General features: G+C 40.9%; 4 protein-coding genes across 19 annotated transcripts; 1 reads left to right on the top strand and 3 right to left on the bottom strand.

Annotated features, from left to right (window-relative positions):
- Nucleotides 1-37,613: 37,613 nt before the first annotated feature.
- On the bottom strand, nucleotides 37,614-149,464 carry BARD1 (BRCA1 associated RING domain 1). Of its 3 annotated transcripts, XM_058186071.1 has the most exons (11): nucleotides 149,271-149,464; nucleotides 145,883-145,939; nucleotides 130,029-130,174; nucleotides 110,985-111,916; nucleotides 77,906-77,986; nucleotides 77,160-77,332; nucleotides 73,814-73,922; nucleotides 50,041-50,176; nucleotides 47,907-47,999; nucleotides 39,266-39,363; nucleotides 37,614-38,296 (listed from the first exon to the last, which is right to left on the bottom strand). In XM_058186071.1, the coding sequence occupies exons 1-11, from the start codon at nucleotides 149,363-149,365 to the stop codon at nucleotides 37,955-37,957; spliced, it is 2,262 nt and encodes a 753-aa protein (XP_058042054.1). In that variant the 5' UTR covers nucleotides 149,366-149,464; the 3' UTR covers nucleotides 37,614-37,954. The 3 variants fall into 3 exon arrangements, with proteins under 3 accessions (XP_058042054.1, XP_058042061.1, XP_058042067.1); XM_058186078.1 differs by lacking the exon at nucleotides 145,883-145,939 and having other exon boundaries at nucleotides 149,271-149,406; XM_058186084.1 differs by lacking the exons at nucleotides 37,614-38,296; nucleotides 39,266-39,363 and adding an exon at nucleotides 40,114-47,192.
- A 101,905-nt stretch (nucleotides 149,465-251,369) lies between these two features.
- On the bottom strand, nucleotides 251,370-645,092 carry ABCA12 (ATP binding cassette subfamily A member 12). Of its 2 annotated transcripts, XM_058185940.1 has the most exons (55): nucleotides 644,948-645,092; nucleotides 636,863-636,961; nucleotides 524,128-524,221; nucleotides 490,577-490,721; nucleotides 485,585-485,673; nucleotides 463,316-463,422; nucleotides 461,492-461,671; nucleotides 445,717-445,895; nucleotides 442,097-442,179; nucleotides 439,498-439,576; nucleotides 433,068-436,910; nucleotides 431,373-431,488; nucleotides 428,829-428,926; nucleotides 427,766-428,019; nucleotides 427,573-427,685; nucleotides 415,375-415,499; nucleotides 414,233-414,406; nucleotides 411,730-411,894; nucleotides 403,880-404,084; nucleotides 402,445-402,584; nucleotides 400,815-400,934; nucleotides 397,192-397,282; nucleotides 380,801-380,980; nucleotides 380,019-380,331; nucleotides 377,781-377,895; nucleotides 365,291-365,620; nucleotides 363,860-363,929; nucleotides 363,610-363,744; nucleotides 361,916-362,071; nucleotides 359,543-359,729; nucleotides 354,815-355,033; nucleotides 350,057-350,253; nucleotides 349,110-349,270; nucleotides 342,013-342,249; nucleotides 338,747-338,879; nucleotides 337,271-337,523; nucleotides 326,538-326,624; nucleotides 324,822-324,915; nucleotides 320,119-320,246; nucleotides 319,083-319,170; nucleotides 317,794-317,899; nucleotides 309,550-309,604; nucleotides 302,787-302,964; nucleotides 298,281-298,396; nucleotides 295,591-295,750; nucleotides 294,826-295,094; nucleotides 290,705-290,921; nucleotides 289,997-290,106; nucleotides 289,105-289,249; nucleotides 286,385-286,519; nucleotides 269,515-269,618; nucleotides 259,258-259,350; nucleotides 258,143-258,248; nucleotides 256,788-256,925; nucleotides 251,370-251,809 (listed from the first exon to the last, which is right to left on the bottom strand). In XM_058185940.1, the coding sequence occupies exons 2-55, from the start codon at nucleotides 636,875-636,877 to the stop codon at nucleotides 251,732-251,734; spliced, it is 11,508 nt and encodes a 3,835-aa protein (XP_058041923.1). In that variant the 5' UTR covers nucleotides 636,878-636,961; nucleotides 644,948-645,092; the 3' UTR covers nucleotides 251,370-251,731. The 2 variants fall into 2 exon arrangements, with proteins under 2 accessions (XP_058041923.1, XP_058041914.1); XM_058185931.1 differs by lacking the exons at nucleotides 636,863-636,961; nucleotides 644,948-645,092 and adding an exon at nucleotides 554,568-554,954.
- A 19-nt stretch (nucleotides 645,093-645,111) lies between these two features.
- Nucleotides 645,112-742,564, top strand: ATIC (5-aminoimidazole-4-carboxamide ribonucleotide formyltransferase/IMP cyclohydrolase). Of its 2 annotated transcripts, XR_009155438.1 has the most exons (17): nucleotides 645,112-645,250; nucleotides 647,132-647,258; nucleotides 670,959-671,035; nucleotides 671,810-671,876; nucleotides 673,869-673,957; nucleotides 678,425-678,576; nucleotides 678,681-678,837; nucleotides 686,645-686,770; nucleotides 687,032-687,139; nucleotides 688,484-688,569; nucleotides 690,184-690,273; nucleotides 692,370-692,498; nucleotides 700,955-701,047; nucleotides 724,044-724,226; nucleotides 731,240-731,395; nucleotides 736,372-736,454; nucleotides 738,896-739,015. XR_009155438.1 is itself a non-coding variant. In XM_058186054.1 (16 exons), the coding sequence occupies exons 1-16, from the start codon at nucleotides 645,229-645,231 to the stop codon at nucleotides 739,013-739,015; spliced, it is 1,782 nt and encodes a 593-aa protein (XP_058042037.1). In that variant the 5' UTR covers nucleotides 645,112-645,228; the 3' UTR covers nucleotides 739,016-742,564. The 2 variants fall into 2 exon arrangements, 1 of the variants encoding a protein (XP_058042037.1); XM_058186054.1 differs by lacking the exon at nucleotides 736,372-736,454 and having other exon boundaries at nucleotides 738,896-742,564.
- Nucleotides 742,565-744,238: 1,674 nt separating this feature from the next.
- FN1 (fibronectin 1) lies at nucleotides 744,239-893,008 on the bottom strand. 12 transcript variants are annotated; one of them, XM_058185952.1, is made up of 47 exons: nucleotides 892,857-893,008; nucleotides 892,607-892,766; nucleotides 889,874-890,002; nucleotides 886,601-886,738; nucleotides 885,473-885,604; nucleotides 884,470-884,607; nucleotides 879,225-879,383; nucleotides 875,416-875,607; nucleotides 874,556-874,735; nucleotides 871,232-871,408; nucleotides 870,706-870,858; nucleotides 869,128-869,256; nucleotides 855,084-855,221; nucleotides 850,237-850,361; nucleotides 840,334-840,511; nucleotides 834,537-834,713; nucleotides 833,677-833,805; nucleotides 833,486-833,575; nucleotides 832,961-833,155; nucleotides 831,529-831,801; nucleotides 810,683-810,949; nucleotides 808,584-808,678; nucleotides 802,231-802,399; nucleotides 801,451-801,537; nucleotides 800,702-800,893; nucleotides 792,163-792,435; nucleotides 790,946-791,128; nucleotides 783,503-783,592; nucleotides 782,804-783,073; nucleotides 781,101-781,217; nucleotides 779,906-780,070; nucleotides 778,425-778,580; nucleotides 774,754-774,867; nucleotides 769,610-769,879; nucleotides 765,307-765,494; nucleotides 762,972-763,059; nucleotides 760,982-761,158; nucleotides 759,764-759,853; nucleotides 759,401-759,580; nucleotides 758,523-758,612; nucleotides 756,499-756,962; nucleotides 754,882-755,020; nucleotides 751,988-752,152; nucleotides 749,553-749,678; nucleotides 747,415-747,521; nucleotides 746,639-746,731; nucleotides 744,239-745,160 (listed from the first exon to the last, which is right to left on the bottom strand). In XM_058185952.1, exons 2-47 carry the CDS (start codon nucleotides 892,755-892,757, stop codon nucleotides 745,083-745,085), a joined length of 7,416 nt encoding a protein of 2,471 aa, XP_058041935.1. In that variant the 5' UTR covers nucleotides 892,758-892,766; nucleotides 892,857-893,008; the 3' UTR covers nucleotides 744,239-745,082. The 12 variants fall into 12 exon arrangements, with proteins under 12 accessions (XP_058041935.1, XP_058041942.1, XP_058041953.1 ...); XM_058185959.1 differs by having other exon boundaries at nucleotides 744,239-745,157; XM_058185970.1 differs by having other exon boundaries at nucleotides 756,499-756,824.
- Nucleotides 893,009-955,035: the final 62,027 nt, after the last annotated feature.

Below are 955,035 nucleotides of genomic sequence, written 5' to 3'. Positions count from 1 at the left end.
CCCACAAAATGTCTGATAAAAAGAGGGATAAATTTCAAATGGCTGTTTCCAGAAGGAATATTGGTGAATTGGCAAGAGCAAAAATTCAGATTAGATTCAATAGAAAAAGCAGAGAGATTTTATGAACAACATATAGGTCTTCAAGAACAAGAGAGATTGAGAGAAGAAAGGAGAGATGGACAACAAGAGGAAAAGAAAGAGTAGTCAAGGGAGATGACTAAAGAACAAGAAGAGAAAGTAATAAAAGAAGGAGCTCGACCAAAAGAAATTGGAGAACAAAGAGAGATAAGAGTAACTAGATCAACAGCACAAGTAAATAAATAAGAAATGGAGGAAGAAATTAAAGCAATATCTTTGAATATAAACTGACTAAATTTGGCAATAAAAAGAAGGAAAATGTTTAACAAATTAGAAAAGCTAAAATTAGAAATTATATGTTTACAAGAAATTCATATTGGAAAACAACATAAAAACTTTTGGAAAGAACAAAATTAGGGAAGTTGTATGCAACATTGGTCTCTCAAAGTAAAAGAGGTGTGGCATTTTATATCAAACAGACAATTCAATCCAAACAAATATTTGAAGATGAGGAGGGAAGAGTGTTAATGGTAGAAATTGTAATGAACTATAAAAAAATATTACTTGTAGGAATATATGCTCCGAATAATAATCAAGAAGAATTTTATTACATAGAAAAATATTAGAATATGAATATGAAAATATTTGTATAATGGGGGATTATAATGCAATAGTGGATAATGAACTGGACTATAAATCTACAAAAATGAGTAAAAAACCAAGGAAAACACTCCTGAAAACATTCTATACAATGGTAGATGAATTAAGTCTACAAGATGCTTGGAGAAAGAGAAATTTAAAAGATAGGCAATATACATTTTATTCAAATAGGCATATGTCATGGTCAAGAATAGATATGATGTGGATGTCTACAGATTTAATATCTAAGATAGACAAGATTGAGATAGAGACAAATATATGGGCAGACCACAACCCGATAATGATGGTATGAAAAAGCCAAAGGAAAAAAATGAGATGGACATTAAATCAAAGCTTAGTAAATGAAAAAGACTTTATACAATACATGGAAAAAGAACTGACATTTTTTTTCAAAGAGAATAAAAAAGAAGATACATCATTGCAAAATGTATGGAACACCAGTAAAGCATATATAAGAGGTTTGGCAATGACTTATGCAGGGAAAAGAAATAAACAGAATAAACAAATACAAAGGGAAATAGAGGAAGAATATAAGAAATTAGAGAAAGATTTACAAAAAAAATCCACAAGACAAAAAAAATTAAAAACTTAATGGACTTGAAAAAACACTAATTGAATCTAATGAAAATGAAGATTTGGCAAGAAAAATAAAATCAACAAAGCAAAAAAAATTTGAAAATGCAAATAAACCAGGAAGGTGGTTGGCATACAAAATGAAAAATGAAAAAGAAAAGAAATTAATAACACAACTATTAAACCAAGATGGAAAGATATGCTATCAAAATGAGGAAAAGAAAAAAAATAATTGAGGAATATTACAAGAAATTATACCAACAAGAGCAGATATCAGAAGGGAAAATAGAACTGGAAAAAGCAAAGATTCCTAAAATATCAGAGGAATTCAAAAAAGCACTAGAAGAAAGAATATCAATGATGGAATTGATAGAGCGGATTAAAAGACAGAAAAATGGAAAAAACCCGAGGCCAGATGGATTACCAGCAGAATTGTATAAAGAATTGCAAGATGTATTAAGTGTTAAAATGCTACAAGTATTCACTGATTTACTAATAGAAGCCAAGGCATCGAAGTCATGGATGGAGACATATATAACTCTTATACCAAAGGAAGAATCAGACCTGCAACAAATAAAGAATTATAGACCAATTTCATTATTAAATGCAGATTATAAAATATTTGCATCAATTATGGCGGAAAGACTGAAGAGGTTGTTGAATGAATTTATACATTTAGATCAAAATGGTTTTCTACCTAAAAGACAAATTAGAGATAATATACGAATCATATTGGATACATTGGAATATTATGAAGCTCATCCAGAAAAACAAATGGCGTCGTTATTTTTAGATGCGCAGAAGGCATTTGATAAATTTGGGAATTTATGACTACACAATTACAAAAGAAGGATTTTGGGGATAGATTTGTAAACATGGTTAAGATTATATATAAAGATCAATCGGCAAAGGTAATAATAAACAGCGAAATGACAGAAAAAGTAGATATCAGAAAAGGAACTTGACAAGGATGTCCGTTATCTCCATTGCTATTTATCTTGACGTTAGAGGTTTTAAATAGAAAAATAAGACAAGATAAAGAAATAAAAGAAATGAAAATTAAAAAAGAAGAATACAAGCTACAAGCATTTGAGGACGATTTAGTATTCATCATGGAAGAACCAATGGAAATGGGTTTAAAGTTAATGCAACAAATAGAGGGATATGGAGAGGTAGCAGGATTGAAATAAATAAAGATAAAACTAAAATTATAGTCAAAAACATGAGAGAAAAACAAAAGAAACAACTAATGCAGAACTTAGATATTCAAATAGTGAAGAAAGTGAGATATCTGGGCATTCAATTAACTTCAAAATGTATTACATTGAAGGAAGATAACTACTATAAATTGAGGAACCAAATTGAAATAGATTTGGAAAAATGGAAAAATCTGCAACTATCGTTAATGGGAAGAATAGCGTTAATTAAAATGAATGTACTGCAAAGAATTTTGTTGTTCTTTCAAACAATTCCGATAAAATTGGAGAAGAAATATTTTGAGACTTTGAATAAGATGATGTGAAAATATATACGGCAAGAAAAAAAATCAAGAATTAATATTAAACTGCTTCAAGACTCTAAGACTAGAGGAGGATTTGGCCTACCAAACTGGGAACCAAGCAGCAATGTTAACCTGGGTTAAAGAATGGATTTTATTGAGAAATACAAGATTATTGACTTTGGAAGGACATGATTTGCAACTAGGTTGGCATACTTTCTTATGGTATGGCAAAAATAGGATACATGGATATTTTCAGAGACATTATGTAAGAAATCGCTTGTTAACAATATGAGAGAAAGTGAAAGAAAAACACTACATGGAAATACCAATGTGACTTTCAACAATAGTGCGTTAACACATCCGAATATGATTAATATGAACAATATTGTATGTTATAAAGACATTTTAACTGAGAAGGGAGAGTTAAAACAGAAGCAAGAATTAGAAAAACAAGGGATTGAGACTGATTGGTACACAAGATTGCAAATACAATCAAGATATGATAAAGACTTGAAACAATATGGTTTTAATTTGGGGGAATCAGAGTTGGATCAGATACTGACTGGAAAGGATGAAAAAATGATTAAAAATTGTATAATTACTTATTGCAAGTTAGACTAGAAGATAAAGAAGTAAAAGAAACAGTGATAACTTGGGTGAAAAATTTTGGTTATGCAATAGAATTAGAGAAATGGCAACAACTATGGGAAAGGAATTATAAATTGACAATGGCAACGGCATATAAGGAAAACCTATATAAAATGTTTTATAGATGGTACATGCCACCAGAAAGACTAGCAAAAATATTTAAAGATAAATCAGCTAAATGTTGGAAATGCTCAAATCTCCCGGGGTCATATTATCATATGTGGTGGACATGTATAGAAGACAAAAAATATTGGTTTAGAATACAGACATGGTTAAAAGGAAATGCTACACAAATCCATAGAATTAAAGCCAGAAATTTTCTTATTGGGTATTTTGCCAGAAAGATATAGCAAAGAAGAAATGTATTTAATTATCCATGTAATAACAGCAGCAAGACTTGTATTTGCACAAAATTGGAAGTTAGAGAGAATCTCATCAGAAGGTGAAGTAATAAAAAAGATCTTAGATTGTGCGGAAATGAATAGATTAACTTTAAGAATAAAAGATACAGAGGAATCGGTGTATTTCAAGACATGGGAAAGATTTTATGTAAATGGAAAAGAAATGAGAAAAATGGTAATGAAGAAATAGAAACCCAGATATCACCAAAATAGATGGAAAAGGGGGAGAGGGGATGAAGAAGATTATAGATATAAATGTACAACCATAAAATGATGGAATTGATAAAATAGAAAAGAAATCGAAAAGAAAGTATATATTATCAGAAGATTGGAGTTGCTCAGATACCAAACAAGGGAAATAATATACAACAAGGAAGAAAGAAAGAAGAGAGGAATAGAAGGTAAGATAGAGGAGGTGAAGGAGAGAGGGATGGAAGGAAGGAGAAGGAGAGGAAGATAAGTTAGGGGATAAGAGTAGGAGAGAAGGTGAGAAAGGAGGGAAAGAAGAGGAATGGGGGAGGAAAGGGAAGGAGGTATGAGGAAGGAGAGGAGGAGGAAGAAGGTAGGAAAGGAGAAGGAGGGAGGGAAAAGAGAAGAAGGTTTGTTGTAAAACGAAGGGGGGAAAAAGGGTAGAAGAGCAACTCGAAAGGTAATTAAAAAGTTTTATTTTTGTGCTTTCTTTAGAGAGAATATGTATGATTATCTATGAATAAGAAAATGTACATTTATAATATGTGTATAAGAAAAATTAAAAAAAACTTTTTAGAAAAAAAAAAGAAACTCCAACACTAAAAATGGTCATTAAGTAAGATATCACATGACCATGACTGACTTACAATCTCATTTTCAGCATTCCTGGACAAACCTTAACAGCCAATCCACGCTACAACTGTAGTTTCCAAATGGCTTTATTTTGGCTGCAAGCTAGTTCCAAGGCATCAATGAGTTTACACTAGTTTAAAGTTGGCGCTGAGAGCATCCGCCTCTCAGTGCCTTACATAGGTCCGCGCAGACCCCATCCTTACAGCACCCAGCTGGGCTTGGTTCAGCTGTGTGGATTATTTAAACGGCCCGCTGATCCTCTCTGCATCGCCCTGTTCTGACATCATCCACCATCGCGTTATCTCCCTCTTTGCCTGCAGTCCCTCGGCCATGCAATTTATTTTATTTATTTATTTAATCAAATTTATATACCGCCCTATCTCCCGAAGGACTCAGGGCGGTGTACAGGCATTTAAAAACACATAGATACAATATAAAAAACAATTAAGAAACTTATTCTAAAAAGCCCGTTAATTTAGAATTAAAAATATAGAATAAAACCCAATTTAAAACCGATAATTTAAAATCTAGCTCAGTCCTGCACAGTTAAATAAATATGTTTTAAGCCCGCGGCGGAAGGTCCGAAGGTCCGAAAGCTGACGAAGTCCGGGGGGTAGTTCATTCCAGAGGGTGGGGGCCCCCACAGAGAAGGCCCTTCCCCTGGGTGTCGCCAGACGACATTGCTGCGCTGACGGCACCCTGAGGAGACCCTCTCTGTGAGAGCGCACGGGTCGGTGAGAGATATTCGGTAGCAGTAGACGGTCCCGTAAGTAACCCGGCCCAATGCCATGGAGCGCTTTAAAGGTGGTCACCAGAACCTTGAAGCGCACCTGGAAAGCCACAGGTAGCCAGTGCAGCCTGCGCAGGATGGGTGTTATACGGGAGCCACGGGGGGCTCCATCTATCACCCGCGCAGCCGCATTCTGGACCAACTGCAGCCTCCGGATGCCCTTCAAGGGGAGCCCCATGTAGAGAGCATTGCAGTAATCCAGGCGAGACGTCACGAGTGCGTGAGTGACCGTGCATAGGGCATCCCGGTCCAGAAAGGGGCGCAACTGGCGTACCAGGCGAACCTGGTAGAACGCTCTCCTGGAGACGGCCGTCAAATGATCTTCTAGAGACAGCCGTTCATCCAGGAGGACGCCTAAGTTGTGGACCCTTTCCATCGGGGCCAATGACTCGACACCGATGGTCAGCCGCGGATTTAGCTGACTGTACCGGGATGCCGGCATCCACAGCCACTCTGTCTTGGAGGGATTGAGCTTGAGCCTATTTCTCCCCATCCAGACCCGTACGGCCTCCAGGCACCGGGACAGCACTTGATAACCGTTGGGGTGGTCCGGTGTAGAAAAGTACAGCTGGGTGTCATCCGCATACAGCTGGTACTTCACACGAAACCACTGATGATCTCACCCAGCGGCTTCATGTAGATGTTAAACAGAAGGGCGAGAAGATCGACCCCTGCGGCACCCCACAAGTGAGGCGCCTCGGGGCCGACCTCTGCCCCCCCGTCAACACCGACTGCGGCCGGTCGGAGAGATAGGAGGAGAACCACCGATAAACGGTGCCTCCCACTCCCAATCCCTCCAACCGGCGCAGCAGGATACCATGGTCGATGGTATCGAAGGCCGCTGAGAGGTCTAATAGGACCAGGGCAGAGGAGCAACCCCTATCCCTGGCCCTCCAGAGATCATCCACCAACGCGACCAAAGCCGTCTCCGTGCTGTAACCGGGCCGAAAACCGGACTGGAACGGGTCTAGATAGACAGTTTCATCCAGGTGCAAGGGAAATTGATATGCCACCATACTCTCTACAACCTTCGCCGCCAAGCGAAGGTTGGAGACCGGACGATAATTACCTAAAACAGCCGGGTCCAGGGACAGCTTCTTAAGGAGGGGCCTCACCACCGCCTCTTTCAAGGCGGCCGGGAAGACACCCTCCACCAAAGAAGCGGTCGTAATCGCCTGGAGCCAGCCTCGTGTCACCTCTCGAGTGGCCAGCACCAGCCAAGAGGGGCACGGGTCCAGTAAACACGTGGTGGCATTCAACCTACCCAACAACCTGTCCATGTCCTCGGGAGCCACAGGGTCAAACTCATCCCAAACAATGTCACCAAGACCACCCTCGAGCATCTCACCCGCATCACTGCAATCTTGGTCCAGACCATCCCGAAGCTGAACGATTTTATCGTATAGATAACCGTTAAACTCCTCAGCACGTCCCTGCAACGGGTCATCCCGCTCTCCCTGACCCCCTGATCCCCCTGATTCTGATCCTCTTCCCGCCACGGCTGGCCACCTAACACCCAGTGCCACCATCACCATCTCCCGTGTGTATTCCCCCCATTGATCAGCCAGACAGCTTCTCCATTTCTGTCAGCCCCTTGCCTCCTCTCTGCTGTATTGTCGAGCGGAATAGTGAGCTCGACAGGCGGCCTCCCTCTACCAGGTATCCCCCTGAAAGAGATAAAGTGGATAGGTTACCATCAGCCTTCGGTTTGTGGGGATATGGAACCTCCGTAACAACCGGTTGGAATTGATATCCTCCACAGCCACCCAGGATGCTTCCTTATAGGGATACCCTTTTCATTGTACTAGGTATCTGACTTTGCCCCTGTACAACCTGGAATCTAAGATTTCATCTGTTTCGTAATGGTCATCTTTTGTGGGTCCAAGGTGTTTAGAGGTAACTCTGATATCTTCAGCCAGTTTCAATAAACTACTATGGAACACTGGGTGGATTTTGCCTAGTAGATGTGGAAGTTTCAGGGCTACAGTCACTGGATTAATGACTTTGACTATTGTGAAAGGGCCTAAATACTTGGGATCTAGTTTTTTGTTCAGTATCCTCAATTTTATATATTTAGTGGATAAGTATACTTGATCCCCCACCTGGAAGGGTTTATGCTCCGCCCTCTTTTTATCTGCTTGATTTTTATATTCCTTAGATGCTTTTTCTAATGCCTTCTTGACCTGTGGTCATAGGGTTCATATCTGACCAGCCCATGTAATTTGGCATTGTTCCTTCGTTGGACAGCATTTCCAGTTCTGGGATGGCAAGGAATTCCCTCCCTGTAACAATCTAAAAGGGGGTAAGCCCCGTACTTCAATGTAGTGCATTGTTATAAGCTACCTCAGCAAATGTTAATAGGTGAAACCAGTCGGATTGCTGATAGGAGATATAACATTGCAGATAGCGTTCCACCATAGCAATAGTTTCTTTCTGCTGACCCATTGATGCTAGGGTGGAAGGCTGAACCTAGTCCTTTGGTTGCTCCTATAGCTTTTATAAAGTTTCGCCAAAACCTGGCAGTAAACTGCACCCCTCTGCCTGAGATAATCAGGCGAGGTACCCCATGCAGGCGATAAATGTTGAATGAACATTTCACCAACCACCTAGCTGATGGCAACCCATTACACAGTATAAAATGTGCCTGCTTAGAAAATAAATTTATGACAGTCCAGATTACCGTGTTGCCATTGCTCTCCGGGAGGTCCACAATGAAATCCATAGCGATTTCATCCCATGGTCTATGAGGACCAGCTATGGACTGTAATAACTCCAGAGGTTTCCCCAGTCTAGGTTTGGCTCTGGCATATATTGGACACCCTTTGACATAGTTTTCTACATCAAGGCACATATGTGGCCACCAGAATTGATGCCTGGTGAGATGCAAAGACTTGAGAAAACCAAAATGACCAGCAATCTTTACGTCATGGCACCTTTGTAACACTGAGTTATGTAAGTCTTTTGGAATATACAATTTACCCCCCTTCCATGCCAACTCCTCCCTGTGGGTTAATAGGGTTTTATTGTCTGCTATCCAGGTATCATGTAATAAAGCATTTCATAGTTCTTCCTCCCAAGCATGTGCTTTCTCAGTTGCAGCTACTTGACCATTTGGGATCTTGGCCTGTACTACCTCATCCCTTTTACTGTTAAACTGTGGCATTCACAACAAAGTGTCAGCCAGAAAATTCCTCCTGGCAGGCACATACTTTAAAATAAAGTTGAATCTCTGGAAATATTGTGCCCATCACACCTGCTTTGGTGACAATTTCCTAGGGGTTTGCAATGCTACCAGATTTTTGTGGTCCGTCCAGACCTTGAACTGAGTTCTTGCACCTTCTAGCAAATGTTGCCACATAAGGAGTGCCCCCCATACAGCAAAAGCCTCCTTCTCCCAAATTGTCCATCTTCTCTTTGTGAGAGTGAGTTTCTTGGAAGTATATGCACAGGGTTGCAAGTGACCGCGATCATTTTTCTATAACAAGGCCACTGCTACGTCACTGGCATTTGCCTGTACTTCAAAGGGTTTAGTTTGGTCAGGATGTTGTAGGATGAGCTCTTGTGTGAATAAAGCTTTTAATTCATCAAACGCTTTCTGACATTCAGGGGTCCATATTACCAGTTGCCCTGGTCTTGGTTTTCTGTCAACACCCCCAGTATGTAACAGATCGGTAAGGGGTAGTGCAATCTTGGGAAATGATGGAATAGACTGCCTATAAAAGTTGGCAAAGCCAAGGAAACTCTGCAACTGCTTCCTCGTCCCTGGGGCTTGCCACTCCATCATCGCTTTAACTTTCTGGAGGTCCATCCCTAATTCCTTCTGTGATATTCTATAGCCCAAATAGTCCAATTCGGTCTTGTGAAATTCACATTTAGACACTTTAACAAACATTTTGGCCACCAACAGTTTCTCTAATACACAGTGGACCAACCGGGTGTGTTCTTCTATTGTGTTGGTATAAATGAGAATATCATACAGATATACAAACACACCATAGTATAAATGTTCATGCAGTACCCTGTTTATTAATTGCATGAATATGACCGGGGCACCCTGCAAACTGAACAGCATAATTTGAAACTTGTAACTATCCAGGGGAAAGTTAAAGGTGGGTTCCATTCATCCCCTGGTTTAATACAGACCTGATAGTACGCCTCTCTTAAATCCAATTTCGTGAAGCTTTTGCCTGTCAATAATGTGGCCAACAGGTCTTTTATCAAGGGTAACGGATATAAAGGCTCTATGCTCACCACGTTGAGACCATGGAAATCGACACATAATCATAAACCTCCTTTTTTTTTCTCTGAAGAGAACAGGGGCAGCCATGTGAACCCTGCTGGGTCGGATGAATCCCCTAGCTAGGTTTTTATCTATGTAACTGCGTAATTCCTCCAGTTCTTTCAGTGTCATGGAGTACACATGGGCAGTTTGGCTCCTGGTTTCAATTCAATGGCACAATCGGTAGGCTGGTGTGGTGGTAAAGCCTCACATTCTTTTTTGCTAAAATCTTCAGCCAAATCCACATATGCATCCGGGACTCCCAAAATCTGGGGTGGTTGTCCATGATGTGCCCCTCCCTCCACCCTTTCTGTGGCCTCACATCTCATTGGTTCTGGGGCTAATTCCAGGTGGAGTTTTCTATAACCCCTTTCCCACCAGATGGTAGGCTTCCACTTGTCCAGCTAAGCCAATCCCAATATAGTAGGTTCAATCATTACCTTTACTATGACAAAATGAAGGTGCTCCCAGTGTTCCCCCATTTCCAATTGTACTGGTTCAGTAACTTGGGTGGCAGGCTTTCCCCCAAGGTGGAACCATCCATCTACTCAAATTTGATTGGGGTTTTGAGATTCAATATACTCAACCCTAGCTCAACGGCCACAGAATTAAGCATTAAGCATCTAGTACAGCCAGGATCAATCAAAGCACCCTTCCTAACTCCTTTGGAGGTGTGTGCATTCTGGAGAGTAATCAGGACTACAAAGGGACGTATGGGATCACTTACCATTGGGTCAAGTGTATCATCCTCATCGCTGCCTCCAACCACCACCGGTAGGCTTCCTGCTCCCGATGTACTCTCAACCTCCTTAACAGGTGTACCAGCATTGGACAGGAGGGTCTGCAATGCTCCTCTGGACCTTTCCGGTGTCAAACATGCATGGGTCTTCCCACCAGTCGCCGGGGTCCTTGCTACTGTTGGTTGTGATGGAGGTAGTGTCAATGTTCCAGAAAACCCCTCCTGCAGAAGAGACTCTGAAGCCAACATCTTTCAAAGCTCTTTTACTAGCATAGGTAAACTGGCACAGTTGGATGAAAACTGAAACTGGGGATTCCGGTTCCTCCCTCAATAATACAAACTCCAAGATCTCCACCCTCATGACCCCTCTGCCGGTCACAAGCTCCAATCCTCAACCGTCCCATGTCGAAGCATCACTCCAACCACTCCTTCTCCTGATGCAAACCCAGCCTGACCTTGACCGGCAGAAAAAATGTTGTTATGTCTAATCATCCCTTGCACTACCACCCTCCTCCCCTTCTTTCCCACAGAGGAGAACGTGGCAGCGTGTGGAAGCCTTCAGCCTAGTATGACTTCCAAAGCTGACAGGCATCCCCCCTTGCAGAAGAAAACACATCCTAGAAAACAAAACAGACAAAAAGCAAAAAATGGGGTTAACACCCAGTATGTACCCCTCTAACCCCCTCTCCCCCCTCCAGGAGGACCTTTAGGTTTGTCAGGGAATCTATCATGAAATTGTTTGACTAGAGCATCAGCATTTACATCCCAGCTTTTTACCCAAGTAGCTTCAGACAATGGGTATCATTTCCAGTGGACCAAATATTGTAAGCGACCTCTGTATAGTCTAGAGTCAAGGATCTTCTTAATTTCATAGTGGGTCTCCCCCTGGATTACCAAAGGAGGGGGGAGCAGCTGGTAAGGGTCTCAAACTAGATCCCCTAGCTGGTTTCAATAAGCTACTGTGAAACACTGGGTGTACTTTCCCTAATATTTGAGGGAGGCTAATTTGGACAAATACCGGGTTAATTACCCTTACAATGGGGAAAAGACCTAAAAATTTAGGACCAAATTTTTTGCTAGGTAATCTTAATCTTAAATATTTAGTAGACAAATACACTTTATCCCCCACCCAAAAAGGGGGTTGAAGGGATCGGTGTTTGTCAGCTTGGGCTTTATATTTTTCAGCTGCTTCAGCCAAAGCTTTTTTTGTGTCCTTCCACCCCTTTTTCAATGAGTTCATCCAATCCATCAGGGACACGGAAGTGGGAAGTTCTACAAGGAGCTCAGGCATCAGCACAAAATCCATGCTGGTGGTTATCCGAAAAGGAGTTAATCCCGTGCTACTGTGTACGGCATTATTATATGCCACTTCTGCAAAAGGTAACAGGTCTGCCCAGTTCTCTTGCTTGTAGTTTACTTAACACTGAATATACTGTTCCACCATCGCAGTCAATTTTTCTGCAGCTCCATTAGTCTGAGAATGAAAGGCGGAGCTAAGCCCCTGGGATGACCCAATGGACTGCAGGAACTCCCTCCAGAACTTACCAGTAAACTGGACTCTGCAGTCTGATATTATCCTCTTTGGAACTCCATGTAGTCTGTAAATGTGCTTCACAAACAATTTCGCCAATTTCCTCGCCGACGGTAACCTGCTGCAGGCAGTGAAGTGGGCCTGTTTGGAAAACAAAACAATGACCGTCCATATCACTGTATTCCCTCTGCTGGCAGGGAGCTCAATAATGAAATTTATAGCAATCTCTTCCCAGGGCCTCGTGGGCTCGGCCACGGTTTGGAGAAGACCAGGGGGTTTCCCTAGTCTGGATTTCATGGTGGCGCAGCTCCTCACATAGTTTTCTATATCAGTTTTCATTTTCAGCCACCAGAATTGTCTCCTAGTCAAATGGAGGGTTTTCAAAAACCTGAAGTGGCCTCCAAGCCGAGAGTCATGACTTTTGTGCAGTACCCTGAGCAGCATAATGGATGGTACATAAATCTTGCTCTCCTTCCAAGCTAGTCCTTCCCTTAGGGTCAAGTTCGTTAGGTTGTCTTTGAGCCAGGCATCTGTTATAAGGGCTGATTTTAGTTCCATCAATAACCTGCCCTCTGGGATGTTGGCACCACAGCGTGGTTGCACCCGAGCACGAGCTTGGCCTGCTGGTTGGGTTTCAGAAATCATAGCGTGCATTATCTCCTCTCGTTGGCTGTCAAATTGGGGCTTTCTCGATAGGGCGTCAGCTAGTAGGTTCTGGCCCCCTGGGATGTATTTAAGGTTGAAGTGAAACCGCTTGAAGTATTGAGCCCATCGAACCTGTTTAGGGAAGAGCTTTTGAGGGGTCTTTAGGGCCTCGAGGTTCTTGTGGTCTGTCCACACTTTGAACGGTTCTTTCACCCCTTCCAGGAAGTGCCTCCAGGAGAGGAGGGCCCACAGTACTGCAAAAGCTTCTTTTTCCCAAACCGCCCACCTGCATTCTGTGTCTGTCAACTTTTTAGAAATGTAAGTGCACGGCATTAGGTCATTTTGGGCATTCCTTTGCATTAAGACAGCTGCTACCACCACATCACTTGCATCTGCTTGGACCACAAATGGTTTACTTGGGTCTGGGTGCTGGAGAATGGGTTCCATTGCGAATAGACATTTTAGTTGCTCAAAGGATTTCTGACAATTCATTGTCCAAGCTAGGGGCTGGCTAGGTTTTGGTTTAATGTCAACATTCCAGAAAACCCCTCCTGCAGAAGAGACTCCGAAGCCAACATCTTTCAAAGCTCTTTTACTAGCATAGGTAAACTGGCACAGTTGGATGAAAACCGAAACTGGGGATTCTGGTTCCTCCCTCAGTAATACAAACTCCAAGATCTCCACCCTCATGACCCCTCTGCCGGTCACAAGCTCCAATCCTCAACCATCCCATGTCGAAGCATCACTCCAACCACTCCTTCTCCAGATGCGAACCCAGCCTGACCTTGATCAGCAGGAAAAATGTTGTTATGTCTAATCATCCCTTGCACTACCACCCTCCTCCCCTCCTTTCCCACAGAGGAGAGCGTGGCAGTGTGTGGAAGCCTTCAGCCTAGTATGGCTTCCAAAGCTGACAGGTAGTGGACAATCCACTGTACTATGGCCTACCTGGTTGCACCAAAAACACTGGAAAGATGGTCTTTGGGCGGGTTCAGAGGGCACTGATGCTGCATCCACCCGTCTGATGTCTCTACCCTGGGGTAATCTGTTCACCGTCCGTCTCTGTGGAGCCTCCCCTCTTAGTCTAAACTCCCATAATCCAACACCTAAATCTATGGCTGCCTGAAACCAATCAGTTAGATGCAGTGGCAAGCCACAGTAAATACATGCCTGTCTCAACTCACGATCCAAACCCATATGGAATTGGTATACCAGTAATCGCTCAGACCATGTTCTTAACTGAATACAGAACATCAGAGTTGGAAGGGATCTTGAAGGTCTTCTAGTCCAACCCCCTGCTCAAGCAGGAGACTCCAAAATATTTCAGACAAATGGCTGTCCAGTCTCTTTTTAAAAGCCTCCAGTGATGGAGTACTTACAACTTCTGAAATCAAGCCTTTCCATAGGTTGATTATTCTCACTGTCAGGAAATTTCTCCTTGGTTTTATGTTGTTTCTCTCTTTGGTTAGTTTCCATCCCTTGCTTCTTGACTTGCCTTCTGGTGCTTTGGAAAATAAGTTGACTCCCTCTTTTTTGTAACAACCCCTCAGATATTGGAACACTGCTATCCTGTTGCCCCTAGTTCTTCTTTTCACTAGACTAGACATAAGAAATTCCTGCAATCCTTCTTCTTATGTTTTAGCCACTAGTCATCTTTGTTGCCCTTTTCTGCACTCTTTCCAGAGTCTCAACATTTTTTTTATAGTACCCAAAACTAAATGCAGTATACCAAATGTGGTCTTACCGAGGCCTTACTAAGGCAGTACTAACACTTCACATGATCTTGATTCTATTCTTCTGTTAATGCAGTTGGATTAACAGGATTGCAGTTGGCTTTTTGGCAGCTGCAGCACACTGCTGGGTCATATTTAAGTGGTTGTCTACTAGGAGTCCAATATCCCTCTCACAATTGCTGCTATTGAGCCAGGTTTCACCTAATTTGTACCTGTACATTTGATATTTCTTTCTTTTTTATATATATATATATTATTTTTGACAACAAACAAACATAAACCAATTACAATGTGTTGATGGGGTGTTTACATATCTTCTCGTGCAATCTCAAGATAAACATCTCTTTCATACATCTATCTTATATCGTCTAGATCTCTTATTCAATCTAAATCTTTTCTAAGATGTCTTTCCTTCTAGTCAATAATAAAATAGGTCCCATATTTTATAATATTGCTTGTCTTCTTGATCTCTAATTTTAAATATCAATTTACTCATCTCTGCCCATTCCATCAACTTCCTAATAATTTCATCTTGCAAGGGTAATTTCTCATTTTTCCAATTTTTAGCAAACACAATCCTAGCTGCTGTAATAATATTCACAATCAAATATTTAACATCTCTAATATATGTTTCAGGTAAGATTCCAAGCAAAAACACTTCTGGCTTAAAATCAATATGTTTTTTGATCATTTTCTCCAACCACGTGTGTATTTTAGTCCAATATCTTTTCGCTTCAACGCATGTCCACCACATGTGGTAAAATGATCCAGGTATCTGATGACACTTCCAGCATTTTTCAGATTTATCCTTAGACATTCTAGCAATTCTTGTCAAGGGTAAGTGCCACCTGTAAAACATCTTATACAAGTTCTCTTTATATGCTGTAGATATTGTCATTTTATAATTATACATCCAAAGTTTTTGCCATGCGTCTAAGTCTATCCCATAACCAAAATTCTTCCTCCAAGCAATCATTGTCTCTTTTGCTTGTTCTTTCTCCAATTTAATACTCCCCGGGGTATGGGTGGGGGAGTGGCGGTTGTTATTAAAGAAGGTTTAGAGCCGAGGGAGGTCACTGTACCACAGATAGATGTGAGTCCCTCTTTGTGAAGTGGGGCCAGGGGATGCAGGTGGGCTTGCTGATTACGTACCTGGCTTCTCGCTGCGTGACAGCAGCCCTGCCCGAGCTGCTGGATGTGGTCGCCGGGATGGTGGTTGAGAACCCCAGACTTATGGTTATGGGAGATTTCAACCTGCCGTCGGTTGGTGAAGCATCAGCGGTGGCTTGGGAGTTCATGGCTTCCATGGCGGCCTTGGACCTGACCCAGTTAGTGAATGGTTCCATTCACAGCAGGGGAAACACTCTGGATCTGATTTTTGTCTCTGGCCAGTGGCTGAATGATCTGGAATTAGGGGAATTAGCCATCAAACCCCTGTCATGGTTGGATCATTCGCTCCTTCAACTCAACTTTCGAACCGCCAACCTCCACCTCAGGGAGACAGGGCCGATTCGTTGGTTCCATCCCTGGTGCCTGATGGACCCAGAGAGGTTCCTAATGGAGCTTGGGCCATTACCTGAGGATTTAGCTCACGGCTCGACTGAGGATCTAGTTGCCGCCTGGGAAAGGGCGGCGGCTGGGGCTTTGGACCGAGTTGTGCCTTTGAGGCCTCTGACCCGGTGCCAATCTCAACTAGCTCCTTGGTATTCCGAGGAGCTGAGAGAGATGAAATGCCAGAAAAGACACCTAGAGAGTAACTGGAGGGCCAGCCGTTCTGAATCTGACCGAACATTAATAAGGTCTCAAATTCAGACCTATCTAGTGGCGATGAGAGTGGCAAAACGGGAGTATTTTTCCACTCTCATTGCATCGGCAGATTACTGCACAGCCGCCCTGTTTAGGGTGACCCGCTCCCTTCTCCATCAGGGAGCAGGGGAAGACCCCTTACATGGACACGCTGAGGATTTTGGACAATATCTGCACGATAAAATTGCTCAGATTCGGGAAGGTCTGGACTCGGATTGGGCAGATTTGGGTGGGAGGACAGAGGCAGATCTTGAGGTTGCCATCTGGGAAGAGTTTGATACTGTGGCTCCCGAGGACATGGACAGGATACTGGGGGGGCTGAATGCGACCACATGTTTATTGGACCCGTGTCCCTCCTGGCTAGTACTGGCTACCGGGGAGGTTACACGAGGCTGGCTTCAGGGAATTGTCAACGCTTCTCTGACGGAGGGTATCTTTCCTACCGCCTTGAAAGAGGCGGTGGTGAGGCCCCTCCTCAAGAAGCCCTCCCTGGATCCAGCTGAGTTGGTGAACTATCGTCCTGTCTCCAACCTTCATTTTGTGGTGAAGGTTGTTGAGAGTGTGGTGGTACGACAGTTCCCCCAGTACCTGGATGAAACTGTCTATCTTGACCCGTTCCAGTCTGGCTTCCGGCCTGGATACAGCACGGAGACGGCTTTGGTCACATTGGTTGATGATCTCTGGAGGGCTCGGGACAGAGGTTGTTCCTCTGTCCTGATCCTATTGGATCTCTCAGCGGCTTTTGATACCATTGACCATGGTATCCTGCTGCAACGGCTCGGGGCGTTGGGAGTGGGGGGCACTGTTTATCGGTGGTTCTCCTCCTATCTCTTTTACCGGTCACAGACGGTGTTGGCGGGAGGGCAGAGATCGGCCTCGAGGCGCCTCTTGTGTGGGGTACCACAGGGGTCGGTTCTCTCGCCTCTTCTGTTCAACATCTATATGAAGCCGCTAGGCGAGATCATCCATGGTTTTGGGGTGAGATGTCATCTGTATGCTGATGATACCCAGCTGTACATTTCCGCCCCTAACCACCCCAATGAGGCCGTCGAAGTGATGTCCTGGTGCCTGGAAGCCGTATGGGTCTGGATGGGGAGAAACAGGCTCCGACTCAACCCTTCCAAGACTGAGTGGCTGTGGGTGCCGGTATCCTGGTACAGCCAGCTGACTCCATCGCTGACTGTTGGGGGCGAGTCATTGGCCCCCATGAAGATGATTCGCAATCTAGGTGTCCTCCTGGATGCACAGTTGTCCTTAGAAGACTATATGACGGCCATCGCCAGGGGAGCTTTTTAGCAGGTTCGCCTGATACACCAGTTGTGTCCCTTTCTAGACCGAGCTTCCCTATCCACGGTCACTCATGCCCTCGTCACTTCCCGCCTGGACTACTGCAATGCTCTCTACATGGGGCTCCCCTTGAAGAACACCTGGAGGCTCCAACTGGTCCAGAATGCGGCTGCACGGGTGATAGAGGGAGCACCTCGAGGCTCCCATGTAACACCTCTCCTGCGCAATCTGCACTGGCTTCCTGTGGTCTTCCAGGTGCAATTCAAGGTGTTGGTTACCATCTTTAAAGCGCTCCATGGCATAGGACCAGGTTACTTACGGGACCGCCTACTGCGACCAACAGCCACCCATTGACCTGTGCGCTCCCACAGGGAGGGCCTCCTCAGGGTGCCGTCGGTCAAACAATGTTGACTGGCGACCCCCAGGGGGAGGGCCTTCTCTGTGGGGGCTCCTGCCCTCTGGAATGAGCTGCCTCTGGGGTTACGTCAACTCCCCGACCTCTGGACCTTTTGCCGTGAGCTGAAGACCTTTTTGTTCCATCGCGCAGGGCTAGCTTAAAGTAGTTTTAAATGGGTTTTTTTATTATATTATTGTTTTAGTCTTTTTAGGCCATAATTGAATTAGGTTTTTATAATGTTTTTAACTTTTATGATGTGTATTTTATTTGGCTGTGAACCGCCCTGAGTCCTTCGGGAGAAGGGCGGTATACAAATTGAATAAATAAATAAATAAATAAATAAATAAATAAATAAATAAATAAATAAGTAAATAAATAAATCCTTTCTTAAGGCAGTTGTGCGATCACATCAACTTGTCAATCTATATGGGAGCCGTCCTAATGTCAAGACCACTCAGTTCCTGCTATCTTTCTCTGCCTCTAAAACAGGGGTGAAATGCTCCTGGTTCGCACCGGCTCTCCTGATTAGGTAGCGATGGCAGCTGCTGTTCGGAGGACCGGTAGCAAAAATCCCTGGCCCTGCCCCCCCGCCTCTGCTGAGCCGTACCATCAGCAGAGGTTTTTTTTTTACTTTTAAAAGTTTTTCTTCAGCCGAAAACATACCTTTAAAAGTAAAAAAAAAACAACCCTCTGATGATCGCGGGGCTGAGCAGAGATCATTAGAACACTTTAAAAGTTCTTTTTTAAAAAACCCTCTTCAGCCGAAGGGGGAAAAAAGGAAAAGGAGGGCGGGCTTTAAAAGGCTCCTCTGGCTATCCCAGCTGAGTTCCTCATCACCAGAACCTTAAAAAACATTTTCTACATGTTAAAACAATTATTTTAAGAGGTTCTGGGCTGCTATGAGGGAATGTCAGCTGAGATCGTCAGAGGAGCTGACTTTAAAACTTTTTTTCCTCTGGCAATCCCAGAGGAGTTTCCTGATCCTAGCAGGCTTTTAAACTCACTTTTTAACAGCTCCCACTTACAAGAGCCCCCACCCATGCCCAGCCAATTCCCCCTCCTCACTTACCTATAATTACTGCTCTTTCGGGCTGGCAACGCTATGCTTTCTTCACCTACTGAAGAAAAAAAAAGCTTGCTTTGACTTCCTGCTTTGCTGGCTGAGGAACTCTGGGATTTGAAGTCCACAATAAAATAAAATAAAATAAAATAAAATAATAAAATAAAATATTTGTGCAGCTTTCTGAGATTTGGTGTGTTTCTGTAGTGTTTCACTCTAACTACACAAACACACAAAATCTCACAAAGCTGTATGTGGAATTGTGTGTGTGTGTGTGTGTGAGTCAGTTGTGTTGTGTTGTGTGTGTGTAAAATGTGAAAGTGTGAGGTTCCTGCTTGTTGCAGGGGCCATTTTGGGTGAAGTGCAGCTGCTTTTACATTGTGTGTGAGTCAGTTGTGTTGTGTTGTGTTGTGTGTGTGTAAAGTGTGAAAGTTGGTTTTTTGGTACCTCTTATTGTTTTGTATACTTTGTTAATTATTTTTATTATTTATTGTTATTGGCCACGCCCACCCAGTCATCTGACCACCAAGCCACACCCACCAATTAAGCCACACCCACAGAACCGGTAGGGAAAATTTTTAGATTTCACCCCTGCTCTAAAATCATTATTTAGTATACTTACAAAACATAAGTAACACATATTTTTAAAATTTCAAGACATCAAAAACAACTTTCTCATTATTCTATTTAAATTTAAAATAAAAAAATCTTTCCTTGGGGATTACTCTAATTCTTTAAGTAACAGCCTTTATAGCAATTACAGTCTGCAATTATCATCAAGTTTTTTATTTCAAATCATTTCAATTTCTTGCTTCTGCATTTCTTCTGCCTTTAGATGTCAGTCTTTACACTGTAATTGCCATCTATGTGTTAACAAAATCCCTTTTAAGGTCAAATCCTTTGTTTCTGCCTAAAGATCTAAAATGAACAGCTAACATCAAAAACATCATTAAAAAAGGACAACAAAGAATGTTCTTTCTGCGCCAACTCAGTAAGCTCAAACTGCCCAAGGAACTGCTGATTCAGTTCTACAGAGGAATTATTGAGTCTGTCATTTGTACCTCTATAACTATCTGGTTCGGTTCTGCAACCCAACAAGAAAGACACAGACTTCAGAGGATAATTAGAACTGCAGAAAAAATAATTGCTACCAACCTGCCTTCCATTGAGGACCTGTATACTGCACGAATCAAGAAGAGGGCCATGAAAATATTTACAGATCCCTCACATCCAGGACATAAACTGTTTCAACTCCTACCCTCAAAACGACGCTATAGAGCACTGCACACCAGAACAACAAGACACAAGAACAGTTTTTTCCCGAAGGCCATCACTCTGCTAAACAAATAATTCCTTCAACACTGTCAAACTATTTACTAAATCTGCACTACTATTAATCTTCTCATTGTTCCCATCACCAATCTCTTTCCACTTATGACTGTATGACTGTAACTTTGTTGCTGGCAATCCTTATGATTTATATTGATATATTGACCATCAATTGTGTTGTAAATGTTGTATCTCGATGAACGTATCTTTTCTTTTATGTACACTGAGAGCATATGCACCAAGACAAATTCCTTGTGTGTCCAATCACACTTGGCCAATAAAAAATTCTATTCTATTCTATTCTTTCTTCTTCCTTTAGGCGTCAGCCTTTATACTGTAGCAAAATGATAAGGTAGCAAACTTCTTTGTTTCAATTTAATTCAATTTCTCATAATCCTTTATGTTCAGAGTTTTATAAAAAATCAAAAAACAATCCATTAAAGTCCATTTTTAAAGTCCTGCTCCAATCTACTTTTTCTTTTTCTTTCCAATTTAAAGCCACGGTCCTTTGTCCCTTTTGTAGTAAAATAATACAGTAGCCATTTTAAAGCCAAGTTTCCTTTGTTTCAAGTTGTTGAAATTTGTAACTTTCTTTCAATCCCATAATTAGTTACATTGCAGTCCTCTATAGTCAAACTTGTGCAAAGTGGGGAGGATAAGATGAAATCAATCTAAGTCCATTTTTAAAGCTTTAAAATCATAATCAAGTCCAAAAATTTTTTTTCCTTCCTTTCCCCCCCCATCTTTTAAAACTGTCCAAAGTTAGATTAGCCAATAAAACTTTTAAAGTGTCCAAAATTAATTGCAGTTAAAGTATTTAGTTTGAAAAGATCTCCAAAATTAATTAAAACCCTTGAGATGGTTTCCAGACTCTCATTCCAGGTTTTAGGTGAATCCAATTTTCTTTAATTTCCTTCCGTTTTCTTTTCCTGTTTCAATTAGCTGCTATTCATATTCTTTCTGTTATGTATTCATGTTTGTGCCTTTAAATATTTGAGCGGGAAATCAGCACGTTGCTGATTGGACGAAGCCTCCAGTAGAACTGTATAAAAGGAGAGGTTTTTCTCCCAGCCAGTTGCTGGGTTCACCCTATATTAAAGAGCTGTTGTCACTACCCTGGTCTCCAGCCTCGTTACTTCCAGAACTTAACATTGGCGACGAGGATGGGATCTCGAGGCTAAGGAGAACCAGAACCGAGCTGAAGCACGATAGACCCGAACCCAGCAAACTCAGGGCAGAAAAGCGGAGATGCGGTGGTCAACACCAGCGCAACGCTGCAAGTTTAAGGACGCGACCTGCGGCGGTGTGGGAAGAAAGGGCACCTAGCTCAAGTTTGTCGAGCGGCCCAACCTTCCGCCGAAAATTCAAATCGCCAATCAGAGCGCGAATCGGCAAGGCAACCCGCGATTGGCTCAAACAAAAAGGCGGATTCCAACCAAACAACTGTGGTCATAGGCGGCGCCTCAAAGTGGAGAAGAAGATCTTCACCAAGCCAAAAATAGAGGAGTACGGTGCCGGCTTGAAGTAGACACGGGATCAGCGATCACCATCATGTCCTGGGACACTTTGGCGAAGTCGCTGCCGTCTGTCGCGGCGCCACCTGCAAGCACAACGGCTATGAGTCCACGATTACCAGGGAATCGCATCCCTGTTCGAGGACCACCTCCGTCCGAGTCGAGTACGGTCCACACAAGAAGACCCTGCCCATCACGATCGTCGAAGGAACTCTGCCCAGTCTGTTGGGACTAGACTGGTTTCGTGCCCTGGGCATGGGAGTGACTGGCATCTACAGAAGTGACTGTAACCTGAAAGACATTCTCTTTAACGAGTTCAAGATGTCTTCAAGGACTGCCTGGGCAAGTACAAGGGGACCCCTATTTCCTTCAACTTAGACCCCAGGTAGCCCCATTAGGCTTAAGGCGAGGAGAGTCCTTTGCCCTAAAACCAAAAATCGATAAGGAGCTGGACAAGCTCATAAATCAGGGATTTTGGTGCCAGTCGATCACGCAAAGTGGGAGACGCCAATCGTCACCCCAATAAAGCCGGACGGGTCAATTAGAATTTGCGCTGACTACAAGGCGACGCTTAACAAAGCCTTACAGAAAAGCGCTTACCGGTTCCGTGGTGCAACACTTATTGCACTCTTTGGGGCAAGGGCAAGTCTTTGCAAAGTTAGACTTGGCCCAAGCCTACCAACAACTGCCCGTGACGCCCGCACAGCCAAGCCCAAACGATTGTAACGCACAGGGGGCCTTCAAGTGCACCCGATTGCAATTTGGGGTTAGTGTGGCACCAGGGCTGTTCCAAAACCTAATGGAACGACTACTGCAGGGCTCCCAGGGTAGTTCCCTACTGATGATGTCCTAATTTCAGGGAAAACATGGAGGAATTGGGGGAGCGTTAAGAAAGGTTTTGGGCATTTTCCGGACAGCCGGATTAAAAGTCAAGGCAAACAAATGCCAGATAGGGGTCGAATCCGTCGATTTCTTGGGCTACCGGATAGACAAGAAAGGAATTCACCCCACTGAGAGCAAGGTTAAGGCAATTAGGAAGGCTCCAGCGCCCAAAAACAAAGCAGAGCTGCAGGCATTCCTGGGATTGGTGAATTTTTACGCGGTCTTTTTAAAGAACAAAGCAACCGTTGCGGAACCGCTGCATAGGCTCTTAGGAAAAAATACTGTTTGGTCTTGGGGAAAGTCTGAAAATAGGGCTTTTGAAGCAGTAAAGAACCTGCTCTCAAGTGATAGCCTGCTCATCCAATATCACAACTCATTACCCCTAGTGCTGGTTTGCGATGCCTCCCTTATGGGGTGGGGCTGTACTCAGCCATAGACTTCAAACGGCACAGAAGCCCCTATAGCTTTTACTCTAGAACGATGTCCTCCCAGAGAGAACTACAGCCAGCTAGATAAAGAAGCACTAGCCATTGTGTCAGGGGTTAAAAATTCCACGAATATGTCTTTGGGTGGAATTTTGAAATCGTGACTGACCACAGACCGCTACTAGGATACTGGCTGGCGATCACCAACGCCTGTGGCACTGTCGCCACGACTGACCCGATGGACTATATTCCTAGCCGCTTATTCGCACAAGCTGCAGCATCGACCAGGAAAAGAAGTGGGGCATGCAGACGCGTTAAGCCGATGCCCACTACCAGGGGCAACCGACGACCCCACTCGGGACGCCCATTCTACTTATTGACTCTTGACTCTGGCCCAGTCACATCTAAGGAAGTGGCTCGGCATCATACCGACATTGTGTTAAGGACTGTACTCGGTTGGGTACAGAGAGGGTGGCCGCTGCGCCGGGCTTAACGGTTCAAAGAATTTGTTAAAAGCGAGATGAGCTCTCGGCTCAAGGGTTGCCTGTTATGGGGTGATCGTGTAATAATTCCTGATAAATTAAGGGGAAAGGTATTGGACCTCCTCCACGAGGGTCACCCAGGGATCGTAAGGATGAAGGGGTTAGCTAGAAGCTATGTGTGGTGGCCACTCATGGACGCAGAGATTGCTGAGAGGGTAGGGAAATGCCAGGCTTGCCAAGAGTCCAGACCTCTACCCCCAACGGCCCCAGTCAGGGAATGGGAAAAGCCCCAAGGGCCCTGGTCAAGAATCCACATTGATTTTGCTGGCCCCTTCCACGGCCAAACGTTCCTAGTGGTTGTTGATGCATTCTCTAAATGGTTGGAGATCATACTCATGAAATCCACTACGGCCGAAGCAGTAATCGCAGCCCTGCGCCACCTATTTGCAACTCACGGGTTGCCGGACACTCTGGTGTCCGACAATGGGCCTCAATTCACGGCAGCCCAGTTTGAAGAATACCTGGCAGAGGAGGGCATCCGACATGCCCTCTCTGCGCCTTTCCACCCTGCGTCGAATGGCCTTGCAGAGCGTTCCGTCTGGAGCGCTAAGGAGGCATTGTCCAGGATCAAGCCAGGTGACTGGCAAACAAAGATAGACTTTTCCTAGCCGTCCAGCACAGAACCCCAAGCACGGCCACTGGGAAAAGCCCAGCCGATTACTAATGGGACGGAAACTCCGATGCCCACTTGACTGCTTGAATCCCATTACACACCAGAGGGTTACAAGGGGAACTAGAAAGACAAGGAAATGAGCATAGGCGACCGGTGTGGGCCCGAAACTATGGGGACGGCCCTAGTTGGTTCGCAGGACAAATAATAAAGATAACCGCCCAAAATCGTGCGTGGTAGAGCTACCAGACAACCGAGTGTGGAGGCGCCACATAGATCAGATAAGGAAACGAATAACTGATCAAACCGAACCAAATGAAACAGATCATGACCAATACCAATTTGAATTCACAGCTGACAATGACCCGGGGGAGGCGCAAGACTTAGCTGAGGTCCCAGAGTTCCAGCGACGCCATCAGGTTCCCGAGGGAAACAGCAGGGACAGTTTCAAAAATAATCCAAGGCCGGATGGGCAAGAAAAAGAGTCGGGCAATAATCCGGAGCCCGTTGGCTCAGAGAAAGAGCTGGGAGGAGAAAACAGCCCCTCCGACCAGCTCAAAACACCACCCAGAACTGAACCGCGCAGGTCAGAAAGAACTAGGAGACGCCCAGGTTATTTGCGTGACTACGTCGAAAAATAACATGTAAATAAATATGTAAATAGAGACAAAGTGTTTTCTGGGAGGGGAGGAGTGTTATGTATTCATGTTTGTGCCTTTAAATATTTGAGCGGGAAATCAGCACGTTGCTGATTGGACGAAGCCTCCAGTAGAACTGTATAAAAGGAGAGGTTTTTCTCCCAGCCAGTTGCTGGGTTCACCCTATATTAAAGAGCTGTTGTCACTACCCTGGTCTCCAGCCTCGTTACTTCCAGAACTTAACACTTTCTTAACCTGCTTTTGGCAAATTTGTTTTCCAAGCCTCCCGGTGAGTTGATGATCACTCACCCGGCTTCGGTATCTCCTTCAAAAGTGTGCTTCCTCTCCTGCCCAATCCTTGTGGCCATCTCCGGCTTTGGGGCAGCTGATGTCGGCTGCCATTCCTCCCTGGTGGGTGGTGGGAAATGAGCGGGGCTGCAGGGAGTTTGCTGCCTCCCTGCCAGCCCCGGCGGCTCCCCCATTCTTCACTGTCCCTTCAGGGTAGCTATGGTCCGCGATGGACCCCCATCCAGGGGGAATCTCGGCGGTCACCCCGGAGCTATTGGGGCGACCGACCATTCTGCCGCGATGCTGGTCATGCCTCCTATTAAGGACTACATGTTGAGTGTGGTTTGTCAGCCAATTAGAAATCCATCTGGTGGTGATGCTGTCTATCCTACATTTTTCTAGCTTACTAAGAAGTAGGTTGAGGTCTATTTTGTCAAATGCCTTAATGAAATTCATGCACATTATGTCCACAGCATTTTACTGATCCACTAATTAAATCACTTTGTCAAAGAATGAAATAAGGTTTGTTTGGCATGTGTTTTTGACAAATCCATGTTGACTTCCACTTAGAACTTTGCTTGCTTCTAGGTGTTTACAGATCTGTTGCTTAATTATTTTTTCCAGGATTTTCCTAGGTATTGTTGCCAGGCTGATTGGTCTGTAGTTTCCTGGATCTACACTCCCCCCTTTTTTTGAAAATAGAAACCACATCAGCTCTTTTCCAGTCCTCTGTTGGTTCCACAGTGCATCACAGTTCATCAGGATCTTTGAAATATATGATTCAATGGTTCTGAGATCACATCTGCCAGCTCTTTCACAACTCTGGATATAATTAATCTGAGACTTGCTGATTTGATCTTGTCTAGAATGGACAGGTGTCCTCTTATCATTTTCTTGCTTAATTTGTATTCCTAGTCTGTCTTTTACAGTTCTGTTTTTGGTATGCTGAGCTATTTTTTTTGTGTGTGAAGATAGATGAAAAGAGAAATTAAGCAACTCTGCTCTCTCTGCTGCCCATCATTTCCTTGCCATTTAAAAAGTTAATGGACCGATAGTTTCCTTGACTTTTTTCTTGTTTTTTACATGTTAAAAGAAACTTTTTAAAATTATTTTTAATTTTAGTTCATTCTGAATCTTAGCTTTCCTCTTTGCAGATTTGCTCTATGCTAATATTCGACCTTAGTTGTGTCCCTCTTTCCATTTTTTTAACTTATTCTTTGTCTCAGTTTACTAGAGAGTTCATTGTGCATCCATGCTGGTTTCTTCTTTGATTTATTTTTCTTTTTCAGTTGGACTGGACTTTTATAATCAGAGTTAGTTTCCCAAGCTCTTGGGTTATTTTCCCCTTTAAGATTTTCATCAGTGAAATCTTTTCCAAATTCTCTCTAAGTTTGTTGAAATCAGCTCTTTTAAAGTAGTCCGACTATTTTAGTCGGATAATGGTCTGACTATTTTCTATTGCTTGTGTCTGCATTCTCAGACACAAAAAGAAAAATATCCCATTATATCTTCCACATTTCATTTGCTTCTCCATTTTACATTAAACAATGTATTCCTTTTTTTACTCCCTTCATTTCAACCTTTTTTACTACCTTTTTACAATAATCTATATATTTCTAATTTCCATCATTCCAAAAAAATTCTACCACTATTTTAATTTATTTTCTACTATTCATTTTTCTCCTCCTTTTAACCATTTTCTTTCAGTCTCTCCAAAATCCCATCTCTTAATATTTTTCTCCCATTCTTTTATCTTCTTTCTCTCTCTTAATTGTATCTTCTTTTCCACCTCCTTTCTCTAGCTTTTACTTTTAATTTTCCCCCTCAATTTTTCTCCATTTCCTCCTTTTCTTTGTTCTATCACTGCTAATCCCAGTGTAATCATCTATTTTTTCCACTCTTTTAATTTTTCCCCTCAATCTTTTCTTCTTTATTTTCCCTTCTTTTTTGAAGTATCTTTCCGCCTCTCCATTTCTATTCTTTCACTATCAATCCCAATATGATCATCTGTATTTTTATCCTCACTCATTTCTTTTTCAACATTATATTTTTGTTCCTCTTGTTTCCTCATAATTTCTTCATAGAAAAGATAAAAGAATGGAAAAATTAATTGAAGTTAAGATATAAAATTGAAAAGAAGGTAAAAAAGAAGTACATTGTTTAAATAATAATAATAATAATAATAAATAGCCCAGCAGATGAAATGTGAAAGATAGTATGGTTTATAAGTGAAAATGATTGAAATTAAGCTGTAAAAGAAAATAAAATTGAAATGTTAGTAAATGATGTACACTATTGGAAGAGAATAATTATTGAACTGTGAACAAAAACTAAGAAAATAAGAGGTGGAAGGTTGTATTAATTGATTGTAAGATAAAAATGGAATAAGATGAAGACAATGTTAATAACTAAAATATGAGGGGAGGTTTGAGAAACATACTCAATAAATGAGAAAATCGGGGTTGTCTGGACACCAGAAATATTGAAATGAAAATAAATACAGCAATAGAGAGATAAGAAGGAGAGAGATAGAAAGGGAGAAGGGGGGAGAGAGAAAGAAGAAAGGGAAGAGGAGTAAAGGTAGGGGAAATAAGAGTAGGTGAGAAGGTTAGATAGGGAGGGAGTAGGGAGGAAGGGTAGAAAGGAAGGGGAAGTAGAGAAGGAGTAGGAGAGGAGAGAAGAAAGTAGGTAGGATGAAAGAAAGGAGGAAGAGGAGTGAAAAGAAGAAAGGATTGCTGTGAAGAGGAAAAGATGAAATGGAAGAAAGGCAACCCCGAATATATTTGAATTTTGTTGTTAGTTGCGAAGTCGTGTCTGACCCATCATGACCCCATGGACAACGTTCCTCCAGGCCTTCCTATCCTCTACCATACTCTGGAGTCCATTTAAGCTCATGCCTACTGCTTCAGTGACTCCATCCAGCCACCTCATTCTGTTGTCTCCTCCTTATTTTGCCCTCAATCTTTCCCAGCATTTAAATATATTTGAATATATTAGGATAAACATTGAAACAGTTAAAAAAAAAGAATGAAAGAGAATGAATACTAATAAAAATGGAGAAATTAGAACTTGAGAGTGAAAGAAGATGTGACTTAGTGAAATGAGCACGGAAATATTAGGATATGAATAAAAAATATGAAAAAAGAATATACTGGCAAAAATTGTAACTAAGTAAAATATATTTGAATATGTTGAATTGTATAAGATATGATATGGCCAATACTCTGTTCATAAACCATGTATATTTGTAGGGAGGGAGATTAAAAAATAAATAAAAACTTGTTTGTTTGTTTTTAAAAAAAGATGTTTGGGTTGGTAAAATTCCACTCTCAGGGCACAGTCTTGAAGACACCAGCATGCCAGCACGAACCAGATTCCAAACTGCTGTTCTTTCTCAACTCTCAATTTCCCCCACCAATTTCCCATCACAAAGGTATATAACTTTATTACCCATTTATTACCCCCTTCCTTCCCCAATTTATTTATTTATTTATTTATTTATTATTTCAATTTCTATACCGCCCTTCTCCCAAAGGACTCAGGGCGGTTTACAGCCAACTAAAAACAACAAATACAAAAATTAAAAACAGATTTAAAAGAATTAATTTAGATAGGCTGAAAATACTAAAAACTATTAAAATCCCCATTAAAACTATTAGGCCAGTCCTACACGATGGAATAAGAGTCTTCAACTCACGCCGGAAGGCCCGGAGGTCAGGGAGTTGGCGTATCCCTGGGGGTAGCTCGTTCCAGAGGGCTGGAGCCCTTACAGAGAAGGCCCTCCCCCTGGGGGTCGCAAGTCGACATTGTCTGGCCGACGGCACCCTGAGGAGACCCTCTCTGTGGGAGCGCACTGGTCGATGAGAGGCCACTGGTAGCAGGAGGTGGTCCCGTAACTAACCAGGTCCTAAGCCATGGAGCGCTTTAAAGGTGAAAACCAACACCTTGAATTGCACCCGGAAGGCAACCGGAAGCCAGTGCAGCCTGCGCAGGATAGGTGTTATATGGGATCTTCGAGCTGCTCCCTCAATCACCCGCGTGGCCACATTCTGGACCAGTTGAAGCCTCCGGGTACTCTTCAAGGGGAGCCCCATGTAGAGAGCGTTGCAGTAATCCAGGCGGGAAGTGACAAGGGCGTGACTGTGCATAGGGAATCCCGGTCCAAGAAGGGACGTAACTGGCATATCAGGCATACCTGATAAAAAGCTCCTCTGGCGACGGCTGTCATATGTTCTTCTAACAACAGCTGTGCATCCAGAAGGACGCCTAGATTACGAACCTTCTCTGTGGGGGCCAAAGATTCGCCCCCCACAGTCAGCGATGGCCTCAGCTGATTATACCGGGATGCCGGCATCCACAGCCACTCGGTCTTGGCTGGATTGAGCTGGAGCCTGTTTTTCCCCATCCAGACCCATATGGCCTCCAGGCACCGGGACATCACTTCGACGGCTTCACTGGGGTGGTTTGGGGTGGAAATGTACAGCTGCGTATCGTCAGCATACAGATGACACCTCACCCCAAAACCACGGATGATCTCACCCAGCGGCTTCATATAGATGTTGAACAAGAGGGGCGAGAGAACTGACCCCTGTGGCACCCCACATAAGAGGCGCCTTGCGGCTGATCTCTGCCCCCCTGCCAACACTGTCTGCGATCAGTCGGAGAGGAAGGAGAACCACCGAAAAACGGTGTCCCCCACTCCTAGCCCCTCCAGCCGTCGCAGCAGGATACCATGGTCGATGGTATCAAAAGCCGCTGAGAGATCTAACAGGACCAGGGCAGAGGTACAACCCCTGTCCCGGGCCCTCCAGAGATCATCAACCAGCGCGACCAACGCCATCTCCGTGCTGTACCCAGGCCGGAAACCGGACTGGCACGGGAGCTGATGCGCCACCACACTCTCAACAACCTTCGCCACAAAGCGAAGGTTGGAGACTGGACGATAATTTGCTAAAACAGTTGGGTCCAGGGAAGGTTTCTTGAAGAGGGGCCTCACCACTGCCTCTTTGATGGCAGAACACTGGCAAGGAGCCATGATGAACCTATTGGAGCTGACAAAGGTATTTCAAATGAATGTTGGAAATGCAAATGTAAAGAAGAGAACTTTTATCATTTATGGTGGACATGTAATAAAGCAAGAAAATATTGGAGTAGGATTCACATCTTAATACAGAAGATTCTCAAAGTGGTTTAATGGAAAAAGACTTGGAAAAAAATTGGAACTTTGATGTTATGTTTACAGCAGCAAGATTACTTTACACACAAAAATGAAAGGACACTTTGATTCCTACAATGGATGAATGGTTGCAAAATTGATGGAGTTAGCAGAGATGGCCAAATTGACTGCTTTGATCAAAGAAAAAAAATACAATTACTTTTGTTTTTACTTGGAAACCACTTCTGGACTTGGCCAAATAGTTCAATCTTGGTTTCATCAGCTCAGAGAATCTTGTTCCTCAGTCTGAGAGTCCTTCAGGTGCCTTTTTTTTTTTTTTTTTGCAAACTCCAAGTGGGCTTTCATGTGTTTTGCACTGAGGAGAGGCTTCTATCTAGCCACTTTGTCATAAAATTCAGATCGGTGGAGGGTTGCAGTGACGGTTGTCCTTCTGGAACTCTGTCCCATCTCCAGACAGGATCTTGATCAGAGTGACTATCTGGTTCTTGATCACCTAAGATGTTGGGCAAATTCAGATCCTTTTTAGGGATCTGTGCTTTGGTCTCCTTTTTAAAAAAAAAAACCAACAACAACATATTATAGATTATCCTGAGAGCATAGGAAGACGTTAATAGAAGCATGCTTTATGCATAAAAATATTGAAAGGCATCTAGGGATCACTAATCTCCCAACCTTCATGGGCCATAATTTATGAGAAGTTCGCAATGATCTCAACAGAAGTTTTCCTCAGCTCTGCTTTGCCTGAATATGCAAAATCTATGCTCTGTCATAGAGCTGTGATAATTCTGGCCCTAAAAATAGACACAAAAGTTCTCTCAATGACAAAAATTGTCCTCCATTCTCTTTATTTATAGTTTGGAACCCTAAAAATAGACACAAAGTTCTCCCAATCATAAAACTGTCCTCCTCTGTCTTTATTTATATTCTGGAATAGTCAGATAATGAGGAAAAGCTGAGCAGGAGAGATACATGGACAGACATTATTATTGATTTGATTTATCCTAGAACTGTTATCACTGGAAAAAAGGGACTTTACACTGAAGATTCCTTCCTTACCCCACCCCATTACTTGGGGGGGGGTCCTCTTGGTTTTTCTCCCTCCTTGCCTTGATTTCTTTCCAAAGAGTCTGCTTGTTGTCCAACTAAACGTGCTAGAGACAGATGTGTGTTTTAAAGCACAACCTGTTTTGCAAAGAGATGTACTGATATGAGGAAAAGGTCCAAGTGGGTGGAAGGATTTTTGACCCTCTTTCAAGTTTATTTTCTCAGAATTGGTTCTAAAACTGGACGTAAAGTTTATTAGTAGAGAAATTGTAATTGGAGCAAAGAAGGAAGCAGGGGGCTTTAGGAAGACAACATTATGGCAATTCAAGTTTTTGATGAAGTTTTCTTGTTTTCCTTTTTCATATCTTGGTTTTAAATCAACTGAAAGACATTACATTTGTTCAACATAATCTATATATGGGATATGGGAGCTTATATATTTTTTTCACAAAGTTTTGCTGTAGTCCAGGTGTTACTGTACTTAGTAGTGCGATTTTATACTATTTCATATGGTTGTGTAATAATCCAAATTCAGAAGGGGGAATACTTTGGGGTGAAGGCTCATTTTGTGTTTGTCAGCAAATGTTTAAATGATTTGTGCAGTGGGGCAGGAAAAAGCACAATGAGGTATTGAGCAGTTTTCGGGTCATTTTCTGGGCTGTTTTCTGGTCCATTTTCAGGCCCAAAAAAGTCCAAAAATGCCCAAAAACTGGCCTGGAAAAATGGGTGGGGGCAGGGCCAGCCAATAGTGGGATTAGCCGGTTCCCCAAACTGGGCAGAATTATAACAACTGGTATGCCCGAACCTGTCCGAATCAGCTGAAGCCCACCTTTATTTTTACTGCATTTTTTTGATGAATGTATTATAACAGGTAATTTAGCATAAGTGCTATTATTGTGCTGGAGATGAGAAGCTGCTTTTGCATCTGCTAAGGCACCTGGACAGAAGAAAAGTGAGAGGAGTTAGTAGTTAGAATAAAAGAGGAATCATATAACTAGTCCAAGATAATTGTCTAACATTTACTGTTATTTGTTAGATTCGGGCAATAACGAGGCAGGAGACCAGTGAGTGACAACAGCTCTTTAGTTTATAGTGAACCCAGCGAAAAACATCTGGCAAAATCCCTGCTTTTATACAGTTTTGGCTGATGCTTGAACCAATCAGCAACGTGCTTGTTCCCGCCCAAAATTCCCTCCAAAAGTTTAAAGATACATTACACTCCTCCCCTCCCAGAACGCATTGTAACCATATTTACATTTATTTAGCATATTATTTCTCTACGTAGTCACGCAGGTAGGAAGGGCGTTTCCTAACTCTTTCGGACCTGCGCAATTCATTCTCTGGGAGTGAGTCGAGCTGTTCGGAGGGACTTTTAGTTCCTCCTAGCTCCTCCTCTGGGCCGTCCGGCCCTGGATTATTGGCAGAGTCGTCCCTGCTGTCTTCATGAGGAACTGGTTGGCGTCGCTGGACTTCATCGGACTCAGATAAGTCCCCCGTTCGCCTCGGGTTTGAGTCAGCTGTGAATTCAAACATTTGGTAGTCAGGGCCTGGCTGATTTGTTTCTGTTTTGTTTGGTATTCGCTTTCTTATTTGGTCTATGTGTCGCCGCCAAACTCGGCCATCCTCCATGTCTATTACATAGGATTTTGGCCCGGTTATTCCAAGAATTGTTCCTTTTAACTATGTTGGACCCTCGCTATAGTTGTGTGCCCACACTGGGTCACCTACTGCCATTTCCCTAATTTTTCCTTGTGTCCCCCTGTACCCATCTGGGGTGTAGGTTGGGTTTAAACGGTCTAACGGGCACCTGAGCTTTCTGCCCATCAATAGTTCCGCCGGGCTGCAGCCAGTTGCTACACAGGGGGTTCTATGCTGGACTGCTAGGAATGTATCGATTTTTGTTTGCCAATCGCCTGGACTTATTCTAGATAGCGCTTCCTTGGCGCTCCGAACGAAACATTCTGCAAGTCCGTTCGACGCCGGGTGGAAAGGTGCCGAGAGGACATGTCTGATGCCCTCCTCTGCCAAGTACCCCTCAAACTGAGTTGCCGTGAATTGCGGGCCGTTGTCGGAGACCAGGGTGTCGGGTAAACCATGGGTTACAAACAGGTGCCTTAGGACTGAGATGACTGCCTCAGCCGTCATGGATCTCATGAGGATGATTTCTAACCATTTTGAGTAGGCATCTACTACAATTAAAAAGGTTTGCCCGTGGAACGGCCCGGCAAAATCAATGTGAATTCTAGACCATGGCCCCTGGGGTTTCTCCCACTCTCTAATTGGGGCTGTAGGGGGTAGTGGCCGTGACTCTTGGCAGGGTTGGCATTTCCCTACCCTGTCGCTGAAATTCCTGATCCATCAAGGGCCACCAAACATAACTCCTTGCTAAACTCTTCATCCTCACAATCCCCGGGTGGCCCACATGCAATAGTTCCAATACATTTTTTCGTAGCTTCTCTGGGATGACCACTCTATCCCCCCATAACAGACACTCCCCTTGAACCGAAAGTTCCGCTCGTTTTTTCGCAAAGTCTTTGAACCGCTCGCCCGGCGCAGCAGGCCATCCCCTTTGTACCCAACCGATTACAGTCCTTATTGTAATGTCCTTGTAAGATGCCCTAGCCACTTCCTTGGATGTGACTGGGCCAGAGTCCCAAGAGTCAATTAGTAAGACGGGTATCCCCGGGGTCGGGTCTTCGATAGTCTCAGGTAAGGGGCATCTGCTCAGAGCGTCCGCATGCCCTAAGTCTTTTCCGGGGTGGTGGAGCAATTTATAAGAGTATGCCGCTAGGAAAATAGTCCAACGGGTCAGCCTGGGTAAAAGTGCAACGGGTGTTGGGCGGTCGCCTGCCAATAGACCTAGTAAGGGTCTATGGTCCATGACTATCTCGAAGGCTCGTCCGAATACGTATTCGTGGAATTTCTTCACCCCGGAGACTATTGCCAGTGCCTCCCTATCTAGCTGGCTATAGTCCCTTTCGGCCTGGGACATTGTTCGGGAGTAATATGCTATAGGGGCTTCCGTTCCATTCGGTAATCTGTGGCTGAGCACAGCCCCCACCCCATAGGGAGATGCATCACAAACTAGTACTAATGGCAACGTGCCATTGTATTGAATGAGGAGGCTATCGCTTGACAAAAGGTTTTTTACCCCTTCGAATGCCCTAGCTTCCGCCTTCCCCCAGGACCAAACAGCTTTCTTTGCTAGTAATTTGTGTAGCGGTTCGGCTATTGTTGCCTTGTGTTTTAAGAATACCGCATAGAAGTTGACAAGACCTAAGAATGCTTGTAACTCCGTTTTATTTTTGGGAGCTGGGGCCTTCCTGATGGCCCGTATCTTGCTTTCAGCGGGGTGAATCCCTTCCCTGTCTATGCGGTAGCCCAGGAATTCCACGGATTCTACCCCAATTTGGCATTTGTTAAGCTTAACTTTAAGCCCGGCAGACCGGAAAATGCCCAAAACCTTCCTTAGTCTTACTCCCAGTTCCTCTAAGTTCTCAGCTGATACCAATACATCGTTGAAATAAGGTACCACCCCGGGTAAACCCTGTAATAGCCTCTCCATTAAATTTTGAAATAGCCCTGGGGCCACACTAACTCCGAACTGGAGTCGAGTGCATTTGAAAGCACCCCGGTGCGTGACAATTGTCTGCGCCTCGGCTGTGCTGTTATCTACGGGTAACTGCTGGTAGGCTTGAGCCAAATCAAGTTTGGCGAAAACTTGCCCTTGTCCCAACGAGTGCAGCAAGTGTTGCACTACTGGGACGGGGTATGCACTCTTTTGCAACGCTTTGTTTAGCGTTGCCTTGTAGTCAGCACAAATCCGGACCGATCCGTCCGGTTTGACTGGGGTCACTATGGGTGTCTCCGATTTCGCATGGTCAACGGGCACTAGTATCCCCTGGCTAACTAGCTTGTCCAATTCCCGGTCAATCTTTGGCTTAAGGGCAAATGGGACCCTCCTAGCCTTTAACCTGATAGGGGCAACTTGCGGGTCTAGATTGAAAGAGATAGGGGTCCCCTCGTACTTGCCCAGGCAGTCTTTGAAAACGTCCTCGAAGTCCTTCAGCAGTTCAGCCTTGAGGTCGACTTCGTTTCTGAATACCCCGGTCACTCCCATGCCCAAAGCTCGGAACCAGTCCAATCCTAGCAAACTCGGTAAGGTTCCATCTACTATGGTGATTGGCAGGGTTTTCTTGAACTGTCCATATTTGACTTGGACGGACGTTACCCCTCGAACAGGGATTCGATTTCCTTGGTAGTCCTGCACTCTCAGCTTCTGGGTTTGTAGCTGGCGCTTCGCGACGGCTGGCAAGTCTTTCACGAGGGTGCCCCAAGACATGATTGTGATTGATGAGCCGGTATCCACTTCCATTCGGCACGGCACCCCTTCAATGTATGTCTTGGTAAAAATCTTTTTCTCTAGTCGCGTCGATGCGAGGCCCACTCTCACAGTGGTCTGGTTTAACTTCGCGCCCTTTTTGAATGGACCAATCCCGGGCCGCTTCGCTGCTCCCACGCTCTGATTGGTCGGTTTGAATTTTTGGCGGGAAGGTTGGGGGGCTCGACAGGCCTGCGCTATGTGACCTTTCTTCTTGCACCGCCGATAAATAGCGTCCTTGAACTTGCAGTTTTGTCGTTGATGTTGGCCCCCGCAACTCACACATTTGCCCCTATCCCCTCTCTCCGGCCGGCCGGTGTGGAAAACCTCTTCCTCTTCCTCACCTTCTGACTCGGCCGGGACTTCCTCATGGTGGACCGGTGTTGTCTTCGCCCCGGTACCCTGTGCGTTCAGCTTTTGCAATGTTTCTGCCGCTTTGGTAGACATCTCATGAGCCCTGGCTTCGTCCAGGACTATTGCCAAAGTTAGGTTGCTCTTAGACAGCAGCCGCCTTTGCAGTCGGATGTCTCTGACCCCACAAATGAGCTGTTCGAGTAAGGAGTCCTCCAAATCTCTGTACTCACAGTGGTTCGCGGCTTTCCTCAACGCGGCCATGTACACGCTTATCGATTCGCCTTCTCGCTGTACCCGCTGCCTCCACTCGAACCGTTGGACGAACTTTGAGGGTACCGATGCGTAGTGCACTCGAAGTGTTGTTTGTAGTGTTTGCCACGGTACCGATTGTACCGGCGTTGGCTCTGAAAGTGACTCCGCGGTATCGAAAGCCTCTGGACCGCAGTGGCTCAGGAAGTACGCTCGCTTCCTATTATCCGAAACTCCTTGTAGTTCGTTTGCCTCGAGGAAACACTCGAAACGAGCCATGTATGACCCCCATTTCTCTTTTGCTGGGTCAAATGGCGCTGGCGGCGTGTAGCTGGACATCGCTAACTATCCGCCCTTGAACTGGCTGGGTTCGCGTCTTCTTTTGCTCCTTCAGCTCTTTTTTCCTGATCTCACTGCCTCAGAATCCCACCTTCGTCGCCAATGTTAGATTCGGGCAATAACGATGCAGGAGACCAGTGAGTGACAACAGCTCTTTAGTTTATAGTGAACCCAGCGAAAAACATCCGGCAAAATCCCTGCTTTTATACAGTTTTGGCTGATGCTTGAACCAATCAGCAACGTGCTTGTTCCCGCCCAAAATTCCCTCCAAAAGTTTAAAGATACATTACATTATTCATCTCCCTAAACAGTTAAGAAATATAGTTCTTTCATTTAAATCAGAAGATGAGAGAGTGGAAATACAGCGTAGAATTGATGAAATAGAATGTTATTGTTTCAAGGCATTGTCCATACTGCCTGGGGCTGGAAGAAATCCAACATCTGTAAGGCTACAGGTTCTCTATAGAAACATTGATTCTTGTGCCTTATAAGATGACATACATGTCCAGAGCAGTGGTGGGTTGCTACCGGTTTGCCCCGATCAGGTGAACCGGTAGCGGGTGGGGGCGGGAGGCCCCGCCCACCCACCCGGATGCTTCTGTGCATGTGAGCGCCCACAAGCAAACCGTAGCAATGGGATTTGAAACCCACTACTGGTCCAGAGAATGTCAATGTTTCAATTAAAAATTAAAAGAGGGAAAGGTAACAAAATGTGAAGTTGAACTCTAACTTCCATTAGCCTGCCCTCCATTAATATCTAGATGGCTGCAAATTGCCTCCCTGGACTACCCATTTGAGAAAACTGATCCCTATCTTTTCAAGTTGTAAAACCATTTGATTCTTTCTAACACACAAATGAAGCTTAGATTTAAATAAAGGTCTTTCATGCTAATGCTTCAGAACGTGATTTATTTGTGATATAGAAAACATTAAAGGGAAACAAATCTCTCAGCAGAAGCACTATCATGATTATAGATCTAAGTAATCTCTTTAAACAAATTCAGTGACAATTCGTTTTCACCATATAAAGAATGAGAAAAAAAATAATCTTGGCATGCTGAGGCTCATATTAAGATCACAGTAACCAGAATGGTACTAACCAATCTTTCTCAGATTTTGTAAGATTTCAATGCAAAATGACAACTATTTCAGTACATACAATAATAATTAATATAGTTTACAGAACACAAAGAAGGAAAATTCCCCTAATATCAACATGTTTGGGAATCTATGCTAGAAAAATAATTTCTTAACAGGCAATAGTTGAAATGACGTCACACAGTCAATAAGCCACATGGAGGGCACTTCCCAAACCTTTCCTTGACGAACTTTTTGTGGTTTGTAGTTAGAAGAGGCATCATAGATTATATACTGTGTACAGAAACTCTGGTCAGATGTAATCTCAGCATGATAAGCTACTGTATTGATTGTCTGAGTGACATCATTATCTGATTTAGGCTTCCTTAGGAGAATCTGTCCTCCTCCAGCTTTCACCAATTGTTTGAGGTCATCTTTCTTGTGGTCTTTAAATATTCCCAAGAAATAGAAGTAGCAGCCATCGAAAAGTTTTGGCAACTGAAATAAAGAATAGATTGTTCTCATCCAAGCAGCTCACAATTCTGAGATAAAGCCACAATTTCTTATTTAATAAACCTTTACAATCAACTAGTTCAGCTAGCTTCTGTTTACCTGTGAGCTATATTGCAACTAATACAATTTTTGTATGGCATGTAAAATACCAAATCAACCAGCAATAAATTAAGGGGTAGAAGCTGCTGAAAAAAATGGGTGAAGATAGAAACAGGAGCCTAAAATGGACAAAACAGAACAAACAAGAGGAATGGTTCCAAAGAAGGAAAACAGACATGTAGCCTATTCTCAGGGATAAAAAAGTAATGATTAGTCCTGTGGATGGAAGAAATGGAAGGAGAGGAAAAAGGAAACAAAAAGGTCTTATGAAAAAAAAATCATATCAGTTATGTTGTAGAAATGAGGGATAGCAAATAGATCAAATAAAAAAAGAAATTATGTGGAGCTTTGCAACAGAAGAAGCTGGTAGGAACAGGTAAAGAGATAAAAGAGGCTAAGCTTCATATATGGATTAAAAATAATCTGAATTTGGTGTGCATGTGTTTAATCTTAATTAACAAATGATTACAAAATATTTCTAGATGTGGGAGGAGCAACAAATTTAAGATTCAATAGGACATATTAAGTATAATTTTCATATTTGCATAACAATAGACACGGGGGAAGGACAAGGCCATCAAAAGCTTTGCTAGCCAAAATGACTGATGTATTAAAATTTATCAAAGATGAACCCATTCTACTTCAGGTAATAGCTGTAAACATTTTTCCAAAATTTACCAAAAAACAAATATTTAGGAACATTTATTGACAATAAAAATCCACTTACAGTTAAAAATTACATTTCTAATTTAATTTAGCTATCATTTCTCAAAACCAAATGCTGAAGCAAAGTATTATTCTTCCCTTGTCTGGAAAAAAATAAGAAGACTGAAACATTGATAAAAAAGTCCTCACAAGCTGTTCTGTGTTCAGGCGGCTTTGTCGAGGACCACCATCTATTTCATATTTCTCTTCTTGTTCAAAAGTGCCACTCCCAAAGCTGGCTTCTACCCCTAGAAGTTGGAAAAGAATATTTAAAAAAAGAAAACATGGTTATATTCTGCAAATCCAGAAGTGGGCTTGGGGAGGGAGAATTGAAGGATTAAGGGAAAAAATCATGAAGATAACAGATGGACAGATGATTGGCTGGAACAGGTGCCAAACTAAGAGAAAGACTCAATACCAGATGAGAATTTATTTATTTATTTTATTTATTTTTCAAATTTATATACCGCCCTATCTCCCTAAGGACTCAGGGCGGTTCACAGGCAGTTAAAATACATATAAATACAGATTAAAAAACAACAATTAAAAAACTTATTCTATTGCCGAATTTAAAAACAATATAAATAATAAAAAACCCCTTAAAACCAATAACTTTAAAATCTAATCCAGTCCCGCGCAGATGAATAAGTGCGTTTTAAGCTCGCGACGAAAGGTTCGGAGGTCCGGAAGTTGACGAAGTCCTGGAGGGAGTTCGTTCCAGAGGGTGGGAGCCCCCACAGAGAAGGCCCTTCCCCTGGGTGTCGCCAGACGGCACTGCCTAGCTGAGGAGTCCCTCTCTGTGAGAGCGCACGGGTCGGTGAGAGGTATTTGGTAGCAGTAGGCGGTCCCGTAAATAGCCCGGCCCTATGCCATGGAGCGCTTTAAAGATTGTCACCAACACCTTGAAGCGCACCCGGGAGGCCACAGGTAGCCAGTGCAGTCTGCGCAGGATAGGTGTAACACGGGAGCCCCGGGGGGCTCCCCCTATCACCCGCGCAGCCGCGTTCTGGACCAACTGAAGCCTCCGGATGCCCCTCAAGGGGAGCCCCATGTAGAGAGCATTGCAGTAATCCAGGCGAGACGTCACGAGGGCGTGAGTGACCGTGCATAAGGCATCCCGGTCTAGAAAGGGGCGCAACTGGCGCACCAGGCGAACCTGGTGGAAAGCTCTCCTGGAGACGGCCGTCAAATGGTCTTCAAAAGACAGCCGTTCATCCAGGAGAACGCCCAGATTGCGCACCCTCTCCATCGGGGCCAGTGACTCGCCCCCAACAGTCAGCCGAGGACTCAGCTGACTGTACCGGGATGCCGGCATCCACAGCCACTCAGTCTTGGAGGGATTGAGCTTGAGCCTCTTTCTCCCCATCCAGACCCGTACGGCTTCCAAACACCGGGACAGCACTTCGATAGCTTCATTGGGGTGGCCCGGTGTGGAAAAGTACAGCTGGGTGTCATTAAGTAATAAATTAAGTAATAAAATTAGTCAATCAATCAGAATAGAGCTGGAAGGGACCTTGGAGGTCTTCTAATCCAGCCTTTTCTTAAAAACCTCCAGTGATGAAGCTTGTGAAGGCAAGTTGTTCCACTAGTCAATTGTCCCCTTAGGAAGTTTCTCCTTAATTCCAGGTTGTTTCTCTCCTTGATTACCCATTGTTTCTTGTCTTGCCTTCTGGTGCTTTGGAAAATAAGTTGACCCCCTCAAACACTGGAATACTGCTATCATGTCACCCCCTAGTCCTTCTTTTCTCTAGACTAATAATACCCAGTTCCTGCAACAGTTTTTCATGTTTTTGTCTCCAGGCCCAATCATCTTAGCTGCTCTTTGCACTTTTTCCAAAGTCTCAACATCTTTTTTGTAATGTAGTGACCAAAACTGGATGCAGTATTCCAGGTGTAGTCTTACTAAGTCTTTATAAAGCGGTACTAATACTTCACGTGATTTTGATTCTATGCCTCTGTTTATACAACCAAACAACTGTATTAGCTTTTTTGGCTGCCGCCGCTCATAATCCTGGTTCATGTTTAAGTGATTGTCCACTAGGACTCTACAGTCCCTCTCAATTACTATTTTTGAGCCAGGTTTTGCCTCGCCTGTACTTCTACCTTTGGTTTTTCCTGCCAAGGTGTAAAACCCTGCTTTTCTCCATATTAAATTTCATGTTGTTGGATAGGGCTCATTGTTCAAGTCAGTCAAGATTTTTTTGGATTCTGAGCTTGTCTTCCGGGTTGTTCACTATTCCTGTTAGTTTAGCGTCATCTGCAAATTTGATGAGTTCCCCTTCTATTCCCTCATCTATGTCATTTATGAAGATATTGAAGAATATTGGGCCTAAGACGGAACTTTGTGGTACTCCACTGCTTACTTCCCTCCATGTAGATGTAGTACCATTAAGGACTACTCGTTGAGTAGAGTTTGTCAGCCAGTTACAAATCCATCTGGTGGTGATATATCCCATATTTTTCTAGTTTACTAAGAAGTTGGTTGTGATCTACTTTGTCAATTGCTTTGCTGAAGTCTAAGTATACTATGTCCACAGCATTTTGCTGGTCTACTAATTTAATCAGTTCGTCAAAAAGTGAAATAAGATTGGTTTGGCATGATCTGCTTTTAAAAAACCTGTGCTGGCTACTAGTTATAACTTTATTTATTTCTGGATGTTCGCAGATTTGTTTTTTCATTATTTTTTCCAGAATCTTCCCAGGTATTGATGTTAGGCTGTAGTTTCCTGGGTCTGTTCCCCCCACACTTTTTTTTGAAGAAGGGAACCGCATCAGCTCTTTGCCAATTATCTGGTAGTTCCCCAGTGCTCCAGGATTTTTGAAATATATGGTACAATGGTTCCAAGATGACATCTGTCAGCTCCTTCAGAACTCTGGGATGTAATTCATCAGGCCCCGGTGATTTATATTCATCAAGGTCAGACAGGTATTCTTTCCATTTTCTTGCATATCTTAATTTTTATTTATAATCTGTCTTTAACAGTTATGTTTTTGGAAGGTTGGGCTATACTTTCTTTTGTGTGAAGACTGATGCAAAGAATGAGTTTTTAAAAAAAATATTTTTTATTAATATTAATAAAAAAGAGCAACATATTCAAAATCCATATAGACAATGTGTTCTCTGGTTACAGTTCTTTTGAGTGATAAGCATCACAGTAATGATAATAGTATTCGCTAATAGTAATCTCATAATAACAGTGCTTGTCCCTCATAACATCAATACATATTAATTGCTAATACTAATCAAAATTAATCAAAGTTTATAAGTTACAGTAAACAATCCTAATAAGATTAATCATTTTTGAAGTTGTAATTCCTGTTTCTCTTATTTAACCATCGATAGAACAAATCCCATTCCTCAAAATATTCAGTGTCTTTCTTTTCCTTAATTTCAAATGTCAGTTTATTCATTTCTGCACATTCTAAAATTTTTATTATCTTTTCTTCTGTGGGGATCTCCTCGCCCTTCCAATGTTGGCCGCTGTTAACACATATATTAAGTATGCATTACTTTTACTATATTTGTCTGGTATGATCCCCAACAGAAATATTTCCACTTTTAAATCTATATGTTCCTTTATCATTTTTTCTAGCCCAGTGCATATTTTAGACCAGTATTTTTTTTGCTTTCAGACATATTCAAAGCAATTTGCTTGCACTTCTAACACTTAGCAGACATATCCTAAAACCTTCTAGCTAATCTTGCTGGAGGGAAGTGCCATCTATAAAACTTTTTGAATAAGTTTTCTTTATATGCAGTGGACAATGTCAATTTATAGTTTCTGTCCCACAACTTTTGCCATTTGTCCAATTCTATAGAGTATCCAAAATTTTTAGCCCATGCTATCATAGTTTCTTTTACTTTTTACTTTTACTCCTCTTCCATTCTAATAGCAAATAATTATAGAATTTTTTAATCAGTTTCTCCTCCGGTCTTGTTAAGATTTGGTCCAATTCTGTTGGTTCTTTATAGAAACCAAATGTTTTAACATCTTTATGATCTCTAGACTGAATCTGTATATGCGGCCACCATGCTAAATTTATCCCTTGGTTATTCTGTTTATTTTTCAATTCCCCCTTGTCATTTAAAATATCTTTGTATCTCACTATTTTTCCCATATCCATTACATTTAGGTATGTTAGTGCCTCTATTGTGGAGACCCAGACTGGTATTTTCAAATATTATTTTTCCTTGATATTTGTCCATACTGAAAGTAGGACCTTTCTAATGTAGTGTCCCTGAAAGTATTTATGTGCTTTGTATTTCTCATACTGTAGAAAGGCATGCCATCCAAGTTGTAAATCATGTCCTTCTAATACAAGTAGCCGTCTATGTCTCAGAGTTATCCATCCCTTTAGCCAGGTAAGGGCAGCTGCTTGATAATATAATTCCCCATTTGGCAACCCAAAACCTCCTCTATTGATAGCGTCTGGCATTAATTTCAGCCTAATTCTTGCCTTTCTCTCTTGCCTTATAAATTTGGTTACCATTCTATTTAATTCCTCAACATATTTCCTTTCTAGCTTTATTGGGATTGTTTGGAACAGGTACAACAGTCTTGATAAGATATTCATTTTGATAGCGGCTATTCTTCCTAACAGGGACACAGTGGCTCAGTGGCTAAGACACTGAGCTTGTCAATCGAAAGGTTGGCAGTTCAGCGGTTCGAATCCCTAGTGCTGCGTAATGGGGTGAGCTCCCATTACTTGTTCCAAACCTAGCAGTTTGAAAGCACATAGAAAATGCAAGTAGAAAAATAGGGACACCCTTTAGTGGGAAGGTAACAGCGTTCTGTGTGCCTTTGGCATTTAGTCATGCCGGCCACATGATCGTCTTCTGACAGCGCTGGCTCTTTTAAATGGAGATGAGCACCACCCCCTAGAGTTGGGAACGACCAACACATATGTGCGAGGGGAACCTTTATCTTTATTCTTCCTAACTGTGACAATTGCATGTTTTTCCACTTTTCCAGATCCAATTTAATTTGCTGTGTTAATTTTAAATAATTGTCTTCTTTTATGGTTACACATCTCGCTGATAGATGTATTCCCAAATATTTTACTTTTTTAACTATCTGAATGTCTATCTTTTCCATTAAATCTCTTTTTTTGTTCCTTTGTTAGATTCTTAACTAAGATTTATTTATTTTCAATCCTGCAACATCGCCATAATCTTCTATTTTCTTTATTAGTTTGGGTCCTGTTTCTTTCAGTTCCTCTACGATGAAAATTAAATCATCCACAAAGGTTTGTAGTTTGTATTTTCCTTTTTTAATCTCTGTGCCTTTTATTTCTGTATCTTGACCGATATTTCTATTTAACACTTCCAGAATCAAAATAAATAACAGCGGGGACAATGGACATCCTTGTACTGTGCCTCTTTTAATTTTGATATTCTCTGTTCTGTCCCCGTTCACACTTTTGCAGTCTGTTTGGTGCATATTGCCTTGATCATATTGATAAAATTTTCGACAAATTCCATATATTTTAACTGCAGTATCATGAATCACCAGTTTACATTGTCAAATGCTTTTTGCACATCTAAAAACATCAGTGCCATTTGTTTTTCTGGATGTGCTTCATAGTATTCTAATGTGTTCAAAATTATTCTCATGTTTTTAATTTGTCTATTTGGCAAGAAACCATTCTGATCTGAATGCATAAATTCATTCAGGAATTTCTTCAATCTTTCAGCTATTATTGATGTATAAATTTTAGTCCATATTTAAGAGTGAGATGGGTGTATAGTTTTTGATCTGGAATAGATTTGCATCTTCTTTTGGTATGGGTGATATTTGCTTCCATCCAGGATTTTGGTATTGTAGCTTTTAGTAAAACTTCATTGTAAACTTCCAGAAGTACTAGTCCCAAGGAGTCTCGTAATTGTTTATAGAGTTCTGCCAGTAGGCCATCTGGTCCTGGAGTTTTATTATTCTTCTGTCTCTTAATTCAAACATTTTTATCCTTTCATTTAATGTAGATCTTATTTCTTCTGGGACTTTGGGCAACTCAGCCTCTTCTAGATATCGCTTTATTTTATCCTCCGATAATTCCTCTTGGCTGTACAGATTTTCATAGTAGTTTTGAATTATTATTTTTTGCTGTCATTTTGGTATTGTAATGTACCTTTCTCGTCTATCAAACTTTGTTTCTTTTTTTTTCTAGTTTATATGCCAACCATCTTCCTGATTTATTGGCATTTTCAAAAAAGTTTTGTTTTATACTCTTAATTTTACGTGCTAGTTTCTCTTTTTTGAGTAGACTCAGTTTGTGTTTTATTATTTCCATTTGGTTTTTGAGCTTTTTTTCTTGTGGTTTTTTCTGCAATTCCAGTTCTAATCTGTTATACTCTCCCTCCAGTATTTTTTGATGTTGTTTCTTTTCTTTATTTTTCTTTCCTATATAGGAAATAGCTAGTCCTCGGAAGCATGCCTTTGCCATGTCCCATATGTTTTGTAATGAGTTCTCTTCCTTTCTATTTTCTTTGAAGAAAAATGTAATTTCTTTTTCTATTGTTTGTATGAATTTCTTGTCTTTTAATATGTATTGATTCAACATCCATCTCATTCTTTTCTTATATCCTTTCCATTTGATCCCGACTAAGTTTGTCGTGTCCCACTCCCCCTCTGACGACCGGGTCTAGGAAGTCCGTATCAAGCGTGGCCACGAAGCCTCTGCAGCTTTGCCAAATTCCTTTCAGATTTCTCAGGGCAGACAGGAATCCAAGTTGTGACTTCAGCAAACTAAATGAGACTTTGCTTGACTCAAAGTTGCTTGACTGAAGCTGGTCCTTTATATAGGCTGTGGGGTGTGGCTCCATGACTCAGCACTTATCCAGGCCTGCCCCTCCCTTCCTTCTGCTGACGTCGCCTCTCAGATCTCCGGAAGCGGGGATCCTCCCACTGTGACTTCTCTTCGGCTGGATCTGCTGTTGGATCTGCACGTGGCTGGCTCCCTGCTCACACGCTGTAGGAGTGAGGTTTGTTTGTTCATTCCTGACATCCTGTCTGGGCATGGGGCCAGGGCTGGGGGTTGGAGGCATGACAGGCCGTTCATTATCTGACTCCGAATCTGATAGCAGGCCCGGGAGGAGACGGGAGGGGCCCGGCTGAGGAGAGGAGGGAGGACGAGGCACAACAAAGTTGTGGTCTGCCCATATGTTTGGTTCTATTTCTGTTTCCCGTATATTAGTACTTATTTTTGGTGTCATCCATGCCATGTCTATCCTTGATCAGGATTGATGCCTATTTAAGTAGTATGTGTAGTTTCTCTCCGGATTTCTTTCTCTCCAAATATCTTGAAAGTTCATTTTCTCCACCAGTTTAAAGAAAGACTTTTTATTTATTTTACTATTTCCGTAATCTAGTTTTACATCTGTGACTGCATTAAAATCTTCTATTAGACAAATATTTTCATAGTCCAATTCTGCAATTTTCTCCTGAAGCTTCCCATTGCTTGTTGTTTGGTGCATATATTACTGTTAAGAGTACCTGTTCGTGGTTTATTGTTACTTCCACCATCAATATTTTCCCTTTTTCATCTGCATATATAAATTTGGCTCTTATTGTTTCTTTGATGTATAAGACCAGCCCCCTTTTCTTTTGTTGTGTCAACGAGGAACATAATTTCCCCATTTTGGGGTACTCTAAGAGTTTATTGTATTGTCTTTTGATATGTACTACTTGTAGGAAAATTATGTCTAAGTCCATTTTTTTTGCAGTTTTGTAAAGAGTCTTCTCCTTTTCATGGGAGAGTTTAATCCATTAATGTTAAGTGATATATGCTTAACTTTCTTTTGTGTGAAGACTGATGCAGAGAATGAGTTAAGCACCTCTGCTTTCTCTTACTGCCTGTTACTTCCTTGCCATCTTCTCTCTTTAGTGGACCAACTGTTTCCTCAATTTTTTTAAATTGTTATTTATCTGTTGAAAGAAACTTTTAAAAATTATTTGACTTTTCTTGCAAATCTTTGTTCACTCTGAGCTTTTGCTTTCCTGACTTCATCTTGGGCAAATTCGGCCTATCTGCTGATATTCTGACTTAGTTAAATATCCTTCTTTCCATTTTTTTGTACTTTCTGTTAAATACAAAATTAAATACAAATACAAATATTAATTTGCCTTTTAGTCATTGGGGATATTTTTCATAAATCTAAAAAGAACATATTACTTACAAAGAAGTACAGAATGCAGTTGGCAGAAGATGCTATAATGAAAGGAATGCTACATGTGATATATATGGCAAAAATATCAAACAACATGAGTCAATTTTCTACTCTTGAAGGGTGTTCCTATAATTTGTTTTTGCAAGTAGGCTTTACCTCTCCTGGGTGAAGAGTCAGTACTTCACAAATCAGCAGCAGAGTGGGGTCATAAGAATTCTCTAATGTAAGTTTGTATTATCCAATTGTGGATAGGTATTTACTATTTCAAATTGCACACCCATTTAATTTTCATAATACTATTAATCTACCATGGGAAAATCAGCATATTATAAATCTTGTTTATTGCTATCTTGTAAGCATTTTTGATAATTAATTACAATAACTACATATATGTTTTATACTGCTCTCAAAATAAAACTGTTGAATACACATTATATCCTGCCATAACCGTGGAATAACTGATGTAAGCTTGGAAATGTTCAAAACATTTTGCACAATTTTAGGATTATTGCTTCTGAGAAGTGTTGAAGTGTGTTGAAAAATAGCATCAATAATACATTCCTGTTATCTTTGTGCCATCACCTCAAATATTTTTTTCTTAAATACCCCCCAAACTGAATTACTTACACATAAATGTCAAGATCCAACATCCAGATAAAAGTGCCAGCAAGTACGTCATAGTAGTTTGCACAGGATATTCAGGAATAACAACATGTGTCACTAAAATGAGAGTTTGTTAAAATGTATAAACTGCAGAATGAATTCTTCCCTCTGTAAATAAACCACAACTGCTCTGATCCTTCACATTCGAAGAATAATTCAATTTTATAGCCACTAGCCTACAACTCATGCAGAATAGTTCCCACAAAAGGAAGAGAAGCATTATATTCTTCGAAAAGCTTCTCACACCCCATGGGCTCAAGGGGAATGGGTGAGGAGTGATTTAGGAAGATAGGAAATGGAAAGCTGCCAGATATCAGCAGACAGATATCACCATTATTTTAAAGTTTTCAATCTCTGAGAAATAGTTACCAGAACAGAAACCCTTATGAATTGAGGAAAATCATAATTTTAGGTATCCTTCTTGCCGATATGTTACAGTTATCATTATATCATAATCTACTCTATAATCTAATAGGTAAAATTCTGTGGTCAAAAAGTTCCAAAATATTAGAAACTAGTTTGCTTTAATTACAATAAAGTAGAATTAAAGTGGACATTAGGCAAAAATTCTGAACATTAAGAGCTTTTCAATATAACAAGAACTGTCTCAGGATATGGTGAGTGGGTAGAACTGAAGTGGAGGGTCCTTGCTCAATGATCATCTGGGATTTGCTCAACAGTAATTAGATTGCCATCCCTAAGCAGTATGTTTACATGATTTTTGCTTAACTATGTCACTTAACAACAGTTGCCAGTCTCAATTAGGATCATTAAGAGGTTAAGTGAGAAATATCTGTAAATCTCAAATAGAGAGCTCCTGGATTGTATAACCTACAAACTATATTAGGAGTTGTGATAAGAGTTGTGCCTATTTCTTGGGCTACTCAGCAAAACAAGCCAGAAAGATGGCTACACAAAAAAATTTGCATATAGAAGCTAATACAAATATTACAATAATACAACCAAGGGTGAAATGTAAAATTTGTTACTACTGGTTCTTTGGGCTTGGTGGAGGGTAACGTGATTGGGTGGACGTGGCCAACTTTTTTTTACTTTTTTTACTTTTAAAAGCATTTTTTCTATAACCTCTTTAGCTGAAGAAAAAAATGCTTTTAAAAGCCTCTGATGATCAGGCAACTCAGCTGGGATCGCAGAGGAGCCTTTTAAAAGCTTTTAAAGGGTTCTGATGATCCCAGCTGAGTTGCCTGATACCAGAACCTTTCAAAAGCATTTTTTACAACCTCCTCAGCCAAAGAGGTTGTAGAAAACATGCTTTTAAAGGGTTCTGACAATCCCAGCTTAGCCATGCAATCATCAGAGGCTTTTTTTTTAGTTTTAAAAGCATTTTTTCGGCCAAAGATAAAATGTTTTTAAAAGTAAAAAAAAAAACTCTGATGATCGCGCAGCTCAGTTGGACATGGGCGGGCAGGGATTTTTGCTACTGCTTCTCCGTACCACCTACCACCATTGCTACCTGATCGGACAATTCGGTCCGGGAGCATTTCACCCCTGATAGCTACCCTCAGTAAGGCTGGCACCTTAAAATGGGTGAGCTGCTATAAATGCATCTTAAATATAAATATAATTTGTAAAATGTTTAAATACTGAAATGGTTGTGCATCTTGAGAGGGTAGATATTTACTCAAGCAAGATTTGAGCAACTGAACACAATTGTTAAATATGGAAGGTTTAAGCAAGTTCCTTACGATAAACGTATGTGTATTGGTGGAATTCCAGATGCAGAGGACATAGCTCATACATTATTTGAAGCCAATTGTGTAAAAAAGATAGCAATCAATAACTTAGATCATATTTTAAACAAATGGCCTATTGAGAACCAAACATTAACACAATATATTTCATGTGCATCCAGAATCCAAATGTTATGCATAATTTGGCCCTTTATGTGAACAGAACAGTACAATACTACATTCCCCAAATTATGGGAGGTGACACAGAAATACAATTTATATTTCCTTTTAGTTTTGCCTTTTACTGTATCTTGTTATCCTTGTTTTATTATATAATTCTGTATCTTGTATAGATTTATGGCTAAAAAAATAAAGTATTATTATATTAAATAAAGCTGACAACTTACCAGAACTGTTAAACTCTGTACATACTCTAACCTTCAAAATTGTGGCCAATTTGCTTAACAGCAGCTGTTGATCTGGATCAAGACCACTTCCGAGGAGAACAACAGGCCCTTTTTTACAGTAATCTAGGTTTATGCACTGAAGACAAAAAAGGGAACTATTACATTCCTAACAGCCTACATTTCTTTCTTCTTTTTTTTAAATAACAAACCCAAATTTACTCAACATTTCTATTACATAAAAAAGAACTATTTCAAAATAAGCATAATTTTTTATAATCTCTGGACATAAATTTTTATCTGGAGATAAAAATAGATGAAATGTATCTGAGCTTGTCAGCTGGAGAGCTGACAGACTTGGTTAGAGACCAAGTGAGAAAATGTTTTTTAGAGAAAAAATGCTTTTAAAAGTAAAAAAAAAAACCTCTGATGATCGCGCAGCTCAGCTGGGCATGAGGGGGGTGTGGGGTGGGCAGGGATTTTTGCTACGGGTTATCTGAACCATCCGCCGCCATCGCTACCATATTGAGCGATCCAGTCCAAATCGGGAACATTTCACCCCTGCCATAAAGGCATGCCACAGTTGAAAAATTGATGGCTTTCCTTATCTCTTGGCACTAACCCCATGGGAAATTGCTATTCTACAATCTCCTCATGAGGAGCCGCTGCCCAGAGCACAAGTAAGCAATCACTCATCTACTTGTTTATCCGGAGAGGTATCTGATCTGGCAATCCTAGCCACAGTGTCTCTTCTACTGTACTTCTTTGGAGACATCTAGTTCACCATTTCCTTACTCAAAAACTTGCACTCTTAACTCTCATGACCAAAGTAATTTCTTGTTGCTTAAGACATCTTCCATAGCTGTATAGAGTAAATTTTTTCATGGGACTCTGAAAAACCGATTATTCAATTGGTAGATAATATAGCCAATTAGGATACAGCTTTCTTGTATTTTCAGAAAAAACAAAACATCTTCAAACAGTTGAAATGATGCATTTTAGTTTTAGCTCTATAGGTAAACGTAATTTTTGTAATCTTATGTAATATACATAATCTTATGTAGTCTAATTGTGAAGCCTGTGTAAATCAGCTCAACTTTTAATTTGAAATTCAAAGAGTCAAGATGGAACAGGCCAAGAATGTTGGGAATCCTGAATACTGGGAATCCTAAATATAAATGATCTATTTTTCCCTTGAAAGAACTAGATTCTCTACATAACCAACTGCCATTTTTTACAATCAACTCCAATCTGTATTTTAATGGATAAATGACTGACACTGGGAACTTCTTTGGCAGAGACACACATCAGACACACATCAGATTTAGAATATGAAAATCTAAATCTTGGAACAATTTAAATATCCTTGCATTACTGTTTTTAAATTGTACAATTGGCTGGCAATTATTTGATATGAAGTTGAATATTGTTGCTGCAGGAATTACATTATATTATTACAGCATTTTTTCTCCAAGTTTATTGGGTTTTTATTTTTAAACATATATCAACATCAATACATGAACAGTGTGTTCTCTGGGTATGGTTCAAATTAATACAAATAACAACAGTCAATTATTACATTAATCAAACTTATATAATCCTAATATTAATGTACTTGATTCTTTTAAAGGAGTCATTCAATATTTCAGTGTTCCATTCTAATGTCAATGATCTTGAACATACATAGCAATACCTCTCAACTTTCTATCTAATTATTTATTTTCAATTTATATAGAAATTATAACTACTAATATTCCCCCTAATTCTTATTTCTACCTCTATTCTGGCTTCTAGTCAGGTCACTCTTAGTAATCCTAATGTTAAAACACATATTTATGTTAATATATAGTCCTTCACATAAAAGTGTATATTCTTATTTCTACCTCTATTTCTAATTTTTATATCAGGTCATCATTATATTAGAAAAAAGAAGAAAGAAAAAAGCTCTATTCTATCCATTATCATTTGCCCATTTTAATACTTCAATCCTTTTTTTTTTTATTCAAAAAGTTTTACAGAAAATTTTCCCCCCCTTTCCCCCCCCTCCCTTCAAAACCCCCCTCCCCCCCCCGACTTCCCGGAACGAGCACAAGGTATAGTTAAAAATAAAACAAACATATGCTAAAAAAATTTCGTCCCAACTTAATTATACCCCTACAATTCTCATCAGTTCCTAACTTCCCCCGAAAACAATAAAAAATAATACATCATAATCATTCAAAAGCAGTCTGATAACTCTTAGTCTGATATCTACTTTGAATATAGTCAATCCATTTTTTCCATTCCTTTAGGTATCTTTCTTGCGTATTGTCTTATAATACACTGTCAAACCAACTGGAACCTCCCATCTAAATTGAATCTGGTATTTCTTAAGTTCTTGTGTAAAAAATGTAAAGTCCTTTCTATCCCTTAACATCTTGGGAGGAATCTCTTTCAAAACCTTCAGCTCCTGTTCTCCTATTTTCAAATTTTTCTGAAATGCAACTTCCAAAATTTGATTTCTCACTGTCCTTTTCAAAAAATAAACCACAATGTCTCTATGAAGTTTCTTCTGTCTGGCAATCCAGGAATTAACTCTATAAATTTTGTCATTTTGATAAGCAACCTCTTGTGGATCAAGTTCAATAAGTTCAGCCAGAGCTTCTGATAATTTTTTTTTTAGATCTTCCCCTTTCTCCTCGTGCAGGCCCCTAATTCTCAGAGCTCCTTCCATCATTCTATACTGCATCACCACCACTTGATCTTCATTTTTGTCCAATTTGATTTGCATTCCCCCCATTCTATTTTCTATTTGCTGATTTGACTGAGCAATTTCTTGCACCTCCTTCTCCACCACCTCCAGTCTTTTTGCCAAACCTTGGAAAGCCATCAAAATATCTTCTCTTATTTTTTTATTATTCTCTTTTATTTCTTCTCTTATTTTCTCATTATTGTCCATCATCTCCTAAAACCTTTCTTCAAACACTTTCCCTTGCTCTTTAATCAAATCTTCCAAAGCTGGTTCAGTACCCCTTCTACCACCAGTCTTAGGTGGTTTAATAGCCATTTCAGTTTTTAAAAATCACAAAATTTAACTCTAGAAACTTCTCTTTTCCCCTTTAAATATAGGAGAGCTCACTTCATTACAATCCACACGTAACGTTTCTTAGCTTCTTAGTTACACAGCCTGTTTACAGTTCCATTTCTTCACTTTCACTTCCTTTCAGGCACCATCTTAAACAATCAGTTAAAACAAAGAAAAAAAAGTTTATTTTTTTAAAAGGGTAGAAGTCAGGAAATCAAAAATACTTGCAATCCAGTAGTTGTTCACTCGTGCTTATTCCGTCTGCTTATAGAAATCCACAAAGAAAAGACAATTAGCAGAGACGGACACTTTCTTCTTTTCCTGCTTTTGCAGGAGCGCGCTGAAGATCGGAGCTTGGCAGGGTTATTTATGGGACTCGACCCTCCAGGGCTCTGCTTAAAAAAAAAAACAAAGCCCCTGGGGAGATCTACCACTCCCCCGCTGCTCTTATCTCTCCCTTTCATCCAGGGAGGGAAATTAAAGCCAGCTTTTTCCTGGCTTTTACGATGATCAGTACGGAGCGCCTTAATTAGGCACTCAACGAAGAAGGTGGCGCCAACGGAAGTCAATACTTCAATTCTTATTCATTTTTTGGCTTTCCTACCATATCTTTGGCTTACCATATATTTTTTGGCTTTCCAAAAAATCTTTGTCAACATCTGTATCTTCATTATTCCATCTAAATATTTCTCCTATCTCTATCCTCCTAAGATGTCATATCTCCAAACTATTCACCCATACTCCTATCTTCCTTTCAAAAACACCTTCCAGATTATCCAATTCCATTTTTATATCTCTCAAAACGTTTTTCTCATCCTTTTATTTTATTTGGCAATTTGTCTATTCTATCTTTTCCTCCATTCTTTCCACTGCCTCTTCTCTTTCCTGGACTCTTTGATCTTCATTCATTGCCAGTTGTATCATATTTTGTACTTTGTCACTTATGCCTTGGATTACCATATTTTTCGGAGTATAAGACACACTTTCCCCCCTCCTAAAATAGGCTGAAAATGTGGGTGCATCTTATATTCCAAATGTAACCCTGCCCAACCGCCAGTGCCCACCCTTCACACGTCCTCTTCCTGGCTGCAGAGATTGCCACCAACAATGGCTTGTGTTTTGGGGCTCTGCGCATTGAGTTTTCAGCCTCCAAACGCTCCATTTGAGAGCCCTTCAAGGCTGTGGGGATCGCCAAAGCACATTACTGCCAATCGCCACTCGAAAACATGATGCATTTAAAGGCTGAAAATGCGACGTGCAGTGTTCAAAATGGCTACCCGGAACAGCTGCTGCCTTCTCTTACCCCTTCCATGCTTCACCTGCTTTAGTCACTGTAGCTCCCTCCGATGATCAGCTGTGCTTTTGAAACTGTTTTTCAGTCCCAACGTGAGCAAAGCAAACTTTTGTGCTTTGCCTGCTTTTCTATTTGCTGCTCCCGACAATCAGCTGTGTTTTAGAAGCTGTTTTTTAGCCCCAACCTCAAAATCAGTGAGCGAACTAATGTGCTGAAGCTGACCAGGCTAAGGACACAAGCCAGATGAATACCTGGTAGGCAGAATTCTTTTTTCCTATTTTCCTCCCAAAAAAGTAAGGTGCGTCTTATACTCCGGTGCATCTTATACTCCGAAAAATACGGTAAGTCTTTTATCTCTCTTTGGTTCTTTGTCATGGTCTCTCTGACGCTTTGAAATATCCACACCATTTCTCTTGAAATCTCACTCATTTCCCCCTGAAAAGGCATGTTGTTTTGGTTTAATAAGTCCACTTTTAGTCAGGGCCACAAACAATATGTTCAGTTCCAGTTTTGCTCATCAAAAAGTTCAATAATCGTCCGGTGGCGCCACCTTGTTCTCTGGGTGCCTAATTAAGGCGCTCCGCTCTGAATATCGTAAAAGCCGGCAAAACAGCGAAAAAAAGCTGTTTCCCGGCTTCAATTTCTCTCCCTGGGAGAAAGGGAGATGATAGAGCGGCGGGAGAGTGGTAGATCTCCCCAAGGGCTTTGTTTTGTTATGCAGAGCCCCGGAGGGTTGAGTCCCACTGAAATCCTGCCAAGCTCCGATCTACAGCACGCTCCTGCAAAGGCAGGAAAAGAAGAAAGTGGCCATCTCTGCTCAATCGATTTTTTTTGTGGATTTCTACATGCAGACGGAACAAGCGCGAATGAACAACTATTGGATTGCAAGTATTTTTGATTTCCTGACTTCTACCTTTTAAAAAGAGAAACTTTTTTTTTCTCTTGCTTTAACTGACTGCTTAAAATGGCATCTGAGAGGAAGTGAAAGTGAAGAGAAGTGAAAGGGGAAACAGGCTGTGTAATTAAGAAGCTAAGTAATGTTACTCGTGGATTGTAACGAATTGAGCTCTCCTATATTTAAAGGGGAAAAGAGAAGTTTTTAAACTTAAATTTTGTGACTTTTAAAAATTGAAATGGCTACTAAACCACCTAAGACTGCTGGCAGAAGGGGGTCTGAAATAGCTTTGGAAGATTTGATTAAAGAACAAGGGAAAGTGTTTGAAGAGAGGTTTAAGGAGATGATGAATAATATTATGGACAATAATGAGAAAATAAGAGAAGAAATAAAAGAAAATAATAAACAGATAAGAGAAGATATTTTGATGGCTTTTCAAGGTTTGGCAAATAAACTGGAGGGGTTGGAGGAGGAAGTGCAAGAAGTAATCCAATCAAACCAGCAATTAGAAAAAAAATTGGGAGGAATGCAAATAAAATTGGATAAAAATGAAGATTATGTGGTGGTGATGCAGTACAGAATGATGGAAGGAGCTCTGAGAATTAGGGGATTACAGGAAGAAAAAGGTGAAGATTTAAAAAAAATTCTATCAGAAGCCCTGGCTGAATTTATTGAACTTGATCCACAAGAGGTTGCTTATCAAATTGATAAAATTTATAGAGTTAATTCCTGGACTGCTAGACAGAAGAAAATTCCTAGAGACATTGTGGTTTACTTTTTTTTTTTAATTGAAAAAGTTTTAACAAACAAAAACATTTTCCCACTTTTCCCCCCCTCCCCCCCACAAAACCCCCTCCCCCCCTTCCCCCCCGGCTTCCCGGGTCAATCACAAGGTATTGTTATACATAAACCAAACATAGAGTAAAATTTTCCCTTCTAATCCAATTAACCTCATCCAAATCTTTTCATTTCCCAACCGCCCCATTACATAAAATAATACTTCCTAATTATTCAAAGGCAATCTGATATTTCTTAATCTGATATCTGTTTTGTAATTAATCAATCCATTTTTTCCATTCAATTAAATATCTTTCCTGCGTATTGTCTTTCAAAAAAGCTGAAATTTTAGCCATCTCAGCCAAATTAGTAACTTTCAATATCCATTCTTCTATTGTAGGTAACTCTTTTTTCTTCCAATATTGTCCAATCAACAGCCTTGCTGCTGTTATTAAATTCAGAATCAATTTAGTCTCAATCCCTGTACAATCCGTTATAATTCCCAAAAGGAAAAATTGCGGCAGGAACTTTATCTTCTTCTTCAGGACATTTTGAATAATCCACCAAATTCTTATCCAAAAGGCCTTAATTTTCTTGCAAGTCCACCAAATATGAAAATATGTAGTATCATCACAGTCACACCTCCAACATTTCGCTTGGATATTAGGATACATACGTGATAATTTTTTGGGATCCAAGTGCCATCTATAAAACATCTTATATAAATTTTCCCTTAAATTCTGTGCTTGTGTAAACTTAACATTTCTAACCCAGATTTTCTCCCATGTTTCCAACATTACTGGTTCCTGAATATTCTGTGCCCATTTTATCATACAGTCCTTTACCAAATCCTTTTCCGAATCTATTTCAAGCAACACATTATACAATCTCTTTATATGCTCCTGGGTCTGATTTCTAATTTGCTTTATTAAATTTTCCTCCCTTTGCATTATACCAATTTTTTGAACTTCTTTCCACCTAGCACTTAGTTGCCCATATTGAAATCAAGTATAATTCCTCCCTTCTTCATTTAATACCTGTAATGATTTTAATTGCAATCTACCTCCTTCAGCATACAAAAGTTCTTTATAAGTAATCATTTCCTGTTTCTGTTCTATATTTATATTCTCTATTGCATGTCTGGGGCTCACCCATATAGGAATCTTATAGTCTAGTTTATAAGAATATTTTTTCCAGACCCGCAAAAGAGCACTTCTCAACACATGATTCTTAAAAGCCCTATCCACTTTTTTTTAATAAAATAAATACACATGCCATCCATATAACAAGTCATAACCTTCTATATTCAAAATTCTTTCCTCCGTTAAATTAAACCAGTCACTTATTACTGAAAGGGCTACTGCTTTATAATATAGTTTAAAATTAGGCATTTTTAGGCCACCTCTTTCCCATGAGTCCTGAACTATTTTCATTTTAACCCTCGCCTTTTTACCTTGCCATATAAATTTATTAATCCCAATCTGCCAATCCTCCAAATTTTTATCTTTCTTAATTATTGGTATCATCTGGAACAGAAACAAAAATCTAGGTAACACATTCATTTTGATAGCCGCAATCCTCCCCAACAGCGATAACTGCAATTTTTTCCAGACACTCATATCATTCTGAACTTTTTGCCATAGCAAGTCATAATTATTCTTATAAAGTTTCTTGTTCGATGAACTAATATAAACCCCTAAGTATTTAACCTATTTTACATATTTTTGATTATCACTTTTGTTTTATTCTGATTTATTTTAAATCCTGATACCTTTCCATATTTATCAATTGTTTCCAACAAAAATCTACTTGAATTTATAGGATTTGTTAAAGTAACCACTACGTCGTCTGCAAAAGCTCTAACTTTGTACTCATAATGTCTAATTTTAATTCCCTCTATTTTCATTAACTCTCGTATTTTATCCAATAATGGTTCCAGAGTCAAAACAAACAATAATGGTGATAAAGGACATCCCTGTCTCGTTCCTTTCGCAATCTTAATAACTTCTGTCAGACTACCATTTATTATAATCTGAGCTGTTTGCTCTCCATAAATCGCTTTAATTATTCTGACAAAACAATCTCCAAATTGCATTTTCTCTATTAATTTAAATAAAAAATCCCAATGCAATCGATCAAAGGCCTTCTCCGCATCCAAAAAAATAAGTACTGCTGAAGTATTCTTCTTTTCCAAATATTCCAATATATTAATAATCTGTCTAACATTATTCCTCATCTGCCTCCCTTTTATAAAACCAGATTGATCAGTATGAACTCTTTGTTGTAAAACTAACATTAATCTATTTGCTATTATTTTAACAAAAATCTTATAATCATTATTTAAAAGTGAGATCGGCCTGTAATTATCGGGTTTAGAGCAATCTTGCTCCTCTTTTGGTATCAGTGAAATAAAAGATGTTTTCCATGACGGAGGTATTCTCCCTCCTAGTTGTATCTGATTAAATAATTCTTTAAGTGGGCCTAGTATTTCATCCTGTAGTTTTTTATAATAACTTGCTGTAAGACCATCTGTACCGGGGGTTTTCCTGATTTTTAATTGCCTCCACTATTTCTCCAGTAGCTATCGGCCGATTCAGCTCCTCCCTTTGTTCTAATGTTAAGAGTATTAACCTTATAATCTTCCAAATAATCATAAATGTCCCTATTCGATATTTTATCTTTTGAATATAGAGTATTGTAAAATTCTGAGAAGGCCTTTTTAATTTTATCCTGTTCATATATCTCTTTACCTTTATATTCTATTTTTTGTATGACACATGCTTTCTGTTTTTTCCTTAAGTTATATGCCAGCCATCTCCCAGGTTTATTTGCATTACAGAAGGTATTATGTTTAGCATATTGTATATTCGTTGCCACCTGGTCTGCCATTAACATATTAAATTGACTCTGTAATATTCTTATAGCCTCTTTAAGTTTGTGATCTTGTGGGTTTTGAATTAATAACTGTTGTTTCTTTTGAATTTCTTCTTCCAAGTACCTACACTGCCTTTGTTTATTATTCCTCTGCCTATTGTCCAAATATATCAATATACCTCTAATAAAACCTTTACTCGCCTCCCACACAGTTCCTATAGGTGTCCCCTTGTGCATATTAAAATCAAAAAATTCCTTCATCTGTTTCTTACAATTATTTACATTATCCTCATATCTAAACAGATTTTCATTCAGCCACCTTTTTCCCTTGTAATAATTTCATCCATACTGGGCTATGGTCAGTTAAACACCTCGGAAATATCTTCATTTTCTTCACCCTAGAAAGCAAGTCATTAGAAATTAAAATAAAGTCAATACATGAGAAAGATTGATGCCTATCGGGAAAAAAAGTAAAATCTCTCTCATCTGGATTCCGTAACCTCCATATATCTCTAAACTCAAAGTCTTCCATCATTTCAAAGAAGGATTTTGGTAGTTTTGCATGTATAGGTATCTTCTTGGAAGAGGTTCTCTTATCACTTCTTGTATCAATGACTCCATTCCAGTCTCCTAATAAAATAAACGAACTGTAATCCCAGAGGATCAACCTCTCGTGTAACATTTTATAAAACTTTTCTTGTTGCTGATTAGGTGCATAAATACCTATCAGCAAAGTCTTTTTTGCATCTATCACCAGTTCAATAGCAATAAATCTTCCTTGAATATCTGCCTCAATTAACTTAGCTGGTATATCCTTCCTGATATATACAACGATTCCATTTTGCTTCTTATCCAAAGCTGATGCAACAAAATGTTTACCTAATTTTGAGTTTATTAAGTATTTTTGGTCTGATAATTTGATATGTGTCTCTTGCAGGCAAATCACATCATTTTTAAATTGTTTCAAGTAGTGAAATATTTTCCTTCTTTTCTGAGCTGAATTCAAACCATTAACATTCCATGACAAAATTCTATTTGCCATTACTGGCCTCCTGAAGCTTTGAAGCAGACAACAGAAGATCCTCCTCTGGTATCTTCCGTCCAGCTCCTCCCACAGCTTCCATACTGGGGTCCTGACTTCTACTTTGAAGCTGTTGCTCTTCTTTATGCTTATGCTCCTCTTGTCACCCTTTGCTCTTGTGGTTCTTCTGATGCTGGCAGCAATGAAGCCTATTGAATCACCACGCCTTCTTGGATCTCTTGAAGTTTTTCTATCACTTCTATTTCAACTTTCAAAACTGTAGAAAGAAAATCCTTTGCCTTTAAAACAGTGTCAATTCTATATCTCCTTCCTTGATAAAATACTGTCAGACCAACTGGCACCTCCCATCTGAATTGAATCTGATGTTTTTTAAGTTCTTGTGTAAAAAAAACAAATTCCTTCCTATCTCTTAACATCTTGGAAGGAATCTCTTTCAGGACCTCCAGCTCCTGTTCTCCAATTTTCAAAGTTGTCTGATATGCAACTTGCAAAATCTGATTTCTCATAATTCTTTTCACAAAATAAACCACAATGTCCCGAGAAAGCTTTCTCTGTCTTGCAATCCAGGAATTAACTCTATATATTTTATCAATTTGGTAAGCTACCTTTTGGGGTTCCACTTCAATAAATTCAGCCAATGCTTCTGATATGATTTTTCTTAGGTCCTCTCCTCTCTGTTCCTGCATGCCACGGATTCTAAGAGCTCCTTCCATAAGTTTATATTGCAATATCACAACCTGATCTTCATTTTGATCCACTTTTTTCTGAACACCTTGCATTTTGTCTTCTAAGTGCTTATTTGACTGAGAAATCTGTTGCATTTCTTCTTCCAATCCCTCAATTTTTTTTACTCAAACCTTGAACAGCCATCATAATATCTTCTCTTATTTTTGCATTAAAATTCTCCATCATCTCTTTTTGCCTATCTTCAGAAAGTTTTAATTGTTCTTTCAATATATCCTCAAGATTTGTTTCAGATCCCCTTCTTTCAGAAGGCTTTAAAGGTTTAGCTGCCATTCTGTCTTCAAAAGAATCAGGAATTTAAACTTAAAAACTTTCCTTTACTCCTTTCAGTATAAGAGAGCTCCGTTTATAACAATCCACAAATAACGCTACTTTGTTGTACTAAAGAATTCACTTTCGCTTTCAGACGCCATTTTAAAAGTCAATTAATCAGAGACAAAGAATTGTGGTTTACTTTTTGAAGAGGACAGTGAGAAATCAGATTTTGCAAGTTGCATATCAGAAAAAGTTGAGAATAGCAGACCAGGAGCTGAAGGTTTTAAAAGAGATTCCTCCCAAGACGCTAAGGGATAGGAAAGACTTTATATTTTTTACACAAGAACTTAAAAAATATCAGATTCAATTTAGATGGAAAGTTCCAGTTGGTTTCACAGTGTTTTATCAAGGAAGAAGATATCATATTGATACTGTGCTTAAGGCCAAATATTAACTTTCTACTGTGCTGAAAGTTGAAACAGAAGTAATAGAAAAAAGAATTCAAGAGACTCAAATGGGTGTAGAAGATGAGGTGACCCCAGTGATGTTATCATCTGAGGAACAACCACAAGAACAAAGAGTGATGAGGGGAGCCCTCAAGTGTAAAGAAAAGGAGCTACAAACTCAAAGGAAAGGTCAGGATACTGTCACAGAAGCTGTGGGAGGAGCAAGGCCGAAGATACGGGAGGAGGATCTTCAGCTGATTGCTCAAAAGCTTCAGGAGGCAAGTAATAGCAAATAAAATTCTGACTTGGAATGTTAATGGTTTGAATTCAGCTCAGAAGAGAAGAAAAATATTTCATTATTTGAAACAATTTAGAAATGATGTGATTTGCTTACAAAAAACACATTAAATCATCAGATCAGAAATACTTAATAAACTCAAAACTAGGTAAACACTTTGTTGCCTCGGCTTTGGACATGAAAAATGGTATAGTGGTATATTTGAGAAAAGATATACCAGCCAAGTTAATAGAGGCAGATTCTTACGGAAAATATATTGCCATTGAACTTATATTAGAAACAAAAAAGATTCTTTTGTTTGGTATATATGCACCCAATCATCAACAAGAAAAATTTTATAGAATGTTGTATGATAAGTTAATTCTATGGGATTATAAACCGTGTATTATATTAGGAGATTGGAATGGAGTAATAGATACACGAAAGGACAAGAGAATTTTTTCTAAGAAGATACCTGCACATGCAAAACTTCCTAAGTCTTTTTTTGAGATGATAGAAGATTTTGAGTTGAGAGATGTATGGAGATTGCGGAACTTGGAGGAAAGAGACTATACTTTTTTTTCTGATAGGCATCAATCCTTTTCATGTATTGATTTTATATTAACTTGTAATGATTTGCTTTCTAGGGTAAAGAAAATTAAGATATTTTCAAGATGTTTATCTGATCATAGTCCTGTTTGGATGGAATTGCAATATGGAAAAGAAGGCAGAAGAACATGGAGACTAAATGAAAATTTGTTTAGATACCAGGATAATGTAAATCAATGTAAAAAGCAGATGAAAGAATTTTTTGATTACAATTTGAATAAGGGAACCTCTATAGAAATGGTCTGGGATGCCAGTAAGGCCTTTATGAGAGGTTTATTAATATATATTAATAATAGACAGAGAAATAAGCAACAAAGACAGCATAGGTATCTAGAAGAGGAAATCTATAAGAAACAACAATTATTAATACATAATCCGCACGACAAAAAACTTAAGGATGCAATAAAGATATTACAGAGCCAATTTAATATGATAATGGCTGACCAAGGGGCAACAAATATACAATATGCCAAACACAACACTTTTTGTAATGCAAATAGACCTGGTAGGTGGTTAGCATATACTTTAAGAAAAAAACAAAAACAACATACTATTGAAAAAATAGAATATAAAGGTAAAGAGAGATATAATTAAGAAAGCTTTCTTAGAATATTATACAAATTTATATGCTAAAGATAAAATATTTAATATGGATATTGATAATTATTTGAAAGAATATAAGGTTAAAAAATTTAACTCTAGAACAAAGGAATTATTTAATCAGATACAATTAGGAGGGGGAATTCCTCCCTCATGGAGAACTTCTTTTATCTCATTGATACCAAAAGAGGAACAGGATTGTTCCAAACCTGGGAATTATAGGCCAATTTCACTTTTAAATAATGATTATAAGATTTTTGTTAAAATAATAGCTAACAGATTAATGTTAGTTTTACAACAAAGAATTCATACCGATCAATCTGGATTCATAAAAGGGAGACAGATGAGGAATAATGTTAGGCAGATTGTTAACTTATTGGAATATTTAGAAAAGAAAAATTTTATTCCAGCAGCATTTATCTTTCTCGATGCAGAGAAAGCTTTTGACTGATTGCACTGGGATTTTTTATTTAAATTAATAGAAAAAATGCAATTTGGAGATGGTTTGTAAGAATAATTAGGGCAATTTATGGAGAGCAAACAGCCCAGATAATAATTTCGTGTGTCATTCTGTGTCATCGATAGATAGGCTCTGCGCATGCGCGAGAATGGTAGCTGCTTAGAGGAGCAGATCGGTGGCTTTCTTCCTGAAATGGAGACTTCGCCTGGTTTCAGCTGGCGCGAATCCCGGCCCGTTTTTGCCTGTCGGTGGGCCTGCCGGCTCCTTCGGTGCCAGTTCCATCGGCGCCAGGTCCATCGGCGCTGGTTGCGCCCAGCGAGGCTGTGTGGTCCGCGTGGCGCCTGTCCAACGGCGCCCTATATTTGGCAGCCCCACCGAGGATGGGTGTGGTAAGGCCTCGGTGGGAGAGGAGGCCGGAACCGTGGCTGAGGTTTGTCCCCTCTCCTGGCCTGTTTGGTCGCATTGTTTCATCGTGTGTCATCGAATGGCCCCTGGTGGCCTGGCTTGCTCCATCGTATTTTCCTTTGTGGCCTTATGGCCTGGCTTGCTCCATTTTATTTCCGCCCCCCCCCCTTATCCCGGACCATGGGTCATCTAAACTGGGCGGTCATGCATGTCCATCTGCGGGATGGAGTGGATTGGACTGGATTGGACTAGCTTGGACTGGTCTCGGGACTTGGACAGACCGCTAGCCACGTCTACCTAATTAAGATCTATTGTAGAACTGCTCCCCATAGGCACGCCATGGAGACTGTCGGACTGTCTGTTCCTGTTTTGTCATCGCTATCCGGTTCCTGCTCCATTTGTCCTTTGACCATCTGGACTCCCGCTGGAAGATTTACCATTTCTATTACTTTGGGATTTTACCATCTTAGCATCCCTCGCCGATTCGCACTTTCCTATGCGCTACACTGCACGTGAACTCTTGTGCCTGCGAGGTGCCCCTAGGAATGGCCCATATCGCTACCAAGGGCCAGCCTCAATGACGGTCTTGGGACCCACAGAGGTGGCATGCAGAAGAAAGAGCCTTTGGGGTTTTAGACAGGGCATTTTTAAGGGGTGGGAGGGTAGGGCGGGTGATGGGGTAGCCCGTCGGGAGGAAACCAGTTCCAGCGCATGCTCGTGGCGATTATCAAATGGGTTCGGAGGTTATGGGGGAGGTGTTCCTTTGTGTGAGGTGAGTCTATTGGCACGGTAAGTGGGAGGGGCAGATATGGCGGAAGGGGGATCGTGTCGACATAGGGGTCACGCGTTCGATGTATGCAGGCGATCGCGTGCCCGATCTAACTTTACCCGTTCCCGGATGGTCAGGACTCAGAACCTGGGCCTTCGTCTGATGTTATGCAATGCACGGTCCGTGGCCAATAAGGCCCCCTAATACATGATCTAATTCAGGGGTGCCGCGGATATTATAGGCGCATGGAGACCTGGTTAGGCAATGAAGGGGTGTGCCCTGGTTGAGATGTGCCCACCGGGTTTCCGTGCATTCCATCAGCCGAGGCCCAGGGTAGGGGTGGAGGGTGGCGGTTGTGATCAAAGAGAGTCTAGAGCCGAGGAGACCACTGTACCTCAGATAGCCGGGTGTGAATCCTCTTGTGAGGTGGGGTCATAGATGTCAGATGGGCTTGCTGGTCGTACCTGGCTCCTTGCTGCGTGACAGCTGCCCTGCCCGAGCTCCTAGAGGTGCTTGCCGGGTGGCGGTGGAGACCCCAGACTTTTAGTCATGGGGGACTTTAACCTGCCATCTGCCGGCTCGTCATCGACGGTAGCTCGGGAGTTCTTGGCTTCCATGACGGCCTTGGACCTGACTCAAGTAGTGGATGGCCCCACTCACATCGGGGGTGGCACACTGGATCTGATTTTTGTCTCTGGTCAGTGGTTGAGAGATCTGGACTTAAAGGAAATAGTCATTGAACCTTTGTCATGGTCAGATCACTCTCTTCTTCGCATGGACTTTCTGACCGCTACCCAACACCGCAGGGAGACGGAACCATTACGTTGGTACCGTCCCAGGCGCCTGATGGACCCAGAGAGGTTCCGGACGGAGCTTGGGCCATTTCCTGAGGGTCTGGCTCACGGCACGGCAGAGGAACTAGCTGCAGCCTGGGAACGGGCTGCGGCTGGGGCTTTAGACCGTGTCGTGCCTTTGCGGCCTCTGACCCGGCGTAGATCCCAACCGGCTCCTTGGTTCTCCAAGGAGCTGAGGGGGATGAAACGCCGGAGAAGACGCCTAGAGAGTTCCTGGAGGTCCAGCCATTCAGAGGCTGATCGGACACTAGTTAGATCCTATACTAGGACCTACCTAGTGGCACTGAGGGAAGCGAGGCGCTGCTACGCCTCCTCCCTCATTGCGTCGGCAGATAACCGCCCAGCTGCCCTGTTTGGTGACCGCTCCTCCTTCACCAGGGGAGCGGATGACCCGTTGCAGGGACGTGCTGAGGAGTTTAACGGTTATCTATACGATAAAATCGTTCAGCTGAAGGACGGTCTGGACCAAGATTGTAGTGATTCGGACGGGACGTCTGAGGGCGGTCTTGGTGATGTTGTGTGGGATGAGTTTGACCCTGTGACTCCCGAGGACATGGACAGGTTGCTGGGTAGATTGAATGCCACCACATGTTTACTGGACCCGTGCCCCTCCTGGCTGGTGCTGGCCACTCAGGAGGTGACACGAGGCTGGCTTACGAGTGCTTCCTTGTTGGAGGGAGTCTTTCCGGCCGCCTTGAAAGAGGCGGTGGTGAGGCCCCTCCTCAAGAAGCCTTCCCTGGACCCGGCTGTTTTAGGTAATTATCGTCCAGTCTCCAACCTTCGCTTCGCGGCGAAGGTTGTAGAGAGTATGGTGGCATATCAGTTCCCCCTGCACCTGGAGGAAACTGTCTATCTGGACCCGTTCCAGTCCGGCTTCCGGCCCGGTTACAGCACTGAGACGGCTTTGGTCGCGTTGGTGGATGATCTCTGGAGGGCCAGGGATAGGGGTTATTCCTCTGCCCTGGTCCTATTAGACCTCTCAGCGGCTTTCGATACCATCGACCATGGTATCCTGCTGCGCCGGCTGGGGGGATTGGGAGTGGGAGGCACCGTTCATCGGTGGTTCTCCTCCTATCTCTCCGACCGGTCGCAGACGGTGTTGACGGGCAGAGGTCACCGCGCGCCTCACTTGTGGTGCCGCAGGGTGATTCTCGCCCCTTCTGTTCAACATCTATATGAAGCCGCTGGGTGAGATCATCAGTGGCTTCGGTGTGAGGTACCAGCTGTACGCTGATGACACCCAGCTGTACTTTTCCACACCGGGCCACCCCAATGAAGCCATCGAAGTGCTGTCCTGGTGTTTGGAAGCCGTACGGGTCTGGATGGGGAGGAACAGGCTCAAGCTCAATCCCTCCAAGACGGAGTGGCTGTGGATGCCGGCATCTCGGTACAGTCAGCTGAGTCCGCGGCTGACTGTTGGGAGCGAGTCATTGGCCCCGATGGAGAGGGTGCGCAATTTGGGCGTTCTCCTGGATGAACGGCTATCTTTTGAAGACCATTTGACGGCCGTCTCCAGGAGAGCTTTCCACCAGGTCCGCCTGGTGCACCAATTGCGCCCCTTTCTAGACCGGGATGCCTTGTGCACAGTCACTCACGCCCTTGTGACGTCTCGTCTGGACTACTGCAATGCTCTCTACATGGGGCTCCCCTTGAGGGGCATCCGGAGGCTACAGTTAGTCCAGAATGCAGCTGCGCGGGTGATAGAGGGAGCCCCTCGTGGCTCCCGGGTGACACCTATCCTGCGTCGGCTGCACTGGCTACCTGTGGCCTTCCGGGTGCGCTTCAAGGTGTTGGTGAATGTCTTTAAAGCGCTCCATGGCATAGGGCCGGGATACTTACGGGACCGCCTGCTGCTACCGAATACCTCTCACCGACCCGTGCGCTCTCACAGAGAGGGGCTCCTCAGGGTGCCATCGGCGCGACAGTGTCGTCTGGCGACACCAGGAAGGGCCTTCTCTGTGGGGCTCCGCCTCTGGAACGAACTCCCCCCAGGACTTCGCCAACTTCCGGACCTCCGAACCTTTCGCCGCGAGCTTAAAACCTATTTATTCATCTGCGCTGGACTGGGTTAGTGTTTTAATGGGTTTTAATGGGTTTTAGTTCTAAATTTTAATTCTGGCCAATTTTAATAAGTTTTTTAATTGTATTTTAATTTGTATTTATAGTATTGTATTTTTACTTGGCTGTGAACCGCCCTGAGTCCTTCGGGAGAAGGGCGGTATACAAATTTAAATAATAAATAAATTAATTAATTAATTAATTAATTAATGGTAGCTTAACAGAAGCTTTTAAGATTGCGAAAGGAACAAGACAGGGATGTCCTTTATCACCATTGTTGTTTATTTTGACTCTGGAGCCATTATTGGATAAAATACAAGAAGCAAAGGAGATAGAGGGAATCAAAGTTAGACAACATGAATATAAACTAAGAGCTTTTGCAGATGACTTGGCGATTATTTTAACAAACCGTATAAATTCAAGTATATCTCTGTTGGAAATAATTGATCGATATGAAAAGGTTTCAGGGTTTAAGGTAAATCAGAATAAAACAAAAGTCATAATAAAAAATATGACCAGACAACAGAAAGAAAAATTAGAGGAAATAACAGGATTTGAAATTGTAAAAAAGGTTAAATATTTAGGGGTTTATATTACATCATCAAATGTGAAATTGTACAAGTATAATTATGAGGTTTTATGGCAAAAAGTTCAAAAGGTGTTTGGAAAAAATTGCAATTATCGTTGCTGGGGAGAATAGCTGCTATCAAAATGAATGTTTTACCTAGATTCTTATTCCTCTTTCAGATGATACCAATAATTAAGAAAGATAAGAATTTGGAGGAATGGCAGACTGGAATTAATAAATTTATGTGGGAAGGTAAAAAAGCAAGGGTTAAAATGAAAATAATTCAAGATTCCTGGGAAAGGGGAGGTTTAAAAATGCCCAATTTTAAATTATACTATGAAGCAACTGCTCTCTCTGCAATAAGTGATTGGTTTAATTTAATGGAGGAAAGAATCCTGAATATAGAAGGTTATGACTTGCTATATGGATAGCATGCATATTTAATTTATGATAAAAAAGTGGATAAGGCTTTTAAGAATCATGTGTTAAGAATTGCTCTCTTGCGTGTCTGGAAGAAATATTTTTATAAATTAAATTACAAGGTTCCTATGTGGGCGAGTCCCAGGCATACAATAGAGAATATAAATATAGAACAGAATCAGGAAATGATTACATATAAAGATCTTTTATATACTGAAAGAGGTAGTTTGCAATTAAAATCTTTGCACGTATTAAAAGAAGAAGGGAAAAATTATACTTGGTTTCAATATGGGCAATTACATGCTAGATGGAAGGAAGATCAGAAAATTGGTATAGTGAAAAAAGAGGAAAATTTGGTAAAGCAAATTAGTCTCAGGAGCATATAAAGAGATTGTATAATGTGTTACTTGAAATAGATTCTGAAAGGGATTTGGTAAAGGACTGTATAATAAAGTGGGCACAAAATTTTCAGGAACCAATATTGTTGGACACTTGGGAAAAAATTTGGGTTAGAAATGTTAAATTTACGCAGGCACAGAATTTAAAGGAAAATTTTTACAAAATGTTTTACAGATGGCATTTAGATCCTAAGAAACTATCATGTATGTATCCAGATATGCAAGCAAAATGTTGGAGATGTAACTGTGATGATGCTACATATTTCCATATTTGGTGGACTTGTAAGGATATAAAGGCCTTTTGGATAAAAATTTGGTGGACTTTACAAAATGTTTTGAAAAAGAAGATAAAGTTCCTGCCGCAATTTTTTCTGTTGGGAATTATTACAGATTCTACAGTAATTGAGACTAAATTGATTTTAAATCTAATAATAGCAGCAAGATTACTGATAGGACAGTATTGGAAGAAAAAAGAAGTACCCACAATAGAAGAATGGATATTGAAAGTTGCCAATTTGGCTGAGATGGCAAAAATCTCAGCCTTTTTGAAAGACAATATACAAGAAAGATATTTAAACGAATGGAAAAAATGGATTGACTATATTCAAACCAGATATCAGACTAAGAGTTATCAGATTGCCTTTGAATGATTAGGATGTATTATTTCTCATTGTTTTGGGGGAGGTTAGGATTTGATGAGAATTGTAGGAGTATAACTGAGTTAAGAGGGAAATTTTTTTAGCATATGTTTGTTTTATTTTTAACTATACCTTGTGTTTGTTCCGGGAAGTCGGGGGGGGGGGCAGAGGGGGGTTTGTGAAGGGAGGGGGAGGGGGGAGAAACTTTGTAAAACTTTTTCAATAAAAAAAAAGTTCAATAATCATAGCTCTTTACATCTCAGGGTTATTAATCAATTCTATTTAAATAGTCCAGACAGTTTCCACACAAGAAGTCACTTTACTTAAGTCTTCCTTATCACAGTAGTAAAGTAATTAATTATAGGACAGTTAGTATCACCACAATCCTTCAAAAAGATGTTGCTTATTTCTTCTGTCAAAATCTTCCTAGATTTGTAGGAGTGTAGTATATTCCATTCACCAGTAGATAGCCATATCAACAAAGGTTTCAGCTTTGTTTCAAACGTGGTAAATTAAAATCCAAAATTAATTCAGTTTATAGAAACAAAATTAAATACTTGAATCAATTCAGGTACATAGTTCCAATATATTTTAATGCCTTTCCATAACAACACCTATCCAGTTTGGAATCCAATTTTCTTTGATTAAAAGATCTTTAGCTTTTCTCCCCTCAGTTCCTTTCATTTGGGTCTAGGATTTTTCTCTCTATGGTTATTCACCGCTTAAAAAAAGGTAATTCTAAGAGTTTCTTTTCTTTTCTGGATTTTCTTCTTTTTTCCTTTAAATTTAGGGACTAAATGAAAAAAAAAAAAGATATCTCCTCACTCAGCTCCAATAACTGTTCACTAACTCCGCTCCAGCGCCAGTCTTAGGTATTCCTCAGTTGTCCCAGCTTCGTGGCAGCCATATTTAGGCTGCCACTTCTAGTCATGGCAGAGAAGGAAAGAAGAACCCCGGGTTAGGCAGGAGAGGGCACTCCTCTTTGCTTTGGCTTCCCTACAGGGAGGCTTTGGCTCCTCTCGGAGCCCACCAATGGGGAGGATTCAGCACGGGAGCACAGAGACCCACTCCTCATGTCCGATCTTGCCGCAACACCAAGGGGAAGTCTATTACAGCATTTTCTAACTGATGGTCTATGAACCAATAATGGTGTCAAACCTGGAAGCCATCTTTTACATTTGGGCCTTCAGGCCTGCCACATATTCTTCTGTAGGAAAATGGGACAGGGGATTGCATAGAGTATGGTGATATGTAGTCAAAATAACATTCCTTTCTCAGAGAGTCAAGGATGCATTGCCCTGGCACCTGGAGTCAGATGACTGGGAGTTGTCTCCAGTTTGGACGGTGGATGATTGGATCTTGTGATGGACATGAGGGTGCTGTGCAGGGATTTGAACTTTCACTTGGGTGGGGAAAACCTGGAAACTTTCATATTCGGGTTTGCCCAGATGTGCCCATATGACAACTTCAATAAAAAGGAACTTTGAGGAAACTCAAGCCTTGGAGTCTTCTTTCTTTAGGGTTGTTACTTGGAACACTGACAAATGGTCTGTGAGGGTTTTGCAGGTAGTTTGAGAAGAAAATAATAAATTTATCTACCCTGAGTGCTATAATGTATAATATTAAGAATTATGTTATTCACAATGTACATAATTTATTTCACACTATTGTGTAAATATTTTATCTGGATGTACAAAGTGACATTTTTGCATCCAATACATTGCAAACTTGATGGTTAAAATCATGTTTGTACCTGCCTACTGGAAACAATAATCTACCACATCTTTAATAGGTCAATATGTCAATTATTGTCCAATTAGTTTGCTAGATATCTCTTTTAAGCTTTATGCCAGATATCTTCTGAATAAATTAGAAGATTGGAAGGAAGAAACAAAATTCTTCCATCCAAAACAGATGGGATTTTGAAAAGGACACCACACAGTAGATCATGGCATCAGTCTGAAGACTCTTATTCAGAAATATACCAAAGGACATAGAAAACAACTTTATGTCACATTTACTAATCTTATACATGACTTTGATTTAACATTTAACACTAAATTTAAGTTAACTAAATAAAGATCTAGCAAGGACAAACATCAAAAGGTGACATCTCAAATTAATAATTGAATTACATACTGACATTTCAGCTAGAGTAATAATGGTCCCACAAGGGTCTTTGTAAGACCCTATTTATTTGGAGAAAGAAGTCACACAAGGCTATTTTTAGGCCTCCTCCAGGGCATCCCACTGCTTATCTAAGGCTGGAGAAAAGACTATTTTCCATCATTGCTAGATCTTGTGTGGTTAGGGTATTATAAGAAATTAGAAACTTTCCAGAATCCCACTTTGCCAAACTCTGTTTTCTTCATTGCATAGTTGGGAATCAATGGAACAAACTTTTGTCATCCACCCTTTGGGATAACTCCTCTCTTGGAACTGAGAAAATATTAGAGCGAGGCTTTCCAAAAGTGATGCCAATAAAGATGCCACTACAGTAGTCATCTGTACAGTCAAACTGAACAAAGTTTGTTCCATATAATCTTGGTAACATCATCATAAAAGACATAGAAACCAGGGGTGAAATGCTCCCAGTTCGGACCGGCTTGTGCGATCCGGTAGCGATGGCGGCTGCTGGTTCGAAGGACTGGTAGCAAAAATCCCTGGCCCCGCCCCCCCTGCCTCTGCTTAGCCGCACCAGAGGGTTTTGTTTTTTTTTACTTTTAAAAGCAGGTTTTTCTTCAGCCGAAACATGCCTTTAAAAGTAAAAAAAGCCTTTGAGGATCCCGCCCCTTAGCTGAGATCGGCAGAGCATTTAAACTTTAAAAAAGAAAATTAAAGGCTCCTCTGGCGATCTCACCTGAGTTCCTCATCAGCAGAACCTTAAAAAGGAGGTAGAAAACCTCCTTTTAAGAGATTCTAAGGCACTTACCTGATTACTGATTACTGATCGAATGCATGGCTTTTTTCCCAGCCCAAAAGCCCCAGTTTCACTTTCAGAATCAGTTGCTTAGCTAATCTATTTCATCACTAAGCAACTAAGGCTGGCTTTGCTGGCTGAGGAACTCTGGGAATTGAAGTCCACAAACCTTAAAGTTACTAAGGTTGGAGACCCCGATCTAAAAAAATATAAATAAAATAAAATAAAATAAAATAATAAAATAAAATATTTGTGCAGCTTTCTGAGATTTGGTGTGTTTCTGTAGTGTTTCACTCTACACAATGGAAGCTACACAAACACACAAAATCTCAGAAAGCTGTATGTGGTATTTTGTGTGTGTGTGTGTGTGTGTGTGTCAGTTGTGTTGTGTTGTGTATGTGTAAAGTGTGAAAGTTGGTTTTTGAGCTTTTTGTGGCTGTGTGAAGTGTGAAGTGCAGCTGCTTTCACATTGTGTATGAGTCAGTTGCGTTGTGTATGTGTAAAGTGTGAAAGTTGGTTTTTGGTACCTCTTGTTTTTTATACTTTGTTTATTATTTTTATTATTTATTGTTATTGCCCACGCGCACCCAATCATCTGACCACCAAGCCACACCCACCAATTAAGCCACACCCACAAAACCGGTCGGGAAATTTTTTAGATTTCACCCTTGATAGAAATCTCTCATAGTACCTGATAAATATTTTCAGTTCCTCACTGAGAAAGTCTTTTACATCCCTTCACCCACAAATCATGACCTCAGACTATCTCAAAGGGAGATTTTTTAAAAATACTCTGTTATACCGTATCTCTCTCCTTGTGGGGATGGTCAAGTGTCAGGTGTTATTTATTATTATTTCCACTGTCCCATTTACAGATCCAGGTCAAATTATTGATGTTAAGTAAACTCAAGTCCTCATGTCTTGAACTGAACTAACGTTTCAAAGTTGTGTTTCCAACTGTTAGTCAGATTGCTACTTTTGCTCTGTTGTAATGTAAACTTAAAAAAATACTTACGTTCTTAGTTGTAACTCGCTTTATCTTTCTTATGCCTAACACTCTTTTTATTACTTCTTTTTATAATCTTATGATTATTGTATTTTTGCTACATTATTTTGTTATCTTCTGCTTATTTATTTGCATGGGAGACTCAAAATTAATTAGTTCCTTTAATCAAGGAGTGGTTTTCTATGATTTAATTATTGAATATGATCACATAAAGGAAAAGTTGAGAACCTCTGTTTTATATCTTTTTCTTAAATTATAATTTAATGCTTATTACTTAGGTACTTTGATAAAATAGTGAGAAGTACTACAAATAATACTGTTGAGAATTATATGTTGCCCTCACTTAACAAGGCTAGTTTTATATAATTCCAAACTATAGTTAAACAAAGAAAATAATACGTACTTCTGCATACTGAATAATTGAAGAAGAATCATTCTTTCCTGGTTGCATTAGAAGCGATTTCATCTCTTCTGTTTCAGCATAATCCACAGGTTTGTGACCAAATATATTACTAGTAAAAGAAGGAAAGGTAAATTTTAAGTAAACAAGGGATAAGACTACTAATCACCTAATTATCACTGTAGAATTTTTATATTCTTCAAATATTTACAAGAAAAATTGCATAAAAAAACCAATTATAACCACTAACATTTATGACAGATGGATAAAGAACAGCAAAGAAATATAAAAAGGATGCAACACATTGAAACTGCTCACTTTTAACCAGCAGGTCATTTTAGTTATCTCATATTATGCACTGACCAGAATTTTCAACATGCTGTACAGATAGACTTTGACTTACAACCATTTGTTTAGCCACCATTCAAAATTACAGCAGCAATAAAAAAGTGACTTATGACCATTTTTCACACTAACAATCATTGACACATCCTCAAGGTCACATGATTAAAATTCAGATGCTTGGCAACTGGTATGTGTCCCAGGGTCACTTCTTGTGACCTTCTGAGAAGCAATGGGAAACCCAGAGTCATTTAACAACGGTGTTACTAACTTGACAACTGCAGAGATTCACTTAAATAACTGAGACAAGAAAACTCATAAACTGGGGCAAAACTCACTTAACTGTATTGCTTAACAAGAAATTTGGGTCTCAATTGTGGTTGTAAGTCAAGGACTACCAGTAATGTCCAAATTAGTGGAGCTGATTAGTTACCGTATTTTTCGGAGTATAAGACGCACCGGAGTATAAGACGCACCTTAGTTTTTCGGGAGGAAAATAAGAAAAAAGCTGATTGGCAGGTGGATTGGCCTCCTGGAATACCCCCAATCAGCTGTTCCTAGAGCTGAATTTTAGCAACAGGTTCCTTGGTTCTGAGCTCTGTGCCTTGCTTTTTGTTTGCTTTTTTTTTCTGCCTGTGAAAGCCTCCAAAACAGAACTTCAGAAAAAAAGCTTCTGAAGTTCAGTTTGGGACCTTCTTTTCTGAAGCTTCTTTCAGCCTCTGAAACCTCCGTTTGAGAAGCTGCGTCGCTACATTCAGAGTATAAGACGCACCCAGATTTTCACCCTCTTTTTTGGGGGGAAAAGGTGCGTCTTATACTCCAAAAAATACGGTAGTTTATGCAGAAGATTAACTTTAAAGGCTAGATCCACTGAGTCATGTAATAGTTTCTGCTTATAGCTTCACATGTTTTGCTAGACAAAGAAAAGTTTTTAAAAATAGGACTTTGCAGATTCCAAGGGAGACACATTTTTATTATCTTCAAACTAGACGTCATGAGTCACAGAGATTTTACATTCTCTCATTTAATTAATTGTTAAAATTCATTTTTCCAATAAAATATATTTTGACTGAAAGGATAGATTCAATTAAGGCAAGCCTGTTTAAAGCTTATAGGATTAGTCTGCAACTTTTCAAGTGGTAAACACTATTGTGAAATTTAACACAGTGCTGTGAGTGCTCATTTCTTAAACTTAAACAACTTTTTTAAAAAATGAAAATCTTGCACATTTTAATGTGAATGTTTTTACATGAAAATTTTGCAAGCTTTCAGTCATTTTTAAATAACTTGATCTTGTTAAATTTCAGTTAATATCATATTAATGGAATATGATATTCAGTCATATATTCTCCCTATCAAAGTGTAGGAAGTTAGCACCCACCCCACCTCCTAGAAGACGGAAATATTTTAGAAAATATTTAAAAGGCAGAATATATTTCCCTGGATGAGAAATGGAGAAACATATTTTAAAGACAAAGCAGCTTCCTGACTCCCTCCACAATGGGTCAGAGGTAGAAACTCATTCTCCCCACCTTTGTCAATGGGTCATCATCTGCAACATAATAGGACCCATCTAGCAACTGAAACTCACATGACACCTGGGAAGATTACATCAGCCAGCAAGACTAGCTAAGACCCCCACCCCCTGGGAGTCTGACAACCAACCAATCAGGATACTCTTCCTGTGCCCCAGAAAGTTCAAAGCTCAGAAAAAGCATAAAGCTAGGGAGCGCACAGGAACTCATCCCTTTTCTGTTCAGGATCTCAAGCCATGTGATCCTGGCCACCATTAAACCATCTTTCCAAGCAGCCTCCATGTTTCCAGTGTCTTTGTCCCCACTTGGAACTGAACCCAGATGGATATTTCTTCCAACAAAAGGATGTAGTATTGTGAATATCAAAGAGAGTATGAGCACCATACTAATCACTAATTTATTTATTTGTTTGTTTATAAAATTTATAAAGTGCCTTATTCCAGAATCTCTAGGCAATACCAAAGTCACATTATATAATTTTGTAAATAGGTACAATCATCAGTTCTATATCACAAATTGCCTATCTCAGTTTCCAGCTCTCCTAGATGCTGTAAAGACTGCAAGCTAGAAACAATCCTGGATGCATGGAGCTTCTTCCCCCATTCCACCCCCAATCTCTGTCTCTCTCACATTCGCTCATACACCCACAACATACTAAATTCTTCAGTTTAGTTTTCCAAGCTGCAAGAAAAAGTGGTATAAAACCAAAGAATAGATATATGCTACAATTCATCTTCTGTGAATGGTACATCAAACAGGTATTTCTTCAGTACTGCTTAAAAGAAGATGTTCAACTGTTACTGATTGGTGTCATTAAGAAGCAGCCAAAGAAGAAAATTGCTTCACAATCTCTATTTCAAACATAAAACATTGGATTAATTGTTGGCAGGCCAGACTTTCAAAGGAGATACTTGACAAAAATACATCAGCTTCAGTATGTATCTCATACATATTCTGGTTTTTTGATTAAATAGGCTGTCTAATCACAAAAACAATTATATTCTCATTCAAAATGCAGAGGTGCAAGCTCGCAACCCCAATTTTGTCCCTTCACAAAATTAGCCTGACTGGGTGGAAGAGGAAGAGAGCCAGACTTTTAGGGTATGCTGTGGCCCCATGCATTATAGATTGGCAGCGTTGGATAAACACTTCTTCACTTTGAAATTACAGTGGGGACAAGCACATTACAGAAAGCAGACATTTTGCCTTGGATGAGAGAGATATGGATTCAAATTCTAATTTAAATATTGGGGGAAACTTAAAGTGGCTTGTTGTCTACAGTAATAAGCTTTTGATTGCCCATTCAGATGGTGGCTAAGGATTTGCATCATGTGTTCTCCCATACAAATAAACAAAGCTCCGTCAACAAAAAAATTAGATGCCAGAGGGTATTTTGGGGGGAAGGGGGGTGGGAATATGGGCTTGCAAAAAAACTCTATTCATTTGTTCAAAAACAGATAAAAATTACTCACACCACATCTCGAGAAGCTCCATGCAAAAGCAGCAGTTCCACAATTTCTATATGTCCATTCTTGGCAGCATCGTGAAGTGGCATATCATTCTGATACCCAGTCACATTCAACAGTGCCCCGTGTCTTATCAGTAATTCAACTATCTGCTTATGTCCATGATTACAGGCTTCATGCTAAATGTTGGATGGGAAAAAACCAATATAGAAGTTACAGAATAAGAATTGGCTCAACTAAGAATTGAAGCTTGATAAAGCAGGAAAACGATGCCCCTAAATTACAGATTTTTATTTTTTCAACCAAGACTGACTCCCAGATAGCTTGCAGGTATAAATTAATCATTCTAGGAATCTTTATGTATGTAAAGGAAAAAAGCTTATGTTTGAAATTTATCTGGCAGAAAAAAAATGAACACAAAATAACTATCCGTAATGTATTTTACGACTTTCCAGATTCTGCTTAGACTTTTAAAATCCATTTCTCTTGCATCTGAAAATGCAACAGAAATTCATCTGAAGAAAGAAACTGGTTTAATTCAGAAAGAACAATGTAGGAAAAAATAACAGGAAAAGCAAGAGGAAAGAGGATCTCAAAACTATTTGAGTTTATTAAACAAATGAAGTTTTTTCATTTTTCTTCAGGACAAGCTGGGAAAGAGTTCATCTAAATCATCCCCTGTATCACATAGTCTCAACAAGAGTGAGATAAAGAACAAAGGAAGAATGGAAGGAATGAACCATTTAAATTACCAGTGGTGTCCAACCAGCATTGTCTTTAATGTTGGGATCAGCTCCTTTTTTCAACAAGCATTCAACAGCAGAAAGATTACCCTAGAAAAAGGAAATGAAAACATAAAGCATTAAAGTTTATTAAACGTTAACAATTGATTATCTATAAACCCAAAATAAAAAATAGGAAGATCGGTAAGGTATGAAGGAATCAAATATCCAACAGAATAAAGTAAAACATGTAAGTTTTTTAGAAATACAAATGTTTAAAAATTACTTTTTACATTAAATATATTATAGTTAATTGATATTCTGATTTCTGAATTCTTTGATTTATTTCCCTCATCTAGAGAACTATACAATTGTTACAACCCCTTCTCTTTTAAAATTAGATTTGATCTCCATTATGAAAAATGCCTGAAATATTCTATGAATTAAAATAATGATGGTAAAAGTATGGAAATCTAGGATAAAAATTGTGTACCACAAACATGATAAAAATATGATTACCCAAATTAACTGTAATCATACTAACAGACCTGTGGCAACACTAACACATACAACTGGTGTTGATTTTCAACCCCAGGTCTGCCTCCACTCAGAATTCAGTCTACCTTGTAAGAGTTACTTGTTGTCTCCCAAAATAAGACTAGCAATCATTAATGCATTATACTCTTGCTAAATTATCCCTTATTTATTATGCTTATTTCTATCCTGACCTCTCATTAAGCTGAGAAACATTTATTAAATGGGTGAAATTGATATGCACTGCACAAAGTAAAATATCTGGGTATTATCAAGATTAATATGAATGATGATGATGATCGTATGTTATTTCAAAATAGCTATGTGAAGGTATGGAATGAAATGAAGTGCAGGTTAAGAAGGGAAAGCTACGTTTATCATTGTTGGGGGGGAATTTCTATGGTAAAAATGATCGTACTACTAAAATGTCTGCTAAGTGAGACATTTGTTAAATGAATTTTGCCAAATTTTACGACGTCTCTCGCCACAACTAAGTGAATCACTGCAGTTAAGTTAACAACACATTTTAAGTGAATCTGACTTTCCCCTTGACTTTGCTTGTCAGGTCACAAAAGGTGATCACGTGACCCCAGGACATTGCAGCTGTCATATATATGAGTCAGTTACCAAGTGTCTGAATTTTGATCATGTGGACCATAGGGATGCTACAACAGTTGTAAATGTGAAAAATGCTCATAAATCACTTTTTTTAGTGCTGTTGTAACTTTGAACAATCACTAAATGAACTGTTATAAGATACCCAGCCTTTGTGTATCAGTATCAATTATCTTGAAACTGAAAAGCAAAATGATCACTCAAAAAGCTGTTTACTGCTTTTTTAAACTAGTAAATCAACAAGACTAGTTAAACATGTTAGCAGTAACTTTATTCATAGATCTCTTGCTTTACCTAGTTTTAGAATATTTTAGAGCTAACTTTTGGTACGGTTGCCCCATGATCCCATTCAGTGTATCAATATGAAAAATAAGCTTTATATGCATTTATGTACACTTATAGAGGAATTTTTGCAAAAAATCAGGAGTGCATGACATGTTTGCAAGAACAGAGATTTTGCCTTTCTTTTTACTTTTAATGAGTAATAAAAAACATGGATTCCAGTTTACCATACACATGGCTACATTTGTTTCAATTAACTGTAAACTCATCAAACTTTGGAATCCTTTTTCAAGACCAATGTGCTTTTAGGATATTTACTATGAGTGTCAAAGCTGAAAAATAGGAAAGACTACCCTGCAATTTCAGTTTAGATTGATCTGAAATACACCAACATATTTAATTTTAAATGCTTTTAACAGAGTCTCTTAAACAACCCAAAAGTTGAACTCATTTAATTTTCATTAAGTTTTGTATATTAAGCCCTACATAGTAATGAAAACAAAAAATGAAATCAGCATTCCGTGCGCCTTTGGCGTTGAGTCATGCCGGCCACATGACCATGGAGATGTCTTTGGACAGCGCTGGCTCTTCGGCTTTGAAACGGAGATGAGCACCGCCCCCTAGAGTCGGCAACGACTAGCACGTATGTTTACCTTTACCTAGTAATGAAAACAGTATAGATTTATCTGATAATTAATGAAGTCCCAGAAGAATTAAATGTATTTTCCATTTACTCTGCCATGAGACTGTTTCTATTACACTGACAAGTTTAATTGGATAAGATATTTCAGAAAATACTTGCAGCTACTTAATAGTGCAATCCAAATGAACAATCCATGGCTGGGTGGGGAATAGGATGAAACAGGAAACTTTTCCTTTTAGCTAATTCCAGCCCTTTCAAGACAGTCCCTAAAAGTTTCCTTTAATTCTTGCTTTTTTATACTTTAGTTTGTACACTGCCTACAATTCCTAGGGTGGAATACATAGGTTGAGAGTAATGATCACCATCATCATCCCTCATAAAAAAGTTTATTGTGTTTTAAAATTAGACTTTGGCATTTTTTTTCTTTTCCATGTTCACATGTAAAAGGTTATTTTAAAAAATAAAGAAATTAACCAGGAGTCAAACATAGCAAATGCTGACCATAAATAAAATCTTAACTTTATTAAGCAGCACAAGAGAATTAGTATTCAAATATTCAAAACTAAATTGACAATATCAATTCATGAAGACAAAAAACGTTGACTAAAAGACAACCTTAAAATCAAAATAGGCTAAAAGACTTATAAAGACATATACAACAAAAACAAAAATGAAATCAGCATTCCGTGCGCCTTTGGCGTTGAGTCATGCCGGCCACATGACCATGGAGATGTCTTTGGACAGCGCTGGCTCTTCGGCTTTGAAACGGAGATGAGCACCGCCCCCTAGAGTCGGCAACGACTAGCACGTATGTTTACCTTTACCTAGTAATGAAAACAGTATAGATTTATCTGATAATTAATGAAGTCCCAGAAGAATTAAATGTATTTTCCATTTACTCTGCCATGAGACTGTTTCTATTACACTGACAAGTTTAATTGGATAAGATATTTCAGAAAATACTTGCAGCTACTTAATAGTGCAATCCAAATGAACAATCCATGGCTGGGTGGGGAATAGGATGAAACAGGAAACTTTTCCTTTTAGCTAATTCCAGCCCTTTCAAGACAGTCCCTAAAAGTTTCCCCCCCTTTTTAATTCTTGCTTTTTTATACTTTAGTTTGTACACTGCCTACAATTCCTAGGGTGGAATACATAGGTTGAGAGTAATGATCACCATCATCATCCCTCATAAAAAAGTTTATTGTGTTTTAAAATTAGACTTTGGCATTTTTTTTCTTTTCCATGTTCACATGTAAAAGGTTATTTTAAAAAATAAAGAAATTAACCAGGAGTCAAACATAGCAAATGCTGACCATAAATAAAATCTTAACTTTATTAAGCAGCACAAGAGAATTAGTATTCAAATATTCAAAACTAAATTGACAATATCAATTCATGAAGACAAAAAACGTTGACTAAAAGACAACCTTAAAATCAAAATAGGCTAAAAGACTTATAAAGACATATACAACAAAAACAAATAAAAATTAGCAATGTGGATAATATAAAGTTGGAATAGCTGTATAAAATGGACTTCTGGAAGGGTCTTCAAATCTGGCTCTGCCAGCTAGCTTGGGGCCCTGATGGGGATGCTCTGTGCTAGAGGTGTTTGACAGGATAAGAAAGAAAATTCCATTCCCATTATTGTCTGTCTCCTTAGCTTTAGCCTCTATTAAATCCTTACTAATTTTAACTTTTATATATATCTTTTTCTTCTGCCAACCTAGCAGTTCGAAAGCATGTAAAAAAATGCAAGTAGAAAAATAGGGACCACCTTTGGTGGGAAGGTAATAGCGTTCTGTGCACCTTTGGCGTTGAGTCATGCCAGCCACATGACACAGAGACGTCTTCGGACAGCGCTGGCTCTTCGGCTTTGAAACGGAGATGAGCACCACCCCCTAGAGTTGGGAACGACTAGCACGTATGTGCAAGGGGAACCTTTACCTTTATATATCTTTTTACCATTTTAAAATAGCCCAGAGTTGCTACAAAAATGAGATGGGTGGCATATAAATTTAATAAATAAAATACAAATACTATACAAATATGTACTGTATACTTACACCCAATTTCTTTTCCATTTTCACAAGGAAAAAGTTATTTTTAAAAATTAAGGAATTAACAAGGGGGTCTTCTCTACTTCCTTTTACTGCTTCAGGTGTTGAGGGAGATATAAAATTCTGGTTCTTGCTCTTGTTGGCGGCCTCAACAATTGTTAATTGATATTATTGTGGTGTGTCGCACATTATAAAATCTGACAATAAATAAAATCAACTATACCAAAAGAAACTACATGCCAATTTCACCAGTGATATGCTAGCATAAATTCTTGATTAGTCTGCCACTTGTTACTGAGAATAGCAATAGCAATAGCACATAGACTTCACAGTGCTTTATAACCCTCTCTAAGCAGTTTACAGAGTCAGCATATTGCTCCCAACAATCTGGGTGCTCATTTTACTGACCTCAGAAAGATAGAAGGCTGGGGGATGGGGCCAGCTGTCAAAGAGAATGAGTGTGCGAGATGGCTCTCTGGATCAGAGTGCCGCTTTTGTAGCTGCTTCCAATCACTTGGCGGACTTTTTGGAGTTCCAGGTCCCTCGGAGGGGGAATGGAAGAAAGAGGAGCCCCGCGGAGCAGTTCTTGACGGCAGTCAGGATTGAGAAAAGTAGGAAAGCCTTGGAGAAGCCAGATGGGGGAAAGAGACAGCCCACAATGGCGGCAGCGAAGAAATGACAGCTGACAGCTAGATGAAGAATAGCAGTGAACCAACGGGACAACTGTGTGATGGATCTGGTGGAATTTGATCCTGGCAACTCCACGTGAGTGATCCGGGGCAAGAGAACTTCCCAGAGGATTTCCGATAAGGGAAGAGGAGAAAAGGGGCCCCAGGAAGAAGGAGGGAAGAAAGCTCTTCCCCCGTGAAACAGCGGTGAAAGGCAAGTTCAGGCATAGAAGGGCTTACTGCAATGCAATAGACCTTACTGGCTGAGAAAGAAAAAAGACCAAGGGTGGTTTCTTTTGTCTACAAAGAACTTATAATAAGATACTAAAACAACTTAAAGTTGGAAAGTAAAAAGTGCTGGCGAATCTGAGGAGGTTGACATCTTGAATAAGGATTGAATGCTGAGTAACATAGACGGAGGCAAGGGAGAAACCTGCTAGTTAAGAAGAAAATAGACACAAGCAACAGTTTAAAAGAGAGGAAAAGACAATAAAAATAAATAAAACAGAATAAAAGAAATAAAGAGAACTCTGCTCTAGAAAAACGGAAAGACTGTGGGTTAAAACTTACTTATCCACAAAAATAAATACAGCAGCTAAACAAGAACTTGTTAACTTAAAGGACTAAAAGAAGCTACATAAAAATAAGAAATTGATTGTACTGCAAGGGTGAAAGACTTTCTATATCTGTTAGACTTTGTTGATTATATTTATATATTATATTTATATATTAATAAGTAGAGTAACTGCAAATCAGACGGTGGTTGTTATGGCAAGAAGAAATTATTAATATAAGTGATTCTACAATATACCTCTTTATCAATTTATCTCTGCCATTGATTATTATAACAGATAGGTAATTTAAGATTACAGTTTGAAATTATTTTTCAAACTTATTTAAAATTTAAATAAAATTTAAAGTATTTAAAATTTATAAACCATTTAATTATCTTTGTTAATAGTGTTTTATATTTAGCAATATCTATTGTATATATTACAAGGTTCAGTATCATAAAATTTAATATATTCAATACACAATTTTAAAATATATAAAAAATGCAAACTTTGATACAAGTAGGCACGGAATAGATCAATTGATAGTTCTGGGGTGCAGGAGGAAATACGAGGATTGCCAACAAGTGGGAGGGTTGGTTTAAAACGGTGTTAAAGATGACAAGTATTCCTAATCTAATGAGAATTGGTACAGGAAGGAGGCAAGCAGCCCAAATCACAGCAGTTGAACTGAGTCCAGCAGGACAAAGATCCATAGAAGAGATGATGCAACAAGAAAGAACTAATTCATTCAAAGATTTGCAATCAATGCTACAATCAATGCAGGACGTAATGTTGAAAAACCACGAAGACTTGAAAAAAGAGATAGGGGAAGTGAAGAGTGATACTGGAGAATTCAAAGAAAAGATGAAGTCGATGGATGGGAAATTCAAATGCTTTCAACAACAAATTATGAAGAATGAACAAAAACTACAAGAGATGGAGAAGAGAATGGGAAAGGAGGAAAAAAGAGTAGATGAAATGAAAGTCTAATACAAGCAAACAAAGAATTAGAAACAACAGTTATCTTCTTAGAAACAGAAAAGGCAGCCAGTTGCTTTTGTGTTAATATAAATTTAACAGAAAATAGTTTGTTGTGAAAGCAACTGCCTGTGACGGCTCCTGGATTGGGGCTGAAAGGCGAAAGGGAAGCCGTATGCTCCCTCCTTACCCTTCCATATTTGGGTAGACTTGCTTCGATAGAAAAAAACAATATATATATATGAGTTTTGTATGTGTGAGGTGATGGATTCTGCATAGGGCCCCACCACCTACCTGGAAAAAACCACCAAATCCAAAATAAAAGCCTCCCCCATCAGTGAAGAGATCCAGCAAAGAATCATCCCCAGAGAAAAATCAACCAGATGCCCCAAGCTTTATGGCCTCCCCAAGATACACAAAGAAGGAACACCACTCAGATCCATAGGCTCACCTCTACAAAATCTCGCCAAATTCCTTGCCAAACAACTTCAGCCCTACGCAGAATCCATCACCTCACATGTACAAAACTCATTCCACTTCATAGCAACAATAAAGAAACAAAACCTATAACCCAGCGACCTATTTGTGAGCTTTGATGTCATATCCCTCTTCACCAAAGTGCTATTAAAGAAGCCTTGACAGACTCCAAAACAAATACAACCCCCCCAACAAATCCTAGATCTAACCAACCATTGCCTAACCAACACATACTTCATCCATAATGGACAAAGATACAAACAGATAGAAGGAGCACCTATGGGATCACCCCTCTCACCCATCATCGCAAACCTATACAGGGAATACTTTGAAACCAACACTTTAGATAAATCTGAACTCAAACCCAAACTCCGGCTTAGATACGTAGATGACACTTTCGTAATTTGGCCACATAGAAAGGAGAAACTGGACAACTTCCTCACACATCTCAACAGCCTACACCCCAAAATACAATTCACTATGGAAATAGAAGCTAACAACCATCTCCCCTTTCTGGACATCCTAATCTACAAAAAACTCAACGGCTCCCTAGGACACACCATCTACCAGAAAAAAACATACACCAACTGCTACTTAAATGCACAATCACATCACCACCCTGCACAGATCAACTCCGTAGCCAAGACTCTCATCTCCAGAACCAAACGCCTAGCCGACAAAGACCACCTGAAAACTCAATTACACACTCTCACAAACGTATTAATCTCCAACGGATTCCAAAGAAACACAATTACCAACCTAATCCAAAGTGAGACACCGCCCAAGAACCAAGACACAGAACAAGAAAACGGCATCGCCCTCCTCCCGTACATCAAAGGCACCACAGATAAAATCAGCAAAATTCTCCACAAACACAACATCAAGACAACCTTCTGCACAGACCAAAATTAGCCAACATCTTAAGAAACCCCAAAGACAAGATCCATCTAGAAAACCAAGGAGTCTATGAAATACCATGCAAAATCTGCCCAGCCACCTACATTGGACAAACTAATAGGAGAATAAATGCACGCATCGCAGAACACAAGAATGCAGTCAGAAAAGAAGAAAAAAACCTCCTCCCTTTTCCAGCACCTTAAAACCACAGGACATGAAATTGATTTTGAAGGAGCCAAATTAATCTCCAAAACTGAACACTATAACAAAAGAATAATTATGGAAGCCATTGAAATAGAGAAACACCCCCACAACATGAACAAACGGGACGACACCTCCTGCCTATCAGACATCTGGAAACTAGCCTTAGTCAACAAATGAGTCCCAGCCACGAAAATTAACACCAGACCCAGGATAACACACAACGCTACCACCAATCATCCTCACCAGATTCAAACCCAAACCCATCCCACAGACGAAACACAACCACCATCCAGAAGCCAGACCATGCTGGCACCATTGGCCGCTGTGCCCCCCTCCGATCCCCACACAAAGCAAGCTGACACATGCCAGGAACACATGACAAGACCCCAGACTCGGAGCCAAACCAAAACCCGGGATGCTGCATCACAGCCATCTGCTCAAGACATCACATCACAGAACTCCAGAGGCCACAACACCAAAGCTCAGGAACAAAAGATTAGGATCACACCCACACAGGATGCTACAAAACAGCCGACCAATCTGCAAACACCCACTCCATCTACCAATCAAGATGCAACCACACAGCCAACCAACCCGCTCACAGCAACACTCCCCACCTCCCCACCAGTATTTATAGAGACGGCAGCTCTAACCACACTTTGCTTGCAGAGGCACGAAGCCGAAAACACCAGCCTAAAGATGATGAGTGAGACCTTGTTGAAACGTCGCCAAGATACTCTCAACCTTATATGGGAAAAGACCCGAATATGCCAAGACCTACATGTGTGTGTGTGTGTGTGTGTAGAAGTTTACACTCAAGAGTAAAATATATATATTTACATAATAACATATTTATAATTAGATGTACATCTACATTACTATATTATTAAGTAATAACTATAAATGTCTTTCTTTTCTTGCATCTTTATATCTAAGTAAAGTAAAGTAAATAAATAAATAAATAAATAAATAAAGTAAAAAAATAGTCTTAAGTAACTATACAGAATATAGAAAATAAGGATTTAAGAAATATAGTAAAATATATACTATTTTAGACTTACAGATCTATAGCTATACTCACAGTGATATTTATATCTATATTTAGGAAATTAATACTAACATTGTATGGATTAAGCTTAAAAACTATATAGTGGTGGAGATTTGAAGAAGAAAAAAAGGGAAGGAAAAGGAAAAAAAGAAAAGAAACATCTTTATAATTAATACATTTAATATCTCCAAAAGTAACATATTATATGATATTTTGGAAAAATTTACTTTGGATAGGAAAAATGACAAGCATAAGCACAACAACGGTAACCAAAATAAGTAAGAAAACGGCCCCAAACCCCGCATCTACTACATCTTCACCAGCACATCAACATTCAATAGAAAGTATGCTTGGAACAGATAAAACAGACTCAACATCAAATATACAAAGCATCCAAACCACGTTACTGATGATACAAGAGGCAACAACTAAAACATGGGAAGCCATTGCAAACAATCATGAGATAAAAAATAACCACAAAGACCTTAAATCCGACATGGGAGAAATGAAAGAAGATATTTAAAAAATGGATGATAAAATAGGAAAAATTCAACAAAACATCTTCAAAAATAAACAAAGGATCCAAACAGTAGAGTCAAAAATGGAACAAACAGATAAGAAAATAGAAACATTGGAACAAAAATATATGACAACTAACAAAGACTTAGAAGTATCAATAGTATTTCTGGAGATGGAGAAAGCATCCTTCTACCTCAGATTTCAAAACATTACGGAAAATAAAGAAGAGGATTTAGGGGAGATTATGTCAGAAATTTTAGCAGAGGTAGCACAAAGACATAAGACATATGGAGAGACATCAATGAAGTGTACAGAGTACCACACAAATTATGCACGCAGACACAAGCTGCTGAAAGAAGTACACATTAGGTTTACCAAAAAAAACCCTGATAAAAGACAAAATATATAAAAAAATGAGGGAAGAATCAATATTATATAAAGGAAAGGAAATAATAACCCTTAAACAAATCCCAAGATAAGTGAGAGACCAAAGAAGAAACTATCAATTCCTGACATCACAACTAAACAAATATAATGTTATATTCCGATGGTTAATACCAGAACGTATCCTGATCTCCTGGCAGGAGAAAAAATTTAAGATAGATACTCTAGATAAGGCTCAATAATTTTTTGAACATCATTTTGCATTAGAAGAACAAGAGAGTAAAGATGCAGCCGAGAGCAAGAGCCAGGAAGAATATCAAATGGAGAACGACGAGGAACAAGAAAAGAAGAAACAGGAAAAAGAACAAAGAGAGAGAGAAAGAGCAAAAGGAAAAATATAAAGAGAAACAAGAAATACAAGAAGATTAAGAACAACAAATAAATAATAAAGAATATGGAGGAAGAAATAAAAATGATCTCAATAAATATAAATGGTCTAAATTCACCAGCTGAGAAGGAACGTTGTTCTTATTGAACGTTTGTTCTCTGGGCGCTGTGTGAGAGTCCAAAGCAATCGGTGTTAACTTCATCTGATTGGCCAAAGACTGAGTTGTAATTTGTTTAACCATTCCTCCTCCTTCCTGCTGAGCTCCAGTTTGTTACGAATGTCTGGATCTGGATAAGATGGAACCTGTAAGGAAACACAATCCATCCTGGACCCTAGGGAAAGAAATTGTTTCTAAATAGGGAGGGGTTGGACTTGTACAACGATCCTTCTCTTGTGCGCTGCTTAGAGAGTTCAAAGAATAGAATAGAATAGAATTTTTTTATTGGCCAAGTGTAATTGGACACACAAGCAATTTGTCTTGGTGCATATGCTCTCAGTGTACATAAAAGAAAAGATACCTTCATCAAGGTACAACACTTACAATACTTAATGATACTCATAGGGTACAAATTTAACACTTAATGATACAACACTTAATAATAGTCATAGGCTACTTAAGCAATCAGAAAACAATCAATTACAGTATAAATCGTAAGGATACAAGCAACAAAGTTAGTCATAAGTGGAAGGAGATGGGTGATGGGAATGATGAGAAGTTTAATAGTAGTGGAGATTTAGTAAATAGTTTGACAGTGTTGAGGGAATTATTTGTTTAGCTGAGTGATGGCGTTCAGGAAAAAACTGTTCTTGTGTTTAGTTGTTCTTGTGTGCAGCACTCTATAGCATTGTTTTGAGGGTAGGAGTTGAAACAGTTTATGTCTAGGATGTGCGATATCTGTAAGTATCTTCACAGCCCTCTTTTTGATTTGTGCAGTATACAGATCTTCAATGGAAGGCAGATTGGTAGCCATAATTTTTTCTGCAGTTCTAATTATCCTCTGAAGTTTGTGTCTGTCTTGTTGGGTTGCAGAACCAAACCAAACAATTGGATATATCCAAACTAAATATCCCTAGGACAGGAAAAGGATGAGTCCATGGTCCCTTCAACTGGAAGGACCTGCTGTAGAACTCTTCGGCCAAAGATCGCCTCTGCCGAAGCAAATTGGTCCAGTTTGTAGTTGCGGACGAACGGAGAGGGAGATGTCCATGTGGCCGCCCTGCATATCTCAAGGATGGATGCCTGGGTGGCCCAAGCCACTGTGGTGGCTGTGCTTCGAGTCAAATGGGATGTGATGCGACTGGGCTGCGGGCGAGCTTGTTGATCATAGGCCATGGAGATGCAATCCTTGAGCCAACGGCCAATAGTGGACAGTGTCACTCATGTGCCCAAGAATCTGGGCTGGAAAGAGACGAATAACAATTCTGTCTTCCTGAAGGGTGCCATCCTGTTAATGTATTTCCGCAGAGCCCTGAAGACATCAAGGGTATGCGAACGTCTTTTCCTGAGATGTTTAGGGTTAGGACAAAAATCAGGTAGTATGACTTCTTGTGCTCTATGGAACCATGAGTTTACTTTTGGTAGGAAGGTTGGGTCGAGACGAAGAACAACCCGGTCAGAATGAAAAATGCATAGGTCCTTTCGAATGGAAAGCCGCCATTTCTGAAATTCATCATGCTGATGTCACAGCTACCAGGAAGGCAATTTTGAATGTCAAAAGTCAAAAGGTGAAGAGGTAAGTTTCTGTAAAACTAGAGAAAGATCCCAAGAGGGGTATCTGTGGACTGGAGGGGGATGTAGATTAAAAGCCCCTTTTAAGAAAGCATGGACCTGAGGATATTGTGAAAGAGAATTGGTCCCATTCACTGAAAGTATGGTCGCCAAGGCAGCTACTTGCCTGCGTAGGATATTGGTGGCGAGACCCTTGTCCAAACCTTCTTGCAGGAAGTCAAGGACCTGAGGATGGTCGCTGAGGTAGGAATGAGTCCTTTCCTGGCACACCAGAGACAGAAAGAGGACCACATGGCATTGTAGATGCGGGTTGTTGATGGGCGTCAAGAAGCCTACTAAAGTATCTATGACTTTAGTAGGAAAGCAATCTTGTCTCATGATCTCCCTTTCAAGTGTAAGACGGCCAACTGGAACCATTGGGGCTCTGGATGTAAAATGCCCCCCTGGCAAATGGAGATTCTGTCTGGAGGAAGTATCCATGGACGGTCGATGGATAGACTTACAAGATCCGCGAACCAGGCCCACCGAGGCCAGTAAGGGGCTATGAGGAGAACCTCCGCCCTTTCCTCCAGGATTTTTCGGATTACTCTCGGTATCAGGGGAGTGGGAGGGAATGCATACAAGAGGCCTGAAGGCCAATGGCAGTGGAGGGCTTTGGTTCCTTCGGCTCCTGGTGTTTGGAATCTGGTGAAAGACTGGGGTAGTTGAGCATTCGATGGACTGGTGAAGAGGTCTACTTGGGGTTGACTGAATTTGGCTGAGAAGGAGAAATATATCTGGATGAAGCTGCCATTCCGACTGATCTATCGTCTCCCTGCTCAACCAGTCTGCTCAAGTGTTGGATGTCCCAGAGATGTGTTCTGCCTGAAGGGAGAGCAAGTGCCTCTCTCCCCACAGACCTATCTTTCTCGCTTCTTTCATCAGAACTTTGGAGCGAGTGCCCCCTTGACAGTTCACGTGTGCTTTGGTGGTGACATAGTCCATCAATAATAACCCGTGTTGACCCTCCAGATGGCTTTGAAAGTGTCAGAGAGCTAGGTGAGCCGCTCTCAATTCCAGCCAATTGATGTCGTTTAGGAGGTCCTTTGGAGACCAACGCCCCTGAGTTACTTGGTCCAGCAGGTGAGCTCCCTACCCGAAAAGACTTGCACCTATGGTGAGAATTTGACGAGTGGGTTCCTTGAAGTAGCACCCCTTCGTCATGGCTGACGACATCCACCACTCCAGAGATTTGAGAACTGTCAGAGGAACTTTGATCTTTTGATCACTGAAGGGGCCAGGAATGTTACCTCGCCCAAGGAACTATTGCTAGACAGGATATCATTTTGCCTGGCAACTGAGATAGTAGAAGCAGAGGAACTCATTTGAGGCGTTTGACCAGTTTCACTGTAAACCGAATGTTGGAGACTTTCTCAAGAAAGGAAAACTCGACAGGTCAGAGTGTCAATCCTTGCCCCTAGGTGTACTATGCTAGTTGACTTTTCTCCACATTCATGGAAAATCCGTGATTCTGGAGTGTTTGTATGGTGATCTGGAGAACTTGATGTGCTTGGTGAAGAGAAGATGTCAGAACCAATATGTCGGCCAGCTAAGCTTGTATCCTGATGGGTTGAGCTCGTAAGTAAGCTGCTACCACATCCATTAATTTTGCGGAGGAGAGGCCGAATGGAAGAGCCCTGTATTGGAAATGGGCCCCCGCATAGCACAACCTGAGGAACCTCCTGTGAGATGGCCTGATTGGAACATGAAGGTAAGCCTCTCGAAGATCTATCGATGACAAGAGATCTCCCTGTCTGATGCAAGCCAGGATGGTGTGTAGAGATTGTATTTTGAAGCGTTTGCAGCTGGCTTGTGAAGTCAACCATTGGAGCGCGATTCTTCAACTCACAAGTATACTTCCCATATTTCCGATGGTCTTAGGCGACCCCTGGCAAATCGTCATTCAACCCCCAAAGGGGTCCCGACCCACAGGTTGAGAACCACTGCCCCAGATTGTCCCATAAGGGCCCCCATGTTGGCTATACCTTTTGCCTTATGAAGTAAGGTTTTAAATAAGTCATGTCGAAAAAGACCAGTATTAGTAGGCTGATCAGGGATGACCCCTTCATCCTCAGAAAGATTGTACTCTGCCATGTCTTCCTCTTCTTGCCAGGTACCATTGCTATGGTGTGAAGGAGAGGGAGAACGAAATTCCCATCTATAATCACTGTCTTGATGATAAAAAAAGAAGAGTATAAAGTCCAAGCCTTTGCTAATGATCTGGTTTTCATTTTAGAACAGCCAATACAGACAGGACCCAAATTAATAACACATATAGAAGAATACGGAAAAGTAGCAGGACTTAAAATTAATAAACTCAAAACAAAGGCATTAACGAAAAACCTCACCAAGAATTAGGAGAAAGAATTAGAAGATAAAATGGGCATCCAAACAACTAAAAAAATAAAATACTTAGGAATATGGTTAACAAATAAAGGTTCGTTGATTAAAGAAGATAACTATAATAAATTAATGCTACAGATAAGGAAAGATTTAGAAATTTGGAAAAAATTACAATTATCCCTCTTAGGAAAAATAGCATCGATCAAAAGGAATATATTACCATGAATATTATTTTTGTTTCAAGTAGTACCTATAAAATTAGGGGAAAAAATTCTTTAAAGATCTAAATAAATTAATAGCAAATTTTATTTGGCAGGAGAAAAAAATCAAGAATTAAAATACAAGCATTACAAGATAGTAGGGAAAGAGGTGGTCTTGGACTCCCAGATTGGGAAACTTACTACAAAGCAACTACACTTGTTTGGATCAATACTGGATGGAATTAAGGAATAAAAGAATCATAACATTATAGGGCACGATTTACAGAGAGAAAGTGAGATATCTAGGAATCCAAATAACAGCAAGATGTGTCACACTCAGACGACAACTACGATAAATTAATTGATCAAATCAAAGTGGACCTAGATAGATAGAAAAATCTTCAACTCTCCTTTATGGGAAGGATTGCAACAATAAAAATTAATGTACTACCCAAAATACTCTTTTTATTTCAATGTATACCGATCAGATTAGAAAAGGAATTTTTTGAAAAAACGAGAATTAAACTAAAACTACTACAGGACTCTAAGGAAAGAGGGGGATTTGGCCTTTCAGACTGGGAAAAATACTACCAAGCAGCAACACTTGCATGGGTGAGAGATTGGATACACTAAAAAATAGGAGGCTATTAATGCTGGAAGGGTACGACATGCAAATAGGGTGCATGCTATTCTCTGGGAAGAGAAATGTAAGGCTCACCAGTATTTCCAGAAGCATTTGATCAGACGGGCACTATTAGATGTTTGGGTTAAAACTAAGCAATGTAATTATATGGAAATTCCGAATTGGCTATCGACATTGGAGATGTTCACACACCCAAATTTTATTAAATTAGGAAAAGTAATTACATACAAAGATATATTAAATGAAAGAGGAGAATTGAAATCTAGGAAAAATTTGTACGAGGAAGGAATATAACTTGAATGGGGGCATATCTCCAAGTCCAACCTTGATATACGAAAGATAAAAAAGAATGGGGCATAAAAACAGAGTCTACGAAATGATAAAATTTTATTAGGAACAGAGGAAAAGGTGATAAGGAGAATATACCAGTATTAACTGGAACAGGCTATGTTTGAAGAGCAAGTGAAAGAAACCATGTTAACTTGGAGTAAAAACTTTGGTTTTAGCATTGATCTAGACAGTTGGCAGGAACTATGGGAGAGAAATAGAAAACTTACTTTAGCTACCACGTATAAAGAAAATCTATACAAGATGTTCTACAGAGGCACCTCCCACCCACAAGATTAGCCAAAATGAGCAAAAACCTTTCACCGATGTGTTGGAAATGTGAGGCTATGCCAGGGACTTTTTATCATATGTGGTGGGAATGCCCCAAAGCCAGAGACTTTTGGCACCAGATGAAACAATGGCTGGAAGAGATGTTAATGCAAAATATTGAGTTAAAGCCAGAATTTTTTTTACTGGGTATTACAAAGGATAAATATAACAATATATCTAAGGTTACATATTCTAATGGCAGCAAGATTGGCCTTCGCGTAAAATTGGAAAAATAAAGAGACCTCCTCAGAAGTATTAGCTAAGATATTGACTTGTGCTGAAATGGACAGGTTGACTCTGGAACTCAAAGATAAGAGCAAAACGGAATATTATGAAATCTGGAATAAAATGTATTATTGGTTGGAGAGGAGGAGGAATGCTGGGATAAAGGATTATTGATAAATTTAAAGTTTAGAAATCTTTACATTAATATTCTGTGACAGATAGGAATGGAATTGGGATTGATGTAACTTTCACAGATGAAAGAATCTATGTGTTTGAATTATGATAGATGATAGATAATTGTATAGCGAAAAGGAACTTTATTTGTTGCAAGGTAAAACTTGATGGAAATGTTTAAACCGGAAAAGTCACACCATGTCCAATGTTTTTAATTGTATTATTAATAAAAAACTTTTTTAAAAAAGAAGGATGGAAGGCTGAGTCAACCTTGATCCATTCAGAATCTATCTCCTGACAGTGAACAGTGAGTTAGCCTACAATACTGCATTCTAACCACTGTGCCACCACAATATATTAAGAGTATAATAAAATGTATATGGAGCTTTTCCTTGTCCCATCTGATACAGGAAACAGCAGAAGCAGGAACAAACAGGTAAACAATGGGCAGTTGTTGCTGAGAGCATACCTTCAGAATAGGGAAATCTCTCCAAATACTTTTCAGACAGATGTGTCCCAAGGAAGCCTATTAACATTTTCCTCTTATGCAAGATATGAAACTATTTTGGTTCCTTTGATATTGTAGAAGGAACATTGATTATTTAACCAGTGACAATGAACAAAGCAGTACAGTGAATTGCTCAGCTATGACTCTCAACCTGTATTTAAAGGATACATAATACTTTCTAAAATACTTCCAGCATGTCAATTGTCCCACTAGAGGCAAGAATACTTAGGCCATTGCTACATAACACTAGAAGATGCTTATCGGTCTTTACCACGAGCAGCTGTAGGACATTCTGATCATTACATGATTCACCTTGTACCTGCTTACAGGCAAAGACTTAAAACCACAAAACCAACAATTAAATCAGTGAAGACATGGACGGAGGAGGCAAAGTTAAAGCTACAGGCCTGCCTTGACTGCACTGATTGGAATGTTTTTGAACGTACCTCTGCAGACTTAGATGAACTCACAGAGACTGTAACATCATATGTCAACTTCTGTGAAGATTTATGTGTACCCACCAGGAACTTGTGAATATACAGTAACAACAAACCTTGGTTCACAACTAAACTTAAGCAGCTACGTCGTTTCAAAAAGGAAGCCTATAGAAAAGGGGATAAAATGCTGTACAATCAGGCCAGAAATGTATTAACAAGGGAGATCGGAGCAACAAAAAGAAGCTACCCTGAACAGACTACTCTGAATAGAATACTCTGAATAGAGTAGCTTCAGCTAAAGAATCAGTTCTCAACAAATGAACCAGCAAACATGTGGAAAACTCTTAAAAATTTCACCGGCTATGGCAAACCTTCCATGGCTGAAGGAAATCAACAACTGGCAGATGACCTGAATGTGTTTTACTGCAGGTTTGAAAGGAAACTAACTACAGCCACCTATCTCCACAACCCCCATTTCAGACACAACAACAACAGCCAAGCCTCCTGACCACATCCCATTGGGTTCACAACCCCTAGTGATCACAGAAAAGGAAGTGCAAGACTTATTTCACAGACAAAAGCCAGGAAAAGCTCCAGGCCCAGATAAGATAACTCTTTCTTGCTTAAAAGTCTGTGCTGACTAATTGGCCCACATCTTCACCCATATCTTCAATAAATCACTAGAGATGTGCTATGTTACTTCTTGTTTCAAATGCTCTACTATCATCCCAGTGCTGAAAGAAGCCCACCATCAAGGAACTGAATGACTACAGACCAGTTGCTCTAACATCTGTAGTCATGAAAACTTTTGAAAGGCTAGTCCTGTCCCACTTGAAAACCATCACGGATCCACTGTTAGATCCCTTGCAATTTGCATACTGAGCAAATAGATCAACAGATGATGGTGTTAATATGGCTCTGCACTACACCCTACAACATTTTGAATCTCCAAAGACCTATGCAAGGGTCCTCTTTGTAGACTTTAGTTCAGCATTCAATACCATCATTCCAGACACTCTTATAACTAAGCTAAACCAGCTACAGGTACCTGAACAGACTTGTACGTGGATCACAAGCTTCCTAACAAACAGGAAGAAACAGGTGAAGCTAAGCAGAATCACATCAGATACTTGTACAACTAGCACAGGAGCCCCCTAAGGCTGTGTGCTCTCCCCACTTCTCTTCTCTCTGTATACCAATGACTGCATCTCTCACGATCCATCTGTTAAACTATTTAAGTTCGCAGATGACACAACAGTGATCAGTCTCATTTGAGACAATGATGAATCTGCATACAGACGAGAAGTTGAACGACTAGCCTCGTGGTGCGACCAAAACAATCCGGAACTGAACACACTCTAAACCGTAGAAATGGTCGTAGACTTTAGGAGAAACCCTTCCATACTTCCACCTCTCACAATACTAGACAACACAGTATCAACAGTAGAAACCTTCAAATTTCTGGGTTCTATCATATCGCAAGATCTCAAATGGACAGCTAACATCAAAAACGTCATCAAAAAAGGACAACAAAGAATGTTCTTTCTGCGCCAACTCAGAAAGTTCAAACTACCCAAGGAGCTGCTGATCCAGTTCTACAGAGGAATTATTGAGTCTATCATCTGCACCTCTATAACTGTCTGGTTTGGTTCTGCAACCCAACAAGACAGACACAGACTTCAGAGGATAATTAGAACTGCAGAAAAAACAATTGCTACCAACCTGCCTTCCATTGAGGACCTGTATACTAAATACAAATAAAAAAGAGGGCTGTGAAAATATTTCTAGACCCCTCACATCCTGTACATAAACTGTTTCTATTCCTACCCTCAAAACGACAATATAGAGCACTGCACACCAGAACAAATAGACACAAGAACAGTTTTTTCCCAAACACCATCACTCTGCTAAACGAATAATTCCCTCAACACTGTCAACTATTTACTAGATCTGCACTACTATTAATCTTCTCATCTTTCCCATCACCCATCTCCTTCCACTTATGACTGTAACTTTGTTGCTGGTATCCTTACGATTTATACTGATATTGTTTCCTGATTGTTTATTTGTAGCCTATGATTATCATTAAGTGTTGTATCATTAAGTGTTAAATTTGTACCCTATGACTATCATTAAGTGTTGTAAGTGTTGTACCTTGATGAAGGTATCTTTTCTTTTATGTACACTGAGAGCATATGCACCAAGACAAATTCCTTGTGTGTCAAATCACACTTGGCCAATAAAATTCTATTCTATTCTATTCTATTCTATTCTATTCTATTCTATTCTATTCTATTCTATTCTATTCTATTCTATTCTATTCTATTCTATTGTACTCTACTCTAAAGGAGAAAAATATGCATGTCTCTTTCCATTTAGTTAAGCAAGTGTACACAGTTTTTACCCTTTTTCATAGATTAGAAAACGTGAATATTTGTCTAGTGTCATACAGGAAGAACCAAGAAAAATACATTACTTAGAACTTCTACTTCATTTTTCTTATCTAGTATAGTTGCAAAACAAATACATTACCTAGCTTTATGTGAATTTTCTTCCAAAAAATAAAGTATTAGAAAAATAATGAAGGACTTCCGGTTGGCTCCGCTGGCAATGGAGGTGATCTTTTTGATCGCCAACCTCTGGATCGTGTTGAACTGCTAGGACAGCGACAATCAGCTGCCCAGCAGTTCGAAATTCCCCCTCTTCAGGCGAAGAAGAGGAGGTGAGCGAAAGGGGCAGAGGTAGAGCTTCCCTAGAACCCCTGGAAGACACCAGTGGGTTCGAAGGGTTAAGCCCCCTCAGAACTCCAAAGCGCTCCAGATCTGAGGCTTTTTTCCTGCTTCGGCGGATTTAATTGCCGTGACCAACGCCGGGACCGACTTTAGTTTATAGATGAAAATACCGGACTGAACAGAAACGGGAGAACTCTAACTACAAAAGCAAGTAATTAAATCAATTCCCTGTTATTTTTCTCTAAGTTTTGGAGCTGACTTCAAAGCAAAAATGGCGGCTGTGCTTTAACAGTTAACGAGCTGAAAACAAAAGTGTTAGAAATCTCGCTGCTAGCTGTGCATTGCTGAGGAATTGCTGGAGACTTTTTAAAACATTGTAACGAGAAGGGGGAAGAGACATTGAGACTGTTTCTTTAAAAGACTTAGAAGATTTATAAGTAACATTAAGTTAAAGAGAAACTTTTTAAAAGATGGCAGCAAAACAATTAAAGACAACTGTAACAAAAAACCCAGGAATATCTACACCAGGAGTTTCTCCAGCACGTACAGCAGATACAAAATCACTAAATTTGGAAGCATTACAGGATAATTTGAAAGACTTTATGAGAGAATCCCTTAATGATGCTATGAATTTGCAAACCTCTCAGATAGAAGATAAGTTTAAATTAATTACAGAAGAAATGTCAGAGATGAAAAAATAGATGTAAGAAATTCAAATTGGAAATAAAGAAGTCAAGGAAGGTTTGATGTCAGCTGTACAGGGTTTGGCATCAAATGTGATTTTATTGGAGGAGGAAGTAGAAGAAATAAAGTTAATTTAAAATTGGAAAATAAGATTGAGGAAGCTCGAAGTAAAATGGATAAAGCAGATGATGAAATTGTTTTGGTACAATATAGAGCCATGGAATTTGCTTTAAGAATACAGGCCTAAAAGAGAATAAACAAGAGAATTTGAAGCAAATTTTTTCTGAGGCCTTTGCAAAGATTTTGGCAGTTTGTCCAGTAGATGTGGCTTTTCATCTTGACAAAATTTATTGTGTGAATTCCTGGATAGCAAGACAAAGAAATCTTCCGAGAGACATTGTCATTTATTTTACTACTAGAACAGTGAGAAATGAGAGTTTACAAGCTTCTTTTAAAGGAGACAAGATTCAAGCAGCTGGTCAAGATATTTTAATATTAATGGAAATTTCTCCAAAAATGTTGAGAGGTAGGAAGAAATTTGCCTTTTTGGTGAATGAACTTAAAAAACGTTAGATGGAGTACAGATGGGACATCCCAACTAGTATAATAGTTTACTATGAAGGGAAAGCACATCGTCTTAATACAGTCGGCAAAGCACGAGAGTTTCATGCTTATGTGCTTAAAGCTGGAAGTCCACCATCTCCGGATGGTAGGAGAAACGAAGGTGAAATTAAAGAAAAAGAAATGGAGCTTCCAGTGACGTCACTGCTCCTGCAGGGTGCTCTAATAGGGCGCTCCGCATTAGAAGATCGTAAAAGTCAGTGAAACAGTATAAATCACTGTTCACTGACCTTAGCATACCCCTTGGGCATAAGGGGGTGTGCAGAGCTGTGGGGGAGTGGTAGATCTCTCCAGGGGGTTTGCTCTTAAGAGCGAATTTTTCTGGACTTAAGGTCCCATCAAACTTCATTATCTCCGACTTCAAACGTGCTCCTGTTTTTTCAGGAAAAGGGAGTAGGGGTCACTTCTGCTCAAAAGGACTTGTCAAATTGATTGATTTTCTAAGCAGACGGGAATTTCACAAGCGTTCGATCTTTGAAGTAGAAACAACACGGCAAGTATACCGACTCCCCCTTTTGAAATTTGAAACTTCTCTTTGTCTCTGATTAATTGACTTTTAAAATGGCATCTGAAAGTGAAAGTGAATTTTTTAATACAACAAAGTAGCGTTATTTGTGGATTGTTATAAACAGAGCTCTCTTATACTGAAAGGAGTAAAGGAAAGTTTTTAAGTTTAAATTCCTGATTCTTTTGAAGACAGAATGGCAGCTAAACCTTTAAAGCCTTCTGAAAGAAGGGGATCTGAAACAAATCTTGAGGATATATTGAAAGAACAATTAAAACTTTCTGAAGATAGGCAAAAAGAGATGATGGAGAATTTTAATGCAAAAATAAGAGAAGATATTATGATGGCTGTTCAAGGTTTGAGTAAAAAAATTGAGGGATTGGAAGAAGAAATGCAACAGATTTCTCAGTCAAATAAGCACTTAGAAGACAAAATGCAAGGTGTTCAGAAAAAAGTGGATCAAAATGAAGATCAGGTTGTGATATTGCAATATAAACTTATGGAAGGAGCTCTTAGAATCCGTGGCATGCAGGAACAGAGAGGAGAGGACCTAAGAAAAATCATATCAGAAGCATTGGCTGAATTTATTGAAGTGGAACCCCAAGAGGTAGCTTACCAAATTGATAAAATATATAGAGTTAATTCCTGGATCGCAAGACAGAGAAAGCTTTCTCGGGACATTGTGGTTTATTTTGTGAAAAGAATTATGAGAAATCAGATTTTGCAAGTTGCATATCAGACAACTTTGAAAATTGGAGAACAGGAGCTGGAGGTCCTGAAAGAGATTCCTTCCAAGATGTTAAGAGATAGGAAGGAATTTGTTTTTTTTACACAAGAACTTAAAAAACATCAGATTCAATTCAGATGGGAGGTGCCAGTTGGTCTGACAGATATAGAATTGACACTGTTTTAAAGGCAAAGGATTTTCTTTCTACAGTTTTGAAAGTTGAAATAGAAGTGATAGAAAAACTTCAAGAGATCCAAGAAGGCGTGGTGATCCAAGAGCCTTCATTGCTGCCAGCATCAGAGGAACCACAAGAGCAAAGGGTGACAAGAGGAGCTCTTAAGCGTAAAGAAGAGCAACAGTCTCAAAGTAAAAGTCAGGACCCCAGTATGGAAGCTGTGGGAGGAGCTAGACGGAAGATACCGGAGGAGGATCTTCCGTTGTCTGCTTCAAAGCTTCAGGAGGCCAGTAATGGCAAATAGAATTTTGTCATGGAATGTTAATGGTTTGAACTCAGCTCAGAAAAGAAGGAAAATATTTCACTACTTGAAACAATTTAAAAATGATGTGATTTGCCTGCAAGTTAGTCCAGAATGCGGCTGCGCGAGTGGTAACGGGAGCCGCTCGTGGCTCCCACGTGACATCGCTGCTCCGTAGCTTGCACTGGCTTCCTGTGGTCTTTCGGGTGCGCTTCAAGATTTTGGTAACTATCTTTAAAGCGCTCCATGGCTTAGGACCCAGGTACTTACGAGACCGCCTGCTGTTACCCTTTGCCTCCCACCGACCCGTACGCTCGCACAGAGAGGGTCTCCTCAGGGTGCCGTCCGCCAAACAGTGTCGGCTGGCGGCCCCCAGGAGTAGGGCCTTCTCTGTGGGGGCAGTGACGCTCTGGAACGAACTTCCCCCCGGCCTGCGTCAAGTGCCTGATCTTCAGACCTTCCGTCGTGAGCTCAAAACATATTTATTCATTAAAGCGGGACTGGCATAATTAGTGATGTATTTTAATTGGGTTTTTTAATATTTTTAACTTCTTAATTTAAATTTTAATAATCAGCCTTTAAAATTTGCTCTTTTTAATTGTTGTTTTAAATTGTATACATCTTTGTTTTTATTTTGGCTGTACACCGCCCTGAGTCCTTCGGGAGAAGGGCGGTATAAAAATTTAATAAATAAAAATAAATAAAATAAAAATAAAAAGAGACACATATCAAATTATCAGACCAAAAATACTTAATAAACTCAAAATTAGGTAAACATTTTGTTGCATCAGCTTTGGATAAGAAGCAAAATGGAATCGTTGTATATATCAGGAAGGATATACCACCTAAGTTAATTGAGGCAGATATTCAAGGAAGATTTATTGCTATTGAACTGGTGATAGATGCAAAAAAGACTTTGCTGATAGGTATTTATGCACCTAATCAGCAACAAGAAAAGTTTTATAAAATGTTACACGAGAGGTTGATCCTCTGGGATTACAGTTCGTTTATTTTATTAGGAGACTGGAATGGAGTAATTGATACAAGAAGTGATAAGAGAACCTCTTCCAAGAAGATACCTATACATGCAAAACTACCAAAATCCTTCTTTGAAATGATGGAAGACTTTGAGTTTAGAGATATATGGAGGTTACGGAATCCAGATGAGAGAGATTTTACTTTTTTTCCCGATAGGCATCAATCTTTCTCATGTATTGACTTTATTTTAATTTCTAATGACTTGCTTTCTAGGGTGAAGAAAATGAAGATATTTCCGAGGTGTTTAACTGACCATAGCCCAGTATGGATGGAATTATTACAAGGGAAAAAAGTTGGTAGAACATGGAGGCTAAATGAAAATCTGTTTAGATATGAGGATAATGTAAATCATTGTAAGAAACAGATGAAGGAATTTTTTGATTTTAATATGCACAAGGGGACACCTATAGGAACTGTGTGGGAGGCGAGTAAAGGTTTTATTAGAGGTATATTGATATATTTGGACAATAGGCAAAGGAATAATAAACAAAGGCAGCGTAGGTACTTGGAAGAAGAAATTCAAAAGAAACAACAGTTATTAATTCAAAACCCACAAGATCACAAACTTAAAGAGGCTATAAGAATATTACAGAGTCAATTTAATATGTTAATGGCAGACCAGGTGGCAACGAATATACAATATGCTAAACATAATACCTTCTGTAATGCAAATAAACCTGGGAGATGGCTGGCATATAACTTAAGGAAAAAACAGAAAGCACGTGTTATACAAAAAATAGAATATAAAGGTAAAGAGATATATCAACAGGATAAAATTAAAAAGGCCTTCTCAGAATTTTACACTACTCTATATGCAAAAGATAAAATATCGAATAGGGACATTTATGATTATTTGAAAGATTATAAGGTTAATACTCTAACATTAGAACAAAGGGAGGAGCTGAATCGGCCGATAGCTACTGGAGAAATAGTGGAGGCAATTAAACAATTAAAAATCGGGAAAACCCCCGGTACAGATGGTCGTACAGCAAGTTATTATAAAAAACTACAGGATGAAATACTAGGCCCACTTAAAGAATTATTTAATCAGGTACAACTAGGAGGGGGAATACCCTCGTCATGGAAAACATCTTTTATTTCACTGATACCAAAAGAGGAGCAAGATTGCTCTAAACCCGGTAATTACAGGCCGATCTCACTTTTAAATAATGATTATAAGATTTTTGTTAAAATAATAGCAAATAGATTAATGTTAGTTTTACAACAAAGAGTTCATACTGATCAATCTGGTTTTATAAAAGGGAGGCAGATGAGGAATAATGTTAGACAGATTATTAATATATTGGAATATTTAGAAAAGAAGAATACTTCAGCAGTACTTATTTTTTTGGTTGCGGAGAAGGCCTTTGATCGATTGCATTGGGATTTTTTATTTAAATTAATAGAGAAAATGCAATTTGGAGATTGTTTTGTTAGAACAATTAAAGCGATTTATGGAGAGCAAACAGCTCAGATTATAATAAATGGTAGTTTGACAGAAGTTATTAAGATTGCGAAAGGAACGAGACAGGGATGTCCTTTATCACCACTATTGTTTGTTTTGAAATTAAGGCCTTTTGGATAAGAATTTGGTGGATTATTCAAAATGTACTGAAGAAGAAGATAAAGTTCCTGCCGCAATTTTTCCTTTTGGGAATTATAACGGATTGTACAGGGATTGAGACTAAATTGATTCTGAATTTAATAACAGCAGCAAGACTGTTGATTGGACAATACTGGAAGAAAGAAGAGATACCTACAATAGAAGAATGGATATTGAAAGTCACTAATTTGGCTGAGATGGCTAAAATCTCAGCCTTTTTGAAAGACAATACGCAGGAAAGATATTTAATTGAATGGAAAAAATGGATTGATTATTTACAAAACAGATATCAGATTAAGAAATATCAGATTGCCTTTGAATAATTAGGAAGTATTATTTTATGTAATGGGGGGGTTTGGGAGATGAAAAGATTTGGATGAGGTTAATTGGATTAGAAGGGAAAATTTTACTCTATGTTTGGTTTATGTATAACAATACCTTGTGATTGACCCAGGAAGCCGGGGAAGGAGGGGGAAGGGGTTTTGTGGGGGAGGGGGGAAAAGGGGGGGAAATGTTTTTGTTTCTTAAAACTTTTTCAATAAAAAAAAAAGAAAGAAAAAGAAGTGATAGTAATGGAAGAAGACTTTTTACAAGTTTTGGATGTGTCTAAGACGGGATCAGAAATTCCAAAAGAGCCAAGGATGACAAGAGCGGCTGTCAAACGCAAGGAACAAGAAGAAAAGGCTCAACAGTCTCAATCTGCTATTACCAAGACGGAAACAGTGGGAGGAGCAATGCCCAAAGAAAGATATGATTTGCGGCTGGTGCTTCAAAAGTTTGCAATTGCTGATAATGGCAATTAGACTTTTATCATGGAATGTTAATAGATTAAACTCACCACAAAAGAGAAGAAAGATATTTCATTATTTGAAGCAATTTAAAAATGACATTGTATGTTTACAAGAAACACATATTAGAACATTAGACCAGAAATATTTGATAAATTCAATATTGGGAACATATTTTGTTGCATCTGCTACAGAAAAGAAGAATGGACTAGTTGTTTATATAAAGAGTAATTTATCTGTAACATTAATAGAGGCGGATAATAAAGGAAGATATATTGCCATTGAAATTTTATTGGAGGTGGGGGGAAATATACTTTTAATAGGAGCTTATGTGCCAAATCAAGTTTTTACACAAAACAATTGCATTTTGGGATTATAAAACTAATATATTAATGGGTGATTGGAATGGAGTGATGGATATTCAGAAAGACAAAAGAAGTCTTAGAGATATTTCAAGTCGTGTCAACTTGCCAAAGGCCTTCTTTGATATGATGGAAGATTTAGAATTGAGAGATGTATGGTGAGAACGTAATGAGGAAGAGCGAGATTTTACCTTTTTTTCCGACAGAAACCAATCATTTTCTAGGATTGATTTTATTTTAATTACTAATGATTTGTTTTCCATAGTGAAAAAGACTAAAATTTGTTCCAGAACTTTGTCTGATCACAGTCCAGTTTGGATTGAACTTGATCAAGAAAAGGAGGCCAGGAGGTCATGGAGGATGAATGAGAATTTGTTTAAATATGAACAAAATGTAAATGAATGTAAAAAACAAATGAAGGAATTTTTTTCTCTGAATATGGATAAGGGGACACCTATAGAGATAGTTTGGGACGCAAGTAAGGCCTATATGAGGGGAATTTTATTGGATATGAATAATAAATACAGAAATAGATTGCAGAAAAAGCAAAAGGACTTGGAAGAGGAAATTAAAAGGAAGGAGCAGTTATTGATACGTAATCCAGGAGTCAATAAATTTACTAAGAGGTTAATTTAATATGATGATGGCAGATCAGGTGGCAACTAATTTACAATATGCAAAGCATAATTCGTTTAATAATGCTAATAAGCCGAGAAGGTGGTTAGCATATTTGTTAAGGAAGAAACAGAGACAACGTATAGTTGATAAAATAGAATATAGAGGTAAGGAAGTATATCAGCAAACTTTGATTAAAAAAGCTTTTTTGGAATTTTATTCTAAGTTGTATGCCAAAGATGTGATTAATGATAAAGATATAGATAGGTATTTGCAAGACCAAGGCATTTTTGAAATTACGGTAGACCAGAGGGAAGAGTTGAATCAACCAATTACTTCAGAGGAAATAGTGTTTGCAATTAAGCAGCTTAAAGCGAACAAAGCACCAGGTACAGATGGTTTAACAACTACTTATTATAAAAATTTACAAAATGAGATGACTGAACCACTTAAGGAGCTATTAAAATAGAATACAAATGGGAGGAGAAGTCCCTCCTTCATGGAGGACAGCTTTTATTTCATTAATACCTAAAGAAGATCGAGATGGTACTAAACCAGAGAATTATAGGCCAATATCACTTTTAAATACTGATTATAAGATATTTGCTAAGATATTAGCGAATAGATTGATGCCATTGATGACTCAAATAATACACAATGATCAAACAGGTTTTATCAAGGGAAGGCAGATTAGATATGAGACAAATTGTAAATTTACTTGAATATTTGGAAAGAAACAGCCAGGTCTCAGCAGCACTCTTCTTTTTGGATGCGGAGAAAGCTTTCGATAGATTGGATTGGTAGTTTTTATTTAAAGTAATGGAAAAAATGCAATTTGGGGACCATTTCATCCAAACAATTAAGGCTATATATCGAAAGCAAAAAGCACAAATAATAATAAATGGTGGATTAACAGAGTCTTTTAAGATTGAGAAAGGGACTAGACAAGGATGTCCTTTGTCACCGTTATTATTTATTTTAACTTTGGAAATATTATTGAGTAATATACGTGGTTCAGATCAAATAACAGGAATTAGAATTAAAAATCAAGATTATAAATTAAGAACATTTGCAGGTGACCTGGTTGTTACTTTATCTCAACCAACACATTCAGCTATATATTTAAAGGAAACAATTGATCAGTATAGTAAGGTATCTGAGTTTAAAGTGAACCAACAGAAGACAAAAATGATAATTAAAAATGTGAATATACATCAAAAAGAAGAATTAGAAAGAATAACTGGATATGAAGTAGTAAAAAAAGTTAAATATCTAGGAGTATATATTACTGCATCGAATGTGAAATTATATAAAAATAACTACGAGGTACTGTGGCGGAAAGTAATTAAAGAAATGGAGAATTGGAAGAAATTACAATTATCACTGTTGGGAAGAGTGGCAGTTATAAAAATGAATGTTCTGCCTAGATTTTTATTTTTGTTTCTTCAATATTGAAGAAAGAAGCAAATTTATAGGCATGGCAAAAAGGGATTAGTAAATTTGTGTGGAAGGGTAAAAAACCGAGAATAAAGTTAAAAATAATGCAAGATGTTAGGGAAAGAGGGGGTTTAAAAATGCCTAATTTGAAATTGTATTATGAAGCAGTCGCCTTATCTTTAATTTCTGATTGGATTAATTTAACAGAGGAAAGGATTTTGAATATAGAACGTTATAGTTTGTTATATGGTTGGCATGCATATGTATTATATGACAAGAAAATTGATAAGACATTTAAGAATAATATGGTTAGAAGTGCTTTGTTGAGGGTTTGGAAAAAATACCAATATAAGTTAGATGGTAAAATACCAATATGGGCAATCCCCAGACATATGATACAGAATATAAATATATTTCAAAAAGTGGAGTTTATTACTTATAAAGAGCTTTTGATAATGGAGAAGAGGGAATTACAATTAAAATCTAGGGAAAAATTGAGGGAAGAAGGGAGGAATGGTTTCAGTATGGTTTCATGGTTTCAGTATGGTTTCAGTGTGGACAACTGCAAACTAGATGGAAAATAGATCAGAAAATTCGTATTAGGCAAAGTGATGATAACTTGGTAAAACAAATAAAAGACCAAGGTCAACAGCATATAAAGAGATTATATAATGTATTGGTAGAAATTGATTCAGAAACAGAGTTGGTTAAAGATTGTATGGTAAGATGGGAACAAAATTTCCAACAACCAATAATGCTAGACACATGGGAAAAAATTTGGGTGAGAAATGTTAAATTTATACAAGCACAAAATCTAAGAGAAAATTTTTATAAAATGTTTTATAGGTGACATTTAGATCCGAAAAAGTTGTCGTGTATGTATCCAAATGTGAAAGCAAAATGTTGGAGATGTGATTGTGAGGATGCTACTTATTATCATATATGGTGGACCTGTAAAAAAGTTAAAGCTTTTTGGATTAAAATATGGTGGATCATGCAGAATATTTTGAAAAAGAAGATTAAGTTTACTCCACAGTTTTTTTTATTAGGAATAATTTCAGACTGTACAGTTATAGAGACTAAATTGATTTTGAACTTAATAACTGCTGCGAGACTGATTGCACAACATTGGAAGAAAGAAGACTTACCTACAATTGGAGAATGAAAGTATCCAGTAAAGTATCCAATTTAGCAGAAATGGCAAAAATTTCTGCCTATTTGAAAGACTATACACAAGAAAAATATATTTTGGAATGGAGAAAGTGGATTGATTATATTCAAAATAAGTATCAGATTAAAAAATACCAATTAGCTTTTGAGTAAAGTTAGGATTTGTTTTGTATTAGTAAATTTAAGAAAGAAGGGAATTGATAGTGGGAAGGTGTGAAAGGACTGAGGATTATGTCTTATGTTATATTTTAGATTATGTTTGTTAGATATAATACCCTGTATTTTGTTCTGGGAAGTCTTGGGGGGGAGGGGGAAGATTATAAATTGATTGATTGCCAATGTACATGAATAATTGAAGAATTAATTAACTTGGAATGGTGCAAAGTCGGGCCTGCTCAGCAACCACTCCAGAAGGGAAGGGGTAGGGAGAGAGAAGAGAGAAGGAAGAAAGTAGGTAGGTAGGTAGTAGGGGGAGAAGAAGGAGGGGAAGTGAGAGGGTTAGAAAGGATGGAAGTGAGAAGTGGGAAGGAGGAGAGGAAGTAGGAAAGTGAGGTGGAGGAAGGTGGAGGAAGTAAAAGAAGGTAGAAAAGGGTAGAAAGGTTTAAGGAAGGGAGTGGCGACTGGGCAGGCCCGACTGAGTACAATTTATGGGGAGGAATAAATGTTGGATAATTGAATGTATTGTACACTGGTTAAATTGTTGGAAATATTATGGAAAATAAAAAAAATTGGGGGGGAAAAGGAAAATAATCACATTTCTCACTTCCACCATTACAGGTAGTCCTCGATTTACAAAAGTTCATTTAGTGACTGTTCAGAATTATAATGGCAGTGGAAAAAGTGACTTATGACCAACTTTCACAGTTACAACCTTTGCAGCATCCCTATGGTCATGTGACAAAAATTCAGATGTTTGGCAACTGGTTCATATTTATGATCTTTGCTGTGTCCCAGGATCATGTGCTCATCTCTGACAAGCAAAGTCAATGGAGAAGCAAGATTCACTTAACAACTGGGATACTAACTTAAAAAACTGCAGTAATTTACTTAGCAATTGTGATTTGAAAGGTCGTAAAATGAAGCAAAATTCACTGAACAAATGTTTCACTTAGCAACATAAATTTTGGGCTCAACTGTGGTAAGTTGAGGACTACCTGTATAGTTTTCTTCAAAATACAGTTATATTGCAAATCTGAAGGAAACAGATTTTCATTAAAAGAAAGCTGCTATACCGAATGGTTTTCTAGAATAGCTATATTCTAGAACCCTGATGGCGAACCTATGATACGCGTATCAGTGAGCACGTGAGCTCAGCTCCGGTGCACATGTGCACACTGGCCAGCTAATTTTCAGGCCTTCTGGGCCCACCAGAAATAGGAAAACAGGCTGTTTCCTGCCTCCAAAGGGCCTGGGAAGGCCCATTTTTCTCTCTTACCTGACTCGAGAGCCTCTCTAGGAGTCTAGGGGGAGTGGAAAACTGCCTTTCCCACCCCTCTCCAGGCCCTCCGGAGGCCAGAAACGGCCCGTTTACCAACTTCTGGTTGGATAGGAAGTGACGTTTCTGCTGTTCCCAGCACCCCCTCCCCCCAGAGCCTCTATAGGAGGCTGGAGGCTGGAGCCAGCAAAAAACGTCACTTCCTGCCCGTTGGTAAACGGGCCATTTCTGGCCTCCGGAAGGTCTCCAGGGAAAGAGGGAAGGCCATTTTCCACCCTCCCAGACTCAGAGAGCATCTGGAGACAGGTAAGAGAGAAAAACGGGCCTACCGGGCCATCGCATGTTGGGGGAGGGGAAGAGTTATGTGCACATGCGCGAGGGTGGGGCACATAGAATTATGGGTATAGGCACGGACACGCGTGAACCCCCCGCCCCCCCTTCCTGGCACGCGATGGCAAAAAGGTTAGCCATCTCTGTTCTAGAATATAGCCTCTTTCTTTATAAATAACTCATGAATAAAAGTCCAGGGGTTATTTTCTTGTGGCATTTTAATGATTTTAGAATGCTGATTTCAATTAACCAAAACAATAATTCCATCTAAGCAGATGCACCTTCATCATACAATTTTGAATAATTAAAAATCTATTATTTAGCTAGGTAATTTATATGCAATAACACATAAATTCTATTTCCAATTAAAAGAAAAATATTTGGTTACACAAAATATTTGGTTACACAAAATTCCAGTAAAATCAGCTATACCAGAGGCAGCACTTAAGGGATTAACAATATTTTCATGCCCTGAGCACAACTGCACATTGTTACTTAAAATTTCATAAGATAGCAAATATGGCAAGATTTTGTAAAGTTTGATAATCTTGAAAATGCTCCATTTTTATTTTTTTCAAATTAAGGCAATTGATATGCAATTTGGCATTCTCCTGGACTTGTAATGCTTATTGGAACAGCAGATAGAACCAAGGGAGAGCATCCTTCTCATTGGCAATAGTTTGATATCATGTACTCTCTGAGGACAGATTAGTGCCCAATCTTTTGCCTTCAGGAATTGGTAAAAAGAATTCTTTTCTGTAGGGAATGACAATTGGACATTTTAATTAGGGTTGCTTCTGACCCCAAGGTTATGCAAATTTTTACAACGCACAAGAACAAGAAAGAACAAGTAATAAGCATCTGGCGCAGTGGTTAGAATGCAGTACTGCAGACTATTGCTGACTGCCGGCTGATTGCAATTTGGCAATTCAAATCTCACCAGGCTCAAGGTTGACTCAGCCTTCCATCCTTCTGAGGTTGGTAAAATGAGGACCCAGATTGTTGGGAGCAATCTGCTGACTTTGTAAACTGCTTAGAGAGGGCTGTAAAGCACTGTAAAGCACTTTACACTCGCTGTAAAGCGGTATATAAGTCTAAGTACTATTGCTATGTCTCTTCTAATGATTGAAACATCCTTACATGCATTCCTGATGTTGAAGAGCATTTCTTTTCATGACTACAATATCCATAGAACACCAAAAGAAAGCACATGCTGTGCATATACTATAATCCTGTAACTCTGGAAAATAAAGGATGTAGACTCTGTTAACTCTCTGTTAGCTTAATGATTTAGAAATATCTCTTACCCTTCTGTAATAGAGAAATAGAAAAGTTGTTATTTTACTGAGAAACAATATTCCAGAGAAGAGGTTAGTTTACCTCAATAGAAGCAGTATGGAGTAAAGACTCTCCTTTATGATTTCTCTTGGCTGATAGGTTTTTGGGAAATTTCTTGAGGAATGCCTCCTTTTCAGCACAATTTCTGGACACTTTTGGAAGTTCTGAATCACTGGCAAAGTCTTCCAAGTTCCTTAGGGGTGATGTGATTCCAGGCAATGGCAGAGATGGGGAAGAGACTGCACAGGCTGCCACAGAATTCCCGGGCAACTGCTCTGAGGCCTTTTTCAGCAATCGTGACTTCCGATGGGTAGTCCCCTCTTTTGTTTTGTGACACTTAGGCAAAGAAATGGGAGAGCCAGCAAACTGCCTGTCACACTTTAACTGAGTTATTTCTTTTGCCAAGGAAAGCCACTCTTCAGAAGTCTGATCTCCCCCAAAAACGTTAGGCATAAGAGAGAAGCTGCAATTGCTACACTTCTCTTTAGGTTTCACAGGTCTACCATTCCTGGGTGAGAGTTCACCTGCATTGTCTGCAAGCTCTGTCCCGGTTATCAGCCTCAACACTGAGGTATTTTTTGAGCCAGAACTGGGGATTGGATCTTTGCTTTCATTTAGGCCTACTTTATACCTTTCACTGGAGTTTTCCTGCTGGCCATTGAAGGTGTTCCCCTGTTTGCTGAAGTCTTTTAAAGTCTTTTTTTTTAGCTTCTTCTTATATTCCTGCTGAGATGTCTGTTCCTCTCTGAAAGGCTTCTCATGAGGAGATGAAGAAACAAAGTCATAGATGGAGGTTAAGTTACAAGAACCACTGTCCTTGACTGATTGCTTCAGCTGCTCTAATTTCTTTGGGCTTGTCTTCAGGGTGAATTTCATCTTCCTACTGTGAGGACTGAAACTCATTTTGATTTGTTTCTTTTTAACTTCTGCCTCTCCAACTTTCTTTCCCAAAGCAGACAAGTTATCTTCACGATCTGACAAGGAAACAGAAGGAAGAAAAAACATTTAGTTTTATATACACTATAACAATATTAGCTCTTATTGGTGGGATTATTTGTGTCTGCATTGTTTCACTTAAGGCTGCAGTTATGATGAAATTTTCCATTCCAAAAATCTGTAATGCTTTTTGTATATAAACATTTCCTTCTAATTTCTCCAGTTTCTTATCATGTTTGGGTATATCTGACCAAAAATTCTTCAAAAAATCAGAAGAGTTCCACATAGAGCGCTAGTTTCCATGCAGTTATATTACAATTCAACACTAGAGATGAGTATTATGGTTACTCATAGTACAGTACATCATGCTCTTCCTCTTCTTACCGAAATAACTTTCAGATTTGCAGAAAACATGTTAAACTAAGATTTGCCTCAAAGATCAAAGGAGCATAGAGTTCAGTGGTAGAAACATTCTTTACTTACAGAAAATGAGTTCAGTCCGAGTCTATCCAAGCAGGTCTAAGGAAAATATCTCGCTACACCTGTACAGCCACAGCCATCTGGTGAGCTGTAAAGACCACTGCTTTAACTGTAAATGCATCCATTAAGCATTTCAGCAGAGAACTCATATTTAGAATGTGTTATATTGTACTCTGTTCAGTTGTAACTCATCAAATTATGCAGTTCTTCCAGGGATATGCTGTAGCTTTCAGTACTCTATGCCTCTCATATGCTGTCAGTCACTTCTTTCACTCAATTTGCCCATCATTATAAACTTTTCCATAAATACAATAGCCCCCATGATATCTACAATACCATGCACATCTGTCTCAATGTCACCTTTGAACACTCGTGATACATGTTCTCTCTATCTAGTTTTAGGACTTGTGTGGAGAACAGATCACATCTTAGGTCTTCTTTGTGTAGATATACTGAAAAGTCATTTGGATTTACAAACCTTTAAGATTATTATACATCCGTTGCTATAAACAACTATAGAAGTTCAAACACTATATAAAGTATCTTGCCTAATACAAAACTTTTTTAAAAAGTGAAAGGCAAGGACCTTATACTATGGAAAGTTTTAGTTACTTAGCATACTGGGACATGGTATGCAAATTGAAATATGCAATTATTTTAAAAATTCGAATCCATTGAGGCTAACTGAATTTAACATTACTTACACCACTTTGCATTAAAATCCCAGTTATATATTTTAGGATATTTTATTAACAAGTTAATGTAACCAGAGGAATAAATTCATTCATTTTAAAAGAAAGATCAGAATCACTATAATCAAATGGCCCTTGGCTTCTCTTAATGAATTGTATTCAATAGCTCTTATTAAAATCTTATTTTCTTATTTTCTATTGTAGATATTTTATTTTAATGGGTGAAAATCTCTGTGATTTATGTCTCAAGAGCAGTATGTGCAAACTAAATTGCAGAGTAAATTAACAGAACATAGGGCATCAAGTTGTAATTTTCATAACATCCTACATAACATTTAATATATTAGACTGAATGCAAATGTCATATTTGTTGATAAAGCAAGTTGCAAGGATATGTTATTAATATAGCCTAAGGCAATGATGAGCAATTAATGTTGAAATATTTCATTGGTACCTTTAGTTAGGCCTATTAAAGAACTGAACTGAACAAACATCAAACATAGAACAAACATCACTAGAGAAAAGTTTAAATAACCTTCCATTGTAGCAACACAATCTGTGAAGCCAGATTGCCAACAAGCTTAGAAACAAACATGCTACAGGTGACATTTACTCCTCATATTATTTATTTACCCTCATCAAAATTACTGTAATTGCAAAATATTTACCTGGATATAAATATTCATATCCAGAAAATAGGAATTGCCTGTATTTGTACAGGCAAATATTGCCATTCTTCATCAAAATGAACAAAATGCAAAGCCCAGTAATATTTTAGCCATTAGTGAATTATGTTTACAAATAGTCCTCAATTTATGACTGGCCACTTAGCCATCATACAAAGTTACAAAGGACTTTTCCGAGCCACTTATGACTCATTTTTGAAATTCTGATGCAGTGGTGAAATCCAAATTTTTTTACTACTGGTTCTGTGGGTGTGGCTTGGTGGGTGTGGCATTGGAAGGATGCTGCAGAATTCCCATTTCCTCCTCACTCCAGGGGAAGGATACTGCAAAATCATCATTCCCTCCCCACTCCAGGGGAAAGAATACTGCAAAATCCCCATTCCCTCCCCACTCCTGGGGGAAGGATATTGCAAAATCTCCATTCCCACCCCACTCTGGGGCCAGCCAGAGGTGGTATTTGCCGGTTCTCCGAACTACTCAAAATTTCCACTACCGGTTCTCCAGAACCTGTCAGAACCTGCTGGATTTCACCCCTGTTCTGATGGCCACGCCCTCGCAATCATGATTGCAATTTGGGCACTTGGCAACCAGCCCACATTTACTGTCACTTATACCATTCTATGGTCATGATCTATTACCTCTTTTCTTGCCTGAAACTACCTGTCAGCATTCCAGAAAACCCCCCAACTCCAAGTAAAACTCTGAAGCAAGCATTTTTAAAAGTTCTATTTACTAGAATAGGTAAACTGGCACAACTGGGAAAACCCGAATCTGAGAGGTTTCCCCAAAACCATCCCCTCACTCCTCAGTCAGTCATATGCTCCAATCACCATCCATCCCATCTCGAGACTGCACTCCGACAAATCCTTCTCCAGATGCAGGATCGGCCTGACCTGACCAACAGGAAGAATGCTATTATGTCAAAAGACAATCTCTCTACTAAATCCCCCCTCGTACTTTCCCACACATGAGAAGGTGACAGCATGGAAGCTTCCAGCCTAATATGGCTTCCAAAGTTGACAGGCGTTTCCCCCCCTGCAGAAAAAAACACACTCTGAAAAATAAACTAGACAAAACACAAAAGAAGGGGTTAACAACTTCTACATAAAACCTCTTAATCCCCTCTCCTTTGGTTTCTCAGGGAATTTATCATTGAATTGATTTACTAAATTATCAGCATTCACATCCCAACTTTTCACCCAAGTAGCTTCAGACAAGGGGTACCCTTTCCATTGTACCAAATACTGTAACCAGCCCTATATAGTCTAGAGCAGCGGTCACCAACCAGTGGACCACTGGTGGTCCGCGAGAAAATGTTCGTGGTCCGTGGCGTGGAGGAGCTGCTCTGGGTGGAGGAGCTGCTCTGGGATAAGCAATGGCCAGTCCTGTGACTAGAGCTCTGGAAGATGGAACTGGCCAGGCAGCTCATGGTGGGGCTGTAAATCTCCGCTGTTGAGGGAGATTCGGGCAATATGTAACTTTGCAGCAGAGCCCTTGCTGGCTGGAATGAGGTAATGGTGCAAGGGGGGGGGAATGGCGGTGCATCCACCAGTGGCTGTCCCCGCCCCTCGCCCTCCCTTCCCAGTCACTCCTTGCCTGGCAAGGGAAGGGGAGGGGGGAATGGAGATTCGCTCCATATTCCAGAGCGGGAGCTGGATCTCGCAGCTGTTTCTTCGGCCCTTGTTGGTGTTCCTGCATCTCGGTCTCTCGGGGAGACGCTTGACTTCCTCTCAATCCCAAGACACTGGCTGGCCCATGAGAAAGAATGGGGGAGAGAGAGAAAGATCCAGCAAGAGACAAAGCTTCGCTCCTATTCTGGAATATGGAGCGAATCTCCGTTCCTCCCCTCCCCTTCCCTTGCCAGGCGAGGAGTGACTGGGAAGGGAGGGTGAGGGGCAGGGACAGCCATTGGTGGATTCAGCCGGCAGGAAGCTAAAGCAGGGGGAAGAAACAGCCCAGGGTTCCCGCCACCCGTTGCTTCAGCCCACCTGCACTGTCCCCCCCTTGCACCATTACCTCATTCCAGCCGGTGAGGGCTGCGCTCCAAAGCTGCAAGTTTCTTCCATCCCTTGTTGGTGCTTCTGCACCTCAGTCTCTTGGGGGGACAATTGACTTCCTCTCAACCCCAAGACACTGGCTGGCCCATGAGAAAGAGTGGGGGAGAGAGAAAGAGAGAATGAGAAAGACGGAGGAGAGAGAGGGCGGGAGAAAGAGGGGGAGACAGAAAGAGAAAGGGGAGAGAGATGACAGAATGAGTGGGAGAGAGAGAAAGAGAGGGGAGAAAGAATGAGAAAGGGGAGAGAAAGAAAGAGAAAGAGAGAAGGGAGAAAGAGAGATGACAGAATGAGTGGGAGAGAAAGAGGGGAGAAAGAGAGAGGGAGAGTGAGAGAAAGAGAGGGAGAAAAAGAGAAGATGACAGAATGAGTGGGAGAGAAAGAAAGGGGAGAGAGAGAGAAAGAGGGGGGGAGAGGGAGAGAAAGAGAGAGAGAGAAAGAGGGAGGGAGAGAGGAAGATAGGGGGAGAGAGAATGAGAGAATGAGGGGGAGAGAGAGGGGAGGGGAGAGAAAGAGAGAGGAGGGACAGTGCCTGAAGGACCCCATCCCGTCACTGGGAGTCCAGGTGCTTCAGCAAGCAGCGCCCTGGATTCGTATTAGTGGTCCCTGGAATTTAAAATTATGGACTTGGTGGTCCCTGAGGTCCAAAAGGTTGGGGACCCTGGTCTAGAGTCAAAGCTCTTCTTAACTTCATAATGAGTTTCCTCTTGTACTACCAAAGGAGGGGGGAAGCAGCTGGTAAGGGCCTTAAGTTAGATCCTCTTGCTGGTTTCAATAAGCTACTGTGAAAAACTGGGTGCACTTTCCCTAATATGCGAGGGAGGCTTTGTTAGACAGTCACTGGGTTAATCACTTTCACTATAGGGAAGGGATCTATGAATTAAGGTCCAAACTTCTTGCTAGGTAACCTCAATCTTAGGTATTTGGTTGACAAATAAACCTTATCTCCTATTCGGAGAGGTGGTTGGAGAGAACGGCGTTTGTCAGCCTGGGCCTTATATTTTTCCGCTGATTCAGCTAAAGCTTTCTTAGTATTCTCCCAACCCTTTTTTAAGGAGGTCATCCATTCTGCTAGGGACATGGAAGTGGGTGGCTCTCTAGGCAACTCAGGCATCGGCACAAAATCCATACCCATAGTTATTTGAAAAGGAGTCAACCCTGTACTACTGTGTACTGCATTATTATAAGCCACTTCTCCAAATGATAGTAACTCCGCCCGGTTTTCTTGTTGATAATTTACATAACATCTAATGTATTGTTTCACCATTGTGTTCAATTTTTTAGTGGATCCGTTAGTCAATGGGTGGAAAGCTGAGCTAAGCCCCTGGGACTGCAGGAACTCCTTCCAGAACTTAGCAGTAAACTGGATCCTGCGATCTGATATTATTCTCCTTGGAACCCCATGTATTTATTTATTTATTTATTTATTTATTCGTACTTTTATACCGCCCTATCTCCCTAGGGACTCAGGGCGGTGTACAGCCATATAAAAAACACATAAATATACAAAGTAAAACATTCATCTAAAAAACTTATTATAAAGGCCAAATATTTAAAATAAACATATAAATAATAAAACCCAATTTAAAACCAAATCTAAAATTTAGACATTTAAAAATTTAAAACCCTAGTCCAGTCCTGCGCAAATGAATAGATGTGTCTTAAGCTCGCGGCGGAAGGTCCGAAGGTCAGGAAGTTGACGAAGTCCTGGGGGAAGCTCGTTCCAGAGGGTGGGAGCCCCCACAGAAAAGGCCCTTCCCCTGGGCGTCGCCAGTCGGCACTGCCTGGCCGACGGAACCCTGAGGAGTCCCTCCCTGTGAGAGCGCACGGGTCGGTGGGAGGCATTCGGTGGCAGCAGACGGTCCCGTAAGTAACCCGGCCCTATGCCATGGAGCGCTTTGAAGATCATTACCAAAACCTTGAAGCGCACCCGGAAAACCACAGGCAGCCAGTGCAGTCTGCGCAGGAGGGGTGTTACATGGGAGCCACGAGGGGCTCCCTCTATCACCCGCGCAGCTGCATTCTGAACTACCTGGAGTCTCCGGGTGCTCCTCAAGGGGAGCCCCATGTAGAGAGCATTGCAGTAGTCCAGACGAGATGTCACAAGAGCATGAGTGACCGTGTACAAGGCATCCCGATCTAGAAAGGGGCGCAACTGGCGAACCAGGCGAACCTGGTGAAAGGCTCTCCTGGAGACGGCCGTCAAATGGTCTTCAAAAGACAACCGTCCATCCAGGAGAACGCCCAAGTTGCGCACCCTCTCCATTGGGGCCAATGACTCGCCCCCAACAGTCAGCCGAGGCTGCAGCTGACTGTACCGGGATGCCGGCATCCACAGCCACTCCGTCTTGGAGGGATTGAGCTTGAGCCTGTTTCTCCCCATCCAGACCCGTACGGCCTCCAGACACCGGGACAACACCTCGATAGCTTCGTTGGGGTGGTCCGGTGTGGAAAAGTACAGCTGGGTGTCGTCAGCGTACAGCTGGTACCTCACACCGAAACCACTGATGATCTCACCCAGCGGCTTCAAAAAGATGTTGAACAAGAGGGGTGAGAGAATCGACCCGAGGCACCCCACAAGTGAGGCGTCTCGGGGCCGACCTCTGCCCCCCCCCGTCAACACCGTCTGTGACCGATCGGAGAGATAGGAGGAGAACCACCGATAAACGGTGCCTCCCACTCCCAATCCCTCCAACCGGTGCAGCAGGATACCATGGTCGATGGTATCAAAAGCCGCTGAGAGGTCTAATAGGACCAAGGCAGAGGAATAACCCCTATCCCTGGCCCTCCAGAGATCATCCACCAACGCAACCAAAGCCGTCTCAGTGCTGTAACCGGGCCGGAAACCGGACTGGAACGGGTCTAGATAGACGGTTTCCTCCAGGTACCGGGGTAGCTGACATGCCATGCCATGTAATCTGTAGATATGCTTCATAAAAAGCTTTGCCGGCTTCTTGGCCGAGGGTAGTCCATTGCATGCAGTGAAATGTGCTTGTTTGGAGAATAAATCAATGACAGTCCAAATCACCTTGTTTCCTCCGCTGTCAGGGAATTCGACTATAAAGTCCATTGCAATCTCCTCCCAGGGTTTTGTGGGTTCGGCCACAGTCTGGAGAAGCCCAAGGGGCTTCCCTGGTCTGGACTTCATAGTGGCACAGCTTTTAACATAGTCCTCTACATCGACTTTCATTCTGGGCCACCAGAATTGTCTTCTAGTCAAATGGAGGGTTTTTAAGAATCCAAAGTGGCCTAGTCGAGAATCATGACTCTACTTTAGCACCAGGAGTCGCATGCTGCTGGGCACATAAATCTTACTCCCCTTCCAAGCCAATCCCTACCTTAGGGTTAGATCCGTCTGGTTTTCCTTGAACCAGGCATCAGTTGAGAGTACCGCTTTTAGCTCTGCTGTCAACTTGTCTTCAGAAAGGTTGGAATCAGGGCGCATTTGTGCTCTAGTGCGTGCTTGGGCTGCTGGTTGGGTTTCCTGTAATTTGGGTGGCTGGGACTCCTCCAATTAATGTCCCATCCACCTGGTGAAACGTAATTGGGCATTTTAAGGCTCTTGTTTTCATCCCTAATTGTTCAACAACTGGAAGTCCAATTAAACATCTGGTACAGCCTGTATCTATTATTGCTGGCAGTTCTCCTTGTTCCCCCATCTCTGGCACCACCAGTCTCACTTTAATTGAAAAGGGGAGGATGGGTGAACTCACCATCGGGTCGTCTTCTCTGCTAGCCTCATCAGGAGGGGCTTCTTTGGCCGGAGGTTCCTCACTCTCTTCAGTGGGGAGAGAAACCTCTACAGCTTCCCTGGCAAATAAACTGGTGTCTGGGGCCTTCCTTGGAGCCCTTCTGCCTCAGGCAGCCATGGCCGGACATTGTTGTGGAATTGGGGCAGGGGCCAGGCACTCAGAAGCTCGATGTCCTGTTTGTCCACACCGATAGCATTTAATCACCCCTGCCGGTTGAGGGGGGAGACTTCAGCAGGCTTTGAAAGGGGCCGTCTAGCTAAAGCTCTCTGAGGAGGCTTCTCTGCTGGGGTTCTGCGGTGGGGGTGAATTTCTCTGTCCAAAGCTATGGACATGGTATATGAGTCATGCAGACACTCAGGCACCCCCCGGACACCACAGGCTGTTCTGATTTCTTGATCAATGGCTTCTTTAAAATAGTGTAGGAGTATGTGGTCTGGCTATTGCCCCAGGTTCCTTGCAACCCATCTAAAGTCCCATACGAAGTCTTTTATGGATAGATTACCTTGCTTCATCACCTTTATTATGGCTTCATTTTCATTGATTCAGTCTGGGTCTTCAAAACTGGCCCGGAGCAGCGCAACAAGCCCATCGGCATCATATTGGTCAGCAGCACCCTCATTGTGCAGCTGGGCTATCCATTCGGAAGCCTCCCCTTCATTCATCCCATCAGAAATTGCCAAAACCAAGTCCCGATCTGATTCATATTGGTCTCCATACTGATCTATATAAGCCCAGACCCTGCTGAGTAAGTAAGCCAGTTTGGCAGGCGTGTCATCAAATGTTGCTCTGAAGCAGAGTGGCGTCAGCCTCACAAGGGGATTGGGCCTGGCAACGGGCAGCTGAGCTGAAACCTGTGGCGGAGCTGCTGCTGATTGCTGGATGGCAGCCTGCTGAGAAAGAGGGGCCGGCAGCTGAGCTTCTTGTTGGGCTGCACAGAGGGGGGGGGGGACTCCAGCCGGCTGCTGGATTAGCTCCCCCTGCGGGGATTGTTGGGCTATATTGGGGCCATGTGGATCCCTGAAAAATTGGAGATGATGCTGGATACCACTGGCACTGGGGGGATACATTCAGCAGGAGGGAGCACAAAAGCAGGCTGGCGAGGGGAGCCAGCAGGGGTTTTTTGCATTCCTCATGCCAGCTGCGTCTCATGTCTCCCAGCTGCCAGATGCCCATGCTGCGCTGAGTTGCTCGTTTCATCCCTGGCCGGGTAGAGGTGCCTGTGTCCCACTACTTCCTCCACTAGGTCCTGGATTGGGGAAGGTGAACGTAGGTTGCGCTAAGCTTCATTTCACTTGAGGAGGTTGGGAGGGGGGGTATATAAAACTTCCCACTTCCATTGGTTCAAACGCTCAGGGAGCCCAGTTAATGATTGGCTTCACAATGGAGGCAACAAGTTCCAGTCCCAGGAATCTCAGGATCCCAAAGCTGTCCCCCTTCTCCACTCTGGCTTGCTGGGCTGGGAGCGGCAGGATATCCAGGTGGTCTCTCCTCTGGTCCCCTTTCTGGAGTTGGATCAGATGTCAACTTTTCCAGGAATCCGACTCCTTGGGCCGAGTGCCTAGCCTTCGGGCCTCCTCTGCAGCCTCAATGGCATCCACCATTTTCTCTGAAGGAGAAGACAGGGTGTCGATAAATCCTTTAGTATCTGTCCCTACGGCCCCCTCTGTGATCTCTTCTTTCTCCTCCATTTTTTTTTTGACTTTTTTTTATTTTTTGGACAAACATAGATAAAAACATCTTCAATATAAATACAAAAGTGTGTCGGTTGGTTGATTACAAATCCTTTGTGTAGTTTCACCAAATTCATGTCTTTTAATTTATCTAATTTCACATTTTACCAATCTAATATATATCCAAATTTTTTGGTCCATTAAGCATTTGTTTAACTATAAGTATTTCTTCCCTCATTCCATACAAAGTGTTCTAAATTTTAAGTTAATTGTATTACATCGTTTATTTCACCATCTTAAATCAAACCTATTATATTACATTATATTTTATATATTTCAACAATTCTTACATTATAAAAACCTCTCAAACTTCATTAACATATTTTTATCTAACCATTGATAAAATAGGTCGTATATCATATAATATTGTTTATCTTCCTGTTCCCTAATTTCAAATGTCAATTTGCTCATTTCAGCACATTCCATTATTTTCTTAATAATTTCATCTTGCGTTGCTATTTTCTCATTTTTCCAGTTTTTAGCAAACACAATTCTAGCCGCTGTTAATACATTCACAATCAAATATCTCATTTCTCTATTGAAAATTTCAGGTATGATCCCAAATAAAAAAACCTCTGGTTTAAAATCTATGTGTTTTTTAATCATTTTTTTCAACCACGTGTGGATTTTAGTCCAGTATCTTTTAGCATCTATGCACGTCCACCACATATGGTAATATGAACCCGGTATCTGATAACATTTCCAACATTTTTCGAATTTGTTCTTGAACATTCTGGCTATTCTTTTCGGGGGTAGATGCCATCTGTAAAACATCTTGTACAAATTCTCTTTATATGCAGTTGACATTGTCATTTTATAATTTTGTAACCACAAGTTTTGCCATTTCTCTAGGTCAATCCCATGTCCAACATTTTCCCCCAAGCAATCATTGTTTCTTTAACTTGCTGTTCTTCCAATTTAACCTCTAATAAATATCCATATAACTTTTTGATTACATTTTCATCAGTACCTGTTAAAATTTTACCTAAGTTAGTCAAGTTATTATAAAATCCTTCTGTCTTGGAATCTTTATCATACTTAGAATGTATTTTCAAATAAGAAAACTAATTCATTTTTATCCCTTGTAGTTCTAATTCTTGCATAGATTTAAGTTCACCCTTTTCATTCAATAGTTCACTATATCTAACAATTTGTTCCTTTCTAAATGTTATTGAATATGAAAATGCTTCAATAGTTGATAACCAGACTGGAATTTTTAAATAATATTGTCTCTTAATCTTCTCCCAATTTAATAACAAGGCCTCTCATATAAAATGTCTTCTGAAATACCCCTGTGTTTTTGCTTCCTTATACTATAAGAAAGCATGCCATCTCAACAAGTCATGCCCTTCTAAAATCAATGTTCTAGTATTTCTTAACCATATCTCAAGTAATTGTGTTCTCTTTGCTGACAATGTCAAACTATTTAACACCACCGACAATACATCTATCATTCAAAAAGACCTTGATCATCTAACCGTTTGGTCTAAAACTTGGCAACTCCAAATCTCAACCAGCAAATGCTCAGTCTTACATATTGGAAAAAAGAACCCAAACACTAAGTACATAATTGATGGACATTACCTTACAGATGACCCCCACCCTGTTAAAGACCTTGGAGTTCTAAGTGCCAAAGCCCACTGCAACTACATAGCAAAAAAGGCTCTAAGAGTTGTAAACCTAATCTTGCGTAGCTTCTTTTCCAAAAACACTACACTACTAACCAGAGCATATAAAATTTGCTAGACCAATTTTAGAATACAGCTCGCCTGTCTGGAACCCTCACCACATTTCTGATATCAGTACAATTGAACGTGTCCAGAAATATTTTGCAAGAAGAGATCTTCATTCCTCTGAAAACAATAAAATACCTTATCCCACCAGACTTGAAATCCTAGGCTTAGAAAACTTAGAACTCCGTCGCCTTCGACAAGACCTAAGTTTAACTCATAGAATCATCTATTATAACGTCCTTCCTCTTAAAGACTACTTCAGCTTTAATTGCAATAATACAAGAGCAACCAATAGATTTAAACTTAATGTTAACCGCTTTAATCTAGATTGCAGAAAATATGACTTCTGTTAACAGAATCATCAGTGCTTGGAACACTTTACCTGACTCTGTGGTCTCTTCCCATAATCCCAAAAGCTTTAACAAAAAACTTTCTACTATTGACCTCACCCCATTCCTAAGAGGACCAAACGTGCCTACCGTTCCTGTCCTATTGTTTTGTTTTTTTTCTTCTTATATATATATGTGCTTATACCTCCTCATATTTCTTCATATATATGTTTATATACTATATAATCTTTTTGTGTGATGCTTATGTATATTGTTATGACAAAATGAATAAATAAATAAATAATCCATTCCTTGATCCACATCGAATTTGTTGCTTGGTAGTATAATTCCCAATTAGGCAAGCCAAAACCTCCTCGTGTTCTGGCATCTTGCAACAATTTTAATGTTATCCTCACTTTTTTGCCCTGCCAGATATATTTCAACACTATTTTATTCAATTCTTCAAAATAACCTTTCCCCAGCCTAACTGGAATTGTCTGGAACAAATATAACATTCTAGGCAATACAGTCATGGCCGAAAGTGTTGGCACCCCAGAAATTTTTCCAGAAAATCAAGTATTTCTCACAGAAAAGTATTGCAGTAACACATGTTTTGCTATACACGTTTATTCCCTTTGTGTGTATTGGAACAAAACAAAAAAAGGCAGGAAAAAAAGCAAATTGGACATAATGTCATACAAAACTCCAAAAATGGGCTGGACAAAATTATTGACACCCTTAACTTAATATTTGGTTGCACACCCTTTGGAAAAAATAACTGAAATCAGTCGCTTTCTATAACCATCAATAAGCTTCTTATACCTCTCACACGGAATTTTGGACCACTCTTCCTTTGCAAACTGCTCCAGGTCTCTCTTATTGGAAGGGCGCCTTTTCCCAATAGCAATTTTAAGATCTCTCCACAGGTGTTCAATGGGATTTAGATCTGGACTCATTGCTGGCCACTTCAGAACTCTCCAGCGCTTTGTGGCCATCCATTTCTGGGTGCTTTTTGACATATGTTTGGGGTCATTGTCCTGCTGGAAGACCCAAGATATCGGACGCAAACCCAGCTTTCTGACACTGGGCTCTACTGTGCGACTCAAAATCCTTTGGTAATCTTCAGATTTCATGATGCCTTGCACACAGTCAAGGCACCCAGTGCCAGAGGCAGCAAAACTATCCCAAAACATCATTGAACCTCCACCATATTTCACTGTAGGTACTGTGTTTTTTTCTTTGTAGGCCTCATTCCGTTTTCGGTAAACAGTAGAATGATGTGCTTTACCAAAAAGCTCTATCTTGGCCTCATCTGTCCACAAGATGTTTTCCCAGAAGGATTTTGGTTTACTCAAGTACATTTTGGCAAACTGTAGTCTGGCTTTTTTATGTCTCTGTTTCAGCAGTGGGGTCCTCTTAGGTCTCCTGCCATAGCGTTTCATTTCATTTACATGTCAACGGATAATTCGCGCTGACACTGATGCTCCCTGAGCCTGCAGGACAGCTTGAATTTCTTTGGAACTTGTTTGGGGCTGCTTATCCACCATCTGGACTATCCTGCGTTGCAACCTTTCATCAATTTTTCTCTTCCGTCCACGCCCAGGCAGATTAGCTACAGTGCCATGGGTTGCAAACTTCTTGATAATGTTGCGCACTGTGGACAAAGGCAAATCTAGATCTCTGGAGATGGACTTGTAACCTTGAGATTGTTGATATTTTTCTACAATTTTGGTTCTCAAATTCTCAGACAGTTCTCTTTCTGTTGTCCATGCTTACTGTGGTACACAGAGACATACAATGCAAAGACTAAGTGAACTTCTCTCCTTTTTATCTGCTTTCAGGTGTGATTTTTATATTGCCCACAACTGTTACTTGCCCCAGGTGAGTTTAAAGGAGCATCACATGCTTGAAACAATCTTATTTATCCACAATTTTGAAAGGGTGCCAATAATTTTGTCCAGCCCATTTTTGGAGTTTTGTGTGACATTATGTCCAATTTGCTTTTTTTCCTGCCTTTTTTTGTTTTGCTCCAATACACACAAAGGGAATAAACATGTATATAGCAAAACATGTGTTACTGTAATACTTTTCTGTGAGAAATACTTGATTTTCTGGAAAAAATTCTGGGGTGCCAACACTTTCGGCCATGACTGTATATTCAACTTAATCGTTGATATTCTCCCTATCAATGATAGTTGTAAATTCTCCCACCTTGTCAAATCCCTCACTATTTGTTGCTTGAGTTTATTATAGTTATTCTCTTTAAGTGTACTACATCTTGCTGTCAAATATATTCCCAAATATTTAACCTTATTTGTGACCTGCATTTTGATCGTTCCGCCAATTCCTCTTTTTGTTTTATTAAAAATTTTTTGTCAAGATCTTCATTTTGTCTTTGGTTTATTTTCAATCCTGCAACTTTTCCATATTCTCCTATCTTATCTATCAGTATAGTTATTTACTCTTAATGGATCTTCAAGAATAAAAACCAGGTCATCTGCAAATGCTTGCCATTTATATTCTTCCTTTTGAATTTTCATGCCTTTTATGTCTTTTTCTTCTCTAATATTTCTATTTAACACTTCTAGCATTAATACAAGTAACAGGGGTGACAGTGGATAACCTTGTCTTGTTCCTTTTTTTATTTCAATAGGCTCTGTCAATCCTCCATTTATCATTACACTTGCTGTTTTTTTATAGTATATGGCTTCTATGGCCTGGATAAACTTTCTACCAAAGCCCATCTGTTCCAATTGTAGTAGCATAAAATGCTAATTCACATTATTGAAAGCTTTCTGTGCATCAAGAAATATCAAAGCCATTTATTTTTCAGGATGTGCCTCATAGTATTCCAAGGTATCCAGAATTATCCTCATATTATCTTTAATCTGTCTTTTTGCAAAAACCCATTTTGATTAGAGTGTATAAAATTGTTTAAGTATCTTAAAAGATTTTATAGTCTGAATTTAACAACGATATAAGCCTAAATTCTTGATTTGCTGTAAGTCGGTGTCCTCCTTTGGAATAAGTGTAATATAAGCTTCTGACCATGACTTAGGTAGCTTCTTCTTTGACATGACTTCATTCATGACTTCTAACAATGGGAGGCTCAACGACTCCTGTAGTGTCTTGTAATATTCTGCTGGTAATCCATCTGATCCTGGTGCCTTCCCATTCTTTTGTTTTTTAAGTGCTTCAGTTAGTTCCATCGTTATATTTCCTTCTAATATCATTTCTGTGTCTTTAGAAATCTGAGGTAAATTCGCTTTTTGCAAGTATCTTTTAATACTTTCCTCTTCTATATTCTCTTGTTCATACAATTTCTATAGTAATCTTGTATAATTTTTTTCTTCTCTTCATTCCCACATCTAATTTGTCCTTGGTCATCCACTAGCCATGTTATTTTTCTTGATTCTCTCTTTTTTTCCAATTTATATGCTAACCATCTACCTGGTTTATTGGCGTCTTCAAAATAGTTCTGTTTCGCACTTCTAATTTTTGGCACTAAGTCCTCTTTTTCTATTAACCCTATTTTATGTCTGATTATTTCCATAAATCCTTCAGTATCTGTTCCTACGGCCCCCTCTGCGATCTCTTCTTTCTCCTCCATTTTCACTGAGTCTTCGCACCACCCAAAGTTTAGGTGGATGCTGGGGCTCAGCACCCTTGGCAGCCCCTTTTCGGGGTGCCATTATGCTTTAGGGAGATTTGAGTTAATGTCAGCGTTCCAGAAAACCCCCAACTCCAAGTAAAATTCTGAAGTAAGCATTTTTCAGAGTTCTATTTAATAGAATAGGTAAACTGGCACAACTGGGAAAACCCAAATCTGAGAGGTCCGGGTTTTCCCTCAGTAAATCAAAACCCCCAAAGCCATCCCCTCACTCCTCAGTCGACTCCATTCACCATCCATCCCATCTCGAGATAGCACTTCTCCAGATACAAGATCGGCCTGACCTTGATCGACAGGAAAAATGCTATTATGTCTAAAGACAATCCCTTTACTAAATCCCCCCTCCTACTTTCTCACACATGAGAAGGTGGCAGCATGGAAGCTTCTAGCCTAATATGGCTTCCAAAGTTGACACTAGCATTTACTTCCAGTTTCTGGCAAAAAATACCTATTGGCTAAAATGGGTTTACTTAACAACTCCTGCAAAAAAGGTATAAAAGGTGAGCATTGTTATATAGTGATCCCCTTAACAATGATTTATGCTTGTAATTTTAGGAGTCCCTTACAGTGAACCTGTATATTAAATATATTAATAACACTGCACAGTGTTATTCAAGCACCATATTAATCTTTGACTAAAGAAACTAGGCCGCAATTTTTTCCCTTGTCAAGAGGAAAAAAGATTGTTTTTTTTAAAGGACAAGCTTTGTACTAATGGATTCAAATTTATTGTCTGAAATGACAAATTACAGTATATTTAGTTATTAAGCTACTGCACAATGGGAATGGAAAGAAGCTTTCAAGACTGAGGTCAAAAATTTTGTATCTGTCTATTAATGATACACATTTCACTCCATATATATATCCATATAATATATCCATATTATATCCAGAAAGTATGGTTTGAATTTTCTCAGGGTAATCTTTTGGAGTTAGCTGTTCAGAGGCAGCCAAGAACATGAAATATTTATTTCTCGATATCTTTGGATTAAGCCTTTTTGGAATACATGCTTAAAATCAAAGTTCAAGGTCCAGGATGATAATTAAGGCTAATTAATAGAAAATGAGTGGCTTTACTTTTTTTCAAACATGATTTACATCAAGCTTTTGCTACAGCCTCACATTCTGTTCTTCTTAGCATCTTATCATGCAACACTGTGTTGTCTGTCCTCTCCAGATCTATTCTTCACCTTGTAGCTCTTATTGCATTAACTGGCATGAGCTGGATGATGAGAAAACAATACAGGAAATCGTAATGGAGTCTACCCATCATTGCTCTCTTCTATGTATTCATTAAATGAATGTTAAGTGGAATATGGGGTGCCTTAGGTGTGGGGGAGACCCTAATGCAGACACATGCCAACTCTGTCTAGTCTTCCAATGCCTCCCCTCACTCCCTGAGAAACCAACCCCATGCTCTATTTCCCACCCTTTCAGATCCCGTCACTTGGGCCTTGTCTCCACCCCTGCTATTGATTGTTAATTTATCTTTTGGAAGTTCTCCAGAACTCAAGTTGGGGTACAGAAGGAGGTACAGGTCATTCCATTGCTGTGCCACATGGCAGAATACCACAAGTGTATTGCAGCCATCACTGGGGTAGTGAAGCTACCACTAGCAAGAAGAAATCCTGGTGCCTTTTTTTTCCTGCCTAGTCACTAGCCTTCCCTCTCTCAGCATTAGCAGCTAAATGATAATATGCTAATGCTAGGAGAGGGAAGACTAGGGCTAGCAGAGAAAGGAAAGCCAAGAGGGTTTCTCCTCGCTAGATGCTAGCCTTCTCTCCCCCAACATTAGCATATTATGGCTGCCGGGGAAAGAAAAACCAAGAGCTTTGCCAACGCCTCTTGTGGAACAGCCACTTGTGGAATTCTGCCACGAGTTCCCACAATGAGATGGCCTGTCTTAATGATCACTAAGCAACCTATCATAAATCAAGAACTACCTATATTCCAAAATGTTTATTGGGCTCAAAAAACTGCATTCACCATTTTTTTCTAGATACAAATGATAGACAATATATTTGAACACATACCTATTTCCATAATGTTTATTCTCAGCTTTACCTAAGCAGCATGTTTATTATATGAAAGTCAACTCTTGAAAAATAAGGTTTACTAATTTTCTGAACGATTATTAATAATCATGAGTATGATCAATAACCATAACATTAGCACAGGATTTACAGATAGTCCTGGACTTACAACTGGTCATTTAATGACCAAAGTCAAGATAATCTTGGAACAGGTGCTTTAATTTTGGCATTTGTAAAACATAATGATGGGGACTCCCCTGGTCACGTTTTGGGTACTTGGCAATCTGTTCATATTTATAACTAGCTGCCAAGTGCCCTGCGATTACATGATTGCCATTTGCAATCTTCTGATAGTTTACTCCAAAAGTCAATGTGGAAGCCGACAGGGAAGGTTGCAAGTGAGGGATGTTGGATTTGAGGTCTGTTTCCCCAGTGCACCAAGGGATTTTCTCTCACCTCTGTGCAGGGAAGGGAAATCCTTCCACACACTGGAGGAACAACTTCAAATCTGGCAAAAATGCCAGTGAACACCAGCATTCTGAAAGGCTTAGAATGCTGGTGTTTATTAGATTTTTCCCCTCTGTAGGGGTCAAACTCCTACTGAATGCCAGTTTCTGCCACTTCATTCTTGCCACATATTGGGCAAGCTGTGCCAATACAGTTGCCTACACATTTCAGAAGGGAAAATGTTAGCAAACATCAGACCAATAAGATTCCAGTTAGATAAAATGAGATGAAAAGTTAAGGTTTATTGTTATTTATTTATGTGCACAACGACACATATTAAAATGAAATTCTGATACCTCACTCTCAAAAGAAGGAACACCACCCACCAAACAATGTCACCATCCCAAGGATAACAATAATAATATAACAACAGCAGCAGCACCAAAAATGTCAAGTTATAAAAAAATGTCACCAAAATGTATATTAATTACAGTCCATTTTAAGCTATATAATTACACATTTCAAAAAGTATTATTTCATTTACCTGAGAAATCCTTGTCTTGCAGAGGTTGCAATTTGCTATAGAGTTTGGTGATGTTGTCCAGTTTCCTGTTTATTTTCACATCCTGTTTCATGATTGGCACCTGACATATTGGGCAAGTTGTGCCAATACAGTTGCCTACACAAGTTCTGAAAAATATAAACATGATTTCATGTGGGAAAAACTCACCTGGATAATAAACAACTATTTCTAACACATGGTTAGAATCTTTATCTTAGAAATACATAAGAACAAGATAATTGTTTACAGTACACGTAAAATGCTGAAGTCTTCACTGATTGATACCCAGTCTACAGGTGAAACTCAAAAAATTAGAATATCATGCAAAAGTTCATTTATTTCAGTAATGCAAATTAAAAGGTGAAACTAATATATGAGATACTCATTATATGCAAAGCGAGATAGTTCAAGCCTTGATTTGTCATAATTTTGATGATTATGGCTGACAGCTCATGGAAACCCCAAATTCACAATCTCAGAAAATTAGAATATTACATGAAATCAATAAAAAAAAGGATACATAGTGTACATAGAACAATATCAGACCTCTGAAAAGTATAAGCATGCATATATACTCAGTACTTGGTTTGGACCCCTTTCGCATCAATTACTGCCTCAATGCAGCTCAATGGATGCTATCAGTCTGTGGCACTGCTGAGGTGTTATGGAAGATCAGGATGCTTCAATAGCGGCCTTCAGCTCTTCTGCATTGTTCGGTCTCACGTCTCTCATCTTTCTCTTGGCAATGTCCCATAGATTCTCTATGGGGTTCAGATCAGGCGAGTTTGCTGGCCAATCAAGCACAGTGATCCCATGGGCATTGAACTAGGTTTTGGTACTTTGGCAGTGTGGGCAGGTGCAAAGTCCTGCTGGAAAATGAAGTCAGCATCCCCATAAAGCTCGTCTGTGGAAGTAAGCATGAAGTGCTCCAAAATCTCCTGGTAGACGACTGCGTTGACCCTGGACTTAATGAACCACAGTGGACCAACACCAGCAGATGACATGGCTCCCCAAATCAACACAGACTGTGGAAACTTTACATTGGACTTCAAGTATCTTGCAGTGTGTGCCTCTCCATTCTTCCTCCAGACTCTGGGTCCTTGGTTTCCAAATGAGATGCAAAAGTTGCTCTCATCAGAAAAGACAACCAAGCAACAGACCAGTTCTTTTTTTCTTTAGCCCAGGTAAGACGCTTCTGACGTTGTTTGTTGTTCAGGAGCGGCTTGGCAAGAGTAATACATTTGAAGCCCATGTCCAGGATCCGTCTGTGTGCAGTGGCTCTTGATGCACTGACTCCAGGCTCAGTCCACTCTTTGTGAAAGTCCCCAACACTTTTGAATGGCCTATTCCTGACAATCCTCTCCAGGCTGCGGTCATCCCTGCTGCTTGTGCACCTTTTTCTTCCACACTTTTCCCTTCCACATGACTTTCTATTAATGTGCTTTGATACAGCACTTTGGGAACATCCAACTTCTTTTGCAATTACCTTTTGAGGCTTTCCCTCCTTATGGAGGGTGTCAACGATGGTTTTCTGCACAACTGTCAGCTCAGCAGTCTTTCCCATTATTGTGATTCCTACTGAACCAGACTAGGAGACCATTTAAAGGCTCAGGAACCCTTTGCAGGTGTTATGGCTTAATTAGCTGATTAGAGTGGGACACTTTGAGCCTAGAATATTGAACCTTTTCACTATTTGTGAATTTGCGGTTTTCATGAGCTGTAAACCATAATCATCAAAATTATGCCAAATCAAGGCGTGAACTATCTCGCTTTGCATGTAATGAGTCTATCTTATATATTAGTTTCACCTTTTAAATTGCATTACTGAAATAAATGAACTTTTGCACGATATTCTATTTTTTTGAGTTTCACCTGTATGTTCATATGTCATACTAAAGTGTAATTTAGAACAAAATGCACAAGTAAAAAAAATTACAGAGAGGACAGTGGCATTTTGCATGCTCCCTCTTTCTGAACTATAAGTTTTACCTTTCTGGTTACCAGAATTAATTGAGGCTATCCATAACCAAAAATTTCAAAAAAGCTAGCTTCATACTTGCTTAATAATAAATCAAGTACTATCATTACTAAACCAGGTGTCCCCATGCTATACATTTAATGTTTCCTTCTTAAGTGAATATATTTAAATTTATCTTTTAAATATTATTTTTTTATCCTATTCAAAACATTATTTTGAATTTTATTTATCTTTTAAAGTACAAATACTCCTTGGCTTACAACAGTTCATTTAGTTACCATTCAATGTTACAACAACACTGAAAAAAGTGAGTTATGACCATTTTCCTACATACGACAATTGCAACATCCTCTTGGCTCCATGATCAAAGTCTCACAAAGGTTTGTGAGTGGTTCATATTTATGATGATTGCAGTATCCCAGGGTCATGTGATCACCTTTTGTGACTTTCTTACAAGCAAAGTCAATGGGGAATCCAGATTCACTTAACAACCATGTTACTAATTTAATAAATGAAATGATTCACTTAACAATAGTGGCAAGAAAAGCCATAAAATGGGTGGTGAAGAAAAGAGGGGTGCTCTGCAGGTCGCGGAGAGCCACAACTCTCCTGCTTGACCCAGGGCTTCTTCTCTCTCACCCTTGACAAGGAGAAGAGGCAGCCATCATGGCTGCCACGAAGCTGGGACTGCCAAGGCAACAAAGAAATGTGTAGGAGTGGTGTAGATGAACAGTGACTGGAGCTGGGTGAGAAGATTCCTTTTTTATATAGACCCTAACCTTAACAGAAAAAAGAGGAAGAGGAAAATCCAGGAAAAGAGACTCTTAGAACTATTTCTTAAAGCGGCAAACAACCATAGAGAGAAAAATCCTAGACCCGAAAGAAAGGAACTAAGGGGAGAAAAGCTAAAGACCTTTTAAAACAGAAAATCGGATTTTTAAACTGGGTAGGCATTGTTTTGGAAAGGCATTATAAAATGCTGGAACTATTTACTTGAATAGCTGATTTTGTTTCCATAAATTGAACTAAAATTGGATTAATCAATTTATCAGACTTGAAACAATGCTGAAACCTAAGCTGAGGCCACCATCTAATGGTAACCTGGAAGATACTTTTGAAAGGGAGATAGGGGTATGGGTGGACACTCTGGAGACCTGACAGTTTAGGAGGATAGAGATGGGAGAAATATTCAGACTGAATGGTGAAGACACAGATGCTGATAGAGACAAAGATCCAAGAGAGGAGTATGGGAGGCAAGCTAAAAAAATGAATAAGAATTGAAGTATTAAAATGGGCAAGAGATGATGGATAGAAATGATTTTTTTCTTTCTTTTTTTTCCTAATATGATAGCCTGATTAAAAATCAAAATAGAGGTAGACATAAGAATACACACATTTATATAAAGCAATTGTTAGATGGAAAGATTGGAAGTTGAAAGATGGTACTATTAGGTATGATCAAATAATAGGATGATTGTCTAGAATGTCGTATTGAGACTTTGAATAACCAAATAATGAAGGACTATGTCTTGATATAAACATGTGTATTAACACTAAGATTAGTAATGGTGGCCTGACTAGAAACTAGACTAGAGGTAGAAATAAGAAATAGGGAGAATATTAGCAGATATAATTTTTATATAATAGAATATAAGTAATAACTAGATGGAAAGATTAGAGGTTGAAAGATGGTATTACTATGTATGCTTAATATCATTGGCATTAAAATGGAACATTGAAATATTGAATAGCTACTCTAAAACATTTTGTATACCTACAAAATTCCTATCTATTAACAAAGTTTACCAATTGAAGAACATATTAACTGCTGGCAAACATGACTTGCTGCCACACTGTTTTCGAGATGCTTAGAGAATGATCTCTTTACAGTATTTTTAATTGCTCCTAATATTTATATCATATATTTTAAAAAAACAATTTATTTTAAAAGGAAAAAGAGAAGAAAAATATTACATGAAAAGATTTACAAATAATGAAAGATAAAACTAAAATAAAGTACAACTATTTCAACTACATTGGTCTAATTTAATCTGGGAAATACAATCCAAATGAAACTTTTACATATAGTAAAAGCTGTGCCCTCCAGGTTTCCGAGCATTTCATCAGCCGAGGGCCCAAGGTAGGGATGGGGGGGTGGCGGTTGTCATTAAGGAAGATCTAGAGCTGAGGGAGGCCACTGTTCCTCAGATTGCCGGCTGTGAATCCCTCTATGTGAGGTGGGGCCATAGGAATCAGTTGGGCTTGTTGATCGCGTACCTGGCTCCTTGCTGCGTGACCACAGCCCTGCCCGAGCTGTTGGAGGTACTTGCCGCTGTGGCGGTTGAGACCCCCAGACTCATAGTCATGGGGGATTTCAACCTACCATCAGCTGGCTTGTTATCGACTGCAGCTCGGGAGTTCCAGGCTTCCATGACGGCCTTGGACCTGATTCGGGTAAATGATGGCCCTACGCACATGGGGGGAGGCACGCTGGACCTGATTTATATCTCTGGACAGTGGTTAAATGATCTGGAACTAGATGATTTAGTAACAGAACCGATGTCATGGTCCGATCATTTTCTCCTTCGCCTAGACTTCCGAACCGCCATCCACCATCGCAGGGAGACGGAACCTATACGGTGGTTCCGTCCCAGGCGCCTGATGGACCCTGAGAGGTTCCTGACGGAGCTTGGGCCATTCCCTGAGGATCTGGCCCACGGCACGACTGAGGAACTAGTTGCGGCCTGGGAGCAGGCCGCGGCTGGGGCCTTGGACCGTGTCGTGCCTTTGCGGCCTCTGACCCGGCGCAGATCTCGTCCGGCCCCTTGGTTCTCCGAGGGGCTGAGGGAGATGAAACGCCGGAGAAGACGTCTAGAGAGCACCTGGAGGTCCAGTCGTTCCGAAGCTGATCGGACACTAGTTAGGTCCTATTCTAGGACCTACCTTGTTGGAGGGAGTCTTTCCGGCCGCCTTGAAAGAGGCGGTGGTGAGGCCCCTCCTCAAGAAGCCTTCCCTGGACCCGGCTGTTTTAGGTAATTATCGTCCGGTCTCCAACCTTCGCTTCGCGGCGAAGGTTGTAGAGAGTATGGTGGCATATCAGTTTCCCCTGCACCTGGAGGAAACTGTCTATCTGGACCCGTTCCAGTCCGGCTTCCGACCCGGTTACAGCACTGAGACGGCTTTGGTCGCGTTGGTGGATGATCTCTGGAGGGCCAGGGATAGGGGTTGTTCCTCTGCCCTGGTCCTATTAGACCTCTCAGCGGCTTTTGATACCATCGACCATGGTATCCTGCTGCGCCGGTTGGGGGGGTTGGGAGTGGGAGGCACCGTTTATCGGTGGTTCTCCTCCTATCTCTCCGACCGGCCGCAGACGGTGTTGACGGGGCAGAGGTCACCCCGGCGCCTCTCTTGGGGGGTGCCGCGGGGGTCGATTCTCTCGCCCCTTCTGTTCAACATCTATATGAAGCCGCTGGGTGAGATCATCAGTGGCTTCGGTGTGAGGTACCAGCTGTACGCTGATGACACCCAGCTGTACTTTTCCACCCCGGACCACCCCAATGAAGCTATCAAGTGCTGTCCCGGTGTTTGGAAGCCGTCGGGTCTGGATGGGGAGAAACAGGCTCAAGCTCAATCCTCCAAGGCGGAGTGGCTGTGGATGCGGCATCCCGGTACAGTCAGCTGAGTCCGCGGCTGACTGTCGGGAGCGAGTCATTGGCCCGATGGAGAGGTGCGTAATTTGGGCGTTCTCCTGGATGCACGGCTGTCTTTTGAAGATCATTTGACGGCCGTCTCCAGGAGAGCTTTCCACCAGGTTCGCCTGGTGCGCCAGTTCGCCCTTTCTAGACCGGGATGCCTTGTGCACAGTCACTCACGCCCTTGTGACGTCTCGTCTGGACTACTGCAATGCTCTCTACATGGGGCTCCCCTGAAGGGCATCCGGAGGCTGCAGTTGGTCAGAATGCAGCTGCGCTGGTGATAGAGGAGCCCTCGTGGCTCCCGAGTGACACCTATCCTGCGAGGCTGCACTGGCTACCTGTGGCCTTCGGGTGCGCTTCAAGGTGTTGGTGAGCGTCTTTAAAGCGCTCCATGGCATAGGGCCGGGTTACTTACGGGACCGCCTGCTGCTACCAAATACCTCTCACCGACCCGTGCGCTCTCACAGAGGGACTCCTCAGGGTGCCGTCGGCGCGACAATGTCGTCTGGCGACACCCACGGGACGGGCCTTCTCTGTGGGGCCCCGCCCTCTGGAACGAGCTCCCCCCAGGACTTCGTCAACTTCCGGACCTCCGAACCTTTCGCCGCGAGCTCAAAACTTATTTATTTATCTGCGCTGGACTGGGTTAGTTTTTTAAGTTATGGGTTTTTAAATGGGTTTTACTTCCAAATTTTAATTATGGCCAATTTAAATAAGTTTTTTATTAGTATTTTAATTGTATGTATTGTGCATTTTACTTGGCTGTGAACCGCCCTGAGTCCTTCGGGAGAAGGGCGGTATACAAATTTAAATAATAAATAAATTTAAATAATAAATAAATACCTAGTGGCAATGAGAGAGGCGAGGCGCTCATACGCCTCCACCCTCATTGCGTCGGCAGATAACCACCCGGCCGCCCTGTTTCGGGTGACCCGCTCCCTCCATCAGGAGGTGCGGGATGACCCGTTGCAGGGACGTGCCAAGGAGTTTAGTGGTTATCTATACGATAAAATCGCTCAGCTCCGGGATGGTCTAGACCGAAATTGGGATGATCCAAGCAAGGGAGAGGAGGCACGTCTTGTTGAGTCTGTTTGGGATGAGTTTGACCCTGTGGCTCCCGAGGACGTGGACAGGTTGTTGGGAAGGCTTCACGCCATTACATGTTTACTGGACCTGTGTCCTTCCTGGCTGGTACTGGCCACTCAGGAGGTGACACGAGGCTGGCTCCAGGGGATTATCAACGCTTCTTTGTTGGAAGGGGTTTTCCCTGCCGCCTTGAAAGAGGCGGTGGTGAGACCCCTCCTCAAAAAGCCCTCCCTGGACCCAGCTATTTTGGGTAATTATCGTCCAGTCTCCAACCTTCGCTTTGTTGCAAAGGTTGTAGAGAGTGCTGTGGCGCGACAGCTACCCCAATACCTGGATGAAGCCGTCTATCTAGACCCGTTCCAGTCCGGCTTCCGACCCGGATACAGCATGGAGACAGCTTTGGTCGCACTGGTGGATGACCTCTGGAGGGCCAGGGACAGGGGTTATTCCTCTGCCCTGGTCCTATTAGACCTCTCAGCGGCTTTTGATACCATCGACCATGGTATCTTGCTGCGCCGGTTCGGGGGATTGGGAGTGGGAGGCACCGTGTATCGGTGGTTCTCCTCCTATCTCTCTGACCGGTCGCAGACGGTGTTGACAGGGGGGCAGAGGTCGACCGCGAGGTGCCTCACTTGTGGGGTGCCGCAGGGGTCGATCCTCTCGCCCCTTCTGTTCAACATCTATATGAAGCCGTTGGGTGAGATCATCAGTGGCTTTGGGGTGAGATACCAGCTGTACGCTGATGACACCCAGCTGTACTTCTCCACCCCAGGCCACCCCAATGAAGCTGTTGAAGTGCTGTCCGGTGTGTGGAAGCTGTACAGGTCTGGATGGGGAGAAACAGGCTCAAGCTCAATCCCTCCAAGACGGAGTGGCTGTGGATGCCGGCACCCCGATTCAGTCAGTTGCAGCCGCGGCTGACTGTTGGAGGCGAGTTATTGGCCCCAAAGGATAGGGTGCGCAACTTAGGTGTCCTCCTGGATGAACGGCTGTCGTTTGAAGATCATTTGATAGCCGTCTCCAGGAGGGCGTTCCACCAGGTTCGCCTGGTTCGGCAGTTGCGCCCCTTCCTTGATCGGGATGCCTTGTGCACAGTCACTCATGCGCTCGTTACCTCTCGCTTGGATTATTGTAATGCTCTCTACATGGGGCTCCCCTTGAGGTGCACTCGGAGGCTTCAGTTAGTCCAGAATGCAGCTGCGCGGGTGATAGAGGGAGCTACGCGTAGCTCCCATATAACACCGCTCCTGCGCAGACTGCACTGGCTACCTGTGGCCTTTCGAGTGCACTTTAAGGTTTTGGTCACTACCTTTAAAGCGCTCCATGGCTTAGGGCCTGGGTACTTATGGGACCGCCTGCTGTTACCGCATGCCTCCCACCGACCCGTACGCTCCCACAGAGAGGGACTTCTCAGGGTGCCGTCCGCCAAGCAATGTCGGCTGGCGGCCCCCAGGGGAAGGTCCTTCTCTGTGGGGGCTCCCACACTCTGGAACGAGCTTCCCCCGGGTTTACGCCAAATACCTGACCTTCGGACCTTCCGCCGCGAACTGAAGACACATCTTTCCATTCGCGCGGGGCTGGCTTAAATTTTATTGATTTTAAATTATCTATTATTAATTTTAATGGGGTTTTAGTTTTATATATTTTAAAGTTTTTTAGGCCAATTATAAAATAAGTTTTTTAATTTGTATTTTAAATTGTATATTGTATTGTTTGTTTTTATTTTTGGCTGTACACCGCCCTGAGTCCTTCGGGAGAAGGGCGGTATAAAAATCGAATAAATAAATAAATAAATAAATAAATAAATAAATAAATAAATAAATAAATAAATAAATAAATAAATAAATAAATAAATAAATAAATAAATAAATAAATAAATAAATAAAGTATCATATGCAATATGAACTACTATTTCTAAAGACATGCAAAAAATAATACAAATCTTTCTTTAGAGACCACTATTGAGACTGGCAATTCTGTTGCAAAGCAACGTGATTGTTAAGTGGGAAATCAAGTAACAGGGACTGTGCTTTTCAGCTTGAAACTAACCATTTTGGGATAATTAGCAAGAATGGGCGTTGGCTTACCTGAACGCCCCTTCTTGGAGAAGTGGGAATGCCAGTCAGGTTGGGTTTCCCTCGTGTCTAGCCAATTAGGACCGAGTCTGCTTATTTCTTTTGGCCCTGCCTCTCTTGCCCTCCAGCTTTTCGGCGAGGTCACTGTAGCAGACTGATCTGTCTACCTGAAACGAGAAAGAATTAATAGCCACCCTACCCCGACACCCCTTGAGCCGGCAGGTATACCCCAGGGTGGGGCTGACCGGCATTCCCACTTCTCCAAGAAGGGGCGTTCAGGTAAGCCAACGCCCATTCTCCCAGTCAATGGGAATACCGGTCAGGTTGGGGACATACCAACGTAGACGTCCTCATCGGGTGGGAAACTGCTGGCTCTCCAATGATGGGTCCTACAGGACTTGTTGAAGCACACGCCTTCCAAAGGCCGCATCAGCCTACGCGTATGCATCCAATTTATAATGTCTTATGAACGGTGTCAGGGATGACCAGGTGGCCGCAGTACAAATCTCCTGAATCGAAGCGTGTGTGTTCCATGCTGCCGAAGTTGCAGCGCTCCGGGTAGAATGAGCTGAAATGCGCCCTGGAACGGGCAATGATTGTTGTTGATAGGCTGCCGCAATGGTAGCACAGATCCATCTGCTCAATGTGCAAGAGTTTATTTTTAGGCCCAATGAGGCCAGTAAATATGATCTAAACAAGGACTCTGACTTCTGAAAGGCCTCTGTACAAGAAATGTATATCTTTAACGCCCTGCGGGCGTCCAGAGTATGCCATACTTTCTCCTGTCTATGTATTGGTGAGGGACAGAGTCTGGAACCACTAGTTCCTGCGCTCGGTGAAAAACTGTATTTACTTTGGTCATGAAGGTAGGATCTAGCCTGAGAATTACTCTATTGGAATGGAACACACATAGGTCTTTTCTGACTGAAAGAGCTGCAAGTTCAGAAACTCTGCGTGCCGACGTAATTGCTACTAGAAATGAGACTTTGAATGATAAGAATCGCAGGGCGACCTCTCTCAAAGGTTCAAATGGAGACTTGGTTAGTGCTGTCAGAACCACATTGAGCCTCCAGGTCGGGAAACGGTGGACTGTTGGCGGTCGCAGATTAGAAGCACCTCTTAGAAAGATGCAGATTAGAGGATCCTTGGCTGCCACTGTGAATGCGACGCCAGCCGTAACTGAGGAGAGTGCCACCCCTTGTCTTCGCAACGTGTTAGGCACCAGGCCTTTCTTGAATCCACTTTGCAGAAATCGTAAAATGTGGAAAACAGATGCTTCAGTAGGTACCACAGAATTGTCCCTGCACCAGGTGCAGAAGGTCCTGCAGGTGTTCTCGTAAATACGAGAGGTAGACGGCCGGCGGGAGTCCTGAAGAATTTCGATCACCTCATCAGGTAGGCTTGATGCCCTGAGGAATCCCTGCTAAACCTCCAGACGGTGAGCTGAAACCATTGAGGGTCTGGATGGTTGAGGGGACCCTGAGTGAGAACCACTTAATCGGCTGGAATCCTCCAAGGAGGCGCCACTGACAATGAAAGAAGGTCCGCGTACATAGGCCTCTTTGGCCAGTGAGGAGCCACCATGATGATTTTGGAAATGACCTTTGGAATCAGGGATAGAGGAGGGAATGCATACAATAAGCCTGGTGGCCAAGGGCATCTCAAGGCATCTACCCTCTCCGCTCCCGGAGATGGGTATCGGGAGAAAAACCTTGGAACCTGATGTTGAGGGTTGAGGCAAATAGATCGACCGACGGCCGACCGAATCTGGACACAAGTCGTTGGAACAAGGAGGGGTGTAGAGACCACTCCGTCTGGTCTATTGTGTTGCAGCTGAGTGAGTCCGCTTGGACAAGATCCCAGATATATGGGCTGCTGACAGGGAATTTAGGTTGGACTCTGCCCAGAGGCCGAGGCGTAGGGTCTCTCGAATCAGAGACATGGAATGAGTACCGCCCAGTTTGTTGACATGCGCTTTTGCCATCATATTGTCTGTCAGGATTAAGACATCCTGATCTATGACTAGATTGCTGAAGCTGCGGATTGCCAAGTAAATGGCCCTGAGTTCCAAAAGATTTATGTTCATCTGGCACTCGTGTTCACACCAACGACCTTGGGCTATGTGCTGACCCAGGTGGGCACCCCAACCTGTCAAGCTGCCATCCGTGGTGATCGTTATTCTTGAAGACTCCCTGAAACTGCTGCCCTTGTTGAGAGCCTCTGAAGTCCACCACGCTAGGGAATCCCTGACTTCCTGCGGTAAAACAACTTGCCTGTGGTCTGAGCTGCGATGACGATGTTGGTGTGGCAGCAAAAACCATTGCAGGAGCCTGCAATGAAGACGTGACCACGATACAATGCCAAACGTAGACACCATTTTACCCAAAAGTTGGGATAATTGTAGGATAGAGGAGTGGCTACATCTTCTACAGCGGGCAGCTAAGGAGGAGAGACTAATTCTACGTTCCTCAGACCGAAAAATCATCAGTTCTGTGGAGTCTATTTGAGCGCCCAAATGCAGGATTCAAGTGGTAGGGGGAAGATTGCTCTTCTCCCAATTAATAGAATCCGTGGGCCTGGAGTTCCCTGACAGTGACTTCCAAGTTCTGTCTGGCTGAGTCAGGAGTGTTGGATTGTATAAGGATATCATCAAGATATGCTTGTATCCTGATGGGAAAGGAACGAATGTGGGCTATCAGAGCCACCAGGACTTTCGTGAATACCCTCAGGGCCGAAGAAAGGCCAAATGGAAGAGCTCGGTACTGGAAGTGACGTCCCGAATAGGAGAAGCGAAGGTATTGACAAATGTGGGGATGAATAGGGATATGGAGGTATGCCTCTGACAAATCTATGGAGGACAGAAAATCCCTTGGCCGAATGCTGGTTAGAATAGAGGAGAGAGTTGACATTTTGAATCGGTGGTATCTAATGTACCGGTTCAATGACTTCAAATCGAGAATAGCTCTCCATCCCCCCTGAGGTTTTGGGCACTACAGAAAGTCGTGAATAGAATCCAAGTCCACGTTCCTCCTGTGAAACAGGCTCAATTGCTCCAATAGAGATAAGATGGCCAATTGCCAAATTAATGAGAGCTCTGGAGGAAGGATGTCGAGAGACGGGACAGCGCACAAAACCCTCGGGGGTCTGGAGAGGAACTCAAGAGAAAGTCCATCCCTAATAATGGATTTAACCCACTCATCAGAAGTGGTACCGTTCCAAATGGGGAAGAAATGAGAAAGGCAGGCCCCTATTGGGATAAAATCTGCCTCACTTGGACCTTCTGAAAGGTCGGTTCTTGCCCCCTCTGTATGGTCTACGGGAGGGGAAACCAGATCCCTGTCTGCCCTGGAAATTCCTCTGGGGATTACTGACCTGCCTGAAATCACGTTGAGTTGGTTGTAAGTGTCCGAACTCCGAAAGGACTGGGGCCTGCTGTATGGTTGGCTACGGCCATCGGTTTGACGAGACGTTGAAGGAAGTATTTTTCGTTTGTCACGCATCTCGATGAGCAGGGGCTCCAGTGGAGCACCAAACAACTTGTCTCCCGAGTAAAGAGAGGCCGCCAGTCGCCATTTGCTACGAGCGTCGGCCTGCCAATGTCGGAGCCATAATAAACGTCTTGAGGTCACAGAAGTCCCGTTGGCTTTGGCCGCAAACCGAGCTGCATTGAGCGTCGCATCAGCTGGATACTCTAGGGAGGCACGGATCTTATTCAAGTCCTGGTGCGATCTGACGTCGGAAGCCGGAAGCCGCTCTTGAAGTTGTTTGAGCCAAATAAATGATGTGCAGTCAAAGAAACAGGATGAAGTAGTTGCTTGTAGAGCCCAAGCGGCCGCTTGGTGATTCTTGATGAGGATCCTCCCGGCCCGTTTATCCTCAGGCCGGAGGGACTCCTCTGGTGGCCCCACAACAGGTGTTGAAGATGTTAGTTCCACAATGGGTGCATCCACAGAAGGGACTTGAAGAGCCGAATATTTGAGGCTACACCATACAGCCGCTTATCTTGCCCGCTCAGGACAGGCCCAGATCCTGGGACCATCCATTGTTGCTGTGTCACATCCATAAATAGCTTGGGAGCTGGCACTTTTTCAGTCTCTAAGGTCAGTTCTGCGAAGAAGGCATTAGTTGGGTCTGAGGATGAGGAGGTGTCCATGAGAGGACGAGTGGTTCTCAGTTTGGTGGTAACCAGCGCTTTATGTAGAAGCAATGTAAACGTGTTTGGATTAAAGAAACCCACGAATGTGGCTGGTCTGGGTCCAAATCTTCGTCGTCAGACAAAGCCTCCTCTCTGTGTGACTCTTCATCAGACCAAGACCCATGGGCCTCCAGATCGTGGCCCTGATAAGGCCTGTTTTCCTCAACAGAGATGACTTGGGACCGTTCAGGCCTATGGATACCAGATAGAACACTAGGGGCGTTGTTAGGTTGTAGGCATTGGGTGAGGCTATGTTTGATCACCTCAGAGATCATGTGGCCAAAGGCCTCTGGAATCAGAAAGCCTGGATTCTGGGCTGAGGCCTGTGTAATGCCAGGTCCTGAAGCAGAAGTAATCACTGGGTTATGAGACGAGTAAAGTGAAGGAGGAGCATGGCTCGAACGGCCTGGTGTGGGATGGAAGACTGGTTCTAAGACAGACTGAAAAAGGGCATCCACGCTGGTGGAAGAGCTTTGGTCAGACCTAATAGAATGGTCTGGAGACCAAGCAGTAGAAGCAGTTTGAGGAAAAACCTCTCCAGGTGGGCTAAGCTCTCTTATTGGAGCAGTTGATGGCCCAGAATAATTACTTGGGGCATTATCCTTAAGGAATTGAGCCCTATCAATCACTTTTTCAAGTGCCTGTGGTGACGTTCCTCCGCCTTGGGGGCTTGTTAGGCTTGTTCTGTTTAGAAACTGCCTTGGCCTTTTTCTTGTGGCCAGAAGAAGTGCCCTCTCCAGGGCTAGCCTCCCGATTCCCAGCGTCCCTGACAGGATCGCTATTCCGTGAGGGAGCATCCGCCATTTTGAATTTAAGCCGGCAGCTATTTCCCGCCAACTTAAACCGCCGCTATTTACTCACGTTCCTCTAAGACAGAGGGCGCAGGGAAAAGCCGTTTGGAGCCGAAAAATTCATTCGCTGACTTGAGGGAGGCAGTGGATCGATCCCCTTCTGATCACTAAGCTGCCGGCTTGACAGCGATCGCGATCAGCGCATAATTTAGTAGCGCGCCAGTCAGCTGTAGTTCGGCCAAGCGGCGTTTTAGCCTGGCGCGGAATAAGCGTCGCACCTCATAACTGCTGAGCCAAGGCTCTTTGTGCAGCTTCAGCTGCCCTCCCAGCTGGGAAATGGGCTTGGGGAGGTATGCTGGCCCCTCTCCCCTCAGGTGCTGACCACTGTCAGCCCTGTGCCGTCACAAGCGGCCTTCGGCGGCTACGGGCAAAGGCCCTCCTCGCCGGTACAAATCCTCCGAGAGAAAAAAAAAATCCTTCTTTCAATGAGGATAACGCACAATTGAATTTTAACCTTTATAATAGTAATCTGTCAATAAAAGAGTCTGAGCAGGGGTAGACACATTCAGTCCTCTGCTTACACCGAGTCGAAAAGCTGGAGGGCAAGAGAGGTGGGGCCAAAAGAAATAAGCAGACTCGGTCCTAATTGGCTAGACACGAGGGAAACCCAAACTGACCGGCATTCCCACTGACTGGGAGAAGGAAATTAATATTTGTATTTACTCATTGGATAGGAAGGGATTACAAAAAAATAAGCAGGCACAATAGGTAATATACATTGAAAGCAATGTGGCAAAAAATGGGTCAGGCATAAGAGTTTGCCTACAGAAATTGCTTGGGTTTTCTTCCCTCCCCCACCCCTGCCCTCACTTTCACAGAGCAGAGACTGGAGAGGAAGAGAATACAAGACAGTAAACAGGGACACAATGAGTAATGTACTTGACTGTATAATGTACTTCCAGCTTCCAGTCCAGAATGGACTGCCAGCACATCCTTTTGATGTGTATTCCCCATTGTGTGTCTACTTATTCTCTTATAATTCCTTTTTCTCCAATCCTCTGGTTTGCAAGGGAAGCAACAATAGGTCAGGCACAGGATAACATGTACTGACTGTAATGACAATCACATGACTGAGGTATATTGTAAATGCAGCATTAGTTATTTATATAAAATATAAAGTTATTTTTTCAACACTGTCATAACTTTGAAGGTTCACTGAATGAGGAGTAGGCAAGCAAGGACTACTTGTAGTTTGTACATATAGGCTCTGAGTGTTTCTAGAATATTATAATGATAGGATGATGTGTGTGTCTGTGTGGAGTGGAAGGTATTTTACTGTAAATGCATAATAGATATGTCAAACCTAACAGAGGCTTAAATAATTTAATTTTTATTTCATCTACAAGGATAAAAAGAAAAAACACTACAGCAAATACCCGTGTATACTCGAGTATAAGCCGACCCGAATATAAGCCGAGGTACCTAATTTTACCACAAAAAACTGGGAAAAACTATTGACTCGAGTATAAGCCTAGGGTGGGAAATGAGGCAGCTACTGGTCAATGTAAAAAATAAAGATAGAGCCAAGTAAAATAACATGAATATTTATTTGAACGAAAAACAATAAAAGTGCAAAAGTGCAAAATGTTCGGCGCTCATTTTTATTATGCAGCGCCCCCTGCTGGACATCTATCAAAAATACAGTATCTTTTAAAAGTACATCGAGACGTAGACTCGAGTATAAGCCGAGGGGGCCGCTTTTCAGCACCAAAAACGTGCTGAAAAACTCGGCTTATACTCGAGTATATACGGTAAGTGCTGTAGACAGACAGGTATAGTTACATAAGAAGATATAATCAAACTAGCAGCCACATATAAAAAGCAACATATTATATTTATTTCAGACTAAAAACATGATCAAAATAGGCAAGTTTGGGGAAAGCTTTGTAACAGTTTATTATTTATTTTTCACATTTTTGAACCATTAATCTCCCTTAAAATTATGTCATGACTCACAGACAGAAGATATGTTCACAACTCCCTAGGTTCACAGGTTTCTTCAGAATGTTAGTACTGTCAAGAAGAGAATAAATGGAATTGAGTTATTTCTGTCCTAAACATTAGAATGGATACATTTTCATTGCATCTCCAAGTTAAATAATATCAAGATAAACAAGCTATGTAAACAGTTTCTTCTACATAAACATAAAAAAATAATTGCTACCAACCTGCCTTCCATTGAGGACCTGTATACTGCACGAATCAAGAAGAGGGCCGTGAAAATATTTACAGACCCCTCGCATCCTGGACATAAACTGTTTCAACTCCTACCCTCAAAACGACGCTATAGAGCACTGCACACCAGAACAACTAGACACAAGAACAGTTTTTTCCCTAAGGCCATCACTCCGCTAAACAAATAATTCCATCAACACTGTCAAACTATTTACTGAATCTGCCCTACTATTAATCTACTCATAGTTCCCATCACCAATCTCTTTCCATTTATGACTGTATGACTATAACTTGTTGCTGGCAATCCTTATGATTTATATTGATATATTGACCATCAATTGTGTTGTAAATGTTGTACCTTGATGAACGTATCTTTTCTTTTATGTACACTGAGAGCATAGGCACCAAGACAAATTCCTTGTGTGTCCAATCACACTTGGCCAATAAAAATTCTATTCTATTCTATTCTATTCTAAGAAAAAATGTATTTGTCTTTCCTACTCAAATAACATCACTCCAGGTAGCTGCCTCCAGGGACATGTTAAGAATTCCACCTCCAATACAGAAAAACATGGCTAGCAATGTGGTGTCAAGGATGGGCTGCAAATCCCATGGGTCTGTTTTTAGAATCTGGAGGACAGTTTAAGCTTCCCTGTAAAGCTTCTGCTTTACAAGTTGGTTTACAATAATTAAAGATTTGTTTGGTTGCATCAAGGCACTTCAAATTCATTAGATTTCTTTTTTTTTTTTTTGAAAAAGTTTTACAAAACTTTTTTTCCCCCCGTTTCCCCCCTCCCCCCAGTCCCCCTCCCTTCACAAACCCCCCTTTCAGTTTTCTTAACTGTTTGAAATAGATGGGGATCCTAATCTTCTTTAGGTTGGGAGCACATCTGAAATTTTGAAATAATGTTATGGGCTCACTCATCTGATTACTATACAAACACCCATTTGGTAAAAGCAGCTAAATTATTTGCTACTCCTCCTTCTAGCCTCCCACCATATTGAGCAGATGGACACATTGCCACCACCACCCCCAGGCCTTTTTTTTTTAATAAGCACTACCTTATTATTTTTATTTTTCAAAATCCTTCAAGGGAATATACAGAATTTAGAAACACGGGTGCAAATAAAAATTATGTATCAGATTGGTACACTGCAGCCTATTGGCTTCCTAATTATTAATTAAAAGAATTTGATAAATAAAATCTGGTGAGTCACAGAGACAAGTAGGAACAGAGGGAACCATAAAATTCACATTAAAGACCCAGAAAGTAAAGCATCTTCTATCTGCTCTCTCACAATCAATATTTAATTACAGCATTATTCAAGTTATTTTTCATGGTATTTTTTTGATAAATTTCAACAGTGTTACACAAATATCAAAGGGGCTTCTACACAGAGGGAAGCAGACATTAACAGGATGGTTACCTAGTTGCTACTAATTCCAGTGTCTCATACCATGAGGGAAAACTGAAATGAAGCTGTCTTTAAATGTGCTGATAAGAAGCTACAGGTTCTTGTCTGGTTCTGGAAGGGATGGGTTGCAACCAAAATATCAAGATCCATGGATATTCAGGGCTACTTCGATAACAAGGTTTTAATGGCATGCTACCTTCAACTGTGCAAACCAGTGTTGAAACCCTTTATTCATTCTGCAATATTACTGTGATTTTGCCACTGAAATATTGGAACCCAAACACAAATGACACAGAGTATGCTCTAGAGAAGGGGTCCCCAGCGAAGCCGTTAATCTGGCCAGCGCAGGACAAAGCTGCCCTGCCCACATAGCCCTGCCTACCTGCCACCCCCTTCTGGAGGCTGGAGAGGCCAATAACGGGATGTGCAGAGGCGCCGGGAGGGCAAAAATGGGCTCCTTTTTTGCTTCCCCGGCCTCCAGAGAGAGGGAGAGAGAAGAGAGGGAGGAATGGAAGGAGGGGGGGGAGAGAGGGGGGGGGAGAGAGAGGGAGGGAGCGAGAGGCGGGGAGGGAGAGAAACAGAAGTCCCTCATACACACCCCAAGGCAGCCACATCCCTTCAGTAACCTACTTTCTACCCCCAGGAGCATAACAAATTGAAGTTTGAAGTTTAATTTGTGTGTATTGTTTGGACTGCTAAATTGGTCATGCCCACCGAGTCACATGACCACATAGCCATGCTCACCCAGCTGATCCCCCCCCAACAGTCTGATAGATCATGAATTGGTCCCCTTTAAAATGTTTGCGGACCCCTACTCTAGAGTAACGCCCAGGTCAGCCTTTATAACCTGGCAGTCTAGTTTTGAGACTGCAATTCCTAATTCATTTGATGGACTCTATATTGAGTAAAGTATGACCAGTGCTAACAGTGTTATCTGGGAAATCTGTAAGATAGGGAGTCACAACACTGAACATTCTTCCAAAGAAAATCACCCTCTTAATATAATTGAAATGTCTTTATTTAAGGAATTCCCTAATTTATGGAATAGCATTAATAACAGTAATCCCATCTACAATTGCAAACTCCCGTTTCAAGAACCAGATCTAAAAGGGAAAATTTAAAAAAAAATTGTTTGCAAAATTGAGAGCTAATTTGGTGTGGCGGTTGAGACACTGGACTAGAAACAGGGAGAGCATGACTTCTACTTCACTTTATGCTAGGGCTCAATGGAGGAGACAAAGGCAAACCATTTCCAAAAAACCTTGCCATGAAAACTTCAAGGACTTGTCCAGGAGTCAATACTGACTTGAAAAACAAACAAAAGTAAACAAACAAAAACATCCCTCATTAATGGTCAGATACATTCTCTGCCACTTGATTTTGTTAAAAATGCCACTTGCAGAACATTTTATATGGAGCCAGAAAAGGCTGGAGTAGATCAATACATACAATGCTGCCTCAAACCATTAATTTCCCTAGCTTTTTGTTACTGAATTTTACAAGTTTTACACAACTCATTAAATCGGGGGTCTCCAACCATGGGAGTTGACGTCCACAAGTCTTAAAGTTACCAAGGTTGGAAACCCCTGCATGGTATGTTGGCACAGGTTAGTTAGGAGGATCAGTTCTGGGCTGGAAACATCCGCAGAACACTGATAACAGCAAAGATCACTTAATTTCCAAATCCCCTTTCCCCATCCAAAACCTCTCTGCCATCCCTTCCGCCTCCTTTTGCTCAGGCATAATCGGTTACCAAAGGGAGCACTTCAAGCACTCGCCCAATCGTCTCAAAGCCAGACGCGTTTCTTTCCACGGGGTTCCAGACAGCGGATGCTGCTCCTGCGCCATGTAGCCGGCGGGTTTATTACCGGAACGGCTCCCTTCCCGCCAAATACAGGCTAAAAGACAAACACACCCAGCCGCAAAGAATCGGTTCAAATTGTGCGCTTTGCGACTTATGCAACACGCGCATGTCAGTTGCCGAGGGTGCATGCGTAAGATTGTAGAGATGGTAAAGATTGATACTTTCAGGGATTGCTCGGTTTCATAGCCCCGCTTGAAGCTTTTTTTAATTGCCCCCTGCAAATAATAGGAAATAAAACCCCGGTGATTTCATCCTTATAGCAATTTTAATCCCTGCTTAGTTAACGGAAGCAAGAGTCAAGAAGTCGCATTAAGTAGCTCTATGGCGCATTAGGTGTGGAGCACTTGCAACAAGCCTTTCATTCAGCCCTACGAAGGGAAAGTTCCCGGATCTAGGGACAATTTTGCGTGTGTGCGCATGCGTATGCTATGACGCTAACGTCTCGCCCCTCTAATTGGCTGTTTCTTTTGCTTGGTGGGACTGTTCGATGCGAACTCTGCGATCTTTTACCGTTTGTTCATATAGAGGTTTATCGGGTAGGAGGTTTGCTAAATGAAGTGAGCACGTATGCATACCCATGTGGCTGTTTTTCCAGTATAATTTCGTTTATTGTTGTGAAGCTGAATATCACAGTAGTAACAGATTAACAGAGTTGGAAGAGACCTTGTAAGTCATCTAGTCCAACCCCCACCCAAGCAGGAGACCCTATATCATTTCTGACAAATGCCTATCCAATCTCTTCTTGAAAGTCTCAAGTGATGAAACTCCCACAACTTCCAAAGGCAAGCTGTTCCATTGGTTGATTGTTCGCCCTGTCAGAAAATTTCTCCTTATTTCCAAGTTGAATGTCTCCTTGATCAGTTTTCATCCATTATTCCTTATCTGGCTTATAGGTGCTTTGGAAAATAGCTTGACCCCCTTCCTCTCTGTGGCAGCCCCTCAAATATTGGAACACTGCTATGTCTCCCCTGGTCCTTCTCTTCACTAGACTAGCCATGCCCAATTTCTTTGTATGTTTTAGACTCCAGTCCCTAATCATCCTGGTTCCTCTTCTCTGCACTTTTTCTAGAGTCTCAACATCTTTTTTTATAGTGTGGTGACCAAAACTGGATGAAGTACTCTAGGTGTTGTCTTACTAAGGTTTTATCGAATGGTATTAGTACTTCCCTTGATCTTGATTGTATCCCTCTCTTAATGCAATTTAGTCTTGCATTGGCTTTTTTGGCTGCCACTGCACATTGTTGGCTCATATTTAATTGGTTGTCCACAAAAACTCCAAGATCCCTCTCACAGTTACTGCTATTAAGCCTGGTTTCTCGCAATCTATATGTGTACTTTCGGTTTTTCTTGTCTAAGTGTAAGACTTTTATCATGCCCCAAAATATAATCTTTATACACTGTCGTTGCTCTCTAGCTCCATCTAGTGGCCAGAGGGACAAATACCAATTATATTATTTTGAAGCTGACCCAACCTCTTTGCAGCCAGACTCCATTTTCCTTTAGCACAGTGGTAGTCAACCTGGTCCCCACCGCCCACTAGTGGGCGTTCCAGCTTTCATGGTGGGCGGTAGGGGTTTTGCCTGATATTGAAGCACTTTCCTTTTTTTTTAATTTAATTGACTTTTTTAAAAAAATTCATAGCATTATTTAAAAACATTTTCATTAGGTTTTCATAAAATTCCCTGTGACAATTTAAATATCTGAAAATATACTATTTGTATTGCCCACGTATAAGTTTAGTTCATGTTACATAAGTGAAACTAAATGGCGGTATAGTGCGACTGCAAACAAAAGAGCCTCATCCCAGAATAGCTCGTGCATCTCCCCCACCACCACCCAGCTGTAACAGACAAGCAGAGCTGGTAGCCGACACTCCCCCAAACCCAATCCACGATGCGCGAGAGGCATGCTTAGACGATGATACACAGCGCATTACTGTGGAACCGTTGGGCGCTTAGAAAATTTTATTACTCACAGAGATACAAAAGTGGGCGGTAGGTGTTAAGTTCGGGAAGTAACGAGGCTGGAGACCAGGGTAGTGACAACAGCTCTTTAATATAGGGTGAACCCAGCAACCTGGCTGGGGAAAAACCTCTCCTTATATACTGTTTAACCGGCGGCTTCAACCAATCAGCAACGTGCTTGTTTCCCGCCAAAATATTTAAAGATACATAACACTCCTCCCCTCCCAGAAAACACTTTACCTATTATTTACATATTATTTACATGTTATTTTTCGACGTAGTCACGCAAATAACCTGGGCGTCTCCTGATTCTTTCGGACCTGCGCGGTTCAGTCCTTGGGAGTGGGTTGAGCTGGTCGGAGGGGCTGTTTGCTCCTCCCAGCTCTTTCTCTAGGCCATCCGGCCCTGGATTACTTGCAGACTCTTTTTCTAGGCCATCCGGCCTTGGATTACTTGCAGAGTTTTCCCTGCTGTTTCCATCGGGAACCTGATGGCGTCGCTGGACCTCCGGGAACTCAGCTAAGTCTTGCGCCTCCCCCGGGTTATGGTCAGCTGTGGGTTCAAATAATGATTGGTCATTATCTGTCTCATTTAGCTCGGGTTGTTCGGCTATTCGTTTTCTTATCTGATCTATGTGGCGCCTCCATACTCGGTTGTCTTTTAACTCAACTAAGTATGATTTTGGACCGGTTGCTTTTATGATTTGCCCTGCTAGCCAACTTGGGCCGTCCCCATAGTTGCGGGCCCACACTCGGTCGCCTATGCCCATTTCTCTAGTTTTTTCCAGTTCCCCCTTGTAACCCTCTGGTGTGTAATGGGGATTCAAACGGTCCAGTGGGCACCGGAGTTTCCGTCCCATCAGTAATTCGGCTGGGCTTCTGCCTGTAGCAGTGCTGGGGGTTCTATGCTGAACGGCCAGAAAGAAATCTATCTTTGTTTGCCAGTCGCCTGGCTTGAGTCTGGACAATGCCTCTTTAGCGCTCCGGACGGAACGCTCTGCAAGGCCATTCGACGCAGGGTGGAAAGGCGCAGAGAGGGCATGTCGGATGCCCTCATCTGCCAAGTATTCCTCAAACTGGGTTGCCGTGAATTGCGGGCCATTATCGGATACGAGCGTGTCAGGCAGACCGTGGGTTGCGAATAGGTGCCGCAGGGCTGCGATTACTGCCTCGGCTGTCATGGATCTCATTAGAATGATTTCCAACCATTTAGAAAAAGCGTCGACTACCACTAGGAAGGTTTGGCCGTGGAAAGGGCCAGCAAAATCAATGTGGATTCTCGACCAGAGCCCTTGGGGTTTTTCCCATTCCCTGACTGGGGCCGTTGGGGGTAGAGGTCTGGACTCTTGGCAAGCCTGGCATTTTCCTACCCTCTCAGCAATTTCTGAGTCCATTAGTGGCCACCAAATATAGCTTCTTGCTAGCCCCTTCATCCTTACGATCCCTGGGTGACCCTCGTGGAGGAGGTCCAATACCCTTTCCCTCAATTTCTCCGGGATCACCACTCGATCGCCCCATAGCAGGCACCCCCCTTGAGCCGAGAGTTCCCCACGTTTTTTTACAAATTCCTTAAAACGCTCGCCCGGCGCAGCGGGTTTGTCTGAAGCACAATTTATATTCGCTAGAAATATAAATTTATATTCGCTAGAAAGCAGGAAATCCCCCACTGTTCTACTTAGCTTCAAAAGGCTCATTTTTCCACACAAAGCACGCATTTGGCATGCACTGCGCATGTGCACACATACGTGCGTTTGGCACACACTGCGCATGCAAAGGCAGTGAACCAGTGGCAACATGCGGAGGATTTCACCACTGTGGCGGAGGGTCGCCTGAAGGGAAGCCTCCGCTGCAGTTCACGCTCGTTCCTCAGCCAGCCTGGATTTCCAAAAAGAAGAAAGAAAGAAGAAAGAAAAGGAGTAGTGAAGAGCCCCAATGAGAGCTCACTGGGCTTTCCGAGAGAATGAGAAGAGACACAAGCACAGATACACAGAGAGAGATACAGAGATACGTACACAGAGAGAGAGAGACAGACAGACAGAGAGAGGGAGATAGATGGAGACAGAGAGATACAGAGGAGAGAAAGGGGAGGGAGATGCAGAGGGGGAGAGAGAGACATAGATACAGAGAGGGGGAGAGATACAGAGATACAGAGGGGGAAAGGGAGAGAGATACAGAGAAAGGGGAGAGAGAGACATAATTAGGGGAGAGATAGAGAAGGGAAGATAGAGAGGGGTAGAGAGATACAGGGAGAGGGGGACAGATGGGGCAGTAGGGAGAGGGGGACAGATACAGAGAGGGGAGAGAGACATAAGAGATACAGAGGGGAGAGAGAGAGGGAAGAGAGAGAGGGAGAGACAGATACAGAGAGAGACATAGAGAGACAGGGAGAGAGAGACATAGATACAGAGAGGGGGAGAGATACAGAGAGATACAGAGGGGGAGATAGGGAGAGAGATACAGAGAAAAGGGAGAGAGACATAATTAGGGGAGAGATAGAGAGAGGGGAAGAGAGAGAGGGGAAGAGATACAGGGATAGGGGGACAGATAGTGGGAGATAGGGAGGGGACAGATACAGAGAGGGGAGAGAGACATAAGAGATACAGAGGGAGAAAAAGGGGGGAAGATAGAGAGGCAGATACAGAGAGAGAGAGACATAGAGAGACAGGGAGAGAGAGACATAGATACAGAGAGGGGGAGAGATACAGAGAGATACAGAGGGGGAGATAGGGAGAGAGATACAGAGAAAAGGGAGAGAGACATAATTAGGGGAGAGATAGAGAGAGGGGAAGAGAGAGAGGGGAAGAGAGATACAGGGATAGGGGGACAGATAGTGGGAGATAGGGAGAGGGGGACAGATACAGATAGGGGGAGAGAGACATAAGAGATACAGAGAGAGAAAAAGGGAAGATAGGGAGAGGGAGAGGGAGAGGGAGAGACAGATACAGAGAGGAGTGGGGAGATAGGGAGACAGAGATACAGGGAGAGAGGAGAAGATAGAGGAGGAGATAGAGAAAGGAGGAGAGAGATACAGGGAGTGGGGGAGAGAGAGACAGAAAAGGGTTTTGTGGTTCCTGGTTCTCTGCCCTACTGACCAGCTGGGTAGACGTGGCTATGTGGGGGTCATGTGACTGGGAATGACGCCTGTACTAGCTTACCAAGAAGTAGGTTTTGGTCTACTTTGTTGTATGCCTTGCTAAAGTCTAAGTATATTATGTCTCCAGTTATTTCGCTGGTCTATTAAGTTAGTTATTATTATGTTGAAGAATGAAATAAGACTGGTTTGGCTTGATCTGTTTTTAGCAAACCCATGCTGACTTCTAGTTATTACTTTACTCATTTTTAGATGTTGGCAGATCTGTTTTTTTTATTATCTCTTCCAATATCTTCCTGGGTATTGATGTTAGGCTGATTAGTCTGTAGTTTCCTGGGTCTATTCCCGCCCCACACTTTTTTTGTATATTGTTTTTTATTTTTTCCATTATAAACATACATGTTTTGTGGACAGTACATTGATTGGGTCCAGTCTTTTTTATACAGCATTAACAATAATAATACAAATAGTATGTAGAATTCTAATCTTCCAACTTCAAACAATACTAGTCTCATTTCATATTCCTTTCACATTTTCCCTTTAATTCATTTAAGCATAAATAACGTTTTTTCGCACCCTGTGTTTATTACCCCTTAGTAAATGTTGTCATTCAATATTTTAAAAAATCACTATTCCACCATAACATCAATATTCCAAATATATAGGATTACAAATAACACCAATTATTAACTATATTCAATCCATTACAGGAATATATCTCAAAGTCCCAACCATTTCTAATCCTTAATATTTTAAATTCACAGTATCTTTTAAAACACTGTTAATATTAGTACTTCTGTTAAATTGTCTAGTCTTAAATTACCATCTACTAACCTAAAACGTATTGGGGTTTGGTGTTTTCCCATTTTATTAATATATTTTCTCATTATCCATCATCTCTTAGTCTTTCTAAAATTCCATCATTTATTGATTTTCTTGGTCAGTCTTTTATCTCTCCCCCTTGGAATCTTTTTTTTTAATTGAAGAAGTTTTTACAAAAAAGCTTTTTTTCCCCCTACCCCCCTACCCCCTACCCCTCCCTTCAAAAACCCCCTCCCTCCCTGACTTCCCGGAACAAACACAAGATATAGTTTAAAAATAAAACAAACATATGCTAAAAATTTTCCCTCCTAACACAATTATACTCCTGCAATTCACATCAAATCCTAACCTCCCCCATAGCAATCAGAAATAATACATCTTAATCATTCAAAGGCAGTCTGATATCTCTTAGTCTGATATCTATTTTGTCAATCCATTTTTTCCATTCATTTAAGTATCTTTCTTGCGTATTGTCTTTCAAAAAGGCTGAGATTTTTGCCATCTCAGCCAAATTAGCAACTTTCAATATCCATTCTTCTATTTATAGGTAGTTCTTTTTTCTTCCAATACTGTCCTATCAGTAGTCTTGCCGCTGTTACTAAATTTAAAATCAATTAGTCTCAGTTACTGTACAATCCGTGATAATTCCCAGTAAAAAAAATTGTGGTAGGAACTTTATCTTCTTTTTCAAAACATTTTGTATAATCCACCAAATTCTTATCCAAAAAGCCTTAATGTTCTTGTAAGTCCATCAAATATGAAAATATGTCGCATCATCACAATTACATCTCCAACATTTTGCTTGCATATCTGAATACATACACGATAGTTTCTTAGGATCTAAATGCCATCTATAAAACATTTTGTAAAAATTTTCCCTTAAATTCTGTGCCTGCGTAAATTTAACATTTCTAACCCAAATTTTTCCCAAGTTTCCAGCAATATTGGCTCCTGAAAATTTTGTGCCCACTTTATCATACAGTCCTTTACCAAATCCCTTTCAGAATCTATTTCAAGTAACACATTATACAATCTCTTTATATGCTCCTGAGACTGGTTTCTAATTTGCTTTACCAAATTTTCCTAATTCTGCACTATACCAATTTTTTAACTTCCTTCCAATCTCCTAATATAACATATGATCTATAATCCCATAAAATCAACTTATCATGCAACATTCTGTAGTATTTTTCTTGTTGCTGATTAGGTGCGTATATACCAAGCAGAAGAATCTTTTTTGTTTCTAATGTAAGTTCAATAGCAATATATCTTCCATGAATATCTGCCTCTATTAACTTAGCTGGTATATCCTTTCTCAAATATACCATTATACCATTTTTCTTATCCAAAGCTGAAGCAGCAAAATGTTTGCCTAATTTTGAGTTTATTAAGTATTTTTGATCTGATAGTTTAATATGTGTCTCTTGTAAACAAATCACATCATTTTTAAATTGTTTCAAATAATGAAATATTTTTCTTCTTTTCTGAGCTGAATTCAAACCATTGACATTCCAGGTCAGAATTTTATTTGCCATTACTGGCCTCCTGAAGCTTTTGAACAATCAGCTGAAGATCCTCCTCCCGAATTTTCAGCCTTGCTCCTCCCACCGCTTCTGTAGCAAAATCCTGACCTTTGCTTTTAAGTTGTTGCTTCTTTTCTTTATGCTTGAGGGCTCCCCTCATCACCCTTTGTTCTTGTGGTTATTCCTCAGATGATAACATCACTGGGATCACCTCAGCTTCCACACTCATTTGACTCTCTTGAATTCTCTTTTCTATTACTTCTATTTCAACTTTCAGCATAGTAGAAAGAAAATATTTGGCCTTAAGCATAGTATCAATACAATATCTTCTTCCTTGATAATACACTGTCAAACCAACTGGTACCTCCCATCTAAATTGAATCTGGTACTTTTTAAGTTCTTGTGTAAAAAATATAAAGTCTTTCCTATCCCTTATCATCTTGGGAGGAATCTCTTTCAAAACCTGAAAATTCTCCTATTTTCAACTTTTTCTGATATGCAACTTGCAAGATCTGGTTTCTCATTGTTCTTTTCACAAAATAAACCACAATGTCTCTAGGGAGTTTCTTCTGCCTAGCAATCCAGAAATTAACTCTGTATATTTTATCAATTTGATAAGCAACCTCTTGTGGATCAGATTCAATAAATTCAGCCAAAGCTTCTGATATTTTTTTTTTAAATCTTCACCTTTTTCCTCCTGTAATCCCCTGATTCTCAGAGCTCCTTCCATCATCCTGTACTGCATTACCACCACCTGATCTTCATTTTTATCCAATTTTATTTGCATTCCTCCCATTTTATTTTTTAATTGCTGTTTGACTGGGCAATTTCTTGCACCTCCTCCTCCAACCCCTCCAGTCTTTTTGCCAAACCTTGAAAAGCCATCAAAATATCTTCTCTTATTTTTTATTATTCTCTTTTATTTCTTCTCTTATTTTCTCATTATTTTCCGTCATCTCCTTAAACCTCTCTTCAAACATTTTCTCTTGCTCCTTAAGCATATCTTCCAAAGCTACTTCAGATCCCCTTCTACCAGCAGTCTTAGGTGGTTTAGTAGCCATTTCAATTTTTAAAGTCACAAAATTTAACTTTAAAACTTTTCTTTTCCCCTTTGAATATAGGAGAGCTCAGTTCATTACAATCCACAAATAACGTTTCTTAGTTACGCAGCCAGCTTCTGACTTTCACTTCCTCTCAGACGCCATTTTAAACAGTCAATTAAAGCAAGAAAAAAAGTTTCTCTTTTTAAAGGGTACAAGTCAGGAATACTTGCAATCCAATAATCGTTCACTCGCGCTCGTTCCGTCTGCATATAGAAATCCACAGAGAAAATCAATTAGGCAGAGATGGACACTTTCTTCTTTTCCTGCTTCTGCAGGAGCGCGCTGAAGTTCGGAGCTCGGCGGGGTTCAGTGGGACTCAACCCTCCAGGGCTCTGCTTCACAAAGCCAAGGCCCTGGGGAGATCTACCACTCTCCCGCCACTCTGTTCTCTCCCTTTCTCCCAGGGAGAGAGTTTGAAGCCAGCGAACAGCTGATTTTCGCTGTTTCGCTGGCTTTTATGAAGTTTCAGCACGGAGCGCGTTGATTAGGCACCCGGCGAGGAAAGTGGCACCACCGGAAGTCCTCTCCCTCTTGGAATCTTATATCTGTTTTTAATTTTTTTGTATCTACTAAACTTTCTCTTTGAGTGCCTTTTGCTTCTTTCTGCTGCATTTTTTGAACACTCATCCACAAAACTTCCTTTTGTTTTTGTTTTTTAAAGGGGTTTTTCTCTCTTCTCTCTGTACCCTTATAATTATGATGTTATATATTTGCCTTGTACTTATTGGTGTCTTCTCTTTGTTCCTAACTTCTTGCTTCTCATTTTTATTCTCCCCTTCCCCTGCTTTTTGTAGTTTCTCATCTACTTCTTGAATATCGTGTTCCCCTTTTCCCCCCAATTGTTGAGTAGCTTCTACATTCATTTCTGTATCTTTAAACAATTCCTTTGTCTCTTTGTCATTTCTTAAGAATTCACACAGATTTTAACAAGCACAATATTTCTTCATACATCTCTAGATCCATTTTATAGTGATTTAATACAGCTTATAAAAAGTATATTTCTATTTTTCCAATATCTCAATATTTAAGAAACTTCTATTTAATCTAGTTACATTAATCCCATAGTTATACCTCCAAAACCCCACATTTTATTTCATAATAGTTTACAGCCTTATAGTTCCCCAACTGTCCACATTTTAAAGTCTTATTTCCTTCTTCTCTCTTTTCCTCTGACCTTTTCTTCTTTTGCCTCTTAGAATATTCTATTAAATAACATTAATAGTCCAAATCCAAATTTGTCCAGGTTAGTCCACTAAGTTCTTCCAGTCTTTTCAATCCATAATCCAATAGTCAATTTTAGTAAGATTTAGTTATTTGCAAATTAGTTTTTTTTGTAACTCTTTAGAGGAAAGAAAAAAAACCACTATTGAATGTTCTTGATTTTCCCAGTCGTCTTCTAACAACAGAGTCAAGGTTGGCCATTCACCAGTTGTTGTTACTTCTGTGTATTAGACTTTGTGTGTATTAGATTAGCTTTCATTAAATATACTGCAGCTATAGTGTTGTAGTACTTCAGTAGTAGATGGGTCTCTTATGCCCCAATCCAATGTAAGCAATTTGTCAAAAACAGCTGATTGTTAGATAAATCCAAGGGGTTTAGAATTCAAATAAACAAATAATTTCTCCCTAAAGTCATTTTCAGATTATTTGGGCTTTTTTCCATGCTATCTGTTTTATAGGTTCTCTTGGGCTATAGCTATAGTTTTATAGCTTCTCTTGGGCTTTTTCCCCCGCTTTTTCGTTGTCAATTTGCTGCTATTTTAAGCTTAGGAGTTTTCTTTTCATAATCTTTTTGTTATTACAAGTCATTAAAGTTGGTAAATATCTCACCCAATTTCAATGTTCTGTCCATACACCACTCCTGCACAATCTTGGTTCCCAATTGCCATGGCTTCATGGCTGCCAGGAATAGCAGCTGTGCCTGCTGCCATTTGCGGAGAGCTTGCTTTGGACCTAACGAGGAAATTGCAGATTCCTCATGGTTTGCGAAGCGCCTCTCCTTTCTTCACCGTCCCTATAAGATGGTGTGACCCTGAAGGGTCTCCTGGCAGCGGTTATCAGCTGGATTTTTGCAGGACTCGGCAGAGCCCACTATTTTCCAGCTCTTCTCACCGGGGTTGCAACTGGAAGTTTCTGTATTTTTCCCCTTTTTTGAAGATGGGAACTACATCAGCTCTTTTCCAGTCCTCCGATAGTTCCCTGGTACTCCAGGATTTTTGAAAGATGTGGTACAGTGCTTCTGAGATTACATCTGCCAGCTCCTTTAGAACTCAGGCATATAATCGGGGTGGGTTCTAAAAAATTTTACTACCAGTTCTGTGGCCGTGGCTTATTTTTTGGGCATGGCTTGATGGTCATGTGACACTGGGCATGGCTTGGCAGTCATGTGACTGGGTGAGAGTGGCTTGGAAGTCATGTGACTGGGTGGGCGTGGCCAATAACAATAAATAATAAAAATAATAAAGTATACAAAACAATAAGAGGTACCAAAAACCAACTTTCACACTTTACACCCACACAACACAACACAACTGACTCACACACAATGTAAAAGCAGCTGCACTTCACCCAAAATGGCCCCTGCAACAAGCAGGAACTTCACACAGCCACAAAAAGCTCAAAAACCAACTTTCACACTTTACAAACAACACAACACAACTGACACACACACACACACACACACACACAAAATGCCACATACAGCTTTGTGAGATTTTGTGTGTTTGTATAGTTAGAGTGAAACACTACAGAAACACACCAAATCTCAGAAAGCTGCACAAATATTTTATTTTATTATTTTATTTTATTTATATTTTTTAGATCAGGGGTCTCCAACCTTAGTAACTTTAAGGTTTGTGGACTGCAACTCTCAGAGTTCCTCAGCCAGGAAAGCTGGCTGAGGAACTCTGGGAGTTTAAGTCCACAAGCCTTAAAGTTACTAAGGTTGAAGACCCATTTTAGATAAAAGCAGCTAAATTTAAAACTTCCTTAACTTTTAATTGCTGTCTAAAAACCCAACTCCTTAAACAAACCGCAATTAACTATTTTTTAATAATTGACTTACCCAATTGAGGCAGGCAGATTGAGTTGCTTACCGATGAGATGGATTGCAGGCAGACAGATTCAGTTGCTAGCTGATGCAACTGATTGCAGAAGCAGAAGGAAAGCATGGCTTTGCAGCCCGAAAGGAGCAGTAATTAGGTAAGTGGGGGAGGGGGCGATTGGGTGAGCATGGGTGGGGTCTGTTGTAAGAGGTTGTAAAAAAGTGATTTTAAAAGCCTGTAATGATCAGGAAACTCATCTGGGATCACCAGAGGAAAAAAAGATTTTAAAAGGCTCCTCTGATGATCCCATGAGGCTTGCCTCATGGCAGCCCAGAACCGCTTAAAAGGATTTTTTCTACAAGCTCTTCAGCTGAAGAGCTTGTAGAAAACATTTTTTAAAGGTTCTGGTGATCAGGCAATTCAACTGGGATCGCCAGAGGAGCCTTTTAAAACTTTTTTTTTTACAACCTTTTCAGCCAAGGGAACCAGTTCAGGGGTGTGGCCAGCTGGGCATCGTTACTGGTTCTGCAAACTTGGTCAGATTTTTTCCAGTGGTTCTTGAGAACCAGTCAGAACTGGTAGCAACCCACCACTGGATATAATCCATCAGATCCCAGTGATTTGTATACATCAAGATCAGACAGGTGTTCTCTTACTATTTTTTGCTTATTTTACTTTTTATTTCTAGTCTATTTTTTACAGTTATGTTTTTGGTAGGATGGACTATAGTTTCTTTCTGTGTGAAGACCAATGCAAAGAATGAGTTAAGCAGCTACGCTTTTTCTCTCCTGCCTGTTACTTCTTTGCTGTCTTCTCTCTTTAGTGAATCAGCTGTTTCCTTCATTTTTTTCTTGTTATTTATATATTGGAAGAAACCAGTTGTGGAATTCAAATTTTTTTTACTACTGGTTCTGTGGGTGTGGCTTGGTGATCATGTGACTGGGTGAGCATAGCTTGGTGGTCATGTGACTGGGTGGGTGTGGCCAACTTGATGTCACTCACGTTAAGGAGCGCCTTGCCTGGCCTCTCCTTGCCTCAAAGAGATACAATTTCCCTGTCTATTTATTTACTACTACTGAACTTCAAAAATGCACTATTTAATCGTATGTATATATGCCATATGTGTACATACTTATTACATAGTATAGAGCAGTGATGGTGAACCTTTTTGTCCTTGCGTGTCAAAAGTGTGTGTGTATGTGCGCACACAACAGCTCGTGCTGGCACCCATAATGTAGTGTGCGCCCTCACTTGCATATGCGCACACACTCCCCCCCTTGCATGGGCCCCACCGTGCCACATTCTGGGCCTCGAAAGCCTCCTGCACCAACCTTTGCTGGCGAGAACAGCCTACTGCACTGGCTCCTGCCAGCCTCGCACTCCAGGCAGCGTCCAGCCAGCCAGCCATGCTGGATGCTGCCTGGAGCACGATCCTGGCAGGCCGTTTGTGCTGGCAAAGGTTGGTGCAACCCTCTCCGGCCACTTCTTCAAGGGAGCATGATCACTTCTCCGCCAACACACCTCTTACCACTTACCTTTGGGATCGATCCTGAAGCAAGTCCTGCCCGACTCCCCTTCAAACACCACTGTCACGGTTCCAGAAAAACCTGTTCTGCATAAAAAAAACTCAGAAGCCACTGTCTTTCAGAGTTCTTTACTAGCATAAGGAAACTGGCACACGATGAGTGAAATTCCAAAACTGAACTTCCAGATTCTTTTCCCAGTTATACAAACCCCAAGAGTCCCCTAACCCCTTTGCTGGTCACATGGTCCCACGTTCTCCCAGTTCATTCGAATATCTTCTCGCCACTCCTCCTGCATATGTGAACACCATCCGACCTTGACCGCTTGAAGAATGTTACCATACCCCTCAACCCCCCTTCTTCCCCTCAGGGGAAAAATGTGGCCGCGTCTGGAACCCTAAGGCCTAGTATGGTTTCCAGGCCTGACAGGCGTCCCCCCTTGGAAAAGAAGCTATATCCTAGGAAAGAAAATAAAGAATTAATAAAGAAGAGTGTCGGTGGTCCACACTTCCCTTCTACCCCCCTCTACCCCCTCCAAGAGGTTTTTTAGGTTTGTCAGGGTAAGTATCGTGAAATTGTTTAATCAAATTGTCTGCATTTACTTTCCAACTTTTGACCCAAGTAGATTCAGATAATGGATATCCCTTCCAGTGGACTAAATATTGTAATTGACCTCTGTATAGTCTAGAGTCAAGGATTTTCTTGATTTCATAGTGGGTTTCACCTTGGATTATCAAGGGTGGTGGGGGAGCGGCAGGTTGAGGTCTCAGTCCAGATTGTCTAGCAGGTTTTAATAAGCTGCTATGGAATACCGGGTATATTTTCCCCAACATTCGAGGGAGCTTGAGTTGGACGGTAACGGGATTAATAATCTTTACAATGGGGAAAGGACCCAAAAATTTTGGACCGAATTTTCTGTTGGGTATTCTCAACCTCAGATACTTAGTAGATAAAAAGACTTTATCCCCAATGCGAAAAGGGGGTTGAAGGGAACGGTGTTTGTCAGCTTGGGCTTTGTAATTTCGAGCTGTTACAGCTAAGGCCTTTTTTGTATTTTCCCACCCTTTTTTCAACGAACTCATCCAGTCCGTTAGGGAAACGGAAGTGGGGGGTTGCACGGGGAGTTCAGGCATTGCAACGAAGTCCATGCTGGTGGTTATTTGAAAAGGGGTTAACCCCGTGCTGCTGTGTACAGCATTATTATATGTGACCTCTGCAAATGGTAACAAATCTGACCAGTTTTCTTGTTGGTAATTTACATAACACCGTATGTATTGTTCCACCATCGAGTTCAATTTTTCAGCCGCCCCATTGGTCTCCGGATGGAACCCAGAACTAAGTCCTTGAGACGACCCAATGGACCGTAGGAACTCCCTCCAGAACTTGGCTGTGAATTGAACACTCCTGTCGGATATTATCCTTTTAGGAACTCCATGCAGTCTGTAGATGTGTTTCACAAAGAGCTTTGCTAATTTTCTCGCCGATGGCAATCCACTGCACGCAGTGAAGTGGGCCTGTTTAGAGAACAAATCCACTACGGTCCATATCACCATATTTCCCCCACTAGGTGGGACTTCAACAATAAAATCCATGCCAATCTCTTTTATTATTATTATTATTATTATTATTATTATTATTATTATTATTATTATTATTATTATTATTATTATTAATTCGATTTCTATACCACCCTTCTCCCGAAGGATCTCTTCCCAGGGTCTGGTGGGTTCGGCTACGGGTTGTAGGAGTCCAGGGGGTTTCCCTGGTCTGGACTTCATGGTGGCGCAGGTAGCACAGCTCCGCACATAGTCTTCGACATCTAATTTCATTTTTGGCCACCAGAATTGTCTTCTAGTCAATTGGAAAGTTTTCAAAAATCCAAAGTGACCTCCTAGGCGAGAGTCGTGGCTTCTCTGTAGTATAGGCGGCCACATAGCGATGGATACATAAATCTTGGTTCCCTTCCAGGGTATTCCATCCCTTAAGGTGAGGTCTGGCAAGTTTTCTTTAAACCAAGCATCGTCAGCGAGTGCTGATTTTAATTCCGCTAGTAGTTTATTTGGTGGGATGTTAGTACCACAGCATGATCGCGGTCGAGTAAGTGCTTGGCTGGCTGGTTCGCTATCGGGAATTATCGCATATATTACCTCTTCACGTTGGCTGTCAAATTGTGGTTTCCTAGATAGGGCATCAGCCAGTAGATTTTGGTCGCCGGGGATGTATTTGAGGGTGAAATGGAACCGTTTGAAAAACTGAGCCCATCGAACTTGTTTGGGAGAAAGCTTTCGAGGGGTTTTTAAGTATTCGAGGTTTTTGTGGTCCGTCCACACCTCGAATGGTTCCTTTCCCCCTTCAAGGAAGTGTCTCCAGGAGAGGAGTGCCCAGCGCACTGCAAAGGCCTCCTTTTCCCAAACTGCCCATCTGCGTTCAGTGTCCGTCAGTTTTTTAGAAACGTACGTGCAGGGCATTAGATTGTTGTCGGTATTCCGTTGTAATAAGACAGCGGCTACTGCTACATCACTTGCGTCAGTTTGGACCACAAAAGGTTTATTTGGATCCGGGTGTTGAAGAATTGGTTCCATCGAGAATAGGCGTTTCAGGTGTTCAAAGGAACGTTGGCAGTCCATTATCCAAGGTAGGGGTTGGTTAGGTTTTGGTTTGGCTTGTAATGGCCCAGTTTTTAGCAATTCTGTTAATGGTAGAGCTACTTCTGCGAAAGAAGGAATGAATTTGCGGTAAAAATTTGCGAATCCCAAGAAACTTTGAAGTTGTTTACGTGTGCGTGGCGGTTGCCAATCCAACACCGCTTTCACTTTTCCTGGGTCCATTTCGATACCTTTGTTTGATATCCGGTAACCTAGGTAGTCTAGGGATTCCTTATGGAATTCGCATTTGGAAAGTTTGACATATAGTTTGGCCGCTAGGAGTTTTTTAAGGACTTGTCTGACCAATTTGATGTGTTGTTCGATATTGTTTGTGTAGATAAGAATGTCATCTAAGTAGACAAGAACCCCATTGTAGAGATGGGGGTGCAGGGTTTCATTAATTAGTTGCATGAAAACAGCTGGAGCCCCCTGGAGGCCAAAAGGCATGACACGGTATTGGAAACTGCCCAAGGGGCAGTTGAAAGCCGTTTTCCATTCATCACCTTCCTTGATGCGGACCCAGTAATAGGCTTCCCTTAAATCCAATCTGGTGAAAATTTTTCCTTTTGATAAGTGGTTCAACGAATCATGCATAAGTGGTAAAGGGTATGTGTTTTGTATGCAAATTGCATTGATATTTTTGAAGTCAATACACAATCTAAGCGAACCATCTTTCTTTTGTTTAAATAGCACGGGCGCAGCTACAGGTGATTTTGCTGGTTCAATGAACCCTCTGGCTAGGTTAGTGTCAATGTATTTCCTTAGTTCAGACATTTCGGCTGGCGTCATTGAGTACATTTTGGGTTTTGGTAATTTTGCCCCCGGGTGCAATTCAATTGCGCAATCAGTTTGTCGGTGGGGGGGGTAAGAGGTTACATTCATCCTCGCTAAAAACGTCTGATAAATCCATGTATGCTTTAGGGATGCGTGGTTCATTAGGAGATGGATTGGATATGGTGGTTGTTGGTTCCCTCTGGTGGTCATTTTGGATAAGATTTTTTTCGGCAGGGGGAACTGGGTCTAAGGGTCTGAAAGCCCATGTAATTTTCCTGAATCCATCCTCCCATTTGATTGTGGGTTCCCATTTGTCCAACCAAGCTAACCCTAGGATGATGGATTCTGACATCTTTGGAATTACTATGAATCTTATAAGTTCATGATGGGCTCCAATTTCTAAGCAAACCAGTTGTGTGATTTGGGTCGCTGGAACGCCGCCAATTAAGGTTCCATCTACTTGGTGGAATTTAATTGGGTGTTTCAAGGGAAATGTTTTTATACGGAGTTGGGCGACCATAGAGGTTGAAATTAGGCATCTGGTACATCCTGTGTCCACAATAGCCTCTAAATCTTTTTTGGCCCCTCCCCCTGGAATTATTAAGTTTACTTTGATAGCAAAAGGAGGAATGGGTGCACTCACCATTGGGTCGTTTTCTGCTTGGTTTGAGTCGTCAGGAGGTGAATCAGCTGACAGAAGATTAGTAGATACTTCAGTAGGGAGGTCTATGGCTTGTCTCGTAAAGCGACTGGTATTCGGATTTTTTTCGAGGGGTTTTGCGTGGTCGAGTAGCAGTTGGTGGGTGATACTGTGGGAGGGGTGTTGGGGCTAGGCAAACTGATGCCCGATGTCCTAGTTTTTCACAATGATAGCATTTAATTATTGCTGAAGTCTGAAAGGTGGAGGGTGTGGTTGGTTTTAAGAGGGAGAGTCTTGTAGGTGGTCGTTGTGGAGTTGTTGTTGGTGATTGGCTTGGGGGGGGGGGTTGAATTCTCTGTCCAGAACTATGGACACATTGTACCAGTCATTTAGTTGTTCTGGGATTCCTCTGGTGGAGCAGGCTTTTCTGATTTTTTGATCGATTGCCTCTTCGAAGTAGTGGAGGTGGATGCAGTCTGGCCAATGTCTAAGATTACCAGCAACTCTTTGAAAATCCCATACAAATTGTTTTAGAGGCCTGTTACCTTGTTTCATCGTTTTTAAGGTGATTTCATATTCTGCAATTAGGTCCTCATCCTGAAACCGGTTGCGAAGCAATGCCATAAATCCGTGAACATCATTTAGTTCTGGTGCATGTTCATTGTGTAGTTGAGCTATCCATTCTGAGGCTAGCCCCATGTTCATACCATCTGAGATGGCATTAATTAGGCTTCTTTCTGATGGGTATTGATGTCCATATTGTTCAACGTAAGCCTCAATTCTGCTGAGAAAGTAAGCCAGGTGGTGTGGATTTCCATCAAAAGTTGGTTTGAAAGTGGGTGGGGCTAGGTGAGGGGGTGCAGGTGGGTTTAGCTGGCCTGCTTGCGGTTGAAGAGGGATTTGTGGGAGGGCTGTTGCTACCGTGGCTGGTTGCTGAGTTGTAAAGGGGGGTGGAATTCCCCCTGGCTGCTGAGAAGGAAATCCTTGAAATGCTTCAGCTGACGTGGGGAAACTCGGCCTGGGGCCCCCAGGAAAGAAAGCTGCTGAACTTGCTGGTTGCCATTGGTATTGGATCCATCCTTGTCCAGGATAAAATGCCCAACCGGGAGGAATAGAAGCAACAGGAGGCAGCGTAGGCCTCTGTTGGCGGGAAAAGTCAATTGGGGGTGAGTTGCGATTCCCCCCAAGTCCCTGGTGCTGCCTGAACTCCCTGCCGTCTGAAGGAGGGAAGGGAGGTCCTCCTGCGTTCATCGGCTTCGAGTTTCAGTAATTTCTTCCTCTCTGGTGGGAGGGAAGGTGAATTTAGGGTGAGCTAAACTCAAAGGCTCTCGAGCTGGGTGAGCTGAGCTTATACGAGGCCTCACTTCCAAATGCACAAAAGTTTCCGGGAAGTCCAATAGGGACTGGGATTTCAGGGGGTTTCTCAGGTCCCAATCCAGTGACTCTCTCGATTCTCCGGTTTTTACTGTCCTCCATTGAGGTTGAGAAGAGGGAGGGGGCTCTCCATTCCACCCCGGGGAAATGTTTTCTCCCAGGGACTTCACTTCTTGCAATTGATGGGGAGGGGTTTGGCCGGAACGACAGCTTACCCATGAATCGGAGTCTTTAGGCCGTGCACCAAGTTGACAAGCAGGCTCTACCACTTCGGGTTTTTGAGTCATATCTTCCGATGGGAAGTAGGTGATTTCGACCACGTCCTCAGATTCCAGCCTTTGCGCCCCTTCCACGCTTTCAGCTTGCTGCCCTTCCATCTTCGCTGGGTCTTTGCACCGCTGTGGAGGTTGCGGAGGCTGGGGCCCAGCACCCCCCTAACGCCCCCCCCGAGCGGAGGAGAGGGTACCGTTAAGCAAAAGAAAGTTGTCAGTTTTGGAATACTGTCACGGTCCCAGAAAAACCTCTTCTGCATAAAAAAAACTCAGAAGCCACTGTCTTTCAGAGTTCTTTACTAGCATAAGGAAACTGGCACACGATGAGTGAAATTCCAAAACTGAACTTCCGGATTCTTTTCCCAGTTATACAAACCCCAAGAGTCCCACCCCCCTAACCCCTTTGCTGGTCACATGGTCCCACGTTCTCCCAGTTCATTCGAATATCTTCCCGCCACTCCTCCTGCAGATGTGAACACCATCCGACCTTGACCGCTTGAAGAATGTTACCATACCCCTCAACCCCCCTTCTTCCCCTCAGGGGAAAAATGTGGCAGCGTCTGGAACCCTAAGGTCTAGTATGGTTTCCAGGCCTGACAACCACCTCCTCCCCGGTCGAAGTGAGGGCTCAGAGCTCGTCTACTTTCCCCTGGCCCTTTTGGACAGGAACATCCCAATACCAGAGCCATCTCCCTTGGCAAGGGGGCAGGATGCTGCACCAGGAGAATGGCTTCCTGGAAGGTTATGGGGAAAGGAGGGGTCCTGGCCCCCACCCCTCTCATCCCCGAAGCTCTCCAGCAATGGACATCCCCCCTCCTCTGCCCCCCAACAACACACCCAAAGTCCAGAAAAGTTCCTAGCCAGGGCGATGGGGCCAGAGCCGCACATGCTCCTCCGTTCACCAGGAACCCAGCGAAGCCAAAGTGCCAGCGGCCAAGGGAGATCCACACCAGCAACCCCCTGCCTGAGAGGGGGCAACCCCCCACTACCATATCATCCTCCCCCAAGGCAGGGGTGTCTTTCCTGGCTTGGAAAAGCTTCTCTCCTGGCTTGGAAAATTGCTCTTGGTGGTGCACGATCCTTTAAAAGAGGAGTGGGACAAGGGGGAGGCAAGGCTGCTTGGAGGAGAACCTGCCCCCTCCTCTTTTAAAGGAATAGCTTCCTTTCCTCCCCACTGGAGGCCTGGGGCTGTGCTCAGGCAGGGAGACAGGGAAGCCTGGGCCCGGCCATCCTTGCTGCCACCACCCCTTGCCCCTGGCAATGGCAGTTGTGCTGCCACTTCCCTTGCAGTGGCAGGAGCAGCTGATGGGGCAGAGAGGGTGGCGGCAGGCTGCTGCGGCAGGCCATGCCAGCTAAGAAGCAGCGGCTCCTCCTGCCAGCCTCACTGTAAACCTCGGGGTTTGCCTTACGGGGGAGGGGGGAAAAGGTGTGGGGGGAACATCCATGGTGCCAGTGACTACAGCCATACTCTAGAGAAGCCCCTTTGGAGTGCCGATCAGACGCTCAGCTCTGCAGCCCTGTGGAGCCGGTGAGGCAATTTCCAGCATGGCCTGCACCGGTGGGGCGCTGGGCTTGCCTACATAACTTTGCTGGCACCATTGCCTCTGCAAAGAAGCAACGGGGGCTGGCCGTTCGTGCCGGCAAAGAGGCAGCAACATTGGCAAAGTTATGTAGGCAAGCCCCGTTCCCCGCCGACAAGCCGGAAATCACCAGACTGACTCTGGACATACCCCACCACCACCAGGACCTTTCTCTCCCACCCATAAGGCTAACCCAGAGGTTTACAGCAAGGCTGGCAGGAGGCGGACGAGCCGCCGCTGCCTCAAAGAGGCAGCAATGCAGGCAAAGAAGCAGCACTGCTTTGCTGGCACAATTGACCTCCAATGTAGATCCCAGGCATCAGGCATCAATGGCATGGCCGGTGCACGTATGTGCAAGAGGAGCTGCCCAGTGGGCATGTGCGCACCAGGAAATAAACTTCCAGTTTCTGGCACAGCTGCATGCATGAAGGCCTGCTGATCATCACATGCGCGCCAGTAACCAGAAGACTAATTGGCTGGTGTGCCTGCGTGCGCCAAAAACCGAGAAGAGGAATGGGCGCTGCCATGTGTGCCAGGCAACATGGCTCCATGTGCCACCGGTTCGCCACAACAGGTATAGAGTGTGTATAGCCACACAAAAAGATACATTATCTACTATATATACTGTATGTGTATGTACGCATGTGCGCGCACACACACACACACAAACACACACACAGAACTAAAACTGTACACATTCAACCTCACTTATTGAATTTGGAAAAATAAACCCAGAGTCCACTTTCTGCCACACATTTAACTATAATTTCTGTACATTAGAACATTACACACGCCTTCTGATGTTCTTCCCTAGCCTGCACATGACTGTTAGAGCCAGGAGATGTTATGGATTGAGTAAAATGTGGTGAAACTCATTTAACAACGCTCTTGCTTAGCAACCAAAATTTTGGGCTCAGTTGTGGTCATAAGTCAAGGACTATCTCCGCCTTCCTCTGCATGGCAGCCTTGTCCTAGTAAACTCCTTCTCCTTTCTGGCAATTTTCCTCTCTGTTAGAGGCACCAAAATAATCCAGAGGATATAAGGTTTCCTGCTGGAGCTAAATTGCTGTGCTGTTTCAAAGCGTCTCCTGAAGCCACGTCTAGTGCCAGGGTTTGTGGTCCTTCCTTCCTCTCCTTTTTTTTCCTCTCTCTCTCTCCCTCCCTCCCTCCCTCCCTTCATGTATCCATCCATCCATCCACCAATGCACCTATGTTATTCACTTTCCCTCCCTCCCTCCCTCCCTCCCTCCCTCCGTCTTTCTTTCTTTCTTTCTTTCTTTTTTTCTCTTTCTTTCTTTCTCTTTCTTTCTTTCTTTCTCTTTTTCTTTCTTTCTCTTTCTTTCTTTCTTTGTCTCTTTCTTCTGTCTCTGTCTCTCTGTCTCTTTCCCTTCCCTTCTTTCTTTCCTCTCTCCTTCAAAGGTTAGGAGAGTGAGACCCACCTGAAACAAAAACTCCTTTGGATGAAACAGGCCATTGCCATCCAGTTTATTTAACCCAAGACATACACACACGCACACACACACACACACTCAATTTAAGCAAATTCTCTTGTTTTGGTGACTTTAGAATCAGAAGGTACCTTGGAGGTCTTATAGTTCAGCCTTCTGCTCAAGGCAGAAGATCTCATATATACGCAAGTTTGCAGACATCCCGACTTTGGCTGCAAGAACTGCAGGCAGCTGTTCTGTCCTCCTTCGCCTCTGTCCGAGTGATGGCTTAATTAGCCGGCACTATCAGCTCTGGCAGCAAAATAGCGAGCGTCTGCCAAGTGTCTCTGTTATCTCCCTCGACGCCGATAAGTCAAACAGTACTTCAGCTCTCAGTTAGCAGTTAATCAGTTGATTTGCCTGCTACGAAGAGGCATAGCAGCTCTTGCTGCTTTATATCCTGTGGGGTGTGGCTCCATGACTCAGCACTTCCCTGCTTCTGTTGTTCCCACCTCTCCTGCCTACGGAACCTAGGGTCCAGCCAGGCCTGATTGCCATCAGCTGGGTCTGGAGGCGTGGCCTGGGGGGGGAAAGAGTCAGGGGATGGAGGCCTTGTTATCTCTTCCACCTGGCCTGCCTCTGGCTCCTGGAGCTGAGCCAGGGAAGCCGGTGCTCCCGAGGTAAGTCCTGACAGCTCTTCCCTCTCACTTTCCAAGTCACTTTCTGTCAGGACGCCCGGCTCCAAGTCACTTTCTGGCAGGAGGCCCAGCTTGGGGGGCGCAGACACAACAGCATTTGGGTTTACGCCAAATACCTGACCTTCGGACATTCCGTCGCGAACTGAAGACACATCTTTTCATTCGCGCGGGGCTGGCTTGAATTGAATTTTATCAATTTTAAATTTTTAATTGGGGTTTTAGTTTATTATATATTTTAATTTTTCAGGCTAATTTTAAAATAAGTTTTTTAATCTGCATTTTAAATTGTACATTGTATTACCTGTTTTATTTTTGCCTGTACACCACCCTGAGTCCTTCGGGAGAAGGGCGGTATAAAAATCAAATAAATAAATAAATAAAATAAATAAATAAACAGCAGCCTTCCCCACCACAGACTTCCTCCTCCCACCACTCCATACGAGGTGGGAGGCCCGAGAGAAAGCTCCTGGTCTGGCACAGCCCTCCATGATGGAGCTCTTCCCGGGGAGCAAAGCAAGAATTTACTGATCCATCCTGAAGGCGAGCTCCAGAGTGACAGCGGCAGCGGTGGTGGAAGGAGACCGTGGCGGCAGCAGTGCTCTGGGAGGGCAGCCCTCAGGGCTCTGGGAAAGCATCTTGTGCAGCACAGTGAAATTTACTTTAGCAACCAGGAATTGCTGCTTGGAACAGTCCCACTCCCATCTGGAAAACACTGCAGGCGGCAGAGAGATACAGCATTTAACTTGCCTGCTTTTCTCTGCCGCCCGCAGTACTTTCCCGATGGGAGTGAAGTCAGACCCAAAGCTAAATTTTGTTATGCTGCGAAAGACACTCTCGCTCCCCCAGATGACCCAGAGAGCACATGGAGCCGCTCCATGTGTTCTCCAGTGATTTGTTTTCTCTCCCCTGCTGCTCTTGCTCTTATTCCCCATGTTCCTCTCGCTGCCTCTTACACTTTGTAAAAGAAAACTTCTCGCAAGTTCAAGGAGTTTGATTGAACTCACAAGAAGGGGTTTTTTTACAACATGTTTCCTTGTACAGAACAGCGAGGAACATGACAGTGCTGGAAAGGTAAGACGTGTGTCCTGCTTCTTGCCCGCCCTACCTGCCACCCCCAAATTGCATCCCTAAAGGGGGTGGGTGGCTAAGCAAGGGGCAGGAGCCCTGTCATGCCCGGCGAGGGAGGAGAAGAGATGGCAAGGGGAGCCAGGTCTCGCTCCACGTGTCTTGCTTCTCCCCCACTCACCTGCCAGAAATGAGTCTTTGTGACACTCAAAACAAATGAGACAGAATGGGGAGAGAGAAAGGAAAGGAAAGAAAGTTAAAAAAAGGAGAGGAAAAAGAGAGACTGGGGAGAGAAAGGAAAGAAAAAAGAAAGGGAGAGGGAGAGGAAAAGGAGAATGGGGAGAGAAAAAGGAAAGAAAAAGAGAGGGAGAGGATGAGAGAGAGGAAAAAGAGAATGCAGACAAAGAAAGGAAAGAAAAGAAAGGGAGACCTCTATTGACAAGCATTGTGGTATACTGTGGTTTCCCTGTGTGTGGGTTTAGGGTTTGCAATTGTGGTTTCACTGTATGTGGGAAATGGATCTCTTTCCCTCCCTCCCTACTTCTCCCTTTCTTTTCTTTCCTTTCTCAACATGAGAATAATTTTGAATACATTGGAATATTCTGAAGCACATCCTAAAAACCAAATGGCGTTGATCTTTTTAGATGCGCAGAAAGCATTTGATAATGTAAATTGGCAATTTATGATATTGCAATTAAAATACATGGAATTTGGTGAAAAATGTATTAATATGATTAAGACAATATATACTAAACAGACTGCAAAAGTGATTGTAAACGAGGACATAACAGAGAATGTTAACATCAAAAAAGGCACGAGACAGGGATGTCCACTGTTCCCTTTACTATTTATTTTGACATTGGAAGTGCTAAATAGAAATATTGAGCATGACACAGAAATAAAAGGGATGGAGATAAAAAAAGAAAAATACAAACTACAGGCATTTGCAAATGACCTGGTATTTATCATAGAAGAACCACAAGCAATTGGACCCAAATTGATGAAGAAAATAGATGACTATGGGGAAGTTGCAGGATTAAAAGTAAACAAAGAAAAAACTAAAATTCTAGTCAAAAACCTAACAGAGACACAGAAAAAAGATTTAGTGGAGAAGACAAATATTCAAATAGTGAAGAAAGTAAAATATTTGGCTATTCATTTATCAGCGAGATGTGCAACTATAAAAGAAGATAATTATGTTAAATTGATACAGCAAGTTAAAGTTGACTTGGAAAAGTGGAAAAACCTGCAGCTATCACTAATAGGAAGAATAGTCTCCATTAAAATGAATACTGAGATTACTATACCTGTTCCAAATAATTCCAATAAAGCTGGAAAAGAAATACTTCGAGGAATTAAACAGATTAGTATCAAAATTTATCTGGCAAGATAAAATAGCAAGAATAAGTCTGAAACTGTTACAAGACTCTAATAATAGAGGAGGCTTTGGGTTGCCAGATTGGGAGTTATATTACCAGGCATCTGCACTCATGTGGCTAAAAGAATGAATAACTTAGAGCCATAGATGATTATTAACTTTGGAGGGACATGATCTTCAACTGGGGTGGCACACACTTCTATGGTATGGGAAAAATAAAACAAATATTTCCAAGGACACTACATTAGAAATGCTCTGTTTTCAGTATGAGCAAGAATTAAGGAAAAACACTATTTGAAAATACCAGGCTCTCCATGATGGCTCTCCACGATGGATGCATTGATACATCCAAATGTGGTTGATACGGAAAAAATCATAACATATAAAGATATTTTGAATGAGAAGGGGGAATTGAAAAGCAAACAGGAATGGAATAGTCAAGGAATAATGGCCGCAAGTACAATTACAATCAAGATATGAAAAAGATGCTAAAGCACATGGTTTTTATAAAGAACCAAGAGAATTGGACCAGATTCTAACAGGAACTGATGAGAAACTAATTTTAAGAAAATTATAACTATCTACTGAGTTTTAGAATGGAAGAAGAACAACTAAAGGAAACAATGATAGTGTGGGCTAAAAACTTTGGTTACTCTACAGAGTTGGATAAATGGCAACAGTTGTGGGATAGAAATTATAAATTAACAATATCTACTGCATACAGAGAAAATTTATATAAAATGTTTTACAGATGACACCTCCCACCAGCAAGATTAGCTAAGATGTTTAAAGATATGTTTGCTAAATGTTGGAAGAATAATCAGATTCCAGACTCATACAATCACATATGGTGGATGTGCCCAAAGGTAAAAGCATACTGGACAAAAATACATACTTGGATGGAAAAAATGATAAAGGAACATATAGCTCTAAAACCAGAACTATTTCTGTTGGGTATCATACTAGAAAAATAAAATAAAGGGACTATGTATCTAATACTACATGTGTTAACAGTGGCCAGAATTGTATTTGCACAACATTGGAAAGGTGTGGAGATCCCAACAGGTGTATAAACTGATTCCTATAGTCAGGAGAAAATAGAAGAGGAAGAAATAAAAAACTACTTAAAGGATAGAAATCTCCCTATAATAACAGATTAAATGAATGAGATGTTAAATAACAAAATTACGATTATGGAGATGAAGGCAGCTATTCAAAAACAAAAAAAATAATAAAACTCCAGGACCTGATGGTATCCCCTCTGAGTTCTATAAAGAGATACAAGGATCTGTAGAAATGTTACTGTTGAACATATACAATGAAGTTTTGGGGCAATCCAAACTACGAAAGACATGGAAGGTATCACTTATCGCTGATATCACTTATCCCAAAAGATCCCACAAATACACAGCAAATCAAGAACTATAGGCCAATCTCACTACTTAATGTGGACTACAAAATATTCGCAACAATAATTGCTGAAAGAACCAAAAAAAATATTAGATGAAATTATTGATTCGGACCAAAATGGATTTTTGCCAAATAGACATATAAGAAATAATACAAGAAAGATTATGAATTCATTAGAATACTATGAGGCCAATCCGGCTAAGAAGCTGGCATTAATGTTTGTAGATGCTCAAAAAGTATTTGACGATCTAAACTGGAACTTTCTTATTAACCAATTGGAAATTATGAATTTTGGGGAGAAATTTACAAACATGATCAGAGCAATCTATTCAAAACAATGGCTAAAATAATAATAAATGGGGAAACAATGGAGAGGATTAGTATAATTAAGTGGGTAAGACAGGGATGTCCCTTGTCACCCCTGGAATATTTCCCATTGGAAATATTATTAATACAAATTAGACAAAACCAAATGATAAAAGGGTTGAAAATTAAACAGGAGGAATATAAAGTTCAAGCTTTCGCAGATGATCTGGTCTTTATCATAGAAGATCCTTTGGAGATGGAACCATCTTGATTCAGGAAGTGGAAGAATTTGATAAAGTGGCTTTATTTAAAATAAACAAGGAAAAAACTAAGATATTAACCAAGAATTGTACCAAAAGGCAAGATGAGGAATTGGAAGAGAAATTGGGGATTCAAATTGTTAAAAAGCTAAAATATCTGGGAATTTGGTTAGCGGCAAAATGTTCTACAATAAAAGAATAATTATGACAAATTGGTACAACAAATACAAAAAGTTTTAAACATTTGGGCAAAATTACAGATATTTTTAGTCGATAGAATTGCCGTAAGAAAAATGAATATACTACCAATATTGTTATATTTATTTCAAGCGATCCCAATAAGATTAGGGAAAGTATTTTTTGATAAATTGAACAGAATAATAGGTAAATTTATTTGGTTGGGGAAAAAAACCCGAATAAAACGTAAACTTCTTCAGGACTCCAGAACCAAAGGAGGCTTCTGCCTACCCGATTGGGAATTATATTATCAAGCAGCGGCAATAACGTGGCTAAAGGACTTGGTTCAATTAAGAAATAAGAGAGTATTAACATTGGAAGGCCACAATCTTCAATTGGGATGGCATGCATTTTTATGGGAAGGAAAAAAGAAAACCCACACATATTTCCAGAGACATCTAGTGCGAAATCCTTTGTTAAATATTTGGGATAATATAACGGAAATCACTATATGAAAGTTCCAGTTTGGATTTCAACAATGGAAGCCATAATCTATCCCAACGTATTGGACATAAACAAAGTAGTAAGATACACGGAACTTTTAGATGAATTTGGAAACTTAAAATCAGAACAGGATTTAAGAAATCAGGGGATAAAAATTGATTGGTGGCCATACCTGCAAATTAGAACAAAATACAAAACAGACCAGGAACAACATGGTATGTATTAGAACAATTGGAACTTGACAAGATATTATTAGGAATGGGGGGAAATGATTACAAAAATGTATAATTTTTTGTTAAAATTCAAAATGGAAGAAGAAACTGTGAAAGATACTATGATTAGTTGGGCGAGAAATTTTGGGCATAATATTCAATTAGTTCAATGGGATAGATTGTGGGAGAGAAACTACAAACTAACAATGTCAGCTGTTTACAAAATGTTTTATCGATGGCATTTGCCACCAGCGAGATTGTCCAAGATGTTCTTGAACAGGTCCCCGGAATGTTGGAGGTGTGGTCATATGCAAGGAATGTTCTACCACATATGGTGGACCTGCCCTAAAATTAGAAAATACTGGTGTAAGATAAGAAAGTGGTTGTAGGGGATAACAGAACAGAAAATGAAGATGAAGCCAGAACTTTTTCTGTTGGGCATTCTTGAAGGGAAAATGCGCAGGCACAATGCGAACTGGTAGTAAAGGTAAGTAGAACCCACCCCTGCTCCGGAGGCCTGTAGAAGTCAGAGGCTAAGGGACTGGAGTCAGAAAGCATAAAGTTGAAACTGGTGAGGAATACAAGAATATTGGGGTGGGAATTGGCTAAGGTCTCTCACCATACTGAGCAGGATAGTTTCATACTTGGAATAGGACCGGTTGGTTTGAACCTATTCTAATTTCTGGGCCTCCCTGAAGCTTTTATTAGGACCTTGTTATTTGGTTCACTGATGTGGTAAGAAAAGTATCAAAGCTGAGGATAGCATTCCTGTTTTATATAATCTTTTAACGGTAGAGAAATGGAGAGTATTGTGGGACTAAACAGATATGCTCTGAAATGGAACTGATCCTTGTGAGCAGTCACTTGTGAGCCTCCCAGCCCCTAAGAAAGAGAAGCTAAGGAAAAGAACACATAAGCTGTCAAGCTATAGCCAGAAGCAAAACTGGTGCATGTCTCAGCTTAAAGAAAGGATACAATGTTGCAATCAGAAATCTGAATGACAGCTGTTAAAAAAGCGGAAACATTGAATCCAGCCTGTCAATTTACAAAGCTCACTAGCCGCATCAGACTAACTAATGCAGGGGGATAGGATTAATTACATTGGTTAGACAGGATTAAAATCCAAGAAAGCCAGCACTTTAGACCCATTGCTGGCTTTTGCAAAACAAACTAATCAAAATCTAACAACAAAGTACACAAAACAATCCCCTAGATTACAAAATGCTGTAAAACTATACAAAAATCCATGTACTCACCAATCAGCTGTCCCAGAATTGCACTTTATTGTTGCTTCTGCCTCCATTAAAGTCTTCTTTTTGAGCTTCTGTCTTCACTCTTCATTCTGCTGCACGTTCATTTTTCCCAGCTGGGAAAGTAGTTATTACCAGACACAATCAGTCCCAAACAAACATTGTATTAGAACAGCTAAGAATTACTTCATTCTCAGCTTAGTCAAAATTAATTCCAAAAAAAAGTCCTTCAGAAAATGTTCTTCAGCCTTATCACAAATCTTTATCTTCTTTGACACACTGCCAAAGGCCTTTCTTGGCAAAGCCCCGCAAAGTTCAGAAACAAGAGATGCTGACTCAAAACAGATGTAGCAACATTGCTTTCCTGCAAAGAGCCCAAGAGCCATTGCTGCTCTTTTAAGCCTTATGGGAGGGGCAAATCATCTCCTGGCCTTACTTCTTGTTGTCCTTTTTGCTTTAGCTGCTCTTGCCTTCTGGTAGCTCTTCACATTCATGCACTAGGAACAGGCTCCTGTTCCTCTGCCTCTCTGCTGTCCGCCTCTGGAGGCTCCAGAGTCCATGCATCACTCCAAGATGGCCCTGGCCCCATCTCTGCCTCCGACACAGAGCCCTTGTCTGGCCCTTCCCCTGACTCTAGGACTGGCCCATTGTCCTCCCCAGCTTCTTCACTGTCCGACTCCGCTGCCAGCTCCGCAGGCTGGTGGTCGACCACAACAGGGACTGAGCCAATTTCTTCCGACAGTATGAAATCTATTCACTTAACTTGACTTAAATTTGGCAAGCTTTTCCCTACAGTAAAGTACATAATTGCCAAAAATGTAATATTTTTAAATTCCAGCCAATTTAATTAAGATTTCAAAGAAAAGTTCTGCTTAATTTGGTAACCCTCTGCACTTTATAATATTCTATCTTATCTGCAAGTGACATCCTATTTGCTAAAAATAGAAAAGCCATTTGTGTTTTATTTATGTTGGCCACTGGAAGAATTGTGCTATACAATCCAGTAACATTTTTGGTATATGGAAACTCCCCTTATGAGGCTTCTAAAGCCAATTGATGGGAGAACACATAGTTGGATTTGGCACAAGAATTTTTCCATTTCCCTTTGTAAGATAATGGCATTATATTTCTCCACCACTGGACAAATGAAATATTCATAGGGAGATACAAGTCTTGCAGTGAATGTGGGGTCGGACTGGATAACCTTGAAGGTCAATTGAAAATGTACAGTTCTATAATCATTTGATATGGTTGGCTCATTTAAATAGAAAAGACATTGGCAGATTGGAGGGATAAAGAAGCAGGGAATCCACTAATCAGGTGTTTAGACCAGCTAGACCCATGATGGCGAGCCTATGGCATGCATGCCTGAAGTGGCACATGGAGCCAAGTCACCTGGCATCACCCATTTCACTTCTGGCGCTCATGCGCATGCGACAATCAGCTGGCCTTTCTGCATGCGGCAGTGCCGTAAACTGGAAGAGCTGGTCTGTGAGCCGGGAAAGGGGCTTTCTTGAACTTCAGAATTGGGAGTGTCCAGAAAGGAGGACCAGTGGGAATTCTTCCTTCTGTGTCGTCATTGGTCTCCGGGCAGAGTCTCCCTTGACTTCACCCACTGGAAGGGCGAGTTCTGTGCAAAGAAGAAGCCCAAGTTGGTCTCCCCTCCCATTTTCTCCTCTTTCTCTGCATAACTGTATCTCCTCCTTCAGGTGAAATCCCAAAGGACTCTGCCCAGAGACCGATGATGCTCAAGCAGGGAGAATTCTCATTGGTGCTGCCCCTGGTTCTGGCCACTCCCATCTCAAAAGTCCGAGTAAACATTTCCTCCCCACAATGCAGAACTGCAGATTCCTCCTTCTCTGGGTCTGGAAGCATCTGGCCAGACACACGTGCATGAGCATGCACGCCGTGAGCATGCAGCCTGCCAGCTGATCGGTGTGTGCACACATATAGCAGAAACCGGAAGACTTGCTAGCCAGCGCACACACGCACACTGGAAACCAGAAGTACCGGTGCGTGCATGTCCTCTGGGCAGCTCCACTTTCTGGTTGTGGCCCTGATGAGCGAGCATGCGCAAAACACACACGAAGTGCTCCCTTTTCAGCACTTGATGCCATGCAAATGCGTTCCCTATTTGGCACTCAGTGCCGAAAAGATTTGCCATCACTGAGCTAGACAAAACACCTGGCTGAAATCATAGCCAAAGCTTAAAATGTGTGATTTCTTCATTTCTAACTGGTATCAACATGGGAAGCAGCTTCAGGCTACTGTGCAAAATTGCCCTAAGTCACCGAAATAAGGCTATTTTAAAAAGCCGTAATTTGAGGGCTATATTTTAAAGTAAGACTTACTGGTTTAAAGAACTACTAATACTTTATTTATTCATAAGACTGATAAACCATCTCACTCCAAAAGCTATAAACTTTAATTTTCAAAATTGTTACAACAGCAGAGTTTTTGAATCCTGCATGGCTCAGGATTTCTCCTTTCACTTCTGACATTTCTTAATGCCACTGCTTTCAAGAATTTCAGTATTTCTCTGACTTCTCCAGATAATATATGGCTGAAAAGTCTTGATGATGAAAATGATGAAGTGGCACTATTAAAATGGAGGGGGGGAAATAATATAGGTTTTTTAAAATCTGAAGCCAAGCAATGATTTATTTTCTTTCATTTTGTGTAAGATTTTCCTATACCAAGCAGTCAGATATTTATTTCATTTGATCACTTTCAGATATTGTCAGATGCCTATCTTCGCTTTCTTTGAAGCTTGCTAGCAACTGCCATAACCAGAGGGGAGGGGGCATTGGAGAGGGGAATAGCTGGAAGTGTGAAGGAATGCTGTGGGAAATAAGGGTTTATGGACACTAACAGGAACCAGAGGTGTCAAACCAAACTATCTTCCTGCCTTCTAGGACACCGGCTCTGGGAAAGGAATTTACAACCCTGAGGCATTTGGTTCCCAAAACATCAGAACCATACCTGATTGGACTGCTCCAGGGAGGCGGAGGGATTTGGGACATGGGAATTGCTTTCAATATGTGATTTTTCACTTGGATTTTCCTGAGACTTTGCTTCACTTGTGCTGCACCCGATTACCTAGCAAAAGTACCTTTTCTCTTACATCTTTTCCAGGAAAAAGCTGGGGACAGTCTGACAGTAGGCAAGGTCTGCTGTAATGGTCAATCCGGAGACAAATATCTACCAAGCGGACTGAGCAAAAGATGCCAAGCCATGAAAGTGACTTGGAGAAAGCCAGAGTCCACAGGGGTACCCCAGTAAAACCCCATCATCACAAAGATCATGCTGAATGCCCAGGAGGTGGGAACCTCAGTAAGGAAACTCCAAAACCCAGGTGATTGCTCACCATGTGAATGAAAACTGAGACCGCCAGCTCTTAGCCTGAGGTATAGGAGGGTGGAACCCAAAGCAACTGGAGTTCTTCCTTGCCCAGGTGTGGAATTATATGTAAGAGTATGGGGCAAACCTGGCCTCTGAAGTAGCCTGGGCCATATGTGTAATCGTGGCCCTAGAAGGCACTGCAGCAGAGTGGATGGTCAGTTACCAGGATCTTATTATCATATATGGACATGCCTGGAAGCCAAAAACTATTGGGAGAAAATAAAGGATTGGTTAGAAGAAATGAGCCAACACATTGACTCAAAACTGGAGTTGTCCTTATTGGGGATTCAACCAGAGAAAATCATAAAGAAAATATTTATTTGATTATACAGGTAATTACAGCAGCAAGAATTGTTTTTGCCAAAATTGGAAAGCAGAGAAAATACCCCTGGAAGGAGAAATTATTAGAAAAATTTTAGATTCCTCAACACTGTCAAACTATTTACTAAATCTACACTACTATTAATCTTCTCATCGTTTTCATCACCAATCTCTTTCCACTTATGATTGTATGACTGTAACTTTTTGTTGCTATCATTAAGGGTTAAATTGCAACCTATGACTATCATTTGTGTTGTAAATGTTGTACCTTTGATGAAGGTTTTTTTTTCTTTTATCTACACTGAGAGCATATGCACCAAAACAAATTCCTTGTGTGTCCAATCACACTTGGCCAATAAATTCTATTCTATTCTATTCAAGAAAGAGAGGATTCAGAATATTTTAAGATATGGAATAAATTTTACCATTGGTTAGAAGAAAGGTACAGATAAGCAATGGATAATTATGTAAGAAAATGATAATAAAGTATTTGTGGAAAAATGGTAATAGTTTAAATTGAAGTGAAGAAAGAAGAAACAATAAAAAGATGGAGCCAGGAAGAAAACACCAAGAGGTCACACGGAAGGAATTACTGATGTTTTAAATGTATGTTTGTCTATAAAATAAAAAACTTTTTTTTAAAAAAAAAAGAGTGGATGGTCTCCATACACGATGATGCTCCAGAACTCTGGAATTTTGACTGATGACTGCCCTATGGAAGCCGCTTGAAGACCCACTGGCACAGCAGAAGGCTCACACCCATCATAAAGACCATCAACCAGGACCAGAGAGCAGTGGCTGCCTACAACCAAGAGTTCCGTGCACTGGCCAATTAGCTGACTGGCCTGAAGACATTCTAATAGAATGCTTCCAAGACAAGCTCAACTATGATATGCACAATACCTGCATCACATAGGCATCGAGCAGCAGAATGCTAAACCACCGAAGCAACTCCAAAATTAGGTGGCAGTGTGGGGAAGAAGGTGGAAGATCCAGTGAAACAGTGCTGGAAGGGGTCAAAGTCATTGAGTTCTCCCCCCCCCCTCCAGCTATGAAGATTGAAGAACTCCAATCGTCCCCAGAAAGGAGCAACTGACTCTGATGATGACCCCTTGGTAAGTTGCCATGTGAGCTCCATCACCATCCCAGCTAAACTGACAGTGCCATCATTGGGTGCCCAGGGGAACATGTTGGTTCTATTGGACTTGGTTGTACCAGATGCATGGTAATCCCAGAAGTGGTGGAGAAATTGGGACTAAAACTCAGGCAGCTGTGGGTGTCCATAACTTTCTGCCAACTGGACGGGGTTATAGCTAGGGGGATCCAGCACATTTTGTAATGGAACCGGTGGAATTGTGGATAGGGAATTATTGGGAAACTTTGAATTTCATTTTAGCTCTGGGGATGGAGAGGCCCTTTCTACTAGGACTAGTGTGGCTCCAGAAATGGAACCCCTACGTAAACTAGAGAAAAATCCAAGAGGTGGACAAAAGGTGAGGGAGCTCCCCCGCCAAAAACTGGCTTCCCAAGCCCCAAAAACATGAGAGAACTGGCTGCAGGTGGCACAAACCCACCAAAAGAGGGAACCAAAGATTCCTAGAAAATATTGGGACTTGAGAAGGGGTCTGACATGCTCTCGCCTCATTGACCCACAGACTGCTCCACTGAGATCCTCCCTGGAGCCAAGCTACCAAAACCCAAATTGTATTCCATGATGCCCCATGAGCTGGAAGAACTCCATGCATTCATAGACAAAAACCTACAGCGCGGATTCATCCAGCCAGCCAGACCCAGAGTAGCTGCTCTAGTTTTATTCCATGAGAAAAAGGATGGATCTCTGCATTTATGAATTGATTACCAGTGGCTAAATGATGTATGCATGGAAAATGTGTTCCCACTACCAATGTTGAAGGACATGCTGGCCCACCTACCTAAGGGCAAATTGAATTTTCAGGAAGCTTATTACTGTGTCATGATTAAAGTGGAGGAAGAATGGAAAACGGCATTCAATTGTCCATTGGGGTGCTTCCAATTCAGAGTACTCCCACTTGGACTGCAAGGAGCACCCGGTGTGTTCATGCATCTAATAAATGAAGTTTTGCATGAGCACCTATACAAAAGGGTTTTAGTGTTTCTGATTAACATTGTAATCTACACCGAAACCAAGGATGAGAACCTAAAGCTTGTATGGGCAGTGCTGAAAAAGCTGTGAGCCAAAAAATTATATGTTAAACTCTCAAAATGCAAGTTTCATCACAATAAAATGGACTATTTGGGGTATCAAATCTCGCATGATGTGTTGAAATGGACCCGGAAAAAGTGAAAGTAGTATTGGAATGCCCTCCCTTGCATTAGGAAGCAGCTCCAAAGCTTTCTGGAATTTGCAAACTTCTACCAGCAGTTCATTCCCCTCCTTCAGCCAGATTACTCATTACTAACTTACTAAAGGCTAAGCGGGAGGGTAAATCCAGTAGCCCATAAAACCCTGGAAGATGCACACGAAGCCTATAAACAGCAGGCAGATAAAAAATGAACTAAACCAAAAGATTTCAAAGTGGGCAATAAAGTATTCCTCTCTATCAAATACCTGCAATCCACCCATCAATCCCAAAAATTGAGCCATAAATATGTGGGTCCTTTCCCTATTACCAGAAACATAAATCCAGTCATAGTGCAGTTGGAACTCCCTAAAAATTTGTGATGGATCCACCCTGTGTTTCACTGTAGTTTGCTACAACTACAAATCACCTCTCCCCTTCGCCCTGTGCCTTCAGCACCACCTGTGCCTATGCTCATAGAGGGGGAGCAACATTTTGAAGGAAAGAAATATTAGACTCTGGAAAGCACAAGGGAAAAGTGCAATATTTGATTACATGGAAACATTTCCCATCCTTACAGTCCAAATGGGTAATTTGGATTCCAAAACTCCTGCAGGCCTTCCACCACAAATATTCCGAAAAACCTAGGATGCCCAAACTTTCTTGAATAATGATTATATTTACTAATCCTTTCTTTTCTTTCTTTTTTCCATTTCAGGGCTAATGCCTCTATTTAGGAGGGAAATGTTGTGTGAAATAAAGGAGTATGGACACACCAGAGGTGTCAAACTGAGCCATCCTCCTGCCTTCAAGGACACTGAACCTGGGAAAAGAATTTACAACCCTGCCAGAAGCACCTGCTTCTCCAAACATCGGAACAATAACTGATTGCACTGCTCCCAAAGGGAGGAGGGATTTGTGACATGGGGATTACATTCAATATGTGATTTTCACGTAGATTTTCCTCAGAGCTTGCTCGCTTGTGCTGCCCCCAGTTCCCTAGTAAAAGTACTTTTTATCTAACATCTATGGTGTGTGTCAGCAACCTGCAGCTCTAGAGCCGCATGCAGCTCTTTCACCCCTCTGCTAGGCTCCCTGTGGCCCTTTCGCAGCAGAGGGATGAAAGAGCTGTCACCCTGTCACCTTAGTGTGGGGGCAAAGTGCCCCTGTACTTGCCTTTGAACGGCAACAGGATTCCACCTGGTACATTTGCTGTTGTCACCAACAAAGGGGGCTGGGAGAAAACAGCAGGGGCAGATCTTGCGGTGTGGGGGCCATTGGCCAAGCCTGGCCTTCCTCCTCCCTTGGTGGGGCCAAGAGAAAGAAGGGGCAGCATGGGGAAGTGCTCCCCTCCCCAGCCAAGTGCCAAGCACAACAGCCCCGGTGGGGGGGGTTGCTGGCCCAGCAGAGAAGTCCCCATTGGTGAGTTGGATGGTGGAGAGGCCTGGCCTGGCCTGGTTCTCAGCTGTCCTACTGTTCGGCACCTCCAACATGAGCTGCCACCTTTGAAATGTGCTGCGCCTTTAAGAAAGCCAGGCAATGATTGCTGGGCCATGAGGGGGCAGCAGAGGCATCAGGGTTGCTTCCCCTCTTCCTCAGCAAGCCGGGCCTGGAGGAGGGTGGAGAGTTGCAGGCCAACCGCCAGAGGGTTGCCCCAACCTGTATTTCCAGTGTGTGCTTCTCTGTCCCGAAGTGGGATTGAGTGGGAGCTAGGGGGAAGGGAACAGGGGGAAGGTAGGGGGTTTTCAGAGAAGCCCAGCTGGCTTTCCTTTTGGTTTGGGGCAGGGGGAAGACTCAATATCCTCTCCATGGCCTGCCCGCAGCTCTCGCAGCAGCACAGTGAAAGCGTGCTCCACAGTGGGGGAGACTGGGTCCCCTCCTCCTCCTGGAGCCCATTCCCTGCCCCACTTGCCCCTGGCAACTCTCTCTTTCTCACGTGTCCAGCACCAACAAAGCTGGAAGTAGCTGCCTGCCATTTCCTGCTGCAGTCGGGCAGCAAGAGAGACAGATTTGGCTCAATTCAGCTCTGTCTGCTCCCGTCTCTCTCTTTTGCTAGTTTTGCAAGGATACAGCGGACGCTGCCTTGGGGATGGGGAGGTGTCCCATACGTTGCCTGCCAAGTGTCTTTAGGGGTGCCCGGCGAGGGAGGGAAGGAGGGAGAGGGAGGGAGAGAGAGAGAGAGAGAGAAAGAAAGAAAGAAAGAAAGAAAGAAAGAAAGAAAGAAAGAAAGAAAGAAAGAAAAAAAAGTGGGAGAGAAACAAAGACAGAGAGAGACGGAGAGAGGGAGATAGAGGAAGAAATATGAGAGAGAAATGAGAGAGAGGGAGGAGGAGGAGAAGATAGAGAAGGAGGCAAGAGAGGGAGAAAGAGATAGGAGAGATAGGAGGGGAGAGAGAGACATACCTTTTTCCCATAGAAAATACCCGGAGCCACAAAACCTGAGTAGGAATGGCACGAGGGGGGTGTGTGTCATGTGACTGGGTGGGAGTGAGTGCTGTCCAGTTGGCCTCACTCACCCAGATTTTGTGGCTCCAGGTGTTTTGTTTTCTGTGGGAAACCGGTCCAAATGGCTCTGAGTGTTTAAGGTTGCAGACCCTGATCTATGGAGTCAAGGGTCGTTCTTTCATAGGAGTAAAGCTGGGGACAGTGTGACAGATGTGCTGGCATACTAATTTATCCGCTGTACTGAGAAAAATATCCATAAAGATAGCTATAAATTAAATCCATATAAATATATACGGATAAAAGAACTGGGAAACAAGAGGATGTCTGTCCAGAAGCTAACTAGCCAACGAAAGCAGTGAAAGGATGCCAGAAGCAACTCCTGGGGCAGCTGTAGCCTCCATCATTTCCTTGGGCTACCTTGGTATTTTGAGAACCTGTGAAGATCTGCTCCTCAGAAGAAAAACCCAGTCTCCATTTCATCTCAGAACCCATCATTTCCAAATATTTTACATTCTGTCATTGAGACCTGCCCCCCTCTTTGAAATTTAAATAAAATAAAATAAAAAACTAATTCATCTAAACCAGTAAGAATTTATCAATACATTGTGCCAGTAGTGAAACAAGCCACTTTGCATTTGAAGTGCAAGGTCAAAGATGGAAGAAGCTCATTGTATCTGCATCATGACAGCTGTAGCAGAACAAGAATAGGGCACCCGGTTTAGTTCAGAATGAAAGTTGCATGTTAATAGCTATTCTGTGTGGCTGAAACAGATTTTGAATCTGTTTCCATTTCTGATAAAAGAGTCATTGAGGACATAATTGCATATGCCTGAAAATGCAAATCAATCTTAGAAGCAGTAGAAATGTATTTTTCTTTGTTTTGTATGGGGCCTTTTATGCTTGTATAAATATTTATAACTGAACAGGGTGCTCTTTTCCTTGATTAAATCACGTACCTCATAGAAAAATAGCAGTCTAAATTCCTGCAAATCCTCCATGGCATTGTACCGGCAAGTTGCTGACACACTGCTTCAGTTGAACACATTAGCACAACTGCTGGCCTGGTCCCTAGATATGAGTTCTTAGTTTGGTTCTTAAATCAGGGGTCCTGAGGGGCACATGATATGGATTTTGTAATTTGTCAACTAACACAGTTACTTTGTATTTTAATTTGACTTATTTTTTCTCTTTTAAAATAATATTCAGGCTGGAACGTAGGAATAGCTTTTAACATTCCTAAACTGAAAAGATAAACTGGCTGGAGACTAGCTCCAGATAAGAAAAGGTTTGTTAGTACAAATTGGGGTCTGGTTTATCTCTTTCATGAACTCTAAACAATCTTTTGCCTTATAATTTACACCCCTTCTGATGTCAAATCTCATTGTAATGAACATGTGTGATTTTATGGGATATAAATATGTAACATGTTTGGCTGCATGTAACTGAGTTCCTAGGCAAAGGGGAGGTTACTTTTATCCTGTCCAATAAACTTTCCTCTTGTATTTTCTTGGTTGTGTTAACTACAAAAAGGAATGTAAGATAGATCTAGAGGTTCTCCCTTTTCATAGGGAGATCCCACTTTATTAGGGTGTCACCTTTATTAGGCTGTCACAGAGAGTGGGAGTCGGGCTGTTCTCCAAAGCACCTGAGGGTAGAACAAGAAGCAATGGGTGGAAACTGATCAAGGAAAGAAGCAACTTAGAACTGAGGAGAAATTTCCTGACAGTTAGAACAATTAATAAGTGGAATGACTTGCCTGCAGAAGTTGTGAATGCTCCAACACTGGAAATTTTTAATAAAATGTTGGATAACCATCTGTCTGAGATGATGTAGGGTTTCCTGCCTGGGCAGGGGGTTGGACTAGAAGGCCTCCAAGGTCCCTTCCAACTCTGTTGTTGTTGTTGTTGTTGTTGTTAGGGTACCTCAATAAACTGCTTTTAAATTATTTTCCGACCCAGTTGCATATTGAGAAGATAAACAGATGCAGAACTTAGGGTCAGATTTGGCTATCAAATGGCGAGCAGCCAGGTCTCTATCTCAGCCAGTTCTTTCTTGGGCTGCAGATCAATGGAAAAGTGTGCTTCAAAAGAATTTCTTTTGACATTGATTTTTATCTGAGGAGATTGCTGTTGGAGATGCAAAAGACCTTTTTAAGGAAGATCATTGTAAAGGGGCTCTAAAAGAAAGATCATCCAGATGAAGTTTATTCAAAAGAAATTTGGTGAGTCTTGATTTGTTTACTTTTACTTCAGTTTCTAGTGAGCAAGAGAAAGGAAGTTCATTAGTTGACTTGAAGAGAGATAAATCTTCTAAGTCATAAAACTAATTGATATTCTAATGAGCGGAGTAAATGAGCTGGAGAGATGAGCTAGAGAGATGGAAATCTCCTGGATCATAAAACAATTTGGGCCCACTTAGCATGGAAAGGCATGTTCTTCCCGCCCAGGATTTAGCAGGTTGGTTTAGCCCGGGTTAACCCAGGTTGTCAACCCGTGGCTCTGGAGCTGTATGTGACTCTTTCATCCCTCTGCTGTGGCTCCCTGTCGCAGCAGAGGGATGAAACAGCTGTCGAAATGAAAGGGTGGAGCTTTAGTGCAGGAGCAAAGCCAGGATTCCACCTTTGTTGTGGTACATTTGCTGTTGCCGCCAGCAAAGAGGGCTGGGAGAGAACAACGGGGGTGGATCTTGCGGGGTGAGGGCTATCTCCCAAGCCTGGCCTTACTCCTCCCTCATCGGCAAGGCCAAGAGAAAGAACTGGGCGGCATGGGGAAGCGCTCCCCTCTCCCGGCCAAGCGCCGAGCACCAAAACCCAGACAGGGGGGCTGACCCAACAGAAGTGTCCGCATTGGCAAGTCAGATGGTGGAGAGCCCTGGCCCAACTCTCACAGCGAGACGTTTGCCACCTGAGCTGCCGCCTTTGAAATGCAGTGCACCTTTGAGAACACCGGCAGCAATGGCTGGGACAATGTGGGAGGGGGCAGCAGAGACCTAAGGGCTGCTTCACATCCTCTTCCGGAAGCCAGGCCTGGAGGAGGGCGGACAGTTGCGAGCCAAGTGCCGGATGGTCAGGATGGTCATGTCCCCACAACATGCATTTCCAGTGTGTGCTCCTCTGTCCGGAAGTGGGATTGAGTAGGAGGAAGGGAGCAGAGAGCAGAGAGTGAGTAGGGGGAAGAGTAGGGGGGCTTCCTATGCCCAGGCACAACACCAAAGGAGAAGCAGTGGCTGAACGTGTGTGTTGGGGAAGCTCCGTGGTCACAGCTTTTCCTCTTCCATCCACTACCCCCAGCCTCCCATCCTTGTGCTTTTTCTTCCATCGTGGCATGTGCATGAATGGTTGCCAGGATTCCCAGTGGTAGATTGCAACCCGACAGCTGGACTTTTTGCCTCCCATTGCACAGCTTGCATGTAGGGAAGACCCTCAAAAGCAAGGATGCCGAAGCCAGCTTTGCCTGCTTTTTTGCAATATCTCTGGAACTGATTCTAGAGGAGTAGCCCAGCTGGCTTTCCTTGGGGCATGGGGCGGGGGGGGGGGAGACCCAATACCCTCTCCATGGCCTGCCCACTGCTCTTGCAGCACCTTGCACAGCACAGTGAAAGCTAGTGCACTTCACAGTGGGGGAGACTGGGTCCCCTCCTCCTCCTGTAGCCCATTCCCTGCCCCACTTGCCCCTGGCAACTTCTCTCTTGGGGCAGAGAGCAGGTCGCGCATCCAGCACCAACAAAGCCAAAGTGACCGGCCACCGTTTCCTGCTGCAGTCAGGCAGAGAGAGAGAGATGAGAGGGGGAGAGAGAGAGAGATGGAGAGATGAGGGAGAGAAAGAAAGAAAGAGGAGGAAGTCAGGGTTCCAAGTAACAACCCCAACAAAATCAAACTCTGAGTCTTGAAATTCCTCAAAGCTAACTTTTATTAGAGATGTCATATTGGTACATCTGGGAAAACCCAAATCTGAGAGCTTCCAGGTTTTCCACACCCAAAAGAAAGTTCAAGTCCTTGCCCTCACCCACATGTCCGCCACACATCCAATCATGTACAGTCCGGAACAGAAGATATAGTCCCATTCTTCTCAGCACAGCTGCAGGGCACCTTTTGCCTTGACTTTCTATAAAGAATTTTGTTTTGACTAAATGTCTTCTTCACTCTATACCACTGGTAGTCAACCTGGTCCCTACCACCCACTAGTGGGCGTTCCAGCTTTCATGGTGGGTGGTAGAGGTTTTGTCCAATACTGAAGCACTTTCCTTTTTTTTAATTTAATTGACTTTTTTAAAAATTTTCATAGCATTATTTAAAAACATTTTCATTAGGTTTTCATAAAATTCACTGTGACAATTTAAATTTCTGAAAATATACTATTTGTATCGCCCCGCGCATAGGTTTAGTTCATGTTAAGTAAGTGAAACTAAATGGCGCTATAGTGCGACTGCAAACATAAGAGCCTCGTCCCAGAATAGCTCGCGCATCTCCCCCCACACTACACAGCTGTAACAGACAAGCAGAGCTGGTAGCCCCCTCCTCCAAACCTACTTTATAAATCACCCATTACTGTGGAACCGGTGGGCGGTTAGAAAATTTTACTACTAACAGAGATAAAAACGTGGGCGGTAGGTATAAAAAGTTTGATTACCCCTGCTCTATACTATTCCCCCTCCCAACTTCCCATGGTAGGACTTGTGGCAGGCCTGAAGCCTGAAGACACAAGGTAGAAAGATGGCGCCCAGGTCTGACAGGCTTCCCCCCCACCCCCAGAAAAGATGTGTGTCCTGAAAAGAGAATAATACAAGAGGGGTAAATCATATTTCTAACCTCCACCCTCAGGGGGACCCTTTGGCTGGTATGGGTATTTATCATGGAATTGTTTGATTAGTCTATCTACTTTTATGTTCCAACTTTTAACCCAGGTAGCTTCAGACAAAGGGCACCCTTTCCAGTGTACTAAATATTGTAATTGACCCCTATATAGCCTAGAGTCTAATATTTTCTTGATTTCATAATGGGTCTCTCCTTGTATTACTATAGGAGGAGGAGGAGGTTGGGTTTGAGGTCTTATGTTGGACCCAACTGATGGTTTTAGCAAGCTACAATGAAATACAGGGTGTCTTTTCCCTAGCATGCGAGGAAGGTTTTAATTGAACTTTCACAGGGTTGATTATTTTCACTATAGGGAATGGTTCTAGGAACTTTGGTCCTAACTTCTTGCTAGGCAGCCTTAATCATATGTATTTGTTGGATAAGAAAGCTTTATCTCCCACTGGGAAGAGGGGTTGGAGCAAATGGTGCTTATCTGCTTGCTTTTTATATTCTTCTCCAACCACCTTTCCAAATACCTTTTTCTTCACCTTCCTTCACCTTTTTCTGGAACGCTGACAATTCCTCTGCTGCTTCTGACAGCACCTTCTTAGTATTTTCCCACCCCTTCTTTAATGAATCCATTTATTCTGTTAAAGACATGAATGAGGGGGGGGGGCTCTGTGTAGCTCAGGCAGGAGGACAAACTCCATGCCGCTGGTGACCTGGAAAGGGGACAGTCCAGTGCTACTGTGCACTGCATTGTTGTAAGCTACTTCTGCAAATGATAATAGATCTGCCCAGTTCTCTTGTTGGTAATCCACATAACATCTTATGTATTGTTCCACCATGGCGTTTGTAAGTTCCGCCGCTCCGTTTGTACTCGGATGGAAACCTGAGCTAAGTCCTTGTGTGGACCCGATGGACCTCCAGGACTTTGCTGTGAATTGGACTCCTCGGTCTGAGATGATGTGGTGGGGTGCTCCATGCAGTCAGTAGATGTGTTTGATGAACAGTTTTGTGAGTTTCTTCACAGACGGTACAGAACAAGCAGTGAAATGGGCTTGCTTTGAAAACAGATCAATAACAGTCCAAATTACAGTGTTCCCCCCACTTTCTCGGAGTTTGACTATAAAGTCCATTGCGATTTCTTTGCAGGTCTGCTGGGAGTTGCCACTAGTTGAAGAAGTTCTGGCAGTTTTCCAGGTCCCGGTTTCATCATTGCACATATGGCACAGCTCCTGACGTAGTCTTCCACCTCTGCTTTTATTTTTGGCCACTGGAATTGTCTCCTAATGAGATGTAGGGTTTTCAGGAATCCAAAGTGGCCGGCTAGCTTGGAGCCGTGGCTGCACTGAAGTACTGAGTAGGCTTGCTGGGACATACAATTTGAATCCTTTCCATGCTAACCCATCCCTCATGGTCAGAACATCTTTATTGTCGGTGAGTCAAGGATCTGAGGGTAATACCGCTTTCAATTTAGCTGTCAATCCATCCCATTTTGAGCCAGATGGTCATCTGGCTTGACTTCTTTTTTTTAATAAAAAGTTTTTTATTTTTTCTCTTTATAACAAACGTTACATCATTGATAAATCAGTGCATTATCTGGGTACAAATTTTTTGTGTCATCATATCTAATGCTTACCACCATTTTCTTAATATATACATATCTTTACTTTTACATTTCAATTTATTATATCTCCTGTTAAAGCATTTTCCTTCCAAATTGATTTAACTTTATACCACTTTTTGTCCATATTCACTTTCCAACCAATGATGAAATTGCCCCTATATATTATAATATTCCGATTCCCTTTAATTGCCAATGTTAATCTATTCATTTCTGCACATTCTAATATTTTCTTAATTACCTCTCCCTCTGTAGGGATTTTTTCCGCTTTCCAATTTTGTGCAAATACATGCAGTTATTACATGAACAATCAAATATACATTTTCTGTACTAAATTTCTCAGATAAAATACCCAACAAAAACAGCTCTGGTTTTAAATCAATATGTTGTTGCGTCATCTTTTCTAACCATAATCAAATTTTTGCCCAATAGTTTCTCACTTCTACACATGTCCACTACATATGATAATACAGTCCAGTGTCTGCATTCCAACATTTAGTTGATTTATCTTTAAACATTTTTGCCAATCTTTCCAGTGATGTGCCATCTATAAAACATTTTATACAAATTCTCTTTATATGCTGTTGCCATTGTTAACTTATAATTTCTTTCCCATAGTTGCTGCCATTTATCCAAAAAATTTTGCCCATGCTATCATTGTTTCTTTTACTTGTTCTTCTTCTAATTTAAAGAAAGTAACTATAAAATTTTTTAATCATTCTCTCATCTATTCCTGTGAGTATCTCATCCAATTCTGTCATCTCCAAGTAGAAACCATATACCGTGTTTCCCCGAAAATAAGACCCTGTCTTATACTTTTTTGAACCCTGAAATAAGCGCTTGGCCTTATTGCCATGCGCTCAAAAGCCCAATTGGGCTTATTATCAGGGGGTGTCTTATTTTGGGGAAAACAGGGTAACTTAGCATCTTTTTCATATCTCGATTGTATTTGCAATTGTGTGTACCAAGCCATATCAATTCCTTGTTCTTCTAATTCTTGTTTCATTTTCAATTCCCCCTTTTCTGATAAAATATCTTTATATCTAGTAATATTTCCCATATTGATAATATTTTGATGTATTAACGCTTCCATTGTTGAAAGCCTCGTTGGTATTTTCAAATAATGTTTTTCTCTTAACTTTCTCCCATATTAATAATAAAGCATTTCTTACACAATATCTTTGAAAATAACTATGTATCTGATTCTTCCCATACCATAAGAAAGCATGCCAACCCAGTTGTAAATCATGTCCCTCCAATGTCAATAACCTTGTATTTCTTAGTGTAATCCATTCTTTCATCCATGATAATGTTGCTGCCTGATAATATAATTCCAAGTTTGGTAGTCTAAACCCTCCTCTAACTCTTGCATCTTGTAACATTTTTATGTTAATTCTCACTTTTTTCCCATTTAAATTTCATTATTATTTTATTAAGATTTTATATATATATATATATATATATATATATATATATATATATATATATATATATATATATATATATATATATATATATATATATATATATATATATATATATATATATATATATTTGTTTTCTGAGGTTTTCACGGGTGTTTGTATATAGGTCTTTGGTTGTTGGGTTTTCTCCGTGTAAAATTGGAAGTGTCTTGGCGACGTTTCGAAGTCTCATTCGTCATCTTCAGGCTTCAACCGTGCTTCTGGGAGCAATGTGTGATCGCAGCTGTTTCTTCCTTTTAACTGCTAGTGGGGTTTGAACTGATTGGGTGGGAGCTTGGCTGTGCTCTGATTGGATGAGGTTTTCTGTGCTCTGATTGGCTGGGGTGTGTCCTGTGTTGGAGGGGCTTGGTTGTGCTCAGTCTAGTCTGTGCTGCAGGGGGATTTGAGCTGGTGAGCTGCATAGCTGTTGTTTGGCTTTGTGGTCGTGCTACATCTTCATAGTGGGTGTCAGTCTGCTGCATGAATGGATTGGAGGGGTTTGAAATGGCTAATGTTGCAGCTGCGGTCTGGCTTCTGGTCCTTGGTCGTGCTTCATGATCAGTGTGGGTTTGGGTCTGCTTTCTGGGTGGATGTGCGGTGGTGACATCCTGTGTGGACCTTGTGAGTGTGGGTCTGGTGTCATTCCTCGTGTTAGGGACTCGTTTGTCAGTAAGGGCGGGTTTCAAATGGCTGGTAGGCGGAGGTGTCATCTCGTTTGTTCATGCTCGTTTTTCTATCTCAATGGCTTCTCTGATTATTCTGTTGTTAAAGTGTTCAGTTTTGGCGATAGTTCTGGTCTTTTTAAAGTCAATATCATGTCCTGTGACTTTAAAGTGTTGGACCAGGGAAGAAGTTGGTTCCCCTTTTTTGAATGAGTTCTTGTGTTCTTCAATGCGTGCACTTATTCTTCTGTTGGTTTGTCCAATGTATGTGGTGGGGCAGGCGGTGCATGGGATTTCATATACTCCTTGATTTTCTAACTCAATTTTGTCTTTGGGGTTTCTTAGGATGGTGGATATTTTTCTGTTTGTGCAGAATGCTGTCTTGATGTTGTGTTTGTGGAGGATCTTGCTGATTCTGTCTGTGGTGCCTTTTATATATGGGAGGAGGGCAGTGCCGTTTTCTTGTTCTCTGTCTTGGATTTTAGTGGGGGGTTCTTTTTGGATTAGCTTGGTAATCTTATTTGTTCAGGGGCCGGATAGCTCAGGCTGGTAAGGCCTGTTATTAAGAACACAAAGCCTGCAATTACTGCAGGTTCAAGCCCGGCCCAAGGTTGACTCAGCCTTCCATCCTTTATAAGGTAGGTAAAATGAGGACCCAGATTGTTGGGGGGGCAATAAGTTGACTTTGTAAAAATATACAAATAGAATGAGACTATTGCCTTATACACTGTAAGCCGCCCTGAGTCTTCGGAGAAGGGCGGGATATAAATGTAAACAAAAAAAAAACAAAAACACAAGAACTCATTCAAAAAAGAGGAACCAACTTCTTCCCTGGTCCAACACTTTAAAGTCACAGGACATGATATTGACTTTAAAAAGACCAGAACTATCGCCAAAACTGAACACTTTAACAACAGAATAATCAGAGAAGCCATTGAGATAGAAAAACGCCCACACAGCATGAACAAACGAGATGACACCTCCCGCCTACCAGCCATTTGGAAACCCGCCCTTACTGACAAACGAGTCCCTAACACGAGGAATGACACCAGACCCACACTCACAAGGTCCACACAGGATGTCACCACCGCACATCCACCCAGAAAGCAGACCCAAACCCACACTAATCATGAAGCACGACCAAGGACCAGAAGCCAGACCGCAGCTGCAACATTAGCCATTTCAAACCCCTCCAATCCATTCATGCAGCAGACTGACACCCACTATGAAGATGTAGCACGACCACAAAGCCAAACAACAGCTATGCAGCTCACCAGCTCAAATCCCCTGCAGCACAGACTAGACTGAGCACAACCAAGCCCCTCCAACACAGGACACACCCCAGCCAATCAGAGCACAGAAAACCCCCATCCAATCAGAGCACAGCCAAGCTCCCACCCAATCAGTTCAAACCCCACTAGCAGTTAAAAGGAAGAAACAGCTGCGATCACACATTGCTCCCAGAAGCACGAAGCTGAAGCCTGAAGATGACGAATGAGACTTCACAAACGTCGCCAAGACACTTCCAATTTTACACGGAGAAACCCGAACAACCAAAGACATATATATATATATATATATATATATATATATATATATATATATATATATATATATATATATATATATATATATATATATATATATATAATTCAAAAGTTTTACAAAAAATTTCCCCTTTCCCCACCTCCCATCCCCTTCCTTCACAACCCCTCCCCGACTTCCCGGAACGAGCACAAGGTATAGTTAAAAATAAAACAAACATATGCTAAAAAAATTTCGTCCCAACTTAATTATACTCCTACAATTCTCATCAGTTCCTAACTTCCCCCGAAAACAATCAAAAATAATACATCATAATCATTCAAAAGCAGTCTGATAACTCTTAGTCTGATATCTACTTTGAATATAGTCAATCCATTTTTTCCATTCCTTTAAGTATCTTTCTTGCATATTGTCTTTCAAAAAGGCTGATATTTTCGCCATCTCAGCCAAATTGGCAACTTTCAATATCCGTTCTTCTATTGTAGATACTTCTTTTTTCTTCCAATACTGTCCTATACCAATTTTCTGATCTTCCTTCCATCTAGCATGTAATTGCCCATATTGAAACCAAGTATAATTTTTCCCTTCTTCTTTTAATACATGCAAAGATTTTAATTGCAAATTACCTCTTTCAGTATACAAAAGATCTTTATATGTAATCATTTCCTGATTCTGTTCTATATTTATATTCTCTATTGTATGTCTAGCACTTGCCCATATAGGAACCTTATAATTTAGTTTATAAGAGTATTTTTCCAAACACACAGAAGAGCAGTTCTTAACACATGATTTTTAAAGGCCTTATCCACTTTTTTGTCATAAATTAAATATGCATGCAATCCATATAGCAAGTCATAACCTTCTATATTCAGAATTCTTTCCTCCGTTAAATTAAACCAATCACTTATTGCAGAGAGAGCAGCTGCTTCATAGTATAATTTAAAATTGGGCATTTTTAAACCTCCCCTTTCCCGAGAATCTTGAATTATTTTCATTTTAACCCTAGCTTTTTTACCTTCCCATATAAATTTGTTAATTCCCATCTGCCATTCCTCAAGATTCTTATCTTTCTTAATTATTGGTATCATCTGAAAGAGGAATAAAAATCTAGGTAAAACATTCATTTTAATAGCAGCTATTCTCCTCAACAATGATAATTGCAATTTTTTCCAAACAATCAACTCCTTCTGAACTTTTTGCCATAACACCTCATAGTTATTCTTATACAATTTCACATTTGACAATGTAATATAAACCCCTAAATATTTAACCTTCTTTACAATTTCAAATCCTGTTATTTGCTCTAATTTTTCTTTCTGTTGTCTGACCATATTTTTTATTACCACTTTTGTCTTTTTCTGATTTACCTTAAACCCTGAAACCTTCCCATATCGATCAATTATTTCCAACAAAGATATACTAGAATTTATAGGGTTTGTTAAAGTAATCACCAGGTCATCTGCAAAAACTCTCAGTTTATATTCATGTTGTCTAACTTTAATTCCCTCTATCTCCTTTACTTCTCGTATTTTATCCAATAGTGGTTCTAGAGTTAAAATAAACAATAATGGTGATAAAGGACATCCCTGTCTTGTTCCTTTCGCAATCTTAAAAGGTTCTGTTAAGCTACCATTAATTATAATCTGTGCTGTTTGCTCTCCATAAATTGCCCTAATTATTCTTGTAAAACCATCTCCAAATTGCATCTTTTCTATTAATTTAAATAAAAAATCCCAATGCAATCGATCAAAAGCTTTCTCTGCATCGAGAAAAATAAATGCTGCTGGAATAAAAATTTTCTTTTCTAAATACTCCAATAAATTAACAATTTGCCTAACATTATTCCTCATCTGTCTCCCTTTGATCATTATTGATCATATAGATTGATCATTATGAATTCTTCGCTGCAAAATTAACATTAATCTGTTAGCTATTAGTCTAACAAAAATCTTATAATCTTATTATTTAAAAGTGAGATTGGCCTGTAATTCCCAGGTTTAGAACAATCCTGTTCCTCTTTTGGTATCAATGAAATAAAAGAAGTTCTCCATGAGGCGGGAATTCCCCCTCCTAATTGTATCTGATTAAAGAATTCCTTAAGTGGACCTAACATCTCATCCTGTAAATTCCTATAATAACTTACTGTAAGCCCATCCGTACCAGGAGTTTTCCCCATTTTTAATTGTTTAATTACCAAAATAATTTCTTCAGAGGTTATGGGCCAGTTCAGTTCATCCTTTTGTTCTAAAGTTAAATTTTTAACCTTATATTCCTTCAAATAATTATCAATATCCCTGTTCAATATATTATCTTTAAGGTATAAATTTGTGTAATATTCTAAAAAAGCTTTTTTAATTTTATCCTGTTGATATCTCTCTTTGCCTTTATATTCTATTTTTTCTATAGTACGTTGTTTTTGTTTTTTCCTTAAGGTGTATGCTAACCACCTACCAGGTCTATTTGCATTACAAAAAGTATTATATTTGGCATATTGTATATTTGTTGCCACCTGATCAGCCATTATCATATTAAATTGACTCTGTAATAACTTTATTGCATCTTTAAGTTTTTGATCATGCGGGTTAATGTGGGTTAATAATTGTTAATAATTGTTATTAATAATTGTTGTTTCATATAAATTTCCTCTTCTAGATACCTACGCTGTCTTTGTTGCTTATTTCTCTGTCTATTATTAATATATATTAATACACCTTTCATAAAAGCTTTACTGGCATCCCAAACCATTTCTATCGATGTTTTCTTATTCAAATTATAATCAAAAAATTCTTTCATCTGCTTTTTACGTTGATTTACATTATACTGATATCTAAACAAATTTTCATTTAATCTCCATGTTCTTCTACCTTCTTTTCCATATTGCAATTCCATCCAAACAGGACTATGATCAGACAAACATCTTGGAAATATCTTAGTTTTCTTCACCTTAGAAAGCAAATCATTAGAAGTTAAAATAAAATCAATACGTGAGAAGGATTGATGCCTGTCAGAGAAAAAAGTATAGTCTCTTTCCTCCAAATTCCGCAGTCTCCATACATCTCTCAACTCAAAATCTTCTATCATCTCAAAAAAGGATTTAGGCAGCTTTGCATGTGCAGGTATCTTCTTAGAAAAAATTATCTTGTCCTTTTGTGTATCTATTACTCCATTCCAATCTCCTAATATAATACACGATTTATAATCCCATAGAATCAATTTATCATACAACATTCTATAAAATTTTTCTTGTTGCTGATTGGGTGCATATATACCAAACAAAAGGGTCTTTTTTGTTCCTATTGTAAGTTCAATAGCAATATATCTTCCGTGAATATCTGCCTCTATTAACTTGGCTGGTATATCTTTTTTCAAATAAACCACTATGCCATGTTTTTTTTCCAAAGCTGAAGCAACAAAATGTTTACCTAACTTTGAGTTTATTAAGTACTTCTGATCTGATAATTTAATGTGTGTTTCTTGTAAGCAAATCACATCATTTCTAAATTGTTTCAAATAATGAAATATTTTTCTTCTTTTCTGAGCTGAATTCAAACCATTGACATTCCAGGTCAAAATTTTATTTGCCATTACTGGCCTGCTGAAGCTTTTGAGCGATCAGCTGAAGATCGTCCTCCCGTATTTTCGGCCTTGCTCCTCCCACCGCTTCTGTAGCAGAATCCTGAACTTTACTTTGAGTTTGTTGCTCCTTTTCTTTATGCTTGAGGGCTCCCCTCGTCACTCTTTGTTCTTGTGGTTGTTCCTCAGATGGTAACATCACTGGGATCACCTCAGCTTCCACACCCATTTGAGTCTCTTGAATTCTTTTTTCTATTATTTCTATTTCAAGTTTCAGCACAGTAGAAAGAAAATCTTTGGCCTTAAGCACTGTATCAATACGATATCTTCTTCCTTGATAATACACTGTCAAACCAACTGGAATCTCCCATCTAAATTGAATCTGGTATTTCTTAAGTTCTTGTGTAAAAAAAGTAAAGTCCTTTCTATCCCTTAACATCTTGGGAGGAATCTCTTTCAAAACCTTCAGCTCCTGTTCTCCTATTTTCAAATTTTTCTGAAATGCAACTTGCAAAATTTGATTTCTCATTGTCCTTTTCAAAAAATAAACCACAATGTCTCTAGGAAGTTTCTTCTGCCTGGCAATCCAGGAATTAATTTTATAAATTTTGTCATTTTGATAAGCAACCTCTTGTGGATCAAGTTCAATAAGTTCAGCCAGAGCTTCTGAAAAATTTTTTTTTAGATCTTCCCCTTTCTCCTCGTGCAGACCCCTAATTCTCAGAGCTCCTTCCATCATTCTATACTGCATCATCACCACTTGATCCTCATTTTTGTCCAATTTGATTTGCATTCCCCCCATTCTATTTTCTATTTGCTGATTTGACTGAGCAATTTCTTGCACCTCCTCCTCCACCACCTCCAGTCTTTTTGCCAAACCTTGGAAAGCCATCAAAATATCTTCTCTTATTTTTTTATTATTCTCTTTTATTTCTTCTCTTATTTTCTCATTATTGTCCATCATCTCCTTAAACCTCTCTTCAAACACTTTCCCTTGCTCTTTAATCAAATCTTCCAAAGCTACTTCAGAACCCCTTCTACCACCAGTCTTAGGTGGTTTAGTAGCCATTTCAATTTTTAAAAATCACAAAATTTAAGTCTAGAAACTTCTCTTTTCCCCTTTAAGTATAGAAGAGCTCACTTCATTACAATCCACAAGTAACCTTTCCTAGCTTCTTAGTTACACAGCCTGTTTACAGTTCCATTTCTTCACTTTCATTTCCTTTCAGACGCCATCTTAAACAGTCAGTTAAAACAAAGAAAAAAAGTTTCTCTTTTTAAAAGGTAGAAGTCAGGAAATCAAAAATACTTGCAATCCAGTAGTTGTTCACTCGTGCTTGTTCCGTCTGCATATAGAAATCCACAAGGAAAAAGCAATTAGGAGAGATGGACACTTTCTTCTTTTCCTGCTTTTGCAGGAGCGTGCTGAAGATCGGAGATTGGCAGGGTTATTTATGGGGCTCAACCCTCCAGGGCTCTGCTTAAAAAAACAAAGCCCCTTGGGAGATCTACCACTCCCCCACTGCTCTTATCTCTCCCTTTCATCCAGGGAGGGAAATTAAAGCCGGCTTTTTCCTGGCTTTTACGATGTTCAGTACGGAGCGCCTTAATTAGGCACTCAGCAAAGAAGGTGGCGCCACCGGAAGTCCTCAAAATATATATATTTTAATTTTATCAGTATTGTTTGAAATAAAAACAACAATCTTGGTAATATATTCATCTTAATTATTGCTATTCTTCCCATTAATGATAATTGTAAATTCTTCCATATTTCCAAATCCATCTCAATTTGTTTTTTCAATTTATAGTAATTATCTTCCTTAATACATCTTGCTGTTAATTGAATTCCTAAATATCTTATCTTTTTAGCAATCTGAATATCTAATTTTTCTATTAACTGCCTTTTCTGCTTCTCTGGTTTTCACCAATATTTTCGTTTTGTCTTTATTAATTTTCTAGGTATTTGTCTCAACACTACTATCTCTTTATCCTTATATTTCATTTGTGTGTTCCTTGTTATTTGTAGTATCTCTATTTTTATTGCTTTCTTTGTAAATCTTACATGTACTTCTCTTAGTAGTTTATTTCTCATTGCATGTCTTGTATGCACCCTTAATACCTCATCGATCCCATTTAATATCATCTCTTTAGGTTCCTCCATCACTTCTGCCAGCATCTCTGCCATGACTTCTGCCATGACTTCTGCCAGATTTTCCCGCTTCGCTTCCTCTATATTTTGAATTCTTAGGTAATAATCAGAATGGTCCATCTCTAAGACAATAATTGTTCTTTCCTGATTTTTGTCCACTGATGTCAATCTTTCCTCAAGTTCTGCCACTATTTTTCTGTCAAATCTGCTTTCTTCTTTACTTTTTGAATTCTCTCTTCATTTTTCCCAATCATTTCCTTGACCTCTTTTAAATCCCCATCTACTTTTTCCATTTTCTCATCCAATTTCACTATTCTTTCTTTTAAATCTTCATGAAACATCTGTATCAATTTTTTTAGTTCCATAGTCTCTGATGTTTTCTGTGGCTTTGCAGTAGAGGGGCTTGCTGCTGGATGCAAATGTGCTGTTAATTTCTTCATCACTTGATTTTGGTAATCACTCAATTTGTAATCCAAATGTGGTTTCAATTTATAATCCAAATATCTAGTCCACCCCATTGGGTGGAGTTAAAAAAATAAGAACAAAAGTAAAATACAAGCAACCACCCCAAAAAGAAAAAAGCAAAAGCAAAAATTACATAGGACAATAAAAAACTTTAAAAAGTGAGATAAAATATTAAAAAAACAAAGAAAAAAGAAAACCAAATATCCTTCTTCGAGCTCTTCTTGCCTTAATCCAGATTCTGTTCATAATTAAGCCAAACCAAAAGTGCCTCTTTGTCAAAGAACAAAGGGGGGGGAGAATAAAAAGACTGAATCCAAAAGTCTTTGTCAAAGAACAAAGAGGGGGGAAAAAGAAGAAAAGAAAAAGACCGAATCCAAAAGTCCATTTTCACTTCAGAGAACCAGTGGGAGGAGCTGCTGGCTGCTGAGGGGGAGTGAGGGGGAGTAGAGAGAAAAAAAGCTGCCCTTGTTGTTCCATTTTCACTTCAGAGAACCAGTGGGAGGAGCTGCTGGCTGTGAGGGGGAGTGAGGGGGAGTAGAGAGAAAAAGCGGCCCATGCACCTAACGGTGCGCGAATCATATAACTATAAACCAAAAATAGCAATAATAAATTCAGAGTTAGTCCACTTGAGATTGTGATTTTATTCTATTTCAAAATGACTGGCTTAGTTAAGTGTAATACTTGTTTTGCAGCTGTCTTTCGCAGTACTCTTTTCAAATTTGGGTACTGTCTTCTTTGTAAACAAATTAGTAATCTACGTGGACAGATTATCTATCTAAAATCTCAAGTGTGCTCTCCAAGCAGAAATTAGGTGCCCAATTCAGCCGTTTCACTCTATTGAGCTGCCGTACCATCAGTCCCCTCTACCAGAAAGATCCTGCAGGAGAAGGGCAGTATGGACAACTGTGGGATCTGGCAGGGTGAGAGTTGTAAACCATAAACACAAAGCTTTTGCAATGTCCCAGTATAACAGATATAGTGCCCTTGCTGACCTTAATAGGGACACTAAAGTGAAAAGTCAAGGTAGTTGTGATATTGATAACTCAAACAAGCAGGGATCATGGTCCGAGATGAAGAACTTACTTGGAAACGAGAAAATGTGCATTGGGTATTACACATCAGTCTGACAACAGCACAGTATCTAAAAAGAGAAGCCACTTTCTGATTGGTGATTTAATTGTAGGGATGTTAATTTAGGAGAGGATATGGAGGTTTTGAAAGAGGTCAGGTGTCTGCCAGGTGCTACTGCCAGCAGAGACAAGTGGTGTATTCTTAAAATAGTCAAGAATGCCAGTAAGGATTGTGATGTTGATGCTATTATACATCTTGGCACAAATGATCTGTCCCAAAAGAATGTATTTTCTGTGCAGAATGATTTCCAGAGCTTGGGGTATGAACTTAGTAGTATAGATTGTAGGCTTATCTTTTCAGAGGTTTTACCAGTATATAAGGAACAAAAAGGTAAAGGCCAGCATGTAGTGGAGTTTAATGTATGGCTAAAGGAGTGGTGTAAAAGGGAAGGCTTTGGTTTTATTAGTCACGATGTCTGCAACTGGTCCAATGAAAAACTGTACAAAAGAGATGGATTGCATCCATTAAAGAAAGAGACTGAGTTACTTAGCAATACATTCACAGATTTTCTGGATAAACATTTAAACTGAATAGTGGGGACAGAGAATTAATGGATACAGAAAATTTCTGTCCCCAGCAATCCAAAATTAATAGGGTTATCAGTGCATGTAACATAAATGTCTGTGTCAGTAAGATTATCAGCCCTGCTGTCAAGCAAAACCAAGCATTTAATAGTGAGTGCCATACCATATGCACTAGTCAAACAGTTGGCAAGAAAGTAGGGGCAGTCAGGCACAACACAAGTTATGTAGACAGTAAACACAAGGTCAATCAAAATGGACTCAAATGTCTATATACCAATGCACAGAGTATGAGGAATAAACAGGGTGAATTAGAAATTCAAGTAAATGAGGGCAGATATGATATTGTTGCCATTATGGAAACTTGGTGGGATGAAACTGACAAATGGAACATACAGCTAGAGGGATATAAATTATTTAAAAGAAATAGATCAAACAAAAGAGAAGGTGGAGTTGCACTATATATAAGAAATAACTACAAACCAACAGAAGAAGACAAACCAACAGAAGAATAAGTGCATGCATTGAAGAACATAAGAACTCAATCAGAAAAGAGGAACCAACTTCTTCCCTGGTCCAACACCTTAAAGCCACAGGACATAAAATTGACTTTAAAAATACCAGAACTATCGCCAAAACTGAACACTTTAACAACAGAATAATCAGAGAAGCCATCGAGATAGAAAAACGCCCACACAGCATGAACAAACGAGATGACACCTCCCGCCTACCAGCCATTTGGAAACCTGCCCTTATCGAAAAACGAGTCCCTAACATGAAGAATAACGCAAAACCCACATGAGTGCTACATGGCATGTCACCACCACACATCCATGTGGAAAGCAGACTCAAACCCACACCAATGATGAAGCACGACCACGGACCAGAAGCCAGACTGCAGCTGTATCATTAGCCATTTCAAACCCCTCCAATCCATACAAGCAGCAGACTGATACCCACCATGAAGAGATAGCACGACCATGAACACGAAGCCAAACAACAGCAATGCAGCTCACCAACTCAAATCCCCCTGCAATTCAGACTAACCTGAGCACAACCAAGCCCCCCCAACAGAACACACCCCCAGCCAATCAGAGCACAGCCAACCCCACCATCCAGAGCACAGCCAAACCCCCAACCAATCAGAACACATCTCCACCCAATCAGAACATAGCCAAGCTCCCAACCAATTAGTTCAAACCCCCACTAGCAGTTAAAAGGAAGAAACAGCTGCGATCACACATTGCTCCTAGAAGCACGACGCTATAAACACCAGCCTGAAGATGACGAATGAGACTTCGTCGAAACGTCGCCAAGACACTTCCAATTTTATGCGGGAGAAAACCCGAATAACCAAAGACCTACAAGAAATAACTGCATATATACAGAAATAGAGCACAATAATGATGAAAATTATCTTGAATGCATTTGGATCAATATTAAAGGTGGGGAAATGATATTGCCATAGGTCTATACTATAGGCCACCCAACCAAGCAGAGGAAGTAGATGAACTTTTTGCTAGTCAGCTAACTAAGGTATGTAGGAAGCACATCACAGTAGTAATGGGGAATTTTAACTACCCTGACATCAACTGGGAGACAAACTCTGCACCAAGTGGAAGATCCAACAGGTTCCTAAGAAACCTAGCAGACAACTTCGTTTCTCAAAAAGTAGAGAAGGGAACAAGGGGATCAGCCATATTGGACTTAATTCTCACTAACAGAGATGAAATAATAGAAGGTGTTGAAGCTACAGGAACCTTGGGGGCAAGTGATCACGCAATACTGGAATTCAACATTATGCAAACACAACTAGTAGAACAAAATCAAACTAGAGTCTTGGACTTTAAGAGAGCTAATTTCAATAAACTTAGAGAGAGTGTGAGAAGGATTCCATGGATGAGAATCCTCAAGGGGAAAACAACTCAAGAAGCTTGGGAAATTTTGAAAAGTGAGATTATAAAAGCGCAGTCTAGCACAATACCAATGAAGAAGAAAAATAATAAATCTCAAAAGAAACAAGCATGGATGCATAAATAACTATCTGACAAATTGAAAGACAAAAAGGACAAGTATAAAAAGTGGAAAGAGGGGCAAATAACTAAGGCAGAATATCTGCAAATAGCCCGAGCCTGTAAAGATGAAGTGAGGAAAGCTAAGGCTCACAACAAACAAAGGTTAGCGACAAAAGTAAAAAATAACAAAGAAAGCTTCTTCCAACATGTTAAAAACAAGAAAAAAGTCAAGGAAACAATTGGCCCATTGCTGGGAGAAAGTGGCAAGAAGGTGGCAAGCAACAGGGAGACAGCAGATCTACTTAACTCATTTTTTGCATCTGTCTTTACACAAAAGGAAAAAACAATCCAACATCAAAAACAGCACCACAAAAAACAGATTAGGAACATAATTTAAAATAGGGGGGGAAATGGTAAGTGAACACCTGTCTACCCTAGATGAGTTCAAATCACCAGGACCGGATGGATTACACCCCAGGTTCGGAAGGAACTGGCAGACAAGATCTCAGAACCACTGAACTATATCTTTCAAAGATCCTGGGACACAGGGGAACTGCCAGAGGACTGGAAAAGAGCTGATGTGGTTCCCATCTTCAAAAAAGGAAAAAAAAACAGATCCAGGAAACTACAGACCTATCAGCCTGACCTCAATACCAGGGAAGATTCTGGAAAAGATAATCAAGCAACGAATCATTGAACACCTAGAAGCAAACAAAGTAATAACCAAAAGCCAACATGGGTTTGTCAAAAACAGATCATGCCAGACTAATCTCATTGCATTCTTTGACAAAATGACAAAATTAGTGGACCAGAAGAATGCTGTTGATATAATTTACTTGGACTTCAGTAAAGCATTTGATAAAGTAGACCCTTCAAGATGGCTTAGGTCAAGGAGAGGGGTGTGTCCAGCATCATGGTGAGACAATATGTCCTTCGGGTGCTCCCAGGGGACCATTGACATTTCAGCTGTTTTTTCTTGATTTTTATCGGTTGTTGTAAGTCTGTCACCCAGCTCTCCCACTCTTTTTTTCTGTCAATTCTGCTTTTTCTTTCACCTTTTGTATTTGTTGTTCATTTTTTTCAATCATCGCCTTAACATCTTTTAACTCTTCTTCTTTTTTTTTCTTTTTTTTTAATTGAAAAAGTTTTAAAAAAACAAAAACATTTCCCCCCCTTTTTTTCCCCCTCCCTCCCAGAAAACCCCTTCCCCCCTCCCTTCCCCCCCCCCCCCCGGCTTCCCGGGTCAATCACAAGGTATTGTTATACATAAACCAAACATAGAATAAAATTTTCCCTTCCAATCCAATTAACCTCATCCAAAGCTTTTCATCTCCCAACCCTCTCCCCATTACATAAAATAACTTCCTAATTATTCAAAGGCAATCTGATATTTCTTAATCTGATATCTGTTTTGTAGATAATCAATCCATTTTTTCCATTCAATTAAATATCTTTCCTGCGTATTGTCTTTTAAAAAAGCTGAGATTTTAGCCATCTCAGCCAAATTAATGACTTTCAGTATCCATTCTTCTATTGTAGGTACCTCTTCTTTCTTCCAGTATTGTCCAATCAACAGTCTTGCTGCTGTTATTAAATTCAGAATCAGTTTAGTCTCAATCCCTGTACATCCGTTATAATTCCCAAAAGGAAAAATTGTGGCAGGAACTTTATCTTCTTCTTCAGTACATTTTGAATAATCCACCAAATTCTTATCCAAAAGGCCTTAATTTTCTTGCAAGTCCACCAAATATGAAACTATGTAGCGTCATCACAATCACACCTCCAACATTTCGCTTGGATATTAGGATACATACATGATAATTTTTTGGGATCTAAGTGCCATCTATAAAACATCTTATAAAAATTTTCCCTTAAATTCTGTGCTTGTATAAACTTAACATTTCTAACCCAGATTTTCTCCCATGTTTCCAACATTATTGGTTCCTGAATATTCTGTGCCCATTTTATCATACAATCCTTTACCAAATCCTTTTCCGAATCTATTTCAAGCAACACATTATACAATCTCTTTATATGCTCTTGGGTCTGATTTCTAATTTGCTTTATTAAATTTTCCTCCCTTTGCATTATACCAATTTTTTGATCTTCTTTCCATCTAGCACTTATTTGCCCATATTGAAACCAAGTATAATTCCTCCCTTCTTCATTTAATACCTGTAATGATTTTAATTGCAATCTACCTCCTTCAGCATACAAAAGTTCTTTATAAGTAATCATTTCCTATTTCTGTTCTATATTTATATTCTCTATTGCATGTCTGGGGCTCGCCCATATAGGAATCTTGTAATCTAATTTATAAGAATATTTTTTCCAGACCATAAAGAGCACTTCTCAACACATGATTCTTAAAAGCCCTATCCACTTTTTTCATAAAATAAATCGCATGCCATCCATATAACAAGTCATAACCTTCTATATTCAAAATTCTTTCCTCCGTTAAATTGAACCAGTCACTTATTACTGAAAGGGCTACTGCTTCATAATATAGTTTAAAATTAGGCATTTTAAGCCACCTCTTTCCCGTGAGTCCTGTATTATTTTCATTTTAACCCTTGCCTTTTTACCTGCCATATAAATTTATTAATCCCAATCTGCCAATCTTCCAAATTTTTATCCTTTTTAATTATTGGTATCATCTGGAACAGAAACAAAAATCTAGGTAACACATTCATTTTAATAGCCGCAATCCTTCCCAATAGCGACAACTGCAATTTTTTCCAGACACTCATATCATTCTGAACTTTTTGCCATAGCAAGTCATAATTATTCTTATAAAGTTTCTTGTTCGATGAGCTAATATAAACCCCTAATATTTAACCTTTTTTACCACCTCAAATCCTGTCATTTCCTCTAGTTTTTGTTTCTGTTGCATAGACATATTTTTAATTATCACTTTTGTTTTATTCTGATTTATTTTAAATCCTGATACCTTTCCATATTTATCAATTACTTCCAACAAAATCTACTTGAATTTATAGGATTTGTTAAAGTAACCACTACATCATCTGCAAAAGCTCTAACTTTGTACTCATATTGTCTAATCTTAATTCCCTCTATTTTCATTAATACTCGTATTTTATCTAATAATGGTTCCAGAGTCAAAACAAACAATAGTGGTGATAAGGGACATCTCTGTCTCGTTCCTTTCGCAATCTTAATAACTTCTGTCAAACTACCATTTATTATAATCTGAGCTGTTTGCTCTCCATAAATCGCTTTAATTATTCTAACAAAACAATCTCCAAATTGCATTTTCTCTATTAATTTAAATAAAAAATCCCAATGCAATCGATCAAAGGCTTTCTCTGCATCCAAAAAAATAAGTGCTGCTGAAGTATTCTTCTTTTCCAAATATTCCAATATATTAATAATCTGTCTAACATTATTCCTCATCTGCCTCCCTTTTATAAAACCAGATTGATCAGTATGAATTCTTTGTTGTAAAACTAACATTAATCTATTTGCTATTATTTTAACAAAAATCTTATAATCATTATTTAGAAGTGAAATCGGCCTGTAGTTACTGGGTTTAGAGCAATCTTGCTCCTCTTTTGGTATCAGTGAAATAAAAGATGTTTTCCATGACTGGGGTATTCCCACTCCTAGTTGTATCTGATTAAATAATTCTTTAAGTGGGCCTAATATTTCATCCTGTAATTTTTTATAATAACTTGCTGTAAGACCATCTGTACCAGGGGTTTTCCCCATTTTTAATTGTTTAATTGCCTCCACTATTTCTCCAGTAGCTATCGGCCGATTCAGCTCCTCCCTCTGTTCTAATGTTAGAGTATTAACCTTATAATCTTTCAAATAATCATAAATGTCCCTATTCAATATTTTGTCTTTTGCATATAGAGCAGTGTAAAATTCTGAGAATGCCTTTTTAATTTTATCCTGTTGATATATCTCTTTACCTTTATATTCTATTTTTTGTATGACACGTGCTTTCTGTTTTTTCCTTAAGTTATGCCAACCATCTCCCAGGTTTATTTGCATTACAAAAGGTATTATGTTTAGCATATTGTATATTCGTTGCCACCTGGTCTGCCATTAACATATTAAATTGACTCTGTAATATTCTTATAGCCTCTTTAAGTTTGTGATCTTGTGGGTTTTGAATTAATAACTGTTGCTTCCTTTGAATTTCTTCTTCCAAGTACCTACGCTGCCTTTGTTTATTATTCCTCTGCCTATTGTCCAAGTATATCAATATACCTCTAATAAAACCTTTACTCGCCTCCCACACAGTTCCTATCGGTGTCCCTTTGTGCATATTAAAATCAAAAAATTCTTTCAACTGTTTCTTACAATGATTTACATTATCCTCATATCTAAACAGATTTTAATTCAACCTCCATGTTCTACCACCTTTTTTCCCTTGTAATAATTCCATCCATACTGGGCTATGGTCAGTTAAATACCTCGGAAATATCTTCATTTTCTTCACCCTAGAAAGCAAGTCATTAGAAATTAAAAGAAAATCAATACGTGAGAAAGATTGATGCCTATCGGGAAAAAAAGGTAAAATCTCTCTCATCTGGATTCCGTAACCTCCATATATCTCTAAACTCAAAGTCTTCCATCATTTCAAAAAAGGATTTTGGTAATTTTGCATGTATAGGTATCTTCTTGGAAGAGGTTCTCTTATCACTTCTTGTATCAATTACTCCATTCCAGTCTCCTAATAAAATAAACGAACTATAATCCCAGAGGATCAACCTCTCGTGTAACATTTTATAAAACTTTTCTTGTTGCTGATTAGGTGCATAAATACCTATCAGCAAAGTCTTTTTTGCATCTATCACCAGTTCAATAGCAATAAATCTTCCTTGAATATCTGCCTCAATTAACTTAGCTGGTATATCCTTCCTGATATATACAACAATTCCATGCCTTTTTTCCAAAGCTGATGCAACAAAATGTTTACCTAATTTTGAGTTAATTAAGTATTTTTGGTCTGATAATTTTATATGTGTCTCTTGCAGGCAAATCACATCATTTTTAAATTGTTTCAAGTAGTGAAATATTTTCCTTCTTTTCTGAGCTGAATTTTCCATGACAAAATTCTATTTGCCATTACTGGCCTCCTGAAGCTTTGAAGCAGACAACGGAAGATCCTCCTCCGGTATCTTCCGTCTAGCTCCTCCCACAGCTTCCATACTGGGGTCCTGACTTTTACTTTGAGACTGTTGCTCTTCTTTACGCTTAAGAGCTCCTCTTGTCACCCTTTGCTCTTGTGGTTCCTCTGATGCTGGCAGCAATGAAGGCTCTTGGATCACCACGCCTTCTTGAGTCTCTTGAAGTTTTTCTATCACTTCTATTTCGACTTTCAAAACTGTAGAAAGAAAATCCTTTGCCTTTAAAACAGTGTCAATTCTATATCTCCTTCCTTGATAAAATACTGTCAGTCCAACTGGCACCTCCCATCTGAATTGAATCTGATGTTTTTTAAGTTCTTGTGTAAAAAAAACAAATTCCTTCCTATCTCTTAACATCTTGGAAGGAATCTCTTTCAGCACCTTCAGCTCCTGTTCTCCAATTTTTAAAGTTGTCTGATATGAAACTTGCAGAATCTGATTTCTCATAGTCCTTTTCACAAAGTAAACCACAATGTCCCGAGGAAGCTTTCTCTGTCTTGCGATCCAGGAGTTAACTCTATATATTTTATCAATTTGGTAAGCTACCTCTTGGGGTTCCACTTCAATAAATTCAGCCAATGCTTCTGATATAATTTTTCTTAAGTCTTCTCCTCGCTGTTCTTGCATACCACGGATTCTAAGAGCTCCTTCCATAAGTTTATATTGTAATATCACAACCTGATCTTCATTTTGATCCACTTTTTTCTGAACACCTTGCATTTTATCTTCTAAAAGCTTATTTGACTGAGAGATCTGTTGCATTTCTTCTTCCAATCCCTCAATTTTTTTACTCAATCCTTGAACAGCCATGAGAATATCTTCTCTTATTTTTGCATTAAAGTTCTCCATCATCTCTTTTTGCCTATCTTCAGAAAGTTTTAATTGTACTTTCAATATATCCTCAAGACTTGGTTCAGATCCCCTTCTTCCAGAAGGCTTTAAAGGTTTAGCTGCCATTCTGTCTTCAAAAGAATCAGGAATTTAAACTTAACAACTTTCCTTTACTCCTTTCAGTATAAGAGAACTCCGTTTGTAACAATCCACAAATAACGCTACTTTGTTGTACTAAAAAATTTCACTTTCACTTTCAGACGCCATTTTAAAAGTCAATTAATCAGAGACAAAGAGAGGTTTCAAGTTTCAAAAAGGGAGTCGGTATACTTGCCGTGTTGATTCTACTTCAAAGATCGAACGCTTGTGAAATTCCCATCTGCTTAGAAAATCAATCAATTTAATAAGTCCTTTTGAGCAGAAATGACCCCTACTCCTTTTTCCTGAAAAAAAACAGGAACGCGTTTGAAGTCGGAGATAGTGGAGTTCGGTGGGATCATAAATCCAGGAAAATTCACTCTTAAGAGCAAACCCCCTGTCTAGATCTACCACTCCCCCACAACTCTGCATAAACCCTCTTATGCCGAAAGGGTATGCTAAGGTCAGTGAACAGTGATTTATACTGTTTCACTGGCTTTTACGATCTTCTAACGCGGAGTGCCCTGTTAGAGCACCCGGCAGGAGCGGTGACGTCACTGGAGCCTCCATCTTTTAACTCCTCTTCTACTTTTTCCATTCTCTCATCTAATTTGCCTATTCTTTCTTTAATGTATTCATGAAATGCCTGTATCATATTTTTTAATTCCAGTTGCATGGCCGTAGTGTCCAATGTTCTCTGAGGTGCTGGACTAGAATTTGTAGAGGAAGCTGTTGAAGGTAATGTTTTTTTTTTAATCTTATGATGTCTTGATATTGTAATCCACCAGGTTTATAATCCAAATACAATTTATAATCCAAATATTTAATCCAACCCATTGGGTGGATTAAAAAAAAGTAAAAAGGAACCAACCAGCCAAAAAGAAAAAGAAAAAGGAGAAAAAAATAGAAAAAGCAGAGAGAGATAAAAAAGAAAAGAAAATATATGCCCTCAATTGTAGTCCAAATCCACCTCTCACATTCTTATTCTTCAGGTTCTTCTTACCTTAATCCAGGTTACCTCTGGTGAGGAATTAACTAGACCAAAAAAGACCAAAAAAATGAGAAAAGGTGTCTATATATGGGGGGAAAACACAAAGAAAAAGAAAGAGATGATTTAAAAAAGTGAAGAAAAAATGACAAATAACTAAACTCTGTTATCCAAAAGAAGCAAAAAAGAGAAATATCCCAAAAGAAAAAGCTAGATGGAAGATGTCAATAACCTTTCCTATTACTTCTTCTTTTACCAACTTTAAAAGGTACACTGTTCCAGCTTGTATTAAAAACAATGCTCTTAGTGTACCACACTCTATTAGACAAAACAAATTCTTATCAGTCCAGCAAACATTGTCAAGGTGATTCTTGTTCTTGTTCATTTAATTTATTCAGTTTGTTGTCCTTTCATGAGTGCCTCTAGGTGGCACTTCAGTTTATTTTCACATGGGAAAAGTAGAAAAGGTTTTTTTTAAAAAAATAGTTCATTCATTCAGTTAATTTAATTCAATTTCATTTATTAAAAATAGAAAATTTTAAAAATACTCAATCAGGTTTTCTGCTCTTATTCTCTTATTCTCCAAATCAATTCTGCTAATTTATTTAGGGTTTTTTTCTTTTGCTTGGGCCCGCCCGCTTCCTCACTGCTGTATTGCTGGAGGAAGAGAAGCCTACACACGCCCACTCTCCCCTCCTCTCTTTTTGCCGTTTTCTCCTCTTTTAGTTATTTCTGGGAGGTTATGAAAAGAAACGTATATTTTAGAAAAAAGCAGGCATCTTACCCAGACAATTCACGTATATACAATATATACTTCCCTTTACTTCCATGCTTCTGCTGTGGCCACCCCAGCTTCATAGCAGCTCTCAATGGCTGCTTTCTCAGCCACCCGGTTGAGAGGCTTCTTCTGACCAGCCAGGGAATTTGCGACTTCCCTGTGCTCACCAGTTTGTGCCTCTCTCGTTCACCGTCCCTACAGGATGGCTTCAGTCAAAAAATACTTCCAGATGGCTGTGATATTGACGATCCTTCAGGAGCCCCCGAAGAAAGTGTTGTTTTGCTATGGACGCTGGCCATGTATGTAGGCTTGCTGGGATATACAATTTGAATCCTTTCCATGCTAATCCAGCCCTCATGGTCAGGACATCTTTATTGTTGGTGAGCCAAGGATCTGAGGGTAGCACGGCTTTCAGTTTAGCTGTCAATCCATCCTGTTTTGAGTCAGGTGGTCATCTGGCTTGACTTCTTGTGGTGACTTGGGCAGCTGCTTTGGGGGGGGGGGAATGATGGTGACCACTTCGTCTCAATGGCTATCAAATTGAGGCTTTCTCGATAGGGCATCAGTTAACAGATTCTTCCCTGCTGGTATGTATTTCAGTTAGATTTGAAGTGCTTTCTTGATAGTGCATCAGCTAACAGATTCTTCCCTGCTGGTATGTATTTCAGTTAGATTTGCAGTGCCTGAAATATTGAGCCCAACGAGCTTTTTGTGATCAGTCCAGACCTTGAAAGGCACCTTACTCCCTTCTAGGAAGTGTCTCCAAGAGAGTAAAGCCCATTGAACTGTATAAGCCTCTTTTTCCCAGATGGCCCATTGTCATTGAGCTTTTTGAACATATAGGCACAGGGCAATAATTGTCTTTGGTGTTCCTTTGTATGAACATGGCAGCCACTGCCACATTGCTAGCATCAGCTTGTAATAATGAATTGCTGCTCTGGATCTTGCTGTAGGATCAATTCTTGGGCAAACAGTCTTTTTAGGTTCCCACAGGCTTTTTGGCAATCCATTGTCCACATGATTGGTTGGGTCAGGTTTTGCTTCATTGGTGGGGATCCCATTTTTAAAAGTTTGGTTAGGGGTAGAGCCATCTCTGTGAAAGCCAGGCTGAATTGCCTATAGAAGTTAGAGAATCCCAGGAAGCTCTGGAGTTCCCTTCGGGTTCGTGGGGGTTGCCAATCCAGAACTGCTTTCACTTTCCCTGGATCCATCTCTACGCTTCTGCTGAAAATTCAATAGCCCAAATAGTCCAGGGAGATTTTGTGGAACTTGCACTTCGACAGTGTTGTGGTCTGCCAGCAGCCTGCAGACCTGGCACCAAAGTTGGACAGCAATGAGGCTGAGGAAGAGCGTGAGCCAGTCCTGGAGGCTAGGGGAGACCTGGATGAGGGCTCTGCATCAGAGGCTGAGGTGAGGCCAGGGTCATCAGGGAGTGAGGTGTAGACTCAAGAGCCTCAGAGCCTGACAGTAGTGAGGCAGAGGAACAGGAGGAGCCTGTTCCTAATGCACGCATGAGAAGAGCTGCCAGAAGGCAAGAGCAGTTCAAGCAAAGAGGACGACTCCGGAGTAGGACCAAGAGATGATTGTCCCCTCCCATAAGGCTTAAAAGACCAGCAACAGCGTTTGGGCTCTTTGCTGGAAAACAATGTTGATAGCTTCGTCTTGTTGCATTTGTTTTGTATTGGTGTCTTCTGAACTTTTGCCAAGAAAGGCCTTTGGCAGTTTGCCTAATTGGACTAAGGTTGGTGATAGGACTGAGGAATGGTGTGGGAGGAATTTGCTTTAATTTAGTTGAACTATGCTGAGAATGAAGTAATTCTCAGCTGTTCGAATTAAGTTTGTTTGGTTTTTACACTGACTGAGTTTCCTACTACCTACTTGGGCCTGGGTCACAACAGACAGCTTCATGTAAAGTTTGGTAGCAAGGAGTTTTTTCAGCACTGGTTGGACGTGTTTTACATGCTCCTCAATGGTTTCACTAAATATGGGAATGTCATCTAAGTAAACAAGGACCCTCTTATACAGGTGCTCATGTAGCACTTCATTAATGAATTGCATGAAGACTCCTTGCAATCCAAGGGGGCTCCTTGCAATCCAAATGGCATCACTTTAAATTGGAAACTGCCAAGTGGGCAGTTGAATGCAGTTTTCCACTCATCCCCTTCCCTGATTCTTATGCGATAATAGGCTTCTTTTAAGTCCAGCTTGGTAAACCCTTTGACAAGTGGTTGAGCATGTCTTTCATGAGGGGGAGGGGATTGGTGTTTTCCACTCACATGGCATTGATTCCATGAAATTCAACACAGAGCCTCATCCCCCCCCCATCTTTTTTTTCTTTAAAGAGGACCAGGGCTGCCACTTTGGACTTTGCAGGCTGGATGAAGTCTCGCTCCAGAATGGCATCTATATATTTTCTCAATTCCTCCATTTCTTTTGGAGTCATGGAGTACATTTTGGGCTTGGGTAATTTAGCCCCTGGCACAAACTCTATTGCGCAGTCGGTTGAATGATGAGTGGGGGAGGAAATTGAAGTCCTCTTTACTAAAAACCTGCCACAAGACGACCATCGGGTCATCGCCGCCACTACTCTCTCCCAGGGAGATTGGGGGAGATCCGCTGGCCGGCATCCCCTCTTCTTCGAGGGGCAGGAGTGGGGTTTCTGCTGCTTGTTTGATGTTCCATCCCTTGTCAGGTGGCTTCCACAGAGCTCTCTTTGCCCCAGCTCGAACAGGCAACCTGGTCTTGGGGATAGGGGCTGGAGCCAGGTATTCTGAAGCCCAGTGCCCATGTTGATTACACCAGTAGCATTTGATAATCCCAGATAGGGTGGCAGGAGGCTCTTTGGCTTTTTTCACCTGTACTCAGTGCCCTAAGGGTCTCCTGGTTGGTTTGTTCATCATTGGTTTCCTGTGAGGGTGAAGCTGTAGGTCCTGAACAACGGCAGTGTTGTACCACGACTATATCCGGTTCGGTATCCCCCTTATGCTGCAGGCTTGCCTGAGATCCAGGTCCAGGGCGTCATTTATTTATTATGAACAAGTTTTTATTGGTTTTTTTAATCCCCCCGCCCTACTCTCATACATAATTTATGAACAGAGTATTGGCCATATTATATCTTATACAATTCAATATATTCAAATACATTTTCCTTAGTTACAATTTTTGCCAAAATATTCTTTTTCATACTTTTGATTCATATCCTAATATTTTCTTGCTCATTTCACTAAGTCTCATCTTCTTTCGCCCTCAAGAGGCACATGACATGGATTTTGTAATTTGTCAACTAATATAGTTACTTTGTATTTTAATTTATTTATTTATTTATTTATTTATTATTTAAATTTATATACCGCCCTATCTCCCAAAGGACTCAGGGCGGTTCACAGGCATATAAAACATCGATACACAAAATTAAAATAATCTTTAAAAAACTTATTCCAATGCCCTATCATTAAAAATAGAAATATAAATATTAAAATCAATTTAAAACCCCTATAAAATTTAAAATCTAAGCCAGTCCTGCACAGATGAATAAATGTGTCTTGAGCTCGCGACGGAAGGTACGAAGGTCCGGAAGTTGACGGAGTCCTGGGGGGAGCTCGTTCCAGAGGGCGGGAGCCCCCACAGAGAAGGCCCTTCCCCTGGGCGTCGCCAGACGACACTGCCTAGCTGACGGCACCCTGAGGAGTCCCTCCCTGTGAGAGCGCACGGGTCGGTGAGAGGTATCTGGTCGCAGTAGGCGGTCCCGTAGATAACCCGGCCCTATGCCATGGAGCGCTTTAAAGGTGGTCACCAAAACCTTGAAGCGCACCCGGAAGGCCACAGGTAGCCAGTGCAGCCTGCGCAGGATGGGTGTTATGCGGGAGCCACGAGGGGCTCCATCTATCACCCGCGCAGCCGCATTCTGGACTAACTGTAGCCTCCGGATGCCCTTCAAGGGGAGCCCCATGTAGAGAGCGTTGCAGTAATCCAGGCGAGACGTCACGAGGGCTATTGACTATTTTCTCTCTTTTAAAATAATGTTCAGGCTCATTACAGCCTGGAAATATATAACACGTTTGACTACATGGAATTGAGTTCCTATGCAAAGGGGAGGTTACTTTTACCCTGTCCAATCAACTTTCCTCTTTTATTTTCTTTGTTGTTTTAACTATAAAAAGAAATGTAACATGGGTCTCAAGGTGTCATTTTTCATAGGGAGATCCCACTTTATTAGGGTATCCGAATAAACTGCTTTTAAATGATCTTCTGACTCAATTGCTTATTGGGAAAGTAAACAGTTGGAGAACTTAGGGCCAGATTTGGCTATCAGTCCCCAATATGATACTTGCAATAATAGAATTGTGAATTGACCTTACCTTAAAAACTTCTCCTCCTCTCAAGAAAATCTGATGGGGAATTTATTTCCAATATCAGAAAGAACATTTGAGATAACAGGATCTAAAGAAAACTCCCTGTTGAAAAAAAATACTGTTTATATATAGCTAAATGTCTATGAGATTCTCAATCATCCAGGTTATGGTAGTCCCAAAGGTGCTTTTTCAAGAGGCATCTGGACTTTCTGATTTTTCTTTGAAGATGTTTTTCTTTAAAGACTTTGTGCTTTAAAGTGAAACGTCTTCAAAGAAAAAACAGAAAGTCCAGTTGCCTCTTGAAAATGCACCTTTGGGACTATTTATCTTCCTATCCTTCCTTGTTTTACCTCTCTTTTTCTTTGCCTCATTTTTCAGATGCTTTTATATCTTTGGTGCTGTGTCTTCTCTTCCATTTTTTCTAGTATGAAAAAGACAATTTCCCATTTTACAGGATTAAAATAACAAATCAATCACAGATGATCTCTGAATGAGCACTGTATTTTAATAGAGATCAAATGTTCAATAATATTTCTGTCCAATTAACAAAGAAATTGCAATTTTTTTCTTTATATTTCATTTTTTATTCTTTTCAAAGGTTCAGAAATAATGTAGATATCTTATAACTGGACTTTTGAAGGAAGGGGCAAAAGCTATGGTATATGCATAAAATAGACCTTTCCATGTTGTTTCTTTAATAGTTTTGATTTATGAATTATCTTTCCTATAAAAACTACATTATAAATTCTAGTTCCCCAAATTTTAATCAAAACCCCTTCCTTTCATGTACTTCTAGTACTGTCCCATAGTTTATTTTGCTGCTATTAATAAAAAGAAAAATATTGTAATAATTGTCAACTTAATATTGTAATAATTGTCAACCGAATCTGGCAGAAGCCATTTTTTTGGTTCTCAGTTGCCACACAGTATTGGGGGGAGGGGAGGCTGGAATGCACTGCCAGACACAATACCGATCTATCAATTGGGAACCAAGGTTGTCTCCACAAATGTCAGATGAAGACGGAGAGGTGTGCCTAAGAAGCCTGCCAATTAAACTAATTGGTCAATGTGACCTGTGACACTTGGGGAGGGGATCATTTATTATTTTAACTATACTGAAACTGTGGGAAATAATTAGAGTTGATTTTTCACTTAATTGTGCCAATATCATGTACCCAATAAAGAAGTCCTTTGAAGAAGATTACAGTCTCAGGGTTCTGATTTTCTTGAGTTCATTAGTTGGAACCTTGACATTAAACCAACTCTTCTGACCTTGCTCTGAAAAAAGAACAACCCTCCAGGGTCCTGACCGGCCACCTACCCGGTCACTTCAGGTGGATGGAGAAGACTCAGGGAAGATTTTGAGATGGAGAAGAAAAGGGAGTCTGCCACCAACCCAAGCACAGATCTGGCTGGTGGAGTGCAACCGACTGGCTAAGCCGACAAGGGACCCCCTCCAGCAGCGGCCAGGCTGAAAATCCATGTAGAGAGAACTGACAGGCAGATGGCACAGAAAGAAACTCTAGACACTGGGTACCTCTATTGAGAGGAGGGGGACCCCTAGCACAGGAGGCTACAGAAAGCTGCCAAAACAGAGTTCCCCCTGATGTCACCTTGGGTGCAGGCTAACCCCCCTCCCGAGATGGAGACTGAAAAGGACAGCTGAGTGAGATGAGCAGGGGAAAGGGAGGTACCTAACCATCACCCACAGTCCATCTGTTAAGTGGCTGAGATAGAAGTTTGACCCAGATTCGAGGAGTGGATCCAGTGCGCAAATTTGAACTGCTGGTGGAGACCAGCAGCCACTTCCAGCCCATTGGAGCCTAAGCCCAGTTGTGGAAGCCCGAACAGTCAGCCAGCCTCCTCAGCCCACAGCAGTGGTGAATCTGGGGCCATGGCAAAGTCCTCAGTGGCAGCAGCGAGCAGTGAGTCCAGGTGCACAACCTCCATTCCACCCTGGGTGGTCTGGATATCAACCATGGCCTTACTACCCAGGCCCTAGTTGGTTTCCTGGGCACCCCCCTTCCTCTGCTGATGGACCCTCCACCAATGAAAGTCCCTTTTGATGGGGACCCAGAAAAGTTAGCTTTCTTCCTAAACCAAATGTGGGCTCATCTGGACTGCTATGCTCTAACCTACCTGACGGAGGTGGTGATGGTGAATGTGGTGGCTGCTAACCTCAAGGGAGAAGCCATGGAGTGAGTGACAAGACTCCACAATGAGGATGCACTGGAGCTGGGGAACATTGATGCTTTCCTGGAGAAGCTAAGGGCCAGATTTGAGGATGAGTCCCAGGCCCTACAAGCTGAGGTGGAGATCCAGAATCTGAAGCAGAAGGGCCGGCTGGCAAAAGAGTATGTTCAAGAGTTCCACAGGGTTTCTGGAAAGCTGAGGCAATGTCTGGAGCCACCATTGCAACAGGACGATGCAAACCCCAGGAACTCTGGGAAGAGCGCCAAAATTCCTGCCGTTTTGGGGGTTCTCAATGAACCATAGCTGTCTTGGAGGGACAGCAAAGAAAGAAGGTACCGGCCAGCGTGAACAGGGAAGTTGCAAATTCCCTGCATCACCAGCACCTAGCCTTCAACCCAACAACTGGAAAGGCAGCCATTAGAAGCTGCTAAAGTCAGGACAGCCACACAAGAAAACTGAGCAGGAGGTGAGATCAGAACAGAGTATTGTTACCGGGTGAGCTATTGGCCAACTTGCAGGTAAGAAGAAAAAAACTTTTAAAGCTCAAAAATTTTCCGACTTGAAGTTAGTGGCTAATTGGATGCAGAAACTTAAACTGAGAGGAAACAAACAGCAAAGAGGATATATAAGACAAAAGCCCTAAAAGAAACAATGTTCCATCTGGATTTAAAATTGGCTTTGGAAAAAAATGTAAATGTTGGAAGGAGAAGAAGACTGAGAGAAAGCATCTTTTGCTAATAAAAGGATTTAATAGAGGAAGAAAAAGAAACTGCTTTTGTGGATTAACGAGTGACATTTTGTTGCTGGGAGTTGTGGATTGAAGAGAATCATTGCTGGAGAAGAAAAAAAGAGATAACATTGCATTGTTTAGAGTAAGGGGAGGAGGAACACTGAAGGAGTATTTGTTTGAACAGCTGTGGTAAAGATTGAAACTTGGATGACCTAGGGGGAAAAAAAAACATTTGAACTGGCTTCCATTTGGAAATAGAAAAAAAGGGGAGGGGGAGAGAGAATATTTTGGACTTGAATTTGGACTATACATAAGATAAATAAATCTAAAAAGTTTTTCTCCTCATATCGAAAACATGGAGAGTTGGGAGGAATTATGGGAGATGCTTCAAATGGTGCAAGAGTCCTTTAATGGGAACAAACAAGCAGAACTATGGCTTAAAAATAAAAAAGAAATTATGAAGAAATTATGAGGAAACAAGAACAAAAATATAATGGTGAAAAAGAAACGAGTGAGGATAATATAGATGATAGTGAAAGAATAAAAATGGAGAGGGAGAAAGATATTTAAAAAAAGAAAGGGAAAAAAGAAAAGAAGAAAAGATTGAGGAGGAAAATTAAAAAAGTGAAAAAAATAGATGATTACACTGGGATTAGCAGTGACAGAACAAAGAGAAGAGGAGGAAATAGAGAAAAATTGAGGGGGGAAATTAAAAGAGTAAAAGTCAGAGAAAAGTGGTGGAAAAGAGGATATAAGAAAGGGAGAAAGAAGAAGATAAAAGAACAGGAGAAAGGGAGAAAAATATTAAAAGATGGGATTTGGGAGAGACTGAAAGAAAATGGTTAAAAGAAGGAGAAAAATGAACAGTAGAAAAGAAATTAAAATAGTGGTAGAATTTATTTATTTTTTTGAAATAATGGAAAGTAGAAGAAATATATAGATTATTGTAAAATGGTAGTAACAAAGGTTGAAATGAAGTGAATGAAGGAAATTAAAAAAAAGAGAAGGAGGAGAAGTAAATTAAATGTGGAAGATATAATGGGATAGATGTTTTCTTTTTCTGTTTGTGTCTGAGAATGCATGGAATGAGAGAGAATTATAGTTGATGGTAAGGAAATAAATTTTAAATATATAAAAGAATGGAAAATCCAGCAGATGAAATGTGAAAGATAGAATGGTTTATAAGTGAAAATGATTGAAATTAAAATGTAAAAGGGAATAATATTGAAATGTTAGTAAATGATGTACATTATTGGAAGAAAATAATAAATATTGAATTGTGAACAAAAACTCTAAGAAAATAGGAGGTGGAAAGTTGCATTAATTGATTGTAAGATATAAATGGAATAAGATGAAGACAATGTTAACAACTAAAATATAGGAAGGGAGGTTTGAGAAATATGCATAATAAATGGGAAAATCGGGGTTGTCTGGACACTAGAAATATTGATATGAAAACAAATACAGCAATGGAGAGAGATAAGAAGAAGAAGAGAGATGGAAAGGGAGAAGAAGGGAGAGAGAAAGAAGAAAGGGAAGAGGAGAGGAGGAAAGGTAGGGGAATTAAGAGTAGGAGAGAAGGTTAGATAGGGAGGAAGTAGGGAGAAGGGGGAGAAAGGAAGGGGAAGTAGAGAAAGAGTAGGAGAGGAGAGAAGAAAGGTAGGATGAAAGGAGGGAGGAAGGAGAAGAAAGGATTGCTGTGAAAAGGAAACGATAAAATGGAAGAAAGGCAACCCCAAATATATTTGAATATATTAGGATAAAAATTAAAATAGTTAAAAAAGAGAGAAAATGAAAAGAGAATGAACACTAATAAAAATGGAGAAATTAGAAGTTGAGAGAGAAAGAAGATGTGACAATGAAATGAGCAAGGAAATATTAGGAAATGAATAAAAATTATGAAAAAAGAACATTCTGGAAAAAATTGTAACTAAATAAAATATATTGGAATATATTTAATTGTATAAGATATGATATGGCCAATACTCTGTTCATAAATCATGCATGTGTGTAGGGGGGGGAAACTAAAAAATCAATAAAAACGTGTTAAAAATAAAAAAAGGAGGGCTCAGACCGAGAGTTGCTCCAGGCCTGCATCTACCAGGGGATCCCCAAATGAATTCATGAATGGTACTGGATGACTATAGTGCCAGATCTCGAGCTAAAGCAACACAAGAACATGGTGTGACCGAGTCAAAACTGAAGCGGAGCCAGGAGACGCACCAGTTGAGACAACAACCTGCCACGACATTGTCCACTAGCTCTCCCACCGCTCCAGTTGAGGCCCCAACAAGTGCTTCCGATACTGCCAGCAGGGTCATTGAGCAGCCATATGCCTAGCATCTGCCCCCCAGCCTAAGAGCAATCTGCCAGCTTCAACAAAGTCAAAAAGACCTCAGCAGAAGTCAAGAGAAGCCAAATTTGGTGTGCCAGGCCATTGAGGTCTCTTCCCCCTCAAGCAAGGGAGAGGGAACTCAGCAAACTGCCCCTATGATAGCAAGGACGAAGGCAAAGGCAACTCGATGGTAAGTGAAACCTTCTGCTCCTTCCCCATCCCAGCAAAACTCATAGTGCCAAAGTTGGGGGAGAGATGGATGCCCTAATATACTAAAGCTGCACCTGTTGGCTAATTAGCCTACCAACAGTGCTAAGACTGGGGATCCAAGCAAAGAAACTGCTCCAAGCCATGAGCAGGTTGACAGATCACTTATAGGAGAATCTCCCGCAATGTACCTAACCCAGCAAGTGAGGTTAGAGATGGGTCAATTGTCAACTCGTGAAGCTTTCCTGACCTGATCCCGAGTTGCCATAGGCAGGGGATGGAAATTGTGCCTCGCAGTTGCACTAAGGAATTCACACCTCAGTTAAAACAAGACACAACCTAGCTGGCCAAAGTCAAGGCCATCTCCTCAGAGACCCGCAACAGCTGGAGGGAGTGACTTCTACAATCTGTGAAATTGCTTTGTTGGGAAATGTGACTGGTGACACACTCTGGGGGGGAGGGGGAACAGGGTCAGAGGCAAGGCATTAATTGGGTGAAGCCAGAGCTGGCTTCACCTAGGTCTTGCCGACATGGCGCTCCTAATAAACAACTGGATTTTTCTTGCTAAATGGCTTGAGACTCTTAATTTTATTAGGGTATTGGTTGAAACCTTGACATCAATATTGGGAGACTATGCGCTTCGTGATAATCCCAAAAATGACTGAGGTTGTAATTCTGTGATCGTCCTGGCTAGACAAGTGGGACCTGACAAGTGGGAAGGGGGAGATAGGAAAATGAGACTAGGAAAAGGCCCATTCCCCCCTCAAAATGGTCCTGAGAAAGGAGCTGCCCTGCAGAGGGCAGACCTTAAGGAGAATGAGTGCTTGAAAATTGTGTAGGAGCGGATACCATGGACCCATTCCATCCCAAAAGAGTACCGGGACCTAGCAGAAGTATTCAGTGAGAAGGAATGTGATGTGCTGCTCTCCCACCACCCCACTGATTGTGCGTTTGAAATCCTGCCTGCAGTGAAATTTCCTAAGCCAAAGATGTATTCCATGGCCTCAAGAGAGATGAAGGTGTTAAGAGTACATTAACAAAACCTAGCCAGAGGTTTCATCCAACTGGCTAAATCCTGCTAGGTGGCCCCCATACTGTTCAACAAAAAGAAGGATAGGATGATGAGATTATGCATTGATTTTAGGGAAATAAACTGTGTGTGTGTGGAGAACATGTACCCTCTCCCCTTAATGAAGGACATGCTGGCCCACCTGGCAAAGGGAAAGATCTTCACCAAGTTGGACCGGAGAGAGGCATATTATAAAGTGAGAATCAAAGAGGGGGATGAGTGGAAGACTGCATTTAATTGCCTGCTGGGGAGTTTCCAGTTCAAAGTGATGCCAATCTGGATGTAAGGGGCCCCTGCCATATTTATGCAGCTGATTAATGAGGTGCTGTATGATCAATTGTATAAGGGGGTCCTAATTTATTTAGATGACATCCTCATCTTCACTGAAATGATGGAGGAGCACGTCATGCTGGTTTGCCAGGTGCTAAAAAACTCCTGAATGCAAACCTGTATGCCAAGCTGTTGAAATGTGAGTTCCACAAGACCTGCCTTGACTATCTAGAATATCTAGCAAAGGGGTGGAAATGGACCCAGGAAAAGTGAAAGCCATTCTGGAATGTCAACACCCTCAAATCTGCAAACAGCTGCAAAGCTTCCTGGGTTCACAAACTTCTACCAACAGTTCATCTCCTCCTTTGCCAAGACAGCCTTGCAGATCACTGAACTATTGAAGACAGGAAAAGTCAGGAGTGATGTGGCCTAGCCAACCCCTAGAGTGGACTATGGAATGCCAAGGGCCATTCGAGAAGCTCAAGTGGATGTTTGTGGAGGAACTGGTCCTAAAACACCCTAGCCAGCCTTTTATTAGCTAGGCTGATGCTAGTGATGTATCCATGAGTGCAGTTCTCCTCCAGAAGAACAGGGAGGGAAACCTGCAATCATATGCATTCACCTCCAGAAAATTCACCAACCCTGAAAGACGCTGGATGGTGTGGGAGAAGGAGGCTTTTGTCATCTGTTGGGCACTATTAACCTGGCACCACCTTCCAGAGGGGAGCAAAGTGCCATTTAAAGTATGGACTGATCACAAGAATCTGGAAGCACTTACGACCCTTTGGAAGCTCTCTAGTCAACTTCAAAATGAACCTGGCAATAGCTATTTTCCTGTTCCTCAGTTGCCACACAGAGGGGGAAGGATGGAGGAGTTGGTATGCCTTATAGACACAACAGAGCTTTCTCATGAGAACCAATGTCATCTCTACTGGCAATGGATAAGGTCAGGGAAGGAGTGCCCGGAGAGCCTGCCAAGTAACCCAATCGGCCAATGTGACCTGTGACACTTAAGGATGGGGTTATTTCCTATTTTAATTATACTGAAACTGTAGGCAAGATTTAGAGTTAGTTTTCCGTTGAAGCAGTGCTGATATGATGTACTCAATAACGAAGATCTTTGAGGAGGATTCTAGTCTCAGAGATCTGATTTGCTAGGGGTCATTAGTTGGAACTAATGCTAAACCCACTCTCCTGAATCTATCATGAGGTCCTGAGCCCCACCCACCCACCTGACAACACCAGGAGGATGGAAAAGACTCAGGGAAAATCAGCGATGGAGAAGGCAGGGGAAGGCTGCTAAACCTAGCGCTGCTTCGGCTGGGGCCATGCAGCTGGCAGGTCAGACTGAAGAGGCGATCCTCCCATTGGTGACCAGGCCAAAGGTCCATGTGGAGAGGCCCAAAATGCCATGATTGCAGAGGCTGAGACCTGGTGCAGGGATGTGCCAAAGGCTGCTGAAGCAGAATTCCCCTTGAGGTCCCATCGATTACCGTCCACCCTTGTCCCAAGATAAAAGATGAAGAAGACTGCTGAGTGGGATAAGCAAAGGAAATGGAAATACCTAAACGCCCTTCACAGCCCATCAGTTAACTGGTTGAGAGAGAGATGCGACCATATGGCGATCTAAGAGTGGAACTGATGCGCTGACTTGGGCTGCCTGTGATGACAACTGCTTGGGTGGCTCAGCCACTTCTTCTTTTTTTTTTTTTTTTATAAAAAGTTTTATTTTTACAATCATATCAAATAAATCATCCAATGTACAGTTATATACAATTAGTCGGGCTTGCCCAGTCACCACCACCCTTTTTAACACTCTTCCCTCTTCTACCTTCTTTTACTTTCCAAACCTTCCTCTCCTTCTCTTATCTACATCCACTCCTCCCTCCACCCTACACCTTCCTTCTCCCTCTTCTATCCCTCTTCCTTCCTCTTCTCCTCTTTCCTACCTCCTACCCTCTCTTTTCTCCCTCCTCACCGTTCTAAAATGGTAACTAGGCAGACCCGACCCTACATTAATTATATTTATACATCTTCAATAATCCCTGTACATTAACCATCACTCCATCTCTACCAAACCCCGCCCAATTCCCCTCCCCCTTACCCCCCACCCCCCACCCCGACTTCCCAGAACAAAATGCAGGGTATCAAAACTAACAATCATAATCCAAAATAATTCCTAAATTATAATCTCTAGTCACACCACACTTAGTCACACTCTCAATTCCCCTCTCCTTCAGAAATATATCTAATACAAAATATTTCCTAAATTTACTCATATGCTATTCGATATTTTTTTATCTGATACTTATTTTGAATATAATCAATCCACATTTTCCATTCTAAAATATATTTTTCTAGTGTATAGTCTTTCAAGTAAGCGGAGATTTTTGCCATCTCTGCCAGATTTGATACTTTGAGTGTCCATTCTTCAATTGTAGGTAATTCTTCTTTCTTCCAATACTGAGCAATCAAAAGTCTTGCGGCTGTTATTAAGTTCAAAATCAATTAATCTCTATAGCTGTACAGTCCATAATTATTCCTAGTAGAAAGAACTGCGGTGTAAACTTAATCTTCTTTTTCAAAATATTCTGCATAATCCACCATACTTTAATCCAAAATGCTTTAACTTTTTTACAAGTCCACCATATATGGTAATAAGTAGCATCTTCACAATCGCATCTCCAACATTTAGCCTGTACATTAGGATACATACAAGACAACTTTTTGGGGTCTAAATGCCATCTATAAAACATCCTATAAAATTTTCTCTCATATTTTGCGCTTGTGTAAATTTAACATTCCTCACCCAAATTCTTTCCCAAGTTTCCAACATTATTGGTTGCTGAAAATTTTGTGCCCACTTAATCATACAATCCTTAACTAGTTCGGACTCTGAGTCTATTTCTACTAATACATTATACAACCTCTTAATATGCTGTTGGCCTTGATCTCTCATTTGTTTTAACAAATTATCCTCAGTTTGCTTAACACCTATTTTTTGATCTAATTTCCATCTAGCTTGTAATTGTCCATATTGGAACCATGTATAATTTTTCCCTTCTTCCCCCATCTTTTCTCTGGATTTTAATTGTAATTCCCCCTTTTCCATACAAAGAAGTTCTTTATAGGTAACTACCTCCATCTTTTGATATATATTTATATTTTCTATCATGTGTCTCGGGATTGCCCATATTGGAATCTTTCCATCTAATTTATATTGATATTTCCTCCAAACCCTCAATAATGCATTTCTAATTATATTATTTTTAAATATTTTATCTACTTTCTTATCATATAATAAATAGGCATGCCACCCATATAACAAACCATACCCTTCTATATTCAAAACTCTTTCCTCAGTTAAATTAATCCAATCAGTAATTAATGATAAAACAACTGCTTCATAATACAATTTCAAGTTAGGCATTTTAAGACCCCCCCTTTCCCTTGTATCCTGCATTATTTTTAATTTTATTCTTGGTTTTTTGCCCATCCATACAAAATTATTAACCCCCTTTTGCCATTCCTGTAATTTGATATCATTCTTAAGCACCGGTATCATTTGAAATAAAAATAGAAACCTGGGCAAAACATTCATTTTTATAGCCGCTATTCTTCCCAACAAGGATAGTTGTAACTTCTTCCAACTCTCCATTTCTTTCCATACCTTCTGCCACAATACCTCATAATTATTTTTATATAATTTGACGTTTGAGGCTGTAATATATATTCCTAAATATTTAACCTTTTTAACGATTTCAAAACCTGTAGTTCTTTCTAACTCTTCTTTTTGTTGTATATTCATATTTTTAGTTATCATCTTTGTCTTTTGCTGATTCACCTTAAATCCAGATACTTTACCATACTGACCAATTATATCTTTTAAACCAGTAGCTGAGTATGTTGGTTGAGATACAGTAACAACCAAATCATCTGCGAAAGCTCTTAATCTGTAATCTTGATGTTTAACTCTAATTCCCTTTATTTGATCGGAGCTACGTATTTTATTCAAAAGAATTTCTAAAGTTAAAATAAAAAGTAATGGAGACAGGGGACATCCCTGTCTCGTCCCTTTCCCAATTTTAAAAATTTCTGTTAACCCACCATTTACTATTATTTGTGCTGTTTGCTTCTGATATATTGCCTTAATTGCGTGGATAAAATAATCCCCAAATTGCATTTTTTCTATTACTTTAAACAGAAACTGCCAGTCCAATCTATCAAAAGCTTTTTCAGCATCCAAAAAAAAAAATGCCGCTGAGATTTGGTTGTTTCGTTCCAAATATTCAAGTAAATTTACAATTTGCCTCACATTATATCTCATCTGCCTACCCTTAATAAATTCTGACTGATCATTATGAATTATTTGATTCATCACTGGCATTAATCTATTAGCAAGTATCTTGGCAAATATCTTATAATCAGTATTTAAAAGTGATATAGGCCTATAATTCTCTGCTTTAATACCATCTCGTTCTTCCTTCGGTATTAACGAAATAAAGGCTGTCCTCCATGAAGGAGGAACATCTCCTCCCATTTGAATTTTATTAAATAACTCTTTAAGTGGTTCAACCATCTCATTTTGTAAATTTTTATAATAAATAGCTGTTAAGCCATCTGTACCTGGTGCTTTACCAATTTTAAGTTGCTTAATTGCTAACAAAATTTCCTCTGAAGTAATTAATTGATTCAGTTATTCTCTTTGATTTTCTGTAAGCTCACAAAGACTTCCGGTTTGGCACCGTAGGTGATGGCGGTGATCTTTATGATCACCAACCTCTGGATTATGTGGAATCGCTAGGACAGCTTAAATCTGCTGTCCAGCGGTTCGGAAAACCCCCTCTTCGGGAGAAGGAGAAGGTGGTGAGCTGAGGGCAGAGGTTGAATTTCCCTAAAGCCCCTGAGAAAAAAGGGGTTTGAAGGGTTAAGTTCCCTCCAGTAACCCGAAGTGCTCCAGATCCGAGGATTCTTCTGCTTTGGCGGAACCAATCACCACGACCAAACGCCGAGATTTATTTTGGACAATAAAGGATTATACCGGACAGAACGAAAGTGGGAGAACTTTATGCAAGTAGCTGCCGATTCCCGTTACTTTGTAACAAGCTTGAAAACAGCAAGAACATGGAGGCGAATTGTTAACAAGCTAACGAGTGGAAAGCGAAAGTGATACTTTCAGCGTTTGCCGTCTGCAGTTGGTAATTTGCATGTTACTTGCTGCTTTAACTCTTTAACTCTTTGCTGCCTGCTGATAGAATCTAGGGGAGATTTTTTTTTTTTTATTAAAAAAGTTTTACAACAATTAAATTTTTCCCCTCCCCTCCCCTCCTAAACCCCTCCCCGGACTTCCCGGAGCAAACACAAGGTATAGTTCCTTAAACAAAACAGTCATACATTAAACTTTTTAAAATCTAACACAATTATAATCTTTCTCTCTCACATAACCTGACTTCTTCCATTAAAATCAAAAATAACATCCTTCATTCAAAAGCAATCCGAAATTTCTTAATCCGATATCTATTTTGAATATAATCAATCCAGTTCTTCCATTCATTTAAATATTTTTCTTGAGTACTGTCTTTCAAGAAGGCTGAGATTTTAGCCATCTCAGCCAAATTGGAAACTTTCAATATCCATTCTTCTATTGTGGGTAATTCTTTTTTCTTCCAATATTTTTAAATACTGCTTTAAAAGACTGTGTTTCTCAGAGATTAAGAAGATTTAAAGTGAATATTAAGTTGGAAATAAATAAATAAATAATTTTATAGAAGATGGCAGCCAAACAATTAAAGTCTACTGTAACAAAGAGCTCTGGAACTTTATCAGCTGGTGCCTCTCCAGCTCATACAGCAGAGACTAGAACATTGAATTTAGAGGCTTTACAAGAGAACTTAAAAGGCTTTATAGAAGAAAAATTTAAAGTAATAACTGATGAGATGACTGAAATGAAAGAGCAGATATCAGAAATTCAAGTGGGAAATAAAGAAGTTAAAGAAGGATTTGTAATGGCAGTACGAAGTTTGGCAACGAATGTGATTTTATTAGAAGAGGAGGTTGAAGAAATTAAGCAACATAATTTAAAATTAGAAAATAAAATGGATGAATTTCAAAGTAAAATGGAAAAAACAGAGGATGAAATAGTTTTGATACAATATAGAAATATGGAATTTGCTCTTAGAATTCGAGGTTTGAAAGAAAATAAGGAAGAGAATTTAAGGGAAATTTTTTCTGAAGTATTTGCTGAGATATTAGCAGCTCGTCCAGCAGATGTGGCTTATCAAATTGATAAAATATATCGTGTGAATTCTTGGATAGCAAGGCAAAAAAAGTTGCCAAGGGATGTTGTTATTTATTTTACAAACAGAACAGTGAGAAATCAGATTTTGCAAGCTTCATATAAGGGGAGAAGATTCAGATTGCTGGTCAAGATATTTTGATATTAAAGGAAATTCCACCAAAAATGTTAAGGGCTAGGAAGGAATTTGCCTTCCTGGTGAATGAACTTAAAAAACATCAGATTGAATATAGATGGGATATTCCAACTGGTATAATAGTATATTATGCAGGGAAAGTACATCGTCTCAATACAGTTGGAAAAGCAAGAGAATTTTATGTTGAGGTATTAAAAGTTGGAAGTCTTCCCCCATTGGAAGCTAGAAGAAGGGAGGCTGAAGTGAAGAAAAGAGAAGTGAAGCAGGTACAAGAACAGATTGTGATGGAAGAAGATTTATTACAAGTGTTGGAAATACCTACAACGGGTTTAGATTCAAAAGAACAAAGGCTGACAAGAGCTGCTGTTAAACGCAAGGAACAAGAGATGAAGGCACACCAACAACTGGCAACTACTACAATGGAAACAGTGGGAGGAGCAAGGCCTAAAGTAAAATGTGATCTGCGGCTGGTGTTCCAAAAGTTTCCTTCGGCCGATAATGGCAATTAAACTATTATCTTGGAATGTTAATGGCCTGAATTCACCGCAGAAGAGAAGGAAAGTATTTCATTATTTGAAACAATTTAAAAATGACATTACTTGTTTACAAGAAACACATATTAGATCTTTAGACCAGAAATATTTGATAAACTCAAAACTGGGGGTACATTTTGTTGCCTCCTCTTTGGAAAAAAAAAACGGTTTAGTTATATATATAAAAAAGGATATATCAGCAAAATTAATTGAGGTGGATAAGCAAGGAAGATACATTGCTATTGAACTTTTGTTGGAGGGAAAGAAGGTATTATTAATAGGAGTTTATGCTCCGAATCAACAACAAGAAATTTTTTTCAAGTTCTTACATAAAAGAATAGTGTTTTGGGATTATAAATCATATATATTAATGGGTGATTGGAATGGTGTGTTGGATACTCAAAAAGATAAAAAAAGTTTAAGGAAGACGTCAAGCAGGGCGAAATTACCAAAGGTTTTTTTTGAAATGATGGAGGACTTGGAATTAAGAGATATTTGGAGAGAACATAATACAGAAGAGAGGGATTTTACCTTCTTTTCTGACAGGCATCAATCATTTTCGAGGATTGATTTTATTTTGATTTCTAATGATTTGTATTCTAGAGTGAAGAAGACTAAGATTTGTTCAAGAACTCTATCTGATCATAGTCCGGTTTGGATTGAAATTGATCGGGAAAAGGAGGCTAGGAGATCATGGAGGTTGAATGAGAATTTGTTTAAATATGAACAAAATGTAAATGAATGTAAAAAGCAAATGAAGGAATTTTTTATTATGAATATGAAAAAAGAAACATCTATAGAGATGATGTGGGACGCTAGCAAGGCCTATATGAGAGGAAATCTTATACAAATGAATATTAAATACAAAAATAAATTGCAGAAAAAGAAAAAGGAATTGGAAGAGGAAATTAAAAAGAAAGAACAGTTATTGATAAATAGCCCAGGAAATAGTAAAATAAAAGAATCAATAAATATACTAAGAGGTCAGTTTAACATGTTGATGGCAGATCAAGTAGCAATTAATTTACAATATGTAAAACATGATACGTTTAATAATGCCAATAAGCCAGGAAGATGGCTTGCCTATTTAATAAGGAAAAAACAGAAATCACGAATGATTGATAAAATAGAATATAGGGGTAAGGAAGTTTATCAAAAGAATTTGATTAAAAAAGCATTTCTAGAGTATTATAGTAAGTTATATACTAGGGATACGATTGATGATACAGAGATAGAAAGATATTTACAACAACAAAATATTTGTGGCTCAGCCACTTCTAACCTGCTAGAGCCCAAGCCCAACCATGACGGCCTGAATGTCCAGCCCACCTCCCCAGACGACAGTGGCAATGAGCCTAAGCCAAAGGCAGAGCGCCGCAATGGCAGCAGTGGCAAGTCCAGTGGGGCAACCTCAGCCTCCCCTTGGATGGCACGGGCATCTTCTGTGGCCTTACTATCTGTGGTCTGACTGGTTCCCCAGGCTGTGGGCACCAATCCTTCCTCCACTACCTCCACACACCATCAATAAAAGGGACCTGGAGAAGTTGGCATTCTTCCTCAACCAGGTGTGGGCTCATCTAGACTGCTATGCCCCAACCAACCCATCGGGCATGGTGATGCTGAATGCCAGGCCACCAGCCTAGAAGGAAAGCTACAGAGTGGGTGATGAGACTGTCAGGCCTGGAAGCCATCTTTTGCATTGGTCCTTCAGACCTGCCACATTTCCTACTATGGGAAACTGGGAGGGGGGATTGTATGGAGCAGGGGTGATATATAATCATAATAACATTCCTTTCTCAGAGAGTCAAGGACATCTTGCTCTACACCTGGAGGGTTGGAACTGGGAAGCCTCTCGAGTTGGGACGGTGCTTTGATTGGGCCATGTGATGGACTTGTGGGTGCTGGGCAGGGACTTGGACTTTCTGGTTCAATGTTTTTAAAGTTTTGGGGTTTGTGCAACATGGGCTTTGTGTTTCTAAAAAGGTTTGGGTGATTTCCATTGTGAAGTATCCTGTCTTGAATGAGTTTTCTGCCTGCTTGTAAATGGAGCCGAACTTCCGGCTTTCACTTTATATTATCTGTAAGCACCGGTAGCTGTTTTCTGCTTACAAAGTTTCCTTTATGCAGCTGGCAGGAATGTTTAATTCCAGGGCAGGTTCTTTGCTAGCAGCTTGATTATTCCTTAATTATCTGGGATATTTTATTTGGGAAATGAAGAGGGGGGAGTTTGATTCCTTCCCAGAACAGATTAGTGAGCTGGGGAGGAAATGGGGATTTTGAAGTAACCTTCCCCAGGAGTGGAGAGGGAATGGGGATTTTAGGCTTGCTGTCAAACATCAGCCATAACACTAATGATTGTTTTGAACAATATGCAGGTTGTATTACATGAATGGCTATTTTATATGTGAAATTATGATTGAAACCTATATAGGTTCACACTGTCAGAAAGTTTGTCCTTAGTTTTAGGTTGCTTCTTTCTTTTTTGAGTTTCCATCCACTGCTTCTTGTTTTGCCTTCTGGTGCTTTGGAAAATCCTTTCCCCCCCCCCCTTCTTTCTAGCAGCCCCTTAAAAGACTGTTGCCTATCACACTCTTGGGCAAAGCATGTGAGCCATTTCCTCCTTTCAGTGGTCCATGAAAGTGCATCTTTAAGACAGCAAAGCTGGCTGAGGAATTCTGGGAGTTGAAGTCTATAAGTCTTAAAGTGGCCAAGTTTGGAGACTCCTGATCTATAGTATGTAGATAATAAAGTTGAAAAAAGGTGAACAACATTTTTGCAGAACTATAGATACGTTGAGGCTGGGTGTGACAAGGAATGGCTGGGAGGGGAGGGGCCAGGTGAGGTACCCCTTGACATGAGACACATTGAGTTGGCCACGCCTACCCAGTCATATGACCATCAAGCAGCACCCACTGTCACATGACCATCAAGCCACACCCACAAAATAAGCCACGCCCACAGAACTGGTAGTAAAATAATTTAGAACCCTGACCCTAGCCCTGCAGACTGAAGCAGAAATCCATATCTGGGGAGTATATAAACACATATCTCTGATTTCTTATGATTCTGATGACCCTGACACTGAGGAAAAATTCTGAAAGTTTTTAAAATTTGGCTTAGCTTGTTAGATTTTTGATATGGTTAAGGTCATAGATTCTGCCAAAAAAGGTTAGGAGATAATCTACTTCATTAAGATTAATATCCTTATCTCTATCTTTCTGGTTTGCACATAGGGTGACCAAAGATGATATTCTAAACATCACTATCATAGTAAACTATTACAAGCTTCACATACTTCTGAAGTCTAAAATTTAACCATTTGTTCCATTATTAAACTTCCTACCAAGGGACAGAATTCCCATTTTCTCCTCATTATGTAATGCTATATTTCTAATCTCTGAAATCATTCTTATGAGAACCAGGCTATTGAAAAGACACATATCGACTGCATAGTCCTAACATCCAAATTAAAGTTTGGGCGCTAGAACCATGTTTGCTTTGTTAAGTATATTTGTTACACATAGAGGAGGAAAGGAAGTAGATTATCTCCCTCAATTTTATCTCTCCAATGCAGCCAGTTACTTTCTCTTATAATTACTAAATAGATATAAGAGACTGTTAATAAAACTGCTTGAAGTTTTGAACAAAGTAAGCTTGTGTTTTTACTTAATTAAATTGGCTTTGGGTGATATCTTCTAAAAGCTGACATTGTTTGTAGTTTATATTTAGAAACTGGAATGTAAGAAAGTGGGAATCATGATCATTAGTGAGTAACGAATTGGCAACTAATGGATTGTATACAAACGCAAAGTGAACTGTTTTGAAAATTACTATTTTAACAAAGAATCAAAAGAAATACAGGCATAAAGGAAAAGAAAAATTGATCAAAGGGAATAAAACCCATTATTTTCAATGTTCCATGCTAATGCATAAAGTACGAATAAGAAACAGGTTGACCTGGATTTTGTTGAGCATAAGGGTATGATTTATATACTAGGGATTATGGAAACATGTTTGGGTAACCCACCTGTGGAATATTGGACTTTTTATTTATTTATTTATTTATTTTATTTGCATTTATATCCCGCCTTTCTCCGAAGACTCAGGGCGGCTTACACTATGTCAAACTATAGTCTTCATCCATTTGTATATTATATACAAAGTCAATTTAGGATTGGATACACCTTGTTTCAATGAATAGGCAATACAAACTTGGAGTCTGGTGGCATAAGGTATTTTATTTCAGGTAGAGGAGTGGAGGACTCTTCTCGTAAAATATCTTTGGACTCTCTCAATTGTATTATGTCTGATACGCAGTGCGAGTTCCAGACAGATGAGCTGTATTCAAGAATTGGTCTAGCAAATCTTTTGTTTTTAGAAAGAAAATATTTTGGTTAAGAAAATTGAAGCACCAAAATAATTTAGAAAATACAGTTCTTTATAAGAAAGAACTTGAAGGCAACAAGTAAGCAGTTTTGTAATCTAAATGAATGAAGATAATATATTTCATTGGTTGTTAGGTTGATGATTCTTCATCAGCAGCTTAAATTTCAAGAGTATTGTCTTTCTCATGATGTAGCCCCTTCTAAAAGAGACAGGGGGGAAAACTTGCATTGGAAGGAAAAAGGAAGTGCAAAGGTGGGTAGTTCTATAATTGTAAAACATTTGTAAAACTTTTTAGAATTTCTAAAGATAACTCTCTAAAAGATTTCTAATTTTTTAAAGATATTTTTCTGAGTTTCAAAACATCAAAAATTAATAACACTTTTATTGTGCTTAGAGTTTGTTGACTCCTGGTGATTGTCTGCAGTGTTGTGGTCCACAGGCAGCTTGTGGAGCTGGTAGCAGAGTGGAGGTGAGGAGGCTGGAGAGGAACATGGGCCAGTCCTGGAGTCTGGGGAAGGCTTGGACGAGGGCTCTGTGTCAGAGGCAGAGATGGGGCCAGGGCCATCTGGGAGTTAGTGCTTACTCCGGAGCCTACAGAGTCTGATGTCAGCGAGGCAGAGGAATAGGGGGAGCCTGTTCCCAGTGCGTGCATGTGCAGAGCTGCCAGAAGGCAAGAACAGTTAAGACAAAAGGGGCAACTCAGGAGTAAGGCTTAGAGATGGTTGACCCCTCCCATAAGACATAAAGGAAGAGCAAAGACATGTGAGCCTTCACAGGAAGCAACTTTGTTCATGATGATCAGTTTAAATTCTGAAGCTCCATTTTGACTCTGTGCTCCGTGTGGCCTTGCAAAGCTAATTGTCAATTAGGTCTTTAGCAGCATGTCTTGTTCCGAAGGACTGTGGCAGACTTCTGCCTGACTCTTTACCAACTATTTGTGACTCATTATGGGCTGTGAATGAACATAATTCACAGCCATTGAAATAAAAAGAGGGTTTTGGGGACTAATTGTGTGCTTTTTACTGTCTCAGAAAGCCTAAGTCAGAACATGCAGAGAGTTTCTTCAGTTTTTTACATGTTCCAAAAACCATGCCAATATTTCTTCTGTCTCCCCAAGCTATGAAGGGAGGGAGCAGAAAGAGGTCTTCAAGCTACAAAAGGCAGGGAGAAATGGGCTACCAAGGCAGTATCGTACTTTAACTAAGTCAAAACATGGAAGAGGTATAAACCTAGGCAAAATCAGGTAGAAGCCACATCACTCCAAACATTCAGGGCAGGATTGCTAGTTGTTCTTAACGCTGGCTCACCCCAAAGTATTAAGATTTGTAATGCAATTTTCAAGCATCCATCCACTCAGTCTTTGTAGTTGTACTGTATTTGCCCAACAATCTATCTGCTTTATTTAGGAGCATTGAATTCCCCCCCCCCGACAGCCTTGGGCTTTTCCTGCTGGAGAACTTAAGACTCCAGGCATGGGTATCACTCTGTCTTCTAGCTCTATGGACTGGGTTCAAACTGAAGAGACACCCCCTCTGCAGATACTCCCAGTTTCAACTCAGTCCAGAGCTCATTTGGATGGAGTTTCGGTTGTTCAACAATAAGGAAGATTGCTAATTGATTTTAATTAGGAGAATCTCAGCCGTTCGGAGTTCCATTAAGATCAGACTCCGGGGGCTTCTTAATTGACTGAGCAGTGGCAATTGGACTGGCGCCATCTGGAGTGCACACGCCAGCTGCAGAACTCATTTGGCAATGTTGCTAGGCCCTTGGAGCCATTGAGGTTGGTGACTGAGCCATTCTGAGGTTCCTTCAACAAAAGGTCTTGGGCAGCATTTGGACAGTGGAGGTGCACCTTTTGGACGGCTGCCGTTTTTCAGGACTCGCCAACCGGATAGGCCCTTTGTGGACATTGATTGGTCCTGTGGCCATTGTAATGGGTGGTGGAGGCTGGTTGCAGTCCTTTTGGGTAGAGGACTCAGGCGGCGTTCGAAACAGCTGTGGTATGGCTCTTTGAATTGCTGCTTTTGACAACGAGTCGGTTGCTTAGATTTACAAACTTGGGGCTCCTGTCCAGCTCGGAAGCAAAGACCACCTCTCTCACAGACTGTAAGTAGAAGCGGAGAGGGTGGCTGTGGCAAGCGCAGCAAGGCCAGGGCACTCGAGTTATTTTCTCGCCAGTTTCAGAGCCATTAGGGGAGACTGCCAGGCACGATAGCCATTTTGTGGGCTCTTTGATTGCCACGTGGAGACAGCTGTCAGAGGGATTGGTTTCACCCTCCAGCACAGTCTGGTACTCGGACGGCAGCATGAAGGGCCCTGGGACCAAGCCTGCTTCAGGCCTCTGAGGTGAAGAGAATTAAGAAGGCCACATTATTGATAATGCAGCCCAGTTATCAGAGCCATATCTGATTGCTTCTTGGCCCTAGTGCAGCCATTCCTGGCAGCTGAGGCTTGGGGGAAAAAAGAGTTATCGCTCAATGCAGGTGGTTTCAGCCGGCAAAACAAGCCGTGACCAAACAGCACATCCCACTCTGAACTGGGAACGGGTGGTGCCTGTGGTAGGACTGGGCCTGATAGTCAGCATTGATCTGAGGGCTCACAGTCAGCCATATTGCTATGGCATCAGATGCTTCCCTTAGTGATCACTTGTAGGGAGTTTCGGGGGGTGGCATAAAACGCCGGTGTCATAGAACAAGGATTGGCAGCAAGGAGGTGGCTGCAAAGCTTTTTTATTTTTGATCATTTTTAAAAAAAAAAAATTCTTCACACCCACACCCACATATTTTATGAACAGAGTATTGGCCATATCATGTCTTATACAACTTATCATATCCAAATACATATTACTTACATACAATTTCTGCCAAAATGTTCTTTTTCCATATTTTTAATCATATCTTAATATTTCTATGCTTGTTTATACAAACCACATCTTCTTTTGCCCTCAGGTTCTAATTTCTCCATTTTTACTGAGATATATTCTCTTTTATTATTTTTTAGCTAATTCAGTTTTTATCCTGATATGTTCAAACATGTTTGGGGTTGCCTTTCTTCCATTTCATCTTTTTTGTTTTTGTTTTACAGCAATCTTTCTTCTCTTTCTCTTTCCTCTCCCTCCCTTCTTTTATCCTTCCTACTTTCTTCCCTCCTCTCCTACCAATTCACAAATCCCCTGGCAACAAAATGTCAATTGTAAATCACAAAGATAATTACTTCTTCTTCTTCAATTAAATCCTTTTGTTAAAGAATGCTTTTCCTCAGTTTTGTTTTTCTTCTATTATTTTTAGTTTCTTCCAAGTCCAATTTTAAATCCAGATGGAAAGTTTTCCTTTTAGGGCTTTAATCTTGAAGTTTCTCTGTTTTTTGTTTTCCTTCAATTTGAATTCCCATGTGTCAATTAACCGCTAATTTCAGGTTGGTACTTCTTTCAAGATTTAAAAATGTTTCCTTCTTACCTGTGAGTTGGCCAATCACTCACCCAGTAACAATACTCTTTTCAATCATCGCTCCTGCTCAAATCTTAGCCCGGTTGCCCCAGCTTATAGCTGCCGTTACAATCAAAGAGCTGCCTCCAACCTATTGAGGAATTTGCCTGTTCCTCTTGGTCTTCTGAGGTGCCTCTCCTTCTCCCTCATCCTTCCAAGAGAGTTCCAGTCTGAAGACCCCCCTAACAGCGGTTTGTCTGGTTGGGTTTTTGCAAAGCTCATCGGAGCTTCACTATTTCCCAACCAGTATCGCCATGACGCTTCCGGTTTCTTCTCAGGTGGCTGCAAAGCTTAAGGCCAAGGCCCTAGCTCTCAAACATCTATCTAAGGTTCAGGAGAAGGCAGAGAAACACCTGCAACAAGCCTTGGAGAAGCAGGTGGAAAAGAGCCTTAAGGTAGCTTAGAAGCGCAAGCATGTTTGTCCTAAGGAGGCTTCTTAAATTAGTGAGGTCAACCTGTTGAAACGGAATTTGACAACTGAACCAGGGCCTTCAGCCAGTTTCCAGTCATCCAGATCCTTGTCACCGCCCCTTCCAGGGGGAGAGTCCAGTAGGGGACCAAGATCTTTGTCAACTCCGATCACATTGGTAGTTGCACAAGCAGATGGGCAGGCTGGGGGCTGGGAGGCAGCGATGCCAGCGATGGTCCAACAGTGGATTGCTGAAGTGGTGCAGCATGGCAAATGTCTCAATCAGCAGTCAATATAGCCGGCAAATGTCTCAATCAGCAGTCAATATAGCGAGCTGAAAGGGCTGTTCTAGACAAGGGCCACAAGATTCCAGAACCAGTGGAGAGTCTCCTCAACCTCGCCCTCAGACACCAAGGATTCCCTCTCCATTGGAGAGGACCAATGGGAATGAGAATTGTGATAGGAGGAAGGTCTGCTGCCAGACCAATCTACCTTTAAAGGGTTGTTTAGACCACATCTCTTTAAAGCCTTGCTAATTAAAGCAAAGATGTCCACTAGACACTTCCTCAGAACAGTCCAGTACAAGAGTGGAGCAGGATCCGGCTGAGCTGCTCTTTTCTGAGCCTGTCATCAAGACTGAGAAATCCTGGCTCCCCAATTGTTTTTAGACATAATTCAGAAACAGTTGGACTCACTAGGGGCATTTCCTAATATGACTTCCTATGAGAGGAAATTTTATAACACTATGCCGGATCTGGCGGAACTTCTTAGAGTCCCGGATGTAGATGAACTGGTGTTAGCATTGGCATCATCTTCCGTGACGTTGGCAGAACCAGAGGAGGTGCTTAAGCCTGATGAGCATAGATTAGAACAAGCTGAGAAATGCACACCAGGCGGCTGCCTGGGGAATCAAGGCTGCCATGGCGGCATCCTTTTTTACCAGGGCATCTCTGTTGTGGCTCAAACAGATGCAGGAGAGAGTACTGGCAAGTGATCTTAGGGCACATCAGGATTTCAATAAAGTTGTAGCAGCCACAGAATTTACAATAGATGCTACCCTGACCTCTGCTAAATTTGGAGCACGGGCTATCGCATCTGCGGTGGCAACCAAACGGCTTCTCTGGCTTAAGAATTGGCAGGCGGCCACCAAGTGGAGATGGCGTCTGGCCTCTGTTCCCTTTAAGAGATTTAAGTTTTTTGGTGTGGTGCTAGATCCCCTGTTGATGGGACCTAAGGACAAGAGGAAGGTATTACCGGCCCTGTCGTGATGAGGGGACACCCAGCCCTCAATGCTCTTTCAGAGACCTTATTTTTGTCCCTACGGGGGTTCAGGATTCAACAGGTACCAAAGGGGGTTTTCCCACGGTCAGGGAGGCCAATCAAGACAGTTCTACCAGTCGGAGTCTGGTTTTGCTGACAGAAACAGGTCACGATCCCAGTCTAAGCGGCCCTTTCGTGGGGGGAACAGCCGTTTCTTTCACAGACCATGCTGACTACCAGGACAGGGCTCCCATTGGTGGCCAGCTAGGCCTCTTTGTGGACCAGTGGGCGAGAATGACCACCTATGCATAAGACCATAAAATCTGGTCTCTCCCTGGAATTTCTCGCACTTCCCCCGTGGGTCTTTCTCTGTTGTCCCAAATCACAGAACGCGGCCAAAAGAAGACTCATAGACACCGCCATTCAGCATTTGCTGGAAATAAGGGCAATGGAACCCGTCCCAATAACACAGCAGGGAGACGGGTATTATTCCATGTTATTCATCATCCAGAAGTCCTTGGGGGGACTGAGACCGATTCTCAACCTAAAAGGCCTAAACAGGTATTTGAGGTATCGGAGGTTCAGGATGCATTCCCTCCAGTTAATCCTAGAGAATGTCCTGCAGGGAGACTTCTTGACCTCCATCAACCTCACAGAGGCATATCTACATGTCCCAATCCATCAGAATCACACACGGTACTTGAGGTTTTACTACAATGGCAGACACCTCCAGTACCGGGCCCTCCTCGCATTAGCACCTAGGGTTTTTACAAAACTCCTGGCAGCGTTGGGGGCCTCACTCAGAACCAGACTGATCCATCTTCAGGCATACCTGAACAACATTCTGGTTCAGTCAACAGCCTTAGTACAGGCAAGGGAGGATTTAAGACTAAGGATACACTGCCTGGAGGCACGTGGCTTCTCCATCAACATAGGAAAGAGCTATCTCAGGCCATCGAATAGCCTTTTACACCTGGGGACGATCATAGACGCCCTCACTTGTCAAGTCTTTCTCTTCCCAGAAAGGATACAGAATATCAAGGAGCTGATCATGCACGTGTGTGTGACCCAGACAGTCTCGATAGTGCAGCTGTCAACCCTCTTAGGCAAGATAATTTCTTACCTAGAGGTCGTCCCTTGGGCAAGACTTCATGCCAAGCCTCTGCAATGGTTTTTGTTACTATTCCAGAGGTCAAGCCGGGACCAGGGTCAGAGTTCCAGGGAAGGTCCTAATGTTCCTTCGCTGGTGGGTATCCCGGCGCATAACACAGGGATTTTACTTCAAGGACCCAGAGTGGGTGATAGTAACATTGGGCACCAGTCTAGAGGGCTGGGGTGCTCATTGTCTGACTCAGGTAACCCAGGGGACTTGGTCAGGGTTGCAATCACAATGCGGTATTAATTGGCTGGAATTGAGAGCGGCCTGATTGGTGCTCAAGAAATTCAAACATCGAGGGAACTTCCGGTTGGCTCCATTGGTGATGGAGACGGTCTTTTTAGACTGCCAGCCCCGAGATCACGTTAGAGCCGTCTAGACAGCGCAAATCAGCTGTCTGATGGCTCGGAAACCTTTCCTTTGGGACAAGAGGGAAAGGTGAGCATACGGGCAGAGGTAGAGCTCCCCGGAAAGCCCCAGGAGTGATTCTAGGGGCTTGAGGGTGAGAGCTCCCTGTTTAAGCCCGAGAGCTCCAGATCTGGGATGAGTCTGCTTTTTAGCAGACCAAATCACCGCGACCATCTCTACGATCAATATGATGATTTAAATTGATAAATGGCAATGCAGATAGAATAATGTCAGGAAGGTCGATAAATGCAAGTACCAGACCTTAAATCCATTTTTAAATAGTACTTGAGAAGGGTACTTAAGAATAAGAAGAAAATGGCATTTCTATCTAAAAGGGTGTGAAAGCGGAAGTTAAGGAAGTTCTCATTAACAAGGCTAGCGCTCTCAGCTCCGTTTAAACTTGTTGGAATTTACATTTACATGAAGATTTTATAAGGAGAATAAGATATTGTCTCTCTTTTTTTTGAAAAGATTACAGACTTACTGAAATTGTTGCAAAGTATAAAATTAAACTGAGAAATGGATCTTAAAGACACAAAGTTTAATGTTAAGGATGGTGGAGTCTCGTCATTTCAAATACATAAGCTACAGGAAGATATGAAAAAAAATTTAAAGAGACTTTTAAAGGAAGCTTTGGAGTCACAATTTTCGGTTATAGATCAAAAATTTAAGCAGATTCAAGAGGAAATCCTGGAAATTAAAGATCAGAATGAGGATATAAGAAATGATGTGTTGGCAATATTTAAACGACTGTGTGAATGTGTGATCCAGTTGGATGAAAGAGTAGAAGAAATTAATCAAGTTAATTTGAATTTGAAAAATAAAATAGAGAAGGTTCAGACAAAGGTGGAGAAGGTAGACGATGAATTGGTGGTGTTGCAATTTAAATCAATGGAGTTTGCTCTGAGAGTTAGAGGACTTAAAGAAAATAAGCAAGAGAATTTAAAAGGAATTTTTGCAGAGGTTTTTGCACAGGTGACTGGAGAGCAACCAGAAGATTTTGTAATTCAAATTGAAAAAATATATTGTGTTAATTCTAAGGTTGCCAGACAGAAACAGCTACCAAGAGATATTGTGATTTATTTTACAACCAGGAGGATGAGGAATGAAATTTTACAAGCATCTTATAAAAATAAAATCCAAATATTAGGTCAAGAGATATTAATTTTGAAAGAAATTCCTATTAAAATATTAAGAAGTAGAAAGGATTTTTCTTTTTTGGTGGATGAGCTTAGAAATTGTCAGATATGGTTTAGATTGGATGTTCCAGCTGGTTTAACAGTAAATCATATAGGAAGAAGATATTGTCTTAATACAGTACCTAAAGCAAGAGATTTTTATATTAATGTATTAAAGGCTGGAAGTCCATATCAAATAGTTGGGATTAAAACTGATGCAGAAGCAGCATCGGAAAAAGTAGGGGATGTAGTAGGAGAAAAAAAAAGTAGAAAAAAAAGAAAAAAAAAGTAGGAGAAAAGATCGAGTCAAGTGTAAATGTAAAGAACAAGAAGTAAAGAAGCAACAATTTCAAGTGAACAGTTTCTCTTTATGGGAAAGGTTAAATTATAATTAACTTTTGTTAACTTATATATGTTTGTAAAAATAGTTATTTGGAGTTTGTAAAATTTATTTGTATGTCTGAATTTATAATTTAAATGTTGGAGATGTGACTGTAGTGATGTTATTTGTTTATATATGGTTGAATTGTCAACAACTGAATTATTTGATTTGGGGGTGTCTTGATAAAAACAGAACAAGAACTGGACTTAATTAAGGAATGCATGAAAATGGCTATAAATTATTTGGTAATTTATAGTGTTGGAAATATGGGGAAAAATTGGGATTAAATGTAAATGGTATTGTTTGAATTTATATTCTAAATGTTGGAGTGATTGTAGTAATGCTAGTTGATTATATGTGGATTTATTAAAATTTAAATTAATTTGGATAAAAAATAAGGAAATGATAATAATAGATTAAGAAATGGAGTATTAAGGATTGGATAAAAATGATATTATTTATTATTATGTATGATGGGTCTATAAATCTGGTGGACTATACAATATATTACTTTGACGAATAATAGGGAGTAAATTGACTTTAATTTTAATATCAGCAATTGGACTTTTGCTACTGAAATATTGAAAGATGGAATATCGTATATTGTTGAAGATTGGATAAAAAAATTAATGAACTTAAAAGAGAAAGCAGAAACTTTAGAGTACTTAAAAGACTGTCTACGAAAGAATATTGGATTGGAGAAGAAGGATTGAAAAGCTTACGAATGGATAGAATGTAATTGTAATAGTTTGTTCTCTCTCTTTTTTGAATAGATAAGGGGAGTTAAGGTACTAGGGGAGGGATGGAAGTTTATGGATTGTTTGCTTATTCTAGTTTATGATTGTTAGGTGACATATCCTGTATTTTGCTCTGAGAAGTCCGGGGTGGGGGTGGGGGATTGGGTGAAGTGGGGTGGAGGGAGGGGATAGGGTGAGGGTTGGAGGGGGGAGGGGGGAAGTATGGGTAAAAATATTTGTAAAACCTTTTGAATAAAAAAAAAAGAAATTCAAACATTGTCTGGTGGACTGCCACATCCAAAGCTCATGTGAACAAAGCTCATGCGACCAAAGCTCATGTGAACAGGCAGGGCGGCACAAGATCCAAGACACTCATGGAGGAGGCAGGGCTCCTCTGTCACTGGGCAGAATGCAATTTGAGGTCTATCAAGGTGGAGCATATCGCAGGGGCTGGCAATGTTCAGGCAGATTGGCTGAGCAGAATCACCATAGACCAATCCGAGTGGTGCCTGCATCCAGCATTGTTTGAAGAGATAGTGAGTCGGTTCGGTCGACCGATCATAGACCTCTTCCCATCACCAATCAACAGCCAACTGCCACGCTTTTTCTCCCAATTCCCAGCTCGGGGTGGAGGGAGTCAACGCCCTTCGTTACCCTTGGCCCAGGGGCCTACTATACACATTCCCCCCATGGCGCTTCTTTCACGTGTCATCAGTCAGATTCTGCAGACTAGGGCAGAGGTCATCCTCATCACCCCACATTGGCCCAGATGCCTGTGGTTCACAGATCTGGTGAGCCTGTCAATCGCCCCACCATGGAGGATTCCGCCCAACAGGGTCTCCCTCAACCAGGGGCCCATTTGTCATCCAGAGCCCTAGTAGCTACACTTGACTGTGTGGTGGTTGAGCGGAGACTGCTGGAGGGGCGGAATTTCTCTTCAGGTATGATACGAATGTTGCAGGCTGCCAGATGCGCATCTGCGACGCGCATTTATGATTTTACTTGGCGGGCATTTAATGCATGGTGTACCAACAGGACCATACAGGTGACCAAGATAGCTGTCCCACAGCTGTTGGATTTCTAACAAGAAGGTTTAGACAAAGGGTTGGCAGCAGCAACACTTCGCAGGCAGGTGGCGGCAATAGCGTCAGTGTTAGCCTGTGGGAGGATAATATTGGTGATGCAACATCCAGACGTGAGGAAATTTCTCGGGGGGGGGCACAAACTTGAGAGCTGCGGTGATTCACCACTATCTGATCTGGGACCTTCAGTGTTCTGTCCCCACCAACCACAACCAAGCAGACACGCGAGCTGACTATATCTGCCAGCAATTTACTCCAACGACAGATATCAGTTCTGGCAATGAACCTGCGATTGCCTGCCAAGTTCTCCTATCTCCTCAGACCAGCGTAACTGCAGTTCAGAAATAAACAGAAGCCAAAGTCTTAGTCTCAAAATATTGCAGCCAAAGTTTCCAAGAGTCAGTTTTTGTCCATCACAAAATGACCAATATCCATTTTCTTCCTCTCAGCCTTCAGATTCTCAACCCAATGTCAACATGGATTTGGGATGGTGCTTTGAGGAATCCAGACTAGAATCTCGAGGCATACTATTGTAGGAAGTTAGCACCCACCCTTCTAGACGAATGAAATATTCTATGAAATATTTAAAAGGCAGAATATTATACCTCCCTGGATGAGAAAAGGAGATATATGCTCTTGGAAAGCAGCCCCCACCTTTCTTAATAGCACCAGAAAGACTGGGCCATCCTATCTACAAGACAAAAGACTGGGCCAGCTTATCTACAACACAAAAGACCTTCACTCTCAGGACCTAATAGGATTAGCTCTCTACCCATCTCACCACATGACACCTGGGAAGATTACATCACCCAGCAAGATTCAACCAAGCCTGGGACTCAAGACAACCTACAAAGTTATCCCTGCATGGCCCCATGGGAGTCTGACAGCCAATCAGGATACCTGCCCTTACACAGGAACAGGAAGCTCTAAGGCAGGGCCTAAGAGAGAGTATAAATATATCTCACTCTCCACTCCATATGGTAAGTTGTCCAGGACTTCAAGCCATGTGGTACTGTCCACCATTAAATCACCTTTCCAAACAGCTTCCATGTTTCCAGTGTCTTTCTCCCCACTTGGAACTGAACCCAGATGGACATTTCTTCCAATACTGTTAACAGATGCCACTCCTGCTGAATCAGAATTCATGACAGTAAATAGCTCCCTGGTCTGCTTCCTCCTTCTCCTCTTCCTTGGTGACTGAGATAATATATTATGCTAGCAAAGTACTTTGCTCTTCTGCTCTTTTTCTTCTTCTTTTCTTTTGGAGAGAGAAATTAGAAAACACATACACTTGACAAAAACACACACACTCCTCTTATTGCTATTCTTGCCTATCAATCACCTATATCACTGCAAGTGAATGGATGCTGACTGTAGCAATTTTAAGATGCATTAAAGAATAATGTGGAACATATGGCACTATATCTATATCTATAATGAGGTTCAATAGGTTGTAACCTAGTTGGTGTTGTCTGGACTCAGAAGCTGAACCTTCTGAGTCCATATACCTAGTTTTAGAAGTCAAAAACATCCCAGAAGAGAATCACTAACTTGTTTTACCTTCTTAGCAAGATAATTGCATGAACATGATTTTGAAGTCCTTAGGAAACAAGCACGAAGGAAGTTTGACTAAATGCAACTGTAACTTTTAGGGCAATTCCACTCTACATTTTCTCTCCATTGCTGATTGATTGATTTTATTGGCTGCCCATTTTACCACAGGGTAACTCTAAATTTAACAGTGATTCCTGACCGCTTTCCTTTCCATTGATCTTGAAATATGCAAAACAGACCATTTTGAGCAAATCACTACCCTCTCTCCAGCTCACCAATATAATGTGCAATGTAATTCACAGTTCCTTGTCTTGTCAAACTTCTTGAAAATCCTGTTGCAATAAAAGTCCACTGATGCACAGGAAATAAAACAAATTGTTAGTACTCATGTATGTTTACAGAGTATAATATATGCTTTTGTTTATTTCCAAAGAAAAAAAGTACTTACTATAAAGAAACATGTATGAAATAGTGAGGCCACAATTAATATAATATTGTCCAAACTTCCAAGTAGAATATGTTATAGGTGGCAAAATTTTGGGCATTGTGATAGAAATACCTTTTGCCACACTTTCATACATCCATACCCATCATCTTGCTACTCCTTTTAATAGAAACAGAAACAGAAACAGAAACAGGAATAGAATAGAATAGAATAGAACAGAACAGAATAGAATAGAATAGAATAGAATAACAGAGTTGGAAAGGACCTTGGAGGTCTTCTAGTCCAATCCCTTGCTTAGGGAGGAAACCCTACACCACTTCAGACAAATGGTTATCCAGAATCTTCTTAAAAATTTCCAGTGTTGGAGCATTCACAACTTCTGCAGGCAAGTTGTTCCACTGATCAATTGTTCTGTCAAGAAATTTCTCCTTAGTTCTAAGTTGCTTCTCTCCTTGATTAATTTCCACCCATTGCTTCTTGTTCTACTCTCAGGTAGAATAGTTTGGAGAATAGTTTGACTCCCTCTTCTTTGTGACAACCCCCGAGATATTGGAACACTGCTATCATGTCTCCCGTAGTCCTTCTTTTCATTAAACTAGACATACCCAGTTCCTGCAACCATCCTTCATATGCTTTAGCCTCCAGTCCCCTAATCATCTTTGTTGCCCTCTTTCTAGAATCTCAACATCTTTTTTACATCATGGCGACCAAAACTGAATGCAGTATTCCAAGTGTGGCCTTACCAAGGCACAGGGGTGAAATGTAAAATTTGTTACTACTGGTTCTGTGGGCGTGGCTTGATGGTGGGGGTAATGTGACTGGTTAGGCGTGGCCAACTTTTTTTTTTTTCCTTTTAAAATTATTTTTCCCACAATCTCATCGGCTGAAGAACTTGTAAAAAAAATGCTTTGAAAGGGTTCTGACAATCCCAGCTGAGTTGCCTGATCACCAGAACCCTTTAAAAGCATTTCTTCTGCAACTTCTTCGGCTGAAGAGCTTGTAGAAAAAATGCTTTGAAAGGGTTCTGACAATCCCAGCTGAGCTGCGCGATCACCAGAGGCTTTTTTTAAACTTTTAAAACCATTTTTTTGGCCAAAGAAAAAATGCTTTTAAAAGTAAAAAAAAACTCTAATGATTGCGCGGCTCAGCTGGGCATGCGGAGATAGGGAGGGGCAGGGATTTTTGCTACCAGTTCTCCGAACCACCCGCCATCGCTACTGGATCAGGCGATCTGGTCCGAACCGGGAGCATTTCACCCCTGCCAAGGCATTATAAAATGGTATTAACACTTCCGTGTTTATGCAGCCCAGAACTGTGCTGGCTTTTTTGGCAGCTGCTGGCTCATATCTAAATATGACTATCCACTAGGACTCCAAGATCCCTCTCACAGTTACTATTGTGGTACCACATATACTGTACCTGTGTGTTTTGTTTTTCTTGTGTAAATGTAGAACCTTACTTTTTTCACCATTGAATTTCATTTTGTTAGATAGTGCCCAATGTTCAAGTCTGTCAAGATCCTTCTATATCTTGAGCCTATCTTCTGGAGTGTTGGCTATTCCTGCCAGCTTGGTGTCATCTGCAAATTTGATGAGTTCCCCATCTATCCCCTTGTCCAAGTCATTGATGAAGATGTTGAAGAGTACTGGGCCTAAAACAGAGCTTTGGGGTACTCCACTGCATACTTCCCTCCATGTAGATGCAGTTCCATTGAGGACTACATGTTGAGTGTGGTTGGTCAGCCAGTTACGAATCCATCTGGTGGTGATGCTGTCTAACCCACGTTTTTCTACTTTATCTAGTAGTAGGTTATTGTCTATTTTATCACATGCAACATTGGTAAGCAACATTGTGTAAAGATAAAGAGGAACAAAAAGATATTTAAAACATTTAAAGAAAAAGAAAGAAACCATTCCTAAAACTAGTTTTTATCCACACTATTTGCTATATATCTCCATACATTTTTATCCTTACAAACATTTCCTTTTGCCAAGAGCTAAACAAAGATTAGAAATTAACAGATTATGCAGTCATTTAAAATATTTTTATTTAACATTGTCATAATCTCTCTATATAGCAATCTTTTACTTTATATTCCTTAACACAAAGCAGCTCTTCTTTTTCACTGAATATATTTCTTGGGAACTGGAGCATGGAAATAATTTTATAAATACATGATGAGAAATATACTTGTATCTGCTATGTATTCTTACGTATGAAAAAAAAAACTTGAGAGAGAAGTAAAAGGCCAATCTGATATAAAGGGAAGTGCCTAGATTCATGGTCTAGAATACAATATGCATAAAATAACTTGCAAAGAAAAGCTTTAATACAGTAGTCAAGAAGTTTTGGCATAAAGCTTAGTATAGCAGTTAAGCGTTCCCTTAAGCTTCTGAACTTGTATAAGTGATGGCATCTGAAATATCAGGGCTAGCCTGAGCTTTAGCAAAGTTGATGAAAACCTAAAATGAAACAAAAACATATTACATGAAATTAAACGTATTCTGTTTTCAGAGTTTCTAAATAGACTTCTTACACCTAGTATACATACGAAATTAAAGCATTCATGTTGTAGTTACTAAACAAAAACAGATGTTTATCAAAAACAAAGATATCAGCAGGTACTGCTAAGACATCTCTTATCTGACAACTCTTACTTTACCAAATTTGTTACATTCAATCTAAATGAATTTCAGACAGGTATTAATAGCTGATTCCCCTCTTCTTTGGGGCAGCCCCTCAAATATTGGACCATTGCTATTATGTCACCCCTAGTTCTTTTCTCTAGACTTGCCAAACCCCAATCCTGCATCCGTTCTTCATACATTTTAGTCTCCAGGCCCTTGATCATGTTAGTTGCTCTTCTCTTAAATTTTTCGAAAGTCTCAGCATCTTTTTTGTAATGTGATGACTAAAATTGGTTGCGGTATTCCAGGTGTAGCCTTACTAAAGGCTTTATAAAGTGGTAATAATACATGATTTTGATTCTATTCCTCTGTTTATACAACCAAGGATTGTATTAGCTTTTTTGGCTGCTGCCGCATACTGCTGGCTCATGTTCAATGATCATCTACTTTGACTCCAAGGTCCCTCTCAGAGTTACTGTTTTTGAGGCAGGTGCCTAATCTGCAGCTCTATAACTGTCTGGTTTGGTTCTGCAACCCAACAAGACAGACACAGACTTCAAAGGATAATTAGAATTGCAGAAAAAACAATTGCTACCAACCTGCCTTCCATTGAGGATCTGTATACTGCACAAGTCAAAAAGAGGGCTGTGAAAATATTTACAGACCCCTCACATCCTGGATATAAACTGTTTCAACTCCTACCCTCAAAACGATGCTATAGAGCACTGCACACCAGAACAACTAGACACAAGAACAACCGTATTTATTTACTCTGCTAAATAAATAATTCCCTCAACACTATCAAACTATTTACTAAATCTGTACTACTATTAATCTTCTCATCGTTCCCATCACTCATCTCCTTCCACTTATGACTGTATGACTGTAACTGTGTTGCTTGTATTTTTACGATTTATATTGATATTGTTTCGATTGCTTATTTGTACCCTAGGACTATCATTAAGTGTTGACCTTATGTTTCTTGATGAACGTATCTTTTCTTTTATGTACACTGAGAACATATGCACCAAGACAAATTCCTTGTGTGTCCGATCATACTTGGCCAATAAAAAATTCTATTCTATTCTATTCTATTCTATTCTATTCTATTCTATTCTATTCTATTCTATTCTATTCTATTCTATTCTATTCTATCTGTACTTATATCCTTGATTTTTTCCTCCCTAAATGTCTGTGGAGATTCTCAGTCATCCAGGTCATGGTTGTCCCAAAGATGTTTTTTTTAAGAGGCAACTGGGCATTTTGGTTTTTCTTTGAAGATGTTTCGCTTCTCACCCAAGAAGCTTCTTCAGCTCTGATTGGATAGTGGGAAATGGAAGGATTTATACTCCTTGCAGATAGCTGGTCATTGGCATTCTTTTAGTGTGTCATTAAGACCACCTGGAGATTTATCTGTGTTGTCAGGGTCACTTGAGTTTTGCAAATGGGTGTGGAGATAGATGATGTCGTATCCTCCCCTTCTGTTGAGAGAAGGCTGTTCAATTTTGACATAGATGTCCTCTTTAACTGCTCTCTCAAAGCAGCAATTCTCTCTGTCCAAAATATGGACTTTGTTGTCTTCAAAAGAATGGCCTGTGTCTTTTAAATGCAGATGGATTGCTGAATCTAGTCCTGATGTGTTTTTTCTATATTGTGCCATGCGTTTATGAAGTAGTTGTTTAGTTTCCCCAATGTACAGATCTGCACATGGGTCACTGCATTGTACTGCATATATGACATTGCTCAGCTTGTGTCTGGGTGTTTTATCCTTGGGGTAGACAAGCTTCTGCCTTAGTGTATGGGTTTGAAGTGTGCACATATGTTATGTTGGCTGAAGATCCTCCTGAGCTTTTCTGATATGTCTGCAACGTATGGAATGACAAGATTGCTTCGTTTATTGTTCTCATCATTGTTACAGTGGAGCTCCTGTAGGGTCTTTTTTGAGATTTGATGAAGGCCCACTTGGGATAGCCACATGTTCTGAGTGCTTCCTTAATGTGTTTACATTCTTTTTCTTTCCCATCTTTGCTGGTAGGCAGGCCTTCAGCTTGGTGATGTAAGGTTCTGATGACTCTCATTTTGTGCTCCAGTGGGTGGTGGGAATCAAAATGTAAATATTGATCTGTGCGAGTGGGTTTTCTGTAAACTTCAATGTTAAGGCTTCTGTCTTCCTTAATGTGTACTGCACGGTCCAGGAAAGCTAGACTATTTTCCTTAACATCTTCCCGTGTAAATTTGATGTATCTGTATCTGTGGACAGACCCTACAGGAATTCCTCTGTAACAGGGAATGATGAGAACAATAAAGGAAGCAATGCTATCATTCCATACGTTGTAGGCATATCGGAAAAGCTCAGGAGGATCTTCAGCCAACATAATATACATGCACACTTCAAACCCAAGAATACACTAAGGAAGAAGCTTTTCCATCCCAAGGATAAAATACCCAGACACAAACTGAGCAACGTCTTATATGCAGCAGAATGCGGTGAGCCATGTGCAGATCTGTACATTGGGGAAATGAAACAACCACTTCATAAATACATGGCACAACATAGGAGAACAAACACATCAGGACTAGATTCAGCAGTCCATCTGCATTTAAAAGACACAGGCCATTCTTTTGAAGACAACGAAGTCCATATTTTGGGCAGAGAGGATTACTTCTTTGAGAGAGGGGTTAAAGGGGCCATCTATGTCAAAACTGAACAGCCCTCTCTCAACAGAAGGGGAGGGATATGACATCATCTATCTCCAATCTACAACACAGTCCTTTCAACAGTTCCAAGAAGGCTCCACACCAATTTGCACCATGCAGCTGACCTTGATAACACAGATAAACCTCCAGGTGACCTTAACGACCTGCTAAAAGAATGCAAATGCAAGGAATATAAATTCTTCTATTTCCCACCATCCATTCAGAGCTGAAGAAGCTTCTTGGATGAGAAGTGAAACATCTTCAAAGAAAAACCAGAAAGTTCAGTTTCCTCTTGAAAAAAGCACCTTTGGTGCTTTTATTTTGTTGGATAGGGCCCATTGCTCAAGTTTGTAGAGATTTTTTTGGAATCTGAGTTTGTCTTCTGGGGTGTTGACTATTCCTGTCAGTTTAGTGCCATTTGCAGATTTGATGAGTTCCCCTTATATTCTCTCATCTAAGCCATTTATGAAGATATTGAAAAGTACTGGGCCTAAGATGGAACCTTGTGGTATCCCTCTGCTTATTTCCCTCCATGTACATATAATACCATTAAGGACTACACATTGAGTAGTTTGTCAACCAGCTACAAATCCATCTGGTGATGATATTGTTTATTCCATATTTTTCTAGCTTACGAGGAAGTAGTCTGTGGTCTATTTTGTTGAATGCCTTACTGAAATCTTAGTATGGCCACAGATTTTGCCGGTCTACTAATTTAGTCACTTTATCAAAGAATGAAATAAGATTGGTTTGGCATGATCTGTTTTTAACAAACCTGTGCTGGCTTCTAGTTATAACGTTACTTGTTTCTAGATGTTCGCAGATCTGGTTTTTTATTATCTTTTCCAGGATTTTTCCAGGTATTGATGTTAGACTGATTGGTCTATACTTTCCTAGGACAATTTTTCTTTCTTTCTTAAAGATGGGAACCACATCAGCTCTTCTCCAATCCTCAGATACTTCCCCAGTGCTCAGGATTTTTGAAAGATATGGTACAATAGTTCTGAGATAACATCCTTCAGAACTCTGGGATGTAATCTATCAGGTCCCAGTGATATATATTTGTCAAGATCAGATAGGTGTCTCTTACCATTTTCTTTCTTATTTTAATTTTTATTTCTAGTCTGTCTTTTACAGTAGGGTGGGGTTTTTTTGTATGTTGGGCTATAGTTTCTTTTTGCGTGAAGACTGATGCAAAGATTGAGTTAAGTAGTTCTGCTTTCTTCCTACTGCCTGTTACTTCCTTGCCATCTTCTCTTTAGTGGACCAACTGTTTCCTTGACTTTTTTCTTGTTATTAATACATTGAAAGAAACTTTAAATTATCTTTGACTTTTGTTGCAAGTCTTTGTTCATTCTGAGCCTTTGCTTTCCTGATTTCATTTTTGTAGGTTCTGGCTATCTGCTGATATTTTGCCTTAGTTATGTGTCCCTCTTTCCATTTTTTTGTACTTGTCCTTTTTGTCTTTCAGTTTACCAGAGAGATTTTTGTGCAGCCATGCTGGTTTCTTCTTGAATTCCTTGTTTTTCTTTTTCAGTCATATTGTGCTGGACTGGGCTTTTATGATCGCATTTTTCAAAGTTTCCCATACTTCTTGAGTTGTTTTCCCCTTTAGGATTTTCATCTATGGAATCTTTCCTAGGCTTTTCCTGAGTTCTTTTGTCCCTTTTTTTCAGTAAGAAAGTTCTCTACTTCATTTTGCATTTCTTCTTTCATTTTCAAATACGTGTTTTCAATAAAGAGTTAGGGTTAGAGTTAGGCTAATTCTAACCCTGACCCTTTTCATGAGTCTCTTCATATTTTACCTAAATAATTCTTAACATTCTACATAATGCCTAAGTGTTTTATATATATATATGTAATGGCAGGGAAAGTACGTAACATATTAAAATAACACAGACATTTCATACTTTGCCTAAAAATCCCACATTCTATAGATTCCTAGGCATTCTATGCAAGGCCTGTTTTTCACATATTGCTGGTAACAGTTATAAGTTATTTTGCCTCAACCTAGGAAAAGAGATCCAATGTCCCAGGAGCTACAATTCAGAAGTCTGTGTTTCTTACAGTTTAATTCTACTGTGTCAACAAAAAATGAGACAAGTTTATTGCTTACCTCTTCCAGTGTTGTTTGACTCACAGAGAAGTGCTTAATTTCAAAAACTGCTTTGTTCCTTTCTAGAAGTTGAAATATGTTTGCCACTCCTCCTGCAGACACTGGGATATGATATTCCACCATGTTCAGTTGATGGTCCTGTATGAATAAGATTTAATGCAGACAAATGCATATTTTTAAATTAAATACTATCTGTCCATCTGACAACATATTTCCAATCTTGATTCATTTGTACCTGGCATTTTAATAGGATTGTGCCAGTTCTTTCATTACACTCCATGAAGTTATTCTTACAGGGCCTTCTCTATTATCCTGGATGATTTTTACAAACTACTCTACAAGGAGCTTGAGAATCAACTGTGAGACTCATTATGTACTTATACATTTGATAAATAAAAAAACCTCCAGTATTAGTAGGTCCTATTAATCAGGAACTACTTTGGCCTTTGCTTCTTTTACGCTGCCAGGATCTTAGAACCAGTCGCAACCAAATTTCTAAAGGAATCTTATGAAAGTGTTGGTTTTTTACTTCTGTTTTCTTCTGTACAAGAATGTGGTGAGATCCTTAAAAGTGAATGAGGAAAAAATCTGTAAAACACACTGTCTACTCTAATTTTATAGAACAAGTGTGAATAACTTTTGGCTGGTAATATTACTTTGTGAATTCTACAGTTAATTCAGGATGCTACAATTTCTATCAGAGCATTAATCAAGAATAATTTGCCTCTTTTTAGTTTGTGGCTGGACTGAACAACAGGCACTCACATTATTACATTCTTTTCTATGAAAAGGTGAATCGCACTTTTTTTGCACTTTAGCTTAGCCTTATTGATATTCTGCTTATTTAAGTGCTTGAAAGAATATTCCATCATGTCAGAAATCTCCCTGAAGCCTAAAGAAATGTACCGTATATACTCGAATATAAGCCGATCCGAGTATAAGCCGAGGTCCCCAATTTTACCCCAAAAACTGGGGTAAACTGGGGACTCGAGTATAAGCCGAGGGTGGGAAATGAGGCACCTACCGGTTGGGGAAACCCTCCCTCCCTCAGCTGAGAAGGCTGGCGGCCCCGCCCGCCTCTCACTGCACCGGCAGGGCTTCCCAGCCGTCCGGTAAAATGTGAAAAAGAAAAAAAACTCGAGTATAAGCCGATATATCGAGTATAAGCCGAGGGCTTAAAAAAAAACCTCGAGTATAAGCCGTATAGACCCGAGTATAAGCCGAGGGGACGTTTTTCAGCACAAAAAACGTGCTGAAAAACTCGGCTTATACTCGAGTATATACGGTAACCAGATTTCTAAGTTGTTAATGTGACATTCAGGCATTTCACAGTATAGATATGTAAAAATATGTACCCTTAAATATGTATTTGGAAAGTTTGTTTGTAAAAATAGAGTCAGCTTTTCAATGCTGTCCGCACTGTTATTCAAATGCATCTTCACAGTGAATCCTTTTCCAAATCTAGAGGAAAATATGAAAAGTATAATTTATTAGATTCAAAGTGTAATAAAAATTCTAATAATCCCAAGCAGTACTTCTAGAAAAAAAATGAATCATAATTCCTAGTACAAGCACAAGTACATTAAGGATCTGGATCGGCTTCAAATTTCAGAAGATTAGAATGATCTAAGTGCTGCAGCATCAGTGGTTTGTGTAGGTAGGGTGAAATCTAAAAAATTTCCCTACCGGTTCTGTGGGCGTGGCTTAATTGGTGGGTGTGGCTTGGTGGTCAGGTGACGTGGTGGGCATGGCTTGGTGGTCAGGTGACTGAATGGACATGGCCAATAATAATAAATAATAAAAATAATAAACCAAGTATACAAAACTTGGGAGTGCACTGGTCTATCTTCTTTAAAAATAGAGGCACCAGTCTACTAATTGCCTTTCTTTGGAAGTGCACCAGTCTATCTTCTTTAAAAATAGAGGCACCAGTCTACTAGCCGCCTACAGCATTGATCAGCTATAGTGCGGCCCTTTGAAGCACCGCGGCAGTCATTTAAGGCCGTTTGCAGCTATATCACTACTGACAGCTTCAGGGACAGAGAAGAGGAACAGTGAGGCGTGGGTGGGTGGGGGCAGGGATTTTTGCTATCGGTTCTCTGACCTACCCATCCCCATCATTCCGGATTGCGCGATCCGGTCAGAACCGGGAGCATTTCACCCCTGGTAGAGTTCCTATCTATGCTGTGTCATTTGCTCATCCTTTGATACTTAAATGTGATAAATCTTGCTCTGAATATCTAAGTTATGATACAAATATGTGATAGAATGCAATAACTTTATTATATCACCTTGGATCACTTATTTCTTCTTTCATTTTCATATATGTTTTCAATAAGCTAAAATATTACTTGTTTGGTAATTTTTGTACCATTTCCCCCCTTAGAGCAAAAATTGCTCTTATACACTTTACTTCTTGCTCAATTGGATGGCAAAGTAAAAGTTGTCACAAAAGAAATATTTTACCAACCTGCTTTTTATATGCTGTAATGAACCCAAGCACTGGAAATGTCCATTTACCATGATAGCCAGGCGTGTGCAGAGAGCCTCACATTCTTCCATGCTGAAAACCAAAAGGTATTGCATTTTCAATTCAATTTCAACTAGAATGCCTGAGGATTAGAACATATCTTGTTGTTTGCAATTTTCTCAAAAATTGCAAACAAAAATACCCAATTTATATATTAATAAATAACCAGCAAGATGGGACTGAAAAGTATGCATGATAGGCGTATAATCCAGTTATAATCAGAAGCATTATTTTCTTCTGGAGAAGATAATAGGAATCACATTCCACAAGGTTTGGAAGAAGTATTGGAACTGCTTGATAGGTAATCAAATATTAAGAGGAAAGAGACAAATTCCAAAGCTTAAAAAATTGTTGTAGACTTTGCATTTGAACTCCCCCATTGAGCTATCTCTTAAATGAACTCGTTCACTTCTCTTACTGCCTGAAAACTGGTTATCTAATATTCCTCTGCAACAGCAGAAATCAGGAAGACTCATTCAGTTATCCCAAATGGGAAATCATCAGCAACACTTATGAGGATTGAGAAGGCACAATCAGGATATTAGTCATCTTCTGGCAAATGTAACTTTTGGAAGCTCACTTTTCTTATGACATAGCTCGTTAAAATGGTTTAGAAACGTATTTATGTTGGCTTGGTTAATTTGATTAGATATGCTTTCATAATTGGGTTTTGGTTTTGCATGTTGTAAAATATCTATTACTGTTTTACTGTTATTATGTACTTTGATGGCGGAGAATGCAGTATGGAAACATTATATACAGGTGGCAGCAATTAAAAAAGCTAAGACTAAAGGTTTCCCCTGTCCAGTTGTGTCCAACTCTAGAGGGCAGTGTTCATCTCTGTTTCTTAGTTGAGGGAGCCAATGTTATCATAAAAAACTTCTGTGGTCATGTGGCCAGCATGACTATACCCAAGGCTCATGGAATGCTGTTACCTTCCTATCAAAATGGTACCTACTACTCGTATTTGTATGCTTTCAAACTGCTAGGTTGGCAGAAGCTGGGGCAAGAACAGGAGCTCACCCTGTCATGCTTGGGTCTCAAGTCCAGGAGTGGGTTCTAAATTATTTTACTACCGGTTCTGTGGGCGTGGCTTATTTTGTGGGTGTGGCTTGATGGTCATGTGACAGTGGTTGTGGGTTGATGGTCATGTGACTAGGTAGGCATGGCCAACTCAATGTCACTCACGTCAAGGGGTGCCTCGCCTGGCCCCTCCCCTCCCAGCCATTCCTTGTCACACCCGCCTCATTGTATCTATAGTTCTGCAAAAATGTTGTTCACCTTTTTCCAACTTTTTTCAACTTTATTATCTACATACTGTACTACATACTACATACAACTTTATTATCTACATACTATAGATCAGGGGTCTCCAACCTTGACCACTTTAAGACTTGTGGGCTTCAACTCCCAGAATTCCTCAGCTAGCAAAGCAAAGGGAGTTGAAGTCCACAAGTCTTAAAGTGGCCAAGGTTGGAGACCCCTGCTATAGATGCACTTTCATGGACCACTGAAAGGAGGAAATGGCTCACATGCTTTGCAGGGGTGGGTTCTAATTTTTTTTACTACCGGTTCTGTGGGCGTGGCTTATTTTGTGGGTGTGGCTTGATGGTCATGTGACAGTAGGTGTCGCTTGATGGTCATATGACTGGGTAGGCGTGGCCAACTCAATGTCTCTCATGTCAAGGGGTACCTCGCCTGGCCCCTCCCCTCCCAGCCATTCCTTGTCACACCCAGCCTCAACATATCTATAGTTCTGCAAAAATGTTGTTCACCTTTTTTCAACTTTATTATCTACATACTATAGATCAGGGGTCTCCAAACTTGGCCATTTTAAGACTTATGGACTTCAACTCCCAGAATTCCTCAGCCAGTTTTGCTGTCTTAAAGTGGCCAAGGTTAGAGACCCCTGCTATAGATGCACTTTCATGGACCACTGAAAGGAGGAAATGGCTCACATGCTTTGCCCAAGAGTGTGATAGGCAACAGTCTTTTAAGGGGCTGCTAGAAAGAAGGGGGGAAAGTATTTTCCAAAGCACCAGAAGGCAAAACAAGAAGCAATGGATGGAAACTCAACAAAGAGAGAAGCAACCTAAAACTAAGGACAAACTTCCTGACAGTGTGAACCTATATAGGTTTCAGTCATAGTTTCACATATAAAATAGCCATTCATGTAAATACAACCTGCATATTGTTCAAAACAATCATTAGTATTATGGCTGATGTTTGACAGCAAGCCTAAAATCCCCATTCCCTCTCCACTCCAGGGGAAGGTTACTTCAAAATCCCCATTTCCTCCCCACCCCACTAATCTGTCCTGGGAAGGAATCAAACTCCCCCCTCTTCATTTCCCAAATAAAATATCCCAGATAATTAAGGTATAATCAAGCTGCTAGCAAGGAACCTGCCATGGAATTAAACATTCCTGCCAGCTGCATAAAGGAAACTTTGTAAGCAGAAAACAGCTACCGGTGCTTACAGATAATATAAAGTGAAAGCCAGAAGTTCGGCTCCATTTACAAGCAGGCAGAAAACTCATTCAAGACAGGATACTTCACAATGGAAATCGCCCAAACCTTTTTAGAAACACAAAGCCCATGTTGCACAAACCCCAAAACTTCAAAAACATTGAACCATATAAGAATTCCTCCTTTATCCAATTTGTTGTTCAGCTGATCCAGAAAGGAGCTTCTAGCTCTGTCAATTTAAAACGACAGCGTTTCCTCCCCCCACCCACTTCTTCTTTGCCAAGCAATTTCCTGGCTGAGAAGTGAGCCAATCAGTTGGGAGGCTCTTGGCTTCTCAATTTAAAGGGATGGTGTCTTTTTTTTCCTCTCTTCTTCGATAAGTGAGTCTTGATTTTTTCCTTCTAGCCGATCAGCTGGGAGTCGGGAGGCAGCAAGAGATTGGGGGCGGGGCCAGGCAGAACTTTTACTACCGGTTCTCCGAACTACTCAAAATGTTTACTACCGGTTCTTGTGAACTGGGGAGAACCGGTAGCAACCCACTACTGATGCTTTGCCCTAGAGTGTGATAGGCTTTTAAGGGGCTGCCAGAAAGAATGTATTTTCCAAAGCACCAGAAGGCAAAACAAGAAGCAATGGATCAAAACTCAAAAAAGAGAGAAGCAACCTAAAACTAAGGAGAAACTTCCTGACAGTGTGAACCAATATAGGTTTCAGTCATAATTTCACATATAAAATAGTCATTCGTGTAATACAATCTGCATATTGCTCAAAACAGTCATTAGTATTATGACTGATATTTGACAGCAAATCTAAAATCCCCATTCCCTCCTCACTCCAGGGGAAGGTTACTTCAAAATTCCCATTCCCTCCACATTCCTGCCAGCTGCATAAAGGAAACTTTGTAGGCAGAAAACAGCTACTGGTGCTTAGAGATAATAGAAGTTCAGAAGTTCGGTTCCGGAAGTTCGGTTCCATTTACAAGCAAGCAGAAAACTCATTCAAGACAGGATATTTCACAATGGAAATCGCCCAAACCATTTTAGAAACACAAAGCCCATGTTGCACAAAACCCAAAACTTCAAAAACATAGAACCATATAAGAATCCCTCCTCTTATCCAGTTTGTTGTTCAGCTGACCCAGAAACAAACTGCTTCTGCTAGTAAAATCCTCCGTTAAAGCGACGGCATCTTTTTTTTTTCCCTTCTTTTTTTCCAAGCGATCTCCTGGCTGAGAAGCAAGTCCTGTTTTTTTCATTCTAGCTGATCAATTGGGAGGCTTTTTGGCTTCTCAATTTAAAGTGACAGTGTGTTGTGTTTTTTCTCTTTTTTGTCAAGTGAGTCCTGATTTTTTTCCTTCTAGCCAATCAGCTGAGAGTCCGGAGGCAGCAAATAGATTGAGGGCGGGACCAGGCAGAGGTGACATTTACTGGTTCTCCGAACTACTCAAAATATTTACTACCGGTTTGCAAGAACCGGGGAGAACCGGTAGCAACCCACCACTGAGGCTGTCAAGATGATTTGTCAAGCTGACAAATCTGTCTTTAACCGCTAAGCATTGTGCCCCTTAACAGCAATATAGGTTTGGATTACTTTTGGAATCTGTCTAAGGAGTTGATGTCTGAAAGCCTCCTCTATTTAGACAATTACCAAAGGAATATTATCAAAGAAAATATGACTTTTGGAGTTCAGATGACAAATCTTGGCTCCAAAAGATTTGCTGAACTAGCGAAAGCAAGAAAAGTCAAATCCAGATCTTCTCAATATTTTGTTTTTTCTATTTTCTATTGCATTCATTGTTGTGTTTTGTTGTGATTTTCCTTGGATATTAGTTTCCACAGTAGAGATACATATTAAATGTTAAGTGCAATTATTCTAAATATAAGCCATAATATTTATATTGAACTGGTAATCAGGCATCAAGAAGAGAAAGGTACGGTAGCTATTTCATAGGCTATTTATCAAAAGTATACATTTTAAATCTGTTTTCTTGTTAGTCATAGCTTTAAATCTCAGCCCTTCAGTGCCATAATCACTAACAGTTAATAACCTAGTTGTGTCCCAGCCTTGGCACAAATATGTAAACTGAAATTGCACAGAAGTCATATTTACTGCAGAATACAGGAGTCAAGTTCTAAATATATGTTATTCCCAGTTTTTAAATCCCAGGCTTTCCTCCTGCCTTTTCAAGTCAATAGTTCTTTAGCCATTGTTTTCCCAGCCTTGAGAGTAGGAGATGTCTCACTAAGAAATCCTTGAGGTTGAGAAATCCTTGAGAAAAAGAGGAGCTTATAATTACTTGACAAACATTCCAGAGAAAATAAAGACTTTACTCCATGAAGATAAGCTGGAATTGGGATGGATTTTTATCAATTTGATATTTATAATTGAAAGAAAGTCTTAATCTAAAGTTTTAAAATGTATTTTTCCTTTATACTGTATATACTGCTTAAGTAATTCCTTAAGTTTGCAAAATATTATTGAAAGTGTATTTGAGAGTATCCATGTTAAGAGAAAGTTAAAAAAATGGTGTATTAGTTTAAAGAAAAAGTTGGAGTTTTAAAAAAGATGCACACAAGAAGAAAAAGATATTATATGAGGGTAACTTGGAGAAAGTAATCTAAATTTAATAGTGAATTTTATGCAATGTTAAGAGGAACTTAAAAAGATGTATTAGAAAGTTTTGATTGAAATGTTTTAAAGAAAGGTTTAGTGCTTTAAAATGGATGAAAAAAAGTATTTTTCTCTTTAAGGTTAAAGAATCTGAAAGAATACAGTGAATTTTGTTAATATAAATGGTGATAGTTTACAAAGATTAGTAAGTACAAATAGAAATACATATTATTTCCACAGCAAGGAAGATAAAGCAGAAATTGTTAAATTGATTGTTTTACTCAAAGAGGAGAATATATTTAATTATGTTATTTTTTTTAGTAATTTTTATTAAGTTTTTTCACCCTTAAAAAAAATAAAATGACAAAAACAAAAAAAAAACACCAAAAAAAAACATTGAAAAATACATCACAAACATATCGTTACATATTTTACAGGTCGTTGTATCGGCGATTGTATATATTTTTTTAAATCAGACCTATACATACTTATCCAATAGTTTACCTTTCCTAATTCCAGCTCAGTCAGATTAACAATCCAATTTATAATTTATAATTTTGATTTCTTTTTTCCAACCAATCATACAATTTATAATAATCTGACTCTTCCCTTTCCTTAATTTCTAACGTCATCCTGTCCATTTCTGCACATTGTAAATTTTTTGGATAATTACTTCCTCTGCTGGAACATTATTTTGTTTCCATGCCTATGCTACAGCGATCCTTGCTGCCGTTAGTATATGAAGTGTTAGATATTGCAAAGATTTATCCATTTTTAAACTAATTATTCCCAAAAGATAAAATTCAGGTTTGAATTCCATTTTTAATTGGATAATTTCCTCTAGCCAATTTTTAATTTTTTGCCAAAAAAAATTTATTTTGGGGCACATCCACCACATATGGTAGTATTTGCCTAGCTTATACCCACATCTCCAACAGTTTGGTGGTAAATTTGGGAACATTTTGGCCAATCTTGCTGGTGCCAGATGCCATCTGTGAAACATTTTGTACAAATTTTCTTTACAGGCTACTGCCATGGGTAATTTATAATTTCTGTCCCACAATCTGTCCCATTTTTCTAATTCTATATTACGCCCAAAGTTTTTTGCCCAACAGATCATCGTTTCTTTTACTGTTTCATCTTCCATTTTGTATTTTAAGAGAAAATTATAAATTTTGGTGATCATTTTTCCTCCCGAACCTAATATAATTTTATCTATATCCAATTGTTCTCTATGTATACCATATTGTTCCCGATCTTTCTTAAATCTGGTTTTTATTTGTAAATATGGCCACCATTCCATATTTAATCCTTGTTGTTTCAAATCTTGAATTGATTTTAATTCCCCTTTTTCATTGAGTAGCTCTGTACATATTATCATTTTACTCAAATCTGTGGTATTTTGATGTAATATTACTTCCACGGTTGATAACCAGACTGGGGCTTTTGTGTAGTGATCTTTCTTAATTTTCTCCCAAACTTGTAAAAGGGCATTTCTTAATAGGTGACTTTGAAAATATGTATGGTATTTATTCTTCCCATCCCAAAGAAAACTGTGCCAACCAATCTGGAGATCTGGCCCTGGAGTTTTATTATTTTTTTGTTTTTGTGTTGCATTTTTCAGCTCAGCTGTCGTTATTTTCCTGTTTAATATTTCTTTGATTGAATCTGGTATAGTTGGGTGACTCCTCTCTCTTAGGTATCTCTTAACTTCATTTTCATCTATTTTTTCTTGTCTACAGAGAGCTTGAAAGTAATTTGTCACTATGGTTTTTATTTTGTCTTTCTGAAAGTGTACTGTCTTTTCTTCATCTTCTAGATTTTGTATTAATTTCTTTTCCTTTTCTTTTTTTAATTTGTGAGCAAGCCATTTATTTGGATATCATTTCCAGATTTTTTGCTTGTTATGAAAAAAAATGAAACATTGACTTTGGTTTTGCCAATTAGATAGATTTGTTGTTATGGTTAGTTATATACTAATGTGTAAAAGTAAAAAGTTAAGGCTGGAATGGTGTTATTTTGTACCGCCTAAAAAAAGTCGGAAGTCAATGCTTTTTTCTTTCTTTCCTTGTAACTCATATTTTCTTTCCCCCCTCTCTTTTTCCTTCCCTTAATTTCCTATTTTAAATTTTAGTTGTATTTATGCAAGAGTTGGAGATGTCTCACTTCATATGACTCTGCCTGGTCAGAGACTCATTGTTTCCTATGTAGTATGTAGTAGTCTATTCTGCTACTTTAACTTGAATAAATAGAACAAAGCCAAAACACTTAATAAGCAAGCAGAAAGAAATGATTATATACTGTATTGTTATTACATAACATAACATAACATCAGAGTTGGAAGGGACCTTGGAGGCCTTCTAGTCCAACCCCCTGCCCAGGCAGGAAACCCTACACCATCTCAGTCAGATGGTTATCCAACATTTTCTTAAAAATTTCCAGTGTTGGAGCATTCACAACTTCTGAAGGCAAGTTGTTCCACTTATTAATTGTTCTAACTGTCAGGAAATTTCTCCTTAGTTCTAAGTTGCTTCTTTCCTTGATCAGTTTCCACCCATTGCTTCTTGTTCTACCCTCAGGTGCTCTGGAGAACAGCCCGACTCCCACTTCTCTGTGGCAGCCCCTGAGATATTGGAACACTGCTATCATGTCTCCCCTAGTCCTTCTTTTTGTTAAACTAGACATACCCAGTTCCTGCAACCGTTCTTCATATGTTTTATCCTCCAGTCCCCTAATCATCTTTGTTGCTCTTCTCTGCACTCTTTCTAGAGTCTCAACATCTTTTTTACATCGTGGCGACCAAAACTGGATGCAATATTCCAAGTGTGGCCTTACCAAGGCATTATAAAGTGGTACTAGCACTTCACGTGATCTTGATTCTATCCTCTGTTTATGCAGCCCAGAACTGTGTTGGCTTTTTAACAGCTGCTGCACACTGCTGGCTCATATCTAGATGGTTATCCACTAGGACTCCAAGATCCCTCTCACAGGTACTACTATTGAGCAAGGTACCACATATACGGTACTGGTGCATTTTGTTTTTGGCCTAAATGTAGAACCTTACTTTTTCACTGTTGAATTTCATTTTGTTAGATAGCGCCCAATGTTCAAGTCTGTCAAGATCTTTCTGTAACTTGAGCCTATCTTCTGGAGTGTTGGCTATTCCTGCCAGCTTGGTGTCATCTGCAAATTTGATGAGTTCCCCATCTATCCCTCGTCCAAGTCATTGATGAAGATGTTGAAGAGTACTGGGCCTAAAACAGAGCCTTGGGGTACTCCACTGCATACTTCCTCCATGTGGATGTAGTTCCGTTGAGGACTACACGTTGAGTGCGGTTGGTCAGCCAGTTACGAATCCATCTGGTGGTGGTGCTGTCTAACCCACATTTTCTACTTTATCTAGTAGTAGGTTATGGTCTACTTTATCAAATGCTTTACTGAAGTCCAAGTAAATTATATCAACAGCATTCCTCTGGTCTACTAATTTTGTCATTTTGTCAAAGAATGCGATAAGATTAGTCTGGCATGATCTGTTTTGACAAACCCATGTTGGCTTTTGGTTATTACTTTGTTTGCTTCTAGGTGTTCGGTGATTCGTTGCTTGATTATCTTTTCCAGAATCTTCCCGGTATTGAGGTCAGACTGATAGGTCTGTAGTTTCCTGGATCTGTTTTTCCTTTTTGAAGATGGGAACTACATCAGCTCTTTTCCAGTCCTCTGGCAGCTCCCCTGTGCTCCAGGATCTTTGAAAGATATAGTTCAGTGGTTCTGAGATCACGTCTGCCAGTTCCTTCAGAACCTTGGGGTGTAATCCATCCGGTCCTGGTGATTTGAACACGTCTAGGGTAGACAGGTGTTCACTTACCATTTTCTTCCCTATTTTAACTTGTGTTTCTAATCTGTTTTTTGTAGTGCTGTTTTTGATAGGTTGGATTGCTTTTTCCTTTTGTGTAAAGACAGATGCAAAATATGAGTTAAGTAGATCTGCTTTCTCCTGTTGCTTGTCATCTTCTTGCCACTTTCTCCCAGCAATGGGCCAATTGTTTCCTTGACTTTTTTCTTGTTTTTAACATGTTGGAAGAAGCTTTTTTTATTATTTTTTACTTTTGTCGCTAGCCTTTGTTCATTGTGAGCCTTAGCTTTCCTCACTTCATCTTTACAGGCTCGGGCTATTTGCTGATATTCTGCCTTAGTTATTTGCCCCTCTTTCCATTTTTTATATTTGTCCTTTTTGTCTTTCAATTTGTCAGATAGTTCTTTATGCATCCATGCTGGTTTCTTTTGTGATCTACTATTTTTCTTCTTCATTGGTATTGTGTTAGACTGTGCTTTTATAATCTCACTTTTCAAAATTTCCCAAGCTTCTTGAGTTGTTTTCCCCCTGAGGATTCTCATCCATTGAATCCTTCTCAAGATCTCTCTAAGTTTATTGAAATTAGCTCTCTTAAAGTCCAAGACTCTAGTTTGACTTTGTTCTACTACTTGTATTTGCTTAATGTTGAATTCCAATATTGCGTGGTCACTTGCCCCCAAGGTTCCTGTAGCTTCAACACCTTCTATCATTTCATCTCTGTTAGTGAGAATTAAGTCCAATATGGCTGACCCCCTTGTCGCCTTCTCTATTTTTTGGGAAACAAAGTTGTCTGCTAGGTTTGTTAGGAACCTGTTGGATTTTCCACTTGGTGCAGAGTTTGTTTCCCAGTTGATGTCAGGGTAGTTAAAATCCCCCATTACTACTGTGATGTGCTTCCTACATACCTTAGTTAGCTGACTAGCAAAAAGTTCATCTACTTCCTCTGTTTGGTTGGGTGGCCTATAGTATAGACCTATGGCAATATCGTTTTTCACCCCTTTTATATTGACCCAAATACATTCAAGATGATTTTCATCATTGTTGTGCTCTATTTCTGTAGAGATGTAGTTATTTCTTATATATAGTGCAACTCCACCTCCTCTTTTATTTGGTCTATTTCTTTTAAATAATTTATATCCCTCTAGTTGTATGTTCCATTTGTCCATTTGTCCATTTGTCCATTTGTCCATTTATTATTTAACAGATTTATTATTTAAATATTTTTATAACTATTATATACATTATGCCTCAGATAATATATTATACCTGTGTGAAGTAAGTATTACTGAACGCTGGTTCTGTACTTCCTCCGTGATGATTTTCCATAAATGCCTCTTTGCATTAGGATCCATACCAGAACTTGGCTCATCCTAAATTAAAAACATTTGACAACGAATATTACAAGTTAAGAAAAACATTTTTTAACATTTTTAAAAGCACTACTAGCCTTCCTCTTAGTTCATCCTGCATTTTTACTGAACATTATTTTAAAGGTTTACAACATAATTGCCACTATATTATGGTAAACAGTGAAATTCTTCACTTGCTTATGAATAAGGCCATCTTAGGAGGGCTTCCTATCGAGTAAAAAAATCACAGGACTTCATTGTTAAGCAACAAAAATGTTTAGATATTGCAGAAAAGAAAGGAATAAAAAACAATTCTTAGTTAGGAAAGCTGAGCTTCTGATTTAATTATGGATGAATTGAATTCATTACAACTGAAATATAACTGGTTATTTTTACCTTTTTCTTTTATTGATTGAAAACAAAGAAAATAAGAATGAAGTTTTCTCCTTTTCTGAATTCTCCTCAAAAACTCAGGAGAGACAGTATTGCGCTATTATAATTTCAAATACAGATAAAGTGCTGTGAGGCAAGAGATCATACCATATAGACAAGCACCTGTTTTTTATGGGAATATGTTATAGATATTGTAGTATAACATAAACATAAAATGTAGCAACCAATATTGAGCAAATACCTTTTATACTAATTCCTCTGAATATGCTTTGAAGGTTCTTACCACATACCAAAACAGATGTGGGAAATGGAGAGCATACCAAAGAGAGAAGGAATCCATAATGCTAACAAGCTTATCCACTGCCTAATAAGTAATAGGATGAAAAATATGTCATGTGCATATTTATCTTTTATCACTCAGTGTGACTTGTTCCCTATTTAAATATACAAACTGAAAGGAAACAATTTATACTATTAAGATGCAGAATTATTGAATAAAAAGTGTTTGTGAATGTGTAATTTCTGTGTTGCTACGGGCATGGAATAACTGTGAGTAAGGTGAGTGATATAGAAAGCCATTTCAACATATAGATCTTGAGAGAAAATGGGATTTTTTGTTATATTTTTGCACTTGGTTTACGTTGCCTATGTGTTGTTAATACATCAATGTTTGCTAATTTAAATACTGTGTTTGTTCATAACTTCAATGTGCTCAGGAGAGGGGATTGAAACAACCTGGATCAATGTAGGAGTTTCTAGGAAGGGATGTGATCCACAATTTCATCTAAATTAGAGCAATCCCTGGAGATTTAACATAGACCTTTGTATTAACCCTGGGTAGTATATAAGATTCATAGTTTATATCAAAAACAGGAGTAAAATAATGATGTCAAAAAACCTCAATGCATACCTGAACTCAATACTAACCATGTAAAATTAATGCTGCGCAAAAGCACTTAATATTATAAATGAGATCAGGCTTGAAAGTAAACGTATTCGTACAAATATATAAAAATGGAAACTTGTGATTCTGATAAAAATATTTGCTGATAGTTTCCAAATAGAGAAATTATGGTCTGATAGCCAGAAAGTAGGCTAAATTCTGTTGCCCTAGGAAGGCAATTGTTCCCTAATTCATTACAGAAACTTTCCTCTCTGACATTTGGGTCAGATTCTTTTCTAATCACTGTTCTGCTATTTATATGGCACCCCCTTCTCAGGAATTTATTTGCAGTATAATCTTTTGGATTAGGGTGAGTGCTTATTTCCAGATTGCTGTCCTCTATGCCAACATAAAACATAGAGTTGTTTGTGAGATGAGCAGTCTCTAAATTTGATAAATAAATAAAAATAAAAAGCATAGCATAATTTTGTTTTTTCAGCTCAAACTGTAGGAGGGCAAAAATGGTCTCCCCCCCCCCCGGAAGCCCTCCAGAGGCCGGAAATAGCCCATTTCATGACTTCCGGTGGACCCAGCAGGCCCGTTTTTTGCCCTTCTGGGTGGGGAGGGGGTGGCATGGGTGGGGCCATCTGAAGATCAAGTGGCCGGCATGTGCATGTGTGCTAAAGCTGAACTAGGGCAATGACCTGCATGCCTGCAGATATGGCTCCGCGTACCACCTGTGGCACGCGTGCCATCATGGACCTAGATAAAATATACTAGAATAACTGTATAAGAAGTTCAGTAGCTAATGGGTCACCACATGATCTGGCTTTGGAAAAATGGGGAGAAGTGACTGAAACCAATAAACAAACAAAAGATCTTCTTCCACTTGGAGGTCTTCCATTATTATCCAGACCTTGCAATGAGAAAAAGTGAGGCAGCTTGTTTGAAGGTTTAAGAGAAACCAGTTTCAAAAATGCTGAGGGAGGAACTGAAGGCAATAGTTATGGGAAGAACTCAGTAACAGTGGTAATAGATGAAATGCTGGCAAGTGTCCACAATGGAGGGAACAAAGTAGCTCACCATAAGTAGGTTCATAATCTACTTGCCTCCAAAATCATGGGTACCAAATTGTTACAGATTATACACATCTTGCAGTTGTGATGGAGAGTATAGGTGTAATATTTTATTCTGTAAAACTATTAAGCAAGTGTGGCAACATAATTTTTATTCAAAATTTTGCAACCAAAAGGAAAAGGTGGCATTGTCAGAATGTATGGACTAGATCCATATCTCTCTCAACTATCTCTACTAACATTAAGAATCTGCACATGCTGAGCATAATCTCTGACTTTAACAAAATAGTTTTCTCGGAAGGACAGTGTGGCCAGCGCCGTGGCGACACGATGAACTTCGGGACTCCAGAGAAGTGTTGATATTCCAGCTGCTTTGGGGGTCCATAGAGGATCGTAGCTGTCTCGTAGGAATGATGAAGAATGGAGGCATGGGCTGGTGTGAACAAGGAAACTGCAAATTTCCTGAAGCGCCGGCAAATAGCCTCCGACCCAGCTACTGGAAAGACAGCCATTGGGAGCTGCCTCAAAGCTGGGGTGGCCACACAGAAAAAGAGAAGAAAAAAGTGAGGTGGATCGTCTAGCTGAGATTGAATTTATTATCTTGAAAACAAAATTCCTATTTTTACTTTACTCCCTGGTTTTTAAAAGTAATAACTGAAGAAGAATTCTTTAATCAGATACAATTAGGAGGGGGAATTCCCGCCTCATGGAGAACTTCTTTTATTTCATTGATACCAAAAGAGGAACAGGATTGTTCTAAACCTGGGAATTACAGGCTAATCTCACTTTTAAATAATAAGATTATAAGATTTTTGTTAGACTAATAGCTAACAGATTAATGTTAATTTTGCAGCGAAGAATTCATAATGATCAATCTGGATTTATAAAAGGGAGACAGATGAGGAATAATGTTAGGCAGATTGTTAATTTACTGGAGTACTTAGAAAAGAAAAATTTTATTCCAGCAGCATTTATTTTTCTCGATGCAGAGAAAGCTTTTGATCGATTGCATTGGGATTTTTTATTTAAATTAATAGAAAAGATGCAATTTGGAGATGGTTTTTTAAGAATAATTAGGGCAATTTATGGAGAGCAAACAGCACAGATTATAATCAATGGTAGCTTAACAGAACCTTTTAAGATTGCGAAAGGAACAAGACAGGGATGTCCTTTATCACCATTATTGTTTATTTTAACTCTAGAACCATTATTGGATAAAATACGAGAAGTAAAGGAGATAGAGGGAATTAGAGTTAGACAATATGAATATAAGTTAAGAGCTTTTGCAGATGATTTGGTGATTACTTTAACAAACCCTATAAATTCTAGTAAATCTTTGTTGGAAATAATTGATCAATATGGAATGTCTCAGGGTTTAAGGTAAATCAGAAAAGACAAAAGTGATAATAAAAAATATGGCCAGACAACAGAAAGAAAAACTAGAGGAAGTAACAGGATTTGAAATTGTAAAGAAGGTTAAGTACTTAGGGGTTTATATTACGTCGTCAAATGTGAAATTGTATAAGAATAACTATGAGGTTTTATGGCAAAAAGTTCAGAAGGAGTTGATTGTTTGGAAAAAACTGCAATTATCTTTGCTGGGGAGAATTGCTGCTATTAAAATGAATGTTTTACCTAGATTTTTATTCCTCTTTCAGATGATACCAATAATTAAGAAAGATAAGAATCTTGAGGAATGGCAGAAGGGAATTAACAAATTTATATGGGAAGGTAAAAAAGCTAGGGTTAAAATGAAAATAATTCAAGATTCTCAGGAAAGGGGAGGTTTAAAAATGCCTAATTTTAAATTATATTATGAAGCAGCTGCTCTCTCTGCAATAAGTGATTGGTTTAATTTAACAGAGGACAGAATTTTGAATATAGAAGGTTATGATTTGCTATATGGATGGCATGCATATTTAATTTATGACAAAAAAGTGGATAAGGCCTTTAAACATCATGTGCTAAGAAATGCCTTTCATGTGTTTGGAAAAACTACTTTTATAAACTAAATTATAAGGTTCCTATATGGGCAAGTCCTAGACATACAGTAGAAAATATAAACATAGAACAGAATCAGGAAATGATTACATATAAAGATCTTTTGTATACTGAAAGAGGTAATTTGCAGTTAAAATCTCTGCAAGTATTAAGAGAGGAAGGGAAAAATTATACTTGGTTTCAATATGAGCAACTACGTGCTAGATGGAAGGAGATCAGAAAATTGGTATAGAGCAGAACGAGGAAAATTTGGTAAAGCAAATTAGAAATCAGTCTCAGGAGCATATAAAGAGATTGTATAATGTGTTACTTGAAATAGATTCTGAAAGGGACTTGGTAAAGGACTGTATGATAAAGTGGGCACAAAATTTTCAGGAGCCAATATTATTGGAAACGTGGGGAAAAATTTGAGTTAGAAATGTTAAATTCACGAGGCACAGAATCTGAGGAAAATTTTTATAAAATGTTTTATAGATGGCATCTAGATCCTAAAAATTATCGTATGTATCCAGAAATGCAAGCAAAATGTTGGAGATGTAATTCTGATGACGCTACATATTTTCACATTTGGTGGACTTGTAAGGACATAAAGGCCTTTTGGATAAAAATTTGGTGGATTTTACAAAATGTTTTGAAAAAGAAGATAAAGTTCCTGCCGCAATTTTTCTTGTTGGGAATTATTACGGATTGTACAGTAATTGAGACTAAATTGATTTTAAATCTAATAACTGCAGCAAGATTACTAATAGGACAATATTGGAAGAAAAAAGAAGTACCAACAATAGAAGAATGGATATTGAAAGTTGCCAATTTGGCTGAGATGGCGAAGATATCAGCCTTTTTGAAAGACAATACGCAAGAAAGATACTTAAAGGAATGGAAAAATGGATTGACTATATTCAACGTAGATATCAGACTAAGAGTTATCAGACTGTTTTGAATGATTATGATGTATTATTTTTGATTGCTTTTGGGGGAAGTTAGGAATTGATGATTGTAGGGGTATAATCAAGTTGGGACGAAAATTTTTTAGCATATGTTTGTTTTATTTTTAACTATACCTTGTGCTCGTTCCGGGAAGTCGGGGGGGGGGTTGCGAAGGGAGGGGGGAGGAGGGGGGAAAGGGGGGAAAAAATTTTGTAAAACTTTTTGAATAAAAAAAAAAAAAAAAGAAGAAGAATGGCAAAAGTGGAAAGGAGAGTGAGTGGATGTAAGGCTGCCTCCTCACTTCTGGAAACAGTGGCGAAAAAGCAGTGGCCATAAAATAAAGACAATTTTAAAGAAGTTTGAAAACGGATTTGAGAAATAGAAAGCAGATTGGGCAGAGTGGCTTTTTGCCAAAACAAAAATATGTACGAACTTTAAAATCTTGGGATTTATATTGGAAAGTCTGAATTGGATTAATTATATTGAGGATTAGGGGGAGTAAACTGCAGTGCCATCTAGTGGTGTAAGAGGAATTATTGGAAAATTAACTGAGAGAAGAATAAAGAAGATATGAAATGGAATGACCTTGGACAATGTTTTTAAATTTGGCAACAGAGTTCTGATAATAATTGTCTTGTGACTTGTGGGAAAGAAAAAGAAAAAGAACCACTGTATAATAGACTAAATATCCAATTGCCTTCCCTCTATTTTCTGGATCTATAATTTTGGATTTTTGGATTTTTTTGACATTTGGAAATTTTGGAATTAAATTTTTGGATTTTTTTTATTTCTTTTTATTTCTTTTTCCTTTTTAAATTTTTGGTTTTTGCTTTTCCTTTTTATCCTGGGCAGACATTCTTTCTCCTTTTGTTTTTGTGTGATTTTTTTTTTTTTTTGCTCCTTTTCTATTTCCTTCAAACTTATGTGGATTAGGGTAACAAGAACCTGAAAATTTTGGATTGTATTTTAATTTTGATTTTGACCTTAAATTTGGATTTAATTTGAAAACAGAATTTGATTGCTTGGTGGTGGAACAGAGTGGAAGTGGATCAATTTCAAGATACCAAACGTGAATTACAATTAAATTCAATATTCAGATTATAAATTTTGTGGTTTAAAAACAAAAAACAAGATGAAGAAAATAACGGCACATTTATCATCACCATCAATAACAACAGCATCCAACTCCACGATACAAAAGATAGTAGATACTACAACACAACAAGAGAAAGCTAATATGAAATTAAAAAATATGTTACAGGCAATGCATGAAGATCTTAAGGAATGAATAAACAAAGTAGAAGAAGAAGTCAAAGAGGTGATGGGGAAAAATGAATAATGCCTGAAGTTAGTGGAAGAGAAAGCAGAATCCACAGAGAAAAATGTGAAAGAGATGGATTATAGATTTACAACAACAGACAAAAATCAGGAAAAACAATTACATCATTGGAAGTGGACAAGGCTGATTATTATCTAAGATTCCAAAATATTGAAGAAGAAAAAGGAGAGAATCTACCCAAAAAATTTGCGGAGATATTAGGGGAAGCAATGGAAGAGAGTAAAGAAAAGATATTAAATGGGATTGATGAGATTTTCAGAGTACATACAAGATATGCAATGAGAAATAATTTGCCTAGAGAGATTCAAGTCAGATTTACCAAGAAAACATTGAGAACAGAGATTTTGCAGTTTATGAGAAATACGATGATAGAACACAAGGGTAGAGAGATGGTGGAGTTGAAACAAATTCCAAGAAGGGTTAGAGACTTAAGAAAAGAATACCAGTTCCTGACAAAATATAGAATAGAATAGAATAGAATAGAATAGAATTTTTATTGGCCAAGTGTGATTGGACACACAAGGAATTTGTCTTGATGCATATGCTCTCAGTGTACATAAAAGAAAAGATACGTTCATCAAGGTACAACATTTACAACACAATTGATGGTCAATATATCAATATAAATCATAAGGATTGCCAGCAACAAGTTATAGTCATACAGTCATAAATGGAAAGAGATTGGTGATGGGAACTATGAGAAGATTAATAGTAGTGCAGATTCAGTAAATAGTTTGACAGTGTTGATGGAATTATTTGTTTAGCAGAGTGATGGCCTTTGGGAAAAAACTGTTCTTGTGTCTAGTTGTTCTGGTGTGCAGTGCTCTATAGCATCGTTTTGAGGGTAGTAGTTGAAACAGTTTATGTCCAGGATGCGAGGGGTCTGTAAATATTTTCACGGCCCTCTTCTTGATTCGTGCAGTATACAGGTCCTTAATGGAAGGCAGGTTGGTAGCAATTATTTTTCCTGCAGTTCTAATTATCCTCTGAAGTCTGTGTTTTTCTTGTTGGGTTGCAGAACCGAATCAGACAGTTATAGAGGTGCAAATGACAGACTCAATAATTCCTCTATAGAACTGAATCAGCAGCTCCTTGGGCAGTTTGAGCTTTCTGAGTTGGCGCAGAAAGAACATTCTTTGTTGTCCTTTTTTAATGATGTTTTTGATGTTAGCTGTCCATTTTAGATCTTGCAATATGATAGAACCTAGAAATTTGAAGGTTTCTACTGTTGATACTGTGTTGTCTAGTATTGTGAGAGGTGGAAGTATGGAAGGGTTTCTCCTAAAGTCTACCACCATTTCTACGGTTTTGAGTGTGTTCAGTTCCAGATTGTTTTGGTTGCACCACAAGGCTAGTCGTTCGACCTCTTGTCTATATGCGGATTCGTCATTGTCTCGAATGAGACCAATCACTGTTGTGTCATCTGCGAACTTCAGTAGCTTAACAGATGGATCATTGGAGATGCAGTCATTGGTATACAGGGAGAAGAGAAGTGGGGAGAGCACACAGCCTTGGGGGGCCCCTGTGCTAATTGAACAGGTATTTGATGTGATCTTGCTTAGCTTCACCTGCTGCTTCCTGTTTGTTAGGAAGCTTGTGATCCACTTGCAAGTCTGTTCCGGTACCTGTAGCTGGTTTAGCTTAGTTAGAAGAATGTCTGGAATGATGGTATTGAATGCTGAACTAAAGTCTACAAAAAGGACCCTTGCATAGGTCTTTGGAGACTCAAGATGTTGTAGGATGTAGTGCAGAGCCATATTAACAGCATCATCTGTTGATCTGTTTGCTCGGTATGCAAATTGCAAGGGGTCTAACAGCGGATCCGTGATGGTTTTCAAGTAGGAAAGCACTAGCCTTTCAAAGGTTTTCATGACTACAGATGTTAGAGCAACTGGTCTGTAGTCATTCAGTTCCTTGATGGTGGGCTTCTTCGGCACTGGGATGATGGTAGAGCGTTTGAAGCAAGAAGGAACATAACACATCTCTAGTGATTTATTGAAAATATGGGTGAAGATGGGGGCCAATTGGTCAGCACAGACTTTTAAGCAAGAAGGAATTATCTTGTCTGGGCCTGGAGCTTTTCCTGGCTTTTGTCTGTGAAATAGGTCCTGCACTTCCTTTTCTGTGATCACTAGGGGTTGTGAACCCAATGAAATGGGGTCAGTTGTAGGAGGCTTGGCTGTTGTTGGTGTGTCTGAGATGGGGGTTGTGGAGATAGGTGGCTGTAGTTTCCTTTCAAACCTGCAGTAAAACTCATTCAGGTCATCTGCCAGTTGTTGATTACCTTCAGCCTGGGAAGGAGGTTTTCCATAGCCGGTGATATTTTTAAGAGTTTTCCACATGTTTGCTGGTTCATTTGCTGAAAACTGATTCTTTAGCTTTTCAGAGTAGCCTCTTTTTGCTGCTCTGATCTCCCTTGTTAGTGCATTTCTGGCCTGATTGTACAGCATTTTATCACCTTTTCTGTAGGCCTCCTCTTTCGAATGTCGTAGCTGCTTAAGTTTAGGTGTGAACCAAGGTTTGTTGTTACTGTATATTCGCAAGTTCCTTGTAGGTACACATAGGTCTTCACAGAAGCTGACATATGATGTTACAGTATCTGTGAGTTCATCCAGGTCCGCAGAGGTATCTTTAAAAATATTCCAATCAGTGCAGTCAAAACATGCCTGCAGCTTTAATTTTGATTCCTCCGTCCAGGTCTTCACTGATTTAATTATTGGTTTTGTGGCTTTAAGTCTTTGCCTGTAAGCAGGTACAAGGTGAATCATGCAATGATCAGAGTGTCCTACAGCTGCACGTGGTAAAGACCGATAAGCATCTTTTAGTGTTGTGTAGCAATGGTCTAGAGTATTCTTGCCTCTGGTGGGACAATTGACATGCTGAAAGTATTTTGGTAGCTCTTTCCTTAAGTTTGCCTTGTTTAGATCTCCCAAAACAATGGCCAGTGAATCAGGGTGTTTGGCTTCAGCCTCCATGATTTGGTCAGCTAGAGTTCGTAATGCCTTGTTTACACAGGCTTGTGGTGGGACATAAACAGCAATTAGAAGAAATGAGGAAAATTCACGAGGCGAATAGTAAGGTTTGCAGTTGATAATTAGAGTCTCTAAATTGTTGTCACAGAATTTGTAAATTATATTAAAATCTTGACACCAGTTTCTATTAATATATAGACATAAGCCTCCTCCTTTCTTTTTACCAGATGTTTCTGGAATCCTGTCTGATCGTTCAATCTGAAACTCTGGAATGTTCAGGCTGCTATTTTCAATTGATTCATTTAACCAGGTTTCAGAGAAGCATAGGACTGCTGAATTGCGAAAATCAGAATAGTATTTGTTTAAGAGGAGTATTTCATCCATCTTATTTGCAAGTGAGCGTATATTTGTTAGGAAAATTGAAGGCAGAGGAGTTTTAATGCGACTTCTTAATCTGTTTAAGATCCCAGATCGTTTACCTCTCTTCCGTCGCTTTCGTCGTTTGTTTTTTTTGGTAATCCATGGCTCCGTGGGAATTGCCTCCTCCTGTATTAGAATCTCCTCCATGTTTGTAAAGATAGGTGGGGGTGAGATCAAAGAAAGCTGCTCCTTAAAGAAATGTTCCTTAATTTTTAGCAGATGGTCTCGTGAGTAGGAAATCCGTAGTGAGTCACAGAGAACAATTAGAAATAAAGAAACAATTAGAGAGCATTTCACCGAGGCAGCCTTCGTCGGCGCCATCTTGGAATATTTGATTAAAAGAGGAGTGAATTTTAGATGGTTGGTTCCAGAAGGAATCTTGGTGAACTGGTAGGAACAAAGACATAGATTGGATACAATAGAGAAGGTGGAACTATTTTATGAACAATATATAGGATTCCAAGAAGAAGAGAGATTGAGAGAAGAAAGAGAGGCTGGATATCAGGAAGAGAAAAAGGAACAACCAAAAGATATAGCTAAAGAACAAGAAGAAAGAGCTATAAGAGAAGGCACAAGAGTGAAAGAAGCAAAAGAACAAAGGGAGATAAGAATGATTAAATCTACTAAGCAAGTAAATAAGTAAAATATGGAAGAAGAAATAAATGGACTAAATTCGGGAATAAAAAGAAGAATATTTAATAAATTAAAGAAGTTAAAATTAGAGATAATATGCTTACAAGAAGTTCATATTAGAAAGAAGTTTTGGGAGCAGATTAAATTGGGGACATTATATACAATACTTGCTTGTCAGAGTAAAAGAGAAGTAGCACTATATATTAAAAGGACAATTCAATCCAAACAAATTTTTGAGGATGAGGAAGGGAGATGAAACGCCAGAAAAGACACCTAGAGAGCGACTAGAGGGCCAGCCGCGCTGAATCCGACCGAACACTAGTAAGGTCTCATATTCAGACCTATCTAGTGGCGATAAGAGCGGCAAAACAGGTGTATTTTACCGCTCTTATTGCATCGGCAGATAACCCCCAACCGCACTGTTTAGGGTGACCCGCTCCCTCCTTGCTCAGGGAGCTCGGAAGGACCCCTTGCAGGGCCGTGCTGAGGATTTTGGACAATATCTGTACGATAAAATCGCTCAGATCCGGGATGGGCTGGACGCTGATTGGGTAGATTCGGGCGGGATGACGGAGGTAGTTTTGGAGAATGTTATCTGGGAGGAGTTTGATGCTGTGACTCCCAAGGACATGGACAGGATACTGAGGAGGCTGAATGCGACCACCCGTGTCCCTCCTGGTTGGTACTGGCCACACAGGAGGTTACACGAGGCTGGCTCCTGGGAATTATCAATGCTTCTTTGATGGAGGGTGTCTTTCCTACCGCCTTGAAAGAGGTGGTGGTGAGGCCCCTCCTCAAGAAGCCTTCCTTGGACCCAGCTGTTTTAGCAAACTATCGTCCGGTCTCCAACCTTCGCTTTGTGGCGAAGGTTGTTGAGAGTGTGGTAGCATGTCAGTTCCCTCAGTACCTGGAGGAAACTGTCTATCTAGACCTGTTCCAGTCCAGCTTCAGGCCTGCATACAGCACGGAGACGACTTTGGTCGCGTTGGTTGATGATCTCTGGAGGTCTCGGGACAGGGGTTGTTCCTCTGTCCTGGTCCTATTAGATCTCTCAGCGGCCTTTGATACCATCGACCATGGTATCCTGCTGCGGCGGTTGGGGGGTTTAGGAGTGGGGGGCACCGTTTTTTGGTGGTTCTCCTCCTATCTCTCTGACCGTTCGCAGACGGTGTTGGCAGGAGGGCAGAGATTGACCTCCAGGCGCCTCACGTGTGGGGTGCCACAGGGGTCGGTTCTCTCGCCTCTCCTGTTCAACATCTATATGAAGCCGCTGGGTGAGATCATCCATGGTTTTGGGGTGAGATGCCATCGGTATGCTGATGACACTCAGCTGTACATTTCCACCCCTAACTACCCCAACGAAGCCGTCAAAGTGATGTCCCGTGTCTGGAAGCCGTGCAGGTCTGGATGGGGAAGAACAGGCTTCAGCTCAACCCCTCCAAGACGGAGTGGTTGTGGATGCCGGCATCCCGGTACAGCCAGCTGATTCCATCGCTGGCTGTTGGGGGCAAATCATTGGCCCCCAGGGAGAGGGTTCGCAACTTAGGCATTCTCCTGGATGATCGGCTGTCTTTAGAAGATCATTTGATGGCCGTCACCAGGGGAGCTTTTTATCAGATGCATCTGATTCGCCAGTTGCGTCCCTTCCTGGACCGGGATTCCCTATGCACGGTCACTCATGCCCTTGTCACTTCCCGCCTGGACTACTGCAATGCTCTCTACATGGGGCTCCCCTTGAAGAGCACCAGGAGACTCCAGCTGGTCCAGAATGCGACTGCGAAGGTGATAGAGGGAGCACCACGATGCTCCCATGTAACACCTCTCCTGCGCAGGCTGCACTGGCTGCCAGTGGTCTTCCGGGTGCAATTCAAGGTGTTGGTCATCACCTTTAAAGCGCTCCATGGCATAGGACCGGGTTATTTATGAGACCGCCTACTGCCACCAATTGCTTCCCATAGACCTGTGCGCTCTCACAGGGAGGGCCTCCTTAGGGTGCTGTCAGTCAAACAATGTTGACTGGCGGCCCCCAGGGGGAGGTCCTTCTCTGTGGGGGCTCCTGCCCTTTGGAATGAGCTGCCTCCGGGGTTGCGTCAACTCCCTGACCTCCGGACCTTTAAACGCGAGCTTAAGACTTTCTTATTCCATCGTCCGGGGCTAGCCTAATGAAATTTTAGTGGGGGTTTTATGAAGTTTTTAGGATTGTTTTAATTTGTTGGGCCAAATTTCAAAATTAGTTTTTAATTATGTTTTAATTCTTTGTGTATATTCATGTTGTTTTAAATTGGCTGTAAACCGCCCTGAGTCCTTCGGGAGAAGGTCGGTATAGAAACCGAAATAAATAAATAAATAAATAATAAATAAGAGTATTAATAGTAGAAATAGTAATGAACCATAAAAAAATATCGTTAGTAACAATATATGCTCCAAATAAAAAGCAAGAAGAATTTTATGCGAAATTACAAAGAAACATAATAGAATATGAATATGAAGATATATGTATAATAGGACATTTTAATTCGATTGTAAATAATGAATTAGATCACAAATCCTCAAAAATGTATAAGAAGTTAAGAAAGACTCTTCCTAGAGCATTTTTTACAATGACAGATGAATTGAGCTTGCAGAATGCTTGGAGAAGAAGATATCCCAAAAAAAAGCAGTACACATTTTACTCAAACAGACACATGTCGTGGTCAAGAATAGATATGATATGGATGTTAACAGAATTAATATCTAAAATACACAAGATTGATATAGAAACAAGTACATGGGCAAACCACAACCCAATAATAATGACATGAAAAGAATAAGATGGACATTGAATCAAAAACTATTAAATGAAAAGAATTTTCAGCAGTATATAGAAAAAGAATCGATCTATTTCTTTAAATAAAATAAAAAAGAGGCTACGTCATTACAAAATGTATGTGATACTAGCAAAGTGTATATTAGACTGACAATTACTTATTTAGGAAAACAGCACAAACAGAATAGACAAACACACAAAAAACTGGAGGAACAGTATAAGAAGTTAGAGAGGAAACTACAGAAAAATCCACCTCATAAAAAGATTAAGAATTTGATGGACTTGCAAAAACATAAAATGAATGTAATGGAAAATGAAGATTTGGTGAATAAAATAAAATCAACAAAGTAAAACTTTTTTGATAATGCAAATAAACCAGGACAATGGTTAGCATATAAAATGAAAAAGGAGAAAGAAAAGAAGTTAATAAACCAACTAGTAGATCAAGATGGGAATATATGCTACCAAAATGAGGAAAAGAAAAAAGTAATTGAGAAATATTACAAACGACTATACCAGAAAGAGACAGTTGCAGAGGGAAAGATAGAACAATATCTAGAAAAAGCTGGAATACCCAAGATTCCAGAAAAACTTAAAAAGTTATTTGAAGAAAGAATATCAATGATGGGAGGGAATAGAGGGAATTAAGAGACAAAAGAATGGTAAAACACCAGGACAGGATGGATTACCAGCAGAGTTATACAAAATGTTGCAAGATGTATTAAGTAATGTAATGTTGCAGGTATTTAATGACTTATTACTAGAAGCTAAAATCCCGGACTCGTGGATGGAGGCATACATAACTCTTATACCAAAAGAAGAATCAGCTCTTCAACAAATAAAGAATTATAGACCAATTTCCCTATTAAATGCGGATTGCAAAATTTTTGCATCAAGACTGAAGAGAATGCTAAATGAATTTATACACACAGATCAGAATGGTTTTTTACCAAAAAGGCAGATTAGAGACAATATGCAAATTATATGGAATACATTGGAATACTATGAAGTGTATCTAGAGAAGCAAATGGCATTGTTATTTTTGGATGCACAGAAAGCGTTTGACAATGAGAATTGGCAATTTATGATAACATAATTGCGAATGATGGATTTTGGAGATAGATTTATAAATATGGTCAAAACTATATAGAAAGGACAATCGGCAAAGGTAATTGTAAATGGCGAAATGAGAGAAAAAGTGGATATCAGAAAAGGAACCAGACAAGGATGTCCGTTATCTCTATTATTATTTATACTGACATTAGAGATTTTAAACAGAAGAGTAAAACAAGATAAAGAAATAAAAGGAATGAAAAATAAAAAAGAAGAATATAAATTGCAAGCATTTGCGGATGATTTAGTGTTTATTATGGAAGATCCTATAGAAACAAGCCCAAAGTTACTGGAACAAATAGAGGAATATGGAGCAGTAGGGACTGAAAATTAATAAAGATAAGACAAAAATTTTAGTTAAAAATATGATAGGAAAAAAAAAGGAAATAATGGAGAAACCAAACATTCAAATAGTGAAGAAAGTGAAATATTTAGGCATTCAGCTAACTTCAAGATGCATAACCATCAAAGAAGATAACTACTTTAAATTGAGAAATCAAATTGAAAAAGACTTGGAGAAATGGAGAAATTTGCAATTATCATTAATGGGAAGGATAGCGTTAATTAAGATGAACATATAACCAAGAATCTTATTTCTCTTCCAAACAATACCAAGAAAGATTGAGAAATAAAATACTTTGAGAACTTGAATAGGGCAATGTGGAAATATATATGGCAAGGGGAAAAAAGCAAGAATTAATATAAAAATGTTACAAGATTCTAGAATTAGAGGCAGGTTTGGGCTTCCAAATTAGGAGCTGTATTACCAAGTGGCAGTGCTAACATGGATTAAAGAACGGATCTTATTGAGAAATACAAGACTATTGACTTTGGAAAGACATGGCACGCTTGGCACGCTTTCTTATGGTATAGGAAAAACAGGATACATGGATACTTCCAGAGACATTATGTAAAAAATGGTTTATTAATAGTGTGGGAGAGAGTGAAAGCAAAACATTACATGGAAATACCTATGTGGCTTTCAACAATGGAAGCTTTGACACATCCAAATATTATTAATATGAAAAATATTCTTAGATATAAGGATATTTTAACAGAAAAGGGAGAACTAAAACAAAAACAAGAGTTGGAAAAGCAAGAGATTGAGACTGATTGGTTTACATGATTGCAAATACAATCAAGATACAAAAAAGATCTTAAACAGTATGGTTTAAATATGGGAAAATCAGAATTGGATGAGATATTGATGGGAACAGATGAAAAAATGATTAAGAAATTATATATGATTATACATATAATAACAGCAGTATTTGCACAAAACTGGAAAGCAGAAAAAATCCCATTAGAAGGAGAGATAATAAATAAAATTTTAGACTGTGCAGAAATGACCAGATTAACATTAAGAATAAAAGATAAAGAGGAATCGGTATATTTCAAGACATGGGGACATTTTTATGATTGGCTAGAAAAGGAATATGAATAAAAATAAATGAAAGAAAAGACAAAAAACATATAGAAATCCAGATGACACCTGAGTAAATGAAAAAGGGGGAAGGAGGGGGAAAATGAAAAAACAGGTACTATATAAATGTACGTTAAGGATGATATAAGTGTAACAAAAAAAATAGAAAAGAAATTGAAAGGAAAATGTGGGTAAATATAAGATCCGGGTTGCTCGAATATTATCTTGAATTGAATTGAAAATAGACACAACAAAGGAGACAGAAGGGAGAGAGGAGTAGAGGGACAGGTAGGAAGGAGAGAGGAGAAGGGAGGAAAAGAGAGAAAGAAGAAAGGGAAAAAGAAAGGAAGAAAGGGAGGGGAAATAAGAGTAGGAGAGAGGGTTAGAAAGAGAGGAAAAGGGGAGGAGTGGGGGAAAGGAAGGGGAAGAAGAGGAGGGGAAGGAGAGGAGGAAAGAAGAAAGTTGAAAAGAATAGAAGAAGGGAGGGAAGGGTAAGAGGGGAGAAGGAACGGAGAGGCGGTTGTTGTGGAAGAAGGGAGATTTGGAATGGTAGAAGAGCAACTCTGAATGTATTTTAAAGTTTTAGAATGAAGAATGAACCAATATGGAAATCAAAAGATAATATGTGTAATAAGAATGGTTAAAGAGATTGTGCATTTATATATGTTTTATGAGTAATAAAAATAAAAAACTTTAAAAAAACAAAATAGTTTTCTGGCTTGTAGCTATTACTTTGCAAGACTATGAGAGAATATGAAAAATCATAATAATTCCGCACAAAATAAAGTTTGAATTTCATACCAATAGTAAAACTGATGGTTTCCCCAGAAGGGCTAGAGCAGTTGATAACTTTCTGTTGGTGCCATAGCTGCACATAGAGGCAATTCTACATCGGTAAGGCATGAGATTAAGTCGATAAAGAAGATGAAATACAATCTGTGAGGAAAAGAGATTCAGAAAAATGATCATTCAACAATTATGGTATGATGATAAAATTAGTACCTGAATTTTAGGAAGAAATATTATTTTGATAGTTTTATAATTAACATTTTTTTAACTTCCTGTTCAGTGTTAATTTACCAGCAGTTTTAAGCAAACATTAAAATGATACTAAATCTGTAGCAAGCATTTTGGAGTTAGAAAAGAAGTTATAGTTGTGTGCACAAGACTCTCCTGCTAATTTGGTTTTATAAGCTTATATTTTTGCAGATCTATTCCTGTCCCACTTGAACTCTAAATACTTTGTAAAATATGATGCCTAGAACTGAACATAATACCCTGAGTCAGTATTTCTTAAAGCGTGATTCTAGGAAACTGAAGATCTGTGAAATCAAAATTATTTGTCCAATATTGATAGCATTTGCCAAAACTATGTCACTTTTCTCATTTTTTGGTAAAAATAGAAGTTTTATTTGGATAAATTTGGATTTAGTATTTTTTTACATGGTTCTTTAAATATTCTATAAATGTGTATAAACCATGTAAACAAAAGCTCTTTTGGATTTCTCCATAATTATAAAAGTGGAACATTTTTGGATAAATTTGGATTTAGTATTTTTTTACATGGTTCTCTCCCACAATCTATCCCATTGCTCTAATTGTATATTATGACCAAAATTTCTCGCCCAGCTAATCATTGTCTCTTTCACAGTTTCTTCTTCCATTTTGAATTTTAACAAAAAATTATACATTTTTGTAATAATTTTCCCCCTGTTCCTAATAATATCCAATTGTTTTGTATATATACCATATTGTTCCCGGTCTTTTTTGTATTTTGTTTTAATTTGCAGTTATGGCCACCAGTCAATTATTATCCCTGATTTCTTAAATCCTGTTCTGATTTTAAGTTTCCAAATTCATCTAAAAGTTCCGAGTATCTTACTGCTTCGTTTATGTCTAACACATTGGGATGGATTATTGCTTCCATTGTTGAAATCCAAACTGGAACTTTCATATAGTGATTTTTCCTTATATTGTCCCAAATATTTAACAAAGCATTTCACACTAGTCTCTGGAAGTATGTGTTGGTCTTGTTTTTTCCTTCCCATAAAAATGCATGCCATCTTAATTGGAGATCGTGGCCTTCCAATGTTAATACTTTCTTATTTCTTAGTTGAACCCAATCTTTTAGTACACATTATTGTCGCTGCTTGATAATATATTTCCCAATCGGGTAGGCCGAAACCTCCTTTGGATCTGGAGTCCTGAAGAAGTTTACGTTTTATTCGGGCTTTTTCCCCCAACCAAATAAATTTACCTATTATTCTATTTAATTGATCGAAAAATACTTTCCCTAATCTTATTGGGATTGTTTGAAATAAATATAGCAATTTTAGTAATATATTCCTTTTTATTAGGGCAATTCTACCAACTAAAGATATCTATAATTTTACCCAAATGTCTAAATCTTTTTGTATTTGTTGTACCAATTTATCATAATTATCCTCTTTTAGTGTACTTTATAATCTTCCTGTTTAATTTTCAACCCTTTTATCATTTGGTTTTGTCTAATTTGCATTAATAATATTTCCACTGATAGTATAAATAAGAGGGGTGACAAGGGACATCCCTGTCTTACCCCCTTAGTTATACTAATCCTCTCCATCGTTTCCCCATTTATTATTATTTTAGCCGATTGTTTCGAATAAATTGATCTAATGTTTGTAAATTTCTCCCCTAAATTCGTAATTTCCAACTGATTAATAAGAAAGTTCCAGTTTAGATTATCAAATGTTTTTTGAGCATCCACAAACATTAATGCCAACGCTGATCATTTCTATGAAAAATGAAATTTATCCTCCATCATGATGGGAGCAGGTCCTTTGGAAAAAAATGATAAATCAAATATTAAATATAAACAACCAAATTCTGGCCTCTGTTTCCATCAAATCAGCTTCCAAATGCAGGCTAGCATTTGAAATACAGCTGAAACCTGTTATGTTCTTGAAAATTCAGTTTAGACAAACCCCCAAAATCAAAACAAAGAAAGAGACAAATTGAACCCATTGAGAAGTTGCACTAAGTAGTCAGAGGGCTTTCAGTCCAAAATATGTATTTAGCAACATTCAGTTTTAAACTACTGGTATGTTAAAAGCAAAACTCCAACATTACTTAGTAGTTTTTCAGAAAATGTCTGATATTTCTACTATATCTATATACTATATTTCTACGCGGACCTTTCGCCGCGAACTTAAAACTTATTTATTTTATATGGCTGGACTAGCCTGATTTTTATTTTTATTGGATGGGTTTTTAAAATTGTGTTATTTTACAGGGGAGTATGTTTTTTAACATTTTGGGCATTTAAATTAGTTTTTTAAGGGTTGTTTTTAATTATTGTGTGTATTTATATTTTATCTGCCTGTTCACCGCCCTGAGTCCTTCGGGAGAAGGGCGGTATACAAATTAAAATATTATCATTATTATTATTATTATTATTATTATTATTATTATTATTATTATTATTATTATTATTATTATTATTATTATTATTATTATTACTTAATCTTAATTTTACATACCCCTTTAATATCTTCCTCTGGGATGCTATGTAATCGTGCATAATAATACATGTGTTCTTCAACAGTCAACAAATCATCTAGGGCATCTTCTTGAGGACAGTATCCAAATTGTGAACGGTGTGCATCATCAATTTCACTCAAGGATCTGAGTTGCAAAAATTCTTTGTTAAGTCTGGAAAGATTCTTAAAAGTGCTTAAAAGTTAACATAACAGGAAGCCATGTGAAACACTTGTACAAACATGTATAGTAGAAAGAGAAACATAGGACCCTGACATTGCTGTCTCATTGTATCTGTGTTCTATACATCTGAGATTGTATTTGGATAAAGCCACATTTATAGATAATCTTCTATTGACAGACTTACAAAGCATGATTTTATGTTGGCTTCAGTCAATTTCTTGCATGAGTTTTGTCATTTTAATCATTAACACATCCAGTCTGTAAAATGCCAGTCTTCTTACTAGGTTTTATTGTGGCATGGTCCAAGGCCACATTTTGATCTCCGTTTTGCATTTCCATTTTAAGGCCTCATTCTTAAGAGTGGCATAAGAACACCAGGGAAGTCACTTGTGGCTAAGCATTTCTCACATAATTATTCAGAGGAGGTGGGAGACGGGCAACTGTAATTTGCAGTTCTTGTGAATTTATTAAAAGCAATATTGTTGAATGAATTACTCTGAAATGCTATAATTTAACAAAACTTTGACTTAAGATATGGCCTCAATCTCTATACTATGGATAAAAATGCATTATAGAAATTAGTATCACTAAAGTAATGAAAAATTCTATTTGGATTTCTTTTTAACATAAATTATTTTGTTCCATATTGGATTTATTTTCTCAGTTAAGTTGCTCCACTTTCATTGTGGAGAATGAATCTGTCCTCCATACCCAGTTTCATCTTGCATCAGTAGCCTTCCATCAGTTGGACCAATGTCGCCTGTCAGCATTTTAAAAATGGTGGTTTTCCCAGCCCCATTCACACCAAGCAAGCCAAAGCACTGGAGGAAAAAGATCACATTTTTAAAGGCATTTGTAGTTTTCTTGACTTACGATAGATTTGAAAAACAAATATTCTTTCATATTATCCATAATATTTGCAATTTTAATAAACATTGTTTAAAGCAAACAAAATAGAAAGCTCAAGAGATATAGAAAACAGTATCTTTACATGCATTCATAACTTAAAAAACTAGTAAAGTATCAGTTTCAAAGGGGGAGGAGGGCCCAGCAGAAACATTCAGATTAATGCTTCATCTTTTTTGCAGTCCTCCCATCTAATCTCTGAAATGATTTGAGTTCTGTGCAGGATCAGCCTCCCTAATACAGAGTAAGATATATGCCTTATGTAGCAGATTTTGATTCATATGAAACATGTGCAAAATATTATTTAAATGGTTATGTTTATATATTTTTGCTACTGATGAACCTAAGGTGGGCAAAGAGAGAAATGAGCAGGCGGTGTATGCCTGATATGTCCAGGTGAATGCCTGAAGATGCCTCTTAAGCTGTGCACAATTTTTTGTGACTAGCTACACACATAATAAAAGTGTTTACCCCTCATAATTTTCATTTTGTACTTTTGGTTTAATGACTTACCTCTCCTGCTGGGATTCCAATGTTGACATTTCTTACTGCTACAATCCTTCGGTAGGGAAGATGGTAGATTTTGGAAAGATTCTGGAGCTGCAACACATCACAGTCTGACAAGCCCAATGTCACTCGCTCTCTTTCTGCTCGGACATCCTTGTCTTCCTCCCCAATAATGTCTTCAAGGTAGAGTGGAGACTTACCATGCAGTTTATCAAATAAGAATCTACCAAAAATTAAAATCAAGTATATTAGTATCACCTTATTTTTAAATGTTATCTTATGAAATATTTTGTTGATATGAGTTTTTTGCAGAAGCTTTTTTAAAATTCAATTATTCATTACCAATCAATATACAGAATGGAATGGAAATGGAAATGGAAATCAGAACAGAACAGAACATTCTTTATTGGCCAGGGCGATTGAACACACAAGGAATTTGTCTCTGGTGTTTGCATAAACTTTCAGTATACATATAAGCCACAAAATGATAAAGCATACATCATAAGATACAATCATAAATATAAGATACAACCAACAACGTGATAGTCATAAGATACCAACAGGAGTAGAAAATAGGAAAGATGAGAAGGATAATAGTAATAGTAATAGCAGATGACACAACAGTGATCAGTCTCATTTGAGACAATGATGAATCTGCATACAGACGGGAAGTTGAATGACTAGCCTCGTGGTGCGACCCGAACAATCTGGAACTGAACACACTCAAAACCGTAGAAATGATGGTAGACTTTAGGAGAAACCCTTCCATACTTCCACCTCTCACAATACTAAACAACACAGTATCAACAGTAGAAACCTACAAATTTCTAGGCTCTACCATATCGCAAGATCTAAAATGGACAGCTAACATCAAAAACATCATCAAAAAAGGACAACAAAGAATGTTCTTTCTGCGCCAACTCAGAAAGCTCAAACTACCCAAGGAGCTGCTGATCCAGTTCTACAGAGGAATTATTGAGTCTGTCATCTGCACCTCTATAATAGTATGGTTTGGTTCTGCAACCCAACAAGACAGACATAGACTTCAGAGGATAATTAGAACTGCAGAAAAAACAATTGCTACCAACCTGTCTTCCATTGAGGATCTGTATACTGCACAAATCAAAAAGAGGGCTTTGAAAATATTTACAGACCCCTCATATCCTGGATATAAACTGTTTCAACTCCTACCCTCAAAACGACGCTACAGAGCACTGCACACCAGAACAACTAGACACAAGAACAGTTTTTCCCGAATGCCATCACTCTGCTAAACAAATAATTCCCTCAACACTGTCAAACTATTTACTAAATCTGCACTACTATTAATCTTCTCATCGTTCCCATCACTCATCTCCTTCCACTTATGACTGTAACTTTGTTGCTTGTATCCTTATGATTTATACTGATATTGTTTCCTGATTGCTTATTTGTAGCCTATGACTATCATTAAATGTTGTATCATTAAGTGTTAAATTTGTATCCTATGACTATCCTAAGTGCTGTAAGTGTTGTACCTTGATGAAGGTATCTTTTCTTTTATGTACACTGAGAGCATATGCACCAAGACAAATTCCTTGTGTGTCCAATCACACTTGTCCAATAAAAATTATATTCTATTCTAATACAGTCCTACTACATGCTTAGTTATCCTTAGGCATAAGACAGTGCTGTGGGAATTATATGTTTAGCAGAGTGATGGCATGAGGGAAACAACTATGTTTGTATCTTGTTGTTTTCACATGCAATGCCCTATAGTGGTGTCCTGAAGGGAGAAGTTGAAACAGTTTATTTCCAGGGCTCTGTAGATATTTTCTCAGCCCTCTTTCTGGCTCATGAAATATATAATGGAACTTGGAAGCAGGCTGATTGCAATTGTTTTTTATGCATCCTAACTATCTGTTGAAGTCTGTACTTGTCTTGTTTAGTTGCTGTACCAAACCAGACAGTTATAGAAAGTACAAAATACAGACTCAATCATTCCTCTGAGGAACTGTATCAGCAGCTCCTTGAGAAGTCTGAATCGGCACAGAAAAAACATTATTTGTTGTTCCTTTTTAATGACGGTTCTAATGTTAGGTGTCCATTTCAACTCCTGGGAGATTATACGGTAGAACCCAGAAACTTGAAGGTCTCTACGGTTTATACTGTATTGTCTTATATTATAAAGGGTGGTTTTATTGTAACTATTAATATATTTATATTTATTTATATGTATTGGATAGATAGATAGATAGATAGATAGATAGATAGATAGATAGATAGATAGATAGATAGATAGATAGATAGATAGGAGAGCTCATCCTAAAATCTACTATCATCTCTATAGTTTTACGTGTATTCAGTTCTAAATTGTTCTGGCTGCAACACAGGGCCAGTTGTTCAACCTCCTGTCTCTATCCCATCTCGAATGAGATGATTGTATCATCTCCAAATTTCAGTACTTTAACAGAGGGATCCTTTGAGATGCAGTCTTTGGTACAGAGACAAAAGAGAGAGCACACCAGCCCTGGGGGACAGCTATACTAATTGAAAAGGTATTTGACATGATTTACCTAGCTTCACCTGCTGCTTCCTATCTGTTAGAAAATTTGTACTCCATAAATATTATGTATTTTATTATTAAGTATTCCAGGAAGTATCTCAAATGAGAGGCAGTTTAGTATAGCAGTTAAAGTATCATGCTAGAAACCAAGACACCGTGAGTTCTAGTCCTACCCTAAGCACGAAGTCAGTTGGGTGACCCCGTATCACTTTCTCTTAGCCCTAGGAAGGAAACAAGGGCAAATCCTGTCTGAAAATAATCTTGCCAAGAAAATTGCAGGGACTTGTCCAGGTAGTCTCAGAGAATTGGAGACATGTAAATAGAAGACAAAAAGTCTATTGCAATTATAGACACAGTTCAATCAAAATAATTATGTGGATTTAAGTGGGAAACCCATGCTTCTCTTTTGAAAATTATGAGAGCCAGTTTGCTCAGGTGATTAAGGCACCAGGCTAGAAAGTGGGAGACTTGAATTCAAGTTCTGCCTTAACCATGAAAGTCAGCAGAGTGATATTAGGCCAGTCACTTTCTTGCAGCTCTATCCACCTCTCAGGATTGTTGCTGTGAGGAAAACGAGGAGGAGGAAGGTGTGTTGAATTTATTTGCCTCCTTGAGTTATTTGTAAAAATAATAAAGGTGAGGTACAAGCAAAGAAACAAACATATTGCTACATTTTGTTTAACTTCAGCTGAAGATGTGATCTAAGCTCATTTAGCCTATGGCTTATACTTTCCCATCCTAATCATCTGACCATTTATAGTATCTGAGTTCAAGTGAAAGAAATCAGATGCTTCCATCTATTGCTGAAATTTGGTAGGGCCTATGCTTAGACTGAATAGATATGAGGATTATGCCCAGATAAGATTAAACCAAACACAACAACTATTTTCTTAAACTGCTTTGTGGATCAAGAACTGTGATTAATTTCCCTCTTCTTTCTGTCATTTTGGCACTGTGATAAAACAACTCCTTAATCACATTTATTTGATGCAGAAAAGAGAGATTGTAGCCCCTGTAAAATAGACCAACATATACTTGACAGTTCCTGTCAAGTTCATGTTCCAGTTACTACATAATCTTAATTTAATAATAAGCCTAACCAGTTTAATTTAACAAAGCATTTTATAAAAGCCCTTAAGCAATAAATTACAGCAAATTTATATTCTGCAACTTACTTTTTGTCAATCCCTCATTTTATTTGCAATTTTGGAATATAATAATAATAATAATAACAACAACAACAACAACTTTATTATCATTGTAAGTGTATACACAGTATACCCATACAACAAAAATCACTTAACACCCAAAGACCAGGTCCAACACACATAACAATCCCCCACATAACAATTTCCACCCATCACAAATTCCCCACCCCTAAACCACCCAAACATCCATACAACAGACCAAGTAATGCTGTCCAACAGCCACTGATGATGGCCCTTTGGTTCATTGTTGAGTGCAATTATAGCTCTGGGATAAAAACTATTCAGAAAACGTGTGGTCCGAGTTTTAATTGGTCTGTATCTTCTGCCAGAAGGCAACAGTCCAAAAATTTCCACATATATTTATGGTTACTTACTGTAATATTTTATGCCATATTTTCTGAATTGTTCCATCATCAAGCAAGAGGCGGACTGTAATAAACAGAGTTCCTTGAATGAACATCCCAAGCAGTTTGGATGTTGTCCTGTCCAATTCAAATGTTTTATCAGGGTAAACCACTCCATAGGCTTTCAAAAAACCCATCAGGGCATGATACTGAGATAATTCGATTAACCCATAACCAAAACAGAATTGTGGGAATATCAGGAAAATATGTCTCAATGTTTCAGCAAGTTCATGCAGGTCCTGAAAGAAATAAAAATTATTTTGTCATTGTACTTTTGTAGTTACAAAATTACCTTATCATTTAAAAAAACCCACCTTTATAGCACATTACTGTCTCATAGTTACGTGATGCTACATTTATCCTTTTCATGCAAATCATTAGCAAGCCATATATGGGGTATACCTGGTCATCTCTGTCAGTTCCATTTAGTCTGAATGTTTTTTAAAGATTGAAACAAAACACATTATTTGAGAAGGAATCTGACCAAGATAGAACTGTTGGTTCTTGGATTTTAAAACTTTATTTTTCTTGATACTACCTCAAATATAGTTTATCTTTATTGCATAACACATTGCAATACATATTCATATATGAAGCTATATTTATTTAAAACCCTTTTCGTGCAAATCATTATCAAGCCACATAATTGTTTCTGTCCTCTGGATATTACTATTGATATTCTACCCTATTTTATAAAATCTGGAACATTAATGAAAAAGTTGGTGCCAATATTACCTTATCAGTAGCTTTTTCTTGGGAAAGTAAAAAAATAACTGAATGGGTGATGATTGTGTTAACGCCAAAGAATAAATTGATACAGACATAAACAATAAAGGCCATCCCAGTTTCCTTGAAGATTCCAGCCAGTAAGTACATCCATGAAAACGTTGAATATCTGCAGATCATTAAAAATCACAAGCAGAATAAAGCAAGCAATCCAGAATAGCAAAATACTTATATGGCTTCTAGTCCAATTTATCTGTGAACTATTCTGTACAACTAGAAATAAAAAGGGTCTGTTTTATTCATCTTGGTAATAACTTAAGATTTATAAATTGTTTCCTGATGTCATTAATTTTAATGTAGTTAGAAAAGATAAATAATTTTATTTTGGAGCTAATTTAATTGTCAAGGATCTACATTAATTCTGACAACCGTAATTTATTATTTTATTCATTTATTTGTACCTTCCTACCCCTTCCTACTCAGATAGACATGCAAGGCAATATATACTTATTATTCAAGACAAAAACAAAACATTTGCTTCTCTCTCTCTATTTTTCCATAATAATAATAATAATAATAATAATAATAATAATAATAATAATAATAATAATAATAATAATAATAATAATAATAATAATAATAATAATAATAATAATAATAATAATTTCATTTTTATACCGCCCTTCTCCCGAAGGACTCAGGGTGGTGAACAGCCAGATAAAAACAGTACAATACACTACAATAAAATCACTATTTAAAAAACTTATTCAATATGGCCTATAAATTAAATATAAAATATATAATATAATAATATAATATAATATAACATAATATAAAATAAAACCCCATTTAAAATCCAATTAAAAACCCATTTTAAGCCAGTCCTGCTCGGAAGAATAAATACGCCTTAAAGCTGAAGTCAACAACTTGTGACTTCTTTGGTATTCCTATACTTTTCTTCACCACAATATTAACAAGGGTTGTCAGCATATTTTTTCAACAGTTTAGCTTTCAGCTTTATATTTCTCAGTGATCTCCCATCCAATAATACCGAGTTTTGAATCAATCAGAATAGAGCTGGAAGGGACCTTGGAGGTCTTCTAGTCCAATCCCCCCTCCCCTGTTCAAGCAAGAGACACTATACCATTTCAGATAGGTGGCTGTCCAGTCTTATCTTAAAAACCTCCAGCAATGAAGCACCTACAATTTCTGAAGGCAAGCTGTTCCACTGGTTAATTGTTCTCACTGTTAGGAAGTTTCTCCTTAATTCCAGGTTGCTTCTCTCCTTGATTAGTATTCATTGTTTCTTGTTCTGCCATTGTAGCAGCCCCTCAAATACCGGAATACTGCTATCATGTCACTCCTAGTCCTTGTTTTCTCTAGACTAGCCATACCCAATTCCTGCATCTGTTCCTCATACTTTTGTCTCCAAGTCCCTAATCATCTTAGTGATGATTAGGGACCTTAGCTCTTCTTTGCACTTTTTCCAAAGTCTCAACATCTTTTTTGTAATGTGATGACCAAAACGGGATACAGTATTCCAGGTGTGGTCTTACTAAGGATTTATAAAGTGATACTAATACTTCACATAATTTTGATTCTATGCCTCTATTTATACAACCAAGGATTATATTAGCTTTTTTGGCTGCTGCCGTACACTACTGCGTGTAATCACTTATTGAAATCCATGAAGCTCATCCAGGTATTGCTTCATTGCTGGATATAGTCATGCATTTAGGTAGATAAAGAATGTTAATAGCTAGAATAGGTACACGAAGAAAAGAAGAAAAGCAAGAAAAACACTCCATTAATTATAACTTTTTACCTTAAAATTTAAAACAAAATAAAATAAGGAAATGCAGATCAACATGAGAACAAAATTTACTTCTCAGAGTCTAATGTGGCCATATTTTGCCTGGCAATTTTATAACTTGTAATTTTTAATTCTTTTTTAGTTTTGCATCTATTTTATCATGAAACTTTTTATTTGTTCCATTTCTATGTTCTATCAGAGCAACAGTGTATATAGGTGCCTTAGTATACCATCTTGATTCTGTACAAGCATTTCAAATCCTGACATTTTTCTTAGAGGCCCTCCATTATTTCTGAGGTCAGTTTTTATTCTTCTAGCAATGCGTAGGTACATCAACCATGGTATGTTCTGGCCTTTTGAAGTATTTGTTGCTGTGTCTTTAATCTATTTATGGGGTATAAATGGATCATATCTGCATATGTAATTATACTTTTCCTTTATAGTTATCTCTTGACATGAAAAACCTTACACAGTGTAAGCCGCCCTGAGTCTTCGGAAAAGGGCGGGATATAAATGTAAATTAAAAAAAATTTTTTTAAAGAAGAGCTAGTGGTGAGAGTGATGAATTTATTTTTCTCATAGTCTTCCATATTTTATCAAGTTTTGTCTTGTAATACAGCCTTTCAATTTTTTGTGCTCTTTCATAATCCTATATCATTAAATATTTCTGAAACCCATTAGGTAGATTGGCTTCTTTTTAAAGTACATACCTTATTTCTAGAGTTGGTTGGTTTATTTTTATTTACCCTCTTTTATGCTTTATGACTAGTTACTTAAAAAACTGACTTTTTAAAATTACTTTTCAAAATAAGTAATTTAAATAGATCTGTTCAAAACTATAATTGGAGATTTCATTCAAATTGAATCAAGCCATCCAAATCCTTACCCAAATAAAAGAAGAAGCAGGAATACAGCCAACAGGTTATTGTCATTGAAGAAAGCTGGTATCTGAAAAGCTGAAATAACGCCCACTGAGAGTATAACAGGCACCAGAAAATAAACCTGTAGAATGTTCATAAATACAACTGATTATCAGAGACCAAATACTAAGCTTAAACTGGATTTTCTTCTAACTATGGAAAAGTTACTAACAAAGGAAGCAAGCATTATTTACAGAGGTCCTAGAAAGCAATGGCTATAGAAAGCTTTAATCTGGAGACAAACAACATTTCTAACATAGCTCAAAACAATTTGAAAGAAGTAGTGTATTTCAGAAGGATGAAGGCTATTTGTGTCTGCTAGTTGGACTTACTTTGAAATAATACAAAAATCTGCCAACCAGGAAAAAAGTTAATTAACATAAACCATAGTCCCTTCTCAAGTGTTTTTTTAATAACTCATACATTATTGGTGTGTCAGCTCTTAAGTATTAAGTAAAGTATTTTGTTATTAATTATTTTTACATGTCCATCTAGAAAAAAGCATAATAATATAAAGTACATTTTAAATTGTAGAGCTGGATATCATTTCATAAAATCAGTTAGGTGTAAAATTGTAGCAATAATGGGAAGAGCGAAAAGATGTGAGAAGATTATTATAAACAATTAAGTTTACATTTAAAAATGATGACATTGTGAAAAGCTAAATTCTGTAAAGCCTTTGAATTTTTGTTGGTTTATTTATTTGAAAATATTTATAAATCACCCCATATACAAGATGGAATAGAATCAATCAAAATAATGAAATAGTTAAACTACTAAAAATATTTTCTGTGTAACATGTTTTACAACCTTCTTTCTTTGAATTCTAAGAATTTGATTTCCTGAAATAAACTGCCTCCTGCACTCCTAGTGTGCCTAGGTTAGTAGCCCTAAATTTTAATTAGGTTAGGAAAACTCAATAATTAGGCCACATTAACCTTGAAATTCATGCACATTATTTTCCTTTATTTTGGGCACATACAAATTATGAAGGGCAGCATGGATATTGGTATTACATATAGTTCCTATTCTAGTTCCAAATTAGCAGGATTCACAAGATTTTCCAGTTCTTCTCCTAGTAAGTGGATTTTTTTAGTAGCAAGAATTCAGTGAAAGATAGCAACAGCATATCATTACATTAGTTTCAGTCTGTTAAATGCTGGCTTCTATTAGCTCATCTGGGATGCTATCCAACAGAAAATGCATAAATGTGCCATTTCAAACCAAGGAGCCAAAGCATGAAAGAGGCATACCTATCTATTATAATGAGTTTAAATCCCGAAAAATGTGCTTGGCTCTAAGTATCTATGCAACTTATTTGAATTATACAGGCCTATTAGGAATGTTTTATGACAATTCCCATGAGAAAATATTTCATATTTATTCAATAATTTGGAAATAGATTATCATGTTTCTAAAGAAAAAAATGGCTGAGTTCACATGTGCTTAGCCATAGTTTGTAGTGCTGCATCAAAAGACATATTTCTCATATATTATTCCAAACTACCTATGTTTTGGCTTATTGTGATATATGAAATACAGACAAAAAAGCATACAATATATTGTGAGAAGTTTTATATCCAAATATATTTTATTCTTTATACTAGGGTTCACCAACCTTTCGGACCTCAGGGACCACTAAATTCATAATTTTAAATCCCGCAGACCACTAATATGAATCCAGCACAGCGCTCGCTGAAGTGCCTGGACTCCCAGTGCTTCTGCAACCTTAAACACTCAAAGAGCCATTTGGACCTATTTCCCACAGAAAACAAAACACCAGGATCTCTCATCTCTCTCTTTCTCTCAGTATATCGCTTTCTTCTCTCATTCTCATCTCTCTCTTTCTCTCTCTCTCTCTCATCTTTCTCTCCCTCTCTCTCTCTCTCATCTCTCTCTCTCTTTCTCTCAGTATCTTTCTCTTTCTTTCTCTCTCTCATCTCTCTCTCATCTCTCTTTCTCTCATCTCTCTTTCTCTCATCTCTCTTTCTCTCTCTCATCTCTCTCTTTCTCATCTCTTTCTCTCTCTCTCTTTCTTTCTCTCTCATCTCTCTTTTGCTTTCTTTTTCTTTTTCTCTCTCTCATCTGTCTCTCATACACACTCTCTCTCTCTCTTTTTCTTTCTCTCTCTCTCTCTCTCTCTCTCTCTCTCCCTCTCTCATATCAGGGGCCAGCCAGTGTCTTGGGGCAGAGAGGAAATCACGTGTCTCCAGGTCATGCAGCACCAACAAGGAAGAAATGCCCACGAGATCCAGCAGGAGATGAAGCTTCACTCTCACTCTGGAATATGGAATGAATCTCCATCCCAGTGGTGGGATTCAGCCAGTTCGCACCACTTTGGGAGAACCGGTTGTTAACTTTCTGAGCAGTTTGGCAAACTGGTTGTTGGAAGAAATCATAAGGGCAGAGAACCGGTTGTTAAATTACTTGAATCCCACCATGGCTCCATCCCCTGCCCTTCCCTTCTCAGGCCAGGCGAGGAATGAGTGGGTGAGGGCTGGGCCGGCCAGTGGTGGGTTCAGCCTACAGGAAGGCACAGTAGGGGGATGAAAGAACCACAGAAATACTTGTTGCTTTAGCCTGCCTGCGCCACCACCACCCCACTCCCCCTTGCTCCAGTAGCAACATTATCTCATTCCGGCTGGTGAGGACTGTGCTACTCCTTGCACATTGCACTTCCTGCAAAGTTGCATGAACCTCCCTCTACGCTGGACATTTCCAGCCCTACCACAAGCTTCCTGGCCAGTCCCATATTTCAGAGCTCTAGTCACAGGACTGGTCATTCTGGAGCAGATCCTCCACCCGGGTGTGCCACGGACTACCAAAATTTTGTCGTGGACCACCGGTTGGTGACCTCTGCTTTATACTGTTTCCATCTTCCCTTAAAATATTAACGGAATCCACAATGGCCTGAGAATCAGTGTCTTCACTAAATAATTTACAGTCAAGCTGAAACTAAGTTAATCAACAAAAATTAGCAAACTTCCTCCCAAACCCCATCTACATATCAAAGGATAAGGTCTGCAAACATAGAGTCTATTAAATAGGTCTCCCAAAGGAATTGCATGTTTACAAGAATAAACACACCTATACCTACACACACACACACACACACACACACCCCTCAGGTATCATCTTGGAAACAACATCAGACCAGCTCCCCTTATAAAAGTCTGCTGCTGTAACCCATTTCTCTGCAGTTTGACCCTAAAAGCAAACTGTTTTGCATTTAGGAATAAATATTTTTTTCTTTCTTTACAGCTGTCAGGATCTCATTTTTATTTATTCTTGTGCAGCCCTTGCTCGAGTTAGAACTCCAAATTATTCTTCTGACAATATCTAAATGCTACCCTGAGATCTCATGACTATGCTTTGCCTAGTGCCAACTTTGCACATTTCAGTACTTGCTTCTTGATAAGATTCATATTAAAATATATTTTATTCTTCATCAGAATTACTAAGTCCTGCTGTATTCAAAATTGGACAATAAACTATACATAAAATGACCTATGCCCCAGAGATTTAGTGTTTTTAAACTAATATACAAAAAGGCCTCTAAGGTGATCTGAAAAAGAGCAGTGCTGTTTTTTTCTCTAGGACTAATTTCATAACAAAAACTTGCTGCCGGTAATTTTCCATCTTTTGTAAAAAAGAGAAAAGTTATTTTCCTCTGAAGAAAGGAAAACCATTTTTATAGGTTGGGTAAAACAAATTTTGGTCTGGAGGATAAAAAAAATTAGCTGGCTTCTCATCCAATTACAGTATTTTTTTACAATAGTAATTCAAATATAGTTGAATGTTCATATATTAATGGGTAACTCAGAGTTCCAAATAAAAGATCTATTAGGGGATGCCAATTAAGTCTCCCTTTTTGCCATTTTTTAAAATAATTTAATCTGAGAACAACTTTATTAATTTCTAGTTAAATATAAATGAACTTCTTAGTGTTTAGAATGATCTTAGTATTAGATTGGGCTATTTTAAAGTTCTGAGTTTTATAGATATAGTATAGCAGCAACAACAAAAAGAGGATAGAGTCCATATATTACTAAGCATGGTGCAACAGCTTAATTCTAAGATTTTAAAAACTGAATATAGCATGGAGTTTTATGAGTCAAAATAAGTAAGTGAACCCTGCATTTTTAATATAGCAATAGCAATAGCACAGACTTATATGCCGCTTCACAGTGCTTTAAAGCCGTCTCTAAGCGGTTTACAGAGTCAGCATATTGCCCCAAACAATCTGGGTCCTCATTTTACCCACCTCGGAAGGATGGAAGGCTGAGTCAACCTTGAGCCTGGTGAGATTCGATCTGCCAAACTGCAGGCAACCAGCAGTCAGCAGAAGCAGTCAGCAGAAGTAGCCTGCAGTGCATTCTAACCACTGCACCACCAAATATAGTTATTATTATTTTTGCTTCATTTCATCATGTGGTATTTTCCATATTGTATTTAAGAGATAAGCTACTCACCATGTCATAAATGAAGTTAGTCACCCAGTAGCTGGTCACACCGAGGCCAGAGATATGCTGCAGCTGTTTTGCCTTTGTTTGATGTTCCTTGACCACGTAAAGCACAAAGCTAGCTGTTGTGATGGAGTATCCAATCAAGACTGACATGGACACAATGATATCCAGTAAACTACTAAGCCTGAGGAGACGAAAAAGAGATGAAAACATTTTAAAAGATGAACAGGCCGGCCAAGGCCAGCTCCAGCTTTTAAGATGTTCTATACAAAGAATCTTGTAAGGGGCCTGTCTATGGCTGGAGTTCTCTGGAGAACTGGCTTAATTTTCTACATTATCCAGAGTAAAGTTAGGCTGGAAGCATTGTAAGAAATTCAAAATTATCTGAGTTAAGTTATTGTTCCTAAGAAAGTTGATCAGGAAATAAAAAAGAACGTGTACAATGTTAGCACCCACCTCTCTTCTGGAAGAATGAAATACTTTGAGAAATATTTAAAAAGGCAGAATATTATATTTCCCTAAAGGAGAAACATACTCTTGGAAAACAGCCCTCACCTTTCTTAATAGTCCCAGCAGGATTGGGACAGTCTATCTACAAGACAAAAGACCTTCAAATCCAGGGTGATGGGATTAAGACATAATCCTCCAGGACATAATAGGATTATCTACCGTGTTTCCCCCATAGGACCTACTCCAAAAGTAAGTAAGTCCTAGCTTGATTTTTACACAAGCACCCAATATAAGCCCTACCCCCAAAATAAGCCCTAATTAAGACCCCCGCCCACTCCAGGATACACAGGTAAAAATTAAGCTAGGGTGGGGATGGGAGGGAGCTGCCCTACAGCTTACCTTTGGACAGCTCGGCCCATTTCTTCTGCAGCCAGCAAGGCTTTTCTGAAGGCCTCTGTAGCCAATAACAGAGCTCCAGATCTGGAGCTATGGTATCGGCTACAGAGGCCCTCAGGAAAGCCTTGCTGGCCTTGCCAGCCGAAGAAGTTCCTGAAGGCCTCTGACAGTGAAAAGGAGGCCAGGGACACAGGCAAGTGAGGTGAGTCAGTGGACGACATCTCCCCACCACCCCAAAAAAAGGACATGGTGCCTTTTTTGGTGGCAAAAAAAATATAAGACAGGGTCTTATTTTGGGGAAAACATGGTTAGCAGCAGAGCTCATCACATTGCAAAATCACCTGGGGACATTGCATCACCCTCCAGGCTTCAACCAAACTTCTCAGACAACCTACAGGGTTAGCTATGACCCCTACAACAACCAACAGAATACAAGTTCTTGCACAGGAACAGGACGTTCAAATGCAAAGCCCAAGAGAAGGTATAAAAGCTACCCTCTTGCAACTCCATGTGGTCAGCTGCCCAGAACCATGTGGTTCTGCTTCATCAATAAATGGACCCTCTTTCCAATCAGCCTCCAGCCTCCATTTTGTCTCCAGTGCCTTTCTCTGAGTTTGAAACTGAACCAGATGGATAATTCTTCCAACAAAAGGAAGAAAGTTAAGCATTGACTATGAACCCCAGATGTTAATGATCAGCATGCAGATATGTGTTATTTCAGAGATGTAAAATAATAAAATATAAACCTTTATTTTTATTCCATAATCTTTTTTCAAAACTGAATTGACACTTCCTATCAAAAATAATTCAAGTTCAATTAATATGTCAGAACAACTACAGTTAAATAGTACAACTACTAAGATTAGTAAGTCTGAAAGAGTTAGTGTCATATGATTTGGTGCCAAAACATTCCTTCCACATTCCTAAATTTCACAGAGAAGTGTTCTCTTTGTAATGGAGAACCTGCAACATGAAGGGCTAAAGCCCAAAAATAAATTGGAAAGCTAGGCAAACAAGGGTTTTTACACATGGTACTACTTCCACTCCTAGCACAAAAGTGCCTACTGTTCCTGTCCTATTGTTCCCTTTCATTATATCAAATTAATACTTTTGCCTATATATATATGTTTATACGATGTGTTGTTGTTTTATGTCAATGTTTGTGTATACTGTTGTGACAAAATAAAAAAAAAATAAAAAAAACAGATTTTGATGGCAGCTGTGTAATCCTTTTCACTCCCAGAAACTTTGGAATGTAGGGAAAGGGATTTCATCAGTGCTTTCTCTAGCTGACCAGTAAATGGGTATTAAAAATCAGTGCTTTACCCCCAAGTGCTGCAACCGCTGAAGAAACAAAAATCCTCTTGTTTCTCCACTCATTGCAAAAGGAAATAAAATCATTTGCTACCCCTCTCCTATTTATGTTTCCAAAACTTGTGTGCCTATCTGCAAAAAAAGAAAAAAGGAAAAAAGCCACCACCCCAAAATACTACGCTATTGCTATAAAAGTGCAAAAGTGAAGCTGTAAATGTGGAGAGTAAGATATTAGAATAACAAAGTTACAATACAAACTTATAATACAAACTTAAAGTGAACCGCTCCAAAGTCGATTGCAGAAAATATGAGTTTAGTAACAGAGTTGTTAATGCCTGGAATGTACTACCAGACTCTGTGGTAGTCAGAGTCTTCCCAAAATCCCCAAAGCTTTAACCAAAAACTATCTACTATTGACCTCACCTCATTCCTAAGAGGTCTGTAAAGGGCGTGCATAAGAGCACCAGCGTGCCTACCGTTCCTGTCCTAATGTTCCCTTTAATTGTATTCATTTTATGTATTCAATTCATGCTTTTATATATATGAGAATGACTGTAACTTTGTTGCTGGTAATCCTTATGATTTATATTGATATTGATTGTTCCTGTTTGCTTATTTGTGCTGTATGCTTATCATTAAGTGTTGCATCATTAAGTGTTAAATTGTACCCTATGACCATCATTTCTGTTGTACCTTGATGAAGTTATCTTTTCTTTTATGTACACTGAGAGCGTATGCCTTGTGTGTCCAATCACACTTGGCCAATAAAAAATTCTATTCTATTCTATTCTATTCTATTCTATTCTATTCTATTCTATTCTATTCTATTCTATACATATACATATACATACATACATACATACATACATACATACATACATACATACATACATATATATATATATATATATATATATATATATATATATATATATATATATATATATATATATTTGTTTTCTGAGGTTTTCACGGGTGTTTGTATATAGGAAACCCCAAAGACAAAATTGAGTTAGAAAATCAAGGAGTATATGAAATCCCATGCACCGCCTGCCCCACCACATACATTGGACAAACCAACAGAAGAATAAGTGCACGCATTGAAGAACACAAGAACTCATTCAAAAAAGAGGAACCAACTTCTTCCCTGGTCCAACACTTTAAAGTCACAGGACATGATATTGACTTTAAAAAGACCAGAACTATCGCCAAAACTGAACACTTTAACAACAGAATAATCAGAGAAGCCATTGAGATAGAAAAACGCCCACACAGCATGAACAAACGAGATGACACCTCCCGCCTACCAGCCATTTGGAAACCCGCCCTTATTGACAAACGAGTCCCTAACACGAGGAATGACACCAGACCCACACTCACGAGGTCCACACAGGATGTCACCACCACATCCACCCAGAAAGCAGACCCAAACCCACACTGATCATGAAGCACGACCAAGGACCAGAAGCCAGACCGCAGCTGCAACATTAGCCATTTCAAACCCCTCCAATCCATTCATGCAGCAGACTGACACCCACTATGAAGATGTAGCACGACCACAAAGCCAAACAACAGCTATGCAGCTCACCAGCTCAAATCCCCCTGCAGCACAGACTAAACTGAGCACAACCAAGCCCCCACCAACACAGGACACACCCCCAGCCAATCAGAGCACAGAAAACCCCATCCAATCAGAGCACAGCCAAGCTCCCACCCAATCAGTTCAAACCCCACTAGCAGTTAAAAGGAAGAAACAGCTGCGATCACACATTGCTCCCAGAAGCACGAAGCTGAAGCCTGAAGATGAATGAGACTTAGTCGAAGCGTCGCCAAGACACTTCAATTTTACGGAGAAAACCGAACAACCAAGACATATATATATATATATATATATATATATATATATATATATATTGTTTTCTGAGGTTTTCGCGGGTGTTTGTATGTAGGTCTTTGGTTATTCGGGTTTTCTCCTGTGTGAAATTGGAAGTGTCTTGGCGACGTTTCGACGAAGTCTCATTCGCCTGAAGATGACGAATGAGACTTTGTCGAAATGTCGCCAAGACACTTCCAATTTTACGCGGGAGAAAATCCGAATAACCAAAGACCTACATATATATATTTGTTATATTTGTTGTTAACCCCCCCCCCATCCAATCAGAGCACAGCCAAGCTCCCACCCAATCAGTTCAAACCCCCACTAGCAGTTAAAAGGAAGAAACAGCTGCAATCACACATTGCTCCCAGAAGCACGAAGCTGAAGCCTGAAGATGAAGAATGAGACTTCGTCGAAACGGCGGCAAGACACTTCCAATTTTACACGGGAGAAAACCCGAACAACCAAAGACATTTATATATATATATATATATATATATATATATATATATATATATATATATATATATATTCTAATACATACTTGACACAATAAATAAATAAATAAAATAAAGTTCCTTTACTCCTCACATTCCACACAAAAGGCAAAGAAAAAAGATTCAACCCCCCATCCCCCACCCCGCTTTGTAAAGTACCTAAGAGAAGAAAAACAGAATTCTGGTTCAGTTTTAATCCTGTTTGCTTTACTTGAGCTATGAAGGTTATTACTAGAGCTGCATATAGCAGCTAGATTCCTACCCAAATATTACTTAGAAAACATATTATATACATAGGCTAGAAATACACTTGCTATATATGTAATCATAAGTAGTAATGATGTTTAAACCTTTACATAGTTGGAGACATACTGTATTTTTCAAACTATAAGACACACTTTTTCCCCCAAAAAAAGAGGGTGAAAATCTGGGTGTGTCTTATAGTTCAAATGTAGCCCTGCCCACCTCCCCACCCTTTGGCCTCTGCCTCCCAGCAATTTTCCTCCTTGTAGCAAGCAGCAAACAGCTCATTTCAGCTTCAGCACAGCCTAATTAGCACAAGCAGTTGATTGTCCATTGGATCGGCTCCCGACCCTCAGCTGTTTCAGGCTGCAGGGATTGCCATCACCTATTGCTGTGTGGGCCTCCTGTAAGCAGGCAAATTGTTGGGAGGCAGATTTTTTTTCTTGTGTCAATCAGGCTGAAAACAAAACTAAAGCAGGCTGTTTGCTGTTTGCTGCACGGCAAATTGCTGGGAGGCAGAAGCAGAGTTATTGTGAGTGTTTTATGAATCTTATTTTCTTCTTTATGTCCTTTTGTTGTAAAATTTCTGTCTAGAATCAACAATTAACTGGAATTTAAAAAGCATTTCACTAACTTAATTAAAATGTTAACTGAAGGAAAACAAAGAGAAGGGAAAAAAAGCTTTACATCTAACAGATTGTATGCTGAATAATTTACTGATTCTGATTGGAATACCAATCTGGTAAAATTTCATATTATTTCCCATAATCATGCACTAGCGTATATCTTGTTTTCCTCCCAAAAAAAGATGGGTGTGTCTTATAAGAGCGTCTTATAAGACGCACCATCTTATACGCTGAAATGGATACCACGCTTGATTTCCCTTGCCCACCCAGGTACTAAGGTCTGCTGATAGGGCTGTCTTTTAACAATATCCCATCAATTCTCATTGTATGTGGATTCTATATTTGTGAATTTACCTATTCATTTAAATGTACTGTAACCACAAAGTCAGTCCACATGGTCATTCATGGATATGTAGATCAGTAAAAAAATTGAGTTGCCTGATGCACAGGTTTCCAGGTGAGATTTCAGTATTGCTAATTCAGTGTTTGTGGAATGTAGCTGCTGCTACATTCATGTTGAAAGCATCTACCGAGATGCTTCCGGGTTGAAAGGATTAGCCAGTGACATCACCGTTGCCCAGGGCAAACCCACAGGACCCTGTTTTTATGTCCCTATTATTAGCCTACTGAATGGTACCTATTTATCTACTTGCATTTGCATGTTTTCAAACTGCGAGGTGGGCAGGATTTAGGATAAATTGATGGGAGCGAATTCTGTCATGCAGCTGGCTCTCGGGTTTTGAACTGCTGAGCTGTTGATCTTTCATTGGTCTTCTGACTCAGGACTGACCTCTCAATGGTTTTCTGATTCAGCATCCTAACCACATGAGACACTATGTGTTCAGTGTTTGTGGTATCTTTACAGAATGTAACATAAAGTTGGCTATATGTGGAGATCCAGTAATGGGCTTTTATGGCTATGACATATTGGTTATAGAATTTCTTCCTCCCTAGAGGCCAGGCTACTAACTAAAGTCAGGTTAACTATGCTTTTGGTTGCAGCTGTAATAACTCAGTTTGTACTCTATTTTTAATCAGATCATTTTACTTACTTTTTGTTGAATTGTTTATCTTGATTTTAATGAATAGATAATGGATATAATGGATAGATAATAAAATTGTAGAAGTTCATAAATATTTAAGTATATACATATTCTCCAGTGCTATGCAATTTCTTGTTCTACTATTTTGGATATTTATGATAAATTCAAAACATACTGTATAAAACATAAACAGTCCCTATTCACAATGACTGACATGCATATAATATAATCTAGATTATACTTCAAAGTAACTATAATGCAAAAGATCACTCTATTTTTCTTACAATTGTATTAAGGAGAAAAATGATAAAATTAACATCTTACATGGCTTGCTCTTGACTCTCTCCACCAGGATAAGGATGAGCAATAACAGAAATGCCTACAATAGTAATGAAACACATTTAGGGACTTTATTTCATTATTAAATATAGGTGCTAGTTCAAAAAATGAAAGATTTAACAGTTTTATATTTCTTCCATTATGGTAAAAGGCAACTAAAATTATCTATAGAAGGGCTGTCAACTCAAGGCCTGGGGGCCAGATCCGGCCTACGGGGTGCTTAGATCTGGCCCACAGGGCTGCCCTGGAAACAGTCCCATAAGGGTGCCTCTGCCAGCGAAAATGGAGCTGCCTTTTCAGAGGGTTGCAGGAGGCCAACACAGCTGAAAACGGAGCTCGGGATCCTGTTTTCACTAGCAGAGTGCTTGGGCCATTACAGGTGCCCCCAACACGAGTGAAGTCGAGCTGACCATGCCCACTCTGGCCCCAAAGGTCAAACACAACCCCGATGCGGCCCTCAATGAAATAGAGTTTGACACCCCTGATCTATAGCTTAACTGCTGAGAAAAATAATATTTGAGAACTAGTTTAGGGAAAAAAAGATGAATGAGTGGGATGTATAAAATAATCTTGATTGTGAAAGTGGAAAGGGGAATTATGGTTATCCAATTCAGTTGATTGGAGAAAGATTTAGAATAGAATAAAGAAATTTATTCATATATTGCATAATTAATCCATGCAAAGTGTTCCTCCTACCCTTTTGAGTAAAAGGGCATTCTTTCCCAATTTTGAGAGCTGTTTTATGTTTACATAGTTTTATGTTTACATAGTGACTACTGTATAGCTTGAGAACTGTTGATTTCATCTCATTAACCTGAGTGGTTGAGCAGCATTCCTCCAAACATCAGTTACAGGGGAACAACAGTGGCAAAGTATGTCTCCATCTAGGCATATTCTTATAATGCCACAATTATGTGTAAACTATTTCTAAATTTTATCTCTGCCTAATGAAAATTCACTGGCAATTTTACATAAATCAGTCTGAACTTCCAAAGGCATGGGTAAATTGGGTATTAAACATATTTATTTATTCATTTGTCAGATAAATGCCTCCAGAAGTTGTGAATGCTCCATCACTGGAGGGTTTTAAGAAGAAATTGGATAGTCATTTGTCTGCAATGATATATATATAGGTTTGAGCAGTGGGTTGGAATAGACGACCTTCAAGGTCCCTTTCTACTCTGTTACTATTATTCTGTAAATTTTGAAATTACCTCTCTCTCTCTCAGAGAATAACTAGGAGTCACTTTGTACACATAAAAGACTATGAAAATTTGGCAGTATTGTGTGACAGTATTAAACAACTATGGCTGATATTTTTAAAAAAATATTTAGTGATTAAAATTAAAGGGAAACATAAGAATGAAATTAATAAAAATGTGCACATTGGTGCCAGAACTTGTTGAACTGAAGAAGATGGTATGTGTAGTTGCTGAAGAAGGCAATATATGGAAAATCAAAGATGCAAAAAATAACAAAAATCAGTCAGGTATTGTCTACAGTGACAGCAAATAATATTTTTATGAGAAAAAAAATTATATGGGATTAAATAAAAAAAAAACAAATTTAAATTTGATCAGTGGGGTGTATGACAAAATTCATTTTGGGTGGAGCCAGGATACCATTATTACACATATGGGATTTTTTTAGAATTTGTTGGGTTGTGTTTCCAGAAGTTGTGGTGGCGCAGTGGTTAGAATGCAGCGCTGCAAGCGAACTGTGGGCAGCCTGGAGTGCGATCCTGACAGTGTCATGGGTGCTGTTCCCCAAGCCAAGCTTCGCAAAATTGACAGCCTGACATTAGCAAAGGGGAAAGAGGATTGGAATGCAGTGAGGAGATGGGGAAGGAAAACCAAAGTGTCAGCCCAGGAATACCAATAGCAATAGCATTTAGACTTATATACTTTTAGACTTATATACCTTTTCACAGTGCTTTACTGCCCTCTCTAAGTGGTTTACAGAGTCAGCATATTGTCCCCAAATGAGGAACATCTGCTATCCAAGGTCACCCATCCAAGTGCAAAGCAGAAAAGTCCATGAAACGGAAGGCTCGTTACCTGAACAATATACCAGTATCTAATTGGACATTTGTTGATAACCATGGAGATGGCGTGGCCAAGGAAAAGGGAAAGTTAATTACTTTTTCTGCATGTGGAAAATGTCAGAACCAGCTTTATCATTCTTCTGTAACCATTTAAGCTCCAATAAAGTATACTCTTGGCAAAACAATGGCCCAGGAGTCTTTCTTCATTGGGCGAATGAATGAGATGGTTGATAGATAGGCTCAAGGCTGACTCAGCTTTCCATCCTTCTGAGGTTGGTAAAATGAGGACCCAGATTGTTGGAAGCAATATGCTGACACTCTGAACCACTCAGAAAGTGCTGTAAAGCATTCACAACTTCTGGAGGCACTACAGTATATAAGTCCAAATCAGTGGTGGGATTCTACCGGTTCTACCCAGTTCGGGCGAACTGGTAGCGGTGGCGGGAGGCTCCACCCACCTAACCGGACGTCATTACGGATGTTCTGTGCATGCGCAGAAGGGGTGCACGTGCTCACATTTCCAAACCGATAGTGAAGGTAAGTGAAAACCATTACTGGTCCAAATGCCACTCTATTGCTATAATTTGCAATATTTCCCCCCAGTATATGGGTATTACTATATTAAAAAGGCCAGATAATCTCAAAATATACAATAGGTTGTAGACTGAGTACAATATGAACCAAGAAAGGGATGGGACAAAAGAAAAGGCAATTGCAAATTTGGGCTCCATTAAAGAAAAGCATAATTTCCAAATCACAGGAAATTCTCTCCCTTTTTATTTTCTTTGGTTAGATCCACTCTGAGTACTTCACTGCAATTTGGATTCAATCTTGAAGAAAAAGTGCTGGTGGGAGGATATCACTTCTTCATTTACCTAGAGGGTGTCAAACAGTTGGAAGAAGACCTGTCCTGTCTCATTCTAGAGTGTGGGGCATGATGGACTGAAGTTACAGGAAGGCAAATTCTGGTGGAATGTTAGAGTTACAGTAAAATAAAACATATCTACTATTATATTATGTTATACTAAATTATATTATATTATATTATAATAATATATTATAAATTATATTATATTATACTAAACTGTCTACTATGACCTCACCCCATTCCTAAGAGGTCTGTAAGGGGCGTGCATAAGAGCACAAGCGTGCCTACTGTTCCTGTCCTATTGTTTCCTTTCATTATATCCAATTAATATAGTTATTACATACTCATGCTTATATATGTGCTTATATATTGTTTAGTTATTTCATGCTTATGCTTATATGTGTGACAAAATAAATAAAATGCTTATGCTTATATGTGTGACAAAATAAATAAAATTTAAAAATGTAAAAGCTCAGGAAGAAGTAAAAGTCCAGAAAGTAGTAGAGTTAAAATGGAGGCAATGTATGCATCTCTCTGGGGTGCAAGTCCATGTCCTGGGATGGAAATAAGCTAACAAAGGCATTTTATTTTTATTAGGCAATTAGAGAATATTAAGAGTCTCGGAATGTGGACATGGGATTTCACAATTTAGTGATAAAGCATACTCGGCAGCTACCAACCTCATCTTGCCTTATTTCTCATTGCAATTATTGGAGAATAAATACAGGTAAAAAAGACATAGAAAAGCAATAACAGCATTTTCAGTTTAGGACTTTTTATAATTAAATAGTTATTCAAAATGCCTAACTGGATTTTCACAAACCTACCTTTTACTTCCAGTCAACATTATCCCTGCTAAGACCAAAATACCATTTAGGGAAGCTTATCAAACATTTTAAAAATCCATTTTTGATAAAAAATGTTACATAAAACCTAGATCAGTAAAATAGTTTTTACCTGAAAAAATCTGGAAAATTACACAAGATCATTTATTACATTACTCAGTTTTAGCTAGAATCCAAAAATAGAGCAGTATGGCAGATTCTGAGATCATTGCATGTTAAAAATGGAAGTCTGAAAATGAGTGAAATTAATCAAAAATAGTGAAAACAATACCTTATAATTATTCATTTTTTTATATTCTATTTATGGCTACTGAGTCTCTAGCTACCATTGTCCCTTTTCTTTTTCAGTTGGCTCAAGAGTAAAGGCTTTCAAGAGTTATACTATATTACATTGGTGCCATGTCAAAAATTAGTATTCATTGGTATTCAGCTTGTTTGAGCAGCCCTGATGGCACAGCTAACTCTGCCCTAAATCAGGAGTTTGAGCCTGACTGGCTCAAGGTTTCTATCCTTCTGAGGTCAGGAAAATGAGGACTCAGATTATTGGGGGCAATATGCTGAGTCTGTTTGGAGAGAGCTGTAAATCACTATGAAGTGGTAGATAAGTCTGCTATTGCTTTTGTATCTCATTTTTTAAATTGCTTCAAAAACACCAATTTTTCTCTGATATGTATCTTCCACATCAGTGTTATCATTGATTAGGGATATCAATCCCACTGGAATAAACATTAATTTCAATCAGTACCTAAAAATTGCAGTCTAGATCTTGGTTTCTCTTTTTTAAAAAATAATTTTCATTAATCAGATTTTTTTAAAAGTTTTGACAGTTTTCTTCTTTACAACATTTTCATATCGGTTACATCCATTATATATCCATTTTTTCCCCTTACATCAATTTACCTTTATCTATACATGTGGTTCCATTATCTTTTGTACATATTAACATATTGATATACTAAACTTTGATCATTCACTTTGTGCTGTATCTACTTATACAGATTTGTTACTACTTTCTAACTACTTTCTAACAGTATCTCCGCTTTTTCTTCTGTCCTCTCCATATCACTTTTATTGGACTGTGATCTGCTCAAGAGTTCATCATTATTTCTATCTCTTCAACCTCTCTTCTTAATCCCGGGGTCATCCATGCCATATCAATCCTTGACTACAATTGATGTGGGTTTGAGTAATATGTATATTGGTTCTTTTTATTTCTCTCCATGCATCATGTAGACTTAATTCTTGTGTCATTTCAAAAAATGAATCTGGTAATGTTCTTTTCTTTGTCTTGTTTTTCTTATTAGTTTTATAATCCTTTTTAATATCTGAAATTGCATTGAAATCTCAAATTAAACATATGTTTTCATGTTCTGATTCCATTATTTTGTTATGTACTTTTCTATAAAATTCATTTTGATTATTATTTGGTGCATATATTGTGGTAAGAAGCATTTGTTTTTGCTCTGTTTCTATCTCTATCATTAGAATTCTTCCCTCTTCATCTGCATATATTTGTTTCGATTTTAGTCTTTCCTTGATATATATTGCAATTCCTCTTTTTTCCCCATTGTGCTAGTGTGACATAGAGTTTCCCTATCTTTGGGTTTTCCAGTAGTTTACTATACTGTTTCTTGATGTGTACTTCCTGCAAACATATAATGTCTATATCCAGTCTTTATAGTTTTGTAAGTATTTGTGTTCTTTTCACTGGTGAGTTTAATCCATTTATGTTTATTGAGATCATCTTGATTTCCTCCTCTATTTCCTTATTTATATACCATTCTTAGTTTTCTTATATTTCTTGTCTCTCTCTGTATCTTTTCTGTTGTACCTTCTCTTTCTACTCATTCTTTTTCCTGTTTTCTCTATTCTTCTCATTCCGCCTCATTACCCTCTGTTTGATATTCCTCTTGACTCCTACTCTCTACTTCTTCTCCACTCTCTTGCTTTTCCTCAGTTGCAAAATGTTGTTCAAAGAACTCTTGTGCTTTATCGAGGGTATTTATTTTAATTTTTTTCTCCTGCCAGGTAATCAGAATGCCTTTCGGCACCAGCCATTGGAACATCACATTATATCTAATTAATTGTGTGGTTAAGAATTGATAATATCTTCTTTGATTTCTCACTCTTCTTGGTATTTGTTTCAGAGTTTGTATTTCCTTTCCTTTGTATATTATTGATTCGTCCCTCATTTTCTTGTATATTTCATCTCTTATCGCCTTTTTCATAAACCTCAGATGGACTTCTTTTGGTAACCTGTGTCTACGTGTGTAGTTTGTATGCACTCTGTACACTTCATCCATATCTCTCCCTATATCCTGTTTATCTTTCTGTAATGTATCTGCTAATATTTCTGCCATGGTCTCGCCTAAATCTTCCTCTTTTTCTTCTAAAACATTCTGGAATTTTAAGAAAAAGGACCATCCATCTCTAAGAAGTCAATCGATGCTTTTAAGTCTCTGTTTGTGAGTATACATTTCTATTTCATTGTTTCCATTTTTTTATCTATTTGTTCCATTTTCGTCTCTACTGTTTTTATTCTCTGTTCATTTTTGATAATGGTTTGCTGAATGCTTCCTATTTTATCGTCCATTTTTCTGATATCTCCTTTCATTTCTCCCATCTTGTGTTTGATCTCTTCATGATTTCTTTTTGCCTCTTCATGATTATTTGCTACCACTTCCTATGTTTTTGTCATTGCTCTTTGTACCATTAATAATGTTTGCATGCTCTGCAAGCAAGTGTTGAACTTGCTTTCTCTGTTCCAAACATACTCTCTACTGAGTGTTGGTTTGAAGGCAATGAAGTTGTAGATGCAGGATTTGAAGCTGCTTTCTTGCTTATCTTGGTAATAGTTGTTGTGCTCGTCATTTTCCCCGCTTGAAAGAGATTTTTCCAAAATAATATGCAATAGTTTAGATATTCAAGTTCCCTCTTTAAAGCTTCTACACTCTTATATTTGTTAAGCAGTAGTCCTACAATAATAATAGTAATACCCACAATATGCCTTTAAATATATAAATATAAATATGTAAATATATATGTATATAATTTGTTATACATATAGAAACCTTATACTTTAAGACCAATTTATGTAGATATGTATAAGTATGCAAGTGTATATAGATTATATATGGCTATTAGTTAAGTATAAGATATAAGAACTAATGTGATTATTCTAATTATAATATCCTAAATTTTTGACAGTTTAGGACAAGTTTATATGAGTTTATGAATATAAATAAGTATATATAAAAATGTACATAGGGACTTCTGAGATGATGTCACAGTGTTGTGGTTCAGAAAAATGGATTCCCGTTTTCTTGGAGTGAATTTTCACACCTGGAAGCCAGTAGAGGCGAGACCTGACCTTGGAGAGGTCGGCTCTATAGAGGGAACACTCTTGGGGTAACAGAGAGAAGCACAATCATTACAGAAAGAGGAACCCCTTGAATTTCGGTGCGAAAGAGATTGGCTGTAATGTCAGATCTGGAGATGTGGTGGCTTACCTGAATGGTGAAGGAAGCAAGGAGTGAAAATCAGCAAGAAGTATCGGTGGCTAGAGACAGGACAGAGTGAGTGACTGGGCTGCTTCCCTAATCTGCTGGAATTTACAAACTGATTGACAAGTGAGGCTCCAAAGAGGGAAAAAAGCGGCGCTTTGGTGGTGGAGAGAAAGTCTGGGAAGAAGGTTGACAAGAGGAAAGAGGGTGCTCGGAAGAGTTGAAAGGAAAAGAAAAAACATTGTAACTTGTGAGAAAGAATGATTGTGTCTGAACCTGCAGCGATTGGGAGTAAATGACTGGAGATTGTAGACACTAAAACTGAAAAGACAAGGTTTGGAGAGTGAAGTGAAGCCCCATTCCCTCACTCCACTTACCGTGACGACACCACCGAAAGCCCTAGATGTTGGTTTCTATCCTAATTCTAATCTTAAAACTGCACTGGGGATTAAAATTAGGAAATGAAATGATAGGGTCTTGATTGTTACTACCTATTTTAAAAACAATAACATAATCATAGTTAACTTGTATCTGGACATTTCAAGAATTTCTGAACAGTCTTTCTGTCAAAGCACATATATGCTATTGGCTACTTTAAATGGTTGATGGAAAAACAATCCCTTCAGAGAACCTTTCTGTTTCAAATTTATTATATTCAGCATCCTTTATTAGTTGAGTATATTTAAGATTTTTTAAAAAACAAAAATGTTTCATTGTAGGATTTTCATCTTAATGCAAGGCAAACCAATTTGTATTTTATTCAATAACCTATAGGAGAATTCAAAAAGGAATAAATGATGCCCTGGAAAGCCTAAAACGTGGATGAACTATTCTGCAATTTTGCAGGTTCATTTTTAGAAGGGATGAACAGTAACATAATATGTCAGATGTCACAAAGTATTTAAAGATGGGTGGAAAACAAAAGCTTTCATCTTGAAATAGAAAACTATGTGGCAAGTGGATACCTACCATATCCAGAGGTGTTTCCGTGTGGTAAGTAAGCATGGAGAATGAAGTTATTCAAGCTGTTAAGATAAGCTGGGAGGCTATGATATCCTTCTGGATTATACCAGACCTATATTTAAATTTCAGACACAAAAATAACAGGGAATGTATATAAATATTTGTAATTTTGTGAGTAACTTTGTAACCAGTGAATGTTAGAACTCAAGTGAACAATGAGACAGAATATACCTGCAGACCCACTCCATAAAACAACATTAAGAATAATAAAGTAAAGTATTTGTTTGTTTGTTTGTTTGTTTGTTTACTCATGTCAAAGGTCTCTAGATTGTGAATCCTTGGAAAACTAAAGTAAGAGAACAGTAACTTTTCTAAGCTCAGTTAGTTAACTTCATGAGTTGTGTGATAATAGTCCCAATCCACAGTTCCATTGTTAGGATCTATCTGTTTGTTTTTGTAGAAGCAAAATAAAATTTATATTGTCCAAAAAATATTTTCAAAATCAGAACAGTTTTTCTAAAAACTCAAAAAAGCAAGAAAGCAGGTCCTCAAAGTGCTACTCCAGTTTTAGTAGAACTAGAGCTTTTATCCACAGAACCTGAGGACAGAAAATGCATTTAAAAATAACTGTGCTGAGAAAGTTCAGATAAGAATCACTGTCCAGTTCCACTAGAAGCAATTACTGTCAGATGAATTTTCTAGCCTTGACAGGCTTTCTCAGCACATTAGGAACTGACAAACAAAAGTTCCTTTACTAAATAAATGCTGATATGACCCAAAATTAGATATTCTTGCTACAGCAGCATATATGTTTCTTAAAAATTATGAGAACAATACTGTAGAAAGAAACAAAAACTGCAGTTGACATATTTGTTAGAATGGTCCCTCCCAATATGGACCATTATATCCTAGACCACAGAGTTAAAGGTAACATTTATGCATATGATATACAGATGTAAAATATAATCTATTAATACAAAATTACAGAGAGTTGATAAAATATAGTGACTATGAATCTGAGTTATGAATCATGAAATTGTTTTCATCTCATGCCTTTCAAGAACTTGACAAGTTGCTTTAATAGAGCCCATTTCTCCAAGTCTTCAATTTTTCTGTCTACAACACTTAAATAGTAATAGTAACTTACCTGCAATACTAACTCATCTGCAATGAGACCCTAGTTTTTAATGTACTTAAATAGTGAATTTTAACAAGATACATTACATGTATACTAAATTTAAGAAATCACTTATTGGTTTGGTATATTTCATGACAACTAAATGCTTGTAGTTTACCTTTGTTACTGTTCTGTTAGCAGGTACTGGGCTTATATCAAATTGGAGATTACTAGTCAAAGGCAGCCCAAAACTCCAGCCACCATATCTAGATGTGGGAGGGGGAAAAATAGCATCTTAGAAAATAAAGTTCTTACGGTTTAGACATCTTAGATCACATTTTAAATAATTTAATCACGTAATTAAATTCCATGGAAGTTATATAAGCCATAAAGTGTACATCACTTCTGACAGTTTGACATATTTGGGCAACGATAGGCTTGCTAACCTCCAACCCAGCATCCTAACCATGTGAGTGACCATGCTCCTAATACGCCCCTTGAAGGACTTCTTGTACAGAGAAGAGAAAAAAAAAGAAGGTGACAAGCTGCAGGCTCAGGATTCAAACATAAAAAAATCCAGGCAATTCCCAGGTCCTATGGAAATCAGTGTTCAGCTGTACCAACACGTTCTTTTCTACATACTGAAAGAGCTACCAAGAACTATATAATCTCAAGAGTTTAATTAAAATTAATGTATGTTTTCATTATTATCTTTCCAGATTTATGGACTAGAATTTTAAAAAAGAAGAAAAACAAAATAATTTTAGAATCCTAATTTCTAAGTGGTGCCTCCAGACTTTTTAAAATCAAAATTAAATATTATGGCCAGAAGAATAATCTAAGCAATCTAAATCCCTTTTGTTCAGTGATTTGGTGACTAAGAAATTTTGAAAAAGTGTTAACCACCATACGTAGGACCTGCTATCTCTTTCTCTCCCTGAACTGGTACCACAGAGATGATGATAACCAGAGGCATCAGAAGAGGTGGTGGGGATCTCAAAGGGACCACAATGAAATTAGCATTACATTGTTGCAACACAAGTTCTGCCATTCTGCAGAGTCATCATGGTATGTGTATTTGTGTGTTTGTGTATATATAAAACAGGATTTACATATCAATGGTACAATGCTGCTTTGGCAATAAAACTTTCTGTTAAAATTAAATAGAGACCACAATGAGCTAGCAAGGAGCAGCAATAAGATAAATAGAATACCTCTTCTGAATAAAATCTCTGGCAGTAACTAGAAGGTAAGTTTCAACATCATGCCCAGTAAGGTTATATATTGTTCGGGAAGAGAATGTTCTCTTGTGAGGCGGTGAAAAATTCAGCTTTGGACAAGTCTAGAAAGAAAAGGAATTTATGAACACGAAAGATTTTTACACTGAAAATTATATTATTTTGACAAACAATAAATATTAATATAAAAAATACTTTGGTGTCCCTGTGCAATATTATTTTAACAAATAAAACTTGAAGCAAATGAAAAAAGGAAAAGGTTTTTCAATTCGATTTTTTTTAAAAAATAAAAAAAATAAAACCATGTATGCAAAATAATTTTTAGGTGGGCAGATATACTTTCTATACTGTAGAACAATTATTAACTACATTTATTTGTTAATCTACTAGTTCACCTTTGAAACAAATCTAAAACTAAAAAAACCCTATATCTATATACATAATCTCAAGAACCATGATGTTTCAAGCAAATAATTCCTTTTATTTTTCTGCACATTTGCTTTCCTTCTATATGCAGTATGGCTAAAACGGATTTTAACTGTGCAACTGCAATCAAATGCACATAAAAGGCACCTCTGATCAAGATTAATGGCTCTGGCCATGTACTTGTCTTAGTAGCAGTAGAGAAGTAAAAGCAGTTTGCTAGAATATTTTTTCAGCTTCTCAGTCTTGTCTATGACCCTGGGTTTTCTGATCCAGCTCTGCTTGAGATCAATCAAAGTCAGTGAGGTGCTAACACATTATAGTTAGAGCGGAAAGGCATTTCCACATTGCAACCTAAGATGCTTGCTTGCCTGTCTGCATGCTGTTTCCAATTCTTTTTGAAGTAAATGCCAGATCTTCTAGGCCAGATTGTACTGCAAAACTAGATTAGCTACTCTTTGCTTCCTGCTCTTCTCAGAAGGGCAGAGAAGACAAAGCTCGGTGATTGGCTCCTACGTGGACTGATCTATCCGTGCCTGCTTTTTCTTCTTTTAGGGATTGTTTCAGTGGTGGGGGATTCTGCCGGTTCTAGGCGATTTGGCCAAACTGTTTGTTAAATTGGTGGCTTGTCCCTCCCCTCCCCACCACTATTTAATGGCCTCGCAGCACACAAATTGTTTGTTAAATTGCTGGCTCACCCGCCTGTTGCGCCACCCCACCCCACCCCTACTTACTGGCCTCACTCGCAGTGTTGCACAGCTTGCCTTAGTGACACACTGAAGCATAGCTGTAGCTATTCTTTGGCTCCTCGACCAGCCTGCTTTCCTATCTTTGCCTTGGCCTCCCACTCTGTTCCCCACCTTGGACTGCCCACCTCAGACTGCCACAACCGCTCCAGCAGCAGAAAAGGCAAGTAAAGCCAAGTGCTGCCCCCAGGGAAGTGGGACTGGGAAAGGTGGTCGACCTGCGCTCGCCCAGCTGCCGGCCATGACCTACCCCCATCCAAGGACCTCGCTGGCCACGTGACTGCTGACTGCAGCCTACCCCCATCAAAGTGCCTCGCTAGCCACCCAAGCCAAGTGCCTCACTGGCCATACGGCCGCCAGCCACTAGCAAAGTGCTTGGATGGGGCTAGGCTGCGGTCGGCGGCCATGTGGTCAGTGAGGTGCTTGGATCAGGTGGGCATCAGCTGCGAGCTGCTGGCTACCCCATCCAAGCGCCTCTCTGGCCGCGCAGCCACCAACCACAGCCTACCACCATCCAAGCACCTCGCTAGTGGCTGGCAGCTGCATGACCAGTGAGGTGCTTGATCAGGTGGGCATCAGCTGCGACCTGCTGGCTACCCCATCCAAGCGCCTCTCTGGCCGCGCAGCCACCAACCACAGCCTACCACCATCCAAGCACCTCGCTAGTGGCTGGCAGCTGCATGACCAGTGAGGTGCTTGGATCAGGTGGCTAGTGAGGTGCTTGGATGGGGTAGCCAGTAGCTCGCAGCTGCTGCCTACCTGATCCAAGCGCCTCACTAGCCACCTGATCCATGCACCTCGCTGGCCATGCAGCCACCAACCACGGCCTACCCCCATCCAAGTGCCTCGCTGCCTACCCGATCCAAGTGCCTAACTGGCCACGAACTGCAACCGCATGGCCATGCAGTTGCAGTTTGTGGCCAGTGAGGCACTTGGATCGGGTGGGCAGCGAGGCACTTGGATCGGGTGGCTAGCGAGGCGCTTGGATGGGGATAGGCTGCGGTTGGCGGCCGCATGGCCGGCAAGGTGCTTGGATCGGGTGGGCAGTGGCCGTGAGCCACTGGCTACCCCATACAAGCGTGTCGTTACCAACCTGATCCAAGCGCCGACCGCAGCCTACCCCCATCCAAGCACCTTGCTGCCCACCTGATCCAAGTGTCTCAATGACCACGAACCGCATCCTACTTGCATCAAAGTGCCTCGCTGGCCATGCGGCTGCCAATCGCAGCCTACCCCCATCCAAAAACACCTCGCTAGTCACCTGATCCAAGCGTCTCGCTGGCCATGCGGCTGCTGACCATGGCCTACCCCCATCCAAGTGTCTCGCTAGCCACGCAGCCGCAAGCCACTAGCAAGGCGCTTGGATGGAGGTAGGCTGTGGTCAGCAGCTGCATGGCCAGCGAGTCACTTGGATCGGGTGGGCAGCAAGGTGTGTGTCAATCACCTCGGCCTGCCACCGACCCAGTAGGACTGTCCAGCCACCTTCCACGCACACGGTGCCAGCCTACCCTACACCATCTGGAGAAAGAGTGATGGAGAGAAAGAGGGGGGGAAGAAAGTGATGAAGGAGAGAAAGAGAGATGAAGGAGAGAAAGGGGAGAAAGAGAAATGGAGAGAAAGGGGAGAAAGATGAAAGAGAGAAAGGGGAGAAAGATGAAGGAGACAAAGGGGGATAAAGAGAGATGAAGGAGAGACAAATGGAGAGAAAGGGGAGAACGTGATGGAGAGAAAGAGGGGAGAAAGTGATGAAGGAGAAAGAGATGAAGGACAGAAAGGGTGGGGAGAAAGAGAAATGAAGGAGAGAAAGGGGAGAAAGATGAAAGAGAGAAAGGAGAGAAAGAGATGGAGAGAAAGAGAGGGGAGAAAGGGGAGAAAGAGATGAAGAAAAAAAAATAAGATGAAGGCGAGAAAAGGGGCAGAAATATGAAAGAGAGAAAGAGGGGGAGAAAGAGATGGAGAGAAAGACGGGGGAGAAAGAGAAATGGAGAGAAAGAGAGGGGGAGAAAGGGGGGAGAAAGAGATGAAGGAGAAAAAATAAGATGAAGGAGAGAAAAGGGGGCAGAAATATGAAAGAGAGAAAGAGGGGGAGAAAGAGATGGAGAGAAAGACGGGAGAAAGAGAAATGGAGAGAAAGAGGGGGAGAAAGAGATGGAGAGAAAGAGATGGAGCGAAAGAGTGGGAGGGAGAATGGATTTGTTTTGGTAATCGGTTTAACAAGCATGGCACTGAAAAAGTGACTTATGACCATTTTTCACACTTACGAATGTTGCAGGAAACTGTCATTAGGGAAAAGAAGCTATGTCACATGACCACCTGGTCACGCTCACCCAGTCACATGAAGCACCACAATTGTGAAATGAGTGACATGGTTATTAAGAATGATGCAACAGGCATAAATGATGACTGGTCATAAGTGTGAGTACTGGACAAAAGTGCGAGAACCTGTCAGAAATCACCTTTTTCATCCCTCTGGGTAGTCCCTATGTGCATATGTGCATAGGGACTACTCAGAAGGCTGAAAAGGTTATTTTTGACCTGTCATCGCACTTTTGACCGGTCCTTGCACTTAAGACTGTCCTCACATTTTATATTTTGTGCCCTATCTTGTAACCGTGGTGAAGAGAAGCAGTTGTGAAATGAGTGACACAGTTGTTAAGAATGCTGCAATGGGCATAAATGTGAGGATGGTCATAAGTGCAAGGGCCAGTCAAAAGTGCAAGGACCGGTCAGAAATGACTTTTTAGCCCTCTGAGTAGTTTCTATGTGCATAGCCATGGCCACCCGGTCATATGACCAGCTAGCCACACCCACCCACAGGACCACCAAGCCACGCCCCAAAGTAAGCCACACCCACAGAACCGGTTGTTAAAAAATTTGAATCCCACCACTGGATTGTATCCTTCTTCCTAGTCCCCAACTCCATCCCCATTCTCCTCTGACACTAAAACAGACTTCTCTTGGTTATTTTTTTCCCTTTATGGTTCCATTGTTGTGGTGCTACAATGTAGCAGTAATCAAACAATTAAGAACAGCTTGTTCTTTTATTCATATGTTCCTCTGTAGCTCAAGGAAAAATTGTAGAAAGGAAGAACTAATAATTTGCTTCTCTCAGCTTGATTGTTTTCTTGCAGATATTTCATTACCCAACTAGGTAACATCTTCAGTGCTAGATAATAGAAATTAACATTATATTTAGTTTTGTCTCCAAGACTGGCATTGTAGTTTTCATGTCTGAGAAAGTGAAGGAAGATTCTACTGGAAGCAAGTTATAACCATAAATTACTATGTCATTCATATTGTTAAGTATTAAATGAAAATATGATCAAATTGGCAGCTTGGGAAATTAGCTTTTATAAATATAGATATTAAAGATATCTGTTTTTCTTAAACTTGGGGCTTAGTCTTGGGAAAAAAATCCACTTATTCTTCTTCATTGGAACCCTTCAGTCATTTTTTAAAAATGTCTATCTTATAGAGGCCTTATCGCATGAGATTCTAATTTGAATTTACCTCTCCACTGAGTGTGCAATTGCAGGCAGTATACTGATCACTCTGATTTCCACTGAATATCCACTTTTCAGCCACATCTTCCTTGAAACAGGTTCTGAAAGTAAGCAGATTTAATACTGACATTTCCTATAAATTTGTATACAGCATAGTGGGAATTTCCTAGGTAATATAGAACACTAGGCAGGAATACCTCATTAATTTCCTAAAGCTTTTCCAAGGAAAGCTAAATTTGATCATCTTTGCTTGGTTCTTACTGGTTTAACTATTTTTCTGTTCAGCTATTTTTATTCAATACTAAATTTGAGTAGAAAAGTTTTAATAAGACCATTTTAATAAGCAAACATTATCTACAGTAACATTAAATTTAAAAATATATATTGAAAGGGAATCTTGTGCCTGAGAGACTGTCATGTTTACCCATAAAATCCTGTTATACTCTATAGCCCTTACCACAATTATTTTAACGAAAAATAGACAAAAATAGTTACAGTATACGTACAAATAAATAATAAAAGGGCCAACGTATCATTTTTTTGTAGTTTTTGTGAGCCCCATCCAACAACTGCTGAAAATCAGAGGCCTAATTTTTGCCATTTTTGACAAAAACTAGAGTGTGTGCTTTTAAAATAAATTTAGCACAGTTTGAAAAATATAAACAAAGCCTGATTCAATCCATTTTGCATCCTTGCCTTCACTCTTCTCCAAAAGTCAAGAGCTACAGAGGCACACAAAAGTTGTCCATTCATGCTCTGTTTAAAAACTCCCTGAAACAGCAGGGGTGGCAACTTTTTAAGGCACTGGATGCCATTATGTGGTAAAATAATAAAGAAGACACTGAGAACCTATGTGTAAAAATGAACAAATATACCTGACATCCATTTCACCAGAGATTTCATGCAAAAACATCAAAATTGCAGTTTTCTTTCATGCACAAAACTCTTATAAGAGCTCATGAGAATGCCAAAAATATCTTATTGTGTTGAAGAGAAGCTTTCAATCTTCTTTTTAATTAATAAGTAATTTAAATTTGGTAATGCATAGATACCATTAAAAACTTACTGACAAGAATCTTCACACCTCTCTATTTCAACCCTCCTCTTTTATCAGTGACTATAAATTGATAAAGCTGCACTCCTGTACACCTATAAAGCCTCCTCTGTCAATCAAGTATAATTCAATGGGATTTACTTCTGAGTAGAATCTGTAGTAAGACTATATCTATGCTTACTTAACACCATAATGAGTTTCATTCGTTGGAAATAAATAAATATTTAAACATGCTTATTGTGCATGTTAATTTAGGTATCAGCCTGTTTGAAGTTGTTGGGTTTATTTTTGAATTATTCTAGTTAATAATAATTTATATTGCATTACTGTTGAACTACAATGTTTAACAACAACAAATCTAAAATATCTTAATTTTGATAATGCTTAACATCAGTGAGACTTATAAATCTAGATTCTATATTTTGGTGAAGAAAATTGCACATTTACTACTGGATATTTAATTGCACAAAATTTTGATAGAAACCACCATCTGATTGTTGCTAGAATATTTTCCAATGATTATAATCAATATAATAGTTCTGCAGATTACTCCGATGACTCATAATTTTAAGTCATTTGTCTTGTTAGATGAGGAGTTGTTAAAAGTAGGAAGGCGGTTATTATTCTGTTATTCTGAGAGTTACTTACAAATGGAGAAGAGCTACTTACAAATTATTTCTGTTTAGGCAGGTATTATCTATTCCAGGAAAAGAAAGCATTGAAGCAACCAAAGCATCTGTTGTTTGATTGTAATTCCTAAACACACAAACAAACCAAATGGTTAACTGCAATTTCAAGGTAACTGTAAGTAATGAACAGGAGAGCCAACATTCTTTTGAATTCCTATATCCCATATTAAAACTGAATGACAATGGAAACGGAAGAAAACTATCAAATGTCAGAATACTAATACCTACACACACACTATTTAAATATTTAATTTAACGTGATTTGTTTTTTTATTTTGATGTTCCTCATTTTTGAAGAGTTTGTTTGTTTGTTTGTTTGTTTGTTTGTTTGTTTGTTTACCGACCACCTATAGGGAAACTCTGGGTGGCTTACAGTTACATATACAATTAAAACATAAAAATTTAAAATCAAACATTAAAACCAAGGACACATGGGGAGGGTGGGGGCGAGTGGGAAGAGGTGGAATCTGTTATGGTACTAGTCAATCAACCACTTCCATTGCGCTGTTCCCCCACTGGAGCTCCAAGCTGACTGGCAGAGCCACATCTTTAGGCCCTTATGAAAGAATAGGAGGGTTGGTGCCAATCTCACACTGAGGGGCAAGATGTTCCAGAGGGCAGGAGCAAGAGCAGAGAAGGCCCTCATCCTGGACCTCATCAGCCAAAATAATCAGGCTGATGTGAGTTGTAATATGCCTTCTCTGTTGGCATGAGTATGGGCCAATCCCATACCATTCAAGTAACTGAACCAATGCCATGAAGGCAGGGGTGAAATCCAGCAGGTTCTGACAGGTTCTGGAGAACTGGTAGCGGAAATTTTGAGTAGTTCGGAGAACTGATAGCAGAAATTTTTGAGTAGTTCAGCAAATGCCGTCTCTGGCTGGTCCCAGAGTAGGGTGGGAATGGGATTTTGCAGTATCCTTCCCCTGCCACACCCACCAAGCAACGCCCACCAAGCCACACCACGCCCACCAAGCCACACCCACAGAACCGGTAGTAAAAAAAAGGAATTTCACTACTGCATGAAGGGCTTTAAAGGTGATCACAAATACCTTGAATTGCACCTGGAAGCAGACTGGTAACCAATGCAACTCATGGAGCAGTGGTATTATAGGGGCCAGGAGCTGTGGTGGTGCAGTGGTTAGAATGCAGTACTGCAGGCTACAACTGCTGGCTGCCGGCTGCCTGCAGTTTGAATTTCACCAGGCTCTAGGTTGACTCAGCCTTCCAACCTTCCAAGGTGGGTAAAATGAGGATCCAAATTGTTGGGGGAAATATGCTGACTCTGTAAACCGAGGGCTGTAAAGCACTGTGAAGCAGTATATAAGTCTAAATGCTATTGCTATGCTATTCTTTGGGACCCAAAACTACACCAGCTGTAGCTTTCGAATGCTCCTCAAGAGTAGCTCCATGTAGAGCACATTACAATAGTCTTCCTGTAAGGAATCCTGGTCCAGGAAAGGCCACAACTGATGCACACCAAGTTGTGCAAAGGCTCTCCTAGCTGCAACTGCCACCTGTTCCTCAAACAAGAGTCATGAGTCCAGGAGAACTCCCAAGTTGCACAGTAGTCTTTCTGGGACAGTGCCATCCCATCCATAGTCAAAGAGGACAAAATCCTGGATCACAGGGTCCTACGTACCCAAAGCCACTAAATCTTACCAGGGTTCAATTGAAGTCTGTTGTTTCCCATCCCCAAAGCCTCCAGACACCATGAAAGGGCAGCCATAGCATCACTTGGGTTACCAAGAGTGGAAATATAGATTTGGATGTTATCAGCATACAATATATACTTCAACCGGTGGTGATGGATGAACTCACCCAGCAGTTGAAAAGGAGTGGAGAAAGTACTAAGCCCTGCAGTACACTACAGAACAGCAGCTGAGGGCTGGCCCTCTCACTCCCTATCAATGGCGATTGGGAAGTGTATTTTAAGTTTGTTTATAAATCCTGTTTTATTGGCTGTAAACCGCCCTGAGTCCTTCGGGAGAAGGGCGGTATAGAAATTTAATAAATGAAATGAAATGAAATGAAATGAAATGAAAAGTGCCATGGAGAAAGGAGCCAAACCAGCACAGAACTGTGCCACCCATTCACATTGCCAGCAGCCAGCCCAAAAAGATACCATGGTTAATCTAAAGCTGCTGAGAGGTCAAGGAGAGCGATATGGTTGCACTACAGCTTAAACAAAAACAAATCCTCCTCAAAAGTTCTCACCGCTCTTATCACTTTTTCCCCAAAAAAATACAAGTTAACCATTGTAATGTTTCTTTCCGCCTGTAGATGTCTCTCTGCAATCCACACTTCTAATCAACAAGCTAAAAAAAATATTCAATTTACCAATATTTGCCAATTTCAATCTTATTATTATTATTTTTGTGTTCCCCAAGTTCCAATTTTAAAATCCAAATCCAAGTCCAATTTTAAAAAATCTCTGTTCCAGGGCTTTTAATTTTAAACTTTTATTTGTTCTTCCTTCAATGTTCAAAAGTTTTAAAATTATTTCCAACCCTCTTCACAGCTATTTCGGGTTCCTTCTTCTAATAATTTAATTATTTCCAGACAAATTCTAAACCAAAAATCAAGTTCCGTTTCAGGCTTTGACACTTTAAACTTCCGCTTTGTTCTTTTCTCTCCATTAACATTCCCCACCGCCCATTAGCTGCTGTTTCTTCGCTGGCGCATCTTTTAGCAATTTTAAAATATTTCTTTTTTATCTGTGAGCTGGCCAATCACTCACCCAGTACCAGTACTCCGTCCAAATCACCACTTCTACTCCAAACTTAGTCCGGTTGCCCCAGCTTAGTGACAGCTGCAATGGCCGCTGCCCCCACCGCCGAGTCGAAGAGTTTCCTCTGACCTCCGAGGAACTTGCCTGTTCCTCTTGGTCGTCCAGGTGCCTCTCCTTCTTCTCTGTCCCTACAGGACAGATCTGGTCTGAAGACACCCCCCCCCCAACAGCGGTGTTCTGTTTCCCTCCCCCAATACTCCCAACAAAGAGTCAGTCAAAGGCCTCCTCTTCTACTTTATTTACATAGATAAATGTCCTGGCCACGTCTACCCACGGGTCTGCCAAGTTTCTGGAGATAACGAGGAAATTATAGATAAGGCCAGAATTACTCACAAATATATTCTTCCCTCCATTGATACAGTTTGCCCGCGCAAATTCATTGCTTTGTCCAAGACAAAAAACCAGGAAGTCCCGCCTCCTATTTATAGTCTCTGCAGATGTCACTGCATGACCATCATTCCTTGGCTTTATCCCAACGCTTCTTCTGCTGTGCGCGCCGGTCACGTCTGCGCAGTCTTGCATCACTCCAAAACTGTTCTTGGGGCTTTGCCAAATCAGAAGAAGGCTCGAGAGAATCAGGCCTTGCCGGCTCCTCCTCCTCCCTTTGAGTGGGTGCCAGGGAGGGAGAGGGCCCAAGAGAAGCAGGGCTTGCCAGGTCTTCTCCCTCACTTTCTGAATCATCTGAGTCCAGGAGTCCGGGTCCAGGAACCTGGGTCACAACACTATCCCTCACCGCAGGGCCCTTCCCCCGGGGCTGACGATCGGGATGCGGTCGGGTTGGGTTCTGCTCATGGAAGGCCTGCACCAGGTCAGGGGCATGAACATCGGAGGCATCTACCCAGGAGAAATCAGTCCCGTATCCCTTCCACGCGATCAAATATTGGAAACGACCCTTCAGCCAGTGGGAGTCTCATAAGCTGTGGACTTCATATTCCTCCGACCCGTCCTCGGCGACTGTGACGGGTGCTGTTGGGCACCAAAAGGGACTCAGTGTGGCCTCAGGAACCAGAAGGGACCGGTGAAAGACGGGGTGGATCCGCATGGATCGTGGCAGGGTCAGTTGGTAGGCTACCGGGTTGATGACTGCCTCGACAGGGAACAGGTTGATGAATTGGTGGTCCAACTTCCGACCGGTCGGTCGGACGGGAGGTGTTTGGTGGAGAGCCACACCTGGTCTCCAACCGCCAGCGGGGACGTTGCCCATTGGGAGTGGTCGGCGGACCGTTTGTAGTCCTCCTTTGCCCGATCCAGCTGCTGACGTCCCAACTGTTGGACCGCATGCAATTCTGTCAGGAAGGTCTGCGTTTCGGGAACAGGAGGGTCCGGTGGTGCCAGAGGGAAGAGCCGCGGATGGTACCCCACATTGGCAAAGAATGGGGTCATTTGAGTAGAGGTGTGCTGAGAGTTGTTAAAAGCAAACTCCGCCAGGGACAGGTAATCGGCCCAGTTGTCCTGTTGCTGGTTGATGAAGCAACAGAGATATTGTTCCAGGATACCGATGACCTTCTCTGTACCCCCGTCGGTCTCCGGATGGTGCGATGACGACAGACACACCTGCACCTCCAACGCGGCCATCAGGCTCTTCCAGAAGCAAGCTGTGAACTGAACTCCTCGGTCCGAAACCACCATGTCCGGTAGACCATGGAGGCGGAAGATGTGCTGCAGAAAGAGACGGGCCATTTTTGCGGCTGTGGGCAGTCCGCGGCATGGGATGAAGTGTGCCATCTTGGTGAGCATGTCCACCACCACCAGCACCGTGGTGAACCCAGAGGACGGCGGCAGGTCCGTCAGGAAGTCCATGGAGATCGCCCCCCAGGGTCTGTCGGGTGTCGGCAAGGGCTGGAGGAGCCCGGGAGGGGCCCCCGTGGTGGCCTTGGCTTGCCGGCACGGTACGCAGGATGTCACGTAGGCATGTACATCATGCCGCACTTGGGGCCACCAAAAGGTCCGTGTCACCAGGTGGAGGGTTTTGAAGAACCCAAAATGTCCTGCTGCAGGGTTGTCGTGGCACTGGATCATGACGAGGGCTCGGAGTGGTCCTGTGGGCACATATAATCGCCCCCGAAACTTGAGTAAGTCCTCCTCCAAGGTCCAAGGAGATGCGGGGCCCACCTCCGCTCTCCTTTGCTGCGACCAGGCATCCTGGCGCTGTGCCTCTCGCACCTGGGTCCGCAAGTCTACTGGTTCCCGTGCTGCGGCCAAGGCTTCTGCCGGCAGCACCGTCCGTGGAGGAAGGGGGTCCTTGGCGCAGAGGTACTCTGGCTTGCAGGACAGGGCATCCGCCCTCCGGTTGTGACCGCTGGGAATGTAGGTCACGCAGAAGTTGAACCGGGCAAAAAACAACGACCACCGGATCTGCCGCTGGTTCAACTTCCGAGCTGTGGTGAGGTGCTCGAGATTCCGATGGTCCGTTCGGACCTCCACCTGATGTCGGGCCCCCTCCAGATGGTGTCGCCAAGCCTCGAATGCAGCCTTGATAGCCAGCAACTCTTTTTCCCAGATGGTGTAGTTGCGCTTGGAAGGATTGAGTTTCCGGGAGTAGTAAGCGCAGGGAAAAAGTGTGCCACCATTCGTCGGAGCCTGTAGCAGCACCGCTCCCAGAGCCACATTGGACGCGTCCGTCTCCACCACAAAAGGCCGGAGCGGGTCGGGATGCCTCAGGACAGGTTCTGTGACAAAGGCTTTCTTGAGGGCTGTGAATGCTTCTTGCTGCAGGGGACCCCACCGGAACGCAACCTTCTTCCTGAGGAGCTGGGTAAGTGGAGCCGTCAGTGTGGCGAAGCCCGGGATGAAGGTCCGGTAGTAGTTGGCGAAGCCCAGCAGGCGCTGAACATCCTTCACCCGACGAGGGGCTTCCCAGCTACACAAAGCTTCTAATTTGCGTGGGTCCATGGCTATGCCCTCGGGCGAGATGATATGCCCGAGGAATTCTATGGAAGTCCAGAAGAAGACGCATTTCTCCAGCTTCGCATTGAGTTGTTGCTCCCGCAAGCGTTGCAGAACCAGACCGACGTGTCGAAGGTGACTTTCCCTGGACCGGGAGTAAATCAGGATGTCGCTCAGGTAGATCACCACGAACCAATCCAACATGTCTCGGAACATGTCGTTCATGAAGTGCTGGAAAACGGCGGGAGCGTTGGTCAACCCAAGTGGCATGACAGTGTATTCGTAGTGTCCGTATCGGGTGCTGAATGCCGTCTTCCATTCGTCTCCTTCTCGCATCCGCACCAGGTTGTAGGCCCCCCAGAGATCGAGCTTGGTGAAGATTGTGGCCTCCCGCAACCTCTCCAGCAGCTCCGGGATGAGCGGCAGGGGGTAGCGATTCCGCACCGTAATGGCGTTTAACTGGCGGTAATCACAGCACAGGCGCAAGTCCCCTGTCTTCTTCTTCACGAAGAGGACCGGGGCCGAGAGAGGGGACTTTGAAGGCCGGATGAACCCTCGGGCCAGATTTTTGTCCAGGAAGTCCCTGAGGGCGGCCAACTCGGGCTCCGACATGGAATACAGGCGTCCCACAGGCAGTGGTGTGTTGGGCAGAATGTCCACAGGGCAATCGTAGGGCCGATGCGGGGGTAGTCGGTCTGCCTCCTTCTCGCTGAACATGTCGGCGAAGTCCATCAGCTCAGGAGGCAAGGTGATGGCAGCGGTGGGGACGTTCTGGCTGGCACAGGTGTGGCGGATGTGGTCGACGCACTGCAGACTCGGGAAAAAGATGGCGTTCTGCGACCAGGCCACCTGAGGATCGTGGGTCCGAAGCCAGGCCAACCCAAGGACCAAGGGAAAATGAAGGTCCGCCATGACATAAAACTGGATCGCCTCCTCATGGTCCCCAATAGCCAGGCGCAAAGGCTGGGTGGCGAATTTAATGGGGCCGGACACCAGTTCTCGTCCATCAATTGTCTCTACCCGCATCGGAGGGTCCACCGGAACCACGGGGACCACAAACTGGGTCACAAAGGCCTGGTCCATAAAGTTTGTTGTGGCCCCTGAGTCCACCAGCGCATGCGCCTGGAGCCCGTCCGACTGGTTCCCCAACCATATCCGTGTGTCCAGAATCAGATGCCGAGGGGGCCCAGAGTCTACTTCCGCAACGTCCAGTGGGGGCTTAGTACGTGCCCGACCTAGGGTTTCCCCAAGGTCGGGCCTGCTCCGTTTCCCGATTGGTCACGCTGTGATTCGGGGACCGGTGTGCATGCCCCACTTCGCTTTCTGGGGCAAGAAGCGGCGAAGTGGCCGGGCTCCCCACAGTACAGGCACAATCCCCCTTGGCGCCTCCGGTTCCGCTCCTGGCCTGTCAGGCGAGGTCTGGCCGCTCCCAACTCCATGGGCTCTTCCGCAGCGGTTACAAAACGTGGGGCGACCCGGGGTGCTGGTGGCGCAGGAAGTGGGGGTGCAGATGTCGACGGCGGGTCCCGGGGGGCGCAACGGGACGGTCACCATTGCAGACGGGCGTCGAGGCGGAGACAAAGGGGCACCAAGTTGTCGAGGGTCCGCGGCGCCTCCACCCGGGCCAGCTCGTCTTGCAGTTCCTCTGAGAGTCCCTCCTGGAACACGTCCACCAGCGCTGCATCATTCCAGTCAGAGTCCTGGCACAAAAGACGAAATTCGGCGATGTACTCCTGCAGGGGGCGTTTCTCTTGACGGAGTTCCTTAAGGCGCCTGGTTGCCATCAGCATCCGAATGGGGTCCTCGTACATGAGCGCAGGTGCTGCCAAAAACGCTGTTGGTCAGCCAGCAGGGGGCTGTCCTGGAGCAAGAGGGGCGTGGCCCATCGAGCAGCCGAGCTGGAAAGAAGGTTAATCACGAAAGCCACCTTAGCCCGGTCGTCTGGGAAATCCTCTGGCCGCATAGCCATGTAGAGCTGGACTGTCCCAAGAAGATCGGGAACATCTCAGGCTGCCCAGAAAACTTATCCGGCACGGTTATGGGGCACTTGCGACGAGGAGGAGGAGTGGGAGGATGGGGGGGGGCTGCAGGCACATTCCCGGCAGCAAGTTGGCCTGCCAAGTGAGCCACTTGCTGCTGGAGCTGTTGATTAGCCGCTTGTAGCTGCTGTAACTGCTGCTGTACCTGCTGCTGGTCCATCTTTGGTGGAAGATGGTTTAGTCGGGGTCTTGGACAAAATGTTCTGTTTCCCTCCCCCAATACTCCCAACAAAGAGTCAGTCAAAGGCCTCCTCTTCTACTTTATTTACATAGATAAATGTCCTGGCCACGTCTACCCACGGATCTGCCAAGTTTCTGGAGATAACGAGGAAATTATAGATAAGGCCAGAATTACTCACAAATATATTCTTCTCTCCATTGATACAGTTTGCCGCGCAAATTCATTGCTTTGTCCAAGACAAAAAACCAGGAAGTCCCGCCTCCTATTTATAGTCTCTGCAGATGTCACTGCATGACCATCATTCCTTGGCTTTATCCCAACGCTTCTTCTGCTGCGCGCGCCGGTCACGTCTGCGCAGTCTTGCATCACTCCAAAACTGTTCTTGGGGCTTTGCCAAATCAGAAGAAGGCTCGAGAGAATCAGGCCTTGCCGGCCCCTCCTCCTCCCTTTGAGTGGGTGCCAGGGAGGGAGAGGGCCCAAGAGAAGCAGGGCTTGCCAGGTCTTCTCCCTCACTTTCTGAATCATCCGAGTCCAGGAGTCCGGGTCCAGGAACCTGGGTCACAACAAGCGGTTTGTCAGCCTGGGATTTCGCAAGGCTCATCAGAGCCTGCTATTCCCCAACTGTCTTGCCACAACGCTTTCGGTCGAATCCCCAAGTGCACAAAGTTTTGAGTCTCCATCATTTCTCCGGCTAGGCGAAAAGTGTTTATTTTGGTGGCAGCAGTGCCTCAGATAGGGGGTCCATACAGATTGGTAAGGACAACTGAGAAGATTATAAGAAGCTCACTTGTCATTATTCAGGATACTGCTTGTAAGTGCTATGTGCTTAGAGCACAAAGCATTCATTGTTAGAGACCCCCATCCACCCATTTCATGGACTGTTTCTGTTGCTCCTCTCTGTGAGGAGGTTTTGAAGTATTTATACCAGGACTACTAGATTCTGTAACAGCTTTGTTCCTTATCCCATCTGTCTTGTAAATTTGCAGGATTCTTTTTTTTTTGCCATGTATATGTATACATTCTAACTAGACTGTGATGTTTCCTTGTGTCATATATGTGCATCTGTGTGTGGGTATATGCATAATGGTTATCTTTTGAGAGCTGAATGCAATAAATTTTCATTTTAATGTATGCTGATTAGTGTACATTTAAAGTGACAATGATGTTCTATTCTATTCTATTTCTATTCTATTTCTGTTCTATTTATATTCTATTTCTATACTATTTATATTCTATTTCTGTTCTGTTCTATTCTGTTCTGTTCTGTTCTATTCTATTCTATTCTATAAAATAACAAAATTTTAAAGAGGTTAAGAAATATTCATTGAAATGTTTCTAATAATGAATGAAACTTTTTTTAAAAAAAAATGAGGGCCATTGAAATATTTATAACTTGAAATAAAACTTCAAATTTTAGATAATTATAAGATATTTAAAATACTCAAAATTCTTAGTAAAACCCCAATTCATAGATGATTCCATGAACATATAAGAGGTAGTAGTTCCTTTGTGATCCAAGGATCAGCATTTCAGAGGTATTTCCTTACCAATCATGCATCCCTTTGCATCCCTGTGCACCCTTCCTGATCCATGCCACACCCTGCATACACACACCCCAACCCAGGTGACATGTTTCATGCATCCCACACACCATCCCTGAATTGTGCAGCACTTCTTCTGCACTTCCAGGGAGGTTATGTGAGGCTTATGGTGTAGATCAGCAAGGTGTGCAGGATGTGTGAGAGGTTCTGTGCAGGTTAGGAAGGGCACAGAGTGGGTTGGGAAGGATTCGCAGTATGCATGAGAGGTCAGACTACCTGGGGATGAGGTAGAAGTTGGGAAAGGTACCCAAAGCTGTGCAAGTGGCTGGTGTGGTTCAAACGCACAAGACTAGAGAAGTTGCATGGTTGGGGGAGGCTTATCTGAGCACCTTGCAACCTTCCCTGCTGGCTTCCTCATTGTTGACACTCCCTTCCAGTTTGCTTGTGGAAAGCTGGCAAAGAGCCTCAACAGTCACAATAAAATGTATGCTTCCTCCTGGTTTGCCCACTGACTTGTGGGAAGCAATCAGGGAGTATTTGAAATGACAATCATATGATAAATTTATCATATTTCATTCCCATAAGAATAATGTGATCTGGCATTCTGTAAAATAGATTGGAAATGTAATGTTTGGTTCAAAAATGGTTGCCCTATGACACACTATTTCACCCAACTGAAGGTTAAAAATGAATAAACACTAGAATTTTAGCAGCACACAGTGGCAAATATGAGATTTGCTCAAATTAATTGAATACCCTGATAGTTTACTGAATTGTTAGACTATATTGATAAACCTTATAAAAATGCAATAGAATATGTGAATGACATTGGGGAACAAGAGGAAAAGATGCTGCCTGGAAAACAATTAGTCAAGACAGGCAGGAAACTTCAGTGGCATAACAGTCAGAGAAAGAATTTCAGGAAGTTCCCACCCTAATGGATCAAATAATTAATCATGGCACTGGGAACTTTGAACTTTTCAACTTGCAATATTCTGATAAGGTAGCCTTACAGGAAAAAATAAGAATTAATTCATCTAGTCATGTTTCTTATCTGGTTTATCTGGGAGAGCTGACATAAATTTATAATTTGCTTTACTCTCAAAACTCTAGAAAGTATGATACTGCTGAATTTAACAAAAAAGTATTTTTTCTGTCTCTTATCCTTCATTTTCTTAGCATATCTCATACTGCCATAAAAAAGCACTATAATGATTCTAGTCACACTGATAACAATTTGGTCAGCTAACTGAATAACTAAAAATGAATAGTCACCCAAAGAAGTCTGACTGGCTGGAAGAACCATACAAGGCTGGTGAGAGACGGAGAGCTGGGTATTCTGCCACCTTTGTTCTCAAGGTGCCAAGGCCCATAGCAGCTGTCACAAAGAGCACAGGAAGAATAACTTGAGCAATAAAACCTTTCACATCCCGTCGAGTGTGATGGAAACGTTTAATGAACAATGCTGTGGCCTTCCTCAGCAGGAGAGAAAGATTGCTTGGCTTTCCCATGTTAATCAGGACTTGATCTATTCATCAAAAAGAAAGAGAAAAGAAATATGCATTTCTTTTACACATAGATACTTAGTTGTATTTCCTTATTATATTTAGTTTTATCTAATTCATCCCACCAGTACACGTAAACCAATTTGAAAAGTATTATTTCTCTTTTTAAAATCCTAGACAATCCTAAATTCTGGCTGCTGCCTTATTAACAGTGATTGATGTTAGGACTCACACTAATTTTCTTCTTTTCCAAATGCACCTGAAGTGGCTGTGTTTTTCTTTTGGTAAGCCAACCTATCCAACCCCCTCATCCTGGGTCATCAACATTCTCCCCTCAGGCCTACATTGTGCTTATAATGGAAAGAATGAAAAGCTACATGATCAGCAGTTTAAACAGTCTGAGACATCATGGTGTTTCAATAAGGCTGTTCCTAGAACTATGATGAGGTGAGGTGCTACTGCCAGATATAAAGGTAATTGAATATATTCTCCACAGCCAGGGAGCTTTAGTGTTAGAGGTCTGGTTTTCTGAATCAGTTATGGTTGTTTGCATCACAAGGTATACTTGTGAGGATGGAACAATCTTTGACAAAAACAAGATCTATGAAGTTAGTGATAGTCCCAGTCATTCATTATTCTTGTTTCACATGATAAATGGGGGGGGGGTGATTTTGGAATTTGTGGATTGCTGCTGAATAGCAGCCCTGTACTTAATGAAAACTTAGTCTATGTTTCAATAACTGAACAATCTTTAAGGAGCTATGGCAATTTTAAAAATGATTATATGAAATTTAAGTAGTGAATTATCCCTTAACCTAGGCATAGGGTCCTATTAGTTTCCGTCACCATTTCCCACCTTCTCACCAAAATCTGAGATGGAATTATCTTTTCTTGGTAAGCTAATTTATGAAGGACAAAACAGATCTACAATGAAATGGCATGGCATAGCTGCCCATTATATTTCTAGTCATGATCAGTGTTTGATTTCAGGTTTCAGAGATACTGGAGTTTCCACAAGGCTGTCTTATCTCTAATTGTAACGTGGAATTGCTCCATCACCAGCCATACTTGGTGATTTTGTCCTGTCCCCCAATTTATGATCAATCCAGCTTACATTTCTGCGAAGTTAACCTGATATTTCACAACCTTGCTAAAAAATGCCATCTTCACTGTACACTTTTCTAGACAGTACAAGCTTTTCTTTGGTAAAAACTTCAGCCAGTGAAAAAGTACACTATTTTAATACCATCTGGTTCAAAGAGATTGTTAGAGTTCATGGACAAGCCATCATTATCCACAGTAAAACTGGGCCCTTCTTGAGATAACTCTGCATTGTTTTGTTCATCTTTTGCAAAATCCTTGGTCAAATTAAGAAACACCTGCAAAACAGTAATATTAAAAATATTTTAATTTCAGTTCTCACAATTCCTAAAGCAAAAATTTTGATCTTGTTATTAAAAGTTTCTACTTGGATACAAGACTGAGAACACATGCAACTTCACCTATGCTCTATGTTTAAGTTGGACTGATAGTTTCCAGTTTGTGTGCAGAATTTTATGCCAGTTCATAATTCTGTAAATAACTTTTATCCATACTGTTTCCACTTTGTAAATAGCTATCTTTGTAAGAAGCCATTGCATAGATATAACACAGACATAATAAGAAGAGAATATTAATTTTCTCTATACTGACTGACAAAAATGCACTACTAGACAAAGAATCCTCTACAATTAGAGAAGGTATCATTGTTGTTTCCCTTCTTAAGTTTATTTTTTTATTTCCTGATCCAGATCAGTTTGCAACTTTAAAAAATGTTCATATGAACTTGAATTTGTATTTGGTGCAATTCTAAATATTTATATTTTTTTCAAATGGTTTTGCATATAATCTTAATATATTACTGAATCCTGTAATGCAAACTAAGTGCAATTTTAAGTATCTATTTTCATATACAAATTACATAGGAGTTCCCATATACATTTGAGACACATTAAAACGAAGTCTCAGCAAATCTTTACATGTAATTAAATATTCAGTGAATAATAATAACTGAAGTTGAATCACCAATGCAATAACTAAGAGCATAATTCTGTGAGATAGCATCCTCCTATCAGTCAACTCCTGAATCAGCTCATTCTGTCCTCTCCCTCTGGATGAAAGAGGTAGAAAATAATGGAATGACTAAATTCTAGAGGCCCCTGGCCACGTCTCTAAGCATGGCAACTTTTTTATTTGTCATCTTCAGATTCCAGTTGCCATACTATTTCATATTTCTTAGTTTCATGTTCTTCTCCTCACACTATGTCATGAATTATACAATATCAGAAAAGGCTGTCCTGTGTGCTTCTATGTATTCCTATCATAATTTTACATTGATGCCAATGGACTGATAAATCAACTCAATATATACTCATATTTAATTTTCTTCATTATGATCGTAACCTTTTCATTCTGAGAAGATTTGTTTCTTAATGTCCTTTCATTCAAACATTCATTTACCACCCTTTAGGCCACTTACAAAATTTAAAGCATAAAATAAAATAAAAAATTGAAATGAAATAATAAAATAAAAAACACATAAAACTAATAGCAACAGTGGTGCATTAGAATATCTGCAAGAAATGCCATTGGCCTGCAAGGATGAGCTGGTGGGACCACCAATTACACAGAGTAATACAGGTAGTCCTCAACTTACGACTATAATTGAGCCCAAAATTTACATTGCTAAACAAAATAGTTGTTAAATAAAGTTTTGCCCCATTTTATAACCTTTCTTGTCACAATTGTTAAGTGAAGGACTGTCAAGGACTTTCTGAATGAAGAAGCTAAAGTACTCTGGGACTTTACAATTCAAATTAACGAGCACCTGCCACATAACACCCCAGCCTTAACCATTGTCAAAAAGAAGACAAAAAAGGCTGGATAGTGACACTGTAGAATCTGGAGACCAGTAGAAAAGAAAGGAAATATCTGAAAAAAATCCATAAAATACAAAGATCTGCAAATAAAAGAAGAACAACTGTGGCAAAAGATAGCAAAGCTAGTACTAAGGCCCTAGGATCTAGGGTGTAGTCCCAAAACAACTAAAGCAATGGTGAGTTGCTCCTGATTCGTACCGGTTCAGGAGAACTGGTAGTAAAAATCTGTCCTTGTTCTGTCATTGTTCAGAGAACCGGTAGTAATGGCTGGCTGACCACATCCTCGAACCGGTCCCCTGGCTGCCATGTTCATCACCACCATGTTCTTTGTGCATGCACATCCCATTGCCTTGCAAGTCCAATGGGATGCGCATGCGCAAAGAACATGGGAATGCCGGCAGATGCTTTTTCCACCGGTACTTTTTGGCAGCCTGCGGAGAAAGTGGCTGGCAAAAAAGCCTTTTTGGAGGCTTCCTGGCCAGCTGCTTTCCAACAGTGGCAGCTGACTGGGGGCCGTCGAAAACTTGGGTCAGCTTGCCATGGAAAGTAAGCAGCCGAAAAAAGAGGCAGCAGTAGGGGAGGGAGGGAGGCAACCGGGCCTGGCCACGGGGACCACTGGGAAATCAGGCAAGCATGTTGGGGCCGCCTGGCTAGCTAGCTCCCTTCCCTGTGGCCCTGCCATGGTTGCCTGCCTTCTGGCCTGGCCAGTGGGTGGGCGGGCGGTCCTTCGGGGAGACAGAGCTGCTGTGCTGGAGGTGAGAGGGGCAGCAGCAGCAGTGGTGCTGGGTGAGGGTGGCCGGATGTCACACACACACACAAGCCTCTGTCCCCTCTCTTGCCGCTTCTCGCCACTCTTAAAGTCAATCGTGAAGAGCTGGAAGACATTTCCTGAGATCTCCCCTAGTCATTGTTGGAGTGTCAGAGATCTAAGAAAACGTCTTCCAGATCTTCACAATTGACTTTAAGAATGGCGAGAAGCCGGTCACAAAAGAAGCGGCAGTGGAGGCAACAGGGCAGGGTGTGTATGTGTGTGTGTGTCTCCCTTCACAAGGACTTGAAGGCAGCTCTTCTGAGGAAAAGAGGAGGCGGCGAAGCCCTGGCTGTCCCCTGGGAGAAATCGCCCTGTCTCTGCAGCATCGGTCATGTGACTGAATGGGCATGGCCACCTTGATGTCACTCACCACAAGGTGCTACCCCACCTTGCTGTCAGTGATTTCGAATTGGCCACGCCTACTCAGTCACATGACCACCAAGCCATGCCCACAAAATAAGCCATGCCCACAAAAATTTGGAACCCATCCCTGAACTAAAGCATCACTTGAATATCATCAGCATTCATAAAATCACTACCAGTCAATTGCAAAAGGCAGCTTTACTTGGAACAATTTACATCCTGAGATAATAATTTAACACCATAAAAAAAATCTGCCTATCCCAGGTCCTTGGGGAGGAGCTCAATAGGTGGATAAAAATGTCAAATCCAGTTTAAACATCTGGCTCACAGCATAGCAAAGCAAAATAGCATAGCAAAATAAAATAATATAATAAAATGAAATATTAACAAATCTGCTTGTTTAAACTGCTAGGTGCTTACTTCTTCTACAGTGCTGTCTGAAATTCCATAGCAGCCAATATGGAGATCGGTTAAATTACTATCCAGGTTTCTCAGAAGAGACTGATAGGATGAAGAAACTTTATTGTTAAATGGAGGAAGTACATAGATAAGTTCTCCACCAATATCTTCTTTGAGATAAGCTTCTGGAAGATGAGCCTGTATTGTGGCTGTCACCGTAGACGTATTGCATTCCTCTGATACATTCACAACTGAGCTCTGGGGAAACATAAAGGGATAATAAAATACCACAAAGCGAAATTTTAATTTTCATAATATATAATAAAACATGATATATGAGAAGGAAATTAAATTTGAAACAACTGAATAAAACTATATTCAGGTATCCTGAGTACATAAGTAAAAGAATCTGCTAGTTGGTGGATATAACATAACATAACATAACATAACAACAGAGTTGGAAGGGACCTTGGAGGCCTTCTAGTCCAACCCCCTGCCTAGGCAGGAACCCTACACCATCTCAGTCAGATGGTTATCCAACATTTTCTTAAAAATTTCCAGTGTTGGAGCATTCACAACTTCTGCAGGCAAGTCGTTCCACTTATTAATTGTTCTAACTATATAGACAGCAGTAGATTGGCTTGCAATTTAAGTCTCTAGATTAGATATCCTAATTGGCATAGACTTTGGCCCAAAACATTCAATACGGAAAACAAGTGAATTTCTTTATGGAGGACATTTGGTTATGGAGTATAGCAGCAAAGAAGCAGATAGCCTTAAACTATATTTTCTCACAATGAGCCTTTCAAAAAGAGCCTTGGGAAAAGATTTGAGCAGTTTGCTTTGGGCAACATTGGATTTTAAATATAAGTATTCAACAAAGTCCAAAATTAAATAGGTACCAAATGAAATTCTTTTAAAATATGCAAAATATATACAAACCTGGTCATGTCAAATTTGGTATATTTGATAATTTTGATAATGTTTTCCATTAATTCTCTGTTTTAAAAGGCCATACAATGCACATTAAATATATATACTTTCTTTTAAATACATATTTAAAAGATACTCTGGTATGTTTAAATTGCACTACAACATTTGGAAAAGCGAAAACTTTGGTGGATATTTAAATTCCCATCCACAGAGCCGAAGTGAACAGAGAACAGCCAGACCTTGCAGAAGCACGGCTCTCCTGAATAATCTAATTAAATCTAATTAAAAGCCTTAAAAAAATCCTGCAACCACAAGAAAAAACAGTGAATAAAGGAAAAGACTGGACTGGGAGAGAAGAGAAATCTTGGAAATCAAACATTTATTTGGATGTAATGTTTATTCTGGTGAGTTCTGTTGTGTAGCGTGGTCTGTCTGCAGTTTTCTTTGTTCTGCTATGACAAAACACAGCACAGCATCTCATTGAGAAAATATTCTTTATATATAGTGAACCATTTTTCTTCAATATGTACTGCCATTTTACCATTAACAGAACATACTTATATAGACATAATTGCAAAATGAATTAGGTATGGATCTGCATTTGCATGAGTGTTCTTACCCCCCACCCCATCTAATGAATTAAGTGCAGATGTGTTTGCAAGGGTGGGCTTTTTTCTTTTTCTCTCTGCATAAGGACTTATAAGGATTACACTCTTTACTAACTAAATAATCATGAATGAATTGAATATGGTATGTATGCATATATGTATATGTATGTATGTATATATATATTGAATGATCCAGAGAAAACTGAATGATCATTTAAAAAAATTTTTTACAACTATTGTAAAGTTTTACTGCAGGATCACAAATTTTTATTGTCTGGATGATAAGCTTTTATTACCTTGAGTTGCCATTATCATTCTACCTTTATTTGTGGATTACAAATAGTCAGAGAGTACAACATTTTTTTACAATGTTTTTAAATTTTTAAATACTTTTAAATATTTTGTGGACTACCTTTGTATAATCTTTCTATAATCTTTTTATTATCTATATGTATATATTATAAAAAAGATTATATATATAATCTTTTTTATACTAACAAGCTGACATTTCATTTTTTTACTGTCAGCTGACATACTATTTTTTCTTTTCAGCTGATATTCTGTTTTACTTTCCAAATTTTATTTGGTAAGAAGACTTCGTAACATCCCTGACTGACTTTATATGTATATGACCTGGAATTGTTTTTGGACTATGACTTTGCCTTTTCCCTAAAAGTAAAGGAATATCAAACCCCAGTTTGTCTGCAAGTGACTGTTATTGTATACAACCAGTCTCAGTCGTTTTCATGCATAGGGTACTCTGCTCAACAGTCCACAACCTTGGTTGTGAACCCAGATTACCCTTAACATAGACTTCTCTAAAGAAATAGACAAAATTTACAGAATAAATTCTTATGCAGCCAGACGACGATTGCCAAGAGATGTTATTATCCAATTTATAAGAAAATCTATTAAAGAGCAAGTAATTCAGAAACATTACCACCAGAGATTTAACATTTCTGGAAAAGAGATGCAAATATTCAGAGAAATTTCAATTACAATATTAAGGAATTGCAAAGAATATTTTCTCTGACAGATTTTCTGAAACAAAACAATATTCCCTTTCTCTGGGATAAGCTGGAAGGGGTTATCTTTACCTTTAGAAACCAATGGCATAGACTAAACTTAGCACAAGACTTTTTGGAAAAATATGGATCAGAACTACATTATTTTTCAAAAGATAAAGATTGGAAACAAAAAGATAAAAAGAAGTCTGATGCTTATCAAGGACAGGCTGTGGAAATGGGAGCCTCAGCTGGAATCCCTGGAACTCCCTCTTCGTAACAGATGGATTGCAAGATTCTGACATGGAATGGGACAGATTCCCCACAAAAGAGGAAAAAAAGTTATTTCATTATTTGAAAAAACTGAACCATGATATAATATGTTTGCAAGAAACTCAAATTAAAGAGACTGACAAAAAGTATTTAACAAATAACACTGTGGGTCTGGGATTTATTTCTGCTAATTCAAAGAAAAAAACTAATTGGGTAGTTTTGTGTATAAAACCTCAATGTAGCCACATTTATTTTTTGCTGATGATCAAGGCAGGTATGTAATTTTGCAAAGTGAATAAAATTACAGGGAATAAAATGTATTGTGGTGGGATTATACACCTCACATCAATAAAAAGCCAAGTTTTTAAAACATCTGTCTGAACACTTACTCTCCTATTCTTTTCAGTATTGGTGTGTAATTTGAGATTACAATGGGGGAGGTAACCCCACAATTGGACATATCAGCTGATAATGGAATTAAAGAAACACAAGAGAAACTGCCCCAAACCTTTTTCAAGCTAACCAATACTTTAAGTTTGATTGATATTTGGAGGTATAAAAATGGACTAACAAAAGACATTACCTTCTTTTCAGACACAAAACCTTTTCTAGAATTGATATGATTTGGATTACAAAAAATCTACTTCACAAAGCAACTAAATAATTATTATTATTATTATTATTATTATTATTATTATTATTATTATTATTATTATTCCAAAAACTTCTTCTGACCATAATCCAGTGATTTTACATCTTAAATTTGGCCCTCAGTCTTTTAAATTGAGATTAAATGCATCTATTTTGGAGAGACCACAGATTATTAAAGAATGTAAATAGGTCCTTTAAGACTATTTTAACAATAATTTAAGTAAGGGAATCAATTTGACAACAGTTTGGGATGCTTGTAAGGCTGTGATATGAGGACATTTTCTTACAGACCAACTTACAGAGTTGGAAGGGACCTTGTAGGTTATCTAGTCCAACCCCCACCCAAGCAGGAAACCCTATACCAGTGATGGTGAACCTTTTCGGCACCGAGTGCCCAAACCGGAAAGTGTATATATGTGCGCACGCCAGAGCACCAGAAACATAAAGACCAGCTGGCCAGTGCGCCAGCACATGCATGCACACCAGCCACATGGTCTTCACACGTGCTGGAGCACCAGAAACCTGAAGACCAGCTAGCCGGCACGTGCACGCCTGTTTTTTGGGTGTTTTGGGGGCCATTTTCACGCCATTTTGGGGGCAGATTTCAGGCTGTTTTTTGGGCCATTTTTGGCCCTAAAAATGGTCTGTTTTTTGGCCATTTTCCGGGCCGTTTTCAGGCCATTTTGGCCATTTCTTTGGCCGTCTTCAGGCCATTTTCTGGCGCCCGTGAAGACAGGCTGGCCGGTGGATATGTGCGTGCCAGAAACCAGAAGAGCAGCTGGCAATGGAGCGCGTTCGCCACCACGGCCCTATACCATTTCTGACAAACGGCAGTTCAATCTCTTCTTGAAAGTCTCAAAAATGTCCTTCCTGTTGAAGATTGTCCTTCCTGTTGAAGACTACTTCAGCTTCAATCACAACAATACAAGAGCAAACAATAGATTTAAACTTAATGTTAACCGCTTCAATCTTGATTGCAGAAAATATGACTTCAGTAACAGAGTTATTAATATTTGGAACACACTACCTGACTCTGTGGTCTCTACTCAAAATCCCCAAAGCTTCAACCAAAAACTGTCTACTATTGACCTCACCCCATTCCTAAGAGGTCTGTAAGGGGCGTGCATAAGAGCACAAGAGTGCCTACCGTTCCTGTCCTATTGTTTCCTTTCATTATATCCAATTTATATAGTTATTAGATGCTTATACTCATATATATGCTTATATGTTATATAGTTGCTTCATGCTTATGCTTATGTATGCTGTTATGACAAATAAAATAAATAAATAAATAAAAAGTGATGAATCTCCCACAACTTCCAAAGGCAAACTGTTCCATTGGTTGATTGTTCTCATTGTCAGAAAATTTCTCCTTATTTCCAGGTTGAATCTCTCCTTATTCAGTTTCCATCCATTATTCCTTGTCGACCTACAGGTGCTTTGGAAAAAAACTTGACCTCCTTCCTCTCTGTGGTATCCCCTCAAATATTGGAAAACTGCTATCATGTCTCCCCTGGTCCTTCTCTTCACTAGACTAGCCATGCCCAGTTCCTTTAATCATTCTTCATATGTTTTAAGTCCCCAGTCCCTAATCATCTTGGTTGCTCTTCTGCACTTTTCCTAGAGCCTCAACATGTTTTTTATAGTGCAGTGACCAAAACTGGATGCAGTACTCTAGGTGTGGTCTTACTAAGGTTTTATCTAATGGTACTGTTACCCGAGCCTGTCCTCATGGAGGAGGATGACTCTGAGAGTGATAGGGAGGAGCCGACAAGGCCTCCCTCTCCAGGACCCTCCTCTCTGGCACCGCCCCAGGTTCCAGCTGCAGGCCAGGAGGAGGAGCTGACAAGGCCTCCCTCTCCCGGACCATCCTCCTCCCTGGCAACGCCTCAGGTTTCACCTGCTGAAGATCAATCTTGGATTGACCCGAGGCAGTGACGAAAAGATAAGCATGCGCAGCTAAGGAAGAAGTGTGGCAGGCCCAGAGATTGCTGAATCACTGAGCCACACCCCACAGGGGATAAAAGCGGGTGGAGTTGCCATCTGGCCCTTGTGACGGACAAAAAGCTACCAAGTGTGAACTGCAGATCGGTCATTTGGGAGTTAAAAGGCCTGGACTGTGCAAAGGATTTTTCTGTGAGCTCTTGGCACTGGATTTTGGACACGTGGGCTTCTGTCTCCATAAGAGATAAGGAATTCGGAACTTGGCAGGCCTTTGCACTGTCGCTGCCAAGTCTGTCATCCACTACAGAAAGTCAGGTCTGTTGTAAATATAAAGGATTGTGGGACACGCGTCTCTGCGTCTTCTCTGTGAGGTGGGGAGGGGGACAGAACAGGTATTAGTATCTCACTTGATCTTGATGATATCCCTCTGTTAATGCAATTTAGGATTGCATTGGCTTTTTTGGCTGCTGCTGCACATTGCCAGCTCATATTTAGCTGGTTGTCCACTAAGACTCCAAGATCCCTCTCACCGTTACTGCTATTAAGCCTGGTTTCACCTAGTCTATATGTTTACTTTTGGTTTTTCTTGCTTAAGTTAAATTTACATTACATTACATTAAATTTCATTTTGTTAGATAGGTACCAGTGTTCAAGTTTGTCAAGATCCAACGGGATCTTGAGCATATCTTCTAGGGTGTTAGTTATTCCTGCCAGCTTAGTATCATCTGCAAATTTGATAAGTTCCCCTTCTATTCCCTCATCTAAATCATTTATGAAGATATTGAAGAGTACTGGGCCTAAGACAGAACCTTGTGGTGTCCCACTGCTTACTTCCCTCCATTTTATACAATACAGTACAGCAATTAAGAGGAAGATGGATGAAAAAAATCCAAAATGTATTACAAGAAATTAAACTGAAGGAGAGGAAACTCCAGAATTCACCAGAAGATTGTAACGTACTAAATCAACTAAAATTATTGCAACAACAAAATCTTGACTGCTTTAGATATTGAAAAGAAACCTAAATATATGAAACAACCCTTTTTTGAAAAGGCAAATAAACCAGGGAGATAGTTAGCATACAAACTAAGAAAACAGACAGAAAAGATGATGATAATCAAGCTTCAAGAGGGAATAAGATTGACATGGATAATAAAAACATTCAGACTTTTGGGGAATTATTATACCAATTTATATAAAGAACAAGAAATCTTTCTAGATACTATGGAGGAGTATATAATGACTAAAATCTTCCTAAACTATCTGGAAATTACAAGCAAATTTTGAAAAGACCAATAACAACTTTTGAAATAATAGAAGTAATTAAAAGAGCAATTCATCAACTGTCAATATTTGTCATTACTGTACTATATCCATAGTCTTGTATTTAAAATAATATTCACCAAGTTCAGTCCTGTCTTAAATTAGTAAATCAATATCTACTGATGGCTAGGAGAATGTCAGAACATTCTGCATGCTCCTCAACTCTGGAATATTTGTTCAAAAATTTACAGAATATCATGAACAGCAATGATTATACTCTCTGTCTCCGTATTTTATCTTGTCTGTCACTAAAATCTATAAATTGATTAAAGCCATTTTCAGTATCATTTTCATTAAGATACTTTTTTCACCAGAGGTTACTATTAGAATTTCCTATTTTACTAGAATTATTAAATCTTAAGAGTAATTTACTGCTCCAAACCTTTTCTTTAGTAAGTGTCAGGTGGTATCCACTACCATAAGTTTCCTTGAGGTAGAATGGGGACCCACAGCATTTGAGACCTCCATGTTCCAAGAATGCAATTCTGTCACTTAAGACCTCTGCTTCATCCAAGTGATGTGTAGAAAGGATGATAGTTCTGCCTGAAAAGAACATATAAAAGGGGCAATTACACTACAATTTCCATACAGATACTTGTGGCAGCAAAAAATTCCCAAGTGAAAAATGAATTGCTCAGACTCAAGCGCTCATTGGGTGCAGAGGCCAGGAAAGGATTGTACCTCTCCTTCAAACCAATGGGAGCAATGAAATAACCACTAGCGGTTTTCTTCCTTCTCTCCTGGAGAAGAGCCACTCAGCATATAACAATGGCTGTTTAATCCAATTTTCTTTCTTTTCTTAGAACAATTCAGTAATGCTGGAGATTGTTTATCAGAAATCCCATTTTGAGATCTCCACACATTTTATCATATATCTACAAGTCAATTTATCAGGCTCAACTGCCATCCAATCTTATAGTCATTGACAGCTATGAGCTGCTGGTTCTCTATCTATGGCGATAGACAGTCTTCTCCCTCAGGATAAAGAGCCCTGGTGCTTGGCTACAGCTTGCCTTTTCTGTTTTGATGCCTTTCCTGCTAGAGCCCAGCCAAGCATTTGCATCTCATGGAGCAAGAAAAGGCAAAGTCTGCAGATGCTCTTGGCTTTTCCGACTGCTCTTCTGCAGGAAGGCAGCTTCACAGATCTCTCCTCTTATCAAAGAGAAAGCTTAAAGTTTGAAAGCTTCTCTTAAATGTATGTTTTTGGTTCCATAACTGTAATTATATTAGTAATAGTCATTCAAGCTTAATCTGTTATTCTGTTAATATTATAATAATACTTGTTATTGCTCTGAAAAGCTAGAAGGACAATATACCTGCCCATATTACCTTTTCTGTTCTTTGATATGATTTCCCAAATGCCTCTCCTAGAACAGGGATCAACTCCAGTGGTTGGTTCATCCAAAATTACAACTTTTGAACCTCCCAGTAGAGCAATTGAAATGGATAACTTCCTCTTCATCCCTCCTGATAAAGAGCCTGTCAGCTTGTGACGATGGTTGTATAATCCAGTTTCCTTCAAAATCCTTCAAAACAGCATCCAGAAAGAACATTATTTTGTAAATAAGTAGAAGAAAGAATGATAAATTTTCAGTTAAAAAAATAGAAAAAGAAACTATTAGTTTAAATTACAAGGACATGGATTTTGGTAGCACACCAGGAAAAAGTATCCCAATAGTAGAGTTCAATGATTCAACAAAGGTATTACATTCACAGTTTACTTGTTCACAGTGGGATTTTAACTCTCCTTTCCTGGAGATGTTTGAACAAAAGTTGGACAGGCACTTATCACGATGCTGTAGGGTTAGACACATTACTAAAAATTGGCAGCAATAAAGGACTTCAATGCCCACCAGTGCAGTGGACAAATGCTAGCAAACTCATCATGATATGAGAACATTGTAAGACTTCCATCAAGTGTTTCCCAACTAACTATAAGCTAGATCTTGGTCAACAGAGCAAAAATGTTAGTGGCTTGAAAGTATGTTCCTTGTTTTTAAAAAAGGCTGTTCTACTTCTGTTGTCACTTCTTAGAATATCATATGTGATTGTAGGTGAATAAAGATAAAGGGGGGTTGCAAACATTCACAATCACTTTCCTATATTGACTTGAATATGGAGGTGAAGGCATTGCTTATCAAATCTGCAGAGTGAAAAATAGGATGTAATAGCTAGCATGATAGAAAAAAATATCAAAGCAATCGTGAAGAATTTCCATGCCTTGGGAACTTCCAGATGTATGGACCTCTTGGATTATCAGCAATGGCCATGCTAATGGGGAAATTCTGAGACTGAAGACTAGAATTTGTTATGGCTGGGTTAGACAAATGGGCAGCAAGAAATGAGGATAAGAAAAAGATATTGTATAACATGTAGAAAAGTAAACAAAGAAATGGGATTTGAAAGAGAAAAAAAAGAATGACCTATACAGAAGGTATACGTTGATTTTGGTCATACAGAAAGACTGAATGAGATCTGAACAGCAAAACAAATATATGAAGGAATAGTGAATGTGTTGAAAGGAAATGAAGAATGTGACACTTGTGAGAAAGTTGTGAGACAATAGAATTAATGACTGCTTAAAAACAGAAAGGTTAGGGACTTCCTGTGGCTCCGCTGGTCGTTGAGGACGGTCTTTTTAGACCGCCAGCCCTGGATCGCGTAGAGCTGCTAAGACAGCGAAAATCAGCTGTCTAGCAGCTTGGAAACCTTTCCCTCGGGCGAAGAGGGAAAGGTGAGCGATCGGGTTGAGGTAGAGCACCCCCCCAAAAGCTCCAGGAATGATCCTGGAGGCTTGAAGGGGAGAGCTCCCTTGGCAGCCCGAAGTGCCCCGGATCCAGGACATCTCTGCCTTTGGCTGAGCAAAACACCGCATTCACATCTGTGATCAATAATGAGATTAAATGCATTTTTGACCTAACCAGATAGCGCAATGTCAGGAGGCAAGGTAGATGTAAGTACCAGACATCAACCCCCTGTGTGGATTTTGTTCGAGAAGAAAGGAAATGGTGTCTGAGTATAAAGGGTGTGAAAGTGGAAGACAAAGAGGTGCTTATTAACATTGTTACCGTTTGTAACTTTGCTTATACCTGCTGGATTATACGTTTATATGAAGAAACTATAAAGTGAAAGCTGGAAGGATTATACAACTGATCTGATTTATCTTAAATATCATGTTTATGGAAAGACTCTGACTTTGTTTTAAATTATAAAATTAAAGCAAGATGGCTTCTGTACAAATACAGCCTGCTGTTTTCAAGGAAATTGGAGCGCCGTTAGTTCAGTTATATGAATTACAAGAGGAGCTGAAGGAATTTCTGAAGGCTCAAATTTCTGTTCGGGATAAAAAAATTAAGGAAATTGAGGAGAAAATATTGAAAATTAAAGACTTTGTTGCAGCTGAGGATGAAGAGATACAAGAAGAAATGCTGGCAGCATTTAAGACTTTGATTGAATACACAAAACAATTGGGTGAAAAAGTGGAAGAGATGGATCAAGTTAATTCGAATCTAAAAAGCAAAATAGAGGAATTTCAGACAAAGGCAGAGAATGTAAAGCAGTTGGATGATAGAGTTGAAAAAATTAATCGTTAATTTGGACCTAAAAAATAAAATAGAGGGGCTCCAGATTAAGATGGAGAGAGCAGAAGAAGAGCAGGTTCTATTGCAATATAGAGTTATGGAATCTGCATTGAGAGTAAGAGGTTTGAAAGAAAATAAACGAGAGGACTTGAAAAATATTTTTGCAGAGGCTTTCACACAGTTGATCAGACAGAAACCAATGGACTTGAAATCCAAATTGAAAAAATTTACCGTGTTAATTCATGGGTTGCAAAGCAGAGACATTTGCCAAGAGATGTAGTAATTTATTTTACATCTAGGAAGATTAGGAATGAAATCTCACAAGTTTCTTATAAAAATAAAATTCAAATATTGGGACGAGGTATTGGTACTGAAAGAAATTCCTCTTAAAATGTTAAGAAATAGAAAATAATATGCTTTTTTGGTGGATCAGCTTAGAAATCTCCAGATACAGTATAGATGGAATGTACCAGCTGGATTAACAGTAAACTGTAAGGGAGGGAGATATTGTCTTAATACAATTTCTAAAGCAAGAGATTTTTACACTAAAGTATTGAAGGTTGGAAGTTTGTCATTGTTAGAAGTTATAAGCGATATTTTTGAATAGAAAAAATAGAAAGAAGTTATGGATTGTATGATAAATGGGGTGTAAATTGTTTAGAAAATTATGGTATGGGGAATATGGGGAAGAATATGAGGTAAATGTTAAATTCATACAAGGAAAGATGATGTTTATTATTAAGTATGATGGAAATATAAATATGATGGATCATAAGGTATATTGAGGAATAATTTTTGATATTATAACATTGGAAGATGGGATATTGTTTATTACAGAAGATTGGATTTTAAATCTAATGGACTTAGATGAGAAGATAGAATTATCACCATATTTGAAAGATTATTTTTGAAAGATATATATAATGGAGATTGAAATAACAAAATACTAAATAGCTTTTAAATGAATAGAAGGTAATTGTATTAGTATTAAGATTTTCCTTTTTCTTTTTTTTATGGAAAAGGGGAGTTGAGGTTCAAGAAGAGGGACAGGAGTTTATGTTAATTAGCATATTTTAGTTTATGATTGTTAGATACGATACCCTGTATTTGCTCTGGGAAGTCCGGGGGGGGGTGAGAGAGGATGGGGGAAGGAGGGAGGGAGGGTTAGGGTTGGGGGGAGTGGGGGATGTATGGGGGGAAATTTGTAAAACATTTTCAATAAAAAAAACAAAAAAACCAGAAAGGTTAGATTAAAAGATAAAAAAGGAATATATGTGTCAGATCCCTAAGATCCCCTTTGGGATGCTGCCATTCTGGCATGGAGGGGGCCCTGGATGCTCATTTACAACCTTTTTCCTATTTCTTCTCTTCCTGTCACTTTGATGTACCTGCTTGGGAAAAGGAGGGGGCGGGAACTGCCTGGGGCCATCTGTTTTGTCTCAGCTCTGAAGGAACGGGGAAAGTGGCTCCTGAGAGCAGCTTCTTATCACCTTCTCAGCTTGAGCTCACAACAATTTTGCACCTGTGGACTGGCTCGCATCAGACTGGACATAGGGGAGGGGTTTTCTGCAATGTTTAATCTAACGGTTCTGAGCGGGATCCTGCCTTGCTTTCCTTGCTATCACTTTCTCTCAATAAAAGTTCCTTTTTCTAATAATGCCTATTTCAAGAGTTCTGCTTTCTTGAGGAGAGAGGAGAGCAAGTCCTTACAGTATGAAGTTGTGCCTGGAGATAGTAAAAATAAGAATGGTTTACAGAAATGAAAACTGTGGAGAGATATTGCATAGTGAATGGGGCTAGTGTAGACCAAATTTACTTTTATTTTATTTTATTCTTATGCCTTTGATTTCTTTTCTTTATGGATTCTTAAAAAATAAGAAATCTTATATAATAAGTCTTCGCTTCCTTTCAACACATCCACTATTCCTTCATCTAAATAAATAAATATAACTGAGGACTGAATTTGGGGAAAATGCTTATATACATACATACGTACATACAGTACCTGTCATGCTAAGCCCTTTTGGGATAAGCACTAGTATGTTTTTCATACTACTTATCCCAAAAGGGCTTACCATGACAGGTGTGTATGTACATGCATATGTATGTATGTATATATGTATGTATCGGAGTAGTATACCTTCGCTACCGGTTCACAAATAGGAGTGCACTCGTTTTGCTCGTCTGCATCATCTTCACACATGTGCAGGATCTTCTGCGCATATGCAGAGCATCAAAAATGAGTTGTGATGATGTCCAGGTGGGTGGGCGGAGCCTCCCGCAGCCGCCGCTACCAGTTCGCCCAAACTGGATAGAACTGGCTGAATAGCACCACTGGTATGTATGTATATAAGCATTCTCCCCAAATTTATTTTCCACATGAGAGTGATTAAATAGTGCTACTAAATAATTGCACTATTACATAATTTTTCCAAAAGGAAAAGGAGAAATATCTAACAAACATAAAAGGAAGACTTTTTTATGCTGTTAAAATATTATGACATACCTGTTTATTTCTTCCTGTAACTCTTCTTTGCTCCAGTGGGGCACCTTGATATAGCCATATAAAAGCAGGTGCTCCTTTGTGGTGAGGTAATCAAATAATACATTGTGCTGCATGCAAATTCCCATATTTTTCCTGATGAAATCTTGGTCAGTTCTGATATCTTTGCCATAAACAAATATAGTGCCAGATGAAGCAGGAAACAAACCAGTCAGTATAGATCTATATGGGGGAAGGGGAAGAAAAGTTGAGAAAAATTATCAACATTTTATTCAATAGATGTTAGTATAAACACTGAAGGGGAAAAAGCAGACTAATTCTAAATTGGATGAGGGTAAATCTGAGACTGCCATTAACTCTTTGTAATCACAAATCACTTACTGCTGACTTCCAGTTGATGTCGTGGCAAGATCAGACATGGAAAGCAGGTCTCTGCGTCTCCGTGTCGAGTTCTCCCCGTTGGAGGGCTCCGAAAGAAGCCAAAGCTGCCTTGGAGGGGCAGTGAAGCAAAGAGGGATGCCCTGCAAGGTCTCACAGAATCTCAGCTTTCCTGCCTGACCTGGGGCTTACTTTCCCTCTCAGCCACAATGAGAAAAGACAGCCTAAGATGGCTGTCCCATCAGCTGGGACAGCCAATGACCATCTAAGCTTTGAGCTGGAGTGGACTTTTGTGAACAGTGTGGAACTGGGTGAGAGGATTTTTTTTTTTTACCCAAAAGTTAACCCCAAAGGAGAAATCTAGGATTTACTCAGAACTATCTGTTAAAGCAGTGATCAAACACTTTGAGAAAACTACCAGACCGAAAGGAAAGAATTAAAGAGAGAAAAATCAATTCTTCAAAATCGTAGGAAGTTGGACTCTCAAATTGGGAAGATGTGACATTGGGAAGGCAATTTAAAATACTAGAATTACGGATTTAAAAAATTAACACTGCTTCTATAATTGAATTACAATGTAAAATAATTAAAACCAGATTTTTAGTAATAATATTGAAAATTAACCTGAGAGTGCCATCTGCTGGTGAAAGGAAAATATACAAGCCTGGGAATACCCATTTAAAGGACTGTGAAAATATGTACTGGACTATATACATCTATCCCATGACCACTGGAGATTTAAATGTGGGAACAAGGAAGACACTTAATTAAAATAACCCCTGAATGTTAAATTATATGATTGAATCTATAAAGGTGACTTAAAGAGGCTTGGATAACTCCCTAGACTATGTAAATGGAACTGACTGATTAGTGTATACTTTGAAGGGTAACCTCAGGTTTGAACAAATGGTTCTTAGGCTATTGGCCAAAAGTAGAATTTATTAAAACAAGATAAGATGCAACCTAAGGAAGAAATGAGCGGAAATTTGAATGAGATGGACTGGGTGTTTCAAAGCATAAACGATATGATACAGAAAGAACTTAAAGCAATTATGGAATTAATGGATGGCATAGATCAAAAAATGGAAAATTTTATGCAAAGGACAATGATCAATGACCAAGACTCTCAGGAAAGGAAGGAGCTACTAGAACGAATAGAGGGAAAAACAGAATTGAGGAATCAATGAAAAGAAGATAATGAGGAGTCATCAACAAAATTAATAATGTTTAATGAATCAAATCAGGGGAAAAATGTTTTAAGAGATCTGAAAAGAGAATGGGAGGAGCAAGAAGACACTTGGGGAAGGAAGACAAAGGTCCAGACGGATAATTTCAAAGTTAGACAGTTAGACAGGGATGGGAGAAACACTTAGATTGTCTAGGCAGGATGTAGACACAGATACAGACAGAGATAAAGATTTAAGAGAAGAATATGGGAGGCAAGTTAACAAAAAAATAAGAATTAAAGTATCGGTGTGGACAAGTGATGATGGATAGAAGGCAGATAGGAAAAAGAAGAAAGAAAAAACTTTTTTTTCCTTTTTCTTTCCTTTTTTTATAATGGTGGCAGGAGGAGAAATTAGAACAGAGATAGGAATGTGTTCAATAAGAGATTGAGGGATTACTTGTATATATACCTTTACATGATGAAACCAAAGTTATAATAAAATGGGAAAATTAGAGATTGAATGATGGAATTACTAAGTAAGTTTAAATAATATTGTGATTGGTAAACGTTGAACAATTAAATAACAAAAGAACATATTTTAATATAAACATGTGTATTAATACTAGAATTATATAGATTAGATGAAAGCAAAGGATATGAATAGTTATTTTGTATGTTTAAATAATATCACGATTGGCATTAGAATAGTATATTGAAACATTGAATAATGAAACAATGAAGGATAATATTTTAATATAAATAGATTTGAAGAGTGAAATATGGGAAATGAATAAGAACTAAGTATTAAAAATTAAGGGACACGGTGGCTCAGGGGCTAGGAAGTTGAGTTTGTCGATCGAAAGGTCAGCAGCTCAGCAGTTTGAATTCCTAGTGCTGCCGTGTAACGGGGTGAGCTCCCATTACTTGTCCCAGCTTCTGCCAACCTAGCAGTTTCGAAAGCACGTAAAAATGCAAGTAGAAAAAATAGGGACCACCTTTGGTGGGAAGGTAACAGCGTTCCGTGCGCCTTTGGCGTTGAGTCATGCCAGCCACATGACCAGCGCTGGCTCTTCGGCTTTGAAACAGAGATGAGCACCACTCCCTAGAGTCGGCAACGACTAGCACTTATGTGCGAGGGGAACCTTTACCTTTACCTTATTAAAAATGGGAAACTTAGAGATTAAATAATGGTATTGAGTTTGTTTAAGTAATTTTATGATTTAAGTAATTTTATGATTTGCAATGGAATAATAAAGTGAAATAATGAGTAATAAAATGATGAAATAACGTATTTTAATATAAACAGATATATATATATATATGATTAGTGGAATCATATAGATTGGAAGAATGTAAAGAATATGAATAGAATTAATTTGCATGTTTAAATAATATTGTGATTCGTATTAGAATTGTATATTTAAATATTGAACAATGAAATAATGAAGGATAGTATTGTAATACAATATTGTAATACAAAGGGCTCAGGGGCTAGGATGTTGAGCTTGTCGATCGAAAGGTCGACAGCTCGGCGGTTCGAATCTCTAGCGCTGCCGTGTAACGGGGTGAGCTCCCGTTACTTGTCCCAGCTTCTGACAACCTAGCAGTTTCGAAACCAATAAAAATGCAAGTAGAAAAAATAGGGACCACTTTTGGTGGGAAGGTAACAGCGTTCCGTGTGCCTTTGGCGTTGAGTCATGCTGGCCACATGACCACGGAGACGTCTTTGGACAGCGCTGGCTCTTCGGCTTTGAAACGGAGATGAGCACCGCCTCCTAGAGTTGGCAACGACTAGCACGTATGTGCGAGGGGAACCTTTACCTTTACCTTATTGTAATACAAAGGGAGCGTCTTTTAATATAATGGTGACATGAATAAAAGAAAGAATAAAGACAGAAATAAGAGAAAGGGGGAATATTAGTAGACACATTTTTATAAAATAAGACAAGTGCAGTGATAAGAGGGAGGTTTAGAAACTGAACGGCAGTAGTATTCTGTATGTTTAAACAATATGAAATACTGAAAGATTATAATTTGATATAAATGTGTATTACTACTAGAAATATATAAACTGGATGAATGTGATAACTATGATCAATAATATTATTTTATCTGTACTAAAATGTATGGCACCCAGGTGTCACACTGCTCACACATTGATATGTATATGTCAATGATGGCTAATATTTTCCGGACTGAGTACCCAAAACACGTGCGCATGCGCGCGAATGTGTGCACATGCACGCCTGAACCCCCAAAGTGCAATGAGTGCATGCTCCCTGCACATGCATGGCAGAGACCCGATGTCCAGCTGGCTGGTGGAAAGCATGCACACATGCACGGCAGAGCTGAACTGGGGCAATGGCTCGTGTGCCCACAGAGAGGGTGCTGTGGGCCACCTGTGGCACACATGCCAGAGGTTTGCCATCATGGATATATGTAACATATAACTTGATAAAAAAAATCAAGTCACTCACTGCCAATGACAGCATAAGAACCAAATCCTGGGACTGGGATATATAATCTGTCTACCTGGAATGACCATCTAATGCAGGGGTACCAAACTCGTCTCATCGCAGTGATGTCACGTGACATTTTGGGACTTTTTTCCCCTTCACTAAACTGAGCATGGGCGTGGCCAGTGCGTGACGCAACTGGCCGCAAGTTTGACAACCCTGATCTAGTGGAATAAGGCATTTTCCAGCAGGCCGCAAGTTTGACAACCCTGATCTAGTGGAATAAGGCATTTTTGTCCCTAGCAAATTGGAAAGCAGTTCTACCAGCCTTTGGAGTCAGAAAAGACTGAAATATAATCAATATCAAAACATTCATCCAAAATGGCCCTACTTCTGAGCTCTCTACAATGGGGGAAGAAATGAGGAAAGTCCAGAAATAAGATCAAAAGCTTCAATTAGTTTTCAAAGTAACTCTAATCATGGCGATTGTAGACTGGAACCATTAGATTATAGAATTCAGAAATAACAGGGGAAAACAATTGCTTCCCACCATTCTCAACCCAGCTCTGAAAACAAAAGGATCCTCTGATCCAGGAAATGTACTGGTTCCCAAGCTGGCAGATAACAGGACTCAAGAAACATTAGTGTTGTAATGTAATGTAATGTAATGTTATTAATCAATAAACTTTGTTAGTAATTCTCAGGCATTTTTGTTCTAAGAGAACTTACATTGTGGTAGTTTTTCCAGCTCCATTATGACCCAGCAATGAGGTGATATTTCCTTCATAAAAATTCAGATTGAGATTCTGAACAGCAGCTTTGGATTCATAAATCTTTGTTATGCCTTGGAGAGAAACTCCCACTTTGAGATGAGTGGGTTCAGGTTCAATGTTAGAGGGTAAAGCACTGTGAACATCTAAAAAAAAAAGAAGATGCCAAATTTATAAAGAACCCTATATAGCATCTTCCCTCTGTCCACATCTCTTTCTGCTACTTAACTCATTCAGGGATTCTAGTTGAAATGTCTTGTCAGATTTTATAGAGATTTTGAAAATGCAAGAAGCTGTGTATATACTGTGCATGTTTCTTAATACTACTGAAATCTTGCCCAAACTGCAGGAACTCAACCAGTCAAAAAAGTCACTCAAAGGCACATACACATACTCATGATTTATCTCAAGTATCAATGGTTATTTTCGAGAGTTCCTCTCAATGTTATTTTCTAGAGTTCCTCCTAATGTCTCCTTTCTCGCATGAGTGCTCTCAGCCCCACTTGTGCAAGTATTGCAGGTGCTCTCAGACCCATTCACGCAAGCAGGGGGTGCTTGCGTGCCATGCTCCTACTCCTCCCACAAAACCATGCCCTTCCCCCCTCCCCTCCAGGATACCAACCCAGAAATGTTGGGGAATTCTGCTTTAGAGGATATATATTAGACATCCAGGAAAAGGAGGACAAAAAGATGTTCATGACTTTCACCTGGTAGGCATAGCCTTAAAATCAAATACTGTATGACTTTTTGAATGTTTTGTTTTTTTGAAAAAAAGTTTGACTGTTTCCACAATAGTAGTCATTAAAACTTTTCTGTAGTATGATCTTGTAATCTGTCTGGTTCTTTCTTTCCCTTATCTGTCAATATACAAAGTAACCTAGATTTATTTAACATTTTTAATTTCAACTTTGGTTTTAATTTATTTTTTATGATTGTAAGCTTCCCAGAGAACCTTCTGCTAAGATGGGTGGCCAATCAACTTTATAAATAAATAAATAAATAAATAAATAAATAATTTATTCCTTTGTTCCAGCAATTAGATTCAATCCAGCTCCTTCAAATCTATGATCACTATAGTCTGTAGGTCACAATATTTGAAAAGCATGTTGTCAATTCTATATGATCACTAGCATAAGTTCTTCAAAATAAAGTTTTTGGGGATATTGTGAATGAAAAAACACAATACTGGAAAAGCTAATTTCATGTGCATATAGTCCTAAGTACATTTTTGCAGTTTTTCACTGTGATTTTTATAGTGGATGCCAAGTAATTAAACGGTAGTTAAACCCTTTTCTCCACATTTGACCTCTATTCCAATTGTCTGTGTCCTCCTTTGCCTGTTCAGATATTTGATAATTATACTCTATAGCTGTGATGCCAAACATATCGCACGCATGCCACAGGTGGCACCCGGAGCCATATCTGTGGGCATGTGAGAGTTGCCCTAATGCAGCTCCAGCATGCATGCATGCGCCAGCCAACTAATTTTTGGCCTTCCGGGCCTACTGGAAGTTGGGAAACAGGTTGTTTCCGACCTCAGGGGGGTGGGGAGGACTGTTTTCGTCCTCCCCAGGATCCTAGAAAGCCTCTGGAGCCTGGGGAGAGCAAAATATGGGCCTTCCGGTCCCACTAGAAGTCAAGAAACGGGCCGTTTCCAGCCTCCGGAGGGCCTCGGGGTGTGTAGGGAAGGCTGTTTTCACCCTCTCCAGACTCCAAGAAAGCCTCTGGAGCTTAGAGAGGGCAAAAAACTGGCCTACCAGGCCCACTGTGACATCATGTGCAAAAATCAGGGGGAGCACGTGCATGCGCAGGGGGGCAGGGCACAATGAATTATGGGTGTGGGCATGCACGCAACCTCCCACATACTCCCCCTGCTTTTGGCACGTGATGGCAAAAAGGTTAGCCATCGCTGCCCTATAGACTCTACCTGTGTAAATCAAAGGAGACTGAGATAATTGCACAGACTCCTCATTGTAGAATTTTTTATCCTATCTTGGCAAAGGCGAAACCAACCATTGTTAAATAAATTTTCCAGACCACCCAGATAAATTTTACATTCAGTATCTATTCAGAGACAAAGAGGTCAAAAGTTACATATTCATTTGCAAAATGTTGACATATAGCTACAAGGCCTTGTAACCTCGGGGCTGAAATAATTTTTTAAATAATTTAGGACAAAATTATAGATTTCTTATTATTTTCTACTGGTTCTATCTATTAATTTGTTGTTTATACTTATTTCACTTTAACTGCTCTCTTATCTTAGACAGTAATAAAATTTTCACTATCCAATCTGACAAAATATTTTCTTTATACTTAAAATAAAACATACAAATCTTTTCAGGGAAAGTAGGTTGTTTTCTCAAGAAGAAATTGGTGAAAAGATAGCCTGTTAACTTCTCACTCAACAAAGGAAAATAACCATAGCGCTCAGTCCAGTAAGATGGAAGGAGTGGAAAATACCATGGAGCTGCCATCCCATATTTCCCTGTAACGAGAATAGTGACAAAAACAGGAGAGAGATTGAAAGGCTCTGTAGTAACATTTTGATATTATCTCAACAATACCAGGCCTAAAGAAAGTAATAGATTAGTTTTGTGTGACTTCATCATTTCTAAGTATGAGAATACTGTTCTCTTCCCAAACAATAAACATCCACATTATTTCAATTGAACATTTGACTGCTAAATATTCATGTGAAATCAAAGGCAGGCATTTCTGAATATATCTGAATTGAAATCTATGAAAACAGAGCAGGAAACAGTATGCTGCAGAATTCATTTGAATATTTTCCTGTGTGAGATCATGGACACTTCCAGATAGCAGTTGTTACAACAAGAAGCACCCTGCTTTGAAGAATTAATTCCTTCTATTTCTGTTTAAAAAGCTTCTTCTAACTAAATTCTTCTAGCTAAAAGAATAGCATGGTAGCATTTTTGCAGCTAGGCTGCAATAAACAAATCTTTACAAGTGGGGAAATGGATGGAATGGAGAATAACAGCTCATTTTTTTTCTGGGATTCTTGGGAATAACCAGAAGAATTAAAGTCACATTTATGTCAGTGTTCCAGAAAATGCCCTCTTGCAGAAAAGACTCTGAAGCAAACATCTTTCAAAGTTCTTTTACTAGCATAGATAAACTGGCACAACTGGATAAAATCCGAATCCGGAGATCGGGTTTTTCCACAGTAAGACAACCTCCAAAATCCCCACCCTCCTTGACCTCTCTGCTGATCACATGCTCCAATCACCAACCGTCCCATCTCAAGACATCATTCCGGCCACTTCTTCTCCAGATGTAGGCTCGGCCTGACCTTGACCGGCAAGAAGAATGTTATTATGTCTAATGGGCCCCTCTACCAAATCCCCCCTCTTACTTTCCCACACATGGGAAAGTGGCAGCGCGAAGCCTCCCGCCTAGTATGGCTTCCAAAGCTGACAGTTTGTTGATTAAACTACTTGTTCTCATTTCCCAGATAATTTCAGCAGCCTCTGAACAAGGAAGAACAAAATCTGTTGAAGGGCAATCCGATCCAACCAAGAACCAGTATAACAAAATAAACTTTGCTCTGGCTTCAGATTAATCAGTGTAGAATGAGAAAAATATTAATTCTTTATCACAAGAACTGACTATCCAAAATCAATCTGAAGTGGTACGCAAAGACGATTGAAGGAGCCTTATTTCTTCAAATTAGAGCTCAAATTATGTCACTCTTGAAATGCTTCAAAAACTATTTCTCGTTGTCACCAGTCATTATTCTGTATATAAGTAGTAACAGAATGATGATACCTTAAACTCCATTAAAATCTATCCTTTTCCCACATCCAGAATCACCAAATATAGATATTAGTGTGAAAAATACATGCCATTTGAAGAAAGACAATGTCACACAGTGGATGGTTTTAGTGATTTCCCAGAAATAATGATAGCATGGATATTATAGGATAATTTGCCCTAACTTTACATTTTTAATTGTCAGATCGCATCCATCAAAATACGATATTTTTAATAACCACTAATACATACCTGGAAAAACATTCCTGATGTACCAGCCCAGAATGAAATAAATAAAAGAATCTATCAGAATTAACCAGCACATCCAGCTAAAATTAGTATTGTCCCCTGACATTGGTGAGTCATGCATATTATCCCACTGCAGACCTATAAAAAAGATGGAGGATATACAGAATAGCCTGCATTAGCAAATGAACACACAGTATTTAATTTGTGCTATTAAGATATTTTTATATATATAAATGTATATATAGATATATACCAATGCCTTGTTCTTCGTAACGGGCAATATACTGGCTTGCATAGCTGAATGCAGTTGGAGATAAAAGGCTCTGGAAAAAAACAGGAAGAAAGGTAACTAACTGAAATATTTGCAAACATGTGGAACACACACATGCACACGCACACACATATATATAAAGTTAGTCTTGAACAATAGAAAACATAGCAGTAATAGAACACAAGGATGATTTGGCTCTAGTTGTGGTGGTTTGATTATTTAAACACATCTCCAAACTCATTAGTAGTAGTTATGAATTTTAATTTAGGTCCCATCTTTCCAACAAGAATCATGTTCACAACTATTCTTTAGGTAACTGAGTTAGAGGCAATGACTTATTTTAAGCTTTTGTTATTTAAGCTTATTTATTTTTATTTTAACTTATTTTAATAAGCTTCATCATCCAGCCCAGATTTAACCAGGATAATGTATCTAAACTCATTATTATTCTACTGTACATTTAGAAAGTAAACATTTGTTGAAAACCGAATTTTAATTTGATTTAGAACAGATGCATTCAATATTCAATTCAAACAATTTGTGGAAGGAATGCTAATACCTTATTCAGAACTCTCACAAAATAGCTTGCCTATTCACAAAATTGTTGTTTGGCTGATAATATAAAATTGAGAGGATATCGTTCCCACCATTTCTATGTGTTGAAGACTCTTTTTTAAAAAAGAAAAACCTCAAAGGGCTGGAAGGGACCTTGGAGATTTTCTAGTCCAACCTCTGCCCAAGGCAGGAGTCCTTGTTTCATCCTGGACAATTTTTTTTTTCAAATATTGAAAAATTGTGTGTGAAGCGGGATTGGCAGGGACTTTGTTAATGATATATTATCACTTTCTTTTTAATTTGATGGCTATGTTTTTTCCCCTTTTTACTATTCTCAAAACCAGTACTAAAAGCAGAAAACAACAGTAACAACCCTATTTTGTTGATCTGTGAAATAACTTTTTAAACATTTCCATATTAGGTGCCCAGTGAGTAAGGATTACAGCTGTGATGGGGCAGCACCATTATTATTATTATTATTATTATTATTTATTTGATTTTTATACCGCCCTTCTCCCGAAGGACTCAGGGCGGTGTACAGGCAAGATAAAACATACAATGTACCCATCACAGAAGATATGTTTTGTGCAATAAAGGACGCAGATTCAGTACTTGGCAAGTCAAATGGACACTTCAGGCATCCTAACAATTTCCATCTCAAGCAGTGAAGTGCCGTATTCAATTAAAATAGATGGGGCATTACTTGACATACCAAAAACCAGTTTCTAATGTTCATGCTACTATTGTCTGTGGCTGCAAGACAAAGCAAACCCAAATCTATAGGTAGATTGCTTCCCTCACAAAAGTCCAGTTATAAACTCCTCCTTTTTTCTAGAAAACATATAAAAACAGATTTACCAGTAGGCTCTTAATGGTAAAGCTCATCTGATTTTCAACAACCAGTAGGACAATGAAGGGGAAAAAGGCCAGGATGTAGACCAGGCAGCCAACCAAAGCAGCAATGTTTGTATTGTTGAAGAATACACTGATGAGATAGCACATGGCTATGATGGAGAAGCTGTAGTCCAGAATGTACAGGAACAAGATCACAACATTTATTTTTGGAAGGATATTCCCAAATTTGAGAATAAAAATAAGAAATAGGTTAGTAAGCAGGAGAAACGTGATGCATTCGATGAACCAAGCAAAGAAGTGACTGCTGGAATTTACACCCATCATCTTCATATACTATGGAAAAGAAAAAAACGAAAACTTAATTAGTTAATTGAAATCTAAATGCATAATCTATAGTTCAATTGTAATCCTTAAATACCGAGACATTAAGACACATTTTATCAATTTGTCTTCTAAAACAGAAAGGTTCAACAGTAGCATGCATTATTAGATTCATTTCTATAGCCTTGGAAATGCTAGTCTATAGGTCATATGCAAATGTCAACCAACTACAGCTCACACTTCATGAATTGTGGATCAAATCCTTTTCCATCCCCAGTTCCTATTGTTGAATCTCAGACCAAGAGACAAGCTAGAACACCTATTATAAACAGAGACATGGGAGTCTCTATCTTGTAAAAGACTTAAAAAAAACCTCACCCAAATAATTGAACAGCAAATAGTTTATCTCCTCTCTCAAAAAACAAAAACAAAACCAGTCCCTCATTCTAATGAAAGCCAATCCATTCAACAAATATAGTTCTTTTTGAAATATGGCCAACTTAAAATCCTAGGGTATTTTTTTTTCTTCTCTATTGCAAACATTCATAACACAATTGTTAGTTGGTGGAGATGATTTAAATCTGAGCAGATTTAATGGATTTCAGCGCTACCAGTTAGTGAAAAGTACTTTGCTTCGGTTACCTAAAACACTGCCTTGTACAGGAAATCTAAGAACCAGCTCTTCCCCTCATGCTGTATTTGTAATGCAGAGTACTCAGACTCTCTTAGAGAGTAATCAAATTCTCCTAGCTGTAATACAAAATAATATGAAAAATCCCATTGCCTGCTGCGTCAGTCCGAGAGGATAGATTTCTGTGTTGCTTCCCTGATCTCTGGAACAAGGTTCCCCCAAATATTTGCTCAATGATTATGCTCCTAAGTTTTTTGAAAAGATCTCTTTCTTAGTTCTTTCAATGTGTCTTTGAAACTTGGTATGTTATAGAATCATAGAATTATAAGGCTGGAAGGACCTTGAAGGTCTTCTAGTCAGACACCCTGCCCAAGTACAATCTCTTCTTTAAAATGTCCAGTGATAGAACATTCACAAGGCAAGCTGTTCCATTAATTAATTGTTTTGTCAGGAAATGTCTCCTTAGTTCCAGTTTATATTTCTCTTTAACGAGCTTCCACACATTGCTTTTTTGCCCTCAGGTGCTTTGAATAATAAGTCTACCTTCTCTTCTCTGTGACAGCCCCTTAAGTACTGGACGACAGACAGCTATCATATCACCCCTAATCCATCCCTTCATTAGGCTAGAGCAGGGGTCGGCAACCTTAAACACTCAAAGAGCCACTTGGACCCGTTTCCTACAGAAAAAAACACACACCTGGAGCCATAAAACCTGAGTGGGCATGGCCAGCTCGATATCACTCTCTCTCACCCAGTCACATGACCACCTAGCCACGCCTACCCAGCCACAAAACTATGTCTCTCTCCCCCCTCTCCCTATCTCCCCTCTCTCCCCCCCTCAGTGTCTCCCCCCGTCTTCCCCTCTCTCACCCCCTCTCTGTGTATCACTCTGCATGTGTCTCTCTATGTCTCTCTCTCCCTCTGTATGTGTGTGTGTGTGTGTGTGTGTGTGTGTGTGTGTGTCCCTCCATTTGGGCGACTGTCCTCCAACTCCCCCCCTCCTCTCGTAACTCCCTGGCCAGCTGTGGCTGAGCTGAGAGAGTTTGCACGTGCAGGGAGATTCCAGCCTGAAGTGGCAGGAAGCGAAGGCTGCCTTATGTGCAAATGTGGTGCGAAGGCAGATACAGGGCAGCTTCACTCCTGCACTCTCCAGAGACCCCCTTCCCCCTCCTCCTCTCAGGACACCCGGGCCAGCTGTGGCTGAGCCAGGAGCATGTGCATGTGTGGGGAGACCCTCCTCAAGCAAAAACTCAGAAAAGGCGCCTGCAGGGCGGGCAGCGGCTCGTTTAAGCAGGGTCTCTCTGCATGTGCACACACTCCCACCTCAGCCACAGCCAGCCAGGGGATTATGAGAGGAGGGGAGGAGGAGAGTGCAAGAGCGAAGTTGCCCTGTATCTACCTTCATGCCACATTTGTGCGTAAGGCAGCCTTCACTTCCTGCCACCTCGGGCTGGAGTCCAAAAAAGAAATATGAGGGGTGGGGTGAACCAGTGATGGGACAGGGAGCTGTGGAAGAGGGCCCAAAGAGCCACTTGTGGCTCCAGAGCCACAGATTGCCGACTCCTAGACCAGAGGTCTGCAACCTTAAACACTCAAAGAGTATTTGGACCCATTTCCCACAGAAAAAACACACACCAGGAGCCACAAAACCTGGGTGGGCATGGCCAACTCGATGTAAATCACTCCCATCCACATGACCCCCTTAACCATGCCTATCCAGCCACAAAACCATTCTCTCTCTATGTCTCTTGCTCCCCCTCTCCCTATCTTCCCCTCTCTCCCACCTCTCTCTCCCCTCCCTTCTGTATCTCTCTGTATCTCTTTGTCCCTCTCCCTATCTTCCCATCTCTCCCCCCTCTATCTTCTCACCATGTGTCTCTCTCTCCCTCTATATATATATATATCTCCCCCTTTCTCTGTGAATCACTGTGTGTGTCTCTCTCCCCCTCTGTGTATCTCTCTGTATGTGTCTCTCTATGTCTCTCACTCTCACACCCTTTCTGTATATCACTCTGTGTTTCTCTCTGTCTCTCTCTCCCTCTCTCTGTGTATTGTGCGCATGTGCGTGCTTCGCTGCTCCTTTTATTTCTTTTTTTTGGAAATCCGGTCTGGCTATGGAAAGATTGCCAGCAGCGGCAGCAGCTTCCCTTAGGATGACTGTCCTCCTCCTCCCCCCTCCTTCTTCTCTCGCAACTCCCTGGCCGGCTGGGGCTGAGCCGGGAGCGTGCGCATGCTTGGGGAGACCCTCCGCAACCGAACGCTAAAGCGCAGCAAAGGCACACAAGCTTAAGGAGGGTCTTAACAGGACAAGTCTTCTCTCCTGCATTGAGGCTCCAGTTTGCTGTTTCATCCCCCATCCCTGGCAGCTCTTTGGCCAAGCGCGGAGGGTGCAAACTCCAGCCCAAAGTGGCAGAAAGCGAAGGCAGGTACAGGGCCACTTTACTCCTGCACTCTCTGGTGACCTTCTCCCCTCCTCTTGTGACCCCCTGGCTGGCTGTGGCTGAGCCAGGAGTGTGCACACGCATGGGGAGACCCTCCTTAAGCGAGCGGCCTCCCACCCCACATATGCCTTTCCTGCACTTTGGCACTCACTTGAGGAGGGTTTCCTCATGCAAGTGCATGCTCCCGGCTCAGCCACAGCCTGCCAGAGGGTTACAAGGAAGAGGGGGAGGAGGGTTGCCTGAAGGGAAGCCTCTGCTGCGGCTGGTAATCATTCTTCAGCCAGCCTTGATTTCCAAAAATATCCAAAAAAATAAAAGGGATGAGGGGTAGGGCCAACCAGTGATGGGACGGGGGCCACAGCAGAGAGCCCAAAAAGCCGCATGCAGCTCCGGAGCTACAGGTTGCCGACACCTGGTCTAGACATTAACCATTCATAATGGGCCGGGATAGCTCAGGCAATAGAGAAGCCTGTTATTAGAACACAGAGCCTGCAATTACTGCAGGTTCAAGCCCGGCCCAAGGTTGACTCAGCCTTCCACCCTTTATAAGGTAGGTAAAATGAGGACCCAGATTGTTGGGGGGGGCAATAAGTTGACTTTGTAAAAAATATACAAATAGAATGAGACTATTGCCTTATACATTGTAAGCTGCCCTGAGTCTTCGGAGAAGGGCGGGGTATAAATGTAAACAAAAAAAAACAAAACAGTTTGGCTTATCCAGACCGCTTATCATTTTGTTGCTCTTCTGTGCCTCTAGGGCCTCAGCATTTTTATTTTTATTTTTGCATTGTAGTGACCAGAACTGAACTCAGTATTGCAAACATGGACTCACAATGCAGTATAGAGTGGTAGTGTCACTTTTCATGATCTTAATGCTATCCCTCTGTTGATGCAGCCTAGGACAGCATTGGATTTTTGGGAAGTTGCAACACATTGCTGGCTCATATTTAAGTGGTGATCCACTAGGACACCAACATCCCACTCACAGTTACTACAGTTGACCCAGGTATCACTTATTCTATACATTTGCATTTGTTTTTTCCTGCCTAAATGCAGGACATTACTTGTCTCACCATTGAACTGCATTTTTTAGATATTTTGTAAATGTACATGAATTGTTTGCTAACCATGCCTGGAGTATCTATATGTTAATCCAAAATATTAATTCGTACGTATTGTTTGACTGCTGTATTTATTTTTTATTTATTTATTAAATTTTTATACCGCCCTTCTCCCGAAGGACTCAGGGCGGTGTACAGCCAAAATAAAAACAAAGATGTATACAATTTAAAACAACAATTAAAAAGAGCAAATTTTAAAGGCTAATTATTAAAATTTAAATTAAGAAGTTAAAAATATTAAAAAACCCAATTAAAATACATCACTAATTATGCCAGTCCCGCTTTAATGAATAAATATGTTTTGAGCTCACGACGGAAGGTCCGAAGATCAGGCACTTGACGCAGGCCAGGGGGAAGTTCGTTCCAGAGCGTCACTGCCCCCAGGGTATTAATACAAGGGTATTAAGTATACCCTTATCCTCTTATCTTCCTGGGTGACCTCAACCTACCTCTTATTAATTGGATAACAAACGAATGTACAACTGAACCCATCCATACTACCCTGTACAATTCTGTTACAAATCTAGGTCTTGATCAACTAGTAACTAACAATACAAGACTCAACAACTGCCTTGACCTCATCTTCTGCAACAACGCAAACTCAATTTATGGACTACAAATAAAAGAACCCTTTTCCAACAGTGACCACAGCATGATAGACTTTTGTCTCAATATACGCCCTTACAATAATCTCCATAATAATAGTATACCAAACTACAATTTCAAAAAAGCCAACTATGATCTTATAGACACTGACCACTCATCTCTTGACTGGCAAATTCTATTCTCTAACTGTATCACTGCTGAAGACCACTATAGGGTTTTCCTACTTGAAGACAATAGTCATAAAACTATACGTACCACAAACCACAACCAAAATCATGAAAAAAAAATTACCTATTTCAATAAAAAAGCTCCAATCCAAAAAAAAAAATATCCCTCTGGTGAAAAAACAAAACTGGCTATGTAGCCAACTTTAAAAACCACTGCAAAAATATATACCAAAAATAAAATAAAGACTGAATGCACCAATTACCACATCAAACAAGAAGAAGACCTTCTGCACACAAAATCCAATCGCGCTTTCTATAGTTTTGTAAGCAACAAACTTAAAGACTTGAGATCCATCCCACCCCAAAAGGATCTAACGGTAAAGAATGTAATGATGAAACAGTTAAAACAAACATCTTTAACACATTCTTTGGCTCAGTTTTTGTTAACAGTAATGGCTCATACCCAAAATTCCCCAGTCGTACCAACAATGATTACAACGATCTAACACAAATAGTTTTCACAGAAGATAATGTTGAAAAAGCCCTTCGCAGACTGAAACCATCTCTATCTATTGGACCTGATGGTCTATGTGCGTACTTCTTAAAAAAGCGTTCCACTGTTGTAGCAAAACCTCTAAGCATAATCTTTGAAAAATCTTTCAGGACCAGCTCCCTTCCCAAACTATGATCACTAGCCACGGTCATCCCTGTCTTCAGAAGAGGAGACCCCAGCCTAGTTGAAAATTACAGACTAATTTCTTTATGCTGCGTCACCTGCAAAGTAATGGAATCAATCATCAACCAATCCACCACCCTCCACCTTGAAACAAACAACCTACTCTCTAATAAACAACCTGGTTTCAGAAAAAAATTACCCTGTAATTTACAACTTCTTCACTGCAAAAACATATGGACCACAAATCTTGATCAGGGCAAAGAAATAGATGCAATTTACATAGACCTCTGTAAAGCTTTTGACTCAATGGTATATGACAAACTTCTTCTAAAACTAAAATCCTACGGCATCTCCGGACCCCTCCATAATTGGATAACAGTGTTCCTGTCAAACAAACAACAATAGTGGTGTCCCCCAAGGCAGCGTTCTAGGACCAACACTCTTCATATTATACATTAATGACCTCTGTGACCATATTATAAGTAATTGTGTTCTCTTCGCCAATGATGTTAAACTATTTAACACTACCAACAATGCAGCTACCCTTCAAAAAGACATTATTATTATTATTATTATTATTATTATTATTATTATTATTATTATTATTATTATTATTATTATTATTATTATTATTTATTCGATTTTTATACCGCCCTTCTCCCGAAGGACTCAGGCAAAAGTAAAAAAAAGTACAGCCAAAAGTAAAAACAGACAATACAATATACAATTTAAAATACAAATTAAAAAACTTATTTTATAATTGGCCTAAAAAACTTTAAAATATATAAAACTAAAACCCCATTAAAATTAATATTAAAAAATTTAAAATCGATAAAATTTAAGCCAGCCCCGCACGAATGAAAAGATGTGTCTTCAGTTCACGGCGGAAGGTCGGAAGGTCAGGTATTTGGCGTAAACCCGGGGGAAGCTCGTTCCAGAGTGTGGGAGCCCCCACAGAGAAGGACCTTCCCCTGGGGGCCGCCAGCCGACATTGCTTGGCGGACGGCACCCTAAGGAATCCCTCTCTGTGAGAGCGTACGGGTCGGTGGGAAGCATGCGGTAACAGCAGGCGGTCCCGTAAGTACCCAGGCCCTAAGCCATGGAGCGCTTTAAAGGTAGTGACCAAAACCTTAAAGTGCACTCGAAAGGCCACAGGTAGCCAGTGCAGTCTGCGCAGGAGCGGTGTTACATGGGAGCTACGCGTAGCTCCCTCTATCACCCGCGCAGCTGCATTCTGGACTAACTGAAGCCTCCGAGTGCACCTCAAGGGGAGCCCCATGTAGAGAGCATTACAATAATCCAAGCGAGAGGTAACGAGCGCATGAGTGACTGTGCACAAGGCATCCCGATCAAGGAAGGGGCGCAACTGCCGAACCAGGCGAACCTGGTGGAAGGCCCTCCTGGAGACGGCCGTCAAATGATCTTCAAATGACAGCCGTTCATCCAGGAGGACACCTAAGTTGCGCGCCCTATCCTTTGGGGCCAATAACTCGCCTCCAACAGTCAGCCGCGGCTGCAGCTGACTGAATCGGGGTGCCGGCATCCACAGCCACTCCGTCTTGGAGGGATTAAGCTTGAGCCTGTTTCTCCCCATCCAGACCCGTACAGCTTCCAAACACCAGGACAGCACTTCAACAGCTTTACTGGGGTGGCCCAGGGTGGAAAAGTACAGCTGGGTGTCATCAGCGTACAGCTGGTATCTCACCCCAAAGCCACTGATGATCTCACCCAACGGCTTCATATAGATGTTGAACAGAAGGGGCGAGAGGATCGACCCCTGCGGCACCCCACAAGTGAGGCACCTCGCGGTCGACCTCTGCCCCCGTCAACACCGGTCAGAGAGATAGGAGGAGAACCACCGGTACACGGTGCATCCCACTCCCAATCCCCCCAACTGGCGCAGCAAGATACCATGGTCGATGGTATCAAAAGCCACTGAGAGGTCTAATAGGACCAGGGCAGAGGAGTAACCCCTGTCCCTGGCCCTCCAGAGATCATCCACCAATGCGATCAAAGCTGTCTCCATGCTGTATCCGGGTCGGAAGCCGGACTGGAACAGGTCTAGATAGACGGCTTCATCCAGGTATTGGGGTAGCTGTCGCGCCACAGTACTCTCTACAACCTTCGCAACGAAGCGAAGGTTGGAGACTGGACGATAATTACCCAAAATAGCTGGGTCCAGGGAGGGCTTCTTGAGGAGGGGTCTCACCACCGCCTCTTTCAAGGCGGCAGGGAAAACCCCTTCCAACAAAGAAGCGTTGATAATCCCCTGGAGCCAGCCTCGTGTCACCTCCTGAGTGGCCAGTACCAGCCAGGAAGGACACGGGTCCAGTAAACATGTAGTGGCGTGAAGCCTCCCCAACAACCTGTCCACGTCCTCAGGAGCCACAGGGTCAAACTCATCCCAAACAGACTCGACAAGGGGTGCCTCCTCTCCCTCGCTTGGATCATCCCAATTTCGGTCCAGACCGTCCCGGAGCTGAGCGATTTTATCGTATAGATAACCACTAAACTCCTCGGCACGTTCCTGCAAAGGGTCATCCCGCACCTCCTGATGAAGGAGGGAGCGGGTCACCCGAAACAGGGCGGCCGGGCAGTTATCTGCTGACGAAATGAGGGTGGAGGCGTAGGAGCGCCTCGCCTCCCTCATTGCCACTAGGTAGGTCCTAAAATAGGACCTAACTAGTGTCTGATCAGCTTCGGAACGACTGGACCTCCAGGTGCTCTCTAGACGTCTTCTCCGGCGTTTCATCTCCCTCAGCCCCTCGGAGAACCAAGGGGCTGGACGAGATCTGCGCCGGGTCAGAGGCCGCAAAGGCACGACACGGTCCAAGGCCCCAGCCGCGGCCTGTTCCCAGGCCACAACTAGTTCCTCAGTCGTGCCGTGGGCCAGATCCTCAGGGAATGGCCCAAGCTCCGTCAGGAACCTCTCGGGGTCCATCAGGCGCCTGGGATGGAACCAACGTATAGGTTCCGTCTCCCAGCGATGGTGGGTGGCGGTTCGGAAGTCTAGGCAAAGGAGAAAATGATCGGACCATGACATCGGTTCTGTTACTAAATCATCTAATTCCAGATCATTTAACCACTGTCCAGAGATATAAATCAGATCCAGCGTGCCTCCCCCCATGTACATAGGGCCATCATTTACTCGAATCAGGTCCAAGGCCGTCATGGAAGCCTGGAACTCCCGAGCTGCAGTCGATAACAAGCCAGCTGATGGTAGGTTGAAATCCCCCATGACTATAAATCTGGGGGTCTCAACCGCCACAGCGGCAAGTACCTCCAACAGCTCCGGCAGGGCTGTGGTCATGCAGCAAGGAGCCAGGTACGCGATCAACAAGCCCAACTGATTCCTATGGCCCCACCTCACATAGAGGGATTCACAGCCGGCAATCTGAGGAACAGTGGCCTCCCTCGGCTCTAGATCTTCCTTAATGACAACCGCCACCCCCCCTCGGCTGATGAAATGCTCGGAAACCTGGAGGGCACAGCTCAACAAGGGGGACTCCCCCCCTCTGGACCCAACCAGGTCTCCGTAATGCCCATAAGGTCCGCGGACTCCCCCTGAATAAGATCGCAAATCAGGGGAGCTTTATTAGCCATGGACCGGGCATTACATAACATCAGCCGAAGATCCAAGCTCTGAGGATCATGGCCGCCCGAGGAACGGGTAGGGACTGAGGGGCCGGAGCACGTGATCGCTTTCAGACATCGAGCACGTGCTCCCAACTCTCGATACGCCCCCCCCTCCGCCATATCTGCCTCTCCCACTTACCGTACAGATTGAACAACCCTCTAGTCCTGGAACAGAACCCTCCCCCCCTGCCTTCAGCCCAGATGTAATAGTGCCGCGAACAAGCACAGGGGCTGGATCCCTCCCCGATGGGTTCTCTCCCCCACCCGTCAAATCCCTCCCCCCCCCTTAAAAAAACCTTATTTAAAAATCTATTTAAAAAACCCCACAAATTCTTCTTGGCCGCATGCCACCTCTCTGGGTCCCAAGACCCTTCGTTAAGGTAAGCCCTCAATAACTTGGAGGGCCATTTCTGCGAGGAGGGGGAACCTCGCAGTCGTAATAGTTCGGCAGACGAGTATCTCATGGAAAAATAGTCAATAAAACAGCAGCAGAATGTCCATCCCTAGCCGGCGGAGATGTTCCAGTCGTACCAATAGATCGCCAAGACCCGACATTAAATAGTCAGCCGTATGGGTCATAGTCCGTAGAAGTCCGTGGGACCACAAGAAACAACCCAAGATCCAAAGGGTCCAGAACAACCAAGGGATCCGGAGGTCCGGTCCCAATCTAATGGCCTCCCTCTCGGAAGTTGGCATAATAATATTCCCTCGGTTGTTTCCTCGGCTGCTAAGATGAAAAAGTCGATAGCCGGAATAAAAAGGTCTCCCTCGGATTCCCGGCAACGCACCATCACGGGACAAAGACCCGTGCAGTACGATAATTGGAACGACATTTATGCTGCCAGTGCCGTCAACGCCATCCATGCCGCCACCACTAAGCCGCCAGATTATACCATTGGGCCCAGTATGGCTCCAGCGTGCCGCTGTGCCGCTGTTGGAAATGTCCAGGCCAAGCCGCCTCTCAGTCACTGATGGAAAGAGCAACCCAAAAAGAGGTAAGCCGTTGATGATAATTACGGCATTTTGGCAGGCCATGGCAAAAGTCAGCAGTGGGGAGAGAACAATGTTCCGGCCCATGAGGGGAGGGGGGGGGCAATATTCATGCCCATGTGGGTCCCGTCCCAGCAACCGGTGTTACCTGCGGCCCAACACCCAGTACACAGCATAACCGCCGTTGATGTCCTCCGTCAGTGTTCGGCACGCTCCCCAGCCTTTGATGGTATCCGTGGCCGAAAACGGCCGAAAAACAGCTGAGTCAAGCCGGGCGTCTCCTCACACACACCCCCAACATGGCCGCCGCCATCCGCTGCTTGTTTACGAACTCCGGCTCCGTACTCAGCAGCCGAGAGCTCAATGAGGTCCAAAGACCTCGCTCTCGGCGGCCGGAAAGATCGTAAAACCGGAGCTAGAGACCAAGCAGCCAGGCGACCAGCGGAACGGCATTGCGGCCCAAGGACTTCCAGCCGCCGTCTCCACGGAGCTCAAGACGCCGCCATAACACGCATGCGCAGAAGAATACCTTGACTTTGTGTCGGAATGGTCAAAAATTTGGCAACTCCAAATCTCAACCAGTAAATGCTCTGTCTTACACATTGGAAAAAAGAATCAGAACACTAAATACAAGCTTGATGGACATTACCTTGTAGATGACCGTCACCCGTCAAAGACCTTGAAGTTTTCATATCAAACGATCTAAGTGCCAAGACCCACTGCAACTACATTGCCAAAAAGGCTTTAAGAGTTGTAAACTTAATCTTGCGTAGCTTCTTCTCCAGAAAGATTACACTACTAACCAGAGCATACAAAACATTTGCTAGATCAATTCTCGAATACAGCTCACCTGTCTGGAACCCACACCTCATTTCGGACATTAATAAAATTGTGTGTGTCCAGAAATATTTTACAAGAGTTATTCACCCCTCTGATCACAACAAAATACCTTATGCCACCAGACTTGAAATCCTGGGTTTAGAAAATTTAGAACTCCGCCGCTTTCGGCATGACCTGAGTATAACTCATAAAATCATCTGCTACAATGTCCTTCCTGTTGAAGACTACTTCAGCTTCAATCGCAACAATACACGAGCACACAATAGATTTAAACTTAATGTGAACTGCTCCAATCTTGATTGTAGAAAATATGACTTCAGTAATAGAGTTGTTAATGCCTGGAATGCACTACCTGACTCTGTGGTCTCTTCCCCAAATCCCCAAAGCTTTAACCAAAGACTATCTACTATTGACTTCACCCCATTCCTAAGAGGTCTATAAGGGACATGCATAAGAGCACCAGCGTGCCTACCATCCCTGTCCTAATGTTCCCTTTGATTGTATCCAATTCGTATGGTTATTTCATGCTTATACTTATATATACTGTTGTGTTTGACAAATAAATAAAATAAAATAAATAATATATATATTGCTCAGACTCTACTATAATTGGAACAATCTCTAAGCCAAGTAATAACTAAAGCATATACTGCAGGTAAGATATGTGCTAAAGGTGTATACCCAATACTAAAGAAGCATTAAGAGAGAAAGCCCAAGTGTACTAGACATCAACTAGCAACACAATATTCACATATGTGCCTCTCTGCATTTGCAGAAGACTAACACTATTATTCCCATATTGAAACTCTATGAGCAGCCTAGCTAAGCAATATGTCTTTAATGTTCTCAGGACAATATCTACTCCACAGCCATGCCTCTAATAGCAATTCCCAGTGAATTTGCTTGTATTGTTTGGAAAGAAGACTGGATTTTTATTATCATGTGAACAAGTCAAAAGGAAAATACTATGGTTGGATTCCCTCTGCATGCAGGCAGTCTAATTTTGCAGGATTAATTTGCAAATAAAGTTCAGGATCTGGCAAGTATTCAAAGCTTCTACCTACCTCATAAAGTCTCAGGTCTTTTTCTTGAACAAGCTTTTTCACAAAAGCTGCAATGAAAAGTGTCCAAGCAGCCATTAAGGTAAATGGAAGAGAGTAGGTCACACTAGTCAGAAACCTGTAAAGAGCGAAGTAATTATTTAGGTAAATGCAAAGTAGTTTCTCTTTGTGAATTATAATTAAGATAATTTTCAAAATACTATAAGAGCCTTTGAACAGTAAAAATGTTTTCTCTCACACAGTCTATAATTAAAAAGTATTTGATCATTTTAAGAACAGGAATATATTTTGCTGGATGTAATTTCAGCCTTCTTTGACAAATATCTCATCTTTCCTCAATCTCTAATCACACTGGTACAAAGATAGGAACTTTTGCACTGCAAAACATTGCACAATACAATATGTATAGCTACTTTGCATGACTCCTGATCAGTGGTGAAATCTGAACCAGTTTGCTACTGGTTCGCTGGCTGCGCATGTGCAATTCGCACCAAATGCACACTGCATGCACATGCACAGCACGCACCAAAAGGAGGCTTGGGAAGGTAAGTAGAACAGCGAGGGAGGGAAATCAGCTGTGGCATGCGATCTTGGGAACCTTTTAAAAAACTTTTTTAAAGCATTTTTTACTACCGGTTCAGGGGAATAGGTAGTAAAAAATGCTTTTAAAAAGTAAAAAAAAAGGTTCCGACGATCACAGCTGTGCCGCACGATCGTCAGAACCTTTTTAAAACTTTTTTAAAGCATTTCTTTATTACCTATTCACCTGACCCAGTAGTAAAAAAATGCTTTAAAAAAGTAAAAAAAATAAAGGCTTGGATGATCACAGCTGTGCCATGTGATTGTCCGAGTCTCTTTTTTTTACTTTTTACAACATTTTTTACCACCTATTCGCCTGAACCAGTAGTAAAAAAATGCTTTAAAAGTAAAAAAAAAAAAAAAAGTTCCGACAATCAGCTGAGTGACGTGCGATCATTGGAACTTTTTCCCCCTACTTTTTAAAGCATTTTTAACTACTGGTTCCAAAGAATTGGTAGTAAAAAAATGCTTAAAATTTTTTTAAAAAAAGGTCCGACAATTGCACATCACACAGCTGATCGTTGGAACTTTTTTTTTTTTTTTTTTTACTACTGGTTTGGCGAACCAGTTGCATTTTTTACTACCGGTTCGAGCGAACCGGCCCAAACAGGTAGCATTTCACCCCTGCTCCTGATTGTTGATTTGATTTTTTACATCCCCACAAAATCTTAGAAATAGCTGATGTAAGATGGTCCACAAAAGCCAAAGTCTATTGTTTTGTACTTCAATACTCTCCCTAATATTCAATATCTAGTTATATGTTAAAAATATCAGCATATTAATGCTTACATAGCACTTTACAACTTTGCATGTCATTAAAGATTCCAGAGCAGTGCACAATGAAACCATCAAGCTACAGTGATATAATACAGTAATATACAGTAAATTCAATCAAGAAAAACATTAAACCTAAGTCAAATCAATGATTATTACATATAGCTGGCACTGATGGAATGATGGAAATAATCAGATAGAACTCTTTCATTTTTGGCTGAATCACTTCACTTTGTAATATTTCTCATCATAATGGAGAGATCATTCCTTATACTGGGTTTTTGCAACAACACATGTTCTCATATACTTATGCAAAGCATCCTATGCAGAACATAATGACTCAATAGATCTTACGTGAAAGACAAGTGAGGGGGCATTATGATAACACTGCAAATATCTGAAGAAGTCCCTCACAAAAAAATGCTATATCCTGCTCTCTGCCATCATAAACTGCAGGGTATGGAATAGTGGATTTAAGTTAGAAGAAAGCAGAAAAAAAATCACAAAAGTAAAGATGAATTTTAACAATAGAGACAAATATTAAATGGGTGATGAGCTAGAGGACCATCTGTCAAAAATTCATGCAACTAAGCATGAGATCAGATTCACAGGCCTAAACACAGTGGTGAGTAAAAATAATTCATCGTAATTGCTGTTAATGGAACATAAACTTTATCCCAACTCTCATTTGATACTTTCTTATGCATTATCGCACATCACAGTTTGGAAATCTCACTTATTCATAATTTGCAAGTTCAGCTGTAATAGAGTTTTGATTAAAAAACAAATCAACATGTATTCTGTTACTGGAATCTCATACAATTAATAAGTATTAGTTATTTTCCCCCACTAAGATATTAAATATCCTGCCAATTCGAATAGACTTACATATCTTTATTATAACAAGGATACGGTGTAGCTTGAACTTGGACAGCTATTTCTTCTGCACTTTTCCCAGTCTGTAGTTCAATTATTGCTCTATCAATGCTATCTTGGATGTAGACAAATGCTCGACTGTAGATTTGGCTTTGAGAGGCTGAATTATGTGGCCCCACTGTCCAAATTTTTTCTCGTATTCTTTTTGTTGTTTGGGAAATCTTGCTGCTCATTCGAATTGTATAATTGACTAATGGTGGAAGGGAAAGTCCACTCGGTGTTACGTGTTTTCTTGTCCCACTTGAAGGTAATTTGAAAATGACACCTTTAAAAAAGGAAGAGAAACATTTGCAATTACCAAATAACTAGTATATGATAAAGATGTATGTGCCCAACAGAGGCTGCACCCTGATCTATCAATTGGGAGAATAATCAAATAAAAATTAATAATGTCAGTTATGTTGATGTAATGTACACCTAACTTCTGTAATTACTATTGAGGTTTCATTCAATCCAAATCCTTTACCTGTTCCAGAGGGCTGCAGTGAAATGGTATAGTCTGCTGGCTTTTCCCTATATGCATTCCAGGATAGTTTATTGATAAAATTTGTTGATAAGATTTGTTGATAAAATAATTTAATTCATTGAAAATGAAAAACATGTCACATATGCATTAGTTTGATCATATGAGTACTTTGAAATTATGGGCATGGCAGGTTAGTCCAAATAATTTGTCTAATCTTGATACTTTTTAAAAAGTTCCAGTGGGAAAAAATCCATACAATCTTACTTACTTGCCAAAAGTTCATTTCTCAGAAACAGATCTTTTGCCATCATCTCCATTTCCTCTACAGTTTTGCCTGGCTGAATGCGATCAAGCAGCACACATGAAGAGGCATTTATTGATAGTCTTGCTAAAATAATAAGTTGATTTATTATGTCAGTGCTATTCTGTAGTTCCAAACGTATAGCATCTGAAATTAAAGAAATAAAAGAAATCAAGCAAGAAAATATTAATCTTCAAATTATGTCTTACCAATTTACTGACATAATTCAAATTATAATGTTTTACTGACTTCAAAAGTTCACAAAAGCCCCCTGCTTCTCCAGAGACAGCCTGCTAGCTTCCCTTTGTGAAGAGAGGGTTATACAATATTGGGGACAATTGAAGGAATCACTTTCCTTGTAGATGAATGCCAAATGTCCATTTATGTAATACAGTAAACATATAATCAAGGGCAAAAAGCACCCTCTGCTTCTCGTCTGTTTCTAGGCAGGAACAAGTCTGACCTATTCTGCAATTGAAGTTTAGTCACAGTGCATCATAGATTGGAGTTGTATTGCATTAAGCACATTACAAAATACAATGAAACTAAGAATGGGTATTGGCTAACAAGGCAGTGGTGGTATTCAGCCAGTTCGCACAAGTTCAGCTGAACCGGTAGCTAAATTTTTCTACCGTTCAGCAGAACTGGTTGGCTGATCCCTCCCTGCCCCTCCCCTCCCAGCCCCTCCTCACCTGGCCTGAGAAGGTAAAGCTGATGGTGGAGGAGGAAGACCAGTTCCGGGCCCAGTGCACTCAGCCGAAGGGCCACCATGAAGGGACAGGGGACACGGTAAGGCTCAGCCACCTTTTGGGCCCTGTTCTGTGCTGGGCAGCAGTTCAGCTTTCCCAGCTGGCTGTGACCCTTGATCCCCGCCTGCCCTTCTCTTCCTCCCATGGCTGGTGGCAGAGAATAAGGTGAGCCAGGACTGAGCTGCTCCTCCGCCCAGACTTTCTGCAACTCCTGGGCCTTGTCTACTGCTGCTGCCAGTGGAAGGGGGTGGCCAGGGCAAGGTTGCACCATCCACATTGCCCCTCCACCAGCCAGCCCTCCCTCACCTGCCAGCCGAATCAGGGCTGAGTGTGGTAGTGCCTGGCCTCCCAGCCACCCGCTCACCCGGTAACGTGTGAAGGTAAGACTGATGGTGGGGGAGGGAGACCTGCTCCGAGCCTGCCGAGCTCGGCTGAAGGGCTGTCTGGCGAGAGACACAGTGAAACAGCCACCTTTCAGATCCTGCTCTCAGTTTCCAGGGGGCCTTTCGGTGGGAAGCCTGAGAGAAAGCGCCTGCTGCAGGCACACAGTGCCCCAGCACAGTGCTTTCCCCCAAGGGCCATCTGCTTGCCCATCCGCTGGCTGGGCTGGCCCAAAAGTGGTGCATCCCCATCACTGGCTGGATGCAGGATGGAGGGGAGGGCAAAAGGTCACTGGTCAGGGCACCATCATCGGGGCTCACAGGAATCAGAGGTGGCAGTTTTCGATTCCTGAGCAGCTCCTCAAACAGATCTTTGTGTATCCTCAGGAGCCTCTCCAGCTGCCCAAGACAGCACCTCCAGGCATCAACGCCTCAGCTACTGAGCTCTGTTGCTTCATTGCCATCGCCCCCTGGGTCCTCTTTGCTCCCAGCATTCTATTTCTGGTTTGGTGGAAGAAATGGGGGCGGTTCAGCCCAGTCTCATCTCCAGGTTGATGAGGCTGGGCTGCTGGGAACCGTTTCTCAGTTGTCTTTCTCCCTGGGAGGTAAGCCTTGTGAAAGAAAGGCCATTCCCGCCCCGCCCCATCCCTCCTTAATGCACCATTGGAGGCTGGAGGGTGTGATTCTCTCCTTTTTCTGCCCGCTTCCAATGTCACACAATGCCCTGTAACTTTCTCGCCTGGCTGGGAAGCCACTCCCTTCCTCATTCGGATCCGGAACTGGAAGTCATCGCATCAGCCTTCTGCTCGGGACCTGCCAAGGGCTGCTTCCCTTGCCAGCCCTTGCGAGCCGGGCAGTAGCTGGGGCTTCCCCATGGCAGTGTAGCAGGGGAAGAAGGGGGAAAGGGGGGAAAAGCTCCTTGTCTCAAGCGTGCTATGCTTCCTCTTTGCCCAAATCCATCTGTGAGTCCTGAAGCTGGGAGGAGGATCGTCACCCACGTTTCTTTGTAGTCAACATTATTTTGAAACAGTGGCAGGTCTGGCTTATGGGGAGGAGTTGGGCGAGACTCTGAAGTGAGTTCTGTGTATGTGTGTGTGTGTTCTCTCGCTCTCTTTCTTCCTGTCCCTTTTTTGTTTACGACTAATCTTGATGAATCAACCCGATTAAAACCAAAACCATGAATCATCCATGAAACCATCCCCCCTTTTTTTGTGCAACAAATTGCAAAACTTTCTACATTCGTTCCTCCCTCAGTCTCCATTAAAATCACCAGAGACATTGTTAACAAGAGAGTGTGTTTTGCCTCTAGCTGCCAGCACTTTCTCTCTCTCTCTCTCTCTCTCTCCCTCCCTCTCCCTCTCTCTCTCTCTCTCTTTGTTTCATTGTCTGTGTTCCAGGAATCTTGGGGGTTTTAGTTACAGTCTTAATTGGTGCAGTTCTCAGTCTGGCTTATTGTGTGGTCATCTGAAACATGAGGAGTTATTTTGAAGGAAATCCTGTTTGTTTTATTTTTTTTTAATGGCCTATTTTAAGGAACCTGAAGATGCTGTTTTAAAGAAGGTAGGCAAGTGGTAAGAACATTTGCACTCTTTTTCCCTTCGGGGAGGGGGGTCTTATTAAATAAATAGATGCCTTAGGTTGAGCAAGTACAGTTTAGGAAGGACAAAGGCAAAATGGATTGCTAAATTGGCCATGTCCATCCAGTTACATGACCACCTAGCCACTCTACCCAGTTGGTCATTAGGGCAGAGAACCGGTTGTTAGATTATTTTAATCCCACCACTGTAACACCACTGTACAGTGTACACCACTGTATATGGCCCTCACTGTCTACACAAACTCCAAGTAGGGAAAATACAAAAGAAGATTGGACTCATAGTATAGGAAGTCAAATATAATTTACTAGGTATAATGGAGACCAGGTGGGTTGGGTCATGTGACTGGCATACATAAAATATTTGTTCAAAAGGAACAGAACAACAGAATGGGAGAAAAGGTTGCAGAGAATCCATTCCTGCTCAGATAAATGGAGTTGATAAGAGTGGAAGAATTTGGGATTAATTTTTTAAAAAAACCTGCAAATCTCTAAAGACCTTGATACTTATTGGGAAACAAATTCTGCCCATGTTCCTTCCAAGAAATTTTCACTTGCACTATTGACTCCAAATCTATTCTTGACTTTATATTAACCAAGATAAAAATCTGAGAGAGATAAAGAAGCGGGTACATTGGGAGAAAGTGATAGTATAGATTTAAAATTATAGGAAAAGAAAGAAATTGGTATGTTGTTCAGCAAATATGGCAAAATAAAGAATTGCTTAATGTCTGTTTTCTGCTTTCTTCAACCAGAGTATATGTATCAACAGAAGGTAATATTTGTAGCTAAAGGTTGAACTGTGGGGTCCTTGGACATCTGTTTTCTTGCAGATGTCATTACTAACATCATCAGTGCATAATGCATATGCATTCCATAGAATTGTGAATATTTATCTACTTTTTAATGAGATGACTTCCTTACTAAAGCATGGGTATGCTGTAGATATATTATTTCAGTAGAAATTTGAAAACCATTACATAACATTTGTATTAAGTATAGGCTGGTTGACATTAGAGTTAAAAAGATAGGTAGCATTAAAAAAGAAAGAGAAAGACACTTTGTGCAGTAGTTAAGACATCAGAAGAGCAGGAGTCAGTGAGTTCTAGTCCTGCCTTAGGCACAAAGCCATCTGAGTGACCTTGGACCATTCATAATCTTTCAGCCGTAGGAAGGAGGCAATGACAAAGCACTTCTGAAAAACCTTGCTAACAAAACTGCAGGGACTAGCTCAGGCAGTTGCCAGAAGACAACATTGACTCAAATATTAAATTAAATTAAATTCCTCATCAAATCAGAGAGTGTATTGTTGAGGCTCATGGGAGTTTGGCAATAGCGAAAAGCATATTGGAATAGAAATCTCTTTTATATCCATTGTCTGCTGTTAATGCATGGAAGCCAGGCTCCATTTTTCCTTTAGAATTTGGAGGAGGCAGAAGCACAAGGAAGAATCCAGCTGTCAGCCCTGGAACTATTTCCCCCTGGCACCTTCAGAGCTGACACAGTGGAGATGAGTTAAGCTCTAGGAATGGGAGGGGGGAGGTACAGATAGCTAGGTTTAGATTTGGATTCCCCCAGATGTGCCAATATGACATGCCTAATAAATCTATACTTTGAGGAATATGCCTGTCTTGGAGTTTTGATTCTGTTGGGTGTGTTATATGGAATCCTGACACCAGCCTAATCTATGGCATCCAAGGACAAATCTACATCCCGCACACACAGCATCACTATTTCACTACATCCTGTTCTTTAATAAAACATCCAGATTTACGGACACAATTGTTTTATTGGAGGATAGGTGGGTTTAGTTGCATGTCGAGCTGCACACAGAGTAATGTGTAATGAGGACAGAACAGTGAAACAGTAGCTATTCAACAAGTGGGATCCAGGATATACGACTATACAGAAACCTGCTATTATTCCCTCAACACTGTCAAACTATTTACTAAATCTGCACTACTTTAATCTTCTCATTGTTCCCATCACCAATCTCTTTCCACTTATGACTGTATGACTGTAACTTTGTTGCTGGTAATCCTTATGATTTATATTGATATATTGACCATCATTTGTGTTGTAAATGTTGTACCTTGATGAAGGTATCTTTTCTTTTATGTACACTGAGAGCATATGCACCAAGACAAATTACTTGTGTGTCCAATCACACTTGGCCAATAAAGAATTCTATTCTATTCTATTCTGCCAGTGCAGCTACCTGCATACGGCCATACAGCAGTCTCTAGACAGTCAAACACCTCCAGAAGACACCATGTCACAGAGCCAGGCATCTTCATACAAGACAAGTTCTCAAGTCTCTAATTCTTCCAAATGGTCATCAGCAAGTAATACATTAGCCATTGCCAGCGCAAAGGCTGAAGCAGCAAAAGCATGAGCAGCCTTGAGCAGCCTTTGCTGAACAAGAAATGGAGATGAAAAAAGAGAGAGAGCACAGAAGTATCAGCTGCCACAACTGAAGTCAAAGCCCTAAAAAAAGCTGTATATTCTGACAAAAAATGCAGTAAACGCAGCAACATGCTTGGGCCAGAAGCTGAACCCAAGATCCTCTGCAACGCACTTCAGAGTACATCTATCAGCACTCCAGGCCAAGCAGTAATGGTCACCTCAATGGAAAAGACAACCTTCAAGAAGCAAGCCAAAGATCTTACTCAGAACCCAAGATCTGAGGCTAATCACAAGCCCCAAGCCTACAAACGAGAAAGCTCCGAGCAAAGCTGCACCTCTAATAGCAGACTTCCACACCCAAGGTACTTCAGCCTGCAAATTATCCTACAGGATCAGCCTTCACACCAGAGCAGCATGGAAAGCGCCAGCTAAAACTAGAGACTCCTAAAAGGTCTCTCACAACACCTTTTCACCACAGCAATGCACAGTCGGCTAATCAAGCCATCACAGACCTTGCCAAGTTCTTTGCATGACATGAGCTAGCTGCTAGTCACACAAGGATTTGAAAAGTGTAATGATCATCCTGAAAGCCATAGTGCCTGGTGATCTTCCTTCCAAAATGCCATCAGAGGCTTTGTCATGTAGTGAAGAGATAGATATAATAGTTAAATTGCTTAGAATTGAATCTGCTGAGCATGCAAAATGAATCAGGACAATAAACATAAACCACCCTGAAACAGACCTTAAAACAATTTGGGACAGACTTGATGAGTGCTATGGCTCAGCAGAAGCAGTAGAAAATGCTCCTGGGTTAGGGAAAGTCCTAGAATCATCCCACAAGATCCTCCAATACAACAGTCTGAAAGTAGTTTCAGGAGCTGTGCTATGAAGCAGTTAGTGAGCCAAAGCTCAGAGGCAGGGCTGCAATCACTTTGTTGTTGGATAAAACAGCCATTTTGGAATTTATTTTTCAGACTGACAATAAGTAATGCCTTTCACTTCTTAACCAATTTAGGAGACTATTATCTTTATTAGCTAAAAGAGGCTCTCTTTAGTCATAGTCTGTTACTCTTTTTTGAAGCTCTGCACTATTTTTGAGACTTCTTTATTGTTAAATGATAAGGAATAGAGTTAATGGAGGCAGCTAAAAAAGAAGTGGAGTATTTTTTAAATTGAATGGAGAAACATAAGAATAAAAGGATAAAATTTTTACTATTTTAAAAATAATCTGTAGTTGTGGGAGGTTGAAATTTTCTGATTTTTCTAATGAACTCTGATTGGCCAGCAAAAGGAAACAAACAACAAATATATGTATTTGTTTATCACTAGAGGGAGCTAGAAAGATGCTTAATCCTGAGTTTGAGACTGTCATCAAGGAAATCTTTGAAAGCTCTTTACAGATATACCTATACCATAAATCTGCTAGGGACTAAAGATACATTCTCCAGAGATCTATCAAGGCAAATGTTGGATTTGGTGGAACTGCAAATCTGAGCTTGCAAGCTGCCAATCTTGCCTGGGCTTGGGGAGAAGGCCCTCTCCTTCCTCTGTGGATAAAAGTCCCTGTACTTGGAATGCATATGTGTGTGCGCACACACATGCACAGGCACACGCACTTGGCTGCCAGCAGTTTGGTGGAGCAAGGTGGGGCACTGAATCATTCCCACATCGAGTTAGGCAGTGTGACTTGTTCCATCCGACCCAGCCATCCCAAATCAGGCAATCATGCCCACTCAGCCACACCCACCTGATTTCAGCGACCCGACTGTGACCATCCGGTCACAATCACCTGGCCATTGTGAATGCAACTGACTCTTCGAGGGCAACCACGATGCTAATGCAACCCTCAGTGAAATTGAGTTTGACACCCCTGCTCTAGCAAATTGAATGAATAGGATGTAACAATAGTGTTGTAGTTTGAGATTGGTAGACACTTCACACCAGATCTAGTCACTAATCTTAGAATCCTCAGGTTAGTCACTTAAGAAAAACTACTCTGCTCATTTGTCCTAAATATATTTTCAATCTTTCAAGATTTATGAAGAATAAATCTTATATGCTCACACTCCTCATTTTTTTTCACTTTCATCCTATACTAGTACCATCTCTATTCAGTCAAGAACCTATACTGTACCTCTTCAATGGCATAGTGGAAGAGAAATTAGATTACAATACACAGAAAACAACAAAGCAAAGTAGAAAGACTCTTCCAAAATCCTTTTTTAAAATGATAAGATGAAATGAAATGAAAATAGACAATATACTTTTTATTCAAATAGACATTTAACATAGTCTAGAATAGACATGATATGGACTATAATGGAATTCTAATATAGAAGAAATTGATATAGAAGCTAACACCTGGGCAGACCGTAACCTTATGATGATGAAATGGAAAGGGCAAAGAAGAAGATCTAGATGGACCTTAAATAACACAGTATTTTTTAAAAAAAGGAATTTACCCAGAAAATGGAGAAAGAACTGGCTTTCTTTTTTAAAGAAAATAGAAAAGAGGACACATCAATACAAAATTTATGGGATACAATGAAGTCCTATGCTAGAGATCTATACAAAAAAAAAGAAATATTGAGAAAAGACAAGCTTATAAAACACTAGAGGATGACCATAAGAAACTTGAGAAAAAATTACAGAAATCCCCACAAAAAAAGGACATTAAAACAAAAATGGACACAATTAAACATAAAATGGGACTAATAGAAAAAGAGGACCTAGAGAAAAAAATTAGAACTACTAAACAGAACTATTTTGAAGATGCTAATAAACCAGGGAGATGGTTAGCATATAAACTGAAAAAAGAGAGAGAATCAAGAAAAATAAAGCAGATGACCAAGGACAAATTAGATATGGGAATGAAGAAGAGAAGAAAAAAATTACACAAGATTTTTATAGGAAATTGTATGAACAAGAGAATATAGATGAGGAAAATGTTAAACAATACTTGCAGAAAGCAAATCTACCCCAGATTTCTAAAGATACTGAAATGATGTTGGAAGGAAACATAATGATGATGGAATTAACTGAAGCACTCAAAAACAAAAAAAATGGAAAGGCACCAGGCCTAGATGGACTACCAGTGGAATATTACAACAATACAATATAACACTACAGGAGTCGTTGAGCCTCCCATTGTTAGAAATCATGAATGAAGTCATGTCAAAGAAGAAACTACCTAAGTCATGGTCAGAAACTTATTCCAAAGGAGGATACCAACCTACATCAAATCAAGAATTATAGGCCTATATCACTGTTAAATGCAGATTATAAAATTTTTGCTTCAATATTGGCAGAAAGATTTAAAAGATATTTAAATAATTGTATACATTCTGATCAAAATGGGTTTCTGCCAAAAAGACAGATTAAAGATAGTATGACGATAATTCTGGATACTTTGGAATACCTATGAGGCACATCCTGAAAATCAAATGGCTTTGATATTTTTAGATGCACGGAAAGCCTTTGATAATGTGAATTGGTGATTTATGTTATTACAACTGGAACAGATGGGCTTTGGTAGAAAGTTTATCCAAGCCATAGAAGCAATATATCATAAACAAACAGCAAAAGTAATGATAAATGGAGAATTGACAGAGCCTATTGAAATAAAAAGAGGAACAAGACAAGGTTGTCCACTGTCACCCCTGTTGTTTGTGTTAACATTAGAAGTGTTAAACAGAAATATTAGAGAAGAAAAAGATATAAAAAGCATGAAAATCCAAAAGGAAGAATATAAATTGCAAGCATTCGTTGATGACCTGGTTTTTATTCTTGAAGATCCATTAGAATCAATAACTAAACTGATGGACAAGATAGGAGAATATGGAAAAGTAGCAGGTTTGAAAATAAATAAAGACAAAATGAAGATCTTGACAAAAAATATGTTAACAAACAAAACAAAAAGAAGAACTGGCAGAGCTATCAAAGATGCAGGTCACAAATAAGGTTAAGTATTTGGGAATACATTTGACAGCAAGATGTAGTACACTTAAAGAGAATAACTATAGTAAACTGAAACAACAGATAGTGACAGATTTGGCAAGGTGGGAGAATTTACAACTAGGGAGAATATCAACGATTAAGATGAATATATTGCCTAGAATTCTATATCTGTTCCAGACAATTCCAATTAGGTTGGGGAAAGAATATTTTGAAGAATTGAATAAAATAGTGTTGAAGTATACTTGGCAAGGTAAAAAAGCAAGGATAAAACTAAAATTGTTGCAAGATGCTAGAATACGAGGAGGTTTTGGATTGCCTAATTGTGAATTATATTATCAAGGAACAAATTTGATGTGGATCAAGGAATGGATAATGCTAAGAAATACTAGAATATTGACTTTAGAAGGACGTGATTTGTTGTTTGGATGGCACGCCTTCTTATGGTACAAGGAAATTAAAAAGCAGGGGAACTTTAGAAGACATTTTATATGAGAAGCTTTGCTATTAAACTGGAGAAGATTAAGAGACAGCATTATTTAAAAATTCCAGTCTGGTTATCAACTATTGAAGCATTCTCATATTCAATAACATTCAGAAAGGAGCAAATTGTTAGATATAGTGAATTATTGAATGAAAAGGGTGAATTTAAATCTATGCAAGAACTAGAAGTACAAGGTATAAAGATGAATTGGTTTTCTTACTTGCAAATACATTCTCGGTACGATAAAGATTTTAAGGCAGAAGGTTTTTATAATAATTTGACTAACTTAGATAAAATTTATCTAAAATTTAACAAGTATTGATGAAATGTAATTAAAAAGTTATACAGATGTTTATTTGTTGTGACCCAGGTTCCTGGACCCAGACTCCTGGACTCGGATGATTCAGAAAATGAGGGAGAAGACCTGGCAAGCCCTGCTTCTCTTGAGCCCTCTCCCTCCCTGGCACCCACTCAAAGGGAGGGGCTGGCAAGGCCTGATTCTCCCGGGCCTTCTTCTGATTTGGCAACGCCCCAAGAACAGTTTTGGAGGGACGCAAGATTACGAAGACTTGATCGGCGTGCGCAGCAGTGGAAGAGTTGGGACAAAGCCAAGTCATAATTGTCATGCAGTGACATCTGCAGAGACTATAAATAGGAGGCGGGACTTCCTGGTTTTTTGTCTTGGACAAAGCAATGAATTTGGCGCGAGCTAATTCATGGAGGGAAGAATATATTCGTGAGTAATTCTGGCCTTATCTATAATTTCCTCGTTATCTCCAGAAACTTGGCAGGCCCGTGGGTAGACGTGGCCAGGACATGTATCTATGTAAATAAAAGGAAAAAAAAGGAAGGCCTCTGACGGACTCTTTGCTGGGAGTATTGGGGGAAGGGAAACAGAACATTTTGTCCAAGACCTGACTAAAACATCTTCCACCAAAGATGGACCAGCAGCAGGTACAGCAGCAGTTAGAGCAGCTACAAGCGGCTAATCAACAGCTCCAGCAGCAAGTGGCTCACTTGGCAGGCCAACTTGCTGCCAGGAATGTGCCTGCAGCCCCCATCCTCCTCCTCCTCCTCGTCGCAAGTGCCCGATAACCGTGCCGGATAAGTTTTCTGGGCAGCCTGAGATGTTCCCGACCTTCTTGGGACAGTGCCAGCTCTACATGGCTATGAGGCCAGAGGATTTCCCAGACGACCGGGCTAAGGTGGCCTTCGTGATTAACCTTCTTTCCGGCTCGGCTGCTCGATGGGCCACGCCCCTCTTGCTCCAGGACAGCCCCCTGCTGGCGGACCAACAGCGTTTTTGGCAGCACCTACGCACCATGTATGAGGACCCCGTTCGAATACTGACGGCAACCAGGCGCCTTAAGGAACTCCGTCAAGGGAAACGCCCCCTGCAGGAGTACATCGCCGAATTTCGTCTTTTGTGCCAGGACTCTGACTGGAATGATGCAGCGCTGGTGGGCCAGCGTTCAGGAGGGACTCTCAGAGGAATTGCAAGACGAGCTGGCCCGCGTGGGCGCCGCGGACCCTCGACAACTTGGTGCCCTTTGTCTCCGCCTCGATCCCCATCTGCAACGGCGACCGTCCCGTCGCACCCCCCGGGACCCTCCGTCGACATCTGCACCCCCACTTCCTGCACCACCAGCACCCAGGGTCGCCCCACGTTTTGTAACCGCTGCGGAAGAGCCCATGGAGTTGGGAGCAGCCAGACCTCGCCTAACAGCCCAGGAGCGGAACCGGAGGCGCCAAGGGGGATTGTGCCTGTACTGTGGGGAGCCCGGCCACTTCGCCGCTTCTTGCCCCAGAAAGCGAAGTGGGGCACGCACGCCGGTCCCCGAATCACAGCGTGACCAATCGGGAAACGGAGCAGGCCCGACCTCGGGGAAACCCTAGGTCGGGCACGGACTAAGCCCCCACTGGACGGTGCGGAAGTAGACTCTGGGCCCCCTCGGCATCTGATTCTGGACACACGGATATGGTTGGGGAACCAGTCGGACGGGCTCCAGGCGCATGCGCTGGTGGACTCAGGGGCCACAACAAACTTTATGGACCAGGCCTTTGTGACCCAGTTTGCGGTCCCCGTGGTTCCGGTGGACCCTCCGATGCGGGTAGAGACAATTGATGGACGAGAACTGGTGTCCGGCCCATTAAATTTGCCACCCAGCCTTTGCGCCTGGCTATTGGGGACCATGAGGAGGCGATCCAGTTTTATGTCACGGCGGACCTTCATTTTCCTTGGTCCTTGGGTTGGCCTGGCCGGACCCACGATCCTCAGGTGGCCTGGTCGCGAACGCCATCTCTTTCCCGAGTCTGCAGTGCGTCGATCACATCCGCCACACCTGTGCCGGCCAGAACGCCCCACCGCTGCCATCACCTTGCCTCCTGAGCTGACGGACTTCGCCCGGCGTGTTCAGCGAGAAGGAGGCGGACCGACTACCCCGCATCGGCCCTACGATTGCCCGTGGACCTTCTGCCCAACGCACCACTGCCTGTGGGACGCCTGTATTCCATGTCGGAGCCCGAGTTGGCCGCCTCAGGGACTTCCTGGACAAAAACCTGGCCCGAGGGTTCAAAGTCCCTCTCGGCCCCGGTCCTCTTTGTGAAGAAGAAGACAGGGACTTGCGCCTATGCTGTGATTACCGCCGGCTAAACGCCATTACGGTGCGGAATCGCTACCCCCGCCGCTCATCCGGAGCTACTGGAAAGGTTGCGGGAGGCCACGATCTTCACCAAGCTCGATCTCCGGGGCCTACAACCTGGTGCGGATACGAGAAGGAGGCGAATGGAAGGCGGCATTCGGCACCCGATACGGACACTACGAATACACTGTCATGCCATTTGGGTTGACCAATGCTCCGCCGTTTTCAGCACTTCATGAGCAGCGTGTTCCGAGACATGTTGGATCGGTTCGTGGTTATCTACCTCGACGACATCCTGATTTACTCGGTCCAGGAAAGCCACCTTCGACACGTCAGTCTGGTTCTGCAACGCTTGCGGAGCAACAACTCAATGCGAAGCTGGAGAAATGCGTCTTCTTCCGGACTTCCATAGAATTCCTCGGGCATATCATCTCGCCCGAGGGCATAGCCATGGACCCATGTAAAGTAGAAGCTTTGTGTAGCTGGGAAGCCCTCGTCGGGTGAAGGATGTTCAGCGCCTACTGGGCTTCGCCAACTACTACGGACCTTCATCCCGGCTTCGCCACACTGACAGCTCCACTTACCCAGCTCCTCAGGAAGAAGGTTGCATTCGGTGGGGTCCCCGCAGCAAGAAGCATTCACAGCCCTCAAGAAAGCCTTCGTCACGGAACCCGTCCTGAGGCATCCCGACCCGCTCCGGCCTTTTGTGGTGGAAACGGACGCGTCAATGTGGCTCTGGGAGCGGTGCTGCTACAGGCTCCGGCGAATGGCGGCACACTTTTCCCTGCGCTTACTACTCCCGGAAACTCAACCCTTCCGGCGCAACTACACTATCTGGGAAAAGAGTTGCTGGCTATCAAGGCTGCATTCGAGGCTTGGCGACACCATCTGGAGGGGCCCGACATCAGGTGGAGGTCGAGCGGACCATCGGAATCTCGAGCACCTCACCACAGCTCGGAAGTTGAACCAGCGGCAGATCCGGTGGTCGTTGTTTTTGCCGGTTCAACTTCCGTGACCTACATTCCCAGCGGTCACAACCGGAGGGCGGATGCCCTGTCCCGCAAGCCAGAGTACCTCTGCGCCAGGACCCCTTCCTCCACGGACAGTGCTGCGGCAGAAGCCTTGGCCGCAGCACGGAGCCAGTGGACTTGCGGGCCCAGGTGCGAGGCGCAGCGCCAGGACGCCTGGTCGCAGCAAAGGAGAGCGGAGGTGGGCCCCACGCCTCCTTGGACCTTGGAGGAGGACTTACTCAAGTTTGAGGCGATTATATGTGCCCACAGGACCACTCCGAGCCCTCGTCATGACCCAGTGCCACGACAACCCTGCAGCAGGACATTTTGGGTTCTTCAAGACCCTCCACCTGGTGACACGGACCTTTTGGTGGCCCGAGTGCGGCATGATATACATGCCTACGTGACATCCTGCGTACCGTGCCGGCAAGCCAAGACCGCCACGGGGCCCCTCCCGGCTCCTCCAACCCTTGCCGACACCCGACAGACCCTGGGGGCGATCTCTATGGATTTCCTGACAGACCTGCCGCCCTCTGGGTTCACCACGGTGCTGGTGGTGGTGGACATGCTCACCAAGATGGCACACTTCATCCCATGCCGCTGACTGCCCACAGCCGCAAAACGCCCGCCTCTTTCTGCAGCACATCTTCCGCCTCCATGGTCTACCGGACAGGGTGGTTTCGGACCGCTGGAGTTCAGTTCACAGCCCGCTTCTGGAAGAGCCTGATGGCGCGTTGGAGGTGCAGGTATGTCTGTCGCCATCGCACCATCCGGAGCCCAACGGGGGCACAGCGTAGGCCATCGGTATACTGGAACAGTATCTCCGTTGCTTCATCAACCAGCCACAGGACAACTGGGCCGCCTACCTGTCCCTGGCAGAGTTTGCTTTTAACAACTCTCCGCACACCTCTACTCAGATGACCCCGTTCTTTGCCAATGTGGGTACCATCCGCGGCTCTTCCTCTGGCACCACCGGACTCTCCTGTTCCCGAACGCAGACCTTCCTGACGGAATTGCATGCGGTCCAACAGTTGGTACGTCAGCAGCTGAATCGGGCAAGAGGACTACAAACGGTCCGCTGACCGCTCCCGACGGGCAACGCCCCGCTGGCAGTTGGAGACCGGTGTGGCTCTCCACCAAACACCTCCGTCCGACCGCCTGTAAAGAAGTTGGACCACCGATTCATCGGCCCGTTCCCTGTCGAGGCAGTCATCAACCCGGTAGCCTACCGACTGACCCTGCCACGATCCATGCGGATCCACCCGTTTTCACCGGTCCCTTCTGGTTCCTGAGGCCACACCAGTCCCCTTCGGTGCCCAACAGCACCGTCACTGTCGCTGAGGACGGGTTGGAGGAATCTGAAGTCCACAGCGTCGAGACTCTCGCTGGCTAAAGGGTCGTTCCAATATTTGATCGCGTGGAAGGATACGGGACTGATTTCTCCTGGGTAGATGCCTCCGGCGTTCATGCCCCTGACCTGGTGCAGGCCTTCCATGAGCAGAACCCAGCCCGACCGCATCCCGATCGTCAGCCCGGGGAAGGGCCCTGCGGTGAGGATAGTGTTGTGACCCAGGTTCCTGGACCCAGACTCCTGGACTCGGATGATTCAGAAAATGAGGGAGAAGACCTGGCAAGCCCTGCTTCTCTTGAGCCCTCTCCTCCCTGGCACCCACTCAAAGGGAGGGGCCGGCAAGGCCTGATTCTCCGGGCCTTCTTCTGATTTGGCAACGCCCCAAGAACAGTTTTGGAGGGACGCAAGATTACGAAGACTTGATCGGCGTGCGCAGCAGCGGAAGAGTTGGGACAAAGCCAAGTCATAATTGTCATGCAGTGACATCTGCAGAGACTATAAATAGGAGGCGGGACTTCCTGGTTTTTTGTCTTGGACAAAGCAATGAATTTGGCGCGAGCTAATTCATGGAGGGAAGAATATATTCGTGAGTAATTCTGGCCTTATCTATAATTTCCTCGTTATCTCCAGAAACTTGGCAGGCCCGTGGGTAGACGTGGCCAGGACATGTATCTATGTAAATAAAAGGAAAAAAAAGGAAGGCCTCTGACGGACTCTTTGCTGGGAGTATTGGGGGAAGGGAAACAGAACATTATTAGAGGTTAAATTGGAAGAAGAACAAGTTAAAGAAACAATGATTGCTTGGGGGAAAATTTTTGGACATGGGATTGATTTAGAGAAATGGCAAAAACTGTGGTCGCAAAACTATAAAATGACAATGTCAACAGCATACAAAAGAATTTGTATAAGATGTTTTACAGGTGGCATCTACCCCTGATGAGAATAGCCAAAATGTTCAAGAATAAATCCGAAAAATGTTGGAAATGTCATCAGATACCGGGCTCATATTACCATACGTGGTGGACGTGCGTAGAAGCTAAAAGATATTGAACTAATCCACACGTGGCTGGAAAAAATGATAAAAAAGCATATAGACTTTAAACCAGGGGTTTTCTTATTGGGGATTATACCTGAAACATATAATAGAGAATTGAGATATTTGATTGTGAATGTAGTAACAGTGGCTAGAATTGCGTTTGCTAAAAATTGGAAAAATGAGAAAATACCAACACAGGATGAAATTATTAAGAAAATAATGGAATGTGCTGAAATGAGCAAATTGACATTTGAAATTAGAGAACAGGAAGATAAAAAATATTATAAGATATGGGACTTATTTTATCAGTGGCTAGATAAAAAAATATGGTAATGAAGTTTGGTAGAGGTCTTTACAATACAAGAATTGTGGAAATACACAAAATATAATATAAAGATATACTATTATGGGATTAATTTAGGACGATGAAATAAATGATATAATATAAGCTAACTAAAATTTCTAGAACATTATGTATGAAGTGAGGGCAGAAATAGTCATAGTGAAGTAAATGATCAATGAGGATAAAAATATTTGGATGTATACTAGATTGATAAAATGTGAAATCAGGTAAATTACAAATTGAATATGGTGAAAATGCACAAATGATTTGTAACCAACTGACGCACTGTATTTACAATTGAAGATGATGTTATATTTTAATGTATGTTTGTTTAAAAATTAAAAAAAATTCACAAAAAAAGAACCTATACTGTACCTGATTGGTAAAATGAAGATATGCAATAACTTACCCAGTTCATTAATTTGGTTTAACAATTCAACAGCATCCAGCTTCACCATGAGTTTGATGAAAACTTGTACAAAAGGATTCTGCAATGTGTTCTGCCAAATGACATGATGAGTATTTAATATTCAACTTCAAATACATTAAGCTTTTTTTTAAAATTGTGGTTGAAATGATTCCCTTCAAATAAAAAATAAAAAAATGACATTCCCCAGTAAAGCACCCTTTCAATCTGAGAATCTGGGACCAAACTTAAAATTATGGTTGTTTGTACAGTCAGTCAGATATTTAGACTTGGTTTGGCATTTTTATCCACCTTATCCACCTTTAAAGTCCTTCTCAAGGACCTAGATAAGGCAAATAATGTTGTTTAATAGTGTTAAAAGTATCATCTCAGGAAGTAAGCTGTTCCAAATAAAGCTGCGTTTTGAAATTGATTGATGGTGGTTTTGTCAATGCTGATAGTATTCAAGTGATGTTCCAGATGTTTTGGGATTGCATCCAAAGAATTTCTCTTGGCACTATTGTTATCTTGTTTGTAATAACAATTATTACTGGAAGGAAGGAAAGGAGGAAGGAAGCTCAGACTAATTAGGAAATGAAAGCAAATGGGATTAGTCATTCTAATCTAGAGGGTCCTTTCAGAATTAATCTTATTTTGTTATATACCACAAATAAAATAAATATGTGTGGTAGTTATCAAGTTGCATTCACATGCAAAAATGATAGAGAAAAGCTCTCTGAAGGTATTAGTGACCGTAACTGGGACCAGCAACTTGGTCATTAAGCAAAGCAGTTGCTAAGTAAAACATGATTTTACTATCTTACTTCAGCTTTCCTGTTTTACAGATCTGTGAAAGTCATAAATGTGAGGACTACTGGTCATTAAAAAATCTGCAATTGGTTGCTAAGAGAGGCACTTGATAAATGAGGACTACCTGTATTTCTGACACAAAATTTCCTCATAAAATTTGTTTCACTATTCAGTAAGTTATGCAGGTATTAATAACTCAGTGGAATCAAATGCACTCACATAAATAAATTCTGCATAAATCTGTTTTTAATTAAGTGCAAATATGATATATGAGATATTATATTATATCTAAACCAGGGTGACATTCACAGAAATGCTGCCATGAAAAAGTTTTAAAATAATATATTTCAGAAACAAGAAGGAAATAACTTTCCTAATGCAAGTAAAGAGCTCTGTTCCTAATAGTTTCACAAGCAAGAGTTTTGTGAATTTTTCTAAGAGACACCTTTGGAACAAAAACATTAGTATTCATTCAGCCATAAAAATGACTGGCATTTTTCTGCCAGACAATTCTCACAATCCTAAACCATACAACACTAGAAGATTATCTATTATCTATTATTATATTGAATGTGCTTTATTGACTATCATGAATTTCATCCACTGCTTCTTTATGAATAAAGATAGTAAGATCGATTGCAAATTCATTGTAAATATAATGTGGCACCCAAAGAAAATAGAAGCCATAGCTATATTTTTGGGATTAAACACTGGTGTATATAAAAAAAATATTTCTGAATTTTACATTTTGAATACGTTATGATTTATAATACAGAAATACTTCAGTTCTCTTATTTTTCATATCATAGTGCTTAGAAAAGAGAATATCTGTTTTTATAGTTCAGCAAAAGGTTTGTAAAAGCTCACTAATTTGTGGAGGAAATGAAACCTTTAGATTGCACTCTTTTCCATAAAATAATATAGCATAAATTGATGTAAAATGTTATGCTAAACAAATACATTTTTTAACTAACACAGTTTAAGAACTGCGCAAAATAATTAAAGTCTGGTAAGAACTCAATTTACAACAAAAGTAACAATCTTAAATATATAACTAGAGTTTTTAATTAGAAAATAAACCAAATGGAGCTCAGTTCCAGATGTTGCCAGATAGTGCAGGTTCCATATTTTCAGAGATTGTGCCTGATTATACATGGTGCAGAATTTTTGCTACTGTTGGATTGTATAAATCCAACAGTAGCAAAAAATTCTGCACCATGTATACTTATCCTAACAACTTAAATGTGAAGTGAATCTTGGCAGGCATAACAAAAAACCTAAAGTGATAAATCACTATTTACTCTGATTGCTTTCAGCATCTCTTGAAAATATATCAGTGCAACATCTCAGCAGCATCATTATGCCGATGCCCTAGATCTGGGGCTGGATATTTTGATAGTTATGCAATAGGATCTCAGTGGCGCTCTTTGTGGGCAATCAGCTAAATATGAGCCAGTGGTGTGCAGCGGCAGCCAAAAAGCCAATGCAAGATCAAGTGAGGTACTAATACCATTCGATAAAGCCTTAGTAAGACCACACCTAGAGTACTGCATCCAGTTTTGGTCACCACACTATAAAAAAGTTGTTGAGACTCTAGAAAAAGTGCAGAGAAGAGCAACCAGAATGATTAGGGGACTGGAAACTAAAACATATGACATATGAAGAACAATTACAGGAACTGGGCTAGTGAAGAGAAGGACCAGGGGAGACTTGATAGCAGTGTTCCAATATTTGAGGGGCTGCCACAGAGAGGAAGGGGTCAAGCTATCTTCCAAAACACCTGTAGGCCAGACAAGGAATAATGGATGGAAACTAAACAAAGAAAGACTGAACCTGGAAATGAAGAGACATTTTCTGACAGTGAGAGCAATCAACCAATGGAACAGCTTGCCGTTGTAAGTTGTGGGAGTTTCATCACTTGAGACTTTCAAGAAGAGATTGGACTTCCATTTGTCAGAAATGGTGTAGAGTCTCCTGCTTGGATGGGGGTTGGACTAGATAACCTACAAGTTCCCTTCCAACTCTGTTAATCTGTAATCTGGTGCATCATTTTAGATTCCAGATTTGTTTTTTTTGCTTAGTCCCCATCTATCTTTCTATCTAAGGTAAAAGTAAAGGTTCCCCTCGCACATAGGTGCTAGTCATTCCCGACTCTAGGGAGTGATGCTCATCTCCGTTTCAAAGCCGAAGAGCCAGCGCTGTCCGCAGACATCTCCGTGGTCATGTAGGTGTCATGACTAAATGCCAAAGGCACATGGAACGCTCTTACCTTCCCACCAAAGGTGCTCCCTATTTTTCTACTAGCATTTTTTACGTGCTTTCGAACGGCTAGGTTGGCAGAAATTGGGACAAGTAACAGGAGCTCACCCTATTACGTGGCACTAGGGATTTGAACCGCTGAACTGCTGACCTTTCGATTTCGATTGACAAGCTCAGTGTCTTAGCCACTGAGCCACTTTTATCTTTCTATCTAGCTGTATACATATAAAACACACACACATAGAAATAAAGGCTCATTTGCTTATTCTAAGTTATTTTTGGCTCATTTCCACCCATGAGTGTAATGCTGGAAGTAAAGATAATACTCTCTGTTATGTACAGTTGTTACTATGAAAAGTTTTCACACTTAGATACCTGGACAATAATGGTTTCTCTTATCTGAAGAGATAATTATTTTCCTGTATCTGAATATTTCACCATATAATTTATTTTAGTTTCTGGATATGATCTGTACACTGAGTGTGTAGAATAATAATTAAACCAAATTATTGTTATACAAGTTAACAATAGTCAAAATATGAAATGACATTTCATACCTTCAACATTGGAAGAGTGTCATTTAATATAGCTAGTGAATCCATGAGCAACGGTGAACGGTCCAACCACTCCTGGGCTTTTTGTGTTAAATCAGCCATCAGTTTCAATGTTGAATTGGACTTAGAATTGAAATAAACAAACAAATCAAACATTAATATATTCTGTAGGTAGGCAAAGAAGTGATTTTAAAGATTTATGCTTTTAGCACAAAGTTTTGCTTTCATGCTATCATAAAACCAAGGACTATAGCTAACTAGCTGAATACCCATGCTCCACTATGAAACTATGTGATCGGGCTTGATAAATCGACACTTACAGCTTGAAAATTAATGAGTAGTATATGATTGGCCTCTCCTCTCCCCTTCTCTCCCTTAGCATTGCTGCACAGAAGCCTATCCTATCCTATCCCCCTTCTCTCTCTCAGCCTTGCCCCACAGAAGCCCTCCCTATCCTATCTCCTCTCCCTCAGCCTTGCCACACAGAAGCCTCTCGTATCCTATCCCCCTTCTCTCCCTCAGCCTTGCCCCACAGAAGCCTTCCCTATCCTATCCCCTCTCCCTCAGCCTTGCCCCACAGAAGCCTCTTGTATCCTATCCCCCTTCTCTCCCTCAGCCTTGCCCCACAGAAGCTTCTCCTATCCTATCCCCTCTCCCTCAGGATTGCCCCCAAAAAGTCTCCCCTATCCTATCCCCTTCTTTCTCTCAGCCTTGCCCCACAGAAGCCTCCCCTATCCTATCCCCTCTCCCTCAACCTTGCCCACAGAAGCCTCTCGTATCCTATTCCCCTTCTCTCCCTCAGCCTCGCCCCACAGAAGCCTCCCCTACCCTTCTCTCCCTCAAGCTTGTCCCACAGAAGCCTCCTCTATCCTATGCCCTGCTTGCTGCTGTGAAAATAAAACTGAAACTCCTCTGCTTGTGTTTTGCATTTGGAACAGATTTCTTTTCAGGTGGGGAATGGGAGTAGAACTCTTTAGCATCAGAGGGCTGTTTGGACAGTGAAACAGTATTTGCTGTGTGAGCAGGAAGGAACCTGGCCGGGGCTTAGCTCAATTGTTCTGTAGTAAATCTGCTTGCTGCTGTGAATAAAACTGAAACTGAAACTCCTCTGCTTGTGTTTTGCATTTGGAACAGATTTCTTTTCAGGTGGGGAGAGGGAGTAGAACTCCTTAGCATCAGAGCGTGTTAATAATAATATAGGAAATAGTAATGCTCTGATGGTCATTTCGAAAAATCCTTTCTTAGTGAGCACCTAGAAGCCAAGAGGAACATACGTGGCAAATTTCAAGTTTGTAGGCTTTACGGTTCTGGAGATTTTGTGATGATGCATGAGTGGTATTTCGCTTTTATATATACAGATAAGGTAACAATAGCTCTGAAGACAAATATGCTAGTACCAATGGTCAGAATTTGAAACTTAGAAAATTTAGTTTATTACCCAACTAAGTTCCTCTCTCATTTAATTTAAAAAGAATCTTTGAGTTGCTGCTTTTGTAAAACCCACCAAATTACATATTCTAGAAACTGACTAATAGAATTTTTCATGAATCAGGTCTTTAAATTCAGTTTCTGCTGATTTATCAAGAATATTCTAATAATAGTGAACTGTTAATTTTTTAAAATATGGCATTACCTTTTCCATGATTGCACGTGTTTCAGGAGTATCTGGAGAATACAGAATCCGCCCACGCAACATGGGCTTTAAGAAAGACCAAATTAAAGCTCCAGAAGGTGTCTTAACCAAGTCCAGAAACAATGATACACAGAAAGGTGCTATGGAAGAGACAAGAAAAATTTTGGACCAATCAACCAAAGCACACCTAATTCAGCCAAATACACTGGTCTGTTAGGATCCTGATGGATCCTCTCATAATATATTATGAGAGTGGTCAAATTGTGGTCAAATACTAATGTAATGCTTTTGACAAAACTACCCTCCCCAAAGATCTTCATTTGCTTAATTCAGCAAGAAAGACTTAATGTTTAACAAAATTCTTTGTTAAGATTAAATGAAAATTTGGAAGGACTACCTGCCAGTACATTGTCAGTTTTCCCTGTATCTATATAGGATTTTGCTGTGCCAAAGCTTGCTCTCACAGTCATGCAAAACTATCACAATGAGTGAGACTATTACCCCATCAAGGCCAGTGTCTGTTAGCAAAGCTCTCCAAGACCATAGTGATAGATTTAATTCTGCTTCCTACTTGAAGCCCTTTTCTATTCCACTTGACATATCCAAGTTGGACTAAGCCACAAAACAAAGGCTATTTTTTATTTCAGTGTTCCTAGTGAAATCTTGTTCACATATTTTTTAAAAAGAAAAAACAGCACAATTTCAATATTAATTATGATGTTAGAATAAGATTTGTCATCCCACATTGTAGTTTAGAAAATGGTAGGAAGTTAAAAAAAATTTGCAAGTTAATTATATTGAACAAACGAATTCCCTGATGTCTTTGCTGTACAGGTAATCCTCAACTTACAACAGTTCATTAAGTGATCGTTCAAAGTTACAATAGTACTGAAAAAAGTTACTTATGACCATTTTTTACAGTTACAATCTTTGCAGCGTCCCCATAATCATGTGATCAAAATTTGGATGCATGGCAACTGACTTGTAGTTATGACGATTGCAGTGTCCCAGGATCATGTGATCACCTTTTGCAACCTTCTGACAAGCAAAGTCAATGGGGATTCACTTAACAACCCTGTTACTAATTTAACAACTGAAGTGATTCACTTAACAAATTTGGCAAGAAAAGTCATAAAATGGGGCAAAACTCACAACAAATTTCTCACTCAGCAACATACATTTTGGGCTCCATTGTGCTCGTAAGTCAAGGGCTACCTGTATTTTACAGGCTATACATAGAGTTCTACAACCACAGAGTGACTAATAAATAAGAAAAGAACTTGGTTTGTGTAGTTTTAATTGTGCTGATTATATTATGCTGTTGAAAACAATATAATGAAATAAAAGAAGATTATCCCATACTCTCACTAACTTTATTTCTGCTTGGTCATGCTGAAAGGATACAATTAGATGTTGCTTCAACTGCCAAACTTACTAGTATCAAACGGAATACTATATTTCTTCATAATATGTTGAACATGTTCATCTTCATCTGCAGAAAAATGGTGAACATTCTGCTCCTCAAAATCAGGTAGCAGAGACTCAAAAAATAAGGGAGTGATTTCATGGTTGCAGAAAGTTTTTGATATAGTTTTCAACATTCTGCCATTTATTGTTAGACTGCTAGCCTCAAATAAAGCCTGTAAAAATAAACAGAAGACACAATGACAGAAAAGAAAGTAAATCAAAGAAGATCATTAATTAATTGAATCTTGGAATGGCTTTCTCACTGAGATCCAGAAAGCTCCCACCCTAACATCATTCAGGAAAGCCTTATAATCTGGCTGTTTTTTCTCAAACCCCTTAATGTAGGTTGGATGGAATCCCTTGTTAGATGTTGACTCAGCCCTCCATCCTTCTGAGGTGGGTAAAATGAGGACCCAAATTGTTGGGGCAATATGCTGACTGTGTAAACTGCTTAAGAGAGGGCTGTAAAGCACTGTAAACAAAGCGTATATAAGTCTAAGTGCTATTGCTATTGCTATCATAGGGCAACAATTTTACAGAATGCATCCAAAATTTGGAACCTATTTTATTCCCATAGAATTAAAATTTGGCAAATTTTTGGTTGCTTCAGAGCTGCCACAGAGGCATTTATGTTTAGTAGACCAGTCCTGCTCTAGCCTTCCTGAGTAGACTGGCCCCTCCATTAGCTGCTGGTCCCACCCTAGTCATCCATAGGTCAAGTGAAGTCATCATATTATCAGCTGCCAGAGAATGACATCAGGCCCCAAGACCCGAGAGAGAGATGTGGAGTTACTTCTGAACATTTTTTTTATTTTTCCTCACTTAGAGACAAAAATCTTACCAAACTAAAATAACGATTTATTGATTTCTTTATTAAATTTAGATGCTGCCCATCTTGATTAGAAGTGACTCTAGGTGGTTTAGAAATAGAGTAATAAGTAATAAGACCGTATAAAATAAAATGCAAATAAAAAGAAGCAGAAATTGGGGACTTCCAGCAGCGACATCAGTATGGAGTGGGCGAGGGGACGATTCTCTGTCCCTGAAGCTCGAAATATCTTCATTAGGAGCCACTTTAGGGCATTGTCGAATGTGTAGAGAATTGCAAATCAAAGAGGGTCAGGTGGAAGGCAAACCTTCTTAAATTCTAAAGAAGAAAAAGCCGGTCTCTAAGATCGGCCTGGAGCACTGGCAGCCATGAGAGTGGGAAGTGAAAAGTGAAAGTGACAGCTTCTGTTCTGGAGATGAAAGATCCTAGAAAGAGGTGAGGAGGTCTTGGTGAGAGACTGCGTGAAATTAGCAAGGCAAAATGAGAGAAGACACAGAGTGTCGAGAAGGCAGCGACTAGAAGGGAGTAAAGCTGGGAAGGAAGAAACAGATTGGTTTAAGAAAAGTGCAAAGAGGGGGAGAGTCCAAATAGAAGAGGGATTAAAATAGACATTATATAAAACAAAGAGAGGATCGTAAAAATTAAGAACAGAGAGTGTGAATTGTAGAGGAGAGGGAAGATGGAATTGGAAATGGAATGACTGAATGAAAAAGGATGATTGAAAGATTTTGAGAATCAGATGTGGAGGATTTCAAAAACGTGAAAGGATAAATTGGACGGTAGAGAATTTAACCTAAAAAAAGTGAAATAAATTTGGAAGAAAGAAAAGAAAACCACAATTAATAATTTATAGACATAGAGAAGGGGAAGAAAGGGACAGTGTTTAGTAAATATTTTGGAAGCATTAAATAAATCCTTCCTGTAAAAGACTACTTCAGCTTCAATCGCAATAATACAAGAGCAAACAATAGATTCAAACTAAATGTCAACTGCTTCAAACTTGATTGCAGAAAATATGACTTCTGTAATAGAGTCGTTAACGCTTGGAACTCATTACCAGACTCTATAGTCTCTACTCATAATCCCAAAATCTTCAACCAAAAACCGTCCACTATTGACCTCACCCCATTCCTTAGAGGACAATAAGGGGCGAGCATAAGAGCACAAATGTGCTACCATTCCTGTCCTATTGTTCCCTTTCGTTATAACAAATTAACATGGTTATTGCATACTTTTGTTTATATATATATTTTTCTTTTATAATGTGTTGATTTTATCATGCTGATGTTTGTGTATACTGTTGTGACAAAATGAAATTTAAAAAAAAACCTGGAAAGTGGAAAAGACTGGAGGAGGCGCCATCTGGTGGACTGTTGGACAGATTAAAGGCAAGGAAAATCTGGAGAGAAGACTGATGCAATGTTACAACAGATAAGCATGAATGGACAATAAGTTACAAGAAGAAAAGTGATTATTGACACTGACTTAAATGAAATGGTATGAATGAATTGAATTAAGATATAGATACATAACTGATAATTATATAAGCAAACTGAGAGAAGAATAAGTATTGTAAAGAAAGATACATATTTAAATAAGAGGGGAAAATAGATATTTAGAAAACTCTATATCCATAAATTCTGCAAATAGAGGCATAAAAGTGATAAGATTAATATAAAAGATAATATGTGTGAGGGACAAAAATAGGAAAACAGAGTTGTTAAAGTGAAGTAAAAGCAAACCTCAGCGTTAAAAAAAAACCTTAATATAGGTATACTGATTTTTTAAAAAAATTTACATTTATATCCCGCCCTTCTCCGAAGACTCAGGGCGGCTTACAGTGTGTAAGGCAATAGTCTCATTCTATTTGTATATTTACAAAGTCAACTTATTGCCCCCCCAACAATCTGGGTCCTCATTTTACCTACCTTATAAAGGATGGAAGGCTGAGTCAATCTTGGGCCTGGTGGGATTCGAGCCTGCAGTAATTGCAGGCTGCTGTGTTTTAATAACAGGCTATCTTACAGCCTGAGCCACCACGGCCCTGATATATGTTAACGTGGAAAAATATTGTACAGACAATAAAGATGTCTAGCTCAGCAACAATAAACAAAATAGGCAAAAAAGCAGCCACAAATATTACACCAACAGAATCTCCCACAACCCAAAGAACTATATTGACTATGATAGGGAAAGAAAAAACAGAAAAAGGCAACGAGTTCACAAAATATGCAGATAGCATTACAACTGATACAGGAAACAATGTTGAAGACCCAGGAGTCAATAGCGGAGAATCTTGAGGAGACAAGGGTACATCATAAAGAAATTAAAGAGGAAATTGGGGAAATGAGAAGTGAGATAAAAAATATGAATGATAAGATAGCGAACATAAAGCAAACAATGATGGAAAATGAACAAAGAATCCAAAAATTGGAAACAAAAATAGAGCAGATGGATAATCAAAGGGAAATGTGGGAACAGAAAACCATGCAAATAAATAGAGAGCTGGCAGAATTGATCGTATTTTTGAAAATGGAGAAGGCTTCTTATTTCCTTAGATTTCAAAATATTGTTGAAGAGAAAGAAGAGGAGTTAGAAGAGAAATTGACAGAAATTGTGGTGAAGATACTAAGGAAAGATAAATAGGAAATAAGATGAGACATTGATGAAACATGTCAAGTATATATGAACTACTCACGAAGGCATAGATTGGCAAGGGAGGTACACATAAAATTTACGAAGCGAACAATAAGGGATAAAGTGTATAAAAGGTCAAGAGAGGAAACACTAACTTATAGAGGTAAAGAAATTATAGTATTGAAACAGGTTCCACAAAGAATAAGAGACCAAAGACGTCAATATCATTTCTATCAACCCAATTAATTAAATATAAAGTAATGTTTCGATGGCTGATACTTGAGGGCCTACTTGTGACATGGCAAGAGGAAAAATACAGGATTGACACATTGGAGAAAGCAAGGGAATTTTATGAAAATCATGTTGTGCAGGGGGAAGATCAAGAGAATAGAGACAAATTAGAGACTGGAAGTCAGGAGGAAGAGAACTCGGAAGAAGGAGAAAGAGAGAAAGACACACACAAAAAACAAGGAAAAGGAAGTATAGAAAGAGAGGGAGAAAAAGAAATGGTAGTAAGGGAGACTAGAAGCACAAAAAGACAGATCAAGTAGAGAACGGGAGAAACAATTAAGCTTTTCTCAGTAAACATCAATGGATTAAATATTCCAAAGAAGAAGACACAAATATTTAATAAATTAAGGAAATTGGAAGCTGAAGTGATGTGTCTCCAAGAGGTACATATATAAAAAGGATATAGATTATTAGAGAATAGGAAATTAGGAACATTATACCCAATTTTAGCAGATAAAAAGACAGGAGGTATTGCCATTTATGTCAAGGATAAAATAAAAGCAAACTTAAGATATGCAGATGATGAAGGTAGAATTTTGATGCTGGAACTAGAGATAGAACAAAAACAAATGTTACTCATAGCAATATATGCCCCTAATACAAACCAACAGCAATTTTTTAAAGAGGTACATAAGAGGATATTGGACTGTATTAGAATAGAATAGAATAGAATAGAATAGAATAGAATAGAATAGAATAGAATAGAATAGAATAGAATAGAATAGAATAGAATAGAATAGAATAGAATTTTTATTGGCCAAGTGTGATTGGACACACAAGGAATTTATATTGGTACATATGCTCTCAGTGTACATAAAAGAAAAGATACCTTCATCAAGGTACAACACTTACAGCACTTAATGATAGTCATAGAGTACAAATTTAACACTTAATTATACAACACTTAATGATAGTCATAAGCTACAAATAAGCAATCAGGAAACAATATCAGTATAAATCGTAAGGATACAAGCAACAAAGTTACAGTCGTAAGTGGAAGGAGATGGGTGATGGGAACGATGAGAAGATTAATAGTAGTGCAGATTTAGTAAGTAGTTTGACAGTATTGAGGGAATTATTTATTTAGCAGAGTGATAGCATTCGGGAAAAAACTGTTCTTGTGTCTAGTTGTTCTGGTGTCATTTTGAGGGTAGGAGTTTATGTCCAGGATATGAGGGATCTGTAAATATTTTCACAGCCCTCTTTTTGATTTGTGCGGTATACAGGTCCTCAATGGAAGGCAGGTTGGTAGCCATTGTTTTTTCTGCAGTTCTAATTATCCTATGAAGTCTGTGTCTGTCTTGTTGGGTTGCAGAACCAAACCAGAAAGTTATAGAGGTGCAGATGACAGACTCAATAATTCCTCTGTAGAAGATTATAGACCAATTTCCCTCCTAAATACAGATTATAAAACACTGGAAATAATAATAGCAGAAAGACTAAAAGAACTGTTGAACAACTACATACACTCAGACCAAAATAGGTTTCTGACAGGGCGGCAAATTAAAACTAATATGAGGATAGTGATGAATGTGCTTGAATATTATGAGAGTCACCCAGAAAAACAAGCAGCGCTGGTTGTCCCTGATGCCCAAAAGGCCTTTGATAATCTGAATTGGAAGTTTATCACAACACAATTAAATTATATGGAATTGGGGGAAAGATTTGAAAAAATGGTGGGGGAAATATATTCTAAACAAACAGCCAGGGTAGTTATAAATGAAGGGTTAAAAATCTAATAAATAAAAATAAATAAATAAATAAATAAATAAAAATCAATATAACAAAGGGGTAAGGCAAGGATGTCCTCTTTCTCCTCTTCTATTTATTTTATCACTGGAAACTCTTCTAACAAAAATCAGACAAGATCAGGAAAAATTAAAAATTAATTTTTTAATTAAAAATTAAAAATTAATCTTAAAAATTAGAAAGGAAGAATACAAGACTCAAGCATTTGCTGATGACATGGTATTTATTTTGGAAGACCCGATGGAAACGATTCCTAAATTGATACAAAAAATAGAAAAATTTGGAGAGGTAGCAGGACTCCTAATTAACAAGAATAAATCTAAACTGATTACAAAAAAAGTAACAAAGGAACAGGAAATTAAATTAGAGGATAAAATAAAAATGAAGACAAGTAAGAAAATAAAATATCTTGGAATCTGGCTTACCGCGAAATGTTCCTCAATTAAGGAGGACAACTACAACAAATTGATACACCAAATAAAAAAAGATTTAGGAAATTGGGAAAAGTTGCAAATCTCATTTTTAGGGAATGAAGATGAACATATTGTCAAGAATATTATTTCTGTTCCAAGTGATACCATTGAAATTAGGAAAAAAAAATTTCAAGAATTAAACAAATTAATTGCCAAATTTATATGGCAAAGGAAAAAGCCCAGGATTAAAATTAAATTACTCAAAGATACGAAGGATAGAGGGAGTGTGGCGTTACCAGAATGGGAAATTTATCTTCAAGCGGCAAGTCTAGTCTGGTTAAAAGACTGGATGGAGCTGAAAAACAATAGAGTGCTAACAATAGAAGGACACGATCTACAAGTAGGGTGGCATGCATTCCTGTAGGACGAGAAGTATAAAACACATAAATATCTTCAAACACACTGGATCAGGAATTCACTGCTACAGATTTGGAAAAAGATAAAACAAAAACATTATACAAGAATCCCAATGTGGTTATCGCCAACAGAAGCATTGATATATCCAAATTAACTCGAGAAAAATAAGATAATTAGATATAAGGAATTGATAAATGACCAGGGAGAGTTGAAAAAGAAACAGGAACTAGAACAAGATATGGGTAGGGTGATAGAATGGTGCACATTCACACAAATTCAATCTAAAGTCGTAAGAGATAAAAAAAAGGTATGAGGTACGAAAAGAACTGCAAGAATTGGATAAAATTCATGGAACAGAAATAAAATTAATTAGCAATATATATAAATATCTACGTAGATATAAAATGGAAGAAGAGGTAGTTAAGGATACCATGATTAGATGGGCAAATTTTTTTGGCTACAACGTAGAATTGGAGAAATGGGAAAAATTATGGGAAATAAATATTAAATTGATACTATCAACGGCTTACAAGGAAAACAAGCTAAAAATGTTTTACAGATGGCATTTTATACCAGTAGGGCTAGCTAAAATGTTTCCTAATAATTCGTCAAACTGCTGGAAATGCAAAAAAACCTCCTGGACCATACTATCACCTATGATGGACATGTCCTAAGGCAAAAAAAATTTTGGTCCAGAATCAGAAACTGGACAGAAGAGATAAGTGGACATAAGGTGGACTTGAAACCAGAGACGTTCTTACTTGGGATATTAACCAGAACTTACAGCAAAGATATTCAGTATTTGATATTACACATAATTATGGCAGCAAAGATTGCCTACACACAGTTCTGGTAAAATGTAAAGATACCAACAGAAGAAGAAACAATCAAGAAAATTCTGGACTGTGCAGAGATGGATAAATTAACGAAAGAAATAAAGGAAAAGGAAAAGACAGAATATTATCAAATATGGATAAAATGGTATGAGTGGTTGGAGAACAGGAAAATTAAATAGAAATAAAGGATGGAGAAGAGAAGATAACAAATGTGTAAAATATTGTAAATAAATAAAACTAAATGTAAAGGGATGACAAAGTCAAAGATAATAAAAAAGAAGGGAAAAGGGAATGTATAAAGCAGAAAGTTGAAGGAATGAAACAGTCATGTAAAAAGAAAACACAGATTATGTGTTTATGTTATGTATGTTAGTGTTGTGTTGTGTCGTAATAAAATCAATAAAAACTTTTTTTTAAAAAAGAAGGAGAAATTGACAATATTTCTTCTCTCAGATGCTGAAATCTATTTGTCCTCTTTCAGTGTGACATTGTGGCTTCTAGTCTCATAATAAGAATCCTTCCCATAATATGTTGGAACTGATAATTTGACTTCTATGCAAATTAAATACTTGTCTAGACTTCTGACATTTTTCATTATTTTTATGTAATTCCAGCTTCTAAAAATTAACACATTTTAAAAACAAACCTTAGAAAGTGGTGCATGTCTTGTCATCCTCAGCTTTTTCAGGGAATGAATTGCATCTAAGAGTGGATGAACATCTGATACAAGCTGCATCCTCAAGTGATCCAAGTCTTTCAGAAGTTCTAATGCCTTATCCACAGGAATTTGAAATTCCTTAGGGAAAAGCATCTAGAGAAGCCCACAAAAAGCAACACCATAATCCAAACTAAACATATTTTTAAAAGAGATACATGTAATATATTTCATTCAACTGATACCAAACATTAATTTTTAATTAATTCTCTTGCTCAAATCACAATATCTTTAGACCTTCTTGGACTGAATTGGGCTTAAAAGATTATATACCTAGAAGCCACATTCTCAAAAGATCAAAATTCATATATTTGAGGGAGAAATGGAACTATGGAAAACAGTCTATTTTCTGCTTAATTCAATAACAATTGTTGTTATTCCTGTATTCTCCAGTCCATGCAAAGTTCTTTATGCTTCATTCTGCTGCATCCGTAAAAATCAGTATTTCAGTATCAATATCATTTATTAGCTCTACAATTTACCATTCCTGGTTCAACCCCTTGCCAATAAATCAATAATTACAGTTCAGTATTCATAATTTCAAGGTTCAAACAGAGGTGAGTTTCAGCAGGTCCTGACCAGTTCTGGAGAACTGGTAATGGAAATTTTGAATAGTTCGGAGAACCAGTAGTAAAAATTCTGACTGGCCCCACTCCCATCTATTCTCTGCCTCCCAAATCCCAGCTGATCGGGAGGAAATGGGGATTTTGCAGTAACCTTCCCATGGATTGGGGAGGGAATGGAGATTTTATAGTATCCTTCCCCTGCCATGCCCAAGCCACACCCACCAAGCCACACCCACAGAACCGGTAGTAAAAAAATTTGAAACTCACCACTGGGTTCTACCTGCTGAATTTAAGGACATGAACTTTGGGGATCTTACTAGTCTATTACTATGTGGAGGCATCCTTGTGAATCAAGTAACATTAAGTTACAACTGAACAAATGAATAATCTCTTTTCAGATTTCTTATCTGGTAAGTAATAATATCCCTTCTGAATAAATCTACCCTGTCCATGAAACACAGTAAGTTTAGATTTTGCATTGAGATTTAGGGATGTTAATTTGAGCATTGCATACTGCTGGATAAATACAATCTCTACTTCAATTTTAAATTTAAATATTCACATAATTCCAAATATTTCAATGAATTCTACGGAATCGCACAAATATCTTCTACATACACTGTTCAACTATAGTCTTGGAAGCACAGCAATAATTAATAGTGACAATAGTAACATTAAGACTTTGAGCAAAATCATAAACTAAATTTATTTAGGATATTGTTTTTAAATGATTGGAACAATTACACGTGTAATTGTTTTTCGAAATACATTATAGTTTTTTCTATTATTCTTATTTCATTGGAAGGTAAAAAAATGTCAAAATAAAACCACCTTCACAGAATCTCAATTAATTCTTTCCGGGATTGTTTCAGAGTGGAAGTGAAGAGATTTGATCACTCCATCCACTACCAAAGCAATCACTGAAGAGAAATAGGCTTGGATGCAGCACCTCAAACTACGAGGTCCCCATCTTTTAAAATTTTCAATGATAAAATGTGATTAACCATCTGCTGCACACCTCTGCTCAGGTAGATGAAGGGAGATCAGTGTCAGCTTATAACAGAATGGTGGAATTAAGCACAGTCCTCCTTAATCAAACCCAGCTCCTGGTTTGGACATATCCAAGGACATATCCATAAGATTTTTTTAGCAAAAATATGGAAATGATTCGCCACTGCCTCCTTCAAAATATTTTTTCAACTTCCCAGTGTAGCTAATAGCTCTGAGATTTCCCAATGACCTCTCAGGGAAGTCTTCATCAGATTTAAATCAGCTTAGTTTTTTTGTGATTAGTCAAAGTCCACTAGGTGTTGCCACCTGCAATTGCATAAGAGAAAATTCAGGCTTAAATCTAATAGAACCGCTTTAAAGCAAAATGCATTTGTATGTGTGTACAGTGTGACATTTAGGACACTTTATGTATTTCATAAATACAGTATAAATGATCTGTTTTCTTTCCTCTGCTACTGTATATGAAACATATGTATATTGCTAATGATCATATAAATAAATACTATGTATGTTCATGTATTATAAATGCTACTACTTATCAACACCTTACTTTGCACTTATGCAGTTTATATGAAGTTACCGGTGCTCTATAATTGTGTCTGGTATCTACAGCATGTCTTCGAAAGTATCCCTGTTTATGTCGGTTCCTTCCTTCCAAATAAAGCTGCTAAAGAGTCGTCTCTAATCATACTCATAATATTTTAGTTTCAATCATGTTGGAGCACAGAGTTGTCCAAGTCACATCTGGTCCCACTGAATTGATATATCCACCACCCATTAAAACTTACTGTTGATCTTGTGGATCTCTTTCCCATTGTGCATAGAATGGCAAACAAAACCAAATACATGAAACAAACCTTATAGATGAATTTGTAGACATCTAAGTAACGCAGAAATGTGATCCCCAAAAGATAAGACTTGTAAGCCCTTTCTGCAAGGGAGAAGTTGCAGAATTGTTTTGCTATAATTTCCATCTTAGCATCACCAGTATCAGCATTACAGGACTCTAGCTGCAGTATTTGAAGTATCAGCTGTATTGGCATGAAAAAAAAGCAGAGAAGTAAATACTAGGTCTCTCTAACAAGATTCAATTAAGCAGTTCTCTTTAAAACCACTGACCTAGACCACTTAACAAAGCAGCAGATAAGATACCAGTTGTTATATCAGGCAGTTTGTAAGCAAAAACAGGAATCAAAGCACTCAAGTTCTTGAGGCTTTAGCTATTAATACATTAATTGATGAAGTACAACCAGTGGTGGGATTCAAATAATTTAACAACCAGTTCTCTGCCCTAATGGTTTCTTCCAATCATTCTGTCCTAATGATTTCTTCCAACCAGTTCACCAAACTGCTCAGAAAGTTCACAACCGGTTCTCCCGAAATGGTGCAAACTGGCTGAATCCCACCACTGAGTGCAACCATATGATATTTTCATGTTTCCAATGAACGCTTCCTTAGGTGGTTATGGCTTAACATAGACTTTCTTTCCTCTGGTGAATACATCTATTTTTATTGTATGGTGAAACAGACTATATGTGATTACCAATGCAAAAACTTGCCCTATATACTTTCCAAAAGTAAAATCAGAAACATACAGCATGATCTATTACTCAACCCACATTTAAGGTAGTGTAGCTTTTTATAAACCTTATTCAAACAGATATATAAAAATATGAAAAGCAGAATTAAACCTTCTGGAAGGCCTCTGCTTTTTCTCTATGTGTAGCTGTCATTTTGGGATATTATTTGAAATTCAGCCAGTTTATTTTTAATGACCCTTTCAATTATTATCTTTATACCAGTAGCATCATAGGCTGAAATATTATGATTTGATTTAGAAGGGAACCTACATTATTAAACAGATACATCAGTGAAAAAGATGAGTTACCCACTGATATCCATCATTCAGTCACACCTGATTTTTTACATAGATGAATATGTATGATATAATCTCTGTAAAGTTATCTAAGCTTATAGTTATTATTCCCAAGATACTTGCCTGTGTTTTGTTTTCTGAAAGAGGCATTTCTGTGAAAGCACTGATACTTTTGGTAGACAATCCTACAATATTTCTGAGATCATTCTTGAGGCCATCAGCATTTCGGAACAGATCCATAATCATATCTTTAAAACATCACAAAACAAAAGTTTAAAATAAAAAAGTCTGAATTGCTCCAGCTTTCAGAAAATACTATAAACAGAACACTTAAAAGATGATTTGCAAAAGAAAAGTCTTTTATGCTACAAAGTAATAAAGTGAATAAGAAAATATTCAAAACGTTTATTCCCCTATTTAAAATTAATATGTATTTTTATTTCAAAAGAGAAACTTGATCCACATACATTTTCAATTATTTGGTACTCACATTTAGGTAGTATTTTTTAAAAAATAAAAAATGTGTTTATTACAAAAAGACTATTTTTATACTTCTTCAATTTTATCTGACTTTTTCATTTCAGAAGCCTAAGAAATACATTTTTTTTAAAAAATGAATTTTAATTTCCCTTCTTGGTTAAATCGTATCAACTGAACATGTCTGGTGATTAATATGTTCTATTTATTTCTTTACCAGTATTGCTGTAATTAATTAAAATTCAAAACTTATGTTTGACTAATGTTAATGTTTCATTGGTTTGTTCATCACCTGGCTTTACTTGGAGCTTTTTTTCTAGCTGACCTATTTCCTTCAGTAACATGTCCTGTTGTTCCATTTCTCCTTATTTCTCTTTGACATGTATGTTATTGTTTACGCTTTCAGTGTATCCCATAAATTTTGTAGGGAGGTATGTTGTTTTTTGTTTACATCAAGGAATAGAGTCAATTCTTTTTTAATCTTTTGGAGGTATTCATTTTCTTGTAATATCTGCGGATTCAAAGTCCAACTTTTAATTTTCCTCTTTTGACCTCTCCATGTTATTTTCAGAGGGTTATGATCCATCCATATGTTTGGGGGAATCTCTACCCTTTCTATTTCCTTACTTACCGTATATACTCGAGTATAAGCCGAGTTTTTCAGCACGTTTTTTGTGCTGAAAAACGTCCCCTCGGCTTATACTCGGGTCTATACGGCTTATACTCGAGTTTTGTTTTTTTTTAAGCCCCTCGGCTTATACTCGAGTATATACGGCTTATACTCGAGTTTTTTTTCTTTTTCACATTTTACCGGACGGCGGGAAGCCCTGCGGTGCAGTGAGAGGCGGGCGGGGAGCCGCCAGCCTTCTCAGCTGAGGGAGGGAGGGTTTCCCCAACCGGTAGGTGCCTCATTTCCCACCCTCGGCTTATACTCGAGTCCCCAGTTTACCCCAGTTTTTGGGGTAAAATTGGGGACCTCGGCTTATACTCGGATCGGCTTATATTCGAGTATATACGGTAATTCCCTATTTGCCCATACCATGACAATTCTGGAAAAAGATTTATGAGGCTTAGAATAAAAGGTAAATTTCTTCCCATTGGAATTTAATGTTCTCCACACATCAATCAAATTCAACTCCTCGACCATATCAAAAACTTTTTTTGGTAATACATTCCTCTTTGCTTTTTCTTATCACTAACATAATCTTTTTTAACATTTACTACTCCACTGTAATCCCCCACTATACATATATTTTTACAATCTGTCCCAATAATCCTTTCATGTGTTTTCTTATAAAACTCCCTCTGATTTTTATTGGGGCATAGATATTAGCTAATAACATTTTATTTCCCCCTATTGTTAATTCGAGCAATAATACCCTTCCCTTAGGATCAGCATAAACTAAGTTAGCTTTTATTTCTTTCTGATATATACCATCACCCCTCTCTTTTTTCTCTCTGCCAGTGCTGAAAACAATTGCCCTAATTTGTTATATTCTAAATATTTCTGGTCTTGTTTTTTGATGTGCACCTCCTGGAGACATATAATATCTACATTCTGCTTCACCAATTTCATGAGTATTTTTTTTTTCCTTTCCACAAGATAATTCAATCCATTCACATTTATTGACAATAGTTGGGTTTCTTTCTCCGTTTTCCTAGTTGTCCACCAATCTCTGATTTCTATCTGTTCTGGTATTTCTTTGTGCCCTAGTCCTAGTACCTCTTTCTTCTTCTTGATTCTCTTTTATCACCTTTCTTCCAACTCTTCACCTCCGGATGTCTCTGTTCTTCTAGACTAGCTGTCTCCAATTTCTCTCTGCTACTTGAATCTTCCTCCATCCCCATCAGTTGATCATATAATTCTTGGGCTTTGTCTAAATCATCGACTTTAATTCTTTTGCCTGCCAGGATATCGACATTCCTTCTGGGATGATCCATTGGAATAATATGTTCTTCTTATTTAGCAGAGATGCTAGGAACCAGTAGTCTTTCCTCTATTCCTGAATCCGCCTAGGGACCTGCTTCAACATTATGATTTCTTTTCCATAGGTTCGTCCCTTGTAATTTTATAGATGATACTTTCTTTCGCGCGAACCTAATATGTACATCTCTGGGCAGATGATGGTGTTTTGTATAGTTTGTTTCAACTCTATAAACTTCGTCCAACTCATTTATAATCTCATTTTTTCCCCTCTGAAGGGCTTCTGCAATCAATCCTGCCATTACCCCTCCCAGGTCATCTTCTTTCATTTCCACAACATTTTGGAACCTTAAGTAAAAGAAGGATCTATCCATTTCAAGATGTATCAATGAACTTTCCAGATCTTTATTTACCACCATCATTTTTTGGTCCATCTGTTCTACTTTTTTTTCCATTTGCTCAGTTTTCATTTCTACTGACTTAATTTTTTGTTCATTCCTTTGTACCGCTTCTTAAATTGTACCAACTTTATCCAGATTCTGTATATTAGTTTTCAGCTCTCCATGATTTTTTATCATAATCTCCTGAAGTTTAACCATGGTGTTCTGTATTGTTAAAAGGGTAGATTGCATCATTTGGGAAGTCAGACTAGAACTTGATTTTTCTGTGGGTAGCATCTCTTCTATCGATCTCTGAGTTGACGGAGAAGCCATCACCACCGTTGGGTTGGATGCTGTCTTTTTCCCTGCTCTCAGTGTTATAGTGGTAATGCTTGTCATTTCTCTTAGAATTCTCTTTTGTTCTCCCAAAATTTTATAAATCTTTTCCCAAATTACCATCCACCACTTTTATAAATACTAATACTTTATTTTTATCCTTTGAAATAATTTCTTTTATATCTATAATTCTTTCTTTAATATAGATTAAATTAAACCACCGATAGGTTGCTAATGATTATTAAATGTCTTCCCAATGCCTTATAGCTTAAATCAACATAAAAGTGTACAGTACAATGTAATATGACTTGAAATCACTAAATATATTTCCTCTATATTCAACCAATTAAGTTGATTTGATTAATTAAACTAAATTAATTATAGTAGATAAATATGATTTCCAATAAATACTAATTATAAATGATTCTGTTTTAAATAAAGTACCTTGAATACAATCTAAATAGCTCTAAGTTAATATAGATAGAATTATATATGACTATAAGTACAATCTTGCTAAGGGGGCAATACACAAAAGCAATATTCAGGGAAATGGTATTACTCAGGGTATTGTTCACAATATACAAAGTAACAATCTGTTTGATACTCAGAATCGGGTGACTCCGCTGTTTAAATATTATAGTTCTCCAGATTTTTCAATGATCTTAGATAGTATCGTCCTTGTTATCCACTCCGCCTCTATCAATTTTTCTGCTTAGTGATATCAATGTTATGTCCAGATCTCTCAGTCCCAACAGTTCCTCTCTCTTCTCCTCTCTGCCCTCTCACTGTCTCTTTTCTAGCATTTTTACTTTCACTGTTAAGCTCCAGATTACCCAAACACTCGCCTTTCACTTCTTCATCATATATCGCAGTTCTCCTCCACCGAATGCTGTCCCCACCAGTTTATTCCCGGCTCTATCTGCTCGCCACTCCTCTCCAAGGCCCTCTCCTTTCACTCTCGTGCTCTCTTTGGTTGCTTGTTTTTCTTCAGTCCTGAATCGTCTTTTTCAGTCCCCTAATTCTCTTATCGGTTACCCAGACATGAGTTCCGCTTTTTTCCTTCTCCTTCCATCCTCCTTGTCTTACACCCTTCCACTCTCACTCTCACTTTTACAGTCTTTCCGATCTTCCCTTTCTTTTTGCTCCTCTCTCTCGGCAGTTGTTTTTTAGTAAGTCACAGCTCTTCTCTTTAAATCGCTGCTAATTTTCTGCTGGAGCTTCCTATCCCTTTGCCAAATATTTTAAAGTTACTCACTTTTACAGTTCAAGCAGCTGCACATATAGGAGTTCCTCACAAATGAAAATGGGCACAGTCTGCTAATAACGTTTTCTTTTCCAATTCTATTGTGGCTTGTCATGACCTCAAGTCCGCCATGTCAAAATGACATGACAGGACACTTTTGCGCTGGGTTAAGGAGGGTGTCAGCGTTCCAGAAAACCCTCCTTGCAGAAAAGACTCTGAAGCAAACATCTTTCAAAGTTGTTTTTAACTTTCCACAAATGACTTAAATGGTTCAATTGCAGTCTTTAATTTGAGTCTGTGTGTTCTGACCTAGGCTTCCTGAGATACTAAAAAGCACATACCTAGTCCAAAAAACCCTCTTTTTATTTCAACGGCTGTGAATTATGTTCATCCACCACCCGTAATGAGTCACAAATAGTTTGTAAAGAGTGCAACAGAAGTCTGCCACAGTCCTTCAGGATAAGGCTGATAAGCATCCACCTTTATCTCCCTTGAAACACTACCAAAGACCTAATTGCCAATTAGTTTTGCAAGACCACATGGAGCACAGAGTCAAAATGGAGCTTCAGAATTTAAACCAACCAGCATGAACAAAGTTGCTTCCTGCAAAGGCTCACATGCCTTTGATCCTCCTTTATGTCTTATGGGAGGGGCTAATCATCTCCAAGCCCTACTCCCGAGTTGTCCCTTTTGTTTTAACTGTTCTGGCCTTCTGGCAGCTCTACTTATGCGAGCACTGGGAACAGGCTCCCCCTGTTCCTCTGCCTCGCTGAGGCAGAGGCTCCGGAGGCAGCACATAACTCCCAGATGGCGCTGGCCCCCTCTCTGCCTCTGATGCAGAGCTCTCGTCTGAGCCTTTCCCAGACTCCAGGACTGGCCCATGTTCCTTCCCAACCTCCTCACTGTCCAACTCTGCTGCCAGCTCCGCAGGCCATTAACGGACCACAACACTGTGATTCCAAATTGAAATAAGGATGTGGTTTTATATCTCTGAAGAGGAGACTTCTTTTCTCCCAACAAAAATGTTGAAACATATCCAGGGCACAATCAACATTTACAAATAGGGAAAATATGGGAGTAGAACTTCCTGTAGGTATTTTGGGCCTAACCCATGTATGAGGTTTTTTTTACCTTTAAATCACCCCTCCCCCCAAATACCCCAGCTCCCTTACCCTCAAGAATAGCTAGGCGCCATGCTTTCAGACATCGTTATCAGGGAGAGGGTGAAACGATCAATCAGTACATGGCCTTAAGAATTGCTGCCTTGCATTGTGAATATAGGGACCATCTCGAGGAACTGCTATTAGATCAGTTAGTATGTGGGGTCAGAGATGGCCAGTTACATCGCTGTCTCTTAGCAAGGACAGATGTGACCCTACAATTGGCTCTGGAGGAGGCCATAGCATCAGAATTTTCACACCAATCAGCCTCAAAAATCCAGAAATCCATTAGTCCATCTGCAACAAGAAGGCTTCAACTGTTCATCAGGAAGTGGTTGAAGACAGGATGGACCCTGACAAAGAAGAAGAGGTAAGTCACCTGAAGGTGACTCCAAAGAAGAGTGGGGAAGGACTAGGAAAAAAAGTTCAATTCCCCTGCGGTGGCTGTGGAGGAAACCATCACCACTTTGATTGTAAATTTAAGGAGGTAACCTGCAGGCGATGTGGAAAAAAGGACATTTGGCAAGGGCTTGTCGTGCCCCTCAGCCAGCCAGGGTTTCCCCTCCACATACCCCATGGGAGGAATTTCCCTGCAGATGGTCTAACAGGGTGGACAGACAGACAGACAGGGGAGGTGAAGAATGCTTCGCTATCTATTGGGAACCAGACCTCCCTGAAGTAGTGATTTATCATGCCAGCACTGTTGTGAAGAAAAAAAAAATACCTCACCCTAACCATTAATGGGAAACCATGTCGGATGGAAGCTGACACAGGCTCATCCCTAATATTAATTTTTTGGAGCATCCTTAAAAGGCTAATGCCAAGGATCTCCAAGCGATGCCTCATGCCTTGTTATGTCCACCTACGTGATTACCAGGGTAATCACATTCCGGTTGCTGGCTCTGGAAAAGTTAGAGTAGCCTACAAGAACTTTCAGGGCTTCTTAAAATTAATTGTTGTAAAAGGAACCTTACCCAGTCTACTTGGCTTAGACTGGTTCGATTCCTTGGGGCTAGGTGTTGCTGGAATACACACCATCAGCCCTAACAGGTTTCAAGACCTGACGGCTGAATTTGCTGATGTCTTCAGCAAGGAATTAGGGCACTGTAAGGGAACACCTGTGTCCTTTAATTTGGATCCACAAGTGGTGCCCATTCACCTCAAAGCTAGGAGAGTCTCCTTTGTGCTCTGCCTCAAGGTAGATTTAAAAATAGATAAATTGCTGGCACAGGGCATATTAGAACCTGTGGACCATGCACGATGGGAGATGCCCATTGTCGTTCCCGTCAAGCCTGATGGCTCAGTTCGTCTATGTGGTGACTATAAGTGCACACTGAACTGGGCCATGCAGGCTAACCTCTATCCAGTGCCTGTTGTGCACCATTTACTCCACTCTTTGGGCCACAGCAAAATTTTTGCCAAATTGGATCTGGCACAAGCCTATCAGCAGCTCCTGGTCAATGATTCGAGCGGAGGTTCAAACTATTGTCACCCACTGTGGAGCTTTTAAATGCCGTTGCCTGCAGTTCAGGGTCTGTGTGGCCCCTGGGATCTTTCAGAGCCTCATGGAGAGTCTGCTGCAAGGCATCCCTGGGATGCTACCATACTTCGACGACATCATCCTGTCTCCCACCAGTGCAGATGAACTAGCATGCCACCTGAGGACTGTGATAACCTGATTTTGACATCGGGCCTCAAGCTAAAGCAAACCAAATGTCAAATTGGAGTGCCCCAGATCGAGTTCCTGGGGTTCCTGCCTGACTCGCAAAGAATTCACCCAACTCTGTTGAAAACCCAAGCAATATGGGAAGCACCAACACCATCTAACAGAACAGAGTTGCAAGCGTTCCTGGGCTTACTGAACTTTTACAATATGTTCCTGCCTCACAAGGCCAACATTGCCGAACCGCTACAGCGTTTGCTGTGAGACCGCACTCCATGGCCTTGGGGAAGGAAGGAGGCTGTTGCCTTTGCCGCTGTCAAGGACCTGCTGACGTCGACCACCATCCTACCTAATGCCTCCCTTCCCCTCACCCTAGCATGTGATGTCTCTCCTTTTGGGGTAGAGGCTGTACTAAATCACACTCTGCCCAGTTTGTTGTGGCTCTGGCCCCCGGGCCTGGCCTTCTGGAGCCGGATGACTCGGAGAGTGAGGAGGAGGAGCTGGCAAGGCCTCCTTCCCCCCCTGGACCCTCCTCCTCCCTGGAACCATCAAAGATTCCAGCTGCAGGCCGGGAGAAGGAGGAGGAGGAGCTGACAAGGCCTCTTTCCCCCGACCCCTCCTCCTCCCTGGCAACACCCCAAAAACCAGCTGCTGAGGATCAATCTTGGCTAGATGCGAAACAGTGATGCCGAGATAAGCGTGCGTAGCAGAGGGAAAGGTGGGGCAGGCCCAGGCAGTGCTGAGTCATGGAGCCACACCCCACAGGGGATAAAAGCAGGGAGAGTGCTCCATAGGCCCTTGTGTCGGACAAAGTTATGGACTACTGGCTCTTTGACTGCTTTGGACTGAAGGCTGGGATTGTGAGTCCTCATTGCCCTGGCAATGGTCTGTCGGCAGGCTGCTATTTGATAAGGACTTGGCTGGCACGTGAAGGAACGTTGCCAGAACTTTTGTTGCCAGAAGAAATCCAGCCAAGTGTAAATAAATTGCTGGCAGACAACCTCGGCTGGCGTATTGTTTTGGGAAGGAAGGGAGGGGACAGAACACAGTTGTTGTGACCCAGGCCCAAGTAGGTAGTAATAAACTTAGTCCATGAAAAAACAAACAAACTTTATTCGAACAGCTGGGAATTATTTCATTCCCAGCATCATTCAACTCAAAGTTAAACAAATGCCTCCCGACACAAATTCCCAGTTATCTCACAAACCTTGGTCCAATTAGGCAAACTGCCAAAGGCCCTTCCTGGCAAACGTCCAGAAGCCACAAAAACAAAGACATAGATGAAGTAGAAGATGAAGCAGAAGACACAGCTACAATGTTGTTTTCCGGCAAAGCTGGAAAGCTGGTCCGTTTTAAGCCTTATGGGAGGGGCCAATCATTTCTTGGCCCTACTCCCGAGTTGTCCTCTCTGGTTGAGCTGCTCTTGCCTTCTGGCAGTTCTTCTCATGCGTGCATTAGGAACAGGCTCCTCCTGTTCCTCTGCCTCACTACTATCAGTCTCTGGAGGCTCTGGAGTCCTCACCTCACTTCCCGATGGCCCTGGCCTCACCTCAACCTCATCGCTGCCCAACTCCGTTCCCAGCTCCTTAGGCTGCTGATGGACCATAACACCAGTGGCATGGAGGTGCCCATAGCCTATTTCTCCGGAATGCTGTCCCCAGCCAAGAGACATTACAACCAAACCAACAAAGAGGCCTTAGCTGTAGTGGCAGGGGTAAAAAAGTTTCACGACTATATTTACGGACTGTTCATTCGCTTAGTGATGGACCATAAACTGCTATTGGGAATCTTATCCGGGGACCATCAAACTCTGCAGATTTTGTTTCCCAGGATGACAAGTTGGACTGGGTTCCTGGCAGCTTATAATTACAAGCTGATCTATCACCCCAGTAAGGAATTAGGACATGCTGATGGCAGCCAATGCCCCCTTCTGGTGGTTGTGCAGGATCCTGCTCCTGCATCTACCATTTTTTTAATAGATGACCAACAGCTGTCAATCACCTCTACTGATATTGCGAGGTTCACAGTTGGAGACCGCATGTTAACTCACGTCATGGACTGGGTGAAAAGAGGTTGGCTGCTAGAAAAGAAGGGCCCTGAGTTTTAACCTTATGTACAGAGACAATACGAATTCTCGGCACAGAAGGGCTGTTTGCTATGGGGCTTGAGGGTAGTGGTTCCCCTTAAACTGCAGGAACCCATTTTAAAAGCATTGCATGAAGGGCACCCGGGCATAGTGAAAATGAAGGGACTAGCCCGAAGCTACATGTGGTGGCCGGGGCAGGACTAGGACATTATGAAGAGGGTATCCCATTGCCTTCAGTGCCAACAGGCACAGGCAGCTCCATCTAGGGACCCCATTAGAGATTGGGAACACCCCAAAGAACCCTGTTCTAGACTACATATTGACTTTGCTGGCCCCTCCCAGGGACAGACCTTCCTGGTCGTAGTGGATGCCTATTCAAAGTGGGTTGAGGTAATGCTGATGCGCTCCACCATATTGGATGTTGTGGTGAAATCCCTGAAAAGACTCTTCACCACCCACAGATTCCTGGACACCATCGTTTCAGTTAACGGGCTGCAACTAACCACAGGACTGTTCCAAACCTTTTTGACCAGGCATGCAATTAGGCATGCTCTGGTGGTTCCATGTCACCCAGTCAGCAATGGCCTGCGGAACGGGCAGTTTGCTCGGCATAGGATGCCCTGAGCAAACTGGACCCTGGAGACTGGCAAAATAAAATCGCCACCTATCTCCTTGCCCAGCACTCTATGCTGGGCCCCTACTCATATAGGATTGAACTGAAGGATGGCTGCACCTGGAAGTGGCATATTGACCAGCTTAGGATCTGCCATTTCCCCATGTTAGAACCAGAGTTAGGTGAGGCCTGCATCAATTCTCCAAATGCAAATAAAAAGCAGACGAATGATGAGACCACAGACAACCGGTACCCGAGCGTCCCAACTAAAGAGAAGACCTACCAGATGTTTCTCCACTGTCCTCGCCATCCACTGGAGCCTCTGGCCTCATCTCCCAAAGTTCCAGAATCCCTGGCAAACAATCCGTCCAATCTGGCAGTGCCTACCAATCTGCATCAATCTGGGAGGAGCTGCAGATGCCCAGCTTACCTAGCTGACTACGCCTGCACCATCCAGGAGGGGAGGGGTGTTACATTCGCCCCAGCAACACGAGGAGGCGGAAGCGCTTCTGATTGGTTGCACCACCGGCAAACATACAGTGGGAAATAACAGTGTTCCTATTGGTCTGTCGTTTGACAGCTTGGCTATATAAGAGCTATCAAATGAAATGAAGCCGGCTTGCTCGCATGTTGTTAGCTAAGAATGGGTCCACCATTAGCCTTGTTACTGTTAGCAATAAACACTTGTTACACTGTTATCCTGTCTGGCCTCCGTCCTTGGCTGCCCATTTCTATAAACAGAACACCCCAACTCAGTATGCATCCAAGAATATTGCTAGGAATTTGGAGAAACACCACTAACCACCTGGGATACTGCATTTTACCCCAGTTCTACTTCCTGGATCACATTCTTAGACAGTCTCTAAAGAACCCAACATTGTAGTAATTTCCTTCTCCTCACCACTTATTAACCTTCCGGGTGCGCTTCAAGGTTTGGGTTACCATCTTTAAAGCGCTCCATGGCATAGGGCCGGGTTATCTACGGGACCGCCTGCTGCCACCGACTGCCTCCCACCGACCCGTACGCTCCCACAGAGAGGGACTCCTTAGGGTGCCGTCCGCCAGGCAGTGCCGACTGGCGACACCCAGGGGAAGGGCTTTCTCTGTGGGGGCTCCCACCCTCTGGAACGAGCTCCCCCCAGGACTGCACCAACTTCCTGACCTTCGAACCTTCCGCCGCGAGCTTAAGACTGGCGGCCCCCGGTCGACTGGCGGCCCCCAGCGGGAGGGCCTTCTCTGTGGGGGCTCCTACCCTGTGGAACGAACTTCCCCTCGGGCTTCGACAACTACCTAACCTTAGGACCTTTCGCCGCGAACTTAAAACCTATTTATTTCATATGGCTGGACTGGCCTGATTTTAATTTTAAATTTTAATTGAATTGTTGATGGGTTTTAAATTTTGTAATTTTATGTGGTGTAATGTCATTTTAAATTTTCCGGCATATTTGAATCAGTTTTTTAAGGGTTGTTTTAATTATTGAGTATGTTTGTTTGTATTTTATTTGCCTGTTCACCGCCCTGAGTCCTTCGGGAGAAGGGCGGTATACAAATTAAAACATTATTATTATTATTATTATTATTAAGACACATCTATTTATTTGTGCGGGGCTGGCCTAGGGTTTAGTTTTTAAAAATTAGTTTTAAATGGGGTATTTTAATCGATATTTTTAAATTTGGCCTAATGTAATAAGTTTTTTAAAATGTTGTTTTAACTTGTATTTATTCTTATGTTTTTTATGTTTTTATAAGGCTGTAAACCGCCCTGAGTCCTTCGGGAGATAGGGCGGTATAAAAATTTGAATAATAAATAAAAATAAATAAATAAATAAAAATTACTCTGGCATTTGCAAGAGGGCTTTTGGTCCATTGTAATCTTTAGCTCTGTTGCATTACGTTGGTGTTTAGGGGGCTAAGGACTGCAAAGGACCAAAAAACCCATTGTGTTATGGCTGGCATTTGGGGAGCTAAGGATTCCTAGGATGCCTTAGCTCCCCAAATGCCAGTGTAATGCAACAGGTTTTTACACTTTACAATTTTTCACCTCTGATTGGAGGCAATTGCAGGCCTATTCTCTTTGTCCTCTCAGCGAACCCTGGCAATTTTTGGTGATAGAGTTTGTGGAATTTCACTCATACTAAATTAAAGCTAACATTTACAACCCCCACCAAATTTTTTAAAAATCTATCTTTCAAATGCTGTCATCTTGTTACTGATCCCCCACCACTACCATAGCCATTCAAGTTAAAAAAAAGAGTAGGATGTGTTTCTGGTTATAAATCAACAAACAAAATTCATAAGACTTAATCCACCTTCCTACTTATCACATTTATTTCAATCTAAGTTCTCCAAAAACATTATTTTAAAATGTTAAAGGAAATAGGCAGAAAACTGTAATAAAGAAAAATCTATCCATACATAATTGCTGAAAGCAAAGATTACCTTGTTTTCTGGAATGTGGTGTAATCTTAGTGATATTCATTATAGAAGTCAAGGAAGAAATATGCTTAGAGTTATCACGGAAGTATTTAAGTTGAGGGACATTTTCTTGTAACCTTTTTAAAGAAAAGAAAAGGAGTAAATATTGGCCCTCTCAAATAGATACTTGCTACAGATTATATGCAAAGAATCTTACCACTTAATTTGTTGCAGAAGCTTTTGGGGATTCCCAACAATTATTTCCTGAAATTGTTGGGAGAGTCTTCTGTGGCTAATTAAATTGGACAGTGCATGATCACTTTGGTTTCTACTGTGAAGAAGCTTCTTGTGGAATTCACTTTGACTGCACAACTCAGCAAAACTAACATCAGGGAGCTCGCATGTTTGCTGCAACCATCTAATGCTCTCGAAATCACAAAGGAGTGATGTTAAGTTTTGCAGATGGGTTAGCTTTAAACGATCAAAACAGAGACAAAATTAATCACAAATGAATAATAAAAGGCAATGAAAGAAACCTAGCCAATATTGAGAGATTTCTAGGTCTAGGCAAATAAGGCAGTTGCCCAGGGTGCCAAATTTTAGGGGACACTAAAATTGAAAAGACTTCCAAAATACACAATATGAGTATAAAATATAGTAAGCTTTCCTTGTTGCTTTAGAACTTTTTTTCCCTATACTTTTTGATATATTTAGTGAGCAACACACTTACCAAATGTTGCAAGTTATGAAAAAAATATTACTCTAGCTATGGACCTCAGAAGGCTAATAATATTACTGGAGCAAGACAAAGGTCTGCCAGGAAAATACTAAGCATACTTATAAACCAGTAAACCTACACAAGGCGATCTATATATCCTACACAAGGATGCTTTTTAAAATTCCTAACAAAATTGGAACATGAACAAAAAAGTAGGGAGCGTCCAAATATGATTTTATCAAGCACCTTATGACTAGAGCTGGTCCTGTAAACTATAGGGTGAAAAACTGCTTTCTTCTAGCTCTGAAAAGAAAGTTCAGTCCCCTTTCAGTTCTGCTCCAAACTGCACACAGTACAGGACTTCAGATGCATAGCTGAAGAAACAAGGGGAAGGAAAAATTTGGAGCAGAGAAGTAGCAGGTAGGGTACACCTCTGTTCATTTCCCTAGCAATGCTATTCTACAAAAAGCAGCCAGCTGAGCTTCAAAAACTTGTTACAGTAAACGTGTACTTTCATATTATCATTGGTATTTTTCATATCCATATTCATATCCATACTTACTTTTAATATCAGAATCTCTGGAACTGTGGCAAAAGAATTTTGAGAATTAAAAATAACTCCTTTTAGCTTTCTTATTTTTGGAGGAAGAGTACTATTTCCTGTAAGAAACAACACCATTTATTTTTTGTAATACATTGTTTATAAATTTCCACTATCACTAACAAACTGCAGGCATTTTGAAAACCAACGAAAGCAACATTGTTCCAGCAAGTGTTTGTCTCTTAGATCAGTTTACTGAATGGCAACTGAGGTATATTTGATTTCTATAGTTTAAAATAGTTGTGAAAGCATTCTGCCCAGAATTTGGGGGTGGGGATATACTTAACCATCATGAGCTGAATCAAGCTTTAAAAGGCAGTGCCGACTGGCGACACCCAGGGGAAGGGCCTTCTCTGTGGGGGCTCCCACCCTCTGGAACGAGCTCCCCCCAGGATTACGTCAACTTCCCGACCTCCGAACCTTCCGCCACAAGCTTAAGACACATCTATTTATCCGTGCAGGGCTGGCCTAGGGTTTGATTTTTTTTTATAAATTTAATTTTAATGGGGTTTTGTATTTTAACTATACTTTTAAATTTGGCCTAATGGAATAAGTTTTTTAAATGTTGTTTTAACATGTATTTATATTATATTTTATGTTTTATAAGGCTGTAAACCGCCCTGAGTCCTTCGGGAGATAGGGCGGTATAAAAGTTTGAATAATAAATAAATAAATAAAATAAATAAAAGAAGGATGTAGGAATCAAACCCTCATACACACTAAAAAATACTGCAGACCATTCTTTTCTTCATTACTTCATTTCATGTTTCAGCTCTTTTCAAGCACAAATAAAAACAATGTTTATATTGACTATATTATATTCCAAAGAACATTAAGGTTCATCCAGGGAATAAACTTTCCAAACCAGTACTCCATCAAATGTTTTTATCAACTTTAGAATGTTATTTGTTTCATCAAATAGGTTATCCTTTGAATGAACATCAGAACATTTTTATTTTTTTTTAGGTTTAAGCTAGAACCACTATCACAAAATAAAATGCCTGAATGCAAACCCGTGTTAACTAAAATAAAGAATTTTTTTCTCTGTAAATTTTCAATTCATCAACTTTTAGTGGCACTGCAGTTCTTTTCTTAAGATAAGTACCCAATAATTTTTTATGAAATAATATATTTCTATTATTATATTTTATATTTTTTATAATATACTTTATTCATTAAACATGAAACTCAGTCAACTGAACATTCAAAAATAAAAATATGTTATTATTATTACTATTAGTATCAGTATTATTTCTTTTATTCATTAAACATGAAATTCAGTTAACTGAACATTTAAAAACGTATTGCAAAATCATTGACTGGCACTGATAGTTTATCTTCTTAAAATATATAATGTTGCGAGTAGTGCAGTTTTTGCAGTTCCACAGGTATTATTGCAGGAAGCTGCAATTTCTTGATGTATTTTGTAAAATTCTTGGACATGGTACCAAGGGCCAAGATGAAAATGGGTATCACTGTTACATGTTTCATCCATAACGCATAGTTTCGATGGTCAGATTTCTTGATTTTTTTCCAGTTCTTTTTCTTTGACTCTGGCTTCTCCTGGTACAGCGATATCAATAAATTGTGCGCTTCAATTTTCAACAACTGTGATATCTGCCGTGTTGTGTTCCAAATGACAATCCATCTGTATTCGAAAGTCCCACAAGACCTTCACCTTCTCATTTTTAATGACTTTTGCCACTTTTATGTTCCCATGACTTTTCGGATACAGGTAAGTCATAATTTTTACATAATGACCAGTGGATTAATTTAGCAACTCAGTCATGTCTAGCTTTATAATCAGTTTGCACAATTTTGCTGCACCCACATATTAAATGTGAAACAGTTTCAACTTTGTCATTGCAAAGTCAGCAGTTTGGATTGTCAGTAGATTTTTGTATCTTCACTTTCATGGCAACAGAAGGTTTAATATTGGATGCTCAAGAACAAGCACTACAAACTGTAGTGCTTGTTCTTGAGCATCCAATATTAAACCTTCTGTTTCTTTCTTGATGGTTCTTCTCTTAAGCCATGTCCATGTCAAGTTGTTATCACATTTTCCTTCAATGTTTTTCAAGTGCTGTCTATACAAAGCTTTGGTTTTCCATCCATTTAATCTGTCATTCAGCTGTTTTATTATTTTTATATTGTTGGTGTTATATGATCTGTCACTATTGCTGTATGTACACTGAGAACTTATGCACCGGCGATAAATTCCTTGTGTGTCTAATCACGCTTGGCCAATAAAATATTCTAATTCTAATATACTACAGTTATATTAAGCCTTGTGTTACTATTGGTTCTGAAGTGTAAACAGTGGGTGCATGTTTATTAAATGTGGGGGGAACAGACCCAGTAGGATTCTTCTTGATATGCCTTCCTGGCTTTTATCTAGGTATGAACTGTCATCAGTATCACCATAGAGCACGCAGTTGCTATTAAACTCTTTCACAAGGGGAAGATTTAAAAACAAATATATGCTATTATAGAAGTAAGTGTTACCTGATAATTCATCGATTGACCCTTGAAACATGTTCATTATGCAAATGAAATATGATGAGACGTTACCATTATGAGATGTTTTTAGGAAGACATTTTCAAGTTCTGAAAACAGAAACCTGGGACAAAACAGAACAAAACAGTCTTATCTGAAGGCACACACATTAAAGAATGGTTTGTAATTAAAATAAAGTCTTCAATTTACCTACAGTTTAATTCAGAAAATTAATTAATTAAAATTAATTCTTGCTTAAGCAAGAAAAACCAAATGCACAAATATAAAATAAGTGGCTCAAAAACAGTAACAGTGAAAAGGATCTAGGTGACTTAATGGACAGCCACTTAGGTATGAGCCAGCAGTGTGTGCTGCGGCTGCCAAAAAAAGCAAATACAATCCCAACATGCATTAACAGAAGAATAGTATCAAGATCATGTGAAGTGTTAGTACTTCTTTACACTGCATAGTAAGACCACACTTGGAATACTGTGTCCAGTTCTATTCACCAGAATACAAAAAAATTTCTGAAACCCTAGAAAGAATGCAAGATAATTAGGGGTCTGGAGCTAAACCATACACTGAATTGGGTATGTCTAGTCTAATAAAGAGAAGAATAGGAGTGCATTATAGCAGTCTTCCAATACTTAGGGGCTGTCACAGAGAAGACAAGGTCAACTATTTTCCAAAGCAGCTGAAGGCATGACAAGAAGTAGTGGGTGGAAGATCCTTAAAGAGAGATCCAACTTAGAACTAAGGAGAAATTTCTTTTCTTTCTTTTTTTTAAATAAATTCTATTAAATATACAATTTAAAAACATTAGACATGGTGCGACTTGTCTGGTACATACTTTTTTAACACTTTTTCTTTCATGTAGATTACAATATAACATCATGCATATTCCATATATACTTTTTATACATTCAACCACACTCCAGTTACATACATATTCCCTTCATATCTATTCAAATCCTGTTTACTCCTATCTAATATTTCTTATATTATTATTTTTTTCTCCCCTTTTCTTCACTTCGTTTCTAATTCTCTATCCCTACATTCCTTCTTTTCTCTAGCCATTTATAAAATGTATTCCAGGTTACACAGAATTCCAATTCATCTTTATCTTTATCTTTGAGCTCCATTGTTAACCTGTCCATTTCTGCACAGGTCAATATTTTGAGAAATTTCCTGATGGTGAGAACAATTAATCAGTGTAAGGGCTTGCCTTCAGAAATTGTGAGTGCTTCATCACTGGAAGTTTTCAAGAAGAGATTGGACAACAATTTAGACAGAATGGTATAAGATCTCCTGCTTCAACAGAGTGTTGGACTAGAATACCTCCAAGGTCCCTTCCTACTCTGTTATTCTATGCTCTAACTCAACACAAAGAAGAAATAGAACAATTTCTATTTGATCAGAAAATGAATTTTGGTAATCATGTGAGGTTATACCAAAAGATGCTCAAGTGTACCAGTATATATGAATGCTCTCTCTGCTCTGTAGTAAAGTAATCCTGTCAATTATGCATAAATATACATTTTTTAAAATGTATATAAACCAGACATCAGTAATTCTGCATCATTCTGAACATTTTATACAATATTATTTCTTATGTCAACCTCATCTCAAAAATATTTCTTTTCTGCTGAAAAGAAGAGAATGAATTTCTCTTCATTTAACTAATTATGAAACATGTTACTTACTGTGCAATCAAATTGCTTGGAGATTGTGCTTGATCCCATTCCTTCCAAAATGTCTTGTTTAGAAGTGTTTCTGCAATCATCAGAAAAGGATGCCTAATATGATCAAATTTATATTGCAGTTCAGTTCTTTTTGACAGCAAATTTGGATCTGAATTTGCTTTAAGCTCCTTTAGCAAATCCAAATGATTTAAAATAGAAATACTGTCCTTAAATATTTTTTGAACTGATTTGTTGTTATCTGGAACTTTACCCATCATTTCCAAACCATATCTTGCATTCCCAGTTTCTGTGTGGTACCATTTGGACACCATAGTCCAAATTTGTGAATAATTACTTTTAGGTGGAATGGAGATTTCATCTTCATTTCTTTGTGGGGCTTCATTCACAGGAATATTCAAATATGCATAATCTTGAAGATGCTTAAAGAATATTGCTAACTCATTCCAGTCTATTAATTTGTCAAGAAAATTTTGTATATAATATTCTGTTTCATTACCTGAAAACAGCAAAGGGATTTTTGAAGGATTATAGTTATTTATATCATCAAGAACTGGGATGAAACAAGTTGAATTAACTGATGGTAATTGTTTAGAAATTTTTACTAAAGTTGCATACATCTCCTGTATCCAAGGATGTTGGAAATCAAAGAGTATATCCATTTTCAAAAGCAAGCCAGAAGAAAATTGTAGTGATTTGATGATGCATAACAAGTCATTTGAAAAATTCACATTATTTTTTTGGTAAAGATTTATTAATTTTGTCTGCTGGAAATTTCTTATGGAGAAAAGTAAGAAGTCAATAAATGTTTGATTTGTTCTCTTTTCAAAATCCACAGAAGAGAAAAGCAGTTCACAATGGTTTTGGTTATGTATTTCAGAGAGAGAGATATTTCTAAACAGCATTTGAAAAATTATGTGAATTATATCTTGAGCATTGCAATTATGTGGCACTCCCATTTTGTTGGTCCAACTATGTAATAATGGACTTAGAATTAAATATAAGATATCAACTGTTTTTGTTTCAACTAAATTTCTATCCCCTAAGAAAGATTCATTGAATTCCTTTTGAAACAAAAATTGTGAAAAACCATGCAAGATGGCAATTTTTCCTTGATTAGTTTCTTCCGATTTGCTGTCAGAAAGTATCATTGCTCCTTGATTCAGTATGTCATAAATATTTTCAAAGGTTTTGTGACTATTATTAGCCAATGGGAAGATGGTTTCTAATTGACTAATGTTAAATTGATGCCTAAACCTTTGGTGAAATAACAGCTTCCTAACAACAATATTAATTTGTTCTGAAGTGTTAATATGTGGGTTTTCTTCATTATATTTTGGTAGTACATAGGATAAAAGTTGAGTTAACCCTTGCAGTTCTGAGTTAAAATGAAGGTCAGAAGCATTACTCAGTAAAGAAAGATGTTTATATAAGGTACTTAAAAAAAGTGAGCTATGCATTACAGGTTGTAGTTCTCTATAAATATTTACAAAGGCCTTCAACTCATTTGACCAGGATTTTTTAGCAGTATTTTGGATTCTTTGCAGTAATTGTGAAATATAAGTAATCAGGTTTATATTTGTTTTGCTATGATAGTTATTCTGAGGGGTCAAGAATGGTTTCAGAATGGCTTTTATTACTGAAAAATTAAGAAAAAAATCTGAAGATGTCAAAGGAATTTCTTCTCTTGAATCAAAAGCCCATGGTATTTCCATTAGAAATTGGGTAGTTGCTACAGACATCATCTTCTGGATAGTTTTCCATATCATTTTAAGTTTTAAGTTGATCCTATTTAAAAACAATTCATTTGATATTCTTGTAGTTTTGTTTAATATGTGTTTGATTTGTTCTGAAGAAGGATTAATGTAGAAAAGTCTTTCAAAAAGAGCATCAAAAGGTGATAAAAAAGTATTAATATTTTTTCTAAAATAAATTTTGTAATCTATGTCAGAACTAGAATTTAGGAACAATCTTAACATATCTAATATGTCTTCTAAAGGGAAAACTCTCATGCCCCAGCTTAAAGTTTCAAGAAGTTTGTATGTTTCTTTTTCCTTGTTGGCTAATCCAATGCCAACAAGAATTAGTGCTTTTCTGGACATTTCTAGCAGTTGAATATACTGCTTTGTATTTGTCACATTCTGTTTTGAATGCAATGTTTCTGCAGTCTTGCTCAAGATCTCTGAAAAATTATTCCATTTTGATTGATGAACAACATTTTTGCTGATTTGTAAAATCTTTGCTACAATCTTTTGGTGTTTATTATGTAGCAAAAAAAAAGGCACAAATGTTTGATTCCAAAATGATAGGTTATTCAGGATATTTTGAATATCTGCTACTGTTCCTTTAAAAATAAAAGGATTCTGAATGTGAAAAGCAGAAATTTGGTCAATGATATTGCTAAGCAATGGTTCTCTGCAAGTCAGATTATGTTGAGACAGATCAAGAGAAAAGGCACTTAGATTTTTATCAACCTTTTCTATCCAGGAATTCTGTAATTTATGGATCCCAATTAATTTGGACAGAAAACTGGATGAAACTTCTAATAATTTGATGAGACATTGAAATTCACCTGATAAGTGTTTCCTTTTGTTTCCCTGGATTATTTCAAAAAGTGATGCCGATTTGAGTCTTTTTGCTGTAAACTGAAACAATTGGGTAAACATATAGTCATAGGTTGTTCGGTTTTCAAAATCCAGAGACGAGAAGAGAAAATTACATTTTCTTTCTCTTAAGGCTTCCTTTAGTGTGGCATTATTGAAAAACACCTCAATTGCAATGAGATGGAAATCTTTGACAGTGCAGTCTGAGAATCTATTGTCAGCCTGAATGTTTCCTATTTGAAAAAGGCTTGGTGCTAAATACAACAGTTGCAACATTTTTGCTTGTATTGAAGAATTATGCCACACTGGAGTCATATATAAATCCAGCAAAGGTAATGACTGTGAAAATCTGAGGAGGGTATCAGTTTTCATAATATTAAATGCTTCTATCTGATTGGGATCAGAAAGTATCTCTATACCCTTCTTAATGATCTGAAATAATTTCTGTACAGTTTCATTGTTGGTATTCATTAGTGGATTAACAATAAAGAATTCGCTGATATACTTTTTCTCCAGGTCCTCTAACACTTGTAAACTTTTCAAAATAGTATTTAAAACCATTGAAACATTTGCTCCCTTGATGCTCCCTGTATCATATTTTTTCAATAAATGGTTTACAAATTTAATCATTTGCTCAAGTTCTATTTTCAAAGGAAGTCCAAAGTTACCATGATTGACATACAGATTGTCATGTAATATATCTAAAATCTGTTTATATATAAGGATGTCTGTATCACTCCATTTTGCAGACCTCAATTTTTCAACAATATGCCAATAAGTGTTGAATTCATTCCACTGAGATTCATTAATGGAATTTTGGATTTTCTGCATCAGGTTGGTCAGAGAAGAGATCAGTAGGTAGTTACGATTAGTCCTGCTATTTGTTATGATACTAAAGATTTTCTGAAGTACCAGGAGCTTCTCAGGAAAATTATCAGTTGTTGCAGGTTGAAGCAGAAAGTTTACTAACAATGATGGCACTTCTTCTACTGAAGTTAAGTATTTTCTATATTTTTCAGGCATTTTAACACTTTGCCGTGCCTTTCTGGCTTTAAACATAATACTATTTAAAAATGTGATATCCCTGATGCTCCTATTTAAATTGCGGATATTTTGAGTTTCTTTTAAGTCAAATAATGGCATTTTCTTCAAACTATTCTGTGAGTTTGTATTTCTTTTGAAATCCTTTAAAAAATAGTCAGTCTTAAAATCTTCATCAGCAAAATCAAGAGCTAAAAGATTCCTGTAATAAAAAGATAAGAGAGTGCATCATTTATAACAGAACAAAGAAAATGCAAATGCCATGAAATACCATGAAATTTGTTTCCCCTTTCTAATAGTGTTTTTATAACCTGTCTTCCTACTCACCTCCTCCTTATACCTTGCTTGCTTCTATTTTTAACAAATCATATTTTGCTAATAGACGTAAGGCTTTTGCTTATGACTGGTCTTAAATAAGATTCCAATCAAACATGAAAAATGATATGGTCTTTCATGGTTCCTGACCCAGTTTTTTGTCTTTTTCCAAGGCACTCCCACCTTTTTAGTTCCCAGATTCCTCTTTTCTAGTCAATCCTCTCTTTGAACTATAAATATTTAAAAACTCTGTTAATAGCTTTTATTAATGTCAGTGGATGTTTCTGAAATGCTTACAGTACTGTACTGCAAAATATATGATTGCTGATGTATAGGAGAGAGTTAATCTGTTCCTTTACTGCTTCAATCAGGGTGAAAATAGTAGCTCTTACTGACACATGGGAGCATTTTCAGCAGAGGTAGCTACCCTTGAATCAGCTCCAGTCAATTGAAATCTGGCAGTTCAAATTTCATGCATATACCATTGAATTATATTTTTATAAAGTATATTGTCACATGCTAAAGTCATACATATATTTGGTTTATAAATAAAAAATACATTAAAAACAATGGCATTCATTTTTGGGTAGACATGTATAGTTGTTTTGTTGATCTTGCTGATCAGAAAGGTTGGCAGTTTGGTGGTTCAAATCCCTAGTACAGGTCTCCTGCGTGAGCAGAGGGTTGGACTAGATGACCTCCAAGGTCCTTCCAACTCTGTTACTGTTACTGAATACTAGCTTTTACATGTATTTACAGGTAATTCTCAAGGTACAATAGATCATTTATTGTCTGTTCAAAGTTACAACAGACAACCCCCCCACCCAAAAAACCCCACACCTATATACAACTCTGTTTCAAAGTTACAAATTCTACAGAACCAACCTGGTCATTCACCTTATGAATGACTGGGTTGTGTAGAATTTTTAACCTTGCAGAGACACTGTGACACACCCACATAATCTATCCCCCCCTCCATCCTGCCTTACTGGGTCTCCAAAGACACTGGGCCTCTTTTGTCTCCCCACCAAATTCCAAACAGCTGTCTTCTACTCCTCACAATTCCACACTTACCTCTGAAGATTAGCAAAACTCAGGAGGCTGGGAAGGAGGAGGTCACATGGGAGGATTTCAACTTCCTTTTCAACCTGTTGTGAAACCTGAGCTGCTGTATGCAAAGTAGCTGCATTGTTCTCAGCCAGATAAGGTTACAAAATGTAGTCTTTTCTATCCAGCACGAGGAGGAAATGTTTGTGCTTTTTTGAGTAACTCAGCAAAGCAGCTTCTTTCTTTCAAAGGGGTAGAACCAGGGGTGAAATGGTCCCGGTTCGGACCGGATCACCTGATCCAGTAGCGATGGTGGTGGGTGGTTCGGAGAACCAGTAGCAAAAATCCCTGCCATCCCCCACGCCCAGCTGAGCCACATGATCATCAGAGGCTTTTTTTTTTACTTTTAAAAGCATTTTTTCTTCAGCCGAAAAACGCTTTTAAAAGTAAAAAAAGCCTCTGATGATCGCGCGGCTCAGCTGGGATCATTAGAGCCTTTTAAAAGCATTTTTATAACCTCTTCGGCCTGACTGTCAGAGCCTTTGGCAGAAAAAATGCTTTTAAAAGGCTATGATGATCCCAGCTGAGTTGCCTGATCGTCAGAGGCTTTTTTTTCTTTTAAAGGCAAAAAAAATCCTTTTAAAAGAAAACAAAAGCCTCTGACGATCAGGCAACTCAGCTGGGATCGGCCAAAGAGGTTGTAGAAAAAATGCTTTTAAAAGTAAAAAGAAAAAAAAAGTTGCCCATGCTCACCCAGTCACTTTACCCCCACAAGCCACACCCACAGAACCGGTAGTAACAAATTTTATGTTTCACCACTGGGTAGAACATTACACTGGTGTTCAGGAAGCTAAGGAATTCTAGGAATTCCTAGCTCCCGAAGCAACAGCATCCTTCTCTACTCCAACTTCCTGAATTCTGGATATCTTCAAAAGGTAAGTGTGCAATAGTGGTGGGGTATGGAGGAGGCCCTTAGGGCTTTGGAGAGTCCAGGGGACAGGGGTAGAGCATGGGATATCTCAGTGGGAGGCAGAGGCCTCCTTGGTGTGCTTGTGTCTGGACTAAACCTCCCATTGTTTGCTCCATCCCTGAGTCACATTATGTTCTACCTAATGGCCCATGCATTTGTTTAACAGATGCATTGGGGAAAGCAGGGATAGAGAGGTGGTTAATTATGTACTTCATTTAATGTAATCCTTGATTTCCAATATGAATGGGCAGGCTCCATTACTATCATAAATTGAGGATTACCTGTATTTCAGTCAAATTCTGATACATTTTTATACCTGCTGTCTTAACAATATAAGAGGAACTAGAGAAATACTCATATGATTGGAAGAAAACAGAGTAGTTTCTGGAAAACTCTCCATTCCTTTTGAAGTAACATTTTATAGCAGGAGAAAGGATAACTTTAACTCAGAACTCACCTTAAAAGTTCTTTCATTTTAGCAAATAAAATCAGAATCTTTTTCAAGGAAATGTAATTTACTGCCAAATTATTTTTATCTACAAAAACAAGACGACAAATAAATAAGTTAAATTACTGATTTTAATTATTCTCTTTCAATGAGAGAGGGTACTAATATGTTATTACATAAAATGTATGTTATATCTCTCTGCCCGTAAAATAATAGCATTGGAATAAACCTCATAAATGCATCTCTGGGATTTTTTTTATGGTTTTCCAGAGAATATAAAGCATGTTTTCCACCTTGAGCTGGCTAATATTTGTCTTCAGGGTTGTTTCAGATCATTATGTGGTATCTGTTTGCTTATTGAGAAATCTAGTTAGTTAAGGCAAAGCAATAGATGCAATCTACATAGACTTCTGCAAAGCTTTTGACTCAGTGGTACATGATAAACTTCTCCTAAAACTAAAATCCTACGGCATTTCAGGACCTCTTCACAATTGGATAACTGCTTTCCTGTCAAATAGGGGCCGGTTTAGCTCAGGCTGGTAAGGCCTGTTATTAAGAACACAAAGCCTGCAATTACTGCAGGTTCGAGCCCGGCCCAAGGTTGACTCAGCCTTCCGTCCTTTATAAGGTAGGTAAAATGAGGACCCAGATTGTTGGGGGGGCAATAAGTTGACTTTGTAAAAATATACAAATAGAATGAGACTATTGCCTTATACATTGTAAGCCGCCCTGAGTCTTCGGAGAAGGGCGGGGTATAAATGTAAAAAAATAAATAAAAAAAAATAGACAACAAGTGGTCAAAATTGGCAATGCTCTATCAAATTCTGTTCCTGTTAAAAGTGGCGTTCCTCAAGGCAGCGTTCTTGGACCAACGCTCTTCATACTATACATAAATGATCTCTGTGACCATATCTCAAGTTATTGTGTTCTCTTTGCTGACGATGTCAAACTATTTAACACCACCAACAATACTACTACCCTTCAAAAAGACCTTGACTTTGTATCCGATTGTCTATAACTTGGCAACTCCAAATCTCAACCAGCAAATGCTCAGTCTTACATATTGGAAAAAAGAACCCAAACACTAAGTACCAGCTTGATGGACATTACCTTACAGATGACCCTCACCCTGTTAAAGACCTTGGAGTTTACATATCAAATGATCTAAGTGCCAGAGCCCACTGCAACTACATAGCAAAAAAGGCTCTAAGAGTTGTAAACCTAATTTTGCATAGCTTCTTTTCCAAAAACTCTACACTACTAACCAGAGCATACAAAACATTTGCTAGACCTATTCTTGATTACAGCTCACCTGTCTGGAACCCATACCACATCTCTGACATTAATACAATTGAACTTGTCCAGAAATATTTTACAAGAAGAGTTCTCCGCTCCTCTGAAAACAACAAAATACGTTATACCACCAGACTTGAAATCCTGGGATTAGAAAACTTAGAACTCCGCCAACTCTGACAAGACCTGTGTTTAACACACAGAATCATCTATTGAAATGTCCTTCCTGTTAAAGACTACTTCAGCTTCAATCGCAATAATACAAGAGCAAACAATAGATTCAAACTTAATGTTAACCGCTTCAATCTTGATTGCAGAAAATATGATTTTTGTAATAGAGTTGTTAATGCTTGGAACACACTGCCTGACTCTGTGGTCTCTTCTCAAACTCCCAAAAGCTTTAACCAAAAACTGTCTACCATTGACCTCACCCCATTCCTAAGAGGACTATAAGGGGCATGCATAAGAGCACAAAAGTGCCTACTGTTCCTGTCCTAATGTTTCCTTTCATAAATTGGGACTGAAGTATCACTGCCAGTCTTCATCAGGAAAAATGAATGAAGGAAACTGTTTTCAAATTTAATAGAGTAATATTTATTACTCTTTAATAAATTAAATTTATTAGGATATTAAATTAGAATATTAAATTATTAGGATATTAAATTAGGATATTATACATTGGCTGCAATATTGTATAGCAATGTCAGCATTTCTTTTTCTGAATAATGTATTGGGGGAGAATATTCACCATATTCAATTAATTGTGTAAGAGACCTGAAGCAAGAACATGGTTTATTACCAACCTTAATACAAGGATTTGGATCTATCTACTGGAGTTTCCATTTCATTTCACCAACTCATCCCACCTACATAAGCAAGGGAAGTTATGTTGTGGATCCTGTCACTTAAAGAAATTCAACTAGTGAGTCCAAGAAGAGACCCTTCTCTGCCATTGTTCCCTGTCCTGTGGAACACCTTGCCCCAGAGACTAGATAGGGCCCCACTCTCCTAATCTTTTAGAAGAACTTCAAGCTTGGGTCTGCCAATTGGCATGAGGGGGTCTATCATGCAAGCATTGGTGGGGGAATTGGTGGGCTGAAAGTACTTCCTCTGTCTATTAACATTTCAATAGTTCCATTTAACTCTGTTTCAATTTGGTTTTTAATGTTGTTCTTAACTTTTATTTTGTTTTACTTGCAAACCATCCAGAGTCAACCAAGTGTGATGTGTGATATGGAAATTTGATAACTAAATAAATAAATAAACAAACATTACTTAGGTCTCTAATCAGGTACAACAAATGGACTAGTCTTACCTTGTTCTGAACAGCTCAAAGTAGATAGCCAGCTAGTCATATTTAGAATCATTTGGGGACTATTATCCCTCTTCATAAATAACCTTTAAAACAAGAAAAGTCCTAAGTATGACAATGCAGTGAAATCAGGCATGAGCCAATCCTGGCTCATAGCAGTTTTCTATATAAGGGACATGTTCAGCTCTTCTATGATATCCCCTTTTAAAAGTATTTAAACATTGTCTCTGAAAAAAATCCTGAAAAAACTAGAATTAATAGCCACAGGGGGGAAAAAAACAACTCACATTAAATTTACAGCTAGTCCTTTGCCCTACTTCTAATCTTTTTCAGCTGTAAATAAAATGTTACTGTACCATGAAAGACCCAAAAGGGTTTAAAAGTAGCTTTCTCACTGATGGCTTTTTCATATAATGCAACACTAGTGAAATGGTATATGAAGAGGCCTTTGGGAAAATGTTGCAGAATGTATTAATTTGTTTTTCATATTTATTTCCGTGATTCTCTTCCACATACTTCTTTCTTCTTTTCCCCACTATACGGAGGTGGGGCATGTTTCTTGACTTCAGGGACTTCTTCAGGCAGTTGTAGGAGTCAATACTGACCTGAACACACACACAATAAAAAGAATTTGACAGTATGGGAGTTGTCTAAGAAGCCAATTTCTTGTAGCCATTGCCTAAGGCATTTTAGGAAAAGGAAATGGCAGCTGCCAAGAGACAGCCACTAGTGAAACCATGCCACCAAAAGCTAACAGCCTCCATAAAAAAGTGGGATAATGAAAACAAAGTCAACTGTAATCATTTGATTCAATGTTCCATTCATTATAAACTGGAGGTATATTTCTTCATAAATTTTAAATTTGCTGCCAAATTTAATTTCACCATGCATAAAAAAATCACAGTGCTGGTCTATAAATTCACTATAAAATGATCAAATTTTACCACCTTATTTTAATTTCATATGGAAGTAATCACCATCCATTGTGGAATAATTAAACAAAAATTGATGTTTAGAAAAATAAAAGCCCTTAAATTATCTCCGTTCATCGAAACGGGTTCATTTGTGTAACAGTCAAAAAGTACTGTAAGTGATTTGCCCGGAAGCATCGTGGCGAGACAGTCAGGAAATAGCGAGCTCTTACGAGCTTCGCAAAATCCTGGGCTGATGAACCAATGCCGAGGAGTCTTCAGACCGGATCTGTCCTGTAGGGATGGGGAAGAAAGAGAGGCATCTCAGAAGACCAAGAGGAACTGGCAAGTTCCTCAGAGGTCGGAGAAAACTCTTTGACTCGGCGACAGGGGAGATGGCCATAGTGGCCATCATTAAGCTAGGGCAACCGGACCAAGATTTGAGCAAGAGTGGTGATTTGGACAGAATATGTGGGGCTCCCACACTCTGGAACGAACTTCCCCCGGGTTTACGCCAAATACCTGACCTTCGGACCTTTCGCCGCGAACTGAAGACGCATCTTTTTATTCGCGCGGGGCTGGCTTAAATTTTACGGATTGTATAGTTTTATTATTAATTTTAAACGGGGTTTTAATTTTTATATATTTTAAAATTTTAGGCAAGTATAATAAGTTTTTTAATTCTGCATTTTATAGGTTATTGTCTAGTCTGTTTTTATTTGCCTGTACACCGCCCTGAGTCCTTCGGGAGAAGGGCGGTATAAAAATCTAATAAATGAAATGAAATGAAATGAAATATTGAAGTTGGTAAATACCAACTCACGAGAAAAAGAAATTAACTTTAATTTGGTAAAAGGTGTCTCGGCAGTGAAACAGTGGCTAAATTGAGTGGAGAACATGAATGCAGCAAGAAAAAATAAATAAAATGGAAATACTAAAACCTAAAGCCCAAAAGGGATTTGGTTTTTTGGGGGGGATATAATTTGTGACACCCAAAATAGAAGAAAGGGGGGAAAAACCGTAAACAGATTTGGAGAGGCTTGAGACTTTGCAGAATGTCTTTTTGTTTATAGAAGGAAGAGTCCAAGGAACTATAATTAAAGCTTGGTGAAACTCTTTTTTACTTTCCCTTTGCCTCGTTAAATTGGACTTCGACTAAATTTTAAAATGAATAGATTTGGACAGGGACTTTAAATTGAATTTTTGGGAAAACAAAGAAGAAGAAGCAAAATGTGGTTTTAGAAACAAAATGGATACTTTTGTAGCTTGTTAATTAAAATTGTGGATTGGAGAGAGACACCCTTAGGCAAAGGGAAAAATTACAACGAGCAACATGTGTTTTGGAAAAAGTTTTTCTTTAAAGCGATAAGACCAGTGTGAACTTGTGGGGAGGATTTGTGAGCCTGCAAGCTGTTTGACTTTGATAACTGAGGAAGGTGAACTACAACCCAGAAAATACAGAATGGTGCAGGAAGTAATTGAAATGTTGAAAAGGATGCACATGACTTTAAAACGGGAAATAAAAGAAATAATTGCAAGACCTTATGGACAATTGGAATCAGATGTTGGAAATTACCCAAGAAAACATGGAAACTATGAAGAAGAAGCAAGAGAGTGTTATGGATGATAAAGAAAACAATGCTAATTGTGAAAAATCAAATGATTTTGTGGAGAATAATGATGAAAAAAATAATGATGACAGAAATAGAAAGGGTGGAAAGCGACAAAGGGAGGAAGAAGAGGGGAAGAGAAAAAGCACAAAAAACTTAAAAGATTACACTGGGATTGACAGTGACAAAAGAAGAATAATTAAAAGGGGAATAAGGAGAGTAACTGGAAAAACACTGCAAACTAGGAGAGTAGAAAAAATAGTAAGGGTAGAAAGAGACAAGGAGGGAAAAAAGAGAGGAGGAAAAAAATACAAAACCACATTGGGATTAACAGTGAGAATATAAAAATGAGGGGAAGGGGGAGGAGAAGAGGGGATGGAAATACAGGACTAGCAAAGAGAGTAAAGGATTTTAAGAGGGGGAAAAAGGAAGAAAGAGAGAAAAGAAGGAAATAAAAAATAGTTGACAATATATTAAATGGTTTAAATATTAACAATGGAATTTGAAAGCATAAAAAATAGCTGACAATATGTCAAATGGTTTAAATATTAATAATGGAATTTGAAAGTATAAACAGCCTTTAAAGGTAATTATGGAATTTACTAAAAGCCTTAGCAATGACATTATGAAGATTAACAGTTCTTTTTCTTTTCCTTTCGACTATGGTTAATGTTAAATGAATTGTGTTTGAATTGCAATATATGAATGTCTCTAAGGTTTGATGAGTAGTATATATAAAACTTTATAAATATTAATTGGGAAATAAAGGGTTTAATTTAGAGGGAATAAGGAGAAGGGGGGGAAAAGAGGGAAGTTGACAAATGATTAGAATTTAGGGTAAAGGGTAAGATTAGATATACAACATAAATAAAAGAAAGAAAATAAATATGAAAGAGAAAAGGCAAAATATATTAATGTAAGCATACACGATGTGTTGGATGAGAGCTAAAAAGTTGTATAAATTTGAAACCTGGCCAATATTCTGTTCAGAAAAAATGTATTGTATGTTGGTGTGTGTGTTAAAAAATAAAAAAATTCTAACAAAAAAAGTACTGTAAGTAAAATCCTGTGCACAACAATTTCTACCTTCCATCTCTTTTACCTTTTCCTGCTGTGAAGAGTATCAACCATGTCTCTCACAGTGGTGGCACCATGAATGATATCTGGAATCATCAGGAAGAGGTTCCATATAGAAGTTTCGTTCTGCACTTGAGAGATGAATGATAAAAATGATCCAGCTTCCTGGACAAAAGCCATCTGATAAGAAGGATGCTTCTGTAACTAGAAAGAGAAGCAAAAGAACATCTTTTAAAATATGAGTATAAGTAGTTCTCAAGTTATGAATGGTCACTTAATGACTGTTTGATGGACCTCCCCCTCACCACAGATACTTACAATGTTTTTGGACTTATGACAACCACATAACCCCCACCACATGATCACACTTTGGGCATTTGGCAAACAGTTCACCTTTACAATGATTTGTACATCCATGGTCACCTGACTGCAATGTGTTACATTTTTTGAAAGTGTTTGGTGTTTATTTCCAGTTTCCAGCAAAAAATGCTGATTCGGAGAAATGACTTCACTTAATGGTCCTGGCATTCACTTACTGTCCAACACATAGATTGTTCTTAGGTTACATTCATCCAGGGGTGAAATCCAGCAGTTCTGACAGGTTCTGGAGAAGCAGTAGCAGAAATTTTGAGTAGTTCGGAGAACCAGTAGCGGAAATTTTGAATAGTTCAAAAAACTGGCAAATGCTACTTCTGGCTGGTCCCAGAGTGGGATGGGAATGGAGATTTTGCAATATCCTTCCCCCTGGAGTGGAGTGGGAATGGAGATTTTGCAGTATCCTTCGCCTGCCATGCTCACCAAGCCTCACCACACCCACCAAGCTACACCCACAGAACCGGTAGTAAAAGAATTTGGATTTCACCACTGCATTCAGCCATTCACTCATTCAAAGCTACCACAGTACTGAACAAGGGGTCTTAAAACCATTCTCAAAATTGCAGCCATTGCAGCAGCCCCAGTCACATGATTGCAACTCAAGTGCTTGGTAATTGGCTCACAGTGTACCTTCATCTCATCCCCACTCTCAGAATGAGACAGCTTTAAATTGCCACAGTTATTGCCACAGTAACTTTATATTTGTGTTTTTCTCTCTAAACTAAACTTATTAATCACAAAGCATACTAAAGGCATGACATTGTTAGCACCTTTTGTATCAAGTGACTAGGAATGGATAAGATCAGAATATGGCTTTTTGGCCATTATAGCTTCATGCAAACACAACTCTCCCGCTCCTCACCTACCACCACTCTGCTCAGTGGTGGGATTCAAATCTGGTTTGAATCTGCTGCACTGGAGGGATGGCTTGCTACTGGAGGGATGGCGTCGCAGCAGAGCTGCTCAGAAGGCAGCCAAAAACTACCAGCAGCTAGAGGCCGGAGACCCCCACCAAGGCACAGATGAAGGTGAGCGAGGAGGAGGGTGAGCGGGCAGCATACAGGTGGAGGCCCCAGGGAAGGCCAGAGCTGGGGAATGGCGCATTCCCCGACCCAACCCAGCCAAGGCGAACGGCGAGTGGGAGGAGGCTCCAACTGGGGCCTCAGGGAATAGCACCTCCCTGGGCCCCAACCTGAGGTGAAGGGCGAGTGGATGGCATGCTTACCTTTGGGCTGCATGGTGAAGGCAACTTATATAGGGCAGGGCTCGGTGGGGTGGATGGGTGAGCGGCAACAGAGTGGGCAGGGCCAGCCAGAGGTGGTTTTTGCCAGTTTGGCGAACCAGTTAAAATTTCCATTACCATTTGCCTTAACCGGTCTGAACCGATTGAAAACCACCTCTGACTGCTGCTGTAATACAGCAGCACTGTGCTGTCGGGCCAAAATTGTGCATAGTGCTAAATTGCTTGTCTATTAATATTGTAAATTCTTTGTAGGATGTAGCATAAGGCTTAACTAGTGAAACAGTGAAGTTATGGGATCAAAACCCCATTTCACCTCTTTGACTTTTATTCAAGTCAAATATGCACGACGGAATGTTATACAGGGCATAGAAAAGAGCGTAGGAATGATGTATGGGCAGAGCCCTGCAGCCAGTCCAACCCCAATCTAGCTGATGCCCTATAATTGATAAGTGTTCTTTTTCTACAAGCTGGTTACACGTGAAGGAGGAGGATGGTTAAACTTGAGGAATGGTTTTAGCACCTTGCTTATCATCCTTGTCAAGACTGAATTTCTTCTGAGCTTCTTCAAGCAGGAGGAGGGAGGGAGGAATGGAATGCTAAGCTTTCGTCTATAGACCATGAGAGCCTGAACCTCACCAAGGTCAGTACTGCAAGTACTAGACAGGGACAGGGACTTTCCTATAACAAAAGGGAATTTTATAATTGGACCATATGAGGAGAAAGGGAATCTATTGTTTAACTAAGTTAGTATTTGCGTGGGAAAACCAGAGGTGCTTTTACTTCTGCAGTACTGAGGTGGTATATCCAATAGTTATACTTTTGGGAATTCAAAGCTCCTCAGTGTTTACTTCTTTTTGGTTCACTAATCAGACTGTTGACATTAAACCAGCTCTCTGAAAGAGCTGTAGGCTAATGAGGTCCGGTACCGAGAAGAAAATCAATGCCATTGTGAAGCCAGGGGCTGCTTCTCTGTGGGAAGCACCGGTAGCAGCCCAGGTGGACTCCAGGGTGCAAGCAGTAGTGATGTGGTCCAAGCTAAGGGTGGAGAAGATGGAGCAGCTACTGGTGCGGAATGAAGGAACCATGGCAGGATCCCTCTACCCCAACCCAATGGCTGGCTGGAGTGGAGAAGACAACCAAGACATTCTTGGATTCCCTTGATCCTGCAGGGGGTTGCCGTGACTAAGGGGAGTAAGTGGAAGGCCAGGAGGGCTGCAGAATGGGAAGAGCTGGCAGAGTGGAAGTTCCTGACCACATGCCACAGCCTTCAGTACAGCAACTGAGAGAGATGTTTGTTGGAATGGAAGTGCATGGATCGGCGTCAATGGAGCCATAGGTTCTGGGAGCAGGGCTTGGGACTGGCCAGGCATTGATACCCCATCCCCGTCTTCACCCCAATCGCAGGGTTGAGGAGCGTGGAGCAAGGAGCTGTTAGATGTTGAGAGGTGGTTGCCCTCCACCTCCAGCAGCCGCAGGGCAAGCCTCAGGTGGGATTGCCACCAGGCTATGTGCTGGTCTGAGATGACTGAGAACCCCTGCCCCCAAAGAGACTTTTGATGGGTGGCAGGAAAAGCTTGCCTATTTCCTGAAACAGGTGTAGAATTATTTGGAACGATATGGGTCAGCCTATCCTGATGAGGTTGCTTGTGTAAACACCATTACTTCGAACCTGGAAAGAGACACTGTGGAGTCGGTGGTGTTTATCTACGATGAAGAGACTCCGGAATTGGGAAATGTTGACACCTTCATGGAGGAGCTGTGAGGTAGATTTGGGGACCCCACTCAAGTTCACCAGGTGGAATTCAGAATCCATTCCATAAGGCAAGGAACCCACCAGTAGGGGAGAACATTCAGGAGTTTCACAGCTTGGCTGGAAAGCTGAGACGCTGGCCAGAACACTTACGAGATGAGTTAAACAAGGAACTGTACCAAAACTCCTATCTTGGGGGATCCCAGATGACCTCCAAGAGTGGAAATAGCTGGCCACCAGAGTGGAACTAGATCTATTGGAGTATTGGCAACATGCAACACATGAGAGCCACTCCCACCAGAATTAGGAGAAACACCCATTGGAGCTCATCTCACAACTCCTAGGAAGAGTCCACAGTGTCCTGCTGGAGCCTGCTTCCAATGTGGGGAAGAAGCCAACAGGCTGCCAACTGCCCAGCCCTATAGCCTGTGCCAGTGCAGAGAACCTGAGCCAACCAAAGGCCAAGAAAACCCAAGGAAGGCAAAGGAGAAAATGCGAGTGGCACAGCAGGTCATGGAGATCTCTCTCCAATCCAGTGAGAGGAAAGGAACTTCAACCCCCAGCAAACCTAACTTGGTATTCTATGAGAGAGACAGAAAGGGGGAGGACTACCCAATGGTAAGTAGAGCCATTGCCCCTTTGACTGCCCAGATGGAGATTTTAGTGCCCCACTCAGGAGCAGGGGGAGGATCTTCCCTGCCCTGTTAGATTCAGATTGCACCTAAAAAATTGAGGGAGCCCATGAAGTCTGAGCAAGTGGATGGCTTTTTCACGGGTGGGTGGGGGGAATGACTGCAAGTCATCTAATGAAGCCAGTGAGCCTGAGGACAGGGAGCCACAAAGTGACTATTCTGTTCATAGTGGCCCCAAAGATGACAGAGACTAGGATACTGGGCAGTGGTGAAATTCAAAAATTTTCCCTACGGGTTCTGTGAGCGTGGCTTGATAGGCGTGGCTTAATGGGCGCAGCTTGGTGGTCATGTGACTTGGTGGTCATCTGACTCAGGAAAATCAAATATCACACTTTACACAAAAATAACACAAAAGCTACACAACTGACTCACACACAATATAAAAGCAGCTGGACTTCACACAAAATGGCCCCTGCAATAAGCAGGAACCTCACAGAGTCACAAAGAGCTCAAAAACAAACTATCACACTTTACACAAAAATACCGATTCAGGCAATAGCAAAAAAATGCTTTAAAAAAATAATAAAAAGGTTCAGAGGATCACACGGCACAGCTGATTGTCGAAACCTTTTTTTTACTTTTTAAAAGCATTTTTTTACTACCTATTTGCCCTGACCGATAGTAAAAAATGCTAAAAAAAGTTTTTAAAAACGTTCAGATGATCAACTGTGCAGCACGATTGTGGGAACTTTTTTTTTTTTTACTTTTTCAAGCATTTTTTTACTACCGGTTTGGGTGAACTGGTAGCATTTTCACTACCGGTTGGACAAACCGCCCCTCAACCGGTAGCTTTTCACCCAACCCGGGTTGTTGTGGCTTAAAAAGTGGAACCCTTCAGTTGACTGAGGGAGCAATGAATGGCCCCTGTGAAATAAAGTTAGATCGCAGGGGGTGGAGAAGGCACATGTCGGTGGGTGAACACCGCTGGTGGGGAAAGTGAAAGCAAAGCCAGTTAATGTACTAGCTGAGGGCAAGCAAGTGGAGCCAAGCATCCCAAAGGCACATCATGATTTAGCGAGTGTGAATCAGACCTCCTTCCCCCTCACCACCCCATGGACCACACAATTGAAATACTGCCTGAGCCAAACTGGCCAGCCCAAAGATGTACTTGATAATCCCAAGGAAGATGAAGGAGCTCAGGAACTGTGGATAAGAATCTAGCTAGGGGCTTCATCCAGCCAGCAAAGTCCGGGGTAGCAGCCGCAGTGCTCTTCAAAGAGAGGAAAGTTGGCTCCCTGAGATTATGCATGGATTTTGGGGAAATTAATGAGGTCTGTGTAGGAAAAAAAGTATCTGCTCCTCATGAAGGACATGCTGGGATATGGAAAGTGTTCACCAAAGTGGAATTGAGGGAAATATACTATCGAGTGAGGATTAAGGAGGGAGATGAATGGAAGACAGCTTCAATTCCCTTTAGGATGCTACCAATTCTGGGTGATGCCCTGTGCTGACCCGGGGCATGGCACAGAGATAACAGAGTCAGCAGCAGTTCAATTCACCTCTTTATTGCTCCAAATTTCCCTAAACACTCTCATGTTTCTGGCAAGTCCCAGAGCAAAGTGATGATAAACCCCCACATGCACCTCAAGCAGCCTCTGGCTCCAAATAGTCCAGCCCAGCACTGTGTACACCAAGTTTGCACAGCAATAAATCCAACAGGGCAAATCAAGGGATTCAGGAAGCAAAGGATCCAGTTAATTAGTCCAGAAATCCAGAAAGAATGCAAAGACTCTTGGAAAGTTCAAACATCAGCACTTAACACTTCAGGAACTCAGCGTTTGTTCCCAACAAATGCCCCTCCCCACAGAGAATCCTTAAGTCTCATTCCCCAGGTGTGCCTTGTGAAGATGGGCATGGCACTCTTCTGAGTAGCCTGCTCAGCCTGCAGTGTTCTCATCTTCTCGCCATTCTCCGTGCTCTCGGATCATGAGGGGGTGGTCCTTGCTCCTCACCTGACTCTGTCTCTCATGTTCATCCTGCCTCTGTTCCTCCCTGTCTACAAGCTGTTCTAATCCTGAAAAGCCCTGCCCTGACTGGCCCTTCCAGTCCCCATTTTCCGACAAAGCCGCCCCCTCAATCTCTGTCAGGTCAGGTTCCAGCTTATCTTCCCCGCAGATTCAGGCTCCAATGGGAGCATGACATGACCTTTGGATTGCAGAGGCACCCGCAGTGTTCATGCAATTGATAAATGAGGTACTGCATGAGCACCTATACAAGGTGCTGTTGGTGTGTCTGAATAATATTCTACTTTATTCTGAAACAATGGATGATCATGTGAAGTTAGTGCAGGAGGTGCTGAGGAAGCTACTGGAAGTCAAGCTCTATGCCAACTATCCAAATGTGACTTCTATTAGACCAATCTGGATTATTTGGGATACCGAATGTCCAGTGAGGGAATGGAGATGGACCCTGGAAAGATGAAAGCAATACTAGCGTGAGAAATACCCTGAACCAGAAGGCAACTGCAGAGCTTCTTGGGCTTTGCCAACTTCTACTGGCAGTTCATCCCTTCATTCACACAAATAGCCCTGCCCATCACCAAACTGGTGGGTGGGTGTGAAACCCAAACTGAGCTTAACTGGACTATGGAATGTCAAACAGCTTTCAAAAAGTTCAAATGACTCTTTGTGGGGGAATCAACCCTTAAGCACCCAGACCCAGAGGAGCCCTTCATAATATAAGCCAATGTTAGTGATGTGGCGGTGGATGCCGTCCAGCTCCAAAGGAATGCAAAGGGAATGCTCCAGCCCTGTGTCTACATTTCCTGAAAACTGACTGACATTGGAAGATGTTGGGCAGTGTGGGAAAAAGAAGCAATGATGGGCACTGATGACCTGAAGGCAGTTTCTGAAAGGCAGCAAAATCCCCTTTGAAGTGTGGACAGACCACAAGAACTTGGAGGTCCTGAAAACTCCAAGGAAATTTTCCCCCAAACAAGTATGATGGGCTCAGTACTTCAATAGGTTCAGTTTCACTCTTTGGTACTTGCCAGGCAGGGGGAAGAATTTTCTCACAGATACACTCTCCCAAATGCCCCAATATAAAAGCACTCAGGAGGAAATAGTTAACTCCATCATCCCCACCTGCCAACTGGTGGTGCAGGTCTCAGCAAAGCGACAGCCGCTAGCCGCTCCTTAGCTGACTGATGACGCAGCAGCTGAGGGAAGCCCTGGAGGAAGATGAGTAGTTCAGGGACCACAAGAAAGAGCTGATGATGAGGGAAGACCTAGCCTGGAAGGGAGATAAACTTTATGTCCCATCCAATCAGAGGGCCCTGATCCTGCAAAGAAGCCACAATGGGAAGCTGGCAGGCCACTTCGGGTTTGTAAAGACCCTTCACTTGTCTAGGAGTCAGTTTTGGTGGCCTAAGATGAAGAAAAACATCAAAAGCTGCTGTGAAGCTGCTCAGTGTGCACATATGCAAAATGGCTGCCAGGGAACACTCCTGGGCTGCTGCAGCTGGTGGCTAATCCTAACTAACCAAGAAAAGAGATCACCATGAACTTTATTGTGGATTTGCCAGGGAGCATTGGGAATACCATGATTTGGACAGTGGTTGACCTGTTTTTGAAGCAAGCACACTTCATTGCATGTCTGAAGCTCCCTACAGCCCAGAACCTGGCCAGGATGTTTGTGCAGCATATTTATAAGCTGCATGGAGTTCCAAACCACATCATTTCAGACTGGGGGATGCAGTTCACAGTGAAGTTCTAGCAGAAGTTCACTAAGCCAATAGGTTCCTCTCAGGGGTTTAGCTTGGGATTCCATCCAAGCACTAATGAGGGAAGGGCAGAGAAGACTAAGGCAATGGTAAAACAATATTCAGGTTGTTATGTGAACTACCAGCAGACTAATTGGGCAGAGCTCCTGCCTTTGCAGAAGTGGCTTATAATAATTTGGTACATAGTAGCACTAGGGTTACCCCATTCAAAGTAGCCATGGGAGTTGAGTTCGTACCAAAATTTCTGAGGAAGCTTCCTTTTTCAGTAACACTAACTGAATGGATGCACACTCTAAGATCCACTGGGAGAAATGTGCAAAAAGCATTGAATAAAGCCAGAGAGACGCAAAAGAAACAAGCTGATTGGAGGAGGGCCCCCCCACCGAGGGAATTCAGAATTAGGGATAAAGTATATTTAACTACCAAATACTTAAAGTTGAGGCAACCATATAAGAAGCCGGATCCCAAGTATATAGGATTTTTCCCAATCATTTGGATCATAAACCCAATCATGGGGGAATTATAGTTGCAAAGGTGCTAAGGCAAGTCCCTGCAGTGTTTCATTGTAGTTTAATAAACTCTTTCAAGATTCTAACTTAAGACAAATTAAAAGGGAGCCTCCACCTCCTGTTATATTGGAAGGTGAGGAACACTATGAAATTAACAAACAAAAAAATTGGACTTAAGATATTTTAAGGGAAGACTACAATACTTAGTGGACTGGAAAGAGTCATTATCTCAGCCGATAATGCTGATAATGTTAGTGCAAACTTGTCAGAAGGTTCCATACTAGATACCCACAATGTTCAAAGGGATATTTGAGAGCTAAAGGTTCTTGAGTAATGAAGTTAATCTGTGTTTGATATTTTCTAGCTCTACCCTTCGTCCAGCGGGCCAAATCTCTTTATTTCTCCTGAGTGTCAGACCTGGAAGCCATCTTTTATGTTTGCGCCTTCAGGCCTGCTACATCTTCTTCTGTGGGAAAATGGAAGGAGGGATTGCATAGGGTGTAGATGATATGTAGTCAAAATAACATACCTTTCTCAGAGAGTCAAGGACGCAATGCCCTGGCACCTGGAGTCAGATGACTGAGGGAGTATCTTCAGTTTCGCAGTGGACAATTGGACCATGTGATGAACATGAGGGCGCTGGGCAGGGACTTGAACTTTCATTTTGGTGGGGAAAACCTGGAAACTTTCAGTTTCGGATTTTCCCAGATGTGCCAATATGCCATCTCCAATAAATTGTAGCTTTGAGGAAATCCAAGCCTCGGAGTTTCTTTTCATTGGGGGTGTTACTTGGAACCTGACATTAACCCAAATCTTCTTTTAATATAATTTCCAGCTCCCCGGACCCAGGGTGCTGTTCCGGGTCCTGAGTCCCAGTGCTGACCCTAAACTGGGCGGCGTGAAGACTCAGGGAAGACAGACCATGATAATAAGCTGGACGGCAGTTATGGGAACTGCCAGAGCGAGTGATAAGACCCCACAGATTCCTGGTGGTGAACCGGATTGGTAACAAAGGGCAGCTGGCTGAGACGCACGCAGCTGGCACCTGGTGCTCCGGGATCAGTGGGGGAAACCCCAGGCTGAGCAAAGGGAGAGATCCACTTCCGTGGCTCATCCCAGAGATTGGCAGGAAACCCACAAATGGCCACTGCTGATCCAAGAGCAGAGTTGCTCCTATCAGCCATGGGTGAGTTGGGGCCACTCAATCCCCTGAAGTCTACCTAAGGCCAGGACATGGGATTCCTCCTGTGGGATCCCATTGAAATGAGCCACGACTACCCTTACTTACAGTGGCTGCTGGGGTCGATGCAGCCTGGAGGGAGCTACAAAGCCGACTATGGCTGACTTGGCTTGCCAGGGTCCCTCGTCCCTCAGCTGCCACTGGAACCAACCCAGGCTCCCTGCTTGCAAGTCATTCCCCCCCACAATCCAAGTGAGTCTGCAGCCAAGGCAATAGCTCGGCCGATGTTTTCCCCTGCCCACAGGAGAAGCCTCCATCCTGCATGTACATTGAGCCGGCAGAAGCCGCAAAAGCCCCAACCAGCCGAACTCACGTGCAGCAGATCCTGAAGAGCAGGAAGCTGAAGGTTGGGGGCTTTCCCCCTTACCTACCATCTTTCCCCTCCAGCCAGCTGTGTTACCACAAGTCAAGCTCCAGATACAGGAACTCTGGCTCTGCAGACCCCTACAGAGGGATGTGGAAGAGCTGTTAGAGGAATCCATTGAGGGGGAATCCCTCCCATCGACAGATGGCAGCTGGGCCAACCATTCCTCATGAAAGGCAGTGCAGAAGGAGGTGCAGAAGGGAAATCTCTGCCTAACCCAACCACCAACGAGACCTGCAGAGCTGCTTGAAGCCCTTGTAAGGGGCCCCAAACAGAAGGCTCATGATCCAAACCAGCGGAAGCACTGCCTCAGCAGGGTTGGGGCCCAGAAGGGAGGGGTCCCCACCTCAGCTGGCCCCTTGCCTTCTGCACCGGCCCATCCACCAGCATCAAAGGCAAAACTCCCCGACTTGACAGTGCAAGGCCAAGAGCCACTTGTGAAAACGGAAAAAGGGAGGTTTGCTAAACAGACCATAGAGGCTCCACTCCATTCTCCAGAAGTCAATGGAGATCAGCCAAGGAAAACCTACCAAAAGTGATTGAGGGAAGCAGCGGGGAGGATGACCCAATGATCAGAGGAACTATCTGTCCCTTTGCTATCAAAGTGTGGATGGTAATACTGGAAACCAGAGTCTAAGGGGAAGTAGAAGCCATCATAGATACCGGCTGCACCAGATGCCTAATCAGCCTCCACATCATCGAGCAGCTAGGCATACACACGAGGTCCCTAACATGACCCATCTGCTTTGAACAGGTCAATGGCACTCTAATCAGCAGAGAGCCTGTCACCTTACTCACAGAATTGGTCAGGTTAGAAATGGGGTGTCATCGAGAGCTAATCTGATTCATCATAACCCCTAAAATGACTGAACCTGTCATACTGGGGTTCACATAGTTAGATAAGTGGGGACCGATCATCACTTGGGAAGGTGGCTATAGGAAGTTAAACATAAAAATTGGACTGCTGCCTCCCGGAAAGCCAGACCCAGGCCAAGTCTCTGTAAGACACACTGACAACAGTGAGCAGCAGGCAACAGACCATGGAACCAAGGTGCTGCCTGACTGCCCACAAGTGCCAAAAGAGTACCAAGACCTAGCAGGCATCTTTAGCGAAGAAGATTGCAACTTTCTCCCCCCTCACCACTCGACAGATTGCGCGATAGAATTTGTACCCGAGGCTAAAATACCAAAGCTGAAAATGTACTCCATGACTCCAAAAGAGATGTGGGAATTAAGGAAGTACATTGATGCCAATCTGGCATGGGGCTTCATCTAGCCCACGAAATCCAAAGTGGCAGTCCCGGTACTCTTCAAAGAGAAGAAAGACGGGAGTTGTGGCTTTGCATTGATTTTCGTGGAATCAATGCTGTGTACATGAAGAACACCTATCCCCTCCCACTCATGAAAGACATAACATAACATAACATCAGAGTTGGAAGGGACCTTGGAGGCCTTCTAGTCCAACCCCCTGCCCAGGCAGGAAACCCTACACCATCTCAGTCAGATGGTTATCCAACATTTTCTTAAAAATTTCCAGTGTTGGAGCATTCACAACTTCTGCAGGCAAGTCGTTCCACTGATTAATTGTTCTAACTGTCAGGAAATTTCTCCTTAGTTCTAAGTTGCTTCTTTCCTTGATCAGTTTCCACCCATTGCTTCTTGTTCTACCCTCAGGTGCTCTGGAGAACAGCCCAACTCCCACTTCTCTGTGGCAGCCCCTGAGATATTGGAACACTGCTATCATGTCTCCCCTAGTCCTTCTTTTTGTTAAACTAGACATACCCAGTTCCTGCAACCGTTCTTCATATGTTTTATCCTCCAGTCCCTAATCATCTTTGTTGCTCTTCTCTGCACTCTTTCTAGAGTCTCAACATCTTTTTACATCGTGGGGACCAAAACTGGATGCAATATTCCAAGTGTGGCCTTACCAAGGCATTATAAAGTGGTACTAGCACTTCACGTGATCTTGATTCTATCTCTCTGTTTATGCAGCCCAGAACTGTGTTGGCTTTTTTAACAGCTGCTGCACACTGCTGGCTCATATCTAGATGGTTATCCACTAGGACTCCAAGATCCCTCTCACAGGTACTACTATTGAGCAAGGTACCACATATACGGTACTGGTGCATTTTGTTATTTTGGCCTAAATGTAGAACCTTACTTTTTTCACTGTTGAATTTCATTTTGTTAGATAGCGCTCAATGTTCAAGTCTGTCAAGATCTTTCTGTAACTTGAGCCTATCTTCTGGAGTGTTGGCTATTCCTGCCAGCTTGGTGTCATCTGCAAATTTGATGAGTTCCCCTCATCCAAGTCATTGATGAAGATGTTGAAGAGTACTGGGCCTAAAACAGAGCCTTGGGGTACTCCACTGCATACTTCCCTCCATGTGGATGTAGTTCCGTTGAGGACTACACGTTGAGTGCGGTTGGTCAGCCAGTTACGAATCCATCTGGTGGTGGTGCTGTCTAACCCACATTTTTCTACTTTATCTAGTAGTAGGTTATGGTCTACTTTATCAAATGCTTTACTGAAGTCCAAGTAAATTATATCAACAGCATTCCTCTGGTCTACTAATTTTGTCATTTTGTCAAAGAATGCGATAAGATTAGTCTGGCATGATCTGTTTTTGACAAACCCATGTTGGCTTTTGGTTATTACTTTGTTTGCTTCTAGGTGTTCGGTGATTCGTTGCTTGATTATCTTTTCCAGAATCTTCCCCGGTATTGAGGTCAGACTGATAGGTCTGTAGTTTCCTGGATCTGTTTTTCCTTTTTGAAGATGGGAACTACATCAGCTCTTTTCCAGTCCTCTGGCAGCTCCCCTGTGCTCCAGGATCTTTGAAAGATATAGTTCAGTGGTTCTGAGATCACGTCTGCCAGTTCCTTCAGAACCTTGGGGTGTAATCCATCCGGTCCTGGTGATTTGAACTCGTCTAGGGTAGACAGGTGTTCACTTACCATTTTCTTCCCTATTTTAACTTGTGTTTCTAATCTGTTTTTGTAGTGCTGTTTTGATAGGTTGGATTGATTTTTCCTTTTGTGTAAAGACAGATGCAAAATATGAGTTAAGTAGATCTGCTTTCTCCCTGTTGCTTGTCATCTTCTTGCCACTTTCTCCCAGCAATGGGCCAATTGTTTCCTTGACTTTTTTCCTGTTTTTAACATGTTGGAAGAAGCTTTTTATTATTTTTACTTTTGTCGCTAGCCTTTGTTCATTGTGAGCCTTAGCTTTCCTCACTTCATCTTTACAGGCTCGGGCTGTTGCTGATATTCTGCCTTAGTTATTTGCCCCTCTTTCCACTTTTTATATTTGTCCTTTTGTCTTTCAATTTGTCAGATAGTTCTTTATGCATCCATGCTGGTTTCTTTTGTGATCTACTATTTTTCTTCTTCATTGGTATTGTGTTAGACTGTGCTTTTATAATCTCACTTTTCAAAATTTCCCAAGCTTCTTGAGTTGTTTTCCCCCTGAGGATTCTCATCCATTGAATCCTTCTCAAGATCTCTCTAAGTTTATTGAAATTAGCTCTCTTAAAGTCCAAGACTCTAGTTTGACTTTGTTCTACTACTTGTATTTGCTTAATGTTGAATTCCAATATTGCGTGGTCACTTGCCCCCAAGGTTCCTGTAGCTTCAACACCTTCTATCATTTCATCTCTGTTAGTGAGAATTAAGTCCAATATGGCTGATCCCCTTGTCGCCTTCTCTATTTTTTGGGAAACAAAGTTGTCTGCTAGGTTTGTTAGGAACCTGTTGGATCTTCCACTTGGTGCAGAGTTTGTTTCCCAGTTGATGTCAGGGTAGTTAAAATCCCCCATTACTACTGTGATGTGCTTCCTACATACCTTAGTTAGCTGACTAGCAAAAAGTTCATCTACTTCCTCTGTTTGTTAAACCACTTATCGAAGGGCAAGGTGTTCACCAAATTGGATTTAAGGGAAGCGTACTATCGCATAAGAATCCAAGAGGGAGATGAATGGAAAACTGCATTCAACTGCCCACTCGGTAGCTTCCAATTTAAGTCATGCCGTTTGGCTTGCAGGGAGCCCCTACACTATTCATGCAGCTAATCAATGAGGTGCTGCATGAGCACCTACACCAAGGGGGTCCTCATTTATTTAGATGACATTCTAGGGGTGAAATGCTACCAGTTCAGGAAAACTGGTAGCAGATATTGAGGCTGATTCGCCGAACTGGAGGGGGGATTGCATAGAGTGTAGATGATACATAGTCAAAATAACATTCCTTTCTCAGAGAATTAAGGACACAATGGCCTGGCACCTGGAATCGGATGACTGGGGAATGTCTTCAGTTTGGACAGTGGACAATTGGACCATGTGATGAACATGAGGATGCTGGGCAGGGACTTGAATTTTCACTTGGGTGGGGAAAACCTGGAAACTTTCAGTTTTGGGTTTTCCCAGATGTGCCAATATGACATCTCCAATAAATTGTAGCTTTGAGGAAATTCAAGCCTTGGAATTTCTTTTCGTTGGGGATGTTACTTGGAGCTGTGACACTGAGCTTCTATTGCTCTTCCACTTGCCATTCAAGCAGGAGGAAGGAGGGGGGAAATAGAATGCTAAGCTTTCGTCTATGGACCATGAGAGCCTGAACCTCACCAAAGTCACTACCGCAGGTGCTAGATGAAGACATGGACTGTTCCCATAACAAAAGGGAGTTTTATTATTGGACCATGTGAACACCCAGGGGTGGGGAGAAAGGGAATCTACTGTTTAACTAGTAAGTGGGCATTTGTGCAGGAAAATGCTCATTTAGTTTTCTCCCCCTTTCTCTAAATGACCATTTGCGTAAGTACTGTCACAGCTGTTTTTGCTTCTGCAGTACCAAGATGGTGTATCCAATAAAGTTATACTTTTGGGAATTCAAAGCTCCCAAGAGTGTTTACTTTCTTTGGATTTGCTAATCGGACTGTTGACAATTCTCTGCGTAACCGTATCAGGACAGTATTGCTCATCAATGAGTCAGAACACAGGCAGTGGAGAACAGGGATTGCAATTAGGGCAGCAGATTTCACTCTAGCATAGTTCTCTGTTGACTTAAGAATGACTCCAGAATAGGAGATGGCCCTTACTAAAATATTTCTCAAGAATACAAAACTTTCTCTCCTTTGAATTTTTTTCTGTCTGCTGAGGATCTTTTACTAGTCTAAAGATATGTATAAACCAAGAGACACATATAGAGATGGCAGATAGTAGAAAAGCAATTTTTAAAGAAAAGGGCCATCCAGGTGAGGAGAATTGAACTCTTCCTATGACTTATACTTATACTTGTCCTCCTTTCTTCCTGTGAATTCCTACCCTGAAATTTAATCAGTGAACAAAATGGTCCCTTCCAGCTCTCTTGATTCTATGATTTTGACTCAAGCTAATATACGTAGTTTTATCATAAATCAACTGAATTTCAGGTAAGCTAATCATAGGAAAAGGAAAACTCGTTATCTCTTGTTTATATAATTTGCTAGTTAACGTAGTGGGCTGCTCCCATTCACCCACCCCTTTTTTCTCAATATCAGAGCAAGCCAGTATTTAAATACCCATATCTACTGGCATCATATGGGCAGGCTTCTATATAGCAACTACTTCCAATATTTTTCATTGTCTGCCTTTATCCTTGAGCTGAAGAAGTTCTGTTCCTGTTTTCAGACACATAATTGCAATTCTTTCATCCATGACTCTAATTTTTTTTCTTTTACAAAATAACCAGCTTCAAGTTTGTACATGCAGGGTAACCAAATAAAGCATGGAAAAGCTGTTAGATTTTTAAAAAATGGATGAAGGGAGCTCTTTTCTAAGCAGTTTATGAAAGTTATATGTAGTAAACTATATTCTCTTCACAAAGGGGTGGGGGAGAAGAAAAGGAATGAGAGATGGATGGATACTCACTTTCGAAATATGAGTTCTGAGTTCTTGAAAAAATGACTCCAGAAGAGACATATTGTTGAGGCAGAATGGCTGATAGATGTTTATTCCAAGATTTTCCAAAAGAAGACTTTGCAAAGATGCATTCATTGATAGAACCTCACAGATAGCAACTTTAAGGTTTGCTTGAGAAGAGTCTTGTTTCTGCATCCAAATAGTAAAATTGCATATAAAAGTAATGAAATAAGATTATTTTGTTCAGTCTGACTAGATATATATTTTCTAAAATGAATTGATCAAATGTTTGGAAGAACATGATACAGGTAGTCCTTGTCTTATAACAGTTCATTTAGTGACCGTTCAAATTTACAACAGCTCTGAAAAAAATGATTTATGACAGTTTTTCAGACTTATGATCATTGCAGCATCCCCATGGTCACATGATCAAAATTAAAGTATTTGGCAACTGACTCTTTATGATGGTTGCAGTTTCCCAGGGTTATTTGATCACTTTTGTGACTTCTGACAAGAAAAGTCAAGGGGGAAGCCAGATTCACTTAATCGTATCATAATATACTTTCCAGAATACTGTTCCTTTCTCCAAGATGGAAAATAATTCAGTGTCCCTCCCAGTCAGCAGGTCTGTGAATTAGGTTTTTTTCATTCCTTTTTATGAAAATGAAGGAAGCTACTTTCTAGAATCTGTCCCACAACCCAAAAAGTCCACAGACACTCCCGGTGCTTGTTTACATGTAGTTATGAATATTTGTCTCAGTTTGTGTTCAAGGAAAGTTCATTTGAACAAGATAAAAATACTGTATTTAGAAGTCTCAAAATCTTATGATCATTACTTCTGTGCATGCTTCTGATAACCATAACATTTCATAAAATGACTAGAATTTCATCCAGTGGAAAACAGGCCACACTTTGCAACTAGAATTTTTTTTCTAAAATAACAACTACTTGGCATTGGAATGTCCCTTGCTAAAAAAGTTAATAATTGTTTTTTTTTAAGTTAGGGACTATTGGGTTGTGACTTCAACAATGCTGGAAAGATATGGAAACTTAAAGCAAAGATGGAGCACTGTATAATGCCGCCATGAGCTTCTGCACAAAAGGCTGATTATAAATCTAATCCAATCAGTCATTTCTATTATTGGAAGAGAGGGAGGTAAAAAATAGCTCTACCAGTTGCATTCAGTAAACCAGCAGGTTTGCTTTCCTGGTAGATGAACACAATTGATACTTCTACTACCATGTTTCCCTGAAAATAAGACCCTGTCTTATATTTTTTTTGAACCCTGAAATAAGTGCTTGGCCTTATTGCCATGCGCTCAAAAGCCCAATTGGGCTTATTATCAGGGGATGTCTTATTTTGGGGGGAAACAGGGTATATAGAATACTCAGTTCAATCATCTAACATTTCAGGTGCTGTGGCTTCCAGGTGCATATAGCCTTTTAGAAATATACACTTTTTTCTCTTATTTTATGTTTGACTTGAAAACCAGCCTGAAGCATGAAGTTTGAAGCTGAGCTGAGATGAGATACCCTAGCTTTCTTCAGGATGGTTTCAGTTATTTTAAGTTTAAATACAAATAAATTTGTTTCATGCTGTACTATTTGCAACACTAACATAAATTATTTTGTTTTTATTTGATGATCAGAATTATCATTTTTGCTATATTCAGCACATACGGGAGTATACTCATAGCATAAGCAAATGAAATTTGGGTGCTTTTTAAAACAAAAATATTTATTTCCTCATAAAAATATTAAAATGTATATACCTACATTAACTTTAGATAAAAGGGGGCATTTAAAGATGACCCTTTATATATAGACAATTACCTCTGCTAAAGTGAGAATCTTGTTAAGCAAGTATATTCGGTCATAGTTGGTTGATGATGAAATATTTTCAATAAAAACTTTCAGACTGAATGTTGAATCAAGTATCTCTGTAAGTGAAAGAAGAAAATGTTTTACCTCAACATTAAAATATAAAGCCTAAAATGAATTATAAAAAATCATAAAGAGGATGAACCCAAATTGTTCCAACTGACTGAATATTTGAGAAAAATATATCCCATGAATTTTACTATAGCAAGAAGTAATTCATGACCCAGAGAGGAAATGGAATAACTTATAGAATATGTATATAGAATAAAATTATAACTCCTGAGTAAATCAGGTGTATTGCTACAGACTCAAAACAAATTACTACTGCATACAATATATGTAAAGAAAATATCTAAGTTTGTGCAATAATTTTAATAAATATCATGTAATCCTCCTATGTGATAAATGTATATATAATGGCACAATGATTACTTTATACATATAATATTACAATTAAAAGGACTATTTACTTCAGTATTCAAAAATGAGAAATAAAAGATAGAAATTTTAAATTGTGACATAATTTTGAAAACATAAATATATTGATCATAAAACAAGTTACATACATATTTTAATTATAATAAGGAGTGAAACCAGGTGAACGTATATGAAGAACAATAACCTGATTTGTTTCTTTAAAAAAAAAGTAGAGGTAACATTGATAAAAAATAATTTTTAAAAAGAATTGGATGAACTTTGAAGAAAAATAATTTTTTATGAATTATGAAAACTATGTTTTCATTGCAGCTTGTTCAGAGCAAATCTCCAATTCAGCTTTAATGTGGTATTCTATCTGCTTTTCCACCCTTTCCTCTATTTCCTTTTTTCTCTGTTTCCTATTATGTTGTTTATTCTCTCCAATTTCAATAACTTCAATAAAGAAAGATACAGGGGAATCTAAATGTAAACTTAAATTCCATTCCATTAATTGAAAGCTGTTTCTTTCCTTTTTCTAAAAGCTAAGCAGAAATAAATGGAAAAGAAGCATTTCCATTTTCAGAAGGTACCTTTTGAAAAATTTTCTAAAAGCTCAGCAGAAATAAATGGAAAAGAAGCATTTCCATTTTCAGAAGGTATCTTTTGAAAAAGCATCTTTGAGAGATCTCTACTTCCCTTCTTTATTTTCTTATTAAAAAAACATGAAGTTCAGATATGTCCAACATAATATACCTCCCAGAGTATTGTTTTCTAATATGTATATCCTTGGTATATAATTTATCAGGAGAAGGAAACATGTTTTGAAAGCAATGAGATTCAAAAACTTAAGTGGAAGTGTCAAGGCTCCAACTAATGAACCCAAGCAAATCAGAACTCTGAGACTGGAATCCTTCTCAAAGATCTTCTTTATTGTCAGGAACCGGAAGCGTCGCAGTGAGACTGGCTGGAAAATAGTGAAGCTCCGACAAGCTTCGTGAGAATCCAGCCAGACAAACCACTGGGGGGTTCGTCCCAGTATAGATAAATATTTGAATTGGATACTATTTGGAAATTTTTTAAAAAGAGAGAGAGACTACATGGACTTGAATTTTAACTACATATAAATTAATTATTTATTTTTTAAATTGACAATATAGAACATTGGGAATATGAGGAACTAATGGAAATGTTTAAGAAGGTGTGTGAAGCGTTTAAGCATGATGAAGAACCTGAAATTTGGTTAGAATACAAAAAAAGGAAAAAGAGAATATAAATGTGAAGCAAGAGCATAATGTTGAAAGGAAAATAATTGAGGATGAAAAAATAGATGATTACACTGGGATTGACAGTGAAAAACAAAATGTGGATGGGTGAAATATCACCCAAAAAAGAAAGGAAGAGAAGGAAATGGGAAAAGACTGAGGGGGAGGATTAAAAGAGTAACAATTTTAAAAATAAAAGAAAGGATTCAGGAGAAAAGATACAATAAATAGAAAAAGAAAATAAGAGAAAGGGAGAAAGGGAGGAAAATATTAAAAAGTGGAATTTTGGAGAGACCAAAAGAATATGGGTAAAAGGGGAAGAATAAAGGAGAGAAAGAAGGGAAATAAAGCATTTATTAGTTGATTTAAGGGAAATGTATTAATAGTAGAAATTGTATGTAAGAAGTAAAAAAGAAGAAATATATTGTTTATTGTAAAATGGATTAGCAGATGCAATATGAAATGAAGATTGGTTTAAATGTGAAAATAATTGAAATTAAAATATAAAATTGAAAGGCTAGTAAATGAGGAAAATAATTAATTGATGTTGGAATAAGAAATTAGGAACTAAGGAAAATAAGACGTGGAAGGTTAATTAAGTCAAAAGATTTCAATGTAAAAATGGAATGAGTTGAAATACATTAATAATTAAAAAATGTGATGGGGACTTTTAAAAATATAGTTAATAAGTGGAGAAAAAATCGGAGTTGTCCGGATACCAGTGTGGAAAATATTGAATTGAAAATGAATACAATAATGGAAAGAGAATGGAAGGAGAAATAGAGGGAAGAAGGAGAAGAGAGGAAGGAGAGAGAGGAATAGAAGAAAGGGAAAAGGAGAGGAAGTAAGGGAGGGGAAATAAGAGTAGGAGAGAAGGTTAGAAAGGGAGGAAGGAATGGAGGAGGGGGGAAGGAAGGGGAAATAGAGAAGGAGTAGGAGAACAGGAAAGTAGAAAAGGATAGAAGAAGGGAGGGAAGAGAAAGAGAGGAAAGGAGGAGAAGAATTGTTGTAAAACAAGGGAGATGAAATGGTAGAAAGGCAACCCCGAGCATGTTCAAATTTATTAGGATGAAGAACAAATTAATATGAAAGTTAAAAGGGAATATATAAGATTAACAATGGATATATATATATATATATTTGTTTTCGCGGGAGAAAACCCGAATAACCAAAGATCTACATATAAATTTATATAAATATATAAATATATATATTTATATATATATATATATATATATATATATATATATATATATATATAAATATAAATATATATATATTTACTCATATATATGTTTATATACTATATAACCTTTCTGTATGATACTTACATATATTGTTGTGACAAAATAAATAAATAAAAAATAAAAAAATAAAAATAATGTTAAGAAACTAGGATTTGAGGGTTGATGCTGTTAATATAATAAGCATAGAAGTTTTAAGATAAGGTAAAGAAATATGGAAAAAGACTATTTTGGCAAAAAATGGTAACTGTAAAATGAAATTGGATATGATAAGCTGTATAAGATGTGATATGGTCAATACTCTGTTCATAAAATGTGTGTGTGTGTGTGTGTGTGTGTGTGTGTGTGTGTGTGTGTGTGTGTGAAAGAAAAAAAATCCATAAAACTTGATTTAAAAAAAAAGATCTTTTTTATTGAGTATATCATATCAGCACAGCTCTTAAGGAAAACCAATTCTAAATCTTTCCCGTGGTTTCAGTATAATTAAAATAGGAAATATCTCCATCCCCGAGAGTCACAGGTCATGTTGGCCAACTGGGTTAATTGGCGGGCTCTCCAGGCACTCCTTCCCTGACTTTAGTTGTTGCCAGTAGAGATGACCTTGGTTATCATGAGAAAGCTCTGGTTGATGTTGTGGCGCTCTCAGACACAGTGAATAGGTCTCTGTGTTCCCTGTGCTGACCTCTCCCTGGTTGTGGGCTCCATGAGGAGCCAAAGCCATCCTGTAGGGGTGTTGAAGCAAAGCAGGACACCCTGTGAGGTCGAGGAGAGTTGCAGCTCTCCTGTCTTACCCAGGGTTTCTTTTCCCTCTCAGCCATGGCAAGAAGAAGAGGCAGCTAAAGATGGCTGCCACAAAGCTGGGACAACCGATGAACATCTAAGACTGGTGCTGGAGCAAAGTAGGTAAACAGTGACTGGAACTGGGGATGAGGATTTCCTTTTGCTTTAAATTCAACCCCAAGGAACAATTTAGAACTATTTGCTTAGAATTATCCGTAAAAGTGGCATCTAAGCATTCTGATAAATTATCAGACCAGAAGTGAGGGGCATAGAAGAGAAAAATAATAAATGTTGAAATATACAGAAAATGGGACTCTTAAATTAGAAAGACGTGGTATTGGGAAGGCATTTTAAAATGCTTTAAATCATTTAAATCATTTACTTACAAAACATATTCTGCTTTTATAATTGTTCTGTGATTAAAAGAATGCTTGGTTAATGGCAATACTGAAATTTAAGCTGAGAGTGCCAACTGCTGATGAAAGGAAAAATTACAAGCCTGGGAATACCTACATCAGGGGTCTTCAAACTTCTTAAACAGGGAGCCAATTCAAACTTTTTAAACAGGGGTCCCTCAGACTGTTGGGGGGCCGGACAGGCTGAATAGGCATGGCTAGGTGGTCATGTGACTGGGTGGGTCTGGCTAAGTGGGCATGGCTAAGTGGCCATGAAACTGGGTGGGCATGGCCAATTTAGCAATCCAGTTTTGCCTTTGTTCTTCCTAAGCTGTACTTGCTGAACCCAAGGCATTTATTTATTTAATAAGACACCCCCCCCCCCCAAGGGAAAAAGAGTACACACTTTCTTGCCTAATTTCAATACAACAGCAGCTTCAGGCTTCTTAAAATAGGCCATTAAAAAAAAACAAAAAAAAAAACAGGATTACGCAGGAGGCTCGGGAGGACCCCTTACAGGGACATGCTGAGGATTTTGCACAGTATCTGTCTGATAAAATCGCTCAGATTCGGGACAGACTGGACACTGATTGGATAGATCCGGTGGGATGGCGGGGACGAGTCTTGAGAGTGTTATCTGGGCTGAGTTTGATCCTGTGACTCCCGATGACATGGACAGGCTGTTGGGTAGGTTGAATCCCACCACATGTTTATTGGACCCGTGTCCCTCCTGGATGGTACTGGCCACACGGGAGGTTACAGGAGGCTGGCTCCTGGGAGTTACCAACGCTTCTTTGTTGGGGGGCATTTTCCCCGCCACCTTGAAAGAGGCGGTGGTGAGGCCCCTTCTCAAGAAGCCCTCCCTGGACCCAGCTGTATTAGCGAACTATCGTCCAGTCTCCAACCTTCGCTTTTTGGCGAAGGTTGTTGAGAGTGTGGTGGCATATCAGCTTCCTCAATACCTGGAGGAAACTGTCTATCTGGACCTGTTCCAGTCCAGTTTCAGACCCGGATACAGCACCGAGACAGCTTTGGTCGCGTTGGTGGATGACCTCTGGAGGGCTCGGGACAGGGGATTTTCCTCTGTCCTGGTTCTGTTAGATCTCTTGGCGGCTTTTGATACCATCGACCATGGTATCCTGCTGCGGCGGTTGGAGGGATTGGGGGTGGGAGGCACCGTTTATTGGTGGTTCTCCTCCTATCTCTCTGACCGTTTGCAGACGGTGTTGGCAGGAGGGCAGAGATCGGCCCCAAGGCGCCTCACTTGTGGGGTGCCTCAGGGATCTGTTCTCTGTTCCACTGGGTGAGGTTATCCGTGGTTTCGGGGTGGATTATCATCTGTACGCTGATGATACTCAGCTGTACATTTCCACCCCAAACCACCCCAACGAAGCCGTTGAGGCCGTGCGGGTCTGGATGGGGAGGAACAGGCTCCGACTCAACCCTTCCAAGACAGAGTGGCTCTGGGTTCCGGCGTCCCGGTACAGTCAGCTTACACCATTGCTGACTGTTGGGGGGGAAGTATTAACCCCCAGGGGAGGAGTGCGCAACTTAGGCGTTCTCCTGGACGATCGGCTGTCCTTAGAGGAACATTTGACAGCCGTCACCAGGGGAGCATTTTATCAGGTCTACCTGATTCGCCAGTTGCGCCCCTTCCTTGACCGGGACGCCTTACGCACGGTCACTCACACCCTCGTCACTTCCCGCCTGGACTATTGCAATGCTCTCTACATGGGGCTCCCCTTGAAGAGCACCAGGAGGCTCCAGCTAGTCCAGAATGCGGCCGCGCGGGTGATAGAGGGAGCACCGCGCTGCTCCCACATAACACCCATCCTACGCGGCCTACACTGGCTGCCGGTGGCCTTCCGGGTGCAATTCAAGGTTTTGGTCACCACCTTTAAAGCACTCCATGGCTTAGGACTGGGATATCTACGAGACCGCCTTCTGCCGCCGATTGCCTCCCAACGACCTGTGCGCTCCCACAGAGCGGGCCTCCTCAGGGTGCCGTCGACCAAACAATGTAGGTTGGTGACCCCCAGGGGAAGGGCCTTCTCTGTGGCAGCAGAGTGGAATGAGCTTCCTCCGGGGTTACGACAACTCCCCAACCTCTGGGCCTTCAGACGTGAACTGAAGACTTTATTATTTCAGCGAGCTGGACTAGCCTGAGAAATATTTTAGTGAAATTTTAAATGGGTTTTTAATCGGTTTCTACCGTTTTAATGATTTGGCCATTAAAATATTTAGTTTTAATTTGTTTTTATATTGTTATTTATTATATTGTTGTATTTTAATATGGCTGTGAACTGCCCTGAGTCCTGTGGGAGATGGTGCAGTATAAAAGTTATTATAATAATAATAATAATAATAATAATAATAATAATAATAATAATAATAATAATAATAATAATAATAATAATAATAATAATAATAATATTTCCTTCAAAATAACTCCTGATTATATGTTCCAGAAGACCACACAACAAACCAGACTAAAAAATGCACCAATTAAGACTCCAGCTAAAACCCCCAAGATTTGGGAAAGAGAATCACTCTAAAATCCATTTGCATTGCATTTCTCTGAATGCACCATATATCTTTATCTTATGTATTATAAATTGGTTTCTGATGCATTTAACTTATGGAATTGTCTTTTGTTACTACTTCCAGCAATATTAATCTGCCTTTCTGCCTTTGCCCGCTTTCCAGCCAAGGAATGCTGCTTCTTTTGCTGCCTCCCCACAAAAAGAATCTCTCTTTCTTTCTCCTTCCTTCCTTCTCATCTACCTTCCTACCTTTCCTGCCTGCCTCCTTTTCATTTCCATCTTGTTCCAGAGTTTGGCAAAGCTGCTAGTGGCCGTGCTTACCATAGCTGTGGCTTTCCCACATGAGGCAGGGTAAGGGTGGTCCCAGGAAAAGGAAGCCACACAGACTGCAATGCCGGGCCTTTTTGGCCTTCCTGGCCCCCAGAAGCCTTCTGCCAGCCAAAAATGACTGTGTTTTTGGCTTCCCCCCGCCTCTAGTGGCTCTCTGCCTTACCTTCCACTTCCAGTTCATGAAGGTAAATCCTGTGCTCGGCCGAAGGATGGGGGCCAGTGGGTAGACAGGGCAATGTGAGTGGGGCAGCCTTGTGGTCCCATGCAGGACAGATTAATGGCTTCAGCGGGCCATATCAGGCCTGCAGGCCATAGTTTGAAGACCCATGACCTACATGAAGGACTGTAAAAATATCTATTGGCTTACTTATAACTACCTTATGACTACTAGAGTCCCAAATATGAAAATAAGAAAGTTTTCTTAACTAAAGAAATGAATGTTATGTTAGAAGATTGAACCTGTAAAGGGGATGTAAGAGGCTTTGGATAACTTTTGGGATATCTAAATGGAACTGACTATGGGATATAAAGATTTGAGACTAGTGCACTCCCTGAAGGGCAACTTAAGGACTGAATAAATAGTTCTTGGATTGTTGAACAAAAATTGTATTTTAAAAAAATAAAACAAGATGCTTTATGAGGCAGAAATGGGTGGAATTTCAAAGGAGATGGTGTTATTCTTTCAAAAAACAAAAGACACCATGGAGAAAGGATTTAAGGAGATTATGGAAAAAATGGAAAATACCACACGAGGGATGATGAATAAAGAACAAGATGCTCAGGCAAGGGAGAAGTCAGCAGAAGAAATGAAGGAAGAAGAAGAGAAAGAGTAGACAACAATGGAAATAACAGTGATTGATGAATTAGACCAGAGTTGGAAGATACATTTGAAAGGGAGATAGGGGCCTGGGCAGAAATTTTGGGAAATAGGCAGTGGAAGAGGGTAGAGGTGGGAGAAATACCTAGATTGAATAGCCAAGAAGCAGGTTCTGACAGAGATAAAGATCCAAGAGAGGAATTAGGGAGGCAAGTTTTTTTTAAAAAGCATAGCAATTGAAGTATTGAAGCAGGCAAGAGATGATGGATAGATGATTTTTCTTTTCTGTTGTTGTTTTGATTTGCTTTTGTCTCTATTTTCTTTTTTTTTTAGGTAAGTGACATGACTAGAAGTTAGGTAGGATAAAAAGAAAATGTTTTTGGTAAAAAGTGATATGATTAAAAGTTAGAATAAATGGTAGAAATAAGAGAAGGAGGAATGTTAGTGTATACAGTTTTATATAATAAAACAAAAATAACAATAAGAGAAAACACGGAATAATTCAATAATGACAGATTGCAACTTATTATAATTGTGTATCATTATTAGAAATATATAAGTTGATTGAATGTAATAATTATGATTGATTTTACTAGTTTTATTTGTATTAGAATGTATGTCACCCAGGTGCCACACTGTTCACACATTAATTTGATATGTTTGTAAAAAATAAAAAACTTTTTTAAAAAACCTCTCTGTTGTGTCTAGGAAGGCATCACAAGCTTCCTAACAAACAGGAAGCAGCAGGTGAAGCTAAGCAAGATCACATCAAATACCTGTACAATTAGCACATGGGCCCCCCAAGGCTGTGTGCTCTCCCCACTTCTCTTCTCTCTGTATACCAATGACTGCATCTCCAATGATCCATCTGTTAAACTACTGAAGTTCACAGATGACACAACAGTGATTGGTCTCATTCGAGACAATGACGAATCCGCATATAGACGAGAGGTCGAACGACTAGCCTTGTGGTGCAACCAAAACAATCTGGAACTGAACACACTCAAAACCGTAGAAATGGTGGTAGACTTTAGGAGAAACCCTTCCATACTTCCACCTCTCACAATACTAGACAACACAGTATCAACAGTAGAAACCTTCAAATTTCTAGGTTCTATCATATCGCAAGATCTAAAATGGACAGCTAACATCAAAAACATCATTAAAAAAGGACAACAAAGAATGTTCTTTCTGCGCCAACTCAGTAAGCTCAAACTGCCCAAGGAGCTGCTGATTCAGTTCTACAGAGGAATTATTGAGTCTGTCATTTGCACCTCTATAACTGTCTGGTTCGGTTCTGCAACCCAACAAGAAAAACACAGACTTCAGAGGATAATTAGAACTGCAGAAAAAATAATTGCTACCAACCTGCCTTCCATTGAGGACCTGTATACTGCACGAATCAAGAAGAGGGCCGTGAAAATATTTACAGACCCCTCGCATCCTGGACATAAACTGTTTCAACTCCTACCCTCAAAACAACGCTATAGAGCACTGCACACCAGAACAACTAGACACAAGAACAGTTTTTTCCCGAAGGCCATCATTCTGCTAAACAAATAATTCCCTCAACACTGTCAAACTATTTACTGAATCTGCACTACTATTAATCCTCTCATAGTTCCCATCACCAATCTCTTTCCATTTATGACTGTATGACTATAACTTGTTGCTGGCAATCCTTATGATTTATATTGATATATTGACCATCAATTGTGTTGTAAATGTTGTACCTTGATGAACGTATCTTTTCTTTTATGTACACTGAGAGCATATGCACCAAGACAAATTCCTTGTGTGTCCAATCACACTTGGCCAATAAAAAATTCTATTCTATTCTATTCTATTCTATTCCAACCTCCTTCCTCCCTTCCCCCTCTGTGTGGCAACTGAGGAAGAGAAAAATGGCTGCTGCTAGGTTGACAGTCGGCTCTCCCCCCTAGTGAGTGAGAAGTATCTTGAAAATATCAAGTACAGACAGGTTAAATTTTTCCTAGCTACCCCTGCCATCACCTGGCTGTCCCTTTGGCTTATAGGGATTTTCTCATGGAATTTTCTGATCAATCTATCTGCTCTTTTGTTCTGACTCTTCACCCAAATGGCTTCAGAGAGGGGGTAATCCTTCCACTGTACTAAGTACTGTAACCTCCCCTTAGATAGCCTAGAGCCCAGGATTCTTTTCACTTCATAATGGGTTTCTCCTTGAACTGTGATGGGACCTGGAGCTGCCTGAACTACTGGCCTTAGCTCCAAACCTATTACCAGTTTCAGTAAAGTGCTGTGGAAGACAGGATGTACTTCCCCCAAGGAAGCATGGGAATTTCAGCTCCACCATGACTGGGTTGATGATCTTTACAATGGGAAAATGTCCTATAAACTTAGGACCTAGCTTTTTACAGGGCAATTTCAGTTTTAGGTATTTGGTGGAGAAGTCAACTTTCTCTCCTATGTGAAACAGCCTCTGGGGGGATCATTTTTATCTGCCTGCTCCTTTTGTGTCTCTGTGGATTTCCTAAGTGCCTGTTTTACATTCCCCCCAAGCATCCTTTAAGGAGTCTACCCATTCGGAAGGGGGCTCCTGAGGGTACTCAGGCATTGGGATGAACTCCACCCCTGTGGCCACTTTAAAAGACATAAAACCCCTGCTGCTATGTACAGCACTGTATGCCGTCTCAGTGAAAAGAAATAGGTCAGCCCAATTGGTATATTGGTAATTGACATAGCACCTCAAGTTCTGCTCTATCATTGCATTATCTCGTTCTGCCTCCCTATTGGTACTCAGATGGAAAGCTGAACTAACCCCTGGAAAGACCCAATTAGCTTTATGAACTCTCTCCAGAATTTGGCCATGCATTGGACTCCCTGATCAGATATGATTCTCTTTGGGACTCCATGAAGTCGGTAGATGTGTTTCAGAAACAGCTTTATCAGTTTGTGGGCTGAAAGGTGGCCAGAGTAAACGATGAAGTGAGCCTGCTTGGAAAAGAGATCAATCACTGTCCAAATTATGGTGTTTTCCCCATTTTCTGGGAGTTCCACGATAAAGTCCATTGCTATTTCCTCCCAGGGTTGTGATGGCTCAGCAACTTGCTGTAACAGTCCCTGGGGCTTTCCAGGCATTTTTTTCATCGCTGCACATATCGCACAGCTTTTACATAGCTTTCAATGTCCTTTTTCATTGCTGGCCACCAAAATTGTCTTTGTAACAGATGCCATGTTTTTAGAAACCCAAAGTGGCCAGCTTGCTTGGCATCATGGCTTCTTTGCAGGACTTGGACCTGGAGGGTGCTCGGGATGTTTAATTTGGGACCTTTCCATGCCAACCTGTTCTTGGAGCTTAGGAGTTGTTGGTTGTCTCTGAACTAGGGGTTAGGTTGCAGTTCTACTCTAAGTTTCTGGGTTAGCTTATCTCCTAGTTCACTCAATCATCTCTGATGCCTCATAGTTACTTATGCTGCCTTCTGAGGGAGGGGAATGATAGTGTTGACCACTTCTTCATGTTTGCTCTTGTACTGGGGCATTCTGGAATGGGCATATGCTAGGAAATTCTTCCCTCCGGGGATGTATTTTAGCATGAAGACGAACCTGTTAAAGTACTTTTCCCATTGGACTTGTTTGGGAGAAAGTTTCCAAGGGGCCCTAAGAGATTCCAGATTTTTGTGATCAGTCTATACTTCAAACAGCACTTGGCTCCCTTCCAGGAGGTGTGCCAGGTTAATAATGTGAAGAACTGTGAAGATCTCCTTCTACATCGCCCACTTTTGTTTGGGGTCTGTGAGTTTTCTGGAGGTATAGGTGCATGGTTGGAGGTTCCCCTCTTTGTTCCTATGGAGGAGGATGGCCCTCATAGCTACATCACTGGCATCTGCCTGAATGATGAATGGCTCTTAGGGGTTAGGGTGTTTTAGAACAGGTTCCTCTGCAAATAGCTGCTTGAGCTTCTCAAATGCCCCCTGGCACTTCACAGTCCACAACCACTCTAGTGGTTGGCTGGACCATGACTTGGTCCTCTCCCTTTCCCTGTCTTTAGCAGTTTGGTAATCAGCAGGACTGTTTTGGTGAAGGAGGGGACGAACTGCCAGTAGAAGATTGTGAACTCCAGAAAGCTCTGCAGTTCTTTGTGGGTTTGAGGATGTTGCCACTCCAGGATGGCTTTTACTTTGCCCAGGTCCTTTTCTACCCCCTTGCTTAATACTTGATTGTCTAAGTAGTCAAGACAGGTCTTGCAGAATTTGCATTTGGATAACTTAGCATATAGGTTTACAGCCCAGATTTTTTTCAGTATCTGGTGGACCAATTTAACATGCTCTTCCATCATTTTAGTGAAGATGAGAGTTCATCTAAGTACACTTGAAGCCCCTTGTACAAATGCTCTTGCAGCACCTCATTGATTAGTTTTATAAAGACCACAGGGGCTCCTTGGAGCCCAAATGGCATTACTTTGAACTTGAAGCTCCCCAGTGGGCAGTTAAATGCAGTCTTCCATTCATCCCCCTCTTTGATCCTCACTCTGTAGTATGCCTCTCTCAGGTCCCTTGGCGAAGATTTCCCCCTTTGCTAGATGGACCAGCATGTCCTTCATTAGGGGAAGGGGGTACATATTCTATACACACATGCCATTTATCCCCATAAAATCAATGCATAATCTCATTATCCCATCCTTTTTCTCCTTGAATACTACAGGAGTGGCCACCTTGGATTTTGCCAGTCAGATGAAGCCTCTGGCTAGTTTTTTGTCGATGTACTCCCTTAGATCCTTCAATTCCTTTAGAGTCATGAACTACATTTTTGGTTTGGGGAGTTTCATGCCTGGCAGCATCACAATTGCAGTTACTGGGGTGGGGTGTGGGGAGCACGTCACTTTTTTTTCACTAAACACCCCCGCTAGGTCCCGGTATTTTGGGGGGATTAGCTGGATCCCTGGAGGTTGCTCTGATGTGGCTTTCAGGCACTTGCTTCCTTCAGCTCCTGTTCAGTGTTGGACAGCTCCTCCTCCCAGGCTGATTTGAGGAGAGAGAGAGAGCCTCTTCCCAGCCTCATTTTTCTCTCTCTCCCTTCCCATCAGGCCCCACTTGTCTAGCCAGGACAGTCCCAGAATTATGGCTTTGGTGATTTTCAGGACTATCACGAATTGCATAATCTCCCAGTGTTGGCCCATCTCTAGCCACACCAGCTCAGTGAGGTGTGTTGCAGGGATGCCTCCTATCAGCGATCCATCAACCTGCTCAAACCTCATGGCTTGGGACAGTCTCTTCGCTCAGATCCCTAGCTTCAGCACTGTTGGTAGGCTAATTAGGCACTGGATGCAGCCTGACTATTAAGGTGTCCACCTCTCCCTGTACTCCTGACTTTGGCACCATGATTTTTGCGGGGATGGCAAAAGGGCAGGTGGCTTCACTTCATCTTTCCTGTCATAGTAGTCGAGCTGCTGATCTCTTTTGGCTTGAGTTCCCTCTCCCTCACTTGGGGGGGGGGGAGAAGACCTCCATCGCTTGGTGTGCCAAGTTTGATTTCTCTCAACTCTTGCTCAGTGGCTTTTTTGGCTTGGATGATGTGGTCAGGGTTTCCCTCAGCTGGGGTGTGGGTGCTAGGCACTCAATGGCTCGATGACCTTGTTGGCCACATCTGAAGCAATTGATGGGGGCTCCAGCCAGTTAGATGGAGGACCAGGGGATGGAGCAGTGATGGGTTGGTGACCAAACCAGCAGCCTTCTTGGCTTTCTTAGCTCTGCTTGGGCTTCGGTTAGGGCATGATGTGCTTCTTATACTGCTTTAGCTCAAGCCAGTGCTATGGCCATCTGGTACAGTCATGGGTTCACTTGGGGACTACCCAGTAGATGCAAGCCTGTAGTAGATCTTGGTCCAGGCCTTCCTTGAAATGGTAGACCAGCAGTCAGTCCGGCCACTGTCTCAGCTTGCCGTCCATGGAGGTCTGAGTTCCCCTTGACATCTCCTGAGATGGCAAGCAAAGAGGATGGCTGAGTGGGATGAGTGGGGAGAATGGAGGTACCTGACTACCACACACAGCTCATCAGTCTAGTGGCTGAGAGAGAGAGGTTTGACCATATGGAGATCTGATGAGGGAAGTCAGTGTGCCAGTTTGAGGTGCTGCTGGACACCATTGCCTGGATGGCCCAGTATCATTTCCAGCCCGCTGGAGCCCTAGCCCAGCCATGGAAGCCCAACGGCTAGTTCCCATGCCTGGTGAGTGGCAGCAGCAAGTCTGGGGCCGAGGCAACTCTCCCTGCAGCAGAAATGAGCAGAGAACCTAGCCTGGCAGCCTCAATTCCTGCCTAGATGGCCTGGATACCAAGCATGATCCTGCTACCGAGGGCCCGGTTAGCTCCCCGGCCCATGGGCACATCCTCCTCTGCCACCACCTGTGGATCCCCCACCGATGAAAGCCAGACCTCCGGTTGCAACCTCAGTGAGAACAGCTGGAAAATAGCAGGCTCTGCTGAGCCCCATGAAAATCCAGCTGGTAACTGCTGCCAGGAGACCCTTCGGTGTCACAGCCATCTTGTAGGAATGGTGAAGGAAGGAGAGGCACTTCGCTGACCACAAGGAATCTGCAAATTCCTTGTTAGGTCCAAAGCAAGCTCTCCCCAAATGGCAGCAGGTGTGACCGCCATTGCTGGCAGTCATGAAGCCAGGACAATCGGGAATCAAGATTGTGCAGGAGCAGTGTATGGACAGAACATTGAAATTGGGTGAGATATTTACCAATGTTTACTTTAATGACTTGCAATAACAAAAAGATTATGAAAACTCCTAAACTTAAAATAGCAGTAAATTGGCACACAGGGGGCGGGGGGGGGGGGCGGAAATGAAAACGCAAAAAAAAAAAGCCCAAGAGAAGCTATAAAACACAGACAGCACGGAAAAAAGCCCAAATAATCTGAAAGTGACTTTAGGGAGAAATTGTTTATTTGAATTTCTAAACCCCTTGGATTTATCTGACAATCAGCTGTTTTTGACAGATTACCGTATATACTCGAGTATAAGCCGAGTTTTTCAGCACGTTTTTTGTGCTGAAAAACGTCCCCTCGGCTTATACTCGAGTATATACGGCTTATACTCGAGTTTTTTTTTTTTTTTCTTTTTTTCACATTATACCGGCCGGCGCGAACTTGGCGGGCTTTTGCTTTAGCGCGGGGAAGCCCTGCCGGTGCAGTGAGAGGGCGGGGCGGGGGAGCCGCCAGCCTTCTCGGCCGAGGGAGGGAGGGTTTCGCCGACCGGTAGCTGCCTCATTTCCCTCCCTCGGCTTATACTCGAGTCCCCAGTTTACCCCAGTTTTTTGGGGTAAAATTGGGGACCTCGGCTTATACTCGGATCGGCTTATATTCGAGTATATACGGTACTTACATTGGATCAGGGCATAAGAGAGCCATCTACTGGAGAAAGAGAGATACTATAACACTATAGCCACAATATATTTAAAGAAAGCTAATCTACACACAAAGTGTAGGATAATTCTGGAAACCTTGGAATATTATGAGGCATATTATGAGGCATACATTTCTAAGAGGACTCTAAGGGGCGTGCATAAGAGCACAAATGTGCCTACCGTTCCTGTCCTATTGTTTCTTCCCCTATATATGTATATATGCTTATACTACCTTGTTTCTCCCCATATATATGTTTATATATTATATAATCTTTTATGTTATGCTTGTTATCCTTGTGTATATTGTTATGACAAAATTAAATAAATAAATAAATAAATAAATATTAAGATGAATATACTGCCTAGAACTTTGTATTTGTTCCAGACAATCCCAATTAGGCTGGGGAAAGGATATTTTGAAGAATTGAATAAAATAGTGTTGAAGTATATTTGGCAGGATAAAAAAGCGAGGATAAACTTAAAATTGTTGCAAGACGCCAAAACACAAGGAGGGTTTGGATTGCCCAATTGGGAATTATATTATCAAGCAACAAATTTGATGTGGCTCAAGGAATGGCTAACATTGAAATGTGAAAGATAGCATGGTTTATAAGTGAAAATGATTGAAATTAAGATGTAAAAGGGAATAAAATTGAAATGTTAATAAATGATGTACACTATTGGAAGAAAATGATAAGTATTGAATTGTGAACAAAAACTAATAAAATAAGAGGTGGAAGGTTGCATTAATTGATTGTATGATATAAATGGAATAAGATGAAGACAATGTTAATAACTAAAATATAGGAGGGGAGGCTTGAGAAATATGCATAATAAATGAGAAAATCGGGGCTGTCTGGACACCAGAAATATTGAAAATAAATACAGGAAAGGTGAGAGATAAGAAGAAGGAGAGAGATGGAAAGGGAGAAGGGGTGAGAGAGAAAGAAGAAAGGGAAGAGGAGAGGAGGAAAGGTAGGGGAAAAGAGTAGGAGAGAAGGTTAGATAGGGAGGAAGTAGGGTGGATGGGGAGAAAGGAAGGGGAAGTAGAGAAAGAGTAGGAGAGGAGAGGAGAAAGGAGGTAAGAAGAAAGGAGGGAGGGAAAGGAATGAGAGGAGAAGAAAGGATTGCTCTGAAAAGGAAAAGATGAAATGGAAGAAAGGCAATCCCGAATATATTTGAATATATTAGGATAAAAATTGAAATAGTTAAAAAAAAGAATGAAAGAGAATGAACACGAATAAAAATGGAGAAATTAGAACTTTAGGGCAAAAGAAGATGTGACTTAATAAAATGAGCCAGTAAATATTAGGAAATGAATAAAAACTATGAAAAAAGAATATTTTGGCAAAAACTCTAACTAAGTAAAATATATTGGAATATATTGAATTGTATAAGATATGATACGGCCAATACTCTGTTCATAAATCATATATGTGTGTAGGAGGGGACACTAAAAATTAATAAAAACTTGTTCTAAAAAAAGGAATGGATAACATTAAGAAATACTAGAATATTGACTTTAGAAGGACATGATTTGTTATTGAGATGGCATGCCTTCTTATGGTACAAGAAAGCAAAAATGCAGGGGTATTTCAGAAGACATTTTATAAGAGAGGCCCTGTTATTAAATTGGGAGAAAATTAAGAGACAACACTATTTAAAAATTCCAGTCTGGTTATCAACTGTCGAAGCATGCTCATATTCAATAACATTCAGAAAAAAACAGTTAGATATAGTGAATTGCTGAATGAAAAGGGTAAACTATGCAAGAATTAGAAGTACAAGGTATAAAAATGAATTGGTTTTCTTATTTGCAAATACACTCTAGATATGACAAAGATTCCAAGACAGAAGGTTTTTACAACAATTTGACTAATTTAGATAAAATCTGAAAAAGTACTGATGAAAATTTAATTAAAAAATTATACGGATATTTATTAGAGGTTAAATTGGAAGAAGAACAAGTTAAAGAAACAATGATTGGGGGGGAAACTTTGGACATGGGATTGATTTAGAGATATGGCAAAAATTGTGGTCGCAAAATTATAAAATGACAATGTCAGCTGCGTATAAAGAAAATTTGTATAAGATGTTTTATAGGTGGCATCTACCCACTACGAGAATAGCCAGAATGTTCAAGAATAAATCTGAAAAATGTTGGAAATATCATCAGATACCTGGCATGTCCACCATATGTGGTGGATGTGCTTAGAAGCTGAAAGATACTGGACTAAAATCCACACATGGTTGGAGAAAATGATAAGAAAACATATAGACTTTAAGCCAGAGGTTTTTTTATTGGGGATCATACCTGAAATATATAATAGAGAATTGAGATATTTGATTGTGAATGTAGTAACAGTGGCTAGGATTGTGTTTGCTAAAAACTGGAAAAATAAAAAAATACCAAGGCAAGATGAAGCTATTAAGAAAATAATGGAATGTGCTGAAATGAGTAAATTGACATTTGAAATTAGAGAGCAGGAAGATAAACAATACTATAAGATATGGGATTTATTTTATCAATGGTTAGATTTAAAAAATATGTTAATGAAGTTTGATAGAGGTTTTTATAATGAAAGAACGGTTGAAATATACATTGATTTAAGATGATGAAATGAATGATGCAATACAATTAATATAAAATTTAGAACATTTTATATGAAATGGAAGAAATACTTATAGTTAAATAAATGATTAATTGACCAAAATATTTGGATATATATTAGATTGGTAAAATGTAAAATTAGATTTATCATATGTTATGAATATGGGGAAATTGCACAAAAAATTTGTAACCAACCAACCGACACACTCTTTGTATTTGTATTGAAGATTTTTTTTATGTATGTTTATCTAAAAAAAAAAATTCAAAAAAAGAAAGAAAGAAAGCTAATCTACACACAAAGTCTAATACACAGAACAGAAGCAACAACATCTGGTAAATGGCCTGACCTTGACTCTGTTAGAAGATGATTGGAAAAATTCAAGAACATTCAATAGTGGGGATTTTTTTCTTTCCTTTTGAAAAGTTATAAAAGGAACTAATTTGCAAATAACTAAATCTTACTAAAATAGACTATTGAATTATGGATTGGAAAGACTGGAAGGATTTAGTGGATTAACCTGGACAAATTTGGACTTGGACTATTAATGTTATTTAATAGAATATTCTAAGAGGCAAAAGAAGAAAAGGTCAGAAGAAAAGAGAGAAGAAGGAAATAAGACTTTAAAAGTTGGACAGTTGGGGAACTATAAGACTGTAAACTATTATGAAATATAATGTGGGGTTTTGGAGGTATAACTATGGGATTGATGTAACTTGATTAAATAGAAGTTTCTTAAATACTGAGATATTGGAATAATAGAAATATACTTTTTTTAAGCTATATTAAATCACTATAAAATGGATCTAGAGATGTATGAAGAAATATTGAGCATGTTAAAAAGTCTGCGTGAATCCTTAAGAAATGACAAAGAGACAGAGGAATTGTTTAAAGATACAGAAATGAATTTAGGGGGGAAAAGAGGAGCACAATATTCAAGAAGTAGATGAGAAACTAGAAAAAGCAGGGGAAAGGGAGAATAAAAATGAGAAGCAAGAAGTTAGGAACAAAAAGGAGAAGCCACTAATAAGTAGAAGACAAATATATAATATCATAATTTATAAGGGTACAGACAGAAGAGAGAAAACCAACTTTAAAAAATAAAAACAAAAGGAAGTTTTGTGGATGGGTGTTCAAAAAATGCAGTAGACAGAGGAAAAAGGCACCCAGAAGGGAAAGTTTAGTAGACACAAAAAAATTAAAAAGAGATACAAGATTCCAAGAGAGAGATAAAAGACTGACCAAAAAAATCAATAAACGATGAAATTTTAGAAAGACTAAGAGATGATGGATAATGAGAAAAAATATTAATAAAATGGGAAAACCCCAAAACCCCAATAGATTTTAGGTTAGATGATAATTTAAGACTAGACAATTTAACTTAAGTACTAATATTAACAGTATGTTAAAAGATATGAATTTAAAATATTAAGGATTATAAATGGTGGAGACTTTGAGATATACTCCTGTGATGGATTGAATATTGTTAATAATTGGTGTTATTTGTAATCCTATACACTTGGAATATTGATGTTATGCTGGAACAATGAGTGATTTTGAAAATATTGAATGACAACATTTACTAAGGGATAATGAACACAGGGTGCAAAGAAATGTTATTTATGCTTAAATGAATTAAAGGGAAAATGTGAAGGGAATATGAAATGAGACTAGTATTGTTTGAAGTTGGAAGATTAGAATTCTACATACTATTGTATTATCATTGTTAACTTTGTATAAAAAAAGACCTGACCCAATCAATGTATTGTCCACAAAACATGTATGTTTATATTGGGGAAAAAAACTTAATATATATATAAAAAACGAAAACCACTTTTGATATGGACCTGGAAAATTTGGCATTCTTCCTCAACAAGCCTGGATCACTATGCACTGGCCTTAGATGTAGTGATGGTGAACACAATGGCCACTAACCTAGAGGGGGAAGCCAAGGAGTGGATGACAAGGCTCCATGATGAGGATGCACTGGAGCTGGGAAACATTGATGCCTTCCTGGAGGAGCTGAGACCCAGGCTCAAGGATGAATCCCAGGCCAAAGAAGCTGAGGTAGAAATCTGAGACCTGAAGCAGAAGGGCCAGGTGGCAAAAGAGTTCATCTGGGAATTATGCTGTATTGCTGGCCAGAGTGGCTACTGGTCTATCATTTCAAGGAGAGCCTAGACCAGGGGCTGCTCCAGGCCTGCATCTACCAGGGAGTCCCTGAATGAATTCATGAATGGTACCTGATGGCCATAGCATTAGACCTCGAGCTGAAGCAGTGCAAGAAGTGCAACATGCTGGAGTCCAGACCCAAGCAAAACCAAGAGGGGCGCTGGTTCAGCCAACGGCCTGTTGTTGTGCCACCCACTGGCTCTCCCACTGACCTAGTCAGAGCCTCCATCAAATGTTTCAGATGCGGACAGCAGGGCCATTGGGCTGCCGAATGCCTGGCACCCATCCCCCAGCTGAAGGCAACCCCTGGTTCATGGACAAGCAACTCCTGACCCTCTATGATTGATTAGCATGGAAAGGCCCCAAACTGTACATCCCTAGTACCCTCCGAGTCCAGGTTTTGCAGAGGAGTCACTATGTCAAACAAGCCAATCACTTTGGATTCTTGAAAACGTGCCACCTGGCAAGGAGACAATTTTGGTGACCAGGAATGAAAAAGAACATTGAAAGTTATGTAAAAAGCTGCGCGGTATGTGCCACAATGAAGAAAAGGCCAGGGAAGCCTCCTGTGTTGCTACAACAAGTAGCCATGACATCTTGACTTGGGAGGAGATAGCAATGTAGTAGAACTCCCAGACAGTGGGGGAAACACCATGATTTGGATGGTGATTAATCTTTTCTCCAAGCAGGCTCATTTTATAGCCTGTCCTGGCCTCCCCTCAGCTCACAAACTGGCAAAGCTGTTCCTGAAACATATTTATGACAGCACAGAGTCCCAAAGAGAATCATATATTACCAAGGCATTCAATTTATGGCCAAATTCTGGAGGGAATTCATAAAGTTAATTGGGTCCTCCAAGGACCTTGGTTCGGCTTTTCATCTGAGTACCAAAGGGGTGGCAGAATGCACGAACACCATGATACAGCAGTACTTGCAATGCTATGTCAACTACCAACAAACTAACTGGCCAGACCTACTGCTTTTTGCTTAAGTGGCGTACAACAACGCCATGCACAGCAGCACGAGGCTTACCCCCTTTAAGGTAAGCCTGACTGAATGGGTCGATTCACTGCAGGATGCTTGGGGAAATGTGAAATGAGCACTAACAATAGCCACGGAGAGACAAAAAAACCCAAACAGACAAAAAGCGATCCGCCCCCAAAGGCTATTTCACATAGGAAATAAAGTCTACCGCTTTACCGAATACCTGAAACTGAAATTACCTTGTAAAAAAATGGGCCTTATAGGACCTTTCCCCCATCGTAAAACTCATCAACCCAGTCACAATAGAGCTGAATAGTTTCCCAGTAATTTATTGTAGCCAGTAATAGGGTCGAAGTTGAGATCAATAGCCTGGGTAGCCCCTATCGTAGTGGAAGGGGAAACCCATTATGAAGTACGAAAAATACTAGACTTTAGGCTATATAATGGGAAACTGCAATACTTAGTGCAATAGAAGGGTTAACCCCTGCCAGAAGCTACCTGGATGAAGAGTAGGGACGTAAGACCAGAGAGATTAATCAGGAAGTTCTATGAGAAGAATCCCCAGAAGCCAAAGGAACTGCCGGGTGATGGGAGGGTTGGTTAATAGAAAGTTAATCTGTCTGTATTTGATATCTTCCAGGTATTTCTCATTCATTAGGGGAGAGCTGACTGTCAACTTTGAAACAAACCTGTCAGGAGCCATTTTCCTGTTCCTCAGTTGCCACACAGTGTGGGGAGGGGGAAGGTGGATGGAATGCATTGCTAGACACAACACAGCTTTCTCATGAAAACCAAGGTCATCTCCACACGTGACGGATAAAATCGGGGAGGAGTGCCTGGAGAACCTGCCAATTAACCTAATTGGCCAATGTGACCTGTGACAATTGGGGAGGGAATTATTTCCTATTTTAATTATACTGAAACCACGGGAAAGATTTAGAGTTGGTTTTACATTTGACCATGCCAATATATTGTACCCAATAAAGAAGTCCTTTGAGAAAGATTCCAGTCTTAGAGTTCTGATTTGCTTGGGTTCATTAGTCGGAACCTTGATATTTTGTTTGCCACCCATTTAATCACATCACTCTGTCTCCTTGGATTTCCCTGTTGCTAAATTGCCATTTATTAAATGAAGTTTTTACACATGATCCAATCTATTATTTTGCTGATATAATTATTAAAATCAACTGCTCTTGTTTTATTACAGAAACTTACAAAATTCTATCTACACAGGTAGGTATTTATTATCATTTATTAATGATAGTGAATTAAATAACTTACGCAACAAACTATTCCTATTTTGGAGGACATCAGCACTTTGGGATGATGGGCTGCTCTCCTCTGCCTGGTTAGTAGACCTCCTCTGTCTTCTGTTAAGAAAAGAATCAAGAAAAAAAACTTATATTGTACTTCGTATTTAATTTCCTACTGATTTTATATATAAATTGAGCATATTAATAATAAACTGAGTTTAGTTCAGAAATGAATTTTACTGAAATACAAACTATATTGATGAGTTAGATGATAGATAGATAGATAGATAGATAGATAGATAGATAGATAGATAGATAGATAGATAGATAGATAGATGATAGACAGACAGATAGATACAGACAGACAGACAGATAATGTGCCATCAAATTAGTGTTGACTCTTAGTGACCACATAGACATATATTTAGGCTCTTTCCACTGTCTGCAAGAATTATTTTAGAGATTTTAATAGAATTAACAAATTGCAAATGTTCAAATGTGCATATTCTACAATATTTTCTAATATTTCATATAATGATAATCTTCAAGTAACAAATAATATTTTAAACATGAATATGAAAAAAATAGCATTCAACGTAGTACCTGTCAGCCTCCACTCCAAGCTTCACTCTATTTGTGTTATATGTGTGCCATTTGTATTCAGTAGTTAGATTGCAGTGTCAGTGTGTTAATGTAAAATAGCCATGAACCTAAGATGTATACTATCCTATTCAGATTAACAGAAGAGGGCCCTTTAAGAGTGTCATCTGACATTAAAGGAGGGGAGGGGCAGCAAATGTTTGAATCAGCATAAACGGCAGACGCGCGAGCTTTCCAACATACCCTGCATTCCTGAGATAAGAAACTGCCGGAGACCTTCGGAAGAAGATTACCACGGGGGGCGAGAAGGAGCTGGCATTGGACCAGGCCTGCCTGACCTTTTGTGGGAAGGAGGGACTAACGAGGGGATATGGGATGTTAGCCATATTTTGTCTCAGATCCAACTTTACACTGCTGTTGTCCGGATGTATTTAGTAAAAGTACTTTTCTTTATTTTCAAATGAAGTCAAGGTGTATTCTTTCCTAAATATAATCAGAGGCAGCCTGACAGTACCTGTGTTTCCCTGAAAATAAGACCTGGTCTTATTTTATTTTGGGCCACAGAATAAGTACTAGGGCTTCCCCATGTACGGGAGGCCCACTTCTTCTGCTTGCTCACTGCGAGGCAGGAGCCCATGTGACACGCCAGTGCCGCCACCATACGGCAGGGGGTGAAGCTGTCCCATGCACCCCACACCAGCTTACCTCAGGGCCTTGTAACTAGGCCAGCCGTGCCCTGACACCTGCCTTGTAGCAGTGGCTCTGGCAGCCCCATCCAGCAGGACCCTGGGTGGCCACCAGCCCACGTCTTCTGCTTGCTTGCAGATGCAATGGACCAGGAGGCCAAGTGATGTTCCAGTGCTGTGACCATGAGGTGAGGTGGGGGTGGGTGGAGTTGCCCCAAATGCCCTACATGACTTACCTCAGGGTCCTGCAGCCAGTCCATCCACTCCCCAACACCTGCTTCACCTTGCAGCTACAGCACCAGCAGACTACTTGGCCTCCTGCTCCATTGCAGCCACAAGCAAGTAGAAGTGGGCCGATGGACATGTGGGCTCCTGCTGCACACTGGTGCTGCTGCTGCTGCCACAAGTTAGCTATTGTGGTATGGATGGCATGGCTGCGGGGGCCCAGAGGAAAGCCGGTGTGGGGCACATGCGGAAGCTTCATCACCACCCCACCTGGCCTTGTAGCTGCAGTACCGTGAGTAACCTGATGGAATAAGCAGCCAGCTGGCTGAGCAACCTCTTAAGTAGGGCTTATTTTGGGGTAGAGCTTATATTAGGCGCACACATAAAAATATGCTAGGGCTTATTTTTTGGATAGGGCTTGTTTTCAGGGAAACGGTATATATTGCTGTAAGGAAAATGAACATGTCAAGGATTAGATGCCTGTTGGTAAAAATAATATCCAGCTCTATAACAAAGGAGGAATAAACAGAAGAAGCACATCTGGGATACAGAGAGACTAGAAGTCCTGAATTCATTTTCCTGAGGTGGACCAGGTGAGAAGCTCTCTTTTTACTGGCCCACCAATGACCATTCAAGGTCCTGAGTGGTTTCTGGCTCCCCACAATATTCCATACAGCCACAAAAAACCTTGCAGAAAAAAAATCATGTTCAAGGCCAGAAGCGGGACAACTCTCCATCTCATTGCTCCATATGTTACCCAGCAATTAAATGCAAATGAATCTCCAGTTATTAGGGATTAAGATATCTAATCTAATTTTGCAGCTTTTTAAAAAAGACATGATAGAAATTAATAAGCCTTAGTAAGACCACACTTAGAATATTGCATCCAGTTTTGGTCATCATATTATAAAAAAGATATTGAGTCTCTGGAAGGAATGTAGAAAAGAGCAACTAAGATGATTAGAAGGCTGGAGGCTAAAACATATGTATGATTGCAGGACCTGGGTATGTCTAATCTAATGAAAAGAAGGACTAGGAGTGACATGATACCACTGTTCCAATATTTGAAGGGCTGCCACAAAGAAGAGGGGGTCAACCTATTTTCCATAGCACCAGAAGGTAAGACAAGAAATAAGAGAAGCAACCTAGAACTAAGGAGAAATTTCCTAACAGTGACATCAATTAATCAGCCTATCTTCAGAAATTGTGGGTGCTCTATCACTGGAGGCTTTTAAGAAGAGACTGGACAACCATTTATCTAGAATTGTATAAGATCTCCTGCTTGGGTTGGGCTAGAAGACCCCCAAGGTCCCTTCCAACTCTAGTATTCTGTTATTCTGAATTTCCCAATATTCCATGCCAAGGAAATTGCAGAATAAGCCCCTTTTGCATCAGAATGCACCCATACACACAACTATGTGCTCAGTCAGTATTGTCTTCGCTATGCACATCCAACATTATTCCATACTTCACTACTTTGGAAGAGTAGTCCATATTAACATATTTCAAATCTCAACAAAGTTTTAAAGGGATCAAATAAGAGGTGGGTTTCAGCAGGTTCTGACCAGTTCTGGAAAACTGGTAGCGGAAATTTTGAGTAGAACTGGTAGTAAAAATTCTGACTGGCCTCGCCCCCATTTTTCTCTGCCTCCCAAGTCCCAGCTGATTGGGAAGAAATGGGGATTTTGCAGTAACCTTTCCCTGGATTGGGGAGGGAATGAAGATTTTACAGTATCCTTCCCCTGGAGTGGAGTGGGAATGGAGATTTTACATTTTTTAAATTTTATTTTTATTTGCATTTATATCCCGCCCTTCTCCGAAGACTCAGGGCGGCTTACACTATGTTAGCAATAGTCTTCATCCTATTTGTATATTTTATATACAAAGTCAACTTATTGCCCCCAACAATCTGGGTCCTCATTTTACCTACCTTATAAAGGATGGAAGGCTGAGTCAACCTTGGGCCTGGTGGGACTAGAACCTGCAGTAATTGCAAGCAGCTGTGTTAATAACAGACTGTCTTACCAGTCTGAGCCACAGAGGCCCCTACAGTATCCTTCCCCTGCCATGCCCACCAAGCCATGCCTACCAAGCCATGCCACGCCCAAGCCATACCCACAGAATCGGTAGTAAAAAAAATTGAAACCCACCACTGGATCAAATCCTTAATGGGATTCCCTTCTGGTTTCCCTTCTGCCTGGTTTCAAGCTGCTCTGTGCTTTCAAGAGAATGGCTCCACATGTGCCATTGACCACACAGTCTCTGTGGGCCAGCCAGCTTGCCTGCTTTCCAACATGGTGCCTGCAGCCCAACTGAGCAGCCCTGATCGGCCTCGGAAAGCCTAGCTAGCTGCCTCCCACCATCCCGTGTGGTGTTGCCAGCTTGCCTGCCTTTGTCATGGCCTACCACATCAGCCACGCAGCCCAGCTGATATCCATGCCTCGCCCATTCTGGTCACTGTGGCTGCCTGCGAAGGTAAGGTGCTGTACCAAAGGGTGACCTTGGAGTGGACCTGATGAGGCTCGCCTGCCTTTCAGACCTGGCTCTCACCAATCGATCCTTCTGCCCGCATGCTGCCTGCTCTCCCTTTGCCTTGGCTCCGGCCTTGCCCTGGAGTTTCCGCCTGCTCGCCATTCACCTTGGCCGAGTTGGGGAATGTGCCATTCCCCCACTCCAGCCTTGCCCTGGGCCTCTGCCCCCCCCTGGCCTCAATCTATGGCCCCCCAGGCCGAAGCAATTTATTCAGTCTGCAGCCTGCTGTGCTAGGCGAAGGGCTGCGGGGGGTGGGTGGGCAAAGGAGGGCTGAAGCAGTTTGGGAATGGACCAGACAGTTCTTCTTACCTGTAAGAAGTCCCATCCAGAAAGCGCTGCAATGGAGATCTTGCAGCTGTTTTTTCCATCCCTGCTGAGCCGTGGTCGCTCGCGGAGATGCTCCATGTGCTTTCCTGGTCAGCAGCTGCTTCTCTCCGCTGCTGCTCTTTCTGGGAGACCGTCTTGTGCAATTTGCAGGTGTGAGCTGCCGCTTCCCTCTAAGTGCCATCTGGAAAGCGCTGAGGCACAGCAAAGCAGTAGCCATGTTGAATTGCATTGCTAAATTGCACAAGATGCTCTCCCAGCAGTGTGGAGAGAAGCAGCTGCTGCCCTGGGGAGCAGAGATGGAGGGGAGCAGGCCCCAAAAGGCTGCTTGGTTGGGCCTCACTGTGTGGCAGAAGCCATGCGCATGCATATGCGCAGAAGCTATGCATGCACGTGTTCGTGGAAGCTGTCTGTGCATGCATGCACAGAAGCCATATGCGCCTGCACACACACACAAACATACTCACATTTTTGTCAAACCAATGGTGAATTTATTTGAAACCCACCACTGATGTGAATTTGAGGTTAAACATGCAAAAGATGATTATTCTCTCAATGGGGACTAGGACAGTGGTCTCCATGCTTCATCATTTTAATTAGCATGATCATATACAATATAGCACACATGTAGGAAGCCAAGTAACTTTTTTTACCTTCTTTTGAGTGAAATATTCAATTCGGGCAAAAGATCTTCAGGAGTATATGGTGCACTTTTACATGTGGCATCAGAACTGCAAAGCACAGTTTGGAGAAATGGCAAGAAACCTGTGCTGGGAAGATTCCGAGGAGCCAGGTAACCTAAAAAGAATGAAATAAAATGATACAAGCAATGGGAATTAGTGAAAAAATATTTATCTGTGTTTTGTTTTTGTTTTAAAAAATATGGTAAGGTTTCTGGCAAAAAGAAATAGAACCATACACAAAAAGAAATGGTACAAATGAAGAAAACTTTTTTTTTTAACCAAAGACTTGTTCAGTGTAAAATGAAATTTATAGGAAAACTGACCAGCTGGTGCAAAGATACTTCTCACCTTAGATTCCTGCCACAAATAATTCTAGTGCACGCATGGACTATTAGGTGCACATAAATAATCAATAAGGCTATTAATTAATTCAATTAAAATTAATCCAACTTCATTAAAATACAAAGGTTTCCTCCAGTATTTACAATGGATCCCCTGAAATATAGGGACCAGCAACTCAGTTGTTAATAAAGTGGATGCTAAGTGAAACTGCCACAGTGCTTATGATCTTTCTTCAGTTTTCCTTTGCTTTACAGATCTGTAAAAGTCATAAATATGAGGACTGATTGTAAAGTTACTTTTTCTTCACTATTGTAACTGTGAACAATCAGTAAATAAGGCAGTGGCTAAATGAGTATTATATGCAACTGTTTGCACTAAACCAGATATGATTAACAGAAGTCTTGCTTATTTCAGTGAATCTGCTTTAAATCAAGAATCCTCTTATCACTATCATTAAGCATTTATTGATCTAAAATATACATATATCAAGATACAGTGATATAAGTGATATAATTTAAATACAATAATGAGTATGGAAACAGATATTGACTCTATTTCTGCCATGACTCAAAAGCTGCAGGATACATAAAAACACTTCACTCAGTAAAAAGGTAGTTTTGGTGGCCATCTCTTAAAAAGGACATTGAAAGCTACGTTGCCTATTTGTACAACAGCAAAAAGATGACAAGGAAAAACACCTGGCTGAACCTTCAGCATTCTGGAGTGGGATTGGCATGGATTTTATTGTAGAATTGCCCAAAAGCACGGGAAATACTGTCATTTGTTTATTATTTATTTATTTATTTATTTGATCATATTTATATACCGCCCTATCTCCCGAAGGACTCAGGGCGGTTTACAGGCACTTAAAAAACACATAAATACAATATAAAAACAATTAAAAAAATTATTCTAAAAGCCCAATAATTAAAAATATAGGGATAAAACCCAATTTAAAACCCATAAATTTAAAATCTAACTCAGTCCTGCGCAATTAAATAAGTATGTTTTAAGCTCGCGGCGAAAGGTCCGAAGGTCCGGAAGCTGACGAAGTCCGGGGGGTAGTTCGTTCCAGAGGGTGGGAGCCCCCACAGAGAAGGCCCTTCCCCTGGGCATCGCCAGACGACATTGCCTCGCTGACGGCACCCTGAGGAGTCCTTCTCTATGAGAGCGCACGGGTCGGTGAGAGGTATTCGGTAGCAGTAGGCGGTCCCGTAAATAACCCGGCCCTATGCCATGGAGCGCTTTAAAGGTGGTCACCAAAACCTTGAAGCGCACCCGGAAGGCCACAGGTAGCCAGTGCAGTCTGCGCAGGATGGGTGTTATGCGGGAGCCACGAGGGGCTCCATCTATCACCCGCGCAGCCGCATTCTGGACTAACTGTAGCCTCCGGATGCCCTTCAAGGGGAGCCCCATGTAGAGAGCATTGCAGTAATCCAGGCGAGACGTCACGAGTGCGTGAGTGACCGTGCATAGGGCATCCCGGTCCAGAAAGGGGCGCAACTGGCGCACCAGGCGAACCTGGTAGAACGCTCTCCTGGAGACAGCCGTCAAATGATCTTCTAGAGACAGCCGTTCATCCAGGAGGACGCCTAAGTTGCGCACCCTCTCCATCGGGGCCAATGACTCACCACCAATGGTCAGCCGCGGATTTAGCTGACTGTACCGGGATGCCGGCATCCACAGCCACTCTGTCTTGGAGGGATTGAGCTTGAGCCCTTTTCTCCCCATCCAGACCCGTACGGCCTCCAGACACCGGGACAGCACTTCGATAGCTTCGTTGGGGTGGTCCGGTGTGGAAAAGTACAGCTGGGTGTCATCCGCATACAGCTGGTACCTCACACCGAAACCACTGATGATCTCACCCAGCGGCTTCATGTAGATGTTAAACAGAAGGGGCGAGAGGATCGACCCCTGCGGCACCCCACAAGTGAGGCGCCTCGGGGCCGACCTCTGCCCCCCTGTCAACACCGACTGCGACCGGTCGGAGAGATAGGAGAACCACCGATAAACGGTGCCTCCCACTCCCAATCCCTCCAACCGGCGCAGCAGGATACCATGGTCGATGGTGTCGAAAGCCGCTGAGAGGTCTAATAGGACCAGGGCAGAGGAACAACCCCTATCCCTGGCCCTCCAGAGATCATCCACCAACGCGACCAAAGCCGTCTCCGTGCTGTAACCGGGCCGGAAGCCGGACTGGAACGGGTCTAGATAGACAGTTTCATCCAGGTGTAAGGGAAACTGAAATGCCACCATACTCTCTACAACCTTCGCCACGAAGCGAAGGTTGGAGACCGGACGATAATTACCTAAAACAGCCGGGTCCAGGGAAGGCTTCTTAAGGAGGGGCCTCACCACCGCCTCTTTCAAGGCGGCCGGAAAGACACCCTCCACCAAAGAAGCGGTCGAATCGCCTGAGCCAGCCTCGTGTCACCTCCTGAGTGGCCAGCACCAGCCAGGAGGGGCACGGGTCCAGTAAACACGTGGTGGCATTCAACCTACCCAACAACCTGTCCATGTCCTCGGGAGCCACAGGGTCAAACTCATCCCAAACAATGTCACCAAGACCACCCTCGGGCGTCTCACCTGAGTCACCGAAATTTTGGTCCAACCCGTCCCGAAGCTGAACGATTTTATCGTATAGATAACCATTAAACTCCTCAGCACGTCCCTGCAGCGGGTCATCCCGCTCCCCCTGGTGAAGGAGGGAACGAGTCACCCGAAACAGGGTGGCTGGGCGGTTATCTGCCGACGCAATGAGGGAGGAGGCGTAGCAACGCCTCACTTCCCTCAATGCCACTAGGTAAGTCCTAGTATAGTGACAGACCTGTTTTCAAAACAGGTCGACTTCATACCATGTCAGAAAATCCCCACAGCCAAAACCTTAGCCAAAATGTTTCTGCACCATATCTACCATTTGCATGTAGATAGATCTACATGTAGATGGTAGATCTACATGTAGATCTACCATATCTACCATTTGCATGGTGCCCCACAAAGGATAATTTCAGACTGCCGGGTCCAATTCACCTCAAAGTTCTGGAGGGAGTTCTTAGCTCTCCTGGAGACTGATCAGGGGCTGGGTTCTAGTCACCATCCACAAATGAATGGTGGATTGGAATGTACTTACTGAGAATGGAACAACTACTCAAGTAATTCAGATGGTGACCATTACAAAGCCAGTCTTTCAAAAGATGGAAAGTGCATGTGGTTATAGGCTCCAAAGAGTCTTAGACATAAGGCTCCATGTTAGAGTGGGAGGAGTGATATATCTGGTTCATTCAAAAAATGCCTGAGCAACCAGTCAGAAAAATATGAATTGCTATTTTTATTCTTACCCTACCTTTTTCATTTTTTTTTCATGTACAGCTCAAGGAATATATAAACATAGATGCAAACATCAATATACCTTTTTTCTCCACAACAAGAATCCTATAAGATGAAATGATCTGAGAGAGAGGGACTGGTACAAAGTCACCCAGTGGTTTTTTATGCCTAAAGCAGAACTCATCTTTTCCTGGTTTTATGTTTTTATGCAAGTGGCTGCAATGATTTTCGCAAGGGTACTGGGGTGAATCTGGACTTTGACTGTTTTTTTCACAGAGAAGGCCCCTATGAATTTATTATTCTTCCCAGACTGGGAGATAGTGATACTGGCAAGCACTTGAGAAAAGGTTTCTACCACATGAAACAAACCATATGACCTTTGGAGTGAGAAGCTTGTTTTCTGCAATGGGCCTGAAAGCAGTAGATGTTCACTTATTGGAATCTGCTTTCTGAGAAAAAAGAAAAGAAAAAACAAGAAAGCAGCAAAACAAAAAACAAAAAACCAATAACCACCTGACGAACAGATTGTGTCACTAAAAGAAAACTGAAGAGATAATAGGATTCATGTCCAGGATATTCAGTGATGGAAAACAGGCTCCCACCAAAATTAAAGCTCTGGAGGCTGTAATGTTCAGGTGCAGGATACCAGAAGAGGGCTGGAGTGATGTGCTGCTGCCCCACCCTCTTTCTGAAACAGCAGGGTCACCAAGATTGCATTGGGCTTCAGGAGAGAAAAAGGGAAGAGACAGATTGAATCATAGCAACAACATCAATGGAGAAGCTAGTTACTGGGACCACAGGCACTGATTCTCTCGTTGATGAAAAGTGTTATTTTTAAATTGTGCTTTTATAAGTATCAGAGTTGTAATACAGTTAGCACAAGGAAAAACTGACAAAGGAAAAGTTCTAGCATCAAGAAAAGCCTTTGTCTTCTGAGGTTAAAGGAAGCAAGTAAAAAAAAAAGGGGGTGTTTAAGTGGTTTTTTTTTCATCTATTTCTTGGTATAATGTTAGCTCTTTGGTAATTTATGCTCTTCATCTCTATGAAACATTCCACATCCACTACCGCCCTGAGGCCTCTCTGTACACAGTGACTACTTACAGGTAGTCCTTGTTTAGTGAGTGCAATTTGTTCTGGAAAAATGGTTGCTAAGTAGCACAGTTGCTAAGCATACTGAAAGAGAGAGACAGATGGACATTGCAAAGGTCGCTGTTTGCTGTCATCTCATTCAGATAAAGTTCTCTCATACAATGTCCTGTGCCTGATCCTTCCCCCCTTTTTTTGACCCCTTGCAGGACAGAGAGATTGCTTAAACAGGCTATCTCTTCCAGAGTTGCTTTCTATATAACAAATCTGTTCCAAGACCCTCTCACCCTCTCATTTCCTCTCACCCTCTCACTCCAAGCAGCAACCAAGGCTTTATTTAAGCCACGTACCAGAGCCCTAGGAACAGCCCTAAACTGGAACCTAATTAAGTCCATCAGGTGCTTGGGGCAGATGATTTGAATAGGTTCTGCCTTCCTGTGAAAAGATGTGACACCAGAGAATTCCAGAGCTAACAGAGAGTGATCTGTCCTGGTTAAGGGACTGATGATAATATTCCCCTACTCCGATTCCTATTGCTACCATCTCAAGATAAAAATTGGGTCTAATACGCGGCTTTCTCCATGAATTAAGTGAAGACTTTCACTTATCCATTATTGTCATGGTGTGCTTAACTTCTAAACTTCCTCTGTCTCTGCACTAAAGGACAGCAGATTGAAGTCCCCCAGAACCACAGGTTTGAGAAACTCCCCATCAGTCTTTGACTTTAGCAGCTGAGGAAGGCTACATTGATACTAAATAGTAAGTGTATCTTCCCCAAGAGTGGGCATCTCCACCCAAGCAGGAGACCCTACACCAGTGTTGTGACTGAGGCCCAAGTAGTGATTACCAAACACAATTCAGTCCTGAACAAACCTATTATATTAAAACAGCTGAGAATTAATTCATTCTCAGCGTAGTCCAAAACAAACTCTTCATAAACAATCCTTCGGCCTTATCACCAACCTTTGTTGTCTTTGGCAACCTGCCAAAGGCTTTTCTTGGCAAAACCCCCCAAAGTTCAAGAGATGCTGAGAAGAATCAATGGAATCAATGTTGCTTTTCCACAAAGAACCCAACAGCTTGTTGCTGCTCTTTTAAGCCTTATGGGAGTGGCCAATCATCTTCTGGCTTTACTCCCGAGTCATCCCTTTTGCTTCAGCTGCTCTTGCCTTCTGGCAGCTCTTTGCATACGTGCAATAGGGACAGGCTCCTCCTGTTCCTTTGCCTCTCTGCTTTCCGCCTCTGGAAGCTCCGGAGTTTGCGCATCGCTCCCAGATGGCCCTGGCCCCATCTCTGCCTTTGACACAGAGGCCTCGTCCGGGCTTTCCCCTGACTCTAGGACTGGCCCATTGTCCTCCCCAGTCTCCCCACTGTCCAACTCCACTGCCAGGTCTGCAGGCTGCTGGCGGACCACAACATCCAGGGGTGTCAAACTCAATTTCATTGAGAGCTGCATCAGGGCTGTGGTTGACCTTGGGGGACTGGCCAGACATGGCCAACTGGGTGGGTGTGGCCAACTGGGTGGGCATTGCCAACCGGGTGGCCATGGCCAGCTTTATGCCACTCCCCAAACTGCTGGCATATTTCCTCTTCACATTGTGTAGACTGGGCCATGCTGGCCTGATCTTTCCTCTTCACATTGGGTAGACTGGGCCGAAGCCACGCTGGCCTGATCTTGCCTCTTTGCATTGGGAAGACCAGGATCTGGTCTGGTCTAGCAAAGAGAAAGACCAGGGGAGACATAACAGTGTTCCAATATTTGAGGGTCTGTCAACCTGTTTCCAAAGCACCTGAAGGTCAGACAAGAAATAATGCATGGAAACTAATCAAGACAAGATTCCACCTAGAAATAAGAACTTTTCTGACAGTGAGAACAATCAACTTATGGAACAGCTTGCCTTCAGAAGTTGTGGGAGCTTCATCACTGGAGGCTTTCAAGAAGAGACTGGACTGCTATCTGTCAGAAATGGTGTAGGGTAGGAGTGTCAAACTCAAGGCACATAACTTGCATCCAGCCTGTAATGTGGTCAGATCCATCCCACTCCCCAAACTGCTGGCATGTTTTCTCTTTGCATTGGGTAGACCAGGCCAAAGCTATGCTGGCCTGATCTTTCCTCTTTGCATTGGGTAGATCAGGATGGCCCCGCAGTCTGGATCTGACCATATAATGGGCCTTGAGTTTGACACCCCTGTTCTAGAGTCTCTATATTGTTTTTATAGTATGGTGATCAAAACCGTATGCAGTATTCTAGGTGTGGTCTTACTAAGGGTTTATAGAGTGTGTTATTACCTTACTTATCTTGATTGAATCCTTCTGTTAATGCAATTTAGGATTGCATTGGCTTTTTTGGCTGCTGCCGCATACTGTTGGCTCATATTTAATTGGATGTCCACTAAGATGCCAAGATCCCTCTCACAGTTACTGCTATTAAGTCTGCTTTCACCCAGTCTATATGTGTACTTTTGGGGGTTTTTTGCCTAAGTGCAAGACTTTACTCTTCTCTACATTGAATTTAATTTTTTTTTTATTTGCATTTATATCCCGCCCTTCTCCGAAGACTCAGGGCGGCTTACACTATGTCAAGCAATAGTCTTCATCCATTTGTATATTATATACAAAGTCAACTTATTGCCCCCAACAATCTGGGTCCTCATTTTACCTACCTTATAAAGGATGGGAGGCTGAGTCAACCTTGGGCCTGGTGGGACTTGAACCTGCAGTAATTGCAAGCAGCTGCTGTTAATAACAGACTGTCTTAGCAGTCTGAGCCACCAGAGGCCCTTTTTTTTGTTAGATATTTTTTTGTTAGATAATTTTGTTATATAGGGCCCAATGTTCATGTCTGTCAAGTTCCATCTGGATTTTGAGCCTATCATCTAGAGTGTTGGCTATTCCTGCCAGCTTAGTATCATCCACAAATTTAGTAAGTTTGCCTTTTATTCCCTCATCTAAGTCGTTTATGAAGGTATTGAAGAGTACTGGGCCTAAGGCAGAACCTTGTGGTACCCACTGCGTACTTCCCTCTATGTAGACGTAGCACTATTAAGGACTATTCATTGAATACAGTTTGTCAGCCAGTTACAAATCCATCTGAAGATGATGCTATCTATCCTACTTTTTTCTAGCTTACCAAGAAGTAGGTTGTGATCTATTTTGTCGAATGCCCTGCTGAAGACTAAGTATACTATGTCTACAGTATTTTGCTGGTCTATCAGTTTAGTCACTATGTTGAAGAATGAAATAAGATTGGTTTGGAATGATCTGTTTTTAACAAACCCATACTGACTTCTAGTTATTACTTTACTCATTTCTAGATGCTGGCAGATCTGTTTTTTATTATCTTTTCCAGTATCTTCCCAGGTATTGATGTTAGGCTGATTGGTCTGTAGTTTTCTGGGTCTGTTTTTCCCCCTTTTTGAAGATGGGAACCACATCAATTCTTTTCCAGTCCTCTGGTAGTTCCTAGTGCTCCAGGATTTTTGAAAGATATGGTACTGAGATGACATCTGCTAGCTCTTTCAGAACTCAGTGGTTCTGAGATGACATCTGCTAGCTCCTTTAGAACTCTGGGATGTAATCCATCAGGTCCCAGTGATTTATATTCATCAAGATCAGACAGATGTTCTCTTACCATTTTTTTTTTGCTTATTTTAACTTTTATTTCTAGTTTGTCTTTTACAGTTATGTTTTTAGTAAGTTGGACTGTAGTTTCTTTTTGCATGAAGATCAATGCAAAGAATGAGTTAAACAGCTCTGCTTTCTCTCTGTTACCTATTACTACCCTGCCCTCTTCTCTCTTTAGTGGACTGACTGTTTCATTGGTTTTTTTCTTTTTTTATGTTGGAAGAAACTTTATTATCTTTGACTTTTGTTGCAAGTCTTTGTTCATTTTGAGCCTTTGGTTTCCTGACTTCGTCTTTGCAGATTCTGGCTATCTGCTGATACTCTGCCTTAGTTATGTGCCCCTCTTTCCATTTTTTTGTACTTGTCCTTTTTTGTCTTTCAATTTACCAGAGAGATCTTTGTGCAGCCACGCTTGTTTCTTCTTGGATTTTTTCTTTTTCAGTGGTACTGTGCTGGACTGAGCTTTTATTATCATATTTTTAAGTTTCCCAAGCTTCTTGAATTGTTTTCCCCTTTAGGATTTTCATTCAAGGAATCATTTCCACATTCTCTTCAAGTTTGTTAAAATCGGCTTTTTTAAAATCTAAGACTCTGGTATCTTTATGTCCTATTGCTTGTGTTTTCATTATGCTGAATTCCAATATGACATGGTCACTCTCATCCAAATTTCCTACAGTTTCAACTCCCTCTATCACTTCTTCTCTGTTCATGAGAATTACCGTACTTTTTAGAGTACAAGACACACCTTTTTTTCCCCTAAAAGAGAGTGGAAATGTTGGCACGTCTTATATACTGAATACAGCCATTTTTGGCCTCCTGAAGCCCCACCCCACTTGTTTCATTTTTGCAAAAAACAGGCCCATTTTTCACCTGATTTTTGCAAAAACGGGGGATTTTTTGCCCTCCTCCAGGCCCCCAGAGCACTTTGCAGGCCACCCAAACCCTCTGCGTGCCCCATTTTTGGAAAAACGGGCCCGTTTTTTGCACAGAGGGTTTGGAAGGCTTGCAGAGTGCTCAAAGTGCGTTCTCAAAGCGTGTGCATGAAGCAAACCAATGGTAACACCGGTTGGAACCCATCACTGGGCCAAATTATTCTCTAAAGCAGCAGAGGGCAGGACAAGAAATAATGGTTGGAAATAATGGTTGGAAACTAATCAAAGAGAGAAGCAACCTGGAATTAAGGAGAAATTTCCTAACAGTGAGGACAATTAACCAATGGAAGAGCTTGCCTTCAGAAATCATGGGTGCTCCATCACTGGAGGTTTGTGAGAAGAGACTAGACAGTCATTTATCTGAAATGGTATAGGTTCTCCTGTTTGAGTAGGGGGCTGGACTAGAAGACCTCCAAGATCCCTTCCAGCCCTATTTCTATTCTATGGGGTCTGGGTTTTTTGATCCTTTTATCAGTATGTTCCAGGCAAGGGTTTCATCCCACCAAGTTTCTGTAATTCCAACTATATCATATCTACCTTCATGTATTAATAATTCACGTTCATCCTGCTTGCTCCCCAAACATTGTGCATTTCTATATAGGCACTTGAGATCTTTATGTCTGACTCTGGGGATGCTTCCAATGTCTCCTATTTTGTGTCTGAGTTTGTCTTTCCTTCCCATCCATCCTTACCTCACTGTTTGACTTGTTTTCTAGGGATTTTTTCTTGGAATTAGGTCCTGGAAATCCTAAAGATTGGTCACCCTCCCCCCACTCAATTTTAGTTTAAAGCCCTTGTGATAAGTTGAGATAGTCATTTCCGAAAACATTCTTCCCAGACTTTGGGAGGTGCAGCAGTAGTGGGTTGCTACTGGTTTGCACCGGTTCAGGAGAACCAATAGTAAAAAAATTTAATCGCTCGCAGAACCGGTAGTAATAGCTGGCTGGCCACACCCTTGAACCAGTCGCCAGTCGCTCATCCTGGCCACCATGTTCGTTGCCACCATGTTCTTCACGCACGCGCATCCCATTGCCTTGCAAGTGCAATGGGATGCACATGTGCAAAGAACATGGCGGAGAAAGCGGCTTTCCAGCAGTGGCCAAAAACTCCAGTCAGCTTGCCTTCCCGACTCTGGACCAGCCACCGAGGAAGGTAAGCAGCCGAACAAAGAGATGGTAGTGGGGGAGGAAGGCAGGCAAGCGGGCCTGCCACAGAACCGTCGGGAAGGGCGCATGGAAGGCAGGCAAGCATGTCGGGGGGGGGGGGGGCCCGGCCATTGGAAAGGCAGCTAGCTAGCAGCCTATTCCCTTCCCTGCAGCTCTGCCATGCTTGCCTGCCGCCGATGCCTGCCGCAGCAAAAGCCGCCCAGGAAGACTACCTGGGAGTTCCGGGACAGCCCATCGAGGCTGCTGTTACCTGCTGTGGCAAAAGCCGCACAGGAAAAGTTCCCGGGATGCCCCACCACCACTGCCACTATTACTACGCCACTGCTGTTACCGCTGCCACCGCCGCTACCGCCTTAGCTGCTTCTAACACTGCTGCCGCCACCTCTACTGCCGCCGATGGGCAAGAAAAGTCCCTGGGAGCTGGGACGCCCCACTGCCGCCGCCGTCACTGCTTGCCGTGGCAAAAGCTGCCCAGGAAAACTCCCTGGGAGTTCCGGGTCAGCCCACCGTAGCAAGTTCTACCTGCGCGGCTTTTGAAAAGCTCCTGGGACACGCTGTCGCCGCTACCACTGCTGCTACTACCTCTTTAGCTGCTGCTGCTGCTACCATCGCTGCTGCCGCCTCTACTGCCACCGCTGCCAGGCAGGAAAAGCGTCAAGCCTGGAAACCATACTAGGCCTTAGTATAGAGGTTTTTCTGGAACCTTGTCAAAAAGTCCCTGAGCCGGGACGCCCTGCCGCCACCGCCCCTGCTACCACGCAGGAAAAGTCCCCGGGAGCCAGGATGCCCTGCCGCCACTGCTGCCGCCACTGCTTGCCACAGCAAAAGACGCACAGCCTGAAGTTCCCATTTTGGTTGCTGCTGCCGCCACTGCCTGAAGCTCCCATTTTGGCCTCTGCCTGAAGTTCCCATTCTGGGTGCCACCACCCCTGCTAGGCATTTTCTCTTGGGCCTCCTGGTCTCACTCTCCTAGACTTTGAAGGAAGGAGGGAGGGAGAGGGAGAGAGAGAGGGAGGGAGGGAGAAAAAAAATGAAAGAAAAAGAAAGAAAAAGAGAAAGAAAGAAAGAAAGAGACAAAGAAAGAAAGGAGGAAAAAGGGAGACAGAGAGAAAAGGAAGAATGAAAGAAAAAGAGACAAAGAAAAAGAGGAATAGGAAGCGAGAGACAAGAAAGAGATAAAGAAGAAGAAAGAGAAAGGAAGGGAGAGAGAGAGAAAGAAGAGGAAGGAAGGACCACAAACCCTGGCACTGGACATTGCTTCAGAAGATGCTTTGAAACAGGACAGCAATCTAGGGCTGGAAGGGACCTTAGAGGCCATCTTATCCAACCCCCTGCTCCAGCAGGAAACCTTACATCTCTGATTATTTTGGTGCCTCTAACAGAGAGGAAAATTGCCAGAAAAAAGAAGGAGTTTACTAGGACAAGGCTGCCATGCAGAGGAAGGCAGAGATAGTCCTTGTCTTATGACCAGAATTGAGCCCAAAATTTTGGTTGCTAAGCAAGAGCGTTGTTAAGTGAATTTCACCACATTTTACTCAATCCATGATCTCTCCTGGCTCTAATAGTCAAGTGCAAGTTAGAGAAGAACATTTGAAGGTGTGTGTAATGTTCTAAATGTACAGAAATTATAGTTAAATGTGTGGCAGAAAGTGGACTCTAGGTGTGTTTTTCCAAATGTAGTAAGTGAGGTTGAATGTGTATAGTTGTAGAAGAGGTATGTGTGTGTGTACATACAGTATATATATAGATAATGTATCTTTTTGTGTGCCTATACACGCTATACTGTACTATGTAGTATACTATAGTATACTATGTATACTATGTATACTATGCCTCCCACCGACCCGTACGCTCACACAGAGAGGGTCTTCTCAGGATGCCGTCCGCCAAGCAATGCCGGCTGGTGGCCCCCAGGGGAAGGGCCTTCTCTGTAGGAGCACCTACCCTCTGGAACGAACTTCCCCCTGGTTTGCGTCAACTACCTGACCTTCGAACCTTTCGCCGTGAATTGAAAACGTACTTGTTTATTCAAGCGGGACTGGCTTAATTTTTAATTTTTTTAATTTTGAATTTTTGAATTTTAATAATTTTAAATCGGGGTATTCTGTTTTATTGGGTCAAATTTGACGGTTTTAAATTTTTCGGCCATTATAGAATATTTTATTTTAATTTGTTGTTTTAAAATTGTATATTGTATTGTTTTAATCTGGCTGTACACCGCCCTGAGTCCTTCGGGAAAAGGGCGGTATAAAATCTAAATAATAAATAAATAAATAAATAATAAATAAATTTGTATGAACACATAGAATTTATACATAGGATTTAATAGTATATTTTGGATGTTCAGTACCAGTAAATAAATACACAGGGAAATTGCATCTCGTTGAGATCTTTGAGGCGAGGAGAGGCCAGGCACCCTAACCTTTGACACGAGTGGCATCAAGTTGCCCACACCCACCCAGTCACATGACCATCAAGCCATGTCCACCCAGACTTCCAGTTTGGCTCCGCTTCGTCGATGGCAGTCTTTTTTAGACTGCTAACCCTGTAGTCTGTAGAGCTGCCAGGACAGCGTAAATCAGCTGTCTGACAGCTTGTAAATCTCCCCCTCGGGCAAAGAGGGAGAGATGAGCATTCAGGCTGAAGTTGAGCCACCCGGAGAAGCCCCAGAAAAGTTTCTGGAGGCTTGAGGGAAGTGCTCCTTCTAAAGCCTGAAAGAAATTCCAGACTCGGAGGGCATCTGCCTTTTGGCAGGAAAAAATGTAGCGTCCAATCTCCATGGCAGAAATTGATTTGTGATGGATTGTAATGCAGACAGAGCAGAAACTGGAGTTTTAGCATTTGTTTGTAAGAAGACTGCAAGCCCCTAATAGAGGATACATTTGTTGCAAAATAGGAGAGAAGAAAGCAAATGGCATTTTGTGGAATGCAAGCAAATGGTGATTTGTGTATTGGAAACGAAAGTTAAGGAAATGCTTATTAACAGCTAGTGTGGAACTAGGAGATATACAAGAAGATACTGACTAAATGGAAGAAATGAGAATTTTATGAATTATATTTTTTCTTCTTCTTTGGGATTATAGTGATTTAGAAGAAAAGTTTTTTGAATCTTTCCTTTTTAACCCCTTTTTGTCCTCTTTTACTGGGTAGGTTATATATTTTAAAAAATGGCTTTTAAGCAAATAGTACCAAAAGCCACTAAAAACTTTGAAATTTCTTCAGTTCAGATACAAAAATTAAAAGAAGACATCAAAGAGGAATTAAGAAATTTTTTACAGCAGTTTCTGGAGACTTGTTTTTCAGAAATAGATAAAAAAATTGATGAAATAGAGAAAGAGATGTTGGATTTTAAGGAAGTGGTGGAAGAGCAGAAGAGGGAAATGAAAATGGTAAAAGATGCAATTTTGCAAATATTAAGGTCTTGAATTCAGATGGAAGATAGTTTGGAAGAAGTTAATAAAGTTAATTTAGAGTTGCAAAGGAAAATAGAGGAAATTCAAAAGAATCAAAACAATTGGAACTTAGATAATAAGATGGAAGATATACAGGCAAAGGTAGATAGAGCAGATGAAGAAAGAGTAATATTACAATATAGATTAATGGAATATGCCATAAGGGTGAGGGGGTTGGAGGAAAGTAGGAAGAAAAATTTAAAAGAGATTTTTACGCAAGCTTTTGCTCAGATAAAGTGTGTGGAGCCAGAAGACTTTGAGATTAATATTGAAAGAATTTATCATGTTAATTCTTGGTGGGGAAGACAAAATAGATTACCGAGGGATGTGGTTATTTATTTTACAACTAAAAAGGTTAGGTATGAAATCTTGCAAGCCTTTTATAAAAATAAATTTCAAATATTGGGACAAGATATAAAAATGATGAAGGAAATTCCTCCTAAAATGTTAAGAAAGAGAAGAGAATTTGCTTTTTTAGTGAATGAGTTTAAGAAACTTCAGATATATTTTAGATGGGAAGTTCCAATGGGTTTGTCAGTGAATTTTAGAGGTAGAAAGTATTTTCTCAGTACAGTTATGAAAGCAAGACATTTCTATATTAATATTTTAAAGAGTGGGAATCCTTTGTTGTTAGATGCTAAGTTAACTGGTTTGGAGATGATGGAAAATAGAATAGGAGAGGGGAGGAATGTTTAAGATGTGAATATGATGATTATGGTTAATTTCTAGAATTGATTTGTTTAGGACATAAATTGTAGGATTTTTGTTATTTGTTATTTGTAAGGTATAAACCTATGGGATGATATTATTTAATTGTGAAGGATGGAAAGTAAAATTTATGAATTTAGATAATGTTGTGGATCTAATGATGTTAATTGTTTATTGTTATATTGTGGATGTAACTTAAATGATTATTCGTTTTAATTGATATGTTTATAGACAGTAAAAGTCATGAAGTTAAGTTGGAAATATTGTATCTGAAAGACTTTATTCGTAATGATATTTGACTGATGGAGTAAAATTGGAAGATTGGACATTAAATGTTATGACAATTGAAGAAATATATAAGTGATGAAAATTTGAGCTCGAGAAGATGGACTGTAATTTAAGAAATGGACTTATGAAATTTGAAGGAATATACAAGTGGAGAAAATTTGAATTTGAGAAGATGGACTAATTTTAAAAATGGACTGTAAGAAGAAATAATATGTGAAGGGAAGATTGTATTGGTATTGTTCCTTTTCTTTTTTCTTTTTTATTATTCTTTCTTATTTTTTTATTTTTATTGTGAGGGGATTTAAAGTTTTAGAGAGGGGTGGGAGTTTATCTATATTTTGTGTACTTTAGCTTGTGTTTGTTGATCATAATACCCAGTATTTGCTCTGGGAAGTCCAGGGGGGAAGGGGGGAGGGGGGAAGGGGGGGAAATGATACATGGATTGGTTATTAATGTACAGTAATGATTGAAGATATGAAATTAAAATTTGAAATGATATTGGGGCTGCCCGACTGCCATTTCAGAAAGAAAGGGAGCGAGGAGTAGAAGGAGGGAAGAAAGTAGGTAGGAAAGAGTTGAGAAGGAGGAGAGGAATAAGAAGGTTAGAAAGGGTGGAAAAAGGGAGGAGTGGAGAAGGAGGAGAGGAAGTAGTAAAGTGAAGGAGATGAAGGAGGAGAAAGTAGTAGAGGGTAGAGGGAGGTTGTGAAGAAAGGAAGTGGCAGTCAGGCAGGCCCAAATCAGCAATGAATAAAAATTAATGATTAACGATGGATAACAGATTGTACATAAATATGACGTTGGAAAATGGAAATAAAAAAAATTATATATAAAAAAGCCATGCCCACCCAGTCACATGACCATCAAGCCACACCCACTGTCACATGACCATCAAGCCATGCCCACAAAATAAGCCGCACCAACAGAACCGGTAATAATTTAGAATTTAGAACCCACCCCTGAGGTGCAGCCCACAAAAACAATACATTTTATTCAAAATAAAGATAAAAGTATGAGTGTGAGGCAAACAATTGCTATTTCTACTCTTATTCTGAACTCCCTAAAACTAACCTGAAAATTGCACTGCTGACGTGTGAAAACAGTTATGTTGTCAGTATGGATTAGGAACAGGGGTGAAATGCTCCCAGTTCGGATTGGATCGCCCGATCCGGTAGCGACTGTGGCTTGTGGTTCGGAGAACCAGCAGTAAAAATCCCTGGCCCTGCCCTCTGCCCCTGCTGAACCACGCCATCATCAGAGGTTGTTTTTTTTACTTTTAAAAACAGTTTTTCTTCAGCCGAAAAAATGTCTTTAAAAGTAAAAAAAAAAGCCTTTGATGATTCCACAGCTCAGCTGGAATCATCAGAACCCTTTAAACTCTTTTTTTAACAACCTCTTCAGCTGAAGAGGATGTAAAGAAAAAGGTTTTAAAAAGCACCTCTGGCAATCCCAGCTGAGTTGCCTAATCACCAGAACCTTTAAAAAACATGTTCTTCAGCCGAAGAGGTTGTTAAAACAATCCTTTTAAGAGGTTCTGGGCTGCAATCAGGCAACTTCAGCTGGGATCATCAGAGGAGCCCTTTAAAATCTTTTTTTCCTCTGGCGATCCCAAATGAGTTTCCTGATCATCACAGGCTTTTAAAATAACTTTTTAACAACCTCTTACAACAGTCCCCGCCCATTCCCACCCAATCACCCTGTCCCCACTTACTTAATTGCCTCTTATTTGCTTTGCTTTGGCTGCTGCAATCAGTTGCATCGGCTAGCAACTGAATCTGCCTGCCTACAACCCATCTCCTCGGTCAGCAACTCAATCTGCCAGCCTCCAATTGGGTAAGTAAACTATTAAAAAATAGTTAATTGGGTTTTTTTTAAGGAGTTGGGGTTTTTTTAGAGAGCAATTTAAAGTTAAGGAAGTTTTAAATTTAGCTGCTTTTATCTAAAACAGGGGTCTCCAACCTTAGTAACTTTAAGGCTTGTGGACTTAAACTCCCAGACTTCCTCAACCAGCTTTCCTGGCTGCGGAACTCTGGGACTTGAAGTCCACAAACCTTAAAGTTACTAAGGTTGGAGACCCCTGATCTAAAAAATATAAATTAAATAAAATAATAAAATAAAATATTTGTGCAACTTTCTGAGATTTGGTGCGTTTCTGTAGTGTTTCACTCTAACTACACAAACACACAAAATCTCACAAAGCTGTATGTGGCATTTTGTGTGTGTGTGAGTCAGTTGTGTTGTGTTGTGTTGTTTGTGTGTACAGTGTGAAAGTTGGTTTTTGAGCTTTTTGTGGCTATGTGAGGTTCCTGCTTATTGCAGGGGCCATTTTGGGTGAAGAGCAACTGCTTTTATATTGTGTGTGAGTCAGTTGTGTTGTGTTGTGTGTGTGTAAAGAGTGAAAGTTGGTTTTTGGTACCTCTTATTGTTTTGTATACTTTGTTTATTATTTTTATTATTTATTGCTATTGGCCATGCCCACCTAGTCATCCAACCACCAAGCCACACCCATCAATTAAGCCATGCCCACAGAACCGGTAGGGAAAATTTTTAGATTTCACCCCTGATTTGGAACCTTCCTAGTGCTGGAAGGGATGCTTTGGTGTAGCCCTAGAAATCTCATATTTCTACTTTAAAAATCCCAACTCTGAAAATTCCATGACATCACACCATTCAATAAATATCAGATGTAATCCTTCAGGTGATCATGTTTGTAGATCAAGACAAGACCCTCAGAAATTGCCCATGTCTGAAAAATAAGAGAAAGTCTTACTGATTGCACCAGCAGAGATGCATTGACTGGAACCTAAATAGAGTAATAACGAAAGAGCAACTAGTCTAGATCTATATATATTTTATAATTTCTACAACAGGTTACTTTAAGCTATACTGCAACTTTAGCAGCAGCAGTTTTATAGCCCAAGACATCTTAAAAGGTAAGACATTAATTTACCAAATTCATTACATTTAACTTGCTATAGTGCAACTTTCTAAACAAAAATGTGTACAATCAAGGGCTTCTGGGTGGCGCCATCTTTCTCGCTGGGTGCCAATTTATGGCACTCCGCATTGAATACCGTAAAAGCCGGATTTAACAACTGATCCCGGCTTCATTTCTCTCTCTGGTTGAAAGAGAGAGACAGAGCAAGGGGGAGGAATTGGGTAGATTCCCCTAGGGGCTTTGTTTTTGTAATACAAAGTCCTGAACGGTGAATCCCCTTATTTACCCCTCCCCCACCTCCAGTATTCTCTGCGCTCCTGAAAAAGCAGGAAAAGAGGAAGATGTCCACTTCTGCTAGCAATTGATTTTTTTTGTGGATACGAAAAGCAGGCGGAACGAATGTGAGGAGCAATTATTGGTTTGCAAGTATTTTTGATTTTCTGACTTCCTCCCCCCCTTCAGTTTTGTTTTAGAGAAACTGAAAGCAGAGCGATACATCAAAGGGAGCTTTGCTGTTGAATTGAAACTGAATGGAGATTTTATCTTATTGTGTTTGACTGTGGACTGTTGGATTATATTACGCTGTTTAAGTACGTTACAAGGGGATTCTCAGCAGGAATTTTGTTATGGAGGTTCTTTCAGAAGAATGGGTTCGGGACGTTATACAGGACTACACAGAAAGAATGTATTTAATTATTCAAAAATACAAATTGATAAAAAATGGGGACGTTTTGGATGAGAGTTTGGAGCAAATTAACCAGTGCAATTATTCGGAAAATGGAATGGAGGATATACAAATAAAAGTGGATAAATATGAAGATTTGATCATGAAGAAACAAGGTGATCTAAAGAAGTTTTCTTTAAATAGTTTGGATGAGCTGCCTGAATTTGTGCTACAGGAGATTGTCCCTCAAATGGAAAAGACTCACAAGCTTAATGTTTCCCAAGAGTTCTCTTTTTGGACTGATGGAATATATGGCAGTAATTTTTGGATTTCTGGACATAAGGAATTACTAGGAAATATTGTGATTGACTTTTTAAAAGGAGCAACGAAGGAAAGACAGAGATTAATGCACCAAAAAAAATGGCAAGAGACAATAGTATTATTTTTGAAACAAGGTTTTTTTAAAATATTAATAGACAAAAATATTTGTGTCCCCGAAAGAATTATATGGTTATATGGTTATAGAAGCTATAAGGGAGATATTCTCTGAATTGGATTGGATTTTTACGTTTTAGCTGGTTTTAAATATTTTAGGATTAATTTGTTCTACTGATTTATATATTTTATTATTGTTTATTATTAATTTTTTGAAGGATTTGGTTATGTAAGGAGGAAGTCAGAGCTAGAGAGGGAGAATTGGTATAATAGTTTTGGGAAAAAAAATTTTTTTTTTTAGCATATGTTTGTTTTATTTTTAACTATACCTTGTGTTTGTTCCGGGAAGCCAGGGGGGGAGGGGGAGGGGGTTTGTGAAGGGAAAGGGGTTGGGGGGAAAGGGGGAAAAAAATTTTGTAAAACTTTTTGAATAAAAAAAAAAAATGTGTACAATCATAATTAGTTACATGATATTGTGGGTTAATTAGTTCTTAGTTCTGTCCTCTCTCTCCTATATAACATGTACATGAGGCAGTGACTGAGGTCATATGTCAGTTCGGGGAGAGGTATCATCAAATTGCTAATGATACCCAGCTTTATATCTCCATCTCAAGCTGTCTAAGTGATGCTGTGGATGTTCTGTTCAAGTGTCTGGAGGCTGTAAGTGTCTGGATGGAATGCAAAGGGTTTCGACCCAACCCTAGCAAGACTGAGTAGCTGTGGGTATTTGGGCCTCCTAAGGTCAAGGTATTTCTACCATTGGAAATGTGGCAGTATTGCCCCAGATGGACCCAGTGCACAATCTGGAAGTCATCTTGCACCCATGTCTCCTAAAAGAGCACCAGTGTTGTCCACCAATTGCACCTGTTTCTGGATCAAGAAACTTTGCTTGCAGTCACTCATGCCCTCGTGACCTCTCATGTGGATTACTGCTGTGCACTTTACAATGAGTTGCCTTTGAAAAGCACTTTAATTGGCACAGAATGTGGCTTCATGGGCAGTAAATAGAGTTAAATATTACATGTAACATTACTGCTACCTGATCTATATTGCTGCCAATTCGTTTGAGTGCAATTCAACATGTTAATTGTCACCCTTAAAGTTCTTCATGGCTTTGAACCAAGATACCATCTTGGTTCGAAGAGACCATCTTCTGTCATTTGTTTCTACTCACCCAATTCAGTCTGGAACATTGGGAATGTTATGGGTTCCATCAGCCAAGTAATGTCAGCTGGCGGAGACTAGGAGACATGCCTATGCTGAAGTACAGTTATTAAAGTAATAACTAATATTTAAAAATGATAAAGCAATTGGAGGCCAAATCATATGATGAACAGTTGAGGGAGTTAGGTGTAGACATGTCAAACTCAAGGCCCATGGGTTAATCCAGCCCATGAAGTGGTTAGATCTGGCCCACGGGGCTGCCCTGGAAACAGTGAAGGACTGGCCCGTTTGCCTTGGCCCCGACCACAACCCTACTGGGTGCTGATCTATAACCTGGTGGTGGCCACAGGGCCACCCTGGAGCCAGCGAGGGGCCGCCCCACTCTGCCCCTGGGCACGTGTTGAGGAGGTGATGAGTGCATGGGACTTGGCATCCCTGGGGACTATGTTGCCCTGCAGGTTGACTGCTGTCAACTCTCAAAACAACTCTAGCTGAGGCCATGTTTTTCTTGATTTGTTTCTTAGTTGCCATACTTATGGGGGGAGGGGAATCTATGCAGGGGTGAAATCTAATTATTTTTGCTACCAGTTCTGTGGGCATGGCTTGGTGGGGGAGTCATGTGGCTGGGTGGGCGTGGCTTTGTGACTGGGGGATCAAAAGACAGAAACTCACTAGCAATGTTCTGCTGGAGCAGGGCTGAACTAGATGATCTCCAGGTCCCTTCCAGCCCCGGATTATCCTCTGAAGCTGCCTCTAGTGCCAGGTTTGTACTCCTTCCTTCCTCTCCTCCTCCCTCCCTCCCTCCCTTTCTTTCCTGCCTCCTTTCTCTCTCTCTCTCTCTCTCTCTCAAAAACAACCCCCCTACACACCCCATTTTTCCTCCCAGCAGGCTTCCCTGATAGCCAAACCAAAAAATGGGGGGGGGGGAAATCCGGACTCTCCCCAGTTTTTTGGTTTGGCTAGCAGAGCCTGCTGGGAGGAAAAACGGACTCCCCCCCATTTTTTGGCTAGCACCCAGCTGAGCTTTTTTTTTACTTTTAAAAGCATTTTTTCAGCCAAAGAAAAATGCTTTTAAAACTAAAAAAACACCCTCTGATGATCGCGCGGCTCAACTGGGCATGGGCGGGGGTGTGTGGCAGGGATTTTTGCTATTGGTTCTCCGAACCACCCACCGCCATCGCTACCGGATTGGGCGATCTGGTCCTAACTGGGAGCATTTCACCCTTGGACCTATGGAATGTAGGATGTTTTCCTCCAGTGTGCCAGATATAACTATGATAAGGCTCCTGAGAACCAAGGCCAGATCAACATGTCCTAGCAATGGCAGGAGGGAGTGTTGAGAAGTTTGTCACCTGCTTGGTTGGCTAATGTGACCATGACACAAGGGGACACTGGTCAGTATCTATTCTTTAAATATACTAAAAATGTGGGAATTATTCAGTGTTGGTTTTACATTTGACTGTGCCAACATGATGTACCCAATATACAGGATTTTTGAGGAAACCAAGGCCTCAGAGTCTTGAACTGGTTGAGAGCATTACTTGGAACCATGACAACTGTGTTCTGAGTGCCTCTCTTTCACCCAGGTTGCCAGCACTCGCTGCCTCCTGTGCGCATGCCCAAGGGGCAGGGCCGAGGCAGTGGGGCCTCGCTGGCTCCAGGGTGGTCATGCAGGTCAGATCAACCAAGTTACCTCTCCTTCCTTCCTTCCTCTTTCCCTGCCTCCCTCCTTCCCTGCCTCCCTCCTTCTCATTTCCATCTCCTTCCTTCTTCTCTCTCTCCCTCCCTCTTTCCTCTCTCCTGCCTTCCTTCTCATTCCCATCTCCTTCCTTCTTCCATGCTCAGGAAGGAATGAGGGGAGGCACAGAGATTGGCAGCACTGCCGGTGGCTGTGCTGCAGGGGTGGGTGAAGGGGAAACCTCGTGGGCTGTAACGCCATGTCAGTGAGTGGGCCATGGAGGTCCTGGTGGTGGGTGTGACACTATCTACAACCATGGTGGCCATTAAGGCCAGAACGCGGTCAGCCTTAGATCTGCAGGCCTGCTCTGGAGTGAGGGGTCGCACCACCTCCTGGGTGCACGCACAGGAGGCGGCGAGTGCATGGAGACTGGCATCCCTGGGGACCATGTTGCCCTGCAGTCTGACTGCATTCTGAGTGCTTCCTTTTCACCCAGGATGCCACACTCATCACCTCCTGTCCATATGCACATGCCCAGAGGGTGGGGCCGAGGCAATGGGGCAGCTCCTCGCTGGCTCCAGGGTTTCCCCACAGATCTAAGACTGACTGCGTTTTAATAATAATAATAATAATATTTTAATTTGTATACCGCCCTTCTCCCGAAGGACTCAGGGCAGTGAACAGGCAAATAAAATACAAACAAAAACATACACCTTAATTAAAACAACCCTTAAAAAACTGATTCAAAATTAGCCAAAAAATTTAAAATAACCTTATACCCCATAAAAATTACAGAATTTAAAACCCACAATTAAAAATTTAAAATTTAAAATCAAGCCAGTCCAGCCAAACGGAATAAATAAGTTTTAAGTTCGCGGCGAAAGGTCCCGAGGTCAGGTAGTTGTCGAAGCCCGGGGGGAAGCTCGTTCCACAGGGTAGGAGCCCCCACAGAGAAGGCCCTCCCACTGGGGGCCGCCAGTTGACATTGTTTGGCTGACGGCACCCTGAGGAGTCCCTCTCTGTGGGAATGCACCGGACGCTAGGAGATAGAGGCCGGCAGTAGACGGTCCCGTAAGTAGCCCGGTCCTAAGCCATGGAGCGCTTTAAAGATGGTTTAAAGCCGTTGGTGAGGCTCGGACAAAGAGAGGCTATGAGGAGCTAGCTCTGCTCTTCATCCCTCTTTTTTGGTGCTGGAGCAAAACCCAAAAGGGTACACGAAGCCTGTAGGGATGCGTGTTGAAGTGGGGAGATTCGAGGAGCAGTTTGGTGACAGACAATCATCAACGCGACGGAGAAAAACCCCGTGGAGCCCAGCAAGCAAAAAGCTGGCATTTCTTAATGCCGGCTCCGTAGTCTGACAGCCAACAAAGTGGGAAGCAAGATTACTGACAGCTTGTGGTGAGAAGCAAGGAGAGGTCAGTGCTAAAGAAATTGTGTAACAGAAGATTAACAACAACAACAAAAAAAAAGGTCCACACTTCAGTGTGAAGATTGATTGATCGTAACCCGAGAAGGCAGCTAAGAAGCTGGTGAGAAAGAACGGAGAGTGACTGGGTGTGATTGATAGCCTGAAAAAGGCAGGACAGTTTAACAAACAAAACAGGAGAAGACAGTACTTCGGAATATCCTTTGAACATTTGCACATTGAATTTCAGACTTTAAACTTTGAACTTTGAAAAACTGAGAACCGAACACTAGTTACGAGGCTGTGAGCTTTGGTTTTTTTTCATTAGAAGCAGCTGAAGTAACGGAAGTGAAGAGTGACCATAGCAAAGAGCATTATTCAGCAACTTATCAGCATAATAAGGAAGACTGAGTTGATGGGAACTTCTGAGAGACCAACACATTAATAAGAAATTGAGGAATTGGTGACTCTTTTACTTTTTGCCTACTTTTGTTTACTGAATCTGCCAACTGATTTTTTTTCTCTTTTTTTCTACTGGATATAACGATTTGAATGCTTTTTGGAAATCACTATCATTATTTAATCCACTTAAACCATTAACTTACTTGTTAGAAGGCTAACTATCCCAGCCAAAGAATTGATTATAGCTAAATATTCTAATTTATACATTATATATTAACTAACTGAAAGTGCTACGTAAGTTATCTTATACATTGATACTCCTTTCATGTTTGTTTTTGCACTTTCTTTTACCAACCTATATACATAATTATATATATACTGATTTATAATTCAGATTTATAGATTACTAGATATTTTGATTAATATATCAATATTTATATATACTTGTTAAGATTTATATTTATAACTCAAACTATAAGTTACTGTTATATTTAGTTATAGTCAGATTTGGGGGGAAAAAAGAGTTTCATATAGATATTTATAATTAGGTACCTCAACCCTCTAATTAATTATGCATTCTATGATTTCTGAATATTGATGTGAACATCGAGATCTATACAAATAATATAATAACACAAAAGTTTATAGTAAGAACTAAATTATACTAATAACGAACTTTCAAAGTATAGAATTTGAAGGTGTTTAATGCCAATTTGGGACAACGTGTATAATATTCTTAAAAAGCAGAAAGAGATACTAGAAGAGATGACTTCCACAAACATCACATTAACTAAGGCAGGAAAGAAAGCTATATTACCTCTAACACCCTCAACAACAATAGCTTCAGCAATAACACAAAAAACAACAGAGGGAATGCTGAAAGCCGAGGAACAAAATACTCCCTCCAATACTAATATTCAAATCTCGCTATCTTTGTTACAAGAATCAATGGCAAAACTCCAGGAAATAATGGTAAAGAATCATTTAGAGACAAGAGCGGATATTAACGAACTGAAAGAGGAAATGGGGAAATTAAAACTGGAAATGAGATCAGACATATTGAAACTCGATGAAAAAATAGGATCAATCCAACAAGCATTAGAGAAGAATGAACATACAATAAAGGAAGTAGAGAAAAGAACGGAACAAACAGAGAAGGAACTAGAAAAGATGGACCAACAAATAAATATGGTGAGCAAAGAAATTGGAAACTCCCTGACCTTCATAGAGATGGATAAGGCTGCATCATATTTAAGATTTCAAAATGTAGTGCAAGAAAAAGATGAAGATTTGGAACTAGTGATGGCAGAAATCTTAGCTGAAGTATTAGATAGAGACAAGGAGGAAATGTTAAAGGAGATGGACGACGTTTATAGGGTCAGCACGAGTTATGCGAGAAGAAACAAACTCCCAAAAGAGGTCCACATTTGATTTACAAGAAGGAAGTAGATATTATATATAAAATATCCAGAGAAGAAATAATAACACATAAAGGTAAAGAAATTCAGATTCTTAAGCAAATCCCAAGAAGAGTAAGGGAGCAGAGAAAGGATTATAAATTTCTGGCGACTGAGTTGAATAAACGAAACATTTTATTTCGATGGCTGATTCCAGAAGGGATGTTGGTTACTTGGGAGGAAAGGACAATTAAAATAGATACACTTGAAAAAGCTCAGGATTTTTTTAAACAACTGGTGGGGTCAGAAGACCAAAATAGCAAAGAAGATTTAGAGCTAAATCCCCAAAGAAGGCAAGAACAACTAAAAAATAAACACAAAGAACAAGAAGAAATAGATACTAATCAACAACAAACAGAAAGGGATATAAGAGCAATCAGAAGACAAAAAGCGAAAGATAACTAGGGCTATGGAAAAGGAGGTGAAACTCTTATCCATCAACATAAATGGACTAAATTCAATGACAAAAAGGAAAAGGATTTTTGCAAATTTAATAAAACAAAATGTAGATATTATATGCTTACAGGAAACACATATTCTAAAAACTGATGAAAAATATTTAAATTGCCCCAAATTAGGGAGGCTGTTTACAGCTTCTGCAGATCAGGAGAAAAAGAAAGGAATAGCGGTGTACATTAAGGAAGAGATAGAGGCAAATTTAATATTTGAAGACCCTAAAGGAAGAATTTTGGCAATAGAAATACAGATAAATTTTTAAAAAATCCTATTAGTGGTAATTTATGCCCCCAATGACAATCAAAGTGAATTTTATAAAGCCCTATATGACAAAATTATTGAATTAGAAAAGGAAAACATTTGTATCATAGGCGATTTCAATGCGATATCAAATTATCAAAAAGACTACAACGGGGGGAATAAGAAAGTGGGGGAAAAAAGAGAGCTACCAAAAATATTTGTAGAAATGACTAAAGAATTAAATTTAATAGATATATGGAGAATACTAAACTCAGAAAAAAGACAATTTACCTTTTATTCAAACCCCCATAAATCTTGGTCACGCATTGATATGACATGGATGAGTGGAGATCTAGTAGAAGAAGTGGCAGAAGTAGAAATCTTATTGAATTCATGGGCAGACCACAACCCACTTAAAATTAGCTGGAAGGGGGGAAAAAACCCAAGGAGAAGATGGACACTAAATACTCAATTATTGAAAGATGAGGAATTTACCAAGAAAATTAAGGAAGAACTAAATTTTTATTTTAAAGAAAATAATAATCAATATACATCGACCCAAAACCTATGGGATACTATGAAAGCTGTGATTCGGGGAGTTATAATATCCTTTACTGCAAAAAAGAACAAAGAAAAATATGCCCAACAAAATAATATACTTCAAACAATTAAAAAATTAGAGACTAACCTACAGAATAACCCATTAAACTCTCAACTACAAGAACAACTGATTCTCTATAAACACAAACTCAATTTAGTTAAGCAAGAAGAACTGGTCAGAAATCTGAAAGCAACCAAACAAATACACTTTGAACAAGCAAATAAACCAGGAAGATGGCTCTCTTATAAACTCAAAAAAGAGAGAGAGAAAAGAACCATCTACCAATTACAAGATGAAAACGTAGAAAACCAATAGAAAATAGAAAAGAAAAAAGAGATTGCACATAAATATTTTGAAGATCTCTATAAGAAAGAAAAAATAGATGAGGAGCAGATTAGGAACTATCTAAGGGAAAAAAGAACTCGAGAAATAAAAGATGAACTGAAAGAAATGCTGACTAAGGATATAACTATGATGGAATTAAATCAAGCAATTAGATCCCAGAAAAGTAGTAAAACACCAGGCCCTGATGGTTTTCCAGCAGAATTCTATAAGACAATAGAAGAACAAATAGGACCAATAATGGTTGATTTATTTAATGAGGTATTAACATCAGCTAAAATGCCAGATACATGGAGGAAACACTAATTTCGCTAATCCCAAGGAGGATACGGATCCTAGGCTGATACAAAATTATAGACCAATCTCTCTGTTAAATGTAGATTATAAAATATTTGCTACTATTATCGCCAATAGATTAAAGAAAATTTTGAATGATTATATACACTCAGACCAAAATGGATTCCTTCCAGACAGACAAATTAGAAACAATTTAAGAATAATTATGGATAGTTTGAATACTATGAAGCTCACCCAGAGAAACAGGTAGCCCTTGTTTTCTTGGACGCCCAAAAGCATTTGACAATCTCAATTGGCAATTTATGATTCAACAAGTATATGATATGAAGTTTGGCACCAAATTTGAGAATATTATAACAGCAATATATTCGATACAAAAAGCAAAAATTATAATCAATGGAGAAAATACCCAAACTTTAAATATAGAAAAGGAGTTCGACAAGGCTGCCTCTATCCCTCTGCTCTTCATACTTTCATTAGAAGTATTACTAGAACGAATTAGACAAAATCCAGAAATAAAAGGATTGAAAATCAGAAGTGAAGAATATAAACTGCAAGCATTTGCAGATGATTTGGCTTTTATCATTGAAGAACCACTAGAGAGAGGACAAGCACTAATTAAGGAATTAGAAAGATATGGAACTGTAGCAGGGCTGAAAATTAATAGACAGAAAACAAAACTTCTACCAAAAAATTTAACAGAACCACAAACAATAGAACTGGAAAGATCACTTGGACTTCAAACAACAAGAAAAATCAAATACTTAGGGATATGGTTGTCAGCACATTGCAAAGCAATAAAGGAGAATAATTACAACAAATTATTACAAGAAACAAAAAAAGATTTAGAATTGTGGAAGAAGATGCAGCTGTCACTATTAGGAAGAATAGCAGTAAAGATGTCTATACTACCAAAATTCCTATATTTGTTTCAGACTGTTCCAGTCAAATTAGAAAAGACCTTTTTTAATGACCTTAATAAAACAATTGGAAAATTTATTTGGCAGGGGAAAAAACCTAGAATAAAAATGAAATATTTACAAGATATGAAGAGCAGAGGATTCGGATTACCAAATTGGGAATTATATTATAGTGCAGCAACACTAGTTTGGTTAAAAGACTGGATCAATTTAAAGAATAAAAGAATACTAACTATAGAAGGCCACGACCTACAGAGAGGGTGGCATGCCTTTCTGTGGGAAACAGGCCATACGAAACAAAAGTATTTCCACAGACATTTGATTAGAGATTCCCTAATAAACAATTGGATTAAAGTTAAAAAGAAACACTATATAAAAATCCCAATCTGGCTATCCACAATGGAAGCAATGATTCACCCAAATAATTTAGATTTGAATAAAATGCTAAAATATAAAGATCTATTAGATATTCATGGAAAATTAAAAACACTACAGGACCTCCAAGAACAAGGACTACGGGTTGACTGGTGGGCCTATCTTCAGTTACAAAATCGATACAAACAAGATATAAAAGAATATGGAATATATCTTAAACCACAGCAATTAGATAAAATTTTACTAGGGCCAGACAAAAAAAATTACCAAATTTATAAATATTTGCTAGAAGTAGAATTGGAAGAAGAAGTAGTGAAAGGATGTATGATCGCATGGGGTCAAAATATTGGACATAATATAAATTTATCAGATTGGGAGAAAATATGGAACAGAAATTATAAACTAACAAATCAGCAGCATACAAAGAAAATGCATATAAAATGTTCTATAGGTGGCACCTGCCCCCTTCGAGATTAGCGAAAATGTATCCCAAAATGTCTCCCATATGCTGGAAATGTAAAAATAAAGAGGGAACATATTACCATATGTGGTGGTCTTGCCCCGAAGCACGTAAATATTGGTTAAAAATTAAAAAGTGGCTACAAGAAATCACGAATGAACAATTGGATCTAGAACCCGAACTTTTTTTATTGGGGATCTTTAAAAAAAAAAACGTGAAGAGTATAAAATATTTAATACTACATATATTAACTGCTGCTAGGATGGCCTTCGCTCAATGTTGGAAACAGCCATGTGTGCCCACAGAGAGACTTATTGTACAAAAGATTATGAATTGCGCAGAAATGGACAAACTAACTTTGAGTCTGAAGGATAAGGAGACATCAGTATTTTATGGTATATGGGAACGGTGGTATGGATGGATGGAAAGGAGATAGGAATATTTAGTTACTAAACATAATCAATAAATAAAATAAGAACACAAATATGTATAATTTAATGTTTGTCATTATTGCATGGATTATTATTAGATGAAAAACACCACAAATAAGCTGTTAAATGATATAAGCCTTCCCCCCCCCCCCTTTTTTTATGCTTTTAATGTAAAAAAGTTTAATAAAGTTTAATAAAAAAAAAAGAAAAGATGGTAACCAATACCTTGAAGCGCACCCGGAAAACAACAGGTAGCCAGTGCAGTCTGCGCAGGATAGGTGTTACGTGGGAGCTTTGAACCGCTCCCTCAATAACCCGCGCAGCCGCATTCTGGACTAGCTGAAGTCTCCGGGTGCTCTTCAAGGGGAGCCCCATGTAGAGAGCATTGCAGTAGTCCAGACGAGAGGTAATGAGAGCATGATTGACCGTGCATAGGGCATCCCGGTCCAGGAAGGGACGCAACTGGCGGATCAGGCGAACCTGATAAAAAGCTCTCCTGGAGACGGTCGTCAAATGATCTTCAAAGGACAACCGACCATCCAGGAGCACGACCAAGTTGCGTACCTTCTCCATCAGGGCCAACGACTTGCCCCCGATAGACAGCCGCATCTGCAGCTGACTGTACCGAGGTGCCGGCATCCACAGCCACTCCGTCTTGGAGGGATTAAGTTTGAGCCTGTTCCTCCCCATCCAGACCCGTACGGCTTCCAAACACCGGGACAGCACTTCGACAGCTTCGCTGGGGTGGCCCGGGGTGGAAAAGTACAACTGAGTATCATCAGCGTACAGTTGGTATCTCACCCCAAAGCCACTGATGATCTCACCCAGCGGCTTCATATAGATGTTGAACAGGAGGGGTGAGAGGATCGATCCCTGCGGCACCCCACACATGAGGCACCTCGGAGTCGATCTCTGCCCCCCTGTCAACACCGTCTGCGTCTGGTCAGAGAGGTAGGAGGAGAACCACCGATAAACGGTGCCTCCCACTCCCAGCCCCTCCAACCGGCGCAGCAGGATACCATGGTCGATGGTATCAAAAGCCGCTGAGAGGTCTAATAGGACCAGGGCAGAGGAATAACCCCTATCCCTGGCCCTCCAGAGATCATCCACCAGCGCGACCAAAGCTGTCTCCGTACTGTATCCGGGCCGGAAGCCGGACTGGAATGGGTCTAGATAGGCAGCTTCATCCAGGTACTGGGGTAGCTGACATGCCACCACACTCTCTACAACCTTCGCCGTAAAGCGAAGATTGGAGACTGGCCGGTAATTCCCTAAAACAGCTGGGTCCAAGGAAGGCTTCTTGAGGAGAGGTCTCACCACCGCCTCTTTCAAGGCAGCGGGAAAGACCCCCTCCCGCAAAGAAGCATTTGTAATCCCCCGGAGCCAGCCTTGGGTCACCTCCTGTGTAGCCAGTATCAACCAGGAAGGGCACGGATCCAGTAAACATGTGGTGGCATTCAGCCTACCCAGCAACCTGTCCATGTCCTCGGGAGTCACAGGGTCAAAATCATCCCAAACCACCTCAACAAGACGGGTCTCGGAACTCTCGTCTGGATCTACCCAATTTTGATCCAATCCGTCTCGAAGCTGAACGATTTTATCGTATAGATAACCGTTAAACTCCTCGGCACGCCCTTTTAGGGGGTCCTCCCGCCCCTCCTGTTGAAGGAGAGAACGGGTCACCCGAAACAGGGCGGCCGGGCGGTTATCTGCCGACGTAATGAGGGAGGAAACATAGGCACGTTTCGCATCCCTCAGTGCCACTAGGTAGGTCCTGCTATAGGACCTAACTAGTGTCCGGTCAGCCTCAGAACGGCTGGATCTCCAGACACTCTCTAGGCATCTTCTCCGGCGTTTCATCTCCCTCAGCTCCCCGGAGAACCAAGGAGCTGGTTGAGACCGATGCCGGGTCAGAGGCCACAAAGGCACGACACGGTCCAAAGCTCCAGCCGCGGCCTGTTCCCAGGCCGCGACTAGCTCTTCAGTCGTGCCATGGGGCAGGTTCTCGGGAAGCGGCCCAAGCTCCGTTAGGAACCTCTCAGGCTCCATCAGGCGCCTGGGACGGAACCAACGCATTGGTTCCGTCTCCCTGCGGCGGTGGGTAGCGGTCTGAAAGTCCAGACGAAGGAGAAAATGATCTGACCATGACAAAGGGTCGATAACTAAATCATTTAAAATCAGATCATTCAACCACTGGCCAGAGATAAAAACCAAGTCTAGGGTGCCTCCCCCAATGTGAGTAGGGCCATCAATGAATTGAGTCAGGTCCATGGCCGTCATGGAAGCCATGAACTCCCGAGCGGTCGAGGATGCCGTGCCAGTTGATGGCAAGTTGAAATCCCCCATGATTTCATCTGGGTTTCAACTGCCAACCCAGCTAGCAACTCCAACAGCTCGGGCAGGGCTGTTGTCACGCAGCAAGGAGCCAGGTACGTGATCAACAAGCCCACCTGAGTCCTACGACCCCACTTCACATAGAGGGATTCACAATCAGCTATCTGAGGCACAGTGGTCTCCCTCGGTTCCAGACTTTCCTTAATAATAACCGCCACCCCACCACCCCTACCTTGGGCCCTCGGCTGATGGAATGCTCGGAAACCTGGTGGGCACATCTCCACTAGGGGAACCCCCCCTTCCGTGCCCAGCCAGGTCTCCGTAATGCCCATAACGTCCGTGGTCCCCTCCTGAATTAGATCTGAGATCAGGGGGGCTTTGTTAACCACGGACCTTGCATTGCATAACATCAGCCGGAGGCCCAAATCCCGAGTACTCTGGCCACCCGGGGAACGGGAAGAAGCAGGGGGGCCGGAGCATGCAATCGCTCTTAAATAGCGAGGGCGTACTCCCAAAACCCGATGTGCCCCCCCGTCATATCTGCCTCTCCCGCTTACCGTGTCAATAGCACAACCCTGATAAGCTGGAACAAAACCCTCCCCCACCTCCCTCGGACCTATCTTAATTCCGCGAACACACACTGGACTTGGCTCCCTCCCCGACGGGTTTTCCTCCCCACCCATTCTTCCCCCTCCCAACCCAAGCCCGTCAATTTCCACCCTCCCCGTAAAATTCCCATTAAAACTCCCCTTAAAAAATCGGTTAAAACAATTAATTAAAAATCCCCTAAGTCTCCTATTCTTGGCATGCCTTTATGGCCACCATGAAGTTGTAGATCAGTACCGCACCTGCCACCAGCACCTCCATGGCCTGCTCACCAGCATGGCCTGGCAGTATAAAAGGCTTCCCTTTCACCAGGACCACCCCTGACCCCGCAGCATGACCATAGGCAGCACTGCCAATCTTTCTCTCTCCCCTCATCCCTTCCTGAGTGTGGAGGAAGGAAGGAAATGGAAATGAGAAGGAGGAAGGAAGGAAGGAGAGGCAAGTTGGTTGGAGATGCCCCAGTTCACACAGTTCTGCATCATTCCTGGATCCATAGAGACTTGGGCTCAAAGGAGAAAGCAATTTTGTGTTCTGCTTTGTCACAGACAGGACTTTGTTGGCAGTCCAAGTTAACATTGGTATTCCTGAATTGTGAGCTTTTAGGAAAGTATCCTTCCTCGTGTGTTGCAAACAGCCATTTCCAGTGGGGAAAACAGGACAAAGCAGAGTGGAGAAAAATATTTTCCTTTGCTATATTTCCAGCCTGAATTAGACCATGCAGGATCCCTACAAGACAGCCCTTTTAAGGATTATGTATGGTAGGGCCGGATAGCTCAGCCTGGTAAGGCCTGTTATTAAGAACACAGAAGCCTGCAATTACTGCAGGTTCAAGCCCGGCCCAAGGTTGACTCAGCCTTCCATCCTTTATAAGGTAGGTAAAATGAGGACCCAGATTGTTGGGGGGGCAATAAGTTGACTTTGTAAAAAATATACAAATAGAATGAGACTATTGCCTTATACACTGTAAGCCGCCCTGAGTCTTCGGAGAAGGGCGGGGTATAAATGTAAACAAAAAAAAAAATAGAAAAGCAACTAACTTACCTCTGTTCCTAAAACTAAAGCTGTTGCACATAAAAAACAGAGGCGCTCTAATCAACTATCACAACCACCATTTTAACAGTTTTGCTGTACTGCTGTCTGTGGATGTCCCCACTAAATGCAAGCATCGAATAAACTGACATAATGGAATTTCATATTATAACTCATCTCATGCCATCATTACTTTGAAAATTTAAAAATGGATAGTGATTAAGAAAAATGTGCCTATTCTGAGGACTCCCTTTCCATGGGCTCATGCTTTGGCATTTACAAAACTAGAACAAATATTTGTTAAAATATGTAAGGAATAAAAAGAATAGATTCATTGTTATAATGCCTATCAACAATTACTTACAGTTTGATTGGGCTTCTGGAGGAAATTGGATTCGAATGACAGCCATAAGAATGAATGAAAATACAGGCAAAGAAATTAACGTGAAAGACCAAAGCTGTGAAAAAAGAACAAATTATATTCAAGTTTGATATATCTGGAAAATGTTAACAATACTAATCATACAAAAAGAACATCTGCTTAACAAGAAGCTAAAGTAATAAAGGTAGGAAAAATTAACAAAGTCAATTTTCATTTTAGTATAACAAAAAAACTTTGTTATGGAAAGTCTCAACTTTTGCTAATTAGAAAAAAATAGTATTGAAAACTCTGCCAGAGAAGGCAGACTCATCCCATAAGTTATTATGGGGCAATGATCTTATGACATGGTTAGAGAAACAAGGACAGTTGCTTCCTTGTTTGCTTCCTTGGAAAAGGTTTCTTTTTATGGCTTATACATGCTTTAAGAATTTTGGAGGCTTTTGTTTTATTTGACAATTAAAAGTATCTGGAAATCAGAGACATTATTGGGTGATTTGTTGCAGGATTTCAAGGATGTAGCCTTAGGTACCTCTTTAGGGCTAAAAGACTATGTGAAGAGTTATTAAAAAAATTTTTTTAATGTAAATACTCTGTAATCTTGCTAAACAACATGGATATACTTTTAATTTAATTTATTGTATATCACTGCATTACAATTCTCCAACTAGTGCTAACGTTTGATCATTTGAGTATCCTGCTTCTTACCCACAAAAAAGTAGTAATATATAATGTTTATATTTTTTGTTAAAAGCCCTTGGTTAAAGGACTTTTGTATGCAGTAAGCCAGTTGCCTTTGAGATTGGTCTAGGTGAGATGAGTGACATACAAGCCAAATAAATAAAAATAAATCAATGTGTCTCTGGCTATACTGATTGGGACTTCTTGCAGTTCTTAAAAAGATTGTAGCATAGGGCCTCGTACTACTTTGAGGCTTAGACAGAATTTGCTTATCATAGGGCCATCCACAAAGACGATTTGGGAGCTTTGGTCAGTTTAGTATGGACTAGCCCAAGTAGTTATGGACACAACCAGGTCTCCCCATGTAATAACATTACTACGATGAGAGCTGCATTGGCTAACTATTAGCATTTGGACACAATTCATAGTGTGGGTGTCACATCTGCCCAACCTGGATCCCTAGGAAACAAAGACCCTTGACTCCATTTTTGTGAACTTTTACTAACAACCAAGTGGTAACAATAAAGCAAAGCCAGAATGAAATTTGACCAATTATCCTGTTGATAATTAACATACCAGTGGAGGTATGCTCTAATACGCCATTCTCTCCATTGATCTGGAGGTGGTGAGAAGAACTGAGCCTAAAAGCTTAAGGAATTCCATCCAAAATTGGGAAGCAAATTGAACTCCTCGGTCTGATATGATTCTGGTCAGAGCTCCATGGAGTCAGTAGATATGCGATACAAAAAGTTTTGCTAGGGTCTAAGGAGATTTTTGGGCACACCACAAGATGAATTTGTTTTAAAAAGAGGCTGATAACAACCCATATTAATGTATTATTGGAACTATCAGGTAACTACAATAAAGTTCATAGAAATCTTCTATGGGGCCATGGGATTAGCCATGGGTTGAAGTAGGCCTGGAGGTTTTCGTGGATGGCCCTTTGCGGAGGCACACACAGCGCAACTGGTGGCATAGCTTTCTATGACCAATTTCATGCTTGGCCAAGTATACCAAGTATAAGGGTTTTTTTTTTGTTTTTTATTATAAGTTTTTTATTTTATTTTACATATACATATCAATGTGCAAACAGTGTGGAACTTGGGTGTCATACATTCTAACACAAATAAAGCTAGTAGAATTAATCACAGTTATTATATTCAACCAATTTATATATTTCTAATAATAATACATATTTATATTAAGCTGTAGTTTATTATTATTTAATTATTCCATGTTTTTATATATTGAACTAATGCCATTCACCATATTATTTGATCATACATAATAATACCGCCATTCAATTTCTATGTCAGACCTGGAAGCCATATTTCTACCTTTGTGCCCTCAGGTTTCAGGCCTGCCACAAATCCTACTGTGGGAAATTGGGAGGGGGGATTGCATAGAGAGAAGAAGATACATAGTTGCAATACCATTCTTTATAGAAAGTCAAGACCATGTGTGGAGAAGAAGGAGAAGGTATTGTCTGTTCTGGAAAGTAATTGATTGGATGTGTGGTGGACATGTGGGAGAGGGGCAAGGTCTTGAACTTTCTTTTGGGTGTGGAAAGCTCTCAGATCTGGGTTTTCCCAGATGTGCCAATATGACATCTCTAATAAAAGTTAGCTTTGAGGAAATTCAAGCCTTGGAGTTTGATTTTGTTGGGGGTGTTACTTGGAACCCTGACATTAACCCAAATCCCCTTTCAATCTAAGGCAGCTCCTCTGAACTACAGTGGGCTGTCTGGGGTCTTGAGCCCCAAGTGCCAACCCAATACCGTGTGAAGACTCAGGGAAGATAGAGGAAGAAAAGAAGTTCACAGAGGGAGCAGCAGGCACAGGCTCAGCAACTTCTTCTGAGACCGTCTGCTCTCCTTCCCCGGCTATGGAGGAAGCCATGAAAGCCGCAGAAGCCAAATGCCAGCTGGGCACCCGGCACAAGGAGCCAATGCCAGGACAGAGGTCACAGCCAGACCTGCCCCTGCAGGATGAAGATGGGGGAGTTGCTGTGGGAACCACAAGTGGGTGCAGAGCAAGTCTCAACCCTCAGCTAGGAAGTGCCACAGCAGCCATGCTGCAGATGCTCCGGAGAATGGGGATTCCCGCTGCCGTCATGCAGCCACTTGCTAGCTTGTCTTCCAGAGCAGTTGAGTCAACTCAGCATGAGCAGGACCACCCTGCCCTTCAGCACTGGCCAACTTAGGTGGACATTGGCACAGCCAACATTCACCTTCCCAAGCCAGGGGGTTGCAGTGCAATGGACCAGAGTGTCACCCTCTTTCCACTCAGTCCCAAGCAGCTCAACTCCTAGCCTAATGCTCCAGCCTGGCCTGGCTGGGGTCCCCTCCACCCCGGGGCACAAGCGACCCAGCAACCAACCCTACTCAGCCAGCCCAGCCATGGGATGCTGGACCCGCTGCAGGGATTCTGAAGTCTGCCTGCCTCACAACCCCAACCCAGGTTTGGGTTGCCACCCACAAGCCAAATCCCTCCCAGGTGGGCTTTCTACCTGGGGCAGGGGTGGGTGCAATACCAGTGGACATCAGCCCCAATAGAGCAACCAATGCAGTTCCAACAGCCTGGTTCCTTTCAGCAGCCAGCTGTTGTGCTGCAGCCAGTGCCGGCCCAGCCACAACCACCCTGCAACCTCAAGCTGCGATCCCTCAATAGGTCCAGGCTCAACAACAGGTGCCAGTGACTCCACAGCAGGTCTTGATCCAGCAGCAAGCGCCTGGCCAACGATTGTGCAAGCCCAGCCACTGGTTCTGCCAGCTACTCCTCCCTCACAGTTTTGGTTGACTTTCAATGGGACCCCTGGGAAGTTGGCATACTTCCTCAACCGCATCTGGGCCCACACTGACCAATATGGAAATCAATATCCATCTGACTGGGAATTGATTTCTGCCATTGCGGATAGTATGAATGAAGGAGAAGTGGTGGAATGGATAGCTAAGCTTCACAATTGCCTTATACACTGTAAGCCGCCCTGAGTCTTCGGAGAAGGGTGGGATATAAATGTAAAAAAAAACAAAAAAAAAAACCAATGAGGAGGCTCCAGAGCTAGAGGACACCGATGAGTTCATCCAACTGATGCAGGTCAGATTCAACAACATTGCCCAGCAAGTAGAAGCTGAAACCCAAATTACAGCACTGAAGCAAGCTGGGTGACCCACAAAATAATTAGTATGGGAGTTTCGGAGGCTGGCCGGAAAGTTGTGGGACTGGCCAGAGCACCTGATGGTGCACACCTTCAAAGAAGCCCTGGACCTGGATCTCAGGCAAGCCTGCAGCATAAGGGGAATACCAGTCTGGATACAGTTGTGGTACATTACTGCTGTCATTCTGGACCTAGAGCTTCACCCTCACAGAAAACCAGCAATGGATAAACCAACCAGGAGACCCTTAGGGCACCAGGCACAGATGAACAAGGCTGAGGAGCTCCCTCCCACAACCTCTGGGGCTATCAAATGCTACTGGTATGGTCAGCAAGGGCACCGGGCGTCAGAATGCCTGGCTCCAGCCCCCATCCCTCAACCAAGGCCACCTGCTCGAAATGGAGAAAAGAAAACACTGTGGAAACTGCCAGATAAGGATGGAGCATCAAGAAGGCTGCTGAGGTCCCACTCCTGCTCATCAAAGCAGAGAGAACTCTGGCCAGCATTTCCCCTCCTATCTCCCTGGTGGCGACAACCCAATGGTAAGTGGAGCCATTCGCCCCTTTGCCCTCAGAATCACATTAGCAGTCCCAGAGACGGAGTCCAAGGGGAAATAGAAGCCATCATAGACATCAGGTAATGTGATGCCTAATCAGTCTCCCTCTAGTTGAACAGTTGGGCATACACACAAGGCCCCTGGTGCATCCCATCAGCTTTGAGCAAGTTGACAGGACACTAATTGGTGGGGGCCCTGCCACCTTGGTCACTGAGCTCATCAGACTAGAAGTGGGGTGCCATTGGGAATTCCTCTGGTTCATGGTCACCCCAAAGATGACTGACTCAGTCATATTGGGATTCTCATGGCTCAATAAGTGAGGTCCCACAATCTCCTGGGATGGCAGCTATAGGAAGCTAGTCATTGGCATTGGTCCATTGCCACCTGTAAGGCAAGACCATCCCCTAGAAGTCACCACCCCCAAAGGAGTCCACCACGCCGGAACTTGCAGCCCTGGCCCAAGACACCCTACCTGGCAGCCAGCAAGTGCCCAAGGAGTATCGAGACTAATTGGGGGGGGGGGTTAGCAAAGAGGACTGCAACTTCCACCCCCCTCATTGCTCAATGGCCTGTGCGATAGAGTTTGTGTCAGGGGCTAAATTACCCAAGCTGAAAATTTACTCCATGACTCCAAAAGAGATGGAGGAATTGAGGGAGTACATAGATACCAACCTGAAGTGAGGATTCATCCAACCCAGGGGTGAAAACTAAAAATTTTCCCTACCGATTCTGTGGGCGTGGCTTAATTGGTGGGTGTCGCTTGGTGGTCAGGTGACTGAATGGGCATGATAATAAAGTATACAAAACTTGGGAGGCACCAGTCTACCTTCTTTAAAAATAGAGGCCCCGGTCTACCAATTGCCTTTTATTGAGAGGCACCAGTCTACCTTCTTTAAAAATAGAGGCCCTGGTCTACCAATTGCCTTTTATTGAGAGGCACCAGTCTACCTTTTTTAAAAATAGAGGCCCTGGTCTACCAGTTGCCTTTTACTGAGGGGCACCGGTCCACCTTCTTTTAAAATAGAGGCCTCAGTCTACCAGTTGCGTTTTACTGAAAGGCACCAGTCTACCAAGTGCCTTTTTTTGGCAGGCACTCGTTTACCTTCTTTAAAAATAGAGGCACCAGTCTACTAGCTGCCTACAGTGCTGATCAGCTGTAGTGCGACCCTTTGAAGTGCTGTGGCAGTCATTTAAGGCCGTTTGCAGCTATATCACCACCGAGCGCTTCAGGGACAGAGAAGAGGAACAGCGAGGCGTGGGCAGTAGGGGAGCAGGGATTTTTGCTACCAGTTCTCTGAACTACCTGCTCCCATTGCTACTGGATCGCGCGTTCTGGTCTGAACCGGGAGCATTTCACCCCTGATCCAACCTGCAAAATCTAAAGTGGCAGCCCCGGTGCTTTTTAAAGAGAAAAAAGTTGGTGGATGAGGCTTTGCATTGATTTTCATAGAATCAACGCCGTGTGCATGAAAAACACCTACCCCCTCCCTCTCATGAAATACATGCTGAACCACCTGTTGAAGGGCAAGGTGTTTACCAAACTGGATTTAAGGGAAGTCTACTACCACATAAAGATCAGAGAGGGGGATGAGTGGACGACTGATTTCATCTGCCCACTTGGCAGTTTCCAATTTAAAGTAATGCCATTCGGACTACAAGGAGCCCCCACGGTGTTCATGCAATTCATTAACAAAGTGCTATATAAGCACCTTTATAAAGGAGTCCTCGTTTACTTGAATGACATTCTCATATTCATAGAATAGAATAGAATTTTTTTTTATTGGCCAAGTGTGATTGGACACACAAGGAATTTGTCTTGGTGCATATGCTCTCAGTGTACATAAAAGAAAAGATACGTTCATCAAGGTACAACATTTACAACACAATTGATGATCAATATATCAATATAAATCATAAGGATTGCCAGCAACAAGTTATAGTCATACAGTCATAAGTGGAAAGAGATTGGTGATGGGAACTATGAAACGATTAATAGTAGTGCAGATTCAGTAAATAGTCTGACAGTGTTGAGGGAATTATTTGTTTAGCAGAGTGATGGCCTTCGGAAAAAAACTGTTCTTGTGTCTAGTTGTTCTGGTGTGCAGTGCTCTATAGCGTCGTTTTGAGGGTAGGAGTTGAAACAGTTTATGTCCAGGATGCGAGGGATCTGCAAATATTTTCACGGCCCTCTTCTTAATTCGCAGTATACAGGTCCTCAATGGAAGGCAAGTTGGTAGCAATTATTTTTCTGCAGTTCTAGTTATCCTCTGAAGTCTGTGTTTTTCTTGTTGGGTTGCAGAACCGAACCAGACCGTTATAGAGGTGCAAATGACAGACTCAATAATTCCTCTGTAGAATTGGATCAGCAGCTCCTTGGGCAGTTTGAGCTTACTGAGTTGGCGCAGAAAGAACATTCTTTGTTGTCCTTTTTAATGATGTTTTGATGTTAGCTGTCCATTTGAGATCTTGCGATATGATAGAACCCAGAAATTTGAAGGTTTCTACTGTTGATACTGTGTTGTCAAGTATTGTGAGAGGTGGAAGTATGGAAGGGTTTTCCTAAAGTCTACCACCATTTCTACGGTTTTGAGTGTGTTCAGTTCCAGATTGTTTTGGTTGCACCACAAGGCTAGTCGTTCGACCTCTCGTCTATATGCGGATTCGTCATTGTCTCGAATGAGACCAATCACTGTTGTGTCATCTGCGAACTTCAGTAGCTTAACAAATGGGTCATTGGAGATGCAGTCATTGGTATACAGAGAGAAGAGAAGTGGGGAGAGCACAAAGCCTTGGGGGGCCCTTGTGCTAATTGTACAGGTATTTGATGTGATCTTGCTTAGCTTCACCTGCTGCTTTCTGTTTGTTAGGAAGCTTGTGATCCACTTACAAGTCTGTTCCGGTACCTGTAGCTGGTTTAGCTTAGTTAGAAGAATGTCTGGAATGATAGTATTGAATGCTGAACTAAAGTCTACAAAAAGGACCCTTGCATAGGTCTTTGGAGACTCAAGATGTTGTGGGAAGTAGTGCAGAGCCATATTAACAGCATCATCTGTTGATCTATTTGCTCGGTATGCAAATTGCAAGGGGTCTAAGAGCGGATTCGTGATGGTTTTCAGGTAGGAAAGCACTAGCCTTTCAAAGGTTTTCATGACTACAGATGTTAGAGCAACTGGTCTGTAGTCATTCAGTTCCTTGATGGTGGGCTTCTTCAGCACTGGGATGATGGTAGAGCGTTTGAAGCAAGAAGGAACATAGCACATCTCTAGTGATTTATTGAAAATATGGATGAAGATGTGGGCCAATTGGTCAGCACAGACTTTTAAGCAAGAAGGAGTTATCTTGTCTGGGCCTGGAGCTTTTCCTGGCTTTTGTCTGTGAAATAGGTCCTGCACTTCCTTTTCTGTGATCACTAGGGGTTGTGAACCCAATGAAATGGGGTCAGTTGTAGGAGGCTTGGCTGTTGTTGGTGTGTCTGGGATGGGGGTTGTGGAGATAGGTGGCTGTAGTTTCCTTTCAAACCTGCAGTAAAACTCATTCAGGTCATCTGCCAGTTGTTGATTACCTTCAGCCTGGGAAGGAGGTTTGCCATAGCCAGTGATATTTTTAAGAGTTTTCCACATGTTTGCTGGTTCATTTGCTGAAAATTGATTCTTTAGCTTTTCAGAGTAGCTTCTTTTTGCTGCTCTTATCTCCCTTGTTAGTGCATTTCTGGCCTGATTGTACAGCATTTTATCACCTTTTCTGTAGGCTTCCTCTTTGGAATGTCGTAGCTGCTTAAATTTAGGTGTAAACCAAGGTTTGTTATTACTGTGTATTCGCAAGTTCCTTGTAGGTACACATAGGTCTTCACAGAAGCTGACATATGATGTTACAGTATCTGTGAGTTCATCCAGGTCTTCAGAGGTATCTTTAAAAATATTCCAATCAGTGCAGTCAAAACATGCCTGTAGCTTTAATTCTGATTCCTCCGTCCAGGTTTTCACTATTGGTTTTATGGCTTTAAGTCTTTGCCTGTAAGCAGGTACAAGGAGAATCATGCAATGATCAGAGTGTCCTACAGCTGCACGTGGTAAAGACCGATAGGCATCTTTTAGTGTTGTGTAGCAGTGGTCTAGAGTATTCTTGCCTCTGGTGGGACAATTGACATGCTGAAAGTATTTTGGTAGTTCTTTCCTTAAGTTTGCCTTGTTTAGATCTCCCAAAACAATGGCCAGTGAATCAGGGTGTTTGGCTTCAGCCTCCATGATTTGGTCAGCTAGAGTTCGTAATGCCTCGTTTACACAGGCTTGTGGTGGGACATAAACAGCAATTAGAAGAAATGAGGAAAATTCACGAGGCGAATAGTAAGGTTTGCAGTTGATAATTAGAGTCTCTAAATTGTTGTCACAGAATTTGTAAATTATGTTAAAATCTTGACACCAGGTTGAATTAATATATAGGCATAAGCCTCCTCCTTTCTTTTACCAGATGTTTCTGGAATCCTGTCTGATCGTTCAATTTGAAATCCTGGAATGTTCAGGCTGCTATTTTCAATTGATTCATTTAACCAGGTTTCAGAGAAGCATAGGACTGCTGAATTGCGAAAATCAGAATAGTATTTGTTTAAGAGGAGTATTTCATCCATCTTATTTGCAAGTGAGCGTATATTTGTTAGGAAAATTGAAGGCAGAGGAGTTTTAGTGCGAGTTCTTAGCTTGATTAAGATCCCAGATCGTTTACCTCATTTCCTTCGTTTCCGTCGTTTGGTTTTTTTAGTAATCCATGGCTCCATGGGAATTGCCTCCTCCTGTGTTAGAATCTCCTCCGTGTTTGTAAAGACAGGCGGGGGTGAGATTAAAGAAAGCTGCTCCTTAAAGAAATGTTCCTTAATTTTTAGCAGATGGTCTCGTGAGTAGGAAATCCGTAGTGAGTCACAGAGAACAATTAGAAATAAAGAAACAGTTAGAGAGCATTTCACCGAGGCAGCCTTCGTCGGCGCCATCTTAGCCATCAATGAGTATGGGAAACTTTCCGGCAAGTGCTGAAAAAACTCCTTGCCACCAAACTTTATGCAAAGTTGTCAAAGTGTGACTTTCACAAAAAGTCCCTAGACTGCTTGGGCTACCAAATTTCCAGTGAAGGCATAGAGATGGATCCAGGGAAAGTGAAAGTAGTTCTTGATTGACAACACCCACACACCTGCAGGCAACTTCAAAGCTTCCTGGGGTCCACTAATTTCTATAGGCAATTCATCCCGGCTTTGGCAGAGGTGGCTCTACCCCAACTGAACTTTTAAGAATAGGATCCCTGCTGACAAAGCAAAAGCCGAACCAGCCACTCACATGGACAATGGATTGCCAAAAAGCCTTTGAGAACCTAAAGAGACTGTTCGTCCAAGAACTGATCCTGCAGCACCCAGATCCAGAGCAGCAGTTCATCATACAAGCCAAAGCCTGTAATGTGGCAATGGCTGCAGTACTCCTACAAAAGAACACTAGTGGACAATTATTGTCCTGTGCCTACATGTCCAAAAAGCTCAATGACACAGAGAAACGATGAGCCATCTGGAAGAAAGAGGCTTATGTGGTTCGATAGGTTTTACTCTCTTGGAGGCATTTCCTAGAGGGAAGTAAAGTGCCTTTCGAGGTCTGGACTGATAACAAAAACCTTGAGGCCCTAAAGACCCCCAGGAGACTGTCTCCCAAACAGGTCCGCTGGGCTCAATACTTCAAGCGCTTCAAATTTGAACTGAAGTACATACCACCAGGGAAAAACCTGATGCCAGGAGGAAGTGGTCCATGCCATCATCCCCTTTATCACAATCAGCTGCCCAGGTCCAAATGAGGCAGCCACCCAACCCCACCAAGGATGGATTAATGGCAAAGTTGAAAGTGGCGCTCCCAGCGGACCTTGGCTCACAGACAATAAAGACGTCTTGATGATGAAGGACTGGCATGGAAGGAATCCAAATTGTATGTCTCCGCAAGCCTGAGACTCAAAGTGCTCCAGCGCAGCCATGACTCCAAACTGGTTGGCCACATTGGATTCCTGAAAACCCTACACCTCGTTAGGAGATAATTCTGGTGGCCAAAGATGAAACCAGAGGTGGAAGACTATGTGAGGAGCTGTGCCACATGTGCGACAATGAAGCTGAGACCCAGAAAACCCCCGGACTTCTTCAGCAAGTGGCAAGCCTCAACAGATCTTTGGAAGAAATTGCGATGGATTTTATAGTTGAACTCCTAGAAAGTGGGGGAAGCACAATAATTTGGACAGTCATTGATCTGTTTTCAAAGCAAGCCCATTTCACTGCTTGCTCTGGACTACCGTCTGCAAAGAAACTTGCGAAACTGTTCATCAAACACATATACCGCCTGCATGGAATACCCCACCGCAACACTGGGGAGTCCAGTTTACCGCAAAATTCTGGAGAGAGTTCTTGAGGTCCATTGGATCCATACAAGGACTTAACTCAGCTTTCCATCCAAGCACTAATGGAGCAGCAATGTTGTGTCTTGCCCGCTCTCACCGCAGCCGGGGTCTGCTTATCTGCTTCCGAACACTGAAGAATGTCCTCCCGGCCCCAGCCCTGGCTCCATGCCCAGACAGGCTGAGGAGGGGGCATCTCCCGGCCCCAGCCCTGGCTCCATGCCCAAGCAGGCTGCAGAGGAGGGAGCACCCCCCGGCCCCAGCCCTGGCTCCATGCCCAGGCAAACGGAGCAGCTAGACCCCTCCCCCTCCTCCATAGCATGTAAGCCTGAGGAAAGTTTATTTCCAACAGCTGCTGATTGGAGTGACCCTCGCATCAGAAGACTGGATAGGCGGAGGCAACAGAAGGAAGGGAGGGGCAGGCCTTAATGAGTGCTGAGTCATGGAGCCACACCCCATGGCCTATATAAAGGATCTGCTTTCTGGCAGTCTCTGAGTCAGGCAAAGTCGAACTTATCTTGCTGAAGTCACTTTCTGGTCTCCTGCCTGCTCTGAGGACTTTGCTAGGACTTTGGGCAGAGCTGCAGAGGCAAGCCTGATTCGGATTTCCCTGACCCGGCCGTCAGCGGAGGAGTGGGACACGACAAGCAAAACGTGCAAACATGATGGTGGAGCAGTACATAAGATGCTACATAGACTACCAACAAGAGAACTGGGCAGACCTATTACCATTTGCAGAAGTGGCTTACAACAATGCAGTGCACAGTAGCACTGGACTGACCCCTTTTCAGGTCACCAAGAGCATGGAGTTTGTTCCCATGGCTGAGCTGCCGAGAAAGCCCCCTTCATCCATGTTTTTAACAGAATGGATGGAGTTGTTAAAGAAAGGGTGGGAGAATATGAAAAAAGCACTGTTAGAAGCAGCAGAGTAGTATAGAAAATAGGTAGAGAAGCACCACTCGCTCCAACCCCACTTCCAGGTGGAGGATAAGGTTTTCCTATCCACTAAATACATACGGTTAAGGCTACTTAGTAAGAAATTGGAACCCAAGTTCCTAGGTCTTTTCCCAATAGTAAAAATAATCAACTGGTGACAGTTCAGCTTAGCCTCCCTCGCATGTTAGAGAAAATACTCCCTGTATTTCATTGTAACTTGCTGAAACCCTCAGTTGACTCCAGCCTAAGACCTCAAACCCAACCACCTTCTCCTCCTATAGTAGTTCAAGGCGAGACCCATTATGAAGTCAAGAAAATATTAGACTCTAAGGGCCAATTATATATAGGGGCCAATTACAATACTTAGTACACTGGAAAGGGTACCCTTTGTCTGAAGCTACCTGGGTTAAGAGTTGGAATGTGAAAGCAGATAAGTTAGTCAAACAATTCCATGGCAAGTATCCTGGTAAGCCAAAGGGTCCCCCTGGGGGGGAGGGGTAGTTAATGATATGATTGTATTATTCTTTTCCAGGCAACACATCCTTTCTGATGGGGGGCAGCCTCTCAGACCTGGAAGCCATTTTTCTACCTTTGTGCCCTCAGGTTTCAGGCCTGCCACAAATCCTACTGTGGGAAATTGGGAGGGGGAATTGCATAGAGAGAAGAAGATACGTAATTGCAATAACATTCTTTATAGAAAGTCAAGACCATGGGGCCCTGCAGTTGGGTGGAGAAGAAGGAGGAGGTATTGTCTGTTCTGGAAAATAACTGATTGGATGTGTGGTGGACATGTGGGAGAGGGGCAAGGTCTTGAACTTTCTTTTGGGTGTGGAAAACCCGGAAGCTCTCAGATCTGGGTTTTCCCAGATGTGCCAATATGACATCACTAATAAAAGTTAGTTGGGTTTTTCCTCTCCTTTGGTTTTAAGTAGTGTGGAGATTGGGAATATGATTTTTTTTATTTGAATTTATATCCCGCCCTTCTCCGAAGACTCAGGGCGGCTTACATTGTGTTAAGCAATTTGCACAAAAGCCGGAATAAACTTCCGGTAAAAGTTAGTGAAGCCAAGGAAGCTCTGCAGCTGTTTTTGGGTATGGAGTGTTCGCCATTTAAGAACAGCTCATACTTTCTCTGAGTCCATCTCTATCCCCTCGTGGGAGATGCGGTATCCTAAGTAGTCTAGCTTGGTTTTGTGAAACTCGCATTTGGAAAGTTCGTGTACAATTGGGTGGCATGGGGTTTCTCTAGGACTGCCCTTACTAATTTCACGTTTGTCCTTGGTGTAGATTAAAATATTGTTCAGGATATTGTATAAAGGATGTCTTTATACAAATGTTCATGGACCACCTTATTGAACAGTTGCATAAATATGGTGGGGATTCTTTATAAGCCAAATGGGAGCACCTGAAATTGGAAACAACTAGTGGGACAGCAGTTTTCCACTCATCTGCCTCTCTATTCGTACTCTGTAGTAAGGCTCTCTCAAGTCCAGTTTGGTTAAAAAAAAAAATTCCTTGCCAGGTGGTAGGGGGTACAAATTCTCCACACAAATAGCATTGAGCCCGTGGTAGTCAATGCACAGTCTGAGGAAGCCATTCTTCTTTTCCCTGAATAGTATAAGGCTGCCATGCATGATTTCACTGACTGGATGAACCCTCTGGCTAGGTTTTTATCTATGAAGGCCTGAGCTCTTCTAATTCTCTCAGCATGATGGAATAGAATCTACGTTTAGGCAATTTAGCCCCAGATATTATTTTGATAGCACAGTCTGGGGCAGGGGTGAAATCTAATTTTTTTTTACCAGTTATGTGGGTGTGGCTTGGTGGGCGTGGCTTGGTGGACGTGTCATGTGATTGTGTGGGCGTGGCTATGTGTCTGGGGGATCAAAAGACAGAAACTCACTAGCAATGTCCTGCTGGAGCAGGGTTGGACTAGATGACCTCCAGGCCCCTTCCAGCCCTGGATTATCCTCTGAAGCTGCGTCTAGTGGCAGGTTTATACTCCTTCCTTCCGTCCTTCCTTCCCTGCCTCTTTTCTTTCTCTCTCTCTCTCTCTCTCAAAAACGAACCCCCCACACACCCTGTTTTTCCTCCCAGCAGGCTCTGCTAGGCAAACCAAAAAAATGGGGGGAGTTCATTTTTATCCCAGCAGGCTTGCTAGGATAACCAAAAAATGGGGGGGGTCCGTTTTTCCTCCCAACAGCCTTCAGGGAAACTTCAGGGAAGCCTGCTGGGAGGAAAAATGGACTCCCTCCCCCCCCCCCATTTTTTGGCTAGCATCCAGCTAAGCTGCACTCTCATCAAAGGCTTTTTTTTTTACTTTTATAAGCATTTTTTCTTCGGCCGAAAAAATGCTTTTAAAAGAAAAAAAAAACCTCTGATGATCGCGTGGCTCAGCTGGGCATGGGCAGGGGGGGCAGGGATTTTTGCTATTGGTTCTCTGAACCACCCGCCACAATCGCTAATGGATCGGGTGATCTGGTCCAAACCGGGAGCATTTCACCCCTGGTCTAGTGGTGGAAGCATTTAGCAGTTGCTAAAAATCTCCTCCAGACCTCAGTATTCTTTTGATATAAGACAAACGGGTTCCCCCTGTTCAAAGGTTGGCACCATGCTTTCTCCCTTCATTTTCTTAACAAGTGGTGCATGGCTACCTTGTTATTTTTTTTATTTTTTTTTTGTTTACATTTATATCCCGCCCTTCTCCGAAGACTCAGGGCAGCTTACAGTGTATAAGGCAATAGTCTCATTCTATTTGTATATTTTTACAAAGTCAACTTATTGCCCCCCCAACAATCTGGGTCCTCATTTTACCTACCTTATAAAGGATGGAAGGCTGAGTCAACTTTGGGCCGGGCTTGAACCTGCAGTAATTGCAGGCTACTGTGTTCTAATAACAGGCTCTAACAGCCTGAGCTATTCCGGCCCTTATATGGAATGGGATGGGATGGGATGGGATTGGATGGGATAGGATAGGAAAGAGCTAGAAGGGACTTTGGAGGTCTTCTAATCCAGCCACCTGCTCAAGCAGGAGAACCTATACCAGTGGTGGCTAACCTTTTTGTCATTGCATGCCAGGAACGGGGGTGGTGGTCCGCGCACGTGCGACACACCCATAATTCTATGCACCCTATCCCCAAGCATGCATGTGCTCCCCATGCTCCTGGCACACAATGGCCCGGTAGGCCCATTTTTCTCCCTCACCAGGGTCCAGAGCCTTCCTAGGGGTCCGGGAAGGGCAAAAATGGCTTTACCCTCCCGGAGGCCCTCCAGAGGCTGAAAATGGCTTGTTTATCAACTTCCAGTGGGACCTAGAGAAGCTCTGTAGCCTGGGGACAGCAAAAAATGGGCCTTCCAGTCCCACTGGAAGTTGGCAAATGAGCCGTTTCTAGCCTCTGGAGGGTCTCGGGGGGGGCATTTTCACCCTCCCCAGATTCCTAGAAAGGCTCTGGACCCTGGTGTGAGAGAGAAACGGGCCTTCCCCACCATCCTGAGGCCCTCTGGAGGCAGGAAACAGCCTGTTTTCCTATTTCTGGTGAGCCCAGAGGTCCAAAAATCACCTTGCTGGCATGCACCTGGGCGCCAGAGCCGAGATCGCTTGCCCACCAATATGGCTACGCATGCCACCTGTGGCACAGACCTATACCATCTGAGACAAGTGATTGTCCAGTCTCTTTTTAAAAACCTCCAGTGATGGAGTGCCTACAATTTCTTAAGGCAAGCTGTTCCATTGGTTAATTGTCCTCACTATTAGGCAGTTTCTCCTTAATTCCAGGTTGCTTCTCTCTTTGATTAGTTTCTTTATTTCTTGTCCTGCCCTCTGGTGCTTTGGAGAATAATTTGACCCTTTCTGCTCTGTGGCAGCCCCTCAAATACTGAAATACTGCTATCATGTCAGCCCTAATTTCTTTTCTTTAGACTAGCCAGACCCAAAACCTGCAGCCGTTCTTCCTATGTTTTAGTCTCCAGGCCTTTAATCATTTTAGTTGCTCTTCTCTTAACTTTTTCCAAAGTCTCAACACTTTTTTTGTAGTATGGTGACTAAAATTGGTTGCAGTATACCAGGTGTGGTCTTACTGGGGTTTTGTGAATACTTCATGTGGTCTTGATTCTATGCTTCTGTTTATACAACCCAGGATTGTATTAGCTTTTTTGGCTGCTGCTGCACATTGCTGGCTCATGTTCAAATGATCATCCACTAGGACTCCAAGGTCCCTCTCACAGTTACTGTTTTTGAGCCAGGTCTTGCCTAATACTTTGATATTTCCTGCCTAAATGTAGAGCTTTGCTTTTATCCATATTAAAATTAATTCTTTTGACAGGGCCCATTGTTCAAGTTTGTCAAGATATTTTTGGATCCTGAGTTAGTCTTCTGGGGCAGGGGTCACCAACCTTTCGGACCTCAAGGACCACTAAGTTCATAATTTTAAATCCCGCGGACCACTAATATGATTTGCCTAATGACCACCTGGGTGGGTGTGGCTAGGTGGTCATGTGACTGGGTGGGTGTGGCCAATTCCTTGCCTCCCCGCCCGGGCTCCTTAGGGCTCTAACAGGAACCAGTTGTTGGAGCTAAGCAGCCACCACAAGAAAGAGTTGGCCAAACAGCTCAGTTGTCAGCTTTGGAAGCCATACTAGGCCGAAGGCTTCCATACGCTGCCACTTTCACCTATGTGGGAATGTAGGGGAGGGTGGTGGTGGTACAAGGGACTATTAGACATAACAACATTCTTCCTGCCGGTCAAGGTCAGTCTGAGCTCTCGTCTGGAGAAGGAGTGGCCAGAGTGATGTCTCGAGATGGGACGGTTGAACATTGGAGCATGTGATCGACAGAGGGGTCAAGGAGGGTGGGGATTTTGGAGGTTGTCTTACTGAGGAAAAACCCCGATCCTCAGGTTCGGATTTTATCCAGTTGTGCCAGGTTACCTATGCTAGTAAAAGAACTTTGAAAGATGTTTGCTTCGGAGTCTTTTCTGCAAGAAGGGTTTTCTGGAACGCTGACATTAATCCGAATCTCCTTTAGAGCATAGAGGCACCCCAAGTGGGGCCGTTAGGGGTGCTGGGCCCCAGCATCCACCAAAAGCCTTGGGTGGTGCAAAGACTCAGTGAAGATGGAAGAGAAGGAAGAAATCCCAGAGGGGGCAGTGGGCATGGATGCTCAGGGACTTATCGACACCTGATTCTCTCCGTCAGAAGAAGTGGTACATGGCCTCAAGGCAGCAAGACCGGTTCGAGAGCTTGGAGCATGGCCCAAGGAATTGGATTCCTGGAAAAGCTAAGCCATACTAGGCCAAAGGCTTCCACACACTGCCACTTTCTCCTGTGTGGGAAAGTAGAGGAGGGTGGTGGTGGTACAAGGGACTATTAGACATAACAACATTCTTCCTGCCGGTCAAGGTCAGGCTGAGCTCTCATCTGGAGGAGTGCCCAGAGTGATGTCTCGAGATGGGACGGTTGAAGATTGGAGCATGTGATCGGCAGAGGCGTCATGAGGATGGGGATTTTGGAGTTTGTATTATTGAGGGAGGAACCCGGATCCCCAGATTTGGATTTCCACCAACTATACCAGATTACCTATGCTAATAAAAGAACTCTGAAAGATGTCTGCTTCGGAGTCTTTTTTGCAAGATGGGGTTTTCTGGAACGCTGACATCAGTTCAAATTAGATCTGACTGAGAAAGACACTCAGCAAAAGTGTCTCACTGACAACTACAAGCATAGGCTTTCCAAGTAGAGGGAAGATCTGTGGGAGTACAAGGCCAGGTACTGGTGCTTGGAGGCTCAGCAGGCTGAGATGGTCAGCCAGTTCCACTGATGCAGTCCCACTGAAACAAGGTCCTCCAGCTCTTCGCAACTGGTAGCACTTCCCTCCAGCCTTCACCTAAAGCCCCGTACCAGGAGGCCGAAGCAGACCCCAAGTCAAAATTTCTGCCTCCTTCCAACTCACACAAAAAGACCCCGAAGGGGGAGACTCTCTGCAGCAACACAAACATTCATTGCATGTATCCGTCCCAGGGGTCATAGTTTGAGGACCCCTGATTTAGTGCAATATAAAAAATGGAAATAATTTTTCTGCGGACCATCAGAATTTTCTCACGGACCACCAGTGGTTCACGGACCACTAGTTGGTGACCGCTGTTCTGGGATGTTGGCTATTCCTGCCAGTTTAGTATCATCTGCAAATTTGATGAGTTCCCCCTTCGATTCCCACATCTAAGTCATTTATAAAGATATTGAAAAGTACTGGGCCAAAGATGGAGCCTTGTGGTACTCCACTGCTTACTTCTCTCCATGTGGATGTAGTACCATTAAGGACTACTCATTGAGTATGGTTTCTGAGCCAGCTACAAATCCTTCTGGTGGTGATGTCTATTCCACATTTTTCTAGCTTACCAAGAAGTAGATTGTGGTCTACTTTGTCAAATGCTTACTGAAATCTAAGTATACTATGTCTACAGCATTTCACTAGTCTGTTAATTTAGTGACTTTATCAAAGAATGAAATAAGATTGTTTGGCATGATCTGTTTTTAAGAAACCCATGCTGCCTACTAGTTATAACTTTATTTGCTTCTAATATTTGCAGATCTGTTTTTTATTATCTTTTCAGGATCTTCCCAAGTATTGGTATTAGAATGATTGGTCTATAGCCATGATGGCGAACCTATGGCACGTGTGCCCAAGGTGGCACGCAGAGCCATCTTTCCGGACACACGAGCTGTCTCCCAACTCACCTGCAGCTGCACATGTACATGCTGGTGCAAAAACCGTGTGCGTGTGCAGATAGGACCGTGCATTAGCGCAAATAGCACGCACGCAAGTGAAGCAGGTACCTGTTCTGGTGAGTAAAAAGTTCACCACCTCTGGTCTATAGTTTTCTGGGTCTACTTTTTTTCCTTTCCTGAAAATGGAAACTACATCAGTAGTTCCCATTTTCCAGTTTTCCAAACCTCGAGTACTTCCCCTATGCTCCAGGATTTTTGAAAGATTTGGTATGGCGGTTCTGAGATAACATCTGCCAGCTCCTTTAGAACTCTGGGATGCAATCTATTAGATCCTGGTGATTTATATTCATCAAGGTCAGGCGTTCTCTTACCATTTGGCTTACTTTCTCTTACCAGTGCTTACTTTATTTTTTATTTCTGGTTTGTCTTTTGTCAATTAACTTTATTTGTTTAGCAAATAACCTAATTTTGTTTCTAGATGTTCACAGATCTGTTTTTTATTATTTTTTCCAGTTTCTTCCCTGGTTTGGATGTTAGGCTAATTGGTCTGTAGTTTCCTGTGTCTGTTGCCTCCCTCCCTTTTTTTTTTTTTTTTTTTTTGAAAGATGGGAACCACATCGGCTATTTTCCAATCCTCTGGTAATTCCCCGATGCTCCAAGATTTTTTAAAGATATGATACAATGGATCTGAGATAACATCTGCCAGCTCCTTCAGAACTCTGGGATGTAATCCATCAGGTCCCACTGATGGCACAGTTGGATCTGGTGGGCCAAACAGAGCCAGTGAGATGTGGAAGCAGATGGGATGGCTGGTGCTGATGGGGCAGGAGCAGGTTGAGCAAAGTTTTCAGTCAGGCACTGAACTTGAGCTGGCCACTCCAGAGTTCCTGCTGGCTTCCCAGATTTTCAGCCTCCACTTCTGTATCAGGGTTTTCTCCTCTGCTTCCCAATCTGCTTTCAGGTCTGGTTCTCCCCAGTTCTCCACTTCCTCTTGTTCCCATTTGGGAATGGACGTAGACCAGTCCCCATGGTAGTTTATTCTTCTGGCTGGACAAACATTGGATTTCTGGCTTAATGTCACACCTTGCCTTGGGTGTGACAGTCCAGCACCCTAAACAACCCTGAGTTTTCCACAACATCATGGTGGTCCTGGATTGGGTGGCAATGGACCAGACATTAAAAGGAAGGATGGGGAACATTGGCTTTGTATCAGTGAGCGGTAACTTCAGATTCCACCTAGTTTTCCTGCAACCAACGTCTTTAGTAAAAGTTCTTTTCACTTCAATCAATTGGATTTGAGAGTTTGCTTTCCTAAATGATTGTTTGGGGGCAAGTCTGAAACCATTCTTTCTTTTTACTAAACAACAAACTAGACAAAGAATTTATAAATTAAAAGTTCCAATTGAAATACTTAAAAATAAACCAAAATATAATTTATCAATATATAAAACAAATCTCTACTATTATGAAATAGGATGATTCTATTAATATTGGCTAATAAATTAAATTGAGGGCTTACATTATTTTGGATCAATATGAATTCATCAAGGGCAAACTAGGTTCATTGGAACAAAAGAGAAAAATAGTTTTATTCCTTCATAATAATGTTCAACAATTGAGATATCTGTAAAAATAATAAAGGCGGAATATGAATAAACAAATAAAATAATGACAAGGTACCTGATATTATTTTTCCTCAAGACATTATAAAAATTTAAATTAGGAATAAATTCCTGTATGTGATCCAGAAGTAATACTTTAAAGAAAAGCAATTGTAAATCTCATTCATAATTTATATAAAGAGCAACAAAACAAGGTTGCCCACCCTCTTATTTAATTTCCACAGTATAATGTCACTGAAACCTTTTTATGAAAACTACAGAACAATTCAGATATTGGAGAAATATTTGCTCCATAATTTTTTTTAAAAAAGAATAATTGCAGGTACAGAACTTTAGATGATGACACTGCCTGAGCGAAACAAGGATTTGCTTTTGATTACTGAGGACATATAAAAATATTGTTAAGTGATGGGATTTAAAATAATTTTTAAAAGATCTATGTTCTGTTCATCAGTGTTGGCCCCAAATTATAGAAACAGGGAAAAATTATTTTAATTACTCATAAACTCATAAACATCTTGGGATTTTAATTAAATTAGTTTTAAATTGCAATCATACTATTAGTATAAAACATGAAAACATGCCCTTGAGGGGCATCCGGAGGCTTCAGTTGGTCCAGAACGCGGCTGCGCGGGTGATAGAGGGAGCCCCTCGGGGCTCCCGTGTTACACCTATCCTGCGCAGACTGCACTGGCTACCTGTGGCCTTCCGGGTGCGCTTCAAGGTGTTGGTGAACGTCTTTAAAGCGCTCCATGGCATAGGGCCGGGCTATTTACGGGACCGCCTACTGCTTCCAAATACCTCTCACCGACCCGTGCGCTCCCACAGAGAGGGACTCCTCAGGGTGCCGTCAGCTAGGCAGTGCCGTCTGGCGACACCCAGGGGAAGGGCCTTCTCTGTGGGGGCTCCCACCCTCTGGAACGAACTCCCCCCAGGACTTCGTCAACTTCCGGACCTCCGAACCTTTCGTCGCGAGCTTAAAACGCACTTATTCATCTGCGCGGGACTGGATTAGATTTTAAAGTTATTGGTTTTAAGGGGTTTTTTATTATTTATATTGTTTTTAAATTAGGCAATAGAATAAGTTTTTTAATTGTTGTTTTTTAATTTGTATTTATATGTATTTTAACTGCCTGTGAACCGCCCTGAGTCCTTAGGGAGATAGGGCGGTATATAAATTTGAAAAAATAAAAAAATAAATAAAATAAATAAAATCCATCTATAAATTAAAATTAAAGTTAAATTTAACCATGGAACTCATTAAGTCTATTTTGAGAACATTTTATCTTTAAAAATGATTATCCTTTTAAAAATATTATTAATTTTTCAAATGTTGCCATTAGCCTCAACTAGGAATGATCCAGCATCATGGCAAAATATATTTATAAAATCTGCATTCAAAAGAAAAAGGCATACAAAAATTGAACAATCTATAAAAACTTGAAAAATAGATAGGGTTTTCCTAATACAAAGTTCTCTACTGTAATGAAGGTACAATGTTTTAAGTTTAATATTTTATTTTTATTTTATTTATTTGTCACAACAGTATATATAAGTATAAGCATGAAATAACTATAAGAATTGGATACAATCAAAGGAACATTAGGACAGGAACGGTAGGCACCTGGTGCTCTTATGCATGCCCCTTACAGACCTTTTAGGAATGGAGTGAGGTCAATAGTAGATAGTCTTTGGTTAAAGATTTTGGGATTTTGGGAAGAGACCACGGAGTCAGGTAGTGCATTCCAGGTATTAATAACTCTGTTACTGAAGTCATATTTTCTACAATCAAGATTGGAGTGGTTCACTTTAAGTTTAAATCTATTGTGTGCTCGTGTATTGTTGCGATTGAAGCTGAAGTAGTCTTCAATAGGAAGGACATTGTAGCAGATGATTCTATGAGTTATACTCAGGTCATGCCGAAGGTGGCGGAGTTCTAAATTTTCTAAACCCAGGATTTCAAGTCTGGTGGCATAAGGTATTTTGTTGTGATCAGAGGAGTGGAGAACTTTTCTTGTAAAATATTTCTGGACACGCTCAATTGTATTAATGTCCGAAATGAGGTGTGGGTTCCAGACAGGCAAGCTTTATTCGAGAATTGGTCTAGCAAATGTTTTGTATGCTCTGGTTAGTAGTGTAATCTTTCTGGAGAAGAAGCTACGCAAGATTAAGTTTACAACTCTTAAAGCCTTTTTGGCAATGTAGTTGCAGTAGGCTTTGGCACTTAGATCGTTTGATATGAAAACTTCAAGGTCTTTGACAGGGTGAGGGTCATCTATAAGGTAATGTCCATCGAGCTTGTATTTAGTGTTCTGATTCTTTTTTCCAATGTGTAAGACAGAGCATTTGCTGGCTGAGATTTGGAGTTGCCAAATTTTTGATCATTCGGACACAAAGTCAAGGTCTTTTTGAAGGGTAGCCGTATTGTTGGTAGTGTTAAATAGTTTAACATCATCAGCGAAGAGAACACAATTACTTATAATATGGTCACAGAGGTCATTAATGTATAATATGAAGAGTGTTGGTCCTAGAACGCTGCCTTGGGGGACACAGCTATTGACAGGAGCAGGATTTGACAAGGCACTGCCTATTTTGACCACTTGTCTGTTTGACAGGAACGCTGTTATCCAATTATGGAGGGTCCTGAAATGCTGTAGGATTTTAGTTTTAGAAGAAGTTTGTCATATACCACTGAGTCAAAAGCTTTACAGAGGTCTATGTAAATTGCATCTATTGCTTTGCCCTGATCAAGATTTGTAGTCCATATGTTTTTGCAGTGAAGAAGTTGTAAATTACAGGATAATTTTTTTCTGAAACCAAATTGTTTATTAGAGAGTAGGTTGTTTGTTTCTAGGTGGAGGGTGGTGGATTGGTTGATGATTGATTCCATTACTTTGCAGGTGATGCAGCATAAGGAAATTGGTCTGTAATTTTCAACTAGGCTGGGGTATCCTTTTTTGAAGACAGGAATGACTGTGGCTAGTGACCATAGTTTGGGAAGGGAGCTGGTCCTGAAAGACTTTTCAAAGATTATGCTTAGGGGTTCTGCTATAACAGTGGAGAGCGTTTTTAAGAAGTATGCACATAGACCATCAGGTCCAATAGATAGAGATGGTTTCAGTTTGTGAAGGGCCTTTTCAACATTATCTTCTGTGAAATCTATTTGTGTTAGATCGCTGTAATTATTGTTGGTACGATTGGAGAATGTTGGGTATGAGCCATTACTGTTAACAAAGACTGAGCTGAAGAATGTGTTAAAGAGGTTTGCTTTAACTGATTCATCATTATATTCTTTACCGTTAGATCCTTTTAGGGGTGGGATGGATCTCGAGTCTTTAAGTTTGTTGTTTACAAAATTATAGAAAGCACAATTGGATTTTGTGCACAGAAGGTCTTCTTCTTGTTTGATGTGGTAATTGGTGCATTCAATCTTTATTTGGTTGCATATATTTTTGTAGCGGTTTTTAAAGTTGGCTACATAGCCAGTTTTGTTTTTTCGCCAGAGGAATTTTTTTTTGGATTGGAGCTTTTTTATTGATATGGGTAATTTGTTTTTCCTGGTTTTGGTGGTGGTTTGTAATACATATAGTTTAATGACTCTATTGACTTCAAGTAGGAAAACACTATAGTGGTCTTCAGCAGTGATACAGTTAGAGAATAGAATTTGCCAGTCAAGAGATGAGAGGTCGGTGTCTGTAAGATCATAGTTGGCTTTTTTGAAATTGTAGTTTGGTATACCATTATTATGGAGATTATTGTAAGGGCATATATTGAGACAGAAGTCTATCATGCTGTGGTCACTGTTGGAAAAGGGTTCTTTTATTTGTAGTCCATAAATTGAGTTTGCGTTGTTGCAGAAGATGAGGTCAAGGCAGTTGTTGAGTCTTGTATTGTTAGTTACTAGTTGATCAAGACCTAGATTTGTAACAGCATTGTACAGGGTAGTATGGATGGGTTCAGTTGTACATTCATTTGTTATCCAATTAATAAGAGGTAGGTTGAGGTCACCCAGGAAGATGAGAGGATACGGGCAAGAGGCAGCCCATGTTAGTAGTGTGGTTAACATGTTCCCATGTGCAATGTCATAGTCGAGGGCTCTGTAGCATAGTAAGAAGTGAAGTGTGATGTTAAGGGATCGTTCACAGACAATAGTTTCTGGTAGAGCGAGTTTATGTGCAACTTGAATATTTTTTAGATTCAGTGACTTTTTGTAAAAGATAGCCATTCCACCTCCTCTGCGGGTTTCGCAATCGGACCAGAAGACATGATACTCTCTGTCTGAAATGATGGAGTCAGGGAGGGATGAGTTCAGCCATGTTTCGCATACAAATATGATGTCGAATGTACCAGTATTTAACAAGAGGAGAAATTCAGGCATTTTGTTTACAATGCTTCTTGCATTTATCAGTTTGCATTTAAGTTCTGCAGTGGTTGGTATAGAGGAAATAAGGGGCGTGCATACCTAGTTTTGGATGACGGCTGGTTCAAAGTTCTGTACGATTGGTTGGATGTTTTGGGTGATGTGGGGGTTGGATGGTAGGTACTCGATTGTAGGTTTTTCTTTTTATGCAGTCAGCACAGTAGTCAATGTATAGGTTGGATTCGCCTTCGTCTTCCCGTCGTTTTGCGGAGTTCACAGGAACGGATCCGTTGCGGAAATGATAGATCAGGCCGCGATCTAAGTATGCTGTGGATGGAATTGGTTCTGGCAATTGAGTTTATAGCATAAATGAACTTTCATTTGCGGGTCTCATTTATGCAGATGACTCTACAGAATCTAGACGCCATTGAGCCATCACTGTTTTTGTATTCTGGTCCATCTCTGGAGACTTGGATTATTTTGTCAGGGGAGATGGTGGCTGAATTATAATTTTTAATGATGTTACGAACCTTTGTGATATCTGGTTCACTGGTATTATCTAATCCAAATAATATAGCATTTTGACATTTTTGTTCTCTCTCGATGGTATCTTTTACGGGTATGGCTATGTTGTTTGGTTGGTTGGCAGATATTTGTGGCTTAAGTTGTGGATTAGGTAATGTTTGTTGGATTGGGAAAAGATTTTGATCTGCTGAGTTTTCATTTTTTTGTGTAATGTAATTTTTTTTTCAAGATTTGTGAAACGTGGTTCAATACGTGCTAGTATTCTTTTTTCTAAGCTTGCCTCAATGGAGTCGATATAGTTTGTTGTGACTTTATAGTTGTTTCCAAGGTATAGACCTTATTAGACATGGCAATTAAGTAGTCGAATTTTGGAAAACAAGATGGACATATATGGATAAATGTAGGATCTGATTGTAGGAAATTGGCTATCGATTTGTTTATTTTCAGGCAGGTGTGGTGGGCATACTTGGTACATAATTGGCATTTCTTGGATTCATCACATTCGTCTATGGATGCGTTACATTTATAGCATATTCTGGAGTCGTTTGGGTCATTGTTTGTAGTGACAACTTTTGTTTGAGGGTGTTTGGCAGATCTGTTGGAGTTTTTGCCTGGCATGGTCAATGTTCCTTAAGTATTTTACGAAATTAATTAGTCAATATCAATAGTGAAATAATAATTAGAAAGTAATTACTCAGATAACAAATTAATGTCAATAATACATCAATTAACATAGAACAGTAAACTATGTCAGTTTACTTAACTATTGAGTTGCTAATAATTAATTAATTAGATTATTGGATATTCAGCTATTCAGTGCTAATTAATTAATGCCTAATGATAATTGATAATTGATAAATGAAAGTAATGATAATTAATGATTAATAATATTAGAGTTAACTCTTACTTAATGGAATATAGTTGTATGACAAAAATAGCTAAGCAATTAAGGATAAGTAGGATAAACTATCAATTAATTATACCAGGCGCTAAGTTAGTAGATGAATCGATAATTTAAAGGTAACAATGAAAGTGTGGGGTGTTGTTGTCGTCAGAGGAAAGGGCAGCAGTAGTGTTAGTTTGAAAAGCAGCAGAGATTGTTATTTGAGCACCAGCAGCTCCGTTCTAAAAGTAGTGGCTTCCGAATGTCATTTGCTTGACTCCTTTGTTTAGAAGACAAGCAGCAGCCTGTTTCCTGTAGCGTTTAGCTTGCGTGCTTTTTTGTAGTCTTCCGGTGGGAGGGTTTTTTTTTAAATAGTGGTAGATTCAAATCCAATCCAGTTTAAAATGATGGAGGGGATGCTCAAAGTATGGTAACAAAAAAAAAAAACATCTTTGAATCTTGAGCTGGAATTATATCTGGGCTGCTATAAACACTTCTAAAAACTGGCTCGCATGGTGCTGGTGAGTCTCTGCTCGGCGTGGTCAATTTAAATCCCCTCTTCAGCAGGAGCAAAGATGGCGGTTGTGGAGAGCCTGTCCCACAGCGGCATCCATTCCTCCCACAATGTGTTCTTCTCTTTTTATTTTATTTTCTTCCCGCTCCTTTTAACTTTCGTTACTTCTTCTTCTCCTCCTCCTCTTTATCTTTTTTCTTTCTTTCTATTTCATCAGGGGATTGTAATCTCTCTCTCTCTCTCTCTCTCTCTCTCTCTCTCTCTCCCCTCAGCTCTCAAAAAGTGTCTCTGGGCGGCTCATTGGATTGGAGTGAAGGCGGTCGTCTTTCTCTGCTCTCTCTCTCTCTGCCTCTCTGAGCTCACTTGGTCCTTTCAGCCTGGGCTTTTTAAGTCCACAAGCCCAATCTGCGAAGCTTTCTTTGTGATTTTTCACGGCCTGGAGAGTAGCGGCAGCTATGGCGGCGGTGGAGGCAGTGGGGGAAGGGGGACTTTGTAGTGTGATAGCTTGAGACATCCCATTTATTGTATATAGTCAAGACCTATATATAATACTGTATTATTTAACAAGAAACCAGATTTCAATTGGCAGGGTAAAAAAGTCTGCAAAATGCTTTCCTCGAGTACATAACTGAAATCTGGTAGTACCAAATACCAAAATTGAGCACCCTGTCACTCCCCATTAATGCCTGTTGCAGGACATTAATCATCCTGGTGAATTTTAAGGCACACCGGATAAAAAGCAAAACAGATAGATCTGTATAAGCTAAAAGAAAATGTCTTTATAAATAGAGGAACAATATTTAACATAAAAGCTAATACTTTATGGCTAAATTGGATACAACTTTCCCAAGGTCTATTTTCACAAAATATGGAAAAAACGGAAATAATATGATATTTTCTGTCTTTGAAATAATGGCAAGAATGGGCATTTACAAACTTCTAAAACTTTCTAAAAATGTTTAAATTATTTTCAAAAATATAATAATAATTCTTCAACAATTTTGACGTATTTTTTGAGATGCAATGAGAAATCTTGCCTATACCAAACTCATGTGTAAAATGCTCCTCAGCATAAAATGAAGTATAATTTGTCAACTGAATGCATCTGTTGTAGTCCCCTCTCACTGTGAATGAATTGTATGTTTAACATTTTAGAATAGTATCAGTAAAACCTTGGGCTTCCCTTCCATAAATGTGATACCCAGGAGAAATATACTTGTAGAAAAATTATATTAAAAGTATATTAATAAATGCATGATTAGATGAACAATATTTAATAGAGCAAATGGACCTTAAAAATCTCCAGAATTTTCTATTTTGTTGGCAAGCCATGAGAGCAGCTGTGTTAATAAAAGTTTGTCACCATTTCTTCACTCAGCCCCCCCTGTTGCTCCTGTTTGGCCTTCACTGGGATTATTGCTTATTTTGTTCAGTTAGTTAGTTATATCCTGTCTTTATTATTATTATAAAAAACTCAAGATGGTGAACACACAATACTTTTCCTCCTCCTTTTTATCCCACAACAATAATCTTGTGGGGGAGGTTAGGCTGAGACAGAGTGACTGGCCAAAGTCACGCAGCCAGCTTTCATACCAAATGCAGGGCTAAAACTCAGAGTCTCCTGATTTCTAGGACAACACCTTCACCACGATACCAAACTGTTCCTCTCCTTTTCCTCTATGTCAGTACTGTTATTGTCAGAAGCTGCTAAGCAGAGTGGAGCTGCTTTATTTTATGATGCATTGTTCATATGCCATTTCTCAAATTGGTTTACTGAACTTTAGCACTTAACAAAATAGAAAATGCATTGCTAAAGGTGAGGGGATAAATGCTTCAAAGGCAAATCTAGAGAAAGTGGCTTACAAAGGGGAATAAGACCAATAGTAGAGCAGCAGAATAATGATTGAAAGCTAAGTGAAATTGTTACAAATACTGCCATCTCCTTTCAGCAATTATCATGTAATTGTTTAGAATGCAGGGGGGAAACCTTTCAAAACTTCATATACGGAAAATACCAAGAATCAGCCTTGAAGGGATATAGAACAAAAATATTCTAGTTAAAAATAATTAATAAAAGGCTCTTACATGAAGAATTCATATCATAAAAGAGAGAGAATCCAACACAGAGAAGGTTAAAAAATAAATGGCTATAATCCATCAGCATCTCTGCTACAGTATATAAAATCTAATATATACAATTAAAGGCTGCTACCTTTAATAAGTTACTTGTTGCATAAATGCTTCCTTGTGCAGATTCTAATTTAATCTAAATCAGCCTTCCCCAATTTAGTGCTGGCACTAAAGCTTCCAGAATTTGCAGCCAGCATAGCATTTTTTTTACTAATCATATTGATGTATTTTCTTTGTTTTCTTTTTCCTTGTTTTATTGTTCTATTATTTTCACTTCGTTTAAACTTCCTTTCAATTTCTTAATTTTTTTATGTTGTGAGCTGCCTATAATAGCCCATGGCAAGATAGGCAGCAAATAAATGTAATAATAATGTAATCCACATCTACCTATCCCAGGTCCTTGAAAGGACTCAATAGGTAGAAAAATGTCAAATATCTGTCAATATCTGGCTGACTGTGCAATGAACTATAATGGATATACAATTAGATAAAATTTTACTAGGGCCAGACAAAAAAAATATTACTCAAATTTATAAATACTTGCTAGAAGTAGAATTGGAAGAAGTAGTGAAAGGATGTATGATTGCATGGGGTCAAAATATTGGACATAATATAAATTTATCAGATTGGGAGAAAATATGGAACAGAAATTATAAACTAACCAAATCAGCAGCATACAAAGAAAATGCATATAAAATGTTCTACAGGTGGCACCTGCCACCTTTGAGACTAGCGAAAATGTATCCCAAAATGTCTCCCATATGCTGGAAATGTAAAAATAAAAAGGGAACATATTACCATATGTGGTGGTCCTGCCCCGAATCACGTAAATATTGGTTAAAAATTAAAAAGTGGCTACAAGAAATCACGAATGAACAACTGGATCTAGAACCCAAACTTTTTTTATTGGGGATTTTTAAAAAAAAATACTTGAAGAGTATAAAATATTTAATACTACATATATTAACTGCTGCTAGGATGGCCTTTGCTCAATGTTGGAAACAGCCATGTGTGCCCTCAGAGAGACTTATTATACAAAAAATTATGAATTGCGCAGAAATGGACAAACTAACTCTGAGTCTGAAGGATAAAGAGACATCAGTATTTTATGGTATATGGGAACGGTGGTATGGATGGATGGAAAGGAGATAGGAATATTTAGTTACTAAGCATAATCAATAGATAAAATAAGAACACATATATGTATAATTTAATGTTTGTCATTATTGCACAGATTATTGTTAGATGAAAAACACCACAAATAGCTGTTAAATGATATAAGCTTTTCTTTTTCCTTTTTTTCTATGCTTTTAATGTAAAAAAGTTTAATAAAGTATATATATATGAGAACTATAATGGATATAGATGAGCATCTTCTAATTAGTGAAATAGCAAAATATTCTCTGCTGTAAGTTACCAACTCTTGAAGTGTGTAATTAAAGATATAAGCAGCTCGGTAGAAATATTGAAATAATACTTAGAGTACAAGGACATGTTTATTTACTATTCCATCAAAACAAAAATGGAAAAAATTAGCAATGGAGAAGAGATTCTAACCCAAACGTTACTTGCTGGCTGGCTTTCTGCTTGGTTAATGTAACATTTAAAAATACTCCCTCACTTCACCTGTAGGTACCATCCAATGTGGCACACTTGAACAAGAAAAAAAAAAATTTCCACAAATACAGCAGCAGCAGCTTGTATTGAACAAGGAAGAACTTATAGATACATATATCTATAAAATATACAGTTATGACTCTTATTCATTGATCAGACATGGAATAGCACCACATGTGCAATCGAATTTCACTAAAGAAAATATTTTTTAGACTCATCATTTTCAAAAAGTGTATTATTACCTTTCCTTAAATAATATTTTCTCCCAGATTCCCTGGGACTTAAAATTATCTTGCTTTTTAATTTCTATACTTACCGGTTGCCTTTTGACACTCAGCCAGTTCTTCCATAGCAACACCCACAGGTGTCGGAAGAGTGAAGCCATCCTCAGAAGAGCTTCGGCAAAAGAAGAAAGTTCTTGTCTTCTCTCTGACCCAGGCTTAGGTTGCCAAAAATGTATGCTGTGATGAAGATTTGTATTGCTTTGCCTATGCACTTTTTCTATACAACCCAGATGGCCAGTTCAGCCCTTTGTCTCTGCTCTGTGCACATCATTGACTTTCCTACTGTACATGTAACAGACTGATTCATCCAATGAGAATCAAAGAGTACTTAATTATAATACTATACTACTCTCTCAGCTTTCTTCAGTCCTGGTGTGATAAGGCTGGTGTCATTCCAAGAAGATGCTTCTGCTGAAATTAAAGAAGTGCACCTTTTATCCCACAAGGAACTCCCTACCACCTACACATATAGCCTACAGAAGAATTGACAAGGAAGCTAGCAACCAAGCTGCTTGCCAAGCCAGTAGGACCTGTTTTATTTCTTTTTCCTGATTTAATGCACACAAATTGGCTGGGAGTAATAAAAAGTAGGTACATTACAGACATTCATTGTACTCCATTTAAATAAAATTAATGTTAATGTTTGTCTAAAGACATTATTTTCCATGAGAGCATTAAAAAAATTCTAGACCATGTATGAGTTCATAATAAATGGTTTAGATTGATGCATAATGCGTAAATTAACATTATGTCACACATAGGGTATTTTTTCACTGTAAATTTAAATATATTCCACCCTTGAGCTGGCATAAAATTATATCAGCATGGAATTTTTTGTGCCAATGGCTGATTTCTATCCTGCCTCCACTGTCTCTCTTTCAAGTCATTGAAAATATATCACTTTCTTCCAAAATGAAAATCTAAGTGAGATTGTATTACTACTATCCTTCTCTTCTTTTCTATTACCAACTCCTATTGATATTTTATGAATATCACTTTGTTGGTTGTATCTTATGATTTATGATTATATCTTATGATTTATCATTTTGTTGCTTGTATGTATACTGAGAGCTTAGGCACCTGAGACAAATTCTTTGTGTGTCCAATTACACTTGGCCAATAAAGAATATTCTATTCTATTCTATTCTATTCTATTCTATTCTATTCTGTCTGTTCTGTTCTGTTCTGTTCTGTTCTGTTCTATTCTATTCTGTTCTATTCATCTGGAATCTGCTTTTGGAGATTGTCAGAAAATATTGCACTAAGGACAAACTTAATCCAGTTTCTTTCATGAGCTGGGGATGAAGTAAAGGCAGAAACAATATAGGGTTTTGTTCTGTTGTTAGATGCAACTAAGGAAACGTATTTGTTCATGATGACTTAATTCTGTTGTTAGATGTAATTGAGGGAAGGCCTATAGTTAGGTCTTAAATTAAATGAATTGTGGTCCTGTTAGAGATAATAAATAAAGTTCTGGGGAGATAATCACCTCCCATTATAATAGAAAATTGAACATAATAAAAAATGAAACTTTCCTTCAAAGTTGCACATCAGCACACAATATTGTTATGAATTAGTTGGGACAGTTACATGAGTGCCATCTTTGTGAGAAAAAGCTAGTATGAAAACCCAGTTTGGCATTGAGAATCAAGTTGGTCTATGAGTTTAGCGGAAGGGAGGAATGGAAGTATGCACAAAAAAGTATAACACAAATTATTTGTGGCCCCCAAAATAACTTCCTCATCCGTTTGAATGGTTGGGAAGGGGGTGTGTGTGTGTGTGTGCGTGCATGCGTGTGTGTATATATATATGTAGATTTTTGGTTATTCGGGTTTTCTCCCGTGTAAAATTGGAAGTGTCTTGGCGATGTTTCAACAAAGTCTCATTCGTCGTCTTCAGGCTGGTGTTTTCAGCTTCGTGCTTCTAGGAGCAATGTGTGATCGCAGCTGTTTCTTCCTTTTAACTGCTAGTGGGGTTTGAACTGATTGGTTGGGAGCTTGCCTGTGTTCTGATTGGGTGGAGGTGTGTTCTGACTGGTTGGGGGCTTGGCTGTGGTCTGATTGGATGGTGGGGTTGGCTATGGTCTGATTGGATGGGGGTGTGTTCTGTTTGGGTGGGGGCTTGGTTGTGCTCAGGTTAGTCTGAGTTGCAGGGGGATGCAGAAGCCAGACCGCAGCTGCATCATTAGCCATTTCAAGCCCCTCCAATCCATACATGCAGCAGACTGATACCCACCATGAAGATGTAGCACGACCACAAACGAGAATCCAAACAACAGCAATGCATCTCACCAACTCAAATCCCACGATTTTTGGAATATAAGTAATCCTTATCAAATGTTTTCTCTAAATAAGCAGTGTGCACTTAGCTAACCTGTGGAGTTTAGAAACTATAACAAGAATTAAGACATCACTCTAACATTACAAATGACTAGAGCCTTCAACAATGATCTGCAATGCAGTGAGGCCAGTTTGGCTTTTAAGCAAGAATATCACCTGACATGCATTTGCAAATGCAAATTACTAGTAATTTTTTAAAGGAAAAAGTCAAATGATTGGGCCATACCACAGCTGGGCCAAGATTTATCAGATCAAAGAAAGAATGCTCTGGAACATGTCCTGACATGGGAAGCAACTCTCCATAAGGAAAATGATCAAAGAAACAGACCCAGTAGTAATAACAGAAGCAAGATTCAGAAAATATTTTGTACCATATATTTCAGCTTTCAAGTCCCTGCAGAAGAATCTGGTTTTGAATCTTCAGGAAGATTAAGAGAGCCACTAAGAAATAAAAGACAAGACACAGCATGCAATTGCATCCTGTGTGAAAACAAAAAGAAGAGTCAGTAGTTCACTTCTCTGAGCATTCTCAGTATCATATATTTACAAATAAATAAATGCATAACCACAGTCAAAAAATAGGCTACTAAGAATAAAACAAACAAATAGATCATCAAACAAGACAATGTAGTTGAGGCCCAAAGTACAGACTCAATTTTTTGTACTTTGAACACAGTTGTTGTCCCCAATTCGGGTCTGAGCCTGGTACAGAGGCCGATGAAAGATGACAGACACCAGCTGCAGTTTGCGATGTCCTGGCCAAAGTGCCAAGGACCAAGCACAAAGGATTAAGAAAGCTTTATACATTTTCACTAAACAATTTAGGGGTCTGATCCAGCAGCCAGCAGTGTCGCCGCTGCAGGTTCCAGTTCAGCTGCTGGCATTCACCCTGCCACCCACTGCAGCACCCCAACAGGTCCCTGCCTCACCTCCAGTCGCGATTCCGCCAGCAAGGGCCCTGCCACCAGGGTTTAGAGCGATGTTTGACAGTAAGCCTACCAAACTGGCCTATTTCCTCAGCTGAGTATGGGCTCATATAGATCAGTATGGAAAGCAATATGAAACAGATCGCGACTTAGTATCTGCGATCTCAGAGGGGATGAATGAGGGAGATGCTGCTGACTGGATAGCCCAGCTGCATAATGAGGGGGTTGCTGAATTAAATGATGCTGAAGGTACATCATTTGAGATGTTGAGCTGCTCCAGGCCAGATTTGAAGACCAAGACCGAATCAATGAGAGTGAAGCCAAGATAAAGGTGATGAGTCAAGGAAATTGACCCATAAAGGACTTCGTATGAGACTTTAGACAGGTCACAGGGAACCTTGGACATTGGCCGGACAGAATACTTCTGCATTATTTTAAAGAAGCCATTGATCAAGAAGTCAGAACCGCCTGTGGAATCCAGGGGGTGCCAGATTGACTGCAAGCGTGGTATATTATGTCAATAGCTCTTGATAGAAAAGTTCACCCACGCCACAAACCCTCTGCTGAGAGGTCTCCAGGGAGAACTTTCGCTAGACATCCTCCGAAAAACCCTACTGAAACCCCTCCTGCTCAATCTACAGGGGTGATCAAATGCTACCATTGTAGACAAGTGGGTCATCGAGCTGCAGAGTGTCTGGCACCTGAGCCGGTTCCACAACCACACCCCGCCATGTCAGCCCGAGGCAGAAGGGACCCACGAAAGCCCTCGGATGCCAGCAGAATTGGTCAGCAGGCAGTCGAGACTTCCCCTCCCCCTGGAAAGAGTGAAGAGACCTTGACCAAAGACCTGCCGCCCGCGTCAGCCAGCAGTAGCAGAGGTGAAGATGACCCAATGATAAGTGGGACCATCCACCCCTTTGCGGTCAAAGTCAAGCTAACAGTGCCAGAGACAGGGATTCATGGAGAGGTAGCAGTGATAATAGACACTGGCTGCACCCATTGCTTGATTAGCATCCCCATTGCTGAGCAGCTAAGCATAAAGACACACCTCTTAAGTCGCCCTATACACTTTCAGCAAGTAGACGGGACTAAATAGGTGGCACCCCTGCTGACTGAGCTTGTCAGATTGGAACTGGGGATCCACACAGAACTCATTCGATTCGTAGTAGCCCCAAAAATGGCAGAGTCAATCATCCTGGGACTCGCCTGGCTAGACAAATGGGCCCCTACAATCAAATGGAAGGATGGCTACCAAAAAGTAAGGATAGGATTGGCCACTTGCTGCCCATCTCTCCTGAAGTCGAACCCACTGAGACGAGCCCTCAGGGGCCCCACCAACGAGAGGCAGCCACGGCAGCCATCGAAGCCCTACCTGGGACTCTGCAGGTTCCCAAGGAATACAGGGACCTGGCTGAAGCATTCTGTGAGGAGGAATATAACATCCTTTCCCCTCATTGCCACAATGACTGTGAGATCAAGATCGAGCCCGGAGCCAAATTCCCTAAACCAAAGATGTACTCAATGACCCCAAAACAATGGCTGAGCTGAGGAAGTACATCGATACTAACCTAGCCCAAGGGCTCATCCAACCTGCAAAATCCAGAGTAGCCGCCCCGGTGCTGTTTAAGGAAAAGAAAGATGGGAGGATGAGACTCTGTGAGGATTTTCGTGGAATAAATGCACTATGCGTGGAAAACACCTATCCCCTTCCCCTCATGAAAGACCTACTGAACTACCTTTCAAAAGCAAAGTGTTTACTAAACTTGACTTGAGAGAAACCTACTACAGGGTGTGCATAAAGGAAGGGGATGAATGGAAGACTGATTTTAACTGCCCATTAGGTAGCTTCCAGTTCAAAGTCATGCCGTTTGGTCTCTAAGGAGCCCCTGCAGTATTCATGCAATTGATTAATGAAGTGCTGCATGAATATTTATACAAGGAGTTCTAGTCTACTTGAAGGACATTTTCATATTCAGTGAGACATTAGAAAAACATGTGAAACAAGTCTGACAAGTACTAAAGAAACTGTTAGCTGCAAAACTTTATGCGAAGCTGTCCAAATGTGAGTTTCACAAAACTTCTCTGGACTACCTGGGCTACCGAGTGTCGAGCAAAGGCATAGAGATGGATCCTGGGAAAGTGTGAGACGTACTTGACTGGCAGCCCCCTCACACCAGGAAACAGCTGCAAAGTTTCCTGGGATTTGCTAACTTCTACTGGCAATTCATCCCAGCCTTTGCGGAAGTGGCTCTGCTGCTTACTGAACTGCTAAAGACGGGACCCTCCCCCGCAAAGCCACAGCCGATGCAGCCACTAGCCTGGACACTAAGCTGTCAAAAAGTGTTTGAAAGCTTGAAATGGCGGTTTGCAGAGGAGCCCATCCTTCAGCACCCAGACCCAAATAGACAGTTCATTGTCCAGGCTGACACCAGCAACATTGCAGTGGCAGCAGTGCTCCTCCAGGAAGACCCCCAAGGATGACTGCTTCCCTGTGCATACGTGTCCAAAAAACTTACAGACACTGAGCAGAGATGGGCAGTATGAGAGAAGGAAGCCTTTGCTGTTCGTTGAGCTCTTCTATTATGGTGGCACTTCCTAGAGGGAGCCAAGATCCCCTTTGAAGTATGGTCAGACCATAGAAACCTCGAAGCCTTAAAGACCCCACGAAGACTCTCCCCCAAACAGGTCCACTGGGTGCAGTACTTCAAGCAGTTTGATTTCAAGCTGAAATACAACCCAGGGGGGAAGAACCTGCTTGCAGATGCCCTGTCAAGGAAACCATACTATCATACTGATAGCCAGAGGGAGGACAACGTCCATGCCATCATCCCAGACACGCAGAGTGTGGCGCAAGTCACTACCCGGAGTCAGGCCAGCAGGTGGACTGACCCCATCGATGGGAAGCTAACTGCCAACTTGAAGGCAGCACTATCTACTGATCCATGGCTAGCCAACATTCGAGACACGTTGACGACCCATGATGGACTAGCTTGGAAAGGTTCAAAAATTTACATCCCCAACAGCATGAGACTCCTGGTGCTCCAGCGTAGCCATGATTCTTGATTGGCTGGTCACTTTGGATTTCTAAAGACCCTTCATTTGATTAGATGGCAGTTTTGATGGCCAAAGATGAAAGCTGATGTGGAAGACTATGTAAAAAGTTGTGCCACATGTGCCAGCAATAAGACAAGGAAGCCTCCTGGTTTGCTTCAACAGGTAGCTGAGCCCAGCCGCCCATGGGAAGAAATAGCTATGAACTTTATCGTAGAGCTCCCAGAAAGTGGCGGAAATACTGTAATATGGACTGTGATAGACCTGTTCTCCAAACAGGCCCATTTAATTCCTTGTTCTGGATTTCCCTGGGCTAAGAGATGTTTGTCAAACAGCTCTACCAGTTGCATGGAGTTCCACAATGGGTGATCTCTGATCGAGGAGTTCAGTTCACCGCTAAGTTTTGTAGGGAGTTCCTGAGGTCTATTGGGTCATCTCAGGGGCTTAGCTCAGCTTTCCATCCAAGTATGAACAGAGCCACAGAATGTACTAATGCCATGGTGAACAATACATAAGATGTTATGCGGATTATCAGCAAGATAATTGGGCTGACTTGCTCCTTTCGCAGAAGTGGCGTACAATAATGCAGTGCATAGTAGTACGGGACTGATGCCTTTTCAGATTACGAGCGGCATGGAATTTGTTCCTATGCCAGAACTGCCGAGAGAACAGCCTTCTTCCATGACTCTGAATGAATCGATGGAGTCATTAAAGAAAGGCTGGGAGAATACTAAAAAAGCCCTGAATGAAGCAGCCGAAGCATACAAAAAGCAAGCAGACAAACACCGATCTCTCCAACCCCCCCTTTCGGGTGGGAGATCGCGTGTATCTTTCCACCAAATACATACTTTTGAGTTTGAAGAGTAAGAAGTTGGGACCGAAATATTTAGGCCCCTTCCCCATAGTGAAAGTAATTAATCCAGTGACTGTACAGTTAAATCTTCCCCGCATACTGGGAAAAATTCATCCTGTTTTCCACTGCAGCCTATTAAAGCCTGCTGTGGGATCTAAATTGAGACCTCAACCTGCTGCTCCCGCAAGGCCGATTGTGGTGCAGGGTGAGACTCCTTATGAGGTGAAGAAGATTTTGGACTCCAGATTGCAGAGGGGACTTTTGCAATAATTGGTTCATTGGAAGGGATACCCCTTGTCTGAAGCCACATTTGGGATGCTCAGGCAGACACCTTAGTTAGGCAATTTCATGATAAATTCCCTGATAAGCCTAAGGGTCCTCCTGGGAGGGGGGAGAGGTGGTTAATGTGCTAATTGTGTTAACTCCTAATTTCAGTCTTGTCCCAGGATGAATTCCTTTCCTGAGGGGGGAAGCCTGGCAGTTTTGGAAGGCGGTTTTCTTTTTTTGCTTCTTAACTGCCACATATTTTAGCTGGGGAAGTTGGGAGGGGATTGTTGTTGGAGCGGTAGAAAGTTAGTCATAAAAACATTTTGTATTCAAGGACATCCTGTGTTTGATGGAGACTGCCTGAAGATTGTATTCAATTGAATGTGAAGAGTTGATTGGACAATGTGATGAACTTGTGGGTATGGGGCAGGGCTGTGAACTGTCAACTGGGTGTGGAAAACCTGGAAGCTTTCAGATTTGGGTTTTCCCAGCTGTGCCAACAGGACTTCTCTAATAAATTGGAACTTTGAGGAAACTCAAGCCTCAGAGCTTTATTTCGTTGGGGGTGTTCCTTGGAACCCTGAAATCTGGTTTGGTTCTGCAACCCAACAAGACAGACACAGACTTCAGAGGATAATTAGAATTGCAAAAAAAAACAATTGCTACCAACCTGCCTTCCATTGAGGACCTGTATATTGCATGAGTCAAGTAGGCTAGCCTTCCTGGGGTTCCATCAAAAATTGCTCTAAATCACGGAGGGAAGTGGCTGGCAGGGCCAGCTGCAGAGCCAGTATGGGCTGGCTGCTGGGCCAGTATCAGCAGTGTGGCCATGACTGATGGCTGGAATTGCAGTGGTGGCTGGACTGGTACCAGCCATGATCAGGGCCGTGATTGTTGGCTGGAGTTGTACTGGTTGTTGGGCGGGCACAGGCTGCAGGATTGGGGCAGGTGTCCACTGGTATTGCACCCACCCCTGGCTGGGGAAGAATGCCCATCCAGGAGGGATCTGGTCTGCTGGAGGCAGCATGAGGTCTGATTGCTGGGGTGGAGTATTAGGTCCCAAAATTCCCAGTTGTGGTCCCTGTAGCACCAGACTAGGCTGGCTCAATGGGCTTTGCTGCAGCACCATTCCGATTCCAGTGATGGCTGTCACCTCAGTAGACCAAGCCTGACGTGTGAGGTTATGATATGACCCGCTTTATGCCAAGTGAAAGGAGGTAGACGCGCTACTCAGTGGTGCTGCAGTTTCCTGGCTTGGGGGTGAATGTGGGTTAAGCCAGTGCCCATCTGGGCTGCCCAGCCCCAAGAGGCTGAGTGGCGCTGCCCATATTGAGTTTGCTGAAATGCTCCAGGAGGTCCACTAGCAATTGACTGTGTGACGGCAGTGGGAATCTCCACTCTCAATATGCCTGTGGCATGCCAGTCCCAATACCCTCCATTCGAGGACTGGGTCTGCTCCACTCTGCTTCCACCCGTCCACTGGTCTGGCAGCATTGCCCCAATCATCATCTCCTGGAGTGGCACGACTTCTGCAGCTTTGCCTCACAGAGTAAGATCCAATTGCGCAGCTTGCTTGGGTGCCTGCTCTTTGGGCTGGGTACCCAGCTGGCGCTCCCTTTCTGCAGCCTCCTCCACTTCCACCACGGCTTAGGAAGGGGAGTAGATGGTCTCGACAGGTCACCAAACCAGCCCTGTGGATCCCTCCATGGTTGATTTATCTTTCACTATCTTCCTTGAGTCTTCAAGGTGGCCTGGTGTCGGGTCGATGTTTGGAGCTCAGGACCCCAGACAGCACCCTGGAGTCCAGGAGCTCGTTAAATTTTAAAGGAGATTCAGGTTAATGTCAGAGTTCCAAGTAACATCCCCAATGAAAGAAGACTCCAAGCTTGAAGTTCCTCAAAGTTCTATTTTATTAGAGATGTCATATTGGCACATTTGGGAAAACCCGAATCTGAAAGCTTCCAGGTTTTCCCCACCCAACAGAAAGTCCAAGTCCCTGCCCAGCACCCACATGTCCATCACATGGTCCAATCAAAGCACTGTCCCAATTGGAGATGCCTCCCAATCACACCCCTCCAGGTGCAGGACAAGATGTCCTTGATTCTCTGAGAAAGGAATGTTATTATGACTATATATCACCCCTGCTCCATACAATCCCCCCTCCCAGTTTCTTACAGCAATAAATGTGGCAGGCCTGAAGGCCAATGCAAAAGAAAGCTTCCAGTCCTGAGAGATACATTCCCTTTGCCATAATTTCCTGGCAACACACCTAACAAAAATATTTCAGGCTTTAGATCTACTGTATATGTTGCTTTATCATTTTCTCTAACCATGTATGTATTTTCATCCCAAAAATTTGCCTTGTCACATAAACCACAGTATAATAGTAAATGTGAAGAGATGGTTCATGCTATGATTCCCCCTCCCCAAACTGCCTCACAAGCTACAACAATGGAGAACTGCAGACAGGGTGTGTGTGTGTGTGTGTGTGTGTGTGTGTGTGTGTGTGTGTGTGTGTGACCCAAAGGCTAAAAGATGAACTGCCAGTTGACCTGTGGTACAAAGACAACAAAGGAGTACCAACCTTTAAAAAAGGCTCTAAATTGTATGTGCCCAGCAGCCTACAGCTCCAAGTACTATAGAAGAGTTATGATTCCAAGCAAGTGGTGCACTTCAGCTATTTGAAAACCCTGCATCTGGCCAGAAGGCAATTTTGGTGGCCAAAGATGAAGAAGGACATTGAGGATTATGTTAAGAGTTGTGCCACTTGCGCAGCCATGAAGAAGAGGCCGGGGAAACCCCCAAGGCTACTGTAAGGTCTTGCCTCTCCAAATCTTTGCAAGAAAGCAGGATTCTTGAAACTGAAATTGCTCCAAAAAGAATTTTTATTGAAAGGTTTGTGATAGCAACAGGTCTAGGCAGGGACTAAATCTTCCCACTTAAAAAACAGCAATTTAAAGCAGTACAAACAAAACCCCTCCCACAGTACAGCAATGCAAGAAACAGAAACTCACAGCACAGCAATGGAGGAAACAGAAACAAAAACTTCATATAGAGATCTCTCCAAGCAGGAAATAGAAACAGAAACTTCATATAGAGATCTCTCCAATCCTCCCCCCTCCCACCAGAATGCCAGCATCCCAATAGAAATATATGGGACCTGACATGTGCCCCCCCACCAGAAGAACAGGAAGTCCACCTGAAAGAAAACAAAAAAGAGGGAAGGGGAGACAAAGAAAACATAAAATCAGCAAGATTTGTCAGGGTACAATTGATTAAATATACCTATTAATATAGGGGCACACACGTTTTTTGTGAACTCATTCATTGTGTGAGAAGGGGAAGTGTTTCCAAGCCACCAGGTACAGAGTGGCTCCGTGCAACTTCCTAGAGTCTAGAATTTCTTGAACTTTGAAATGTTGTTCACCATCTACAATAATAGGGGGTAGAACAGGGGTAGCCGGACAAAGGTCAGAGGTGACTTCAGGCTTCAGCAAGCTACAATGGAAAAGGGGGTGGACTTGCCATAATGACATAGGGAGTTGCAATTCCACCATGACAGGGTTAATAATACGAACAATGGGGAAAGGCTCAATGTATTTAGGCCCAGATTGCTGCAAAGATTTTAAAAACTTGGTGGAAAGGTAAACTTTGTCCTCCACTTTGTAAGGTCTAGATTCTATTCTTTTCTTGTCTGCTTCTGCTTTACAGGCAGTTTTGGTTTCATCCAAAGCTTTGCAGACCACTGGCCAAATGGTTTGCAAATGACCAATCCATTGTTTCAATGATGGGATTTCTGGTTCATGCGACTGACTCAGGCATAGCATTAAATTCTTGCCCTGTGGCCACTCAGATTTTTTTTTAAATTTGTATTTATATCTCCGAAGACTCAGGGCGGCTTACACTATGTCAAGCAATAGTCTTCATCCATTTGGATATTATATACGAAGTCAACTTATTGCCCCCAACAATCTGGGTCCTCATTTTACCTACCTTATAAAGGATGGAAGGCTGAGTCAACCTTGGGCCTGGTGGGGCTTGAACCTGCAGTAATTGCAAGCAGCTGCTGTTAATAACAGACTGTCTTACCAGTCTGAGCCACAGTGGCCCTATGAATGGGGTAAAACCTGTGCTAGTGTGAACTGCATTATTATAGGCCACTTCTGCAAAAGGCAGTAGCGCTCAGCCCAGTTGTCCTGCTAATAAAACAACACAGGTACTGTTCTAAAACTGAGTTTGTTCATTCCATGGCCCCATTTGTTTGCAGATGATGATTAGAACTAAGTCCCTGTTTGGTTCTGAGGAGGTCCAAAAAGTCTTTTCAGAACTTGGATGTGAATTGGACCCCTCTGTTTGAAATAATATATCTGCAACCCAACAAGACAGACACGGACTTCAGAGGATAATTAGAACTGCAGAAAAAATAATTGCTACCAACCTGCCTTCCATTGAGGACCTGTATACTGCACGAATCAAAAAGAGGACTGTGAAAATATTTACACATCCGTCACATCCTGGACATAAACTGTTTCAACTCCTACCCTCAAAACGACGCTATAGAGCACTGCACACCAGAACAACTAGACACAAGAACAGTTTTTTCCTGAATGTCATCACTCTGCTAAACAAATAATTCCCTCAACTCTTTCAAACTATTTACTAAATCTGCACTACTATTAATCTTCTCATCGTTCCCATCACCCATCTCCTTCCACTTATGACTGTAACTTTGTTGCTTGTATCCTTATGATTTATAATGATATTGTTTCCTGATTGCTTATTTGTAGCCTATGACTATCATTAAGCGTTAAATTTGTACCCAAGACTATCATTAAGTGTTGTAAGTGTTGTACCTTGATGAAGGTATCTTTTCTTTTATGTACACTGAGATTATAGGCACCGAAATAAATTCCTTGTGTGTCTAATCACACTTGGCCAATAAAATTCTATTCTATTCTATTCTATTCTATTCTATTCTATTCTATTCTATTCTATTCTATTCTATTCTATTCTATTCTATTCTATTCTATATTTTTTTTGTCTTCCAAAATGCTCTCTTGCTTCATGGTTTCTAAGTTTTCTTGTATAAGTTCCAGTGCAGCTCCTAATTCTTTTGGTTTCGATTGTTCATAAGGTCTTGTGATTATTTCTTTTATTTCTTGCTTTAAAGTCATATGCATCCTTTTCTTCATTTCAATTATTTCCTGCGCCATTCTGTATTTTCTGGGTTGTATTTGGTCTTTTGTTATCAAACAGCTTGCAGGCACAAAAAGCCAAATGCCTTCCGGGGTTTAGGGTAAATAGTTCTGCTTCTCTTATTTCTTGCTGTGTTTACATTCCTCTCTCAATTTAGCTGCTATTCCACCGCTAGAAATTTTTTGCCAAATTAAATGGTCCAGTTGCCCCAGCTTAATGATGGCTACTGCCACCACTGCCGAGTCGAAGAGTTTCCTCTCACCTATGAGGAACTTGCTGGTTCCTCTTGGTCATCCGAGGTGCCTCTCCTTCTTTTCCGTCCCTACAGGATAGATCTGGTCTGAAGACCCCTCGACAGTGGTTTGTCAGCCTGGGAATTTGCAAAGCTTGGCGGAGCTTGCTCTTCCCCAACTGTCTTGCCTCGATGCTTCTGGTTGAATCCTTCTAATTCTTGTTTCGTTTTCAATTCCACTTTTTCTGATAAAATATCTTTATATCTAGTAATATTTCCCATGTTGATAATATTTGGATGTATTAATGCTTCCATTTTTGAAAGCCACATTGGTATTTTCAAATAATGTTTTTCTCTAACTTTCTCCCATAAAGCATTCCCATAAAGCATTTCTTACATAATGTCTTTGAAAATAACTATGTATCTTATTCTTCCCATACCATAAGAAAGCATGCCAAACCAGTTGTAAATCATGTCCCTCCAATGTCAATAACCTTGTATTTCTTAGTGTAATCCATTCTTTCATCCATGATAATGTTTCTGCCTGGTAATATAATTCCTAGTTTGGTAGTCCAAACCCTCCTCTAAGTCTTGCATCTTGTAACATTTTTATGTTTATTCTTGCTTTTTTCCCTTACCATATAAATTTCATTATTATTTTAAGATTTTCAAAAAAAAATTCTAATTTTATCGGTATTGTTTGAAATAAAAACAACAATCTTGGTAATATATTCATCTTAATTATTGCTATTCTTCCCATTAATGATAATTGAAAATTCTTCCATCTCTCCAAATCGATCTCAATTTGTCTTTTCAATTTACAATAATTGTCTTCCTTAATCGTTATACATTTTGCTGTTAATTGAATTCCTAAATATCTTACCTTTTTAGCAATCTGAAAATCTAATTTTTCCATTAACTCCCTTTTTTGCTTCTCTGTGAGTTTTTCACCAATATTTTCATTTTGTCTTTATTAATTTTCAGCCCTGCTACTTATACATATTCTTCTATTTGTTCTATTAATTTTGGCCCTACTTCTTGTGGGTCCTCTAAAATAAACACTAAATCGTCTACAAATGCCTGTAGTTTATATTCTTCTTTCTTAATTCTCATACCTTTTATCTCTTCATTTTGTCTGATGTTTCTATTTAATACCTCTAGTGTTAACACAAATAATAATGGGGATAGAGGACATCCCTGCCTTGTATCCTTCATAATGTTAACCTTCTCTGTCATATCACCATTTACAATCACCTTTGCTGATTACTTATAGTAAATTGTTTTGCTCATATTTATAAATCTCCCCCAAAGTCCATAGTCTGTAACTGCTTTATCATAAATTGCCAATTCATGTTGTCAAATGCCTTCTGATACAAGAAACATCAACACCATTTGTTTTTCTGGATGTGCTTCATAATATTCCAAAGTATTCAAAATTATTCTCATGTTGTCTCTAATCTGTCTCTTAGGTAAAAAACCATTTTGATCTGTGTGTATAAATTCATTTAACAGTCTATTTAGTCTATCAGCCATTATTGATGCAAATATCTTATAATCCGCATTTAACAGGGAAATCGGTCTATAATTTTTTATTTGTTGCAGGTCTGTATCTTCTTTCAGTATAAGAGTAATATATGCAAGTAATATATCGTTGATGGGTAGCAAACCTCCCTTCCATTTCTCATGAGAACACTTCACAGCAGCTTACTTCCCCAGTTCATTCCCCCCTCCCCGTTTCCATGGCAGGTGAAGGCAAGCAAGCTGTAAAGTGCATTTTGGTGATTTGGCTGACAATATGAATCCCACAAATTCATAGTCATCCTGAACTCTACTTTCTCAATAACGGAGAACCAGCCTTCTGGTTAGCCTGGGTAGATATATTGTATGAACATACTATAGATGACTTCTATTGCCCTTTTAACCAATGTTAGGAAAATTTATAAATCACCATTCCCCAACATAGAAACTATTTTTGGTATCGCTTAGTAAACACTCTAAAATTAATTTTCCATGCAGAGCGTGTTCACTGATGAATGAAAATGCAGACAAACCTCTTTTGAAATCAAATCTAAAAGAGCAAATACAAAAAGATTAGCTGTCATCCAGACTCTCCTGAAGACAAGTCTCAGCATGCTTGGAATTCAGCTAGCAGCAGATCATACTAACTGCCTACCTGTAGTGTAGTTGCAAAATTACCTAGTCTGCAAAGAAGATTATTGTAGTTATATTAATGAGACAAGGGAAATGAGGATGAACACAATCAACACTTATAGCAAAATATTTTTCTATATTATTTATTTTGTTTGTGCTATAATATTATAGGCAATTTAGCAAAAAGCAAGCAATGGTAAGGGTGCCTGACTGGTGGTAATCATGAAGATATGGCATAATAAAATGATTTTCTTCCCCTCTCCAACAGCAACAAATTAACTTGTACAGAGGAATATCATATTCTTCTTCCAGCAGAAAAAACAAGAATAAAACATTAAATCAAATGAGTCTACAGGCATTCCTGTTGGTCAAGCAAATGCTGACTAGATTCTTGGTATGAATGAAGCATCTTCATTACTAATCAAGTTATCTTAGGATCAAACAAAGTCCACTACTGAGCTGATAAGTATCAGGTTTTTATAGTCTACATCAATACCTAAACTGTGTGATGATATAAAGTTATCCTGCAAAGTAAAAAAATGCCACAGAGCTGCCACCAAACTTCAGAATTGTAGGCAGCAAAGTCTCATGTGATTCTGAAGACTCCATTCTCAGCAGAAGCATAGAAGCACATTGAGGAACTCTCAAGAGGGCTTCTAGATGGGCAGTTTCATAAGAACTCAGATTATAACAATAACAAATTTGCACTATAGTCACTAAAACATAATGAATGCCAGAGATGTCAAAGAATAGTATTCAAGAGTCTATAGTGTAGGGTTGTGACAAGCCTATGTAGTTTTTCCCAGATGGTTGTTGCTTAAAAAGAAGAACCCGTGTAATTTAAATGCAATAATTTAGTCAACACTAAAGCCATTAGGATTTTTTGGGAAAGAAGACCTTTAGTTTAGACAGAGTGATGGCTATTGTTTTAATATTCACTTTTGTAAAACAAATCCCTCTAATAAGTAAAACTAGGCCATCAGAGACAATCTTCCCAAAATCCTCAAAGCTTTAACCAAAGACTATCTACTATTGACCTCACCCCATTCCTAAGGGGCGTGCATAAGAGCACCAGCGTGCCTACCGTTCCTGTCCTAATGTTCCCTTTGATTGTATCCAATTCGTATGGTTATTTCATGCTTATACTTATATATACTGTTGTGTTTGACAAATAAATAAATAAATAAAAATAAATAAATAAAATTGTCCTTGCCCAATCTACAAACTATTGTTCCCATTTTCTAATTGTACAGAATTTTTCATATACAGGAATGCATTCAAACTATGATCCTTCCCTGCAGTTCAAAGTGATGAAATTCCTTTTGTTTATATCAGAATTGTACCATCTCATTCCCATCATATCCTGTTGCAGCCAGTATCCCAACCATCCTTACCTCTTTAAATAAATAGTAGCAAGAAATGTTTCAGGAAAGGGTGGAATCGGAAGATGTTTAAACAGAGGCTGGATGGTCAGATGTTGTAATAGTGGTTTCTTCTAGGGTGACGAGGGAGGCTAGCTAGATTAGGGATCAGCAACCTTAAACACAAAGAGCCACAAAGGTCCTAACCAGAAGCTGGTTCAATTCAATTCTGGAGCTGACCGGAAATCCAGTTCCCACATCATAGAGTCTCCTCCTACCGCAATATCCTTTTTCCTCTGCTGTCCGGTTCCCCCACCTTAGAGTCTCCTCCTAGCGCGGCATCCTTTTCCCTCTGCCAGTCCTAACTGAAAGCCCTATCAATTGTGGAGCTGACTGGAAAATCTGCCCCTTGCCATAGAGTTTCCTCTTGGCACGCCCTGCTCCCCCCCCAAAACCAGACGCTCCTCTTAAAATTGTGGTGGCGACCTGTGACAGGGAGTCGCAGCAGAGGGATGAAAGAGTCACATGTGGCTCCAGAGCCACAGGTTGCTGACCCCTGAACTATATGATCTACAGGATTCTTCCAATCCTTCAATTCTTTGATTCTTGCAGTGCTGACTAATGGACTTTTTCACCAGAGTCATATGCAAAGGGAGATAGTGACTGAGGCCAGAAGCCATCAATAACCTTATTTTTCCTATAACTAGGCATAGTACAAAATGATGAAAAATTACACTGCATGTATGGTAAGAGAAGACTGATCTTTTCCATAGCCTCATTTATTCATTAAAAGGGTGAGGGAACAGTACTCAACCAAGATAGTAGCAGTGGAGTTGCTGTAGCAGAAATAATTATAGTTTTCAGTATTTGAATGTATGACTGGAGCCTGGAGGCAAAACAAAAATCAAACAGTGTTTATTATTTTCTCTGGTTTCATATAATCAACTAATTACAAGCCATAATTCTTAATTGTAATTAATGTAAATAGTCTTAACCATAATTCAACTGTCTTTTAACCACAATCTTAGTGCCATAAGTGACTCAAATATTCTGCTAATCTAACTTCCTTAATACAACCTTATCCAAGGATGGCTCTTTTCCAATATGTGGATTTCAATTCCCAGAATTCCCCAGGCTGGCCATTTCTGAGAATTCTGGGACTTTGTTCACTAATATGGAAATGCCCAAGATAGGAAAGGACAGTTCATCTATTATAGGATATATGATTAAAACAGCATAGTGTAATATCCTGTAAACACTTTCTCTCTTTGGTATGCCTTTTATTGTCCCACTACTAATATTTAGTTGCTACTTGTATATGCAAGCTTCCCCTTCTTGGTTTACTGAGCCAGAAAAAAAAAACACCACTCAAAAGCACAATAAGTGATAGTATCATTTTGACAAGGAACAAAGAAAAATGGTGAGTCAAGTTCCAGATGAGCTGTTTATATCGCTGGGTAATAGGTCCTTTATTGTTTGATCACGTAAAGAAGGATTCTTCTGATTGTTGTATATTGGTCACAATACTTTACCATTTCTAGAAGCCACATTTATAAATGTCTTCCTCTTTGTTTAAGATTGTTTTATGACAATCTTAAACATAAAACAATCTTAAACAAATCCATTGTAAACCAGATTAAGGAGAAATTTTGTGACAGTGAAGAACAATTAATCAGAGGAACAATTTGCCTCCAGAAGTTTCATCAATGGAAGTTTTCAAGAAGAGATGGGACAACAATTTGTCTGGAATGATATAAACTCTCCTACTTGAGCAGGGGATTGAACTAGAAAACCTCAGTGGTGGGATTCAGTCAGTTCAGGCTGGTTCAGGCAAATCGGACCTTTCGGGCCCAGCTTTGGCTTCCACGAGGCCTCTGGGTAGGAGGCCTGAGAGACAATGCTTCCCCCCGAGGGCCGCCCCCTTGCCCATCCACCGGCCAGGCTGGCCTTGAAGCAGCATGTCCCCTTGTCACAGGCTGGATGTGGGACCTGAGGCGGAACAGAGATCGAGCAGACAGCAGCCCAGAGGAGGGCCCAAAAGGGGACTGAGCTGTGTTCCCCCCCACTGAGGCGGCCCTTTGGCTGAGTGCAGCGAGCCTGAAGCAGATCTTCTTTCCCTGCTGTCAGCCTTACCTTCCAGCCCATGGGGCTCACACCATTTTCACAGCCATGGCCTGCACTTGGCTGAAGCACTTGGGCCAGCGGGTGGGCAAGGGAGGGGCATTAGCAAAGGGGTGATGCAGGTGAAATAGCCTCATGCTCCCTGGTCTCCCCCGCCCTGTGCCTGCTGACAAGCAAGGCCCAGCAGCTGTGGAGAATTTGGGCGGGGGGGGGCAGATGTGGGTTGGTGGGGAGCTGAGCAGTGACAGCTCATCCCTGGCTCTCTTTCCCCTCTGCCATCAGCTGCGGGAGGAAGGTAAGGTTGCAGCCAGCTGGGAAAGCCAAACTGTTGCCCAGCCCAGTGGGGGGTGGGCAGGCTGCAGTGCCTCACTTGAAATTCCTAGCCCTTTGTTGAAAATCTCCTGAAAAGAGGGAGGGGAGGAAGTCCTACCCCTGGCCCCGTTGTTGGACCCAGAAGCCTTCCCTTCCAGCCTTTCCAGGCAATGTAGGGCCGGGCACAATCACCCCTTGGTGCCTAGGAGACTGGCCTGGAGTCTGTCGGGCTCGGGCTAGGCAGGCTGGCTCGCAAGGTGGTGGTGGCCGCTGGACCGGTGCTGGGATCACCGCTTGGGATGAAGCCGTGCCTGGATATGGTGGGCTGTCCTTGCCCAGGCGGCTCCAAAATTAAATGCTTCCTTTTCTTGCAAATACGTACAAACATCGTTAAATGATGAGTGAAGGAGAAGGGAAGTTCTGTAACCAAAAAAACTGAGAATGAAAACAATGTATTCCAGTTAAATTAGAAGTGGTTCAACTGGAAGTAACTGTGAGATGGATCTGTGAGATGGAAATTTATCAAACAGATCCAACGTAGAAATAAGAAGAAATTTCCTGACAGTGAGAACAATTAATCAGAGGAATGGGATGCCTTCAGAAGTTGTGAGTGTTCCATCATTGGAGGTTTTTTGAAGATATTTGTCCATAAAAGTACAGGGTCTCATGCTTGAGCTGTGGTTGGACTAGAAAACCTCCAAGATCCCTTCCAACTCTGTTATTCTTTATAAATCTCTCTATTCAGTCTTACCAAGAGAATGGTGATAAACAATACTTGGAAATGTACATCAGGTCTTCTGATAGCAAAATCTCATCTTATTGGCTAGTATCAAGGGGAAGATGACTTTGAAAAAGCTTCCTCTCTCACCATAACATGCAAGACAAGGTGAGAGCTGGCTGGGAGGGGAGGGGAGGGGCAAGGAGAGGAGAGGCCAGGTGAGGTGCCCCTCGATGTGAGTGACATCGAGTTGGCCATGCCCACCTAGTCATATGACCACCCAGCCATGCCCATGCAGCCACGCCCACCCAGTTACATGACCACCTAGCCACACCCACCTAGCCACACCTACAGAACCTGTTGTTAAATTATTTGAATCCCACCACTGGAAGACCTCCAAGATCCCATCCAACTCTGTTATTCTATGTTCTATGTTCCATTCCTATAATAATTTTTCAAATGCATTTATACAAAAATAAATACAAAAATCATATGCTATTCGATATTTTTTTATCTGATACTTATTCTGAATATAATCAATCCACATTATCCATTCTAAAATATATTTTTCTTGTGTATAGTCTTTCAAATAAGCAGAGATTTTTGCCATTTCTGCCAGATTTGATACTTTAAGTGTCCATTCTTCAATTGTAGGTAATTCTTCTTTCTTCCAATATTGAGCAATCAAAAGTCTTGTGGCTGTTATTAAGTTCAAAATCAATTTAGTCTCTATAACTGTACAGTCCATAATTATTCCTAGTAAAAAGAACTGCGGAGTAAACTTAATCTTCTTTTTCAAAATATTCTGCATAATCCACCATACTTTAATCCAAAATGCTTTAACTTTTTTACAAGTCCACCATATATGGTAATAAGTGGCATCTTCACAATCGCATCTCCAACATTTAGCCTGTACATTAGGATACATACATGACAATTTTTTTGGGTCTATATGCCATCTATAAAACATCTTATAAAAATTTTCTCTCATATTTTGCGCTTGTGTAAATTTAACATTCCTCACCCAAATTCTTTCCCAAGTTTCCAACATTATTGGTTGCTGAAAATTTTGTGCCCACTTAATCATACAATCCTTAACCAATTCAGTCTCTGAGTCTATTTCTACTAATACATTATACAACCTCTTAATATGCTGTTGGCCTTGATCTCTCATTTGTTTTAACAAATTATCCTCAATTTGCTTAACACCTATTTTTTGATCTAATTTCCATCTAGCTTGTAATTGTCCATATTGGAACCATGTATAATTTTTCCCTTCTTCCCCCATCTTTTCTCTAGATTTTAATTGTAATTCCCCCTTTTCCATACAAAGAAGTTCTTTATAGGTAACTACCTCCATCTTTTGATATATATTTATATTTTCTATCATGTGTCTCGGGATTGCCCATATTGGAATCTTTCCATCTAATTTATATTGATATTTCCTCCAAACCCTCAATAATGCATTTCTAATTATATTATTTTAAATATTTTATCTACTTTCTTATCATATAATAAATAGGCATGCCACCCATATAACAAACCATAACCTTCTATATTCAAAACTCTTTCCTCAGTTAAATTGATCCAATCAGTAATTAATGATAAGACAACTGCTTCATAATACAATTTTAAGTTAGGCATTTTAAGACCCCCCCTTTCCCTTGTATCCTGCATTATTTTTAATTTTATTCTTGGTTTTTTGCCCATCCATACAAATTTATTAATCCCCTTTTGCCATTCCTGTAATTTAATATCATTCTTAAGCACTGGTATCATTTGAAACAAAAATAAAAACCTGGGCAAAACATTCATTTTTATAGCCGCTATTCTTCCCAGCAAAGATAGTTGTAACTTCTTCCAACTCTCCATTTCTTTCCATACCTTCTGCCATAATACCTCATAATTATTTTTATATAATTTAATATTTGAAATTGTAATATATATTCCTAAATATTTAACCTTTTTAACAATTTCAAAACCTGTAGTTCTTTCTAACTCTTCTTTTTGTTGTATATTCATATTTTTAGTTATCATCTTTGTCTTTTGTTGATTCACCTTAAATCCAGATACTTTGCCATACTGACCAATTATATCTTTTAAACCAGTAACTGAGTATATTGGTTGAGATACAGTAACAACCAGGTCATCTGCAAAAGCTCGTAATCTGTAATCTTGATGTTTAACTCTAATTCCCTTCAATGTTCTAGTCTCTGCTGTATGAGCTGGAGAGGCACCAGCTGATGAAATTCCAGAGCCCTTTGTTACAGTAGACTTTAATTGTTTGGCTGCCATCTTCTATAAAATTATTTATTTATTTCCAACTTAATATTCACTTTAAATCTTCTTAACCTCTGAGAAACACAGTCTTTTAAAGCAATATTTAAAAAGAAAATCTCCCCTAGATTCTAGGCAGCAAAGAGTTAAAGAATTGAAGTAGCAAATAACATGCAATTTACCAGCAAACGCTAAAAGTATCACTTTCGCTTTCCACTCGTTAACTTGTTAACAATTCGGCTCTATTTTCTTGCTGTTTTCAAGCTTGTTACAAAATAACAGGGAATTGGCTTGGCTACTTGCATAAAGTTCTCCCACTTTCGTTCTGTCCGGTATAATCCTTTATTGTCCAAAATAAATCTCGGTGTTTGGTCGTGGTGATTGGTTCCGCCAAAGCAGAAAAATCCTCGGATCTGGAGCACTTCGGGTTACTGGAGGGAACTTAACCCTTCAAACCCCTTTTTTCTCAGGGGCTTTAGGGAAATTCAACCTCTGCCCTCAGCTCACCATCTCTTCTTCTCCCGAAGAGAGGGTTTTTCGAACCGCTGGGCAGCAGATTTAAGCTGTCCTAGCGATTCCACATAATCCAGAGGTTGGTGATCGTAAAGATCACCGCCATCACCTACGGTGCCAAACAGGAAGTCTATAAATACAAAAATCAAATATCAACAATTTTGTTCATTCAACAAAAAAAGAAAGTCAATAGGCAGTCTAAAATGCCTGGTTCAGAACACAGTGAAACTGAAGCGATTCAGAGAGGAGCTACCAGGATATAAGAAGTCTGGAAACTAAGTCCTACAAGCAACAATTAAAAGATGTAGGCAAATTTAACTTGTAAAAGAGAATACTGAGGGAGCTATGATTGCTGTCTAAAAATACTCAAAAACTTGTCATGTGCAAGTGAAACAAACCTGTTCTGCACTAAAACTGAAGACAACAAAGACTAACATTTTGAAATTTAAAAAAAAAGATTCAGAAAATTCAGTTACTCTGGACAGTAAGATCTGTTTAATCTGTTGAATAGTTTTATATTTTAGAATCGGATAGATTCCCTCTTGCTGGTGGGGTCCAAACAGGAGTGGATGGCCACTTGGTTTAGATCTTCCCTTCCAATTCTTACATTATATGGATTTCTAAATAATTTTTATTGCATAATCTCCGTAGGCATGTCCCGAAGAAGATATTGTATTTCTATAGATATTGCCTCAGAACAGGACTCAATTATATAAGCCTTGCTACAGAACCAGTTTTCTAAGTAATTGTACACTGTATACATGTCCCCAAAATCTCTAACGCCCCCAAATCTTGTCTTTTATTACTTTCTTGTTAAACTAACAAGAAGATATGAGAAAGTGACAAAATTTCATGAGGACCACACATGTAGATATGTAATACATGTAAGATCCTTTTGTCTGGCTGCATTATTCACATGAGATAAGACACATCTGAGTTCCCTTTGTAAGTGTATTAGTGGTAGTTTATTGTGCCACCAAAAGTAACCAAGCTTCCAGCTGAATTTGTCTTTATGAAAGCAGCTGGAAATTTCTCATTTTTGTCCAGCAGAGCTAATACGACAAAAATAAGACAAAAATATATTAATAACAGAATAACAGAGTTGGAAGGGATCTTGAAGATCTTCTAGTCCAACCCCCTGTTCAAGCAGGAAACCCTATACCATTCCAGACAAATGGCTTTCCAATCACTTCTTAAAAACCTCCAGTATTGGAGCACCCATAACTTCTGTTGCATTGGTTCATTGTTCTCATTGTCATGAAATTTTTCCTCAGTTCTAGATTGGTTCTCTCCTTGATTAGTTTCCATCCATTGTTATTTGTCCTGCCTTCAGGTGCTTTGTAAAATAGGTTGACTTCCTTTTTTGTCGCAGCCCCTCAAATATGAAATACTGCTATCATATCATAAATTCATTAAACGTCTTAGGAATTGGAAACAAATCAAGTCATTAGAAGCACAAAGGAGCAGAGGAAATTTACAAGTAGTTGCAAAAAAACATTGACCATCATCTTGTATATATCAAGGGAGTGGGTGGGTTGTGAGGTATAACCCTTGTCTCCTGCTAGCTTCATGGATATGTTTTGTTTGTTTTCTTGGCCAAAAGCAGAAGCAGTTTGCCACTTTTAACTTTACACATTTGTCTGATTCTCTGATGTGACATTATTTAGTTTCCAGAGGTTGGCAGAGGTCTATTCTATGCTGCCATCTGTGATAGGCTAACTCAACCTGTCAATACACCATGAGGGAATTATTCAGATCTTGTATATGGCATTATTTATTTATTTTATTTTGATTTGATTTGATTTTTATTCCACCTCAATCTCGGGGAGTTACATCACAGTAAAAACGTCCATGGAATTAAGATAACATACAACTCAAATTGTAGACAGAACCAAAGTTGGAGGGAAAAATGACAATAAGAGAGCAGAAGATGTGGCTGGAAGTCCTCATTATTGAATTTAGTTTATTGAGAATATTTTATATTCTAAATTAACTAAATTTTAATATTTTATTAAAATTAAAATAATTTTTAATATTTTAATAATTTAGAATATTGCCTGTCTCATCACATCTGATTGCCCAAATCAGCTGTATATTCATCATGACTGATGGTTGTCAGCACACAGCTGCTCGTGTAATATGACTAGGTGGGAAGACTTCCCTGGCAGGTCTGTTGATGCTGTTTCCCTGCCAGCTTATTTTATTGCAAAACAACCATGTTTGTTGAGTAACAGGAGACAGGAAATGCAATCTTCCTGTCAAAGCAAAGGGAGAGAGTTGAAAGCATTGTATAATTGATGCCGCATCTAATTTATATTCTTAAACACTATATTTCAAGCTTCCTCTTTTGGAGTTTTAATAGTGGGAATGAAATACATTGTACTGTAAGAGGAGATCCATACGGGGTAAAAATTAGGAGTCAAGCAACAGCCTTCCCAACTAACACATTTAATTAACAGTGATATATTTTTGTGAACTGAAGTAAGCTGCAGCTTAGAAAGGTTTACCTTGCAATAAAATAAGGCAGTTGGAAACTCTTATGAGATTCCTGTTTTTTTATTAGGAAAGAACAAACTTAACATTTCATCGTATCTATATCTCTTAAGTGTGTCTCAAATGGCTCAGCTAGATAAATTTCAAACAGTGTGAAAAATGTGAAAAAATCTTGATAAATAGCAATTGTTTTTCCAATAAACTGTGAGAAATGAGATCTGAATGAATCCTTGAAGATTTGCTTGGAGCCTAAATGATATTAGGAATGCACAAGGATTGCCTAACCTGTTTTGTGGCTGAATTCTGGCTCTGAAAGGAGCTAAACTGGCTTTGTGTCAATCTGAGGAGCAGGGCCCAGCCCAACTCCAAATTCTAGAACATGAATGGGAAGAAAAAGTACTCTGCCTTCTTATTATCAAGCCTGGGAAACATGGCAAAGAAAATACTGTACTATTACAGAATGAAATTGTAATAAGCCTAGAACCGAAGGAGACCACTATACCTCAGATATCTGGTTGTGAAACCCTCTATGTGAAGTGGGGCCGTAGGATTCAGGTGGGCTTGTTGATCACGTACCCTGCCCGAGCTGTTGGAGGTGCTTGTCGGGATGGTGGTTGAGACCCCCAGACGTATGGTCATGGGGGACTTCAACTTGCCATTGACCGGCTTGTCATCTACGACGGCTCAGGAGTTCATGGCCTCCATGACGGCCTTGGACCTGACGCAAGTAGTTGATGGCCCTACTCACATTGGGGGAGGCACACGATCTGATTTTTATCTCTGGACAGTGGTTGAATGATCTGGATTTAGGACATCTAGTCACTGAGCCTCTGTCATGGTCAGATCATTATCTCCTTTGCCTGGACTTTCGGACTGCCACTCAACACCGCAGGGAGACGGGACCAATACGTTGGTTCCGTCCCAGGCGCCTGATGGACCTGGAGAGGTTCCTGACGGAGCTTGGGCCGTTCCCTGAGGGTCTGGGAACTGGCCGCGGCTGGGGCTCTAGACCGTGTCATGCCTTTGCGGCCTCTAACCTGGCGCAGGTCTCAACCAGCTCCTTGGTTCTCTGAGGAGCTGAGGGAGATGAAACGCCGGAGAAGATGTTAGAGAGTGCCTGGAGATCCAGCCATTCGGAAGCTGACCGGACACTAGTTAGGTCATATAGTAGGACCTACCTAGTGGCATTGAGGGAAACGAAGCGCCTTTACGTTTCCTCCCTCATAGCATCGGCAGATAACCGCCCGGCCGCCCTGTTTCAGGTGACCCGCTCTCTCCTTCAACAGGAGCTGCAGGAGGACCCCTTACAAGGGCGTGCCGAGGAGTTTAGTGGTTATCTATAAGATAAAATCGTTCAGTTTCGGGATGGGTTGGATCAAAATTGGGTAGATCCAGGTGAGAGGTCGGAGACTCGTCTTGTTGAGACTGGGATGGATTTGACACTGTGACTCCTGAGGACATGGACAGGTTGTTGGGGAGGTTGAATGCCACCACATGTTTACTGGACCCGTGCCCCTCCTGGCTGGTGCTGGCCACGCAGGAGGTGACACGAGGCTGGCTCCGGGGGATTATTAATGCTTTTTTGTTGGAAGGGGTTTTCCCTGCTGCCTTGAACAACATTTACAACACAAATGATGGTCAATATATCAATATAAATCATAAGGATTGCCAGCAACAAAGTTACAGTCATACAGTCATAAGTGGAAAGAGATTGGTGATGGGAACGATGAGAAGATTAATAGTATTGCAGATTTAGTAAATAGTTTGACAGTGTTGAGGGAATTAATTGCTTAGCAGAGTGATGGCCTTCGGGAAAAAACTGTTCTTGTGTCTAGTTGTTCTGGTGTGCAGTGCTCTATAGCGTCATTTTGAGGGTAGGAGTTGAAACAGTTTATGTACTGGATGTGAGGGATCTGTAAATATTTTCACAGCCTTCTTTTTGATTCGTGCAGTATACAGGTCCTCAATGGAAGGCAGGTTGGTAGCAATTATTTTTTCTGCAGTTCTAATTATCCTCTGAAGTCTGTGTCTTTCTTGTTGGGTTGCAGAACCGAACCAGACAGTTATAGAGGTGCAAATGACAGATTCAATAATTCCTCTGTAGAACTGAATCAGCAGCTCCTTGGGCAGTTTGAGCTTACTGAGTTGGCGCAGAAAGAACGTTCTTTGTTATCCTTTTTTGATGATGTTTTTGATGTTAGCTGTCCATTTTAGATCTTGCGATATGATAGAACCTAGAAATTTAAAGGTTTCTACTCTTGATACTGTGTTGTCTAGTATTGTGAGAGGTGGAAGTATGGAAGGGTTTCTCCTAAAGTTTACCACCATTTCTACGGTTTTGAGCGTGTTCAGTTCCAGATTGTTTTGGTTGTACCACAAGGCTAGTCGTTCGACCTCTCGTCTATATGCGGATTCGTCATTGTCTTGAATGAGACCAATCACTGTTGTGTCATCTGCGAACTTCAGTAGCTTGACAGATGCATCGTTGGAGATACAGTCATTGGTATACAGAGAGAAGAGAAGTGGGGAGAGCACACAGCCTTGGGGGGACCCTGTGCTAATTGTACAGGTATTTGATGTGATCTTGCTTAGCTTCACCTGCTGCTTCCTGTTTGTTAGGAAGCTTGTGATCCACTTACAAGTCTGTTCCGGTACCTGTAGCTGGTTTAGCTTAGTTAGAAGAGTGTCTGGAATGATGGTATTGAATGCTGAACTAAAGTTTACAAAGAGGACCCTTGCATAGGTCTTTGGAGACTCAAGACATTGTAGGATGTAGTGCAGAGCCATATTAACAGCATCATCTATTGATCTATTTGCTCGGTATGCAAATTGCAAGGGGTCTAATAGTGGATCCGTGATGGTTTTCAAGTAGGAAAGCACTAGCCTTTCAAAGGTTTTCATGACTACAGATGTTAAAACAACTGGTCTGTAGTCATTCAGTTCCTTGATGGTGGGCTTCTTTGGCACTGGGATGATGGTAGAGCATTTGAAGCAAGAAGGAACATAGCACATCTCTAGTGATTAATTGAAAATAAATATGGGTGAAGATGGGGGCCAATTGGTCAGCACAGATTAGCAGATTCAACAAACAAATGTAAACAAAAAGTAAAAAAGTCACCAATTCATCAATTGCTTATTAATGTATCAGTCTCACAAAGGTTCCCATCAACTCAGTCTCTTTATTATGTGGATAAGTTGCTGAGTAATGCTCTTCGCTATGGACACTCTCCACTTCCGTTACTTCAGCTGCTTCTTAATATTTATCAGTCTCTAGTAAAAAACAGAGTTCACAGCCTCGTAACTAGTGCTTAGTTTTCAGTTTTTCAAAGCTCAAAGTTTAAAGTCTGAAATCTAATAATCAGAATGTATCCCGGATCGCTATCTTCTCTTATTTTGTTCATTAGAAAGACCTGCCTTTTCAGGCTATCAATCGTCCCCCAGTCATTTTCTGCTCACTCTCATCTCCGTTTCTTAGCTGCCTTCTCGGGTTATGATCAATCAATCTTCACAATGAAATGCGAATCTTCTTCTTGTTAATATTTTGTTACACAAATTCTTTTGCACTGACCTGTCCTTACTCCTCACCACAAACTGTCATTCGATCTTGCTTCCCACTTTGCTGACTGTCAGGACTTCAGGGCCAGCATTGAAAAATGCCAGCCTTTCGATTGCTGGGCTCAACAGGGTTTCTCTCTGTGCGCTGGCGATTGCTTATCGCCAAACTGCTCGAGTATCCCCACTCCAACACGCTTCCTTTCGGGCTTCGTGTATCCCTTTAGGATCACTCCAGTACCAGAAAAGAGAGGCGAAGAACAGGGCTAGCTCCTCGACACCTCTCTTTGTCCAAACCTCACCAACCGGAAGTCTATTTGTATCTGTAAACAACAAACTTAAAGATTCAAGATCCATCCCACCCCTAAAAGGACCAAACAACGGAGACTGTATTGACAAAATGGTTAAAGCCAATCTCTTTAACACATTCTTCGGCTCAGTCTTTGTAAACAGCCACAACACACACCCAATATTTCACAGCCATTATTACAATGATTACCGTGATCTTATACATATTGATTTTACAGAAGACAACGTTGAAAAGGCACTACGTAATCTAAAACCATCTCTATCTATTGATGGACTATGTGCATACTTCTTAAAAAAGCTTTCCACTGCAATTGCAGAACCTCTAAGCATAATTTTTGAAAAATCTTTCAGTACCAGCACCTTGCCCTACCAATGATCACAAGCCAAGGTCATACCTATCTTCAAAAAGGGAGACCCTAGCCTAGTTGAAAATTACAGATCAATCTCTTTATGTTGTGTCACCTACAAAGTCATGGAATCAATCATTAACCAATCTATTATCCGCCACCTAGAGACAAAAAACCTACTTTCTATCAAACAATTTGGTATCAGAAGAAAATTATCCTGTAATCTACAACTACTAAATTGCAAAAACATATGGATTACACATCTTGATCAGGGCAAAGTTTAGACTTCTGTAAAGCTTTTGATTCGGTGGTATATGACAAATTACTTCTAAAACTAAAATCCTATGGCATTTCTGGACTCCTACATAAATGGATAGCTGCTTTCCTGTCAAACAGACAAGTGGTTAAAATAGGAAGTGCTCTATCAAATCCTGTACATGTTAATAGTGGTGTTCCCCAAGGCAGTGTTTTAAGTCCAACATTCTTCATACTTTACATAACTGAACTTTGTGATCATATTAAAAGCAACTGTGTTCTCTTCACTGACAATGTTAAACTATTCAACACTACAGACAATGCAACTACCCTTCAAAAAGACCTTGACTATGTGTCAGATTGGTCTAACAAGTGGCAACTTCAAATCTCAACCAACAAATGCTCTGTCTTGCACATTGGCAAAAAAAATCAAAGCATAAAATACAAATTAGATGACCTTGTAGATGACCCTCACTCTGTCAAGGACCTTGGAGTATTCATCTCTAAAGATTTAAGTCCCAGAGCCCACTGTAACAACATTGACAAAAAGGCACTAAGAATTGTTAACCTAATCTTGCATAGCTTCTTCTCTGGTAATATTGTACTACTAACTAGAGCATACAAAACATTTGCTAAACCAATTCTTGAATACAGCTCATCTGTCTGGAACTCGCACTGCATATCAGACATAATACAATTGAGAGAGTCCAAAGATATTTTATGAGAAGAGTCCTCCACTCCTCTACCTGAAATAAAATACCTTATGCCACCAGACTCCAAGTTTTGGGCTTAGACAACTTAGAACTATGCTGACTTCAGTCTGACCTAAGCATAGTACATAAAATTATCTGCCACAATGTCCTACCTGTCAATGACTACTTCAGCTTCAACCACAACAATACACGAGCAAATAATAGATACAAACTCAAGGTAAACCGCTCCAAACTTGATTGCAGAAAATATGACTTCAGTAACAGAATGGTCAATGCCTGGAATGCACTACCTGACTCTGTAGTTTCTTCCCCAAACCTTCAAAACTTTAAGCTTAAACTGTCTACTGTTGACCTCACCCCATTTCTAAGAGGTCTGTAAGGGGCATGCATAAGTGCACCTGCGTGCCTACTGTCCCTGTCCTAATATTCCTTTTTACTTACAGTTTTCAAGTATCCAAATTATGTTTATACTTTTACCTGTTATCTTATATATTATTGACAAAATAAATAAAATAAAATAAAATAAAAACAAAGATGATTAGGGGACTGGGGGATAAAACAGAAAGAACGGTTGCAGGAACTGGGTATGTCTAGTTTAATGAAAAGAAAGACTAGGGGAGACATGATAGCAGTGTTCCAATATCACAGGGGCTGCTACAAAGAACAGGGAGTCAAGCTATTCTCCAAAGCACCTGAGGGTAGGACAAGAAGCAATGGGTAGAAAGTAATCCAGGCTTTTAAAAAAATGGTGGTAAAAAGAATTTTCCTCTCGGACTTAAAACATACTCCTTTCGCTGTTGGGGTAGTGGTTTGAATTATATGGAATGATGGAGACTCACTTCTAGGTGTGGATTGCCTAGAAATGGTATAGGTGGCATCTCCCTCCAGCAAGGCTGGCAAAAATGTTTAGAAATTTATCACCGAAGTGTTAGAAATGCAAGCAATTACCAGGCACATATTATCATATGTGATAATACATGATGATATGATCCATATACTCTTTTGGCCAATAAAGAATTCATTCATTCACTCAGTGGTATGTCCTTATAGGACACAATTTTTTTCCTTAGGAAATTAGGAGGGAATCTGGCTATTTAAGTTCTCCTGTTTGCTTATTCAGGAAAGAGGTTGTTAAGCATAAAGGGAGGGCAAATCAAAGCCAGAGCAACGTAAACAACCCAGGCAAAAAAAGAAAAAATGGTAAAAAGAATTTTCCTCTCGGACTTCAAACATACTCCTTTTGCTGAAGCCTAGGTATTTAGCCCCCCGCCACCTCTGCTATTCTACCAAGCACAGAACCTCCGTTTATGCCCCACTGTCATCAATGACAGTGAAGTCACTATTAAAGTGATGAAGCAAGGTAATCGATCCTTAAAAGACTTTGTGTGGGACTTTAGGCGGGTTGCAGGGAACCTGAGGCATTGGTCAGACCACATACTCTTGCACTATTTCAAAGAAGCCATTAATCAAGAAGTCAGAAAAGCCTGTGGAATCCGGGGGGGACATTGAGCTTCTGAGTGCCTGGCCCCTGCTCCAGTTCCACAACAGCGTCCAGCCATGGCTACCCGAGGAAAAAGGGCTCCAAGGAAGGGCCCAGACTTCAGTCGATTTGTCAGACAAGCTGTAGAGGTTCCCCTCCCCACTGAAGAGAGCGAGGAACCTCCGTCTGATGAAGCCCCCCCCCCCGAGCGAGCCTAGCAGAGAAGATAACCCGATGGTGAGTGCACCCATCCCCCCCTTTTGGAGAACTACTAGCAATAATAGATACAGGCTGTACCAGATGTCTAATTGGGATTCCAATTGTGAAACAATTGGGGATCAAAACAAGAGCCTTAAAACACCCAATTAAATTTCACCAGGTGGATGGGACATTAATTGGGGTGGTCCAGTCACCCAGATTACAGAACTGATTGGGCTAGCAATCATGAACTTATCATGAACTTATACGATTTATAGTAATTCCAAGGATGTCAGAATCTATCATACTATGCCTGGCTTGGCTGGACAAATGGACCCCACCATCAAGTGGGAAGATGGATCCCAGCTGAGTTGCCTCATCATCACAGGCTTTTAAAATCACATTTTTACAACCTCTTACAACAGCCCCCGCCCATGCCCACCCAATTGCCCTGTCCCCATTTACCTATAATTGCTGCTCCTTTCGGGCTTCGGCTGCTGCAATCAGTTGCATCAGCTAGCAATTGAATCTGCCTGCCTGCAATCCATCTCCTTGGTGAGCAACTCAAATAGTTAATTGGGTTTTTTTAAGGAGTTGGATTTTTTTAGACAGCAATTTAAAGTTAAGGAAGTTTTAAATTTAGCTGCTTTTATCTAAAACAGGGGTCTCCAACCTTAGTAACTTTAAGGCTTGTGGACTTCAACTCCCAGAGCTCCTCAGCCAGCTTTCCTGGCTGAGGAACTCTGGGAGTTGAAGTCCACAAACCTTAAAGTTACTAAGGTTGGAGACCTCCGATCTAAAAAATATAAATAAAATAAAATAATAAAATAAAACATTTGTGCAGCTTTCTGAGATTTGGTGTGTTTCTGTAGTGTTTCATTCTAACTACACAAACACACAAAATCTCACAAAGCTGTATATGTCATTTTGTGTCTGTGTGTGTGTGTGTGTGTGAGAGAGAGAGAGAGAGAGAGTGTGTGTGTGTGAGAGAGAGAGAGAGAGAGAGAGAGTCAGTTATATTGTGTTGTGTTGTTTGTGTGTAAAGTGTGAAAGTTGGTTCTTGAGCTTTTTGTGGCTGTGCGAGGTTCCTGCTTGTTGCAGGAGTCATTTTGGGTGAAGTGCAGCTGCTTTTACATTGTGTGTGTCAGTTGTGTTGTGTTGTATTGTGTGTGTGTGTGTGTATGTGTGTGTGTAAAGTGTGAACGTTGATTTTTGAGCTTTTTGTGGCTGTGTGAGGTTCCTACTCATTGCAGGGGCCATTTTGGGTGAAGTGCAGCTGCTTTTACATTGTGTGTGAGTCAGTTGTGTTGTGTTGTATGGGTGTAAAGCATGAAAGTTGGTTTTTGGTACCTCTTATTGTTTTGTATACTTTATTATTTTTTATTTATTGTTATTGGCCACGCCCACCCAGTCATATGACTCCCAAGCCACTCTCACCCAGTAACATGACCATCAAGCCATGCCCACAAAATAAGCCGCGCCCACAGAAGCGGTAGTAAAAAAATTTAGAACCCACCCCTGGTAGAATCCAAGCAAAATCCTATTGTCATAGACTTGAGTAACAGAACAAATTAATTATATATCTCTTGGCTGGACTGAGCTGAAAACTAGCTCAGCCAGACAAGGGAGGCGTGGCCAAGAAAAATCTACAACTCAGTCTCTGGCAATAGGATTGACGTTAACCCCTTACTTGGATTCCCCAAGCAGCGCACTGGAGAACAGCTTACCTTCAGAAGTTGTAGATGATTCGTTACTGGAGGTTTTAAAGAGACTGGACAGTCTAGGGTCTCCTGCTTGAGCAGATGGCTGGACTAGAAGATCTCCAGGGTCCCTTCCAGCTCTATTCTAATTCTGATTCATGTTTGTGCATTCAGAGCTGCTCATGATTTGCTTAACTGTTGGAAAAGTTAAGTTGTTTTTAGATTGATTGATTTAATCAATATAAAAGCTGCTTGACCCCAAATAGTTGTGTTCTGTTATTTTCTTTGGTTTTTGTCCTCTTCTGGACATCTATGCTCTTTTCCTTATTTTTATTTGCTTTTAAAATGTAAGCCACCCAACCTGAAGGCTTTGAAGAACAGCCATGTTTTCAAAGATTTTTGGAACATCGTTATGGTGGGAACGTATAAAGTTCCAGAAGAAAAGGAAACCGATATACCAAATATGCAAAATAAATGATATGCATGAAAAAAGACATGAAGCCACCTAAAAAATATGGCAAGTGCACTCTAATATTCTAATAACCATAGGTTACACCGCAACTGGAATAATGTGTAGTTTTGGATATTACATTTTAAGAAGTACAGAGAGAAATTGGAACAGTTTCAAGAAAGGACATTAAAGATGACCAAAAGTTTAAAAACTAAGACCAATGAAGAAAAATAAAATGTTGTATTCAACTTTGAGACGGGTAAAATCCAGCTCATTCTATCCATGAGGATGTCATGACATCACTTTTTCGTGACACTTTAAGCCTCTGTGCGTGTGCAGAAGGCTTTGTGCATGCGCAGATGACAATAAAGTTTTGCTTTGGGATTACAAAGTTCCTGAGAGTGCCTATTTTTTGGGGGGTTCGGTAGTTGGACTGTTGACAATCATCATATTGCTCCCAACAATCTGGGTTCTCATTATTCTGACCTTGGAAGGATAGAATAGAATAGAATAGAATTTTTATTGGCCAAGTGTGATTGGACACACAAGGAATTTGTCTTGGTGCATATGCTCTCAGTGTACATAAAAGAAAAGATACGTTCATCAAGGTACAACATTTACAACACAATTGATGATCAATATATCAATATAAATCATAAGGATTGCCAGCAACAAGTTATAGTCATACAGTCATAAGTGGAAAGAGATTGGTGATGGGAACTATGAAACGAATAATAGTAGTGCAGATTCAGTAAATAGTCTGACAGTGTTGAGGGAATTATTTGTTTAGCAGAGTGATGGCCTTCGGGAAAAAACTGTTCTTGTGTCTAGTTGTTCTGGTGTGCAGTGCTCTATAGCGTCGTTTTGAGGGTAGGAGTTGAAACAGTTTATGTCCAGGATGCGAGGGATCTGCAAATATTTTCACGGCCCTCTTCTTGATTCGTGCAGTATACAGGTCCTCAATGGAAGGCAAGTTGGTAGCAATTATTTTTTCTGCAGTTCTAATTATCCTCTGAAGTCTGTGTTTTTCTTGTTGGGTTGCAGAACCGAACCAGACAGTTATAGAGGTGCAAATGACAGACTCAATAATTCCTCTGTAGAATTGGATCAGCAGCTCCTTGGGCAGTTTGAGCTTACTGAGTTGGCGCAGAAAGAACATTCTTTGTTGTCCTTTTTTAATGATGTTTTTGATGTTAGCTGTCCATTTGAGATCTTGCGATATGATAGAACCCAGAAATTTGAAGGTTTCTACTGTTGATACTGTGTTGTCAAGTATTGTGAGAGGTGGAAGTATGGAAGGGTTTTTCCTAAAGTCTACCACCATTTCTACGGTTTTGTGTGTGTTCAGTTCCAGATTGTTTTGGTTGCACCACAAGGCTAGTCGTTCGACCTCTCGTCTATATGCGGATTCGTCATTGTCTCGAATGAGACCAATCACCTTGGAAGGATGGAAGGCTGAGTCAATTCTGAGCCAAAGAGAATTGAACTGTTGAACTGCTGGCAGCTGACAATCAGCAGAAGTAGTCTGCAGTACTGCATTCTAACTACTGCGCCGCCACAGCTGTTGTAATTTTGATTTAATATCCATAAATTTGTTAATATTGTCTTAGAACGCAGAATGATGTTTAAAGGTAACAATGTGTTTAATAATGCTTGCATTCCTTTTAATTTTGATATTTTGTAATATTTTTGCAACAGGCCTGGAATAATTGGTCAGAGTTTAAAATGTCGACCAGCTATGTGTTTGCATTTATTGATTATTTAATAGAAGGGAATTTTCATAAGCCCTCACTTAAAAATTCTAATTGGAACAATTATTTCTATTGCAAAGTCAAGCAAGCTGCTAGACAAAACATCATATTGATGTGCTACTTGGCAGTTGGATGGCAGTTCTGATATCCTGGTTGCGGTTGACTGTGCAGCCCTTTAGGCAAGTACCTCATGCATTGCCCTGCACAAACTGCTGCCTCTGGCTCCATCTCCTGGCCTCTTCCCCACCCAGGCTGATGAGCTCTCCCTTTGCTAAACAAAAGTTCATCACCCTATCATACTCACATCTGCTTCATTCCTCCCTATATACATACCCCCATCTCTGCCCTTTTGTCTATCATGTGTTCTGCTGTTGCCACTGCCTACCGCTGCTGCCCCACCTGCTGACCTTGCACAATGCCAACAGCTGCTACCTTCCCCCGAAGGGCTGCTGGCTGCTTCACTAGCTTTATCCTACTACTTCCTTCCCAGGGGGCTCAGCAGCTACTCTTTGGCAGATGAGACTCTGCCACCCTGTGATGCTTACCTGGATCCCTAGAGCTATAGATCTCAGTTTATCAAAGAACCAAACAACAACCATCAGATTTAGAATGTAGAAGTAATAGAATAACAGAGTTGGAAGGGAAATTGGAGATTTCTAGTCCCATGGTGGCAAACCTATGGCACGCGTGCCAGAGGTTGTGTCAGCCTCCACTCCAATCCTCACATCCTTTTGTACACTTTATATTCCGTAGTTAGATTGCAATGGGGTTTTATGTGTAATGTATAATAGCTCATGGACTTAAGATGTATTACTATCCTATTCAGGTTAAGTGGAGAGGGCCCTTTAAGAGTGTCGTCTGACATGAGATCAAGGGGAGGGGAGATTGACGGTTTGTAATTAGCAAGAATGTTAGAGTGCGGGCTTTCGAACGGACACTGCATTCCTGAGATGATTAACAGCCAGAGACCGGCGGAAGAAGATTACCACGGGGGGCCGAGAAGGAGCTGGCATTGGACCAGACCTGCCTGACCTCTTGTCGACCAACCAGGATTTACAATCAAATACCGTGGGGGTCGAAGATAAAGCTGCTGAGCTGGAGGAGCTACCAGGAGATATTTCAACTGCTAGATTAAACGTTGAGCTGGAGCAATTGCAGCTGGAAGAAGAGAGGAGGCTACCAGACTTCAAAGAACCTCCCTCTGGAGTGACTACAAGGAGAAAGGGAAACCCATGCAGGTTTTCCGACTGGATAGAGGAGCAGAAGATCAGAGACAGCCTCCAGTCGGATGAGGCATTGCGTCTTTTCCATGAGGTGAAAGTAAGGCAAGCCGCTCGCCAAAGGTATGAATCCCCTATTCGGTCCTCCAGGGGGGAGGGAGAAGAGGAGGAAGAAACTGCAAAGGGGCCCGCTGGGGGAGTTTCCCAGGGTGTAGAGATTTTGGAAGGCCCAGAGCCAGAAACCCCCTTCCCAGAGGCAGCTGAGTTGGATGGAGGTATGCCACCTGCTGACCGAGTGAGGCCACGCAGAGGAAGGAAAAAGCCAAAAATTCCCCCCATCTGGAAAATTTGATGGAGATGCCAAGGAGCTAGGGCTGTTTCTGGCGTTAGTGAATAACCATATGATGGACTGGGGGGAAGATTACTGGTCGCAGGCAGCACAAGTTAGGGCTGTAACCCAAAACCTAACTGGAAGAGCAGCTGCTTGGTTTGTGTCGCTGTACAACGGGCATTCCCCCCTGCTGCAGAATTATGGACATTTCATGACTGCACTGAGGAGGAGGTTTGAGGACCCCCTGGCAGAGCAGAAGGCCAAGGGCCGGATGAAAACCATCAGAAAAGGAAGGAGGCCAGTGGCTGACTACAACCAGGAGTTCAGTGATCTGGTCCCCATGATGAGAGGATGGTCGGAAGTGACCCTTGTGGACATTTACAAGGATGGCTTGAATGGAGATCTATATGCGTTATGCCGAGCACGGGCCTCTCCAACCACGCTGTACAACTGGTACACCCTGGCAGCAGAGATGGAAATCGAGCTAGCGAAAGATCGTAGCCGAGCAAAGCGCACTGGAAGGCCAAACCCTGCCCATTTCCCTAGAGGCCCTCCAAAGGACGCCCTCACTTCGGAGAGTGGGAGGCAAAGTTCTACTGCTTGCTACAGATGTGGGAAAGAAGGCCACCGAGCAGCTGACTGTCGGGTGAAGCTGTGCCAAAGACGACCCCTAGTGGTGGAAAGGAACCTGTGAAACCAGCTGCTAAGGCACGAAAGCCGGCAAAAGTGGGAGAAGGCGTCGCCAAGAAGGCGACTCTCATCAGGGAGGAGCGTGGAACGCCAACTGAGTCTGATGACAGCGAAACCACGTCAGAATCCAATGATCTTCTGGTGAGTTGGACACGGGGTCCTTTGAACATCCCGGTCAAACTGCATGTCCCTTCTTCGGGAAATAAGGGGGAAATGCTAGCGCTCCTAGACTCTGGGTGTACTAGGTGCATCATCAGCCCCAAGGTAGTAGAGAAAATGGAACTAAAACTGAGAACCCTAAAAGCTAGGCCCATAGCTTTTGCCCAGTTGGATGGCTCTGTGGCATGGCTCTGTGGCAGGGGGAGGGCCCGCGTACACGTTCCAAGGTGGTACGCCCAATACTCCCCATTCAGCAACTAGCAGCTCCGGCTATAACCCGAAGCCATACCAAAACCGAGACATCACTACCAGATGAATTAACTAAGTTGTTCAAGGAAGATTTGAACTCCGATGACTGGTTCTTGGCTCATTCGCACGAATGCACGCTCTGTGATGGACTAGTTTGGATTGGAGCAAAATTATATGTTCCTCTATCACTCAGAGAAACCATCCTACAACGATGCCATGATGCTAAAATGGCAGGACATTTTGGGTTTGTGAAAACCTTGCACCTTCTTAAAAGACAATTTTGGTGGCCAAGTCTTAAAAAGGACATTCAATTGTATATAGCAAGTTGCCCTATTTGCGCATCATCTAAAAGGCCTCCAGGAAAACCTCCTGGATTACTTCAAACAGTAGCCCGGCCAGGAGCCCTCTGGAAAGAAATATCCATGGATTTCATAGTGGAGCTACCCGAAAGTGCAGGCAATACTGTAATCTGGGTAGTCACAGACCTGTTCTCTGAACAAGTCCATTTTATTCCATGTTCCAAAATACCTTCTTCAAAGATTCTGGCAAAGTTGTTTGTGCAACACATTTATAGACTCCACGGAGTTCCTGAACGCATCATCTCAGATCGAGGAGTTCAATTCACTTCTCAGTTTTGGAAAGAATTTTTGCGACTGATTGGCTCCGCCCAAGGATTAAGCTCCTCCCATCATCCCCAGACTAATGGAAGTTGTGAACACTCAAACTTGGTACTAGAACAATATTTACATTGTTACATTAACTATCAACAAGACAATTGGGTGGACCTACTACCTTTTGCAGAAGTAGCCTACAATAACTCAATTCATAGTAGCATGGGATTTACTCCTTTTAAAGTAGCTTCAGGCCAAGACTTTGTTCCCATCTCAGAACTTCCAAAGGAAAAAACCATGGTTTCATTGTTGTCAGAATGGATAGATCAAACACAAAGCACATGGAAAATGACTCGCAAAGCGATTGATGACGCCCACCATGCACACAAAAAACAAGACAATAAAAAAAGATCCCCTGAGAACAAGTACCAAGTTGGAGATAGAGTTCATCTTTCCACCAGATGTTTACAAACCACTCAAAAATCTAAAAAACTGGGACCTAAATATGTGGGACCTTTCCCCATAGTGAAAATCATCAACCCCGTGACTGTACAGCTAGAATTACCAAAAACACTTAGAAGAATTCACCCGGTTTTCCATGTTAGCTTACTGAAACCAGAACACACGTCTGTCAGGCCTGGAAACCATATTAGACTTTAGGGTTCCAGACGCTGCCACATTTTTCCCCTGAGGGGAGGAAGGGGGGCTGAGGGGTATGGTAACATTCTTCAAGCGGTCAAGGTCGGATGGTGTTCACATCTGCAGGAAGAGTGGCAAGAAGATATTCGCATGAACTGGGAGAACGTGGGACCATGTGACCATCAAAGGGGTCAAGGGGGTGGGACTCTTGGGGTTTGTATAACTGGGAAAAGAATCCGGAAATTCAGTTTTGGAATTTCACTCATCGTGTGCCAGTTTCCTCATGCTAGTAAAGAACTCTGGAAAACAATGGCTTCTGAGTTTTTTTTAATGCAGAAGAGGGTGCAGAAGGGGTTTTTCTGGAACCTTGACATTATTCTAAAACTCAGAACCACTTTCAGAACCACAATTTGACAGCCAACGTGAAGACGTTTCTGTTGTAGCTGGTTGCTGAGTTGTGAAGGGGGGTGGAATTCCCCCTGGCTGCGTTGGGGGACGGCCGCTGCTGTTGAGTTTGGGAGTGGGAGGCACCGTTTATCGGTGGTTCTCCTCCTATCTCTCCGACCGGTCACAGACGGTGTTGACGGGGGCAGAGGTTGCCCAACTCCGTATAAAAACATTTCCCTTGAAACACCCAATTAAATTCCACCAAGTAGATGGAACCTTGATTGGTGGCGTTCCAGCGACCCAAATCACACAACTGGTTCGCTTAGAAATTGGAGCCCATCATGAACTTATAAGATTCATAGTAATTCCAAAGATGTCAGAATCCATCATCCTGGGTTTAGCTTGGTTGGACAAATGGGAACCCACAATCAAATGGGAGGATGGATTCAGGAAAATTATATGACTTTCAGACCCTTAGACCCAATTCCCCCTACTGAAAAAAACCTTATCCAAAATGACCACCAGAGGGAACCAACAACCACCATATCCAATCCATCTCCTAATGAACCACGCATCCCTAAAGCAGACATGGATTTATCAGACGTTTTTAGCGAGGATGAATGTAACCTCTTACCCCCCCCCCCGACAAACTGATTGCGCAATTGAATTGCACCCGGGGGCAAAATTACCAAAACCCAAAATGTATTCAATGACACCAGCCGAAATGTCTGAACTAAGAAAATACATTGACACTAACCTAGCCAGAGGGTTCATTGAACCAGCAAAATCACCTGTAGCTGCGCCTGTGCTATTTAAACAAAAGAAAGATGGTTCGCTTAGATTATGTATTGACTTCAAAAATATCAATGCAATTTGCATACAAAACACATACCCTTTACCACTTATGCACGATTTGTTGAACCACTTATGAAAAGGCAAAATTTTCACCAGATTGGATTTAAGGGAAGCCTATTACCGGGTCCGCATCAAGGAAGGTGATGAATGGAAAGTTAGGGACTTTTTTTTTTCGGGAGAAAAATACCATTTATTTAGCTTTCCTGCTAAAGTCTCTACAAAGGCGAGAGTAGTAGAAGGTTCTCCCGCCTGCGTTCGGCGGCGGCTTCCTCCTCCACCCGCTCCCTGAAGGAATGGGAGGAGCGGAGGAGTCGCCTGGAAGCAGAGCTCCACAGGGCCCTGAGCGACCTGGCCGCCCTCCAGTGGGCTCACACCCAGCTGGCCGAGGAGAAGAGGGAGCTGGCCGAGAAGGTTAGGTCCAGGAGCTGACCAGGCACAAGGACCACCAGAGGCAGAAGACCTCCGAGTTGGAGAAGCTCCTGGAGGCCTCCAAGGCCACCGTGGAGAAACTGAAGAGGGAACTCCTGCAGACGGAAGAGGAGCTGGTGCGGAGCTGGCAGGCCGTGTCAAGAGCCGAGGAAGAGTTGGCCTCCCTGCGGACCTCGGCTCAGGAGAAGGACAGGCTGGAAGAGAGCCGGAAAGAGCAGATGTCCCGCTACCGCCAGGTAGAACGGCAGGCGGCTGTGGATCATCTAAACGAGGAGAAGGCCAGGAGGGAAGCCCTGGAAGGCCAGATGCAGCAACTGGAGAGGGACTCCTTGGAGAGCCTCTACTTCAAGACGGCGGATCTTCAGGCTCAGCTGGTGAAGAAGGACACCTTCTGGAGGCCAACCTCCAGGCCGAAAGGAGAAGCTTCGAAGCGGACAGCTGATCAACATTACCATGATCAAAAAACACCTCTGGCCACGCCGCTCTGAAGCGGCCCTCTCCGACTGTCCGCCTCTTCGCCCAATGGTAAGAAAGCGAAGGTGCGCAAGGAGGAGCTCCGTTCGGAGATGAAGCAAGGCCATGGCCAAGACCTACGAGGACATTCTTTTTCCCCTTCCCCCTTTTACCTCTGTGCCTTTCCTTTCCCTTTCCCTCCCTCCTTTTATCTTACCCGGGAAGCCGAGATCAACGGCCTGAAAGCCCTGGTGCAGTCCAAGGACACGTCCCTCAAAAGCCTGGAGGAGCAGACCTCCTCCGTCAAGGTTTCAAGTAACCAGTGGCATGGACTTCGTTCCAATGCCTGAACTCCCTGTGCAACCCCCCACTTCCGTTTCCCTAACGGACTGGATGAATTCGTTGAAAAAAGGTTGGGAAAATACAAAAAAGGCCTTAGCTGTGACAGCTCGGAATTACAAAGCCCAAGCTGACAGACACCGTTCCCTTCAACCCCCTTTTCGCATTGGAGATAAAGTCTTTTTATCTACTAAGAGGGCCGTGAAAATATTTGCAGATCCCTCGCATCCTGGACATAAACTGTTTCAACTCCTACCCTCAAAACGACGCTATAGAACACTGCACACCAGAACAACTAGACACAAGAACAGTTTTTTCCCGAAGGCCATCACTCTGCTAAACAAATAATTCCCTCAACACTGTCAGACTATTTACTGAATCTGCACTACTATTAATCGTTTCATAGTTCCCATCACCAATCTCTTTCCACTTATGACTGTATGACTATAACTTGTTGCTGGCAATCCTTATGATTTATATTGATATATTGATCATCAATTGTGTTGTAAATGTTGTACCTTGATGAACGTATCTTTTCTTTTATGTACACTGAGAGCATATGCACCAAGACAAATTCCTTGTGTGTCCAATCACACTTGGCCAATAAAATTCTATTCTATTCTATTCTAAGTATCTGAGGTTGAGAATACCCAGCAGAAAATTCGGTCCAAAATTTTTGGGTCCTTTCCCCATTGTAAAAATTATTAATCCCGTTACCGTCCAACTCAAGCTCCCTCGAATGTTGGGGAAAATACACCCGGTATTCCATACCAGCTTATTAAAACCTGCTAGACAGTCTGGTCTGAGACCTCAACCTGCCGCTCCCCCACCACCCTTGATAATCCAAGGTGAAACCCACTATGAAATCAAGAAAATCCTTGACTCTAGACTATACAGAGGTCAATTACAATATTTAGTCCACTGGAAGGGATATCCATTATCTGAATCTACTTGGGTCAAAAGTTGGAAAGTAAATGCGGACAATTTGATTAAACAGTTTCACGACACTTTCTCTGACAAACCTAAAAAACCTCTTGGAGAGGGGAGGGGGGGTGTAGAAGGGAAGTGTGGACTACTGACACTCTTCTTTATCAACTCTTTGTTTTCTTTCCTAGGATATAGCTTCTTTTCCAAGGGGGGACGCCTGTCAGGCCTGGAAACCATATTAGACTTTAGGGTTCCAGACGCTGCCACATTTTTCCCCTGAGGGGAGGAAGGGGGGCTGAGGGGTATGGTAACATTCTTCAAGCGGTCAAGGTCGGATGGTGTTCACATCTGCAGGAAGAGTGGCAAGAAGATATTCACATGAACTGGGAGAACGTGGGACCATGTGACCATCAAAGGGGTCAAGGGGGTGGGACTCTTGGGGTTTGTATAACTGGGAAAAGAATCCGGAAATTCAGTTTTGGAATTTCACTCATCGTGTGCCAGTTTCCTCATGCTAGTAAAGAACTCTGGAAAACAATGGCTTCTGAGTTTTTTTTAATGCAGAAGGGGTTTTTCTGGAACCTTGACATCGTCTATTTTCCGTGCTAACCATACACCCCCTCCTATACCAATTCTCATAGAGGGCGAACAACATTTTGAAGTAAAAGAAATCTTAGATTCCAGAAAACATAGAAATAAAATTCAATATCTTATTGCTTCAAAGCACTTCCCTTTGTCCCAAGCTGAATGGGTGAACAAGGAAGATGTTCGTGCTTCAGAGAAAATAGCCCAATTCTATAAAAAATATCCTGACAAACCCTAACTTTTCTCTTTTCTTTTCTAGGACTAACGTCCTTGTTGCAGGAGGGCCAAATGTCAGCCTCCACTCCAATCCTCACATCCTTTTGTACACTTTATATTCAGTAGTTAGATTGCAATGGGGTTTTATGTGTAATGTATAATAGCTCATGGACTTAAGATGTATTACTATCCTATTCAGGTTAAGTGGAGAGGGCCTTTAAGAGTGTTGTCTGACATGAGATCAAGGGGAGGGGAGATTGACGGTTTGTAATCAGCAATGTTAGAGCGCGGGCTTTCCGAAGGACACTGCATTCCTGAGATGATTAACAGCCAGAGACTGGCAGAAAAAGATTACCACAGGGGGCCGAGAAGGAGCTGGCATTGGACCAGACCTGCCTGACCTCTTGGGGGATGAGGGACTAATGAGGGGATATGGAATGTTAGCCATATTTTGTCTCAGATCCAACTTTACCCGGCTGTAGTCAAGATGTATTTAGTAAAAGTACTTTTCTTCATTTCCAAATGAGGTCAAGGTGTTTTCTTTCTTAAATATAATCAGAGACAACCTGACAGGTTGCACACAGAGCCCTCTGTGAAGATGGGGGCCAATTGGTCATTACAGACTTTTAAGCAAGAAGGAGTTATCTTGTCTGGGCCTGGAGCTTTTCCTGGCTTTTGTCTGTGAAATAGGTCCTGCACTTCCTTTTCTGTGATCACTAGGGGTTGTGAACCCAATGGGATGGGGTCAGTTGTAGGAGGCTTGGCTGTTGTTGGTGTGTCTGAGATGGGGGTTGTGGAGATAGGTGGCTGTAGTTTCCTTTCAAACCTGCAGTAAAACACGTTCAGGTCATCTGCCAGTTGTTTATTTCCTTCAGACTGGGAAGGAGGTTTATCATAGCCGGTGATATTTTTAAAAGTTTTCCACATGTTTGCTGGTTCATTTGTTGAGAACTGATTCTTTAGCTTTTCAGAGTAGCTTCTTTTTGCTGCTCTGATCTCCCTTTTTTTTTTTTTTTTTTTTTTTGTTCAAAAAGTTTTTATTAGTCAAAAAAGGTTTATACAAATACATATCAGGTATGGTAAATTTTCATTTTTCTTATCTAAAATAAGAATTTTACTCAAATTTTTTAACACATACAACAGCCATAAGGCAAGCAGGTGACACGAAGTAGCAAAGTTTGCAAATTTTAAATACGTAATAAAGAAGAGTCAAGAATAAACAGAATATCGTACAAAAGAGAATAAGGAAAACCAACACAATCCCAAATATCTTTATCACTTCCTAGTTTTGGATCTCAGAACTCTGGGTTCAGCCTGACCCAACTCCAGGGCCGCAACAGCGGCAGCCGCTCAGCCCCATGATCTATAACCTCCTTCTTCAATTCCTGGGTCATCTGATTCCAGGAAGGCTTTGTGTTCCTCCACATAGGCCGTAGCCTCCGCAATTGTACTGATTTTTTCGTAATGCCCTCCCGGAAAATCATCAATCCCTCTGGCATCAGCCATCTGAAGCCCACTCCTTCTGGTACAATTTGTGACAAAAATAATATTTCTTTCTTTTTCACGCACCTGTCTGGGAATCTGCCTCAGAATGGCTATCTCCCTGCCCCTGTAAATCAGTGCCCCACTCCTATGTTTTCTAAGAATTTCATCTCTCGCCTCTTCTCACAAATTTGACATGAACCTCTCTGGGAACTGCATGCGTGCGTGCATATTGCAATTAACTCTATAAACTCGATCCACATCCCAATTCATGAAATCAACACCTCTCCCAAGAAATTCTCCCAACAATTTAGTCACAACATCTCTCAAGTCTTCTTGGTCCACTTCTTCCAAATTTTGAAACCTAAGGAAATAAGACATTTTATCCATCTGTAGTCCAAGCACAGCATTGCCTGTCGTCTCCTCTCTTTTCTGCACTGCCCCCATTTCACCCTCAGACCTTCCACTTTCTGCTTGTTTTCTGCTGAGACTTGTTGAGTATCCTTTAAATCCTTTTGGATAGTCACAATTTCTTCTCTTATTTCCGTTTGGCCTCTTTGCAAATCATCCAGTTTCTTGTCCATATTGGATAACTTTTCCAGAATTCTCTCCATCTCTCCAGCAGTTGGTCTCTGACCTTTTGCCATTTGAAAAAAAAAAGAATCAAAATCCTCAGGCAAGCACAGTATCCTTGTAATTTCCTCCGGATCCACCAGGGGCACTCACAGGAGCAACGAGTCCAGAGTACAGTTAGTCAACCAGGAAACCGAAGGAAGTGATGTCATCAAAATTCTCATAGTGAAGGCGGAAGCTGGGCGCCACCACTGTTCCCCAGAAGGAGGGGGCCTCAAACCTTCCCTCCTAAATTTCTCCATCACCTCTTCTCTCCAGAGCTCCACAAAACCGGTAATCTTCTTATTTTAAGTTCTCCTCTCTCCAAAATAACTCGTGCTCCTTCCAACCGCAGGGGAGAAAACCCCCGCACTCCGGGCACTCCACTCACGTTTACGATATTCCCTTCCTTCTCCTCCTCAATTCTTCTCCGTGCCCTGTTCACCACCAGGCTGCTGCAGTTATAAATCCAATGCCCGGTGTCACGGGCACAGCGGCAAGCGGCGACCAAAATAATGGCCGCGGCCTGTGGCCTCCGAACCCCGCCAAGCCTAGGACGCGCCAGCATCGGTCCCCACAGTCCTGTATGTCGGCTGGGAGACCCCTGGCGAGCCGTCCGTACGGCAGGTGTCCTTTTCGGAACACCTGGCCCCTGAGGGCCTCGGCGGCGGCCGGATTCGGGCGCTGGAGGCAGGAGAAACCTTCCAGACGTCCGTTGCCACTGGATACCGGAAGTCGTCCTATCTGCTCTGATCTCCCTTGTTAATACATTTCTGGCCTGATTGTACAGCATTTTATCACCTTTTCTATAGGCTTCCTCTTTGGAACGACATAGCTGCTTAAGTTTAGCTGTGAACCAAGGTTTGTTGTTACTGTATATTTGCAAGTTCCTTGTCAGTACATGTAGGTCTTCACAGAAGCTGACATATGATGTTACAGTATCAGTGAGTTCATTCAGGTCTGCAGAGATATCTTCAAAAATATTCCAATCAGTGCAGTCAAAGCAAGCCTGTAGCTTTAATTTTGCCTCCTCCGTCCAGGTCTTCATTGATTTAATTGTTGGTTTTGTGATTTTAAGTCTTTGCCTGTAAGCAGGTACAAGGTAAATCATGCAATGATCAGAGTGTCCTACAGCTGCTCGTGGTAAAGACCAAACGCATCTTTTAGTGTTGTGTAGCTATGGTCTAAAGTATTCTTGCCTCTAGTGGGACAATTGACATGCTGAAAGTATTTTGGTAGCTCTTTCTTTAAGTTTGCCTTGTTTAGATCACCCAAAATAATGGCCAGTGAATCGGGGTATTTGGCTTCAGCCTCCATAATTTGGTCAGCTAGAGTTTGTAATGCCTTTTTTACACAGGCTTGTGGTGGGACATAAACAGCAATTAGAAGAAATGAGGAAAATTCACAAGGCGAATAGTATGGTTTGCAGTTGATAATTAATATTTCTAGGCTTTTTTGTCAAAGAATTTGTATATTCTAGTTAAATCCTGACACCAGCTGTTGTTATTTAAGCATAAGACTCCTGCCTTCTTTTTACCAGATGTTTCTGTAATTCTGTCTGATCGTTCAATCTGAAACCCTGGGATATGCAGGCTGCTATCTTCAATTGATTCATTTAACCATGTTTCAGAGAAGCATAGGACTGCTGAATTGTGAAAATCAGAATTGCATCTGTTTAAGGTGAGTATTTCATCCATCTTATTAGCAATTGAATGTATATTGGTTAGGAAAATTGAAGGCAGAGGAGTTTTATTTCTCCTATTTCTTAGCCTGATTAGAATTCCTGCCCGTTTACCTCTCCTTCTTCGCTTTCTCCATTTGGTTCTTTTGGTAATCCATGGCTCCGGGGAAATTGCTTCTTCCTGTGTTAGAATCTCCTCTGAATTTGTAAAGGGGGGGGGTGAGATCACAGAAAGCTGCTCCTTAAAGAAACGTTGTTTAATTTTTAGCAGATAGTCTCGTGAGTAAGAAATCCATAGTGAGTCACAGAGAATAATTAAAAATAAAGAAACCATTAGAAAGCATTTCACCTAGGCAGCCTTCGGCAGCGCCATCTTGGATCTTGCTAATGTGAATTGGCAATTTAGGATCATACAATTACAAAAGATGGACTTTCGGGATAGATTCATTAACATGATAGATTCATTAACATGGTTATAGTTATTCATTAACTATTATATAAAGACCAATTGGCAAAGGTAAATAAATGGTGAAATGACAGAGAAAGTAGATATCAGAAAAGGAACTAGACAATGATGTCCGTTATCTCCATTGTTATTCATCTTGATGTTAGAAATTTTAAACAGAAAAATAAGACACGATAAAGAAATAAAAGGAATGAAAATTAAAAGAGAAGAATATAAGCTACAAGCATTTGTAAATGAGTTAGTATTTATTATGGAAGAACCAAAAGAAATAGGTGCAAAGCCAATGGAGCAAATAGAGTATGGAGAAGTAACTGGAATGTGGAGAAGTAACTGGATTGAAGATAAATAAGATATAACAAAAATTATAGTTAAAAATATGAGAGAAAAACAAAAGAAACAATTAATGGAGAAGTTAGATATTCAAATAGTGAAGAAAGTGAAATATCTGGGCATCCAATTAACCTCAAAATGTATTACAGTGATGGAAGATAACTACTATAAACTGAGAAATCAAATTGAAACAGACTTGGAAAAATGGAAAAATCTGCAACTATCAATAATGGGAAGAATAGTGTTAATTAAAATGAATGTATTACCAAGAATTCTGGGTTTTTTTCAAACAATTCCGATAAAATTGGAGAAAAAATATTTTGAGAGTCTGAATAAAATGATGTAGAAATATATATGGCAAGGAAAGAAAGCAAGAATTAATATTAAACTGCTTCAAGATTCTAGATGAGGATTTGGTCTACCAAGCTGGGAATTTTATCACCAAGCAGCGATGCTAACTTGGGTTAAAGAATGGCTTTTACTGAAAAATACAAGACTATTGACTTTGGAAGTACATGATCTGCAACTAGTTTGGCATGCTTTCTTATGGTATGGAAAAAACAGGATACATAGATACTTCCAGAGACATTGTGTAAGAAATGGATTGTTAACAATATGGGAGAGAGTGAAAGAAAAATATTATATGGAAATACCAATGTGGCTTTGAACATTAGAAGCATTGACACATCCAAATATGATCAATATGGACAATATTGTAAGGTATAAGGACATTTTAACAGAGAAGGGAGAATTAAAACAGAAACAAGATTTAGAAAAACAAGGGATTGAGACTGATTGGTACACAGGATTGCAGATAACAATCAAGATATGATAAAGATTTGAAGCAATATGGTTTTAATTTGGGGAAATCAGAGTTGGATCAGATAATGACTGGAAAGGATGGAAAAAATGATTAAAAGATTGTATAATTACTTATTGCAAATTAGATTAGAAGAGGAAGAAGTAAAAGAGACAATGATAATATGGGCGAAGAATTTTGGTTATGTAATAGAATTAGAGAAATGACAACAAGTATGGGAAAGGAATTATAAACTGACAATAGCAACTGCATACAAAGAAAATTTATATAAAATGTTTTATGGATGGCACATGTCACCAGAAAGGCTACCAAAAATGTTTAAAGATAAATCAGCTAAATGTTGGAATTGTTTGCGTTTGCCAGGATCATATTATCATATGTGGTGGTCATGTATAGAAGCAAAAAACTATTGGGTTACAATACAGACAAGGTTAGAGGAAATGTTACATAAACCTATAGAACTAAAACCAGAGTTTTTTTTATTGGGTATTTTGCCAGGGAAATATAGCAAAGGAGATACGTATTTGAACTTCCGGTGGCAACGCAGGCTTCGTGGACGTCCCTTTGGGATCGTCTGCCCTGGGTTTTGTCAAACCGTCCCTGACAGCGTAAATGGGCTGTCAGACGGTTTGGAAATTCTTCCCCCGGGAGAAGGGGGAGAGAAGAGTGGTCAGGTTTGGGTAGAGTCCCCGGGAGCTCCTGGAATTTAACCAGGGGATCGAAGGGTGAGAGCTCCCCTTCAGCCTGACGAAGCTCCGTGCCCAGGGTGCTTCTGTTTATACAGAACGAGAAGCCGCGTCCATCTCTGTGCCGAGGTTTATTTTTAAAGAGAACTCAACACAGACAGAATGAAGCAGGAGGACTAGCAAGAGAATTTGCAAGTAATAAATCTTAACTTCGGTTCTTAAATAGCTTTCCTTTGAACTAACTTTCAACCTGAGTGGATCTAAAATGGCATTTGCAATACACAAAGGAAAGTGAAAGTTATAATTACAAAAGGATAAAGGAAGAGATTTTAAGACTGTGGTTGCAGAGAAATTTTAAAAGATTTTTTATTAATTTTAATTTTTAAGAAATAAAGTTTAAAAGAAGATGGCAACTAAGCAATTAAAAACAACTGCTTTTAAAAGTGTTGGAGTGTGCTGGCATTTGCTTGTAAGAAGGTTTTAGCAAATGGCGTTTTGTGTATTGGAAGTGAAAGTTAAGGAAATGCTTATTATAACTGCTGGCGTGGAACCTATAAGAGAACATAACAAGCTACTTTTTAAATGGAATGAATAAGAACTGTTAATGATTTTTTTTTCTTTTTACCTTTTTCTCTATCACAATGTTTAAGAAGAAAAGTTTATTGAATTTTTTTTTCTCTTTTTGGTAGATTATACAGTTTTAAAATGGCTCTTAAGCAAACAGAACTAACTACTACTAAAATCTTGGAAATTTCTTCAGTTCAAATATGGAAATTTTTTTATAGGAACTTTTGGAGGCTTATCTTTTCTTAATAAGTTTTTAAACAAGAGATTTTTACACCAATATATTCAAGATTGGAAATTCTTTATTGTTAGATGTTAAGCTGGTGAGCAGATGGTGGAAAATGTGTAAGATAGAAGACAAGGGAAGGGAGAATGCTTAAGATGTGATTTTGATGGTATTTTTTTTAATATATATATATAGGGTTTAATTTTTATAACTGATCTATTTTGGGTATAAGTTATAGGTGTTACTATTTGATATATGTGAGGTATAAAGGAATGGGAAGATGGAATATAGTTTAATTTTGGAGGACAGATAGAAAAATTTATGAATTTGGATTAAATATTATATTTGAGAGATTGTTTATGGATGTAATGTTGGTATTTGGTCAAACAGAATTTAATTGTTATAATTGATATATTTTGGATATAAGGTATAGGTATAATTTTAATAATGTTATTTGACATATGTAAGGTAAATTGAAGAAATATTAATATTAGCAATGTTATTTGATTTATGTAAGTGATATTAAAGATAGAAGAAGATAGAATATTGTTTATTTTTGGAGATTGGATAAAAATTTAAGAATTTAAGCTGGAAATATGAATTATATTTGGGAGACTGTTTAAGGAAGAAAGGTATATTATAAAAGAATTTCTGATGAATACTGGAAGATGGAATATCGTCTTGGTCTTGATCGATGAAGATTGGATATTAAAAATTATAAGATTCTGAAGACTTCAGGAGTGGAATGGATTGATATATATTTGGTGTTGATCGATGAAGACTGGATATTAAAAACTATGTGTTTTATTGATGAACTGGAAATACCAATTTAATTGGACGATTCTGAAGATTTTAGGAGTGGAACGGACTGATATATAATGGACTGGAAGAAGAATGTACTTTTTTGTTTCTGGAAGGGGAGTTAAGGTTTTAGAGAGAGGAGTGACTATGAATTATGATTTATGTTGTATTTTAATTTATGATTCTTAATTTTATACCCTGTACTTTGTTCTGGGAAGTCTTGGGGGGAGGGAGGGGGGAGGGAGGGGGAGGGGGGAGATGAAGGATTAATGTAAAGGAATGATTGAAGATATGTAATTAAAAAATAGAAATAATTTGAAATGAAATCGGGGCTGCTCAGCTGCCATTTCAGAAGGGAATGGAAAGGGAGAGATGAGTAGAGAGAGTGAAGGAAGAAAGTAGGTAGGAAAGAGAGAGGTGGAAGAGGGGGAAAGGAGAAAGGAGAGGAAGAAGAAAGGGGAAAAAGAGAGGGTTAGAAAGGGTGGAAGAGAAGAGTGGGGAAGGAGGAGAGGAAGTAGAAAAGCGAAGGAGAGGAAGGATGAAGAAAGTAGAAGAAAGTAGAGAAGGGAGGAGGAAAGGTTGTGTTAAGGAAGTGGTAGCTGGGCAGGTCCGAATAAGTAACAAATGAAAGTTAATGACTAATGTTGAATAAGAGACTGTACATTGAATAGGTTGTTGGAAAATGGAAATAAAACTTTTTTATTAAGATACGTATTTAATTATACATATAATAACAGCAGCAGAAACTGTATTTACGCAAAACTGGAAGACAGAGAAAATCCTGTCAGAAGGTGAAGTAATGAAAATGGGTTTAGACTGTGCAGAAATGAATAGATTAACTCTAAGGATAAAAGATAAAGAGGAATCGGTGTATTTCAAGACATGGGAAAAATTCTATGTATGGTTAGAAAAGAGATATAAATAAAAGATGATAGATAAAAGATTTGAATAATAGAAAGTTAAGTGAGTGAGGGAAAGAGAGGGCGGGACAGAGAAAAAGAGAGAAAGAGAGGGAGGGATAGAGAAAGAAACAGAAAGAGGGAAAAAGAGAGAGGGAAAGATAATGGGAAAAAGAGAGAGAAAGAGAGGGAGGGAGGGAAAAAAGAGAAACAGAGAGGAAGGGAAAGAGAGGGAGGGGAAAAAGAAACAGAGAGAGGAGGGAGGGAGAGAAAGAGAGGAGGGAAAGAGAGAAACAAAGAAAGGGAAGGAAAGAGGGAGGAAAAGAGAGAAAATGAGAGAGGAGGAAAGATACAGAGAGAAACAGAGAGAAAGCAGGAGGAAAGAGAAAGAGTGGGGAAGAGAGAAAGAAAGAGAGGAAAAGAGAGAGAGGAAAGAGAGAGGGGAAAGAGAGAGAGAGAAAGAGACGAGGAAAGAGAAATTGAGGGGGAAATAGAGAAAGAGGAGAGAGAAAGAGAGAGGAGGAAAGAGAGAAAAAGATAAAGGGAGAGAGCGGGAGCAATGGGGAGAAGGAAAGAGGGAGGGAAAGAGAGAAAGAGAGAGTGAGGGAAAGAGAAAAGGTGAGGGAAAGAGAAAGAGAGAGGGGGAAGACAGAGAGAAACAGAGAGAGGGGAAAAAGAGAGAAGGAGGGAGAGAGAGGGAGGGAGGGAGGGAATGAGAGACAGAAACAGTGAGAAAGAAAGAAAGAAAGAAAGAAAGAAAGAAAGAAAGAAAGAAAGAAAGAAAGAGACAGAGAAAGAGAGGGGGAAAGAGAAAGAAAAAGGGAGGGAGGAAAAGAGAAACAGAGAAAGGAGGAGGAAAGAGAGAGGGGGAGGCAGGGAGAGGGAGAGATACAAGAGGGGAAGAGAAGGAAGTGAGAGAGAGAATGAGAGAGAGAGGAAGGGGGAAGGAAAGAGAGGAGGGAAAGACAGACAGAGAGAGAATGGTAAGAGAGAGAGAAAGGGGGAGGGAAAGAGAAAGGGAAACAGAGAGAAGCAGAGATAGAGGAAGAAAGATAGAGGTTGTAGAGAGTGTGGCGAAGGTTGTAGAGAGTGTGGTGGCACGTCAATTACCCCAATACCTGGATGAATCTGTGTATCTAGACCCGTTCCAGTTCGGCTTTCGGCCTGGATACAGTACGGAGACGGCTTTGGTCGCGTTGGTTGATGATCTCTGGAGGGCCAGGGCCAGGGGTTATTCCTCTGCCCTGGTCCTATTAGATCTCTCAGCGGCTTTTGATACCATTGACCATGGTATCCTGCTGCACCGGTTAGGGAGTTTGGGAGTGGGAGGCACTGTTTATCGGTTGTTCTCCTCCTATCTCTCTGACCGGTCGCAGACGGTGTTGGCAGGGGGGCAGAGATCGACCGGGAGGCCCCTTATGTGTGGGGTGCCGCAGGAGTCGAGTCTCTCGCCTCTCCTGTTCAACATCTATATGAAGCCGCTGGGTGAGATCAATGGCTTTGGGATGAGGTACCAACTGTATGCTGACGACACGCAGCTGTACTTCTCCACCCCAGGCCACCCCAACGAAGCTATCGAAGTGCTGTCCCGGTGCCTGGAAGCTGTACGGGTCTGGATGGGGAGAAACAGGCTCAAGCTCAATCCCTCCAAGACGGAGTGGCTGTGGATGCCGGCACCCCGGTACAGTCAGCTGCAGCCACGGCTGACTGTTGGGGGCGAATCATTGGCCCCAGTGGAAAAGGTGCGCAACTTGGGCGTTCTCCTGGATGGGCGGTTGTCTTTTGAAGATCACCTGACGACCGTCTCCAGGAGAGCTTTTTATCAGGTTCGCCTGGTTCGCCAGTTGCGCCCCTTCCTTGACCGGGATGCCCTATGCACGGTCACTCATGCTCTTGTTACCTCTCGCTTGGATTACTGCAATGCTCTCTACATGGGGCTCCCCTTGAAGAACACCCGGAGGCTCCAGTTGATTCAGAATGCAGCTGCGCGGGTGATAGAGGGAGCCGCACGTGGCTCCCATGTAACACCACTCCTGCGCAGACTGCACTGGCTACCTGTGGTCTTTCGGGTGCACTTCAAGGTTTTGGTGACTACCTTTAAAGCGCTCCATGGCTTAGGGCCAGGGTACTTACGGGACCGCCTGCTGTTACCGAATGCCTCCCACCGACCCGTACGCTCTCACAGAGAGGGACTCCTCAGGGTGCCATCCGCCAAGCAATGTTGGCTGGCGGCCCCCAGGGGAAGGGCCTTCTCTGTGGGGGCTCCCACCCTTTGGAACGAACTTCCCCCTCGACTTCGTCAACTGCCGGACCTTTGGACCTTCTGCCACGAGCTGAAGACCTATCTGTTTATTTGCGCAGGATTGGCATAGGATTTTTAATAGTTTTAATATTTGATATAAATTTTATGGGGTTTTATCATTTTAATGTTTTAATTCGGCCATATGTTTAATAAGTTTTTTAATTCATTGTTTTATTCGTATATTATTGTCGTTTTATCTTGGCTGTAAACCGCCCTGAGTCCTTCAGGAGAAGGGCGGTATAAAAATCCAATAAATCAAATCAAATCAAATCAAATCAAATCAGAGGAATGGCAAAAGTGAGCGAGAGAGGAAGAGAGAGGGAGAAATAGGGAGAGGGAAAGAGGGAGGGAAAGAGAAAAAGAAGAGAGAGAAAGGGGGAGGGAGAGAGGGAGGGAGAAAGAGAGTGGGAAAGAGAGAGGGGAAGAGAGAGAGAGAAACAGAGAGAGGGAAAAAGAGAAAGACGGAGGGAGGGAGGGAGAGTGAAGCAGAGAGCGAAAGGAGAGGGAAAGAGTGTGAAAGAGGGAGAAACAGAGGGGGGATGAGAGTAAGAGAAAGAGGGATGGAAAGAGAGAAACAGAGAGAGGGAAAAAGAGAGGGAGGAAGAAAGGGAGAGGGGGAGGGAGGAGAGGAAGAGAGAGAAACAAAGAAAGGGAAAGAGAAGAAGAGAGAGAGAGAATGAGAGAGAGAGGAAGGGGAAGGAAAGAGGAGGAAAGACAGACAGAGAGAGAATGGTAAGAGAGAGAAAGGGGAGGGAAGAGAGAGGAAAGAGAGAGAAACAGAGAAAGAGAGGAAGAAAGATAGAGGTTGTAGAGAGTGTGGTGAAGGTTGTTGAGAGTGTGGCCGCACGTCAATTACCCCAATACCTGGATGAATCTGTCTATCTAGACCCATTCCAGTCCGGCTTCCGGCCCGGATACAGTACGGAGACAGCTTTGGTCGCGTTGGTTGATGATCTCTGGAGGGCCAGGGCCAGGGGTTATTCCTCTGCCCTGGTCCTATTAGATCTCTCAGCGGCTTTTGATACCATTGACCATGATATCCTGCTGCACCGGTTAGGGAGTTTGGGAGTGGGAGGCACCGTTTATCAGTGGTTCTCCTCCTATCTCTCTGACCGGTCACAGACGGTGTTGGCAGGGGGGCAGAGATCGACCGCGAGGCCCCTTATGTGTGGGGTGCCGCAGGAGTCGAGTCTCTCGCCTCTCCTGTTCAACATCTATATGAAGCCGCTGGGTGAGATCAATGGCTTTGGGATGAGGTACCAACTGTATGCTGACGACACGCAGCTGTACTTCTCCACCCCAGGCCACCCCAACGAAGCTATCGAAGTGCTGTCCCGGTGCCTGGAAGCTGTACGGGTCTGGATGGGGAGAAACAGGCTCAAGCTCAATCCCTCCAAGACGGAGTGGCTGTGGATGCCGGCACCCCGGTACAGTCAGCTGCAGCCACGGCTGACTGTTGGGGGCGAATCATTGGCCCCAGTGGAAAAGGTGCGCAACTTGGGCGTTCTCCTGGATGGGCGGTTGTCTTTTGAAGATCACCTGACGACCGTCTCCAGGAGAGCTTTTTATCAGGTTCGCCTGGTTCGCCAGTTGCGCCCCTTCCTTGACCGGGATGCCCTATGCACGGTCACTCATGCTCTGGTTACCTCTCGCTTGGATTACTGCAATGCTCTCTACATGGGGCTCCCCTTGAAGAGCACCCGGAGGCTCCAGTTGGTTCAGAATGCAGCTGCGCGGGTGATAGAGGGAGCCGCACGTGGCTCCCATGTAACACCACTCCTGCGCAGACTGCACTGGCTACCTGTGGTCTTTCGGGTGCACTTCAAGGTTTTGGTGACTACCTTTAAAGCGCTCCATGGCTTAGGGCCAGGGTACTTACGGGACCGCCTGCTGTTACCGAATGCCTCCCACCGACCCGTACGCTCTCACAGAGAGGGACTCCTCAGGGTGCCATCCGCCAAGCAATGTTGGCTGGCGGCCCCCAGGGGAAGGGCCTTCTCTGTGGGGGCTCCCACCCTTTGGAACGAACTTCCCCCTCGACTTCGTCAACTGCCGGACCTTTGGACCTTCTGCCACGAGCTGAAGACCTATCTGTTTATTTGCGCAGGATTGGCATAGGATTTTTAATAGTTTTAATATTTGATATAAATTTTATGGGGTTTTATCATTTTAATGTTTTAATTCGGCCATATGTTTAATAAGTTTTTTAATTCATTGTTTTATTCGTATATTATTGTCGTTTTATCTTGGCTGTAAACCGCCCTGAGTCCTTCAGGAGAAGGGCGGTATAAAAATCCAATAAATCAAATCAAATCAAATCAAATCAAATCAGAGGAATGGCAAAAGTGAGCGAGAGAGGAAGAGAGAGGGAGAAATAGGGAGAGGGAAAGAGGGAGGGAAAGAGAAAAAGAAGAGAGAGAAAGGGGGAGGGAGAGAGGGAGGGAGAAAGAGAGTGGGAACAGAAAGAGGGGGAACATAGTGAGAGAAACAGAGAGAGGGAAAAAGAGAAAGACGGAGGGAGGGAGGGAGAGTGAAGCAGAGAGCGAAAGGAGAGGGAAAGAGTGTGAAAGAGGGAGAAACAGAGGGGGGATGAGAGTAAGAGAAAGAGGGATGGAAAGAGAGAAGCAGAGAGAGGGAAAAAGAGAGGGAGGAAGAAAGGGAGAGGGGGAGGGAAAGTGAGAGACACAGAAAGAGTGGGAAAGAGAGAGAGGGAGGGAAAAAGAGAAAGAGAGGGAGGGAGGGAGAGTGAAGCAGAGAGGGAAAGAGTGTGAGAGAGGGAGAAACAGAGGGGGGATGAGAGTAAGAAAAAGAGGGAGGGAAAGAGAGAGAGAAACAGAGAAAGGGAAAAGAGAAAGGGAGGAAGAAAGGGAGGGGGGGAGGGAAAGTGAGAGACACAGAAAGAGTGGGAAAGAGAGAGTGAGGAAAAGAGACAGAGAAACAGAGAAAGGAGGAAGGAAAGAGAGAAGGAGGGAGTGAAAAGGAGAGAGGCAAGAGAGAAAGAAAGAGTGAGTGAAAGAAAGAGAGGGGGAAGAGAATGAGAGAGAGGAAGGGGAGGAAAAGAGTGAAACAGAGAGGTGGGAAAGGGAGATAGAGAGAGAGAGAGAGAGGGAAAGAGAAAGGGGAGTGAACAAGAGAGAGAGAGAAACAGAGAAAGAGGGAAAGAGAGAGGGAGGAATGGAGGGTGGGAAAGGGGAAAACAGAGAGAGTGAAAAGGAGAGAGAAAAAAGGGGAGAGAGGGAAAGAGAGAGGGAGATAGAGAGAATGAGAGGGGGAAGAGAGAGGGGGAAGCGATAGAGAGAGAATGAGAGGGGGAAGAGAGAGGGGGAAGAGATAGATAAAAAGAGAGGAAGAGAAAGCTAGGGGAAAATAGGGATGGAAAAAGAGAGAGGGGAGAAAGAGAGAGGGAGGGAGAGGCAAGAGATTTTTATGTTAATGTATTAAAGGCTGGAACTCCACCATCACCAGAAGGCAGGAGGAGAAGGGAAACAGAGAAGAAGGAAGGGGAAGGAGGTGCCGGTACAAGGTCAAGCTGGAGCAATATTCACTGAGGAAGGGTTGTCGCAACTTTTGGATACTGTTAAAGTCACAGGATCAGAGGATAAAATAGAGGGTGCAAAAGAGCAAAGACAGACTAGAGCAGTAACTAAACGTATGGAACAAGAAGCAAATATTCAACAATTTCAAGTGAAAACTCAAGACATTACTACTAAAATGGAAGCAGTGGGAGGGGCTAGGTCGAAAATTAAGATGCAGGAGGAGATGCAGCTGGTGCTCCAAAAGCTTCCCAAGGCCAAAAATGGCAACTAGATTTTTAACCTGGAATGTTAATGGCTTAAATTCACCACAGAAGAGAAGAAAGATATTTCATTATTTGAAACAATTTAAAAATGATGTAATTTGCTTACAGGAAATGCATATTAGAACTTCAGATCAAAAATATTTGATAAACTCAAAACTTGGGACACATTTTATTGGGTCAGCTCCAGAGAAGAAGAATGGTATAGTTATATACTTAAAGAAGGAACTAATAGCTAAATTAATTGAGACTGATACTCAAGGAAGATATAGTGCAATTGAACTGTTAATGGACAGGAAGAAGATACTTTTAATTGGAGTTTATGCGCCCAACCAACAGCAAGAAATTTTTTTTAAGTTTTTGCATAATAAAATAATACATTGGGATTATAAATAGTCTATATTAATGGGTGATTGGAATAGAGTATTGGATACTTGAAAAGATAAAAAAGGCTTATCTCAAAATATTTCAAGTCATGCGAAATTGCCTAAAGCTTTTTTTGATATGATGGAAGACCTAGAATTAATAGACATTTGGCGAGACTGAAGAAAAAGATTTTACCTTCTTTTCTGATAGGCATCAATCCTTTTCTAGGATTGATTTTATATTAATTACTAATGATTTTCTTTCTAGGGTGAAAAAGACTAAGATATGCCTAAGAACCTTGACTGACCCTAGCCCGGTTTGGATAGAATTCAATCAGGAAAAGGGACATCGGAGATCGTGGAGGTTGAATGAAAATTTATCTAGATATGAAGAAAATGTAAAAGAATGTAAAAAACAAATGAAAGAATTTTTTGTTATGAATATGCATAGCACATCAATAGAGATGGTTTGGGATGCAAGCAAAGCTTATATGAGGGGAGTTTTAATACATATGAATAATAAACATAGAAATAGACTGCAGAAAAAGTGAATGGAACTAGAGGAAGAAATAAAAAAGAAAGAGCAATTACTTATAATTAATCCATGAGATAAGAAAGCAAAAGAATCAATAAATATATTACGAGGGCAGTTTAATATGTTGATGGCAGATCAGGTGGCAACTAATTTGCAATATGTTAAGCATAATACATTTAATAATGCTAATAAACCTGGTAGGTGGTTGGCCTATGTAATAAGAAAGAAACAGAAATCACGTACCATTGGCAAGATAGAATATAGAGGAAAAGAAGTATATCAACAGAATTTGATCAAAAAAGCCTTTTTAGAATTTTATACGAAGTTGTATGCTAGAGACTTAGTAACAGACATAGATATAGATAAATATCTACAGCAGGAAGGTATTTCTGAACTTACATTAGAGCAAAGGGAAGAATTGAATCAACTCATTACTTCAGAGGAAATTATTTTAGCAATTAAACAGTTGAAAATGGGTAAATCCCCAGGAACAGATGGATTAACAGCTGTTATTATAAAAACTTACAATCTGAAATGGTAGATTCACTTAAGGAATTATTAAATAGAATTCTATCTGGAGGAGCAGTGCCTCCTTCGTGGAGAACCGCTTTTATCTCATTGATACCAAAGGAGGCGCAAACCAGAAAATTATAGACCAATATCACTCTTAAATACTGATTATAAGATTTTTGCCAAGATTAATGCAAACAGATTAATGCCAGTTATGAGGCAAATGATCCATAGTGATCAATCAGGATTTATAAGAGGGAGACATATGAGAAATAACACGAGATAAATTGTAAATTTATTGGAATATTTGGAAAGAAATAACCAAATCCCTGCAGCGCTCTTCTTTCTAGATGCTGAGAAAGCATTTGACAGATTGAATTGGCAATTTCTATTTAAAATAATAGAACAGATGCAGTTTGGGGATTATTTTACACAAGCAATTAAAGCAATATATCAGAGACAAACAGCACAAATAATAGTTAACGGTAGTCTAACAGAAGCTTTTAGAATTGAAAAAGGGACAAGGCAAGGATGCCCTTTGTCTCCATTATTGTTTATTTTAACTTTAGAAATTTTACTGAATAAAATACGTGGCTCAAATTAAATAAAGGGAATAAAAATTAGGAACCAAGATTATAGGTTAAGAGCGTTTGCAGATGATTTGGTTGTTATCTTATCTCAACCAATACAATCAGTTATACATTTAAAGAATATAATTGATCAACATGGGAAGGTATCTAGATTTAAAGTGAATCAACAAAAGACAAATATAACAACTAAAAATATGACTATACATCAAAAAGAAGAATTAGAAAGACTAACTGGATATGAAATAGTAAAAAAGGTTAAGTATTTAGGAGTAAATATTACAGCCTCAAATGTGAAACTATATAAAAATAATTATGAAGTGTTGTGGCAGAAAGTACAGAAGGAAATGGAGAATTGGAAGAAGTTACAATTATCTTTGCTGGGAAGAATAGCAGCAATAAAAATGAATATTTTACCTAGGTTTTTATTTTTGTTTCAAATGATACCAGTACTTAAAAAAGATGCAAATTTGCAGGACTGGCAGAAAGGGATTAGTAATTTTACCTGGATGGGTAAAAGACCGAGAATAAAGTTAAAAATATTACAGGATACACATGAAAGAGGGGGTCTAAAAATGTCTAATTTGAAATTATATTATGAAGCAGCTGCTTTGTCATCAATCAGTGATTGGTTTAATTTAACAGAGGAAAGAATATTGAATATAGAAGGTTATGATCTGTTATATGGATGGCATGCCTATTTATTATATAAGAAAGTGGATAAGATTTTTAAAAGCCATATACATAGAAATGCTTTGTTGAGGGTATGAAAGAAGTACCAATATAAATTAGATTATAAAATACCTATATGGGCAATTCCTAGACATGCAATAGAGAATATAAATATAGAACAAAAACAGGAGGTGGTTACTTATAAAGAGCTTTTGTTTGTAGAAAAGGGTAAATTACAATTAAAATCTTTAAATATAATGAGAGAAGAAGGGATAAATTATACTTGGGCCCATCTTAGAGCAAATGCTTCTTTCTCCCACACTGCCCAATGTCTTTCCATCTCAGTCAGCTTCAAGAGGTGTAAGCGTATGGCTGCAGGTTCCCATCCCTATTTTCCTGGAGTAGCACTGCCCCCACTGCTATATCTCTGGTATCTGCCTGAATGACAAAGGTGTTCTTGGGGTTAGAGTGTTTCAGAACCAGCTCCTTGGCAAACCGCTGCTTCAGCTTCTCAAAAGCTTTCTGGCACTCCATTGTCCAGTTCAAGGGTTGGCTTGGCTTTTTCCTGTTTTTAGCAGTCCAGTGATTGGCAGGACAATCTTGGCAAAAGAGGGGATGAACTTCCAATACAAGTTAATAAACTTCATGAAGCTCTGCAGCTGCTTTCAGGTCTGGGGAGCTCGCCAATCTAGTATGGTCTTCAACTTCCCGGGTCCATTTCTACCCACTCACTTGACACTTGGTAGCCCAGGTAGTCCAAGCGAGACTTGTGGAACTCATATTTGAATAGTTTGCCATATAGGTTGGCCACCAAATGTTTTTTGAGCACCTGTTGCACCAGTTTCATGTGCTCTTCCATTGTTTCGGTAAAAGTGAGGATGTCATCTGGGTACACTAGGACCCCCTTATATATGTGTCCAGCTATAATCCAATAAGCAGAAATTATACCTATTAGAATTAATGGATATCTAGTAAACATCTGTATTTGTAAGTATAATACATATACACACTATTGTAAGACACCATGGAGGAAGATGCTAAGAATTTTTATGATAATAAAAATAAATAACTTTATTGGAAATATCAAATTAGCACATATCTGGTGAAAACCAACTCTGAGAGGCCCCTTGGTTTTCACCTAATTAAAAGTAAAAGTTTTCCCCTCAAACCCAATCAGTCACATGGCTCAATCATGGCAGCATTCCCAGGTCTGGTGACATCACTCCTCCTTCCTCTGGCCAGGTGTGAGAATGTCCTTGGTTTCCAAGGGAAAGTATTTTTTTTTTTGACTACACAGCCCCTTCTATCGCTAATCTCCACCCATGCCTTGCTCCAGTGTGGCAACACTGTAGCTTCAAAATCGCTTCAGCCAGGTCAGCTTCAGGGTTGACAGGGAGTTTGACAGCTCTGGCCTAGAATTAGAGAAAGATCTCGATTTACTAGGTTCAAGGTTGCAGTATATAAGTTAATACAGCTCGTGAATAGAATTCTTTGTCCAAAGCCAACAACTGGTTTAAAAAACAGAAGCACAATTTTTCTACAAGGATATTACCAATTGGTTATCTAAATTAAATATATAAAAATAGAACAGAATAGAATTTTTATTGGCCAAGTGTGATTGGACACACAAGGAATTTGTCTTGGTGCATATGCTCTCAGTGTACATAAAAGAAAAGATACGTTCATCAAGGTACAATATTTACAACACAAATGATAGTCATAGGGTACAAATTTAACAATGATACAACACTTAATGATAATCATAGGGTACAAATAAGCAGTCAGGAACAATCAATATCAATATAAATCATAAGGATTACCAGCAACAAAGTTACAGTCACAGTCATAAGTGGAAAGAGATTGGTGATGGGAACGATGATTAATAGTAGTGCAGATTTAGTAAATAGTTTGACAGTGTTGAGGGAGTTATTTGTTTAGCAGTATGATGGCCTTCGGGAAAAAACTGTTCTTGTGTCTAGTTGTGCTGGTGTGCAGTGCTCTATAGCGTCATTTTGAGGGTAGGAGTTGAAACAGTTTATGTCCAGGATGTGAGGGATCTGTAAATATTTTCACAGCCCTCTTCTTGATTCGTGCAGTATACAGGTCCTCAATGGAAGGCAGGTTGGTAGCAATTATTTTTTCTGCAGTTCTAATTATCCTCTGAAGTCTGCGTCTTTCTTGTTGGGTTGCAGAACCGAACCAGACAGTTATAGAGGTGCAAATGACAGACTCAATAATTCCTCTGTAGAACTGGATCAGCAGCTCCTTGGGCAGTTTGAGCTTTCTGACTTGGCGCAGAAAGAACGTTCTTTGTTATCCTTTTTTGATGATGTTTTTGATGTTAGCTGTCCATTTTAGATCTTGCGATATGATAGAACCTAGAAATTTAAAGGTTTCTACTCTTGATACTGTGTTGTCTAGTATTGTGAGAGGTGGAAGTATGGAAGGGTTTCTCCTAAAGTTTACCACCATTTCTACGGTTTTGAGCGTGTTCAGTTCCAGATTGTTTTGGTTGCACCACAAGGCTAGTCGTTCGACCTCTCATCTATATGCGGATTCGTCATTGTCTTGAATGAGACCAATCACTGTTGTGTCATCTGCGAACTTCAGTAGCTTGACAGATGAATCGTTGGAGATACAGTCATTGGTATACAGAGAGAAGTGGGGAGAGCACACAGCCTTGGGGGGATTAAACGAAGATGTGTAATCAAATCAACTAGAAAGCAGACTATGAAAAGATCATGAATTATTAGAATAAATTTGACTTAGAGAATATAGAATTGTAAAATAGGTAACATATTTAGTATATATTAACTTTTTAAAAATAAACCTGAAGAGACCCAGGAAGAGACACTGTGAAAACTGGAGTTAACAAAAACCCTCAAATTTCAAAACACAGAAGGTCCAAATAGGACTGGGTTCATAAAGTTCCAAAATCATGAAAAGCAAAGAGAAAATGGTGGGCCACTACACAGATCTACAATGACTGAACAGACTTCTAAGGAAGAAAAGATAGCTGGACCAAGCATGTCAACAAATTACAAAGGGAAGAAAAATGAGAAATATTTTAAGATCAAACAGATAACAAAGGGAAGAAAAATGAGAAATATTTTAAGATCAAACAGATCATGGGAGGATTTCTGGCTAGGGCAGAATGACTCAACAATTATTACAGAAGAGATCTGATAGAGACATATGAAATTAAAGATTGAAAGGCTACGTCAAAAACCTTTAAAAGGGTCTTATAGAATAAAAGAAGCATTTTTTGAGAACTAATATATTCAGGAACTAATGCCATTAGAAAAATAAGATATGTCAGGCCACAGACGATCAAATAGGAAAGCACACAGAGATGAAAAGACCACAGAATTAATTAAAGCTGCAGATGAGGCAGTTTAAGTTCTAAGAGCTCTATGTGAACAGTTATGTAAAGAGACACTGTGCTAAAAAGTTTGAAGGGAGATATAAAAGAATATACAAATTACTGAATCATTACACTAATTCTTCATACAATCTAAATTTTGCTTAAGAACTTATAAAAAAGAATAAACTCAAACTTGGAAAGCAATTCCTCATGGCTGCTTTAAGGTGTATTCCTTTCCCTCCCACCCAGAGGGAAAGGAAAACAACAATCAATAGTTCTCAATAATTTATAAGAGGGCAGAATTGGGAAGCTCTAGGCCCATGATGGGCTCTAGGCCTCTGGCATGCAGAGCCCCCAGTGTGGGCACACGCGCTGTCGCTAGTTGCTCTTCTGGGTTCCAGCGCATGCATGTGTGGCGGCCAGCTGCTCTTCACGTGAAGACTAGCTGGCTGGCGCGCATGCGCGCACCAGAACCCAGAAGAGCAGCTAGTGATGGCGCGTGTGCCCATGCGGGTTCCGGCACACTCATTTCGGCACTCGGTGCCGAAAAGGTTAGCCATCACTGCTCTAGGCACTCCTTCCTGGAGATCAATAGACCTGTACAAAACAGCAAAAGATTTTTAAAAATCTGATCTATCAGTTGGAATGGAGTTGGCATGCAGATCAACAGTTCCTTCCTGCTTTATTCTGGTCCTTCAGATGATCCCCCCTCACTGTTCTACTTCCCAAGCCTCCTTTTGGCACATACTGCGCATCCCAAGAAGATACAAGAAAGAGGTTTGTCTTGTTAGTGATAACAAGGCTTTTTATTAGCTCATGCCGAAATGTAAGGTCAATGAATGTGCCAATTGATTTGTTTATTGTAAAAATTCCTCAAAATAAGAAAGAAGCTTCTGTTGGAACTGAATTGAGAGAAACAGTAGTTCTGAATGTGAAGGGAAACAAATAAGATAGATAGATAGATAGATAGATAGATAGATAGATAGATAGATAGATAGACAGACAGACAGACAGACAGACAGACAGACAGACAGACAGACAGACAGACAGACAGACAGACAGACAGACAGATGTTAGTTAGTTGATCTCCTCTAGGACTGACTAGTTTGTTCGCCTCGCAGTCCAAGGGACTCGCAGGAGTCTTCTCCAGCACCAGAGTTCAAAAGCCTCAATTCTTTGGCACTCAGCCTTTCTTATGGTCCAACTTTCACAGCCATACATTGCAACTGGGAAAACCATAGCCTTGACTATACACACTTTTGTTGGCACTTTTTGTCTCTGCTTTTTAGTATGCTGTCTAGATTTGCCAGTGCTTTCCTCCCCAGGAGCAAGCGTCTTTTAATTTCTTGGCTGCAGTCCCCATCTGTGGTGATCTTGGAGCCCCGGAAAATAAAACCTGTCACTACCTCCAGAGGTATTTCTCCCGGAAAACCCCATGGACAGTACAAAAAGGGGGGGGGAAAGATAGATAGATAGATAGATAGATAGATAGATAGATAGAGAGAGAGAGAGAGAGAGAGAGAGAGAGAGAGAGAGAGAGAGAGATGTCAGGCCTGGAAGCCATATTACCTTGGTGCCTTCAGGAATCAGGCCTGCCACAATCGTAGCGTGGGAAGTTGGGAGGGAGGATTGCATGAGTGAAGAAGAATTAGCCATAACAAAACTTTGCAGAGAAGTTCAAGGCCATAGTGTCCAACAGCTGTGCGGAGAAGAAAGTGGAGGTTGTCTTCTGTACATGAAGGAACAGATTGGAGCAGTGGTGGACATGTGGGAGAAGTGGGCAAGGTCTTGAACTTTCGTTTCGGTGAGAAGGAAGGACTCACTGGAGAAGAGCCTAATGCTGGGAAAGATTGAGAGCAAAAGAACGGGACGACAGAGAATTGGGTGGCTGGATGGAGTCACTGAAGCAATAGGCGTGAGCTTAAATGGACTCCAGAGGATGGTAGAGGATAGGAAGGCCTGGAGGAACGCTGTCCATGGGGTCACAATGGGTTGGACTCGACTTCGCAACTAACAACAACAACATACTACAGGCCAAGTAGTTTGCAATTGTGTTACATACTTGTGACCTAGGCCCAAGTAGTTATTACCACACACAATCAGTCATAAACAAACATATTTTATTAGAACAGCTGAGAATTACTTTATTCTCAGCTTAGTCCAAATTAAGTCCAAAACAAAGTCATTCATAAAAAGTCCTTCGGTCTTATCACAAACCTTTGTCTTCTTTGGCACCCTGCCAAAGGCTTTTCTTGGCAAGAACCCCACGAAGTTCAGAAACAGGAGACAAGAAACAATTGCAGCAACAATTGAAACCCAAGAGCTGCTGCTGCTCTTTTAAGCCTTATGGGAGGGGTCAATCATCTCCTGGCCTTACTCCAAAGTCGTCATTTTTTGCTTTAGCTGCTCTTGCCTTTTGGCAGCTCTTCGCAAGAAACAGGCTCCTCTGCCTCTCTGCTGTCAGCCTCTGAAGGCTCCGGAGTCCGCGCATTGCTCCCAGATGGTCCTGGACCCATCGCTGCCTCCTAGTTGACTTGAGTACAAGCTGACCTAAATACTGAACCTAATTCATATATTCCTGTTTTTTGAATTGAGGAATAAATTTCAGAAAAAGAATTTAATATTGCTCTGTAAATGTACCTATGAAATTCATTCTTCTTGATCTAACTTCTTAGATGAAAAACTATATCTTTCTTGTTTGTTGGACTCCAATCACATCCTGAAAAGACTGTACATTGTTGGGTGAAAAGAGAGATCCCTTCTGTTACCTTTAGTTCTCAGCTTACAACCACACTCGAGTCCAAAGCACAATATTGTTTTATTTCTTTTGCAGTAGTGGCCTTTAACAGGATGAAAAAGCAACAGAGTTTGACCGTTTTCTTCAGCAAGAAACCAAGATTGGAACAATCAGATATAATAGAATTGGATCCAAAACTGTCACAAGCACCACAAACACTACTGCAACCACTTGAACTTGGAGAAAGCAGCAAGTCAATCTCCAAAATTGAAAGTCTTCCTGATCTTCCTGACTGATGGACATTGCAACAATATAGCAACTTTCAAGAGAAGTATGAGGGACTGGAAGTTTCAAACAAAAAAAAAAATAGGTTGCAAGTACTGCGCAAAACATAACTTCATAATAGAGAATAGGTGTTCCAAAGAATGGAAACATTTCAAGATTGAGGCAGCAGGGAAAAAGAAGAAGTACAACAAGTGTCTCTTAGGGAAAAAAAATGAAAGAACATTTTACACCAACAGTTCACACCCTTCGCAGAGAGAACTTAAAACAAGGAGAGCAGGATGCTGTAACAAAAGCAGTAGATAAAATAACTGAAAAATATTTATCTATTAATTGAAGAGTATTAATTACAGTTTACAGTCTGGCACAAAGATGTAAACCATTTTCAGTCACAGAAGATGAGATAGAAATGCAAAATGAAAATGGACTAGATATGGGAGTAGGTACCCAGGCCCAAGTAGGTAGTAGTAAACACAATCAGTTCAAAAATAAAGACTTTATTAGAACAGCTGAGAATTAACTCATTCTCAGCGTTGTCCAAACTAAATCAAAGCAAATTCTTCATAACACAATTCTTCAATCTTATCACCAACCTTGGTCTAATTAGGCAAACTGCCAAAGGCTTTTCTTGGCAAAAGTTCAAAAGCAGAAGACAAGAAATAAATGCAGCAAGACAAGGAGCAAGGCTATCAACGTTGTTTTCCAATGAAGAGCCCAAATGCTGATGCTGGTCTTTTAAGCCTTATGGGAGGGTCCAATCATCTCTTGGCCCTATTCCCGAGTCATCCTCTTTGCTTTAACTGCTCCTGCCTTCTGGTAGCTCTTCTCATGTGTGCATTAGGAACAGGCTCCTCCTGTTCCTCTGCCTCACTACTGTCAGTCTCTGGAGGCTCCAGAGTCCGCACCTCACTCCCAGATGGCGCTGGCCCCATCTCTGCCTCTGACGCAGAGCCCTCATCCGGGCCTTCCCCAGCCTCCAGGACTGGCCCATGTTCTTCCTCAGCCTCATCGCTGTCCGACTCCGTTGCCAGCTCCACAGGCTGCTGGTGGACCACAACAGTAGGATTGCATTCACAGTCAACTGCAGTGAAAATAGTTGATTTCATTGCAAAAGAAATAAAAACTGAAATGTTTACTAGCATTATTGAACGGAATCTGAAAATATGTTTGATTATTGATGAAGCTTCAATGCTATCATGCAAACCAGTTGTGATAGTTTTTGTAAAAGTTAAGGATTCAGATAACCCATCAACAATTTTTGCTGAGCTTGTTGAATTGGAAAAACAAGATGCAGAGACAATATGTTCTTCAGTTTTGGAAAGTTTACATAATGTTGGGTTTACTATGGACTATCTACAAAAATATTTAATAGCATTTTACTCTGATGGTGCCAACATTATGCTTGGGAGAAAATCTGGATGAGCACTAGAATAGCAAAAGTCTCCAAACTTCATAATAAGGCACTGCTTAAATCATCGCCTCCAACTTGTTTTAGATGACTCCATAAAGAAAATTAAGTAACTAAATCATTTTAAAGTATTTATTGACAAGCTACACACCACTTTTCATAAATCCTGTAAGAGCCAAATGGAACTTTTCAAAATATCTGAGCAACTTGGAATTGAAATCGTAAAAATTGGTAGAGTTTTGGGACAAAATGGGCTGCCTGTAGTTTAAGGTCAACCCTAACTGTGTGGTGTGCTTATCCAGTGCTACATCAGTATTTTCATGCAAATGAATAATACTCAGGTATGGCTGCCTGTCTTGAAAATATATATTTTATAAGTGATTTGGCATTGATGATCAATATTTTAGATGAAATTTCTCTTCTGTCAAATGCACTGCAAGGAAGAAATACAGACATCATAAAGGCTGAAAAACTTGTGCTGAGGTCAATTAAAGCATTTAAAATGCTTAAACAGGGAAAGGGTCCATACGAAAAAAAGGTTGATGGAATAATTACTTTAGAAACCTTCAAAAATATAAAATTTGTTCAAAATCATTGATTTGTTGGACTTTCTCAGGAAAGACTTTTGGAAAACATCAAACAAATTTGAAGAAAAGACTAATGGATTGTGAACATTTAAAAACAGATAGCCAATTGCAAGACACAAATAAATTATGATTTCTCAATTTTTTGGAGCTAGATTACTGGAATATTGAAGAAGTAGTAGTTCCATGGGCAGAAACTGAAGAACAATTGTGTTAGATATGCCTCCTTTCAGTACTCAAGAAAGAAAAACCCTGACTCTATTTTCGTAGAGAAAGGTACTTTTACTGAGTATGAATTGAATGCAATCAAGGAAAAGCAAGGTCTGAGGCAATAGGAGTGAAAATCATGTATAGAAAACATTCCCCAAAACCCTCCCCCTCCCAGGGTCCAGTCAGAATTATCCAATCCACATTTCACCAGGGGGTCATGTGGGGTGCAGCTCCCATCCTTCTGGTATTCACTCCCTGTTACAAGACATCCCCACCAGCTCGCTTCGCCCCTCCCAACAACCAAGACAGCTCCTCCCTCCCCCCGTTACAATGGCAGCCATAGCAAGCAAGCAATATAGAAGCGGAGGCTGACAAATTGTTTGAATTTAGTGACATTTTTAATTATGAAATAGTGACACTGAATTTAGTGACATTTTTAATTATGAACAATTATAGAGATTTCATAGAAAATGTTTTAAAAGATTCAAAAACTAGCCACTTATCCTTCTATGTCTTTTTTCATGCTTGGCAATCAAAATGGCCGCCTAACAACATGCATGGTTTTTACAAAGCCAAAATTCCCCACAGTTTTTTGGGAGTTGTGGCTGTGTTGTAGAATTAGGGATCTTTGATTCGGAGGCACATAAAGTTTGCTTCCGACCCAAGTAAAGCCATCGCACAAGGAGACATCCTCTGGTGAATCACTAGCCCTTGGACAGGGCTGCCCTCAATGCCTGGGTTAGGTCATTAGCCAAATTGGACTTTGCTCTACTTTGTGCTCTGGTTGTGGCTGGTGCTGCTATCTGGTTGGAGGGAATGGAGGATATCTTCTTTGGATATCAATCTATCATATGGAGGATATCTTCTTTGGATATCAATAGATACCAATCTATTGCTGCCTCCCGATTCCCAGCTGATCATCTAGAAGAAAAAAATCAGGACTCACTTGACAAAGAAGAGGAAAAAAACCAAGACACCATTGCTTTAAATTGAAAAGCCAAGAAGCCTCCCAACTGATCGGCTAGAATGAAAAATCAGGACTTGCTTCTCAACCAGGAGATCACATGGCAAAGAAGTGGGGGGAAAAAGACACTGTCGCTTTAAATTGATGCAGCTGCTGGAAGGTTTTTACTTGCAGAAGCAGTTCGTTTTTGGGTCAGTTGAACAACAAACTGGATAAGAGGATGAATTCTTATATGGTTCTGTTTTTGAAGTTTTGGGGTTTGTACAACATGGGCTTTGTGTTTCTAAAAAGGTTTGGGCAATTTCCATTGTGAAATATCCTGTCTTGAATGAGTTTTCTGTCTGCTTGTAAATGGAGCCGAACTTCCAGCTTCCACTTTCTATTATCTCTAAGCACCGGTAGCTGTTTTCTGCTTACAAAGTTTCCTTTATGCAGCTGGCAGGAATGTGGAATTCCAGGAAGGTTCCTTGTTAGCAGCTTGGTTTTTCCTTGCTTATGTGGGCGCCTTTTCTTATGAGTAATATTTTATTTGGGAAATGAAGAGGGAGGAGTTTGATTCCTTCCCAGAGCAGATTAGTGGGGTGGGGAGGGAATGGGGATTTTGAAGTAACCTTCCCCTGGAGTGGGGAGGGAATGGGGATTTTAGGTCAAACATCAGCCATAATACTAATGACTGTTTTGAACAATATGCAGGTTGTATTACACGAGTGGCTATTTTATATGTGAAATTATGACTGAAACCTATATTGGTTCACACTGTCAGGAAGTTTCTCCTTAGTTTTAGGTTGCTTCTCTCTTTGTTCAGTTTCCATCCATTGCTTCGTTTTGCCTTGGTGCTTTGGAAAATACACTGCTCCCCCTTCTTTCTGGCAGCCCCTTAAAAGCCTGTGGCCTATCACACTCTTGGGCAAAGCATGTGAGCCATTTCTTCCTTTCAGTGGTCCATGAAAGTGCATCTATAGTATGTAGATAATAAAGTTGAAATAAGGTGAACAACATTTTTGCAGAACTATAGATACGTTGAGGCTAGGAGTGACAAGGAATGGCTGGGAGGAGAGGGGCCAGGCGAGGCACCCCTTGATGTGAGTGACACTGAGTTGGTCATGCTTACCTAATCACATGACCATCTAGCCACTGTCATATGACCATCAAGCCACGCCCACAAAATAAGCCATGCCCACAGAACCAGTAGTAAAAAAAATTAGAACCCACCCGATATGAAATAGTATAAAATCACACTACTAAGCACAGTAACACCTGAACTATAGCAAAACTTTGTGATACAAGTTCCTATACCCCATATACAGATTATATTGAACAAATGTAATGTCTTTGAGTTGATTTAAAGCCAAGATATGAAAATAAGGAAAACAAGAAAGTTTCATCAAAAACTTGAATTGCCATAATATTGTCTTCCTAAAGCCCCTTGCTTCATTCTTTGCTCCAATTACATTTTCTGTACTAATGAACTTTGCATCCAGTTTTAGAACCAATTCTGAGAAAATAAACTTGAAAGAGTGTCAAAAATCCTTCCACCCACTTGGACCTTTTCCTCATATCAGTACATCTCTTTGCAAAACAGGTTGTGCTTTAAAACACACATCTGTCTCTAGCACATTTAGTTGGACAACAAGCAGACTCTTTGGAAAGAAATCAAGGAAAGGAGGGAGAAAAACCAAGAGACTCCCCCCTGCAAAAAACTAATGGGGTAGGGTAGGGAAGGAATCTTAAGTATCAGTGTAAAAGTCCCTTTCCTCCAGTGATAACAGTTCTAGGATAAATCTCATCAACAATAATGTCTGTCCATGTATCTCTCGTTCAGCTATTCCTCAATATCTGACTATTCCAGAATGTAAATAAAGACAGAGGAGAATAGTTTTATGATTGGGAGAACTTTGTGTTTATTTTTAGGGTCCCATACTATGAATAAAGAGAATGGAGGACAATTCTTGTGATTGAGAGAACTTTGTGTCTATTTTTAGGTCCAGAATGATCACAGCTCAATGACAGAGCATAGATATTTGTTAGAGTTTGCAGCAATCCAACCAGCACGCAAATAAATAATTGAGCAGGATTTATGTATAAAAGAAACTTTTTTATATACAGTAATATAAAGCATGATGCATGTATATAATACCCATGCAGCAGAAGCCAGAAGCCAGCAGCACAGAATCAATATAATCACAGAATCAATAATGCAAGGACAAACCAACTCTTTTATAAATATATATATATATATGTAGATCTTTGGTTATTCGGGTTTTCTCCCGCGTAAAATTGGAAGTGTCTTGGCGACGTTTCAACGAAGTCTCATTCATCATCTTCAGGCTTCAGCTTTGTGCTTCTGGGAGCACGAAGCTGAAGCCTGAAGATGACGAATGAGACTTCGTCGAAACGTCGCCAAGACACTTCCAATTTTACGCGGGAGAAAACCCGAATAACCAAAGATCTACATACAAACACCCGCAAAAACCTCAGAAAACATATATATATATATATACACACACACACACACACACATACATACATACATACATACATATACATATATATATACACACACACACATATACACACACACATATACATATGTATATATATATACATACATACATATATATATACACACACACATACATACATACAGTTAAACTAAGCCACGCCCAGGGTCCGAGCGGTCTGACATGGCTCTCAGTCATCAAACAGTTCCCATTGGCTGACTTGTTGTTATGGCTACCCCAGCTCATAATTACACTGACACTCCTCCCTTCATGACTGGAATAGACATAAAACCGAATAACTTAATCTTCTTCAGAGACCTGTATTTGAAGATCCAAGTTCACAGTTCCCTTCAAATACCTGTGAATCCTTTTTATACCCATCCAATCCAATTGTGTTGGTGCAGCAGTAAAGTGACTTAAGATGCTTACTGCACAAGCTATGTCTGGTCTGGACTACTGTGATAGATATAGCAAGCTCCCTATTGCTGACTGATATATCTCTTGATCACAGGCTTTACTTTTGTCCTCATCCTAATTTCATTAGCAGAATACCTGTCAGGTGGAATCCCCTTGTTCTATCTCTCTGACCTGCTTGTATTTCAACCCTCTCTTGCCTCATATATGAGTCGTCATCTTCTCCTGACTCCTTTTCTTGCTCTCTTTCAGTTTCTCCTCCCTGAACGCTGATACCATCACTAAGTGGGTCACTGTCACTAAGTGGATCATCCCAAATTGTGTATCAATTCTGTTCCAATTTTGCTCTGCAAAGCCAGCAGACCTGGAAATGACTATTCTTTTGCTCCCATTGTTAAATCGATAGCTCTTTCAGCCAGGCTCACAGCCTGTAAATCTGAGCTTTCTAGACTTTTGTTGATCTTTTCTCCTAATTGCTTTTGGAATATGCACCCATGAATTGCTTCCAAAAACCCTTAAATGTGCCAGTGATGGCTTTCTCCCATATAGCACTGCATTGAGCAGGGGTGAAATCTAAAAATTTTCCCTACCGGTTCTGTGGGCATGGCTTAATTGGTGGGCGTGGCTTGGTGGTTGGATGACTAGGTGGGCATGGCCAATAGCAATAAATAATAAAAATAATAAACAAAGTATACAAAACAATAAGAGGTACCAAAAACCAACTTTCACTCTTTACACACACACAACACAACACAACTGACCCACACACAATGTAAAAGCAGCTGCACTTCACCCAAAATGGCCCCTGCAACAAGCAGGAACCTCACACAGCCACAAAAAGCTCAAAAATCAACTTTCACACTTTACACACACAACACAACTGACACACACACACACACACATAAAATGCCACACACAGCTTTGTGATATTTGTGTGTTTGTATAGTTAGAGTGAAACACTACAGAAACACACCAAACCTCAGAAAGTTGCACAAATATTTTATTTTATTATTTTATTTTATTTATATTTTTAGATTAAAGCAGCTAAATTTAAAACTTCCTTAACTTTAAATTGCTATGTCTAAAAAAAAAAAAAACTCCTAAAAGAAACCCCAATTAACTATTCTTAGCTCCCCCACCTTACTTTTTTTTTAATTTATTTACATTTATATCCCGCCCTTCTCTGAAGACTCAGGGCGGCTTACAGTGTGTAAGGCAGTGTGTAAGGCACCTAACTTACCCAATTCAAGGAACAAGACAGGCAGATTGAGTTGCTCACTGATGAGATGGATTGCAGGTAGGCAGACTGAGTTGCTAGCTGAGGCAATTGATTGCAGCAGCCAAAGCAAGGTTGGAATAGTGAGCGAGACTGAAAGAAGCAGGAAGCTGCCAAGTAGGCAAGTGGGGACTGGGCGATTGGGTGGGGGGACCACGGATTTTTGCTACCAGTTCTCCGAACTACTCGCCCCCATCGCTACCGGATTGCCCAATCCAGTCCGAACTGGGAGCATTTCACCCCTGATACTGAGTATTATTAACAGAGGAACTCCACAGCTATTTATTAAATAATTAGCAGTCAACATGGCTTCACCTCAATATGACCTGCTCAGAACAGAATCCTCCAGCAGTGAGTCCTTCATTGTTTGTAAGACCCATTCCACCTCTCAACTATACTCAGCTGCTGGGTACGGATTTATGCATCTGTATTTTATTTCTAAGTGTTCTAACCATTGTTGAAAACTTTCTGACATGAATTCTCTGTCAGTTTGCAGCTCAGATACCTCTTGTTTATATCTCCTTTCTACGAAGCTTACCCAGTGCTTAAATTTCTGTAGCACCTCTATTTTACTCTTTAGTAAATAGGATAACCCAAATCTGCTGTAGTCATCTACAATGACCAGCGCATACTTTGCTCCTCCCAAACTGGCTTGCATTGGCCCCACCAAATCTGCATGTACCAGCTCTAGAGCTCTTGTTGTCTGCCTTATGCTACTCTTGCTTACAGAAATATCTTGGACTTTGATGATTTACATACTGCACAGTCCAGGTATGACTTACACCTTTTAAAGTTTAACCCTTCTCCAAACAGTTGCATCTTCTGCAAAACTCTGAAGCTGGGATGGCCAAGTTTTCTGTGCAAGAGATGAACAGATGAATCATGTTGTGCCACATTTCCAAATGTTTGGCACATTGAACCTTTTGTCCAGGGGTGAAATGGTCCCAGTTCGGACTGGATCATCTGATCTGGCAGCAATGGTGGCAGGTGGTTCAGAGAACCAGTAGCAAAAATCCCCCACCCACCTGAGCCGCACGATCATCAGAGGTTTTGGGTTTTTTTACTTTTAAAAGCATTTTTTCTTCGGCCGAAAAAATGCTTTTAAAAGTAAAAAAAAAAGCCTCTGATGATTGCGCGGCTCAGATGGGATCATCAGAAGCCTTTAAAAGCATTTTTTCTACAACCTCTTCGGCCAAAGTTGTAAAAAAATGCTTTTAAAAGGTTCTGGCGATCAAGCAACTCAGTTGGGATCATCAGAACCCTTTAAAAGCATTAAAAAGTTTAGTTTAGTTTAGTTTGTTTAGTTTATTTAGATTTTTATACCGTCCTTCTCCCGAAGGACTCAGGGAGGTTCACAGCCATGATAAAAATAATACAATGTACATAGTAAAAACAATTATAAAAATCTTATTAAACATCAGGCCAGATTAAAACTATTAAGAACATAAAAACCCCAGTTAAATCAAAATATTAAAACTGCTAAAAATTTATTTAAAATTTCTATGCCAGTCCTGCGCGAATAAATAGGTGGGTCTTCAACTCGCGGCGAAAGGTCCGAAGGTCAGGTAGTTGTCATAGTCCTGGGGGAAGTTCATTCCAGAGGGTGGGAGCCCCCACAGAGAAGGCCCTTCCCCTGGGGGCCACCAGCCGACATTGTTTGGCGGACGGCACCCTGAGGAGTCCCTCTCTGTGAGAGCGAATGGGTCGGTGGGAGGTAATCGGTAGCAGTAGGCGGTCCCGTAATTAACCCGGTCCTAAGCCATGGAGCGCTTTAAAGGTAGTAACCAAAACCTTGAAGTGCACCCGAAAGACCACAGGTAGCCAGTGCAGTCTGCGCAGGAGTGGTGTTACATGGGAGCCACGAACGGTTCCCTCTATCACCCGCGCAGCTGCATTCTGGACCAACTGGAGCCTCCGGGTGCTCTTCAAGGGGAGCCCCATGTAGAAAGCATTGCAGTAATCCAAGCGAGAGGTAACCAGAGCATGAGTGACCGTGCATAAGGCATCCCGATCCAGGAAGGGGCGCAACTGGCGAATCAGGCGAACCTGATAAAATGCTCTCCTGGAGACGGTCGTCAAGTGATCTTCAAAAGACAACCGCCCATCCAGGAGGACGCCCAAGTTGTGAACCCTTTCCATTGGGGCCAATGGCTCGCCCCAACAGTCAGCCGCGGCTGCAGCTGACTGTACCGGGGTACCGGCATCCACAGCCACTCCGACTTGGAGGGATTCAGCTTGAGCCTGTTTCTCCCCATCCAGACCCACACGGCTTCCAGGCACCGGGACAGTACTTCAACCACTTCGTTGGGGTGGCCTGGGATGGAGAAGTACAGCTGCTTATCATCAGCGTAGTTGGTACCTCACCCCAAAGCCACTGATGATCTCACCCAGCGGCTTCATATAGATGTTGAACAGGAGAGGTGAGAGAATTGACCCCTGCGGCACCCCACACATGAGGCGCCTCGCGGTCGATCTCTGCCCCCCTGCCAACACCGTCTGCGACCAGTCAGAGAGATAGGAGGAGAACCACCGATAAACGGTGCCTCCCACTCCCAAACTCCCCAGCCGGTGCAGCAGGATACCATGGTCGATGGTATCAAAAGCCGCTGAGAGGTCTAATAGGACGAGGGCTGAGGAATAACCCCTGTCCCTGGCCCTCCAAAGATCATCAACCAACGTGACCAAAGCCATCTCCGTACTGTATCCGGGCCGAAAGCCGGACTGGAACGGGTTCAGATAGACAGTTTCATCCAGATATTGGGGTAGCTGACGTGCCACCACACTCTCTACAACCTTCACCACAAAACGAAAGTTGGAGACCGAACGATAATTTCCTAAAACAGCTGGGTCCAGGGAAGGCTTTTTGAGGAGGGGTCTCACCACTGCCTCTTTCAAGGCAGCAGGGAAAACCCCTTCCAACAAAGAAGCATTAATAATCCCCCAGAGCCAGCCTCGTGTCACCTTCTGCATGGCCAGCACCAGCCAGGAGGGGCACGGGTCCAGTAAACATGTGGTGGCATTCAGCCTCCCCAACAACCTGTCCATGTCCTCAGGAGTCACAGGGTCAAATTCATGCCAAACAGTCTCAACAAGACGAGTCTCCGGCCTCTCCCCTGGATCTACCCAATCTTGATCCAAACCATCCCAAAGCTGAACGATTTTATCGTATAGATAACCACTAAACTCCTCGGCCCGCCCTTGTAAGGGGTCCTCCTGCTCCTCCTGATAAAGGAGAGAGCGGGTCACCCGAAACAGGGCGGCCAGGTGGTTATCTGCCGACGCAATGAGGGAGGAAATGTATAAACGCTTCGCTTCCCTCAATGCCACTAGGTAGGTCCTACTATATGACCTAACTAGTGTTCGGTCAGCCTCTGAACGACTGGATCTCCAGGCACCCTCTAGGCGTCTTCTCTGGCGTTTCATCTCCCTCAGCTCCTCGGAGAACCAAGGGGCTGGTTGAGACCTATGCCGGGTCAGAGGCCGCAAAGGCACAAAACGGTCTAGAGCCCCAGCCGTGGCCCGTTCCCGGGCCGCGATTAGTTCTTCAGCTGTGCCATGGGCCACATCCTCGGGGAACGGCCTAAGCTCCATCAGAAACCTCTCCGGGTCCATCAGGCGCCTGGGACGGAACCAACGCATTGGTCCCGTCTCCCTGCGGTGGTGAGTGGCGGTCCGAAAGTCCAGGCGAAGGAGAGAATGATCTGAGCATGACAAAGGCTCAATGACTAGATCTCCTAAGTCCAGATCATTCAACCACTGTCCAGAGATAAAAATCAGATCCAGTGTGCCTCCCTCAATGTGAGTAGGGCCATCAACTACTTGAGTCAGGTCCAAGGCCGTCATGGAGGCCATGAACTCCCGAGCCGTCGTTGATGACAAGCCGGTTGATGGCAAGTTGAAGTCCCCCAAGACCATAAGTCTGGGGGTCTCCACCACCACCCCAGCAAGCACCTCCAACAGCTCAGGCAGGGTTGTTGTCACGCAGCAAGGAGCCAGGTACACGACCAACAAGCCCATCTGAGCCCTATGACCCCACTTCACAAAGAGGAATTCACAACCGGCTATCTGAGGTACAGTGGTCTCCTTCGGTTCTAGACTTTCCCTGATAACAACCGCCACCACCCTCCCCACCCCTTCCTTGAGCCCTTGGCTGATGAAATGCCCGGAAACCCGTTGGGCACATTTCGATAAGGGGAACTCCCCCTTCTGTGCCCAACCAGGTTTCCGTAATGCCCATAAGGTCCGCCGACCCCCCCCTGTATAAGATCATGAATCAGGGGAGCTTTATTAACGATGGACCGTGCATTGCACAGCATCAGCCGAAGGCCCAAGCCCAGAGGATTCTGGCCACTCGGGGAACGGGAAAAGTCTGGGAGGCCGGGGCGAGCGATCACTTTCAAACAGTGAACACGCGCCCCCAAAGAACGATATGGCCTCCCACTTCCGCCATATCTGCCCCTCCCACTTACCGTGCAGATGGAACCACCCTCAATAATAGGAACATAACCCTCCCATTACCTTCGGACCTATTGAAGACATGCCGCGAGTGCACGCAGGAACTGGCTCCCTCCTCGACGGGTTCCCCCCAACACCCGTCACTACCCTCCCCCCCTTAAAAAACCTCTTTAAAAACCCCCAAAGGTTCTTCTTGGACGCATGCCACCTGTCCGGGTCCCTAAACCCCTCGTTGAGGTAGGCCCTCGATAAAAAGGAGGGCCATTCCCGCGAGATGGGGGAATCCCGCAGGCCAAGAAGTTCGGTCGGAGAATAACGCATATAGAGCGAATCGGCATATGAATGAGTTCATCCCAGTCGACCTCAATGTTACAACAGTCCGGATTAGGCCAATCTTAAACGAACCAGCGTCTGATGTCATTAGAATAGCAGCTCCTCCATGGCAGACCCCTTCAGGCTGATGGAAAAAGTCATTGCCACCAGCATTCTCCATCCTACAACCCACTCCACATGAAGGGGGAGAGTAATCCAGCCTCAACCGGGTCCTACAGATCTCACGACCCTGAGCTGGCAGTCCTGACCGTCTAACGCCCACCCCCCAAGCCCCAGAGTCCAGATGCCAAAAACAGAATCTAGAATCCAGAGTCCAGGGGGAGGAAGGAAGGGAAAATAATCCATGGCCGAGCACACCAATTCCTATCACCTCCCTCCCAGCCTGATCCATTTGGTCCAAAAGTCCGGACCTCAGGCAAGCAGACAGCACATAAGGTCCAGATGGAAAAAACATCGAGAAGAGAGAAAGAAGAGGAGGTGATTAGTCGAATCCACCGCCGAGGGAGTTCCATCGCCGCCATCATCACCCAGAGGATAATCACCCCCGGATGATGCCGCGGCCATCTTCACCACCCCAGCTGTGGCCTCGGCACCCACCCCAAACAATCTCTCTCCATGTGGGGGACCTTACTGGGGCTGCCTCCTCCACTGAATCCGTCGCTGCTACCCTCCATGCTGGACCGGAGGGTGCCGTCGTCGTTGCCGGCAAAGAAGCCGGGAAACAACATTGCTGCGGCGGTACTCAGCCTCTTCAGCCTCCTCCGCCGACGCCCTCCACGATGGACCGGAGGGCACCATTCGTCGTTCCCGTCAAAAAATGCCGGAAAACAACTCCGTTGCGGCGGTTCTCGGCCGAGATGCCGCCCCATCCAGGCCCTGCACCAAAATGGCCACCGCCAGTCACCGTTCGCTCCCCCGGCCTCGTTCTCGGCAGCCGCAGACTTTGAAAGGACGAAAAACCTCTCCCGCGGCTACCGCGATGATCTTTTTTTTTTTTTATTCAAAAAGTTTTACAGAAAAAATTTTTCCCCTTTCCCCCCACCTCCTCTCCCCCCTCCCTTCACAACCCCCCTCCCCCCCGACTTCCCGAGCACAAGGAACGAGCACAAGGTATAGTTAAAAATAAAACAAACATATGCTAAAAAATTTTCGTCCCAACTTAATTATACCCCTACAATCATCAATTCCTAACTTCCCCCGAAAACAATCAAAAATAATACATCATAATCATTCAAAAACAGTCTGATAACTCTTAGTCTGATATCTACTTTGAATATAGTCAATCCATTTTTTCCATTCCTTTAAGTATCTTTCTTGCATATTGTCTTTCAAAAAGGCTGATATCTTCGCCATCTCAGCCAAATTGGCAACTTTCAATATCCATTCTTCTATTGTAGGTACTTCTTTTTTCTTCCAGTATTGTCCTATTAGTAATCTTGCTGCTGTTATTAGATTTAAAATCAATTTAGTCTCAATTACTGTACAGTCCGTAATAATTCCCAACAAAAAAAATTGCGGCAGGAACTTTATCTTCTTTTTCAAAACATTTTGTAAAATCCACCAAATTTTTATCCAAAAGGCCTTTATATCCTTACAAGTCCACCAAATATGAAAATATGTAGCATCATCACAATTACATCTCCAACATTTTGCTTGCATATCTGGGTACATACGATAATTTCTTAGGATCTAAGTGCCATCTATAAAACATTTTATAAAAATTTTCCCTCAGATTCTGTGCCTGCGTGAATTTAACATTTCTAACCCAAATTTTTCCCAAGTTTCCAATAATATTGGCTCCTGAAAATTTTGTGCCCACTTTATCATACAGTCCTTTACCAAGTCCCTTTCAGAATCTATTTCAAGTAACACATTATACAATCTCTTTATATGCTCCTGAGACTGATTTCTAATTTGCTTTACCAAATTTCCCTCGTTCTGCTCTATACCAATTTTCTGATCTTCCTTCCATCTAGCACGTAGTTGCTCATATTGAAACCAAGTATAATTTTTCCCTTCTTCTTTTAGTACGTGCAGAGATTTTAATTGCAAATTACCTCTTTCAGTATACAAAAGATCTTTATATGTAATCATTTCCTGATTCTGTTCTATATTTATATTCTCTATTGTATGTCTAGGACTTGCCCATATAGGAACCTTATAATTTAGTTTGTAAGAGTATTTTTTCCAAACACGCAGAAGAGCAGTTCTTAACACATGATTTTTAAAGGCCTTATCACTGGGCCTGGGGGAAGACTCGGCCAGGTCGGCAGCCAAGATGTTCCGTCAGCCGGGAGTCTCTCATCCTGCCGCTCCGAGATCTCAGCAAGTGGCCATCTTGAACATGCGCAGAAGAACCAAATGCTTTTAAAAAGTTCCTCTGGCGATCCCAGCTGAGTTGCCTGATCATCAGAGGCTTTTAAAAGCATTTTTTTTACAACTTCGGCAGACGAGGTTGTAGAAAAAGTATGTATAGGTTGTATAAAACCTATACATTCGGCAGACGAGGTTGTAGAAAAATGCTTTTAAAAGTAAAAAAAAAAAGTTGGCCATGCCCACCCAATCACATTACCCCCCCACACCAAGCCACGCCCACAGAACCAGTAGTAACAAATTTAACATTTCATTCCTGCTTTTGTCCTTCTAAGACATAAAGATATTCTGTTTTATGCCCTGTGCACATACATTCCCATTTCTCTTTGTGAGGCACTTCCCATTTACAAATGTGGTCTCAAAACCTTGTTTGTCTAGACTAGAGACACTCAGTAATTATGATCCATTTCAGGCACACATAATATGTTTACTAAACCTTTCCTCCAGACATGGAATCAGCACACTGCCTTTTCCTGTGACTTTAGCCTCCTGGCCATTTGCTAAGGCTACTGCATCACTTCCAGCTGGATCCATTCTGAAAAACAATTTAGAATTATTAACGATTGACTTGCCCCACTGTGTTAGCCATTTGTCTCTGCTATTAAAAATAGCAGAGTTTTGCAACAGCAGCTTGTCCATCCTTGTCTTTCTTCCTTGCAAACAGTCTTTCTTTAAATAAGTCTTATCACTAGATATGAAACACCCCAGGTGTTGCTGTCCTGTTTCTTGCTTTATAGAAAAACTTCCCTGGGCTGTAATCTCTGCAGACATCCTGTCTGCTGCTTTTCTCTCTCTGCTCCTTGGGCCCCACTTCAGGAATTTCTCCTTGTGGCTTTTTCTAAAATGGCATTTGTTTTCTTCTGAAAGCAAACAGCCTTAACGGCTTCCATTCTTAAATCCTGTTCTGGGTTGCACTCAAAAACAGCTGAAACAATGTCCCATGTTTTATTAAGACTACTTAACACCAACAGTACCTTCTGAGACTCAGGAATCTGCATTCCACGCTGTTCCAATTCAATAAATAAAGTTTGCATATGCAGCAAATGCCTCTCCACACTCTCTTGTGGTTGCAACTGGGCTCTGTATCAGTTTTGATAATTGCACAATATTGCATGCTGATGCACTCACATGCACACTTCTCAATTTCAGCCAAACCTCTTTTGCAGTTTTTAAATGAGCTACATTCAAGAAATGTTCATCTTCTAAACTTAAGATGAAGTAGGCCAATGCCTTATCATGCTGCCTTTGATCCGCAACAGCTAATGGTGCCTGGGGTGGATTAATAACAATATTCCAGAGCTCCTTAGCCTTCAGGAAGCATTCCATCTTTGCAGCCCTAATAATATAATACTTCTGTCCCAAATCGAGGCAGAGAGCTCTCCTTAAAATCAACAGCCATCCTGCAAGTCTTCTCAGCCTTGTTTTTTTTGTCTTGTAACACAGACTGTCCTTCAGCTTAATTACAGTTCAGTTTTACTGTGTCTGGGATGCTCTGGGCCCATAACCTGTTAAGAGTTTGCACCAATCCAACCAGCACACAAGTAAATAATTCAGCAGGATTCATGTATAAAAGAAACTTCTTTACAGTTGTTGGAAGAAAACGTCCATCGGGGTTCAGTTCCAAGTGGGGACAAAGACACTGGAAACATGGAGGCTGCTTGGAAAGATGATTTAATGGTGGTCAGGTTCACATGGCTTGAGTTCCTGAACAGAAAAGGGATGAGATGCTTTGCATGCCCTGGCTTTATGCTTTCTCTGAGCTTTGAATTTCCTGGGGCACAAGAAGAGTATTCTGATTGGTTGTCAGACTCCCAGGGGGTGGGGGTCTCAGCTAGCCTTGCTGGCTGATGTAATCTTCCCAGGTGCCATGTGGTAAATTTCTGTTGCTAGATGGGTCCTATTGTGTTGCAGATGATGGACCATTGACAAAGGTGGGGGGGGAGTGAGTTTCTCACTCTGGCCCATTGACAAAGGTGGGGGGAGACAGGAAGTTGCAGGGAGCTGCTTTGTCTTTAAAACATGTTTCTCCATTTCTCATCCAGAGAAATATAATATTATGCCCCTTTTTAATATTTTCTAAAATATTTCATTCTTCTAGGAGAGGGGTGGGTGCTAACTTCCTACACAGTAATATAAAGCATGATGCATGTATACAATATCCATGCAGAAGCCAGAACCAGAACTCAGAATCCAGAAGCACAGAATCAGTATTATCACAGAAGCAATAATGCAAGGACAAACCAACTCTTTTATATATATATAGTTACACTAAGCCATGCCCAGGCTCCGAACGGCCTGAATGGCTCTCAGTCACCAAACAGTTCTCATTGGCTGACTTGTTATTATGGCTATCCCAGCTCATATTTACACTGACAATATTGCATATTCAGGCAAAGCAGAGCTGAGGAAAATTTCTGTTGAGATCATTGCAAACTTCTCATAAATTATGGTCCATGAAGGTGGGGAAATTAGTGATCCTTAGATGCCTTTCTATATTTTTATGCATAAAGCATGTTTCTATTAGACTCTTCCTTCATAGATATGCTGCTCAGGATAATCTATAATATGGTTTTTTTTTTAAAAAGGAGACCAAAGCACAGATCTCTAAAAAGGATCTCCATTTGACCATTTTTAACAGGATTTTTCAAACTTGCAATCCTAAAATATGCGGACTTCCAAAATTGCCTAGACAGCATTCTGGAAATTGAAGTCTACACATCTTAAAAGTTGCCAAATTTGAAAAACTATCAGAATATCTAGCTCAAGGGTATCCAACCTTGGCAACTTTAAGACTTGTGGACTTCAAAGCGGGCTGAAAAACGGGCGGAGACAGGACCAGCCAGGGGTGGGATTAGCCTGAACTGGTCTGAACTGGCTGAATCCCACCTCTGCCTTTGAGGTGAGTGGCTGGGAGGCGGGGCTGGGTGTGATGAGTGACGTCAAGACGGCCACGCCCACCCAGTCACATGGACCACTAGGCCATGCTTACCCAGTCAATCATTAGGGCAGAGAACTGGTTGTTAAATTATTTGAATCCCAAGACTGTACTGCGCCCACTTCACCTGTTGGGTAAAAGCTTCTGGGGAGTTTTTAGCGCATCAAGGTTCTCATGATCAGTGCATACCTCAAAAGGTCTTTTATTGCCTTCTAGGAAATGTCTCCATGTGAGTAACACCCATCTCACTGAGATTCAGGAATAAAAATGGACAGTATGAGGGGTCCTTAGTGCTCTCTGAGCTTGGTTGACATTCATGATCTTGGTACTGATGTTTGGGTAATTTGGGTAATGAAATGTCTACAAGAAAACATCCAAACTCAGAGAGCACCAAGGACCCTGCATACTAACCCTGAGTACAAATATTCTCCTTTATTCTTCTTTAAAGGAAACTACACAATTTATCCATGACTATGTTACTTTCTGGGAGGAAGCTTTGCAGTATTCGAAGCAGAACATCTAGATTCTATGCCATATATCAATCTTCTTACCTCTCAGGACTCCTTTTTCTGTTATATATTCAAAATGAACTGTGATTAATATGTGCATTCAGAGAGTATTCAGACCCACTTCACTTTTGTCAATTTAGTTATGGTGCAGCCTGATTCTACAGTTATTGAAATTCACTTTTCTCTCTATACTTAGCAAAGCCCAGACTGTAGTTGTAAAGTCACAATGAAAAATTCTCCACTGACCCCTTCCTACTTTGCCATGGCAGCAAGCAGCAGGCTAGCTAACACTCTGACTGAGTTCCAGAGATCCTGTGTGGAGATGGGGCAGAGTTCCAGAAAGACAACCATAAATTGCAACCCTCCACTGACCTGGGTTTTATGAGAGAGTGGCTAAATGGAAGCCTCTCCTCAGTGCAAAACACATGAAAGCCCATTTGGAGTTTGCATAAAAGCATCTGAAGGACTCTCAGACTATGAGGAACAAGTTTTTCTGGTCTGATGAAACTAAGATTGAACTGTTTGGCCTCAATTCTAAATGTTATGTCTGGAGGAAACCACCGCTCATCACCTGCCCAATACCATCCCAAGAGTGAAGCATGGTGGTGGTAACATTATGCTGTGGGGGTGTTTTTCAGCAGCAGGAGCTGGGAATCTGGTCAGGATTGAGGGAAAGCTGAATGGAGCAAAGTATAGGGATATCTCAATGAAAACTTGTTCCAGTGCTCAGGACCTCAGGCTGGCCAAACGTTCACTTTCCAACATGACAACAATCACAAGCACACAGCCAAGACAATGCAGGAATGGCTTAGGGACAACTCTGTGAATGTCCTAGAGTGGCCCAGCTAGAACCCTGATTTGAACCCTATTGAACATCTCTGGTGGAACCTGAAAATGGCTGTCCACTGATGGTGACCACCCAACCTGACTGAGCTTGAGAGGATTTGCAAGGAGGAATAGTAGAAAATCCCCCAATCCAGGTGTGCAAAGCTTGTTGTGTCGTACCCCAAAAGACCAAGGCTGTAATTGCTGCTAAAGATGCTTCAACAAAGCATTGAGTGAAGAGTCTGAATTCTTATGCCAATGTGATATTTCAGTTTTTTATTTTTAATAAATTTACAGACATTTCTAAAATTGTATTTTCACTTTGTCTTTATGGTTTACTGTGTGTAGATTAACGAGAGAGAAAAATTCAATAACTGTAGAATCAGGCTGCTGCATAACAAAATTGACAAAAGTGAAGGGAGCCTGAATTCTTTGAAGGGAGCCTGAAGGCACTGTACATGTGTGAGTATGTATGTATGTATGTGTGTGTATATATATACATAGCATATGGATATGTCTGTGCATGTATGTATGCATGTATGTGTGTGTATAAATAGTGGGAGAGGGAGGGAGGGAGAGGGGCATCAGAATTTCATTTTTAATTTGTGCCAGTTTGTTCATAGAAAAAAGTGACAATAAAGGTTAGCTAATGTTATTGGAACGGGCAGCATACTGGTAAAATAAAGAATTCAGCATAAAAAGTATAATAGCTACAGCAATAGTTTTTCTAGTATTAATATAAGGCTGTGAAAATAGGGCAATGAGAAACAGGGAGAAGAAAAGAATAGAAATTTTTGAATTGCATATCTGGAAATGCTGGTAACAGTTTCACAATCTTTCCTAATAAAGGCCGACTATTGCTTTGAAGTATATTCAGCAAGCAAAAACTCACAAATTTAGAGCATGTGATGTGAGCTGATAATGGACTAGAAAAAGTGATTATGCTTGGCAAGAGGGAATAATCAAAGACAATGTTCAAATGTCCTTGGAAAAATTAGGAATTATTGCTGAAAACTATCAAGATGGTGTATGCACATTCACTAAAAGTTTGAAGGCTAACTTAATGGTATCTAATGAACAAATTAAAGCTGAGTGTTGCTCAGCATATGCTTATATGTTGAGAAACAGAGCAACAAAGATGATTAGGAGACTAGAGGCTAAAGAATACAATGAATAGTTGCAGGAACTGGGTATGCCTAGCCCATGAGTCTGCAACCTTAAACACTCAAAGAGCCATTTGGACCTGATTTCCACAGAAAATACCGGGAGCCACAAAATCTGGGTGGGCTTGGCCAACTCAATGTCATTCCCATCCAGTCATATGACCACCACCACCCTATCCAGGTTTTGTGGCTCCCAGTGTTTTCTGTGGGAAATGGGTCTGTCTTTCTCTCTCTCTCCCTCTCATTTCTTTTTCCTCTCCCTCTCTTCTTTCTTTCTTTCTTCCTTTCTTCCTTTCTCTCCCTCATTTGTTTCCCTCTCTCATTTCTCTCTCCCTCTCCCTTTCTCTCTCGTTTCTTTTTCCTCTCATTTTCTCCTCCATCATTTTCTCATTTCTCTCATTTCTCTCTCTTCCTATTTTTCTTTTTCCTCTCTCTTTCTCTCCTTTTCTCATGTCTTCCTCTTTCTTTCTCTCCCTCCAGGTTTCTCATCTCTCTCCCTCACCCCATTCTCTCTCTCATTTGTTTCTTTTTCCTCTCTCTCATTCTCTCCCTCCATCATTTTCTCATTTCTCTCTCTCTCTCTCCCCTTTTCTCCCTCTTATTTCTCTCTCATGCGCACGTGCACAAGCAGGACACCCTGCCGCTCTTCCCGCTGCCGCCATTTATGCTCAGATGAGAAGCTGGCCGCGCTGCGCAGGAGAGCCAGAGTTCTTCCCTCCCTGCATCTGGCAGTGGTTGCTCCTCGCCATTCCCTTCCTTCCCGAGCCAACACAAAGGGGACCGTGGCTGGCGCTGAGCTGCCCACAAAGACCATGGAATTGCAAAAAGCAGCCAGTCACAGGCAGTGCGGAGAAAATGCTAGGGGTGCTTCAGCCGCGAAGCTGTGCAGAGAGGCTCACACCTTCTTGGGGTGGAGACAGGTTGCACAACCGGGTCGGTAGGGAGCCGCAAGAGATTGGTCAAAGAGCCACATGCGGCTCTGGAGCCATGGGTTGCTGACACTCAGCCTAGTCTATTAAAGAGGATTAAAGGCCTCTGGTGGCTCAGCAAAGTCTGTCTGTTATTAACACAGCTGCTTGCAATTACTGCAAGTTCAAGTCCCACCAGGCCCAAGGTCGACTCAGCCTTCCATCCTTTATAAGGTAGGTAAAATGAGGACCCAGATTGTTGGGGGCAATAAAAGTTGACTTTGTATATAATATACAAATGGATGAAGACTATTGCTTAACACAGTGTAAGCCGCCCTGAGTCTTCGGAGAAGGGCGGGATATAAATTCAAATTAAAAAAAAAAGGTGGTATGATAGTCTTCCAATATTTGAGGGTTTGAACAGGAAAGAAAGGGCCAGCCTATTCTCCAAAGCGCTTGTGGACAGGACAACAAATAATGGGTAGAAACTTATCGGATAGATCCAACTTAGAATTAAAAAACAATTTCTTATCAGTAGAAAATTAGTCAGTGGAATGGCTTGCTTCCAGAAGTGATTGCTCTATCACTGGAAGTTTTAAAGAAAAAATTGGACAGTCATTTGTCCAGAATTATATAGGGTTTCCTACTTGAGGTTGGGTTAGACGACCTCCAAGGTCTCTTCCAACCCTGCTATTATGTAATTCTATATATTTTGGATTCTGGATTTCCATAAAGGAGGTGGAAATTGGAAAAGGAGCTCAAGACTAATAGAGGTACCATCTGGATTACATCTGAAGTAATTAGCTGATTGGCTGAAGTTTTATATTTAGGAAATTCCAGAGAATTAGTGCAGATGACTGGAGGGCCAATTAATCTGGATCAATACCTGGAAAGACTAGAACAGATTTTCAGATTCCCCTTGAAAAAACATACCATAATAACTCAAAATCCACATAAATTTGTCAAGAACAAGTCTTAGACTAGACTTGAGAGTAACTGTAAAGTTACTGCAATCCTGTGTTAATTAGGGTAAACTGGGGTAATGCAACACTTTTGTAGCTAGAGGTGTTTGTTATAATAGTACTAACCATAATGAAATATCATCAATGGTTTTTTATCAAATTGGAGAGTGATATTGGGTGCAAAAGGTAGAATATTGCCCTCTCTATTCCTCAATTTTATTAATGATTTCAATGAAACAGGTGGAGTAAAACCTCAATTTGCAAATGACACAAAACTGGAATTGCTAATATGCTAGAAGACAGAAATAATATTCAAAATAACTTTGATGAGTTTGAAAACTGAACTGAAATTTAATACGAACAAAAGCACAAGAAATCAAATGCACAGTTGATTGCAAATCACATTAACGTAAGGTGATTTCCAAATTCCATTAAGTAATTGATCCACTATTTTGCTTTAGAGAGAATGACCTCAATATTGTATCTAGTTCTGGGCACCACCCTTGATGGGAATAGTTTCAAAAGGCAAAAAAAGTAATTAGGTCTCAAGGCTAAATCCCATAAAGAAAGACTGAAGGTGCTGGGTATGTTTTTTCTTGAACATATTAGATTTACTTAGTACTTAAAAAAAGAATATCACATCCAGGTAGCATCAAGATCTGTTTTGTAATGTTTTACACCAACAGCCCCCAACCGTTTCCAGGGAGAAAGTTTTATCCATGGACCAAGGTGGAGTAGCAGTGGTTTTATTATTGCCTGCATGCCAGGGATGAGGCTTCGCTTGTTTGCACAGCCCAGTTGCTAGCATGTTGTGAACTGGTGCCAGTCCATGGATCGGGGGTTGGTATCCCTGTTTTACACTAATGAAAAGCTGGATTTAAATTAAAGGTATTTAATTTTATTATATTATTCTAGATATATTCTATTTATGCAAGATACAGATAGTCCTCAACTTACAACAGTTCATTTAGTAACCAAAATTACAATGGCACTGAAAAAAGTGACTTATGACCATCTTTCACTCAGCATTGCAGTATCTCCGTGGTCACATGATCATCTTTTTGACTTGACAAGCAAAGTCAATAGGGAAACCAGATTCACTTAACAACCAGGGTTACTAACTTAACTGCACTGATATCACCCACATTGCTGAAACATGCAAATCTAACTACATGACTAGCTTTGCATAAAGAAAAAAATGCAAGGAACAATCGTATACCAAGATTGCGTGGATCTACGGAGTTTTGCATGGTACAAACGAGGTAGAAGATACTGTTACCGCATCAAAGCCTCCTTTCTTTCAGCAAGGCCAAACTTCCCCGTACTTCTGTATCAAAGCTCAGCGATTCAGTTCTCTCCCCGCCTTCCCGGCATGCAATCGTAACTCCACCCCCTTCTTCGATTACCACCTTCTCATTTATACCCGCCCGCGAGGAGCAGGCTCTCTTTCTTGCCGCTTGTTCTTCTCGGGGACTGTTTTCTTGCGGAGGGTCTACAAACATGGCTTTGAGGCAGCAGCTGGGTGAGTTTCGATTGCTATGCCTGGCATCTCGATCCTGCAGGTTCACTGCATTGCAAAAGTTTTGCTCGTTTACTTTCTCAGCAACAAAATACGCCCCTCTCTGAAAGTAGAAGGGAACACCGCCTGTTGGTTTTTTGCTTATTGGAGGGCTCCGCCCGATTTGGTGATTGGGATGGCTCCTCTTCAGCCTGGTGTACGCTGTGTGCTGAAATTCTGTCCGATCTTACCCATGTTATTCAGAAACAAGCCTCGTGACCTGCATTGACGCTTTCCCCCGTATGACTAAATTGAAAGGAAACCGTTACACTAAAGCTACAAAGGCTAGAAAACAGAGCATCTGCGTGGACTACTAGGTGATTGGGTGTTAATCAGTGTCCTGATAGGTTAAAAGTTTTAACCTCACCCCGTCCAAGTCGCAAGTTAAGGCCCACGAAGATCAGCAGAAGTGAGCGGAGTTTCGTTCTTGGGTTGAATGATCCCTTTCAGCTATTGGTAGAGGGTTGCCTTTTTCTGCATCTAATTTGGCTCCCGATGAACGCAATCCGTAACTTTTCTCCCTGGTTTGCTGGTTTCTTTTGTGCATATTTTTTGCAGTGTTAAACGTAAAGTGCAATGCGAATTTCACTATTTGATTCTCATGACTGTGGTGCAAATTCGCAAACTTCGAATGAAATAGAATCCTTCGAATCCTATTGAAGGACAGAGTACAAAACCATATTTTTAAGAATAGAGTAGCTCTTATCCCATTGAAAGGCATTTAGGATAACTGCTTAGAATAGCATGAGAGAATGGCGGTGAATGGCTGGTAAGGCCTGTTATTAAGAACAGCCTGTTATTAAGAACACAAAGCCTGCAATTACTGCAGGTTCGAGCCCGGCCCAAGGTTGACTCAGCCTTCCATCCTTTATAAGGTAGGTAAAATGAGGACCCAGATTGTTGGGGGGGCAATAAGTTGACTTTGTAAAAAATATACAAATAGAATGAGACTATTGCCTTATACACTGTAAGCCGCCCTGAGTCTTCGGAGAAGGGCGGGGTATAAATGTAAAAAAAAAAAAAAAAAAGAAAGCAGACAGTCCTGCCTAATTACATTTCTGTCCACATTTGATGAAAAGGTCTTTATCCTGAAGTGGATTGATTCAGGTAATAGAAATATGAATATTCGCACTTATTTTTGTAGATGCACTTTAAATTAAGGAAAAAAGATGGAAAGAGTTAGCTTTTATCATCCTAAGAGAATAAAATAAGCTTGAAAGCCCCATGTTATATTTAAGTTCACATTTTTCATCTTGACTGTTATATTCACAGTACACTTTGCCCTCTTATTTGTGGCCAATACATTTTTCTCTTGTGGAATTACTGGGAAACATATATGAAATAATTTGAGTAGAAGTAAATCAACAAAAGGAACAGCTATAGCAATTGCCCCATTATTCTCAGGCATTACATCAGTTGGAAGGCAGAAAAAAATTTGAAAATGTTTTTTTAAAAGACATTTTGTAAAAGCTGCAAGGTTGTTTACAAGTCCTGTTCATTCTAATAAAATTTATTCTGGACTAGCTCCCTCCACCAGTAGTGCCTTCCTGATGTGAATTACAATGCCAGCAACACTGAAGATGATTGACACTGTAATGCTGAATTATAGAAGATTATTGCTGAGTTATGCTGAGAAAAAGTGCCAGTGTTTCCATGTAGTGGTAGCAGGAAAGGCAATGTATGACTGAAACCTATTTGGTAGATCAATTTGTAAAAACAATCTCCTTTTTCATTGATGATTACCAGTCCTTAAAATAGAACTATAGTGAATTTAGCTGGTCCTGTATGAATGTGGGGTTTTGCTATATATCAATATTCTCATTAAATAATTTGTTTTTCTTTCAGCTTTATTTAGTGTCTCAGATAAAACCGGTCTGGTGGAGTTTGCAAAATGTCTGACTTCTTTGGGTTTGACTTTGGTTGCTTCAGGAGGAACAGCAAAAGTTCTTCGGGATGCAGGTTTGAATGTCAGGTAAAAAAAAAGATTGGACTTGATTAGCTCTTACTGTGTTAACTTTAGGCTTGGCCTGACAATCAGGGTGACAAGGCCTCACTTTGCTTCTTCCATTACATCACAGATAGAGCTTTCTGACATCAGTTCTGGGAAACATTATTGTATAACTCAGAATTCTGTTGTGTTAAAATTTGCAAGGTGTTCTGATAAAATTGCTCATAATGCTTCCATTGTTAATTGTTTAATTTTCATCATGAAAGGTAATGAAGTCCTAATAGTGGTAGGTTCCCAGCTGTGCCAGGCTTGGGTGAAGCAGATAATCTAGAACCTTTTCAGTCAGGCCAGGCTACATAATACTGAGGCAACATTAATAATGCTGGTCATTGACCTTTGGAGGGCTTAGGATGAGGATGACTAGTCTTTTCTGGCCTTCCAGGATCTCTTAGTGGTTTTTGATACCATTGCTTGGTATTTTGCTGGACCAGTTCCAGGGATTAAGAGTGGGAGGTGCTATTTTGCAATATTTTTCCTCTCCCCCCGCCCCCCCGTGACTGATACCAGTAAGTTATGGTAGAAGAGAAATCCAGCCCTAGGCCCTGTTATGTTGGGTTAGTCAGCTCATGTCTCTCTCCCCTCCTCTGTCTCTGGGAGAGTTAATCATCATCGGTATCCCATTATATATATATCTCATTATACAACTCTACCGGTGCTGGATAAATTATGCTATTCAGGTACTAGGTCATTGCCTGGAGACTGAAAGGACCTGGAGAGAGAGAAACTCAACCTTAGCAAGAATGGTTATGGATTTTTTTCCCCCTGGAGATAGGAGAGTTGACATCTCTCTCTCTATATATATATAACACTGCCCCTGACTGATCTGGTATGCAGTTTGAGATTCCTCTTGTACTTATGTCTTCTGATAGAAATGTCATTTAGTTTTTTTTACTTATTTTTATCAGTTGTTGTGAGCTGCCTAGAATCCTGTGAGATAGGTGAGAACGTAAATCCAGAAAATAAATAATTGTTTCCTCACTGGTGTCTTTCAGCAATATTTTTAATCTAGATTTATTTCATGTTTTAAATTAATAATGGGTTGGAATTGACTGGTGTCATCTTAATGGCTGACCCTTATTGGAAAACCCTAATAAAGTCTTGGATGCAGTCATTACAGGACTTGAGCAAGATGCCATCGGTATGTTGATGATATTGAGTATTATCTTACTGTGACAACTGTGTTTAAGAATGTTTATATCAGCTGCAACTGCTTCTAAGACCCAGCTAAAGCAAAAACTAGCTATTAATTGAAGTACTATATGGATTATTGTAGCTTCCATATGCTAAAAGTTCTTAGCATGCCATCAAACATGGCTGCTGATATTAAATAAGCTATGAGCAATCCAATATCAGGCCACATCAAAGGATGTCTTCATTTGTTTTAACCCCATGATCAGCTGCAGTCTTCAAGGAAAGCTCTGATATTGTCCCACAGCTTAGAGATTTTGTTTGTCTTACAGATGCCCTTACAACCAATTAAAAAATCATTTGACTAAAATAAACCAATAAACCAGGACATGGTACTTGATACATGTACATGTAATGTTTGTATTTCCTGTCTGAAAACAGTTCAGCATATATTTGCATCAAATAAGCTCACAGTAGTGTTTGTACAAAAAGTACAAAAAAAATGGAAGCCATGAGTGACCATATTTAAACTGATGTGATCAAATTAAAGAACAAAGATTTTCTGGTAAGAAAATCAAACAAAGGATGCAAAAACAGTGGATGAGAGAGAACCAGAAGCAAGTGGTAAAAAAGATACTTTGTACCACTGGAATTCAGAAATTACTTGTAGAGGTTTGCAAAAGAAGTGGGTTTTGAATTTTCAGGGACAGAAAAGGGATTTTGTTGAATAAGAGGTAGAATGATTGACCCCTGAAAAATAGAGAGAAGCAGCTGCATCTAGCGAGATGACAGAAAGACTTGTAGTTGTTGGCAGTCTACTATTAGGAAAACAGAAGTTGTTGGCTACTGTATATGTTTATGAACTAGGGATCCAGAGGATGAATCTGACAGGAATTTTCAGTATTATTCAAGTCCCATGACAGTTACAGTATACGGTACTTTCCTGTGATCCTATGCAAAGACAAATTATACTTCTGTAAACAACTACAACCCAATCACCTTGGATTTTGAAGATAGAGGAAGTAAGTTCAAGATCCTGGGAACTCAGGAAGTCTATTTCAATCCTTTTTCCAGTCTTGAAGAGGATAGGGAAGGAATATAAGAACTCAAGGAATCCACAAGATCACAAACTTAAAGAGGCTATAAAAATATTACAGAGTCAATTTAATATGTTAATGGCAGACCAGGTGGCAACAAATATACAATATGCTAAACATAATACCTTTTGTAATGCAAATAAACCTGGGAGATGGTTGGCATATAACTTAAGGAAAAAACAGAAAGCACGTGTCATACAAAAAATAGAATATAAAGGCAAAGAGATATATCAACAGGATAAAATTAAAAAGGCATTCTCAGAATTTTACACTGCTTTATATGCAAAAGACAAAATATTGAATAGGGACATTTGTGATTATTTGAAAGATTATAAGGTTAATATTCTAACACTAGAACAGAGGGAGGAGCTGAATCGGCTACTGAATAGCTACTGGAGAAATAGTGGAGGCAATTAAAAATGGGGAAAACCCCTGGTACAGATGGTCTTACAGCAAGTTACTATAAAAAAATACAGGATGAAATATTAGGCCCACTTAAAGAACTATTTAATCAGATACAACTAGGAGTGGGAATACCCCCGTCATGGAAAACATCTTTTATTTCACTGATACCAAAAGAGGAGCAAGATTGCTCTAAACCCGGTAACTACAGGCCGATTTCACTTTTAAATAATGATTATAAGATTTTTGTAAAAATAATAGCAAATAGATTAATGTTAGTTTTACAACAAAGAATTCATACTGATCAATCTGGTTTTATAAAAGGGAGGCAGATGAGGAATAATGTTAGACAGATTATTAATATATTGGAATATTTGGAAAAGAAGAATACTTCAGCAGCACTTATTTTTTTGGATGCAGAGAAAGCTTTTGATCGATTGCATTGGGATTTTTTATTTAAATTAATAGAAAATGCAATTTGGAGATTGTTTTGTTAGAATAATTAAAGCGATTTATGGAGAGCAAACAGCTCAGATTATAATAAATGGTAGTTTGACAGAAGTTATTAAGATTGCGAAAGGAACAAGACAGGGATGTCCCTTATCACCACTATTGTTTGTTTTGACTCTGGAACCATTATTAGATAAAATACGAGAATTAACGAAAATAGAGGGAATTAAGATTAGACAATATGAGTACAAAGTTAGAGCTTTTGCAGATGATGTAGTGGTTACCTTAACAAATCCTATAAATTCAAGTAGATTTTTGTTGGAAGTAATTGATAAATATGGAAAGGTATCAGGATTTAAAATAAATCAGAATAAAACAAAAGTGATAATTAAAAATATGTCTATACAACAGAAACAAAAACTAGAGGAAATGACAGGATTTGAGGTGGTAAAAAAGGTTAAATACTTAGGGGTTTATATTAGCTCATCGAACAAGAAACTTTATAAGAATAATTATGACTTGCTATGGCAAAAAGTTCAGAATGATATGAGTGTCTGGAAAAAATTGCAGTTGTCGCTATTGGGAAGGATTGTGGCTATCAAAATGAATGTGTTACCTAGATTTTTGTTTCTGTTCCAGATGATACCAATAATTAAAAAGGATAAAAATTTGGAAGATTGGCAGATTGGGATTAATAAATTTATATGGCAGGGTAAAAAGGCGAGGGTTAAAATGAAAACTCTATCTGCGCATGCGCAAGATGGCGCGGCTCTGAAGACTCGGCTCCGGCGACGGAGAGGCCCCTCCGATGTTGGCGAAGCCTCGGCCGCCCGTTTAGCCGCTTGCTGCCCCCGGCCCGGCAGATCCTACCTCGGGCAGCCATATGAGAGGTCTTTGGACTCTCTCGCACATGTGGCTGCCGAGAACGAGGCCGGGTAGGCAAGCGGTGGATTCTGGCGGCCATGTTCTAGGCTCGGAGGTGGGGCGATGAGTCGGCGTTTTTTTCCGGCCGTTTTTCGGCCGATTCATCTGGCCGGCAGGCCTCTAGCCTCTGGCTCGTCTCCCGGTCCTCTTCTGACTGCAGACTCCGGACTTTTTGGGTGTAGCCTTTGGGCTCCAGCCTCTGCAACGTGGACGACCTGGATGACTGCGGAGGTATTTCACCCACCCCTATTGCCATCTGCCTTGCTGCCATGGTTTCTTGGCTTTCTCCCTGCTGCCGGACTGTGGACTTGGCAACCTTCATATCCCCCAGCCTCTCGGAGAGGTTTAGCCTTTTTTATGGGCTTCGCCTCTCGGAGGGGGAGGTCTGGGGAGACCTGGTTTCTGGAGTGGTTAGGATTCTTCCCCTGGCCATGTCTGGAGGTGGTTGTTGGAGGACTGCGGGGAGATGATGGAGGCACCCCGGAGCTGCCCCCTGCAACCAGTCTGTGACTGTGACTATTTTAACATCACCCATGCCCCCCTCGGCTTTTTTGAGACTTCTATGGCCGTTTTTGGTCCTATTAGGACCCTTTGGGGGGGGACAAGGGAGTTATTTGGGGACAGAGGAGGACGGAGGAAGACGTGGCCAGCGACTGGAATGCCATTTCCCCTCACCCCGGTTCCAGGATGTTTGGACTATGCACCGGACAGAATACCACCTAGACTGTCATTCGGTGCTAATTGCTGTTCCATTCTTTGTTTGCCTTCATTCTGGACTAGTACCATCTGTCATCATCTTGCCATTCGGAGATGGAGCCTCTACTTTGCCGATTCTTAGTCTCAGCTGCTACGCGTTATACTACTTGTGAACTCTTGCGCCTGCGAAGTGCCCCCGCCTCGCAGGAATGGCCCTCCTCATTATCGAGGGCCGGCCTCCATGACGGGTTTTGGGACCCACAGAGGTGGCATGCGAAAAAGAAGAGCTTGTGGGGTTTTTTAGAGAGGGAATTTTTAAGGGGTGGGAGGGCAGGGGCGGGTAATGGGGGTAACCCGTTGGGTAGAGGGCCAGTTCCTGCACACGCTCGCGGCGGTTTTCTACTATCAGGTTCGGAGGTTATGGGGGAGGAGTTTGTTCCTATTTGTGAGGGTGGTCCTATTGACACGGTAAGTGGGAGGGGCAGGTATGGCGGAAGCGAGGGGTCATATCAAGTTCCGGGAGCGCGTGCTCGATGTCTCAAAGCGATCACGCGCTCCGACCCCTTAGACTTTTCCCGTTCCCCGGATGGTCAGGATCCTCAGAGCCTGGGCCTTCGGCTGATGTTGTGCAATGCTCGGTCCGTGGTGAACAAAGCCCCCCTTGTTTGTGATCTTATACAGGGGGGTTCCGCGGACCTTATGGGCATTACGGAGACCTGGTTGGGCACTGAAGGGGGCGTGCCCCTTGTTGAGATGTGCCCGCCGGGTTTCCGTGCATTCCATCAGCCGAGGGCCCAGGGTAGGGGTGGGGGGGTGGCGGTTGTGATTAGAGAGAGTCTAGAGCCGAGGGAGACCACTGTACCTCAGATTGCCGGGTGTGAATCCCTCTTTGTGAGATGGGGTCGTAGGTGTCAGATGGGCTTGCTGATCACGTACCTGGCTCCTTGCTGCGTGACAGCTGCCCTACCCGAGCTGCTGGAGATGCTGGCTGGGGTGGCAGTTGAGACCCCCAGACTTTTAGTCATGGGGGACTTTAACTTGCCATCTTCCGGCTCATCATCGACGGCAGCTCGGGAGTTCATGGCTTCCATGACGGCCTTGGATCTGACCCAAGTAGTTGATGGCCCTACTCACATCGGGGGTGGCACTCTGGACCTGATTTTTCTCTCTGGTCAGTGGTTGAGAGATCTGGACTTAAAGGAAATAGTCATCGAACCTTTGTCATGGTCAGATCACTCTCTTCTTCGCCTGGACTTTCTGACCGCCATTCACCACCGCAGGGAGGCGGAGCCGATACGTTGGTTCCGCCCCAGGCGCCTGATGGACCCTGACGGGTTACGGACGGAGCTTGGGCCGTTTCCTGAAGGCCTGGCTCACGACTCGGCTGAGGAACTTGTGGCGGCCTGGGAACGGGCCGCGGCGGGGGCCTTAGACCGTGTCGTGCCTTTGCGGCCTCTGACCCGGCGCAGGTCCCAACCGGCTCCTTGGTTCTCCGAGGAGCTGAGAGGGATGAAGCGCCGGAGAAGACGCCTAGAGAGTTCCTGGAGGTCTAGCCGTTCGGAAGCTGATCGGACACTAGTGAAGTCCTATACTAGGACTTACCTAGTGGCATTGAGGGAAGCGAGGCGTAGCTACGCCTCCTCCCTCATTGCATCGGCAGATAACCACCCAGCCGCCCTGTTTCGGGTGACTCGCTCCCTCCTACACCAGGAGGAGCGGGATGACCCGTTGCAGGGACGTGCTGAGGAGTTTAACGGTTATCTATACGATAAAATCGTTCAGCTTCGGGATGGGTTGGACCAAGATTGCGGTGATGCGGGTGAGATGCTCGAGGGTGGTCTTGGCGATATTGTTTGGGATGAGTTTGACCCTGTGGCTCCTGAGGACATGGACAGGTTGCTGGGTAGGCTGAATGCCACCACATGTTTACTGGACCCGTGCCCCTCCTGGCTGGTGCTGGCCACTCGGGAGGTCACACGAGGCTGGCTCCAGGCGATTACGATCGCTTCTTTGGTGGAGGGTGTCTTCCCGGCCGCCTTGAAAGAGGCGGTGGTGAGGCCCCTCCTTAAGAAGCCTTCCCTGGACCCGGCTGTTTTAGGTAATTATCGTCCGGTCTCCAACCTTCGCTTTGCGGCGAAGGTTGTAGAGAGTATGGTGGCATATCAGTTTCCCTTGCACCTGGATGAAGCTGTCTATCTAGACCCGTTCCAGTCCGGTTTCCGGCCCGGTTACAGCACGGAGACGGCTTTGGTCGCGTTGGTGGATGATCTCTGGAGGGCCAGGGATAGGGGTTGCTCCTCTGCCCTGGTCCTATTAGACCTCTCAGCGGCTTTCGATACCATCGACCATGGTATCCTGCTGCGCCGGTTGGAGGGATTGGGAGTGGGAGGCACCGTCTATCGGTGGTTCTCCTATCTCTCCGACCGGTCGCAGTCTGTGTTGACAGGGGGGCAGAGGTCGGCTCCGAGGCGCCTCACTTGTGGGGTGCCGCAGGGGTCGATCCTCTCGCCCCTTCTGTTTAACATCTACATGAAGCCGCTGGGTGAGATCATCAGTGGTTTCGGTGTGAAGTACCAGCTGTATGCGGATGACACCCAGCTGTACTTTTCTACACCGGACCACCCCAACGGTTATCAAGTGCTGTCCCGGTGTCTGGAGGCCGTACGGGTCTGGATGGGGAGAAACAGGCTCAAGCTCAATCCCGCCAAGACAGAGTGGCTGTGGATGCCGGCATCCCGGTACAGTCAGCTTAATCCGCGGCTGACCATCGGTGGCGAGTCATTGGCCCCGATGGAGAGGGTCCGCAACTTAGGCGTCCTCCTGGACGAACGGCTGTCTCTAGAAGACCATTTGACGGCCGTCTCCAGGAGAGCGTTCTACCAGGTTCGCCTGGTACGCCAGTTGCGTCCCTTTCTGGACCGGGATGCCCTATGCACGGTCACTCACGCACTCGTGACGTCTCGCCTGGATTACTGCAATGCTCTCTACATGGGGCTCCCCTTGAAGGGCATCCGGAGGCTGCAGTTAGTCCAGAATGCGGCTGCGCGGGTGATAGATGGAGCCCCTCGTGGCTCCCGTATAACACCCATCCTGCGCAGACTGCACTGGCTACCTGTGGCCTTCCGGGTGCGCTTCAAGGTTTTGGTTACCACCTTTAAAGCGCTCCATGGCATTGGGCCGGGTTATTTACGGGACCGCCTTCTGCTACCGAATACCTCTCACCGACCCGTGCGCTCTCACAGAGAGGGTCTCCTCAGGGTGCCGTCAGCGAGGCAATGTCGTCTGGCGACGCCCAGGGGAAGGGCCTTCTCTGTGGGGGCTCCCACCCTTTGGAACGAACTACCCCCCGGACTCCGTCAGCTTCCGGACCTTCGGACCTTCCGCCGCGGGCTTAAAACATATTTATTTAATTGTGCAGGACTGAGCTAGATTTTAAATTTATGGGTTTTAATTAGGTTTTATCTGTATATTTTAATTAACGGGCTTTAAAATAAGTTTTTTAAATTGTTTTTATTCTGTATTTATGTGTTTTTAAGTGCCTGTGAACCGCCCTGAGTCCTTCGGGAGATAGGGCGGTATATAAATATGATTAATAAATAAATAAATAAATAAAATAATATAGGACTCACGGGAAAGAGGTGGCTTAAAAATGCCTAACTTTAAACTATATTATGAAGCAGTAGCCCTTTCAGTAATAAGTGACTGGTTTAATTTAACGGAGGAAAGAATTTTGAATATAGAAGGTTATGACTTGTTATATGGATGGCATGCGTATTTATTTTATGAAAAAAAAGTGGATAGGGCTTTTAAGAATCGTGTTGAGAAGTGCTCTTTTGCGGGTCTGGAAAAAATATTCTTATAAATTAGATTACAAGATTCCTATATGGGCGAGCCCTAGACATGCAATAGAGAATATAAATATAGAACAGAAACAGGAAATGATTACTTATAAAGAACTTTTGTATGCTGAAGGAGGTAGATTGCAATTAAAATCATTACAGGTATTAAATGAAGAAGGGAGGAATTATACTTGGTTTCAATATGGGCAAATAAGTGCTAGATGGAAAGAGGATCAAAAAATTGGTATAATGCAAAGGGAGGAAAATTTAATAAAGCAAATTAGAAATCAGACCCAGGAGCATATAAAGAGATTGTATAATGTGTTGTTTGAAATAGATTCGGAAAAGGATTTGGTAAAGGACTGTATGATAAAATGGGCACAGAATATTCAGGAACCAATAATGTTGGAAACATGGGAGAAAATCTGGGTTAGAAATGTTAAGTTTACACAAGCACAGAATTTAAGGGAAAATTTTTATAAGATGTTTTATAGATGGCACTTAGATCCCAAAAAATTATCACGTATGTATCCTAATATCCAAGCGAAATGTTGGAGGTGTGATTGTGATGACGCTACATATTTTCATATTTGGTGGACTTGCAAGAAAATTAAGGCCTTTTGGATAAGAATTTGGTGGATTATTCAAAATGTACTGAAGAAGAAGATAAAGTTCCTGCCACAATTTTTTCTTTTGGGAATCATAACGGATTGTACAGGGATTGAGACTAAACTGATTCTGAATTTAATAACAGCAGCAAGACTGTTGATTGGACAATATTGGAAGAAAGAAGAGGTACCTACAATAGAAGAATGGATACTGAAAGTCATTAATTTGGCTGAGATGGCTAAAATCTCAGCTTTTTTAAAAGACAATACGCAGGAAAGATATTTAATTGAATGGAAAAAATGGATTGATTATATACAAAACAGATATCAGATTAAGAAATATCAGATTGCCTTTGAATAATTAGAAAGTTATTTAATGGGGAGGGGGTTGGGAGATGAAAAGCTTTGGATGAGGTTAATTGGATTGGAAGGGAAAATTTTATTTTATGTTTGGTTTATGTATAACAATACCTTGTGATTGACCCAGGAAGCCGGGGGGGGGGAGGGGATTTTTGGGGAGGGAGGGGGGAAAAAGGGGGCAAAAATGTCTTTGTTGTTTTTTTTTAAACTTTTTCAATAAAAAAAAAAGAACTCAAGGAATTACTGAGTTGCAGAAATACTTGGTTTCTGTATCAAAAGTCTGGATGATGATAGATTGTTGGCATGAGATGGGTTGAAACTTACAGGGACTACAAAAATATGTGTAAATGAAATATGTTTGCTTAAAAGGTTAAAATTGAAACTTAAAGGGTTTGAGGATGAAAAATGTGAATGGGGGTTAAATACCCCAAACAAAATTTCAAGCCTCAATATGGTGAAGAATTTTCATGCAATTTGTGTATCTCCACTAATTCTCAGTATGTGAAATAAGATGAGCTTGCGTTCTTAACACAGGTAAATATAATTTAATAGATATAACAGAATGGATGACCCTGTGGTTAGAATAAAGTAGTTGAAATATGTTATGATCAAAGACCAAAACAAACATTCCAGAAAATATCAAATTATTACTTATATAGATAACCAAAAATTACAGTCAAATGCTTACATTAAAAATGTAATGAAAGGACATAAAACATTTTATCTCTTTTATTGCCACAGTTAAGTGAATCACTACAGTTAGGTTAGCAACATGGTTGTTAAGTGAACCCATTGAGTCTGCTTGTCAGAAGGTTCCAAAAGGTGATCACATGACCCTGGGACACTGCAACCAACATAAATACATGCCAGTTGCCAAGTGTCTGAATTTTGATCGCATGACCCTAGGAATACAGCAGTGGTCATACTGTGAAACAGTCATAAGTCTTTTTTCAGTGCCATTGTAACTTTAAATGGTTACTAAATAAATGGTGTTTTTTTTTAAAAAAGTTCAGGACTACCTCTATATAAATGAGATAAATTGATGCAGATAACAGTATCTATTGCATGTGTGTTTTTACATCAGTGACATAAAGAGATACCCTTTCTCTCCAAAGCGGTCCATTAAATCAACATTTTACTGCAAGGTAGTCCTCAACTTGCAACAGTTCATTTGCCATTCCAAGTTACAATGGCACTGAAAAATGTGATTTATGACTATTTTTCAGTTATGACTGTTGTAGCATCCCCATGTTTATGTGATCAAAATTCAGGTACGTATTCAACAGATTCATATTTATGACTATTGCTGTATCCCAAGGTCACCTTTTGTGACCTCACAAGCAAAGTCAATGGGGGAGCCAAGTTCATTTAACAACCAGGTTACTAACTTATCAACTGTAGTGATTCACTTAACTGTGACAGGAAAAGTGGTGAAATGGGGCAAAACTGACTTAACAAATGTTTCACTTAACAACAGAAATTTTGGGGTCAATTGTGGTCATACATTGAGGACTACCTGTATTAAATATTACTCTTAAAAGTAAGCATTATATATCTCCCATGGGTGCTTGTTTCCTTCAAAGTTGGGGTTTGCTACACAACTCAAAGCTTTAATTCTATGCCCTAGTAATATTACGTAATGTATACACCAGTTTAAGAAGTGGCAAATATATCAGAAAAGAAAAAAAAAGGAAAATTACAATGTTCTAGAAAGTGCAAAAGAAGTGTAGGTATCAATAATGGCATCCACTTTGGGATATATGTTAGGAGTAACTTTAGTTCTTCAAGATCAGACATTGTACCATTAATTATTTCTTAAATAGTACGTATTTCTATATCCAAGCCAATTTCTATCACTGGACTTCACTACTTGAATTCAAATTCTTACCCATTGAATTATAAGGCTAGCTTAGAGTAAATAATTCTCTCTTAACTTTTTGTCTTTCACTTGAAAAGCCAAATAGGAATTTCTCACTGCATCTTGGAAAACTCACTTTTGTGTATAGGTAGTCCTTGACTTACAACACTTCATTTGGTGAGCGTTCAAAGTTACAACATCACTGAAAAAAGTGAGTTATGACTGTTTTTCACACTTAATGTCCATTACAACCTCTGCATGGTCACATTATCAAAATTCAGATGCTTGGCAACTGATTCATATTTATGACAGTTACAATGTCTTGGGGTCATAGGATCACCTTTTGCAACATTCTGACAAACAAAGTTAATGGGGAAGCCAGATTCACTTAACAACCTTGTTACTAACTTAACTGCTGCAGTGGTTAACAACTATAGCAAGATTCATTTAACAAATGTCTCATAAACATAAAATGGAGCAAAATTCACTTAACAAATGTCTCACATAGCAACAGAAATATTTATTTATTTATTTATATAGATAGATTTATATCCTGCCTTTAACTCAAGATGACAAATAATTCTTGTCTCTATTTTCCCCACAACAACCACCTTGTGAGGTAGGGTGGGCTGAGAGAGAGTGATTGGCTTTGACTTTAGGTCATCTAGCCTAGGGGTCCCCAACCCCTGGTATGTGGACTGCCCTTGGTCTGCAGCAGGCCACAAACGGGGGGGCGCAAACAAGTGAAGAATGCAGGCAGCACACAAAACCATGCCCCCTCTTGTCCATGGGAAATTTTCTCTCCATGGAACTGGTCCGTAGTGCCCAAAAGGTTGGAGGCCATTAATCTAGCCAACTTTCATAACTAAGACAGGACTAGAACTCACATTTTCCTGGTTTCAAGCACACCACCTTATCCACTACTTCAAACTGGCTCAGTGTACATACTGGAAATATAAAAACTGACAATCACAATCACTGTGAAAAAAAATGTAGTACCCGTACTTCACCAAAAATAAGACTGGATCTTATTTTCTTTTGGACCCCAAAATAAGCACTAGGGCTTATTTTCAGGGGATGTCTTATTTTTTTTCCCATGTACAGGAGGCCCACTTCTGTTTCCTCGTGATAGGGTAGAAGGCTGTGCAGCATGCCAGTGCCACCGCTGCAAGGCAGGTGGAGTGGAGCTGCCCCATGCGTCCCACACTAGCTTACCTCAGGGCCCCACAGCCAGGTCACCCACACCTCGACACCTGCCTTGTGGCAGCTCCAGTAGCCCTATCCAGTAGGTCCCCACGTGGCCACTGGCCCACTTCTGCTTGATCATGGCTGCATCAGAGCAGGAGGCCAAGTAATGTGCTGGTGTCACGGCCGTGAGGTGGGGGTAGAGCTTCCCCAAACGCCCCACACTGGCTTACCTCAGGGCCCCCGCAGCTAGGCCATCCACGCTCTGACCCTGCCTCACCCCATTCCAGTGGGACACCACTCGGCCTCCTGCTTCGTTGCAGCTACAAGCAACCAGAAGATGTGGACTGGCGGCCACGTGGGCTCCTGCTGCACATGAGTGCCGGTGCTGCCACCATGAGGCACGTGTTGAGGCATGGATGGTGTGCAGTCCCCTCCCTGCCTCAGCCACGCGAGTTGGCTAAACGAGCCAGTAATTGAGTTCACGGCTGCTATCAGTCCTGGCAGGGAATCTGCAGCTGCCTGCCAAAATCTCCCTTTTATCTTGGGGTTGCCAGGCAACCAGGAAGTCAGCAGTCCAGGCTGAATGTTCAGCTCACTTCTCCGAGTCAAAGAGTTCAGCTCAATTTTTGCTCATCACGGAGCAGCAGAGCAGCCAGGACTGCTTTTATACTCTGTGGGGTGTGGCTCCGTGACTCAGCACTTCCTAGGCCTGCCCCACCCCTGCTTCTGTTGTTCCCGCCTCTCCTGCCTACGAAACCTAGGGTTCAGCCAGGCCTGATTGCCATCAGCCGGATCTGGAGGTGTGGCTTGGGGGGGAAGAGTCAGGGGACGGAGGCCTCGTTATCTCCTCCACCTGGCCTGCCTCTGGCTCCTGGAGCTGAGCCAGGGAAGCCGGTGCTCCAGAGGTAAGTCCTGATGGCCCTTCCCCCTCACTTTCTGAGTCACTTTCTGGCAGGGGGCCCAGCTCGGGGGACGCAGACTGGGTGGGGGATGGTCTGGCTGCGGGGGCCCTGAGGTAACCCACCTCAGCTCTTGGCTATGGCACCATGAGAAACCAGACGGAATGGGTGGGTGGCCGGCTGCGCAGGCTCTTAAGTAGGGCTTAGTTTGGAGGTAGATATTGTGGCTGCGGCCCCCGAGCCTGCCCTCATGGAGGAGAGTGACTCGGAGAATGAGGGAGAGGAACCAGCAACGCCTCCCTTGCCAGGACCCTCCTCACTGGCACCACCCCAAATTCCAGCTGCAGGCCAGGAGGAGGAGCTGACAAGGCCTCCCTCTCCCGCACCCTCCTCCTCCCTGGCAACGCCTCAAGTCCCAGCTGCTGACGATCAATCCTGGATTGACCCGAGGCAGCGACGTAAAGATAAGTGTGCGTAACAGAGGAAAAGGTGTGGCAGGCTCAGAGAGTGCTGAGTCACAGAGCCACATCCCATAGGGGATAAAAGCGGGTGGAGCTGCCGTTGGGATTCGTGATGGACAAAAAATAACCCAGCGTGTGTTGCAGCTCGGTCGCTCTGGAGTTAAAGACCTTTCTTTCCTGTAAGCTTGGCAATGGGACTGGGACAATAGTGCTTTTATCCGAGATTAAGACTGCAGAACTTGGCAGGCCTCTGCATGGTCACTGCCAAGTCTTTATTTATTTATTTATTTGTTCACACTTTTATACCGCCCTATCTCCCTAGGGACTCAGGGCGGTTTACAGCCATATAAAACATATATATATATACAGAATAAAACATTAATTTAAAAAACTTATTACAAAGGCCGAATATTTAAAATAGAGATATAAATAATAAAACCCCGTTAAAACCAGATTTAAAATTTAAATATTTAAAAATTTAAAAATTCTAGTCCAGTCCTGCGCAAATAAATAGATGTGTCTTAAGTCTTGTGCTTCCTACAGAAGAATCAGGTCTGTGTCAATAAAAGGACTGTTAAACTTGCATTTTTCCATGAAGTGGAAGTGGGGACAGAACAGTAGGGCTTATATTAGACACATGCGTAAAAACTATAGGGTTTATTTTAGGGATAGGTCTTATTTTCTGGGAAATGGTATATGGTATATACATACATATAAGTAAAGGTAAAGGTTCCCCTTGCACATATGTGCTAGTCATTCCCGACTCTAGGGGGAGTGCTCATCTCCATTTCAAAGTCGAAGACCCAGCACTGTCCGAAGATGTCTCCGTGGTCATGTGGCCGGCATGACTAAATGCCAAAGGTGCTGTTGTGACTCCGGCTCCTGAGCCTGTCCTCATGGAGGAGGATGACTCTGAGAGTGAGGGGGAGGAGCTGACAAGGCCTCCCTCTCCAGGTCCCTCCTTTCTGGCAATGCCTCAGGTGCCAGCTTAAGGCCAGGAAGAAGGCATGTCAGAGGCCCCACCGACAGAGGGTGAGGAGGATCAACCTTGGATTGATCCCAGGCAGCGTCGGAAGGAGAAGCGTGCGCAGCAAAGGAAGAGGTGTGGCAGGTGCAGAGAGTGCTGAGTCACTGTGCCACACCCTACAGGGGATAAAAGCTGGTGGAGTTGCTCTGTAGCCCCTGTGACAGATAAAAACTACAAAGCATGAACTTCGGATCAGTTGTTTTTGAGTTAAGGCCTGGACTGTGTGAAGGAATTATTCTGTGAACTCTTGGCTGCCTTGGCAACAGCCTACGGACAAGTGGACTCCCGTCTCTGACAGTAATAAGAAACTTGGCAGGCATTTGAACTGTAGCTGCCAAGTCTTTTATCCACAAAGGCAATTCAGTTCGGTTGTAGAATAAAAGACGCTCGCTCCTGCGTTCTTCTATGTGAGGTGGGGAGGGGGACAGAACAGGTGCATGGAACACTGTTACCTTCCCACCAAAGGTAGTCCCTATTTTTCTGCTTGCATTTTTTACGTGCTTTCAAACTGCTATTTTGCAGAAGATACATACATACATATACACATATGCATACATATATATACACAAACACATCATGTTTCCCCAAAAATAAGACTGGGTCTTTTTTGGGAGGGTTTGATAAGATACATTAGGTCTTATTTTGGGGGGATGTCTTATTTTGAGGCTGGCTGGCCGCTCCCTCCCATCATCAGTTTGCTTACAGCTGCAACGGCTTACAGGGCTTCCCAGGGGAAACACACTTTTTGCCCAGATGGAGAAATAATGGAGACTGGAACTTCATCTGCTTGCAATTGGGACGCTTTGAAATGGAGTGATTAGCTCCATTTCAAAGCACCCCATTTGCAAGCAGCGAAGCTTCCAGTCTCCCTCTGTGTGAAAAGTGTGTGGCTGAGGCAGGCAGAGGCATGGGGGCCTCCCAACACACCACCCACTCTGTCCCTCAGCTTGCCTGTGGCCGCAAGGGCAAACACCTGCATGGGGTGTCAGGATCGCCTGCCTCCACTCCCTCTGTGCGAAAAGTGTGTGGTTGAGGAAGGCAGAGGCATGGGGGCCTCCCAACACACCACCCACTCTGTCCCTCAGCTTGCCCGTGGCCGCACCAGAGCAGACACCTACATGGGGTGTCGGAATCGCCTGCCTCCACCCCCTGTGCCTCCTCCTGTTGCTGGTTCTGCCGCATGAGCCTTCCATGAGCCAGGCAACTGTGCAGCAAATCCGGATTACCTGTCTTCCCCCCTGTTTCTGCCTCCATGCTCGGACTTCTTTCTGCCAAAGGGCCAGCATGCTGTGGCTGCTGCTAGACACTGTCAGTCTCTGCACATTCGCCACCTCTTGTGCTGGCCATGCCATCCCCCCCAGACTTATTTTTGGGGTAGGATTTATATTAGTCCCTCCCCCCCAAATACTTACGTTAGTGATATATCATTTGTATATCTTGGATTGAATGACCTCTGTAAATGCCATACACTAAACAATAAAATAGAATCATAGTTCTGGAAGAGACTCAGAGGTATATTGACTTTCAATTTGACGTATAGATGAGATGACCACCTGTGGGCTCCTAATTGTTTGGCTACCCTGCCTGGTTGCTCATAGTCCATTGAAATTGCTTCCAGGGTCTTAGTAGTATTATTTGTCCCAATATGAAACAGGAGAAAGGGCTGAATTATTTTGGTGAGCCTTTCCATCACATATTTAATCTTTGCACTTGGAAGACAACACATTTCCCTTAAGGATTTGTCTAGTCTACAGATTATTGTCTCTGTCCTTTAAATCTCTGATCACCAACACATGCCCTTTTTTTCTTTGGGAAAATCTGAGCTACTTTACGTCTTCTCACTTGTAATTTGGCAAAGTCAGGTGTCTGCGTGTTTCTTTCCTGGGGGAGCATATGAATATTTCACCAAACAATTTGTTAATTAAGAATATTATAATAAAAAATCTGATTACATATGCCAATATGTTCGCAGATGACACAACAGTGATTGGTCTCATTCGAGACAATGATGAATCCGCATATAGACGAGAGGTCGAACTACTAGTCTTGTGGTGCAAACAAAACAATCTGGAACTGAACACACTCAAAACCGTAAAAATGGTTGTAGACTTTACGAGAAACTCTTCCATACTTCCACCTCTAACAATACTAGACAACACAGTATCAACAGTAGAAACCTTTAAATTTCTAGGTTCTATCATCGCAAGATCTAAAATGGACAGCTAACATCAAAAACATCATCAAAAAAGGATAACAAAGAACATTCTTTCTGCGCCAACTCAGTAAGCTCAAACTGCCCAAGGAGCTGCTGATCCAGTTCTACAGAGGAATTATTGAGTCAGTCAGTTGCACCTCTATAACTGTCTGGTTCGGTTCTGCAACCCAACAAGAAAGACACAGACTTCAGAGGATAATTAGAACTGCAGAAAAAATAATTGCTACCAACCTGCCTTCCATTGAGGACCTGTATACTGCACGAATCAAGAAGAGGGCTGTGAAAATATTTACAGATCCCTCACATCCTGGACATAAACTGTTTTAACTCCTACCCTCAAAACGACGCTATAGAGCATTGCACACCAGAACAACTAGACAGAAGAACAGTTTTTTCCCGAAGGCCATCACTCTGCTAAACAAATAATTCCCTCAACACTGTCAAATGATTTAGTAAATCTGCACTACTATTAATCTTCTCATCATTCCCATCACCAATCTCTTTCCACTTATGACTGTATGACTGTAACTTTGTTGCTGGTAATCCTTATGATTTATATTGATATTGATTGTTCCTGATTGCTTATTTGTACCCTATGATTATCATTAAGTGTTGTATCATTAAGTGTTAAATTATACCCTATGACCATCATTTGTGTTGTAAATGTTATACCTTGATGAAGGTATCTTTTCTTTTATGTAAACTGAGAGCATATGCACCAAGACAAATTCCTTGTGTGTCCAATCACACTTGGCCAATGAAAAAAAATCTATTCTATTCTATTCTATATGCTATATCTAGACCCATGAAATAGATAAAAGACACATCAATAATTGCTTAGTAAAGGAAGGAATCTATCATGGTTAAGGTATTTCCAAAAAATCTTAGCTAAAAAATCTTAGGAATCCTTGGAGGAGGAAGAGAAATCCTAAGAAAAATGGCAGAATTTGAAATATTAATACATAATTAAAATAATTTATTAGGCTGCATTTACAAATTGTTATTTAAATACAACATCGAGGCAAAAATAAAAATTGATAAAATAGATGCAAAATTTCAAAGAAAAAAAACAATGGAAAAACCTATGGAGCAAACCGATAAAAATTTCACCAAGCTACAATCTGAAGGAAAACTGGTACACAATTATAAGTGGTACCAACGTGGCCAAAAGTATTGATCCGTTCACTTTTTCACAAGAATCGCAATTTGACATGAAATAAGTTGACACAAGTAAATGGTATCTACCATTCTTTATTCCATAGAGTAGACACTTCGCTTTTGATGCACAACTTACCGTATTTTTTGGACTATAAGTCGTACTGGACTATAAGACACACCTTAATTTTTGGGGAGGAAAAGAAAAAAAACTACCTCTGCCTACCAGCATCAGGATCAGCAGCGTCCTCACTTCCACTTGGATTTTGATAACGAGTAGCACAGATCTTTTTATCCATTTAAAACAAACCCTATCACCCTATGCGCATTTAACTGGAGTGGGTGGGGTTGGGTGGACGATGATTTTCATGGGGGCAGAAGAGGGACTTGGCTCTGAAAACTCCACTCCCAAGACGCCCCTATCTTCCTACCTATAGCCGTAGGCGTTGAAATCCTGGTTTTCTCGCAGCAAGGCCTGATAGAGACGCAGCACTTCAGTCGTCCTGGACGCTTCCCTCTCTGTACGGTAAGTGGGAGAGGCAGATATGGCGGAGGCAAGGGGTCGTATCATTCTCGGGGAGCACGTGCTCGATGTCTTAAAGCGATCACGTGCTCCGGCCCCTCAGTCCTTACTCGTTCCCCGGATGGTCAGGATCCTCAGAGCTTGGGTCTTCGGCTGATGCTATGCAATGCCCGTTCCGTGGTTAATAAGGCTTCCTTGATTTGTGATCTTATCCAGAGGGAGTCCGCGGACTTTACGGGCATTACGGAGACCTGGTTGGGCACAGAGGGGGGTGTTCCCCTGGTTGAACTGTGCCCGCCGGGTTTCCATGCATTTCATCGGCTGAGGGCTCAAGGTAGGGGTGGGGGGGTGGCGGTTGTGATTAAAGAAAGCCTAGAGCCAAGGGAGTCCACTGTGCCTCAGATAGCTGGTTGTGAATCCCTCCTTGTGAAGTGGGGCCATAGGAATCAGATGGGTCTGTTGATCGCGTACCTGGCTCCTTGCTGCGTGACTACAGCCCTACCTGAGCTGCTGGAGGTGCTTGCCGGGGTGGCAGTTGAGACTCCCAGACTTTTGGTCATGGGGGATTTCAACTTGCCATCGGCCGGCTTGTCGTCAACGGTAGCTCAGGAGTTCCAGGCTTCCATGACGGCCATGGACCTGATTCAAGTAATTGATGGCCCTACACACATGGGGGGAGGCACACTAGATCTGATTTTTATCTCTGGACAGTGGATTAATGATCTGGAATTAGGAGATTTAGTGACGGAACCGGTGTCATGGTCAGATCATTTTCTCCTTCGCCTGGACTTTCGGACCGCCGCTCACCACCGCAGGGAGACGGAGCCAATGCGTTGGTTCCGTCCCAGGCGCCTGATGGACCCTGAGAGGTTCCGGACGGAGCTTGGGCCGTTCTCTGAGGATCTTGCCCACGGCACGACTGAAGAACTAGTTGTGGCCTGGGAGCGGGCCGCGGCTGGGGCTTTGGACCGTGTCGTGCCTTTGTGGCCTCTGACCCGGCGTAGATCTCAATTGGCTCCTTGGTTCTCTGAGGAGCTGAGGGTGATGAAACGCCAGAGAAGACGCCTAGAGAGTACCTGGAGGTCTAGCCGTTCCGAGGCTGATCGGACACTAGTGAGATCTTTTACTAAGACCTACCTAGTGGCAATGAGGGAGGCGAAACATTCTTACGTTTCCACCCTCATTGCATCGGCAGATAACCGCCCGGCCGCCCTGTTCCGGGTGACTCGCTCCCTCCTTCATCAGGAGGGGCAGGATGACCCCCTACAGGGATGTGCTGAGGATTTTAACGGTTATCTATACAATAAAATCATTCAGCTTTGGGATAGTTTAGACCAAAATTGTGATGATCCAAGTGGGATGGCAGAGGCACGTCTTGTTGAGGTTGTTTGGGATGAGTTTGAGACTGTGGCTCTCGAGGACGTGGACAGGTTACTGGGGAGGCTACATGCGACCACATGTTTACTGGACCCGTGTCCTTCCTGGCTGGTGCTGGCTACTCAGGAAGTGACACGAGGCTGGCTCCGGGGAGTTATAAACGCTTCATTGTTGGAAGGGGTTTTCGCCGCTGCCTTGAAAGAGGCGGTGGTGAGACCCCTCCTCAAGAAGCCTTCCCTGGACCCAGCTATTTTGGGAAATTATCGTCCAGTCTCCAACCTTCACTTTCTGGCGAAGGTTGTAGAGTGTGGTTGCATGGCAGCTTCCCCGGTACCTGGATGAAGCCGTCTATCTAGACCCGTTCCAGTCCGGCTTCCAGTCCGGTCACAGTACGGAGACAACTTTGGTCGCGTTGGTGGATGATCTCTGGAGGGCCAGGGATAGGGGTTGTTCCTCTGCCCTGGTCCTATTAGATCTCTCAGCGGCTTTTGATACCATCGACCATGGTATCTTGCTGCACCGGTTGGGGAGTTTGGGAGTGGGAGGCACCATTTATCGGTGGTTCTCCTCCTATCTCTCCGATCTCTCCGACCGGTCGCAGACGGTGTTGACAGGGGGGCAGAGGCCGACCGCGAGGCACCTTACTTGTGGGGTGCCTCAGGGGTTGTTTCTCTCGCCCCTCCTGTTCAACATCTACATGAAGCCGCTGGGTGAGGTCATCAGTGGTTTCGGGGTGAGTTATCATCTGTACGCTGATGATACACAGCTGTACTTTTCCACCCCGGACCACCCCAACGAAGCTGTCGAAGTGCTGTCCCGGTGTCTGGAAGCCGTACGGGTCTGGATGGGGAGAAACAGACTCAAGCTCAATCCCTCCAAGATGGAGTGGCTGTGGATGCCGGCACCCCGGTACAGTCAGCTGCAGCCGCAGCTGGCTGTGAAGCAGTTATTGGCCCCAATGGAGAGGGTGCGCAACTTGGGTGTCCTCTTGGATGGGCGGCTGTCGTTTGACGATCATTTGGCGGCCGTCTCCAAGAGGGCCTTCCACCAAGTGCGCTTGGTGCGCCAGTTGTGCCCCTTCCTTGACCGGGATGCCTCATGCCCTTGTCACTTCCCGCTTGGACTATTGCAATGCTCTCTACATGGGGCTGCCCTTGAAGTGCACCCGGAGGCTGCAGCTAGTCCAGAATGCAGCTGCGCGGGTAATAGTGGGAGCAACTCGTTGCTCCCATGTAACACCAATCCTGTGCAGTTTGCACTGGCTTCCTGTGGTCTTTCGGGTGCGCTTCAAGATTCTGGGGAAAGGAGAGGAAGAAGAAAGGGGAAAGAGAGAGGGTTAGAAAGGGTGGAAGAGAAGAGTAGGGAAAGAGGAGAGGACGTAGAAAAGCGAAGGAGAGGAAGGATGAAGAAAGTAGAAGAAAGTAGAGAAGGGAGGAGGAAGGTTTGTTAAGGAAGGAAGTGGTAGCTGGGCAGGTCCGAATAAGTAACAAATGAAAGTTAATGATTAATGTTGAATAAGAGACTGTATATTGAATAGGTTGTTGGAAAATGAAAATAAAACTTTTTACATAAAAAAAAAAAAGATTCTGGTTACCACCTTTAAAGCGCTCCATGGCTTAGGACCCGGGTACTTACGGGACCGCCTGCTGTTACCTTTTGCCTCCCACCGACCCGTACGCTCACACAGAGAGGGCCTTCTCAGGGTGCCGTCCGCCAAGCAATGTCGGTTGGCGTCCCCCAGGGGAAGGGCCTTCTCTGTTGGAGCTCCTACGCTTTGGAATGAACTTCCCCCTGGTTTACGTCAAGTGCCTGATCTTCGGATTTTTCGCCGTGAGCTGAAAACGCACCTATTTATTCAAGTGGGACTGGATTAAAATTTTATTGGGGTTATTTATATTTTAAGATTTTAAATTGTTTTAAATTTTCGGCCACATTATAATATGTTCCTTTTTAATCTCTTTTAATGTGTATATAGTGAATTTTTTATTTGGCTGTACACCGCCCTGAGTCCTTCGGGAGAAGGGCGGTATAAAAATCGAAATAAATAAATAATAAATACAGTGCTAGGCAAGCCCTCTGCGCCTTTGCTACCTTGCTCGGAGCCTGTTTCCGGAAGCGGCCCGGCGAAGTGCGGAGATAGAGGCTCAGTTGGCGAAATGGGCACTGTGCAGGGGACGTAAGGCAAGGCGCTGCCACCTGAAAACACTGTTGCTGTGATCTCCACCACCTAGAACCACTCAAAAACACAATGCTCCTTTTTTGCCTCCACACGCCCCATTTTTGGAATCGGGGAGGAAAAAGAGCATCACGTTTTCAGGCGCTGCGCAGGAGGTGTAAAGCAAGGCGCTCCCACTCGAAGACACTGTTGCCGCCATCTCCACTGTCAGGAACCGCCCGAAAATGTGGTGCTCTTTTTTTGCCTCCACACATTTTTGGAATCAGGGAGGAAAGTATTTTTGGGTGGCAACGCCTTGCCTTACGTCCCCTGCATTTTCCTCCCTGATTCCAAAAACGGGGTGTGCGGAGGCAAAAAAAAGCATTGCATTTCAGGCAGTGGGCGGTTCCAGCCAGCACTGCTACCTGAAAACACTTTCCTTCCTGATTCCAAAAACAGGATGTGTGGAAGCAAAAAAAGAGCATTGCGTTTCCGGGCAGTTCCAGGTAGCGGAGATCGCAGCAACAGTTTTTTCGAGTGGCAGCCTTATGCCTCCTGCACAGCACGCACTTCACCAACTGAGTCCTGACCTCCGTGCTTCCCCGGGCCGCTTTGAGAATTAGGCTCCGACCAAGGCAGCAAAGGCACAGGGGGCTTGCCTGGAAGCCCAGCACTGTGTTTATGAGATGGCAGCATCCAGGAAGATCGAAGTGCTGCATCTCTATTGGGCCTTGCTGCAAGAAAGCCAGGCTTTCAATGCCTACGGCTATAGGTAGGAAGACAGAGGCGTCTTGAGAGTGGAGCCTTCGGTGCCAAGTCCCTCTTCTGCCTCCATGAAAATTATCCCCCACCCCACCCCACCCACTCCAGTTAAATGCGTATAGGGTAATAAAGTTTGTTTTAAACGGATAAAAAGATCTGTGCTACTCGTTATCAAAATCCAAGTGGAAGTGAGGACGCCGCTGATCCTGATGCTGGTAGGCAGAGGCAGTTTTTTTTCTTTTCCTCCCCAATCTGAGTGGAAGTGAGGATCCCCGCTGCCTGGAACCGCCAGAAAAAGTGACACGCGGAGGCCAACAACCTCCAATGTTTGGTGGCGGGTGTATAAGACGCACCCAAATTTTCACTCTCTTTTAGGGGGCAGAGAAAGTGCATCTTATACTCCAAAAAATACGGTAATATATTCTTGTAAATAAGAAAACAGTCTAGAGGCAGCAAAATTGGAGCCTAAATGTTCCTTGTGTTATATGAATGCTGTAGATGCTGTACATAATGCTTTTGCCTCCTTCCCTTTTGGAACAGAGATGTTTCCGATCTTACTGGCTTTCCAGAAATGCTTGGAGGACGTGTGAAAACTCTTCATCCTGCAGTGCATGCAGGTATGTTACTCTGTTGGGAATGAATTAATACTTTATTATGGTCCTAGAACAGCTAATAATAAAAAACAGATTCTCTTACATAAAACTGATCCTGTAATTTGAATGGCATCTGCAAAAAGATGGACTGATTGGAGTTTCAGTTAATGTATAGCAGCCTTTCTCAACCTGTTGCCTTTAGCATCTTATCATTTCAGTCAAAATGGGGATGATGAAGGGATTGAAGATTGAAGTCCAGGGGCATTTCAAGAATAGCGAGCTGGAGAAGGCTGATCTAAAACTGCTGTTATTCAGACAGCTAACTTGTATCCCAGCTACATCCATTCAGACTAGAAGCTGGAAAAGTGTCATAAAGGATTCTTCCATATGAATCCATTTTTCAGCACGATAGATGTGCATGACAGGAAAAGGCATTTTATCTGATACCTTATTTCACACATCAAAGGCTAAAAATAATCTATAGAATGACTTAAAATAGTGTGCATTGCATTGTTTCTCAGATAACATTTTTAATATATATATACTTGGTGTGTTTCAAGCAATTATTGGGATGGCTAGGGTTAAAAGAAAAGAAGCTAGCTTGCTTTCAAGAGTAAAACCTTTACAAGAGAATGTGATGGTACTCTTTTTTTTCTCATACACCAACTGTTTTGTATTATTTTTTAGTATAAGTCCTGCTCCTATTCTCCATTGGCCATCTTTAGCAAGGACTTGAAGGGATTGGGCTGTCTTACCCAATCTGAGCCTCTCTTTTTGTTTTCCTCACACAAAAACTAGGCATCCTGGCTCGTGACATTCCACAAGATAAAGCTGACATGGAAAAATTGGATTTCAGCTTTGTAAGGTAAAAAGGGTAGTTGGGGGTTAATAAATAATTATGAAGTCAACCTTTGATATCAAAGTACCGCTCTTCTCTCTTTGTGAATGCACATTTTCAGGATTGATGGGGTTTTTTGTGAAAGTTTGGAGGGATTTGTAATCGTGCAAGAGATTGTCAAATATTGACTTCATTTACTTTAAAGCATTGGCAAATATACCCTTTTGAGATTTACCTAGCTTTATTTGAATTTCAACGTGTAAGTCAACTTCAGACGTAAGAGGACAAAGTGTCAGGGCCAGTCTTTGATGCTGAGATTTTGCTCTGCCACTTTCCTTAGTCTGCCATTACATAACTTTTACCCTTTTCTTTAATCAAATATTGTTGGAGTCACAAGTATTCCAAGAAACATATGCAAATAAAATGTTTGGTTTTATTTATTTATTAAATGTTTATGTACCCATCTCACTAATAACAGCAACTCTGGCTGGTTTTCGATATAATGAAAAGTAAAAAGTGTAAAGAATGCAATTAAAATTAAGAGAATTAAATAGAATTAAATAGAAAAACTAAATAACCAAGATGATGGGTAGTCTCAGGCTGGGGATTTTCTCTACCTTGTTAGCTACCACAACATAGTAAGCCAAGCCTAGCTTTCAGGCCCTTCCAGAAGGCCAGGAGTTTGGCGACTTATAACTCAAGGCAGTCATGGTGAAAGTAAAAGTTAGAGTATGACTTTTCTAACCTTTCAATATTTTCAATATTCTGAAAAACCTTTTTCAATATTCAAAGTCAAATTCATTTCCAGCCAAAAGGCTCAAAAGGCTTTTTAATAGGATTAAGCCCCTTAATGCTGATGAATGAATAAGATCCTATTTGGAAGTGCGCTGTATCTGAGAAATTATCATTACTGAGACTTTTCCCTCTATATTTTCCCTAGTTCACAAACATTCTAGAAACAGCATATACCGTATATACTCGAATATAAGCCGATCCGAGTATAAGCCGAGGTCCCCAATTTTACCCCAAAAACTGGGGTAAACTGGGGACTCGAGTATAAGCCGAGGGTGAGAAATGAGGCACCTACCGGTTGGGGAAACCCTCCCTCCCTCAGCTGAGAAGGCTGGCGGCTCCCCTGCCCCGCCCTCTCACTGCACCGGCAGGGCTTCCCCGCGCCGTCCGGTAAAATGTGAAAAAAACAAAAAAAAACAAAACTCGAGTATAAGCCGTATATACTCGAGTATAAGCCGAGGGGCTTAAAAAAAAACAAAACTCGAGTATAAGCCGTATAGACCCGAGTATAAGCCGAGGGGACGTTTTTCAGCACAAAAAACGTGCTGAAAAACTCGGCTTATACTCGAGTATATACGGTAATTGATGAAGGACCACAGAAGTGTGCTCTTATATTGGTTTATTGTAGTGCTCTTCCTTTAGCCATACTTGATAGGGCCTCCGGTGGCTCAACAGACTAAGTCTGTCTGTTATTAACACAGCTGCTTGCAATTACTGCAAGTTCAAGTCCCACCAGGCCCAAGGTCGACTCAGCCTTCCGTCCTTTATAAGGTAGGTAAAATGAGGACCCAGATTGTTGGGGGCAATAAGTTGACTTTGTATATAATATACAAAAGGATGAAGACTTGCTTAACACATATATATATATATATATACACATATATATATGTAAGTCTTTGGTTATTCGGGTTTTCCTCAGAAAATATATATATAAACTATATAGTATATATATATATATATATATATATATATATATATATATATATATATATATATATAAACTATAGGAAGATCACCAGAGCACCAAACTGCCTTAAAGTAATTCTTATGTGATGATTCAGGAAAGTCTAATTAACATGAGACTCTTCATTGGCCTCAACAGGGATAAAATAACAGTTGTATTACATTGAGACATGATAAAAAAATACTGCATTGGCAGAGAGTCATGCAAATGACACTTCTGTCTTTTGAATTTAATTTAAAGTTACTCCATGCTTCTTTTTCTAGAATTGTAGTTTGTAATCTCTACCCATTTGTCAAAACGGTGGCCTCCCCAAATGTCACTATTCAAGAAGCTGTTGAACAGATCGATATTGGTAAGTCAGTATGGACCATATATTGCAAACACATTGCTTTGAGTCAGTACTTTGGGGATACCATCACCTTTTAAGTGAAAGCAGTCTTCACATATTGTGTTCATATATACTTTCTTCCATTGACCTTCCCATTTTGTTGCATGATACTCTGCTAAGGAAAGATTTGGAATTATTAAGTTGGATGGGGCCATGTAGGCCACTGAGTCTAGCTTCTGTACATTGATGCTCTGCTCAAATCATAGCATCCCCAATACATGGCTTCATTAAAGTAAAATGGTTCTGCTACTTTTGCTGTTAGAATTGTTTTCTAGCATTTAATTGGAATCTGCCTTCTTGGAACTTAAATCCATAATTTTGCATCCTGTAGTGTGGAGCAGAAATTTGGTATTACCCAAGTATTTGAAGAGCACTGTCATGTCCCTCCTCGCCCTTCTCTTCTCAGGGCTAAACCTTCCTGGTTCTTCCAGTCTGTCCTCATTAGCTCTTGAGCCTCTTTTTCTTGATTTGATGATAGGAGATTTAAATTCATTCAGAGTCAAGAGATAGTCAGTGGTCATATGTCAATCCTACTATTGCACCTTTCTCTTTTCCTGGTAAAATGGATAGAAGTGAACAAAAATAAAGTTAAAAAGTGCTAACTTTTCTTCATTACCTGAAAAAATTTACTATATTCAGCTCCTTTCCTCATTAATTTCTGCCTACTTATTTTTCTTGAAATTCACTTTGTTAATATCCAAGATACCTGTTTACATTCAGTTTTGTTTGAAATCTGGATGAAGATTTCATTCAAAAACTAAGCATTACACAATATCTCTCTCCAATATTTTTCTTCCTGGTACTTTCCTAATGGTTGGTAAGAACTGAAGGGTAGCTAAACCTCTCGTGCCTTCTTCCATCTTATGAAAGAGAAAGTTATCAGCAGCTTTCCTGAAAGAAACACATTGCAGGTTGTCTTCTAAAATATGTTGCGGAAATTAAAATCATTACTACTTTGAATGTTTTTCAAATATATGCTGATAGTAAATTATTGCAACAACAATATGAACTCCAATGGTGAAAAATATCTTTGTATCTCAATTTTGGTTTTTATTTTTCATCATTTGCTTGGGTATCATAGAGAGTTGTTTTCTTCTTACTTTGATCTGATAAATCCTCTCTCATTTGCTGAAGTGTGATCATTCCTTTGACTTTTTCAATAACTTCTACAAGCTTGCACGTGGTACAAATGTATGCCATGTTGTTTCATGCAGGAACTGATTTGTCCTACAAGCATTGTAGGCATGATGATAGATTCCCATATCTTCACAGTTGTTATTTCAGATTCCACTAGTAGAAGGATTTTGTTTGTTCTTGTTCCCCTATACAGTTAAATTAGAGGAAAATGCCTTCAGGAATTTTGGCAAACTTCAGTTAGTACACCCCTGTTTGCTTGGTAAGTTATTGTAGTATGGAGATGTATTAAATAGAGAAATAAATATATACATTGATCTGATTTGGATTTAATAGAAATAAACTATCTGTGAAGACTTGATTGTGGCAGATTACTTGGTATGAAATGTATTGAATCATGGTTTTCACTGGATCAGATTTTGTGAGATAAAATTTGTTTTTAAAAGGATATTTTTGAAATAGTTGCTTATATTGATAGAATTGGGTTTGTCTGAAGTCTTTCCAAAATTTGAGTTTTCTGAGTCTAAGTATTCATATTCTGAACCATAATAACATGGTTCAGATATCAATCAATCAGTGAGTGATATTTGTGTTCCAGTACCATTCTTTCCTCTCTTCATCTTCTTATTGATATGTTTAGGCCTCAGTTCCACTGAGATGGTCAACTTGTGATTGGTATATGTGTATATATACCAATATATAGTGGAAGTTAATGTGTAAGTAATCCCCCCCCCCCAAAAAAAAAATTATATGTGCACATTTTTTGCAAATCAAAAATTTAATGAAAGAACATTTAAGCATGACTTCATAGTATTGCACAAACATTGATTTTAGTGGGAGGCAGGGAAAACTTTACCACATTTTTCTTTGTTAGAGAAAGGAGGCAGTCACAACTTTCTTTCCTTGTGCTTCAGTTTGATAGAAAGGGATTCAAACACATCTTCATAGTTCTTTGTCCTGTTTTCTCCACTCAGCCATGGATCAATCAATCCTGTCGTGTTTGTATTCTTTTTCAACATTCTGAGGTCTCTAATGGCTTGACACAGTTCCAATCTAGTAGCTTTGCTGTTGGCTTTCTTTCTCTTCTGTCCTCTTCCTGGGACATCTGTGATGACCATAGCTGCATTTGGTCAGGATGTTCTGGCATTGACATGGCTTACTTTTGAAATGCTGCTCGCTCTTATGAGAAGGCAGAATTCCTTGATCCCCATGAATGAAAGTATAACACAGACAAAATGATTTCTCTGGAAACCATGAAACAAATATTCATGGTAGACATTTTACAAACGTTATTAGCATTATTTTAAAAAGACAATTCAGAAATAGTTACAGATATATTGTGTGGGTTCTACTAGAAATGCATTCTTCTGAATTATTGGGAGGTTGACTGCAATACAGTTAGTCTTAGTTTTGTGTTTAATGACTGTTCAAAATTACAACAGTCTCAAGAGACGGTGCTTTATGGTCTGTAAACACTTCTGGCCATCTTAAAATGTCATATTAGCCACTTCACAATTACATGGCCACATTTTTGGTGTTTGATAACCTGTTTTCACTTACGACTGGTTGTCAAGTGCTCCATTATTTACCACTTGCAAGCTTCTCTAGAAAATCAGTGAGGAAACTGGCAGAGAAGGTTGCAAGCCACTGCCATTTGCCAAGAGAACTGCTAGACCCCTCCATTGAGCTGCAGAAAAGGGGCTTGAATCTGAGCCTCTTTTTTGCATTACAGCAGTGGCATTCTCTTCCATACACAAAGGAGTGTTCAGCTCCTCTGAAGCTTTCTAGCTGTCAGGGTTCCAAGTAACATCCCCAACGAAAGAAGATTCCATGCCTAGAAGTTCCTCAAAGTTCTATTCTATTAGAGATGTCATATTGGCACAGCTGGGAAAACTCGAAACTGAAAGCTTCCAGGTTTTCCCCACCCAAAAGAAAGTCCAAGTCCCTTCCCCTGCACCCACATGTCCATCACATGGTCCAATCAATGAACCGTCCCAACTGGAGATGCCTCCCAGTCACGCCACTCCAGGTGCAGTGCTGAATTATTTATTTATTTATTTATTATTTAAATTTGTATACCGCCCTTCTCCCGGAGGACTCAGGGCGGTTCACAGCCAAGTAAAAATACAATACTATAAATACAAATTAAAATACAATTAAAAAACTTATTAAAATTGGCCAGAATTAAAATTTAGAGCTAAAACCCATTAAAACCCATTAAAACACTAACCCAGTCCAGCGCAGATGAATAAGTAAGTTTTAAGCTCGCGGCGAAAGGTTCGGAGGTCCGGAAGTTGACGAATGTCCTTGTCTCTCAGAGAAAATAATGTTGTTATGGCTAGATATCTCCCTAACTCCATACAATCCCTCCTCCCAGTTTCCCGCAGCACTAAATGTGGCAGCATGAAGATCCAAATAAAAGATGACTTACAGGGCTGACACTAGTCTTCTTTCCAGTGAATACCACTGTTCTCAAAGCTACAAAGAAAGATGACATCCTCTAGTTTTCTTGGGATCCTAGAAAGCTAGGATAACTAGCCTTTAGAATGATCGTCTTCGCTAGTTTTCTAGACTTCCTAGGCTGGGAAGACTAGCAAATGTGATCATTCTCCTGATATTTTGGAAGGCCCCTTCTCCAAATCACACATTCATAAAAGGAGCCTTCCAAGATTGCGAGAATGGGGCTTGGCTGGAGAAAAAGCAAAGGTAAGTGGTCCTAGCATGTTGGGGTGGCGAGAGGACCCAGCTCTGCCAGACATGGTAGAGCAGGCAGAGAGCCCTCTCCCTGGTGCTTACTTTAGCAACTTGCGCAATTGCTTAATACAGCAACTGGGAGAACTGGGATTGCAGCTGTTTAGTAAAGCGGTCATGTGTCATTTTACTTAACTGCTTCCTACAATGTTTGAAATTCTGATCCTGTTGTGGACGGAAGTTGAGGACTATGTAGGTCTTTGGTTATTCGGGTTCTCTCCCGCGTAAAATTGGAAGTGTCTTGGCGACGTTTCGACGAAGTCTCATTCGTCATCTTCAGGCTTCAGCTTTGTGCTTCTTGCTCCCAGAAGCACGAAGCTGAAGCCTGAAGATGACGAATGAGACTTCGTCGAAACGTCGCCAAGACACTTCTAATTTTACGCGGGAGAGAACCCGAATAACCAAAGACCTACATACAAACACCTGCAAAAACCTCAGAAAACAAGTTGAGGACTATTTGTACTTGAGCTATAAATTGTAGGTGTGAAAGGTTGTGTGCTATAAATGCTGAATATGATATTTTCTGTGCTTCCATTTTTATCATAGGAGGTGTTGCTTTACTGAGAGCTGCAGCAAAGAATCATGCCCGGGTGACAGTTGTTTGTGATCCTGGGGATTATACTAATATAGCAAAAGAAATGAAAAATGTCTCTGATAATGATACCAGTTTGGAAATTCGGCGTCAGTTGGCTTTAAAGGTAAAGTGTACTTATGACAACCTATATAATGTGCCTGTTACACAGAGAATTTTCATATTTTCATTATTTTGATGACAGCTGCATCTCTCTCACACTTTTTGTAGGCCTTTACTCACACTTCTCAATATGATGCAGCAATTTCTGACTACTTTAGGAAAGAGTACAGCAAAGGAGTATCTCAACTTCCACTGAGATATGGCATGAATCCCCATCAAACTCCTGCTCAACTCTATACTTCAAGGCCTCAACTTCCTCTCTCAGGTAAGAGGCATTCAGAATCTACTTTGAAGGCACTCCAGCAGGATCATTAATAAATAGCAATATTGTTCAAAATATTATGTTGCTGTAGCCGTAACAGTAATTTTATCAGGTAGGTCAAACCCATTATTTTCATTTTCCTAATAGCTTAAGCTTAAAACTGCCTATGTTTTTGAGTTTAAATCTCCAGCACCTGATGGGTAAGTGCTATAGCATATTGATGGTCTGGCTAAAGTTTGGTATGTGAAGAACAGAACAAGTGCCCAGAGGACCCCCATTTTCAAAAGGGCAGGGGATAGAAGAATTCCAGGAGCTAAAGACCAGTCTGACATCAGTAACTGGGAGGATTTTAGAGCAGATCATAAAGCACTCAGCCTGTAAGCACCTTCAAAACAATGAGATTATGAGATAAAGCAAAGCATCTGACAGAATTCTCCATAATATTCTGATGAGCAAGTTAGTGACATGTATGCTGAATTGTAGATGTTACATAGCTGAGTAGAAAATTGTACTCAAGAAAGGCTTATTTGTCAAGCTAATGTGAAATATCAAATGCAGAGCTACAAAGTTCAGTCTTGGACCTTGTGCCCTTTGATAATTATTAACAACATAGATGAGGACATTGAGAGAAGTTTATCAGATTTACAGATGATCTCAAATTAATTGGGATAACTAGTGCCCTAAAAAAAAATTCAAGTAATCTTGAGATGTTAGAAAAACGAAGTAAGAAAATGAAATTTAAGAGAGGCAAACAGAGGTTTTCACTTAGGAAAAAAAATCAGATGCACTGGCATAGAATAGGGGATAGCTGCATGGCGTTTTCTGGCGGGTTTTTTTCTCAATTCTCTGAAGCAATTTGCAGAAAAGTTGGAGGAGGGCGCGCAGCTTTGTTGAATGTGGCCTTCCCACGGCTCTCATCCACTGCATAGGGCAATGGGACACGCAGGTGGTAGGCAGCAGGGCGCTGCGAGTCCAGCTGGAGTTCCTGGCCACAGGTCTCCAACTGGGCCTGGGTGGCAGAGCTGAGCAATGGCAGTTCAATGGTCATTCTCTCCACTCATGGGGGATCAGGCTAGGCGCCAAGTCCCGGCTGTTGCGATATCCTTGAAGGTCCACGTAGGAGCGGTGACGGAGACTCCACCGCAGAGTGGTGGCAGGTGGGGCTGGCTTAGGCAAAGGGGAGTCTCGGAGCTTCGTACTGCGGGCTGGGTGGCGGATAGACGTAGGGCAAAGGGAAAAGCGGCAAGGGGGAATTGTCTGGTTATCCAGCCTCTTCTGGGGACAGTCGAACTCTTGCAGCTAGCGGCGTCCAGAGCAGCGTGGCCTGCGGGATGCCCTTATACTTGATTTGGTTGAGGGGGACGGCGTTGGTGTGGTCCAGTTGCGGTGAGAACTTTCACCAGGCGGCGGAATTTGATATTTCAGGCTACCCAATCTGGGCTGCAAAAATTTGAACTGCTGAAATCTTTTTTTTTTTTTTTAATTGAAAAAGTTTTAAAACAACAATTAAATTTTTCCCCCTCCCCCACCTTCCCCCCTCCCACCCCCTCCCACCCCCCGACTTCCCGGAGCAAACACAAGGTATAGTTCATTAAACAAACAGTCATACATTAAATTTTTAAAATCTAACACAATTATAATCCTTCTCTCCACATAACCTGACTTCTTCCATTAAAGTCAAAAACAACTTCCTTCATTCAAAGGCAATCCGAAATTTCTTAATCTGATAAACAAAGATAATTGTAATTTTTCCCAAGTATTCATTTCCTTCTGAATTTTTTTCCATAACACATCATAATTATTCTTACACAATTTTACATTTGATGAGGTAAGAAAGACTCCTAAATATTTAACTTTTTTTACAATTTCAAATCCTGTTATTTCCTCTAGTTTTTCTTTCTGGTTCTTAACCATATTTTTGGTTAACACTTTTGTTTTATTTTGATTCACTCTAAACCCTGAGACCCTTCCATATTGATTAATTACTTCCAACAAATATACACTCGATTTTATAGGCTGAGTCAACATAACAACCAAATCATCTGCAAATGCTCTAACTTTATATTCATGTCTTCTAATTCTAATACCCTTTATCTCCCTTAACTCTCTTATCTTATCCAATAAAGGTTCCAAAGACAAAATAAACAATAAAGGTGATAAAGGACACCCCGTCTTGTTCCTTTCGCAATTTTAAAACTATCTGTCAAACTACCATTAATTATTATCTGAGCTGTTTGCTCTCCATAAATTGCCCTAAGTATTCGTATAAAACCATTTCCAAATTGCATTTTGTCTGTTAATTTAAATAAAAATTCCCAATGCAAACGATCAAAAGCTTTCTCTGCATCCAAGAATATAAACACTGCTGGAATCTGATTTTTCTTTTCCAAATATTCCAATAAATTCACTATCTGCCTAACGTTATTCCTCATTTGTCTCCCTTTTATAAAACCAGACTGGTCAGTATGAATCCTTTGTTGTACAATTTCCATTAACCTATTTGCCATTATTTTCGCAAAAATCTTATAATCATTATTCAAGAGTGAAATCGGTCTATAATTCCCAGGCTTAGTACAATCCTGATCCTCTTTTGGTATCAATGAAATAAAAGTAGTCCTCCATGATGGTGGCACTCCTCCTCCCATCAATATCTGATTAAATAACTCCATAAGTGGACCAACTATCTCATCCTGTAACTTTTTATAATATATTGCTGTAAGTCCATCTGTGCCCGGGGATTTCCCTATTTTTAATTGCTTTATTACCAAAATGATTTCCTCAGAAGTTATAGGCCGATTCAACTCTTCCCTTTGTTCATTAGTTAAACCTTTAACCTTATATTCTTTCAAATATTTATCAATATCCATATTCAATATTGTATCTCTGGCATATAAATTTGTATAATATTCCAAGAAAGCTTTTTTAATTTTATCCTGTTGAAATCGCACTTTACCCTTGTATTCAGTTCTTTCAATAGTACATGCTTTCTGTCTTTTCCTTAACATGTAAGCCAACCATCTCCCTGATTTATTGGCATTACAAAAAGTATTATGTTTAGCATATTGTATATTGGTTGCCACCTGATCTGCCATTAACATATTAAATTGACTCTGTAATATCTTTATCGCCTCAATAGTTTTTAAATCATGCGGATTATATACCAATAATTGTTGTTTCCTCTGAATTTCCTCTTCTAAATCCCTACGCTGTTTTTGTAGTTTTCTCCTCTGTCTACAATTAATATATATCAAATTTCCTCTCATAAAGGCCTTGCTTGCGTCCCACACTATTTCTATCGAAGTTCCCTTACCCAAATTATAATCAAAAAATTCTTTCATTTGTTTTTTACATTGATTTACATTATCCTCATATCTAAACAAATTTTCATTTATTCTCCATGATCTTCTTCCACCTTCATATTGCAACTCCATCCATACCGGACTATGATCAGTTAAACACCTTGGAAATATCTTTGTTTTCCTAACCCTAGAAAGCAAATCATTGGTAATTAATATAAAATCAATACGTGAAAAAGATTGATGCCTATCCGAAAAATAAGTATAATCTCTATCATCAAAATTCTGCCTTCTCCATATATCTTTCAACTCAAAATCTTCCATCAAATCAAAAAAAGATTTAGGCAGTTTTGCATGCATAGGAATTTTCTTAGAAAGAGTTCTTTTATCTTTTCTAATGTCCATTACACCATTCCAATCCCCTAATATAATAAATGTTTTATAGTCCCAAAGAGTCAATTTTTCATGTAACAGTTTATAAAATTTTTCTTGTTGTTGATTAGGTGCATATATGCCAATCACAAGTATCTTTCTTCCTTCTAAAATCAATTCAACAGCAATATATCTTCCTTGAATGTCCGTTTCAATTAATTTAGGTGATATATTTTTCTTCAAATATATAACTATACCATTTTTCTTATTCGGAGCAGAAGAAATAAAATGTTTACCTAATTTCGAATTAATCAAATATTTCTGATCTGATAATTTTATATGTGTCTCTTGCAAACATATCACATCATTTTTAAATTGTTTCAAATAATGGAATATTTTTCTTCTTTTCTGTGCTGAATTTAAACCATTAACATTCCATGTCAAATATTTATTTGCCATCACTGGCCTCTTGAAGCTCCTGAGCGATTAGCTGAAGACTCTTACTCTTCGGCTTGGCTCCTCCCACAGCTTCAGTAATAGAATCCTGTTCCTGTCTTTGAAATCGTTCTTCTATCTCCTTACGCCTAATAGCTCCCCTTGTCACTCTTTGTTCTTGAGGTTGTTCTTGAGGTACTGACATCACAGGTGCAGTTTCAACTTCCCCACTCTGTTTCTCTTGAAGACTTTTATCCACTGTTTCTACATCCACTTTAAATACATTAAAAAGAAAATCTTTTGCTTTCAACTCAGTATCAATTCGATATCTCCTGCCTTGAAAAAATACTGTTAAACCAATTGGAACCTCCCATCTATATTGAATCTGATGCTTCTTAAGCTCTTGTGTAAAAAACCTAAAATCCCTTCTATCCTTTAACATTTTAGCAGGGATCTCTTTCAAAACCAACACCTCCTGTTCTACTATTTGCAATTTCTTTTGATATGTAGCTTGCAAAATCTGATTTCTTATTGTAGAAGTCAAAAAATAAATTACAATGTCTCTTGGTAGCTTTTTCTGCCTCGCTACCCAAGAATTAACCCTATATACCTTATCAATTTGAAAATCAACTTCTCGAGGGTCCATTCCTAACATTTCAGCTAGGGCTTCTGATATAACTTTTTAAAGATCTTCCTCCTTCCGGTCTTGAAGACCCCTAATTCTCAAAGCCTTCTCCAACGCTCTATATTGCAATACCACCACATGGTCCTCATTTTTATCCACTTTATTTTGGAGCTCTCCAACTTTATTATCCAAATACTGATTTGCTTGACTAATTACTTCCACTTTATCCTCCATTACTTCCAAATTTTTTGCCAAACCTTGAAAAACCATCAATAAATCTTCTCTAATTTTTTTATTAGTCTCTTTAATTTCTTCCCTAAGTTGATCCTTCACACCATAAATATTATTCATAATTTCTTTAAATCGCTCTTCAGAAACTCTGTTCTGTTCCTTTAACATATCTTCCAAGTTAGTTTCAGACCCCCTTCTCGTCATGGGAGCTTTTGGTGGCTTAGAAGCCATTTTAATTTAAATAAAGTCTCTAATTAGAATTGTAAAATCTCAAAGTCTCAAAAAGTCTCAAATTAAAGTTGTAAAATAAAAACTTTCACCTTGCTTCCTATGGAGAGCTTCTATTCAGCCAAAATCCACAAGGACGAACTTCCTTTCTCTCACAATCAGTCTCCAATCCACTTCCTCTCAGACGCCATTTCTTCCTTCACCAAGTTAAAGTGAAAAAAAGTTTTCCCCTTTCTTTAAAAAGAAGTAGAAGTCAGCTCTCTTCTTGCTTCCCCAATAATTGATCACTTGTATTTGTCCCGTCTGCTTTTAGTTATTCAAAACGGAATCAATGGAGCAGAGGTGGGCGTCTCCTCTTGTCCTGCCTAATTAGGAGGATCGAGCCGAGTCTGGAGTACAGCTGGATTAAGCAGGCACCCCTCCGAGACTCTGCATAAGAAAGCAGAGCCCCTGGGGCAATCTTCTGCTATCCAGCAACTCTTCGCTATTTCTCTTTCACCAGAGAAAAGCTTTGAAGCTGGCTAACAGCTGTTCTACGCTGTTTCACCAGCTTTTACAGAATCTCAGTTCGGGACGCCATTCCAGATGTCCTCCGGGGAGACGGAGCCACCGGAAGTCCTGAACTGCTGAAATCTTTATGTACTTCCTTCTGTGGGTCACTGGACTTTGAAAGCACAGCTAGTGCAACCCTTGTGTTTTATTGTTTTTAAATAACCTGCAGGTTCTCCAAATATTTCTGAACTCCACTCCCTGTCAAATCCAACCAGCATTGATAGAGATAAGCAAACTAGGAACTGCCTTTTTACATAATTAATATTAACCAGTTAAATATTAATTGATCTTAATTGTGAATAGCAATCATATTAATTAAATCAATTTGGCACAAGATTTACACACATTTTAAAAAACAAGAAAAAAAGAATACTGCCTCTTGCCTACCAGCATCAGGATTATGGTAGGTAGAGGCAGAATTTTTTTTTCTTGTCCCCCGCCCCCCCCGCCCCCCCGAATTAAGGTGTGTCTTATATGCCGGTGCGTCTTATACGCCGAAAAATATGGTAGTTCTGGCTTCAATATTAATTTTTAAAATTCTTTGTATCAAAGCATATATTTGGATCTAATTTTTTAAAGCTTTTTTATACCAGGAGTGATAAAATGTTCCATCATGTTGTTCACATTTCAAAATACATTTGAAGTATCTGTCAGGGTTCCAAGTAACTCCCCCGCAATGAAAGAAAACTCTGAGGCTTGAGTTTCCTCAGTTACATTTTATTAGAGATGTCATATTGGCACATCTGGGAAAACCCGAATTTGAAAGTTTCCAGTTTTCCCCACCCAAAGAAAAGTTCAAATCCCTGCCCAACACCCACATGTCCATCACATGGCCCAATCCAAGCACCATCCCAACTGGAGATGCCTCCCAGTTCCAGCCATCCAGCTGCAGGGCAAGATGTATTGACTTTCTGAGAAAGGTATGTTATCATGACTATATACTATATACTATATACTACCCTGGTTCCATACAATCCCCCTCCCAGTTTCCCACAGTAGTAAATGTGGCAGGCCTGAAGATCCAGTGAAAAAGATGGCTTCCAAGCCTGACAGGATCTTTATACATTCTAGAAAACTTCTCTGACATCATGTGATGCATAATTTTATTAAAAAATATCTTCTAATCACATGCTTTCCCATTGATCCATCTATATATTATTACCAAATTTGGTAGCCCACTTTATCATACATTCTGTACCATCTTGTTCTTTCTCTGCTTCAAGTTTAACAAATTGTTTGTACATTTTAGCAATTACATGTTCATCAACAGTACACAATTGTATTTCAACTTCTGATTTACTTTGCTTAAGTCTTTCTATCCATTTTAAATCTTTCAGATAACTGTACATTGACAACTACAGGTAGTCCTTGACTTAAAACAGTTTGTTTAGTGATCTCTCAAAGTTAACAACTGCACTGAAAAAAGTGCATATGACAATTTTTCACACTTAATAACCTGTCCCCATGATCATGCGATTAACATTCAGATGCTTGATAAGTGCTTCATAATTACGACTGTTGCTGTGTTCCAAGTTTCAGGGCTCTGATGAATGCCCTAATTAGAAATGCTTTGCAAGTTGACACCAAGATCATGGGATCACTTTTTGCAACCCTCTGACAAGGAAAGTCAGTGGGGAAGCCAGATTCATTTAACAACCGGATTACTAATTTAACAACTGCAGTGATTCATTTAACAAATGTGGCAAGAAAAGTTTTAAATGGGACAGAACTCACTTAACAAATTTCTTACTTAGCAACATAAATTCTGGGCTCAATTGTGCTCATAAGTCAAGGACTACCTCTATATTCTTCTGCTATAGTTGTTCTTTTGATTTGATTGTAAATTTGATTGATAATTTTCCAATATGTCAACCATTTATCTTTTGGCACTTCTCTTTTACAATATGCTTCTTGAGCTGAGATCCATAAAGGGGTTTTCGGGCATAGTTTATAGCTATTCACAACTGGTGATCTGAACCTGAATTGATGACAGATGTAGTCTATGCATGTTTGTGGTGCTGTCTTGCAGAATGGATTTTATAGCTAAGTGAACCTTTTCATCTCTCCACAGTTCTGAATGGTTCCCCAGGGTTTATAAATCTATGTGATGCTCTGAATGCCTGGCAGTTGGTCAGGGAACTAAAGCAAGCATTGGGCATTCCTGCTGCCTCTTCATTCAAGCATGTCAGTCCAGCAGGTAATACTGAACTTCCAAGTTCTTACTTACCAGTTTCTGAGATGGTCTTGTAAAAAAACATGTCAGGGTTTTAGCTAAAGAAATTGACTTTCTAACAAAGTTGTGTATAACGTAATGAAAAATAATGATGTATATTATTTAAATGGAATAGAAACAATCGTGGGTCTCAGGCCAACATGTGAAGTAATGTTACACTTTTGTAACTTGAGAAGTCACCTTCAGACCTCTAAAAAACGGCTTTTACTATCTTTCACTTACTAGGTGCTGCTGTTGGTGTGCCCCTCAGTGAGGAAGAAGCTCAGGTCTGCATGGTGCGTGACTTGTACCCTACTCTAACACCCCTGGCAACTGCATATGCCAGAGCAAGAGGTGAGTGGGGTCTCAAAAGGAAGACCATATTTTCATTTAACATTCTGGTTAGAATTACTGCTTTTCCTGTCTGTATAATGATGATGAACTATGGCACTGGCCAAATTGTTTAAGGCATTTTCTGGGGCAGTGTTCTGTCCCCCCAACCACAATCAATTAGAAACGCAAACTGACTAGATGTGCCAGCAATTTATTCTTGCCAAGTCCTCTTATTTATCAGAGCGATTGCAGTCCGATCTGGAACAATCCCAAAGTTCAGAAGGAAACGAAACAGAGTCCAGGAGCCAAAGTACATGTTCTGTTTCCCTCCCCCAATACTCCCAACAAAGAGTTAGTCAAAGGCCTTCTTTTCTAGTTTATTTACATAGATAAATGTTCTGGCCACGTCTACCCACGTGCCTGCCAAGTCTCTGGAGATAACTAGGAAATTATAGATAAGGCCGGAGTTACTTACTAAGATATTCTTCCCTCCATTGAAACAGTTTGCCCGCGCAAATTCACTGCTTTGTCCAAGACAAAAAGCCAGGAAGTTCCGCCTCCTGCTTTTATAGCCTCTGTAGGTGTCACTGCGTGACTCATCATTCTTTGACTTTGTCCCAATGCCGCCTCTGCTGCGCGCGCCGGTCACGTCGGCGCAGTCTTGCATCAAGCCAAAATTGTTCTTGGGGCGTTGCCAAATCAGAAGAAGGCCTGGGAGAATCAGGCCTTGCCGGCCCCTCCTTCTCCCTTTGGGTGGCTGCCAGGGAGGGAGAGGGCGCAGGAGAAGCAGGCCTTGCCAGGTCTTCTTCCTCACTTTCTGAATCATCCGAGTCCAGGAGTCCGAGTCCAGGAACCTGGGTCACAACAGTACAGCCAACGTATTCAACAGTCAATTGTTTTTTCATCACAAGAACTATAGGGCAGCCCCTCCTGCTTTTATATCCTGTGGGGTGTGGCTCCGTGACTCAGCATCTCTAGGCCTGCCCCACCCTTTCTTTTGATGTTGCTATCTCTCCTGTCTGTGATACTGGGGGTCCAGCCACGACTGATTGTCAGCAGCTGGGTCTTGAGGCATGGCCTGAGAGGGAGGAGATGCAGGAGACAGAGGCCTCGTCATCTCCTCCACCTGGCCTGCTTCTGGGACTTGGAGCGGAGCCAGAGAAGGAGGCTCCGCAGAGGGAAGCCCTGTCGGTTCTTCCCCCTCGCTCTCTGAGTCACTTTCTGCCAGGAGGCCAGGTTTGGGGGGAGGGTAGGCTCGGGGTGGGGGAGCAAAGACACAAAAGGCAGGTTCCATCCAGTTACTGTGTTCTTTCTTTATAGCATGGATCTTACTCAATGAGAGTTTGAAAAAATTATTTTTTCCAGGTGCTGATAGGATGTCATCTTTTGGGGATTTCATTGCTTTATCTGATATCTGTGATGTTCCTACAGCTAAGATCATTTCAAGGGAGGTCAGTAACTAGCATTTTCTCCTACATTCATAATTGCAGTTGAAAATAACTATATCAGTGTATGATTGCCCAGAGTCACCCTGTGAATTATTAATAAAGTAAATAAATAATAAGAATGCATTTGGGGATAGTTGGGGGACTTCATGGGTCAAAAAGGGCATCTTAAACTTTGTGAAACATTAAGAGATTGATTTCCTCCCCCCCGCCCCCCCCCTCCGGTCCCTCAAATAAGGCTAGTTTTTGTCCATACCCCCAACAACCAAAACATAATCTGTAAATTTACAGGAGATCATAACATCATGGTTACATACCTGTGGCTCTAATAATGATCCTAGCCATAATAATTATGTGCTCCTGAACTAGAGGATTGATCTTATCCTGCTTCTAGTATTTATAACAAAGTGGAAATTAGGAAAGTAGTGCTTTCAAATATGGAATTGTAAAAGGACTTTATGAAAGTGAAAAGGATGCTGAGAAGAGTTTAATTCTGCAGTGCTGGTTAAATGCTCCCTCGACTCCAGTATGGGTTGAGGGAGCATTTAAGCTCTTTCTGGTTGGATGACTCCAGTACAAACTGCAGGGAATTGCACAGCATACTTAAACAGATAAATAGATTAACAGGGTTGGAAGGGCCTCTGGTGGCTCAACGGATTAATGCAGTCTGTTATTAACAGCAGCTGGCTTGCAATTACTGCAGGTTCAAGTCCCACCAGGCCCAAGGTTGACTCAGCCTTCCATCCTTTATAAAGGTAGGTAAAATGAGGACCCAGATTGTTGGGGGCAATAAGTTGACTTTGTATATAATATACAAATGGATGAAGACTATTGCTTGACATAGTGTAAGCCGCCCTGAGTCTTCGGAGAAGGGTGGGATATAAATGCAAAAAAAAAAGGGGGACCTTATAGGTCATCTAGTCCAACCCCCTGCACAATTAGGAGACCCTACACCATTTCTGACAGATGGCAGTCCAGTCTCTTCTTGAAAGCTTCCAGTGATGAAGCTCCCACAACTTCTGAAGGAAAGCTGTTTCATTGGTTGATTGCTTTCACTGTCAGAAAATTTCTCAGAAGACAAGAAATCTATAGCCAGCACTCAGAGAACTTCTAGACTGGACAGCTCCAGTGTAGATTGTGAGGAACCCCACAAGTGTATGCCAAGATGGTACTTTGGATCCACAGCCAACAACAGAGGCATGACTTTACATGGAATATAGCTACTGAGCCACAGAACAATCCCCCCCCCTTTTTTTTTGTTGAAGCAAATTGGGTAACATCTCTATTTTGCAAATCTAGTTGCCTCCACTGTTCAAACTACTGTGATGATGTGAATCTGTACCATACATTTAAGCAAAATGTTGCCTGACAAAATGTTCAGAGTACCAGTCAGTCAAACCTCCAAATTCTTCATTCCATTTCCCTTCCTCTGATTTTTCTCTCCTTCACTTTCCAAATTCAATCCTTATTGGTTCTTTTGAGTTCCTCCTTATTACTGGTAGTATAATTCTGTCTGTTCCTTTGTACTGTACATAAATATTGCTATTTCTGCTATGTAAAAATCAGTACTCAAATTTTGTCTTCTTGTTCCACTTGATGGTTTAACCTTCATTTGTGTAGGTGTCTGATGGGATTGTGGCTCCAGGCTTTGATGAAGAAGCCCTCAAAATTCTATCCAAAAAGAAAAATGGCAGCTACTGTGTACTCCAGGTCAGTGTTTTATTCTTGAGGATAATTGATTTAAATATGTGTCCTATTTCCATTGTGTCTCTCCGTCTAAAATCTGATTTCTTGATTTGCCTGTTCCAAATGTGTTCATACAAACTAAGCTAAAAAAGATATGAACTCTCATTCTTAAGCCTCTTTAAACTGCTTGCAAGAGATTTTATACTAGAGCATCAGATGTTTTTTACTGTTAGTAAAAAACATTTACATTTGAATATCTGATCTGTCCTGATTGATCATCTCTTGGCTGCATGTTCCCTCCCCCAATACCTCACATAAGCTCCCTAAAACCCCACCTCTCTAGCCGCCTCCCTGTCCACATAGTTGGGTTTCAGGCCTTTTGGTAAATCTGAATTACCTTTCCTCTGACATCAAGCTGGCAATTTTTTCCTTTTGGGTGGGGGTGGGGGGCTTTAAAGGGAAAAATTGGTGCTTTAGGGTTTTTGTATAAACAAAAAATTGGGGCTGGAAATTTCAGTATCATCTATTCTGAGATACAAGTGGAGCCCAAAAACAAAAAAGGCTGCCTGTCACTCTTGCAGATCACACTAAACTTTTATGAGTAGCTGCTCTCTGGAATAAGGTACACTGCTAAGATCCAGATGAATCCCACTGCTGTTATTTGGCAGAGCTGTAGAGACCTGACTCTTCACCCAGACCCAGAGAGTGAGATCCCATCTGATTGGTCAATGGATTTTGCCATTTTAAAAAATCCTTTACACAATTTTATTATAATTTCTTCGTTTGTTGTGAGCTATCAAAGTCATTAGAAGTTAGGTAGCATGCAGCTTTTAAAAGTTATCGTTGGTCACACAGTCAAACGTTTAGACTGCATTTGAATTTTTATTTACCTAGGAGTTCTTCCCAAGGACCTGGAAATAGGCAGAGGTTGTTTTGTGTTTTGTGTTTTGTGTTTTTTTATTTATTATTTATTATTATTATACAACATTTAATAATGAAATAAGAATACTTGATGTGTAATAAATAAATATTATTAAGATTCATTCTTGAAGTTTTTGAATGAAACAATAATAAAAGGTTAATCCTGGTGATTAGAAATTTAAAAATTTGGGGTTGACCAAGTGAGTTTGGTTTCCAATTGCTCTCAAAAGAATAAAGTATAGCTATAGTTGTTACATATATACATCTTCCCAATATTGCAAATTCTGAGCAGAGTGGTCCAACTCACCTTTAGTCCAAAGGATTCCTTGTGCATGTGGTTTCTTCTCTGGTTACAGAAGTTAGAGTTACAAACAAATATTCATGAACAGAAGGTTGCAATTCTGAACATTCTGAACATCAAACATATGCCACTTCAGTATTTTGAACTGTAGTTTGTTATTGAAAGGACCATAATTTCTTGGCAATCTTTTAACTATTTGAAATAGTGGTAGTTAGGTATTTCAGTGACTCTCTCACTGATACTAAACCCATGGGCTATGATACTGCTACTGCACAAATATATTCCAATACATAAAATATTAGACTCTCTACTTCTTACTAGGCTGAAGTATAGGAAACCAATTTGAAATAACATACCACAGTCTTACAATCTAGATGAAGAATGGCAATTAAGATGGGTAGCTTTTAATAACCACAACTGAACAGATCACACAGATCCAACAAAACCACTTCCAGGAATGTGTTTGCCCTGAAAAATATGGAGCCACCTGAATAGAAGCAGGACAGAACATACCAGAACTAGGGCAAAGCTCTTTAAATGGAGAATGGCCAAGAGCCAGGAATGCAACTGTGGTATACCTGAACAAACTATAACACATATAGTTCAACAAAGTACTCTCAGGAAATTTCAACGCACCTGGGATGATCTCACTGCAGCCACACCAGAAGTAGTTAGATGGGTAGATTCCTTAGATATTGAATCATAACATCCATCCCATTGCAATTTATGGCTCCATATTATGGTGATTTTATTATGGTTTTACCTTTATATTGTATTGTCCACATATCTTATATATATTTATATTTTCTGACACTTTATCTTGCCATCCACTAAATAAATAATAAATAATTGATACCAAATAATGAGACAAAGATATGCAATCTTTTTCTGATTTTAGATGGATCCAACTTTTGAGCCAGAGGAAAATGAAATCCGTACTCTCTTTGGATTGCATCTAATGCAGAAAAGGAATGATGGTGTGATTGATCGATCACTATTCAAAAATATTGTTACTGAAAATAAAAATGTAAGTAGGAAAAAAGTATGTTTTGATATTGGGTATCTGCAAGATAGGTATCTAATAGGTATGTGATTTTGAATGAAAATGGGATTAGTTCCAATAGGAATGCTTAGTCCTATTGCATCTGCTATTAAAAGTATCCCTATCAACAGGATTGTTAACAATCACTTTTGAAAATTCTGGGTAAGATAACTTATGAACCATATGGTGAAAATTGCTCTGTTTGTGCAAGTTCTGTATAGACAGAAAATGTGGAGAAGATTGGAAATATTAGATGCTAAATTCACTTTGTGTCTGAACTAGACTGCAATTAAAAAAAGAATGGCCCAAAGCGCATATTCCATCCTTGAAGATGGGCTCCATCATGAGTCCGAAGGCTCAGAAGAGTAAATCTCTGGTCCCAGTGACTGATCCAAATTTGATTTCACATCATTATCTTGGGATACATATATTCTCCCTAGAGCTGTACGAGAGTATCCAGGAATGGGTAGTAGCTCTACCTTCTGCATGGAGACTGAGCATGTAATCTTATTTGCATCTCTGGTCACTCCCTCCTTGTTTGGTGATTCCCCAGTTTGGCTCAGTCTTCACACAGAAGAGACGTATTGGAGAGAGCTGCACCTTTGGCCTGGATTCTCCAACTCGTGAACTTAATTGAATTTTTGTTTCGTGGATCGCTACAGCGATCGGGGCAGCTCTTTGGTCCGCCGAACAGCTGTTTGTTTTTGTTTTTTCTTGGCTTCGTTCAGCCAAGGTCCCAGCCGGCCGTGGTTAACAGTAAGGGCCGGTAGGCATTATCTGGCTCCTTTTGGGAGCAGAGGCCCGGGCATTCCCACCAGGAAGGCGGAAAGAGGACTCAGTCACTGCCCAGCGGCATCTGGGTCATACTGGTCAGCAGTGATAGGGCAGAGACCGCGATTTGGGCCGCGGCAGCAGCTACTCATTGCGGGTCTGCCTGCCTCTATTTAAGGTGGAAGATGGGGTCTCGGGTATGCTTCACCAGCCAGCAGCTGGATGTGGGCAGAAAGAGAGCTTCCCCTGGGGCTTTTCCGGCTGTAAGCCTAAACCCATCTACACAGAGAGCCTCAGCAAGGGGAGCTACAACTAGAATCCATGCAACTGCTTCTAGATGTTGCAGAGGCTCTAGGATGCAGAAAAGGATGCAGAACGATGCCAAAAGGCATTAGAGAAAGAGCTAGCTAAGATCCATAAGGCTAAGAAAAGCCTGGATCAAGAAGGTTCTCCTATGGGAGGGGCAGAGGCTTCCCGCCCTCAGGAAGAAAGGCCATTGGCTCCTGCCAATGATCCAGGGCCTTTACAAACTGCCTCTTGCAGGCAATGGTCACCAGATGGCGCCAGTGAGACGTGCTATCCAACCTTAGGAGAGGTTTTGGATAGGGCTGAAGCCTTTTCTATTGCAAGCCCTGTTTTGCCTGCAGCAAGCTCAGAGGAGCTTATTCACTCTCCAAGAGCCAGGCCAGAGGCTTCGTTTACTCCCATTGCAGCGGGGCCCCGCGCAGTGGAGGAAGCTGTTGCAGAGTTTCCTAAACAGTTAAAGCAGATAATTTCCCAAACTGTTATGCAGGGAATAGAAGGAGGCTTGCAGCAGAGGAATTTCCCTTCTCAAGGGAATTCTTCTTACCATCATCAGCAGGCACCACCTCTATCCTTCAGGAGGAGTGGCTGGATCCTCGTGACCTTCCTTCTCTAGCTCCTATGAGGAGTGGCGACTCCTCGGCTGAGGAAGAGGAATTCCAGAACCTTTCAGGAGATGAAGGGATACCACTAGATCCATCGCCTTTTACAAGCCTTTTTAAGCCAGATTTATTTAAGTCATTGCTGCGTAAGGCCAAGGCTATCATTAACTTGGATCCTGATAGCGCTTCTGCATCTACCCAGAGCCCAGGGGATTCCGATCATTTGCTTTTTTCTGAACCTACGGTGGAAACTGAGATGATTCCTTCACCCAAATTATTTCTGGATGTGGTTCAAAGACAGTGGACCAATCCTGGAACGGGCATGCCTCCATCTAGAGCTGAAAAAGCTTTACAATGTGGCTTTAGATCTGTCTGCAGCTTTGAAAATTCCCACTTTGAAGGTTCAAACCAGTGGCTGCCATGATTTCAGTGGCACTCTTGCCTATAAAGGCAATGGATTGTCTGAAGGCGGAGGACAAAAAGACTGAAGGGTCATTAAAGAAGGCCCACCAGGCAGCTGCCTGGGCCATTAAAGCTGTCATATCAGCTTCTTTCTTCAATAGGGCTTTCTTGCTCTGGCTTCACCAATTACAGAAAAGGATCCCTCCAGAGGATGTGAGAATTCATCAGGATATAAATAAGTTGGTGGCTGTAGCTGCGTTTTCAGCAGATGCCACCTTAAATCAGCAAAGTTCTCATCCAGATCGCTGGCCTCTTCAGTAACAGCTGGTCGTTTGCTATGGCTTAAACATTGGCAGGCGGATAATAAAAACAAGTGGAAGTTGGCTTTTGCTCCTTTCACAGGCAATGACTTGTTTGGAGAGGCCCTGGAATCCATTCTGGTGGAGATCAAGGGCAGGGGCAAAGCCGTGCCCTCCCTTTTTCGGAATGGGGACAGGATATTTTCTCCTTATTTTAGGAGGCAATCCTTTCGTGCTCCAGAATCAGGAGGGGAATTCCAACAGTTCCACCGATCTTATTCAGGCAGACAGGAGAGACAGGCGAAGAGGTCGGAGTTCTGGGGCCGCCAACAGTTTTAGAGCAACGGCCCTTTCACAGAGAAGGAAGTCACACATATCGCTGTTCAAAATGACTGCAGGACCATCACGCATCTGGGTGGTCAACTCAGCCTACACTACTATCAGTGGGAGGCCACCACCTCAGACAGGTGGGTACTCAGCACGGTACACTAAGTTTGGCTCTAGAATTCCTCTTCAGCCTCCCCTCCCAAGTTTTTTACCAGCTACCTTATCTCCAGGAATGCAGCCAAACAAAGCCTGATGAATTCAGTGATTCAACACCTGCTGGAAATCCAGGCAATTCAACCTGTCCCGCAGGAGGAATGGGGACTGGGTTTCTATTCAATACTGTTCTTGGTTCAAAAGAGCTCCGGGAGGTACAGAGCGATTTTAGATCTCAAAGGTCTCAGTACATGTCTGGAGTACAAACACTCCAAGATACAGTCATTCCTATCAATTCTGGGAGGTATACAGCAGGGCAACTTCCTCGCATCCATTGACCTCACAGAAGCATATCTCCATATACCCATCAGACCTGCTCACAGACAGTTCCTCCGTTTCTCATATGCGTAAAGACATTACCAATACAAGGCCATGCCATTCAGCCTGTACTCAGCGCCACGAGCCTTCACAAAGATATTGGCCTTAGCAGCCCACCTTCAATCCGTCACAGTCAGAGGCCAATGTTACCTGGTTGACATTCTGATTCAGTCCTCATCAGCTGTTCAGGCAGAGGCAGATCTTTGGATTACAATCCAGGTTCTGCAAAAATATGGCTTTTTGATAAACAACAAGAAGAGCCATTTTCATCCGACCACCAGATTGCTCCATTTGGAAGCCATTATACAGTAGATAACATCCATATGTGTGGTCTATCTCTCCCCGGAGAGACAGAACAGCTTGCAACAGTTAGCAAGCCCCATCACGGTCATGGACACAGTATCACTCATACTCCTGTCACAGCTCCTGGGGAAGATGATGTTGTGCATCACCATCGTTCCGTGGGCACGACTACACACCAGGGCGCTGCGGTGGTTTCTCCTGCCTTACCAACGATCCGGCAGGAGCAATTCCCAGGACAGTGTAAGAGTTCCTCTACAGGTACTGCAGTTCCTTCGGTGGTGGAGGTCACAGGTCGTTGCAAAAGGGTGCCTCTTCAAAGAACCAGACAGTCTGACCATCATGACAGATGCCAGTCTTTATGGCTGGGGGGCACACTGCCAGTCACAGATTGTGCAGGACTGGTGGACCTGTTGCACTGGATCAATTGGCTGGAGCTCAGGGCGGTTTACCTGGCCCTCAAGGATTTCAAGGAAGCCATAGTGGGACAACACGTTTTGGTCTTAACAGACAACATGACAGCCAAGGCATCAATCGCCAAGGAGGGACACATTCCAGACTCCTCATGGCACTGGCAGATTGTCTGGGGTGTTGAGCGGAGAGTCATCTTAAGTCCATAAGGGCAGAGCACATATCTGGGACCCTGAATGTGTAGGCAGATTGTCTCAGCAGGGTGACAGTGGACCACTCAGAGTGGTGCTTGCAACCCTCGTTGTTGCAGGAGCTAACAGTCTATTCTGGGAGGCCGGTTATCCAGAAGTTATCCGGTTCTCCAGAAGCAAACCTCCCACCTGCCGAGGTTTTTCAGAAGGTTCAGAACACGGGGGGGGCAGAGGGAACAGATGCTCTGAGATGTCCGTGGTCTCGGGGCCTTTTATACGCCTTCTTCCCCACCCCCGGCCTTGATTCCGGCAGTCATCAGCAAAGTTCTCGAGGTGAAGGCGGAGGTGATCTTGATAGCTCCCTATTGGCCGAGGACACCCTGGTTTGCAGACCTGGTTCACCTGTCCATGAGACCACCCTGGAGAATACCTCAGGAGAGATTATTCCTCAGCCAAAGGGATCTGGTCCATCCGGAGCCTCAGTGGCTCCAACTGACCGCCTGGTGATTGAGTGGTGATCCCAGAGGAGGGAGAATTTCTCCCCCAGAGTCATTCAAACTATCCAAGACGACAGTCCACGGATAGGATATATAATTCAACCTGGAAGGCATTTTGCGCCTGGTGCTCTAGATCTGGGACTGATCCCTCGGGGGTTTCAGTGGCGCAAGTTCTGGAGTTCCTCTAGGAGGGATTGGACAGGGGGTTAACGCCCAACACCATGCAGAGACAGATTGCTGCGCTGTCTTCCATCCTCTCATGCGGGAGTTTAGAGTCACTTACTAAACATTCCACAGTGCACAGATTCCTCAGAGGCACTTCCAACTTACACCCACCTGTGGTTCACAGGTATCCCACTTGGGATCTGACTGAGGTTTTACAGGCACTTACAGAAAGTCTCTTTGAGGTCAGCCAGTCTACATTTCCTTTCCCTAAAGGTGGTCTTCCTAGTTTCAATTACATCGGCCAGAAGGATTTCGGAGCTGGTGGCTCTTTTTGTAAGACAGGACCTCTGCATATTCCACCCGGACAGGGTGGTCTTACATTTGGACCCTTCTTTCATTCCTAAAGTTAATTTATGGCTCTACAGGGCCCAGGAGTTGATATTACCCAACTTTTGCCCAGGCCCAAGACATACCCTAGAACAGAGCTGCCACATGTTGGATGTGAGACGGGCCCTCTGTATCTACATTAAACGCACGTCTTCCTTCTGGAAGATGGAATCTTTATTTATCTCCTTTCAACCATCTACACTAGGACACAGGGTCACTCCTTCAACGTGGGTCACTGGATTAGAGCTTGCATTGCCAAAGCATATAAGGTGCAACACCTGCTACACCTAGGCACATAACAATGCATTCCACCAGAAGCACGGTCACAACTGTGACGTGGGCAACACAGGCCTCTGTTGAGGAAATGTGTCGGGCAGCTACCTGGTCTTCCCCTTCTCCATTTATTTGGCACTATAAGTTAGACTCCTTTGCCTCGGTGGAGACAGCATTTGGGAGGCAAGTCCCCAGAAGTTAAAAGTATCGGGGAGGGGAGACAAGACTGCTCCCACCCGTAGGGGACAGGCAGGCTTTGGTATGTCCTATTCCTGGATGCTCTCGTACAGCTCTAGGGAGAATGGGCGTTGGTCCTACCTGAACATCATTTCTAGTAGAGCTGGAGAGAACATCCAGCCCCACCCTTATTAATATCTGGTCCACAATCCGGGAAGGGCTACTGTTTTGCAGGTCACAAGTCTATTCATCACTATGCCTTTGCTGAACTGGGGAATCGCCAGACGAGGGAATGACCAGAGATGCAAATAAGGTCATGTGCTCAGTCTCCATGCAGAAGATAGAGTTACTACCCATTCCTGGATGCTCTATTCCAGCTCTACTAGAAATGGCATTCAGGTAGGACCAACACCCATTTGCCTTCATTCATGTAAAACTATTCTGCTGATTTCCTGAGACAGTGATCATAGGTGGAGAATCTTAGACCATTAGCTATGAGAATGATTTGTGAAGCAGTTTACTCTTTCTGATCCAAGCCAGATGTCTGACCAAACTCTAAAAGTCAACACTCCTTATCTTGCCCTTTGAATCTCAAATGTTGACTTCTCTGGTGATCAAAGTCCAGTTGCAACAACAGCAACTTTGGGTTGGCTAGGTAAGGTAAGATGGCTTAAAGAACTGCAAAAAATTTTAACACTGATTACGGCTAGGAAGCAACTTTCCTGTTTAGCTCAATAGTAGCAAATTTTATTCAAAAGATCTTTTTAGGATTTCTCTGCAAACAGAGTCTCGTCACTTGTGGAGCTACATCAGATATTTAAAACCAGTTGGCATTCAACAGAATCACTTAGTCACACTTTGCAACTCCACCTGACTAAAATACATGGCATGCAGACAATGAATATTAGGAAACAGGAGATGAAAAGTGAAACATACAACAAAGAACCCCAAAAATGCTTTTCCAAAAGGCAATTGAATTTTTTGGTTTTTTTCCCTTGAAAACGTTTTACCTCTCATCAGTTCTAGAAAACCTTCTTGGATGGAGGTGCAAAATGTTTTCAAGGAAAACACCAAGCAAGTCCAGTTGCCTATTGGAAAAAGCAGTTTGGGACAACCATGACCTGGATAGACATCAAATAAAAAAAGAGATATTGGTAAGCTTTTTAAACTGGAATTCATCTCTGACATCTTAAGAAATTGCCTCCCATTAAAAAAAATATATTTTAATTCAACCATCCAACTTTTTCTACATGTGATCCCCTGGTTATGAGCGCTCACTGAGTGAACATTTGAAGTTACACGATAAACGCCCCTTAGTGTTTATAAACAAGTCCTGAAACTATGAATGTTGCAGCACCATGGCAGTTGTTCGCTCTTACGAACAGAAGCTTTGCAACATTTGTCCTATCTATTTCCCTCTGCTCCGCACTTTGCCGGCCAAAATAGAGATTCGGAGGGGCAGGCCTGCACATTTTGGACCGCACCTCCAAACCTCCATTTCCCCTCTAGCCTTCAACCACGTGGGCCCGCCCCTCTGAAGCTCTGTGGCAAGCGAGACCTGCGCAGGCCAAACCAGAGCTGTGGAGGGGCATGCATGGCTGAGAGGCTGGAAAGGAGACAGGTTGCTAGATCTTCACATGGTAAGTGACCCAGCGCAGCAGGTTGGGGAGGGGAAGAAATTGTGGGAAGCATGAGGTATTTTAGTAGGCTGGGGAGGCCTGGGATGGTCTTAAGCAGGTGGCCTGTTCAATCAGCAGGCCCCCCATGCCCCCCCCCGAAATACCTCATGTGCACTTAACGAGCCTCACATTCAATTAGCGAATGCATGGGCGAAAGGAGGGAGTGATCCCATTCAAGGTACAAGATTCACTCCCACAAATCCTCAGGTTATGAATGGAATGGGCAGGCTCCAATACATTTGAAACTCGAGGACTACCTGTATTTGGAATAATACAATTTGGGTATGCTGATGAATAATACAGTTCGAAGTCAGGGGTCAGAACAACCTCTAATTAATTGTCCATTGTCTGTCCATCAGCAGGATAACTCTCTGAAAACTGAACAGAATGGGACCACAAATGGGACACATTTGGTGTACAGAGAAATCAAAAGAAAAGGTCCAATTTGAAAAATGTGTGGATCCAGCTGAGACTGAAGACAAAAAAAGGGGGGGGGGAATAATCTAGTGTAATCCTAGGTAACATAGAATGTTGCTGATATTTATAATAGTGCTGAATCTTCCATTCTAAACCTCCTTCCCCTTCCTGGTCAAGTGACCAGAGAAGAGCTATTATTAAGGAGTTGGAAAGAATTCCAGAAACCAGGCCAGCATGAATTCCTGATTTTGAGAGTTTCTGACTTGCATCCAAAATTGGGACTGGAATCCTGGTTGTTTAGTGAAGCAGTCATTAAGCAAGATCTTCATGTGACTGTTTCCTCAAATGACTGCAATCCTGGTGCTCCCCTTTGCAACCTTCTCTCCAGCTTCCTTTTGACTTCCTGAGGAAACTGGCAGAGAAGATTAAAAAGGGTGATCATATGATCATAGGGTGCTTGGCATGGCAACTAGTTGTAAATGGGAGTTGATTGCCAAGCACCTGAAATACAGTTACATGTGGGGGGGGGGCATTTTTTGATGGCTAAAAGTGTTTCATGGCCATAATAAATCACTTTTCCAAGGCCATTGTAACTTTGAAAAGTTGTTAACTGACTAACCATAAATCAAGGATTATCTGTAGCCAGGTGATGTTTTCATTTCCCTTTAAAGATCCAAGATGCCTTTGTAAAAATCTTTCTTTGTTTCAGTTGCCTGATTCAGCTATCAGAGATCTCATTGTTGCCACCATTGCTGTTAAATATACTCAGTCTAATTCTGTTTGTTATGCCAAGAATGGACAGGTATGTATATGTGAACATTCAGAAGAGTGTTTTTTTGTTCTTCCTGATTTAATATTTAATTTTAAAAGTGATTGCTATCAAAACAGATCTTACTGTTACAAAATTGTTCCTAACATTTCTAACATATAAATTTTTATCCTGGACAACAATAGGTTTCATCTTGTGTGAGATGGTCTTCAAGAATATGAAGAGTGCTATGATAAGAGCAGTGATAACAGCATTTTCAGATTTTATAAAAGCTTGTAATTTAAAAAAAGTAATCTATGCAGATTCTAACTAGCATGAACTATAGCAGTGGTAGTCAACCTGGTCCCTACCGCCCACTAGTGGGCGTTCCAGCTTTCATGGTGGGTGGTGACAATTTACATTTCTGAAAATATGCTATTTGTATCGCCCGCGCATAAGTTTAGTTCATGTTACATAAGTGAAACTAAATGGCGACCGCAAACAAAAGAGCCTCGTCTCAGAATAGCTCGCGCATCTCCCCACCACGACCCAGCTGTAACAGACAAGCAGAGCTGGTAGCCGGCACCCCCACCCCCAAACCCAATCCACGATGCACGAGAGGCATACGCAGACGGCGATACACTTTATAAATCATCATTACTGTGGAACCGGTGGGCGGTTTATATTCTTCTTTTTTGACTTTTATTCCTTTAATGTTATCATTTCTTCTAATGTTCCCGTTCAGAAGTCAAAAATGAATAGAAATGGGGATAGTGGACATTCTTGCTTTGTACCTTTCCTGATTTTAACATTTCCTGTCATTTCTCCATTTATCATTATCTTAGCTGACTATTTCTCATAAATAGTTTTTATAGAATTTACAAATCTCTCCCCAAAGTCCATTGTCTTCAATTATTTTATCTTTTTTTTTATTGAAAAAGTTTTAGAAAACAAACAAACATTTCCCCCCCTTTTCCCCCCCTCAAAACCCCCTTCACCCCTCCCTTCACCCCATCCCCCCCCCCCCGGCTTCCCGGGTCAATCACAAGGTATTATTATACATAAACCAAACATAGACTAAGATTTTCCCTTCTAACCCAATTAGCCTCATCCGAGTCTTTTCATTTCCTAACCTCCCCCATAACATTCTAAATAATACATCCTAATTATTCAAAGACAATCTGATATCTCTTAATCTGATATCTGTTTTGTAAATAATCAATTCATTTTTTCCATTCAATTAAATATCTTTCCTGTGTATTGTCTTTCAAAAAGGCTGAAATTTTTGCCATCTCAGCCAAGTTGATAACTTTCAATATCCATTCTATTGTAGGTAATTCTTTTTTCTTCCAATATTGTCCAATCAGCAGTCTTGCTGCTGTTATTTATTTATTTATTTATTATTATTTATTTATTAATTGGATTTCTAGACCGCCCTTCTCCCGAAGGACTCAGGGCGGTGTACAGCCTTAATTAAAATACATAGATACACAATACAAATCCCAAATTTAAAATACATTTAAAATGAAATATTTAACTGGCCAATTTAAAACTAAAACTAAAACTAAAACGGTCAAAGACCGATATAAAACCCTAAAATATAAAATTATAAATAGATTAATACAATTAAAATTAAATTAAAATTAAATTAGACTAAAATATTAAATTAAAATAATATTTAGGCTAGTCCCGCCCGATTGAATAGCAGAGTCTTCAGTTCCCGCTTGAAGGTACGGAGGTCGGGAAGTTGGCGTAACCCTGGAGGTAACTCATTCCATAGGGTCGGTGCTGCCACAGAGAAGGCTCTCCCCCTGGGGGTCACCAGCCGGCACTGTTTGGCTGATGGCACCCGGAGCAGGCCCACTCTGTGGGAGCGCACAGGTCGTTGGGCGCTATCGGTGGCAGAAGGCGGTCTCGTAAATAGCCCGGTCCTAAGCCATGGAGCGCTTTAAAGGTGAGCACTAGCACCTTGAATTGCACCCGGAAGGCTACCGGCAGCCAGTGCAGGCTGCGCAGGATAGGTGTTATATGGGAGCAACGTGATGCTCCCACAATTACCCGCGCAGCCGCATTCTGGACTAGTTGGAGCCTCCCGGTGCTCTTCAAGGGGAGCCCCATGTAGAGAGCATTGCAATAGTCCAGGCGAGAGGTAAGAGGGCGTGAGTGACCGTGCGTAAGGAGTCCAGGTCAAGAAAAGGGCGCAACAGACTTCCTGGTTGGCTCCGTTGGCAATGGAGGTGATCTTTCTGGTCATCAACCTCTGGATCGTGTTGGACTGCTAAGACAGCGACAATCAGCTGTCCAGCAGTTCGGAAATCCCCCTCTTCGGGAGAAGAAGCGGAGGTGAGCAAAAAGAAGCAGAGGTAGAGCTTCCCTAGAGCTCCTGGAAGATACCAGGGGGCTCGAAGGGTTAAGCCCCCTCAGAACTTCAAAGTGCTCCAGATCTGAGGCTTTTTTCCTGCTCCGGCAGACCTAATTGCCGCGACCAACTGCCGGGACCAATTTTAACTTAAAGAAGATAATACCGGACTGAACAGAAACAGGAGAGCTCTAATTATAAAAGCAAGTAATCAATCAATTCCCTGTTATTTTTTTTTAAAAGTTTTGGATTTGACTTCAAAGTGAAAATGGCGATTGTTCTTTAATGAGCTACGCAGTTGAAAACGAAAGTGTTACAATTCTCACAGTCTGCTGTTTTTTTGCTGAAGGCCAGCTGGAAATTTTTTTAAAACATTGTAATGAGAAGGGAGAAGAGATACTGAGACTGATTTAAAAAAAAAAAAAAAAAGACTTAAAAGGTTTATACGTAATATTAGCCGGGACCAATTTTAAATTAAAGAAGATAATACCGGACTGAACAGAAACAGGAGAGCTCTAATTATAAAAGCAAGTAATCAATCAATTCCCTGTTATTTTTTTTTTTAAGTTTTGGATTTGACTTCAAAGTGAAAATGGCGATTGTTCTTTAATGAGCTATGCAGCTGAAAACGAAAGTGTTACAATTCTCACTGTCTGCTGTTTATTGCTGAAGGCCAGCTGGAAATTTTTTTTAAACATTGTAATGAGAAGGGAGAAGAGATACTGAGACTGATTTAAAAAAAAAAAAAGACTTAAAAGGTTTATACGTAATATTAAGTTAAAGAGAAATTTTAAGAGATGGCAGCAAAACAAAGTCAACTGTTACAAAAACCCCAGGTACATTTACAACGGGAGTCTCTCCAGCACATACAGAAGATACAAAATCACTAAATTTGGAAGCACTTCAGGATAATCTGAAAGAATTTATGAAAGAATCTCTTAACGATGCTATGAACTGGCAAACTTCCCAGATAGAGGATAAGTTTAAATTAATTACAGAAGAAATGTCAGAGATGAAAAAACAGATGTTAGAAATTCAAACTGGAAATAAAGAAGTTAAAGAAGGTTTGGTGTCAGCAGTACAGGGTCTGGCATCAAATGTGATTTTACTGGAGCAGGAAGTAGAAGAAATAAAGAAAGTTAATTTAAAATTGGAAAATAAGATTGAGGCAGTTCAATGTAAAATGGATAAAGTTGATGATGAAATTGTTTTGGTACAATATAGAGCTATGGAACTTGCTTTACGAATCCGTGGACTGAAAGAATGTAAAAATGAGAATTTGAAGCAAATTTTTTCGGAGGCCTTTGCAGAGATTTTGGCAGTTCGCCAGTAGATGTGGCTTTTATATTGATAAAATTTATCGTGTGAATTCCTGGATAGCAAGACAAAGAAATCTTCCCAGAGACATTGTTATTTATTTTACTACTAGAACAGTGAGAAATGAGATTTTACAAGCTTTTTAAAGGAGACAAGATTCAAGCGGCCAAGATATTTTAATACTAAAGGAAATTCCCCCCAAAATGTTGAGAGGTAGGAAGGAGTTTGCTTTTTTGGTGAACGAACTTAAAAAACGTCAGATTGAGTATAGATGGGACATCCCAATTGGTATAATAGTTTACTATGAAGGGAAAGCACATCGTCTTAATACAGTCAGTAAAGCACGAGAGTTTTATGCTTATGTGCTTAAAGCTGAAAGCCCACCATCTTCGGATGGTAGGAGAAAGGAAGGCGAAATTAAAGAAAAAGAAGTGATAGTAATGGAAGAAGATCTTTTACAAGTGTTGGATGTGTGTAAGATGGGATCAGAGATTCCAAAAGAGCCAAGGATGACAAGAGCAGCTGTCAAACGCAAGGAACAAGAAGAAAAGGCTCAACAGGCTCAATCTGCTATTACCAAGACGGAAACAGTGGGAGGAGCAAGGCCCAAAGAAAGATATGATTTGCGGCTGGTGCTTCAAAAGTTTCGATTGCTGATAATGGCAATTAGACTTTTATCTTGGAATGTCAATGGATTAAACTCACCACAAAGAGAAGAAAGATATTTCATTATTTGAAGCAATTTAAAATGACATTGTATGTTTACAAGAAACACATATTAGAACATTAGACCAGAAATATTTGATAAATTCAAAATTGGGAATACATTTTGTTGCATCTTCTACAGAAAAGAAGAATGGATTAGTTGTTTATATAAAGAGTAATTTATCTGCAACATTAATTGAGGCGGATAATCAAGGAAGATATATTGCTATTGAACTTTTACTGGAGGGAGAAAATACTTTTAATAGGAGTTTATGCACCAAATCAACAACAAGAAAAATTTTATAAGTTTTTACATAAAAGAATAATATCTTGGGATTATAAAACTTATATATTAATGGGTGATTGGAATGGAGTGATGGATACCCAGAAAGATAAAAGAAGTCTTAGAAATATTTCCAATCGTGTAAAACTGCCAAAGGCATTCTTTGATTTGAAGGAAGATTTAGAATTGAGAGATGTATGGCGAGAACGCAATGAAAAAGAGAGAGATTTTACATTTTTTTCTGACAGACATCAATCTTTTTCTAGGATCGATTTCGTTTTAATTACTAATGATTTGTTTTTCAGAGTGAAGAAGACAAAAATTTGTTCTAGAACTTTGTCTGATCATAGCCCGATATGGATTGAGTTAGATCGGGAAAAAGAGGCCAGGAGGTCGTGGAGGATGAATGAGCACTTGTTTAAATATGAACAAAATGTAAATGAATGTAAAACTCTAATGAAGGAATTTTTTTTCTTTGAACATGGATAAAGGGACACCTATAGAGATAGTTTGGGACACCAGCAAAGCTTATATGAGGGGAATTTTATTAGAGATGAATAATAAATATAGAAATAGACTGCATAAAAGGCGAAAAGAACTAGAAGAGGAAATTAAAAGGAAGGAGCAGTTATTGGTATGTAATCCAGGAGATAGTAAAATAAAAGAGTCAATAAATATATTAAGAGGTCAATTTAATATGTTAATGGCAGATCAGGTGGCAACTAATCTACAATATGCAAAACATAATTTGTTTAATAATTCTAATAAACCTGGAAGGTGGTTAGCATATTTATTAAGAAAGAAACAGAAATGACATATAATTGATAAAATAGAATATAGAGGTAAGGAAGTATATCAGCAAAATTTGATTAAAAAAGCTTTTTTAGAATATTATACTGTTATATTCTAGAGATGTGATTAATGATAAAGATATAGATAGATATTTACAGGACCACGGTATCTTAGAAATTACAGTAGATCAAAGGGAAGAGTTGAATCAATTAATTTCTTCAGAGGAAATAGTGTTTGCAATTAAGCAGCTTAAAGCGAATAAAGCACCAGGTACAGATGGCTTGACAACTACTTATTATAAAAATTTACAAAATGAGATGATTGTACCACTTAAGGAGTTATTTAACAGAATACAAAGGGGAGGAGAAGCTCCTCCTTCATGGAGGACAGCTTTTATTTCATTAATACCTAAAGAAGATCGAGATGGTGTTAAACCAGAGAATTATAGGCCAATATCGCTTTTAAATACTGATTATAAGATATTTGCTAAGATACTAGCGAATAGATTGATGCCACTGATGAATCAATTAATTCATAATGACCAATCAGGATTTATTAAGGGGAGACAGATGAGATATAATATGAGACAAATTGTAAATTTACTTGAATATTTGGAAGGAAACAGCCAGGTTTCAGCAGCATTCCTCTTTTTGGATGCGAAAAAGCTTTTGATAGATTGGATTGGCAGTTTTGTTTAAAGTAATAAAAAAATGCAATTTGGGGATTATTTTATTCAAGCAATTAAGGCTATATATCAAAAGCAAACAGCTCAAATAATAGTAAATGGTGGATTAACAGAATCTTTCAAGATTGAGAAAGGGACTAGACAAGGATGTCCCTTGTCACCATTATTATTCATTCTAACTTTGGAAATATTATTGAGTAAGATACGTGGTTTAGATCGAATAAAAGGAATTAGAATTAAAAATCAAGATTATAAATTAAGAGCGTTTGCAGATGATTTGGTTGTTTCTTTATCTCAACCAATACATTCAGCTGTATATTTGATGGAGACAATTGATCAGTATAGTAAGGTATCTGGGTTTAAAGTGAATCAACAGAAGACAAAATGATAATTAAAAATATGAATACACATCAGAAGGAAGAATTAGAAAGAATAACTGGATATGAAGTAGTTAAAAAGGTTAAATACTTAGGAGTATACATTACAGCATCGAATGTAAAATTATATAAAAATAATTATGAGGTATTGTGGGGAAAAGTAATTAAAGAAATGGAGAAATGGAAGAAGTTACAATTATCATTGTTGGGAAGAGTGGCAGCTATAAAAATGAATGTTTTGCCTAGATTTTTATTTTTGTTTCAAATGATTCCAATTTTGAAGAAAGATGCAAATTTACAAGAATGGCAAAAGGATTAATAATTTGTATGGAAGGGTAAAAACCGAGGATAAAGTTAAAAATAATGCAAGGCGTTAGGGAAAGAGGGGTTTAAAATGCCTAACTTGAAATTGTACTATGATGCAGTTGTTTTAACTTTAATTTCTGATTGGATTAATTTAACAGAGGAAAGGATTTTGAATATAGAAGGTTATGGTTTGTTATATGGATGGCATGCATATGTAATATATGACAAGAAAATTGATAAGACATTTAAGAATAATATGGTCAGAAGTGCGTTGTTGAGGATTTGGAAAAAATATCAATATAAGTTAGATGGAAAGATACCAATATGGACCATCCCCAGACATATGATAGAGAATATAAATATATTACAAAAAATGGAAGTTATCACTTACAAAGAGCTTTTGACTATGGAAAAAGGGGAATTACAGTTAAAATCTAGGGAGAAATTGAGGGATGAAGGAAGAAATTATACATGGTTCCAGTATGGACAATTGCAATCTAGATGGAAAATAGATCAGAAAATTGGTATAAGGCAAAGTGATGATAATTTGGTAAAACAAATAAAAGATCAAGGTCAACAGCATATAAAGAGATTATATAATGTATTGGTTGAAATTGATTCAGAAATGGAGTTGGTTAAAGATTGTATGGTAAAATGGGCACAAAATTTTCAACAACCTATAATGTTAGAAACATGGGAAAAAATTTGGGTGAGGAATGTTAAATTCACGCAAGCACAAAATTTAAGAGAAAATTTTTATAAAATGTTTTATAGATGGCATTTAGATCCTAAAAAACTGTCATGTATGTATCCAAATGTGAAAGCAAAATGTTGGAGATGTGATTGTGAGGATGCTACCTATTATCATATATGGTGGACTTGCAAAAAAGTTAAAGCCTTTTGGATTAAAATATGGTGGATTATGCAGAACATTTTGAAAAAGAAGATCAAGTTTGTTCCACAGTTCTTTTTATTAGGAATAATCTCAGATTGCACTGTTATAGAGACAAAACTGATTCTGAATTTAATAACTGCTGCAAGATTATTGATTGCACAATATTGGAAGAAAGAAGACTTACCTACAATTGGAGAATGGATTAGTAAAGTATCAAATTTAGTAGAAATGGCAAAAATTTCTGCTTACTTGAAAGACTGTACACAAGAAAAATATATTTTGGAATGGAGGAAGTGGATTGATTATATTCAAAATAAGTATCAGATTAAAAAATATCAATATAATTTGAGTATAATTTGAGTATAGGACTGATTGTTGGATAAGTGATTGTATTGTACACTGGTCAAATTGTGGGAATTATTATGGAAAATAAAAAATTTTGCTCTAAAAAAAAAAAAGAAAAAGAAAAGGGCGCAACTGCATCAGGCGAACCTGATAGAATGCTCCCCTGGCGACGGCTTTCAAATGTTCTTCTAAAGACAGCCGATCGTCCAGGAGAACGCCCAAGTTGCGCACCCTTCCCCTGGGGGTCAGAACTTCACCCCCCAGAGTCAGCGAAGGCGTAAGCTGACTGTACCGGGACGCCGGAACCCACAGCCACTCTGTCTTGGTAGGGTTGAGTTGGAGCCTGTTCCTCCCCATCCAGACCCGCACGGCCTCAAGACACCGGTCCATCACCTCGACAGCTTCGTTGGGGTGGTTCGGGGTGGAAATGTACAGCTGAGTATCATCAGCGTACAGATGATAATCCACCCCGAAACCACGGATAAGCTCACCCAGCGGCTTCATATAGATGTTGAACAGGAGAGGCGAGAGAACCGACCCCTGAGGCACCCCACAAGTGAGGGACCTAGGGGTCGATCTCTGCCCCCCTGCCAACACTGTCTGCGAACGGTCAGAGAGATAGGACGAGAACCACTGATAAATGGTGCCTCCCACTCCCACTCCCTCCAACTGCCGCAGCAGGATACCATGGTCGATGGTATCAAAAGCCGCTGAGAGATCTAACCGGACCAGGACAGAGGAACATCCCCTGTCCCGAGCCCTCCAGAGGTCATCCACCAACGCGACCAAAGCTGTCTCGCTGCTGTAACCAGGTCTGAAGCCGGACTGGAACGGGTCTAGAAAGACAGTTTCCTCCAGGTATTGGGGAAGCTGATATGCCACCACACTCTCAACAACCTTCGCCAAAAAGCGAAGGTTGGAGACTGGATGATAGTTCGCCAATACAGCTGGGTCCAAGGAAGGCTTCTTGAGGAGGGGCCTCAGCACCGCCTCTTTCAGGGCACCGGGAAAAGTGCCCTCCAACAAGGAGGCGTTGATAATTCCCAGGAGCCAGCCTCGTGTCACCTCCCGTGTGGCCAGTACCAACCAGGAGGGACACGGGTCCAATAAACATGTGGTGGGATTCAGCCTAGCCAACAACCTGTCCATGTCGTCAGGAGTCACAGGATCGAACTCAGCCCAAATAATATCCACAAGACTTGTCCTCGTCCCCTCGCCCGGATCTATCCAATCAGTGTCCAGCCCGTCCTGAATCTGAGTGATTTTATCGGACAGATACTGTACAAAATCCTCAGCACGCCCCTGCAAGGGGTCCTCCCGAGCCTCCTGCGAGAGCAGGGAGCGGGTCACCCTAAACAGGGTGGCTGGGCGGTTATCTGCCGATGCGATAAGAGCAGAGAAATAGGTATGTTTCGCCGCTTTTATCGCCACTAGATAGGTCTGAATACAAGATCTAACTAGTGTTCGGTCGGATTCGGCACGGCTGGAGCTCCAGGCACTCTCTAGGCGTCTTTTCGTTATACCAAGGAGCTGGGCGAATTCGGCACCGGGTCAGAGGCCGCAAAGGCACGATGCGGTCCAAAGCCCCGGCGGCCGCCCCTTCCCAGGCAGCCACCAGTTCTTCGACCGAGTCGTGGGCTAATTCCCCAGGAAACGGCCCAAGCTCCGTCAGGAACCTCTCCGGGTCCATCAGGCGCCTGGGACTGAACCATCGAACCGGCTCCGTCTCCCTGCGGCGGGATGCAGAGGTTCGAAAGTCCAGCTGAAGGAGTAAATGATCTGACCATGAGAAGGGTTTAACAATTAATTCCCCTAAATCCAGATCATTTAGCCACTGTCCCGAGACGAAAATCAGGTCCAGCGTGTTACCCCCAGCGTGGGTGGGACCATTAACTACTTGGGTCAGGTCCAAGGCCGCCATGGAAGCCATGAACTCCCGAACTGCTGTTGACGATTCGCCCACCGACAGCAAGTTGAAGTCCCCCATAACCATAAGTCTGGGGTTCTCAACCGCCGTCCCGGCTATCATCTCCGACAGCTCGGGCAGGGCTGCTGCCACACAGCAAGGAGCCAGGTACGTGACCAGCATGCCCACCTGCACCCCACAGCCCCACTTAACCAGAAGGGTTTCGCAACCGGCTATCTGCGGGACAGTGACCTCCCTCGGTTCTAGACCCTCGTGAATAACAACCGCTACCCCCCCACTCCTACCCTGGGCCCTCAGTTGATGGAATGCCTGGAAACCTGGTGGGCACATCTCGACCAGGGGAACCCCCCCTTCTGCGCCCAACCAGGTTATTAATTTCAAAATCAATTTAGTCTCAGTCACTGTACAATCCGTTATAATTCCCAAAAGGAAAAATTGTGGCAGGAACTTTATCTTCTTCTTCAAGACCTTTTGAATAATCCACCAAATTCTTATCCAAAAGGCCTTAATTTTCTTGCAAGTCCACCAAATATGAAAATATGTAGCGTCATCACACTCACATCTCCAACATTTTGCTTGGATATCAGGATACATACATGATAATTTTTTGGGATCTAAATGCCATCTATAAAACATCTTATAAAAATTTTCCCTTAGATTCTGTGCTTGTGTAAACTTAACATTTCTAACCCAGATTTTCTCCCATGTTGCCAACATTATTGGTTCCTGAATATTCTGTGCCCATTTTATCATAACAGTCCTTTACCAAATCCTTTTCCAAATCTATTTCAAGCAACACATTATACAATCTCTTTATATGCGCCTGGGTCTGATTTCTAATTTGCTTTATTAAATTTTCCTCCCTTTGCATTATACCAATTTTTTGATCTTCTTTCCATCTAGCGCTTAGTTGCCCATATTGAAACCAAGTATATTTCCTCCCTTCTTCATTTAATACCTGTAAAGGTTTTAATTGCAAGCTACCTCTTTCAGCATACAAGAGTTCTTTATAAGTAATCATTTCCTGGTTGTGTTCTATATTTATATTCTCTATTGCGTGTCTGGTGCTTGCCCATATAGGAATCTTATAGTCTAATATGTAGGGATATTTTTTCCAGACCCGCAAAAGAGCACTTCTCAACACATGATTCTTAAAAGCCCTATCCACTTTTTTTCATAAAATAAATACGCATGCCATCCATATAATAAGTCATAACCACCTATATTCAAAATTCTTTCCTCCGTTAAATTAAACCAGTCACTTATTACTGAAAGGGCTACTGCTTCATAATATAGTTTAAAATTAGGCATTTTTAAGCCACCTCTTTCCCGTGAGTCCTGAATTATTTTCATTTTAACCCTCGCCTTTTTACCTTGCCATATAAATTTATTAATCCCAATCTGCCATTTCTCCAAATTTTTATCTTTCTTAATTATTGGTAATCATCTGGAACAGAAACAAAAATCTAGGTAACACATTCATTTTAATAGCCGCTATCCTCCCCACTAACGATAGCTGCAATTTTTTTCAAGCATTCATGTATTTCTGAACTTTTTGCCATAGCGACTGATAATTATTCTTATACAGTTTCCTATTCAATGAGCTAATATAAACCCCTAAGTATTTAACCTTTTTTACCACCTCAAATCCTGTTATTTCCTCTAGTTTTTGTTTCTGTTATTTAGACATATTTTTGATTATCACTTTTGTTTTATTCTGATTTATTTTAAATCCTGATACCTTTCCGTATTTATCAATTGTTTCCAACAGAGATATACTTGAATTTATAGGATTTGTTAAAGTAACCACTAAGTCGTCTGCAAAAGCTGTAACTTTATACTCATATTGTCTAATTTCAATTCCCTCTATCTTCTTTAACTCTCGTATTTTATCCAATAATGGTTCCAGAGTTAAAACAAACAATAGTGGTGATAAAGGACATCCCTGTCTCGTTCCTTTCGCAATTTTAGTAACTTCTGTCAAACTACCATTTATTATAATCTGAACTGTTTGCTCTCCATAAATCGCTTTAATTATTCTAACAAAGCAGTCTCCAAATTGCATTTTCTCTATTAATTTAAATAAAAAATCCCAATGCAATCGATCAAAGGCCTTCTCCGCATCCAAAAAAATAAGTGCTGCTGAACTATTCTTCTTTTCCAAATATTCCAATATATTAATAATCTGTCTAACATTATTCCTCATCTGTCTCCCTTTTATAAATCCAGATTGATCAGTATGAATTCTTTGTTGTAAAACTAACATTAATCTATTCGCTATTATTTTAACAAAAATCTTGTAGTCATTATTTAAAAGTGAGATCGGCCTATAATTCCCGGGTTTAGAGGAATCTTGTTCCTCTTCTGGTATCAGTGAAATAAAGGATGTTTTCAATGATGGGGGTATTCCCCCTCCTAATTGTATCTGATTAAATAATTCTTTAAGTGGACCTAGTATTTCATCCTGTAACTTTTTGTAATAACTTGCTGTAAGTCCATCTGTACCAGGAGTTTTCCCCATTTTTAATTGTTTAATTGCCTCCACTTTTTCTCCAGTAGCTATCGGCTGATTCAACTCTTCCCTTCGTTCTAATGTTAGAGTATTAACCTTATAATCTTTCAAATAATCGTAAATGTCCCTATTCAGTATTTTATCTTTAGCATATAAAGTAGTGTAAAATTCTGAGAAGGCCTTTTTAATTTTGTCCTGTTGATATATCTCTTTACCTTTATATTCTATTTTTTCTATGATGCGTACTTTCTGTTTTTTCCTTAAGTTATATTCCAGCCACCTCTCAGGTTTATTTGCATTACAAAGGGTATTATGTTTAGCATATTGTATATTTGTTGCCACCTGGTCTGCCATTAACATATTAAATTGACTCTGTAATATCCTTATAGCCTCTTTAAGTTTCTGGTTTTGTGGGTTTTGTATTAATAATTGTTGTTTCTTGTGAATTTCTTCTTCCAAGTACCTACGCTGCCTTTGTTTATTATTCCTCTGCCTATTGTCCAAATATATCAATATACCTCTAATAAAAACTTTATTCGCATCCCAAACAGTTCCTATCGGTGTCCCCTTGTTCATATTAAAATCAAAAAATTTCTTCATCTGTTTCTTACATTGATTTACATTATCCTCATATCTAAACAAATTTTCATTTAGCCTCCATGTTCTACCACCCTTTTTTCCTTGTAGTAATTCCATCCAAACTGGGCTATGGTCAGTTAAACACCTCGGAAATATCTTCATTTTCTTCACCCTAGAAAGCAAGTCATTAGAAATTAAGATAAAATCAATACGTGAAAAAGATTGATGCCTATCAGAAAAAAAAGTAAAATCTCTCTCATCTGGATTCCGCAACCTCCATATATCTCTAAACTCAAAGTCTTCCATCATTTCAAAAAAGGATTTTGGTAGTTTTGCATGTATAGGTATCTTCTTAGAAGGGGTTCTCTTATCATTTCTTGTATCAATTACTCCATTCCAGTCTCCTAATAAAATAAACGAGCTGTAATCCCAGAGGGTCAACCTCTCATGCAACATTTTATAAAACTTTTCTTGTTGCTGATTAGGTGCATATATACCTATCAGTAATGTCTTTTTGCTTCTATTACCAGTTCAATAGCAATAAATCTTCCTTGAGTATCTGCCTCAATTAACTTAGCTGGTATATTCTTCCTGATATATACAACTATACCATTTTTCTTGTCCAAAGCTGATGCAACAAAATTTTGAGTTTATTAAGTATTTTTGGTCTGATAATTTGATATGTGTCTCTTGTAGGCAAATCCCATCATTTTTAAATTGTTTCAAATAGTGAAATATTTCCTTCTTTTCTGAGGTGAATTCAAGCCATTAACATTCCATGACAAAATTCTGTTTGCCATTGCTGACCTCCTGAAGCTTTGAAGCAGACAACAGAAGATCCTCCTCCGGTATCTTCCGTCTAGCTCCTCCCACAGCTTCCATTCTGGGGTCCTGACTTTTACTTTGAAGCTGTTGCTCTTCTTTACGAGCTCCTCTTGTCACCCTTTGCTCTTGTGGCTCCTCTGGTGCTGGCAGCAATGAGGCCTCTTGGATCACCACACCCTCTTGAATCTCTTGAAGTTTTTCTATCACTTCTATTTCAACTTTCAAGACTGTAGAGAGAAAATCCTTTGCCTTTAGCACAGTGTCAAACCCGTATCTCCTTCCTTGATAAAATACTGTCAGACCAACTGGCACCTCCCATCTAAATTGAATCTGGTGTTTTTTAAGTTCTTGTGTGAAAAAGAAAAAATCCTTCCTGTCTCTTAACATCTTGGAAGGAATCTCTTTCAGGACCTTCAACTCCTGTTCTCCAATTTTCAAAGTTTTCTGATATGCAACTTGCAAAATCTGATTTCTCATAGTTTTTTTTACAAAATAAACCACAATGTCCTGAGATAGCTTTCTCTGTCTTGCGATCCAAGAATTAACTCTATATATTTTATCAATTTGATAAGCTACCTCTTGGGGTTCCACTTCAATAAATTCAGCCAATGCTTCTGATATGATTTTTCTTAGGTCCTCTCCTCTCTCTTCCTGTAAGCCACAGATTCTAAGAGCTCCTTCCATAAGCTTGTACTGCAATATCACAACCTGATCTTTGTTTTCATCGACTTTTGTCTGAATACCTTCCATTTTATCTTCTAAGTGCTTATTTGACTAAGAAATCTGTTGCATCTCTTCTTCCATTCCCACAACGTTTTTAGACAAGCATTGAAAGGCCAACATAATATCTTCTCTTATTTTTTCATTATTCTCCTTCATTTCTTCCCTTATTTCTCTATTATTCTCTTTCATTTCCTCTTTTAAAAGTTTTTCCATCATCTCCTTTTGCCTCTCTTCAGAGTTTTAATTGTTCTTTAAGTATATCCTCAAGATTTGCTTCAGAACCCCTTCTTCCAGAGGGTTTAGGTGGCTTAGCAGCCATTTCAATCTTAAAAATTCAATAAAGTCAAGAATTTAAACTTAAAAGCTTTTCTTTGCCCCCTTCAGTATAGGAGAGCTTCATTTATAGCAATCCACAAATAACGCTACTTTGTTAGACTGAGAACTTCACACTTTCGCTTTCAGACGCCATTTTAAAGAGTCAAATTAAGCAGAGAGAAAAAAAAGGTTTCCAATTTCAAAAGGGGAAAAGTCAGGTCTTCAATTATTTTATCATAAATTGCCAATTTACATTATCAAAGGCTTTTTGAAATATCATTGCCATTTGTTTCTCTGGATGTGATTCATAGTATTCTAACGTATTTAGTATTATCCTAGTATTGTCTCTAATTTGTCTCTTAGGTAAGAAGCCATTTTGATCTATATGAATAAATTCATTTAACAGTCTTATCAGTCTATTCGTCATTATTGAAGCAAAAATCTTATAGTCCACATTTAATAGTGAGATTGGTCTATAGTTTTTTATCAGTTGTAAATCTGCTTCTTTAGGTATAAGTGTTACATATGCCTCTCTCCATGAGTCTGGCATTCTTCCATTATCTAGGAGTTCATTATACAGCTCTAGCATTACAATGCTTATTATTTCTTGAAAGATTTTGTATTGTTCGGCTGGTAGACCATCCGGTCCTAGTGCCTTCCCATTTTTTTGTTTTTTGATTGTTTCAGTCAATTCCATCATTGTTATTCTTTTTTCTAACAATGTCTTATGTTGTTCCGATATTTTTGATAACTCTAAGTTTTCTAAGTATTTTATTATCTCTTCTTCCAAGATATCTTCTTGACAATATAGTTTTTCGTAGTAATTTTGAGTTATTTTTATCTTTTCTTCATTATTATAGTGTAATTTCCCCTTTTCATCTAATAAATACTTTATTATTTTCTTCTCCTTTTCTTTTTTTATTTTATATGCTAACCATCTTCCTGGTTTATTTGCATTTTCAAAAAAATTCTGCCTGGATGTTCTTAATTTATTTGCTAATAACTCTTGTTTATTTAGTTTTATTTCATGTTTTTTTAGTTCCATTCTTTTCTTAACTCTGTCATTATGGCTATGTTCTTGGAATTCTTTCTCAAGTTTTTTGTATTCTTCCAATTCTGTCTGTTTCTGTTTTTTCCTTTTGTTTTTCTTTGCGATATAAGTTATTGCCAGTCCCCTAATATATGCCTTCATTGTGTCCCATACATTTTGAAGCGATGTGTCCTCTTTTTTGTTTATTTCAAAGAAAGACTTTAATTTTCTTTCCACATATTGTTGCATATCATTTTCTTTTAATGTTAATGTTTTCAACGTCCATCTTCTTCTTTTCTTCTGTCCTTTCCATGTTACCATCATTGGGTTATGGTCTGCCCATATATTTGAACCAATATTCACTTCTTGTATATTCTCTATCAAGTCTGCTGACATCCATATCATATCTATTCTTGACCACGATAAGTATCTATTTGAATAGAAAGTAAATTCTTTTAAATGTTTTTGTCTCCAAATATCTTGGATATTCAACTCTTCTGTCATTCTACGAAAAGATTTTGGCATTGTTCTCCTAGCTTTTTTATTTATCTTTATTGTTTTATAATCCAATTCTGCATCTGTTACGGCATTAAAATCTCCCATTATGCAATACGCTCGTAATCCAATTCTAATATTTTTCTGTGTAGTCTCCTATAAAAATCTTCTTGTTTTTCGTCTGGGGCATATAGTGCTATCAAAAGTATTTGTTTGAAATGTATTTTTATTTCCACCATCAAGACTTACCTTCTCCATCTTCAAAGAGAAATTTTGTTTCTAATTTTTCCTTAATGTACATGGCTATTCCTCTTTTGCTTTGATGTATTAATGATGTGAATAAAGTTCCTAATTTTGAATGTGCTAATAATTTTTCATGTTCCTTTCTAATATGAACCTCTTGCAAACACATAATATCCATCTTCAAGGAGTTTAATTTGTTTAATGTTCTATTCCTTTTTATTGCCGCATTTAATCCATTTACATTTATCAATATTGCTTTTATTTCTTCTTCCATGTTTTACTTATTGATAGTTTTTAATTTTATCGCCCTGGCTTTTCTTTGTTCCATTGGCTCCTTAGCCCGTGCTCCCTCTCTCAGTACCCATTCCTTCTCTTCTTTTATTTTCTCTTCTTTTTCTTTCTCTTTTTGTTGTATGTATCCTGTCGCTCCCCGATCCTCTTCCACTGGTCCAATAAGTTGATTATAGAAGGATCTTACTTTGTCAGTGGTGTCTAATCTAAGCCTTTGTTCTTGCCAAGTCACCAAAATTCCTTCCGGGATTATCCATTTGAAATTCACTCCTTTTGATATTAGAAGTCTTGTTAAAAATAGGTATTCTTTCCTTTCTAACTCTTTTGGGTATTTGCCTCAATACTACAATTTCTTTATCTTTGTGTTTTAGTGCTGTATTTCTTGCTATTTGCAATATCTCCATTTTCAATGTTTTCTTTGTGAATCTTACATGTACTTCTACTGGTAGTTTATTTTTCCTCGCATACCTTGTACGTACTCTAGAAGCTTCATCAATTTCATTTAAAATCTTCTCTTTGGCTTGATCCAGAGCTTCTATCAAGACCTCAGCTATCACCTCAGGCAGATTTTCTCCTTTCTCCTCCTCAATATTTTGAAATCTTAAGTAAAAGTCAGCCTTGTTAATTTTGAGAAGGATTACTGTTTTTTCTTGTGAATTTTGAATTTTATCAGTTAGCATAAATTTTCCTTCCAGTTCCTCAACTTTTTTTCCGTCACTTCTGTCTTTCTTCTACTTTTTGAATCCTCACTTCATGTTTCTCCATCATGTCTTTCATTTCTTTTATATTTTGTTTCAAATCATCGTGAAATGTTTGCATAAAATTTTTAGCTCCATCTCCAAGGTCTTTTCTGTTGAAACAAGACTGCCTGTTGGATGCAGCAATGTTGTAAGCTTTTTTTTTGCACTCATTCTTGTAAATTTATATTCCAAATATAATAGTTTGTAATCCAAATATCTAATCCCCCCTGATAGTTGGATTAGTTTCCCCGATGGTTGGATTAGTTAAAAGGCAAAAATACAGAAATACTAAATCAACCACCACCCTCACAAATCAAAAATAATCCAGATTAAAAATATAGTGTTGAAAAGAAAATCCAAAAAAGGGGAGGGGTCAAAAAGAGAGATATACAAAACAAAAATTGGACATTACGTTGTCCCAGTAAATCTTCAGACTTTTCTGGTCTTAATCCACTGTCTTTTTAGTTTAATTCCAGCATTAAACTATAATAAAAAAAATAAAAATAAAAAGGGAAAAAAGAAATCTTCCAGAATAGCAAAAAAAAAGGGGGGAATAAACAACTCTTAAGAGTAAGACGAGTGTAGGAATACCAAATGTGAGCTCAACTATTTTGCTTGTCTTCCATTTATCTTCTAACAAAAAAAATCGAAGCTAGAGTCTTCAAAGTACTCATGAATGGGTAGATAAAAGACCAGTTTCAAAAAACAAAACCGTAGAAAATTATAAACCAAAAACAAAACTCAGCTTCCAGTCTCCTCTTGGACATATGTTATAAATGTCAAGGTCTCGTAGATAAGGTTTTTTTTCTAGTCTTAAAAGTACTTTTTCCTTTGCCACTAGATGGCACTGTTGACTCACTTTTCAGCAGCAGACCATACTTTCAAAAGAAATCTGCCAATGTTAGCTTCTTAATTTCTTAACTTCCTGTTACAAAATATCCTTTATGAATTACCACTATTCCCATCTAGAATAGGGCTCAACTTCTCCAATTACTATCAATAAGTCCAGATTACTTTTATTTTATGAGGGAACTTCCAGCTTTCCCTCTGGTTTTTGAATAAGGATTAACACTTTTTTCTTCCTCCCCCCACAGCTAAATTGCCGGGTGTGAGGGCGAATACACACCCGCTCTCACCCCTTCATTTTAACCTTCTTTTCCACCCTCTTTAATTTACAGCTTGTAGCAGAAAATCTCTTCTTTCCCAAAATATCAAAGTCTCTCACCTCGATGTCACACACTGTCTTTCTTCCTCTTCCTTCCTTTGCAGCCGCCCCAGTTTTTTAGCAATTTCTATGGTTGCTTTCTCCGATGCCCAGTTTGAGGGGCTTCTCCTGTTCTGACTTGGGGTTTACACTTCCCCTCTTGTTTGTCATTCCTTGATCATACCCCCCCCCCCCCGGGCAATGGAGATATCGAAGGGTCTTTGGGAGCTCCCAAATACCAATCTTGTTACTTTCCTGGCTTTCAGTAGCTCAAATACTCATTAATCTTAGTCTTCTCATCATCTTTATATAGTGATCCTGGGACATTAACGAGGTGAAAACAGGAGATTAGTTTTATCTGTCCCAAAAGCTAAAGCTGTTTACTTCATGGAAGATTATGTTAATTTAATTTAATTTAATTCAAATTAAGCCATTCTTGGTTTAAAGAGTAATTTCATGAATGTATACAAATAATTGGATTGATAATTGGTTTGCCTCATTTATTGAAATGAAAATAAAATTCTGAAGAAAGGCTGAAGTGCCAAATTGCAAAGCCAGGGAAAAGGAGGGTCTGAGGAACTACAGATTTCTGGCATTATCTAGGAAGATTCTGTGTCAGATTGTATACGGGTTAATGATGTACAAGCCCCTTGAATAAGTAATTATTGCTAGACAGCAAAGAAGGATCAAAAATAAGATTTAGATTAGAATGGTTTCTATTTTTTAATATGAAAACTTATTTAATAAATAGTGGGTATACTGTATCTTGATGTCAGCAAAAATGATTGACAAAGAACCCACAGTTCTTTAATTAGCAAGCTAATTGAGCACTGAATTGAATAGATGTAGGTCAAAAAGATACATAATTGGCTTGAAAGTAATATTCATACGCAAAAAGTATGCCTTTTAAATTAGAGAAAAATGTTAAGTGGCTGACATTAGGTCCAAAAATAAAGTATGTAATTTATTATGCTTGACAATATTGTGCTTGACAATCATATTTGTGAAAAAGATCTTAAAATACTAGCTGATTGCATATTGAATTATAATAGTGTACATGTCTGAAAAAACAATACAAATGCAATTTTAATGTGCATTAATAGAAATAGTGTATAGAATATAATCAGTTCAATTTATTCTGCTTGATCAAACCCCAGCTTGAATACTGAGTCCAGTTTGTGGGAAGGCAGATCTTGATTGAAAGGAAATATTTCTTAACAATACAATATGAGCAGTTTGACCATGGAGTCAACTACTCAGAAAGGTGGTGATTCTTCCCTACATCAGATATGAATCAACAGAAAACAGTCAGCTTTGCTTAATTTGGAATAATTTAGATATTTAATAGTTTGGACTGAATGGGATAAATAGCTCTTTTCACCTGATTCTATTAAAGGAAAGTTGAAGGATTCCAAATATTTTAAAAAGAAGTAGAATAGCAAGCTTTCATAACTACAAAGTTTGGTCCTTTTTGTGTTTACGTGGATATAAGTGGCAGTGTTGCATGATGGGAACTTCTTTCAAATGAAGTGATCAAATGCCATCTTACTGTTTTTATTTATTTTTAAAGAAGCCATGTGAGTAGGTCTTAATCTTTCTTTGTTATGCCAAGCTTATGTTCTTCATGAGGTTTAATAAAACTTGACTTTTAAAAACTCATTCTTATTCAAGCATTTTCATTTGTTCACCTTAATGTGTTCTGTGCAGGAGCCTTTTTAGGCCTTTCTAGAAATAATGCTATCATAAGGGAATTCGCAGCTGTGAATTGGCAAAAGGTAGACTCTAGGCAAATTAAAATAAAAGCAAGCACTAACTGGCAAATAGCAGATGTTCATTCTGTTTTAGCACAGCATGTTTATGACCTGAACAACCTTAATCCCTGTTGCTGATAGAGTTGTGCTTACATTTTTAGGTAAGCACAATTCTATATTTATTCAGAGTTATATAGTATATTTTTATTTAAAATTATTTTTATGTCAATATCTTTTCAAACTTGTTAAAAGCATGCATATTTTTCCTCAATCAAGGACTTTTCAATTCATTGCATCCTATGATTTGTTTATGCTCTCAAAGCGATTTGAGTCTAACTTGGGCACCCTTCAAATGCTTTTATGGGTAGTCCTTAACTTACGACCATATTTGAGCTCAAAATTTACTTAGCAAGACAGTTGTTAAGTGAATTTTGACCCATTTTATGATATTTCTTGCTATAATTGTTAAGTGAATAACTGTAGTTGTTAAGTTAGTAACATGTTTAAGTGAATCTGGCTTCCCCATAAACTTTACTTGTCAGAAGGATACAAAAGGTAATCACATGAACCCGGGTCATAAATACGATCCAGTTGCAAAGTTGCTGAATTTTGATCACATGATCATGGGGAATGTCAGCTTCTATGGTGCTTGCCTGTTATCGGCTACTATAGTAATGGGAGTGGGGAGGAAGGTTGGCATTTGGATGGGGGATGTGAGCTGGAGAGAGATTGCCCTGTGTGAACAAGTAGGGAGGATTGCTACTATGTTCTACTGTGCAGCTATATGGACTTGTTTATGCCCAGTCAAGGTCAACCGTCCGAGAATACCAGATGGATGAAAACACCTGAAGATGCTGCCCACATGACACCAGTTAGGATGGGGATTGGACATTTACCTTGGGTCCTTGGGGGGAGAGATTTGGGGATACTTTCAATAAGTAATTTTCATGCCTTTTGTTTCAGATTTTGCTTTTCTTTTGTTGCTATCAGTTCAAATTCAGTAAAAGTACCTTTCTCTACAAACATGTAGTTGGGGTTTTCCTCCGTTTTGAATGGAGGCACACCTGACTGCAATGCAATATAATAGGCTGTTAACACATTAGCATTATATTCCTCAGTGCTCTCTCCATTACTTAATGCTGAGTTTAAAAGGATTTTAAAAGTTTCTAAAATGTCACTGTTTTGTTTTTCCTTGAGTTGTAGAAAGTTAAAGAAGGATTCACAAATCTTTTGCTTATTTCTATCACTGTCTCCAACTGAGTTGGAAAATAATTTTGTTTTCATAATATAATTAAATAATTAGCCATTCCCATTAAACTCTTTCATAATTTCTGGTTCAATAAAGACCACAGGCTCTAAATGGGAGTAACTATTGTTCCTCCCAAGGAAGCAAGCTTCCAAGTTGTATTTTATCTATATTGTTATAAGCACGCAGTTGGGTTTTGCTGAGTATTCAACTTTTATTGAAATACCCTTTTTAATCACTGTTCTTACAAATTACAGATAGGGCTGAAAGTGCATGGGACAAGTAAATAAGGAAATTTTGCAGCAGTGTTCAACAAGAAGCAACAATAATCTGAGCAGTTTGTAGTCTAAGGGATTAGGTATGAGGTGAAAAGGTATCCATGAATTTCCTTTTCATCGCAAGAGGTGAATCCTGAGAGTTGTTGTTTTGCATTGTGAATAATTGATTGCTTCCTCTTGAATCTCTTGCAGGGCCTATAGTAAAAGTAAAAGGCAGTCAGTTTCCAAAGAGTCAGTTAATGTGATGTCAGTGGAAAAGCTCAGGCAGGAGCTCCCTAACAAATGTTCCCTTTAATGGTGTTATAGTATTTGTTTATTCTAAAAGGCCTGACTGAGAGGTTTGCAAAGTGAGATAACTGAATAATTATTTTCTGCTGAGTAAGCAGAGGCTGCTGTTGCTGTTACTGTTGCAGACACTGGAGGAGACATACACCTTATCAGAAATAAAATAACTTTACGAATAAAAGGACTGAGCTAACAAAAGTTGAGTAGTGAGAAGGCCCTAAGTCACGAGTGTCAAACTCAGGGCGTCACATTGCCGTCACATGATGTTTTTTTCCCTTTGCAGAGCAGAGGTAGGTGTGGCCTGCATGTGATGCATCCGGTCCACAGGCTGCCAGTTTGACACTTCTGCCCTAAGTTAGTTCGTACTATTAACTTGGAAACCTGTGATTTGAAATAATAAAACTCTGTCTAGTGGCAATGCTGTAAGGAAAACAAAATAAATGAATATGACTCTACTGTCATGGAGTTTAGTGATACTGAATGAATAAGTATATACAAAGTTTTTCATATGCCTTTTAATTATATTGTTCTATGTGTTTTAGGTGATTGGAATTGGGGCAGGACAGCAATCCCGTATCCATTGTACTCGCCTGGCTGGAGACAAGGCAAATTTCTGGTGGCTCAGACATCACCCACGAGTACTTTCCATGAAGTTCAAAACTGGAATAAAAAGAGCAGAGATTTCCAATGCTATTGATCAATATGTTACTGGGACCATTGGTGAGGTAAAGCAACCAGACTCATAAATAGAAACAAGTCTAAAATCATATGTGGACTTCAACTCCCAGAATTTTCCAGCCAGAATTGTGAGAAGCTCAGCTCCAATTCTGGGAGTTGAAGACCACACATCAAAGTTGCTAAATTTGAAAAAAACTGATGCATACCATTACCATTTGTTTCTTTCTTTTTTATTAGCCACACCAAAGAAATGGGTGAAGACCCAGATTTTCTATATTTTTATTATTATTATTTTAAAATATATATCCATATTGTGTGTAAACAGAGTTGGTTCTGGGTATCATTCATAGTAATCTGATTCGCATTAACAATGTTAGTAATTTCTATCACATTTATCCAATTTAAGCAATCCCCATTATATTGTTTAAACATACATAAACAAAAAATGCCTAACTCCTCATCTTTATCTCTTATCTTCATCTCTATCTTGTTCAATCTAAACATTTCTCTATTGTGTATAGGCAAAGTTGGTTTTGCGTATCATTCATATTAATCCAATTCTCACTAAAATGCTAGTAATCTCTGTCACATTTATAAAATTTAAGTAATCCTCATTATATCTTCGGATGAGGGGGTTTTCCAAGTCAGAGAGGAGAGATGTGGCTCTCCTCAACCTGCAAGGTGCCCCCGTTTGCTTCACAACCCCTACAGGGTGGCTATGGCTCCTTTTAGAGCCCTCCGACGGGGAGAGCTCGGAGCAGGGCCGCGGAGCTTACAGTCCTCGCCTCCGACGCCATCAGAAGCACAGCCAGAAGTCTCATTACCACTTGTTTCTAATGACCCATGTTTCAAAACAAGAGTTTCAACCATTGAAATTTGTTCTTTCTTTTTTTCAAAAATACGTTATGCATATCCAAAACAAGCTTAGGGATCCATCATCCCTAATGGTTGTGCTAGATTAGGATCAAATGGGAATGAGTACTTTTGAAGTTAGTCTCTTTTTTCAAAGTTTTGGGACACTATTGGATATTACTTTTTTCTACACTGAAGGAGAGAGTCTTCCTCAAGGTCATTATTTTGTGTTGGTTCTGGTCCTTCATAGCAGCTAAATTCCAGAAGTGATAGGTAACTGGTAACTTTTGTCATATCTTCCTGGAAAACTTTATTCATGTTTCTGTTTATTTAAAATATCTTTGGAAGGATTACTAGAAGAGGATAATATTGGTAGCACCAGTTTTATAGCTTTTTCATATCAGTCCATAAAGGCTGTTGATGATGCTAATTACTGAGATTTTGTCTGGACTGCATAAAAATGTGTCTGCTTTTTAAAAATGATGATTGAGAACATGCTAAATATGGGTAATCTTGAGGTAACAATCGTAATTAAGCTTACCCATTATGGTTTTAACGTTAACTAAATCACATTAAATAAATGAACCCCATCCCTCCCCAATTCATATGTCGAATGCATGAGTAGTTAAGTGTACATGGGGTTCCTCAGGTAGCGAAGACCATGGCCTCCAACATCTCAAGGCATCCCCTCACCCACTGAGATATATCATGATCGCTTCCCACCCCTTGGGGTCTACACAGCTGCTTTTGCCTTCATCGCACCAACCCCAATTAGCAATCACTTACCTTTTGAAGTTCTCGAAAGCTCAAGAACAGACTGGGCCATGCAGTGGGCGACTTTTTCTCAGATGCTGGCAAAGCTGTTTTTTCTCTCACATCTTGTGTTCTTACATTCATTTTTGCACACAGATAGAATCGTCTATCACATCCCTGTAAGCCACCTTTGGTTTCAGCCTGGGCACCCTCTATGTGCTGCTGGGTAACTGATTTAAATGAGCTGCTTTGGGGATTGCAGCCCAAAAGCTATTTTGAACTGGAGGAGGTGCAGCCAGCCAGAATGGCAACGGAAGAATTGAGTTGTCAGCTTTGGAAGCCATACTAGGCAGGAAGCTTCTGTGCTGCCACTTTCTCATGTGTGGGAAAGTAGGAGGGGGGATTTAGTAGAGGGGCCCATTAGACACAATAACATTCTTCCTGCCGGTCAAGGTCAGGCCAGTCCTGCATCTGGAGAAGGAGTGGTCGGAGTGATGTATCGAGGTGGGACAGTTGGTGATTGGAGCATGTGATCGGCAGAGGAATCGGGGTGGTTTTGGGGTTTTGATTTACTGAGGGAAAACCCAGATCTCTCCGATTCGGATTTTTCCAGATGTGCCAGTTTACCTGTCCTAGTAAAAGAACTTTGAAAGATATGTGCTTCGGAGTTTTTACTTGGCAAGGGGGTTTTCTGGAACACTGACACGAGTCCCTCACTGTTGCCAGAGATGGCCGAACCCCTCACAGCGAGCCAGGTCAGAGCAGCCACCAAGTGCCTTGCCTGGGAGCCCTGTACTGCCCTCTTTTGCTCACCTCTGATGCCTTGGATGCTGGAGCCTAGGCAGCACTTCCTGGCAGAGGCGGAAGGTCACTCCTGTAGCTGTCTGCATTCCCATGAGAGTCCCCTCCCTCAGGGAGACCCATGCAACTGCAGACACTTCCCTGTCTGCCCAATCTTCACTGCAGCATGTGTAGCAAGCTGAACCAGAGCACCAAGCTCTCCATTTCTGTCTCTGTGGCAGCGCAATTGGCAAGGTTCGGGCAGAAGAAATGGAGAGCTTGGCACTCTAGTTCGGACTGCCACGTGTAATGTGTGCAAAAACAAGTGTGTGTAAGAATGCGAGCTCTAAGAAAAAAACCCAACTTCGACAGTGCCTGAGAAAAAGATGGCTGCTTTTCTGTTCTGTGGCCCAGCATGTTCCGAAGCTCTGAAGATCTTCAGAAGGTAAGAGTGATCGGTGACAGAGTGCAGAGGAACATGTGGAATACAATGGGCTAGGAAAACAGACCCAGTGCTTGTGGAGACCCATCTGGGCAGGATGGGGGGGTGGAATAGGCAGGGACCATGTCGCAGCATCTCTGTGGTTAGTCATAAGGGCAACTTACATAACTTTGGGACCAGGAAGTACTTTTGGCAAGGATGTCATAAATTTGAACCATTGCTAAGTGAACTGTCATAATTCGAGGACTAACTGTACCAATTACTTAAATTTCGTTTGAGAAAGGAACCCTTTTGTAGAGCCACAATCAGTGATTGGAGACAAAAACGTTCTGCCTGGATTAGCCTTAGACCAATAAAATGCCTATTTATGTGAAAACTAACTTGACTACATGCATTTGCTATTGTAAGACATATATTTGTTGAACTCTTTTGAAAAATATTTTGGAAACTCATGGATATTCAAAGACTTTTGATCAACATTATATTTTGCACCAATGTTTTGCGATTTCCCCATTAGTACCTACTACCATATCCCTCCCTTCCTTACTAGCACTGTCCTCGAGGGCCAGGTGCAGAGTCCTCAAGAATATTGTGCTTCCTGGAGTGTACATGAGCCTCACTACTTTCCAAATATATTCTCTTCTGAAGAAGGCATAGGGGTACCCGGCATGGCTTATGGAATAACAATTCATTCTTCTTCCCCCAAGTTTTTTATTTTGTAACATAAGAATTCCATTTTCAATTAAACAGTGTGTTTTCTGGGTACAAATAGTTTTAGGAGATAGTAATCAAAATATTTACAACAGTATTTATTACATTAGTATTGATTCTATAATAATAGTAATAATGATGATGATGATGATGATGTTTGCTTATCCATTTTAACATACCTCCCTTATATCATTGATCCTTTCTTTATATTTCCCTGTTTCTAACTCCTGTTTTTATCAGCTAACCATTCATAAAATAAATCCCAGGTCAAACAGTATTCGGTTTCTTTCTTTTTCTTAACTGAAAGTGTTAGCCTGTCCATTTCTGCATATTCTAGTATTTTTTAATCACATTTTCATCTGTAGGGATCTCTTCACTTTTCCATTGTTGTGCAAATACAATTCTAGCTGTAGTCAATTCATTCTTTTTTTTCCAATTTTTTTTATTTTTTATAAACATATTAAAAAAACATCTTTGTGAACAGATTGTCGGTTGGGTACATCCTTAAACACATTTCAGATTTCATCTATACAATATATTTCCTTCTCTTTCATTCTAATTAATAATTTTTGCACCTTTCTCATAAAAATTTATCCAATGCTAATAAAATTTAAATAAAATCTATTCTCCAATCCAATACTCATTTCCCTCCTCCCCTTCTTAGTCTATAATCTTTCCTTCGTTCCCCAAAATATCTCTAAAAATTTTCCTATAATCATTATATATATTTTACTTGAATACAATTCTCTTTTTTAAAACTTTTAATATAAATCTAAAGGCAGCCATTAATATCCTTTCTTAAAGCCATGTGAACACATCAACCTATCCATCTACATGGGAATAGTTCTGAAATAGGAACTATTCAGTTCCTGCTATCCTCCTCTGCCTCTAGAAATCATTGTCTAATATCATAACAAATTATAACTAACAATGTTTCTTATTAAAATTTCAAATCAAAAACAATTTTATATAGTCTTTCCCTCATTTCCCAAAGTATCCTTAACAATTCTATAATTGTCATTTATATTTTGCATTCTCAAAACCTTTGGTATAGATCTGAAGACAGCCTTTTAACATCCTTTCTTAGAGCGGTCGTGCAATCACATCAACCTATCCATCTACATGGCAATAATCCTAAAAAATAGAGACTATTCAGTTCCAGCTATCTTCCTCTGTCTCTAGAGATCACCATCTAGTATAATTGCAAATCATAAATAACAATATTTCTTTTAAAATTTCAAATCATCAAAAACAATTTTCTAAGATCTTTCCATCATTCCCCAAAATATCCTTAAAAAATTCTGTAGTTATCATTTATATTTTACATGAATCTTTTAAAACCTTTAATATAAATGTAAAGACAGCCTTTCTTAGAGCGGTTGTGCAATCACAGCAACTTACCCATCTATATAGGAATAATCCTGAGATCATCAAGACTATTCAGTTCCTGCTATCTTCCTCTGCCTATAGAAATCATTGTTTAATATAGTTACAGTACATAAGTAACAAAATTTCTTTAAAGTTTCAAATCATCAGAAACAACTTTCTTCTTAAAATTATTCTGTTTAAGTTTAAAGTGGAGGCATTCAAAATCCATTCTTGTAGCAGTCCTAGAAGTAGTCCTAAAACAAAAGTTGTTACAATCTTGCTTTTCTTCCTTTGCCTCTAAATGTCACTCTTTGATATGCAAATAATTAAATATCCATTTTAAGTAGCAGTCAAGTTTTCCCCTTGTTTCTTAAAAACCAATTTTCTAATCCAAAGTCTATTCTTAAATGCTTGTTAGAGTTGTTTAAAGTCACAAAAAAAATATTTTCTGTCTTTTGATACCTTTTAAGTTGCGGTCGCAGTTGACACAATATCCATTTTAATTTCTGCAAAAGTAAACCACGCCTTCCCTTTGTCTCCACTTGTTGTCCTTTTTCACTTAATCCATTTTAAGTAGTTTCTTTAATTCTTCTATTCACAGACATCTGGGTATAGAGGGACAATTTCCAGGGGATGAAGGAATTTGAAATGTTCCATTAAAATCTAAAGTAGAGTTCCCTTCAATCTCTCTTTTCCATTTTTCTTCTATCGTTGAATATTTTTTAAATCACAGTCTCAGTTAGCACTGTCTACATTTTAATTCCAGGAAAAATAAATCACGCCTTCCCTTTGTCTCCATCTATTTTCCTTTTTCATTTATACCAATTAATAGTTTCTTTAACTTTCTTCTAATCACAAGTTTCAATGGATAAAGGGATTTAAAATATTACATTAAAGTCTAAAGTAGAGTTCCGCTTAACTTCTCTTTCCTGTTTCTTTTATATCTTAAATAGTCCATCAGAGTTCCAGGGATCTCAAAACATGCTTAATTAAGGGATCTCAAAACATGCTTAATTAAGATCCTTAATTAAGGATCTTTTATGTACACTGAGAGCATATGCACCAAGACAAATTCCTTGTGTGTCCAATCACACTTGGCCAATAAAATTCTATTCTATTCTATTCTTTATTCTCATTTCTTAATTAGGTAGGGCTCTTAATTTCCATTCCGAGCCCTCTCTTCAAAATTTTATATTCTTTTCTTTCCATTAGGTAGGACTCTAAACTTCCAGTCCAGAATTCAAGATATCCTTAATTATTTCCTTCCGTTTTCTGTTTCAATTAAATTTAGCCGCTGATTCCAATTTTCTTCCATGCTTGTGCATTTTTTTTTGTTTCCTCCCTGAGCTGATGATAGCTTACCCGGTTTCGACTTTCTGTTCTTTTAAAAGTGCTTCTTCCTCCTACCCGATTTTTGTGGCCGTCTCCAACTTTGTGGCAGCTGATAGCCCCCGACCCATCGGGGAGGGAAAGCCAGGGCTACAGGGAGTTTGCTGCCTCCCTGAGCACACTGGCGGCTCCCCCATTCTTCGCTGCCTTCTACGAGGCAGCTATGGTTCGCAATGGACTCCCATTTCGGGGGGGATATCGGCACTCACCCCGGAGCTATCGGGGTGAGCAACTGTTCCATTGCAACGCTGGCCACGCCTCCCAGTCAATTCATTCTTAAGGACTCAACAGACTGCTCCACCAGAAAGAGCCATGTCTTCATTTTTAGGAATCCTGTATAGCAGGAATCCTGCTCATCTATTTGAGCTCTCTTTACCAGAAAAGTTTATGTTGATAGAAGGAACACTAGAGCACAGTAAAATTTTATTGCTTTCTGCAGAAATGATTATAAGACAACCAAATGTTCTTATCTTTATCTGAAAAATAACTCATATTAAATGAAATAGATAAGAAAACAAATTAAGCAGTTTTGTTGATGTTTTTGAGAAAGTTGGTAGCTCATGAAAGTTAAAAGCTCGTGACATTTGGCTTAAAATAATCATACATTCCAGCCATAAAAAATGATGCTGCAGCTCTTAGAGCAGCCCTGTTTCAAATTATGGGGCTAGAAAAAAGGTGGATAAAACAAATTGCCACTGTATTTGCCATGTTTATATGAATGAGATTTCCTCCATGTAGCAGATGATTAAAAATACATTTTTACAGGGTGAAGATTTTGCAAAATGGAAAGCACAGTTTGAGGAAGTTCCCAGTTTGCTTACTGAAGCAGAAAAAAAGGCCTGGATTGGAAAATTAAATGGTGTTTCACTAAGCTCTGATGCATTTTTCCCTTTTAGGGATAATGTTGATAGAGCAAATCAGGTAAGATAGTGACATTGTGATCTTTTGTTCAAGTCACATAATAAAAGATGTTCTTGTTTAATCAGCTACCCATACTGTAATGGAAATGTTTGGCTCTTTGAAGCATACTTAAAGCACTGGGGTGATTATTGACAAGCGTTATTTAGAGAATGATCAGTAACATGTATCTCAGGCTTCATTCAATCTACATAGCTTCCTGCAATTCCAAATCAGGCTCCCTTAATAGTCTCTCTTTTGGCAATTTAGCACTAACACAAAATACAAGCTTCATTTCATCTGCTTAATTTCCAGATCCACAGTTCCTTGGTTAACTAACTTAAAACATTAGTGAAGGTTTTTTTTAAAAACAACAACATGTTATTAACTTGGACTGAACTCCTCAAAGGAAATGAAAGAAAAGTCTTGTTAGTCATTACCAGTTCAATAAATCAGGACTTACTCCAAAACAGGAGTTTCTTTCTACCATGAATTGCAAAAGAAGAATTTGAGAGTCCTCTGACCTTCTAATCATATGCTGAGTCTGCTCTAGAAAGCCAGAAGTTATTCCCATCTTCTCCAGTGCCATGTAAGGCCTCCTGAGAAGAATAAAGGTGATGAAAGCAGGAGTGGCATGCAACTTTCCATTACAAATACATTACTTTCTGTGGCGGTTTCAGCTTCCCTTTTCTTTATTCACTGACCGCTGAGTTTTTCCAATTAGTCTGAGCTCGGCAATCTGTAGCGACTTTTGACATTTTGTTATTCTTGGCAAGACAGCCCACAGAAGCAAAACACACAGTTCATTCAGGGTACCTCTCTACAATCTTCTGACTCCAGCTTTTAATCAAAACCAGTGGAAATTACCTTAAAATAAAAAAACAGAAGTGTATCACAGATACACCCTTAACTTAGATTTTGCCTCAGGGGTTGTGATGGGCAGTCTGGATGTAATTAGGATTGAAATCACTCATTTGTAATGTTCCTACCATTTTGGGGTGAAATATGCAGGACTAGGAAACACATTAAAATAATCTTTCCTCTGAAATTATGGAATGCAGTGGGATATTATGGGCAATTGACATGATTGCTGCCAATGTCCTTCACCAATGTTGAGATTTTTGCTAGTATTGCAATCAGGAAAGCAAAGAGGTTAATGTCTAGAATGCTACTGAGGTTGAATGAAACATCTAGGTCAGTGATGGCTAACCTTTTTGCCATCGCGTGCCAGAAGGAGGGGTCGGGTGGGGTTGCACACACGTGTGCCCAGACCCATAATTCTATATGCCCTGTGCATGCACGTGCAACCCCCACCCCCCGCTGTCCACACTCCCCACTCCTGGCACGCAATGGCCCAGTTGGCCTGTTTTTCTCCACCAAGGAGGAAACAGCAGTCAGGAATGGGTTAACTCTGTCTGTTAGCTGCATGGACTGAGTCTGCAAATTGTTAAGCCACGCTTCTTCCTGTTGCTTGCCAGCTTTTTAGACTCAGTCTAGTTGGACAGATGTTTTTCTTTGAGCTGTCCATCCCTGACTGTTTTTTCCTTGAAAAACAGAGGTTTTCCTTTTTATTTCCTTTTTTCACTTTTTTGTCATTTCAAATATTGTGGATTGGTTCATTCCAGCATGAAGGGCGATTCAGCCTGAGCCCGCTGAAGGCCGCTGGGGCAGCGGGAGATCTTTCAGTTGAGAGCTTCTGGGCAGCTCTCACAGTTTTTGCCTCGAACAGCTGACCCGCAGGGCATTCAAGGCTTCGGTCCTTCTGCAAAACAAAGGCAGTGCCCATGAGCCTGGCTCCATAGTACTTGCCTAGAGGGTGCATGAGATCAGCACCGCTGGAAGCCGCTTCAGGAAATACCCATGAGCCTGCTCCGTAGCGCTGACCTGTGTACCAGACAGAGCAGTGAAGAGGAATGGCGACCATTTGGTGCCTGGCTGACCTCGCGGCAGCCGTTTTTGAACCAGTTTGCTTTGTAGCAGCTGTTTTGGAGCCGCGTGTATACAGTGGCCATTTTAAAGCCCCATGGATTGCGCGGCCAATTTGGACCTGCATCTTGGAGGCTTGGTGGCCATTTTGAGTGCCTCGGTGTGGCAGATCGGCAGCAGATCTTCAGCGGCACAGTTTTTCAGTCTGGGTAAGACCAAACCTTATCAGAAGCATCGAGAGCACCCTTTTATTATTCTGCAGCCTGGAGATCACATGATTAACCGCATCTCCTATTCGAGTTCTGGCAGGTCCAAGGTGACCTGGCAGGGGAAGTGGCACTTGGGGTTGGGAACCCAATCATGCTGTCTTGGATTTCCCCATATTATCGGGCATTGTGGGCTCTGTGAGTACTCACTATTATTGCAATCGGGGACTGCTTGCCATTATTATTACTGTCCATATTCTCCTTGCAAGAGTTGGCACGATGGCATCTACAGCTTTGGGGCGTCCCAGATCCAAGTCAGGATCAGGCTTTACTGCACAAGACAGTAATCCCGGGGAAGGGCCTTCTGGTGTTCAATCCCTTGGGCAGGGAAAGACTCATTCTTGAACTCAGAAGCCTTATTCCCAGCCTTCAAAGCATTCAAAAAGAGGATCCAAGCAAAAGCATTTGGCCTCTGAAAAGACTCCTCAAAGGATTCAAAAGGAGACTGTAATGAAAGGGAAAAGTTCCCAGGATAAGGATCTCCCTAGGACCCAGATTGCTTCTGAGGATAGGTCTACTATTCTGGAGGAAGCACTTCCATCTGCCTGGTCTCCAGATGGGGACTCAGCACAGGCTCCTGCCTTGCCTGGTGATAATGATTTACTTTTTAGAGCAATGCCTGCTCTTGAACCATTGGTGATCCCTTGGGAGCAATAAGTGGAATGAAGGTCCCCTTCCCCAGAAGTTTCTTCCACTCCCATTTCTGCAGGTCTGCAGCCTGGGCAACTGAGTGACACTCAAATTCCTGATCATTTGTCTATCTTGATTACTAATGCCATAAGTCAGGGCATTAAAGCAGGGTTACAATGAATAACTGCTTCTATGGCTTCTGATTTTTCCAGAGCTCACTCTTTCCATCATAGACAATAGGGGCTGGGATCTTCCCTTCCTTTTCAGGATCCGGAATGTTCAGTGGCGTCCTCCAGCCAGGCCTCCCTTTCAGGGGAAAAGATGCAGCGTGATGTTGAGCTCTCTGATGATGAGGATCTTTTACCGGACCAACCATCATTTTTTAAGCTTTTTAAGCCTCACCTTTTCAGGTCATTGCTGCACAAGGCCAAGGTGACTACTCGACAGGGCATGGTCCAGTCAATTCCTGGTACTGTTTTGGATCCTGCTGACTCTGGAGGATAAGAAATCAGAGCAATCTCTGATCAAGACCCATCAGGCCTCGGCCTAAGCAGTCAAGGCAGCCTCAGCTGCATCCTTTTTCAACAGGGCTTCATTACTCTTCCAGACCACCTTCCAGTCACAGATATCAGGTCCCATCAAAATCTTAACAAGATCATGGCAGTGGTGAAATTTTCTGCCGACACAACGCTAAATGTGTCTCGCTTTGCATCTAAGGCTATTGGTTCTTCAAGTACAATTTGTCACCTCCTGTGACTTTGCCAGTGGCAGGCTGACGCTAGGAACAAGTGGAGACTAGCTTCCTCCCCATACAAGGGAGAGAAATTGGCGACTCCTTAGACCGTATTTTTGTGGAGTCTCAGGACAAATACAAGATTATGCCTAACTTGACAAGACGGGCGAAGACTCGCCCAAGTCTCTATTTTTATCCCTCTTCCTTTCGGGGAGCAGGCAGTGGTTTTGGGGAACAATGATCACAGAGACATTTGCCTTCAGACAAGGGCAGGACAGGCAGGGAAAGCAGGGACACCGTTCTCCACACTAACGTTCCTTTTGGGGTGGAAGGGGTCATCCCCATAGATGGTCCAAATGACTGTTTTCCCAAGCCTCCCATAGGGGGCTGCTGACTCTCTTTGCTGACCAGTAGGAGGTTTCCACTTAAGACTCTTGGGTCAGGGGTTGGGAGCTGAAAAGATTTGGATGAGGTTAATTGGATTAGAAGGGAAAATTTTACTCTATGTTTGGTTTATGTATAACAATACCTTGTGATTGACCCGGGAAGCCGGGGGGGGGGGGAAGGGGGTTTTGTGGGGGGGAGGGGGGAAAAAGGGGGGAAAATGGTTTTGTTTCTTAAAACTTTTTCAATAAAAAAAAAAGACTCTTGGGTCAGGGAGACAATAAGGTCGGGCCTCTCCCTGGAATTCCTGTCCAGTCCTCCGAGGTTCTTCATCTGCTGTTCCGTGTCTCGGGATCGAGTGAAGCGGCACCTCATGGATTTGGCCATAACACACTTATTGGCCATCCAAGCCATTCAGCCAGTTCCAGAGGCACACCGTGGTCAGGGATTTTATTCCAGACTCTTCCTGGTTCAGAAGTCCTCGGGGGGTTGGAGGGCAATTCTCGATCTCAAGACCTTGAACCATTATATAGTGTATTGAAAGTTCAAGTCTCTCCACTCCATTCTGGAGGGCATCAAAAAGGGTGATCTACTCAGGTCGGTGGATCTCATGGAGGCCTACCTACATGTCCCCATTCATCCAGATCACAGACAATTTCTCCGGTTTCAATACGTGGGGAAATATTATCAGTACCAGGCATTGCCTTTCGGTCTGTCCACCGCCCCAAGTATGTTTACCAAGTTGATGGCCACCTTGGTGGGCTATCTCTGGACTCTACCTCTCTGCATACAGTTTTACTTGGACAACAGTCCAGTCCAGTTCAGAAACCCAAGCCAGGCAGGACCTGGATACCACCATACAGGTTCCTCAGTGTCATGGTTTCACTGTAAACCAATCCAAAAATCATCTGATCCCTACAACGTAATTGCTCCATCTAGGGGCAATAATAGACACAGTAGAGTCAAGAGTGTATCTTTCGTCAGACCGCCAATCCAGCCTGAGGGATCTGGTAGTCAGAGTCCAGTCAGATCGTACATCATCCCTGCTGCTTCTCTTCCAGCTGCTGGGAAAGATGGTGTCGTTGTTGTGATCTGCCAGCAGCCTGTGGAGCTGGCAACGGAGTTGGACAGCGATGAGGCTGAGGTGAGACCAGGGCCCTCGGGGAGTGAGGTGTGGATTCCAGAGCCTTCCAGAGACTGATAATAGTAATAGTGAATAGTAATGCACGCATGAGAAGAGCTGCCAGAAGGCAAGAGTAGCTCAAGCAAAAAGGACAACTCGGGAGTAGGGCCAAGAGATGATTGGCCCCTCTCATAAGGCTTAAAACAGATCAGTAACGGCACTTGGGCTTTGCTGGAAAACAATGTTGGTAGCTTCGTCTTCTGCTTCGTCTACGACTTGCATTTATTTTTGTGACTTCTGAACTTTTGCCGAGAAAGGCCTTTGACAGTTTGCCTAATTGGATCAAGGTTTGCGATAGGATTGAGGAATTTATGTTGGGAGGAATTTGTTTTAATTTGAGTTGAACGACACGGTCTCTTCCTCTACCTTGGGAGGTTGGATCAGGGCTTGTATATCTATGGCATATGAGGCCCAGGCCTTATCTGTGCCCAGGCGTATCACCACCCATTCAACCCGAAGTGCTGTAACTTCGGCGGCTTGGGCTACCCAGGCCTCTCTGGAGGAAGTCTGCAGAGCATCTACTTGGTCCTCTCCTTCACCTTTTGTATGTCACTACAAGCTTGACTCTTACGCCTCAGCTGAAGCTGCTTTGGGCAGACAGGTTCTCCAGCGGGTTCATTCAGACCTAGAACTGCAGGCCCGGACATCTCCCTCCCAATAGGACAAGGCTTTGGTATGTCCCATTCCTGACTGCTGTTTCCTCTACATTGAGAAAGGGCGTATCAGGTAATAACCAACATCAATTCTCTCTCACCTGGCTCCAGAGCCTTTCTAGGAATCTGGGGAGGGCGAAAACGGCCTTCCCCACCCCTGGAGGTCCTCCAGAGGCCGGTAACAGCCCATTTACCAACTTCCAGTAGGGGTGGGGAAGGCTGTTTTCACCCGCCCCAGACTCCTAGAGGGGCCCTAGAGGCTGGGGACAGCAAAAAATGGGCCTTCCGGCCCCACCGGAAATTGGCAAATGGGCTGTTTTTGGCCTCCAGAGGGCCTCTGGGTGGATGGGGAAGGCTGTTTTCACCCTCCCCAGACTCCTAGAAAGGCTCTGGAGCCAGGTGAGAGAGAAAAACGGGCCTCCCGGAAGCCCTCTGGAGGCAGGAAACAGCCTGTTTTCCTACCTCTGGTGGGCCCAGAAGGCCCAAAAATCAGCTGGCTGGCACGCATGCACGCCGGAGCTGAGCTCGTGTGCCCACTGATACGCGTGCCATAGGTTCGCCATCATGGATCTAGGTTATTGCACATGGTCTATTAACAATAAGTGATAAAAAGGACTTTCTTAAGGTTTCATTGCATTCTCAAGTAACAAATCTACAGAGCTTTTAAAAATTACATGCAGATTAGTATTATACCCATCAAATAACCCACTGTTTTATGTAACTTATTTATTTATTCAAGCGGGACTGGCCTGATTTTTAAACTCTATATTTTAAATTTTTAATTTTAAATTGTAATTTTATGGGGTATTTTAAATGGTCAATTGGACGGTTTTAATTTCGGTCTTTTATTGAATAAGTTTTTTAATTGTTATTTTAGTGTGTATATTAATTGTTTTATATGAAGGCTGTACACCGCCCTGAGTCCTTCGGGAGAAGGGCGGTATAAAAGTTTAATTAAATAAATAAATAAATAAATAAATATGCAGAGATTTGCAAGACACCAAAGTCAAATAATCCAGTTACTTAAGTGCTGCCATTGTTTCAGATTCAAATAGAGTGTTTGTCTAGCCTTGTAGGAAGTCTAAATTTTGTAAGCTGAGGATCCAGACTGCAGATGTTGACTCTTGTCCAATAACATAGTTATCTTGGCCAATTAAACTATCTAGAAGAGGGGATTGAATGCTTCATTGCATTAGCAATAGCAATAAGACTTATATACTGCTTCACAGTGCTTTACAGCCCTCTCTAAGTGGTTTTACAGAATCTGCATATTGCCCCCAACAATCTGGGTCCTCATTTTACCCACCTGCGAAGGATGGAAGGCTGAGTCAACCTTGAGCCTGGTGAGATTTAAATGCCCAAATTGCAGGCAGCCGACTGTCAGCAGAAGTAGTCTGCAGTACTGCATTCTAACCATTATGCCACCACGGCCCTTAAGAGGTGGTGGTTCTTTCCAAAAAGAGGCAGTGCTTTGACTTACTCTTTTCAGGAGGTTGCTTGTTCTGGGCCAAAAAGGCAAATATCTTTTTTCTGGGTAAGGGAATCCAGAGGAGGGTGGTGATCCAACTGAAAGCATTCTTAGAGGCAACTAATCCTGTAAAGCCATGACTTGTTTATGTGAGTGTTATGTGAGTCTCTTCTGAAATCTTCTGACAAGCAAAGTTAATGGGGAAGCCAGATTCACTTAAGTAATGTTAATAACTTAACAATTGAAGTGATTTATTTAATAACTGTGTTTTACTTTCTCAGAGTGGCGTCCAGTTCATTGTTTCCCCGTCTGGTTCTACTGCTGACCAAGTTGTGATTGAAGCCTGTGATGAACTGGGAATAACTCTTACTCACACCAACCTTCGCCTATTTCACCACTGATATTTAAAAATCAGTATTTTTGAAGCAAATTCTTTACACAATCTGCTCTAAAATCTACATATGTCGAGAGTACTAAAATAAGATAAAAATTATGAATATTTCTTGAAAAATAATGCAAAAGTATCAATAATGAATTTGAATTCTTTAAGAACTTGGCATGGATGGGGTTTCCATCAGCACATAAAATCAATCATTTGCTGCTTTTTATCATTCTCAGCTAAGGATTGTACATATTGGAAATTTGTTTTTAAATTAGTGAACCTGACTGAGATGTTAATTAACAGTAGAGTGAAAGTTTCTCCTGAAAATGATTCCATGTGGATACAGGTATGATTATTTCTGGATGGAACAATTATACAGAGAAAGCAGTGTAAGAAATGAGGAAGGAGGATGTTGGCATCACTTTAGTATTATTTGTAGATGTATCCATCTCATCTGAAATTGGTGCCAGAAAACTACAGGGATTTGTCCAAGCAGTCCCCAAGAGTCAACACTGACCTGAAGGCACACACACAAATACAAAAAAACCCTCTCATTAAGCCGAGTTTTATGATGGGAACCTTTTTGTGTATGTGTCAGCATACATTTTGACATAGTGATAGTACTTGGAAAAAGGATTGTTTGTATGTTGTATTAATTTTTTTGTCTTGCTTTTAAAATCTCCATTGTGCATTCTTGTCCTTTGACTAGTTAAAACAATGTTTTAATACATGTTTTAATGAATAGCTAATACTTTGGAAGATGGAATCAAGATCCAGAAGCACATTGACAGAGTTGAATACTGGGCTTTAAGTAATAAGATGCAGTTCAGTGGTAAGAAAAGAAAGTTCCTGTACTTAGGTAGGAAAAACCAAATGCATAAGTACAAAATAGGTAATACGTGGCTGAATGGTAGTAATTGTGACAGGGCTTTATGTGTCCTAGTGGACCACTACATACGTATAAGCCAGAAGTGTGCTGCAACTTCCCCAAAAACCAATGCAGTCCCAAACTGCATCAACAGAGAGATTGCATCAAGATCACAAGAAGTGATAGTACTGCTTTATATTGCACTGAGGGCACTCTTTGAATACTGCGTTCATTTCACCACAATACAAAAACGATGTTGAGATCCTGGAAAGAGTGCAGAAAAGAGCTACAAAGATGATAAAGGATCTGGAGGCTAAACCATGAATGGTTGAAGGAGTTAGGTATGTTTAACCTATCAAAGAGAAGGATTCAGGGGACATAACTCTCTTCCAGTATTTGAGGGGCTGCCACAAATAAGAGGAGACTTATTTTTTAAGGCACCAGAGGGCAAGATAAAAAGTAATGAGTAGAAGCTTGTTAAAGAGAGATTCAACCTAGAAGTAATGAGAAATTTTATGTCAGATCAATGGAAAAACTTGCCCCTGGATTGTGGTTGCTCCATCACTGGACGTTTTAAAAATAGACTGGGCAACCATTTGACTAGGATGGTATAAGGCTTCTGAAGCTTTAAGCAGATGGATTGGACTAGAAGATGGGCCCTTCCAGCCCTATGATTCTGATTTTGAATCTTCGCTTGGTTTTGGAATTCTTAATATTGTCCCCTTAAAACTTCTTTCTCCCTCCCCACTAGTACAAAGACCCAGGAATTTGTTGGAACATCACTCCAGCTGCTTTCTCAACTCCAGCTATTGGATTACCACCAGAGATGGTAGTGTATACTTTGGCATCCCACACTCCTACTTTCACAGTAGTCTAAATGATTTACTAGGAAGAAACTTGGGGTGGAGCCCTAAAATTCATTCCCTTTCCCCGTCACAATCTGAGCTGTAAAAGAAGACCTTGACTTACGATAGTTGGGACCAGAATTTTTGCTGCTAAACAAGATGGTGGTTAAGTGTGTGATGCCCAATTTTATGATATTTTTTGCACAATCAAGTGAATCACTGCAGTTGTAGTCATTTTGCTGTAGTCAATTGCTTAGTGAATTCAGCTTCCTCTACTGACTTTGCTTGTAAAAAGCTGTCTGGAAAGGTCCACTTGTGATCACATGAGCATTGCAGCTGTTGTAAATACATGCTGGATGCCAAGTGCCCCACGTTTGATTGTGTGACTGGGGATGGTACAGTGGTCATAAGCATGGGGACTGGTCATAAGTCACTGCCTTTGTAAATTTGAAGTCACTAAACAAGCCATTGTAAACGGCCTATGTTCCATCATGCTTGAAAGCAGCCACTATTGTCCCAGTCCCAAAGAAAACTGCAATTAACTGCCTAAATGACTACAGATCTATTGCATTAACGTCTGTAGTGATGAAATGCTTCGAGAGATTGGTTCTCCAACAACTTAGGACATGCCTCCCACTGGACTTTGACAAATATCAGTTTGCTTACAGGGGGAGTAGGTCGACAGATGACGCCATAGCTATTGCTTTACATTCTATAGCGAGCCATCTGGAGAAACCCGGGAACTATGTCAGGATACTTTTCATTGACTGTAGCTCAGCCTTCAACACCATTCTGCCGAGCATCCTTAGCAAAAAGCTGACTGATTTTGGATTTTCCCTCTTCCATCTGTGACTGAATCAAAGACTTTTTGAGGGACAGGCCAAAAGCAGTGAGGGTTGGGTCTGTCATATCCACCCCCCTGAAGCTTAGCCCTGGCTCCCCACAGGGCTGTGTGCTCAGTCCCTACCTGTATTCACTGTACACACGGTTGTGTATCGTCTGACCCATCTATTGTGATCATTAAGTTCACAGATAACACCACTATATTGGGTCTTACAGGTGATGAAACAGCGTACAGGGGGGAGCTTGAAAAACTAACCACATGGTGCTTAAAAAACAACCTGCACCTGAACATCAGTAAGACCAAAGAGATGGTTTTGGATTTCCGGAGGAAGAGAGAGGAACTTGCCCCACTTTACATCGAGGGGGGCTGTGTAAATCGTTTCCTCCTTTAAATTCCTGGAAATCCATCTCAGTGAAGACCTCACTTGGAAAAACAACACAATCCAGGTGGCCAAGAAGGCCCAACAGAGACTCCATAAAAACAGGATAGAACAACTCGTTTTACCGGTCCACAATAGAAAGCATCCTCACTTACTGCATCATGGTACATAAAACATTAGAGGGTGCTAAGTACAGCACAAACATCATGGGCTGTCCTGATACCACTAGATGAGATCGCTAGGGCCTGCTGCCTTAGAAGAGTGAGGAAAATTCTCAGGGACAACTCTTACCTTGGTCATCACTTTTTTCCCCTCATACCATCGGGAATGAGATATAGAAGTATAGCCAGCCACACAAACAGGGTGAACAGTTTTTATCCATGGGCTGTCAGACTCTTGAATAATAACATCAAAACTACGTAGTATGATGGAATGCATGGCCGACGGAATGTGTAACATATTCACACTGGTGCAATAGGACTGAGTGTTTTGTTAATATGATTGGGTTAGGAATTTTCTGTCTTCACTGTGAGTTGTATTATGTTGGGGGAGGATGTACTGAGGGAGCTCAACCAATCTCATTGTACATATATTATGCACTAACAATAAAGATTTGAAATTTGAAAATGTAAGTTGAGGTCCACCTGCAGTCCTCTCCTGTTGTATATTACCAGGCTAAGCTCGAGGGAGGGGTCAAACATTATGGGTCTCAAGTCTCCTCAAGAGAGAACTAAATCCAGCACCTTGAATTCCATTAACTCTTTATCTACTGCCAATTTGCTTTGACAGTTAGTAGTTCAGATTCCTGCAATTAATATTCATTTGAACTGCCTGATTTTTCTGATTTCTCACGCTTGACACTTGTGTAGACCAGTCAGATGCAGCTAAGTACTGTAAATTGGGTAGGATATATGTATGAGTCATAAGATCTCAAGTCTGTACCCCGCTTTAAGTCGATCAAACCCTGTAGCCTGACCTGCTGATGATGAGAATCCAGAAAATGTTTGATTCCCTCACCTTACACAGAAATGGGAAAGGATACTGAAACATAATGTTGTAGGCAACTTCTCCCATTTGATATATTCCTCCCAACAGGTATTTGTTGTGCTAAGGCAGTGGTAGTCAACCTGGTCCCTACTACCCACTAGTGGGCATTCCAGCTTTCATGGTGGGCGGTAGGGGTTTTGTCCGATACTGAAGCACTTTCCTTTTTTTTTGACTTTTTAAAAAATTTTCATAGCATTATTTAAAAACATTTTCATTAGGTTTTCATAAAATTCCCCATGACAATTTAAATTTCTGAAAATATACCATTTGTATCGCCCGTGCATGAATTTAGTTCATGTTACTTAAGTAAAACTTCGTCTGTGCTATAGTGCAACAGCAATGGTATAAATGGTGCTATAGTGCAACAGCAAACAAAAGAGCCTCATCCCAGAATAGCTCGCGCATCTCCCTCACCACCACCCAGCTGTAACAGACAAGCAGAGCTGGTAGCCGGCGCCCCGCCCCCCCAATCCACGATGCGCCAGAGGCATGCGCAGATGATGATACATGGCACATTACTGAGGAACCGGTGGGCAGTTAGAAAAGTTTACTACTAACAGAGATACAAAAGTGGGCGGTAGGTATAAAAAGGTTGACTACCCCTGTACTAAGGAATGTGAAGCACCTTCAAACTGTGAAGGTGCTTTCGACTGAGCATTGACATGCACGCTGTTCCTGTCCAGGTCTGTCTTAAAGAGATCTGTGTTTGCCTTCATAACTTCACAGTAGACTCAAGCTCTTGAAGGCTGCTCGCAACCAAGAAAGAAAGGTGGTCATAGTCACAGTTACATCTAGTGCAAAGAAAAGGGCTAGGATACAGAATCTTGGGTACTGGATATGCATACTTTTATCACCCATTTATAGGTGAATAGAACAGCCCTATCCATCGATGATCCCAGGAGTCTAATAATTCCTAATAATTTACTTAGAGAAATTTACTTTTCCATTCTGGATGGACAATTCTATGTGGATAGGCCACAATGTGGATATTTAAAAAGACAGTTAAAACTTTCACTCAGGTAGAAAGCTCACCGGGCAATAATGGGGCAATCTAATCTAATCAATCTAATTTCCTTTGGAACTTTATTTTGAGAAAAAAATAGGGAACTTTCTATGGCTAACTATAATACTTAATATCAGTTCTCTAGTTCTATTCTGTTTCTGTGGGCTGCTAAGTATAACAGTGGTGTCAGAAGTGATTACAGATTGCTGAGCTCAGATTAATTAGAAAAAAAATCAGACAATAGTTCAAACACACACACTTTGGTGAAAACTTTTATTAAAAGAATTGTCTCTCACAGCAGAAAGATTTGGCACTTACAGTATAAAAAATAATCACTGACCATAATTATACCAAATTTTTCTGTCAACAGTATACTAAATGTCTTTAATGTATTTTCTTGTAGAAAAATATAAAGACATTTAGAGATGGAAGGGACAGGTATAGAAGGAAATTGATGTTGATAACAGTACGAGATACATACATACTGCTAGGGGGGAAATAGGATCATTAATAAAGATTAAGGCTGTGCATATTATAAATATCACAGTAATAGGATATGTGATTCCTATTGGCACTTGCATGGTTAGGAGAACATATTTCTTTCTTAGATTTTCATTTGAATATTCAGTATTTTCTCTCCAATTTTTATGGGCCTGGGGATGTTTACAAATTGCTGAGCTTTTATTATTATTAGCAATAGTTGCTTTAAGAAAAATATGGAACATTACTGAAAGACTTTGAGAAAAGAATGGACAGCATATCTGCTTCCTTGTTGAAAAGAAGATCTGAAATGCATCAGGACTGGTCTCCTTTGGAAAAGCAGTGAACTGAGCAAAAGTGGAGAAGGTGCAGCTGTTGTAAAGCTATCAGGCCTGGGATAGGAAAATCCAGATGACCACCAGAGGGCAGAAAAGAATCTAAAGTGTTTTGTATCTCTGCTACAAACTTGTGATCATCCAGATTTTATGAAGCCCAAATAGGATAGCTGAATGCTTCTGATACTACAAGATAAGATAAGATAGATCTGCTTTCTCATAGCAGCATTTATAGTGATAGTCTTGGCTGCAACCTCTTTTTGCTTGATGGTAAAATCTTGACAATTAATCTTCGTGTCGGTTCTGTGCATCTGAGTGTAGATGTAAGGGATAGAAGCATTCAATTGGACAATGGATATTCTGCTGGAAGAAACATGGATAAAAATAATTAGTAGTCATAATTTTAAAAGGCAGCAAGTATCTTACTGAAAGTGTGAATAACCTGAACATTTAGACTGCAGGCTCGTCATGAAAAATCTTTAAATGACCATTTGATTTCAGAAGAAAATTCAGTATGTCTCACCATCCGCAACAACCTGAGATTAGCTCAAAATACATGTGACATTATAGGATGTAAATTCTGCCCTTCTGTACTTAGATGTTTTGCTCAAATACATAATCACACACTTCAGTTTTTTAATGCACATTATATCACTTGACACCTACAGACACCTATGCTAATGTAATTGATGCTTAGGACTCCATGGAAAAGTACTTTGCATTTGTTTTATATTTTAAGCCTTACCTATTCTAGTTTATATTACTGTAATTCTATCATGTAGAATGCAAACAGATCCATATAATTTACCAAAGAAAGTAAAATTACTTGATAGCTAACATACCTATTTTTTTCCTAATATTTTCCCACAACTTCAGTGTCCATCTTTTTTGGATAAATCAAGTGTTGATTCACTGGTTGGGACAGGAGTTGACCTACTTGCCCAAAGTCACCAAGCTAGATTTCATTTTTAAAGCAGGATTAGAACTCACTTGTCTCCTTTTTCTAGCCTGGTTCCTTAAACTCTAGACCAAACTGCTTTTAACTGAATTCTAATACAACTAGCTTTCAAGTATTCGTATCCTTCTCCAAGTAAAAAATCTTGAAATCTTAAATATAATGGCAATCATTGCAGGCAAAAGCTGCCAGATTATACAACAGTTTACTTACTAATGTGTAGTTCCTATAAGTCATGGGTATCAAACACGATTTTATTGGGTTGTGTTTGATTGGGGGGGGGGCATGGCCAGCTTGATGTCACTTATGATGGGGGCGCCTGTGGTGGCCCGAGCGCTCTGCCAGCAAAAACAGGCTCCTGAGCTCAATTTTCAGCTGCAATGGCCTTGCAACCCTCTGCCAGCAAAAATGGAGCTTGGGAGGGCCCTCCCGAGCTGTTTTTACTGGCAGAGGCACCACGGGCTGGTCCTTGATTCCAGGGTGGCCCTGCAAGCCAGATCTAAGCACCCTGTAGGCTGGATCTGGCCCACAGGCCTTGAGTTTGACACTCCTGGTATAAATCATGTTAGGAAGCTGTGAAATTTGCTTTAGAATCTTTGCTCCAGTATTTTGGCAATGGATAAGGCAAAGGGACTCTGAACACCAAAGGCAGAATTTCATATTTATTCTTATACAGTAGAACACTCCCATTTCACAGAAGGCAAATGGGTGAAATTGTGAGAAAAAAACACACAGTAAGATATTCACCCATCATCCAAGGACAAAATAGGCAAACACAGTGCCTGCAGAATCATAAAAACCAATTGGTAGAAAAATACTTTATTCTTGGTATTGATTAAAATTTAAGACCTACATATAAACCTGTAGAAGGCAAATGTTCACTTACGGTGTTTGTGCTTTGTTGCTCTCTCTGTGAATAGGTTTGACTAGGAGAACCTTCAGATGCGCCAGGTCTACGGCAATTGTCACAACGCCAGCCCTGTACAAATTTTTAAAAAAATCCAAGCCTGAATGTTCTAGAGAGTATTTTCAAATGTTGTTGGACTTCTTGACCTGGGTCTTTGGGCTGGGAATCTTGGTAAAGATTCCAAAAGCATTTGAGGAACAGAAAGAAACCTGCTTTCATGTCCAGATTTAAAGGAGATGGCTATACAATGGATTATGGAAATAATATAATTTCAACAACTCCAAGATAAGCAGATTTAATTTAAAGTTTTTATAGCCGCCCACTCATATGTCTTATGGGCTACTGGGTTATTACATGTTGCTGCACATAACAATTTATGAAAATAATAGAGGTTTCATGTATATACATATCATATAAAATAACATACTTTTTAATTTTTCCATTATCACTTTTGATAATTTTATCTGATTTATTGATTTATCTCATAGGTCTGTTTTGAAGATACAGTCAACCCGGTGAATACGAATATTTTTATGTACCAGATCAATTTAATTACTTGGCTGGTTTCTACTACTCACAAACACACACACACACACACACACACACACAGTCAAATATATCTAAAATTTAAAATTGACATTATCTTTTAAATTGATTCAAAGCAGTCATTTTAAGTGCTTTCAGCAGGAGCACAAGATTACAAAAATTGTCTGGTTAAATAAACAAAAAACATGACATAGAATGGAAATACCTACCTGTTGCCCTCCGTAGCAAGTACATGAGCAGATGGCCCCAAGATATTCTTTCTGCCACTGCTCTCCTACATGATACATCTTGCCATCATCATAACAAGTTGCTTCATCTGCAATCAATCAATAAATCTTTCAAAAATTGGAGGACTACCAATCCTTTGTTAACTGATACATGTATTGTCATTATTTCCAATATTAGTTTCATCCTAAAACACTGCCAAATTATTCTTAAATAATTAATTCTATTGCTTTCTAGTATGAGCACATTTTTGCAGATTCTTTTTCTCCCATGATTATCTATGAAGAAAAAATTTCATAGCATAGAGCTGAAAATAATTACAGAAATCATTGAATCCATCCCCTGCTCAGTTTGAAAATAGCAAAAAACCCATCACTTCATGTGGAAGTCTGTTCTACTGGCTGATAGTTCACGCTGTTCCTTTTTATGCCTATCCTGAATCTCCTCCCTTATAGCTTGAACCCATTGGTGCTGGTTCTGCCCTTTAGAATGAAGAAGAAGTTCCCTCCCTCTTAAAAAGTTAGAGGGAAAAGAAAATCCAATTCTAGAACTCTTCAAGTTTGTCAATAGTGTCCAGTCTGGTACTCCAGTGCCATTTGTGGATCTCAAAATTCCTCCAAATCCTGATTGCATCTATCTTTCAGAAAGGGCCCTCGTCCACAATTTACAGGCCAATAGAATAGAATAGAATTTTATTGGCCAAGTGTGATTGGACACACTTGGAATTTGTCTTGGTGCATATCTCAGTGTACATAAAAGAAAAGATACGTTCATCAAGGAATCTGCATTCCACAAAAATGTTGTATTCCTGCTGCAATTCAAGGGTAAAGGAACTGTAGTCCCATAATGGCTGGGAGGATAGTTGTAGGGACACTAGCAGTGTATCAGAGCATGAACTGCTGATTGGCTGTTCTTCTATTACAGCAGGGATTGTTTTCTAACTTTTTATATTTAACTATTTGAATTCTGAAAAATAATCTATATATTTCTATTCAATACAGGTAGTCCTTGAGTTACGAACAAAATGGGGCCTGCCCATTCCATTCATAACACAAGGATTCGTAGGTGTAAACTGCATAATTTGAATGCGATCACTCCCTCATTTTACCCACTCATTCACTAATTGAATGCAAGGCTTGTTAAGTGCACATGAGGTATCTCGGGGTGGGGAAGGCCATGGGGGGCTTGGTGATAGAATAGGCCACCTGCTTCAGACTATCCAAGACCACCTCCAACCCACTGATATACCTCATTCTCCCTCCCCTGGGGTCCCCACAATTGCTCTCCCCACATTCTGCCACACCGGGTCACTTACATTATGATGATCTATCTCTCCAGCCTGTTTCTTTGCTCCCTCCTTTCTCGTCAACAAAGCAGTTGATGAAGCCTTTGGTGATAAAAAACAAGGTGCAGAGGGCCATGCGTGCCCTTCCAAGCCTTCTTTCTCACCACCAAACCGCTTGAGGATTGCGTCCCTGTAGGCTTCAGCAGCCCTTTGCAAAAAGCCTATGCCAGTAGGAACAAAGCTTCGGAGGGACACGCCCGCTCGTCCCAAGCTCCGCTGGTGTCAACAAAGGCTTTTAGCAAAGGGCTGCATGGATGCAATCCCTTGACAGCCTTCGGCAAGGAAATGGCAAACGGAGGGAACGCCTGAAGGATCTAAGCCTTCCCTCTGTTTGCAAATGTCCAAGCCTCAATTCACAGGGAAGAGAGGCCTAAAGTGCAAGGTCATACGAGATTAGTAGCATGAGATCTCACATGATCTCAAGGTATGTTTAGGTCTCTGTTCTCTGTGAATGCACTGAAACCGTGAAGCAATGAAGCAAGCAAAAAAACCAATGGCAGAGTCTTAGCAAGATGAATCTCCAAAGGCGGAGTGCCTGTAAAGACCCGGTCGGGGTGGGGTGGGGTGGAACAGGCAGGGCAAATGTTGCAGAGCCTCTGCATCATTTGTAAGGTTGAATAACTGCCATGGTGCTGCAACATTGTAATTTCAGGAATTGTTTGTAAACGCTAGGGGGCGCTTATCATGTAACTTCAAACGTTCGCTAAGGGAACACTCGTACTTCAGGGATTACCTGTACAACATAAATTAGAGACACTATTCATGAAAAATACATACGAGGGTCACATTTGAATTCTCCTTTTCCATTTCCAAGGCAAGTGCAGCTCATCACCTGGCCATTCTCTCCATGCCTATCCCACTTCTCACCGATTTTATAGTTCATCCCATTGTCATGACACCACTCTGAATGCAACAAAATAATAGTTGGAAGTTGAATGATCTGCAATTGCAGTAGCTTTTAATACAAGTTGATTATTGTACTGCCTGTCCTCTGAAACTGATGAATTGGTGATAGGAAACTACACAGAGCAACATCTTAGTTGAGAAAGCAAGAGCTCTGCTCCAAGGCCATTGAAATGAAATGACAACTTAATCATAGTTGGCACTGAGCCTCACCGGCTCAAGATTGACTCAGCCTTCCATTTTTACAAGGTTGGTAAAATGAGAACCCAGATAGTTGGGTGCAATATTGTTGTGTCTTGCCCGCTCTCACAGCAGCCGGGGCCTTGTTATCTGCTCCCGAACATGGAGGAATGTATGCCTCCCGGCCCCAGTCCTGGCTCCATGCCCAGACAAGCTGAAGAGGAGGGGGCACCTCCCGATCCCAGCCCTGGCTCCATGCCCAAGCAGGCTGCAGAGGAGGGAGCACCCCCCGGCCCCAGCCCTGGCTCCATGCCCAGGCAAACGGAGCAGCTAGACCCCTCCCCCTCCTCCACAGCATGTGAGCCTGAGGAAAGTTTATTTCCAACAGCTGCTGATTGGAGTGACCCTCGCATCAGAAGACTGGATAGGCGGAGGCAACAGAAGGAAGGGAGGGGCAGGTCTTAATGAGTGCTGAGTCATGGAGCCACACCCCATGGCCTATATAAAGGATCTGCTTTCTGGCAGTCTCTGAGTCAGGCAAAGTCAAACTTATCTTGCTGAAGTCACTTTCTGGTCTCCTGCCTGCTCTGAGGACTTTGCTAGGACTTTGGGCAGAGCTGCAGAGGCAAGCCTGATTCGGATTTCCCTGACCCGGCCGTATGCTGACTCTGACACTTAGACTTAGTGGGTATTGTAAAGCACTATGAGGCAGGATATGTCTATTGCTATTTATTATCAACATTTCAGACATTTCCTACCTTTGCAAATGTGAATTCTTGCTCTAAGGTCAAGGCAACTTAGTAGTTGTATTGAAGGGCCTCTGCTGGCTCAGACTGCTAAGATAGTCTGTTATTAACAGCAGCTGCTTGCAATTACTGCAGGTTCAAGTCCCACCAGGCCCAAAGTTGACTCAGCCTTCCATCCTTTATAAGGTAGGTAAAATGAGGACCCAGATTGTTGGGGACAATAAATTGATTTTGTATATAATATACAAATGGATGAAGACTATTGCTTGACATAGTGTAAGCCGCCCTGAGTCTTCGGAGAAGGGCGGGATATAAATGCAAATAAAAAATAAATTAAAAAAAATCAGTGTCTTTGTATGCACAATGCGTAGAAAATTCCTGTTTGATCCCCAGAGCAGCTCCTTCCAGTGAGCTTAGTGACTCACTGTGGATATGACCTCTACTCAAATGTGTAGCAATTTACAAATCAACATCCCAGAGTCAGCCAAAATTTATTCCTAAAATTTCATCTCAATACCTTATTTACTATTGGAACGTAAAATGCATCATATGTAATACATAATTTAAGATTATTGTTGTTGTTTTAGCAAGTTTTTTGACTCCACAAGGTTAAAAATGTAGGGGAATAACTGCTCAGCTATAATCCATAGTATGGATGAATCAATCAATTGAAGTTTCAAGTTGGATTCTAGTAATGTCTGCGAATGCTTACAGTATGCATTGTGTGATTGTCGGGATATAGTGATGGATTACATTGGAAGAGAGCCCTACATTGAGACTAAATCATAATTAGGCAGAGGTAATTTTCTGGCTAGGACCATAGTACTATCAAGAGCAGCAACATAATCTGAGAGTTCTGATAAAATTATAATATTGGTGGAATTGCATATGACAGACATGAATGGGTAGATTGAGTGATAGGACAATAACTGTCTTAAAATTCACCCAGTGAAGGACTAGAATCTCAAGTCATTCTGCCTACCCCAAACTCTATACCTTTAAAAAGACATAATCCTAATGCTCAGCATGCAAGATGCATCATGTTTGTACATTCTCTGTTCCTGAATTCATGATTATTCCTGAATAATCAGAGCTTTATTTACCATATTTCTGATCAACTGCTACATGCCAACTAAGAACCATGCTTTCAAAATAATTCTTGTCAATTGCCAGTAATAAAGAGTCACTAATAAGACAAAATACGGGAATACAAATTTTTAACAAAGTAATTTTGAGTTAGATAAGGTAGACTACAAAAAAGGGGGAACTTATGAACGTTAAAATATGGGCATTATTCTGGTGTAGAAAGAGTATTTAAAGTAATACTTAAGAGTTCAGTATGTCTTAACTATTAGAAAAAGAGATGTACAAGAAGGTACTCACTTGAAGAATCGCATCTGAAATGTCCACTGCCAAGACCTAAGCATTGGCACCATAATTTGAATCCAGTTTCAGACATCCTTTCCCACTCATCCCCAATGGAATAGAAAGAACCAGTGAAGGTATCATAACATACATCATCAGTGGGTGGGCTTAATCTTTCAGAAACTGGAAAGCAAAGTAAATAAATCTTTGTAATATCTTAAGTTCTTCCTTCCATATATTCTGCAGATAATAATGATCCTCTCTACACTTTTACATGGCATGAAATTCTCACTCAGTTTCCCTTATTATTTCCAAAATAAATCAGTACTTCCCACTGTAAGAGGCAGTATATTTAAACAACTGAAACGCACGTTCAAGGATTAGATTCATGTCCAAAATTTCCCCCCCAAGCAATCATCGTCTCTTTAACTTGTTCTTCTTCTAGTTTAAATTCTAATAAATATCGGTATAATTTCCTAATTAGGTTTGACAGTACCTGTCAAAATTTTATCTAAGTTAGTCATATTATTATAAAATCCCTGTTTTGGAATCTTTATCGTGTCTGGAACGTATTTGCAAGTAAGAAAACCAGTTCATTTTTATGGGATTGACTTACAAGTATGGCAAAAACTCTGGACACAAAATTATAAAATGACAATGGCTACCGCGTATAAAGAAAATTTGTATAAGATGTTTTATAGATGGCACCTACCCCCGACAAGAATTGCCAGAATGTTCAAGAACAAGTCTGAAAAATGTTGGAAGTGTCATCAGACTCTTGAATCATATTACCATATGTGATGAACATGTGTAGAAGCTAAAAGATATTGGTCTAAAATCCACACATGGTTGGAAAAGATGATAAAGAAACATATTGATTTTAAGCCAGAAGTTTTTTTATTGGAAATTATACCTGAAATGTATAGTAGAGAATTGAGATATTTGATTGTAAATGTTTTGACAGCAGCTAGGATTGTGTTTGCCAAAAACTGGAAAAATGAAAAATCACCATTGCAAGATGAAATTATTAGGAAAATGATGGAGTGCGCAGAAATGAGTAAATTAACATTAGAAATTAGGGAACAGGAAGATAAACAATTTTATAAGATATGGAAGCTCTTTTATCAATGGTTAGAAGGGAAATTATGTTAAAGGGATTAGAACAAAGGGAAATATTTAAATTATATAATTGATTTTAGGGAACGGATTTGAAGATGTAAAATATTAATTTGGAAAGTTGATTTTAAGGGAGAAATTGAAACGTTATAGTTAATTAGAGATAAATTGATTATACTGTTGAGATACATATCAGATTGATAAAATGTAAGTCTAGATAATTAATTGGAATGTATATGGCAAGTTGCACACAAGATTAGAGATCAACCCACCGACACAATGTATTTGGATCGAAGATGATTTTATGTATGTTTGTTTGTTAAAAAAATTTTTTTTTTAAAAAAGGATTAGGTTCAGACTGTAACCCAGAAAAGGGAATTGAACTGGCCAAAGGACTAGCTGTTCCCTTCAAATAGTCTAGCAAGCCAGCTATCAGTAGTTCAGCTTCCCTATCTTTGCACAATCCCATCTCTGTGCAGAGGAAAAAAGAGAGATCACCAACCTGCTTCTCAGGAAAAAAAGGCCTTCTTCTATAGAGGAACATGGGAAAGGGAGAATGTTGAGACCTGCCCTAAACTGAATGTTCATTATTCTTGCTTGCATCCAAGGCTCCCCGATGGAAACATCCTATCTTAACTGATTATAAATGTTCCCACTGTATGCAGTTATGTTCCCTAATGCTAACTCTTACATGTTGAATGCTGTGTCTTATATGGAAAGTTTTTATGACCCTTGCAACTCCTTGAAGAGAATTCCTGGAAAGAAGCAGAATTCAAGTCTCACACGCCAAGGCTACAGGAAGAAAAACATCCACAGTCAGTGACAGAGAGATTCCTGTACGTGCAAAATGTTCCAACCTTCTAGATTAAGACTCCCAGGAGATATCTTAGGAAGCTGCTGTTAGCCAGGGCAAATGCCAAGAGGAGCATTTAGTGTTATAGGAAGAATGTAGACTGTGGATTTCTGCCTCTTTTAGATTCTCAGACCAGCTATGAAGAGTTTGTAGCGTTCAGTGCCATATCATTTCAGATTGGGAATCAGGATCCTTCTTATCATTAAGACTTTTCCCTTTGAATACATTATTTTTCTTAATGAGCTTTTTTTTACAGAGAAAAAATTTCAGTTGTGTGCACTCCCATCTGCAAATGAAACAGCAACCACAAATATTGGGGTGGTAATCAGGGAAAAATAAAGTATTCTGAACAGGTTATTTTAACTAGCTTACTAGAGAACTGAAGAACTATGGTAGTTAGAATCCTGGACTAGACAAAAAGCAATCCTATTTCCCCCTCTCAAGACTAGATTCCCTTCATGGGGCTGTGTACAAGTAAACAAGACTGTGTGTGTATAAGACTGCAAAAAAGAGGGTCCATGTGTGCTCTCTCTAAAGGACTATGAAGATAACATGAAGTCAGTGCAATTATCAACTAGTAAAAGGTTAAAAAAGGGGAGTCTGCAGGTTTTATTCCGCCAATTATAGCTGATTTTAGGGGGCAATGCACATTTCTGTTTCTAGGCCAGTGGAGCATTTTTACCTTCCCACCAAAATGGTTCCTATTTATCTACTTGCATTTGTATATTTTCAAACTGCTAGACTGGCAAGAACTGGGGCAAGTGATAGAAGCTCACTTCATCACATGGTGGTAGGACTTGAACCGCCAGAGCAAACCTTCTCTGGTGTCTTTTAAGCCACTGAGCCACTGCACCTCTCTATCAACTAGTAAACAATCAAAAAATACCATTGTGAAATAAAATTAGCATAAGCATGAAAGTAGAATCTTCTCATTTCCACTTACCATCATTGCCCACTGTAACCATCTCTTCAAGAACTCTGTGTCTTCTCTGATTTTTAACTGCTTCTACTATGATGTTGTAGGTTGCCCCCCTAGTAAGACCCGTAAGAGTAGCACTAGAATATACGCCAGGAACTTTGATCTGTAGTTTGAGAAACTCTTGTTTAAAACACAGTTTTTAAATTTTCTTGCTTTCTAGCAACATAAGAAACTGGTTCTTATACTTTTTTCAGGTAGTGAGCCATTTAGCAAAAAAGGAAAAAGAACAGGAGGAAGAATTTACATTATAACCTTTAACTAACTTTCATATTATCTTCAGTATGAGCAATACTCTGTTTCCCTATCTTTGTGTGCCATTTTAAGACAACAGAAACCTACCCTGGAATCTAACATTAGCCTCCTTTATTCACAAATCTTGTTAATTTCAGTAAGATTTTCTTCAATGTAAACGTGTTTTGATTGGCAGCTTATTTTTTTTTTGCACCTAAAAGTGCTTACTCAGATACAAGCTCTACTGAGGTGGCAGCGCTCAACAGACTTTGGCAGAACTCAGAAGGGCAGTCCTAGTTAATACATAGATAGGACACTATCAGGTGATCCTTATCTCCAGATTAAACTGAGAAATCGAACAAACTTTAGAGGAAGCTACTTGACGTTTTTGCTAAGAAAATTATATAGCCCTGTTTATGTAGTCCCCAGAGGTCAATCTTAAGCAAATTTTGCTCTTATTGGCTATTTTTCTGTTTAAAACCTACTCTCTCTAATTTTAGTAATTATTTTCCACCTATGTTCAATTAACTGGCTCACTTTTTTTTCATTGCATTGCTTTATTGTTTTCAGCATAGATCCTTCTTCGTGTTTTAATCCAGTTATTGTTAGGCAGCTTGGTGACAGAACAAGTGCTATTATTTAGAAGACAGATATACAACAGGAATCCCAAATGCAAAGGCCCTACAGATGACCCCTGGGGCTTCTGCAAAAGTGGTCAGCAAATTGTAATTTTTACTGTCTCAGCAGGAAGACAATTAAATAGATGGGTAATAATTTTCTTATCTATATTGTGCAAATGCAGCAATCAACTCACTTGCTTTTGATGCACACATTGCCAATTTCTAGCTCTTTCCATTCTACCTCTAAAATACTGATTTTTTTTACCAGATTTATCTGGCTTTCCTCTTCATCTCTCTTCCAAACTCTGCTGTGAATAGTTTCTGTGTGAAGTTGTTTTATAAAATCCTATTTCAGAGGTTTGTTTTATAAAAATCCCATTTCAGAGGTTTTTTTGGTCTGATTCCATAGATTGATCTATCTTCCAATCTAGCCATTTTTGGTCTTTTGAAGAGACTTCAACTCTTCATACTGGATTGTGGTTTCCAAGACTTAGAACTTTCTCCTTAAAAAACACATCAATCCTCAACCATAGGAAGCACTACTGCATTTCTTCTTAAATCCTCATTCTTAAATGATAACTTCAACATACACAAATTTCATTGTTGCCCTTAGTGGACACAAACCAACACAGCTGGTTCAGCTTACCTAGTAGATCTTATACAGAAGCTATTATTAAAGTAAAAGCAATACGGGCACATTGTTTCATCACCAACAATAAATCTAAGTTACCTCAGTAGGTTCTTCTTCAGCACTAACAGGCTGGCAAGAAATAATGTATTCAGAGCTATCTGTATAAGGTGTCCATGAGATAGTTGTCTGAGAAAGTGCTTCCTGGGGCCTTGTGTAATTATCCTTGTATAGAAGGGTATGATGATAAGAAGGTTTGTCAACATCAGGAACTTGAATGGGATGACGGATCACCACCACTGGCTGTTCTTCCCTATCTGGTTTAGCCCTTCCTGGAGTTGCTGGAGTTGTGGGAGTTCGAGACCCAAATTCTTCCACAATGACTTGTTGACCTGGATTACTCAGGATGGTTTGCTGACCAGAAGAACCTGGAATTGGGATACCATTTCCATTGTCATAGGGGTTGTTTGTGAGGTAAGGTACATTCTCCAGAACAGAAGGCACATCCAAGATCTCTGTCACCCTTTTACCAGGATGCGGTGGAGTTACCAGCCGGGGAAGCTCATCTAGCCAAAGAAAGTTTAGAAGCAGTGAAAGCCAGGTGCTGAAAGCTCCAGCAAGGGTTCCATTTGAGATGAAGGAAATCTCCCCCATAATATCTCAATTCAAGCAATTAAATTTTAGCAATATTCTCAAAAAAGCAATATTATTCTGCAAAGCCTGGTTAAATTACTCTCATAGCACTTGAGTCAAAAGAAAGCATTGGAATTTGGAACTAAAGCCAAATTAGAATGACAACCAAAGAACTTTGAAAGATCCATAAAAAGCAAAAGTCCCATTTTGCCAAACTACTGAATTACTGCTATATTTATAAATAAATGAATTTAACACCTTTACTGCTATATTGTTTTCCAAAAACATTTTTTCTTAAGGGAGAATTATATATTGCATTACACATATTTACAAAATCAGTTCTTCTAAAATATCAACCCTTGGATTCCCATCTATGGTTCAACACTGAATCTACAGTTTCAACTGGAGAGCCAGCAAATTATTCACAAGAGTTTTATGGATCTACTTCCTGCCCTTTGGTTATGAGATCATACATAAAACAGCAGTTTTCTTTCACCAATGAATGCAGTGTTTCATGAAACATGGATTAATTTATTTGTTATAAATCATTATTTTTCATAAAATATAAAGTAGCTGATTTAGACCTAATGAAAGTACAAAAAATAATGAAATAGGGAGAGAGGGAGAGAGAGAGAGAGAGAGAGAGGGAGAGAGATTGAGATTGATTTTTAATCCACTGGAAGCAATCATTCAAACCAAATTATCCCCTTTTTTATTTTACTGAGTCAATGGAAATAAGAAACTATTAAACTGTAGCTGAAATCTAATTCAAAACTATAAGATAAAATTCTCTATTTACCTGGAGTTAAATACTCTTGAGCAGAGAGAATTTTCATTCTGAATAAACTAGTATAGGGGGAGTGGTCAAATTTTTAAATAGTAGAATAGGTTTTTTAATAAATAAAAAAATTATCATTCTCAGGTTTTTGATGTCATAGTAAGAAAGGCTGATTTTGCAGCCAATTTGGGGTGCAGTAGTATATTTTTGAATCCTTCATCTTGCATGGAGTAGTGGAGAAACTTATCCAACTGTTTGTGGATATTTGAAGTGAACTAAATCAGTTTATCTGAAATACATATATCATATCTTCTGCCAAATTCAGAGTCTAGACAGCACTTTAATTCAATCATTTTCACAGAAAATTCAGCAGAAAGAAAGGTTAACTAAATCCATGAAACGATAATAAACTAGAATTCTATTATATTTTGCATAAATCAACACCTAAGTAATGAGAAGTTATAAACAATGTTTATGTAAGTTACAAAAGTATACTCACTTGTCTTCAAATATATAACTGACAGTGGCCAATGAAATGGTAAGAGTACTATATTAACTGCCTCATATTAACATTATCAGAAATTCAAAAGTAAGTGCTTTGGGGCTTTTCTTTTGAGATTGATTTGACCTATGTATCTTTACTCAAGAAATATTTCTCACTGAATTGCATAGGATTTATTTGAAGATACAGGAATTAAATCTAAGCTAATATTACCTGTTTTTTTCCTTCCAATCAATGGTTCACTCTTCTGATTATTCTTGACAGCAGTTATATAAATGATATATTCTGTCCCTGGCTCCAGACCTGATGGAAGAAAAATTAAAAGGACACTGCAGCCAGTTCAGGATTTAGGATGTTCAGAAATGCAAACAGCCTGCTCAGTTTTTAATAATTAAACTATAAGCTTATGAGGATTTTATCTGTTTCTGTGGCTTTATTGCTTTATCTTTTATTACTTTTGTTAATATATGTTACATTTTAAAAAAATATTTTATGTTGGTGGTATACAATGTTATAGCATTGTAAGTGCTATAAAGCATTACAAATCATTAAAAAAAACAAATTCTCATCTGCCTTCAATCCCCAGGATATATTGTAGCTAATCATGCAATAAGTATCCATGTGGACTATTCTATTTCAGTCTTAAGACAAGAAGGATTAGTTACAAATGTAAAACATGTTAGGATGGGATCAAAACCTACACTTGCCTTCAAAAATCATTAAGTAACTAGGTAGAGAACATGTCCTAGTTTTGAAAAGCAATGCTATACTTCATCTCCTAATAATGTATTGTTACTACACAATACACCAGTTCCAATTTGACTATACTTTAAAAAAGCTTCTTCACAATATTTAGAAGCAAACCGATTCCAAGTTCAATCCTCACAATCTTAAAGTGCAGCTGAGAAAATCTTGCCTATAAACCCAAGGAGCCATTGCTAAGTCTTGTACTCCAGCAGTTAATAGCAATTTCAAAGGCTCATTGTTATTCCCTATGAATGCAGATTCTAAATGCTGCCAAATTACCTATCCTCAATACTGTTTGATGTTCCAGTGCAGAGTCAATGAGCTTCATTATGAAAAGTTCGTACCTGTGATAGTGGCCTCAGTAATACCAGAATGAGGACGAGGAAGTAGCTCCCGGGTTGGGCCGCCAACTTGCTCATATTTGATTATGTAGCCTGTGATCTTAGCCCGTGGTGGCTGCCAGCTGATCAACAAGGAGTTGCTTGTAGTTGTGAGGAAGCGCAGATTGGAAGGTGCGTCAATGGCTAAGGAGCAAAACCATTTAAATAAATATTAGTTATTGCAATTTCCAAGTATTTCAGTCGCTGTCATTTTTTTTTTCATTCTCAGAAGGTGAGTGGAGACAGAAACCAGTCACGAAGAATTGTAAAGAATAAAGAACAAAACCCTATATTCAGCTCATAGGAACTTTTACTCATTATCATTACCAGTGGAAGCGTCAAGCTCTGCTGGGGAGCTGCGGGCATTCTCATTCAGCGCATAGATAAAAATCTTGTAGTCAGTGCCAGGTTGCAAGCCTGTAAATCAAAATAAAGCATTAAAAATAAATCAATGGTGCTTATATAATGTTCTGATTGTAAAGGTAAAGGTAAAGGTAATGGTTCCCCTTGCACATACATGCTAGTCGTTCCTGACTCTAGGGGGGCGGTGCTCATCTCTGTTTCAAAGCCGAAGAGCCAGCGCTGTCCGAAGACATCTCCGTGGTCATGTGGCCGGCATGACTCAACACCAAACGCGCACAGAACGCTGTTACCTTCCCACCAAAGGTGGTCCCTATTTTTTCTACTTGCATTTTTTATGTGCTTTCAAAACTGCTAGGTTGGCAGAAGCTGGGACAAGTAAGAGGAGCTCACCCCATTACACGGCAGAACTAGAGATTCGAACCGCCGAACTGCCGACCTTTCAATCGACAAGTTCAGCATCCTAGCCCCTGAGCTATATGCCAGGGGTGTCAAATTAGGCAGCATCCATCACGTGCTGGCCCCGCCCCCACCTGGTTTAACGAAGCGGGGAAAGTCCCCATACGTCACACGATATCGCCATGACGACATGAGTTTGACACCCCTGCTATATGCTAACATTTCTTAATAGGTAGCAAGGAGTTAAAGAAATTCAGTTCACAAGCCCTAGAGTAGAAAAACTGAGGTAACCTCTGTTGCTTTTTTTGACTGTATTATAGATATAGTCTTCAAATCTCTGCACAATTCTGAAATCATTCTGCAAACAATGAAGAAACAATAACTAAGGGCCCTATGGAAACTGAAGGAATTGAAAAACAAAGTAGATTATAATGATCACCTGGGTCCCAGGGCAGAAGATATGATGGCAAGAAAGACATGAACAAGCAGGGAAGTTCTAAAACTGATACGGAATACTAATACTGAAATACAAAACCTGGTCCTTTCAGCTGTAGCAAAAATTAGTGTTTTCTGAATTCTCTTTGGAGCTGCCCAGCTGCTTATAGTGTTCTAAACATGGTAATAAAAAATGAACAAAATACCCTAGTTAAAGTTTAAGTGCTTGAAGGTTATCGGAGTTTGGTTCAGTTTTATTCTGCAGGATATCCTTTAGCAATACATTTCTCTTCCTTCCTGCAAAGTTATTATCATAGAACTTTTCAGAGTACAGAAATGATGCTCACATACCAGTAATGGTGTAGGTTCTAACATCAGGATTAATTATCCTTTGAACTGGATTCTGACCACCTGCAGGTACAGCATCTATCTGGAAACCCGTGATTGCCTCTGTCTTGGTGCGCCAGGTAATTGTGATGGTTCGCTCTGTGACATCTGTGACACGAGCCCTACGAGGAGCACTAACATCTGCACCAAAAAGGTGGAATGTCCATCATTAATATAAAGGTCATACTGAGCTTAGAAGTTTCACAGAAAAATACATTTATATAAATTGCAGTCTACAGCCCAGAGATTGATTGATTGATTTTATATAATTGCCAATCTCAATTAATAGATTCAATACTCAATATAATCTATGTTCAATCTAATCGATTCTGGGTTACAAACAGCATCATCGTAATTAAATCCATAAAAACATAAAATCAGTTACAAATTATATGTAGGGGCAACTAAAAATTATTATATTACATAAAAATTAGCAGTGCAACCATGTAATGGAGTCCCTAACATTTACAGGACCCAAGGCTTGGGCACATAGGCAGGTCTTGAAAGCTTATGAAAGGTTAATAGGGTTGGGCAGCGAATGAAGAATGTTCCAAAGGGCAGGGGCTATTGCCAAGAAGGCACTCCCCCAGTCTCCACCAACTAACAGCATCCCCAATCTATTAGACCAAACTGGATGAGTAGAAACTATTGGGAGAAGATGATTCTTTGATAACTGGATCTCAAGCCATGTAGTGCTTTAAAGGTGACAATCAGCACCCTGAATTGCATCTGGAAACACAATGGAGTAGCTCCCAAAGTAGCGCTGTTACATGTATTGTGTAACAGGCACCATTAACTAACTGTGCAGCTGAATTTTGTATCAACCTCAAATGCTTTTCAATGGCAGCTCCATGCAGAACTCATAACAATAATCCAAATGAGAGGTAACAATGGCATGAGTGACTGAACAAAGTCCCCCAGATCAGGAATGGGGCGCAACTGGCACACAATCTGAAGATGTGTGAAGGCCCTATTAAAACTGCCATTTGTTTTCAAACAGAAGCTACAAGTGTGAGAGGACCCCCAGATTGCGTGCAAAGCCTGTCTGAGGCAGTGCTACCTCATCCAATACCAAGATGGAAGAATCTTGTTCCCAAGAGAACTAAATAACTAAAGCCAGTCTGTCTTGCTTGGAATGAGTCAGAGCCCATTGCACCTCAGCCAGACCCCTACAGCCTCTATATAGGATAGGATACCCATAGCATCACTCAATGTGTCTGGGGTGGAGATCTATAGCTAGATATCATCTGCATATTGATTATGCCCCACCCCAAATAATCGGATCATCTCAGCCAGTAGCTTCATGTAGATGTTAAATAGGAGAAGAGAGAACCCACCCCACACAACAGGAGTAGTGAGCTGGATCTCTCCTCTCCTATTCACAGTGACTGAAATTGGCCAAGAAGGAAAGAGGAAACCAGGATAGCTATTTAGGAACATTAAGAACATTTTTTTCTTGGCAATTCCACAAGAATGTAACAGTAGTCTTACTGGATCAGCAAAAGTCTATCTCCTTGTCCACTGTCTCATAGTGCATAACAAAATGACTACATAGAAGCTTATAGAAAAATATGAGAACAACAGTCATATCATACCAAAATCCCTACATGATTATATTTCACTGTCTCTGAATCCCAAGGTAGCGCACAGCCTACCTCCTTAGCCATTGATAAACACAGAGACCTCATTTATTTGTCAAATCCCCTTTTAACATCTTCAGTGCTGATCACATCACATCTTGCAGTAATTTAGTTATGTGATGTGTGAAGTGGCATTTCCTTTATCTGTATTGAATTTTAACTTTACTGAATGACATACAATTTTGTTACGTCAAAGATGAAAAATGACTATGTATTTTGACAATACTTCTTTCTTTGTACTTCTGCCCTAAAAAACCACACTGTTTTGCCTTTCAGCTCAGTGATGGCAATTTTGATTATGTGGGATCACTTACTTTCCAGAGTATTAACTACACCTTGGGTAGGTCTGCTGGTCAAAGAGTCCTTCAGAGCATAGATACTAACTTCATATTTAGTTGCCACCTAGACATTAAAAAAACATATGAAGTTAGGAAATTTGCATTCTTCAAAGAAGCTGTCACACATGCCATTTTAGTAAATAACCTCAGTTCCTAACATGACTGTGTATCTGCTGTACTCATGTCTAAAGTGGGATGAGGATTTTTTTTTTCAACCAAATGTTTCTCTTCTTCTGCTCCATCAGCCCAAACTTAATACCCAAGCCTAAAATGGATATGGTTTCTATTAATGGATTAGGATTAATGGATTACTGCAGTCTCTTGGTCTTCAAATGTTGCTTCAAAGATTTTAAAATTATGGGAAAGGCCTGAAATAGAGAAGAACAGGAAAAGGAAATCCTATTTCCCCATACTGGTACCTAAACTTATTTCTCCTTTAGTAACTTAGATGCTCTACAAAGAGAAAAAAAGCCTAAGGCTTGGATAATTATCCTATACAACTTGCTATATATGCGAATGTCTTTATACTACTACCTTTAAAAGATCGATAATCTTTTCCTTAAAAGATTAATGCTAATTATGAAGAGAATCTTCACCCATATTTTCAATAAATCACTAGAGATGTGCTATGTTCCTTCTTGCTTCAAACACTCTACCATCATCCCAGTGCCGAAGAAGCCCACCATCAAGGAACTGAATGACTACAGACCAGTTGCTCTAACATCTGTAGTCATGAAAACCTTTGAAAGGCTAGTGCTTTCCTACCTGAAAACCATCACGAATCCGCTCTTAGACCCCTTGCAATTTGCATACCAAGCAAATAGATCAACAGATGATGCTGTTAATATGGCTCTGCACTACATCCTACAACATCTTGAGTCTCCAAAGACCTATGCAAGGGTCCTTTTTGTAGACTTTAGTTCAGCATTCAATACCATCATTCCAGACATTCTTCTAACTAAGCTAAACCAGCTACAGGTACCGGAACAGACTTGTAAGTGGATCACAAGCTTCCTAACAAACAGGAAGCAGCAGGTGAAGCTAAGCAAGATCACATCAAATACCTGTACAATTAGCACAGCCCCCCCCCCAAGGCTGTGTGCTCTCCCCACTTCTCTTCTCTCTGTATACCAATGACTGCATCTCCAATGATCCATTTGTTAAGCTACTGAAGTTCGCAGATGACACAACAGTGATTGGTCTCATTCGAGACAATGACGAATCCGCATATAGACGAGAAGTCGAACGACTAGCCTTGTGGTGCAACCAAAACAATCTGGAACTGAACACACTCAAAACCGTAGAAATGGTGGTAGACTTTAGGAAAAACCCTTCCATACTTCCACCTCTCACAATACTTGACAACACAGTATCAACAGTAGAAACCTTCAAATTTCTGGGTTCTATCATATCGCAAGATCACAAATGGACAGCTAACATCAAAAACATCATTAAAAAAGGACAACAAAGAATGTTCTTTCTGCGCCAACTCAGTAAGCTCAAACTGCCCAAGGAGCTGCTGATCCAATTCTACAGAGGAATTATTGAGTCTGTCATTTGCACCTCTATAACTGTCTGGTTCGGTTCTGCAACCCAACAAGAAAAACACAGACTTCAGAGGATAATTAGAACTGCAGAAAAATAATTGCTACCAACTTGCCTTCCATTGAGGACCTGTATACTGCACGAATCAAGAAGAGGGCCGTGAAAATATTTGCAGATCCCTCGCATCCTGGACATAAACTGTTTCAACTCCTACCCTCAAACGACGCTATAGAGCACTGCACACCAGAACAACTAGACACAAGAACAGTTTTTTCCCGAAGGCCATCACTCTGCTAAACAAATAATTCCCTCAACGCTGTCAGACTATTTACTGAATCTGCACTACTATTAATCGTTTCATAGTTCCCATCACCAATCTCTTTCCACTTATGACTGTATGACTATAACTTGTTGCTGGCAATCCTTATGATTTATATTGATATATTGATCATCAATTGTGTTGTAAATGTTGTACCTTGATGAACGTATCTTTTCTTTTATGTACACTGAGAGCATATGCACCAAGACAAATTCCTTGTGTGTCCAATCACACTTGACCAATAAAATTCTATTCTATTCTATTCTAAACAAAGATGGAAAATATTCATGTTTAATTTATGTCTTCTAAATAATTACCTTCAAGTCCAATTGATTTTATAAATACTAAATAAAACTGTATATAAGTTATATTTTTCTCCCACTATATTTTAAATTGCTGCAGAACAAGTAAATCAAACCAACAATAATAATTAAAAAAAGGTATTACCATTAGTCCAGAGATAACAACAGATGTGCTATCTGGAGCAAGGTTAATTTCTTTCATTGGGCCATTCTTTTCCTTGGGATTTACTCTCACTCGATATCCAGTAAGCTTCACATTTGGTGCAGTCCAGGTTAGTGTGAGACTTGTTGGAGCAACCTGAATAAATTTCAGATTCGTAGGAGGTGGGATTGCTGTTAAATTTAGAATTACAAATTGAAATTACTTGGAAAGAACTCAATAATACAAAAAGCAATCTAAACATTTTAACTACCATCAATTCAGTATTTTCATTTTATGTTACAGTTATAACAGCTTTTTGAAAGTTTTCATGCACTATAAATGAAAGCTAGAAAACTAGTCTAAACTATTTTTCCTATTGAATATAGGGCAATAAATTTAAAAAATACATTTATCTCTTTTGAGATCATAAAATATTGTCCCACAATGCAAAATAACAAGTGAACCATTACACTGTAACTTAATCTAGACATGGACATATATATGTTCCAAAAATGACAAGATAAATTGGCATAGTAGAGGTACTAGACTAAAGGTGAAGGTGCAAAGCAACCCACCCATTTTCTTCCTGGGAAATAAATGTTTTGAGACTGGTCACAGTCACCATATCATCAATGTTACGATTAGATAAAATTCACAGTGATAGCCATTTTGGGAGAGCACGACAAAAATGTTTTCAAAATTCCAAATGTATCCACTATTTCAAAACAATTGCATAGTTCTGTTTTACAACATCTGGTTTTAAAAAAGAGAATATAAAGAATCCTTTCTCAATTATTGTGATCAGGATTTGAGCAGAGGAAATTCTTACTTAAAAAATTAAAACAAAATGTTCACACAAATGTCATAAATCCAGATCTAATCCTTGTTGCACCACCTATGGCCCGTCAAATCTATAGTACAGCTGAAATATATTATTATATATACACACATATTTTACTTATAGATATATAATACCTGAGTTATTATATCAGCTGCAGAAAGAGGGAAGCTGTGCAAACAGAGAAGGAACAGCATCTATCTTTGGGTGCAAAAAATAATAATCCGACACTAAAACATTTTTCTTTTGTTTGCACATGCATGTGGAATTGTATGTGTGCTTCCATGTCTCCAATGTTGCACAGTATGTTTTGGTTCTATTAATCCTCCTTATAATTACCCATTGATGTTGCTCTGATCCTATACCTCAGCACTGCCTACCCCAAGCACTTCATACTGTGTTTCCCCGAAAATAAGACCCTGTGTTATATCTTTTTGAACCCCGAAATAAGGCCTTATTGGACTTATTTTCAGGGGGCGTCTTAATTCCTATCCCCCATCTACTGGTATGAAGTGGGGGGCAGGGCAAGTGGCCCCTCGTGCCAGCCTTCTGAAGGGTCGCAGCAGGCCATCCCACCATCCATGAAACAGCTGATTCGCAGGTGCCGCTCAGGCCTCAACCTCCAGCAAGTGTGGCTGCTTTTAGAGCTTTTAGATTGCGGCCGCAAAAGCAGCAGGAGGCCAATTGATGCAACCCACACACCTTGTGCTGCCCTTCCAAAGTGTACTGTAGCAGCAACTACCAGTATCCACAATTTTTTTATTGTTATTTCATCCCGACCCATGTGGCCCAGTACGGTGTTAAAAGTTAACATTTCAGAAACGTTATCATAGCTGTGGAAGTCTCCTTATGCAATGCTCTGCCACAGCTTCGGAGCAAACCTCTGCCTTCCCTGCACAGGATTGCAAGACTGGAGGCTCCGACGCCATAGAGGGAGTATTTTTGGATGTGCATCTGTGCAGGGCACTTCTTTGAAAGAACAATCTGCAGGTGGGGGAGGGAGATTTTCTTGCACATCGTCCTAGCTGCAGAGGAAAGGATGCAGACACACAGAGAGAGGTCCCTAAGCCCCCTCCCCTCCCAAGGCAGCCACATCCCTCCACTAACCTGCTTTCCAGCTCTGTTCTCCGCTGCACATGCAGGACAAAAAAAGTAGTCTGTGTGACTATGTGTTATTGTGTGACTATGGTAAAAAAAAATACCAGAAATTCAGACTTCTCTGAATTCTTCAACTTCTCGCAAAAAAAATTTTTTTTTTCGAAAGTTGGAAGATTTTTTTTATTGTAGTCCCACCGACTACTTTTCCTCCCCTGCATGTGGCAGTGGAGAATGGAGCTGGAAAGCAGGTTAGTGGAGGGATGTGGCTGCCTTCGGAGGGGGGGGTTAGGGATCTCTCTTTCTCTCTATCTCTCACTCACACACACACACACACACACACACACACACACACACACACCACACACACATCCCAGGATTGTAAAGCTGAAGGCTTCGGATAGAGCATTTTGGGGATGTGCGTCTGCGCTGCGATCCCAAGTAAAGAACAATCGCCAGGAAAAGGGTGGAGGATTTTGCCTCTTTTATCCTGTTCTAAGTCTGTGCTGAGCTTCAGAAGAAGGTGAGAGGCAGGAAAAGTCTATCTCCCCATTTTTAAGCTGTTCACAAAAATACCCCATTCCGAGCCTTCAACGTTGCAATCCTGGAATATGCTGAAGGCTTGGAATGGGGCATTTTTGTGAACAGCTTAAAAATGGGGCGGGGGATTTTCCTGCCTGCCTCTCACCCTGTTCTGAAGTTCAGCACAGACTGAGAACAGGATAAGAGGCAAAATCCGTCCTACCCATTTTCCAATTGGGCCAGCAAAAGCAGAAGGCCCCACGCGCCTCATGCCTCCGTTGTCATGTCCCCCTCCCCCTCCGAAGACCGGGTCTAGGAAGTCCGTATCAAGCATGGCCACGAAGCCTCTGCAGCTTTGCCAAATTCCTTTCAGATTTCTCAGGGCAGGCAGGAATCCAAGTTGTGACTTCAGCAAACTAAATGAGACTTTACTTGACTCAAAGTTGCTTGACTCAAGCTGGTCCTTTATATAGGCTGTGGGGTGTGGCTCCATGACTCTACACTTATCCAGGCCTGCCCCTCCCTTCCTTCTGCTGACGTTGCCTCTCAGATCTCCGGAAGCGGGGATCCTCCCACTGTGAATTCTCTTCAGCTGGATCTGCTGTCGGTAATTCCAGCACATGGCTGGCTCCCTGCTCACACGCTGTAGGAGTGAGGTTTGTTTGTTCATTCCTGACATCCTGTCCTGGCATGGGGCCAGGGCTGGGGGCTGGAAGCACGACAGGTCGTTCATCTTCATTATCAGACTCCGAATCTGATAGCAGGCCCGGGAGGAGACGGGAGGGGCCCGGCTGAGGAGAGGAGGGAGGACGAGGCACAACACTTGTCAAGAACAGTCTTAGTTCAATCGGCTGCAATGGCCCAAGTTTTTGGCATGCCCCCAGCCTCTGCCTCCTCTCTGAGGTTAGATCGGACCTCTCACACATGCACGCAAGCACATATCGCACATGCACAAACACACACACAGAGGTTTGATTGGATCACCCTCTGCGTCTGCCTTTTGCCTTCCCAGCATGTTTTGGAAGGGAGATAAAACTAAATCCTGCAGTCTCTCACAGCAGCCGTGCAAACCCTAGCACGGGTAACAGCAGCTACGCCTTCTTCCTTCCAAAACATGCCAGGATATAATCTGAATAACACCGGCAGCAGTGAAATGCTTCCTGAAAGGGAGGCAACAAACAGGAAGGGTGCCCGAACTCACAGCACTTTGTTTTGATTCAGGTGCTGTTGCTCACTTGGTATGATAGGAACTCTTTCATGTGTTCAGGGAAATTCTTTTCCTTGGGATTCCCTGTACAGATGCACATCCATGGTTTTAGCAAAATGATGCCCAAAGAAAGGAGGATCAGCAGGAAAATCCGCCCTCCCCACATTTCATTGGGGATGATTTATGCCGAAACCATGGATGTGCATGTGTACAGGGCTGGTGGAGCTGATGAGCGGGGGGAGGGGGAATCTGATTTAGATGCGTAGGGTGGGGCAGGAAGGCAGAATTGGGTTGGGTGAGCTACTGCTTCGGCAGGCAGTACAAACAGATGGAGGAAGACAAGCGAGACAAACAGATGGAGGAAGAAGGGGAGATCACCCCTTCCTCCTTTGCACTCCAAAAATTGCCCTGCACCAGGCAAGAGCAGATGGATGGAGGAAGGGGCAATCTCCCCCTCCCTCCTTCATCCTGCTGCAGGGCTACTACAGAACTCCTGTGCTGCCCATGCCCACCCTTTCACTAGGGATTATTTTCAGGGGAGGGCATATTTTCAGGGAAACACGGTAGATAATTAGTTGCAACTGGATTCCTTCACAAGAAAGAACAGGTATCATGGCCACCGGGGTACATTATTTCATGTGTACCTGTGGTCTGGGTCCCAATCAAAGGTAGGCTTTCCAAGTCATTGTGCAAGGCAACAATGTTAACAGTATACTCAGAACCTGGCCTGAGGCCATGCAGCTCCGCAGTGTCGTCTTCACCATCTGAAGCAGGGAATAGTTCCTGGATTCCATCCTCAGGGGTTGAATAGGTCACCCTGTATCCAGTGACTTGCCCCTGTGGGCTTTCCCAAACAATTTTGATGGAATCGACATCCACTGCAGTGAATGCCAGTCCTTTAGGACGGTCAATGTCTGTTAGGCAAATTAATGGTGAAAAGTTAAGCAGAGGAGGACGCAAAGCAGATTTGGGGTAGCACAAAGCGCTCTTGTTATAAACATGCAAAGCATTCTTGCTTTTGCAGATCAAGAAATAGAATTCATTTTTCTCCTGCCTGAAGTACCACATAAAGACTTTTATAACATCACAGCTAATTAATTAGAGGGTCATCTTATGGTTATCTTGAACAGAAGTTTCCTTTTGTTCAATGGGCTTACTTCCAGTTAAGTGAGAATAAGACTGCAGCCTATTGCTACTGCTCACATATCTATCTATTTGAGAGATGACAGCTTCAGTATGAGTAGCAATAAATCCCAAATAGGTTATTTGATTTGATTTTGTGTCAAGCAAAGTAAAATTTTGGTTAAAAAACCTATTTTAAATCCTGGATTTAAATTTCTTCATATTTTCTGTTGCAAAGGCCTCTTTTATTACTTATTTGCTGCTCACAAGTTCCTGAGAAGAAAAAGTTAGGCACATGTTCGATATATCTATACCCAAAATGGTATTTTGTTTTGTAAGATGCCCAGAGTCTACTAGTAGAGATTACAAATATCGATTGATTTAGATTCACTGACTGGACAAGACCAGCCGGCTATTTTTGATTACAAACATCAGCTGAATTGCAATTTTGACTGACAAAAGTCGGATTATAAACTTCACCCCACTCTGGTGGACTTAAATATTGGAATTTACTGGATTGTAAAGGTTATGGATAAATGAAAGATCATAAAAATTATAAAATTTAATGTGAAATCTAAATTCTTTATTGATATATTGAATACGTTTTGTAATATTAGACAACGTTAATATTTTTTTTCCTTTTCTTTCTTTTGGGAATATACTAGCTTGATAATAGAGCAACTGGAGGGTGGGAATAGAAACGAGTTCTCCAAATCTTACCAAAATTAGTAAAAAGCCTTCTTCTTCAGCACCCCTTTCTGGGGCTCCTAGCCCTGTACACCAGAAATCTATAGACTCAATGCTCCAACAAGAAAAATCTAACAATTTTCAAAAAGAAATGCAGACAACATTACAGTTGATGCAAGAAGCAACTGTCTCACATAAAGAAGATACAAAAAAGAATCATGATGAGATAAAGAGTAACCAATATAAAATGGAAGAAAAAATGGACAAGATAAATGAACAGATCTTTAATATAAACTCCCAGTAGAAAATTTTCAACAAAGGATTACAAAGAATAAACAAAGAATTCAGAAAACAGAAGGAAAAACAGAAGAAATGGCAAAAAGAGATGGAAGAAATAAAAGAAGAAAACCAAAGATTGGCACAGGCAAATAAAAATTTAGAAGATGCTGTGACAACATTGGAAATGGAAAAAGCCTTATATGGGGTGGGGGGGTTGGACTACATGACCTACAAGGTCCCCTGTTAATCTAATCCAGGGGTCCTCAAACTTTTTGAACAGGGGGCCAATTCCTCAGTCCCTCAGACTGTTGGGGGGCTGTACCGGCTGAGTGGGCATGGCTAGGTGGTCATGTGACTGGGTGGGCATGGCCAATTTAGCAGTCCATTTTGCCTTTGTCCTTGCTGTACTTGCTTAACCCAAGGAATCTATTTACTTAACAGTAACCCACCGCCTCCAAAGGGAAAGAGTGCAAACTTTGTCACTTGCCTAACTTCATTACAACAGCAGCTTCAGGCTCCTTAAAATAGGCCATTAAAAAAAGAATAAAATAAACAGGATTTCCTTCAAAATAACTCCTGATCATGTTTCAGATGACCTGTGAGTGCCTGCCAGCAGGGGAGGCGGCCAGGGAAGGGATAGGAGACCAGCCTCTTTTTTTAAGTTATTTAGGATTACAGGGCAAGGTTATTTGGGATTACAGGGCCTAGAGGAGAATTCACAAACCAATTTGCTTTTTGCCACACTTGTGCATGTATATACACACACAAGAATATCTACCAAAATTGTTCAGCAACCAATTTGGTGGATGTACTTTATATATGGCAAGAATCAAAGCAGTGAGTGAATTCTCCTTCAGGGGTTATACTGAAGTTGCATTTGAATTAGTGTTAGCCAACTTCAGCTGATTTTGAAAAAAAATCACTTAGATCAAAATGGTTTCTTACTAAAAAGGCAAATAAAACACAAGGATTATTCTAGATACACTAGAATACTATGAAACATACCCAGGAAACAAATGACACTAATCTTTTTAGATACTCAGAAAGCTTTTGATAATTTATGATACATTAATTAAATTGTATGGATTTTAGGGGGAAAATTATGAATGTAATCAAGACAATATACCATAAACAAACAACAGTAACTGTAAATGGGGACTATATAGAGAATTTTAATATAAAGAAAGGCACAAGGCAAGGATGTTCACTATTGTCTTTATTATTTATATTGATTGTGGAAGTATTGAACAGGAACATCAGAAAAGATTCAGAAATTAAAGGAATGAAGATAAGACTGGAAAGATATATACAAGCGTTTGCAGATGATCTGGTATTCATTACAGAAGAACTGTTGGAGAAAATTCCTAAACTATTAAAAAGGATAGATGAGAGGTAGCAGGACTGAAGATAAACAGAGAAAAAAACCTAAAGTTTTAGTCAAAAACCTCACACAAAAACAAAAAGAACTGGCAGAAAAAGTGGACTTTCAAATAGTTAAGAAAGTTAAATATCTGGGAATATACATAAGAGCAAGATATGCAATAATAAAAGAAGATAACTATATAAAATTATTCAACCAAATAACATTAGATTTGGAAAAATGGAAAAATTTACATCTATCAATGTTGGGAAGGATTGCTACTGTAAAAATATCCTGTTCCAAACAGTACCTATAAATATTGAAAAGAAATTCTTTGATGATTTGAATACATTGAAATTTATTTGGCAAGGAAAAAAAGCTAGAATTAAATTGAAAATGTTACAAGAATCTAAAGAAAATGGAGGATTTGGACTACCAGGTTGTCTTTTATATTACCAATATTTGTTATAACATGGCTAAAATAATGGATATCCCTTAGACACAAGAGACTGTTATATTTAGAAGGACATGATTTACAACTGGGATGGCATACCTTCTTATGGTATGAGAAGAATAAAATTCACAGATACTTTCAAAATCACTACATAAGAAACTCACTATTATCTTTATGGGGAAAAATAAAAGTTAAGATCTATTTCAGAATCCCTGAATGGCTCTCAACTATGGAAGCATTTACAAATCCAAATCTGGTGAAGTTTGAAAAAATTGTGACATATTTTTATGTCATAAATGACATAAAGACATTTTGGACACTGAAGGGAAATTAAAATTTAAGCAAGAGCTTGAAGACCAAGGTATTAAATTACCATGGTGGCCGCAACTGCAAAAACGATCTAGATATGAGAAAGACATGAACATGTATGGCTTTAATAAAGGACAAACAGCCTTTGATAGGATATTGTTGAATTCTGATGAAAAACTAATTGAGAAAATATATAATTTCTTACTAAATTGGAAATGGAGGATGAACACGTAAAAGACACAATGATACAATGGGCAAAAAACTTTGGATATAATATAGAATTAGAGAAATGGCAAAACTTGTTGGAAAGAAATTATAAATTAACAATGGCAACTTGTTATAAAGAAAACTTACATAAAATGTTTTGTAGATGGCACTTACCACTTGCTAGGTTAGCTAAAATGTTTAAAAATATGTCTAGCAAATGTTGGAAATGTAACCAAAAAATGAGCACGTGTTACCATATGTTACCATATGTGGTGGACCTGTGCTAAAGCAAAAAAAATTGGGGCAAAAATACATGTGGTTAGAAAGGATGATAGGAAAACATGTAGATTTTAAACCTTAACTTTTTCTATTAGGTATAGCACCAGAAAAAAATGATAATCAAAATACGTATTTAATATTGCATGTTTTAATAGCAGCGAGGATTATATTTGCATAATATTGGAAAAATGAAGAAATACCACGAGATGAAGAGATAATTAGGAAGATACTGGATTGTACATAAATGGACAGGCTTACATTGAAGATTAAACAGAAAGAAGATACAGAATATAATCAAATATGGAACTTATTGTACCAGTGGTTGGAAAAAAGGGGTGGAGATTAAGAATGTAATCTGTACTGCTAAGCAAATAAAGTAACTCAGACAACATGATGTTTATTAAGCACTAACAAAATGTAAACAATAGAAAATGAATAAACTTTTTTTAAGAAGTTTCTTTTTGTTCAGTGAGCTTTCTTCCAATTAAGTGAGAATAAAGCTGCAGCCTATTGCTACTGCTCACATACCTATTTATCTGTGGGATGACAGCTTCAGTATGAGTAGCAATACCAAACAGGTTATTTTATTTGATTTTGTGTCAAACAAAGAAAATTTTGGTTAAAAAAAACTATTTTAAATTCTGGATTTAAATTTCTTCATATTTTCTAATGCAAAGGCCTCTTTTATTACTTAAAACATATGACCTATATATCTATATCCAAAATAGTATTTTGTTTTGTAAGATGCCCAGAATCTACTGGAGTGGGTAGCTATATTAAATTTGACAAATAAAAAAATAAAAAAATGTTGCATTGTAAATAAATAGTACATAAAGAAGAATTGGCTTTCTTCAGTCAGATTATCCAAATTATTTACCAATTAACGATTTCTAAATTTATGATTTTAATTTTAATTTTAGAGTAAGCAGTTTGTTGGTAAAAATGTAGTAAAACAGCTTTTTCATGACATAACTATGAGAATATAGTTTTTGCCATTTCCACAAAATTTTGATATTAAACATGATTAAAGATTCAGGTTTTTGTGACATTGTTCTCCTACTATGAAATGTGGGAAATGTGAATTTACATACTTGTAACAACTTTCTCAACCAAAGGCTGGCTTTCTCCGTTTGGCCCTTGGGCATAGACGCTAACCACATACTCAACTGTAGGTTGTAGTTCATCAATTGTGACTTCTGTTTGTTCTGCAATAAATAAAAATATATTTATATATGGTCTCAGCTATGCAGTTGTCCATCAAGAAGCAAGACAACTAGTTTTAAATAATCCTAGGATAGGATAGAAACAATTTCAGAGCAAAAGAAACAATTTTAACAGATTTCACAGTAACAAATATTTTGACAATGTAAATGTAGAAATACTTTGTATTTCTATGTCCATAGTATCCATTGTTTCAGTGTTTTTAAAAACAGATCATCAGAAGTTTTAATCACGTGTAAATTACATGATTAATAAGACCTACATTTTTGGCAAGCATTCTTTTAACAAGTGGTGCAACAACTATTCCTGTTTTAGAACATCTCAAAATCTGATGTACGGAAGTTTTATAATCTATGACTTCAGTCCTTATGACCCTTAGATAGACGGTAACAGCTGCTGGTATTCCAAGTTTCAAATATAGTAAGACATATTTCCTTTTTTTTCTTTTAAAGAATGGTCCCCATGCCTAACATAAATTGCTTTTTAAATCCTCTAGAAAGAGATTCAAAGGTTATTTGTTACCTGTGATACAGAGTCTTCATACTAAGCAACTTATTTATTTATTGGATCAATTGCATCTGCTTGATTTGCCATAATATGCTAAATAAAAACCACCACAATTTGTATACTAAAACTGGATAGGCAAAATACATTCTTTCTCAACTGCTGGTCAGTGTAGTTGTGTATAATCAAAGGCTATGGGTTCAAACAAACCAAACAGCTATCATAATTTCAAAAAATGCAAAGTAGAATGATTATGACATAATTAATAACATAATTATTAACATCTTTATAAAATATTCAAAATGTCTTTATTAAGAGATACTCATTTCTTCTAACACTGGGGGAACGAGGATAACTCAAGAATTCATGGGCTGCCACATTTTATATTCCACAGGAGACCTTCCTCTACATGCTAAGATCACAGTGGGTGGCTGTCAAGCAATTTCTCTTTTCCCAAGTCTATTTATATAGGATTTTATATTTAGAGTGCCATGTAGCAACTACATTTTATTGTTTTACCAGTTCTCTTCTTTTTAATTTTTATCAGTTCTCTTCTCTTTTTAAATGTTCTTTAATATCTTAATCAAATCAATTTTTATGGCCATAGACCAACATAAGTAATGTTTTAGTAATATTATATTCTACAGTAAATTTTGGTCCCTATGTAGGTATAAAACAGTACTTTGAAAGTACAGGATAACTTGCAGACCTTGATATCTTAAGAAGCAAGGAAAGAAAACAGCCACTCAGATAATTAGGTATAAAGTGGTTTGGGTTTTTAAAGGCTAATAGTGCACCTTCAATTGCACTATGAAAAAATGGACAGAACAGGTTTTTTTCAGTAAAGCATTGTAACCTTTTGTCTAATGCTCTGATTATCTCTCTAGTTCCCACATTCTTCATCAATGGAAGTTTTTAGACATTCCTAAAAAATAGTCCTGCATAGATCATATCATATCATCTAATTACATTGTGATTAAGGCATCAACAACTGCATTGTAATCAGACCAGCTCAGGAACAAATATATGCAAGCATGTTCCTTACTACTGACACAATTCAGAAATCTAACCTAATTTTCTAATGATCAATTGCACCTCTCTCTCGTCTCAGGGCATAATTCCAGCTTATTCATACTCATCCATTCCATTATCAAGCATAAGCAACTATCCAGGGAATTAAATGCTTCCACAGAGTTACATATTAAACAGAAGATCAGGGGGCTTTGGAATATAGTGGAATTTTACATCAACATTCTTCATAACATTGAAACAAGTAGCTTCATTAAATATAAACAACATAAGAGATAAAATGGGACTTTGTGGAAAGCCAGTAGTAATCCCACGGCAACATTATCAGGATGTCACCCAACACTGCAAAACAGCCCAACATAACTACTAATTCATCAAGATAACCAAAAAAATTCTTGTTGAAGTAGAATTACAAGTACCTTCACCAGAAATGAAATATTTAATATTGGCTATGGCTTTCTAATTCTTGGCTGTCTCTCTTACGCAGGAGAAAAGTCATCAAAGGACAACAAAGAATGTTCTTTCTGCGCCAACTCAGTAAGCTCAAACTGCCCAAGGAGCTGCTGATCCAATTCTACAGAGGAATTATTGAGTCTGTCATTTGCACCTCTATAACTGTCTGGTTCAGTTCTGCAACCCAACAAGAAAAACACAGACTTCAGAGGATAATTAGAACTGCAGAAAAAATAATTGCTACCAACCTGCCTTCCATTGAGGACCTGTATACTGCACGAATCAAGAAGAGGGCCGTGAAAATATTTGCAGATCCCTCGCATCCTGGACATAAACTGTTTCAACTCCTACCCTCAAAACGACGCTATAGAGCACTGCACACCAGAACAACTAGACACAAGAACAGTTTTTTCCCGAAGGCCATCACTCTGCTAAACAAATAATTCCCTCAACACTGTCAGACTATTTACTGAATCTGCACTACTATTAATCGTTTCATAGTTCCCATCACCAATCTCTTTCCACTTATGACTGTATGACTATAACTTGTTGCTGGCAATCCTTATGATTTATATTGATATATTGATCATCAATTGTGTTGTAAATGTTGTACCTTGATGAACGTATCTTTTCTTTTATGTACACTGAGAGCATATGCACCAAGACAAATTCCTTGTGTGTCCAATCACACTTGGCCAATAAAATTCTATTCTATTCTATTCTATTCTATTCTATTCTATATCTCTCACAAGAAGTCCTTGTTCACTTCCCGGAAGTACATGTTTAAATCATGTTATGGCTGATTTAATTGAGAATTGAGTGAACAAGTAATAATGTCCATATTTGTATTTCCTCAAAATCTACAAACTGTAAAGAATCCAAAATTAAAAGCAGTTACTAAGGTGATATGCTATGGCCTACCTCAAGATAAGCCAAAGAACAGATCTAAAAAGAATCATGTAAATTCTCCCTAGCAAGTCTTTCCTTGAAAAGAGATTCCACAAACAATAAAAAAGAAAATCCGGTCTATTCTGTGGCCAGAAGGCAGAGAAGTAAATGTTCTTCATTTTTACATGGCCACGGAATAAAATTCCATGGTAGTACAGCATTGATCCTTTTTGACTTGAATTTGTCATGCCTCTTAATTTATTACTCTTAGTTCCCCATGAAAAGTCTGGCTCAATTCTGCAAAGAAAAGAATGTGCTTAGAAGTAATAGGTTCTAAGTCATGGCTTCTGTATTCTACAGACTAGCCAGAGTTCTGACAATCACTCTAACTAGTAAAGCAGAAAGATCTCCAAGCTTGCTGAGATTCAATCTAAAAACATTTCTTAGGTGGACCATGTGGTATTAATGGTATGATGCCAGTTTTTCCACAGATCTCAGCATCATCTTTCCAGTCTTCACAATTTCCTTCTCTTTTGCAAAACCTCCCAAAGACATAATAGACGATCATAATCCCACATTATACTTGCAAGCGAGTCAAATCAAAATTAGAGTTTCCTTATTTTCATTGAAATACTCAGATTGCTTCCTGTGATTTCTTTGTGCTTACCTGCAGAAAGAACTCTAGTTTTTGTGGGGCTATGGCCATCCTTGGGGGTAGCTGTCACTCTATAACCAGTCACTGGGGAAGAAGAAGGCTGCCACTGCACAGTAAGGCTGTTATCTTGAACATTGGTAACTTGCAGCTGCGATGGTGTATCAACCTCTGCACATGAAAATTTAACTTTCGATGTTAGATTTTGTCCTTCAGGCTCCAATGTTCTTAAATCCTAACATCATGTTGTTGTTGTTGTTACCACCACCACAACTACCACTACCACCTTTGGTCAGGATGGCTCTTGGTGAAGCACGAAAAATGGATTAAGGATCACAATTTCAAAATAACAAGAATCAGTGAAGCACAAAATTAAGCTCATTAAAAATTATGCAAGACTGCAATTTCAAAAGAGAACTAGAAGTCAAAACTATTACTGCAATTATTCAATAAAACTAACAGCCAAAGGAATACATAGCACCATGTTACTCTATTAATTCCTGGTTGAATCAATTGAATCTTCCTACTAAAATACTCAAGATGCCCCATTATGAGAGATTATGCAGAAAGCTAATACAGAAAACAAATGTTCTACATACAGTTCTTTTTCAAATCCCTTAGGGCAGCTCTGCAAAGGTTGAGGTGCCATTTTAAGATGTATTGGTATTATTAAGCATTGTTTATTTATAAATATTACAGTTAACATACTAATTTTTCTTTTGTGTTTTAGTTAATGCTTTTTGTACTTTTTTTACAGTTTATTTCCCTATACTTCATGCCATTTTAATTTGATGTGCAAAATATATATATTAACTATAAGCAATATTACATTATTGCTAGTACTTGTTATTTCAGTTGCACCTAACATTTCACTCATTCAGCTTAGGATAATATGGTAGCAATTATTGGAGATATTTCATTATTCTAAATCCAATGGTGTTAGATTCCTTTTACCTACTCCATCTTATGGAAGTCTCTCTCTATGCAGCTCCAGGAGATAAATGGAATATGTATTAGATCTTGCTGATCCTAATTCCAGATACTAGGAAAAAATCAACAAGGGAATACTGATGCTCTGATTTACAAGTTTCCCCAATATATTTTTTTAAATTTTGTTTATAGTGTTACCTTACTCATTACCTTTCTTGGCAATTGGTTCTACTAAAGTTTACCATTAGGAACCCTTATCATCCTTGTTGCATTTTCTACTTTGTCTGTATCTCTCTTAGGTGCCTGTTTCAATTTCTTTGTATCCTCCCAAACAATAGTGAAAACTTTGAAAAATTAAAATAACTGTTAACCATTCTCATCTGATCAAAGATCCAGAAAATAAAACCATGTCTTCATTTACTTTTGCAAAACATTTCAGCAAGATACAAATATTTTCAATAAGTTGCAAATGATCAGAGCAAATAGAAAACATTCTGAGTATATAACAGATTAAATGAAGGCAATAGACAGTTTATTTCTTTAATCCAAAAAGAAAACAGGTTTACCTATTCGGTAATTTATGCTGACAGGTTTGCTACTGGCAGGACTGTCTCCTCGCCCAGTGACAGCATACACAGTAATGGTATAATCTACTCCAGGCTTAAGACCAGAAATTGTAGCAGTGGAGACATGACCAGGAACAGTGAATTCTTGAACAGGCCCAGTGCCACCTGAGGGTAATAGTGCAAAACAGTTAGAGATTACTCCTCTTCATCATCATCATGAACTGCTTTCCAATTTTTCCCCTTCTAACCATTACACCAAAGTAGCTCTCGCTTTCCATTAACTTCCCATAAAAAGAAAAACGTATATACTGTTATGACCCAGCCACAGCAATTAATGCTTTAGTGGCATCTTCTAACTAAACTATAAAATATCTGAAAACCCAGAATGGATAATTTAACCTAGTTTTTGGCTCTTGTAAAATAACTTGCATCAAAGATATCTTCAAAATTTATTTTAAAAGTTTTCTCAAAACTCCAAGAATTCAGCTCTAAAAGCATCTTTAAGCTAATAGTCTGCCTTCCTTAATTATTAAAATACTTTATCCATGGACTATACCCAGCAGATATCCTAAATAATTGCTGCTATTTTATAACACTGAAGAGCCATTTCTGGCTGAAGGAGAGAGAGCCCTTCTATGGGAAGTAAAGAGACATTTCAGATTGGAATTGGTTCAAGAGAAGAACCATCTGAAGTTAAACCTTTTGGTCTCCATCTGCCATTTCCCAAGAGAGGGCAGGCAGTCTGGTGAGATTCTAGCAATATAGGGGATCAACAATTAAATATCTATTTGGGCTTCTTCATGAATGAGTCTTGGTTGCTTGCACCCGACATCTACAGTTTAAAATATAATATGTTAAATCATCCATTAAATGCTTCTGTATTTATACTACATTATGATCAAACAATATAAATCTGTATATTACAATTATACTAAGATTGTCTGAGTTATAATTTCAAATCTCGTTGGATTCAAATCTGCTATATGTTACTGATTTTTAAAAAAGGCGGAAAGAATATTCTTGCGAGGAAAAAAAACCCCTTTCTAGCTCATATTCCATTGCCAGGTATCATTGATTTTTATGTATTGTATGTATTTATTATGTATATGTATTTTATGTATTACCATCCCATTATTTTTTTTTTCAGTTGAAGGCTAATCTTTTCTTACAAATATCAGCATCCAACAGTGCTCACCTGTTTCTCCATATGTGATCCTGTAGTATCGAACTGTAACAGCAGGTGCATCCCAGGAAATGACTAGACTAGTGGGGCCAGTAGCAGTCACGTGTAAATCTCTTGGAACATCAGAAACTAGGGATTTTTTTAAAAGCAATCTTTAATATTTATCTCATTAATCTTTTAATTGTTAGATTATATACAGCTGTCTAGATCCATTTTTGCAGACTTTAACGTTCCCTAAATCATGCTGCCAAAATTAAGTTAAAAAGGGGTAATTTTCAGATATGGGATTACTCCTCTTTGTAAAGCAATTAAGACGGAAATAAGTATGGGCAGCCGTTGCATACCTAATTGAAGAAGCCCACATGGGCTGAATTTTCAACTCTGCCAACTTCAAGATATATCATTGCTTGTTTAGTGCCTTTGGAGCCCAATTTATCCCAACCCTCCAAAATCATACAGTTGCTTTGTTCTGCACAAAACTGTACCGCATAATGACCACTAAAGTCTTACTACAGAGATTATTAGAGAATGCATACTTTAAAATTATTTATGAAATGATCCAAGTGTCACATATAGTACATGCAGCACCTAAGTATCTGACAACATATGCTTCAGCATCAAAACACAAGCCCCAGCCCTTTTCCAAGTGCAATACAAGGTTGCACACATGCCCATAGAGTCTGACTGGGAGCTGGCAGCACCTCTCAACTTTCATTCTCTCATTTCACTCACAGCACCTCTCTACTATTGATTAATGAGTCTGAAAAAAACACTGCAACATTAACAGCAGAGAGGTCCTATGTTCACATGAGGTCCAAAACACTTCATCTGAACAATTTTCAATATCCGCAGTCTCAATATTTTAAACTGGTATTCCACAAATAGCTTCAGAGATTCCTTATCTTATTCACACTCTTCATAACCACTTAAAGCACCTTCTTCTTCTTATTGTGTTTAATGTCAATAGAATATGTTCCATGTTTCTCTGGCTCATTGGCTGCAGATACTGCCACGTTTTTCATCTTTATGTTGAAAAGTGAGCAAGCAGAGATATAGGGCTGGATCTCTGCATATAGTAATAATTAATACAGAATAAATTTGAAGAAGTTTTTGTCCGTATATAAATTAAGTTGCTGCAATGCATCTTTTCATTTTTCAAAAAGTCATTTTTAAACATTAGGTTAAACCAGGGGTGTCCAAACTTTTTTTGGTGAGGGCCAAATACAGAAAAATAAGCAAAGGCATTCTATGCCCATAGCCACATCCACTCAGTCACATGAGCAGTTAGCCACGCCCACCCAGTCACATGAGCAGTTAGCCACGCCCACCCAGTCACATGAGCAGTTAACCATGCCCACCAGTCACATGACCACCAAGCCACACCCTAAATAAGCCACGCCCACAGAACTGGTACGAAAAAAATTTAGCGCCCCCCCCCCCCCCCCGTTCAATGCATATTCAGTTATACTTTCAGAATTTGCTGCGGGCCAATAAAAACTGACCCGCGGGCCGCAGTTGGCCCGCGGGCCGTAGTTTGGACACCCCTGGGTTAAACATTTAGGTTTATATCACTCTAATCCATTATAAAGTGAGGTTTCTGACTCAATTTGCCAATTCAGTTTTTGGAAAGAGATTTTTTTTTCCCAAAAGAGAAATCTGATTCAGCAGGTAAAGATACTAATAATTTCCAATTATTTTTCTTATTCAGCTCTTACCTGTACTTTGCTGTCCAATTAAGGACAAACTCTCTTCTTTGCCGTAGAAGGCAGATACACTAACCACATACTCTGACCCTGGAATCAGATCCGTGAGAGTGATAGAGTTGCGAGACGGTGCAACACGGACTTCTTTGGGTCTACTTCCACCTTGCTCAAGGTGATGGCGTATTTTATAGCCAGAGATGGGGGCGCGAGGAGCAATCCAATGGACGGTAAAAGAATGGGCTGTTATTTCTGAGAAATCCAGTCCAGTGGGGGAATCAAGGCCTATTTCATAAGAAAATACAATAGAAACCCAAACTTAAAAACTGGTTAATGTCTTTTTGCAAAAAGAAAATTACATAAACCTACAACCATTGTAAACGTAAATTATTTTAATCTTTGCTAGATTGCTGAAACATTGAAACCATGTTCATTTTGAAAAAAGACTTCTTTCTGTAAATCTAATTCTGGTATTGTCTGAAGGCCCCTGCTTACTTTCCAGCTGAAACCTAGCTAAACATGGTCTAAGTTCCATAATTTACAATGTTTACAATATCTAAATAGAAACCATATTGGGGTGAGTGTGCGTGTGTGCTTATTCTAGCTAAAATGATGGTACAATCATAAAATGGATAAAGGGATATATAATGAAAGATTTTATTTCCCGACAAAAATGAAAAAAAACACTTATTTTATACTTGCTGTTTCACATACCTGTTTTCTGCTCTCCACTCAGAGGTTTACTCTCATGTTGCTCATATACACTGAAGACCTTGATCAAGTATGTTGTGCCAGGAAGAAGATCTGAAAGATTACAACCACAGTGATATCTGAGTATTAGCCAAGATCATTTTCATTCCTAACCTCAAATTTCTCCATACACCTCTGCTCCTTGGGATTATGATACCCAGCCATTGCCTTAAGAGGCTTTATCTATGGACTTCCGGGGTGACGTCACAGTGTTGCAATCTAAGAAATGGAGCTCCCTCTTCTTGGATTGATTTTCCACACTTGAAAGCCAGTAACGGCAGGAGCTGACCCTGGAGAGGTCAGATCTGTAGAGGGGAGATTCTCAGGATAATGCAGAGGTGCATGATCCCCAGTTATGAAAAGAAGAACCCCTTGGATTTCAGTGTGGAAGAGAACGGCTGTAATGGTTGGATCCAGAGGTGTGACGGCCCATTTGTAAAGAAGGAAGCAAGACGTGGAGAAACAGCCAAAACATTGGTGATCAGACACGTGACAGAGTGAGTTACTTGCCTACTTCCCCCATTTGGTGGAATTTAAAAGTGTGATAAGGGAGTCTCTAAAAAGAGGAAAAGTAGCTCGCTGGGCGGTGGAGTGGAACAGCGTGAAATAAGCTGAAGAGAGAAAAGAGGGTGACTGGAGGAGTTGAAAGGAAGAAAAAAGAAGGATTTTGAAATTTGGTAAAGATTGGGACTAATTGGATTGAGATTTGAAAGTGAAAAAAAGTGGAGTGTGGATAAACAATTTAAACGAAGAGGCTTGGAGTGTGGATTAGTGACAATAACAATGACAGTGCATATTAAGAGGAACAGACAACTTGGATGAAGGAACTGGAAAGTAGCAAACGGAAGAGGATCTGATAGTGCAAGGAAGTAGGCAAGTGGAGATCTTGTTAAGAACCACCAAGAAACTTTAGGCTGCTTAGTTTAGAAGCCAGATGTCATGTATAGTGTCTATTTAGAAGTAAATAATATGGTATATGTCTAGATTTTCTTTATTTTTATTATTGTTATTATATGTTGTTTAATTGACTCTTGAAAAAGTGATATATTATAAATTAGTGTACATAAATAGATAAATCTGATTGAAAATAGGGGTAAATAATTAAGATTTAGATTTGGAATAATTATTATTGTCTCTCTTAGTTTTGTATCTTTGGCTATATATCCCTTTCTTATCTGAAGTAATATATTCATGTTGATTTAGGTATTGTTAATTTAATTTATAGTGGAAATATATAAGTTTATTTCTTTATTATTAACTATATTATTACATTATTATATAACTATACTATAGTAATTAATTATACTATATTAATATATTACTATATTATTAACTAATTATACCAATTATACTATCTAAATATTTAAGTATCTGATTATTTTAGTTAATAAAACTTAAAAATTGTAACTGAGGGAATATTTAACATTTAAGGGTTGATAGTAAAGATAAACTCCAGGAGGAGAAAGGAAATAGAACTTTTTATGGTCTTGTGGAGGAAGTTCTTTAAGAAACTAGATATGTCAAATACAACAACAGTGACCAAAGTTGCAAAAAAATTTACACAAATGACTGCCTTGCCAGCAGGACAAAAACCGATTGGGGACATGCTGGGAGGTGAGAAGCAGGGACTTCAACAAACTTACAAAGCATGCAGACAATTCTGAATATGATTCAGAAGGTATTTCTAAAAATGTGATTTGCAACCAGGATTGATGAACTGTATAGGGCACATACAAACTATGCACGAGGGAACAAATTGCCAAGGAAGGTACATATATGGTTTACTAAGAGGACAATTAGAGATGAAATCTATAGGAGAACCCGAGACACAACAACATACAAAGGAAAAGAGATTCTGACTCTTAAACAAATACCCAGAAGGGTAAGGGAGCAAAGAAGGAGTTACCACTTTCTCTCCTCCCAGCTCATTAGATATAAAATTATGTTTAGGTGGCTGATCCGGAAAGCTCTCTAGTGACCTAGCAAGATAAAAAATTAGATTAGATACAATAGACAAAGCACGGGAGTTTTATGATCAGTGCTTAGCAATAGATGAAGAGAGGGAGAGTGAGGAGGAGACAGAGGATAAGAGCCAGGAAGAAGGAAAAGGGTCAGAAACAAGTACAGAAGTACAGGAGAAGGAGGAAAAATAGGAGCAGGAAAAAATAAGGACAACGTCAAGGACACAACAGAACCGAATTTAAGGAAAAGAAACCAGGGCCATTAGTAGAAAGCAGATGGATGAAGAAATTAAATTAATCTCGATCAACATCAATGGCTTAAACTCTCCAGCCAAAAGAAGACAAATTCTAGCTAAATTACAAAAATATAATACAGATATCACATGCCTACAAGAAACCCACATCAAAAGACAGCAAGGGCATCCATTGGAAGCTCCTAAATTAGGGAAACTTTATTCAGCTCTTGCACCACAAAAAAAGAGAGGAGTAGTTATATAGGGGCTGCGGTGTGGCTCAGGCTATAAGAAGTCTGTTATTAAACACAGCTGCCTGCAATTACTGCAGGCTCGAGTCCCACCAGGCCCAAGGTTGACTCAGTCTTCCATCCTTTATAAGGTAGGTAAAATGAGGACCCAGATTGTTGGGGGGGCAATAAGTTGACTTTGTATATAAATATACAAATAGAATGAGACTATTGCCTTACACAATGTAAGCCGCCCTGAGTCTTCGGAGAAGGGCAAGATATAAATGTAAATAAATAAAATAAATATAAATATAAATATATATATATATATATATACACACACACACACACACACATATCAAGGATTGGCTACAACCGAAGCAAATTTACGCAGATGAGGAGAGAAGAATTCTAGTAACTGAGATAATGATAAGACAAAAAAAGATAACATTGGCGGCTATTTATGCGCCAAATATTTGGCAGGGGGAATTTTAATACAAATTACATAAAAAATTAGCAGAATTGGAAAGTGAAAATATCTGTTTACTGGGAAATTTTAATTCGGTTGTAGATCCAAAGCAAGATTATAGATCGGGGAAGAAAAATAAAAAACAGAGGAAGACACTACCATCGACTTTTTTTGATATGGTGCAAGAGTTGAATCTAAAAGATATCTGGAGGGAACAGAATCCACAAAAAAAACCAATATACTTTTTACTTGAACCCACATGATTCATGGTCCAGAATAGATATGATTTGGACGGATTTGGACTTAAGTAAAAACATAGAGGAAGTAGAAATAACAATTAATATATGGGAGGACCATAACCCACTGACACTAAAATGGAGAGGAAGATCTAAATCAAGAGGAAGATGGACCATGAAAATGTGATAAAAGAAAAAAAGTATATTGAATGGATGGGAAAAGAACTGGATTTCTTCTTGAAGGAAAATTCAAATGAGGACACAACTCTATAGAACCTTTGGGATACAACCAAGGCTTATGTCAGAGGCCTGACGATTGCATATGGGACAAGGAGAAATAGAGAAAAAAGAAGACAACAATTGGATTTACAAAAGAAATTGGAAGAATTAAGAGTGCAAAATGCAGACCTCCCCAGATAAGAAAATTAGAGAAGAAAAGGATCTGACTAAACATAAAATAAATTTGCTTTCCCAGGAAGAAATGGCCCAAAAGCTTAAGGCAACGAAACAGATATATTTTGAACATGCCAATAAGCCAGGTGGATGGCTGGCATACAAATTAAAAAAGGATAAGGAAAAAAGAGCAATAGTACAACTGCAGGACCACCATCCACCATCGGTCAGATGAAATAAAGACAATAGCCCACAATTATTTTGAAACATTATATACCCAGGAGAAGGTAGAGGAAGAGGATATAAAGAAATACTTGAAAGAAAGAAATTTTCCGACAGTATCAGAGGAAATGAAGGAAATGTTGAACAATAGAATTACTATGTCAGAACTGAAGGCGGCTATTCAGAAACAAAAAAACAACAAAGCACCAGAACCCAATGGCATCCCCTCCGAGTTCTATTACAGGGCCACTGGAAGTACTATTGCTAAACTTATATAATGAAGCACTAGGGCAATCCAAACTACCACAAACATGGAGGGAGGCACTAATATCACTCATCCCAAAGGAAGGTACAAATACACAACAAATCAAGAACTACCGGCCAATCTCACTGCTTGATGTAGATTATAAAATGTTTGAAACTATAATAGCTGAAAGGGCCAAAAAAATTTTAAATGAAATTATTGATTCGGATCAAAATGGATTTCTGCCAAACAGACATATAAGAAACAACACATGGATGATCATGGACACATTAGAATACTATGAGGCCCATCCAGACAAGCAGCTGGCATTGATGTTTATGGACGCTCAGAAAGCATTTGATAATCTAAACTGGAACTTTCTTATCAACCAATTGGAAATTATGAATTTTGGGGACAAATTCACACTTAAATTAGAACAATTTATTCGAAACAATTGGCTAGAATAATAATAAACGGCATAACAACAGAGATGATTAATATAACTAAAGGGGTAAGACAGGGATGTCCCCTGTCACCCCTATTATTTATATTGCCTTTAGCGATATTATTAATACAAATTAGGAAAAACCAAACAATAAAGGGTTTGAAAGTCAAAAAGGAAGAATATATGGTCCAAGCATTTGCAGATGATCTAGTTTTTATCATGGAAGATCCTTTGGAGACGGGAATCATCTTGATAAATGAAGTTGAAGAATTTGGTAAAGTAGTGGGGCTTAAAATAAATAAGGAAAAAACTAAAATGTTAGCAAAGAATTATACAAAAAAACAACAAGATGAATTGGAAAGGAAACTGGGGATTCAAATTGTTAAAAGGGTGAAATATTTAAGAATATGGCTTACAGCAAAATGTTCCACAATAAAAGAAAATAATTATGACAAATTAACACAACAAATACAAAAAGGTTTAGATATCTGGGCTAAATTACAGCCATCTTTAATTGGTAGAATAGTTGTAATAAAGATGAATATATAACCTAAAATTCTTATATCTATTTCAATCGATACCAATTAGGCTAGGGAAACAGTTTTTTTAATACCTAAACAGAATGATAGGTAAATTTATTTGACGGGGGGGGGGGAGAGAAAGCCCGAATAAAACGTAAACTTCTGCAGGACTCCAGAACCAAAGGAGGCTTCGGCCTACCAGATTGGGAATTATATTATCAGGAAACCACAATAACTTGGTTAAAGGATTGGATTCAATTGAGAAATAAGAGAATTTTAATACTGGAAGGCCATGACCTCCAATTGGGATGGCATGTGTTCCTCTGGGAGGGGAAAATTAAGATGCATACATATTTCCAGAGACATCTAGTGCGAAATGCTTTGATCAATATTTGGGATGTTATAAAGAAAAATCACTATATGAAAGTTCCCGTTTGGATATCAACGATGAAGGCCATAATCTATCCCAATGTATTGGACTAAAATAAAATAGTAAGATGCTCGGATCTATTAGATGAAAGTGGAAACTTAAAGTCAGAACAGGATTTAAGAAAACAAGGAATAAAAATAGAGTTGTGGCCATACCTACAGATCAGAACAAAATACAAAAAAGATAAGGAACAATTTGGCATATACAGAAAACAATTGGGACTTGATAAGATATTACTGGGAAAAAATGATTACCAAAATGTATAATTTTTTGTTAAAATTCAAAATGGAAAAAGAAATTGTTAAAGAAACAATGATTAGTTCGGCAAGAAATTTTGGACATAATATTTATCTGGATCAAAGGGATAGATTGTGGGAGAGAAACTAGTTAACGATGTCAGCTGCTTATAAAGAAAACTTGTACAAAATGTTTTATAGATGGCATTTGCCACCAGCGAGATTGGCCAGGATGTTTCCAAATAGGCCCCCGAATTGTTGGAGATGTAGTCACAAACAAGGGAGGTTCTACCACATGTGGTGGACCTGCCCTAAAATTAAGAAATTTTGGGGAAAGATAAAAAACTGGCTGGATGAAATAACAGGGCAGAAAATAGAAAAAAAACCGGAATTATTCCTATTGGGCATTCTGGAAGAGAAAATGGGGAAAAAATATACAATATATCATATTACAAATATTGACGGCATGTAGAATTGTAATAGCACAGAATTGGAAACATCTGGATATCCCACCATATCAAATTATAATTAAAAAAAAATATGAATGTGCAAAAATGGATAGATTATCGATGGAAGTGAAGGAGAGGGAAGATACTGAGTACTATCGAATATGGAATAGATGGTATTCCTGGCTGGAGAATAAGCACAAAACTTAAGGGATATTTTTGTCATTCTGAATAGAGGTTAAGGTAATGTAAATAAGAATGTTGGTTTATAGAGATACTTAGAAGTAGAATCTGTATATAGACGTTAAATAAGATAAGAGATCCTGTAGGAATTTTGTAATTTTGATGTGTTTGTCTTTGTGTATTTTATATGTTGTGTGTGTGTGTGTATTGTGGTTTTTTTGTATTGTGTATTTTAACTTTTGGAAATTCAACAAATATTATTTTTTTAAAAAAGAGGCTTTATCTATAAGAATTTCCTTAAACTCAATTGAATTTGAACATAATTTAGAATTCTTCCCATCATTCATTTAATACTGCATAAAATATATAACAGTTAAATTATTAAAAAATGCAAACATTGTTTTTTGAATTTACCAGCACCTGCACTGATGGAAATTTAAACACATGATGACTCAGCTGTCACCCTACCACTTCTCTATTGTTTTAAACATAAAACATGGGTTGTGTGTTGTGCAATGTGCAGGTGAAATGTGAATTATATTGTATTGTGAAGGCTTTGTATTCTTTTGCCATTTTTATGAAAGGGTTCCCTGAGACCTGAACATAATTTTATTGCAAAAATTTAACTATTAAAAAGGCAGTAGCTAAATAACCTCTGAGCAATTCTGTTATTAATGAAAAATGCTATCATAACCTAATTATCAAAGGCAAGTCAGTATATCAACAAACTGAATTTAAGTGGAAACTTTTCAATTACTCTTATTCCATCATATCAAGTAAAGAAGAAAGCAATAAATAGTTAACTGCTGGCTTTCCAGATTTTTCTGAATTATATGGGCAATCATGAAGAAAGATGATGCCTGATAAACCAATTTCTCTACTTTGAAAAAGAAAGATATTTGAAGACTAAATAAACCCTATAGGGATTAATATATATATAGAAATATACAATAGCTATGTTACCTTATAATCCAATATTTTATCTCTAATTCATAGTGTCATACATTCTCTCGGGAACTTCAACTATTTTTATAGAATGCTATAGCTGATTATAAAAAGTAGAAGAAAATGCATGGTAGCTAAAGCTAACCTTTTATACATCTCCCAGAAGAGCAACATTACAAGATAAAGTGATTTTAATTTGAAGCAGCTTCTTACTTGTTAAAACCACAGCACTGTCTGAAGGTGAAATGGAAAGTTCTGCAACATCCTCCTTGTTCTTTATGGGTGAGAAGCGAACCAAGAAGCTGCTCAATTCAACAGATGCTGGTGGAGTCCAGGTTACTCTTATAGTATCAGGTCCCACATTGGTGAAACGGAGATCCGTTGGTGGAGGAACAGCTGAATTTAAAGCATAATGACTTACATATTTTCAGAAGAAGCAGATATAGATTCAATAGTGATTCAAAAAAATGCAAGCTCATGCACAAAGAAAATCCACTATTGAGCCAAACACATGCAAATAACCTTCTAACCGTCTATCTTTAGTTCCACTAAAACCAAAGCATGTGATAAAGCATCTTTAACCTCTCAGTTCGGCCTTTATAAATTCTAATTATATCTTATATTATTACTATTATTTTGCTTTTCTTCAGATAGGCACTGAGATTCTTTGCATCTATATAATACAATTTCTGAGAGTATGAAATGAGCGGCTCTGTTTACTTTGCAGCAGCACAATGAAGGAAACAGTACATAACTTCTTTTATAACATTTGACAAACATGCAGGAGAGGAGGCTAAACAATTTTTCTGAAGTTTTTAGTAGTGCTCTACTGTACAATGACTTCATCAAAGTAGCCATTCAGGTAAAATAAACACTAGTCTGCCATGCATAATGAATTCTCAGGTCATGTTTGGTACATGCACTACCGAGAATCTTCCCATACTGCCATAGTTGTCACTAGCATGAGTTGGAGGAAGGTTTTTTTCCCCACACCATTTTGGGGATTTATTTCAACATATGAGCCACTATAATATCTAAACACTATATGAGGATCATATATGCTAAAATTTTGCACACCTCAAGCTGATGTGGCAAAGAATATTGCATTGTATAGTTTACCCTCTCTGATAGGGAAATTATGAAAATGAATGTTACATGTTTCCATCAAATGTTAGAGCTTAAGAAAATAGGAGCTGATGGAAATAGAGACTTCCAATTGCAGATTTGCAAGTTAAATAAGCCAAATGCAGATGATTGTACATGGGTGGTAATGCATAGGATTCCAATTTTCATTTACTATCTAAAATAAAAAAATACCTACTAGTCATCCCCACCCCAAAATAGCGGTAAAGGGGCTATTTCTACTTGTCGTCCAAGCAGCTAGTGACATCATGAAACAACACTTTAATTTAGTAGTTTTCACTAATCACCCGTTTGTTGAATCAGCGTAGTAGGGGCACTCTCTCCGCCATTAATGAGTGTGATTACACTGATTTCATAATCAACGCCCGGCTCCAAGCCTGTAACCATGTAGTATCCTACTGATGAATCCACAAAATCTTCAAAAATGGGGACAGTTTCTCCTGTGGCAATTACTTTGATGCGGTAGCCAATAATGGCAGAAGTATTTATTGGGGTCCACTTTAGGCCGATGCTTGTATCACTTACATCAACAAAGTTTAAGTCAGTAAGCTGGGGCACCTCTATTGAGTTAGACAGCAAAATATGGAGGTAATAACAAACAGACGCAAAACATGACAAAGAACAAGAGAAAAAAAGGAATGATGATCAGGTTACTTCAACTAAAAATGAAAAAAAGAGTAAAGTACCTATGGCGATATTGTAATATTGTTATATGCCACAATTTACAATGACTAGTACTTAGCTAGGTATTTAACTATTCTTCCAATTTTCAAAACTGTTTTATGTATCATAATGGAAATAAGATTTAGAACTCAATCCTACAAAAATGCTGGCAAAAAATAAGCAAAGATTAAAAAAAGGACCATCATGGGGCTTCTCAGAAATTTCCCAGAAAAATTACCAACTTGGCCACACTGTTGAAAGTGCTCTCAAGGTGAAGGAGTGAAGGTGTTGCATCTGGACCAGGATGAGGAGAACCAATGTTATCTATCTTTACTGGGTGATTTTAGCCCAGCCTGCCCCACAGGAATGTAGGAAAAATCTGGAGGAAGAACACTGTATATTTTACCTTGAATTTCTAAAGAAAAGGCAGGATATAAATTTTTTAAAATAATATTTCATTCTCTTATTTTGTTATTTCATTCTTCAACTGCAGCACATATGCTTGCCAGTATCAAATTTGCTTTGTAAAAGCCATCAGTAATTTATGATAGTTGATTTCTTCTCCATATAAAAAAGAAAAGCCAGCTACCAGATGCAACAAAGGCTTAAAGATATTTTACCAGAAGGTAAAATATTCTCCTCTGTGATATTTTCTCTGATGGTCTGTAGGATTGTTTCTTCATCTGGCTCTTCATCTTACAATTCTTGTCTGAAATATGATTGGAGAGATTCTTTACTGCAATGTTTGATTCCTTATCTTGTCTCCCTGTTTTTTTCCAAGTCCAGCTTTTTCTAAATTTGGGGAAGAACTTGACAAGAATGAGCAGGTCTAGGACAAACAACTGTCTTGAAGCAGGAGGCAAAACTTCTTTCATATATAAAACAGATGAACCTCTTGAACGCAGGTGTTCTGTAGAGCAGTAATATACAATTGTATTCCACCATCTGCTGTTGAATTTTGGCACCACACTCTTGGAGAGTAGGGGCTAAAGGGGGCTGGGAAGAGGTTTTATGCCTCTTCTCTAAATTCAGTGAACAACTTCTTTAACATATACCTCCTTTGAGCACAAACATCTCCTTCTGCCCCATCAGTGCTACTGGAGGGTATTTTGTAGGCTGTATTCTTATGATACAGTAACATCACACTGAATTAAGAACTAACAACTGCTCATGAAACTATGAAACTCTTGTTTCTTTCACCAACTGTATTTGAAAACCTTTCATGAAAAGGATGGGAAGCATAAAGGAGACAGAATATTTGATGGCTGCAGCAAAACCAAATTGTTTTATTTGGCACTAATGAAAGTATTAAGAAAGGGAATCTGGATACTAAGAAATTATCAAAGCAAAATTTGGAAAGGATGTAATATATCAATGGTGATCTATATGTGCTGCATCTACATATACCAAACACTTTTTATTTTGTAATCGAAATCTACCAATTATACTGTAAAGAACTGGCTAAATTAAAACTCTTCTCTAAGAGATATGTTTACTGTATCATCTAAAAAAAGGACCAAAAGAAACATTATGTTTGTAAAAGTTATATGTTTAAAAGAGTGGTTTTGATTCAAGCCTTTTGAATAATACCAGGGTATTACAAGATTCAAACAAATTCAATGCACGCATAGAAATGTCAAGCAGTGTTAATAGCAAGCATCTGGGAAGTCTAGCACCTGGAGACATCTTGAGATTAAAAATAAAACAAAACAAAATTATATTATATTGATTACCCCACAATTATATAGCCCCCACATTCAAACAATATAGACTATATCAGGGAAGACTAACCTTTTACATCACCAAGTGCTGACCTGCGTGCCAGAAATGGCATGCAAAACCATCTGCCTGGACTGCGCGGCCTTGCTAGTCTTCATGCAAGTGGGAACGCCGAAACCCAGAAGAGCAGCGTTCCGTCACACATGCACGCGCTGGCAACCAAACTTCCAGTTTCCAGCATGGAGGCACGCCTGACAAACAGCTGGCTGTCACGCATGAGTGCCATTGCACGCATCTGGGTTTCGGCGCTCCTGCACACACAAAAGCCAGCTGACCGGCGCGCGTGTGTGCACAGAAGAGAAGCCAGCAAGGTTGCGCATCCTGCACAGGATGGTTCTGCGTGCCGCTTCCGGCACACATTCCATAGGTTCGCCAACACTGGACTATATTTTCAACTCTAAAATATTCCTGTGGTCACAGCAAGATAACAGAGAAATAATCACTGCAGCTACATGCAAATTTCTCAAGAGCAAGAAATTTCTCAAGAGTAAGAAATTTCTCAAGAAGCCAGATTATCAGCACAATAAGCTGCATTCTTTTAATAAAGAAGGCTAATAATTTTTAAATGGGTCAGATCACCTTTTGTATTTTATGGTCTTTTGATCTCATTTGGCAATATTTTGACCTAAGACAGTAATCTGACAGCAGGAAAGATTTTCTTCAGCAGAAGTCTTCTTGATATAATAGCTCAATACATGTTTCCATACTATACTTTGCAAATTTCAATCATTTAGTTTGCAATATTTATCAAGAATGGCTAAATATATTTTTCCAATATTAGACAATCATCAAATAGCAATGTCCCTAGCTCAGAAGTCTGCAACCTTAAGCAGTCAAAGAGCCATTTGGACCCGTTTCCCACAAAAAAAAAACAAAAAAAACCGAACACTGGGAGCCACAAAATCTGGGTGGGCATGGCCAACTCAATATCACTCACTCCCACCGAGTCACATGACATCCCCCCAGCCATGCCTACCCAGGTTTTGTGGCTCTCAGTGTTTTTTTTTCTATCGGAAACAGGTATCTCTCTGTGTGTGTGTCTCTCTCTCTCTCTCTCTTTCTTTCTCTCTCTCTTTCTCTGCTTCCTCTTTCCCATCTCTTTCTCTCCCTCTCCCATCTCTCTTTTCCTATCTCCTCTCATCTCTCTTTCTCCCCTCTCTTTCTCTCTCCCATCTCTTTCTCTTTCTCCCTCTCTCCTCCCTCCTTCGTCTCTCATCTCTTTCTCTCCCATCTCTCTTTCTCCCTTTATCTCCCTCTCCCATCTCTCTCTATTTCCCTCTCCCCATCTCTCTCTTTCTCTTTCTCCCCCTCTCTTTCTCTCTCTCTCTCTCTCCCTTCCTCCCTCCCTCCCTTCCTCTCCCCCACTTCCCCACTCACACACCCAGGGAATAACTGTAAGGAAATTTGGCCACATTCTCTTTGTCTCTGGAAAGATACAAAAATAAACTTCGCATTGCAAAAGGAGGAACTGTCAGGCTGTTACATCACAGCACCATGAGGTTGCCACCTTAGATTGTAACACACACTTCAGAGAAGCATCATCCCAAACAGCAACACCACACACACATGCACGCGCTGGCAACCAAACTTCCAGTTTCCAGCATGGAGGCACGCCTGACAAACAGCTGGCTGTCACGCATGAGTGCCATTGCACGCATCTGGGTTTCGGCGCTCCTGCACACACAAAAGCCAGCTGACCGGCGCGCGTGTGTGCACAGAAGAGAAGCCAGCAAGGTTGCGCATCCTGCACAGGATGGTTCTGCGTGCCGCTTCCGGCACACATTCCATAGGTTCGCCAACACTGGACTATATTTTCAACTCTAAAATATTCCTGTGGTCACAGCAAGATAACAGAGAAATAATCACTGCAGCTACATGCAAATTTCTCAAGAGCAAGAAATTTCTCAAGAGTAAGAAATTTCTCAAGAAGCCAGATTATCAGCACAATAAGCTGCATTCTTTTAATAAAGAAGGCTAATAATTTTTAAATGGGTCAGATCACCTTTTGTATTTTATGGTCTTTTGATCTCATTTGGCAATATTTTGACCTAAGACAGTAATCTGACAGCAGGAAAGATTTTCTTCAGCAGAAGTCTTCTTGATATAATAGCTCAATACATGTTTCCATACTATACTTTGCAAATTTCAATCATTTAGTTTGCAATATTTATCAAGAATGGCTAAATATATTTTTCCAATATTAGACAATCATCAAATAGCAATGTCCCTAGCTCAGAAGTCTGCAACCTTAAGCAGTCAAAGAGCCATTTGGACCCGTTTCCCACAAAAAAAAAACAAAAAAAACCGAACACTGGGAGCCACAAAATCTGGGTGGGCATGGCCAACTCAATATCACTCACTCCCACCGAGTCACATGACATCCCCCCAGCCATGCCTACCCAGGTTTTGTGGCTCTCAGTGTTTTTTTTTCTATCGGAAACAGGTATCTCTCTGTGTGTGTGTCTCTCTCTCTCTCTCTCTTTCTTTCTCTCTCTCTCTTTCTCTGCTTCCCTCTTTCCCATCTCTTTCTCTCCCTCTCCCATCTCTCTTTTTCCCTATCTCCCTCTCATCTCTCTTTCCCTCCCTCTCCTCTCTACCAACTCTTTCCCTTTCTCCCTCTCTCCTCCCTCCCTTCGTCTCTCTCATCTCTTTCTCTCTCCCATCTCTCTTTCTCCCTTTATCTCCCTCTCCCATCTCTCTCTATTTCCCTCTCCCCATCTCTCTCTTTCTCTTTCTCCCCCTCTCTTTCTCTCTCTCTCTCTCTCCCTTCCTCCCTCCCTCCCTTCCTCTCCCCCACTTCCCCACTCACACACCCAGGGAATAACTGTAAGGAAATTTGGCCACATTCTCTTTGTCTCTGGAAAGATACAAAAATAAACTTCGCATTGCAAAAGGAGGAACTGTCAGGCTGTTACATCACAGCACCATGAGGTTGCCACCTTAGATTGTAACACACACTTCAGAGAAGCATCATCCCAAACAGCAACACCACACATCACATGCAGGCATCCTGCAACTCAGTCCAAAGTGGCTGGAAAATATAGTCCCTGGGCACCCCTGAAAATGCTTGCAGGCAAAGTATGGGGCAAACCCCCACCATCACCAAGGCAGCATTCACTGAATCCCTCAACAACTGGGCAAAGGCAGAGAGAGGGGAGCAGACAAAGCCGAATTAAGCCAAATCTCTCTCTCTCCTTCTCTCTCTCTCTCTCTCTGCCCAACTGCAGCAGAAACAGGGGGTGGCTACTTCCGGCTTTGTTGGTACTGGACTGCTGTGGTCTGCCAGCAGCCTGCAGAGCTGGCAACGGAGTTGGACAGCGATGAAGCTGAGGTGAGGCCAGGGCCATCAGGGAGTGAGGTGCGGACTCCAGAGCCTCCAGAGACTGATAGTAGTGAGGCAGAGGAACAGGAGGAGCTTGAGAAGAGCTGCCAGAGGCAAGAGCAGCTCAAGCAAACAGGACAACTCGGGACTAGGGCCAAGAAATGATTGACCCCTCCCATAAGGCTTAAAACAGACCAGCAACGGCGTTTGGGCTTTGCTGGAAAACAACATTGGTTGCTTCGCCTTCTGCTTCATCTACGTCTTGCATTTATTTTTGTGACTTCTGAACGTTTGCCAAGAAAGGCCTTTGGCAATTTGCCAAATTGGACCAAGGTTTGCGATAGAACTGAGGAATTTGTATTGGGAGGAATTTGTTTTAATTTAGTTGAACTACACTGGGAATGAAGTAATTCTCAACTGTTTGAATAAAGTTTTTTTTTTTTCACTGAGTTTCCTACTACCTACTTGAGCCTGGGTCACAACATGGACATACAACCTGCTCTCCACCCCAAGAGAAAGAGTTGCCACAGGTGAGTGGGACAGGGAATGGGCTCCAGGAGGAGGAGGGGACACACTCTCCCTCATTGTGAAGCACATTTTCACTGGGCTGCTGCAAGAGCAATGGGCAAGCCATGGAGCAGGTATTGGGTCTTCCCCCCACCCCACACCAAAAGGAAAGCCAGCCAGGCTTCTCCTCTAGGATCAGTTGCAGAGACATTAACAAAAGAGCAGACAAAGCTGGCTTGGGCATCCTTGCTTTTGAGGGCCTTCCCCGCACACAGCCTGTGCAAAAAGTCCAGCTATCAGGGGTTGCAATCTACCTCCATGAATCCTGGCAACCATTCACGCGCACGCCATGGATGGAAGAAAAAGCACAGCAAGGAGGGAGGCGGGGGGGGATGGTAGATGGAAGAGGAAAAGCTGTGACCATGGAGCTCCCACAACACACACATTCAGGCGCTGCTTCTCCTTTGGTGTTCCACCCGGGCATAGGAAGCCTCTCTACCCTTCCCCCTGCTCTCTGTTCCCTTCCACTTTAGGACAGAGGAGCACGCACTGGAAACGCATGTTGGGATGACGTCAGAGCACGCCTTCTGACCCTCTGGCACTCGGCCTGCAATGCTCCGCGCTCCTCCAGGCCCAGCTTGCTGAGGAGTGGGGGGAGCAGCCCTGATGCCTCCGCTGCCCCCCTCCACGGCCCCAGCCATTGCTGCCCGGCTTCCTCAAAGGCACGGCGCAATTTCAAGGCAGCAGCTCAAATCTGGAGGTGCCGAACAGTGTCCCACTGTGAAAGCCGGGCCAGGTCTCTCCACTGTCCGACTTGCCAATGGGAGCGTTTCTCATCTCCCCCCCACTTGGCTTTTGTGTTCAGTGCTTGGCCGGGGGAGGGGAGTGCTTCCTCACACTGCCCCCTTCTTTCTCTTGGCCTCACCAATGAGGGAGTAAGAAGGCCAGGCTTTGGGGGATGGCCCCCACCCTGCAAGATCCACCCCCACCATTCTCTCCTAGCCCTCTTTTCTGGTGGCAACAGCAAATGTATGACAACAAAGGTGGAATCCTGTTGCAGTGCAAAGGCGAGTACAGGGGATCTTTGTTCCCGCACTAAAGCTTTGCCCTTTCATCCCGACAGCTCTTTCATCCCTCTGCTGTGACACGGAGCCACAACTGAGGGGTGAAAGAGGCATGAGGCTCCAAAGCCATGGGTTGCCAACACCCACTCTAGCTAAATGTCACAAATAAATTGACTCTGGCAGTCTTCAGCAAGAATGATACCAACATCAAAGATCAGAAAAGCTGAGTTTACTGATGCTAACAATTAACAGTAATAGAGTTGGAAGGGACCTTGGAGATCATGTAGTCCAGAGGTAGTCAATCTTTTTATACCTACTGCCCACTTTTGTATCTCTGTTAGTAGTAAAATTTTCTAACGCCCACCGGTTCCACAGTAATGTGTCATGTATCATCGTCTGCACATGCCTCTCGTGCATCATGGATTGGTTTTGGGGGAGGACACCGACTACCAGCTCTGCTTGTCTGTTACAGCTGGGTGGTGTAGGGGAAGATGTGCGAGCTATTCGACTAGGCTCTTTTGTTTGTGGTTGCACTATAGCGCCATTTAGTTTCACCTACATAACGTGAACTACACTTATGCGTGGGCAATACAAATAGTATATTTTCAGAAATTTAAATTGTCACGGGGAATTTTATAAAAACCTAATGAAAATGTTTTTAAATAATGCTATGAATTTTTTTTTAAAGTCAATTAAATTAAAAAAAAAGGAAAGGGCTTCAGTAAACCCCTACCGCCCACCATGAAACCTGGAACGCCCACTAGTGGGCGGTAGGGACCAGGTTGACTACCACTGATCTAGTCCAATCCCCTGCTCTCTCATTCATTGGCGAACAATGATTAAACCTTGGATGAACTCTAAGGTTTCACCGAATCCTATAGTCTTCTTCCCATTTGCCACTGAAAATCTGGGGCAAAATCTTTTTTCATCTAATTTTTATGGTAATCAATCTAGAAACTATGTAAAGCTTTCTCAGAACAAAGGAGTAATAATTTATTTAAAGAACAGGATATATTTATTTAAAGAACAGGATATATGAACAGAATTATTATAGACACACAGTACTTTGATTTTTTTTCTTTTATATTGCATCTTTTCAAATGCTCCCTCTGACTACAAAATGGGTTGGGACTGTAGCTGATTCTGTAATATTAAACAACAGTAATAAAAATATATAAGACTCTCATGTTTTTCAAAATATTCACCTCCATCTTTCAGCTTCTTTTAAGAGGACAAAGGCTAAATATTTTATTGATTTATGTAATGTACATTATTATTTTATACCTCATATTTTTACTCTGTCCTCATAGTTACTTATGAAATACAGCCCCCTTTTCCTCATACAAAATTGAATGTAGCCCTCAGTTCAAAACTAGTTGCCCATTCATGAACAAAACAGATAAAACCTTTGTTTTACAATACTCTTCTGCCTCATTTCTTAATACAGCTTTCATATAATTTACCAGTTCTATTGCTCATTTTTTAATTTACCTTGTGTGATGGTTTCAGAGATGGGCAAACTCTCTTGATTATCTTTGAGTGTGTAAACACTGACATTGTATTCCACACCAGGACTCAAATTTTCAAAAATGCAGGATGTATCTTCTGCTTGCACTTGCTCCTCCAGAGTGTAGCCTTCTTGCCCATTTGTAGGGACTGTTGTAATTCTGTATCCAGTGATATCTAATACAAAATGACAAATAGCCGCACATAATGTAATCTTTAAAATATAGCAATCAGTGTAGTTATTTTAAGATATTCAATTATTTTAACACTCCAAATCAAGTAACTGTAATTGTCTATATATCTTTTAAATATTGATTTAGGACCATTTGATATTTACTATCCTTATTCTAGTCACCTTTGAAGTAATATTTAAATATTAGACCATAGATTAAGAGGATTGTTTCTATACCAGAGTATGATTTTTCTGGCTATCAAACATCAAATTTTTATTCTATTACATACTATGTTATTTTTCATTAATTTTAAATGCCTGAAGCTTAAAACTCAGGAGAGTATTTCAAAATGTGCAAAATGCTCTAGAAAATGGAACCACTACCTGTTAGGAAAACTACCTGCTAGAAGCTATCCCATACCAATAACCTGATTATCAAAAGCATTATCAATAACCTGATTATCAACAGCACATCAGCTCAGTTGGCATAAGCCTCGGGTGAGCTATTCCAGAGAGCTGGACGCTCTAGTCAAAAGGAGATTCGTGGGCAAGGATAAGGTACCTGGAGTAGTGCTTTTTTTCCAAGAAACAGTAAGGATTCCAGTGTCAGGGTTAGAATCAAGATGCAAGTTTGTGGGAGGAGATGGTGCTGAGAAATAAAAGCAAAATATTAGATTTGTTGAAAAACGCAAATCAACATTTCTTGTGCTTTAAACAGACAAAATTGAATCTCAGAAGTTTTCAACAATTGCTCTTTCCATTTGCAATGTTTTTTTTTAATGTCACAGAGATATGATAAAATGACTGTCTAAACTCAGTTCTAGAAACTTATTGATAGCTTAGTAGCACTTTTTCCAACAGCAGCTGAGCTCTGCGAGTTGATCTATAGGATATAGGCAACTACAGCCCCATGTTTCCTTTTAAATTGGAATCTTCATTTAGATCAGGGGTGTCCAAACTTGGTCCCTTTAAGACTTGTGGACTTCAACTCCCAGAGTCCCTCAGCCAGCAAAGCTGGCTGAGGAACTCTGGGAATTGAAGTCCACAAGTCTTAAAGGGACCAAGTTTGGACACCCCTGATTTAGATAATGCACATTTTGTGGAATTGTGGCACAATATTAAACACTAACTATTTACAAGTATATTACAAAAATATAGTTATAAAATCACATCACAACCTTGCTTATCTCAAGTTATATCAGATATTTTTTTAAAATGTTTTATTAAGAAAACCATTTGGTCCAAAATATTTCCACTGAAATTAGTGGGGGCAAACTTAAGAGACTAAATAGCTTTGGTATCTTTGCTTCAGTATATAATGAGATATTTAAATGACCCATACGTGTGACTACTGTCTTGACGATAGGTGTTGTTCTTTCTTGACCATCCTTAATAACATTAATGCTGTAGATATATTCTACACCAGGAGTTAGGCCAGATATAACAATACTTCCAGATTCTGAGATGACCTCCCTTGGAGCTTCTCCACCTTGGCTTGGTCTCACCCCTAGCTGTAATAGGAAAAGAATAAACAATCTTTTGCTGATAATTATATATTGGTTTCTGTCCAATGCTAGGACAGAAGCTTAAGACAGAAGCTTAAGACAGAAGCGAGCTTAAAACCTATTTATTCATCTGCGCTGGACTGGGGTAGTGTTTTAATGTGTTTTAATGTGTTTTAATGGGTTTTTAGTTCCAAATTTTAATTCTGGCCAATTTTAATAAGTTTTTTAATTGTATTTTTTAATCTGTATTTATAGTATTGTATTTTTATTTGGCTGTGAACCGCCCTGAGTCCTTCGGGAGAAGGGCGGTATACAAATGTAAATAATAAATAAATAAAATAAAAATAAATAAATGATGAACCTCAACTTTTTGAGAATCTGGTCAACTTTCAGAAAATATACATTAGGAATGCATATGGAATTAAAGCTGCCAAGGTAAGAGTTAAGAGAGATATGGATAGGAGAAGGGATATGATGTTTTATGGTTTTAATAACATCTTAAAAAATAACTTAAATAATTTTAGACATCAGGAATTTAGTAGTTTTCAACCTTACCAATTTTAAGATGTGTGCACTTCAACTCCCAGAATTTCCCCAGTCAGCATGGTCCACTCCCTCTTCTCCTTATACTCAACTTTAACAGAGAAAATCTCAGAATTTCACAATTTTGCTATGCAGGGAGGTATGTTACTAACATTCCTTTTCATTAAGCTGAAAATTGTTCCATAGGTTATCTGTTAAAGCTTATTACATGCTTCTGTCCTCTTGTATATTTTCAGGGAGAAGCTGTTCTTTATCTTATTTCTTAATTTCTCTCTTGTCTTGGGAACTCCAAAAGACTATTACAAAATTCTAAAATATCAACAGTTACAGTTTTTAGGAGAACCGGTTTGCACCAAGACAAATTCCTTGTGTGTCCAATCACACTTGGCCAATAAAATTCTATTCTATTCTATTCTATTCTATTCTATTCTATTCTATTCTATTCTATTCTATTCTATTCTATTCTATTCTCATTGCAGTGGGAACAGTTGGAAATTTCAGAGCTCTGCCAAGCTCCTTGAAAACCAGCCAGTCTGCATGCCGGGAGACTCTACAGAGTCAAAACCACCCTGGAGGGTGGCGAAGGAAAGAGAGGTGCTTCATCGACCACAAGGAAACAGCAATTTCCTCGTTAGGTCCGAAGAAAGCTCTCCGAACGGCAGCAGGGACGACAGCCATTTTTGGCAAGAAACAAACTGTGACAATCAAGACAATAAGGTTTGTGCTGAAGTGGTACGTGGACAGAGCATTAAAACAGACAATTGAGACAACTTCCAACTTTTATTCTAGAGACCTAACCCAAGTAAAAGAATTTTAAAAATAATACCCAAACGTTGAAATATAGAAAACTTGGAAAAGATTTTACAATTCTTTAAAAAGTGATTACTGGGAGAAACTTTTTTTTTAATTTTAATTTCTAAACCCCCCCCCCCATCGGTTGACGATCAGCTGTTGTTTTTCACACACTGTTTAATGGATTTGAAGCAGGAGAGCCATCTAACTAGAGGAAGAAGATTACTGCAACATGGGAAAGGGGCAATTGTTTAAGATACACAAAGAAAAGGAGTGAAAGTAACACCTAGAAGGCCACTTGATCTTGATTCTATTTCAGTAGGTGACTTGAATGTTTGGAAATATCTTGTGAGCTTTTTGAAGATGTTTAAGACAATTTGAATTGCAAATAACTAAAACCCTATTGAAATTGTTTACTGGAAGGTGGATTTGAAAGATTTGAGGGAACGTGGTGGGCCAATTTGGATTTGGATTACTAATGCTACTTGATAGAACATTCTACGAGGCAAAAGAAGAAAGGTGATAGAAGGAAAAAAAGAAAGAAGAAAAGATAAATAAGACTTTAAAATTTGGACAATTGGGAAGGTGTAAACTGGAAATTATAAAGATTTTAAATTATCAATTTATAGTTTTTAAGGAATACAAATTTAGGCGATTTGGAGGAATTCTGAGATTGACTAAATTTTATTAATAATTGACTTATTTGGGGTTTTTAGATATTGGGATACTGGACTATTAGAGGTATATTGAGTAATTTTTAATATATTAAACTGATACAAAATGACCCAACAGGAGAAAATAAAGTTCTATGAAGAAATGTTAGTGATGCTTAAAAGTATTTATGAAAATGTGACAAAGAATCATAAGGAGATGAAGGGATTGTTCAAAGATAAAGATGTGAGTGTAGAAGATCCTCAATAGATGATGGGAAAAGATGAACATGATATTCAGAAGACAGATGAGAAATGTGAAGGAGTGCTGGAGAAGACAAATCAAAATAATCTACAAGAAGACAAAAACACTGAAGAGATAGTAACAATAAGTACTAAGAATCAAATAAATAAGACCTTAAGAGTTTACAATAGAACAGAGGGAAAAAAGGAAGATTTTCCAAAAATAATGAAATGGATGGGTTATGGATGGGTATCCAAATGATGCAGCGGAAGGAGACAAGGGGTAAGACAGAGGAAACATTCAGTTTGTGCAAAAATGTTAGAAAGAAATATAGAATCTCAAGAGAAAAATACAAAAAAAGTTACCAAAAAGTCAATAAATGATGAAATTCTAAAAAGGCTAAAAGATGATGTTGCATATCTTGCAATATGGTGATTGCATTAAAAACTAATAGAAAAAAGTAGAAAGTATAAAAGTAGAAAGTATATTGGGAAAATAGTACTAAGTATATTGACATATAATAGAATTTATTATAATCACAAATATACTAAGGCTAGGAGGTGGAAGACTATGATTAGGTATATTTAAATGTATTATTATTATTATTATTAACAGTGTGTAAAAATATATTGAAATTTAATATATTAAATTCAAGGACTATAAATTCTCCTGGGACTGATTAAACTTTATTAATTGTTTTATTGATGTTTATAGAAAATTGAGATAGTGGAATTATGGTGGAACATTGAATAATATCTAAAATATTAAATATTAGTGATTCAGCAGGGGTCAACAAATACATTGTATGAAGAAATGATATTAATGTTTAAATATATTTATGGAGAAAGTATAAAGAATCATAAAGAGAGAATGGTATTGTTTAAAAGCAAAGATGTGAATGTAGAAGAACCCGAACAAATGGGAAGATTAGAATAGAATAGAATAGAATAGAATAGAATAGAATAGAATAGAATAGAATAGAATAGAATAGAATACTTTATTGGCCAAGTATGATTGGACACACCAGGAATTTGTCTCCAGTGCATAAGCTCTCAGTATACATACTAACAATGAAGTAACATATTCATAAGATGTAAATAGGAGAAGGTAGTAGAAAAGATGAAAAGAATAATAGTAATACAACTATATTACATTATTTTATTTTCTCATTTTACAGTATTTTATTCTCCTTATGAGCACTGAGAACATACACACACTTGGCCAATAAAGAATTCTATTTTATTCTATTAAACATCCTTAGAAATAAGACAGTAATGTGGTAATCAGATATTCAGCAGAATAATGGCACGTGGGGAAAAAACCTGTCTTTGTGTCTAGTTGTTAAGAGATGTTGAAACAGTTCAGGAGTTGAAACATTGGACATATGGACCCAGAAGTTAATTTTAATAGCATCTACCTCTATAGATAGTGTCTAAAAAATGTTATGGAACAAGTTCTACCTGACAAAATCAAAACTGATATACAAGGGATATAGAAACAACAAACCAAGAAACAACAACAAACCTGGATAATTTTCTTATATTGGATTTAGAAAGAAAAAAAAAGCTTTTCAAAGTTTTGAAGACATTTGTGAGATGGGACAGAAAAAAATAAAATCAAGCTATGTATTAATAACTTAACTAAAAGTTAAGATTGTTTGAAGTAAACAAAGGACGATAAAGTTGTTGTTGTTTTAATCACAGTTAAAATGGGTATATTGTCATTTCTGGTAACCTTTAAAGGACTTTTGCTGACATCAGGATGAACCAGTGGTGAGTTGCCCCCAGTTCGGACCGGTTCTATAGAACCGGTAGTAAAACCGGTGGGAGGCTCCACCCACTGAACATCATCAAAAGCGATTTGCACATGTGCAAAAGAGCACATGCGCGGGCACAATGCGAATCGGTAGTGAAGGTAAGTAGAACCCACCCCTAGGATCAACATGGTAGTGCTTTATAGTGATTTGTTTATAGACAAGAGATAGGGTATAAGAAGAGATCAAATGTTATATTTTAAGAAGAAAATTATATGTTATTAAAATTGTTTATATAGGTAGTCCTCAACTTGCAACAATTGAGCCCAAAATTTCCATTTTCCATTAAGCAAGGCAGTTAAATGCCTCCTTGCCCTCCTGTCCATTGTTAAACCTTTATTCTCATTCCTTTGTAAGACATTTTACTTGTAAATGTGTGTGCATCCGCCTCCCTTAGTGCTTTTTAAGTTTCATTTTTTAAAAAGTATCTTTCAGGCATGAAAAGGGGAAATATAAACCAAGAGAATAAAGTAGCTCTGACTTTGTGTTGTTTTGAAAGTAATACATCTGAAAACATTTTATGAAGGTAAGGAAAAACAGCATCATCCACAAAATGAATTTAAAAATATTGACATTTTCGTTTCTGTTTTCTAAGATGAACCAAAGAGCTAAAGAAGCCATAAGGAAAATTGTGTGAATCCATTGCAGCAAAAACAAAAGTATTGTGGGATAGCCTTAAAAAAAAGATCACAGCAAACACTTGAATGGACTTTATCTGTGTCTCTTGCGCTTTGTATCTCTCCCATCTCAATACTGACATATTTTTTCGATTTATATCCCTCCATTTGAGCGCTTGATGAGGCATACATAGCATTCTCCTGGTTTTTTTCTTGCAACAACAACCCTAAGAGGTAGATTGTGCTGAGAGTGAAACTACTAACCCAAAGTCAACCAGTGAGCTTCTGTGGCTAAAACTGAACTTGAACCTGGGTTTCACTATTCCAGAGTTGAATTTTTATATTCATAAGATAGGAGTTTGTTGTTTATTCAAAATGCAGCATTAAAAAAAAAGGCGGATTGCTGCTTAAAAAAAAAATAGGGGACATATCCAAAGCATGTGGGGTGGTCAAACTACATTTTGAAGCTGAATGTCAAAAGATTATGATCTGTGAAGAGGATGGGATTTATTCCTAAAGAAAGAGCCTTAATTTGGCTCTTCGTGAATATGAAGAAAAAAACAATATTAGAAAAAGAGGAAGTGGCTTTTCCTGTGAATTCATGGAAAGAAGCAAGGTAATATGCGGAACAGTCAATGAAAACATTTCTTCTAACAGGACTGTAAAGTAAGAATAGAATAGAATAGAATTTTATTGGCCAAGTGTGATTGGACACACAAGGAATTTGTCTTGGTGCATATGCTCTCAGTTGTAGAAGTTAGAAGTTGGAAGATAAAGATTATGTATATTTAATTGTATTATTATTGTTAGCACTGTGTAAAAAATATACTGACCCAGTCAATACACTGTCCACAAAATATGTTGGTTGTTAAAGGAAAATTACAAATAAAACATACCAAAAAAACCAACTATTACAGTTTTTCATTTTGTTAAGTAATACAGTAAAATTATTCACTCTGACTTTGACAGATGGAATACCATCTGGATTATTTTTGGCTTAAGCACTGCAATATACATAAATTATTAACAAATGCCATCATCGAAAAAGAAGAAACTTGCACATGAAACAAAGTGCCAGTTTTAATTGCAAGTATATATGAAGAGGTCATCACATGCTGCCAGTATTTTTCAATCTCATTTCATCAAGCAGTGATTTTGTTTTCTGTAGATTTTTTACTATTTCTTATTTAAACACTATTTTGACCATTTTATCATTTGCAAATTAAAACATTTATTTCTAGAGTAGTCCTTGTCTAGGTAGCAGTATGGCATTTTTATTTAATAAAATTAATCAGGAAAATAGTGAGCCTGAGATCTTTATGAACATTATTCTCTTCTCTATCATATTAGAATTTAAATGTATAGTTTTTGATCAATTTATTAAAAATTACTACATGTTATTAAACAATTACTAGCTATGTGTAATTATATACTGTAAAGACTCCAAACATTTCCCAAACAATGTTTATCCACAATTGCTGTGAGCAAGCAATTTATGAAAAGTAGGGTGGAGACAGAGCCTATTTCCTACCTTAAAACCAAGTCTAGGTGCAGGGATCCAGGTAACAACAATGGATGCCTCTGTCACTTCAGTGTTATAGGGAGGAACTGAGCCTGTGGATTGCACTGTCAAAGCAAATGTAAAGCCAGGCTTATTATATTATTATATATATATATATATTATTTATTAATAGCCTGCTTTCCTACTTAAAAAGCACATCAAAGTGGCTGGCAAAATAATTTAAAATTAAACAGAATTAAATCGTAACTAAAATTTAAAATCACAGATTTATAAAATATAAATTATAATCATACATTACACATACACATACATAGTTTTGTCAGGTGCAAAAAATCAGAATAGCTCCAAGAATAGTTCAAACAGATGTCTTTATTGTTGATCACCAGTTTATAAGAATCTTGCCAGACTGACTTCCTTTACTTATGAAAGTGCAGACTGTAAGAAACCTAAGAGTCTGGCCTCAAATGCTTCCTCCCCCAATGAACTTTAAACTGGAATATCTTTTACCCTATTACCCTATTTCCTATTGCAGCCCCTTCTCCTTCAGCTGGTGGTTCCACCATAGTACTGTGATAATCAGAGATCATCCATTCCAATACAACATTTTAAATTAGGAGTAAACCTAATAGATACTTTGTTTTAGTTATTTCACATTTGTAAATGGTTTTCATTATTTATTTCAACCCAGTTGAGAAATTGAGCTAAACAGTGGTTTAGGAATTAAAAATTACTTTAAAAAATCTCTGCATAGCCATGTCTACTATGTAGCAACTGTGATAAAAATATTTTAAAGTTCCTTCAAGTCTTATTTTGAATATTTGATACCACATATGAATCGTAGCCTAGAATGACCTTGGAATATAAATCTTAGATCTTAGTTACCAGGAACGTTTAATTTGGAACAGATACAAGCCAGAAAACAACCAGTAACAGGTTCAGCCAAATCTGAAATGAACTAACCTTTCTAAATTGGAAAATGTTTACATCTATCAGCCAAAAACAGCTTGTATACAATAGCTAATTCATTGATCTAATGGTTTTTTTTCTGATTTAGCCATACTAGGGGGTTTGCTTAGGTCAGTAGAAAAAAAAGTTTATCAGGCACAAATTCTGACCCCCATCTGGATGGCAAAAGTAGATTTTCTGAGTTTCTGAAAGGCTGCTATTCATAATAATGTGCCATGGTCAGTTTATTAAGTTAACCTTTATGTGGCAATCTATGTTTTCACTCAAGGCAGTATCAAAATTAAGCATGGATGTGGCTTCAAGTAGGTAATTTAAATTGTACCTCATTAAAGAAAATGACCACTGGAAAAATACAAGAACTGTAAGGTTTGACTAAAGACATTCAAATGATCTTTGTACAATAAGAAAGAAAGAAAGAATTGTTCTTGGTACAATGGAATTATAATCCTTTTTTATGTTTTTCTGATGGCTTTTAAGTTTTGCCAAACTAGAAATATGTTTTTAATAAAGTACATGATTAAGAGACATGCCATAAAACTTAATATTTTCTTTAACTAAAACTAATAATAGATATTTTACAGGCATATTAGGCAGGAAATGTGCTGAAATTACAGGGTTCCAGAGGAAGGCTGATCCATTTTCCCGCCATTGTCTGGACTTATTGTTCATTTCATAGGCTCTGGGAGGGAGAGTACTAACATTAAAGAAGGAGTCCCCAACCCCACGGTTTGTGGACCAGCACCGGTCCATGAAATGCCAGCACCAGTCTGCACAAACAAGCAAAGCCCCATCCATGGGATGCAGGCAGCATGCAACATGCCTCCTCCGGTCCACGGAAAAACCTTTCTCCACAGAACCACTCCCTGGTGCCCAAAAGGTTGGGGGTTGCTGCCTTAAAGAAAGTCAAATAAGAAATCTGTGGTTTTCTTTAAAAACTTTGCAATCTTACGACTCCCAAGCTAAGTCCTGGGCATTGATAAATTTCCCAATTTAAAAAATCCATTGATGGTACAATGTTAGATTAAACTGAACACCTTGCTTAAGAAATATCAAATATCCAATTATGATCATTTTTTTCTTTATTAAGGTAGTTCTGAGAATCATTTTTGGGAGGTGGCAAACAAAGACTATTTCACACTTACATGTTGTGAAGGTTCCCTTTTCTGGATTGCTCTTTTGATTACCCTTGACAGCTACTAGAGACATAGTATACTCAGAGCCAGGCTGCAAATTCCTCAGCAGATATTTGGTGGCTGATGGCCCTACAGTGTATTGTTTTGGATGACCATCTGTAATAGGCTGCACAGTAAGTTGGTATCCTGAAATACGAGCTCGTGGGGACTTCCATGTGACTAGTGCAGTAGAGGGTGTCTCACTGACAAGCCGCAAATTGGTCGGGCCATCAAGTTCTAGAAAGATAAGTCAAAAGGTTTTTTATAATATAATAAAATATAAGTGTATTATTTATTGTATATAGACATCCATCTACCTAAAAAACTAGCTAGTGAACAAGAGATTCTATTAAACCACAATTAAATTACATACACACCTACATATACATACTTATTTTATTGTCCTTCATAATGCAGCCTGACCTCCTGAAGGAGGAGGGACAATTGGGGGGATATGATATGTTTGCCATATTTTGTCTCAGTTCCAGCTTAATGTCAGGCTACCTCCGACAGTAAATAGGAAAGAATTCACCTTGACTCCATTTGGAATGAAAACAAGTACTTTTACTTTTACAGTCTTGATAGCAGCCAAGCAAAGCTGGAACTGAGACAAAATATGGCAAACATATCATATCCCCCCAATTGTCCCTCCTCCTTCAGGAGGTCAGGCTGGTCTGGTCCAATGCCAACTCCTTCACGGCCCCTCGTGGTAATCTTCTTCCACAGGTCTCTGGATGTCAGTCAACTCAGGAATGCAGTGTCGGTTAGAAAAGCGCGCGCTGATAACACTCAATCATTAATCATCCCTCCTCCCTGTTATGTCAGCCGACACACTTAATAAGCTCCTTTCCCTTACCCCGGACGGTGGTATGATACATCTCATGATCTTAAGAGTTTATAATACAGAAATAAACATTTTACATTCTATCTACTGATATAATCATTTAAAAGTAAATGAAGAGTGGAGTGGAGGCTGACAGAATACTTTAAATTAGAATTTACATTATCATTACTACTAATACTAGAAACAATTAGTAATACTAATAATATAATTTTATTCTATTTTACATATTTATGTATTAAATTATATTGCATCTTATCCTATAACTATTGTATTTTACCCTACTCTTATTTTAAATTGTTTGTATAGGATTTTATTGGTGATATACGTTTGAACCTTGTGCTTTGATATGGCTTATAGACTAATCAATAAATCTATCTACCTACTAATAATAGGAACCTGACATTGACTTTTTACAACCTCTACATTATCTACTATATTCTTCGGAGTATAAGACACTCCAGACTACAAGACACACCTACCTTTTTGGGGGAGGAAAACAAGAAAAAAAATCTGCCTCTGCCTCCCAGAAATTTGCTTCCTTGCAGCAAACAGCAAAGGCTGAAAATGGGACACACAGAAGCAGCAATAGGCTATGGCAATCCCTGCAGCCTGAAACAGCTGATGGTTGGGAGGCCAATCCAACCAACAATCAGCTGCTTGTGCTAATCAGGCTGTGCTGAAGCTGAAACTGAAATGGGCTGTTTGCTGCAAGAAGGCAAACTGCTGGGAGGCAGAGGCTAAAGGACGGGGGCCGGCGGGTGGGCGGGGCTACATTCGCTGTATAAGATGCATCCAAATTTTCACCCTCTTTTGAGGTGAAGTGCATCTTATACTCTGAAAAATACGGTATATAGTTAAATGGGTTTTACAAAATTTTACATGTCCAGTCTTTTCCTTCATTCTGCTTATTTCATATCACTCTTGACTGTGTCCATGTCTGGAATAAAACAGCCTGCTACATCATTGCATGACTTATGCCATTAAGTTTTCAACCTAGTCAAAATGCTGCATATTGGGTATACAGTATATAGTTCCTGTACAAGGCTATTTTTCACTGAGACGGATTACAGTACAATCTGGAGTTTGAATTACAGCCACATTCAGTTGCAGAAATCATAAAAAAGTTGTCAATGATTTCCTTGTGGTGGGGAGAGATAAAAACAGAAAACTATTGTCACAGGATACATGGGACATAATTATATTAAGTCTAGTGCATTGGATGAATTAATTCTCAATTTGTTTGTTTGCCCTTTTTTATGTGTGTTCTTGCCTATCAGCATACCAACCATGTACTATTTGTGTGGCAAGTTCCACAAAAGCCAAAAGCCAAAAGCCAGTCTGACCTATCAGACTGAATGCTAGCTACAAACAGGATTTCTCAATCTTTGTTCAATAAAACAGCAGCATTTTCTAAATAACTTAAGCTATCCCATAATCTGATTCCAATATAAGTTTTGTTGTCATGGTTTATATCTTCAATTTTACTTGTCAAACAAGTACCCTATTAATGAATGAAAAAAGAAGTTGGCATTCTTTCTTCAGATGCCCACTCTACAATTTAGAAAAAAATAATTGCTAACAGACTTTCGGATGCCAGTCTAGGGGACTAGACTGAAATTTAATGTAGAGAAAAGTAAGATTTTACATATAAGGCAGAAAAAATCAAATGTACAAGTACTGATTAGGTGAAATCTGGCTCAAAAGCAGTTAAACTGTGAGAGGGATCTTGGAATCCTAGTGGATAATCACTTGAATATGAGCCAACAGTGTGCAGCCGCCGCCAAAAAAGCTAATGCAATCTTTGGTTGCATAAACAGAGGCATAGAATCATAAAGTAAAATATTTCTCGCCACTTCCTGCCTGGACTACTGTAACGCTCTCTACATGGGTCTCCCCTTGAAGAGCACCCGGAGGCTCCAACTGGTCCAGAAAGCGGCTGTGCGAGTAATAGAGGGAACTACTTGTAGCTCCCATATAACACCTCTCCTGCGCAGACTGCACTGGTTGCTGGTGGTCTTCCGGGTACAATTCAAGGTGTTGGTTACCACCTTTAAAGTGCTCCATGGCACAGGACCGGGCTATCTACGGGACCGCCTGCTGTCACCGATAGCCTCCCACCGACCTGTGCGCTCGCACAGGGAGGGTCTCCTCAGGGTGCCGTCAGCCAAACAATGTCGGCTGGCGACCCCCAGGGGGAGAACCTTCTCTGTGCAAGCACCTACTTTCTGGAATGAGCTTCCTCTGGGGCTACGATTACTTCCCCACCTCTGGACCTTCCGCCGTGAACTCAAGACTTTTCTGTTCCACCGTGCAGGGCTGGCCTGATACATTATGGTTTTAATTGGGGTTTTTATTACTTTATTATAGTTTTTAAATGGGGTTAGCCTAATTGAATAAGATTTTTAAATTGCTTTTAATTGAATTTATAATTTCTTTTATGTTGGCTGTAAACCGCCCTGAGTCCTTCGGGAGAAGGGCGGTATAAAAATCAAACAAACAAACAAACAAACAAACAAACAAATAAATAAACATTTCTAAATTCAGGGTTGAAATGAGGGATCCTTGGTGCTTTTTGAGCTTATTTTCCTGCAGATGTTTCGTTACCCAAACTAGGTAATATCATCAGTGCTAGTAAGGAGTGCTGTTTGCTATAAGTTTATATTCTGGTGGCTTGCCCTGTCAGTGTTAGAGATTCTTTGGTTTCGGCTGTTTACTGTTGGCTCTTTGGCAGTTTCTTGATTGGGATATTGTTTACTTGATTGTTGGTCTGAAGTTAACCTTGGAGTTATATGTTATATAAGGCATAGGACCTGGATATTTACGGGACCGCCTTCTGTTACCATATGCCTCCCACCGACCGGTGCGCTCCCATAGAGAGGGTCTCCTCAGGGTGCCGTCTGCCAAACAATGTCGGCTGGCGACCCCAGGGGGAGAGCCTTTGTTGTGACCCAGGTTCCTGGACCCGGACTCCTGGACTTGGATGATTCAGAAAGTGAGGGAGAAGACCTGGCAAGCCCTGCTTCTCTTGGGCCCTCTCCCTCCCTGGCACCCACTCAAAGGGAGGAGGAGGGGTCAGCAAGGCCTGATTCTCCCGAGCCTTCTTCTGATTTGGCAACGGCCCAAGAACAGTTTTGGAGTGATGCAAGACTGCGCAGACGTGACCGGCGCGCGCAGCAGAGGAAGCGTTGGGACAAAGCCAACGAATGATGGTCATGCAGTGACATCTGCAGAGACAATAAATAGGAGGCGGGACTTCCTGGTTTTTTGTCTTGGACAAAGCAATGAATTTGTGCGGGCAAACTGTATCAGTGGAGGGAAGAATATATTCGTGAGTAATTCTGGCCTTATCTATAATTTCCTCGTTATCTCCAGAAACTTGGCAGGCCCATGGGTAGACGTGGCCAGAACATTTATCTATGTAAATAAAGTAGAACAGAAGGCCTTTGACTGACTCTTTGTTGGGAGTATTGGGGGAGGGAAACAGAACATTTTGTCCAAGACCCCGACTAAACCATCTTCCACCGAAGATGGACCATCAGCAGGTACAGCAGCAGTTACAACAGCTACAAGCGGCTAATCAACAGCTCCAGCAACAAGTGGCTCACTTGGCAGGCCAACTTGCTGCCGGGAATGTGCCTGCAGCCCCCCCACATCCTCCCACTCCTCCTCCTCGTCGCAAGTGCCCGATAACCGTGCCGGATAAGTTTTCTGGGCAGCCTGAAATGTTCCCGACCTTCTTGGGACAGTGCCAGCTCTACATGGCTTTGCGGCCAGAGGATTTCCCAGACGACCGGGCTAAGGTGGCCTTCGTGATTAACCTTCTTTCCGGCTCGGCTGCCCGATGGGCTACGCCCCTCTTGCTCCAGGACAGCCCCCTGCTGGCGGACTAACAGTGTTTTTGGCAGCACCTGCGCATCATGTACGAGGACCCCGTTCGGATGCTGACGGCAACCAGGCGCCTTAAGGAACTCCGTCAAGGGAAACGCCCCCTGCAGGAGTACATCGCCGAATTTCGTCTTTTGTGCCAGGACTCTGACTGAAATGATGCAGCGCTGGTGGACGCGTTCCAGGAGGGACTCTCAGAGGAACTGCAAGACGAGCTGGCCCGGGTGGAGGCACCGCGGACCCTCGACAACTTGGTGCCCCTTTGTCTCCGCCTCGACGTCCGTCTGCAACGGCAACCGTCCCATCGCACCCCCCAGGACCTGCCATCGACATCTGCACCCCCACTTCCTGCGCCACCAGCACCCCGGGTCCCCCCACATTTTGTAACCGCTGCGGAAGAGCCCATGGAGTTCGGAGCGGCCAGACCTCGCCTGACAGCCCAGGAGCGGAACCGGAGGCGCCAAGGGGGATTGTGCCTGTACTGTGGGGAGCCCGGCCACTTCGCCGCTTGTTGCCCCAGAAAGGGAAGTGGGGCACGCACGCCGGTCCCTGAATCACAGCGTGACCAATCGGGAAACGGAGCAGGCCCAACCTCGGGGAAACCCTAGGTCAGGCACGTACTAAGCCCCCACTGGACGTTGCGGAAGTAGACTCTGGACCCCCTCGGCATCTGATTCTGGACACACGGATATGGTTAGGGAACCAGTCGGACAGGCTTCAGGCACATGCACTGGTGGACTCAGGGGCCACAACAAACTTTATGGACCAGGCCTTTGTGACCCAGTTTGCGGTCCCCGTGGTTCCGGTGGACCTTCCAATGCGGGTAGAGACAATTGATGGACGAGAACTGGTGTCCGGCCCCATTAAATTCGCCACCCAGCCTTTGCGCCTGGCTATTGGGGACCACAAGGAGGCGATCCAGTTTTATGTCACGGCGAACCTTCATTTTCCCTTGGTCCTTGCGTTGGCCTGGCTTCGGACCCACGATCCTCAGGTGGCCTGGTCGCGGAATGCCATCTCTTTCCCGAGTCTGAAGTGCGTCGACCACATCCGCCACACCTGTGCCGGCCAGAACATCCCCACCGCTGCCATCACCTTGCCTCCTGAGCTGACGGACTTCGCCGACGTGTTCAGCGAGAAGGAGGCGGACCGACCCCCCGCATTGGCCCTACGATTGCCCCGTGGATCTTCTGCCCAACGCACCACTGCCTGTGGGACGCCTGTATTCCATGTCGGAGCCCGAGTTGGCCGCCCTCAGGGACTTCCTGGACAAAAATCTGGCCCGAGGGTTCATCCGGCCTTCAAAGTCCCCTCTCTCGACCCCGGTCCTCTTCGTGAAGAAGAAGACAGGGGACTTGCGCCTGTGCCGTGATTACCGCCGGCTAAACGTCATTATGATGCGGAATCGCTACCCCCTGCCGCTCATCCCGGAGCTGCTGGAGAAGTTGCGGGAGGCCACGATCTTCACCAAGCTGGATCTTCGGGGGGCCTACAACCTGGTGCGGATGCGAGAAGGAGACGAATGGAAGACGACATTCGGCACCCGATACGGACACTACAAATACACTGTCATGCCATTTGGGTTGACCAACGCTCCCGCCGTTTTCCAGCACTTCATGAACGACGTGTTCTGAGACATGTTGGATCGGTTCGTGGTGATCTACCTGAGCGACATCCTGATTTACTCCCGGTCCAGGGAAAGCCACCTTCGACACGTCGGTCTGGTTCTGCAACGCTTGCGGGAACAACAACTCAATGCGAAGCTGGAGAAATGCGTCTTCTTCCGGACTTCCATAGAATTCCTCGGACATATCATCTCGCCCGAGGGCATAGCCATGGACCCACGCAAAGTAGAAGCTTTGTGTAGCTGGGAAGCCCCTCGTCGGGTGTCTGCTGGGCTTCGCCAACTACTACCGGACCTTCATCCCGGGCTTCGCCACACTGACGGCTCCACTTACCCAGCTCCTCAGGAAGAAGGTTGCGTTCCGGTGGGGTCCCCCGCAGCAAGAAGCATTCACAGCCCTCAAGAAAGCCTTCATCATGGAACCCGTCCTGAGGCATCCCGACCCGCTCTGGCCTTTTGTGGTGGAGACGGACGCGTCCAATGTGGCTCTGGGAGCGGTGCTGCTACAGGCTCCGACGAATGGCGGCACACTTTTTCCCTGCGCTTACTACTCCCGGAAACTCAATCCTTCCGAGCGCAACTACACCATCTGGGAAAAAGAGTTGCTGGCTATCAAGGCTGCATTCGAGGCTTGGCGACACCATCTGAAGGGGGCCCGACATCAGGTGGAGGTCCGAACGGACCATCGGAATCTCGAGCACCTCACCACAGCTCGGAAGTTGAACCAGCGGCAGATCCGGTGGTCGTTGTTTTGCCGGTTCAACTTCCGCGTGACCTACATTCCCAGCGGTCACAACCAGAGGCGGATGCCCTGTCCAAGCCAGAGTACCTCTGCGCCAGGACCCCTTCCTCCACGGACAGTGCTGCGGCGAAGCCTTGGCCGCAGCACGGAGCCAGTGGACTTGCGGGCCCAGGTGCGAGGCGCAGCGCCAGGGCGCCTGGTCGCAGCAAAGGAGGCGGAGGTGGGCCCCGTCTCCTTGGACCTTGGAGGAGGACTTACTCAAGTTTCGGGGGCGATTATATGTGCCCACAGGACCACTCCGAGCCCTCGTCATGACCCAGTGCCACGACAACCCTGCAGCAGGACATTTTGGGTTCTTCAAGACCCTCCACCTGGTGACACGGACCTTTTGGTGTACATGCCTATGTGACATCCTGCGTACCGTGCCGGAAAGCCAAGGCCGCCACGGGGGCCCCTCCCGGGCTCCTCCAGCCGTTGCCGACACCCGACAGACCCTGGGAGGCGATCTCCATGGACTTCCTGACGGACCTGCCGCCGTCCTCTGGGTTCACCACGGTGCTGGTGGTGGTGGACATGCTCACCAAGATGGCACACTTCATCCCATGCCGCGGACTGCCCACAGCCACAAAAACGGCCCGTCTCTTTCTGCAGCACATCTTCCGCCTTCATGGTCTACCTGACAGGGTGATTTTGGACCGCGGAGTTCAGTTCACAGCTCGCTTCTGGAAGAGCCTGATGGCCGCGTTGGAGGTGCAGGTGTGTCTGTCGTCATCGCACCATCCGGAGACCGACGGGGGTACAGAGAAGGTCATCGGTATCCTGGAACAGTATCACCGTTGCTTCATCAACCAGCAACAGGACAACTGGGCCGATTACCTGTCCCTGGCGGAGTTTGCTTTTAACAACTCTCAGCACACCTCTACTCAGATGACCCCGTTCTTTGCCAATGTGGGGTACCACCCGCGGCTTTTCCCTCTGGCACCACCGGACTCTCCTGTTCCCGAAACGCAGACCTTCCTGACGGAATTGCATGCGGTCCAACAGTTGGTACGTCAGCAGCTGGATCGGGCAAAGGAGGATACAAACGATCCGCCGACCGTTCCCGATGGGCAACGCCCCCGCTGGCAGTTGGAGACCGGGTGTGGAGGTTGGAGACCGCTGGCAGTTGGAGACCGAGGACAGGTCGGAGGAATACGAAGTCCACAGCGTACGAGACTCCCGCTGGCTGAAGGGTCGTTTCCAATATTTGATCGCGTGGAAGGGATACGGGACTGATTTCTCCTAGGTAGATGCCTTCGACGTTCATGCCCCTGACCTGGTGCAGGCCTTCCATTAGCAGAACCCAGCCCGACCGCATCCCAATCGTCAGCCCCGGGGGAAGGACCCTGCGGTGAGGGATAGTGTTGTGACCCAGGTTCCTGGACCCGGACTCCTGGACTCGGATGATTCAGAAAGTGAGGGAGAAGACCTGGCAAGCCCTGCTTCTCTTGAGCCCTTTCCCTCCCTGGTACCCACTCAAAGGGAGGAGGAGGGGCCGGCAAGACCTGATTCTCTGGAGCCTTCTTCTGATTTGGCAACGCCCCAAGAACAGTTTTGGAGTGATGCAAGACTGCGCAGGCGTGACCGGCGCGCGCAGCAGAAGCAGAGTTGGGATAAAGCCAAGTCATAATTGTCATGCAGTGACATCTGCAGAGACTATAAATAGGAGGCGGGACTTCCTGGTTTTTTGTCTTGGACAAAGCAATGAATTTGCGCGGGCTAACTGTATCAATGGAGGGAAGAATATATTCGTGAGTAATTCTGGCCTTATCTGTAATTTCCTTGTTATCTCCAGAAACTTGGCAGGCCCGTGGGTAGACGTGGCCAGGACATATATATATATGTAAATAAATCAGAAAAGGAGGCCTCTGGCTGACTCTTTGCGGGGAGTATTGGGGGAAGGGAAACAGAACAAGCTGGCTGTTAACCGCCCTGAGTCCTTCGGGAGAAGGGCGGTATAAAAATTAAAATATTATTATTGTTATTATTATTGTTGTTGTTATTGTTGTTGTTGTTGTTATTATTATTATTATTATTATTATTATTATTATTATTATTATTATTATTATTATTATTATTATTATTATATATATCATCTATGCTGATCTGGGGGCTGATTGTTGGTGGAGAAGTTCTAAGATCTTTGGGCTGGCTGATTGTCTCTTTTGCATAGCTAATAGATGTTGTTAATGTCTATTGATGGCTAATTTGTCAGAGTGCCAGGCTCCTAGAAATTCCCTGGTATTTTTGGACTTTGCCTGGTCTAGGATTGTCACATTTTTCCTATTGAAATTATAGTTAAATCAGATGCCACTGATGAATCAATTAATTCATAATGACCAATCAGGATTTATTAAGGGGAGACAGATGAAATATAATATGAGACAAATTGTAAATTTACTTGAATATTTGGAAGGAAACAGCCAGGTTTCAGCAGCATTCCTCTTTTTGGATGCCGAAAAAGCTTTTGATAGATTGGATTGGCAGTTTTTGTTTAAAGTAATAGAAAAAATGCAATTTGGGGATTATTTTATTCAAGCAATTAAGGCTATATATCAAAAGCAAACAGCTCAAATAATAGTAAATGGTGGATTAACAGAATCTTTCAAGATTGAGAAAGGGACTAGACAAGGATGTCCCTTGTCACCATTATTATTCATTCTAACTTTGGAAATATTATTGAGTAAGATACGTGGTTTAGATCGAATAAAAGGAATTAGAATTAAAAATCAAGATTATAAATTAAGAGCGTTTGCAGATGATTTGGTTGTTTCTTTATCTCAACCAATACATTCAGCTGTATATTTGATGGAGACAATTGATCAGTATAGTAAGGTATCTGGGTTTAAAGTGAATCAACAGAAGACAAAAATGATAATTAAAAATATGAATACACATCAGAGGAAGAATTAGAAAGAATAACTGGATATGAAGTAGTTAAAAAGGTTAAATACTTAGGAGTATACATTACAGCATCGAATGTAAAATTATATAAAAACAATTATGAGGTATTGTGGGGAAAAGTAATTAAAGAAATGGAGAAATGGAAGAAGTTACAATTATCATTGTTGGGAAGAGTGGCAGCTATAAAAATGAATGTTTTGCCTAGATTTTTATTTTTGTTTCAAATGATTCCAATTTTGAAGAAAGATGCAAATTTACAAGAATGGCAAAAAAGGATTAATAAATTTGTATGGAAGGGTAAAAAACCGAGGATAAAGTTAAAAATAATGCAAGACGTTAGGGAAAGAGGGGGTTTAAAAATGCCTAATTTGAAATTGTACTATGATGCAGTTGTTTTAACTTTAATTTCTGATTGGATTAATTTAACAGAGGAAAGGATTTTGAATATAGAAGGTTATGGTTTGTTATATGGATGGCACGCATATGTAATATATGACAAGAAAATTGATAAGACATTTAAGAATAATATGGTCAGAAGTGCGTTGTTGAGGATTTGGAAAAAATATCAATATAAGTTAGATGGAAAGATACCAATATGGACCATCCCCAGACATATGATAGAGAATATAAATATATTACAAAAAATGGAAGTTATCACTTACAAAGAGCTTTTGACTATGGAAAAAGGGGAATTACAGTTGAAATCTAGGGAGAAATTGAGGGATGAAGGAAGAAATTATACATGGTTCCAGTATGGACAATTGCAATCTAGATGGAAAATAGATCAGAAAATTGGTATAAGGCAAAGTGATGATAATCTGGTAAAACAAATAAAAGATCAAGGTCAACAGCATATAAAGAGATTATATAATGTATTGGTTGAAATTGATTCAGAAATGGAGTTGGTTAAAGATTGTATGGTAAAATGGGCACAAAATTTTCAACAACCTATAATGTTAGAAACATGGGAAAAATTTGGGTGAGGAATGTTAAATTCACGCAAGCACAAAATTTAAGAGAAAATTTTTATAAAATGTTTTATAGATGGCATTTAGATCCTAAAAAACTGTCATGTATGTATCCAAATGTGAAAGCAAAATGTTGGAGATGTGATTGTGAGGATGCTACCTATTATCATATATGGTGGACTTGCAAAAAAGTTAAAGCCTTTTGGATTAAAATATGGTGGATTATGCAGAACATTTTGAAAAAGAAGATCAAGTTTGTTCCACAGTTCTTTTTATTAGGAATAATCTCAGATTGCACTGTTATAGAGACAAAACTGATTCTGAATTTAATAACTGCTGCAAGATTATTGATTGCACAATATTGGAAGAAAGAAGACTTACCTACAATTGGAGAATGGATTAGTAAAGTATCAAATTTAGCAGAAATGGCAAAATTTCTGCCTACTTGAAAGACTGTACACAAGAAAAATATATATTGGAATGGAGGAAGTGGATTGATTATATTCAAAATAAGTATCAGATTAAAAATATCAATTAGTTTTGAGTGAAGTTAGGAATTATTATGTATTAGTTTAAGAAAGAAGGAATTGATAGTGTGATGGTGTGAAATGGAATATGTTTTATGTTATATTTTAGATTATGTTTGTTAGTTACAATACCCTGTATTCTGTTCTGGGAAGTCTCGGGGAAGGAGGCGGGAAGGGAAGACTATAAATTGATTGGTTGCCATTGTACAGGAATAATGGTAGAATTAAACAAGTTGGAATGGTGTAATGTCGGGACTGCTCGGCAAACACTCCCGAAGGAAAGGGTAAGGAAAGAGGAGTAAAGAAGGAAGAAAGTAGGTAGGTAGGTGGGTAGGGAGGAAAGAAGGAAGGAGAAGAAAGGATAGGAGGAGGAGAAGAAGGAGATAGAGGGTTAGAAAGGATGGTAGTGAGAAGTGGGAAAGAGGAGGGGAAGTAGGAAAGCGAGGAGAAGGTGGTGGGGGAAGTTTAAGAAGGATGAGAAGGGAAGAAAGGATTAAAGGGGGGAGTGGCAGTCGAGCAGCCCTGACTGAGTATAATTTGAGTATAGGACTGATTGTTGGATAAGTGATTGTATTGTACACTGGTCAAATTGTGGGAATTATTATGGAAAAATAAAAAATTTTTGCAAAAAAAAAGAAAAAAAAAAGAAATTATAGTTAAATCTGTCTATATTTTCTGAAATTAAAGAATTTTCATTATGTCTTCTGACGGCTAGTTGGTGTTCTTGGATGCATTCTGCCAGTCTTTTGCCTGTTAGTCCTAACATAGTGGTTGTTGCAGTTCTTACATTGTATGTTGTAGATGAGTCCTGCTTTTTCTTCTGGGGTAGCTGGGTCTTTTGGTTTGCTTAGGAAGTTTTGAAGGGCTTGCGTGCTATGCCAATTCCATGTGGTTGTAGTATAGGTAATCCCCAGGTTATGAGCGTTCCCTTAGCAAATGTTTGAACTTACGCAATAAGCGCCACCTAGTATTTGTGAACAAGGCCTGAAAGTACAAATCTTGCAGCACCACGGCAGTTGTTCGCCCTTACGGCAGAGGCTCTGCAACATTCGTCCTGCACATTGCTGTCCAAAATGGAGCTTCGGGGGCCAGGGGAGGGGATCCCGTCCTTCAGAGGCCTCAATTTAGGTGTCCAGAGGTCTCCCCTGGCTCATAGCAGACCAAAATGGAGCCTCTGGGCCCAGATCCAGCCCTCTGAGGCTCGGTTCGGGCCTCTGCAAACTTCTCCCAGCCCATTGCAGGCCGAAATGGAGCTTCCGGGGTGGATCCAGCCCTCTGATGCTCCATTTGGCATCCCACAGGGCTCCCCCGGCCCATTGCAGGCCGAAGTAGAGCGTCTGGGGGGCAGACCCAGCCCCCAGAAGCTCCATTTCAGGCTGCAATGGGCTGGGGGAGAACTTCAGAGAACCGAACGGAGCATTGGAGGGCCGGATTCGCCCCATAGAAGCTCCATTTCATCCGGCAACCTGCCAGGCCAGGCCTGCAGAGGCCCAAACAGAACTGCAGAGGGGCACACATGGCTGAGAGGCTGGACAGGAGACTGCTTGCTAGATCTTCACAAGATAAGTGACCCAGCATGGCAGGTGGAGAGGGAAGCAACTGTGGGGAGCATGAGCTATTTCAGTGGGTCAGGGAGGCCTTGGGTGGTCTTAGGCGGGTGACCTGTTCCTGTAGGCCCCCTTGGCCTTCTCCACCCTGAAACCCTGAAATATGTCAGGCTAACGAGCTTCGCATTCGATTAGCAAATGTGTGAGCGAAAGAGGGAGTGATCCCATTCAAAGTACAAGATTCACTCCCACGAATCCTCGGGTTACAAATGGAATGGGCAGGCTCCATTACATTTGTAACTCAAGGACTACCTGTAGTCTGTTGGTGATTTCTGAGATATTTTTGATATATGGCACTGTAATTCTTTTTGGGGTTTGTGTTGGTTGTGCTATATTGGATTGAGTGGTCAGGGACTCACAGAATCAAGACCACATGGAGTATTAGTACCATACCTTAGTAAGACCATACTTCGAATACTGATTCTAGTTTTGGTCACATTATAAAAAAAGATGTTGAGACTTTGGAAAGCGCGCAGAGAAGAGAACTAAGATGATTAAGGGTCTGGAAACTAAAACATATGAGGAATAGTTGCACAAATTTGGGTATCGCTATTCTAGAGAAAAGAAGGACTAGAGATGACACGATAGCAGTATTTCAATATTTGAAGGCCTGCCACAAAGAAGAAGGGGTCAACCTATTTTCCAAAGCACCACAAAGCAAGACAAAAAAACAATGGATGGAAATTAATCAAGGAGAGAACCAACCTAGAGGTTCTCTAAGGAGAAAGTTCTAAACAGTGAGAACAATTAATCAGTGGAACGACTTGTCTTCAGAAGCCGTGGGTGCTTCATCACTGGAGGCTTTTGGAACAGACTGAATAGCCACTTTTCTGAAATGGTATAGGACCGTGATGGTGAACCTATGGCATGCGTGGCACGTGCACTTCCGAACCGATAAGGAAGGTAAATAGATTTTACCCCTGATTCAATATCACAGTAATCCAAGTCTATGTCCCAACCACTGGTGCTGAAGAGGATGAAATTGACCAGTTCTATGAAGCCCTACAGTAACAGGCAAGTTTGGCCTTGGAGTACAAAATGAAGCAGGGCGCAGGCTGATAGAATTTTGTCAAGAGAATACGATGGTCATAACAAACTCTCTTTTCCAACAACACAAGAGACAACTCTACACATGGACATTACCAGATGGTCAACACAGAAATCAGATTGACTATGTGCTCTGCAGCCAGATGGAGAAGCTCTATACCAGGGGTGTGGCCAACTCGACATAACTCACTCCCACCCAGTCACATGACTCCCCCACAACCATGCCTACCCAGGTTTTGTGACTCACCATGTTTTCTATGGGAAATAGGTATCTCCCTCTTTCCCTCCCTCTCATCTCTTTCTCCCACATCTCTTTTTCCCTCTCTCTCATCTCTCTTTCTCTATGTCCTTCTCCCTCTCATCTTTCCCTTTCTCTCATGTCTTTCTTTTTCTCTCTATCACCCTCTCTATCTTCCTCTCCTCCCTCTCACTTTCTCTCTCTCTCGCTGTCTCTCTTTCACTCTCTCATTTTTCTTTTTCTGTCTCCCTTCCTCTCATCTCTCTCCTTTTCTCTCTATCTCCCTCTCCCTCATCGCCCTCTCCTGCATCTCTCTCTCTCATTCTTTCTTTCCCTCTCTTGCTTTCTCCCCCTCCCCCCCCCGCAACCTCTCTGTCTGTCTGTCTCTCTGTGTGTGTATTTCTCGCTCCCTATTTCTGTGTCCCTTCTCACTCTCTCGGAAAGCCCTGCATGCTCTCCTTGGGGCTTTTTGTTACCCATTTTTCTTTCTTCCTTTTGGAAATCCGGGATGGTTGAGGAACAAATGAACCTGCAACGGAGGCTTCCCTCCTCTTCCTCCCCCTCCTTATCCTCTCGTGCCCCCCTGGCCAGCTGTGGCGGGGATGAGACGGTGCGTACGAAAGGGGGAGTGGGTTTGTTCATTCCTCAGCCAGCCCTGATTTCCAAAAGGAAGAAAGAAAAGTGGGTAACAAAAAGCCCCAAGGAGAAGATGCAGGGCTTTCCAAGAGAGTGAGAATGGACATAGAGACGGGGAGTAAGACACACACACACAGAGAGAGAGAGGGGGGGGGGAAGGGAGGGAGGGAGAGGGAGACTGGCTGATGGGTGAGTGTCTTTGGCGAGAGCCAAATCTGTCTCCCTCTTTCTCTTGCTGCCTGACTGGTGGAAAACGGCGGGCGGCTACTTCCAGGTTTGCTCTCTGCCCTGAGAGAGAGGGGGAGAGAGAGAGCTGCCAGGGGCGAGTGGGGCAGGGAATAGGCTCCAGGAGGAGGTGGGGATCCAATCTCCCCCATTGTGAAATGCACTTTTGCTGTGCTGCAAAGCGCTGCGAGAGCAGCAGGTAGGCCATGGAGGGAGTATTGGGTCTTCACCCTGCCCCACGCCAAAGGAAAGCCAGCCGGGGCTTCTTCCCACCTTCCCTTCCCCCCACTCAGAGGAGTGCATGCTGGAAATGTGTATTGGGGCAACGTTGGAGCGCATCTTCTGACCATCTGGCGCTCGCCCATAACTCTCCGCGTTCCTCCAGGCCTGGCTTGCTGAGGGGGAAGGGAAGCCCTGATGCCTCTGCTGCCCCCACCCCATGGCCCTAGCCATTGCTGCCCAGTGAAGGCACAGGAAAAGAAAGCAAGCAGAAACACAACTTGCGCTGGGGTGAAAGAGCAGAGATTGGGGAAGACGGCAAACAGCGTCCCGCTGTGAGAGCCGGGCCATGTCTCTCCGCCATCCAACTAGCCATCCACTTCTGCCAGGCCATATCCGCATGCCCTCCCCCCCCCCCGGGCTGTTGAGTTTGGTGCTTGGTGGGGGAGTGGTTCCCCATGCCGCCCCCTTCTTTTTCTTGGCCCTGCTGACAAGGGAGGAGGAAGGCAAGGCTTGGGGGATGGCCCCCACCCCGCAAGATCCACCTCCACCGTTCTCTCCCAGCCGTCTTTGCTGACAGTAACAGCAAATTTACCGTGAAAAAGGTGGAATGCTGTAGCCATGCAAAGGCAAGTGCAGGGGCACTTCGCTCCCGCACTAAGGCTCCAACCATGCCACTGCTGTGACAGAGTGGCAGGGAGCCGCAGCAGGGGGCCCAAAGAGACGCATGTAGCTCCAGAGTGCAGGTTGCCGACCCCCGCTCTATACAGTCAGTAAAAACAAAATCAGGAGCTGACTGTGGCTCAAATCATGAGCTTCTCCTTGCAAAATTTAGGCTAAAATTGAAGAAAGTAGGGGAAAGCACTAGGCCACTCAAGTATGAACTAAATCATATCACTGATAAATATACAGTAGAGATGACAAATAGATTTAAGAAATTAGATCTGATAGACAGAGTGCCTGAAGAATTATGGATGGAAGTTACAACATTGTACAAGAGGTAGCAACTAAAACCACCCCAAAGAAAAAGAAATGCAAGAAAGCAAAATGGCTGTCTGAGGAAGCTCTGCAAATAGCTGAGGAAAGAAGGGAAGCGAAAGGCAAGGGAGAAAGAGAAAGATACACCCAGTTGAATGCAGAATTCCAGAGAATAGCTAGAAGAGATAAGAATGCATTCTTAAATGAACAGTGCAAAGAAATAGAAGAAAACAATAGAACAGGGAGGACCTATTCAAGGATCTATTCAAGAAAATTGGAGATATGAAGGGAACGTTTCATGCAAAGATGGGCATGATAAAGGACCAAAGTGGCAGGGACGTAACAGAGGCAGAAGAGATTAAGAAGAGGTGGCAAAATTACACAGAAGAATTATACAAGAACAAGCTTAACGTCTCTGATAACCACGATGGGGTGGTCATTGACCTCGAGCCAGAAATCCTAGAATGTGAAGTCAAATGGGCCTTAGGAAATCTGAGCAACAACAAAGCTAGTGGAGGTGACAGTGTTCCAGCTAAGCTATTCAAAATCTTAAAAAGATGATGCAGTAAAATTGCTACACTCAATTTGCCAGCAAATTTGGAAAGCTCAACAGTGGCCACAGGATTGGAAGAGGTCAGTTTACATTCCAATTCCAAAGAAAGGCAATGCCAAAGAATGTTCAAACTATCACACCATTGCACTCATTTCACATGCTAGTAAAGTTATGCTTAAAATCCTACAAGCTAGGCTCCAGCAGTATGTGGATCGAGAACTACCAGAAGTACAGGCAGGATTTTGAAGAGGCAGAGAAACTAGAGATCAAATTGCCAACATACGCTGGATCATGGAGAAAGCTAGGGAGTTCCAGAAAAACATCTACTTCTGCTTCATTGACTATGCTAAAGTCTTTGATTGTGTGGATCACAACAAACTGTGGCAAGTTCTTAAAGAGATGGGAATACCAGACCATCTTATTTGTCTCTTGCGGGTCAAGAAGCAATGAGAACTGGACACGGAATCACTGATTGGTTCAAAATTGGGAAAGGAGTCCGGCAAGGATATATACTGTCACCCTGCCTATTTAACTTATATGCAGAGCACTTCATGAGAAAGGCGGGGCTAGATGGCGGTTGTAGAGAGTGCTGTGGCGCGACAGCTACCCCAATACCTGGATGAAGCCGTCTATCTAGACCCGTTCCAGTCCGGCTTCCGACCCGGATACAGCACGGAGACAGCTTTGGTCGCATTGGTGGATGATCTCTGGAGGGCCTATTAGACCTCTCAGCGGCTTTTGATACCATCGACCATGGTATCTTGCTGCGCCGGTTGGGGGGATTGGGAGTGGGAGGCACCGTGTATCGGTGGTTCTCCTCCTATCTCTCTGACCGGTTACAGACGGTGTTGACAGGGGGGCAGAGGTCGACCGCGAGGTGCCTCACTTGTGGGGTGCTGCAGGGGTCGATTCTCTCGCCCCTTCTGTTCAACATCTATATGAAGCCGTTGGGTGAGATCATCAGTGGCTTTGGGGTGAGATACCAGCTGTACACTGATGACACTCAGCTGTACTTTTCCACCCCGGGCCACCCCAATGAAGCTGTTGAAGTGCTGTCCCGGTGTTTGGAAGCCGTACGGGTCTGGATGGGGAGAAACAGGCTCAAACTTAATCCCTCCAAGACGGAGTGGCTGTGGATGCCGGCACCCCGATTCAGTCAGCTGCAGCCGCAGCTGACTGTTGGAGGCGAGTTATTGGCCCCAAAGGATAGGGTGCGCAACTTAGGTGTCCTCCTGGATGAACGGCTGTCGTTTGAAGATCATTCGACGGCCGTCTCCAGGAGGGCCTTCCACCAGGTTCGCCTGGTTCGGCAGTTGCACCCCTTCCTTGATCGGGATCCCTTGTGCACAGTCACTCATGCGCTCGTTACCTCTCGCTTGGATTATTGTAATGCTCTACATGGGGCTCCCCTTGAGGTGCACTCGGAGGCTTCAGTTAGTCCAGAATGCAGCTGCGCGGGTGATAGAGGGAGCTTCGCGTAGCTCCCGCGTAACACCGCTCCTGCGCAGACTGCACTGGCTACCTGTGGCCTTTCGGGTGCACTTTAAGGTTTTGGTCACTACCTTTAAAGCGCTCCATGGCTTAGGGCCTGGGTACTTACGGGACCGCCTGCTGTTACCTCATGCCTCCCACCAACCCGTACGCTGTCACAGAGAGGGACTTCTCAGGGTGCCGTCCGCCAAGCAATGTCGGCTGGCGGCCCCCAGGGAAAGGTCCTTCTCTGTGGGGGCTCCCACACTCTGAAACGAACTTCCCCCGGGTTTACACCAAATACCTTACCTTCGGACCTTCCGCCGCGAACTGAAGACACATCTTTTTATTCACGCGGGGCTGGCTTAAATTTTATTGATTTTAAATTTTCTATTATTAATTTTAAGGGGTTTTAGTTTTATATATTTTAAAGTTTTTTAGGCCAATCATAAAATAAGTTTTTTTAATTTGTATTTTAATTGTATATTGTATTGTCTGTTTTACTTTGGCTGTACACCGCCCTGAGTCCTTCGGGAGAAGGGCGGTATAAAAATCGAATAAATAATAATAATAATAATAATAATAATAAAAAATCAAAAGTTGGAATTAAGATTGCCGAGAGAAATATCAACAACCTCAGATATGCAGATGATACCACTCTAATGGCAGAAAGTGAAGAGGAACTAAAGAGTCTTTGATGCGGGTGAAAGAGGAGAGTGCAAAAGTTGGCTTGAAACTCAACTTTAAGAAAACTAAGATCATGGCATCCGGCCCTCTCAATTCCTGGCAAATAGATGGAGATGAAATGGAAGTAGTGACAGATTTTATTTTCCTGGGCTCCAAGATCACCGCAGATGGGGACTGCAGCCAAGAAATTAAAAGACGCTTGCTCTTGGGGAGGAAAGCTATGGCAAATCTAGATAGCATTCTGAAAAGCAGAGACATCACCCTGCCAACAATAGTGTGTATAGTCAAGGCTATGGTTTTCCCAGTTGCAATGTATGGCTGCGAAAGTTGGACCATATGAAAGGCTAAGAGCCAAAGAACTGAGGCCTTTGAACTATGGTGCTGGAGAAGACTCCTGAGAGTCCCTTGGACTGCAAGGCGAACAAACCTGTCAGTCCTAGAGGAGATCAACCCTGACTGCTCTTTAGAAGGCCAGATCCTGAAGATGAAACTCAAATACTTTGGCCACCTAATGAGAAGGAAGGACTCACTGGAGAAGAGCCTAATGCTGGGAAAGATTGAGGGCAAAAGAAGAATGGGATGACAGAGAATGAGGTGGCTGGATGGAGTCACTGAAGCAATGGGCATGAGCTTGAATGGACTCTGGGAGATGGTAGAGGACAGGAACACTTTCCATGGGGTTGCAATGGGTCGGACATCACTTCAAAACTAACAACAACAAATACATAGACTGAATTGTCACATTCATATCTCTCTCTCTCTCTCTCAAACACATACACACACAGAAACAGGCACACACATGTGCACGCACACACACATAAACAGTATATACTGGCACGGGTGTCAAACTGGCAGCCCACAAGCCGCATGCGTCACACGCAGGCCACGCCCACCCAAGCTCCGCAAATGGGGAAAATGTTGTGAAACGTCATGTGACAGCAACGTAACGCAGCGAGTTTTACACCCATGGTACACAGTAATCTGCTACTAACAGCTTAGAGAAGATAAGAACATTCAAAAGATCAGAAACAAAGAGGAGGATGAGGTATGTTGGGAGTGGGAAGGGAAGGGAAGAGGAGGGAAGAATGGTAAAAAAGGAGATTTATTTCAAGGGAGGGAGGAGGACACACACATTTGCATACTTTTCTCCTTTCTTGCCGTAAAGAACCAGACAAAGACAAATCTTGCTCTATACTGACCTTCCTCCTTTCTCCTCCAAGACAAATGGAGACAAAGGAGAGAGTAGATGGCTTACATAGCAGTTGTAGATATCTCATTCACCTGTTTCTGTTACCACTCTGAGGCATGCCATTACTTTCCTGGAGTTTCCAGTCCACCTTCTAGACTCATGCATTGTATAAAAAACAAAAAAAGGAACTTGATAGAGCTACCTAGATGCTGGAAATGCTTGGAAGTTCATCCCCCTCTTCTTGCTGATTTCCTTTAAGAAAACTTTGCTGAGGGGAAGGCTTGAGTTACAGGATAGCGGACCGCTCACTGCTTAGCAAAGCCAATGGATTCATCCTACTAAATTCTTTATTACAGGCTTTGTGAAATGATGGAATTTCTGACAGGATGAATTTGTGGAAAATCTATACACTAAATTAGAGAAAACAGACTTACTTGTTGTTTGTTCTCCAGTTAATGGTTCACTCTCCGTGTTTTGTCCTATAGCGTAGATCTTGAAAAGGTATGTTGTTCCAGGCAAAAGTTCTGTGACCTCAGCAAATGTATATCTGCTAACGGGTAATCTCTGACCATGTTCCCCAGGGCGATTAACTGGAATAACCTCTACACGATAGCCAATCACTGCACTATCAGGGGGGCTCCACATGATGGTGATTTTGTCACTGGCAACTTCCAGAAATTGAAGGTGCTGGGGAGGATGAATCTCATCTAGCCAAATGTACAAGAGAAAACGTTTAATGAATGACAATGTATCATTACAACTACCCTCTTCCTTCTGTCCTACTTCAAAATTAATCTCAGCAAAAATTGCCGCTGATCCTTTTTTTCAATGTTCCTTGAAATCCCATAGAGATTTCAATGGGAAATCAGTCCATGAAAAGTATTCCTACTTAAGACAAAACCAGCATACAGCTTTCTATCTTGCCAAGATATCATCATCACTGAGAAGCAGACAGTAATATAAAAATAAAACAGTGGGAAACTTAAGTGTGGTTGCAGTGTTCCTTTACACAGCTCTATTCTCCAAAATTGACTATCAGATAAAAAGTAAAAGCAAACATATCTCATTTTCTGAATCACTCAAAATTAGAAAAGGAAACAATTGGTATATCAAAAAAAATTTAAAAAATAAAATAAAATTTATTTTTTTTAAAAATCAATTCAATTTTAATTTTTGAAAGCCAGTTTATTTTAGTGGTTAAGGCACATGCTACAAACAGGAGAGTGTGAGTTCTAGTCCCACTTTAGGCATGAAAGTTGGCTGGCTGGGTGACCTTGAGCCAGTCACTCTTTCAGGCCACAAAGTCAGGCTCAGGTATCAAGCCAATCATACAGTTCCTGTTGCAACCAAATGAATAAACATTCAACTGATCCAAAAAAAGTGGACCTTGCATTTGCAGCAACACTAGGAAAAATAAAAAATCTGTTCTTGTAATGTATGTGGCCTTCTTAAGATGACTCCATCGTTGTTAATATTAACTTTCCCCTGTTTTTTTATTTGAATTTATATCCCGCCCTTCTCTGAAGACTCAGGGCGGCTTACAATGTGTTAAGCAATAGTCTTCATCCATTTGTATATTATATACAAAGTCAACTTGTGCCTAGTAGTTTGTATTTTTAATTGTAGGTTAATTTATATTTTTAATAAGGCTTTTTTTAAAGTATTTGTTGCCTTAATTAGATCATTGTACATTGTCAAGAATCTTTTTTTTTTTGTGTGAATGGGCAGTTATATAAATTTGTTAAATAAAATGAATAGATAAATGCAATAAATAAATCTGCCTTCAAGAGAACAATTCTGGAATCCAAGAAGGAAAAAAGAGAACATACAAAAAAAAATCACATAATTATAGAAATACATTAATACCTGCTATTGGCACTCCTGTGGTTTTCTGCTGAATGAAAATAGGAGTGCTTTCCTGGTTCTCTTCCACAGCATAAATGCTGATATTGTACTGAACACCAGGCATCAAGTCACTGAGTGTCACAGATGTAGCAGATTCAGGGAGATTGAGTTCTGTACTGCTACCTTCCAGTGAAGGAGTGTAAACAATCCGGTAACCTTGTAAAGTAAAACATACAGTCTCAGCTGATAGCAGTCAAAAAAATTTGGTATTCTCCCATATGCTAAATTACCCATCTTTGTTCAGACCATCTTTTTTGATAAACCATAGTTTTATAATGTAGTGAGTCTACATCAAGTATAATTTATTAACAAGAAAAAGGTCGCTTTATAAATCAAATTCAATCAGACAGTAAAGGCCAGTCGAGTTTCAGACGTACAATTTTCTTTGGCTTTCAGATATAGATAACACACTTTCCTATCTTACAAATGGAAGGAATCCACCCAGGCCCCCAAGCTCCAAAAAAGATATAGGCTGACAATTCAGACCTGTGATTGGAGCTTCTGGTCTGCTCCAGCTGACAAGAATTGAAGTATCATCAACATTTTCCACAAGATGATCAGGAGGAGCATCAGGTGCTGTTTAGAGAGATAATAATTAAGAAAGTTGATTGAACAACTTTCAGTTTTCAGAGAGAAAATGCCCATATCCATCTGTCCCTGTCTGATAGCAAACATACCTGTTGTCTGTGTTGTTGAAAGAATTAGATTTTGCTCTCCTTCCTCTGAAATTTGATAGACTCTGATAATGTAATTACGACCCGGAAGCAAGTTGGGAATGCTAACTGAATTGACTGTATTTGGAAGATCTTTAAGAAGAAGAAAATAAAATAGTAGGGCATAGATGACATTCTTTAGTGAAAATTAATACATTCAATTCATAAACTTACAGTTAGAAAATATTGAATAGCATTAGAACCTTCTTTGTTTATCTTGTAAAATTTCAGATCAGAATACTTCCATAAATTCATATGAATTTCATCAGAATGTCTTATTTTGAGTAACCATTGTGAGAGAAGATCTGAAAGTAGCAATTACCCAAGATTGCCCAGCTGAAGCCCCTTTATTGTCCACATGTAAAGTGATGTGGCCCTTCAAGGAACAATCCTGAATAGGATTCTCCCTTGGGGAAGCCAAGCAGTTGATCTTTATGTATGAGCATCAGGAAAAAAACAGAAAAGAGTTTTCATTTGTAAGCTTTAATCAACTATTGACATCAATTTTTATTGTAAGATGTGCCATATGTGCTGTGAACAGGGATTACAATGTTGGGGCTGGTCATAGGGAGATAACTTTCTGAAGCACTTCTTTTGAAGGAAGTTTTCAATAGAGATTTGTCTGATTGCAGGCTATAAATGTATTTGAATATAAAAGAAGTTCTATGAACCTTCAGATTCAGGCTCATGGGATTTGGAGTCTGAATAGCAGATACTGTCTAGGCTAGTTATACAAGATAAGAATTTTAGGATGTGAGAGATTAACTTTATTTATGCCATCTGATTCTGTGACTGTGACTGATCTGATTGGCTATCTTCCTTACCAAGATATGTAGGTTCATCACCATCTTCACTCAGTACATATTCCACGCGAATTCCTGACACAGTGTCTGAAGCAGAAACCCAAGAGACCACAAAGCTATTGGCTGTGATTTCTGTGACAGATTCAGAAATAGAGACGACAGAGGGAAGGGCTGTTGTTTCTCCCGCCACACGACTAGCTGCAAAGCAAGATCAAAGTATAAAATAGCAGTATTTTTCATGGAGACTTGGCTCCTTGGTTCTGTTTCTGTTCATGGAAAAATAAATTTAAGTACAATTTTTATAACTTTTTAACCAATAAAATAAACTGTACAGTTAAACTGATAGTAAAGAAATAATAGGTTCAAAAACAGAGAGGTATTTTTATCCATGACTGGATGGACAGAAAATAGTAGAGTAACCATGTATATAGCAGGCAAGTCTGACTTTCAGACACAAACAAGTAATTAATATCTGCAGATATGGGAGTATTCAGCTGATAATATATTGTGAAAAAACACTATGTAAGCTAACAATGAACGCAGATTTATCCTCATTACTACGACTGCCATAGGTAGTAATGTAATATTGGTATTAATTCAGGATTAGCACCCATGACACGTCTATATCATCCATTATAATAAGAAATTCTTAGCTGAATCATGTTCTTTAGAACAGTGGTCACCAACCAATGGTCCGTGGACCACTGGTGGTCCACGAGAAAATTTTGGTGGTCTGTAGAAAAATTATTTGCATTTTTATATTGCACTAAATACTATTTATCTTTTTTAAAAAATCATATTAGTGGTCCGCAAGATTTAAAATTATGAATTTAGTGGTCCCTGAAGTCCAAAAGGTTGGTGACCCCTGCTTTAGAAAGGGAGAAAATGGAGAATTATTAAGGGCAATGGGCAATTAAGACAACTCCTACAGCTATTAGCACTCCATTTAGAACAGCAGAATTTATATTTTGGTTTCAAGGCATGAATAATCTTGGTTGAAAACAATAGCACAGAGAATGTGCTAGAAGCAACATAATTACAAAAGCAGTAAATTATGTCTTCATTCTATCTTAGAGACAGAAGAAATAGAAACTAAACAGAGCTAAAAGATTTAACAAAGGTATGTTTCATTTTCAAAATCTTATTTATTTATGTGTTAAATTTCACTTCTATACTGCCATAAGTGTGTAAACTCCACATGCCAACTTCAATCCTTACATTAACATATGCAGTTGAAACAATATAAACGGTAGTCCTCAACTTACAATTCATTTAGTGACCAAAGTTTTAATGACACTGAAAAAAGTGGCAGGACCATTTTTCACACTTACAAGGTTGCAGCATCCCAATGGTCATGTGATCAAAATTCAGATGGTTGGCAACTGACTCATGTTTATGCTAATTGCAGTGTATTGGTATCATGTCATGCCATATTAGCCCCAGAAGCTTCCATGCTGCCACTTTCTCGTGTGTAGGAAAGTAGGAGTGGAGATTTAGTAGAGGGAATGAAGTTAGACAAAATGGCATTCTTCCTTTCAGTCAAGGTCAGGACAATCCTGCATCTGGAGGAGTGGTTGGTATGATGTCTTGAGATGGGACAGATGGTGATTGGACCATGTGATGGACTGATGAATAAGGGAATGGTTTTGGGGGTTTTGATTTACTGAGGGAAAACCCAGAACTCTCAGATTCGGGTTTTCCCAGGTGTGCCAGTATACCTACTCTAATAAATGGAACTTTGAGAAAAATGCTTGCCTCGGAGTTTTTTATTGGAGTTGGGTTAGGGTTTTTATAGACAATTCATCCCTTCCTTTGCAGAAATCGCATTCCCATTAACCGAGCTTCTAAAAACCGGTCAATCTCCTACCAAGTCAAAATCCAGACAACCCCTCGCTTGGACAATGGACTGTCATAAATCCTTCAAACATTTAAAATGCCTATTTGCAGTGGAGCCGATCCTCCAACACCCTGGCCCAAATAAACCCTTTGTAGTCCAAGCCGACACTAGTGACATGGCGGTAGCGGCTGTTCTACTGCAAAGGAACACTCAAAACAAATTAATGTCTTATGCTTACATGTCAAAGAAGTTAACGGACATGGAACGCAGATGGGTGGTATGGGAGAAAGAGGCTTTTGCAGAGGGGCTCTCTTATCCTGGAGACACTTCCTAGAGGGGGTAAAGGAACCTTTTGAAATGTGGACTGAGAACAAAAATCTTGAGGCGTCAAAAATCTTGATAGGCTCCTCCTATCTCTCCGACCGGTCGCAGACGGTGTTGACGGGGGGGCAGAGGTCGACCCCGCGGCGCCTCACTTGTGGGGTGCCGCAGGGGTCGATTCTCTCGCCCCTTCTGTTCAACATCTATATGAAGCCGCTGGGTGAGATCATCAGTGGCTTCGGTGTGAGGTACCAGCTGTACGCTGATGATACCCAGCTGTACTTTTCCACACCGGGCCACCCCAATGAAGCTATCGAAGTGCTGTCCCGGTGTTTGGAAGCCGTACGGGTCTGGATGGGGAGAAACAGGCTCAAGCTCAATCCCTCCAAGACGGAGTGGCTGTGGATGCCGGCATCCCGGTACAGTCAGCTGAGTCCGCGGCTGACTGTTGGGAGCGAGTCATTGGCCCCGATGGAGAGGGTGCGCAACCTGGCCGTTCTCCTGGATGAACGGCTGTCTTTTGAAGACCACCTGACGGCCGTCTCCAGGAGAGCTTTCCACCAGGTTCGCCTGGTTCGCCAGTTGCGCCCCTTTCTAGACCGGGATGCCTTGTGCACAGTCACTCACGCCCTCGTGACGTCTCGTCTGGATTACTGCAATGCTCTCTACATGGGGCTCCCCTTGAGGGGCATCCGGAGGCTTCAGTTAGTCCAGAATGCGGCTGCGCGGGTGATAGAGGGAGCCCCTCGTGGCTCCCACGTGACACCTATCCTGCGCAGACTGCACTGGCTACCTGTGGCCTTCCGGGTGCGCTTCAAGGTTTTGGTGAACGTCTTTAAAGCGCTCCATGGCATAGGGCCGGGCTATTTACGGGACCACCTACTGCTACCGAATACCTCTCACCGACCCGTGCGCTCTCACAGAGAGGGACTCCTTAGGGTGCCGTCGGCGCGACAGTGTCGTCTGGCGACGCCATGGGGAAGGGCCTTCTCTGTGACCTTCTCTTCTCCGCCCTCTGGAACGAACTCCCCCCAGGACTCCGTCAACTTCCGGACCTCCGAACCTTTCGTCGCGAGCTTAAAACTCACTTATTCATCTGCGCAGGACTGGATTAGTTTTTAAATTTATGGGTTTTTTAAGGGGCTTTTTATTATTTATCCTAAATTTTTTAATCTCGGCCAATTGAATAAGTTTTTTAATTGTATTTTAATTGTATTTATATTGTATTGTATATTTTTATCTGGCTGTGAACCGCCCTGAGTCCTTCGGGAGAAGGGCGGTATAAAAATTTAAATAATAAATAAATAAATAAATAAAGACCCCTTGGAAGCTTTCCCCAAACAAGTTAGCTGGGCTCATATTTCAAATGCTTCAACTTCAACCTGAAATAATTTACGGGGGGGGGGAGTTATTAGCGGCTGCCCTATCTAGGAAGCCCAATTTGACCGCCAACGGGAAGAGGTAGTTCACGCCATGATCTCTGAAACCCAACCAGCAACCCAAGCTCGCACTACAGCGCAAACGCGCCGTGGTTCCGACCTCCCTGAAGACAAGTTGACAGCAGAGCTAAAAGTGACACTTTCAAACGATGCGTGGTTTAAGGAAAACCAGATGGACTTAACTTTAAGGGAGGAACTGGCTTAGAAGAGGAGTAAGATTTATGTGCCCAGCTGCAGGCGACTCCTGGTGCTAAAGCGTAATCATGATTCTCAACTAGGGGGCCACTTCGGGTTTTAAAAACCCTTCATTTGGCTAGAAGACAATTCTGGTGGCCAACGATGAAAACCGATGTAGAGGACGACGTAAAAATCTGTGCCACCATGAAGTCCAGACCAGGGAAACCCCCTGGGTTTCTCCAGACCATGGCCGAACCCACAAAACCCTGGGAAGAGATTGCAATGGACTTCATTGTCGAACTCCCGGACAGTGGAGGAAATACAGTGATTTGGACTGTCATGGCTCTTTCTCCAAGCAAGCATACTTTAGTGCCTGCAACGGATTGCCTTCTGCCAAAAAGCTGGCGAAACTTTTTGTGAAGCACATCTACAGGCTTCATGGCATCCTGCGACTAATAATATTAGATTGTAGGGTCCAATTTACTGCTAAATTCTGGAAAGAGTTCCTGAGGTCCATTGGGTCACCCCAGGGACTTAGCTCAGCATTCCATCTGGCTACCAACAGATCCATGAAACGATCCAATGCCATGGTGGAACAATACATCAGATGTTATGTAAATTATCAACAAGAGAACTGGGCAGAATTGTTACCATTCGCAGAGGTGGCTTATAATAATGCAGTACATAGGAGTACAAGGTTGATCCCTTTTCAAATAACTTCTGGCATGGATTTCATGCTGATGCCTGAGTTGCCTAGAGAGCCACCCACTTCCATGTTCCCAACAGAATGGATAACTTCATTACAAAAGGGTTGGGAGAATACTAAGAAAGCTTTAGCTGAATCAGCGGAGAAATATAAGGCCCAGGCAGACAAGCACAGGTCTCTCCAACCACCTTTCCTAATAGGAGACAAGGTGTATTTGTCCACCAAATGCCTAAAATTGAGGTTACCTAGCAAGAAGTTTGGACCCAAATTCATAGGTCTCTTCCCTATAGCGAAAGTGATTAACCCCATAACTCTCCAACTTAGCCTCCCTCGCATATTGGGGAAAGTGCATTCAGTGTTTCACAGTAGCTTATTGAAATCAGCAATGGATTCTAATTTAAGATCCCTACCAGCTGCTCCCGCCCCCGCTGCCTTTAATAGTACAAGGGGAGACTTATTATGAAGTTAAGATGATCCTTGACTCTAGATTACACAGGGGTTGGTTACAGTATTTGGTACACTGGAAAGGGTACCCGTTGTCTGAAGCTACTTGGGTGAAAAGTTGGGATGTGAAAGCTGATAGACTAGTAAAACAATTTCATGATAAATTTCCTGAGAAGCCAAAGGGTCTTCCTGGAGGGGGGGAGAGGGGGGGTAAGTACAGTGTGTTAACCCTTTCTTTTGTGTTTTTTCTATTTTATTTTCAAGGTGTGTTTTTTCTTCGGGGGGGACGCCTGTCAGCTTTGGAAGCCATATTAGCCCTGGAAGCTTCCATGCTGCCACCTTCTTGTGTGTGGGAAGTAGGAGGGGGGATTTAGGAGAGGGAATGTAGTTAGACAAAATAGCATTCTTCCTTTCAGTCAAGGTCAGGACAATCCTGCATCTGGAGAAGGAGTGGTTGGAGTGATGTCTTGAGATGGGACGGATGGTGATTGGACCATGCGATGGACTGATGAGTGAGGGGATGGTTTTGGGGGTTTTGATTTACTGAGAAGAAACCCAGAACTCTCAGATTCAGGTTTTCCCAGATGTGCCAGTATACCAACTCTAATAAATGGAACTTTGGGAAAAATGCTTGCCTCGGAGTTTTTAATTGGAGTTGGGTTTTTCTGGAATGCTGACACCAGTTTCACTTAACAACTGCATCACTAACAACTGCAGTGATTAACTTAACAACTGTGGCAAAAAATATCATAAAATGGGGCAAAGCTCACTTAACAACTGTCTCACTTAGCAACAGAAATTTTGGGCTCAATTATAGTAATAAGTCAAGGACTACTAATGCAAATAAACAGTCCAGTGTAATAAAATGCAATAAAGACAAATCAAAACACTTACATGAAATAGCTGTTGTACTAGAAGTAGTGAATTCAAAACGGGTGATTTCTCTCTGACCATAATGCTGCACACTTATAAGCTGTCCCTCATAAAGGACACCAGGTTTCAGACCTGAGATTGTGTAGGAATTTAAATAGCCTGGAATTCTAGCTTCTTTCCACTGCACTCCAGAATTTTTCTAATGGAATTAAACATAAAGGATATCAGCATGAGTATACTCAGTAACAGAATTTTGCAATGTTTCTTTCTACTGTGGTTATTGCTACTAGCTTTCATTTCTATCAGATTATTTTAGCAATAATATTTGGAAAAGAACAAAAAATTATCTGCAAAAACACAGAGCAAATACTAATTCTTGTCTTCAAACTCTATGTGCATTTCAGTGGAAGAGGGGGAGAAATGGATTTCTGGGACTGCAATGTGAGTTATGTGGAAGTTGGACAAGTTGATGGCATCTCACAAAGATTGGTAAAAAAAGAGTTTGGCCAGAGAGAACAAACTTGTGCAGGAAAGCTTTCCACTGAATCCTGTGAGAACTGAAACAGTCCTAAAATCTGACTGCACACAACCACTTTTCTATCCTAAAATAGAGGAATGTGACCAAAATAGAGCTTATTAAACCATCCAATGAAAAGCCAATGAAAAATTCATTAACACCTTCATTAACAGTCAGAAATGAGAAAATGAATAAAATGAATTTATACTCTTTGTAAAGGATGGCAAATGTGACAATAGTTGAAAATGAGATCTGATGAGATAAATTGCTCAATTAGAATACGATACACAATTTGCTCAAAAAAAAAAAAACAAGAAAAGAAAGGGAAGTGTTTAATTACTCTAAGATAAAAAATATGCACAGCTCAAGTACCAAAATATCAAAAATCCAGAAGGAGAGAGGGGAAGATAAACATAACATCCAATCCTGACGTAATTAAATCACAGCATCTATTATTATTCCAGCCAAGTGGCTTTGTTGAAAATAAATTATGTATTTTATTTTATTATCGTGTTTCCCCAAAAATAAAACAAATTTTCTTTTGACCCCCCAAAATATGGCCTTGGCCTTATTATCAGGGGATCTTATCCCTAAACCTCGGCCCTGGAGTGCCGACCAGCTGCTTCACTGGTGCCGCTCAGGCCACTGCCTCCAGCAATTGTGGCAGCTTTTTCATTGCTTTCCATGCAAACAGCACAAGATGAGAAAGCGAGGTGTGGGGGGAAGGGGGGGAACATGCCCCCCCACACATGCCATCCACGTGGACGTTCTTTTCCTTCCAGGCAGCAGCAGCACATTCAGCTCCCCAAATCTGGCTTGCCGATCTCAACCGGTGAGGGAGAGTGGGAGGTGGGGAGGTGTGGAGAAGGAAGGAAATGGAATGGTGTGTTTTGGTACTCCTCTTTCCGCCTACAGTCCGACGAACTGTGCGAGCAGGTTAGTGCATCTTCAGTAGGATTCTACTTTTTTTTTTTTTCATATAAAATGCAATGTGAACAGAACATGGTCAGACTGCTCTCCCCTGTCTTAACTTTGGCTGCCTCCGCCACATGCAGGCTTGATTTCAAGAACCCGGCATCTTTCTTTCAGGATCATCTGGAATCTCGACCAGTTCCCATCAGCCCAACAGAAGGGGAAGGAAGGAACTCTTCAATCGGCAAGGAAAATTGGCATGCTCCTGAGCAGAAATCCCTGGGTGGGATGTCCATCCCAACTGCTGGTCCACATAGTGCGGCTTCATGAGAAAAGAAGAAAGCCCCTCTCACATGTCTCCACGCAGCCCTCCAGTGGCTCTCAGCCTGCATGGGAACGAAGGGCCCATTTGGCAGGCATGGCGGTCTGGGATGGAAACCTGTTTCCTGGAAAGGCGATGCGAGAGAGAGATGGGCCAGGTGCTCCCAATCAGAGTTGCAAGTCCAAGGGCCATGGTGAATGGACATTGACTTAATTGAATGTCCATTTTCAGGGCGCTGCGCAGACATTCCCCGTATGGGTTAATCTGTCATCTATTTGCTCAAGACTGATTGTAATTTTTTTCTTTCCATGACCATGCCTCCTGTTTCCTGTGGTCTTCAGTCTTTTTCACGAAGGCGTAGTCATCCAAGAATCTGCAGTAGAAGGAGACAAAAGAAAGAACACCCACCCCTGCCAGGATCAGGAAGCCTACAGGCCAGGTTGGAATGTCTATGCAACGCCCAGAAAATGGACATTCAGGTAAGTCAATGTCCATTTTCAGTGCACTGCTCCGACATTCCACGTATGGGACATACCCAAGCTTACGGACTCTGGGTGGGAACCTGACTGATCCCCTGGTCCTGGGTGGAAATAACACTTTGCAAAACTCTCCTTCCAAAAGATGCCTCCGCAGAGGCAAAAGTGCCCAATTTGTAACGTCTGATGAAAGATGAAATGTCTGATGAAAGATGACAATGACGACCATGTGGCCGCTCTACAAATGTCCAAAACCAAAGCTTGAATGGCCAAAGCAGCTGTGGTAGCCGCACTACAAGTAGAATGAGCCAAAATGCATCCAGGTAAAGGTTTCGCCTTCAGCTCATATGCTTTACGAGCCACCATCCCATCGTAGAAGAGGAAACTTTCTGATCCATAGATGAGGGGTGAAAGGATACAAACAAGGCTTCAGTCCAATGAAAGGAAGCTGTCTGTTTGATGTACCTACAGAAGGCCCTGCGAACGTCTAGCATATGCCATTGTACTTCCATCGGATGATGTGGATCTGGACAAAAATCAGGAAGAATGAGCTCCTGCACCCAGTGAAACCAAGAGTTCACCTTGAGGAGAAAAGCCAGGTCCATACGTAAGACAACTCTGTTAGTACAGAAAATATAAAGGTCTTTACAAATTGATAAGGCCACCAGTTCCAATATTCTCCTACCTGATGTAATTGCTAGAAGAAAGGCAACCTTGAGAGTCAGAAAGCTGAGATTGATGGAGCCCAGAGGCTCAAATGGAGAAGACGTCAGAGCCTGAAGAACAAGAGACAGATCCCACATAGAGGAACGGTGCACCACAGGGGGACTGAGATTGGCAGCTCCTTGAAGGAAACAACAAACCCTCAGATGTTGAGACAGGGAATGGTAAGAGACACAAGTAAATATCATCGATAAGGCAGCCACCTATTGATGTAAAGTGGCAGCAGCTAAACCTTTGTCCAGCCTCATGTGCAGAAACTCCAGCACTTCTGGAACTGAGGCCAATGTAGGGTCCACATGTTCCTTAGCACACCATCGACAGAAAGCTCGCCAGGAAGCATCATAAATCCTGTTTGTCGTGATGCCTGCATTGTGCGGATCACCTTGCTGGAAAGGTTCACTTTGCTCAGGAGGATCATCTCAAATGCCAGACGGTCAATTGGAGCCACTGGGGCTCTGGGTGTAGGACGGCCCTTGGCTGAGAGAAATCCTGTCCAGTGGAAACCTCCAGGGAGTGGACACAGAAAGGCTGACCAGATCGGCAAGCCAAGACTGGCGAGGCCAATGAGGAGCTATGAGAAGAATCTCTGCTCATTCAGCCAACAGTTTTCGAATCACCCATGGAATGAGTGGTATGGGCGGGAACGCATAGAGGAGTCCCCAAAGCCAGTGGCAACAAAAGGCATTGTGATTCTCCACTCCTGGAACTTGAAACCTGGAGAAGTACCTCAGCAGCTGCGTTCTCCAGGCTGGCAAAGAGGTCAAGGATTGGGACTCCAAACCTTTGAGACAGGTCCTGGAATAACTGAGGATATAATCACTACTCGTTCAGGTCTAGGCACACTCTGCTCAGCCAGTCCACCTTGACATTGGAGGAGTTGGAAATGTGTTCTGCTCTCACTGATAGCATGTACTTTTCTGCCCAACACATTAGCCTCTCCACCTCAGCCATCAATGCTCTGGACCGAGTGCCCCTTTCTCAATTGATATGTGCCTTCGTGGCCATATTGTCTGTCAAAATCAGTACATGCTGACCTGTCACCTTGGTCCGAAAATTGATGCTGTTCGTCCGTTCCACTGGGGACGAGTGGCCCTGAGCCACCTGGGGCAGAAGGTGTGCGCCCCAGGCTTGGAGACTCGCATCCGTCGTCAGAACGACTCAGTTGGGTTCCTGGAACACAAACCCCCGAAGCAGCACTGCCGAAGTCCACCAGTGAAGTGAGGCCTGAACCTGAGATGTCACGACCACTTTGGCCTTTGAATTGCTGCGCCCCACCTTCTGGAAGGGCAGCAAGAACCACTGTAGTAGACGAGCATGACGGCAAGCCTAGGGTACAATGGCTATATAGGAAATCATCTTCCCAAGCAGTGGGACAGCAGAAGCAAAGAAACTGACCTGCTGGAGACTACTTGTGATGCCAAATCCTTGTTGCTGTGAGAACAGTCGGGCAACAGGAAAACCTGGCCCTTGAGCAAGTCTATTACCGCTCCCAAGTGCAGAATGCGGGTGGAAGACTGCAGGTGACTCTTTGGCAAATTGATGGTAAACCCATGGAGTTGCAGAATACAAAGCAGTCTCGCTGTCCTTTGCGGCCTACGATTGGGAAGACAACACGATCAAAATGTCATCAAAGTAACACAGGATGCATGTGGAACCACCCGAACAAACGCTGCCATTGCCGCCAGCAATTTGGTGAACATCCGAGGTGCCAACGAAAGACTGAACGGCATGGCCCGATACTGGAAATGGCGATTGGCATATGCAAAGCGTAGAAATTTACGATGCACCGGGTTGATCGGGACTCTTTGAGATCCACTGATTGCAACAGGCCCGCTTCTCTTATGCAACCCAGAATAGATTTCAAGGATTGCATTTTGAATCTCCTGTATACGATGAACTGATTGAGTTGTTTGAGATTCAATATTCCTATCCATCCCCCCGAACTTTTGGGTACTAGGAAAAGGATGGAATAGAAGCCTGCTCTTTCTTGACCTTTTAGTACCAGCTCGATGGCCCTGATATCCAACAGATGTTGGATCTCGGCCTCCATGAGTTGTTTCTTGCTGGGCAGTGGGAAACCAGACAATGCAGGTAGTGGTTGGGGGGGGGTGGATCAGAATTCCAAGGTGAGGCCATACTCCACCATCCGAAGAATCCAAGCATCTGTCATGGAGGACGCCCACTGGTGGTGGAAATGTTGTAGACAACCGCCAACTGGAAGTGACAGCTGGGCGTCACTTGCCACAACAAGAGGGCCTCATCCCGTCCCCTTGAAAGTGCTTCTTTTGTGGAGCTTGACATCTACTCCAATCCCAGAAAGACTGTCTGTCAAAGATCCTGTCAAAGCCTTGTGAATAGGATCGCTGGAAATAGGACCCACTGGCCCCAGGCTCCTGGTGAAATGGCTGCCGTTGAGAGTAAGGCAAATATCTGCAATCGGTTCTCTTGTAAAATGAAGACAACACCTTCCGCTTGCCCTTATCTTCAATAAAAACCGGGTCCAAAGCCTCTCTAAACAGGGCCGAATCCTTGTAAGGGGCTGAAGCAAGTTTCCACTTTGACTTCATGTCAGCCTTCCAATTGCGAAGCCATAACAGCAGACATGATGTAACAGCAAATTTTGCAGCATACAAAGATGCATCAGCCGAATATTCAGTGGCTGCAATCAGTTTAATAACCTTCTGATGCAGCCCAATGTCATCCTGTGGAAGCTGTTCCTGTAATTGACAAAGCCAAACCAAGGAGCCTGGTTAAAAAATGAGGCCGATGTAGCGGCCTTGATGGCCCAAACAGCTGCCTTGTGAGACTTATGAAATGTCAGTTCTGCTCTCTGATCCTCAGGCTTAAGACCTTCCACCATATCGTTGGAAAGAAGAGTGGAAGAAGTCAGAGCAGCCACCGGGGCAAAAGGAGTGACTCCACAAGTTCGGGAGCCGAACAATAAACTTTCTTGTCATGGGCACTAGGAGCCGCAAGCGAACCAGGCTGACTCCATGGCCATTGAATGACCTCAGAAAATAGTTTAGGATAAGAAATGAATTCCTGTTCCTTCTTTGGGAGAAGAAACAAGTTGTCATTAGGAGAAGGAACCTCTAGACATTGTTCCTGTGGTTCTTCAAGCAGTCCCATACTGGTCGCCACCTTTGCCTTATTAAGTAAGGACTTAAAAAGCAATGGGCAAAACTGCCCTATAAATGCCAGCCTACCGGGCCACAACCCTTCATCTTCAGAAAATTCCAGATTATCCAGGCAATCATCCCCCCGCGATGATGCCTCAGTGCTGGAGGAATCGTGCTGTGAAGGGGATGCAGGTCTGCCTGCCACAGCAGGTTGCAATTGCTGATGAGGTCTGGTCGCCATCAAAGGCACCTGACTAGTGTGCTGAATCACCGCTGCCAGCATTCTGGACAGGGTGTTAGAAATCAAAGCCTGAATATCCAATGGTTGATCAGAGGAAGACCCTTCTTCTGCACATAACCCCGCTGCTGTCAGAATAAACGTGGCCTCAGGAGCCTGAGGCCCTGGTGCCAAGTATCCAATAGTCTCCACCGATCCCCACAGGATCAGTGTGCGCAACCTCAGATAATGGCTGAGAGGAAACCCCAGCCTCAGATGCAGCCCAATTTTGGCTTCCAGCAGCAGCAACAGGTTGCAATGGAAGTAAAATAGCTGGAACATCTGATATGGCTTCAGACATAGAAGCACGCAGATGTTCTGCAATCAAAGCAGTGCGCTCTGCCTTATCAAATTGTTTCTCTAAGGCCTTGTGACACCTGCCCGCATCTTTGTCTGCCACTGCAGACCGTTTTGCAAATCCTCCTAATGAAGGTCTAGCCTTGGCTGACTTACTTCTGGTAGATTTAGCAGTACATTTAGAACCAGCGTGTGTGGCCCTATGAAGCCTTGGAGGGCTGACAGTATGCTCCAAGTCAGAAGATACATCAGAATCAGACATGATAAACAGAGAATGGAAGGTATATATAAAAAACCACCTTTCCAATAAGTCCAGAAATTGTTTCCTTCAAGAAATATGTCTGTAGCCAGAAGAAATTATGGCAAGGGAAATTCCCAATCACCATATAGATAATGCCAGCTCAAAAGGATGATTGGGCTTAATTATCACAGTAAATAAGGTCCATATTGCTCCCAGGCAAACCTGTCCTGAAAGAAGCTGCTCCTAGCACCAATAGAGACTGCAAGATATTCAGCCAGCAGAAAGATCCAAGGCACAAAAATGACCAGGCAATTAAGCACAGAATCAAATGATTCTTAAACACTGCTTTGCAAGTTCAGATGCTAAGTCAGCCTTCCAAATTAATAATTGAGATTCCTGGCCCTTTACGCTCTGACAATGCCCAGAGAATGCCCAGACAACGTCCAAAATGGTGAGCCCTAGCAGGAAGAACCCCCCTGCGCCTGCGCAAATTGAAAACAGCTGTTTTTGGTGCAAAACCGCTTCGCCCTCCCAAAAATGGCAGGTGTGATCAAAACTGCCACTTCGAAGTGCCGCTGCTGTCTTTCAGCAACTCAAATAGGCGCAGAGGCAAAACCAAGCCTCCCAAGCGCCGCGAAGCCTTTCCTGGTCATCGGAGTTTGCACCAGCGTCCTGGTCAGTGACTCTGGAGCCGCTCAGAAGTAGACTGGAGCTGCAATGGTGGTAGGGGCTCAGTTAACAACCAGCTGCCCCACACACACCGGCGGCAATTTAAACAATGGAGGCACCCAAACAGGACACAACTCCGGAATGCTGCTTCCAAAAAAACCAACCAGGGTGGGGGAAGATGACCTGGAGTTCCCAGAGACGTCTAACCCACCACCAGCAGCTAAGGAGATCAATATCTCCTAACTCTTTCAGATGCACAGTTCCAGTATCCAGTAACAATTCAAATAAAAAATAAAACTGAAAACCAAACAATCCAAAAGAAAACAAAAAGGAAAATAAATTAATCTGGTATCTATTTGCCAGAGAACTGAAATGCAATTCTTGATAGATAGACTGAGTGAAAAAGACTGAAGACCACAGGAAACAGGAGGCGTGGTAATGGAAAGAAAAAAAAATTACATTCAGTCTTGAGCAAATAAATGACAGATAAACCCATATGTGAAATGTTGGCGCAGTGCACTGGAAAAAGCCCACCGCAGAGGAAGGGGCTCACGCCATCCAAGAAAACACTTCCGGCGAGAGGTTTCGAGAGTTCAAGTCATGGCACCTTTTAGAAAGAAAAGTCTGGGTCTTTCAGCAAGAAGATAAATTCGACATGTTCCTCTGCACGTGGCGGAGGCAGCCAAAGTTAAGACAGGGGAGAGCAATCTGACCCATGTTCTGTTCACAGTGCACTTTATATGAAAAAAAGAAAAAAGTAGAACCCTACTAACCTGCTCGCACACTTTGTAGAACAGTAGGTGGAAAGCCAAAACACACCATTCCACTTCCTTCCTTCCCCATCCCTCCCCACCTGCCACTCCCCCTCGCCGGCCGAGATCAACAAGCGAGATCTGGGGAGCTGAATGCACTGCTGCCGCCCAGGAGGAGAAGAACATCAGAAATAGGCTCTTTCACACAGCCTCCTTTCTCTCTTCTTCTTCTGAGTGGCAGCGTTGTGTTCAGCTCACAGAAAAGGCTGTTCCGCATGGATGGCAGGTACGTGTGAGGCACGTGGGGCATGTTCCCCCTCCCTTCCTCCCTCTCTCCGGCCTCGCCTTCTCACGTTGTGTTGTTTGCGCAGCAGCTGCGCACGCATTTAAGTATGGGGAGCTTATTTTGGCGAAGGGCTTATTTTACCGCATTCTCTCGAAAGTCCAATTGGGCTTATTATCTGGACATGTCTTAGTTTCAAGGAAACATGGTATTTTATTGCATATAATGTCAGGAAAATCTATCCTTGGCATACCACAGAGGGTGAACTAGTTTACACCAAGCTAACTAGCAACGTTCGCTCAGGTTGTTGGCTCTTCTAGGCATCTCTGCCAGTCTCACTTCGCCTTGTGCTGGAATACCTCATGTCCAGCCAGGTTCAGTGCTCCAGCTTCTGCTCTCTGCACACATTAATGTAATTAGTTTTTCCCACCAAAGTGGTACCCATTAATCTACTTGCAATATTGCGTGCTTTCACATTGCTGGATGGGCAGAAGCCAGGGAGTGAGCGGTGGGAGTTCACCCTGTTTTGTACCCTGCCGGCAACTCCAGCATCATTAAACCACTGTGCCACTGTCTCCCAAAATAAATAATGTTATCTTTGCTTTATAAATTCTGTTACTTGCTTCAAGAACCAACCTTCTAAAGGGAACACACTTTTTCTAAAGTCCAGAAAAAGAGGTGGTTCTTTTAAGGCATCAATCCTGACACACAGCCCAATCCAGGAGTGGCGATAGCAGTGGGTGGTTCGGAGAACTGGTAGCAAAAATCCCTGCCCCCGCCCATCCCACCCAATGCGCGGTCCCCTGCTTCCTCACTTGCCGCTTCTTTTAAAAAATGCTTTTAAAAGGTAAAAAAAAGAGACTCTGACGATCACAGCTGAGCCGCGCAATTGTCAGAGCCTTTTTTTTACCTTTTAAAAGCAATTTTTTACAACCTATTTGGCCGAATTGGTTGTAAATATATGCTTTTAAAAGTAAAAAAAAAAGATCTCGTGCCACAGCTGATCACCCCCCCCACCCCCATGCTGTTCTTACCCATGCCTCCTTTTGGTGTGCATTGAATGGGCGGGCGCACTTTGCATTTAGTGCAAGGTGCACACTGCACATGCAGGTGTGCACTGTGCATGCAGGAGCGCAGCACGCATGCGCAGCCAGAAAACCGGTAGTAAACCAGTTCAGATTCCACCACTGACCCAATCCCTTGCAACACAGAGAGTATGTCCTTAGCCAAATTAGAAAGCACTGCCAAGTATTAACATAAATCTAAACCTAGAAATAAAAAAATAAATTGTGATGAATTAAGAAAAAGTTGATCAACATATGACAAAAAGGCTTACCGGTTTCCAGCGAAGAATATAATTGGAAATGTGGGAGGACTCAGGTACAATCCACTGGATAGGATGAGAATCAGGTTGAATTGGAACATCTGTGATAATCACCTGAACAGGGTGACCAGGGGAACCTAAAATTAAGATTATCCTTATTAGTTTAGTCTCTTTGCTACCTCTTAATGATGCTTCCAATTTGGGCTACCAGTAGAATATCCTGATTTTCATAAACTAGTTTTCACAAAATATTTCACTTTTAGTTACCTTTGCAATGAGATCTGTAGCCAAACTGATTAAGGAAGAGGTGCAAAGAAAAGGTATATCATCTTTCCTGTCAATGAGTTTAGGCATGAAAAATTAGGACTCTATATGTGGGACTTTTAAATATTCTTTCCTTTCGTTTTAGGAACTGGTCCCCTAGACAACTGACAGGAAAATGGTATGAAAGGAAAAAAGGTGTTTACTTAAACTATGTACTAATATTTGTTTAAAACTAAGGCTCTATGGGTAGGAGGGAAGCTGTACTTGAGTATAAATACTAAGAACTGGCGCCCAGTTGAGAGCTGCTGTTACATAAGAATACATAAGTAAATGTTTTTCAAAGCCACTGTGTTTTTTCATCAGAACAGAGCTTTACTAATGCTGAGGCTTAAAGATTTGGATTGTAAAAAATCAAGGGATGGTGAGATGGTAGCACTTTTCTGTATCTCTTTGCTGCCATCTGGAAATCCTGTAGCCTTATTTGTGCATCTTTCTATAATATATTTATTTATTTGGAACCCACCTTTATGATTTTTACAAATAACTCAAGATGGCAAACATATTCCTCCTGTTTTTCCCCACAACAATTATCCTATGAGATGAGTTGGGCTGAGAGACAGAGACTGACCCAAAGCCCCCCAGCCGGCTTTTATGGCTAAGATGGGAATAGAACGCATGATCTTCCTCATTCTATCCTGGTGCCTTAAGCAACAAACAAAATTTATTCCATGGTTGTTTATTTATTCTTGAAAGGTTTCTGGATTTCTATTTTATGATCCTTACATCCAGGTGAAAAAATTAGACTGAATCTATCTTTTATGTTATACGCATGTGGGAAACCAGCAGCTATATCTAAGGTTTTTCAGTGAGATGATGCTTGATTGCAATTCCCACCAAAATCACTCCCCCACATGCAGCCTTAAGCACTGGGGAAAAAATACTCCCCCATGAGTGGGAAACAAGTGAAAAGTAGAAGCTTGGAAAGGAAAGTCCCAATCAAATTCCTCTTCTATGTTTTTAAACCTAAAAACCCCATCTTAGTTGCCATTCACTGCAGAATATAAACCTCTGTATTTATACCACATGGTTCTCTCTGGTCTATTGATTTGTTTATAGCATTTGTATGGCCATTTTCTTTTTAAAATTTATTTTTCTAAAAAACATTATATTACCTCCTTTTTAGAAGCTCTCATTTTGTTTTTATATGTTATCTTTTTATTTTCAGCAAGAATAGGGTCCTCAAAGGCTGGGCATAGCCAGACCTCCATGGCATTCCACAATGAACTCTATTAACAATTGTAGTTTGGTCAATTAGCTTAATTTCCTGGATTTTCACGATACAAAGTATCATAATCTAATTACATGCTTAATTAAAAAGTGTCTGCTTACTCTGCAATTCAACACCTTTACTGATTAGCTGACATCACTCAAAAGTAGTCAAGGTCACTAAATCCCCAGCTCGGTTTTTTAGTTTATTTGAGTTTTATAATCACCTACATAAATTTCCCAGTTAAATGTTGATTAATTTAGTAACTGAATGAGCCTACAGAATTTTGTGAAAGACAGAAATTCCTTTAGTACATCACCAAAATAACTTACTCTGCAAAAATATCTATTATTTTAGCAATTAAACTCTTCTTTTTTAAAATGTTCTCCATTTTATGTATTAGTTTGGATAAGTGGAATACCTATGGAATGTTTAAAAAGCTTCCATAAAAACCCCCATTTCAAAAGTATCCCAAGTCCCAAAGCAAGACTCTGTTATTTCCGTGTGTGTGTGTGTGTGTGTGTGTGTGTGTGTAGAGAGAGAGAGAGAGAAAGAGAGAAGGAGAGAGAGAGAGAGGGAGGTGTCTTTGGTTATTTGGGTTTTCTCCCACGTAAAATTGGAAGTGTCTTGGCGACGTTTCAACAAAGTCTCATTCATCATCTTCAGGCTGGTGTTTACAGCTTCGTGCTTCTAGGAGCAATGTATGATCGCAGCTGTTTCTTTCTTTTAACTGCTAGTGGGGGTTTGAACTGATTGGTTGGGAGCTTGGCTGTGTTCTGATTGGGTGGAGATGTGTTCTGATTGGTTGGGGGTTTGGCTGTGCTCTGATTGGATGGTGGGGTTGGCTGTGCTCTGATTGGATGGGGGTATGTTCTGTTTGGTGGGGGGGCTTGGTTGTGCTCAGGTTAGTCTGAGTTGCAGGGGGATTTGAGTTGGTGAGTTGCATTGCTGTTGTTTGGCTTCGCGTTCGTGGTCGTGCTACCTCTTCATAGTGGGTATCAGTCTGCTGCATGTATGGATTGGAGGGGTTTGAAATGGCTAATGATGCAGCTGCGATCATTATATACATATCGGACATTAATACAATTGAATGTGTCCAGAAATATTTCACAAGAAGAGTCCTCCACTCCTCTGCTCGCAACAAAATACCTTATGCCATCAGACTTGAAATTTTGGGCTTAGAAAACTTAGCACTACGCCACTTTTGGTATGACCTAAGCATAGCTCATAAAATTATCTGCTACAATGTCATATCTGTCAGTGACTACTTCAGCTTCAACCACAACAATACAAGAGCACACAATAGATACCAACTTAAAGTGAACCGCTCCAAACTCGATTGCCGAAAGTACAACTTCAGCAACAGAGTTGTCAATGCCTGGAATGCACTACCTGACTCTGTGGTTTCATTCCAAAACCCCCAAAATTTTAACCTAAGACTGTCTACTGCTGACCTCAACCCATTCCTAAAAGGTCTATAAGGAGTTCTTGACAAATAATTTTTTTTTAAAAAAATGGTGAAGCTACAGGCATGAAACTGGAGACCATGTCAATTATGAGTGAAGTTTATTCATTGACTGGTTGTGCAACTTATGTGTATGAAGATTGCATCTGTACTTGAGGATTAGAAGAATGTCATTACTGTTCCCCTTTCTGCAAACAGAAAGGTAGAAAAATTAATGTAAAAACTACAGGGGATTGGCTTGGTAAATGTGCCTGGGAAGATATCTGGCAGAATTCTGACTGAAAGGGTATGAGATGTGATAACAAGCAACACTAGGGTAGTACAACACAGATTTCAGTTTTGCTTTTCAGATCACTGAGAAATGCACTGACTGTGCAAAACAGAATGTATTTTACATTTATTAATTCAGAGAAAGCATATGATAGGTTTGAATTACAGAACATTCTGGGTGAATATGAAGTCAAAGGTTGATTGCTAAATATAATTAAAACAATACAGGAGGGAAGTAAAGCAAGTGTGAACAGTTCAACACTAATTCAACATTGGTCAGGAAGTGAGACAAGAACATGTGATGTCCTCTTGTTTGTTTAATATATTTATGGAAAATATAGTAGTGCTGCTGATGCTATGGTATTGTTGGATGAGAACCTAAATGATCTGCAGCAAATTTTAGATGTATTAAGGAGGATAGTCTGAAAATTAATGTATCAAAGGTCAAAGCAATTGGGTCTGATAAGAAACAACTGCAAGTTACTAAAGATGGGGAAATGGATGGAGAAATTTGTAAATGATGCAAAAACTCAGTAGTGTGTGATGGTATATTTATAGAAAGAAGTGGAAATGATTGCATGAGTGTGTTTCTGCCCACCTTGTTAAATACAAGTCAGAGTTGTATGTGCCACAAGAGAAATAATAGTTGTGTGATTGGCATCAGTGTGCATAAATGCCTGAAAAATGATCAAGAAAGATAAATTAAATTGAACTAATTCAATAATTAATTCAAGAATGCTGAATAAATGTGGACTAAGTACAAAAGAGAGTGACCATAAGTTACATTGAACTGGTTAGGCCACATAGGGAGAATGAAAGAGGCTCAAACTGCAAAACAAATATCTGAAGTACAGTAAATATGTCAAAAGGAAAGGGAAGAGTGGAAAAAATATAGAGTTCATCAAAAACAAAAGCATGAGAATTTTAAAGTACACAGGGCAGTGGATATATGGACACAGTGGAAACATCAAGATCTTTGACCATTTCTTATTATTATATATTATTGTATATATATTATATATACAATATATTGTATATATATATACAATATATTGTGTGTGTGTGTGTGTGTGTGTGTGTGTATATATATATATAATATATATATATATATATAAATATATATATATATATATATATATATATATATATATATATATATATATATATATATATATATATATATATACAATATATTGTATATATATATACAATATATTATTGTATATAATATACAAATGGATGAAGACTATTGCTTAACACAGGGTAAGCCACCCTGAGTCTTTGGAGAAGGGCGGGATATAAATGCAAATAATAATAATGATAATATTATTATTATTATTATTATTATTATTTCTTTTCTGTACTTTGTATAACATTACTTATTTCAAAAGGAGTGGTCATGTGTCTGATTAGCAAAGCCAATGATGTAATTATAGGATCTTTATGTTTGATTCAAAGACTTCTGAATTTTTTTTCTCTCTCTCTACTTAAAATGGTGATTTGAAAGTTATTATAAAGTACTTAGAAAGCATACCATAAGTTATGTGAAAACAAGTCATGTGGTCTCCCTCATTCATAGATTTGGATTCTTACCTGTGTTCAAAGGCTGGCAGTGCCATTCTCCAATACCCCGGCCATAACAGTAACACTGATATCTCACTCCATGAGCATGCTTCTCCCATGAATCCCCAATCTGGTAAAAGGTCTGGCTTTCCGAATCTTGACACTGATCTAAAAACAGAACACCAAATAGTTATTTCAGGCCTATTACAAGGGTGGAGTTCTGGTGCCTTAGAGAATAAACAGGTCTTTGGATGGCTGCTGAAATTTACATACAAATCTGATCCCAATCAGTTACTTTTGAACGGATTGAAATAAAATATTGTGGGAGTTACTCTATTTTCTGACTTGAAGAGAACACACTGAGGAAATATATAACCATAGTAAAGAAGAAGTGGAGGTATTGAAAGGAAAATACAAATTAAAAATAGTAGATAGTATTAAAAACTTAGCTACTGACATCCCAAAAAATATTCAAGAGTTAAAGAAAATAAATTATGAAAAGCTAAAGAAAGATATAGAAGATAAAATAGATAAATATGAGAAAGTAAAATTATCATAGTTTGGAAGAATTGCAATGATAAAAATGAAAGTTTTACCAAAAAGTAAAGTTTTGGATGATCCCAATTAAATTTTCGGATCAAGAATTAAAGCAAATACAGAGGTTGCTGGAAGTGTATTGTAATGGAGGTAAGAGAGCAAGAATAAGTAAAGCATTATGGCATGAATCATTAAAAAAGGGTGGGCTGGGTCTTCCAAATATTAGAAATTATTGGGTAGATAATCAATTAAAGATGGTCCCAGATGTTATAGTAATAACTAGAGATTTAATATGGAGGAATATAGAGTTGAAAGAATTAAGGAAAATAGGTGATCCTGTAGAAACATATTGGTTTAAAAAGAATATTTTAAAAATTGCTAAGAGGATTCAAAATCCCTTTTTAAAAAAATTGATAGAATTATGAAATAAATTGAGATACCAGCTAATGCCAGGAATTTCTCTTTTAACATCGGTGGTAGGAATGGAGAAATTCCCTAAGATTGAATTGAAAGAATGGATTAGTAAACTAAAAGAAGATATATAAATGGGAAGACTGGAAGAACAAGATAAAGAATATAACACAACTAAATAATGTTTTAGCAGATATTAAATTAAATTGGTTGAATTTAATATAATTAGAGAAATTGATAAAAGTGGAAGAAAGATTTGAGGAGAAAGATAGTTAACAAAATCTGAAATGATTATAAATGAATGTGAGATGAATGAAGAATATATAGGTAAAGGTTTAACTAATGAACAAAGGGAAGAACAAAGGGAAGAGTTGAATCGACCTATAACTTCTGAGGAAATTATTTTGGTAATAAAGCAATTAAAAATAGGGAAATCCCCGGGCACAGATGGACTTACAGCAATATATTATAAAAATTTACAGGATGAGATAGTTGGTCCACTTACGAAATTATTTAATCAGATACAGATGGGAGGAGGAGTGGAAGACTACTTTTGTTTCATTGATACCAAAAGAGGATCAGGATTGTACTAAGCCTGGGAATTATAGACCGATTTCACTCTTGAATAATGATTATAAGATTTTTGCAAAAATAATGGCAAATAGGTTAATGGAAATTGTACAACAAAGGATTCATACTGACCAGTCTGGTTTTATAAAAGGGAGACAAATGAGGAATAATGTTAGGCAGATAGTGAATTTATTGGAATATTTGGAAAAGAAAAATCAGATTCCGGCAGCGTTTATATTTTTGGATGCAGATAAAGCTTTTGATCGTTTGCATTGGGAATTTTTATTTAAATTAACAGACAAAATGCAATTTGGAAATGGTTTTATACGAATACTTAGGGCAATTTATGGAGAGCAAACAGCTCAGATAATAATTAATGGTAGTTTGACAGATAGTTTTAAAATTGCGAAAGGAACAAGGCAGGGGTGTCCTTTATCACCTTTATTGTTTATTTTGTCTTTGGAACCTTTATTGGATAAGATAAGAGAGTTAAGGAAGATAGAGGGTATTAGAATTAGAAGACATGAATATAAAGTTAGAGCATTTGCAGAAGATTTGGTTGTTATGTTGACTCAGCTTATAAATTCAAGTGTATATTTGTTGGAAGTAATTAATCAATATGGAAAGGTCTCAGGGTTTAAAGTGAATCAAAATAAAACAAAAGTGTTAACCAAAACTGTGATTAAGAACCAGAAAGAAAAACTAGAGGAAATAACAGGATTTGAAATTGTAAAAAAGGTTAAATATTTAGGAGTCTTTCTTACTTCATCAAATGTAAAATTGTATAAGAATAATTATGATGTGTTATGGAAAAAAATTCAGAAGGAAATGAATACTTGGAAAAAATTACAATTATCTTTGTTGGGGAGAATAGCAGTTATAAAAATGAATGTTTTGCCTAAATTCTTGTTCTTGTTTCAGATGATACCAATAATTAAGAAAGATAAAAATTTGGAAGAATGGCAGATTGGAATTAATAAATTTATATGGGAAGGGAAAAAAGCGAGAAAATAATGCAAGATATACAGGAAAGAGGAGGATTAAAAATGCCTAATTTAAAATTGTATTATGAAGCAGTTGTTCTTTCTGTAATTAGTGATTGGTTTAATTTGACGGAAGAAAGGATTTTGAATATAGAAGTTTATGATTTATTATATGGATGGCATGCATATTTATTGTATGATAAGAAAGTAGATAAAGCTTTTAAGAATCATGTGTTGAGAATTTCTCTTCTGTGTGTCTGGAAAAAATATTATTATAAGTTAAATTATAAAATTCCTATATGGGCAAGTCCTCGGCATGCAGTAGAGAATATAAATATAGAACAGGAACAAGAAATGATTACTTATAAAGATCTTTTATATAATGAGAGGGGAAATCTACAACTAAAATCTTTGGATACATTAAAAGAAGAAGGGAGGAATTATACGTGGTTTCAATATGGACAGTTAAAGGCTAGATGGAAAGAAGATCAGAAAATTGGTATTATTCAAAATGAAGAAAATTTGGTTAAACAAATTAGAAATCAAACCCAGGGGCATATAAAGAGATTGTATAATGTGTTGATAGAAATAGATTTTGAAAGAGATTTAATAAAGGATTGTATGATAAAATGGGCTTGAGATGAGGCAGAATTGCAAGAGGAGCTGGACTTCAATGAGAAGTCTATCAGGCTCAGATGGGTAAGAGGTGTGGGGCACAGGGAAGGACCCCCCTGAGGAAGCCATACTGAACCAGAGCCTGTTCCTGATACAACAGGGGGAGTAGAAGAGAAACTCTCACACAGATGGCTACCCAAGATTCCTGTGTCACCCAGGGCAGGGCAGGGATGAAGCTATTACAGTGGGGGTCGCACCTGCTCTACCTGAACTGGCACCAGCGCAACTAATGCAGTCCTCTGCAGGGACTGCCCCTCAAAGGCACTGGGTCCCAGCCTTTGGGGTGAAGTATGGTGGAGACCCTGGATAACTGGGGTTCCTCCTGGTGCAACTCTGGAACTACATGCAGCTGAACTGATATGGGGCTGAACTGGAGATGGGAGAAGCCCAAATTGGTCACCATGGTTCTAGAGGGTGCAACAGCATTCCCTCCACAATGACAACATCTCCCAACTGTGGAGCTATAACCACTTTATGACAGCCCTTCGCCAATGGTTCAAGGACCCTGTCAGCCCTGGAGCCATTTTCCCTCTCCACCTTCAGGTCTGTCACAGCGGGGATGAGTCGAGCTGTGGGAATGAGAGGGGGGAGGTAGAGATAGCTGGAGGATTGTAGCCAAAATAAAATCCTTTCCTCTGAGAACCAAGGACTTTCCCACCAGGTGCAAGGCGGTGGGATCTGAGAGCAAGTGTCCCTTGGATTATGACCTGATTAGACCATGTGATAAACTGCATGGGAAGAGGAAAGAAAACTTTACTTTTAACTAGGGGGAAACCTGAGGGGGGTTTAGAGTCAGGTTTTCCCAGATGTGCCAATATGATATACCTAATAAATCTATATTTTGAGGAAGATGCCTGCCTTGGAGTTTTGATTCTGTTATTACTTGGAACCCTGACATTAACCCGACTCCTAAAAACCAAATCAAGAAGCTCCCCACACCTGCGGGGCTGCTTTCCAGAGCACGAATGCAACACCTTAAACCCCCCACAACCCACCGACCGTACAATAGAGTTCGTACCCGGAGCCAAGCTATCCAAGCCGAAAATGTATTCCATGACCCCCAGGGAGATGGAAGAGCTGAGAAAGTACATCACCACCAACCTTGCAAGGGGGTTCATTCAGCCCACCAAATCTAGGGTGGCCACCCCAGTGCTTTTCAAAGAGAGAAAGAGGAGTCTATGAGGCTTTGCATTGATTTTAGAGGAATTAACGCGGAATGCATGGAGAACACCTACCCCTTACCCTTGATGAAGGACATGCTAAATCACCAAACTGGACTTAGGGGAGGCCTACTATCGGGTCGAATCAAAGATGAGTGGGAAAAAGCCTTCAACTGCCCACTAGGCAGTTTCTAGTTCAAAGTGATGCCATTCGGACTACAGGGAACCCCCAGTTTTCATGCAGCTAATAATTGAGATGCTGCATGAGCACTTCTACCAGGGGGTCTTAGTCTATCAGAATGACATTCTCATATTCAGTGAAACGGTGGAAGAGCACTTTAAACTAGTGCATCAGGAGGGGGCGTGACCAGCATCACGGCGGTATGGCGTGGAATTCCAGGGCTCTGGAATAACGCTGATATCCCAGCCGATTTAGGGGATCCTCAGGTGATCATAACTGTCCTGTAGAGACAGTGAAGAATGAAGGCGCAGGCTAGTGCGAACAGGGAAGACGCAAATTCCCTGAAGTGCCAGCATTAGCCTCCGACCCAGCGGTGTGGGAAGACAGCCATTAGGAGCTGTCAAAAGCCGGGACAGCCACACAGAAGAAGAAAAGAAAAGAGAGTGAGGCGATCATCTGAGTGAGAAACTGAAGTCTTGGAAAAAAGATTCCTTTTATATTTTTATCTCCTGAACTTTTAAAAAAAGTTTCTTGAAAGACATGGCAAAGAGGAGAGGGGAGGGAGAGATAGCTGGAGGATTGTAGCCAAAATAAAATCCTTTCCTCTGAGAACCAAGGACTTTCCCACCAGGTGCAAGGCGGTGGGATCTGAGAGCAAGTGTCCCTTGGATTATGACCTGATTAGACCATGTGATAAACTGCATGGGAAGAGGAAAGAAAACTTTACTTTTAACTAGGGGGAAACCTGAGGGGGGTTTAGAGTCAGGTTTTCCCAGATGTGCCAATATGATATACCTAATAAATCTATATTTTGAGGAAGATGCCTGCCTTGGAGTTTTGATTCTGTTATTACTTGGAACCCTGACATTAACCCGACTCCTAAAAACCAAATCAAGAAGCTCCCCACACCTGCGGGGCTGCTTTCCAGAGCACGAATGCAACACCTTAAACCCCCCACAACCCACCGACCGTACAATAGAGTTCGTACCCGGAGCCAAGCTATCCAAGCCGAAAATGTATTCCATGACCCCCAGGGAGATGGAAGAGCTGAGAAAGTACATCACCACCAACCTTGCAAGGGGGTTCATTCAGCCCACCAAATCTAGGGTGGCCACCCCAGTGCTTTTCAAAGAGAGAAAGAGGAGTCTATGAGGCTTTGCATTGATTTTAGAGGAATTAACGCGGAATGCATGGAGAACACCTACCCCTTACCCTTGATGAAGGACATGCTAAATCACCAAACTGGACTTAGGGGAGGCCTACTATCGGGTCGAATCAAAGATGAGTGGGAAAAAGCCTTCAACTGCCCACTAGGCAGTTTCTAGTTCAAAGTGATGCCATTCGGACTACAGGGAACCCCCAGTTTTCATGCAGCTAATAATTGAGATGCTGCATGAGCACTTCTACCAGGGGGTCTTAGTCTATCAGAATGACATTCTCATATTCAGTGAAACGGTGGAAGAGCACTTTAAACTAGTGCATCAGGAGGGGGCGTGACCAGCATCACGGCGGTATGGCGTGGAATTCCAGGGCTCTGGAATAACGCTGATATCCCAGCCGATTTAGGGGATCCTCAGGTGATCATAACTGTCCTGTAGAGACAGTGAAGAATGAAGGCGCAGGCTAGTGCGAACAGGGAAGACGCAAATTCCCTGAAGTGCCAGCATTAGCCTCCGACCCAGCGGTGTGGGAAGACAGCCATTAGGAGCTGTCAAAAGCCGGGACAGCCACACAGAAGAAGAAAAGAAAAGAGAGTGAGGCGATCATCTGAGTGAGAAACTGAAGTCTTGGAAAAAAGATTCCTTTTATATTTTTATCTCCTGAACTTTTAAAAAAAGTTTCTTGAAAGACATGGCAAAGAGGAGAGGGGAGGGAGAGGAATAATCTATCTCCCCACTTACGGAATAGCGGCGAAAAAGCGGAAGCCGTTAATAAAGACTAATTACAGAAAATTGAAAAATCAACTTAATGATTTGAAAGCAGATTGGACAAAGACGTTCTGCATGGCTAATGAATTGTTTTCAAAAAATTAGAATTTTGTAGCTGGAAGTACTAAGTGGAAAGAAAAAAAGGATTTTGTTATGTTTAAGATTTTGAGCTAATTGTAGTGCCATCTAGTGGTGACAGAGAAAACTAAATAGACATAATGAACAAAAGAAGATGAGAGCAGAATGACCTTGGACAATGTTTTGGAAAATGGCAAGAAGATTTTGATAAGAAGTGGTCTTGTGATTCTTTAACAGAAGGGGGGGGGGGAAGAACAACAAAAGTTTTTGTAAACTACTAGGATTGAGCTGTCTTGTTTTGTTTTTTGTTTTTTCCTTTTGCTTGAGGGACTTATAAACCTTGGAAGATTTTGGAATAGTGGTATTTTGGAATATTATTATTTTTTTCTTTTTTCTTTTCTATTTTTGGTTTGTGTCTTTATTTTTATTTTTCTCTTTTGGCTTTTTCTTCCGGGATTAAAAATTTTGTGATTGGTATGGTTCTTGTTTTTCATTTTGGTTTTTTTCCCCTCCATTTTTGTAAATTTTTCTTAGAACATACTTTACACTTTTTCTATTTTTATTGAGTGATTGGACATTTTGAAACTCTTAATTGGTGAATTTTTATTTTTGTCCTGATTTGTTTTTTTCTTTTTTCCTTTTGCGATTTTTTTTCTTCCTCTTTGGCTTTTTGGGTGATTGTTAATTTGTTTTTGGCATTTTGTTTCTCTCCGAAACATATGTGGATCAAGATGAATGTACTGCCAAGAATGTTGTTTTTCTTTCAAACAATCCCAATAAAATTGGAGAAGAAATATTGGAGAAGAAATATTTTGAGAGTTTGAATAAAGTGATATGGAAATATATATGGTAAGGAAAGAAAGCAAGAATTAATATTAAATTGCTTCAAGATTCTAAGATTAGAGGAGGATTTGTTCTACCAAACTGGGAATTTTACCACCAAGCAGCGATGCTAACTTGGATTAAAGAATGGATTTTACTGAGAAATACTGACTTTTTTTTTTTTACTGAGAAATACTGACTTTGGAAGGACATGATTTGCAACTAGGCTGGCACGCGTTCTTATGGTATGGAAAAAATAGAATATATGGATACTTCCAGAGGCATTGTGTAAGAAATGGCTTAACAGTATGGGAGAGAGTGAAAGAAAAACATTATATGGAAATACCAATGTGGCTTTCAACAATTAAAGTGTTGACACATCTGAATATGATTAACATGAACAATATTGTAAGGTATAAGGACATCTTAACAGAGAAAGAAGAACTAAAACAGAAACAAGACTTAGAAAAACAAGGGATTGAGAATCCAAGATTCTCAAGAACACAAGATTGCAAATACAATCAAGATATGATAAAGATTTGGAACAATATGGTTTAAACTTGGGGGAATCAGAGTTGGATCAGATAATGAATGGAAAGGATGAAAAAAATGGTTAAAAGATTGTATAATTACTTATTGCAAGTTAGACTAGAAGATGAAGAAGTAAAAGAGACAATGATAACATGGGTGAAAAATTTTGGTTATGCAATAGAATTAGAGAAATGGGAACTATGGAAAAGGAATTATAAATTGACAATGGCAACTGCATATAAAGAAAATTTATATAAAATGTTTTATAGATAGCACATGCCACCAGAAAGGTTAGCAAAAATGTTTAAAGATAAATCAGCTAAATGTTGGAAATGCTCGCATTTACCAGGATCATATTACCATATGTGGTGGTCATGAACAGAAGCAAACAATTACTGGTCTAGAATACAGACATGGTTAGAGGAAATGTTATAAAAACCTATAGAATTAAAGCGAGATTTTTTTATTGGGTATTTTGCCAGAAAGATATAGCAAAGAAGATATGTATTTAATTATACATGTAATAACAGCAGCAAGAATTGTATTTGTGTAAAATTAGAAGACTGAGAGAATCCCGTCAGAAGGTGAAGTAATAAAAAAGATTTTAGATTGTGCGGAAATGAATAGATTGACTTTAAGAATAAAAGATAAAGAGGAATCAATGTATTTCAAGACATGGGAAAGATTTTATGTATAGTTAGGAAAGAGATATGAATAAAAGATGATAGATAAACAATTTAAATAATGGAAAATTAAATGAGGGAAATGACAAAAAAGAAACAGAGACCCAGATAATGCCAGAGTAAATGGAAAAGGGGGATGAGATTATAAATATAAATGTACAATTATGAAATGATGGATTGGATAAAATGGAAAAGAAACTGATAAGAAAGTACAGAATATTAGAAAACTGGAGCTGCTCGGTTACCAAGTAAGGGAAATATTATACAAAAAAGAAGAAAGAAAGAAGAGAGGAATAGAGGGTAAGATAGAGGAGGTGAAGGAGAGAGATGAATGAAAGAAAGGGGAAGGAAAGGAAGACAGGATAGGGGACAAGAATAAGGGAGAGGATGAGAAAGGAGGAAAAGAGGAGAGGAGTGGGGGAGAGGAAGGGGAAGTAGGAAGGAAGAAGGAGAGGAGGAAGAAAGTAGGAGAGGCGAGGATGGAGGGAGGGAAAAGAGGAGAAGAAGGTTTGTTGTGAAATGAAGGGAAAGAAAGGGTAGAAGAGCAACCCCAAATGTAATTAAAATGTTTTATATTGCAAAATCTCCATTCCCACCCCACTCTGGGGCCAGCCAGAGGTGGTATTTGCCAGTTCTCCAAATTACTCAAAATTTCTGCTACCAAGGATTAGACTGGAAGCGTTGCGGCAAGACAGTTGGGGAAGAGCGAGCTCCGTCGAGCTGTGCGAATTCCTGGGATGACAAACTGCCGTCAAGGGGTCTTCGCACCAGATCTGTCCTGTAGGGACAGTGAAAAAGGAAAGGAACCTCGGATGACCAAGAGGAACCGGCAAGTTCCTCGGAGGTCTGAGGAAAAGCTCTTCGACTTGGCGGCGGTGGCCATAGCAGCCATCGTTAAGCTGGGGCAACTGGACCAAGATTTTGAGCAGGAGCGGTGTTTTGGACGGAATGTTGAAGCCGGGTGAGTGAACACCAACTCACAAGAAAATACTTTCATTTGAAATTGCCAAGAAAATTTTTTTGGCGGTGGAATAGCAGCTAAATTGAGAAGGAACGGAAATGCAGTAAGAAATAAGAGAAATGGAATTATTTACCATAAGACCTGAAAGGAATTTGGCCTTTTAAACTGAATTGGAGAGCCCCAAAGCAGAAGGGGGGAAAAAGGAGAAAAACCCTCAAATAAAGCTGGAGAGGCTTGGATATTTTTAAACTTGTTTCCGGAATATAAAAAGAAAGCGGGGCACTTAGAACTACAACGTGGTGAAATCTCTCTGACTTCCCTTTTTCCCCGATGATTTGGATTGAATATAAATGGGACATAGACTCTAAACTGAATTGTTGGGAGAAATTAAAAAGTAAAAGCAAAGTAAAGTGTGGCTTTAAGAAAAAGAAACAAAATGGATCCCTTTGCTAATTGTTGATGGGAATTGTGGATTGGAAAGAGATACCCTCAGGCGGAAGGGAAAACTACATGGACTAACATCTGCTGTGGAAAATTTTCTTGTTGAAGCGATAAGGCTGGTGAGAACTTTAAGGGAGGATTTTATGCCTGCATGCTGTTTGATTTTGATAACAAAACAATAAATACAACCCTGAAAATACAGAATGGCACAGGAAATAATCGAAATGATGAAAAAGATGGATATGACTTTAAAGCGAGAAATAAAAGAAATAATTAAAAGACCATATGGACAATTAAAACCAGAAGAATTAGGAGCTGCACAGGAATCTACAGAAAGCAAAGAAACCATGAAGCAAGAGACGGCTTTGGAAGACAAAGGAAAAAATATTGATTGTGAAATATTAAATGATTGTAAAATATCAAATGATTGTATGGGGAGCGAAGAAGGGATTAATAAGGAGGGGAAAAATAAGAAAGGAAAAAGCACGAAGAATTTAGATGATTACACTAGGATTGACAATGACAAAAGAGAAATCTTTAAAAGGGGAATGAGGAGACTAAATGGAAAAATATTGCAAACAAGGAGGGCAAACAAAAATAAGGAGGGAAGGAAGAGACAAGAAGAGAAAGAAGGGAAGAAAAAAAATATAAAGTTAAAGGATTATTTTGGGATGAATAGAGAAAAGATATAAACGGGAAGAGAGGAGAAGGAGAATTGATGGAAATACAGGACAAGCAAAGAGAGTAGAGAATTTTAAGAGAAAAGAAAAGAAAAAAGAGGAGGAAGAGAAAAAGGAGGAAAATAAAAAAGGATTGAAATGTATACTGGTTGAAGTAGTAATGGAATTTAAAGCACAAAAAAGAATTGGCAATATATTAAATGATTTAAATATTGAGAATGGAATTTAAAATGAGAAAAAATGCTTGGAGGTTATTAAGGATTTATAAATATTTTAGAAATGATATTCTGAAGAAAAACTGAGTTTTTTCTTGTTTTTTTTCCTTGTTTGATTATGGTTAATAATGTATGAATTGTCATTGAAATGTAAATATATGATTGATGTTGATGTTGGATAAGTAGAAGATATAAAAAAATACAACTATTAAATGGGAATATAAGGGTTTATAGAAATGGGAGTAAAAAAAGGGGAGAAAGAGGGAAAATTTGATAAAAGATTAAAATTGGGTGTGAAGGGTAGATTAGATTTACAAAGAGAAATGTAAGAAGGAAATTAAAAATGAGAGAAAATATATTGATGAAAGCATGTAAGATGTGTTGGAGAAGAATCAAATTTGATATGAACATGTACCTGGGCGATATTCTGTACAGAAAAGATGCATTGTATGTTGTTGTGTGTAAAAAATAAACTTTTTAAAAGTTTCTGCTACCAGTTCTCCGAACTGCTCAAAATTTCTGCCAACGGTTCTCCAGAACCTGTCAGAATCTGCTGGATTTCACCCCTGTATAGGACCATGATGGTGAACCTGTGGCACACGTGCCAGACGTGGCATGCAGAGCCCTCTGCCACTAGCCACAGGAGGAAGGTAAACCGGAAGAAAGAGAGGGTTATGGGGGAGGAAGTAGGGTAGGGCCGGGGCCTCTGAAGGAGGGGAAATGGGGCAACGCATGCAACTGGCGAAGGGAGAGTGGGCGGCGGTTCTGGGGAAAGGTTGGGCCTAGGGAATGGAGCGTTCCCTGACCCAGCCAAGGTGAGCAGCAAATGAACGGACCTCCGGGACAAGGCCGGAGCCGAGGAATGGCACGTTTCCCAACTCAGCCGAGGCGGGTTGCAGCTCCAAGGCCTCAGGGAATGGCGCATCCCTGGGGCCCCAGGCACTGATCCAAGCATGCATTGCTTACCTTTAGTGAGCAGAGCTGAGCGGGCATCAGCAAGCTGACTGGTGAGGTAAAAGCAACATATATAGGGTGGGGGTGGGCAGGGCAAGCGGTAAGCGGTGAGCGGCTGGAAGGGGTGAATAGGTGGGCATGGATGGGGCCAGCGAGAGGTGGTATTTATTGGTTCAGTGAACCAGGTAAAATTTCCACTACCGGTTTGCCCGAACCAGTCAGAACTGATTGAATACCACCTCTGATTCCACCTCAGCAATAGGTATACAAATTAACAGCCTTCAGTGAACTTCCAGAATCATATTTTACCATGTAATAACTTTACGAAGCACACTGGACAGATCACTAATCTTCTGAAAACACCTGAGAAAAGCAGGTGCAAAACTGAAAAGCCACAAAAATTTACTGAACAGACTGGCTGGAACATCTTGGAATGCTGATCCTAACATCCCATGGACAACAGCCTTGAGTTTTATTCTACAACTGAATATTGTACCCACATCCAACTGGTCAATGTCCAACTCTGCCAGACAATGCATATCATTTCTGTCACATTGCATCCCACTCCTGTGTACTGGTTACCAGTATTTAGTAATATCATACCGCCGCACATTAGAAGACAACAAGCTCTTGTTCAGCTATAGTCAAAGCCCTGAACAAGATTCCCCTTGTTGTGACTGCCGGATGCTATGGCAGCAGTAGCAGACAAGAGGAGCGGGTCTCTGCACTCCACACTGAGTTCTTCCTTTGGAGGGCTCTGAAAGGAGCTACTGCCACCCTGTAGGGGTGGTGAAGAAATGAGGGCACAACAGCAACTCTCCTGTTGGACTCAGGGCTTCTTCCTTTCCCTTGACGAGGAGGCCATCATGGCTGCCACGGCTGGGACAGCCACGGCAACAAAGAAATGTGAAGCGGTGAGCGGCTGGAAGGGGTGAATAGGTGGGCATGGATGGGGCCAGCGAGAGGTGGTATTTATTGGTTCAGTGAACCAGATAAAATTTCCACTACCGGTTTGCCCGAACCAGTCAGAACTGATTGAATACCACCTCTGATTCCACCTCAGCAATAGGTATACAAATTAACAGCCTTCAGTGAACTTCCAGAATCATATTTTACCATGTAATAACTTTACGAAGCACACTGGACAGATCACTAATCTTCTGAAAACACCTGAGAAAAGCAGGTGCAAAACTGAAAAGCCACAAAAATTTACTGAACAGACTGGCTGGAACATCTTGGAATGCTGATCCTAACATCCCATGGACAACAGCCTTGAGTTTTATTCTACAACTGAATATTGTACCCACATCCAACTGGTCAATGTCCAACTCTGCCAGACAATGCATATCATTTCTGTCACATTGCATCCCACTCCTGTGTACTGGTTACCAGTATTTAGTAATATCATACCGCCGCACATTAGAAGACAACAAGCTCTTGTTCAGCTATAGTCAAAGCCCTGAACAAGATTCCCCTTGTTGTGACTGCCGGATGCTATGGCAGCAGTAGCAGACAAGAGGAGCGGGTCTCTGCACTCCCACACTGAGTTCTTCCTTTTGGAGGGCTCTGAAAGGAGCTACTGCCACCCTGTAGGGGTGGTGAAGAAATGAGGGGCACAACAGCAACTCTCCTGTTGGACTCAGGGCTTCTTCCCTTTCCCTTGACGAGGAGGCCATCATGGCTGCCACGAAGCTGGGACAGCCACGGCAACAAAGAAATGTGCAGAAGCGGTGCAGATGAACAGTGATTGGAGCTGGGTGAGAAGATTCCTTGGTATTTAGACCCTAACTTTAAAAGAAAAAAGAGGAAAATCCAGGAAAAAAGACTCTTAGAACTATTTTTTAAAGCTGTGAACTACCATGGAGAGAAAAATCCTAGACCCCAAAAAAAGGAACTAGGAAGAAAAGCTAAAGACTAAAGACTAAAACATAGAAAATTGGATTCTTAAACTGGGTAGGGCATTATAAAATGCTGGAACTATCTACCTAAATCTACTTGAATAGCCAATTTTGGTTCCATAAATTGAACTAAATTTGGATTAATCAATTTTTCAGAACTGAAACAATGCTGAAACCTAAGCTGAGGGCACTGGTGAATGGAAAATATACCATACCCCTACAAGATTAGGAAAATTCTTAAGAGAAATAAACAACATTCATCTGGAGGATTGGGCATTCCTGGGCAATGGTGATATCATCAACTAATCCTTTCAACCCTGAAGCGCCTTGGTGCTTCTGACGTGAACACGAAAGAAATCAACATACCAACAGGATCACATTTCCATCTTCCCCGACCTTGGCCAAAACATGTACAGTTCAGCATGTGTCCTTCTTCGTGACGTTTGTGAAAAGTCTGATTAACGTCATATGTGATCCCATCAACTATACACTGATCTATTTCAAGAGAGAACATATCTGTATCATTGGTTACTTTGAACAAATAATGGCTGTAACTTTGTACAGCTGCATATTTTTCTCCATTCAGTTTACCAATATCTCTCATAAATGAAATACCGTATATACTCGAATATAAGCCGATCCGAGTATAAGCCGAGGTCCCCAATTTTACCCCAAAAAACTGGGGTAAACTGGGGACTCGAGTATAAGCCGAGGGAGGGAAATGAGGCAGCTACCGGTCAGGGAAAGCCTCCCTCCCTCAGCCGAGAAGGCTGGCGGCTCCCCCGCCCCGCCCTCTCACTGCACCGGCAGGGCTTCCCCGCGCTAATGCAAAAGCCCGCCAAGTTTGCACCATCCGGTATAATGTGAAAAAAAGGAAAAAAAAAAAAACTCGAGTATAAGCCGTATATACTCGAGTATAAGCCGAGGGGACGTTTTTCAGCACAAAAAACGTGCTGAAAAACTCGGCTTATACTCGAGTATATACGGTAGTTTGTGTTTTTCCATATTCAAAAAGCTTCCAGCAAAATAAGCAAGAATGTCATATAAAGTATTTAAAAAGTTAATTATGATGTGCGTTTTCTATAAACATTTGTATTCTTTGTAATCTTTTAATAGATCTTGAGTCACTAATATGTCATTTCTTCCTCAAAGTTTGTAATGACTAGTCACTCCAACCCATACCACATGCATCTCTTGATAAACTGGCTACAAATACTTATATCATAAAGTAACTCAATTCACTCATTAGGTTAAACTATGCCTTGTTTAATAATGATTTAATGAATAAACCACAATTATTCATTAATAATTGGGTTAATAAACGGGTTATGGTGTTAACCCATAAATCTAGTTTACAGAATCATAGGTTACAAATAACAATGATTCTATTCACATATCTTGTTATGTCCTTTAATTGGTTTTGGCTCTGTTTGTGCATAATTTCCATGACATATGAATCTAATCTGAGATTTATACTCAATAAATAAGATTTGTGCATGATATGTTATCACAAAGGCTTTGCTTATGATTCACTGAGGTTTCAAGGAACTGATGTTTTCACATATACTAAAACAATATAATATGATATGATATGATATGATATGATATAATATAATATATAAAAAGGTATTCCTCAAATATTTTTTTCTTGCTATAGGTCCTAGAAAACAAAGTTCTGTAAATGATTAGTCATTGTTGGCTGTATATGAAAAAAGTTTAACAGTTAAATGAAACTGATCCTATTCCATAGTCTTCTTAATGTACTCTAATTCAGGAGAGAATCTGTGCCCCTTCAGAGACAGCTCTTACGTTTTCCTCATTGTTGACCATGCTACTTGAGCTGTAAGTAACCAAGACTTTCCCAATTCTAGCATACAACCTACTGTAATAACTCTTAACTGGGCATATCACATTATGAGTAACAACAAACCAAACCAAAAATACCTCTGAGCTGGGAATATGCAATGCAGGTCCATTCTCCACGGCCATTTCCCACACAAGTACATCTCATCATATGACCCATATCATGCTGTTTGTCCCACTGATCTCCAACACGATACATAACACCCTCATTTGTCGTACAAATCTCTTCATGAGCTAGTAAACATATAAAAATGAATTATGCTTATTTTATTACTTGATTCTTGTTCATGAAAATAACAAGATTGACTCTTAGGAATTTTATTTCTTCTGTACTTATTTTATATCAGTGCTAATAGTATTCATTTTCTTCTGAGCACTTCAAATATGAATCTCCATTTGAACCTTGTATTCTCAATGTGTGTTAAATAGATTTTCAAATTTTATTTTCATAATAAAATTGTAAAATCAGTTTTACTAAGGCTAATTTTTATATGCAACAACTAACTGCATATACAAGGTGAATGAATATTTATATCAAATCATATTTTCATAATTCCCAAGAATTAAGGAATAACATTGGGTGCTAACAGACATATGTGCAATATACCTGCCATGGGACAAAATCCAAACTTTTGATCAACATCATAGTTTGAGGTAGTTCCACACCACTTCATGTTATCTCTTCGTCCTTCAGAAGTACAATCAGTGTAATTCCGATTATTATAAAGGAAAGGAAAGTGACACAGGGCACCATTGGAATTTCCACCACGTGTCTGAACCAACACTGCAAGAAAACAATTGTTATTCAAATAAATACTGTAGCTTAGCTTTACTATCTGTTGTCCAGCATACCACACTCATGAAAATTATTTCTGAATAATTTATAACTGAATAATAAGAACTTTATTGCGATCATTTTTCTTTCATTAGGAAGTCATTTTTCTTTTGACAAATGGGAAATCACTATTTAAAGAAAATATGTTAGGAATTAAGAAATTGAGAAACGAGAAAAAGAAACAACAAAGAATGGCAATTTTTGCCATTTTTATGTGAACTACTGAGAACATAAAATGTGGAAAAGAGGTGTTTTTTTTTAACTGATCAACTATCTAATAAAAATTGATATGTTTTCAGGTTTTTGACTACAAATGTAAGCTGGGAACATCTTTATAAAGAAGTTCCAAACAACAAGACATATATCAGGGTCAGGTCAGCTTGCAACTTCAATTAGTTCAAGAGCTGCACCGACCTTTGCATGTCAAGGACTGCATTCCTAAGTGGTCACAAACAGGCCCTATTTGGTTAGAGGGCCTTCAGGAAAGTTAAGGGTTGAAATGGGTTTTAAGTATCTATAAGGCTTAAAACATTCATTTTATTTCTGCTCACTCCTCATCTTGGAAAAAAAGGCCTGAATGCTTTGCTCTATCCACTTTGTGTGACTTAGCCTCTCACTTCTGTCTTGGTTCCAAAATGCATGAAAGCAGCTACAAGTCAATAGCTAGTCCATACAGTAACTCTCTGCCAAAAACTCAAACTAGTTTTGTTCAAACAGGTCCAAATCAATCTCATGAAAAACTTCAGAACTGAAGAAATCTACTATCAAGAAAGTGTGAACAGCAAAAGGGAGCTCCGGAATGATGGTGTTATAGTGACAGTACTGGCCTAGAACCCAAGAGACAGTGAGTTCTTAGGCAGGAAAGCCAGCTGGGTGACTTTGAGCTAGTCCTCCTTTCTGAGCCCAACCTACCTCTCACAGGATGGTTGTAGTAGGAGACCAAATTATACACAGGCAGTAGAATTATTAGATATGTTCACCGTGTATCTAGTCATATTTGATTTTACCAAAATATATAAAAAGCATAATAAACATCTAATAACAATATTAGAGAGCAATCATCTCCAATAAGCTCAAAAATCACAAGCTCTCTGAAAATCTTGTAAAAAAAATAGAAACCTCTGGCACAGGAAAAAAAATTGAGAAATCGTGAGGCAGAATTTAACTGTATTTTCAGATTATACACCCAGTTCTCTGCAAGAACTGTCATGGCAATAGCAGAACTATATTGTTTGCATCGTCTAAGATTAAAAATTAAAGTAAGGCAAATAGTCATAGCTTTTGGTATGTTTCTTTTATATAATGGGTAATCGTAAAAATCTTTAAATTATTTGACAATTTCTTTTTTAATAAAATAATATTGAATATTGAAACTACACAAATGAACCCCAGTTTTAAGACATGTGTTCCTCTAGACCTCGCAGGGTAAAAAAGCACAGTAGCCCCTTGCTGGTTCTTAGGGCTGCCATATGGCAACCTGGCTGAGAATTCCAGCTTGGAGTGACATCAGAGGATTGTAGTCATCAGATTCAAAAGACCTGTCAGATCCGTGTATCTGCCATTCTTCGTGGAAGAAGGGGGCGATTTGGATTTGTCACATTTAGTTCTCTTTCCTATGTATTCCAAGTATCCTATTTCCTGCCTGGTCCTTTGTATAAACTTTGTATAAACTTTAACCTGATTTATTCTGCCTGGTGCCAGAAATGCCTGGAGAATTCTCACCTCTTGGGAAATGAGAGGGGGGGGGGACACGTGTGGATTGCAAGATGGCTCTGAGAAGCTCTTCCTATCTGCTTCTCAGAGAGGCCAGTCACCCTGGCGGATTGGTGAGAATCCACATCAGATGATGGGGAGGGGTTCCTAATTCTCTTTATCCTGGACTGTATGCCCTGAGGGACCTCAGAGCCTGCTTTGAATTTTGACTTGCTTTCATCCCTTTTCAAATAAAAGGTTCCTTTTGAAATACGAAGTTTTTAAGAGTTCCTACTTTCTTGGAAGGGGGAAGAGGCTGGCCCTTACACAAAACCTCTTTCCTTCTAGCCTAATATAGATATTGGGCGTCTATCTTTAAAAAGAATAAGAAATGCCAGCCAAACACAGGCAGAAAACCAAAGATGTAGACTATTAGCTTTATTTCTATTTAATTCACTTCCTCCTCACAAATATAGGTGGACACCCAAGTGAGCAAAATGGCACAAACTATTTTCATCTTTGAACATCTCTGCATATTGTATTCATTGTATTCATTGGATTAGTTAATGGGATGAAAGCAAAACAACTGTTAGCAAACACTGAACACTGATTAGCCTCAATTCTTCCTAACGACAAGATTCCTTAGCTAAAAATTGCAAAACTGACTCCAACCCATTGTTACCCAGTTTCATTTCAGCATGAAACAAAAAACAAAGATGATTTTAGACTTTTGGAAAGACTTAAACATAAGAAGCAATCACTTAGAAAAGGAGCAGAAAACTACTTTTATATAGAGGGTCAGACTGATTTATTGTATGTTAAAAGCCATACTCCAAAAGTGGGCATGGTCAGAATAAAGATGTACAGGAGCAGAAAAGAAACAGTGGGATAATGACATTTTACAAAGTAAGAAATAACTAAAATATTCTGCCTCAGGCAATAGTCAAGTAGATCCCTTCAAGACATCTAGGGAAAGCTTGCAATCTGGTATACAATATTACTGTTTTCATTTTACCTGATAAGACATTTGTAGAGATGTACTATCCATTGCTATCTAGTTAAGCTGTGGTGGCCTCTTGATATAAAACTAGCTTTTTTATGCCAAACCCATTTCATGGGTTTTAAGGCACTGAATAGCCTTTCTGATAGACTTACATTTAACTTCTGTATCTCTCTTACACTTTCCTAGTTCTCAAGACTTTCCTCGTATCCTTCATCCAGTGCAGATCCACCTCTCCTATTCCCAGCCCAGCCTTTTTTTAAAAGGCATGTTAATCATACTCAGTGAAAGAATGCTAAATTATAATTAATATATTCTGTACTTCCATGACCACACTTTCCCAATGGACGCTAAAATCTGCAACCTATTTCTCCCCAAGATATTTTTTTCTTGAAAATGTTTACCATTTTGCTCTGTACAAAAGGAGTAACTCTTATCCTGGTCAAAGTTGGAGGTTGTACTGCACCAGATATTCCCATCATGACGTCCTTCAGAAGTGCATGAATAGAAAGTCCTTCCATTATATGTGAATGGGAAAACGCAAGGGTCTCCATTGGAATTGCCACCGTAAGTTTGGGTCACAGCTTTAAAACATGAAATACCATTATAATTATACAAGAATTTGGTGTCATTTGGTTTCACAAAAATATTTAATATTTAACATTTATTTAAAAATGCATACTATAGTGGAACTTTAGTTTTTCAAACCAATGGGATCATAGCTCCTCTCTTTGAAAACTTGAAGTATGTCATTTCAATAACTGTTCAAGATTGAACAACGACATCACACAAATGATGCAAATTACATTACTTGCATCAATTTACATCATTTGTATGATAATTTCATTACACAAATAATAAAATACAGTGGAAATTGCTTTCAAAGTCTGTTGTAATCCAAAAAAATTTCAAGATTTCACTCTGGGTGTGGGTTTGGGTGTGGGTATAGCAGTAGAGGGGGTTTGTATATAAGAAAAAGTCAGAGTTCTGGTTGGTTTTGGAGGGAGGAAGATAACAGTATCCCAAACCAACCACACTAAACTATCTTCATATCAAATCCATTGAGATCATTGACATTATAGGCTTAATTGTATGAAGGGCAGACTCATCACATAACCTTGTATAAATGATGCTAATCACTTGTTTTTCCACAGTAGTGACCTTCAGCCCAGTTTATGCCAATCAGTTAGGAACATGCATTATCATAGGGTAAATGATTGAAACATCTTTTATATACCAATAAATATTTAAAAATATGTCCTACCTGTTTCCTGGCAGCTGATTCCATTGCCCAGACAAGTACAAAGCATATGCTGGCTTCCCTGTGCCTTAAGCCACTGCATTCCCAAAATATATACCATACCACTGTCAGTTACACAATGCCCAAAAGGAGCAGGCTGGGGCTGTGGTTGGTAGAGTGCAGTTCGTACATCTGTGATAGTTGCAGATGCACTGCCTGCATATAAAAAAGCAATGATGTTTTGCAACAGTCAATAAGAAATACTGTATAAATATATATCACTTGATTAAAATTGATTAGGATTACTTTTATCCTGTTTTTAATTAGTTAGCCACCAAGTCATGAATTTGAAATGGGCAGCTATATAATACTATGGATGAATGGACAGACATAATCTTGATAGTCTCCTGAATCCTGTAATCTGTTGTAGTCAAATTACCGTAATGTGGAACTTTGAAACTTCCAACATTAGTGCTGTTTTTACCATTTTGACTGGAACCAAAACTACCACGCAAATTGTCCTCTCAACATCCTAGCAAAGCTGAATTTCTACTGGGAATGCAACAATACTTTTGATCAGTTTGCTCTAAGATTATCAGAAAGTAACAAAACATTTACACTCATGTTAATGAGCACCAGTAGTTTATCTTCCAACCCACTGCACAGTGAGAGTCCAATTTTACATATCCCCTGGAAGATCCAGCCTCTGCTGATACACAGGTGGCAAAGGAAGGAAAGTGTTCTGGGCAGTTGTGAAATCCAATTTTTTTTTTTAACTACCGGTTCTGTGGGCGTGGCCTGGTGTGGCTTGGTGGGCGTGGTGTGGCTTAGTGGATGTGGCTGGGTGGGCGTAGCAGGGGAAAGATACTGCAAAATCTCCATTCCCAGCCCACTCCAGGGGAAAGATACTGTAAAATCTCCATTCCCACCCCACTCCAGGAAAAGGATACTGCAAAATCCCCATTCCCACCCCACTCTGGGGCCAGCCAGAGGTGGTATTTGCCGGTTCTCTGAACTATTCAAAACTTCCGCTACCAGTTCTCCAAACTGCTTAAAATTTCCGCTACCGGTTCTCAGGACTGGTCAGAACCTGCTGGATTTCACCCCTGGTTCCGGGTCTCCATCAGTAACTGCTTCCACTGGCAAATTACTTTTATAGTTAGGATATTTTTCAGAATGTTCCACTGGAATCTGCCTTCCTGTAACTTAAATTTATATTAAGAAAAAGCAGTGGTGAAATGCTCCCAGTTCAGACCGGATCACCTGATCCAGTAGCGATGGTGGCGGGTGGTTTGGAGAACTGGTAGCAAAAATCCCTGCCCCCCTCCCCCCCCGCATGCCCAGCTGAGCCACGGGATCATCAGAGGGTTTTTTTTACTTTTAAAAGCATTTTTTCTTTGGCCAAAAAAAAATGTTTTTAAAAGTTAAAAAAAAAAGCCTCTGATGATCACACGGCTCAGCTGGGATTGTCAGAACCCTTTCAAAGCATTTTTTCTACAAACTCTTCGGCCAAAGAGGTTGTAGAAAAATGCTTTTAAAAGTAAAAAAAAAAGTTGACCACACCCACCCAGTCACATTACCCACCCACCCACCCCCCAAGCCAGTTTGAATACTTTGAATTTGAATTATGATTTATTTTTTTTTGGTTTACATTTATATCCCGCCCTTCTCCGAAGACTCAGGGCGGCTTACAGTGTATAAGGCAATAGTCTCATTCTATTTGTATATTTTTACAAAGTCAACTTATTGCCCCCCCAACAATCTGGGTCCTCATTTTACCTACCTTATAAAGGATGGAAGGCTGAGTCAACCTTAAAATCGTTCAGCTTCGGGACGGTCTGGACCAAAATTGCAGTGACTCAGGGGAGGCGTCCGAGGGTGGTCTTGGTGATATTTTATGGGATGAGTTTGACCCTGTGGCTCCCGAGGACATGGACAGGTTGTTGGGTAGGTTGAATGCCACCACATGTTTACTGGACCCGTGCCCCTCCTGGTTGGTGCTGGCCACCCAGGAGGTGACACGAGGCTGGCTCCAGGCAATTACGAGTGCTTCCTTGGTGGAGGGAGTCTTCCCGGCCGCCTTGAAAGAGGCGGTGGTGAGACCCCTCCTCAAGAAGACTGCCTTGGACCCGGCTGTTTTAAGTAACTATCGTCCGGTCTCAACCTTCGCTACGGCGAAGGTTGTAGAAATATGGTGGCATATCAGTTTCCTTACACCTGGATGAAACTGTCTATCTAGACCCGTTCAGTCCGGTTTCCGGCCGGTTACAGCACTGAGACAGCTTTGGTCGCGTTGGTGGATGATCTCTGGAGGGCCAGGGATAGGGGTTGTTCCTCTGCCCTGGTCCTATTAGACCTCTCAGCGGCTTTTGATACCATCGACCATGGTATCCTGCTGCGCCGGTTGGAGGGATTGGGAGTGGGAGGCACCGTTTATCGGTGGTTCTCCTCCTATCTCTCCGATCGGTCGCAGACGGTGTTGACGGGGGGGCAGAGGTCGGCTCCGAGGCACCTCACTTGTGGGGTGCCACAGGGGTCGATTCTCTCGCCCCTCTTGTTCAACATCTATATGAAGCCACTGGGTGAGATCATCAGTGGCTTCGGTGTGAGGTACCAGCTGTACGCTGATGACACCCAGCTGTACTTTTCCACACCGGGCCACCCCAATGAAGCTATCGAAGTGCTGTCCCGGTGTCTGGAAGCCGTACGGGTCTGGATGGGGAGAAACAGGCTCAGGCTCAATCCCTCCAAGACAGAGTGGCTGTGGATGCCGGCATCCCGGTACAGTCAGCTGCAGCCGCGGCTGACTGTTGGGGGCGAGTTAGTGGCCCCAATGGAGAGGGTGCGCAACTTGGGCGTTCTCCTGGATGGACGGCTGTCCTTTGAAGATCATTTGGCAGCCGTCTCCCGGGGGGCTTTTACCAGGTTCGCCTGGTGCGCCAGTTGCGCCTTTCTGAACCGGGATGCCCTATGCACGGTCACTCACGCCTCGTGACGGCTCGCCAAGATTACTGCAATGCTCTCTACATGGGGCTCACCTTGAAGGGCATCCGGAGACTGCAGTTAGTCCAGAATGCGGCTGCGGGTGATAGAAGGAGCCCTCGTGGCTCCCGGGTGACACCTATCCTCGCAGACTGCACTGGCTACCTGTGGCCTTCGGGTGCGCTTCAAGGTGTTGGTGATCACCTTTAAAGCGCTCCATGGCATAGGGCCGGGCTATTTCTGGGACCGCCTTCTGCTACCGAATACCTCTCACCGACCCGTGCGCTCTCACAGAGAGGGACTCCTCAGGGTGCCGTCAGCTAGGCAGTGTCGTCTGGCGACACCCAGGGAAGGGCCTTCTCTGCGGGGGCTCCCGCCCTCTGGAACGAGCTCCCCCCAGGACTTCGCCAACTCTCGGACCTTAGAACCTTCCGTCGTGAACTTAAAACACACTTATTCAGGTGCGCAGGACTGGATTAGATTTTTTAGCTTTTAAATTTTAAATTTTAAATTTTATACTGATTTTAATTGGTTTTATTATTTTTAGTTCAATTGGCCGGCTAAATATTTCATTTTAAAATTATTTTAAATTCATTGTCTATCTATGTATTTTAATATGGCTGTACACCGCCCTGAGTCCTTCGGGAGAAGGGCGGTCTAGAAATTTGATTAATAAATAAATAAAATAAATAAACCTTGGGCCGGGCTTGAACCTGCAGTAATTGCAGGCTACTGTGTTCTACTAACAGGCTCTAACAGCCTGACCTATTCCGGCCCTTTCCCAGGGTAATTTTTATAAAGGCAAATAAAGAAGGAATAAACATCCAACTTCATCCAGATATATTGCTTACCGATGCCTGTGGCTTGCAAAGAGGAATGCCTTTCACATTTCCATTCCCCTCTGCCATTCCCTGTACAGATGCATTGAAGTAGATTTCCTCTGTTATCCTTTTTGCTCCAGGTGTCTCCAATTCGATAAGATGTCTTGGTGTCTTGATCATTGCATCTATCTATAGAAAAGAAGAGTCCACACACCTATGCTATTTAAACAGTCTGTACCCATTCATGATGGTTATCCACTTGGACTGATACTGGATTTTTTTAATGTAGTCAATATTTCAATCTAGTCTCATTCAAAATTACCATTAGCATATTTTAACTGCTTCAATTAAGAATGGATTTTTCAGTACATTTGTATGAGAAAGTTCTTTTCTAATGTTGCATATAAGGAAAGACAGGTCAGAATTTTTTTAATTGAAACTCTTAAAACTCTCAAACAATCCCCAATACTAAAATGTCCGCAAATTTTCATTCCAGTCATTCCAGAGAAACTCTGAGGCCACAAAAAGGATGCTGGGGCTGCATGTATAAATAATGGTTTACAAGACACAACAATAATTGAGTTTAGGCAGCATGCCAGACCAAATCAAACAAATCACATGATGTTTCTGTGCAGTGTTTGATACCAGATATTACTGACTGTACTGTGCCTTCCCTTAAGGCTCATATTCTTTGGGTCAATTTTAGGTCCTTCTAGACCCACTCAAAGCACAAGTGGCAGCCATGCCTAGGAAGGGCCCTGCACAATTTCACCTTACGCATCAGGTGCACGTGCTTCTGGATCAGGAGGTCATATTCACTGTCATTCACACCCTAGTCACTCCCTGGTTGGATTACTGTGCAGTACACAAGCCTGGCTTTCAAAAGTATTCAAAAACTGCAACTGAATGCAATGGCATTGATAGTTATGGCTCTCCTTGATACTGTCATGTAACATTTCTGTGCAGCAAGCTGCACTGACTTCGATTTCTGAATGCAATTCAACATGTTAATTATCCTCTATAAAGTACTACATACCCCAGGCTACATGTACTCTGCTCACTCCACTAGTACACTTAGACAGTCTTATCTCATGGGGCCTGGGAGTTGCACCTCTCCGACAGTCTGCCTGCCCAATGGACCAGCAGCTTCCTGGAACCCTGGATGGCCTTAACTCAGCTGGCATTAAGAAACTGGCTATTTCCTCAGACATAAAAGCCCACAGGTTAGACAAGACTTTGGTTGTTTTTTTAAGTTCTTGTTTGACTTATTGGAAGTGCAGTTTTTTTAAAAAAAATCATTAATATATTTCATTTTATAGTTTTAGAATGCTTACTTTTACAAATCATATTGCTGTTCTTGTTCTTAAACCTGTGTTCATCATCTAAAATTACTGTTGTGAGATAGGTGGCTATAAAAATTGTATAAATAAACAAATCAAACTTGAATTGAAAGGCAGAAATATGAGGTCAATAATTTATCTCCACCTGGGATAAATTGCTCCTTTCTACAGAAAAATTCTACTCCATTTGTTATTACATAATTCTGGGGGGAAATTGTTATGTCATCTTAATCACTTAGCTGCTGAGTTTCAAAAAGTGAACATGAGGAAAATGTTTAAGACATGAAGTCAGATTGATGGGAGTATGTGAGTTTGCCAGGAAATTGGTCTGTGGCTTTAGCTGTATGAGTGGACATACTTTTTAAAATATTCAAAGCTGGGAACCAGCTGGATGGTTAAGAGTTGACCATACTTATAAGGTGACCTCCACCATTTCAGTAATAGCATAGAATAGAAGTTTTTATTGGCCAAGTGTGATTGGACACACAAGGAATTTGTCTTGGTGCATATGCTGTCAGCGTACATAAAAGAAAAGATACGTAATTATATACTTTAATAAAACTAAATGCAAAATAGAGATAATGTAGTGGTAAACTTTCTAATGCAAACAAACTTAAACACATTTACTCTGAACAGTTCTTAGTCCCATCTAGATATATTTAGAAACTGAGTGTTAATCTGGGAGTACAAAGAAATATTACAAACCTTGGGGAAATGGAAACAAACCATTTGAGATACCGGAGAGGTATGATAAAGAAATCTAAAACATTGATGAAAGTTTCAGTCTGTTCCATACCTACATGATCCTAAACGATTTATGCTATGTTAAGAAATTATGGTACTGATCAACACTATTATAGAATTCAAGAGAAAGTATTGCACAAAGACACGCAATCTGCCCAAATGCACATCATTAAGAAATGATGGCTTACTGTTACAGGTAATGAATTATTTAATATGTGTGCTTGGGCTAACTCAATAAAATGTTTGCGCTTTGAATATGTAGTAATGTTGTACACAGCCAACTGTTTTAGTTTCAAACAGTACAAATAATAAATAATAAGAAAAGAAATAAGAATTTCTATTGAATCCAGCAACAGATTTCTGGGCCATATACTGTATTATAACATACTGTCAATGTGATTCATTTGATCATGCTTTTCCTGGAGTTGAGAACATTCCATCCTTGTATCTTTCCTCCACAAGTTTCCAGTCAGAAAAAGCACTAAATAAAAGTGTTGCTTTTATGGTTTGAAAATTAAATTTCAAACTGAGGATTTACTTTATATAATCAATTGTTTATGCTAAGAAAAGTTATTATCCTCAATTAAAAGCTAAATATCATCTCAAAATCCATCACAAAAAGTTCTAAACAGGTGTGTCCCAAAACAGCTTAAGCATGGCTTATACTTAACCAATGACTCTACTTTTAAATACTTGCTATGCATGTCAGTGATTATCTTACATATAACTGGATCCAAGCTGTAGTAATTTTTCATTACAAACTAGCATCCTCATAAAGAACATTTGAAAGTTTCATTTTAGGTTCTTTCATCTTTAATATGCCAATCTTATTTATAATGAATTAGAATTAAAAAAAATTCACCAAAGGAAAATTTTCCAATTTTTCAGTCATCTGCCACTCAAAAAAGCTGAGAAACTCATCTGAATAAGGTAGAAAGGAGAATTGTTCCTGAGAAAGAGTAACTAAATAAGTTTATTTGTTAATTAATGTTAACTTAAGTATTAATTTAATTAATTAATTAATTAACGGTAACGTAAGACTGTATACTATCACCCTGCCTATTTAACTTATATGCAGAACACATCATGAGAAAGGTGGGGCTAGATGAATCAAAAATTGGAATTAAGATTGCAGATGATACCACTCTAATGGCAGAAAGCGAAGAGGAACTAAAGAGTCTCTTGATGCGGGTGAAGGAGGAGAATGCAAAAGTTGGCTTGAAACTTAACATTAAGAAAACAAAAATCATGGCATCCATCCCTTTCAATTCCTGGCAGATAGATGGTGAAGAAATGGAGGTAGTGACAGATTTTATTTTTCTGGGCTCCAAGATCACCGCAGATGGGGACTGCAGCCAAGAAATTAAAAGATGCTTGCTCCTGGGGAGGAAAGCTATGGCAAATCTAGACAGCGTACTAAAAAGCAGAGACATCACCCTGCCAACAAAAGTGCGTATAGTCAAAGCTATGGTTTTCCCAGTTGCAATGTATGGTTGTGAAGGTTGGACCATAAGAAAGGCTGAGCGCCAAAGAATTGAGGCCTTTGAACTCTGGTACCGGAGAAGACTCCTGCGCGTCCCTTGGACTGCAAGGCGAACAAACAAGTCAGTTCTAGAGGAGATCAACCCTGACTGCTCTTTAGAAGGCCAGATCCTGAAGATGAAACTCAAATACTTTGGCCACCTAATGAGAAAAAAGGACTCACTGGAGAAGAGCCTAATGCTGGGAAAGATTGAGGGCAAAAGAAGAAGGGGACGACAGAGAACGAGGTGGCTGGATGGAGTCACTGAAGCAGTAAGCATGAGTTTAAATGGACTCCAGAGGATGGTAGAGGACAGGAAGGCCTGGAGGAATGTTGTCCATGGGGTCACGATGGGTTGGACATGACTTCGCAACTAATAACAACAACAACTTAAGTATGGAATTAAATTTTCATACTGTCTTTATTTCTAAGTACTTCCACATTGTTTAGTGGAACCTTCTCAATGTCTTCAAATATAGTCTGAAGAAATAATCAAAACTTTCATAAATTTATCTTAGGCTATAAGCTAGCTTCTTCAGGATAACACCAAGACTTACTTTCCAATATCCAATAGGTACAATAAATGTTAGCCTGGAATTGAAGAGGATTGACCTCTCTAAAATTCAAAGACATCTATGTTCTCCAAAATAAAAGGCATGTTTAGCTTTTCTGATAATTTTTATATTTCCATGACTGCTAGACAATCTAAAGCACTATTCCTAGCACGAAGTTCAGAATTGAGAAAACAAGATATTCTATGATCTTACAGAAATACATAAGAGAACAAAATATCAACAAGAAATAGCAAGGCCAAGACAGATCAAAGTGCGTAATAAAGTGTATCTTCTTGAAAGTATATAAATAAATATCACTTATGCAGAATCTGTGGGTACTTATTTATTTAGGGATGAGATCCACAGAAAATAATAGTACGGTACTTTCTTTTAATTGAGTCAGTTGGTATAACTCAGTCTAATACATATTTTTTAGAAGCCATGGTCTTATTTTGAATTTAGCAGTTACGTTCATACAAAACATTAATCAGGTGCAGCAATATTTTATTGCTTTTGGGAGGGTAACATCTACATCTTATAATGGAAAGGGAAATGATACGGTTATATCACATACACAGTTGGGAAGATTAGGAGACTGTTGATCTCACAGATTAAATTGTTAAAATGCAATTATTATTTCCTGGTAATTCAAAACAGAATTTGTTGAAAACTAACTTTTCCATTAGTATGGCCCCAAGTCATTATATTCTATGCTTAGCTTTTTTTGCAACTCCAATCCCACCATGATTGTTTTGTCACAATTCAACCCCCATCCCTGGTGATGTCTTTGTGCAGCTGTCGTGTCCCTTGTGGCTTTACCATACTGAAAAAATGAGAAAAGCCAGCACCCTTGATTTAAGGAAACTACTGACAGGCAAAATTTTAGCCACAATACTTGGATGGAGGAGGTAGCATCCACCAAATTGCTAATTTACTATGCTAATAATTTACTATAGCTTCATGGATGGTGTGTATATAGTCAGCCAAACAGTTTGTGCAAAACATTCCAGACTTTGGGCCCTCTCTCAAAATAATGGGGGAAATGAAAAATACCCAAAGAGCATCATTCATGCTGATACTCTGCATAAGCTGCTCTGACACAAGCCCATACTTACTTCTGGAAGTGCAAGTAATCCTCCCACTGCCTTCTCCAAGGCAAGTGCAATCCACCATCATCCAGCCCTGATACGGTTTTTCCCAAACTTCTCCAACAACGTATGATGTCCCAGCTGTATTATCATAGCATCGCTCAGCTAAGGGAAATTAATTTTCAAAGGTGAAAAAGAAAAAATAACCTCACTGCACTGTTTTCTTTACAATTTTATCAAGGAAAGAATTAAATTTCTTAATTAGGAAGGAAAGAAAATGCTTCCATAATTTTTACATTTGGTTAAAAATACAGCATGCACAAATCTGGCAATTCAATGAAATAGAAGTTTCTAAGTGTTTGCAACACTGGTGTTGCTGACAGCTTTGTTTTATGCTCCTTTTGAAGGAATAGCTATATTTGAGTATATAACTATATCAGTGGTGGGTTACTCCCGGTTCAGTCCGATTCTATAGAACCAGTAGTAAAACTGGCAGGAGGCTCCGCCCACCCTCAACGTCATCATGGGTGATCTGTGCAAGCGAAGCAAGTATGTGCGATCCCATTGTGAACCGGTAGTAAAGGTAAGTAGAACCCACCCCTGAATTATATATAGGATTATATTTTGAAATGATCTGTAGAATTTTCTGTTATGTCAATAAAGCATGTCAAACTTTGGAGCATGATTCTCTTAACCAAGTATGCCTTTCCCTATCAAAAAATTCTAAAAACTAGACAGCAGGGAACATATTAACCTAGGTATCTTCCCTATCGATACTTGTATTCTAGGTGAATGTGTTTATTGTCTCTACAGGGTTATTCAGAAGCACTACCTGCAGGTCAAAAGTCCGGGTAAAGTTTGCTCAGGTATGCATGTTTTGAGTAGTTATATATATCAACTGAGACAAAAATTTAAAAAAATGTTAGCACAAAGAGTCAAAAGTCTGCTTACAGTAACTATCACAAACAGCTCTATTTGCAACTGAAATAAGTTTGATCTCTGAAATGCATAAAAGAAAACTAAATCTTACCAACTGGTTTGCAAGTCCATTCACCCTTTCCATTGCCAAGACATACACATTCTAACATGTAGCCTCCTGTCTCATGAGGCCTGCGCCAGGTATCACCAATCTTATAGGACTGGCCACCTTCATGACATCGATCTGAAAAACAAAGCACAGGAAACTATATCATTAATGTATCTACTTCATTGTTGTCTACGTAGTAGTTCAGCAACTTTTAAAGATTGTTCCAGTTATATTATAATAAAGTCTTAGATCCCTTCATCCATTTCAGCATTGGACAATCCTTCATAATGTGGTCAGCTATGAAAAGCAGCCACTTTCTTTTCCAATATGAAAGTCCCTACAGCCTAATAACTATAACATGCCACTTTCCTGTCATATCAGAAGTCTCCCTAATTTATTAGGGATGTTAAAAATATTTGATTATAAAACTATAAGAACTAAACTATAGAACTATAAGAAGAGAAGTTAAATGTTGAACTGCACTTCCCTTCATCTCTCATATTGACTATATTAATTAGGATTGCTAGAAATTGAGGTCAGACATTTGGAGTCATCTGCAGAACAGTTTCATCCTTGCTTCACAATGAAGTCAAAGTTCTGATGTGTAGTAATGAAAAATAATTTTTCAAGAAAAGCATTCATGGAGCAGTTCCACAAAGGCCATGACAGCTATATAGATACAGGCTCCAGTTTATGTACAATATATCAGAGTTGAGAACCGAAGCCAGCCTCAAGTCACAAGGTTTGGAGGGGGAAATCTAGCACTTCTTTGAATCCTGTTTATTTCAGCCTTCTTCCACATTCTCCTTTTCTTCATGCAGGAGAAAATCTCAGGTATAACCTACACACTTATTCATAATATCAACATACAGCAAATATCAATTGTCTCATTTTACAGTTATAACTCTCTCTCTCTCCCTCTCTCCCTCTCTCTCTTTCCGTCCCTCCCTCTTGACTGAATTTTGCCACAGACAAATTCCTTACAATTATGCAACATTATGTGTGGTACCTGCTTCTTCTTCTTGTGGAAACCACTAGATTTTGTAACATTCCAGCAACGTGATTATATGGATTAACACATTATCTTGGAGGACATCATCTAAGCATCTCAATGAAGGATTTAATACATACTTGCAATAGTGCAACTGATTCTTCCACGCCCAGCCCCAATACAAGTACAGTCCCAGATCATGGAATCCTTTGGGCGTTCATAGGTTTCCCCTACTCGATAAGTAGTCCCAGTGTATTTATCGAAACAGGTTTCTTCCGCTGTGTAGGAAGAAGAAAAGAATCACTACAGATAAATCTACAGCTTGCAGCTTCTAATCTCCTTTCCCTACCTCATTCATAGAGGCATACACAAAAAAGTTGATGGTGGCATTGATTGTTATTAGTATGGTAGTGACAAGCAGAAAGCTTTTTGGATGATAATGATGTAGCTAAAGACAAAGAATAGGAGAGGTGCTTGGACCAATGAAAGAAGAAAGAAAGCTGAAAAATCCACATTAACAGTAGAAGGCAATTGGAACATTTGTATAAATGCAGGCAATTGGAACATTTGTACAAAAGTTCATTTTTTAAAAAAGTGAAGAAAACAATAAAGAAAAATGCATTTGACGTGTGGAAAATCAAAGTTCAAATATTTGGTCAAATATTTAGTCCCTTACTAGGTTAGATTATAGGAACCAGGTAAATGTCTTGTTATCCAAAACACTGTCACACAAGTCTGTCACAATGAATTTAAACTGGATATAGCTGACATTATCCTACTGCCATGGTTAAACAATTTCCCAATGAAGTGTCCTTATTTGCCTACATACAAGAGATCCATTAAGACCCTTTGCCCCTAAGAAACTTTTTAGGCAACAGAGATGGTATTCTTGCCCAAGATCTAGTCACTCTATGGAAAGAGAGAGAAAATGATATGTCATTAAAATTGTTCCCAAATACTCTTTATCACTGGAGAACTCAGAAGGCCCATAAACAAGTATAGAAGCAATAGTGGTAACAGCACATTTTGACAGAACACATTATTAAGAAGACAAGCTAGGTGTAACCATGTAGCAATAAAGGAATAAAAACTATTTTCTGCTGCTGCCACTGCAATCTCAGGTAGTCATCAGGAAAACTTTTTGTCAGGGGGAAAAAAAAGCTTTCATAAGGCCATATTGGAACCTACAGAGACATGGTGTGATATATTTGCAAGGTAGGTTAATTGGTAACATTACTTATTGCTATGAAAGCCTGTTATCTGATGTCTGATTAATCTGGTTCTATGGGATTAGTTTCAACTTTTAAAATCTGAATGTGTTAGCAGGATGTTAGAAACTATGCTCCCAATTACATCCTTTTTAGACTTTCCTATTATAGCTAATTCATTTCAGTAGATTGCCTAGATGAATCTAGTAAATATATTTTTATATGGGAAGCAATAAATGCCAGGTATGTGAAAGGAAGTGATAGTATGATTTCAAGAAACCCACAGGAGATGTTGAGTTCTTAAAAGCAATAAATCAGTTGCTAATATCCCCTTAGGGATATTTGTGCAGTTGATGTGATACAGCTCAGACATTCCTGGAAGAAATAGACTTTCTGGACCTATTCTAGTCTGGGCACAAATCTGGATATATGATCAAAACAAACTTGGCCTCCTTAATGAGTCAGCCATGAAGATTGGGAATTCAAGGCAGAATGCTACAGTGACTCAGTTCCTGCTGACAAAACTGACACATCTACTATAAGGAAGGGTTCAAAGCAGACAAGATGGCAGTTGTAATGTCATCGTCAAAGACCTATCTTTTATTCATATGTACAATATGTACACGTGAATACATACAAAAGGTAAATCTTGGATTTAACTTCTAAATTACCATCCTACATGTTTTGACACAGATAACCTCAGATATTTAGATGATATTATACATCTCTTGCAGGACAATTAAGTACTGAGGTGCAATTCTGCTAAATACAATGTTACAGAGAGAATGTGAGAGATGATGCCCATGGAGCGGGAGATGGTGTGAAGGACTATAGGCAGCAGTATGGAGGGAGCAGACTCCAGAAAGGAGGCAAAAGACAAGAGGTAGCACAACCTGTCTCTAAGCACAAGGTAGCATGAACATATTACTTCCTATTATCACAATGTTTCTGTGGTCACATGCAAAATGTTTGTAATCTGTTGTAATTCCCAATCATTATCTTATTCTGTAATTATATATAGTTTTATTATTCTATCTTATTGTATCTCCAATATGGTATTGCTTTTTTAACATGGGGACATGCAAATTAATAAATTTAATCTGTTTAATAGCTTCTTTCAGTAGCATGAGTAGAATATTTTCTTGGTCTTGTCAATTTTTGGAAATGTTCTTTTTCCTTTGCTTCAAAATGTTCTCCATAGCAAATCTGACGGGCCAGCTTTTTTTCCTCCTCTAGTCTTATTGCAGCATTTTCTCTAACATCCTATCTTATGTGGGGATGTCCTTCTGTACATTGCTATCTGCAGAGCATTAGCACAGTGACTCCTTTCTGACAAGGCAAAGGCAAACCTTTTCAAAAAGCCAAACAGAAGAGCTTAAGGGGCCAATGAAGGTTCCTTTTAAAGTTATGTAAAGCAAGAAGACAGGGACAAAGCTTTCTTAAGAGACATCTTACCTATTGCTACTTAGCTGTAATGGGTACAAAGAATGACCTTAAAAAACAGGAGGAAGAGCAGCTACTAACAGTCAGATAAAAGAACCCTGAGTCCAGACTGGAAGCTGAGAAAGCACCTCTGACAAGACTCTCACCAGTTCTCATGTAGATAGAGGGAGGGGTGCGGTGCATTTAGACTTGTAAGATTCTGTTTTTATAATCTTATCTTAAAATTAGCCTGAATGACGTTGATTTCCTAATCTGCTCTACCACTACATAGACAATATCTGTCTCTACAATGATAAGGATGTGTCAAGCAATTCAAGTTCCTCTGAATACTCCTGATTAAAAACAAGAGCACTAGAGAAGTTTGATATAAATTATCTGTGGGTCACAGAATATTCCCCAGGATTTTCTACAATATTTGGGGGCTCCCAGTTGTAACCACAAAGACTTACTGATAGATTAATCCATACTAGCAGTTCTTGAGTCTAGTGTGAAAACTACAGTAGGAATAATCTGTTGCATTAAATAATGAAAGGTTTCTCCAGGATATTCCCAATCTGCAGTAGACGGGAACAGTCAGAAATTGACAGGCTTGGAGACTGAACTGTAACAGTAACCTTTTTCAAAAGGATAAATGTTAAATGTGGATGCTGCCTTTTCCAAGAGTTAAAAATCCGGATATTTCTATACATGCAAATATATTTTTATTTTAGAAAAAAAAGAAGTCCTTGGCCAGAAGTTTGTCAAGAGATGCATCCAACTTACGTTCAGGTTTGCTTTCACAGTTGAATCCTCGACTGCCTCCATAGCAAGTACAGACTAGAGTGTTCCCCAAGTAAATGCGCTCCCACTGCTGGTTTATCTGATAATGTTGTCCATTGTCATAGCATCCCTCTGAGAAAGAAACAGCACTGTTTAATTACATCCTATCATTGAGACTAAGTGTGGCTCTCCTGGTAAGGAGAAAGAATGTGGAGAAGAGAGCAGTGTCAGTCCCTAACAAGCATGGAATAGACATTAACTCCTAGCCAGACATTCCTTATACATCTTGAAACCTCTGTGTAATTTAATATTAGATGCAGGCAACTCAAGACTGGAGTTAAAACAGTTCCATCCGTCTCTTGTTTAACCATGTTTTTAATGTACAAGATTAAACCACTAGAGATTTCACATTCTGGAGCAGCATGTTAACAGCTGGAAAAGATTGCTCAACTGGGAGGCTTAATCCAATGTTTCTTGAAAGCCTATGGAAAGACCCCAAAAGATTCGAAAGAAACTTTGGCTCTCTTCCCTAAGCAGGTTTATTCTTGCCAAATAGAACTAGTCTCTATTTTTTTTTAATTTCCAAGCCTTTTTCCCAACTTACATTTACAGTCGTATCATTTCCTGAGATGACAGCTTTAATGAAAACTCATACTTTCTAAACAATTTTAAAGTGTTACCTCAGCATCTCTTTTCTCAATTCACATACAGATTATAAAATGAAGAAGTATGTTCTATACTTTTCAAACACCTTAATTTTAAAGTCTTGTTTTCTACAGCAGGAAAGATGAAGGATTTCCCCTCTTTTACTTTCAAGTCAATCATAATTAATATAGAAATTTTTGGTTCCAGTTCTTCTGTAAGAAAAGAGAACAAATAGAAATCTATCCTTTCTAGATTATTTCATTTTTTTCTTTAGCTGGCATAACTGCAGTGAACAAATGCAATGCTAACTTACACCCTTTTCTTGAGAAATGTCTGGATTTCAGGAAAATTAATTTATCATAAACGAGCCAATGTGTGTGAAAGAAAAATAGGCCAGGACAAGAATCCCTCTTTTCAGTAATGAAGAATATAACAGATCAGGGAACTTCTCTTATAAAAAAATCAATATATATGCAAGTAAAGTTTCCACCAGCAGGCCCTGAAATACGGAATTTAACCACCAAGAGTCCATCTCCAACTGGATTAAAAACCAAAACCAAAAAAAGTTCTCTCAACATCTTCACACAATTTGCCAAATCTTGATGAGAGTTTTGCTTCTCACTGATGTCAATGAGAAAAATAAAAATTAAGAATTTCTATCCCAGCCAGAGCAAACTGGAAAAGCTTGGGAAGCGGCAAATCTTTTACCAGACCTCCCCGAGTAGGGTGCCCAATCTAATCAGGAGGCATTCAGTACTCAGATATAATTATCTTTGGGCTCAATGCAATATATACTCCAATAATAAATCTTAATTAGGTTTGAGTCTCAAGGAAAACACAAGTTTGAATTCCTTGGCAGAAAAACTGGATATAAGCCAAGAGGATTCCCTCTCAACAACATGGTTCAGTTTAATTAATCTGCACATTCCCTGGAAAAAACTGTTTCTTGATTTAACTATTTTGTGCACCGGAAATGTTCTATCTGTCCATCATATTGTCGCATCCAAGAGTCCATGATGGATTATCAAACTGCAATCTTCGATACATTGCAAAGCTAACTGGAGACATGAGATTACAAGAGAAGTAACTCTGGCACCATTAAAAGTTTGTCCTAAATTGCTGTAATGATCTGTAAGACACTTGGACAGGCATTACTAAATCCCTTCCTAAAGTTAAATTCAAAAATACTCCCCATCATCGGTTTTGTTTTCTGCAAAATTTTCTTCATCTCAATCTGATGATTTCATGAATTATATCTGAGTAGCAGTGGTCGGTTTCAAATTTGTTTACTACCGGTTCTGTGGGTTTGGCGGAAAAATACAGTAAAATCTCCATTCCCACACCACTGGGGGTGGGGGGGAGGATACTGCAAAATCCCCATTTCCTCCCCAATCCAGGGGAAGGTTACTGCAAAATCCCCATTTCCTCTCAATCAGCTGGGACTCGGGAGGCAGAGAATAGATGGGGGCAGGGCCAGTCTACCAGTTCTCTGAACTACTCAAAATTTCCACTACTGGTTCTCCAGAACTGGTCAGAACCTGCTGAAACCCACCTCTGCTGATCTGCAAATCTTCCTTGATTTATAGGGATGTGGTGGCTCAGAGGTTAAGATGCTGAGCTTGTTGATAGAAAGGTTGGCAGTTCAGCGTTCAAATCCCTAGTGCCACATAACAGGGTGACCTCTTATTACTTGTCCCAGCTTCTGCCAACCTAGCAGTTCGAAAGCACGTAAAAAATGCAAGTAGAAAAAATAGGGACCACCTTTGGTGGGAAGGTAACAGCATTCCCTTCGCCTTTCGCGTTTAATCAAGCGGGCCACATGACCACGGAGACGTCTTGGGGCAGCGCTGACTCCTCGGCTTTGAAACGGAGATGAGCACCACCCCCTTAAAGTCGGGAATGACTAGCGCATATGAGAGAAGAACCTTTTATCTTTATAGTAAATTTTCTTCCCCACTCCCCTCACAACCATCCAAAGTTGCAACTTTCGGTATGTTCCTTAAGTTTGATTTCGGTTTTATCAAAGCGTGCATGATCCGACCGTTTCCTCTCCTCTGAAAAGCCGTTATTGCTCATCCCAGAATTACTCACGTTTGTTCTGGCCGACCGGTAGAGAGGGCTGAACAATATGCTGCGTTTGCCTCTTGTTTTTTTCCCCGCGGGGTTGAGAACCCCAGACCCCTGCCCCCGAACAAAGGGTCAATACCAAAAGAATCGCTCGCTTCAATCGGCTGTCCGGCATCTTGGAAAGCTGTCGGGAAATAAACGGATCGTGTTTGAAACCGGAGGCAAACCAATTTTATCGGGTTGATAAAGTGGGAAAACTTGCAAATTCTCTTACCGCCTTTCAGCCTTCGCTTTTCCTATCTGGCGCAACCCCTACAAGCTGCGAGAAGGACAGATCGCTGGGTCACATTGGATTTATATAGCGTTTCTAGCCACAGGGACCCCCGCGAGGCATTACAGGGGAGAACAGGAGGAGGGGAAAGAGGAGGAGGGCCTCGCCTGAGACACCCCTTTCGGACGGCAACGCCTTTCCAATTGGCCCAGGCGGAGTGATAGCGTCACGGCCCGGGACTTGCATTACAGAGCAAACAAAGGTCTCTCTTCCGAAAACTTTGAACTGGGCTAAATTTTAGAGGGTCTCTGGGGAGTGAGAGGGAGGGTTCTCTCTGCAGTTCTTGCTGCAGCTTAGCGAATGCCGCCAGCCGGTCATATTTGGACCCTCCGGGGTCAGCCAGTCACGGGAACCTTCGAGTGTCCGAAGAGGTTCGAGTTTTAGGAGACGTGAGTGACGACTTTAGCCTCGCTTGCAGCGTAGAAACATAATTGGGACCCGTGAGAAAGGGGTTACAGGAACAATAGCTTCTCTCTTAAATCTGCAGTTAAATCTTATACACATACACTAAGGTGTAAGGATCCATCATGGGTAGGAATATAACTAATAGCTTTAATAGACTTATTTTAAACTGGGATAATATTCCCATTACCACTGGCTCCATCATGGTCATTTATTCACTCAAATCTCAGTTCATAGTCTCAAGTCCTGTTTGTATAAATTCCCAGTTCTCTTTCTCTTTCTTTTGCCACCTTTTCTATTCCTCTCTCTGTGGGATTCTTTTTCCTTTGGGGAAGGTTTTTTTCTGTCTGTCAATTTTTAGTTGTTTGGTGCTCAGAAAGTGGAAGCATGAATGGATGTATAAAAGAAATAAAAAATAATACCCAACATCATTAAATTACAATGCTGGGGAAAAGATTGGGTATTCAAAACACACTAACTTATACTTGCTTCTAAGTCCTGGTTTATCCCCAACATCAGTGGTCTTCATCTATGCTTAAGTCAGCTGAAAACAATCTTCTGTCTCCATTATTGATCCCTCTGGTTCCAATCACTAACAAACTCAATTCCTCTGACTGAAAAAAGGACATGTATGTTGTTTGTATCTTATGATTTATGTTGTTTGCTTTTATTTATCCTATGATTATCACTGAGTGTTGTAACTTATGATGAATGATGATTGCATTTTATGATTATTATGATTTATCATTTGTTGCTTATATGTATTTTATTTATTTATTTATTTATTTTATTAGATTTTTATACCGCCCTTCTCCCGAAGGACTCAGGGCAGTGTACAGCCAAATAATAAAACCCCACAATATACACATTAAAACAGAAACTTAAAACCAAGCATATTACATAAATGGCCGAAATTTAAAACAATTAATTTAAAACCCTAAAATTCATAAATAACCCCAATTAAAATTTAATAAGGCTTTTAAGCCAGTCCCGCTTGAATAAATAAATGCATTTTCAGCTCACGGCGAAAGGTCCGAAGATCAGGCAATTGGCGTAAACAAGGGGGAAGTTCGTTCCAAAGAGTAGGAGCTCCGACAGAGAAGGCCCTACCCCTGGGGGCCGCCAGCTGATATTGTTTGGCGGACGGCACCCTGAGAAGACCCTCTCTGTGTGAGGGTACGGGTCGGTGGGAGGCATAAGGTAATAGCAGGTGGTCCCGTAAGTACCCGGGCCCTAAGCCATGGAGCGCTTTAAAGGTGGTAACCAAAATCTTAAAGCGCACCCGAAAGACCACAGGAAGCCAGTGCAAGTTGCGCAGGAGTGGTGTTACATGGGAGCAACGAGTGGCTCCCACTATTACCCGCGCAGCTGCATTCTGAAAGTAGACAAAGTTTGTGCACCGGAAACAAATTTCTTTTGTGTCCAATCATACTTGTCAAATAAAGAATTTTATTTTATGTATAGGAAATGGGAGGTAGGGAACATAATTGAAGAAGAATTATGGAACAGTCTAGCTCAGAGTGAGCTAAGGCTTATGAGAAATATTGAAAACAATAAAAAAGAATTAAGACCTTTGAAGTGCCTTCCAACTTTATGAACATGCTCATCTATAACGTTATTAGATTTGTACACCAAAGCTAAAAATAATTAGGCGTAAACAGGCTGGGCAAACAAAGACATGGTGGGACAAAGAACAGCTGCCAAATTAGGTGTACTCTACTGAGGAAGACAGCATTGGAAAGAAAGAAAAGATTCCCAACATTTTCTTTGCCAACTTTATTTTATTGGTTCTGGATCCTGGAGACAAAGAAATATCTCATTTACTCCCACTCTGAATTCCACCCTCTATATGTATTATTGGAATGGGATAGTGATATTTTCTGCAGAAGGTCACTCATATAAAATTCACTGCATAACTCACAATTTTCCTTGGTTTCAATATTTCTACATTCAGTATTCCAATATTTAGCAGGACGTTGCAAGGCTTGATGCGCTGGTGCTGCCGCTCGCACAAAACGCTGCAAGGCTTGTCACGCCGGTGCCACTCACATGAGCAATGGCACAATGTGCCACGCAGCCTCCTGCTGCAAGTGGCACCAGCACAAGGAGCCTCACAGTGTCTGGCCGCGAGTGGCCATGAGCAGTCGCAGAAGTCAGGCAGCAGCGCAACAGGTGTGAGAGTGTGGGAGGCATGGCTGTGATGGTCCTAAGATAAGTGGGTAAGACAACCCCCCCCCCAAAAAAAATAAGACCTGGTGCTTATTTTGAGGCCAAAAAGAAAATAATCTTATTTTCGGGGAAACATCGTAATTATGGCTGGGGATTTTAATTTAGACCCAGCTTCTAACTAATCTAGATTTTTCCCACCAAAATGTAAATCTTTGCATTTGTTCCTGTTTCATTCGTTGTGCTGTTTTCTTAATTATTATATCCAGTAAGAGAAGAAATAGTCAATAAGCAAAAAAAAAAAAAAAGACAGAAAGTACAAGAATCACCAGTTCATCAGTTTCTTGTTAATGTTTCAATTTCTCAAAAGTTCCCCTCAACTCCATTTTCTTTGTTATACGGATAGGTTGCTGAGTAATACTCTTCACTATGGACCTTTTCCACTCTCCACTTCCGTTACTTCTGCTGTTTTTTAATATCTATCGATCTTTAGTGGAGGTCAGAGTTCGCAACCTCATAAGTAGTGCTTAATTATCCGCTTTTCAAGGTTCAAAGTTTTAAGTCTAAAGTCTAATAAACAGAAATTATTCCTCATCGCTATCGTCTCTTATTTTATTCGTTAAAGTGTCCTGCCTTTTTTGGCTGTAAATCGTTCCCCAGTCACTTTCCGTTCACTCCCATCTCCGCTTCTTAGCTGCTTTCTTGGGTTACGATCAATCGGTCTTCATAATGAAGCAAAGATCTTGCTAATCTTCTATTACACAAAGTTTTTTGCACTGACCTCTCCTTAGTCTTCACCACGAGCTGTCATTCAGTCTTGCTTCCCACTTTGCTAGCTGTCAGGACTTCACGGCCATCATTAGGAAATGCCAGCCTTTCGATTGTTGGGCTCAGCGGGGTCTCTCTCCATCGCGTTGGCGATCACTTATCGCCAAACTGCTCCTAGAGTATCCCCACTCCAACACATTTCCCTTCGGGCTTCATGTATCTTTTCAGGATCTCTCCAGCACCGATAAACGAGGGGTGAAGAACAGAGCTAGCTCCTCAACCCTCTCTTTGTCCAGATGTCACCAACCAGAAGTGCCGTCTCATCAAAATCTCTTACAGCAGTGGTTCTCAACCTGTGGTCTACAGACCCAGTGGTGAGATTTAAATAATTTAACAACCGGTTCTCTGCCCTAATGATTTCTTCCAACAACCAGTTCACCAAACTGCTCAGAAAGTTAACAACTGGTTCTCCCGAAGTGGTGCGAACTGGCTGAATCCCAGCACTGTACAGACCCCTGGAAGGTCATCACAGAGGTCTGTAGACCACAGAGCAAAGACTTGAAGAAATGTTATGATTTAAATCATGAGTTAAGTCTTGGGGGCTCGTGGCTATGGTCCATGGCCACAAAAGGTATTTAAAGGTATATGTGGAAGAAAAGATTGAGAATCACTGATTTACAGCAATGAATCTTTTTTTAGATTATCTCAATTATCCTGTTGCACTTTACTATTAGATACTGTAATATAAGCTACAGACATGTCTTACACACAAGTTCCATTGATTTCAGGAAAGTATGTTTAGAACTGCATTCTTGTTATATTTAGATTTCAGGTCAATGTCAAATTTAGATATTTACACCCATCTTACATCAACATAACTTTCCCAGAGATAATCTATCATGTTAACCATTACTTTGTATTAAAAACAGTAATTAGAAGAAGAACGCTGTGGGTTGACATTAGTTTTTCCTTTATCCTATTTCAGGAAGTTTTTGGTGTCTGCTTTGGGATTCTTCCCAGTGTAAACTATGATTAATTATCCTTTTGTACCAATGAGGCTTCAGAGTAGCCACCACCTTCATTTTGGTGGTATGTTTAGGTTGATGAATAATCTAAATATTTAACTGTCTTTCAGTGGTTATCTCCTAACCATTAATGGAAATCATTCCTTTTTGTTTAGTTAAGAATTCTTAGGCTTGAGACAGACAGCCAGATTCATCTTTAAAAATATTCTCTTCGTCCTTTAGAACCCTTGTTTGTTCTAGAAACCACCCCGGGCGTACTTAAGATGTTCTCCTGATGTTGCCTTGCCCAATAGGATCATCTGCCAACAAAAGTCTCACACAGTAGGATATATTCTCCTCTCTTGCTCACAGTAGGCAGTCTTATTTGCTTATGTGGGTGAGTGGGAGAATAATTTGTTCCATTGATTAAACTACTTAAGACTGCATTGATGCCAGTCAATATTCTGGACTAATATAAGTGACCTACTATTTATATAGTTTTCTTCTGTAATAATCTCACTATTTCCTCAGGGAAGTTATTTAATTTTGTTTCATCCACTGTCTCTTTCATGCTTGTCATTTGCAAACATTTCCTCTTTTCTTTGCTTCTCAATAAAAAGAGAATATAAAATTGAGATTTATCAAAGTAATTTAAAAAGATTCTCTAGATAGATCCAGTGATGAGTTCTGCATAGTTTGCTAAAAATCTAGTTTCAGAAGGTAACAGAAATGGAAAGGAATGGAATTTGAACACTTGATTATTGGGTTTTTTAAATATTAGATAGGATTCAAACTAAACCAGATGGATATGCAATTAACTGACCAATCACACCCAGCATGTAGTTCTTAAGGGAACTACATCTACCTGGAGGAAAGCATGCAGTGGAGTACCTCAGGCCCAATGTTGAAGCGGAGCTCATCAAATTTGCAGATGACACCAAGCTGGGGGAAATCGTTAACACTTTGGAATATAGACTAAAAATTCAGAAGGATCTTGAAAGACTTGAGCATTAGGACTTATCCAAAACATGCAGTTTAATGATGAGAAAAGTAAGGTCCTGCACTTAGACAAGAAAAGCCAAATGCATAGGTAGAGAATATCTGGTACCTGGGTCAACAGTAATAACTGAGAAAAAGTTATAGTAGACCACCACTTAATATGAACCAGCAGTGTACTGCTCCTGGCTGCATCAAGAGCATGAAATGTGACAGTACCACTTTATACTGCACTAGTCAGGCTATACTTAGAATACTGTGTACTGTTCTGGTCAATGTGATACAAAAAATGTTGAGACCTGGAAAGTCTACAGAGAAGAGCACGAAACATGATAAAGGTGTTGGTGATCATCTTTAAAGCGCTCCTTGGCATGGGACCAGGTTACTTACGGGACCGCCTACTGCCGCCAATAGCCTCCCATCGACCTCTGCGCTCCCACAGGGAGGGTCTCCTCAGAGTGCCGTCAGCTAAACAATGTCGGCTGGTGGCCCCCAGTGGAAGAGCCTTCTCTGTGGGGGCACCTACCCTATGGAACGAACTGCCTCTGGGGCTACGCCTTCTTCCCAACCTCTGGGCCTTTAAGCGCAAGCTCAAGACTTTTTTGTTTCACCGAGCAGGGTTGGCCTAAGGGTAATTTTTAGTGGGTGGTTTTATTACTTGTTATTTTAATATTCGGCCTATGGATTCAGATTTTTAAATTCAAATATTGTGTTTTAATTTTTGTATATGTCTTTTTAACTTGGCTGTAAACCGCCCTGAGTCTTCGGAGAAGGGCGGTATAGAAATGTAAATAATAAATAAATAAATAAATAAATAAATAAATAAATAAATAAATAAATAAAGTGTCTGAACAATTGAGGGAGCTAGGTATGCTCTAGTCCAGGGGTATCAAACATGTGGCCCGCAGGCCAGATCCAGCCTATGATACACCCACAGTTGTCCCACGGGGCCATCCCAGAGATGGCAAGGGACAGGCCCATGCTGACCCCATCCACCCAGTTGGCCGTGATAACCAGGCCTGCCCCCACCCACCGGCCTCCCAAGAGCAAACAAAATCCTGATAGAACCCGCGATGGGATCAAGTTTGACACCCCTGCTCTAACCTATCAAAAGAGAAAGATTAGGGGAAACGTGACAACTGTCTTCCAGTATTCAAGGGGCTGTCATAGAGAAGAGGGGGTTGGCTTATTCTCCAAAGCATTAAAGGACAAAAAGTAATGGATGGAAGCTTGTTAAAAAGAAATACAACCTAGAAATGAGTAAGAAATTTTCTGGCAGAACAATCAATCAACAGAATAGCTTGTCTCTGGGAGTTGTGGGTGCTCCATTGCAGGTTTTCAAAAATAGACTGGACAACCATTTGATCAGGATGTTAAAAAGTCTCCTGCCTTGAGCAGGAGATTGGATTAGAAAATCTCCAAATTCCCTTCCATCCCTATGATTCTATGTTCAATTACATGATTTCAGTTTCATTAAAAGTTGCTGAGAAGCAAGTCTGCTTTCTCAATTCTCCTAATTTTGATACCTAAGATTTGTAGCTATGCTACAAAATAAAAGCAAAAATTCATTGGCAACATAACATACATTTTGAAATTGCATTATCTTTGCCTTCTGTTTATTTAACTCATTACAGTATTTTGTTACCATAGAGAAATTTAAATGGGGAATGGGAAACTTTATGACTGAAATGGAAAACCACAGGAAATATTGTGAAAGAGGCAATGTTTGTGTAATCACTATTTTATCTGACAACTCGATCTTCTCCATCACATGATAATCCCATTAAAGAGATTTTTTTCTTCTTAATAGCACAGTATGACATCTAGAAATTATGCAGAGTTCTGAGATGTTGTGCAAGAGGCACTTTTGAGAGCTGGAAGTGAAACTCTGTATGACATTCGTTGTAGTTGATATTTCAGCATTGCTGAACCTTGAATAAGCTGAATTGAAGCTGCTTCTCCTAGCCCTTCTATTGCTCCATCTAGCCCTCTCCTGCATGTTCTGCCTGGCAACATTGCTTCTATGATCTCAGTCAGAAGACTTAGAATCATAAGGCTGGAAGGGAACTTGAAGATTTTTAATCCACCCCCCTACCCAAGGCATTGTCTTTATACTATCCCAGACAAATGGCTGTCCAATCTCTTCTTGAAAATCTCTAGTGATGGAGCACCCACAACCTCTGCACGGAAACCATTTCATTGTTAGGAAATTTCCTTAATATTAGGTTGGATCTCTCTTTGATGATCTTCTAGCCATTATTTTTTGTTCCACCCTCACATGCTTTGGAGAATAGGTCAACCCTTTCTTTTCTGTGACAGTGTCTCAAGTATTTGAAGACTGCTAACATGTCAACCTAGTCCTACTCTTCATCAGAATAGACATACCTATTCCCTTAACCACTGATTGTGTGGTTTATTCTCCAGACCTCTTATTGTCTTTGTTGCTCTTTCCTACATCTTTCAAGGGACTTTTTCAGTTGTCCTTCCTGAAAACCCATCCAGTGGAGATCTTAGAAAAGGACTGAGGGACCTTACTGCCAAGCACTTATGTTTCTATTGAACTATAATTGATGACTTTTTTTGGTTGAATTTAAATTTTGTTCTTCAACTAATATCAGCAGATTGTATGTTTTTCTGGAACTAGCAGATAAATACAGTGTTAGAATCCTCAAAAGAAATGTATTGTTTCTGCAACTAAATATTGCAAAGAACATTGGGAAAAGTAGTTTCCTTCTGAAAAATTCTAACTCTGCCTTGAAAATCTACTTTGTTCTTAACCTTGTTCTTTGCCACCCACAGTCACTTGATTCTGAGATAGTAGCTATATAAAAATGATTTGTAAATAATAAAGTATCTAGTAAAATGTTCTCCACAATTGTCATTATAATGTATCCAATTTAGATAATCAGTTGTGCCAGAGTTTACAGTAGAATGCAATATGGTCATTTCAGGGAGAGGTTTTGTATGGGGATTGAATGTTTTGCGCCAGTTTGTTAGTTGGAAAAGAGAAGTAACAGTAAACATTTCTATAACATTTTCACATGTTCAACTCACTTCATACTAATTTTACTGTCATAAGGTTTATAACAAGAAGCAGGGGATAGATGGGGAACTTGTCAAATTTGCAGCGACACCAAGCTAGCAAGAATAGCCAACACTCCAGAAGATAGGCTTACGATACAGAAGGATCTTGACAGACTTGAACATTGGGCACTATCTAACAAAGTGAAATTCAATGGTGAAAAAAGTAAGGTTCTACATTTAGGCAAGAAAAACAAAACACACAGGTACAGTATATGTGGTACCTTATTTATTTTATTTATTTATTTAATCAAATTTTTATACCGTCCTTCTCCCGAAGGACTCAGGGCGGTTTACAGCCAAATAAAACAAATCAGACATAATAAATACAGAATAAAATACTATTTAAAAAACTTATTCAATTTGGCCCAAGTTAAAATCTTTAAAAGAATAAAACCCACTAAAATTAAAACCAAATAAAAACTAAAAACCCTATGCCAGTCCTGCGCGGATGAATAAATATGTCTTCAGCTCGCAGCGAAAGGTTCGAAGGTCCGGAAGTTGGCGAAGTCCTGGGGGAAGTTCATTCCAGAGGGTGGGAGCCCCCACAGAGAAGGCCCTACTCCTGGGGGCCGCCAGACGACATTGTTTGGCGGACGGCACCCTGAGGAGTCCCTCTCTGTGGGAGCGCACGGGTCGGTGAGAGGCAACCGGTAGCATAGGCGGTCCCGTAAGTAACCCGGTCCTAAGCCATGGAGCGCTTTAAAGGTAGTAATCAGCACCTTGAAGTGCACCCGGAAGACCACAGGTAGCCAGTGCAGCCTGCGCAGGAGTGGTGTCACCCGCACTCAATCACCCGTGCAGCTGCATTCTGAACCAACTGGAGCCTCTGGGTGCTCTTCAAGGGGAGCCCCATGTAGAGAGCATTGCAGTAATCCAAGCAAGAGGTAACAAGAGCATGAGTGACCATGCATAAGGCATCCCGGTCAAGGAAGGGGCGCAACTGGCAAATCAGGGAAACCTGATAAAAATCTCTCCTGGATACAGTCGTCAGATGGTCTTTGAAAGACAATCGCCCATCCAGGAGAACCCCCAAGTTGTGCACCCTTTCCATCGGGGCCAATGACTCGCCCCCAACAGTCAGCCACAACTGCGGCTGACTGTACCGGGGTGCCGGCATCCACAGCCACTCCGTCTTGGAGGGATTGAGCTTGAGCCTGTTTCTCCCCATCCAGACCTGTATGGCTTCCAGACACTGGGACACTGGGACAGTACCTCGATAGCTTCGTTGGGGTGGCCTGGGGTGGAAAAGTATAGCTGCGTATCATCAGCGTACAGTTGATACCTCACCCCAAAACCATTGATGATCTCACCCAGTGGCTTCATATAGATGTTAAACAGGAGAGGCGAGAGAATCGACCCCTGCGGTACCCCATACGTGAGGCGCCTCGGGGTCGGTCTCTGCCTCCCTGCCAACACCGTCTGCGACCGGTCAGAGAGATAGGAGGAGAACCACCGATAAACGGTTCCTCCCACTCCCAAACTCTCCAACCGGTGCAGCAGGATACCATGGTCGATGGTATCAAAAGCCGCTGAGCGGTCTAATAGGACCAGGGCAGAGGAATAACCCTATCCCTGGCCCTCCAGAGATCATCCACCAACGCGACCAAAGCCGTCTCCGTACTGTATCCGGGCCGAAAGCCGGACTGGAACGGGTCTTAGATAGACAGTTTCATCCAGGTATTGGGGCAATTGACGTGCCACCACACTCTCTACAACCTTCGCCACAAAGCGAAGGTTGGAGACCGGATGATAATTACCTAAAACAGCTGGGTCCAGGGAAGGCTTCTTGAGGAGGGGTCTCACCACCGCCTCTTTCAAGGCAGTAGGGAAGACCCCCTCCAACAACGAAGCGTTAGTAATCCCTCGGAGCCAGCCTCGTGTCACCTCCTGCGTGGCCAGTACCAGCCAGGAGGGGCACGGGTCCAGTAAACATGTGGTGGCATTCAACCTCCCCAACAACCTGTCCATGTCCTCAGGGGCCACAGGGTCAAATTCAGCCCAAACAATCTCAACAAGACGAGTCTCCGACCTCTCACCTGGATCTACCCAATTTTGATCCAACCCATCCCGAAGCTGAACGATTTTATCGTATATATAACCACTAAACTCCTGTAATGGGTCATCCCACTCCCCCTGTTGAAGGAGAGAGCGGGTCACCCGAAACAGGGCGGCCGGGCAGTTATCTGCCGACACAATGAGGGAGGAAACGTGACAACGTTTCACTTCTCTCAGTGCCACTAGGTAGGCCCTACTATATGACCTAACTAGTGTCCGATCAGCCTCCGAATGGCTGGACCTCCAGGAACTCTCTAGGCGTCTTCTCCAGCGTTTCATCTCCCTCAGCTCCTCGGAAAACCAAGGAGCTGGTTGAGACCTGCGCCGGGTCAGAGGCCGCAAAGGCACGGTCTAGAGCCCCAGCAGCGGCCAGTTCCCAAGCCGCAACTAGTTCTTCAGCCATGCCATGAGCCAGATCCTCAGGAAACGGCCCAAGCTCCGTCAGGAACCTCTCCGGGTCCATCAGGCGCCTGGGACGGAACCAATGTATTGGTCCCGTCTCCCTGCGGTGTTGAGTGGTGGTCCAAAAGTCCAGACGAAGGAAAGAGTGATCTGACCATGACAAAGGTTCAATGACTAGATCTCTCAAGTCCAGATCCCTCAGCCACTGTCCAGAGATAAAAATCAAATCCAGTGTGCCTCCCCCATTGTGAGTAGGGCCATCAACTACTTGTGTCAGGTCCAAGACCGTCATGGAGGCCATGAACTCCCGAGCTGTCGTCGATGACATGCCAGTCGATGGCAAGTTAAAGTCCCCCATGACCATAAGTCTGGGGGTCTCAACCGCCACCCCAGGAAGCACCTCCAGCAGCTCGGGCAGGGCTGTTGTCACGCAGCAAGGAGCCAGGTACGTGACCAACAAGCCCATCTGATCCCTATGCCCCCACTTCACAAAGAGGGATTCACAACCGGCAATCTGAGGCACAGTGGTCTCCTTCGGCTCTAGACTCTCCTTAATAACAACCGCCACCCCCCCACCCCTACCTTGGGCCCTCGGTTGATGGAATGTTTGGAAACCCGGTGGGCACATTTCAACAAGGGGCATCCCCCCTCCGTGCCCAACCAAGTTTCCGTAACGCCCATAAAGTCCACGGATCCCCCCTGTATAAGATCACAAATTAGGGGGGGCCTTGTTAACCACGGACCGTGCGTTGCACAACATCAACCGAAGGCCCAAGCTTTGAGGGTCTTGGCCACCCGGGGAACGGGAAGAGTCTAAGGGGTCGGGGCGTGCGATCACCTTCAAACTTCGAGCACGCGCCCCCAAAGATCGATACGATCCCTCGCTTCCGCCATATCTGCCCTTCCCACTTACCGTGCAAATGGAGCCACCCTCACAAGTAGGAACGCAATCCTCCCCCATAACCTTTGAACCTATTGGACAAACGCCACGAACGCACACAGGAACTGCCCCCCCGACGGGTTACCCCCAATACCCGCCTTTACCCTCCCTCCCCTTAAAAATTCCCTATCTAAAAATCCCCAGAGGCTCTTCCTAGACGCATGCCACCTCTGTGGGTCCCAAGACCCATCATTGAGGCCGGCCCTCGGTAATGAAACGGGCCACTCCTGTGAGGCGGGGGCACCTCGCAGGTGCAAGAGTTCATGTACAGAATATCGCATAGATAAGATAGGAATCGGCGAGAGGTGGTACTGTCCCAGGATGGCAGAATATTATTATATGATTGTTCCTCAAATGGATACCCATTATCTGATGACTCTTCAAATGGGGGCTGGCCTATGATGACGAAGATGATATAAAGATGGAAAGAAATAGACAGATAGCATTTATGGCAACTAATCCATAATAAAGTCCTGGTCAGAAGATCTTAATAAGTCCAGAATATACTGCTAATCCGTCCATGACCCAGTCCTAAAATCCTTAAAAATGAGGTAGGTGGCACTTCCATCACCGCCATCAGTGCCCATCGTTGTTTCCGGATAAGTCTCCCGGCAAATCGCAGACCAGTCCCAAAACGTCTTCCACAATAGTCCCAAGGGACCAATCACGGCCAAAGAGTCCCAAAAAGGCCATGTAAAGTGCAGATGACCTTGCACTATTAGGAAGACCAGCCAAAATAGGCCAGGACTCCTCCGACGCCTACCACGCCGCCGCCCTCCACCAAGCTGCTCCAAGGCCAGAACCTCTCCAAGGCAGAACCTCTCCAAGGCAGGCCACTCATTCCAAAAGTCCAGGCCCTGCCCAAAGGCCTGACCACTCCGCTGGACCAGGCCTTTTCCAAGAGCCAAGCCAGGCACCTCTGAGGGGGGCCAGTAAGCTGTAAAACGCCACAGATCCCAACGCAGCAAGGATCGAGGCCGGAGCATCATGGTAGAGAGTCTCAGGCAGGGAAGACGACAAAAACTTTGTCCAATAGTAGTAACTGTGAGAGGGATCTTGGAGTCCTAGTGGACAACCATTTAGATATGAGCCAGCAGTGTGCAGCAGCTGCCAAAAAAGCCAACACAGAAATTTTAAGCAGGCCTATTGTAGTGTAAGTATGAATCAATATATGAATTGAATTTTTAATATTCATGCAGAGAGCTAATCTATAACAAGCCCTATAATAATCAATGTTAAAAAGCTGTACAAATCTTTGAGAACACACAGCTACAGCGCATTCAGAAAGTATTCAGACTCCCTTCACTTTGGTCGATTTTGTTATACTGCAGTCTGATTCTATAGTTGTTGAAATATATTTTTTAAAATTAATCTACATTTGGTATCCCACAATGACACAATGAAAACAGAACTTTAGAAATGTCTGTAAATTTATTAAAAAGAAAAAACTGAAATATCACATTGGCATAAGTATTTGGACCCTTTGCAACAACACTTGAAATTTAGCTCCATGCCTCTGGATCATTGCTGACATGTTTCTACACCTTGATTTGAGTTGACCTGTGGTAAATTAAGTTGATTGGACACGATTTGAAAAGGCACACATCTCTCTATCGAAGTCAGAGCTGACAATGCATACTGTACTGTAGTAGCACAAAAACCACGAGGTCAAAGGAACTGTCTGCAGAGCTCAAAAACAGGATTATTGCAAGGCACAGATCTGGGGAAAGCTACAATAAAATTCTGTGCACTAAAGGTTCCTAAGAGCACTGTGACCTTCTCAAGTGGAAGAAGTTTGGCATAACCAAGAGCTGGTCACCCAGTCAAACTGAGCAATCCGGGGAGAAGGGCCTTAGTAAGAGAGGTGACCAAGAACACGATGGTCATTCTGACTTAGCTCCAGAGATCCTGTGTGGAGATGTAACAGAAAAGAGGAAGGTGAGTTGCATTATATGTGAGAGATCACTACATATCTATAGAAATGCACATGATCAAAGATAAAACCCCTCCAGAATGTATATGGGTCAATATAAAAGGGAAAAATGTGACATTGCCATATTACAGGCCACCCAGCCAATCAGAATAAATAGATAATCTCTTTGCCAACCTGTTAACAAATGTATGCAGGAAGTATACCACAGCAGTAATGGGAGTCTTTAACTATCCAGTTATCAACTGGGAGACAAACTCTGCAGCGAGTGGGAGATCAAACAGATTCCTAATCAACCTAGCTGACAATTTTATCATATAAAAGATAGAGGAGGGAACTAGAAGTAAAGCTATACTGGACCTAATTCTTACTGATAGAGAAGAAGTGATAGAGAGAGTTGAAGTTGCCAGAACTTTGGTTGAAAGTGACCACATCATATTGGAATTCAATATAATGCAAACATAAGCAATAGAAAATAATCCAACCAGTGCCTTAAACTTTAAAAGAACTGATTTTAATAAACTCAGATCCTAGGAAAGATTCCATGGATGAACATTTTAAAGGGGAAAACAAGTCAAGAAGCATGGGAAACTCTGAAAAATGCAATCATAAAAGCTCAGTCCAGCGCAATACCACTGAAAAAGAAAAACAAGAAATTCAAGAAGAAACCATCATGGCTACATAAAGATCTCTCTGAAGAATTGAAAGACAAAAAGGACAAGTGCAGAAAATGGAAAGAGGGACACATAATTAAGGCTAATTATCAGCAGATAGCTAGAACATGCAAAAATGAAGTCAGGAAACAAAGGCTCAGAATGAACTATGGCTTGCTTCAAAAGTCAGATAATAAAACAAGTTTCTTTCAACATATTAATAACAAGAAAAAAGTCAAAGAAACAGTAGGTCCCCTAAAGAGAGAAGACAGCAAGGAGGTAACAGGCAGTAGGGAGAAAGCAGAGCTGCTTAACTCATTATTTGCATCAGTTTTCACGCAGACTACAATTTACTTCTTGGTAAGTTAGAAAAATGTGGAATAGATTGCATCATCACCAGATGGATTTATAGCTGGCTGATAAACCATACTCAATGAGTAGTCCTTAATGGTACTACATCCACATGGAGAAAGTAAGTAGTGGGGTACCACAGGGCTCTGTTTTAGACCCAGTACTCTTCAATATCTTCATAAATGGCTTAGATGAGGGAATAGAAGGGAAACTCATCAAATTTGCAGATGATACTAAATTGGCAGGAGTAGCCAACAGCCCAGAAGACAAACTCAGTATCTAAAAAGATCTTGACAAACTTGAACAATGGGCTCTATCCAACAAAATGAATTTTAATGTGGATAAAAGCAAAGCTTTACATTTAGGCAGGGAAAATCAAAGATATAAATGTCAACTCTGAAGAGAATCTGGCTGGGGTCATTCTGGGGGCTTCAGGGTTGCCACAATGCAAAGAAGGGAGAGGGAGAGAGGATATAGTTGATGGGGGTGTCAGCCCTAAAAGCCATTTTTTCTTTGGATCTTCAGGGCTGCCACATTTAGTTCTGTGGGAAACTGGGAGGGGGGATTGTATGGAGTTGCGAAGATATCTAGCCATAATAACATTCTTTTCTCTGAAAGACAAGGACATTCTGCCCTGCATATGGAGTGGCATGAATGGGAGGCATCTCCAGTTGGGATGGTGCATTGATTGGACCATGTGATGGACATGTGGGTGCAGGGAAAGGGACTTGGACTTTCTTTTGGGTTGGAAAAATGTAGAAGCTTCAGATTCAGGTTTTCCCAGATGTGCTAATATGACACCTCTAATAAAATGGAACTTTGAGGAACTTCTGGCCCCAGAGTCTTCTTTTGTTGGGGGTGTTACTTGAAACCCTCACAGGGGTTTTTGTAGCCAAAACAATATAGTTTCTGGTGGGAACCAAGGACATTCCAACAGGTGGCTGGAGAAGGAGGGGTAACCAGGTAACCAGCCAGCACCTTGGTTGGACAACATGAGTGATTGTTTGGGGAAAGGGGGAATTTTCACTTTTTAATCAGATGAAAACAATGGGAACTTTCAGAGTCTGTTTTCACCAGTTTGTGCCAATATGATACTTCCAATAAAATTCTTTTTTGAGAAACCTACCTGCCTTGGAGTTCTGCTTTCTATGGAGCTATTATTTGGAACCCTGTCATTAAACCGACTCTTCTAAACTCTGGTCCAACTGGAGCTGCTCTCCAGGGTCCTGAGCCCCAGCTGTTCACCCGATCTACCAAGGGAGCAGGAAGACTCAGGGAAGATTGCAGGCATGGAGAAGCAAGGGGAGGAAGCCTTGGATGCTAGTGCTGGGCTCCTGGAGAGCCTACAGATCTTCACAGAGAGCCAATGGGTCACAGAAATCACCTGGCAAATAGAGACCCGGCCAAAGGTCTGTACTGAATGACCAGTCACAGGAAATCTGTACCAAGCTGAGGAGGACTTCAAGTGTCAGAGTCCGGTCTAGGAGCCAGTGAAAAACTTCCAGGTGACCTCAACAAGGAAGTCCATGACTACTATCCTCCACTGGAGACTGAAGGGATCTCCTGACCTTGATAAGTCTGGGAACTGGAAATTCCAGATGGTGTTTCGCAGCCAAACCCTGAAGGGGTTGCCAGAGAGGTTCGGCCGGAAGAGCCTCGGGAGCTTGGGACAGACACACCAACCCGAATGGCCAAGGTTGATCCTAAGCCAGCCGACCCTGACCTTCCCTCCAAGATGGAACCACATTCTCACCTGTGCAGCACGAGCGGCCAGCTGTCCACTGGCTGAGTCTGCGCAGTCAAGCCTGGGGCCGCAATGGAGCCCACCAAGACATCATGAAGCAGGCAGTTTGCAGGGCCATCTGCACCTCCAACCAGATCAGCAGGTGCCATCTGGTTTGGTGTACTACCCCAGCCATAGCTGGATCCAAGCACCGGAGGTATTGGCTCCAGCACCACCACCACCTCCTGCACTGGCTCCCCTGCCCACTCCTACTGCTCCACTGCCAATTAAGGCCACCTTTGATGGGGACCCCGACAAACTTGCATTCTTCCTGAACTGCCTACCCCATCGACCAGGCGATGTTCACACAGTCTCTGCTAACATGAAGGGAGAAGTCTGGTGGCTCAGACTGCTAAGATAGTCTGTTATCAACACAGCTGCTTGCAATTACTGCAGGTTCAAGTCCCACCAGGCCCAAGGTTGACTCAGCCTTCCATCCTTTATAAGGTAGGTAAAATGAGGACCCAGATTTTTGGGGGCAATAAGTTGACTTTGTATATAATATACAAATGGATGAAGACTATTGCTTAACATAGTGTAAGCCGCCCTGAGTCTTCGGAGAAGGGTGGGATATAAATGCAAATTAAAAAAAAAAGTGGCCAAGTAGTGACTCAACTTCATGATGAGGGTACACCGAGCTGGGAAACATTGATACCTTTCTACAGCAGCTAAGAACCAGGTTCGAGGATGAATCTCAAACCCTGGAAGCTGAAGCTGAGATTAAAGAAATCAAGCAGATGGGCCACCGCACCAAGGAATGTGTCAGAGAGTTCAGAAGAATCACAGGAAAGCTGTGGCACTGGCCAGAGCAACTACTGGTCTACTTCTTCAAGGAGGGTCTAGACAAGGAATTATTACACACGTGCATCTGCCAAGGGATCCCAGATCGCATCCACAAGTGGTACCAAATGGCAGGGGCCATGGATATCGAGCTCCATCGACATTTGAAATGTGAGTCGACTGAACAGAAGCCAAGGACCCAACCTGAGAGACACATGCTCGGTCGACAGTCCAGCCCCCGCCAAGCTCAGGAACAGCCAGGGGGGCCTCCACACAGGCCTTGAAGTGCTTCTGATGTGGCTAAGAAGGCCACCGAGTGGCCAAATGCCTAGTCCCAGCCAAAAGCAAAGACCTCGGAGCCAGCTAAACCCAAAAAACAGCTGTGGAAGGCAGTGGAAAGGGGAAAATTCACCCAACAAGACATCAAATCCTCAGGTCGGGAAGAGGGAACTCTGGTCCTGGGACCCTTACTCCCAGCGGTCTACGACAGCAATGACGAGGGGGAGGATGACCCGATGGTAAGTGAAGCCATCCATCTGTTCGTCAGTTGACACTGATAGTGCCAAAGACTGGGGCATAAGGGTAGATGGAAGCTATCATAGACATGATTTGTACCTGCTACCTGATCAGCCTACTCACGGTCCTGAAGTTAGGGATCAGGACAAAAATGTTGACCCCACCCATATGATTCAAGCAAGTTGATGGGTCATTAATAGGGGGAACCCCTGCCATCATCATCACAGAATCTGTATGGTTAAAAATGGGCCAGCACTGGGAAATCATCCGCTACATGGTGGCACCAAAAATGACAGAAGCAGTGATCCTAGACCTTGCATGGCTGGATAAATGGGGGTCCACCATTTGGTGGGAAGGGGGTGACAGAAAGCTGAGATTGGGAGTAGACCCCCTCCCTCCACTTGACACTGCCGTGAAGGGAATTATCCAGTGGCCGAACAAAGTGGCGAGCAAAGCAAAAAAGCCGCAACCACTTCTGAACAGCTCCCATGCACTCCCCAGCTCCTTAAAGAATACTGGGACCCAATGGATGTGTTTAGTGAAGAGGAGTGTAATACCCTACCCCCCATCACCCCACAGATTGTGCCATAGAATTCGTACCTGAGTCAAAGCTACCATAGCCAAAAATGTACTCCATGACCCCCAAAAAGATGATAGAACTGAGAGAGTACATCGACACGAACCTAGCCCAAGGATTCATACAATCACCAAAATCCAGGGTGGCCACCCTGCTCCTCTGTAAAGAGAAGAAAGATGGCTCGATGAGGCTATGCAGGGATTTTAGAGAAATAAACACAGTTTGCATGTAGAATACCTATCCACTCCCCCTCTTGAAGGACCTGCTAGCCCACCTAACAAGGAAAAGTGTTCACAAAATTAGACCTGCGGAAAGTGTACTTCTGGATACAAATCAAAGAAGGAGATGAATGGAAGACAGCCTTCAACTGCCCCTTAGGGAGGTTCCAATTCAAAGTAATGCCATTCAGTCTCCAAGGAGCCCCTGTGGTCTTCATGCAAATAATCAATGAGGTGCTGCATGAGCACATGTATAAAAGGATCCGAGTGTATTTAGATGACATTCTCATCTTCACTGAAACCCTAGAGGAGCATATTAAACCTGTGTGCCAAGTACTCAAGAAACTCCTCACAGCCAAACTGTTTGCCAAGCTTTCTTTCTTTTTTTTTTTTTTCCTAAAAGTTTTATTTTTACAATCATATCAAATAGTTCATCCAATGTACAGTTATATACAATTAGTCGGGCTTGCCCAGTCACCACCCCCCTTTTTAACACTCTTCCCTCTTCTACCTTCTTCTACTTTCCAAACCTTCCTCTCCTTCTCTTATCTACATCCTCTCCTCCCTCCACCCTACACCTTCCTTCTCCCTCTTCTACCCCTCTTCCTTCCTCTTCTCCTCTTTCCTACCTCCTACTCTCTCTTTTCTCCCTCCCCACCGTTCTAAAATGGTAACTGGGCAGACCCGACCCTGCATTAATTATATTTATACATCTTCAATTAACCCTGTACATTAACCATCACTCCATCTCTGCCAAACCCCCAATTCCCTCCCCTTACCCCCACCCCCACCCGACTTCCCAGAACAAAATGCAGGGTATCAAAACTAACAATCATAATCTAAAATAATTCCTAAATTATAATCTCTAGTCACACCACACTTAGTCACACTCTCAATTCCCCTCTCCTTCAAAACTATATCTAATACAAAATATTTCCTAAATTTACTCATATGCTATTCGATATTTTTTTTTTTTTTTTTTTTTTTTCTTTATTTTTTTTTTTTCCATCTTTAACACCTCAATTAATCTTTTTTTTTTTTCCACAAGTCTTTTTTTTTTATTGAAAGAGTTTTAAAAAAAAACAAAAACATTTTCCCCCTTTTTTCCCCCTCCCTCCCAAAAAAAAAAACAAAACAAAACATCCCCTCCTCCCCACCCCGGCTTCCCGGGTCAATCACAAGGTAAAGTCCAATCCAAATAACCACATCCAAAGCTTTTCGTCTCCCAACCCCCTCCCCATTACATAAAATAACTTTCTAATTATTCAAAGGCAATCTGATATTTCTTAATCTGATATCTGTTTTGTAGATAATCAATCCATTTTTTCCATTCATTGCATGTATAGGTATCTTCTTGGAGGAAGTTCTCTTATCCCTTCTTGTATCAATTACTCCATTCCAGTCTCCTAATAAAATAAACGAACTATAATCCCAGAGGGTCAACCTCTCATGTAACATTTTGTAAAACTTTTCTTGTTGCTGATTAGGTGCGTAAATACCTATCAACAAAGTCTTTTTTGCATCTATCACCAGTTCAATAGCAATAAATCTTCCTTGAATATCTGCCTCAATTAGCTTAGCTGGTATATCCTTCCTGATATATACAACAATTCCATGCTTCTTTTCCAAAGCTGATGCAACAAAATGGTTACCCAATTTTGAATTAATTAAATATTTTTGGTCTGATAATTTTATATGTGTCTCTTGCAAACAAATCACATCATTTTTAAATTGTTTCAAGTAGTGAAATATTTTCCTTCTTTTCTGAGCTGAATTCAAGCCATTAACATTCCATGACAAGATTCTATTTGCCATTACTGGCCTCCTGAAGCTTTGAAGCAGACAACGGAAGCTCCTCCTCCGGTATCTTCCGTCTAGCTCCTCCCACAGCTTCCATAATGGGATCCTGACTTTTACTTTGAGACTGTTGCTCTTCTTTCGCAAGGGCTCCTCTTGTCACCCTTTGCTCTTGTGGTTCCTCTAATACTGGCAGCAATAAAGGCTCTTGGGTCACCACGCCTTCTTGAGTCTCTTGAAGTTTTCTATCACTTCTATTTCGACTTTCAAAACTGTAGAAAGAAAATCCTTTGCCTTTAAAACCGTGTCAATTCTATATCTCCTTCCTTGATAGAATAGTGTCAGTCCAACTGGCACCTCCCATCTGAATTGAATCTGATGTTTTTTAAGTTCTTGTGTAAAAAGCAAATTCTTCCTGTCTCTTAACATCTTTGAAGGAATCTCTTTCAACACCTTCAACTCCTGTTCTCCAATTTTTAAAGTTGTCTGATATGAAACTTGCAGAATTTGATTTCTCATAGTCCTTTTCACAAAATAAACCACAATGTCCCGAGGAAGCTTTCTCTGTCTTGCAATCCAAGAATTAACTCTATATATTTTATCAATTTGGTAAGCTACCTCTTGGGGTCCGCTTCAATAAATTCAGCCAATGCTTCTGATATAATTTTTCTTAAGTCTTCTCACGCTCTTCTTGCATACCACGAATTCTAAGAGCTCCTTCCATAAGTTTATATTGTAATATCACAACCTGATCTTCATTTTGATCCACTTTTTCTGAACACCTTTCATTTTGTCTTCTAAATGCTTATTTGACTGAGAGATCTGTTGCATTTCCACTTCAATCCTTCAATTTTTTACTCAGTCCTTGAACTGCCATAAGAATATCTTCTTATTTTTGCATTAAAATTCTCCATCATCTCTTTTGCCTATCTTCAGAAAGTTTTAATTGTTCTTTCAATATTTCCTCAAGACTTGGTTCAGATCCCTTCTTCCAGAAGGCTTTAAAGGTTTAGCTGCCATTCTGTCTTCAAAAGAATCAGGAATTCAAACTTAATAACTCTCCTTCCCTCCTTTCAGTATAAAAAACTCCGTTTGTAACAATCCACAAATAGCTGCTTCATCGTACTAAAAATTTTACTTTCACTTTTAGGCGCCATTTTAAAAGTCAATTAATCAAAGACAAAGAAAGGTTTCAAATTTCAAAAGGGAGTCGGTACTTGCCGTGTGATTCTACATCAAAGATTGAGCAACTTGTGAAATTCCGTCTGCTTGGAATATCAATCAATTTAATAAGACCTCTAGAGCAGAAGCGACATTCCTCTCCTTTTCCCTGATAAAAACAGGGGCGTGCTGAAGTTGGAAGGAGTGGAATTCGGTGGGGTCATAAATCCAGGAAAATTCGCTCTTAAGAGCAAACCCCCTGTCAGACCTGCCACTCTTCCACAATTCTGATAATCTCTTTCACCCAGAGATTATGCTAAGCTCAGTGAACAGTGATTTATTTTCTGTTTCACTGACTTTTACAATCTTCTAACACGGAGTGCTCTGTTTGAGCACCCAGCAGGAGGGTGACGTCACTGGAGCCTCGCTATTCGATATTTTTTTATCTGATACTTATTTTGAATATAATCAATCCACATTTTCCATTCTAAAATATATTTTTCTAGTGTATAGTCTTTCAAGTAAGCGGAGATTTTTGCCATCTCTGCCAAATTTGATACTTTGAGTGTCCATTCTTCAATTGTAGGTAATTCTTCTTTCTTCCAATACTGAGCAATCAAAAGTCTTGCGGCTGTTATTAAGTTCAAAATCAATTTAGTCTCTATAGCTGTACAGTCCATAATAATTCCTAGTAGAAAGAACTGCGGGGTAAACTTAATCTTCTTTTTCAAAATATTCTGCATGATCCACCATACTTTAATCCAAAATGCTTTAACTTTTTTACAAGTCCACCATATATGGTAATAAGTGGCATCTTCACAATCGCATCTCCAACATTTAGCCTGTACATTAGGATACATACATGACAATTTTTTGGGGTCTAAATGCCATCTATAAAACATCTTATAAAAATTTTCTCTCATATTTTGCGCTTGTGTAAATTTAACATTCCTCACCCAAATTCTTTCCCAAGTTTCCAACATTATTGATTGCTGAAAATTTTGTGCCCACTTAATCATACAATCCTTAACTAGTTCGGACTCTGAGTCTATTTCTACTAATACATTATACAACCTCTTAATATGCTGTTGGCCTTGATCTCTCATTTGTTTTAACAAATTATCCTCAGTTTGCTTAACACCTATTTTTTGATCTAATTTCCATCTAGCTTGTAATTGTCCATATTGGAACCATGTATAATTTTTCCCTTCTTCCCCCATCTTTTCTCTGGATTTTAATTGTAATTCCCCCTTTTCCATACAAAGAAGTTCTTTATAGGTAACTACCTCCATCTTTTGATATATATTTATATTTTCTATCATGTGTCTCGGGATTGCCCATATTGGAATCTTTCCATCTAATTTATATTGATATTTCCTCCAAACCCTCAATAATGCATTTCTAATTATATTATTTTTAAATATTTTATCTACTTTCTTATCATATAATATATAGGCGTGCCACCCATATAACAAACCATACCCTTCTATATTCAAAACTCTTTCCTCAGTTAAATTATTCCAATCAGTAATTAATGATAAAACAACTGCTTCATAATACAATTTCAAGTTAGGCATTTTAAGACCCCCCTTTGCCAAGCTTTCTAAGTGCAAATTTCACCAGTCCAGCCTTAATGACCTAGAGTACCAGGTGTCCAGCGAAGGCATAGAAATGGATCCAGCCAACGTCGGAGACAGAGAACTTTGATATTAAAAAAGGCACCAGAAAGGGATGTCCACTGTCCCTTTTGCTATTTATATTGACTCTGGAAGTCTTAGCCAGAAATATTCAACAAGATGAAGAAATAAAAGGAATGGAAATAAAAACAGATAAATATAAGCTATAGCATTTGCAAATGACTTGGTCTTTATATTAGTAGACCTGTTAGAAAGTGGACTAAAGTTAATCAGAAAGAGAAGAATATAGAGAAGTTGCAGGATTGAAAATAAATAAAGACAAGACAAAGATTTTAGTTAAAAAAACTCAGAAATACACAAAAAAGAGTGTTGATGGAAAGAATTGATATACAGATAGTTAAAAAAGTGAAGTACCTAGAAATACAATGAACAACAAAATGTGTAACAATTAAAGAGGACAATTATATGAAACTGATGCAACAAATTAAACTAGATTGGAGAAATGGAAAGATCTGCAATGGAATTAACAGGAAGAATAGATACTATAAAAATGAATATTTTACCAAGACTATTATATTAATTCCAAACAATTCCAATAAAATTGGGGGGGTGGGGAAATATTTTGAAGAACAAAATAAAATAATATTAAGATTCATTTGGCTAGGAAAAAAAGCAAGAATATGTTTGAAAATGTTGCAAGACTCCAAAAAAAGAGGGGGTTTTGGGTCATCAGATTGGGAATTGTACTACTAGGCCTCAGTACTTACATGGGTGAAAGAATGGATTTTTTTTTTTATTGAAATAGTTTTACAAAAATTTTCCCCCCATACATCCCCTTCTCCCCCCAACCCTAACCCTTCCCTTCCCTCCTCCCTCTTTCCCCCAACCCCTCCCCCCCGACTTCCCAGAGCAAATACAGGGTATCGTATCTAACAATCATAAACTAAAATATGCTAATTAACATAAACTCCCATCCCTCTTCTTGAACCTCAACTCCCCTTTTCCATAAAAAAGAAGAAAAAGGAAAATATTAATATTAATACAATTACATTCTATTCATTTAGAGCTATTTAATATTTTGTTATTTCAATCCAATTTTTTAAAAAAAAACTGTCTCCATTATATATATCTTTCAAAAATAATCTTTCAAATGCTGATAATTCTACCTTCTCATCTAAGTCCATTAAGTTTAAAGTCCAATCTTCTATAATAAACAATATCCCATCTTTCAATGTTGTAATATCAAAAATTATTCCTCAGTATACTTTATAATCCATCATATTTGTATATCCATTATACATAATAATAAACATCATCTTTTCTTATGTAATTTTAACATTTACCTCATATTCTTCCCCATATTCCCCATACTATAAATTTCTAAACATTTTACACCCCATTTATCATACAATCCATAACTAATTATATTTCTTTTCCCTGCACAATATTTCACTATCAAAAGGTTTCAATATTTCTTATCTTTCCTCAAATTTATATATCCATCATACCCTAAAAACTTTTGTACTATCTAGTTTAGCTATCCTTTTTTATATTTGGAAATATCCCTTATAATTTACCCTATCCCATGAAAGGAAAGTCTTTTCATTTGAAGATATTACTTCTTTACTCCTTGCTCTTTACGTTTAATAGTTACAATCATACTTTGATCCTCCCCTGCAGCTTTCTGTGTTTCTTCTCCCAAATTTACAGCCCCAATTTTAGGTTGTATTTGCTTTGCTTCCTTTTCCTCTTTTTTAACCATTCCCACCTCTTCTTCCATCTTAACTTCTAACAATAGCAAACTTCCAACCTTCAATACTTTAGTATAAAAATCTCTTGATTTAAAAACTGTATTAAGACAATATTTCCCTCCCTTATAGTTACTGTTAATCCAGCTGGTACATTCCATCTGTACTGTATCTGGAGATTTCTAAGCTGATCCACCAAAAAAGCATATTCTTTTCTATATCTTAACATTTTAAAAGGAATTTCTTTCAAAACCAATACCTATTGTCCCAATATTTGAATTTTGTTTTTATAAGAAACTTGTGAAATTTCATTCCTAATCTTCCTAGATGTAAAATAAATTACTACATCTCTTGGCAAATGTCTCTGCTTTGCAACCCATGAATTAACATGGTAATTTTTTTCAATTTGGATTTCAAAGTCCACTGGTTTCTGTCCAATCAGCTGTGCAAAAGCCTCTGCAAAAATCTTTTTTAAGTCCTCTTGTTTATTTTCTTTCAGACCTTTTACTCTCAATGCAAATTCCATAACTCTGTATTGCAATAGAACCCGCTCTTCTTCTGCTCTCTCTGCCTTGACCTGGAGCACCTCTATTTTATTTTTTAAGTCCAAATTAACTTGATTAATCTCTTCAACTCTATCATCCAACTGCTTTATATTCTCTGCCTTGGTCTGAAACTCCTCTATTTTACTTTTTAAGTTCAAATTAACTTAATATTCTTCAGATACCTGTATTTGAAGACCTACATTCACAGTTCCCTTCAAATACCTGAGAACCCTTTTACTGTGATACATCCTTTGCAAAGAAACAATGATCGCTCACAAATGTTGGCAATCCCCACCTCTTAACTTTTCAGTGTTTAAGCAACCAGCCTTGCAATTCTTGAACTCAAGACCCTTTAATGCAGTATCTAAAGAGATATTCCAATTTCTGGCTCACTGCTTCAGCCCATAAATGGCCTTGTTCAATTTATACACCATGTTAGGCTTTTTAATTTCCTACCCTGGTGCTTGAAGCATGTAAATTTCTTCCTCTAATTCTGCACTGTAGTTATGTCAAAATGCCAAATTTTATGGCCACGTGCTGCTGCCAGCGCTAGTTCCAGCCTTATGCTTTCATTTTATACAGTTGGTGCGAACACCTCATCATAGTGCACATTTTTCATCTGTGAAAAACCTTGTGCCACTAATCTTGCTTTATATTGTACCTTATTATTGGGCAGTACTTTCTTCTTGTATACCCACTTGCATCCTACAGCTTTGCTACCCTGTGGAAAAGTCATAGATGTGAACACCCATGGATTTCATTTCCTTGTCCATGGCTTCTTTCCACTTTATTTGTTCAATTCTAGGTAATGCCAATACTTCCTTATAGTTTCTTGGCTCATACCATACATTACACACATTTACTTTACTAGAAGAATAGCTTTCAGGTGGAATCCCCTTATTCCATCGCTCTGACCTGCGTGGTATTGACTGCTCCTGTGTTTCAACCTTCTCTTGCTTCATATCTTTTTCAGCTTCTCGACCCTGAATGCTGACACTGTCACTAACTGACTTACCGTCACTAAGTGAGTTATTGTCACTAAGTGGATCACTATCACTAAGTGAATCATTCCAAAAATTTGCATTAGTTCTTTTCCAATTTTGCTCTGCAAAGCTAGCAGACCGGGAAATGACTATTCTTTTGCTCCCATCACTAAAACAATGGTTTTTTGAGCCTGGCTTATAGCCCATAAACCTGAATTTCCTCCCATATAGCATTGCATATGGAGTATCATTAATAGAGGAACTCCACAGCCTATTAATTAAATAGTTAGCATGGCTTCACTCCAATATGACCTGTTCAGACCAGAATCCTCCAGCAGTGAGTCCTTCATGGTTTGTAAGACTCCATTCCGCCTCTCAACAACACCATTTTCAACTGCTATGTATGGATTAGTGCATCTGTGCTTTATTCCTAATTGTCCCAACCATTGTTGAAAACTTGCTGACGTGAATTCTGAACCTCTGTCAGTCTGCAGCTGACATACCTGCTGTTTATATCTTCTTTCTATAAAGTTTACCCATGCTTAAATTTCTGTAGCGCCTCTATTTTACTCTTTAGTAAATAGCAGAACCCAAACTGCTGTAGTCATCTACAATGACCAGCGCATACTTTGCTCCTCCCAAACTGACTTTGCGTTGGCCCAACCAAATCTGCATGTACCAGCTCTAGAGCTCTTGTTGTCTGCCTTGTGCTACACTTGCTTATTGGGAATGCTTTGGACTTTGATAACTTACATACTGCACAATCGAAGTATGCCTTACATCCTTTTAAATTTAATTCTTCTGCAAACTCTTGCATTTTTTTGCAAAACTTTGAAGCTGGCATGGCGAAGCTTCCTGTGCAAGAGATGATCACATGAATAATGTGGTGCCACATTTCCAAATTTTGGGCACATTGAACCTTTTGTCCCTCCAACACATAAATATTATCCTCTTTTATGTCCTGTGCATATACATTCTCATTTCTCTTTATGAGACACCTCCCATTTGCAAATGTGGTCTCAAATCCTTGCTTGTCTAAACTAGAGACACTCAGCAAATTATGCTCCATTTCAGGCGCACATAATATATCATTAAACCTCATTTCCAGATATGAAATTTGCACATTTCCTTTTCCAATGACTTTAGCCTTTTGGCCACTTGCCAAGGCTACTGCATTTCCAGCAGCTGAATCCAACCTGAAAAATAATTTAGAGTTCTTAACAATTGTTTGACGTGCCCCACTGTCTATCGAACATTTGTCTCTGCTATTGCAATAACTAACTTTTGCAACAGAAACTTGTCCATCTTTTGCGCATGCCCAAGATGGCGCAGTGAAACATCTTCGTAGGAACAGGGGAGCGGCCTTTTTCGGGGGCCTGGGACCGGGAGATGGCTATTTTTTACCTTCCGGTCCCAGCCCCGGCCGGGGGAACATCAGGAGCGGCGAACGGGATAAGGCTGGACGAGCTAGTGGCCTGGGGACAATCGGGCCGGCTGGCGTTCTCCAGGCTCCTGCTGGGGCGGCTGCTGCGGCGGCTGCGGCTGGGCCTCCGAACTTCCGGGTTTTTGGCGGCGGCGGCGGCGGCGGCTTCCTCAGGGGACTGGGAGCTTTTTTGTCATCGCTTTCTGTTATTGGAGAGCCTTTGAGCTTCGGCGCTGGAGCCTTTTGACCACCAGCGTTTTTTGCCATCTGTGCTGGTGAGGCCTGGGATGAGTGGCAGGTATCAGCGTTCTCTTTGGGCCCTTGTGCTGGGGCGCTGGCCGCGGCGGTCGCGGCGTAACTTTCGGGTTGCGGCAGCGGCGGCGGCAGCGACCTCCTCATGGGACAGAGTTTTTTCCATCAACGCTGGAGAGGCAGAGGGTCGGACTTATGAGAGGCAGAGGGCCCGAAGAGTCATCTGGAGGGCCCAATCCCTTGAAAGGGAGTTGGAGCTGGAGGTGAGGTTGGCCCTCATTCGGACCCTCAGCAGTTTGGACTAGGATGGCCCATGGTGGCGGCGTCGGCGTCGGCTGGGAATCCTGGCTGTCGGCGACGCGATGGCCTTATCATCTGATGGGCTTGTCCTGGATCGTGTCCCTCACTAAGACTAAGACTAAGACCAAGATTAAGACTGTGATTAAGACCATATATCGTCTTTTAAACATCATTGGTTGGCTAGACTGGCTCAGAGGAGAGTGACTGATTCGATTGGGTGTCATCTGGACCTAGGACGAGTGGTGGCCGTTGGGTTTGGAGATGGAGTAGCGGCCCCATGGAGCCCTAGATGTCCGCGGTCCGTCCTGCCAGCCTGAGAGCCCGTTCTGCTGTGGTTGACATCTTGACCGGCTTTGATGGGCTGCTTACCGTACTTTTTGATATGCGAAGATTTTCAACTGCGGACCTTCTTGCCCTGCGAGATTCCCCTCTCTCGCAGGTTTGGCCCTCCACACTACCGAGGGCCCACCTTGAGGACGGGTTTTGGAACCCGAGTTGGCATGCTAAATCCAGGAGACTTAGGGGATTTTTAACTAATTGTATTAATAGATTTTTTAAGGGGAGCTTTAATGGGGATTTTAAGGGTGAGGGATTTTTAAGGGGTGGGAGGGGTAGGGCGGGTGCTGGGGGAAACCCGCCGGGTGGGAGTTTTAATGAAAATTTTAAGGGGAGGAAACCACGGGTTCGGGTTGGGGTGGGTGGGAGGTTAGGGTGGGTGATGGGGTAGCCCGTCGGGAGGGAAACCAGTTCCAGCGCATGCTCGTGGCGACTATCAAATGGGTTCGGAGGTTATGGGGGGGGAGTGTGTTCCTTTGTGTGAGGGTGAGTCCATCTACACGGTAAGTGGGAGGGGCAGATATGGCGGAAGGGGGGGATCGCATCGGTTTAGGGGGTCACACGTTCGATGTATACAGGCGATCGCGTGCCCCGATCCCCCTGACTTCTCCCGTTCCCCGGATGGTCAAGACCCTCAGAGCCTGGGCCTTCGTCTGATGTTATGCAACGCACGGTCCGTGGCCAATAAGGCCCCCCTAATACACGATCTGATTCAGGGGGGTGCCGCGGATATTATAGGCGTTACGGAGACCTGGTTGGGCACTGAAGGCGTGCCCTGGTTGAGATGTGCCCACGGGTTTCCGTGCATTCCATCAGCCGAGGCCCAGGGTAGTGGGGGTGGCGGTTGTTATTAAAGAGAGTCTAGAGCCGAGGAGACCACTGTACCTCAGATTGCGGTGTGAATCCCTCTTTGTGAGGTGGGGTCATAGATGTCAGATGGGCTTGCTGGTGGCGTACCTGGCTCCTTGCTGCGTGACAGCCGCCTACCCGAGCTCCTGGAGGTGCTTGCCGGGTGGTAGTGGAGACCCCAGACTTTTAGTCATGGGGACTTTAACTGCCATCTGCTGGCTCGTCATCGACAGTAGCTCGGGAGTTCATGGCCTCCATGACGGCCCTGGACCTGACTCAAGTAGTGGATGGCCCTACTCACATCGGGGGAGGCACACTGGACCTGATTTTTATCTCTGGTCAGTGGTTGAAGGATCTGGACTTGGGAGATATAGTCACAGAGCCTTTGTCATGGTCAGATCACTCTCTCCTTCGCCTGGACTTTCTGACCGCTACCCAACACCGCAGGGAGACGGAACCATTACGTTGGTACCGTCCCAGGCGCCTGATGGACCCAGAGAGGTCCCGGACGGAGCTTGGGCCATTCCCTGAGGGTCTGGCTCACGGCACGGCAGAGGAACTAGCCGCAGCCTGGGAACGGGCTGCGGCTGGGGCTTTAGACCGTGTCGTGCCTCTGCGGCCTCTGACCCGGCGCAGATCCCAACCGGCTCCTTGGTTCTCCGAGGAGCTGAGAGATGAAACACGGAGAAGACGCCTAGAGAGTTCTTGGAGGTCCAGCCGTTCAGAGGCTGATCGGACACTAGTTAGATCCTATACTAGGACCTACCTAGTGGCACTGAGGGAAGCGAGGCGTTGCTACGCCTCCTCCCTCATTGCGTCGGCAGATAACCGCCCAGCTGCCCTGTTTCGGGTGGCCCGCTCCCTCCTTCACCAGGGGGAGCGGGATGACCCGTTGCAGGGACGTGCTGAGGAGTTTAACGGTTATCTATACGATAAAATCGTTCAGCTTCGGGACGGTCTGGACCAAAATTGTGGCGATTCGGACGGGGCGTCTGAGGGCGGTCTTGGTGATATTGTTTGGGATGAGTTTGACCCTGTGGCTCCCGAGGACATGGACAGGTTGCTGGGTAGATTGAATGCCACCACGTGTTTACTGGACCCGTGCCCCTCCTGGCTGGTGCTGGCCACTCAGGAGGTGACACGAGGCTGGCTCCAGGGGATTACGAGCGCTTCCTTGTTGGAGGGAGTCTTTCCGGCCGCCTTGAAAGAGGCGGTGGTGAGGCCCCTCCTCAAGAAGCCTTCCCTGGACCCGGCTGTTTTGGGTAATTATCGTCCGGTCTCCAACCCGCCAGCGAAGGTTGTAGAGAGTATGGTGGCATATCAGTTTCCCCTGCACCTGGAGGAAACTGTCTATCTAGACCCGTTCCAGTCCGGCTTCCGGCCCGGTTACAGCAATGAGACGGCTTTGGTCGCGTTGGTGGATGATCCCTGGAGGGCCAGGGATAGGGGTTGTTCCTCTGCCCTGGTCCTATTAGACCTCTCAGCGGCTTTCGATACCATCGACCATGGTATCCTGCTGCGCCGGTTGGAGGGATTGGGAGTGAGAGGTGCCGCGGGGGTCGATTCTCTCGCCCCTTCTGTTCAACATCTACATGAAGCTGCTGGGTGAGATCATCAGTGGCTTCGGTGTGAGGTACCAGCTGTACGCTGATGACACCCAGCTGTACTTCTCCACACCGGGCCACCCCAATGAAGCTATCGAAGTGCTGTCCCGGTGTCTGGAAGCCGTACGGGTCTGGATGGGGAGAAACAGGCTCAAGCTCAATCCCTCCAAGACGGAGTGGCTGTGGATGCTGGCATCCCGGTACAGTCAGCTGAGTCCACGGCTGACTGTTGGGAGCGAGTCATTGGCCCCGATGGAGAGGGTGCGCAACTTGGGCGTTCTCCTGGATGAACGGCTGTCTTTTGAAGACCACCTGACGGCCGTCTCCAGGAGAGCTTTCCACCAGGTTCGCCTGGTGTGCCAGCTGCGCCCCTTTCTAGACCGGGATGCCTTATGCACAGTCACTCACGCCCTTGTGACGTCTCGTCTGGATTACTGCAATGCTCTCTACATGGGGCTCCCCTTGAGGGGCATCCGGAGGCTTCAGTTAGTCCAGAATGCAGCTGCGCGGGTGATAGAGGGAGCCCCTCGTGGCTCCCACGTGACACCTATCCTGCGCAGGCTGCACTGGCTACCTGTGGCCTTCCGGGTGCGCTTCAAGGTGTTGGTGAACGTCTTCAAAGCGCTCCATGGCATAGGGCCGGGCTATCTATGGGACCGCCTGCTGCTACCGAATACCTCTCACCGACCCGTGCGCTCTCACAGAGAGGGACTCCTCAGGGTGCCGTCGGCGCGACAGTGTCGTCTGGCGATGCCCAGGGGAAGGACCTTCTCTGTGGGGGCTCCCGCCCTCTGGAACGAACTCCCCCCAGGACTTCGTCAACTTCCGGACCTCCGAACCTTTCGTCGCGAGCTTAAAACTCACTTATTCATCTGCGCTGGACTGGGTTAGTTTTTAAACTTATGGGTTTTAATGGGTTTTTATTCTAAATTTTAACCGTGGCCAATTTAATAAGTTTTTTAATTATATTTTAATCGTATTTATATTGTATTATTTTGTATTTTTTATCAGGCTGTGAACCGCCCTGAGTCCTTCGGGAGAAGGGCGGTATAAAAAAAATTTAAATAATAAATAAATCTTGCAATTTTCCTTGCAAATAATTTATTCCTTGCAAATAGTTCTTCTTTAAATGTGTCCTTTCACCACAAATGAAACACATCCATTTTTACTGTTCTTTCTGCTTGCAAAGTCTTTGCTGGGCTGTAATCTGCTCTCTTCTGCTGCTACTTATCTCTTTGCAAATATCTTGTTAGGATTGTCTCTCCCTCTAGCTTAGGAAAGTGAAAACACTTGACACAGAGTATTTCAACAGGAACCTTTTATTAAGCAGAAATGATAGTAATGGATTCAAAGCAACGTCTGAATACCCTTAGGCAAGACAAGTAGGATTAAAGCAATAGAGACCCCTCCCATTAGCCAGAATGCAGATTTTAGCTAATACACAAGTGTGAAGATGTTTTCTTTACCAGCTGCCCTGAGAACCAGATAAGCATGCATTCCCATTGCTATCCTCCATTATCCTTTAAAGTGAAACAACCCACATGGCTGTCATAAACATTTCCCAAAGGTAAGGAGATCTCAGGGTGCTTTGGCACCAGGATAAAGGTTGTAAAATATCCAGTGACACAGGTAATGCTAATAAATCGAATCCAGCCCCCTCCTTCTCCCAATTGAATCATTTTTAGGGATTTGACATGCTGCCTTCCTTAGAAAAAGAAAGTATACCCCTGTGAAAAGATAGAAACAAAAAAATCCATTATAGTATATTAACAAGGTTTGTTAGGGTATTGGGAGTGAAATTTTCTCATTAAGGTAAAAGCCCCATCATGGTGTTTAGCGACCCATTCATTTTGAGATGAGGGTAAATGTGTTGTGATCTAGGCCCAAGTAGTTATTACCAGACACAATCAGTCCTAAACAAACATATTTTATTAGTCCAAATTAAGTCCAAAACAAAGTCCTTTATAAAAGGTCCTTTGGTCTTATCACAAACCTTTGTCTTCTTTGGCACACTGCCAAAGGTTTTTCTTGGCAAGAACCCCATGAAGTTTAGAAACAGGAGACAAGAAAAAATTGTAGTAATGTTGCTTTCCTTCAAAGGACCCAAGAGTCATTGCTGCTCTTTTAAATTTTATGGGAGGGGCCAATCATCTCCTGGCCTTATTCCCAAGTCATCCTTTTTGCTTTAGCTGCTCTTGCCTTCTGGCAGCTCTTCACATGAGTGCACTAGGAACAGGCTCCTCCTGTTCCTCTGCCTCTCTGCTGTCCACATCTGGAGACTCCAGAGTCTGCACATTGGTCCCAGATGGCCCTGGCCCCATCTCTACCTCCAACACAGAGCCCTCGTCTGGGCATTCCCCTGACTCCAGGACTGGCCCATTGTCCTCCCCAGCCTCCTCACTGTCCGACTCCGTTGCTAGCTCTGCAGCCTGCTGGTGGACCACAACAAAATGTTTCCATTTTGTTGTGGAATGTGTCAAGGATTTCCTTGATTTCAAGGAAAGGTAATCACAAGATTACCTCTCATTTGAGTAAACTAATGTGAAATACTGGGTGGACTTGCCTGAGTGTCTTTGGAAGAAGTAGTTCAACTGTTACTGGATTGATGACCCTAGTGATAGGGAAAGGTCCAATGAAATTTGGCCCTAGTTTCTTAGATGGCTGTAATGATTTCAGGAATTTTGTAGATAAGTATACTCTATCTCCAACATGGAAAGGTTTGGGTTCCATTCTTTTCTTGTTGGTTTAAATTTTAAAAGCCTCTCCAGCTTCCTTTAAACCTAATCTAACTACTGGCCATGTGTTTTGTAAAGTATGCATCCACTCCTTAAGTGAGGGGATAGTGGGTTCTTCTGTGGGTGGTTCAGGCATGGGGATGAAATCTTGGCCATTTGCTACTCTAAAAGGGGTAAAACCAATACTTGAGTGTAGAGTTATTAAATGCAACTTGAGCAAAAGGTAAAAGTTCAGTCCAGTTATCCTGCTGAAAATTAATAAAACATTTTAAATATTGTTCTAGCACCGAGTTCATCCTCTCACAATTTCCGTTAGTACATTCATGATGTGATGAGCTCAACCCTTGGGCGGTGCCAAGTAAACTCAAAATGCCCTCCAAAATTTGGAGGTGAATTTAATCCCTCTGTCAGAGATGATTCTTTGTGGAGCTCCATGAAGCTGATAAATGTGTTTTAGGAATAATTTGACTAAACTTTTAACAGTTGGGATTTTTTAGCAAGGTATAAAATGTGCCTATTTTGAAAACAGGTCTGTCACAACCCAAATGACAGTATTCGGTGCACTTTCTGGCAGTTCTACAATAAAATCCATAGTAATCTCTCTCCAGGGTGCTGAAGTTTGGCTACTTTCTGTAAGAGTCCTGGGGTTTTCCCATGTCTTTCTGCTGCTGCACAAATAGGGCAGCTAGCTACATAGCTTTCCATTTCCTTTTTAAATAATGGGCCACCAAAATTGTCTTTTAATTAGGTGTAAAGTTTTCACAAAACCAAAGTGTCCAGTTAATTTGGAGTCATGGCACCTTGCCATTAAGTGTAGCCTTTGTCTGGCTGGAACATACAACTTCCCTCCCATCCAAGCTAAGTCATCTTTCATCAGACAGCTGGATTTGTGGTTCAAAAACCACATCAGTGACCAATGCTTGTTTAAAAGTTTGGGTGGTGTCACTGTCCATCAATGTTTTTTGTTTTTCCTGGGAACTGGTGATTACCTGGGTAAGATTTCTTTCACACAGTCAGTGGCATGGTGGTGGTGGGAGCTCGTCTCAGGCTTTTTCGCCAAAATCTTCAGCCAAATATTTGTATTCTATGGGTATGCCCTTGGTTGGCATGGTTTGACCAGGCATGGCTGGTTTTTGGTGCTCTGCCTCCTCAGTTTCTTTATGTGGATTCTCGGCAAAAGTCACATGCATCTAGGTTTTATGATGCCTTGCTTCCAATTAATTTTGGTGTTCCATTTTTAAAGCCATGCAAGGCCCAAGACTAATGTCCATTCCATGCCAGGTGCCACTATAAATGTAAGTATTTCCTCATGGCTCCCGATGCCTATTTGTAGAGGCTCGGTGGCAAAAGAAGCTGGCTCCCCCACCCTGCTGTTGACCCATCTAGTTGTCAAAAAGCGATGGGGGTTTTCTGCTTTCTTACGTTAATCCTCAACTTCCCTACTAGGGTTGGGCTGATCTAGCAGTGGGTGCACCCTGAGTCCACTAAAGTGGAGATATTTATCTCCCTGTTGTGTCTGCACCCCCCGAGCTGGGCCTGCTGCCAGAAAGTGAGTTGGAGCTGGGCCTGCTGCCAGAAAGTGACTTGGACAGTGAGGGGGAAGGGCCGTCATGACTTACCTCGGGAGCACCGGCTTCCCTGGCTCAGCTCCAGGAGCCAGAAGCAGGCCAGGTGGAAGAAATAATGAGGCGTCCATCCCCTGACTCTTTTCCCCCCCAGGCCACGCCTGCAGACCCATCTGACAGCAATCAGGCGTGGTTGAATCCTAGGTTTCGTAGGCAGGAGAGGAGGGAACAACAGAAGCAAGGGTGGGGCAGTCCTAGGAAATGCTGAGTCATGGAGCCACACCCCACAGGATATAAAAGGCAGCGAGAGCTGGTGTCTCTTTGTAACAGGCAAATCCACTGATTGACTAGAGCTGAAGTTTGTGACTCACCAGCGTCGTGGAAGATAATGAGGGCTCTTGGCAGATGCTGGCTCTTTTGCCGTCAGAGCTGATAGTGCTGGCTAATTAAGCCATCATTCGGACGGAGGCGGAGGAGGACAGAACACTCCCTGTCCCGGTTCAGGATAAATAGTCTTAAGGGGAGGAAACGAAACGTGATTGCAGGGCCATTGTGAAATGGTCGAAGTCCCACAGTTCTGGTGCATCGGCGTTATGCAGGGTCACCATCTATCTGACAGCAGCTCCCTCCAGGGCTAGGGTAACAACTCACACTCAGGATCCTTGGACTTGGAAATCACACCCACGTCCTTCTTGCTTCAAACGCTGTACCATCATCCCAGTGCCGAAGAAGCCCACTATCAAGGAACTGAATGACTACAGACCAGTTGCTTTAACATCTGTAGTCATGAAAGCCTTTGAAAGGCTAGTGCTTTCCTAAAGACTTATGTAAGGGTCCTCTTTGTAGACTTTAGTTCAGCATTCAATACCATCATTCCAGACACTCTTCTAACTAAGCTAAACCAGCTACAAGTACCTGAACAGACTTATAAGTGGATCACAAGCTTCCTAACAAACAGGAAGCAGCAGGTGAAGCTAAGCGGGATCACTTCAGATACCTGTACAATTAGCACAGCCCACCCCCCCAAGGCTGTGTACTCTCCCCACTTCTGTTCTCTCTGTATACCAATGACTGCATCTCCAACGATCCATCTGTTAAACTACCGAAGTTCGCAGATGACACAACAGTGATTGGTCTCATTCGAGACAATGACGAATCCGCATATAGACGTGAGGTCGAATGACTAGCCTTGTGGTGCGACCGTAACAATCTGGAACTGAACACACTCAAAACTGTAGAAATGGTGGTAGACTTTAGGAGAAACCCTTCCATACTTCCACCTCTCACAATACTTGACAACACAGTATCAACAGTAGAAACCTTCAAATTTCTAGGTTCTATCATATCGCAAGATCTAAAATGGACAGTTAATATCAAAAACATCATCAAAAAAGGACAACAAAGACTGTTCTTTCTGCGCCAACTCAGAAAGCTCAAACTGCCCAAGGAGCTACTGATCCAGTTCTACAGAGGAATTATTGAGTCTGTCATTTGCACCTCTATAACTGTCTGGTTTGGTTCTGCAATCCAACAAGAAAGACACAGACTTCAGAGGATAATTAGAACTGCAGAAAAAATAATTGCTACCAACCTGCCTTCCATTGAGGACCTGTATACTGCACGAATCAAGAAGAGGGCCGTGAAAATATTTACAGATCCCTCACATCCTAGACATAAACTGTTTCAACTCCTACCATTGAAACAACGCTATAGAGCATTGCACACCAGAACAACTAGACACAAGAACAGTTTTTTCCCGAAGGCCATCACTCTGCTAAACAAATAATTCCCTCAACGCTGTCAAACTATTTACTAAATCTACACTACTATTAATCTTCTCATCATTTCCATCACCAATCTTCCACTTATGACTGTATGACTGTAACTTTTTGTTACTATCATTAAGGGTTAAATTGTACCCTATGACCATCAATTGGGATAGCTCAGGCAATAGAGAAGCCTGTTATTAGAACACAAAGCCTGCAATTACTGCAGGTTCGAGCCCGGCCCAAGGTTGACTCAGCCTTACACCCTTTATAAGGTAGGTAAAATGAGGACCCAGATTGTTGGGGGGGCAATAAGTTGACTTTGTAAAAAATATACAAAATAGAATGAGACTATTGCCTTATACATTGTAAGCCGCCCTGAGCTTCGGAGAAGGGCGGGGTATAAATGTAAACAACAACAACAACAAAATTGTGTTGTAAATGTTGTACCTTGATGAAGGTATTTTTTCTTTTATGTACACTGAGAGCATATGCACCAAGACAAATTCCTTGTGTGTCCAATCACACTCGGCCAATAAATTCTATTCTATTCTATTCTAGTCTAGTCTAGTCTAGTCTAGTCTAGTCTAGTCTATTCTATGTAGGTGAGCACGTGTGCCATAAAAAATCCTAATTGTTGCGGATCCCCATCAAACTTCACCCCAAGAGAGGGAGTTTTTCTTTCCAGTTGTGGGGCTCGGGCTGGTTGGTAATGGGCACCAGGTAATGGGCGTGCTGTCCGGGTGGGAGGGTTTGCTGGGTTCTCTGCTGCTGCGTCATCTGCTCAATTAGTGGGCTCCAGAGGGGGAGTGGCCCCTCTGGCATCATCTGCGGCTGCTGCCCTTTCAGTGCTCCTTGACTGTTGTTCTGGCTGCTCTCGGATGTTTAGATTTTCCAAAGTTTCCATCACCAATTGGGTTATATGCCTCTTCAGATGATCCTCTCTCAGCAGTGCTTTCGTTAGTTCTCCCTGGTCAGAGAGGGCTTCTAGCTCCAGTTTCCACCCTGGTTTTCGATTACCACAGCTGAGGGTGATTCCTCTGGTTCTCTCATCCCAGCTGTCTTTCTTCCTGATGCCAATTGACCAGCGGGACTTTTCAGGATCCTCCAGGATTACCTCATCCTCTCTGAGGGGTGCAAGAAGCAGGCATCCGGCTGGGTGATGGTTGATGTCTCCCCCCAACATTTGGCTTATCCCTGTTTTGTTTGGACATGGTTTGCAGGGTCCCCTCAGTAAAGTGAAGTTTGCTTCTTTGGGTTGACCATTTTGCAGACGTTGCTTTCTGTAAAGATTGCCGCTCTCTCTAGCTTAGGAAAGTGAAAACTCTTGAAACAGAGTATTTCAAAAGGAACCTTTTATTAAGCAGAAGTGACAGCAATGGATTCAAAGCAACGTATGAATACCCTTAAACAGCAGTGACCCCTCCCATTAGCTAGAATGCAGATTTTAGCCAATACACAAATGTGAAGATGTTTCCTTTATCAGCTGCCCTGAAAACCAGATAAGCATGCATTCCCATTGCTATCCTCCATTATCTTTTAAAGTGAAACAACTCACATGTCCGTCATAAACATTCCCCAAAGGAGAATTTGACTGGAAGCATTGGGGTGAGACAGTCAGGGAATAATGAGCTCTGATGAGCTTCACGAAATCCCGGGCTGACAAACCACTGTTGAGGGTGTTCGGACTGGAAAGAGAGGCACCTTGGATGACCAAGAGGAACTGGTAAGTTCCTCAGAGGTCAGAGGAATCTCTTTGACTCGGCAGTGGTGGCGGTGGCATAGCGGCCATTATTAAGCTGGGGCAACCGGACCAAGATTTTGAGCAGGAGTGGTGATTTGGACAGAATATTGAAGCCGGGTGAGTGAACACCAACTCACAAGAAAAAGAAACTAATTTTAATTTGGTTAAAAAATGTCGCAGCGGTGAAACAGCGGCTAAACTGAGAGAGGAACGTGAACACAGCAAGTAGAAAAAGAAACTGAAACACCAACCCTAAAGCTCGAAACGGAATTTGGCTTTTGGGAATTTAATTGGAGATACCCCAAATAGAAAGAAGGAAAAAAAAAACGAATTGAGTTGGAGAAGTTTTAAAATTCTCAGAATATTTTTTGGATTATAAAAGGAAAGCTGGGGGAATTATAACTAAAACTTGGTGAAACTTCTCTTGACTTTCTCCTTTCCCCATTAAATTGGATTTGGACTGGAGCTTAAAAGATAGAGATTTGGACACGGACTTTAAATTGAATTTTTGGAGTAAAAAAAAAGAAGGAGAAATAAAATGTGGTTTTAAAAAACAAAATGGATACTTTTGCAGATTGTTGATTGGAACTGTGGATTGGAAAGAGACACCCTCAGGCAGAAGGGAAAATTACGACGACTAACATGTTGTGGAATTATTTTTTTTCCAAGTGATAAGACTGGTATGAACTTTGGGGGAGGATTCTTGTGCCTGCAAGCTGTTTGACTTTGATAACAAAAAAAAGATGAAATACAACCCACAAAATACAGAATGGCGCAGGAAATAATGGAAATGATGAAAAGGATGCATATGACTTTAAAGCGAGAAATAAAAAAAATAATTACAAGACCATATGGACAATTGAAATCAGATGCTGTGTTGGAATCTATACAAGAAAATAGAGAAACTATGAAGAAGTAAGAAAGTGTTATGGAAGATAAAGAAAAAAATACTAATTGTGAAATATTAAATGATTGTATGGGAGTAATGAGGAAAAAAATAATGATGGGAAAAACAGAAAGAGTGCAAAGAGACAAAGGGAGAAGGAAGGGGGAAACAAAAAAAGCACAAAAAACTTAAAAGGTTGCACTGGGATTGACAGTGGCAAAAGAAGAATATTTAAAAGGGGAATAAGGAGAGCAGCTGGAAAAACATTGTAAACTAGGAGGGCAGATAAAAACAATGAGGGGAAAAAGAGACAAGGAGGAAAAGAGGGGAGGAAAAGAGTGAGAAGATAAAAATGGGGGAAGGGGGGAGGAGAGTGGATGAAAATACAGGACAAGCAAAGAGAGTAAAGAATTCTAAGAGAAAATAGCTATGGAACTATGGAAATTACTAAAATATTAGAAATAATACTATGAAGATAAATTCAGGTTGTTTTTTTTCTTTTCCTTTTGGACTATGGTTAATGCTATATGAATTGTTACTGAATTGCAAATATATGACTGATTCTGATGTCTGATAAGTAGTTTATATAAAAGATTTAAAATATTAATTGGGAAATAAAGGGTTTAATTTAAAGGGAGTAAGAAGACGGGGGAGAGAAAAATTGATAAATGATTAGAATCTAGGGTGAAGGGTAAGATTAGATATATAACATAGATAAAAGAAAAAAATAAAAATGAGAGAAAATATATTAATGTAAGCATATAAGATGTGTTGGAAGAGAACTAAAAGTTGTATGGATATAAAACCTGGCCAATATTCTGTTCAGAAAAAATGCATTGTATGTTGTTGTTGTGTACGTTAAAAAATAAAAAACTTTAAAAAAAACATTCCCCAAAGGTAAGGAGTGCTTAAAGTGCTTCGGCACCAGGATATAGGTTGTAAAATATCCGTTGACACAGGCAATGCTAATAGATTGACTCCAGCCACCCCCTTCTCCCAATTGAATGGCAGTATCACTTTTAGGGATCTGACACATCTTGTCTGTTGCTAGGGAATCTGCAAATAGCCAGTCTGTGGAATTTTCTGCTCTTCTCTATCTGCTCCTTGGGCCCCCACTTCAGGAATTCCTCCTCATGGCTCCTTCTATAATTATGTTTGTTCTCCTCAGCAATCAAACAACTTTTAAAGCCTCCAAACGCAACTCCTGCATTTGTAGAAACAATGTCCCAAGTTTCATCAAGACTTTAACACTAGCAGCACCTTTTGGGACTCAGGAAACTGCATTCCACACTGTTCCAACTCTACAAATAAAGTTTGCATTTTTATAAAATGTTGTTCACAGATTCATCTGCGTGCAAACGGGCTCTGTATAATTTTCTTAATAATTGTACAATATTGCATGCTGACACACTCACATGCATACTTCTCAATTTCAGCCAGACCTCCTTTAAATCAGCTATGTTGAGAAATTGTTCATCTTCTAAACTCAGGATGCTTTATCATGCTGCCTCTGCTCTGTTGCTGCAAAAGCCTGTGGTGGATTAACAACCATATCCCAGAGCTCCTCAGCCTTCAGCCTCCATCTTTGCAACCCAAATAATATAGTTCTTCTGTCCCAAACAAGGCAGAGAGCTCTCCTTAAAGGCAACAGAAGCCATCCTGCAATCTTTGTCTGCCTGGTTTCTCACACAGCTTAATTACAATTCAGTCTTCTGTGTGCTCTGGGCCCATAAACCTGTCAGAGTTTGTTGCAGATATCAAATCCAGAAAGCACACACAGGCAGACTGATGCAGCAGGATTTATTAACTTTTTATATTCACATTAATACATGAAGTAAATTTACAATAGCAGCAGATTCACAGTTTCATTTCAGCTCAGATCAGCAGACAAGTTCAGACACAAACACACTGGTTAGTTTCAGTTTTAATTCTCTGCACAGACTCAGAAGCTGCAGACTAAGACACACCTTGGCTCCAGTCAGTCTCAGCTATATCTAGTTCATTGGAAAGGGTACCCTTTGTCTGAGGCTACCTGGGTTAAAAGCTGGGATGTAAAGACAGAGAGATTAGTGAAGCAGTTCCATGACAAATTCCCTGATAACCCTGGGGTGGTGGGGAGGTGGTTAGGGACTACCTGAATTAACCCCCTATGTTCCTCTCATTGCAGGACACAATCATCAGTTGAGGGGGGGCAGCTTGTCAGCCTTGCAGGCCATCTTTTTCTTTCAATCTTCAGGGCTGCCATATTTAGTGCTATGGGAAACTAGGAGTGGGGATTGCATGGAGTTGTAGAGATATCTAGCCATAACAACATTGTTTTCTATGGGAGTCAAGGACATTCAGCCTGCACCTGGAGTGGCATGACTAGGAAGCATCTCCAGTTGGGACGGTGGATTGATTGGACCATGTGATAGACATGTGGGTACAGAGGAGGGGATTTTGACTTTCCTTTGGGTGGGGAAAATCCAGAAGCTTTCAGATTTGGGTTTTCCCAGATGTGCCAGTATGACATCTCTAATAAAATGGAACTTTGAGGAATTTCTATCCTTGGAGTCTTCTTTTGTTGGGGGTGTTATTTGGAACCCTGACACAGAACTACTGCCTTTTTCCGAAGTGGCATACAACAATGTGGTGCACAGTAGCACCAGACTGATCCCTTTCCAAGTCACTAGTGGCATGGAATTTGTCCCCATGCCTGAGCTCCCCAGGGAACCACCTTCATCATCACCTTGCCTGACTGGATGGAGTCCCCGAAGAAAGCCTGGAAAAACACAAAGTAAGCCATTCAAGAAGCGGAAAGAACCCATAAAATACAAGCTGATAAACATTGGCTCCCAGAGCCCATTCCAAATAGGGAGTAAGGTTGACTACTCAATGAAGTACTTGAGGCTAAAGCTCCCGTGCAAGAAGCTAGGACCTAAGTTTATAGGGTCTTTCCCCATAGTGAAAATAATTAATCCTGTGACAGTGCAGTTTAGGCTCCCTCATCTGCTAGTGCATCTGGTTTTTCACAGCAGCTTGTTAAAGTCAGTGACAGACTCCCAGCTCAGGCCAGTAGATTGGGCAGCCCTGAAACCAATCATACTGCAAGGAGAGATACATTATGACATCAAGAGGTTTTTAGATTTCAGATTGTACAAGGAGAGGCTATAGTACTTAATATAGTGAAAGGGATACCTGTTGTCCGAAGCCACATGCGTAAAGAGCTGGGATGTAAAAGCAGACAGGCTGCTTAATCAGTTTCATGAGAAGTACCCCCAAAAGCCAAAGGGACCTCTGAGGGGGAGGAAGGGGGGTGAATGAACACTAATTAACCTCCATGTGATTTCTTTTGCAGGAACTCCAAAACTTTTAACTTTTACAGTTAAGGGGGTCTGACTGTCAACTCTGAAGCAAACCTGGCTGGGGCCATTTTGGAGGCTTCAGGATTGCCACAATGCAAAGAAGGGATAGGGAGAGAGGATATAGTTAAATGGGGGTTTTGCAGCTAAAACAAAATAATTTCCTGTGGGAACTAAGGACATTCCAGTAGGTGACTGGAGAAGGAGGGGTGAAGTAACCAGGTGACCAGCCAGCATCTTGATTGGACAACGTGACTGATTGTTTGAGGAAGGGGAACTTTTAACTTTTAATCAGGTTAACTATCTGAGTCAATTTTCACCAGTTTGTGCCAATATGATACCTCCAATAAAACTGTTCTATGAGGAACCTACCTGCCTCGGAGTTCTGCTTTCTATGGGGCTATTACTTGAAACCTTGACAATAAGTATAGATTAGGTGAGACCTGGCTCAAAAACAGAAACTGTGAAAGGACCTTGGAGTCCTTTCCTAGGCGATCATTTAAATATGAGCAGGCAATGTGTAGCAACAGCCAAAAAAGCTAATACAATCCTGGGTTGTATAAACAGAGGCATACAATCAAGATCACATGAAGTGCCACTTTACAAAACCCTAGTAAGACTACACCTGGAATACTACAACTAATTTTGGTCACCATACTACAAAAAGATGTTGAGATTTTGGAAAAAGTTCAGAGAAGAGCAACTAAGATGATCAAACGCCTGGAGACTAAAACGTATGAAGAAGGGCTGCAGGTATTGGGTCTGGCTACTCTAAAGAAAAGAAGAATTAGGGGTGACATGATTCCAATATTCCAGTACTTGAGGGGCTGCCACAAAGAAGAGGTCAAATTATTCTCCAAAGCACCAGAGAGCAGGACAAGAAATAATGGTTGTAAACAAAGAGAAGCAATCTGGAATTAAGGAAAAACTTCCTAACAATGAGGACAATTAACCAGTGGAACAGCTTGCCTCCAGAAATCGTGGGCACTCCATCACTGGAGATTTTTAAAAAGAGACTGCACAGTCCTACTTGAGAAGGGGACTGGACTATAAGATCTCCAAGGTCCTTCCAGCTCTATTCTAGACTACATTCAGAGTTCCAGAAGGACAACCATTACTGCAGCTCTCCACAGATCTGGGCTTTATGACAGAGTGGCTAGACGAAAGCCTCTCCTCAGTGCAAAACATATGAAAGCCCACTTGGAGTTTGCAAAAAGGCTCCTGAAAGAGTTTCAGATGGTGAAGAACAAAATTCTCAATGATGAAACAAGATTGAACTGTTTGGCCTCAATTCTAAATGTTATATCTTGAGGAAACCAGACACCGCTCATTATCTACCCAATGTCATCCCAACAGTGAAGTATGGTGGTTAGAGCATCATGCTGTAGGGGTATTTTTCAGCAGCAGGGACTGGGAGTCTGGTCAGGGTTGAGGGAAAGCTAAATGGAGCAAAGTACGGGGATATCCTCAATGAAAACCTGTTCCACAGCACTCAGGACTTCAGACTGTGCCGAAGGTTTACTTTCCAACATGTCAATGATCCTAAGCACACAGCCAAGACAACACAGGAACGGCTTGGGGACAACTCTGCGAATGTCCTACAGTGGTCCAGCCAGAGCCCTGACTTGAACCCTATTGAACATTCCTGAAAATGTCTGTCCATCCGACCTGACTGAGTTTGAGAGGATTTGCAAAGAAGAATGGCAGAAAATCCTCCAATCCAGGTTTGCAAAGTTTGTCGCATTACACCCAAAAAGACTTGCAGCTGTAATTGCTGCCAAAGGTGCTTCAGCAAAGTACTGAGTGAAGAGTCTGAATACTTATGCCAATGTGATATTTCAGTTTTTTAATTTTAATACATTTACAGACGTTCCTAAAATTCTGTTTTCACCTTATCATTATGGGGTACTGAGTATAGATTAATGAGAAAAAAATAAATTTCAACAACTGTAGAATCAGACTGTTGCATAACAAAATTGACAACAGTGAAGGGAGCCTGAATACTTTCTGAATGCACTGTATATTGCATTGCAAGCATGCAATCTTCAAATTCAGAGTTGCTGAATTTCTGCAGGTAAAAAGATTGAAGGTATGAGTCAATCAGCCAAATTTTTTATATTTAGATGATAGCAAAGAAAATGGGTAAATGTGGATTTTGCATTTAGGGACACAGATCATAATTCCAAGAGCCTATTTAAGCTTGCAAAAAGCAATAATAATTGGTTGACTTTTTCATTAGAAATCATTTTTGGAATTGAAGCAATTTTATCAGTGTCTACCTTCACATATCATGTTACAGAGACCACATCTTGAGTTTTGACCAAGCTTCATGTTCTTTTTACAGTTAGAAATATTGTTTTCAGAGTTTAAAAAGAAAATAGTCTCTATTTTGAATAGTACTTTTTAAATACTTATTAATATTTCAGGAAAAAATTATCATGCAACTTACAACTTCTCCACTGTAAAAACATATGGACTACAAATCTCGATCAAGGCAAAACAATAGATGCAATCTACATAGACTTCTGCAAAGCTTTTGACTCAATAGTACACGATAAACTTCTCCTAAAACTAAAATCCTATGGCATTTCAGGACCCCTTCACAAATGGATATCTGCATTTCTGTCCAACAGACAACAAGTGGTCAAAATTGGCAATGCTCTATCAAATCCTGTTCCTGTCAAGAGTGGCGTTCCTCAAGGCAGCGTCCTTGGACCAACAGTCTTCATACTATACATTAATGATCTTTGTGACCATATCGCAAGTAATTGTGTTCTCTTTGCTGACGATGTCAAACTATTTAACACCACAGACAATGCATCTATCATCCGAAAAGACCTTGATCATCTAACCACTTGGTCTAAAACTTGGCAACTCCAGATCTCAACCAGCAAATGCTCAGTCTTACATATTGGAAAAAAGAACCCAAACACTAAGTACATACTTGATGGACATTACCTTATAGATGACCCCCACCCCGTTAAAGACCTTGGAGTTTTCATGTCAAATGATCTAAGTGTCAAAGCCCACTGTAACTACATAGCAAAAAAGGCCCTAAGAGTTGTAAATCTAATCCTGCGTAGCTTCTTTTCCAAAAACACTACACTACTAACCAGAGCATATAAAACATTTGCTAGACCAATTCTAGAATACAGCTCGCCTGTTTGGAACCCTCACCACATCTCTGACATCAATACAATTGAGCGAGAAATATTTTACAAGAAGAGTTCTCCATTCCTCTGAAAACAACAAAATACCTTATCCCACCAGACTTGAAATCCTGGGCTTGGAAAACTTGGAACTCCGTCGCCTTCGACAAGACCTAAGTTTAACTCATAGAATCATCTACTGTAATGTCCTTCCTGTTAAAGACTACTTCAGCTTTAATTGTAACAATACAAGAGCAACCAACAGATTTAAACTTAATGTTAACCGCTTTAATCTAGATTGCAGAAAATATGACTTCTGTAACAGAATCATCAGTGCTTGGAATACTTTACCTGACCCTGTGGTCTCTTCCCATAATCCTAAAAGCTTCAACCAAAAACTTTCTACTATTGACCTCACCCCATTCCTAAGAGGACCATAAGGGGCGTGCATAAGCGCACAAACGTGCCTACCGTTCCTGTCCTATTGTTTTTGTTTTTTCTTTTCTTTTCTTCTTCCTATATATATATCGATGCTTATACCTCCTAATATTTACTCATATATATGTTTATATACTATATAATCCTTTTTATATGATGTTGTGACAAAAATAAATAAATAAATAAAATATTTAGACATTGCAATCCAGAGGAACAGTCAGGATAAGAGCTGGCCATCTGAGATCCATCTGAGAAAATGCCAAGTTATATATTTTAAACAAACGTGAATATAAAGTCTTTATCTGTTAATATAATCCAATCAAAGTTAAATACTTTTACATTCCATACATTGTAGTGAAGAATTGTAAATACATGCAGATTCTCCTATTCCAATACAGGTAATCCTTGACTTACAACAGTTCATTTCATGATCATTCAATGTTACATCATCATTGAAAAAAGTGACATGACCATTTTTCACATTTATGACCATTGGAGAATCCCCATGGTCATGAGATTTAGATTTGCTAATTAGGATGTATTATTTTTGATTGTTTTGGGGGAGGTTAGGAATTGATGAGAATTGTAGCAGTATAATTGAGTTAGGAGGGAAATTTTTTAGCATATGTTTGTTTTATTTTTAACTATACCTTGTGTTTGTTCTGGGAAGTCGGGAGGGGGGTTTGTGAAGGGAGGGGGGAGGGGGAAACGGGGGTGGGAAAAAGTTTTGTAAAGCTTTTTCAATTAAAAAAAAAGAGATTTAAATTTGGATGCTTGACAACTAGTTCATGTTTATGACAGTTGCAGTGTCTCAGGGTCATGTGATCATCTTTTGTGACCTTCTGACAAGCAAAGTCAATGGGGAAGCCAGATTCACTTAACAACCATGTTACTAATTTAACAACTGCAGTGATTCACTTAACAAATGTGGCAAGTAAAGTTGTAAAATGGGGCAAAACTCACTTAACAAATGTTTCACTTAGCAACATAATTTCTGGGCTCAAATGTAGTCACAAGTCGAGGACTACCTGTAGATGAGTCAAAGGTCTTAACTTGGCTCTAGATATCTGCTGGCTCCAGGTTTGTTCATTCAAGTTTCTTTTTACCAACATTCACTCCTCTGAAGCAAAAACAAAGTGGTTACAGTACTATATAATAGCACTATCCTAGATGTGATTGGTACATTGATTCTAAACATTTTAAGTAAGTTTAAACATTTTAAATCAAAGGTATTAAGATCATACCACTAAAAGTATATTTCTAATTGCAAATTTGCTAATTAACAATGTTCAGACAATTTAAAAAAGATATTTGGTTTCTTTCTTGAAGTACGAAGATATTTTGAAATCATGAAGTGCTCCATAAATGGTTGTAAATGTCACATTGGTATTATAAATAACAGTGTACAGTATTTCTGTGAAGGGAATGTAATGATTAGCTCTAGCACAAACATAGCATTTTATTCAGTTCCTACATTTTTTTGGGAAGGTAGAGCTAGGTTTTTTTTAACCTGATAATTCAAGAACAAGCATGAATGTAGAGAGCCTTAACAGCCTCTTTCTGATAAATAGAAAAGGAAGCAATGAGTCTGCAGATTTTGACCACTGTACCTCTATTAAGAAGATGTGCATAAAAGTTTCTCTGCAAGTTTTTTCCCCAAATTATTTTCTGGCTTCAGAAGAAATTAACATTCCTGGCTTTTGCTGGATTGGGATGCCATCTTCTTAAAGGACATTGGACCTTAACCTTGGTGGGGAGCAGTTTGCAAATCCCAGAGGCTTTTGGACAAGCTCCTTGGGCCTCCATTAGTTGCCTTGAAAGGATCCTGTCAATATGGGGTGCTCTCCAGGGCTGAGTGCCCATCTTTCAAAGAGGCTTGCGTAGTGAGCTCCTATGGGTCCCTGGTGCTCCTGTAAACTGCTGGAGAGTTATTAGTATAATTAGCCATCTATCTGGTGAGTTGTTAGTCCCAATTTAAACCAAATCAAAATTCAGTAAACAAACCGGGGATTTGAATGCTAAGGAAACTGGCAGTTGCAAAGCAGGTAAACAGGACATTGTGGATGACCTGTTAGTGTTTACAGTCCCCCCCCCCAAGTCTCTGCATATTGTCAGGGCTAGGGATTTCTCACTTTTAACATACAGCAATTAAATATGACTTTTGCTAAGCCAGAGATTTTATCTTCTTTCTGGCATTTGATTAAAATAATAATGAAAAAAGGAACATTAAAGTTGCAGCCAAGAGAAAAAAGTGAAAAAGCATACTTTATTCTGTTTAACAAAGGTGCTGAATAACTTATGCTAATAACTGAGAGGTTACAATTCTTTTTAAGATTTTGTTTCTTTGTTGTTCTTTTTTGCATTATTGTAGATAGTAAAGTATCTTTTGAAGAAAGAACATCAGAGCAGACATTGATTCTTTATCTGTTGAGTGAAAACATGAGATAAGTGTACACTCATATCATGGTATCACAGTCTGCGTTCTCTTATAGCCTGCATGTAAGATATATCCCTAATTCTAACACCAAAAACTTGGCAAATTTTTTTGGAGAATTACAGTTTCCTTAATGAAGAATTCTTAGATGTAGAAAGCAATGCAATTGCCTCCATTTGTCCCCTTTCTCCATTTGAAATGACGACACATTTCCCTAATTATGGCTTTTACTGTTAGTTATAAGATATTCTGCAATTCTTCAGTGTACTGTCTCTCTCAAGTACTGTACAAGGTTCTGATCAATGTGTTGGACCAGGATTTGGGAGAACTAGATTTGAGTCCCTGCTTACTTCCATACAACAAAGACTCTTACACAAGGTTTTTTTATTTCTTGCAACAAACATTCTTTCCTTATAACTAATCATAGAATATCCATTGCCATTCTCACTGTCTTTCCATATCTTAACATTCCTCCATTCATTTCCCTATCTTTTATCAAAGTTTGCAAATTAAATATAGTTATTCTAATTATAATTCCAGTGTTTTCTTATAATATATAATTCACATTTTGTTCCATCCTTTGCATAATAAATCTAACATTTGCTACAAATCATTGTCTTTTAGCCAAAAGCAATATAAAAGGTGGTCCATATTGATTGCCTGTTAAATAAAAATAAAAAAGCTGAAAGTTGGTAAATCATTCAGTTCAGCAATTCTGTTAACTTCCACTCTGCAATTTTTTTGATGACTGCTTATGGACAGGCATAAATATTTAATCCATATTGCTGAGAAGCATAGAAATGCAGGAAATACAAAATACAAAGTTTATATTTCTTTCTTGTTCTTGGTGAGAGCTTAACAGCCATCCACACTTGGTAAACACAATCCAGGCAGTTATGGGAGTTGAAAAAACTCAGACGATAACTCAGTATTTCCTCTATTATGGTTGTTTCAAGAGAGTTCTTTTGAACAAAGAACAGACAAAGAAAACATTTAAGCACTCTCATTTAAGCAGTTGTTCAGTGGGTAAAGAATCCACCACTTGACTTTTAAATTGCAATTTAGCATTCTTTGCTAGAAGTGATGTTAAAATTAGAGAGCTAAAAGCATCCAATCCTTTAGCAAGGCTAAAGTTTGTATCATTATCAGCATTCTTTAAAATAAAAGTAAGAAAGCGAGTCTTTTTCTTCTTTTTCTCATTTAGAAAAGGTATCACCTCAGGTCAAGCACTTTTGCACTCTGGATAGGGAACAAAGCACATCCTGTTTACAAAGCTTCCTTGGCTGATGTAAACAGCTGCTCACACTTAAGTGTTAGAGGCTTTTTCATGACTCTTCTTGCTCCTAGTACCCCTCACACTCCGTGCTGCCCTTCCTATGTCTCAGACAAATAAACATACAAGTCTGTCTCTTCTTAGTTTCCACTAGTGGAAAATGCTGTTGGAATTAAACTGATGCAAAATGAATACCATGCACACTCTAAATGTAGCTAATCATCATGTAAAATATATACTTATAAAAATGTATAAATAAAGAAGAAAAGGAAAATGGCTATTTCCTATTTTTCTGATTACTTTTTAAAATGTGCAAATACAAAAGTTTTTTTATTCTGAACCATCTCTCATTTTATGGTATATGTAGCTTATATGTAATATCAATTTGCTAATTACAATGTACAACTCTCTACCACATTGCCCCATAATTCTGTACCTAAATTAACTGAACACAGAAACATATGAACTAATTCCACACTGTTAAGTATTAATGCTCATCTGATTTGAAAGCAGAAGTCCCATTGTAGGAAGAAAATTCATTTTCTTTTCTTTTCTTTTCTTTTCTTTTCTTTCCTTCCTTCCTTCCTTCCTTTCTTTCTTTCTTTCTTTCTTTCTTTCTTTCTTTCTTTCTTTCTTTCTTTCTTTCTTTCTTTCTTTCTTTCTTATTTAAATTTATATACCGCCCTTCTCCGAAGACTCAGGGCGGTGTACAGCATAAATAAAACAAATATACAAAAAAAATTAAAATACAATATATATTTAAAAATCTAATTCCATAAGCTGAGAATTTAAAATAGGAAGATAAAATTATAAAATAACCCCACTAAAACCCCACTAAAAACTCTCAATTAAAATTATCATTAGGCCAGCCCTGCTTGATGAAAGAAAAAAGTATTGAGCTCGCGCTTAAAGGTCTGGAGATCGGGGAGTAAGCGTAGCCCCACAGGTAGTTCATTCCACAGGGCAGGAGCCCCCACAAGAACGCTTTTCCCCTGGGGGCCACCAGCCGACATTGTTTGGCCGACGGCACCCTAAGGAGGCCCTCCCTGTGAGAGCGCACACGTCAATGGGAGGCTACTGGTGGCAGTAGGCAGTCCCGTAAATATCCCGGTCCCATGCCATGGAGCACTTTAAAGGTGATGACCAAAACCTTGAATTGCACCCGGCAACCAATGCAGTCTGCGCAGGAGAGGTGTTATATGGGAGCTACAAGATGCTCCCTCTATCCCCCACGCAGCTGCATTCTGCACCAGTTGGAGCCTCCTGGTGCTCTTCAAGGGGAGCCCCATGTAAAAGCATTGCAATAATCCAGGTGGGAGGTAACGAGGGCATGAGTGACCGTGCATAAAGAGTCCCGGTCCAGGAAGGGACGCAACTGGTGAATCAAGCGAACCTGATAAAAAGCTCCCCTGGTGACGGCCGTCAAATGATCTTCTAAAGACAGCCGTACATCCAGGAAAACGCCTAAGTTGTGCACCAATTCCCTGGGGGCCAACGACTCGCCCCCCACAGTCAGCGATGGAATTAGCTGACTGTGCCGGGACGCTGGTATCCACAGCCACTCCGTCTTGGATGGGTTGAGTCGAAGTCTGTTCATCCCCATCCAGACCCGAACGGCCTCAAGGCACCGGGACATCACATCAACGGCTTCGTTGCGGTGGTTCGGGGTGGAGATGTACAGCTGAGTATCATCAGCATACAGTTGACAACTCACCCCAAAACCACGAATGATCTCCCCCAGCAGCTTCATGTAGATGTTGAACAGGAGAGGCGAGAGAACTGACCCCTGTGGCACCCCACAAGTGAGGTGCCTAGTGGTCGACCTCTGCCCCCCTGCCAACACCGTTTGCGAACAGTCAGAGAGGTAGGAGGAGAACCACCGAAAAACAGTGCCCTCCACTCCCAAACCCCCCAACCGTCACAGCAAGATACCATGGTCGATGGTATCAAAAGCCGCTGACAGATCTAATAGGACAAGGACAGAGGAACAACCCCTGTCCCGTGCCCTCCAGAGATCATCAACCAACGCGACCAAAGCCGTCTCCGTGCTGTACCCTGGCCGGAAGCTGGACTGGCATGGGTCTAGATAGACAGTTTCCTCCAGGTACTGGCGAAGCTGCCATGCCACCACACTCTCAACAACCTTCGCGACAAAATGAAGGTTGGAGACAGGAGGATAGTTAGCCAATATAGCTGGGTCCAGGGAAGGCTTCTTAAGGAGGGGCCTCACCACCGCCTCTTTCAGGGCGGCTGGGAAGACTCCCTCTACCAAAGAAGCACTAATAATTCCCTAGAGCCAACCTCGTGTAACCTCCTGTGTGGCCAGTACCAGCCAGGAGGGACACGGGTCCAATAAACATGTGGTAGCATTCAGCCTCCCCAGTATCCTGTCCATGTCCTCGGGAGTCACAGAGTCGAACTCCGCCCAAGTAATATTCTCAAGACCTGCCTCCGTCGTCCCACCTGAATCCACCCAATCAGCTTCCAGCCCGTCCTGGATCTGAGCGATTTTATCGTGCAGATACACTCCAAACTCCTCAGCACGTCCCTGCAAGGGGTCCTCCCAAGCTTCCTGAAAAAGAAGGGAGCGGGTCACCCTAAAGGTGGCTGGGCGGTTATCTGCTGATGTGATAAGAGCGGAAAAGTATGCCCGCTTTGCCGTCCCTATTGCCACTAGATAGACCTGAATATGCGACCGTACTAGTGTTCGGTCAGATTCGGAATGGCTGGCTCTCCAGACGCTCTCCAGGCATCTTTTCCGGTGCTTCATCTTTCTCACCTCCTCAGAGAACCAAGGAGCCGGTCAAGAGCAGCACTGGGTTAGAGGTCGCAAAGGCACGACGTGGTCCAAAGCCCCCGCCGCCGCCCTTTCCCAGGTGGCAACCAGTTCTTCAGCCGAGCCGTGAGCTAGCTCCTCAGGGATCGGCCCAAGCTCCATCAGGAACCTAATCGGGTCCATCAGGCACCTGGGATGGAACCACCACAATGGCTCCGTCTCCCTGTGGTGTGGGTGTGCGGTTCAAAAGTCCAGGCGAAGAAGCGAATAATAATAATAATAATAATAATAATCATAATAATCATAATCATAATCATAATAATCATAATCATAATCATAATCATAATCATAATCATAATCATAATCATAATCATAATCATAATCATAATAATAATATTTTAATTTGTATACCACCCTTCTCCCGAAGGACTCAGGGCGGTGAACAGGCAGATAAAATACAGACATACACAATAGTTAAAACAACCCTTAAAAAACTGATTTAAATTTGCCCAAAAATTAAAATAATATACACCCCCATAAAATTACAAAAATTAAAAACCCATCAAATTCAATTAAAATTAAAGGTAAAAATCAAGCTAGTCCAGCCATACGAAATAAATAGGTTTTAAGTTCGCGGCGAAAGGTCCTAAGGTCAGGTAGTTGTCGAAGCCCGAGGGGAAGTTCGTTCCACAGGGTCGGAGCCCCCACAGAGAAGGCCCTCCCCCTGGGGGCCGCCAGTCGACATTGTTTGGCTGACGGCACCCTGAGGAGTCCCTCTCTGTGGGAACGCACCGGACGATGGGAGATAGAGGCCAGCAGTAGACGGTCCCGTAGATAGCCCGGTCCTGAGCCATGGAGCGCTTTAAAGGTGGTAACCAATACCTTGAAGCGCACCCGGAAAACGACAGGTAGCCAGTGCAGTCTGCGCAGGATAGGTGTTACGTGGGAGCTCCGAACCGCTCCCTCAATAACCCGTGCAGCCGCGTTCTGGACTAGCTGAAGTCTCCGGGTGCTCTTCAAGGGGAGCCCCATGTAGAGAGCATTGCAATAGTCCAGGCGAGAGGTAACGAGAGCATGAGTGACCGTGCATAAGGCATCCTGGTCCAGGAAGGGACGCAACTGGCGGATCAGGCGAACCTGATAGAAAGCTCTCCTGGAGACGGTCACCAAATGATCTTCGAAGGACAACTGATCATCCAGGAGCACGCCCAAGTTGCGTACCTTCTCCATCGGGGCCAATGACTCACCCCCGATAGACAGCCACATCTGCAGCTGACTGTACCGAGGTGCCGGCATCCACAGCCACTCTGTCTTGGAGGGATTAAGTTTGAGCCTGTTCCTCCCCATCCAGACCCGTACGGCTTCCACACACCGGGACAGTACTTCGACAGCTTCACTGGGGTGGCCCGGGGTGGAAAAGTACAGCTGAGTGTCATCAGCGTACAGTTGGTATCCCACCCCAAAGCCACTGATGATCTCACCCAGCGGCTTCATATAGATGTTGAACAGGAGGGGTGAGAGAATCAACCCCTGCGGCACCCCACACATGAGGCACCTTGGAGTCGATCTCTGCCCCCCTGTCAACACCGTCTGCGACCGGTCAGAGAGGTAGGAGGAGAACCACCGATAGATGGTGCCTCCCACTCCCAACCCCTCCAACCAGCGCAGCAGGATACCATGGTCGATGGTATCAAAAGCCGCTGAGAGGTCTAATAGGACCAGGGCAGAGGAGTAACCCTTATCCCTGGCCCTCCAGAGATCATCCACCAGTGCGACCAAAGCTGTCTCCGTACTGTATCCGGGCCGGAAGCCGGACTGGAACGGGTCTAGATAGACATCTTCATCCAGGTATTGGGGTAGCTGTCGCGCCACGGCACTCTCTACAACCTTTGCAACAAAGCGAAGGTTGGAGACTGGACGATAATTACCCAAAATAGCTGGGTCCAGGGAGGGCTTCTTAAGGAGGGGTCTCACCACCGCCTCTTTCAAGGCGGCAGGGAAAACCCCTTCCAATAAAGAAGCGTTGATAATCCTCTGGAGCCAGCCTCGTGTCACCTCCTGAGTAGCCAGTACTAACCAGGAGGGGCACAGATCCAGTAAACATGTGGTGGCATTCAGCCTACCCAGCAACCTGTCCATGTCCTCGGGAGTCACAGGATCAAAATCATCCCAAACCACCTCAACAAGACGGGTCTCGGAACCCTCGCCTGGATCTACCCAATTTTGATCCAATCCGTCCCGAAGCTGAACGATTTTATCGTATAGATAACCGTTAAACTCCTTGGCACGCCCTTGTAGGGGGTCCTCCCGCCCCTCCTGTTGAAGGAGAGAGCGGGTCACCCGAAACAGGGCGGCCGGGCGGTTATCTGCCGACGCAATGAGGGAGGAAACGTAGGAACATTTCGCATCCCTCAGTGCCACTAGGTAGGTCCTGCTGTAGGACCTAACTAATGTCCGGTCAGCCTCAGAACGGCTGGATCTCCAGACACTCTCTAGGCGCCTTCTCCGGCGTTTCATCTCCCTCAGCTCCTCAGAGAACCAAGGAGCTGGTTGAGACCGACGCTGGGTCAGAGGCCGCAAAGGCACGACACGTTCCAAAGCCCCAGCTGCGGCCTGTTCCCAGGCCGCAACTAGTTCTTCAGTCGTGTCGTGGGCCAGGTGCTCGGGAAACGGCCCAAGCTCCGTCAGGAACCTCTCCGGGTCCATCAGGCGCCTGGGACGGAACCAGCGCATTGGTTCCGTCTCCCTGCGGTGGTGGGTAGCGGTCAGAAAGTCTAGACGAAGGAGAAAATGATCTGACCATGACAAAGGTTCGACAACTAAATCATTTAAAACCAGATCATTCAACCACTGGCCAGAGATAAAAATCAAGTCTAGGGTGCCTCCCCCGACGTGGGTAGGGCCGTCAATTAATTGAATCAGGTCCATGGCCATCATGGAAGCCATGAACTCCTGAGCCACCGAGGATGCCACGCCAGCTGATGGCAAATTGAAATCCCCCATGACCAACAGTCTAGGGGTTTCAATTGCCAACCCGGCCAGCAACTCCAACAGCTCAGGCAGGGCTGTTGTCACGCAGCAAGGAGCCAGGTACGTGATCAGCAAGCCCACCTGAGTCCTACGACCCCACTTCACGTAGAGGGATTCACACCCAGCTATCTGAGGCACAGTGGTTTCCCTCGGTTCAAGACTCTCCTTAATAATAACCGCCTCCCCGCCACCCCTACCCTGGGCCCTCAGCTGATGGAATGCTCGGAAACCTGGCGGGCACATCTCCACTAGGGGAACCCCCCCTTCGGTGCCCAACCAGGTCTCCGTAATGCCCATAACGTCCGCGGTCCCTTCCTGAATAAGATCTGAGATCAGGGGGGCTTTATTAACCGTGGACCTGGCATTACATAACATCAGCCGAAGGCCCAAGTCCCGAGTACTCTGGCCACTCGGGTCACGGGAAAATCCTGGGGGGCCGGAGCACGCAATCGCTCGTAAACAGCGAGAGCGAACCCCCGAAAGCTGATGTGGCCCCCTCCTTCCTTCATATCTGCCTCGCCCACTTACCGTATTAATGGGTCGACCCTGACAAACTGGAACGACACCCTCCCCCACTACCTTTGGACTGGTTGAATTAACGCCGCGAACACACACTGGACTTGGCTCCCTCCCTGACGGGTTTCCCCCCCGCCCATCCCCCCCGACCCAAACCCGTCAATTCCCACCCTCCCCTTAAAATTCCCATTAAAACTCCCCTTAAAAAATCGGTTAAAACAACTAGTTAAAAATCCCCTAAGCCTCTTAGTTTTGGCATGCCACCTCTTGGGGTTCCAAAACCCGTCCTCAAGGTGGGCCCTCAATAATGTAGAAGGCCAAACCTGCGAGAGAGGGGAATCTCGCAGGGCAAGAAGGTCAGCCGCTAAAAATGTCCGCATGATAGAAACCCGGTTAGCGGCCCCATCCTGGCCGGTCAAGATGTCACCACCGGCTCTCCGGCTGAGAACAGTCAATAAAGTCAGTCTTAGGCGGTAGATGGTCCAAAACCGCCTAAATCAGTTACTACACCAGCATCTCCTGGACAATCCGGGGTAGTCCAGGGTGATCTACAAAAGGGAGCAGGAACAGGGGGAAGAAGAAAGTCCTCCAGTGTCGTGGGCTCCATGGGCTTCGCCTAAGCTCTACGTGGGACGACAGCAGCGGTGATATCAATGGCCAAGCCCTCATGATCATAATTCCACGGCCCAGCCAGCTCGAAAAAAAAGGGAGGAGGGGTCACCCCCATCAGCACCGTCCGGCATCCCCATCGGGTTCCTTATCACCGATGATGACCTCGGGGCTGTCGCATCACTCAAGCAACGGACAAGTCCAACTGCCCCAGCTGCTGGGCGTCACCAACAACGTCCAGAAAATGATGTTACCGCCGGTGGCGCCGACCTCCAGGCTGGGCTGCCCATGGGGAAAGCATCCCAATCCAGGACCTTCCTTGCCTCTTTCGGTTGGGGGGGGAAACGCCCCATCACTCAAGCGGGGGGTCTAAGGTCTTACCAGATCCCCCCAGCTCAAGTTAATCCAAAAGGGCTTAGTTAGTCCGGAAGGGCTCAACCGCCGCCAGGCCCTACCAGGCCCTACCGGCGCCGGCCATGCCGCCAACGCCGGCGCCACCCACTCAGACGCCAAGCCAGACCGGGCCGCCATTTTCTCTGGGGAGAATTATCTCTCCCGTGGAACTGGACAGGGACAGGGACAGGGACCCACGGTCTCCAGAGGGGTCCCTCCATAGCCGGTCTGTAGATGTCTTCCTGAACGGCCCGATTAGCCTAAGAACTCGGGCCGTTCACTTGCTAGTGAAGCCTGACTGCTGCCGCCACCGCCGGAACGCCGCCGAGAAGTGCCGAGGAGCGCCGCCGAGGAGAAGATATTCCAACGCTCCTCTGGCGCTCCTCCGAAGCCGCTCAGCCCCGACAACACCTCTCTCTGGCTGGGAGACTGTTCTCCATTCGGGCAGAGACCCTAAAGATTCTAAAGGGTCCCTTCTAGCCCGGGCCGGTCAGGATGGGTCGCTGCCGCATTTTCAGATCAGCAGGGCGGCGCCATCTTGGACATGCGCAGATATATATATAATCCATCCATGATAGGGGAGTAATAACTAAGTCCCCCAATTCCAGGTCATTCAGCCACTGTCTCGAGACGAGAATCAAGTCCAGCGTGTGTCCCCCAATGTGTGTGGGACCATTCACTAACTGGGTCAGTTCCAAGGTTGCCATGGAGGCCATGAACTCCCGAGCTGTCGACGATGCTTCGCCTACCAACGGCAAGTTGAAATACCCCATGACCATAAGTCTGGGAGTGTCAACCGTCAACTCAGCTATCACATCGAGCTGCTCAGGCAGGGCTGCTGTCACGTGGCAGGGAGCCAGGTACGTGATCAGCAAGCCCACCTGTAACCCCTGGCCCCACCGTACAAAGAGAGACTCACATCCAGCTGTCTGCGGGACAGTGACCACCCTCGGCTCCAAACTCTCGTTGATAATAACTGCTACCACCCCCACCCCTACCTTGAACCCTTGGCTAATGAAATGCTCGGAAACCTGGTGGGCACATTTCATCGAGAGGAAACCCCCCTTCCGTGTCCAACCAGGTCTCCATAATGCCCATCAGGTCTGCACCCCCCTCTTGTATCAGATCTAAAATGAGGGGGGCCTTATTAATCACGGACCTGGCATTGCACAACATCAGCCGAAGGTCAAGGCCCTGAGGAATCCAGCCACTCGGGGAACGGGAAAAGACGGGGCCGGAGCGCGCAATCGCTTGCAAACAGTGAGGGTGTGCTCCCCGAACATGATATGGTCCCTCGCTTCTGCCATATCTGCCACTCCCATAGACCGTGCCGATCGAATAGCCCCCCTGGACACGGGCACTAGCCTCCTCCCCCAATACAGTCTCCAGACCTACCTTTATGTCGTGAGGTCTCACAAGGTCTGGCCCCCTCCCAAGTGGGTCACCCCCCCGACCCATCCTAACCCTCCCTCCCCTTAAAAACCCCTTAAAAGATTTAATTAAAAATTCCTCAAACCCCTTTTTGCAATTTCCAAAATCCGTGATCAAGATAGGCCCTCGATAGAGTAGAGGGCCATATCTGCGAGAGAGGGGCATCTCGCAGACCCAAGAGTTGTGCAGGTAGGTACTTAATGTCCTCAAGGTAACGGAAAGTCAGGAAAGTCAACTCCCAGCCAGTCCACAATGATGATATTTTCCGCCAGGGACTAACATAGATGATAAAGTACAGTCTAGGTGTAAATCTAAGATAATCGCCTCTTCGGTGAACATCACCAGTCCGGCCTCTCCAGCCCTCAATGGCCCCAATAAAAGGCAGCCCCCGCCACCAGAGATGGAAAATTACAGCCTTGGCCACCTAGGGGTCCATTGGGGGACTCCATGGCATCAGGACGTCACCGCGGACCCCCACCACCGACTGTCAACTGCCGCCGGCGGTGTTGCTGTCGCCGCCACCGCCGCCATAGCTACAGGCTGCAAGTCCGCCCAAGCCTCACTCGAACCGCCAGCCTCCTTCCATGCTGGCCAGGTGATCCATGGGCTCTCAGGGACCTACCAAGGTCCACCGGGTCCCGCGATGAGACACCGCCATCACCACCGCCGCCATCATATGCCAGGCCTGGATTCCGACCTCCGCTTGCTCCAAGCCTCCTACTGGGCCAGCCATTCCCCTCTAGGCTGGGAGATGTTCCACCAGCCAAACTGAAGACCCGAGAGGTCTCAATGGCTGCCCCCGGCCCAGCCCGGCCCGGAGAAGGCTGCCGCCGCCGCCGCCGCGTCACTCCACCACATCGCTCCGCCGAAGCACAGCCACCGCCCCACGCTGAGCTCAAATAGGGCCGCCGCTCCTCCCGGGCCTCGTTTGAAGCCAGCTTCGCCTCCATCCAGCCGGCGAAATGCTCCCATGGTCGGGACGAGGACCAGGTAGGCACAATTAGCACTCCTAATGCAGGGGGCTGGCCGGGAAAAGACCCTTCCATTCCGCCGCTAACTCAGCCTGCCGCCATCTTGGAGCATGCGCACTCCGCACTTACTTTTTTTCTTTCTTTTCTTTCTTTTCTTTCTTTCTTTCTTTCTTTCTTTCTTTTTCTTTTCTTCCTTCCTTCCTTCGTTCCTTCCATCCATCCATCCTCCCTCCTCCCTCCCTCTGTCTTTATTCCATTGCTGTCTTGTATCCTCTAAAATAGCATACAAGTTTCAGTGCCAGAAAAGTATATGTAATGCACTATAGTTTGCACATCTCTCATCTGAGGCTCAGAGACGTAGAAAGAGATACTGTACAGTAAATATTTTGCCAATTGTGCACACTTATTATGCAAATGCAAGATCCTCACAATTCCAAACCACATGGGTTCAGAATTCATTTTATTTGGTCTTTATCTCTTCTTGAAAGAAGTTCAGGGGTTTATGGGTGTGTGTTGACTACTGCCAGAGGACTGGAAAAGAGCTGATTTGGTTCCCATCTTCAAAACAGGGCAAAAAAACAGACTCAGGAAACTACAGACTGATCAGCCTGACAACAATTCCTGGGAAGATCCTGGAAAAGATAATGAAGCAACAAATGTGAACACCTAGAAGAAAGCAAAGTTATAACCAGAAGCCAACATGGGGTTTGTCAAAAACAGATCATGCCAAACAAATCTTATTTCATTCTTTGACAAAGTGACTAAAGTACATCACAACCTACTTCTTGCTAAGCTAGAAAAACGTGGGCTAGACAACATCATCAGGCGGACTTATAACTGGCTAACAAACCACACTCAACATGTATTTCTTAACTACATCTGTATGGAGGGAAGTAAGCAGTAGGTTACCCCAAGGTTCTGTTTTAGGCCCAGCACACTTCAATATCTTCATGAATGATTTAGCTGAGGGAAAAGAAGGGAAACTTATCAAATTTGCAGCTGACACCAAGCTGGCAGGAATAGCCAACATGCCAGAAGATAGACTTAAGATCCAGATGGATTTTGATAGACTTGAACACAGGCTCTATCTAACAAAATAACATTCAATGTAGAGAAAATCAAGGTTTTACACTTAGGCAAGAAATACCAAATGTACAAGTACAGATTAGGTGAAATGTAGCTCAATAGCAGTAACTGCAGGAGGGATTTTGGAGTCCTAGTGGATAATCACTTAAATATAAGCCAACCGTATGCTACAGCCACCAAAAAAAAGCCAAGGCTTTTCGAGGGAGAGGAGGCACGTCTTGTTGAATCCATTTGGGATGAGTTTGACACTGTGGCTCCCGAGGACGTCGACAGGTTGTTGGGGAGGCTGCACGGCACGACATGTTTACTGGACCCGTGCCCTTCCTGGCTGGTACTGGCCACTCAGGCGGTGACACGAGGCTGGCTCCAGAGGATTATCAACGCTTCTTTATTGGAAGGGGTTTTCCCTGCCGCCTTGAAAGAGGCGGTGGTGAGACCCCTCCTTAAGAAGCCCTCCCTGGACCCAGCTATTTTGGGTAATTATCGTCCAGTCTCCAACCTTCGCTTTGTTGCAAAGGTTGTAGAGAGTGCCGTGGCGCGACAGCTACCCCAATACCTGGATGAAGATGTCTATCTAGACCCGTTCCAGTCCGGCTTCCGACGCGGATACAGCACGGAGACAGCTTTGGTCGCATTGGTGGATGATCTCTGGAGGGCCAGGGACAGGGGTTATTCCTCTGCCCTGGTCCTATTAGACCTCTCGGCGTTCGATACCATCG

Source organism: Ahaetulla prasina, chromosome 1 (genome assembly GCF_028640845.1).
Source record: "Ahaetulla prasina isolate Xishuangbanna chromosome 1, ASM2864084v1, whole genome shotgun sequence".
NCBI lineage: Eukaryota > Metazoa > Chordata > Lepidosauria > Squamata > Colubridae > Ahaetulla > Ahaetulla prasina.
Note: the sequence above shows the minus strand (reverse complement) of the source record. Positions and strands in the feature narration are given on the sequence as shown.

What these genes read in the sequence shown, in the direction of transcription:
- FN1 (XM_058185952.1), bottom strand. Translation starts at nt 892,757, where the DNA reads ATGCCGGACAGCCGATTGAAGCGAGCGATTCTTTTGGTATTGACCCTT. An exon ending in ACCGGTCGGCCAGAACAAAC is followed by an intron (nt 890,003 to 892,606) that starts GTGAGTAATTCT and finishes TTTCTTTCTCAG; the next exon opens with AGGGATGCTATGACAATGGA. An exon ending in TGGATTTTGTCCCATGGCAG is followed by an intron (nt 870,859 to 871,231) that starts GTATATTGCACA and finishes TATGTTTACTAG; the next exon opens with CTCATGAAGAGATTTGTACG.
- ABCA12 (XM_058185931.1), bottom strand. Translation starts at nt 554,636, where the DNA reads ATGGCTTCACTCTTCCGACACCTGTGGGTGTTGCTATGGAAGAACTGG. An exon ending in ACCACATTCCAGAAAACAAG is followed by an intron (nt 415,500 to 427,572) that starts GTAATCTTTGCT and finishes GATGTTTTAAAG; the next exon opens with ATATGATTATGGATCTGTTC. An exon ending in TGACACTTACTAAAGAAAAG is followed by an intron (nt 342,250 to 349,109) that starts GTTTGGAGCAGT and finishes ATGTTTCCCCAG; the next exon opens with AGCTCAGTTGTGAATGTATC.
- BARD1 (XM_058186071.1), bottom strand. Translation starts at nt 149,365, where the DNA reads ATGGCGCAGGAGCAGCATCCGCTGTCTGGAACCCCGTGGAAAGAAACG. An exon ending in ATGCTGGTTGGACACCACTG is followed by an intron (nt 77,333 to 77,905) that starts GTAATTTAAATG and finishes TCCAACATTTAG; the next exon opens with CATGAAGCCTGTAATCATGG. An exon ending in GCCTGAACACAGAACAGCTT is followed by an intron (nt 38,297 to 39,265) that starts GTGAGGACTTTT and finishes TCTTTATTTCAG; the next exon opens with TTGCCAAAACTTTTCGATGG.
- ATIC (XM_058186054.1), top strand. Translation starts at nt 645,229, where the DNA reads ATGGCTTTGAGGCAGCAGCTGG. An exon ending in GCCTCAACTTCCTCTCTCAG is followed by an intron (nt 678,838 to 686,644) that starts GTAAGAGGCATT and finishes ATCTCTCCACAG; the next exon opens with TTCTGAATGGTTCCCCAGGG. An exon ending in TTACTGGGACCATTGGTGAG is followed by an intron (nt 724,227 to 731,239) that starts GTAAAGCAACCA and finishes ACATTTTTACAG; the next exon opens with GGTGAAGATTTTGCAAAATG.